This window comes from Onychomys torridus, chromosome 18 (assembly GCF_903995425.1).
Source record: "Onychomys torridus chromosome 18, mOncTor1.1, whole genome shotgun sequence".
In the NCBI taxonomy this organism is placed as follows: Eukaryota; Metazoa; Chordata; class Mammalia; order Rodentia; family Cricetidae; genus Onychomys; species Onychomys torridus.
Window position 1 is genome coordinate 28,392,894 of NC_050460.1, and position 935,000 is coordinate 29,327,893.

Sequence of the window (935,000 nt, forward strand, 5' to 3'; positions counted from 1 at the left end):
CCTAACAGTCTCCACCACTGTATCTTCATCTCTGTGTTTCAAGGAAACCCTGTGCATACCTCCAACACACCCAACTGTTTCAGATCTGAGATTTTGAACTCCTTGAGGACAGGGACTCCTGCACTCCATCATTCAGCGTTGTATGACATATATAAAATATTCAACACATATCTGCTCAGCAAATCAATTTCTCTCCTTCTTGGGGTCCCTGCTGGAAAGTTTACACAGAGAAAGGCTAGACACAGAAGCAGCTTGTCTATCAGATGTCTAAGCTCCACCGAGAGGGACTTATGGCTGCTTTGCTAATGGGTGTCTCAGAACAGTGTGGAGCACTGTGGTTAATAAGCATGTGCAGACCAAGTCTGCCCCTATGAAAGCCTGCTTCCCCAGCCTTTCTATTTCATCGAATTTTCCCAGCAGTCTGACCTCCGATTCCTCCTCCCAGCATTCCCTTTCACCATCGTGTCTCACTAATGGTGACTGAGCTAGCATTCTGTCATTCTGACATAGCATATAATTAACTTTGTAAGGGGAAGTTTTATTTGGGCTAAGGGTTTGGACCAATAATGAAAGGCAATGAGTTGTGGTTATCTCACGGTGGCCAGGAAATAAAGAGAGAAGGGATCAGGGCTCTGATAGCCCTTCAGGGACATTCCCCTTAGGAGAAAGTTCAATTCTACAAAGACGCCAACAGAGCCAGCGCCCCAGCTGCCTGCACAGCCGTCTACAGCAGAAGAGCCGCAGCTGCACTGGGTGTGTAGTGGAAGTGAAGAAGAGCTCACTGGAGTGAGCATCTTTCCAGAACACTGTCGAACCTTAACTTGGAACCAAACTGCTGTGAGATGAGAGTTTTCTAGGACCCTGGCTGCTCAAGGGGGAGGGGGAGAAGGCAACTTTCACTTCAACTCACTCAGTCACGGGCCTGGGAAACTTTGTGCTAAAAATTGTACTGTATGCAGTCTGGAAACGGTGAACAGCTATTTGACCTACTCTTGTCTAGTCTTGGGGGTGGGCTGCATCTTGATGGGAGAGCTCTTGCCTGGCATCCACTAAGGCCTCAACTCAATCTCAGGTACCACTGAAAACACTCAAGTCTTACATTCTTGCTTTGAACAATTGATTTTTTTTGCTTTATTTTTCCTGTTGTCTCCAAAATCACTACTTTGACAGAATTATTAATCTATATTTTTCTTTTTTCTTTTACATACATACATACATTTACTTATGATATATATGAGCTGAGGATCGAACCCAGGGCCTTGCACTTGCTAAGCAAGCACTCTACCACTGAGCTAAATCCCCAACCCCAATCTATATTTTTCTATTTTCAACATGATAGTCCTAAAAATTCACATGGGAAAAATCTCAACAAAAGTATGGCAATTGTCCTGGTTTGCTATCTGTTGCTGTGATAAACACCACAATCAACAGCAGCCTGGGGAGAAGAGGGCTTACTGACTGCATTTATGCTTTAGGCCACAGTCCAACTTTGAAAGGAGCCAGGAAGCAGTTCCCCCAGGCAGGAATCTGGAGGCAGGAACCTGGAGGCAGGAACCTGGGAGGAAGGCTGCTTACTTGCTGGCTTCCTCAGATAACACTGGGCTGAGTCAAGTTGACATTGAAGCTAACTAGGAGAATAACGTAAATGAATAGTCTTGTAATTCCCCATATTAGAATTTATTTTAAAGTTCAGTAGAAAAAATACTATGAGGCTGGAGAGGTGGCTCAGGCGTTAAATGCACTGGCTACTCTTCCAGAGGACCTGAGTTCAATTCCCAGCACCCAGCAGCTCATAGCTGTCTATAACTACAGTTCCAAGGGCTCCAACTCCCTCCCTGGCCTCCCTAGACACCAGGATACACGCGTTGTAACATACACGCAGGCAAAACACCCATATACATAAAATAATAAACCAAAAGAATAAAGCACTAACTGCAATCTAATTTCCTACCAAGAATGTTTTGAGACAGAGTTTCTATTTGTAGCCCTGGCTGTCCTGGAACTCTGTGTACCAGGCTGACCTCCAACTCAGAGATTTGGGATTAAAGGCATGCACCAAAGCCTTGAGGCCAAAGATATTTTGAGGACACAAAATTTCACAAGCCATGTTAGTTCTTTCAACATATGAAATGCTTGCACCTTAAATGCTGAATTAAATACTATTTTCTGTTTAGTTAGTTGTATTGAGGAATATTTGTACACTGTGTGAAAATGTGTTGCGCTTATTGGTTTAATGAAGAGCTGAACAGCCAGTAGCTAGGCCGAAGAAAGAGAGGAAGAGAAGGAGGAATTGAGGTGCACAGATTTTGCCAGCAGACTCAGAGATCAGGACATGAAGTACAGAGATGAGGTAACAAGGCACTTGGTAGAATATAGATTAACAGAAGCAAGTTAATTTAAGTTATAAGAGCTAGTGGGACAAGCCTAAGCTAAGGCCAAGCTTTCATAATTAATAATAAGTCTCCATGTTGATATTTGTGGGCTAGCGGTCCCGGCAAGAAAACACAGTTGGTAGTGGTGTGGTTGTCTGCTCTAACATTTTATAATCTTTAGTCCACAGATCACAGAACTATACACAGTAATATGAGCACCATCTGCTGGGTATTGTGGCTGCATTCCTGATGTGAAAGAATGGTAATATAGTGCTTTCTTGAGGTCCCTGCAGACCACCATCCCTCCCTATCTGTGGTGGATGAAGTAAGAGCTTACGTAATCCATAAACCCTTCTACCCACCCATAAAACAACTTCAACCACAGGGCTCTTCTAAATCCACCTCAGCCAAACTGAAAAGCCAGAATGTTCTATTTTTCAAAGCCTGACCCATGCTGAGTAGACTGGAGTAAACCGCTCCTGTGTGCTCAGCTCTTAGCTCAGCTGCCCCACGACAGTGACCTCTCCTTCATCAGCAGGGTAAAGGTTTCTTTTCTCATGACTCTCAAATCTTTGGCAACAGTGAAGTGCAATCACATCTTCTCCATTTTCTGTACCTGGACTTCATTTTCTTTCCATCTCTAGCCTTTATTTTTTTTTTTAATTATTTTTAATCATCTCTGGTTTCCTAGGTTGTTATTCACTTAGACAGCATACTCAAGACTAACTAAAGAGAGATGCCAATGACAACCACTTTAAACAGTTAACAAGGCTACTTTAACTAGTATCAAGCTAAGAATGATTCACAAGCATTTAATGCACATTAAAATCGGTGAGAAATGAATGCCTGCTCTTGGGTTCTTAAATTAAGTGGGAAACCCTTTGAGGGCTTAGCAAATGACAATTATTGCACAGCATTATTATTACAGGACTGTGTAATAGAGAAAAGTTTGGAAGTCATGTGCCATGATACAGCAATTCTTCCTCCATTTCCAGAGTTAACTAGTTTCATTGAACCTTTTATGAGGAAAGGAAAGAGTATTACCTAAGGCACAGAAAATGAAATGGAGCCCAGCAACCAAACGCAAACCCTAATCTTCCCAGTTGTGATTTATCAGTTTGTGACCTAAGGTGACTAACAACAACTCTGAAACTTACATTTTATCATTGGTGACATAGTTTAACGAGGGCCACTGAAAGTCAAGCTCCCACTCACGTGCCGCCCGCAAGAAGAAGCTGACGAACAGCCCTCCGCAAAGCTGCTGTTTTACTTTCAGAAACTCTGGCTAGAAGCTTCCATTTGCCTTCCTGTGTTTCCTACCCTTTGACGTGGCTCTGATTTGAATCCCCACCACCACCACCAATATGGTCTTCTAATTATTCAAGATCCTAAGCCTCCAACTCCTGTGCTCACCCCCTCTGATCCCACTACCCACAATATTGACTATTCTGTATGGCAAGGGTGCCCCAAATTTTCATGTGGTGATAGTCATAGAAAGTAATAATGTTAACAGAGAATGAGGCTGGATGAAGAGTTGCCCAAAGCTCCTAGGTTTTATGTAGTGTCTCAAAGGACACTGAAAGCTCTTAGATTAGAGGATCAAGAGAGATACAGAGATGTATTGTCGTTTGCGGTAAGAGACTTATTAAAGAGACTCACCAGAGTCATAGACCGGATCATAGGAGAGGTACTGAGAGAGTCTACCCCCCATACAAAAAATAAAAGCCCCCTCTCACACAGGAAGGGGCATCCTATGCCATATAGTTAATGAGCAGCCCATAGTACAGGCTTGCAGTCACGTCGCCTCTGATGTCTGGGGGGCGGGGGGGGGGGGGGGGGGGGGGGGGGGGGCTGTCCTTGAGTCAATACAAGTCCATCACATGGGATGTGCCACCTGCAGCTCCTGACTGTTGTTTGGGGAGCTTGGTAAAGCTTCCTTTGTGGGAAGTGAGAACTATAGACCCACAGGAGGGTGCTTGTCAGTTTCCGGGCATCTGGGTATCTGGGTGCTATGCAGAACTCTTGGGAGATAAGAGGATTACAGACTCATAGGTAGTCACAGCGGAGTGCCTATCTCTGCTTTCACAGCAGCTGTGAGGGTAGAGAGAGGAAGAGGCTGCTACAGGTGAGCATGGCCTGAAAAACCCCTCGCCCACCCTGACAGGTATCAATGGACCCAAACCTGTGTCCACTTGAACAGCCTGCTTACCCTAAACTTCTGCAGTATTCCTCTCTGGTAGGTCTTCTCTTTTCTACTTGATCATGCTTGCTTCAATGACCTCCCAAATACATGACAATACTCATCTTCAGTTCTTATCAAACTGTGGTAGACAGTGACAAGGAGAGGAAGAGAGGTGGAGTGAGGGAGAGAGGGGAGGAACAAGGAAGGGATGGAGGGAGGGAGGGAGGCAGGGAGGGAGGGAGGGAGAGAGAGAGGGGAGGAGCAAGGAAGGAAGTGAGGGAGGGAGGGAGGAAGGAAGGAAGGAAGGAAGGAAGGAAGGAAGGAAGGAAATAAGCAAGGAAGGAAGGAAATAAGGAGGAGGGAAGGAAATAAGCAAGGAGAAAGTAAGAAGGAAGGGAAGAAGGAAGGAGGAAGGAAGGAAATAAGGAAGGAAGGGAGGGAGGGAGGGAAGAAGGAAGGAGGAAGGAAGGAAATAAGGAAGGAAGGGAGGGAGGGAGGGAGGGAGGGAGGGAGGGAGGAAGGAAGGAAGGAAGGAAATAAGGAGGAGGGAAGGAAATAAGGAAGGAGGAAGTAAGAAGGAAGGGAAGAAGGAAGGAGGAAGGAAGGAAATAAGGAAGGGAGGAGGAAGGAAGAAGGAAGGAAATAAGGAAGGAAGGAAGGAAGGAAGGAAGGAAGGAAGGGAGGGAGGGAGGAAGAAAGGAAGGAAGGGTAAGATTCAAGTAAACTGAGCCTCTGGGCATCAGTATTTGTTCCAAAGCATGCACAAATGTATACATACACACAAACACGCACATGAATGAACACATGTATGCATGTGCACACATGCACACACACACACACACACACACACACACACACACACATCACCTTTCAATCAAAAGTGCAAAGCAATGTCTTGGTTAACTAATGAGAATAATGGATTAAATTTTCTATGCCATTTTACATGCAGAGTACTCTACTTTAAAAGCATTTTCAGACATTTTATTTCATAGACAAAATCCTAGGCTGTAAAAGGTTTAAGTGCTTCTATGTTCAAATATTTTTTTGGGTTTGGTTTTGGTTTTTTGGTTTTGTTTCTTTGTTTTGAGACAGAGTTTCTCTGTGTAACAGCTCTGGCTGTCCTGGAACTTGCTTTGTAGACCTGGCCTAGAACTCACAGAGATCCACCTGCCTCTGCCTCCCAAGTGCTGGGATTAAAGGTGTGCGCCACCACAGCCCAGTCTACGTTCACATCTTTAGCAGTAAAAGTAAAAATAGCTATGATTTACTGAGTATTCACTGCATAAATATGTATCACATGAACCCTTCACTAATGTAGAGGTGTTAACCATACCCATTCAACAAATAAAAAAATTGAGGCTTAAAGATATTGGTAGCAACCTGGATGGGGATGTAGCTCAGTTTGTAGAGCATTTGCCTAGCATTCATTGAGACCTGGGTTTGATCCTCAGCATCATATAATCTGAGTGTGATGGCACACATCTTACTCCTAGTATTCAGAAAGTAAATCAGAAGTTCAAGGTTACCCTCAGATACATAGTAAGTTCAATGCCATTTTGTGCTACATGAGATTCTGTCTAACAAGTAAAACTGGATTCTTAAGCCAGGAACAGTGACGCAGCCTGTACTCTCAACTATGAAGGCTGAGGCAGCAAAATTTTATGTTCCACACCAGTCTGGCCTACATACTAAAAAGCTGTTTCATTTTTTTTTTTAAAGAAAAGAAATTAATACAACCTGACACCAAAAAGATGTAAAGAGAAGTAGAGATAATTTGTAACCTGCAAAAATGTTAATCCAACAAAAGACATGCATACCCATAGTAAAGTACAAAAGAAAGACAGAGAATCCAGGGGCTGGGGAGATGGTTCTGTCAGTAAAGTGCATGCCATGCAAACTTTGGGACCTGAGTCCAGATCCTCAACACCTACATAAAAACCTGGGGGTGGCTTATGTCTGTAATCACTGGGGAGGCAAAGATAGGAGGATCTCTGAGGCTTGCTGTCTAGCCCAGCTACCCAAGTCAGTAAGCTCCAGATTCAGTGAGAGGTGCTGTATCAAGAAATAATATGGGGGCTGGAGAGATGGCTCAGAGGTCAAGAGCACTGACTGCTCTTCCAGAGATCCTGAGTTCAATTCCCAGCAACCACATGGTGGCTCACAACCATCTCGTAATGAGATCTGGTGCCCTCTTCTGGCCTGCAGTCATACATGCTGTATACATAATAAATAACTAACTAAATCTTTAAAGGGGGGGGGGGGGAGAGGGAGAGAGGGAGAGAGGGAGGGAGGGAGGGAGGGAGGAAGGAAGGAAGAAAGGAAGAAAGAAAAAGAAAGAATATGGAGCCAGGGATGGTGGCGTGTGCCTTTGATCCCAGCACTCCAAAGGCAAATGTAGTTGAAACTATCAATTCAAAGCCAGCATGGTCCACATAATCAAGGTTACACAGTAAGACCTTGACTCAGTGATGATGATGATGATGATGATGATGATGATGATGAACAAGAAGAAAAAGTAGGAGGAAGAGAAGAAAGTGGAATGTGCACATCAACCTCTAGCTTCAATGTGCACATGTACATATATGCATACACACTTCCAAGCACACACATGTACATATACCTAAGACAAATAATTCAACAGCAACAAATTTCTCTTCCCCCCTCCCTGGTAATGCATGAAGACCACATGTGAGGTATATTAGCCACACAGATGAATCAAATCTATGCAATTTGTGCTTGGCTAAACTCAGGCTTGGCTTTAAACAGTCCCTTCATTCAGTCCCATACAGCAGCTGTGGCAGCAATTTTGGCTGGCTGATTGTTTGACTTGGTAAAGCTGAAAATTGAATATATTCAGAGTGAATGTTGTTAACCCTTTAGCAAAAGGCATCACAGGCACTCTTGGTTCTGCAGGCTTTCTGGTTTTATTTTGTTTTTGTTCCCTAGAAGCAGGAGCAGACTTGATACTCAAATCTAAACAGAGAAATAACCTTGAGCTTGTGACCAGCAGTCCATGTGGAGATGCTCAAACACATGAGACTGCTGTTGTCCCCGCCAAAGCCCTCGGGTCTTGGTTTACTTAAGCTGACTCATCCTACAGTTGCATGATATTTAAAGTAAGGAGAAACTGTACTCTACTAAAACCATGAAAACTGTAGGTTTCCTTTTTGTCCTGGACGTGCCATTGGTTCAGGTTCCTTCCCATAATGATCCCGAATCTGAAAATTAGGCTTCTGACTGCCCATGTCCTAATTCCCCTTTGCTTATCATTTAAAACTGAAATGATCTGGCCATTCTATTTTCCTCTGAGTGGACAGGAAGCCTGCCTGTTTCTTGTTAACGATGAGCTAAGTGTATTCTGACAGCACATCGGAGAAATGGGACCAAATGCTGGCAGGGAATGTCAACTGGGGAGGAATGAACTAAGAGCTGGGAAGTGACTCAGTGTCTAGGAACTAACTGCATTGAACTCACAAAGTTTCTTCCGAATGAGCAAACTGAAAATTCTTCAAGAGAATCCACAAAATAAAAATACCTAGAGCTGTCAAGTGAGGAATTACTTATTACAAGTTTCATTCAATTGCAATGATATCAGTTTCTGGAGCATCTGTGGGACAAATTGACCATTTTTCGAACTAAAATATGTCAATCACTAAATGCGTTCCAAATTATTCGAAGACTTGTCACCATCCCCATGCCTGTGTGTGCTCTACCCGAGCAAGTGGTTACGTGTTACCCACTGATGAAAGCTGCCTGTTGACCAAACCACAGTGGGAGCAAACACAGAAACTTTCACAGGAGCAAAACCACAGGCGCATTCCAAAAGGGCAGCAAATGCATCTGAGAGACATTACATCAAATCAACAATTTGAAGCTGGGTGTGAGCTCTTAGTACAATAAGGCAGGAGGGTTGAGAATTCAAGGCTACAAATCAAGCATCTGTCTCATAAAAAAAATTAAGATATTCAAGAAATCAAGCTAATAACTAAAATCCTTGTCAGCCTAGTAATTAAAATCAAACTTCTCCCTTCTTCTGAAAAAAAAAAAAAATGGTGTAAGGATGGGATAGCTAAACCCACAGAGTCTGATGACCTTGAATACTGCAATATGGTGATTCAGTAGAGACAACTGAGGTCTTAACCAGAAAAGAGGATGCTTCCCATCAACACCTGAGTGAAAGGCAGAGTCAGGACTCTTAAGACTCTAGAGGTTATTAAGATGCTACCTCTGAGCACTGTATAGCATCATATAGCTTACAAATACAGTCCTTAATCACGTGGTCCTCATATCAGTCCAATCAAGTACATGAGACATACATGACTACTACTAATCCCATGTTATAGAAGAAACCAGACCTAAGACTCCAGACAACCTGGTTTTCTATCTTCTACCCATTATTTAGTCTCATTCTTTAAACTGCATATCCTTGAAAGGCTGCAGCTTAGGGCAGGGAATATGGCTCAGTGGCTAGAGTGTTCCTGTGCAGGTATGAAAGCCTGAGTTCAGAGTCTCAGAGCTCACATAAAAAGCTGAGCATGGTGGTATGTGCCTGGACCCCAGTGCTGAGGCAGAGACAGAGGACTTTGGGGGCTCACTGGCCAACCAGTCTCACTGAAATGATGAACCTCAGGCTCAAAGAGAGATCATAGCTCCAAATATAAGGTGGAGAGGATCAAGGAAGACATATGACACACCACATACACAGACACACACATACACACAACACCACACCGCACACACAGATACACCATACACACACACACCACACTACACACACAGATACACACAGACACACATATAAACACTACACACACACCACACCATACACACACAGATACACACAGAGGCACACACATGTACACACACCACACATACACACCACACACAGATACATGCATGCATGCATACACACACATACCACAAGCATGCACATGCACACAAACATATACACTACACACACACACACACACACACACACACACACACACACAGAGTATTGTAGCTTTCACAGGCTTAAGCCACGCCTCATCATGTTGACATCAAAGGGATTATCAGGACATTAAAAAAAATTCCATTTGGTAAGTCAGACTGTGAAAAATAAATGCATATCACCCCTCTACTCACAACCAGTTCCCAGACCAGAAAACTAGCACAAAATTTAAATCTGCAACTTAGGCATCATCATAAATCTGAATTAGTGACTGCTCCAGGTACTACACCAGCCAACACTATAGGCAATACTAAAACACTCCATAGCAACTGTCACCAAGAACATCGTAGGGATGCTGAAAATGTGAAACAGGACAAAGGAACTATAAACTGGAGACAAACGAGGCTGCTTCTCTGGTAGAATGAAGCCCACTGTTCACTTCCAATAAATATCGAGCCACTTGAAGTCACCGTAAGCAGGTGTTTCGGTTTGGCAAATCCATCTTTCTGATACTCTTTTAAGGGGAAAAAAATCACCGAAGAACAGAAAACACACATTAACTCCCTGATGCACATACGAGGGAGAAAACAGCATGTTATAATCTAGTAGATTGGCTGTGAGTCAGAGAAGGGAGGCGTGAGTCCCGACCCAGCCATTTACTAAGTGTTATCAGAGACACAAAAGGGAATCCAAAATAGCTTCCTCCCTTAGAGTGTATGGGGAGGATAAATAAGCTACTTGTGACATTTGTCAAAGGAGAGGTCAGATTGTACCTATTAAATTTCACATTATTTCTGGAAAGTACTGTGCATGGAATTGTATCCCCCAAGAACATCTGTTGAAACTCCAATTCCTCAGTAATATCAAAATGTGATCCTCCATCTTGCAATATTTCCCCATGTGTACTGGTCAGAGAGGCCCCAGAGACTCCCCGAAACAACCCAGGTTCTTGGTTGCCCGCTATAACTGGATGATGGAACCCTATTGCTATGGATACAACACATTTTGATTACAGGACATAAAGAAATCCAACTGGAAGTGACCTAAAAACTTGCTCTCTGCTGGCTAGCTTCTGTAGTGCTGGAAGATGCTATGCAGGGCTCTGGAGAAGAAAAGAGTCCTTTTTTCTCAGTCCTTGACCCTGAATGATACAGTGCCAACATGTTGCAATTGTAGCATGAAGGTTATACAGGTAACCAATCACTTTCTGGTTGGATTTGAGGGTGCTCAACCAGAGGGAATTCATGCCTCATACTGTAAAACTGGCCAGAAGCCCCTGGCTCAAGGGGTCAAAGACCTTGGAAAGAATCTACTGCTGCTGTTTTGTTAACTGGACACATTGTCAAATTGGCTTCTAAGTATTTCTGCTTATACACATAGCTTAGTATTGCTCTCCACTTTAGCCAGAGAAACCTCTTTCTCCAGTGAGCAACAGTGCAGAAGTCCATAACTGGTCAACATCCTGAGAATAAATAACTGTTGAGTTTCCAGCTCTAAACGGGACATCTACACCACCACCTCCCTCACACTCCCCCCAAGGCTCAGGGAATGTTGTAGAACAGGAGGTAGAAAGAACTGTAGGAGCTGGAAGATGGGGAGGAGAGTGGGGTGCCATCTTCTGGATATCATATGCCCACTACACTCGTGAATTCACGGCAGCTAGGGTCCCTGCATAAGACCCCCACAAGGTCAAGGCAACAAACTCAGTTGACATTACAACAAGCACCTCTCATTTGACTCTGTGGGCTACAAAAATTAAAGGGGGGCATAAATGTGGAAGGAAGATGAAGGTGTGTTGAGGGACGTTCTAAGGCGAGTGATGGGGAGAATTGAGAATGAGTATGATCATGTGCCTATATAACATTATCAAAGAATAAAGGAAAGCAATTCTAAGAAACAGTCTTCACAGGTATCATGAAGTCAAAATGAGGTCCTTAGGGAGAACCTTGATCTACTACTATCCTTATATAACAATACCATGTAAAAACAGAGACGCCAGTCCCCTTAAGCACGAGCCAGAGGCTGGAGTGATGCATCTCTAAGCCAAGCCAAAGGACAACACAGACTGCCCTAGCAGAGGCCAGGAGGATTCTGCACCTTAGTTTCAAACTTCCAACCTCCAGAGATGTGAGAGAATAAACATCTACTGTTTCAAGCCACCCTGTTTGGGTACTTTGTAACCAGCCCTAGGAAACTAGATTACTTTGTGCTAAGGGGAGCAAGCCAGACTTCCAGTAAGAAATAACATATAGATTAAACTTTAAAAAACTTGTACCATCTGGTAAAGCATGCTGCACCTGCCTGTGGTTTTAGCTATTCAGAAAGCTAAGACAAGAAATCATTTAAGCTCCCGAGTTCCAGGGTAGTCTCAGTGACATAATGAGAGGCCATCTGTGCTGGCTAATTTTAAGTCAACTTGACACAAACTATAGTTGTCAGAGAGGATGGAGCCTCAGTTGAGAAACTGCCTCCAGAGAATCCGGCGGTAGGGCATTTTCTTAATTAGTGATTGATGTGGGGAGGGCCCAGCCCATCTTGAGCGGGGTCATCACTGGGATGATAGTCCTGCTAGGTTCTATAAGAAGGCAGGCTGAGCAAACTGTGGTCAGCAAGATAGTGGGCAGCACCCTTCACGGCCTCTGCATCAGCTCCTGTCTCTAGGTTCTCACCCTGTTTGAGTTCCTGTCCTGACTCATCTGCAGATGATATCTGGATTTCTGAATGCTCCTGCCCCTTTCATCCTGTGATAGTTGATACATTTAGTAAATTAGGTAAATAAGTCTGAGAGGTGTGTTGTTTGTGTGTGTGAAATGGCATGAGAGAGTCTAGGCATAAGCCCGGGGACATTTGGGAGCCAAGGTGGCCATTCTCCCTTTAGTCCCACCAACCTAGGTCATGAGGAAGCCTTCCAAGGACTAGACTCTTTAGGAGCACAGAAGTCCACACCCTTGGCATTAGTCCACAGATGGGCGGTGATGCTGGGAAAGCTTCGGCCTTGGCAAAGCCTCAGCAAGCGGCCCTGAAAACAGAAGATAAATATGTGTGAACTGGAGCAGGAGAAAAACAGCAGGGCAGTAGCCTGGGACGACTATAAAAGAAAGATTGTTTAAAGAAACTTCCAGAAGTGAGTGGGGACAGTTTGAAGGCACTTAATCTCCTTTAGTCAAATAGAAAGGAGATTTGTGCCATTGAAAAACAGGATACAAGGGAAAGACTGTTCTGTGAGACCTTGTTTTCAGACAGCACAGTAACAGGGCCGGGAATACACGGGTCAGGGGCTGATTTTCCAGTGTAAGCCGACCGAAACCCATCAGGAGACCTTCTTCCACTTCACTAGCAAGGATACAGACAGAGATTTACAAAAAATGCTGTCGAGCCTTCCCTAGACAATAACTTGGTGAATTACTGCTGCTGAGTCAAAAGTAGAGCCAGGTAAGCCTGCCCCTGGAGACAGTCTTCCGACTGTGCCATGCCGCTGTTCCCGGCAGAAGGGGAGAGGGGACTCAGAAGGAGCAAAGGAAGGGAGGCTCTGGAGTTGCTCAAATGAAAGGACTTCAAACCGAACACTCTTATTCTGGTGGGGGCAGGATTAAAGGAATCGACAAAGCCATAGGGAGGCGCCCAAGGCCCAACAATAGAAAATGGTGTCTCCTAGTGAGATCTAGGAGACCCGCTGAGTCCCAGAGCTGTGGAACTGGAGTTAGGAGTAGGATCTGTAACTATGAAAGGTCACCATCAAAGCCAGAAAGACTGAGGCAGAGCAGGGAGGAGAGAGCAATGTAACCCTACTGTGCCTTCCCCAGGGTCCTGCCCATATAGGACGATGCACTTCCTTCCTGTGTCCTGCCAATGTAGGACGATGCACTTCCTTCCCGTATCCTGCCAGTACCACCTGTCACCTGCAAGCAAGTGTAAGGGTGGCTGGGTGAGGCAGAGGCAGCATCAGAGATAGCATAGGAGGAAGAAAGACACTTCGCTGGGGGGCAGGGACCCTGCCCTAGTCTGGTCTCTACCCTGCTGTGTGTGCCCTGTTCTGTATGACGGAGTACCGCTTCCTCCAGGTTCTGGTTTCGGGGTCAGTTTAGCCCATAGGCGGCTTTGAATGTAGGACATGTAGGGAGAACCCAGTGTATTTCTTCATATTGTCTCTGCTTCATACATACGGAATCATAAAAATAATAAAGACAGTAAAAAAGAATGGGGTCGTGTCACAGAACAAACTGTCACTGTACAGAAAATTAGGAAGGTCCTGGAGTGACTGCTCCTGGATTACTTCACAGCAGGTCTCACTTGAGAGGGTGTCTGCTGAGACCACAGTCACATCCTCACGGGGCCCTTGTCCTGGTGCACTGGTGTTCTTCAAGAGGATCTGCTGGTCTGATCCAGTGGTGGCCAGTGCCCTATCAGAGCCCAGAGCAGAAACTTGCCCTCCTTGGATCCCCAGGAGCCAGGCTGGCATGCCTCTTTACTCGTGCCCACTAGAGAATGGTACCTGCTGTGCTTCATTGCAAACTGGTTTTCTCTTCTAGGGCTACTACAGATTTCCAGAGAAGAGGAACGTTCCCCCAGCAACCTGTCCGTCAGACCCAAGTCTTCAACAGCAGAGCCAAGGAGAAGACGTGTTGGGGACACCAGCTTCGTGGTACCTTGAAGTCACACAAGAAAGTTTATTAAATACTAACGATTCTTTTTTTTTTTTTTTAGAAAAATTGGGGGTTCTAGTGAGATGGCTCAGTGGTTAAGAGCACTTGTTGCTCTTCCATGGGACCCTGTTTCAATTCCCCAGCACCTACAACTCACAACTACCTATAACTCCGGGTCCTGGGGATCCAATGCCCTCTTCTGGCATCCTTGGGCACCAAGCATACCTATGGTGCACAAACATGCCCAAAGGCAGAACACTCATATGCATAACAAAAATCTAATTTTTTACTGTGCATTTGGAACTTAAAAATAATTTATGCCACACCAAAATTCCAATAATATTTTTCACAGAAAAACAATCCTAAAGTTCATGTGCATTCACAGAAGTTCCTCTTTAGCCAGAGCAATCCTCAGAAGAGAGAGCAATACTGGATGTGTCCTAAAACCAATTTCAAATTACACCACAGAGCCATAATAACAGAAACAACAGGGTACCGGCACAGGAGGGAGACATATAGGGGATCCAATGTAATAGAGGATCCAGAAACGAACCCAATGTAATAGAGGATTCAGAAATGAACCATGCATCCAGAGGCATCTAATTCGTGACACAAACATCAAAACTATACACAAGAGAAGAGACAGCCTCTCCAACAACTGGTGCTGGGGAAACTGGAGAGTCGGATGTGGAAGAATGAAACCGGATCTTAATCTTGCACCTCATGTAAAGATCAGGTCAAAACTGATCAAAGACCTTGAAGTCATACCTGAAACTTTGAAGCCGCCAGGGCAAACGATGTCAGCTTGTCGGCAGAGCAAGGGCTTTCTGCAAATGACTCAAACAGCCCAGAACATCATAGCAAGAGTTGACACATGCGATGATGACGGGAACTTTAAAAATCTCGCTGGGCGGTGGTGGCGCACGCCTGTAATCCCAGCACTCGGGAGGCAGAGCCAGGTGGATCTCTGTGAGTTCGAGGCCAGCCTGGGCTACCAAGTAAGTTCCAAGACAGGCTCCAAAGCTACAGAGAAACCCTGTCTCAAAAAAACAAAAAAAAAAATCTCTGCAGAGCAAAGGAAGGAAACCAGCAGAGAGGAGAGACAGCACACATAAAAGAGAAGTGTTTTGTCAATATTTCATCCAATGGGAAAGTAATGTCTAGACCATATAAAAGAATTAAAAAATTATGCATCAAGAAAACAAATAATACAATAAATAAATGGGAAAATTAAGTGAAAATAGACTTTTCAATTAAGTACTTTAACACCCAAGATACCTTGGAAGTTTGTGGCTAGCCTGGATGCACAGCACATTCCAGTCCAACCTGGGCTACAAAGGCAGACCTTACCTTAAAAAAAAAAAAAAAAATAAGCAGTGCAAATAACAACAACCAATAAACTTGAAGACAGTCAGTGTCTTTAGCCATCAGGAAAACATAAACCAAAAAGTACATTATGTGGCTGGACATTCAGCTCAGTTGGTAGAGTGCTTGCCTAGCATGCCTTAAGCCCTGGGTTCAATCGTTAGCACCACATAAACCAGGCATGGTAGTGCAGGCTTATAATCCTAGCACTTGAGAAATGGAAACAAGAGGATCAGAAGTTCACGGACATCCTCTGCTACAGAGCCAGTTGGAAACCAGCCTGAGCTACATGAGACCTTGTCTAAATATGTATATATTTAGGCGTGTGTGTGTGTGTGTGTGTGTGTGTGTGTGTGTGTGTGTGTGTTGAGGTTCCATCTCTCCCCAGTCATAATGGTTAATGGTAAGAGCATAAAAAATTCTAGTATGGATGCAGGAAATAGAGAGCCCTTTTATAAGTAGTCCACCTGTTGTAGAAATGAAAGCTCAAGATCATACTACTTCAGGCTATATACCCAAAGCAATACAAGTCAGCCTGTAATGAAGAGAGCTGCATATTGTTTGTTGGGGCACTACTTACAATAGGCAAGGTATAGAGTCGGCTGAGGTGGCCATCAATGGACAAATGCTGAAGAAGATGCAGTGGTATACCACAGCATCTGTCACCTCACATGAAGATGGACTCGGTGGTGTTGCTCCTTGACGGTGGAGTTGGCCTTGGAACGTACTCCTCTTAACCAGCAGAATGAGGTGGAAAAGAGTGAGCCAGCTCCAAGCCTAGTCCTTAGGAGACTGTGCATGTTCCAAATTTACTTCTTTTACATATTCTTTTTAGTCATGCTGGACTCAGAAGGAAGACAAGGGGCTGCAGAAAGAACCATCCAGCCATCCAGCTGGTTAGCCATCCAGCCAAACTCAGTTTAGATGATCCAATCCAGAATATGCCCTATAGATACATGCTCTTGGATGTGGTTTGTTATGAGTCTGTAGAAAGTCAACACACAAGGCTCCTCTTCAGCAGACCCCTTCACATTCTAGGTTGTTAGAGCCTATGACCTATTTTTTGACTTGGAGCAGTGGATCCAAATTTTCTTCTAAGTCTAAAGTTCACCTTTGAAAGAAAAACTATAATGTATGCTTAATAATGTGGTTGTGGGAAACTTAGAAGCAATCCACATGCATTATCACCAATATTCACGTTTTTCCTTCTAGGTTCCGAAATCTTACATCCGGAAGCCCTTGGTTGCCAACACGGGGGTGATAAGGGATTCACCAGCGGGACCACTCTCAGACCTTTGGGCTTGTTTTATCTTGCCCCTTTCCTGCAAGCGAAGGTCTCAGAAATGGCAGAGTTGGATCCAACGATGACAGTGATATATTGCAGTAACTGTCCTCTGAGTTTCTGGACTATTGAGCCAAAGACTCTGTCAGATGGTAGAGGAAAGAGAAAGCAGAGAAGTGTTCCTTCCACCTCATTTTAGACTTTTCTGTGACTTCTAGGTTCTCAGCATGAGATGATGTTCTGGTATGCCATGTCTGTGAGGCTCTTACTGAGCAACTCTTTCAAACACGGCTGTAAAGATTATTATTCTCTCTGAAGTTCCACTGTCCAGTTTGGCAGACTTCTTCACTCTCATTTCCTTTGAAAGCTAACCAGGAAAAACAAGGGACAGAAAGCACACAGTAGATAGGCTGACTCTATGCTGTTTTTAAATATTTATTTGCATCAGAAAAAAAATCATTTCAGATGAGCCATAATTCAGTGAGATTGCTCACATCCTGTGGCTTACAAGAAACAGTTAAAGAGTTGACTTTAAATTTTGAGATTAGTGGGTCCAAACCCTGACTCAGAGGAAATTGAGACTTTGGGGGAAAAAATGTTCTGCTTTCTCTGAAATCATATCCGTAGCACACCATTCACAATGAAACTAAAACTCATGTTCCCTCACACCCCAGATTCCTAAAACAGCTACTCTTCATTCTCAATGGTATTGATGGGGCAGCGGGGCTGGGGGCGTGGGGGGGGTGAGCCACAGGAGGGGAATACCCACAGAAGAGAGAAATGGAAAACGCTACATTCCTGAGACATTAGCAAAGAGTAGCAGAAGGGAATTGCTGCAAGACAGTGATGGAAATCTGCGGAAGGGCTACGATGGGGCTCCCGGAACATTTGCTTCGAGACAAATTAACATGTGAGGTCAAAGGCAAGAGGATTACTGCAAGTTTGAAGCCAGCCTGCACTACACAGTGACTTCAGAATGAGACCTTGTCTCGAGAAGAAAGAAAACAGAAGACAGAGTGACACTATAAGAAGATAACCAGGGTTGGGGATTTAGCTCAATGGTAGAGCACTTGCCTAGCAATCGCAAGGCCCTGGGTTCGATCCTCAGCTCATTAAAAAAAAAAAAAAAAAAAAAAAAAAAAAAGAAGATAACCAAAGATCAAGTCCTGGGGTGTCTAGAAATAGAAATAAATAAATCTAACTCCTGTGAGACCTCACACACTTCCACTGTTTAGCACAACCTATCACTGATTCTCAGGGTTATCCCATGTGGCAGGCAGAAATATTATTCCCATTTCATAGGTGAGAAAACCGAAGAACTGAGACACAAAGAGATGTAGCAACTTGATTAAAGACACGTAACTAGAGAGAGAAAGCAGAAGCGGGCTACAAAACGCGAGGCTGCAACAAGTTGCCGAGAGGAGTCTCCCCTCGGTTTAAATTTTTGTTAAAGTTTCCCCTAAAAATTCATACGGGAGTGGGTGTGGGGGTGGAGGGAGGTGGCTCAGTGGGTAAAGTGTGTGCTGTGCAAGCCTGAGGATTGGAGTTTGGATCCAGCACCACGGGAAAATTCAGGCCTGGGACTGGAGAGATGGCTCAGCAGTTAAGCTGTTAAGAGGACCAGCTGCGCTCCCAAAGGACCTAGGTTAGATTTCTAGAACCCATACAACTGCTCACAACTGAGGGCCCTGCATGCATAACCACATGCAAGCAACACACGCACACACACACACACACACACACACACACACACACACACACACAATCCAAGCATGATGGCATGTACCTCTCAGTCAGTGCTGAGAAGTAGAAAGAGGAAGATCCCTGGGGCTTGTAGCCTAGATAAATTAGTGAGCTCCAAGTAAAGTGAGAGATCCTGCCTCAAAAATTAAGGTGGGCTGTGATATAGGAAGCCATTCAATGTTGACTTTGGCTTTCTGTACCTGCATGCTTGGAAGTGAACAGTCCATATGAGTATATCATTCTGCTTCTGTGGTACCTAGTTTTTCATCACAGCAATAAAAGCAAACTAATACACTAGAAGCTTCCTAAAATACATACATCTATGAAGGTGAGCTAAATGAAATCACCAAATAACGGGGCAGACAAAGCCCCAAATGGACATCTCTTGACACCAGATGAAGCTTCCAGTAGGGGGAATGGGTTATACCTACTTGAGTTATTGGCTAAAAGGGTCACATGAGAACCCCGAAACAACACAGGTGATTGCCAACACCATAGGTGATCTCCACCAATGGAGGCAAGGCCCTGTTGCTAAAGACAACGCCTACACAACTTACAAATATGAAGAAGTGGAGCTGGTGCCAACACAGAGCCTTCACCCCTGCATGCTGGTGTTCTTGACATGGGAAGGTGTTCTGCATACTACCAGTGGAGAAACATACACACTGACCCGGCTACAAACCCTTTGACAATGGTGTCCTGCCTGCAAGATATGCTAGTGCAATGGAGGCACAAAGCTTGTGGAAGTAACCAACCAATATCTGATTTGGCTTAAGACCCACTCCATGAGCTGGAACCCATACCCAACACTGTTTGGGTGACCAAGAACCTGAGACTAGATAGTCAGGGACCTGGAGTAAAACCAAGTAACACTGGTCTAAAAAAATGTAGTGATAAAATGACTCCTAGGGACATTCCTCTATACTCATAGATCCATGCCTTGCTCGGCCATCATCAGAGATGCTTCCTCCTGCAGCAGAGGGGAACAAATACAGAGACCCAGAACTGGACACTGTGAAGAGAGTGAGAGACCTTGGAACACTCAGCCCTACAAGGTATGTCTCTATCAAATCCCTTCCCCCACAGGTCAGGAAACCTTGCAGAAAGTCTAAGAGCCAGAAGAGATGGAGGACACCAAGAAAACAAGGCCTTCTTAACAGCAGGACCTACACACATGTGAACTCAAGGAGACTGAGGCAGCTTGCTCTGGTCCTGCACAGATCTGCACCAGATGGGGTCCTAGAGCTGCAAGAAGTGGACACATGCCCCCATCTCTAATCCAAGATCTGTCTCCAATTGATAACCACTCCCAAGTGAAACTATAGTTCCCTCCAAGGGAGTCTCACTGGGGAAACAAACTTCTCTTTAAGTTTAGGCTACATGCACAGCAGGAGACGGCCATCAGAAAATGAACTCAATGGCTTCTGGTTTTATGTTTTTAATGGGATTCCTGAGTGTGTGAATCAGCGGGCCTCTGCGTTTACATCTATTTCTTGTGCCTTTATTGAGCTCGTTTCCTCATGTTCGTTTGTTCTGTCCTATCCCAATGTGTTTGGTTTTGCTTTATTTTATTTTATTTTGTTATTCCTTAGAAGCCTGTTTGTTTTTTAATAAGAAACAGAAAGGGGGGATCTGAATGGGAGAGGAACTGGGGAAGAACTGGGAAGAATGGGGGGGATAAATACAATAAATTTTAAAAATGAAAGCAAACTAGGATGACTCTGTACCATTTTACTGTTTCACCGAGATAGCTGTACACATTTTCCAATTGCTCCTCTTAACTAAAGCGTCAAGTGAAATTGTCGCTGCCAGAACTAGACACCCTGCACTTCTCATACCATGGCAATCTGAGAAGCACAGGTGTGAGGCAGCCAACTGTTTCAAGAAAAGATTCCAAGATCTTTAGTATTCCCATCAGAATTACATGTGGATAGGGTGGCCTGTAATCCCAGCACTTGGGAAGCAGAGGCAGGAGGACTGTTCGCTTTGGGCAGCCCTGGCGAAAAGAAAATGAACAGGGTAGACCAACGGAGCAAGTGCCCAAGAGAAAGGCGCCTAACATCCGGTAGACGAGCGAGGTTTATCACAGCTAGACTTACAATCAGGTCTGAACACGGAGAGAACACAGGATCAGTGGGGTGTTTTCAGTTTCTTCTGAGAGGGAAAGACTGTGGTTGGGAGGGGTGTCTTCAGGAGGAACGAGAACTTGGAAAAGGAACAGAGTGTGTTTTGTTAACTTGTACAATTTACACACACAGTGTGCAGACACACATGCTGCCAAAATACCCATACACATGAAAAATAAAAATAAAAAAACTAATGCAATGATTCAAAAGAACAGAATTCAGAGCCAATTAAACCATGACTTAAACTGGGCAGTGAGGGTGCACACCTTTAATCCCAGCACTCAGGAGGCAGAGGCAGGCAGATTTCTGTGTGTTCAAGGCCAGCCTGGTCTACAGAGTGCATTCCAGGACAGCCAGGACTACACAGAGAAACCATCTCAAAAAAACAAAACAAAACAAAACAAAACAAGACTTAAAATATTAGATCTAATACTTAACAGCAGTTCAATTCACCTAATTTATCCAATTTATGATGTTGTAAATAATAAAGTTATAAAGCTCATACAAATTTCAAAGATTTAAAATGTTTTGTTTGAGACAGGGTTTCTCTGTGTAACAGCCCTGGCTGTCCTGGAACTCTCCCTACAGACTAGGCTGGCTTTGAACTCAGAGACTTGCCTGCCTCTGCCTCCCAAGCACAAGAGTGCGTGCAGCACCATGCCTGCCACCTCTTTTTTTAAACCAGTTTTAAAGTGTTTTTTTTTTTAATTCCGAATATTGTGGCTAATGAAATACAAAACTCTTTGAGTCCTGTTTACAAAACGAAAGTAATGATACTCTCCCTGGAGTAATGGTTAGAGGTTTAAAAAAAGCAGCACATGGTTCACTCAGGGCAGGGCCTCAGGAACAGCAAATGTGTGATCATTTCTGCTACTGTTTGCCAAAAGTAACTACATTTGTTACTTTTCTATGGCTGTGATAAAACACCCTGACCAAGGTGTTATAAAAGAAAGGGTGGGGTTGGGGATGTAGCTCAGTGGTAGAGTGCCTGCCTAGCAAGCGCAAGGCCCTGGGTTCAATCCTCAGCTCCAAATAAAGGGGGCTAATTAGGGGGACCAAATATCAAATATTCAAGATCATGAGGGTATCGAAGTCAAACCACCACAGTAAGCTTTTCCCAGATAAGGTTTTGATTTTCACTGCAAACTCAGAGGACAAAAGGGGCATTGGCCTCATCGTAGATGTTACCATATGCTGATGCCAATGTTAATCTTTCTCAGAATTTTCTATGCTTATATAATCAGCATGTATGTGTTTTCTCATATAAAGAGTGGTAAATCACTTTTTAAAATAATTTATTTAGCATTTGAGCACCCTTAGGGTATTTCACTGCACTGTGTAATGGACTAGAGGAGACACAATTCGTTAACTATTTTTAAGTGCTAGATGGTATCAATAAACTAAATAGAAATTATACCATCCTTGTACTTAAGGACCTTTCAAATCTGGTGATATCTTATTCATAGTTAGGGCTCCCATAATTGCCTTGATGTTTATATGATCATCTTAAGCAGGTGTCTTACGTAGGTCTCTTTCACATATTTACAGGCCCACAGGTTTTGTAACATGCCTATGATTTTCATGGGACATTGTGCATACAGTAATTATTTATACTTATATATGATCATCTCTACCACCCCTGGCCCCCAATATATAAACAGAGGTGTGTAGTGGGTAGCTGTTCTAGCTTTGACCTGAAAGTACTACCCCCCAGTGAGGCTTCCGGTAAATGTCACACCTACAAGGCAGGTCAAGAGAGGAGCCCTTAAGACCCAAGATCTGGATGTGCCAGTTCTCTTGAATCCTGGATCCTGGACGCTTAGAGGTAGACTGAACAGAGTTCTCCAGAGAACTGCACTACACCTTTCCCGGCCCCTGTAACCTGTCCCTTTACTTGTAAGTTACCCCACAAAATAAACCTCCCTTTTCACTACATAGGGTTGCCTTAATACTCCCACCAATAGAGGTGTGTAGGGAAGAGCTAGGAGTGTGTGACTGGAAAGAGTGGTAGGGATGTAGACACAGTACATTGAGAGTAATTTGGTCACTAGCATTCTAGGCTGTACAAAAAGGTCTAGGACCGGGGCTGGAGAGATGGCTCAGAGATTAAGAGGACCAACTGTTCTTCCAGAGGTCCTGAGTTCAATTCCCAGCACCCACATGGTGGCTCACAGCCACCTGTAATGAGATCTGGTGTCCTCTTCTGGCCTGCAAGGACACATGCAAACAGAATACTGTATACATAATAAATAAATAAATCTTTAAAAAAAAAAAAAAAAAAGGTCTAGGACCAAGAGGTAATTTTAAGATGCATTAAAGAAAGGGATTGATGATCGATACGTTGGACACAGGCCTGTATGCCTGCTCGTGCTAAGGCAGAAGAATCACTTGATCCCAGGGTGTTTGGGCCAGCCTAGACAGCCTAACGACACTTGGTGTAACCAAGCTTCCCTTATGATCCAAAGGCCAGTGGAACTTCAGAGAGAGGTTGAGGGATGGAAGTAAAGGTTACAGATGAAAAGAGTGGAATTTATCGTTGTGTGTGGAGAAGCTAAGGCTGACGTGGTAAGGATTGTATGGTAATGGTAATGGAGGGCACGGAAGTGGGATTGAAGGTGGTGAGGTAAAATACATGGGAAAAGGCAAACACAGTTCTGAAAGATGGGATGCTAGTCAGTCCTGCAGGGGCTGAAACTCTGAGGACAAATTCAGGAGTCTGAGTAGTGAAGAACAGTGCACTTCATGCCATAGCAGCTCTCAAGAGGGTCTGTTGGTGGCCAAGTGTCAACAGACAACAGCCACAAGCTAGGGAGAGCATCGGATAGCTCTTTGACAAAGATCATAAAGAAGAGCATTTTCAGTATGGACTATGACATTTTGATCAGCAGTTCTCACAGTGTGGCTCTCAGGCTAGCAGCAGCCTACATCATCCAGGAATTTCCTCAAAATGCAAATCCCAGGCTTTGTCTCAGACCTCTTGAATTAGAAGCCAGGAGGGAACTTAAAGATCTGTTTAGGTAAGCCCTTCAGGTGCTTACACTGCTCCCACTGGGTGATCATTAACTTTAAGTTGGAGCGGAGGCAGCTGAATAGCAAGTCACCATCCATCCTTCCATCATCCCACCATTATATTTCCTTGGTGGTCTGTGAGATTTGGGTTTTAATTAATGTCCCCGAACAGCGGTAATATTAAAGAGAAAGCCTGGAGGAACAGTTCGATCACAATGACATTGGAGACCCAGAGGTGGCCCTGAATGTTGAGTCTCTTCCCAAGTTTCTATCAAGGAAGGCTAGGCTCAGGACAACTAGCTGGATTAGTAACAAACACACCAATACCACGAAAGTCTATGACATGGATACTATTAATAACTGCATATGGTTAGGAACCGTTATTCAGTTTCAGTCATAAAATCCACAACCAAACAAGCTCTGGGATCTCTCAAGGTTGACATAGGAGCAGCCAGAGCGAGGGAAATTAGTTCAATAGCTTATCCCTAAATCCATAGTACCTAATGAGCATAAAAACTCATGGATTTAGTATAAATGTCCTGATGTATAAACCAAGTCCTGCCTTGTGGTCTTTTCTTTTGCTTCTTTTCTTCTGATCTCTCCCAAACTGCAATCAAGATCATTCCCTTAAAGCTACCTAGCAAAGCATGGCAGTGCATATCTGTAGTTCCCGCACGCAGGAGATGAACCAGTTTCACAACGGGTGCTAGGCCAACCTAGACTACAGACTGAGATTCTGTCTCAAAATACAAAAGACATGCAAAAATAATCCCAGCACGGAAGAAGGAGAAGTTCTCAAGGCCCAGCCTCTGGCTACAGTGCTTCTGGTATTTGATGACTGCTGGGGAAAGAAGAGACATTTTTTTCTTTGCGTGTGGCCACAGGTAGGTCCTATGACCCAGTGAATGACTCCATACTCATGTCATATGAGCAGCATTAATTGGACTCAACATGTTAAAAATTAACTGATTAATTAAAAAGAAGCACACAAAGTTGGGAAGAAGATGTGATGGAGGGTCCTGGGGAGAGTTGGAGGGGTAAGGGAGGTACAGATATGATCAAGATGTATTGTATACATGTGAAAGAATAAAACATAAATTACTAAGTATGCCACAAGACCCTGCAGCCCTAACTGCACAGAGTATTGCACATTATTACTGTTGACTTCACTTACTGATATTTTCTTTCCTTCCTTCCTTTCTTTTCTTTTTCTTTTTTTTAAATTTTGAGACACGGTCTCATACAGACCAGGGTGGCCTTTAATTCTCTTCATAACCAATGCTGTTCTTGAACTTGATCCTCCTGCCCATGCCTCAAAAGTGCTGGGATGTCGTGCATACACAACCACACTCAGATTGCATGGTACTTTTATTAAGGGAAGGAGAAGGAAATGCTGAAGCCCAAGCAACTTGGATATTGCTCCTGAATTTCCTGAGCTAATGTAGTTGATTTCCATTGACTGCTAAACCCAATGCATTCTTTCATCCAGTAGAATGTATTTTAAGTACAATCACAAGGAAGAATGAAGCCTCCACAATGAATGGTTCCAGGGCTGAGAAAGTACAGCGTTGTGTTCATTTTTTTAACATGCATGTCCTTTTAGAATTGTGGTTAAGGCAAGAGCTTGAGAATTTACCAGACTCAAGTTTCAGAATCAGTCATGCCTATTATTAGCTGAGTGGTCTTGGACATGAGCATTGGAATTACCTCAGAGACCTGTGAGATTAGATTAGAAACACACTTAAAAATACCTAACAGTTTTCAGTACATGATAAACCTCAACAAATGAAATAGCTTGGTATTTACCTTTCGTGGAATAAGCTATATAGCCTGTGGCAGTGGAGATCACTTAAAGGATAATGTTCACTGCAGAGGACAGTAATGAGAATTGTTTTCTATAAACACTAAAGTACCCTTGGGAAGGAAAAGATTATTAAGTCTTTGGATAGCATTCAGGGAGGAATATAGCCAGCATTGTGTTGGGATGAATTCATAAGAAGAAGAAGATATGGTCTTCATCCTCAATGGGACAAGCCATGGAGTTTCAAAGTAAAGAACTCTTGTCAACAGTAGAAGCAAGGTTAAGTGTTGATTGAGTGGGTGGAGTAAGCCATGAAGGAATGAATGGGGTTAAGCCAGGAACAGTGATGCACACCTATATTTCTAGCTATACAGGTATCTTAGGCATGAGGATTACAAGTTCAAGGCCAGCCCGAGCCACATGGTGAGACCTTCCAACTGAGAATAAAGGAAGGAAGGAGGGAAGGAGAGAAGGATAGAAGAGGAAAGGCAAAATAAGGACGGGAAGGAAGGAAGGAAGAGGAAAAGCTGAAGATATAGGTCAATGACATGCACATATACACAGAATTATGGATTTCTTCATAGAAGAAGGAAAAATTGAAGAGAAAATTGGAATTGGATCTTAGAGGGGAAGGAGATAAGGCAGCTTAACTTGGACTTTACAGCTCTGATAAAGCAGGAAGTATTTATTTCTTTCAAGAAAAGATTCATCATATGATAAGGAAGACTAGCTAATCTTCTAGTAGAAGAAAATATATATATAGCATATAAACCAAAAATCACCGACTTGTTTTGTCTTTAATCAGCCAGTCATAATGCTGTAATCGCAGCACCACAGAGGCTGAAACAGGAAGATCATGAGTTCCAAGCCAGGGATGGCTACTTGATGAGTTCAAGGCTAGTCTGGGTTACATACCAAGACTCTTTGCAAAACCCTCTGCAAAACTCAGGAGTTTTGCCGGGCAGTGGTGGTGCACACCTGTAATCCCAGCACTTGGGAGGCAGAGGCAGGAGGATCTCTATGAGTTTGAGGCCACCCTGGTCTACAGAGTGAGATCCAGGACAGGCTCCAAAGCTACACAGAGAAACCTTGTCTCGAAAAACCAAACAACAAAAAACAAAAAAACAAAAAACAAAAAACAAAAAACAAAAACAAAAACAAAACACTCGGGGGGTTTTTATTGGTTGTTGTTGTTGCTGCTGTTTCCATTGTTTGTCATAGTGTCTGGACACACAGAGCAAGTCAACAAACAAACCACAGTGCCATCCTTCATCTCTTGGGACTTGGGCTCTTTGTCGCCAGATGAACAGTTTGCACTGAGAACAGAGGACTGGGATTTTAAACACTTGTCTTTTCTACAGCACAAGGTCAAGAAATAGGAATGTCAGGAGTCAGTCCCTTAACAAACAGCCCCACCTCTATAGCAGTAACTCTCCATTCAAAGCCTCGCACCCGGTCTAGATTCTCAGACTCAGTGTACTGGCCCTAGACTCTGTCCAAGTTCCAGTTCAAAGCCTTTGTTTTATATTATTTCTTTTTCTTTCTTTCTTTCTTTTTTTTTTTTTTTTTTTTTTTTTTGACAGGGTTTCCTGCGTAGTCCTGGATGGACTGGAACTCAATCTGTAGACCAGGATGGCCTCGAACTCACTGAGATCCACCTGCCTCTGCTGGAATTAAAGGTGTGTACCACCACTGCCAACTCGGCTCAAAGCCTTTGATCAACACACCAACTGAACTAGTCACAGGTTTATTTTTATTTACTTATTTTTATAATTTTCCCTTAGATATTGCTATTTTTAATTTTCTTATTTATTTTTCTTTTATGTGTACAGATGTTTAGACTGCATGAAATTCCCTGGAGGTCAGAAGAGGGTGTTGGATCCTCTGGAAATGACTGCAATTATGTTGTAAGCCACCATGTGGGTGCTGGGAATTGAACCCAGGTCCCCTGGAAGAGCAGCCAGTGCTCTTAACCTCAGAGCCATCTCCAGCCCCAATATTGCTATTTTGGGAGTAGTGACTTCTTGAGATAGTCTAATCCTATCTGACACACCTGTTCTTCCCTGATTGGTCAGTTAGTGTTAGTCTAGTTCTCAATATAGGTCAGAACAAGTGTCGAAACAACTGGTCTAGTTAGAAAAAGACTTTTTTCCTCAACAGACCCAAGTTTCATGATAAAGAAAAAAATTTTTAATAAAATATGTGGGAGAAATATGTTTTTTCTAGAAGCAGAAAAGGAAAGGAAGAAGTTGCTTAGACTGTTACTTATTATAAAATGTTCATATTTACAACACCCAGGCACGTCAATCCATGCTATAAATACTTCTGGGGGCCATGCACTTGAAATCTGTGTGGTTAGTCTATAGCCTTTCAAATTCATATGTTTTTTGTAATTGTTCTTTATTCTGAGCTAATCATGTCTATTTTCACAGCACAATAACATGGCTTCAAATGTGAGGAGAAGATGTGGCCATTTTACAGTGACTCTACAGGGGAAAATGTACTGGGCAAGTTGAAGTATATACGAGTCAATGAACTCTGATACTTTCAAATAATACCAACAGATATTGAATGAAAGTCACTAACTCAGTATGAGGTATCTTCAAAATATGACATTTCATCTAATGATTATTTAATGAGAGTTAAAGGAGTGTGAAGCTGAACCTCATAACTGCAGCTAAGGACAATTAGGTAAGTTAATAGTGTGATTCATCACTCTCTATGAATAGCAAAGTGAATTTGAAGGATGCTTTGTAACTCAGAGAGCCTGGCTCAGTCTCAAATCGCTCCTACCATCTGTTTCCAGTGTTAACTTGCTGTGTGCCTAGTTATTTCTCTTTCCTGACCAATACACAGTTCTAACCCTAAGTCATAAAAAATAAAATAAAAAAAAACTACTTGGATTTGGGAGCATAGGCTAAATGCACAATATACATTAATATAAAAAAACGTGTTTTAAAGAAAATCTACTTGGATAATATGGTTATACCACTATACGTATGTGTGTGAGATATAAGAAAAAAATTCCATGACCAAAACAAACTAAAGGAATTCATAGCTATTAAGTCAGTATTACAGGAAAATATTGGAAGGAATTCTCCAGACGGAAAAGCAAAATAAGCATACCCACGATGCCGTAGGAAATGACAGACAATGCTAGAGCAGTAGGTAGGTAAACTGGGGAACAAGAAAATACCAAGCACTAAAAAAAATCCACAGGATGACAGAAATTAACACACACCTTTCAGTGCTAACAGAGAATCGATGGTCCCAGTTCTGACATCAAAGGCTCAGATCAGTAAATAGGATCCATCTATTTTTTGCCTCCAAGAAATTCATGTCTCCATCAAATGTGCCTCACCCGCATCAGGATGAAAGGTTGTACAAAGTACCCAAGCAGATGGAAGTAGGAAGGAGCAGGTGGCATCATCCTAACAGCTGAGAAAACAGACTTCAAAACAGAACTTGTCGGAATACACAGAAAAGAGGCTTTCAGGCTGGAGAAATGGATCAGCAGGTAGGAACACACTCTGCCCTTCCGGAGGGCATGAGTTTAGTTCTCAGCACCCATGTAGGACTGCTCACAACCACATGCCACCCTAGCTCTAGGGGGTCTCCCTCCCTCTTCTGGACTGTGAGGGGACATGCACCCATGTAGATGTACCCACACACACATACACAACATTTAAAATAAAATAAATACTTATTTTAAAAGGCCACTTCATACTAATTAGGGGTGTGATTCATCAAGACAATGTTACATTTTAAACATATACATGCCAAACACAGTTACATTCAATTTCATAAAGCAAATACACATAAGTGTAAAGTCATAAGTTAATCCCAACCCAATAACAGTAAGTAAATTCGGCATTCTGCTTTCATCACTAGATAAGCCCATCCTTAGGAATTAAACAGAGAAACACTTGAGTAAAATAACACCATAGATGAAAGGGACCTAACAAGATACACAGACTATTCCATCCCAACACTGCAAAATACACATCCTTCTCAGAAACCCATGGAACTTTCTCTAACGGAGATGGCATAATAGGACACAAAACAAGTCTTTAAAAAACATACACAAATTGAAATAACTTATTCTATTCTGCCTGACTATCCTGGAAATGAAAACATAAATAATAACAGGAGAAACTATGGAACACACACAAACACCTGGAAGTTAAAGAACATACTATTGAATGGTGAATGAGTCATTGACGAAATCAAAATTAAAAAATATTTAATCCTGGGAATGAATGGAAATGAAAACACAATATACCAAACCCTTGGGTAAATGAAAGTTGTAATTAAAGTTTATAACGTCAAGTGCCTGCCTACATTTAAAAACCAGAGAGAGGCTAGTGAGCTGGCTCAGCGGGAAAGGGTGCTTGTCACCAAGCCTGGCAATCTGACTTTCATCTCTGAGACCCTCATGGTGAAAGGAGAGAACTGAATCCCATAAATCATGCTCTGATTTACACACACACACACACACACACACACACACACACACACACACGTAGGGCTGCCAATCAACCAATCAATGAATAAATGTAAAAAACACCCGAGAGATATGGACTTTGGATGACTTGTGTAACATATGAATTTGGGGAAAACAAACCAAAATCCACAGCAACCGTAATTACACACACAATATACATGAGACCGGTCAAGACTGCACACAGAGAAAGGGAGGGAGGGGCTCATGAGGGTTTCCTCTTCCCTGAGTATCAATGGGTAGTTAATGTTTGCTAGGAGAGAGAGCTCTTCTTTGGTGGTATATCCATCAGTAGGCTGCCCATGCTCCTATAAATAACTTGTGAGCCATGTTCTTGTAGGCAACCCTAATTAAACACGTTGGAACACACACACACACACACACACACACACACACACACACACACACACACACAGAAGGGAGGGGACAAGAATAGAAGAGGAACTATCTGGGAAGATGAAAAGCATCAGCAGGGTAGAGGGAGGACAGAAAAGTTTACAGAAGATGGGGTATGATCAAAATACACTATATACACATCTGACTATCCCCTAATGAAACCTAGTACCATTTGTGATTAGTGTGTGTTAATAAAACAACAACAAATGCAGGCAAGAATGCAGATAAAAGGAATCCTTGTATACAACTGGTGGGAACATGAACAACTCCAGTCACTACGTAAGCCAGTATGAGGGTTTTTCAAAAGGCTGAAAAGGGATCTTCCATATAACCCAGCTATACCATTGTGGTAGTTAGTAATTGGCCCCCATAAGTTCATAGGGAGTGGCACTATTAGAGGGTATGGCATTGTTGGAGTAAGTGTCATTGTGGAGGTGGGCTTTGAGGTCTCATATATGCTCAAGCCACACCCAGTGTCTCAGATCACTTCCTGCTGCCTGTGGGATCAAGGTATAGCTCCTTCTCCACTCTCAGCTCTTTCTCCAGCACCATGTTCGCCTGCATGTTGCTATGTCCCGCCATGATGATAAAGGACTAAACCACTGAAACTGTAGGCCACCCATGACCACCTATCTGTGGTCATGGTGTCTCTTCACAGCAATAGAAACCCTAACTAAAACAACCATTGTGATGAGCATTTACTTAAAGAACTTCAAAGTAGCATACCCCAGAGATGCCTGCACATCAGTATTTATTGTTAACACCATTCACAAGAGTTCAGACATGGAACAAACCCAGATACCCAACAACTGAGAAATGGATGAGGAAAATGTGATGTGTTCCTAGTGCAATGTCTTTCAGCCTTAAAGACATAAATCGGTGTCTTTTTCAGGAAAACAGATGCAGCTGGAGCTAATCATGTTTAAGCAAATTAAGCAGTCTCAGGAAAACGTGTGTGTTCTCAGTTTTTATTTAGACATCTAAAAATGTGTACGTATATGTGGTATGAAAATAGAAGTGGAACTGTCTAGGATGACATGGGGAAAGGGAAGGAAAGAAAAAGAAGGGTGGGTGTGGTTGGGCATGTGCACCACATATAGTACATACTAGAATGAAAACTTAAATATAAAGTAAATGAATACATGTATTCTCAGGTACTAAACAAGGCTATGTCATCCAGAGTGACAGAGTTTATATATTTGTTTGCTTGTTTGTATGTTTAGTGTGTGTGCATGCACACACACAAGTGTGGAAGTAAAGAGGACAGCTTTGAGGCATTGGGTTTCTCCTTCCATCACGTGGGCTGCAGGGATCAAACTCAGGTCATCAGGCTTACGTGACAAGTGCTTTTATCTGCTGAGATATTTTGCAGAGCCCCAGATTTTATTTTTTGAAAGTGCAAATGCTAGGATTCCCCTTCTAGGAGAAGTCCTTTGAGTTATGCATGCATTAGTGTCCAAAGGCATCTCGATTATGTCAAAAGAAAACTCAAAATTCTTTCAAGCACTACTTGAAAACTATTTGTTAATATGACATCCTGGAACTAAGGTGGTGGCAGAGGTGGTGGTGGTGGTGATGGTGGTGATGGTGGTGGTGATGGTGGTGGTGGTGGTGATGGTGGTGGTGGTGGTGATGGTGGTGGTGGTGGTGGTGGTGATGGTGGTGGTGGTGATGGTGGTGGTGGTGGTGGTGGGTGGGTGGTGGTGGTGGTGGTGGTGGTGGTGGTGGTGGTGGTAATGGTGATGGTGGTGGTGGTGGGTGGGTGGTGGTGGTGGTGGTGGTGGTGTGGTGGTGGTTATGGTGGTGGTGGGTGGTGGTGATGGTGCTACTGCTGCTGCTTTTCCTACTGTTTTGAGACAGGCCACCAGCTCAGGCTTCTCTTGAACACAATATGTAGCCTGAGGATTACCTTGAATTTCTGAACTTGCTCCCGAGGGCTGGGATTACAGGTGTGTACCTCCACATCTGAGTTAAGCAGCACTCGAGATTACACTCAGGGCTCTGTGTATTCTAAGCAAGTACTCCATCAACTGAGTTGTGTCCCCAGTCCCCTGAGACTGTTTGGACAGCATGGTCTCGCACAGACCAAGCCTTACAAAGAACATTGGTGTCTCATCTACCACAGCTCTAAGAGAGAATTCATTCTGTTTCATCAGTTTTTGCTATTTCTTACTGAGGACTTTGACATTTATCTAGTGCTCAAAACACACCAAAAATAATTTTGTTCTGAATAAGCATCAATTATAACTCTGTAATTTATTTCATAATACTTTTTTGTCTTCCTTCAGCACTTACTCATTGATACATAATTCTTAAGCACTTTTCAAATTCCAAACAATACCATTGGTATGAAACAGAGCTTTGAAATTTGACAAGCCCTACAATCTATCCAGGCTCCAGAGGTGATGCATAGTTTTATATAATTCAATCAATGTCTCTTTGCATGAGGTAACAGTGAAGGAGGGCTAGCCTGACTGAACAAGGCTAGTTGCCCTGGCTCTTTTCAATTTGATACAGCTGAGAGTCATCTGAGGAGGTCTCAACTGAGAGATTGCCCAGATCAGATCGGCCTGTGGCCATCTGTGAGGACTTGTTCTGATTGGTGATTGATGTGAAGGAGACCATCCCACTGCAAACAGCACCATCCCTGGGCAGATGGGATGTGTAAGGAGGCTAGCTGAGCATGAGTCTGAACCTCCATGGGTTCAGCTTCAGTTCCTGCTTGCATTTCTGCCCTGACTTTCCTCAGTGATGGATTGTGACCTGGAAGTGTGAACCAAAGAATCCCTTTTCTTCCCAAGTTGCTTTTGGTCAGAGTCTTTTTTATCACAGCAACAGAGATGAAACTAGTATACTAGCTGTTCATCCAGCTAGGAGAAACGGTCTTTGAGAGGTCTTCGGGTAGTCTTTGAGTTTTAAAAAGTCCACCCCAGGCCCAGTCTCTCTCTCGCTGCCTGCTTGCCTGTGAATCGGGATGTAAGCTCTCAGCTCCATGCTTGCCTGCCTGCTGCCATGGCTCCTGCCATGATGATCATGGACTAATCCTCTGAAACTATAAGCCAGCCCTCAATTAAATTCTTTTGTAAGAGTGGTCTTGGTCATGGTGTCTCTCCTCAACAACAGAACAGTAACTAAGACACACCCTTATCTTCGGCTTCAGCCACTCCATCCTGCACCTCCCTGCCAGCTATATGAACTTCTGCCCCAAATGCACATGGTCTTGGGGAAGTTCTAGAGCAGTGGTTCTCAACCTGTGGGTCACAAGCATCAGAAAACAAGTATTTCTGATGGTCTTAGGAACCGAGACACCACTCAGTAGCAAAATTACAGTTATGAAGTAGTAACAAAAATAAATTTATGGTTGGGGGTTCCTAAGACCATTGGAAATAATGTGTTTTCTGATGGCAGGACTCCCAGGTTGAGAACCTCTGTTCTAGAGAATATAATACCTGGAATGTTAACTGAAATGGGGATCCACCTTGACAGAGCTAGCTAGAGATGTCATCATCTATGGTGGGATGTGCTTTTTCAGTGACATGGTTGTTTGAAGATCACAAATGCTCATGTAAGTAAGAACAATAAATCTCTTGGTTCACTAACCTACACTTAGGTGGAATAATTATTTTTCTCTTCTTTGGTGCTTTGTTGGGTGAGTAGACATTTTTTTGTCACATTTTCCCAGGAAAAGTTCATACAACAACTGGCACTCAAGCAACAACATAATAAGCAATAACCCTTCTCTGTGTGGTACATTATGGCAGGCTTTCCTGCGTCTTCATTGTGAATGGCCATTCTCATGATGCATCTGAGTTAATCAAATGCAAGCTCAGTCACATGTAGGCATAAAAGTGGCATAAGGAACAAGAGGACCGTAAGGGCTAGTTTGTGTTCAGACAACTATTCTTGGTCGTCAAAGTGACTACATCGAGAATGGAGGGGCACACCCATGAGGGATTTTTGCTTATTTTTGAAGTAGAAAGATCCACTTCTAATCTGGGTCATCAAGTGAGAAGACATACCCTTTGTTGGTTGGTTGGTTGGTTGGTTGGTTGGTTAGTTGGTTGGTTGTTTTTTTGAGACAGGGTTTCTCTGTGTAGCTTTTGGAGCCTGTCCTGGAACTCACTCTGTAGACCAACCTGGTCTTAAACTCACAGAGACCCACCTGCCTCTGCCTCCAGAATGCCACCACCATCTGGCCGAAGAAGACATACCTTTAATGCAGATCTTTTGAGATGGGAAGACCCACCTTTAACCTGGGCCATGCCCACACCTTTTGCTGGAAGCCTATACAAGGCATAGAGGAAAGAAGCTTTTGCTCTTTGCCTTGTTCTCGCCTTGCTAGCAAATCCATTCCTTCACTGGTATTCCCACACAACCTGAAAACCATTTGAGACATCCAGCCTCGTGGACTGAACAACTACTGGATTTTTGGACCTTCTGTTCATAGGCAGTCATTGTTGGATTAGCTGTACCACAGCCTATAAGTCATTCTAATAAATTTTCTTTAGATGACAGATAGATAGATAGATAGATAGATGGAGTCTCATTTTACAAATTCTGTTACTCTAGAGAACCCTGATTAATAAAAGAAGATTGCTCTTTTGTGGATATCCAGAATGACTTAGTGAAGTTGACAGCTGCTAGATATTTAGGAAAGATGAGTAAGCAATTAATATGACTGTTATATAACTCATTATATAACTGATTCTAACAAGATGCCACTTCTGTGTGATTCTGCACAGATATCCTTGAACCCAGGAGCATGTACCTTCTCCTGGAATGAATAGAGTATGGCACATCTGCCCGCACTCTTCACATCTTCTTTAATTTCCCAGGCCCTCATGACCCTCTATCCCTGGCCCCAGAGCCATCATATGACAAGTAGTTTTCCCCACAAAAGTTCACTCAAAGGGCACAGGCTGTCTTACTAAACATACATCCAAAACTAGTCCAAGAGGGATTAGCTTCCTGCTTCGAGTTCCTGGATGTGTTTCAAAGCATGCTTGAATGGAAACTAACCACAAAATGGGGAGTTACTAAAGGGCTGATAGGGAGGAGTAACTTATTCCATTGTTTGAAATGGGGTGTATGTGTGACTGGGTATAGGTAGATGACCCATGTTGCTAAGTGCATTGTTAGGAAAGTGGTATGTATGTAGCTTAAGCCAGGCAGAGTCCAGGCAGGTTGCTAAGCTTTCTGTAGAAATGGGCAGTTTTCTCACCTGTGTATGTTGTGTACAGTTCTTCAGGGATGAAGACTGTTTACCCAGACAAGTGCCCTTTCAGGACCAAGTGTAGGAAATAGAAATGCACCAGCTGACTCATGGACTGTGAGATTCAGAAAAGCCATGCAGTAAGGCAGGTGAGAACATGAGTCTGCTCCCTATTGGCCCAACACAGATCCCAGGAGCTAAGTCAGCCCTCCCACCTCCTTGGGAGTGAAGAGATGCTCAAGATGCCAGTGACTGCACCCCAAAATAAGGAAGCCAGACTGCTCATGGAGCCTGTCATTGTGGAGGGTTAAGGTAGTGCCTCCCATCCACAGCACTGTGTCCCAAGCTGATCTTTTCAAGGAAGAGCTGGCACACACAATAGAAACTTTTCATGCTATATAGGGCCTTGCTAACATTTCCCTTTGGTATCCCCTTAGCTGCTGACTCCTATGACCAGTTGGTATGTGATTAGAAGGACATTGTGAACCCCAGAGCTACTGCACCTCCCAACCCCTGGGAAAACTTTCACTATGTGAGTGATGTCGTAACTTCTGAGTGGCCCAGTGTTTGGGAAAGCACCTGGAAGAACAACAAAACAGCAGAGAAAGAGTTTAAACATAAAAGGCGCCCTGAGTGGATGGGGAAGGGCATTCAGAAACCACAAGGGAGGGTAGCTGATGAAAAACAGTCCCAAAAGATAGGCTACCTCCCAATGGCTTGGGGGCCAGGGTAGGCCCTGAGGTCCCCCAGATAATACATATATTGACAATGCTTTTGGTTTCCTGGCAGAACTAGATAAGATCCTGTTGCTGAAGAGACTGCATGCTTTCGTCATAGGGGACATTTTGCTTTGTTTGGGCACTAGCTTGGCTTCTTGGTTCATCAGTTCTGCCCTCAACATGTATTGATTTTTTTCCATAAAATATATTTTGTTCATGTTTTTCCCTCTCCCAGAATTCCTCCCAGGTCTTCCCTACCTCCCTATCCTCAAAATTTTATGTTCTTCCTCCCTCTCTCTTTAAAAGAAACAAATACAAAAACAAAAACAAACACACCAAAAAAAAAAAAAAAGTGCCCTCACAAAACCACAAAAATGTATATCCAAATAAACAAGCAAAAGACCAATGAGACAAAAAAAAAAAAAAAAAAAGCCCAAACAAAGCAAAAGGAGACAAAATGTCCACAAAAATACCATTGAGTTTACTTTTTTGTACTGGCCAACTACTTCTGAAGTGTGGCTAATATACCCAGTGAGACTCCATTGAGGAAACAGATTTTTCCTTTCCCTGAGGCCCTGATGTATGGGGAAGGGACATAGATCCTCCTCAAAACCAGGACTAGATTTGACAGAGCCAGTAATGGCCTAGGGCCAGGGCCTTCCGGGGGCTTCAGCTATGGATCCTGAGAACCCAGCTCTTCCCACCATACAGAGAAGTCATGACAAGTAGGAGTACGAGACCAGCCTTGCAATCAGGAGGCAGAACAGTACGTGGCTCCCGGCCACAAAACCTCCAAGCCAGCCCCAGTGACCCCAGCAAGGCCCGAACCTCCCGAAGGTTCTTCAACCTTACTAGACGGAGCCACCAGCTTGGGACCAAGTTTTCAAACACATGTGCCTGTGGGAAACACTTCATATCCAAATCATAACATTCCACTGGAGCCCCAAAGGGCTCACGGCCATTGCATGATGAAAAATGAACTAAGACTAATTTCAAACGTACTCACAGTCTTTGTCGGTCCCAACACTGTTTAAAAGCACAAAGTGCGGCTGGAGAAATGGCTCAGAGGTTAAGAGCACTGGCTGCTCTTCCAGAGGTCCTGAGTTCAATTCCCAGCAACCACATGGTGGCTTACAACCATCTAGAATGAGATCTGGTGCCCTCTTCTGGCATGCAGGCATACATACAGGCAGAACATTGTATACATAATAAATAAATAAATCTTTAAAAAAAGCAAAAAAAAAGCACAAAGAGAAAAGCCTCTCTGGAGACTCAAAGCAGACTTTTAACTATATAACCCCCTGTAAAACTTTTTTAAATTACATCATTCCAGCACACAATGGCACAGAACATATCCATTCTCCCCCTAAAGGGAGGAATATGGGCATAAGGAGGAAATATTGGACCAAAGTAGGAGCAAAACCCAGCAGGACAAACACTAAATCCTAGAGATCCATGTCTGGGGTCTGGGACTTTAGTTTCAAAGAGTTCCACTTAAAGCTTCCATAGCTTTTCCAGACAGTGCTACCAGCTTTGAAGTAAGTTAGAACATGTAAGTGCCAGTAGCCACATCGACACCGGTAGCCATGTCAGAGCAGCACATGGCTGTATTTAGAGTTTTCCTGCCTGGCCCAGTCAGGACAAATCTCTCTTACCCGCCAGTCCCACAGTCGCTCAGACCCAACCAAGAAAGCACACAGAGACTTACATTGTTTAAAAACTGTATGGCTGTGGCAGGCTGCTTGTTATCTGCTTCTTCTATCTTAAATTAACCCATTTCTGTTAGTCTATACTTTGCCACATGGCGTGTGGCTTACCAGTGTCTTTACATGTTGCTTCTCATGGCGGCAGCTGGCGGTGTCTCCCCCGAGCCTTCTACATCCCAGAATTCTCCTCTCTCTTGTCCCGCCTATACTTCCTGCCTGACCACTGGCCAATCAGAACTTTATTTACACAGAGCGATATCCACAGCACATGGCGACTGAAGTTCAAGGTGTCAGTCCACCATGAGGAAAACTCTCAGATGGATGAATCTTGCTAAAGCAAGGCCACATGACCACAGACCCTGGAATGTCTTTTGCTTCTGCTGTGCCTTTACATGTTGCTGCTATAATCTTTCCCCGGTACCTGTATGAATGGATGTGGGGAGACCCTCCCTACTTGTGTTATAGTGTGTTTATATCATGAGAATATCTCAGTCTACTGGGCATTTACATCTGTGGATTGTCAGGAAGATGATTCCTCCTTAAACTGTATTGTCTAGTTGATACAGAGTTTTGATGAATAAAAATAAATACTAGGATATGTTTCATAGCTAAGGCCTATGAGTTCCACTTAGACTCTGCTTTAGATCACAGCTCAGATTTATGATTTAGGAAAACATTTGAGTCCAGGAGCCAGGCTGGCTCACATTCCTTTAATCTTAATGCTGAGAAATGCAGTCACAGGTTTCATGTGAATCATTAGCTGACACAAAGCTTCAAAATAGCTTTAGATTAGACCAGATGCCTTGCTAATCATTTTTAAGATGAACATTCCCAGGAAAGCAGTCCATAGTTCACAAAGACACATAGCTAGGATCATAAGTACAAAACAGCCTGATTATTGCTAGCCTGGCAAATGATTAATTCCTTGCACCCATTCCTGACCCCGATTTGTGAAAATAAATTCTGACTAGTCAGGGCTACAGAAAATAATTTGACTCTATAGCCCTGATAAAGGACTACAAGTTTCTTTTGATAGTCAGGAGTCACACACAAGGCAGAAAGTACATTTTAAGATTTCAGTGTTATGGGGGGAAAAAAAAGATTTCAGTGTTACAGTGCCACAGTATCTCAGAAAGTGCCGACTGAGCTGATACTAAAAGATACATGCACTCTTTTTTGTGCTACCTCTTAGGCAGTCGGCTGTGTCAAGAGGAAGCTGAACATCTCCTTCCCACCACTGGCTGTCAGAAACTCATCGAAGTGGATGATGGATGCAAGCTTTGTATATTCTATGAGAAGCGCATGGCCACAGAAGTAGCTGCTGATGCTCTGGGTGGAGAGTGGAAGGAATGTGTGGTCCCATTCAGTGGCGAGAATGACAAATAAGATTTTCCCATGAAGCAAGGCGTTTTGACCCATGGCAGAGTGTGCCTGCTATTGAGTAAGGGGCACTCTTGTTATAGACCAAGGAGAACAGGAGAGAGGAAGTGCAAGGCTATTCGAGGATGCAATGTGGATGCCAAACTGAGTGTTCTCAACCTGCCCGTTGTGGAAAAAAAAAAAAAAAAAGGAGAGAAGGCTATTCCTGGACTGACAGACACTACTTAGGTCCCCCTTGTCAGTTGGGACCTAAAGGAGCTAGCAGAATCTGAAAGCTTTTTAACCTCTCTAAAGAAGATGATGTCCGCCAATATGTTGTCGGAAAGCCGTTAAACAAAGAATTTAAGAAGCCCAGGACCAAAGCACCCAAGATTCAGCGTCTTGTTACTCCACGTGTCCTGCAACACAAAATGCTGGCAGATTGTTCTGAAGAAACAAGGAACAAAGAAAAACAAGGAGGAGGCTGCAGAATATGCTAAACTTTTGGCCAAGAGAATGAAGGAAGCCCAAGAAAAGGGCCAGGAACAGATCGCCAAGAGACGCAGACTGTCCTTGCTGAGAGCGTCTACTTCCAAATCTGAGTCCAGTCTTTAAGGGTAACAAATAAACTATATATATATATATATATATATATATATATGTGTGTGTGTGTGTGTGTGTGTGTGTGTGTGTGTGTGTATGTATGTGTGTGTGTGTGTATATATATATATATATATATGTATATGTATATGTATATGTATATACTCTCTCAGAAATGTTGGCCTGAGCCCGAACTAGAGAATTTATGACATTCCAGGCATCTCCATGTCCCAAGACTTGAGCTAGCACTCTCCTGGCCTCTGAGATAGGAGAGGGCATACAGATTTATGACTTCTGACTCCAGGGTGTTAGTTCAAAATGTTTACATAGTCGTGTGTTCTATGATCAGTCACTTAAAAATGGAATGTAACTTTTATATGACTCCTGTATTGCCTGGAAGAGTTTGTTGGGGGTATATATGCTGTAAAAAGACACAAGAGAGGAGAATAAAGAAAGGAAACATGAAGAGAGTGTGTGTCTTGATTCCCTAGAGTCTTAGTTTACAAGCCCCATGCGCTGCTTTGGAGGCTGGCCCCTCAAGGTGGCGATACATAGGACCATGGGGGACATGTTATTTTCACACCACAACACATGTCTTCTTTATCTCTGACCCTCTACTTCACGCTTATGAGGATCCTTGTAATTATACAAGGTTTACATAGATACTCAGAATAACCCTCTCATTTCATGATCTTTACCCACATTTGAAAAGTCCCTTTTGTCATGGAAGGTAACTTAATCACAGGTGTTAAGGAACAGAGGTGGTGATGTTTGTGTGCAGGGCATTATTTCACTTACACGAAGACACTAAAGAGACAATATATTTGCAAATAGCAGCAGCTGCCTTTTAATTTGGTGAATTCAGTCCCAAATCCCTGCACTCTCCTCACTTTGTTTTGTACAAGCCATTGATTTTTTACAGATGAACCTCCAGCATCACCCCAGACACACATTACTACTTATTATTACATAATAAGACCAATTGGCCCTGAGCTCAGTGCCATTAATTTTCAACCTTTACAATCTAGAGCTTAAAATCATGTACCTTGGAGAGCACCAGCCCCAAGGATAGCTGGATAACATCCAACTGATGCTTCATCTGCAGTGAGGAAGAGATAAGGCTGGTGCTCGGCTCACTTTCTCCTTTTAATTCTGACTGGGAGGATAGGTCTTCAAACTCAATTGACCTGTTTTAGAAAATCTCTCACAAACATGCCCAAAGATTTGTCTCCAAAGTGGTTTTATATCCTGTGTAATTGACAATCAATATAAACCATCACACATGCCTAGAGATTTGTTTCCATGGTGTCCCAAATCCCATTAATTGACAACAAAGTTTAAACCATCATACTTACTTTCTGAAGTGGTAACAAATAGTTATTGTATTCTTGCATTAGGCAGCATCCAGTTTAAAATTGGTTCATTCCTGTGGAGGATTAGAATAATGAACATAAGTACTTCTCTCATCGGTTAGGTTAAAGTTATTATATAATACGACTCAAGAACTTGTTACATGTTATTATTTGGTCTAATGATATCCTTTAAAAGTAAAGACTCTGCCATGCAAGAGAAAGACAAACAAACATTTAAAAACCCCAAAACTAGAGTGATGTGTGCTGTGGAATATTTAACTATGTAAAGGTGTGTTACATTCGTTTATGTTTCAGAATATTACTTTAACTATGTAAAGGTTACACTTGTTTGTGTTTCAGAATATTACTTTAACTATATAAAGGTGTGTTACATTTGTTTAACTGGGCAAAGGTGTGCTACATTTGTTTATGCTGCATTGGTTCAATTATGTAAAGATGTGTGGCTGTTTCACCTTGCCTTCCTAAGGCACCTGAATGGTCTATTAAAAAGCTGAATGGCCAATAGCTAGGCAGAGGATGGACAGGTGGGGCTGGCAGACAGAGAGAATAAGTAGGAGAGAGAATAGAAGGCAGAGGAGATGGAGGGAAAAGGACAGGGAGATGGCAGCTGCCCCAGATATGAGAAGCAGTGAAAGTGGGACAGAGAGAGAGACAGAGAGAGACAGACTAGGTAAAAAGCACTGAGGCAAAACGTAGATAAAGAGAAACAGATTAAACTAAGAGCTAAGATGAGGCATTCATAACTAACAATAAGTCTCCATGTCACAATTTGGGAACTGGTTGGTGGCCCAAAAGAAAAAGCCTGTTACAGATGTACACATACACCTGACAACTCAGGCAATGTGTCCTTTGTCCTTCAAGATTTGATGCCCAAATTAAACCATTGACAGATGATGCCTTAAGTTTTTTACAAGTTTTTAAACTTGCACATTAAAATCCTTGCATTCCAAAAATTAAAATCATTTGAACAAAGATGACACTCTGATTAAACTGCATTCTGCTGCTGGTAAGACATCTTCGGCCATTTTAGATCTTACTCTAGATTTCACTCCCTCCAGCCAGGTTCTTCCTTTACCGATGTTCTTCCTTTATACAGACTGGCCGAGGTAGAGACAGGCACGACCCTTCCTTGTCTGTGGTTCTCGATGATATGAAGGGGCTGCACAGCAATTTAAACTTGATCTTTACATTTTTTCAAGGTTAAATAGGGGACCAGATTACCAGAAGAAGGCAGTCTTGCATATCAGAGCTCCCTCCTTGTCATAATTCCCTGCTCATTTCTCTTTCTCCATTGCTTATTGTGAGAAGATTTTTCTCTTGTGTTTCTGTCTTCTTCAGTTTTGACTGCTCCATATTGTGTTTGTCACATCTGGTTGCAGAAAGCACCGTGAAGCTTGTGAATAAGAAGAGCTGGATTAGCTCATAGCTGTGCCAAGTGTCACGATTCACTAGCATCACAGTTCTCAAGAAGTTCATGACAGGAAAAGTCCTCTTCTCTGAGGTGTTACTCTGAGGATTTGACAGAATAATCTTTGTAAACTTTATTGTTCATGTGGTTTGGTATCCTCAGTAATGACATTTTTCTTCCCAATTCCGTTCAAATCATAATCCTCTAACTTCCAAGCTAAGACCTTCCTGTGTCTCCCTTAAATCAGACACTTCGAAATGTTTGATCCCTGCAGAGGGACTGTCTTAGTTACTTTTCCATGGCCATGACAAAACACCATGACCAAGGCAACATATAAAAGAAACTGTTTAAGTGGGATTATCGTTTCAGGGGGTTGGCATCAATGATGGCGGAGCAAAGGCATGATGGCAGGAACAGAGGAAGGTTCACATCTTGATCTATAAGCAGGATGCAGAGAAAGAACCCTGGGAATTGCACTTCATCTTTTGAAAATTTGAAGTCCATCCCCAGTGTCACACCTACCCCCACAAGGCCACACCTACACCAACAAGACCACACCTACCCTCACAAGGACACACCTACCCCAACAAGGCCACACCTACTCCAACAAGACCACACCTACTCCAACAAGGCCACACCTACCCCCACAAGGCCACACCTACTCCAACAAGACCACACCTACTCCAACAAGACCACACCTACTCCAACAAGACCACACCTACTCCAACAAGGCCACACCTACCCCCACAAGGCCACACCTACTCCAACAAGGCCACACCTACCCCCACAAGGCCACACCTACTCCAACAAGACCACACCTACTCCAACAAGACCACACCTACTCCAACAAGACCACACCTACTCCAACAAGACCACACCTACTCCAACAAGACCACACCTACTCCAACAAGACCACACCTACTCCAACAAGACCACACCTACTCCAACAAGGACAGACCTCCTAGTTATTCCCAAACAGTTCCACCAACGGAAGACCAAGCATTAAAGCACATGAGCCTATGGGGCCATCTCATTCAAACCACCACAGGTCTGCATTCCTATTCAGCCTGAAGAAGTTTTAGAAAAAAGAATGCTGGCCCTCATCAATCCTTGAGATCAAGGGATCAAAATCTTAGAAGAAATCAAGGCAAGATAAAAAGAGGGTGAAAGACCCCCTCCAGTAGCTTGACTGCTGTAATGCCATTTTGCAAGGCTTAAACATAAAGAACAGGATATCTGCAGTTCAGGGGAAGAAGGCCAAACAGGAGTTCATAACTATAGTCGGCCACCCGGCCTTGGGAGAGAAACCATTGAGTCAAAACAGGATATCTATGATGGGCCACCTGGCCTTGGGGAATAGACAGTTGGGCTAGAAAAACACCACTATGCCCTAGACAAGGCCAAGTCAGTCACACACATCCAAATTCCGAGATGTCCCCAAGTTCACCCTGGCCTTATTTGAATCAACCAATGGGAACCCTGTAACTATGCTTCTTGCTTCTGTAACGTGCTTCTGCTCCTGGGATCCTATAAAAAAGTCCCCCTTCCCCTAGGAAGGCGCGCAAGTCCTCCGAGAGACTTGTCGCCCCAGGTACCTGTGTATTCAAATAAACCCTCTTGCTGTTTGCATCTGATGGATGGTTTCGGTGTGTTCCTTGGGTCCGGGGTCTCTCCTGAAGGAAGATCCCCCCGGGAATCTTTCAAGGGAAAATTGACCTGGGACAGGAAAGGGTTCCCTCACCCTGATTGGCTGATGCTGAGTAAAAAGATGACTTCTTTACAGTGAAAATATGTCTTAGTATCTTTTTGCAAAATAAAATCTGACGGTTTGTTTTCAGAGTTGCACCATCATGTCTCCAGCTCCAAGTGAACAGAGAACATCCCCTGTTAATGCTTCCTGGTCTAGTTATGCTCCACCTCAAACCCTGCTAAGCTACCCACTGGGCTAACCTGGGGCTGAGAGAAGAGAATGACTAAGAGCCATGCTTGCCTGCAATGGTGTGTGCCTGAGAGGCTTTCAAACGAACAGGATGTAAAACAGAGAGAGGAAATCAATGCACGGATCTTATGGAGGAGGGCAGAAATGTAGGAGTGAATGGTGAGTTCTCCATGACCTGTAAAACTGTGCCTTCCTGAATGCTCAGTGAGAGGACAGGGAGGAAGGGTTAGCTGTGTTCAAAAACCCTTCTTGGCACTCAATCAGTGTGCCTGCCGTTCTAGGCGGATGCCCAGCCTTGTGACATTGGACGATAAGTTCTCACTTTTGCTACCGTGAGTCCCAGGGCTCTCACTATGAAGTGGGGATCATTGTTCTCACACTTGTAATCGTGATGTAGTGAGGGTTTCTTGGCCCCCTTTGACCTGCTCTTCTCTTCTCACTCTGTAATGTAACCCAAAGCACCCCTGAACCCACCCTGGGATTTCATTTGCAAAAACCAACAAAACCCAAACCAAAGAACCCCAAACATTTAGCCTAATCCTTTAAAAGATTGAAACAACCTGACTTCAAGGCCATCAAAATCATGTATATGTATTATTATGACATTTAAACAAAAACTTCAAGACCTTCTTGTAGTGTCTTTCATTACTCTAGGGCATGTAATGCTGTCATTTTCTTTCATTATTTACTCACTTATTTACTATTTTACTTTCTGAGACATAATCCTGTTTGGACGGGTACTTGGTATGTAGGCCAGGTTGGCCTCAAATTTGAAGCAATCCTCCTGCCTCTGCCTCCTGGGAGTTAGGATTACAGTAGTATGTCACCGTGACCTGTAATATCGTCTTAGTCTCTTTTCCTATTGCTGTGGATAGAAGCAACTTAAGGGCAATAAGGTTTATTTTGGCTCACAGTTAAAGGCTATGTAATCCACGGTGGTGGCAAAAATCAAAGGCAGGAGCTTGAATCAGCTGGTGTGTTGAGTCAGCCATCTGGGATGTAGAGCAGGAAATGCGATGCGGCTACTCCATTCCTTTCTCTGGTTATATAGTGCAGATATCCAGCCATGGACCAGTGCCACCATGGACCATTGCCACCACAGTGGGTGGGGTTTCCCAACTCATTGACGTCATCAAGACAATCCCTCACAGATGTGCGCAGAGGCCCATCTCCCAGGCAATTTTAGGTTCTGTCAAGCTGACATTTAACATTAACTGTTACACTGTGCTTTCCTTAAGCTTCTCTCTCCTTTAATGCCCATCCATAATAAAACCTTTTCTTAGTAAATTCCAAATTTACTTCATAAGAGGTAAAAACTGGGGGCTGGAGAGATGGCTCAGCAGTTAAGAGTATCACTGGCTGCTCTGCCAGAGGACCAGGGTTCAATTCCCAGCACCCACAAGGCAGCTCACAACTGTCTGTAACTCCATTTCCAGGGGATCTGACACGTTCACACCAATGCACATAAAATAAAGTTAAATAAATTATTTTTTTAAAAGGTTGAAAACTTCCAACCAATTCCTAGAGCTAAACTTACCAGTGCTTAACATTTATGGCTCAAAAATGATTTTTATCATGGACAAATAATCTCTCATTTTTAAATCTGAAAATTTTCATTTCAAAATTACTATATGTGAAATATAATTCTCACACAGAAAAAAAAATATGGATGGGAGTAGAGCTTGGGTTTCATTGTTGCATAAAGGTAGAATGCTTGGCTAGCACGAAAGAGGCCCTGGCCTTATAGAAAGGACAGTTTGAACATTCACAAATACACAAATGTACACACACATTACTAGCAGCAAGACTAACAGAGATTACCTTCCCAGCCCCTTCTTTCAGTCATAATTCTTTGCACATCACATGACTGTTACCTTAACTTCCAGCATCTCAGTCTTTCCATTTTGGTTCTTTATAGTGAAACATTGCAGGATGTCCCATATTTAATTACAAGGGCTGGAGGGTGGAGGGAGTTCCGCTCTGGGCAAGTGGCAGTGAGGGAAGTTAACAGCTAACTGCCATGGGCTCAAGCCAGGGCTCTTCCACATTCTTGAATGAAAGCTGAAATCCTGACTCTAAACTGTAGGACTGCAATGCCCACACCATTCTGTTTAGGATGTGCCCAAAGCAAAATTGGATCATACAGGCTGTCTAGCTATGACCAAATGTAGGTTTTCCTTGTCAAAATTTCGTTTTAATGCCTTGACTTGGAGGTCCCTACTTTTGTCAGGCTCTGCTGCTAGTTGTGGGGCTCATCCCAGGATCAGGTCATCTTTTTCCTATCTGTAATGCACAAACTGCACAAGCCCTTTCAGTCTGGAGAACTTTTAGTGTCAAGAGTTTTTAGTTGACAGTGGAAATGAACTGGACACTGGGCATGATGACACAGTCTTGTAATTCCAGCACTCAAGAGGTTGGCACAGGAGGATGGTTAGTTAAAATCCAGCTTTAGCTATATGTACCTGGCCAGCCTCAGATATATAGCCAGACCCTTTCTCAACAAACACCAAAACCCCACAAACATACGAACAAACAAGCAAAAAACCAAAAAGGAAGGAGAAAAAATGGACTTAACATATGACATGTGCTTTTGTGTCTAACATTTTATGTTCAACTGTAAATTTCTGTCATTTTCTGTGTTGTTGTCTACAGCTTCAGAAGGTCCTTTGCATTACTGTGCAGCGTTTCCATTACACAATACAGATGGTCTAGTCATGACTGATTGTCAGTTGATGGTCTTTTGAGTTATTCCCATTTGAGGACTATTAGGACTAGAGCAGCCATGGGTCTTCTGACACCTGTCTGCCTGTACATCATAAGTACATTTCCTATCAGCTGTGTGACCAAGGACCTGTGGGTCACAGGGTGCACAACTGTAACAAACTGTCCTTGTTTTTCAAAGAAGTTTCTCCAGCACCACAATCAAATTCAGTTATGCCATATTCTTCTCAACACTTGGTGTTTTAGATCACCATTTTCTGTTTTATTTTGAGGTATATAGAAGCAACGGATACCCGTTTATTTATTTTGAGACAGGGTCTCTTGTCATTCAGGATGGCCTTGACTTCCTGATCTTCTTCCCATCATCTGGGGTCCTAGGATCACAGACATGTGCTGTCACGACACGTTTGAGGCCAATTTGGATTGCTTTTTGCAGGGCCTTTTCATTTGTCGGTTGGTGCTAGATGGTTAAGGATCTCAGGCTTCTATTTTGTCCAGTCATACCCTGCGAGCTGCATGAGTTCGTCTTCACTCAAGATTGTTTGGCTCACTCTACCACTCCAATGCTACCAGGTGCGTCCCAGTTAGTGGCAGACTTGTGGGGCTCCTGAAAGGGAAACGGAGAACTCCTTCAGCAGGTTTGCACATCCTGCTCACCTTGGTCTCCTTGGGTACCAAAGGCCTGAGGCTCTGCAAACCTAGCCCGCTCTTTCACCGCCAGCGCGGGGCGGGGCCGGCACGGAGGAGCATGCGCAGTCGAGGTGGCGCATGCTCTTCTGCGTGGCGGGCGGGAGCCTGGCGCGCCCTTCATCCCAACCGGAGTGGGCGACGAGTGTCTCCGTGCATCGGGATTCCTAATAAAGTTCGTTAGAAAAAAATCATAATCGTTCTGAAAGAGCGGAGCGGGTGCGAGGCGTCCGCGGGGAGGAGCCGGGCTCGGTGCTGCGGGCTGTGGGTTCCGGACTCGGTGCTGCGGGTTCCAGGTTCCGGGCTGCGGGCTCGGTGCCGAGGGTTCCGGGCTGCGGGCAGGAGGTGAGTGCGGCCTGCGCGGCCTCGGCTCGGGGGCTGCGGGCTCCCGGGTGGCGGGGCCGGGAAGTCGCTGTGGGCGGGGACCGGGGCTGCGGCGGGCTGCGCTCTCCCCGGTCCTCCTGGGGACAGCCCGCGCGCGGACCGGCTGGACCGCTCCGTGCCATCGCTCCCGGCCGCCGCCCGGCGCTCGGTCCGTCGCCTTGGTTTCCCTGGAGCAGGAACTCGAGTGTGTAAGAACTTCACTCCGGCGGGCGAGGCAGGGTCCGCACACCGCTGCGCGGCAAGAGCAATTCTGTGCTTTTTGCAAACGTACAGGCTGCTGCACGACGTAAAAACCAAACCCAGCAACCCGTTCGTTAGTAAGTTGACCCATCCTTTGCTAACGCGAAAGACTGTATGGGTTGCTAAGTGATTTAAGTGGAAAGGGAAGGATATTTATAATTACTGTCAGTTTTTAATTATACTCAGAATTGTACCTTTCTAAGGACATATTTATTTTGATGCAGTTTTTGGCTTTTTGTTTTCTAATGTGTGTAATTTTGGGACAGGGTCTCATCATGTTGGCTTGGCTGGCTTGGAATTTGCTATGTAGACAGGCTGGCCTCAAAGCCAGAGATGCATTTGCCTCTTCCTCCTGCATGCTGAGATGCAATGTTTTAACGCTAGTTTCTGAGAATCTCAGCAGTAATTCCCAGAGCTATAAACTGTTCTCACGTCTTTTTTAAGTTTTATTATTTTTTAACTTTTATATAATTAAAAAAAAAAACTTTGGAGTTTTAGTTTCATGTAATCACCAATGCAGTCAGGCTATAAAGCCGGTCCTACTATCTATTAAAACCTTATGCTGTCTCTTTATATCATACTTCTTATTCTTGATTCCTCGGAGTTACTGATGCTTTCAGAATGTCATTTAAGTGTAACAGTTTGGGATGCTGGTAACTTTTTCACTGACTAAATATAATGCCCTTGAGATTCAAGATGGATCCATATTGGTTATTTTGGAGACTGTCTGTCTGTCTATCTATCTATCTTTGAGACAAGATCTCAGGTGGCTCACACTAGACTCAAACTTGCTCCAATAGCCAAGGGTAGCCAAGAGGTTATGATTCTTGCGCCTCCACATCCCAAGTGCTGGGATTACAGATATGTGCTACCATGCCAGGTGTGTGTGGTGTTAGGCATGGAATCGAGGGCTTTGTCAAGCTAGGCAAACACTGTGCTATTGAGCCAATTGTCTGTTCCCACATTGTTTTCTGTATGGATAATTCCCCCCCTCCTTTTTTATTGCTAAGTAGTGTTTAATTGGGTGAATGTGCCAAATATATCTAATTATATTATCCACCCATTGAAGGACATTTGGGTAGTTTTCAGTTTCAGTGATTATGTATATAGATGTGATAGGGCTGGAGAAATGACTCATTGGTTAAGAACACTGGCTTTTCTTGCAGAGGACCTCGGTTAGATTCCCACACCCACATGGTGGCTCACAGCTGCCTATAACTGCAGTTTTAGGGAATCTGATGATCCCTTCACACAGACACGCAGGCATAACACTAATACATCAATATGTATTAAAATGAAAGTAAGCCATTCTCTCGTCCAAGTACCAGATCCAACCTACCTAGCTTCTGAGATGAGACATGATCAGGATGGTATGGCCATAGATGTGTGTGTGTGTGTGTGTGTGTGTGTGTTCCACAGAAGTTTTTAGTTCTGTAGGGTGTTGAGTTGTGTGATGTTTGGGGATTATACAGGATATCAGCTCTTCAGATGTATCTTCCACTGTGAAAACCATTCTCCAGAGTGGCCCTGTCCCTTTGCATTCCTGCCGGCTTACCAATGCACACCCTGGGATGTCATCGGGAATCATGGGCCGTTAAATCATAGCCACAGTTATCGAACATCTGTCTGTGTACTCAGGTGCCATGCACACTCTTGTGCGTGTGTGCCGTCTGTTTTGAACTCGGTTGCGTGTTCTTGTGTTGAGCCTGAGGGTTCCTTCTGAAGCTCTAGATGCCAGTTGTGTCAGATACGTATTTTAAAAGTGTTTTCTCCTAGACGGTGTCTTGTCTATTCATTGCCTTCCTTATTCATCATCGTTTGAAACAACAAATGTTTATATTTATTTATTTGCTTTTGTGAAAGGGTCCTCAAACTATGTACACAGTGTAGTCTTCAACTTGTTACCCTCCTGTCTCAGACTGGAAAGTGCAGGAATCTCAGGTGTGCACCACCTTCTGGGCTGTTTCTTTGTTGTTTAGGTGGTTTGGTTTGGTTTGAGACTCTCTCTTTAGCCCATACTGGCCCGGAACTCACTCTGGCTGAGGATGATCTTGAGGTTCTGATCCTCCTGCCTCACGTTCCAAATCCTGGGATTACAGGTGCGTGCTACCAGGCCTGGTTAATGTTTTTCCGTTTTTTGAAATTATATTATTGTGATTGGGCAGGTAGATGGAGTGTGTGTGAGGGCAGGTGTGCACATGCCATGTGCACATGTGGAGGTCAGAAGACAGCTTCCGGGAGCCAGTTCTCTCCTTCCACCGTGGGATCTGGGTACTGAATTTAGTCTTGTGCAGCACGCTCTCACCTGCCCAGCCGTCATCCTCTTGTACAGGGGTTCTCAACCTTCCTAACGCTGTGACCCTTTAATACCGTTCCTCATGCTCTGGTGACCCCCAGCCACAAAGTTATTTTGGTTGCTACTTCCTAACTGTAATTTTACTACCGTTATGAATTGTAATGTAAGTGCTTTTGGAGCTAGACGTTTGTCAAGGGGGTCATGACCCACAGGTTGAGAACCACTGAGCAGCACCCTGTTGTTTTTTACTTTTGGTGTCTAGTTTGTTGGTTTCTCCGCTCCTGTTGTGTCTTCCGGTTTCCTGACTAAGAACTCTTTAACCCAGTCAGGAATGGACTGTTCTATAGACTTGCATTGTAACTGTGCCTATGTGCTGCATTTTAAGTTAACTACATAAGGTGAAGCTTTGCATTTGGGAGGCTCTGCCTTGAACCTCCTCCTCGGCCGCACGGCTGCGTGGATCTCCTCTAGCCGGCATCGAACCTTCTTGATTTCAAATTGCACTGTTTTAAAATTAGACAGTGCAGTTTCTTCCGACTTTATTTTATGATGATTCTGGGGTTTAAACCTGGGGCCTTAGGCCTGCTGGGTAAGTGCTGTGCCCCTGATCTGCATACTCAGCCTTCTTTTTACTTTTCATTGTGAGAGAGTGTCTTGGTAAGTGGCTGGGGTGGAGCTTGCTGTCCTGTGGCCTCCTGAGTGGTTAGCTCTGTGGCTGCCCCGCGGGTTAAGAGTTTAGGTTATTAAGATGAACACTCTTACCTAATGGAGCTTTTTTCTGTAGCTGCTTCCCACACAGTTCCACATTGTACTTTCCTACTATGCTTACCTATTTATAATATATTAGATACTCTATGTATTATATATATATATATATATATATATATATATATATATATATATATAGGACAGGGTCTAGCCATATAGCCTAGGCTGGTCTTAGCCTCAGGGTCTTTCTGCCTAACAAGTGCTGGGATTACAGGCCACACCCCGTGACCTCTCTAGGTTTCTGAATCCTTTAGAAAAGTATTTTTCATTTCAAAATAACAAGGTTTCCCTATTCATTCCGTCACTGGTTTCTGGTGTGAGTTTATTATGTTCAGTGAATACACTGTATGGCTTTCAGTATTTTAGATTTGTTGACATTTCTTTTTTAAATTTTTATTTTTAAGTTTATAATTACATCATTTACCATTTTCTCTTTCCTCCCTCCGGACCTTCCCATGTACCCCATCTTGCTCTCTTTCAAATTCATGGCTTCTCTTTATTTAATTATTGTTACATGTGTCTAACTACAACCTGCCAGTCCATGTAATGTCATTTGTACGTCTTTGTTTTCGGTGCTGACCATTTGGTGTTGGCTAACCGGTTGGTGTGCTCTTCTCTCGGTGAAACTGTTCTCCTGCTCTCGGCATTCCTTAGTTGCCAGTAGCTCTCTGTGTAGGGTTGACGCCGTGTGCGCTTTTTCAGTTTATGTTAGCATGTCTGTTGGTTGCCTCGCTCATCTGTAGGTGGCCATGTTGGTGAAATTCTATGAATGTATCATCTGACATTCTGAAGAGACGCAGCGCACAGCGGTATTCCTTGATGGCTCAGAATACTTTCTATCTTGGCAAAACATATGCTCGGTGCACTCTAATCCTTTCTTTAAACAAATGTTAATAAGTGTTTTACCTGCACATATGTCTGTACACTGTGTGTGTGTGTGTGTGTGTGTGTGTGTGTGTGTCACTGTGTGTATGTGCCTGGTACCCAGAGAGGCCAGAAGAGGGCATCAGATCCCCTGGATTGGAATTACAGACAGTTGTGAATTGTGTGGGTGCTGGGAATTGAGCTGGGTCCTCTGGAAGATCAGTGAGTGCTCTTAACTGCTTAGCCACCTCCCCAGCCCCACTTAGTGTGTTCTTGACAGGAAGTATGTTCTATTGTGGGGAAAGTTCTGTAAATGTAGGTATGATTCGGTAACTTTTTTTTTTTCTATCTATGCTCTTTAGTATATCTGTAGGAGCTTTTGAATGTTTGCTCTGGGTGTTACACTGTGTGTGTGTGTGTGTGTGTGTGTGTGTGTGTGTGTGTGTGTGGTGTGTGTGTGTACACATGTGTACATATATGTGTGTGTAAGTCAAAGAGTATTGGAGTTAGCATTTTGTCAGTTCCAGTATAAGATCCTCTTTTTATATTCCTTTATCTTATTATAATTATTTTAATCATTTTCTTCACATACATTGTAAAGAGAGAGACAAGAAGATTTGCATTCACAGTATTTTTGTGTGTACCATGGTCTTCCTTTTGAAGTCTGCCTCGGGAACCTCTCTTTGTTCTCTTGTGCAGACTGCAGATGGTCTCACTTTTTCCTGATCGGAAACTGGCCTGCCTCCTGGTTCACTCCTGAAGGATTTTACTGGGATGTGGTTCTGTGCTGACAGATTGTTTCTTTCGGTGCCCACGAAGTGATGTGCTCTTTCTCTTGGCCTTTATGGTTGATGTTGTTATTTAATATCTCTGTAGTCAGGTATGGTGGCACACTTCTTCCAAGAAGGCCATACTTCCTAATCCTAGCCAGAGGCAGGAGGGTGTGATGCTGGGGGTTGAACCCAAGGCCTTTTCCGTAAATCATGCCCCCTACCTCTGCGCTAGAAGACCCTGCCCCTCCCATGCAGTCTGATAAAAACTAAACTCGCTGTCTTTCAGTGCTTTGAAGGTGTGTCTTCAGTTGCAAATATTTTATATGTTTTGGGTCTGGATTTTGTTAGGTTTGTCTGCCTTATTTGGGGTCCAGTTAGCTTCTTTGGATTTGTGTTTTTTCCAACTTTGGGGTACTTCAGTCTTTATTTTGTCCAGTGCCTCTCAGCCCTATCCTTTTGCTCTTCCTTGTCCTAACTCTGGTGATACCAATAGATTTTTTTCTCTTAGCTCTTCCGGTCTTTGACGCTCTGTCTTTTTTTTCCTGTAGTGTGCTGTGTTGTTCAGATTGGATATTTTCTACTGTATGATGGAGTTTTCTCCCTCCGTTCTCCCTGTTCTGCCGTTGAGTCTCTCTACTGAGCCTTCTGTGGTAGTTATTTTCACTTGTAAACTTTGATTGTCTGTGTATCTTTCTTAACATGTCTTCCATTGAAACTGAGGGTGGGAAGGGATCCCGTTAAGAGGCACCCATGATGGCACCCACCGGGTTTGTCCTTTTCGGGAAGAGGAGAGGCACTTTGTAGTACTGATCCTCCTGTGGTCCCCACTAAGGCTGCAGTGGGTGGGAAGATGGCCTCATCGCCTCTGAGGGATGGTGAGAGGTGAAGCTTTCTAATAGCCCTCCTCTGAACTCCCCCCCCCCCAAAAGAAAGAGATGTAAAGGTGGTGAGAAAGGGGACGTGGTGGATGGAGTGGGCATCTCAGTTCCCTGTGTGGTCTCTAAGATGCAGGGTGGTGGTGCGGGTGGAAAGGGAGGACTACCTCCTTTTCTTCCCATCCGAGTTCTAAGTTGCCCTTTGGCACTGCGGTGTCGTCATGAGGGGGTGTTTCCATGAGGGGGTGTTTCCCTGAGGGGGTGTTTCCTGTCTTGGCTTCTTGCTCAGCTGCCCCTTTCCTGGTCCTTTGGCTAAAGAGAGTAGCCTTTTATTGAGGTCTTCTTGTTTGTTGGTTATTTGACTTCTTCATAATCTAGTTTGAGAAACAAAAGAGAAAAAGAACTCCAAGTAAATTCACTTTTATTCTGTTCCTTGTGTCTACAGCTTATAGCCGGTTGTCCTTCCTGTTTTTCAGAGGCCTATGTGCCCTTTATGTCATGTGCAGAGATTTTAGTTATGCTTGGAGAATGGAACAAAAAATGTCTAGACTATCAGAAGTGTCTCTGAAGTCTATATATTTTTGTATTATTTATTTGTTTTTGTGCATGTGTATCTGTGCACTTGGGAGTGTATGTTCAAGTGTCTGTGTGCATGCACAGAGGCCAGATGAGGGTGTCAGGTATACTTCTGTATCATTCTCCACCTGTAACTTTGAGGGAGGACCTCTCTCTGAACCTGAGACTTTCATTTTCTTGGCTAGACTGTAAGCTAACAAGCTCCAGAAATTCTTTTGTCTTCAACCTCCCTGTATCTGGGGTTACAGGTATATGGGAGACACCCAGCTTTGTTACACAGATGTTGGGATTTCAAGGTTGGTCCCCATGATTGTAAAGATGCACTGCTAACTGCTGAGTCGTTGTGTAGCAGAGAGACTGAGAAACAGTGTGTGCATATTTATTGAACGTGTGTGTGTGTGTGTGTGTGTGTGTGTGTGTGTGTGTGTACACATACAAGATAGGGTTTCTTTGTGTAGTCCTGGATGTCCTGGAACTCACTCTGTAGACCAGGCTGACCTCAAACTCACCGAGATCTGCCTACCTCTGCCTCCTGAGTGCTGGGATTAAAGGTGTGTGCCACCACTGCTTAGCTGAGTATATATATTTAAAAGGATAAAATACAAGGTTTTTCTTGCTGGAATTTTGCTGTAGACATTGATTTTTTTTTTTTTTTTCCCTTTTTGGAACTTCTCAGCTTCTAGGCTGAAGAATTGTGAGGTAGAGGAAAGGAAGTTGACGTCCTAGAACTGAGCCAGTGTGCACTCCAGCTGGATGAAGGAGGTCAGATCTGGGTAAGAATTGGAGCTGTGTATTGTTACTTTGGTTTTCTGAGATGCCATCTCACCACGTAGCCCATACTGGCCTGGAACGTGCAGCTGCCCTCCGGCCTGAGTTGGCCTTCTGAGGGCTGGGAGAATGGCATTTGCCACCTCACCTGCTAGGTTTAGATTTGCTCCCAAGCGTTCAGGAGACCAAAGCTTCAGGGCACAGGATCCAAACATCACCACGCTTTAAAGTTTTCCTCGGTTCCAGCATCAGCCACAGGCCAGAGGCACTGACATAGGCTCATGGTTCTAATGTTTACTTGGCATAAAATCATGTGGGGAAGCGTATCCATCTGGGCTCTTTAAGGAGCAAATGTCAGGATGGAATTAGTGCAAGAGGCTTGCAGTGGTGGTGGTGGCGGCGGCGGCGGCGGCGGCGGCGGCGGCGGCGGCGCACGCCTTTAATCCCAGCACTCAGGAGGCAGAGTCAGGTGGATCTCTGTGAGTTCAAGGCCAGCCTGGTCTACAGAGTGACTTCCAGGATAGCCAGGACTACACAGCGAAACCTTGTCTCAGGAGAAAAAAAAACAACAACAAAAACCCAGAGGCTTCTAGGGGAAATTCCTGGGAAGGTTAAAGAGAAGAGCCTTAAGACTGCAATCTGGATGAAAGCTGGGAAGGAGGATTTCAAGGAAGGAGCTCTAGCCTGCAGCTGCTTTGCAGAGAGGAGCCCCACACTGAGCACAGCTGGCCTCACTTTGGTTGTCCTGAGAGCCAGTGGTCATCTTAGGGAAGGATGGCCTTGAAAGGCACGGGCAGTGGTGGGTCCTAAAGGTGGCAGCGCGGGCATCTCTCCGGAAGCCAAGGCTAAGCTGTGCCCTTCTCTGCTTCTTGGCTTTTCTTGTGTGTTTTGTTCTGTTTTTGAGACGTGATTTCACTGTAGACCAGGCTAACTTTAAACTCATGATGAGCTTCCTTCATGTTTCCTGAGTGCTGGGATTGCGGGTTAGCACCGCCAGGGCCAGCTTGTGCTTCTCTTCACAACTAGACTCAAAGGCTCTGAGGTTTCTGATTATGTATGGCTAGATCTCCACAAGGACTTCTAGAAGATTCTTAGGACCATACAAGTTTATGAAGTACCTGGGGCAAGTCTGAAGGCTCAGGAATATTTTTGCATTTCAGGTTCAGTCCGTGTAGTAATGGGTTTTCAGTTAAGGGAGCCGAAATATAATAGCCAAGTGGGCATGTCATTTGAAGAACTATAGGAAATTGACTTTCTATTCTTTTTAGAGTAAAGTATACATATTCTATTACCTTGATTATCTGGTAAACTATAACTGGTCTCAAACCGAAGAATCTGTGGCATGAGATGATTTGTGCGGCGCTCATTGTAATGTGAGAACTGAGCCGTTAACCAGAGCTCAGTGAGACACCTGACTGCACTTCATTCCACAAAACGTTTCTTTGGGGTGCTTTTTAAAAAAGACACCTCTAAGGTTGCAAAGCATGTTTCCCAGGTTTGTTTCTAATAATGCATTTATTGTTACACCGTGTGGGATTGTATTACATAAAATGAATGTTTGCATGTGTAACTCACACATTGCTAAGGTTTTCACGTGTATCCTTCCCTGGTCAACAACTCTGTGAGATGAATATTGTTGCCAGGAAACTGAGTCTTGGAGAGGCTAAGTAATAAATTCAGTACTTCAAATGCCTAGTCTTTGTCTCTGAAAGAATTGTGCGGAAAAGGTGTCAGTGTTTACCTTTCTAAGGTTAACAAGGAAAAAGGTGGATTGGGAGTCTTGGCCTTAGGATAGATTATTGCAATGTAACGTGACGTTTCTTGACAAAAATATTTTTATTTTAAATTATAGGTTTGCAGAGACGATCTGATCACCTAGAATTAGAGCTGGTCCAGAGACTTTTCTGTTTCAAAAATGTTGGAAGAAGATATGGAAGTAGCCATCAAGATGGTGGTCGTAGGGAATGGAGCAGTTGGAAAGTCAAGCATGATTCAGCGATATTGCAAAGGCATTTTTACAAAAGACTACAAGAAAACCATCGGTGTTGACTTTTTGGAGCGACAGATTCAGTATGTACTTGGCATTTTATCCTTCGTTCTGATTTGTAAAGTGTCCGAGACTACTGGAATGAGAAACTTCCTGTCCAAGCCAGGCAGCAGGGCTCCGTGGCTCACGCAGCAGTTAGTGCTATTGGGTTTTGTTGTTGGTCGTTGGTTTTGTCCAGTTTTTTAAACAAGGCTTTATGTTGCCCACACTGGCCTTGAACTTGCTCTGTAACCAAGGATGACCCTAAACTTCCGGTCCTCTTCCTTCTACCTCTCAGGCACTTGTATTGCACAGGTGTCTGCTGCCACATCTGCCCATATTTTTGTTTTGAGACAGGTTCCTACTGTTGTAGCTCAAGCTGGCCTCAGTCCGCTCTCCTCCTCCTCAGCCTCCCGAGTGCTAAGATTACAGGTGTGTGCTATCACGCCGGGCCTGGGGGCGTTCTCAGGCGGGTTTTGTTTTGTTTGTCTGTTGTTTGTTTTATCATATACTTTAATCTTTGGCTCTTTTTTCTTGTAATTTCCCCCTTTCCTATAATGTTTTCATTTTCCTCTTCCCTCCTTCCCCTCTTCCCTCTGTGTGTTTTATATTTATTAGTGACACCTTGGGGACTTGGTAACCACAAACCAGCCCTGACTGATTTCTCCCTGCTGGGTTGTTTAGACAGAGCATTTCAGCTGTCCTAAAATTGTCATTTGAGAGGCTCCTTTTGTTTAGATTCCCTCTTTCTTTTAATTTTATTTTTTTGAGTCAGGGTCTCATGTAGGTTGAGTGGGGCCTTGATCTTGCTGTGGAGCAGAGGCTAGCCTTGAATCCTGACCCTCCTGCCTCCACCTTCTCAGTGTCCAGAATTACATTTGCTCACCAAATGTTTCCTTTAAAAAACTGAACAACACTACATAGAAGTTAGAGATACAATAACATACCTTTATCCTCAAGAACTAAAAGAAGACAGGTTTGGGAGTATTAAACTTGCCCACAGAGGGCTGGAGAGATGGCTCAGAGGTTAAGAGCAGTGACTGCTGTTCCAGAGGGCCAGAGTTCAATTCCCAGCAACCACATGGTGGCTCACAACCATCTGTAATGAGATCTGTGCCCTCTTCTGGCCTGCAGACATACATGCATAATAAATAAATAAATCTTAAAAAAAGAACCAAAAACTTGCCCACAGAAAGGAATGCCTATTTCAGTAAATCCAAGTGGACTCTGAAGTCCTCGGGAATAATGCTTTTTGTCACTGATGTTGAGAACCTTCCAGGCTCCTTTAGATTGTGCCTGACTCACTGCCCACTTACTAACTTGCAGCAGAGATAATGGTCATCGTTGACTCTGGTCTGCCTTTGTGGTCCGTCCGCGTTTGCTTCCCTAACACATACTTTAAGAAGACTCCTTTTGTCTTGATGATATTTGTGTTTTATACTTGTACCTGAAACAAAAATCAGTGTTTTGATTATTAGTTGATTTTCATTATTAATAGGCTTTTTAACAACAGATTTTTTAGTTGTGTGGTGGGGGATGGGCTTGTACACATAAGTGCAGATGCCTGCAGAGGCCAGAGACAGCAGTTTCCTTGGAGCACAAGTTACAGACAGTTGTGAGGCGCCTGATGGGGTTTGGGGAGGAGAGTAATATGTGCCTGCTGTTAACACTGAGCCATCATTTCTGCCTTTCCTCATAGGCTCTTTGTTTGCAAATTCACCTCCTTGCTAAAATTCATTCATCACCCCAGAGTCCCTGCTTAGTGGTCACTTATTAGATAGACAGAGGGCTACAAAACCTTGGAGATGTCCACCGTGCACTTTGCTGGCTGTGGTCAAACAAGGTGGTACTTCTCATTTTAGCCCTTATACAGTAACATGCCCTGTTTTGTTCTGTGTATGCTACCTTTTCACGCGCTCCTTCATTCTGGTGAGTGTCTGTCTCACATGGCCTCCAGCTGTAGCGCTGCAGCTCTGTCTGGTGCTTCTGAGCACAGGAAGGCTGTGTGCCTTATGGAGAAGACCACTGTGTTAGATAAGTGTTGTTCGTACAGGAGTTTCAGTGTTCAATGAATAACATATAATATAATAAGGTGTCTTTAAGTAGAAACACTTAAAACAAGGTCAGATGTTGATCAGTTAATGGAAAAAAAAAACAGTAGTTCCTTTTTTGTTTCGAGACAATGTCTTATAACATAACACAAATTCAAGATTGTCCTGCTTCAGAATCTGGCCCTGGGATGACAGTTGTGCATTTATCAAGCTGGTGCCCAGGAACATGACCTTGTGTTATCTCCAGGAATAGGACAGCTCTGTAGTTGCTAATTTCATATTCACAATAACATTTGAAAGCCGAGGGCATAGCTCAGTGGTAAAGCACATGACTAGCATTGACTAGCACGCAAAGGGTCCTGGGTTTGACCTCTAGCACCACATAGTGGTCCAGACCACAGCTGCTGAGGTGAGAATCACCTACAAGTAGAGGTCCGCAAGCAGGCTGCTTCCTTCCCTGTCCTCATCCCTTCCATAGGGCACTGAACCCCATTTAGAATGGCGTAATAAGAGGAGAGATGATCCAACCCAAGGATCTCCCCTTCCCAGTTCTGCTGATCTTAGAGCCACTAGGCCTGTCATTGTAGAAAACACCGGCAGACAGAGAGTGATGTTTTAGCTGTGCTTTCACTGCTGGGAACAGCCCCATCATTTCAAGTTATTTTGCTCTGACTTTCAGAGTGAAAACCAAAATAGAGCTTTTGGACTTTCGGTTTGAAAAATAAAAATGTGCATAAATCCTTTTCATTTTGTGTAGAATAAATTCATCTCTTGTTTCAGAGTTAACGATGAAGATGTCAGGCTAATGTTGTGGGACACCGCAGGCCAGGAGGAGTTTGATGCAATAACAAAGGCATACTATCGAGGTAAAATATAAAACTTACTCTTTGGGCTAGATAAAGAACACTGCTTTTTTGGTGTCTTACTTAGGGTTTCTGTTGCTGTGATAAAACGCCATGACCAAAAGCAACTGTGGGAGACAAGGGTTTATTTCCTCTTCCAGCGCTCAGGTCACACTCTGTCACAGAGGGAAGTCAGGGCAGGAACTCAAGGCAGGAACTGAGCAGAGACCATCGAGAAGTGCTGCTTACTGGCCCGCTTTCTTCTGCCATGCAGGGACACCTGCCCAAGGTGGGCAGGCCCCTCCTACGTCAGTTATTAATTAAGAAATCCCTCCAGACTTGCCTGCAGACCAGTCTTATGATGCATTTCCTCAATTAAGATTCCCTCTTCCCAGACATGGCTAGGTTTGTGTCAAGTTGACTGTACCAACCAGCACACTTTGTTTCTATTTTATTCTCTATAAGAATAAAATAGTCTGGGGTGTAGCTCTTTGTTACAGCGGTTACCTAACATGCACTGTGCCCTGAGTTCAATCCCCAGGACCAGAAAATAACAGCAACAATAACACAAATAGTGTTGGCCAGATATGGTGGCACACACCTGGCAGTTCAGCACTAAGGAGGCAGAACCAGGGGCAGAACAGGAGGATTATGGCAAGTTTTGAGTCCGGCCTGGTCTGTTCCAAGCCAGCTAGAGATATATAGGGAGACTTGTCTCAAAAAAATTTAAAAAAGGTAATTTTAGAGAATTTTCAAAAGCTCCAGTTCAGTATTCTTCTAAAGATCTTGTGAAGAAGCACATCTTTGTACTGTAGACAGATTGTCCCACCTTAAAGTCACAATATGCCATAGGCCATGGAGACAGAATCAGCCACAAACTGGCCCATCAATTTCTTTCATGCCTCCTTCCAGACACATTGGCATCTGGTTTATTTTCTTCTCCATAATTGTATTTATTTTTATGTTTTGGTGCTGCTGGGGATTGAAGCCTGAGCCAGGCACATACTCTTAGATTCTCCTGCCTCAGCCTCCTGGGTACTAAGATTACAGCACTATACCACAGGGCCTTTCTACTTTAGTAGTTTTTGGGTAATCACAAATCATACCATTTCTTTTTAATATGTGTATAAAATCTGTGCTTTGCCAGAACTACAAAAGCTCCTAATGTTGTTGCTTGCATTCTGAAAATGATGTTTAAATTCCTTTCTACTGTTTGCCTTGGATAAAAAGGCTTTAAGTAGCTTTGGTTTCTACAAATTTATCATTTTAACTTAAAATGGCCATACATTTATAAATACAATCCTGTAAAAACTCATCATGATAATGTAACTGACTGTTCATCCAGTTATGTTAAAACAGCAAGGAGGGCAGGGAATTGGTGGGTCTTCTGTTGTTTCAGTTATTTTGTAAATTACAAAGGTGAACATTTGCCCCAGTACAGACTGAATTGGGGAAGAAACTGAGAGATGCTTTATTCGGCATCCCTCTGTGGTTTCTTTGGGGTTCCATAAGATCACTGAAAACAGAAAAGTAATTTCAAATTGGCTTAAGCCACAAACAAGCTGTATTGATTTGATTAATAGAAAAGTCTGGAAGTAGCATATCCTTTAGCTGTTAATTTTTAAGATTTAGCTGGGTGTGGTTTATGCCTGTCATCCTAACACCCAAGAGAGGGAGGCAGGCCAATATCTTTGAGTTTGAGGCCAGCCTGATCTACATAGTGAGTTCCAGGGCTACATAGAGACACAAAGAGACCCTGTCTCCAAAAAAAAAAAAAAAAAAAATGGAGCCTACCCTAAATTAAGGTTGATATACCCAGATCAGAAGGTGTGGATCTTCTGAAGCTGGAGCTACAGGTGGTTGTTAGCTACACCCTGTGTGTGCTGGGAGCCAAACTTACATCCTCTGGAAGAGCCACTAGCACTTAACTGCTGAGCCATCTCACCCACACCCACCCCGTGCTGTCTTGTAAATAGGTCACAACAGCGTGAATCACACTGGGAAGCCATTTGGGATCCCGTGTAGTTCCTGCAGAACTCTTGAGGAAGTGTGCTGTAGGGAGAAATCAGTCAGGGCTGGTTTGTGGTTACCAAGTCCCCAAGGTGTCACTAATAAATATAAAACACACAGAGGGAAGAGGGGAAGGAGGGAAGAGGAAAATGAAAACATTATAGGAAAGGGGGAAATTACAAGAAAAAAGAGCCAAAGATTAAAGTATATGATAAAACAAACAACAGACAAACAAAACAAAACAAAACCCGCCTGAGAACGCCCCCAGGCCCGGCGTGATAGCACACACCTGTAATCTTAGCATTCAGGAGGCTGAGAGGAGGAGAGCGGACTGAGCCCAGCTTGAGCTATAACAGTAGGGTCTTGACTTTACACAGCATGCACGTTTATGTTTTATGTGACACAGTAACTTTCACGAAGACATGAAAACCCAAAGAAACAGTTAAACGTTAGTGCTTTTGGCCGTAGAGTTCATGAAGAAAGAGTTCTGGGAACAGATGATAGGGAAGCAGGCAAGGTGATTTATTGACATCCATCTCTGTGCCCCACCACCTCTAGAGACAGTGGTCCCTTCCCACTTGAGTGTCTTGTGTCCCACATTTAGGAAAAAGGCAGGAGACCCTGGGGTTTGTGACCTGCTCAGGGGCAGTTCTCCACAGTGCCATGCTGTGTTCTGGTGTAGCATGTTCTGAACTCCTCCATTGCTGTCTGAAATTTACCTCTCTTCTACATTTTTATGTGCATGCTTTGTTGTGCTACTATGAAGAGCATGGCTCCTTCCCAGATGCAGTCCTTTCGTGGGTGACTCTTGCCCCTTGTCCTGCCCACTGCCCCACCCCACGTGGGTCTTGTTCTTTATCCCGCCCACTTCCCTATTCCATGTAGGTCTGTCCACTTTGCTCTCAGCCACTCTTTCCCAGGCTTGAATTCAAGTACCAGCTGTCCAGAGGGTTGTCCTCTTCCAGCTGAGAAAACAGCAAGTCCCTCATTACATCTGTGGACATCCACTCTAGGCCCACAATGAAGAAGATGGTGTCAGTACCTCAAAGTAAACGGAGGTGGTTTATTCTGGAGCCAAACACCAGTGACCATGTGGCCCAGGAACACAAATTTGGGTTGTTCCTATTGGGTTCTAATGTGGCCCAGGAACACAATTTTGGGTTGTTCCTATTGGGTTCTAATGTGACATCAGTTTCATGAAGTAACATGAACAAAAAAGTATAAATCATACTTTCCAGATACATGGGTGAGTACATCAGGTTGGCAGATTCAGCAAGTGGGGGAGATCTCCTATACAGGCTGCAGATGCTAACAGCATTCTTAGCTTTGGGGGTAATAGGAGCTAGGAATCTGTCCAAACATTCCCACAAGGATGTTAAATCATACAGAGATAGGCAATAAATGGCATAAAAGAACTGAAGGAGGCCAAGATAACTTGGCTCTGGACCTGTAACATTCCACCCTCTCCACATCACTGAAGTTCTAATCAGTCCATCTGCCTTTGTAGTCACAACTTCTTTTCTGGGGTCTCATCCACAGTCCTCCCCTTTGTACACATGGCAGGTGTCAAATATTTTATTAAATATTTAATGTCTTCCATCATTAGGATGGTCCTTCCTAGCATCTGATCTAGATGAGGCTGAGTAGGTAAAAAAGCAATCTAGAGAAAGGAATGGCCAGGCATGGTGGCACAGCCTTTAGTCAGAGCACTCTGGAGGCAGAACAAGGAGGATCCCTGTGAGTTCAAGGCCAGTGTGGTCTACATAGTGAGTTCCAGGAAAGCCAGGACTATGTAGAAAGACCCTGTCTCAAAAAAAGAAAAAGAAAAAGAAAGAGAAAGGTATGCCAGGTAAAGTCATTAAGGAAGAAACTCCTGGATCATATTGAATCTATTAGCCTTATTATCTGAGCTGCATTTTTTGTCCTCCATATCTGACATAATATTGCATGTGATATATAAAAGGAATGCTATATACTATATCACATGTGATATATAATAGGAATGCTGTGGACTATATCACATGTGATATATAATAGGAATGCTATAACCATCAGTTGGGCTTCATGAAGTGAAGGTAGCAGGTGAGGAAAGACACCCTAACAAAAAAATCCTTTGTATGTGTCAGCACACCCCTTAATTAGACTGATTATATGTCCCCTTTGTCTACAGTCATTGATACTTCATGGAACATTTTACTTGATGTTTGGAACACTTGAAATAGTTCATTATCTTTTAATTCCAGTCTCCTATCCAGTTTGACTCTGTAGCTTACCTCATGTGGAGTAGCTAGCTCTAATTTAGAAGAGATTGGTGTTCAGTATCTAACCTATTGTAACTCTTATTTGTGGATAATAGCCTGATTTGTCCTATTATCTTAGTATTGAACAAGATTCCAATTTGGGAAAGTTACATTACAGAAGAGATCACATAGCAATAGTGTCTTCTTAACTTCTCAGCAGAATGTCCTTTCCTCATGTGTCAAATATTTCTGATGAGGGCAGGAACAGGAAGCCACACCTGTGAGAAGGAAGCTTTGTGGGTATAACAGAATCTTAGTTCTCAGTTTCCACAGAAGGAAGTGGACTCCAGGAGGAGTCATTTTGTAGTCATATCCATCCATTTCCTATTAGCAGACTGTAAGTTTTAGTTAGTATTTTTCTAATCCTAGCTAACTGTACCATGAGTTACCTTGAAGGTTCATTTAATCCAGGAATGTGGGCTCTTACAGTGCATTGTATTAAGTTACAAACTCCTTCTGTTATTTTCCATAGACCATTGTCCTAATCTCTGCATTCAGAAGTTTGGCCGTTTCCCCATAGCTTCCTCAGGTTCCATCTGTATTAACATTAACAGTCCATGTATGCTAAAGTACATGCTCTTTCCCGCCTTTGGCTTTGAGTTAGTCCTGGAAAGTTGTCTAGTATTTTTTAACCCATTCTTATAATATGTCATTTCCCTTTATAAGAATTTCCATGGGGTTGGGGATTTAGCTCAGTGGTAGAGTGCTTGCCTAGCAAGTGCAAGGCTCTGGGTTCGGTCCTCAGCTCTGGCAAAAAAAAAAAAAAAATAAAGAAAGAAAGAAAAGAAAAGAAAAAAAAAGAATTTCCACAAAAATTCAATTTTATTTTATATGTACAATTGTTTGCCTGCATATCTGTATGTGCACTACATATGTGCAGTACTCCTGAAAGCCAGCAGAGGGCATTGAGGATGCCATGGGACTGGATTTATAGGAGGTTATGAGCCACCATGTAGGTGCTGGGAATGTCATCTGGAATTTGAGGTCACCAAGTTGGTTTCTATGGATCAGAGATCATGTGGTTGGTAGGTTTTGTTAGGTACAATACTGTGAGCAATCCAGGCCACATTTACTGGGCATCAGACAGGTTATGTTGCCATAGGAAACACAGGCAGCTTCAGCAGACCAACCGGTATAGCCAGGAATTTGATGTTTCTTACCATTCCTGTATCAATGGCAACACAGGTAACTGGTTGGATCCAGTTAAAATAGTTTCCTTTTTTATTTTTTTAATTGGAGAGAATTTATTTCAGTGTCTTGGTTATAGAGGTTAAGCTCTAAAACAGAAATATTGCCAAAAGGGAATTTCCTTAGGTATAAGATTTACAGTGGGGCTTTTCCTGGAATTTTTGAAAATCCAAGTTATACCAAATAAAAATATACCAGGGGTGGTGAGAAATTTGAATCTTTCCAAGCATAAAGACTTGGTTCAAGAAACTTGGGAGGATTGGGTAAGAAGCAGGCACCACAGAACATGGCTAAAGAGGGCATGATGTTACTCAAGTCTTCAACTTCAACTTTTTTTTTTAAAGGAAAAATACTAAAATATATCTTAAAATTTTTCAAAAACTTTCTAAAAGGATATGGTTTTGAGTTTTATCATTATGGCCCTTATTTGATGGTGCAATAGAAGATGAGGATCATGCAGCCTTCCTGGAGTCCAGATGTGACCTCAGGAGGAGGAGGTACATGTCTGAGCTGGAAATAGGGATCCAAGCTCATCCCGAAGTGTTGCAGTCTGGAGCCCGTTCAAGTATCTGACAGGGCCCTCTCTGTTGGAGCTGGAAGGGAGTCATTGATGTGGTTTCTTATCTGTTCTGATAGTCAGAATTTTCATTCAGTTTTTCATCTCCTGGGAGCCCATGGTGGAGACATTTTGTGACCAATTAGGAATTTTTAATTATTGTTCCTGTAAGTCCATTGCAGTAGTGTGTATCTATCTCCCTTTAAGCAGAGATGACCCATTTAATCCTTCATGACTTTTGTAGGATTCCCAGTGATTATTTCAAAAGGAACAAATAAGAGAACTTTTAGACAAGGGCCAAGAGCAAGTTTTAACTTTGCCCATTGGTTTTTATAGTGTTACTCAGCAAGTCCAGAGGGTTGAATATGGTAAGCATAGAGAATGTTGGATCATAGGCCAAGTGTTACAGATAGATTTAAGTACTTGACAATAAAGTGAGTTCTATAGTCACTGCACAGTTCTGCAGGAATGCCTCAAGGAATAATTCTTTGTGACAGAGTTTTTTCCTACTGGTAGGCAGTGGCTTTCCAGCAAGGAAAAGCTTCATCAAAATGGGAAAACATAAAGATTAGTACTAAGTTGTATTTATGTCTTTGTATTGGAGGCATTTGAATAGAGTCTAACTGCTAGGCTTCAAATGGCCTGTTTGGTAAAGAGGTGTGTCTTGCGTGCCATGAAGTGTCTCACAAGGCTGTGTTTGGACAGATAGAGTATCTTGAGTATACCTTGTGAGTTGTTGTTGGGGCCGACTTCCAAAAATACTGTTTACTCCTGAACATCATTTTTTCTGGCCCAATGAATTAATGGGTGATCATTCCAGAAGGGGAGTTGGGCATTTACTGGGTACCAGGGGCTTGCCAGTAGGACCTGATCATAGATGACTCTGGGAGTTGAGACTAGCTCTTCTGTTGTCAAGGTTTTTCTCACGGTGGGGCCATCTGTTGAGTGAAGAAGGAGGTCAGAAGCAGAGTGGTCCTCGGGAACTGGATAGATTCTTTCCCATGTGTGCTTGCATATAGTGAAGGCCTTTTTGCAGCTCTGCCAGCCTGAGTGTTATGTCCTTGTTGTTTGTTTTAGAATGTCCTGTGATTTTAATAATGGGTAATTGTTGGGGCAAATGGCCGGGATCGAGTAACTGAGATCTCTTTTGAATAGGCTGGCCAGAGGAAGTCAGAAATCGTTCTCTAGCATGTCATGCACCACTCCAAATGTGTTGCTACAACCTGTATAAATATTTGCTGTTTTGTTTTCTGGGAAACAGCCTGCTTTGGTTAAGACAATGAGTTTAGTAGTTAGAGCAGATTTAATCTCAGGCAATGAGTACTCTTAGTTTATATCAAGAATGGAAGTAATTAAATATCCTGGCAGAAAATGTCCTTGTTCATCTCATAAATAAAATAATTGTGCATTTCCAGTAGATGTTTTCCGTAGGTATCTAAGGAGAATGATGTGTTTGGTTATTTGAGTAACCCTGTTTCTCCTCCAAGTTCATCTGATGCAAGGAGCAAGGCAGAGTATTAAGAGAGGTGCAGTACACCAGGAAACATCTAGAGATGTTGTTTCCTAAGAACCTGAACAACTCAGGGCCGGAGTTAGAGCATCCACATCAGTAACTCCAGTCACAGGGGAGCTGACACCCACTTCTGCCTCCAAGGGCACCAACGTCCCATGTAGTACACACGCATGCATGCACGCATGCATTCATAAATACATGTAAAACATGCATAAATATTCATACAATAAATCTTAAAAAAAAATTAGGCAACTCCCTGAGTAATCCTGGATATAATGTGACTTTAGCAAAAGTTCCATGTGATGGGGCCAGTGTGTGGTGAGAGAGAGGGTAAGGGACCTCTGTTCACAGAGCAGTGATGGCGGAGGATGGCCCTCAGGCAGGGCCGTGTGTTCCAGCTGCCAGGTCTCATTGCTGGTTGACACACCAAGGGCCTGTCTTTTCCCATGTTTGAGTCGGCATGCCCCGTTCATGCCCTTGTTTCTCAGGAATAAAGGGGAAAGAGGGGTTTACAGTTCAGCTGCCCTAATGCAGGGCTTGGCTGGCCTCAGCTGCTTTCTTTTTCCTCAGCTCTAGTGTGTGGTTTCTGGTTCCTGTTTAATTTACATAGAGTTGGACAGTTAATAAGTGGTTAGTCCTAGGAATCCTCTTAATTGTTGGGATGTTTGCTTTTGTTTGGGGGTAAGGAAATTCTTACAGTAGCAGGAGGACAGTTCAAGAGTTAAGAGAAATCCTGAATAAGTCACTATGTAACCCAGGTCCTCCTTTTGGCAAAACTGCATTTTGTATTTTGACACCTGGTGGCCCTTCGTAGCTGGTTGCTGTGATGAGATCGTATCTTTGAGAGTTGTTGTGGACAGGAGAACATGAACAGATCACTGACTTACTGTGCCAGAGTAGACGCATGAAAACAGTGTCAGTTGGATTTAAGAATTTGAGGAAACTGTGTGGACTTCGAGTGTATCCCCGGAGGCATCACAGTGCACATGTACTGCTGATTCTCCCACGTGAAGGCAAACAAGTATTCACTGTTTGACTCGCGGGAGTCCACAGAAGACACTGCTAAGAGTGAGAGACAGGCTGCCTTCAGAGGAAGGTTAGGTAACGGAGAGGGGATCCGGCACCACTGGCCAGGGAGGGCGGCCTTGACTCATTTATGGCTTGGAGCTCCTGCACAAACCTCCGTTCTCTTCCCTTTGGCTTCCTTGTCGGTGCTGGGGTGTTTAAGGGGTTCAAAGACCTTCTCTCCGAATTTCTTTCTGGGGGGTTATATTAGGGTCTGATTTTACTTGTTAACTCAGCCAGGGGCTGGTCTCATTGGCCCTCTGTCTGTGGGGATTTTGCCCATCGTTCCTTCCCATGGTAGTTGTGAAAGGCTGTCAGTTTCCTCTTGCAGGGTCCTCTGACCCTTCATAGGTGGTGTGGGCACAGCAGGGGACAGGCGGTTCTCTGTGCCCTCCAAGTTCAAAATCATCTTTCTCTTTTGAGAGGAGCTACGAATATTTTGTGATTTTAAAAAGTCGTGTCCTGACAGTGGACAGGGACACAAATCAGCAGTGGAAGAGCTGACACCCTGCCGCTTCTCCAGTTGAGAATTTACAGTTTGTCTTCGAGGCAGCTGTGGGGAGCTTAGAAACGTCCACCATTTGAATCTTATTTTTACTGTGAGGGAGAAAGTTTTTAAGCCCGTAGGATTCAAAGCAGACAGTAGCTCTGCCACCCAACAGGGCCTTTGCTTCCTCTTGGTTAATAATTACCTCTATTTCTCCCAAGGCATTACTAAAAGAAAAGGAAAAACTCCAGGTTCCCGCAGAGCAGCCGTATTCCAGCTTGGTGTTTCCTTTCAAGGTCTCCAGGCCTGCTCTCCCCTTCGGGAGAGCATCAATTACAGTTTCTTACAGTTTTGAAATGCCCAGGCCTTTTGCAGTAGTTACAAGTAGCCTTGTCTCCAGATGGGAGGAGTCAGTAGGTCTCTTTGCCAGGGAGCTTAATGATTTTAATTACAAGTTTATAATTTGGCAGTGATCTGCTGCAGTGATGGGCATCTGTGCAAACTGAGGCCCGTGCAATATTATTCCACTTGACCAAAGGGCCACATCTTCCAGGCTTTCCATAAGTACAGAATTTAACAAGGCATCACTCTGTTCCGTCAGTCCTCAGGGGGATTTTATTAATGAAAAATCTCAGTGCCAGACACAGGCCTCCCTAAGGTCAGGGATGCCCCAGAGGTAGCCGAAAACAACACAGGCTGATACTATCTCTCATGGTTTCCTACCGTCTCCGAATGGTAAGCCCTTACTGCCGAAGACCCCACTCCCTCAGGAAAAGGACATAAAGGAGTCGTCAATCTCTGCTGACCAGGAGACCCTCCCAGATGGCTGGCTTTGGTGGAGCTGGAAGGCACCTTGCAGGCTCTTGGGAGAGAAGAGACATCAGCGGTCTCATTTAGCATTGGATTTTGTATGCTACAGTACAACAGACGTCCCTGGCAACACATGCCCACAGTTACGGGGGTGACCGACTCTTTCTGATCGAGTGTGGAGCTGCTTCTCAGGAGTGATTGCACGCCTGGTGCTATCAACCTGAGAAGCCGTGACTGAGGAGGTCTTAGGTCCTTGGTGATCTGTTAAATGGTATGCTGTCAAATTGCCTTTTAGTTATTTGTGCCTATATCCATAAGTTTGTATCACTGTCACCGTAGTCAGAACCTGCTTATGTTCTCAGTGAGTAGCGGTTACTACAGACATTCATAATGCTGTGGATTAATCATCTATTTCACCCTCCCCCAAGCAAGTGCAGGAGACATCTGTAAAGGGGATGGGAAGTATTTAAGAGCTGGCAGAGTGGACTGTATAATACTGACTGCTGGGCATGGCATGTGCTGAGCTGCTCAAGACCTGTGGTACATCAAGCCAGTTCAAATTCCAGTATGTATGAGGGAAGGGCCCGGGACACACCATCCCTAGCAGAGTTGGGTGGCTGGCTCCTGAGTGTGGGAATTGGTCACTACCCTTCAGGGTAGGTTGTCCATGTCCCGGTGAGGTTAAGCTAGATGTGTGTCTGATCTGAAGGCTCACTGTCAGGTGAAGCACTGTGCTTGGAGATCTGCTTACTGGTCGGTCTTTCCAGAGACTGGAGCTGGCGTTAGGGTCTACTCTTGTTATCTCAGTGTTAGTATTGGTGGTTCTGTTGTACCGGTGTTTGTGGGGAGCGTTGTGTTCTGTCTACTTTCCTTTTTGACACAGGTGACTCCAGTGTTCTCCTCCGGCTCTATAGACAGTGTTGTTGTTTAAAAGGTTTATTTATCTATTATGTATACAGTGTTCTGTCTGCAGGCCAGAAGAGGGCGCCAGATCTCATTACAGATGGTTGTGAGCCACCATGTGGTTGCTGGGAATTGAACTCCAGAAGAGCACTCAGTGCTCTTAACCTCTGAGCCATTTCTCCAATCCCCTGAGAGAGTTTTCTCTGTGTAGCTTTGGAGCCTGTCCTGGAAACTCTGTAGACCAGGATGTGCTGGAACTCACAGAAGCCCACCTGCCTCTGTCTTCCAAGCGCTTGTATTAAAGGCGTGTGCCACAACTGCCTGGCTTTTAGACAGTTTTTTATTATGTTGTCAGAAAAGTTCAACAGTTTCTCCTTGTACCCCATCCTACCCTGTGATTTATTTGGGGTGTTATCCTAGAAAGAAATAGAAGATGGGGTTTGGATTGGGGGGGTCACTGTCAGGGAACGGGGAGCTTCAGTACCTGAGGCTACTGTACTGAACATAGATGCTAATTATCACTGGAAGAAACTTGGGGCCAGTCCCTTTAAAGAACCTTGCAGAGCGGGTCCTCTTGGGAATGTCTTAAGAAACCCAAGGCCCCACAGAACCAAGAAACCACAAATAAAAACATAAATCCCTTGAGGCACAACCAAGAGGAACCTGCTTGAGGTGGTGGCGAACCAGTGACTGGTAAGGATGGGCCTCTGCAGCTGCCCCGCAGGGAGGAGGGCTGTGCCTGGGCCAGTCTGTCTGGGCCAGTGTCCTCCAGTTGCTTAATTATTTCCACTGGTTGCATCAGCATTCTGGCTTCTTGTCTCCTGGCATCCCCTTGGCCTCTCCCCCATCACCTACCTAATAGATGAGGGAGGCTCTGTTTTCTTTGGCCCTTCATTTCTCCAGTGGCATTGAGCTCTTTCTCTCTCTTCCTGGTTTATCTGGCAGTTAGCTGAAGTAGGAGCGGAGGTTCTGGCCACCCTCTCCCCAGCACCAGCTTACGGCATTGTCTTCATCTTTTGGGGACCTCAGGCAGAACTAGATCCCTGACCACATGGTGGGCAAGGATTTCGGGATGAGCCGGTATGAGGAGAGTTAGTTCCTTTCTGGGAAAGAGACAGCTGCATGGATCCGGGTGAGCATCTTGCTTCATTACCGTTACAGAGGTGGCATCTGTTCCTTCTTGGGGGGCTTAGCTGTTACCATCAAAAGCTTTTGGAGGAGATCACAGAGTGTTGCAGACATGGAGGAAATGGGGGCAGTCTTTTCTGAGAGTCCAGAAACTATGCCCAACAGGTGTGAGGCCCTCCCAAGAGAGGGCCTATGCACGGGCCTTACTTGATTGCTGCTCTACCATTCTTAGTTGGGAATACTCTGCAGAAAGAAGCAGTTTCTGGGTTGTCACCCTTCGGGGCATATGTGCTGGACATCAGCTCCCCGATGGACCCCTGAGCACCAGCTCCTTTGCCTTCTTGTGTCTTTTCCTGTTTTTCTGCCCTGCTTCCGAAGTACCTGCTGTGGTTTTTATTTTTATCTTGTAGTTCCTCTAAGGTTTTTAGTTTTAAGAGTCTTTGGTCTTATATACCCAGAAACACCCCATTTCCTTAGGTTTAAATGACAGTTGAGGGCTGGAGAGATGGCTCAGAGGTTAAGAGCACTGGCTGCTCTTCCAGAGGTCCTGAGTTCAATTCTCAGCAACCCACATGGTGGCTCACAACCATCTGTAGTGAGATCTGGTGCCCTCTTCTGTCCTGTAGTCATATATGCTGTATACATAATAAATAAATAAATAAATCTTAAAAAAAGAAAAAAGAAACATACTAAAATACAAGAGTATACTTTTTTAAAAAAAAAATGACAGTTGATTGGATATAAAATGTTAGGCTTAAAGGTAACAGTTGTATAGTATAGTCTTAAGTGATTGGGTAGTGTTTTATTTGTAGTTTTAGAGCATATTACAATTCAAGTAAGTATGACTCATTCAGTCAGAGTAGCAATGTGATCTGTCACTATTTCTCCAAGTCCAAGACCTGGGGGTCTCTGATACCGTGTAGTTAGTTACTCGGTTTTCACCGTTTGTAGTAGTAACACACGGCACCATTTTTCATTCTGTGTTCTTCACTCCAGTGATAGACGCTTACTGCTTTAGTCTTAGGATGTCCTGCTAGAGGGTTGTGAGTCTCAGAAGGAATCTCACAGAAGGGGGACCTGGAAGGAACATAAAACATGCGATTCCAGAAAATTCTCTTGAGCCCGAGGAACGTGTTCTACACTTTTGTAAGCAAGGGCACAGTAAAACCACTGAACCGGACCGCTCTGTGGGTAGAAGGAAAAGCTTATTGGAGAAACAAACTACTGATCTGCCTTCGAGACTAGAAGACAGCACCTGGCCGGAAAGCACGCAGATCTTATGTAGTCAGCAAGGTGGGGTTTCCAGCAGTTACAGTGGATTAACCGGAAGTCAATGCCCAAGGTGGTTGACTACTGGGGTGGATAAGGAGGTTCCTGGGAAACAGAAGGATCCTGAGGAATGCTGAGTTTAAGGCCAATAGCAATCTTCTCGTTTACCCTGTCAGAATCCTTCTTAGGACCTTGTCATCAGCGCTGCCGGGGAGGGGGCGGGACACTTGGGACCTAACATCCTTACACCTGTTTTGTACCAGGGTGTGAGGACCAACGGGAGTCACGGCTTTTCCCGGGAGGCTGCTGTTTATTTACTTTTCTGTTTTGTTTTGAGATGGGGTCTCATTATGTAGACCAGGCTGGCCTGGAACTTGCTCTGTTCCTCTTTCTGCCTCCTAGCGCTGGGCCACCACACCCAACTCTATTTTCCAGTCTTCGATATCATTAGCATAATGTGACAGTTGATAGCTAAGATTTGGTCAGAAGAACAGTAAGTGGGTGTGTGGTGTGAGTGTGTGGGCTCAGGGCACTGGTTATGATCATTTTTAGATCACTGTGCTAACTAATTTTATGTCAGCTTGACACAAGCTAGAGTCACTGGAGAGGAGAGAGAATTGAGAAAATGCTCCTTGAGATCTGGCTGTAGCGGGCCTGTAGGGAATTTTCTTAATTAGCCCATTGTGGGTGGTGCCATCCCTGGACTGGGTTGGTGGTCCTGGATTGTATAAGAAAGCCGGCTGAGCAAGCCAGTAAGCAGCTCCCCTCCATGGCCTCTGCATCAGCCCCTGCCTCCAGATTCCTGTCCTGTGTGAGTTCCCCCCAACCCACTGTTTTTGATGATGAACTGTTATTTGGAACTGTGAGTGAAATTAACTCCTTTCCTCCACAAATTTATTTTGGTCATGGTATTTCATCACAGCAGTAATAACCCTAACTAAGACAGTCACTGATATTCTGACTAAAATATACAATTTAAAAGAAAATTGTTTTGGAGTTTTCTGAGATCTGTGCTATAAGCCGATGACAAATCTACCATGAAGCTTTTAGCAGAAGCCTCTCATTCCCTCTTCGCTCACTGCCCTTTCTGCCCCTCAGTTGGAATGAAGCCATGCTCTGTAATGTGTTAACTCTACCATGTTCAGTGGGCGTTCACTGTGACACTATGGCGGTTGATTCTTTGTAACAACCCGTGCTTTTTAGTTAGAAAGTGCACTGAAGTGTAAGCAGATTGGTAAAGCGCGTTGGTCTCCAGGAAATTGATCTGAGTGGGTGGAGGCTGTCTGTGCCCTACACCGTTGCTTTGCTGATCTGGTAACTGTTTCCTTCTGTGGTCTACAGGAGCCCAGGCTTGTGTGCTTGTATTCTCCACCACAGACAGGGAATCTTTTGAGGCCATTTCCAGCTGGAGAGAAAAAGTAGTGGCGGAAGTTGGAGATATACCAACTGTGCTTGTACAAAACAAGATTGATCTGCTCGACGATTCTTGTATCAAAAAGTAAGATGACTTATGATTCTTGCACACACACACCCCCACTCTTTCCTGTCCTCTGTGTCTGTCCCCCAGCCCCCTTGCTTAAATCTGTGTTAAAACGTTCCTCATACTGACTTGTCCTGAAATTCTTTCTGTGGTGGACATCAACAACTGTGGCCTCACCTGAAAAGAACTGGCAGGTTGCCACAGGCGACAGTAGTTGGCTCGCGTGCCGAAGGCAGCTTCGAAGGTGGTGCACACCTATATTCTAGCACCCCGGAGGCTGAGGTAGGCATAGCCCTGCACAGGAAGGCCCAATCTAAAAAGAAAAATTAAAAACGGGAAAGGAAGAGAGCAAAGCATCTCTAGATCTCTAGTGCTTAATGGGTATAGTAAGTAGATGTTCTGTGTCTATGAGTTAAGGGAAGTTTGGGTCCATATTCAGAACTGTTAGCTTAATTTAAAAAATTTAAAAATATGTGTGTGTGCTTCTGTATGTGTGTGTGAGTGAGTGAGTGAGTGAGTGAGAGAGAGAGACAGACAGACAGACAGACAGACAGAAACAGAGAGAGAGAGCGCACCCCTTAATTTAGACCATGCTATTTGAACCAGGGTCTCCACATGAACATGGAAAAACAAAGCAGGCAACCAAGCTTGTAGGAAGTAAGCACCAGTGATCTTCCTGTCTCCATACCCCCAGTTCTAGAATTTCAGGTGCATATGAGACCGCATCCAGCTTCTTACCGTGGGCCTCGTGGTGGGCGGCGGGCCTCATGGTGGGCGGCGAGCCATCTCTCCATTCCCTCAAATTTCTTAGTTAATCATCCAGATAATTTTTACCTACACATATCTATTCATTATTAATAATATTTTGCTAACTTTTTTTGGTTTTTCGAGACAGGTCTCTGTAGCTTTGGAGCCTGTCCTGGCACTCACTCTGTAGTCCAGGCTGGCCTCGAACTCACAGAGATCCTCCTGGCTCTGCCTCCCGAGTGCTGGGATGACAGGCGTGCGCCACCGCCGCCGCCGCCCGGCTGTTTTGATAACTTCTAAACACATGCTTTATTTTTAATTTTTCTTTCTCTTGCTTCCCTTCTTGCTTTGCTGTTGGAGAGTGTGTGCGTGCGTGTGGCCTGAGCTGTGTAAGTGCGTTCTCTACCCAGGTGGACCCCGGCCTTGTACATGCTGGGGCTGTATTCATGTCCTGTACGAATCCACTCTAGCGTGTCTCATTCACTTGGGGAAGGCCCTCTGTAGGACTGCTCAGATGTTCTTCATAGTCTTTTTTTTTTTTTAATTGCCAGAGGTGAGGGCCGAACCCAGGGCCTTGCACTTGCTAGGCAAGCTCACTACCACTGAGCTAAATCCCAACATGGCAGCCATTTCCTAGAGAGGAACTGTAATGACTTTGATGACCTCTCAGAAGTGTTTTCGTGGACACGGGCCAATCTTGGTCACAGGGTCACACAGGGAATGCAAAACCAGAGTCTGGGGCCCCAGGGAGCCATTTTGGAGCAGGGAGACTACAATCCCAGTATCTCTACAAACAACAGAGCCCTCATGAAACTAAAATTTACTCTTACTGACGTGGCATGAATGTGCTCACTTTAGCTCTTGGCAATGAAACCAAATAAGCGACTTATAGTGTAATAAATTCAAGTAATGTTAAAAATAAATAATCTTTTAACATGGTCTCAGACCAGTTCTTTGATGACTTTGAACTTTTGACCCTTCTATCTACCTCTGAAGTGCTGGAATTCACAGGCCTGTGGCATTATGTGAGCACTCTACCAACTGATCTATGTCCCCAGCCCCAAATTGAGATATTCTCTAAAGAAAGGTAATGTCCAATTGTTTTATGACCTTATAGAAATGCTTTTGTTCACAGTTATGGTAAATGATTGGCCCACATGAGCAGGCAAGATGAAAGTCCCCTCAAGTGATGAGCACTCAGCGTCCCGTGCATTTTAATTAAGGGGAGCCCTGTTAAGCTCCTCAGAAAGGACCCGGTGCCCCTCCTTCTAGCCCCCCCTCTAACGCTCCATGCTCCCATATCACTTATCAAGTACAGTTGGACAGTAACTTTCCGGAGAGCCTCTCAGCGGACAGACGCCTTCACTGGATTTGTGTTTGTTATGCAGTGAGGAAGCTGAGGCCCTGGCCAAAAGGCTGAAGTTAAGGTTCTACAGGACGTCTGTGAAGGAGGACCTGAATGTGAACGAAGGTGAAGCGCGCCTTTAAAGCACATTGCAACAGGAAATTGGTGGGGTCTGTCTAAATGCTCCTTCTGTCATGCTTAGAAACCGGATTTCAAATCAGTTTGAGAACAAAACCGTCTTCTTGTCACATTGTTCATTTTGAAGGTACTCTGTTCAGGGGGTCCTTAATTAATTATCCACTAATAGTTGTGATTACTTGTTACTCCCCCAGAAACTGCTGAGAGTCTTAGAGGGCTACTTTTTTTGGCCTGGTTTTGTTTTCTGTCTTTTAAAATCTAAGCCATAGGGCCAGCGAGGTGGCCATCTCTGACAGGGTGCTCAACCCCTGGGACCCTCAGGGTGGGAGGAGAGGGAGAACCAGCTGCCTCCACATGCTCATGCCCCCCACACACACACACACACAAATAACTGAAAGAAACATTCTAAAACCGCCAAGGTAGAAGTGTGAATGGAGACATCTATGTAACACCGGTGCGTAACTTTTAAAGTTACTGAATTATTTTATTAGTCCACCCTAGTAGAGACCCCATAGACAGCAAAATTTCTTCAGTATTTTCTAGTCTAAGAAAAAAAGGTGAGGGCTGAAGAGGTGGCTCAGAGGTTAAGAGCACCCACTGCTCTTCCAGAGGTCCTGAGTTCAATTCCCAGCAACCACATGGTGGCTCACAACCATCTGTAAGGAGATCTGGCGCCCTCTTCTATATATGTAATAAATAAATAAATAAATCTTTAAAAAAGAAAAAAGGTGAGCCGGGCAGTGGTGGCACACGCCTTTATTCTAGCACTTGGGAGGCAAAGGCAGGCAGATCTCTGAGTTCGAGGCCAGCCTGGTCTACAAAATGAATCCTAGGACAGCCAAGCATACAGAGAAATCCTATCTCAAAAAACCAAACCAAAAAAAAAAAAAAAGTAAGATTAAAGAAAATGTGGAGATTTTTCTCATTCTGGAATTTTCAGTTTTAGATTGCAGCTGGATTGTCACATGGGTCTTTATCCTGTAGAACTTTCTTTAGCCGAAGAAAGTGGATGTTTCTTTCAAGACTGAACTAGTTTAAGCAGGGCATGGGTGGGTGCCTGTGGCCCTAGCACTTAGAAAGTCGAGGCAGGAGTTCCAGGCCAGCCTGGGCCTTGTCTCAAAGACAGAAAAGGATGAGCCCAGTTATTGTTAGCTGGATCTTCATCATGATCCCAGGTTTTCAGTGGCAGATGCATTTCCATCTCTTCACTGGACACATTTTACATTTATTATTTATGGTATCATCACTGTATTTCTCAGATAGTGCACAAGTAATTTTTAAAAATTGTATTTTTAACTGAATTGTATACTCCTAATGTAATTAAAATTTATGTAGTAAGTATAAATATTGCAATATGAAAGTTAATTTAATGCATAGTCATACTGTGTGTATGTGTTTATTCTAGTTTTTAAATATCTGGCTGAGAAACATCTACAGAAACTCAAACAACAAATAACCGAAGAACCAGAGCAGACACATTCCAGTAGTAACAAAATCGGTAAGTGCTTGGGGGTTCCAGCGAGCGTCCGCCTGGCACTTGCTCTGGGTATTGTGTTGATTACCGTTTTTATGTGCAGTGTGCTCGTTTCTTTGAGAAATCTGAGTTCCAACTGTTGGAATGAGATCGCCAAGCTCAGTGAGCAGGAAGAGTTCCGGGACCACTGAGTTTCCGCTTCCTACAGCGGGCCCCAGACCAGGAGAGCTTCTGCAAAGACCGTGTTTACCAAAGCAGGCTGCAGGCATCCTCTCTTCTGAGGCTGCGGCACGCCTGCCATTCCCTTCCCTTTCACTGCTTGTTGCTCACCTTTTCCCGTTGTGTGCTGGACACTAGCACAGGTTCAGCTGTCCCCGAAGACTACGCTGTTACCTTCTTTTCCCAGTAACTGACCATGGGTTTCCCAGGCTTCTGTCAACACGCTGTACCCACTTCTATCCTTCCATGCACATAAATAGCTCCTTCGGACCTTTTCCTGGCATCTGGCTTCTGTTCTCTTGGCTGTTTTTTGGTTTTTTTTGCTCACATTCCTGTCATGGACACCTCATAGCCATTGAAACAAGATGGCACCTGTGCGGTCAACCTGCCTGAGGTTCTCCGTGGCCCCACTCTTGTCTTCTTCCCGGGTACCAATAAATTCCCTTCCTTCTGATAGATAGAAGTAGTTCTTCCTGTGTGTGTGTCTGTGTGTCTGTGTGTGGGGGGGGGGTGTATGTGTGTGTGGGTGTGTGTGTGTGTCTGTGGGTGTATGGGTGTGTATGTGTGTGTGGGTGTGTGGGGGGTTGTGTGTGTGTGTCTGTGGGTGTGTGGGGTGGGTGTCTGTGGGGCAGTGTGTGTGCCTGTGTCTGTGTGTGGGTGTGTGGTGTGTGTGTGTATGTGTGTGTGTGTGGGGGGGGTGTGGGTGTGTATCTGTGTGTGGGTGTGTCTGTGTGGGGGGGGGTGTGGGTGTGTCTGTGTGTGTGTCTATGTGTGTGTGTTGGGGGAGAGAGATTCTTGCACCCAAGTTCTGTAAGCATTCCAATTCTTGGCTCCCAAAGTGTTCTTTCCTGAGCATGCCCAGTGCTCTCTTTTGCCTTTGTCTAGTCTATGGGTTACCTCTCCCATCTAATGTCAAGGAATCATTCATTCTTCAGAGACTATGTAGAAAGCTCCCAATGATCCAGGCCTTTCCTCTAACACAGTGAAATCTGAGGCTAGACCACAGACTTTCTCTAACCCTTTGACATTTGGACTTGTCATCCACAGAGCCCCTGCTTGAGAACCATGCAGTCGAGTTACAAAAATTATTCTCATATTTAAAATACATTTAATGCTTTGTGTTGGGTTATGTTCACAGCTGTCTTTAGCCTCAGTGGCTCACTGGACGCTTGGGTAGAGCACTGTCAGGTGTGCCCTTTGACCTTTGTAGAGAGTTCTTCCCTCCTGAGGAACTATGTGCAGTTAGGGCTTCCCATGTGTTGGGTCTGTTTACTCACTGGCCTTGAACATAGTATGGCTTGCCTAGGCATGGAGGATCAGACTGAGCTACATAAAAGGACCTTGTTTCTAGAAACCCAAAACCAAGATGATGCATCGTCATACAGCATCACTGTGTATTGTATATCACCTGTTGGACCTCAGCTTCTTGTGGGCAGGGATGGGTCTGGGATTGTTTCCTTGACAGTGTCTATGCCCAGAGTTTCCAGTATCTAGATGCTCAGCTGTTCCTAAGTTAGCAGTTCCATTTTGTACATGGCACATTTCAAAATGTAAGTAGAATAGCATTCTCTATCATTCACCTGTAGGCCACTTTGGTGATGACGTTATAGCCTCAGGATGCAAAGAGGTGATGGAGATGGGTAGTGGTGTAGTGCAGCATAGAATTTAATAGAGCTGAGCTGTTTGCTTAAAATGTACTGTTCTGATACAATAAAAAAAATGAGGGTTGGGGATTTAGCTCAGTGGTATAACGCTTGCCTAGCAAGCGCAAGGCCCTGGGTTCGATCCTCAGCTCAAAAAAATAAAAACAACTGGGGGTGCTTGTTTATATAGCTAATTTTACTAATAAATAATATGTATAGTAAATAATAAAGGGACTTGGAGGTGTATCAGTTATTCTGTTTTCCTCCGGTTTTTGCAGGTGTCTTTAATACGTCTGTTGGAAGTCACTTGGGTCAGAATTCAAGTACCCTCAATGGTGGAGACATCATCAATCTTAGACCTAACAAACAAAGGACCAAGAAAACCAGAAACCCTTTTAGCAGCTGTAGTATACCCTAAATTGTTTCGGGGAGAAGAGCAGAATTGCATTAGCAGTTCACTGAGAACCGCACCGATGTCGCGGTGTGTTAGCGTCTTAGCGGACCTTGCACCTCGCTCTGAAGGCTGACATTGTAATGATGCCTGCAGCGCTTGTGGGAATGTAGCTCCTGACCTCTGCTGGAGGATGACTGCCTTGTGGACTTGTTCTAGTTTTTCCCATTAGACGAAGCGTCTCCTGTTTTTGAAGGAACACCATAGGACATGTCAAAAACAGGTTTTGCTGAATTTTAAATGCTGAGAACAAAATGAAACGGCTAAATATATTGGTACCAGTTTTGCTCTTATGGACCAAGCAGAGATAGCAAGTGTTCTTTTTCTGGAATGTTCATTCTGAATGCTTAAGGAAAGTACTGAAGGAAAACCTCAGACTGTCAGCCTGCACTAGTGTGTGCTGTCAGGGTACTTGTGCAATGTCTGTAAAGTGTAGATTGTGGGAGTGTGCATGCGGACACCTGGCTCCAGCGAGCGGAGATCTGTGCGCCAGTGAAGGGTTTATAGATTCTAAGTAATCCAGTCATACAACCATTTATACATTGTGTATCTTTCTGGTCTCACACGAGAACTTGGAGACATATTTTATAAAACGAATTTGAACTTAAATGTGCCATGTGCCAAAACAGCCCCCTAATTTTTACAGTGCTTTACTACTGGAATTTGTATCTTGTGGCATCTTTTAAAGGCAGTTTCCGACCGTGTAGGTGAAGGGAACGTAAACATCCGAATGCCAGGGCCTCTCCCCAGCGAGGTTCTGGGAGTCTCTCCGAGGCCTCTGCAGGCATGGCGAGCTCCTGGTGTCGCAGGCTTAGCCTGGTCCCCAGGTCCACACAGCTCTGAACTTGGAAGGTGAAGGGAACCATTTTTTCAGAATATACAAAGGATAGTCTTTGGTCCTGACCCAGATCATGGATTTTCTGAAACCTTGCAACTCTAAAGCATTCTTCTGTTTACAAACCTTGTATGGCGTTTTAAGATTATTGCTTAAATTTCCAGTGGCCTTTGGTTTACATGGCACCTTATCAAGAGCTGTTAGTCCAGAAAAGTCCGTAAAGAAATGACCCAGTATGTAAATAAATGATGGATGCAAACTTGCAAGCTGGGACACTAGCCTGCCAAAGAGGGATAATTTCATGAGTTCTCGTAAAAACTGATCTTTTTAAATCAGTGGATTTGTTTTTAAAGTATAAACTCCTTTCCACGTTCCTGGTTTTCATGGGATTTCAAAACATATAAAAATGATTTTTCTTGGAAAATGTGCTATGAAGTCATTTCTGTTGTTTTTACTAAAATATATAGATGTTTGACGTATTTCTCCTTTTTTTTTTTAAGTTTACCCCCATTGTACCACCCTTATCCTGCCCAGATTAATGTTGAGATCATAGTAGAAATCACTGAGTGCCCTTGTTACACAGTCCAGACTGATTGCTTGCTTTTCACAACACTGAACCCATCAGGCATCAGCCATCCCCAAGTAGTACAGATGTTTATCTTGTGTTAGTCAGTTCTTAGCACTCCCATTGCTGGGAGTGGAACAAGAGTGGGGAACTTGGCTCCTAACCAGGGTACCCAGGTGCCTGCGGCGTGTCTTTTCTCTCTTCAAATATGGTCTCTTTAGTTTTTGCACAAAGTGTATTTGGTGGCAGGTAATCTTAATTGTCATTTTTTAATTGGAAGAATTCATTATAGAACATTGTCGCTTCATTCATAGTCACTGAATGTGTGGTAAAGAGACGTGTAATACTTCTCTATAAAATAATGACCCAGTCTGATGATGGCTGCTGGTTCCTTAATATTTGTAACAGAATTTTATGTACTTTGTTTTATCCTTTTTTTTTTAAACAGAAGTCTTTGTCACACATTCGAATTTTTACTTTGCATTGCTATATTTTATACTTAACTATAAAAGGTCTAAAATCAGCCACAAGTAATATTAATTTATCAGTGTGTTCAATTCTGAAACCTTCAGAGGTCATATTGTTTTCTTTTGTGGCTGTGACTTTTAAGAATGTAATACGGAGTTCTGGTGAAAGCCCTTTGGTGATGATAGAAAACCCTGTCCAGGACTCCGGGCCATTGTCCATCTGTGCTCCAGTTGACTCTTTGTACATACATCATCACCGGTTTTTAGTGTCAGGCACAGAGTTGCGGAATACTCGCCATATCTAAGCATTCCTCAGGTTTCTTCTTCCAGTGTCTGCCTATGAATTCAATAGTGCAGAAAACAGCCCATGGAAGGCAGTACAAGTAAAAGCAGGTCGAACTGTTGTTATCCACTCAAAGCGACAGCCCACATCCTTTTCAAATGAAAGCAAACACCACCACAGAGAGGATGTGTGACCCTTCCCTGCAGAGTGAAGTCAGGTGGCTGCTGAGAACTCAGGAGTAGGGCCACACATGCCTGCCACCGGGCCTGGGGCCTTGTCCAAAGGTTTGGCATGAATGGGCCATAGGACCTGATGTCTCACCCTGAGGTGTGCTCTTGTGATGTGAGATGATGTTAACCTTTGGAGGGATTCTGGTACCTGCTGTGAGGTGCTCTGGGAACCCTCATTAAAGCAGCTCTGGCTGACTGGCTGCAGGGGGCCACAGGGTGAGAGTTGTTACTCTGCAGGGTTTCATATGTAAAAGGCTATCATACAAATGAAGTTATCTGCATACAGGTAAGTAAACCACAGTGGGGTCTGAGATACCCAGGCACCAAGCTCCCAGGTAATGATTTGGCCACAGGACTCTTTGTTACTACTCCTGTTGTCTCTTGAAGTATCTACGTAGGATGTTGATAAATGGTATTTTGAAAATAAAATCTTTGGATCAAAGGAAGAACTTAACCCCTTCTATATTTTTGTTACTAATAAATAATGCTTTTGTAAATCAGAACGGGAAACTTGTACGTATTCCTGTTGAGTGGTACTTACGCCTTTGGGATTAATTTAAAAATGTACTACTTGATTACAATTTCAACAAAGATGAATTCCAATAACCAAAACAATAAAACATTTCAAAGCTACAATGTTGTGTGGTATGTGTGGTGTGAACCACCAGTACAGAGAGGAATGCTCAAAGGACCTAGATGTGGTAATGCAAGGCCATCCTTGGCTACATGATGAGTTCCAGACCAGCATGAGCTTTACGAGGCCATTTATAATAAATAAATAGGCAGATGTGACTTCTTTAAATACCAAAGTAATGTAAAAGTATTTCACTTAGCTACTTTGTACACTAATATGTGCATAGTCTGGGTGCCTGTTATTTAATGTAACTTCATAGCAGTGTGCTTTAAATGGGTTTTCTCTAGAAGCTAACTTCTGTAATCTAATTAGTAGGGTTTTTGGTTGGTTGGTTGGTTGGTTTGGTTTTGGGGTTGTTTTTTTTTTTGGGGGGGGGGGGTTGAGACAGGGTTTCTCTTTGTAGCCTTGGCTCTATAGAACTGGCTGGCCTCAAACTCACAGAGATCTGTCTTCCTCTACCTCCCAAGTGCTGGGATTGAAAGGCGTACACCACCACCACCTGGCTACTATTAGTCTTTTTTTTTTTTTTTTTTTGAGACAGGGTTTCTCTGTGTAGCTTTGGTGCCTGTCCTGGATCTCACTCTGTAGACCAGGCTTGAACTTACAGAGATCTGCCTGTCTCTGCCTCCATAGTGCTGGCATTAAAGGCGTGCACCACCACCGCCTGGCTGTTAGTCTTTTAAAGAAAGTTATTTTCATGTTTTGAGGCCTTTGACCCCAAACAACTTTATCCCATCTTTAGGTGTAAAATAACTATGTAGTTCATTGTGTTGGACAACCCACTCAGCCAGTCTCTCCCTGACACTTCCTCACCCAGATCCTCATTACCTTGACTTTTGTAGGCAGGAGGGCAGAGTCTGAGCCAGGAATGATGCCACCGCCCCGCTGCGCCCTCTGCTGGTCAAAAGGTGGAGTTGCCTGCTGACCGTTCACGGCCCTCCTGTGTCCATTCCGCATCATTTCCTTCTGCAGTAAACATCCACAAGCAGAGAAGAGCTAAGCTTAAACTCATCCACGCCCTGTCGCCTCCTCCTCCACATTTGCAGCCGTTTTTGCCTTATTTCGTGTCCTTACATACTTGTGCTGTTCAGCTTTCAAAACAGCATACTTATATAGATGGACTTCAGATACATTACATTTGGTCTTCAAATCTTTGTGTGCTTTTTAGTTCACTGAGCAAGCTGTTGCTTCCAGGGACTGGTAAATTCTTTCCTATTTTCCAATTTTAAAATGGAACTCAGGCTGGAGAGATGGTTCACTAAGCACACTGGCTGCTCTTACAGAAGACCTAGGCTCAATTCCCAGCACTCACGGAGCGGCCCACAGCTGTCTGTAAAGCCTGTTCTAGGGGACCCAGTGCTCTCCAAAGACACAGCCCTACATTCAGGCAAAACACCCAGACACAAAATAATGATAATTGAAAAAGATCACTTCTGAATCTCTTCTTCAATCTCAATCTCTCTCTCTCTCTCTCTCTTGGTTTTTTTGAGACAGGGTTTCTCTGTGTAGCTTTGCACCTTTCCTGGAACTCGCTTTGTAGACCAGGCTGGCCTCGAACTCACAGAGCTCCGCCTGGCTCTGCTTTCCGCGTGCTGGGATTGGTGCGTACGCCACCAACTGCCCAACTTAAATCTCTTTTATTTATTTTCATAGTATTTTTATTTTATAATTAACTTAATTTCACATATCAGCCATGGATTTCCCCCGTCCCCCCCCCACTCCCACCTCCTCAAAGGCAAGGTCTCCCCTGGGGAGTCAGCCCAGCCTGGCAGACTCAGCCAAGGCAGGTCCAATCCCCTCTTCCCTACACCAAGGCTGAGCAAAGTGTCTCAGCATAGGCCCCAGGCTCCAAAAAGTCAGCCCATGCACCAAGGACAGGTCCTGGCTCCACTGCCTGGGGGCCTCCCAAAGACAACCCCAACAGAGGGAATGTTGTCTCTCTCTTTTTAAGAGACAGAACTCACTATGTAGCCTTAGCTGGCCTTGAACTCAGAAGTCTGTCTGTCTCTGCATCCCACAGGCTGAGATGAAAGGCCTGGACCACCATCCCCATGAGTTGATCACTCCTTGGTGGTAAAGCCTAAGCCTAAGCATTCTAATGAGGTGTGGACAGAACTCCAGCCTATACTTTGTGTCCCTGTGCACAATACTTTTCTTTTGGGGGTGGGAGTTGTTTTATTATCTACTCTAGTGTAGACCCTGGAGCTGCCGCATCCTGTACCCCACCCCTCCTCCACCATGGGGTAGCCATTCCTTGGGGCCCCAGCCTTCACTGCTGGAGCCTGCTGGAACTCCTGCTACACACCTGAGCAGGGGGTTCCTCTGTTGCTCTGCCACTCAAGGATCGCGAAGCTGAGGTCTATAGCACTTTGTTCCCACTGTGCTACAGTCTAGCCTTTTGTTCCCCGGTGGCCTGGGCCTCCCCCAGCTCCTGTTTGACAAGCACGGGACGAAGAAGCTTAAAGACCACACTGGATCCACCCAGCAAGGCCAGTTCCCTCTTCACGATATACGATCTTCTGTTAGCTGTGCCTCCAGCCTCTGCCTCCCTGACCTGGGTTTGCTCAAGTCCCCCCACACACACACAGCTGTTGATGTTTCTGCACGTCTCCCTGCAGGTTCTTTTGGATCAGCTCTGCCATGACACCCGTAAAGGCCTCCTGGGGGTGCGTCGAGGGGTTTCAAGCTCGGGAAGGCACCTGCTCCCCATCCTGTCCCTGCAGGAAGGACAATCCTTTGAGGCCCCACAGCCTCTCCTCATCCAGACTAGCCACTCCTGAGGAAGAGCCCAGATCCCCCAACCCAAGCCCTCTCACTTAAAAATCTTTAAAAAGTAGTATTTTTAAATCACTGGAGCATTCAGCTGGGGAGCCATGCTTCACCTTCATCATGGAAAGTGTTCACCTTTCCATACTTCCAAAGCTTCAGGAACCCTTTTCAAGGAAGGGTCCATACATTAAATCACTCAAGTGTCAGCTTTGCACTTGGTGATTTTTAACTGGGTAGCATTTTGGCTCTGCCCTTAGTGGATGGATCTGAGCAGGTTGCTGTAAGCATCTCTGCAGGTCATGCTGGCTCCACACTACAGAGCCCGCCCTTAAAGGGAAAGGCAAAAAGCAGCTTCAAAGAGCAGAGGGGCAGTCCTAAAGAGGGCGTCACATGCAGTTGAGACAGAGGAAAGAATATATTTAGAAGGCCCACACCCTGGAGACACTACAGACCAGCAACCCCAAGAGTCGTGGAGGTGGTGGACCACAGTCCAGTCTGTGGGAAGCAATCAGTGACCATCCAAAAAATGTGAGGAATGGGAACGAGGACTAACAAGATGGCTCGGTGGTTAAGAGCACTTGTTGCTCTTGGAGAGGACCGGAGTTCAATTCTCAGCATTCGTTTTCAAGCAACTCACGTCTTCTAACTCCAGCTCCAGGGTGTGTATCTCACACTCTCTTCTGGCTCTGTGGGTGTGAGGTGCATGCACAGATACACACAAATAAAATCTATCAAGAAGGAGAAGGAGGGCGAGAGAGATGGCTCAGAGGTTAAGAGCACTGGCTGCTCTTTCAGAGCGCCTGAGTTCAATTCCGAGCAACCACCTGGTGGCTCACAACCATCTGTAATGAGGTCTGGTGCCCCCTTCTGGCATGCAGGCGTATATGCAGGCAGAACACTGTACATATAATCAATTTTTTTTTTTTAAATGAAAAGGAAATAATGCAAAGAATACAAAGGTCAAGGAGATAGCCAGAATTCATGACAGAAATTCTGGACAGATACAGAATGAGTGAATTGGAGGAGGTGGGCATATCTTCCCAGGGTAGAAAGGAATCAGAGAGGCTGACATTTGAGAGCCTAAGGAAATTTTGTGTACGTCATAAGTTTAAGAAGCTGGCAAAGGCCAGGCCACGGGTGGCACACACCTTTTACCTCAGCGCTTTGGAGGCAGAGGCAGGCAGCTTTCTTGAGTTCAAGGCCAGCCTGGTCTACAGAACCCCAGGACAGCCAGGGCTACACAGAGAAATCCTGTCTCAAACAAATAAACAAACAAGAAGCTGTCAAAGAGCCAGGTGACAGGAAACACCGTGACAGAGCAAGCCTGGTGGCAGGCATCGATCTGCAGACAGATGCCGCGGTGGGGATCTTCCACAGGGACTAACTTAGCACTGTGGCCCAGAAGGCTTAGCTCAGCAGGGTCTGTGCTGAGAGAGAACGATCCATATAGACCTTGGTCTTTGGGTATGAAAAAATGTCTGCATCCTAATAAAACTTGTGTTTCAAATGACTCACTGCAGAGGAGTTGCTGAGGAGTTGGTGCCTCGCTGGCACTACACATGTTCCATCTCTGCTTTTTGAGTCACAGAAATGAGCGTGCTGGTCAGCCTTCTCTGCAAACAAGGTGCTGGTTAAGTAAGGGGCTTTGTGTCTGAGGGTCAAAAGGCAATGCCCAGTGCTAGAGAGTTTGGTGAAATGGATTCTTTTAATTACTGAAGGCAGTACAAATTGCTAAAACTTATAAAAATTTAGAAATGTTTTTTAGGCCATGACAATGCATATATCTTTTGGCCCAATGAACTCATTAATGGAATTTTATACAAAGAAGACCAAGAACAGAACAAAGCTCTAAGGACATGAATATGTTGTAGTCATAGCAACAAGTTGAAGCCACCCACATGTTCTCAGAGAAGAGACTGGGTCAGGACACTGTGCTCCCATGGCATACATGTTGACTCCAGGGCAGCCCATGAAGAAGCCCATTAGCACTGACATTGGAGAGGCCGCAGCAGTCTGGTGGGTCCCAACCTTCACTGTGGTACAGTGAAGGCCTTTTCCTCACATTTTATGTCATGTTTCCACATACATAAAGATACATGTTGTGAGATGCATAAAACAGATGGCCCAGAAATTGAGAACATGCAGGGAGAGGGTCTGATGTGTTTCCTTTTACCCTTCTAGGCACACTGTGTGGTGTGAGTACACTATTTTGGGTGCTGGGTCCTTTGCCCACACTGGCATGAGTGCACTGCTCCAGGGACTGGGTGCATCTGTTCACACTGTGGTGTGAGTGCACTGCTCCAGGGGCTGGGTGCATCTGTTCACACTGGTGTGAGTGCACTGCTCCAGGGGCTGGGTGCATCTGTTCACACTGGTGTGAGTACACTGCTCCAGGGGCTGGGTGCATCTGTTCACACTGTGGTGTGAGTGCACTGCTCCAGGGGCTGGGTGCATCTGTTCACACTGGTGTGAGTGCACTGCTCCAGGGGCTGGGTGCATCTGTTCTTAGGTTAAGGAAAGAGCAGTGTGATGCATTTGCCCCTTATTTATTTTCCCACGTACCATGTGTGCATCTTCAGAAGCTGAATTTCCAGGGCTAGAGTCCAGTTCAAGACAGCAATGCTGTCCAAAACTTGTAAGTAGGCGACTGAAATACTTATAGTTTTAAGTGTTATTTGTGTGCCTTATCAACACTGGAATACTTCCTCATCTGAAGCAGTTATCAGTATGAGGTATAAGTGGTGATGCCTAACATAAAGATCTAGTTATTTAAAATAGTGGTTTTTCTTTGTTACATCGTTTGTAAGGGCCTGTGGGTTTGAAGACTAATTGAATTTGCCATCAACGTTTTGCAGACTTTTGGGACCGCCTCCTTTAGAGTGCTCTAATAGTTTAATGGCCTTGTCGGAGTTGTCAATGTTCCTCAGCAGAGTCTCTAGTCGTCTCTTAATTTTCTTTTGATCTTCAAGAGCGCAACCGATTACTATCGACTGAAATTTTTGGTCAACTGGCCCGGGGGGCACCTCAGATGAACACGCGCTGTAGAGTGACATTAAGTGACTCTTGGCATTTCCCAGGTCATCCAGGAACTTGCTGACCACCTCATCTATAATCTTCGTGGCATGTTTCAAGGATTCCTCCTGCTGGGGACTTCGAATTGTTTCCACGGAGACCTCAACAGTAAGAGTTCGGCCCATCAGGCGGTTCGCAGTGAGGTTGAATTCCTCTCTTTCTCCTAAACACGAAACATCAGTCAGTAGGAGGCAGAAACTTAACCACAGCAGCAATGCCAAGGCGTTCGTCCATCGGTGGTGGCTACCTTTATGTTGTATACGCACTTCTGTGAATTTTTTTAAGGTAAAAGACAAAAACACTACCGCATGTAAGATTAACTGAGGAAGTCTTTGATTACAGAGCTAGGTCACAGACGCCTTTGCCCAAAGTCTTTACTCAGTAAGGGCCAGCTCTCACCCCAAGTCTGTCCATCCGCATGTTTGGTGGAGGCATTTAGAGCTAAGATGAAAATCAAGTAAATTCAGAGCAAGCAGAGTTTAGCTAGGAAGATGGCTAGGGTTCGAGATGAGGCACAGTTGGAGGCTCGATGTTGCACACGGGATGCGCGTGTCTGTCAGAATACACGGCACACTTTGGGCCCAGAAGTAGCAGTGACAATGTAGGAGCTCCCGAGAAAGCCCTGGCCTTCTCCCCTGCAGACACACTCAAGCTGGCCCTGGGTGCGAGTCTTGGCCAGCAACAGGAAACTGTGGTGGCCGTGGGCTCTGGTAACATTTCAAGATATACACAAAACCGTCAACAACTTCTTTCCCAGTTCCAGAACTCCCTAACTCATCGGTCCTTTGCCGTGATGGTGAAGGGGCAGACTAGGCAGGACCCACTGTGGATGGACAGCATTTGGGGTCTGCAGTTGATCTGCTTATCTCCCCAGCCCTCCGGCCCACTGTACTCAGCAATCCATTCCTCCCTGGGCTGCCACGGCCCGCAGACTACCATGGCAGTGCATTTTACATTCATTCCTTTGCCTGTCCACAGTCCTCAGACCATCTCGCCAAGTCTCCACTTCTACCTTGCTCCTCTGCTTTTACTTTCCGGGCAGTCCAGGACCGTGTAAAGAAAGCGCTGTAGCTGGGCGGTGGTGGCACACGCCTTTAATCACAGCACTCGGGAGGCAGAGCCAGGTGGATCTTTGTGGGTTCGAGGGCAGCCTGGTCTACAGAGCAAGATCCAGGAAAGGCGCAAAGCTACACAGAGAAACCCTGTCTTGAAAAACAAAACAAACAAACAAACAAAAAAAAAGAAAGAAAGGAAGGAAGCGCTGTGGTCCTGAGGTAGGCTGCATGGCTGTACTACTTGCCTGCCCTTCTGGAGCTTGCAGGCTACTGTGGACTTGGGGAACACAATGACACAATGGCCGCCTCTGGCCAACTGACAGCTGCCGCTGCTCACTCGCTGCTGTTAATGGTCAACAGGGGTAGGCGCCCCCAAAGGCAGGCAAGCATGCACTCACATTTACCAGAGATCCCCTGGAAGTCTAAAGCGCCCCTCTGTGGAAGAGGGTCTCACCGTCACTAATCTGCCTCATGTCCTGGCTGTTCTGGATGCTGTGGATCATCTCCAGAAGGATCTCTTTCTCTTGTTCAACAGCAGTAGCTGCGTCTCTCAAAGCTTCAACCCTGCGTGAATTGGCACAACAAAACAGTGGTTACAGCGACAGTGTCCTTCCTATTAATTTCCCTCAGCTGCCATCTAGATCAGCCCAAGTTTAAAGGACAAGAAGAAAGCTTTGCAAAAATGCATTACTGCAAAAATGCGTTGCTGGGCAGTGGTGGCGCATGCTTTTGATCCCAGCACTCAGGAGGCAGAAGCAGGTGAATCTCTTGAGTTTGGGGGCCAGCCTGGTCTACTGAACAAGTTCCAGGACACAAGAGCTATACAGAGAAACACTGTCTTAGGAAAAAACAGAAACAAAAAAAAGCATTACTTAAAAAAAAAAAATTCTAACAGGCGTGTTTGTCTTGTTTTCTGAGACAGGATTTCAAAGGCAGGCCTAGAACTTGCAGCAATCCTCCTGTCTCAGTGGTGGGGCAGCAAGCAGGGGCCACTCCCTCTGGGGGAGACCAGAGACCATGTTCATCTGTGTGGACTTGTTCTTTTGACATCTGTATTTGTATATGTGCATTTTCAATGCGTATCTGCTTCTCTTTTTCCACCTTACTCTTCAGGACCATCTGGTTCCTGGGTATCCGAGCTGCGCTCTGCACCAAGTGATGCTCTGTCTGGTTCTCTTCACTCTGACCACTCACGTTCACTTGCATGACTTTGCGTCTACATGCTCAAGACACGAACTCCTTATTGGCCACAGACATGGAAATTGTTTGTCCTGTGAGCTTCGTTCAGGATGGCCCTCACTGGACAGATACTGCCCCGTCTCCTGAGATACACTTATACTAACTCTATTACTCAGGGTGCCCTGTGCTCTGTTTCAGCCTCAAGCACCTGGGATCACCTGCATGTGTTAGCCTACCGGTAAAGAGCGCCTCTTTACTTTATTAAAACTGTTGTGGCTCTGTGTGCCTGAGTGTTTTCGCTGCCTGCATGTAAGTGCATTACATATGTGCCTGGTGACCCACAGAGGACAGGAGGGCTTTGAATGCCTGGAACTGGAGCTATGGATGGTTATGATGGGTGCTGGGGACCGACCTCAATCCTCTACCATATCATCCAGTGCTCTTCACCACTGAGCCATCTCTCCAGCCCCTTAGTTTGTTTGTTTGTTTTGAGACACAGTTTCATGATGTAATTCAGTCTGGCTTTCCTGCTTCTGACTCCTGATCATTCTGATGTGGTTAACTTATCCTCTGGAAGTTTTAAGTGTTTTTCTGACATCCTGGCCATACTGTTTTCCCATGTTCTGTTTATAGGTTTACCTTCCCGGTTTTTGTTTCTTTAGTCCACTAGACTAAGCTCTGGCATTAGGCAACAACCAAACAGCCACTTTCCTTAAAAGTCTTTACACCAAATCCTGTGTTACCTACGTGAAATGTACCTTTGAGATGGCTCCCATCTGTATGCTCACTGCCCTCCCCCACACTCTTACAGCATCATGGGCTCTGTACCATGTACTAAGTGGTAGAATAGCCTCTTCTATAAAGGTAATTTAAATATTTATAAACTTCTATCCCTCCATATAAACTGTATGTTCGATTTCTTTTAAACAATGGAGGGCTAGGTGGTGGTGGCACACACCTTTAATCTCAGCATTCAGGAAGCAGAGGTCTGTGAGTTCAAGGCCAGCCTGGTCCACAGATCATGCTCCAAAGTTACATAGAAAAATCCTGTCTCGGAAAAAAAAAAATGGGGGAATTTGACATCCTCTTGACAATATAATTTAATTTACATCTCTTTGTTTACTTCAGTTTTATATATTATTAGCTTTGAAATATTCTTCACGGTAGCTTTATAGATTTCTGAGTGTTCCAGAAACCTTATGGTTATTGTTGCAGATCATTTTAATAATGTTTCTAGTCAATTATTACTGGCTTGAGACATGCTGTTTTGATGGGCTCGGCTTACAACTGGCAACCTTGCCTGTATTAAATTTTAATGGGTGGCCCATCACTTCTACCATTTCTTCTGAGTTAACGTGATCATACTGTCTGGGGGGAAAAAAGAGTTTCTGTCTCTTTTCCATCCAGTTGTTTTTCCTTTACATTACTGACTAATGTCTTTTGGTACTATATTAGACAGTGGAAGTGATGGGGTTTTTGCTTTTTCCCAAATTTAAAGGGAAAGTCTCTTTCAGATTTTGGTGTAAAACCCTGATCATATATACCATAGAACACTTCATCCACTACCTCCACCAGCTACACACACACACACACACACACACACACACACACACACACTTCCTTCACATACAGGCGAACAAACCCTGCTATTCAAAACCAGGGTGTTGAGTCATGAAAAGGAAGAGAAAAACATCTCACACATTTAAAAGTTAAGTATTTCCAGGTCACTTTCTTAGAGGTCACAGTGACTACATTTCCAGCTTTTGTAGAGAGATAGTGATAGATGACCCCAGAATGTGAGGCCAGGGACAGGCGTTCCAACCCAGATCATAGTGGAGGCAGCCAGAGAGGGAACAATTCCACCAACCTTTTATTAGCACACATCAACCCGTGACCTCCCATTCTCACCCCGTCCACATGTCACCCACCTGTCAAGCCCCAAAATAGCACCATGAGGTGTTTTGCTTGCAGCATGTCTCTAAAGAGCCAGCAGAAGCAGGCAGGAATTGTATGTAGCAATCTGGCTGAAAGCAAACAAGTATTGGTAAGGCTACAGGCTTCTTTCGGCACCACTGTATTACAGTGGCGTCCTCAGCTGATAAGTGAGAGCCCAGTAGGTATGAAAGAGGCCCAGCTGGCACCAGTGTGAAATGCTTATAATTAGAAACTCTAATTATGACTCCAGTGTTTAGAGAAATGATGTGCAGACTCTGAAGGACCAGCTTACATTTTAACACGTGCGCGTGTATTAAATAGGACTGAGGGAATGGACGTTGTTCTAAAAAGCGTTCATTTACAGTAATCAGGTACAGCAGTGAGTGTGTGGAGTTAATGAAACAGGTTAAAAAGGAAACACCCTAAGGAGAAAAAAAACACCTTTTATCTGTGCATAAAGGAGCCATTTCGAGCTAGGGATGTAGCTTCCCCCAACCCCCCACCAGAGCTGAGGACTGAACCCAGGGCCTTGCACTTGCTAGGCAATCCCCAAGCCCCTGGGATGTAGCTTTGAGGTGCAGAATGTGCTTAGATTTGTAAAAGCTTGAGTTTGATCTCCAGCAGACAGAGAGAAGGAGGCTGATTGATTGATGTTGATTGATGGAGGCTTTTTTTTCTCTGAAAGAGTTCTTTATACACAGTAGAAATTCCCAGAGCGATATACACATCTACGCATATTTATCCATTTACCATGGGCCTTTCATTTGCTGCTCTTCCTTCCTACAACCTTCTTCCTGATACTTAGGATCTTTTCAAGAATCCTGGTTCCCTAGGGCAGGAACTGTTGACCACTTCCTCCTTCCTTCCTTTCCCTTAAGGAAATCAACACTCTCCTTGCCCTTGTCTTTGTCAGGGTTTCTACTGCTGTGGTGGGCCACCGTCACCAAGAGCGACTTGGGGAGGAAGGGGTTACTTTGCTGACTCTTCCATACCACAGTCCATCACTGAAGGCAGGCCGGGGCTCAAACAGAGCAGGAACCTGGAGGCAGGAGCTGATGCAGAGGCCACAAAACGTTGTTTACTGGCCTGCTCCCTCATGGCAGCCCAGGTGTGGCACCACCCACAATGGGCTGGCCTCTACACCAATCACTAATTAAAAAAACCAAACAAAACCCAAGGCAGTGGGAGCAGTCACTGTGAACAGGGACCCCTTTGTGTGTGGAGGGTCAAACAACCCTTTCACAGAGGTTGCCTAAGACCTTCAGAAAAAAAGATATTTACGTATTTGTTGTAGACTGTTACTTTTGTTTATGTGGCATTTGTTTAACTCTGTGAAGCTGTGTTACTGTGCCTGTCTAAAACACCTGATGGTCTAACAAAGAACTGAACGGCCAATAGTGAGGCAGCAGAGAGAAATAGGCGGGGCTGGCAGGCAGAGAGCATATAGAGGAAGAAATCTCGGAGAAGAAAAAGGAGCCAGAGAAGGAGGAGGACTCCAGGGGCCAGCCGGCCAGCCACGGAATAAGAGTAAGGTTTCCGGAAGTAAGAGAATGGGGAAAGCCCAGAGGCAAAAGGCAGACGGTATGATTTAAGTTAAGCAAAGCTGGCAAGAATAAGGCCAAGCTAAGGCCTGGCATTCATAAGTAAGAATAAGCCTCCATGTGTGAATTTATTTGGGAGCTGGGTGGCAGGTCCCACAAAGAGTAAAAAGACACAACACATATAACAGCAGCAGTTATGACATAGCAATGAAACCAATTTATGGTTGGGGGCCACCACACCATGAGGGACTGTATTAAAGGGTCGCAGCTTAGGAAGGTCGAGAACCACTGCCCCAAAAGGCTTTCTTGCCTACAGCTTGATCTTATGAGGCATCTTCTCAGTTGAGAGTCCCTCTTCCCACATGACTCTAGCTTATTTATGTCAAGGCGACTTTAAAATTAGCCAGGCCAGCACTGTTCATTCGTTTTACTCCCACCCTCTTCCTTTTGAGACAGGGCCTCATGTATCCCAGGCTGGCTTGGAACACACTTGGACTTCTGATTCTCCTCCCGAGTGCTGGTATTACAGACATGTGATGCCTGGTTTATTTGTACTGGAGATGAAACTTAGGGGTTCCTGTATACTAAACCAGCATTCCTCACTACTCAGCTTGTTTAAATTATGTTTGTACCCTTCACCAGCTATTGCTGGACTTAAACTCAATTCACAGAATTCTGTCCATGTAGCTTTTCCAGTAGTCTGAGGTTAGTGACTGAACCTTAAATACCGTCTGCCCTCCTTCCTCTTAGTTTCTTGAGACGCTACGATAGACAGATGTAAACATTCAATCTTAATAAACTCGTGTGATGGTTCTTCTCTTGTCGGCAAGGGGCATTTCTGCGTGGACTGGGATCCAGGGAGCAGCTCCATGTCCAAATCGGGAAAGGAAGCGCCCTCACATCACAGCTGCCTGGACGTGGAAAGCTGCTCTATGCTAAGCAGGCTTTGGCAGAGACACCGTAGTAAGAATTTTCATGAGCACAAAACTGGAGCATCCTCACCTGGTCCCCAGCCCCCAGGCATCTCATGAGCCTGCAGTGGAGGTGGAAAGGGGAACTAACAGAGAGCAGGCGAGGATGTCGCCCAACGGCAGCTCACAAAACCCACACTGTGTGAAGAGCTACTGCTGACCTGGCCGGAATTTCCTCACCCTGGACACCAGTGATAAGGAGACCTTGGCTGTGACCCAAGGAGGCAAAGTAGGAGAGGAGTTTAACACGGCGACCGCCAGCGCCTGCAGAAAACTTCAGCAGGAGTCAGAGGCTACGTATGACGTCAGCACGCATGCGCTTCACGGGGGTTAATCTAGACTTAGGGTCACGGCCACAAGCTCTTTTTAACGAAAATGTGTGCTTCCACAAACAGTGGGTGTATGTGAAAGGAACTTTTTCCAAAACAAGTTCTCACACTCATGGACGAGGCTCCACATGAGACCTTGGCGTCTGCTGCAATTCCTGATACTGTCAGGAAAGACAGGTTCTCCTTGTCACCAAAATGCAGCTCCCATTCACTGTCTGAACCACTCACCAGTACCTTAGCCTAAGGCAAGGCACCTAGTCCCTCGGTTTCTTCTTTTTTTTTTTCCTCCAGACAGGATCTCGCGTATCCCAGGCTGGCCCAGAACTTACTACATAGCCCAGGATGATCTTGAACTTCCCACCCTCTCCTCTCTAGGACTGGGACCACCCTGCTAGCTTTCTGAAGCCAGGTAGCAAACCTGGGGTTTTGAACATGCTAGACAAGCATCCTACCAACTAAGCTTCCCTCGCAGCCGGCAGTCCGCTGTTCTCACAGCTGAAAGGTATAATAACATCCTCCCCCTCAAGGTTTTTAGAAGTTTCAAATTACAATGTATATGAAAAGTGTTCTTTTAAATTACAGACTATTACTGCACATTAAATATGGCGTCAACTTGCTTTGTGAGTCCTGGAACACAGGGACATCTTATCAGGAACCTTAAGCAGGAAGAAACCCGAGCAGGGAGGGGAACGGCGCAAGTCCCTGGCCCCTGCAGTGACCACTGTTTCCTGCCTGGGGGGTTTGGAAAGGAACTACTCACTATGGGATGGGTTTTGGGAAATGGATGAACAGCCAGTCTTCCAGTCCTACCTATCACTCATTCCTCCTCTGCCAGTCTCTGAAACGCAGCCCTTGGACAGTGTCCTTATCACCCACAGCTTCTAGAAGCTACTCAATACTCGGCACACGCTGGGTGTTCAATATTTACTGGATTGAATGCTGAGTTGATTTTCTTCTCTTCTAGTAAAATCGCATTCTTATGCCAACTGGACAGTGGAAAATGATCTATGCAGCGCTGGGACACATGGTGTTTGATCTGCACTGCCAGGCTTCCTGTGTTCAAATGGGAAGCCCACTGATCTTGACTGCAACTTGAGGTGTGGTTCAATCTCTCATCTGTAGAATGCAGATAATGGTAACTCCCACGAAGACAGGGGCTAGCATACAGGCAGATGCTAACCCTATTATTTATAAACTAGGATCAGCATAAAAAAGTAATAAGTAAGGTATCTAGCTAGGACAAGTGCAGAATCCTAACAGAACTGGTCACACACACACACAAAAAAAAAAAAAAAAAAAAAAAAGAAAAAAAAAAATCAAGAAAGGACAGGGTTACCCCTTTATAGGAGATGTAGTAGAAATGTAAGATAGTGTAGTTAGTATTATAAACTATTAGAAACAAATGGCAATCCCCTAACGGTTTGTAAAACGGGGCTGAACACTTTTAAAGCATTTTAGACATCCCAGAGGTCAGTTCATCCTCCAGGACATAATACCTTTGGTGTGGTTTCAGTTTCCTGAGGGAAAAGTGACTCTCACTGTCAACAGAACCCATACAACTGAATGGAAACTGCATACTAGCTACAAGCCGGTCTTTTACAGTACCAAATCCACTGCTTGGCTACCATTATGTACACCAAGGAAGCTGGTGAAGGGAAATTACATAAGCTTCATCTTTTCTCTCTCCTCCATATTTAAAAGTCTAATTTTTAATAGCGTAGTGCTCTGTGGCACTGTCAGGTGCTTCTTCTGAACCCCCCCTACCTTGAGTCATTAAACATACATTCAAACTCTCCCCCTCGGCACAACTGTTAAGTAACAGAATTTAATTGCTTATGTGCAATAATCAGAATTCCTTTTACATTAATCAGACATTAGAATGCAACACCTCTCAAACCCAAGACCTTCGGGACACCCCCAGCCCCCACCCCTCTCGTACTTGGGAAGCATTAATTCAGGTTTCAGGCCAATGACTCAGCTTGAAGAGTAACAACTTCCTGAACCCTTTCAAGGAAAAAGAATCTGAGCAGTTGAGAATATACTGTCCAAGTTCAGCGTCTACTTGGTAGAGGGAAGCATTCCCAGCCCCTAGGAAGGACTTGAACTCTGCGGCCCCTTCGTCTCACTCCGGGTTGGGCACATATGGTTCGGGCTTCTCTTGTGGCTACTCAGGAAATGGTGAAAAATGTCTCGCCTGCTGGTTCTTTGCTCCTAATAGTAACAATAATGAATGCCTCACTTGTAACAAAGCTGCTTGCTGTAGTTTTCTGTGCAAACACACTTCCGCGTGTTTGGTGGACGAATGGAGGGAGATGAAGGCACACCAGGCTCAAGGTTTGGGCTCCTATTCTTTTGCTTATTCAGAACCTGGAGAAAACTAGGGAACAAAACGTTCGCAGTTCCAGGAGGCTCGGGGTGCCTTGATAAGATTTTCACTGAACAACACCCGCACACAATCAAAACTTGCACAACTCTGGAGACATTAACGTCTCCACCGGACACATAAAGGTCTCAAACTGTTACAGACAACCAAGTATGTACAGCATTTGCTAGTATTCAATACTTAGAAATTTTACTACAAGGCTGATCCCGTGGCAGGATCTCAGAGTGTGACTCCTGCCTTTGGTGTTCTCAGGCCTGTGGCTGGCACTTCCCAGGTGTCAGCAGTATCTTCTAAATGAACAACAGACGGCGGAGGAGGACATCGCACGTGGCTAAGAGAAAGAAGGACCGCATCCAACTCCGGCACCACCCCTCACCCCCACGGCCCCTCGTGGGTCTGATTCTCGCTGGCCGCGGGAGGGAGGGGCAGTCTGGGATGTTCCTTTCTCTTGTGTTACTATGTAGTGGTTTGGGGCAAAGAAACTTACTACATTGGGAAGGGTGGGGGGAGAGAGAGACAGAGGCGGGGAGAGAGACCCACACTCAACTGCCACCTCCCTCCAAAGAGCATCACTGGAAACGTGAAAGTTAAAGGCAGCGGGGACACACAGCGGGGGCTGCACATCTGGAAGTTGGGCAGGCCGCGCAGCCCGGGGGAGGGGAGCCCACCGGAGCGCGCCCCCCGCCCGCCCGCCCGCCCGCCCGCCCTCACCTGAGCTCCAGCTGGTCCAGGCTCTCCAGCAGGCGGCTGGAGCGGTCTGCCATGGACGAGGAGCGGCAGAAGCGGCCCTCGTGGGCCTTGGCGTTGATCTTCGCCTGGGCCATGGGCTCCGGGGGTCCGCGGCGTCCGCGGGCAGCAGTGGCGCGGGCCGCACGTCGCCGTCACCGCGGGCGCCGCTGACGCGGACGGCACCGCCCCCGAGGCCGCGCGGCCAAACAAGGGCAGGCGGGCGCGGGCGGGCGGGCGCAGCTAGCCGCGGGCACCGCGGGTGGGGGACCCTGCCCCGGAGCCCGTGGCCGGCCAGCCTCCCACCGGGCTGCACGGTGGCGCCTGCTGTTTCTCCCAGCACCCACAATTCCCAGCAAGGGCAAAATCGTGCAGCCCCGTGACGTGGGGAGAGACGTGGGGAGCAGAAGATAATTCTGTGTGCCCCAGGGGCGGTCTCTGCTTGCCGGACCTGTCCGGTTACCAGGCAGGCTCCGAAGAGAACCGGGAGAGCCGGGACAGCACCGTGCTCCAAATAAGGAGAAGCCAAGTGCATTTGTACTGTCTCGCCTTTCTAATGAAAGGATTGTTGCTTTCACACTCCACGTACTTAAATCCTCTGTGAATAATATTCACTAGGCGCCGGTGTCAGAAGCTGTAAATGTCAGTAAGAGAAGGAGTAGGACTGAAATACAAAGCCGTGTCTAGTTAAAGTTGTGTTTTTGCCGTCTCAATCCACAGAGAACAAGAAAAGGGAAACTTGGAGTTGATTTACAACCTTGACTCAGAACTCAAAGCCTTTCGATGACTGAACAGAGTCAAGCCCCTTAAGTAAGGGTGACTCCCAGGTCCCCACCCGCCATCCCACCCCGCGCCCCAACTCATTCTAAACACTAATGAACATGGAATTATCTGGCTTCATAAAACACTGTCATTTCACGACACAAATGTGAAATCTGAACGTTTTGTGAATGTCTTGAAAATCTGTGCTTGCACGGGTCTCAGGTATGCAAGCTCCTCTGGACGCCGACAAAGCATTGTCTCTTGGGCCAGAGGGAGTTCAAGGCTGAGCTGGGTAGCTTTGGCAAGAGCCCAAAGTCTCAAGAAATAAAAGGGGTTGCGGACATGGCCCAGTGGTACCGCATCTGCCTCTGTCTAGGTTAGCAACAGTCTAAGTAAGGCAGAGATGTAATGGTTTGAATACAATGTCTCTCATGCTCTCTGGCATGTGAATACTTGGTCCTCAGTTGTCAATGTTTGGGGAGGATTGTGTGTGGCCTCTCTGGAGAAAGTATGTCACTGTGGACAGGTCGCAGAAGACTAGCTATGCCCACCCACCCAGTGTCTCTCTGCCTCCTGCTTGAGTTTGAAATGAGTGCTCAGAATCTGTCTTTGCTGTCGTCATAGACTCTGACTGTGCCCGATTACATGGTTTCTTTTTACAAACTGCCTTAGTCGTGGTGTTTTATCACAGCAAAAGGAACTAAGTAATATAGCAGACATCTTCAAAGCATTTAACCTTCGTCACAATTTGAGCATGCACAGAGGCATTTTCAGACTATAATCTCTGTGCATGCTCCTGTCTACAGATGTCTACTCTTCTTTGTGACTTAGGACCTTAAACTGAGCATGCTTCCGGATGGGCAGCTCCCATACGGATATGTATGGGCTCCCTGAATAAAATGCCCTGTGCTTCCCAAAGGTCTGAAGAGCTTTGCTCTGGTAACAGCTCCCATGCTCTTCCTGCTGGGTACAGGTTGCAAATCTTACATCCTGGCTTGCTTATTTTGGTTTCACAACTAGCAGGGCATTTTGTTACAGGTCTGGTAATTTTCAGGTTTCCAGACTAGAATCACCCTCGACTCTTACACTCTTATATCCTAGACTGAACCCACCAGTAAATCCCAATTCTACCTTCAGAATATATCTTGACTCCTCCAATCCCACCATCACCTGGCCAGTCTTCCCTGGGTGACTGCAGAATCCCATCTGTCACCCCAGCATCTATCCTGCCTCTCCTGTGAATCCTCAATACAGTAGACCATACCACACACTCTCAGAAACCTCCAGAGTAAACAAGCAAAGCACCATTTCTCTCAAGTCTGTGTAATTTTTGTAAGCTCCTAAATCAAACCACACTCAGGGAGCATTCGTATGTTTTTGGGTTTTTTTTTGTTGTTGTTGTTTTGTTTTTGTTTTTGTTTTTGTTTTTTGCTTGGCTCATTCCTTCACCTTCTTTGAGTCTTTGCTTAAGTTCACTCACCAGTGCAATTTTTGAGAATATCAAGCCTGGCCGGGCAGTGGTGGCGCACGCCTTTAATCCCAGCACCCGGGAGTACGAGGTCAGCCTGGGCTACAGAGTGAGATCCACGACAGGCACCAAAACTACACAAAGAAACCCTGTCCTGAGCTGAGCACAGTGGTGCTTATCTGTAATTCCAGCAAGCAGAAGGCAGAGGCAGGACTCCAAACTGGAGGCTAACCTAGGCTACACAGCAGGTGTAATTCTAGGGCTGGAAAGAACTAAGTGGAGTGTTTGCCTAGCATGTGTGCTGCCCCAGGTTTGATTCCCCAGTACTGGAACCCAGTCTGAATTCTGCACCATTATGCTTCTCCCTTCTCTACTTACATCATCCCGTGTAGATAGTTTTATCTGTCTGCCTGTGTATTTGTTACCCAATACTATCCATACAGCCCACTCTCCATGTCTGAGCAGCAGAGGGATGGAAGCTCTCAGGATCACGGTCACATCTCAAGTACTTCAAGCAGTTGCTGTCACTTGGTAGATACACAGATGTTTGTGAACAAATGAATTAATGAAATGAAAAAAATTGTTATATTAGAAGTATACTTGTGATAATAACTTACAACTTTATTATTCATGACTCCTGTTTAAATTCAAATCATGAAGCAGTTTTATGTTTTAAAATCATCTGGTTAGCGATAATGTCAACTGCGGGGCGTTTACCTACCAACCCCACAGCTCCCCAGAGTTTTCTTGAGTGTGAGCAGCAGGAAATATTAGATAGAAGGATTTATAGTGTGGAGATAAACAGATAGAAAATAAAGGATAGCCTAGAGAGGGCCTGGAACCTTTCCCAAAGGGCCCCGACTGTCTCTGCCCCAGGGTATTTACAGAGATGCCAAGGGGTGGAGCAAAAGACTTCCTCCCCCAGCACAGCCAAGTGCAGACCATCTCAGACACCTGCACTCAGGCCCGTGGTCCTAATCATCCTCTGTGCGGACCTACTGGGTAAAGCCACAAGGAACCCAAAAACGGGCTCCCACAGTCAACACATTAAAGAACACTGTTATCTCTTCATGAGAGCCTCAGTGAAAGACCCTTTCTTGTCAAATCAAAAGGTACAGCTGCTGTCTATTAGAGCCCATGACTGCTGTGTGTGCTGTGAGAGCCTTAGGCAGGCTAGACAAACACTGAGCCACACTCAACACAAAAGCAACCTAATAGACTATCAGGACACACCATGCTTGGCCGTGGACTTTCTGAAGGTTTCTTCTTGCTCTACATCTGCTTAGCTACTTTCAAGGCCACCCTTCTGGCTGTTAAGCAAGCTCCTGCAAATGGGTTGAAGGTCAACCCAGAGGACTGCCCTTTGTAACCTTGCTTGACACTTTTAACATAAAATGTCAAAGCAGCCTGGGCTGCAGCGACACCATCTTAAAAACAGAAGAAAAATAAAGCACAGTCTGGTTGACTTTTTGCAATATAAATGACAAATTCTCAAGCTATAATATCTACTTAAAAAATCTAAGTAGGGCTAGGCACGGCGGCAAACCCCTGAAGCCCACCACTCACAAAGCAGAAGAGGGTGATGGCTAGAGGGCATTCTAGGTGCTTCCTAGCTCCCCCAGGATAGCTTTGAGGAACATGGTCAGACACTCTGAAAAAACCTGAAGACTGTAGGCAGAGAGAAGCATTGCTTTTAAAGCAGTCCCTGGGGTTGAAGCTCTGCCCTCATGTACCCAAGGACCAAGAAAGATATTCAGCTCAAAAAGTGACATTTAAAAAAAAATGATTTCTAGTATGTATTGAAAATACCAGAGACTCTATTTCATAATAAACGATCCAGTATTGCAGAGAAAGGACAGAATTCAAGCTACATCTTTCCGTCTGAATCAAAAACAAACAAAACTTCATATTTAGAAATTTGTGGTTAGTGTTTTGAGGCAGGGTCTCACCATTGGGTGGTCCTTCTGCTTCAGACTACTGAGTGCTGAAATCACAGGGATGCCTAGCTAGAGAAATATGTTTTTTTTCTAGACAGGGTCTCACTATGTGGTCCTGGAACTCACTGTGTAGACCAGGTTGACCTTGAAAGTGCTGGGATTAAAAGCATGTGCCACTATGCCAAGCAAGAGAGAAATACTTTTATTTTTTATTTATTTATTTTTTATTTTTATTTTTATTTTTTTGGAGCTGAGGACCAAACCGAGGGCCTTGTGCTTGCTAGGCAAGCACTCCACTACTGAGCTAAATCCCCAACCACTGTGAAATATTTTTAATATTGCCAAATTATGACTCAAAAATTTTATATGACATTTCTGTCCAAGTAACATGAAATATACATATCAAGATAATATGAGATTCTTCTTCTTCCACTGATACAGGATTTTACTCAGAATGGAGCTTCTACACTTAAGAACTAACTTATGTCATACCTGATGTAACCAAATGAAAAACTAACCTAGAGTCAACATGATAAAGAAATGTATTATATAGAAACGACAGGATAAAAGGGTAGATTATTGAACCTACTCTGAAAAAAAGGTATACAGATATAAAAGAAGTAGATTATTGAATCTAGGGAGGATATAAATATTGTAAGTTAAAAAGGTAGATTACTGAATCTACTTTTAAAAAGCAACTACTAGTTTTAAATATTTTAATTGGATTGGATTTTTGTATATTATATACAAATTTTGTATACTGATACAAATTTGAGATTAATTTTGTTAGAACATTCTATACATACATTTCTAATCTTGTTTAAGGGGTTGTACCTATACAGTTCATTTAACAGTCCTTGAAAGTTATTATTACCAAATAATTAGGATACAAAAAAATTAAAGTTAGTAGTTAATACAATCGAACTTGTAGTCATATTAGGTATGTTTTCAAGGTCAAACAAATATATTTTAGACAGGTCATCTTCAAACACTTCAGAGATCTACAGAATATGGCATTAAGATGTTTTAATAACATCTAAACATAATAGATTCTTTTTTAATGACAATGAGACTTGTATGCTCCTGGCAGCACCAATCTACTTCAGAGAAGATGATGAGCACTGAAGAAACTCCATATGGAGTTTACTTTCTTTATTGCAAGTTAGCCACTGGGCAGGAAAATGCCCTTACCTCAACTGCTGACCGGATGCTGTCCAAATGAACAAGCACGACACAAGAGAAAGGACTGCCAAATCTTGCCAAGACAAGGCAGGAAGGCCCTTTAGAAAATCCTGCTTCACAGATAAGTCTGTCAGATATGCTAGGCCTGTAGGCTGAAGATGGATGCCCCAACCTTGCAGAGGAACCTTGGGTGACTGTCCAGGCAGTCAGCTGTTTCTATCGTTTTTCACATGTTTTGGAAGTCGCTTGTTTGCACTTACTGCTTACTCAGTTAATATTATTTCTTTCTTGAGTCTCTGAAGGAGTTGAAGATTAGATAATTATAGTTATAGTTTTTCTTGCTAAGAAATTCAGAAAAGAAACTCACTAAAGAGGTGTAAAGTGTATAAGTTTGAAAGACATGAAAAGATAGTTTTGGGTTGGTGATACAAGTTAGGATAGAAAGTGAATTAGGTACAACATTTTGGACTCACCAAAATAGGAGAGATAATGGAGTATTTTCTCTAAATTTGTCAAATGTTTATGGTCTGGACATTGTTAATGTAATTCTTGAGTGTATATATTATATATAGTTATTGTACTTACTGTATATAGTTTTTCTTATACTAGTTATAACTTTCTTCTATTATTTTGGACAAAAAAAGGGGAAATATAGTGATATATTGTATGCCCTAATAAAATTTGCCTTAAGATCAAAGAACAGAACAAGTCACTAGATTAAATATAGATGCCAGGCAGTGGCGGCACACACCTTTCATCTTAGCACTTGGGAGGCAGAGATCTGTCTGGACCTCTGGGAGTTCAAAGCCAACTTGACTACATGAGATTGACTCAGTCTAGGAGAGAAACAGAGCCCGGAATTGGTGGCACACACCTTTAATTCCAGTAGTGGGAAGCACACACGCCTTTATCCCTAAGTGATGGCTGGGCGGAGAAAGGTACACGTGAGGAGACAGGAACTAAAACTTTTTGGCTGAGGAAGCCTGTTCAGGCTGAGGAATCTTAGAGGTAAGACATGGCAGTGGCTTGTTCCTTTGTCTCTCTTATCATTCAACATTTACCCCAATATCTGGCTCCTGGTTTTTTATTAAAAGACCTTTTAACATTCAACTTACATCTGGTATAATTCATGTAACACAACATAAAACTGATTTTTTTTTTTTTTTAAAGACAGGGTTTTTCTGTGTAATAGCCCTGGCTGTCCTGGAACTCACTTTGTAGACCAGGCTGGCCTCAAACTCCTCCCAAGTGCTGGGATTTAAGGCATGCACAACCACCCAGTGAAACTGAATTTTTTAAGAGTTAAGGATTATTCCTGAGTAGATTAGACCTTCAACATTGTTTCTGGAAAAACATATATATTTAAAAAAAAAAAATCAGAAAACTTTTAAAAATAGGTTTGCATGAATATATAAAAGAAATAAAATTAAAATAAGTTAAATTCTATGTATATACCTTGATATTTCAAGTCATATAAAAGGCTGAAAGGGAGGGTTGGGGATTCAGCTCAGTGGTAAAGCGTTTGCCTAGCAAGCCCAAGGCCCTGGGTTCGATCCTCAGCTCCCCCCCCAAAAAAACCACAACAAACCAATTAATGATTTGCCGGGCGGTGGTGGTGCACGCCTTTAATCCCAGCACTGGGGAGGCAGAGGCAGGTGGATCTTTGTGAGTTCGAGGCCAGCCTGGTCTACCAAGCGAGATCCAGGGAAGGCGCAAAGCTACACAGAGAAACCCTGTCTTAAAAACCAAAAAAAAAAAAAAAAAAAAAAGGCTGAAAGGGATGGAAAAAGTTTCAAAGATGATTTTATTGTAGCAATGTGCAACTCAACTTAGAGCACGCATACAGCTGCATGACAGCACATAGAGCCTCGCTGGCTTTAATATGTTTCTATAATCAACTTCCAATACCCTCTTCTAATAATCATAAACAATGATCTCAAAGGTATATCATACATTAGGGTCACATAACACACAGAATCTCTGGAAAAAACTGAATTATGGCACCTTTTATTTATATTTATTTTCTTTCCTAAAAAAATAAACTAGAGCCATTTATACAGTACAAATAAACTACAGACATAATGCAACAGGGAAAACATACAACAGTCAAGAGCTTCACACACGCTTTTCCTTCTAAAAGATGATTTTAACCTAAATGCATGGATTCTAAGTTAGCTGGAAAAACGTGACATCCATTTTTAGAGAATGATTTATGTTTGCATTGGTATGTTTTCTGATCCTTTCAATTTTATACAATAGCACAAAATACAAAGCAAATACAAGATTCTGAACATAGGAAAGAATAAAACTTGTTTTTAGAAACATTTATCCAAGTAGATTTCTGATCTCCTTTAGAATACAAAGTCAAGAATTCATTTTCCTGAGTCTCTTCAAGGCCACTTGATGTTATGTGGTGATAACTTTATTACATTTCCTCAAGACTTCTTCTAATAGCTTCTTCTAATTCCACATCTGTATTAAAAAACAGAATTTTAAAACAGGATAGACGACCAATGATATGCTGTTTATGAGTTTTATTAACACTCTTCTTTCCAAAGGCAAAGTCAGAATTGATGAACTTACAGTACAATGGAGTTCCTCAATAAAATCTGAGTATTTTGAAATATGAGAATCTGGGTATGACTCCAAGTCAACTTTACACATGCACTTAGTGTGCCAAGGGACACGTAAGTTATTTCAATTCAGAGATGTAGAAACTCAGCAAACTCTAGTAGCATTGACATTTACCTACTTCAACAGTGAACAATATCATTTATTCCTGAAAGACTCAGGGTGATACATATAAGTAATGCAAAGAGTAGGTTGGTTGGGATGGCTTGGGGCAACTTGTCATCAAGCCTGATGCAACTTTAAAGAAATGGAATCCAAATGTGACAGCACAGGCCTTTTAACACCAGCATGTGAGAGGCAAAGGCAGGAGAGCTCTGTGAGACCAGCAAAAGGGCTACACAGTGAGACACCACTCACGGGGGGGGGGGGGGGGGGGGGGGGGAGAAGCTGGGAAAAATAGTCAGATCTCTGAGTTTAGGGCCAGCCTGGTTTATAGTGCAAGTCCCTGGCTAGCCAAGTCTACAGTGAGATCTTATTCCAAAAAACAAACGAAAAGAAAGGAGGAGGTGAAAGAAGGGAAGCAGGAAAGAGGGAGGTGGACAGAAACAGCAAGGTAATACTATGAAATGGCTATTAAATTTAATATTTGTCAACTATACCTCAATAAGACTCAGTGAAAATTCTAAGATAGAATGAAGCTCTCAGCTACATGGCATCTAAGAAAAGAGAGACAGAGACAGACAGACAGACAGACAGACAGAGAGGGAAGGATGGAGGGCGGGAGAAAAGAGAAAACACAGGTATGCATGTGCACCTGTCACAAATGTTTATGAAATGCATACCCCGTATACCAGGAACAAGAATACAGTACTGGGATAGGGATATGAATCTGAGGATAATGTTCCTGTCTGTCATGTAATCATGAGGATATGAGTTGGGATCCATAACACATATAAGATTCAGGCATGGTGGTGTGAGCTTGTAGCCCCAGTGCTGGGAAGGCAGAGACAAGGTGACAGACAGTACAGCCAAAATGGCAAGCTCAGTTCAGATTCAGTGAGATACCCTGTCTCAACAAACAATCAAACAAATACCACCACAAACCCAACAACAAAAGAAGTGGGATGTTACCCTCTGGCTTCCATCCATGCACACATGAGTACACACACCTGTGCACATACAGGCAGTACACAGAGAGAGAATACAACAGTGAACAGGACAAGCATCACTAGCTCACAGGTCTTTTTCTGTGTTCCCACTGAGAGTGAGGCTAAACTCCAGGAGGGTGAGATTAGGAGTCAACTCATCAGTTTGTGCTAGCTTCTCATCAACATCTTCCCCCATCTGGTTTGTGATGTACAGGCACTAGTGGCACCTCTAAGAAGTTTCCTGAGCTGCATTTTCTTGAGAGGGAGCTTGTTATGTTGTCTGCAATTTACAATATTAAAAGCTAGTCTACATCATGCATTAAGTTACAGCTATACTCAGGGACAGTGAGATAACCTAAGATGAATTCAAACTCAGTTAAACACAAAGAAAAGCTATGACACTTAGCAAAACACAGACTGTCAAGACTTCTATATAAATTACAGTAACTAAGAATGTGATATTACTGATATAGAGCAGCAGAACCCTCCCAGACACAGAACCATAATTACAACAAAGGTAACCTAGGAAAATATGCTCTTTTCAGTAAATGGAAGTTAAAAAACTACTAGGTCATGTAGGAAAATAGATATTTACTCCTCTATTAAGGAATATACAAAAGTAATTTCCTGATATAGCCAATTGTAAAAGCAAAAAACAATGCAAGGAAATGTATATTAATGATAGAAGTATAATTCACAAGATCATGGAAAACATCAATAATAGAACTAAATTAAAACTACTTTTTATCACTGGGCGGCGTGGTGTACCCCTTTAATTCCAACATTTAGGAGGCAGAGGCAGACAGATCTCTGAGTTCGAGGCCAGCCTGGTCTACAGAGCAAGTTCCAGGACAGCCAGGGCTACACAGGGAAACCCTGTCTTGAAAAACAAACCAAAAAAAAACAAACTCCTATCAGTCAAAGGCACCACAGCCTTCCAAAGATAAGACAGTAGGTTGACTGGAGCCTGAGCAGTACAGTGCAGTCCTGACAAAAAGCAAACAGGCTGGAGAGATGGCTCAGTGGTTAGCAGTGTTTGCTGCTCTCTCAGAGGACCTGGTCTTGGTTCTCAGCACCCACGTGATGGCTCACAACACCCACAACTCCAGTTCTAGGGGATCTGACACTTTCTTTTGACTTCCATGGGCATGAGGTATATACATGGTACACATATATACATAAAATAAAATAGATCTTAAAAAGATAAAAAAAAAAAAAAAAAGGATAGACCACATGGAACCATTCACTGACGAAAAAGGCCAATCAGTGTCACAGAGTAGGAGAAAGTATCTGCCATACACAAAGCTAGTACCCAGAGGAAAAAAAAGTGATCTTCAACCCATAAATATCAAATTGATCCAACAGAAAAAGGTATTTGAAAGGGAATCAGGACAGGTAATATTTATGTAATTAGCAAACATTACTTATGAGGGGTAGGAGTGGTGTGTCTAGGAAGCATGAAGCCCTGAGTCTGATGTCTAGTACTGAAACACACTACAAAACAACAACAAACCACACATGCTGTTACTGATCAAAAAAGTAAATTAACCCAGAGGTGAAAAAAATCCTCACCAAAAAAAATAAAAATAAAAAAACAGTAGTACACAATTATTTTACTACCTAAGATTAAAAGGACTGAAAGACCCAGGTGTGGTAATTCACACCTGTTTCCCCACTCAGGAGGCAGAGGCAGGATTGCCATAGGTTCAGAGTTGGCCTGGATTACATAATAAATTCCAAGCCACTTGCCTGACCAATAGTAAAGTTGTCTTACTACAATTAGTGACAATGGACACAACCACATTGGAAAACGTTTTAGTCATATGTCAAGTTCAACCTCAGCAATTCCTGTCCTAGGTATATATTCACAGAAATAAGAAGAGATATACACCAAGAATTACATATGGCATGAGAAAGAACATAGCTGAATCACTTCCATCAAAGTATACAAAGAAATTAAATGTCTATTCAATAAGCAATCATTTCATGCCCAACGCCATGCTAAGTTCTGATGAAGGAAAGAAATAAACATGATATGAACTCATCTAGTTGCTCAGTAGTGATGAGAATGTAAACAGAACTATTTCAATGGCATCTGGCATGACACAGTCACAGCTTTCTACAGACAGTAGTTGTAGCCATTGCTTTGTCCCAAACCAAAGAATTTCAGCTGTGCACAGTGTAAACCTATAATCTCAGTTATTAGGGAGGCTGAGGCAGGAGAATTATGAGTTCAAGGTGGCCTAAACAGTATGGACACGACACCCCATCTCAGCAAAACAAAACCAAACCAGGAAATTAAAAGAAATGACATCTGAGCTACTTACTGTATAGAGGAAAGGGGGTGGGGAAAAGTGACTAGAGAATGGAGGGATGTCACATCCCTTCTTCTGCAGGGATACACTGTGGACAGAATGCTGTCAGCACAGAAGGCATCATCAGGAGCTAAACAAACCACCTTCCACACCCTTGGATGTTCTAGGAATGGATTCATGTTGCCACCGCAAATGAACCAGTGAACAGTTGAAGGCACCGTCTTTTGGATCCTCTCAATTGTTAGATTTTTGAGAGACCTCATGTAACCATCCAAGCTTCCAAATCACTAGATAGCCAAGGATGCTCTCAAATGTCTGATTCTCCTGTCTGTTTACCTAACTACAGATTGTAAGCATGTACCACCAGATCTGGTCTTATGCAGCACCGTGGGCAAGCACTTTACCAACTGACTTATGTCTCCAGCATGTTATTTGGAATTTTTAACAGTAATTCTTTCCCAAACTAAGAACTATGAAAAATATTCCATTTCCTAACTATAAAACACATTGCAAAAATAACAAAATGGGGGAGGTTCTGAAACACAGTTGTACACAATGCACATTTACCAAGTTAGCCAGAAGTCCACAAAACTGAAGAATCCCAATATGTGGGTAGCTAAAATTTAGAATTTGGGCTGTCATTTTCCTAGAATTAGTCATAGGTTTTTGAATAAAGGCTGCAAAAATTTGAATTCCTGCTCAATGGTGTTTATCTTTCAGTGGTCTCGGCAAGCAACTTGGCGGTACTTTCTGTTTCAACTCAACTAAGGTTCTTTGTCTGCCTAACTCATCATTATGTGAACGATAAACACAGATGTAGACCTTAAAGATCATGTTGGGAAAACTTTTCGGGCAAGCCATTTGCTTCTAATTAAGTTGCCAACCTCATTAGCCTGTGACTTGGCTACAAGAGAAAAAGACCACAGTTTGAGTTTATTTAAAAAAGAAAGGAAAAAAAAAAGAATCAACTCCACCACCAAACTCAAATTCCAAAGCTCCTCCAGCAGACAGCTCCAGTTTGCTCTTGAGAGACTGACCAAATGCGCAGGAAACAAATGACCTGGGCCGTTTCATCTCCATGTCCAGCCACATTCCCTTTCCTACTTTCCAGCCTCCACACCTTGCCTCAGGGCCCACAGCACTGCAATGAAGTGCAAGTGAATTTCCTCTCATTAATGCATACTACTGTAGTTTCAATGTCATCAATACATTTCAAGTATGTGCTTGAGCTACTTACTGTTCCTCCCTGATTATTACAAAACTCGGTTTATAATGGAAAGGATAAATTAAAAAAATGGTTAGACAAGGAATGACATAATGCCAAGTCACACAAACAGCTCCCTAGCCTACCGAAGGAAAGAGCTTTTCAGTGAAGGAGGAAAAGGGTGCTTCTACGGTGGTGTGAATGAAAATGGCCCCCATAGGCTCATAGGAGTACCACTATTAGGAGGTGTGGCTTTGTTGGAGGAAGTGTGTCACTAGGGGGTGGGCTTTGAGGCCTCAGTTGTGCAAGCCAGGCCCAGTGTTTTCACTCTCTTCCTGTGGTCTGCCGATCTGAATGTAGAACTTTCAGTTACCTCTCCAGCACCATGTCTACCTATGTCCTGCCACGACGACAATGGACTAAACCTCTGCACTGTAAGCCAGCCCCAATTAAATGCTCTCCTTTATAAGAATTGCCATTATCATGGTGTCTCTTCACAGCATTTGAAAACCCCAGCTAAGACAGTTCTTAACAGTTTATCTACAAGTGAGGCATTGGACTGGATGTGTGTGGCCAGATGGCCAGTGTGTTCACTTTTCAGTCACCTTATGTAACGAGGAAATCATCTACAAGGAGGAATGAGGAGACAGTGAAGGCAGGAAGCCACACACCATGACAGGCGCGCACACTTGCGTGCGGCAGGGACCAGTTCTTACCCTCTGTGGATTTGAGCTCCTCGTCAGGCGTGCCTTTCACACCGGTGCTGTCGTCACTGTCACACTCTGGAAAAGAGGAGTGCAAACAGGTCTCTGAAGAACTGTGTCCCGTGATTCACATTCTCAGACAGCACTCTCTCCTCTCCTCTATCTTGTTACTGGATTTTTTTAAAAAGCAGAATTTCCCTCTGTAGCCAAGCCTGGCTTCAAACTTACAGCAACTCTCCTGTCCCAAGTGTGAACCACCATGCTTGCCAAACAATAGTATTTTCAAAGACTTTTCTCACACCAAGTTTATTCATTAGTACCCCACAGCTAGCCCCGCAAACTTGTAATATTCAAAATTGAAAAGTCTCCTATATTTTCAAATCACTGGTACTCATCTTTATAAAGATAATCAAAAGTCTTAATTGACAATGGCACCACATGGAACAAACTCATCTAGTGTCATAGAGGTTTCATAATGAGCCTCAAGTTTCTATAAACTGACATGATTAACCAGCTATGGGAAAAATCACTTCTGGTATAATCAGTGACCTTGTTATTTATTTGGCTAATCACTTTTAATCAAATTTAAATAGACATGTATCAATATCAACATACAATTATCTGTAAGACATGCACACGAATAACATGAATATCACAGTAGCTGACTCAAAATAACTAAATATGCGTAGTACTTGCTTCTGTAAAAATATAAAAAGTTCACAATTGTCCATGAATAAAAAGTAAGTTTTTGTATTTCATTACGTTTTTATCGCAGAAATTTTGCTATTTAAGTAAAATGTTTCACATATTTCAAACAGTATATTTTTCATTTCATTTCATTCATTTATTGTTTGTTTGTTGGTTACTTGGTTGGTTTTTCAAGACAGGGTTTCTCTGTGTAGTTTTGGTGCCTGTCCTGGATCTTGCTCTGTAGACCAGGCTGGCCTCAAACTCACAGAGATGCACCTGGCTCTGCCTCCCGAGTACTGGGATTAAAGGAATGTGCCGTCGCCACCTGGCTTGTTTAGGTTTTTTTGCTTGTTGGTTCGTTTGTTTATCAAGACACGGTTCTTTGTGTAGCCTTGGCTGTCTCAGAACTTGCTCTGTAGACCAGGCTGGTCTTGAACTCAGAGATCTGCCACTGCATCCAGAGTGCTGGGATTAAGGGTATGCATCACCACCACCTGCCCCTTTTCATTTAGTTTTAAAAACCAAAGCCAGTCTCTAGAGTCTTGAGAATAGACATAGAAAATAGAGAGAGAAAGAGCTGATGAGATGGCTCAGCTGCTAAAGGTACCTGTCATCAAGCCTGACTACCTGAGTTTGATTCCTGGTGCCACATAGAAGAGAACCATCTCCTGCATGTGGTTCTGTGATCTCTGTAAGTGTGCGTGGTATATGTGTGTGTGTATACAACCACAAATAAAAAAATAAATGTAATAAAGTCTACTTTTAAAGACAGCAAAAGGGAGAGAGAGAAAGAAAAAACAATGAACAAAAAAATACAAAAGAATAAAAAAGATGTATCAACAGGTTTCTGCTACCACAATGTAAAGTCTAGGTCTCCCAAAAGCAACACGTCCAAACTGACCCTAACATTTCACCTCTAGAACAGGTTCTTTCGCCTCAACCAATCCATCCGCACAACTGAGAACATCACCAACAATCTATTTTCAGTCCACTATACAGATTAACTGTACTATAAAAACTAGGAAACAGTAGGCAGATTGGCCTTTTGACTTGATTCAAAAGTTATTTAACATAATGCCTATTATATAGGCCATGTTATTGTCTCAAAAGTCTACACAGTCACAGCACAGGTGAGCTTTTATATCCATTTTTAAGATGGCTTTCAAAGTCTGTATGACTTTGACTCTACAGACACCAATTACACTTAACACAGAGCAGAGGGAACGGGGATGGACAACCAGCCAGGGTTGCTACTGCACTTCTTAGAGCTGCAGGCTATGTACACACACAGCCCATTGCAATGCCTGAAGTTCTACACAGTCGAAGGGCCTGGAAAGAGAAGATGATGAGTTTAACTGCTCAGCACAGATGCTAGGGTGTTTATAACCTGACTGCTTTCCTTGACTGTTCAGCAGAACTCTCACAACCTATTTCTGTCTTCTGACACAAATAAAGAAAATCCCTGAATATTGCTTCAAAAAGAGAAAATCTGATATATACCTTTAGTAAACTATAGCATCATTACTCTATAGTAAATAAATCCCCTCTTCATTCTTAAAGCACATGACTAGTGTGTGTGGGAGGGGTGTGTGGGGAACCTCTCTTATCACAGAACCTGGCTTGTCCAGAGGAAGTCTGACCCATAGCAGACGGCACTGAGGAAAAGAAGGCACAGTGGCCACAGGCAGGTACTTGAAACTTTCTAATCACTAATGCCTTGCCTCCGAAGTGGAGATCTGTGATCCAATAAATCTATCCCATAGCATACAAAAAAAAAAAAAGAGGACTTTTAAACCTCAGAAGTTATTTAAATGTATCTAAACTTGTTAAATGTAGCCAGTATATTGGTTATAAGAGCATACACTTAGCCAGGTGGTGGTGGTTTTAATCCTTTAATCCCTGCACTCAGAAGGCAGAGGCAGGTGGATCTCTGTGAGTTCGAGGGCCAGCCTGGGCTACCAAGTGAGTTCCAGAACAGGCGCCAAGCTACACAGAGAAACCTTGTCTCGAAAAACAAAAACAGGGGCTGGAAAGATGGCTCAGAGGTTAAGAGCACCAACTGCTCTTCCAGAGGTCCTGAGTTCAATTCCCAGCAACCACATGGTGGCTCACAACCATCTATGTGTACATAATAAATAAATAAATCTTTTAAAAAAACAAAACAAAAACAAAAACAAACAGTATACACTTAAAGTTAGTTTACTGAAAACTTAGGTGACAAGTGTTATGTTCATCCCTGAAACATGAAAGTTGTGTTAAGAGATTCTGAATAAAATGTAAAAGTACCAAGATCAGCCTCTGGGACACCTCTGATGAGGGTTACTAGGAAAACTTGACTGAAATACTCTGCTAAGATTTTTGGGTTTTTGTTTTTACTGTTTGAGCAAGGGTCTTATCAGGCCATCCTTGAATTTATAACTCTCCTGTCTCAGTCTCTGAGTTATGGAAGTCAAGGGTGTGTACTACCACTCCAGGCTTCTTGGTACCTTTTAAGAAAGAATGCAACAGGAAATAGAGTTGATGAAAGTTAAGGCTGCCAAAGGGTCAATTAGGGCAGAGTGCATAGATTTTTCATCTCTCAATAAGGGTTTTACATATATTGTATGGAGATAAAATCAAATAAGGCAAAACCATGATTCAATCAAATTTAGTTTAAAGGCTCACCTTGCCTGAAAAGTAACTGATTTTCAGAGACCTGGAAGGAAAAAACTACTGGTTAAAGCTCCCTAACTCCTCCTGCCCTGCACAAGCAGAAACTGATGTAAGGCTGGACATCAATACATGGAACCGGCAACTCTAAATCTCTCTCCTCCCTCTCTCCCTCTCTTTCTAATTTTTAGTATGCTAAATATTTCCTGAAGACTTTCCAATTAACTGAATAACAACAGCTAAATTCTCCAAGTATAAGATACCATGTGTTGGGCTGGAGAGACGCCTCAGAGGTTAAGAGCACCAGCTACTCTTCCAGAGGTCCTGAGTTCAATTCCCAGCACCCACATGGTGGCTCGCAACCATCTGTAATGAGATCTGGTGCCCTCTTCTGGTGTTCGAGCATACACACAGAACACTGTGTACACAATAAATAAATAAAATCTTAAAAAAAAAAAAAAAAAAGATACCAGGTGTCACTGATCCTTATGCCATTATTCAAATGGTTGTTTCTGACTATACAGGACTCTCCAGTTTAATAAATACCATGTTCAACCTTGGCAATGTTGAGTTTCTGAGAATGAGGCTCAAAGTTCTCTTTTGTGAGAACTTCTTGCTATGGTATCCACAGAACAAGCTGTTGCAGGGGTGGAGGTAGAGCTCCCTGCTAAGAGTGTCTGCCAGCATGCACACGGTTAGCTTCAAGTCCCAGTAACACAGTCAAAGAAAGCAAAAGCACTTCTACTGTATCCTAAAAATGAGAGTTCTGCTTGCTGGTTAGTGCTTAGTATGGAGACAAATCTGAAACTTTTATGTAATACTATATATTCACATTTGAGAGAAAGCTTTCAACAGAAATGCCCCTATCCCAAAACTTTAGTCTTAAGAAAATTGCCATGAAGTCTACAGATAGAAACACCCTTCCCCAGCAGCTATTAATTTCAAGTAGTCCTAGCCAGCGGCGGGACTTCATGCCCGACACCCCTCTCCGTGCTGGGATTTGGTCTGGCTTCAGCTTGTCCAAGCCCTGTGCATCTGTCACAACAGCTGGGAGTTCATGTGTGCAGCTGCTCTGCTGTTCTGGAGGAGTTTCCTTAGTCACCCACCACCTCTGGCTCTGACACTCGTCCTGCCTCTTCTGCAATGATCCTTTTATTAGTTTAAAAACACAGTGGCTAGGAATATTTCCTTTCTATGGCTGGTCTAAAAAGTAGTATGATTCTCTGAACATCTTAAGTTACTGTGCTAGACACATTTATACAAATCAAGACAGGGTTTCTCTGTGTGCTTTGTGCCTTTCCTGGAACTCACTCTGTAGCCCAGGCTGGCCTTGAACTCACAGAGATTTGCCTGCCTCTGCCTCCCAAATGCTGGGATTAAAGGCATGCGCCACCACCGCCCGGCCAAATCACCAATTCTTATACCCTAATAGATAACAAAATAAGGTTCAGGGGAAAAGTGGAGTAACCTGTCTTGAGATCAGCTAGGAAGCTACAAAGTTTGCCTTCAAAGCCCATGGCTTTCCCTATTTGGGGCACAATCTTTGCATTTCACAAAGTTCCTCCCAAAGCAGTTAGTTCAAATGAATTCCAAGTATAAGCAATATGGAAAAGGACCATTGAAGCATGAGAGTATTCATAAGGCAGCCTCCACAGTTGCCAGGAACCTGCTTACCCCAGGGCACCCACACAAACCTACTCACACAGTGCTCACTCTTGATAACAGCAACACAGGCAGATCTATAACAGTCTCACATTCTAAATTCTTTAAGAAACAGTCCCGGGGCTGGGGATTTAGCTCAGTGGTAGAGCGCTTGCCTAGCAAGCGCAAGGCCCTGGTTCGATCCTCAGCTCAAAAAAAAAAAAAAAAAAAAACGAAAAAAGAAACAGTCCCCAAACTAGAGCATGAGAGAGGAAAAATGAGGTTGACTTAGTATGGCCAAGGCAAAAATGTAGGTTGCGGAGGACAGGAGTGATGACGAAGAGGAACGGGGTGTTTTTGGTTGGTTGGTATTTTTTGGTTTTGTTTTTAAAAGAAGCCCTAGATAGAAAAATTAAGTGGATGAAAATAAAAATAAGAGAATAAGGAGACAATATTCAGAACTAAGGTAAGGTATAAATATGAAAGAGCTCACTCTCCTTTTTAATTTTGCACCACTGAAGTTAGTCAAAGCTGGCTGTCAACTCCCAATTCTCTTTGTCTCAGTCCCCCAAGGGCTGGATTATAGTCATGTGCCATGACACCCAGCTTCACTACTGTTTCAAAAAGTGTAGTTGAGTGCTAAGCATGATAGCACATGCCTTTAGTCCCTGCACTTCAGAGGTGGAGGCAACAGGATCTGGAGCTCAGATCAATCTGGGCCATGGAGATCATTTAAACCCCCACGCTTCTCAAAAGGGTTAAATAAAATCATAATTTGTACTCATAATTTGTACTATCAATTGATACACTGTAACTGCTGATTAGAGTAACACTCATTATGAGTTTTCAATAAAAAGTTTTAAATATATTAAAAGAAAATAGCTAGAGACAGAGTTGGAAAATGCTAAACCATACAATAATACCCCTGAGAAGTAGTCCGTTTTCACTGAGGCTATTCTCCAAAATCTTCAACTCTTTTCCCATCTTGTTTTATTTGACACAGATCTCAAATAAGTCATTACTAGAGCTTTATTTTATTATTATTATTATTATTATTATTATTATTATTATTATTATTATTATTATTATCTTTTTTTTTTCTCACTTTGTAGCCCAAGCTGTCCTGGAACTCATAGCTATGCTCCTGCTTCAGCCTCTCAATGCTGGAAGTACCAAGTGTGAATCACCACAGCTGTCTATTAGACCATTAAAATAGTATTCTTGTATTCTCTTTATTTGTATTTATGTCAGAAATTAGGAAAAACAAGAGAACTCCTGTAATTGCTTTTTTAAATAACATTGGGCGGTGAAACGGAACGTCAGTATTCCTAACCATGGACAAACTTCCGAAGGTCAACAGAAAAGTACCAACCACAGCAGTAAGTAAGAGGTGCCTATCTACCCAAGGATTTGCAGGCTCATTAACACTTCACTGTATCATGCATGGTCAGACTCTCAGAGTACTCAACTTTTCTTCTAGGTATTGTTTCATTTTTTGCTTTCTTGTTTATCTATTAATACCTCATTTTCCGACAAAACTGGATGCATTCAGGTGGCAGACTATACTTTCTAAAAACCTGAAAATAAATTTGTACTTTCAGAAACAAAGTAAAGATCTCAATTCTGAGCTTTAACACATTTTAAGACATGAATATATATTTTATACAAGTGGATACTGATTTTATCTATTAGAAAAAAAAGGCTGTGAATTACCCTCATTCTGACATACTAAAGAATGATAGTACAATGTCAGGCACTTGGGAGGGAGAGACAGGAAGATTAGGAGTTCAAGGTTAGCCTCTGCTATATCAGCCTGTCCAAGACAGAGGTTCGAGGCTAGCCTGAGCTCTAAGAGACAAACAAACAGGAATGTAAGTACACAGAAAGACGCTAAGACAGACGTCGGAAAGCACCGAGGTTTAGGAAGCAGACAGCAGTTTATTGGCTTCTCTCAGCAGTGAAATCTCCTCCTCTTGGGTGGTTTGCACTGTGACGGCAGCTGCATACCTTTGGTAGTATCAGATATGCTATTTAACAAGGCACACATCATGTCTCCTTCTAAGTGGTGAGGATTTAATATGTGAGCCGGCCTCTGAGTCTTCTTAAATTGATTCTCTAGCTCCAGAAAACCTTGGTCTCCTGAGAGGATGGTGAAAGGAATTTGTTTGGGCAGTTGTTCATCTAGTCGGCCAGCCTAAGATGGAACAAACAGCAGAGATTCTTAAAAATCTTCAAGTTTCAAGTCAAGTAATATCTATTTCACAATGAGAACATATCTAGTAAAGTTATGTCAGAATCATTCCCTAGCCAGACCTCATAAATGAAATATGATATACATTTAATCAAATATAAGATGCCAATAATTACAAGATAACCTACTTATGTACCATTATGGAAAAAGAATCAGCTAAACTGCATGTACAAAAGAGGCACCTACCTGAAGGAGGGACCTAAAAGGCCACCATGGCAAATAGACCCCCCCAGGGAAGATGTACAAGGAACTGTGCGACTCAAACAAGAAAGGACTCTCTTGAGGTTGAAAGAGCAAATGACATGTTTGCACAAGTATCGGTCACATTCCATGAGTGACACAAAGCATCAAGCAGAGCACATAATATAAGAGTTTCACTGGGTGACTGGCAGAGGCAGATACAAATGCAAAGTCCATCTAGGACTACAGTGACTGATACAGTGCATCTCAATTTCAGATATTAAAATGTGAAAGTATTAGTACACAGCAAGTACAGTATCACCTCAACTACTTATTGCATAAATGACTAAGTCTGGTACAGAAAGATGAAGATCTTCTAGAGGACAGACATAAGCAGTAGTTGAGTATGTATGTGTTGGGTCCTTGCCAGACCATACAGCAATAAGGAGAACCTGATACAGAAAGGTTCATAAAAACCAGCACTGAATAATGAACTATGCTGCCATTACTGTTCAAGTGGGAAGAAATCCAAATGGATCCTGACTGACATCGGGTTTTTAATAAAACACCTACTTACGTGCATACATATGGCAAAATCAGCAGCATCTTTTCTTTTACTACAGCGAGGGTGAAGGAAGAAGCATCCAATCCTATTCAAGTAGTTATACACCTTACAGCCGAGTGGAGGCTTCCAATTGGTGTTTCCTCCTATGAATTTTAGAAAAATGTAAGTGATAGTCAAGCAGGGAAAGAAAAAGACTGAGAACCTTTTCAAGGTAAAACATAACCTATAAATATTTTTTTCTTAAAAGTATTATAAATCACAATGTGAGACGACTGACCTGAAGATGTAACTCACTCATGAAAGCGCATGCACCCTATCAGCCAGACCTGGCGATGCAAACTCATGCAGAGTGGAGGCATGACAACCCAGAGTTCAAAGAAAGCCTCAGCTACAAAACATATCTGAGGCCAGCCTGAAGCTACATGAGATGCTGTCTCAGTCCACCAGAGCATCACCATCTTGTTGCTTTACAGTCTTGGGGGTGGATACAGACTCCTTTAATCTGCCTATACATGTACAAGTTCATGGGTGAGGGGATGGAGAGATGTCTCCATGGTTAAGAACACTCGCTATTCTTCCAGAGGACTGAGGTTTGATTCCCAGCACCCATAGGTAGCTCACAACTGTCTATACCTCCAGTGTCAGGGAATCTGACACCCTCTTTTGGTCGCCATGAGCACTAACAGGTCACTAACAGGTAGTACATAGATATACAGACAGGCAAAATGCCCACACACATAAAAAGTAACTTTTCTTAGAAGTTCATATGGATAGTGCACAGAGTAAAAAACAACAAACATTATCGTTCTACATAAATTCAAAATGTGGTGGGTTCTACAAGTCTGCCAAAATCAGTGGGTAAGAAACACAGCACAACTTAGTGCTCCTCCTGCTCGTCACCCTCCTCAGAGGCTTGCTTCTCTTGTGTGGGCTTAAGTTGAATCAGACTCATACTAGTTAAAATCCTGAGGTAACTGATGGTCGATCATCAGCCCCAAAAGAGCACATCTTTGTAACTCCCTCCAGTGCCCAGAAAACACAATGAAAGAGGAAGGAGAAGAATGTGCCAGTGGATGGAGGAGTATGCTGAAACACTGTCTTCTGGACACAGTAGGGTACCACAACTATGAACGCACTGTAACCCTGATGTCCTACATTGGGTGGGCCATCAACATCCCATAATAGACTGTCGAAGAGTTCATGGTTGCTGAAGGTAGGGCCATTGGCTACAGTGGTACAGTCACCGTTAAACTGCCCACGCTCTACTAAATAACCTCCAACCCATACTCATGCAAGCAAAACACAGACAGAAATAGCGCATATATCAACAAGGGGGTCAGTGGCAGTAGGAGAAGTGAGATGTGAGATGGTGATGGGGGTGAATATGACACTGACACACTCACACACACACAAACACACACACACGTATGCATGTATGTATGTGTATATGTATGCATGAAATTATCAAGAATTTTTAAAAATTAAAAAAGTGAGACAATCAGCAGAGGGGGATTTACTAAAACATTAGATTGGCTAATTTATCCACATCAGTATGTTTCTACCTTTAATGCCAATCCATATCTTTGTATGCCATTTCCTCTGAAAAATGAACTATCAGATACTCAGTACACTAAACTTTAGTAAATGGTATCTAGTGAAGTGGTTCTTCACAAGCAGCAGCAATGAACTGAAAAGGCAATTGTGGCTGGCACACTGACAATAACTACAGCCCCGTAGCTAGGAGACCACAGTGCAAGAGAGAACTCTGCTTGCCAGTAATACTGTAACAAAACACAAGCTTCTCGGTCCGTTTCCTTGAATGTGGGTTTTTGGGTTTTTTTTTTAAGCTTTATTTATTTTTATGTGCACTGAAGTTCTGCCTAAATGTGCAAAGATGTCATATCTTCTGAAATTGGGGTTACAGACAGCTGTGAGCTGCCATGTGGATGCTGGGAATTGAACCCAGGTCCTCTGGAAGAGCAACCAGTGCTCTTAACCACTGAGCAATCTCTCCAGCTTTTGAATTTTATTTTTAAGTTAGTGTAATGTTTTTGTTTTGTTTTTGTAAGATTTATTTATTTATTATGTATACAGCACGTATGACTGCAGGCCAGAAGAGAGCACCAGATCTCATTACAGGTGGTTGTGAGCCACCATGTGGTTGCTGGGAATTGAACTCAGGACCTCTGGAAGAGCAGCCAGTGCTCTTAACCTCTGAGCCACCTCTCCAGCCCTAGTGTTATGTTTTTAAGTAACACACATAACTAATCATATACAATCCTTCCAGCCTGCTTTCTTGCATTTTCAAAGTCTTGACACATTATAGGTGTTGAATAATTAATTCTTCGATGTGTATCAAAAGATACATGAATTCTGGGTTAACAGAGTTACTACTTACCATAGAAATATGTTAACAACAAAAATCTAGGACCAGAGTCCAGATAGCTCAATGGGTAAAGATGCTTGTCACTAAGACTGATAACCTAAGATTGATCCCTAAACCCTACATAATGTAGGAAGAGAATCGATTCCCACAAATTGTCCTCTGACCTCCACACACATATATCCATAAAGTAATAAATGTGAACACATAACCTTGTAGAGTAATGCATAATAATAATACTCAAACTACATTTTCACGTTCTATTCAGGAAGGCAAAGAGACCTTTGCAAATGAATCACATTCTCAGAAGAGGTACCTCTAACACTTCCTTTCTTAACCATACCTTGAAAGCCCCAAATAAACGTTCCTTGATTAAGGTGCCCAGGTAGATGACCAAAAAAGTTCGACCAGTTATCAAAATCTACAAAGACTATATGAGTCATGGTTCGCAGGTAGTCCACATCTGGAAGCTCAACTTCCTCCTCTAAGAACACACACAAAAAAAAAACATAACATGAATTAAGTAAGAATGGTCTATAAATATTCTAATTCCTCAAGTCTAAAAGACATTAGAGGTCCAATATGCAAAAGTGTTAATTATTCCTATTCCTCATCTTTACTGAAACCTTTTCAAGAAATACAAAGCTGCCTATACTTAAACTAGGTAATACTTAGGGTATTTCCACCTGGTCATATATCCTTCTTATACTATCTCCCGTTGACTGTGTTTTTGTTCTGATTTGAGACAGGCTCTCATTTAGTCCAGAATGTACTCAAGCTCACTATGTTATCAAGGCTGGCCTTGAACTTCTGATCCTCTGCCCTCACTTCCCAAGTGCTAAGACTACAGGCATGCACTACCATGACCGGCTAAGGCTTTTCTCTAAAAAATTCATTGGTGATAGAAATTAATTTTTTTTGTTGTTGTTGAAAATAGGACCCAATAAAACCCTACAAACCTACTTTTCAATATTATTTACCAAGAATGTTCTTGGCACAAGAACTTGCTTCTCTTAATCTAGACTTATTTATTAGTAGCCCTCTGGCTTGAGGATTAAACCCTCACAAGGGCACACTCAGGCCGACTTGAGAACCTGAACCCACAGGTATGAGAAGTAGGTGCCGGCAGAAGCACATTTCTCTGTTCTCTCAAGTTCTTCTTTCATTTCCCATTCTCCACTTCTTAGCCTACCTCCCCTTTCAAGCTTCTCCCCCCCAAGGCCTTATAGTGTCCAGTGGTATTCATGCAAACCTGGGACTAGTCTTCAATGACTAGTTCCTAGCAGGCCTAATGGAGGTCTCTGCAGTGAATTACTTCAAGCCATGCTCTATCTTCTGGCTCTTAGAAATCTTAGACACTGTAATCATCTTCTGTCAAACACAGACACACACACATTCCCCCAATGCAAAAAGAAGACCAAAGGAAAAGCACAAGAGAATATAAAATGGTGTGGCTGCTGTTTTACTTTTTTGGAACTAGAACTGATTAGACCATGAAAGATTTAGTGCTTTTTCACTGAAAATCCACAACTAAAGATAATAGAGAGACCTGGGTACACTTAGAGCAAGCCTGTAAAAAGTCAATGGTTTCTAGCAGGTGTGGTGGCTCACACCTGTAGTCTGAGCTTGTATGGAGGCTGACATAAGGAGGGTCACGTGAGTCCCCAAACATGAGAGCAGTACAAGTAACAGCGCAAGACACCAGGTCAAAAGCCAGATCACCAGAGCCCCAGCCTGCCACCATCAGCTGCTGGGCCCCACACATGTGCCCAGACGATTCTGAGCCTAGGCTAGCTCTTGGCCCAGCAGTGGCCATGTTTCCCAGGGAGACTGAAGCTCTACCCTAGATAACTGTCTTGGAGTCCAGCAGGTGCTGTGGCAGCAGCAAGACCCAAGGGGCTTCTTTGTTCCTCAGCTGAAGCCAGGAGGTTCTAGGTACACAGGCCACTGCAGAGGGCTTTGCAGCCTTCCTTTCCCTACTACAGAGGCCTCACATCAGGTGGGCAGATTGTGACAGATGTTGAAAACTATTACTAGGATTATTATTGTAATGCTACTTTATAAATAAACAATTTTAAAAACCAAACATGAACCACAGTGACTGTATTCTATCAGCCAAAATTTATTCACTGTTTCTACTCTACCATTTACAATTCACCAGGTCAATATTCAAAAGTTGATATTTACTGTATCTATCCAAAAATAATTAAACTTCTTTAAAAAATTATTTATTTATTAATTTACTTATTTATTATGTATACAGAAGAGGGCACCAGATCTCATTACAGATGGTTGTGAGCCACCATGTGGGTGCTGGGAATTGAACTCAGGACCTCTGGTAGAGCAGTCGGTGCTCTTAACCTCTGAGCCATCGCTCCAGCCCCAATAATTGAACTTTTAAATAACATAAGGAACTATTTACTTACTTAGTCCAATCACATGGAGGGAAAGTTCAAAGGAAAGATAAAGGAAGGGCTTCACCTCTCAACTTCCCACTCTCATTTCTAGTTTTACTAATCACTATTTTAATTATTTATCATTTATTACAAAGCTTTGTTCCAAAGTAATCTTAAACTCCATTTATGATGTCTCATATGTAAAGAATAAGGGCAAGCTGGCATGATAGCTTGTGACTGTTATCCTAGCACTTAGAAGGCAGAAGAATGGGCACGATTTCTAGGCCATGCTAGGCTACAAAAACAGCTCCAGGCCAACCTATGCTAGGGTGAGGTCTTGTCTTAAACAAACAAACAAACAAACAAACAAGAACAAGGCCAAAGAGATACAAATGCAATTCATCTAGGGCTGGTGATGTAGTTCAGTGATATAGCACTTGCTTAGCATGTACAAGGTTAAGCACAACACACAGAGAAAGATACAGAAAGAAACATACACACACACACACACACACACATAGAAAAAACCATTCGCTTTTTAATGAACCTTCATTATAAAAAAAAGAAAGAAAGACGATTTTAAGGTTCATAATAATTCCCAAATCTTTAAGAAAGAGTAGCAGCACCTGTCATTTCTCAGAACTCTGAGAAAGAAGATCTACTCTACTGAGATTGTACACTGGCTGCAGTCATCAGCTAACCTCCTGATTTCAACAGTTACTCAGCCTCTGCCAGTGAGCACACATATGGAAGATCCAGTGTGTGTGTGAAACTTGCCCCATGCTGTAAAGCCGTACCTAGATTCTGGCAGCTCATGTCACGCTCAGCTCCTTTCTCCACGTCGGAATGTTTCTGCAGTTTTTTCTCAGTGTGGGACACACTGGCAGCAAACTTGCACGTGCTTCCTCTGTCCGATCCAACATGAGTCACACTGGGTTTCTGGAAGGTACCATGCTTTCTGTGGAAGTGCTGCTGAGCACTCTCGGCATTGTGAAATGCTTTGGTGCAGATGCCACACTTGATCACATACTGCTGTTCCTCATCACTTTTTTCTCTTCTGTGCACTTGATGGATGTGAGTATTTATGTCGGCTAAATTCTGTGCTGTCACTGAACACAAACTGCAGCGAAACCAGAGTTTACCTTTCTCTAGCATGACTTGAAGACACCTATCATAATCTTCCTTTCTGTTGACTTTACAGAAGTAGCTCTCATGACAACCACAGCTTAACAAATTACTGGTCTCTATTATTTTAAAATCATCCTCGGTTTTAATTGAGGTCTTAGTTTTTTCTGACACAAACACATAGTCTGTGCCGTGATGGTCCTTATAATGGCTCAGAAACGTTTCTTCCGTGTTAAAAATAAGATCACATAGCCCACAGAAGTACTTAATCTTGATCTCATTGTCATGCTCATCTTGGCAATGTCGGTACAAAGTTTCTACTTTATGAAAAGTCTTTCTGCAATGGCCACAGCTGTACCTGTGAAACTGGTGACTTGTCAAGGACATACAGTGCTGTTTGACACATTCCTGGGAATCAAACATATCTTCACAGATCTGGCACTGCCACCTGCCCCTTGGAGGACTGTTTGCCAGGCAATGATCGACCGCAGTAATGGGTGAGGGTGGTTTGTCAGCATTCAAATTCACCACAGAGGATGACGGCAAGGCTTCGTCTTCTACCTCATCCATCTCATAAAAATATCTGTGCCCATTATGAAACTCAGTAATGTGTGCCATGATGGCATCTTTCTTTATGAGCTCCTTCTTGCATGTCCGACACCAAAACAGAAAGTTATTTAGATGTGCCCCTCCATGGAACCGGCTCATGTGCAAACGCATGACCCCTGAATCTTCACACACCTTTCCACAGACCACACACTTGTAACACATTGTGTTTGCAGAGAAGACATGTCTTTCTACTGCCTCTTCACTTGGAAACCGCCGACTGCACTCACAACACCAGGCTGTAACTGCTGAACTCTGTCTCTGCACACAGGCTGGTCCTCCATGGTTCTCGCCTCCTAAATTTAGCTTCTTTTTCGGAATGACACAGTCCTCTGGGCTGGACTCTTTAATAGACATAACTCGTTTAAGAGATGAAAATTTTGGTTGATTGAATAAATGCAAGTCACAAGGAGGCTTACTGCCTTCTCGGATGTGGCAGTAGAGTAAGACTGATTCTTCCACTGAGTTAGCAACTGTGACTTTGTGTCCGGAATTCTTGTGACTTTTGATGCTGGCTTCATCCACAAAGACTTGGTTGCAATTTGAACAATAACCTCTTACTATGAATTCTTCTGCAACCTGAGTAATGCTTTTCTCAGCTATAGCTACAGGTCCAGCATTTCTACAACGAACTCTAAATTTAAAAAAAAAAAAAAAGGATATGTTTTCTTTGCTTTAAAGATAAGAATTGTAAAGTAACAATATAAATAAGTACTAAAAGATATTTTTCAATAGAGCAGTTAAGTAATACTCTATAATCTTAAAATACTTTTATATTACCTCTATGCTGTGGATATCACTCTGTGTAAATAAAGTTCTGATTGGCCAGTGGCCAGGCAGGAAGTATAGGCGGGACAAGAGAGAAGAGAATTCTGGGAGGTGGAAGGCTGGAGAAAGACACAGCCAGCCGCCGCCATGACAAGATCTAAGGTACTGGTAAGCCACGAGCCATGTGGCAAAGTATAGATTAATAGAAATGGGTTAATTTAAGATAGAAGAAGTAGATAACAAGAAGCCTGCCACGGCCATACAGTTTCTAAACAATGTAAGTTTCTGTGTGTTTACTTGGTTGGTTTTGAGCATCTATGGGCCTGGTGAGTGAGAGAGATTTGTCCTGACTGGGCCAGGCAGAAAAACTCAAACTACACCTCTATTATCTTATTAAGGCAAATTTTAGAAAACTTCAATCAGTATCAAATGCACTGATGAAGGACCCTGAAACAAATTAGATTCTCCAAGGTCATTAAAATACATGAATGAACACTGTAAAATTCTAGACAATATTCCACTCTTTTTGGTTGCTGTTTTCTGGCTTTATTGTGGGTTAACTGATTAATTTATTTAACTGTATGTATTTATTTAAAATGTATGGGAGTTCTGTCTACATGTCAGTTTACTTCTTATGTGCCTGGTGTTTGCAGAGGCATCTAACCCTTTGGAACTGGAGTTAAAGACAGTTACAAGCTGTCATGTGGGTGCTGGGAATTGAACCGGGCCTTCTGGAAGAACAGTCCCAATGTGCTCCTATTCACTGAGAAATCTCTCCCGCCTTTGTTTTGTTTGGTCGTCCCACCTGTCATCACCATCACTGCCCTCCCCCACGCCCCGGCCCTGTTTTCATTAGTTTTTTGTTGTTGTTGTTATTTCTTTGGTTTTTTTTTTTTTTTTTTTGACACAGGGTTTCTCTGTGTAACAGCTCTGTTTCTCCTGGAACTTGATTTGTAGCCCAGGCTGGCCTCGAACTCACAGAGATCCACCTGCCTCTGCCTCCTGAGTGCTGGGATTAAAGGTGTGTACCACCATCGCCCTGGATAGAGTTTCACCATGTAACCAAGGCTGGCCTTGAACCTGTGATCCTTCTTCCTCAGCCTCAGTGCTAGGGTTCTAGGTAGGCACAACTCCCATCTCTATTTGTTAAGAACTGATTACCTTCTGTCGGGACTATGCTCTCTCCATGTCTGCTTTTCTGCTAAAGAAGATGACCACGTGGTGACAGGCTGGACGGCCTGAGAATGCCGACTCACATGAAGAACCCCTCTGCCTTTTGGCTCTCATTCTGCATGTCCATGCTTCCCAGCCAAACTTCTCCCACATCCCCAACTTCTCCCCTTATGCTAGATTCGGTTACTCTCCAAGAAAACTACTTTCTTGTTTTAAAGGAGACACTGGAATGGAAAACCTTGCTAAACCCTTCCACTACTGAAGAACTCACCAGGATTTCCTTAGAGCCTAAGATTAGACCTGTACAAACCTGAAATGGGCAGTGAGCTCCATGTGGGAACGCAGAGTCTGGTGACAAGCCACACACTTAACTTGAAATGGAACATCTTTGCACAGAGAGACCAAAAGTTTCTTTGCAAAAGATGGAAAGGATATTGGATGAGCTGTTGCCTTACCATCTGAAAGACAAAATCAACTATAAATTGCAAGGTAATTGGAACAGAGAGTAACCCAATCTTCCTCTCCTTTCCCTTTCTGAACATCAATTAGGTAAAAGATGTACTTAGTAATAATATAAGGGAGACCATTTTTTAGACTGAAATACAGAGTGTCTTCTAATCAGATTAAAAGGAATTTTAAATGCAGAGAAAGATCCAACTTCTCAGACCTCCCAGATAACAAAAACAGTATATATGCTTCCTTGAAAGTTTCTTTTCATCCCTCAAAATAGGTAAAACATAGCTGGGTGGTGGTGGCACATTCCTTTAATTCTAGCACTCAGGAGGCAGAGTTCCAGGCCAGCCTGATCTACAGAGCAAGATCCAGGTTAGCCAGGGATACAAAGTAAGACCTTGTCTAAAAAAAGGAGAGGGCTAAAACATACAAATAAACATTTATTTTATTTTATTTATTTTTTTGGTTTCTCTGTGTAACAGCCCTGGCTGTCTTGGAACTCACTTGGTAGCCCAGGCTGGCCTCAAACTCACATAACTCCACCTGCCTCTGCCTCCCTAGTGCTAGTATGAAAGGCATGCGTGCACCACCACCACCACCTGGCCAAATATTTTTTTAAAAAAGATTTATTTACTATGTATACAGAAGAGGGTGCCAGATCTCATTGCAGATGGTTGTGAGCCACCATGTGGGTGCTGGGAATTGAACTCAGAACCTCTGGAAGAGCATTCAGTGCTCTTAACTTCTGAGCCATCTCTCCAGCCCCAAATAAACATTTTTTTAAAACACAAATTTAAATAAAAGCATTTTTTGTGGTTCTAAACTGACAAGCATAGCTAACTTCAAGAACATTTGAAAAGTATGATAATTTGCAAAGATGTGATTCATTTAAGGAGATGTAACAGTGATAGGGTAACATACCGCCCAGGTTAAAACTCTGATGGGAGTGATTCTTTGCAGACATATGCTTCAAACACTCATTTTTGGTGCTAAACAAAAGAAAGCAATGTGGACATGCAAAACATTGAATAATCTGAGGAAGAAGGCTACTGCTATGTCCATCAGCTGCAGCTGCCTGAAGTAAAAGGAAAGCCATGTCACAACTAAAATCAGTGTGTAAACACAATACAAAAAAAAAACCCCAACTTTAAAATTTCCAATTTATTATTTGGAAAATTTCATACCAATTTTAGTTACAACTAAAATCAATACTCAATACATATTTCAGTTAACTTAAAACTTCCAATTTTATTTATTTGGAAATTTTCGTATCAATTTTTGACTTTTCTTCCCTGAGTATGAATTATATAACAAGATACCATAGGTAAAATTTAACTTTTTCCTCAAAATCAAATTATAGACATCTTCCTTTTACTACTAAAGAACATTTATTTTCTATACACTACTCATTTCTTTTTTGTTTTTTAAGATTTGTTTATTTATTATGTATATATGTTCTGATTGCATGTATACTTGTGTGTTAGAAGAGGATACTGGATCTCATTCGAGGTGGTTGTGACCACCATGTGGTTGCTGGGAACTGAACTCAGTGCTCTTAACCTCTGAGTCATCTCTCCAGCCCCCTATCATTTCTGATATAGTCATGTATAGCATATCAATACAAAAATGTGACGACAATACACACTTTCTAACATTTTGCTTTTTTCTCTCTATGCTGAACTTAATCAATGACTATAAGTATTTTTCAATAACCCTTTCTATATAATGATTTATAATCATACTGAAAAATGTATGAAGAAGAATGCTACTGTTTTATCAAATGTTATCATCTTATAAAATTTATTGGCTCATTCATGCCATAATAAATAGGAATTTCCAAAAGTTTACTGGCATCACTTGAATCCATACTTCTTACTAGCCGTGAACTAGCTGACGGTGCAATCTATTCTGATTTAGTCAACCATTCATCCTGAGTTCTGTGGTTTGAGGTCTACCCCACCACGACACGTTATAAACAACCTTACAAATATACCCTTACTTGTCCTCACTATTCTGGGCAGCTCTACACAATAGCAAGGTTATATATGTGAAAACTGAAAGAAGGCTCTATCGATGTATGTATCCCCTAGCACTGAATGAACCTAGCAGCAACAGGGATTAGAGATCTTTTTATTTTTCTCAATGAAGCAGGTTTACACTCATTACTATTTCAGTTTGCATTCCCTGCCTACAATTAAGCTTGCACATGTACTCACACATTTCTTGGGAAATCTGGATGTGTTCTTCTCACCCATGTCCCTTAGAATTGTTTTCAGTTCTTTGTTTTGTTTTTCAAGACAGGGGTTCTCTGTGTAACAGCTCTGGTTGTCCTAGAACTCAATTTGTAGACCAGGCTGGGCTTGAATTTGCACAGAGACCCACCGGCTTCTGTTTCCCAAGTGCTGGGATTAAGGCGTGCCCCCACCTCCCGGCGTTCATTCTCTCCCTCCTTAGCAGAGCTTTGTTACTGGAACCTCTTCTCTTACACGCTCTTCCTGTGCAGGCATTTCCCCTAGACACCTATCACTGTGTGCTTAGGGCCACCGGAAAGGTCTGAACAGTCAAACAGGCAGCAGGGCCTTTGTTTTCTGAGACAGAGTCCCACTACATTGTGTCAAACATTGTGTGTGGACTCAAGAGATTTTCTTGCTTTATTCTCCCAAAGCTGATGTAGAGCACACAGGTATGAACAACCATGCCTGGTTAGATTTTTTGTGTGTGTGCATCTAAGTTTCTAAACTTGGTTTAGAGCCTCCTCTATTCTAAAATTAAATTTAAAATTGTATATGAATAGGTACGTGTATGCTTGGTGTAAATTTCCCCTCCTACTAACCATCTTTACAGTAATAATCTTAAAATGTACACTGTGTCTTCTTAGATGTACTCCCAGTGAAACTAGGAACTTGACAAATGTACAACGCTTACAAGACACAAGAGGAAGGACAAGAAATTCGCATTTCATTGAAAACATGTCAAGACCACACTATCCGAACCAGTCTTATAACAACCCCATGAGGCATCACTTTCTTTTCAGTTATCACCACTGCTACCACCATCTCATAAACAAGTTAGGCCCCTAAAAGAGACAAATTTAAAGCTAGCTTTGTGCCTCTGGCTCTGGTTCTATGCCCTTTTCACTATTCTCTCATATTCTTAGATCTGTTTCAATTTGACTAATGCCACAGCGGAGAAAAACCTAGGAGGACATTCTGAATTACACTTACAATTTCCTCAATGATAAGAGCAATAAAGGCATTTACTATCAATCTACATGTTTCTCCCAATTTAAGAATCTTATGTGAACAAACCATTTTTAGTTCAATTCCAGGTTATATAAGCAGATCCAAAGTAAAAACTGTCTAAAAGATTTGCTCAATAGAATCAAACTATTCTACATAAAATTTTACTATGCTATCTATATCTACTACAAAAAAAAAAAAAAAAAAAAAAAGGCATATCTGCCAGGCAGTGGTGGCACACCCCCTTTAACACCAGAACTCAGAAGGTAGAGGTAGGAGGCTCTCTAGGAGCCTGAGGCCAGCCTGGTCTACACAATGAGCTCTAGGACAGCCACAGCTACACAGAGAATTCCTGTCTCAAACCCCCAGCACCCCCCCCCCCAAAAAAAAGAATGGCGTATCTGCAGAAACCATCTAAAAATTGGAAGAAGGAATAGGAAACAGAATGTCCGGTAAGTTAAGCCAGAAAAATTCCTTTTTATCAGTTTCTGGTACATTAAAATAATACAGCATACAAGGGACAGTCATATGGCTCAGAGAGTACAGGTGCTTTTCCACACACACTTGGGAGACATACATGAGTTTGATCCCTGGAAACCATGTAAAGTTGAGAGAACAACAGAATTTGAGGGCTGGAGATACAGCTCAGTGGTTAAGAGTGTACTGCTCCTGCAGAGGACCCAAGGTCATTATCAGCACCCACACTGAGCAGCTCACAACCAGCTCCAGGGAATTCAAAACACACACACACACACACACACACACACACACACACACACACACACACACACACACGGTTTTCTCTTTAGAGAACAAGATGTAATTTCCTAACATGTGACCAAAATCATAGAGCATGTTGAACAAGGTAAATTCATATACCACAGAAGGAAGAGTTTAATGATAATCTCTAATACTGTTAGAGTTTAGCTAGTAAACTAAATGCCAAGTCATTTTATTTTCAATATTTAAATTTTTTATCTTTATATTTATCATTAGTGATTGCAAGATTAAGAGCAACATTAAAAAAACTGTACCAACTCCTAGAGAAAGAGTATCTACTCATACTGCATGCTCTTACCTTAGCGAGAAGGTGATCCCTATATTGCTGTTGAGTAACAAAATGTTCATAACATACAACACAAGCAAAGGAATTGGCGAGAGGTCCATGTAATGTAATTGTTGGATCACATGGGGAGTGATCAAACCTACACAACCAAGAGAAGTAACATCAGAAAGCCTCTCCTACCAGAAGATAAACCAGTTTACTTTGTTTGTGCAGCTGACCCCATGAACACAAAAGACACACCAAACTTCCTGTACTCTCTGAGACAGCTGGAAAGGGAAATGGCTGGAAGTCCCAAACTCTCAATTTCCCATCTGTCATCTACCTGAAAAGGAGACTACGAAAACCCTCCTTCTCAGGAGCTACTAGAAAGCAGCTCAGCCAAGCAATGAATGGGCAACAGCAGAGTATGCACTGTAAAGTCTGCCTTGGGTAATTTCTAATACCTGTAAATGCTCTCTCCTGAAATCTACTTTTCTAGGTTGGATCTCTCTACAACTATTTCTACTGCACTCTAATACGAGAGAACAATCTAAAATCTCACCCAGCTTTCTAGAAAACCTAAATAGAAATGACAAATAACATATCAAAATAGCACAAAACAACTTGAGTTTCAAATATTAAGCTAAAACTATATTGGTAAAGGTATCAAACTTCATTTTAAAAAATCATTTTGAAGACTGTTTACACATGAACAAGACCCTAGATTGGATCTCCAACTCTACAGAAAACAAAAACAACTTCCCCTCCAGATAACTAACCTCTGAATTCGGAGCATCCTACTTACCTTTTCAAATGTCCTAAGAGAAGGTGCCCATTGTCAAATTCCCTGTTACAGTGCATTATAGGACACAGAATTGGCTTCTCAGACCTCCCCATTCTGCCTCCACTTTGGAATGATTTTTTTTTCCCAGAATTAATTGCACTTGTTTTGAGTCCTACAACATCGTGACATAAATTCTTAAGTTACTATTTTCAGATAGTTGTGCACTGGACTAGGGTCTTCAGAATAATGACAGAACAACAGACATTAGAGCACATTATCAAGTAGATGGTCCTATTTATATAGGAGGTGTTCACAATAGCTATTAGGACACACAGGTGCATGTGCATGCAAACACAATCAAGCTCCCTCGGGGAAAGCTCTTTCCCTTGAATTCTTCTTTCCTCTTTAACCTAAACCGTTCAACTGGTTGGACAAGCTTCTAGAAAATTCCCAATAGAAAAGACATGGAAAGTAGGGTTCTGCTACTAGCTCTTGAAAATTCCAGATTACTTACCTGGAAAAAAAGCTGTTCCACAGCGGTCCTTCCAGGGAACTCAAAGAAAGCAACAAAAAAGAGCTAGCCAAGCTTTAAAACAGTCTCATGGGAACACTTCCTACAAAGTGTCAGCATGGGCCACACTGATGGATAAAGAAAGAGGAATCCACCAGTCTCACTTTGAATCCGACTGTCACACCATCCAGAGACACATGGACTACTTTATACAATGTCTAATAAATATCTAAAGAGCTCAGAGATGACCTATCTTATTCACATTCAAAATATACTTGGGCCAAAGAAGTCAACAGGAAAGTAGGCCACTGTAAAACAGGCCACAGTTGTGGAGTGACATTACTATCACTAAAACTAAATCTCTGTGTGTGTGTGTACATGTTCACATATGTATGTGCACACCATATCTGGAGGCATGAAAAGCCTGGGTGTCCTTTACATGTCGTTTCTTGGGTACCACACACCTTTGTGGAAGGCAAGGTCTCTCAGCCACCAGAACTTTCTAAGCTAGGCTGGCTGGCCTGTGAGCCCCAGGACCTGCTGTCCCTGTCTCCACAGCACTAGGACCACAAGCACACGCTGACATGCCTGGCATTTTTGATGTGAGGTCCCTGTGCCCCCGCCTGACCTCCACTCCATCTCTAACACTAGATTTCAGTTCTGTCTATGTTCACTAACAATGAAATCAAACCCACACACTTCCTACCTGAAGGCTCCCAAAAGGCTTAGGAATTGAAATGTGGTCTCTAAGGAATACCTGACATTTTTAGCCACTGGTCCACACACTGTCTTGCTGCTTCTGTTTCTGAATGTCCTTGAATAAACTCCAATTCTTGTAAACCATGAGCGTGCTGAAAATCAAGTTTTTCCTAAAGACAATAAGAAAAAAGTTCAGGTGACTTACGATAACTCCTGTTTCTTGGGTATCTCAAGAACTCCTCATGTAGAAATTTACACCAATGGTCATACAAACATCAAAGTAAAGTCATGTGTACTGCACTAAGATGGTGAGCCCACAGCTCTTTGTGCAAAGTTTGCTACATATTTACATCTGCAACAATAGGGAGGTAATTACAGCACAAACATTGAATCAAGTCAATAAACAATGACCAAATATTTTCCATGTTGTGAGAACATATTTTTGTGGGTTATCAAATGATGTGAAATAAATAAGGGCAGGGGCTGGAGAGATGGTTCAGAGGTTAAAAACACTGGCTGTTCTTCCAGAGGTCCTGAGTTCAATTCCCAGCAACCACATGGTGGCTCACAACCATCTGTAATGAGATCTGGCGCCCTCTTCTGTATACCGTCAGAGCAGCCATAGGCAGCATGTCAACAAGTATGGCAGTATCCAATACAGCTTTATTTACAAAAATCCACAAACAGGTACATTATGACTCCTGAAAATATGTATATGTACTTAGCTCTTCCTATCCATGTTTCATATGTATGTAGACCTCTTACCAAATTTTCTGAAAAACTGCATCTGTACTGACATGTACTAACTTGCTTCTTCTTAGTCCCTAAACAACATAATGTAACAACTATTACATAGCACTTATATTGGACTAAGTATAATAATTAACCAGAGTCAGTAAGTCTGGATCCTTCAGGATCTAGAGAATAATGAATGACCCATTTAGCCATATCATGAGATTTTCCATAAGAAAGGGTTACAGGATAGTTTTATGTCAACTTGACACAAGCTAGAGTCATTAGAGAAGAGGGAGCCTTCTTTATATGTTTTTCTAAGATCAGGCTTCTTTATATGCCTTGCTAAGATGGGGCTTCTTGGGCTGGAGAGATGGCTCAGAGGTTAAGAGCACTGACGGCTCTTCTAGAGGTCCTGAGTTCAATTCCCAGCAACCACATGGTGGCTCACAACCATCTGTAATGAGATTTGGCGCCCTCTTCTGTGTACAGAATACATAAATAAAATCTTAAAAAAAAAAAAAAAAGAAAGATGGGGCTTCTATATACTTTTCTAAGATCAGGCTGTATGCAAACCTCTGGAGAATTTTCTTGATTAGTGATTGATGAGGAGGGTCCAACCCATTGTGGGTGGTGCTATTCCTGGACTGGTGGTCCTGGGTTCTATAAGAAAGCAGCCTGAGCAAGGCATGAGGAGCAAGACGACAGTAAGCAGCATCCTCCATGGCCTCTGCCTCAGCCCCTGCCTCCAGATTCCTGCCCTGCTTGAGTTCCTGTTCTGACTTCCTGTGATGATGAACAGTGCTATGGAAGTGTAAGGCAAATAAACCCTTTCCTCTCCAACTTGTTTTTGGTCATGGCATTTCACCACAGCAAATAGAAACCCTAACTAAGACAAAGGGTATGTGAAGAGAAAAAAAAAAAAAAAATTGACCAAGATTTCAATCTGAAGACCATTTATAAAATAATGTTCCAAAGGACAGCCATAAACAAGTCTCAAGAATGTTGACATGTACATATTTAACTTTTCTATAGTCAAGTAAACATAGAAATACCGGCTTTAATACAAAAATTTAAAAGTATCTTTCATACAGAACTTCTAAAGCCCTAATGTAGTAATATGATTTTTCAATACACAAAGCATGCATCTCAGCTTCACGAGCCACCAGTTTCTTACTATGCAATCAATGCAATAAAATCTTCTTTAGTAATAACACCAGGAGCTAGGGAGATGACTCAGTGAGTAACATGCCACATAAGCATGAGGACCTGAGTGCAATCCCCAGGACCCACATAAAAATCAGGCACAATGGCATGTGCCTATAACTGCAGAGCTAGAAAGGTGGGCAGGCGAATCCCTGGGGAACACCCTCCAGCTAGCCTATCCAATCCCTGAGTTCCAAGCCAATGACAGCCCTTGTCTCAGAACACAAGGTTCCTAAGGAGAAATACCCAAGGTTGACCTCTGTTCTCCACAGGCGTGCATACATACACATACATAAGTTATAGAATACCACAATTCAAACACCAAAAATAATTACAAGACATTTTCTGTATGTGTCTGTATGACATATTCATATTCTGTATGAATAATCACTCACTAGAATTATTCAAAAATTCAATTTTTCTTTTCTTTTTTTGAAATATCTTTACATCTTTACTACCAGTAATTTTATGTTATTAAATCATAATTAAAAGTAGAAACATACCCTGAATGCTCTATTCTTCTCTTCTTTTTGTTGTTTTTCCACTTCAACATGACGGGCAAGACGAGCCAATGTTAAAGCAACTTTATCCTTCTGATGGTCTATGTAGTCTTTGTGTTTAAAATTCTCCTACAGTACAAACAAAACAATTTTCATTCTACTTAATACAAAATTAGCGCTTAGACAATATATATTCACTCACCCAAACAGTTATTGCATTCAAGAACTATTTACTTCTGTTATAGTTCTAAAAATCTTCCTGGTGTGTTTGTGTGTGTGTGTGTGTGTGTGTGTGTGTGAGGGAGAGAGAGGAGGGGAGGGAGAAGGGGGTCTGCCTTTGTCTCCCAAGTATATATTCTATTTTATTGTGGTATTTTGTGATTGATATGCTAACGGAAGAGAAAAATGGAATCAAATAAAACAATTAAGGGACTGGAGGACCTGGCTTGATTCCCTGTACCATATGATGGTTCACAACTGTCTGTAACTCCAGTTCCAGGGGACTGATGATGCCTTCTTCTGACCTCCAAGAACATCAGGAATGCTAGTGGTGTACAGACATACAAGCAAGCAAAACATCTATACACATAAAATAAAAACAAAACACATACATACACATAAACAAGCAACTCAAAACTACTAATGAGGAAAAAAGGAGAAAACACTAATAGGCAATAAACAAAAAGGAAGACAAAAGAAAGGCAGCAAATACAGTGAAAAAATAAAATAAATATGGTATTAACCCAACTATGTTAATCATTCTACATGGCAACCATCTAAATACACCAATTGAAAGATACACTGTCCAATATTTACAAACAAATTTTGAGGGCCAATGGGATTGCTCAGTGGATAAATGCTCTTGGTACCAAACTTGAGCCATCCAAATTCACCCAGACCCCACGTGGTGGAAATAGAAACTGACTCACACAAGTGGTCCTGAGCATGAAGACACTCACACAAAGACATACACATGCACACAAAATAAATATATGCAAATTTTTAAAAATTGAAAGCAAGATCCAATTATATGTTGATTATAAGTAATCTCCCTTTAAATACAGAGGCACACACAAATTAAAAACAAAGAATGAGAAAACACATTATTCACTAAGGGCTAGGGATTTAGCTCAGTGGTAGAGTGCTTACCTAGCATGTACAAGGCCCTCAGTTCAATTCCCAGAGGCAGAAGAAGGTGGGGAGAGAGAAAGAGGGAGGTAAGAAAGAAAAGGGAAGGGAGAGAAAGAAGAGATTTGCTAACACAGAGGTCAGAGGCTGACTTCAGATGTCTCCTCCATTGCTTCCCACCTTTTTTTTAACAATTTCACACAAGTACAAAACACACTTGATCACAGTCTCCTCCAAGCTGCCTTTTCACACCCCATCCTGTCCTTCCTCCCTCCACATCCTTCTGACTTTCTTCCCAATTACTCCCTCCTACTTTCTTGTTGGTCTGCAACTCACTGGGTATTCTTTTCTTCTCAAAAATAAACAAAAGGAACTCTGACTACCATCTTCAGAGTAAACCGAGGGACACTGCTGGAAACTGGGGACAAGTGTAATAAATGAAGCAAGCACACACTTTAACTTTGAAAAGTTTGCCAATTTTTGAAGTTAGCAATTTAAAAATGGGAAAATATTTAAAGTGTCTTCTCTTTAGCTGAGGGAAATTAAGTAATACGAAGCAGGTTAAATAGTTACATGGTATTATTATTATTATTACAGAGTAAGGCAAGCTGCTAATGAAAGCCAGACACAGTGATGTTACCACTCTCTCAAGAATGACAAATCCCACCGCTAGAGGTACAAAGTGAGGAAGGCCATTAGACCTCACTGGATTGTAGTCTTCAGTGGTTATGGAAGAACACACTGGCACAGGGGTTAGGAAGTTTGCCCAGAGGTCCCAGGAACCCCTATTCCACACAGCAACATAGCAGGTAATCCAGGGAATCGAAGAAACTAGATACAAGTTTTAAGTTATCAGAAGCCAGAGGAAGAAACACTCCCCAACACTTTGTCAGCAACTAGGCTGGTTTCATCTCCACTGTCAACTTGAACGAATCTAGAATCACCATAGAATGCCCCTGAGAATGTCTACAAGGGTGTTCCCAGCAAAGTTGAATCATTCTCTCCCCAAGTCCTACCAGAGGATGCAGCGACAGTTGTTTCAAACTGCGAGCCAAAGAAACCTTTCCTTCCTTCCTTTCTTTCTTCTTCTTCTTTTTTTTTTTTTCTTTTTATTTTTCGAGACAAGGCTTCTCTGTGTAGCTTTGGTGCCTGTCCTGGAGCTCACTTTGTAGACCAGGCTGGCCTCGAACTCACAGAGATCTGCCTGCCTCTGCCTCCCCAGTGCTGAGACTAAAGGTGTGCACCACCGCTGCCTGGCCAACCTTTCCTTTCTTAGGTTGCCTTTGTCAACTCCTTCGCTACAGTGATGAGGAAAGTAGTTAACATACAAGTCCAATTTAAAAACAATTTCAGGTCAGATGCAAGTTATTAAATGTTTCCTATAAAACTAAGATAAAGGAGCCCTCAATTCTTAGGACTGGAAATGTTTACCATTCACTAATGCCAAAATGCTATTGTGATTTAATATGAAGTCACAGAATAAAACTCTAGAACTTCCCATATACTCAGGCTAGATTTGCCATTGGCTTTTGCTTGAATTATCATTTATATTCTTAGATTTTTTTTTTCTAAGATCAGGTTTTCACATGTGTAACTTACCAAGGTCATACAAAACTAACACTGAATCCACATAAGAATGATAGTTTTCAAGTTTTTTTGGAATATTAATTAATATTATTTCAAGGTTTTGTTTTGTTTTGCTAATATTTGGAATATTAGCAGCTACAGCATCTCCAGGACCACACATCTTCAAGTACTTACCAAGGTCACCTTGGACTAACTTCTGTATATACAAAGTACAACAAATGATAAGGTTTTGTGGTAGGGATAATACAAGAAACCCTTAGGAGGGAAAATTCTCGTGAGGAGGTAGGTAGGTAAGCAACAATGTACCTCCCCTAGTACTGGGGATTAAACCTAGGGTCTTGCATGTTGGGCAAGTGCTCTAACCTCCTAAGCAACATCCAGGCCCTCTTTCCTTCCTCCACTGGTCTCAAACTTTCAATCTTCCTGCCTTGGCCTCCTGAGAACAGAGACTGCAGGCATGCACTACCACTCCTGGCTATGAGCACTCTCAGTTTCTTCCATATCCAGAACTGCACAGAATTAACAAAGACAATACAAGGCCAAGAGGTTAAAGGCAGGCAAATCATTTAGCTAGTATAAAATTCCTACACTTCTTTACATTTCGTTATTCCTAAGAGCGTCTTCTATAGACTAGGCTGTCCTCAAACTTGCTATAGTCAAAGATGAACCTAAATTCCTGGTTCTTTTGCCTCCATTTGCCAAATGTTGGGATTTCAGGTCTGAGTCACCATACCTGGCTGACTTCTTAACTTCTTCCTTTTAAACTTGAGATTAAACATCTTGAGCATCCTAGAAATGTCAATCAAATTCAGGATACTAGTTAACCCTGACCATTCATGCCCATGAACTTATGCAGAAGCAGATACCAGAATGACTTTTCATCTAAGGACACCCGTAATCCCAGCATTTCAGAGACAGAGTCAGGAAGACCTAGAACCCAAAGCCAGTCATGGCTACACAGTGAGTCTGAGCCAGTACATGCTAGATTAAGACCCCACAGAAGAGTGTAATTGGTTAGCATGCACAAGTCTCTGAGTTCACTCCCTACTGCCACAAAAAAAAAAAAAAAAAAAAAAAAAAAAAAATTTTACTCTTCAATGTAGCTCTGCAAATCTACAAACAGGATATCACTTGGGGAGGAAAGAAAGGGGACTCTTTTATGACATCTAGATTAACAATTTTATCCTTGTAACAGACTAACTACACTATCATTTTCTTTTTGTTGCAGATCAATAACCATTTCATCAGAAACCAGTTCACACTATAAACTTAAATTCTAACTCTAATGGCGAGAGATTCATTGATAATTGCCTCCAATGAGAAATCTATCATTTTGACAAAATTTCACCAAAAGATTTATCAAATTTATTGTACAAGGATTCCCTGCAAAGTATCAGAACTTGCAACATTGCTAAAAATTGTGAAATGCTAGGCAAATTGTGCAATAAAGTACAATCACTAAATAGGTAAACCAATGAACTGACACAAAATCTTACTAATCAATAAAGTAATGCTAAACTTACATTTCAGTATCTTTTCTATCACATATACACATATGTGAAAATAATCCCACACAGCAAATCTAGAAAAGTATAAATCAAAATGTCTGTAGTAGTTATGTCTGTCTGGAGGGTCTCTTCCTTTCATATCTATTTTCTAATTTTCCCATAATCAGTACATGCAATGAAATAGTTGACAAACCTATTGATGACCAAGAGTAGATGAAGAAGACAATGTGTTAAGGCTTTCAATCTTTTGTTGCTCAGAAATATCCTAGAGATAAAATTTAGATTATAATTTCCCCAAGCTCAACAGAAGCATATTAATTGAGTCTAGGTGTAGTGGTGAACATGCGTGTGGTCCTAGCTACTTGAGAAGTGGTGAGAAGCTTGCTTAAGGCCACACATGGATACCAGCCTGACAATACAGTAGGCGTCTTCAAAATCTAAGAATTAAGGTAAGTGACTTATAGACAGAAGGTTTAGTGGCTTCTGTTGGGAAAATATTTCCACAGCTATGAGACCAAGTACCATTGTCATTTAAAGCAAAAGACTATTTGGCTAAAACCAATTAGCATTATTTTGTGTACATACATATGTGCCTTTCTAGTATACGTTTGTTTTTAAAGAGTTCCCATGTTAGTCTCCAACTCTGGGACTCCAGTGACACACCTCTTTAAGCTTCCCAAGTGGAGGGACAACAACCCTGAAACACCATGTGCAGTTCACATGTGCTTTTGAAAAAATCCAAAGCATATGCACTAACTTTGCATTTTAAATATTAAAAGTACACATAAACAAAGTAAAGGGTAAAATGTTTAAATATTTCCTTATCTGACTAAATTAGAGCCCACTTCCCTCTGTCTACAACAGAAAACTTGCCCAATTATAAAAGCTTATTTAATTATAAAGGTAGGTCACTTCATAAATGTGTTTAAAAGGAAGCTGATTACATCCCCAAAGAAATTCTTATTAACAGTTAAATTTCTCCCAAGCTAATCTCCAATGAATGCCTACATAAATGACTAACAGGTGAACTTTCCTTTAAAATTCATTTACAAATGCCTGCTTCTCAGAACACTGTTATTTTCAATTCTAAATATTATTTATATTGTTTAGCAAGCCGAGTACCATAGGCTTGCCCACTCTCCCCTAGTAATTAAGAACTGTCTTAACACTGAGAGTTGAGAACAATGCATCTAAGTCCTTTTGGGTTTTCCCTTTTTGATACAATGCCTTGCAACACAGCCCAGACTACCCTCAAAGTCATGGTAATCACCCTGCCCAGCCTCCTGGCATCTGGGAGGACAGACTTGAATTGACTTTAGGAAGGACTCCTTCTGTCAGGTGTGGTAGCAGCATGCCTGTAATCTCAGCAGTGGGGAGGCCAGTACAGGGCTAAACTGTCACCTAGGATTCCCCGCCCCCACACATCCCGCCCCTCGATTCTTGGAGACAGTCTCATTTTGTGTGGTCCAGGTTGGCCTTAAACTTACACCAAACAATCCTCCAGCCTCAGCTTCCCAAATACTAGGATTACAGGTGTGAGCTGTGGTAGACTTTTTCTGGCAGGGGTGTAGGGTATGGTGGGGGCTTACAGGTGTATGCCACCACACCCAGCCCAGAAATGCTTTCAGTTCTCACACAACTTTCACCAAAAGTTGAGCCCAACCTTTTTGTTATTGCTGTTACTAGCTAAATCAGTTATTCAAAAATATTTACCAAGATTAACTCGATAAAACTGTAAGGTTAAAGAAGGGAGTCTGCTTTGACAAGTCTAAAAACACAATGTTGAAAACCATGCAGCTTTATGAATGAAATCATGGAATAACAGCTTGATGTAGTAAGTAGCTAAGTGGCTTTTAAATAATAAATTCTTAAATCACTGTTCATCTCTAAAGAGATGATTTTTAACAGCAGTATTAAATTTTCTATTTCCTACAGAACTACTTTAACTGAAACATAAACTATATCCATGTTTCAGTTAAAGTAAATCTGCAATTATTTAGTTCTGTAAAATGGAGTAACTACTCTAATTCACAGGGTAATAGAAATGAAGAGAAAAGCATCACTCAAAGAAGTGCTCTCCACAACCATTTTCCTAACTCACTCACCAAAAGCACTTTCTGGCTTTTGACAAAGACACTCAAAAGGAAATAAAGATGCGTTGGCTTCAGGAGGTTGAAGAGTAAAGGGGTGCACAGAAAAGACCTAAGGCAAGGGTTACTCCGCTTCCTCACCTTCAACGTCTACGTAAAGGACCCCAAGATCAGAGCAAGTGCAAAAGCACCCATTATACATTACCATCTGAGCAGCACACTTGGTTGGGAAGAATCCCTGAAACAAACGCACACCAGGTTTAAAGCCTTTAGCACCACCACTCTAAGGCTCCAAGGTTGGTCTGCAATTCGTAATCCCAAAGTTCTGGCACCAGAAGCCCCTTTCGCCCAATTTATGATTCAAGCCTCATCCCAAAAAACAGTTTGAAAGGCAGTAAGTTTTCTCAAGAATTTTATATCCAAATACAGATAAAGCAGGAGATAAACACAATGCAGTACAATATATATTCATCACCCCAGCAATAATTTTGAAACCAAGAAACCCTCTTTTTACAAAGCCATCTCCTTCCCACTCGTTTATTGTTCACAAACACAAAGTACACAGAATATCTGCTTTATATAAGCAAAGTCAAAAGCAAACATGCAGATATGCCCCATTCTGTACTTTATACCATCCAGAAAGCTGTACCGTCAAATCTGTTCAATAAGATTCTACTTCTCATAGCTTTTGAGTAAACTGTCAGTATCTTTCTTCATGTTTTTCTAATGATAGACCCTCAGCACAGGCAACACATATGTGCATGCTCACAGGAGTTTCTACAACTTTGGAATTTAAGGAGGATTTCTGACTATCTTTGACTATGTGAAACTGTGATAAAGGAGAGTTACTTTTTAACCCTGAGTGCCACTTGATGCCTCTGATAGAGGAAAGGACGCAAGGAGGAAGGAAGCCAGGGAGGAGAGAGAGGGAAGGAAAAGTGAGCAGGCCTAGGCACAGTGGCTCAGTGATCCCCACACTCAGGAGGCTGAAGCAGGACCACTGCAGAACTGAGGTTAGCCTGGGCTATAGAGTGGACCCTGTCTCCAAATGTCAAGAGGACTTAGAATGTAACTGTAAGGTGCTTGCCTACCACTGAACAAAGCCCTGGGTTTGAGCCTCAAGCACAGCATAAACCAAGCATGGTTGCTCATGTCTGTTACCCTAGCACTCAAGAGGTGGAGGCAGGAGTACCAAAAATTCTAGGTCATCCTCAGCTACACAGTGAGTTCAAAGCCAGCCTGGGCTACATGAGATCCTGTAACAGAAAAATAAATGGGAAAAAGAAAAGAGAAGGAAAAAAACAAGGTTGATCAAGTGTTTGGGGGCTGCTTGAATTACCATGAGCACAAAACACCTGCAGATACCACCTACAGCATTCTTACGAATGTTCCTTTTCTGAAAATCTACTGGGAAACTGTTTCACATTGAGCTGCTCTCAAGAAGGTACTGGCTGAAGGACCCTATGTGGCTTTAGCCATGAAAGACACCACATTCTGTGTCTCCAGTGCTCTCCACCAGTCCCAAGGTCTGGCTCACTGTTTAAGCTGCCCCAGGAAAGAAATGCAATGCTGAGGTCTTTCTTGAGCTTAAATTTTCGATGTGCATAGTAGCCCCAGTGTAAAACACTTTCTGGTCTACTGCCATAACCTTCGGGTGATGGCCACATAAGCAACACACTTTTGAGCCCCAGGAATCAACACAACCTCACTCATATTCCCTCCCTGCACTTTCATTCCTTCCTTTCTGCCCTACAGGCGGCTCTTTACAGTTCGGAAGCCAGAACTACCTCAGGACAGTCTTAGCTTTGCGTCTTTAGTTCTTCGGCGTAAATGAATGTCTGTTTCTCCAGCAAATCCTAACATCCTCCAAAGTTCCAAGGAGCCAGTTGGTGGAAAGGCTTTCCTGTCCTCTCTAGCTGACCTTTTTCACTACAATGTCATCACAGGCATTCCTGAATAAAAGTAGCTACTACAGTGTACTGGCACTCAAAAGAATACGTGGCTGTTTCTTGGCTTCTGTTTTGAGACAGAGTCCCATGTGAGAATTACTCCACAGCCAGCCCTCAGTATACCCAACTCTTTCTCAGTCCTTGCCTGCACACAGTGGATATTGATGTGTGACTGATGGGCTGCGGATGACCCCACACTCATGTACATCCCTGGGCAGCACTAAATGAAGGCAGTGGGATTTTGTAAAACAGCCATTAAGTTGGGAGGGAGTTGTGTGTGTTTAGGGAGGCCCAGGAAAAAAGGAGGGAGTGGGGGTGAATAGAATCAAGATACATGGTATACATGTATGAAATTTTCAAAATTAAAAAAAATGCATTTCTATATCCAATATCATCCCATTCATGGGAAATCTAAGAATGCAGAACACCAAAATTATTTATAAAATTAAATCTGCATTGGGCTGTAGTGTTCTTCAAAGTATTTGTAGCTGTTTGTTTGTTTGTTTGTCTGGAGGCAGGGTCTATGTAGCCCTGGATGTCCTGGAACTCACTATGTAGACTAGCCTGTCTCTGCCTCCCAGTGTTGGCATGTAAAGGTGTATGCCACCACACCTAGATAGTACCCTGAAATAGGGAAACTGAGGCTGAGACAATAGGTGACTTGCTAACACTGAGGTCAGAGCCTTTAGTGTTTTAAAAATCAAATCCTGCCGGGCAGTGGTGGCGCACGCCTTTAATCCCAGCACTCAGGAGGCAGAGGCAGGTGGATCTCTGCAAGTAAGTTCCAGGAAAGGTGTAAAGCTACACAGAGAAACCCGAGAAACCCTGTCTCTAAAAACCAAAAACTAAAAAAAAAAATCAAATCCTCTGCGCCATTCCACCTATTTCATTAAACAAATTGGTAGAGGCAAGTGAGTGATAAAAACTGTGACGAAAATGAGTAAGTGTGGAGCAGAGGCTGTGAGCACTGCGAGAACAGCCTTGTCCAGAGCCTGATGACAAGTGAGAGCTATCTCTCGTGTGAAAGGGGAGACAGCGAGACATCAGCACCAAGTACCAACAAGAGCGCATGTACAGCCATGGACAGGAAGGATTTGTCCATCCGAGACAAAGCAGCATGTGACCTGAGGAGTCTGCATCCCAGTGGAGACACAGCGCTTGAACAAATCACTTAACGACAGAGATGAAGGTAGCTAAAGAATGCTTAGTACAGACAGGATACATCCTGTCCTTGCCTTTCTTCCCAGACAGGAAGCTGACAATGAAATCCACTGCGATCAAGATTAAGGTGGGCTAACCACTCACAATACACAGAGCTACTACAGGTCACTAAAGAAATATAAATACACACACACACACACACACACACACACACACATATTTCTGTGCTAAGAATCTGAATGAGTCTATTTACATATTAAATATATTTTACTGAAGATAATACGGAATGGGCTGCATTCCAAACAGGAAAACTGCCACAAAGAAATAGGGTTTTGTTATTGTTGATTTAACTTTTTTCTTGACACAGGATTTCACTATGTAGCCTTAGTTGGCCTGGAACTAGCCATATAGAACAGGCTGGCCTAAAACTGATAGAGATCTTCTGCCTACCTTTGCCTCCATAATACTGGGAATTAAAGGCATGGGCCACCACACCTACCTAGCAATGAAATGTCTTTTCAAACCAGACTTGGTATCCTAGCACTTGAAGCAGGAGGACTGTAACAAGTTCTAAGCCAGCCTGGGTTATACAATGAGACCCTATATGAACTCCCCCGCCCACCACACACACCAAGAACAATGACAGTAACACATCCGTGTTTTAAAGACCAAGGGTAATTTCATCCCATCACTATTCACGTCAGTGTTGCCTCACTAACTGAAAGAGATATAAAGGGTCCATAAGCACAGTAAGTTACTTAACATATACACTGCATTATAAATGCAAAGAGTGTCAATCAGTCATCACAGACAAAAGTGGGAGTTCTCTGTCCCTTCCAAATGTATGCTGTGATAGTTACTCTTAACAATAATGAAAGAAAACAAAAGGCATGGCATATAGTTAATGGGGAAAGAGAGCACATGAAAAGCTAGCCTTGTAGAAGGACTAACACAATCTCTGACATAGCAACACTTGAGGCATTTACAGTTAAAAGTTGAATTTTTAAAAAATATCACCAAATATACATTTACTTTCACTTATACCACAGAGAAGAGTCAAGAATACTAGACACACTGTAATACTCAAAAAACAAAATCTAAGGTCTTCAAAGTTCTAAGACAAACCTGACAAGTCTGACATTGAAAAATCCAATAAACCATCTGCAATAGTTACGTCAAAAAAAAAAAAAAAAAAAAAAAAAAAAAAAAAGTAAAGCCCTTAAAACCCAAAGATTGGCTAACTTTAAACATATCAGAGCTATACTATAAATTAATTTTGATAATAAATTTAACCATTAACAATATATACAGAATTCATCTGTGAATACACAATGGCTCACTCCTGTAATTCCAATACTTGAAAAAGTGAGGTGAAATTGTCTTGAAGTCAGAGCCAACCTGGACTATAGAGACACTATATCAAAAGACAACAGCAACAACAACAAATACACACACACACACACACACACACACACACACACACACACATTTGAACTAAGAAAATGCCATTAAACAAAAGACATAAAAAAAAAAAATCAATGAAAGTTCAATAGTCAAGAAGCAGTCCTGCGACTGAACTGGCTACGAGATATTTTTTCTTTTTGAGACAGTGTCTCATGTAGTCCATGAGGGCCATTAATGCTATAGCTAGACTGACCCTGACCTTCCGATCCTCTTGCCCTACATTCTAAGTGCTTACTGGTTGATGCAGTACTGGGGTCTGAGCCCAGGGCATCCTGTACATTGGGCAAGTACTGTTCCCACAGAGCTTATTCTCAGCCCCTGTATGTTTTAAGGATTTTAGGAAAAACTAAATACATTCTTACCAGAAATGCATATGACTATTAAACATACAAATTAAGTAACATTTAAAACAAATTAACAAGACCTTGGCTAGTAGGACAAAGTGGCTCACACTTTGTAATTCCAACACTTAGGAACATGAAATAGGATTGTAGGGTGGTTGGGGAGAAAAAGAGAGAAGGAAGGGAGATGACAGGAGAGAGATGGGGAGGAAAACGTGAGCAAGCAAGCAAGGCAGAGAGAAGTGGGGAAATGGCTCAATAGATAAAGTGCTTGCCACATAAGCATGAAGACTCAAGTACCTTAGTACCCATGTAAAGGCTGAGCACAGTGGCATGCATCTGTAATATATATATAGCATGATGTGGGGTGGGGTAGAGAATTCCTGAACCTCACTGGCTAACTAGTCTAGCCGACCCCGTGAACTCATAGTTCAGTAAAAGACCCTGTTTTAAAGAAAGAAAAAAAAGTGAAAATAAGGAAGACAGCTGACATCAACCTCTGGCCTCTACATGCTATAAGAACACACACTCATCACACACACACACACACACACCATGCACACACATTTCTGCTAAATATACAATGGTAGAATTAAAAATATCAACACCAAGAAAATTAAGAGAAAATCAAGATTTCCTTTTGGAAAGAGATTCTGGGTAAAGGCAGATCAGTATCAAAAACCCTCACCAAGACCACATGACTAAAAGCCCAGCACAGTGTCAGACTCCTGAAGTCCCTGTCCCCAGGAGGTGAAGGCTGGAGAATCTTATTTGGGGCAGCTTGAGCAGCTACCAAAAGACCCTCTGAAGACACAACTGAACTATGACCACCTCTGCATCCTACAGGAAGTGAACACAAACTCCAGTAGTAAGATCTCAAGCATTACAAAGTGCATTATAATAAAGTTAAATAATGACACAGGAGTACAAAAATGGGACTCCACTAATATAAGAAAACAAATTTAATAAAAGACCATTCTCAATCATCCAGGAAGGGAAACTCCATAGATTTTAATGGTTTATAAAACTTGTTAATTATGAAGAAAAAAAAGATTTGCATTCAATACAGTAATCAACATTCACTTACTGATAACTTCCTCCTTTAAATTTTAAGTAAAATGAACTAACTAGTTGTATGTGCACTAAAAGCCATACAGAATCAATCTGACCAACCGAATGACATGCATAAGATGTATCCACAGTAACAATCAGTAATTGGTCTAGCCACCAACATTAAGTACATGAGGGTAAATTTCAAAAACAGGGGAACTAGACAGTGCAAAACTGGGGCAAAATATGCCTCACATTGAAGAAAGAAAAGTTATTTGTTATTGCAATCTTCTACTTCTAAAAAGATCTAACCCATAATATTTCAAGCCTTCAGCAGAATCCCAGTTAACTATACCTTCAAGAATGATGAATGTGTTGCTAACCTTTATGTTCACCCTTATCAGTATCCAATTCTATAGTGAGCGGGAATTCTGGACTTTGTCTTTTCAATCTCCTTGCTTACAATACCTGAGAGGTATATATCCTGGATGTATATATCAGGCCCTTAAGGACATTATCAATCAGGTCACTTAGGTATAATGCAGTAAAGTAACCTGAAAGAATATATGCTGCCCTCAAAATGGCATTTTGAAGGCTAAGTAAATAAATGCAATTATACTGATAAAGAAGCTGCCAGTTTAAAAATGGAAAAAAAAATAACAAAACTAATTATACTGACAAGGAAGCTGCCACAGACTACTATATATGAGTATACAGTGCCTTCAACTTTACTGTTTAAAATGTCCTTGCTTCTTCTATCCCAGTAAACACATCCATTAAGCACATATAAGTTGTTTTACTATGGCTATGAACAAGGTTAGATGTGAGACAAACGGCTCAATCAGAAAATCTAAAACATGCAAAGAAAAGAGTTACATTTATGTCTAGAAACAGAGCCAATCACTAAAACCTAAAAAGAACTGTGACATTAATTAAATAGAGGGAGATTTATTCTATAACCTTCTGAAATTAGTAACAGTGCTATAAAGAAAACAAATTAGCATTCAGAAGTACATTTAAATAGTGCAATTGTATAGATAATAAAGATAATAAACTAAGTAAATCACTGTACAGAATTCACATAAATACCATATCAAAGGTTAGGTCTTAAACAGAAGAGTGAAATTTAAAAAGGCACTTTATATAACAATAAATGGAAATAGTATTTCTCTATACATAGTAACTACAAAGAAACATATTGTCTTTAAATACATCTTATGTCTAGTCAAGAAATGACATTTTGAAGGAAAAGATCACTAAACACATCTCTTTTGAAAAAAACCAAATCATTAAACTTTTAAGTATTCCAAGGTGTCTAAAAAAGCTAGTGATATTCTCACTCAGAAGTCAACCTAACAGGAAATTCTGTTATAGGCTCTAGCCATGGCAAACACATTTATCTGGTTAAACCTAAATGCTGTATTCTACTGGACTGTCTACTAGGGCTGTCTCACTAGACCAAGTACCAACTTTTACTTTTATAACACCATCATCATCATTCAAGTATGCCAGACGTTTAAAATTTTTAAAAAAACTTAATTAAAAAAAAAAAAAAAAGATAAGCAGGTGAAGGATGCTAGAATAGTTCTGAGTCAAGTAGCAATAGCTAAGAGTGCTCCCACCCTACCATACTCTGTCCACAAATGACTCAACTACCAAATACTTCCATTAGCTTGTCTGTTTGATCACCAATCTGGTGATTTCCTGACACTTTTCACTTCCAGGAAAACTGAATTCTCTAGAGTTGCTTGGGCTTAACAATAAGTGGTTCAAGCACGTTACTTTTACCTCACTAATGAATAATATAAACATCTCAGATGAGGGTAGGGCTGTCCTGAAATTTAAGAGTGTATAATAATGTGAAAATTATTAAAGTGCTAAATTTTATGTGCTCATTTTGCTTGCTGTCTACTAAAATTTAAAGCAGGGATGGGCACAAATAAAATAGGTGGGAATGCCAAAACAGTTTTGAACTTCAAGCATTACATTTTTGTTTCGTTTTAAACAACAGGAATATCTCATAAATCATATGTGTTATATAGCATCTAATTCAAGGCAAGATGGAAAAGAAGGAACAATCTGAAGCAGCTTCAACTAATGCACCTTTCCCCAGTGAAGTCTGAGTGGCTACTCCTTTCTCAGAAGACACTGCACCACTACCAGCTCAGGCTTAACCTACTACCCCTTCCAACAGCATTCATTATAAGCTACAAAAGTCTGCTTTTCTGGAGCTCGTCCGAGAGACACCCTAGAGAGCCCTGGTACGAACCTAAGGAAGTCAAAGTATAGTTTTGTTGATCACACAGAAAAATAAGGTAAATATTAACCCTAGATACAATCTGGTTAAATTTGCTAAATGATCATGATAACTAGTTCAGGTTTAGTCTACAAAGAAAACAAATAGGACGAATATAGTACCCTAAAGTTATCTGACAAAGTAACTTCTTCTAAGTTGGGAAATCCGTGCCTTCAATCTATATGGCACAAATGAAAAGCAGCAGCCGGGCCTGGTGGCATATGCCTTTATTTCCGGTACGCTGAAGGCAGAGCCAAGCAGATCTATGGGTCCAAGGCCAGCCTGGTCTACGCATCAAGTTCCAGGTCAGTTAGGTCTATGTAGTGAGACCTTGTCTCAAAAACAAGAGGAAGAAATGTAGATTAAGCAGAGTGCTGAATATGGGTATGAATGAAGGAATGAGTTGTCTAATGAAATACAAAAAGGTGAGCATCACAGAAAATGTCAACCACTATGATGCAAGAATCATGGTAAGAAACAGAAACCACATAAATTCTTAAGACAGTGCTATATTCCACTAATAGTATACCTAAAACATTTTGATCAAGCAGATTAAAAATTAAGAAAAAGCAGATGTTTGAACAACCAAGAAGTTACATAATTACATTTTGAGAATAAATTATTTTTTGGCTGCCAAGTTACATCAAGTGAAGTATTCAGACCTCCTCAAACTTGACACTTTTTCTACTTTAAAAGTCATGCTGTGAAGAAAAGGACACAGGGGCTGGTATATTATACAGCCATTGCCTTGAGATTAAAGATGACACTGTGGGACACTAACATAACTGAGGTATCTGCTGCCAGCTCCAGAAAGATGGAGATTCATTATTGGGAACAAAACGTAAATCATCTCTTAGTAACAGTTAGTCCAGTTGGATTACATGACAAATTAACCAAGTTAACCAAAAATATGCCACTGAAGTCTTGATTCCAACCTTTCAAGAATTCAATAAAAAGTTATTATCATCTAGATATCCAGAAACAGTTGTGTATCTTGAAAACACCCAGTCACACTTTACATCTCAAGGATTTCTCAACAAAGTCTAGACTAATGGCATCCCTCTTTATTTCAAGAGAGAACAGATTGTCAGGCATGTTTGGAATTCTTGCTCTTAAAGAGTTCAGATTTGCATGCCTGGATGATGGGAATAATATTTTGTATTTCCAGGGCCATGATGATGCATTTGTCTATTGTACTGAGAATGTAATGCACTACCAAGCTCAAAAGAATCAACGGCTTTGAAGACAAGTTTAAGAAGGCCATCTCATTGAAAGGCCCACATTAAAGAGACTTTGATGCCTGAGTCTCATGGGTGGTTGACATAAGAGCTTGGTAAGTCATGGACTACTAGGATTGGTGGCCAAGGAAGCTATCTCACATGCAGCGTTATGAGTAGTGATGGTGTGGTAGCCATCATAGTCAGGATGAAGATAGTTTAGCTTTTCTACAGTGATGTTACAAGTAGGAAAATATTTTTTCCATTTTGAGTCCAAAAGTAAACCTATGACATTTAATCATCCCAGTTAGAAGTAAACTGGATTTGGCAAAATTTTTAATGAATTCCAGCAGACATAGAGCTTCATGGCTAATTCTGAAGTCTTACAGAGCTTGATAATAGTATGAACTATGGTGAGCTGATCCTCTTAACATAGGGATTGTAACAAATCTACCACTTTTTGATGACCCATCAAGCTGAAGCTCAAAGTTCCAGAAGCATTGATGATTTAAAAATGAAGGTTTTTACACTTTAGTCTTAGTAAACACTGATATAGTAGCAAATTGTTTCCAGAGCCAAAATCTACTGGTCCTCAGTTTACCAACAAGATTTTCCTGAGGCATGAATCTACATATTTTTCTTTAATTCCAGAAGATTCAGATTCCTGAGTACCCTTCTCTGGACTTATTTTGGAACAAAAATAATGGGCAAACCTCTGTCCAATACTCCTTAGAACAAAGTCTCCATTTGGCCAATAAAGCTTAAGTCCTTTTAGTATACACTTCATTCCAAAAGTCTAGAACTCAAACATCAGCTGTGATTATTCCAGACATGCACTCATTTTCTGAGATGACCCCCAACCTGGGGAAGAATAGGTAAAATAGGACCTTGGAAGGCTAATCTGCTAAATATCCAGAGTATTAATTTTTATACCCATGTCGCTCTGGAGAGTCTCCCTTTTTTCTGTATCTATAAGGGTGATTCCGGGGTTTGTACCAATCCCCTTTGGAGTACCCTCTGTTGTGATAATGTGCTTTCTGATCATGACTATAAAAGTATCGATGCTGAGTATAGTATTTATTGTGATCTTTATATTCATTTTCTTTAATACTATTGTCTTCTGCAACAATAGCATTCACATCTTGTCCAAAAAGAGATGTACCATCAAAGGGCAAGTGTAAGATCTTCTCCTGGGTTTTCTTAGTGAGAGATGTGAGTCGAAGCCAGGCTTGTCTTCTATAGTCTACTGCCATAGCCATAACTCTGACTACAGAGTCCATTATGTCCCTGGTGGTACAAAGCTGCCAAAGTCCTGCATCCATGCCATCAGATATTATACACCTTGCTTTTCCACGATCAAACTCCGGATCATGAACCAGATCTTCCATATCTTCCCAGAGTTTACGCTGATACTGAGTCATATAGGCCATATAGCTGGCAGCTCGGGCTGCAATGGAAGCAGCGTGGTAGAACCTACAGCCCATGACTTCCATTTCCTTTGAGGTAGAGTCTAAAGGAGATGTCGTATTTCCTCTTTTGCTATGTTCTAGTACATCTATAATGGGTCCCTCAGCTGGTGGATTTGGCTGGAAAGGAGATGTGTCCTTGGCCACAGGATATACCCTGTGTCCCATGAAGGAAGAAGGATGGCAATCAGCAGGGTCTTTAAAAACTTCAGTGGTAGCAATTCTCAAAAGTGGATGCAAGGGAGGAACCAAACGTTTTTTAGAGGTCATCCAATCAGGCTTCCCCTCACATGTGTCGGCTTCAGACTGTAATGTCACCCTCTTTATAACACCTCTTTGTTCCATTCTCTTCAAAAGACCTGTGAAACTTGACTGCATGGGGTCAGCTGGCTGCCCTTTGTCATCAGCTGATGGAGACTTGCAGTCAGCCTCTTCTTCAACTGTGGATAAACTGTCCTCCTTAGAGGTGGAGATATCCCAAGGAACAGACGAGCTCTCACTTGGCCTAGAATGATGAAATCTAAAACAACTCCTGGACTGCAGATCACGTATGACTCGGGACATCTCAGCCACTTGTGTCTGGAGATACAGGATGGCATCCTGTCCATTCTGTGAAGCTGAAGACATCGTGATAGGTAAATCTTCTTTGACCTCAGAAAAAGCCAAAGACTCTTGGGGGACCAGAAGTGATGATGAAGGCAGAGTCTGATAATTTTGTGATTTAAGTGTCTCTGTTTCAGAGCTATTAATATCTGAATTATTTTGATCATTTTTCTGATTCTCCAACTGGTTCTCAACAGAAGAGGGTTGAGAAACTATTCTTTGCGGACTGTTGGCACAACTCCCAGAGGAGGAGCTGCTGTCTCCAATGGGAAGAGGAACACTGCAGCTAGAGCACATTTCTGGGCGATGATTCTCAGAGGGTGGCACCTTAGATTCAGGCATTCTCTGGGTTATCCACATGAACAAGAAAACCAAGGAAGAAAAAAAATATGCTTTTAATATGTTAATTTTCAAGTGCAGAGATGCATGTCCAGTAAGTTGAATTCAAATTTTATATTATTATAAATAAGAATGACAGAAACAATCCACTTTAGGTCGGCAAAAGATAACGGAAGCCAAATGCACAGGATTCATTACCCTCAACCCCATAAAAACTATAAACAATGTTGAACATTAAAGAAAAAAGTCATGATTGGGGTTGAGGATTTAGCTCAGTGGCAGAGCACTTGCCTAGCAAGCGCAAGGCCCTGGGTGTGGTCCTCAGCTGGGGAGTGGAGAGAGGAATCATGATTAAAAATAAAATTATGGGGTTGGGGATTTAGCTCAATGGTAGAGTGCTTGCCTAGCAAGCGCAAGGCCCTAGGTTCAATCCTCAGCTCTACAAAATAAAATAAAATAATTTTGGAGCTGGGAGATAGTTCAATGTGTAAAGTGTTTGTCACACAAATATGAGGGCCTGAGTTTAGATCCCAGGTACCTACATAAAAGCAAGGCACACAACTAAACATCTGTAATTCTAGCATTGGGGAGATGGACACAGGCAAATCCCAAATTCATTAGCCAGACAGCCTAGGCAACCAGTGAGCTACAGGTACAATGAGAGCTCCTCAAAAATAAAGTAACAATAAGTAAGGTAGAGAGCAACTAAAGATGACCCCTGACGCTGGCCTCTGGCCTTCATATGCACATACATTTGCACACATCCATACAAACATGCACACACATGCGCCACATCAACCAAACTTTTGTTTGTTTTGATGTTTTGATCAAACTTTTGATCTGCTGCTTGTTCCCAGGCTAAGATAAAATGCTGTGGTAAGGCCACTTGAAATAACAACTAATAAAAGAAAAAAATCTGTTCAATATATATAAGGTAGCAAGTGGAAGACAACGATGGCACCACAGAAAACTTGAACAAAGTTCTACTGAAATGGAAAAAAACAAACCTTTAAACCTCCCTCAAGTGGGGCCATTTAAGATCTCCTTAAAACTGTTACTAACCCCCCATGAATAGCCTTCCAGTTGTACATTTCTACTTTACAGTTCGTAGTTTGAAGGAACTTCCATATTTGTTACTTCGCTTCATCCTCACAACAACCCTGTGAGGTAGGACTTAGCTTCTCATTTGAATTGCAACACAACCAACACTAAGGCTAAGACGAAGTGAGAGAAATCTCAAACTGAGCCATTCTGACCACAGATCCAAGTCTCAAGTCCCTATGTCATATAACAAGAAGGTCCTGGCCACCATAAGCAAGCAAAAGCCAGGAATTTTCTAATCCATCAAGAAAAGTTCATTAACCGAAACTGGGCTATGTCAGTAACAAATGGAAGCCAACATGGCCATGAAGGGCTCAAGGAATCCAACTCTCAGAGTAAGGCATTGGTTTATAGGTCAACCCTACAATTAGCAAGTCACGTGTACCATTTCTAAGAATGGGGGGGAGGGGAGGAAAAAAGGTAAAAGGAGAGAAGACTGGAATCGTTCATCAGTTATACATCTCCACATTCCATTTCCTAAAGGATCTCCACACACACTTTCTCCCAAGATAAATTTTCTGTACCACACAGCTCAAAAAGTAAAGAATTCAGTTGTACCAGATGAGAGTTATAAGAAGAGGGGGGTAAGCAAAAAGCTTGTGGTTTTTAATTATATTTCCCTTTTATCAGTCATTATGCTCCAGTGTTAAGTTTCCTGCAAACTTAAGGAAGAACCAATAGAAGTAAAAGACTCCTTGAACTACCTCTGCTGGCCCATCCTAAGAGAAATAGCCTTTTAGAGCGAACACTGACACTCTTAAACACAGCTATTAGTGCTTTCCCCACTCTTGAGGAAAATAACTGACACAAGTGAAGGTTAAATCAAGTGTAAGGTACTTACATCACTATGAGAGGTACTAGGCTCTTCATCATCACTGCTGACCAGATCAATATATTCAAGAACAGGTCTTAGCGGTCCTTCCTATAAAAGGAATTGAGACAATTCATATCATGAACATCATTTAGACCAAACCAGCATTTTTTTTCTTCTTTAATGTTCTTTGTTGGGATTGGATCTAAGAAGGAAGACAAGCGAGGAGCAGGAAAAAAACAATGAACGAAATTAAACTACTCAGAGTCCTTTTTTTTTTTTTTAAAGTTGACTGAGCTAGGCATGATGGTACATGCCTACAGTGCTAGGCAGTTTAAAACCTAGGCAGGAGAACTACAAGTTTTAGACTAGCTGGGCTACTACACAGCAAGTTCCAGACCTTCTTTTAAAAATAAAACAAGGTACCTAAAAGTTAGAGCCTAAATCCCCAGGGACACAGATACTACAACCCAGGGCATTTCATCTTGGATGAGTATCAACAGTTTATTAAGAAATCCAAGTTTGTGAACACCAGAGTATACAGCACAAAACATGGAGCTCTTTGACCAATAACTTAGCTTCATTTCCCTAAACTTAAGAGAATAAAAGAGCAAACCTAGATTCTTCTCCAATCTTCTTCCTATTCTTATATCAGGCTTAAGAACTCAGATCTTAATTCCATAGGCAAAAAGGAATTAATAAATAACATTATAATAGGAATAACATATTAATATAAGAATATCACAGAAGAATATGAAAACTGGGAAAGTAAGATAATGAGTACAGACACATAATAATATATAATTAATATTGCTGATGTAAAAAGAGTGAAGTATATCTAAGAGAATCGGGGTTACAATGGACAAAAACACAGATGAGAAAATTCAGATCTTATCTGAAAGAATCAAAACCAAATAAACAAAAAAGAAAATCAAGAACTCAAAGAAGCTCAAGTGACCAGAAGATCACTAATATACTCATGCCAGCATTGTAGATGTGCAAAAAGGTACCTGGCCAACAACTGGACATGCAGGCCTGTAATACAGGGGTATGAACATTTGGGAGTGAGATCTGGGAGTTGCCCCCACCCCTAGAAGACTACTAAACTCTTAGCTAAACAGAAATGATTGCAAACCAACGAAAAGTCATCAGCAGGCCGGGCGGTGGTGGTGCATGCCATTAATCCCAACACTTGGGAGGCAGAGGCAGGCAGATCTCTGTGAGTTCGAGGCCAGCCTGGTCTACAGAACGAGATCCAGGAAAGGCGAAAGCTACATGGAGAAACCTTGTCTCAAAAAAAAAACAAAAAACAAAATAAAAAAAACCAACCCAAAAGAAAAATCATCAGCGCTGCATGTGGGCAAAAACACCGAGCACCAAGACTACATAGTATACTAACTATGTCATCTTACTTACTGTAGTCTTCCAAACACAGTCAACAAAGATTTTTGAAAGAGAAATGCTAAATAAAACAGCAGGCACATAAACAATACAGTAAAAGGCAAAAAGAGCAATGTAAATACAAACAATAACAAAAACATCTAAAATCTAAGATATGACTGGTATATGCCTATTTTGTTAACCCTGGGGCTTAGTGCAGAAGTTCAGGGCCAGACTGGGCTAAGAAGTGAGAACTTGTCTCAAAGTTTTAAAATCTAATACATTGGAATCAAAAGGGGGTATAAGAGAAAAACACAACCGATGTTAAGAGTCTGTAGTTTGAAGAAAGCAGCTTGTTGTAGACAGAAGGTAATACCACAAGTTCAAGATTCTCTTCTTCCATTGTTTGCTTTTTTCTTAGGTTTTAATAAACCATAAATTAACATTCTTCTGGATAGTGATCCAGACATCAAGATAAAACCAGTGAGCAAAACTCTAAGACCATGAAATGTAATAAAGGAACTGGAATTTTTGCTCAAGATGTTAAGATGAGCATTTGTTCAAAAGAGAAAAAAAGAAAAGAAAAAAAAAAACAACACAAATCGCAAGGTCAACAGAGTTGTATTATTTACATTAAGACTACAGCCCACCCTTGATACTGATGCTGTCCAACCATTTGGTCATATGTTCTACTTCAAGAATAAAGTAGGAAGATGAAAATATATATGATTTTACCACTCATATTATAGTTTGGATTCTTAAAGTAATATTATCTAAGAACTTGTTAAACTGTATTATTATATTCTACTTTCTGGCATGTTTCTGACACAGCGTCTATGTAGTCTGGGCTTGCCTGGAACTTTTTATGCAGCCCATTCTGGCCTCAAATTCAGTCCCCCTCAGCCTCCCAAGTATGGAGATCACAGGCATTACAGCTGTGTGTCACCAGACCTGGCTTTCAGGAACTTAATAGTGTACACAGAAATAGTGAATCAAGAAAGTCTCCAGGGAACCAAAAATAGAGAGGTAGGGCAGAATTCCATAAACTGAGTGATGAAAAAGGGAAGTTAGTCTTGGCACACACCTAAATCCCAGCACGGAGAGGCAGGATAGTTAGTTCTAGGTTAGCCAGGCAACTGCAGGCCAGCTGGACACAACAGAATCATATTAAGAAAACAAACATAAGCTGGGCATGTGCAGCACAGGCCTGTAATACAGGACAAGTTCAAGGCCAGGATTAAAATGTAGTTAGCAAGCAACTGGTAGTGCAACCTGGTAGTGGAGAGTTTAACATGCACAAGGCCCTGAGGTTCAACCCCAGTACTAAGGGAAATAAAAAGACTTAAGTCAGGTGTGGTAGTATACATCTAAAATCCCAGCATTCAGGAGGCAGAGGCAAGAAGGTTATTAAGTCCCCAAGACCAACCCAGGCAAAATGTTGGCTCAAATACAAAAAATTTAACAATTCTTAAAATGTAGCTAAAGATACACAGGACGGCCAAAAAACAATAACAGATAGATAAAGCAAGACTATCAGAACTTTACTATTAATCATTCCATGATATGCAACTGTTGTTAAACTATAAGATAATTTCATGTGATTTACAGTAATCAAGAGAAAATAATGAAAAATACCCAGAAAAATACAGAAGAAAACAAAACAGAGGGAAAAGTTACTCATGCAACTACTCATTGCTGTACAAGGGACAGAATGAGACAATAATGTGATGACTGGTTTTGACTTTGACTTCACAGGACTGTGAAGACCCACCCTACTCTGAGCAGACTACCCACAGCAGGTAAAGGAGCAGAATTTCTGTCTCCTGCCTGTAGACACATGGCCAGCTGCTTCCACAGTCCTGTCACCATGTTCTCCTCTCCACTGTGGACTCTGGGCCACAGTAACCCCTTCACTGCCTAAGTTGTGTGTCAAGTATTTGATCACAGCAGTGAGAAAAATAATCAATACAAAAGACACTAGAGACTGAAAGAAAAAGTCATTATAAGCACGCCAAAGAAAAATACAAAGTAGAGTACACTTTTAACTAATTTTCACTGCAGACACAGAGTAACTAGCATTAATCATCCTGCTTCAGCCTCCTGAGTGTTGTGATTACAGGTGTGTACCCCAACACTCTGGTTTGTTTTTGTCTTGAGATAAAATCTCACTCCCTACAGCACCCAGGCTGACCAGGAATTACTTGTGTTCTGTTTGTATCAATAGCTATCTTCAATCTCCTCGGTGCTTGGATTTCAGGCACTCACCAAGACCAACTTCCCATATTTTATCTTTACTTAAAACTGTTCGCCATACTAAATTGGAGGAATCAAAGCATTTAGTACTCCACTTATTCTTACTCCTAATCAATAAAATTTATTGAGCGCCTTACTAGGCTTGTGCTAAGCTTTCTAAATTACACCATCCAATTTCCATAACTGCTTTACAGAGATTCTAATTATTGAAATCACCCTATTATACAGATAATAAAACTGAGTGACATACACACAATTGGTTGTATGGTCACTATTAATTCAAAGGTACTTTAAAGTATAATCAAATTTTTAAAAATTACTGCTTATTACCTAAGTTTCCAAGTTAATATGTTCTTTCATTCAGTAAAAAACAAAACATAAAAAACACTATTGCCTGTATTATATTTATAATGTTGCCCAAATCAAACAAATTACTAATTCCCCAAGTAATGTTCATAATATAAATATGAAGAAAAAGATTATCTCCTACAATATTTATAATGACTACCTGTGCCTGTATTGTGTACAAATGCATGTGGTCCTTCAATTATAAAGTATTTTTTCTGAACTTATACTACCAATTAATAAATCAATCTGATCTCCTCTTGTACATAACAAAATAAAGAATTCAACTAAAAAATGCCACTATAATTTGGAAGCAGAGGCTCATGCAGAATATATTAGAAACACAGAAGAATATTCTAAGCTTTAAAATATACTGCAATAAACTACTTGCATTCCTGTAATACTAATTCTCAAAATGAAAACCACCAATTTTTCTATTCAGAAAGACATGTTAATCATTAAAATATCATCTGCAGCCATTTTACTTCAAAGAAAGGTTAGGGTTGTACCTTACTTCTGCAGTCCTGCTTAGTTCAAAACTTTCAAATGGTTCCCAACTGCCTATTTTTTGGTTCAAATATAGTCCCTCATTCAAGATCTGTGTCATATGGCCCTTCTTTCTCTCTCCCACCTTAAAAACTAAAGAAAATATAAAAACAACTTCAAAATTACACATAATGCTGTTCTTTCATTTTCATGCCTTTCCCTTTTCTATTCAAAAATGCCATTTTAAATATTCAAATATCTGGGACACAGCACTCAACTATCAAGTAGAAGGTCCTAAAGTCAATCTCTACTAACACACACACAATCAGTATGAATAACCAACCACTATTTATAGTAAACTAATAAACTATAAAGTCTTATGCCTTTCCTGTATGTGTGTACATGTGTGAATACAGACACACATGCCACTACAAGCATGCGCATGTCAGAAGACACCTTCCAGGAGTTCTTATCTTCCACTTTGCTGAGGTGGGTCCCTCTGTTTTCTGCAGCTGTACAGGTAGGTTCCTCCACTCTAGTTGGCTGTAAACTTGGGATTACAGATGTTCGCTTGCCATTACATACATACATACATTTACTTATTTAATATTTTTTTTTAAGCTGAGGATCGAACCCAGGGCCTTATGCTTGCTAGGCAAGTGCTCTACATCTGAGCTAAATCCCCAACCCTATTTATTATTTTTTTAATGGGGGTTTCAAGAATAGAATTCAGGTCATGTGCTTTTACTCACTAAGCCATTTCCCTGGACTCCTTGTCTTTTTTTTTGGGGGGGGGGGGGTTTGAGACAGAGTTTTTCTATAGCTGTGGAGCCTGTCCTGGACTAGGTCTGTTGACCAGGCTGGCCTTGAACTCACAGAGACCCACCTGCCTCTGCCTCCCAAGTGCTGGATTAAAGGCGTGCGCCACCACCGCCCAGCCTATTCTGGGCTTTTTAAGGAAGAATTTTTCTATTGGGACCATTTTTTTCTCTTTCATTGCTGCACTAAAACACTGACATTCACGAATAGGATATATTTCAATCAAATACATAAGCCTAACACTCAGAATGCACAACTTTGTGCATTCTAAGCGTCAATACTGTTTTGCTTAATGAGTGATATACAGTCTAAGAAACCTAGTCAAAAAATGCTTTTTAGCTCACTGCTCTTCCAGGGGACCCAAGTTCAGTTCCCAGGAACCATGCTGGTGACACAAATCCACAACTCCAGCTCCAGGAGCACAACACACTTTTTCTGGTCTCTGCACCTACACAAATGTAGTTACTTACATTTACACACACACACACACACACACACACACACACACACACATACACACACAAAGTTAAGTATATTATTTTTTAATGATGCTTTCTGTATGCATTCTTTCTACTTCAAGAAATATTAATATTCAATCTGGGTACTCAGGTTCTTTATGAAATTATGTCTTCAAGTTCTGAATCTCAGACTGGAGAGATGGCTCAGAGGTTAAGAGCACACTGGCTGCTCTTCCAGAGGTCCCGAGTTCAATTCCCAGTACCCACATGGTGGCGCACAACCACCTGTAATGAGATTTGGTGCCCTCCTCTGGCCTAGAAGGACACATGCAGGAAGGACCCTGAATACATAATAAATCAATCTTAAAACAAAAAATTCTGAATCTCTTGTCTTGTTATGAAGATTAAGATAGGTTCCCAGCAGTTTGTATGCCTTTATATCTAAAGTGGTACTGTGAACAATCCTGTTAGCAGTTACTTAGCTCAAATTTTTTTTGGAAGGAAATAATTATAATAAAAGATGTCCTATTTCAAAAGAAAACATGAAGATAAATATTGAATAAAAGTTGAATAAAGGGCCACATTGCTAAACAGAAAATGTAATTAATGAACAGGCAGAAACAAAAAGCTCTTATCAGTGTTATTCTGTTTCCTGATTTAGGCACTGTCCTAATTTGCATTCCCATTTCTGTGATAAACACATAAACCAAAATCAACTTGGGGAGGAAAGGGTTTAGTTCATCTTATACTTCCAGGTCACAGCCCAGCTCGGAGGGAAGTCAGGCAGGAACCTCAAAGCAGGAACTGAGAAGGAATGTTCTTACTTCTGTCTTACTGACCCTTGCTCAAGAGCGTGCTCTCTCTCTCTGTCTCTGTCTCTCTCATGCAGTTAGCTTTTTTATCCTGCAAATAACCACCTGCCTAGAGACATAATATTCCGAGTAGGCTGGGCCTTCCTACATCAATCAACCATCAAGAGAATGCCCCACAGACATGCCCATAGGCCAGTCCAAGCTAGGCAAATCCCCAATTGAGACTCCTTCTTCCTACATGACTAGTTTAGGTCAAGTAGACAATAAAAACTTACCAGTACACCACTTATAAAAATACATTGCATTGAGAGAACTGGAGAGATGGCTCAGCACGTAAGAGCACCTTTTGCTATTGCGGAAGACCCAGACTGCATTCTAGCAACCACATGGTGGTTCACATCTGGGTCCCAGCAACCAGTGTGGCTCACAACTATCCATAACTCTAGTTCTTGGGATCAGAGGCCCTCTTCTGATCTCTGTGAGCACCAGACATGCAAATGGTGCTACACATATATACAGGCAAAACAGTCACACACATAATTACAACTTTTTAAAATTTGTTAAATTGGATTACCTTTGCAAATATCAAACAAGGGCACCTATGAACTAGGTACTTCCCTAAATATTTCAACAAAAGTTAAACCAATGGATTCATTTTTGCATCTCTATATCTGTATTACTCCTTTCAGCATGCTGTGTGTGGCTAGTCTACATTCATGAGGCACACAAAGTCTCCTGTCCAATGGTAGTTTACTCCTATGCAACTGTGTGTGTGTGTCATACATAAATGCATAACATAATTTTGTTTTAAATTACAAGCTAATAATGAGAACCAAGTAAATCAAGACATTACATTATAATGTAGTTTGTACTGAAAAACTCAGACAGAAACCTGGTTTCCGTCTTTACTAGATGAGAACTACCAGAGAAATGTTACAAAGAACACAAGATTCTGCTTCTGGATACTTCTGTCCTGTTAGAAGCAGTGCTGATTTTTCATAGGGTTTCACTATATAGCACAAAGCAGGTCTAAAGCCTCCTAAGTAAGCAGCTCTGACTGCCTTCCAGTCCAGGATCCTTCTACTATGACCTCCCAGTACTAGGATTTAAACGTATCTTAAAATAACATGAAGCTACCACTAATCATCATTTAAGTGATAGCACTTACAAGCATAGGCAAAGGTTTATACATTATACAGTCTTTTTTTTTTGAGCTGAGGACTGAACCTCTGAGCTAAATCCCCAACCCACATTCTTTATTCTTGATGCAAAGATAGAAGTACTTTTGTACATTTAAAATAAAATTTAAATATTACTTTAAAATTCAGATTAACAAACACCTGAATTAGCTAGTTACAAGCTATAATGGTTATTATTTCACAAGATATAAGACAAAAACAATTTACCTTTTGGGGGGGGGGGGTCGAGACAGGCTTTCTCTGTGTAACACCTCTGGCTGTCCTGGAACTCACTTTGTAGACCAGGTTGGCCTTGAACGCAAGAGATCCACCTGCCCCTGCCTCCCTGAGGATGTGTGTGTGTGTGTGTGTGTGTGTGTGTGTGTGTGTGTGTAAAGGCATGGGCTACCATGCCCGACTTTTGAACCTTACTCTTTGCATATTCTATCAATTTCTCAGAAGGCCATATTTTATAATGAAAAGTTACTCCTTTTACTCTTGCATGAAACACTGTGGTAAATATTCCACTCACAAATACATCATAATTCAGGAAGAATCGAAAATATTTGTCCTAAGGAGTCATAAAAACCTTCATCAAAAACAAACATGTTGGAGGGTAGTATTAATTACCAACATTGTTTTCTCCAAAACACTTCAGTCTTCTAGAAGAAAGGAACAAGACACAGTGTATCCCCAAGACCTCACTCCAGATCCTCAATGTTCAAAATTAAAAGGACCGAGAGAAAAGTGCAATGGAAAAACTAAGAAAACAGTTTTATGAGGATTCCTCTCACAAGACCCCATTAAAACACAATGGATTGCCACAATGTCTCAATGCTGGGTAGGATAAGTTTGTTTTTTTGGGTTTTTTTTTTTTTTGGTTTTTTTTTGTTTGTTTGTTTGTTTTTTTGGTTTTTCAAGACAGGGTTTCCCTGTGTAGCTTTACGCCTTTCCTAGAACTCATTTGGTAGACCGGGCTGGCCTGGAACTCACAGAGATCCGCCTGCCTCTGCCTCCCCAGTGCTGGGATTAAAGGCATGCGCCACCGCCCGGCAGTATAAACTTTAATAATCACTATTTTATAGTTAGCCAAAGCTTCCATATACGTATCAGATGAACAATAAAGAACAATACAGCTTTTATAACAAACTGTAGCCCACTACAGCATTTCAGGAGAGCTGTAAGGAGCAGAGATGTCCCCTGGCTGGCTAATACTTTAAGAAGAGCCAACATACAAACTTAACCACTATAGGTGACCATCACCCACAGCCGTTTGTCTCCCCTTAATCATCACTTTATGAAGTGTTGAGAGATCCAAATGTCCCAAGATGTATTCCAAAATGACAATACCTAGGCTCCACCCTGAATTCCTGATTCAACAGATCTGGAGTGGGCCCAAGAATCTGCCTGCTCACACTTAATGCTGGAAAACTAACTGTCCCCAGAGGAATAAACCTAGAAACACAGCAATGCTCTAGGTGATGCAGGACTCCTCATTGTGACCAACAATTACATGTGACAAGATGACCTCAGAAGTTAGGGATGTCCTCAGGCTATCTTAGAAGCTACACACACTAAAATGCTCTTTATAGTCCTTTCCTACCTCTTCCAACATTAACTAGTCCTGTGTGGCAACATTTGTAAGGCATTCTTGCCTTATTTCAAAACGAAACGAAATAAAACAAAACAAAACAAAAAGCAGTTTTAAGAGACCAGAATGTAGCTAGGCGGTGGGTGGTGGCGCACACCTTTAATCCCAGCACTCGGGAGGCAGAGCCAGGCGAATCTCTGTGAGTTCGAGGCCAGCCTGGGCTACAGAGCGAGATCCAGGACAGGCACCAAAACTACACAGAGTAACCCTGTCTCGAAAAAAAAAAAAAAGAGAGAGAGAGAGAGAGCGCGCGCGAGCGGAATGTTGTCCCAAGTACAAAATGGACAGACTTCAGGAAAGATCTGGGAGGTGCCATGACGTGCATCACAATTCTCTAAGCCACCCACTTTGTGATGCCTACTGTAACTGTTCCGGTATGCCTTCAGGTAAAACATCCAGGTAGCTCTTCAGGTAAATGTCCTGGGCACCACTGAGTGGCAGCTACTCGACATTCATGGCTATCTGCTGGGTGATGAATGTATCCGTGAGGTTTCATCACACAACGGCTTACCATCCTCTTCCACTCCTGAAAACCGCGATGGTCAGTCTCTACTTACACTAACAAACTGAATGTCATCTTCATTCTCATCCGGCGTCGACTCGGATGCCTCAGGCCCAGCTGGTGGGGCAGACTCTATTATCTATAAACAAAAGCCAAAACACGCTTATCTATGCAGCCACACACCCTCGTAGGAAGAAAATCCCCCCCAGAAGGAACGAATTAAGACAAAAGCCCCCGGAGGGAACAGCAGGATCACGCACAAACCCGGCGGCTCACAGAACTGCACGGAGGCGGGTTTCGCTACGGCGTCTCGGAGCTGCAGAGAGACCTAGCCTCCCGGGCCAGGTGCCACCATTCCCCTCCCCGCCTTCTCCAGGGGCAGGGATGCAGGATCTCCACCTCCAGGATCGGGCTGTAAAGCAAGGACAGCCTGCCTCGAATCGGCTCTCACCCGGGGGGTTGCGGCAGCCACTGCCGGGGCGGCCCGGGGCTGGGGGCGGCCCGGACCGCCATTGTTGAGGGCTCCACGCAGACGTGCAGCGGGCCTGGAGGCCCAGCCCTCGCCCCAGGCCGCGGCCCAGCTGGGGGCCCTCGGCCTAGAAGACAAACCCTTCGGGGTCGGGCTCGGCCGAGCCAAGGCCCGGGCCGCCACCACTCACCTCCGGCCCTGGGTCTCCCATGTCTCCCCACGGCCTGTCAGCACCACGCTCCCGCCGCTGCTGCTGTTCCCGACGCCGCCGCCACGACTTCCCTCTCGCCCTGCGCCGCGCGACCCACCCTGCGTGAGCGCCCACGCTAGATGACGCCTCGGGCCGCGGGGACGCCGAGCCGCTAGACCCCAAGCGCGGCCTCGCTCCCGCTAGCTTCCAACGACGCTTTGTACGCTCCCCCCGCCCCCGCCTTCCTCCCGCCCCGCGAAGGATCCTGGGAGTTGTAGTTCCCACCGGCCTCGAGGCCGCCGACCGCGTGGCAGGGAAAGCGGGCGAGGACCCGGAGCCTGCCGCTCCCCTGCAGCTCGGGAAGATGCGGGAGGAGGTGGCGAGGGTCTTGATGGAGTTTTGAGTCCACGCAAAACCTCGTTCCGATGCTGCCTTTCACTAGGGAGACACTGGCAGGGAAAGATCTCCCCTTGGCAACGTGCGGGGCGGGTGGAAAAAATGGAGGACTTTTTCCTTTTACATCTTGGCAGGGGTGGCCGATGCAAGAGCTCCCGTTGGCGTTTCTGAGAGGTCGTTAATTCTTGCAGTCGTCTCCCAAAGGAGCCTCCTTGTTGTTCACAGGTCTCCAGACGGCCCATGATTCCTGTAAACTAAAAGAAGCATTACTGCCTAGGTCCCCTGGGGCTGCTGGTGGACTTTCATCTTTCTCCCCTGCTCTTTTCAGGCTAGGCTGAGTTGGTTGGTTAATTACTTGGAAAGTGGGACACAGAGGTGAGGGCAAAAGGGGGCCAGTGGAAAACAGACCTGGTCATGTCAGTTAACCTGTTCAGACCTTTAATGAAGTGACCATACTGCCAGGAAAGCAAAGCTCAGAGAGTGGTCTTTGTTTCGGGCCAGGAGGATGGTGACCGGAAATAATTTGTTGCCTTTTTTCTCTTTCTTTTCCTTTTTTGGATGGAGGCGTGGGATGGACAGGTTTACGTGAAGTCGAGGATGTGATGAACTCTTAAGCTAGTCGCCTTTCTCTCGTCTAATAGCTCTCCCAGTGCTAGCAAGTACTGAATCTCACTGAAGGACCAGAGAGAGGGGCAAAGCTGGGATCCAGGGTTCAGTAGGAAAGTAATGGCCGCCAAAGCCCGACTACCTTCGTCACGAAATCCTAGAACAGTGGTATTATAATGTAGCTTTTGAAGATATTCTCAGGCTCTATAAAATAAAACAACTTCTAAAAGTAACAGTTGACTCTTGCATCAGTCAAAACAGCTATGGCATTTAATAGTTTATTTTTTAATAATGACTTGGAACAAAAGCCTTTTTTAAAAAATATGTAAACAGTAGTTAGTAAGATTTTTGAAAAGAATTTAAGAACGAAAATTATGTCTGTGGTACCTAACATCATTCGTTTGTATACAAAAATACCATCTAACTGCCTATGCCTAAATCAATAGTTTGTTTCCTGTATTACCACAAAGTGCTCGGTAACTTCTTTTGCTTTCTACCTAATGTTTCTACGAACATTCCAGTGAACTGGAAGTTCAATTCCCCTGGCCACTACTTTGAGTTTCTGATGCCTTTAAACCAATAGGTTAAGAGAGAAAATAACAGGTGGGTGGTGGTGGCACATGCCTTTAATCCCAGCACTTGGGAGGCAGAGGCAGGAAGATCTCTGTGAGTTCGAGGCCAGCCTGGTCTACAGAGCAAGATCCAGGACAGGCACCGAAACTACACAGAGAAACCATGTATCCAAAAAAAAAAAAAAAAAAAGCAAAACAAAACAGGGGGGGGGAATCGAGGAGGAAAAACAAATCTGTACAAACATTTTTTTTTTTGGCTTTTCGAGACAGGGTATCTCTGTGTAGCTTTGTGCCTTTCCTGGAACCACCCACCCAGGCTGGCCTCAACAGAGATCCCAGCACAAACATATTCTTAACAAGACAGAAGCACTCAAGTCAATTATAATGCTTGGTTCTGAAACTGGTCTCATGACCTTATTTGGTATTAATAACTACCTTCCTCTACTACCCATTCTGTAATTCCTCCAACTTCAGCAAGCCCTTCAGCAGGTCTTGGCTCTTTTCCTGGAGGAGTACCTATACCTTCATTCCTGATGGGTCTATGTTGTAGAATATTAGTTAAAGATATGTTACATTTGTTCATGCTGTGGAATATTTATTTAATGATGCAAAGATGTGTTGCATTTGTTCAACTCTGTAAAGCTGTGTAACTGTGCCTGTCTAAAACACCTGATTGGCCTAATAAAGAGCTGAATGACCAATAGCTAGGCAGGAGAGAAGAGGTGGGTCTACCAGGCAGAGGGAATACATAGAAGGAGAAAAAGGGAAGAGGAGGGAGAGAGAAAAGGAGGAGAGAGGACACCAGAGGTGAGCCACCCAGTTACACAGCAAGCCATGGAGTAAGAAGGAAAGAGAGGCATATAGAATAGAGAAAGGTAAAAGCCCAGAGGCAAAAGGTAGATGGGATAATTTAAGAAAAGCTGGCTAGAAATAAGGCAGGCATTCATAAGAAAGAGTAAGTCTCTGTGTATTTGGGAGCTGGGTGGTGGGCCCCCCAAAGAGTAAAGAGTAAAACCAAAACAAAACCAAACAAACAAACAAAAACAGGTCTGTGCCCTTTGTCATCCTGCCTGGATTAGGCTGTTGTAGCTTCCCACTGACTTTGATCACAGGGGACACACAATAGCATCAAGAGACACCCTAAGGGATCTCCTGCAATCCAGACATAATCCTTCCTACCTCCATTGTGGAGAAGCAATCCAGTAACCCCATGATAATTTGGATCAATCATCCCTCCTAATAATGTTATTCCTTTCTTTTTCTTTCTTCTTTTTTTTTTTCCCCCCCCCGAGTTTCTACATGTTGTTTTGGTGCCTGTCCTGGATCTCACTCTATAGAGCAGGCTGGACTTGAACTCACAGAGATCCTTCTGGCTCTGCCTCCCAGGTGCTGGGATTAAAGGCATGTGCCACCACCACCCAGCTGTTATTTCCTCTCTTAACGTATTGGTTTAAGGGCATCAGAAACTCAAAGTAGTGGCCAGGGGAATTGAACTTCCAGTTCACTGGAATGTTCGTTGTCTCCTGGCAGGAGCTCTTCCTGGTCTGGAACCAAAGTTCTGGGCCAGCAGAACTTAGGTTGCAGGATAGAAAGCAAAATTTTTCCTAGTAGGTCACGAGGGGTGATAGTGAGTGGAGCTGTTCCCTTTTCCACCTCTTGATTCCTGGACCTGTGGATCCTGGACCTGTGGATCCTGGCTATGGGATCTGATTGAAAGCATATACTGCCTTCTGGAGAACCCAGCCCCATCCTCCAGGCTGCTGCCACCTAATTGATGCTGTAACTGTGTCTTCAAAAGGCCATTCCATCTTTCTATCAGGCCAGCTGCTTCAGAATGGAGGAGACATGGTAAGACCAAGGGACTTCATAATTGTGACTCTGGCTGTGAAGTGAGTTCCCTGGTCAGAAGCAATACTGTGTGGAATACCATGTCGGTGGATCAGGCATTCTGTAAGTCCATGGCTGGTGGTTTGGGCAGAAATATTACATTCAGGAAAGGCAAACCCATAACCAGAATAAGTATCTACTCCAGAAAGGACGAAGAGTTGTTCTTTCCACAGAGGAAGTGGTCCAACATAGTCAACCTGCCACCGGGTTGCTGGCTAGTCACTCCAGGGATTGGGGCCATATCTGGGGCTCAGTGTTGGTCTCTGCAGTTGGCAGACCTGGCACTCAGCAGCAGCTAACCAGGTCAGCCTTGGTGACTGGAAGTCCGTGTTGTCTAGCCCATGTGTAGACTCCATCTCTGCCACCATGACCACTTTGTTCCTGGGCCCATGAGGCAATGATGGGAATGGCTGGGGAAAGAGGCTGACTGTCCACAGAACAGGTCATCCTATCTACTTGATTACAGATCTTCTGCTGAAGTCACCTTTGATGAGCATTTGCATGGGACACAAGTGTCTTTACATCCTCTGCCTATTTGGAGGATGTAAAGTATCTGTCCACATACTTCTTCCCCAGATGTCTTTCTCACCAGTTTTCCAATCATGTTCTTTTCCAGTCCCTGACCACCCAGCCAATCCGTTGGCTGAATCCTGAGAATCAATGAGCAGTCACACATCTGGCCATTTCTCCTTCATAACCGTGTATACTGATCAAAGTTCTGCCTACAGTGCAGAATTCCCTTCACCAGTATCTTTTAGGGTCATCCTTGTCCGAGAAAGGGGTTGTAATGCTGCATCTGTCCATTTCTGGATGGTGCCTGCATAACGTGTAGAACCATTAGTAAACGAGGCCCTAGTCTTCTCTTCCCCAACTAAGATCATAGGGCACATCCCCATGGGGTTATAGGAACATACTTGGCAGCATTTTAACCAGAGTAGAAATCATAGGCATTTGGGCAACTTCTTCATGTAACTTGCTTGTGACTTCAGGACCTGCATGTATACCACTTTCATTGGATAACAGATTCCTGTTGTGACATCCTACTTTATGACTAGCTCATGATAGGCAGCTCAGGGTAACCAATTCAGTGTTCCAGGATCCAATCCGAGAGAGATGAGCCAATATCTAGATTGCCTAATGAAGTTGAATTTGTTTTATTCTGACAGAAACAAACCTGCTTATTCATTGAAGGAGATAGGGTTGGAAAACGTAGGACAAAATAAATTTTCCTAAGGTCATTAGAGGGGACAACCAGACCATGCACATATAAAAGATGATTACAAATGTTGCTGTGAAGACTAATGAACATCAACAAAGCCTGGAATGAGAGGAAATTATACTCATCAGGGAATACGCAAGAAGGCATAAACTGATTGTGCTGTAAAGGGATGGTGGGGGACTGTTTGTTTTCTAAAAGCCTTCATGAGACTGAAGAGAATCAAGATGGGAGGCTGGGTTGGACAAGTTCTGTGGAGTCTGAGACTTGCAGTAGTTATGGGATATGTTTTGAAGATGGCTAAAGTAACAAGCAGTATAGGTTGAGCCTGGAGACAAGGATGCCAGACCCTTGGGGATAAAGATTTTTTGCAGAAGAGATTGTTATCCCAATTAGAAAGGATTTTCTGGGTGGGACTCAAGTAATAGTATCTAAAATAAGGCTCTATCCTTACTATTGGGTCATAGATATACTAAGGAGTTGGCTCTCGGGGGTCCTCACTGAAGAGAATGTGTCAGCTCTTGATCCATTTGGTGCTCCTACAGGGGCCCTCTTGCATCTTACCTGGAGTGCTTTTTTTTTGAAAATAGAATTTTATTCTGCACAGGTGAACACAGTAATTGCATGGTTTGGCAGTTATTGGAGGACTTCTTCTCATTTTAAATTGAAGGCAGCTGGTCATCTGATCTACCATCTTGTAGGTATTTCGAAGCTCCGGTCCCCAAGCTAAATCAGGTCAGGACAAGATTCCTAACCAGTGGTTGGTGGAGTTTTGTTTTATGATATTATTTTACTTCTAGGTAATTCCTTTTCTGTTGGATGTTCAAGACCATAGATGCTGTCAAAAAATTACCTATTTTCTCCTCTTTGACTGTTAAGGTCAGCCAGGACTCTGTAGGGGTGACTGTTGGGGATTCATGGGGAGCTTCTTGGTTCCTTTATTTTCCTTGCCAGAGATGCTATATGCACAGAAAGGTTTAGGAGCTGCTGACTAAGGCTTCTTTCAGAACATGAACTATATTTTCCCTCAGTGAATATCTTCTGGGGTCTCCCTGGCCACTCTAGCTAAGAGGACAAGTTATTAACCAGAATTAGACAACATATTTAGAATGATCCCATTGTTCTCTGGATTTGGGCTTACACTGAAGGGCAAGGACCACCATTTTGCCTGTCCTTTTGATTGTCTGTCCTCAGTGGCTTAGGCCTCCATGCTTTGATGAGTACCCAGAACGACAGTTTTCCTACTCTAAAGCTTTACCACTCATACGTTTGAACTTTTATGTCACATTTTGACAAGTTAACAAGCTTAAAAGTAAACGCTAAATCATTTTCCCAAGCAATTAAAAGTTTGACAAATTTAAAAGAAAACATGTGGTTGGGGATTTAGCTCAGTAGTAGAGCACTTGCCTAGCAAGCACAAGGCCCTAGGTTTGATCCTCAGCTCCAAAAAACAAAAACAAAAACAAACAAACAAAAACAATGAAGTTTTAAAAGAAAACAAATTATCTTGATTAAACATATTTTATTGTTTTAAAACACAGTTTATGGGTTGGGGATTTAGCTCAGTGATAGAGTGCTTGCCCAGCAAGCTCAAGGCCCTGGATTCAATGCTCAGCTCAAAAACAAAACAAAAACAACAGTTTATTATACGTTTTATCAAGAACAGTCAATATCCTAAGAGAACATCACTAATTTTTAAAAAATAATATTTTATTAATTCTTTGAAAATGTCATACCATGTATTTTGTTCATATTCACAGCCTCCAAATTTGACCTTCACCTCTGTGTCCACCCAACTTCCTGTATTTTTTTTTTTTAAGTTCACCAAGTCCATCTTTGGTTGCCCAGATACTCTTGGATGTGGGTCTAACCCCAGGAGCATGGTCAGTCTATCAGGAGGCTTAAGGAAAATGGACTCATTCTCACTCTCCCAGCAGTTACCAATCGCCAAAAGCGCCTCAGCTGAGGGTATGACTTCCTGCCCGACACCCACCTCCATGCTAGGATTTTGCCTGGGTGAGTTTACACAGGTCTTGTGCATGCTGTCACAACCATTCAAGTGTGCAAATGACCTGTTGTGTCTGGAAGACACTATTTCCTTAGAGCCATACACCTCCGTTGGCTCTTACTATCCTTCTGCCCCATCTTCCATGATGATCTCTGAGTCTTGGGGAAAGAGATGTAATACTGATGTACCATGTCAGGGCTAAGCACTCAGAAGCCTCATTTTCTGCACATGAACGAGTTGTTGAATCTGTTAATTACCATGCATTGAAAAAAAAAAAAAAAGCTTCTCTGTGGAGGGTTGAGAGGTCTACCAATCTATGAATCTAGAGATAAGACATTAGGAGTTGGTTAAATCCTGTGCCCATTCCTCAGAGTAGAAGTAGGTTTTCTCTTAGAACTATCTAGCCCAGGCTATCGGCCCTAATAATAGGCTCATTCTGGTGATTTGGTCCTCTTTAAATCTAACCAGAACATGTTTGCTTACTGATACAAGATTGACATTGCTTTTGCAACAGTGGGCTTATCTTGCCAGGCAGGTTGTCCCTGGAGTTCACAGGGCTCACCACTGAAGAAGAACGATGATTGCTTTTCTCCTTTGGTTGGCACACATAGCACCTTCCAGCACTGTGAAAGCTAGTCAGTAGGGATGAAGCTTCCAGGTCGGTACCAGCTTGATTTGTCCATGTTCTATGACTCAGGTATACGATGCCTTCAGCAATAGGGGTTCAGGAGGATATGAGACCTTACTGGACAATAACTCAAAAAGAGATAGATAACCTCTTCCTGGCACTGTAAGGAAGACTTCTCTGTCCCACCAGCCATCTCTCACAAAACGACACAAAGAGACTTCTTATTAATTATGAAAACTCAGCCTTAGCTTCGGCTTGTTTCTAACTGTTATGATACGGTGCATGGGAGGCTTTGATGGGTAGAGCCAAGGTGCCTCACGGCAGGTGAGAGACAGAGATGCCATGCAGATAGCACTCAGTGAAGAGTTTTTATTTGGTGGGGGGAAGAGAGAGGGAGCAAGAAAGAGGGAAAGAGTGATAGGGAGAAACAGAGAGAGAGAGACTAAGAGAGAGGGGAGACACCTCATGGGAATAAAGAGAAGAAAGGAAGAGAGGGAAGAAGGGAGGGTTTTTTCCTTAAATGAGGCTTTTACCTCAGGACACAGGGCGGCCCCAAGGGGCTGGTTTCCAAGGGGTGGGTCAGCATACTAACACTAACTACCTCTTATAATTTAATTTGACCCATTTCTATTAACCTGTGTGCTGCCACATGACTCATGACTTCTACCTCTCCTCCTGCATGGCCTGCTTCCTCTGCATCAGATTGGCAGCTTCTTCTGCATCAGATTGGCGACTCCACACACCTAGATTCATCTCTTACTTCCTCTCTCCCTGCCTGGAAGTCCCGCTTATCTCTCCTGCCTAGCTATTGGCAGTTCAGTTTCTTTTTACACCAATCACAGCAATACACCTTCACACAGTGCACAAATATTCCACAACACGGCACTGAGCTTTTTGTTTGACAGCATACAGTATCTAGTAGGAACAATGTCATCCCACCCCTCCCCACCCCCCACTGCCAGTTATAGAATGAGTCCATTGAAATATTTTATACGCATATATGTATGTAATTTAGAAAGCTTCTATACTAGGTTTCTTTGTGACTTTTTCAAAAGGCCTTTAGAGTTAATTTTCCCTCCCCATTCCCCTCTCCCATCCTGCCCTTCTTCTGTCTCTTTGTCGTCCCCATGGTAACCCTTCCTGTGCCATTACCCCCCACTTTCCTCCTTTATTTCACTATATTCTTTCTCTTTCTCTTGAAGGCTCTCCCACCCCTCATTAGTTTCCTGACTGCTAAGGATTTTCAAATGAAACACACATATCTATGATTCAAAGTTAGCATCCGCACAAGACAAAACACGTGACATTTGTCTTTCCTGCTTTGTTATGTTACTCATGATGATTGTTTCGATTTCTATCCATTTACCTTCTACTTTTAAATTTTTATTAATATTTATTTTTCTTAATAGCTGAATAACAGTCACTGTGTATATGAATAACATTTTCATTATCTGTTATCATTATCATCACTGGATACACACACATCTAGGTAGTTTCCATTTCCTGGCTATTATGAATAAAGCATGGATGAACAAATACCTCCATAGTAGGATATACAGTCCCACTTTGGCATATCTTCAAGAGTAGTGCAGTTGGTCGTGTGGTAGATCTATTTCTAACTTTGGGGGGAACCTCCACACTGATTTCCACTGTGGCTGTACCAGTTCACACTCCCTTTCCTCAGAGCCTTTCAAGAATCTGTTGTCATTGGTTTTTTTCTTTAACTTAGAGAATATTATATATGAACACTGGATTTACCTCATTTCCATCCCACTCTACTTCCCCAAGGCCCCCTGTGTTCCCCTCCTACTTCTTTCAAATTTATGACCTTTTGTTTAATTATTGTTACACACACACACACACCCCTAATACAAAACAAACAAACAAACAAACAAACAAACAAACAAACAAAAACCAGCTCTCTGAGTCCATTTGGTCATATATAGTGTGTGTGTGTGTGTGTGTGTGTGTGTGTGTGTGTGTGTGCGTGCGCGCGTGCGCGTGCTTAGGGCTGGCCATTTTTGTCATGTTTGGTTGTTGTTGTTTTGTTATCTTAGCCCTTCTAACTGGGATATAATAGCATCTTGAAGTGGTTTTGATTTGCTGTTCCTGGAACTTTTTTAAAAAAACTTTTTAAAAAAACTGTATTTCATTTTTTGAGAACTTTTTGTTTGGTTACTTGCCCCAATTTTTAATTGGGTTATTTGTTTTCTTGATTAATTTTTTGAGTACTCTATGTATTCTAGATACTAACATTTTATCAGGTGTATAATGGGTAGTTTTTTTTTCCCATACTGCAGGCTGCATCTTTAGTAAAACCATGCTGTCCTTTGTTGTCCTGTTCATCAACTGTTGGTTTTAATGCTTGCTCTACAGAGGTCCTGGTCATGAAGTCCTTTTCTGGGCCTGTAAAGTTCAATCATATTCTCTCCTCCCTCCTCTAACAGGTGCAGGGTATCAAGTCTTATGTTGAGACCCTTGATACACTTATAGTTGAATTTTATGCAGAGTGATGTAAGGATATAGTTTAATTCCTCTGCATGTAGCTATCCAGTTTGACCAGAACTATTAATTGAAGATGGTGTCTTCTTCTTCTCCTTCTTCTTCTTCTTCTTCTTCTTCTTCTTCTTCTCCTTCTCCTTCTTCTTCTAGTAAGTATTTTGGCCTTTCTGTAAAAAAATCAGGTGATCAAAGATAGGTGGAGTGGGTACACCTGGGTCCAGAAAAAAAGATCAATGTGTCTTTTTTCTGTCAGTACTGCTCTGGTTTTTAGCCCTATATCTCTGTAGTATAACTTTAAATCAGGGATGGTGATATCTCCGGCAGTTCTTTTATTGTTCAGAATTGTTTTGGCTATCTTGGGTTTTTATGTATGTGTGTTTCTCATATGAAATTTAAGATTAAATTTTTAAAATTTGTGTGAAGAACTGCACTGGAATTCTGATGCAGAGTCATTAAATCTGTAGATTGATTCCTTTGGGTAGTGTGGTCACATTCACAATATTAATCCTATGAGTCTATGAGCCTGAGAGGTTTTTCCATCTCTGATATCTTCATTGATTTCATTCTTCAGTGTCTTAAAGTATCACAAGACTTTAGCTTCCTCGACTAGATTTGTTCAAAAATTGTTGAGGCAATTATAAATGGGATTGTTTCTGATTTCTGTTTTTGTTTTGTTCTGTTTTGTTTCTTTGGAGCTGAGGATCAAACCCAGGGCCTTGCGCTTGCTAGGCAAGCGCTCTACCACTGAGCTAAATCCCCAACCCTTTATATATGTTTTTTGTTTGTTTGTTTGTTTGTTTGTTTCCCTGATTTCTTTCTTGGTGTGTTTGTTGTTAGCATATATGAAGGCTACTGATTTCGTGTGTTAATTTTGAACCCTGCTACTTGCTGAACGTGTTTATCAGCTGTAGAAGTTTTCAGGTAGCGTCTTTAGGGTTTTTATGTATTGAATCATATTATCTGAAAATAAGGACACTTTGGCTTCTTCCTTTATTATTTGTCTCCCTTTATCTCCTTTATTTATCTTCTTGTTTTAGGTCAGACTTCAAGCGTCATTATGCAGGAGTGAGGAGAGTGGACATCTACGCTTTGTTCACTATTTTAGTAAAAATACTTCAAGATTTTCTCCAATTAGCATGATATTGGCTGTGGGCATGCTGTGTATTGCTTTTTATTATTATTATTATTATTATTATTATTATTATTATTGTTATTATTATTATTATATTATATTATATATATTCCCTGTTTCCCTATATTCTCCACTACTTTATTATTAAGAGATGTTGGATTTGTCAAAGGCCACTTCTGTATCTAATGAGATGATTGTTTGGTTTCTGTTCTTGATTCTCTTTTAAATTAATTTTTTCAGTTTTATGTGTTTGGGTGTTTTGTCTGCCTATATGTGTACCACCTGCATGATTAGTATGTGGACTTGGAGATACAGATGATTGTGAGCTGCCATGTGTGTGCTAGGAATTGAACCTGGGTCCTCTGGAAGAGTAGCCAGTGCTCTTAGTCACTGAGCCATCTCTCTAGTCCCTTTTATTCTATTTATGTGGTAGACCACATTTCTTGGATTATGTATATGGGACAATCCTGCATCTGTGGGACAAAGCTGACTTGATCAAAGTGCATAATCTTTTTGATGTGCACATATTTTATTGAAAAGTTTTACATTCATGTTCATCACAGAAGTTGACCCATGATTTTATTTTATTTTGTTGGTTCTTTGTTTTGGTATCATGGTAATACTTGCTTCAAAAAGAACTTAGAATTGTTCCTTCCTCTTCTGTGTTGTGGAATAATTTGAGGAGTATTAGTTTTAGTATTTCTTTGAAGGCCTAGTAAAATTCAGTTCTGTATCCATTTGGTCCTGGGATATTTTTTAACCTAGAAGATTTTAAATTATGGTTTCTATCTCATTGATTGTTATGCGCCTTATTAGAATATTTAACTCATTTTTATTTAACTTTGTAAGGTCATATATGGCTAAAAATTCATTCCTTTCTTTTATATTATCCAACTTTGTAGAATATAGGGTTTTAAAATGTGTCTCCTCATTCTCCAAACTTTCTTAGTGTCTTAATTCCATTTCCTTAACTTATTTTTTTCCATCCTCTTACTCTAAGGTAGTATGTATATTGATGGTAAAGTATACTTCTTGGAGGCACCAAAGGATGGATCCTGTTTTCTAATCCATGCTGTTAGTGTTTATATCTTTATTGGGGAATTGAGACCATTAATATTGAGAGTAATTATTGAATGATGTGTATTAATTACAATGTGGTGATTTGAATGAAAATGGCCCCCATAGGCTCATGGGAGTGGCACTGTTAGGAGATGTGGCCTGTTGGAGGAAGTGTGTCACTCGGGTGGGCTTGGAGGTTTCAAATGCTCAAGCCAGGCCCAGTGTCACTCTCTCTTCCTGCTGCCCAAGGATCTGGATGTAGAACTTTAAGCTACTTCTCCAGCACCATGTCTGCCTGCATGCTGCCATGCTTCCTACCATAATGATAAACCTCGGAGACTGTAAGCCATCCCAATTAAATGCTTTCCTTTATAAGAGTTGCCATGGTCATGATGTCTCTCAACAGCAATATAAACTCTAACTAAGACAATTACTGTTTGTCTTAGTTACTTTTCTATTGCTGTGAAGAGACTAAATAACTAAGTAACTAAAGTTATTTAGTTATAAAGGAAAGCATTTAATTGGGGGCTTGCTTACAGTTTCAGAGGATGGGTCCATGATCATCACAGCAGGGAGCAAGCATGGCAGCAGGCAGGCAGGTATGGCCCTGAAGCAATAGCTGAGAGCTTACACATTGAGACAACAACCAAGAGGCAGAGAGCAAACTGGAATGGTGTGGGTGTTTGAAATCTTAAAGCCCACCCCTGGTGACCCACCTCCTCTGTCAAGGTCTATCTGAGGTTGGGTTCACAGGATGCCATTTGGTCCCTTGGTTGTGTGGTTGGTGGGGAGACTAATGGGAAGGCAAACAGACTGGCTCTTTTGGGGTCCCTACTGGAGAACAGGCTCCCAGGATACCTCAAGGTCTCTAGGAAGCAGCGTTGTGGATGGAAAACTTGGTTATTTTTAACAGAGGATTATATTCTAGTTTTATATCCATGTACTGATTTTGACTTTAGGAATTTTAATTAAAATGTATATGTATACATGCATACATGTGTAGACACATGTATGTGTTATGTGTGTATATGGGCATCACTTTAACTTCATTCTCCACAAACCTTTGATGATTTACTTGGACTTCCTGCAGTGTGCTTAAGCATCCTGGGTTGGCCTTCATCTTTCTTTCTCTGTTTTGGAAAAATCTAATCATTTCTACCCTAGGACAAAACTTTATTTTGCCATAGATAGTTCTTATCTTAAAAAGTCTTTCACTGTAACATTCCTTACCAAACATATATCCTCACACTTTAATTTTTCTCCTACTTGCTACTTTCCCTTTATTTTATTTCCTTCATCAATATCATGGCAAAGTAATATAACAAATTTAGCAAATCATTTAAAATAAAACTGAGTCCCAATTACACTTGTAACCTAGAATATAACAAATCAATATTACCTGATCATACATTATTAATTACAAGCTTATGTCTATTGCCAGTCCCAGGCAGATTTTATTGTTGCTTGGATTTCTTCAAAAACCTTTTTTACACATTTTTCTCTTGGCTTCTCATGACTTTGGGAGTTACCGAATGTATCATTCCTGCAGGAATTGAACAAGATTACAAATCTTCTAGCAACCTTGAAGGTAAAACCATATCAGTATAGACAAAAGCAGAAGGAAGATAAAATACCCACAGAGCCAACAATCAGTACATGCTAACCCTGTAATCACAGTTTCAGATACAAAAGACATCTGCTCAAAAGAAGAGCTGGGAGAGAGGGTGAAGAATTTGCTTTTGAATAGGAGTGTCAAGGAGAAGAAAAGAGAGTGTGCTCAGTACAGCAAACTGGACAAGAGGCTTGTTGTTCAGGCCAACTTTGACAGATGGGACAGAGCATTTGTATTTGAAGCAGGTCAGATGTGAAGAAGGGGACTTGCAGTCAAATGGTACTGAGGTCCCCATGAGACTAGGTTTCACCTTATTTCATTCCCCAGATGATTTGTAACTGTTTTTTAATTGTATTTTTTTAACTCTACCATTTCTCATTTCTTCCTAATCCCTCCTGTGTACACCTGTATGCCCCTCTTCCTTGACCCCTCTTGAGATTATGGTCCCTTTCTTTGTTATGTCATATATAGCTAAATATAGAAATACAACCTGCTCAGTTCAGTTAGTGATACCTGTGTGTACCTGAGTGCGGGGCTGACCACTTGGAACTGGATAATGAGTGAAGGGGCTCATCCCTGGAGAAAACCATGTGTCCTACTCTCAGTGTCCCCTAATCGAATGCAGCTCTTTCTCTGTGGGTGGGAGTCCGTGAGATTCCACCCTCCTGTGTTAGCGTGTCTATTGGTGGGGTGCTTTTTCCAGTCTTGTTTAGGCAGGCATATAGCCGGTGTGTCTTGAGTTGCACTTCCCTGTCATTTCTACAGAAACAATCTCACAGATTACCTGGATTTCTGTCTCTTACAACTTTCCATCCCTTCTTCTATGACGTTCCCTCAGCCTTGAGTGCAGGATTTGTGTTGTAGATGTCTTAGTTGGGACTGGGCAACACAGGATCACTTTTCCTATACATTTTTGACCAGTTGTGATTTTTTCCTGTTAATGGTCTCCAGCTGTTGCAAAGAGAACTTTCTTTGATTAGGAGTGTGAGCTACACTTATGGGTTTAACTATGGGTATAAGGATAAATATTTAGAACGCAGTTGTGAATTACACTGGTCTAGTCAAGTGGCAATAATAGGTTCTCTTCTAAGATCTATGACCTCACTTATCCCAAGGAGTTGACTAGGTTTCTAGTACTAGGCATTATTTCCCTACTATTGAAGTGACCTTAAGTCTAGTTAGACAGCTGTTGGTTACTACCAAGATAAGAATGCCACTGGTTGGTTTTTTTTGTTGTTTTTTTTTGTTTTGTTTTTTTGAGACAGAGTTTCTCTGTGTAGTTTCAGTGCCTGTCCTGGATCTCGCTCTGTAGACCAGGCTGGCCTCGAACTCACAGAGATCCGCCAGCCTCCCGAGTGCTGGAATTACAGGCCTGTGCCACCACCACGTGGCAAGAATATCACTGTTACTGGGTTAAGTGGGTTATTGTGCCACATGGACATTTTGTAGTTCCAAGGTTTTCAACGCTGTAGGAATATTGGTTGTTTCCTTCCCTTGAAAGCTTGCATGGCAGCTTCTGGTACTGTGGAAGTTAGTCCTCAGGGAGGAGGCTTTCAAGTCAAATCTAACTTGTGTCCTCTGGATCCTGTGTCTGTAGAATGGCCATTTTCACAATATGAATTCTACCAACCAATGAGCATAGGATGCATTTGCATTTTCTAATATCTTTTCCTCTTCGGAGACTTAAAAAAAATCATATGTGAAGGTACTTGTATGTACATGGTTACTGTGGCACTCTTTATGACAATCAAGCTATGGACTTAGCTTAAATGTTCACCAACAGATGAGTATAGGAAGTGTGGCATGTATTCAAAGGGAAGCATTATTCAACCATGAAGAACAATGAAATCATGCCATTTGCAAAGACATGGATGAAATTATAAATCATGGTGCAGAAAAACAAATGTGACATGTTTTCGTTCTTATGTGACAGCCAGAAAAAGATTACAGTGAACTGCACTTAGTAGAGGGACTAGTATAGAGGGGTCAAAGGGCATGGAGACGTGGGAAAAGGGGATTAGATAAGGAAGTAGTCAGAAAGGGGGCTATGCTAAAAGCACAGTTTGGTCAGGCGGTGGTGGTGCACGCCTGCAATCCCAGCACTCGGGAGACAGAAACAGGTGGATCTCTGTGAGTTTGAAGCCAACCTAGGCTACCAAGTGAGTTCCAGGAAAGGCACAAAGCTACAGAGAAACCCTGTCTCAAAAAACCAAAAAAAAAAAAAAAAAAAAAAAGAAATGATACAGTAACACATGTTAATATGCACAATTAATACGTGTTTACTGCTCCGAAAGTGATGGGACCTGGGAGAATGGAGCCAATAAATGAGGCAGACTAATAAAGTCTCATACAACAGCCAATGTGCATCAGACAATTTATACTTTGAGGGCTAAGAAGAATCACATCAGTAAAGTTCTCGTGAGTTCAAGCTGTATACAATCACAAGGACAAGCTTCATGTGTCAAAACATGTTTTTCCATAGAGGCACATAAGCAAATAACAATGGCCAGGTATAATGAGAATCTGAAGTCAACTCACTCTTCTCTGCTACACCTGGGAGGAACATGAAAACACATTCCAAGAACAATTCTGTGCTTTGCAGAAACTGAGGTCACAAGTCTCTGTTTTCCTGGAGTTTTCTCACAAGCACGCAGAATTCTTCTCACATGACTTCATTCTTGGACTGTGTTCTGGCAAATATGCATAATTATAATTTTCAGAAAGTAAAACCAAATCTGAACCAAGAATCTTGTGTCTGGGTCTGGAGAGATGGCTCAGTGGTGAAGAGCACTTGCTGCTCTTATAGAGGACTGGGGTTTGCCTTCCACATGGGGTTTATAACCATTCCAGTTTCAGGGAATCCAACATTCTCTTGTGATGTCTCTAGACAACAGATATGCACACAGTATACATATATACATGCAAACAAACACTCAAAGACATAAAATAAGTAAATCTACTTTTTTGTTTTTGTTTTTTGTTTTTCGAGACAGAGTTTCTCTGTATCTTTGGAGGCTGTCCTGGACTAGCTCTGTAGCCCAGGCTGGCCTTGAACTCACAGAGATCCGCCTGCCTCTGCCTACTGAGTGCTGGGATTACAGGCGTGCGCCACCACCAACCAGCGTAAATCTACTTTTTTAATTTAAAAAGAGTCATATCTAAACCCTAAACTAGGTATGACACGCCCACAATCTCAGCATTTGGAGATGAAGGTGGGAAGATAATAAGTTCAAAGCCAGGTTCAGATTCGTCATTAATCTGAGCCAGCCTGGCCTCCATTGAAAGCAAACAAACAACAATGATGATAACAAAAATCATACACGTGACAAAACTCCTTTCAGGGATTACAGAGAAATTAAATTTTTCTCATGTAGATAAAAAATACAATATATTGCTAGCAAACCTGGCACACATTAAAGGCACAAAGTGAGTACCAGGTCAGTCTACAAACCAAACCACAGCGCTCATAAAGGTAACTATGTGACTGTTTTGTTTTCGTTGTTAATTTTTGTGTGTAACCCTGTTGCTATGGCACACACATGGAGGTCTAAAGCTAGTCCAAGGTAAATTCTCTTCTTCCACCGTGTGGGTCCTAGGGATTGAACTACTCACTCAATACATCCCTAACTCCTGACTATGTCATTTTCAAGATTCATTTTCATGTATGTGCCAGCCACATGTTTACAAGTACTGTTGGAGGCCAGAAGAGGGTACCAGATGTCCTGCAGCTGGAGTTACAGGAAGTTGTGAGTGTGATGTAGGTGTTGGAAACTCCAGTCCCCCAGTAGGTCAGGAAGTACTCTTAAGCATCTCCCAAGCTCCATAATTTCAGTGATGGCTTAATGTATAATTTCCTCCTCTGCACTAATTCAGAAATCAATTGTACAAATGTATAATAATGCAGAAACATGTAACATATAGAGATGTAAATATATATTTAATGTATTTGCCAATATTAGTAAAAATTGGAAGAAAATTATATTGAGCTAAAGAAATAACTGCATTAAATTTATTGTTACAACAATATATTATTGGTTTGTAAAAAATATATCATTGGTTTTGTAAACAGGTGTATGATGCATAACAATGACACTTTAGAAAAAGCAGCAAAACAATATGAGTAACAGGGTTTTTGTTTGTTTGTTTGTTTGTTTTAATTTATACAGTGTTCTGCCTACAAGTATGCCTGCAGGCCAAAAGAGGGCACCAGACCTCATTACAGATGGTTGTGAGCCACACATGTGGTTGCTGGGAATTGAACTCAGGACCTCTGGAAGAGCAGCCAGTGCTCTTAACCTCTGAGCCATCTTTCCAGCCCCAAGTGACAGTTCTTTAAACGAGTGGAAATAACCCTCTAAAAAACCTAAAGCTGATTCATTTGACAAATCATTCAGCAACCATTTTAAAACTAAGGGGTGGAAAGGTCATTAAAATGTTACATTAGAAAATCTGACAGTAGAGCAAAAGGAAGAAAGACAGGCATGAGGAGCCACACAACACATCCATAAACAAACAGATACAGACACACGACTCTGGGACAGATGGTAAGATGGTGAATGCGACTGTATCAGGGAGTCAAGGGAAAGGCAGAAGTGATTCAGGAAACTCTGAGACCAGTGGAAAGATGCGGTACGTCGTCACTGATGGTAGCAGCTGGAAGAGTGCTTAGATGGATGTCTCTATCCATACATGGAACTTTCTCAGAGTATAAAGAGGCTCCAGCTTCCCACCGTACAGCACACGTGTTCCATAACCCAGAAATACTTTCTTAACTAAATAAAACATTTTGAAGAAATACAAAAGACCTTGAGCCAATAGGCTAGGTATAATCCCTACATTCTCGGAGGAAAAAAGGTAAATCTAAAATAAACGAAAAGGAAAAAAATAACTGAAAAGTAGAACAGGAATACAGTGAAGAAGTAAAGAAATACCACTGCCAAGATCTTAATATCATCATGTAAGTTGTTTTGACCCTCATCAAAGAAGCTTCTTTTTGCAATAGGTGGAGACTATCAGAGATCCATAAATGGCCAAATGCATAAAATAAATACCGATTGGGTGCTTGGCCTCAGCTGATACATGTGCAAAGCAACCGTACACTCGAGGCTCAGGGAAGATCCTGGAAGAGCATGTGGAAAGACTTTAAGGGGTGGAGGGCCAGGCTGCCTGCTGCTAGATAGCATCTTCTTGGCATGACAGAAAAAAAACACCCATAAAAATCACAACACGGTTGCCCGAGCAAGACCTGCCTATTACAATGCTAGTTGACATGCCAATATGGTCAAGATAAATTTCACAAGGTCTCCCCATGAGATGACCAGCTATAGGCAGTCAATGGCTGCTGAGAAAGGGAGAATCTGCTTTCTCCAGGAACAAGCTTAAACTGCCACAAAGCTTATGCAGTCAATGCTGTCAGCCCTGTACACGTGCACATACGAGCAACATTAAATAGACTCAGGAAATGATGTGGAGTCTGTGTACAAATTTCTCAATAAAATAAAATAAATACATTTAAAATTAATAAATAGGCAAACCTTTATAGCTAAACTGGCCAAGAAACAGAAGACTCAAATTACTGATTCAGAAAGAATCAGGGCTTATTATAGCATACTTACCAAAATAATTTCTAGAGGATATATAATGAACAGTTGTACACAAACAAATCAAATTGGATAAAACAGAAAAAGTCACAGGAAACTGAGAACCATCATAAATAACAGAAGAAGAAGTGAGGTTCTGGGGAGGATGGTGGCCTACATTTTTTTTTTTTTTTTTTTTAGTGTGACTGTGAAGGAGGAGAGCCAGAATAACAAAGGAGCGACCATATACTGAGAAAGAAGATCATCCCAGATCAAAGCAGGCACGAAGAAAACCGGCAAGTATCTTGCAACTCCAGTCCTTACTCCCTGGGACATGGGACCAGAAACAGCCATGGTTTGATAAGCCAGGTGGCCTTGCTGACAACAGACTGGAATTCCTAGCCAAATTAGGAACCCTGCTTGTCAAAAGACTTAAATCGTGTGTGTGAGGGGGTGGGTGGGGGGTGGGGAGGTGGGTGGGTGGGTGGGGGGTTTGTTCTCAAGAAATCCACTTGTAACTCCTAAGATCACTGAGTGCTACAGGCAGGCAGCATTTTGAGACTGAGTTGTCTTGGGGACCAGAAAACAGTGAACAATCAAGTTAGGGAAACTGAGGACTCTGCCGTAGTGTCTGGGAAGAGGGCAGCCACAAGGTGCAGGTGTGGAGGAGGGCAATGTCAGACACAGACTTGCTGAGAAGTTTGACCGGAGGCAAGGTAGGTCGCTGGCCCTGGCTCTGTGGTGAGGAGAGAGCACATGGTCTGTGGATTGCTTGGGACCTGCAGCTGCCCCTTACTCTGTTTCTGGAGAGACTAAAAACTGTAATTATTCAAAGTAATCCCATATGGTGGTGTCCTGCTGGGCAGGGCTCTGAACACACTGAGATCAGTAGGCAGCGTTGCTGGTTCCCATAATTAGTGTTACCCAGTGCAGAACGTACCATAGTTTGTTTCCCCCAATCTCTGGTACACTCAGGAAACACCTCTCACCTTGGAAATTTCCTGATCTTAGCATATCTAGAGTGAGAGGGAATCTGCCTGACCCACAGGCTACAGAGCTCTTTTGTGTCAAAAGTGATTTTCCATATGCCAAGAAGAGAAACTCCACCCTAGCAAAACACTCTAGATGGGTTCAGCCTGCTTCCAGCACCAACTTACAGAGCAAAAACAGAGAAAGAAAACCTCCCCAGCTCCACAGACCTGACAGGTTCTAATATCAGAGACGTGGAGAAATCTTCTTAATCTGGAAAGTCTTGTTTCTTTTAACCATATACTTAGTCTTGCTTTTTAAAATATTTACTTTAATTGCATATATATATATGCCTGTGCCTGAGTGTAGATATGTGGACCACGTGCTAGAGTGTATGCGTGTGTACCATGTGCATGCAGGTATCACTGGAGGTCAGAGGGTCCCTGTCATCTGGAATTACAGATGGCTGTAAGCTGCTTGATGTGGATGCTGGAACCTGATCCTGGATCCTCTGCAAAAGCACTTAACACTGAGTTCCCTCTAGTGCCTAGTATTACTTTTCTATACTTTACTTTCTAATTTTTTTTGCATGGATTAAGTGTATTCTTCATTAATTCCAAGTCACCAGTCATACATCAGTGTCACATGAAGGAGAAAAATGAAGCACTTCCCCTTGGAGTCATTTAACCAAGATGGAGTTCTTAAGATGAGTTCTAGCCAAGGCTTCACCCAGAACATCCCTTTACATCTTCCCCCTGAAGCAACACAATGGTCCGGCAGGATTGCTCAGTGGGTAAAGACACTCGCTGCTGAGCAGGCTGAGCTGAGTGGGATTCCATCGACTCCTAGGTTGGGAAGAAGAGAACAGTTGCTGTGTAAGGTCCCCTTCCCATCTCCACAAAATAACTAACCAACATAATCAGTTTTTAAAACCCTTGTAAACAAAATCCAGCAACACGTTAGAAAGACAGTACACCACGATCAAGTTGTTTTCCACCTAGGGATGCAGCGATGTTAGCTCACGGAGAAGTCAATAACCACGATTCAGCTTAAATCAGAACTAGGGACAAAATCAAGTGACTGTCTCAAGAGATGCTGAAAAAGTCCCCGACAAAGTTCAACATCCCTCAGAAGAAGCTAGAAACAGAAGGCTCCTACCTCAACATAATAAAAACCGTCTTTGACAAATGTATAGCTAAATGAGAAAACCCGGAAAGCATTTCCTCTAATAAGGAGAATGAGGCAAGTGTACTCTCTCCTTTCTCACGACTTCTTAGCCAGAGCAACCAAGACACAAGAAATTTAAAAATGGATACAAGTAGGGAAGAAGAAGTTGAAGAATTCCTACTTAAAGAAAGCCCGATCCTCTACTTAAAAGGCTCAGAAGACTCCACCGGAAATGAAGGAGAAAAAGACAGTCATTACAGAGAGTCAACCAGTTTTAGCTGCACAGCTTCTTGGTGAGGAAAGAGAACTCTACTTCCAAAGGTAAACCAGTTGGAACCGGATGACGCTGTACTCTGGGCAAGCCACAGCCCTCCCAAATCTAACTGATCTCAAGCCAGTTGCAGATGTTGGGGAGCTAATGAGTGGGTCTGCAGTGGAGAAGAATTCCATCATCTCACACTATGCAACTCAGTGGCCAAACGTCACCGTGAGAGAAAAATCTATGTTTAAAAACTGAGTCATCCAGTGGCTAGCTTTACATCCGTGCCCATGTGAGTGGTCTTGGTTAAATCCAGCAGGTCATGAAGCAAAAACAAAAAGACACGGAAGTGGAATCGGGACTTGGGCTGAGGGGGAAGAGTTGGCAGGGTTAGGAGGGCAATAGAGGGTAGAGGGTGACCAGAATGCATTGTATACATATATGAAATTATAAAAGAATAAACTAATTTTAAAAGATGAGTTACTCTGGGGGACTAAGTGTTAGTAGTTATTTGGCGCTAGAAACACGTCCCGAACACGACAAGACCACGGGAGAGTTTTATTAAAGTGGATAGAGGTGACAGGCCTGGGTGAAACACACGTGGGTGGGGAGAGAAGGGGGGGGAGAAGGGGGGGGAGAAGGGGGAGGAGAAGGGGGGGGAGGAGGAGGAGGAGAGAGACTAAGAGCCTGAGAGAGAGTCATGCAAGGTGGCGCCGGCTTTTTAAAGGTTGGGCCGCGCATTCGTACAGGGACTCCGGTGTGTACTCCACGCATGCGCGTAGATTACATGTAATTATCTATCACTAAGAATAAGGAACAATTGTATATGTCAGGGAGACTCAGTGTGGTCTGCCACAGCCTGTGGATGATTGGAGGCCCAGGGACCGAGTTGTGGAGGTGGCGGGCAGAGCCCATTCAGCAGAAGGGTCATCTCAGACAAAGAAAGACAGCCTGTCCTGTGTAGCTAAGAACAGGTCTCATCATCTGAGCATAACTCTCAAGTTTGATACCTTCGAGCCTGAGGTCTGTTACTGGATCAAACTCTAGAGCCATCTACCTGTTGTTTCCTGCAGTGCATCCCAAGGATTCTGCAGGTTGCTTGGTGTCCAACAGCTGCATCTCTCTAGCAGAGGGACCAATCATCATGAAGTGTTCTAGTTTGCTCTCAGTGGCTATGATAAATGCCACAACCAAAAGCAACTTGGTAAGGAAAGTATTTCATTTTACAACTGCAAGGTCACAATCCACCACTCAAGGAAGTCAGGGCAGAAGCCCAAGGCAGGAACCAGAAGCAGAAACTGACCCAAAGGCTACGCAAGAATGCTGTCTATTGAATTGTTCCCTATAGCTTGCTCAGCCTGTTTTCTTATGCAACCTTGGATTGCTAGACCAGGATTGGCACCACCCCCAATAGGCTGGGCCCTCTCACATCAATCATTAATCAAGACAATGCCCCACAGACATGCCCACAGGCCAATCTAATGGAAGGAATTCTTCAGTTGTTCCCTCTTCTAGGTAACTCTAGCCTAGGAAGTCTTGAAAGTACAAACACAGATACTCTGCCTACACCAGTGGTTCTCAACCTGTGGGTTGGGACTGTAGTGCCCGGGCTACCACCCATTCACCATGTCCTAGCTAGGGGCTGAGGATTAAAAACAGAGACAAGACAGCGGGTAGAATTCCAAATGTCATTTATTGAAGGAGTGGGGAGGCCTTAAATACAGGCTTAAGGCTTACAGCACAGTGGGAGAACCCCGGAGGGTAGAATGTTTTACATTCTTGCATCCTAGCTGCTTACATCAAATGCAGGATACACAAACAAGGGACCTCTGTTAAACTGTTTAGGAGGAAGGAAACTGGCAGGGAATCAGCATAGGGAGGACATCTGATCAAGGTCAGCAAGCAAGGCAACAGCCACCCAAGGAGGATGGGGGAGGGGGCAGGGCCCAACACATGACCTCTTTGGGAGTTGACCAACTTTTCAAAGGGGTTGCCTAAAACCATCAGAAAACACAGATATTTGCATTAAGATTCATAACAGTAGCAAAATTACAGTTATGAAGTAGCAACAAAAATAATGTTATGGTTAGGGTCACCACAACATGAGGGACTGAATTAAAGGATCGCAGCACGAGGAAGGTTGAGAACCACTAGGCTACACAGATCTTAGTGTTTGGTTGTTTTCCTGTCTCTCAATACATTTAGGAGACACAAGGTCCCAGCTAGAACATGGGAACAATTGGATAACTCTCAGGAGGGTGAGAGGACCCATGCAGCAAAGCCAAGTGTGAGTAGCAGAGGATTTGGGTAGGCAGAAAAGGAAAGCTACAAAAGAGAATACATTTCTGGCAGATGCTGAGCCCTTGCACAGTACAGGCTCAGCAACAGCATAAATCATAGGAAAGATGAGCATCACAGGTCAAATAACGACATCCCCAACCCTGCTCACGTGTATAACTGGCAGCCTCCAGCTCTGAAGGCCCTAGAAAGTAGAAACTCTAACTTTATCCTTTTAAATTGTTTTTCCTTCCTTCCTTCCTTCCTTCCTTCCTTCCTTCCCTCCCTTCCCTTCCCCTTCCTTCCTTCCTTCCCTTCTCTCCCTTCCCTTCCCCTTCCTTCCTTCCTTCCTTCCCTCCCTTCCCTTCTCCTTCCTTCCTTCCCTTCCTTCCCTCCCTTCCCTTCCCCTTCCTTCCTTCCTTCCCTTCCCTTCCCCTCCCTTCCCCTTCCTTCCTTCCTTCCTTCCTTCCTTCCCTCCCTTCCCTTCCCCTTCCTTCCTTCCTTCCTTCCCTTCCCTTCCTTCCCTCCCTTCCCTCCCCCTTCCTTCCTTCCTTCCTTCCTTCCTTCCTTCCCTCCCTTCCCTTCCCCTTCCTTCCTTCCCTTCCCTTCCCCTCCCTTCCCCTTCCTTTCTTCCTTCCTTCCTTCCTTCCCTCCCTTCCCTTCCCCTTCCTTCCTTCCTTCCCTCCCTTCCCTTCCCCTTCCTTCCTTCCCCTTCCCTTCCTTCCTTCCCCTTCCCTTCCTTCCTTCCTTCCTTCCTTCCTTCCTTCCTTCCTTCCTTCCTTCCTTCCTTCCTTCCTTCCTTCCTGTATTCTGTCTTTCCTTTAGTTTACTCATTCTTTCACCTTATAATTCATTTTGGTTTTTGGGGTTTTGTTTTTTGTTTTTTTGTTTTTCGAGACAGGGTTTCTCTGTGTAGTTTTAGGGTCTGTCCTACATCTTCCTCTGTAGCCCAGGGTGGCCTCGAACTCACAGAGATCCGCCTGCCTCTGCCTCCCGAGTGCTGGGATTAAAGGCGTGTGCCACCACTGCCTGGCTCGTTTTATTTCTTTTAGAGTTCATGGTGTTCTCACCAAGGACCCAAGTTTGGTTACCAGCACCCAAACTGAGCAGCTCACAACTACTTGAAACTCGAGCATCAGGGAGATCCAGCATGATCATGATGAGCATCTATACTCACATGCAACACAAATGAAAGCCATAAAATATGTCATAAAAAGAAGATCCACACATAGTGAAAGGCCATTGTAAGGGAAACAAGGGCCCCCCCCCACTAGCTCTGCTAATTGCAGATTCAGTGGGAAATACTGCACTCTGCCCCCACGCCCCATATCAGAAAAGTTAGCCCACCATGCTGTGCTAACAGGATGCTTGCCAATTAACCCCTGGGGTTGTGTTTGCAAGATAAATTGCTTGAGAAGAATGCTTGCCAAATAATGCTTGCTAGATAAGCTTGGAATTCGTTTACCTACCCAGACTCTGAGAAAGACCATGGAGACATCTGGCGTCTAGGTGTCTACACTCTGGGTGACCCCACTCCCCTGCCCTGGTAGAACTGCCTCATAAAAGGCCTGTGAGCCTTAAACTCGAGGTCACCAGCTACTCCTCGCGCTGGTGCCCCACAAGCTCGTGCTAAAATAAAGCTTCATTTGTGACCCGATATCGGAGTGAAGCTCTTTGTTTTGTACGCCGACCCTAACAATAGAACAGGAAGAGATAGCGACACCAACAGATGCACAAATTTCAATACAGAAGTACAAGAAACATGAAAAAAAGAAAAACAAAAACAATGCAACATTAACCCTCCAAAAGATTATAACTCCTCAACTACTGAGCTCAGAGGTATTTGAATAAGTAATGTATCAAATAAATGTGCACAGAAGAGAAAGCTGGAAAAGATTCTGTGTCCTTCCTGTTAGTTATTTGGTAGTGCTCTTACCCTGCAAGGATATGTCATGAACAGGACAGATCCACTAACAAGAATTTTATTAGGATAGGAAAGAAAGAGACAGACGTGAACAGGCCTGTGGAAAACACATGTGGTCAAGGTAAAGAGTGAGACCGAGGAACATGGCATCAGCTTATAAAGGATGGGCCATGCCTGCGTACACACAGACCCATGTGGCTACTCCAAGCATGCATGTAGATCACACTTTACACAACCATGCAAAGCCATGGGGTCCTGGTCATGCGAGACATTTTGACCTGGAAATGGGGGCATGTTGTGAATTCATATAACTTCTCTATCTGCAACTTTCAGCTGACTGAGGAATCTGGTAAGGAGTCATCATCTAACCTATGAGCAGGGCACACTTTTGGTTGGTGGTTTCATCAGGGCCCTGTGTTGAGTGAACTCAGCTGAGTAAGTGGCCCTTGCAAGTGTCTGGAGTTCCTTCTGCCTCTCCTCTGGTAGTTTATCAGAGGAGATAAATTACCTTATCTTTCTGATTCTGAGGCAAGCTTTTATGGTACCAATATGGTCTCGGATGTCCTAAATGGTGATGATAGCATTAAAATTAGAATCCTCCTGTCTTTACCCTCTGAGAGCTAGGGTTGCAATCATACACCATGTTGCATGGTTTTATGCAGTACTGGGGACTGAGCCCAGGTCTTTATGAATATTAGGTAAGCACTCTGTCAACTGAGCTACAGCCCCAGTCCAACTTGTTCTCATTGTTCATGACATTTTTTCCAAGAATTTGTATAGACCATTATTTTATCAGATGTTGTTTGGTTTGAATTTGTTGATATTTCTTCATGATCACATTTAAGGTATGACTGTGTAAAGTGTTATGGAATAATCCTTCTGTGCACTGTGAATATGTATTACTCTCATTGGTTAATAAAGAAGCTGATTGGCCTATTGCAAGGCAGAATAAAGTTAGGCTGGACAGTCAAACAGAGGATGTTGGGATGAAGGAGGGCGGAGTCAGGGGAGATACCAGCCAGCTGCTGAGGAAGCAGGACATGTAGAAAATGAGGTAACCATCTATGAGCATAGATTTTTTTTAAAATATGAGTTCATTTAAGTGTAAGAGTTAGCTAGTAACAAGCCTGAGCTATCAGCCGATCATTTATAAGTAATATTAAGCCTCTGTGTCAGTTATTTGGGAGCAGGCAGTCAGGACAGTTCAAAATATGATTCCTTGTAAAAGCTCAGTGGAATCAGTTCATCTTCCACCCAGTTAATGGTTTCTAAATAAAATTTTCCATTAAATGGAAAAACGATCCTTTCAGAGCTGATTTAAGAACTGTGACATGAAGGCACAGGTATGCCTAGGGTACTTTACTTTGCCAAAGTAAGGAACTGCTCAAAAAAAATTCATTTGCACATGCTAGCTGAAGAGAGTCCAGACATCCAAATAGAACAAACTAAGCATCAAAATATATTAGAATACTAAGGATTGTATGCTGTTAAATAAAATAGGAATCCATACTGATAATGGATAAATTCATAAGCAATGGAGAAACAAAAATCTTTTAGTATAAGAGAATAGCCCTGAAACTGTAGAAAGAGTGTTGGAGTTAGAATATTACTATTTTTTTTGTTTTGTTTTTTGTTTTTCAAGACAGGATTTCCCTGTGTAGCTTTGTGCCTTTCCTGGAACTCACTTGGTAGCCCAGGCTGGTCTCAAACTCACAGAGATCTGCCTGGCTCTGCCTCCCCTGAGTGCTGGGATTAAAGGCATGTGCCACCACCGCCACTGATAGACAATTACACGGTTGGGCTTGCCCGGCGGACCGCCTAACTATTTCCGGTGTAGAATAGCCATCTCCGGGTCAGACATCTCGTGGGACCGGGACTCTGTGGCCTTACGTGGTTGCGTAAAGCGCGCACGCAGCCATGTAATCTACACGCATGCGTGGAGTACCCACAGGAGTCCCTGTACGCATGCGCGGCCCAACCTTTAAAAGGCCGGCGCCATCTTGCGCGAGGCTCTCAGTCTCTCTGTCTCTCTCTCTCCCCACGTGTGTTTCACCCAGGCCTGTCACCTCTATCCTCTTTAATAAAACTCTCCCGTGGTTCTGTCGTGTTCAGGACGTGTTCCTAGCGCCGCATATATACTAACAGCCACCGCTGCCACCACCACCACCCGGCAGAATATTACTACTTTTAAAGGCATAATGATGAAGTGTTTTGGTTTTGTTTTGGTTTGGTTTTTTGGAGACAGGGTTTCTCTGTGTAGCTTTGCGTCTTTCCTGGAATTCACTCTGTAGCCCAGCTGGCCTTGAACTCACAGAGATCCACTTGCCTCTGCCTCCTGAGTGCTGGGACTAAAGGCATGCACCACCACCACCCGGCCAATGGTGAAGTTTATAAAAGCCAGAATCATTAGAGAATACTAAATCTTGAAGTAGAAGTTTGATGAAGAAGCGGTATTTGCACAGTCCCAAATGTCCTACAAATTCCTAATAAATTGTGGGGCCACAGGAATAAGAAATAGAAGTTGCTGTATATTATAAGCTATACCTTGACGAGGCCAAGGGTCAGTCATGTGGGAAAGCCAATCAGCAAGTGTTATGTGGCTTAATACTCAGTTGTGTCTTGCTATGAAGTCCTTGTGCTCATGATTCTCCTATAGTGTATGTGTGTGTGAGTCTCCATTTCAAAGCTCCTGGATAGTCACTAGACAGAACCTTCTGCCTCTGAACTCCAGGCCCCCCTTTTGCATTTGTTTTGGGTATCTGCCATTTGCAAATACCCTCCTTGAGCTACTTCCTAAGATGGAGTCAACCCCAAACAAAGCCTTAAAAGATAAGCAAGGAACAGAAAGCTACCAGGCCATCTGTTAGACCCTGAAAACCCCCCAACTAGATAAAATGTGCTTTCTGAGACAACCTGTCTCACAGGCCAAAAGCCTACCAACCAGACTTTGTTTCTTGTGCAAATCAAGGCCTTCCCCCTCTCTCTCACTGCCCCAGAGAACCTCTTTGATCAAAGGGAGTTTCCCCTCAGCAGGTGTTTCAAGCTGTGATGCAGATTGACTAGCTATCTGTACTCTTCCCTCCCACCCCCACCCCGCTGTCAGGAAACAGGTGGCAGAGGAAAAAAGTGACAGTTTTAAGTTTTAGTGACCTGCAGACTTTCACTATCCTATCACTTATAAGTCTATCCCAAAGAGCACAAGATATACAAAACATAAGGTGTTACTCTTTGGGATAGGATATAGACCAGTCCCGAGGGAGGACTGAAGCGGGGAAAGGTCTTAAGCGGGGGAGGAGGATTGAGGGATTGAAGATGGGAGAGAATTAGGATCGGAGAGAACTAGGAATAGAGGGAACAGAGAGTTGAGGGAATGAAGAATTGAAGGAATAAGGAATGGAAGGATTGAGGAATTGAGGGAACTAGAAACTGAAGATTGAAGGTGTTAGTAGTTATTTGGCGCTAGGAACACGTCCCGAACACAACAAGACCACGGAAGAGTTTTATTAAAGAGGATAGAGGTGACAGGCCTGCGTGAAACACACGTGGGTGAGGAGATAAGGAGAGAGGGGCTGAGAGAGTCAAGCAAGATGGCACCGGCTTTTTAAAGTTTGGGCCTGCGCATGCGCACAGGAACTCCTGTGGGTACTCCATGCATGCGCGTAGGTTACATGGCTGCGCACCCACTTTACGCAACCACGTAAGGCCACAGAGTCCCGGTCCCGAGAGATGTCTGACCCGGAGATGGCTATTCTGAACCGGAAATAGGTAGGCGGTCCGCCAGGCAAGCCCAACCATGTGAACATGTAATTCTCTATCAGAAGGGTTAAGGAATTGAAGATTAGAGGGAATTAAGAATTGAGGGAACATGAAGAAGGGAACAAAGGAAATAAAGAGAGATCTGAGAGATCTGAGAACCTGTGACTGAATGATGTTGACTGAGGAATAAATGAATTAAGCTAAAGAGCTCTGAGCAACTGGATTTATTCCCATGTCGTTGGAAGTGTCTCTCCTGGGCCCCTGGATTTGTAGAAATTTAAGGCTGGACCTTAAATATTATACAAAAGGGAAAGTAGTAGCTACACACTGTAAAGAGTGGGAAGGAAGTTGGTAATGCACTGACTGATGATAAAACTTATTACAAGGCCAATGGACACCATGTGCCCGAAGATGTTGCTTAATAGCAACAGAACTCACTTGAGCAGTGTTCCTTATGCTTCATGAGGATTTTGTTTGTTTTGTTTTTGTTTTCAAGACAGGGTTTTGAAAACTCCTGGCTGTCCTAGAGTTCACTCTGTAGACCAGGCTGGCCTTGAACTCACAGAGATACTTCAACCTCTGGCTCCTGAGTGCTGGGATTAAAGGCGTGCACTACCATGTCAGGCTAAGATTTTATTTGTTCATTTATATTTGCTTTGCAGTGCTGAGGCATAGACTGGGACCTGGAATACGGTACCTGAGATTCGTTTCCTTGATGTGGTGCAATTTGATAAAAATGCACCTTGTATAGTCTTTTAAAAACTTCATTGTGCTGAGTACCCTATAGGGCCTTTCACACTGTGTAATATATCCTTGATTCTGGACATATACATGTTTGTATGTATCTAGTCAGAATTCTAATTAATTTGTAAATTTAATTATCACATATTGCTCTTCTAAATTTCTAATATTATAATATTTATCTCATTTTTTCTTCATGTGAGATTTCCTTGGTTATATATATTTAACCTTATCTCTCTATATTTGGACTTTTCAATTTTATAGTGATGTGGATCAAACCTAGGGCCTTGGACACAGTAGGCAAGTACTCTCCAACTTAGCTACAGTCCTAGCACCCTAGGTTTTTAAAGTAAGTACTTTTTTAAGATAATACTTTTTAAGATAATACAATTAATTAAATGTTATTTTAAGTTAAATACAATGTGTTATCCCTTTCCATTTCCTTCCCTTAATCTCTCCTATGTAATCCCCACTTCCTCTCAAAATCATGCCTTATTTTTCTTTAATTTATGTGTTAAATGTGTGTGTGTACCTAAATATACCAGTGCAATATGCTTAGTTCATTCAGTCTTACTTGTATGCATACTATTTCAGTGCTGACTACTTGGCATTGGATAACAAATTATGAGATTATACTGGTTGGTTTTTGTCAACTTTGATGGGAGCCATAAGCCTAAGTGACCCTTGACACACATGCCGCCATATTTGGGCTTCTCTCCTCTTTTCTTAGATCTAGGCCTTGCTTAAGTCTCCATTGCACCAGAACCTCTTTCACAGACCCCAGAACCTCTTCTCAGATATCAGGTGAATGAGCTGCAGTTAAGCAATTAGGTGGTTAGACAAGGGTAGATAGACAACCTTCAGAGCAACATTTCCTGCTGGCTGAACAGCCCATAATTAAGTCCCTTCCTGCTCGCAACCCCCTTTGCCTGCCTATATGTGCCTTGAGAGAAAAATAAAATTTTGGAGCTTGATCAGACGTCCTGTCTTGTTCTCATTCTTTGTCTCTTGTCCCTCTCATTCGCCAGCCCTCCCTTTATGTCCCCGTTGAAGACCCTGCTGGCAGGGGCAAACTTGACACAGGCCTAGATATATCTGGGAAGAGGGGACCTTAAAAACTTGCCTCCACATAACTTGGTCTATAGGTAATATATAGGGCATTTTCTTAAGTAATGATTGATGTGGCTGGGCCCAGCCTACTGGGGGTAGTGCCACTCTAGGGCTCATGATCTTGCATAGTACATGAATGAAAAATAAGCCGGGAGGTGGTGGTGCATGCCTGTAATCCCAGCACTTGGGAGGCAGAGCCAGGTGGATCTCTGTGAGTTTGAGGCCAACCTGGCTACCAAAAGTGAGTTCCAGGACAAACACGAAGCTACACAGAGAAACTCTGTCTCGAAAAACAAACACAAAAACAAACACACAAACACAAACACACAAACAAACAAACAAACAAAAGAATGAAAGATGAGCTACCTAGTAAGCATCTTTCTTCCATGGCTTCTGCAACAGTTCCTGCCTTGAGTTCCTGAATGATACTAGAACAGTGAAAACATTGTCTGTAATACTCTGACACCAAGAACAGGGATCTAAACTATGTCCAGTGCTACAGGTAACATTATTATATTGATCAGAAAAATCTAGAGAATAGCTTGAAAAGACACACATATGATTAGAAGTTCTGGTATCTTATAGAACATAACCCATATTTGCCTTTAATAGTAATACAAATGTTATGATGTCCAATGCAAATTGAAAGTGATTTAAATCTCAAGGAAAAAATGAAGCACAGTCCCTTCTACAGAAGAATGAATAAGTCTTTTATGGTCCTAAGGTCCAGTGATAAACACAGAGTCATTAGTAAAGATAACAGGTGCTGGATCCATCCAGTCTATAAGTTGAAGCAAAGGACCGTAAGGATAAGATAAATACACATGTTCAGAGGCACTCACCACAGATGCACAGGTCAAAGCTAGCATCTGTAGCTGGAGTTTCCCTGTGTCCACCCAGCTTCTGCAGCTGCTCAGACCCAAATAAACACACAGAGACTTATATTAATTAAAACTGTATGGCCTAATGGCTCAGGTTTCTTGCTAGCTAGATCTTATATCTTAAATTAAATTAACCCATTTCTATAAGTCTATACCTTGCCACGTGGCTCAGAGCTTACAGGTACTTTACATCTTGCTTCTCATGGCAGTAGCGGCTGGCAGCATCTCCTGACTCAGCCTTCTACTTCCCAGAATTCTCCTCTCTCTTGTCCGGCCTATATTATACTTTTTGCCTGGCTACTGGCCAATCAGCATACAGAAGACATCCCCAGCAAGCATCACCAAAAGGACACTCCCAGGTGACATAGGGCTCAGTGTGTTTCACAGAATAACTTCTCCCTTAGTACATAGAGCCTTAACTTAGTCCCAGGTGGGCAGACTTGATTCCTGATGATATGGTCAACATCTCCTTTTGGCCTTTAGCTGGAGGTTTGCTATCTTTCTGGTGACTTCCACTGTCTCCTCACCCTCTGCTGTTGTCCTCGATGGCTGGGGCCTGGAGGAGCTGAAGAGGATTCCATGTTCCAGTGGACCCATCTGCAATGGCAGATGGACGCCCCTTCCTGATTTTCTTTGGTCAACCGGGCTTCCAAGTCTCAAACTGTTTAAACCACACAGGCCTATGTAAAGGCAGTTCAGAATGTTCTGTAGAGAAATGTTTATGAGCTCTTGAACATATATCACCTTGAGGCACATTTTAAAAATTAAGAGTAAGTAAGGAAGGTGCAAGGATATCTCTTGGTTCTCCCCCGTGGTTTTTTTAATTTTTAATTTTTATTTTTTAATTGTTGTTTTAATGTTTTATGTGCTCATTAAGTTATGCCCTCCTGGCCTTGAGATTTATAAGGAATGCCTGTAATATGATTAATATTCCACTCTTTATAGAAATGCTTAAATTTTTAACTACTGGACTATGACTGGTTCATTTGCAGTTTTTAGAAGGAGACACTCTCATTACAGTAAATGTTTGTATCAGAGAAGCACATTCTCTGAGGACAAGGAACAGCCCACAGAAACTTAGAATATATATTAATGCAAATGTGCAGGTACAACATCTGGGGCCCAATTGCAATAATTCGTTAGAATTTTTAACTGTGGGATTAACTCCAGCTACGTGACTATGAGAGTGCAAGGGAGCACACATATGACATTCCTGCACAAGTTGTCTCGCTTGGGCACTGTACGTGAAGTCTACTAGTACTAATGTGTAGGTGTTGATGTTCCTGATCTGAAGAAGTAAAAATAGGGCAGGCAGGTGAATGCATCTGCTTGCTTATTTCCTCCTGCAATAAACCCAGGGAGGTTAGAGTGTGCCCCAGTATGAGTGATAAACAAAGGATTTGTGCAGGTGTTAGCCAGATGCTGCAGCTCCTGTAGTGATAAGAGTGTATCAGGATATGGAGACAAACATTAAAGTTGTTCCTATTGCTGAAAATAGACCCACCACTTAAGCAGACTCTGAAACAATACTTAGGGGCTTATGAATTAATCGTAATAGATAAAACAGCGAGTCCCATCTGTTCAGCTGAGGGAAAAAAAAGTATTAGTAGATTGATGAATATCTGGATCATGAATCCTTCCTAAACCCCCAGAAGAACTATTGATAAAAATAAGTATTTGCTTGTGGAACGGGAGAAGGTTGGAGAATTTTTGTCATCACAATTCAGTTTGTATGAGAAAATCCTGTAGCTTACCAGCTGGATAATCATTTCCTATCCTTCCATAGTAATCTGCAAATGAAAATTTAAAATCCAAAGAGTTCTGCAATGCTCTTTAAAACTGACTGTTAAGGGTAATATGATACAGCGAAGATCAAATCCATATCATTGTTGACATTGTGTCTTCCCCTGATTTACTAATTGAGCAAGAAGATCAAGGTAAGCAGTTAGTATTTTCAGGCCCTTATGGTGAAAATATATCCATTCCAAAGGTTTATCCTCTTGTGCTATCACACCTGTAGAAGACAATTTAGTGGGGAAAATAAGTAGGTTTAAATGCAGTGAAAAATGCACACCAAACACAGATGCCTCTTTTAGTCTGGATTCAAATAGCTATAGTTCTTCCTTTGCCTCTCAAGACGATATATGAGGATTATCCAATGCCATTTCTCCTTCTAGAGTCTTAAATAGATTGGTTAGTGCTTAGGTATTCCTAAAGTAGGACAGAGCCCATTAATAATCCCTAATAATTTCTGAAAGTTAAGTGTTTTTTTTTCTTTTTTATTATTATTAAGAGATTTTCTATTCATTTTACATACTAACTACAGATTCCCCTCTCCTCCCTCCTCCTGCCCCCCAGCCTTCCCCTATAACCCCTGTTCCCACCTCCTCCAAGGCAAGGCCTCCCATGGGGAGTCAGCAGAGCCTGGTACATTCAGTTGAGGCAGGTCCAAGCCCCATCATAGGCACTGGATTCCAAAAAGCCAGCTCATGCACCAGGAACAGTTCCTGATCCCACTGCTGCCTGGGGCCCCCTAAACATGTTAAGTATTTTTGTTTTTTCGAGACAGCGTTTCTCTGTGTAGCTTTGCGCCTTTTCCTGGAACTCACTTGGTAGCCCAGGCTGGCCTCGAATTCACAGAGATCCGCCTGGCTCTGCCTCCCGAGTGCTGGGATTAAAGGCGTGTGCCACCACCACTCGGTGTGTTAAGTGTTAAGTTTCTTGTCTAATAGACACTTTGTGTGTGTGTGTGGTTTAACATTTGCTCTAATAACTAGTTGTTCTAAATATTGTACCCTGTCTGATATTTGTACCTTTTCGGGTACAAAGCCCGTTTTTATGTAGCATATCCTAATTTGTGTCATGTATAAATTGTAGCTCTTCTTTGGAGGTGACCAACAGGATATCATCCATATAACGAATAGCATCAGCATGAGGGAAGGCTTGTCTCACAGGTTCTAAAACCTCTCCTACACGCATTGACACACTCAGTAGGGGAGTTTGTCATACCTTCAGGGATTACAGTCCATTGATAGCAGAGCTGAGGTTCTTGATGAAGGAGTGAGGGACAGAAAAGGTGAAATGCACCCAATCACTTCCAACATAAGCAAGCAAGAGACCCGTGAATCCTCCCTGTCTGCCTTTCATCACACCAGGCTGCTTTTGGAGAATGTAGGACTTTGCTGATTCTGATGATTTTTCTAACAGTGGGTCTTTATGGAAGAAAGGGATGAATATGTATAGTATAAAAACAATCATTTTTTTTAACATTCCAATATTTTTTATTAAGGTTATTTTTTATTTTATTTTATAATTTAATTTAATTTTACATATCAGCCATGGATTCCCCTGTCCTCCCCCCTCCAGTCCCTCTCTCCCCTTCCTCCTAGCCCACCCCCCATTCCCATCTCCTCCAGGGCAAAGACTCCCCTGGGGATTCAGCTCAACCTGGTAGATTCAGCCCAAGATGTAAAACAAAGATGATTAGACTGCTACACTACTCCAGGGAGGCTACCTAGAAAATGGGACCCTAGGAGAGACACAGGGATCGCCCAATGACAGAGAAATGGATGAGATCTACATGAAAAGCAACCTTTTAAATTCAAAACTATTAAAGGCCCATCTTTAGTAAACCAGGCTGTAAAGCTCCCATTGGCCACATGGTGGCGTTAACATTCTGCAGGTCAATAAACAACTTCCATTTATCAGATTTCATTTTTTTAATAATTTTTTTAAGATTATTTATTTATTATGTATACAGCATGTATGATTTCAGGCCACAGATTTCTTTTTTAAATCTTTCTTTTTAATTTTTTTTAAAGATTATTTATTTATTATGTATATAGCATGTATGACTGCAGGCCACAGATTTCTTTTTAAATACAGAAACAAGAGGACACAGGCCTGTCAGAACCTGCCAGAAGACCAGGTAATCTGCCACAGGCTCTTCCCCACTCTCTCTGTTACCTCAGACCCTATTCTCAGGGTCACCCTAGTGCTGCAACAGAATACTAGCTGCAGCTTCCCCTACCCCCTGCCCACACCTCCTGTGGATCCCTCAGACCTACCCCTGGCCTCTTCTTCTCCAGCTTTCAAAACCAGCAAGCATATCCTATCCCAGCCCCACAACCCACCAGACAAGCAGGGCAGTAAAACAGTCGATGCACTCTCTGAAAATCCAGAGAGGAAACAGAAACCGAAGAACAAAACACCCACCCAGTTAAGACAAAACCAGATATCAGTACCTAGAATTACAACCACCCCAAACCCAGATGCCTAGATCCCAGTGTAAAAAGCACTATCAATGACAGCCAAGACAATGTGTCTCCACTAGAGCCCAGCTATACTACCACAGCAGATGCTAAATATTCCAGCATAGCTGAAGCATAAGAAAAAGACCCCCAAACCAACTGTATGTAGATGATAGAGGTCCTTACAGAGGAAATGAAAAAAATCCCTTAAAGAAATTCAGGAAAACATAAACAAACAATTGGAGGAAATGAATAAATTCCTTAAAGAAAGCCAAGAAAAAAAACAAAACAAAACAGGTTGGGGATTTAGCTCAATGGTAGAGTGCTTGCCTAGCAAGTGCAGGCCATGGGTTCGATCCTCAGCTTAAAAAAAAAAAGAGTAAAAAATAAATAAACAAACCAGATGAAAGAAACAAAAACTGGTTAAGGCCTGACAATGGAAATAGAAGTAGTAAAGAAAACACAAACTGAAGGAATTCTGGAAACAAAAAATTTAGGAGTTTGAACAAAAGTTACAGAGGCAAGCTTCACCAACAGAACACAAAAGATGAAAGAGAGAATCTCAGGCACTGAAGAAAAGATAGAAGAAATGGACACACAGGTCAAAGAACATGTTAAATCTAAAAAATCCGCACACAAATCATCCAGGAAATCTGGGACACTGTGAAAAGACCAAACCTACCAATAATTGGAATAGAGGGAGGAGAAGAATCCCAGCTCAAAGGGCCAAAAAAATAACTTCAACAAAATCATAGACGAAAATTTTCCTAACTGTGGTAGCTTGAATGTAATTGGCCTTTATAATTTCATTGCGAGTGGCACTATTAGGCGGTGTGGCTTTGTTGGAGGAAGTGTGCCTGTTAGTTATTTAGGTGCTCTTAACCCTCGAGGAACACGTCCCGAACACAACAAATCCACTGAAGAGCTGTTTATTAATATAGGATAGAGGATAGAGGGGACAGGCCTGTGTGAAGCACACACGTGAGTGAGGAGAGGAGAGAAGGAGAGAGAGGAGAGGAGAGAGAAGAGAAGAGAGACCTGTGCAAAATGGCGCCGGCTTTTACAGGACCGCATGTGGCTACTCCACGCATGCGTGTAGATTACATGGCTGCGCGTGCTTTACGCAACCATGTAAAGCCACGGAGTCCTAGCCACGCGAGATGTTCTGACCTGGAAATGGCTATTTTGAACCGGAAATAATTAGGCAGTCTGCCGGGCAAGCCCAACCGTGTGGACTTGTTGTAATTTTCTATCAGTGTCCCTGTGGGGGTGGACTTTGAGGTTTCATATACTCAGGATACTGCCCAGTGTGTGGATTGATTTCCTGTTGCCTGCAAGATGTAGCAATCTCAGCTCCTGCACCACCTCTGCCTGCATGCTGCCATGCTATCTGACATGATGATAATTGATGGAACCTCTGAACTGTAACTAAGCCCCCTCAATTAAATGTTTTCTTTATAAGAGTTGCTGTGGTCATGGTGTCTCTTCACAGCAATAGTAAACTCTAATTAAGACACTAACCTAAAGAAGGAGATGAGCCTATAAAGATACAAAAAGCTTACAGAACACCAAATAGATTGTACCAGGAAAAAGAAGTCCTCCTGCCACATAATAGTCAAAACACTAAACATACAGAACAAAGATCTATGCATTCTAATTTTGTAGCACTTTGTTTAATCTTGTTATAGCTTATAGTTCCCAACCCTACAAAGGTTGAATTTACCTCCACAACAGGCCATTTGGAGGGCCAGTCCTCTGTGGTTATAATTAGAGGACATGAGCTCCAGGATCCATTAATCCTGTAAGTTTTTCCTTTTAATTTTAAATCCAATAATGGTTTATCATTTTTCTTCAAAAAAGTGCTTAAAGCTGCAGTTTTATCTGTACTACTAAATCCTCCCTCACAAACTGCCTTGTTCCCTGAAGGACTCTCTAAGGCAATAATAGTTACTGAAATTTTTGCCTCCTGCTTTAAGTTGTCAACCAGTGAGCACTGTGATCATGACTGTAATTTCCCCTATATAATCTTCATCAATGAGTCCTGTACTGAGAGGACTGAGCAGACACCATAACAGGCTGTTTGGTCTTCTCTCAGAGATCAGGCCTCAATTTCAGTTTCCCGAGACTGTGCAAGCAGTTTCTGAAAGAGCCACAAACAAAGAACAATTAATCACCGGTGCCCCTGACCACAGGGACAAGGGAGATGGACACACCAAGCCTGGGCCTCAGAGCCAGCCCCTACAGTCAGTGTGTACTAGGCCAGCCAGCCTCCATAGCAGCTCATGGACAAAGCCTGGGACTTGTCCAGGCCTGCCTCAAAGTGGAAAACTGTGGCCCTGACCAGCCCCTAACTAGCCCATGCCTATTAGAACATACTGATACGATTGCCACTTGCTTATGCCAATCATATCTAAAGTGACCTAAATGCTCTAGGACCTCCCCTGGGCTGTGCTTAAAAGGAGCCTGGGAGCTCCTCCCAGAGTCCTCACAACTTTGCCTTTGTGTGGGATGGCTGGCCCCAGCACGATGGAAACTTTCTTGAGATAATAAAGGCTGATTATGACCGGGCGGTGGTGGCACACGCCTGTAATCCCAACACTTGGGAGGCAGAGGCAGGTGGATCTCTGTGAGTTCAAGGCCAGCCTGGTCTACAAAGCGAGTTCTAGGACAGGCACCAAAACTACAGAGAAACCCTGTCTTGAAAAACCAAAAAAATAAAATAAAATAAAATAAAAAAATAAAAAAATAAATAAATAAATAAAAAAAGGCTGATTGTATACGTGGATGGTGGTCTTTTGTGGGACCAAAAGGTTCTCCAGGAACCTAACATGTACAAACCATGATTCCTTTCATGGATAAACTACTGTGACCCAATAAAAGTCCAACTGTTCTAGGCAGTATAGGTCACCAAAATACTGTGTATAACTTAAAAGGATATTAAAGAGTTAAAATGTCAACATCTTCACAGCAAGGAATAAGAATAGCATAGCAGTACTTCTTGAGTAGCAGCTTGTAAGGTAAGAATGGATTGATTACAACCTGAAGCTGGTACAAATGTTGTTGCTAGACTTAAATCCTCTAATTTTGCAGGGTCTGAGGGGGAGGGGCCGCAATTGGTTTTCCTGTTGTTTACTGGTATTGTTATTGTTGCTAGGCAATGTATTGCCATCCTTATCATATTTAGATCAGCATTCCTTAGCCCAATGTTTTCCTTTCTTGCCTTTAGGGCATATGCCAGGAACTCACTGAGTCTGAGCACTCATTTGTCACAAGGGCAAGTTATATTGTTTCTTTAAATGGCCAGTCAGCCAGAATTGAAACATTTTGCTGACATTTGTCTATGAACAGCATAGGTTTCTAAAGCTCTATGATTTTGTTTTTTCCCCTATACTTGTAGGTTCCCATATTGCTACGTGACTTCAGAAAGTCCATAACATTTCTCCTCTCTCTCTGAGGTCTGATTATTCTTTGGCAATCTTCATTGGCATTATCAAAGGCCAGCTGTTTAATAACAACTCTTGAGTTGGTTCCTCTTCTACTTGTTTCTTTATAGCATCTTTGAGTCTCCCTATGACGTCAGCATAAGACTCAGAGGGACTTTGTATGACTTTAATATGCCTAGACCTGAAATCAGGTCCCCTATCAATTTTCATCCAAGCAGCCATGGCTATGTCCCTAACATGTGGGAGGGTTGCAGGAGGTATATTATGATGTGTTGATACCCCTCAACCAGTCCCTGTCAGCATTTCATATGTTACATTTCCTGGATCAACCCTTAGTTCTGGCTGTTGAACTTTTGAAGGGGCGTCATCTGCAATCCACATTTGCCACTGAAGAAATCAAGAGGGGCTGAAAACCATTTTAGCAAATTATATGAAAATCATATGGCAATCATTGTGCATTATCACTCCAACCAAAAAGATATTCATCACAATATGGAGCAGTAGGTCCATAAGAAGCACAAGCCTTTTAAAAATCTTTCAATATGTCCATGTCTAATCCCTGATAAACATTTTGATTTTGCTGAAATTCCACTAGAAATACCAAGCATAGTTCATGAGACTGGAGAGGAATTGGTAAATTGAGTTCTTTTTTTCTGCTCTGCCCTAGTTTGCCCAGGTTGTAAACTTAGCATTTTCATAGGCTCTCATAAATCCTCACCAGGAAGTGGAGGGACTTCAAGATTAGATTGACTATCAAATTCCTCACCCCATGCCTTCAGGGACATTTCTGGGCAATGAGGATTCACATTTAAAGGAGGCTCCAATAAGGAAGCTGAAGGAACTGCCCAGCATAGATGTTGGTGACTACTTCCTAATTTTCCTGACTGGGGTGGTGGTGGTGGGGGGGGATCTTTTTTGCCTCTTTTACCAATTTGAAGGTTTGATCATCCAGTTTATATTCATTCAAGGAATTAATCATCTCTTCTTCATGATTAATAGCCTCTTTATCTTAAGTATTTTTGATAACAGTCTGATTAATGGCCAAGTGACCCGAAATTGAATGGGTATCTCCCTCCCGACCCCTTTATATGCCTTTTCAATACTCAGTTTCTGACTCTGTCCCATACTTCTTCATCTAAAGTTCCTTCTCCTGGAAGCCAGAGACTGTAATCATAAATAACTGGCAAGCAATCCAATAACTGTGATTTTGATACCTGTGTTCCTTCTTTCTTTAAAAAATGATGCAATAGCTCAACCTAAGGCAAAGCCTTCCATGGTTCCTGCCCCATTGTTCTCACTCACCTCCTTCTGTGAGGTTCCACAGTGTTATCTTGTAGCCAACTTTAGGTCCCTGTTTGGGTGCCACTAGTTTATCCCTCCAGAGGTGGTGGGACCTGGGAGAATGGAGCCAACAAATGAGGTGGTCTAAAATCTCACACAAGAGCCAACTTCATTCAGAGCATCAGATGATTTATACTCTGAAGTTTAAAAGAGTAAAATTTGTTTTGATCTGAATGTAATACATCATGAAATAAAAAAAAAACAATAAGCAAGTGCATTAGTTTTCAATGGAGTTAAATTTTATTTAATTAAAAGTAGCAAATGTTGCATAATTGTTTCATTGAGAAGATCTGTTTTGTACAACTGCACTGTTATCAAGCAACCCTGACAGAGTCCTCCCTGGGTCCACTACACTGCACTCCAGGAATCCCCCTCTCCAAGCTTCAACACCCCTTTACACACTTAGGAAGCAGAGTTTCACCAACACCTTCAATCCCAGCATCTGGGAGGCAGAGGCAGGTGGATCTCTGCATTCAAGGCTATCCTGTCTACAGAATTTGTTCCAGGACAAGCAGAGCTACACAGAGAAATCCTGCCTAAAAAAAAGGAAGGCAGGAAGGGAAAGAAACATAGCTTCACATTGCAAAGTAGTCAGGTGATCTGCTGTCAAGTGAAAAGTCTTTGAAGAATATTTTATCTTCTGTTGATTTACAAAATGACATTTTTCTGTGCCATTATTAAACCAGTATTACTTTTTTCAATTCATTTTCCTTCTGTGACAGTGGAAATAAACACATTAAAATTAAGCAGTCTTGGGGATGGGGATTTAGCTCAGTGGTAGAGTGCTTGCCTAGCAAGCACAAGGCCCTGGGTTTGGTCCTCAGTTCTGGCAAAAAAAAAATATAAAATAAAAAAAATAAAAAAATAAGCAGTCCTGCATCACAGCTGATCAAACATGATGTTATGTCCTGCGTGCACTTTAGGTGATATTGCTGTTTAACATTACACATCTGTATCTAGTACACTTTGGGCAATAAATATTGAGAGGTAATGTCTGCTTTGCAAACTAAGAGTCTATTATAAAAATCGGTGCATCATTTTAACAAACAAAAATTGGATTTGGGGCTTTTTAGGATTGTGCTGGGAAAGTTTAATATTGAAAAGACTTTTATGTTTTTGTTATTTTTTCCCCATAATCCTATTTCACTTTAATGTTACATCATCATTACTTACTGAGACTCATCGCTGAGGCTCACTTTATTTCTTTTGCATTTGTAAACATGCATTATTTCAATCATACTTTTACCAAACATGTGTTTGCTAAATCCAAAAAACAAACAGCGTAACCGGGGAATCACTGATAGTAATAACGCTCCATGTTTGTGGAGGACAGGGACTGATCTGGAGGGAAGATGTTTTCGTTGCTACGATAAGAGTTTCTATTATCTTAAGTTAGTTGTACAGGGAAGTATTGGGGGCCGTGAGAAATGCATATTTCCAAAGAAACCATATTGCATGCTTGTTTGATGGGCATTCTCTGGTTTGATGCATCACTAGTGAGTCGTATGGACTCTGCATGCAGCTTCTCCAACCAGGAAGGTCATGGGTACCACAGACGCCAGACAGCGGTCTCTGATGTGTCTCCCGTTCTCCAGCAAAATCCAGTGTTTGATGTAAAACCAAACATGCTTTATTTTAAGACACCTGGAGTAATAATAAAAAAAAAAAAGCACATTTCAAAGAGGTGCAAATTTGTGTTAAAGATAAGAACTATTGTTATTGAGATGTCCTGTCAATTGTTTTATAGTTCATTTAGAGGAATTCCAGCATAGGAAACAGTTAAAGTATTTTATATTAATTTTTATTTGAGACGATTAAATTGTATTAGCTAAATTTAAAACAAGGTAAAATGAATTCCCTATACCAATGAAGCATGTAAACAAAATTACCAACAATTCTGTATAACATGCTTCAGTGATGTTTATTGGTTACTTATTGGTTAGCAGTTCTCCAAACCTGGTTTACCTGATTCAAAACCCAGAAGAGAAGGAAACAGGTAGGGGACACCTCCCCTGTCCCCCCACGCTGCCTCCAAATGGAATCCCTCAATCTCACCTCCAGCTGTTGCAGACCATCTGCTGTGGCCTCCCCTTCCTCTCTGCTCCCATCTCCAGCAGATCACACAGATCTCCTACAGCCTACCTCACCACCCTGTCCCTTTGTGTCACCCTCCCAGTCCCTCAGGCGTTCCCTGGGAACCTGCTGGCCTCTGCCAGAGAAGCAGGGGGTCCACCTTCAGATCCTCACTCCCCCTCCTCTCCTCCTCCAACCCAATTATACACCCCCCTTCTAATTCCCAGCTCTGTAGCACACTCTCCTCATTCTCTGATCCCAAGGGGACTAAACAGATCCAGGTAACACACCCTGCTTTTTCTCCTGCGGACCCTTTAGGCTCCCTCTCCTAGCCAATCTCTATCTCTAAATGTCAGCTCCCAATACAAAAACACATACATTTAAAAATTTTTCTTTATTAAGAAATTTTCTACTCACTTCACATACCACCCACAGATCCCCTCTCCTTCCCTCCTCCCAACTCCAGCCCTCTCTCTCAAGCCACCCTGCATCCCCACATCCCTCAAATCAAGGTCTCCCATGGGGAGTTAGCCCAGCACACTCAGCCTAGGCAGGTCCAAGCTCCTTCCTACTGCACCAAGGCTGTGCAAGGCGTCACACCACAGGCACTGGATTCCCAGAAACCTGCCCATGTTCCAGGGACAGATCCCGATCCCCCTGCCTGGGTGCCCCCCAAACAGTTTGAGCCAAAAAAACTGTCTTCTGTATCCAGAGTGCCTAGTCTAGTCCCATGGGGGCTCCACAGCCACCAGTCCACAGTTAATGGGCTTCCACTAGTGTGGTTAGTCATCTCTGCATGTCCTCCCATCATGATCTCCATATTCCCTCACCTGTAGAATCCCTCCTCTCTCTCATCAATTGGATTCCCGGAGCTCAGCCTGGTGCCTGGCTGTGGATCTCTGCATCTGCCTCCATCAGTCACTGGACAAAGGCTCTATGATGACAGCTGGGTTATTTGCTGGACCGGTCACCAGAGTAGACTGGTCCAGGCACCCTCTGGACCACTGCCAGCACACCAAGGTGGGATTATCCTTGTGGGTTACCCAAGGAATGCTCAATCTTACCACAAGAACACATGCTCAACTATGTTCATATCAGCATTATTTGTAATATCCAGAACAAGGAAACCACCTAGATGCCCCTCAACTGAAGAATGGATAAAGAAAATGTGGCACATATACACAATGGAGTACTACTCAACAGTAAAAAACAATGATATCATGAAATTTGCAGGCAAATGGATGGAACTAGAAAATACCATCTTGAATGAGGTAACCCAGACTCAGAAGGACAAACATAGTATGTACTCCTAAGTGGATACTAAATGTGAGGGCAGGGGTGGCCAGACTGCAACCCACAGCTCCAGAGAGGCTAGCTAACAGAAAAGACCCTAGGAAGGACACATGGATGACCCTGGGAAGGAGAAGTGGATGAGATCTACATGAGCGGACAGGGTGTGTGGGTGGGAGGCGGAGGGCGAGGAGTGGGGGATAAGAACATAGGGAAATGGGAGGGTCAAGCTGGAACAGGGACAGAGTGGGAGGGCAGGGAGGAAGATACCATGATAGATGAGGACATCATGGAATAGGAAGAGGCAAGAAACACATCCTAATCAGGCCCCCCAGAGGCTACACCTAGCAGGATCTCAGAAGCTTTCCCTTACCAGGCCACCCACAGCCACCAAACTCTCCTAAGAACCAGAAGAGGCAACAGAAACCAAAGAACAAAACAGCCACTCAGCAAAGACCAGACCAGATATCAGTCCCTAGAATTACAATCATCCCAAACCCAGATGCCTAGACCCCAGTGCAAAAAACAATCAATCATAGCCAGGACAGTATGTTGCCACTACAGGCCAGCAGTCCTAACACAGAAGGCCCTGAATATTCCAACAAAGCTGAAGCACAAGAAAAAGACCTTAAAACAGCCTGTGTAAATAACAGCAAATCAACAATCATTGGTTGTTTATATCTCTCAATATCAATGGTCTCAATTCCCCAATAAAAAGGTACAGACTAGCCGGGAGGTGGTGGCACACGCCTTTAATCCCAGCACTTGGGAGGTAGAGCCAGGCGGATCTTTGTGAGTTCGAGGCTGGGCTACAGAGCGAGTTCTAGGAAAGGCTCCAAAGTTACACAGAGAAACCCTGTCTCAAAAAACCAAAAATAAAAAATTTAAAAAAACTTAAAAAGGTACAGACTAACAGCGTGGATGTGAAAACAGGACCCATCCTTCTGCTGTATCCAAGAAACACACCTCAACATCATGGATAGACATTATCTCAGGGTAAAGGTTGGAAAAAAGGTATTCCAAGCAAATGGACCTAAGAAGCAGGCTGGTATAGTCATTTTAATATGTGACAAAATAGACTTCAAATAAAACTAATCAGAAGAGACAGGGAAGGAAAATCCATCAACAGGATATTGAAATTCTTAATATCTGTGTACCAAACACAAGGGCACTGCTGGGCGTAAAAGAAACATGACTACAGCTTAAATCACATACTGACCCTCACACGGTGATAAGGACAGCGGTCTTTCTTGCCAACACACAGGTCATCCAGACAAGAACTAAGCAGAAAAATGGTGGAGCAGACACAAACCAAATGGACCTGCCAGATATTTACAGTATATTTCACCACAAACACAAAATAATATACCTTCTTCTCAGCGGCTCATGAGATTTTTTTTTTTTTTTCCAAAATTGGCCTCATACTTGGACACAAAGCAAGCCTCAACAGATTAAAAAAAAAATCGAAATAACACCCTGCATCTTAGCTGACCACTATGGATTCAAGCTGAACAACAATAGAAAAAAAACAGAAATCTTACAAAATCATGGAATCTGAACAACTCTTTACTGAATGAAAAACTTCAAGACAGAAATTAGGAAAAAAATAAAAAACTTTCTGAATTGAATGAAAATGAAAACACAACATACTCAAACTTATGGGACACAATGAAGGTGGTTCTAAGGGGCACATTCAATGCACTAAGTGTTTACATTAAAAAGTTGGAGAGAGCTGGGCGGCGGTGGCACATGCCTTTAATCCTGGCACTTGGGAGGCAGAGCCAGGCAGATCTCTGTGAGTTCAAGGCCAGCCTGGGCTACAGAGTGAGTTCCAGGACAGGTTCCAAAGCTACACAGGGAAACCCTGTCTCAAAAAGCCAAAAAGAAAAAAAAAAAAGTCAGAGAGATATCATATTAGTATCTTAACAGCACACTTGAAAACTCTAGGACAGAAAGAAGAAATCACACCCAAAAGGAGTAGAAAGCAAGAGATAATGAAACAGCGATGAAATCAATATAATAGAAAAACTTACAAAGAATCAATGAAACAAAGAGTTGGTTCTTTGATAAAAAAAAAAAAAAAAACAATAAAACTGACAAAACCTTATCCAAATTAACTAAAAGGTGGAGAAAGAAGACCCAGGTTAACAAAATTAGAAACAAAAAGGGAACATAAAAGTCACTGAGGAAATCCAGAGAATCATAAGGACATACTTTAAAAACACATACTCCACCAAATGGAAAAATCTAGAAGAAATGGATAATTTTCTCCATATACCACCTAACCAAAGTTAAATCTGGATCATATGAGCAATTCAAATATATCCCCAGTGAACAGAGAAGCAGTCATTAAAAGTTTCCATACCAAAAAAAGTCTAGGGCGAGGTGGTTTTACACAGAATTCTACCAGAGAAGAGTTAACCTTAATATTCCTCAAATTAGTCTGCAATAGAGAAACAGAAGGAATATCGCCCAACTCTTTTTATGACGCTACAAATACTCTAATACTTAAACTAAATAAACCTAGCAAAGAAAGAATTACAGACCAGTTTCCCTCATGAACATAGTAGACTCACAAATTCTCAACAAAATACTTGCAAACGGAATCCAAGAACACATTAAAAAAAAATCATTCACCAAGATCAAGTAGGCTTCATCCCAGAGATGCAGGGATGGTTCAACATATGTAAATCGATAAATGTAATCTCCCATATAAAGAGACTGAAAAAAAAAAAAAAACAACAAACCCATATGATCATCTCATTAGATGCAGAAAAGGCCTGTGATAAAATCCAACACCCCTTCATGATAAAAGTCCTGGAAAGACTAGGGCTACAAGAGACAGACCTAAATATATAAAAGGCATTTTATAGCAAGCCATAGCAAACATCAACTTAACAGGAGAGAAACTCAAAGCAATTCTACTAAAATCAGGAACAAGGCAAGGCTGTCCGCTCTGTCCACACCTCTCCAATACAGCACTTGCAGTCTTAGAGAGATAGGACAATTGACGGAGACCAAGGGACACACATGGAGGGAAGAAATCAAAACATCTTTATTTGCAGATGAGACGGTAGTATTCACAAGGGTTTCTTAGCTTCAGTGTTGACATGGGAGGATCTTTGCTTGTTGCTTTGGTTGAGAGGCTTTCCTATGAATTGTAGGCTGTGTGGCGGCACTGCTCGCTGCTAAATGCTAGCGGTCATACCCAGATGTGAAAGCCAAAAGACCCCCAGATGCTTCAAAACATCTTCCGATGGGAGCAAGAAGACAAAATAACCTCTGACCCTCTGTTTAAACAACATGGTATGAAATCATTGTTGTTATAACGTAAGCATAAGAAATATCCCGTTAGAGACAGACAGCTTTGAGAAATTCAAGAGAAGGCGCTTGGGCCTTTAGATGGTACAGAAGTGATAGCCTAAGATTCTTCAGTCCTTATAGATCAAACATTCTCTAGCTCACGTAAGAAACAAATGAGAACTAGGAAAAGGTCTTCATGAGGTTGTTATCTGTGAGCTCTTAGCAATGTGCAAGTAGGCCGCTAGAGGGCACTCATGGGATGAGAACAAACGAATTTTTCAAAAGGAAGACAGGATTTAGCTTTTCCTCTCAAAGAAATTAAACTTAGCTGGAAAGTAGCTATCCTTTCAAATCACATCAACCATCGACAACCTGAACTCTGTCCTGGAAGCCAAGCACAGCCAGACAGAGAGAATGTCCGGCTGTTATAGCCTAGAAATTGTAGACATCTGAATTTTTCTGTTGATGAGAATGCTAGCAAAGTCATTGTGTTAGGGTTCCAGAGGAACAGATCTGATAGAATGAATGAATGAATGAATGAATGAATGAATGAATGAATATATATATATATATATATATATATATATATATATATATATTTATTAGAATGGCTTACAGGTTGTGGTCCAGCTAGTCCAACAATGTCTGTCCAACTGAAAGTCCAAGAATCCAATAGTTGTTCCATCTACAAGGGTGGATGGCTCAGCTGGTCTTTAGCCTACATTGGAATTCCAAAAACGTAGTCTGTAATGCCAGTGAAAAGATGAACATGCCATTGAGAGTGAGGGCAAGCAGGCAAAGAGCTTCCTTCTTCCATGCCCTTTACATAGGCTGCCACAGGGGCTGGAGAGATGGCTCAGAGGTTAAGAGCACTGACTGCTCTTCTAGAGGTCCTGAGTTCAATTCCCAGCAACCACATGGTGGCTCACAACCATCTGTAATGAGATCTGGCGCCCTCTTCTGTATACATAATAAATAAATAAATCTTTAAAAAAACAAACAAACACATAGGCTGCCACAGGAAGGTGTGGCCCAGATATAAGGTGGGTCTTCCCATCTCAAATGATTCAATTGAGAAAAAGTCCCTCAAAGGTGGATCCAGCTGCGTGGGTGTTAGTTAATTCCATATGTGGTCGAGTTTACTACCAAGAATGGCCATCACAGTCTTTTCTTGAAGAATACTTCGGATGTTGGGGTGTGAGGCAGGGCAGGGCTACAGTTTGTCTAAGTAAATGCTGGCACATTTAGGTTCCTGTGATTTAAACCAGGACCCAGAAAAGAAAATTACAGAGGCATTCCAGTAGATGGTGCTGTGGCTAATTCAACAAGTGGGTACCAAAAAAAAACGTCTGGTGTGATCCTCTTTCCCAGCAGCATCTTTTCCCAAGTTTTGAGGACGTAATATGAATGACTTCAAATAAAGGATTTCTCCTATTTTAAATAAAGTTCCCATTCTAGTGCTGATTTCCAATTCCAGGGGACAAAAGAACAGATTTTGCTCATCAAACAACATCTGTCATTTATTTCAATTTTGATGAGACAAGGTCTTACCTTAAAGGCCAGCGTGGTCTAGCACTATGGAGCCCCAGCTAGATTAAAATTCAAGAACCTCCTGTTTGCTGGATGACAGGCACAAAGCACTATGTCCTGCTCCTTTGGTTTGATTGGCATTAATGCAGACCATGGTGACATAATCACAGTATTATTGGCAAGCACAAGCAGAACTGATCTAAAAATTGCCTAATGTTCGTTCTCTTTGGTGGCTGCTACAGTCAAGGATGTATGTTGTGTCTCTGCTTGGCAGTTTATGGTATTAAAATGGCATAGAATGGAGCATTAAAGTCCTTTACAAAATTCTGAAATATAATAATGTGCTCCAAAAGAGAACTATACAAACTTCAAGAGCTGGGTATGTAGCATTTAGAAGAAACTTAGTTGTTATACACCAGGGAAACCAAGTGTCATGGTTTGAATAGGAATGCTCCCCACAGACTCATGTGTTTGAATGCTTGGCTCATAGGGAGTGGCACTATTAGGAGGTGTGGCCTTGTTGGAGGAAGTGTGTCACTGTGGAGGCGGGCTTTGAGGTCTTATATGCTCAAGCTATCTATGCCCAGTGTGGCAATCTCCACCTGTTGCCTGCAGATCAAGATGTAAAATTCTCAGCTCCTTCTCCAGCACCATGTCTGCCTGCATGTTACCATGCTCCACCTCATGATGATAATGGACTAAATCTCTGAACTGTAACAAGCCAACTCAATTAAATGTTTTCCTTTATAAGAGTTGCCGTGGTCACGTTGTCTCTTCATAGCAATAAAACCCTAACTAAAATACTAAGTCACCCGAGGTCAAAATGAGAAGTTCTGGGGCACGCATATGCAATAATTTCACAGTTAGAAAGAGATAAAATTCACAACATAGTGAAAGTTATAAACACTCAAGGGATAAAAAGGAGACAGATATCTTTACTTGCTATAATTCTTCAAGATAATCTACTAGTGTGTGTGAGCTAAAAGATACAACCCCACTGCTGCTATTATATGTAGGTGGTTTTTTTGTTTGTTTGTTTTTTGGGTTTTTTTTTGTCTGTTTTTAGGGAAAAAAAGCTTACTGTTATCAGAGATGGCCTTATTGTGTAATCAAGTAGAAACAAGACCCACAAGGATAATGGGGGGATAGCCATAGGCAGGAGATGGAGTTACCACAGTATATACAGTTCCATATCCCCTGTGAAATACAGTCACAAGGAATGAAGGCAGGCAAAGGCATATAAAAGGTGTCATTTGGGCAAAGAACAGGCAAAAATAGTCAAAGACAGAAGAGAAGTTGAGGGTTACATCAGTGGTGTGGCACTTGCCTATCATGTGCAAGGCCCAGATTCGATCCTCAGAATTGCCCCAAATGAAAATAGAGGGTTAGAAAAGAGGGGGTAGAATGGAGAGGTGAGTGAGGAGGTAAAGGTGCTTGCTGCCAAATCAAACCGCCCAAGTTCAATCCCCAGAACCCAGACAGTGACAGGACTCTCATAAATTGTTCCCTCATGGTGGGCACATGGGATCATGTGCATGTGTGTACATGCACACTAAATAGATGTAAATTAAAAGAGGGGGAACTTTTCTATGTCAAATGAACCTTACTATAATGTTGGTTCTACACACCTCCATGAGTCAATGAAAACATGAACAGTACAGCGTGTGTATTTTATCTTCACATTTTTTCCATGAAAATAGTGGAGAGTGTATTAGTTACTATGACAACTATCGGGGCAGTCAATTTATGGGGAGAAAAGGTCCATTTTGTCTCTTAGTTGTGGACATTTCAGTCCATGATGGATTGGCCCCATGGCTCCTGGGCCTGTGGTGAGGCACAGTACCAGGGGAGTGTGTGGTGAATCACCTCATGGAAAGAAGGGGCAAAAAAGGAAGAGGAAGAGATCAGGATCTCTCAGTCTTCTTCAAAGGCACACCTCAATAACCAGCAGAGCTCCCATACGGCCCAAACTCCCAGAGTTCCTAACATCTCCCAAAGCACTAACCAGAAGACAAAGCCTTTACCTCATGGGCCTTTGTGGGGTATATCAAATATAAATTACAGCAGAAAGATTCACTGCAAAGCTGGAGTGGCCAAAATCTCACTTCACATATTTGCATGGGGCAATGCCTTACTTAAAAAACCAAACCAAACCAAACCAAACCAAACCAAACCAAACCAAAAAACCATTAAACTGTAACTACAGATTTTAATACCTACCAATACCCATCCCAGTATCTTAGAGGTTCAGCCAGGGATGAGACACCCTTCTGACAGAACTCAGCACTTCCCAAATTTAGATCCTTCGTCGGTCCTCCTCATACCCACAGGGGCACTAGTGTCCCCCAGCTAAGCATCTGGAAAATGCCAGTCCACAGACAGCAGCAGAAGAGAGTTTGTTCCGTGGAAGAGCGTGAACATTTGAAAGACATACCATTCGGATCTACTTACTATCCTGAGAGTTAAGAGTTTTGCTCACATTCGGCTTCTTGGTGCAGTTATTCAGTTTCTGTCCTATCATCCTTCGAATTGAAACATCATCTGCGTTGGGAAATACCTGCTTTGTTATTCCTGCAAAAGATCACAGCCACACACAAGAGCACTCTGTGAGGAGTTCGCATCCTATGAACAGAGGCAAAACACAGCTTTGCCTCAGATTTCCAAAAGTAGCCCAAATCATCATGACCTATGCAAGCAGATGACCATAGTCGGGTTTTCAAAGCATAGCAAAAGCTAACAGAAAGGCGATATTATAAACACATCATGTGTGCTTGCCTTCCTGTGACATCATTCAGCTTTAACTCTTCTATTTGCTACCAACTCCATGCTTTTTGCACCAAGTTGCCATGGGTTGATTCTTATTCATTTCTAACATTAGTCAAAATAAATAGATCACTTGTTAACTAAGAGTGATCTTAGTTATATAGAGAGCTTTGTCAGAGGTGCTCTACATTTTTTTTTTTTTTATGTTTGCAAAACCAAAACAAAATAAAAACTGGGAAAGGTAGACCATTGTTTTTAAGGCAGTTCACATAGTTTAAAACTATGTGGTTAAAATGATCTCTTTCTAGAAACAAACAATAACCGAGGGATATAACTAAGAAAGAGAGGACAATACAATTTATTACTAAAATTTGGAAATGGCCAAGTTGCCATTTCTCGAAGCTTTGATTTTTATTAATTCAAACTTCTCAGTTATAGACACTTTACTTTTGGTTGGACATCCATTTGGTTTTCTTTTTGAGATAAAGTCTCATGCAGCCTAGGCTGACTGCTGTGCAGCCAGAATGACACCCCGCTCCTGAGCCTCCCACCTGTGTCTCCCAAGCTCTGAGATGTCAAGGATGCACCACCATGCCCAGATTTAATAACCGCCTTAATGGAAAAAGTGGTCATGTGAAAATACAGCGCAATCCAGTGATCACCTATGATTTCTTGAACTTCATTCTGGTTCATAGCTGGTTTTACAACTTTGTCTCTTGAAGTGGAGGATTTTGCTCCAGTCAGACTGTGTGTGGCCATGTATTCATTTGTGTAAAGTACTTGCATTAAGTCGTTAATAAATTTCTGAGGCTTGCTCCTATTACAACGGGCAATCTGCCATTTTTCAATCTTGAACTAAAAAAAAAAAAATGATAACTGAGATTAGAAACAGAGATGATACCTGGAGAAACAGAAATACTAATTAAGACAAACCACAAAACACCAGCACTTTTAAGGTGGTAGTTTGTACTTTTAGTGTATATTTTACATTTCAGTAGAGGAAATAGTAGTATTTGACATGTCTGTCAGCCTTTAAGAGGTATTTTCTTGGAATATATGTAAATTTTTCTCAGGTGTTCTAAACGTGATGCTGTAAGATCAACCTATCCTACTTACATTTGGGAGAACCATGGCTCTCAGAAGATGCCCCCTCCTAACCTCTGGTTCCTGTGGATATGTTACCTCACTGGAGATTTACAAATGTAGTGAGAGTTAAGCATTTTGAGATGGGAGATTATTCTGCATCAGTTAGGTTGGCTCAATGAGCCCTTAAAAGCCGATGATGTGGGTAGAAGAGGAGGCCAAAACGGGGTGGGGGGGGGAACAGGAGGAAAGATGTGAAGTGAGGCACTTGAGTGGGAGATGGTGCACGGAGCCCTAAGCCAGCATGAAGTGAGATGGTGCACGGAGCCCTAAGCTAAGCATTAGGGGTTTTAGAAACAGGGATAACCCATCTGCAGCCAGGAAAGAAATGGGAAATTCATTTCTACAACCACTAGAAACCAAACTCTACAACTGTGACTCAAAGGAGCAGGAAACAGACTCCTTTTTGGAGTCTCCCATAGAGAACACTCCTGCTTGCACACAGATGTTTCCAGAGAAGCAGAGGGAGCAGTATTCCAGCCTACCTGCTTCTCACCAGGATGCTGCTCTTCCTCAGCCTTCAGGGAACTTGGGGAGCTGGAACTGGAGTTGGAATTACTGCACAGAGAAGCAAAGGAGTCTGGGGAGGAGTTGTTTGTTGCTCTCCAGAGGGTAGATGCTGGTGTGGACGCCACTCCTCCGCCCTTAAGCAGGGTCTCTGCCATTCCCACCAGTTCTTCAAATTGGGTGACAGCCTGTGGTAACACTAAAATGACAAGGGAAAGCAGCATGTCACAAACACATTAGGAGCAGCGGCATTTGCATGTTTTTTTAGTATGTGTGTGTTGCAAATGTGTTTAGAACATTTTACTTCTTGTAATAATCTACTGGATAATGAGCTCTGAAATGTTGGCTATATTCGAATGTCTATGCATCACTTTGAATTACAAACAATGTTTCAGCCAGGCAGTGGTGGCACATGCTTTTAATTAATCCCAGCATTCCGGGGACAGAGGCAGATGGATCTCTGAGTTCAAGGCCAGCCTGGACTACAGAGAGAGTTCTAGGACAGCCAGGGATACACAGAGAGACTCTGTCTCAAACAAAACAAAACAAGCCAAAACCAATATTTTGAAAGTTGATTCTTCTCTGCTAGGACTGTGATTTGAGGGCACTGAAGCTCTGGGTAGAGACATAACTGACACTGTTATCAGTCACATCCTACAGACCCATACAAGGCAATCTAAGGGCCAAGACACAATTAACCATGGATTTTTAAAAAAAAATTGTGATTGTTTAGGCAAGGAGCCAAATTCCCACGAACTAATAAACTTTCAGTTCTATGACTCAAATCTATGTTGTCATATACCAAAGATGAGCTTTGGGGACCAATTGACTACTCTTTTTTTTGTTTTTCTTAAAAACTTAAATATTCCAGACTGGGCGGTGGTGGCGCACGCCTTTAATCCCAGCACTCGGGAGGCAGAGCCAGGTGAATCTCTCTGAGTTCGAGGCCAGCCTGGGCTACCAAGTGAGTTCCAGGAAAGGCACAAAGCTACACAGAGAAACCCTGTCTCGGAAAACAAAACAAAACAACAACAACAAAAAAAACCAACCACAACAACAAAAAAACTTAAATATTCCAAGTTTCATGCTATAGTTTATTTTTTTCCCCCGAAGGACAAATAGCTTGTTGTTGGAGCTGGAAGAGACTTTGAACTCTGTCCAATTATTTAACCTCTCACTCAGTGGTTGAGGGTGCTGCTTGCTACAGAGGGAAAGACTCTGAACTCTTTTTTTGGGAGCATTTTTATTATACATATTGTTGAACTATAATCTTTACACAACTGATGGCATATCCAAATCAGTACATGGGTGCTGTGTTAACAGGAAAAATTTTAAAATAAATTTATTTCATTTTTACATCCCAGCTGCAATTTCCCCTCCCTTGTCTCCTCCCAGTTCCTTCCCCATCTCCCCTCCGTTCCCACCCCCAATCCACTCCTCCTCCATTTCTGTATAGGAAAGGGCAGGTCTCCAGTGAGTATCAACAAGACACGGCCTATCAAGTTGCAGTAAGACCAAGCACCTCCCATGTATTAAGGCTGGGCAAGGCGACCCAGTATGAGGAGTAGGGTCCCAAAGGCAACAGGAAAATTTAATGAAGAGAGTCTCCTTGCTTGTTCCTTCTGTGAGTACCTTACTCATTCCCTGTGTGCTGCCTCTTAACCAGCAGTTACTTATTGAACAAGGCAAACCCTTGGATTTTCCTTAAGTGGCAGGAGTGTCTGCTAACGGTGGTGAACCCTTGAGACCACACCTAAGAGTTTATTACGCACATTGCTGAACTATAATCTTTACAACAACTGATGATGTTAAGTCATCCTTAAATGAGGTCACCGGGAGTGGAGCCTTCCACACACAGCCATCTGAAGTAGAGGCTGGACACAGACAGTATGACAGAGATGGTGTTCAAATACACGGGCAACCAATCAACCCATCATACTTACATGAAGAGGCTTCAAGAAGTCTTTGGGCACCAGAGCTCTGGGGAGCTTCCTAAGGGTCAATATCCTACCCACAGTCTCCTAAGGGTCAATATCCTACCCACAGTCACACAGTGGGGCTTCCTAAGGGTCAATATCCTACCCACAGTCTCCTAAGGGTCAATATCCTTCCCACAGTCTCCTAAGGGTCAATATCCTACTCACAGTCTCCTAAGGGTCAATATCCTACCCACAGTCTCCTAAGGGTCAATATCCTTCCCACAGTCTCCTAAGGGTCAATATCCTACTCACAGTCTCCTAAGGGTCAATATCCTACCCACAGTCTCCTAAGGGTCAATATCCTACCCACAGTCTCCTAAGGGTCAATATCCTACCCACAGTCACACAGTGGAGTCAAGTGCCCATCCAACAACTTTGTAGCCTAGCCTCTGCCTTCTTTCTCTTGTAGTCTACTTTGTATCCCCACCCCCATCCCCGAAATAAATACAGCTGTGACTGTAATGGGTTTCAATGAGTTTTGTCTATCAAATTCTCGAAGGCGGGGGTGATTTGGGGAAAACTTTACAGCTGTGGGGGTGATTTGGGGAAAATTACCAACTTTACAGTTGTGGGGGTGATTTGGGGAAAATTATCAGCTTTACAGTTGGCGTCAGAAGTCTTGGGGGGAAATTTGTCATTCTGGAGGCTAACTTGTAGACCCAAAGAAATGAAAATGTGTAAGCGCCAGGAAGAGGGATAACGTATATTGTGGCTTTTCTATGAAGCATCACTGAAGGTTCATTTGCTGAATGGCTGGACCCCAGCTGGTTGTGGAAACTTTAGAAGGTGGGTCTAGCTGGAAGAAAAGGTCCCACAGCACATGCCTTTGAACAGTCCATCTGGTCCCCGATTCCTGCGTGGCTCTCTCTGCTTCCTGTCTATTCTGACAGCAGCAGCGTCTCCACACAATACACTCACTCGAGGCCCAGGAACAGAACCAGCTGCCCACAGACTTAACCCTCTCAAGCTGTGTGTCAAAGGAACTCTCTCCTCCTGTGAGCTGCCTCTACTAGGTGAGTGACAGTGAAAGCAGTTAGTACAGGGATTTGACCTAGTCCAGACCAGGGAGGGTACAGCTCAAGACTGAGCTGGGGGTGAAGCAGGAATTCAACGGCCACAGAGCAGGAGAGAGGTCATCAGAGACAGAGGTCCACACGCTCCGCACTTGAAGACCCGAAGGACCTGAGCTGGGAGGTAGAGAATAGGGAATCCAAACCCGAAGTGAGGCTTCAGGGATCTTTACTCGTTTCTCTAACACAAAGGTCGTCCATGTTTATCAGCATATGCCTTTCTCAGTTCTACTTGCGAATCTCTGTTGGTGTTCACTATTGTACATAGAACCGTGCTGACACACAGCACTGTAGGCCAGCTCTCTTTCTGATTAAGGCTATCGGGTCAATGTTTTGCTCTTTCATTAGCTCTTCTTGGAACACATGGATTTTGAAGTTTAATTTACGAAGTCAAAAGAAGAAATGAAGTAAGTGAAAGGAATGAGTTTGAGCCAGTGAGAGTTCTTCATGAACTTGTAAGAAAACCCCTTGCTTCAAAGGTACCCACTTCTTTAGACATAGACGAGCCTTGTTTGTTCTAGAACTCAACAGATGCAGCTTTGAAAATATACCCTCCTCCATTTTTCATTTTAATCTTTTCTCTTTTTGCTCTGCATAATACTCTAAAATCCATCACATTGTTTGTATAAATAATTGATGACCTTTTTTTAAAAAAAAAAAAGATTTATTTATTTATTTATTATGTATTAATATTCCTCCTGCTGCAGACCAGAAGAGGGCACCAGAGCTCATTACCGAGGAGCATGAGCCACCATGTGGGTGCTGGGAACTGAACTCAAGACCTCTGGAAAAGCAGCCAGTGCTCTTAACCTCTGAGCCACCTCACCAGCCCTGATTACCTTTTCTTGCTAACTAGTATTCCACTACTCTGCAGCTTATACTCTGTGATGAACAATGAGCTCACCTACTGATAAATTATTTGCCATTAGAAGGCATAATTGTGATGATTTCCTCACATTTTAAGATCTTGTAAAGATGCTTTTTTTTTTCTTTTTGGATAAACTTGGTCCCAGAACATACATTTCATCTGATGATGTCGATGCTGAAGAGTCCCAAGAGCATAACAGGTCACCAGGCACAAATGTTTCCAAGACTCAGCTCATACTGCTAAAGTGCCCTGCAGGAAGACTTTTCTAACTTACACACTTGTCAGTCACAGAAGCCCCTTTCCTTGAATGTCACAGATTTAGTTCACTATAAATTGTAACTGTTAGGAGGTTAAATATATGTGCGTTTGATTTTTGATTACTTGAATTTCTTTCATAAATATGTGTCAGACTGTTGGAAGACATTGCTGGCTGGTCGAGGTCACAGTGTACCATAGCCTAGAAGCTGTCTCTAAGCTTGGAAGTATGGAAACACCTTCCTTCCCCAGCAAAGCTTCCTGCTCTCTACCCAGCCTTATCTGGAGGATGTCTCTAGGCCCAGGATGCCTGACTTATCTCAAGGGTGACCCTTGTCACAGCTACCTCCAAACACTCTTCCCTTGATGACACTCATAGTCACTAGGCCAGTGCTCTAGCCATTTGGATAGGACCTTACTGCCACATACAAAGACCTGTGACAGGAGTGTGCACTTAATGCTAATTAGGGGTTGTTCCCAGGCTCCCCAATCCTGTATATTCCTTATACTCTGGAATAAAGTGGGGTTGATTCACTGAAGTCTGTCTCCCGGAGAGCTGTCTCTGTTGGTGCCCAGGGGCCACAGTACAAAGCTGTCCCTGTCACTGCTACTGCCTCTTGTCCCATCGACTTGGTGGCCAACAGGCTGAGAGGGAACGAGGACCCCCACATCTGACCATGGGATGCTGATGTTTTTGTTGTTACTTTACTTGTTATGATATAGGGTCTCATGTAGCCCTGATCTGCCTCATGCTTACTATGTAGCTGAGGCTGGACTCGAACTCCTGTTTTTCTTGTCTCAATCTTTCAAGTGTTGGGATTTACAGGTCAGCAACAGCCTGCTCAACTTTTCTCCTTTTCTTTCATTCGTTAAGAACTGTGTGCCACACCCTTCTGGCATTTGTGAGTGCTGGGAATCGACACTCTGGCCCTTGTATTCAGTTGGCAAACACTTTACACCGCTACACATTTTTTTTTAGATTTATTTATTTATTATATATACAGTGTTCTGTTTGCATGTATCCCTGCAGGCCAGAGGAGGGCACCAGATCTCATTACAAATGGTTGTGAGGCACCATGTGGTTGCTGGGAATTGAACTGAGGACCTTTGGAAGAGCAAGCAGTGCTCTTAACCGCTGATCCATCTCTCCAGCCCCTCTACACATTTTTGTATTGAACTATCAACTTACACTACTACTGCCACAGCCCCAAAGAATTAACACTAATTCTTAAATAATATATTTGAAAACTAGTCAATGTTCAAATTTCTCTGGTTGTCTTGTGTCCATGTCTCCAGATGACCTGAGTAAGGTCCAATAAGGGCCATATGATAATCTACAAGGAATCTGATACTCTCTTCTGGCCTTCACCAGCACCTGCATTCATGTGCATAAACACACACACACACACACACACACACACACACACACACACACACTTTTAAAAATAACAAAAATAAATCTTTTTTTTTATTAAGTAATCTCATCTAATTGCAGTTGTATACATTTAAAATCTTAGGACCTGAGGAGACTAAAGAGAACTGTGAGTATGAGGCAGTCCTGCGTAGTACACAGTACACTGTGTTCAGGGCCAACCTGGGCTACCTAGCAAGATTCTGTCTAAAAATAACTAACAAAAAAAGTTGCATATGTTTCCTAATATTATTCATGTGTGGACCTGGAAGAAAGAGCCCAATGGCAGATGTTCCTAACACCCAGATATGGTCCAGAAATATTAGCTGCCACTAAAAGCCCCAGAGTTTCTTATGGAAAAGGTCAGTGCTAGGTATTGTAAACACAGCATGAGACTTTCTGGAGCTTCAGGGAGAAGACATGCTTGAATGTCAGAGCAGGAAGCAAGAAAGTCCAGCAGAGACAGGACAAAGGTCACAGCTGGAGGAGCTTCCTACAGACCAAACATGGGACAGTTGCAGTGTCGCAGAAGCGTGGTAACCACAACAGACAGAAACATACTCTTGAGGCGTATGTGCCAAAGTTCACATTCGCATTAAGAACAGGAGAAGAATACAGCGGAAAAACTTATTACTCTGAAAGCCAACAACGTGTGTCCAAAGACGCATCCTCCCACCATTGTGGCAAAATGAACCTCTGAGAACCAAAGAGCGAATGATAAGAATTGGTAAAAAGAACCCGAGCTAGTAGGTGGGTAAGACACGCATTCTGGCTCAGCAGTCCCCTAAAACACAATGAATCTGAGTAGTCATGTCAGGTGGAAACCACCCCCACCTGGTAGAAACCAACTGTGCCTGAGTGAGCCTTCAGATCTACATCAAACAGAAGGACAGGAAAATGTGTTGAAGATTCTAATGGGTGCAGGCAGCAAGATCCAGACTGAGAGAAAACTTTGAGGACATGTAACTCAGTCTCTCCAGCTTATAACCTGCAGGGACAAAACCAGAACACAGGGAGGAAACCAGTTCAAGAGGAAGAAGCAGCAGCCTGACACGGAGCTGGGGTTACCAACATGGTATTAGCCCTCCCTCAAATGCATCCTCCTAAGCTCTGGGTCCTGATCCTTTTAGATTTTTAGATTAGGCTCTATGAGGATGTGCATTCTGCCCACTGAATGGCTAGCTCTTTTTTTTTTTTTTTTTTTCCAAGACAGGGTTTCTCTGTAGCTTTGGAGCCTGTTCTGGACTAGCTCTGTAGACCAGGTTGGCCTCGAACTCATAGAGATCCACTTGCCTCTGCCTCCCAAGTGCTGGGATTACAGGTGTGCACCACCACCACCTGGCGAATGGCTAGCTCTTGACTGTCCCTCACCTCTAGCTGTGTGGTAACCTGTCCTGCCATCTATCTACTCTGTGTAGCCTTGTGCAAGCTGTTATTCCCTCAGATTGATTTAAGGAGTAGTTTGGCCAATTATTAAAAGCAAACATAAGATCTGGCTGTCACTCAGTTGATACAGTGTTTGCCTAGGATGCATGAAGCCCTAGGCTGGACCCCCAACACCAAATAAGCCGGATGTGGTGGTGCATGCTTGCAATTCCAGCATTCAGGAGATTCAAAAACAAACAAACAAACAAACAAAAACAACAAAATGATCATTGGCATTTTGATTGAGAAATCAAACTACTAGCCTCTTCAGGATGAACCGGCATCTTTCTTCTTGTCTTTGACTGTGACACTAGTTTATATAGGTTTGTACATTTCTCAGTTGTATGTTTTCATTTACATCCCACACACCTATGCTAGGGTAAAAGTCGATACTTAAAGCTACTTTAATTGATAGGAGTTAGTTCTCTCTCTCTCTCTCTCTCTCTCTCTCTCTCTTTTTGAGGACATACTAAATTTCTGGCATATAAGAACATAATTAAAAAAATAGTAGTTCTGGGGCTGGAGAGATGGCTCAGAGGTTAAGAGCACTGGCTGCTCTTCCAGAGGTCCTGAGTTCAATTCCCAACAACCACATGGTGGCTCACAACCATCTGTAATGAGATCTGGCGCCCTCTTCTGGCCTGCAGGCATACATGCATGCAGAACACTGTATACATAATAAACAAATAAATCTTTAAAAAAATGGTAGTTCTAAATATTGGATGTCTATTTTCTACCAGGAATTTATTCTTATTTTATATATTTAATCTCTCCCCCTCAGTGTGTGTGTGTGTGTGTGTGTGTGTGTGTGTGTGTGTGTGTGTGTGTATACACCTGTGTGGAAGTCAGAGGACAACTTGTGGGAATTGATTCTCCTCTACCATGTGGGCTACAAGGATCACACTCAGGATTGCCAAGGTGACAGATGGCAGGGCCTTTATCCGCTGAGCCATCTCACTGGCAAGGATTTATTACTCTCTAAATAAGATAAGGATTAACATCCAGCATTCCTCCACCGCCCTCCCTGGTCCTGTTACTCTTGGAGGCTCTCACACCAATCCATTTACTTGTTAATTATGGATTAGTCTTTACAACTTTACACAGTTGTAATTTACATTCGTAACTATTTCTTTATTTTTTTCAGATTCAGAGTATTTCATCTGTGTAATATTGTAATGTAGCCTCCTTTAAATTCTTCCCCTGACATGGAAACACAGAGTTCATACATACAAACAAAACCGCACTCTCTCCGCCATCCTGCATGCTCTAACAGGATGGCTGGTTTAACAAATAACATGTTTACATGTTGTCTGGGTATCATAGTTTTTCCCCTTTCTGGGATTACTCTCTCATTTTGGGGAAGCACATTCTACTTTTGGCTCTCAAAGTAGAAAGTCTGCAGGGTGTATTTTGGAGATTTTATATAATATTGCTCTATTACCCTTTTACTGGGTTTACAGTTTCACATGACAGAGAATGAAGTCATTTCCCTTAGATTGTTGAAGATATTGCTTGGCCCCTGGGGAAGTTCCAGGATTGCTGGTGAGTCATCTAAGGCCATTTTGATTCCTGTCCTTAGCCTGGGACATGCTTGGTCTGAAATTTCACAATGCTTTGGGCAACTATTTTAATTCATTATATGGGGATTCGGGTGGTATATAATCTCATGAAATGTTTAAAAATACGCCTAAATTTAATGTAAATGTTATTAAAGTTAAAATCATTAATTTTTGTAACTGCTAATCAATATTTATAATCAAGAGTACAATTTACTACGGGAAAATAGGTATTCATCTTCATTTATGGTATAAGGGATTGATCCTGGGGCTCTGTGCAGGCTAAGCACTCTATCACTGAGCTACATCTGTAGCTCAAGTATATAAATGTATTTGTTTTCAGGTGGTGTCTTTTGATCTAGAAATGCATACCCTTCAGTTCCAGAAAGACACTGTATGGATTCTTTAAACAATTTCTACTCCTTCTGTTTCTTAAGGTTTCTTGTTTGGGTGTCAGGACTAATTCTGTATTTGCTTAGTAATGGTTATTTCTTTTTTTCTTTGTCTTCTTGCTCTAATATCCATAATATTCTCTTAATTCACTTCCAGATAGCCTACTGAGGTTCTACATTCTGGTTCTTTGAATATTCACTTTTAGAACTGCTCTGTTCTTGTTTCATGGACACAGAACCTGTCCATAGTGGACTTCTCTTCTAATGGCTGCCTCACCTTTATTTCCTGTTTCCCATGCTAGAATGTTTTCATGTATCAGTTTTTTACACTTTATTTTGTGTGTGCATGTGCATGCATGCTAGAATGTTTTCATGTATCAGTTTTTTACACTTTATTTTATTTTGTGTGTGCATGTGCATGTGTGAATGTTTTCATGCATTAGTTTTTTTTTTACATTTTATTTATTTTGTGTGTGTATATGCATGCATGTGTGCATACATGTGCCACAGTGCATGTATGAAGGTCAGAGGAAAGCCTTGCAGTGGTCAGTCCTTTCTTTCCACCATGTGGTTCTGGGGATCAAACTCAGGTCACTAGGCTTGTGGCACATACATTAACCCTTTGAACTATGTTACCAGTCTATGCCAGAATAATTTCCAAAATCATCATACACTCCTTTTACTAAGATGTGCCAAATGTCCCTGAGTCCGTAGCTCTGGCTCAGCCTCTCTCGAAAGAAAGCCCTGTCTTCTGATGTGGTCCAGAAATGGTAGTGTACTGATGAATTTGTGCTCTGAATGAGTCTGCATGCAGGGTTTCCCTTTGGTTTTCAGGCATTTACCTCCTCAGAAGGGCAATTCCTGTAGCTTTTATCATGTTGCCAGCATGGTTTAGTCTGTTCACCACAACCTCAGTCACGATGTCGAGAACTTTCACTTTTCACCAGCTCAAGTCACTTATCATCTGCTTTTCAGCTTCTAAAGCTTCAATGACATCATTTATATTTGTGGTCGATTCTTGGGCTTCTGTTTATTCTCCATTTACTTTTGGTTGCATTTCAAGATGGGAGGGGATTATAATGTTTAACTCAAGCTTTCTGAGATTTTTTGGTTTTTTGAGACAGGGTTTCTCTGTAGTTTTGGAGCCTGTCCTGGACTAGCTCTGTAGACTAGGCTGGCCTGGAACTCACAGAGATCCACCTGCCTTTGCCTCCCGAGTGCCGGGATTACAGGCGAGCGCCACCACTGCCTGGCTTTCTGAGATATTTAAGTGCTGAGAAAAAAGTGTGATTTATGAGGCTTTTCCGAATCTCCTTTGTTAGAAGAGTTGGCTTTTAGGTGGACTGTTACCTGGCTGCACAAATGGAATACCATGTACTTCCTTTTGCATGGCATGCGCTTGTCAGTTGTATCGGACAGGGATGCTTCAAATGTTTCACACATGCATAGCGTGCTCACATTTGCTGCTCCACAATGGCATGTATATTCTGCTATTCTTCTTAGTGGGATCCATTGACAAACAGCCCTGATTCTAACTTTAAAGAGTTGCTGAGAAACTTACTGCATGTGAGATGACATGTGGTCTCTTCCCAGACCCTTCCCTTATTAGAATCTGAGTTGGTTAAATCTTGGTCATTGTGACCAAGTATCTGACTTAAACAGGTTAAAGAGAGGACAGATTTCTTTTGGCTCACTGTTTCAGAGATTTTCACCCACAGCCAGCTGGCCCTGTCACTTTTAGGCCACTGAAGAAACATGGGAACAGACAGGCACAGCGGAAAAAAGCTGCTCACCTCATGGCGTCCAGGCAGTACAGAGAAAAGCAAGGACCAGGGCTCACACACACCCTTCAAAACATAGCCTCAGTGTCCTCCATTCTTCAACCAGGCCACACCCACTAATAGTCTGTGTTAGCTAGGGTTTCTATTGCTATAAGAAAGCATCATGAGCAAAGGTAACTTTGGGAGAAAAGGGCTTATTTCACCTTATATCTTATAAGTCTATTATGAAAAGAAGCCAGGACAGAACTCAGGACAGGAATATGGAGGCAGAAACAGGAACAGAGACCAGGGAGGAGTGATGCTTACTGGCTTGCCCCCTATGGCTTGCTCACCCCGTTGTTTTTTTAATATCATCCAGGATCATTTGACTAGTTAGTGGCATCAACCACAATGGGCTGGGCCTTCTACATCAATCATCAATCAAGAACATGCACCACAAGCTTGCCCACTGGCCAATCTGGTGAAGTCATACTCTCCACATTCTCAGTTGAGTTTTCTTCTTCCCAAACGGCTCTAGCTTGTGTCAAGCTGATATAAAACTAGCCAGGAATAGCCCATTCAGTATGATTCGCCAGTGGAATAATTAATTGATAAAGTTAGTGTTCCCCTGAGCCAATCACCTCTTAGTAGCAGCACCAGGTACAAAAGAAGCTTTCAACCCACAAACCTATTTGAGGATGCTCTATATCCACACTGTAGGTGGACTGTGCATTGGATTTTGAATCTTCTGGTGTCTTTCTAGTTCCTAGGCATGGCTTCACAAGGAGATCAATTATAACCATGCTATTTAAAATCATAAACATTCCCCTCCCTTAAATCCCAATCTTTCTTTACCACTTTATTTTTTCAATGAGATTTAACACTATCTAAAATATTAAATAATTTATTATATTGTGTTTTTTATTGTGTCCCGGCTCTCTTTCCACACAGATGACTATGTACACACATAAACACTGGCTCCATGGCAGTGGGGACCTTAGTTTTTCCACTGACTATCTTAGTTACTTAGCACAGTGCTGAGATACAACATTGCTGTAGCATGAAAACAGGAAAGACTTGCAGGAGGCTTCAGCAGCAGCACAGTGCTGAGATACAACGTTGCTGTAGAGTGAAGACATGAAAACATACTGCAGGAGGCTTCGGCAGCAGCACAGTGCTGAGATACAATGTTGCTGTAGAGTGAAGACATGAAAACATACTGCAGGAGGCTTTGGCAGCTCCTGACTCTCCAGCTGCCCAGAGCCCACCCAACAAACAACTTTACTACTTTGTTTCTAAGAGTTACATTCTGGTAAGTGTGTATCTGGCGGGGCAAGCAGAGATGAGCAGATGGTATTAGATGCATCATCAATTGAATGATTGTATAAGTGTCAAAGGGGAGAGAGGGCAGGAGAGGAGGGGGGGGAAAATCCCTGGAAAAAAAAGACACTGAAATTTAGATGGAAGGAGCCCAGTAAAGGGTGAGTTTAGAGTACAGACCTACAGCAAAGGAAGGTTCAAGCCACAGAGGTACCAGGAAGAAGTTTCTGAGCAGAGAGAATAAAAATGATGATGAAGACATGCTTGGTTTCTTCTTAGAGGGAAAGTTAGTGGGTCAGTTTGGCTGGATCACAAGAGGAGGGAGAGAGAAAAAAAAAGCCAGAGAGTTGAGGGAGGAAAGTGACCTGGTCCTTCAAAGACGAAAGGAATTTCATTTCTCCACGAGTGACTAGGAATTCACTTGTGTGTGTGTGTGTGTGTGTGTGTGTGTGGTGGGGTGGTGGTGGGGTAGGGAATGGGGTTGTGGAGTAGTGGGTGGGAGGCAGTGGTAGTTAAGCTGAGGAGTAACATGAATGGATTTATAACTAACAGAGCTGTTCCTACTGTGTTAAGGATATGCTTCCTAGGATCAAGAGAGCAAGCAGGGAATTATTAGGAGGCTGCCATAAACTCTGTGTGGGAGATAATGGTAGCTTGAAAAAGAGGAGCACCACCTGTGTGGAGAGGTGGCACAGTGGTTAAGAGCACTGGCTGCTCTTCCAGAGGACCGGGGTTCAATTTCCAGCACCCACATGGCTCACAACTGTCTGTAACTCTAGTTTCAGGGGATTTGACTCTCCATTCTGGCCTCTTTGGGCACTGCACACACAGTACACAGATAGATATGCAGGTAAAACACCCTTACACACAAAATAATAAAAGTTTTTTTTTTTTTTTAAACAATTAGCAGTAGTGGTTGTGAGAAAAGAGACTGAGTTCTAGAACTGTTTTGAACATAAACAGTGAAAGCAATATAGAACACAGAGGATGGCATTGTGGCTTTTTGGCTTGAGACCTGGAACCTACATAAGAGAGAGAGACAGGAAGGGGGTCAGGAGAGACTCTGGAGTTGTATTAATTTGCAACAGCAATGAGTCTTAGTGAACAAGACGTTGGGAAACTCTAGGCACGTGTTGTGGTCTGGATATGTCCCCACAAAGGGCATCGATCACATATTGAAGACATAGTCCCTAGTGCAGCATGTTCAGACCTGGACCTTTTGCAAAGGGACTGGGTCATGAGGGCACTACTGTCACCAATAGATTTATTCCTTGATGCTTCATGGGGCATTTTTGGGAGGTGGTGGACAGCAGGATGGGGCCTTGGTGGAGGAAGTAGGTCATTTCTGGGGTATGTTATGGAAGGAAGTGTCTTGTTCCCTGATCCTTTCTCTCTCTTCTTCCTGGTTGCTAATAAGATGAACCGCTCTGACACACCATGCTCTCTTTGCTGAAGTGTTGTATCTTGCTTTGAGCCCAAATCGATGGAGCCATCTGACTGTGTATTGACACCTCCAAGTCTGTGAGCCAAAGTAAATCTTCCCTCCCTTAAATGGAGTTTCTCAATTTAAGAATTTCTCAGTAACAGAAAGTCTGACTAACTGCAGAGCATCAAAGCTCATGGATGGATTTTTAATACTCAATGATTAGACAGAGAACACTATGGGAAGACTGGCACCAGATGGCTGCCTTGAGTCATGACTACCCAGAAGCTAGAGAAAGGCCTGCAAAGCCTTCCCTTAGCATCTCGGCTGGCAACCTGATTTTGGAATTCTAGCTTCCAGAACTGTATCAAAAAACTTTTCTGTGTTCTTAGCCTTTCAGGCTGTGGCATCTTGTACTTGCTGCACTCAACACTGGAGCATGATGGGGAATGATGATCGGAGGACAGTGATCCTGGTGGGATTAAAAGAACTTGATTCAAATGGGACCCATAAATAATACCTGATGGGAAACTGAAGAGAATATGTATATGAACAGCTTTTAAAGGGCATCTCCCCCCCTCTTCCTTTCCTTTTGTTTCTTCCTTTTATAAAAATCCCATATTTCATCTTAGTTAGGGCAGTACAATTTACGTATTAAGTAATACTATTGATAGAATCATTTGATATAGTTTTCAACAGAAGAAAAAAGGGAAGCCAGGTGATGGTGGCACATGCCTTTAATCCAATCCTAGCACTCGCGAGGCAGAGCCAGGCAGATCTCTGTGAGTTTGAGGTCAGCCTGGGCTACAGAGTGAGATCCAGGACAGGCACCAAAACTACACAGAGAAAACCTGTCTCAGGGGGGAAAAAGGGGAGGAGGGGAGAAGTATGAGGTTATAAAACCCTTCTCTTTTCTTTGCTGGTCATCGTGGCGAATGTGTTCATGACATTATGTCTAACTCCTAGTGCACTGATGGTCAGAGGGATAAAAAGGAGGATCAGTCTTCCCAAGCACTGCCTCCGAGGAGAAACAATGTGGGATTCTTTTGGATGACAAAATAGTTCTTGCTACTTCCATGCACTGAATGTTGAATTCACAAATCCACTCTAAGGCAGGGGGAGGGGCCTACACCCCACCCTTCCTCATTACCTAATATGACCCTCTCTGGTCTCCTTTTGTCATTTCTGTGTTTGTGTCACCTTATGTGACATTACATTTTCCAGGCACATCCACTTCCCTACACATTTCATTTTTCTTTACAGCTGAATAATATTCCATAATGTCCACTCACCGCATTTTCTTTATCCATTCTTCTGCTAATGCACATCTAGACTGCTTGTTTCTTTATTATTGCAGTGAACATGGGTGTGGGCTCATCTATGTGGTAGGATGTAGTCCTTTGTGTCTACACCCAGGACTGAAATAGCTGGGTCATAATAGTAGTTCTGTTTTTAACTTTTTGAGGAACCTCCAAACAGATTCCCATAATGACTACACTGGTTTTTACTTCCACAGCAGCGAATAAGGGACCTTCTCTCCCACATTCTTTCTGGCATTTGCCAGATTTCTTAATAACAGTCATTCTGAATAAGGTGAGGCGACATCTCAAAGTTGTTTTAATTTTCATTTCTCTCATAAATAAGGATGCTAAACACTTAAAAAAATAGTTATCAGCCCTTTGTATTTCTTTTGAGAACTGGCTGTTTACTACATTACATCATTTCCTGCCTGGCAGTTTTGTTTCGTTGGTGTTTAATTTTTGCTGTGCTTTGTCTGAAGTATATAATAAAGATTTTCTCCCATCCTGTGGGCTGTTTATTTGTTCTTAGTTTATTTTCTGTGCAGAAACTTTTAATTTTCATGTAGTCCCACTGTATACTGACAATGAACTCTAAGAGAAAGAAATTAGGAAAAACATTTCATTCATAACAGCTCCAAAAAATAAGGTAACTAGGAATAAACTAAACCAAAGAAGTGAACAACTTCCAAATTGGAAAAAAACTTCAAGACATTGAAAAAACAAATCACAGACACTAGGCAATAGGAAGACCTTTCACGCCTCTAGATTAGTAGAATTAATGTAATAAAAATGGCTATATACCAAAATTGACTTACATATTTAGTGTAATATTCCTTAAAATTCAGATATTGTACTCCACAGATCTAGAAAAAACAGGAGTATTCACATGGAACCAGAAATGACCTTGAATAGCCAAAGCAATCACATGGAGAAAGAACTCTTCTGGTAGTATCACAGATCCTAACCTCATACTATGCTACAGAGCCTTGGTGCAGGCTAAAATCAGTTACAACAGCAGAGCAGAACAGGGGACTTGGAAACAGACTGATAAAGCTAAGGTGTTGTGCAGTATTTTTTTTAAGGTGTGTTGCATCCACTTATTCTGTGGAATATTTGCTTAATGATGCACAGATGTGTTGCATTCTTTTTTTGTTTTGTTTTGTTTTTCGAGACAGGGTTTCTCTGTAGCTTTGGATCCTGTCCTGGATCTTGCTCTGTAGACCAGGCTGACCTCAAACTCACAGAGATCCACCTGCCTCTGCCTCCCGAGTGCTGGGATTACAGGTGTGCGTCACCACTGCCCGGCTTGTTGCATTCTTTTATGTTGCATTTATTTATCTCTGTGAAGCTGTGTTACTGTGCCTGTCTAAAACATCTGATTGGTCTAATAAAGAGATAAAGGGCCAATAGCAAGGCAGGAGAAAGGATAGGCAGGGCTGGAAGGCAGAGAGAATAAATAGGAGAAGTCTGGGAAGATGAGATCAAGAAATGATAAAGATGAGGAGAGGCAGACTCCAGGGGCCAGCCACCCAGCCACCCAGCCACCCATGGAGTAAGAGTAAAAGTAAGATTACATAAGCAAAAGAAAGGTAAAAGCCCAGAGGCAAAAGGTAGATGGGATAATTTAAAGTTAAGAAAAGCTGGCAAGAAATGAGCCAAGCTAAGGCCAGGCATTTATAAAAAAGAATAAGCCTCCATGTGTGATTTATTTTGGGCCCCCCCAAAAGAGCAATGAGTAAAAAGAGCAAAAAGAACCAACTACACTAAGATTATCACTTTTTTGACAGAGGTGACAAAAACATGTAATGGAAAAAAGATAAAACATTCAATAAAATGTTGCTGGCAAAACTGGATTCCACCACAGCACAATTAAATTAGTTTCTCAACTCTGACCTTGCACAAAAATGAACTCAAGGTGAATCAAATACCTTAATTTAGAAGCCAAAACACTGAAATTGATATTGGAAAACAGAGGGAACACTTCAAGATATTGGGGTTGGCAAGCACTTCTGAACAGAGCTGTCCAGGGCCAAGGAACTAGTCCCAAGAATCAACAGATGGGACTAATGTAATTTAAAAGTTTTTTCTTTTTGAGACAGCATCTCAGTATGGCCAAAGATGACACTGAACTCTGAGTCCTTCTGCTTCTGCCTCCTATGTGCTGGGATTACAGGTGTGTGTCACCACACCTGACTTAAGGGGTTTTTCCATGAATAAAAGGAGAAAAATAGGGCAGACAGTGGAGAATCAAATAACTTAAAAGTTTTATTTTTATTTATTTTTTAATTTCATGTGTATGGGTATTTGCCTGCATATATGTCTGTGTCATATGTGTGCTTGGTGTTCAGAGGCCAGAAAAGAGCCCTGGATCCCCTGGAACTGGAGTTATAGATGGCTTTGAGCCTCTATGTATATACTGAGAACTGAACCTGGGTCTTCTGGAGGAGCAGTCAGTGCTCTTAACTGCTAAGTTATCTCTTCAGTCCTGTATAGGGTTGCAAGCTTCAAGAATACATTATAGAGATCTAGCTGTATATAATAAAGCTCTACCTAGAATGGTCATGGAATCTTTCTAGAGGAAAGCCATATTCAGGGAATATTTGGCATTATTCAGCTTTTAATATATCAGCAGTCTTCTGCTATGAATTTCTTGTGTGCTCATATACTACTAGGCCTCACCAGCAAAAGTATAAGTTTCTCAGACTTACTGCTGATCTGAACTAGGTAACACCCCTACAGAGCCTAGGAGACATGAGGGCATGCAGATACATAACTTTGTTTCTTGTGCAAATGAAGCTCTGACCATCTCTTTTCTTCAGGCCTAGTGGTATTCCAGAACTACTGACTCAGGACAAAAGAGGTTTTTTTTGCATAACCAGGTGCAGTAAAGACTGGAGCAGAATTCCTGGTCCAGACAGAGTCACATGGCTGGAGGAGAGAGGAATAAGGCAGAGTTTTCTGTAGATGGTAGGGTGAATGTGGCACAACCCGATGACAGAGAAGCAAGAAAAAGTTTTTGCAGATTGTAGGTGGATTTGAATGAGGTCAGGAGAGGAGGAGAGGAAGGAAATATGGGAGACGGAGGAATGGAGGATGAAGATGAGATCAAGAGCATAAGAGCTTAGTTAGGGCTGTAAGAGGACAGAGAAGAGCTAAGCATGAGTGCAGAGAAGAAGCTGTGTAGAGAGAGAACTGACTCAGAAGAATAAAGTGTATGGACTAAGAGTTTTGTGTACCTAGATTCGGTTAATATCATCAAAGATTAGATTATCAGCTGGTTATAGATTCTTCTCGGCCCCTGGCAGTGGTTTATAGAGGGGCTGGATCCCCCATAGTCCGAGTTAATATAGCTTTCTTTTTCCTTCCTCTCTCTTTTCCTCCCTTTCTCCCCTCCCTCCCTCTTTCTGCTTCTGCAGTCAATAAAAAAACAAACAAACAAAATACTGATGAAGGCAATAATAAATTACCATTCCCAAATCTCCCAGCTTGTGCTAGGCATTGGGTATAGAAGTTATCTTTGTTTTATCCAGTTCCCATAGTAACAAGGAAACAACACATTTTGATCCCATTTTGCAGATGAGGAAGTTGAAACTGGGGGAGAGGGCAGAGAAAGAGGACACACCAATGTGCTATAGCTAGTGAGTAGGCTTGGGACCGAAATCAAAGTGTATAACCCTAAATCAGAGCTCTACCAGCAAGTTATTCTAATGTTTTGACTTTACTTTTCAGCACATTCAAAGCTCGAGAGCAGATGACATCACAACAGGAATTCTGTTCTCTGAAAACGTCACCAAAAGAAAACAACAATTACAAAATCACAATCTTTAAAGCAAAGAACTAAGGGGCTGATGGTTACTTAATGGAATAAACACACTTCTGCTCACATGTGGCTTGTTGTATTTACAGCTATGAAATTCTTAAATTTGATATATATCTTAGGCAAAAGTGACTCATTTGTCAGCCTCCGACTTCACCCATGTTCTAGCCTCTGTCTTCTTGTCTGTCCCCAAGCCTTCTATGGAACTACACACTTCATTTCCATAGTTACTGTCCTAAAGTAGCTGCTATCAGGCTAGTCTGGATGGCTGTGACACCTCCTGGTGGCTGGTCCTCACCTGTGCTACCTGTACCAGTTCTGGACCCAGAAGCACACTGTCAAAACGTTCTGTGTATTTGGAGTTTCACATCATGATGCCGAAGATATGAGAACTGCCAGATATTCAGCAGTTCAAAAAGCCCAGAGGGCTGAACTGTGAACTGAAGCTATATCATTCTTGAAAAATAAATATGAAGTTGGCGGAGGAGAGGAGGGGGAGTGTGGGAGCCCGTTTTCAGGTTCCTTAGTGGCTTTACCCAGCAGGTCCACACAGAGGATGATTAGGACCACGGGCCTGAGTGCTGGTGTCTGAGATGCTCTGCACTTTTCTGTGCTGGGGGAGGAGGTCTTTTGCTCCACCCCTTGGCGTCTCCATAAATACCCTGGGGCAAAGCCAGTTAGGGCCCATTGGAATAGGTTCCAGGCCCTCTCGAGGCTATCCTTTATTTTCTATCTGTTTATCTCCACACTATAAATCCTTCTATCTAATATTTCCTGCTGTTCCCACTCAAGGAAACTCTGGGGAGCTGTGGGGTTGGTGGGTAAACGCCCCACAAAGGAGCATGTTGGGAGGGCCTGGGAGGAGCTGAAGGGAGGAAATGGAGGTGGGTATGATCATAACACATTGCAGACATATATCAAATACCCAAAGAACAACACCATTGTAAAACAAACTGGAACACAAACACAGATCCTACAGAAAAGAGAAAAGCATCAAGCCAAGTTTTTTGTTTGTTTGTTGTTTTTAATTTTCTTAGACTGACCCTTTTCTAGTTGCTTCTAGACTGTAGTCATGCTCTTAAGCCACCGTTCCCAACACAAAAGCTCGTGTGCAGCCCATGGAGCCAGTGTATCAGTGGCTCATAGCCCATCACAACAGTCCCCTTTGTAGGGTTTTCCTGGAGGAAAAGTGGAGGAGTCCCTGTGGAGACCACGGCGAGTTTGTTTGGCCTGACTAGTGTTTCCCCCTCTGGGGCCCAGCATGTAAACAGCTTAAGTAAAGTGCAGTAAACAGCTGTTGAACACTACCAAATGAATACAAGATGTGGGGCACTGCAAGACAATCTAAATTATGTGTGCAGTGACTTGATGCTTCCATATTTAAATACTGCTGTGGACTGATTTCTTAAAATTTAATTTTGGAGCTCACTCAGGAACTGATTTTCTTTTCCATTTTTAACTGTTGATCTACAATAATCCAATATTTTACACCAATCACACACTGTCCCTTTTATCTGAAATGCCAACCCCTTCAAGGTTTACCTTGTAACATGACCAAAGACTGTCGAAGTCGGCTGTTCTCCTTCCGGATGTTGGTCAGTTTTTCTTTCAGGTTTTTGATTTTGGTACAAAGTTCCTCCTTGGACAGTTCTGCTAAGGGAGTTTCATCATCGCTGGAGCTCTCGCCAGGCAGGAAGGCATTTCCTGAATATGGGTCTCTCTAAAACACAAGGCACATATACCAAATGACACTTTGTGGTTCCTTTGACAGCTACCTCATGCTCTGCACGCCAGCACCAAAATGAATGATTGTGAATTTTTAATAACACCTTGAATCTGCAGAGGAAGTCTCACAGAATAATTCATTTTGGTGCTGGGACAGACATAGACAACATTACCAAAGAATAGGATAGAGAGGTTAAGAAATAGATGCCTGAGCCTAAAAATTGTAATGTATGACAGAGTGGGTTGGCAGCTCACCAGGGAAGTGAGATCCACTCAACCAAGGATGCTAGAATGCTGCTGGCCCATTCAGCCATGGAAAAACAGGTAAAGACATGGGTTCCTGCCTCATTCTAAACACACATGCATGCACTAACACACATACGCACTCACACACAGAGATTCATACACACATACACCCACATGTAGGTGCTTACACATGTATAAACATATCCATGCATACTCACACACATGCACACACATACTTATACATATATACACACACAGTTGCATACAAATCCCTGCAGATGCAGTAAGAATTTATACATCAAAAGCAAAATGCAAAAATTGTACAAAAGACATAAATGTGTGTATTTAAAACCTGGAATGGGCAGTTCTTAGATATAAAATCTCTAATTGCAATATTTAAAAAGAACTTTTATTCACAGGCACACTAAACAAGGGAAAAGACAATAAGGACCAATTGAAAATTGGTATAATATGATATTTGAGGTCTTGTTATATATAATACATTATATATGTATATATATTATATATACACTATATATGTAGATTTGTTACATTTAATATAATGTTGCATCTGTGGTGTTGTTAATCCAAACAAACTCAATGGAAAAGTGAGCAAATGATATGAAGGGGCATTTTACAGAACAGAAAACGTATATGGCTCATCAGTAGACACAGAGATACTCAATTTCATTAGCGAGCAGAGATAAGGTCAAAATCATCAATTACATTTGGGCAAAAACCACGGAATCTGACAGAACTAAACAGAGTGGGCATGGATCACTGAAATTCTCTACATGTTGCTGCAGGAAGAGAACTTGGCCCACCATTTTGGAAAGCACTGTGACACTCTCCTGTGAAATTTAAAATTTACTTCCTGTGCTCTTGCAAATGATCCCCAGACCTGTGTGTGCATACAGGAAAACCTATCCAAGACTTCCAACAGAAGCAAGATTAATAATGGTGAGAATCTGAAGACAATCCAAGTGTCTACTGTCAGGACAGGGGACAGTGCACTCGGGCTGGACTCAGTGGGATTTACACAGCATGATAGTGCTAAGTCACATGACAGGGGGCAGTGCACTCAGGCTGGACTCAGTGGGGTTTACACAGCATGACAGTGGATAAATTAGAGCCACAGAGAATCAATGTTAGTACAATGTAGAGTGAAACAAGCAAGTTCCAGAGGTGAATGTACAATGTATCATTTGGACAGTTAAGAAGTAAACAAGCCAGTGAGTAGCACACACACTTGCCAGCTCCTTAGGAGGCTGAGGCAGGGGGATCGCTTGACTCCAGGAAACAAGGACACTCTTAAACAACATAGTGAAAACCCTCCTCAAAAGACAGAAGTGAGGAATGATAAATTATTTAAAAACTTGTATCATACATTAATATGCAATCTATAACATTTATATATGACTCAGTTTTATATGTGTGTGTGGGTTTTATTTTGTTTGTTTGTTTTTGTTTTTTTCTTTTTCAAGACAGGGTTTCTCTTGTGTAGCTTTGGAGCCTTTCCTGGAACTCACTCTGTAGGCCAGGCTGGCCTTGAACTCACAGAAATCTGCCTGCCCCTGCCTTCTGAGTGCTGGGATTAATTAAAGGTGTGCACCACCTCCACCTGGCTATAGGTGGTTTTTTTTCTTAAATTTTTTAAAATTTTTTTTATGAAAAGCAGGCTAGGGTCGTGATTCAGTGGTGGAGTGGTTCCTCAGTACATGCAAGGCTTAAACCCTGTGGTGGGGAGGGAGGGGACTGAATACATTACAGGCAAGATTGACAGGGAAGAGATTGTTTGGGGGGTATCTGAGGAGAGGAAGTGGTTTTACTGGAGTTTATTTCTCTTTAAATAAACACATGCATAGGAAACGACAGCACTTATTCCTCAGTCTCCCTATCCAAACAGCAGTACCCCTATCAACTGTGTGTATCAGAAGCTTTCTTCATGTTAGAACCTTTTCCTTTTCTATCCTCAGGCTTCTTTTCCCAAGTTTATACTCTAGGCCAGGGGTTCTCAACCTGTGGGTCTTGACCCCCTTGGGGGTCCCTAAGACCATCAGAAAATACAGATATTTACATTACAATTCATATCAGTAGCAAAATTATAGTTATAAAGTAGTAAAAGAAATAATTTTACGGTTGGGGTCACCATAACATGAGGAGCTGTATTATAGGGTCACAGCATTAGGAAGGTTGAGAACCACTGCTCTAGGTAACTTGGGATTTGATCTTTATAAATCTACTACTAGGCTGTGCACAGTAGGCATTTTACCATCTCTGTTATTGTGGGAAGATCTGATAGGCTTTTCTTCCCATGTAGCTCATTTCCATTCTTTCCTTCTCTCTACTTTGCATTCACAGTTTATCTATTGGGATTGCCACAAAGCTAATTCTTTGATTTATTGTCTCAGAGAAAAGAAAAATAGATTCACCCAAAAGAAAGCTTGAATTTATTTTTTAGTTTTACAAACAGCTTTTGAAGTCAAAAGCGAGAAAATAATTGGAAATGTCTCAAACAATGATGAGATTTAAAAAAAAAAAACCCACAAACTACTAAACTGGAGTGTGTGTACACACACATATGTATACATGCATATAAGTATATACATACATATATGTATACAAATACACATATAAGAGCCATTGTGTATGTGTATGTGTCTGTCTCTACACATCACTGGAAGTTTCAGTGTTGAAGGCCATGTATAAACACCAAAATTCAGATGCATATACCATGAAGGTTTTTAAAAAATGAACCTGAGGCCTGGCAGTGGTGGCACACAGCTTTGATCCCAGCATGCAGGAGGCAGAGGCAGGTGGATTTCTGTGAGTTTGAGGCCAGCCTGGGCTACAGAGTGAGTTCCAGGAAAGGCACCAAAGCTACGCAGAAATGCTGTCTTGAAAAACAAAACAAACAGGCAAACAAAAAGAGCCTGAGAATAGAAAAGAGAAAGGCCACGGCACAGGGAAAGCTCATACTGGTGCTTGGAGTGGGAGCCTGGAGAATAAAGAACAAAAATTTCAGGAAATGAAAGTCAAATGTCTGAGTTTCTCCTTCACTGGTTCTTTTGGCAGAATTTCAGGAGTGGGAACATGGGAGGTAAACATCCACGTAAGGGAGGGACAGTGGGGCCACAGACTACCTCCCCGCTTGTTATCAGTGTACTCTACAGTCTCTAGAAGGCCTCGTGGTCCAGCATAACTTCAGGGCAGCACGTGGCCTCTCTGGGCCATAGACAGAAACAGTCAAACCAGTGTTAGACAAGTGGGTGAAAGCTAGCATCCAGACTCTTGGGAGCTCATGCCAAGCAGCTAGAAAATCCAAAGGATCCTGATGTCCTAGTCGGGAGATAGGCAAGTATTTGAGGGAATTGATAAAAGACAGCAGCATGTAGCAAGAGACTACACAAGGTGCCAGTGTGGAAGGTGGCCACGGGTCCCAAGCTGGCAAAGCGTGGGGGTGGAGCCAACAGAATCCCCAAAGGGCCTGGAAGGGTGGAGCACTAATGGATACCTAGGGACTAGTCAGGGACATTAAGAACTTTGGTAGAAGAGATATGTCCCTCCCCAAATGCTGAGATGCTATGCAAGCCTTCCCCAAACCTGGATCACTTCCTGAGGAAAACAGTGGAGTGGAGGAGGGGAAGGATGTAGGATTGGTTGAAGCTTCAATTGTGAAGTGATAAAACAGTATTAACAACAGCCCAAAGGGATGTCTCATGGTGAATGGAAAAGCTTAGGCTTTGTTGTTTGATTGGGTTTTGGTTTGGTCTTCTCAAGCAGGAACAGAGACTCAAAAGCCTGATGAGATCAGTCACAGGAAAATGTAACCAAACCTTTGTATGATTTGTGATATGTATATTCAGTTTGATATGCATTTCATTTTTATATGTGAGTTTGTGTGGATATATATGAATGCAATATATACAATAGTAATGAAAATTACCATAGCTAATGTACTCCTACTATATGTGCAAACCTTAGGGGGAAACCATGCATTTGATTTCATGTAAATGAAAGGTAGTTTGGAAACTGTAGAGTGCCTGTTCAGACAAGGATTCTATGGGTAGTAATTGGTCTTATTCTTATTAGCAACCTTTAGAAAGTTCCCGTGAGAAAGAAAGGAATTCAGGCAAGATCACCAGAGAAAGGGAGAGAGGGAGGAAGACGATGTGGAATTGACTGGATGAATTTGTTATCTTTCAAACTTCATTACAACAGACTGATTTCTAAATAGGCAAAACAATGAGAATTGAATGGGAAAATCCACCAGAATGGAGCCAGAACCCCAAAGAAAAGTTGGCTATGGTCTCTCACTCCTTCATGGAAATGGATATGGAGGGGGACACACAGCTCTTATCTGAAGACTTCATTTCCCAGACTCTCATGCTACTCACAGTGGCTACATCTAAGTTCCTACATGATCAGAAACAATATGGGTCATTACTGGCCCACAACCCTAAAGGAGTGAAAAGCTTCCTACCTGAATCTCTTTTTCCTGAAATCATTAGGAGTTGGATGTTAGACTCATAGACAAAGCTGTGTGTCAAAGAAGATGGATCAACTGTGAGAATCTTCAGCACCATGAAGCTTCCACGTCAGCTTAATCTTCAAGATCGGAGGAACATTCCACAATTACTTCCCCAGGTCAACAGCAGGTAGACTTTAACCCTGTTTTCTCAAGAGCCTTCCTGTGTGATCTCTGATGATGGAATCCAGCCTATATGAGATGCTTTGGAGTCAAGGGATACCTTCAAGTATTTTGATTCATAAGGTCTTTAGGTAACTGCTATCAATTGGAGAGAAAAGAGCCTGAACACAGATGTAATAATAAGGGCTTTCAGGCCCAAGACCTTTGACCAAATAAGGTCTCTGGTTGGAGTGAATTTCAATGGAAACAAACAGCATTATGTAGTTTGGAAAGGTATTAAGATTTTGAGGACAGCAAAGTTCTAAAGACAGCACCATGCTGGCCTCAAGAGCATGTGCTTATTTTACCCCTGAGCATCTTCAAGCCCACACCAGCAAGTTACAATAAGATATCTGAGAAAATCAGAAATACGGATATTAATGATGATCCCGATAATACTAATACTGATGATATTGATAAGAAAGCATGAATGCAAAAAGGCCTGTGCATTGCCCCTGGGCATGTTGATTGGATGGGTGGGGAGGCTTCAGAAAACCATCTTATGTGGCAATGCAATATTGTAAAAATATCTCTTACAGTCCACCTGACCAAAGCTTTTGCTGGACCTCACAGCCTGAGTTAATAATATACCTTGAGGTCACTGAAGACTAAAGACTGCTAACTGTCTACCCTGCCTTTTTCAAAAACCAAACAAAACCAAACAAACCCAAAAATAAACAAAAATTAAAAAACCTGCCTTTAAGAGAAGAATGTAACAGTCAACCTTCTTGCCTTGAATGAGCTTACATGGGAATTAGCTGAATTTCCCGACCTAAGCTAATGCATAGTTATCGTCTTACATTATGTCCTCTTTCATGCCTCTGACCTGGAGTAATGCATGTGTATCATTTGCTGAAGGCAGCCAATACAGAGGTTGGAAGCAACTTTCTAAAATCTACCATAATGATTGAAAGCCCCTGTTTATGGATATTGGTTGATAAACCACGTGTGTAGTACTGTTTGTAGTCTGGGTCAGTTGGGGTCATTTGGAGCTAGTGACTTATCCCTTGTAAAACTCTGTCAAATATTTCTGTATAGTGTCCCATTTCTTACTCCTGTGATGCTTTCTATGCTGTTCCATTGCTGGGGATGTCTTTCTGTATGCTGAGAATGTGTTGCTCTGATAACCTGATTGGCCAGTAGCTAGGCAGGAAGTATAGTATAGCCGGGACAAGCAGGGAGGAGAATTCTGGGAGGTGGAAGGCTGAGTCAGGAGATGCTGCCAGCTACTGCCACCATGAGAAGCAAGATGTAAGGATACGGGTAAGCCACGGGCCACACGGCAAGGTATAGATTTATAGAAATGGGTTAATTTAAGATATAAGAACTAGATAGCAAGAAGCCTGCCACGGCCGTACAGTTTATCAGTAATATAAGTCTCTGTGTGTTTACTTGGATCTGAGCAGCTGCAGGAGCCGAGTGGACACAGGAAAACCCCAGGGACAGAGTCACACCACAGCCACACAACAGACATACACAGACACAGACAGCCACACTCAGAGAAGACAGATGCCAAGACAGACACACAGGGACAGACACAGGGACAGATTCACAAGACAGCCTTCAGGCTCAGACGATATCCAGACAGGTGACAGCGGAACATGAAATAGAGACTTCAGATCTGGACTCGCTCTTAGTTAAATGACCCAGAGAGGAAATGCCTTATTCCTTTTCTCAGTGTGACACCAGTGCATTATTGGTGATGTGGAGTTAATCACGAATGTGTTTAATCCATGCAGTCTTATAACATCTAGTGAAAGGAATAGAAACCAACACACAATTCCCAAGCCACAAGTCAGCCTCCTGTATATTTCATATAGATAGCTGGGGGATAGTTATGCTAAATCAATGGTGTTTAGTTGTTCTAGCCCTAGAAAAAAACCCAAAATGGATAACCACAAAAACTGATGGTAATGTTAATTTGTTTCTCTACAGAACACGTTTTACAATTTATATGTTTCTCATAATACGAATTCTTTTAATATTTTTTTGAAAATGCAATGCTTATTGAAAAATCAGAAATGAATTAAGATTCATATAATGATATCCGTGTCCCACTACATGATATGCACGTAGTATTTTGCAGTGCTGTGTGCATTGCAAGGTGAAGAATTCTGAAAACCACTCCACAGATGATAGCTACCTCAGGGGTGGTGCATTTAGACAGTAGGGGAACAGAGCCTGTAAAAAGAAAAGCTGCTTGTCCAGGGAAGATCTTGTAATGGTAAGTAGAAAAGCAAAGCACATGGCAGTGTGTATGGGAAGTCATACTTTATTATAAATAAAGAAATGCAGGTAGGCCAAGACAGAATAGTGAGGGTGAAGTGGGTACAAGGAGCATGGATCAGAGACGCACACATGAGGGAGACATCACTGTTCACTCTTAAAATATTTAAGTTATCAGAGTGCAATATTTAAAACATTAAGGACATGCAAATACAGCACACTACATGTATTACAAAACGTGTACAAATGTGTGACTGTATAAAGATGTATGAAAAAACAAAAACAAAAAAAATAGGAAGTGAACATGTTGGTTAGTTGTCCAAAGTACAGGAAGGGAATGGGATGGTGAAGATGGCCATGATCTGGGTTCTAAACCGAAGAGCAAAAGAGCACATCTTAATGAAGAAATATACCAATTTCTGCAAAGTACTTTGGGAGGGAAAATATTTTCAGACAGTTTGATGATCTTTTGCTGTACAGAACAGCAAACGACATTTGAACAATGTCATACCTGGTCCTGGCTGAAATGAAGCAGGAAAACTGCCTGTTGACTGTGTTTCTAACTCAAGCTTAGAAAGAACAGAAACTATATTCTCTCCGTTGAATCAAGAATAAACACAAATTACCAGCAAAGGGGAGAAAGCACCAAGAAGCAAGGGCAGGAACTGTAGACAGTGCTTGAGCTAGATACAGAGATTAAATCAAAGCCACAGAAAACCAACCTGTGCTTTATCCACGGCACTGTTTGCATTTTCAGAGTTCACCGTCTCTGTCCGTTTCCTCTTTCTTTTCCTAAGAACTTGATTGTCGGTGACGTCATCTGTCTGCAAAATCTTCTGCATTTTCTCACTTAGTCAGCAGAGGCTTTCTGCAACCATCCAAGGCAGAGACTCCATGTAGGTGCTGCTCTTCCGCATGCAGCTAATGCTTCTCCTTAAAAACAAACACAAAACAGAGGGTGCATCATGTCTCAGCGGGCTGCCTGCTCAGGCTGCCACAGAATGCTTCCTGCCTTTGCCTCACCCACTGGCCAGTTTAGTAGACATTTTTCACCTGATTCAAAAGCCTTTTGGCTTTGGCATCACCGTCAAGATACTTGTGTTGTGATCTGGCTGGGAAAAAAAACATCAAACAGTATAAAAACAATTCCCATCTGTTGTTCTTGTCAAGTAGCTATGAAGAATCAACGCTTTTTAAAGTCATAAATATATATATAAACAGTATCACAGAGTACTGAAGTTACGCACATCTAGGAAAATATATTAATGAGAGTAGACAGCACCAGGATCAAAGACAAAAGTATTCCTGAGAAATCAGTAAGAACGGCTTAGAACTGAGTTTTGCTTTACAAGGTGTTTTTCTTCCTGAAAACTCTGAAGTCCCCTGTTGCAGACTAAGTGATTCTATCAGTGAGGTTGCAAAGATGATATTTAGCCTCGGTTGTGTATAACTGGTGAGGCACATTAGGTCTCACTTATCTTCAGAGTACCTGCTTTAATTGGTTCGTTGTCATAAGCATTTAATTATAAATAATAAAACTTTGGAAAGAGATGGAGCATATGAATCTTCATGAAATATGTAGACTATTGAGCAAACAGTCATATTTTGTTTATCAAATTATTATACCAGCAAGTACTTTTTTATTCACAAAATTCATAATAAACACGGAGTACAACCAAAGTAAAGAGTGGAGGTTTTTTTTTTTTTTTTCCAGAGCTGAGGACTGAACCCAGGGCCTTGCGCTTGCTAGGCAAGCACTCTACCACTGAGCTAAATCCCCAACCCCAAGAGTGGGGTTTTAAGATAACATTGAAGTTGGGCATGGGGGTGCACACTGTAATGCTAGTACTTCAGAGATAAGGCAATACGGCAAGAGGATCTTGTGTTCAAGGCTAGCGTGGGTGACATAGCAAGATCCATTTTCAAAATTCCAAAATAAAATCAAACAAAATAAGATACACAAAAAAGTAAAACAACAGAAGGATAACATTAGGCTTAATTGGGGTTCAAATGGAATGTTTGCATTCATAAAAACAATTCCAAATGTAACGTGTGTTTGTGTATGTGTGTTTGTGAAGGGACACATGTACCATCGTGTGCATGTGGAGGACAAAACAATTTGTGGGTTCAAGGGACTAAACTCAGGATTCCAGGCTTGTGTGGTTATTTGGTTTTTTTGTTTTATTGTTTGTTTGTTTTTCCAAGACAGGGTTTCTCTGTGTAGTTTTGGTGCCTGTCCTGTATCTCTCTCTGTAGACCAGGCTGGCCTCGAACTCACAGAGATCCGCCTGGCTCTGCCTCCCGAGTGCTGGGATTAAAGGCGTGTGCCACCGCCGCCCAGCTTGGTTTCTTAATGACTGGCATTCTGACTGGGTTGAGATGGAATTTCACTGTAGTTTTACTTTCCATTTCTCTGACAGCTGGTGAGATTTAATATTTTTTTCATGTTTTTAATGGTGTATCTGTTCATTTCATTTTCCCCCATTATTGACGAGGCTGTTTGGTTTCTTGGCGTTTGCATTTTGATGGGTATTGTATTGATTCTACAGATTAATGTTGGCAGTACAGCCGTTTTCACAGTATTAATCTGGCATGGTGGGGTCTTCTCTGGCCTTACCTGTCCAGTGTTCGAATGCCCCCTACATGCTATCTTTACAGTGTAGCCACCAGACCCAGGTGCAAATATTTACCTTTCATGCAAACCCTTATGGAAAGCTTATATTTTATGTATCCTTTCTTTCACAATATCTTCCACACTGATAGAAACTGATATATGTTGTCATCAACCTACAAGCTAATAAAATTTTAACTGAGAACAGGTTAAGGAGAAGTTCCTCAATGGCCCAATAAAATAGATTTAGAAATAGGGAAAATTTATTCACATAAAATTCATCCAGTAAAATGGATTTAGAAATAGGGAAAATTTCTTCAAATGGATGAATTTCTACATTCACATGACCTACCAAAGTTAAACCAAGAAGAGATAATAAATTCTAACAGATCCATCATAAGTTATGAGATTGGAACAGGAATGAAAAGAAAACTCAAGACAAAAGAAGGCCCAGGTGCAAGCAGGTGCAGCACAGAATTGTACCAGACCTTTAAAAGAACTGAAACCAGTGCTTTTCAAACTACTCCATAAGCGATGGTGGCACACATGCCTTTAATCCCAGCGCTCGGGAGGCAGAGGCTGGCATAACAAGGCCAGCCTGGTCTACAAAGCGAGATCCAGGAAAGGCTCAAAGCTACACAGAGAAACCCTGTCTCAAAAAAAAAGAAAAAAGAAAATGGGTTGGGGATTTAGCTCAGTGGTAGAGTGCTTTTGCACAAGGCCCTGGGTTTGGTCCTCAGCTCTGAAAAAAAAAAAAATCATACCGAGGACAAACATACAAAGAAAAAATGGGGGGGGGATCCTATTCTTAATCCAAAACAACAAAACAAAACTATAGCAACAAAAATCTTGCCTTGGAATAAACTTAACTGAGGATGTGAAAGACAAGTAAAATCTTAAAATACTAAATAGAAATATTGAGAAAGACACTAGAAAATGGAAAGACTTCCCATGCTCATGGACTAGAAGACTCAATGTTGGGAAAATGGATATTTTATGAAAAGCAACCTACAGATTCAATGCAATTCCATTCAGGTTTCAACTCCATTCTTCTCAAAAAAAGAAATCTAAAAATTCATTATGGAAACACAAAGACAATGCCTGAACAAAATAATCCTGAACTACAAGAATGATACTAGTTGTGTTACCATACTTGATTTCAAATTACACTACAGACACGTAGTAATAAAAACAGCATGGTTCTTGTGCTATCATACTTGATTTCAAGTTACACTACAGACCCATAGTAATAAAAAAACAGCATGGTTCTTGTGTTACCATACTTGATTTCAAGTTACACTACAGACCTGTAGTAATAAAAACAGCATGGTCCCAGCACAAAAACAGACACAGAGATCAATGGCATAGAAAGAGGAGCCAGATATAAGACCATGGAAGCAAAGCAGCCTGCGTCTTTAGAATGAGGAAAAAATGCACACTAGAGAAAAGACAGCATCTTCATCAAATGGTGCTGGAAAAACTGGTTATCAGCATGTGAACGGAATGATACTTTTCTCTCGCTCTGACCAAAAAATCAGCTCCAAGTGGGTCACAGATCACAGTGTAAAACCTGGAACTCAGAGAGTGCTGGAGGGAGATGTAGGGGTACACTACAAAGATACAGGTATAGGCCAGCACTTCCAAAATAGGACCAGTCACCCAGGAAAAAGAAAATGCCAACAATTGACAAATCACACTTCATAAAACTAATGTTTTGATACAACACAGGAAACTGTTGATTTTGTTAAGAAACAGTCCACAGAATGGGAGATAATATTTGCCAATTATATACCAGACAAAGGATTAATATCTAGACTAAACAAGTAAAGAAAAAAAACAAACAAACAAACAAACAAACAAACTAAGCACCAAGAAAACAGCCAAGGGCTGGAGAGATGGCCCAGTGGTTAAGAGCACTGGCTGCTCTTCTAGAGGACCAGGGTTCAAGTCCCAGCACTTACATGGCAGCTCACAAATGTCTGTAAAAGCTGTTCCAGAGGATCTGACACCCCCATACAGACAGACATACATGCAGGCAAAACACCAATGCATATTAAAAACAAACAAACAAAAAACAACCAGTCAAACAAAAGGGGTTCTATAATTGAATAAAGAAGGCTCAAAACAACACTAATGGCTAATAAACACTTTTAAAAGCATTCGATATTGTCCACCATCAGAGAAACATAAATTAAAAATACACTGAGATTCACTTCACTTTGGTCAGAAGAGCTACGATTGAAACCTCAAATGACAGCCGATGTGGATGGTGTGGGCAAAGGGGGACCTCTTCACTGCTGGCTCTCAACTGAGACCCTCAAGGGTGAGGACTCAGGTTTTCAGTCTGAGTATTCAAGGGAAAAGGATCAGTTGAGGAGTTGTCCAGGCTAATCTTGAAAACATCTTTAAGTCTGGTAACAATAACCAAGCTATCTGTGTGGGATGTGACAAGAACAGACTCGAACATTCTGCCCGAGGCCAGCCCGGGGCCCAGCTGCTGATCCTGTGAACCCCAACAGCTTGGAGGTGTTGGTGAGATTGCCCTACTGATCAGCCTGTTCAGCCGAGATCCATTTGGGAGAGGTTTCAGAAGCCCGCAGCCTTCAGTCTGAGGAAACAAGATCAGCCGAGGAAATGGTGAGCAAGCAAAACACGACCTGAGCACAACAAGAGAAGGAGCCGTCCAGCCACCGAACCAGATCACCAGAATTAGAAGCCCACCGTACACCAACCGGGAACAGGTAAAGCCCCATATCTGGATAGGCAGACCAGGTCTCTAGCCCCTAGGACTCAGCCATTGGAGCCCCAGGGACCAGACAGCTACCTTTTCCTGCTCCCTCACCCAAACAAACAAACAAACAAACAAACAAAAACCCCAGCCCCCAATAACCACTGGAGCCATAAGCCCATCCTGCACCAATTGGGAACAACTGCTCCCTGAGACAGAACCCACTAACACTGACTGGACTAAGCTGCTCCCAGAGAAACAGAGCCCAACAGCACCGATTCAACCAAGAACTCCTAGTGGACCAAGACTAACAATTAGAACAAGAGAGGCACCTTCAGACACAGGCACTGCCTGCACCGAGCAGAGGAAGAGATGAGTAGACGCCAGTGCAAAAATACAGGCAACAACATGAAGACCTATATGACGCCATCAGAACCTAGTGACTCTCTACACCTGCAAGACCTGAACATACCAAAGCAGAAGAAACAGAAGAAATCAATCCTAAAAATGACTTTAACAAGATGATAGAGTCCATTAAAGAGGAAATGACAAGCTCCCTTAAAGAGGAAATTAAAAAAAAAAATTCCCTCAAAGAAATGGAAGAAAAAAATAAAGATTAATAATGTGAGTCCAAACCGCAGTATTCTACCATCTACTACTAGGCTGGCAACTGAGAAGAAAACTAGAAAACTAGTAACCCCAGCGCAGTGTGGAGAGACCGGAAACTTCATGCTGTGATGGTGATATAAAATGGTGCAGTTGCGCTGGGCGGTGGTGGTGAATGCCTTTAATCCCAGCACTCGGGAGGAAGAGCCAGGTGGATCTCTCTGAGTTCAAGGCCAGCCTGGTCTACAAAGTGAGATCCAGGACAGGCACCAAAACTACACAGAGAAACTCTGGAAAAATCAAAAATCAAAAATCAAAAATCAATCAATCAATCAATCAATCAATCAATAAGGTGCAGTTGCTGTGAAACCAGAATCTTGAAGAGATATGTGTGTTCCCTTGTTCACTGCAGCATTGTTCACAATAGCTACAGGTCCCTAGGTGTCTTATCACCAGAGGAATTGACAAGCAAAAGGAGTGTGTGTATTCATCATGTCATTTGGTCTTGAAAGAATTTCCAGCATATACTACAGTATGGGTGAACCTTGATGGCGGTGTGGTTCAAAAGTAAATTGTCTTGTAGGGAGTGAATGAGTATTGTGTATTGTTGGCATAGGCACGTTCACGTTGAGGACCCTAATGCCCCAGTGCCATGGGAATGGCAAAGCCTTCCTTAGATGTGGCTCTAAGTGTAGATGTTGACAGTGTATACAGAAAATGTCTACCGTCACTTTCTCCTCCTGGTGTTTACAGCCTGAACACTGCTCCCCTATAGAGAATGCTCCTACTTAGATAGGCTAATCCTTGTTCAGCTGTATACAACAATCTTCCTTCCCTGCTCAACTGTACACAATCAAGAAGCTGAGCTTCTGGGGGTGCTGCGGTTTCCCCATCAGAGAGCCTCGAGCACCTGATCCCAGCGCCGTGGTGTTGGTGTGTATGTTGTTTCTCTACTGTCTGCTATTGCCTCATTCCCTCACCGTCCCAGGTAGGTCAATCCCTAGAGCCATGCAGAGCGCCGTCTCCTATAGTCTCATGTGTTAAAAGTCCAGGTAGTGTTTTGGGGGATGTGATGGACATTTAAAGAGGGAGGACATTTCCGGAGGAAGTAGGTCATTGGGAGGGGTTGGTTCTTGAGGATGTTTTACCCCTAAGCACCTTGCTGTCCCTTTCCCCACTTCTTGTCTGCCATGAGGTGAGTACTTTCTCTGCCATTTGTTCTCACTGCCATGACTATTTGCTTAAATGCACAGGCTAAGTGGCCATGGGATGAGTACTCTGAAACCATGAGCAGAAATATATTCTACTTCCATTAAGTTGTTCACATTGGACATTTGGTCACAGCAATGTGACAGTAATGAATGCATGAGAATTAGTTTCCAAAATACAAATGCAAAATGACTTCATTCATATGAGGTACATAGAACAGCCAAAATTTACAGTGACAGAAAGTAGCATGTTGAGTGAAAGGGGTTGGGGAATGGGGGAGGGTCTGGGAACTTCTGAATGGGTAAAGAGCTGAATTTGCAAGCATCCTGGAACTGGGGGATGATGGTGATTATACTATATGAATATAATTACTGTCACTGATTTATAGTCACATATTGTGAAGATGGCAACTTTGGTTAGTGTACACTTTAAAATTTTTAATTTAATTTCACTTTTCATTTTCTGTGTATTGTGTATGTGTATTTTGTCTGCATATGAGCCTGTACACCACATGCATGCCTGGTGCCCCCATGCCTCAGAAGAGGGTATTGGATCCCCTGGAACTGGAGTTACACTTGTGGACTTCCATGTGGGGGCTGGGAATCAAACCCAGGTCTTCTTCAAGAGTAGCCAGTGCTCTTAACCATCTCTCCAGTCCTGTTAATGTGCATTTATCACAACAAAAAGCAGAAACAGTCTACCATACAAAAACATAGTCTTGGCACTATCTTAGGGCCACTATTGTAGAAACTGAATTAAAAAACATCAGTAGAGGAATAAAGCCAGGGAGTTAAGGTGAAGGCGAGCACCATTGGCAGATGCTTGAAAACAGGATTCTTAAATTCTCTACCAAAATCACAAATGGACATAAGTCACTACAGCTTCATACACACACACACACACACACACACACACACACACACACACACACACACACAATCTACCCCAGGCATCTGCCCAACTATCTTCTCAGTCTTTGACTGGTGCAACCATTGTTATTGAGCATTGTAGTAACAGATTATTGTTTGAAGCTATCTTGCACAAGTCTTCCCATTTCGCCTTTTAGAAACTTCCCTTTGGCTCAAATGCCTTGAACATGCATGGCACGTGTATTCCCACAGCATTGCTATTCTATTCCCCACAACAACACTTAATGACTCCTTAGAGAATCTCTTACTATTATTTAGTGATCAAATTAAACCACAGCCACATAATACCCAAGATATATGGTTGTATGAATAACATAAGCCAGTGGCTTTCAATTTGTGTTTCACTACAAGTTATAGGAAAAAAATACATTTTGTGGGAGGAGTGAATAAAATCACACATTTCAGTTCAGAAGTCACACACATGCACCCACTCACTGGTGTATGCATGCAGGAAAGTAAAACCTCAGAGACGCATTTATTTTTACTTAGCACTGTATTTTACTTAAAAATATATTGATAAGAACACAGTAAAATTGATTTCACAGTTGTTCAAGTTTACTTTCTGTTGCTGTGATAAACACCATGAACAAAAGCAACTCTAGGAGTAGAGGGCTTATTTGATCTTTAACCAACCAGGACAAGGATCCACAAGTGTCTTATAACCTGAAGTTAATTCTTCTTTTTTGTTTTTGTTTTTCGAGACAGGGTTTCTCTGTGTAGGTTTGAAGCCTTTCCTGGAACTCACTCTGTAGCCCAGGCTGGCCTTGAACTCACAAAGATCTGCCTGTCTCTGCTGGGATTAAAGGGAGATAAGCAAATTCTTTAAAAAAATTATCTAAAAGACTAAAGGGAGGTCTTGTAACATGAAAGCAAATATAGTTAGAAATATCAAATTTTAATGCAGTTTTGCTTACATTTAACGAACCAATGACATAACTAATGCATGAATTCAAAAGCTAACTGAAATTCTAAGAACCAAAAGTCTCCAAAGAGAAGGAAACTTTTGATTATCAAAAGATGCTTCAGTTGTCTCATGTTCCCTTGCGATGGAAAAACCTGCATTATGATACACAAGGCTGAAGCTCAGTCCATCCACATCTCTCCCTGGTCATGCTCAGGAGAATGTGAACCGGGTACTCATCCTATGTGACCCCCAAAACGTTTCCAACAGTGGGATGGCATTCCACACAGGCCATGGCTAGCCTAGAGAGGTCTGAGAAGATTTATAGTTTTAGCCCAGACTTTTAACAACGCAGAACATGGAGAAGTGGGATGTTTCCTACTACCGTGAGAAAGCTATCTCTTTACTAGAGGGAGAGAAGCCAAGACAGGAAGGATCCCACTGGGGGCTCTTCCAGTGCTCCAATTAGAGCAGCAATGGGCAGAGTAAAACCAAGTACAGAGTGGCCAGTGCTTAGCTTCTACTGGGAGATTATGAGGCTTCACTAGTGTCCATTGTGGGTATCATGAGTTTGCTTCTCCATGTTCAAGTGTCATCAGACACATTTAAAATTTGCAAGTAGGTGTTGCTATATTTTGAATAAGGAGATAGTCAATATACAAGAATACATATATGATATAAATATCTACACACACACACACACACACATACACACACACAAGTATGGAGGTCAGAGGACAACTTGTGGGAGGAAGTCAAGTCTCTACTTTCCCCATGCTGGTTCTGTGGTCATCAGGCTTGGCCATAAACATCTTTACCCACTGAGCCAATTTATCAGCCCTCTATATGCTTCAGAATGGGTCAACATGTTACTAAACTATGATGTTATTTAGCTTATATTGGAGAGAACGTGTGAGCTTAAAAATCATTAAGTATAGTTGTGGGGACTATAGACTTGAATAATTTCAAGCTTTCCAGGGTGGGAAAGGAAAGAACCCAAACCCACTCTGATTAGGGTCTGTAGAAGCACTTTTATTGAAGCTACTCTGAAGACTATACAGCGATGTCAAGCCTTGTCCCGAATGAAACCATTACTAATACAAAGACTTACTTTAGCTCCTTGTACTACCTTGCATGATACTCTCAGATCTTTCCAATCTTGTAATAATAAGCCCAAGTCTAGAATTTATTGAGTCCTTTCCTCTTATGTATGTGTGTGTGTAAGTATGTATGAATATACGTAACTGTTATAAGCATTTAATCTGCATTAACATTTTGAATCCTCTGGAGTACATGAAAAGGATAGTTATACTTTAAGGTTGAGAGAACTGAGATTGCCCAGGAGACCCTGGCAATGGCCCTAAGCTGCTGACCTGCAAACAAACTGAAGACTTTCATCAGCCGCTTTGCAATAGGCTGTCAATGCCAGTAACTACTCCCCTAGAAATCCTTCCTTGTCTAAGGTGCTACTCTGTGGTTCTAGTCATTCAGCAACAGGACTTATGGAATGCTCATCAAATGCTTCACATGACTATATTCCTGCGCAGACCCCCAAGGCTGGAGTCCTCTGTCTTGCCAGATCCCATCCCTAACCCTCTCTGTTCTGCTAAGGTTAGAGGCTGAACTGTTGAGCTAGCTCTGTTGTCCTCTGTAGAAGTGAGTTCAGCCAGGGGAGTTCCAGGGAGCAGTGAAGAGGGAGGGAAGACAGCGAGTTAGGAGAATTTATCTCAGGGCCCTGTTCTATGGAGTTTCTTCACATTGCAGAGGAGCCCTGTGTCTATGAGCCTCTCCCAGCTTACTGCAGTAACTTCTGTCCAGAGCTGGCATCATTCCCACAGTGAGTAGCCCTGAGGGACACCACCATCCTCATGTTTCTTTGTCTTTAGTTGACAGCGTCTGAAAGAGTTGTCTATATTAAACTTTCCAGTTTTAGTGAGTTGGTATGACATGATAAGCATCTTTCACCTTCTGGCCGCCTGGGTGTCTATTTACTGCCAACGATTAGATTCCTTCTGCTGTCAGTACTCTATGTGTGGACATCTGCTATCGACCATGAGCCTTGGCCAACACTATTTGTTTACTGCAGTATCACTGCTGTGACAGGCCAGACCATGTTTTTGTTTGGAGGAATATGGACTTTGGGATTAGGGATTAGACAAGCAGTTGATTGATTTAAGTAGGGCTTAACTGGCCATCTTAGAAGGAACATGGAAGTCAGTGGTGCTGAGGGTGATTTGAAAGGAAGGAGCCTGGCTCCAGACGTTTCAGAGAATAATTTAAGTATGTGGATGACAGGATTGTGATATTTCTTCGGTAAAGAATGTGGCTACTTTTTGCCCTTGTCTGAAAAATTTGCCTGAGGCTAAAGTGAAGAGTTTTAGATTAATTCCTTGGCAAAGGTAATCTCCAAACAGCCTAGTATTGACTCTGTCATGTGGTTATTAGTATTAACTTTAATTAAGATTTATAATAAAAAGGAGTAATCTGAGAAAGGAAAAATACAAAATATAAAACTTGAGAAGAAAAGGTGAAGGAGGAAGTGGAATGGAGCTAAGTCCTGTGTTCAAGGAGATAAACAGATTAAGAAATGGAATAAAGGGAGTGGTGACCTCAGGGCAAGATCCCACCTAGCTAAACTTCCAATTTGTGAAAAGGGATTAAAGAAAAGCTCAGAGTGGTGGTGGTGGTGGTGGTGGTGGAGGTGGAGGTGGTGGAGGTGGAGGAGGTGGTGGTGGTGGTGGTGGTGGTGGTGGTGGTGCATGCCTTTAATCCCAGCACTTGGGAGTTGGAGACAGGGTGATCTCAGTGAGTTCAAGGCCAGCCTGGTCTATAGAACAAGATTCAGGACAACCAGGACTGTTACAAAAGGGAACTCTGTCTTGAAAACAAAACAAAATAAATAAAGTAAAAGAAGAAAGGGAATATGGAATCTTTCTTCAAAATTAAGGAAAGGCACTGCGGTGACTCTTCATAAAGACAGAAACCCTAAGTAAGACAGATAGTATTTCTGGTTCCACGTTCTGGCATCGCCTGGCTTGAGAACAAAGGGAACTAAATATTAAACGATCTGTGTTTGTGTTCTTTACACAGCGTAACCAGTTCACCTTCATCTTCATGTACTCAAGGAGACCTCTACAGCAGATATGGATAACATAGAAATAGAGGCTACCAACAATGGAAGGCCCTCCTCTGCTCCATGATGGCAGCCTTCTCCATCAGTTGTCGACAAAAAGGCAGCAGCTATGCCTGAAACCACTTGAGAGTGTGTGCAAGCAACTCAGAAGGACCCAGAGCAAAGTTTCCTGTGGTTTCAAGGCCTCTAAAAGATTTCCTAAGAAATACCAGATTTTGTAGTGATTTCATCCCTGGCTTTTCTTCTGTTACTACTCATCCTCCTAATACTCAGGTGCTGTACCACCTCCATTCACCAAAAAACAAAGATGTAGAGTTCAACCTAAGAAGAGAAAATTCAACAGAAGTTCCATTTCAGCATCCTCATAAGTCATGTCCTCTGCTTCACATATATTTTTTTATTTTGTAGAACATTTTATTCATCTTCAAAGTTCAGAGTAAGGTCTGATCACTATGTTTTTTTGTTTTTTTTTTTTAAAGTAAGTGTATTCTACAACTTTAATGACTTTTAAAATCGATTTTTAAATTCACTAATGTAATAATTTTGATACCAGAATCAATGCTTATGCATAAAAACAAGAAGAAATTCAACTCTTAAACATTAATTTATCTAATCATTGAAACATGAAAAGACAAGCTAGATCTCTTTGAAATAGCTATCCTATATTGATGGCATATATTAATGAAATAACTGGTTCCTATTTATCAATGTCTCCATTAATTTTGTGTTTTTTAAACTTTCATATTTTAGGTCTAAACACGTATTTCAGATAATTAGTTAATAAATCATCTTAAGTGGTTTTCCCCTTTATCCACTACTAATAAGTTCCTCTTCTTATTCTAATATTCATGCCACCTTGAAGCAACATTAAAATTAAAAATTGTATAACACAGTCAGCTACATTATACATCTTAACAGGTTATTTCCCTGTCTCCTAGGTAGATGTCATTAAGAAAAATATACTCACAAGGAAAAGGAAAAACATATCCATATACACATTTATGAGCAGAGTTTTCCAGTATCAATAAATTCATCAGAGTACAGTGAAAGTGGAAGGGGATGTCAGGAAGGAGCACTTCTTTCCCACAGGAGTGTGGGCAAGACTGTGACAGCTTGTCAGAACCATAACCAGAAAGAGTGAAAAGTGGAGAATGAGGGTGCAGTTGCTTGCACATATCCACAGGGTTTTCCACGTGTCATTCAACTGATCGCACAGAAAGCTGGTGTCGGGGAAAGCTCACATCCTGACAATCTTTGTACATAGATGTTTTTCTTGCCTTTATTCCTTTTTTAGGAATACAATTTGTAAAACAAACCAACAACAGTGTGACTATCATCCTATATTGTTTAGGAAACAAAGACAAGGTAAAAAAATCATATTGTGCTATGCAATATAAGTAATCAAGAGCCGACTTAAAGTACATGTGTGGATGTGTGTAGGTAGTATGCAAACACTATGCTGTTTGCAGGAGGCAGTGAAGCCTTGGTGGGGGGTTTGCTGTTCTAAGGCAATCCTCCTTAGAGATGATTGGCTGATCAGCAGAAGCCCAAAGAAGAGGAAATGGATATATATGATCCCAGGAAGCTACACAAAAGCATGGAAGGACAATAGATGGGGCAGAAGTTCAAAGCAGATGACCTGGGGCTGGAGAGACGGCTCAGAGATTAAGAGCACTGGCTGCTCTTCCAGAGGTCCTGAGTTCAATTCCTGGCAACCACATGGTGGCTCACAACCATCTATAATGAGATCTGGTGACCTCTTCTGGCCTGCAGTGCAGGCATGCGTACAGGCAGAACACTGTATACATAATAAATAAATAAACAAGCAAACAAACAAATAAATAACACTGCATACATAATAAATAGATAGATAGATAGATAGATAGATAGATAAATAAATCTTAAAAAAAAAAAAGCATACGGCCTAACCTCAGGGTTCTGGAGTGTTTAAGGCTGCCAGGAGCGGAAGAGTCAGCACTGATAGTCTTTCGAGAACGAGTTTGTGAGCTGTTAATTCTCTAGTGTGGAGAAGCCAGCCCTTAGGAAACCCATCCTTATAAGAAATGGCAGGAAAGCTTATGTAGAAACTTTTTCTAAGCAGAAGCAAAGTGTCTGTGAGTGGTGTTAATCTTCCTGTTTAAACCCCATCTGGACACACTAGATGATGAAGCAGGGCCACACGCAGGGTGATAAATAGCGTCTCTAGCACCAAACTACTTGGATCCCCAGCCCTGGCTCTCAGTATCCACTCTGCGGTAGCCTTCCTGTGCCTGCTGCCCATCTGTAAAGTGGAGACACTAACAGTACCACGTTTGGCTTGCCGTCTCAGTTAGATGACTATTATCCTCATTAACTGTAATATTTTAATTATTAATTGATTCCTCTCATATAAGGTTATATTAAATGTGTGGGAGTAGGAGGGATCTTTAAAATAGAGGAGGTTGGCGAGGACTCAAAAAAACATGCCTGATTAATCTCAGTGTCTAAGATGTTTATGACAGAAAGCTCAACTTCCCGCAAATAAAAAAGTTATTGGCAGTACGTTCTTGTTTTTTTTTTTTTTCTTATGAAGGATAAATAGCAGCTGCTTTCCAAAAATGAATCTGTCTGGTTCCTCCCAAGTTGCTTAGCTCTATGGGGGTGCTGGTTCATATTTACCCAAGGGATGGGAATGGGCACATAAGACTGAAACAGTAAGAATGAAAATGATAAAATTTGAACGACAGGAATCTTATTAGATTGAAAGATTCTGAGAGGTGGACCAGGAAAATTTCTGACAAGTTAAATAAAAAGAGAAGCATATACCCTGTGTGCTGGGAAACCTCAGCTACTCTGCCTAAGCGTCAGTTTAGTCCTCAATAATCTGGGTAGAGCTTATTCTAAAAATAACTGGAGTAGCTGCTACCCAGCAATCCCTGGTAGGAATTCCTTCGGGTGAGGGGCTGCAGTGGGGGGAAGGCCATGAGGATGGAAGCATACAACAGGAAGGGCTTTTTGGAAGGGCTAAGGAGTTCTTAATTCCACTTGCTGGCTGTGTAGTCCTTGGGGGGCGTGGCAGATACCTTACATTCTAAGCTCTGGGGTACTCATGGAAGATAAATGTAAGTGTAGTCTTAACTCATGGTTGCTGTGTGGACGGAATAAATAAATGTATATAAGGCATTTTAGCTGTGATCACAAATAACCAGGGTGTCTGTATCAAGGTAGCCAGCTGCTCAGTAATGAAGGAGACTAGTGCATGCTATCCCATGCCTCTGCCAGGCAAATCCAGCATGCTATGGCGCTCCACAATCCAGGCACTAACAGCCAGGTTTATTTTAGGCAAGGCCTCTTGTATTAGTCTTTTTCATTGCTGTGATGGAATCCCTGAAAAATTCACCCTCCGGAAGGTTTTATTTGACTGAGTTTGAGTGAAGGCAGTCCCTCCTGGTGGAGAAGGCACAGCGGTAAGAGTGTGAGGTCAGGAAGCAGGCCTCCCTTTTCCTTAGTCATTCAGTCTTGTGTTTAGGCCTTTCTTCTCTGTTAAACCTCTTTGGAAAGACCTTGACAAACACACCTAGAGATGTGTCTCCTAGGCAGTTCCAGAGCTGCTCAACTTGACAGTTAGGGCTAACCATCACATTTCACAACCTAAGCTGGTCTGAAACTTGCAAACCACCTGCTTCCACCCCCTGAGTGGGGGGATTTCAAGAGTGCTCCACCATGCCTCAGCTTGAGACTAGCTTACCAGGCTGCAGGTGGACAGGAAGTCTGGGACAGGAACCGCAGCCCTGCAGTATCCTCTCACTATCTCATGCCAGATGGTCATGGGATGTTGTAAAGAACTGCAGGCAACTAACTACTAGGCCCACATGAGTCAGCCATCGTAAGGCCCTTAAGGGACGATGAGTCCAAGTCCATTTCTGTGTGGAATGCATGAGTACTCTGTCCCTTCTTCACTGACTGGAGAGATGAACACTATGTCCACTCCTCACTATTTAGACAGACAGAAGGGAACTTGGAGGAAACAGAACTTGTAAGACTGAGAGGTAAGTGTTCTTCAGGATACTAGATCTGAAAATCTGGAGTTTGACAGCCACATAATGAAATAAAAAGTCTCACGACAGAAGCTGTGACAGAATGTAGTTATGCTGATGAAATAATGAAGCCTGTTGTCTGGGCATATGGCAGGGAGCAAGAGCTGAGGCCTAGAAGGATGCCCCAGCAGCATCTCAATGGAGTGGATCTGTGATGCTGTAATGGAAAAACACAGGCTTGGCCCTTTATAGAGAACAGGACTGTATTGGCTTGTGCTGTAGCTATAACTCAGTGATAGTGTGCTCACCTAGCATGGGCAAGACCCTGAGTTCAATCCTCAGTACTTCAAAATCAATCAATCAATCTATCAATCTATCTATCTATCTATCTATCTATCTATCTATCATCTAGCTATCAATCTATTTATCATCTATCTATCATTTACACACATACACACACACATACATATATGTGCACATACACCCCCCCCCCCACACACACACACCCAGACTTCTGGAGTCTGAGAAGTTTCAACATGTAATTAGAGCTCTCTTGCTGCCTCATCTCAAGGCAGAAGACAGGGAAAGAGGAATAAGCAGAAACGTGCCCTTTTATAACCCACTTTTAAGATAGGGGCATTAACTTCACATAAGCCTTTACAAGGGTTCTACTCAGAGTTTTACCTACCAATACTCCATAATAGCAATCAAATTTCAACACACACTTCAGAAGGGACAAATTACAAGCCACAGCATTCTGCCTCTGGTGGAAGGCTAGACATCATGAGTAGGCGAAGCTGAGATTTTTTTTTTCCCCATATGAACTCAGATCCCTAGAAACTCCCTATGGATCCAAGCTGAGAACTCCTACAGTAACACTATGGTAGAGCCAAGGCTGTAGGTTTTGAAATGTAAACTCTTCTACATTCTAAATGAGTATGTTTGCTGTGTGTTTTCCTAGTCTACTCCACAAGTGTCCGGGGCTATATAGACATTCTCATGCACTTTTCTTTCTGTTCCCGAGGATTTTTAGGCTTTCTTTTCTTTTCTTTTTTTTCAGCAGAGGATCAAACCCAGGGCCTTGCACTTGCTAGGCAAGTGCTCTACCATTGAGCTAAATCCCCAACCCCCTCTTAGGCTATTCTTACACTAGGATCATTTCAAAACCTCTGAAACATGTGTTATTGAAAAAGCTTTTCAACAATCACTAGTTACTCATGCAATTTTCTTGGTACACAGTATTTCTTCCCTTTTAAGTGATACTATTTTTTCAGATAATGAACAAATTGATGCAACAGCATAAAATATTTAATGCAGAAAATAAATTTTAAAATTAATGTGAAAGTCCTAATGATTTAAAAATAAAACTGTATTTATTATCAGGTAGATATTAAATTGAACTAATGACTACTAATTAATATTTTATTCATTTATAAAATTTATTATGCAACTGTGAAGATCTTACAGTGCCAGGCATGGTGGTACATAATTTTAATCCCAGCACTTGGGAGACAGAGGCAAGCGGATCTCTGTGAGTTGAAAGCCATCCTGGTCTACATACTGAGTTCCAGCCCAGCTAGAGCTACACAGTGAGACCCTGTCTCTAACCAACCAGACAACCAACCAACAACCCCTCCCGCCCACTATAAAAAGAATGTTGGAGTGCCAGAAATCATATGATAAACCTTACCTTGAAACTACCCAGGAACGAATTTCAGTTTTCAAGTTGTCTTTGTGAATTGTACATTCTTAGAAATGCTAGAGGTGTTTTACACCATCTGGATAATAATGAACTCTATGATTTATGACTCTAACAGCTTCATGACTCGATTTATGAAAAGCTCTTAAAATTCTCACCAGCAGTTCCTACAACCGTGAGTAAATCATCTGGCCAAATGCTTCAGTATTTTGCTGCATGACTCAATGCTTTGTGCACTGTGGCAGCTACGTCAATGAGTTCTGGTTGCTTGTGGATCTTACTACTTCCTCTAAAGTGTCTGTGGAGTGTTACTGTGTAGATGAGTTCCAGTATTCTGGGGTTTTTAAGTTACCAAACTTTGGATATTTCTTTTTTGAACTTTTTTTAAGCTCAGACACATTTTTTTTCCCTGCACAGTATTATTATCAATCTTGATGCTGTTAAAAGTACAATCTGAAGCGATTCTATAAGAAACATTTTCTCTTATAATAATGCCTCTATATTATTTTAAATGATGTTATTATGATAATCTGTGTAGGAAGTCCTTTTGAGGGCGTGTTTGCTGAAAATAACATTTGATATGGCTGAAAATGACAACCATTTCCCCAAACTTACATCAAATGTGAGCCATTGCATGATCGTCTTCCTGATCCTGGTGACTGAAATCACCAGACAGCCAAGGTTACATTATCCCAATTAGATTCTTCCCAATGATGTAGCTTTTTTGCCTTTCACTAAAAGCACATGAAAAGTGCTTCACCGAAGAACAAGCAGACGACTTGTCCAATGTGATTTATGAGTAATGTACTGCTAGCTAGGGTAATTCTTATGCATTTTGTTTGTTTTCAAGGAAGCAATATTTGAAGGTATTGTTCTTTGATGATTTCCAACTGGATAATTTAGAAGTCTTTACTACACTCCAAAGAATCCCATATTATCTTTTTTTCCAAGACAGGGTTTCTCTGGCCCTGGCTGCATCCACACACGTACACCTCATGCACATGAATGTGCACACAACAATATAGTAATGAAAAGACACGGGAAGCTGGAGAGATGGCTCAGCAGTTAAGAGCAGCACAGACTGCTCTTACAAAGGACATAAGTTCAATTCCTAGTGATTTATAACCACCTGTAACTCTAGCTCTAGCAAAGATTAGATGCCTCTGGCTTCCAAAGGCACCTGGACTCATGTTCACACAGGCACATAAATATACACATAATTTAATAAGAAAATCTTAAAAAAAAAAAAAAGATAAGCACATGTGGTCAGAGGAAAGAGCTATGGAGAAGGTGCTCATCTTCTATCTTATGTTGATCCTGAGGGTTGAATTCTGGTCACATGGGCAAGCACCTTGTCTGCTGAGTCATCTTACTGGCCTTCATATCTTTAAAATTTTTTTTCTTTTCTATTGAGATTATAATTACATCATTTCCCCTTTCCTTTCCTCCAACCAAACCCTTCCATATACCCCTCCTTGCTCTCATTCAAATTCACAGCCTCTTTTTTCATTAATTATTACTATATACTTATATATATATGTAAATACATACATATTCCTATATATAATCTGCTCAGTCTGTGTAATGTTACTTGCATGTATGTTTGTAGGGCCAACCATTTGGTATTGGATATTCAATTGGTATGCTCTTCCCTGGGGAAGAGCACTTCTCCCACTCCCAGCATTCCTTAGTTGCCTGAAGTTCTTTTTATAGGGTCTCATGGGCCTTCCCCATCCATTTGGCACATCTGTTGTCTTTATTCAGGTGATGTTTAGGCAGTCATGTGTTGAGGCTTGATGGGTGTAGTTTCTGATGTTACTAGGATGCACACGATCACAGCAAACTCCCTGATCCTCTGGCTCTTACAGTCTCTCCATCCCCTCTTCTGCAATGTCCCTTGAGCCTTAGGTGCAGGAGTGTTTTGTAAATGCACCCACTGGGACTGGGCTCCATGACTGCATTTTGATTGGTTGTGGTTCTCTACAACGCTCTCTGTCCGTTGCAAAGAGAAGTTTCCTGGATGAGAGGTGAGGACTACATTTATCTGTAGGTGCAAGGACACATATTTAGAATGTAGCTGGTTATAGATTCTTTTCCAAGATCTGTGACTTCACTGGCCTTGAGAAATTTCCAGTACCAAGCATGATTTCCCTCTTGTTAAGTGGGCTTTGAGGCCAACCAGAGAAGAGCTGTTGGTTACTGGCAAGGCATGTGTGCCATTACTACACCCTTAGGGCTATGGGCTTTGTTGGCCATGGTTGTGATTTGTAGGTGTCATAGCTGGGTAGGACTGTGGGTTGCTTCCCTTCTGTGGAAGTTTACATGGTATCTTCCATCACTGTGAAAGCTAGTCTTCAGGGAGGAGGCATTCAGGTCAGTCCTGGCTCAGGGCCCTGGGTTTGAAGTGCATGGTGTCTTCATTGATAGTAAGTTGTTGGTCAGGGTTGTCTAGGAGACTCCCTGAGCATACAGCCTATTGCTATTGTTCTTGGTTGTCCCTCAAAGGTAGAAAGTAAGTCCCCATACCTTTTAAATTTTTATTTAATGACGACAATGTCATATATGTATATGATGCATTTTGGTAATATTCACCCTTCATTATCCTCTTTTGTCCCCATATCTTTCCTTAAAATTAAATTTTCAAGTCTAATATCAGTCAGAGCTGCTGGAAAGAAAACCACGGACAGAGAGACATCCTAACTAGTGAGGCTGCATGCTAACTCTGCAGTGTGAAAAGTGGCCTTCACCATTTCATGGGCGGGGTCTCAGACTGGGTGAAAGGGAAAGAGGATGCCGAGCCTGCACTTAACACTCTCTGCACCTGACTGTGATGCAACGTGACAAACTGCCTCAAGCTCTGTCCGCCATAGCTTCTCTGGTAAGATGAACTGTAACTTTGAACAGAAAGCTGAAATAAACCCCATTTCCCCAAAGTTCCTTTTGACAGAGCATTTTACCATAGCAAAAGGGAACAAACAAACAACCACAGTCCATCAGTCAAGTTTCCAGAAACTTCCATCTAGACCAGTGGTTTTTAACCTTCCTTTAATACAGTTCCTCATGCTGTGGTGACCTCCACCATGACATTATTTTCATTGCCATTTCATAACTGTAATTTTGCTACCGTTGTGAATTTTAATGTAAATATCTGTGTTTTCCGATGGTCTTAGTGGACACCTGTGAACGGGGTCATGACCCACAGGTTGAGAACCACCTCAAAGAGTTTTAATTTGTTCCCTTCAGTTAAATTTCTCCAAAGATTGTGGACGGGGTCTCTGGGGAGCCCCCTTTCTACTTACTCCCTCTGTAACCCACTCTTGTGTGGCTTAGCCTCTCCTACCGCGCCCACTCAGTCCTCTGGGGTGTCCCGAGGTCTGCCCCTCCTCATTCCTCAGGGCTCTCTCGGTTTGCCCCAGCAAGCCACGGGTCTGGGACACTCCCCACTGAGCAGTCCTGCCCTTCCCCAACCCACAAACAGGAGCTGTCTCCCAAGCTCCAGTTCTCCTTTTCAGTCACGTCTTCCGTTTCTGTGATTTCAGGTGCAGTCTAGGTGACGACTCTTCCCACATCCGTTTGTGGTTCCGGCTTCTCTACCCATATTTACATGGATCTTTCCACACTGTTAGCTTTGTTATTCCTTCTAAAATTCATTGTTTCCACTCTGGCTCAGAATCTGAGTCATCTTCCGTAATTTTCTCTCTCCACGGCTTGGGCTGGAAACTTTGCTTCCTCCTCGTGTTTCTTCCTGACCTATTAATTAGGAAACTGAGCCACACCTATGGACTCTAGGGAAATCATACACAAGATACCTCTGCTTTATTAAAACCACTTACTTTCTGGTAAGGTTCACAACACACGCGTGCATGTGAGTGGGGACACTCAAGGACAACCTGAGGTGTGGCACCACAGTGGCAATCCTTCCTTTTCTGGGGGAAGGGTCACTTGTTGCCCGTAACTCCACAGATAGGCTAGGGTGTCTGGCTAGGGCTCCAGGGATTCACCTCCCCAATGCAGGCTTGCCAGGTTTTTTGTTTGTTTGTTTGTTTGTTTGTTTGTTTTTAACATGGGGCCTCATGCCTGCAAGGCAATCACTTTACTGACTGATCAATTTCTCCTGGCCCCCTGAATCCCTGTACTTAGCTTACTCTTAACTAGAGTTAGTGCCGGGAAAAACTGAGGAAGGACTGATTATTATTAGGATTTTCATTGCTGTGACACATGAGCAAATTAAAGGTCAAAAATTTGCCTTGGAAGCTTGTGGTTTCAAAGGTTTCAGTCCATCATGGGTGATAAGGTAGAACAGCTCAGATTACGGCAATCGGAAAGCGCGCGCGCGCACACACACACCCACACACCCACACACCCACACACCCACCCAGAGAGAGACAAAGAAAGGGAGAAAGAGACAGAGAGAGACACACAGAGACAGAGAGAGAGAGAGAGAGAGAGAGAGAGAGAGAGAGAGAGAGACAGAGGGGTGGGGAATGGATATAAGCATGCCCATGTTATGTTTTTTTCTAGCCTATGGGGTGATGCTGCTCACATTCAAGGTGAGTCTCCCCACTCACTTAATCCTCCCTGAAAATGTTATCACAAACAAATCTAGAGGTGTGCTTCATTAATCTCTCAGGCACTTCTCTGTTTGATCTGATGATCTTGTTAGTCCATCAAGATTAACCATCACAAGCCAGGTGTGGTGGTGCAGGCCTTTGATCAATGTGTGTCCCGTCCCCCCACTCCCTCCCCCCTCCGAGGCAGAGGCAGGCGTATCTCTATGAGTTTGAGGCCAGCCTGGTCTACAGAGTGAGTTCCAGGACAGCCAGAGCTACACGGAGAGACCCTGTCTCAGAAAACAAAAATAAAAATGAAACAAACAAAAGATTAATCGTTACGGCCTGCTAGTTAGTAAAGATTAGTAAAGCTCCCTTCCCGTACAGGAACTTGAGTCCTGTCCACTTAGTGTGTTCCTTATTAGGAAAGTGTCAGGGTCTCAGACTCCGGTTTCTCTGCGGGATTTTGTATAGGTTGGTTTTGCCTGCTCTGGCGTCAGCGATAACCTTCTTTAGCTATGATGGGAGCAGGCACGATGATTTAGGGAAATGTGGATAAGGTGCCCCATTTGGTCTTTTTTTTTTTTTTCTCCGGTTTTTCGAGACAGGGTTTCTCTGTGTAGCTTTGCGCCTTTCCTGGAACTCGCTTTGGAGACCAGGCTGGCCTCGAACTCACAGAAATCTGCCTGCCTCTGTCTCCTAAGTGCTGGGATTAAAGGTGTGTGCCACCACCTCCTGGCCCCATTTGGTCTTGAGTCTAAGCAACAGTTTTTAATCTGAGTTTACCCTAAATAAAGTTAGTATTTTACTATCTTTTTAGATCCTCAAGCTTATTCCTAATGTGGTGGAGAATCCAAAGACAAGAAGGGATATACGGTGGATCATTCCTATGTAACACATTGCACACAATTTTCTCCTTAACTATCTGCCCACTGGGGTTACAGTGGTCATTCTCTGTCATGAAAGCAATAAATCACAACATTTCCCATTGTGATTTTTCATTTCATGGTATGAGAGATTTGTGTCATGAGCATTCTTTTCCATCCTTACCTTTAATCTTAAATTCATGACTTTTCTAAAACACCAATTATTCTCTTTTAAATGAGAACCCAGCAGGAAGAGAAGGCATAAATACTACTAAATTAATTTCACCAAAGGACAGATTGGCTAATTTGATATATATTGAACTCCAGAATGCACTGCCACACAAACACACAGAAAAAAAAAAAGCAAAAACCAAAACCAATTACTAACATGCTATTACTTGGAAAGGAAATGATAAATCAGCAACAAATCAGAAATTAATGGACTCACAGACTAAATTCTTTCCAGGACTCGGTTTGTTTATTATATGTCTCCTTAAGATTACCCAGACAAGAACAGAAATGAATACATATAAAAAGAAGTATTTATAGATCCTATTGCATGCTCCTTAAGCCTTTGCCTGAGAAGGAAAATAAATGCTGTTCTTGTATGCAATTAAAACTTGTAAATGGCTGTAGCAAGGCTCAGGATGTTAATAACTGCACTAAAGTCATAGCTCAGAGAACCATAGTGCTGTTTAGTTGCCTTTTGTTCAAAATGCAGAATTTGGGGGCAAACTGATTACTTTGCTGTGGTTGCAGTCTTAGACCTGTTTCCATTCAAAGATATTTAGGCCATTTCAGCTCACTTTAGTCAGTGAGAAGCTCGAGGATGACCTTCGTCAACAGCATTAGTTATTTCTACCCACTGTTTGCAGAAGGTTTTCCCAATACAGTTTAACGAGACTTTCTCATGCCCCCTGCTCAGTCAGTGCGATGAATTTTTCCTTTCCTGGTGGGCCACACGTTCCAAGGTCTCAGGATTGTTTTCAGCAACCCCTGCATAACGGATAGGAATGCAGTTTCTTACTGCAGTGGGCTGCAGTGTCAGAAACCCTTCAGCTATGTGCACATGGTGCAGTATTTCCAGGCAGTCAGGACCTGGGAAGACTGTTTGGCATGAAATTTGGCATGAAATGCACCCTGCAGTCTGACATTCCAGAGTCCACCTTACTCAGTGTCTGAAAGCAAGGTCCCTTCCATTCTCAGCCCCAAACAACCGAGTTACATGTCAATCTGTATTTGTGTTAGGAAACCAGCATGCAAATAAGAGCATTTCCATACTTAGGAGCCTGGCATTAGACTAAGCGACATCTTTCCGAATTTCTTTTAATGCTCACACTTGATAACACCCACCTTAACAGCAGCTCATGGCTAAGCATTTTTGCAGAACGGCAAATTGGTTTTATATAGTTAGAAAACAACACAAGCATTCCAATTTTACGATTTAGTCTCCAACCTAGTTACTAGAAATGGCCCAAATGTGGTAATATATCATTTGTCATATAACATATAATTGCATGGTCTTTTGGTTTTTATTCTTACGCGAGTAAATGAGACAAAACAAATCACCCAGCCCCACAGAGGGAAAACCAGCAAGCCTGAGGGGCAGCAGGGCAGAGTACTGCACTGGCCCACCAAGGCCGCAACACGCTGCAGGATGCTGCTGCAGCTTTAGTTTTCTCGCCAGGTGGCGGAGGCCCTCTGCAGAAGAGCACACCGCAGCGCTCACGCCTTGCCTTCTTGGCACTGGACCAGCGACCCCTGTCAAGTGTCCAGCAGACAACTACGACATAGTTTTTGCCGATTATAACGGAATGTAAGGGGGCTGGGAATCGGCGAAGGGGAGAAGGGTGAGTGTGTGCCCACGTGTGACAGACCACCGTTGGCTAATAGTGCCTATGAATTTTCTCCCGCAGTATTTACAGGCCAATCAATCACCAACTTCCTTCATCGGTTAGATGCTCACATCTAAAATCACCTCTCCCTACAGAGACGCTAAACGAGGCAGGGTTTTATGGCCAGCGCCGGGAATCAAGAGAACCTACGAGCTCACGTCTGGGCTGAGAATCAGCACCAAGTTTGGGGGTGAGATAGTGCAAGTCTGCAGCCCCCCCACCCGGCGTGCCGTTCCCGAGCGCTGCTAGATGGGACCTGCTTGGAGATAGATGGCCCTTCCAGGTGCTCGCGCCTTAGTGCGCAAGGACTACCCCCGCCCCCAAACCAAATAGCTCACCCTGCTGCATCCTCCGAGCCCCAGCCTCCGGGCGGGCGCAGGGAGGCGGGAGCCCGGGTCCCCCCCCCGGCTCCTTGGCGCCCCCTGACGTCGACCTCCAGCAGTCGGTCCACGGAGGCCGCAGAGGCGAAGCCCGGGGGTCCCCCGCGCACCGCGGCCCGGCGCGTGGCCTGGGCGGGCAGCGCGCGCGCACCGAGCCGTCCTGCGGGAGGGCGCGCCGCTCGGGCCCGGCTTGCAGCCATGTGCGCGCGGCCGAGGCCGCCGCCGCCGCCGCCCGTGACGTCACCCACCGAGCCCCCCGTCCGCCCGCCCGCCCGCCCGCCCGCCGCGCCCGCTCTCCCGCCGCACCCCGCCCCGCCCCACGTGCGACGGCTTCGCGATGCCGAGGCCTGAGGCGGCCATCCGACGATGCTCTCAGCCGGCTGCGTCCCGGGCGGGGCTGAGCCCGAGGGCCGCGCACGGGCTGGGGCGCCTGCGGAGGGAGGGGCGCGGCTCCCGCCGGCGCGCCGTGTGCTGAGTCATGGCGAGAGCTGCCCGCCGCTCTCCAGCAGTCGTTCCGGGGCCGGCGCGGGGTGTGCAGCCATTGGGCCGCGCGCGGGGCCGCGAGCGCCGGGCTTGACGCGCTGAGCCGCGCTCGCCCGTCTCCGCCGCGCCCGCCGCCCGCCCCGCGCCCCGCGCCCCGCGCCCCGCGCGCCCTGCCGCCTCAGCCCCGCACCGCACGGCCCCCCGCCTCGCCCGCACCATGATCGCCGCGGCTTTCCTCGTGTTGCTGAGACCCTACAGCATCCAGTGTGCTCTCTTCCTCTTGTTGCTTCTGCTGGGCACCATCGCCACCATCATTTTCTTCTGCTGCTGGCACCGCAAGCTCCAGAAAGGGAGACATCCGATGAAATCAGTCTTTTCGGGTCGTTCCAGAAGCAGAGGTGAGACACGCCGCCACCGGTGTCTTCTGGGCTAGAAGGGAGGTTGAAGCCGCCTCCTCTGCCGCCCCTTCTCCCCCCCACCCCACCCAGCCCGTGCTCCCCGTCATTGCCCACTCCTCAAGCTACTGTGCATTTATTTGTTTAACGAGTCCTGGCCTTTTGCCCTCAAGTCCGTCCTCAGATCGCCAGGTTTGGATAACCTCGGAGATTCGGAGGTCCTGGGAGGAAGGATGAGACTCCGATTCTTAGGGCCAGTTTGCTCTAAAGCCCAGAAGGTAATTGCAGTGGAATCCTGGGCTGAGACACTCTTACCTTTACACAGCCTTTGCTGGAGCTTGGGGATTGGAGAAAAAAAAAAAAAAAGTAAGGCGTGATAATTGAGGGGCTCCCCTCCCAACTTTGCTAGAACTTCTTGCAGAGAAATCACCTTAGAGACAGATGGTCCAAAACTCCCTCCGCCCCGCACCAAATATGCCCACCGAATCGGAGAGAGACATCTAGAATGTGCTTTCCCCGAATCCAGGTAAGTGATGAGCAACTCTGCAGGCCGAGAACAAGGAGTTAATGAAGTCTCATTTTCCCTCTTTTCTCCCCAGATGCTGTTCTGAGATCTCATCACTTTCGCTCTGAGGTAATTTATTTAGTCACACTCTCAAGGTCAGAAGTAGCTTTCTTTCCCGAGTACCAATATTAATCTTGTGCGCGTTAAGAAGCCAGTAGGGCACCGACTGGGAAGCTTGCAGACCCTAAGCCCAAACTGGCATGCTTCTTTTGAAGCAGTTCCACAGTCAAGCCCAGGGAGCATTGTAACAGATTTTGTGTGTGTGTGTGTGTGTGTGTGTGTGTGTGTGTGTAGTTTGCTTTACAAGAGGTGGGAGAGGCAGCCCCTAAAAGTGCAGCAGGCCTTAGAGAACTTAGCCAGGGAATGGTTATCAGTTTAGCTTACAGCCTGTATCTGTGGTGCAAGCACTTCCTGGGTGCCCACAGAGGTCAGTAGTTGTGCACTTAGATAAACCACAGGGTAAAATGATTAGGATGTTATCCGTCTCCAGCTGAGACTCCAGGTGACAGTCCTCCTGTCTCAGAAAGCTTTCTGCCACAATGGTAGTTAGGACATGATAGTGGTGTTGGTGAAGATATACCAGCGAGTATGTACTTGATATTTGTGCTAGACTATCCCCCTAGAGTAGGTGACTGGACACTGCCGGTATGTGAGACCACAGTAGGACCAGCTCCAGTTAGGACAAGACACAAGCTCTGCTTGACCCATTGGATTTCTTTAGTTTCCAGATGCCCACTTGCAGTGAGACAGTTTTCTCTCTTGGGGGAAAGTTGCTCGTGCCCAGGCGTGGAGGCTGCTTGGCAACACAGCTTTGCAAAGTATTGTGTATAGCCCCTCTCCTACAACCTCGTCTTGTGTTCCTTGTTCATCGGGGGTTTTATTGCATCGGGGATGCTTTGCTGGATTGTGACTCTTTGAGCTCAACTGCATTATAACGTTACTATGTTGCACACTGAGTCATTCTATTGCATGTGCCCTGGAAGTGAGAACTCTGTTAGTTAAGAGTTGTGAGAAAAGAACTTGTCAACAGTCAGCAGCCTTGTATTTAGCTTTGTACTAACTAGCTCCTGGGGGCTGGAAACACAGTTTTGCCCTCTGTAAAACAGGGCCAGCAGTACCCTGCAGGGCTGTATGTGGAAAATTATTTTTAAAATTATGTCAAAAAATAATTAGTTCAGAGGAGGTATTTAGTTTTGAGTAGCCATCATACATTTTGTAAAACTGAACTGAAAATTGCACATACGTTTAATCCCAACACTCAGAGGCTGAGGCAGGGGATCTTCATGAGTTTTGTGGCCAGCCTGGTCTACATAGTGAGTTCCAGGACAGCCAGAGCTACATTGCTATATTGTGAGACCCTTTTTGTTTGTTTGTTTTTTTAAGGAAGAAAAGAAGAGAAAGAGAAAGAAAAAGATGTAAAAATCAAGATATGTCTGTGATGAAGTCTTTAGAACATTAGGTCAGGTTTATAGACTACAACATGAACTGGGTCTGTTGTGAAACAGATGAATGAGGTCAAATAATTCATTTAGATGCAACAAACAGTGGCTGATGGACAGGATGCCAGCGTTAAGACGTAGCGGATTGACTTGAAAGAGATTCACCAGTTCCGTATACATAAAGGATAGTCTCGAGACTCTGCTGGGAACTAGCCTCAGACATTTCAGCGTAAGCACCCTGGGAACGTGTGGGATGTGGCTACATCTTCGTAGTTTTTCAGCTAAAGTTTCGTCTTGAGCTTGTGTTGGTTAAGAAGTCTGGGAACAGCTGTCCAGTGCCTTATCTTGTTCTGCAAGATTGCTAGTGTCATTTGAAATCTTTGTGTATACTTGTTGCTTGCTTTATGTGTTAGCCGTGTGAGTTCCTGAGGGCAGAGCCTAGGTCTCTCGTGACGCCATTGCCTGGCTCAGTGACTCATGTAGAAGGGGTTCTTAATAAATATTTATGGCGTGAATGAGAGTAGTCTCTTGATGGGCAAACAGAACTCAGAGTTGGACAGAAGAGAAAAATGCATTCTTGGGACATGGCTTAGAATTTAGCAGCGTTTATTTGCCTTTCCCAGGCTTTTAAAATAGCATTTTATTTTTATTTTTTTGAAATAAAGTCTCACTGTGTAGCTCTGGCTGTTCCAGGACTCACTATGTAGATCAGGCTGGTCTTGAACTCACAGAGATATGCCTGTCCCTATCTCTTGAGTAACTGGCTTTTTCCAAAGCTTTTAAAAAATTTTACCTTGGTGTTTGTAGTAAAATTTCAGGTACTCACTGTAACAAAAAGATTGTTAGCATTTCTTTTTTCCCCCCAATAAAATAAAATGTAATATCAGCTTAATTTGCTGATGCATGGTAAACTAAGCAAGGAATGTTATTTGGTATGTGGAAATCATAGTCTGTTGCACAAGAATGTCATATTTCATCACTTTTATATTTACTACAAACATAGCATTTCCCCTTAAGCAAAACACAGGCTATATTTTCTTCTCCCTCTTAGAACGTTATTTCTGCCAAGATTTTTCTCCTTAAGGAAGACCTCCGCATTTACTTGGATTGAAGCGTATTTAATAAGTTAGAGTGGACACAATGAGTATTTATTCCTGCTTTTTTTTTTTTTTAACTTGCAGTTGCTGCAAAATATTATCAAAGTGAATGCTTTGATTTTCTGGCAAGTCCTAATCACATTGGGCTAAGTTTCTAGTGCTTGCTGTTCCTCATGCCAATCTCAGTAAGTGGAGAATTCACTTTCAGCATTTCTGCCCTGGTCAAATGAGAAACATGATGTAGGTAGGGTCTGCTGACTCACTGTGAAACCTGAACAAGCTGGGATAGAATACTGGGACTGATGAAGTTTGGAAAACAGTTTGCTGTTTCATCTGGCAGAGGACATTATTTCTGTCACTCACGCCTCCGGGAGGGAGTCGGCGTGGATGGGGAATCCGAGGTGTTCTGTCTGAGATGGAACTTCCTAAGGGAAAACAAGATTGAGGCTCCACCAGAGAGATGAAGGCAACCCCCCAACCTGAGGAGCTGTAATCCTTTTTCTCCTCGTCTGTATTTAATGGCACGTTTCTTCAATCCAGGCTCTTTGTGAGACACTAGTAGTCAGTAATATGATGTTCATAAGGTGCTTTAGGTAGGCACCACTGGCACTTTCTTTTCAGATACTTGCAAAGTTATGAGCTTTTAAACAAGCCTTTAAATTTTAATAATAGCATATGAGAAAGTGAAATTAACCCTCTAGCAAAGTCTACAATTTTACCTGACTTTAGAAACTATAGATGGAAAGGTTCAGTTGTGTGGAAATATGTGTATTGTTTGCTTATTTAAAACTTGCACTCGTGTGTGTGTGTGTGTGTGTGTGTGTGTGTGTGTATGTATGTGTATGTATGTGACTTCATTGTAAACCATTAATGAAATGATTTCCCATTGATGTAGGACAGTGTAGAAACCATGTGTGCCTTCTGGTTTCTAGCTGTCTAGCATCTCCGAAGTACACTTTCCCCAAAGACTTACAATATTTTGCACTGTGACTGAACAGGGGTGAACTGTCACCCTCTGTTCCTGTGGTGAAAGTCAGGCGGTGACTGTCCTGTTTTGGAGGAAATTTTAGAGAGTGATGTGGGCATTTGCAGCACCGTCCTGTTATAAAGGAGAATCTTGGCGTACTGTCCTTCACAGGATGGAGTCAATGATAATGCCTTCGAGAGTCCCAGAGTGAATGGTGGTGAATGATCCCTATTCATCATCAGCTCAGGCGAATAAGGGACGCCTTGTTCGCTTAAGGAAGGAAAAGGTCCTTTCCCTCCATCAGGTTCTGATAATTACCTTTTCTTCCTGCTTCAGGCAAAGGCAACAAGAGAGTTGAGTCAGACTAAGCAGTTCCTGCAGAGTCACACAATAAGAGACCGGGTGCTAAGACAAGAACCACAACTACATTTCGTCTCCTTCTGGTGCTGACCTGTGTTACTCATCACCCATACAGAAATGTGCCCAAAATGCTCAGTGAAAGAGAAGAGTTAGGTTGAGCATCTTTAGTGCATATTTTTATAAAACTGGCAGACAGACTGGTTATTTGCCCCCCTCACCCATGTTTATCCAAGGTCTTCTGGATGAAATGTGCTGTACGGTCTACTCCAAGTCTCTGGCCTCCTTAGATGCCCAAATGTCCCTGTTCCAAACTCTGAAGGATTATTAGCCAAATAACCATATTACATAGTTTCTCATTAAGCTCACGTTTCATTAGGTATTACCCAATTTCAAGATATATGTATAAGAGCACATGGTGCATATATATGTAAATATGTATAACTTTTATGTTTTATGGAGTGGTTTAAAAAATAAGTTTATATTTTTAAAAACTGTGATAAAAGAACCACCCAGTTTTCTGGACTGGGGAAAATAATACTTTATTATTGAGATATTCTTTTTAATTAGGTTATTGTTATAAATAAATTTTGGTCTAGTGTCATTCTAGATAGATCTAGATTAATTTATACTAATTAAATCAGTCATGAGTAGTAACTGTACACATGATGCAATGTTCATTTAGTGTGACCCAATTATCTTCAAAGTAAACACATTAATCCTTTCTTTATGAAGTGCTGTGTTAGACACCAGGCCTGATGAAGATGCTGAGGTACATCCTTGCCCATAGTATTCTAAGGCACCCCAGCATCCTTGCCGAAACTGTTCTTCTGTTACCGTAACTGAACTGCTGTGCTGTTCCCAACTATGAGTCACCAATGCAGTGAAAGCATCGGAGACTGTGGCATGCAAATGTGCAGCCGATGCATATGCATAAATAGCAGATTGGTCCTGTCCACAGAACTGATCTTACCATTTCAACACGGCCGTTTACCCAACTCTTACCTTATAAAATAACAAAACAACTGCTGAATGCAAAACAGAAACCCCCGTAAACAATAGTAAAATAAGGGAACTCCCACCTTTTCACGTGTCTAAGCAAAAGCATATTCTAAGTTCGAATGTTTGCCCAACCTTTGGACTGAGCATGAGCGGATGGTGGAACATGACCAGTCTGACGGTAAGCCCTGGAGTACTGAAAGGAGTGTGTGTATGGACGTTCACAACACTGCAGAATTCACAAGCTCTTCCACTGCCCCGCCGTGCCACCCGATCAAGGCTCAGCCTCTTAGCGTCTCACTGGCAGCATAGTTCCACTGCAGGCAGTGTCTCTACAGTGTGCAGAGCATCACACTGCCAAGGTATCATGGGAAGCATGGCGGCTTCTGCCTTGTGCATTGGGCCAGGTGAGAGGGGAAAAGGCACAACAAATGATGTGCAGAAGAAGAATGATTGGACCAGTGGTGCTGAAATGGCAGGTGGTGGAGTGTCTGGAGGTGTCCTCCGAGGGGTGACGTTCAGGCCGAAGTACAATGGTGAGATAGTAGCTGGTAGACAGCAGGAGCAGGAGCAGACACAGCGCACCCTGCATTCATTCCTCAGAGCCTGACTACAGTAAAGGGCTCTTGGGATCTTAAAGGACTATGGAGCTGGGAATGTAGGTGAGTGCGTACCAACTGCAGTGAAAATGAGTTTTGTATGGCACTACACAGCTTTGGTAAAATTATATGATTTGAATACTTAGGAGGGTACCATGAGCCTCTAAGAGAAGCAAAAAGATCACTTTTTAATTTCTTTTCAAGCAACTATAACAGAGCCGTCTGATCACTCCTTTCTGACCTTCAGGAAGAATTCCAAACCGTGGTCTGTGCTGCAGAGCCCTTGAACAAACATGGGTTTGGGCAGTTTTGTTGCTAGGAAGCTGAGATTTGGAAAAGTATCTTGCTTTGTGGTCCCAGGATCAGGAATTGTTGGATTATGTTCTAACTACAGATACCATCTGTCTCAGGTTGTGTGTGTGTGTGTGTGTGTGTGTGTGTGTGTGTGTGTGATGGTGGTGATGATGCTGGAATTTGAACCTGGAACCTCATACATGTTAGGCAGTTGATTTACCACTGAGCTGTATTCCTCATGTGTTTAGTGTGTCATTACAAATTCTAATGCAGAATGCATAAAATGCCAGTATTTATCACGTCCAAGCATTTTTATTTTCATATATATTTAACAATATACTTGGTTCTAATATGCACCCTTCTACTTCCCTCCCCTGTGTCCCTTCGATTACAGTTTTTGTTTGTTTGTTTAAGTACCTGAAATTTATGTTTCAGCTTTTCAATTTCTCCCTTGAAGATTCCTCTTAAAGTCTTTGTGTTATTCAGGGTTCTCTAGAGTTACAGAACTTATGGAATGAACCTCTCTCTCTCTCTCTCTCTCTCTCTCTCTCTCTCCATATATATATATATACATACATACATACATACATGTATATATATATGTATATGTATGTATGTATATGTATATATACATATACACACATATACACAGTCTGTACATATATAATGTATGTGGAATTTATTGGAATGACTTACAGGCTGCAGGCCAACTAATCCAGCAATGGCTAGCAGTGAATGGAAAGTCCAGGAATCTAGTAGCTGCCCAGTCCACAAGGCTGGGTGTCTCAACTGGTCTTCTGTATATGCTGGAATCCTGAAGAAGTAGGCTCCAATGTCAGTGAAGGAATGGATGTGCTAGCAAGGTGAGGGCAAACAGGCAAAGAGCAGAAGCTCCCTTCTTCAGCGACCTTATATAAACTTCCGGCAGAAGATGTGGCACAGACCATGTGTCTTCCTGCCTCAAAATCTGGATTAAAGGCATGTGTCTTCCTACTTCGAAGGTCCAGACTAGAAGTTGATTCACCCACTTCAAACTAAGCAGAAAAATCTCACAAGTGTGCCCTCTATTTCTGGAATGTAGTTCATTCCAGAGGTGGTCATGTGGACAACCAAGAATAGCCATCACAGTCTTTGTCGACTACACTACAGACCAGGAGTTACTATCTCAAATATATAAAGAACTGCAAAAATTAAATACTCCCCAAACCCCAGATTGCCACCCAATAAATGGGCTAGTGATCTTGACCATTTGCAAAAGAAGAAATACAGTGGCCAATGATACTTTAAAAAGTATTCAACATCTCTAGCCATCATAAAAACTAAAACCATCCTGCCTCAGTTAGAATGACCACCATGAAGAAAACCAAATGATAACAAATGCTGGTCAGGAAGTGAGGAAAGAGGAAATGTTCTTCACTGTTGTTGGGAGTGTAAGGGCAGACACTAGAGAAGTCAGTGTGGAGGCTTCTCAAACAATTAAAAATAGAACAGCCATATGACGTAGCTCCGCCATTCCTGAGCAGGTACCCAGAGGAACTCCACGTCCCAGCGCAGAGACACTTGCACACCTCTGCTCTCTGCTCATCTTTTCACTCCGGGACGTGTCTTACCATTGTTCTGTTACTGTGAGGGACACCATGACCAAGGCGTTTAATTGGGGGCTTGCTTACGGTTTCAGAGGGTTACTCCCTGATCACGGTGGGGAATGTGGTAGCAGGCAGGCATGCTGCTGGAGCTGTAGCTGAGAGCTTAAGCCTGAGCCACAAACAGGAGGCAGAAAGAGTGCACTGGGAATAGCTTGAGTCTTCTGAAGCCTCAAAGCCCACTCCCAGTGACACATTCCTCCAGCAGTCCACCAGCTGGGCACTAAGCATGCAAATGCATGAGCCCTATGGCGGGTATTCTCACTCAACCCACGCCAGCCCTTTGTTTATTACCTCTATTTTTCACTCTTCAATACAGGCTGATTTTTGCCACTACTCCTTGAAATCACACACACTTAGCTAACCAAAGACTGCTAAATCCCTGAATCAGATGTTTCAGTTTTGGGCTTAGTTGGTGGATCTAATGTTTAACACTGTTGCCCACTCATTCCTTCATACAACTTTTCCTCTTGTTTTCGGATAATCACTTTAATGATTACCCCTACACACACACACACACACACACACACACACACACACACACACACACCTTTTCTTGCCCTGGTTCCCTCTAATTGTGCACTGAATCTCTTCCTACTTGCATTTTAAAAAACTGATTTGTTGAGACCTAATTTACACACCGTATAGTTCATCTGTTCAAAGTGTGATTGTTTTCAGTGAACTCATAAGGTTGAGCAGTCATTCACAATTAAACATTCAGTGTTCATCACCCCAAAGGGAACCCATTCGTGTGGGCAGTTAGCTTCCTTTAGCCGTCATCTTGGCTCTTTCCTTTCAACCTTAGGAAGCCATCAGTCTAGTTTCTGTCTTAGATTTCCTGGGCCTCATTTCTCTTCTCTTTTCACATTTTCTTTGTGGACTTTAATCCATGTGTGCTGTGTGACTTTATCTTCATGGGATGGTCACTTGGAAATTGGTGTCTCATCTGTGTCATTTCCAGCCTCCAGCAGGCCAGAAGAGGCACCAGATCTCATCACAGATGTTGTGAGCCACCATGTGGGTGCTGGGAATTGAATTCAGGACCTCTGGAAGAGCAGCCAGTGCTCTTAATCTCTGAGCCATCTCTCCAGCCCTCCTTTTGCTTATTTTTGTTCGAATGTCCCATAAGTTGTTGAAACTAAGTATGTAGGGAACTGAATGTCTTCAGTCATTCCTGTATGTACACTTCCTTTCATTTGGGAGACTCACACCACTCCTAGCCCACTGTTGCTCAGATGCTCCCTCTTCCACACTATCCTGTTTCTAACTCTGGACTCTGGCTTCCTTACCCTCACCACTGCTGATTTCTTAGCTTGAGCCCTATCATAAGCCTCTGGCAAAGTCTTTGCACCCCTTCTATAATCTACTTATACTAATTTAATAAGGATCATTCTAAAAAACTAACTCTTAAAACTCTTATCCGTCTTGGAGATAGTTATAATCAATAATAAAAAGCCGACACAAAATGAAGTATTAGTGAACCTGTTTATATTCTTAGCAAGAAGTTTAGGGGTGGCTTTAGGGCTACTTCAGTTCTACTTTGTATTTGCTGGTTCTTTGGGACAAACTTGCTTTCCCTTAGAACTGCACTATGGAAACAAAGTTCCAGATGTGGAAGAAGGAAGGGAACAGGGCTGACCAATATTGTACATCTGGAAATAGGTATTTGCTTGACCCTCTTCAGTTAGCTTGCTGTTGTCTTTCACTGGCTAGACTCTCACAAGGCTACCTCTTCCTGTGAAAGATGCTTGGATGTGAACTTTGATTCCTTTATAGCATCTGCTGCTGCTTCAAGTGCTAGTCTTCCAGTCTATACTTCCTGCCATGTTCTCTAAGATTATAGTTATTGCTCATATTACTTCCAGTTGAGAAAAAGCCTTTCCATTTACTTTGTTCCCTGACTCCTACAGAAACAAAATCATTCAACCAACAAAGACTGACCACTCTTCAAGGCCAGTTCATAATTCCTCAAAACCAAGGCCATCTCTCGAGGAAATTGTTTTGTCTCCCTCAGAATAATTGGTGAGCATTTGCTGGAGCTTTCTGTCATCTCTCCTAGCAGTACTTCAAGGATCTCAAAGTCTAAATTCTATTCATAGCTCAGTGTCCAAGGCATGGTGAAATTCACTAAATGCTAATGAGTGACTATTTGAGATTTTTTGTAAGTCACTTAAATTCTTAGTTCTCACAGATGGAGTGATTTTCCAAATATTCTATATTCATCTTTTTCTTAAAGGATAAGAGATAAATATTTGCCATTTAAAAGATTTTAGGCATACAGTTGAGCCTCAGTCATCATATATGTTTAATTCAAGGGTATATAGTTTCAGGTACTTTTAAAAGTAAGTTGAAAATATACCCTAGCATTCCCCACATCCCAGATTTTATTTAGCAGAGGATATTTATCTAGCTCTAAGACCATTCAAAATTACAGCTGAATGTGGTCCCTGGCATTTAAAATAAAATGTATTCTTTGACAACTTCATACATATTGTGGTTTGAATGAGAATGGCCCCTGTAGGCTCGTATGGTCCCCAGGTGGTGGAACTGTTTGGGAAGGATTAGGTGGTGTGGTCTTGTTGGAGGAGGTGTGTCACTGGGTGCTGGGCTTTGAGGTTACAAAAGACTCATGCCTTTCCCAGTGTACTCTTTCTGAATCTTACTTGTGGATTAGGGTATGAACTCCCAGCTCTTCCTATGACTGTGCCTTTGCGCCAGCATTGTGAGCTATAAGGTACAAACCCAAATTAAACACTTTATTTTATAAGTTGCCTTGGTCCTGCTGTGGAGTCTTATCATAACAATTGAAAAGTAACTTAAAGCCAGGCAGTCGTGGCGCACACCTTTAATCCTAGCACACAGGAAGCAGAAGCAGGTGGATCTCTAGTTCCAGGACTTCCAGGCCAGTCAAGACTACACAGAGAAACCCCGTCTTGAGGAGAAAAAATAACTAAGAGGAACTTGGTACCAGGGAGTGGTCTATTGCTGAGACAAGCCTGGCCAAGCTCCATCTTCTGCAGGTATTTGTAGTTAATTGCACTTGCTATGAATTTCACAAGTGCAAGGATAATGTCATAGCCAGACGACAGTATTTCACAGTATTCCCAATCCTCTGGTGTTGTGGAGTATTAGTTAAATTTATTTATGCTGTGGAATATTTGTTTAATGATGCAAAGATGTGTTGCATCTTTTATGTTGTGTTTATCTAATTCTGTAAAGCTGTGTTACTTTGCCTGTCTAAAACACCTGATGGCCTAATAAAGAGCCAAACAGCCAATAGAGAAGCAGGAGAGAGAAACAGGTAGGGCTGGAAAGCAGAGAGGATAAATAGGAAGAGAAATCTGGGAAGAGGAGTCAAGGAGTGAAAAAAGGGAGGAGAGGAGGATGCTAGGGGCTGGCCACCCAGCAGCAGCACAGCCAGCCATGGAGTAAGAAGTAAAGAAATGTGTAAAAAGATAAAAGCCCAGAGGCAAAAGATAGACAGGATAACTTAAGAAAAGCTGGCTAGCAACAAGCCAAGCTAAAGCAGGGCATTCATAAAAGAGAGTATGACTCTGTGTGATTTATTGGGGAGCTGTATGTCAGGTCCCCAAAGAGCCAAAGAGTTAAAATAATCAACACTCCAGCCTTCAATTTCTTCAATTCTACTTGTCCTTCTTTCCATATGTTCTGTCAACCTTAAAGGTGGGGGTTGGGAACTGAGCACTCAGTAGTCACCAGTTCTCAGCACTTTGACCCATTACAAGTGTTTTCATTAATCACTGCACACTGAAAAGGGAAGCTGCTCTGACCACTGTCTGTGGGTATAAACAAATATTTAGAAGCCAGTCTGACAACATGCTCATTCCGTTACACAACAGTAGGTTCATCTCTAGGGCCTATGGCCTCTCTTGTCATGGGCTTTTGGTAAGGTAGGTAGTACCAGGCATGAAATCCCTCTTACGGAGTGGGCCTCAAATTCAGTCAGAAAATGATTGGTTTCCTCCATAGTAATAAATAATAATGTAATAATTCCATTGTTATAGCAGTGGGCACATCTTGTCTGATAGATCATTGGTAGTGTAGTATGCAGGGCCTACAGTTGATAAAGACCACTGATGCTCCACTGATGCCTTTTCTTCTCCAGCAGCCTGCATAGAAACTTCTAGCCCTATGAAAGCTAGCTAGCAGAGAGGAGGCTTCTCGCCAAGTTCCCCCTTGATTTCCCTGTGTCCTACAACCAAGGTGTGTGTTTTGTTCAGTAACAGGGGCTTACTGTCTATTTCTGGTGGGCAACCAAGAGAAATCCATGAGACTGGACTGTGTGGGGCCTTTCTGCCCAGCAGCTCAGAGGGAACTGTCCCACACCTGGTGTTGTGATCCTCACTTTCTAACCTGTGACTCCTGGGAGCAGCATTGTCTCCTGATGAAAGGGGTCTTGGTTCAAACAGTTTTTAATACATTAGTTTACAAATTAGTAGGTGTCCATAAGGCTTTTTGTACATCTTAAGTTTTTGATTACCCCTCTCCTTCAAACTCTTTCCCTTTGTCTCACCTTAATCCTTTCCACTTTGAGTATCCCCACTTCCCACTCTGATATCATATGTGTTCTACTGTCCTCTCTCTCTTGAAGGTTCATTCACCACTCCTGCCATTTGTGGTTTTCTGGCTTCTATAGACACTCCGAGTTAAACACAAAAATCTAAATTTCAACACATGAAAGAGAACATACAGTGCTTGTCTTTCTGGTCCTGGGTTCTCTCACTCATAATGGTTTCCAGTTCCATCCATTTCCCAGAAATTTTAGTTATTTCAGTTTTCTTTAAAGCTGACTAATGCTCCATTATGCATCTGGACTACAATTTCACCATCCATTCATTTGTTGATGAGCATTGAGGCTGATTTCATTTCCTGGCTATTGCGAATAGGGCAACAATGAACAAGGGTGGAAGGTGTCTCTGTAGTAACAGTACATTGGGTTTATGATTAGGCATGGTAGAGCTAGGTCATATGGTGACTCTATTTTTAGCCGTTTGAGAACCTCCACACTTATTTTCCTAGTGACTGCACAGGCTGACACATCCTAGTAATAATATATGGGTTCCTTACATCCTTGTAGGAAGAATTTTTTTTTTTTTTCATTTGTTTGGTGTTCTGGATGTGTGCATACAGATGTAGGCTATGATGCAGCGTGGCAGTCTCTTTTCACCTTGTTGAAGCAGGGTCTCTTGTGCTTCTGTTGTTCTGTGTATTCCAGGCTGACCAGTAAGCTTCCAGGCAATTCTTCTGTTTCAGCCTACCATCTTCTATAGCAATGCAAGGTTACAGATGTGAGATACATCTGGCTTTTGATGTGTTATAGAGATCAAGCTCAGACCCTCAGGTTTGCATAACAGGAACTTTTTCTTGCAGAGCCGACTCAACCCAGGGTCATTTGCTTTGGGGACAGTAACCCTTCTGACTAGGGGGAACTGAAGTACCAAAGTAGTTTTAGTTGCATTTGCATGGTAGCTAACGGAGTTGAGTTCTTTCTGCAGTGTTTATTAGCCATTTGTGTTTCTTCTTTTGAGGCCCTGTGTTCACTTTCATAACTCACACTCTGATTGTGTTGTTCATTTTCTTGATGTATAGTTTCTCGATGTCTTTAGATATTGATCTTCTGTGGGATATATGGGGGAGACAGCCTACCCTTCCTCAATTCTGTAGGCTGCCTCTTAACTTGAAATGCAGTTGCATCTGCTACAAGGAAGCCTTTTAAGTTCATGAGATCCCAGTCCCAGTCAGAAAGTCCTTACATATGAGTCTTGTTTAGTCAGGGTTCTCTGGAGAAACAGAGCTGGTTGTGTGTGTGTGTGTATGTATGATTTATTAGAGTGTTTTACAGGTTATGATTCAACTACTTCAACATGTCTGTCTCCCCATTGAAAGTCAAAATTCCAATAGTTGTTCAGTCCTCAAGGCTAGCTGTTTCAGCTCGTCTTCAGCATATGTCAGAATCTGGAAGAACTAAATAAGCCCTAATACCAATGAAGGAATGACCTTGCCAGTGAGGGTGAGAGCTAGCAGGCCAAGATCAAGAACTTCCGTCTTCCATGTTATTTACATAGGCTGCTACCAGAAGGGGTGACCCAGACTTAAAGTGAGTCTTCCCATCTCAAATGATTCTGTCAAGAACCCCCCCCCCCCAGATATACCCAGGAGCTTGGGCTAATCCAGATATAGTCAACCAAGAAATAGCTGTCACATCTATACCTTTGTAGTGTGTTCCCTACATTTTCTTCTAGCAGTTTCAGAGTTTTGGGTTTTATGTTGTGGTCTTTAACTCGTTTGGAAACTCGCCCCCCTTTTATATTGTTGTCTTTGACTCATTTGGAGATCCCCCCACCTAGGTGAAGGGTGATAGAGAAGGATCTAGTTTTACTATTCTATATGTTGATAACCAGTTTTTCCTACACCATTTGTTGAAATTACTATATTTTGGGCCTCTGTGTAAAAAGCAGTCTAATAAAAAATGGTCTTCTATCTGGCTCTTTTATTACATTGATACATGTGTCTGTTTTTGTGCCAGTAAACATACTGTTATTATGATGATGATTCTGTAATGTAACTTGAAATCAGATATGGTAACACCACCAGCAGCACTCTTGGCTTTTAGGATTGCTTTGGCTGTGAAAGGGTCTTATGTGTTTCTACATGAATATCTGGGTTGTTTTTCCATTTTGTCAAAGAATGGAGTTGCAATTGGATTGGAATTGAGTTGAACCTGTAGATTGCTTTTCCCAGAACTGATTCTTCTTAATTCATGAGCATGGGAGGACCTCCATGTAGACATGGATTACCATATACAGTTTGTATACATGTGGTTTTGACATACCTTCAGCCACTTAGCAGAAAGCTATTTATTATTTCATATGTTAAAGATTGAAATTGTAATTCCGGAGACTATATATAAGCTATTTGTTATATCTGAATGGTTGGAATGATGAAATGAACTTCAGAAGCTACAGGATGAAGCACCATATACTGTTGCTAGAAGGTCAGGAAGAATAATTGATGTTTTAAACAGAATATATGTTTCTCCAAAATGGATCCAAGTGTTTGCTTTAGATACAGAACGCAAAATAGTGAGCCAGGGGTTTAAGGCTTAAGCCTATGAGATTCTTCCAGAATTAAATACAAGCATTCAGGTTCTGTTGCTTTTAACACAATGCAAAGTAATGCAATAGAAGTGATTGAAAGTTCATGAAAGAACCCAAATTCTAGTGAATAAGGAAGAATTAACCCTTGAAAGGATCAATTTTATATTAATGTTGGAAGAGAAGAATAGAATTTAGGTACACTTTGTGGCTTATACAAGGTTCTGACTATTACTCAAAGCTATTGTTTTTCTCATTTAAAAGTGCAGTGGATTGGCTCACTGAAAAAAAGAAATGCATGCTGTGTCTTCAGTTTCTGCTGTGCATTGTGAAATGCCCAAGGAGAGAGGTGTGATGGAAAGAGTCCAGTAGGGTCAAGCCTGATCCCTTGTGCCCTGAAGGATTAATACACCTATCAATCATAAAAAAACAAAACAAAACAAAACAAAAAAACAACCATTTATTGGCAGAGGATATCAATATGGGATAAAGGTGTGACAGTAAACTGTGTTATTGAAAAAAACAAGAGTCTTTGTGACTTGGAGACTTTCTCTGGTAATGGGGTAGAGGAAATGTTTGTGAGTGCATCTGACCTTATATAATCTGTGCAATGAACTGTTCTGAGTGCAGGGCTTGCTCTTGCTGAACAGAGGATCCTAACACTCACCATGCTTCTCTGTGGTCATCTGAATCTCATCTTAGTGCACGTATCAGACCAGAAATACAGATTCTGATAACAGGGAAGCATTAGCCATGAGTTCTTTTGAGTGGGTGAAGGGCTTGCCCAGCAGGTATAAAGCCCTGAGTTCCATCCCTAGCATTGCATAAACCTGGTGTGGTGGCACAGGCCTCTCATCCCAGAATGAAGGAGGAAGAGGCAGGAAGATCAGTTCAAAGTCATCTTCAGCTATGGTAAAAGTTCAAGACCAGCCTGGAATAAATAAGAACTGTCTTGAAGGAAAAAATATTTAATTAATGTTAAACATGAGCTGGACCCTATTGTTCTAGCAAGCAACCACAGGTAGGGTTTATTACCAGTAAAATTCCATATTATACATATTTTAATGAAAGTTGTATGGTAAATATTGTACATTAACTTTAAACAAACCAAAAAAAAAAAAAAAGCATGGAAAATGTTTCTCCTCATATGAGTCTTCAGGATCAGAAGAGGTCAAGATCAAGGTGTGGAGGGAAGGGGTCAGAAGAAATCATCAGCAAAGGACTTACAACCTCCCCAACCAGAAGCCCAGGTTCTCACTGGCTACCCTTCCCCTCGTACCAGGTAGAGCTGTTAGAGCCAGAGGGTCTGAGAATTTCATCTCATCACAACACAGTCATGCCAGCAATTCTCTTCCAAAGTGTTACTTATTTTCTATTGTTTAGTCTCCACCATAGCATAACTGTCATACGATCCTTTTACTTTTGTTTCTCTGTTGGTCCGTTGGGTTTTAGGGTTGTTAGGTCTGTTTCTTTACCCAGTGCACTACAATGCTCTTTCTGTTATTCTTTCACCCTCCCTTATTATCAGCATCATCTCTGTGATTATTATTATTTCACTCACATCTCACAACTTCCCAGTGACTTTCACATCTTTTGCTCTTGCCCCCATCCTCATTTCCTCTTTTTACCTCTACATATTAACTTTCCACAGCTTTAACAATCTCTAAAATCTCTGGAACTTATATCCTCACTTTCTTCCCCTGTATCCCACCCATCCTACTTACCCCTCAAACCTTAGTTTAGTAGCTAAGGTTTACATCATACTATACTTGTTTAAGCCAGAGCGACCACTGCTGTTAACTGGCTAGTACAACATTTGCATAGTGGCAATATCCAGTAGCTGTGGTGTGCTTCATGTTGTACCAGGCACAGGCACCCTGAGCTCCTAGACAACTAATTTCTGAATTGTGAACTGTACACATCAACTCTACTATATCAAACTCTCACTTGAACATTGAAAACACTTCAACTAAAAGAACATACCTGATCCAAACAAACATAAGCAATTAAAAAAAATCCAAATGTATAAATCCCAGTGCAGCAATATTAAGATCAAAACCAAGGTAATATAAACTCCTTCAAAAGTTACTAATCCTATATTAATGCCATCCAATGGGAGTGGGTAATGTGTAAACCTAGATATAGAATTCAAAATAATTATTATTCAAATAGTCAAGGGAATCAAAGAAGAAAATTACTGATCTAGAATATGAACAAACAGCTAAGTGAAATAAGGAAGGTAATATAAAAGAAAATCAATAAAGGTAAACTAAAAAGAAAAAGCCAATCTGAAATGATGGGAATGAAAGAAAAAAAGTTAAAATTAAAAAGTTCTTGAAAAGTCTTACCAAAAGAATGGATCAAGGAGAAGATGGAATATTTGAGCTTGACAAAGTGAGTAATTGAAACAATTCATCAATTTGTCTAGGATAAAGACAGAATAATAAGAATGTACAAGTGGTAATTATAAGACATGCAACACTATGGAAAGACCAACTCTATAGGTAATGGTATAAAAAGATGTGAAGAACTGGTTCTAAAGGCATAGAAAACATTTTCGAAAGAATCCTAAGAGAAAAGTTCCCAGAGTTAGAGAAAGAAATGCCAACTCAGATGCAAGAGGTATTTAGAAAACCAGATATAGAAGAGCAGATTAACATCCAGCACAATACTAGTGGATAATTTCAATAACTTACTGTTACCAATTGAGAAGCCACTCTGATAAGTAAATAGAGAAATGTCTGAATTAGATTACATTTTTGATCAAACGGCCTTAACAGACATCTATGGAACTTTCCACCTAAATACTAGAGAATACATATTCTTCTCAGCAGCCCATGAATTTTTATCTAAAATAGGTCATATATAAGAATATAAAGTAAGTCTCAACAAATACAAGAAAATTAAAACAATTTGGATCCTCTCTGATTGGAATGGAATAATAAACAGAAAGAGAAACCTTTGCAAAAACACAAACACATGGAGATTAGACACATCACTGTTGAATAATGAATGAGTCCTAGGAGAAACCAAGAAGGGAATTAATTTTTTTTTGCAATGAATTGAAAATAAAAGACAATATACCGAGATCTATGGAAAATAAGGAAGACAACCCTAAGAAGGAAGTTTATAGTGCTAAATGTGTATATCAAGAAATCACAAAGATACCAAATAAATAACTTAATGGCACACCTTCAGTCGCTGGTAGAAGAACAAGCTCCAATACCAAGTCAGTAGGCAGAAGTCATGAAAATCAGTGTAGAAATAAGAGAAATGGAAATAATAAACAAGACAGTATAAGGAACTGGCAAAAGAGTTAGTCATTGAAAATAAAATAAGTTCAACAAACCCTTAGTTGAATTTACCAGAACAAATGTGATTAATTTTTGTTATCAACTGAGCACAACCCTGAGTAACCTGGGAAGAGGTTTTTTTTTTTTTTTTTTTTTTTTTCTCCCGAGACAGGGTTTCTCTTTGTAGCTTTGCGCCTGTCCTGGAACTTGCTTTGGAGACCAGGCTGGCCTTGAACTCACAGAGATCTGCCTGGCTCTGCCTCCCGAGTGCTGGGATTAAAGGCGTGCAACACCACCGCCCGGCTAGCGCCACCACTGCCTGGCTTGGGAAGAGAGTCTTAATGAAAGATTACTTACACTGTGTTGGCCTGTCCAGAGGGATCATCTTAATTAAGTTCATTGAAATGGGAAGACCCAATCCACTGTGAGCAGTACCCTTCCCTAGTCAGGAGGTCCTGATTGAGCCTAGCACAAGCAAGTTGATTTTCCTGTTATAATGGACTATAACATAGAATTGTGAGCTAAAATGAGCTTCTTATCCCAAGTTGCTATTTGACAGGGTATTTTATCACAGCAACAGGTAGGACAAAAGAGAAGAGCTAAATTAATAAAACTGGTTATGAAAAGGGAGCCATTACCACAGATGCCAATGCAATTGTAAAAATCATTGGACAATTTAAAGAAATGAATGCATTTCTAGATGCATATTACCTACCAAAATTAACCATTAAACATTTTTTTTTAAAGATCTATCATAAGCAGCAAGATTAAAACAGTAATTTAAAATGTTCTGACTAAATCACAGGTGAGTTTATGGTAAATTTTATCAGAACTTCAAAGAAGAACATCACCAATGATTCTCAGAAGATTCCATAAAGTAGAAAAGGAAGAAATGCTGCTTAACTGCTTATGAAGCAGTAATACCAAAACAAAATAAAGACACAACAAGAAAGAAAATCAGGGATCAATTTTCCTGTCAAATATAGACACAAAAGTTTTCAAGAAAATATCTAAAAGACAATCCACCATGAGAGAATTGACCTTATTCCAGAGATGTGAGTGTGGTTCAGTATGTGTCAATCAGTAAATATAATGAATTACATAAATGTACTCCAGGAAAGAAATAGCATCTAAATAAGCCCTGACCTTTTTTTTTTTTTTAATTGGAGGGATTTTTATGTTGTAGGAATTTTGAAAAGCTTAGTATGTATACTGATTTGTCTTTTAAACAATTTATCTTTTAGCTGATATTATCATTCAGTTCCAGTACCTGGATTTAGGTTTTGTTTATAGTCACGTTCTTAACAAGGGGTATTACATGTGAACATAAAATTAGAATGGCTCTATAATATTGTTAGATTACATAGATTTATCAAGACTAATAATATTAATAGAGGATAAGAAATGTTCCATAAATGTGTACATACCCTGTAACAACCTCTATAAGTATGGAGTAAACCTTAAAAAAAAAAAAGGAGAAATAATAGGTGATGATGTGTAATAGGCAATCATCAAAAAGGTTAGTAAACTATCAGAAATTGGTAGAATATCTACATAGAAAAGATGGCTGAGTTAATCTCACTCACATATACATTCACAAGGAGTATATTTGGGGCCTTAAGACATATATTAATTTTGGAATAGAGTAGGGGGTGTTGAGATGGGGTTTCTTTATGTAACAGCTCTGGCTGTCCTGGAACTTGATTTTTAGTCCTGGCTGGTCTCGAACTCAGAGATTCGCCTTCCAAGTGCTGAGATTAAAGACGTATGTCACCACGTCCATCTAAGACATGTAGTAATTTTGAGGAATTGAAATCTTGCAGATTAATTTTTGTTCATAAAAAGTTTACATCAGTACCAGGATTTCTAGAAAAGTGCCAAATATTTATAAAATAAATAACATGCTTCTATGTAATTCTTGCATCAAAATAGAAATGTAAAGGAGATTAAGCGGATGTGTGAGCTAAATAAAAATGAAAGCACAGTGTCTTAAAATTGTGGGATATAGCCAAAGCCACATTTAGAGGGAAAATTGAAGTTCAATTTGCTTATATTAGAAAACAAGAAAGGCTTAAAATTAGTCCAGAGCTGCTTAATAGTATGAAGTGGGGCACAAAGTAAATACAAAGAGAAAAAGAAGAAAGGAGAGAAGAGCCGATGTGGATGAGGGAAGAGACAGTAAAAGCAGTGAAGGGAAGGTTGCTTCTCTGAGAAGGTCAGTTTATGTTTGGCTGTGTGATGAAATCACTCATATGTGACAGAGGAAAGGGGGACTGTGGTTCTAAGAATTAGATTTGTAGAAGGAAATAAAGAATGAAAATTTAGGGCAACCTTAACAACAGGAACAGATTTTATTTTGCCTAACAAGAGCGCCAGAAGGTTTGGCTAAACTGTGACCAGGGTGCAAACCCAGCAGCACTGTGGCCAGAAGTGAGAATGTGGGTTGTGGGGCTTTTGAGTAGGGTGGGGGGGAGGGGGGGAGGTGGAGGGGAGGTAGGGTGAGGTGGGGTGGGGGGTTGGTTGTCTCTAAGGGTAGAGAAGGGGAAGGGGTTTTCTTAGGGGCAGCATTGGAAAATGAGCCATTTTCTCTGGTTAAACTGGTTTTGGAACTGCGGGGCGGGGAGGGGGCAGATCTACAGCTGCAGGGTGCCTAGGGTCAGCTGTTCTTCTTTTTTAGCCTCAGGGAACTGTACAAATAGCTGGACCTTTGAACCCAGTGCAGGGCCTTAGTTTTAGGGGAAGGGGATTTTCCTTGTATAGTTACAGCACCCTTGGATATGACAGAGCCAATATACTGTGTTCATTCATGCTAAAGACTTTGGAACTTAGATGCAATGAAATTTTGAAAAATTCCTTGTTGAAATTGATAAAAATTAAAAAATGCCAATACTAAGGCGATTTGCTTTTATTAACATGTTTCATCGCTTGTGAAGCCTACCCTGTCACCAAGAATTTCGTAGCCATGAGTCCATGGACCACACTAAGAATTGCCACTTTAGATAGATGCATTTTGTGCAGCTTTGTGGCTCAGCAAATGTGACAGTCAATATTGATGTACATATGTATGTATGACCATAACATTTTTTTCTTTAAAAAGTTTCTAAATGTGAGCCGGGCAGTGGTGGCGCATGCCTTTAATCCCAGTACTTGGGAGGCAGAGTCAGGCAGATCTCTGTGAGTTCAAAGCCAGCCTGGGCTACAGAGTGAGTTCCAGGAAAGGCCCAAAGCTATACAGAGAAACCTTGTCTCAAAAAAACAAACAAACAAAAAAAGTGTGAAAAACATTTTCTGAACATTCCTCTCATAAGACTGTGGCAATTTTGACAGTGTGATTGAAAGGTTTCATTACATTTTAAAAAAAGTTTTTCCAGATCTGTTTATTTTACGTGTATGAGTGTTTTTCCTGTGTGTATATATTACGTCTCATCAGTGCCTGGTGCCAGTGGAGGTCAGAAGGATGCATTGGATCCCCTGGATTTTGAGTTATGGGTGGTTATGAGCCACCATGTGGGTGCTGGGAACCAAACCTGTGTCCTCTGTAAGAGCAGCCAGTGCTTTTCATTTTCTTAGCTATCTCTACAGACCTGATTACATTTCTATTAGACTTACATATTTCTTTCTTAATTTTGGGAGACCTGAAAACACCTATAAAAATAAGTTTACAGAATTGTTGTGTGACTTTTTTCGAGGAGATGTGAACAAATGTCCACTCATTCAGGTGGCGCACCAAGGACAGACCCAAACAATGATTTCACATTATTAGCTTAGGGAGTTTGTTCAAGCTACTCATAGGAGCCTGGGTGGCTCAAAAGCAACTTCATCACCTAAAGCCCACCCCAGGGAGATGATGACTCATGAATTGACCTGCAGGCATCTTCTAGCAGCCTTCTGTCCCCAGCAACTGTTTACTGCTTATATAATACAGGGAAGAAAGGGCCTTATAATTCTGTAAGTTCCAGGAACTGAGCTTTGTAAGTTTTACTTACTTCCTGAGTCTTCTAAACTTCCTCCTCACTCCAGGAAGGAATGTTTAAGTTTGGAGAAAATAGCTGCAAAAAAAATCAAAATAAAATAAAATAAATGCAAATAAACTGTATAAGTAATGAAAATGGCTCATCCAGTTTGGAAGGGTGGTAGACAAAGCCTGGGTATAAGTGGGGAGGAGATTCGTCCTAATCTTTATAATAGCTCCACTTCTCTAGAGAGTTGTATCTGTCCATAGTTCTGTATCCCTCCCTCCCTTGTATTTCCTCATGACTCAGAATGGCTCCAACTCTTCCAGTCTTGACTTCTGACCTCTTTCTCTGACTACATTCTCTCCCGATTCTGTGAGACACCCTGGGCTCTTAATGAATGCATTGTTCTGCTTTTTATTACTACAACAAATGCTTGAGATAGCCAACTGTGATGGTGAATTGTTATTGTGAGTTTGATTGGAGTAGTGAATACCAAGGCCATGAGTGAGGCGCACCTCTGGAGTGAAGGTAAAGGTGTTTCCAGAAAAGATGGACCAAGAGGGAGATCACCCCAACCCTGATGTGGCAGCACCATCCTCGCTGAAGCAAGTGGAGAAAGGAGGACACCTGCTGGACTCTAGCATTCTTTCTCTGTTTCCTCATTGGTACCCTGGACCCAGATGCTCCTGCCTCCCTTCTCTGCCATGATGGTGAGCATTCCTCTGAACGCTGAGCCAGAACAAACCCTTCCTCCCTGAAGTCACTTTTCTCAAGTCCTTTGTCTGAGTAATAGGAAGAAAAATAGCTTACATCAACTTACAAAGAGAGAGGGTTTGCTCTGGCTCACAGTTTCAGAGGCTCCGGCTCCTTCTTAGTTAGCTGTGTTGTTTTGGGCCTTGCTGCACATCGTAGAAATGGTGTGTCAGAGGACAAGTGCTCACCTCTGCTCACGAGAAAGGAGGGGAGATACTGTTATACCCAGATTGTGGGGAGCCCCAAAACACCACCATGCAGACTGAATCGTGTATGTAAAAGCAAAGAGCCAATGCAGTGGTGAGAGCAAAGAGGCCAGAGTCCAGGCAGGGTGGGGTTTTTAATCATAGCAGAGGTTGGGGTGAGGGGATTTTTAGGGTTTAGGTGCTTGATTGGCTGACCTTTGTCTAGGGGTATAGGGAATGTTTGGAATGTCAGGCATTTCCCCTTAGATGCAGGCCTCAATGGGTAGGGTCAGCTTATGGCTTTTTCTGGGTCCAGATGTTGCCTGCCAGAAGCTGTGTCTGGGCTTCTAAGCCTGTCATGGCAGCTGTGTGTTTAAGATGTTTTGGGCTCCCCCCACAATACAAGAGTCTTAGGACCTGACACCAAAGTTTTCACTACTTCTAAGTAGCGCCATGCTGGGTACCAAGCCTTTACCATGTATGCACCCCCCCCCCCCCAGCACACACACAAACATGTATTGCTATGTTTTCCCAGAAGTGTGAACCAGGGCTTTTGTGAGATTCTCTGAAAGCTCTCAAGAGTAGTAGAAATTAGATATCATTGTTTCTTAATTGAACAATTTTTAAGTTGGTATTTGTGACTGTATCATTAAAAAAAAATAACAACAAAGCATAACTAAACATGTGTAAATGTGGGTAAAATCTAAAACTCCAGAAAGAAGACTCAGAGAAGATGAGGAAGGGTAGAGGGTGGGCAAAAGGACACAGGGCATGAAAGAGGAAGGAGTCGGGGCATGGGCTGCACAGGAGCCAGAAGGGAGCAGGGGGTGGAGGAGATGGGGAGGAAGCAGATTCTGTAAAATACACCGTTCAAAAATGGCACCGTTGACTAACATTTGCTTATTTAAACTTGATTAACCAATTAAAAATAAGAAAACTTTTTTAAAAAAGATTGAGCATTTTACCAGACTTAGAGGACTTCCTTCTCTGTATTGGAATGACTCACGACATCAAGATCGGCCTGCCATGCTTGCACACACCTGCTGCCTCTTCAAGCGGCTTGTTGCACAGTAGGACTGAAGACTTCACTTACTGAATGCTCTTGAAATTACTGTCTGGAGTTGGTCAGCAGCTTACTTAAAACTTGAAACTTGTTAATGGTCAACTACTTTTTAATTATTTTATTTTTTAAGATTGTCTGTCGTACAGTCCAAGTTGTCCTTAAACTGCCTGGGTAGCCAAGGATTACCATGAGCTTCTGGTCCTCCTACCTCTACCTTATGAGTGTTGGATTTCTGTACTCTATTTTACCCTTGTGTGACTGTTCGGCTACCCTGGGTAAACTCATTAGCCATCATGACAGACTGTACAATTGTTTTATCTAAAGTCTGCAAGGAGTTCTTTAATCTCAACCCGATTGACTTCAGAAGTTGAAGGCACTTTCTGAATGGAAAGCACACTGAGGTGATATTCCTGAGAACTTTGTGTATTGATAATAAGAATCTGTAGTAGTGTGGGTTCTGTGCAGCAGTGTGCACCTCTGTGGCATCTCACATATAGGCTCGATTGGTAGGGAGATGGGCTGCTTATCATAAGGTGAAAATAAACACTCCTCCCACTGAACACAGATTGAAAAGAGAGTAGAATGTTCTGAAAATCCACCGGCGAATTCTAAGAAAATGTTCACAGTAATAGACAGATTGAAGCTAATAAATCCAAAACCTAAACATCATACCTTGGCCATGAACTTGCTGTTTTTTATCTACAGCATCCCCAGACCCAAGACAGTGTACAGCAAGGTAATCTAAATCCTGGGCGTGGGTACTGAACTCCAAGAGAAGCACCTGATTCTGTCTTGAGGGGAGAAGTAAAGGGTAATTTATGAGACTCGGAAGATGTAGGAAACTCTTCATTTTTCTCTTCTCTATAATCCCCAAGCCTCAAGTAATACCACAGGCAGATCCCAAAAGAAACCAAAAACCCCAAAACTTGCCTTTTTATCCCAAGGGAACAGACAAACTCTCATCCCTTTTTTAGCGTCTGTCACGCTGCCACTTGGCCCTGATGAGAACATGGTTGTATCGCAGAAGCAGGTAACAGAACAGGAAAATGAAAGACCCAATCTGATGGAGCCCCACTCGGAAGAGGAACCTGAAAGTACTATCAACCTCCCAGAAACCAGAAGGAGCAAAATGAGTGGTGTAAGCATTTTTAAATTGGCAAACTGAACTGCAGAGAGGAACAATTTCTAGAAAGACATGAATCACCAAAGCAGCTCCAGAAGGAAATCTGAAGACACCCAGAGAGGAAAGGAAATGAACTCAGATCTCCCTACAAAGAAAACACCAGCAAGCCCTAAATGGCTTTCATGGAGAACTGTAATCAAATACATAAAAATAATTAATATCAATAATTCACAAAAGTGGAAAATGAGTCATAACCAGAATGTAGACCCATATTAAAATTTTGTGGGAAAAAATTTTATGATCTTGGGCAAGGCCAAGATTTCTTAGATATTATATCAAAAATCACACACTCACAGCAAAAGGATAAGTTGGAATCATTAGAAGTTTTCCACTTTTGCACTTGAAAAGCACCATTAGATGGGGACATGGGGCTTGCCCAGCATATATGAGTTTGATCCCAAGTTTGACAAAAGAAAAGACAGGAGAAGACCCATCTTTAAATAAGTGGAAAAGATAAATCACAGATAGTAAGAAAATATTTGGGAACTATGTATCTACTAAAAGACTTGTATCCAGTAGTTAAAAGCTCACAAAACTCATTAAGAAGAAAAGAAATTTTAAAATGGGCAAACCTTTGGTGGTCTGTGAACAGCTAGTAAGTGCATGAAGGATGTTCAGCATCTGGGCTGGCATGATGGCACAGTTGTGGGGAAATGCTAGCGGTCACCATGTGGTGATAATGATGAATGAGGCATTCAGAGGCTGAGCTACTCTTCCCTGTGAACAACTGGCAATGCCCAATGTGGATGAGCCTCAAAAACCTGAAGTGGGGGCTGGGAAGATGCACAATAGATAAAACCATTCAGGTGTGAGGACCAGAGTAGGCACGGCAGCTGCCTGTCATCCTAGTGCTTGGGGTGTGGAGACAGTATCTCAGTGGCAAACTTGCTACCTAAACTAGCCAAATTGGAAAGCTCTTGGTTCAGGGAAAAATTCTACCTAAGTCAAGTGGATTGCAAGCAAAGCAGACACCTAATGCCAGTCTTTGGCCTCCATACACATGTGTCCACAAATAACACATGCACACTTATCACACACAAACACATACACCCCAAACAGAACAAAACCAAACCATGAAGCTGTATGAAAGAAGAAGCCCAGTGGGAAAGACTCCACACCACTCTACTTGCATCCATGTCCAGGAAAGACAGATCTGTACACACTAAGTAGACTACAGATCCCCTTTTCTTTTGGGTTGTTGAAGATGGAACCTAAGGCCTGATATGTGTGAACAAGGTACTGTTCTACTATACCCAGCTGCCTATACCAGGCCCTGGGATCCTTTTAAAAAGTCTCAACCTGGAGCTGATGAGGTGACGCAGCAAGTAAAAGCATTTACTGCCCAACCTGAACCCCTGAGTTCAATCCCCAGATCTCACATGGTGCAAGGAGAGAACTAACTCCTGCAAGTTGATCTTTAATCTACACACACTTACTACAGCACACACACACACACACACACACACACACACACACACGGAAAAAAATTAAAAAGACATCTCCACCAGGTAAAAATTTGTCCCAAGAAAATGCTTTAGGTAGGTCAGTTTAGGGTTCTGCTCCAGGTATGTGACATTGTGGATAACTGTATATTAATTCCCTATTACATGTGGAGACATAGAAATTCATAGTCTCCCTAATTAAACTCTAGACTGAAATCCCAAGTCAGATCTTCTTCTTGCCCCTATGGGGAGTATGAGGTGGAGGTGGGGGGTACTTAGGCCCAAAGGCCTAAGACTTCCTTTAGTAATGAATATGGATGAATTCAGGAATTCCATGGGGCTGTAGAAACTGTCTTGGGGCATGTTTCTCACCTTCCCTTCTCCACACACAGTGGTGGGACCATGTGAGATTTGAGGTGGATCCTAACTTTAGTTGGGTCTTAGCTTACTTTGGGTAAATCACTTAAATGTTAATCATTCTCTTTTGATCAACTGGAACATGCAACATGTTCACCCTTTGAGTATCAGTGAGATAATTCACATCTTTTGCCATGGGCCACAGAATATGAAATAGAGATTCAGCTGTATATGATAAAGCTATACCTAGAAGGATCAAGGAATCCTTCTGGAGGAAACCATGTGTCAAGGAATATTTGGTGTTATTTGGCTTTTGATATATCAGCTGTTTCCTGATATGAATTTTTGCTCTCATAATTTCTCAATGAACTTATAACAATGTGAATGGACCATTTCTTGGGCATATATGTTTAAAGTACCTGGATAAGGTCACTTAGATGAAGCTTACTGCCTCCAGGCTTCTTGTTCCCTTTTTAGCATTTGAATTGGATATCTGCCTTCTGTAAATATCCCCTTTAGCTAGCATTCAAAGGTAGGGCCAGCTCCAAACAAAGCACCTAAGGACAAGGGGCAATAGCTGGTCAGAACAGGAGTTAGACACCTGAGGCCCCTGAATTAAGGTAAACATCCTTTCAGAAAGGTAGCCTATCTCCTAGGCTAAGTACTTGTCTCCTAGGTGCATAGCTTTGCTTCTTGTGGAAATCAGGCTTAGATCTCCCCTCCTCTCACAGCCTTAGAGCAACTTCTTAGAACAAAAAGATGCTTCAAGCTGTGTGACAAGCTACCTGACTATTGAGTACTCCTCCCCTGCCCTGTCAGAGAAACCATAGCATAGGAAAACAGTTTTATTTTTAGTGTCTTATAGACTTCTTTACCTAACCACTTATAAGAATATATTTCCAGCACATGAACTCCTTTTCTGATTTATTCCAGCCCTTATCTGACTCTACCTCTATTCACTCCCCTTTTTGGTTGCAAATGAAGTTGACCAGGAACATTCTGGTGGGGAACTTGCAAGTCCTGTATTGCAAACATAAGAGTGTTACTGTTTGGGTGAGATAGGACTGGGCAGAATTATGGTGGCAGAGGCATAAACCAAATGGACAAAAGAGCTCTGTGTATTTAGATTCTTTTCTTGTAAATCATTCGTGCAGTTAGTAACATCTCTTCTGGGCCCCTGGGAAGAAGGTTATTAGGGCTAGACCTTAATAATTTTTGAGAGTCTTTTTCCCTTTGTGAATACCTGTCAAGTTAGGAGATAATAAAGGTATCTAGCCTAATAGCTGACACAAAGCAGAACCTGTTTATACGTCACACTTTCATTCGTTAGTGAATAATTCAAATCATCAGGATCATGGCATCTCACATTCCCTGTCTGCGCTCTGTGGCTGGCTGGAAACTTTTTAGAATCTCTTCATCTTGTCTAGAAAAGGGAGGCAGAATACAAAGACATCAAGTGATATTCAAGTTGGAAATTGTTAGTTCTTAAAGAGTCTGTGAATGGTAGCAGGGTGGCTTCAGTCACTATGAGAACAGTGAGATGTCGCCCTGCCCCACATCCTGTCTGGAGATGGCCTAGTTATAGGGAGGCGATAGAAGCTGCCATTGTCTGAGCACTTCCTTTTGCCAGGTATCTTTCCTTAGGGCCCATCTCATTTATCATCACTTGGCCGAAGCCTAGTCCTCCTATTGGTACAGCCCATGCCTGTAGGCACTTGAGAGCAGAGAACGAAGCTGAGGTACAACTAGCTGGACTGGCACTTGCCTTTCTGAGCTTAACAGGTAGGGATCAGTATTACATTCTTGGAGGTTGTAAACTCAGAACAGAATCTGAGCTTGCTCCTTGGGCCTGGGAGGTGGTGGTACTTGTCACCCAAAATCAAGGTAGGACTCCGTTGAATGGAGTCTTAATTCTGAGGAATATGATTCTTTGGGTATCACTTAAAACGTTTTGAAATCCTTAAAGGGATGAATCTCCTTTGTGAAATTTCTTTCTGGGTGTTCCCTTTTCAAACATTTCCTAGTGTTCACATTTCTGAGTCAGATCTTGTGAGGCAGGTGATTGTTATTTCATAATAATATGCATCATGTATTATATGGAAGTGCAGCGTGTCTCCCCCACCATATCAGACAGAAAAGTTCTCTGGTGTTTTCCACAGCTGCAGTCAGGGTGTGTGCAAAGCTGTCTCCCCCCACCCCCCAGTCTGCCGTCTGACTAAGCCACCGTCTGCTGGATACACCACCAGTGTGCCAAAGTGGAAGAGGCAAATGCTGAATTTTAAGTTACATTCCTGGTTGTTATACACCTTTAAATTACCCTAAACATCTTGCTGTATGTTTGTCTGTAGTAAATGGGAAATAAAATTAGGCAGTGTTGGCTAGCTACTGCTATATCGATAACAGGTTCTCTAGAAACCTCAAGAAAATAACTGACTCAAGCATGCCTCAAGCTGTTCTAGGAAACTATGGCAACGAGCTTTTTAATTAAAGCTGAAGTAGTGTGTGTAGCTTAGAGAAACACAGAGAGACTGCCAACTGATAGGGCGAGTACATGAACATAATTCAGAAACCAAAAAAGTGTTCATTTTAGATATATCTGGTATCTCTTTGTTACCTCTATTTTCAAAAGGAACGATAAACTGTTCAGTGGATGTTGCCATTTGGCTTTGGGTTGTGTGATATAGGTACCTCATTATGGGTTTTAAAGGTTAATATTAAAATTCCCTTGTTAGCTGATGAGTTTAAGGATTAACCCAGAGGAACTCTCAGTTGCAGGAGGCGGCCAGTGTGGGAGGATGCGCAAAGAATGATGGTTCATGTATGTGTTCATTCCATCTGTCCTTCTGTCTGACATCTGTCAGCTGGTCTGCCACACGGGTACTGATGACTGATAAATTAGTAATCTAGTCCCCTCTTGAGCTGAAGCATTTACAAACCAGCATGCTAGAATTTATTTTTAAAGCAGTTTAATATATTATTGGGCAAAAGGCAATTTATTATATTAAGCCTTCCAAATTAAAAATAAAAGCAAAATGGAAAAACAAGAATTGTTGTGCTTACGTGTGTGTGTGAGTGTGTGAGTGTGTGTGTGAGTGTGTGTGTGTGTGTGTGTGTGTGTGTGTGTGTGTGTGTGTGTGTCAGCCACCCCCAGTCATGGGCAGATTTATTTATTGTTCATTTTTCGCCTAGAAGAATTTGAGTCTCTGCCTATTGTTTTAGCATCCCATCTGACTTGTGCTTCTGTTCAGGCTTCGGAAAAGCCTCAGTGTGGAGCAGCAATGCACATCACCAGGTAAGGGCAGTGCATAGGAAGTCATGTCTCGGCTAATGAAATACAAATTGAAACGCTCCTAGCCAGAGACAGTGCAGGGCTGACTACTGGGATACCTGTGGCTGTGTCTCGGTGGTCTGGCCTGCAGTTCCCTCTTTAGTATGCTGTTGGGAGAGCTCCCTGTGGAGAGCCAGGTCTGAACCACTCCTTACTTAAGAGCCTCCTTTTCACACAGGAGGAGTGCCTGGGTGTCTGCTTCAGCACATCTCAGGGTCAGCTCTTCACCCTCCCTCGTCCCTTCTGTTTTCATGCCATCCCTGGGCTCGAATTCCTCCATTCCACTTTTTTTAATGTGTGACAAATTTCTGCTCATATTTCCAAATCAGAATAAAACGTTTTTTTCTTTTCTACTTTTATCTCTCGGTCTACCCATAATCCTTATACAAACACTTTTGTCTTCTGAGACTGGGTGAGGGCAGCGGATGTGGGGTGGGGACTTAGATATGTATCTGTCTTCCCAAGTCAGGTACTTAATAATTTTTGTCATCTTTTCAAAACCTTGTGTGGCACCTGGCGTGGAAGAGATACTTAACTGTTTGCTGAATGTTTGCTGCTGGGCAAACACGGGATGAATGCACTGATGGAATATGTGGATAACTGGAGTCATCGGGCACATTTGAGAAAACACGCCATGGCTGAAACGTGTCTTTGCTGTTTGCTCTCCTTTTCTCACCTCCTGTTGCCCATTAGGTTGGATTATTCCCACACTGAAGGGGACTCCCGCACAGCGGGGACTGCCTTCCAGACCCCGATGAGACACAAACCACACCCAAACACCCGTTTCCCCAGAAAGATCCTTTATTAAGCAGGGAATCAAAGTTAAAGTGGCCGCTTTCTGACTCAGGGGAAAACCAGCAGCAAATGACTTCGCAGGTGTCATTCTTAAGAGGAGAAAAAGGGGAGGTCTGTGGTAGGATGGGCTAGGATGCGGTGGTAAAGGAGAGAGGGGATGAAGGGGAAGGGGGACAACGGAAAGGGGCCAGGGGTTTTGTCCCAGCAGGACAAAGACTGCCTCTGGATAGAGAGGAGACAGCCATGGCACATGGGCAAATGGCGGTTTATTAAAGGTAAAGGGGGAAACCCCATGTTAGGATGAGGTGTTTAATTTTAATTGGGCATGGTAATTAGGTGAATCAAAGGGGGCTTTTGATTGCTGGACTTTAGTCAGCAGCCTCAGGAAGAGGAAGTGGCCAAATAAGGGAATAGACTCTGGGCTAGCTTTAGGAATGTAATATAATGGTCTTTAGCAAGGGAGAGGGAATGGGGAGGAGGGCAAGGCCTGCCAAAGCCACATGCTCAAGTGGGCTGGTTTCCCTTCACACACGTGCTCTTACACTTCACCAAACACCTTCCTCAGCCTTTACCTAGGCTTTCCTTATTCCTAGTGTCCTGAGTTCTTAAAGCACCCTTCCTTCTTTCAAATCGTACCCTCAACTCCAGATTCAAAAGGCTCATTCCAAACAGAAATGGTGCCATCCTGTCTATAGGTGGCCCTTGGTATTAGTGTTTGTGTGGTGATATTTGTAATCTAAGAAATAAAGCTTGCCTGATTGATGATCAGAGGACAGAGCCAGCCACTAGATAGACATAGGCAGTGGTGGCACACACCCTTAATCCTATCACTTGGGAGGCAGAGATCCGTCTGGATCTCTGTGAGCTCAGAACCACACTGGGCTACATGAGATTGATCCAGTCTGGGAGAGAACCAGAACCAGGCAGTGGTGGCACACACATTTAACCTCATTGAGGAGACAGGAACTAGAGATGTCTGGCTCAGGACTCAGAGGCATTCAGCCTGAGGATTCATGGAGTTGGCAAGGGGAGAAGTGGCTGTGGCTTGTTTCCTCTGATCTTTCAGCATTTACTCCAACATCTGGCTCCAGGTTTTTATTATAGGACCAATTAGGATTTGTGCAACAAGTGGTTCCAAGTCCACAAAAAAACCAGGGGTCTATATGGACATATATGGACCTTGTCATTGATCCCTAAACAGTACAACACAGCTATGCATACTGTGTTTACACTGTATACTGTTTAGGTATTGTAAGTAAGTGAAGGATGATTCAGGATTATATATATATATATATATATATATGAGAGAGAGAGAGATTGTAGAGGGTACTTGGGCATCTAGGCTTTTGGTACCTAAAGGATGCCAGTGGCTTTGAGAAGTGAGTCCCTCAAGGGCTGACTCTTGCTGGGGGATGAAAGCTCCAAACTAGTTTGGGGGCAGGTTGCAAACCCATAACAGGGAAACAGTAGGAAGTGCTTGAAATTCTGGTTTCTGAGTTTTTGATCCTGAAACTTTTCTGCCACATAGTATGTTAATGCCATCTTAAATCAGCTTTTATGCCAAGATTTTAGGTTGTGTCGTTCAGTCTTGACAAAGGACTATTTAGAGAGCTATGTGTCTCTAGCTAGCTTTTAGTAGCATGGGTTCATGTTCAGCAGTGTTTTTATAGTAACTTTAATATTTTATTGCTTCATTATATCTTATATAATTGAATGAATAGTGGAGAAATGACTGCTAATGTTGGTGATGAGGAAAATAAGTCTGATACAGCAGTCATCTGAGATAATTAAAAAATCGGATGAGCCAAAAGGGGAAATTCTGAGTCTCAAGTGGATGCTCACTGAAGTTAAGCTCACCTGGAATCTATTTTTATTAGGTATGAGAGAAAGCCAGGAGCGAGGGACATGGGAAACACTCTGAAACTGTTATCCTCAAACTGTATGAACTAGGGGAGACATCCTATACTTTAGTGTCTGGGCACTGAAAGCCAGGTTCACTTGAGATTTCTGCACATTTCCTGTTGTTGGTATCCTTAAGGAAACGTTTTTGTGTAGAGAAAATGCACCCGGGTTTTCGTCAAGGTCTTACTCTGGTGTTCTTGTGTCTTTTCTTTCCCGGCAGTTGGCAGGGAGCGGAGAGCTCTGGCACAAATTTGACTCCAGGTCAAGGGCCCTGATAAACTAGGGGGTAGCCTGGGCACTGTGAGGGGGCTCTCAGGCCTTGGAGCTGAGGGCAGCTGCTCCACAAACCTTCCTCACCTGTAGGAATCTAAGAGACTCTTAAGCACCAAGGCCTATGTGTTCTAGCTTGGGCAATTACCGTCATAGGGCCCCAGTGGGCAGTTCTGACTACTGGGCCTTGCCTCTCTAGAGACGCAGTGCATTCACTCTGGGCCTTTGTTCTGAAGGCATGCCTGCCTTGCACACCCGACTGACACAGACCTATCTGTCAGACGTGCAGATGAAGTCGAGCCAAATTAAATAATGTTCGGGGCATCACCCCACTTGCTTACAGTGACGTGTGGTAAGTTTGTAAGTTATCAACGGTAGGTTGGTATTTATAAGCTTGCATTTCCCTGAGAGTTCCTATACTTGTTTTGAGAAACTGAAGGGTAAATTTGGTTTGCTGATGTTTTGTTGTGTTTTCTCTTGGCTCTGATATCAGTTCTATTACCTCGATTCTTTTATCTTCCTACTTGATTTTTATATTCTTTGTACATAAGGTTTAGTAATGGAGTTGTGGAGTGGAAAATGAGAATGGAAACACTTTACTGTGTGCTGGTGGCTCTTTCCTCAGCGAATTAAAGGTGTGGTTGGTAGCAGTTTCTATTATTGACTACACTAAATTTTTTTGAAAAGGCAAAAAGCCTTCTGTTGACTACAAAGTTAAACATGAACGTCCACCTGTGGGAACTCTTTGTCACATTCTTAGTCCCTGCTTTAGAACAAGAGATTGCTTAAGTCAGCACTCTTCTTAGTTTCTTACAAATCCTGTCATACATGTCTCCTTATGCGAGGAAATAAAAATACCTGATTATTCTGTCCTTTTTACATGGGTAGCGAAACTGTATATGCCCCTGCATCTTGTCTTACTCACTTGGGCAACTTTCTAAGAGCACGTTCTATTTATCCAACTTCATAGCACTGCATGGGTGCATGCACTAAATACGGCTTCTTAATGTAGTACGAGTTACTAATTTTTATGATCACAAGCAGTGCAGGAATGTGTTGTCTTAGTCACACATGTGTGCGAACACCATGTCTGAGATCAGCTCCCAGGATCTGTTTTTTTTCGGTTGAGTAAATGTTGTTGTGTGACCCTCCATAATGGGGTGTTTTCATTGCTGAGGCCATAGTTCTTGTCTGTTAAGATTATTCGTTAGCGTGGCTATTTCTTTCATTCTTTCTTTTTTCTTTCTGATAACAATAACCAATATTCCAATTGTGCTTCTAGTAGAAAGGAAAAAAAAAATCAGTGTTTTACCTGAACGTGCTAAATGTGAATTCTGTTAGAGGAGACTCGAATGTTTATCAGTTCAGGTTTCCTGTGAGATTAAAATGCTTTCCTAATTGTTCCACTTGTCTTCCGGGGAAGCCTTTTCGTGGGGTTCATTCATGTCTTGTAGTGATTGTTTCTAGTACCTTCTTGATGATGGATAAAGATGAGTGTGCGGCACCTTCCGTGTGGGATTCCTGTGTGTGGAGGGCAGTCTCGTTCCCTCAATCTTCTGGTCTTCCACCTTACTTTCCATACTGTTTGTGGCAGTTTTCGGTGTGAGCTGCTGGCTTGCCCGGCAGACAGAGCAGGGTAGTGTGGGCTGCCTTTTGTTGTTCCTGACTTTCCTAGCAATGTTCCTGGTGCTTCCTTTATAACAGAAGGTTCTCTTGACTTCCTATAACTAATCTTCCTGCTTATGTTGTACGGTTTTTGTAGGCTGCTGATTATATTTGCTGGTACGCACACACGCATGCACTCACACACACATTCACATTCTTGTTTGATTTTTGATTTTCTGAGACAGGGTTTTGTTATGAACCCTTGGCTGGCCTGGTGGCTGCTTTGTAGCCTAGGCTAGCCTTAGACGTACAGCAATCCTCCTGCCTTCGTCTCCTCAGTGCTTGGGTTACAGGTATCTGCCCCCACAGCAGTTACATCTGCTGATATTTTGAGTAGATCTTTGCATCATTATCTGTGCATGACACTATGGGGAGTTTTCTCTTTTGGGGGAATTGTTGAGGGCTTGTTGTGCTGTAATATTTTCTTTATGGAATCTGTTTCATTTGTTTATTGTTTCAGCTCTTTGGTGCAGTACTTACTGTTTTGTTGGTTCTGTTTTCAAGGGCTTTATAGCATTCCTCTGTGGGACTCTGGCTAGAGGGTTTGGTAATGAGGGGTCCGTTCCGTGAAATGGATCAGAAGTGGTGAACACATGAAGTGCTCCTCCAGTCTAGAGAACAAGGTTGATTGAAAGTGGCCCCTGTGGCTGTAGGTGCTGTTTAAACCAAACTGCAGCAAGCAGTGTGCCCTCCTAACTGTGATGATTACCCTTATGTCTCCAGTTAACCCTCGTGCCTGCTCCTCTTTTCCCTCCTCTTCTGCTGCCTGTCTCCACTGAGGTTGCCTACTGACTAACCAGTACCGTTTTTTTGAGAGATGACTCCATACAAATGTTTCACTTAGGGGTTGGAGAGGTGACTCAGTGGCTAAGAGCTCTTACAGAGGACCCAAGATCAGTCCTGGCATCTATGTTGGGTGGTTCATAACCACCTGTAACTCCAGCTCCAAGGGATTTGACATATGATTCTCTCCTCTGGGTTTCATTTCACACATGGCATTCACTCACACCCTATACACATGTGGCATTCACTAACACACATCCATACACTTAAATAAAAATAACATAAATAAGCCTTTTTTAAAGAGAAGTATTTCATTTTCTTCTCAGAGTCATGAGTACAATCCTGGAATGCTTTGTTCCCTCTCTGTCTTGCCTTTGGGGAGCTCCAAGTACACTTAGCTAGCTTGAGCCGAAGCAGAGTGAGTACTCCAGAGCAGGTCTCTGTAGTTCTTTTTAGAGTGTGGAGAAAGGCCAGCGCCTCGTTCGTTAGTCTGCTTTCTCTGCCTCCTGCCCTGTGATGGATTTTCAGTGCTTGCCTTGAAAGGGCCTCTTCACCTGGCCCAGCAGCTCTTTCTTTGCCTTTGACCTTGTTGATTCCTCACTGGGTTTTTAAGCAGTGACCTTGGCTTCCCTCGTAGGGTGGTTTCCCTTTCCTCCAATAAAGCTGTCACCTCCTGGGCATCTCTGGGGTGTGTCCTGAGCTGACTTCCTTCATGTTATCATTATTGCACCATTTGCTACAGGTCTGTGTCCCTCACTTGTCTGGTTACTCCAAAGTCTGAGTTCTATTTTGTTCTGTCCTATTTCCGGTGCTTGCCCACAGCGCCACATGATTTCAACAACAATATCTGACTTACTGAATATGTGAAACCCACGTAAACACAGAGCACCAGAAACTGGGTGTGGTGGCTCACACTTGTAATTTTAGTACCTGAGGGGCTGAGGCCGGAGGATCACAAGTTCCAGGCCAGCAACCCTTCCTCCCCCTCAACAGAAAACAAAAAAATAGAGAATAACAAAGATGAATACAGAATGCATAAATAAACTTCCAAGGGGTCTTAGCAGCACCCCACATCCCGAGGGAAGGTTTGAAAATCTTGTATTGTGTGAGAAATAAGCGTGATGGTTTGTTCGGAGTAGTTGAATTTACATTTGATTTATGTTCACATTGTAGATTCTTTTCTGGCAACACGTTTTCTAAATGTGCCTCATCAAAGATGCATCTCAGAATAACTCAGACACACCATCTCCAAAGCTGTGAAAGTCTGAAATACTCTAGTAGATTCATAATAATTCAGCTTTTGTATTGAGGAGTGTGTGCTTATCCTTCCTCCTCTGGGAAATGAGGAGAGCAGAAGTTAGGGAATCAAAGGGATTCACAAAGGATGCTAAAATTAGATCTGCTGGCTGGAGGGCAGATGGTCTGAAACCAGAGGATTAAATGGGAGGTTTTAGATAAGAAAGACTATTTCCCAGGCCCCTACCTGCAAATTATGAACCCTGCCAGTAGCATCTGTGATTATGTTTTGCTTGAATGTTTCCCCATCTTGAGCTGTGGAAAAAAAATTAGCTGGCAGTCTGTGGATGACAAAGGAGTTCAGAATCCCCAGACCATTCCTGCTATGAGCATTATTTGAATCCTTGTGATCCTTACAGTCCATTCTTACTGCTCCAAGAATGTTACCCACCTTTAACACATCTTAATTCATGTGTGAATTCTCTATCTTGTCTCTAGATAGGTATTTTTGTTTGTTTTTTGAGACAGGGTCTCTCTGTGTAGCCCTAGATGGCCTGGAACTCACTATGTAGACCAGGTTGTCCTTGAACTCAGAGATCTGCCTGCCTCTGCCTCCCCAGTGCTGGGATTAAAGGTGTGTACTACTACACCTGGCTCTAGATAATTTATATTTGTCTTCTTTCTCTTCTTGAAATATCATTGTTTTGTGATGCTGTATCATGTAGGTAGGGGTAATGTAAAAGTTTTATATACACATTTGTGATTTTATTGAGACTCATGAATAGTTAAAATAACTTTTATGAGTTTAACACCACTCCCAACTTGAGAAATATGAGTGATGACAATGTAAGTTTGCCGATTTTATAACCTTACCCTAAATGTTAGGAGTCTGTAATGTTAGTATAAATACCACTAAGGCTGCATAGGAAAGGAGGGTCTGAGCTTAATTTACCTTAATTCAGGAGATCGTTTGGCCTTGGATGCTTGATAGGCATTTCAGATAAAATACACTGTTATGTTAGAGGAGGACCATTCCTTCTTACCTGTGCTCAGCAATGTGAGTGCCTTCCTCTCTGTCCCATGAAGCCTCTGTGGAGTAGAGTGTGAACTGTGAGTGTAGGATGATCAGAGCTTTAAAAAAAACATGTAAATTATGTCAGCAAGATAGAATCCTCTTCATTTCATAAGACCTGGGTTGTGTGTGTTTGATCATACATACATGTATTTTTCATCACTGTGATCAAAGCGCCTGTGTAAAACAGCTGAAGGGAGGGAAGGATTCAGGCCAAGGCAGACTGGCCTGGCCTAGAGGCACCAAAAAGAGTGGTCGTCTGTGTCGGTGGCTTTTCTTGTTGCTTCAATAACATTCCCGAAAGAGCAGCTTAAGAAAGGGTTGGCAGGGAAAAAAAAAAGAGGGTTGGTGTTGGCTCGCGGTTTGAGGTTCCAGTCATCAAGACAGGGAAGGCGTGATAAGGGGCGTGAGGCAGCTGGTCACTCTTCACACCCACAAACAGGAAGCAGAGAGAGATGAAGGCTGCAGCTGCTCAGCAAACTTCCCTTCTTAGTTCAGGACTGAGCAGCCTCTTCCCACCTCAGCCCGTTCTAGAAATTCAGGTGTTTGTTTCTATGGTGATTTTAAGTCCCTCTCGGGCTGACAGTCACGATCAACCATCATGTCATCCCCTCCTTCAGCCTTGGTCCCCACAAGTAAAGGAGAATTCTCAACCTCGCCACCTTACAACGTCAAGTGGTGTGTATGTCTTAAGAGAGGAGTGGAAGGAGATATGGGAGATCCCTGGAAATCTTTGAGTTAAAGAAAATATTCTAGGAAAAAGTATTTGGGAGCCATAAAGGGAATGAGTGGAAGTTTGCACCGAAGAATTCTAAATTCCTGTATAGCAGACTGAAAGGAGAGGTGGCCAGAGAGGTTGCTACATATGTGGCAGATACTTTTATTCAAGACATACAAGTCTTCCAGAAAGTAAATAAGGGTTATGTATAAATTATACAAAAATGGACACTGAGGGTATGAGTGGATAATTAAAACAAAATGGTTTACATAAGCATGAGAGACTTTTTGCATTTACCGATAAACAGTTGCCAGGGAAGAGTGGTGTTTTGCTTCCAGGAATGGCAACAGATAGAGATTCACACTATTCAGTGTCAATGGGATGGAATTAAAAAGGGCTTTCATAATGGTGGTATAAATGTAATTTGTGATGTCATTTTTATTTTATTTTTTCCACTACATTTATTTATTTAGTGTGCATGTATCTGTGAGAGAGTGCATTGCATGTAACAGCACATTTTATGAAGGTCAGAGGACAAATGTGTGGGAGTCAATTTCACCTTGTGGGTCCTGTTGAACCATCTTACCAGAGAACTTTTAATGGCATGGTAACTCTACTAAATCAAAAAGATTTAGGTGATATCCTGGTTTGCTTTCTAGTCTTGTGATAAAGACCATGATCAAAAGCAACCTGGGCAGGAAAGGGTTTATTTGGCTTACTTGTTCCAATGAACAGTCCATCCTGAAGGGAAGCTGAAGGGAAAAGTCAAGCAGGACAGGAACTGGTAGGCAGGAACTCAAGCAGAGACAAATGGAGGAACGCTGCTGACTGGTTGCTCATCAGGTTCATGGTCAGTACCTTTCCTATACCTCCCAGGACTGCCCACATGGCAGTCATTAACCAAGAAAATGCCACCATACACTTGTCTACAGGCCAATCTGATGGAGGCATTTTCTCAGTTGAGGTTCTCCCTTCCCCAGCGACTCAAGCTTGGGCCAAGTTGACAAGAGAGAGAGAGAGAGAGAGAGAGAGAGAGAGAGAGAGAGAGAGAGAGAGGAAGAAGAAGGAGGAGGAGGAGGAGGAGGAGGAGGGGGGGGAGGGAGGAAAAGGGGGGGAGGGAAGGAGGGAGGAAGGAAGGAAGGACGGAAGGAAGAAAGAAAGAGAAACAACTAACTAGCATAGGTAAACCCACACACATACATGGATATATATCTTGCTTCTTGTACTTCATACAATTATTTTTTTTAAAATTAAATTAGAAAACCTAAAATATGTCAGTTTTAGTTAGTAATAAAATAAAGAATGGAGATGGGCAGTGGTGGCACACACCTTTAATCCCAGCACTCATTAGGCAAAGACAGGTGTATCTCTATGAGTTCGAAGCCAGCCTGGTCTACAAAGCGAGATCCAGGACAGGCACCAAAATTACACAGAGAAACCCTGTCTCGAAAAAACAAAAAACAAACAAACAAGCAAACAAATAAATAAATATAAAGTATGGAACAACCATATGTTAGAAAAAATGTGCATCTGAAATATCTGAATTCCTGCTAAGTCTCTGTAAATACAGGAAGATGAGTATGATCTGTATTAACTCTAGTAATTGATCTGGAAGAATGTTTCTAGAAGGGTAGAGAAGAGGCATTCAGACACATTTCCAGTAAAAAAAAAAAACCAAACAATTGTTACAGTTATAGGAGTACTTATGTTTTTGATCAGTATTTTCTGAACATTTCACCATATGTAGGAGAAATAGGACCCAGGAGAGGGGGTGGGGAGGGGCGGGGGTGGTGGTGGTGAGGTGGGGCGGGGAGAGTCCTCATGACCAGGAATGAATTTTGTGTAAGTCAGGCTGATAAATGCTATAGAAACTTCACTCAAGTTCACCTACTCGGGAAGTCAGCCAGATCCAGGGATGGAGATTAGAAAGTCCATAGTTCTTACCCCAATAGCTGGGAGAGGAAAAGGACGGTCACCTCACCTCATCAAAGCTTTAGCCGCTGCTCCAGATTCATTGGCATCCTCCCAGGGTTGGAGTCAGTGCAAGGTGACCCTGATGCAGCCTGTGCTGACGCCTTTGCAGGCTCTGCAGGGGTGAGGATGGGACAGGAGGAACGCAGGGGGAACCGGACACCGAAAAGATGCTGCGACCACAAACTGCCTGCACAGCATTCCTCACTAACCTCACTGACCTCTGACTCCTGGGATCCTGGGTCCTCTTCCCTCTCTTTACTTAGCGTACATTATCAGAGGCTTTGAGGTCATGGAACTTTTTCCCCCTGCTGCTTTCTGGTAAGAACACCTCCAGAGTAAGCAGATTTTGAAAGAGAATGTACAGCCAGAAAAGCATTTAAGTCTTGAACACGGACCAAAGGAACACGTCATCTCAGCAGGGGCCAAAGCTTGCTCCCATAATGTGGTCAGGAGCATTAGTCCTTCCTGTTCTGTGCCCGGGGTGGAGGCTCGGGCTGTTTGGAGGTGGTTCTCCTCCTCCTCTTCCTCCTCCTCCTCCTCCTCCTCCTCCTCCTCCTCCTCCTCCTTCTACTCCCCCTCCTCCCTCCTCCTCCTTCTTCCTCTTCCTCCTCCTCCTCCCCCCTCCTCCTCCTTCCTCCTCCTCCTCTTCCTCCTTCTTCTTCATTTTTGGGACAGGGTTTCTCTGTAGCTTTGGAGCCTGTCCTGGACTAGCTCTGTAGACCAGGCTGGCCTCGAACTCTCAGAGATCCACCTGCCTCTGCCTCCCGAGTGCTGGGATTACAGGCGTGCGCCACCACCGCTGGCTTGGTGGCACTTCTTATACACCACCGCCGTGCAGGAGGGGACCTCTGCTCTCCCGTTCCTTCTTAGTCTTCCTGTATAGGCAGCCAGCCTGGGGCTTGATAGGGAGTCTTGGCAAACACCAACCCCTGGTTCCTGCTGCCTTGCTTTCTTCCATGACTACAGTTGGTTAGCTTTGGGATTTGAAGTCCTACGTAGAGCTCCAGCACCCAACTTCAGTAGCATTGCCTTCACCCCACTGGTAGAGATATTGACGTTTAAAATGTTTAGCAACCAATAGTTGCTGACATATGGAGTGATTGTATTTAGTTGCTAGATCTGGGGCCGGTTGCAGAGCACTGAGGAACAGGATGTTTTGGTAGGGCACACAGGGGTCTTGGGACTTTTATCCCATGTTACTGCCCAGGTCCTGGTATGTATTTGATGCAGAGATGCCCTCGGTGCCTGTGCTGACCCGGGACCCTTGGCATGTGCAGACTTACTTGTTGCGTCCTCTCACCTTGTCTGTTTACTGTGTGGGCTTCTGCTGTCTCATCTACCACCTTGTTTGTGGCTGCACCTGCCTCGCAGGAACCTCTTACAGAAACAGTACTTTAGAACACAAATAGGTAGACCTTTAGATGAGGCTGTTCTTGGGAACAGATTTTGGAGGGTGCTGTTGATAAGCTGTAGTTGTGAGATTGTTTATCCACACACACACCTCATCCCTGCCCCATACGTCTTAGCCATTCGGCTTTTATCTCTGTTTAGGTCTTTTCTTTGATCTCCATCTCTTAACCCATGTCCTCTCCTCTATTCTGGGTTGTTTCTTATGCACTGCCTTAGGAACTTACTTTTGTGTGTGTGTCTTAAAGACCCTGAATTTATAGTGGCCTTTGGAAAAGCTGTAGGGATTGCCGCTAAGACACTCAAGAGGCACTTAGGACTTGAGTCTGACTTCAATTTCCCAAGCCCCTCCTGTTCTGGGTCTTTGTTCCCTGCCCCGCCTCTCTGCTGACTTTCCTCCCTGGCTTCTCCCGTGATCCTTTTTATTTCCCAGAATGCCTCTCTCACTGCCTTCTCTCTTGTGACTGCCTGGTCTACGTGTCCTTTTCTAAGTATCATCTGTCATATATAGTCACAGCTCACTGTAAGAAATACTGCTTTTGTCTCCTTGGAGTCTAGAGTTGGGAAGTTGTAAAGCCTGCATAAAATATGCTTATTTCATTCATTTTTCCTGGTTTCCTGTCTTGGAAAGGATTTTTTTATGTACACATTTTACGATTGTGACTTTTTATTTGTAGACTAGGGATTATTGTCAGGGAGTGTTTAAATCGAAGAGGGCCTCGTGCAGACAGATTGCACTCATATTCATCTGTAATTACAAAGGTTGGGTTATGATTTGCTTGTGGCAGGGCTATTTATAGAGCCTGTCATTGCGCATGACTGTCTGGGCCCGAGGCTGTGAGACCTAGCTGCTGCCAGTGCAGATTGTACTGACTCTGCTCCTAGTCTCCTCACTGCCCTCGACTTTGCATGGCATCTTAGCATGCTTCTAGAATTCTCATCTGTGACCCACTTTGCTATTCCATATGGCTACTGTTTCTGCAGCATATTGGGACCTGCTTGAGATGTATATTTTGGCCAGTGTTGTACAGTTATTCTCTTTCTTTCGTTTTTCTTCTTTTCTTTTTTGAAATAGGGTCTTCCTAAATATAGCCAGGATGGCCTTGAACTCACAATCCTCCTGGTCCAGACTCCTGAGTACTATTATTACAGGTGTGCATTATCACATTCAGCTTGTTCTTTTCTTTTGGTTTTTCGAGACAGGGTTTCTCTTTGTCCTGGAACTCACTCTGTAGAGAAGGCTGGCTTCAAACTAAGTGATCTGCCTGCCTCTGCCTCCTGAGTGCTGGGATTAAAAGCCTGAGCCACCACTACTTGGCAGTGAAGATGTTCTTATTCTTTGTATTAATAGATTTGCTGTTCTTGAAGAAGCTGATTATTTGTGTCGTTGACTATTAAATAAGGTTCCTAAGGAACTCAGATTTCATGTGTCTCAGGCAGCTTCTGGAGAATACAGACCATGATGTGATTTGAGATGCAGGCTTCATGAAGATTGACTGGAGAGTGTCCCTGAGGAGCAGTACCCTTAAGAGAGTGAGAAGGAAATTGAGTTATGGTCCATCTGTAAGAACACCCACTGATCTCATAGAAAATATCAAGAGTTGTCCTGATAGGAGCAAGCCATCCCCCCTCCATTGACTGGCGTTAGTCTGGCCTGGGCGGGGTGAAGGCAGGAAGAAGGGTGTGATATCAGCCCAGCAGCTAGCTAGTAGGCTGAAGGAATTGAATTTCCCAGGTAGAGTTTTAGCCACCAGGGACATGAGTGTGTGAGGGATGGGGATCTGGATGGAGTCTCACACCATCCAGAGAACTACTCCTGTCTAGTTTATGTGTCCTGCGCTTTCTACTCTGCTTTTAACTTCAGCAGCAACGCAATATTAGTGCCATAGTCAAGAGTCTTTAAAGGCCAAACATACTTATTTCTCTTTTTGGGGGGGCTCATTTTAATTTAAAAACAAATTGAAACATGGAATTGATGAATTTAAGCTAAAAATAGCACAGTAAGCCATACTAGAGAAGTTCTCTCCAGAAAAATTCCCTGTCTTTCAGTGGCTGATAGTTTTTGACCTAACCAGAAAAGCCAGGGCAGGAAAGACCAGTGATTAAAATCTGTGAAATGCAGTCGTGTTGATTAATTTGAGCAAACTTTTTTTTCTTCTCAGTGTTGTATAATAATTCACCAGGGATTAGGTGTAATCATTTTTAGAAAACCAATGCAAATGCATTTTTGGTAGTACCATCTATGTGTTTGGAAAAACATCATAACAGATGCTGTTTAATCTGCCTAAGCAACTACAAACAGATGGAGCAGACATGGCTGCCAGAGGGAAATTTCACTGACCTTATATTTCACAGACTGGAATGAAGATTAGCCGATCAAAACACCAAGGCAGAATTACTTTTCTGTTTATGGTAGAAGTGCTCAAGGCCCTTCAAGATGCTGGAGAACAGGGATTAGCAGCATATCCCTCCTGTCTAGGGCCAGATAGCAGGTATTACAGGCCATATCATCTCCATTGCATTTACATAGCATTGCTTGCTTTGTTTGTTTGTTTCTCTGTGTTGTTTTGGTGCCTGTCCTAGACCTTGCTCTGTAGACCAGGCTGGCCTCGAACTCACAGAGATCCGCCTGGCTCTGGGATTAAAGGCATGCGGCCACCACCGCCTGGCCCCACAGCATTGCTTTTAAGCACAGAAGCCATAAATAATACTCAAATGAGTAGACATGCTGCATTCCAATGAAAAATTTCAACAACGTGTTATAAGACAGATGTAGCTGGAGAACCACAGCCTGTTGATCTCTGTTCCAGAGCCTAGGTCAGATTGTCTGAGCTTCAGTACTGAATTAGATACTCTTTAAGTGTTGAGCAAAATCCTGAGTATTTCCATACCTGTAAAAATAGGGATTAAAGAGCATGCATGTCTTAGGTAACGATAACTACAAGAACTAGTGAGATCATTCCTGCACAGTGTTTGGCCCTTTGGAGATGCTTGAGAGCTAGGTGTTGCTTTGTTACTGTATGTGGAGAGAGAACTGGGTGTAATTGAAGGCTGAACAGTGCTAGAGAAATGTTAGAGAAGTGCAGCTCAGATTACTTTTGGCTGTGTAGTTAGTTGTGCAAGTACAGTTCGTTTTGTCTTGATTTTGTCTGAGGCCCTAAGAGTTGGGGTCAGAAGGCTCACATTGCCGGGGAGGGGAGCTGGACCCCTGCGTGGGCCTTGTCCCAGAGTCCAGTAGTCCTCTGCTTTTGTATAACATCTATATTATATCCTTCATGTTATTATTATTTTTTCTTCTCTTTTTCTTTTCTTGCAAGTATAGGTGATGGCTGTGTAACTGAGCTACTGGGTAAATGTGGGAAATTATGTATATCATTTATAGTTCCCCCAAACCATCCATCCATAATGCTAGCTCTTTTTCATAAATCAGCAGAGTGGAGAGGACATCGAGGACCTAAAGAATCACAAATAGGAGAAGCCTGATGAATGTGAAGTTAAATATACATTAATTAAATTGTAAATGATACCCCTAGGCCTATCTTCTGGGGGAGTCCACCCAGAACCAGGCTATGCCCCCTCTCACACACACCATTCTGGCATTCCCAGACTTAGCTATGGATACACAGTTTAAGCAGTGGCTTTGCTTAAGCACCAGCATTCCCTAGCAAGTTCCCCCCAGAACCAAGGCCACCTGTTCCCCTAGAACAAAAGCCACCTGTACCCTCTTCAAACTTCCTAAACCTAGCTCTGGTCACACAGCTTCTTCACTGACCCAGCCTGAGGCAGTCTAGAATCCCGTATCAGACACACAACCAAGGAAAGAAGTTACAATGTCTAGACCATGTCATAAAAACACAAACAAGGGCTGGAGAAATGGCTCAGAGGTTAAGAGCACTGTTTGCTCTTCCAAAGGTCCTGAGTTCAATTCCCAGCAACCATATGGTGGCTCACAGCCGTCTGTAATGAGATCTGGTGCCCTCTTCTGGCCTGCAGAGATATGTGCAGACAGAACACTGTATACATAATAAATAAATAAATCTTTAAAAAACAAAACAAAACAAAACAAAAACCCACAAACAATATGAAAGGCTATGATAGTATGCCACCCCATCCCACTAGTCCTATTCAAAGGTTCTTGGATGAGAATTACCTATGAATCTCAGGACACAGAATGTAAGAGAATAATAATAAACTTCATCAAGGGAGTTTAAGGAAGACAAAAGAAACAGCTCAATGAACTTAAGGGGTTTATAAAAATGCCTCAGTAATGTACAAGACAAATAGTCAGCTGAATGAAATGAAGGCAAGTGGGATTTTAAAAGTGGATTAAAGAGAGAGAATTATTGAGGACAGCTCAAGATGAAATGAAGATGGAATTGAAAAACTCAATAGGCCAGTTAGAAAACTCTGGGAAAGCTGTAGTGTTTTAAATGAGAATGTCCCCCATAGGCTTGGGTGTTTGAACATTTGGTGCCCAGATGGTGGCGCTGTTTGAGGATGGTTCGGAAGTGTGGACTTGTTGCAGGAAGCATGTCTCTGGAATTAGGCTTTGAGAGTTCCAACTTCCAGTTGGTATTCTCTGATTCTTGCTTGTGATTTAAGGTGTGAGGTATCAGCTTCCTGTGCCTGCCACCATGCCCACTTCTTGTTGCTATGTCCTCTTTCCACCACCGTGGACTCAGATCCCTCTAGGACCATAAGCTCAAATAAACTTTTCCTTCTATAAGTTGCCCTGGTTGTGGTGTTATCACAACATCAGAAAAGTAGCTAATATCAAAGCCTTATATCTGGAAGGGATCAAGGAGAAGCTGGATATCAGAACTTGAAAATAAAGTAGAGGATTTGGACCATTCAAACAAAGAATATGGAGAAAACACACACACACACACACACACACACACACACACACACACACACGAAACATGTAGGATTATGGCAGACTTTAAAAAGCAAAGTATTCTAATTATAAGCATAGATGAAGGGGAAGAATTCCAGGTTACTGAGTTAGACTTGATCTTCAACAAGATCCTAGAAGAAAACTTCCCCAAGTGATCAACATGTTCAGCAGTGTGGCAGGATACAAAATAAAACTTGAGAGAAAACCAGACACAAAACCCGTAATAAACATGTAGAAAAAGGTATCAGTGAAGCTCTCCTGTTCCCAATAGCATCTAAAACAAATATACAAAAACCTATATGTAAAAATAAACCTAATCCAGGAGATGAAGGACCTCTACAATGAAAACTTCAAATATCTGTAGAAAGAGATTGAGGCAACCACTAGAAGATAGGAAGACACCCCATGCTTATGGATTGATAGAATTAATATTGTGATAATGACCAACATACGAAATGTGATTTATAAATTCAACGCAATTCCAACCAAAATTTCCAGGACATTTTTCATGGAAATAGAAATAATTCTAATATTCATACGGTGCCATCAAAGACCCCAGATAGCCAAAGCAATCCTGAGTAAAAAGAACAGTGCTGGAGGAATTAACATAGCAGATTTCAAGCTATACTATAAAACCATAGTAATAAAAACAGTGTGGTACTGGCATAAAAACAGACCTGTAGATCAATGGAATAGCCTAGAAGAACCAAGCATAACTGAATGTAGTTATAGCCATCTGGTATATGATGAAGATGCCAAAATTATGAGCTGGAGAAAAGGCAGCATCTTCAACAAATGGTGCTGGGGAAACTGAATATCCACATATAGAAGATTAAATTAGTCCCATGTCTATCACCCTGCACAAAAAAATCAGCTCTAAGGGACTGGAGAGATGGCTCAGAGGTTAAGAGCACTGGCTGCTCTTCCAGAGGTCCTGAGTTCAATTCCCAGCACCCACATGGTGGCTCACAACCATCTGTAATGAGATCTGGTGCCCTCTTCTGGCCTGCACTCATACATGCTGTATACATAATAAAAGACCTCAATGTGAAATCTGAATCACTGAAACTACTAGAAGAAAACATAGGCTGTCCCCTACAAGATACAAGTATAGAAAGAAACTTTCTAAATAGAACTCCTATGGCTGAGCCCAGAATTTGACAAATGGGACTGACCTCATAAAACTAAAGAGCTTGAAATAATCAGTTGAGTGAAGAGGAATCCCACAGAATGGGAAAGAATCTTTGCTAACTATACATCTAATAGAGGGTTAATATCGAGAATATAGAAAGAAGTAACAGAGTCTATAAAACAAATAACCCCATGGGAAAAAATGGGCTATTGGTCTGAACAGAGAGTTCTCAAAAGAAAAGAAATAGCTAAGAAGTGTCTTTAAGTGTCCAATGTCCTTAGCTATCACAGAAATACAACCAAGAACTACAATGATATTTCATCTTACCCCAGTCAGAATGGTTAAGATCAGGAAAACAACTGTGAATGCTGGTGGGGATGCATGGAAAAGGGGAACCTTCCTTCACTGTTGGTGGGATTGCAGAGTGGTGTAGCCATTATAGTGAGGACAATTCTCAAAGAGCTAAAAGTAGACCTGCCATGCCACTCAGCTATACCTATCCTCAGGGACCCTTTCTTATTTGTGGACTCCAGCTCTGAGTATTTCGATGTGAGTATATAATGTGGAGTAACTGAAGAAAGCTCGGTAATAAAGAGGGTCGGTGGGGTGAAGGGAAGAAGCAACTGTGGAGAGGGAATAGTAGTGACTCACGTTCCGTGAAGGCAGAAATGGCAGAATTGGCAGCAGGGATATAAATCCAAATGAAGAGGGAGGGCAATGCAGAAGGAGGGGGACCAAGAGGGGATAAATAACACTAAGGATGTTTGAAAGAGCTGTGTAGAAACATACTATTTTATGTTTACTTAACAATACACATTGTGGGGGCTGGAGAGATGGCTCAGAGGTTAAGAGCACTGAATGCTCTTCTAGAGGTCCTGAGTTCAATTCCCAGCACCCACATAGTGGCTCACAACCATCTGCAATGAGATCTGGCACCCTCTTCTGTATACATAATAAATAAATCTTTTAAAAAAATACACATTGTGTGTGTGTGTGTGTGTGTGCGCGCGCGCGTGCGCGCGCATTCATGTGCAAGCACTAATGAATGAATGAAATTAGTTCCCTTGAGATGATAATGTTTTCCCTTAGAGCCATAAACTATTGCACTAGCCCCCTGTGCCAGGCATGGGAAACAAAACTTCCCTTTGACTCACTGAGCAGGGTGTCTAAGAGGCTCCCCAAAACAATGTAGGCTATCTTCCATGCTCATTGCTGCCTTCCAGAACTTGAAGGCAAGACTATTGTTGAAGACACCACACACTTTGGATACAACATTTGGAGGAATTGAGTTGGCAGTGACCTGAAAGCCTCTTCCTCCCCGGGGATGGCCTCATTGAGTGCTGGAAAGTGCTTTGCAAGTTGCCACAGGGAAAATAAATAAATAAATAAATAAATAAATAAATAAATAAATAAATAAAAAAAAATCACTAGCCCTACCAGGCTATAAAAACCACAACAATGACCAGTGTGGCAAGAAACCTCCAAGGGTGCAGTAGTGGCATTTCTGTTTTGGGAGTGACCCACAGCTGTCTAATTGGACAGTGCTCTCAATAGGAGGGAAGTCATGCCTGGCACTGTAAACCTAGCTAAGTACCTGTAAGTGCCGAGGTCATGGGCCTTAAAGCAGAGAGCACCAAGTGCAGTCAGTCCCCTAAACCAGTATAATCTTTAACAACATTCCTAATTCTCATCCTCACACCCACAGGTAGATGTAGTTCTCACCCCTCATCAAGGAAGCTACTTTTTAAAGCAAAAAAGACCTTTACAGAAATTCACAACTGGTCAAAATGCAGAAAACAACTATGGTGCCCAGCCCCAGTTCTACACAGCCTGGCACCCGAGGCTCGGAGAACATCAAGGAGGAGGGGGAGGAAAGATGGTAAGAGCCAGAGGACCAGGACATCTGTTGAGAGATTGCGTTTTCTATATTCGACAAGGAAGCTGTACCCATGAATTCACAACAATATGATTACCTGAACAAGACCAGAATAATGACAGTACTAGTTGATATGCCAATGTAGATGGGGGAAATTCCACATGGTTCCACCCTTAGATGAAGAGATACAGGCGGTCATTGTGTCATGGATTTGAGAGGGGGGCACAGGAAGAATTGGAGGAAGGAGAAGGAGAACCGGAAATGATGTAAATACATACAGTACTTATGCATAACATTCTGAAAAATTTTAAAAAGAAATATAAAATTTAAGTGAAAATAGTCACTTACATAGTCACTTTTAATCCCAGCACTCGGGAGGCAGAGGCAGGGGGATCTCTCTGAGTTCGAGGCCAGCCTGGTCTACAAAGCAAGTTCTAGGACAGCCAAGACTATTAGACAGAGAAACCCTGTCTTTTTTTTTTGTTTTTGTTTTTTGAGCTGAGGATCGAACCCAGGGCCTTGGGCTTGCTAGGCAAGGGCTCTACCACTGAGCTGAATCCCCAACCCGAGAAACTCTGTCTTAAGAAACCAAAATCATAAATAAGTAAAAATAGTCACGGGATTAGTAGCTACAGTGCTGGGTAGGTCACAGAGATTAGGAAAATTTCTTACAGTGCACTGAGCCCCTCCCTAAACTTCTTACCCGCAATGAGAGCAACTCTAGAGAGACCACTGAGAAAACTTGGCCTCCATCCACGGAACCTGTGGCAAAGCTGGTCCCAGATCGTGTTGATGATTCCAGAAGGCAGATCAGTTATTTAAAAGTGATCTGAGGAGAAGTGGTTATATTTCAAACAGTCTGATTTAGAATTTGTTGGGGCAAAAGATGTATGAATATTTATCATGGATCTTTTGGAAACCTGAAGTGTGTGACCTCGTTGTAACAATACTGTTTTTGTAAATAGAAATCGAGAACTTTTAGTTACCTGACAATGACTAGCAAATTACAGAATTTTTGCAAAGTTCTGGGACTAAACTAAACCCTCATGTGGACTAGAAAGGTCAGCCAGGAGGGAATGAGGTTGCTTTGGGAGTACACCCTGTGATCCGTGCCACACAACTCATCTTAAATTTATAATTTTAAAGCACTTTGTGTCTCTAGAGAAGAAGATGCAATATCTCAAGTAATTCCAAACTCAGACATCTTTTAGAATTTTAATTTGTCCGTCTTAAGCTGTGTAGTCTATGCTTTTTGTCTCAGTCTTGGGGTGAAGAATCAGATACATACAGACCCCTTTCAGGGTCTTTTGCATGAGTGATTTGATAGCATTCTTAAGAGCTAAGCTGGGTTCTGGGTGCACAGGGGCATGTTTCATGCAACTCCAAATGCACAGCCACACTAGAGTCATGAGAGGCCATGGGCAGAACCCGTCAGGACCGGACCAGCCATGCTGTGCTTTTTGTTCTTTTCTCTTGCAGTCTCTGTGCCGATGTCCTCAGCCTATGCCGGGCCATGCAGCTTCTGTCAGCCCTGTAGTGTTACTCTAAGTTTGCTCTGCAGACCTACAGGATTGGAGTCCCCTGGCAGCTTGTTAAAAATACAGACTCCCAGGCCTCAGTATTTCTCCATCAGACTCTCAAAGGAGGGGCTCTGATGGATGTCTTAGTTTTGTCTCCTGTTGTTGTAATAAAATACCCTTACAGAGACAGTTTGAGAAAGAAAGGGTTCTAGGTTACAGTTCATCACTGTGGGGAAGTCAAAGCGGCTGGAGCTTGAAGCAGTAAGTCACATGATGTCCACACTGAAGAGCAGAGAGCAGTGAATGAATGCATGCATGCATGCTAGCACTCAGCTTGTCCTCTCCACACTTACACAACCCAGAATCCTCTGCCCAGAGTTGGCGCCACTTTGAGGGGGTGGGTTGTCCTACCTCCGAATATATATATATATATATTAAAGACCATCTCTCCCAGACCTACTCTGAAGGTTTTTGTTTACAGATACAGACCTGATTTGAACCAAAAGCAATTACAAATATATGATAGAATTCATTGTCAAGTGTGAGTGCTTAAATCAGAAAAAACTAGGCAGCCTCATAGGGTCTGAACTGCTGAATTCTTCTTAACTTTTTTTCAGTCTTTATGTGCCCCTGTTTAATATTCCAAGGCCACACACAGGGGCTTTAATTCATTGAGGTTAGCCTTGAGCCAACCTGGGAGCTGTATCAAATTATTAATAGGTCACCTGTAGATACTGTGAAGCACCTTAGTGTGATTCTGTATTGAAACACCACCAATCATCAGTACATCACAGTGAGGTGTTACCTGTTAAGTGACTATCATAAGAACAACATGTTTTCAGGAGCTGGAGGGGATGGCTTGTAGATTAAGATTCTGTGTTGCTCTTCCAGAGGACCTCCATAGGTTCCCAGCACCCAATCAGGTGGCTCACAATCACCTATAACTCCTATGCCAGGGGGTATTATATCTTCTTCTGGCTTCCACAGGCACTAAATTCACATGCACAAATCTATATGTACATAGAGCAATAATAATTATTAATAATAATTATCTGTGTTTTAAAAGATGTTGTCAAGGATGTAGGCAGATCACAGCCCTGTATTGTTTTGAGGTGTGCAAAGTAATAGAGTAACTATGGCAAACTATGGAACAAGTGATTCTCAAACAATGAAAACAGAATCATCAGATAACTCCATGATCCTACTTCTGGTTATTTATTCAAGAGAATTGATTGAAGGTCTTGAGGAGATATCTGCACTCCCATATTTAATACACATCTCTTAAAATGGATACGATATAGAGATAACCTAATGTCAGTCACCCTAAGAATGAATAAAAATATGGCACATAGATACAGTGGACTATTATCAGGTTAAAGAGAAGAAATCCATGTGGTGTATCCACCATGGATGTATGTTGGGGATATTATGCTAACTGTAGTAATGTAGTCACAGAAAGGTAAGTACTGCCAATTCCATTTAGTCATGAAGTTCCTGAAAGATTGAAATCCAGATTCAAAGAATGAAACAGTGGCTAGCAGAGCCCAGAGAAGCTAGACACAGAGAGTAGAGACCTTCTGTCCAATGGTATTCCTACATTTAGCAACACTGCATTGTGCACTTTATTGAAGTCTGAGAGAGGTCATCCCATGTTCAGTCTCTTCCCCAGAACGTGCACCCACCCTTACACACACACACTGAAGACTGTGTCTTAAGAAGTTGTTACCCAGAAAGTGCTAATCAATTGGAATGGCCTTAAAAATAGCACAAGACCTCATAGAGAGCAGAAACTTCTAAATGCTCACCACCTATTCCAAGGGAATATAGTAGTGTTCTAGTTTGCTTCAACAAAACACAGACCAAAAGCAACTTGGGGAAAGTGGGCTTATAGGTTACAGTCTATCATCAAGAGAAGCCAGGGCAGGGGCTCTAGGCAAGAACAGAGGCAGAGGGACAGAGGGATGCTGTTTTCTAGCTTGCTTTCCTAGCTTGCTCAGCTTGCTTTCTTATGCAGTCCATGACCACCTGCCCAGGGATGTGCCCTCCTGCATCAGTTAGCAGTCAGGAAAATCCCCCTCAGACATACCCACAGAGCAGTGTGACGGAGGCAGTTCCTTAAATGAGATTCCCTTTTCTCCCATATGTCTGGGCTTGTACCAAGTTGACAAAAACACCCAACATTGGTGTCCTTACCAGAGAACAGGAGAAATGGCCTCCATGCTTGAGTGAGGTGGCCTGAGGGTAGGGAGACACACACACACACACACACACACACACACACACACACACACACAGTGGAGTCTGATTTGACCATTTACACTTCTGATCTCGTTAGCCTTGTGGTAGAGATGCACAGCTCACGGCACTACTGTCATCCTTTAGCTGTGTGCCTTTTGCTAGTTTGGAGTCAGGAGCTGTGGCTCACTGTATTATCGCCAGTTCATCCTTTAGCTGTGTGGCCAGGTTAAGGCCCAGGCTGTTCTTTTAGTTCATTTTAGCTCAGCAGTAACAGGCGGTTTAAGGATTCCTTGATGAAATGTTAGTGTGTGGAAGTACTAAACGGCCTCTTGGGACTCTTCCATCCCTCCCAGTGGTCCCTAGACAAGGTCAAGTGAATAGCGTGAAAAGGACTATATCCCTCTAATTCCAGCACCAAAAAAGAGCTTCTAGCACCACCTGCTGTCTGAAAATAAAACGTCCTTCTGTTAGGTCACGGCTCATGTTTTATGGTGATTAGGACAGCGAGTATCATAAACCAAGGACTGTGAACCGCACAGTGACTCAGGGAAATAAAGCCGACTACCGGGTGGGGTGATGGTTTCATGGTTATAGTGGTGGCCATCACAGCTCTGAACTGCATGAAATTTGCTGGTGTAATAGCCAGAAAGTAAGCGATATAGTGATAATGATGCTAGGTAATTACTGTTTATGTGATATGTCCTCCTCCAAGCACTCTATGTGGACTTCCTTCTAAAACACAACCGTGATTTTCTATGAGTTGTATCATATACTCTGGGCAGATGCAAACAATTGCGACGCAGAAAAACAATAGGCAGGATCGTATGCTGAGTAATAGGACTAGCAGTTGAGCACAGCGGTTAGATTCACCGAGCCAAGAGCCCTCACCCCGTGAGCCACGCCTCTCGTGTTTTCAGAAGACACACTGGCAGCCTCACTCATTTTCCTGTCACACCTGGCTGTATTCAGGAATATATTTTATTTATACAAGTAATATGCAGTAATCATAGCCGACACTTCCATCCTGTTGTGTGCCCAGCACTCTTATAAATGCTTTGCTTATGTGAAATCATTGTTGCCTCTGCAAGCCCGTGGAGTAATTAATTTCAATGCTCAGTTTACAGGTAGGGAAATAGTTAAGTGAGTAGCCAAGAGCATACAACAAGGGGATAATGGAAGCTGTGTAATGGACCCAGATAGTCTGGATGCAAAATCTGCTATACTCTAATGCTTAGAAAATTTGATTCTAAAATAATACAATTATGTTTAGACAGAATACAATTTACAGAGATCTGCATGGCAGAGCTAAGATCAATAATAAAAAAAATACCTGTTCAGGTTGGATGAAAGCTTAGGAAAAAGGCATGTACACACACACACACACACACACACACACACAAATACATTTTAAACAACAAAAACCCAAATAAAGATCCCGATTTTCCATCGAGTGTCTTCTTGAGCAGTCTTGGTTGTTGTGGATTGGATAGAGGGAGGTGGAGTGCATGGATTCTTGTTCTTCAGAGTGGCTGCGGAATTATGCTGTAATCGTGTGTGTGTGTGTGTGTGTGTGTGTGTGTGTGTGTGTGTGTGTGTGAGAGAGAGAGAGAGAGAGAGAGAGCGCACGACTTTAAGAGAGTTTTAAGCAACGTTCGCCTCCCAAGTGTTTCTACAATTTGTAACGCTGAAGAGCATTAGTAATAATGAGAACCGAACAAAAGACAGCTGCTTATTACTCATAAGAGGAGACTTCCCAATTTAATCAAATAAAAATTCAATTCACTCCATTATTGCAGGAGCTAGCAGTGATAGTTAATGCCACCTAGTGGTTAGAATAAGCTGTGGTTCCTTAGTCTGCAAACTACAGAAACTGTCCTCAGTAAGTCTAATTCAGAGGAAGAAGAAAGTGTGCTTGGAGTCTGGCATCTGCATGGTTGCCTGATAGCCGGTTCTGCTGAGTGACCCAGCCTCTGCTTTCAACTTGTTTTGCAGGTGACCCCAGCTCCCTGTCCCTAATCTCTTCCCCAGCAGCTGCTGTAATACCTCCTGGGTTGTATGGGGGCTGCACAGATCTTCCGGGACTATTTTGAGTTGAAGAAGGCCAGCTGATTCCTCACACAGGGCGGGGTGGGAGCAGGCTGATGTGAGAAGATGCCAGTTTTGAAAATCTGTTTACATTTCCCCTGTTCATTTCTGTTGACCTGGGAGTGACTTTGTGAGTCCTCCCTTTCTTACCCTCTTCTTCACATCCTCCAGTTTGTGCACAAGGTCTCCACAATCAAATGCCAGCTCGTCTCCACTTTCTTCAGTGGGAACTCCCCTGCACGCACTGGTCTTTCTGAATTCTGCACACACACCATCAGACCTTTAAAACTTGCTTCTTTTCCTGGTGTCGTTAGTCCTCATTCAGTGTTCCCTCACTGCAGTCTCAAGTCTTTTCTGTCTCTTCTAGAATTCAGACAAACCACAAACCATCCATACTTGACTTACACTCTCCTGGCCGGCACAGCATCAAAGAGTATCTGCGTTGCTTGGAAATCTTTCATGCATGTACCTGCCATTTTACTTATTCATTCATTCCTTGGTTCTTTGCCTTGCCTGGGACATAAGTACTATTTAGTCTTCAACTGCCTGCCACCCACTAAACTAAGCCAAATATAGAGTGTTCTCAGCTCCATTCACTTCCTTTCCTGAGGTCTGCCACCACCAAGGGCACTGAACTGTCTGCCCACTTTTGCCTGTGTGTGTGTGAACTCACTGTAAGTGACTTTTGTAACATTCTTTTGTTTTCTAGCAAATTACTTTTTGTTTTCTGTTACAAGAGGACTGAGTTCATCTTTGATACCTTCCAAAATTGTTTTCGTGATGTGGCTTATTTGAACTTGTGTCCTTGTCTGGAGTTATGTTTACCTTACTTAAAGAGAGAAAGAACACGCCTGACCGTTTTATCAAGCACTGCATCTTTCTAGATATGCTACTTATAATTTTACATACACCTAAATTTTACATATTTAGAACCTAAAAGTCTGGTGAACAGAATGTAGACATTTCTGGATTAGGACAGTTGAGGTCAGAAATGTTTAACAAATTGTGTGGCTTTAGATAGCAAGTCAGCATTTGGACCCTGGCCTATCACTCCCAAGCCCGTGTTCCTTTCAGGACACTACCTCTGCTTTAGTCTGGATCTTCCCTTCGTGTGTGCTGTAATGACACTTTGCATTCCTACTTTCCCTCCAAAGAGATTCTGCTCTCAAGAGTGCAGAGGGGTTCTTTCCCCATCATTTCTGTTGATTTAGTAAGTTTAGGACCCTAACAAAAGTAACTTTAAGGAAGGAAAGGTTTATTTGGCTTACAATTCCAGGTTTACAGTACATGGTTGTGAGAATGTCAGTGCATGAACTTGAAGCATCTAATTATATTTACAGTCAGGAGTAGAGAGAAAAGGAATACATACATGGTTACTTGTACTCAGTCTCTTTTCTATATTATATACTCCAGGATCCAAACATAGGGAATAGTGCTATCCACCTCAGTTAATGTAGTTAAGACAATTCCTCACGTACATGCCCACAATCCAATGTGTTCTAGATAGTTCTTCACAGAGACTCTCTTCCCAGGTGATTGAGATTGTGTCATTTAAAACTAACTGTTCACCTGGCCTGGCATTCTATTTCCTACACCATTTTCTGATCCATGTTTAATCAGATGTATTCATAACTCATCTGAACAATATAGAAGCAGAGCAGGGTCCTCATTGGTCATTTTGTATTCTTCCATCGATTTACTGGATCTTAAGACCATTTTCTAAGGCAGATGTGCCCTGAGCCCTGTGGATAAATTTTACATGCATATTGAACCTCTTACACTCTGTTGGGAATGTTGTAGGTGGAGTTTTCCTGTCTCAACATCGCTCCCAAAAAACCACTCAGAAACTGAATATTAATTGTAAATGCTTGGCCACTAGCTCAGGCTTGTTACTAGCTAATTCTTACATTTAAATTAACCCATATTTCTTATCTACACTCTGACAAGTTGCTTAGTGCTTTTTCTCAGTATGACATGTTCATCTTGCTTCTCCCTGCGTTTGCTGGCAACTCCAGACTCCACCCTTCTCCTTTCCAGCATTCTGTTTGGCTTGCCTAAGAGCCTCCTGTGCAGGGTTGGTCAGTTCTTTATTAAGCAGTGAGAGTAATACATATTCATAGTGTACAGAAGGGTTATTCCACAGTAGAACGTAAATGATCTCAGTGACCAGAGCGACTTGGGAGCACTTAGTTTAACTAACTGCAGACAATATACACATTTGGTGAAAATCTGAATTCATGTGTGTGTGTTTCCTGCCACAGGGATTCCGAGCGAGCCCTCGGCACATCAGGAGACGAGTTGCTGCTGCTGCTGCAGCTGCCCGGCTAGAAGAAGTGAAGCCCGTGGTAGAGGCTCACCACCAGAGTGAACAGGAGTCATCCGTGAAGAAGCGAAGAATCAGGAAAAACAGCCGAGTGCAGCCAGAATTTTATCAGTCTGTTCAAAGTGCTTCCACCAGGAGGCCGGTAAGTAGAGAGCTGTCTTCTGTAAGAGTGTTGAATACACACGCAAATGGCGAAGTCACTCTCTCAAATAATTAGGCTGTCCTGTTGTTACCCTCATGGAGTGACTGTGTGTTCACCTGAAGGAAGAGATAGGGTTTCCAAGAAGGTGCTGGAGAGAGCCTTGCCAGAGGCAAGAATAGGTCAGTGTCACACAGACCTGATCTTAAACCTAGGGGATTCCTGGTACCCATGAATCCGTGGTCCAGAGTTAGCAGACTGAGGTGTGTTAATGACATTAGAGCAACAGTAGAGCCGAGATCATCAGGATAGGAGAAGCACTGAAGGGGAGGTGGAGCTGGACAGCTTCCCAGTAAAGCCTGCTCAGGGTAACTCTGGAAGACCTTCTAACTATGGCCTTTCAGCTGTAGGAAGGCAGGCGCTCTGTCTCCCTAACTGTGGTGGTCTGAATGAGAACGGCCCCCATAGGGTCATGTATCTGAATGCTTGGTTTGCAGTTTGTGGAACTGTTTGGGAAGGATTGGGAGGTGTGGCCTTGCTGGAGCAGGTGCGTCACTGGGTATGAGCTTTGAGGTTTCAGAAACCTAAGCCATTCCCATTTAGCTCTCTCTGTGCCTGACGGGGGTTGTCTCTGGATGTGGGTTCTCAGCTGGCACTTCAGTGTAGTTCCTGCATGCTTGCCTTCTGCCGTGCTCCCTGCAGTGATCATACACTCTAACCCTGTGGAACTATGAGCCCCAAATTAGATGCTTTCTCTTTTATAAGTTTTCTTGGTCATGATGTTCTGTCACTATTTAAATATATAAAAGTAACTAAGACACTAACCAAGTGTCTTGTATGTCTGTGGACGTCAGTACTGCCTTCCCTGGGGTGCCGGGGCTCAGCTGGGGACTGATCTCCTCCTCATTTTCTGAGCATGTTGTTCTAGGTGCTCCAATGGTTTTTGTCTTGTTGGGTTCTGACACATGGATTTTTTTCTGACCAACACTGTGATAATTAAGGATTCGCACCTTGGGAAATGCTATTTCAAAAGTAAAAATGTTTCCTAACTGCAATAAATGTATACTGTTTTAGGATTAAAAGGTATGTTCTCGTGGTTCAGCCTTACATTCTGTTGAGCCTGTTAATGCCATTTCCTGTGCTGACAACCTAAGGGAACTGTCCAGATTTGACTTGATAATGCCTCTGCAGACCATGAAAACACAGATGCCGTTCCATAGGGGTCACTGGGTGGCAGGCACATGTGGAAATCGGCTTAGTGACAGGCTGGCAGAAGGGTCCTGTTTATAATGAGTCATTTGCAGCAGAAGCATGAAGTGCACTGCTTAATGACAGGGATGTGTTCCTGGTGCCTACAACATACAGAAGGATTGTTAGGTGGGGACGATGTATTTATTAAGAAGAGACAAAGAGTACAGAGAACCATTTGGGTGTGTGTGGATCTACATAAGAGAGACATGTAAAAAAAGAAACTGGGGAGGTAGGCCGGGGCCATAACAGTCCCAGACAACCACTGGTTTAAATTCGATTTACTGTGCTTCACAGAGAGTGAATGCAATGATCTTAGGAAGATTAAACATGTGCAGTGTGGGCAGCAGGTTGGGCCAGATCAGTGACTACCACGGAGTCTAGGTGAATAATAGGGGACCTGAGGCTGGCCTTTACTTGGCTCTTTTCTGAAGGAGCATTGGAAGGGAGGGAGACTGGAGGGGGACGAGTGGATACTGGAGGCTACCCACAGCCTGGTGTGTGTTCTTGGGAGCAGGTGATGCATGCTTCCCCATCTGATTACATCTCTAATAAGTTGTCTAGGAGAACCAGAAATTGTCAGGCATCAGTGGGGAGACTGTTGGCTCCCTGTTTCATACCATTTCTGTGCAAACTTTGAAACAGTCGGCCACTGGTAACATTTCCCTGTTTTTATGTCATCTGTAGACTGAATGGTTCATGTCCTCTAATGGGTTTAGTCAGCTGCAGTCAGCAGTGCTTGCTACAGCCACCCTGTTCACCACGGGCCCAAACCTGTTCTTCTCCTCATGTCTACGTTTGGAGAAAGTCGGTGCTGCTACATATCGCTGCAAAACCAATCTAGCTGTGGCATGGAGACGGGATGGGATTGCATCGGGTTGATTACATAGTGAGATCCCATCAGCTGAGGTTGCCTAGTGACCCAGGATTATCTGGGTGGCTTTAGGTGAGGCACTCCAGGCCTTTCTAGTAGCAGTTTTAATAAGACCTGTGAATAAGGAAGATGGGTAAAGTAACTTCAGTTACCGGAAAATGTGACCGTGATGAGGCTGTGTAGCTCAGTGGTCAGGTGCTTGCCTGACTTGCACATGGCTACGGGTGTGATCTCCAGCATGCAAGGAGGAGGCAAGGAAGCCATGACTGTGCCATTCCTGCCGGCTTGTAGTAGGGCTGCCTTCCTGATGACCTGTCATGTGGAATGCCTTGCCCTTCGTAGATGGCCTTTGACTGCTGTAACAGACTGGCTTATTCTGAATTCATAATTTATACTTAAGTGTGCCTATAAGATGTATAATGGGGATCACTAATAGAAACTTAATTAATAATACATGGACTTCTTAGGCCACTCCTTTGGGAAATTAGATGTCTCTAAAGCTGAGCAGACAGCCGGTTTATCCTGATTTTCTCTCCGTAGATGTGTCTTGAGATTTATTGTCTGTCTTAGGGTCTGCCATTGGCATGTTTAGAGATCTTGAACCGCGCTGGAGCAGGAAAGACAATTAGATCTAGCTTCTCCCTTGTGTTTTAATATTTTTGACAGCACAAAACACCTTTTGATTTCTAAATGCTAGAGTCCTCAAGCCCTGCACGAGTCCCCTTTTTCGCTGCTGTGAACCACGTGCCCAATAGAATCGAAGGGAAGGCTGTATTTTGTTTCCGGGTTTCAGAAGCCTGCGCTCTGTTGCTGGGAGAGGCATAGCAGAGCAGCCCAGTGGTTGACGTGGGAGCACAGCTCAGGCAGGAAGGAGAGTGTCAGCTGGAGCCAGGGCAGGCAGCACCTTCAAAGGCTAGTCCCCAGTGAACCACCTCCTCCAGCCAGGCCCTGCCTCCCACACTTCACAGCCTTCAGACAGAGCCATAGGCAAGGCACTGCACGTCCAACATAGGATTCTGTAGAGGACGTTCCAGATTCAAATCAGAGCGTTTTTCATTGTTGTAATGCCAAGGGAGACCAGGATCCTTCCATGTTTGCCTCCTGGTTCCTGGTTGTGTTTCCCTGAGCTCTTCCATGCTTTTCTTCTCACTTAATTTTCCCAGCAGTCCCTGGGCAAGTGATCAGTTTCCAGAGGAGGAAGCTTGCCAAGCTCATGCACCTTGTAGAAAGCAGGACTGACATTTAAATCCAGGTCCTCTGGACTTGAGAGTGTGAGGGAAAAAATGAGAAATTCGGCATGTTCACATTTCTAATCAACCCCCTGAATATTTTAACCACACTGAGTTTCACTGTTTCTATGGCACAACAACAGATACATATATACAAAATCTTTGGGTTTTAAACAATTATATCAGTCAGCCAGGCATTGGTGGTGCACGCCTTTAATCCCAGCACTCAGGAGGCAGAGGCAAGTGGTTCTCTGTGAGTGTGAAGCCAGCCTGGTTTACAGAGTTGAGTTCCAGGACAGCCAGGGCTACACAGAGAAACCCTGTCTCTAAGATAGATAGATAGATAGATAGATAGATAGATAGATAGATAGATAGATAGATAGACAGACAAACAATTTCATCAGTCAAAATCTGTTGTTAAATGATGCTAAAAGTAATTACTAATCCCAAAACCTCACTTTTGCTGTGCATCTTATTGACCTGCTCTTTCTGTGGCAGGGAACTCAGGAAATGGAAACCTTGGTTCTGGTGTCTGTTCACACAGATCTGTTAATAATGACAGCTCTCTGTCATAGGGATGTAAACGGTCTAGGATTAAATAAAAATCTATTCCACAGAGTCTAGTTCTTTTTCAATATTGCAACAGGAGTGCCTCCATTTCTGGCTTAGAATTAGACCTCTCCGCACTTAGCTGCTGATGCTCCCGCTTCACCCTCCAGGCCATAGCTTGCTTCCCCCACTGGCAGGACTATCAGCTAGGGGCCCCCACTTGTCTTCTTACTTCTGAGCTCTCACCACAAGCCAGAGACTGCTTTACTGAGTGCGAGCATTTTGATTCAGAGCTTGGTTAATACAGAGAAGAAACAGGCAGGCTTAGACCCAAGAGGAATAGAAAATGTTAAGTTTGCAATGACTACAGGATCCCCTAATGAATGTCTGTCTCAGAAGATGTGAGTCTGGATCTGGGAGACATTTGTACAAAGATGCTATCAGATGCATGACCTGGATTAGGTGACCCAGGAAGTGAACGCTGAGAAAGAAGGACAAACTGAAGCTTGAGTGTCTGATGTGGGAGTTTGGGAAGAGGGTTGTTAAACTGAATTAAGCTTGGCCGAGAGCTGCTTCCAAATACGATTTCAGTTTGTTTCAAAGGCTTCTCTGTACACAGTGAACTTTCACTTAGCTTACGTGGAGAGATCCTTGTAAGAAGTAGAGTTCAGCCAGTCACACAGAGGAGCTCCAGGAAGTGACAGGCGGCCAGCTTTCCAGAGCAGACGCAAACAAGGTAATTGCTGGTTCCTGTACCTCACTCCGCTTTCTGTATCCATTCTCCCTTCTTCCTCTGTAAGTAGAACCTGAACATGTGACAGAGGGAAACATCATGAATCAGTTCTGTCTGGTACCTTGACCCTAGAATTGCAGTTAGTGCTTTTTATGGTTCAGTTTGCTTTGCTCTTAGCCAGGCAGTGGTGGTGCACGCCTTTAATCCCAGCACTTGGGAGGCAGAGGCAGGGGGATCTCTATGAGTTGGAGGTCAGCCTGGTCTATGTAATGAGTTCCAGGACAGCTAGAGCTACATAGTGAGATCTTGTGCCTTGCCCCACCTCCCGGAAAAAAAAAAAGATTTGGTTTACTCTGTTCTTGTAACAGGAGTGAGATTCCGTATAACCTCTAATTCTCCCCCTGGAAACAGAAATAGTTTAAGCAGGGTGGATCCAGGGCTCCCGACTTTGATTTCAGAATATCATGCTAGATCAAGAATGGCCATTCAGGTAGAGACCACGTGGCAGGAGAGGATCTTCAGGCACATTGATTACTCCTTGTCTCCTTCCTGTGTCCGCTGTGAACCCGTCCTTGCCTTCTCCTCTTTTCTGTGGCTTTCTGTTTGATGCCTCAAGATGTTTTCCTCCTGTTTGACCGCACTGAGCCTTAGGTGGTTGTTGGCTACAGGGCGCTTTGGAGCATTGCATAGTCTCAAACTTTAGTAAGATTTTAGCATGTCTTGGTCAGGCTTGCCGACCAAGCACAGGTTTTTGATCTTTTATTATATTGTGTTAGAAATGTGGCTGGGTGTCGTCTCTCTGTTCTTTTCCTGCTTATGTTAAGTGGACTTCCCTTTCCCTTTCCTTTTCAAATATACAGGACTGGGCAGCTTTATTTGCGTAACCTCAGGACACTTCCGCTTCAGTGGAGGCTTGACTGACTGTTCAGCCCATGCTTTGGTAATTAACCAGCAAATACAGGGCTATACTTACTTTGCCTCTTTGCATATCTCTCTCTCTCTCTCTCTCTCTCTCTCTCTCTCTCTCTCTCTCTCTCTCTCTCCCCCCCCCTCTCTCTTGTTTAGTTTTTCAAGACAGAGGTTTCTCTGTGTAACAGCTTTGGCTGTGTTGGAACTCACTTGATATACCAGCTTAGCCTCGAACTCACAGAGGTCCACCTGCCTCTGCCTCCTTAGCGCTGGGATTAAAGGTGTGCACCACTACCACCAACATGCCTTTTTGCATTTCTAAAGAATGCATTTATTGGGAGAAATCAAAATTTCTTTTGGTAAGGGCCTAACAAGAATTTTTATTTTAAAGATTTATTTATCTATTATTTGTCAATTATTTTATGCATATGGGTATTTCACTTGTATGTTTGTCCATGTACTCTGTGAGTACAGTGCCTGCAGAGGCCAGAAGAGGGCTTCAGATCATCTGGAACTGGTGTTACAGACAGTTGTTAGCTACCATGTGAGTGCTGGGAACTGAACCTTGATCCTGTCAGCAAGTGCTCTTAGCCACTGAGCCTAAAAATAATCTCACTAAATGATGCCCAATCAGTGTACCAAGTTTTTGTTGCTCATTACTATGCTAGTCTTTTCAGGTTCGTAGTTAATAGGTATTTCTGAGAGATTTCACTTACCTAAAAAGGCCGTCAAAAGTCTGTAAATAATTGCTGTACCATGCACAGCATGCAGGACAAGCCAGTTCTACTCCATCAACAGTGCAAATAAACACATTCTTTAGTCTCCCAAACTACTCATGAAACCCAAATGCACTTGGTAAGGGAGTTCATGTGCTTCACTTAGAGACCAGAGTCATAGCTTGGAAATCCTACTTCTCAGAACATTTTGATCATGGCAAGGCTTCCTGTTGTTTGTTTGTTTGTTTGTTTTCCTTGTGTTCAGGGCTACCTGTTACCTTAAAAAATATTCCTTAAGTGCTAAGCAAAGTAAACGGTGAACAATCCGCCATGTACACTTCAGTTTTTGTGGATAACTGTGATCAAAAAATGTACACATCAGTTTTTGTGATCAAAGGGCTAAAAAGAAAGGCCCCTTCAAAGCTGACCTGGTTCATCATTTTACCTCCAGACAGAATGATTGGCAAATTGCTCTGGGAAAAGGAGTCTTAAGCGCCCCCACTCCCCACACCATTTTTTAACGACGATAGCCAGAGATTCTCTTTTATCTTGCTGTTAAAGGTTTAATAGCCATCTTTACCTGAGATTTGATCATACTGGGTTCTTAAAGGTTAAGATAATTTCTTGTATTACAATAAAGTGGATGAAGGTTAGCTTGTCTGTGTTGCTCTTGGTTCTCATGAATCAAAAGCTATAGAGCTCGAGGGAATGTGAGAGGTCCTTGGATTTGTTGGCACCTACTTCCAAATTCTCTTTCCCAGGCACGGAAAACTTTTAGCACCTAGCCTCTTAGAGCTATAGTTAGTGTAAGGTGTCTGTGCTTCATAACAAGGCATTGTCCTTTCTGCATTCGGTTTGATATCTCTGGACCTTTGTTCTCATGTCTATTTCTTAACTTTTCAATTATTACCTACTTCAACACCTCTAAACCACTTCAAAGGGCTGGCTTCTTTCAGTATGACCCATTTCCAGTTCTGGGGTGATATGTGGTTCAAGAAAATCGAAGCATGGAAATTGGACATATCCAAACAGAACTTAGCATGAGCTCTAGGAGAGCAGAGGTCAGTTCTGGAAATGACAGTGGTGTTTCAGGAGAATTATTTCTTGGCACTAGCTCTTGGTAGTTAAGTAGCAATTGCCGTTTTCAAAACCTATTCATATTCATTATCTTATTTAGCCTGAAGTCACCCTGTACATTGGATAGACTACATTATTTACTGACTTCATAAAACTGAATAGGGAATGGCCAGAGGTCATGTTGCCAGATAGAGGCAGACATCTCCCATCCTTGTAATGTGTTTTGAGGAGTTCTCCCTCAGATAAGACTTAGGAAATTAGGACTGAGCGATTTAGGGGAGAAGAGTGTAGATGGATGGGGGTAGGGCAGTTAGTCATATTCTAATGTGACTCATTCTTGAGAAGTACCTAACTATGTATCTTTGAGATCCTGACCACGGCCTGCATAATCTGTGCTGGCCACTCAGGGCTACTGTGGGCTGACACTCTAGAATGAGCAAGTCCACTCTGCTGAAGGATGTGAGGGGCAAACTTCAGCCCCGCACATCATCACACTCACATATCACACGGTAGTGTATACAGTCCTCCCCGGGTGCTGGGGGTGGCACCGAGCGAGACTCACAGTACCAGCATTGATCCGTCCATTTGTGCACCTCTACATCACCAAGACGGGTGAGGATCAGGTACCTAAGTTAATCTGATCTTAAAATTAAGTTTAAATCTCCATGCCCCGTTGTTGGCAAAGAAAAATAGTACAGTAGCTATGGAAAACTGTGACAGCTCTTAAAAAAGAGAAGAAAAAGTAATCCACTTCTAGAATATACCTCATTGAATTGAAAGGTTATAAAGAGGTAGTGTATGTTCATGCCTGATGGATTCATGGATGAATCCAATATGGTGATATGTATATATCAGTCTTAAAGGGTACAGGAATTCTGAGGCATGCTGTAATATGAGCAGATTTTGAGGCTATAGTATTGAGTTACAAAAGACACAAGGTGTGTAGATGGGTAATGGGAGTTGTTTAATGGGTGAGGTTTTAGTTTTGAAAGGTAGAAAGAGTTCTGGAGATTGTTTGCACAAAAATATGAATACACTGAGCACTTCTGAATTGTATTCTGAGAAGCTAAATTTTGTTGTGTGTATTTTACTGTAATTTAAGAAAATTACATTTAATCAGGACAATGGTAACAGAAGAGTCAGGACATTTGTGGAATAAAGATCGCACGTAGTAAGAACACGAAGTTAAACACTTAGCTTATTTTAAAATGAAACTGTTCTGAAGCACAAAAGGCATAGACTGCACAGCAGTCATTCCAGGAAGCAAATGCTAAGTCATAGGCCACAGCTACTGGAGGACATTTCCTCCTGCATCCAGTGTGGGCCTGGCCGACTGAATAGCAGGTGATGTCTCAGGTACTTTTCTATTGCTGCGATAAGACACGATGACCAGGACAGTTTCTAAAAGGAAGAGTCTGTTAGGTTTACAGTTTCAGAGGATGAGTCCATGACCGTGTGATGTAGGAGAGTGTGGCTGCAGGCAGGCAAGTCAGTGGAGTAGGAGCCAAGAGCTCACACCTTGATCTACAAGTACTAAGTAGAAAGAGCTAAATGGAAATGCAATGGGCTTTTGAAACCTGAAATTCTACCCCAGGAATACATCTCCAACAAGGCCACTCCTTTTAATCCTTCCCAAACAGTTCCACCAACTCAACACTAAGTATTCAAATATATGAGCCCATGGGAACTATTCTTATTCAAACAACCACATATGAAAAGACTTGGATGAAATTGTAGCATGAATCTTAAAATGTCTTATTAATAAAAACAAACTCAGGGCCTGGTATTGGGGTGAATGCTGGAAGATCAGAGAAGCAGAACAAGCCACAGCTACCTCCTCACCTTGCCAATTCCTCAGCTGATCCTGTTTCCTCAGACTGGAAGCCTCTGAGTCCTCATCCAAATGGATCTCAGCTGAACTGCTTCTCGAAAGCCTGAAAGCTTAACCAGGCTCTAGTTCCTGCTCCTCACGCCTTAAATACCTTTCTGCTTTCTGCCATCACTTCCTGGGATCAAAGGCTCACTTCCTGGGAATAAAGGCATGAGTCGCTATGCTTGGCTGTTTCCAGTGTGGCTTTGAATTCACAGAGATCCATGGCTTTAGAAGGCTAGGATTAAAAGTGTGAGTGCCACATTTTCTAGCCTCTGTATCTAGTGGCTGTTCTGTTCTCTGACCCCAGATAAGCTTATTAGGGTGCACAATATTTTGGGGAACACAATACCACCACATGAAATGATATGAATGAAATGATAGTTGGCATGTCATTATTACCAATAAAGCAAGAGAATCTACTTACAGTTAACTTTTAATTGAAGTTTTAAGTGTTATGCTGTCATTTATGTATGAGGTAAAGCATTATAGCATAAAATATTGATAAAACAATTGAATTTGAATATCAGTTCAAAAGATTATATTATTTCATAATCATTTTGTATTCTTACAGCAAAAAAAATGTTGAAAGAATTATTTAGAAAGTAGGTAAGGAGATATTAGGAATGAGGTTTTTCAGGGGAAAGGAGATGTAGATACAAAAGCAGAAAATTTTTTAAAATCCTTATAATTCAAAGCTTGAATTAGAAATAACACCTTGAACACAAAATTAATTTGTTTAAAAAAATGTGCACTGAAGATTTGGAAACAATGAATAATTCACTAACATGCCCACAATCTGATATCCTATAAAATTTCTGTGGATGTGTGCACGTGTATCTGTGCACACATGTGTGTGGGTATGTGCACATGCATGTGGAGACTACAAGAGCACCTTCCTTGACTGTTTCTTCACCCGCTCTTTCTTCAGCCAGGATTTCCCCCTGAGCCTGGGGCTCACTGATTATCCTAGACGGGCTAGCTAATGAGTCCCTGAGATGGAGCTCTTTCTGTGTCCACCCCTCTCAGCAATGAGGTTATGGACTTCCATGGCTGTACTCAGCTTTTATATGGATGCTGGGGATCCAGACTTAGGTCTCACGCTTGCACAGTAGGCGTGTTACTGATTGAGCCATCTCCTAGTCCTCTTTTTACTCCTTTGAAAAGGAGCTAACCTATTATAGTTTTTATTTTTGTAGCTCACCCCCCAAAAACCTCCTGAAATCAAGCTGGCCTCTGCTCCAGGAATCCAAGCATTCAGGCCTGGAGAGCCTCACTTCTGTTCTACCTGGCATGGGATTTAGAATTAGTTGGACAAGTAGCTAGCTGTGTTATGTTTTGCTTTCGTTTTCAGTTGAAATGCTAGGCACTATCGATTGGAGCCTGCTAGGCTCATCAATAGGCAGACAACCGAAGAGGTTGACTGCCCCTCTTCCAGAGTCCATCAGCGGCCGGTGTTCAGTAGGGAATACTCCTTCACTGTGATTGACTGTTGACAGGTGGAGTCTTGTGCAGGTCCATTGCAGGCCGTTGCAAGGCAGTTGCTGCGAGATCATGATTGCATTGACCCTGCCGGATGTCATCATTTTACGGCCCTTGCCCCTCTCTTCCAATCCTACGCTGTGTCTGCCCCTTCTTCTGTGATGTACTCTTGAGTTGCTGAGGCCCTTGACCATCACTGTTCTCAGCATCTTGAGCAACCATACCTCTTCTGCATTCACTGCCATTCATTGTGAAGAGAAGCTTCCCTAACTAAGGCCTCAAGTAGCATTTGTCTGAGGGCAAATGTAAGTATTTAGAAGGCAGATTGGTGCTACGTCAGTTTTGCTAAACGACTGTGGGAATTTCCCCCCTAAGATATCCTCTGCTATACATTTTTGACTGGATTTACAGTACTAGGCAGGAATTCCTCTAGGGGAACAGGCCTTAAATCAGAGAGTGGTTGGTTACCTAGCAACAGCCATGGCACTATTGCACCAAGGAGCCTATCTTGCCTGATAGGTTGGTGGTTGTAGTTCATAGCTGGGTAGGATTGTCGATGCCTTTTCTTGTCAAGCAGTGTGTATGGCACCTTCTGGTCAAGCAGTGTGTTTGGCACCTTCTGGTACCATGAAAGCTAGCTAGCAGGGAGAAGCTTATGCTGAGGATCCTCCTGGTTTCTCTTTTTCATGCAACCATGGTGTCTTGTCATGCGGTCTCATAATCTAACTGAGGTGGGCAAACAAGAGAAATGGCAAGATCAGTACTGTTTTGGGGTCCTCTAGGACTTCAATGACCAACGAAAGGGGCTGGAGAGATAGGCTAGTGGTTAAGAGCACTTGTTGCTTTTTCAAAGGACCCAGGTTTGAGTCCCAGCCCCCACATACCCTCTTCTAGCACTGTGTGTACATGGTGCACATATAAATGTGCAGGCAAAACACTCATACACATAAAAATAAGTAAATACATCCTTGAAGAAAGTTAATGGAAGGACTTATGATAAGAAACCTTTTAGACAATGAAGGAAGAAACTAGGAGAACACTAGTAGATGCAAAGAATTTTTTTTCAGACTCATGGCTTGGAAGAAATAATATTGTAAAAATTGCCATCCCACCAAGCACTCTAAAATTTAATACATTCCTAATAAAAAAATTCCAGGGTTGCCTCACAGACATAGAAAAACAAACCTTAAAATGTATGTGTAAATACAAAAGGCCAAGAATATCCAAGACAATTCAGAACAAAAAGAATACTATGGGGAGGTATCAGCATACCTGATTTAAACCAGTAGCTTCAGTACGTAAGATCCAGGGACAGAGGCATGGGTTGTTTGCCACAGCTGAAAATATAGTTGACAAAATCATACTGCAGAAAGTTCTACGACAATAAATTATTAACCTACAGAGAAAGAGACTCCAAGCCCTGTCAACCAAATGTACCATGCATGCAGTGTGTGGACGAACACACCCTTGTCACAAAGGACTTCTTGAGAAATCCAGGGACATACAGACATTTTTACACTTGAACTAATATGTTTTGTTTACCATAGTATTGATATTTTGGAGAAAACAAAAACTGTTTTATAGATGTTTATTAAAACATTTACTAATGAAATAACAACCCTGTGATGGTCTTTGAAACAATCTGTATCTGGTTTCATACAAAAGTTTCCTGGTTTCTAACCTTAAACCTTTCCCCATGGAAAATTTCAAGCTGGATGTGGCGGCTCACACCTGTAGTCCCAGCATGAGGAGCTGAAGCAGGGCGGGTTTCTGAGAGATGACGTCTGTCCCAGACTACAAAGTCAGTTCTAGGCCAGGCGGTCTCAGGACATAAGTAAACTGGAATAAAACCACAACAAGCACTTACAGCCTCTTTATTTGTAGTTTATACCATGTACTCCCTGTTTCAGCAAGGTTTTATTTTTTTCTTAAAGTATGCCTGACTCTCTGAAGAACCTTCCAGATTTCAGATTCTTATTACGAGGTTTTAGAAAACAGAGGGAACACTGTTATCACTGCTGTCCTTTGACATTGAAGAGTTTTACTTTCTTCTAACCAAGAACTCTTTGCTTATTTAACTTTTTTCCTTATGAAAAGCCTAAACAACAGATTAGCAAGTGGCATACAGAATGTGTGTATTATTTAAACTTGAATAACGTAAATAAAAAAGGAGTTGTGTAAGCATAGTACTTCTATTTTAATAGCTAAAAATGAATTCTTCCCAAAAAAGAATTTTTATTCTTGGCACATTTACCACTACAAAATTAAAAAGTATTAAAACCAACAAACTTGGAAGACAGTGCATGGAGCACTTTCAGAAAACCCAGTGAAAAGGCAGCTGGTACCTGTTTGAACAATTTTTTTTCCCCTAGTAAGTAGAATTATTGTATTCCCATTCTACTTTATCTTCGCAGATTATATTTCCCTCTGCCCACAGAACGCATGAAAATTTAATGATGCCTAAAATGCAAGCTATTGAGTTGCCTAATCAATCCGAGTCTATCTTGAATATTGGCATTGCGTCCATTATGCGGCTCTGTTCAGGAGACTATTTCACAGGGTGGATTATTTCCTTCCATTTTACTGCTCGTGTTTCCACATGTCCTTCGCTGATCAATTGGCCGGAGAATGAGTCACATTCTTTTTAAAGCTTTATTTAGAGCTTAATTAAAGTTCCAATGCTTGTTTGAGAATTTTATTTGTATTATTTATCTTTATTAGAAATGGCATGAATAGTTGAGTGTTTTATACACACACACACACACACACACACACACACACACACACACACGTACACACACATTTTTTTAGCTGCTTTTCCAGACGCGTTTACCCTCTCTAAAACAAAATAGTTGTGTGTTAGTCCTTAAGAGACAAGGAGCTGGGGCTGGAGAGATGGCTCAGAGGTTAAGAGCACTGCTTGCTCTTCCAAAGGTCCTGAGTTCAATTCCCAGCAACCACATGGTGGCTCACAACCATCCTTAATGAGATCTGGTGCCCTCTTCTGGTGTTCAGGGATACATGCAGACAGAACACTGTATACATAATAAATAATTATTAAAAAAAAAAAAAAGAAAGAAAGAAAGAAAGAATGAGCTGCTTGCAGGACATGGGCTTTTATAATTTTCATGATTTGCAGCCACAGAATCTTACTATGTCTATCCCTGGCTGACCTGAAACTTTCTGTGTAGACTGGGATAGCCTCAAACTCACAGAGATCTGCCTGCCTCTGCCTCCCCAGTGCTAGGACTAAACATGCTCCACCGTGCTGTAATAAAAATGATCTTTTTTTTGTTGTTTTTCTCCTAGAACTCACTCTGTAGACCAGGCTGGCCTCCACCTCAGAGATCTGCTTGCCTCTGCCTCCGGAGTGCTGGGATTAAAAGCGTTTGTCACCACTGCCTGCTCAAAAAAAAAAAAAAAAGATCACTTTTAAAAGGGCAGCATAAGTGTTGAAAATGAGTCCATCTTTGGCTACCCATTTCCCTTGTGCTGTGGTAACAGTTGTTGTGACGTATCATTTCCAGCTTTTTGTCCTCATTCTATATCCCAAAGAAGTTAAAATTATGGAACATCAACTTTTGTCGCAGGTGTTCCAAAGTGAAAAATTCCCCCTGGATCCACATCTCAAAGTGGAGTTCTCTACTTATTTCAGCTTTGTGGAAAAGGTGTTGAAACATCAGTTGGTATTCTGCCATCTTTTTCCATCACCCCTTTTTCTTGGGACCCTTTTCTTCTTCTGTCACATGAAAATCCACCACCCATTTAATCCAGTCTGATTAGAGTCAGGCTTGATTTCTTTCATTGGGGACCAGTTAAAGAAGCAGTGGTCTTCCCATGGAGAAGCCACGTGGGTTATCTACAGGACTGTTGAGGCAGCACATTGTTCCACTTTAGGAGTAAAATCTTGCGTATGGTTGAACAGTAGAATTAAAAAAAAAAATATTGGTTGGGGATTTAGCTCAGTGATAGAGTGCTTGCCTAGCAAGCACAAGGCCCTGAGTTCGATCCTCAACTCAAAAAAACAAAAGGAAAAAAAATTATGTAGGCCTGGGTCTTGGAGGTGCAAATCTATACTCCTAGCACTTTGGAGGCTGAGTCAGGAGCATTATGAGTTTTAGGCCAGCCTGGGCTATGTAGTGAGTACTGTCTCAAAATAGCCAAAACAGGCAAACAAATAAAAACAACCCACACCTGGATTGCTTTTAAAAATGGGTTGGCTCTTGGTGGTGGTGGCGCATGCCTTTAATCCCAGCACTCGGGATTAAATCCCTCGAATCTCTGTGAGTTCGAGGGCAGCCTGGTCTACAGAGCAAGATCTAGAACAGGCACCGAAACAGCACAGAGAAACCCTGTCTCAAAAAACAAACAAACAAAAAACAACAAAAAAAAATGGGTCTGCAAGGTAGGAAGTGGAATGTAAAGATGAGTCAGTTGGATGCCCGGCGTCCTCTACCAGCTCTGGAAGTTACTTACTGTTCCTCTACAGTCTTGGGAGGCTTTTAATCTGCTCTTTCATTTCTTTAGGTGTATGAAACTTTGAGTAGATAGTATTTGCATTGCTAGGCATTGAGTAAGTGCCTTTATTGATGTTGTCCAGTGTCTTTGGGGCCAATGACAGAGCCAAGTGAGTTGAAAACGTAGCTGCATGGCTGTTTAAACACACTGAAGTTGTTTTGTCCATATTCATTTCTTCATCATACTTCTTTCTTTCCTTCCAACTTCCATCTTACAGGAGAGAGACTCTTTGTTTTCTAAACTTTAGCCCCAAGGACTTGTGGGATTGTAATAAATATTTGATCATGAGTCTCTTATCTATTTTCTGAATAGTTACTGCCCAGCTTTTATGGAGTAAGGGAAGGCTGTAAGGTGAGAAGGCAGCGTGATGGCACGGGGGAAGGAAAATTAGAAACTCAACTGTGGGGACAGACTGTCAAGGTCAGTTGTATTTTATAGGCTCCAAATATCTTTCTTGGTATTCTTTTGAATGCTATGCAGTTACCATGGAATTGGAGATTAAATTGTGTTCACATGTGGTACAATGATTGTTTTATTCAACAGGTTAGGCCCAGTGAGCTAAGCCAAACCTTTTAGCAAACCTGAGCACTGTGGTGGATACTCTTAGCTGTGGCTGAGTGTGTATTCCTGAGCAACACCGCCTGAAGTGATTGTGACTCCAATCTCAGATCTCAAAAACCCAATGCTTTGGGGAATCTATGACTTAACTTCCTATATATTGCTATAGGAATATGATCATAATAACTTGTTACATTGTTGATTAATGTATTTGTGGGTTTTCATAAACTAGGAAATTTAATTTGTCATTGAATCATATATGGCATTATGAAATCACAAAACATGGGTTTAAGAAAAAAGCGTTTAGAGAATATAGTCTTTATTTATGGGAACTCTATAGACTAGCTAGAGTGTACTTTACTTAGGATTATAAAGACAGGTTCCTTCAGAAATGGGGCTGAACCCGGTTGAATCTGAGTATATGATAAAAAAGTGTCAGAGGACCACACTTATTTGTGTGACTGGTAGTTTTGCTTTGGGGAACAAGGAGAAGTTTTATTCTTTCTCATCAGTTGTCATTTAACTCATTCTGATCTCAAGGCAGGTTCCTTACTGGTATTCTTAGATGCAGAAACTCTTGCGATTCCTTTCAAGTCTTAAGACTTTAGCCTGGTGTAATAATGCACTCCCAGCCTGGTGTTCTGTATCACTGTAGCTCCATAATCAGAATCAACATTTCCTCTCCCTGGAGCCGGATTGAGGCTCAAGTGCAGAGGACATTCCTGTTTCTTCCTGTGCACTCCAGGCGTTGTTTTTGGCTAGTCTTTGTCAGGCGTAAGGAGAGAGGGCCACTAGGTGACAAGGGCCTAGTTTTACACAGCTCATATGGTGATGGTGGGGACCTGGCATTGATATTTTACCAGTGTGTTGGTTCCTTCCTGTGGGAAGGTGCCCTGGCTTGTGTTCTTCAGGATTCAAATTGGGGTTCCCCAAAGCATGTCCTTTGCCCACTGTGGAAGGGCATGCCAGTTCCAGGCAGGCTTTATTTACCATTAGGTTCCAAGGATGAGAATCAGAGTCTAGTCCTGCAGCTGCTAGACTCCAGAGGAGACAGGCTTGACCCTTCATGAGGTCTCCCTCTGCTCTCTCCATTGGTTCAAGCCAGAGTTAAGCGCAACCCTGATTCCAGGAGGAAATGCCTGAGGCATCAGTAGCTGTTTCCAGAGCAGAGACTGATCTGGCTTCTGGCTTTGCTTTTCTCCTTTGCAGGGTGATGTGCTTGCTCTCCCATTGGCGCCACACTCACTTAACCTGGTCTTCACAGAGGGCTTAGCACAGTGCTTCCACACACTATGGGGAGAAAGATTTCCCGAGTTTTCCACTCTGCCACAGGCCTATGCACAGCCCTTTCCTGTGCGACTTGACTCATGAATTCAGTACCACTTGCAGTGGTCTCTTCAGTGAGGCAAGTACCAACCAGTTTTAGTTCTAGGCAATATCCAGTTACTCCATTTTTTAAAATAGATTTTTCTCTCATATAATACATCCTGACCACAGTTTCTCCTTCCTCTACTTCTCCAAGCCCTCCCTCCCCCTATCTCCTCTCTCCCCCAGTCCACTCACCCTTCATCTCCTTTCAGAAAAAGAGCAGGCATCCCAGAGACAACAACCAAACATGACAAAATAAATATAATAAGACAAGGCAAAAGCCCTCACACAGGCTGGACAAGGCAACCCAACAGGAGGAAAAGGGTTCCAAGAGCAGGCAAAGAGTCAACAACACATGCGCTCTCACAGTTACAAGTCCCACAAAATACTACAAAGCATACACAGAGGATCTGGTGTATACCCCTGCAGACCCCATGCTTGCCGCTTCAGTCTGTGAGCCCATGTGCTCCCTGATTAGTTGATTTAGTCAGCCATGTTCTCCTGGTGTCCTCTATCCCCTCTGACACTTACGATAGTTCCTCTCATACTTCCATGGGATTCCCTGAGTTCCACTGGGAAAGATTCAGTGGAGTCCTCCAATTTAGATTCTGTCTCTGCATAATGTCTAGCTGTGGGTCTCTGCACCCACTTCCATCTGCTGCTGGAGGAAGCCTCTCTGATTATGAGTGGACAAGGCACCGATCTATGAGTATAGCAGAGTATCATTAGGAAACATTTCATTGGTTTTTGTTTATTTGTTTGTTTTAGACCTGTCTTGTTTGGTTCTACCATAAGTCTCTGGGCTATCCAGTCTCAAGTTCCTAGCTATCCAAGCAGTGTAGGGTATGGGTTCTTTCTTGTGGAGTGGGCCTCAAGTTAAATCAGACATTGTTGGCCACTCCCACAAGTTATGCACTACCATTGCCCAGCACATCTTGCAGGTAGGAAAGGTTGTAGGTCAAAGGTTTTGTGGCTGGGTTGGTGTCCTTGGTTCTCTTTTGATAGCCTGCAGAGTACCTTCCTATACCAAAGAGATTAGAACATAGGGGCAAAGACTCCATGCAGGCACCAGCTGTACCCCTCCACGTTCAATGAGCTGTGTGGATGTTGTGGGAGGCCTTGCTGTCAGTTTGCAGAGGGTGACCCTATGTCCTAGCATTAGTCTGAGTTGTTTGGAGATCTCCATGGGACTCCTTGGCCAGTAGCTCTACCAAATGCAGCCCAGTCTCACCGCTAGGAGTCTTGTCTGGCTACAAAAGATGACCAGTTCACATTCTTTATCCTTCATTACTGGGAGTTCTCACTAGCATCACCCTCCTAGGTTCCAGGAAGTTTCTACTGCACTGGGTTTCCACACTGACCCCAAACACTGCCCATTTCCAGCTATCTTTTCCCACACTCTCCACTTCCATCACATCCCCCACACCTGATCCCTCCTGTTCCTGTTCACACCTGCTTCCAGTCCACGCCCCAAATCTCTTCCATTTCCCCTTCCCTGGGAGATCTATGCATGCCCCCTAGGCAGTGGTTCTCAATCTTCCTAATGCTGTGACCCTTTAGTATAGTTCCTCATGGTGTGCTGACCCCAACCATAAACTTTTGTTGCTACTTCATTATTGTAATTTTGCTACTGTTATGAATCATAATGTAAATATCTGTGTTTTCCGATGGTCTTAGACAGCCCCTATAAAAGGGTGGTTTGACCCCTAACGGGCAATCCACAGGTTGAGAACTGCTGCCACAGAGCCCTCTTCTTTACCTAACCTCTCTGGGTTTATGGATTATAGCTTGGTTATCATTTACTTCAGAGCTAATATCCACTTATAAGTGAGTACATACCATATTTGTCCTTCTTGGTCTGGATTATTGGGATGATTTTTTTTTTTTTAGTTGCATCCATTTGCTGGCAAATTTCATGATGTCTTTGTTTTTAACATCTAAGTAATACTTTATTATATAAACATACCACATTTTCTTTATCCATTCTTTGGTTTAGGGATATCTAGGATGTTTCCAGTTTCTGGCAATTGTGAATAAAGCCACAATGAACATAGTTGAGCAAGTGCCCTTGTGGTAGGATGGAGTGTCCTTTGGGTATATGCCCAGGGTTTTGAGGTAAATAGGTTCCCAACTTTCTGAGGAACCACCATATTATTTCCATAGTTGCTGTACAGGTTTACACCCCCACCAGCAATGGAGGAGTGTTTCCCTTGGTCCACATCCTCATCAGCATGACCTGTGACTTGTATTTTTTAATCTTAGCCATTTTGACAGGTGTAAGATGGAATCTCAAAGTAGTTTTGGTTTGCATATCCCTGATGGCTAAGGATGTTGAACATTTCTTCAAGCTTTGCTCAGCTATTTGAGATTCCTCTGTTGAGAATTCTCTGCTTAGATCTATACCCCATTTTTTAAATTGGATTCTTTGGTTTTTTTGATACTTAGTTTCTTGAATTCTTTATATATTTTGGATCTTAGTCCTCTATCAGATATTGGTCAAGTGCATTGCCCATTCTGTGGGCTGCTGTTTTGTCCTATTAATGGTGTCCTTTGCCTTACAGAAGCTTTTCAGTTTCATGAGGTCCCATTTATTAATTGTTGATCTTAGTGCCTGTGCTATTGGTGTTCTGTTAAGAATGTCAACTCCTGTGCCAGTGCATTCAAGATTATTCCCCACTTTCTCTTCGACCAGGTTCAGTGTATCTGGTTTTATGTTAAGGTCTTTGATTCATTTTGACTAGAGTTTTGTGCATGGTGATAAATGTGGATCTGTTTGCATTCTTCTGCATGCAGCCATCCAGTTTGACCAGCACCATTTGTTGAAGATGCTGTCTTTTCTCCAGTGTGTTTCTAGCTTCTTGTCAACACTCAGGTGTCCATATGTGTGTGGATTTTGTCTAGGTTTTCAGTTTGATTCCAGTGACCAGCATGACTGTTTTAATGCCAGTACCATGCAATTTTTATTACTATAGCTCTGCAGTACAACTTGAAATCAGGGATGGTGACACCCCTCCAGCAGTTTTTTATTGTTTAGGATTGTTTGAGCTGTCCTGGGGTTTTTTTTTTTTTTTTTTTTCATATTAAGTTGAGAATTGTTCTCTAACGATCTGTAAAGAATTGTGTTGGAAATTTGACAGGGATTGCATTGACTCTGTAGATTGCTTTTTTTTTTTTTTGCTGCCTATTACATTCTTTTTTTTAAAAAAATTTTATTATATTTGTGTTTTAATTTTACACATCAGCCATGGGTTCCCCTGTCCTCCCTCCTCCCGCCCCCACCCCCACTTTCTCTCCGGCCCCTCCCCTCCATTCCCATCTCCTCCAGGGCCAAGACTCCCCTGGGGATTCATTTAAACCTGGTGGATTCAGTACAGGCAGGTCCAGTCCCCTCCTTCCAGGCTTAGCAAAGTGTCCCTGTGTAAGCCCAAGGTTCCAAACAGCCAGCTCATGCACTAAGGACAGGTCCAGGTCCCACAGCCTGGGTGCCTCCCAAACAGTTCAAGATAATCAACTGTCTCACTTATCCAGAGGGCCTGATCCAGCTGGGGACTCCACAGCCTTTGGTTCATAATTCATATGCTTCCATTTGTTTGGCTATTTGTCCCTGTGCTTTTCCAGTCTTGGTCTCAACAATTCACACTCTTACAATCCCTCCTCTTTCTTGACAATTGGACTCCTGGAGCTCCACCTGGGGCCTGGCTGAGGATCTCTGCATCCACTTCCATCAGTTATTGGATGAGAGTTCCAGCACGACTGTTAGGAGTGGAGAGGTCCCCAGAAATCCACAATGATACATCCTCTGTAGACTGCTGGCAATGGTTGAGAGAAAGCCTGATCTGACCTAGTGTGGTGTAGATTGCTTTTTTGTAGGATGTCTATTTTTACTGTTGGTCCTACTGATCCATGAGCATGAGAGATCTTTCCATCTTCTGATATCTTGTTCAACTTCTTTCTTCAGTGTCTTAAAGTTCTTATCAGACAAGTTTTTCATTTGCTTGGTTAGAGTTATAACAAGATATTTTTTATTGTTTGAGACTATTGGGAAAGGTGTTGATTCCCTCATTTCTTTCTTAGTCTGTCATTTGTATATAGAAGGGATACTGATTTTTTTTTTTTTTTAGTTAAACTTGTATTCAGCCACTTTGGTGAGAGCATTTATCAGCTGTAAGAGTTCCCTGGTGGTATTATTTTTTAGGATCAGTTATTTTTACTGTCATATCATCTGCAAATAACAATACTTGGACTTCTCTTTTTTCGAGACAGGATTTCTCTGTGTGGTTTTGGTACCTGTCCTGGATCTCGCTCTGTAGCCCAGGCTGGCCTCAAACTCACAGAGATCCACCTGGCTCTGCCTCCCAAGTGGTAGGATTAAAGGCGTGTGCCGCCACCACCCAGCAATACTTGGGCTTCTTTTCCAATTTGTATCCCCTTGATCTCCTCCAGTTGTCTTATTGCTCTAGCTAAAACTTCAAATAGTATATTGAATAGATAAGGAGAGAGAGGACAGCCTTATCTTGTTCCTGATTTTAGTAGAATTGCTTGAGTTCCTCTCCATTTATTTTGATGATGACTATAGGCTTGCTGTAAGTTGCTTTTATTATGTTGAGGTATGTCTTGTATCCCATATCTCTCCAGGACCTTTATCATGAAAGGGTGCTGGATTTTGTCAAAGGCCTTTTCTGCATCTAATGAGATGCTAATGTGCAGTGTTTCTTTTAGTTTGTTTATATGGTGGATTACATTTACTGAATTTCTTGTATTGAACTATCCCTGCATCTCTGGGATGAAGCCTACTTGGTCATGTGGATAATTTTTTTTTGTTATGTTCTTGGATTCGGTTTGCAAGTATTTTATTGAGTATTTTTTGCATCTATTCTCGAATCTTCTTCCCAGAGGCCCAGAAGAGAAGCTAGGAATGGTGAGAATGATTTTTGGGAAAAGAATCTAAGTACACGAAGCTCTTTGTCTACTTTATTCCTGTGGGATACCATCCTGTCTGCACAGCTTCAGTTCTGTTCTTGGGCCTGGCCCCTTCGTGCCTGATTTCTCTCTACCTTTGTCTGCTGTGCCCTCTAAGTTCTGTCTTAATTCTGCCTCATCTAGGTCTTTCTCATTTCGTTCTTCCCCAGCTAGTACTTCCCCATCTGGCTCTTCCTCATCTTCCATCTCGTCCATGAGTTAGTTCTCTCCTAACTCTCCTCTCAGTCTCCTTTTACTTCTTAGTTCCCTCATCTCTCAGGTGTTCAGTTACAAACCCAAGCAGTAGTAATCCTCTGGCCGAGCAAGGTCACCAGGCTTGAATTCTTACAGAGTCAAAAAGGCAGGTAAGAATTTTCCTCAGATAGTGACCACCAGGCTTTCTTTTACAACCCGAAAGGAGAGTGGTAAAGGAGGAGGTCATCTGAGAACTAATGATCAGTTAGTATGTCAAAAAGGGAATTTATGTGCTCAATCTACATTCCTAGAAGTGGTTAGGTAAGAAGTTAGGAGTCTATAGTGTTAGTAAGGCTGTATAAGAAAGGAGGGTCTCAGCTTAAATTGCACAAGAAATAAAGCTATCCGCCTGACCTAGGAGACAAGGATTGTTTCCATAAGGGTGTTAACTTTAGTTCAGGAGATCATTTGGCCTTGGATGCTTGATAGGTATTTTTAATAAATACATTCTTAGGAGTTCTTGGAAGCACACATAGCATACAAGAAAATCACTGTAGGAACCAGCTAATGTATATACAAAGCTAAACTATCACCAAGACTTCCTAAGGCATAGCTTGACCTTCGGAAAGTTCCTTGACCTTTCCAAGAAGTAGCTTTTATGATAGAAGCTGGATTCCATACATTTTCCAGCGGCTTGCAGCTATCTATGTTCTTGAGGGAAACTGGTCTGTAATTCTCTCTCTTTGTTGTGTCTTTATGTGGTTTGGGTATCAGGGTAACTATTACTTTATAAAATGAATGAGTATTAAATAAATAAATAAATAAATAAATAAATAAATAAATAAATAAATAAAAGAATGTTTCTCCTGTTTTTATTTAGTGGAATAATTTGAGGAGTTGAGGAATATTGGTATTAGCTCTTCTTTCAAAGTCTGGTAAAATTCTGCACCAAAATCATCTGGCCCTGGGCTTTTTTGTTGTTGTTCTTGTGAGACTTAAAGACTGCTTCTATTTCACTGGGGCTATAGGTCTATTTAAACTGTTTATCTGATCTTGATTTCACTTTGGTAAGTGGTACCTATTGAGAAAAATTATCCATATCTTTTAGATATTCCAATTTGGTGGAGCACTGGTTTTTAAGGTATGTCCTTATGATTCTCTGGATTTCCTCAGTGTCTGTTGTTATGTCTCCCTTTTTGTTTTTGATTTTGTTAATTTGGATGTTGTCTTTCTGTGTGTCTTTTACTTAGGTTGGATAAGGATTTGTCCATCTTGTTGATTTTTCTCAAAGAACCAACTCTTTGTTTCATTGATTCTTTGTGTTGTCTTTGTTCTATTTGATTGATCTCAGCCCTCAGTTTGGTTATTTCTTGCAGCGTACTCCTTTGATTGTGCTTGCTGCTTTTTGTTCTAGAGCTTTCAGGTGTGGTGTAAAGTTGCTAGTGTGAGGTCTCTCCACATTTATTTTATGTAGGCATTTAGTGCTATGAACTTTCCTCTTAGCACCACTTTCCTTGTGTCCCATAAGTTTACACTGGATTCATTGAATTCTAGAAAGTCTTTAATTTCTTTATTTCTGCCTTAACCCATTTTTTGTTCAGTATGGAGTTGTTCCATTTCCACAAGTTTGCACACTTTCTGTTGTTTCTGTTGTTGTTGAAATCCCCATTTAGTCCATGGTGACCTGATAGGATGCAGTGGGTTATTTGTCATTTTGTACAGAGACTTGCTTTATGTCCACATATGTGGTCAGTTTTGGAGAAAGTTCCATGAGGTGCAGAGAAGAAAGTACATTCTTTTGTGTTTGGGAGAAAACTGACTTACAAAGTTGTCTTCTGACTGTCACATGCATTCTGTAGCATGCACGCACAAGGTGTACACACACATACACACACACATCCTAAAGTTTGTTCAGAAAGGTTCTAAGGAACATAGTCCATAAGCTAAAGAGGACACAGGATTCACAGAGACACTTGACAGATACATGGTATGTGTGCACTTGTTGAGGGTCAAGCTGACTGGTCGATGATACTTCTAATGCAGATCCCAGCAGTCTAGGATTAAGAGTTAAGGTGACTGTCTCAACTAGTACCCGATGGAGGGTGGACTTGACAGCTTCTGCTGGGTATTGATGTCAAGAGAATGCCTGAAGTAATGCAGCCTGAGGGTGGATGCGGATAAGGACAGGAAATCTTAACGGTAGTAGTGGATCTGCCAAGGAACAAAGGATTGGAGGTCAGGATTAGCTTGAAGAGGAGAGAACTGGAGAGCCAGAGATCACACTGGTGGTCACATTCTTGGACTGGCAGAACAGTTTTGGAATTTTTCAGATCCAGGTGATGTCACCATCAGGAGTGAAGCCTGGAGTGGCTGATGGGAGATGACAACAGATGCACTGGGTGACAGCCTTCAAAAGAGAGAAAAAGCCGTGAGTCACAGGCTAACATCCCGGCCAGTTGCTGTGTGGTCAGGCAGTAACCATTCATGGGAAGAAGGGAGCAGCAGTGGGCATCCCTTTCCTGGGATGTACAGTAGGAGGTTCAGTCTTTGTGGGAGGGATGCCGAGGTTTGGAGAGCAAGCGTCGGTGTGTGTGGAACGATTAATGTAAGACAAGCAGTCAAGATGATGTTTCCTGCATGGAAGTCAAGCTTGTTGACAGGGAGATGAGAGAGGCAGAGAGACAGCAGAGGAGGAGGGGAACGGAGCAGCAGGTTGGCATGGTTGTGAAGAGAGCTCAAGTTAGCGGTATAGCCGGAGCTGTGCTGTGCTGATGGGCCTGTCCCGTGAACATGCCAGCAAGTTCAGGGATGGATCCTGAAGACTGCTAGAGGCAGCCCTGGATCCTTCCTTCGCATATGCTCTTCTAGCCAGGTACTAGAGTCCATGAGTTCCCCAGTGGCCTCTTGGGGTGACTAGGGCCTAAACTAGTGTTGTTTCAAAAGAAATTTGGAGTTTAAACTTTTAAAATGATCTATAATCAAATGACTGACTACAAAGTATGTCATTACAAGTGAGAAGTTACAGTTGAATTTTTATGTAATTGTACTTGAGCAAAGTGTAAAATTATACAAAAATAATTTTAAGATTTAAAATTAAGCTAATAAAAGCCCTCTTAAACACTTAATGGAAAAAGGTACTGAGTATGTCTCATCACATGTCTTCTATGACATGAGGGAACCTTACAGATTTAAGATGCTCAGGGCTCTGTGAGCATCTCAAAGCATCTCTGGTGTGGGCTGCAGATAGGTCTTAAGCCAGCAGTTGTTCCAAGGAGTGTATTTGTGAGCAGTTGAAGATGGTGCCAGTAATGTTAACATTAGTACACCTTCTTGGTGGTTCTGGATGGATCAGCCATTCTCAGGGAATTTCCTCTCTCAAGGGTATTAATTTTGGTGTTTACCTTTGGTGATTTGAGACCTGATTTTGTTGTATCTTTGAGATTGCTAAAATATCACATTTTGAGATATATGGGGGTTGGGGTAGATACACTGCCTTTATATCTGTATCATCCAGGGTAACCTCTTATTCATAGGCACACGTGATCTTCCTGCCTCAGCCTCTTGGTATCTGGAAGTATAGACACCTAGTTGAGGTAATGTCCTTGACAAGGACTTATGAGCTATGAATATAGTTATGGTTGGCAATTTTTAGGTGGCAGGGTAGAGAGTAAGCAGGTTGAAGAAAGAGATTATGATGGGCTTACTGGTTCGTGCATTACCTGCTCTTATAAATCAACTTCTTTGTCTACCATCTGACTATCCAGGTGATAAACACCCTTAAGCCTCCATTTATTTTATTTTATTTTATTTTATTTTATTTTATTTGTTTCTGTGAAAGTGTGTGTGTATCATGTGTGCTTATGTGTACATGTGTGAGTATGCCCATGAAGTCCTGAAGAGGGTGTCAGAACATCTTTAAGCCTCCATTTATTTTATTTTGTTTCTGTGAAAGTGTGCGGGTATGTGTGTGTGTATCCCCATGTGTGGGTATGTGCACATATGATTATGTGTACATGTGTAAGGATGCCCATGAAGTCCCGAAGGGGGTGTCAGATCTTAGGAAGCTAGAGTTAGACATGCTTCCAAGCCACCTGATGTGGGTGCTGGGAATTGAACTGTGATCCTGTGTGAGAGCAGCAAGCACTTTTAACCACTCATTTGTCGCTGGGCGGTGGTGGCACACGCCTGTAATCCCAGCACTCGGGAGGCAGAGGCAGGTGGATCTCTGTGAGTTCGAGGCCAGCCTGGTCTACAGAGCTAGTCCAGGACAGGCTCCAAAGCTACAGAGAAACCCTGTCTCAAAAAAACCAACCAACCAACCAACAAACCAACCAACCAAACAAACAAACAAAACCACTGAATTGTCTCTCCAGCTCCTAACCCTCCATTCATTCATTTATTTTTAAATGATATGTTTTCTGTCTCCTTTATTTTATTATTTCTTAATTTTATTACTTATTTTTATGTTTATGGGTATTTTGCATGCATGTCTGAGCACCATGTGTATGCAGTGACCACAAGGGCTAGAAGAGGGTGTTGGAAGAGTGCAGTTACCCATAGTTTTGAGCTGCCTTGTAGGTACTGGGAATGTTCACGAATTCTGGTCCTCTGGAATCACTGAGCCATCCCCACCTCCTCCAACCCCTATTTAAAACAAAAGCCAGGATCTTGTCAGTAAGCCACATCTACCCACCCAGCCTCCTCCTTTCCAGTGGCCAGTCTTCCTATTCTGGTTGACTGTTGTCTGAAGCATGCTCCTGCATATATGTTTTTGTTTCCACAGATTACACTGCATCTCTGTTTATTCCTGAAAAGCTCCAGTCTTCCATATTCACTGTCTTACCCTACCACAGAGTGTTCTCGCATGTCATATAGACGTTTAGAACATTTCCCACCACATACATTGTGTATTGCTCTGCCATTAGCCCTGGTATCTCCACAGAGGCCTCTCCATCTCCTTTTCTCTCTAGATGGCTGCTCCTGTTTTCCTAAGTGATTTGTTCAAGTCCTTTATTCTCCTTTCCCTGGCTTTTACTTATATTATTGGATAATTTGTGTGATAGATCTGGTACTTATTTACACGAGGCTTTTATGGGCATTTGTGCCTGCTGGCTCTGGTTTCACACACCAGGGCGCTTGCTTGTTCCACTGTGTCTTTGGTGACTCTCTTAGGAGTTTATGTTTGATTGTGTGTGTGTTCATCTGTGGTAATTTGCTGAGGTTCAGACTGAAGGTACATTTCTCCGAAAAGGCTCTGCTTTTGCCAGACCTCAATTAGTCAAGAGGAGTCTAAAAATAAGCTCTTAACTTTCGAGCTTTTCATGATGTGGGGGCATGAATGAGGGCCCTGGAGGGCATGTGAGGACCAGCCTGAGGCTATGATGTTTTTGTTTCCTGCTCTATCTGCCTTCAAAGTGGAGGCAGATAAGTGTCCTCAGTACACTGGGATGCTCTTGCTTTGTTCCTCTGGCTCATGTTTTCCCTGGCTTTGTCCGGGCTTTTAAAAGTAGACCATTTTGGCCTGGCCTTCCGTTCGCCAAACAGATGCTTGGATGTCAAGTGAAACTTGAGGCTCAGAGGAAGCCAGGGGTGACCATGACATTCCTGTGCTCTTGTGTTTCTCTTTCTAGCCTATAGATTCCATACCTTCTCGCTGCTCTGCATTTAAAGACGTATTACTGTTATTTTATCCATCATTTTTAGTTATTGTGCAATAGGTTAGGAAGGCCTATTAGGACACTAAGTCCAATATATCTGAAAAATCCTCGTTTTGTGTTTGTATGGCTAAGGACATTTCCCAAATGGGTAACTCAGGTCAAGCCACGGTACCCCCCAAATTCTGGCTTCCATTCCTAGAACTATTCTAGTTAATAATAACAAAAAAGGCATCGTGTCAAAATACGCCAGCTCCCTGCTGCCAAGATGTTGCTTTGGGTCCCAGTGTGGTTTTATTTCCGTGTGGGCTGTGCAGTCCGTTTGGCCAGCTGCTCCTCATCCCCTCGTCTTAAAACAGATGGCACAGCCCCTCTGTTGCCCGTGTAGAGCGGAGTGCACGCCCGCCCAGGGGACGGGGAAGGCCTGGAGCTGCTGGTTTTCAAGTCCCAACTTCCAGCCATCCATAAATGAAGCCAATCAGCCTTCCAGTCACAGTGTTTGATTGTCTGGTTGAACATAAAACCACCTTAAATAGAGACAACATTCATGTAGTATTTTATGAGATAATGAAGAAATAGTAGGCGTGGTCACCAAATTATTTCACCCATTGATTTTTATTTGCTTTTGGCAATGAACAACTTTGTAAAAAGCTGTATCATCCATATAAATACAAAATTAAATTAAATTAATAAATAAAAATAAACAATTTTTTAAAAAAGTGATATTATCCAAAAGATACTTTACTTTTTTTTTTTTTTTTTTTGAGGGCAGGATTCAGGGGATGTTTGTTGTCCCCTTTGCACAGGTACTACTCAGTACATAGCTCTATTTTTATCTTTGATTTATTAGCGTTTAAACTTAACTCAGACTTAGTATATGAATGGACTATTATTTGGAAGAGGAAATACTACTGATATGAAATCTGGATGGCAAAAGGCCTTTCAAGGTAAAGGCCTTGTGAGTGGTTCCAGAGCCTTAAAACAGACCTGGTTTCTTGGTTGTCACTGTGAGGGAACAGTCTGAAGAACCATGAACAGTGATGTCACACAGTGTGACAAGACCTGCTGGCTGAGCACACTTGCTTCTGCACACATGCTTTTTCCTGCCCTCAGACTGTGTTGAGCCAAACACACCTAGTTTTCTTGCATCTGTAAATTAAAGTATATATATATTCTATGTATATGCTTTCTAAAAAGAAATGACCTTGACAGAGTCAAAATTAGTTTATAAAACTCAGACATTTTATATTAGAAAATTAATAATCTTTGGCCTTTATAGGAGCACTGACAGGCAACACAGTTATCTGAAATTTATTTCTAATGTGTGGGTAATCACTGTGACTCCAGGCAGACTTTTCTGTTGAGTAGAGTGAAGGAAAGGAAGTCTGAGATGGAGGTGGGTCTCCATACTAAGGAAGCGAGAAACAGCCTGTTCTGAAGGGAGAACACCGCTTTTTATAAGCAAGTGACCACTATTGTTTCCTCTTTTTAAATTTAAAGACTTTGTGGGAACGTGATTAGCTCCCCGAAGCTCCAGAGGTATCTAGAAATGAGACTGTGAAGGAAATGTGATCATCACATTGTGTGAGCAGCGTTTCCGTTTGCTGCCCATAATAATCATGGCAGCTGGCAGTTAGTAAATACAGTGAGTTTGGCACTGGGTTAGGCAGTAACAGGATTTGCTTGTCTGATCTTAACAGGTAGATTGCTTTCTGCATTAGAAAACCAACATTCAAAAGGCCTAAGTAGCCTGTTCAAAGCTTCAAAGTTGTTTTGCCGGTAAGTAGTGAGTCTGGGCCAGGAAGCACATAGCTCTGCCGATTCAGGGGCTGCATTCAACCTTAGCATATGAATGATTATGAATTCGTTTTAACTTTGTCTTTAAGAATTGTTTTTTAAATGCGCCCTGCTGTGTCCACCTCCCAGTCTTCCCATGTCGGTCCCTCCCCCTTGTGGCTCCCCCCACCTCCAAAAAAGTTCATTTTGTGTTGTCCATATACTCACTGGAACATGGTCAGATCCCTAGTGGCCAGCCCCCTAAGGGAGGATGAGTCTTTCTCAGCCGGCCAGCCATCATCTGCGTCAGAAGCCACCAGCTGATCAGAGCCTGAGGTAGTCAGAGCGGGGCGGGGCCACCTCTTCCCACCCAAGGACATTAACATGGATTCAGGTGGCAGCCCTGACCATGGGCATCCACATGGGTTTTGGTGGTAACGCGGGCAGCAGATGTCAACATGGCCCTTGACCATAGCAGGACCACTGACCCACTCATGACCCTCAGCGGCTGCACGGGCCATGAGCCTCAATGTGGTCGCAGATGGTTACACATGCCACTCACTCACTCACATCAGCATGGCTAACCAAGGTAGCAAAGCCTGAGGACATCACCAAGGCATCGGGCAGACGGCATGGGGCAGCAGCATGGATCGTTGACACCTATGTGGCCTCTGGTGGTATCATGGTCCACCGTGGTCCCTTCGAGGAGGTCCAATTCAGAAAGTGAACCTTTCCTCATCTCAGGCCTCCAGAGTTGCCCAGAGTCAGGGGATCCCACAGCTGGGCAGCAGATTAGGGAGCTGAGTCACCATCTTGTCTACCCTCCTGGGCCACAGCAGCATGTAGACCTCAGCCCTCTCTCTCCTGACACTGCCAGCACATCTCCAGTTCTCTCTCTTTCCCTAGCGCATGCTCTGCTCCAGTTTTCTATATTTCACCTCTCCATCGCATATTTATTCTTTGCAATGGCGCCCGCCCACCCTGGGCTGCGTATCCTGGGCGGGGCTCGGGTGGCTTCTGGCCAGCCAGGGCTGTTGTTTTAATTATATTTTAAAGACTCAATCTAGCTTCACAGAATGACTGTGGGGACCAGGAAAGAAGTGAGGAGACCAGTTGGAATTGAGACATGAGTTGGAAGAAGAAGAATGTGGTTCTTATTTGCTGAATGACCACTGTGTACTTTATGTGTATCCCTCCTGTTAGTTTGAGTGGGCTGATTGTCCCTGTGTGGCATTTAACAGGCTTAGAAGGTGGTTTAGGGGTCCACAGCTGAGAGTGTAGGAGCGTCCTATGAAACTGACAGCTTTGGCACAGCTTTTAAAGATGACAGGTGTCATTTAAAGTGACCCATTGTATGCTAGGTTTGGACTTAACACTTGCATATATTAATCTGATCTGCATTACTAACTCTGACAGGAGACATTATTCTCATTTTTAGATGAATAATCCAAGGTTCACAAACATTCTTGTGAGTTATGTATACCAGAGTCACACAGCTAGTATGAAACAGAATCGGGAATGAAACCCTGTAAACACCCCATGTTAAAGCCTTTCTTCTTCCTGTCACACCTTAACACTTCCCAAAATTCTTTCTGTGGTTTCCATTCTGGCGGGGAGAATTTTAACTGTGGCCCAATTACTTAATGCGAAGACAAAGACTTTATAAAATGGTGAGAAATTGTACTTCTCTTGCCCTTTCTTCCTCTAATCCCTTTCAGATGGTTCACACCTCCTCTTTGGAGGAAGTTGCTGACAAGTTACTAATTACTTAGGATGCATATCCACACTTTATTTATCCCCCTTATCAGTGTGTGCATTTTACAAGCCTGTCACTGGCAGGGGAGCGGCAGGGGAGCATGCAAAGAGGAACTCTAATGGAGCAGTTCAGACGTGGTGGCACCAGTGTGTGGTAGCAGATCTTCTGACTGTCAGATGACATCAGGATCCTGTTCCCTCTGGAGAACTGGAGGGGCAGGTGAGACGGCAAGCCACAGTTCCTGGGCCCAGGGGGCAGAGATGATGAGTGCTGGGAACTGGAGGGCAGAAGGGTGGCTGTTCACTCACAGATTCAAAGTTGGTGCCCCAGGCTGCAGAAGAGCACTGTCTTCTCTAGTTTCTGACTTGAGCCAGGTCAGTGGAGAGAGCGGAATGGGGCATGAGTGAGCAAACAGCTTTTCATTCATTCTGTGCAGTGTTTGCTTTTCAGATGAAATTCATCACTTTTTTTTTGATGTTGCCATACATTTTGACACATTCTTTTTTTTTTAACTGAAAATAATTTAAAAAAATTTTTTAAAATGTGCCAGGTGGTGGTGGCACACACCTTTAATTGTAGCACTTGGGAGGCAGAGGCAGGTGGATCTTTGAGTTTGAGACCAGCCTGGTCTACAAAGTGAGTTCCAGGATAGCCAGGGCAGTCGCAGAGAAACCCTGTCTCAGGGGAAAAAAAATGAAAAAGAAGAAGAAGAAAAGAGAAGAAATATTTTTTTCACACAATACGTTCTGATCACAGTTTTCCCTCCCCCAACTTCTTCTAGATTCTCTTCACTTCGCCACCCACCCAACTCTTGTGCCTTCTTTCTCTCTCTAAACAAAGCAGAGTAAAAACAAAACAAAGAAAAATCACAGGAAACACACACTAAAGAAAACCCATAAAAACATAAAATCCAAAACCATAATATACAAGCAAAACACCAACAAAATATGCCCAAGCAAAGTGGTGTGTGTGTGTGTGTGTGTGTGTGTGTGTGTGTGTGTGTGTGTGTGAGATAAGAGACAAAAGTACCAGTGAGTTCCTTTCATGTTGGGCATCTCCAGCTGGGCATGGTTTGTATACCCAGTGAGGTTCCATTGGAGAAAACTAACTTTTCCTCTGTGAGGAGGTGACAGTGGCGGGTAGCTTCTGAGTTCTCAGCACTGGGACCCTGTCTTGCTTCAACCTGGGCCACACGCTCTGTGAGCTCATCAGTCCTGATGTGTTTTGACACATTCTTTGCTTATATTATTGTTAGAGGAAGCCTTACACCAGCTGGAGAGCCCTTGATGAGAAAAGGAGGATTAAAAACAAGACAGGCAATATTTCAGGGTCAGGAGGGCCGCTGGGCAGGGGAGGAAGGTCTGGGGATTGGAATTCACACAGGTCATCCAAGCACGGTATGAACAAGCAAGGAGAGCCAGGGGGCTCCGAGCTGGAGCAGAGGGCTGTGAGTGAGCAGGGCTGGGCTGTGGGCACTGTGGATGAACGAGCGAATCTGCTCTATGAACACAAAGGAATCAATAAAGGGTCAGAAGAAATATGGTATTGTTATTTTGTATTTTTAAGCATAATGATATCATGGCTCATAAATGCTGCAAGACTAACGTTAACGTGACACATCCGTTACGGTGGGTGATACAGCTCTCATGAGAAAGGTGACAGTGCACATGAGGTTTATGCACTGCGTTCTCTGTCTGCGTGAGGAGAGGACAGAGGAAGGACTGAGTGGTTCCGTGAGACTGTCACCAAAGTGCTGTGACCTGTCCAAGCCCGGCATGTAAGCCACAGCTCGCTGTGGGTCCGTCACTGCACTGATGCAGGTCCCTTGGAGGTCGCCGTCTTCCTAACCTTGTCTTAGGGCAGTTAGAGTGACCACGTGCCTTCACAGTTCCAGCATCCAGACTGCTCCTTGTGTGGATTGCTTGGGATCCACCCGCTCTCCTCTCTTCTCTGGCTCCCATACTTACTCATTTCTGCTTAATTTCCAACTTTCTCACTGGCCATAGTGAAATTCCTTAGCTTACTACCCTGTCAGCCACAGCTCGGCCAGCCTTCCACTCAGTTTCCCTTTTTGTATTCTCTAAATATTTCTCAGATCCATCGTCCCCTTCCATCACTGATCTTGGTGGTATAGTTCAAGCTTTCATTATTTATTGACCAACAGGTCTATTCATTACCCTTCTGTAATAATCTTAGTACCTGGTAATGAGCAGGTGGCAGTGAGCAGCACACAAATGCATTCTCTTCTTCCCTGGTTTTAGAACAATTCCAAATAACCTTAAAATGACTACTACCATTGCTGCTACTGTCCGTGCCATGGGTGCTCCTGCATGGTGCGCATGTGGAGGTCAGAGAGCAGCTTTCAGGAGTTGGTTCCCCCTCCCCCATAGGTTCTGAGAATCAAACTCATGTCATCAGGCTTGCACAGCAACTGCTTTTACCTGATAAGCCATCTTGTAGGCCCCAAAGTAACCTTAAAAAATAAAAAATAGGGGCGGGGATTTAGCTCAGTGGTAGAGTGCTTGCCTAGCAAGCACAAGGTCCTGGGTTTGGTCCTCAGCTCTGGCAAACAACAGCAACAAGAAGAACAACAAGAACAAGAACAAGAACAACAACAACAAACAAAACAGAAAAGTAGTGCCTGGGAAGGAGAAGAGCAAAAGAGGCATTTTTAGCCCTGGTTGTTCTTTGAATCTCAGTGCACATGGGTCCTACCTACTGAAGCCAGGCTGCAAGAACCGGGGTTCTGATGTGCATGAGAAGCCGCTACGCTCTAGACAGTGAGACACTGTGGTGTGAGATAGATTCATTTTTGTTTCTATGGCTTTCAAAATGGCCCCCACTTCTTCCCCTTCACCGTGGAGGGTTGTAATGTCCCATCAGGTGTGTGCCAAAGTGTAAAGGAATGGGAGGGGACTTTTGTGGCTTCGATTTGTACCTGACTCCCTAGCTCCACTCCCTGTGACCTCCTCCATAGATCTTTTAGATTGCTTCTGGATTATGATCTGGTCCCTGTAGCCTTTGAAAATTTGACTCTGTGCCACTCAATAGCCCTTCCTCTGTGGATCTGTTTCTAGGACTTAAGAAGTTCTCAATTGAGGCCCCACAGATGCTTCCCCTAGCCCAAGGGTGCCTTCATGGTTTTTAGGGGGCTGGGGATCTGTTTTCATCTAGAGACCTGCACCTCTTTGTACAGTTTTAGTCTTAACAGATCAGGGTCAGTAAACATTAGAAAACAGGTGTTCTCTTGCAGGCTGATCTTGCTTCCTGCCCTGCCCTCTGCCTTCTATAGGGACAGCTAGGAAGGGAGGAGCCCGTGTGACTTTATGAGAGAAGATCTACTGCAAAGACATGGAGAGACGAGGCAGCCCTTCTAGATGCAGAGGCTTTGGGCCAGCCGTAGCGGTTCTGGCTGGATCTCTGAGTTGATCTGACTAGCACGCCTTAGGGAGAAACCAAATGTCGGTGAAGGGATTTGGAATGAACTTACCATGAACGCCCTGGTGGGCTTGGTGGTGGTGGTGTGTGTGGTTGGATTGGCCTAGAGTTCAGCACCCTTGCTAGGTGGAGTTTTCCACCACGCTGGCTCAGAGGCGGTGTGTCTGCCTGTGCCCAGCCATGGTCAGCTGCTAGGTTCCAGTCAAGCGTTGTTTAAAGTGGCAGAATTGTCTTCTTCATGTACATGGGGCAGCTTTTCCTTCTGAGTGGGAAGTGAGGTTCCTGAGCCCTAAAGTTTCAGGCTCTGTTTCAGTGCAGTAGCCAAAGTTGTACGTGTGTTTTCCTGAAGAAGTAACTCTTGACTTGATGACTGCTGGGGGAGAGCATCGGTTTATGAGAGCCGTTAGCAAAAGCTTTTCTGCCATTCATTAAGGAAAACAGGTAATGAACATGGAAGCGTAAGGACCCGTAAAGACACCGCCTTCCTCACGTGTCAGTGGGGAACAGTTAGCATCCACAGTTTTTAAAACTGCCGGTATGCTGGTACATTTGTCTTTTACTGTTATCTCTAGTAGTAGATACAGTGAGTTTAAAAAAAAGGAGTATGTTGGAAAGACACAAGGGTACCCCCAAACAGCGGAACGTTTTCACTGCTAAGTCTGGAAAGGACAGATAGGGAATTGGATGGAGTTTGTCTCGTGAGAGACTGCGACAGTCATCCAGTCATCCCGGTCCCTGCTGTCAGTCTTCTGCTCTCGGATCAAGGAAGCAGGAGGAGGTAGCATCACCTAATTGCTAAAATGTAAAGAATGCTATTTCTTCTGCCATTACAGCAGTACACATTGTCACTGCTGTGTTTCCTGTTTCTCAGATGAAACCATGAAAGCCCACGGGAGCCAGGCAATTTTCTCAAGGTCACACGGGTATTAACCAGTATTCACTTTGCCCTAATGTATGCAACTTCAGATTTCTACGAGGCAGCAGAGATGGCAGATGGGCTATGGTCTCTGCCAAGTGACTGCTTTTATGCCTCAGGGTGAATACAAGATATGACCACAGCCCGTATCACCTTTCTAACAGGAACCATCCCCACATCCCGGTTATGAAGTACTTAGAATCAAAGTCTCTCTCCTGACACTGAGTAGGTGGGTAAATGCCGGGGAGTTCAAACCAGCAGGAAGCCAGCAGGTGTCCAGGGAGATTCCTGGGAAGCATGGGCCAGCATCTGCAGTCTGATACAGTTCTCTAGCATCTCCTGGGAATTAAGATATTTACTGTAATGGAGGAGAGTAACTCAGCACTTAGAGAAAGTTGATGTCACCTGGTGTTCCTTGGCTACCCATTTAACGAAAATATACGATAGCTGCCTCCTTTTTTGTCTTTTTCTGTCCGTCCTCTATAGTTCCTGTTTCATTAAGAACACTTGGAGCGGGGTGGGGGTGGTGGGGGGTGGTGGTGGGTGGGGTGGGGTGGTGGCACATGCCTTTAATCCCAGCACTTGGGAGGCAGAGGCAGGAGGATCTCTGTGAGTTCGAGGCCAGCCTGGGCTACAGAGTGAGTTCCAGGACAGGCGCAAAGCTGCAGAGAAACCCTGTCTCTTTTCACTCCCATTCTGCAGCTCAGCATTGTGCCTGCTTCCTTCCCCGCTTTGTCTTTCCTTTACTCTCTGAATACAGTGAGTGAATGACGGGCTGCTGATACTCACGTATCATTGAAAAAAGGAAAAGGGCCAGATGAAGACTGTCGGAATCAAAGTGCATTTGTTCCACACCTGAATTTTCAGATGAAGGCTCCTTAGTGTTAAATATTTGCAATTAATTTGCCTTTGAAAACTGCCAGGCTGTCTGGGCGGTGGTGGCGCACACCTTTAGACCTCTCAGGAGGCAGAGCCAGGTGGACGTCTGTGAGTTTGAGGCCAGCCTGGTCTACAAAGCAAGATCCAGGACAGGCACCAAAACTACACGGAGAAACCCTGTCTCGGACACCCCCCCCCCCCAGAACACAACAACCCCACAAACAAACAAACAAACAACCCCTGCCAGGCTGACCCCAGTACACCCACCCCACTTACACCAACCTTTGCCAGCCCTTGGCAATCCTGGGTAGTGTTCTCCCAGAGGTGTGCTGTGCTGCAGTTTGAGTTTGGTGGTCCTGTCAGATTCCATGGTTCCCTTGTAGTTGACTTACTGTAGGAGTGTTGTTGTAGTATTCCCAGAAGATACATTTGAAGCTGAATTTGTGAGGAAAGATACTTCCTTGTAAGTCTGCTATTTCATCCCTCTGTACTTCCGGCAGCTTTCAAGGAAGGAGCCTATAGAGAGGTAAGATAGATTTTTAACTGACTGGCATAAACAAACATCACCGTAAAATGCAAGATTAAGTATCGTCTAGTTACAGGAGTGTCTCTGTATTTTAGTTGTAGCTCCAATTTCTGTTTTGTGGGGCTATTTTCAGAGATGTATTTGCTTTTCTCTTTGGTAAATTATTTAAAATGTTCTTCCTACGAAAAGTCTATTTGTAGATACTTAAATACAAACTAGTCTTTGATGTCTGTATTTCCATACCGTTGTCTTTTGAGGTAATTCTTGCTATATACCCCACTGCCTTTGGAGGGTACCCAGTGCCAAGACAATTTCCTGGCAGTTTTTCACAGACCAGGTGTGCAGGCTGGGCCACATGCAGTTAGGCAGTCCCACTGTCCTGGGACTTCAATTAAAAAGTTATTGTTCATTTTAAAATGTCACATTATGTAATTATCCAGGCATTAGGAGATTTGGGTTGTTTTTGTACCACGTAAATGAACTGGCTATCAGGAAAGTTAGAGCGAATCGTTTAGTGATCTGATTTGATTGTTAAAATTGGTTCAATTTCCCAGGTTGTAGAAGACACAGCACAGGGTTGTTTGTCACAGCCGGTGTTTTTATTTATGTTGGTTATAGTGACTCAACGTGAGCACAGAGGTAGTGCACACCCATTTACGGGGAGGGGAGAGAAAATGTCAGCCTTGTAGTCACAGCCCAAGTCACCCTTTTTTCCCTTTCTGCCGAACTACTTCCTTCCTAGTCCGAATGTTATCAGCAAATGGTGGTGACAGAGGGGGGTGTGAATTGGAGTCCTAACCCTGGGGTCAGGAGGTTGGAGAATCCTATACATTTGCTAATACGGTTCTGGTAAGTGTTTGTTTGCTTTGCTCTGGGAGGAGGCTTCAGAGGGCTCCACTCACTTTTCAGTGGTACTCAGGAGCCCCAAACATAAGAGTTTTCATATCTGATGTTTTCTCTGGACATTTCCTTTTGGTGATTTTTTTTATTTGTTTGAATTTAAAAGTTGTAAGAAACAAATGAAACATGTTGCTTTCTCATTGTGCAGAGATAACCACTGTTTAATAATACTATATCATCAGTCTTTATACACACAAGTGGGTACACAGATGTGTATGGATTTTTAAAGGTTTCATTATATATGAATTATTTCCTCTTTGTTAAATGTAGATGAACATTTTTGGTTATTTGCTGCAGAGTAACCCATCGGATAGATACAGTCTATTTAATTAATCTCCTTTGGATACACATGGATATTTGTATTTTGATAGGAGTCCATCTTTAGGCAGCCAGTAGACTAAGAAATAGGAACCTGGGGCTTTTGCTGCTCCTAGGAGCCCTTTTCCTTTGTCCTAGTGTTTGAAGCCCCCATCAAAGGTCAGGCTCTAGGGTGTGGGTCAGAGAACTGTTTACTTTTCTCCAAACAAGTAAAACACAGTAATGTTTTCATATTATTCTCTCCAGCCCCAAGGTAGTGACATGATTTGGTAAGTCACTGCAGATCAATAAGGAATATAAAAATTTATATGAGCTCTCCACTTTGAAGTAGCTTCATTTAAATATAGTCTCAATTTCAGCTTTCAAATGGGCTTTAATTTTGTAGAATGCACCTCCAGTTCTAAAAGTGATTGTGTGTGTGTGTGTGTGTGTGTGTGTGTGTGTGTGTGTGTGTGTGTGTGTTTGGAAAAACGTATAATACTCTGTCAAAAGTCTTGAACCCTGTAGACAAGAAAGGACATTACTGCTTATAAACATGTCTGATATAAATGTGTGTGGTCTGCATGTCCCTATAGTAAACTTGGTCCTGGTTATTTTTTTTCTTACTGTTCTCTCTCATCTAGTTATCAGGGACGTGAGCAGATTAGAGGCTGTGCCAGTCAACACCCTTGGGTCCAGGGTTCTAACTGTTCCCATCTGGCTGTAGGTGATTAATAGTGTTGGTGTCATGGCATAAATCACATTTTGTTGTTCAGTCAGCTGAGACTCTGACCATTAAAAAAATTTACTCTGCAAAAATCAATAACCCGTGGTTTTTGGAAAGGAGCAGTTATCCCTTCCGCCTCAGTAGAGATTCACCAATTACTGGTCTCACTAGATAGTGTGGATGTAGAATCTAAGAGATAAAGGATAGCCTGAAGAAAGGACAAGTAGGAAGCCTTTTTGAGGAACATGGGGCAACCAAAGAACCCCAATATCCCCCCAAAGTCCTTAAGAATGTCACCCTTCCCTTTAGATTCCGCCAACAGCAAACCTCAGATATCTAACTCAAGTTGAATTTTCAGAGAAGCTTGGGGAAATAAATTTGTTTGATAACAGCCAAAGGCCACACACAGCTCTCCATGGACTGTAGCTTAAAATACAGAAATTCAGCTTTATTTATTTACTTTCCTCAGGTCTGCTTACTGTCTGACTATTCCTAGGAAAATGAACGTAAACTGAATAAATCTTAGCATGTCTCATTTTGGGCTATACAAACTTTTACAGTAGTAGCTTTGGCCATGAACAGCTGGGGTTTGAATGGAAGGCGGTCAGGTCAGTTTCCCTGATTCGGTTATAGTCTGTTTCACAAGCCGTGTGTGGGTGCTTTGGATGTTGCTCACACAGCCCACTGGTGCACAGTTGCTAGTGTTTTTGCCTCAACTTGGAGCCTGCTGCACCGAGCCGATTTCTGCCTGCTGCTTGCTGCTTGGGAATCCATGGCTGCAACTTGCATCTCAAGGAATTCAAGTTATTCACGTTTGGCATTGTAACCTTGAGCCTCAGCAAAAAAGCAAATGAATACTTTTCCCTTCAATGCTTTTTAGAACTTTTAATCGAGTCCACAGCACAGATATTCGGCATCTTTTCTCCCTGAGCTGCAGGCTGTCTAAACAGTCACAGTCATAATCTAATAAAGAAGGAATAACACCATGGGCCTTTTTATGAAAGAAAAAAAAAAGTCCCGAGTCCGAGGGTACCAAGCTCCTGCTGAATGCGGGAGGGATAGCCTTCGGGCAAAGTGTTTTTGGTAAAAGTCCGAGTTTCTCATCTTACTCTGTGATGGCTGCAGCTAGAAGAGCTGGGCTTCCCGTCACTGCACTGTGTCCTTCTCATTTACATTATTGGCAGTTGTTCCCTGCTGGAAGTTTAAATTATCTCAAGCACTCTAAACTGAGTTCAGATGTTTGTTTATTGGCGTCGCCTTCGGCTTTTGAAAACAGGCTTTTGTGTTCTCCCAGTCTTAAGAAAAGGCTCTTCTCAGAATCAGCCCTCCCTCCCTCCTCGGCCTTTTCTGGGAACCTGCTTTAGTCTCCGGCAGCAAATTAAGTAAGGAGGACCCAGGGCTCAAAAACTGGTTAAAAGGAGGTTCCTGCGACTCCGCAGCGGCTTGAAACGGAAAGGAGGTGGGACCCAACATCCTGCATTTGTGCTTTGTTTTTGAAACTTAAAGTTAGTTGCCATAATGAATTAACCAGAAGGCTAGTAATGGAAAATGTTTCTCCCGTCCTGGTGGGGGAGCCAGATACTGTAGATTTGTCACAGGAAGGCTGTTGATTCTGGCTTCATTGTTGGTTGGGCCAGTCATTTGTTGAGCTGGTGACTGGAGTGCAGGCCACACACTTCTTCCTTCTGGTCTTCATGCATTGGGACTGCTTGCTTATTGTTTCTGTTGGAGCCGACTTGGCCAAGAAAATATGGTGAGCCCCGGAGTCCGTTTTGTTTTTATTTGCGTGTGTGTTCTCGGGGGGGGGGGGGGGGCGCAGAGCAGTTTGGAGGCGGGGAGGGGGGCGAGTTATCGTAATTGATGATCGTTTGTGAGCGAGGATCGTCTGTGAGCGTTCTGTCGCTAATGCTTTTCCTGTGTCATCCTCCTCAGAGCTCCGGGAACGCGTCTTACCGCTGCTCCATGTCCTCCTCTGCGGATTTCTCCGATGAGGACGATTTCAGCCAGAAATCTGGCTCAGCATCTCCAGCTCCTGGAGACACCTTACCCTGGAATTTGCCTAAACATGAGAGGTCCAAAAGAAAGATTCAAGGAGGCTCGGTGCTGGACCCGGCTGAGAGGGCTGTGCTTCGGATAGCAGGTAAGTGGGGGAGGGGATGGAGTGGCGATGGGGGGACAGAAATTCACCCATCTGTTCCCTGGCGCTGTATCTGCAAGCTGATGCACTGGATAGAAATTTGTCTCAGGTGGGGGAGGAAATGACCATGTTTACTTCACGGAGCGCTTTGCCTGCCTGCACTGGTGACTAAGCTGTTTGCCTCTGCTTTCTGGTTGGATGAATCGATAGATTCTAAAAGCAAGCAGATATTTACAGGTTTCTGTGTTCAAGTTTGCTGTTGATGCACACTAACCATCTAGGCAACCCGAGAGTGCTAATACCATTGACTTTCTGGAGTATTTTGCTAGAGGCTGTTGGGGAAAACCCTTGGTTTTCTTTTTCCTGCCCAAGGGCACAGAGCTACGCAGGTCTAACTCAAGTCTCATGGTTTTCAGTACCTAGGATGGCGAGCACAACCCTGCAATTTGGATGTCTTTTTTTTTTCTAATGTGGCCTTTCTATGAGCATCATGTGGCCATAGGGGCTTTGTGTCCTTCGTGTTTGTGAGGGGGTCTTCATGTACTCTGAATTAATGAATGCATGGGGAGATGCCAGTGTTTCTGTCCTGTGTTGTGGGGTGTTCCCTTGCATCGGCCATACAAGCTGAACCAGAGGGATAGCTTGTTTCACATAGCTGAAAACTGAGAACACCTAGGAAAGCAGCTTTCAGGCCCCATAGTTCCCATGGGGCTTGTGCTTCTGTACGGTCAGGTCCGCAGGCAGGAGAGTGGCTTCTAGGTGGATAGCTCTGCATTCCTTTAACAGTTTTTTTTTTTTCTTCTTCTTGGAAATGGTAATAGGGCTGGATGGACTGGGTATGTCTCTGGAGATTCACTTACAAAGGCCAAAGGCCAAAGGCCAGATGTCCAGGCCTGCTTCCCTCCCCGTCCCCAGTTGTAACTAGGCAGGAGTTGGGGGCTGTGCGCTCATGGTTTCTTCTGCTTTTCCTCCCCAGGTAATGCAAACCTGGGGCTTTGGTTTTAGCCGTCCCGGCAGCCCAGAGCCTCCATAGGGTCCCCCCAGTGGGATTTTTTGATTATAAGAAAAACAAACAGCCTGGCCAGCCACTCTGTAGTCAGGGTTTCTGGGGCAACAGCCCTGAGCTTCTTTTGGCTTCTGTTGTGAGATGCTGGCTGGTGTCACCCAGCCTTTGAGGAGGAGGGGTGGAGCAGGAAGGGGAAGAGGATGGGGGAGGATGGCAGCCAAGCGGGAGAGAGGTGGTTTGGGCCTGGGCTCTCCTGCCCTCCAGTCTGGAAGGGTTTGGTCATCTGGTCTACCTCTGTCTTGTGGAGAGCCCCCTGCAGCTCTGACACTCAAGGGGGAGGAGGAATGCTAGCAGACCAGACTTGGGGCTCAGCCAAAGAACAGAGGTGAAGGGAAGGTGTGTGCAAGCTCCTGGGGCCTGTGGCAAGCCCAGGGCATCAGAACAGGATGCCTGTTCTGCATAGTTCTGTCGGTGTTTTGGCTTGTGTGTGTTCGTTTTTGTTTGTTTGTTTTGATAACTGTATAGCCCTGGCTAGCCTGGGATTCTTTATGTCGATCAGGCTGGCATCAGACTCTCGGAGATCTGCAAGCTTCTGCCTCTTGAATGCTGGGATTAAAGTCATTTGCACCACCACACCCGACGCCAGGTGGGGTTTTTTGCAGGAGGTGGATGTTTCCTTAGTGTCGTGAGGAAAGAGCTTATGAGATAGAAGAAGCAGGGTAGGTGTTTGTCTGTGGTAATGTGATTACGTATACCGCAGAACGTATTGCCAGGCGTGTGTCACTTACCCACCAGTGAGCACTGAAGGTGGAGAAGGCATGGGAGCGTTGGGGACAGTGGTGCTGCAGAGGGCATTGTAGACCTGAGGGCAGAGGCCACTGCTGTTGATTGTGCAGTGTCCACTGAGTCTGGGTGGGTTCCTGAGGCCTCAAAGTGTCTGCTTCTAAAATCACACAAATTCTTCAAGCATAGAACGAAACAAAACAAACAACAAACAATATGGAAGTGTAGAGGCATAGGACTGCTTTTTAAACTATTGATAAGCTACGTTTGCTATACAAATCATAGATGATAGTCCCCCATGGAGGACAGAGTTGGAGGCCTGTCCACAATGTCTCTTCACTCACTTGTGTGTCTAAATGAGGAGATTCAGGTATATTATGTATCAGACGGGCCACTGTGTACCCATGGCAATGAGGGGGGTAGTCTATCCAAGGGAACTGGGTGGTGAGGAGGGTTGGAAAGCGTGTCACTAAGACGCTCACTTCTAATTTTACAACACATTTTACACTCTTCTGGAAACTCATGTGCAGTTCAGGAGCAGGGAGAAGTCTGTGGTGCTCATTTTAGTGGTAAAAGAGGTAAGGGTTCACTGTATGTTTTAAGGCCATTAAAAAGGTAGAGTTGAAGCCAGGTGGTGGCGGCGCACGCCTTTAATCCCAGCACTTGGGAGGCAGAAGCAGGTGGATCTCTGTGAGTTCGAGGCCAGCCTGGTCTACAGAGCAAGTTCCAGGAAAGGCGCAAAACTACACAGAGAAACCCTGTCTCGAAAAACCAAAAAAGAAAAAAAAAAAAAGGTAGAGTTGTTTGTGAAATGTCCCCTGAGTCAAAAGCCACACGGGCTGCAGGATAGCTTAATTCTGTAGTTAAAACAATCATTGAACTTCTGCCGGAGAGCACAGAAGAGAACACAGTTGTGCCTTTAAAAAGTCATCGTGAATATGACAAATAAATGTGTTGCCAGACAGTAACAACATGCTTTGAGAGATTAGCCGTCATGGCTGGACGCACCTAATATTAAAAGAACCCGGAGGAGTCTAATTACCCTTGGGGAGAAGGGAGATGTGGGAGGCTCCTGGAAGGGTGTTGAGAGGAAGTACCACTTGATCTGAGATCAAAAGAGCTTGATAGAATTAGGGTGACAGGGGAGGCCACTTCAGAGGGATGGGACTTCATGAACAAAGATTGGGGACTTGTTTAAAGGTGACTGTGATAGCCTGTGCAGCTAGCGCACAGTGGAGAATCTCTGAAAGGTTTGGAAGCAGCGCTGTGATGTAATCAGGTTTGTGTACTAGGAAGTCAGTGGGAATGGTGACATGTTTCTGATACTTTATTAATCTCTGTCTACAGAGATCTCAGTGGTGGAGCATCTGCCTTGGTTGCCCAAGGCCTTGGTTTGATGCATAGTACTGAAAAAAAATTACTGTAGCTTCATTATATTAAAATCTGCAGTTACAGGAATTCACTTTCTCTTTCCCAGGATCACAGTGATATTGAGTAATAGGTTGGAGAGTTGGGGGGGGGGGCTTTGTAACACTTACTGTATAAATACATTTTATATGTGACTAGTACAGATCTGCTGTCCTTAGCTGTAGGGTATTGTCAATTAGGTTTTCCATCTTGAAATTACCTGTAAACATATATGGTTCTTCAGTGATAATGTTGCTTTAAAATGAGAAATTTTTTTGATTGATTGATTGATTGATATTGATTGATTTATACAGTGTTCTGCCTGTCTGCCAGAAGAGGGCACCAGATATCATTACAGATGGTTGTGAGCCATCATGTGGTTGCTGGGAATTGAATTCAGGACCTCTGGAAGAGCAGCCAGTGCTCTTAACCTCTGAGCCATCTCTCCAGCTCCTAAAAGGAGAATTTTTACAGTTAGGATTGGCTCATTGGAGCAGTAATTCTTAACACGTGGTTCTCTCAGTCCCTTGGGGGTAGCATATCCTACACATCAGATATTTACATTATGATTCATAACAGTTGCAAAATTATAGTTACGAAGTAGCAATTAGTTGTATGGCTGGTGTCTCCACAACATAAGGAACTGTATTAACGGGTCACCTCATTAGGAAGGTTGAGAACCACTGAATTGGGGATCAGATTCTGAGTGTAGGAAAGTTTGGATCTGATTCTTCCTCTCCACTGTCCCCGGAGTTTGTTGTTGCTGTTTTGAGACAGGCTCTCATTCAGCACAAGTTTTCTGTCAGTGTGCCGAGGCTGACCATGAGTCCTGATCCTCTTGCCTCCATCTCTCCAGTGCCAGGATTATAGATGTACATAACCATGTCCACTCTAGCCGTGTTTTAGTTGAACAGCTACTGAACTTTTCTTAGTTCCAGTTTCTTAACTGAAGGGTCATGACTGTGGTGATCAATAGGATAAGGAGAGACATCTGAAGTAGAAAGAGAGAACGTAAAACGTTTTGCAACATGGAAAATACTCTGTCAGTACACCTAGCTATGTGCATAGTGAGGCGTCCTCTAAGCAGGTACAAATACATCTCATGAGGCCTGCAAGCACCCCATCTAATAGGAACTGTGGTTTCTCAGTGAGTAGAAGCATCCCAGGGCATCAGTTAGGATCTGGACTCAGGCAGTCATGACTCCAAAGCCAGGCTCTTTGTCACTATGCTTTTGTTGCTGCCCTGTGGATTATACTGTTATTACTAGCATATCCACCCACTGTTATGGTTTCCAGAATGCTTGGGGCAAAGGCTGAACCCCAGATGCTACTTTTGTTCATTCCGACTGGCTCTTTAAACGGACAGTTTAAAAAACACTAAAATATGCGCTGACTGCATTCATAAAACTGGATGCTACTGGGTGGCAATTTCCGATGAAGACTCGGACTTTCCCCCCTCAGTGGCCTTTCTGTGTATTCAGAGAGGCCAGTCTGTATGAATGAGGTGTGTAAATGGGGACTTGTTGCTAACTCTTTATTTCAAGAAGTTGTCCCAAGGTTGCTACATAAACTAACATCCATATGAATGGCACATTGAGTTTAATTCATATGCAGGGGTCAAACTCAGACCATAGACCAGTGATCAAGCTAGAGAAGAGAGATGAAGTCTTGCTTTATTTGGGGAAATAAAAGCAGGTCAATTGCCGAGGAGTTACCTGCCCTGATTCTAACAGAGATCACTTTTCAAGCATATTTCTTCCTCCTAGAGAGTTGATAGAACATGGTTCCAAGTCCACAGCATTAAACATCAACAAAGAAATGAAGAGTCAAGCGGGGAGAAGCCAGAGGGTACAGAAGGAGGAAACAGGGGATGGAAGATTTAGAGGAAAATGCCATCTATCCAGATGGTTGCTAATGAGTGGGCTTTCTAGGCGTGGAAATAGTGGTAGCTAACACTAAAAAACCCATTTATACTCAGAACTTCATTTAGTTACCATCTCCCCTTTGCCCATGAAGAGAATCAGTTACTTGCTGGTGACTCACAGCGAGGATCCAAGATTCCATCCACAGCCGCTGGGACTCCAGTCAGTGTTTTGAAAAACACCGGTTTACATGCCTGAGTACCGGTGGGTTCATCTCGGGGTCCTTGAAAGTTACTTATTTTAGCATTATGACGAACAAAATTTAAGAGAACCATATCCATTTTACTCAGTGGCTGTGGGTAGTATGTGCAATGAATAATAGGAAGAAGGAGGAGGTGACAGTCATCTGGGCTGTGGTGAATGGACAGTCCCTCCTAGAGCAGCGGCAGATGCACCAGCAGGCTCTGGGGGGCAGAAGGGAGGGGCCGCCGGCTGCTCTACAGCAGCTCTGACCCTGGCGGCGCTCTCAGGCCCCGACGCACCCTGCCACCTCGGGAGGCTGCCAGGGCCCTGTGTCCTCACGGCACGCGGGTCGTGCTGATGGTGCCGTGACAGTGAGCTGGTCCTCTGATGCCCTAAGATGGTCTGGGGAAAGTACTTCCAACATGGTCGACGATGCCCCTTCCTCGGGGAGCCCCTTCAGTAGGCACAAGACCCGGGGCTTTGTTTCCCCACCCGCACCTGTTGTGGGTCCCAAATAGAAACCGCGCTGGGACCGGCGGCGGCGGGCGGTGGGCGGGCCGGAGGGCGGTGCCGGAGCCCAGCGCTGCTGCTCCTCCTCCTCCCGGGCGGGCGTCTGCGGCGCAGCCCGGAGATGCCGCAGAAGCGCGGCGCATCCCGGCGGGGCAGCGCTGTCCTCCGCAGCGCCGCGGCCCGGGGCGCAGGGTCAGGAGGCTGCCTGCCCCGCGCCACCGCCCCCGGCCACCCGAAGCCTTCCCTGGGGACGCTGCCCCGGGCCTGCCGCCGCGCTGTCCCTCCAGCCTGGGTTTGCTGACGCCTCCTCCCGGGTCGCGGGCCCACGGGCGCGGCCAGTCCCCCAGACCCCGGCATGGCGGGGTACCTGTCCCCCGCCGCCTACCTATACGTGGAGGAGCAAGAGTACCTCCAGGCCTACGAGGACGTCCTGGAGAGGTACAAAGGTACGAGGTCCCTGTGATGGGCTGCGTATAGGGGCAGGGCCCATGGGAACCGTTTTACCTTTCCCAAATCAGAGCCACCCCCGCGTGGGTACAGGTAAACAGCAGCCGGAGCCAGCCCTGGGGACCGCCGGGTGCTCTGGATGAAATCCTTTACCCCAGAGCAGAGCTGGGTGGGAGAGGGTTCGGAGACGCCCTAAGGGTAGGCGGTGGAATGGAGGGCGGGGGAGGTCTGTTTCCAAGAAGCACTTTGCGTTTTCTTTCCCTTTGTAGAAGCTCTTAAGCGCCAAGCATAGCCATAATTCTTCCTGGGAGGGTGGATACCATTACTTCTCTGTGAGGTTTCCAAGCCTGGCATAGGCTTGGCTAACCTATAAAGGTTCTTGTATTGAGCACACCACCACCACATCATTTTTTTTTTTTTTCTCGAAAAATTGTAGTTATTTGAAGAAGTTATCACTTGTGATTATATTCTAACTGATGCAGTCCAAAATTATTTCATAATATGATAAAAGGAAGACTTTAATCAGAGAGCTGGCTGTACATTTAAATATAAAGAAGTCTATTTTGAGATGCTTTGCTACTGATCGTTTAGGTCTAGGAAATTTTGTGCTAACTTGATTATCGTGGATATCTAAGTGTTACGATTACTTTGATTTTAAAGTTAAATATGCAAGTTAAAATGCAATTATACTTTCCCATGTTGAATCTTTATGTCTCCAGAAATACATTTTTAAGTATGCTTAGACTGATGTTATTGTGACTTTATAGAGCTTCACATTCACATATATGTGACGATGGCTTACAGATGTGTGTAAATAGTAATAGTGAATAGTAGTGTTTCATATGATGGACCCAAGTCTTGAATATTTTGCCTTGGGGTTAGTAACTCAGTTTCTGCAAATTAAATAAAAAATGTGCATAGTTTTCTGTTATTAATAAAAACAGAATTTTCAAGCTCCCTATAGCTCAGAGTCTTCCTGCAATTTATGTTTTATCTCTTTCTAAAATGTGTCCTGTAACTGGGATTCTTAGATTCCGAATATCATTTTGTAAACACAACTGGAATTCCTTTGTACCAAAGCTCTATTGTGAATAATACCACTCTGAGCAAGTGCACTGGTATTTTATGCTAATTCCTATCTGGGCATTTGCTTGTGTATGTAATGTACTGAAGTTTGCTTCTGTGTTCCCATTTAAAATGATGTTCTTACTCAGTTGTTTTTAGAAAGTTAAAAATGAGAAATACTGCAATACAGACCTGTAAGCTGTATAATTTCAGAAAAAATATCAAGAAGGGCTACAATGTATATGTCTTATACTTGGGGAAAAATATAGCTTTTAATATTATTTTTTTTGTCCGATCAAGTTCAACATCAGTGACTAGTGGGTAATTCCAAGTGGCTGAAAAAGAAATGATTTTGGCCAGACCTGAGGAAGCAGACCTTGTTTAAAAGCTTGTCTTATTTGTCCTAGTCAATAACAGAAAATTAAATATATGTGACCACTGTACATCTCTCATTACTGCCAGTAATGCACTCAAACATACATTTAAGACATTTTGCTCAAGATTTCACAGACAAAAATCAAGGGGGGTGGTATTTCCCTCATTCTTTGTGGTTTTGAAATGCTTAGGTCATCAGATTGCATTTGGCTGTACAGATGTTCTGAATTTCACTTAGTCCTGGAGAGGAAAAGAAGCCTGTGGGCCCGTGTGTTCAGTGAAAAGCTGGAGACCTGGAGAACCCATTGTTTCCTGATGTGTTTGGAAGCCAGTTCTGATTTCCCATCAGTGACCAATACGATGACTTCACTACAACACTTATCCCAATGGCTGGCTATCGGGGCTGATCTAATCAGAAAAGAATTGTCTGCTTTGAATAGGGAGTGCCAGTTTGCAAAACTTTCCAAGTTCAGTTTTCTGAAATAATGCATTGTTGGACACGAGAGGTTGTTTTGGTTTTTATTTCTGTCGAAGTCCCCGGTTACAGAGTGCATTTGCTCTCCTCCGCAGTGTGACTGGGTTGCCGAGCATATGCCCAGCTGTTAGTAGTGTAAGTGGTGGTGTCAACTGGCCAAATTCAAAAGGAGCCTGTTGTCAAAGCATAGAATTACAGTCAACTATAACGTGAGGAATTAGAAGTGTTAGGTCTGGAAGTTGAGAGCATTGTTTGCTATAGTCCTCATGCAGCCTTGGAGGGACTTCATACTGGGCCCTCCCGAGACAAAGGTAGTGGTGAGCAAGCTCCTCGTTCTCGTGGTGTGCTCTATTCTTGTGTATGGCTTTGGTCCTTTAAGTCAGAGTAAAAATAGGCAACTGTTTACTGAACTAGAATAACACCAGGATTTATTTGCTGCAAAGAAGGCTGCCGTGTTCTGGATCATATTCTCATCTGGTTATTTGTGAAATAGATTCGTGCCCAAAGCATTCCAGGTTAAAATATTCCTGAATTTAAAATGGGGTTATTTCATTTTGTAACAAATCAGAGTGAATAAAGCCATTTTTAAAAAAGCATGATTCTTTAATATTGTTTATATTTGAAATTGCCCATGTCAGCCCCTTTCTATCCATAGTAAATTATCCAGTATATTCCCTGTATGATACAGACAATTTTTAGTAGCTTCGTATACAAGGTAGAGTGATTTCATCTTCTCAAGTATAATGAAATTAATGTTATAAATAAATACTTAGCTAGTTGTCACATTAATCTGTGAAGTGCTGCTTGCTGTTCGAGTTGTCGTTGAGCGTGTTTTCCCAACACAGACACTTTTATATGATGGTAAGTGTGAAAATGTTAATGTGAATCGTTATACTTTATTCCGTGTATTTTTTACTTAACTAAGTGTGTGATGTGTGTATGTATGTGTGTGAGCATGCATGTGATGTGTGTTTGTGTCTGTCATGACTGGAGGTGTGAGGGTCAGAAGATGACTTTGGGGAGGGGTCAGTTCTTTCTTCCACCCCGTGGAGGCAAATGCTGGCAGTGTGCTGCTGTGCAGCCTACTCCAGGCTAGCTGGCCAGCTGAGTTTCTGGGCACTCTGTGTCTCTGCCTACCATCTCCCAACAGGAGCACTGGATCACAGATCTGTGGTATGGCATCTAGTTTCTTACTTATTTATATTTTTATTATTCTTAAAGACTTTCATTACAATGTAACTTTTTATTTTATTTTTAAATTTTTTGACACAGGGTTTCTCTCTGTATCCCTCACTGACCTGGAACTACCTCTGTAGACCAGGTTTGCCTTGAATTCAGAGATCCTCCTGCCTCTGCCTCCGGAGTGCTGGGATTAAAGGCGTGTGCCACCACCGCCCGGCTTGTACGGGGTATTTTTATCGTACTCTTTCCCATCCTCCAACTCCCTCAGAGCTGACTTTGTGTGTGGGTTCTGAGATCAGACTCAGTTTCCAGGCTTGATGTGTCAGTGTCAGCTGAGACATCTTGACAGTCTAGTTGAAAATTAACTTGAAACTGTTAAAGTTTCTTGGTCTAACATGATGCTGATTCTTCCAGTGATCTGGAACTTATTTGTTGTCCCCACACAACTGCAGCAGGACCACCATTCTCTGTGAGAACTGGTGAACAGTTTGGTTCTTACCTACAGCATTGCTAAGAAAGCCTTTTCTAGTTTGGACCACAGGTGAAGTTTTCTGTCTTCCATGGGTATTTGTACAATCACTGTTTTCATCAGGACAGAAGGAAGCCAGAGTTGATTTCAGTTTAGTTTGACATCGTACAGAGACATGTGATTGGTAAATGTCTTCTCTCTTTTCTGGAGACCAGTTCTGGTACTGCAGTAAAGTGAATGTTAGGGCGAATGGACTGGGAAGTTCTCTGCCATATACAGCACATTCTGTGATGATCTTGCTCAGTAGATTTCAAATGCCTTCAGGATTCTGCAAACCTTGATTTCAGATTTCCTGTGTTCATGCTAAGTTCGTGGTTACAGTTATGTAATAAGTGAATTTAATGCTACACCTTGACAGTGTAACATTGAGTTAGTTGATGTTAGTCTGTGTTTTGTTAAAAAATGGGTTTAATTTGTTGAGTGTTCCCTCTTTAGGTACCAAGAGCTTCAAGGCAGGCTGGTCAGGGCTAGAGTATCTCCATTTGCCGGAAGGGATACAGACTTGTCTATAGCTGCTTGGTCACTTAGAGTCTGTTGTGTGATCCTTTAATAGATACAGTATGGTTACTCCTCTTCCATCTCGGTTGTCAGTTTCATCCCTGTCTGCAAGTAAGGACATGTAGGTGTTTATTTATTGTTGTTGTAGCCGAATTCGTCTAGTGCCATGAACAAAATTGTAGTTATAGTTGTACAGTTGGCAGCTGGCTTTTACAACTGTCTAGTACACAGGGTGAAATGTCTGTGCTATTGGACACTTGATGTTTGGCTGCGTGTTAACAACCGTAACACAGTACATTAGATGTCAGCAAAGTGGGTGGGAATATATGAAAGTGTCCTTGAACTCTGAGAGTTTTTAAGATGAAATGAAAATGTTACCACATGGATGAAAGCGTATTTGAATTGGTCAGAGAACTTGTCTGTTGCTTTGCGACATGAGAAATGTGCATCAGCTCAGAAATGTAAGGACTTATTAGATATTATTAATAAATTGAACTTTGGACTTCTACCAGCACCCTGGCTGGTTTTGTTTCTTTTGTTCCAACTTAACGGTGATCTCATCATTTATAGCCAGGTACTTTAAAAAGAGAGCTTCATGCTTTTCAGACCTTCTAGGTTCTTTGTTTACATTTGGGCAGTTTGGCCATGCTTAACTTCTGGCCCAACAACTTTATTTGGGCAGTGACAATGAGAAGTGATAGGATAGTTTATTACCTCATTGTTTTACAGTGAGGCAATGATGCTTTTGTATTTCTGCCTTTGGTCTGACGGGTCCCAGGAGCTGGGCTGTTTGGGGAGCTCAAGTGCTGGACCAAAGCCTCCTCATGAAATTGGAGATTATGAAAACATCTGAAGTCATGGAGGCCGCACACAGATGGAGTATCTCGGCTGTCCGTTCACTTGCTTTTAGTTCCAAAGCTGAGCATGAAAGGGGAGAGCGTGCAGCACAGTCCCTAACTTCCTACCCCATGAAAACACTGCAAATGAGATGGTTTGTCTTTTAGAGTGCTTATGATCTCTTACGAATTAGAAAGAACCCTGGTATCTCTGTGACACATGTGGACGCTTCTCTCTGTAAGGACTTGGAAGACAAACACAGGACAGACTTCTGTGCCCACTTCGTAGCCCTTAGTAATCCTGTGATTATGTTTTCTCGTCTTCCAAAGATGAGGTTCAGACTTTTGTTGAGGTCCAGCATTGCTTCAGGTGACTGAACAAACAGCTCTCTTCCCCCTACTCTCTTGAGTGTTGCTGTTGTTATTATTTTGGTGTGTAGCACCTGTGTTTCTGTGCATGCTTGTCGAGGGCGGGGTCGTCCTATGGTGCTATCCACCTTGTATTCTCTTGTATTCAGCTAGGCTACTGGCTGGCTAGTAAGCTCCAGGAATCTACCTGTGTCTGCCCTCCCAAACACAGGGATCACGGAGGCATGCTGTTGGACCTGGCTTTTCATATGGTGCTGGGTCCTCATGCTTTAGAAACATGCTGGTTAGTTTTTGTCAACGTGACACAAAGTCATTAATACAACTGAGAAGAGGGAAACTCACTTGAAGAATTGCCTCTGTTAGATGGGCCTGTAGACATGTCTGTGGGGTATTTTGTTGATTGCTAATTGCTGGAGGAGGGCCCAGCCCACTGTGGGAGGTGCCATCCCTGAGAAGATGGTCCTGAGTTGTATAAGAAAGGTAGCTGAACATGTGCCAGAAAGCAGCGTTCCTCTGTGGTCCCTGCTTCAGTTCCTGTCTCCCAGTTCCGGCTTGATTTCCTGCCCTGGTTTTCCCCAATGATGGACTGTAACCCTTAAGCCAGACAAAGCTTTCCCTCCCCAAGGTGGTTTTGGTTGGTGTTTTATCACAGCCACAGAGAAGCTAACTAGGATACAAGGCAAGTACTTTATCTCACTGAGCCATCACCTCAACCCAGAAGAGCATGTTTCAGGGAAAGCTTTATATTTAAGGTCGGATGAGATGCTCCTCTTAGACAAGGTACAATCAGCAGGGAGGAATGGGAGGGTAGCTATGGACATGACTCTGGAGTCCACCGAGAAGGGAATTTTGATTGACGGGAGGCTTATGTGGATCAGATTGAAGAGGGGTTTGGATGCTGGACTACGGGCCATATATTTCCTTTAGTTTTGTAGAGAGTAGAACCCTAATTATCCTCAGCAGCCACTTACCAGGTGAGTGACAGCAAGGTGGAGGATTGGATGACAAACAGGGAGGGAGAAAGGTTTAGAGGGTGCTGTGAAATCATGATTTCTAGACTAGGAGTCTCTGAGTTTCTGATTCCCACAGCTCACCTTACAACCATTGCCATTTCATAGACATAAAAACCAGAGGCACAGTGGAGTCAGTTCCCCGAGATGGCATTATTGTGATAGCATTTACACTTGAATATCAAGATACATTTGTCATAACCTGTGCAGTTTGAGTGTTATTTACCTTGACAAGTAAGTGTTACAAGATTGTTTTTATGGAAATATTTTATTGAGGACCTGATTTTGAGTAAAACTAGAACTTCTGAGGTGTTGTTACATAGCATGAAGTAACAGTGGTTTAAAATATGTAGAAGTTACTTCGATTAAAATGCTAAGTAGATTTTAGAACTTGAATTGTTTTATTTCAGCGTATAAACTCCTCTAATTAATAGATATCTATGAAAAGGAGATAAAATTTTAATACAACCTTTAATGTGTGTCTAGTGTGTGCTCAGATTGAAGGAACACTGGAAAATACTAAGTTTTGGTAAATGCTAACACTACATGTGGCTGCTTTAATACATGCCTGAAATGTTTCCTGGATAGAATTGTCCAAGAGAGTTGACAAAGTCTTGATTTTCTTTTTCCTAGTGGGAGAAAATATTCCCAGTGGATCCTAGTATTAAATATCTTGTACAAAGCTCCTATTGTGTCAGAGAATTAAAAACATGTTCTTATGTATTCAGTGTTCCAGTTTTCAGGCCAGTGTGACTATATGTATTCTTGGTTTGAGGCCTAAACAGTCCTTTGTAGTTTACTTATCCCACTTTATTAACCCAGCAGGGAAGTTAAAAGAGTGAAATATTCTGAGAGCACAGTGGTGGGTGAAGTGTAACCAAGAGCTAAAGTCTTTGGCTAGTCCTGGGCCAGTGACTTAAAAAAAACAAAAACCACTAGACGAGCTTTTAGAGCAGATTTTGGTTTAGGAAAAAATTGAGCGGAAAATACAGCTTTGCACATGGTGCCCTCTCCTCCAGAGTTTGCTCGGTTGAAATGTATGATTACATGTGTTGTAACTGTGATCCATAGTTACAGTAGTTTTTGTTCTGCAGGTTTTGACAAACATATGATGTGTCTACCATTACAGAGCAATGCAGAATAGGTTTACTACTTAAAAAAACAAAAACAAAAAACCTCTTGTGAGGCTCCAAGAACACTGATCTTTCTGCTTTCTCTATTTTTGCCTTTCTAAGAATTCAGTAGTTAGAATCATGCGGTGTATGTCCTGTTCGTACGAGCATCTTTCACTCTGTGATGTCCCCGTATCTTCTATTTGTTTGTTTGTTTGATTGGTTTTGTTTTCGGAGACAAGAACTCACCATGTAGCTCAGGCTGGCCCTCTACTCACTCTTCTTTCGAGCACTGAGACTGCAGGTGTGGGTTAGCAGGCCTGGTACATGCCTTTTCTCTTTTCATTGCGGAGTGATAGTCACCCCATCATTGAAATCTGTTCACCCAGTGGAGGGCATCTTGCTTGCTTTCCTTTTTTGTTCTGAACTTTTAAAAAAGTTTCTACAGCTTGGTGGTGGTGGTGCATGCTTTAATTCCAGCACTTTGGAGGCAGAGACAGGCGGATCTCTGAGTTCGAGGCCAGCCTGGTCTACAGAGTGAGTTCCAGGAACTCGGTCTCCAAAGCAAAACAAAACATAAAAACATTTGTGTGGATGGCTTAAATGTTCAGCCAATTAGGTAGAGGAATGATGGATCTTGGTGGATCTTAAGGTATCAGTTTGAGTTTGTAAGAAACAGCTAAGCTTTCTTCTAAAATGGCTGTGCCATTTTCTGTTTCTGCTAGCCGTGAATGGACCTGCCATTGCAGGCCCACATCCACGTTCGATGTTTGTCTTAGTCGATTTTGTGTTCTGTAGCAGAAGGCTGGGTAAGTCATAAGAAAGAGGTCTGTTTGGGTTCATTGTTCTAACCCATGTTCAGGCCAGCCGCATCTGATCTGTTTGTGGGGAGGGCTCCATGCTCTCTCGGATCATGGCGGAGCAGTGGGAAAGGAGGAACTGTTCAAGAAGGTCAGGACGGTGGCAGTCCACCAGTGAGGGTCATGGCCCGTGGCCTCCTCACCTGCAAGGGCTGCCCCTCCCGGCACCGATGCACTGGGATTGAAGCTTCACCAGGACTGTATTCAAACCTCGGTGGTGCCACTGCGCTTTTACATTCGAGCTCTGTTCGTTGTTGGTTTTAATTTGCACTTCCATTAACAGTTGACCTTGAACATCTTTCCATGTATCTCCTGGCTGCTTCTACATCTCCTTCAAAGATGGGTCTGTTTACATCTTTTCCCTCTTTTCTTTGTGTGGGACTCTGGTACAAGCAAGCAGACCAGACCCAGGGGCTTACTGTGCTGGGTAAACTCTGTACCACCTAGCTGCACCTTGACCCCGCCCACAGTACTTCACTTTCTATAATAAGGTTGTTTTTATTTTCTTACTGTCTTTTAAGAGATCTTCATATCTGTTCTGAGAACCAGTGCTTTGCAGTGATCAGTGGCACTTACATCCTAATCTCTTTTCCATGTCTTTTTCTTAAGTGTTTTTATTTACCCCACCTCTCTGTGTGGATGTGAGGTGTATGTATGTGATATATGCGCGTGCGTGCGTGCGCGTGTGTGTGTGTGTGTGTGTGTGTGTGTGTGTGTGTGTGTGCAGGTGGACTCACCTCCATGTGGAGGGTGTGGAGTGTTCTCCTGTATCATTTCTGCCTTGTTCTCTTGAGATAGAGTCTCGCTGATCTGGAAATAGACTGTCAGCCAGTGAACTTCAGAGGTCCTCCTGTCTGCTGCCCACAACACTGCGATTATAAGCCACACACAGCTTTTTATGTGGGTGCTTAGATTTGAACTCAGGTCCTCACACTTGCAGAGCAAACACTCCTACCCACTGAGCCATCTTCCCAGCCCTCTCCGATAGTTTTGAATGACTTTTTTATAGGTGTTTTTAAAGTGAGTGAAGGGCCGTCTGTTTCTTTTCCTGTGGTCACAGTGTTTTGTGCACTGGTATGTTATGTTTCTGCTAAGGACACTATGCATTGTGCCTACTTCAGAGAGTGTGTGTGGGCTCAGTGCTCGACAATCTCACAGTTTGCTCTGGTATCTATGTATGTGGCTGCAGCGCTTCAGATAGCCAGTTAGTTGGCAGCTCTGATGCTGTATAACACTTGAGTCTAATATTAGTTGAACTGTTCTATTTTAAGGGTAGACTGAAATTAGCAGTCCATGTCCTATGAAACATGAATGTTCACCTCTTGGGATACGGAATTACTGCTTTTAAAATGTAATCAAAAATTGGGTTATATAGAAGAGAGCTTGCTTTAAATTTTTGGAATGTTTTCATTGTTGTTACTAGATAATAGCATGAATATGTGTGTGTACATATGTATACACAAATATACAAAGAGTCATAAGAACCCAGAGTTTAATGCTCTTGCTCCTTACAGTTGATAATGCTTTTCAGTCAACGATCATGTTTGATTTTTCTTTTTTTAAGATCTGAGTTGAGTTAGAGAAAAAGTATGATAGTTTTCTGTTAACAAGTTTAAATAGAACTTGGTCCTAAAGCATTTATCAGTGTTGGAACTGCTGGGAAAAAGATGAATAATCAAAGCAGTATCTGGGTGTTCATTTGTGATCTCTGTGGTAACATTTGACAGGCAAGGATATTGAAAACAGTGCACGAGAAGCTCGAGTGAAGATTAGAATTTTATTCCACTCATTTGTATGTTTATTACTTATTTGTATTACTTTGTGTGGGCATGTGTGCCATTGCACGAGTTCTCTGAAGGTCAAAGGACACCTTGTAGGAGTTGGTTCTCTCCTCCTGCCCTGTGGGTTCTAGACTGAACTCTGATTCTTGGACTTGGCAGCAGACACCCTTTCCCGCTGGCCCTAGGGCTTGATTTTGTATGCTGTAAGGTCTTTAAGTGAGTGGTGTTGAAGTTTTACAGTGTCATTTGGGTGCTGTTCAGATGATTTGTGACTTTTATTTGTACTTTTCCTTTGCATGTTTTTGGTGGGTGTAAAGCAAGATTGGAAGAGTCTAAATTGTCTGGGATGTGATCCCCCACTCCCATGCCTGTACAATCCCAGTACTCCAGAGGCTGAAGCAGAAGGATCCTGAGTTTGAGTCTAGCCTGGGCTACATGGTGGTGAGACCCTGTCTCAAAAGAAGAAACAAAGTTACGAGAACCAAGATACAATGATAATGTAACGGTTGCATGGAGAAATACATGCATATTTAAATACCAATCTCTTTTAATTTAGAAAACTGCATGTAAATTTAAATCTGTGCTTCAGCAAAATTAAAATGATGTGATAAATGTAGTGACTTTTATAATTAGTCTTCCTCTGAAAACAGCCAGTGAACATTGCTTCCAACTTTTCTCCTAATTCTAGTCAGGAGTTAATTGATTATATGCTTCATGTGAACAAATGAGCGTATAATAGAACCCCTTCTCTGGTGCATTTTGTTTTATGCTTGATATTTCCGTAGAAAGCCTGGGAAGAGACAAAACACTTGGGACAAGAGCTGCTCACCAAACTGGAGCCTGCAAATAGTTCTGATACTTATGTTCCTAAGCTTAAAGGCTGTGCCAAGGAAGGGGAGCCCACAGAAGGGGACCCCAAGTCAGGGGCCTCTTCACAGAGCTGAGTTTGGTGAGAAGGGGGCCAGGTCCACATGGGGTGGGACCTGAGAATCTTGAGGTTCCGTAGTGGGGCTGACCTTTGAAGGAAGGCAGAATTTCAGTGGGCAGGAGAGGCTTTGTGTTGTCTGTGTGCGGGGCTGTTGTAGGCACAGAAGTTTTTCCTCATTTAATTTGGGCAGAGTGATGCTACACTTCACTCCTCCATTGTAGGGAAATAATGTCCTGGTGTTTTTGTCAATGTATTTATAAAAGCAGGAAGGTTTTGCTTGTCAGTCAGTATTGAACTGGTTACGCTGCATTTTAAAGGATGCGGTTATGCCACAGATCCATGAGTAGATCTGAGGCTTTAGTAGTGAGAAGTAGTGTTGGTCGTGGTGCAGCAGACAGGTAGAGATGGCAGCGATGGCATGAGGCATTTTATCGTGGTTTGTCTGTCTGAATTGGTGAGCACAGTAACAGTAGCATGTTCTGAACTTACCATGCCTCTGTATATATGGTGCAGCCTAACCTTGACAGTAGCGCCTTGGGGCAAGTGCCCAAGCTTCAGAGCCAAGGGACTTGGGGTCCTGTCACGTGTACTGACTGAGTGGCTAGCTGGGAACTAGGGTTCTGGCTGCAGGGCCATTTTCATTCTGTAAGTAATCGTGGCCCATCCTTGTCTACGCTCAAAGCTGTTCTTCTGTTACTAGTATAGATTGTAAATACCGGGTAGGGTGGATAGCTTCCATTTAAACAAATGGCATTTGAATATTCTGGAGTTGTCGCTAGGGGCCCATGTTTAAGAAAGAAATATGGCTTACTCTTTGTTTGATGCAATTTTGGCTACCGGAACCTATCTGCTTAAGTGAAAATTATTGCTGACTGCTGAGGATCTAGTTACTCAAGGGAAGACTTCATTATGTCCTCTTTCCGCTGTTCATTGCAGCAGCCCTTCAAGTGGTAGACCTTCATATTTAGACAGAACCCGACCCCACTGACGAAAGGTGTCATTTCTGTTGTCCTTGATGCTAAAGGAGGAACTGCCAGAGGACTTTGGGGAATGTGGGGAGAAACCTGTAGCCCATACTTGGAACATTTTAGAAAACAAGGGTGTACACAAAATAGGAGTAAAAGGCGATCTGCAGTTCGGTCGTGAATATGCAAATTAACTTTCTGACAGTGTTCATTTTACACTTTTGTCCTTTATATGTAACATTTAACAACTTGGGTCACTGTATATGAAGTTCTCTGACCTGTTTGTCCCCTTAGTGCGCCATGGAGCTTCACGTGCTGCTATAAAATATTGGTTCAAAACATTTTTAACAACTGGTGCATGCATTTCATTATGTAGTGTTAATAAACAGTGCCGTGAATGTTTAAGAAATTTTATGTCCTGATGCTTTTGCTTAATATTATGAGGTTGTCTGTCATCTTTTCATCTAATTACATGCTTCAGAAGCAAAACTTTATCAAGAGAAAAAGTCATGTGGACATGTGGATTATGTAAGTCATTTAACCATTGATTTTTTTTTTTAAATAAAATATTGCCTAGTTCAGGATTGATTAAATAAAAAAAGATATATTTATTTATTCAAAGTTTATGGGTATTTTGTCTTCATGTATGTCTGTGCACCATGTGTGCACCTGGTTCTCCCAGAGGCCCAAAGAGGGTATCATGTCCTTTGGAACTAGAGTTATAGGCAATTGTGAGCCACTATGTGGGTTCTGGGAATTGAACCTAGGTCCTCTAGGAAAATTAGTCATTGCTTTTAACCACTGAGCCATCTTTCCAGTTTCTGTGATTGAGTCTTTCAAAATACATTGTTTTTATTGTATGTGTATGTGTGTGTACCAACATGTATGTCTGTGTGCCATTTGTGTGCCTGGTGCCTGTGGAAGTCCAAGTCAGATCCCTGGGGCTTACAGACAGTTGTGAGCCATCTGGTATGGGTACCAAGAACTGAACCTGGGTTCTTTCAGCCACTGAGCCATCTCTCCAGCCCTTGAGTTGAGTCTTAAGTTATATGTTCAGTTTAGAAATTCTGACCGCTTTGAATTCTAACAAAAAATGCTGTGGTTAATAAAAGGGAGATCTGATTTTTCATTTCTGGGCCTGATCTTCAAACTGATTAGTCTTGGATGGCTTACAAATTCCAATAAAAGATTGCTAAGGTTCTTAATGTATACTATATGCCTTAGTTACTTAAGAATTTACTCATTTCTCAGATCTTTCAGTATGACCTGTTTAGTTATCTTTGGTATCAATTTAAGAGATAACTTTTGCATTCATTATTTGTGATGCCTACCTCATTTTTAATTTGTAAATGTATACTGTATTCCTGTTCTCTTTTAAATAAATCTATTTTATTTTATTTATTATGTATACAGAAGAGGGCGCCAGATCTCATTACAGATGGTTGTGAGCCACCATGTGGGTGCTGGGAATTGAACTCAGGACCTCTGGAAGAGCAGTTGGTGCTCTTAACCTCTGAGCCATCTCTCCAGCCCCTATCTTCCTGTTCTTAATGTAATATTTTTATTTCATACTTGTACACAATGTATTTTAGATTCTTCCCCACCCCCTACCACTCCCCCTAACTTCATGCTCCTTTTTTAAAAAAAGTAATTCATTGAGTCTGATTTGTGCTGCATTGGAGCTTGGTCAATCTACCAGAAAAGTGACTTGCTTCCCCAACAGCCAGCACTTGTCAGTAGCCACTCTGCTAGGGATTGGAGCTCTGGAAACTACCCACTCCTCGCTGGAATGTTGACTGGTGCAGCCAACCACAGCTGCTGTGACTTTGTGAGTGCTATGTTCCTGTCGTACCTGGAAGTCACTGTTTTGCTCTGGCTCTCCTGGAGCCTGTCTCTTAGAGTCTTTTTGCCCACTCCTGCCAGTTTATGACTGAGCACTCCCCAGATACTTACTCTCTTCACTGGGGCTAGTTTCTGAGTTTCTCTCTTAACCGTTGTCCACTGTACAAAGAACCTTCTGATGAAGCCCTCCACAGGCTGTAGTCTCTGTGAATATAGAGACATAAATTAAGAGGGCAGTTTGATACGATGTCCATTTAGAAAAATAATAGTAGCAAGTTCTCCCCCTGGGGCCTGTGGGCTCCCCAGCCATGGTCTTGGCCAGTTTTACAATGCTAGACATGCACGTCCTCCTATGGAGTGGGCCTTAAATCTGGTCAGAAGGCTGTTGCTTACCCCATGATAGTTTTGCCAGTATTGTACCCATGGGCATAGAGAGCCATGCCAGTCATTGTAGCTGGCAGGGTTTACCACTGTAAGAGTGTGGATGATCTGCTTAGCATTTTAGGTACTATGAGAGCCCGGCAGCACAGTGTAAGCTTCCTGTACAATAGCAACTTGATTTCTTTGTGTTTTGTGATCTATGTGGTATGTTCAACAGTAGGATCTTATTTATCAAGTTCCAGTGGGTGTCCAAGGGCAATGGCAATAGCTTGTATTGTTTTGAGGGGTGGGGAGAGGTCTCTGGGACCTCCCTGACCAACAACCAAGAGGAGATATCTCACAAGGAGCACTGGACATTTGTCAACTCATAGCTTTGGAGTGAAGCTTTGTGTAGGGAAAGTCCAATTAAATGTTTTTATATGAAAAATACATACATATGAAATGTATAAAGTAATAGGCTTCCAAATGGCTTCATGATTTTTAATATTTAAAAATATTTTAGCTTAATTTTGTATGTAGGTTTTGTCTGCATGTACGTATGTGTGTGCACCGTGTGTGTGTGTGTGTGTGTGTGTGTGTGTGTGTGTGTGTGTGTGCGCGCGCGCGTGTGTGTGCGTTGTGCCTGTGGTGGCCAGCAGAGGGCATTGGATCCCTTGGAACTGGAGTTACGGATGGTTGTAACCATCATGTGGGTGCTGAAAAACAAACCCAGCTCTCAGGCAAGTCTCCAGCCTCGGTTTTTAAATATTCCATCAGAAATTATAGTTGATTTAGTTTGAAACCCAGCTTGTTTGTTTTGTTTTTGGGACAGGGTCTTATGTAGTCCAGCTGGCATTGAAATTTCAGTGATCCTCTTGCTTCAACCTTCTGCAATGCTGGGATTCCTGGATGAACCACTGTTCACAGTTCCTGGGGGTCTGCGGGCACCAGGTACATACATAATGTACACACACACACACACACACACACACACACACACACACACACACGCATGAGGGCGGAGGAAGGGAGAGAGAGGACAGAGGGGCCAGAGAGAGGAGGAAAGAGACCTTTAACAGCTCCTTTCTGGGGCTGGGTGGTGTTGGCGCACGCCTTTAATCCCAGCACTTGGGAGGCAGAGCCAGGCAGATCTCTGTGAGTTTGAGGCCAGCCTGGGCTACAGAGCGAGATCTAGGACGGGTACCAAAACTACACAGAGAAACCCTGTCTTGAAAAAACAAACAAAAAAATGTTTTCTGGGTGTTGAAAAGGTTATTTTTCATTATTTTCCATAGTTTTCAAGATAGTGGATATTAATGAACCAAGGAGTACTTTGGGGCACTAGAACTTAAAAGTCACATTAAAATTTCCCCAACTCTCATTATATGTATTACTGTTATCTAAATGTGGTGTTTTGTGTGGGTGATTTTTAGTCCTGCTATTTTACATTTGAGAACACAGGAAGACCTGGAAATTTTACTAAAGGGAAAAACAAAATCTAAGCTGAGGTCTCCTTGTTTCCAGATCCTCAAATCAGCCTTTTTTCTCCTGAAATTTACTTTGTTCCCCTCCCTTCCTGTTACCTCCTCTCCTCCATCCTTCCCCCTCTCCCATCTTCTCCCCTCTCCCATCCTTTCTTTCCACTCTCTCCTCCCCTCCCCTCTTCCTTTCCCCTCCCCTCTTCCTTCCCCCCATCCCCTCTTCCCTTATCCCCAACCCTGTCCTCTCTCTTATCTCTCTGTGGAGGTGCTTTCTTGGATACCTCTCAGTCACTACCTATGGAAGACCCAGAACTAGCGGAGCTTTAGTGCAGGAAGGGACACAGAGGAGCGGAGATGCGATGCAGTAGCAGAGGCGAGGCTGTTCTCAGTGTTGGTCTGTGTGCCATGAGAGCGGCACTGAGACTCAGCGTCCATGTGATGCCCATGTGGGTAAGAAACCATGAGTGACAAGTTGCAAGCCCCCGGCTTACCAGTGCTTTGGAGCCCTAAGCATGATAGTATTTCAGTATAAATAGAAATTATGACATGCAATTAAAAATACTCCCGCTTTGCAAGACCCAGTGGCAGTTTTGCCTGTAGTTCTCTGAAGGGGTGGCTGTTCCCAGGCTTCAGGAGGCGTGTCCAGGGCACTGGCCACTCCCATTCTGGCATTCCTCCGCGTAGCTTGCCTTCTGAGGACCTGCTGTAACCTGAACGCCTCCCACCTGCTCTGGATCGGACGGGACAGAGGAGGATGTTGGAGAGGAATATGATAGATAATCCTCACCTGAGCTCTACCACTGCAGAGAGCAGGGACGGCAGGGAAGGGTGTGATGGTTTGGATTTGTGCTCACTTCAGACGTGCCTGTGCTGTGTGTGTGTGTGTGTGCAGGTCGGGTGGAGCACAAAGAGGAAAAGCAAGCACAGAAGGGGTGGGAGCTTATCTCCTGCTGTTTCCCGGGTAGTAGTTGGGAGAAAGACCTTCAAAGATTCATGATAGCTCCATTTTATTTTTAATTACGTCCATCTGTGTGTCTGTGTTTGGGTTTGTGCGCATGCATGCAGTACCCACAGTGTCCAGAGGAATGGGGGTTCAGTGAGAAACCCCATCTTGAAAAATGAGGTGGAAATCTGGAGTTCCAGGCAGTTGGGAGCTGCCCCGGCTGGCGGGTGCTGGGAACTGAACTTGGGTCCTCAGAAAGAGCAGGAAGCGCTCATGACCACTGACCATCTCTCCAGCCCCTAAAACTGAACTTCTAAGGGTTGTTTGCAGCTTCTGGTGAATTTCCACAGCAGAGTCCATTGGTGGATTAGAGGCAGCAGGCAAGTTTTTGACAGTGGGAAGTTTTAGGGGAAAGCTTGACAGAATTTGAGGGGGAAAAATGGAAACCATGACTTTTAAGTGTTACTAAGCTCTCTTACAGCTAGGTACAGTGGCACATGTCTGTAACTCTGGGCCTGAGGGAGTGGAAAGAGGCAGACTCTAGAGCTCCTTGCCCGTGAGCACTGGGCTCAGTGAGAAACCCTGCCTCAAAACCTAAGAGGCCGAGGAAGATACTCAACACCAGCCTCCATACGCACACAGTAATAATACACACGAGAATCACACGAAGGAGTCTGCTGATGGCTAGCCATGTCTACATAAATAATGATTCTTTTAAACTTCCTGCTTGGTTTGCAGGGGTATTTATATTTATTCCATAAGTAACAGATACTTTTTTTTTTTTAATGTCAAGTACAGAGATTAAAAAAATGCTGTCATCCCCGAGCTAACCACTGTTAATAGTTGGGTGCTGAGGGTCTGAATTCTCATGCTTGCAGATCAAGCCCTTGCGCCACGAGGCATCTCCCACCCTCTTTCATGGGACTCTGATAGGTAGTTTGTAAGCAGGGTATGGTGCTAAGTGACATTGACTTAAGGGACCATCTGGCACCTTCATCAGCAATTCATCACCCTCTGGCTTGTGGGCTTGTTTACAGCTGAGGTGCTTGTCAGTGGCCTCACTGTTATGGTCAGGGTCTGATTCGGTGACTCGCTCTGTGGCTCTTTTTGAGGCCATCTAGGATGCTGAGACAATGCTGATTTGAGTGAAACAGACGTGTCATGTCGGTTTCTAAGATACTCCATCCTTAAAATGCTCGGTTATTTTGCTTATTTAACTTTATTTTTCATTTATATATTTAAAACTTATCTAAGTCATTTTTGGAGCACCACAAAAGCCGCAGAGATGGACAAAGCTGACTTTTTTTCCTTAGGAGATCTCATGAGGTTTGCTGGGGAAGCCTGCAGATTAAATAGTGGGACAGTAACGGGCTGAACATGCAAAGTGGGAAAATCAAAACAAAACAAATAAAACTCCGAGAGTGACTTTCTGTGACCCTTTGTGAGCCCAGTGTGTCTGGGCCCATCTAGCTTCCCAAAGCTTTGCTCCCTCACGAGAAGGAATGGAAGAATTTTAGGCTATCTGTGTTCCTTTGGAATAGAGATGAACCCCAGAATTGAGATGATGTAGAAATACAGGTGGGAGAGGGGAAACCTCATTCTCCACTTAAAAGTTGTTCTGTGAAGTAGAGGGTGGGATACTTTTGAAGTTGGAGAAACCATGGGAAATATGTAAATCACCTAAGTATGTTCACTACTACCTTAGTCCTTGGTCTGTTATAAATGTCCAATATATAGTTTTAAAAGAGCCGGCTGGTGGTGGCGCACGCCTTTAATCCCAGCACTCAGGAGACAGAGGCAGGCGGATCTCTGTGAGTTCGAGGCCAGCCTGGGCTACAGAGCGAGATCCAGGAAAGGTGCAAAAGCTACACAGAGAAACCCTGTCTCGAAGAAAAAAAAAAAACCAAACAGACAAAAAAACAAAAACAAAAACAAACAAAAGCCAAGTGAATGAATCTCTTCTAATGAGGGTTTCTTTCTTTCTTTCTTTTTTTTTTTTTAAAGATTTATTTATTTATTTATTATGTATACAGTGTTCTGTTTGCATGTATCGCTGCAGGCTAGAAGAGGGCACCAGATCTCATTACAGATGGTTATGGGCCACCATTTGGGTGCTGGGAATTGAACTCAGGACCTCTGGAAGAACAGTCAGTGCTCTTAACCTCTGAGCCAGCTTTCCAGCCCTAATGAAGGTTCCTTAACACTGTTTAAGTTTAGTAACTAAACTGTCAACTGTAAAGCTGCCAAGTTCAGATATGCAGCAGCTTCTGGAACTTGTAAGAAGCCTACAGATTACTTCCCTTGGTGCATACATTTTGCAAGTAAGTTTTTTTTTGCTACTTTGTTTTACATAATTTTATCATATAGGAAGATAAGCAGAATGAACCACTGCCACAGTGGATGAGAAATGAAATCAGCAAAAGACAGATTTGATTTAAATAGACATAACAGAATGCTGGGACCACAGAAAACTTTCTGAATATCAGCTCGGAGTGGGCGTGTACCCGTAGACAGCAGCCAAGGTCACGGACAAGCTGGCTCACACATTTTCCGCATTTGTTGGTAATGCAGAGCATCCTGTTACCCGGCAGTGTTGTGTGGAGGTCCTTTAGCATTGTCAAGCAGTTGCCGGTTACTCTGGCTCCTTTAAACATGGAGGTCTGGAGTTGTGGTGCATGGGGCAGCACCGACACAGCAGCCTGGAAACGGAAGTTTCATATGCTTTCTTCCATGTTAGTGACAAGACGGTCTGAGAAGCTGCTGCTGCTCTGACCTTTCCCCTTTGCCTGTAGGGCCCCTGCCTGTGGTGGCCTGGTAGTTCTCTCTCTCACTGCCTGCAGGTTTGTGCACATCGTCCCGTGTGGAAGACACCGCCCCTCTCAAGTCTGTGACGCTGGCTCTTGTGCAGTTGGTTTGGTTTTCTGTCTGGCACATTCCAGTTGTCTAAACTCTCTCAGATGAACTGTCTTGCTCACCTGAGGGACACTACCATCCCCTGCTGTGTCCTCACCCCATATTTCCTATGCACTGGAGTCTGGAAACTCCCCAGAGTTTCAGCTGAGAGTTTCAGTTTCCCCAGAGAGTCAGCTGGGGTAACAGCAGGGCAAGCTTGCCCGTTTCCTTTTTCTAGAGATCATCTGTTTTCTGTTGTCCACTGTCCAAAGTTTATGGTTCCATGTATATTGTCTGTATTCATAGCCATTTAAAGAACAGTTTAGTACCTGCTGCCCTGTCTTACCCATGATTGAAGAAGCACCCTTTGTTCCTAAAAAAAAAAAACAGGCTCTTAAAAAGTCAACAGGCTTATACACACATACAATTACAGGTTTTCTTTACTTTGTTGTTGTTGTTTGTTATTTGAGAAAGAGTCTCTGTGTAACAGCCCTGGCTGTCTCAGAACTCACTCTGTAGCCCAGGCTGGCCTCCAACTCAGAGCTGCCTCTGCCTCCCTGGTGCTGAGATTAAAGGTGTGCGCCACCACACACTTAGCAGATATTCTTTTTTTTTTTTTTTCCTGGAGCTGAGGACCGAACCCAGGGCCTTGTGCTTGCTAGGCAAGCGCTCTACCACTGAGCTAAATCCCCAGCCCCTATTCTTTTATTAATAGGTGTGTTATAGAAATGTTGATTTGATCTTAAAGCCCTTAATATATAATTTATCTAGCTTCTCTTTCAGCTCAGTGGATTCTCTGAACTGATATTGGCAAAGATGGGGTAAGGGTGTGCGCGATCACCTTAGCATTAGGTTAGGAAATATGACTGACTTTAATATTTCTATTTGTGTGATCATTAATCTTGGGTCGGTTTAATAAAACTGTTGTCACGGTAGGGCAGGCAGAGCAGTAATTCTGACTGTGGTGGTAGGACATTTGTTCTAATCGCAGCAAAGTCAGTGCTGGGATCACGTGTTATAGCGCCTGCATTCTTGGGTCTGAAAGTTAAGCTCATAGAACTTGTTGGTACCAGAGTTGTAACTGTAGCCCACGTGTTTTCATCTCTAGGGTGATGCTTTTGTACTTAATTATGCGGCCCTCAGTCCTTGCATCCCTGAAGTACCCAGACACACGGTTGTACTATCTTATCTCCCTGGTTCTGAATAAATACAGTAAGTCTGGAAGGTCCAGCCAGCTTGCTCCTTTCAGGCTTCATTCTGAGTATAGAAACACTGTCATGCCACACTTGTGTTCATTTAGCTGGTCACTTTGAACACATTCCTCAGACATGCGTTGTATTAGGTCCTGACAGGACATGCAGCAAGCCAATGGAAGGCAGCTGGCTGCTTGACCAATATTGAAAGTTAATCTTATGTTTCAGCTGGATTAACTACAGGCCTGTTTTGATACTGATGTGGGTTAAGAAATGTCAGAAGGTGGTGCACCAGCTGGCTTTCTGGATCCCATTACCTATGGTCAGACACCTTGCTCACCCTTGATGCAGAGAGGAGGGGCTTGGTCCTGCCTCAACAGAATGTACCAGGCTTTGCTATCCCCCCATGGGAGAACTTATCCTTTTGGAGGAGGGGATGAGGAGTGGGTTGGGAGGGGGTTGTGGGGGGGGGGGAAGCGGAAGGAAGGGATGAGAGGGGGTGTTCTGTAGTTGGTACATAAAATGAATTTAAAAAATTTAAATAAAAAAAAAAAGAAAAAAGAAAAACATGACTCAAAAAAAAAAAAAAATGTCAAAAGGTCCAAACATTTTGGAGAGATATGTGGACTATATCTAATGACAGTTTAGCACTGATGTTTTATTTATTAAGGTGGTCTTCATATTGATCCCTGGCTGGTTGGCCTTGTTATTTATAAGGACTACCCAATGTCTCAGACTTTGGCGATAAAAAAAAAATATAGGCAAAGCCATTGTCTGGTGCAGCTATTGGCAAAGTTCTGTGGTCCTTTAGGGACATGGCTTTGAAATAAAATCTGAGATTAGCTGGGCATGGGGGTGTAGGCCTGTAATCTTAGTACTCGGAAGTCCAAGGCAGAAGGAGCCAGAGTCTGGCTGGCCTATGCCAACCGTCTCAAAACAAGACAAAACTAACACAGGAAAACAGGAAACTTCTAGTTGTCAGTCAGTATAACATCTGGGTTTGCCCTCACCTCTACCAACTTTTCCTTTGTGAAAAAGAGAGAAATTAAAAAAACCCAATAGAGTATTTATTATAATATCCACTTTGATAGGCAGTGTTGTGCTGATGAGTTTTTGACAGCCACCTCTTCATGGAAAATCGTCTTGATGTATGGCATTTGCTCATTTTTATTGTGTAAATGTTTTTACTGTGGCCGATTTCAGACAGCTCAGTCAAGCCACCAGCTAAGAGTAGGGTGCTGCCATGCAGTGTTTGAGCATACAGATAGGACAGAGAGATGTCACCTGAACAGAGGTGACAGGTAGTGAAACAGTTAGCAGATGGGTTTGTATCACTGTTTCTAATGTAGCTCATTAAGTGTAGGTGTGTGTTGTTTGGTTTTGAATGTCGTCTATGTTTAACAAGGGGCTGACATGGTTCTGGTAGTTTGGTAAGCTTCTGGAGTATTTAGGAGCTGGCTCTAGCATTGTGCTGCAAATACATATGCTTATTGGACATGCATTACCCGCTAGCCATAGTTTAAGCACTGTTTATAGATTATGTCTTCCTCCATCCTTAAAATATCCATATTCCCCATTTTGCACTGGATAAATTAAGTTACATCAGCATTTAAATACTTGCCCAAGGCCATAGTTGAGAATTGAGAGCTGAGATCCCAAACAGGGCTCTCTAGGACCAGTAAGCTTTGAATGTTTGGTTTGGATATATAGTTTTACTGTTTAGCCTAGGCGCCTGAAACCCACTATTTAGCTTCGTCTGGTCCCAAACATGCCATCCTCCTGTTTCAGCCTCCTAGGCGCTAAGGTTTTAGTGTCTAATGTCATGTCTGGCTTGACCCTGTGCTTTTTAAATTTATTTTTCCAGCAGAGTTTCTCTGTGAAACAGTCCTAGCTGTCCTGGAACTCACTCTGTAGACCAGGCTGGCCTTGAACTCATAGAGATCTACCTGCCTCTGCCTCCCGAGTGCTGGGACTAAAGGCATGCGCCACCACCACTGCCCAGCGACCCTGTGCTCTTCTTAGTCACCTAGCCACCTGCCTTTCAAGTGCATGGAGTATGAAACAGTAGCAGCTGTGGCAAACTGAGGCAGACTACTCATTTTTTAGAGTTGCTTTGCCACTTGTTTCAGTTTTAACGTAATAGAATAATTGTTAGTGTCCTCAGTATAGGAAGTGTTTACATACATCTGCAAGAATAGTGATTCTGTCTTGGGTGAACAACAGACCGCGGACTTCAATAGGCGGTTCATGGAGAAGAACTAACAATGGCCTGTGAGCCCCGAAGGCAAGGACAGTGTTCATTTTGTTCATTCAGACATTGACCCAACCCTCGCAGAAGGCCCGGCACACTGCAGACAGAGGTCCCCAACACGACTTCAGTGCCCACAGCTTAGTCCACACTGAGTGAGAATTGTGTGAAGAGTTCTTGTCCTCTTTCTTAGACTATTTTCTAATGGAGCATTCATTCATTCATTCATTCATTCATTCATTTATTTGTTTGTTTGTTTTTTGAGACAGGATTTTTCTGTGTAGCCTTGGCTGTCTTGGAACTCACTGTGTAGACCAGGCTGGCCTTGAACTCACAGAGATCCTCCTGCCTCTGTCTCCTGAGTGCTGTGATTAAAGGCTAATGTAGTTTTTAAAGAATTGATTAAAAAAATTTTTTTTTGTAACTTGTGTTGTTAGAGATATTTTATTAAAACAATCCTAAATTCAAGCAAGAATGAAGGGGTCTAAATTTCTTTCTTCCTTACTTATAATCAAGTATCAGAATATGTTGTTTTATACAGTTCACTAAGTAAAACTGGTATTTGTAAACAGGAAACTAAGAGAGCTATGAGAATTTCTGTGTATGGTCGAGAGCTTTTAAGTCACAAGTAGTGGCAGTTTAATGCCCTGAGTTGTTCACTACCCCCTCCTTGAGTAGCAGTGTTTCCTAGAGTCTGGTACTTCTCTGTGGCTTGCCATCTCCTCCTCTGCCCTGTAGATGTTGTTTCAGCCCCTTTAGAATTTACGTGTGCTTTTGACGCATCTTGTGAATTACCTGGATGCAGGGGTCTTGGTGACCACAACAGCCAGCAGAGTAAAGGTCCTCAGGAGGCAAGAAGATAGTTCGGTTCAGTAGCTAGTGTTGGTTCAAACTTTTAGGAACCTGAGTAATTTATTCTAGGCATATTTAAGCACAGCACAATTGGATGAAAACTTTCCTGGTGATAATTATCTCAAGCCTGTGTGCACAATAAAGCTTAAGATGTGACTCCACCAAAATGCTTTGTAAAGTACATATGACATCTTCCATAACATGTGTTCTATAGATTGCCTATGTGTAACACCTTCCATAAAGATAGTTTCTATAGATTGATAAGCTCACCATAAGGGTCTGGGAGAGGATCTGGTGTGGTCTCAGCCACAATGATAGAGCAAAGGTCACCAGGCTGTTAACCATATCCATTCCCAGCCTTGGGGTGGATACCTTTCCCTTTGAAGGGACAATCCTGTGTGTTTAACATTTCTGGTTCCCCTAGTGCTCATTGGTGAGCGCAAGACCACCATGCCTCCCACACCTGGAGAAACAAACCCAGCTGAACTGTGTTTCCTGTTCTGAGACGTTCCATTTGTTCTGACAATGATGGTATGTCAGTTATGTTAATAGACTTGTCACCTCTTGGTATGGATAGTTAAGACCACTGTTATATCTCCTTCTGAAGAGGGAAGGAGAGAAGGTAGCAGTCATTGATTAGATGCTGACCAGCCTCAGGTGCAGTACTGTGTGTACATGCATTCTTGTGCACTTTGAGAAGAGGTTGGGGGAGTTGGCAGTGAACCCACAAAACTAGCCGTTCATTAAGACACAGTCACGTTGCTGTCGGTAGTTTTATATGAGTGTTTCCAACCTCTAGGATAAGGACTCCTTCTGTTTAAAAGCATCCCAAAGAAAGTTAGCCAGAACATCAAATTTTTCTGGTTTGGGTTGAAATTGTATTAGTGAATTCTGAGTTGGAGGAGGGTCAGCATGTCTGATTGACAGTGCAGTATGTCTTAAACTAATCAAGGAGAATTAGTTGTCACCTTCTAAATGCACTTAATTTGAGAGATGGCACACTTTACAAACCATGGGAGCCATGAAGATGGAATTACCAGGGGTGTTTGATCCCAGACACAGGAAGGGTGTTGCTCTTTCAAGTCCTCTGCTCAGTTGCGGAATAATCCTTTTTACACCACGTGAAGATGTGTCACTGTGATTGGTCCAATGAAAAGCTCAAGAGCCAGTAGCTAGGCAGGAGGTAGAGCAGGGACTTCTGGACAGAGAGAGCTCTGGGGGGAAGAAAGGTGGGGTCACCAGACAGAGGAAGCAGGGTGGATGGTACAGAGTAAAGGTGACCGAGCCACATAAAAGAACACAGATTAAAAGACATGCGTTAATTTAAGTTATGAGAACTAGTTAGGAACAAGCCTAAGCTGTTGTGGAATAATCTTTTTGTATACTGTGAAGATGTGTCACTTTGATTGGTTTAATAAAAAACTAAATGGCCAGTAGCTACGCAGGATTTTCAGGGCAGAGAGGATGCTGGGAAGAAGATGGCAGAGACGCCAGGAGACGCAGAGCAAGCAGGATGGGCACTGTGGAGATGAGGTAATAAAACCACAAGGCAGGAAGTCAATTAATAATCTGAGTTATAAGAGCTGGTAAGAAGCAAACATAAGCTATCGGCCGAGCTTTCAGAATTAAAAATAAGTCTCCATGTTGTTTTTGGTGAGCTGGTGGCCCAAGGAAAAGCCAGGCTACAATAGTCTTCTATGGACCTGTATCCTAAAAGATGAAAATGCTGTTTTACCCAAGTTAATAACACCATACTCGAATTTTAGTTTCTTCCTTCTGTTCTTTCCACCAAAGCAGTAGTTCTTTACAAACTAACGGGTTTCTCTAAAAGGAACTAGTATTGGCTTCCTACTGCTGTGGCTGCCACTTGCCATCTCCCTGGCTAGAACAACACAGACTCGTTATCTTACTGTTTAGAGGCAAGAGTCCAGAATGGGCTGAATGCACTTACGGTAAGGTGTCCTAACTGAGCCTTCTGCACGTTACAGGTTGGCTTTTCTAGTTTCTAGAAATGACTCATTGCTTGGTTCATGGTCACATCTTCTATCTCTGCCCCATTGTGAGATCTTTGCTCATGGTACCTTGTTCTTTTCCTCTTATGAGGACCCTTGAGATTACTTTGGGCCCACCAGGATCCTCCAGGAGTCTCCCCATTTAATTGCATTTGCAAGGACCTATTTGCCTGTGTAGTAACACATTTGAAGGTCACATGTTTGTAAGTCTTCCGGATTTAAGGTTTGGAGGTCTTAGGAAAACTTACTTTACCTGCCACAAAGTGTCATAGTGATTTCTGGTGAAGCACCACTTAGTACAGCTTCCCGTGGAGACCAGAGGCGTTATCGGAGCCCTTCAGAGAAATCACCATGGTTTCCTTCAGTCTGTAAACATCAACTTAACAAAATAGGACAAGTTTGACAGATCTGTATTTTATTATGAATAAAGAAAGGGAGAAAATACTCAAAGGAATAATGCTTTGAGATTGTCAATGCAGCTTTGTAAGAAAACACTAAGGCTATGGAAAAGAACAAATATTCCCCCCCTCTCCCCCAGTATTCCATGGGAGGTCATAAGTTACTGTGTTGTAGATAGCTGTCTCACACATGTAGAAAGAACATTGTTTTGTCCTCCTCAGGTAAGAGGGTAAGATTAAATTTTGGGGGTGGGGCTTTCTCAGGTTCTTACGGAACAGTCTGCCCTGTTTTCTGAGATGATTTCTGTTGTGGAGTTGTCTTAGGACCATTTATGGTCTCCTTCCTTTAAGCTGAGTAGAGCAGGAAGGCTCCCGAAGGGACGCCATCTTCAGGGAAAACTTGATAGTCTTTGCTGGGGTTTTCAGCAAGTAGTTTCAGCTTCTCTTGGTGCCCTTCATTTAGGAATCCATCTCTCAGATTCTTTGTCCTAGCTGGCGAAAGGAATCAAAACCACACTTCTTCACATGGATTTTCTGCAGGACAGGAGTCTGACGTGCTCACTGGACCAGTCTCTGCACACGGTTTCTCAAGTCACGTTAGTACTTGGTTTTTCAGAACAGTCCGAGGATAAGATTTTTTGTGTGAGAGAATTTTAAAAATTAAAGATGAACATTATTTCTAACAAGCCACACTTACATGTGGTCAGAAGACCCCAAAAAGAATGTAAGTGCAAAAACAAAACAAAAGTTTATTGTTACAGGAGCTTTCTCCTACTTAGAATAAGTTTATGAACATCTGGAATTTTAAGTTAAAGGAGACGTAGACTAACTAACTATTCCAGCTGGGAAGGCAAGGCCTGCCTGCTGACTGCCAGTCTCTCACCCGTACACATGACAGGGGTTCCTTCTTGTGTTGTCTATAGATAAGGCTTTTTTTTTTTTTTAAAGGTTTATTTATTTATTATGTATACAGCATGTTTTGCCTGCAGGCCAGAAGAGGGCACCAGATCTCATTACAGACAGTTGTGAGCCACCATGTGGTTGCTGGGAATTGAACTCAGGACCTCCGGAAGAGCAGTCAGTGCTCTTAACCTCTGAGCCATCTCTCCAGCCCTAGATAAGGCTTTTTTAAATGAACTTCTGAGAGTTGAACCACAGGCTTGTAATATGTTAGGGATATAGATGTGTGGCTGTGTACAGGTGCTCTTCTGACTTTTGAATACCCATGACGTAGCCACAAACACCTCAGTGTACAGTGGGACACATTAGGGGAGCTGTGGAAACACAGCTATCACTATTCTCTGAAGGACTGTTGCATTAGTGTAGTTTTACAGTGTGTGTGTGTGTGTGTGTGTGTGTGTGTGTGTGTGTGTGTTTCCTGAGCATTTTCTGTAGGTTCATAGACCTTCCTCAGTTCCTTCACAGCTCTCTTCCTGGAACTGTATTCACCTCATATTTTTTAATTGAATCCATTAAGTGGGGCCATAAAAGTGGGACCAGTCAGCTGACAGTGTTGTGAGAGTCTCACATAGCAGGATGGGATACGGAGGCTTTCTGCCAGGAAGTGGCTTTTCTTTGCACCAACCCTGGCTAGAGGGTTCATACACAAAGACTGAGCCCCAAGCACTACAGGACATTACCTCATGTGCCCTTCCTTACTTCCCCTTCGCAGTTGAACCCTGTTTCCTCCCTTACACAGAGACACTCCTGTGGGGAGGTCTATGTGTGGGTTATGACAGAGTCCCATGTGCACACACACATACGTAGATTTCTCATTGCCTCCCTTACATGGAGACACTCCTGTGGGGAGGTCTGTGTGGGGGTCATGACAGAGTCCCATGTGCACACGCATACGTAGATTTCTCATCGCCTCCCTTACATGGAGACACTCCTGTGGGGAGGTCTGTGTGGGGGTCATGACAGAGTCCCATGTGCACACACATGCATAGATTTCTCATCGCCTCCCTTACATGGAGACACTCCTGTGGGGAGGTCTGTGTGGGGGTCATGACAGAGTCCCATGTGCACACACATGCGTAGATTTCTCATCGCCTCCCTTGCACAGAGAGGACACACACCATAGTCCCTTCAAGTCAGTTTTGGCGTTCTGCTATCTCATTACCTTTGCAGTGCTTTGAAGCCCTGGGGAAACTCTTGAGAGAAGAGAAGCCAGATTGCAGGATTTTCTTTTGATGACTCTGTTGTGTGGTGAACTAGACTGTAAAGATCCCCTGGATGTCCAGATGTGCTGGGGGAGACCGCTGCTCTGCTTGGTGAGCAGCGGCAGAGATCTGTGTCACTTAAGGCTTGGTTTTCTGTCCTAGCTCTGCAGGCTTCATCCTGCTGGGAAGGACTGGTAGCTGCAGGCACTATTTTTGTTAGCAGGATGGTCTCTGCTAATTTTCAGTGCAGTGACCTCTCCAAATAGAATTCCAAATAGATTCTCTGATTCTTCCCATCTGGGGAAGGATTTTGATCAGCTTTGTTTTGCTTTGTGTTTATTTAGTGAGGCATAGCATCATATTTCATACAAAAATACTCTGTAATGATAAAAATAACATTTAACAGAGTGAAAAAAAATGTTTTTTTGCTTAGTTTTCAGACACAGGAGTTTTGCACTTGAAAATAGAGCCACATAGGAGTGCTTCTTCCTTGTGTGAACATATGGTTGTTTGTAAAATAGAGTCAGTAATGAATCACACTCAATATGTGACTTTTTTATTCTGTATGTTGGGATCTCATTGCATTCTTACTTTTTTTTATTATTTTTTAGCTATACTCTGGGGTTTTATTTATTTATTTTTAAAGTTTTTATTGGAAGGTTTTTCCCCCCCACAATGCCTGGCAGTGATGGTAAATACCTTTAATCCCAGCACTTGGGAGACAGAGGCAGGTGGGTCTCTGTGAGTTCAAGGCCAGCTTGGTCTACAGAGTGAGTTTCAGAACAGCCAGAGCTACACAGAGAAATCCTGTCTTGAAACACGCCCTGCCCCCCCAGTAAGATTTTTTTTAATACAATATTTTCATCATGTCCTCCTCCTCCTCCAGTTCTTTTTTTTTTTTTTTTTCAGAGCTGAGGACAAAACCCAGGGCCTTGCACTTGCTAGGCAAGTGGCTCTACCACTGAGCTAAATCCCCAACCCCCCTCCTCCAGTTCTTAGAGCCTCACTAGCTCACTATCCACCCAAATTTAGGTTCTCTCTCTCTTAACACAACCCAAACAACAAAAACAAGAAACACAAAGGAAAAAACACCCAAAATGAAAGTCACAGTAAACAAGTAAAAGACAAAAGTGCTGTAAGCAAAATACCCACAAAAATCTCATTGAATTCGTTTTATGTTGGCCAACAACTCCTGGGCGTGTGTCCTGCTTTGAGATGTGGTGAATACACCCAGCGAGACGCTGTTGGAGAAAACTCCTTTTTCCTTGGCCAGTGAGTATCAGTTGCAGGTAGTTTCTTGGTTAGGTGTGGGAGTTCATGTCCAGTTCTTCTTAGTATGGAGACCCAGACTGGCTTATGTGTTCTGTCACAGTCTCTGTGATTTCCTGTGTGCATCATTACTGCTGTGTTAGAACACACTGTTTACTTGGAGTCATCCTTCACCTCTGACTCTAGAAATCATTCATGCTTTTCTTCCTCATAGATTTCTGAGCCTTAAGGGGAGGGCTGTGAGGAAGACATCCCATGTAGGACTGAGTGCTCTCACTCTGACATTGTCTACTTGTGGGTCTCTATGTTAGTTCCCGTCTACTGCTGAAAGCGTCCCCGATGAGGGTGAGGGAGGCACTGATGTGTGACTCTAGCCATGTCAGTAGGAGTCACTCCATCCTGTGTTCTCTTAGCAGCATGATAGTATTCGTTTGTTTTCCGAGGCCGTGACCTGTCTAGTCTCGGGTTCTTGGTTACTTTAGCAGTGTTAGGTATGGGTTCCATCTCAAGGAGTGGGCCTTAAATTCAACCAGAAAAGGATTGGTTACTCCAGTAATATTTGTGCTACTACTGCACCAGTGTGTCTTGCAGGCAGGTTACTGTTGAAGGTCACAGGGATTGTAGCTGAGAGATACTATCTTTCTTTTCTGGTAGCAAGCAAAGTACCTTCCAGTATCATGAGCACTGGTCAGTAGGAGTGAAGCTTCTAGTTAGGTCCTGGCTTGACTTCTCTTTGTTTGATGACAAATTTAAATTAATGTTTTCATCAGTAAGGCCTTATCCTCAGGTTGTAGAGAGTGACCAGTAGCCTAGCGAAAGCCTCTACTGTTTGAGGATTCCATGGGGCCAACATCTCAACAAGACGTTACCCACATCTGGCACTGGATGTTTTACTTGGTGGCATAAGATGTCTAGTTGGGTCTTTGTCTCCCCTATGATTTGGTGACTCTGTTTAAATTCCTTTCATAAATGTATATATTTTAGGCAGTGTTTACAGTAGTAGGTTTCTATATGGTTCTCCAAATGCTTTTAGTGTTGGTTGTCTCTCCCATATTTCCCTCTTTGCCTTTCTCTCTCATTCCTCCTTATTTAATCCTCCTAGTTCCCCTTTGTCTCTTTATAACAATATATTCTATTTCCTTTTCCTTGTGCTCGCCTCTCCCCTAGTCCCTTATATAGTCATCTATACAACCTTTATGGTTAATTCAGATTGTAGTACATTCATCTAAGTCTTGAAAGCTAATATCCACATGTAAGAGAAAATATACAGTGTTTGTCTTTTGAGGTCTGGGTTACTTCACTCAGGATCATGTATATTTTTTTTTACAAGCTCCATTCACTCACCTGCGAATTTCATTTTTCTTAACTGTTAAGCAATATTCTATACCAACTTTTCTTTATCCATTCATCAGATGATAGACATCTAGGCTGTTTCCAGTTTCTGGCTATGATGAGTAGAGTAGCCATGAACATGGATGCTCAAGTGCATCTGTAGTAGGTAGGGTGTTTATGTATATGTCCTAGGATAGGATAGCTGGATCTTGAGGCAGAGCTATTCCCATCTTCCTGGGGAACCACCACACTGATTTCCATAGTGACGGTACAAGTTTGCACTCCCATTGGTAATGAATGAGTATTCTCCCTTCCCCACATCCTTGCTGGTATGAACTCTTGTTTGTTTTACTGATCTTGGCCATTCTGGCTGGTGTAAGATGTAATCTTAAAGAGGTTTTAATTTGAATTTCCCTAAAAACTAAGGATGTTGAGCATTTCTTTAAGTGTTTCTCAGCCATTTGTGTTTTATCTTTGGAGAACTCTCTGCGTAGTTCTGTACCCCATTATTTTAAGTTGGATTATTTTCTTAATGTCCACTTTTTGTTGTTTTTGTTTTTTGTGACAGGGTTTTACTATGTAGTCCTGGCTGTCCTGGAACTCCCTCTGTAGCCCAGGCTGGCCTTGAACTCACAGAGATCTGCCTGCCTCTGCCTCCTGAGTGCTGGGATCAAAGGCGTGCCATGTTCATCTTTCTGTACTTTAGTACTGACCTTTTATTAGATGCATAATTGGTAAAGACCTTTTGCCATTCTGTAGACTGCTGCTTTGCCTGAATGATGGTTTCCTTTGACATAAAGTAGCTTTTCAGCTTTGTTAGGTCCTATTTATTAATTGTTGGTCTTAGTGCCTGTGCCACCATGTCCTGTTCAGAAAGTTCTTTTCCGGGCTAATGAGTGTAAATCTATTCCTTACTTTTTCTTCTTTCAGATTCAGGGTGTCTTGTTGAGGTCTTGGATTCATTGGAGTTTACTCTTGTGCAGGGTGATAAATATGGATCTATTTGGCATTGTTGCACATGTAGCCATCCAATGTGACAAACACCATTTGCTGAAGATGCTGTCTTTTCTCCAGTGTGTGTGTGTGTCAAAAATCACTTTGTCAAAAATCAGGCATCAGTATTTGTACGGACTTATGTCTGGCACTTCAATTCAATTCCATTGATCAACGTGTCTTAACACCAATACCATGCTGTTTTATTATGTCTGTAGTACAACTTGAAATTGTTTTAACTGTCTTGTGATTTTTTTGGTTTTTTGTTTTTGTTTATTTATTGTTGCTTTGTATTTCCATATGAGGTTGATTTTTTTTTTTTTTAATTTTCTGTGAAGAATTGTGTTGGAATTCAATGGGATTGCATTGAATCTGTAGACTGCTTTTGGTAGAATTTTCACAATATTAATAATCCTACTGATCCATGATTATGGGAGATCTTTTCTTCTGGTATCCTTTTCAGTTTCTTAAAATTTTTATTATACTAATCTTTTATTCATTTGATTAGCATTATCCCAAGATATTTTGTTTGTTTTGAGACACCTTTTCCCTTTTCTTTCTCAGACTGGTTGGCATAGGAGGTGATGGGTATTTTAGCTGTCTGGTCATAGGTTTCCCTGTCTATGCAGTAAGCCAGATCAAGCTGAATTAAAAAGTAAAGGACCAGGTTTAACCCCAGCAAAGCACTCCTGGGTGAATCTTGGGAAAGGGAGCTGGAGAGAAATCACTTGGCAGATCTAGGGACCGGAGCTTACATAGGAGCTTAAATACCCTGTAGGTGTGGTCTTGAGCTTCGGGGGGAGGAGCCTGGTCTTTTCTGAGGGGGCAGGGTTTGGAGAGCAAGGAGTGGAGCTGAGGAGGAGTTTCAAGAAGGAATTTCCAGCCAAACAAGAAGCCTACTGATTTTTGCCTGTTAATTTTATATCCCTGCTACTTTTGCTGAAAGTGTTTATCTGCTGTGGAAGTTTCCTATTGGTGTTTTATATATAAAATCATATCATTTGCAAATGAAGATACTTTGACTTCCTCCTTTCCTCTTTATATCCTCTTGATCGTCAGTTGTTTTACTGCTCCAGCTAAGATGGAAAGTACTATATTGAATAGGTATGGAGAGAGTAGACATCCTTGTCTTGTTCCATGTTTAAGGGGAAATGCTTTGAATTTCTCCCTGTTTCTGTTGTCTGTGGGCTTGCTGTGAACTGCCTTTCTTATATTGAGGTATGCCCCTTGTTTCCCTAGTCTTCTCCAGGACTTTTATCCTGAAGGGGTGTTGGATTTTGTCAAAGACCTTTTCTGCATCTAATGAGATGATCATGTGGTCTTTGTCTTTCAGTCTGTTTATGTGATGTATCGGTTTTATTGATTTGTATATGTTGTGCCATCCATGCATCTCTGGTATGAAGCCAACATGATCATGGTGGATAATCTTTTTGATGTGTTTTGTCTTTAGGTTGCAAATATTATATTGAGAATTTTATGACCATGTTCATAAGAGGTATTGATCTATAATTCTCTCTCTCTCTCGTTGTTGAACCTTTGCATGGTTTAGATAATAGGGTAATAGTGGAAGTTGAAGGTTCCAAAGCCAGGGCCACACATAGAGGCCGGTCTCAAAGTCCTCCTGATGGATATGAGCACAGAGGCTCCAGGTGCTGTGTCTCAGGAGCATGGCACTAGATTCATTCCAAAGTTCTGATGTTTGTATCATTTCGTGGGGAGGTAGCTTTGGTAATGGAACTCACAGCTTAGGGCTGATTCGCTAACCTCTCAGTGCCATCTTAAGGTTAGTTTATTATTATATCAATGCCTGGACTTGACTCTCATCTGAGCTGCCTTGTGGCTGATTCATCAGCTACCGGAGCTTGCCTCTGGGGCCTCCTGCCTTGAAGCAGGCCCTGCATTATTCTCAGTCACAGAAAATGGTTTTCAAGTTACACAAAATGCTTTCACATATGTTCTTAACAATATTTGAGACTAATTTCACTTTTAAGAAAACAAGGAAAGCCAAATTAAAATCGAGGTGTCTAAAACATAGGGCTGGGTTGTGGCTTGCTAGAGTGAAGGCTTTTGACAGGTTAGCAGTGTGTTACCTCCACGCAGACAGAATAGTCACAGTAGTTCACCTGGAAAGTTTTTGTTGTCGCTATATTTTTCTTTTTCTTTTTCAAACTTCCTTTTCCTTTTTCATTATTTTGTTTTCCCTTTCCTTGATTTTCTTAATTGTAAGTGATGAATAATATCCAGTGTATAGATGGATTTGTTTCATAGTTTTAAAATTAACGTTCTGGACCTCCTAACAGCATATTTCATTAGCCAGTGCTATTAGAAAGCAAGTGTCCTGCATGGTTTTGTTTCTGTGGGAAAGATGTGCTCTTCATTTTCCTTCAGAAAAAAGAGAGCTCTGGATAAATGCAGCATGCAATTCTGGTTGCCCAGGCGGAGGATCTGGTTTTTCTCTAGGGCCCTCCCTTGTGTTGAGATGAGATCTTGCCACACACCAGGGACTGGGAAACACTTGCCTCCACCTCCTGGTTGGCTGTGCCTGGTCACGTGACCTCTGGAGGGGAAATTGGGCTTTCTGCTGGGCAGGGTTCTGTGTGAGAGGTCTTCCAGCCTGAGGGGAGTCTGCCTCTTGTTCCTTTTTAAAAAGTATATTTATTTTTAACTGTACAGATAGGGGTTTCCTTGTACTCCTATCCATCCATGTATATTCATACTTTGATCATATTTGGCCCCTGTTCCTCTTTCTTCCTTTTTTTCTTTAAGATTTATTTATTATGTATACAGTGTTCTGTCTGCATGTGTCCTTGTAGGCCAGAAGAGGCCTCCAGATCTCATTACCGGTGGTTTTGAGCCACCATATGGTTGCTAGGAATTGAACTCAGGACCTCTGGAAGAGAGCAGTCAGAGCTCTTAACCTCTGAGCCATCTCTCCAGCCCCTGTTTCTCTTTCTTATACCTGTTTTCCCCTCCCTCTTCCATATCTCTTTGGTACAGAAACACAATTCTATGACAGACAGGTTAAGAGAGGTTGTTCTAGAACCGGTATGAGTGACGATGACCAGGGAACAAAGATTCAGATTACCCCAAACTCCATGTTTCGACTTCAGAGGTGACAGCTTCCTGATGTTCTTACAGTAACAGAACAAAGATTCAGATTACTCCAAACTCCATGTTTCGACTTCAGAGGTGATAGCTTCTTGATGTTCTTACAGTAACAGAACAAAGATTCAGATTACTCCAAACTCCATGTTTCGACTTCAGAGGTGATAGCTTCTTGATGTTCTTACAGTAACAGAACAAAGATTCAGATTACTCCAAACTCCATGTTTCGACTTCAGAGGTGACAGCTTCCTGATGTTCTTACAGTAACAGAACAAAGATTCAGATTACTCCAAACTCCATGTTTCGACTTCAGAGGTGATAGCTTCTTGATGTTCTTATAGTAACAGAACAAAGAAATTCGTAAACCAAAGTGAATTTTGAGTCCACTGGTCATGACATCAGGAGAGCCAGGTTACTGGAGGAACTGCTGTTAAAGGTCCTAGATGCTGCCTTACTGCATTCTTAGGCTTCCAGTGGGTAGAAGCTAGTGGTCAACTGTTGATGCATCTGAGAGGTTTTTACCTCTTAGTAACAAAGATGTTAGATTAGACACAGAGGTGGGCAAGGAAAGGCTATTAAAATTTCAAAAGATAGCCCAAGATAAATTATAATTAGGTGCTGGACCTACAGCATTCCAACCTCTCTGTAGTCACGCAGAGTCCAAAAGAGGGTAGTGGATCCCCTGGAACTGGGGTTATAGGCATTCGTGAGCCTCTCTGTGTGGGTGTTGAGAACCAAACTTGGGTCCTTGATGGGCGTGCTCTTAGCCCACTGAGCCACCTGCTTCTCTGGCCCCTTCTTTCTTGATGATGACCATTCTGATGTGTGAGGTGGAGTCTCAATATAATTGTATTGGCTAAAGCTACTGAGTTACTTACTTCATTAATTTTGCAGTCCTGGAGCTAGAATTCAGGACCTTGAATATTCTAGGCCAGTGCTCCTTCAGTGAGTGATGTGCAGCCCTGTCATGGTGCATGTCCACCACTCTAACTTCCCCTGTTGAGTGAAGACATGGTGTAGCAGGTGCAGCACACATGCGGTCTGAGTATCTAGAGCTAGCCTGATGCTGCACTTTCCTTTCTGTGCCACACTGGGCATTATTTATTAGCTTGTTATTTATTTTTGTGAAGGGATGGGGAGATGTTAGCGACAATGGCAAATAGCATAAGGTTGTTTACCTCTGTGTTCATCATTGCCTTCACATTATGTATAAAATATTCACACGTTTTACAGGGAGGGAAGAAAAGTGATCAGTTTCTTTTTTAAAGGAAGGGTTTATTTTTTAATAGTGTGAGTGCATGTGTTAGTATGGGCATGTGAGTGCAGGTACCCACAGAGGCCGGAGAGGGCATTGCATCCTTGAGAGCTGGAGTTACAGGCCATATTATGCGTCGTTCACTATGGGTTCTGGAAAAGCACACATGCCCCTTACAGCTGAGCCATTTCTCCTGCTCCGTGGTTAGGTTATCATAAGGTAAAGAGATAAAGACTCATGCACAAGGATACCAGGAGCAGTACCTGGATCTTCACTGATCGTGTTCTTCTGGATGGTGCTTCCTGGGGCTGACAAAGTGGCCCAAGTCTGAAGAGTATAGCCACAGCTATCCTGGGACCCTGGGTTTTACAGACAACAGGGAGCTTTGGCAAGCCTGGTCATACCCCTCTACCACTCTTCCTGAATAAGGGGAAAAGTACATCCTGGGCTGATTCCTGAGGAATCCTTTAGTTCTCTTATTCTAAAACCAACATAATAGGACCCTGTGCCCTTGGAACTGGGACTATCATGTATTGTCTATCTAAAGAAAGACATGTGATTACCCCAGACACCTTCTCTACCATATTAGTAGTAGGGTCAGTGGTCAAGGTAATTAAAGAGTACAGTGCCCCTGTTGGGGAATTTATTGATGAGCTCAGTAAGCAAAAGAATTGTCAGTACGCAACTAGAAGTAAAGCAGGGCCCCTTAAACAGATCCGGGAAGAGACTGAACTGGAGAAATTGCTGCAGACTTTGAGTCAGAAGCACCACTGCCTTTTATGTGTTCAGAGGAATAATATTCCCATCGTTGGTGTCGGAGGTCACTTATTGGGGTGGCTGCATAGAGTATGTAAGGAGGCAAGGAACTGCCTGGAATATCATGTTTATGCAGGACATGGTGCTTCAAAAGAAGGAGGAAGACATTGTACGCTGGATCAAGAAGCATGTTGGTGCAGAGCATCTCTGTAGAGTGGGAAACAGAGACAGCTGTCTGGTGCACTGCAGACCTAAGGCTGCTCCCAAAGAAGGCTCAAGTGTATCTCCGTATGTAAACACATGTATCTCAGTTGAGACAGCCAGAAATACTTAACTAAATGGAAACTAGTCTGTGTGACAAAATCACCCTGTATTGCTGTCCATTGAGAATACACTGTGCCGTCCCTCGGATGTTCCAAGTTCATTCAGTGAATAAAACCTGTGGGTCAGTCAAGTGTTTCTGATCCTGACTCTGCATTCAGTGTGGCTTGGGGAGTACTTCTGAACAAGCAATTGGCAGCAACTTGCTATCTGATGTATTAGTGACTTTTTCTGTTGCTGTGACAGACATGGGCAAGGGATCCTATAGAAGTATATATTTTTGGTTTCTGGTTCCAGAAGGTGAGTTCATAGTGTTGTGGGAGGCATGGCTGGCAGCAGGTGGCTGGAATGTGAAGCTGAGAGATCACATCTTCAACAGAAAGCAGGAAACAGAGCAAGGAGTTAGAAATGGGACAGGCTATGAGCCCTCAAGCCCCTGATGACATACTTCTTCCAGCAAGTGTACCTCCCCATAGCCTGACAAAACAGGACCAATGGGGGGGGGCCAGACATTCCAACACTTGAGCGGTGGGGGACATTTTTTTGTTCAAACTGTCACAGCTGATCAAATTATGAAGGTATAGCTTCAAGTAGCAAAGTTGTAGCAATAAAGTCAAAGTTAAAACAGAATTAGTATATGCAAAACAACAACAACAACAACAAAAAAAACAAAATAAAAAACCTTTTTACCTATAATTGAAGTAGAAACCCCTTATAACTAGGATGTTTTCTGACTAGATGAGTTGTGAATAAGTAACATTAGAATCTTGGTGTATTATTAACAAAGTGTCACAGTATCTGGAGGGCTGGTGTCATGTTATGCCTAAATATAATATCGCACCTAAAATGTGCTGTTTGGCTATTTACTGAAAGTACATGTTGTTCTTGTATTTGCTGTATCCCAACACAAATGCCACTGCATAGCAGAAGCTTGAGGAAGTGAAGTAATTATTAATAAATTAAAATGCTCTATTAAAAAAAAAAAAAGCCAGGTGGCAGAAGCAGGCAGATCTTTTTGAGCTCAAGGCCATCCTGGTCTACAGACTTGGTTCCAAGATAGTCAAAGCTACACGGTGAAACCCTGTCTCCAAAACAAACAACAACAACAACAACAACAACAACAACAACAACAAGAAGCAGCCCATTTCTAATCATTGGTATGTCAGAACTGGAGTATTTTACATTTAAAATGAAGAAGTAAGATTTTTTTTTTAAAGAAATAATACATATGATTCAAAATCTAAAACATATCAGTCTTTTTTTTTGTAGTTCAATTTAGGAGACAATTAATTGGCTTTCTTAAATATCTGACTGCAGTTTATTAATGGAAGCATTTACTGTGATTTATGCTTATCATATATTTACATGGAAGATGGGGTTTTTAATTTTTTGGTATTTTGATTACACTTCTTTCTTTGAGCTAAGTTATAAGGGATGGCAGATTGAAGGCTCCAACATCAGAGGTCTGTCATGTTTTACTGCACACTAATTATAACACGTCTGATATTGCAATATTCATTTAAAACATTTAACTTATGCCACCACCCACATAGCTGGCTTGTGGACTGGGATCCTTTAATGCCATTGACTATTCCTTTTCAGACTCTGGGCAGCACCCACACTCTGACAGAAAAAGAAATTACGAGCCCTAGATCTAGAAGCTCCATGCTGGGAGGGGCAGCCAAGATTTGCTCCCTGATGGCCACTCCATTCCTTAAATATTTGTGACTGATGAGGCTGAATTGGAGTTAGAGAAAGAAGGAATTTGGGGTGGGGCAGGATGTGGAGCCTTGGGGGAGAACACAGAGACAAATCACAGGGCAAAAGATTGTGGGTCAAAAGCAGGTGGGGAGCTACCCTCCAGTCCCCTACCACCCTACCCCACATCCAGCAGCAGGATGGGGTGGGAGGTGGGGGGTGTCTTTTTGCAGGCTTGCCTTTCAGCTCTTGCTTCAGCATTAGATGCTGAGTGAATGAACATCACAGGAAACCCTGGAGCAGGGCTGAGGGGCAGGGCTGTGGGTGGTTGGGACAGCTGTGCAATACCACAGGACCCACATCAGACAGCCTGCATCCATCATCATGTTAAGCCTTCTGTGACGGAGCTGCTAGCTCACCAGTATTCAGAAATTACGGAAATCCTCATCAATGACTAATGAACACTGGCAACCAGCAGGTGGTGGAGAATGCTGTCCAGTGCTATTATTAGACTGTGCTCTGTCTGCTAATTGTAGAAGTATTAGTAGCTCATTGGCTCGAAACTCTTAATTGAAGATTTTTTTTGAAAGAAAATAAATTATAGAATAGTTATCACTGATTATGGGCAACCAAATTTAATTTGAATAGTAATTAATACATTTCCTGTTGGTTATCAGTAGCCACATCCGTTGATGAAACCTAAAAATATATATGTATTTTTCATTTTAATTTATGAAATGATAAACAGTCAGTTAAATGCACATCGTTATTTTCCTCCTTGAATTTTTTTTGTTCATGAGATTTAAAACATAATGTTCTGATTTTTCATTATTAGTTCATTTCAAACCATGCTTCTGAATGGTTCAGTTTTGTGTACAAGTTTTATGCTCAAGTACATAGTAAAGCAAATACTGTTCCTATGGAGCCCCCCAAATGATATGTATGTTTGAAAATAAATCAATATGAAGCCATAGTTGAATTTTAAATCTTTTTTTAGTATGGTACTGGTTTCCTGAATAGGCATGAGTCTTTGCTGGGATTAGTACAGGTGGCCCAAGAGTTGCTGTGCCATCCTTCAGATAAAGTCCTGGTGGCCCAGGCTCTGCCGGTTTGCTCTGTGGGCCAAGAAACTGAGTCATTTTAGCATACCTCCCTTAGGAAGACTGACCCTTACTAAGCAAACAGTTTCTGAGGTGACCGATGTGTTAGCCGTAATGTTGATTCATTCACACACAGAAGAATGCACTAGCTGAATAGACTGGATGGTCCTGCTACACCTTAAAAACTGTTCAAGAAGCCATTTTGTGCATGGTAGTAGGAGTTAGAGAGATGTGTAGCTGGGATTTTCTCACCTGCCAGTCCCGCAGCTGCTCAGACCCAACCAGATAAACTGTTTGGCCTAAATGGCTCAGGCTTCTTGTTATCTACTTCTTCAATCTTAAACTAATTCATTTCTATTAATCTATACTTTGCCACGTGGCTTGTGGCTTACCGGTACCTTACATATTCCTTGTCATGGCGGAGGCTGGCAGTGTCTCTCTCCTCTGCCTTCCACTTCCCCCAATTCTCTTCTCTGCTTGTCCCACCTATACTTCCTGCCTGGCTACTGGCCAATCAATGTTTTATTTATTAACCAATCAGAGCAACACATTTGATATACAGAACACCCCACAGCAGAGATGTGTTTCAATTTTGGTGAAGTCCAGTTAGTTTGCCAGTTTCTTCTTTTTGCTGTTGTTCATATCTCAGGGTTTTTGCCCACCTTGGTTATGAAGATGTTCACCTCTGTTTTCTTCTAGAGGATTTTATTTCAGGACTGTCAGCCACTTTCCTTTAATTTTTGTCTGTGATGCTAGGTTCCTATGTTAGTTACACAAGAAATTATAGTAGTTGGGACTGAAAAGACTTGTCTTTCCCCCATCAAATTACCTTGGTACCTTTGTTAAGAATCTGCTGGTCACAGGCTGGTCTGTCAGGATTCTGTTTTGTTCCCTTGACCCATGCAGCTAGTTTTATATTATTACCATTTGGATGATTATCGCTTCTAACATTGAAGTCAGATAAGGTGAGCCATACTGCTCTTTTCAAAACTGGCTTTGACAGTTCTAGTTTTAAATTTTTCTATGTACATTTTAAAACCAGTCTTATTGGTTTGTTCAGGCTTTTGGTGTTGTTTTGGTGATGACTGTATTCAAGCCATAGATCATTTGGGGAGAAGCCACATGTTTAAGACTGAGTCTTCTGGTCTAGGAGCCTATTATTTATTTAGATTTCCTTTAATTCCTCATTGTAACCTTTGTGGGTATGTTATTGTAATGATCAATAGAACACAGCCTTGGACTCCAGTCTGGGTTCATATGATGGCTTTGCCTCTTACTTTCTGAGTGATTGTGGGCATGTTAATTTCAAGTATGTCGGTTGCAGTTTTCTCATCCATCAAATAGGCATTACACCTCATTGGTTGTGTATGAGGGTTGTCAAATACTGTGTGTAAAGACCCTGTACTGTGTCTGGAAAAAAAAAATAGTACCCAATAGGAGTCATCGTCCTTGCCATGGCCATCATCATCCTCTTCAGCCCTGAGTAACGATAGCCTGCTTCTGCGTCTGCCAAGTACATATTCCTTTCTGGCCAGCCTGGTTGAGTACCACCCAACTCTTGCTCTGTGCCTTTTGCTTTCCTCCATAGGAACGACTTCCAGCTGTGCTGTTCCTTGAAACAGACTTTGCACTAATAGCATGGGTTGGGGAGCCACTGCTCCCCTTCCTGTTCAGTCCGCTCTCTGAGTATCCAGTCTTGCCTCCTCCTGATGCAAGATGTCCTGAGAGCTGGTTTGCAAGTCTGGTGTCTTTTCTATTTGTTTGATGAGTGCAACTTTGGAGATCTGAGGGTGCCTTGCAGTCACACATTTTTGGGAGTTTGTTGGTTGGACACCGACAGGTTGACTAGGGCCGTGTGCTTTAAATGCTTACACGGGACCTGGTTTTTAAACAGAGCAATGTTTCTGTTTTAAAATATTGCAAAGATGAGATGAGAAAAGAACTTGGTATTGCCTGAATCTGTGTGTGCTACTGTTGTTGGCCCCAGCCTGAGGAGTTCAGAAAGTCCAGAGTTCTGTAAATCACAGCCTTATTTACCCTCTCTGGTGGCCCCGTTTTGCAGGCAGACTGTCCCTCTCGGAATCTGCAAGGAAATACCAATGGCTGCTATGGAAGGATTTGGGTCCCCTCTGTCTTCAGGGCAGCTGTACTTTTCTATAGCTGTGGTTTGGCTTCAGAAGGAGTATTCTACATTTGACACTAACATTATTCTCTTTCCTGAATCACCAGCCATTACATTTTATTCAGCTTTGGGTTTAGAACAGATATGTTGTTTCCTACTCAATTAGCCCTGAGCACAGCATGGTCCCATCTATCAGTTTCCTTATATCTGACCTGGGAATGGTACCCTAGAATAGTACTTAATAAACGTGAGCAGCTTACTTTATTCTAGTTCTTTGAAGAGTGCCAGCCTATAACCCTTCCTTATACACATCATTTAGCCAGTGGGTAGTTTAAACTAGTGTTAATCCAACTGGTTGAGAATATGACCAGTACTATAGTTTAAAGCCATATTTGAAGCACACTTTAATTAAATACTGGCCAGGAGGATGGGCTGTCTGTCTAGTTGCATCTCTGGGTTCCCAGAAAATGGCTACAAGTCACGCCTTACAGATGCTTAAAAAGACAACCTCACAAGGCCACCATATTTCCCATCAGGTCCAATCACAGGCAAGCATATATCCTGTCTCATTTCCTGCCTATATACCTCCCACCTACATCCAGCCAAGGGCAAGTGTACAATCTGACTTATTTCCTGCCCACATACCTCCTGCCCACATGTGATCAAGCACATTTAGTGTAGGAACTTATTCTTAACTGCAAACAGAACTCTTAATCTGCAAGGTATACTTTTCCTGTTTTGGTCTCACACTTGTTGCATCCTTTAATCATTATGGTTAGTTAGGGTGTGTGTGTGTGTGTGTGTGTGTGTGTGTGTGTGTGTGTGTGTGTGTGTGTGTTTAAAATTGGGATGCTTTTCCTTAAGAGATGGTAAAACTATTGTAGCCCAGAGATAGTATTGTGACTCTGCGGTGATAAAATTTCGAAGTACCCCTCATGGCCCCCAAGTTTTGCTTTGTATGATAACATGGAAAAGCTGGGAATAGAAGTGTGTGTCTCTAATCCCAGCACTTGGGAGGCAGAGGCAGGCAGATAGATCTCTGAGTTCAAGGCCAGCCTGGTCTACAGGGGGTGTTCAGGATAGCCAGGACTACACAGAAAAATCCTGTCTAAAATAAAAACAAACAAACCCCCCAAAGCCCAACAACAAAACAGGGAGAGGATTGAGATGTAGCTCAGTGGTCCAGTGTTTCCCTAGCTTGCCAGAGGCCCTTGCCCCATCCTGAGCCCTGTCTAAACACTGCATGGCTTGTTCCTATAGTCCTAGCATTTAGGAGGCAGAGCATGAGGATCAGTGCAAGTTGGAGGCCAGCCTCCATGTTCCATAGGCACACAGTGAGACTCTATTTCAAACATAGAAACTCACCCTCAAAAATGGAAATGTTATTGTAAAATAATGAATCTGAATTCCAGAGACCCAGTGTTTAACATCTTTCTATATAAATGATCCGAGTCAGGAGGAAGGTATTCAATTTGCAAAGCTAAACAGGAAATCAAGACTCTTGGCCTCCTGGTTTATTTCTTCAGTCCCAGGTGATTCAGTTTCCTTAGAAACTGTATAATGTACATTATTTATGAATTATGGGCGAGTTAGCACAGGAACTCCATCACTTGTTTGGAACTTGTTTCTAGTCTGGAAAAGTAATTGAGTATGTCAGTGACTCAAATACTCAATAATAAGTATGTATTTATTAGGTATTTACTTAATTTAATCAGTTATGTACTTAAGACTTTAAAATCATAACATTAAAAGTGTGGAACGTGCCACAAAGGAAGTTTGCTTTAAAAAAAGTCGGAGTTTAAAATGGTCCATACGGCTTCTGCTTTTGTTAAGTGAACTAAAACTCAGTGGATCAGTGTCAGCCTGCAGTGTTTGGCCTAAAGCCTTGCAGTTTACCAAAGACCATCATCAGACAAGTGGATCAGACACATTGGGGACCCAAGAGCTGGGGGAAAGTAACAGTGTAAAATATAATGCTGTCGCATAAAACATTTAACAAAGGAAAGTTGAAAGACAATGTGGGGCAGGAGGGTAGAAACAAAATTTGGTTTTCACATGCAAAAGTGCATCAATAAAACTTTTGTTTTTCGAGACAGGGTTTCTCTGTGTAGCCCTGGCTGTCCTGGAACTCGCTCTGTAAACCAGGCTGGCTTGACTCACAGAGATCTGCCCACCTCCGCCTCCTGAGTGCTAGGATTAAAGGTGTGTGCCCGCACTGCTCAGCTAGCAATAGAACTTTTTAACTTTAGTTAGTTTATTTAATTTATTTATTTTCTTAATTTATTTTCTTGTTTCTGAAACAGAGTCTCTCTCGGTCTGTAGCCCACCTTCACTGGCCTGAAGCTCACTGTTGCTCAGACAACCTTTAACTTGAGATCTTCCAGTTTTAGCCTCTAGAGGGCCAAGATTGCAGGTGTGAGCCCCCACACCTGCATTCATTCTGTTGTTTTTTCTAAAGCGTTTGTGTGGAATGGTGAACATACTCTTTTGTAAGGAGTTACTGGTAATGGCTGTCACTGGGACAAAAGGCTTTACTCTGATAGGACCTGGGCAGGGCTGAGTTTGATCTTAAAAGATTCTGTTCCTGTCTTCTGTGAAAGTGTGTTTAATGGAGCTAGGTTGGTGTGGCCATCAGAGAGTGCTGTCTGTTTTATCATGCAGTCCTAAAGAAATGTATCATTGCCATGGAAATTTAGATGGATTTTGCCTCATCAAAATTTAGTCATCTAAAGAGACTAAAAATTAGTGAGGTGTGGTGGCTCAAGCTTGTAATTCTAAGCACTCTGGAAATTGAGGCAGGAGGGATGCCATGTATTTGAGGCTATCCAGGGCTACATAGTGAGTTCCTGGTCCACCTGGACCACAGAATGAGAATTTGTGTCAAAAGACTCAAAGGAAAATAAATAAATAAATAAATAAATAAATAAATAAATAGCTTAAAAGTTCTGGGAAATGGAGAGTTTTTAAGAGAAAGAAATATAATATTCCTTCTCTTAGTGTGTCAATGAGAAATTTCAATTGTATCAGATTGTTTCTCCTCATCTGATTAACTGTGGCCTCACCTACTTTTTTTTTTTTTTTTAAAATTTTGAAAATCTTTAAGGTCGGGCGGTAGTGTCGCACGCCTTTAATCCCAGCACTTGGGAGGCAGAGCCAGATGGATCTCTGTGAGTTCGAGGCCAGCCTGGGGGCTACCAAGTGAGATCCAGGAAAGGCACAAAGCTACACAGAGAAACCCTGTCTCGAAAAAAAAAAACTTGTTTAATTTTACCTTTTCCTCCAGAACTCTATCTCAAAGCCACGGCAATGATTTTGTAGAAGGATCACAGATGATCCGACCACCAAAGATTCCGCATCTCAGTAACAATCCAGCTGTGGAATATGACTGTGGTTGGGGGCTTGGAATGCTTTGATGTATACACAGAACCTGTATCTCCATTTCATCAGTGAAAACTATTAATTCCAAAAGATGCCTACTTCAATGCATGTGGGAAATAACCTAGCTAAAGAGCAGATGCTGGTATTGAGGACTGTAGGAGAATCAGAGAAATGAGGTTACAGCCCTGGGCAGAGGGGCAGGCAAGGGTGGACATGGAAGCAGCCCACAGCTTTCACAGGGAAAGGAGCTCAGCTTCTGACAGGGAGGGAAATGGTTCTGTGAAAGTTTGGTCATTATATCAAAAGATGGTGACAATTTTTGTCTTTATAGAAGACATTCAGATTGTTCAGAGACTTCCCTACAATTCTTCTTTGTTATAGTTTGCATTCTCCTGATGTCTTAGGAAGACGGCAGGTGTATTTTAATAATAGTGTCACTACCATTGAGTTTAGAAGATGATTTCCCAAGGATGGCTGTTCCCAGTCACCCTTGCTGCCTTGTTCTCGGGTTAATAGGAGGCTTCCTTTCATCTGGCTTGAGAGCAGAAGTATTTTCCAGTGTGGTTTCACTTCCCCCACCTGTAAAGAATAAATAGTGCCTCTTTGGAGGAGTTTGAGACTGCAGTGGGACGAAGTATAGTTCAGGACTAAGTGTATAGAAACAACCCTAAACAGCAGTTCTTAGTCCATAGATTTCCACATCAACTGCATTAGAATATTTTCCAGTATTATACCGCGCTTCACTCTATAAAATGCTTTGTGTCTTCTGTGCCTTCTTAAGTATAACGATTTCTCTTTTCTCAAATTGAATTTTGACCTTTTCAAAAGTCTGGAATTCACGGAAGACAAGGAATTATCCAACACTCGATGAATGCCGATGTTTATATTGGGTTGGCTGGCAGCCAGGTGCAAGCAGCATTCAGCAGCAGACATCAATTTTCCCTTTCCAAGAGGCCACATGGACATCAGGCTCCCATGGACATCAATGGGCATTATGTGTGTAGAGCAAGGGAAAGGTCTCACTATTAAAAAGCAGGGCACTGTGCTATGCAAGATGAATCGGTATGCTCCCATGAGCTCATGTTTTGTTTAAAAGATGTCTTTGTCTTGAGGCCCTCTTAAAGAGGGTAGCTAGCAGTAAACATCAGTATTTAATAAAATTCTCAGTAGTTGAATCCTGTATATCTGATGTTATGAATTTGTTTAAAAAATTAGTAGCAGAGAAGTGCAGATAAACATGTATGTTAGACTCTCCACCTGCCTTTTGTTAAGGTGGTATTTGCTAAGAGGTTCCTGTTGCCTCCAAGTTTAAAAGATAGGCTGAAATCTTTCCCTCAAAGGTTTGAAGGAAAGCGGTTCATAAATCTGTGAAGACAAGAGAATGTTTGCTCGTTGTTGGCAGAGGTCTGAAACTTTAATTTTAATGATGATATACTCCTTCCTGTCCTTTAATTATGTGACATTGTACTGTGAACTAATACCATTCAGTCAGCTTACAACGGGGTCTTTAAATCCTTTCCTAAAATTAGAAATTAAATAGATAAATGGAAAATAAATAAGTGGGAATGGAGGTGTTAGGTAATTAGAAATCAGGCTGTGTTTCCCCTAATGATCAATAAGGTCAGAGCATATGGTAAACTTTGTCTTTGCCTCTGTGAACTTAGAATTTTCTGTAAGAGTTTTTCAAACGTTCTTATGTGTAGGTCGTGTATGACCACGTGAAGAACTGGCATCTTCTGTGTAATTACAAAGAGAAAATTGCCTCTTCCTAGGCTGAGTGAGAGTTCTACTTCTCTTGCTGTGTCTTGTAAGAGAAGACATTTCTGATCGTGGATTAGCTAGTTCATTATACAAATGGAGAAGTCATCCTGTCGTATTCTCGGACAAGGAACCTCTGCTGTTGTCATCACTGGGCAGAGCAGGTAAAGTGCCTGGCTTTGATTTTACCCCTCTGTGGAAACAAGAACAAGAGAAGAAAAAGGCTCAACCTGAAAGTAGAAGAACGTTCATCATCAATGGGAATAGACTTGAGGGGAAAGCCAGAGGCCAGAAGACAGCAAAAGCAATGGGAACACAATGTGTGCACGTGTGAAAACGCCACAGTGAACTTCTCTGCAAAATTAATATGCACTAGTAATTTAAAAAAATGTTTTGCTTAAGTTTCTGCAGCTGACACTGCTTTAAGCATCTTCTGCATGTGAACGGAACAGTCTGTGAGACTGCAGGAATGTGACAGTGTGAATGTGCTGCATTCAGAACTAGGATGTTAATGGAGAAACTGGTCAAATCCAGACTAAGTCTGCAGTTTAATTTTACACACGTGTGAGGGGCTACAGGTTCTTTAGTGGAAAGTAAGGCAAAAAATTTGAAAGCAGTAGAAAAATTGTCCCATGTAGAAATAGAAAAAGGTATTTAAAATATATTTATGTTATTCCTTTGTATGCATTCCCATGAGCAAAAACGGGCGTGTATGTGCGTGGGGCAGAAGAGGGTGCTGTACCCTGCTTGTTACGTGGGTATTGGTATCTGAGTCCTCAGTACTGTGCATCAAGTGCTCTTAGCTACTGAGCCACTTCTCCAGTCCCAAGAGTACTTTAACAATTTCTTTTTTTACATTAATTTATTTATTTTGTGTGTTTGTGGCTGTGGGAGGGGCCATGCATGCCAGGGTACACTGGTGGAGGTCAGGGGATAGTGTGCAGGAGTTGGCTCTTTCCTGCCGCCACGTGTGTTCTGGGATTCTCACTCAGGTCTGCAGGTTTGGTGACAAGTACCTTGCCTGCCTGAGCTATCTTGCAGCCCTGCCCCCCATACTTTTAATCAAAGGAACTCTAGAAATTAATGCCAAATCAGTATCATAATGGATAAATTGGGCAGTCAGTACTCCATGTCATTTTAAACTAGAATTGTATCAGTAGAATTAAGTAAAAGTATTAGTAAAAATATCAAGTTACATACAAATCTTTTTAAAGTTTTAGAGTTTTTCCAAATCTCAAAGCATTTCAAATTTGGAAATTTGAAACTTTATACTATCAATACACAGTTACTAGGCAACAGTGATGGTTTTTAGTAAAAAAATAAGCAACTTTCCCCTTTTCCCATCTCTTAGCCTATCCTGTGAGCCATGTGGATCGTGGTCACTTTCTTCTCTCTAAACAGCTGTACTATGATTTTAAAAGAGGAGGATTTACCCAACTTATTCTTTAAAACAAAAACAAAAACAAAAACAAAAACAAAAACATCCGTCTTACTACTGTTACGTTCTGACACTGTTTTGGTTTTGGTGGTGGTATCATTGGAATTTTCACCCAGGTCTTCCCATGAATAGTTTAAGAAGTGGAAGGGGCAGCAGTCCTCACTGGTCCTCACCCTAGCTCCAGCCTCTCTACTCACAGCAGACTTTGGGCTGTGGCGTTTGGTGTCCAAGTCATCACTACAGCCATTTTTAGAGCCAGTTCTAAACAGTCTGTCTTATGATTGTCCGCCTGCCTCTTTCTTTAGAAGATATGTGTGCCCTTACAGCCCTCGTCATATTTCCCGCCTCTGTCTTCACACTGTGGTTGTGTTGTTCATGTGTCTACAGCTGTATCCATGCCACATTGTCCCCGCCTCTGTCTTCACACTGTAGTTGTATTATTCATGTGTCTATAACTGTATCCGATGTCACATTGTCCCCATCTTCTGTCTTCACACTGTGGTTGTGTCGTTCATGTGTCTACAGCTGTATCCATGTCACATTGTCCCCGCCTTCTGTCTTCACACTGTGGTTGTGTCGTTCATGTGTCTACAGCTGTATCCATGTCACATTGTCCCCGCCTTCTGTCTTCACACTGTGGTTGTGTCGTTCATGTGTCTACAGCTGTATTCCATGTCACCTTGTTGCCATTTGTCAAATGCTCTTCACAGTCTAGACTTACCGTGATGTCTTCTCCTCTTGCAACTTTACGCTTTCTCTGGAGTCACTGTCTTCTTGCTTCTTTGCTGAGTGTCCAGTACACTGCAACTGTAGCCCCAGTTGTGAATGTTGTCTAGGAGCACCCAAATAGATCAAGTGCTTACATTTGGGGGGCTGGGGCTGGGCTGCTGAGTGGCTGTTCTCCATTCCTGGGACAGGTGACTTGCTGTGGGGGTACCATCCTCTTCGTCCTCTTGCATGCTAGACCCCTGTTCGTTAATGCCATGGCCTCCTGTTTCTCGGTTTGTAGCCTTGTTTTGTTAAACTACCTTCTTATGCAGCACCCTGGAGAAAGATTCCTGGAAGAGAAATCACGTGAGCTATCAGAGTTCTGGAAAAATAACATTCCTTAGAATTAATTCATAAACGTTTTGGTTAGACATAATTATTTTCAGAATGTTGAATCTATTCTCTTCTGGATCCTCAGTGTTGCCATTAAGAAACCTCAGAGTCGTTTCCCTCCTCTCATCCCTCCTTCTTTCTTAGAATTTTGTTAGTCTTGTGATTTTTCAACCCAGGCTTCACCTTAATATCTGAGAAGTTTGATCAAATTCTGGTATGAGAGATTTTGAAGTAATTGATTTGAAATGGAACTCAGGTAGCGATATTTCTGAAAAGCTCCTTGGATTATCTCAACATGTAATCAGAGTTGATTACACTGTCTGAGGGTCTTCGTCTGAAGTGTGCTGAAATTTCAGGATGGTGTGCTGTGATGTGGGCCTTTTTCGTCCGTGATGTAAGCCCTCAGTCCCTTATAACCTAGGAATTCATGACCTTATATTGAAAAGTTTTTACTTTTCCTCTCCATCTTTTCTTGTCTGCATTTTAAACCTTTTTTGTCCTTTTGTTTTCTGAGTGATTTTAATCTTCTGAATCCTTTCATGGACTTTCCTATTTTTTTATTCCAAGGATTAATTTTTGTGCTCTAGTTACTGTCATTGTGGGCATATATGTGTTACCCTGCCTAGCCTGGTTCTGTCTTATACATCTTGTGCTTTGCTGTGCTGATGGAACCCCAGTCCTGTGCAGGCTAGGCAAGTGCCCCCATTGAGCTCCATACACAGCACTATATGCGTCTTGTTCTTATTTTTATGAGGGCATGGTCTAATTTTATTTTTATTAAATTTTATCTGCCTCCTCAGCTCTGTTTTCTTTAAATGACTTTTTAGTGAAAATTCTGTTCCTTGTTTTAGCTCTTCCCGTTAGTGGCTTTGCTCAGTGTCCTTTCTTGACCGTGCACTCACATTTAAAAGGGAATTGTGGGTGCTCAGTGTGGTGTGCTCATCCACTCCTCCCTTCCCTTCGGGATAATTTGCCTGGCAATTTTACTGGGACAAAATCTTGAAGTCTGTTCTCTTGTGCTGTCAGATTCCTTAGAGTTGTATGGATGGATGCTGGCTAGGGGATAATGAAGTTTGGCTTGTGAATGCTTGTTGAATTTGCCTTCTGCAACTGTGTCTCATGTCATGCTGATGAGAGATCCCTTCCAACTGGAGGAAGGGAATTTCCTGTGTAGACAACCCCAGCCCTGCAGTGACCTGATTCTGGAGGAGCTGCAGTCAGAGCGTTCATTTCACAGTAGCTTTGCTGCTGGTCCAGGCGTCAGTGCCGGGAGGTCTGGGACCACACGTCCTTGCTCCCAAGCTCCACATTGGTTCCCATAGGAACCTCTTTCCTTTCTCCTTGTGTGTCAGTACATCCCCGAATGAAGCCGTCACTGACGGTGCAGCATCAGTTCTGAATGGAGACAAGTTATGAGTTCATCTGTGACCAGACTGAGTGATGTGACTGACAAGTTAACCACATGGGGTACGAATCCCCATGTTGACACCCTGATATACCTTGTATATCAGATTGCTTGGCCTGTAACAGGCAGGAAGTATAGGCGGGATAAGCAGACAAGGAGAATTCTGGGAAGAGGAAGGCTGAGTCAGGAGACGCCAGCCTGCTGTCCAGGGAGCAGCACGTAATGGCACACAGGTAAAGCCATGGAACACGTGGCAACACATAGATGAATAGAAATGGGCTGAGTTTAATTGTAAGAGCTAGTCAGTAGTAAGTCTGAGCTAATGGCCAAGCCGTTTTAATTAATATAAGCCTCTGTGTGTTCACTTGGGTGTGAGCAGCTGTGGACCCGGCAGGACACAGGAAAACTTTCAGTTACAGTGTGTGTGTGTGTGTGTGTGTGTGTGTGTGTGTGTGTACACCTGAGATCAAGTGACCTCAGAGGTCAGAGGTGTTCACTCACCCTGGAGTTATAGGCAGTTGTAAGCTGGTGACATGGTTGCTAGGAACTGAACTCCAGCCCTCTGCAAGAGCAATATGTGCTCTTAGCTGCTGAGCCAACTTTCCAGCCCCTTTTATGTAATTTTACATATGAACTTGACATTGGACTTTACCAGATGATGAAGCACTTACATAACAGAAGTCTGCCAAAAAATAGGCTAAAAATATACGTATTTTCCAAAGTCGAACTTTTGACGTGCCAACGTTCTTGCCGCTCACGGCCCTGATGCCTGGAATAGCCTGTGTCCTCGTGGAGGGTGCTTCTCTTCCCTCCTGCTGTTGCTGTGGCCCTTTCGGAGTGCATTTTATTAATAACACTGCTGTGCATTTGTTTTTCTTTCTGGAGTATTAACACTCGATGACACCAGTTCTTTGATGCGGCCTTCTCGTGGAATTGTGTAGGCCTGTGTATTTTGACCCAGGCCTTTGCACTTACTTGCCGGTGATTTATGTACGTTTAGTCATGTTAGAAGCAAGAGCTTTACGGCGTGATTGGAATAGTCTGTGTTCAACCCAGGAGATACGATGTCCCCTCGAATGATGCCGCTTCTCTCAGATGCCGCTGGAGCAGCCGCCCCTTGCAGACACTTACAGTGCGAGGCGTGGCTTTGGCCTAGGTCGGCTTCCCTCCTCCCCACTTTAAAGAGCTTGTGAACTTTTAAAGTGATTCCTGGTGTCTTCATGTAATGTTCAGATTGCGTGTTTTCAAAGACTATTTTCAGATAGGAATTATGGTTGAGAGTCCACCTACTCCCAGCACTCAGGGGGCAGAGGATCTCTGAGTTTACAGAGCGAGTTCCAGGGAAAACAGAGGAACCTTGTCACAAACAAACAAACAAACAAACATTCCTCCTCCTAATTGAACGGTTTGCTTTTTAGCAGTTGTATTACTCTGGGATATGGTTAGCCCTTAGGTTGTGTTTAGCTTGACAAAAGAGGTATTTTTATAATAGTTTTTGCATTGAATAAAATGGGAAGTCCTGTGCTCTTGACTTCTAACTTGTTAAGTGGTTTGAAATGAGCAGAGTTAGGATTCCCTTTTGGGTAAGGGAAGCTGATTTCCAGCTTACCGACTACTGTTTTACCTTCCTTTAGCTGCTGTGATAGAACTCTCTGACCCAGGCGTCCCTAGGGGAGAGATGGCTTCAGTTCAGTGGCAGTCATTGTACCAGTAAGCCGTCATGATGACAGTGGACTGAACCTCTGAAACTGGAAGCCAGGCACCCTAGTTAAATGTTCTCTTTATAAGAGTTGCTGTGGTCACGGGTCTCTTCACAGCAATAGAACCCCTAACTAAGACATAGTGATGATCTAAGCTTTGCGAGGGTAGGAAAGTTTTTGTGATAAGCATGCTTTCTATGCAGTTTTAAGTTTATAGAAAAATTGGGCAGAAAGTAAAAAAAAAAAAAATCCCTTTGTGTTTCTTCTTCTCTGTCGTTTCTGTTATTAGCATTTTTAATAGATACAGAACATTGTTTTTAAGTAAGGACTGATACTCATACATCATTATTATGGGAATGCATGGTTTATATTAGGGTGTTGCACTGTTTTCCAGATCTTGGCAGACGTACTTCTTAGAAGAGTTTCACTAATACCCGAGGTCCTTCCAGACAAGGAGCCCAGTTGTCCTTCCGTCTTCCTCTTGGCAAGCACTGGCTGCTCTTTGCTGCTTCCTTTGTGGTTTGTGTCTTCCAGAGGGCCTGTCGTTGGAGTCCCACAGTGTGCTATATTTTATACCAGTACTGAGAGGCTGAGGCAAGGGAGTTTCTGCGAGTTGAGGCCAACACTGGGCCATATAATGAGACCTTGTTTCAGCCCCCAACCCAAGTCCCCCAAATGATAAACAAAATAGTGGAATGAAAGAGTTGGTGACTGTTAGAGGGTTCAGAGTGTGGAAGGACGCTGTGCTGGGTGCTAAGCTTTTATACCTTACTTTATCTTTCAACATAAGACCTTATAAGATGGAGTCATAATTTTAACCAAGCCAAGGTAATGCTTTGGAAAGTAGATTGATTTATTGGCAAGTTAAATGTGGCGATATTAATAGATTTCCTCACTTTGTTACTGATGAATATCTTAAGGGAATCAACCAAGTCAAAAAAGGAGAAACAAAACACAACACTGACTCTGGCCTTGTGTAGTAATGGTGGATGGAGTTGGTGTCTTGCCTGAACACATTCCCTCCCACCAAGCCACATCAGCGCTCACCAGGTTCTTAAATGTATGTCTCCGCTTGTAGGTTATGGGAATTGGAGTTTTTCTGCAGAATCTGGGCAACAATCACAGAGAGAGTCCATCCATGTGTGATGAAAGACAAACTTTAGCAGACTTGGGATACATGATAAGCAGGAGCCAGAGCCTGGCTAATGCCTGGCTTTCATTTCATCTACCTCAGGATTCATACTGAAATGTTTGTACACCTAATCTGCGTATTGTGCTTTTCTCGAACAGGGGTGTTCAGCCTTTTGACATCTAAGATGTTCATAGCTACCCTGGCATGTTCGTGGCTCACAGCCCCACGTGATACATGCTTGTACCTTGGTGATGCCCTTAGTGCCTGTTTCCTGAATCAAGTCTACTAAATGTGTAGAACTCATTCTTTCTGTTGAAGGTAGAGTTCAGACTGAACTTCCTCCTGCAGTGACTTTTCTGTCTTCCCCAATGCGCTTTAGAGAAAGCTCTGGCAAGTTCTAGTCACTACCCTTTCAAGTCCACGCGTAACGAACTCTAAACACACCCTGAAGCCTGGAATTAGTGGTGGCTCAAGTCTGCAGTCCAGGCTACTCAGGAGGCTGAGGCAGGAGGAGTTTCTGAGCCCAGGAATTCTAGGCAATAAAAGGAATGATGAACGGAACTGCCCAACAGTAAAGGAGGCAGAAGCTTCTCATTTGAAAATCTCGTTGAAAACGACATTTGATATAGGGCTTTAGGGTTTCAGTTGCTGTAGCGAAATACTGTGGCCAAAACCAAGCTGGGCAGGGGTTGTGGAATATTATTTTAAGATGTGTTATATTTGTTTATGCTGTGGAACATTTATTTTAATGATGCAAAGATGTGCTGGATTCTTTTAAAAAAAAGATTTATTAATTATGTACACAGTGTTCTGCCTGCATGTATGCTTGCACACCTTACCAGAAGAGGGCTCCAGATCTCATTATAGATGGTTGTGAGCTACCATGTGATTCCTGGGAATTGAACTCAGGACCTCTGGAAGAGCAGCCAGTTTGTCTTAATCTCTCAGCCATCTCTCCAGCCCATGTTGCATTCTTTAATGTTGCATTTGTTTAACTCTGTGAAGCCGTGTTACTTTGCCTGCCTAAAACATTTGATTGGTCTAACAAAGAGCTGAAAGGCTGATATGTGGGCAGAGAAAGGATAGGTGGGGCTGGCAGGCAGAGAGAATAAATAAGAGAAATCTGGGAAGTGGGGTCAAGGAGCAAGAAAAGGAGAGGAGGTTGCTAGCCACCCAGCCAGCCGTGGGGTAAGAGTGAAAATAAGATAAAAGAGTAAGAAAAGGGAAAATCCCAGAGGCAAAAGGTAGACAAGATAACTTAAGGCACGCTGGCTGGCAACAAGCCAAGCTAGGGTTGAGCATTCATAAGTAAGAATAAGCCTCTGTGTGTGTATTTATTTGGGAGCTGGGTGGCGGGCCTCCCAGAAGAGTGAAAAACAACCAACTACAGGGAGGAAAAGGTTTATTTTGCTTATACTTCCACGTCTTAGTCGATCATTGAAGGAAGCTAGAGCAGGAACTCAAACAGGGCTGGAACCCGGAGGCTGAAGAGGGACCAGCCACCACTCAAATCTGTGAGCCCATGGCAGCCATTCTCATTCAGCCACCGCCGCAGGGAGAGGGTCTTCCTTACTGTGATGAAACCCCACGACCCAAGGCAAGTGGTACCACAGTCAGGACAGGAACTCAAACAGGGCAGGAACCTGGAGGCAGGAGCTGATGCAGAGGTCATGGAGGAGGGCTGCTTACTGGCTGGCTCCCCGTGGCTTGCTCAGCTTGCTTTCTTATAGAACCCAGGACCTCCAGCCAAGGGATGGCACCACCCACAGTAGACTGGGCCCTCTCTGTTAATCACTAAGAAAATGCCCTACTGGCTTGCATGCAGCCAGATCTTATGGATGTGTTTTCTTAATTGCTCTCAGATGGCTCTGTTTTGTGTCAAGTTGACAGAAGTCTAGCCAGCACAGAGCCTTTTACAAGCATGACAGATGTTCATATGGACAGTGAAATGTTTACCCGTCTGAAGCTTTTGCATTACAGATGGGAAGTGGGGCTGCTGAAGTCCTCTGCTAATGTAGCTAGCAAGGGGCCGGTAGTTACATGCCAGTGTTCTGATTATGAATTCAGTGTCTTTTGCTTCTTTCCAGGCCTCCTTTTAATACCCTTCTCCCCGGTGTTTTTCCTTTCGTACGCTTCTCCTTTTCCCTCATAAACTTCTGCATATCTCCTCTTTGCTAGGTAGCATGCTCATTGCTAGAATACAAGGATAAAAAATAAAAAGGGGTAATTGCTGTTAAATTGTTCTGAGGGTAGTCTGTTTGCTGGACTCTTGCAGAGAAATTGACCGGCAGCCTGGGATCTTAGGCTGCTGTTGCCATGGGAACATAAGTTGTTTTGCGTAGTCTAGAGAATGGTCTACAATAGCTATGGTTTTGGTTTTGAATGAGTTTATTAAATAAGTAAAAGAATAATCAGGGAGTAACAGACAGCAAACCACCGCCAAGTCAGAGACTCCAAACATCCAGCAAGAAATACCCTGGGAAGCCTCACTGCGGGCTGTTATCTGGAGCTCTGGAGTGAACTCGGGCATCCTCTCCAGTGAGACTTAACAGGACAGAACAGACAGCAGCAGACCTCAGACCGGGGCTTGCAGTCATCCGCCTGAGGTCTGACCCGGGATGCTGCAGTCAGCTGGAGTTGGGACTGAGGAGCTCCTGGCTGGACTTCCCCCTTCCTGGTCCCTCCCACTGCAGACATTGTTACACCACGGGGTAAACAATAGCAGCCTCAGTTGGGAACAGTTTACATTTTAGCTGTTTTTAAGGATCTGGTTTTTAAATACCCTTAGCAGTTTTTCTTTCTAGTTACAGAGTTAGGGGAGCAGCCTATGGCAGGGATTTTGGAGGAGACAGGAGGAGGGCTTTCTCACCCCCAGGTTCACTTTTAGTGAGCTTAACTAGCACATGGCAGTGAACCAGTATAATGTGTATTAGAGGAGTCAAACTATCTTAGAGGATCCACGAGGACCAGAATATTGAAAGTCACTAAAGGAGGTGGAGGAACCAAAGGCTACCTGCCAGGAACCTAATGAGTGATATCCGTGTTCAAGTGGTTTGTCCAGAGGACCTCTGGGGGGATCCTACAGGGCTGGGTGATGACGTGCAGTTTTCCCTTCAGCCACTTGGGAGCATAGGAACGCTGGGTAGTGAAGGGCTCAGAGGCCCCTGGAGGTGGAAAGCATCTAAGCATCTCCCGGTGAAGAGACAGCCTCGTCCTCAGGGTGTGTGTGTGTGTGTGTGTGTGTGTGTGTGTGTGTGTGTGTGTGTCTGTCTGTCTACAGAAGGTTTTGCCTATAAAAGACGGTTGCTCAGGAACACATACGTTTTTGTCTTTTTTCCTGGACACTTCTTATTCTGTAGTAATGACTGGGCTATAATGACTGCTATGCTGAGTTATATATTAATCTGCTTATAGTGTACCATTTTATTAGCGGGAACGCTTGCTAGCCAGGTCACAAAAGTGTTTCCGAGCCTTAAGTATCCAGGCACTACATCTTAAGCACATTGTTCAGCAGTAGAAAATGTAGGCGCTAAGTCACCTGAATTTCTTGTGAGGCTGGACCGCCATTCCTTGAGGTAAGTGGTGCTTCGTTCAGAGAAACTCTGTCTTCCCTCTCCTAGTTCATTCAGATACTCATTCTCTCCCCCCTGTTCCCCCATTTCCGCTCTATCTCTCACCCCTCCCCCATTAATTGATGGTAAAGAAAAAGTAGGATATGATGGGATGGATCAAGGCAGACAGAGCAGACATGTTAATTAGTGTGTGGAAAGATAGAGCCTGCATTCCTTTAATGTTTGTGAATATTTTAGAATATGTCATGGGAAGACTATGAACAGCAAATTTCGAAGGTAAACTCTAGAAACCTCCATCTTTGACGTTCCTGTGTGGTTCATGGTTCCATACACAGTAGCCGTTAAAATACATCCTTGTTATTTTATGGGATGAATTCAGCAGAACTGAGTGGACAAAAAAGGGTCTCACGTTCAAAAAGCTAAAACCTCAGAGAGAAAGTATGTGATGAGACAGAGGTGAGTGGGGGAGAGGGCTTGTGTGGCAGAAAGCTGCTGGAAAGGAAACGAAATTAGGGAGAGGGACAGAAGATGGGAGAACAAAGGAGTTTCAGTTTAAAGACGTTCACGATGAAGAGGAGGCAGAAGTGCATACAGTGTCCAGGGCTGCAGCACCCACAGCTGGAGCAGCTGTGTCCAGGGGCCAGGGGGCAACACCTGCGGGGATCTGTAGTCAGACTTTGCTTTGGGCCGCCAGCTCACAAGTAATGACATGGAGATTTATTATTAATTATGAAAGCTTGGCAGTAGATTAGGCTTGTCCCCAACTAGCCCTTATAACTTCTTCTATTAACTACATTCTACTACAAGGCCTTTTTACTTCTTCTCCATTTCTGTATGTTCAACTTGTTCCACCTCCCCTGGGGTCTCTCTGTCTCTCTTCTTCCCAGAGTTCTCTCTCCCCCTGGAAGTCCCACCTATTCCCTCCTGCCTAGCTATTGGCCATTCAGCTCTTCATTAAACCAGTCACAGTGACACATCTTCACGCTGTATAAAGAAATATTCCACAACAGGGATCTAGGGATCTTGGGATCTGGGTGAGCCCTGAAACTCACCTTTGCTGCATTCTTCTCTGGGCCCCTGGAAGGCAAGCAGTGAACACAAGAGGATTTGACCAAAAGCAAAGTCCAAACTGACCAGTCAGTTTCTGTGTGATTATTAAAAAGTGATTGTGATGTACGGTTTTGACTTGAGTGGTCAGCCAGTGAAGATTGGTTAATCCTCAGTCGTCAGAAAGGAACTCCAGGCTTCTGGTCTTCCAGAAGTTGTACAGCTGATTTTAATATTCACCAGAACTGAGGGCCTACCATAGCTTCTCACACAGGTTGAGTGACAGGCATGAGGCACACTGCCTGCCTTTTTTGTCGATGATAAATTTTAATCATCTTGCATTGATTAATGCATTAAGGAGTGAAGGCAAATTCACACTTCTCTCCCTGTATCCTCGTCTGTCTGTAGCTTGTGTTGACTGTCTGTAGTCTGTGTGCTGTGTGTGCCTGGGCCTGTCTGAATGCTGTCTTGTCTGTGTATTCTGTCTCTAACAAAAGGCTGTGCTCTGTTTTTATTGAACAGCACAGAAAGTATGGCATGGGAAGGGAATGAGGAATCCTTTACAGAAATTTTCAGCAGAGTTTTACAAGGAAAGACATTGTGCTGACCACCACCGACCCTGCAACACTCAGAAAAGCAAACAGCACAGTGAACATTCCTTACCAAGCCATATCCATATGTTGTTTTCAGCATTTATGGGGAATATTTCTGTTGTGTAAGGTTGTTTTCTACCGGTTGGCGGCTTTCAGCAGATGATCACAACACATACACACATACCTGCATTACTCTGGATCAGGAGCACAAAGATTTTGCATTAGTTTAAATTGTAAATGCTGATTGCATAGGAAATCCAAGGCAAGGAAGGCTGGTTGCACTGTTCTCTTAAAGGCAGGTTAAACTTAAAAGTACATGTTAGGATAGCAGATAAAGGCTTAAGTGATCTCAAAGCATATTATTAACTTTGCTGTGAGGTCTGCCAAAATTCCAGTCTCTTGGATGTTGAAATATTTTCATAAAGTTATAGCACTAGAGTATCTGTTGATGTACCTATCTTCTATCAATCATCTATCATCTGCCTATTATCTATGTTTATATATATATGTACATACATACATACATACATACATACATACATACATACATACATGTGTGTGTGTGTCTTTTTTTCTCTGTGAGCCAGGCGTTTGGGAGAAAGTTGATTGAGATTGATACCAAGATGTCATTCAGGACCCAGGTCTGCAGTCATCTGAAGACTGACTGTGGTTAGGGGATCTGCTTCCAGTGTGACTCATGAATGGACCACGGGCAGGGACCCTTTCCTTTGAGCCTTCCTGAGCACTGTTTTAAGTGTTTTCAAGACTCTGTGACTGGCTTCTTTCAGAATGAGTGGCCCTGGGAGCAGGAGGAAACCACATTGCTTTCTGTGATGTTATTTCAGGGTGTCACATCCGCCAAGTTCCACGATCACAGCCCCTACACTCCTGGGGATTTGAATCCTCTTTGAAGGTAGATGTACCAATTTATGGACATGTTTTAGTAACACACCACTTGTGTGCATTGCATTAAATTTTATGGATTTTTCTCTTTATTTGTTTGGTGGGTTGGGTTTTCAGACAGGATTTCACTTTGTAGTCCGAAGGTTCGGGCCCCAAACTCACAGGACTCCTCCTCTTTTGGCTTCATGATTGCTAGGGTTACAAGCATGAGCCACTATGCCTGGCAAATTTTATTAAATGTTTGTACTTTAGTTTCCTCATCCACAGAAGAGAGATTCAATTATAATACCCTTCCATGTTGTTACTGGAGTGACTTCATATATGAAAAGTATGCAGCACAGTTTCTAGTCTGTAACAATGGCTTAGTAAGTGATACCGTTATAACTTTACAGATCTGTTCAGTTGACACAGAATGTACACCGCACCTACGGTGCATTTTAGAAACTCCACACCCTTTGTTAGTTTTCCAGACACTGAGCTATATTCTGTTCTGAAAGATTTGCCTGTTCTAGACATAGATATAAAAGGAGTCATGTAATATGTGACCTTGTGTGCCTGGCTTCTTTATATCTAGTCTTTTAGCCTTTATTTTCTGTGGAAATCCACAGGTAGCTTGGCTCCTGGGACCCAACAGGAATCACTGTGGCTTCTAGAAAGGCTGGTCCTTCACTTCAAGACTTGATATGATGGAAAGACCAGGGACGCAGAGAGGGCGGGACTTAGTGGACAGCTCCTGACATATCCCTCCTGGGACATCATTCTTACTTCATTAGTCGTGACTGTGTTTTCTTTAGGAAGGGGCTGACACCTTATACTGTTTGTACTCTCACTCAATAGATTTGTCAATAAGCATTATATGATGAAACCTGAATTTTGTTTTATAGACTGTGTTTACATTTGAACTCTTTATTAGTACAGTTTCATTGAAAATTTTTATGTTGGAAGGCTCGGGATTAGTATTCACCTTTTTTTTTTTCTGATAGTAGAGTTTCCTTTATATCCCCACTGTCATAACTGAAGGTCTGATGCACTGCTATAGTCTCTCCTCATTTTTCTCCTCTCACAGATGCTGAGCCAGGAGGGTGGCTGGCTCTGTGTGGCCTCATCAGCCTGTATTACCATGGTTTGGAATAGTCTTGTCTCTGTAACACTCTCCTTTAGTGGCTCAAAACCAGTGATCATAGCCTTCCAGCTGAGTCAGTTAGATAGTCATGAAATGCTCTATCCTTAAAAATTGAAATAAATTACCCAAATCACTTAGTAATTTAAGGGTATAACAATATAAATGAGCAGGAGAACTCCAGAACTGTGGTGCATACTTTTTGGTAATGAAACATCCTGATGCCTTCCTAAAATAAATCAGTTATTCCTTTCATAGCCACTGTGTGCAGAATAAAAAGTCCAAGCTTATCATTCCTTCCATGGCTTGTAGGGAGAGAGTAAAATGCATTAACTAATCAATAGTCCCAGCCTGCCCTGCTCATGGCTAAGGACATGATTTTGTAGTCTTCTTACTTCCTGGTAATCATTCCCTCAGAAGTGCCTGACAAGGACTTAGCGACCTTCCTCTTTGTCTTCATTTTTGCTCCATCATGTGACCTTCTTCTGTCTCATCATTGTGGCTCTGCCGTGTCTTCATGTCTTTGGTAGAGGAATCTGAATCATCACTGGACCTTGGGAATGTTTCACTTAGGCAAAGGACCTGTCAGTTTCCAGCCGTCAACTTAGGGTGCAGTACAGATACCCTGGGTTCTTTTCTTCTGTATCTCACCTCTTCCTTTCCTGTCAGCTTTAGCAGTCTGTTACTCAGCATCCCGGCCTTTCTTCGTATTCTTCATACTATGCAGCTGCGTATTTGTACTTCTGTGTCTTCAAGTTTTTGTTTTTTTTTTTAAATAAGATTATTTTGGTTCTGTAAAGAATTCTTTTTGCTTACTCTATTAGGTCATTCTCTTACTAATGCTGTGGCGTTCTCTTTTGTTCTTTTATAAAAGGGAAAAATGTTTTTCTCCAAGTCTCCTCAAGTTTTCCTTTAACAGCATTAGCTTTTTATCAAAGATTTAAGTTATGAGCCAAAAGAATTAAACCAGAATCAAGAAACAGAAATATAAAAGAGAAAATTAGACTGCTATATCCTCCTATTTAATCTTGATGTATTAAAAATTAAGCATACTGTTTATGCCCTCTTCTGTGTTTTCTTCAACTCAGAACACGGCTGTTAGTCTAGACATCTGGGAGTCTCAAGTGTCGCCCACTGTTGTCATTCCCCCCCCCACTATCTCTGTTCTCTAGTCTGGGGGTTTCAGGAAACAACTTATCATTATCTAAACTGGGAAGAAAAGGGAAGGGTCAGACCTTTACCTGTGTGAGCTAAACCTGCTCTGTGGAGGGAAAAGGTGTGATGTTCTCCTTACAGAATAGTCTAGTGTTAAGCAAAGGAAGAGTGATAAACGAAAGACCTACTATTTTATAACGTTTAACACTATCTAGGCCGTGATTGCTAATGGAGATGGAGGGGGAAAGAGCATAAGGATGAATATGATTCAGCTGGGCATGCCGGCACACCCCTGCACTCGGGAGCCCGAGGCAGGAAGATCAGACTCCAAGACTAGCCTGAGATTATATATATATGTAAAATAACTGTATCTCAAAAACTATACTGACACTATATATAGAAATAGTGTGTGAATGTTAAAAATCTAAAACTTAGAGAAGAAAAAAGGAAAGCCTTATTTTGTGTGCCTGAGTCATAGTGTTCACCTAAGTTCCGTTTTATAGCAGTGCAGTCCGTGGTGTGCCGTCACAGAATTCAGACTGGGAAACCACTGGGCAAATGATCCAATGACTTCAGCAAGTAGATGGCAGCGAGAGTTGGTGAAGAGGAGGGAGGGAAGGGAGCCTGTACTTTGAAAGAGACCAGAGAGATGCATCAGTTAACGTAGAGGCATTTGGCCTCACTGGAGTGCAGAGACAAACAAAAACCACAAGTCGAATAGGTTACTGGGTGGAGATCAGACACTTTCCCCGTGATATTAAGCCGTTTTTGCTGTGACACATTAAGCTGTCTGTGATTGACTTCCAAACAGTTTACAGCAGGGAAAAATGAAGAGCGCTAGAAATAGAAGATTATGAATTGAATTGCCAAGCTCCTCCAGAATAAGAAATTCCCTTAAAAGAGTAATGTTAAGACCCTTCCTAAGCTGTTAACTATGTGGCGATCTCCCCTGCAGGTGAGACCTTCCTTCAGGGTGGGGTTATGGTGACCACAGTCACAACCTGCACTCTCCCTGCTCTGTGCAGGTGCAGTCATCCAGGAAACCACAGCCCCATTAGAAGAGCTGTCAGTGCCTGGCCACCTGGCCTAGTTCCCCTGTTGCTGTGGTCAAATTCCACGACCTAAAGCAACCCAAGGAAGAAGGGGTTCACTTTGGCCTTCAGTTCCAGAGGGATAGAGTCCCTGATGGCGGGGAGACATAGCATATCAACAGAGGGATAGAGTCCCTGATGGTGGGGAGACAGCATGTCAACAGAGGGACAGAGTCCCTGAGGGTGGGGAGACAGCATGTCAGCAGAGGGACAGAGTCCCTGATGGTGGGGAGACAGCATGTCAGCAGGAGCAAGAAACTGGCTCATCACTTTTTCCCCCCATGTACACAGGAGGAAGCAGAGAGACGGAACAGGAAGTGGAGCAAGGCTGTATACCCTCAGTCTGTTCCCAGTAACTTACTTCCTCCAACAGAGCTTTACTTCTTAAAGTTCCATAACTTTCCCAAACAGTGCTACCAACTGGGTGCCGAGTGTCCAAATACAAGCCTGTGAGGAGGACCTTTTGATCCTCCTCAGTCACCATGCTCTGGCCGTCACTGTGCTCCATGCTGGCCTGAAGATCAAACTGTGTTGCACAGTGCCAGGCCCTGATTGATTTGGAAGACAGAAAAGAGAAAGCTCTTTCTCTTGAGGATGCTTTCCCCACCATCAGGGATGGTCTGATAACAGGGAACCCGTGCTGCTTCTCCTTAAATAAACACACCCTGTCGTCTCTTTGTTAAAATTCCACCACAGTCTTGTACAGCCTTTGGGAAATGAGAGTGGGTGTTTTGTGACGTGTGGAGAGATCTGCAGAGGGATTGGGTGGCACACATGCCCACTGAGTGGTCCAGTGGTTTTCAGCTCATAGAGAACCAGTGTGTGCCACGTCTGCTCGGGGCCAGGTGTTTTATTTAATCCTTGTGGTGGTTATTGGCTCTTGGTTCCACTGTGGACTCTCATTGAGGAAGGGTAATTTTTCTTGGCTTATGAAGCTGGTTATTTCTAGAACTTGAATTTTGACTTCCTCTGTTTCCAAAGCCCTTATTTTCCTGAATTGTATGTGTTACTCAGTATTTTACAGGTTTTGAATGTATTTGGAGATGCTTAATACAATCTTTTACAATCTTCTGTTAGTTTCATGTGCTCTCGAACTGATTTCTACTGCCTGAAGGAACTAAGGATCCTCCGTGTTTTAACTGTGACAGGGTGCAAGGCGGTAGAAACCGTACCGTGTGTTAGTTTAAAAAACAGAAAGGATGATATGTCCAGTGCACTGTGAGTGATGAGTCAGAAACTATGCTGTGAGCTTGTTAGATTCTTCACTTTAGAACTTCAGGCACTTTACCTATGGGGGACATTGCTGTGACATGGGTGACTCTAGGCATATTCACTTAGATGCACACAGCACATCTGGAATGTTAATTTTTGTACTGCAGTTTTTTGGCCATGTCAGCATATTTATTGTTTTCCACTCAGAAATCTCTTCAGTGTACTAAGCCAGCAGGGGAAATCTCTGGCATGCAAATGACTAGTAAAGTGATTATATTATTACATTAGGCATTTCTGATACTTGTTAATAATTTTTGAATGGAGGAAATATTCCAACAGCTGATATTAAAATAAACTGTGACCACAGAGTCACTTTTATTATAAAAATTAATTTCTTGGGATAAATATGTTTGCTAGATTTGTTTTTAAATACTGGAGTTATAAAGATACTTAAATTTTCTACAGAACCCCACAATAAGGGTGGTTTAAAAAGATCACTTCAGATTCCATTCATGGAGCAGTCCAGAGAAGGGAGTTTAGGGGTGCAGGCAGCTCCAGCTGTCATCACGGGGACACAGTGCTCACACTGAGAGGCCTGTGCTTTTTAAATGTGTGGAGTATCTTTGCTGTCCCTTCCCCTTGAATTTGATTAAAGTATTTCCGTCATTCTATCTAGTGGAATAGAGGATCAGTGGCATTCTATGTTTTCCATGCTTAGGTCAGGAAAGCTCCCTGCAGTTGGGACCTGTGGCTGAGGTCCCTGAGACTGCCATCCATTGTCTAGGGAAGTCAGGCCACACAGAAACTGTGAGTGCTCTGTGGCCCCAATGTCCCTGTTGATGTGAGTGTCAACTACTGGACATGTGAGTCATTTGCCTGCAGAGGACTTTAGCTCTCAGCTGCTGAGCCTTACCAGTTGAGGCTCTGACAGCACGGGACAAGCTGTCCCCACTGTGCCTTATTTTGAATTTCTGATATACAGAATTTATATTCATAGCAATATGGTTGCTTTATACAGTTAAGTTCTGGGGTGTTTTGTTACACAGTGGTAGTAACTGGAGGAACCTAAGCCCCCCTCTTACTGCTTTGCTCCCACATGGTTCTTGGATGTACTGAGTGTCATTCCTCCTGGGTGAGAGTACAGGCAAGGAACTGTCCTTCCCTGTGAAAACGCTTTTCTGAAGTCGTACTGTCAACTTTTGTTCATATCGTGGGAGTCAGGACTCAGGCAGAGCATGTCTGCTCAAGGAAGGCTGAGAAGAATGTGTATGACCCTGCTACCATTCCTCTAGTTGATTTAGGGAATTTGTTTCCCTGAGAGAGGGAAATTGATATGCACGGGTAAAGTGTGTGCTTTCTCTTCCTGTGCTGGCTTGAGAATAGCAAGTTACCTATCTTTGGTTTGTAAATGGTGTGTGCGTTTGTCCCAAGCTTTCAGGGCCAGGCTTGCTGGAAGACATCACATTCAGGGTAGGGTTAAGGTTCTCTATGAGAATACTAGTGTGAAATATAAAACCAAATCATAATGCTTAAAGGGAATGTTCACCTGTATTTTCCTTCACATAAAGTCCAGGGATTGAAGAGATGGCTCAGAGGTTAAGAATGCTTGCTGCTCTTTCAAGGGACCCGAGTTTAGTTCCTACTGCCTACCTACATCAGGTGCCTCACGACCGCCCGTAACTCCCACTTCCAGGGGATCTAATACCCTCTTGTGTGCGTGCACGTGTGTGTACGTACACACACACACACACACACACACACACACACACACACACACACACACTGCATCTTAAAAGACAGGAAATCCCAGCAGAAGGCACTGCAAAGCCAGCCTGGATAGACGCACCATCAGGAGTAACCTAGGCTCCTTACAGCTTGCTCTCAGCTGCCGCCTGTGGCCTAGGATGGCTCCGTCTCCCAGGCCTGCCTCCTGGCCAGTAGAAAAGAGGAAGCAGGGAAGCAGGAGAAGGAAAGGTTCTAGCAGCTGCCACACAGTGCTTCTCCTTGTATTCCCTTTGGTAGTGTGTTGTCATTTGGCCATACCTCACTGACAGCATGGCCGAAGGGTGCTTTTGGTTTTCACCTGTGTCCCGTGAGAATAAGCGCTTCTGTCCTGAGGACTGGCATGAGTGCACAGCCAGTTGTAGCTCACCGTTGCTTTGACAAGAGTTAAGTTTTGTCTTTTGCTTGTTTGTTTTTTGCAAACCTCTGCTATATTTCATGTTGCACCTTAAGCAAAAACAACAACAACAAAACCCAGAAATTATATGTAGGTTTAACGTAAGTTCCACTTTCCTAATCATTATAAGCTCCTGGGTTTGTAAGAAACACTTGCTGTTCGCTGGCAGAGACCCACTGCTATGTCCAGGTAGGTACCAGTGTCTCAGCATCAGTGCTCAGACTCTCTCCTGGGCAATAGCAGTTCCATTCCTGGTACATGCCTAGTAGGGCCACCTGCCACTGTTGCTTGGTGGAGGATCTGCTTTTCTGAAAGTATACATAGGTTGGATCCCTCACTTTACAGCTGAGCTAGCCCATGGCAAATGCTGCCTTCTGGAAGAGCTGGGGTTTGCTGCATTGCATGGTTTGTACCCTGTCATGTCAGCTGTTGGAGAACTTGAGTCTCTTGATAAAAGGCTATGACCCTTTGTGTACCACCAGCTTTTCTGCCCTGTGCAGGAATGTTTCCTTTGGTTTTTCTGGAGGAGTCACGGCCCCTGACAGGTTGGCATCGAGAAAACATACTGAAATGTACGGCAGCCTGTGATGTGAATCGAGGTCTTCATGGTTGTTCTATGTCTCTGGGCTGGAAATACTTGGTTCCTCCTAGTGGCCTGCTCTCCTCCTTTCTCCAGGCATCTGGGGGAGGAATGTGGCTTCTGTGGCTGTGCCTTTCTGATTAAAGTTGAGGTCCTTCTGCCTCCTGTGGTCTTCATCCCGTTCTGCCGTTCAGTACCCTTGGGTGACTTCTGCCTCATTTCTGCCTGGTTCACTGATTCTCAAGGCAGCACCCGGTGAACTTGGATCGGTATAGTTTGGATATTCAGTTTTCCTTGTGTGAGCGGCAAATACTCGGTCCCCAGCTAGTGGCACTGTTCCGCAAGAAAGGGGAACCTTTGGAATTCAGGCCTAGTTGGAGAAAGTGGGTTGCTGGGCTTGGCCTTCAAGTTTACAGTCCAGCCCTGCTTCCTGGTCCATCTTTGTGAGAGTAGGGGCTACTACCTCACGTTCCTGGCTCCACAGGGGAGAGCCACTCCTGCCAACCTGCCTTACCATCATGATGGACTACTCCTGAAATAGAGGAGTTGAAATGAGCTCTTCTCTTGAGCCGTCTCTTGTCCAGTGTGTAGTCGCAGCACTAAGGAAGTTAACCACTACAGGCCCATTCTGAGTCTCTTTACCTTAGGTCTGACTTGGAGGCTCCTTTGCGCTTGAGTCAGGTAACCTGCCCGGTGGCCTGTGCTTGCTCCAGAACCCATTTCTTGCTACGAAGACCCACCTGGCAGACGCCTCAGACAGACTCATAGGGAATTCTGTGTTTAGTCTGTACCAGGCAGAACCAGGTACCTGACCACTTGCCTGGGGTACCAAATAGGAAAGAGTCAAGTGCCCTCTTCTGTCCTTCATGTAGTGTGCTGGGGGCCAACTTCATCATCGTGCTCCAGATCATTTGCCGTTCTCTGCAAGCACCATGCCTCTTCCGTCAGAACAGGAAAGGATATCTTTTTAGACCCAGAGGAGAGGTTCATCAGGGCCCTTCTTAGTAGAGGCAGTGAGGGGAGGCAGGAGTGAAGCGCTTTGGGAAATTCTCCCACGACAAAGCTGCGCAGTCTTGCCAAATAATTCTGTTTTGAAATCATAAATAATTACACCATCTTCTGTGACATTTCTTTCTTTTTTGGTTTTTTTCGAGATGGGCTTTCTCTGTGTATCGTTGGAGCCTGTCCTGGAATTCCCTCTGTAAACCAGGATGGAACTCACAGAGATCCTCCTGGCTCTGTCTCCCGAGTGCTGGATTAAAGGCGGGCGCCACCACCGCCCGGCTCTTCTTCGACATTTCTGTCATTTCCTTTTCATGTAGTTATACTGAAAGCCAAAGGCAATACGTGAACACAGTTCAGAATATCATATGTGTACTTTAAGGTGAGCCGAAGTGTTTTGTCTTTTTGAGCTTTGTATCTCTGCAGTCAGTTTCCTGCTGGTATTGTTTAGCAAGAAAAGGATGGGTGATCCATAGACCTGTGTTCACCCACTAGGTGATGAATAAATTGTTCTCAATTACAAGTACCTCATCTTCCTCATCTTTACAGGTCAAAAGTACACATGATCATAAAGCTGGGTGATTATGGGATGTCCTGTGATTTGCTGACTCTGGCTTCCCATTTCCTGTCATGCTCATTCCATTTGTGTGTGATCCTACTGTTCCCTCTCCCTCGGGTGTACACCTCCTCTCGTGTGCCCCTCAGGCTGTCCTGGTACTCAGGATTGTCTTGTCAGTCTTCTCCAGGTCCCCTTACACAGCCTTCAGGAGAGCCCCACCTGGCATCTCTCTCAGGTGTGAAAGGCCGTGCGGTGGGTCTATCACACTTTTTATATGCTTAGTTAATGTTGATCTGTAGCTCTGGACCATATTTAAGAATAGGAAAGAACAGCATTGCATGCTATTACTATACTCTAATAAAATAGAAAGGTTATTTTTTCCCAACTGTTTTGACTTTAGTCTTATTTTCTATCTTATCTTTTTCTGGTTCTGAAAAGCATTTCTCCTCTAAGTAACTTGCAAGTAGCTGAAATTATTCAAAGTTTATGAAATAAAGAACATAAGTTTTAATTTAAATACTTCTTCCATAGCTAGTTCTAGGTGTAATCTTTATATTTAGGAAACTTATCTTAGAAGTATGAAATCATTTCTTTGATCACACTCAAATATTCATGGCTCATTGCATCTTTTAAATTAAAATTTGAATTTGTTTGAATTAAAATCTAGCAAATGGTCCTTTTTATTTGGGTGGTCATAGCTTTTGGACCCTTGGGGGCTGTATCTTTTGGTATTGTACTTAAGACATTTCAGATTTCAGTGTGTGTGTATTTGTGTGTGTGTGTGTGTGTGTGTGTGTGAGAGAGAGAGAGAGAGTGAGTGTGTGTGTGTGTGTGTGTGTGTGTGTGTGTGTATCGCCAGTGGTTGTTCACAGGTCATCATGTGGGAAGAAGCATGGTGTTCAGATCAGCTGACCCTAGCAGGTGGTGCAGAAGGCAAATGAAGGAGACTTTTAGAAGAGTCAGTTTATGGACCACATCTACAGAAATTAGGAGTGTGTAGGAAATTGTCCCGGGTTGGATAGAAACCCTTCATCCCCATGAGGTTAGGGTGTTTTGTCTATCCCTTTTAAAAGGTCAGTATTTACAGACAAGTTGCACGGTTCTCTACTGAATCCCTTCATAGTTCCTTGCTCATTCCTAGTGCTAAGGTGAGCAGACAGTTCTGTTGGATTGGCCGTGACCTCAGCAGTGGTGTTGGGTGACTTAGGTCATGTGACCAGAGTGCCCTGGTGCAGCCGGTTGCCATGCTTGTTGTAGCTGCTCTTCTGTTACTGTGGCTGGGCAACCAGACTTCCGTCTTCCCTGTTAGTGGCAATTGTGACAAGTGTCTGGCTTGTGAGTGTGCATACCTGGCACCCGTGCTGTTCTTGCTTTCTCATTTTCATAATTGTCCTCGTGTGTGTGTGTGTGTGTGTGTGTGTGTGTGTGTGTGTGTGTCCTAAAAAGTTTCTGTAACAGGAATTTGGTAAATTTAATGGAAAATGAGTTGCTGGAAGTCCCATTGATCTATCTTCGTGTGATCAATAGAGTACTTTGAGTTAGCTGAAGCCCTCACAGATGCTTCTGATGTTGTCATGGCCTGGGTTAGATGCGTGCATTCCAGCCCATCAGATCGCATGAGGAGGGAATGTCACTATATGCCAAGCAATCTCTTAGGCTCGTAGGGTCCATTTTTCAAGTTCCCTGTACACATGTCATACAGCCATGCAAATTATGGCTTTTGGGTCTCTCTCCTATTGGACTGAGCAAGATGTGTGATTTATTTTCTGCATAGCCAGTGCTTAGCATTTAGCTTAGTCAGTTCTCAGCATAGGCCTGTTGAATCAGTTTCGGAATGCTGCCTTCTTAAAAAGATGGGCTTGTTTCAAAGAACAATGATGAGGAGTTGGAGAGAAGGTAGTATCAATAAAGTACCTCCCCAATATGCAAATTAAAAAAACCTGGCCAAGTTAGCACATGTGTATAAAACTCCAGCACTGGGGAGGCAGAGACAGGAACCCCGGAGCTTATTGATTAGCTAGTATAGCAGAATTGATAAGTTCTTGGTTCAGTGAGAGACTTTGTACCAGAAAAATAAGGTAGAAAATGACAAAAGATATGAACTAACATTGACTTCTGACCTGCACATGATTGCATACACACATGTGCATACACATATACCCACACCCACACAAACATCTGAACCCGTACATCCATAAAACTGTTTAATCCTTACCTGTATATATAAACCTAAGCTTCCATAGAATTTGCAGTCTGAGCCATTATTAACTTAACAGAGGTTTTTATACAAAAACACAGACTGGGCTTGCATGGGTTTGGAGATTTGCATTGAGGTTTTCAATCTTTAGATGTCAGACATTGCCTGAATTTTAAAACGGTATAATTTCATACTCCACGCTCCTTCCTCATCTTTTCTTTGGAAGAGGTTTATACTAGATCAGATCCTCTAGTCCTACCCGAGGGAACCTCAGTGCATTATTTAAAAAAATATATTTTACAAGTTTCATTTCAGTAAAGACTGTTGAATGCCCATTTATTTCATCTAGGGCTAATGGTGGTGCCCTGTCTCTGAAAGAGCCCAACAGCACGCCTCACGGGAAACATACTTAAACACTGCTTTTTTTTGAGACTCGTAGCTCTGATTGGCTTGGAATAGAATCCATGGCCTCTGCCTACCAAGCACATGAGCAACCATTCCTGACTCTTCAGCACTTGAAATGACTGCCTGGAACCCCAGATTTTCAAGGTAGCACCAGTAGAAGCCAGGAAGTAAAAGACAACTTAAGTCTGTATGGTTGAGAAGTTCAGGAAACAACAAAACCAAACCAAAACTTGTGTAAATTCACTCCAGTGTGAGCCGTTTCGTTGTTGTGACTGCACTGTGAACGGCTTGAATCTTTTCTGTTTGCCTTTATCTTGATCAGTTCACATTTTCCACTAGTGCCTAATAGCAAATAAATATTGAGTGTCATCATTAAGAATTGCGTTTAATGTCCATATGAACATTTTCCTACATGAGTCTTACCCTGAACTTTTGGCTGTCTTTAGCCTCTGCCCCAGAGTTGCTAGTTTTAGGATAAAGAGATCAGGTTCTTGGGCTACTTCCCTGGATTCGAATCCTGGAGCCTGGGTTACCAGTTTTTGTTGTATGGTATATATGAGTGCGCTTCTTTTCTTTTCTTCTTCCTCCCTCCCTCCCTCTCTCCCTCCCTCCCTCCGTTCCTTCCTTCTTTCCTTCCCCCTCCCCTCCCCTCCCCTCCCCTCCCCTTCCCTCCTTTCCCTCTTTTTTTTCGAGACAGGGTTATTCTGTGTAGTTTTGATTCCTGTCCTGGATCTTGCTCTGTAGCCCAGGCTGGCCTCGAACTCACAGAGATCCTCCTGGCTCTGCCTCCTGAGTGCTGGGATTAAAGGTGTGCGCCATCACCGCCCGGCAGAGTTATCAGTTTTCTAACCTTGAACAAATAGTTCTCAGTGCATCAGTTTCTCTTGTAAAACCTGTATTAAAAACGTGCGGTGGTTAGGTCAAGGCCTGTGTGTCTAAGTGCTGAGTGAATGGTGAGTATTGTGAATAGCCGACACATGAGCATTTTTAAGGGCAAATTCCCAGAAGTTGTACCAGTGATGGCCCCGTCCTGCTTCAGCACTATCTCAAGGTGCCCGTTTTTGCACACATCAAGACATTAATAAAACTTCTTTAGGCGCAGCTTCCCTTATACACACCAGTCTGTCTTCTTTGCTTTCCTAGCTCTTATTTTTAGTGAATAACTTATTTAGTCAACAGTGATCTTGATGGTGATACGTGTGTACTCACAAAGATAACCAGGGTGGTCATAGAATTTTAGTTTAAGACCACTCATCTAGTAGAGGTACCTAAGGTGTTTTGAAATGCCTGGAAAGATATCTAAGCAGGGTATCCACTTCTTTAAAATTTGCCTCTAGTTTTCATGAAATGCAAGTAGACAAGGACAGCATTCTCTAGAACAGTGGTTTTCAGCCTTCCTGCTGCAACCGGTGACCCCCAACCATAAAATTATTTCTGTTGCTACTTCATAACTGTAATTTTGCTACTGTTATGGATTGTAATGTAAATGTCTGATATGCAGGATATCTGATATGTGACCCCTGTGAAAGGGTCGTTCAGTCCCCAAAGGGGACGCGACCCACAAGTTGAGAACTGCTGCTCTAAAACATTAGCTGTGTAGACAGTTGACTTAAACTCTCTAGAGGGTGAATGTACAGGGAAGTCCTGTGACTGTTTTGATCTCTTTTACATCTCATACTTTGGGTCAGCTTTGGTTGGGAGAATGAGTCTCTGGAAGAGGAAGTGTGCCCCAGAAAGATGTCCCCTAGCACGTGGCATCTCTCTAACTAGTCTGTGCACCTTTGCATTTTCCCATCAGTGCTCATGGGTGAGTGCAGTAATGGAGGTAATGCTGGGACAGGACTCTGGGATAGGGTTGAGTGAGCTGGGGTGTGGCTTCTGTGGCACAGGGGCATGCCTAGTGATTCTGCAAGTAGGCAGTTGTCTATGCCAGCTACAAACTGCATTTGAATAAGAACTGTTGGGTGGGAGGCTATCGTTAGGAAGCAAGCCCAGGCCCATCACTTTTTCCAGTGGTTCAGATAGTTGTCTTTGGTGTTCCCACCCTTGTATCCTTGCCGCTGACTCACTCTGTGGCTGCCTTTGTGTTTATTGGAGTGAAAATTGCTATACATAGGACTCATGGCTGTAACCTCCACTGCCTTGAGAACTTTGTCACAACCTGGTGGCAAGAGGCCACAACAGTTTGAAAGGATTTATGATGAATTCCATGTCAGTGTGCCTTATGAAAAATGAAAGTCTGTTCAATGAGTGGTAGCCACGAACTGATGCATATTAGGACTTAGTCTTTTGACAGATTCATGACACCCCTTAGTACCAGGAAAGACAAACGTATCCTCAGGGAAATCAGGGGAGCGTGCCGCTGTGCAGCCTTCTGCTGCACTAGAACCAAGAGGTCTCAGTTTCTGTCTGACTTGCACGCCCGTCTGGAGCTGAGCGAAGCATCGCTCGGCATCATTTACCGGTTTCCGTATTCAGCTTGGTGAAAGATGGATTCCTTCCCAGAAGGTTTTGTTTTTCTCCTTCTCTGGAATTGGTGTAGTGAAGAATTAAAAGCACTTCCCTGTCCATCCTGGTTTCTCCACATTACATGCACGGGGGTGGCATTGTTCCTGAACAGTGGGAACGCCAGTGGAGACTCTTGGAAGCCCCCAGCTCCTCTGCTTCTTCACTGACAGAAACCTCTGGCCAGACTAAGTTCTTGGAAATTTAGGTTTTGGTTTTTTAATTGGTACAATGAAGATTGGTAAGTATAGTAGCAAGCTTACTGGTGGCAATGTGAAATTCTGCAGTGCATGGCACTTTGGTGCCTGGAGCCCGATCGGCGAGCCCTGTCCTGCTGAGGTGTACTGGAGTCCTGGTGTTCATGTTGTGTATGAGTTCCTGGGTTTTACCGTGTAGTCTCTTATGTTATTTGAATTTTAGAGCAAACTGTGTTAGCCAATGGTAATATATAACACAGATAAAGAGTCGTAAACGTGCTCTGTCCTTAACATGGGCTGGGCTGGCAAAGAGATCTTGTGTAATAGTTAAATGGAGCAATGTAACAATAATTAGAAGTCCCTTTGTGCTCATATGTTCATAGTCTGCTCTGTTAGGAAAAGGTAGATTAAAGAACAGATACCTGGAGTTTTGTATTCATTTTTTGATAAGTCATAAGAACAGATATGAACTGGTAAATCCCTCTTCAGAACAGAGCCTAATACCTCTGTTCCGGCTTCTGGTACTGCAGGGCCACAACAGCGCCGACAGGAAAGCATGTGTTCTGATCATCAGTCAGGGAGAGGGCAGACACAAAAGCATTTGTAGAGAGAGCTTTGGGCTGCTTTCAGCATCTCAGCTTACACAGCACATTCTATGTCCTGTTTCTGGATTCCTCACAAAGGCCTGTGAAACCATACTGTATTTTGGTGTGTGGTAACCAAACTTTAAACAAGGAGATCCTCCAAGCAGGGTAACGTCTGCATATGTTCTCAGTTCCAGATTCTCTTTGCAGAGGCCTTCTGCAGCTTTGCATCCCTGCTGGTCAGCCTTTCTCTGAGGACCTTGTCACCCGCTCCCCACTGTGCACTGCACTGTGCAAGCCTTCATCTCTTCCCTCTCCAGTCCCCTCCTCAGCCATGAGTGTATGCACAAGCCTGGCATGTGTGTTGTGCCACTCTGCCTTTAAACCTGAACAGGGCAGGGTGGCCTGGTCTTGGTCTTTTTCCTGTGTCTTCTATGCAGTCTACTAGACTGTTCATGAGTGAGTAAAGGAACTTCCCACCCTTTCCTTCCAGTTAGTATCAGTGATGATGCATAAATGTCTTTCTTATAAAAGTGTCACTGAATCCAGAGATACTTGGAATGAGACATGAGTGACAGCGTACCAGCACCCTCTTGCACCTTCCATATCTTCTGATGACATTTTGCCTTCTGTAGATACATGTATTCTCAACATTGATTATTTTTCATTTTGTCTCTGCCTTGGAAATCTTTTTTCATGTCAGTATGTGCCAACTTTTAAAATTTAAGTTTCAAAGCATGAGTGAATTATGACTCATTTATCTAGTCTCCTATTGATCAAAACTGTTTCAAATGTTAGGCCACAGTAAACATCCTTGTGAACCAATGACTCACTGTACACAAGTATTTCATTACCAGTTCCTGCAAGTAGAATTATTGATTCAGAAAGTATATTCATTTAAATATATGATGAAAACTACCAAATTATCCTGCTAAATGCTATAATCTACCTATCTGCATCATAGTAGGTAAGCACTACTCATTTCTCCACATTTGCTGTTATCATTCTCATAAATTTATGCTAGTATAAAGTTTGCTTATTTGTCTGTATGTCTCTCTCTTTTGGCCTGGTGTGGTGGCACACACCTGTAACCCAAGCAGTTCAGAGGATGAGGGCTCCTTGAGGCCCTCCAGTCAAGGAAACACAATTTAAAAGAAGAAAAGAAGATGACCATTATATTCATTTTTGAGTAGTAGAGTAGTTGAATATGTCCCCATATCTTTATCGGGTGGATTCTCTGAACTGTATCCACATGCCATTTGTCTAGGGAAATGACCTCTATATCCACACTCCATTGTCCAGGAAGATGGCCTCTTTTCCTTTTGGAAATGGAAGGAAACAGTAAAGTGCTGTGTTTGGGGCAGGTGCTTTGACGTCTCAGCAGCGGCCATCCCCATTTACCCCGTGCGGTCAGATGAGGATGGAGTTGGACAGCATCTAAGGATGTTCAGAACATCCCAGCAGGAGTAGTCTAGCAATAGTGGGGTGTCTTCTCGTGACCAGATTTGCTGTCCCCTATTGTTGAAAATAAGTATGAGTGATCATTTTTACTTATTTTGGAGTTACTGTTTGTATAGCTTCTGTTTGGGAAAATGGTTTTGATGTTTCACATAAGCAGGAGGTGCTGATGATCTCTTGTGTGTTCAGAACAAAGCTTCTCACTTCTTGACATTATTTATTCATGGTTAGAATGAGGTTCTGAGAAACTGGGAATTCCATGTTTTCTTGAGTTATGAGGTTAGGGCTTCTGTTGTTTGACAATGAAAAAAAGTAAGCTTTAGGATCAAACTTAAGATCTCCCTCAGGCCGCTCCTTTTCTCTCCCTTCTTTTCCTCTCTCCTTCCTCCCCCCCCTCCCTCCCGCCCTCCCTCTTTCCCTTCCTTCCTCCTCTGTTCTATCCCCCTGGTTGGCCTCAGACTGGTAATCATAGGTGTGCACTGGGTGTACACAGTCTCTGGTTCTGCAGCTTTAAAGTTTACAGTACCCCCTCACTCAGAGACTTGCTTTGCAATTCAAGTGAATACACACAGAAGAAATACTTGATGGTGACATTTCTCCCTGAAGAAAATGTCTAGCCTGTAAGGACGAGCTTTCCAAATCTCATGTGTGTAGCAAAGGTGAGGTGTGGCAGCTGGGTGTTGCTTTTGACTCTAAGGGAATCCTGCTTGCCAGGTTAGAAAGCAGTATTCAGTTGCTTCTGCTGCAAAATCGAACAGTCTCTTAGTTGCCTCACTGCCCCCTCTCAAAAACTGAAGAGAGGTGGCAGGTGGTGAGAAGACTGAGGCCTCTGTCTTTAAAGAGACTTCTGATTGCTCCCTTCGGGAGAGAACCAGACAATTTAGCTTGTTTGCAGTCACAGTTGCACAGTCCTCTGGCTTGCTAATGTTTGTTTAAAAGGGGTGTTGACTAGTTTCCGCTGCAAGGAGGAGTGTCTAGTCAGAGCTTTCCTTTCTGCCAAGACAGTTAGCAGCACCCTGACACATCACACTTGGGACGAGAGTGTCCAGGACCCATCTGTACCGATTCCCGCAGGATGATGGGGCAGCTTGTGAAAAGTGGTCAGGACTGGAGCGCCCAGCTGGTGGGACTGATGTGCTGTATGGGTTAGTACAGTCGCCCCACCACGCCTCTCGATATTCTGGAACTGGAAAGGAAAGTTGTGCTACCAGCTTTGGCTTGCAGGGCAGAGTCGGTGACTGTGGAGTGCCTTGAGGGATCTGGGTAGACTCTGGATCACCTTTTCGCTTGCCTAGGACTTTGCTTTGTATGATTTCACATAGGATAAGTCTTTATGTAGCACTGACATTTGCTGTGTACGGCACTAAGGACATTTAACTTTGATTGCTCTTTCCTGGGAAATGTGAACAGAGTGAGCTGTAATAACTGCTCTTTATGTGATTTTTTTCTTAACTTCTATTATTATTATTTGTATTCAGGTGTTTTTGTATATTTTCAGCTACTTTGTACTTCGTAAGTAGAGCATAAATGTATGCTTTCATTTAAGACTGATTGTAAATAAGATAATTTTAACTAGAGGAATGTTATAAAACTTGATTTAGAGTACTAATTGGGCAGTGCACAAAACCAACAGATCTGGCTAATACATAGGAATGATGACCGGCCTCTTTGTTGTCATGGCAACAGTGCCCTAAATATAAATCTCAGTGTTAAGCATCCCTGACTAAAATGAGGAAAATCACCATGAGACTTGTAATTGGAAAATTAGATGGTGTAATCCGGCATACTCCCTTTTAAAATGATTCCCTTTTGAAATAATGCATAAGGTGGTAAAATTGCCAGTTCTTCCCAGGCTTAAGTTCTTCGCTGACTGCAGGGTAGTTACTGTCTTGAGGGTCTCCTGGGTACTGCAAGGCGCATCTGGGTTTGCCATGACTTAAGACAAGGTTTGGGTTGCTATCATTAGAGGATGGCCGCAGAATCCATGTGGTACACATCACCAGGTGAGCTTTGGTCTTTCACTCTGTCATGTGTGTTTCGTTGTGGATCATAGTTCCTGGAGGTTTTAGCATCATCTTGGTCTCCAATGGTGCTTCTGAGCCTGCCCATCAACCGTGCAGCACTTAGGGTCAGCACCTGGTGATGGTTATAGTCTCTAAGTAAAGTACTTGGTTAAACTACCTTTCTGGGTGGACCATTTGTGTAAGAAGTCAGCCAGTCCATTTTTAGGACCTAGGTTCTTCTTGTTCATGCTTCTTAACCTGTATGCTTGGTATTTGCTTAATTTAGAAAACTAAACATCCCATTTTGGGCACCAGTCTATACCCAAGAGAACAAAAGTTTGGCACAAGTCACATAGTACATTGAATTTAATGATATTGTGGGAATGTGAAGATTAGGTCAATCAATACAGTTTAGAGGAGAGGGGAGCTACAGAAATTTCTTAGTTTTTCATTTTGTAACGTAATATGGAAGCTACCTTTTCTTGAATCTTGAACCTTCTTTTTGCAGTGCTTGAGTTTAAAGCCAGGGCCTTGCTCCACTAAGCTCCACTCCCAGCCCCAGATTTTTTTAAAAGGCATTTAAAAACAGTTTTCTTGAGGGCTTACTATTAGGGTCCCAGGCTGCCAGTTGGATGGGATGATCTGAGCGTCATGTCCGCTATTTTCTTGCTGCTGGAGGCTGAGAGGGCACAGCAGATCCTGTGATGTGAGAGCTGCTCTTCTGTGCAGGGCCTCCACAGTTTGTAATTTGTCCATCCTGTCCTTCACTTTGCCCTGCAGGACCCCGTCTCCCAAGCTCATTGTCTGTGCCGGTGCCAGGGCGAGCCCTTGGCTTCCGTTTGAAAGGTACCAGCACCTTGGGGTAGTGTGAGCACAGGAGGATATCCTTTGAATACCCCATTTTTGTTTAACTCTAAGACTTGAAGTTTCCTGTGCATGGGTCATACCAACCTTATCTTATGTTTTCTTTTTTATCTTCCAGATGAGCGGGACAAAGTTCAAAAGAAAACCTTCACAAAATGGATAAACCAGCACCTCATGAAGGTGAGTTGTTCGCTCGCAGCCTGGAGCCGTTTTGCACTGGGCAGAGCTGTGGATGTCACACACTGCTAATGTTTGTCAGCTGCACGTGGTATTTGAGGCACTTGTGCTTTCTGGGGTGTGACTTGTAGGTAATGGTGGTGGAGGTGGAAGGTCCGTATCCCCGACTACAGCAGATTTCATGTCATTAGTAAAACCTCTTATTATTAGATGCAAAACAAAAAGGCAGTTCAAGGAACCTTTCATATCATTTATCTGGATTGGGAAGCTGCACTCTGGAAGACATTGTCTCTCCAGTTCTGGCGTCAGACTTTTTTGGATAGTGGGGTCAGGTGAGAATGAAGTTGGACTGTGAACAGAAGTGGGGTCGTTTTCTTTGTGCCTTGGGATCGCATCTTTATTGTTCTGGGAAGTAGCTGTGGTTCTTAGATTAACATTATTTGTGAGCTGTGTGTCACCTTGAGAATTTGATATACACTCCAGAAAAGCACACAGAATTTCCCTTATTACTTACAGAGTTGTTGAGTTCCACTGAAGGCCATGTTCTTTGACAATGAACTGTTGGTCACTTTCTCCCCTATTTTTCTAAGGACCTCTGGAACTTCAGTAGGAAACTCTTCTGGGTGGGAAGAGTTTTACCGTTTAAACTATCGTACAGTGTAGCAGAGGCAACAGCAGTATAAAAAGTGATCTTAGCTAGACGTGGTGGTGCTCACCTTTGAGCCCAGCACTCGTGAATTTGTGTGTGCTGGCAGAGGCAGGCAGAGCTCTATAAATTCCAAGGCACCTTCATGTATGCTAAGAGTTCCAGTGACATGTCTGAATTATACGAGAGATTTACCAGTCACTGCCTCCTCTCCCATTACACTGCAGCACCCTGTGTCTGATGATTGTTTTCAGAGCCAGCATGTCACTCACTCTCTAGTTGAGAGTCATGTTGGTAGGGAACCTGCTGTGTTGACAAGAAGTGGAGGTGGAGACCTGATGTGTGATACCTTTGTGAGGAAATGCATCACAGGCTGGTGAAAGAGACCAGGAGCTTTATCTGCCATCTGCCAAGTTTTCGGCTCATCCTGCGTATACCAGGCACTAAGTTTGTGTAGAATCTTTTCCATAGGACAGGGTGGAGATGGGCTGCATTAAGTCAGGTGTAGGGTATGGAACTTTTGAGTTTAAGCTCCAAGAGGGTTTCTGTCTTAGTTACTTTTTTGTTGGCTGTGACAAAACCCCATGACCAAGGCAACTTGTAAAAGGAAGCCTTTAAGTTGGAGCTTAGGGTTTCAGAGGGTTAGGGTCCAGGACCATTGTAGCAGGGAGCCTGGGAGCAGACAGGCAGGCGTGATGCTGGAGTAGTAGCTGAAAGCTTACATCTTGAGACAGCCATGAGGTGGAGAGAGAAAGAGAAGTGTGCGGCGGGGGAGAGATTGACTGATTCTGGGAGTCTTTTGAAACTTCAAAGCCTGCTCCCAGTAACACACCTCCTCCAACAAGGCCATATCCCATTAATCCTTCCCAAATAGTTCCACCAACTGGGAATCAAGTATTCAAACATATGAGTCCATGGGTGCCATTCTCATCCAAGCTACCAGTTTCCCATCTCAGAGCGGTTGCCATGGAAGCGGCTCTCCACAGGTGTGGTGATCTGGGGATGGACAAGTGAGTAGGGCATAGAAGGTTTCCCCAGATCTTCTGGGGCACAGAGAGCTATGGGAGGTGTTCCATGTTGATAATCAAGTCACACCAATGTCACAGAGAAGTACAAACATATGACTATCAGGGGACCATAAAGCCTGTCACTAGATGATAGCTCATTCTGGGGAGCTCATGTGTACCAGGCCTGCTGCACTGGGCTACTCATCATGCAGATGAGTACTCACCATAAGCTAGATGATTACGTATAAGAACATTTTGCTAAAAGTATCCAAATATTAGTGAAGCATTTTGTGGACTCATTCTTAAGCCCCATCATAGTGTGTGGCTAGAACATGCATCCTCTCTGTAATCATTGTATGTATTAAATTATTCACTCCTGCAGAGAGCCCTGAGATGTGGCTTAGTCTCCTGATTTCACATACATGACCTTTAGAATTTGATAGATCACCAGGGTTCAGAATCCTTTTTTTTATCTGGACCATCTCCTAGAATATTTAACTTTTGCTAGAATATTTGACTTTCTTGTATATAAAATGAAAAATCTCAAAGATTTAAGATTTAATTATGCTATATATAGTAACTCTTGACAAAATAAGTATTTTACGTGGTAGAGTAAGTAATTTACACAGCTGGTAGATTGATGCCCATCTAGCTGCTTCATGCTGTAAGAGCAGGCTAGTTTATTTGGTGGAGTCTGTTAGAGGTCGGGATTTTAAATTAACTCATGGTTGGGGTATAGCTCAATGGTTGAGTGCTTGTTGAGTACACACGAGACCTTGAGCTCAAGCTCAAGCTCACAAACAAAACAAAATTAAATTGAAATGATCTCCTCTTTAATGTAGAGTCACACTGGGGAGGTGGGAAGCTGGAATGTGGCCTTGGCTGACTCTCATTACCAACTGGTTTTCGAGCAGCTCAGGCTGGGCTGTTCTTAGAGTCCTGAGAACTATGAACTGAGGCTGCGGATGTGAAACCCCAGCCTCAAGACAGCCACCCACCCACACATACACACATACACTTTTATTTCTCTCTAAAAGTCACATCATTATCCTGAAGTGAAGAAAAAGAAATCACCACAAACATTCTGGCCCATTAAGTAGAGGGAGGCAGTTTGTCTCCACCACCTTGTCTGGGTTTCACCTAAGGTTGGATGAGAGGAATGCTGTGCTGGGTGGTGAACCTGTTTCTGTCGTTGGAATGAGTGCTGCTTGAGGTGGCTGTGTGGTCATAATTTAGTTAGGAGGAGCTCTAAAATGAGTATATGGTTTTGGTCAGAAAGCCATGTTGATATTGGGAACTAGCCCTCTGCTGATTTTTCTTCTTTCTTCACTGGACATGTTGGATGTGCTCAGGGTAGGACTGGAGTGGGGGCTGGGAGGCGCTGTATTGTTCTTGCTTTCTTCAGCCCCCTTAAATTAATGAAAAGTCTATTATTTGAGAAGATTTTATAAAAATCAAACGAGGTTATTTAAGTGTTAAGGAAAAGGGCAGATATTAAAAATGAGTTGATTGAAATTATCTGGTCAGTCTTCAGAAGCTTGTGATAATTTTGAAAGTAAGCATCATGGAACTTTACTTGATGATGCCTGTTACTATTGCATCCATATGTGGGACGTCTTTTCCTGATGATGTTTGATGAGGATTTAAAATGTTTTCTGAGGAAAGTAATGGTCTTAGTCTACTGCTGTGAAGAGACACCATGGCCAAGGCAACTCATAAAGGAAGGCATTTTCTTATAAGGGCATGCTTACACGCAGAGGCAGAATCTATTATTATGATAGAGAATGTGGTCAGAAGGCAGGCATGGTGCTGGAGAAGTGGCTGAGAGCTACATGCTGATCCACAAACAGAGAAAAAGATAGAGACAGGCAGACAGGCAGACAGACAGACAGACAGACAGAGAGGTGGGGAGAGACTGGGTCTGGCATGGGATTTTGAATCCTCAAAGCCCACCCTCAGTGGCACACTTCCTCCAGTAGGGCCACGCCTCCTAATCCTTCTCATCCTTTCAAAGAGTTCATCTCCCTGGTGACTAAGCTTTCAAATATATGAGCCTATGGGGGCCATTCTTATTCAGACCACCACCATTTTTCTTAGGCTTATTTTTTATATTTACCAAAACTAAAATGATTCTTGTTTAAAGTAAATGGACAGATGAGATGAAGCTTACTTGCTGGGGAGCATTGTCTTTGTGGAGTTTCTTTCAAATACACTTGAATGTTAAAGTTCTCGTGCCTCACCGTGTGAATGACCAAGTCTGACGCTCACTGACTGTTCTGGCAAGAGTGTAGCCTTCTGGTTCATCGTCCTTACAAACACTTAAAGGAACAAACTCTGGTCAGCACATTCCTGTCTGCTGCGATTGTTTACCTTGGGAATCATGTGGTGGGAGTGGCTATCTGTGTTTTAGCATAATTTAAACTTCAGCATCGTAACATGAGTAAAACTGTGGGTCCTGAAAATGCTGTGGCTTTATTTAGCTACATTACCTGGAGGATTGTTTTAAAATGCAAAATTGCTGGCATTCTTTTAAGAATTCGTTTACAGCATTTTGTCTGTGACCACCCTGTCTAGGGTACTCTGTTTTTATAACCTGGAAGTCGTATATAACTACATGTAATTACTGGTCACATTCAAGTCCACTTGCTGTGTGGCTGTCTAGTAGCTCATAGGACAATAATCTGAGAAACAGCACCAAAGATTCAAGCACCGTACAGTTTAGTTCTGCCTTTGGAGTGCCTATGGAGAGAAGGAAATCCTTTGTTCCCAAGGCACTGTGCCTGTCTCAGAGGTCACATCATTCCCTTTACATGTGGACCTGACCCCAGAAGTAGAACCTGAGCCAGGAGAGAGCAGATGTGTCTTGGATGATTGCTTTAGGGGGCAACAGTTCTCGGAAGACTTGTGTCCCACGCTCCATGCGATTTGCTCTCGCTAGGGTCCACGGCCCTGGCAGTTACACAGGAAAGGTGTTCCTCAGGATCCACAGTAAACCATGTTTATTCTGCTGCAGTACTGTACAGAAGATGCTTGTTGGAATGCCTTTTCCCCAAACTTTAGTTGATTGATCCCTAATCTATTGGTTTATTTGGAGAAGAGCACCTGGATTCCAGGGTTGGACCACACTGTGTTTGTTAGTATGTGCTGGGCTACTACGTGGGGCACAGGCGAGTGACTGCATATCTCCACCTCCCTTCTGTCACGTCTCTGGAGTGCTGAGTTCACTCACAAAAGAATATCCTCTGCCACAGGGATTTCGTGGCTCCACTGAAGCAATCTGTCTACTCTTTGTGTATTGTTTGGTGGAAGACAGGCCATCTAAACCTCTAAGCTGGGAGAGAGAAAGGAAGAGGGCAGGTTACCTAGAGACAGACAGACAGACAGGCAGGCAGGCAGGCAGGCAGGCAGACAACAGACAGATAGAAACAGTTTGATCATGTTCTTGAACATTTCAGTTAGGACAGGGATGTTTCTTAGTCCCTGACTTTATAAAGGGCCAGTGAAAATATAGCAACTACACTATTTGGATTCTTAAAATCTGCTAATGAGATTTTCTTCAACACCCTTTGTTCCTAAATGCCAGGTGCCCCAGACTCACTGACTAGGCAGTTAAAATAGATGAATCACTAGTCTTGTGATGAAGCCTGAAAAACAGTATTTCTAGCAAGTCGCTGAATGTCCATTGCTGACCAAATGCTGCAGCTGTGTGGATAAATGGATCAATATGCAAATGACCGTGTGAGTGTGTGAATGTGCATGCTTTTTCATGTGTTTGCAAGGGCCAGAGAGCAATGGTGAATGTTTTCCTCTCTTACTTTCCATCATACTATCCCGTCAAGAGTCTTTATTATGAAATGTATTGAGAAGCTGCATTCATGGACACATTTGGCATATTCAGTAAGTACTTTGATTTAGAAAACACAGCTATTAGAAATAATAGCTGTATTAGAAATAATAGCTATATTTTATCGAATACCAGGAGTAGAGGTGTACAGCTGTCCATGTAGTGCTTCACCACATTATTATCAATATTAGTCATAGTTTATCTAACATTGGTTGAGGCCACATGCTAGGGCCAGTTATTTTCATGTCTTACTGTATTTCATTCTCACAACAGTAATTGTGGACACATCGGGATTGCCTTTACCCTTGTATTACAGATGGTAAACTGATGCACAGAGAGATCCTATAATGTCCCAAGGTTGAACAGCTAGTAATTCATAGGATGGTGAAAAAATAAGGCTGAGAGGTGTCCAAAGGGCTGGAGAGAAAGGGAAAATTATAACTTGAGTCTTTTGTTCTTTCTACCGTGCTAAATACTTCAGGATAAATTTGGAAGTGTTGATCAAAATCTACAAAGAGAAAGATGAATGGAGTCCGGGCAGCCTGTTTGCCCTTACACACAGAACTTGACATCTTAGTTATTTTTCTTGTAGAAGTTGTATTTAAGTTAGGACGGATTGAGTGTTCTTTGGAGAAATGTTGGAAACCCAAAGCATAAAATTTAGAAGCAAGTTTTGTAAATCAGGTTTTTATGAGTGTAATAAAAGTTAGCATTTTTATGATTGTAGGAGGCATGAGGCAGAGCATGGAAACAGGTGAAAAGAGATGAGGATTCAGAATTCTCAGTATGTTTTTATAATGAAAATGCTGGTTGAAGATTGTGATGGAGAGCAGTAGATGAACACACCTAACATCCCCCCTGGCCTTTACCTGCGTGTGAACAAGCTTCCACACATGTGTGTTCTGTACTCTTATACACTGTATACGTATAGATGTACATATACTTACATACATGCAAGTAACACTGGTACACTCCTTTATGCAACCTAAACTTTTGTTAATGTCACATTATTTTGTCTGTTATTGACTCTTGTGTTTTGAGCATAGTTTTTAAAAATTTATTTATCACGTGTATGAGTAGTCTGCATGTATGCATAGACACTTGCACATAATGCCATAAAACACCTGAAGAGGGCATCACATCTCCTAGAACTGTAGGTGCAAATGGTTGTGAGCCTCTGTGTGGATTTTGGGAGCTGAACTTGGGTATTCTTAGCCACTCAGCTACCTCTTTAGCCCCAGTGTGTATTCTTTAAAATAATGTGAACCATTGGAAGAAAAGTTATATACATCTTGGCTGTTTACCTCTAAACACTTGAAAGTATATGGTAATTTGTCTTTGTAGCCACACAGTAATCAACTGTGTAAATCTACATTGGTATCATATTGAGTGCTGCCTTCTGCTGGTTGATCCTTTGTAGTTTTTTCTCATAGGGCAGGATCCAGTCCAGCATTGAGACTATGCTTAGTCACTTCCCTTTCACATGACTTAACCAGAAACAGTTTAATAGCCTTTGTGTAGACATCAAACAGGTCTAAGTGTGTAGAATGTAGGGCCTCTTCAGTCAAAGAGAAGACCTATGGCTTGATCAGTATCTGTGTCTGCATGCTCAGTCTTAGGTGTTCCTGTGGCCCCAGTGTCACAGACCTAAGCCCTATGAGGGGAACAGAGTAGGCTAAAAGTATATATCAGGGTATGGACGCCCTGCGGTGCTCAGGCTCAGCCTTTGGGTGGGAGCCCACTGAGCCAGGGCCTGTACAAAGAAAAGCTGCCTGCTGACAGAAAGCCCCACTCCGGGCCCTGTCTTGGCTCTGAATCTTGTTAGAGGTTTATACTATGGAAAATGTGTGAATTATAAAATATATTCTGAATTTAAAATTATCTTGTGACATGGAAATTGCCTTTTCTTTTGTCTATTAGGGTGATTTAAGCACTTTTAAATGAGTGTAGTATTTGTAGACTACTGTTTTAAACTAAAAGCATCAACATTTTATTCCATGATATAGTCATATAATTGTAGTTCATTTTTGTCGATTTTAATTTTCCTTTTCTTCACTTTCATTATTGACGTTATTAACACTGCTGTTTCTCCTTGCTGAGTGCCAGATGCTGCATCGGTTAGTATGCAGTAGACATGTCACTCAGTCTTCATTTTACCACGAAGAAACTGAGGCTCATGGGAGGAGACAAGTTGTCTGACATGACATAGCTGGGATGTGTCCCAGCTGGGATGTACTGGTTCTTCCGACTCCGAAGAACTTGTCTGTGAGCCTGTGGCTTCTGTTTGCATTCTTCTTTAATCAGTATCCTTTGCAAGAATCTAGAGCTATAGATAAAAGTATGCAAAGAAGCCAGGCAGCATTCCTGAAGGTCAGTCTTCTAGCTAGAGACAAGTAATGACCAAGACATTTTCAAAGACGAGAAAAAAAATACACTGTGATCAGTGGTGTTACCATTCCCAAAGTTTGTTCCTCAGCCCTCTCCACCAGAATTCTGAGCACTCGGTAGTCGCTAAGCTGAGGAGGACTTGGCGTGTCATTAATGCTGGACTCTAAGCTGCAAGAGGAGGGGTACTGCTGTCTCATTTCACAGTGCATACACCCCAACACTTAGTGTACTGCCAGATACACTGCTGTGACCCTCCCCCACACGAAAGAATGTCTTGCTTAATGAACGAAGGAGAAACCAAAGTAATCCTCTTTATATCCAGTTTATGAAGTAGAACTGTTACAACATGGAATTATGAGGGTTGGTTTGCTGGGAGTGAGTCCAGAGTCACCGGGAGACCAACTCACGATGAGTTCCTTCTTTTAAAGGCTCATTTCACTGTGTGTGTGTGTGTGTACAACTCAAAGGACTCATGGTTTTAGAGACTTCAGCCCATGATTGGCTCCCTCTGTTGCTCTTAGGCTTGTGGTAAAGCAGAGAAGCATTATGATGGGAGGGCATGGGGGAGAAAAGCTGCTTCCTTCCTGACAATCATGGAGGAGAAGAGAGGGGGCAGAACATAGGAGAAAATGGAGCTAGGCACAAGATAAACCCTTCAAAGGAGGTGGCCCGTGTCTTACAGAGCCATTCAACTGTCAGTAGTCCTACTGACTTCAGCACATGAACGTTTGGGGAGATTTTAGGTCCAAATCATAATAGCTTAGAAACTGAGCTCCCTTGGGGCTGAAGAGTTGCTCAGTAGTTAAAGCGGTAGTTGCTCTTGCACAGGACCTGGGTTCAGTTCCCAGCACCCACATGGTGACTTAACAACCATCTTTACCTCCAATTCCAGGACACCCAATGCCAGTTCTGAATTCTGTGGGCACTGCACATACATGGTGCACATAATACATGCAGGCAAAACACTCAAATGCAAAAAAATGAATAAATCTAGAGGAAAAATGGAAAAGAAACCAAGTACTGGAGTGAAGGAGGTCAAGGCTGCAGGGCCAGCCTGGAGATCTGACCCCTTCCATGAACTTTTCAGGGTCTCTAGCTTGACTCATTCACGTGTGGTGACTTGCTTTGTCTACAGTTACTAATGAGCATTGCTTTTTTGTCAGTAGTTCTGAACTTAGAAAAATATTTGCAAGACTAAATTCTTCTTATTTGGAAATGCTCTGCTGCTGAATAGATAAATCTGGCGGGTTCTCTGCCGTCCTACCGCAGATGGAGCCGGGTTTCTTTCAAAGACTGGGATATTCCTTCCCATACAGTAAATGCACACGTGTTTCCAGGCTCTTTCTAGTCAGGGATAGCTGTACAGCAGACTTCAGGAGACCTCAGAGAGTAGCACAAGAAGAGTTGATGGAGGAAGACGTGACAATGTGGAGCTAGAGGTCAGGGAGGCTTAGGGCTGCTGACGGACAATTGGCTGAAGAGGCTTTTAAAGCACACTCATTGGGGCATTCTTGTTTGTAGTTTAAAAGGAGAAACTTTAATATGATGATAAAATTCTTTATAGCTTTTGCTCCTGAATATATAGTCTTAAATATATGAATGGAAGCTTTTATAAGTCATTTTTAGAGGCCCCAATTTTCATTTCTTTCAGTGGGTAAAATTAATACTGGTTTGTTTACGGCTGGTCCACTTGACCTTATTTGATGCTTATTATGTTTTACAAATGTTAAGAGCTTAATCCCTAGGAGCAAGAAGCCACGTGCTAGAGAAGAAAAAGGAGTCCAGTAAGGGTTAATCTGGGCTGTCAACTTGATGGGACTGGGATCAATTTAAGAGACACACGTCTAGATGGATGTGTGAGGATGTTACATTTAAAAAAAATATTTCTTTTAATTATGTGAGTGTGTGTGTGTGTGTGTGTGTGTGTGTGTGTGTGTAGTGTGCATGCACACATGTGCAGTGGTTGCTCACAGAAGGCAGAAGAAGGTGGCCCCTCCTCTAGAGCTGCATTTACAGGTGATTGAGAGCCATCCAACATGGTTGCTGGGAACCAAACTCAGGTCCACTACAAGAACAATATTTGCTCTTAACTGTGGAGCCGTCTCTCTAGTCCCTGTGAGGGTATTTCTTAGGAGTAAGGGAAGGGAGAGACTGCACCCGCCTTCACTCAGATTCTCTTTGTGTTCTCCCAGATTTATCTACTGTATTTTGTGCAGGTGAGTATTTAGCCTGCATGTATGTATGTTCACCATGCAAGAGACCCTCGGCCTTTGGCCCATTTAGAATGAGGTCCAAGGGGAAGGAGGCCTTCCTTTGGCTTCCTGAATTCAGTCCTTTTGGATGAGTGTATCTGGCCTGTTCTGCCTCCGCTGTTGCCATCCTCTCTTGACATGGAACCTGTCTTCCTTAACTTACACCATGGACTGAAGAGCTCTGGCTCTCTAGGAACCCTCCAGCCCAGGGGTTCTCAACCTTCCTAACGCTGAGACCCTTTAATACAGTTGCTCATGATGTGGTAACCTCCAACCATAACATTATTTTTGTTGTTTCTTCATAACTGTAATTTTGCTACTGTTATGAATTGTAATGTAACATCTGTATTTTCTGATGGTCTTAGGTGACCCTACTGCTCTAGCCTCAGTTGCCAGACTGGGAATGTATAATAGAATTTTTCCCTGGGCCACCAGCTCAAATAATGACATGGAGACTTCTAATTAATTGTAAGAGCTCGGCCTTAGCTTAGGCTTGTCCCATTAGCTCTTATAACTTAAATTAATCTCCATTTTACCATGTGACTTTTTTTTTAACCTTTCTTTCATTCTGTATGTCCGGCTCCTGCCATGTCTCATTGGCATCTTCCACACGCCTAGATTCCTCTTCCTCTTCCTTTCTCTTCCTGGAAATCCCAACTATATGTTCTGCCTAACTATTGGCCGTTCAGCTTCTTATTACACTACTCACTGCAATACACCTTCACAAGTGTACAAACATCCCACAACAGGAATGCTTAGGTATCCAGCGTTGGACTGAGGGGCTACCAAGTTCACAGCCATCAAGAAGCAAGCTAGAATGGAATGCATGGTTATCTGTGCAGAATCACTGAAAAGTGGCTCCAGACTAAGATTTCAGCAAGCATCCTGTTTGGAGTCTGCGGAACAAACCTTAGTAGACATTTCACCCTTTACTTAAATTAGACCTTGGTACCTTGTAGACACAGCTTGTCCCTTTACATTCATTCTGAGCCATAGACCCCTCTTAGGTCTAGATTGAATGTTTGTAGTGATTGCCATGGCTTTTGTATTTTTATCAATATTATGATCTGACCTTTTAAGTGTTAATGTATAAACTTGGCATCCTTCTCAGTAAATCAAATCATGGGTTTTGTTTTTTTTCCCTCCCTTTCTTTTCTTTGTGTGGTGGGGGAAGGATTCGAGACAAAGTTTCTCTGTGTAATAGTCCCAGCTGTCTTGGGACTCACTTTATAGACCAGGCTGGCCTTGAACTCACAGAGATCCACCTGCCTCTGTCTTCCAAGTGCTAGGATTAAAGGCATGCACTACCACGCCTGCCCCAAATTATGTGTTTTTTAAAATGTAGTTCCTTTTGGGTGCTAGACCACGTGCTTTATGAACTTCATTGCATCCTAGGTTCTACTGTTACTGCTCTTGGATTCTGATATACACACATATACATACATATGTATACGTGTATGTGTATATTGATATATATATTTATATACATATATACGTCTATATGCATATCAGTGTGAATACATTGCTCTTACACTGTTTTTATTATTATTATTTTTTGTTTTGTTTTGTTTTTGGTTTTTTGAGACAGGGTTTCTCTGTATAGCTTTGCGCCTTTCCTGGAACTCACTTTGTAGATCTCGAACTCACAGAGATCCACCTGCCTCTGCCTCCCGAGTGCTGGGATTACAGGTGTGCGCCACCACCGACCGCCCTGCTCTCACACTTTTTAAATGCACAAAAACAGTTTTGTTAAGAGATAATTTGCATTCATGAAATTTACTTGTTTGAACTCATGTGATTTGACAGGTGAGGGTTTTGTTTTGTTTTGTTTTCATAGGTTCACAATTGTATAGCCTCCACCATGGTCTAATTTAAAAATATTTCTGGAATATTACCTGGAAAATAAACCCTACATCCATTTGCCCTGACCCACCTGGGTTGCCTGGCTTTAGCTCCAGGCAATCACCGACACTCTTTCTTTTTAGATTTGCTTTTCTACATTTTGACTAAATAGGATGTCTTAGTTAGGGTTACTATTGTGATGAAACACCATGACAAAGCAACTTGGAGAGGAAAGCATTTATCTGTCTTATTCTTCCATATCACTATTCATATCAAAGGAAAACAGGGCAGGAACCTGGAGGCAGGGACTGATGCAGAGGCCATGGAGGGATGCTGCTTTCTGGCTTGCTCCTCATGACTTGCTTAGCCTGCTTTTTAAAAAAAATTTTTGTTTTTGTTTGTTTGTTGTTTTTCAAGACAGGGTTTCTCTGTAGCTTTGGAGCCTGTCCTGGAACTTGCTCTTCTTGTAGAACCCAGGACCACCAGCCCAGGGATGGAACCACCCACAGTGGGCTGGGCCCTCCCCCACCAACCACTAATTAAGAAAATGCCCTACAGGCTTGCTTATAAAGCCAGATCTTATGGAGGCATATTTTTTATTTGAGGTCCCCTCTTCTCTCAAGACTCTAGCTTGTGTCAAATTGACATAAAACTGGCCAGTACATAAAATAATATATCTTTTGTATCTGGCTTTTCTCAATTAACAGTTTTTGAGGGTCAACTGTGTTATAATTCTCTTTTCCCTTTTGTTTGTGAGTAGTAATCCAATCTGTATATATGACATTTACCCACTAATAGTGGACAGACATTTGGGGTTCCTCTTTCTGGCACTAATATGCCACTGTGAACCAAAGTGTGTATCTCATCCTGTGAATTATATGTTTTCAGTCCTCGGAGTGTAATTGCCGGGTCGTATTGTAAATCTAATTTAGCAACTTAGGAGCTGCTGAGCTGTTTTCTGTGCGTGTGTGTGTGTGTGTGTGTGTGTGTGTGTGTGTGTGTGTGTGTGTTGCCGTCTCCATGCGATTTTGGTTTGTATTTCTCTAAGGACTAATGATGTTAAACATCTTTTCATGTGTTTCTTATCCATTTGCTCTGTTCTTTGACAAAATGCTTGTTCACGTATTTGCCTGTGACTGGCGGTAGGCACACTTACAATGGGGGTTTCTTTGCCATCTGTGCTTTTCTTGGCATATATAAGCAGTTTTCTAGCTGGTCATGGTGATTGCTGCCTGAAATCCCAGCAGTTGGGATGCTGAGACAAGAGGATCAAGAGTATGAAGCCATTCTGGGCTGCGTCATAGCAGGACCTTGTCACAAATAAATAGTCTTCCCTGGACCGAATGCACTGCTGTAATTTAATCTAGTAATTATGTAATTTTAGTTACTGCAGCTGGGTGTATGGTTTGTTCTGAGGAAGAGCTTCAAATGAATCCTTTTGCATGTGGCTACTCACTGAGTCTTAGCTAAGCATCATTGCTGAAAAGAATGCCCTCTGCTAAATTGCTTCATTTTGTCAGAAAACCATATTATTAAAAATATGTCATATTGCATATATAATATATTTTTAAAAATTACTATCAAGCTCTAGTCTGTTGAACTTTACTGCTGAGGTCTGTCTCCAGACCCTTTCCAAACACATTTTTGCTCATCATTTGTTAAAATAGTAAAAATAGGTCATAGAAAATGCAGAGGAAAACATGGATACTTTTCCCTGTGAAGTTAAGTGACTCAGCAACATTTATACAGATCCACTATAGATGCCATGATGGGTTCTGGGAGCAAACACCAGGCCTCTGTATCGTGGAAGAGGCTTGGGAGGTTGTGCATCTGTTTCTTGAGTTTCTCTTTTTTTTGCATCGGCTGAGCAGGCGCCCAAGATTCACAGCTGAGAGCATAGGCAAGGCGAATTGCAGAGTGCCAATGACTGATGTTTTATTTATTCAACTAGCATTCTTGGTGTTTCTGAAAGATACTATGTCAGGAATTAGAATCCTGTTCCTTTACGGTGTTTACATTAATGTATAGTGTGAATATAAAACTTGTTCTAAGAGAAAAAAACGATGATAAACATCCTGAACCAAGGAGTATGATAGTACAGAACTCGAATGAAGACAAAATTTGGAGAGCCAGGGGGAAGTGGGAACAGAATCTGTGGTGAAGAAAGGAATGCATGAGTCTACTCATAGGTGAGCAGCAGCTCAGCTATTCCGCAAGGCAGTTTCTCTTCTCTAATTGTCTTATCCTTCAGGAGTAGAAATGAAGTTCTTCTGTCCACATGGGGCTAAGGGTCTTAGAATGTGCCCATGGTCATGTTGCATGGTTCACTTGTGGAAGTGTGGTCTCTGATTTGCTAAGCGCTACTTAGTTCAAGCCTACCCTGAGGATACTTGCTCCTGTTAAAATGGGGGGGGGGGCACTCAGAACAAGGGCAGGGGAGGAATTAAGATTTGAGCCTCATTATGGGACCAAAGGCATATCCTCTTTGACTCAGCAGAAGCCATGGGATCTTGTTATCTGGACATTCCTTATAAATAGTTCTCATGTTCATCTCCCTGCACCAGTTGTCCTGATCATATTCCTGGGCACTTAATAGGTTTAATAAGAAGATGTATCCAATTGTTCTTAGCTGCTTCTTTGTAAGGACAGGAGGAATGGGCATAAGTTCAGTTCAAATATAAATACCAGGGAGTGTCAGTGCTAAGAAGGCCTGGAGGTCATCAGTGATGGTGCTCAGGGGCTCTAGTCTTTCTATGCTTTAGACTTGAAAATGGAAAGAGAGAGAGATGAAGTCACCTCTTGGGGAAGTGTCCCCTGCAGTGGCTAGAGATGCCATTCTTTGGCCCTGTCTACCCAGTGTCTGCCTTTTCTGTGAGGGCAAGCTTCCTCCTGAGCCTGGAGTCACTGTGTAGCCATCCCAGCTAGTATGCGCAGGAAGACCAATGGAGCATCCCCATTCCACATCATCTGGGCTGTACATGAAGCTCACTTCTACGGGCTCAGGAAAAGTTGGGTTTGTTGTGGGGTGCCTTGAAGGTATAGCTTACCCTACACCTTAAACAACTGTGCTATAGTAGATCAACTTTTTTCATTTTTAAAATCAGCACACAAGACATTTGATGTCATTGTGGCATTTTTAATGAAATTGTGTTTTTATGGATTTTCTCCTTCTCCTTTATATAACCCCCAGTCTCTTTTACTCTTTCATTTAATCTTGTTTTTGTTTTTTTTAAGCTGAGGATCGAACCCAGGGCCTTGCGCTTGCTAGGCGAGCGCTGTACTGAGCTAAATCCCATCCTCGTTTACTCTTTCATGTCATGTATCTTTATGCCTATTCTTCTTCAGCACCTATTTTGTACCTTCTTTTGGTCTTTTTAGTGTTTTAGTCCTTACCCACATTTATACACACACACCTTCTACAGGTTATGATCTACATATGAGAAAGAACATGGGGTTCTTGTCTTTCTGAGTTTCGGTTACATCACTTAATATTTTTCCTATCCACCCATTTTCCTGCAAATTCTATTATTCTTTCTGGTTAAATAAAATTTACATGTACCACATTATCGTTATCCACTCATCTGTTGATGGGCATCTAGGTGAATTCCATTCCCCTATTATTGTTATTAGAACAGCAATGAATATTGATGAGTAAGTATCTCTGTGGTAGGATGGGTCATATGGTTGCTCTATTTTTAATCTTTGAGAAGTCTCTGTGCTGATGTCCATAATGGCTGTCCGGGTTTGTACTTCCACTCACAATAAGTCTTCCTCTTCACTTACATCTGCCATTCTCCAGGTCAGTACTGAAGTAGTGTGAGTGCCACAGGAGAAACCGGAAGTAGTAAAATAGGGTCTGTGAAGCTCAAGGAGTACTGCCTCCATGTGCCTGCAAGATAATGGGGCTAATGACCAGACTTGTTAGAAACTGTAGGAAAGAAACTTCTGTACCCTAAGTTTAGAGTGGCTGAGAAAGCTTCTGTTTATTCATGAAGATTGACCCCCAGTCAGGCTCAGTTCCCTTAACAAAAGGAGACGCTCCTCACCTACAACCAGCCATTAGGACCTTCCCAAAAGACCAGCCTCCAAGAGCAGCTCAAGGTCACACGGACGCATCCTGCCTGGTCTGTCATTTAGTCCCCTGTGCTCTTACAAGGAAAATCATTAATTCTGCCACAGGCAAGATGAACCAAGGTAACAACTTTTCAAAAAGAGCAACACGTAAGACATCATTCTGGCAGTATCTTGACTGTGTTGATCTCCTGTTTGCCCAAGTGGCCAGACTTGCAGACTCCTGTCTGTGTTTAAATTGTTCCAAGTGTGAACTGGGCCTGAGCCCTGAGAGAGACTCAAGAATGGCAGCATATGTGGAATGCCTAAGCCTAAGGTGTATGTAAGTTATTGAAATCTTCTGTTCATGCCCAATTCCTCTTTGGGCATTAGCCAGAGCTGGACGTGATACAGTAAAGAGATTTGTCCTTTATTAACCTTTATTAATCTTCAAGTGTGTGATATGTGATATGATTTCTCCCTTGGATGTAGTATAACACCAGAAAGATTGTTACGTGGGATAAGGATCCATTTCACTGTTGAATTCCTGTGTGGCAGGTAGACATCCACATCCTGTGGCTCATTTGACAAAGCTCCTAGAGGTGACTCGGCTAAGCAGTATTCAGACAGTTACCAACCTCAGCTCTGTGACGGGCACTGCATGGCTTCGTTAGAATCCTTACTGTTTCCTTCTCTATGATCCTCTCCTGTACCGCGATCACAAAGTTGGTTTATATCTGCTTTGTTTGTGGAGTAGTGTATTAGGAACATAAAGTGGTTATGACCCATTTTTCAAGCTCTTTTCTTTTTAGGGCCCACTTGGCAGCTGCTGGGAATCTTTGCACTGGGTTTCTTTATTCTGGGATCCCATTGTGCCCTGCGCTGCTGTGTTTTCTCCTCTGCATTGTCCTACCTTGGTGCCAGCCAGATTTCCTTGAATCTCTGATAAGTAGTTGTAAAGGCAGGCTGGTAAAGTGACCTTGTATTGAGAGGCAAAGCTGCCTATTTCACCAGAGAAGAACTCAGTGGACCTGCCTAAGCTCATCCCTAATTTCTAGTAATTAATTTGGACCCGATTCATAAAGTTGATGTATTATTACTACTGAGTAATATGGGAATTTATTGAAGAGATTCATGTTTTATTAAACAGTTTCGAATTTTGGTCGTGAGTCTATTTTAAGTAAAAGCAATTTAAATTCTTTTGCTTTTACATGATTTTTACTGTAAAACTTCATGATTCTGTTTCAGAAAAAATTCAGTAAGAGCAAATATCTGAAACTGCCGGGGGGTCTGTTTGACAAAGTTTGTGTTCAGTGACAGGGCTATGACACTGTGGTGATTCTCCCTCCCCGTCCTCTTCCTCATCTGGGAAATTTCTCACGGTGAGGCTCAGGCTGCTCTTGCTCTGTAGGCATGTGCCACCCCATGTGCCGTCCAGTGTCGTTTTCTAGGACACAGAGGGAGCACGTTAGCTCTTCTTACAGCGTTCTCCTAGGTTGTCCTCATTTGTCTTGTCATGTTACTGTGCCCAGAGGATTTCTTCTATAGCAAAATTCTGTTTTGCTGAGTAGCTTATTGTTTCTTTATTAAGAGTGTGAAGTGATTGTGGCTCCCCTTTCTTGAGCCTTTTCTTTTTAGGGTCTGTATTGTAAGAACGTGGGAGGAATGTGAGAGATGTTATAGAACATGCCAGTAATTGAGTCCTCATGACCCTTAAGTGGTCATCTAAAACTGAGCTTGACACAGTAGCGCTCACCATGGTGATTGGACAAGAGCACTTGACAGGAACTTCTGTAGGGGGACTGGGCTAGCAAGATGCCTGAAGAAACAGTTACAAGCTGAGAACCTAGTCTCCTGCCCAATATGGCGGGGCGTCAGTCTTCAGCACAGAATGCTGGACCACCTTTCCTAAAATGTCCTCTACTTCTTCTTTTCTGTGAGATGTTGATGGACCATTACTCCACACCCCTCTTCCCCCCTCCCCAGCGTCTCTGTGAAGCACATTTACAACATATCCATAATGTATGTCAACTCCAGAGAAGGCCGTCAGGTACCAGGGAAGATGCTATTCTGCATAGCATGTTGGTTTCTGAATTGATTTTTCTCTTTCAGGTAAAATTTCTCATCACCAAGGTTCACATAGCTATGTAAAAGATATGTAGACATAGGGGGAAACTCATGCAAAGTAGATTTTGCTTAGCTTTCCTATATATGAAAAGAAAAAGCTAGAGGAAAAGGAAGAACTACCCAATCCAAACAAAAACCAAAGTCAAAACTTTACATAATTACAGGAAAAAATCCCATCCTGGTTCAGAAGAGTTACTTGATTAAAAGGAAAAAAAAAAGAAATATCTTTTTTTAAGTTTTCTAAGACTGCAGTAAAACTATTGAGAGATAGATATTCTTGACATGTGTGTGATCATTGAAAACACTGGCTAAAATTCCTGCATCTTAGCGTTTGTCAGTGCTGCTAATGCTCTTAACTAGCACAGTGCCCCCTGGTGGTGGGAAAGGAGAAGACTTCTGCTCGTTTAGTTGATGCTGCACTTGAAAGTTGGAAAAAGAAACCTTTCCCCTCAAAGAACTAACTGAGTTCACTATGATGAAACTGTGCTGTTTCCATTGTCTCGCTGCCAGCATTAATTTGCAGACATCAAATGGGATATTTCCTCTTAATACCTAACTATACCAACTTAGAATTCATAATAACAGGGAATATCAACAGGGTTGGTTTTATTCTTTCACAATTGTTGAAGAAATAACACTAAAATTTGTAATTCACAGAACAACTCAGACAACTTCCTGAGAATGTTTTTAAGCCCTCCTGTGTATTTTCAAAGGATCCATCGTTCACAGAGCAATATTAATATCTAAGATCCTTTTGGAGAAGGGTTTTAAAGGAGCTGTCCTGGGAAGACTGCTTGGCCCATTTTTCATGCATTTGTGCAAGCTAAAAAGGAATCAAAGCATTTCAATTGGTAGTTTTCACTAAAGCCGACTGCCCCTCCTTTTCGCTAGTTAGTACAAGGCAGCGAAGAGTTCTTGGGACAAGGACAAGCCTTCTTTTTATCGTTTATGCCTTTTGAAAGATGGCCGATTGTGTTTGAGGATCTTGTGTCCTTTAAGGGAAGACTGGGCTCTTTATCTGGTGATGATTGCGTCTGGGATGTGTGCGCTGTATCCCGGGCTCACTGACTCAATGTCCTTTCTGGTTTGCTTTTTCCCAAAGGCCCTTGTCAGGGCTGAACGATCTGGCCATTGACTTTTGTGATCGGACTTCCCTGAAGATGACAGTTTACAGGAAACTAATGAGAAAGGGTGGAGGGAAGAATAACCCCCAGTGGGTCCTAGTTGGAACCAACCATTGTAATGAAAGATTAAGAAGAAATAAGATTATTAACATATTTCATGTACACTTGGGGTGGGAGTGAGGGAGCTTGGATTCCAGCTTGTCAAGCGTATTCAGCAGAGAAGGGGCGATTTTTAAAGTTCCAAGACAGACATAAATCCCCGGGTCTCAAGAGTGGTTCCCCAGGAACAGCACATAAGTGGCAGGCAGAGGCTAGTTATTAAAGCATGTTCTTGTAGCAACTTATGGTTACCATCCACAGTAAAGTGCAAGAGTCTTCAGTGGCCGGTGCTCTTCCCTCTGGTTGAACTACGAGATGCTTTTTGTCTTATAACTCTGTGTCCTGCTTTTAGGCTTCAAATAAGGGAGGCTAGGATTGCTCATGATTCTGCTGCGCCCTAATTGTCCTCAGCTCAGTGCCCCTACATGTATGGACCAGGCTTTTCTGGCTCCCTAATTTGCTTGCTGGCCTTCAGAGCTTCTTAGTGTGTGAAGTATGAAGCTGCCAGGTCTCCTGGTCCCCTTCCTGCCTTAACTGCCACCTCACATTTCTCTGAGTGGGCAGCTGCCTCCTTTTCCTCAGTACCTACTGCACGGTTTTGAACATCTTTGCCCTGTCCCTCCCCTCTCTCTTCTGGACCTGATGCACTCCATCTTCTTTGCTAAGAGGTCTTAGAGCCGGGACAGGATGGGGCTCCATGTAATGCGAGTCTGTCCATTTGAGCTGCAGTTTCTTTACTGTGTCACCTCAGACTGTAGACTCCAGGAGACAGCCCTCTCTTGGGTGCTTCTCTCTATCTTCAGGGTGTCTTAGCTTGTGGTGAATGCGCAGTGCGTACCTAGTGAACCGAACTGCAGCCACACATATGCTATGATGGTTCATCTTGATGACCAGGCTATTGGATTGAGATGTACCTACCGAATTAGTCTCTGTGTATCTGTAAGGGCAATTCCAGAGACAAAAGGGGGAAGACCAGCTCTGATTGTGGGCAGCCCATTCCAAAAGGCTGGAGCCCATCCATGGTCTCCCTACCGTCCTTCATAGGTGGTCTCCCTCTGCTGCCTGGCTTTCATGATGTCATGTGCTTAGTTTTGCCACACCCTCCATGCTATGATAAACTATGGCCTGGAGACCATAAATAACAGTAAATATTACTTTACCCTCTTTTTTAAAGGTTTATTTATTATGTATACAGTGTTCTGCCTGCACGCCAGAAGAGGGCACCAGATCTCATTACAGATGGTTGTGAGCCACCATGTGGTTGCTGGGAATTGAACTCAGGACCTCTGGAAGAGCAGCCAGTGCTCTTAACCTCTGAGCCATCTCTCCAGCCCGAATCTTAGCTCCTTTCACTGCTTCTCTTGGGTGTTTCTCCCAGCCACAAAAGTATTGACAAGTATGAGATTCAGAATTCTTGTAGAGTTTTTCGATTAACAAGAACTAATACGATGTCAAACTTCTGAGAAAGCCCATTTTGAATAGAGAATAAGCAGGTATTTGAAGAGCCTTCTCTCCAGAGTTGGACTTGAGTTTTAACTTATGTAAAAGTTTAACAACATGGAGCTCTTGAGTACCGGCCTTGTTGTTTTTCCATTTGTACTTTTTATTGGCTAGTTCCTGTGTGGCTAAGACAGGTCTGGCATATTACCTCTGTTCATTCCTAGGTCACCTCCAGCCTCTTGAGTTTTTCTCCTTTTACTGTTGTCTTGTCTACTTAGCTATGGTTCCTTAGGTTAGTCTCTTTAGAATGAGATCAGCATGACCCCTGTGGGTACATAATAGATTCCAAGCAGTACACTAATTTTAGAAAGACTGGCAGCTGGGTGAGCATGGTAGCACACGCCTTTAATCCCAGTGCTCGTGAGGCAGAGGCAAGCAGATCTCTGAGTTCAAGGCCAGCCTGGCCTACAGAGTGAGTTCTAGGACAACCAGGACTACACAGAAACCTTATCTCAAACAACAACAATAACAAAAAGAAGGAAGGAAGGAAGGAAGGAAGGAAGGAAGGAAGGAAGGAAGGAAGGAAGGAAGGGGAAAAAGAAAAGAAAAGGAAAGGAAAGAAGGAAGGAAGGAAAGAAAAGGGAGAGAACACCCTGGGAAATTCGGGGAAGATGGTGTGGAACACAGAGAAGCTGCTTCCCTTTAGTTATATAACTCGGGTTGGATGAGTTGGCCTCAGGGCCTCACGGTGCTCCTGTGTTGCTCATCATTTCCTCGACTCTTATTTATTCAGACAGATTTTTACCTCACAGGGAAAACTATCCAAAGAAAGGAGAAACTCCATTTAATTTTAAATGGAAAGCTGAAGAGTATTGGCAGTTACAGCAGCCGTCTGTGAAGTTACCAGGCCAAATGTCTATGACTCAGGGTTTGGACAAAATAAAACAGTCAAGCCTTCTGTTTAGACTTAACTATTTAGTTCCCTCCTTATCTTAAAGTGGCCCAGATAGCTTTGGCAATGGGTTCAAGGTCATGGGGTCAGAGTGAGAAGCAAAATTAAAATGTAGGTTCTAAATTTTTCTTCTCCTTTAGACTTAGTTTCTTCTTTTCCTAATTTGGTTTTATGTGATACAGTATTTTCCTTTTGAAGTATATTCAATTTTTTTTTATTGTAGCATAAATACAATAGTGAGACATTTAATTCTGAGAAGTTTTCTAGTGAGGAGGGCTTGGTGCAGTCTATTAGCAAGGCAAGTTGTGAAATTGCCTTTCTATGAGAGAAGTGTCAAAACCACACCCCAGCTTAAACTGTCCTGGAGGAGAAGGACAGGAAATGGAATGTGGGGACCCTGTGTCTGGCAGGATTCAGCAGGACCCTCTGCACTGTGTTCCTGCTCTTGGGAGTTCTGTCCCGAGGATATGCGTGGTTACCACTGTTCTGTGGGAGGAGGATGTCAGATCTGCACAAGTTCACTTATTTTGAGAGTTGAAGCTACTGGCTGAGCATCAGTAGTTACATGATGTGATTGTGTAACACTGCTCTCTGCATGGCTTTGATCAGGCTTCTGTATAGTCAGGCTGCTTCCTGGCTACACCAGAGATGCAGCAAAAATGCCCAGGTTTAGATGCACAGTGGACAGGCCAAGCACCAAGTAGTCCTTACAAACCCAAGTCTACATTGGAAGGAGACTGAGCATCTTTATAGGGCTCTAATGTGCAAATAGAAAATAATGCACTGCTTTCATTTCATTAAAGGCTGTGCCTCTGTGTGTCATGTATGTTCCCACAAAAGTCCTTGATATGTGTGTACATCATGTATGTGTCATGTATGTTCCTGAAAAGGCCCTTGAATAAGGATTCATTTCTGAATTATAGTTAAGACACTAAGGGGATTGTCAAAGATATCTTGAGGTCAATATGTTAACAGAACAGTAACACTTTTATAACTGCTTTGGGTAATTACAGGTTTTATAAATGAATATTACCTAAAATTATCTTCAAGTCACATTTTTCTGCACAAGAGAAAATATTTTAGTGCTTTCTTTTATGTGGTGTAATCTGCGATACCGGTGCTATTCCACGGGAATTAGGAGATCAAACTATAGCTCCAGTTTGTAAAGCTGGAGAGTTGGCCAGGGTGTTCCTAGTACCTTTGCCACCTCCTTTAGTTCTAAAGTCACAGGCTCTGGGCAGGTTGGGGAATAGAGGAAACCGTTACAGGCTGAATGCCAAGTTCATGCTAGAGTTATTTAGATTCTCCGCCACAAAATTTACATTGTGAAAACAATTTGCATAGAGGCCCCTAACCTATGCTTTATTTTTTAAAATTATTTAAAGTAGAGGCTGAGAGAAAGCTGTAGAAGCAGTACAGAGAGTTCTGTAGATGGTTATTCAGCTTATGGTTTTCACACAGTGCCTCTTGACTGGTTGAGTGTTAGGCCAGAGGTTCTCAGCCTGCAGGGTCACAGATCAGATATCCTGCGTGTCAGATATTTACATTACAACTTATAACAGTAGCAAAATGACAGTTATGAAGTAGGAAGGAAAATAACTTTACGGTCAGGGGTCATCACAACATGAGGACGTGTATTTAAGGGCCGCAGCCTTAGGAAGGGTGAGAACCACTGTGTTAGTATGAAGAGCAAGTGGAGGTAAAACATAGGTCTGTTAAGGCAGTACCAGTGTGTCAGGGATCATGAATAAAGTTAGGATATGACTTGTATTTAAAACTGGTAAGCCCATATAGTAGTTCACGATGGTATTTAGTCTGAGGTGTTAAAAAGTTACTAGTTCTGGTCATCTTTACGAATTGTTACTCTATTAGTTTCTGTTTTTTAGGTTTTAAATTTAAATTAAATTTTCATCTAAATTAAGTAGTGAGGGAATAAAAATGAAAAATAGGTGCATAGGCGAACACCATGTGAAGCATGTTTCTGTGAATGGCCCTGCTTGGTTAGGAATGGGAAGTTGGTTCTGAGCTCCAGGACTAAAGTGATTTTTTTCTCTGTAGGTTCGGAAACATGTGAATGATCTCTACGAAGACTTGAGGGACGGGCACAATTTGATCTCCCTTCTGGAGGTCCTTTCTGGAGACACCTTGGTAAGTTAGAGGCTTCCTAATTTATATTGCTGAGCCTATAATTCTGTACACACGTGACCAGGGCATTTGCAGAATAGATGTTAGGTTTTTGTAGCATTTTTTTTTTCTTCAAATTATGAACTTAAGCCAGAAGGAAAGAGTTCTTTCTGGCCAGTGGCTGCAGCATCCCATCTTCACGTGATGTGAATGTGGACCTGGAGAAGTCTCTGCTTTTGTGATAGGTTCGATAATTAACATACTATTTGTTCCTTTTTGTGTGTGTGTGCTTCTTTTTCTTCTTTTTTAAAATACTTTTGGGTTGTTTTCTGGTATTTTGTTTTATTTTTGCTTTAAAAAGTCAGATGCATAATACAAGCACACATGGAAAGACTCGTACATAGCGAGGAACCCAACTTCACTTTCTGAGAAGGGGGCTAACCCAGGTGTCGTCTCCCTCCTGTGTGACCATTACTCCCTTTCTCGGTTATCCGTTCTCCCTCATTCCGTTCTGCTCATGCTCTTCTTTTCATTCCTGGTCTGTCTGTCTGTCTGTCTGTCTGTCTCCTTGCTGTCCTGTCTTCTGTCTGTTATATTCACTAGCCAAGGGAGCGAGACTTTTTGAAGACCTTACGATTGGTGAGTGCATCAGCAGCATGCGAGTGTGCGCAGCATGAGGATGTGGAGGATGAGGACAAGGGGGTAGGTGTCCCCCGTAACTCACTAACCTGCCAGGCGGTGTGTGCAGCGCTAACGTGATAGGCCAGTGACTCACGGCCCCAGCTCCTGTAGAGGAAACACAGGAACCCAACCCTAGAGCAGGGCAGACATGTGTGAAGAAACTGGACAAAGGGAATATTTTCTCTTTAAAGTTATCTTCAGAAAACTTAGAATCCTGATAACTAGTATACTAATTTTTATGCACATTCATTTCCTTCTGGAATTGATATTTCAAACATGACAACTTTGGGGGGTGACATAGGGAGACTTTTATCAATTTCCTTAAATCATACCTGTTTGTGGGATGCAGAGGGGCAAGATTTTAAGTCTTGTAGCCCATATAATCACAGGGCCGTTTAACTGACACTTAGCTGACATGGGCCAGCTACCTTCACAGAGACAGTTGAACCCCCAATTTCCTTGGAAATTATGTTTCTATAGTATCAAATTTGTGAATTTTCAGCATCATTTCTACCCTGATGCCAAAATTATTTTTCCCGTTTATGGTCTGCTGTCTTTTATCATGGCACCTTGGATGTCAATGGCCTATATTTCAGAAGTGAAGATGGACGTTGGCTTCTTTTACCTTTTTGCTCTTAGACTATTTCATGTGATAAATTTCAGCCCCATCCTTTGTATGTTTGTTAAGGATTTTCCAGCTCTGTTCCTTTTTACCCTCTGACAATGTGAACCATTTCCCAAGGAAAATGGCACTAAAAAAATTAACTATGATTTGACACTTTTTCTGGGACTGGGAAAACAATTGCATCACATCCAGTGAAACACAAAAGTACAGGTCTTCTCTCCCTCATAATAAGTCCACCTTTGTGTAAAAGCTGAAATAAACACAGAGGAAAAGTGTTGCACAGTGTAAGTTGCTTTTTCCTCTCCTCAGTCACAGCTCCTCTTGTCTTTCTCTTTGGTGGTTTTTGTTTTTCATTTTTTAATACTAATTTGCATGCTGTTTTACCTCATTTTCATAAATCCATAAATATAATTAGAAAAACAGTCTTGTTGATAGTGTATGAAGAAGGTAAAATGGAGAGTTACTACTTATTATTTTTACCGTTAGGTCCCAGTTAGCCAAGATTGTCCTGTTAGTGAACACAGAATGCTCCGTGGTCTGTGGTTTTCCTTTTATTTAAATGAAGCATCTGGAATAAAGCATATGCTTAAAATATATTTAGAAAAAGTCCCTCAGACTTGAAATTCGGTCCAAGATGATAGAGAAGAGTCAAAAACTTCTTTAAAAAAGAAAGGACGAGCCTACCAAAAAACAGTTTAGAAGGATTAAGATGAATGGATAATATATTTAAATTAGCACGGTCAAAGGTGTTGTAAACTGTAGTATTTTTATGCCTTCAATTTTCTGTCCTTAGCCCAGAGAGAAGGGCCGGATGCGCTTTCACAGACTGCAGAATGTACAGATTGCACTGGATTATTTGAAAAGACGCCAGGTATGGTGATTTCTAGACTCTAGCCTCAGGAACATAAGAGATCAAATGAATCTACATAGGAATGTGTCAGGGAACGTAATGGTTTAATTGGGTCTGAACTATGGTAATCATCTTGCCCATTGCTGAGGCAAGTGTTTAATGGTGTTTTCAAACACCTGTTCCTAAGGAAAGGAAGTTAGTATTGAGTGTAAGCCCAGAAGAGTGGGGTGCTTTATTTCCCCTTGAATAAGGACCGATTGATTCTCCCTGGTGGCATCCGAGTGCATCTGCCTAGGCAGTTAGAGCATTTGAGTAGTAACAGGATGTCAAGAACGCCTGTGAATGACAGTTCCAGGTAGGGGTGTGGCAACACTTGACTTTTTACACTGCATATATTAGAATATTTTCATCGTTTATACCCTACTTCTAGAAACAGTGCTAAGTGCTAGTGTTTCCACTTACTAGTGGGGTACAGCAATCTTCTGTTCGGTGTAAGTGGACAACCGGCTTGGCCTTCTTTGTGCTTCCGTCATAGAGTAGCTGTGTAATTCATAAAGAGCAGAATTCATCCCGTCTGGTTCTAGACTCTCTAGAGGCTGGATATTGAAGGTCAAGATAGTAACACTTGGCACTGGCAAGGGCGGCCTGTATTCTCACTTGGCAGAAGGGACAGAGGTGAAGGAGTATCTCCCTTGCTTCATCATTCTCTATCAAATAAGGAAACACTGTTCAACATGATGGCGTGTCTTGGTATTTAGCTCTTTGTATAAGATGCCAATGTTGAGCTCATTACATGTATCTGCCTGAATGTCCCGGTTGAGCAGTTGGTAAGCTTCCGTTCTGAGTGTGGTACTGCTCTTTGATGTTTTCTCAGCTTCTAGACGCTTGGCGATTTAAATACTTACTCTAGAAAGTAGTTTTTAAAAATCCTCTGTTGTGGACATACGGGCTGTTGAAGTTGTCGATGGCTCAGGTCATTTTCTGCTTGAAGGTAAGGGTGAAATAAGCTCATTTCAAAAGAAAGTGTCCCCTGATTTTAAGATCACAAAGTTTTACCCAGGCCTCGTCATTTGAATTTCGTTTTTGACAAGTGGGCACTGGTTCTAGGAAACCACAGCAAAACCCAGTCTAGACTAGCTTGTTTCCTGGACCACCGAAGGGGAGGGCGGACAGTGTTCGGTGATCTTTGCACTCTTTGCGTGGCTTAGCATTTCCTTTGTAGGTAAAGAGAGCTTGTGCCGAGTGTATAGTCAACTGTTTCTCCCTCCTTCATCTATCAAACAGGTGAAGCTAGTGAACATTAGAAACGATGACATAACAGATGGAAATCCGAAGCTGACGTTGGGATTAATATGGACAATAATTTTGCACTTTCAGGTAAGTCCAGCTTTTCTCCGTCTTGCGGCTGGTTCTCTGGTGGTTCTCGGGAAGGTTTTTATGTCCTCAGAGTGGAAAGCAAATTTCATAGCATCACTTCCGTTGTTCTTCCTAGTCACACTGTGAGCCTGGCCTCTTGTCTCCTGCTCTCTGGGAGCTGCCGTGTTTGCCTTTAAAGGTCTTCTTTTGTAATCTTAGATTTGAGAGATAGAGATCTCTTTTTCCTAAATGCACACATGTTTCTTTTGTTCTTTGTGCAGTATTTCTTATTTTAGCTATGTAAAGATTTTATGACTCAAATCCTTAAAATAATTTTATCCATAGTGTAAGTAAATTCAAGTTTTCCCTGGTAGACACTAGATGGCAGTAGAGGTATTCCAGAAAGCCAGATTAGCAGGAAAGTGTCACATAGCAGCCATGCCTTCTGTAGATCTGAGGACAGTGACGTGTTTTGAAAGCACTCTGTAGCTGGAGTCACAGTGCCTCCCCTGTGCCTTGCCTTAGTTCCTTAGCTGCTCATCTCGCAGTTTCTGTCAGCCCTCGGCAGTACTGTGCTTGAAGGGCCTTAAAGGAAGAAAATAAACGGCTTAAGTAGGATTTTAAATTGAATTGTGAGGGGGGAAGGGGTAAAATGCATTAAAGTAATAATGGAAAATAAAGGAGCTCGTTTGGGAATGGATCTGAGCCATATGAAAAGTTCTAGAGAGGAAGAATTCTTCTAGGAGGGAAGCCCCAGGTTCTGATAGGCAACTGAACTGTCCCAGCAGTAGGGAATCGAGGCAGCTGGGCAAGTGGGGACATGGTGTTAACCAGCCTGCCTAGAGGACGGTTAATGAAGATGTCCAGTCAACTGCGTTGTGAAGTCAGGGCGACCCAGGAAATAACTAAGTGCAAGCCAAGACTCCAGAGCGCTAAGGGTCATCATTACCAGAAGACCCCACCCTGAAAAGAGCTGAGAGTCCTCAGCACTAAACCAAAGCCAGGCTTTACATGTGGGACACAAGCCAGACCGTGTTACCAGAATTATATAAAGTAGAAGTGACCCAAGAATTGTTTTCATGGAGAATGCCTTGGCTGTGCTCTCCTAGAGCTCAGGTCATTCACTAGGTCCAGGACTTTTAAAATTAGAGTTGAAACTGCGAGGAGCCAGGTGGACAAGTCTGCGGCCCCTCATGCAGGGAGTCAGCTCCTTCATCCCGTAGCTGATAAGGCAGGCTGTGTCTGAAGCCAGATATCACACTAGAGATTGCCGTGGGGCAGGTGAAAGGGCTTCCCAGGAGGGAAACAGAATTGCATTCTTGGCTCCTTTTACTCTTCCTTGTCATGGTCACTCTGACTGGCCTTGAGGGAAGAAATGTTTTAATAAATCAAACCTGATAGGTTAGCGAGATGGCACAGTGAGTGAAGGCTTGTTGACAGACCCAAAGGCTTGCCTTTGATTCCTGGAGCCCATGTGGTGGAAGGAGAGAACTGAGTCGACTCAGTGGTCCCCTGACCTCCAGGTGTGTGCTAGCATGTGTACCCCTCTAAGAAATAAAGTGTAATGATGTTTTAATTCTAATTCTATGTAAAATAGATGGGAATGCGCTAGGTGGTCATGGTGAGGGAGAAAAGCCAAGAAAAGGAAGTGATTTCAGAGGGAGGGATATCGGCCAGATGGCGGTGAAACGTGTACCCAAGAGGTGACATTTTGAAAAAGGAAGAAAGAAATTTGGCCACAGGGTATAGGAAATGGAGATGAGGGCTCAGGTTAAACTCTTTAAAACATCAGAAAACCAATTGTGAGATCTAGGGGTGGTAGTAGGGAACGGTTGACCTTCTGCACGGGTTCGAAGGGTAAATGAGCTAGCCTGAGTGCCAGTCCGCTGAGCAGAGCAGACCTGGGAAGGCAAGGTACAGGGACTTACCGACACAAAAGTGGTTGTTGACTGTTGGAGAGAAAGGGTCCCCTCTGTGGAGAGCCCCTGATGACAGGGGCGGGAGCAGGTCTCGCCAAGGAAACAGAACAGGAATGACTATTCAGAGATGTGTGAAGCAACAGGAAATGAGCTGGTGAAGCCAGGGAAGGGAAGAAGAGGAGAAAAGGATAGTTGACAGTCTGCAATGCCACCAGAGGTCGTGGGGAAAACATTCCCCAGCTGCTGGCAGCAGACACAAGAAAATAACAGAGGGGAATGTGGGCAGGCAGGAATTAGAAGAAGCACGTACAGTCTGTATCTGAGGGGATTTCAAGCAGGGGTCACTAAAGAAGAATTACATGTTAAGCCAGCCACTGCAGCACTGCTTGTATCTCAGCATCAGCAATTAGAGGCAGGAGGAGGATCAAGGGCTTGGATATGGTTGTGTGGGGAAAATGTAAACAAAATAAAAGCTTTCTTCTTAGTGCTGTGCTAATCGAAGATTCGAACTCCTGGCTGTGCCCAGGGAGAAGAGTGGTGAGCACCCTCGCCCAGAGCGGCACATCCTCTTACTTCCTCTACTCGCTGCATTAATAAGGCAAAAGTTTCAGAAGAACCAGTGGCCTGTTTTTAAAATTACTGCTCTTGAGCATTATGAACTGAACCCGTTTTTCAGTCTGGCATTGGGAAGGTAGGAATTATATTCCTGACAGTCTCATGTCCTGAAGGACTGTATGCTAGATCATGATGAGGCGTGTTGTGCCATCTGTTAAGGTATTATTTTGTTAAGTGTAATCAAGGGGGATGCATCCATTGGTAATAGAAATACAAGCCAAAGTGTAGGAAGAAAAGTTGAGGGGCTGTGTCAGGCCTGGCAGGGTATTAAAGAAGAGGATGGTGAGAGGTACTAGTTACCAGGCAGATGCAAAAGCTGAGCCATTTTTGGAATATGTGACCTAACCATGGACAGTTGCTTAGTTTGGCAGGGCCAGAGGAAGGGTGGAGAGAGTGCCAATCACGGGTTGCTTCTCCACCCTGTCAGTACAAATAGCAGCCGTCCTACATTTAAATGCTGTTCCAGTGCCGATGAAGACATTGGAAACCGAAGAACAAACCAACCCAAGACTGTCACTGGATAATGTTTAATTTCCCCTTTAAATAATTAAGAAAACCGTTACAATACAGCTGTGTTACTGACAGACATCTGCACCATCTGTGTGAACGTGACCATTGCAGTGGCTGGCCCCTCAGGGAAGTGCAGTGAGTTCTGGCTTTGATTGGTGGAAGACTCCCCTGGAAAAGGCAGTCATCCACTTTCCAAGTGACTTTGGCCTCTGTGTCAGTCACTGATTTCCTCTGCACCCTGTCGATGACTCAGTGTCAGAAATATGCACAGCTCAAAGTCTCAGTCTCCATACTGATTCCTTCAGTTTCCACCGTGACCCTACTAAAGCTGTTTAATGTGTAACCCGAGTGCAATTACAGAGCATAAAGTTTAACTGCCCTAATGTATGTGTCCGGTGTGCAGGCTTGGCCAAGCGTTCCACCTTTAAATCACTCTGTGTGTTCATCTGCTCCTGTGACAGTCCCAATGAGCAGATACCTTAGAGAGTTACTATTTGAAACTATTTCCAGCCGCGTTAAAGGATTGGCTTTAGAGAGGATTAAAGTATTTTTGGCATTCAGTGTTTTGTCTTCCCTTCAACCAATTGTTGAATCCTATTTTTATTCCATTATTTTTCTTCTGAGTTAGTTTTAACATAGAGACTCTTAAGCTTTTTGTTTATTTGTATGTTAGCCCTAAAATTAGTTGGTGATTTTTGGGGTGGGGGGTCACACAGGAGAGGCTTTGTGAACTTGAGTTTGAAGGGCCCTTTGGCTGGAACTTGAAGGACACTGTACCAGTAAGTCTCTGGCTGTGTTTACTTTCTGTTTGCTCAGCCTCAGAGGTTAATGCAAGTTGTGATAGTGTGTGTGCATTTCAGAAGGCGCTGTGTTCATCTGTGGCCGAGGGCTCTGAAGTGAGTCTCGGGCTTTGCCTTGGAAGCTCATTGGTGTCTGATTTGACCAAGAGCAGTCATGTTTGTCTGGGAGGTCTGGTGGCCAGGAATAAGCCACAGTGCCTAATAAGACACAGAGACCAGCTGGCAGGGTGCCACGGCATTTCTTGCAAGTGGTTTTCTCATAAGCAACATGGCTTCAGGCTGAAGAGGATGGTCACACAGTCTGCTAGGAATTACGGGTTGGAGTGGAGTCTCACTCGGGACTTGGTGGAGCCGGCCCCAGAAGCCCAGGAGTTTGAAATGAGTGAGTTTGTGGAGCCGTGAGTGCCTGTGGATCAAATGGGGAATGTCTGTGGCTGTGTTCGGGCTGAGAAAGAAGAACAGTATTTTGATCCTGCCAAAACTCCCTTGAGCCCTGAGAAATCCTCTCCCGGAAGAAAATATTTCAGAAGAAAACAGTTCCAGAAATCTGTAGGTGACGCTGATCCTGTGGGGCAAAGCAGTGGAAGACAAGGTGACAAGGGTGGTGGTCAGCCTGCCAGGGAGCGACCAGCTGTGTCATCCAGAGAACTGGTGCCTGGAGACCCTGTCACAAGCCCCACACCAGAGGCTGGTGTGCAGCCAGGGAAGACAGTGACCGCGGACCCCAGGGAACAGAAACCTCCGCCTACTGCCGTGGACAGTTGCTCCTACCGGGTGACAGTTTCCTCTGCCCAGAACAACGACTCAGAAGTACAAGTTAGTGCCCCGGAGAAGACGACTTCAGAAAAAGATAGCCCTCCATATTGCACAGAGAGGGAGAGACATTTAGATGATGTCAACACAAAACAGAGACCATTCCAGAGAAAAGATGAAGCTTCTATTTTCCAAAAGGCAGCCAGCTTAAGTTCCATTCTCTGTGTCCCGGAGAAATCACTCGGAAACAATGGGCTTGTGGAAAACCTATCAAAAAGTTATAGCAGCATCCAAGAGCACCACAGGACCGAGAGAGTTCACTCTCATAAAACACCCCGTCCTCAGTGTACAAAAGGGAGGCACCATTCCCCCCAGGCCAGTGTGTCCTCTGTCTCCAAGGATGCACCTGGGAATGATGGATATGAGGTAAGTGAGATGAGAGTGATGGATGCCCCCCTTTCCACAGGACTCGAGTGTTGTAGTGGGTCTCTCTAAAATGCCATCTTCACACTAGCTTGTGTGAAAGTTAGGAGTTTTCGTATGAGAGCACAGAAGCATTATCTGGTGTGTTAGCCACGTCACTTGTTCTTATCCTCACTTTAACTTCAGTAGCATAAGTATTTTATTGTCACATAACTTGGGAAAGCCCTGGTTTAACAGAATACTTAGCTTTAATTTCTCCAATTCATGGCTCTTGACTTTTCCTTTGGAATAGCCTGCAGAAACTTAGCTCTGTGGTGGGTAAAAGTTAAATTAGAAAACAGTTTAGGATAGCTGAATATCTTGATATAGATAGCATAGAGGGTTTTGATGTTCCTAACACACACACACACACACACACACAAATGATAAATATTTGAAATAATAGATTGTTCGAATATGCCTATTGAATCATTGATAGTTATGCATGTATATACACTGTAGTTCCCAAATGCGTTCAATTACTGTGTGTCAATTAAAACATAAAGACTTGTTTATAAGGAATAACTAGTGATAAAACAATGTGGGACACAGTACAGTACTCTGCACATTCTGACTTTCTGTTCCATAGTCCAAGAAGCCAAATTCCAGTTCTCTATCAGTTTTCATGCACAAAACATTGACATAATTGCTTTCAGATATTCTGTGTGTTGAAGGTGGAGGCACAGATTAACTTACCCAAATTTCATGGCCCTGTTTGGACATCAGAAATTGTTGGGGCAGCATGTCATTGGGACTGGGATATGACCCAGGCTACCAGGAAGCTAAGATCTTTTCACCTAACATTGATATTTAGCTTTGGACAAATTACATGTCTTTCAAATGTAATTGGATCAGTGTGACTTACTTCCCTGGGAAGTACATTACCTAAATGTCTTCTCCGTGCTACTGATGCAGGGTTGATTTTTTTTTTTTCTGTACATTCTTCCTAACTTTATCTTTTACCCCAAAACATCCAAATGCAAGTGGTATCCGTGATGCCTGACTTCACGGGCGGGTCATTGTGTCATTGGTTTAGATCAGTGCACAGTGGCAGAAAGGAGTTGTACTAGGTTTGGTGTGCATAGTCATCGTTGACCTTGGTGGCTGAGTTCCTGTTTATGTTCCCCACAGACTTGCCAAGCAATGTTCTGCTTCATGATGTTCTGTTTATGTTTTGCAGCGGTGGCATTTATAAAGAAAGCATCCAGTTGTGGCATTATCTGTGTAGATCTGGTATAAAGGCCAGTGCAGAAGAAATCAAATCGGCCTCCCTGTGCTTAGGAATGTAGCTTGGTTTAGTGTCTTAGATATATTTCCCCCATAATTTGGCTTCAAGTAAGCTCTATGTGTTTCTGTTATTGCTGTTTTTTGCCCCTGAAAACCATTAAAACCTATTTCTTTAAGTGTATGTAAGCCTTTTTTGTTATCTTCATGCCAAGTATTTTGTGATCTGTTACATTAAATGCATTTTTTAAAAGTTTTGTTGGAAAATACATGTGGAAATAAGTCATCAACCTGCCGCTTAGGTTTGTTAAGTGATTGTGCTACGGCAGTGTGTAACTAAGTGTAGTGTCTTGTAGATCAGAGGAGAAAGAGGCAGCTAGGTTTTTATCTGAGTAGCTTAGTTTATGATACAGAAAGAGAGCCAGCGGCTCGGCTGTTGTCTGAGGTCCTTCTTCCTATATCGTTACAGTGTTTCCCTGCCTCAGTTTGCTTAAATGTGTTTGATTAGACCGGGTCTACAGAACTCAGTGTCATAGTGGACTCCACTTTTCATGGATAATTAGATGTAGGTGACAGACCCTAACCCCTTTATTAGTACTTTTTTCCCCTTAGAAATAGCTTGTTAGTCACACAGCTGTTGTTTATCTGCCTCAAGTCATTCTTCGTGTTTGTCTCCTTACTCCTGTTGAATGCAGGGTTGGCCTTGAGGGCTTTTGAGGTAGCATTCAGGGACTATGGTACAAATTCTTGGAGCTCCTCCTAACCTGATTTGAACTCCCTTGGTCTTGTGACATTGGTCATTCTCCGTGCAGATGACCAGCCTACCTCTCCTTTAAATCCTTGCAGTAATATGCTGAGAGGCAGTCCAGCCTAAGGGCTCCCCTTCCATACATGCCCGATGAGTATGTCTCATAAGCGTACACACATGTATTGGGACAAGTGGGTGAATTTGAAAGGAGGTGGGTGGGTAACAGATTTGTATGATGCTCCTAAATTGGAAAATGCTTTAGGACATGCTGTGGCTTTGAATCACCCCAGCAATGATATGAAATAGTGAAAATAGGTGGTTCTCTTACAGAATGAAGAAAAGAAAGCTCGTTAGTAGTTCTATAACTCAATGTGTTCTAAGATAATACAGTTATCATGACTAGCCGATTTAGACAGTAGCATGGTCTCTGTTACATCTCATTGTCAGAGAAGTTCTGCCTGGGCATGGTTGCCAGCCTATAGCCCTAAGTACTTACTTGGCTGGGACAGGAGCTCTGCTTGAGCTCAGGAATTCCAGGAAATAGTCCACCATGCCCAAATGCAGATGTGGACTGCATGGCATAAGGAGCAATAGGCCAGCCCAGTACAGAAATGGAGCTGATCAGAACTCATGTCGTGTCTGTGAGTAGCCACCGTCCTTTGCCTTGGGCAGCATAGCGAGACCACAGTTCTTTAATTTAAAGCAAAATGACTGAAGAAAACTGCTCCTAGAGACAAGAGCAAGGGCTGATGTAAATAAGATCGTCTCTGAAGGGTGGGGATGATGAACACAGGAAGGAACTCGTAGGTAGTCCTCATGGACAGCTGTCTCTGTGTCTGCTTTTTGAGGGACTCTGCTGTGCACACTCGTGTCTGTAGCCTGTGGTATGGTCTCTGCTGTGCACACTCATGTGTTTGTAGCCCGTGGCATGGCCTCCACCTTCACCCCTTAGCCCTTCCCACAATATTCTTCTTTCTTCAATTTCACAAATCCCATTCCTCCCAGGCTTGTTAGGTGGATGCCAGTAAGAAGGTTGACTCTTCTATTTATAGACCTTGATTCTCTAACCTAATCATGTGTTAGAGGAATCTGGGAAGATTTTGAAAATATGGATGCCTGTATGTCATTTTCAGTGATTCTCATATAATATATGAGGATAGCTGTACTCTACAGTAGATTCTAGTGGTCAGAACAGCAAGTAAAGGTGTGTGTGTGTGTGTGTGTGTGTGCATGTGCGTGTGCGTGTGCATGTGCGTGTGTGTGTTGGTCTGAGTTCTTACAGTCATCAGAATGAAAACAGTATGACTTAGGCATTATCGCTTCTGTAATTTCATATTCTTTCAGACGTTATTGGAGCAGATCACGGTTCTCCTGTTAATCATGATGTCATTCTTGGGTCCTACCATACACTAGGCACTTCCCCCACAGCACTCATTTTCAGAGGACGCCCAGGAAGTGGTTATGGTGAGGCCCCGGAGGGTTGCTCAACTCACTTGACTACACATAGGAGAACTTCACTTGGACCTGAAGTTGTCCAAGCTGAGCTGTTTGCCTGATACACGCCTCCTTTTCCTGCCCACACCTTTCCCAGTTTTACATGTCTGTGAATTCTCATGTGTAAATGTACACGTTGATTTTCAGTGATTTTTTTCCCCCACTTCCTTCTTTTATCTAATATTTGCTATGTATTGTATGTTGGATTAAAACAAAACACTGAGTTGAGTAGAACACCAATTCTGCATGTTACAGCCCATTGTGTGCCACAAATGGGGACCAGGCTACAAGCCTAAGTCTCAAAATGCAGGCTTCTGGATGGCGGTGGGGTTGAACCTCCTTCCCACAAGCCAGATGTACTAACTAATGAAAGTAATACTTCCATGTGCCTTTCTGTCACTGACGGATTGCCAGTCAGCGGGACAGACTTTAGTGAGTCATCATTGAAGGAAGGATGAAAATGCCAAGTGGCTGTCGGAGAGATACTAGAGAATAAATGAAGAGTGAGACTTTTTAGCACATTAACTTTATGTTTCGTGCTTTAAAAACAATTCGGAGCCACCTCAGTGTGAGAGGAGCACAGTAGCGTTAGTCACACTGAAGTGCATTTGTTATTTTTCTTTATGCTTCAGAGTTCGTAGGACTGTTAGGAACTCAGCGTGTCTATCTGTGGCCTGTGACAGGGTAACTCTGCATCCCGAAGCTATAGGTCATCTGTTCTATAGCTGAGTAATGTGTTTCTTTCTGAACCATTTTACCTCTTTTTAATGCAGGTGTGTTTATTGATTTTTGACTGTCTATAGTTATTTAATTAATGAAAATGTAATAAATTTGGACCCCAATCAGCTTTGCCATGTTCTGGTTTTTAAACTCGATGGAGGACCTACAAAGGCCCAAAATCCTCTTTCTTCTACTGGAGGAACAGGTGGTTTGTTATGTTTGAAAAAATGGGGATTGCCTGACGTAGTTTTCAATTTAGCTTTATTCTTCACAGGTTTTCTTCTCTGACTTTCGACCCCAGCCTGATTTGTTGCTGATGTTTAACTCACTTGTGTCTTTCATTCGGCCCTTTCTTTCATGTAGGTGGTTTGTAATTGTTACAGTTTCATGTTTAGCAACATTTTCACTTAAAATAGTTTGTAGAGCACTCCAACACTTATTTTTTTTTTTAACTTGGAAGCAGCCACTAAAAATGTGTTGATTACACTTATTTCTGCCAAAATAGTCAAATTCTTTCTGAAGGAATTCTCTTTAGAAGCAACATCTTACCCTGAAACTACGTGCTCGTGTTGACGATTCAGCGTGGAATCGGATTTTGCCCGACTGCCAGTGGTGTAAACCAGAGTTTAAGTAGCACTCCCCCTTGCACACTGACCTCAGTTTACCCTGGAGCACCTACAGTCCCGAGGCCTCTGTGAGATGCTACAGTTTCCTCATGTATACGAAAGGAAACGATGCCCAGCGAAGTCACAGGGTGGGAAGGGCGAGACAGGCAGCTGTGGCCTGGGTGAAAAACTTCTTGGTGTGCTCATTCTTCTCCAGCGGTGGCTTCCCTTCTTTATACTACCTAAATTCTCAACATAGAATGTTTTATTCTAATACAACACGCTAAGAAATGTAATTTTTGTTTGATAGCATTTTCCCATCCAACCCCGTCTTAGGGTTTTTTCTGTTTCTGTGATAAAACATGATGACGGTGAGCAGCCTGGAGAGGAGAGGGTCTATTTGACTTACACATCTGCCCCACAGTTCATCGTTTAGGGAAGTCAGGGCAGGAACATGGAGGCAGGAACTGAAGCAGAAGCCCCGGAGGAACACTGCTTACTGGCTTGCTCATCCTGTTTTCTTATAGGACGAGCAGCCCAGGGATTGCACTGCCCACAGTGAGCTCAGCTCTCCCACATCAATTATCAGTCAAGAAAATCTAAGGGTTAAGGACTTTGTGTTCTGCATAGGTGATGCTCTGACTCGCTGTCATTCCCACCTCGCTGTCCGTCTCAGATGTGAGGCCTGTATTAGTAGAATGAGGTGGTTCATTAATGGCTAAACCTCTTGGGAAATTGTAGAATTCCTGCAGGTGTGGTAGAATAAAGAAGACACAAGAGACCTTCAGTCAGGAAACTTACGGGTTTTATTATCCACATCTCTAAAATGGGTGTGCCTTCTTGTTGTGTTAAATGAGGTGACGTAGGAGAAGCAGACTGGATGCAAAGTGTGTCATGACCTTTATCTGTCTAGTCATTGTCTTTTCCTGTGGATACGGGAAACCCTTCTAACCATGCTGTGAAGCAAAGAGCCCTTAGTTCTCAAAAAGTTTTCCCGAGACATTTCCTGCTGTCCTGTAGTCATGAAGCGCTTTACATAACAGAGTAAGGATGCTGTGTCCCCGCCTCCTCCTTTCACTTCTTTCTTCATAGATCAGTGGGTTTTCATCTTCAAACCCCAGAGTTAGCCTAAGCTGCAACTTAGTCAAACACAAGTCCTCCTGGGAGAAACGGGTTCTTGAGGTTGCCTTTGCTTATTTGTAAATACGGTGTGCCTTGGTAGGACTCCTTTCGAAAGCATGAAGTCCCTAGGCAATGAGAGCAAGAAAACAATCCCAGAGGCCGGTCTGTGGGGAGGAAGACTGTCAGTGAGGAGGGGTAACAACATGTTTATTTATCTTTTGGAACAACTTATTTAAGATGGAATCTCTTGGGATGTTTTCCAAGTTGGCTTTGGCTTTCTGGACTCAAGTGATCTTCCTGCCTCAGCCTCCTGAGTCATCACATATCACCACACCCAGTTTACTGGAAGACGGTTTTTCAAATGAGCCCTCTGTCTCCTGTTTATGGGAGAGAGCCAGTGTGTGTTGCTACCTCAGTGGTTTTCTGTGTATTAGCTCCCCCGTCCCTGTTGAGGCTGGCACTCTCCCCTGAAGGAGAGTTTTGCAGCGGATGTTGAGGTGGAGCAGAGGGATGTCCCTATAGGATGCCGGCTGTGAGGCAGTCATTCCCCAGGGGGTACCTTGCACCTGTCCATATGGGAAGGTGCAGCTACTTAAAGCCGCTGAGTCAGTGATGTGCGCTGTGGCTGCTGAGGAAAACAGATTCATCCGTTACAGTGATAATCTATCTAAACATGAGGGAGGAATTTCACTCTCAGAAACCCTGAGCTCGAATTTAGGGAACCTAGATGTAAGCAAGATGTTAGACCCTGGGCACAGTGTCTTATTTTACTTTCAGTTGGTTGCTGGTCACTAAAGGGATGGCATTTCCCCACAGGTCCTTACTCTGTCAGTTCGAATTCTGTGATTCCTTCATCTTTCTATATATAGCCTCACCCACAAGAAATAGCTTTTTACACTTTCTACTTTTCTATTTTTTATACACATTAGTGATTATCATTTTGATAAAACTTTTGAAATGATGTAATTATTTTTAAATATTAAAAATAAAAACTGGGATTTGTTTTGTTTGGAGTATTAAATGCACATGTGTTTTCAATGTGTATTCCTGAGGCTAGGATAGAACTCCATGTCAGAATGCTTGTATAACATGTATGTGGCCTGGAGCTCAGTCTCCCATACCACAGTAAAGTTAAATGAATGAATAAATTTTGAGGGAGTGTTGGAGTTTTGGAATCAGTTGTGCTGTGTGCATGCCATGATGGTGACAGCATCTGCAAAAATAGGATGTTCCTCTTTCCCAGTTGTCTGGTGGTGTTGACTTTGCTCAGAGGCCTTTCTCATTTCTAGATCCCGTTGACTGCACACTGATACTGTTGTTACTCATTTCCCAGCAAATGGGCCATTGAGCAATCAACTGTCCATGAAATTCGAGAACCCAGATATGTTAGTGGGGGTTTCTTTCATTTCCAAGTTATGTCCTGTCAAGTTTGGGACTGTTTTGTTTTGTTTTTTTAAAGAAGTTCAATGATGAAGGTGAAGTTCTACTTGGTACTGGTTCCCTGCGGGCCAGTGGTCAGTCTGTCTGCTTCTCCTGGAAAGGAGTGCTGGCTATAATCACTCGATTTCCTACAGTGGCAAGGTTTGCAGAGGTTCAAATGGCAGCAGACAGTGTTTCTGATGTACACTTGGTCTCCTCTCCCTCCATCTATACCTTCTCACTTAGTAGTCACCTACTGAATACCTGATGGGTCTGCGATAGGTGGACTAGGAAGAGAGCGTTGTTCCAAAAGTAGACTTCACTTACAAACCTAGAGAGAAGGAGCAGGTGGTGCACTTAACCAGATGCGTTCATGCAGTTTCATCTGCAGAGAATCAGGGGCATCACTTGATTCTAGAAAGTTCAGCAGAGGCTAACTGTGGATGTAGAAGAAAGAGTACACCAAGCCAGACATGGTGGAACACATCTCTAATCCCAGCAGTTTGGAGACAAAGACAGGAAGATCTCTGTGAGTTCAAGACCAACTGGTCTACACAGTGAGACCCCACCCCACAAAACAAACAACAAAGCCGGGCGGTGGTGGTGCATGCCTGTAATCCCAGCACTTGGGAGGCAGAGGCAGGTGGATCTCTGTGAGTTCGAGGCCAGCCTGGGCTACCAAGTGAGTTCCAGGAAAGGTGCGAAGCTACACAGGGAAACCCTGTCTCGAAAAAAATTAAACAACAACAACAACAACAACAACAAGAAGCCAACAAAAAGAATGAACTGCAGGGCTCACGCAGGGAGGGTATAGCCTCAGTATAGTTAGACGGCTGTTAACTAATCTGTGGGCATTTTAGTAACTGGGTGGCGGTCGTCGTAAGCCAGTGTTTGCTGGGGCTCCAGAAAGTGTTTGCATTTGATGGAGATCTCCTGAAGCCTCGTCTTTCTGACTTAGGATCGTGTGTCCTGGAGAAGGGGTACGTGTAGAGTGGTGGGATGGTGGTTACTACTGCACACTCTGCCGTGCCATGCGCTGCCCTGTGATAGGTTTACTCCATGAGGAGCAAATAGCACTTCCTCGTTCATTCTGTGATGTTGGGATTTGTCCTGTTCGTGCGTGAAGAGCAAAATGCACACAGTGGTTGGGATGTATCTTAGTTAGGGTTTTTATTGCTGTGAAGAGATGCCGTGAGCATGTTAACTTTTATAAAGGAACACATTTAATTGAGGTGGTGGCTTACAGTTTCAGAGGTTTAGTCCATAATCATCATGGCAGGGAGCATGGCGGGGAGCAGGCAGAGATGGTGCTGGCTACATCTTGATCATAAGGCAACAGGAAATGGACTGTGACACTGAGCGAAGATTAAGCATTAGAGACCTCAAAGCCCGGCCCACAGTGACACACTTCCTTCAACAAAGCCTCACCTCCCCAAAGTGCCATTCCCTATGAGCTTATGGGGGCCAGTGACATCCCAACTACGGAGGATGTTTCTATATGAAAATGCCTAATGGGTTAAAACTTCGTGTATGAGTGGAACTAATCAGATCTTAAGTGATAATGAATTTGCATAGAATCTGTGATTAACATCTGAACTTTGGCAGTTGAAGCAGAAAAGCGGTAACAGCTTAGGGAATTTGCTGAGTTGAAAAGTTAAGGAACATTTCCTTGTGTAAAAGGCTGGTGTTATTATTGAATAAGACGTTTTGTGCAGCATACAAAGACATGACACCTTGTACCCTCAGATTTCCATCAACAGGGATATTCCATTCTGGAAGGTGGTGGAAGTTTCGCTCTGGCTGGGATCACTGAAAGGCCACCTGAACAGTGTGTCACATCGGAATTGAGACTTGAGCTTACTTGGACTTTGGGCACTTCTTGTGTTCAGGTTGAAGAGCCAGCTCCTTGGCCATGTGTGTTTAACATCACTGGTTCCCCTGGTGCTTTATCTGTGAGCACAAGGACCTTCCTCACCCATTCCTCCATTCGAGAGCTGGGAGTACATGACTCTGTGGCACTGGGCTGAAGAGATGGTGCAGTTCTTGTTCATTGCTCATGGTGTGAGAGTTTTGTAGGGTAAGGATTAGAGGTGGGGGAGAATCTGTGAATGAGGGTGTAGAGGTTGGAGATGCATCATGGATGGCAGAGTTTTTGATGTGGGGTGACTGGGCAAATGATGGGGCCCTTCTCTACAGTAAGAATGCAGACAGGAGTGTATGAAGGGGCAAGAGAAATTCAGTTTCAAGCACACTGAATTTTAAATGCTGTGATGTGCATCAGAGTGGTTAATAGTAGTAGCATCCAAGGGTGGGGGTAGAGCTCAGTGTATGCCAGAAGTTATTTTCTGAGATAGATAGGCATGACTTGTTTCAAGCTCATACCCAGGATGCTGAATTTGAGTGAAAAGAACGGACTGTGAGTTTTCTGTAGTAGGTGGAGCTAAGAATTGGGCTTGTGGACACGCTCAAGTGTACAACAGTTGCGGGTACATCATTTTTGAGGAGTGTCCTATAATGTGAAAAGTTGAGGTCTTTGTACCCATAGGCATTGGTTTGAAAAACCTACCGGCAGGCCTAGAGGACTTTGCTGACGCTGAGTTATTTCAGTGGGGGAGACCGAAACTCAAAAATGAGGAGTGATACAAGGACCTTCACGGACGTTGTTTCTCGTGGGATGTGATTTCTGACAAGTCTGGAGCTGTGGGAGGCAGCGCAGGGAAGTGAGGTGAACACACAGCGCAGGTGAAACGCTCATCCACTGGGGGATCAGTTCAGTGCCAATGGCCAGAGGAGCAGGAAATGAGCTGGTGTGCAAGTCTTCGATGGAAACAGTGGCTCATGACGTAATTAAATGTGCATGTTTTTAATCAGAGTTTTAAAAAATAGTGTGTATGTGTGTGATAGTCTGAACTAGTGTGTGTGTGTGAGCGGCAATCTAGAGTTCATGTGTTGGAAGTGATTTAATAACCAGAACTTACTTTTCTCTGTAACTATCCCAGATCTGTGAACTCATCCTCAACACCTCTCAGGTAGACCAGCACTCCCACCCTTTACACTGACACCTCATCACGGAAGTGTACTGTCTTTCCTAGTTAATGGATAATTATTCTTGTAACTAGACTGACCCAGAATGTTCTGGAATCAGCTAGAGACAGCAGAAACAATCCTCTCTACATCTAGAACTGGGAAAAAATATGAAATGCAGGTTTTTGCTTCTCCCTTTGTAAAAAGGAATAACATGACAAATAAAATATATTCAACATGTATTTCCTGTGTGCCAAGTGTTCAAAAATCATGTTAATGCTGAATAAAATATCCAACCGACACTGACCATGTATTTCCTGTGTGCACAATATGATCACACCATGCTAATTTGGAATTCTCATACGCAATGTAATGACTCTCATGATGTTACAAGGGAGGGAACATACTTAAGCAGCTACATGATTTGAGTTCATAATCACACGAAGAAGCAAATTTGTGTTGGCTGTGTCTCTTAGTCACCTAACAGAACTATGTCTCAACATGCTTGGAAGGAATTAAGTAGAAAACAGCAGTAATTGTTTTCCACATGGAAAAATAAAAACAAAATTCTTCTGTATGTTATGTGATACGTCCATGCACATAATTCTTTCCCAGGCTGTGGGGATTAGCAAAAATTCCTAGGGAAGATGATTAAAATGGAGACAGTGCTTCTCTTTCAAATCCAAGACATTTTAAGGCTAGTGTCTCTGACTTTGCTCGGCTTGGAGCTCCGTTGGGCATTGACTGCCTCTGCAGGACCCTAGGTGGAGAGGGAGTGAGGCCCCGCCTTCATCTGCACCAGCAGACGTGGTAGCATCTGCCAGCCTAAGAAGAGGGTTTGTGTTCAGCCTTTCTGCCTCGGGCCCTTGGAGCAGCCATGCCCCTGGCTCTTGTGGTCGCTGGGAAGAACAAGGGGTTTCCTGTTCGAGTCTGGCACTGTCCTATTCTCCTCTTTTTCAGTTGTTTGACTCTGTATTTGACCTCTGAGTTCATTGTTATATTTATAGTGTCTTAGGAAGATTTCAGACAGAAAGAGGCCTTAAACCTTGTCAACAGCCTCCTGCCTCCTCATTTTATAAATAAAGAAGCTGGCTCTCAGATCAGAAGCAGATCTAATTGCTCTGTCTGCACCTTTGTTTCAGTTGCAGGGGGTTTGTTGTGACGAGTCTTTTTCAATTCCACAGCCACCTCCCAAAAAATGACACAGAGACTTTTTAGTAATTATGAAAGTTCAGCCTGTAGCTTAGGCTTATTCCTAACTAGCTCTTATAACTTAAATTAACCCATTTATATTAATCTATGTTCTACCACATGGTGTTACCTCTCTTCCATTTGTACCTCCTGTTTCCTCTCTATGTCTCCTGGCTTCTCTTGCACGCCTAGGTTTCTCCTCCTCTTCCTTTCTCGCCCCAGAAATCCTGCCTAGACCTCCTGCCTATCTATTGGCTGTTTTTGGCTGTTCAGCTTTTTATTGTATCAATAACAGCAACATTTTCACCCAGTGTACAAATATCCCACAACAGTTTGTGACCTCTCCCTCTCTCCTTACACACACACACACACACACACACACACACACACACACACACCTCCTTATTTGCAGAAATCTTCCAGGTCCTGTATTGCTTCCTCTTCGTCATCTCTTGGTTTCAAACATTGCTCTGATGGAGGGAACAGTTATACATTGATGTTAGTCCCAGCTGTGGAACTATTGAGGAGCCCCTGTTGAAGTCACTTTGCACCCTGTATAGTTAGCATCAGGCCAAGAAGGACCCAGATGGAAGAGTTGCTCTTGGGACAGTGCACACCATGGAGATCCATGTTCTTTTCTGTCCCTCAATGGAAGGGGTTCTCAGAACTGTACAAACAAATAAAATACACAGGAAAATTCTACTAAAACCGAACAGGGAGTCACAAAACATTTATAGGCTAGGCTGTTAGCCAAAAAATATTACAGAATATAGTGAAAAATGAGAGAGGGCACTGTTTCCTTATTCTTGACATGGAATACTTGTTGGATCAAATTCTGCATAGAATAATTTGTGTTTTACTTCTAATCTATGTTCATCTGGAAAAAAATTCACTTAAGTTGTTTTAAGAAGCCTCATTGGCAAAGAATGTAGACTTTTTAATGCTGTTAAGTTTGGGTATAATACACAAGCAGGTTAGTATTGCCACTCCTGGCATGCAGACAGATCTGTAGGGCAGCATCTGTGGGGTTAGCATGGGGGTCACCACAGTGTGTTGTGTCACCTGGGCCACCTAGTTTGTGGTGTCCCCACTAAATAAACTTAAACAGTACAATATAGTTACCCTAAATTGTGTACACACACACATATAAAAGCTTCATTTTAAATATATAAATCATGCTTGTAAAATATTCTTTGTTGACTAAAATGAACCATTAGAAAGATACTTTTTCCGGGAACAACTATTCAGAAGAGTGGTTAAAAAGCCAGTTGTTGATTTGAGATGAGAACTATAACTCTCGGGTTGGGGATTTAGCTCAGTGGTAGAGCACTTGCCTAGCAAGCGCAAGGCCCTGGGTTTGGTCCTCAGCCCTGGGAAAAAAAAAAAAAGAAAACAAAAGAAAACAAAAGAGAACTATAACTCTCAGGGTAAAGTAACAGCACGTTTGTAGTCTGACATCTGCTAAACAGAGAAAGCTTATTAAAGTAAATGCATTAAACAGAAGTTCAATAATTTATTACAAATACAAGAATAAAAGCCCAAACAGTACTTTTCATATTTTGTGTGTTAGCATACTGTTCCATGAAGACTTCTGTGAATTTTGTTTCACCTGTTTCCTTTACAATACCAATTCATTGTGCTGCCTAAATTTGGAGTGGTCTGAATCTCTTTGCCTGTCAGGGTTTTATTGTTGTTTATCTTTTTAAGATGGTAAAATTAGTGTGTTTCACATAAAAAAAAATACATTAGATGCTCTTAACTTGGATACAGATAAGTCAAATCTGAAAGCCTGTTTGGAATTCAATTTTCCTCTGTAAAACAGGAGAAATATATTTAGTATAAAAACCAGGAGTTACAAGGATTAAGGGAAATAGGATGTAACTACTTGGCACATAGTAGACTTGTACTCTCTCAGCTTGCTTCCTTCCTAATGGTTTAATGCTTCTGTTATATTTAGATATCTGACATCCATGTCACTGGAGAGTCAGAGGACATGTCTGCGAAAGAGAGATTGCTCCTGTGGACACAGCAGGCGACAGAAGGCTATGCTGGGGTACGGTGTGAGAATTTCACTACCTGCTGGAGAGATGGGAAACTGTTCAATGCCATCATTCATAAATACAGGTATGAAATGTGTGTGCCTTTCCTCCATGTAAATACAGGCATTCTTTCTTTCCTAACGTTTTCAGTAACGTGTTACTATTGAAGAAGCACAACACGCAGTCCGTCCGTGTGCAGAGCAGAGAGAGATTCCAGGTAGAATGAACGACAGCACAGGCCCAGTCCTGAGTTAGTACTCTAACTGTAATACATGCCTACACAGGGAGACAGACAGACAGACAGACAGAGAGAAATTCCAGATAGAATGAAAGACAGCACAGGCCCAGTCCTGAGTTAGTACTCTAACTGTAATACATGCCTACACAGGGAGACAGACAGACAGACAGACAGACAGAGAGAAATTCCAGATAGAATGAAAGACAGCACAGGCCCAGTCCTGAGTTAGTACTCTAACTGTAATACATGCCTACACAGGGAGACAGACAGACAGACAGAGAGAGATTCCAGATAGAATGAAAGACAGCACAGGCCCAGTCCTGAGTTAGTACTCTAACTGTAATACATGCCTACACAGGAGACAGACAGACAGACAGACAGACAGAGAGAGATTCCAGATAGAATGAAAGACAGCACAGGCCCAGTCCTGAGTTAGTACTCTAACTGTAATACATGCCTACACAGAGAGACAGACAGACAGAGAGACAGACAGAGAGACAGGCACACGCACAGGAAGATGACGTTAGATGGAGGGCAACAGAGCTGTATTTTGTCTGGATTTATTTTCTGCAACCTCGCAGTATTAAGCTCTGACACCCACAATCTGTAGGTCAGTGAGCTAGAGTTTATCTTCAGGGAAATGATGAGTAGAGAGGCAAAGGTTTATCATTCACAGACTTAACAACCCAGGGATTTCCAAGTCCAAAATAAGGAGTAGCTGGACAGCTGATCTGGGCTTGGTGAGCAGTTTTCCTATGAAAATTATTAGGTCTTCCTGTTAACATTTGAGTTAACACTGTCTCACATTGTTCTAAAAATGATTAGTTTAATTCTCACACCATTCCCTCTTGTCATCCCTAGTTACACATGAAGCTTAGACACTGGGTAAATATTTGCCTAGTCACAAGACTAGCAGGCGATGGACTTGGGATTCAAACCTGGCAGGCTGGCTCTCCGGTCTGGGCTTTTACTTCTGCTGTCTCACTAGAAAGTAAATCCACAGAAAATGTTAATTGAAAACTGTGGGTTTAACCTTGATTATTTTCCTTGATTTTATGAAGATTGTGTCATATTGAAGAACCAAATATATTCTCAAATAGATTAGGTATAAGCTATAAACTTATTAAACTGAAAAAGGTATTAACTATAATAAAATAGCCTCCTTCCTTTATGGGACAACTTTTAGATCAAAGTCGGTGGAGACTGCTGAATTAAAAAGAAAACCTGAGTGAACTTGCCTGCCCTTGTTCAGGGCCCAGTGCAGATACTGAGTAGCACAGTGGCCCAGACTTATCCACTGTTGCCCTGACTGTCCCAGGGACTGAACACTGGAAGACTGTGGAGCTCTTCCTCTGCAAGTTTTTAGGTATATAAAAACATTTATAGAGGCCAGCTTTTCTAAAATCATCTGCTGTAAAATTATTGATATCTGTATTGGCCATGGTAGCCCAGACTTGTAATGTGAGCACTCAGGAAGCTTTGACAGGAGGCTCACAAATGTGAAACCAGCCTGGGTTCCATAGCAAGACCTTGTCTATAAATAAATAGGTAGCTAGATGGATAGATGATGGATAAATAAATGCTCACTCTCCCTCCTTCCCCCCTCTCTCCTCCCCCTCTCCCCCCTTTCTCCCCCTCTCTCTCCCTTTCTCTCTGTCTCTTCCTCTCTCTTCTCCCTCTCCCTGTTTCTCTCTCTCTCTCTCTCTCTCTCTGAAAGAGTATCTCTTCAGTACTCATTAAGGATTATATGAGCAAGTTGGCATACATATGTGTATTTTTTCTTAAGTACTTAAATAAGTCACTGTACATCAGAGATCCCACAATTTTCAAGAGAAATTAAATTCACTGTCATTGCTTTTGGTAAGAAATGGGATCTTTTTAAAAAATATATCTTATGTGTATAGGTGTTTTACCTGTGTGTGTGTGTGTGTGTGTGTGTACACACTTGTGCGTGTGTGAGCACATGCATGTGATCGTGCATGTATGTACCACTAGCATGCCCTCGGAGGTCAGAAGAACAGGGTTGCAGACCTCTGTGTGGGTATAGTTCCTCTGGAAGAGTAGCGCCTGCTCAGAGCTGCTGAGCTGCCCCTCTCCAGCCCGGAAGCTGGAATTGTCGCTTTTTCCTTCTCTAGAATTCCTGATAAAATTGAATTCCAGCTCTGAATTCCTGGTAAAATTGAATTCCAGCTCTGAGTGCTTGTAGGGTTTCTGTTGCTGAAGTTCTGGTACAATATTCTGTGTCCCATACTTGATTTCTCTTGCCAAAAGGAGCCTTAAGTCTATAAGGTGTTGTAAAGCTTTCGGGCCTTTCTTTCTTTCTTTCTTTCTTTTTTTTTTGTTTTTTTTAATTATTATGTATGCCTGCAGGCCAGAAGAGGGCACCAGATCTGGATTATAGTCCAGGTAATAACAATGAAAAAGTAGGGAGATTATAAAGAACAGTTCTAGGGTTTTGTTTAAATGAATTACGGGTCAATTAATTTCCCCCAATTAAATCTTGTTAGAATTTGCTGCTGTTCCCAGTCCCTTCTAGGAACTTCTGTTTGTTACATTCAGTTCTCAGGGGAAAGAGTTGAAATAATGAAAGTGCCACATGCCTGTTTGTTTCGTTCAGATAACTGGACCACTCCTGAGCGATTTGAAGCATGCCTCCCCGTTAATAAGCTCAGAACGTTGTCACTCAAAAGAGGATCAGGGTTTGATGAGTTTAGACAAAAGAGTATCACAGAAACATTTGATGAGTAAGCTTACCAGCAAGAGGGGATGGGGTAGACTGGGGAGGGTGTTCCCGAACCAGCTGAGAGTTAGGTGGAGACCGCAGAGTGCCCTGCTGACCTGCTGGCTGTTCCTCAGAGAAGGATATTTCGGGAGAGCTTCAGGCTTGCTCCTATCATACGTGTGCTCGCCTGGCCTTGTCCAAGGGGGATAAAGCTCTGACTGTGTGCTTTTGAAGTTCTGCTCCTGAGCTACCTTAGTTTAGTCTCTCCATGTGGACAGTTCCCCTAGAATTCCTGAAAGCCAGGTTCCACATGGCCGCCTAGGCATGAGAATGAAAGTAAATCTGTAGATCGGAGCTAGCATAGGGGAGCTGTGCATCTCAGCATGGCCCTGAGACGCTTCAGGGCCATAGGGAAAAGTTCAGGCTATCTGGACTAGAAAGTAGGTGTAGGGTGCATTTCTGGGAGAGCTTATTTCCGCTCACTAGTTTCAGCCTGTCCTGCTCTTGTTTTTAATTCATCCACTCCTTTATTTAGTCTCCTGTTAAGTCTCTGCATTCTTTCCATGGGCATGTTTTAAATATATTAGGCAATTAAAATTGGGAACTTTAGGCAATAGTTGAAACTATTTTCTTATTTAGGGGGGACATAATTTAGTATTAATTATTTTGCTCATAATTTGCATTTTCAATTAAAATTTATTAGGACCACTGTGCTTCATCATATTAAAAGTTTAACAATGTTTTAATTGGGTAAGTTCTCCCAGAAGTCTGTGGTCAGAGTCATCTTGTTTAATCATATGACCTGCAGGCTGGTGAGTCACTCTCAGACTTGGATTCTCTTACCACTTAGAAGCTGAACTGGATTGGATTGGTTTAATACTGGGAGGAGGCCCTTCAGGGTTTGAATGTTCTCAGAGGAAGGTGGGTTGGTATTGACTGGGTAGATCCGTCCCTGTTGTCCTCGGGCTGCAGAGTCCTGATACAGGCGGGTGTGTATCCACATGTGCACACGCCTGGGTCTTACAGGCTCTGGTTCCTGTGGCCATAGACGTGGGTGGTTTACTAATGCTGAAACAACAGTAACAAGGAAAGTATTTCATTTTGTAAAGCCAACTGAACTGTATACAAGTGAACTCGGAATGGTTGTGCTCAGAGAAGAAACTGGTCGTTGCTGTTAACACATTTAAAGCCCTCAAAGAGCCAGCATGCACTGCATGGAAGGGAATTCATTTGTATCCAAATAAGGAATATGGCTTAGTGACATAAATCTGGTTGCCATTTTTATTGCATCTATTTTTACACATAATTTGAGGGGTACAGTTTGTCAAGTAAGTGTCAGAGGAAATTCCAGCCTGTTGTACTTTGTTTCTGTGTTCCTGGCCCTCTTGCCCAGACGAATTCACAGAAATGCCCAGTGATGAGCCTTGGGCTAGATGGAAAACAGATCCTGGGGATGTGAAGTAAGCTGTCATCTTAGTTCTCCGGCTTCCATTCTTGAGGCAGAACACTGAGGTGTTTCATTGCCGTCCCAGGAGGGTGGTTTGTGCAGCTGCCCACAGAGAAGCCTGACAAGCCTTGGCAGTCTACAGTAGACACACCTGACATTGTCCCCTTGTCTTCTGTCTGTGATTTCCTTTAAGGTGCCACACAGCATTCTGTTCAGTGAATGGAACATAATTTACTTAAAATGCATAATTATTGGACCCTTTTGATTTTTGCCATCAAAGTGCTGCATTTAATTTGTGTTTTGGGCAAACATGCGGATCTGTGTAGAATAAGGACCTCAGTCTGCATCATTTCCCTTCATGAGGCTTCTGAGAAAGAAACATTTCCCAATTTCTCAGTTGCATTCTGCCAGGCCTAACTACCTTTTCTCCTGTTCTCCACTTGACCCCTTTACTCACCAAATTCTTTATTATATTGGTTTCTTAAAGACACACCAAAGCTGAAATTGTAGGCACGTTTATCTGTGTTTGATGTTCAAGATGTTCATTAAAATGCAGGTATATTATGGGTTGAGACAAGCAAAGTGAGGTAGGTAGACAGATTTCAGAGTAGAGGGATGACTTAAAAGTTAGAATAATGTGACTGGGGAGGTGGCTTGGTGGGCAAAGGTGCTTGCTGTGAAAGCAAGATGATCTGAGTTCAAATCCCCAAAACCCACATAAAAGTGAGGCATGGCTGCATGTGCCAGTACCCCCAGCATTAGGTGGTGGAGACAGGTTGATCCTAGGAGAATCCTGGATTTTCCAACCTAGCTGAAATGGTGAACTTCCAGCTTAATAACAGTCCCTGTTTTAGAAAATAAGGTAGAATAGGGTAGAGGAAGACCCCCAATGTCCTCACATGTACACACACACACACACACACACACACACACACACACACTCTTACACTAGCATGCCAGCAGTGGAGGCTGTCAGGATACAACACAAGGGTGCGGACCGTGATTTAGGCAGCTTGTGACAGCGTTGGTCCCCCTTCTCCCTGTGAGCTGCTGTGGAGCCTGTAACAATGGAATACTAACTGGAGCCACAGATGGATGCTGAGTCAAGCCTCCCACTGCCTCTGCACTCCTTTCTTCATCCTTCTTTCTTCCCTTCCTCATCCTCTTACACCGGAGGAGCCGGGCCGGTGTGCCTGTTCTTCCTGGCCCATTTGTTTCTTTCAGAGCTTCTTTGATGTTGTCTTGTTCATAGGTTCATAGTCTCATCTTGTTGTGTGATATGAAGTAGTTTAAGTTGTTCATTTCAGCACAGTGAAAATCAGTTGATTCTCATTCTCCCTGTTTGGGGGTAGGTTTGGGGTTTTTTCTTTCCTTTTTTTGTCTCTCACAGATTAAGATCTTAGCAGTTCTCTCAGGATGAACATGCAGGTACTAGAAAGAGGTCCCTCTTGGTTAAAGCCAGCGATTTTCTCTGGACTTATTCAGGTTTAGGAGACAGTATGGAAGTGGGTTGTTGTTTGTAAGTTGAAAGTCCTAATTCTTTAATTGCCTTTTAATTATTACAATTGTTAGCTTTTAATCTTGAAGCACCAAGAAAGCTTGCCCTAAATTACAGTGCCTCTGATCTTTGTTCTCCGCCTTGTTACTGGAGTGGTACTTTGTAGGGGAGAAAAGGAAGAATATTTGAAATAAACTCCAAGACACCTAGTTTTGAGAAAAAGAGAAAATTATCTTCATATCCTGTTGCTACCTAGGAGTTCTTGGTTTTGATTCTCTCTATAATCTGTGTGCCCAAATATGAGCCTAAAGCAATGCCTACACCCTTGTTACATAACTCTGTGGGGTTCTTCTGCAAGCCCATATTTATTTGCTGGAGGACAAGGGAGGGGAAGAAACAGCTTCTCAGGCCTTTGGGGGTGGGGAGGGAGGGAGTGAGATGCTTGTTTGCATAAGAATAGTTAGAGAATGTGAAGTCTGAACATGATTTGATGCAAACAGTCATCCTCAGGAATTTGTTATGGTAACTGCTGTGCCATTCCCAGGAGGAGTGAGGCATGGGGAATGTGTGTTCTTACTGTGTGATCTGTTGAAAGGATGATGTTATATAATATACACCGCTGCACATGGCTTTGTGTGGGGCCTCTGTTCTCGAGCAGAGTTTGTGTTAAGACCGGACTCTGGGTAATTGGTGTGGGTCTTCTTTGTCTTTATATTTAAACTTCCTGGAATGAATCCTTTCACAGTTCTTTCTTTGCAGACTGCTGAGTCTGTGTCGTTTTTTTTTTTTTCCCTAGCAAAGCCTGCTCCTGCATGAGCTCAGCCATCTGCCTTGTCTCTGCTTGTCCCTAAGCTGTGATGCACACCGTGGAATGTCACACATCAGGGTGGAGCCTGAGTGGGAGCAGGCTGGGATGTCTGGCTGTTGGTCTCCTGCCCGTAGTGTGTACTTCTTCCTTTGTCCCCTCTCCTCCTCATCCTTTAACAGATGAGCTGGTGTCTGCGCTCAGGGAAAGGGGCACCAGCAAGTGTAAAGATTTCCTTCTCTCTCCCGGACACACCCCACCTCCTTGCATCCGTCTTCATCTCTCCTGCCCCTGTGCAGCGCAGACCTCTCTTCCGCCTGTCCAGAGCCCCTGCTGCCATGCTGTGGCTCCACTCACCTCCATCCTCCTGGCTGTTCCACTTTTCCCTCCCGTAGAGAGTTCTCAGTGGATTTTAAGCATGATGGTAGTTTCTGCTAATTAAAGAATCTATAGAAATATTCTTCCACAACCCCATGGTTTGTGTCTGTCAGCATGTGCACACACCAGCACGTGAGTGTGTGTGGGGGGTACTTTTCTCATTCATGACTAGTTTTTGGAAGAGCTGTCTGTCTTCATTTTTTCCGGTTGATACTTATTTCTCCGCCATGCTTACTTTAGTTCTGATTTCATAATCCACTCAAACATGTGCATGGCCTTGGTGACTTCCAGCTGTCTGTATTTCCTCGGGGGGGGGGGGGGGGAGTTTGCAATCCAGTAGGAAGTTCCTGGGAGTCGGCCGCATTTTGGCCCCTTGCTAGTGCCAGCCTTGTTGCTCCTCACCGTGCTCCCCAGCTGCTCCTCACCGTGATCCCCAGCTGCTGCTCCTGCCCTTCGTGGGCTGCCTGCACTCATGTTCCCTTCCACGAGAGTTACAGATAGGATTTCTCCTGCGTTCTCACTGCCAGGTGAGGACCTCCTGATGTCCTCCAGTTCTCCATATACCCCGTGACTGTTCTCAGCATCTCGTTGCCTGGAAGTGGTAGATCATGTTGAATGCCGTGTGTGCGAAGGAGTAGACTTGCTGCTTTGTTTGTTGGGAAGATTGTGTGTGTGTGTGTGTGTGTGTGTGTGTGTGTGTGTGTGTGTGTGTAAAGCTTCCAGTTACTTCTCTGGTTGCATTTCCGTGGCACCGTTCTGTGACCATAGATACATCTTAGCCTGTGTACATTATCCTCCATGCTTGATTTTACAACTGCTTCATCCCAGCTCATCCCGAGACCTTGTGAAACACACGAGTTGTTCTTGAGCCTTGTCCCAGCGGCAGATGGAAATCCCCCACCTGCCGCAGCCACCACATTTCCCAGTGCTCCAGAGGTATAACTGGAATTCTCGATGATTTTGTCCAAGCTTGTGTAGCTCCTGATCTCCAGTTGCACTAAGCAGAGTCGTGCAGCATTTGGATCCTAAGGAAGCAGAGAACGAGTCAGGGAGATCAGAGGACGCCAGCAGTGAAGCTCTGTGTGTTTTGTTGTAGTTAATTGTTTTACCATAACATGGCCTTCTCTCTCGGTTATATTGAAACTATCTTTCAATGAGTAAAAGACTAACCTGTGATGGGAGACATATAAAATGCCCCATCTTACCCACTTTTAAGTGAGGGTGGCATGAAGTACAGTGTTGTGTGACCATCACCACCTTCCATACATAGAACACTGCCTCGTGTACGACCCCGCTTATTGCTACTACAGTGATAAAACACCCTGACAGAAGCATCGGTGGAGAAAGGGTTGATTTTGCCTACACCTCTAGATTATATATAGTCCAGCATTTCAGGGACGTCACAGTGGCAGGCCCCTGAGGTAGCCAGTCACATCACATCTGTGGTCGAGAGCAGAGAGAGAATACGTGCAGACGTGCTGGCTGCTCAGCTTGCTCTCTTTACTCCAGTACAAGCCAGGACCCAAACTCAGGGAACGGTACCATGTTCCTTTCAGCTGGCTCTTTGCACACCAGTGAAGGCCACAGAGGCAGGTGCCCATAGACACACCCACAGGCCAACCCTGCGTGGAGACTCTTCCCAGGTGATCCAGTTATGTCAAGGTTACAAATAAAAGTACTGTAACTCCACCCCTTGTCAACTTGGCACATAAGACATCACTTTAAGCGATAACCTTTCACCCTCAATACCCCAAATCTCAGGTGTGTTTATATGTTTTTATAAGATGTAGTCCACCTTTAAAAGTTCCTGAAGTCTTTAAAATTTCAACACTTTGAAATTCAGAGTCTCATAACTGTGAGCTCCTATTATCAAAAACAAGGTACATACTTCCTACATGTCATGGCCGAGAGTAAACCCTCTTCTTATTGCAGAAGTGAAGGACAGGGACATAGGAACAATCAGATCAACACAAAAGTAAAATCTAGAAGTGCAAATGCCAGGCTCTGCCTGCAGCTGCATTGCAGACTGCTGGGGCCCATCATGTAGTCAGCTGGGCTTCAGAGGGCTTGGGTGACTGTGTCCTCTGCCCCCGCCCACCTGCAGCGTATACAGCGGCCCACTGCAAAACACCTGTACTTCTCCTTGGTGGAACCCCACAGCCCTGGCATCTGTAATGTCCTGGGGTCTCCATTCCACCAGAAGCCTCGCTTCACAGCTTCATGTCACAGTCCCTCGGGGTCTCCAGGCCTCGGCTGCTCTCCACCACCATCCTCAGTTTTGTGTCCTTTGTGCCTTTAAAGTCAGTACCAGGTGGACTGTGCTTCTGAGACTGCCGAATACTGATGTCAGCCTGAGATGTAGGCTGTCCCCCTGAGACCACAGTTGTGGTCAGCTTGTGTGCTGAGCCCTCCCAGGAGCAGGGAACCCCTCAGGATTTCTTCCTTTAAGGGAGTTCATATCTCACCAAGTGGAGCCTCCAGTAGGGTTTTACCCAGGGTATCCCTCCTGTTGTCCATGTGCAGCACAGAGGGTTTCTCCAGCCCTTCTGAGCTCTCACGGCTGCTTTCTCAGTCAGCCTAAATGCCCCCACATCCTGCACGCTCCCTGACTTGCCAGGGGAGCAGTTCCCTTAGCTTTAGTTTGAACGTACCCAAGTTCCGGGACATTCTTCAGCTGGCTCCTGCCCCATCAGTTAAGGCCATTGAGACACCACGCTCCCCCCATGCCCGCAGGCTACCCTGATCTGGACAGGCTGCACTGGGACTCTACCCACGTCATTTCTAGCTTGTGTCAAGTTGACAATTAAAAGTAACCATCATTGTGACTGCATGTGACCCAGTAAAGGGTCTTCTTCCCCCAGCAGCTAGTAGCTACTTTGAGTTGATAGAGGAAATTGTTCCTTACTGTCTTTTCAGATGATCATATCATTTCAAACCACTATTTTAACTGTTTCTTCCTTTAATTCTAATTTTACTATGTACTTTAGAGTTAGACCAACCCACATTCTTCTCCAACAGTCTGTATGTTCACTTCTGACTTAAACAATAAAAATAAACACTGGAAAAGATTAAAAACCATCTCTGGTGTTGTACTGAGGGAGAAAGCAAAAGGAAGTGTTAGTATTTGTGTGAACTTTACATTGGCTTTTTGAGATAGGGTTTCTCTGTGTAATTTGGGTGCCTGCCCTGGCCTCGAACTCACAGAGATCTGCCTGCCTCTGCCTCCCAAGTGCTGGGATTAAAGGTGTGCGCCACCACTGTCCGGATATGTTTGCATTTCTACTGTGGGGTTCTGTGCTAATAAAAAAATATTTAAGGGGCTTCCTTAAAACAGCTATCTGCTGTTTTTATTTATGAGTTAACGGGAATAAAGTGATTTTATTTTAAAGAAACAAAATAAGACACAAGTTTTTAGAAAGATTGTAGCTTCCAAAGAAAATTAAACTTACTAGAGATGCACAATGCTTATATAGCATAGTTCTCAGACCTCAGATAAGAATCACACAGTGAGAATCTCTGCTGGAAGAAGTACTTGGTTAGTATCCCCAGCACCACGAGCTGGGCATGATGGTTCCTGCCTCTTAGGATAACTGAAAAGGATGATCATAGTCTGACTGCACAGAGAATAGACTGGAAGGCCACCTTAGGCTAAAAACCTTATTGCATAAAGGAAGCTATACCAATGCTTCTTACTGACAGAATAGTTAGAACCCTAATCCAGAGTGAGTAGCGTGTGAGAAAGTCTGTGAGAGACTTCCTGGGGAGAGATCTCACATACACCCCCCCCCACACACACACACACCTGGGGAGAGATCTCACATACACACCACACACACATACACACACACACACACCGGGACTACCAACAGGAGTATGGGTGAGAGGTTACCCAGAGTCAGGAATGACTGAAAGACAGCTGCATCACAGAAGGCCCAGCCCAGCATGCTGACAGCTTATGAAAGCTGAAGTCTGCAGCTCACTGCAGGGCATGCAAACAGGTCAACAGTTTGCAGAGTGCCTTTAAGCAGGTTGGCTGATCTGCATCCTTCCAGGCTCCTCAGCTGCTCTGTCCCTTTAGTTACTCTTTCTGTTTGTAAAACCTCAGGGAGGGAGGGGAGCAGTGGATTTGGTCGGTTTCAGGACTTCCTGAGACTTCTGTGTTGTTCACTTCCTGAGCTTCAGAGGAAATTGCTATATAAGTAGAAAGCCCTACATATCTCTACTGGGAATTTCTTCATGGCATCCTACCTAATTCTCATATGAGTTAATATACTAATAGTGTCTAGAGTCTGGAAAGTAATATTGGGGTTATCCCTTGCCCCAAGTAAAATCCCTTGTGCAATTTTAGTGTTCAGATACCTTTGGCTATTACAATAGAGGTATTTTGAAATTATGTAATGTCGATGTATGTTTCTACATGTACATATGTGTACCTATGTGTATGTGATTTTTAAACATTTTTGTCTAAAGTGGGTGCTTTTTAAAAATAGGTACTATACAGATTCTTAAATACTAATTTTATTCAAGCACTTAAACTAATGACAATAGCTATTTCTCCTTTTATTTTGGTTACTGTGATTAAACACTATGGCCAAAGCCACCTGGGGAGGAAAGGCTTTATTTCATCTTATAGTTTCCAGTCCAGCATTGAGAGACATCAGGGGAAGAATTCAAGCAGAGGCCAGGGAAGCTTGCTGCTTTCTGGCTTGCCCTCGATGGCCTGCTCCGCTCAACTTCTTTCACCACCCAGGACCACCTGACCAGGATGGCTCCACGCATGGGAGGCTCGGCCCTCCCATATTTATCATTGGTCAAGAAAATGTTCCCACAGTCTTACTCACGGGCCAGCCCGATGGAGGTAGTTCCTCAGTTAACATTGCCTGATCCCTGATGACTCTCGCTTATATCAAGAACACAAACTCACTAACCAGCGCTCACTTTTACATACAGTTTTACTTTATATTTTCACAGTAAATTAGGGCTGTTACGCATGTGTAATAGTTTGCCCTTGTTTTTGAGTCAGGTCTCACTGTAGCCCTGGCTGGCCTAGAACTCTGTACGTAGACCAGGCTGGCTTCATTATAAGAGATCTGCCCATCTTTGCCTCCTGAGTGCTAGAATTTAAGTTGTGTACCACCACTTCTGTCAAGTCTGTATTTTCTGGTCACACTTTCAACTTGACTTTTTGTCCTTTTGATCTTATATTTTCAATTTAAAATTTATGTAATTTCCCCATATCTTTACTTCAATTGTAATTTCTAAGAGAAAAGATAGAGTATGATGCTTAAAAATTATAATCCATGGTGATTGAGTCATTTAGAAAAATTAAATTATTGTAAGGTAATAAAAACAACTAAGAGCTTGTCCATAAAAACTTTTCTATAGAAAAAAATCTAGCATATATTTTTTACCAGGTTTGCTTTATATGATTAGGAAAATCATCTATAAAATGGGGGAATTATAATAGTTAGTGCTTAGCACCTTACAGTGGAATGTAGGGACATAGAGCCTTCATGTGCCTGCAGTGTGGTCTGATGCCCCTTTTGTACTTAAACCAGGTTGAAAATCAAATTCCTGCTAACAGTCCACAAAAGTGAGATGTTAACTTTACAGTGGGACTAAGTATCGCCAATAAGTGGAAAGCATCTGAATTTCTTTGTGTGTATGGTGTACTTGTGTGTGTGTGTGTGTGTGTGTGTGTGTGTATGATGTGTGTGGTATACAGGTGTGTGCCCTTGAGCCATATGTAGAAGCCAGAGCAGGATCTTGGGTATCTTCTTTTGGAGTCTGCCTTATTGCCTTGAGACAGGGTCTCTGCTGAGCTGAGCTAAAGCTTACCATTGGCCAGCTTTGCGCCTTTCCTGAACTTACTTGGTAGCCCAGGCTGACCTCGAACTCACAGAGATCCACCTGGCTCTGCCTCCCGAGTGCTGGGATTAAAGGTGTGCGCCACCACCGCTTGGCGCAGTCTAATTTTGAAGACTCCTAAGGTCTTTGTTTTTCCAGTGCTTTTTGATGTTCTCCTTTTTCTGTTTTTGCTTACCTAATTTACTTAGTCTGCTCCACACTTTTGGTAGGGCCAAGCACTGTAGTCGCTGCTCTGGTAAAGTGTTAAATTCAAGATAGGAGAGGGGGCTTGTTCAAACTCACTGTACTGTGCAGCTGTTTCTGTTCTGAAGTGACATCATTCTAAAGGAAGTTTTGTGTTTTATTCTCTTGGTCAAAAAACTTCATTCTTCAATGACTTTATTCATTCCCTTTGGGATTACTCAGTGTTTACGCTCTTTGCTAATGGCAGGGTTCTCATAATAGCATGCTGTTTCTTGTCCAGAGATTGGCAGACTCAGAGTCTGGTTTTTATTTCTCCAGGAAATTTGAATTTTGTGGAAGCAAAACAATGTTTTTATTGGAAGAACTTTAGATACCTGGTCTAGACTTTTGTACATACCTGTTCAGTATTCTTGACATCTGTAGATGTCATGGGTCTGTGAATTTTTTTAAAAGGTATTATTTGTAGAGGGCTGCCCCTTACCTGGACTGCTGTCAGTGGTAAATTGTGGTGATCACACTGGTAGATGTGGACGTTAGGAGGAGTTTATGAGGATGTCCTGGAATGTGAACAAATAGGAAGTGGATCTACATTTTTTAGTTCATGAACACTCCCTTCCAAACCCTAATAAAAGTATGCATAGATTCTTTTTTTTTGGGGGGGGGGATATGGAATCCTGCCTTTTCTTTAGGTTAAAAAAGCAAACAAACAAAACCGAAGTACACATTTGTGTTTGCCTTTCTTCTGAACATTGATGATGTACTTGAGTTCTTGTGCAAATGGCCACTAAACAGTGCTCCAAGTAACTTACTAGGCATTCCTCCCACATTACCTGGAGCACACTGTTTGTGTGTTTCCTTGAGAGCCTGTGGGATTGTAGAAAGGCTTCCCCTGTAAAGTAATAGGAAAGTTCTGAGGAGATCTGAGGGCGTGGATTCTGCTGAGAGTGAGGAGTGGGTGCTGCAGGGAGTGGGGAGTGAGGATGCTCCAGAGAGTGGGGAGTGAGGGTGCTGTAGGGAGTGGGGAGGTGGGTGCTGCAGGGAGGGGGGAGGTGGGTGCTGCAGGGAGTGGGGAGGTGGGTGCTGCAGGGAGTGGGGAGGTGGGTGCTGCAGGGAGTGGGGAGGTGGGTGCTGCAGGGAGTGGGGAGGTGGGTGCTGCAGGGAGTGGGGAGGTGGGTGCTGCAGGGAGTGGGGAGGTGGGTGCTGCAGGGAGTGGGGAGGTGGGTGCTGCAGGGAGTGGGGAGGTGGGTGCTGCAGGGAGTGGGGAGGTGGGGGCTGCAGGGAGTGGGGAGGTGGGGGCTGCAGGGAGTGGGGAGGTGGGGGCTGCAGGGAATGGGGAGGTGGGGGCTGCAGAGACTGAGGGGTGGGTGCTGCAGGGAGTGGGGAGGGAAAGTGTGCTTCTGCTCCTTGGAAGACTTTGTTGTTTCCACATTTATCTATATTCTTTTAAAGCTTTTTCTTGAGTTCAAAATTCAAGGCTCAGACTCAGTGAGGTTCTGATCATGTTCCACCATTCTTGGTACAAAGAATATTTAAGAAATCTTTTCCTCATGTAGATAGAACTAGCTTCAGAGTATCCCTCTAGTTTAGGGCAGCATGTCTTACAAATTAAAAAAGGATGAAGTTGTGTGACAATGTGTTCGTGCATGTGTGTGTGTGTGTGTGTGTGTGTGTGTGTGTGTGTGTGTAGAAGAAAGACTGATTATGAGGGAGATTATAAGTGCACAGGTGAATGAAATTTTGCAAGTCAAATTAATAACTAACCAATCTGCTCACTCACACGCCTGTAGATATTTACTAATGGATATATGTTTCAGTAGGATGATAAACTGTAGAAGTTTACTAGAACTTGGTCCTTGCTATCTTGAAGTTAATCATTGAGCAAAACAAGGTGTTCATACATACACACACACACACACACACACACACACATACACACAGAGAGAGAGAGAAAAAGAAAAGAAAAACCAACCATAGATTGCTAGGGTAAAGAATTCTGAAATACCCTTGTTGCTACTTGGAGTATAGCCTAGGCGCACAAGGAGCTCAGATGCATGGGTTGGGAAGGTTAGCGAGTGTCCTGTAGAGGAGGTGGGGCCAACTCCACTTGGAAGGAGAAAGGATTGTAACCAACAACAACACATAGGACATCCTGAGCAGAGGGCGTGCCATTAAACTAAGGGCAGAACTTTGGCATGTGGGGAGAATCTGAGAGGATGCTGGTGTAGAAGGATGACCCGGGAAGAGAGGGGCTTCAGTCAGTTGAGTAGGGCAGGTAGAGTCATAAGATGCCGTCATAGGGCATTTATAGACTCAGGGAAGCTACACATGATCACTTTTTATAATTTTCTTATCTTTCTTTGGGCCCAGACAAGCAATGCTGAATGTTTGAAGGAGGCCTCTGTTTTAATATCGGTGTTGTACTAGGATTTGCAGATGTGTTATGTAGGTGGCTAATACATGCACCTGTCCTGTTGCATTGGCATGGGAGAAACTTAACACAGTGCACTTTTTCCTAGGCCGGACCTGATAGACATGAATACTGTTGCTGTTCAAAGCAACCTTGCAAATTTAGAGCATGCTTTTTATGTAGCTGAAAAAATCGGTGTTATAAGACTTCTGGATCCCGAAGGTGAGTTGTTTTCTTGACTCTTAACCTGCGCTGCTATGCACATGTCACCAGAAGTCATGTTAGCGTCGTGAAATAACTCGTCTCTGGCTGCTTGTAGATGTGGATGTCTCTTCGCCTGATGAGAAGTCAGTAATAACCTATGTGTCTTCCCTGTATGATGCATTTCCCAAAGTCCCCGAAGGCGGCGAAGGCATTGGTGCAAACGTGAGTATTGGTTTTCCCGCCCTTAAAGCTGTTGGGTCATGGATGGTCAGCAATTGAACTGCTTGCTCCTTAGTGCAGGACTTTTAAAATAGATTTTAAATGCTATTTAAAAGTCCGAGCTAATGTGCTATTTTTTCTGATCGTACGTACACCTCACAGCATCGTTCCACTATTGAAATTGAAGTGTCACTAAAAAAGTTGTCCTGTGTCACAAATAAAGGAAACTGCTTGGGAGCCACGGTACATCTGTGAATGAAAGTAATGAGTGACCTGAATGTAAACATTTTCCCTTTTAACTTGCTGCCCTTTTACAACTGCTGGCTCTCATGTCCTTCTGTGTAGCTAGGCCATTCTCTCACTGTAGAATGCAAGTTAAAGTTGATTTGGGAGACCCCGTGAAGTCAGTTGACTAGGTAGTTGCTTTCTGACTTGCCTAGATGAAGGTCTGTGTTTGACCAGGTGGCCAGAGCTAGGTTTCAGACACACAGTTTGGCTTATTGTGACCACCCTCACATCACCCTTTCTCAAAGGCTTGTGGAATCGAACCCCGCTGTGCCCAACAAACACTATGTCTAGAGGTGAACAGGAAGCTGAAGGGGATGCCCCTTTCCCTCAGGCCTCTCCCTCCTTTCTCCCAGATGGATAGATGTAGGTATACTTGCATTACTTGGAAGTCTTGTGCTCCCTTTGCCGATGGCTTATGCCATTGCTCTGTGGTATTATTTCTAGATCTAGTTTGGTTCTCATCCCCTTGCCTTTCACAAAAAAATCTTAGCCTTCTGGATGTCCCGGCAGTGCGCTCCCATTTCCCTTCCCTGGCTGCTGTTGCAGAATGGTTCCTCTATCTCCTTCCTCCTCCCCCCTTGCCACAGTCACCCTGGTCTCACCCCTCTTCCTCCCTGTAGAACTGGGCTTGATATAGCTTATGCTTTTCCATCTCTGCGTTCACTCGAACGTGCCCAATTAATTGTTGTAGGCTGCGGTGTCTTTAGTCTTTAGGGTTTGCAGGTTGACTGGTTAAATTCAATCAGACGTTTCAGTAGTCAGAACTGCATGTTAATGGTCACTGTTGACAATCCCATCTACAGTTTTGTAGGATTAGCCAATGACTTATCGGTAGAGCACTTCTGTGTCCGTGTCCTGCATTCTTGGGGACTCTATCTTTTACCTGTTGTCTGCAGCCTGCTCCTACTGTATTATTGCTCACTGTTCATTGCAATACTGCTCAGGGCCCACCTTTCCCAGGAAGTATCTGGTGACCATTGCAAGGCACATGTGTATCATTCTCACCATTTTTTAGAATACACTGCCTGTTTCAGTCATTGGAACATTTAATTAGGCACCGCCCACTGTGGCACCTAACTGTTCGTACAGTGATTCTCTCTGATTCCTAGTAAGACAATGACTCCCGAGTACAGATACTAGGCGTTGAAAGTTTTTCTTTTTTATTGTGTACAGTGATTCTCTCTGATTCCTAGTAAGACAATGACTCCTGACTACAGATACTAGGCTTTGAAAGTTTTTCTTTTTATTGTAATAGTGAGTGTAATCCTGCCACTTAACAAACATTCTTCAGAAGATTAATTACACAGCATTTGTCAGCCTTCCGATTCCTTCATTTTACAAGGGTTTGTTTACGAGTACTTGAGAATCCCATCATATTCAACCTTTCCCTGTCTGGTCCATAAATCCTCTGTGACTTTGTCAAGTGTCAGATATTAGGGAAATTAGATGCACAGTGGTCAGCAGAGATGACTAGCCTGGCATATACCAGCTGTTACTCCCCTTAAGTTGAGCCCTGGAAAACCTCCCAGATCACAGCAGTTTTTGAAGCCTCAGAAGCTTCTTCGATGCAGTGCCCCAGACAGCCACTGTTTTGGGACCAGGATTGACACTCCTGGGCCAGGGTTAGTGGCCAAATGTTAATAGCATGTTTTTAATGTTGTTTGTATGGAAAGAATTGTAGCTGAGTGGAAACTAAGAAAACATTTACCTGAGTCGAGCTTCTCTGTCAAGCTTCAGGTCGTCTGGACTCACAGGAAGGTACCTGACACATTGTGTTGCACATGAGTGTCATTACGAATGACACAGGCTTTCCCCTCTGTTTCATTACCTAGGATGTTGAAGTCAAGTGGATAGAATACCAGAATATGGTGAACTACCTCATCCAGTGGATTAGACACCACGTGCTCACAATGTCTGAGAGAGCATTTCCGAACAATCCTGTAGAACTAAAGGTTGGTATATCACAGAAGTTCAGTAGGGTTGATTGAAAAACTTTAAACTAGGTTAATGCCATTATCATAGCATTCACGGTAAATTGACATTGGCAAGCCATGCATTTTAGTAGGCGAAGTTTTTATTATCTATTGCCTTATATAAAGAGAAAGTAGAGGTAAATATTAAGATAGTTATAGCAACAGCAACATCTTTAAGAAGTTACATTCCTCAGGCTTTAATTTGTTGAGAAGTAAAGGTATAAATTGAGAGCTTCTGGAACTAACATTGCCAAGTCTTCCACGATGCGGGGGAGTGTTAGGAGTCCACCAGGTGCTGGCACAGGAAGATCAGTGGGATGCTCACACCCAGAGCAGTGATAAGAAACATGCCTCTGCTTGAGTCAGGTGAGAAACTGCCCCAGGACTTCCTCTGCAGAGTACAAAGCACATCCTGCATGTTATGAAGTTCGGAATACAGATCCAACTGTAGTGCAAGTGAATTGAAAATCGATGCTCATAGCCTGGTGTTCATGGCCCAGGTTTAGCAAACCTTTGCTAATACTGTAATCTTAAGTAAGGTCATTAAGATGGAGATATCGAAAGTCATTATAAATACACAGCTTTTCAAAGAATAACCTGTCTCATTTTGTACACTTATATTTGAAATAGCAAAAGCAGTTTTTTTTAATAAACCACTAATATGAATATTAGTAATACGAGTATTACTATAGAGTAGCCTTACTTCTTTGACTTAATAGGCTTTGTTTCAGCTCTCAGACTGGAATCACAAAAGCTGTAATAACACAGCATAGGCCCCGTGAAAGTTCTTTGTTGTTCTCACACATCTGTTCAGAACATCTGTGGCGTGGCTCTTCTTCTTGTTGCCACAGGGTGTTTGTCCTTGGCACAAAGTTACTTAGTATTTGTTGATTTTGTTTTGTTTTGGGGACAGGGTTTCTCTCTGTAGCTTTGCACCTTTCCTGGATCTCACTCTGTAGACCAGGCCGGCCTTGAACTTACAGAGATCTGCCTGGCTCTGCCTCCTGACTGCTGGGATTAAAAGCGTGTGCCACCACCGCCTGGCTGATTTTTTTTTTTTTTTTTTATTTAAAAAGGAGCTTTGTTTTATTGGGTCTTATTGTAAGGTACCTCCCTATGTGGATATAAACTATTCTAGGGCAGCAAAGTCTGGTTCCTTCCACTGCAACATGGTGCCACCGTGCTTTGCACATAGTGACTTTTGGTGACAATGACTGATAGCAACTGACAAGATTTTGCTTTGGGTTCAATACAGTGTGTGGATTTCATGTACAAATACACTTATTTCTAAATGAATTCCTGGGGTTGTTTTGTTTTTGTTTGAGCATTGGGCAAATTATGTTGGTGACTGACTTCTGCAGCTCTTTAAAAGATGTAGGAGTCTGAGCATTCACACAGGTTACTTGCTAGTGGGTAATGTAGAAGAGCAAACATATCCTTAGGAATTAGCAAATATTTCTACAAGTTCACAGACCTTTTCAGAATCTTATAGAAATGTGCTGTGTGTTTTAATGTAGCATAAATTAAGCTTAATTGATTAGCATGCATCTATTAAATGTGAAAGTGTTTTATTCATGCAATTTTTAGAAAGGCCTTGTAAAATGAATATAATAATATTTTAAGAGGTTCACAAATGAGATGATAATTACATGATTGGAGTGTCTGTAAAAGTAATATCAACTAATAACATCCGCTTTCCTTTGTTAGTTTTTTCAAAAAAAAAAAGCTGTTGAACTTGACAGTGGTATGGTGACACGTTAGCCCTACCTAGCTGCTATGGGGCTCCAGAATAGAGCTATGGAATGGAAGGGAACAAGTGCTTTCCTTCCTTTGTGCAAATATCATCAAACTGTTTTCTAGAAACTAAAAACCAGTATGTGGAGTTCGGGAAGCTCAACCTTTCTAGGATGTGCTTTTTTGTTGGGTGCTGGGCATTGGTCATCGCTTATTGTTCAGATTTCCGTGTGGCACATGTTAAATCATGGCTCACATCAGCAGTTCAGCCCTCATCTAGTCCTGCTCAACCCAGCTCACACTGGAGCATTGGGTCCATTGAGGAATTCTTCTGAGTGCTCATGGCACAGAAAGTAGCCTTTGCTGGGGACAGGGTGAGTGCAGGCTTCGAAGGTGGGTTTATTTTCTTTTTCATTACAGGCACTTTATAATCAGTATTTACAGTTCAAAGAAAAAGAAATCCCACCAAAGGAGACAGAGAAATCAAAAATTAAACGACTATATAAATTATTAGAGGTAAGCCAAAATTACTCCGTGGTACTTTGAAGCATAATTTCTGAATTGCTTTCAAGTCTTTGCTGTACATGAATTATTTTGTTTCCTTAAGATTTGGATAGAGTTTGGACGCATCAAACTCCTTCAAGGTTATCATCCAAATGACATTGAAAAAGAGTGGGGCAAGCTCATCATTGCCATGCTTGAGCGGGAGAAGGCGCTCCGACCAGAGGTGGAGAGGTAGGGAAGCTGTCCTGTCCTGCAAGGCGGTCTCCATTCTCATCTTAGAACTTGGTTTTTGGTTGGTTTTGTTTTTGGGTTACTTTGTTCTTTCTGTGATATGTTCATGTCTTCCTGGGTACTTGTGTGCATGTAGAGGTCAGAGTTCAACCTTGCTCTTTCCTCAGGAACCATCCACCATGTTTTAGGAGACATGGTCTTCACAGAGACCTAAGACTCACACAGATTACATTTTCCATTTGCTTGTTTGTATGGCCCTAGGTAAGTCTCTTAGTGTTTTTGCTCCTCCATTTCCTTATCTAGAAATGGTAGCAAGAACTCTTACAGAGTAAATTAGTAACTACATAAAGGAGCTGATAGGTTAGATGGCTTTGTGGAGTCTCATCTAATAACATGTTTATTTAAAACAACAACAACAAAAGCACCCAGAAGTCTTTCTTAAAATAAAGTAAAGTTACCAGTACCCAAGTTTGGAAGCTCGTAAGTTAGAAATCAACTGTTTTGTTTCTTACTAAAGTTTTTAAAATGGCCTCCTTCCTTTGAGGCAGTGGAAGTACTTCCACTGAAAAGGCAATGGAGACAGCATGTAGTTCAGTGAGTAGAGCCCTTGCCAGCATCCAGAGCCATGGGTTCCATCCCTAGCATCACATAAAACCGAGTGCAGTGGCACATGCCTGTGATTCTAGCATTTGGGAAGTGGAGGCAGAAGAGTTAGAAGATCAGTGTTATTCTCCCTTTGCTATGTTGTGAGTAAGAGGCCAGCCTGTGCTACCCGAGACCCTGTCTCAAGTAGCAACAATAGAAACAGACAGTGAATGTCAGTCTGGGTTCCCTTTCTACTGTGTATTTAGTCCGTGAAATTATCACTGACTGCTTATTATTCTATTGCTCTAACTGTACCCCACTGCACAATCTTCTAGAACCACCCACCCACCCAAGTGCTGGGGTTCTAAGCCAGGGCTTAGAACTTACTAGGCAAGTACACTACCATTGGGCTGCATGGCCAGCCATGTTATATGGATTTATTTTCATATGGTCATTATTCTGCAGCCCTACTGGAGTGTGTGAGACTTGTGCCCTGTGTCCCTCCTTACAGCTGACGCGTGTGTGGTCAGGCGGTGCTCTGGCTGTCTCTCAGGAGCTCACCTGGGCCGCGTCCCACCCTCTATTCACAGGGGGTTTGTGTAGTCTGCTCTTTTGGCAGGGGATCCATTTCACATCCCTGTTTCTCCTTACTCCTGATCCTTCTCAGACTTCAGCCTCCCTGTTCCTTCCAGTAGTGTCCCAGGCTAGGTTACCTGCCTTCTTTTATGACTAATAGTTTAAGTATTTTTCAAGAATGCTTACCTTGGTGGTAATTTCGTATTTATACATGTTTCGTTCAAGCCACCTGCTATTAGATAACGTGGAGACAAGCTGTCATTTTGTGTCCCTTACCAGTGTTTTCGCACAGTGCCAGGCACATAACAGAGGACACCCAGCATAGTTGTGTTCTTAGGGTCTCCCACACTGACTTCAGAGGTGATGTGGAATCGTGTATTTAAAATCCAAAGGCAAGTTCAGCCTGCCAGTCCTTTATTACTAGTTACACTCTTGTTAATGCATAAAGTTACCATGTCTGTATAAACAGAGCGTAAGAATCAAAATGAGCTTCAAATGTATGGGCTGCAGCTCTTCCTAATGATTAACATGGGGTGTTAAATGAATCATTTGAATTAAAGTTACAGAGAAAAGAGAGAGAATTTTAGTCACTGCATCAGCAGCTGAATTGTAACATGTGTCTTAATCCACTTGTACTGCTACTACAGAATGCTACAGACTGGATAACATAAAGAAGCTAGTATGGAGGGTTGTGCAGTGGAACATGTCCACTACAAGCCCAGCTCTTGGGAAGCGACATCAGGGGCATGGAAAGCCTGGACTATATAAAGACAGTCTTGTGCTTGAGGAAGAAAAAAGAGAAGAGGAAATGGGGGACTCAGAGTTGTAGAAGCTGAGAAATGCTGGTGCTGGCACCTGGTGAGGCCTTCCCCTGGTAGATGGAGGAGGAGGCCTTGAAGGGGAGGAGAAGGGAGCTGCTTGGTGGCTAGGGAACCAGACAGGCATGGGAGAGAGCAGGCACTCACTGATGCAGCATGGCCGTCTACCCGCTGGTATAGTAACCAAGCCACTCCTGAGATAATGGCATTAATTTATTCATGAGGGTTGAGCCTTTATGATCTAATCGCTCTTAAGCACTTCACACTGGGGATCATGCTTCCAACACGGATACATCCAACCACAACAGTATGCTGAAAGAGAGCAGTTTATAGTTCAAGATTCAGGAGCCAGTCTGCTCTGGATTATTAGGTTTGTTACTTCAGCTTGGAAGTCACATGATCTTAGAAGAATTCTTAAATATCTAGGCCTGTTTTCTCATTGTAACCGGATACCTACCACATTTAGTGGTTATGAATATGAGATGAGGTTATGTGTGTAAAAATCTTTAATTTCCTGGTACATAACAACTGTGTAGTAAGTGTAAGGAACACCTGTTCCTGTTTTTAATTGTTCTATTTCACTTGCTAATTGCTTTTTGAAAATTAAAATGTTTAACTCAGAGCAGAGAGACATCAGTTTGGCTTTGTAGTATTGGAGGTAGGGAAGTATTTGGTAACTTGGTTGGATAAAAGCCTTCATTTTCTTGACACAAATTTTTGCCCCTGGTTGTGTTTTGTAAATTATGGTAGCTATGTGGCTTGGAGTGTGGAGAAGACAAACAGGGAAGAATTGGGCCCTCTACTCGTCTGTGTGAAGGAGAAGCAAGTCTAGACACATTTGCAGTTATTGAGCCAATATTCTCCTTGGAGTCTTTGTCTTTTCAAATGCAAACTGTAGTAGTTTAGAAGTTAGATTACTGAGAGAGTCCATCATACAGAGAAAAGTAATTGAATGTTTTTCCAGTTAATTTAACATGGTGGACAAATGACGTGAATGTCAGATGGAAATAGATTTTGTTTTTCGTTAACTCTGCTTGCTTGTGTGTTCGTGATGGTTCCAGCATTTTTCTTGTGTTATCCCGCACACAGCATCTCTTTCCAGAAGTCCAGCTATAATGTAATCTTTGTGTCCTCTTGGTTAGTGGTTGGTATTGATAGAATTACCTTCACTGGTGATGGTTCCTGGGTTCCTGATACCAGAGTTGTTTTTTAGGTGGTTGCAGCTGGATGACTCGTAGCGAAAATATTTGGCGAATCTTTTCCAGTGACGCCCAATCATCCTGCTCTGTCTCTACTTGCAAGGCTTTAATGCAGGTTACAAAAGGCAAACCTCAGCAAGCAAATGAATGGCTTCAGGCGTGATTCTTCTGAATAGCTATCAGGATAGTCTTTGCAGTGTATTGCATATGCATGTTGAAGCATATTTAAGGATCCATTAAAGCCGCGTCACTCCTCTGGGGCCACTTTTCCCCGGGTAGAAGTGGAGCTTTCTCCAGTCCTCCTTTCATGGTCCTAGGACACCATTCCAGGGCTGAGAATGCAGAGCAGTAGCTACAGTTATCGCAGCAGTGACTCTGTCTTTACTAACACGACCAGCACTCGGACTAGTCTAGATTCGAACGACAATCTTCTGTCTGTTCATTGTGGCCCCACACTGATCAACTCCTGCATTAGCTTCGGCAATGAGTCCTTTGATGGACACAGGTATGGAGTCAGCGGTGTGACGCCGTCTTTTCTTTCTTGGCGGCGGGGCCGTTTTTCACGACTGGTGAGCTCTTTGACTTCAAAAAGAAGGACTTTCCCCCCCTTTTGTCTCTCCTAGGTTGGATATGCTGCAACAGATTGCTGTCCGAGTTCAGAGGGACAGTGCCATCTGTGAAGACAAACTGATCCTAGCCCGGAATGCTCTCCAGTCTGTAAGTTGGTTTCAGGAGCCAGGGCTTGCTGTAGAGGGATGGTGTGTGCCTGGGGAAACCCGAGCCTTCTGTGTCATTTGATCGATTCCCGGTACTCACTCCCTGCAGAAGCTCTGAAAGACTATGATTGATATTTTTTCCTCTTGGGAGGCAGTGAGTGAAAGAAAAACATATATTTGAACCAAAAAAATAAGGACCAAATAAGTTTCTCTTCTAATATTTTGGATTTTGGAAAGCTAGTTTTGACATTTGATTTTACAGAATTAATGCTGAGTTCTTTTAAATATAGGATTCCAAAAGATTAGAATCAGGAGTGCAGTTTCAGAACGAAGCAGAAATTGCCGGGTACATACTTGAATGTGAGAACCTTTTACGCCAGCATGTGATTGATGTACAGATTCTGATCGATGGGAAATATTACCAGGCAGACCAGCTGGTGCAGAGGTAAGACTGCTCCTTGTTTCTCTCAGAACTGTCTCATGAGAGCATGATGGTAATGTACAGTAGGAAATCAACTTTTATTTGTGAGTTGTAATATTTTGACCAAAATAAATAGGATTAATTTTGCAATAAATATAACATTTACTGTCACAGTAAATACTGGAGTCATTAAAATGAATATTTTAAATGTCTGTATTTCCAAGTATGTAAAATATTTATGTAGGTCTTTGGATGTGACCCAGAGGCAGAGTGAATATTTAACTAAGCATAGTTAAGGCCCTGAGTTTGGTCCTCAGACCAATACCACAATAGTAGTACTAGTACTAGTACTAGTACTAGTACTAGTACTAGTAGTAGTAGTAGTAGTAGTAGTAGTAATAATAATAATAATAATAATATAATAATAATAACCAATACCACAATAGTAGTAATAGTACTAGTAGTAATAATAATAATGATGATGATGATGATGATTATGATGATGATTCGCAACATTAGAAAAGGGAAAAATGTAAGAAAAGTTCCCATCTTCAGTTAGTTTTGTGTTTATTCTATTGTAAACATGGTCAGGACCAAATATTAGAAAAATATTTGTGTATAAAATGGTAAAGGCCTGGAGGCCGGACAGATGGTTTAGCTGTTAAGAGTACTGACTGCTCTTCCAGAGACCTGGGTTTAATTCCCATCACCTACATGGTGACTCACAACTGCCTGAAACTCCAGTTCCAGGGTACCTGACACCCTCACACAGACATACACACAGGCCAAACACCAGTGCACATAAAAATAAAACTAAATAATTTTTGGGGGCCCCCCCTGGTGGTAGGATCAGAATCCATCCCTGGTGCATGAGCGGGCTTTTTGGAGCCCACTACCTAGGATGGGACACCTCGTGCAGCCTTGAGGCAAGGGGAAGGGCTTGGACTTGCTTCTACTTGCTTCCCCATGAGAGAGAGCCTTGCTTTCTTGTGGGGCTAAGAAGGGAGTGGGTTGGGATGGGGAGGCTGGGGGGGATGGGAGGAGGGAGGAGGGGGATCTTTGATTGATGTAAAATGAACGAAAAAAATTTCCTAATAATAAAAATTAAATTTTTGTTTTAAATGGTAAAGCTGTGTAGTGTATGGTGGCACCCACATGGATTCTGAGCTCTCCAAAGGCTTAGGTAAAAGAATCACAAATACACAAGCCTGCAAGAGCTACATAGCAAGACTCTGTCGCAAGGAGGAGAAAGTAGACAGCAAACAGGAAAACGGTTCTGACAAGTTTGTGGGGGCAGAGAGAATAGAACGTGGCAAGCTGTACTATGAACATAAGAAAATAAACTTTGTACATCCTGTTTGAGCCAATCATTTCACTTCTAGGACTTAGGAGCTATTCTCTATGTGGATAATAAGTAGATAAAATTGGAAAACTTTATGTTCACGCCAGGAGTATTTTATAAGAAATTTTATTATCCTTAATAACAAATAATAGAACCATCACCTTATGGTACATAATTATGTTCCCTATAAATGATGGTTATAAAGACTAATAATGTGGAGAGTTTTCAGTAGTCTGATATTCAGTGAAAACAAAACATCAGGCAAAATTTTACCAAGGTAGTTTCAGTGATGTTTTTAAAGCCAAATAGGTATTTCTCGAACAGTGTAGGTTTGCAGAACAACAGCTGAAGCAGAAACTCCTGTATGCGTTCGTGAGCTCCCCACATTAGAGGCTGATTCCACTGCACAGCCAGTATTGGCGCATGGTTTACATTACCTCTTCAATCATGCCTTATCCCTCTCCATGTTTCTGCAGGGTTGCAAAGCTGCGTGATGAAATTATGGCCTTAAGGAACGAGTGTTCCTCAGTGTACAGCAAAGGACGCATGCTGACCACAGAGCAGACAAAACTCATGATATCAGGAATCAGTCAAAGTTTAAACTCAGGATTTGCACAGACCTTACACCCCAGTCTGAACTCAGGGCTAACCCAGAGTTTAACACCTTCCCTGACCTCGTCTAGTGTGACTTCTGGCTTGTCCTCAGGGATGACTTCCCGCCTGACTCCATCGGTTACTCCAGCTTATACGCCTGGCTTCCCGTCAGTGGTAGCTCCAAATTTCAGTTTAGGAGTAGAGCCGAGCTCACTACAGACTCTGAAGCCAATGCAGATCAGAAAGCCCCTGCTGAGGTCGTCCTTGCTGGGTCAGAATTTGACAGAGGAGGAAGTCAATATGAAGTTCGTTCAGGATCTCTTGAACTGGGTTGATGAGATGCAGGTAATGTTTACCTCAGATTCCCAGTCTTACTCTTGAAACAACTTCTCCCTTTTTTTTTTTTTGTTTTTTAAACTGGTATTTTGCTATTGAAGGTGCAGCTGGACCACACTGAATGGGGATCAGACTTGCCAAGTGTTGAAAGCCATTTAGAAAACCATAAAAATGTTCACCGAGCCATTGAAGAATTTGAAACTAGCCTTAAGGAAGCTAAACTTAGCGAGGTCTGTGGAATTTTTTAAAATATTTTATTGTAGTTGGGTATTATTTTCTTTTTGCACGAAGACCTTATAACTCAATGATTAATATATTAAGTATTAGTCAGAACTTAAGATTCCTAACACCCATGTTTTCCTACCTTATTTTAGATTCAGATGACGGCGCCTCTTAAGTTAACTTACACAGATAAATTGCACAGATTAGAGAGTCAATATGCAAAACTCTTGGTAAGGTTTTTTTTTTTTTTAATTTGTTTTCATTAAAATCTCTCTTTCCATCATGTCTGTTTACTGACAATCTGATGCTTGACAATGGTTTTTCTTAAACAGAATACATCCAGAAATCAGGAGCGGCACCTTGATACGCTCCATAATTTTGTAATACGGGCAACTAATGAGCTTATCTGGTTGAATGAGAAGGAAGAGGAAGAAGTCGCTTATGACTGGAGCGAGAGGAACACCGGCGTTGCTCGAAAGAAAGGGTATCACGCGGTGAGTCGGCCTCGCACCCGGGAGCCAGAGCTGGACCTGGAGCTTGCCGCCCACGCCTTCTGACGCGCTTCTTAATGCTTCCTCACTAGGAGCTAATGAGAGAACTCGAGCAGAAGGAGGAGAGTATTAAAGCCGTCCAGGAGATCGCAGAGCGGCTACTTTTAGAAAACCACCCAGCCCGCCTGACTATAGAGGTGAGGAAGTTAGAGAGGTCTAGACTGAGTTCTGATATGTCTGTCAGCTTAAACCTCTTTCACTCGTTAAAAAGAAAATCCAGCTACCAAGTGTTTACTAGAGTCTGGCTCAGAGATGACTTTCCCAGTGACTCCTGCTGCTGTTTCTCTTCATTGTCCTTCAGGATCAAGGTAGCAGCTTTCTTTTTAGGGCCCCCGAAGCTGCTTTCAAGTAAATGCATCCGATGAGGCTGAAACGGTGTGTACTTACCCTGTGTAACAGACAGAAATGGAGCTTAGCTTGAGGAAGCAAATAATACTGCATGTTGCTAGAGGCCCAGGGGCAACTGTATATCTGCAGGAAAGCCTGCCTGAACACAACTCAGAAGCCCTGGGGTCATTCCAGGAGGAAGAAAGGACAGACTGAACACACCATGGACATGGAGCTCCCTCTCCTGGGAGGCAGGGATTTGCACCTTCTATAAAATGAGTTTCATAATTAATGAGCATCTAGGTGTGCTTTCTACAGTTTCCTTCATGGAAGATATACTTGTATTTAATAATAAACATTCAAATAGATGAGTGTTTAAGTTTTTGTCATTATAATATTATTAAACCTGACAGTTGCATTCATGTGAGGGCATGTGCTGCCTTCTCTGACCTCCGAGTCTCCCTCATCCAAACACAGAAGAGAACTGCAGATCTTTGTGTCTGTGTGAACACACACATGGTATGGCTCAGTAGTATAAAAATCCAGAAATGGGGAGTTTGGGGATGCCATAGAGAAAAGCATACTTAGTATTTTAAAAGTCAGGTGTCAGGGTTAGTAAGCAAGGAGCAAAGAAAGGGTGAATTTTATAAATTTATTTCAGATGTAAATATTTCATGTAAAATAGCCATAATTTTTTCTCATTCTAAGAAGAGAAATTAGAAATTAGAAATTTGAGAAAATTCACCTGGACTAATTTTAAAATTATGTACAAATTTTAAGACTGATCGCATAAGGAAGACTCTCATATAAGACAATCTACTACCCCAGTTTCACGTCCATTAAAAATATTTTCCATCTGCTTGGATAGTAGAGTGTTTTGTCATTTGAAGCCATCAACACTGAGCTAGGCATGATGGCTCCCACCTGTAATTCCAGCCTGTAATGAGAAGCTGAGGCAAGGGGATTGCCACAAGCTTGAGGATAGCCAGGGCTGTGTACTAAGTGACATCCTGTCTTTAATATATATATATTAAGAAAAAAAAAGCTAAAAATAAATAAATAAATGTATCAGTATTTGCCGTGCAGGGGCTCAAACCACAAATGTTCTGCATGCAAAATGCATGCTCAGCTGTTGAGGCAGACTAGCCCCCTATACCTGATTTCTCTGTCCTGGCCTCAGTGTGTGTTTTCTCTCTCAGGCATACAGAGCAGCGATGCAGACACAGTGGAGCTGGATCTTACAGCTCTGCCAGTGTGTGGAGCAGCACATCAAGGAGAACACTGCATATTTCGAGGTGTGTGGGTAGGATTGCAGCCTGCATAGACCGCATTGTCCTTTTGGCTGAGGTGCAGAAATATCACTGTCACCAAGAAGCCAGTGCCTAACACATGGGGGCGTGAACCAGTACTTTCCTTTCAGGATATCTGGGCTGGTTTTGTGTCTTAGAGGGGAAAGGTTAGCTGTTGAGGAAGAGATCCTGTGGCTGGAAGACGGGTCAGCTGGCACATTGTTTGTTCTGAGTTCGACTCCCAGAAACCACACTTTAAAAAAAAAAAATGTGACTCGATTTGGGGGATGTGAGGATGCGGGTGGTTGGGAAGGAAGGCTGGGGGGTAGGAGGAAGGAGGGGGGTGTCTGTGGATAGCATGTGGAGTGAATAGAAAATTTCTTAATAAAGAAAAATGAAAAAAAAAAAAAAAAGGAAGCTGCCCAGTGCTGGGGGCAGGTAGAGACAGGAGGATCCCTGTGGATCTAGCCCAATGAGAGAGCTCCGGGTTCAGTGAGAGACTTATCTCAAAAAATAGGGGTGAGAGAAGTAAAGAAAGCTTCCAGTTGTTGGCATCTGATTTACATACTCACGCATGCACGCACGTACATACAGAACGAATCCTTTATAAGATCCTTAAATATTGTAAAAATAATTCTAAAAATTTTTCTTATATTAAGGGAAGTTATTATAGTCAACCAAATAAAGTCTTCATTTTATTTTATTTTTTTAAAAGATTTATTTATTTATTATGTATACAGAGGAGGGTTGTGCGCCACCGTATGGTTGCTGGGAATTGAACTCAGGACCTCTGGAAGAGCAGTCAGTGCTCGTAACCCCTGAGCCATCTCTCCAGCCCCTTCATTTTATTTTTTAGAAATTTTAATGTATTCTTTGCAATTCCACACCTACTTAAAAGATTGGTTGAGCTCTAAAGTAAAACAGACTTCCAATCAAAATAATTCAGAGCCAAAGCATAATATACATGTACAGTTTGGATAATTAATATTCATCTGTAGCCATCCAAGTTCAAAGATTGTTTTCAGTTCCAAAAAGGATGTTGCTTTCAAGTTCCTTTGTGCTTTGATTCTGATCCCCCTAGTCAGGGGCGCACAGAGGGACCGAACACCCAGATTGAACGACTCTCTGCCTTCCTGGCATTCAGTGTAGTTCAGCTGTCAAGTTTTATCTTTCCTTAGTTTTTCAATGATGCCAAAGAAGCCACTGATTACCTAAGGAATCTGAAGGATGCCATTCAGCGCAAGTACAGCTGTGACCGGTCCAGCAGCATCCACAAACTCGAAGACCTTGTTCAGGAGTCCATGGTACTGATGTGGAAACTATAGATTGTGTCCTATATATAATGAGGTAGATTAGGGATTTATTATATGTCTGTATGTGCAGATTTATATTTCACCAACACTAGTAGCTCGTTCAATTAAGCCTTTAGTTGGTTTAGTTTTTGATAATAGTGGTGTACTTTATATGGTATTGTTTAAACTGCTTTAGCAGTGATGTGCGTAGTCAGTAATTCCACAAGGAGATCCTTGGTAGACACCTTCTGTGTCTGCCCAGGCACTGTTTTCAGTTCTGGAGATATAACCATGAACAAAACAGGCAGGGATTGCTCTCCTTTGGGGTGCCTAGATGTGAAAGGGTAGTTGCACAGTAATATGTTAATAAACAAAATGTATGCAGAATGTTAGATAATAATAATGCCAAAGAGGGGGAAAAAGTAACCAGACAAAATGAGGATTTTGACCAGACAAATGTAGACAGTGTAGCCCTGTGGTCAGGGCATACTTTGGTGATGAAGTTTCATTTGTATAAGTCCCTGTGGTGTGGAGTTTGAGTCATTCATTTTAAAAGCCCCCGTGTTTCCTGACTAGGAGGAAAAAGAAGAGCTTCTGCAGTACCGGAGCTCGGTGGCCGGCCTCATGGGGAGAGCAAAGACAATAGTACAGCTGAAGCCAAGGAGTCCTGACAATCTGCTCAAAACCTCCATTCCCATCAAAGCCATCTGTGACTACCGACAGATTGAGGTGCTGGTCATTCTTAAAGCAGGCCAGATTCTGCAATTAATCCATGTATTAGAATAAGGAGGTCATAATGCTTCGTAGTTATAAGGCTTTTCTCTGCCTCATAAAGCAATAATTCCCAAGATTGTACAGAAGATGAGCGAATGGTGACCTCAGTTTTTTTCCTCTTTTATTTGAAACCAGATAACCATTTACAAAGACGATGAATGTGTTCTGGCAAACAATTCTCATCGTGCTAAATGGAAGGTCATTAGTCCGACTGGGAATGAGGCTATGGTCCCATCTGTGTGTTTCACTGTTCCCCCACCAAACAAAGAAGCCGTTGACTTTGCAAACAGGTTTGTATGGTTCGGGGTCTTTCTGAAAGTTCAAAGAAGCAATCAGAACTTTGTCAGGGACCCACAGGATTGGAACTGGTTCTAGAACTGGTCCATGGGGGCAGCATGCTTTCAGAAGGAGTGAAAAGGCTTAAAATGTGTATTTTCCTGTCTGTCTTTCAGAATTGAGCAGCAGTATCAGAATGTCCTCACTCTTTGGCATGAATCTCACATAAACATGAAGAGTGTAGTCTCCTGGCATTATCTAGTAAACGAGATTGACAGAATTCGAGTCAGTAATGTGGCTTCGGTGAGTAGAAATGTGCACATCAACACAATGTATCTAAAAATGTGCCTTTTCCTGTGCGGTGTCAAGTTGCCATTGGCTCTGGAAAAGCATGGGGCCCAGCAGATGCTGACATTCAGGCAGTCAGTGAGTTCTTGTTAGTGTCTCGTAGATGAGGCACACTCTACAGGTGATCGAGCTCATGCTCTGCTTGGTGCTTACTGGAGGTAAGAAATCAGAAATAACTGGCTAATGGTAGCACACTTAATCCCAGCACTCAGGAGGCAGAGGCAGGTGGATCTCTGAGAGTTCGAGGCCAGCCTGGTCTACAGCCAGAGCCACACAGAGAAACCCTGTCTTGGAAAAAAAAAAAAAAAGGAGGAGGAGGAAGAAAAAATAATAATTAGAATTAGGTGTTCAGACGGACAGAGTGGGTATATTTTAATTTCGTTTATTGAATTTTTATCAGTGTTTTTACTTGTCTTCTTTTAATTAAAACTTTATTGTAAAGAACTTGCAAATGAAAAAAGTCATACCCCCAAATTAGCACACCCGAAGTCTATACATCTCAAGGAACTTGTGTATGGTTAGAATAGCCATTCTGAAGCTGTGGAACTTCACACTGAATTAATCCCACTCTTTACCATCAAACATATTCTGTATTCACTTACCCATGACAAAACCTAAGAAGCCATGACAGAGTTGAAACCGAAAACCAGCTTTATGTCTTCTTTCCTGACTCCAGTGACCTTTGCCTGCGTTCAGTCTTCGCTCACCCGTGGCATTTACCCTTTCTTACTCCGCTTTCTACATGGTATACTGTATACACATGCACATTTGTTTTCTTTTCTTTTTTTCTTTTCTTTTTTTGTATGTGGAGCTAAGGACTGAACCCAGAACATTGTGCTTGCTAGGCAAGCGCTCTACCACTGAGCTAAATCCCCAACCCCTTGTTTTCTTATCTACATGTATATTGTAGGACAGGCCCCACATATGAGGGAGAACTTTTATCTTTCTGGGATTGTGTGACTTCCCTTAATATTATATCTTTCCATTTTGTACAAATTTTTATTCCATTTTATGTATATACCAAATTTCATTATCCATTCATCTCCTGATGCAAAATTAGGTTGGTTCCATTTCTCTTCTATAGGGTGAAAACCTGAAATAAATAAAATATTAATTCCAGATGTTTCCTCTACCTGTGAATAAACTGAAGTAGACCATGATATCAATTCAGATGGAACCCCGGGCACTGCGTCATTAATCAAAGGATCTTTGTTCTTTCAGATCAAGACAATGTTACCTGGCGAACACCAGCAGGTTCTGAGTAATCTCCAATCCCGTTTGGAAGACTTTCTAGAGGATAGCCAGGAATCCCAAATATTTTCAGGCTCAGATGTATCTCAGCTAGAAAAGGAGGTGAATGTATGTAGGAAGTATTATCAAGAGCTTCTCAAGTCAGCAGAAAGAGGTAAAGGGGGTGCCTGTCTGTGTTCCCTGCATGAGTTTCATCTAGGCTTTTTTCTGCCCTCATTGGAAATCTCAGTCTTAGGTATATTGCATCAGTGGGCTGTGATATGTAAGCAAGATTACTGAGCACTATAGAAATGTGTGTGTGTGCGGGGCATATAACTCAGGAGCAGGCATGTATGAAGCCCTGAGTCCAGTCCCTAGCACCACCAATAACAAAGCTTTTGATGTAAGAAGATACTAGAAGAGATCATTAATTTGTAAATGATGAAGTAATTAAAGGTGCCAGCCAAGCAGTGGAACAGATGAGGAGTTCTTATCTCATCTGTGTTTTAATGTTTGTCTTGCTTTACAGGGCAACACTTAGAATGAAGGTCCATAAGGCTCATAAAAGATTTGATTATTTTCTCAGTTCAGTTTTACACAGTAGTTAAAGCAAAATACTTTATTTAGTTAACTTTTATTCAGTATAAATCTTAGTCTGAACTCTTAATACTATTTAAAAGCAAATGACTTTATTAGTACTAGTCTTTTAAAATCTTAAAGCAGTAACAGTTTCTTTACCTGCTTTTTACTTTTGGATTTTTGTTCAATTTAATGGTTAATTGGTAGCATATAATTCATATTTTTGTGAATTTAAAACAGAATAATATATTGCTTCTTTTGGATATTTCCATGATAATTTGGTACTTTAAATGGCCTTTGGGAAATTTGATTAGTAATTTTTAAGTTTTCAAATTCACGTTTTAAGATTCTGTTTTAAGGTTATATCTTTAGGATTTCTGCTAATGGGAACAGTGGTGACAGTGGTCTGCCTCAGGAAGAATAAAGCTGTTGTATTGAAAAGCTCCCTAGGGAGAGAGGCCTCGTGCTGAACACGTTTGCTTTCACAGAGGAGCAAGAGGAGTCAGTGTATAATCTTTACATCTCGGAAGTGAGGAACATCCGGCTCCGGTTGGAGAGCTGTGAAGACCGCTTAATTCGGCAGATACGGACTCCCATGGAAAGAGATGATTTACATGAAAATATGTTCAGAATCACGGAACAGGAGGTAAGAGTTACACGTGTTGGAAAACCCAGGGTCATTTCCTCTTAGTGACCACGAATGTCACCTTCTGATTTTCTGCTTGTTCATCTATGACTTCAGTTCCTTACTGAGGTCCAGTTATACATTTCCTGCTGGATATAAAGGAAGATCCTATAATTCAGCTCTGCCCCTGAGTTAGGTAAACATTGAGACATGTTGCCTCTCACCCACCCTGGTGGACTTCATACAAACAGTCCTTATGCACCTGCTGTATACAAAGTGGGAGGTTTAGGTCAAGGGAACGAACAATAAAGACATTGCTGATTCTAAATCTGGAATGTCATGCTTCTGTTTATTCGGTAAAGAAAAGTTATATGGATGCTTATGTTATGTTGGCCATGACTTAAAATGTAATTTTAAGCAGCTGTTAGAAACATACCCCCTTGGGGGTGATAAACCTGTAGTCTCCATTTGTTCTCTTGACTAGAAACTAAAGAAAGAGCTGGAACGGCTTAAAGATGATTTGGGAGCGATCACTAACAAGTGTGAAGAATTTTTCAGTCAAGCAGCAGACTCCCCATCTGTCCCCACTCTGCGGTCAGAACTCAGTGTGGTCATTCAGAGCATGACTCAGATCTACTCCATGTCCTCCACTTACATAGAGAAGTATGTTAACATGGCGTCTGCATGCCACCGCCACTCTGACTGGTTTTTTTGAACAGTGTGTTTTATCATCAGAACTGGACTGATGATATTTCTCATGTCAAGAGGGAATTGCCTTGGAGATTACTGTTGTGTAACTCATTGTCAGTAGTCTTCAGGGTTTTCCTCTCGTGGGTAGTGTGACTGAGGAATCTGTAACTACCTGGGGGTGGGACATAGGGTAGCGTCTATTAGGAAGAGAGTCAACTGAATGCCAGACTTACAGGAGACCAGCCAGTGTTCCCATGCCATGAGGTATAATGATGTTTTAGGACTACAGTATGGAAGGGAGGGAGGAGGGAGGGAGGAAGGAAGGAAGGAAGGAAGGAAGGAAGGAAGGAAGGAAGGAAGGAAGGAGGGAAGAAAAAGCATTAAACAGCATGGTTTAATATTTATTTCGCTTTTAAAGGTTGAAAACAGTTAATTTGGTATTAAAAAACACTCAAGAGGCAGAAGCCCTCGTCAAACTCTACGAAACCAAACTGTGTGAAGAAGAAGCGGTAATAGCCGACAAGAATAATATTGAGAATCTAATGAGCACTTTAAAGGTAAGAGTCTCACTATTGGACATGCTTTCAGGGTCATAGTTCTAAATACTTCTCTAGCACAGAGCCCAAGTTCCCAACACCCAGCACTAAGCATCTGACGTAGAACATGTTTCTGAACGTGCCATCTCCATTTCGTATTCCTCATTCTACAACTTCCTGTAAATAAGCATATGCAGTCATTTTATCATGAGTCATTGTTCTGTTGCTATGAAGAGACAGCGTGCTGGCCACAGCAGTCTATGAGAGAGAGCGTTCATCTGGGGGCCTGCTTACAGCTGTGGAGTAGAGTCCATAATTGTCATGGCGAGGAACGTGGCAGCAGACAAAGAGGCAGGCAAGGATGGCGCTGGAGCAGTAGCTGAGAAATCACATCTAATCCACAAGCCCGAGGGAGAGGGAGAGGGAGAGGGAGAGAGAGAGAGGGAGGGAGAGGGAGAAGGATGAGGGAGAGAGAGAGAGGGAGGGAGAGAGAGAGGGAGAGGGAGGGAGGGAGAGAGAGAGTATATGAGAGAGAGAGAGAGAGAGAGAGAGTATATGAGAGAGAGAGAATATGAGAGAGAATATGAGAGAGCATATGAGAGAGCATCTGAGTGTGGCTTGGCCTTTTGAACCCTCAAAGCCCAACCCCAGTGACACGCCTCCTCCAAGGCCACGCCCCCTAAGCTTTCCCAAAAAGTTTTACCAGCTGTGGACCACGCATTGAAGTACTTGAATCTATAAGGGCCGTTCTGATTCAGACCACCCCGGGGTGTTCTTGTTTGAGATCTGAACCTCTGTCAGTAGCTTTTCTGAGTGGCTTTGTATTGGCAGCAAGATGAGTTGGTACTAAAAATTAAATCGCTTGTAGCCGATTGGCTTGCTTAAAGGGGCAGTTTTTCTAAGATATCAAAGGAGTAAAGGAATATTTTACAAATTTTATCTTATGTCTATGAGTGTTTTGCCTGCTTGTATATCTGTGAGCTAAGTCTCATGGAGGCCAGAGGGGGCATGGGGTCCCCTGGAACTGTAACTACAGACAGAGTTGTAAACCACCACATGGGTGCTGGAAGTGGAACCTGGGTCTTCTGGAAGAGCAGCCCGTGGTCTGAAACACTTGGTCATCTCTCCAGCCTCAGAAGTTATTTTGAGAAAGAAAAAATATTTGCTGCTCTACTCTCCACTTTTGATTTTTAAAAATTAACATCGTGTGTGTGTGTGTGTGTGTGTGTGTGTGTGCGCTGTGTGTGTGTGCGTGCACGTGTGCTCGTGCGCGTGTGTGCGTGTGTGTGCGTGTGTGTGCGCGCGCGTGTGCATGCGTGCACGTGTGCGTGTGTGTGTGTGTGTGTGTGCGCGCGTGTGTCTGTCTGTCTGTCATTCAAACGCATGGTGCAAGACTGTGGAAGTCAGAAGAGAATTTGCAGGAGTCAGTTCTCGCTTTCCACCATGTGGTTCTGGGGATCGGACTCAGCTTGTAAGGCATGGCAGCAAGCACCCTGAGCCGGCTCACAGGCCCTATATCTATATTTCTGTATGTAAAGCACTTAGCAAGGCTATTGCAAAAACACTGAAGTTATTTCAGTCATGTTAAGCTTGTATTAATTTTTAAACAATGGAATTAGAGGCATTTAAAAACAATAAAAAGGACTTTTCTTATTGTGGCAACTGCCCGGCTTACGAAATACTCTGAATTTTGTTGACGCATAAATTCTATTAGGCTGCATTTTATAGACTTCTTTTGGATTTTATAATCTTTAATTGAGAAAGATGAATTAAGCATGCTTGATTTTTGTATGTGTTGACACATCTCTATGAAATGTTATCCCTCCCCTTCTTCCTTTTCCCCATTAAGTGACATACGTGTCTCTCACAGTAACATGTTATTTTTTTTGGAGATCAAAGCACAGTTAGATAATTGTCATTGTATAAGATTATACCTGATACATTTCCAATATCATAGGTTTTTCTTTATCTGGTTGTACATCACATAGTTATGAATAAATTGTAACATTAGGTAAATAATGTGTTTACTCTATGACTTGTGGATACATTTCGTGATGCTCACCAACGCGTGTATTTTAGCAATGGCGATCCGAAGTAGATGAAAAGAGAGAGGTGTTCCATGCATTGGAGGATGAGTTGCAGAAAGCAAAAGCCATCAGTGACGAGATGTTTAAGGCACACAAAGAGCGGGACCTTGACTTTGACTGGCACAAAGAAAAGGCTGACCAGCTAGTTGAAAGGTGGCAGAACGTCCATGTGCAGATTGACCACAGGTGGGTCCCCTAGTGTCCAGAGGGTAAAGTCTAAACTCAACAGGCCTTAACTGACATTCTGTAGCTAATGTGTTAATTGCAGGATTGTTTCTTAATTACATTTCTTTCTTACATATGCACTTTAACAACACATGTAACTTGAAAGAAACATTTTCTTTTCTCTTTGCATTCTGATTTTATTTTATGTGTATGGGTGTTTTGCCTGCATGTATGTATGCCTGTGTTCCACATGCATACCTGGTTCCTGAAGAGACCAGAAGAGGGCATTGGATCACTGGAACTGGAGGTACAGACAGTTGTGGACCTCCATGTGGGTACCAGGAATCAAACCTAAATCATCTATATGAGCAGCCAGTGCTCTCAATGCTGAGCCCTCTCTCTCTCCAGCTCCAGAAAAATAACATTTTCAACTATGTATAATTAAAAATATTGACGTGTCTTGTTGTCTTAGGGTTTCGATTGCTGTAAAGAGACACCATGACAACTCTTATAAAGGAAAACATTTAATTGGAGTGGCTTATAGTTTCAGAAGCTAAGTCCATTATCATCAAGGTAGGAAACATGGTGGCATGCAAGCAGGCATGGTCCTGGAGAAGGAGTTCTACATCTTGATTCACAGACAACAGGATGTAAACTATATTCCACACTGAGCGTAGCTTGGGCTAAGGAGATCTGAAAGCCCACCCCCACAGTGACACACTTTCTCCAACAAGGCCACACCTCCCAATAGCGTCACTACCTATGAGCTTATGGGGGCCAATTACATTTAAACTACCATACCTCACGTTTGTATAATCTGTCTTTTTAAAAGACAATAATATAATGCTCTATAAGTTATTATGAACTTACAATGTTCAAATAACTATGAATTAGCAGAATAAAGCATAAGCTTATTTCTTGGATTCTGTTCTGCTGGACCTAAGAGAAGTGAAGGAATTGAAGTGACCTGTTACTCATTTTCTTTGGCATTGTAAGACAACTGGAATCATTTGTTCAATGAGAATTAAAACACAGAAGAAAATGGACTTAGGCTTTATCTTAAAAGAAATAAATAATGGCCTTCTTGCTCATTTTATGTTTATATTAATACAAATTAAATGTTTTTATGATATACTACCATTCAGGAAATGAAGTTATATTCATATATATTTTTTCTCTGGGAGATACACAATGAATTTGTTTAATGTGCTGATTTTAAAAATCATAGAAATGGGTGTTTAATTTCAGTCCCTTGGAGGACACTCTCTGAGACACTGTTGAACCAACCATTCATTGAATTGCATTCTTCTTCCAAAGGTGAACTATGATCAGAGGCAAGCCTCAGTGTTCAGGACATGTTGACTGGTTCTAACGATGGTTAATTCCCCTCTTTCAGCTTTGGTCTTGTGCTGTAGTAAGCACCAGTGAACTTCACAGCTCCCGGAGCAGAACATCTCTGTTCGCCCTGATGCTGTCTGAGATGCGCCAGGAATCTGTCTTAGGCTGCTGCAGCACATCTACCCTGTTGTGCTTAGTGGCTCTTGGGTCTCACCTTGTGGTTTTCTCTTCCCAGACCCTTCTTCACTCTCCTGCTGGAGCCTGACTGTTGGTTGTTCTTGTAGGCTTCGGGACTTAGAAGGAATTGGGAAGTCGCTGAAGGACTACAGAGATTCCTACCACCCTCTGGATGATTGGATCCAGCAAATTGAAACTACCCAGAGAAAGATGCAGGAAAACCAGCCAGAAAACAGCAAAGCCCTGGCCTTACAGCTGAATCAACAGAAGGTACACCAAGAAATCCTTGCACTGAGGTTCTGTCTGCATTTGGTCGGCCATGAGCCTCATCTTCCTCTCCTGTATTGGAAGAAAGGGCAATTACTTAGCAACCAAAGGGAATAACAATGTATCTGAGAAGTCTATACCCCAAACCTGCCTTCATTTATTGTTATTTCCTGGAAGTCATTTTTGAAGGCACAGAAAATGAACAGTGTGTTGGGGTAGTTTTCACATACCTCATCTTCCTGGTTTCATAGGCTGGGTCTAGTTTTCTTGGCACTGTTCTGGCGTCACAGTTGAATGCTTGCTGAATTAATAAACGTGGCCAGAGGTAGTAGACAGAAGCCCAGTCACAACGGATGGGAAATTGAGTGTTTTAAGGATTTTGTTCCATTATTAGGAGCCAGTAACATCTAACCCTGTTTTCATCTGGGGTGGGTGTAATGAAGGACATCTTATCTGCTCTGTGTGATTCTCATTTTTGCTTTGAAAGCCTCACAAGGCTAACTGCTTTGAGTCTTATTCTGGCGGTGTGTTATTTATCCATACATCAAGACACATGTAAGGCCTGAAGCACTGAGACATACAGCGTGGAGTGACAGGGACGTCTTCCAGTTCCTGAGCGTGAGGGGGAGTGGTGAGAACTCCCATCTCTTTTCCTCCAAACTGTGTTTACAGATGCTGGTGTCCGAAATAGAGGTGAAACAGAGCAAAATGGATGAATGTCAGAAATATTCCGAGCAGTACTCAGCTGTGGTAAAGGTGAGTAAAGTCACTTACTTGAGGCAAATTTAGTACTTAGGTATATGGTGCTGTCGCATATTTTTTAAGCAATTCAAATTATTCATACTGAGATAAAAGAGCATTTAGATCTTTTTCAAACCTCATTCAGGCCTTTTAATACTTAGCTAATAATTCTTTATGAAATGAGACCTGAGACAGCCCTGACTGACTCATTTTCACTATCTCCATGAGTGTATGAAAATGTGCACATACACTAGACATATAGCTCTGAAACTTGCTTATTATTTTTTTTCCTTTAAAATTGAGAGAACATTTAACTTAAGAGATGCTGTCATATTTTTAGAGGCTATTATTGACAGTCTTAACTTCCCAGCTCCACAGCTCTCTTGTCGATATGGAAGAAGTGGAGGCTGCCTCTACCAAGAGTATTATGCAGTAAATGCCTTTGTGGCTTCTGAAGACAGTTGGGGGTCTTTGCTGACCATTGCACATGTCTCTGTTGATGTCGCCACCTTACAAGTATCTCTAGGATCAAATAGATTTTAAAGATTTAGTTTTCATCATTTATGTCTTTATTTAAACTTAATTCCAATTCTCTGGGGTCAATCACTGTGGAATGAAGCCTTCAGGCTTTGCTTTAATTAATTTTCTCGTATTGACTCTTTGATGCAGGACTATGAATTGCAAACAATGACCTACAGGGCCATGGTGGATTCACAGCAGAAGTCTCCAGTGAAACGCCGGCGGATACAGAGCTCAGCAGACCTCATTATTCAAGAGGTAACAAGTAGAGAAGAGCAGAGGTCGGGCAGAAGAGAGACACATTTTAAAAACAGTTTTACTTTTATCACAGTAAAATATACCTTATATAAAATTGGCCATCTTAATTATTTTTAAATGATTTTAGTATATCACAATTTTGTACATTTTTTTTTAACCATCCCCTACAGAAAGTTGTAGTTGCACTTTCTTGTCAGAATTTTTGGACCGCCAACCCCCAAATAATGATATGGAGGCTTATTATTAATTATGAAAGCTTGGCTTTAGCTTAGGCTTTTTCCCAACTAGCTCTTACAACTTACAATAACCTGTTTCTATTAATGTACAGTCTACCATGTGACTCAGTTACCTCTTCTCTGTACCGTATGTCCAGTTTCTTCATTGTCTCACTGGAGTCTCTCCAGTGCCTAGATTCATCCCGAGTTCCTCTCTCTGCCAGGAAGTCCCACCCAGTCTCTCCTGCCTAGCTATTGGCCATTCAGCTCTTTATGAAACCTATCACAATGACACAACTTCACACAGTGTAAACAGATACTGTACAAAAGAAAGTGCTGTAACACTACATTTTATTAAGTCTCTTTAAAAACTCTTCTGCAGGGTGGTGGTGGTGGCGGTGGCGGTGGCGGGGCGGGGTGGCGGTGGCGCACGCCTTTAACCCCAGCACTCAGGAGGCAGAGGCAGGCGGATCTCTGTAGGCTGTTACACAGAGAAACCCTATCTGGGGGAAAAAAAAGCAACAACAACAAAAACCTTTTAAAATAAAGATTTTTTTTTTTGGTCTGTTTGTTTAAATTTTTGCCAGGGAGGTTGGGGTAGAGAAAGGGGTTTCTCTGTGTAGCACTGTCTGTCCTGGAACTCATTCCATAGACCAGACTGGCTTCAAACTCAGAGAAATCTGCCTGCCTCAACCTCCTAAATGCCAGGATTAAAGGTGTATGCTGCCACTGCCCAGCTAAAGATCATTTATTAATGCAGAAGAAAAAATGTACTTCATGATTAAACTTACAAGTTATGGCTTAATGTGGTATACAAGAGAGTAGCAAGCTCATTCATTACTCCTGAAATGCCACTAACTGTTGGATAAGTGTGTGCTTTGTTCTCCAAAGTCCCGTTGGTAATGTGGGCATCACTCAGAGTTCACTCAACTCGTTAGGAACAGAAATAACGTTCGTATTATCATTTCTGCCTTGCAGTTCATGGACCTGCGGACTCGATACACTGCCCTGGTCACTCTCATGACACAGTATATTAAATTTGCTGGTGATTCACTGAAAAGGCTGGAAGAGGAGGAGGTAACCATCAGCAGTGGACATCCTAGGAAAAAGGAACTAGAGTAGAGAAGTAACTGTAGTGTGTGGGGAGGGCAAAAATGGGCTTCATTCTAATGAATAGCTAGTACTCAGTAGTTAATCTAGAAGCTTACCCTGGGAAAGAGGCAAAGCCTTGGACATTTGTTTGTTTGCTTATTTTTTAGATTCTCCAAAACAGAAAAGCATTTTTAAATTTTTACTTTGGGTGGACTAGAGTATTTGCTTAACCATGCTCTAGTTCTGGGTTTGATCCCCAAAACCTCAAAAGCAGTTCCTTCAGAACCCTAACATGATAGAGTTAGAGTCATAAATGGTTCTGTTTCAACTGGAAGATTTTGGCATTTGGGCAGAATTTTGTTCATCTTCCTCACGGCTGAGAAATTATTTCCTTCAATGGCACCTGCTGTTCATATGGAGTCTGTAGAGAGGCACTATGTGAACGTGTGTGTTATGCATTTGAATTAATATGCATCTTTAAGAATTAAGATTATTGCAATTAATTAAAAAGAAAAATAGTAGTAGACACTTATACAAAAGAATGGACTTTTTAAGAATTGGTGGAGTTTAACCTTTGTGTTTTTGCCCCAAAATTATTCGTGGTTAGAAGGGTAAGTATGGTTCTGATTTGAAGGACTCCTGCAGCTTTGATCCTGGAATTTTAAATTGCATTGAGTAATAGGAAGAATAAGAAATTATCTGTAAAAGTATATAACCTGAAAGCCCATTGATTCTGATCTTGAAGGGATTATTCTGTGCTTGATTCTTTGGGTGGCCTTTCTTTTCCTCATCCCAGAACAGACAAAAATAGTTAAAAGAATGCCAAAATGGGTAAATGGTTAAATTTGGGGCCTGGCCATCGTAATTGGACTGTTGAAATTGTACAGGTGTCACTACCTGATAGAGTGTTGCTTATGTATTGAAAGAACAGAAGGTCACCAGTGCCTGGGAGATGGTGCTTACTTTTTAGCTTCTGGAATTGTGACTCTCTTATCAACTATTTTAGTCTGTTGGGAGTCAACCGTTTTCTGCACTAACCCACTAGTGTATATACGTAAAGATTTATAACCACCCCCCTTATGCTTTCAAGGAGCCCATAGTGCTTGTAGCTCCTTTAAGTAAACACAATGCACTTATGTGTGAAAGAACTTTCTTATTTTCACTATGTTTTGAGAGATGTTATTCCATTTTAGATAGTGTACATGTCTTTTAAATCTTACATGCAGTTGTTAAACATAAAATCATTTAAGTCCTTTTCTGTTCTCACAGTATATATCTAATTGTACATATGTGGGCCTCTCAGCTCAATTCCTGCAATAAGATGGAAGATAACAGAAAGAAAGATTTTCAAAGACTTCAATACTAATTGTTACTGAAGCACTGAGTTATAATGAGTTGAAAATGCAAACATTATAGTTTTGAAGACACACACAGACTATAATTTATAATAAAATTTAATACCCTTCTGTTTAAGGACATATTAATGAACTGTTCTTCAAAAGATACAGAGTTTTAGATACCAGAGAATAGACTTCTGAAACAGTCTTGAAGATCCACAGAATAAGCTGTCCTAAAAGCAGAATTTTTCATAATCAGCATATAAGCAAAGATCTGTGTAAATTTCAGAAGTAACCAAATATGTTAAAGAAATCTAGAACATTGACTTAGTTCTATATTTGATACGGTGAAGGAATTCTGTAGCCGATCAAAGACCCAACTCTAGAAACTGATCTCACTGCATAAAGAGACCCTTTGAAGGAGTGGTTTTCATGAGTAAGTTTGCTGTCTACAAGACGAAAAATCAGTAATTGACCTACACTATTTAAAGTAATTTTAAGCATGTGTGAAAAAAATCCTAGCCAACCAGATAACATCGAATTATTAATAAACCACCAAAATGACTCTAATTAAGATATTGAAGACTCATCAATGAATTTTACTTTTAATTTTATTTTTGCTGAGGTAAGCAGAATCTGACCATGAGAAAAAGGCTCAAAATACCTTGGTCAAAGCTAAGCTATGTTTCAAAGTAAGATTTGGTAAGAAACTGGTTCTTAGAAAGAATTATTAAAAATTAAAATGTGCATTTTTTGTTTTTGAGACAGTGGCTCTCTGGGTAGCCCAGAATGGCCTGGAACTCCATGTCCTCTGTCTGAGTACTGAGATCACAGGGGTGCAGGTCTGTGCCCTGAGAAAACTTCATGGTTTAAACATGCAGAACTATGCAGTGCTACAGAGGGTCGACTTTGACACATAATTCAAAGAAACATACCAGTCGTGATGAGGCTTCCTCACCCGTGGAGTTGTGTTAACAACCATGGGTGGGTTAATGGAGGAAGCTGAGCTTTTTAAGCCCCGCATGATCAAAGATCAGGAAAGTGGAGGGAGGAAAAGACTTGTTATGAACTAAATTCTTGAAACTCCCATATATCCCCATGAAAACAGATCAGATCTACACAATGGTTCTGTATTCCTACTGAATTCTTCCTGCAGTTACTCCGAGCGGATACAGAGCTACCACCACAACGTTAACTAAGAGAACTAGGCTATGTTTGGAAGCCAGTCCAAGCATGTAGAGTTTCAGTCAACATTTAGTTCCTCAGGCCTCCCAGCTGTTAAAAGGTTTTCTTATTTTCACTCGGTAAGACGGATATACCTTCAAAACATTTGTACTGGGGTATCTGAAGGTACTCGACAAAATGGATTTCAGCTGAGGCATGCCAATGCCAGGAGCAGTGAAGTCTGCGAGTGCGTCAATATCACCGTCTCTAAAGCCAGGGACCGGAACTGCCTTTACATTAGCAATCCCCATCATTATCATTGTCACATTTGCCATCAGAAACAGTGACTTGGAAATGTCAAGATGTATGTAATTCTCCTTTCCCCTGTTAAAAGTATTACTTCTGAATCGGGCTTTCTGTTCTGAAATTCTGTTTCTTTAATCTTAAACATGGCTCTGTGAGTACCATGTTTAATTTCCACTGGGCTTGTTATTGCAAACTGAATCTGTGTTCTTTGTTCCTGTGTGGTGCTTGAGTTGGGAGAGCAGAGTGGTTATCATGGCCAAAGCTTAATTGTTACATCTGTAAAAGTTCAGGACTCCGCTCCATGTTCGGTAGTCTTTTCTTGCTTCGAAACCGCAAACCAGCTAATTTCTATATGAAATTACTCCTGAGGGGCAAAAGGGATTCTTTGGGAAGCACACCCTTTAGGTTATCTGTCTCCTCCCTGCCGGCTTTCTGAGGTTTCCGCTCTGAAGAAGCTGGTGCTGGTGCTGGTGGCCACTGCTTGTTCTGCACATGAGTTCCCTGGGTCTCCTGAGTACATGAGCACTACTTCAGAGGCTGCGGAATCTCTTTCAAAGAACGGCTTTGATACTTTAAATGTTTCTTGTAGATGAAAAGGTCTAAGGAGAATTCTGAGCACGGGGCGTATTCAGATCTGCTGCAGCGTCAGAAAGCAACCATGGTTGAAAATAGCAAACTTACAGGAAAGATCAGTGAGTTGGAAACAATGGTAGCCGAGCTAAAGAAGCAAAAATCTCGGGTAGAGGAAGAGCTTCCAAAAGTTAAAGAGGTTGCAGAAAATGAACTGAGAAAGCAGCAGAGGAACGTGGAGGACATCGCTCTGCAGAAGCTCAGGGCAGAGAGCGAGGCCAAGCAGTACCGCCGGGAGCTGGAGACCATTGTGAGGGAGAAGGAAGCTGCCGAGCGGGAGCTGGAGCGGGTGAGGCAGCTCACCTCCGAGGCCGAGGCCAAGCGAGCTGCGGCCGAGGAGAACCTCCGCAACTTCCGGAGTCAGCTGGAGGAAAACACCTTCACGAGAAGAACCCTCGAAGATCACCTGAGGAGGAAGGACTCGAGCCTCAGCGATCTGGAACAGCAGAAACAGGCGTTAGTGGAGGAACTCCGACGGAAGCGAGACCACGAGGAGGAACTCTTGAAGCTGGTGCAGCAGATGGAGAGGGACCTGGCGTTCCAGAAGCAGGTGGCCGAGAAGCAGCTGAAGGAAAAGCAAAAGATTGAGTTGGAAGCAAGAAGAAAAATAACCGAAATTCAGTATTCGTGTAGAGAAAATGGGCTGCCGGCCTGCAGGGCTGTGGCGGGCCCCCAGAAGGAGCAGGACAGACAGAAGGAGGAGGAACTTAAGCAGCAGGTGGATGAGCTGACTGTGGCCAACCGGAAGGCTGAGAAAGAGATGCGGGAGCTCAAGTACGAACTCAGTGCGGTCCAGCTTGAAAAGGCTTCCTCCGAGGAAAAGGCCCGGCTGCTCAAAGACAAGCTGGATGAGACGAATAACACACTCCAGTGCCTCAAGGGGGAGCTGGAAAGGAAGGATCAGGTCCAGGAACGCTACTCCCAACAGCTCAGAGAACTTGGCAGGCAGCTGAACCAAACGACAGACAAGGCTGAAGAGGTCAGGCAGGAAGCTAACGACCTCAAGAAAATAAAGCATAACTACCAGTTAGAATTGGAATCGCTCCATCATGAGAAAGGGAAACTCCAGAGAGAAGTCGACAGGATCACCAGGGCACATGCTCTAGCTGAGAGGAACATTCAACACTTAAACTCCCAAGTCCATTCTTCACAGAATGAGAAGGAACTCTCGGAGGAAAGGAGACAACAGTGTCAGAGAAAATCGGATCATCTGAAAGAAGAGTTTGAGAAGAGCCATGCACAGTTGCTTCAGAATATTCAAGCGGAGAAAGAAAATGATGATAAAATCCGAAAGCTCAATGAAGAACTGGAGAAAAGCAATGAGTGTGCAGAAATGCTCAAGCAGAGGGTGGACGAGCTCACTAGGCAGAATAATGAAACCAAACTAATGATGCAGAGAATTCAGGCCGAGTCCAAGAACATCGTCCAAGAGAAACAGGCTATCCAGCAAAGATGCGAAGTGCTGCAGGTTCAGGCAGATGGTTTTAAAGATCAGTTACGGAACACCAATGAACACTTGCATAAACAGACCAAAACAGAGCAGGACTTCCACCGGAAGATTAAAAGCCTAGAGGATGATCTAGCCCAGAGCCAAAATTTAGTGAGCGAATTCAAGCAGAAATGTGACCAACAGAACATCATCATCCAGAATACGGAGAAGGAGGTGAGGAGCCTGAGTGCTGAGCTGAGCGCTTCCAAAGAGGAGAAGCGACGGGAAGAGCAGAAAGCCCAGCTGCAGCGGGCTCAGGTGCAAGAGCTGAACGACAGGCTGAAGAGGGTGCAGGATGAGCTGCACTTGAAGACCATCGAAGAGCAGATGACCCACAGGAAGATGGTCCTGCTCCAGGAGGAATCAGATAAGTTCAAGCGCTCAGCAGACGAGTTTCGGAAGAAGATGGAAAAGTTAATGGAGTCCAAGGTCATCACTGAAAATGACATTTCCGGCATTAAGCATGACTTCGTGTCTCTGCAGAGAGAGAACTGCCGTGCGCAGGAGAACGCGAAGCTGTGGGAGACAAACATCAGGGAGCTGGAGCGGCAGCTTCAGTGCTACCGCGAGAAGATGCAACAGGGGCAGCACGTGGAGGCCAACCATTATCAGAAATGTCGGAAGCTTGAGGAGGAGCTGATAGCCCAGAGACGGGAGGTCGAAAACCTCAAGCAGAAAATGGATCAGCAGATAAAGGAGCACGAGCATCAGTTAGCTTTGCTCCAGTGTGAAATTCAAGAGAAAAACACAGCCAGAGATCATACCTCCATATCAGGTTTTGATACGGCAGGGAGAGAGTGCCACCACCCCACAGAGACTGCCTCTGGGAACTCTGGACACCTGAACCTACAGGCCAGGTGTCCGCTGTCGAGATGGACTCAGGAACCACAACCTCAGGTAGAGGAAAAATGGCGGCCTAGGGTTGCTGAACAAATCCCAAAGGAGGTTACGTTCCGACAGCCAGGGGCGTTGTTGGACACGGAGAGCAGCCAACCATGCTACTCGGAGTACTTTTCTCAGACAAGCACTGAACTGCAGATAACGTTTGATGAGAAAATCCCAATTCCAAGACGGGCTGAGCCAGAGAAGATGAGAGACCAAGCCTTGCGGACTTCCAGACTGCCTGTCAGGTATCAGGATGACAAGCTCGAAGTGGAGCTGGTGAAGCTTTTGACACCCTTGGAGGTATACCTTGTTCTGAGACCTTCTTAGCTATATCAGGCCAGGCCTCTGTTAGTTCTTTTTTTCTCCAAGATTACATTTTTAGCAGTTTTGAAGGCTAAGCTGGGTATAGTCGTCCTGAGAGGAAACTAATACTCTAATTTTCCATCAGTTTGGCTGTATTTTACTATAAATGGCCACTGATTTATGAATGCTAGAGATTGTCCATCAATGTGGTGAGTAAATTGATATATCTAAAGGAGTATATACCTTAATGGTGATTATATTTTTAAAATTGTAGAGAATGGCTGTTCAGTGGTAGAAGAATTCCCCTAGCATGTGCAAGGCCCTGGGTTAGTCTTAGCACTGCAGGAGGTGGGGAAAGCTAGAAGAACCAAATAGTACCTGCAACTTGTAGCATATTCTGTGGCCGGGTTTCATTTTATTCACCACCTTACTGTATTTAATTACTAAAACTTGAGTCTCTCAAAATATTGTCCCCTTCCCTTGCTTTGCCAGTCTTCACTCACTTGTAATTCAAGGGATTGTGTTTGGCTGAGAATATTTGATAAAATATCATCATGTTCTTTAGGCAACTTTTAACATCTTAAACATTCCTGTTGCAGATAGCTAAGAACAAACAATGTGGTATGCATACAGAAGTCACCACCTTAACACAGGAGAAGAAGCTGGGTTCCAGTGCTGGTGGATGGATGCTGGAAGGGCCCAGAACTTCTGGTGGACTCAAGGGAGATTTCCTTAAGAAAAGCGTAGAGCCAGAGACTTCGGAGAGCTTTGACCTTAACCAAACATGTTCTGTTAGGGAGGAAGAGTTTCAGTTCCAAGGGCTCAGGCACACTGTGTCTGGCAGGCAGCTGGCTGAAGCGAAGCTTCTGGACCTGAGAACAGTTGAGCAGCTGCGACTCGGTCTGAAGACCGTTGAAGAAGTTCAGAAAAGTCTTAACAAGTTTTTGACCAAAGCCACCTCCATTGCAGGACTTTATCTAGAGTCTTCCAAAGAAAAAATGTCATTTGCTTCCGCAGCCCAGAAAATCATAATAGACAAAATGATGTCTCTAGCCTTTTTAGAAGCTCAGGCTGCAACGGGTTTTATAATCGACCCCATTTCTGGTCAGACTTACTGTGTTGAAGATGCAGTTCGTCAAGGCATTGTTGATCCTGAATTCAGGACTAGGCTTCTGGAGGCAGAGAAGGCAGTTTTGGGATATTCACATTCTTCTAAGACTCTGTCAGTGTTCCAGGCGATGGAAAATAGAATGCTTGATAGGAAGAAAGGGAAACATATCTTGGAAGCGCAGATTGCCAGCGGGGGCGTCATTGACCCTGTGCGAGGCATCCGTGTCCCTCCAGAAACTGCTGTGCAGCAGGGCTTGCTGAACAATGCCATCTTACAGTTTCTGCACGAGCCGTCCAGCAACACCAGAGTCTTTCCTAACCCCAACAACAAGCAGGCTCTGTATTATGCGGAGTTGCTGCAGATGTGCGTGTTTGATGTAGATTGCCAGTGCTTTCTCTTGCCATTTGGGGAAAGGGACATATCCAATCTCAACATAGAGAAAACTCATAAAATTTCTGTGGTAGATACGAAAACAGGAGCAGAGCTGACTGCGTATGAGGCTTTCCAGAGAAACCTGATTGACAAAAGTATTTATCTTGAACTTTCAGGGCAGCAGTACCAGTGGAAGGAAGCCACATTTTTTGACTCCTATGGACATCCTTCTCACATGCTGACTGATATTAAAACTGGTTTGCAGTTCAATATTAGTGAGGCTGTAGAGCAGGGAACACTAGACAAGGCCTTGGTCAAAAAGTATCAGGAAGGCCTTACCACACTAACAGAACTGGCTGACTTTCTGCTGAGCAAGATAGTTCCTAAGAAGGATGTGCATAGCCCCATTGCAGGCTACTGGCTGACTGCTAGTGGGGAACGGATCTCCTTACTGAAAGCCTCCCGGAGAAATTTGGTTGATAGGATTACTGCCCTCAGATGCCTTGAAGCCCAAGTCAGTACAGGGGGGATAATTGATCCTCTAACTGGCAAGAAATATAGGGTAGCGGAGGCATTGCATAGAGGCCTAGTTGATGAGGGCTTTGCCCAGCAGCTGCGCCAGTGTGAATTAGTAATCACGGGCATCGGCCATCCTGTCACTAATAAAACAATGTCCGTGGTGGAAGCTGTCAATGCAAATATCATAAGTAAAGAGATGGGAATCCGATGTCTGGAATTCCAGTACTTGACAGGGGGCCTGATAGAGCCACAGGTTCACTCGAGGCTGTCCATAGAAGAGGCTCTGCAGGTAGGGATCATTGATGTCCTCATCGCTACCAGACTCAAGGATCAAAAATCGTACATCAGGAATATAATATGTCCCCAGACTAAAAGAAAATTGACATATAAAGAAGCCTTAGAGAAAGCTGATTTTGATTTCCACACAGGACTTAAGCTGTTAGAAGTTTCTGAGCCCTTGATGACAGGGATTTCTAGCCTCTACTATTCTTCCCAGTAGGGCGTTGAAGTAGCTCCATGCAAAGGCAGTGCCGGCTGCTTCCTGCCATCTGTTCAGAGCAGATGGCGCCTGCTAAATGTGCAGTCTAGGAACTGTGTCCCTAACTTGAAGCACTGATGTTTTCTTGTAGGCTAGAAATAGCTCCCTGCTCAGAAAACACGGTCATTCTTGAATTGACAATAACAAGAGATTGGCTGCCCCTAAAATAGTTACATTTAAAAAAGAAATCATATCTCACTTAAATAAATGGGTTTCATCTAGGAAATGGTGTAAGCATGGTGACCATCCACACATTTGCAGACTCATTTCTTCAGTCCTTCTTCAGAGTTCTTTCACTGAATAGATAGATTCATCATGTTAAGGACGTGGAACAATATGCATCTTGGAAGAGTACCTCACAGAGCACCGTGGGATTGAAGAGAATAGGCAGATGTGCTCCAGACCCAGGAGGCTGGAGATTTGCTTCCTGTAGGCTGTGATGTTCTTTTACATATTGAAGTGTCCGCTGTAATCTCGTTTCAGTTGAGACTTTGGAATTAAAATCTAACAAGCCCGTTGCGTGTTGTGTCGGAGGAGGGGGGTCATCTATGTGTCTGCTTCTCTCTCCTTTTGCTTCCTGTTGTCTGAGAGCTTTCTGTCCAGGCGTTCATGATTGTAATGCTAATGTAAAGGCAGCAGTTCCCAGATCTCTCAGTCTCATGAATAAAGTTGAGTTTGCTTATTTGTCCTGCTCATGAAGCAGCTGGGTGGTCAGAGCAGTGAATAAAGATTGTCAAAGTGTCCCCAGCTACCCTAGACATCTGTGCTGTGACATAGTGGACATGGCTAGGTGAATGAATAAAAGGTCTCTGTAACCCCGTATGCACGATGGCAAAGCATTTTTGGCATTCTGATTTTCAGCAGAAAGGGTAGATGAGTTGAGAAGCTCGGTCATCAGTCATTTACTGGAGTGTCCCTTCTCTTTTTTAACCACTTGTATCCGTCAGAAGTCTTTGGAAGAAGAGAAGAAACAACATGTTGAAAAAGCTAAAGAATTGCAGAAATGGGTATCAAATATCAGCAAGACCATGAGAGATGGGGAGAACGCTGGGAAGCCTCTCTTCTCTAAGCAGCAGGTATTCATAGAGGTCCTAATGCTGTTGGGTAGAATTCACTGAATCATACAGTATACAAAGCACAAATCTGTACATTAATTTCCCCCTGGGTTACAGGCTTTTACAATGAAGACCCAAGAGGCTGGGTCGTTAGTCAGTTTGCCCAAAGAGTCATAGTTAGAATGTGCTGGAAAAGGGTATCCTATTCCAAAACCAGAACCCTTTGCATTGGCCCCACTATCAGCAAGCCAATAGGTTATAGGACTTCCTTAGATCCATTCCCCCATTACATCTTATGTACATCCACTCCCCCAATAGCATGACTAGGATAGTTGGTCAGTGAAGTCACCAGTCCTCCATGCCACCCATATCAGAAAGACATGGAGAATACCATCTAGGATGTGAACACTGTTGAGTGTTTAGTAGTTCTTTCAGGAATCTTTTCTGTTTCACAAGCAAATACTTACTTAGTGTTAGTTGGGAGACTGCGTAAGGGAGGTGTTTTTGCCCCACAGTGTACCACTTGAAGCTCAGGACATTGACATTAAACCATAAATTCTATTAGTGCTGTCATTGGTGGTGGGAATTCCTTCTAGTTTGTATCTTGTTGGATTGGTCTTGTTTTGGGGAGACAAGGTCGAGGCTAGTCTCACCCTTGCTATGCAGCACAGGCTGGCCTAGAACTCCTCAGTTCTCTTTTCTTTCTTTCTTTTTTTTTTTTTTTTTTTTTTTTTTAGACAGGGTTTCTCCATGTAGTTTTGGTGCCTGTCCTGGATCTTGCTCTGTAGACCAGGCTGGCCTCAAACTCACAGAGATTCACATGGCTCTGCCTCCTGATTGCTGGGATTAAAGGCATGTGCCATCATGCCTGGACATTGACACCAAGAGAAGCTTTTGCATAGGAACACTTTTCCCACAGGAGGCCAGCCCCTACCCTTGCCTAACATTGTAGTTTCCAGAGCTGTCACTCAGTCTCAGTGTTAGTGTCTCTGCCAGCTCTGCCCTAGTACTTAAACTCGCTTGACCCTGACACGGGGGTGGAGAGGCTGGGGGGGTGGTCAGGAAAGGTATCAACTCTTATCTAATCTTGCTTTTGATATAAGGCCAAATAGATCTGATTTGGGGTTTCTCTTGAGAAAGTTTATACTTAAAATATTATTCTTTAAAAATGGAGTCGGTTAGCTCATAGTCTTTCACGGTATGTGTCATTCAAATGGAAGAACTGAGAATCCTGAAAGCATGTACATTTGGTGTGTTTTAAGCCAAAACCCTTCCATGTAATTTACCTAAAATGTTTGATTTAAAATATTCTTAAGCTTTTCCTTACTATCAAATAGGAAGGCATTAAAAGAGGCACATAAGTCTTAGCAAAGATGTCTTGAGAGAATGTGTTTCTTCAGAAGCATGACTTATAAACACATTATAGTTAACACAAGATTTAGATGTAGTATACACAGACCCTTTTATTTTTGTCGGAGCTGAGGACCGAACCCAGGGCCTTGCGCTTGCTAGGCAAGCGCTCTACCACTGAGCTAAATCCCCAGCCCCTCACAGACACTTTTAAGTAAGATTGTGGCCTTAGCCTGGAATTCTACCAGAACACTTGCTCTTCCTCTTTGAAAGGAGAAAGTGGTTTGATAGACATAACGAGGGAGTGCTCAAAGATTCCACTTACCTTCATGATTCCCTGCAGCCATGCAGAATAGATGTCAGTGGACTAAGGAGTATACTTGGCATCTTTTCATTGGCCCGGTATTTCCCATTCCTGTCCACTTACAACAATGGAAGCTTTGATCAAATGAAAGGGGTTAAGGAAAAGTCTTGGGGGAACTCCTTTTCCCTCCATCAATGGGGTTTCCTCTCTGGTTGCCCAGATGACTTGGGATGGAGGGTGCTAGCCTGGGGCAGTTATCTCTTGATCTACAGGCCTACTTTCACCATAATAAAAAGGAGCTTCTGGAAGGAAGATCCTCTTCGGAAGTAGTGTCCCACAGTCTCAGTGTCCTTTTGAGAATGATGATATACAAGGATGTTAGTGAGCCAGCACCGGTCTCTGGCCTTTGGTACATTCCTGGTTGGGCCAGGACAGATGCAGGGACTGTGTGGTGTTGCATTAAGATGATAGCACCGTGACACCTAGAGGTCTCTGCACTTCTTGTGTCTGCTGGGGAGAGCTGACCTCTTAGGCAGGCCTGTACACTGCTCACAGCTGGTAGGCTGTGTGTGTCACTGGAAAATACAACTGTCACTTTTGTCTTGATTAAAATCATATATTTTTAATTATTATTTAATACTCATTTTGTTGGGGGAGAGTTTGAATGTGCCTTCTTACCTTACAGATTTCCAGTAAAGAAATATCAATCAAAAAGGAGCAATTCTCTGAAGCGCTTCAAGCCACACAGCTTTTTTTGGCTAAACATGGAGACAAGTATGTTGGCTTTCACTGGCCCTTTCATTCGGTGTAGGGTCACGTCCTGAAAACCATCCAGCAGACAAAAGGCAGCATGCCTTACCTGACATCCTAACAGTGGAACACCAACAAACCATACTTTACGTAATAGACCGTGAACTTAGCCACCTGTCACTCCTGGTCTTCACCATTCTACAGTGTACTCATCCTCATCGATACTGATACGTAAACTGCCTCAGACAGGTTGAAGATGAGGAGCCAGTGAGTGGCAGGGCAGGCTCTAAGTCAGGCTTTAATTCTTGTGGGGAACTTCTTAAATGTGGTGTGTGTGTGTGTGTGTGCGCGTGCGCGCGCACGCGAATGTGTACATGTTCACATGCATACGTAGTGGGTGTATCTCTCTGTTTTCTAGTCCTGTTTTTCATGAGTTACTTTATTTCAACCAGTGATTCAAACAAAGAAGGCATCATCTTAAATCCTGTTGGCGTGTCCTCTTCATGGTTACCCTGAAATGATTTTCTGTTATTCCTTGAAGAATCTTTCTCTGACCAACTTAGAGCAGTTATTCTGGTCTTGTTGTTGTTGTTGTTGTTGTTGTTTTTCTCTGGGAGGGCACTGGCTTACTAGTTTAACTCTTTAGTGTCTTTCTTAGACAAAGGAAAGAATCTTGGATATTTTATATAGGCCCCTGACTTTAATACATAATCATTTCAAGACCTGAGAAGTAGTCACGCTGTATCCGAAGACTGTGACGCAGGGACATGGAGGCAGTTTACAAACCTTTGCACGTGAAGGCTAACACTACCTCTTGATACTTTATTCCTGTTGTAGACTGACAGATGAAGAAAGGAATGAATTGGAGAGACAAGTGAAAGCTCTTCAAGAAGGTTATAATTTATTATTCAGTGAATCCCTGAAACAGCAAGAACCGCAACCCTCCGGAGATACGAAGGCAGAGGAGAAGGTAACGTTGTTCACTAGATGTGAGGTCCGTTCAAGAGTCTGGTCTGTGCATGACTGAAAATATATGGTAATGTACCTCAAGGTTTATCCGTGGGAAATACGTGGAGAGAGTTGGAGAGTTTGGAGGCTTGTGTGTTTATAAAGTACAGTCTCACATGTGCTGGTCATCATTCTGTGCCTTCTTAATCTCTGCCTTGCATGGTGTAAGAGGACTCGTTCATTTTCTAACTCCTCTTTTTCAAAGCCATTCTTTTACTGTTAAGTTAGGTATTTTATTATAAAATATGGTTAGAAAAGAGCCTTGCGTGGGTCATCTCTTCAGTTGATATGCTGTGGAGTTTTTTGATTGTCAGAGGTACCCATGAAAATTATTTGAGTGATGGGAGGCTACATCTTAAAGTGAGAATACTCACATCTTTAAAAAAATAATAACAGAACTCACTTAAAAATTGTCTGGCTCATAGTAATGTGCTCAACACAATGCCCGATATTTTAAAAGTGTTTGTTATTTTTAATTCCATAACTCCTAGGAATACTTTGACATAATTTGTCATGTTTTGGGGGTATGTAACAAGTTTCCTGGCTCCTTATTTTTTTTACTATCCTTGGAAAAGCCTGTATGCTGTAAACATCGGTAGCATGGAGTCTTTCATGTCACTAGACTCTAATCTCACTCGGATGCAGAAAGCATGCTTTGCCTTCTAGATAAGTGTTCTGTTTCCTCACTGTCAACACCTACTCCGTGTCCTCACTAACCTCGTTAGTATGCACAGATATTAAGTTTTCAATTCACAGATGCATGTTGTTTTCAAAGCTTTATCACATCCTGTGCTGTTGAATAGATCACTGACATAGATCACTTGTGCATTTGAGCTGCCTAACATTCACAAGCTGCCTTGGTAAGTAGAGGACTTTTTTATGATCAAGTTTATTAAAAACAAAACCACCTAAGTGGTAGGAAATGCCCTTGGGTTCCAGACTGACCCGAGCTTTCTGCATTTTCCTTCCAGCTGGATAAAGTGATTGCGGGCACCATCATTCAGTCAACTGGAGAGGTCCTTTCCGTCTTCCAGGCGGTTTTAAGAGGCCTTCTTGACTATGAGACAGGACTCAGGTTGCTTGAGGCACAGCTAGTGATTTCTGGTTTGATTTCACCAGAATCAAGAAAGTGTTTTGACCTCAAAGATGCTGAAAGCCATGGCCTCATTGATGAACAAATTCTGTGCCAACTGAAAGAGCTAGATGAAGTAAAGCAGATTATTTCCACTACGTCACCAACTACGATTCCCGTGCTGGATTGTCTGGCTCAGGGCATGATACCAGAATCCATGGCCATCCGCGTTCTTGAGATACTGCTTTCTGCAGGTGCTCTGGTGGCTCCAGCCACAGGCGAACACTTGACCTTACAAAAGGCTTTCCAGCAGAATTTGATTTCCTCAGCATTGTTTTCTAAAGTCCTAGAAAGGCAAAACACTTGCAAAGATCTTATTGACCCATGCACTTACGAGAAAGTCTCTTTAACTGACATGGTCCAAAGAAGCATTTTGCAGGAAAATCCCAGGATTTGGCTTTTACCCGTGAGACCACAGGAAGCGGGCAGAATAACACTGAAATGCGGAAGAAGCGTCAGCGTCCTAAGAGCCGCTCATGAAGGGCTCCTAGACCGTGAAACCATGTTTAGGTTGTTAGGTGCACAGCTTCTGTCTGGTGGTCTGATCGATTGCAACTCTGGTCAGAGAATGACTGTGGAAGAAGCTGTGGCAGAGGGGATGATTGACAGGGACACTGCAAGCAGTATCCTCACCTACCAGCTTCAGACCGGTGGGATCCTGCACTCTAACCCTGCTAAGCGCCTCACGGTAGACGAAGCAGTGCAGTGTGACTTGATAACTTCCAGCAGTGCACTTCTCGTTCTGGAGGCTCAGCGGGGCTATGTTGGACTCATTTGGCCCCACTCCGGTGAAATATTTCCCACATCTTCTTCCTTACAGCAAGAGTTGATTACAAATGAATTAGCCTGCAAAATTCTGAATGGGAGACAGAAAATCGCGGCTCTCTATATCCCGGAAAGTTCTCAGGTCATTGATTTGGATGTTGCTAAGCAGTTGGGAATTATAGACCATAACACAGCATCCATTTTAAAAAATACAACCCTGCCAGACAAAATGCCAGATTTGGGAGATTTAGAAGCTTGTAAAAATGCCAAAAGATGGCTCTCTTTTTGTAAATTCCAACCATCTACAGTTCATGACTACAGGCAAGAAGAGGATGGTTCTGATGGTGAAGAGTCAGTTGCAACCCAGAGCTCAGAACAAACTAAAAAGTTATTCCTATCTTATTTAATGGTAAACAGCTACATGGATGCAAACACGGGGCAGAGGCTTTTGCTCTATGATGGAGACTTGGACGAGGCTGTGAGCATGCTGCTGGAAAGCTGTGGTGCAGAACTTGGAGCCGACACAGCCGTTAAAGAAAGTCTCTCTGTCTTAAGCATCCCTGATGCCTTTCCTAATTATGCCTCAAGGAAAGAAAAGGATGAGTGTTCAACGTCGGCAGCTGGTTCTGATAAATGTCCTTACAGACAACCGGAACATAAAGAGGCTCTTGAAAACAGAGAGTGTGCCATAAATAAAGAGTTTTGTAGAATGGAAAACAATGACAACAGTAGTGAATTGTATTGGCCAGAAAACATAACAAATACAACAGCAATTGTTCATAAAGCCAGCAGTCCATCTAGCGTGTGTGTCCCCAAACCTACATCATATTCAACACAGCCTGAATATGCAGAGGAGAGCATGCTCAGATATGACTCTGATGACACATTGAAAGACAGTGAAGATCAAAGTGAGCTTGAAACAAAGGCACAGCCACGTGAATGTAATCATTCTAAAAGCACTCAAGATTTGGCAGGTCCTTTTTTGACATCAAAAACTGGTGGACTTTGTCATTGGAATGGACGAGAGAATGAAGAGAGTATGCAAAAGGACCCATCTGCCTTTGACTACTCCCCCCAGCTGAGTGCCCTGTTAAGTCATGATGAGTTGAGGCACAGTCAGGGCAGTTTGAGTGATACACAAACCCCACAGAACATGGCATATCTGTGTGAAGCTCCTCCATTGTCATTCAGTGACCAAAGTGTGTCAGCTGATGAAAGTACAAGAGGAAAATTCCAAGACCAATTTCTGGGAATTGCAGCTATTAACATCAGCTTCCAGGGGGAGCACTGTGGACAGAAATCTTTAGATACTGGGTGTGGCGATCCTCAAGTACAGTATCACAGTGATGAGTACACGTCCAGTGTTTCAGGTGAGAGTGAAAATACTCAGCAAACAGATGAAAATGAGAAAAGTGGGTCTGAGGTGGACAAATACTCCTGTACCGTGATCCCTGGGGAGGGTTCACACAATACCGACACGTCTGTTTGTGGCACAGTGTCACATAAAGGAGCCATTGACGCTGGCGACTATGAGACATCGCTGCTGGCTGATCACCAGAGTGACTCAGGGACAGACACGGAGAGTGATGATTATTTTTATGATACCCCCTTGTTTGAAGACGATGACCACGATTCTCTAGTTCTTCAAGGTGATGACCGTGATGGCTTGCAGCCTGAGGACTATGACATGTTGCAGGAGGAAAATGATGGGACCCCTCCTCCTGTGGATACTTCGTGTGATGTTTCAGAAGAGAAGAAACGTCCTTTGCTTCTCCAAGGAGGAATTGTTGATAGCTTAAGTGTGAAGAGCAAAGCGCACTGTTCTCGGGAATTTCTTGTAGGTACTGAGAACGCTGAATTACATTTAGTTGACCAGAAACAGTTAAATTCAGTTGGCTCAGACAAGGTGAATGAACAGTTAATAGAACCTACATCTAAAAGGGAGAGCCCGTGTGCCCTTGACAAGAATGATTCTGACTCACTGGCTGACGGTGAAATCACAGGAAGGAAGGAGTGCTCTGGAGTTTCTGTAACAGCTGATGATGGCTGGAGAGGGGGAAGAGAGGAGCGTGGCACTAGCCAAGAAAGCCAGTCTGATGCTGACCGGGTAGGTTCCACGCCAAGTAGAGAAAGTTCCAGGCATTCTGTATGTGACGACAGTGACACGGATGAGGATGATGATGATGGTGACACTCCCAGTGGTGACTACAGCAGTGCAGACAGTGGTGAGGGAGGAGGAGGGGGACAGGGAGTGGAGGATCAGGACGGAGAGCCCATGTACCAAGTTGAAGATACCCAGTTGTGTTCTGCCACCCCTGGAAAGGAACATGGGGGTGAAACCCGAAGTATCAGTCCCAAGCTTCTCCTGGATGAAATGCACCGTGACAGCCCTTTAGAAAATCAGCACCGTGCAAGGGCTTTGCGGCCAGAATCAACTGGTAAGCAAAGTCAAGGCGCTGAAAGAAGCCGCTGTCCAGAACTTAGGACTGAAGCTGATGACGAGGGCAAAGTCAGCCCGGCTGGTCACGTGGCAACTCAACACGTGTCGCTGCCTGAGGCTAAAGACAGCGCCTCGGAAAAAGCCTTTGGCTTCGAACGCATTTTATCTAATGATACTGGTTTGATTTCTGAATTAGAAAGGGATGTAATGAGCACAAAAGTCAAGTTGGTTCAAGGGCCGGAATCTACAAATATTCTAAAGACTGACGACGAGCATCTTGAGAATGTATCACCCAAAAGCAGTGCATCTTTGGAGGAAATCATTGGTTCTGAGACCGAGTTAATAGGAGGACCTTCTGAGGAAAGCCAGTTGTCATCCACCGTAAGTGACAAGGATCAGCAGGGAAGTGGAAGAGGTCTGGTTAAAGGCAGAGATGGCAAAAACGAGCAGCTGGTGGATGAGACATCCATTCGGGAAATAGGTTCGGATAAAGAGGAAGGGTCGATAGAAGGCTCAGGAGAAGAAGAAAGATATCTCAACCCCTTTCCAAATGAAAGTGCACCGGAGACCCTCGGTATGGTTAAGAGTCAGTCTCCTCATCCACTGACGGACACCGAGGAACTCAGTCACAGAGGGAGCCTGAAAGCAGAGACTGTGACTCTTGGAGGTGAACTCAAAAATGTCAGTGGAAGCCCTGTTCCGTTTGAGACTCTTGCAGAAATATTTGACACCTCATCTTCTGAAGTGACTCATGCTTATTTTACTTCAGATGTCACATCCCCTGAGGTAAAGAGCCATGTGGAAGAAGATTCCTTCACAGAAGGACTGGAGACAGAGAGTGATTCGTTTACTTCCTTAGAAAACTCTGATAAACATATAAAAGTGGATACACCAGAACCAAACAACATCCCAAGCTCTGTTTCAATAGTTTCTCCTCCCATAAAGGATGATTTATGGACAGTAAATAATGCAGAGGAAATGTCAATCATTCCCCAAGAAGACTGGCCTCCAGGTGCAAAGATCCAGCAAAGTGATACCTGTACCAAAGAAAGTATCTCAGAAGGAAAAACAGGAATCCTTCAGTTCACTCCAGAAAATAGTGACGCCACACTGTCACCCCTACCTCTTAAAAGTGTGGAGGACTGTGGAGAGAATGCCAGTTCTGAGCAGTCTAAGCTCCATCTGAATGGAGCGAAAAATGCCCCCAGTAACACTTTAGATGGGGGCTGCTCACCGTACGAAAGCACCATGGAGAAAGAAAGCATTGAGAAACAGCCACACAGAGATCTAGCCTCAGCTCCAAGACTCCAAGAGAGAGAGGTTCGTGTTCCCGAGTTGTCTCTGGCATTTGGGGATGGCGGGGAGGCCATCTTGAAAAGCATCTTAGAAGAAGGTCATACGAACCTCCAAGAAGGGACAGACCCTTCAGCTTGCATAGGCACCAGAATTTCAATTCAGAGCTTCGCTGAAACAGTTGTCTTGCCTCAGTTGCCAGATGAAGTATCTAGTGTGCCCAGTCCTGGCGTCCCCACCACGAATAACTCATCAGAACCGAAGGCAGAGCGTGGAGGGGATCCTCTCTGCATGGCAAGTCTTCAGTTGGACCTTCTTGATATTCTGAAGCAAAAACAGCAGACCCAAGAAACCTCAGGCACATCTGAGTTGATGAAAGGGTTAGCTCAAAGGGAGGGGGGTCCAGAGAAAAGAGGTACTGCCTCTGAGTTACTTCCACCGCAGCTTAAAAAAGCTCTGTACGAGCTGCTTTGGGATGGCTATTCCGCTGAAAGAGAACAGGCTGAGGCCTCGAATCACAAACCTCGCGCTGCTCCTGAGATGGTGGAAGAAGAGCCATACATCTGTAGTGGTCTTACAGACAAAGAAGGAAATCACCGTTCTCCGAACCCACAAACTGTAGGAGAAACAGGGGCAGAGAACTCTACTGTGCACACAGCAGCATTGGCAAGAGATGAGAAGCTTGAAGAGCTATGCAGTGAGCCTCCAGGCCATTCAGAACGTGTTTCTGCATCAAAAGAAATGGCCTCTGATGACAGCTCAATGGAAAAAGTGAGTTGACATATTCATTTTTTTTCCCATAACAATTCCAGCAGTAAACACGTGGGGGATAATCCCATACATTTTGTTTCCTTTAATATTTTTCCATAAAGTCTATTAATTACTGTATCCAAATTTGTTTTCAGTGTTCCAATGAGTTGCAACAGTGTTTACAATATACTGAGAAAATGCATGAATATTTGGCTTTGCTTGGAGACATGAAACCCCCGTTAGACAGTCAGCCGTCTGAGGATAACAGTCTAGAAGCCTTGAAGAATCAGCTTAAGCAGTTAGAGGTAAGATTTATCTACTAACATGCCTGTCAGCTTCCCATCGGTAATCAAGTTAAGCAAAAGGTTTCTATGGGGTCCTAGTTTTAGAGGCTCTAACCTATGACCCCTTGGTCCTGTTACTTTTAGTTTTGTGGCAAGGCAGTTCATCACCTCATACTGAAAGGCAGAGGAGAGAGAGTCCCCCAAGCCCTGAGATCTGGAGTTCTCCTATTAAGTGCACTTCTTAAAGTTTCTAATCCTCCCCTGTAGCACCAAGCCAAGGTCCAGAGCACCAGCCTTGGAAGACATTCAGACAACCACCCCAGCTGTCGTATCGGGTGGTTCATGGATGCTTCCATTTCATGCACAATTTGCAAAATGTGGAATGCTTTGCTCTTGTGTTTTGTTTTTGGGTTTGTGCTTTTTGCTGAGCAGTAAATAGATGTGGAATATATTTCTTTGCAGACATTTGAGTTGGGGTTTGCTCCAGTTGCTGTGTTTTTAAGAAAAGATCTAAAGTTGGCAGAAGAGTTCTTAAAGTCTTTTCCTAGTGCCCTTCCCAAAAGACATCAAGAGGAGCTGAGCAAAAGCCATGAAGGTTTGCAGAGTGCCTTCTCATCTCTCAGCAGTGCATCCTCAGATAGAAAGAAACAGCTCATTCTTGCAATCGACTCTGAAATGGTAGGCTTTTATAAAAGGGTGAATTTTGAATAAAATGTGATTAATTATTTAAAAATTTGAGGGTTTTTTTTAAAGTATTATAGTTTTACAGTTCTCAACTCTTCAAACAGAATCATTGTAGGACTTTGAAATTTGGGGACAAGCAGAAATGAACATGTAATTTTGTTTTCTAGTCTAAACTCACAGAAGTTTATGAAGATTTCCTACATAAACTTACGTCATATTCAGATTGGGTATCAGAGAAAAGCAGTTCTGTGAAGGATATTCAAACTGTGAACATCCAAGATACTGAACTTGTAAAGGAAAGTGTGAAGTTTCTTAAGGCAAGTATCAGAGTCCATATGATAAGGTATAAAGCCTATAGATCTAGTGTTAGGCGTGTTCAGGACAAATAGAACCGTACTGAGACTGTTAGGGACTTCAAGCCTGTCTTTGGCCTGAAGAGCCAGCTTTCATAGTTGTCCTAACTCTGGAAGCTCTCCCATACACCGTACCAACTTCTCACTACCACTGACAAACTGACATTTGTGTGTATGTCTTTTTTTTTTAATAAATGAATAATGTAAGCACAAGATAGCTATAAATTAGTCAAAGTATGGGAGCATAAGTCATACTTAGATAATTAATTTTGGTGTGAAATTTTTTTTCCATGCTCTTAATTTGAACAACATTCCCACGAACACAGTTAAGCTCCTTGTCTCAGAATCAGAAAACTAAAATTATAGTGTGTCCAATTCACATTTTGTGTTGTTTGTGGTCTTCTTACATGTGATCACAATTGAAAGGCTAATGGAAACATGAGCAGTTACTTTAATGTGCCTTTCACTATAATGAATGAATCTGTTTGGGATCTTCATTTTTTGTTATGGTTTTTGGTTTTGTTTGTCAGTTACATTTTAAATAGGATATACCAAAGACAGACTGTTCTTGGGTTTACTTATCTGTATATGTTAACTACTATTGTATTTAAATGCTTTATTATTGGGATGGAGCAGTGGCTTAGTGTATAAATGGCTTGCCACACTTTTCTACGTGAGCATGAGGATCTAAGTTTAAATCCTAGATTCCGTGTTAAGTTGGGGGGTAACGCACATCTGTATCACCAGTGCTTCTGCGCCGCAACTTGTACTGCTTTCTTCACAGGATGTGCTAAGAGACCTTACGCACACCAAAGTGCAGCTGGAAACAGCAGCCTTTGACATACAGTCCTTCATCTCCGACCATGCACAAGACCTGTCTCCCAGCCAAAGCAGACAACTGCTGAGACTCTTAAATACAACCCAGAAGTGTTTTCTTGATGTGCAAGAGCTGGTAACCACCGAGGCGGACCGGTTAGAGACTCACTTACAACTAGAGCAGGAGCTCGGTCATCAGAAGGTCTGCCTGTCTTGTGGAGCTGGGCTCACTGTTTGCCTTGTTCAGTGTGAAACCAGAAATAGTGGCCTGAGTGGGTGTGGAGTATACCTTCTGCAGTGGTCTAGGGAGGTGCTCTGGGTGGGCCTGAGTGGGTGTGGAGTATACCTTCTGCAGTGGGCCTAGGGAGGTGCTCTGGGTGGGCCTGAGTGGGTGTGGAGTGTACTTTCTGCAGTGGTCTAGGGAGGTGCTCTAGGCGGGCCTGAGTGGGTGCAGATCAGATTTCTTGCAGTGGATCACAGCATGGTTTTTCATGTTGATGCTGTATGCCGTTGATCCTTTTCATTGTTCTCTAGCAGTGTTATGTTAGGTGAGAGGCTTAATTCTCTCCCCAGAAATGGGAACTAGAAAGCATTCAGAAGCGTGCAGGAGTAACTGATGATGGTTTAGCTCTGGAGTCCAGAGTACTATTTCCCCTGGAAGAAGGAGGGGCACAGAGTTGGAGCTTGTCTTTGGAGTACTCATCTAGAGCCGAATTGCCTAAATGCTCTCCTTTATCTGCTTTGTGTGACTCAGGGAGGTGACTTACCCTCACTTTGCTCATTGGTAAACTAGAAATTGTAGTGTTTATCTAGTCATATTATGAGCACTGGTAAAATGACTCATGACAGCAGCCCTGTGCCTGACCCGTGCTGAGCTTTCAGTAAACATGAGCTGTGTTTACCGTCGCTGTGAGCTAGATAAGTGTGTCTGGGGAAGAGGAAAATAAAAGAACAAGTTTTGACTTACTGATCATTCCGATTTCATGGATTCAGTGCGTGCAATGGCTGTAATGAGCAAAGAGCATAAGGACAAAGTCGAAGTAATGCATGCGACGTTCCTGATACTCTTGAAGCATCCAGGCATTGTGTGTGGCATGATAACCTGTATATACATATCCATATGTTTACTGACCAATCACCACTAACTTCTCTTTTGGTGTCCTTTTGCAGAATTAATTCTGTGTGTCGCAGGTTTCAAGCACTTAAGGACATGGGATGTTTCTTCCTGTCGGTCAGAAGTTCCATCTCTTACACATATGCATGGCCAGTATTCTCTTGAGCAGCCTCTGGCAAACAGGCTTCTTCCGTGTGTATGGACATGCTCATACTGTACTCTCTGTCCTTGCTCAGTTGGCACTCCAATGCTATCGTGTTTACAGCATACTTAAAAAGCTTAATGGAGGGTGTTTGGAAAGTGATTTCTGATAAGAGGCTTGTTCAGAAGCGATTTGAAGGTCACCCCTTGAAGGTGTTTTGGGTTTCCTCCATCTTAGGTTGTGGCAGAGCGTCAGCAAGAGTACAAAGAGAAACTCCAGGGACTGTGTGATCTCCTCACCCAAACTGAAAACCGCCTAATCAGCCAGCAAGAAGCCTTTGTGATTGGAGATGGCACAGTGGAGTTAAAGAAGTACCAGACCAAGCAAGAGGTAGACTTGTGGGAGCAGCAGCTGTATGTCCCTGTTAGGTTTGGTTACAGTGTCTGGGCTTGCTGGAAACAGATCAGGTGTATCAGAAGCAAGGAATTCCCAAAGGCCCTGAGAAAGAGCTTCAAACTTCATACTGAAAGCTAGACTCACACTTAAAGCAGGCCACCTCATTGTCTAGACTTCTTTGGTGACATACTTCATCAGGGGAGTAAATGATACATGACAACGTGAACCCTTTATGTCCGGCTGACTCGCTTGCAAATCAGGAGAAGTAGCCTCAGTCTGACTTCTTTCTCAGTACTTTGTCTTCCTTTTCCTCTGGCCTTTTCCTGCAATTCATTCTTTTTATCTTAGAAGGGAAAGGGATAAAATAACAAAAATGCCAGGTAAGAAAAATCTGTATTTTGGTGTCGGGAGAGAGAGCCTCATTATGTGTAGCTTTTGACTCAAATTCAGAGTTAGTCGTGCCTCTGGGGCTCAGTTTCCTTCAGTCAGAACTGAGTGTACTTCTCTTGCCACATTCTCATTAAAGCCGAGTAACCATGAGTCAAGTCACTACCACAGTTAATGTTATACACAGGCTCTCATGCAAGCCAAACACTCAAAACCTGGAGGAGCCTCAAGGCAGAGTATGGACAAAGGTGTTTTTAAGACGCACTGGTATATTATAAAGAATAAAAATGCATAAAAACAGGATTCCTTTGTTTTTAAGAGAAAAGATCATAGACGGAAATTTCCACTTCCCAGACAAAAGGAAAGCTATAACTCTGAGGGGAGAGCTCCCTCAAGTGCCCTAATGGCCGGAGCTGAGATGCAAACATTACATCATGCCAGGTGGTGGTGGCACACGCCTTTAATCTCAGCACTCAGGAGGCAGAGGCAGGTGGATCTCTGAGTTTGAGGCCAGCCTGGTCTACAGAGTGAGTTGCAGGACAGCCAGGGCTACATAGAGAAAACCTGCCTTAAAGAAAATAAATAAATAAAAACAAACAAACCACAACCCACTACTTATATATAACCTGGTGTTGGAAAAAGAGTGTCTCAGTTAATTGATGGAACTATTTTCTTTTCTTTCTGAGTGAATAGGTCTGTATTAAAATCAGGGTTTGGTTGGGTGTGAGGATAGTGTATGACTGTAACAGCACGTGGGAGGCTGAGGAAGAGCATCACTAATATCATCCCAAATTATGTTGTAAAACTCAAACAAATTTGTACGACTTGTGTGCTTGGTGCCTCAATATTTTCAATGCTTCACAAATATTCTTTTCTTAAGCATGAAAAACTCATACATTCTTAATACTGAGATTTCAAATTATATGAAAATGAAAGTGCAGTTAAACCGATTCACCCTACCATACTCTGTATGCTTTTTCAGCTGCATTTGCTAGTCTCTGCCTACAATAACTCTCCTTTAGAATTACAGTTCTGCAAGAATTGAAATGATCTAATAGAATCCTTTCTCCTCGTGTGTGTTTTAAGGAATTGCAGAGAGAGATGCAAGGAAGTACACAGGCACTGGCAGAAATAGTGAGAAACACAGAAATCTTTTTAAAAGAGAGTGGCGACGAGCTGTCCCGAGAAGATAAGGCTTTGATCGAGCAGAAACTGAACGAGGCAAAGATGAAGTGTGAGCAGCTGAATCTAAAGGCAGAACAGTCGAAAAAGGAGCTGGATAAAGCAGTGACGTCAGCCATCAAGGAGGAGGCTGAAAAGGTGCCTGTCCAAGTGCCCGGTACACGGTTGCTTTGCTGGAGATGGCTAACATGACGTGGTAGCTGCTTGCTTTTGTTAAGTGTGTCAGGTGGTAGTGAGCCGTGATTAGCTCGGAGAGCTAAAATGCTGGGACTGTGGGCACATAGTTGCCAAACACAAACAAAGATTGGAAGAATTGGCTTTGCTTAATCTTTCCTTAAGTAGAAGCAGACTGAGAGACTTTGGATGTGAGAAGTGCTGTCCATTATAGTTAAAAATTCAAAATAATACGTTTGAAGGCAGTGTAGACCCAGAGTGACTGCTTGTTGCTTTAGAGTTTAATTCCCATATGTTTCTAATATGTGTTAGTTTTTATAATTCAGGATTACCTAAGTATTTTTTAAATGTGTTAAGCCTAGGCTGTGTCTATAATATTTACGAACCTTCCCTACCCAGGTTGCAGCCGTGAGGCAGCTGGAAGAGAGCAAAACCAAAATAGAAAACCTTATGGACTGGTTGTCGAACGTGGAGAAAGACTCAGAAGGGGCAGGCGGGAAGCACACACGGATGATGGAGCAGAACGGAACCCATTCACATGGTGGTGATGGCAAGTCGGTAGCTGGTGAGGAGGACGAAGTCAATGGTAACCTGCTGGAGACAGACGCCGAGGAGCTCGTTGGGAGCACGGAGGAGAATCTGAACCAGCAGTACCAGAGAGTCAAGGTGTGTGGGTTAGACAGTGATACTGTCAGATTCTATGTGTAGGTCAGTAGTCAGCTTTATACAACCACAGAGAGGAAAGACTTCCCTCCCCCAGGCTCATTTTGTGTCAAATATAAATTACTCTGGAAGTTCTTAGGAGTAGATCACTAGGTACAGCTGCTGTGCATAGTGAAGCCTGTTTAAGGAATGAGAGGGGGCTGGAGAGTTGGCTCAGTGGTTAAGAAAGCTTGCTGCTTCTCTTGCCGAGAGTTCAAGTTCAGTTCCCAGCACCCACATCAGGTAACTAACAACTGCCTGTATGTAGTTCCAGCTGACCTCCAAGGTCATCCATATCAGACATACATGCATGAATTTAAAAAAATGAATCTGGCAGTGGACCTCTCTAGAGCAGTGACGTGGCCGGCACTCACTCCTGCCTCTTCTTGAGGCACTTCCTTTAGTCTTCTTGGCTACTCTTTGAGGTTTTAAATGTCCATTTTGAGACAGTTACATACCTAAAGCAGCTTGCCCTGTTGCATATTTAGTAGAGCTAGGGTTTGGCTTTAACCTCAGCCTTGGTTTCGGTCCATGTGTGGATCTCCCTCCTGCATGCTCACAGACTGGCTTGCCGTGCAGCCTTGAGCATCCATTCTACGCTGACCCTCAGAGGCAGTGTGGGCCGTTATGGAGAATGAAAGCCTGGTGCATGGCGGCACTGGCAGCCTTCATTCCTACCACTGCAGGACCAAGGTAGTTTGGGAGTAGCCTTTTTGTTTTTTTAAAGTGTCCCAGAATTGATGGTTTTGCCTCGGTGCCTGGAATGCAGTGCTGGATGACCACGTTTGAGAGGATTTTGCAGGTCGGCTGACTCTCCTAAAATGCAGTGGGGCACTCTCAGTAAGATTTTGTTCTAGAAGATGTAACTTATTCCTGAGGAGTGGGAGCACTCACTGACAAGACTTCAAAAAGCTGGGGAATAGGCCCTCACTGTTCCTGGTTTTGTTTTTTTTAAATGAAAAAAAGAAAAAGGAAAAGAATAAACTCCTAAAGGAAGTTTATGAGTTATGACAAAAAAAAACCCCATGAAAACCAGCCATTGCTTTAGACCATAGCATGGCATTTTCCTTCTGAGATTGAGGATCCTTAAGAACTGATGTGTTGTCTGAGTGGGGATGTAGCTGGAGGGTCCAAGCTAGCAATGTCCGCCCTCTGCAACTGTGCTGAGCCCCAGGTCAGCCAAGCCCCTCTCCTCCCATCGGCCTGAGATTCCTTATAGAAAAGGAGGGATACCGATCTGATGACGTAAGGTATTCTGTATGTCCATCCTGTCAGCTGCAAAGCCCTGCTGGAGAGAAACCTAGGAAGATGATTCAAATGCCAAGGACCCAGTTTGTGGAAGAAAATTGACAAAAATATTTATCAGCGGGACATAAGGTGTTGGGCACTGCTGTAGATAGTGAGAATGCACGTGTGGACAGGCCTGTACTCCGCTGACTGGTTGGGAACAGGTTTGTGAGCAGGGCCTGGCCTCTCGATGATTCTGCCACCTGGTCCTCTACTGCTGTTATTCTCTGCACTGTTCTGGGTGCTCGGGACTCCACCCGGGCCCTCACCTGCTAAGGGGAGAGGACAGCCTGGCACACAGTAACTACGTTATATGGTCTGCTGGAAGATAGTCAGTGATGAGAGAGAGAAATGTTAGCCAGTTGGTCAAGAGTAATTTAGTGTAATGTAATTTTAGTATGTCAATCAAGTAGTTAAGATAAAACCATGTTGATGAGATTTATGCAGATATTTAAAGGGGATGGAGGAAGCTGTGTAGGTATCTGTTGAAGGAACTGCCTCCAGGAAAAAACACAAGGAGAAAAAAATGTACCCGGTGGATGGGGATAGAGTGGGAGTATGCAGAGACCAGGTGTGGCCGAAAGAGCCCAACAGTGTAAACCAGATCAGGCCCATGTTCGCCATGAAACTGAGAAAATTGCTCAAAAGGTTTATTCGCCTTTATTTGCCATGTTTGGGTAGCGTATTTGAAGAAACGTCTCATAGATGGGGAGGAAGGGACTTCAGATGCTCAAGGCCAATCTGCTCCCTGGAAATTGAGGCTGTAGGTGGCTCTGTACCTTTGACCTCTTGGCAGCAGAACTCCCCAGGAGCTCTCTCTGCCTTGCTGCCTCGGAGTGGCCTTGAACTCCTAGCATGTGCCAGGTTCTGGAGGAATGCTCTGTATGTGAGCTGAGATGGTCCTTAAAGCAAATCTGTGACACCCTAAGGTCACTCTAAGGCCACACTGTTCCCAACAGCTCTAAAGTTGCCGTTCACTTGTCTCCACACAGGCCCAGCATGAAAAGATCATGGCTCAGCACCAGGCGGTCATCCTAGCCACGCAGTCTGCGCAGGTACTGCTTGAGAAACAGGGCCACTACCTGTCACCCGAAGAAAGGGAGAAGCTGCAGGCGAACATGCAGGAGCTGAAAGCGCATTATGAGACTGCGCTGGCCGAGTCCGAGAAGAAGGTGAAGTTGACGCATTCCCTGCAGGAGGAGCTGGATAAGTTTGATGCCGACTGTAGTGAGTTCGAGCACTGGCTCCAGCAGTCGGAGCAAGAGCTGGAGAACCTGGAGGCGGGTGCAGACGACCTCAGCGGGCTAACGGACAAGCTGACGAGGCAGAAGAGTTTCTCTGAAGACGTCATCTCACACAAAGGTGACTTGAGGTACATCACCATTTCCGGAAACAGGGTGTTGGAAGCCGCCAAGTCGTGCAGCAAGAGAGACGGCCACAGGGATGTCAGGGACAGTGTCGACACTTCCGCAACCCACAGAGAGGTTCAGACCAAACTCGACCAGGCCACACAGCGCTTCCGGTCTCTCTACTCTAAGGTAATTTTATTTCCCTTTTGTTTTTTGAGTAGAGGTCCGTCTGATGTGTTTTTCAATCTGTCCTCTTCGCTTTTGCTTTGGGTTTAGAAGTAAATATATACATATATAAACTGACACGAGGGAAAATAGTAGTTTTATTTATCTCCTTTACTTCTGGAAAATGTCTTTTAAAGATTAGCAACTTCAAGTTACTTAATTTTGAGAGAGGTTTACCAGAAGGATTTTGTCCTCCGATTACACAGTACCAAGTGTGACCACCAGAGGGAGTACGTGAACTAAGTGGAAAGAGGGGCTCCACCTCTCTAGTCTTGCCAATTGAAGTTTTCCTGTAGGCTAGATCATTCCCTTCACTGTATTACAGAACTGTTTGTCATACAGATGTGTTTGATCGGTATGTGCTCATCATTAATAAACATTGGTTATTAATGATGAATGCTCAGTGTTGTTTCGTTTATTACTCTGGAAAATAATGAGTCTTATTAACAACAAAGACTGTAAGCCTGGAGTGGTAGTGCATGCTCCAGAAGTGAAGGAAGAGAGTGAATTTGGGTCAGCCTGTCTCAGAATAGGGAGGAGGGGACACAGAACCTATTTCCCTGCTTGCTGCATAGGCTGCTCAGACCTAACCCACCTGCATAAATGATTTGAAAGGCACCTTTGTATAGCAGGAATATTGAATGGTCTTATTAATAAAATCAAACCTGAGGCCAGTTACTGGGGTGAATGCTGGAAGATCAGAGAGACAGAACAAGCCACAGCTACCTCACCTCGCCAGTTCCTCAGCTGGTCTTGTTTCCTCAGACTGGAAGCCTCTGTGTCCTCTTCCCAAATGGGTCTCAGCTGAACTGTGCTGCTCAAAAGCCTGAATGCTTAAGCAGCCAAATGCTGCTAGTTTCTGGTCTTCACGCCTTATATATCTGTCTCTTTCTGCCGTCACTCCCTGGGATTAAAGGTGTAAGTCACCATGCCTGGCTATTTCCAATGTGACCTTGAACTCACAGAGATCCGCCTGGCTCTGCCTCCCAAGTGCTAGGATTAAAGGCGTGTGCTGCCACCACCCAGCTTCTGCTATGGCTTGCTCTGACCCATTTTCTAGCCACCATTTTTGGCTCTTTATCTAGTGGCTGTCTGTTCTCTGACCCTAGATAAATTTATTAAGGTGCACAATATTTTGGGGAACACAATACCACCACACCTTTGAGGCTTGGATTTTGCTTCCTTTTATTGTAAGTTATTTGACCTCGTTGTGTTAATCTTGTGCAACATGTAGAAACGATTTATAAAGCACCGTAAAAGTATTTTCATCAAATTTCTATATATGTTGTCTGGAAACCCAGGGGATGTGCCCCGGTACGTCTGCCTTGTCCGATGATTCATTTTCATTTACGAGCAGCCACCAATATGCTGCTTTTTAATAAATAGTCTTTTTAAATAAAAGTCTAGAAACATCTCCTTATTTCTGTGGTTCCCTTTTGACTTCTCCACACGAAGGAAAAACCTCAGCTTCGGCTGAAGTCTGTTCTTTCCCTAAGTTTCATGGCTCCTACATCTTGCGATCATGTGACGTGTAATAAAACAACGCATCTCAGTCTCCTTCCCCATCTCTTCCTTGGCTTTTTAGTGCAGTGTTCTCGGGAATAACCTGAAAGATCTGGTGGATAAATACCAACACTACGAGGACGCTTCCTGTGGGCTTCTTTCCGGGCTGCAGGCCTGCGAGGCCAAAGCGAGCAAACACCTGCTGGAGCCCATTGCTGTGGACCCCAAAAACCTGCAGAGGCAGTTAGAAGAGACCAAGGTAAAGGAAGGATGGGGGAACAGCCCCTCAGTAGTCCCCTGGAAGGCCTTCCATTCTCTGCACCTGTGTGGCAGTTTTACTTGGAGCCCACAAAACATGTGGAAAGTATTCTGTCCATAGAGGGGTTCCAATAGAGCCATAACTTTTGTCCACTGTTCCTGAACTGGTCTGACATTGCCGTTATTGCCTGCATTGTACTGCATCCACCTCCTCCCCCAACAAAGCCCAGCCCACTTAGTTACTGTTACAGTTCTTAATTCTTCTCCCTTTCCATTGGAATGCAGCTATGGAAGGTGGGTGTTTGTGTCCGTGTTGTTCAGGGCTGTGTTCCCAGTGTCTAGATCAGGAGTTCTCAGCCTATGGGTCGAGACCCCTTTGGAGGTTGAACAGCCTTTTCACAGGGTCTCCTGAGACCGTCAGATATTTACATTATGATTCATAGCAGCAGCAAAATTGTAGTTTTGAAGTAGGAATGAAATAATTGGGGGTCACCGCAACATGAGGTACTGTATTAAAAGGTTAGTATTAAGGGAGGTCAGGAAACACTATCTAGAGGATTGCCTGACCTAAATGCACGATGAGTGTTTGTTCACAAATGGACAATGTAGAAGAATGTCACTGTAGTGTTCAGTATCTCAGAGTCAGTGTTGGAGATCCTAGTATGTTCCCTCAAGGTGGAGAGAGATGCAAACTTCAGTTATTATTAATGCCTCATTACAGAACATCTTCCTGCCTTCTCAGAAATGCAGGTTTGACATCCTAAGTGTGTGATTACCAGCCCTCGGTCTGACAGCTGTCAAGTTAGTCTCTAGTCTATCTTTTTTCATACAAAGCATATTAAAACACTTTTAAAAAGTAAGGATAGATAATTTTTAAAATTCTTCATTCTTACTAGGTGTGATAAAATAAAAATGTGAGTTCAAAAGATTTATTGATCTAGAAATGACTTCTTTTAGCAGGTGGGGATGCTCATTGGTATTGCTAGGATCAGAGCCTGAGTCCTGGCAGCCTTAGGAAGCTAGGCTTGGCCACCACCTTCAGTAGGCCAGTCATAGAACCAAGTGTCGGTGAAAGCAGAGATGTGTTCAGTGTGGCTGTACTGCGAAGGGAAACAGCGAGACCTGTCTTCGGGGTCTTGACCTGAGGTTTCAAGTTTAATGGAAGGCAAGAGACAGATACTCTTAGCTAAGCCTCCCGGTCAGGGTGTGGCCTCCCCATCGCTGGCCCATCCTTGTCTTAGCTTCAGTCTCAGGCGGTTCAACAAGCTGTGGGAACTGTGTGAGATCTCTTTCTAGGAAACAAGCTCACTCTTGGGCTTGCCACTTGACCCTAGCCCCTTCCTTCTCTGAGCATGAGATTCCTGGGGAGATTCCCAAGCTTGGGGGCCCATTGTTTGAATGTTCTCCGAACTGAAAGGAGAGCCACAGATGTCTCTATGACATCTCCATCCCTGCCAAGACAGTACAGGTGTCCCTAGTTTACCACAAAGGCTCCGTCAGGGTCAGTGAGAGGGAAGAAGTCTGGAAGTGCAGAGCTGGGTAGGCACAGTCTCTCAGAGCTGGAGCTTTGATGGCCACCACCTTGTCGTGGGCACCAGGGCTAGCCCAGCATCCCCAGCTTCTTTCCACTGCCTGCCTTACCATGTGCACTTTCGGCTCTGTTATTAATTTATTTCCTTTTGTTTTCTTTATTCTCTTCCTGTCTTATTAAGTGTTTAGTTCCTCTTGATTCAGAGACAGACTACGTGGTGATATCAGAGCAGATACTGCAACATTTAGGGCCATGATATTGCTAAGAAATGCCAGGAGTTTAACATAGTTATTAAGGTTCTCTAGCATTTAATTAGGAAGTAAAATATTTTAATTACAGGAAAATAAAACATTTCAAGTTTGATCTGTGTAAATGTGCTGCATCCTATGTAGATCAATTTTTAGGAGCTAGAGCAAAAATAGAGGAAACTTGAAAGAACCCTGTGGCTCTTAACTAAACTGATAGAGGGATGGGTTTTGGAATGGCAAAGCTTACCTGCTAAGTGCTGCAGAAGAATCCCATGATGCAAAGGCAGAGACAGCTCAGGGGATGAACTCAAGCTAAGCCATGTGGAACGAAAGAGTAAATCTCAGATTAGCTGGCTCCCTGGATATAAGGTGGTCTCTGGATGCAGTAAGGTTAAACTTCTGTGACGATTTAGGTAGTCTTCATTTTTTTTTCCTTTTTATTAAATTGTTCAACAGTTATTAAGCTGGAAATGGCAGCACCCACCTAGAACTGGGGAGTCAGAAGCAGGAGGATTGGGGAATTTGAGACCAGCCTGCTATATAGTGAGTTCCAGGCAAGCTTGAGCTATAGGATAAGACTCTGTCTCAAATTCTTTTACTTTAATAATGTAAACATGTAAGTTGGCATTTCCTACATTAACTCTTTACCTTTCAGTTGTATTTTGTTGTCATAAATGAATTTCTAATCAGTACATTTAGGATATTTGTGTCCAGTGGCCGATTGTTAGCACGAATTGTTCAAATATTCACCAGCTGTGCTGCTGACCATCTGGTGTCAGTGGGCCACAGTGACTCTACAGGGAATCACAGGTAACACAAGACTTTCACCTCATAAGAGATACAGAAGAAGGGTGTGTGCCCCCCAGCCTGGAGGCCTGGGTTTGGAGCCAGCTCTGAATTGCACAGTCTGATGGTGTGACCCTCTGAGGCTTTCACTGGTCTCCAGGATGGTGCAGAGTCAGCAAAGTTCAATGCACTGAATAAGAGCCCATCACCATAGAGACTACCCTCTCCTGGTGCAGCTAAGGAGACCAGGGTCACAATCTTGGAATATTCCTCGAACCATACTTCCTTCCTACTTCAGTTTCCTTGAAGTCTACTCAAAACAGTATACTTTTCAAAAGGCTACTTTTGAACAATTTATGTATTTGCCTCAAAGTTGGATAGATTATCACTATCATTCAATGATAATGATGTCATTATAACTATAACTCTCGGGTATAATTATAGAGAGCAAAGCATAGAATTCCTTAAGGGGAAGAGGAAAATACTTACTTCATAATTCATTCCTGGGTCTTAACAGTCAAAGACATACATATGTGATACAAGGAATTTTATAGGCTTCTTCTAACTTTTACATATATTCAGCCAAGGCCTATTGTTAGGTTTTGTAACTCTGTCCTCAGGAAACTCGTGATTTAAAGGAAGAAAAAAAAATAGGTGTGGGGTACTCTTAACACGTTCTTTCATCTCTTGTGATGTACATAAGCTGTCCTGGACTTTTCAGTCTGTGGGCAGAGTTCACATCCTGGAGGATTCCTTCCGGTTTCTGTAACTAACTGATCCACTCGGATGCAGCCATGTGTGGGAGCATCCTTAGGACGCCGTTCAGGTCATGGGTCTCGCGCTAGCCACTGGGCCTTCCAGTCTGTACCTGTGCTTCCTGTGCATCGTCACAGTTGCTTATAGAAGTCAAGGCAATACTTGGCATCAACCTTAGGCACTTGTTTTCAGTGACAGTAACAAGTAAAGCTGACGCGCAAAGGGCTCCGTTCTGCTGTTTCTCCTGCTGACATCCTCACTTACAACTCACTTGCTCGTTCATTGCAGAAACTTTCATCAAGTCCAGCTGTAAGCTCAAACGCTGAGCAAGCCCTGGAAAGTAGAAGGCTGAGTAGGATGGGCCCCTAGTGGGCAAGAGGAGAAACTGACAGAAGAGACAGGGGGATGAACACTGTCTCCAGGGTATTCATTTATAGACACCCAAGGGTAGTACTTCACACAGCTAGATGAGGAGAATGGTACAGAGACTTCCCAGGTGGGTGTACAGGCTCGGTAGGAGCTCGCCTGAAGGCAGCATGTGAGGGTTGGCACGTAGAGATAGGGAAGCCCTGGGTTCCGCAGACAGCAAGGAGTGGGTGTGCCCTTGGCCTTCGCTGCGATAGAACGTGGAGAACAGTGAGACCAGGAACTGAGATTTCATTGGCCCTCTATGGCATGCTGCAGTCTTAGCCCTTGGTGTCTACAGTCATGCATGTGTTCTAGGTAAAACAAGTGAGGGGTCTGTTTGACAGGCTGTTGGAAGCCAGGCTCAGCGCGGAGTCTTTTTTCAGAATACCGTGTGCTCTGAAATACAGAGCAGAGTTTGGTTTTAAAAAGCAAAAGCTTTAAGTGGGGAAAGTGGCAGGGTCGTTGGTTACTTTGACCTGTGGAGAAGAATCAGGAGCATATCAGATCTGTGAGGAGCCTCAGGCTTAGGACTCAGGGACTCAGACGTAAGCCCAAGAGGAAGCACCAGTGTGGAGAATGAGATCGCAGATTTTGCTGGTTTGAGTTTTAAGGTCACTCTTTCCACTCAGGTGAAACATTCAAAGAACATTTAGAAACTGTGGCCCATGGTCATTTGGGATGTGGTGGTGGCAGTGTGTATGTGTGTATGTGTGTATTTACATGTGTTCCAGGCTTTTTCTTTGGGCCTTCAACCAGCTCCCAAATCATGACATGGAGACTTATTAGTTATGAATGCTTGGCTAGCTTAGGCTCATTTCTGGCTAGCTCCCTTAAATTAACCTGTTTCTCTTTATCTGTGTTCACCTATCACACTTACCTCTTGCCTAGTCTCCCTCTGTCAGCTTTGGGTACAGAATTCTTCTGGGCTCTTTGTACCTCCTTGATCACGTTATTTCTCTCTCCCTTCTCCATCGCAGTGCCAAGCTCTCCCGTGCATTTCCTCCTCTGCTGTTGCCGCTCTGTCTGCAGTAGCCATTTCCTCCTACGGTTGCAGTTCTTTCTGCAAAGTCCCATTTGTATAGTCTCGTCCGTCGCCAGCTTGCCGGATCCTTCCTGTACACTGTTCTAAGAGCATGCACGCCAAAACCAAGTCTTCTGCACTCTGAAGTCTGATCTCACCTGAGCTGATACATTTTGGTAGTTACCTGAGCTCAACAGAACCCAGCCTGTTTCTTTCCTTTTATCTCCTGGCACTCTGTGTTCCTGCCCTCTGTGATGACTAGTCTTTCTGTCCTGGGTTCAGCAGCATAGCCTTAGTCACCCAAGAACCGTGCCTAATACAGCTGAGGAATCAGTTTTTCACTTTCTTTGATTCTAGTGTAAAGTTCACGTGCATTAGTTAGTTCTGCTTTAGATAATGTGAACAAGTCCTTTTGCCTCTTCTCATCCCTGTACCATACTGTACTTTGTGGTCCAGACAGTCTGAGTAGAGGAAGTGGCCTCAGACCTTGGTAACGTCCTGGCTGCCTTGTTCTGGCTTAAGTTACTCTCAAGTAGGCTTTTCATCTCTTTCTATTTTTTCCTGTATCACTCACTATATGCATGCCCTTTCTTAGCACGTTCTTCAAAGCTTGCCTTCATTAATTCCTCATTGCTATCAGACAGAATGTCACACCCTTAGCCTGACATTTGGGGCCTTTGTAGCCATATTTATTCATTCATTATCATATTCTCTCTCTCTCCCTCTCCCTCTCCCTCTCCCTCTCCCTCTCCCTCTCCCCTCCCCCTCCCCCTCCCCCTCCCCCTCCCCTCCCCCTCCCCCTCCCCCCCCCCTCCCCTCCCTCTCTCTCTCTCTCTCTCTCTCTCTCTCTCTCTCTCCCTCTCTCATCACTTCTCAGAAGTCCAGAAGAAGTTCAATGATGAAAGTGTGTATGTTGTATAGTTTATTCTCTCTTAGCTAATTTATCTGTTTTTCTTATTGGGAATCTGGTGGTCCTGCTGATATAATTGAAAACGACTTAATCCCGCAGGCTTTGCAAGGACAGATATCAAGTCAGCAGGTGGCTGTAGAGAAGCTGAAAAAAACAGCCGAAGTGCTCTTGGATGCCAAGGGCTCCTTACTTCCTGCCAAGAATGACATCCAGAAGACATTGGGTAAGGTCTTAGCTCGTTTCCTGTCTCTCGGGTACATTGAAATGGAGGTATTTTATAGATAAGGAGAAAGTGTTCACGGATGTGTGTTGTATGATTTGTGATCTCTGCATGTGTGAACGGAAAAAAAAATCTTCCAGATTATTCTTGTTTTCCCCAAATAGAGCTCAATTAAAATCTGTGCAGAAGTTTTCTGTGAGGAAAAAGCCACTCTATACAAAGTGAACTCTTTCTCTGTTTTTTGTTTGTTTGTTTGTTTGTTTGTTTTTGTTTTTTTGAGACAGGTTTTCTGTGTAGCTTTGGGCCTTTCCTGGAACTCACTTGGTAGCCCAGGCTAGCCTTGAACTCACAGAGATCTGCCTGCCTCTGCCTCCTGAGTGCTGGGATTAAAGGCATGCCCCACCCCACCCCATCCCCCCACCCCCAGCCTCTTTCTCTGTTCTTAAAGACATGCTAGTGTGCTGGGCAGTGGTGGCACACACCTTTAATCCCAGCACTCGTGAGGCAGAGACAGGTGGATCTTTGTGAGTTCGAGGCCAGCCTGGTCTACAGAGCGAGATCTAGGAAAGGCACAAAGCTACATAGAAAAACCTGTCTCGAAAAACCAAAAAAAAAGACATGCAAGTGTTCTTGATCATGTACCTTGATCAATAAGTGATTTCAAGAAATGTGTATTTATGAATTACATGTGCATTTTACTATATTATCATATCTGATTATAAAACACAAAACTACAAAATTTCAAAGCATAGGAAGAAAGTGTGAGTGGAGGTTAGGTCCTAGGGCAGTGGTTCTCAGCCTTCCTCATGCTGTGACCCTTTGAGGCAGTTCCTCATGTAGTGACCCCAACCATAACATTATTTTTGTTGCTACTTCAAAACTGTAGATTTGCTACTGTTATGTATGTACACATCTGTTTCCAGTGGTCTTAGGTGGCCCCTGTGAAAGGGTCATTTGATCCCCCTAGGGGGTTGTGACCCACAAGTTGAGAAGTGCTGTTCTAAGGTTTTGTTCTTCTGTTCTGTAGACCATCATGTAAGCCCATGTTAGAGACCATCACCATAGGAACCTGAGCCTGGAAATGTGAAGCAGAAAGACTGTCTTCACTGTTGTTCTGTCATTGGAAGAGGCATTTTTGATGTTGTCCATGGGATTTTTTTTAATATTTATTTTTTTGTCTTTTTAAGACAAGATCTTGCTCTATAGCCCAGGTTGGCTTGAGAATCACTGTATAGTGCAGGCTGGTCTTGACCTCAAGACAGTCCTCCCGTGTTATCCTCCTGAAGGCTAGACTCGAAGCATGAGCTGCCATGCTGGGCTTTCCCTAATGTTAAATGCCCATTATTTCATGTATTCCTTCAATGCTTCAGAGTGTAGCACCATTTTCTAGGAATGTGTGAAACAATTTATAATACAGAGAAGTTTCCATACAATCTTTTTTCTTATTTCTAAGAAAAAAATAGCTTTTTTGAAAAAAATATATTCTGTGTTGTTTGTTGATTTAAAAAACAAAACAAACAAACAAAAAAGCAAAACAAAAAAAAACTTGCTGTGTATCCCAGGTTAGCCTTGAACTCATGAAGAATTTACTAATCACTTAAAAGCTCTGTGTGAGGAACTGGGGCCAAAGGACAAATACCATAACAAAGATTTTTCTAGTGCTTTTTATTGCTTAGGAAATTACAAAAGCTTAAAATTATATGCAGTGAACTGATCAAACCATACACATGCATGTACTTGGGAGGCCTAAACTCCTTAGATCTAAATAAAAGGCGGTGGTCAAGGGTCACAGACATGCAGTCCATAGCAAACAGTTGTACCCACAGTGTATTATAGCTTTGAAAGCAGCTCACTGATTTGGCATGGGAAGTTACGTGTCCTAGCTGAACAGGTCACCGATACCACCGTCTCACTCATCATGCTGATGTACAAGCACTGCCCCCTGAGAAACAACATCACTGCCAGTCACAAGCAGAGATTTAAAGCAGGCCTCTGGGGACTTTTGGGGGTGTGGGGGTGTGTCCGCACTGGAATGTGGCACTGACTCCTCTGCCTGTAACATCTTAAACTCAGTCCTGCTCTCCATTAAGCCTTCTCTTCAGCCTCTTTGTATTTTAGCAACAGGGCCCTAATTGTCTCAGCCATGCAAACTTTCCAGTTCAATGAGGATTTGTCAAGCTGTTTCCTCATACTGTAGCATTACAACAACTTAAAAGAAATTGTTTTGCTATTGAATCCTGCACCCTAGGCCAAACACAAGCTCATAGAGCTGTTGAGGCCACAGCTTCTAGTCCTTCGTTCTACTAAAACATTCAGAAAGAACTGAAATGCTTTTTTGAGTCTTTGTATAATGAGTTCTTAATGATTCAAAACAAAAACAAGTTGTGTTCCAGAGAGAGGCAGAAATTTAGTAGCCCCATTCTTTGAACCTGTCGCTGGCCCACAGTGTAGAATGTCAAATGTCAAAATAGAGAATTTTGTATTCAAGAGAAAACTAGGCAAGAAGGTAGCATTTTTCTTTTTTTCCTTTCTTCTCACCTTAAGTCTTTAGAATGGAAAATAAAGAATATATCATGGGAGATAAATTGTTCTGCTCAACTCATTTTTGCCTTTCGTCTGTTAGTAAACTTGTAGGTAAATTCTGTTGCTTTTATGTTAGAAGCACGGTCCTAGCTTTAAGTGGACTTACTCTGTTGTCCTGTTTTCTTACTGCATTTGAGTCTTCTGTGCATTTGAAGCCTCTCTCTGACTGTGAGAAAAGCTGAACATGAGTATGTATGTGACAGAATATTGTTTCTTGAGAGTAGTTGTCCTGGGTTGTCACTCACCACCCCCAAATAGCTATCAATACATATTGACGTACCAGTCAGACACAGAGGGATCACATGGCCACTCTTTAGACCATGCTTCCATCCCTCTGAGACCCTGCACATGATAGACATCTAAATTACTCTTCTTTACTGTTTCATTTTTTTACTCTCTGTGTCTTCATAAAAAGTTATACATGATCTGATTATTCATTGAAAACGCATCATTTAAACTTTTTTGTATGAAAACCTAATGTTAACCTTGGAGTGCGTTTGCAAAGGAATAGGGTAAACAGAACTCGGTGTTTACTGGTCCCCTCTCTGTGTGGAGCAGATGACATCGTTGGGAGATATGATGATCTGTCCAAGTCTGTGAATGAACGGAATGAGAAGCTTCAGATAACACTGACCCGCTCTCTGAGTGTGCAGGATGGCTTGGATGAGATGCTGGACTGGATGGGAAGTGTGGAGAGCTCACTGGTCACCCAAGGTCAAGTGCCCTTAAACTCCACAGCTCTTCAGGATCTCATCAGTAAAAACATTGTGAGTGTCCCCTTTTCAAGGAAGGAATGCCACTTGCAGTTAAAAACAAGTTACTTGCCTTCAGGAACAGGTAGGCTTAAAGACAGGGGAAAGAAGTGCTTCTGAATACAACCAAGTAGCAAGCATCGCTTCCACAGACGAATGTGGAAATGATTTTTGTGATGTCACTGAGAGGGATTGGTGTTCTTTTTAAACCTATACTGTATCTTATCTCATTTATCATTACTTCAGCCAACTGCTCATGGGGTTCATCAGATCAGTCTTGCTCTTGCCAAGCCTTTTAAAAATTAAGAGCATGGCTAATCCCCGGGCTGCATTAGATCCCAGGGGCTGCTGGCTAGCAACAACCCCCCGCGTTCTTCAAGCAGCCAGCCAGCTGTTCTCCACTCCCCCTTAAAGAGCTTTGGAATTGGCTTCCTGGGGAAAAATCAAACACGTCACTCATTTCCAACTGTTAGCCTTTAGTCACAGGTTGTTCAAGCTTATGTTGCTATGAAGAATCATTTTGAAAACTCTGTGGCATTATTTGTAGACATCGTTAGAACATACATACAACGATGGCTGTGTTTCAGATGTTGGAACAGGATATTGCGGGGCGTCAGAGCAGCGTGAATGCCATGAATGAAAAAGTGAAGACGTTTGTGGAGACGACAGACCCATCCACTGCCTCCTCACTGCAAGCGAAGATGAAGGACCTGTCTACTCGGTTTTCCGAAGCGAGTCAGAAACATAAAGAAAAGCTTGCCAAGATGGTGGAGCTAAAGGCCAAAGTAGAGCAGTTTGAAAAACTCTCAGAAAAGCTCCAAGTGTTTCTGGAGACACAGAGCCAGGCACTCACTGAGGTGGACATGCCAGGAAAAGATGTTCAAGAGCTGTCTCAGCATATGCAGGTGTGTATTCCTCGTTAGCCACAATGCCAAGCATGTAGACTGGTTAAGACAAGCTCTTGCATTTAGCAACAATCTACCTACCAGTCATCATTCTAACTGATCCATACTGGTTTCTCCTTGAAGCATTTTTCTTTTTGAATAGAAATAAAACATTTACCACACATATCACAGCTGTTACAGTATCATTGCACATGCCCAAACAACAGAGAAGCAAAAATACAGTGCATTTTAAAGTGTAACATTCCCTGCATCCTACCTGTACATTGATAACCTCTGGAGTGCTCAGCACTAGATGTACGCCATGCAACCCCAGCTGGAGGTATTCTGCTCTTACACACACACTTCTGCTGGAATGTGATTCTGAGACCTAGCAACATTTATATTGACTTATGTCAATGCTTTGCAGGAATCCACTACTAAATTCTTAGAACACAAGAAAGATCTCGAAGCTTTGCACAGCCTCCTGAAAGAGATATCCAACCATGGCTTACCAGGGGACAAAGCTCTGGTGTTTGAAAAAACAAATAATTTGTCAAAGAAATTCAAAGAGCTGGAGGACACTATCCAAGAAAAGTAAGCACCCCGTTCAGCATGCATTCTATTCCACTTTGTGGTACTCAGTAGCTAAGTTGCTTTTATTTATGTAAATATATGACTGAGGTTATTTCCAAAATGTGGAGTCTTGGACTGTTGCTGTATTTGTGCCTTAAATGTACTCAGGAGGCTGAAGCAGGACTATAGTTTGAGGCCCTAATCTGGGCTGTGGTAAGACCCTGTCTTAAGAAGCAAAACACAACAACAAAAACATCAAGTTACTATTTGTTCAAATATTGAGGTGGGAAACTGAACACTGCTTGTGTAAAAGTAGGAAGCATTTTCTAAGCACAGTGGTGCTGGTTGACTATTCCTGAAATGATTAAGCTCACCAAGGCCTATGGTTTCTTTGGCAAAGATTGCCTTTCTGTTTGCAAACACAGAAATAACCTTGAAAAGCAATGGTTCTTGCTTTGGGGACTCGGTTCAGAAGCTACACATAATTTCAGTATGGTCCTTAGTAGCCCTTTTAATATCACAGCTTACTGATCTCATGAGTGGATAAGGCACAGATCCATAAAGAACAGGGCAGTGGGTCCGGTTTGACCTGAGAGTCTATGTGGGAAGGAGCCTTGGGGCAGCATCTTCCCATTTCCCATCTCATGTTAAGAACATACATCTGATTTTTATGATGTTTATATGGAAGAGCCCCCAAAAGATGTTTTAGAACGGTCAATTCTCTTTCATCTAGTTTTATTTCCTCAGAATTCTCCACCTAAAACTTCTGGGTTCTGTTTCTGAACCTCTCACAGCAGAAATAATCTTGGCTTTTTTACATAATCTAGGTTAACTGTTCCAATTTTAACTTTAGGTAATATCTAGTTCATTAAAACATTAAAGCCATATAGTACTCCGTAATTAGTCCAGCTGCAATACATCTTTATCTCCAGCATCCGAAGTCATATGTGCACATAAGTCATCCACATATGTACCATCCAGTGTAACGGTCCTCATAAGTCTCATGGTTGGCATATAGGAAGGTCCATAGAGGTCACAATGGAGTTACCTTGCGCTGGGGTAGAGGAGCACCTGTTAAAACTCCCCAGTCACTGGGTTAACATCTCTTTGGAGAGGTAAAATGCCATTAGTCCGGAGTGCTAGGTTAAGTCATCCACTCACTAATGTGACCTATGTTCTCCTCAGTTCAGCAGCGTATACATGTTTGTTTGGGTTTTGTTTTGTTTTGTTTTTCTGGATCTTTGCTGGCTGACATTAAACATTATATAAAATGGATCATTCGAAGCTCCTAGAATTTATGTAGCATTATAGAGTATTGGTTACAGGATTTTTTTTTTTTTTTTTTTTTTTACTGTTCCCTCTCTTTGTCTATGAACTTTGCTTAAGGAATCAACAAGTAGTTACTCAGCTGATTGCATTTGCCACACAAGCAAACTTCAGTCTGGTATTGAAGAGTTGTTCTGTGCACCAAAGGTGGTTGTTAAAGTTGAGCCCAGTTTGCGAATAATGACCATTGGTTAATAATTGGCCTTTTGGAGCATCTGGTTCTGCAGCTTAACTTCTGGTTTGCCTTTGTTCATTAGAAAAGAAGCTATAAGTTCTTGTCAGGAGCAGCTGAGTGCTTTCCGAGACCTTGCTCAGTCACTGAAGTCCTGGATAAAAGAAACAGAAAAGCAGATTCCTGTCGTGAAGCCTTCCTTGGGTGCAGAGGACTTGGGGAAATCTCTGGAAGAAACCAAGGTGACTCATTAGACCTGATACTAACCTCTGCTTGCCTGTGTTAGTAATGGAGCTTAGAACCCTTTAGTCTAAAGTCATGTAAGCTGGTCTCAGAAATGCCCTGTAGGATCTGTGGAAATCAGTAATGGGATTAGCTGATCTTTTCAAGGAAGGACATAATCCCTTTGTTAATTTGATTTATAAAAAAGATGTGTTAGTGAGCCATCAGCCCCCCTAAATATTGAAGTTCCTTCTTCATCAAGTCTTAACTGTTTCCATTCTTTTATTATTCCTTCCTTCCATGTAGTAAGAGAGAGCCCCTTTTCTTCATGTGCTTGGCAGCCAGTGTTGGAAGACACGTTATTTGAATCTCTTGCATAAACAGTATATATGTATTTTGTTGTCTGACTTAAATCATAAAAGGTATAGTTATAGTTAACTGTGTCAGATTTTCTTAGCGCAAAATCACGTATCTTTACAATGTCACTGAAATTTTGGTAGTTAAAACTCAATGTGAGCTGGAATTTTGTATGCGCTTGTTTATTTTTGTTGTCCTGTTACATACCTAATGATGTGCCTACACCTGATACAGCCCTACAGACTTACAGTTGACAGTTACTCTGGAACATTCCCGTAGCACCGGGACACAGCCTGGCTTCCACTGTGGCTGGGGGCAGAACACAGAATGGGCATTGCCCCGTTCTCCGCCAACAGTGTTAACAGTCACCTGGGCCCACAGTCATTGTTGCTTTGAAATATGCTTAAGAAGTTCAGTTATAATGTACAACTTTGAAGATACTCAGAAGACTGAAGGATAATGTGTTTTTGTGTTTAAAGAAACTACAAGAAAAGTGGAGTTTGAAAGCACCCGAGATTCACAGAGCCAACAACAGTGGGGTCTCATTATGTAACCTAATAAGTGCCGTGACTACCCCGGCAAAGGCCGTCACAGCAGTCAGATCAGGTATGTGCTTTGTTCCCGTGACCAGTCGGTAAGAATCGGAGCTCTCCTGTTAGTCCTGTCTGTTTTTCATTCATTAAATAAAAAGGGCACCTCAGAAATAAAAAGTCAAAGAAGCAAGAAAAATGACTTTTAAAAGCACATTGAAATCTGTCATGGGAAGATGGGGAGATAGCTCAGTGGATAAACTGTGAGCAAGCAAGAGGATAGGAGTTCAAGTCCCCAGCAGAGACAGGGAACCCTCAGAGCAGGCTGACCAGCTGGGCTCACTGAACCCTTGACCTCTGGGTTTGATGAGTGACCCTGCCTCAGAAAATAAAGTGGGAAGTGGTTGTGGAAGATACCCAACATCTGCTGTGGGCTGCCAACGTGTGGGAGCAGACACATTCACGAACACCTGCACATGTGCACGTACAAACATAGGAGCGTGTACACACACACACACACACACACACACACACACACACACACACACAAATCCGTTGTGGAAAAATATCTGTTCCAATCCAGTGTTAAATCCCTCTTGTGTTTGGCTTTCATTAACTACTACATGTAGAACATAACCACATTGGCAGGTAAGGATAAGAAGGTGATACTGAGGAAGGGCTGGCCGGGTTTCAGTCTGTTTGCTTTTCACTGTCATTGCATGGAGGTACGGAAGTTCTCTGGGCTATTTCTAGTCTCATTATACTAGGTAGTAAAGACGTGAATTTGGCTTCCTGAAAAAGAAGTGAGGCGAAGGGGGGGTGTGCGCTCTCCTCTCTCTCACTCTCTTCCTGTCTGCTTGTCTGCATTGTTCCTAAAGCGTCGGGTCTGCAGCCTGTTCACCTGCACACTCGCATTTCAGCCTAAGTCCTGGCTGACCCCACCTCCTGGCCAGAGAAGGGAGTTGTGCACAAATGGCCACTCCCAAGCTGATTTACTATGAATACAGTGTTTAGGTGAAGCATGCTCTACTGAGGTGTGTTTTGTTCCTTGGTTAGTTGTGTTTTCTTTTAAGCTGGAGACCAGACAGAAGGCTGATCTCATATCACCGTTGTGGGTTTCTGAGTGTCCTCTGGTTTATCTAGTCTGACCAGGCCTCCAGCTGTCCCTATTGTGAGTGACACCCATGTTCCAGGTGCACTTTTCTCCACCAGCCATTTTTTCCTCTCTATTAATCCCTTTCCAGGGGATGCCCATTTCTATATGCTGCAGTGATCTCTCCTTCCCCCGCCCCAGGCAGATTTCCTCAGATGCAAAGTTGATTTTTCTTAAGAAGAGGAATTCTGTTGTCTTTAATTTATCTTAGTTTCTCCTGTCTCCTTATTTATATATAAAAAATCTGTACTCTGTTTGGCTTTCTTTGCTTGACTTTGAAGAATTAGTTTGGAGACTCTAGGATGCTTTCACTTCCATGTAAAGTGTGTGTGTGTGTGTGTGTGTGTGTGTGTGTGTGTGTGTGTGAGTGACAATACAATATTCAGATGTTTAAATGTTTCTGTTGATTGTGCTTATATGGGCATATCTCTGCTTTGATAGACAGCCAATGGATGCTAGCACGAGAAAGTTGGATTTCATTAACAATGTGGTTATGGAAACATGCCAGTACCAGATGGTTATGATAACAAAAGACAAATAGCTATTATGACCCACTAAGGAGTTTCCATTTGATAAGCAATGGGTTAACTGTCTGTGGTCCCCATAGTGCTCTTACAGGTTAGTTACCATGGTACCCATCAGCTTTATTTATTAGTTCTTCCAGGCACACCGCTAAGAATTAGTAGAGCTGACATTTAAATTCAGGAGTCCCAGGAACTACCACCCCTGTGTTCTCTGTTTCAGCATATGGGCATTTAGCTTGTTTCAGCTTTACTTTCAAAAGTTTCCTTCTTGTCTTTTTAAATCACCATGCCTCCATTAAGCCTCTGATAACATTGTGTAAACAGACAATTTTCAGCCATCAGGTAAAGCAGACAGTCTCTTCTCGGTTACTTTGGTTTATTTAGTGTATGCATGCTGGGACCTTCTCAACTTCAGTAGCTTTATCATTAAAATGACTTTAGCATAAAACAACTTACCTACAATATTTAGGGATTAACTTTGATTAACTTTTAAGCAGAAGAAAGTAAGACACGGTGTCACTACAAGTAAATGATGGCATTCTTAAATGACCGCTCCATGACGGTTTGTATAATGCCGTCTACAGTTAGCGGTAGAAACACTAAGGTTACTTCACTATTTGTTTGTTTTGCAGGAGGAGTAATACTAAATGGTGAAGGAACAGACACAAATACTCAAGATTTCTTGGCAAATAAAGGTGAATAGTAACCTTATCTGGTCCACGATTAATGGAGTTTGCTATTTTTGAGGAACTGCTTTTAGAGAGCAGTAGTTATATTGAAATCTTAAACTTGAATTAGAATGGACACATTCTCCACAGATATGTTGGTACAATATCCTGTAAACACTGTCCATCTGAGATTAATAAAGCTTTAGTGTTTCATTCTGGTACTCGGTTTTAAGATACATATCTACTTGGAATAGCATTTGATCTATCAATCTATTGTTTGGTACCCAAGAACTATATTATAATCTTTAAGCTTATAATTCCATTATACTAACTCTTACATTTTATTTACTATTATGCAGTGTTCCCGAGTTATTTGTCATTAACTAGCAGTATGACCTGATCTGTATTCCTAAAAGAGTCTGTGGTTTATTGTAGCTTTATAGTGACATAGTAGGACATACTATATAGTATAAATTTAATCCTATAACTTCTCCAAGCCCTCAGCAGGCGTTGGTACACTTTTCTTCCCACTTCTAGGTTTGACATCTATTAAAAAGGACATGACTGACATAAGCCACAGTTATGAAGACCTTGGCCTCTTACTCAAGGATAAAATAGCTGAACTGAACACAAAACTCTCCAAGTTGCAAAAGGCCCAGGAAGAATCAAGTGCGATGATGCAGTGGTTACAGAAAATGAACAAAACTGCAAACAAGTGGCACCAGACACCAACACCCACAGACGCCGAATCTGTGAAGATACAAGTTGAGCAGAATAAGGTGGGTTGGGTGTAGGGCGGAAAGGACCAGAGCCAAAGAAACACGCCTCGCCCCTAACCAGTTCAGGAATTGAAAAACCAGTCAGTCTCTGAGCAAGAAATCCAACCAATCTCTGAGCTCATCCCAAGCTCAGGAATTAAAATCCTACCAATCCCCATCCTGAAAAAACTCCACCTTGGAAATGAAATCTTAAAGAAATCATTAGAAAGCCAAGGATTATCCGTGCCTCGGAAGGCAAAGATATTCCAACACAAGTGTTACAGCTCTGTTCCAGTGGGGAACAGTTTCCCTATCAAAGTTTGCCGTCCTTGCTCTGGGAAAGGTTTCCCTAATGCAAGTGTAGTAACTCTGCTCCAGCGGGGAGGGTTCCCCTAGGAAGGTTGTCACAGCTCTGCCCTGCTCTGCTCCTCCAGAGAAATGTTACAGCTCTGCTCAGCTTCCTGGAGAGTAACATGTGGCTTCCGGCTAGCAGGATACCTTTCCCTTCGGAGCTGTAATGCTTACTCTAGGCACACAGAAGTAAGACATCAGAGAATGGGCTGAAATGTAGAAGTAGCCCTGGTGGTCATGGGCTCTGTTCTGTTTTCTATCTAGACCCTTCAACAAAGGACTTGAGAGTTTCAACATCTGTCTTTCTGTAGAGTGGGGCCATTGATAGTCACTTTTCCTGCCCTCTGACATTATAAAAAGGACTGAATGGTATAAAAAGTAACTTCGCCATCCACTTAAATCTGGGATATCAACTAGTTAACTTTTGGTAAAGATTTAGTTACAGGCTAACTATATTAAGGGCCTGTTTGGTCTATTATAAAATGGGTTAGCTAATGCCATCCTCTTCTTTAATGGACGGTATTCCTGTAGCTGTCAAAATTGGGAAAGGAGTTTTCCATGGTGGCACTGTGTTGGCAAAATGTATGCAAATTACCAACCTGTATTTGACTTCCACCATGTTTTTATTCCCAAGGCCTTATTCCCAAGGCCTCCCAATTCTGGAGGCCTTGACCAAGCTGATTTGCCTACAAGTTACAGTCTCACTGAGAACAGCTTGCATTTCCCCATAGCAGTTGGAAAGTAGAAGGTTCCCTTCAGGAACAGAGTCGGTCCTTACCTCCATAGTCAGAGTGTTCCTCTGTGGGATTTCTGGATCTCACAGATGAAGATGGGCAAAGAAATAACGAGAATTAGCAGCTGCATAATCCAGGTCCTCACCCACCCACCCCAGCATTTAACTTAGGATTTTTTCCTCTCTGGGTCTTCCCAGAGGGGAGGAAATGTGATAGCGTAACTCTGCTCTCTGTCTTTGACGTCATAGTGTTGTGCAGTTAATGACGGTCTTTCTTCTTGTCAGTCATTTGAGGCAGAACTGAAGCAGAATGTAAACAAGGTACAAGAGCTAAAAGACACGTTGACGGAGCTGCTGAAGGAGAACTCGGAGGCCCCCGAGGTCCCCACCTGGAGACAGACGCTGACAGAGATGGGTGAGTTTCTCTATGTGCCGCAGCTCACAGACGTCACAGTGCTTCTCAGAAAACATCCCGTCGTCTCGTTTGCTCTTGGGTTATCTTTAAATGTTTCCGCATCTGTTTTTCGAATATTTAAAACTGAGACTCTCAAGCCCATTGTTCTGAGAGTCGGCATTGGCTGTTTTTATGAAAAGGTGGGTTGGATGGTCGATAATAAAATGCTATGCCCTGAGTAGCGTTTCCACCAAAGCTCATTTTCTTTTTATGAGCTTTGTGCTCCTGGTAGGTTGGTATCCCTTGTTAGGTTTTCTTTCCTTCATTCACCTGGAAAGGGCAGGCTCCCTTCTCCTCCATGAGGTCACTTCGGGGACCCCTCCAGCCCTGACTCGTAGCTCTTCTTCCTCGCAAGCCAGTGTTGAAGGAACACTGTGTGACCTTCGCAGCCTGCCTTTGTACAAACTGTTCGCCGGAACAGACTTCTCTTCAAAGAACTTTTCAGTTTGTGTGAGCTGAGAAGACTGAGAAGGAAAATTTTCTCGCTTGATTCTGTTGGTTAGAGGTTTCCGTAAGTTAAGGTCTGTCTCTCTAGGAGCCACGGTGTGCCGTGTGAAGTGTGTGCCGTGGATCGAAGGGGTGACTTGACTTGCCGTCATTCCGCTAGGTTGATTTCCTGCCTTCCTCCCTTTAGTGTCAGGCGTTGTGAGCTCCGAAAAGAAGTGTTCTTAAGGTGCAGAGGTGGACAGGGTCCTGCCCTCCCAACTCCCTCTGCGACGTCATAGCTCCGCCCAAGTCGGTGGCTGCCCGTGGATATCCAGCTGACTTGAGCAGGGTGTTGCCAGGCATTTTAGAATAGAGGTGCGAGTGAGGAGTGTGGGTTTCCCAAAAGGCCTCCTGATGCTTGTGGTGGTTGTCCACCCTGTCTGCTTCTGCTAACAGTCTCTCTAGTCAGATTACACTGAATTAGAACTTGCCGTACAGGGGGATGCCATTAAATAAAAGTCACCTACTGTGTTCTGTTCAGATTTACCCTTTAGTATATTGTGCCAAGTAAACAAACAAACAGACAGACAAAAATCTCTTGGGGCCAGTGGAAACAGCTCAATCAATAAAGTGCTTGCTGACATATGAGTTTGAAGACAGGTCAGTCCCCAGAACCCATGTCTAAGCACTAGAGTGCTAGCACAAGCTTGTAATCCCAGTGCTGAGGAGGCAGAAACACGTAGATCCTTGGGACTACCCAGACAGCCTAGTCTACTAGGCAAGGACCAGGCCAGTGAGAGACCCTGTCTCAGAGAAACCCAAGGCAGACAGAAGTCACAGCTCCAGGAATGGCGGCTTCAGTTGTCCTCAACTCCACATGTACGTGTGTGTGTGTGTGTGTGTGTGTGTGTGATGTGTACTCACATAAACACATTTAAAAAAATCAAACACCTGAAATATACCAATCACACCACATAGCTATTGTTTATGGAGTGAAGGATGGGTTTAAGTGCTGTGCTAACTAATGTTTCACCTCAAGAGATTTGCTCTGTAGACACTAGGAGAGCAAGAAGGCTTCCTGGCAGAGGGTAAGAGCCTGTGGGGCTGGGAATGATGGGCAGCAATAGATGTTGCAAGGAAATGCCCAGGTATGGCTCATGTGAGCATGAACTGCTCTGCTGAGAACATTCAGATTACAAGGACTAGATCAGAGGATTTGTCTCAATATAAACACAAGATGAGTGTTCCAGGGTCAGGTTGTGTGTGACAGGCCCTGAATTTTGCACAAATGTCTTCAGCTTTTTGTCATCTAAATGACGAGAAGTCATTGAAGGATTTGAGTAGGGAATTGATAGGTTTAAAAAATGGTAGTTTTCAAGGGCAAGTATTTTAGAATCAGATGGCTTGCAGCTGAGAGAGAATAGCAGGGGTATGACTTACGTGAGTGCGGGGTTGTGTCTGTAGTTTTAGAGTGTGCTCTTTGCATCCACATACACCTCTGCACCACTTGGGAACCAGTGAGACATTTGAACTTTGGGATCCCCCACTCCAGACCTACTGCATCCGGCCCCGGTGGGTTAGCAGTCCCTCCAGGTAGTTCTGTAGCTACTGAGTTTGGGAAGCACTGGGGTCTAGGAAGAGTATGGTGTAGACCATGGCAGAATACAGCACTGAGTGTGTCCACGAGGGGCTTGAGGCTGTGATGGCATAGCAGGAGAGGTCAGAGGGCATCAAAAGTCATTGTGGAGCATTAGGGGTTACGAGTACAGACTGTTCCTGCAGAGGACCTGAGTTCAGTTCTTAGCACCCACATCAGGCTGCTCCAATCACCTGTAACTCCAGCTATAGGGGATCCCGCACTTCCGCGCGTGCGCGTGCACACATACACACACACACACACACACACACACACACACGCACACACACACACACACAGAGAGAGAGAGAGAGAGAGAGAGAATTAAAAATGTTTTTAAAAATCCTTATGAATTACTGCATCTCAGTGAAGAGGAAGAGAGAATGGCCTTTGAAAGAAATGCAAGAACAGGAACAAGCATCAGTTTTTAAAGGAACGTGATTAATGGTCCTTGTGATGCCTATGGATGCAGCACCCAATTCAGGGTGAGGGTTTTCTCCTGTGTGCTTCTTTGCCTGCCTTCATTGTCCTGTTCTCAGGTGTGGACTTGTTAGAAGTCAGTGTCATGCCACAGTCCTGAGGTTAGACTGGCCTTCACAGGACTGCTGAGATTTCCTACTGTACCTTTGTAGCAGTTGGTTGACACAGAGTGGATTTACTAGAATGCAAGTCTGGAAGCCATTTGCCTAGAAATACTTGAGAACTTTTTTTTTAATATTGGGGTTGTGTTGTGGCTAGGTAATAAGAGAACTTGAGAACTCTCTCTCTCTCTCTCTCTCTCTTTCTCTCTCTCTCTCTCTCTTTCTCGACTGTGTAGGACTTTTAGAAAGAATGAGAAATCACAGGAACCTGATCGTTTTGAAGAATTTTAATAGCTTTAACTTCTAAAATGAGTTCAAGTTGTTTTACTTATACTGGACTTATACACAATTACTAGATACATAATGCTACAACAAAGACTAAAACAGTAGGTGTGGTTGGTTTGTGGAGAAGGAAGCTGAGACCTCTTATCATTTAGAGTGAACATTAGGAAAGAGAGCCTCGGGACATGCAGGCCACAATCAGGCCTTGAGGTGGGGAAGATCATTAGAGGGAATTGTGCATCACAACAGATGGGAAGAATCCACATGACATGGCCCTTGAGATGAGAGAGCTGCTGTGGACAACATGAAGGGGAATCAGGCCTCCAGACAAAAAGCCCCTGTAGAAAGGAGATGTTTTGACTTTTACAGTTTTGGGCTCTATGGCTTTCCCCCCCACATCCCCTCCAGCCCAACTCTGTGGAGGTCCGTGTGATCCCAGCATGGGCTGTCAGTTCTTGTCTCAAGGCACAAACTGCAGGTGGTTATGGCTGATGTCTCCAGACTTCATCTCACAGTGACCAGCTTCCTAGAATGGCAGGCTCAGGATCTAATACAGAATACCTGTGTCGTCTCACACAATGACTTCTTTTAAGTTAGAACTAACGTGAAGGAGAGTTACAAGATGTGGGCCAGGACTGGAGATGTAGTTTCCTGGGAATGTACTTGCCTAATATTTAGGCCCTGGCTCTAAATCCTAATACCAAAGGAGGGAAAGAGAAATGATATCTGTTACATATCATTTTGAATCACATGATTACAGCTTTCCAGTGGTGACATTAAATGTACAAAACCAAATGCCACTGTCGTCCTTTTTCTTTCAGATACCAAGTGGCAAGAGCTCAACCAGTTAACAGTTGATAGGCAGCAGAAGCTGGAAGAATCCTCCAATAATCTCACCCAGTTCCAGACCACAGAGGCCCAGTTGAAACAGTGGCTTGTGGAGAAGGAGTTGATGGTCAGTGTTCTTGGACCCTTATCCATTGACCCAAATATGTTGAACACACAGAGGCAGCAGGTGCAGGTGAGTGCCGTCTGGGACCAGCTGGGGTGCCGCCCCATGACTTAGCAAGGCAAATGTTTTCAGTGTAAACACCACGTTAGTCTGGCCAGTGTGGATCTTCCTGCTGTGGGCCATGTGCAGGAGGGAGAGCGTCAGTAGTTCCCCCAGCCAGCATGCGGGGCAGATCCTCTGCCCACTGGTCGGCCATGTTGTAGTTGTTGCAGGCCCACTAAACATCAGGGGTCTCTGAAGAGTGGATGTGATTGCCTGAGTGATGGTGATACTGATATATGTTTTGTATTGTTCATAAAATTATCCTTTGAGGCGTCATTCATTTGGGTGGAAACCTGAAAGCTCATGCAGTAAGGTCCTGAGCAGAAGACAGAGCAAAGTGGGGACAAAGACAGAGACTGGGGGGACAGAGGGGGCCTCAGGACCTAAGAGTCTTCGTCATTCACAGATAAGCCCACAAGGGAAAAAAGAAAAACATAACATTTAAGTCAGACAGAGAGCACAAGGTCTGCTGTGGTTCCTGTTGTGTTTCCGTGGGTGTGAGCGGTGGTCTCAGAGCGAGGAGGAGGAGGGTGGTCTCAGAGCGGGGAGGAGGAGGAGGGTGGTCTCAGAGCGGGGAGGAGGAGGGTGACCTCAGAGCAGGGAGGAGGAGGAGGGTGGTCTCAGAGCGGGGAGGAGGAGGAGGAGGGTGACCTCAGAGCGGGGAGGAGGAGGAGGGTGGTCTCAGAGCGGGGAGGAGGAGGAGGGTGGTCTCAGAGCGGGGAGGAGGAGGAGGAGGGTGACCTCAGAGCGGAGGAGGAGGAGGAGGGTGACCTCAGAGCGGGGAGGAAGAGGAGGGTGGTTCCCTCAGAGCCGGGGAGGAGGAGGAGGAGGGGTGGTCTCAGAGCGGGGAGAGGAGGGAGGAGGGTGGTCTCAGAGCAGGGAGGAGGAGGAGGAGGGTGGTCGCAGAGCAGGGAGGAGGAGGAGGGTGGTCTCAGAGCGGGGAGGAGGAGGAGGAGGGTGGTCTCAGAGCGGGGAGGAGGAGGAGGGTGGTTCCCAGAGCGAGGAGGAGAGGGGTGGTCTCAGAGGGGGGAGGGAGGAGGAGGGTGGGTCTCAGAGCGGGGAGGAGGACGGAGGGTGGTCTCAGAGGCGGGGAGGAGGAGGAGGAGGGTGGTCCTCAGAGCTAGGGAGGAGGAGGAGGAGGAGGGTGGCTCAGCACGAGGGAGGATGGAGGAGGAGGAGGAGGAGGGTGGTCTCAGAGCGAGGAGGAGGAGGGTGGTCTCAGCAGGGAGGAGGAGGAGGATGGTCTCAGAGCGGGGAGGAGGAGGAGGAGGAGGGTGGTGTCAGAGCGGGGAGGAGGAGGAGGGTGGTCTCAGAGCGGGGAGGAGGAGGAGGGTGGTCTCAGAGCGGGGAGGAAGAGCTCCTTTAAGCCAGATGTGTCACCAGGTCTCAGGGGGTTAGAGTTATGTGTTCAAGTTCATAACTGTTCGTAATATAAAGAAAACAAAAAGATAAAAAGAAAATATCTGGAGAAATACTTGCTTGTCGTCTTAGCAATCTGAAAAGAATAGATAAATAAATATAAACATAGATTAAATTTATAAAATAATAAAAGATTACACCACAAGGAAGGCATTTTAGGGTCATTTCTAATGACAGTCACGATGAGCCTCTGCATTCTGAGCAATAAAATTTTATCTCTAAAGCTTTAATAATAAAGATTGTAAATGTCAGTAAGTCCACTATTTAAGAAAAACTTTATAAGCCAAAAGCACTTGAGCATAATAAGCAGGTAACATTGCATTTTCTTCAATGTAGGATGCTAGGAAGTAATAAGCTAGCAAAAAAGAAAAGATGATTCAGGGAGATAAACATGGCGTTGGTAATGTGAACTCAGCAGCCATGTCTCCTGCGTATCTGGAAAGTGTGAATGAGCATTTATTTGTTCATTTGCTGATGCTACAGTTTATATCATTGTTACCCTTATTTTAAACAAGTTGTTAACTGTGAAGTACCGTGGCTCTTTAAATTGGTTTCAGATAATCGCACTGTCCTCAAAAACTAGCCAAACATTAAGACAAAATTCAAAACAAACTAGGGAAGTTAGGACCGTTTCTATCTGTTTGGATGCTTAAGTTTACGTTTTCTCTAACTAATTGTACAACCCTTTGTTTATTTCCTACGGTTAACCTAGATTCTGCTTCAAGAATTCGACACTCGGAAACCTCAATATGAACAGCTCACAGCGGCTGGCCGGGGCATCCTGAGCAGACCTGGGGAAGACCCTTCTTTACACAGGATTGTGAACGAGCAACTGGTCGCTGTGACCCAGAAGTGGGACAACCTGACGGGACAACTGAGGGACAGGTGTGACTGGATTGACCAGGCTATTGTCAAAAGCACACAGTATCAGGGCCTCCTGAGAAGTCTTTCCAGTACCCTGAGTGAGCTGGATGACAGGCTCAGCAGCAGCCTCACTGTGGGCACACTGCCTGATGCTGTGAACCAGCAGCTGGAGGCGGCCCAGAAACTGAAACAGGAAATAGAGCAGCAAACCCCACAGCTCAGGGCAGCCCAGGCACTCTGTGAGGACCTGTCTGCGCTGGTCAAAGAAAGCTACTTGAAAGCAGAACTGAGTAGGCAACTGGAAGGCGTCATGAAATCGTTTAAGGATATTGAACAAAAAACAGGTTTGTCTCTCTTTGTATATACCCATTTCCTGGTCAGAAATTGATACCGTGAATTGCTTGCTGTTCCCGAGCTCTTGGTGATAATTCATGACTGGGAATGGACCCAGCTCCTGGGTACAAGTACAAGAAAAGAGTTCCATGGAAGTTCTGCACTCATCAGAGAGATGTTCTGCACACAGTCCACACACAGCAAATGCTCTAACTCTGGGTGTTCCAAGTTGATCTTTTAAATACATAGATACTTCTACTGTGTTATATTGTCTTATTTCATTAGAAAAGTAAATGAATAGTTATTTGAATGATCCTAATTAGTCTTAACAATAAAAACCCAGAGTCAGATATTAGTGTAAAAGCTGAAAGATCAGAGCAGCAGAGCATCCAGATACTTCTTACCTCTTTGAAATCTCAGACTGAATGAAGATTCTGTCTCTACGAATCCTCAGACTGAAAGGGGCAGCCAGATCCTGTCCGCCTGCCTTATATTCCTGTCTCCACCTCCCTAGTGCTGGGATTAAAGGCGTGAACCACCACTGCCCTACTCTGTTTCTCTTTTAGACTGGTTCAATCTTGTGTACCCTAAGGTGGCCTTGAACTCCTGATCTTCCTGCTTCCTCCTCCCAAGTGCTGGGATTAAAGTGTGTGTCACTATGCCTGGCCTCTCTGCCCTCTGATCTCCAGGCAAGCTTTATCTGTCAGAACACAAGTATCATACAACACTTTATGTCTCTAGCTCATCTATTATTACTTAGTATGATGCTGTCACAGAAAGCTTTTCTAGAGAAATGTGTGGATTTCTCTATTTTCCTCACTCACCTGTAGCAATAATTCTGTGACAGACTTACGGCCATTTACTAGGCACAGTGGAATGCGTGAGGGTCCTGCCAAAGGACAAAATTCACTGGTTTGTTCTCTTCCAGAAGTCCACCAGTTTCTAGGCCTGGCCTCTAGTCAGATCTGACTTGTCTTTGAATTGGTTCAGTTTGGGTATTGATCATAGCAACCATTTCAGACTTCTTTTACACAGAGACAGCACAGGAAAGTAGATAGAAGACACTGCATGTGTTGGTGTCCCGGCTTGATCTCAGAACTGAAGGACCCAAGAATGTGGGAGAGTCAGAAAAATGGGGAAAGTTGTATTTGATATCAAACAGGTTATTGATAGCACACACAAGACCTGCATAGGTTGAAACCAGACAAAAATCCCAGCACTGAGAAGGGGACATGGACACACAGTGCCCTCACCAAGAAGGTGTGGTTTTATACTGATAGGTTTTATACCATGGAGTAGTACTGGGTAAATCAACCACATTCCAGGGCAGGGCCCATGCCTGGATGTAGTTGTCTACAAAAAACAGAGTCCGTGTGTGTGTGTGTGTGTGTGTGTGTGTGTGTGTGTGTGTGTGTGCGCGCGCGCGCGCGCGCGCGCGTTTTAATTTGTTTTGTTTTTTGTCTTACTGGTTTTCTTTTTTTCCTGGTTTGTTTATTGTTTTTGTTGTTATTGTTATTTTAGAGAGAGTAAGAAAAACTTGAAGTTGTGTAGGTAGAGAGGTGGAGAGGATCTGGAAGGAGTTAGGGAAGAAGGAAATATAATCCAAATATATTTATGGGGAAAAGGTGTTTTAAATAAAATTAAAGAAAAAAAAAAAAGAAGTAAATGATTAAGACATCCAGAACTGTGCCATTGTCCATCTGTCTCACGCTGACATGGAGAAGGCCTTCTGAGAACAGGCCTGGTATGTTATGTCCACACCTTGTACCTTCATTTTTACTATTCCTGTGGCCTTTGTAGCTAGCTGCCTTCTTGCCCCAGCTGCCTCATACTATATTTGTCTCTCCTTTTCCCCCTCTATCAGTAGCTCAAGTTCACTTACAGTTCCTAGAGTTAGTGCTAAAGTCTGCTTTAGGATAATTGCATACCATCACTTGGAGATTTTCGTTGGCTGTTTGGAGATAATGTTAAGAACATCATGTAAAATAATACATTTGCGGTTTCCCTTTCAGAGAATCATGTTCAGCACCTTCAATCAGCCTGTGCAAGCTCTCACCAATTTCAGCAAATGTCTAAGGATTTTCAGGCTTGGCTTGACACAAAGAAGGAAGAACAAAGAAACTCTCCCCCAATATCAGCCAAATTTGATGTCTTGGAGTCATTACTTAAAGCTCAGAAAGACTTCAGCAAAACTTTCACTGAGCAGTCTAACATTTACGAAAAAACCATTGCGGAAGGTGAAAACCTGTTATTAAAAACACAGGGGGCGGAGAAGGCAGCCTTACAGTTACAGCTTAACACGATGAAAACCAGCTGGGACCGATTTAGAAAACAGGTGAGCGAGAGGGAAGACAAATTGAAAGACTCACTGGGAAAAGCCCTCAAGTACAGAGAGCAGGTGGAGACTCTGCAGCCATGGGTAGACAGATGTCACCAGAGTCTGGACAGAGTCAAGTTCTGCTTGGATCCTGCTGAGACAGAGAACTCCATTGCCGAGTTAAAGTCTCTGCAGAAGGAAATGGACCACCACTTTGGTATGGTGGAGCTACTCAACAACACAGTCAACAGCCTACTCAGTGTCTGTGAGGTAGATAAAGAGGTGGTTACAGATGAGAATAAGGCATTGATCCAGAAGGTAGACAGGGTCACTGAACAGCTTCAGAGTAAGAAAGCCTCCCTGGAGAACATGGCCCAGAAGTTTAAAGACTTCCAGGAAGTCTCCAAAGAAGCCAAAAGGCAGCTCCTGTGTGCAAAAGAACAGCTGGATGTCCATCACGCCCTAGGGCCCCAGGCCTACAGTAACAAGCACCTAACCATGCTACAGACTCAGCAGAAGTCACTCCAGACCCTGAAGCATCAGGTAGACTTGGCAAAAAGGCTCGCCCAGGACCTCGTGATAGAAGCTGCAGCCGCAAAGGGAACCTCTGATGTTTTCTTGCAAGCAGAAGCATTAGCTGAAGAGCATGAAAGACTAAGCCAACAAGTTGACGAGAAGTGTTCTTTCCTGGAGACCAAGCTGCAGGGTATTGGCCACTTCCAGAATACCATCCGAGAGATGTTTTCTCAGTTTACAGAGTTTGACGATGAGCTGGATAGCATGGCTCCAGTGGGGAGAGATATAGAAACACTGAAAAAGCAAAAGGCAGCCATACAGACCTTCCTGAAGAAACTGGAAGCCCTCATAGCAAACAACGGCAATGCCAATAAAACCTGCAAGATGATGCTAGCCACAGAAGAAACCTCTCCTGACCTCATTGGAATCAAAAGGGACCTAGAAGCCTTGAGCAAACAGTGCAACAAGTTGCTGGACCGAGCAAAAGCCAGAGCAGAGCAGGTGGACGGTGCCACTGAGCGTCTTGAAGAGTTCTACCGCAGACTGGAAGAGTTCTCCACTCTGCTCCAGAAGGCTGAAGAACACGAAGAGTCACAAGGTCCTGTGGGGACGGAAACAGAGACAATTAACCAGCAGCTTGATGTATTTAAGGTAGGGAAGTTTACATTTTTTTCCCTGAATGTTTTTTTATTAAAAGAAGCTTCTAATTAGTATGGAAAGGCAATTTTCTGGGTTTTTGTTTTTGTTGTTGTTGTTGTTATTTTAACCTTCTAGAATGACTGGCATATAGTATAGAAGCCTGGATGAGTATATATGATTATAATCAGATATTGCAGGACAGTCCCAAGGCCTAGATGGTATCACTAAGTCAAAGAGAACTTGAAGTTCCAGGCAAGCTTGACCTGACCTCAGTGGAGTCATTTCTGATGCCATTTATAGCTGACATCTGTAGTGACCAGAGCTGTGTTTTGAATTAGGCTTCAGATGTGTGTCTCCCAGAATTTTCTTTAGTGATAAATTATAGTCTTTTCCCATTCTTTCTCTTTTAAATGAGTCTTCTCATCCTTCTTAATTTAATATCTTCTTTAAACTTTTTTCTTATAGAAGTTTATATTTTTTAAAGGCAGTATGGTATTTCATGTTGTAATCCTAGTTTTATACAGATCTTAGGCTCATGCCTGATGTGATTAGAAGTAAATTGTTTTTGATTGGACCAATTCGTGTCTGCCACTTGACAGCCTCAGTGACACTTAATAAAAGGAATGCTACATTAAAACACTGGCTGTTTCAGTGTCTTTGGACTTGGGTCCATTTATGTCAGTGAAGGCAGAAGCATGGTACAAAGATAGGTTCATTCCTGGAAACAGGGATGTCAAGCATCCTTAACAAATACCAAGCATGTGCTGTTTGTGTGCCATAAACCTTCTGAAGTTGTCATGGGTCTTGTTTTGTTTATGAGATGTGTTTTACTTTCTGTCAAAGACTAGTACAGGGATTTTGCACCATTATTCTCTATGATAAAGGAAGACCAGACAGAAACAAGATATGTAAAACTATAGGCTGGGCTCTCAATGTAGAGCATATGAGATACCTTGTGTTCAATGCTCAGGTTCAGTTGTTTCCCATGGAAAGAATAGAAATTAAGTGGACTTCAAAGTTTTTTTTTTTTGTTGTTACATCTGATAAACTGTTTCCTTTGCTTGTCTTTAGTAGTGGGGCTTAAGTAAGTGAACTCTGAAGATAACTTTGAATATCTATAACCACTACTTGCTATTTATTGTTGGTAGATGTTTTTGTCCCACCAGCAGCTCCCAAATAAACACAATGAGGCTCATATTAATTACAAATGCTCGGCCAATAGCTTGGGCTTGTTACTAGCTAACTCTTACATTTATGTTAACCCATATTTCTTATCTGTACTTTGTCATGTGGCTTGATACCTTTTCTCAGTTCAGCATGCACATTTGACTTCTCTGCATCTGCTGGCAACTCTCTGATTCTGCCTTTCTTCCCCCCAGCTTTCTCAGTTTGACTCTCCCACCTAACCTTATTCTGTTCAGCTCTTGGCCAGTCAGCTTCTTTATTAAACCAATCACAGTGGCATATATTCACACATTGTAAAGGACTATTCCACAGTTTATTACATGCCTTGGGAGTGCAGTCCGCTGGGGATTTAAAAATCTGTGATTCTAAGAACTGAGGAGACATAAACATATATGTCACTTGTTTGTGTGTACCCTAAAAAAGTAATAATTGACAGCAAGTAGCAGGCATGAACCTTAGGTTTGGTCTGTGTCAAATACATTGTAGTATCAGCCATGCAAAGTCGATGCTGTTCATCCCTAATTATTAGACAAGCCAATGGGTGTTGGTGATTTACACAGAGTCACACAGGTGATAATATCACAGCCTGGGTATTTGGGTGAAATTCATACAATGCCATATGTCAGCTGTATTCTTTGTGTTTCAGACCTGATTTTCCTCTGGAAATTTTTCACATTGGCTTTGGTGTAGCCTAAGTTATGAACCTGAGTAACAAGCCACTGTTACCAGAACCGCCACTTAAGAACAGTGTGAACTCAGTGTGTGCGACGCTGGTGTGGTGTCCGCGCTGTGAGGGCTGTGATAATGAGCACCCCCTATTTATTGTTGGTAGACATTTTTGTGAGTGTGCTGGGGGGGTCCAGACAGCTTGTCACTGTAGTGTTTGTCTCTGTCTCTATTAAAGCGGTAAAGGATCCCACTTGTCACTGTAGTGTTTGTCTCTATTAAAGCAGTAAAGGATCCCGCTTGTCACTATAGTGTTTGTCTCTGTCTCTATTAAAGCGGTAAAGGATCCTGCTTGTCATGCAGATCTTAGTTTAGCTTCTGTTGGGTCTTAGTCTTTTGTGGAATTATTTTCAATACATTTCTTGAAAATTTAAAAACCAATTCAGTGGAATGATTTGCATTGTGTGAAAAGCCAGTCATTATAATGTCTTAAGAATGAAACAGAAAAGCACTGAGGGGCTGGACCTATTTTCATTATGAACTTTCAAATATAATCCAGTTTGACATTAATCCACCAGGTGGCTTTCCTTCACCCTAGTGTCATGGATAAAATCCTGTGATGGTTTTTCTCAGCACACACTGCGCTGCTTGAGAGCAGGACGGAAACTTAGTGGTCATTAATTACCACATGACTTGCCAGTGGGGAGCCCAGACATTCACCTCATGAAACGTAGACTGAAGTACAGATCTCCCTGCCCCCTCCCCCCAAGTAGAGCTGAAGAAATCACTGTTAATTTGACTTTGTTTTTAAAAGGGCAAAATTTATTTATGGTAAAAATATCAATTCAACTATAATGACTAAAAACTTGTTATTCTAAATCAAACATTCCGATTCACTATCAATCAAAAGAAGATTCCAAAAAAATTGACAAAAGACTAATGCCTCTTTAGTTAGTGCCAGTTTGTAAACTACCTGTTTGATTTCTTGGGCCTTTCGTTTTCCTAGTTATTGGACTAAAGTCTGAAGAGGCAGGTCCTTTTCCACGGTTGAGAATTCAGTGTATCATTTTCCTCCTGTGCTTCTCTGCTCCTGCAATTCAGTTCTGTTGCACAGTGTCATAACTCTGTGGCCTGAATGAACATCAGATCAGTTCTGTGTGTCTCCCAGAAGGAGGAAAAAAAGCTGTCTTGCTTCTCCTCCGTCCTGCTTGTAGAGCCCTAACTCTGGATTATTTTCAAATGAAAGATGTGTTAAGTAGTATAGGTGCATACCTTTGTGTGCTGTGTGTGTGTGTGTGTGTGTGTGTGTGTGTGTGTGTGTGTATAATTTATTTACTTATCTATTTGAGACAAGGTCTCACTGTCATCCTGGCTGGCTTGGAGTTTGCTATATAGACCAGTCTGGCCTCCAACTCACAGAGATCCACCTGCCTTGGCCTCCTAAGTGCTGGTGTTAAAGGCGTGTGCCACCCCCGCCCAGCGTTCACATTTTTGTTTAATGAAACAGTTATGTAACTGGTTACAGTATGTACAATGGTCCCTGATGTCATTGGCATTCAGTCAGATCCTCTCATCGACACAGTGTCACCACATGAACTGTTGATTTCACGTGGATTTCAGTGAAGATCAAAGACACTGAACAATTAATATATAGTGTCCCATCTTAGCTAACTCTGGACCCTACCTCTCTCTAGTCCATGGCAAAATGAAATAAAACAAAAAAGCACTTAGACCTCACTTCCTGTTCATTCTGCCTCCTTTGTAATTTATTTTTTCCACATGAGTGTCTCTGGTACAAGTGGCTATGTATGAACTGGCAATTCTGTTTTCAAAATGGAAATAACATTTCATAGAACAGAGAATTTTTAAGTCAAGTTGAAATCAGAGACATAGACCAGAACATGCAAGTATGCTATAATAACTTTAGTCTTGTCCAGGTGTAGGCATTATCTAACCCAGGCAGGATTTGAATATTGGATAAATAAAATGCAAAATATCATGGCACTGGAGACACCAGGAAGTTTATGCACAGATTTCTTAAAATACTGGTTCAATGGCCCCCAGCACAACCACTGTGATGTTACCATATTTTTAAAGGTGAAATTAAAATGTCCAGAAAGTGTGTTTTAATAGTAGTATTCACGTTGTTAGTAGAGATCAGAGATGAATAACCTACCCATTTGTGTTGAGGACAAGGGGAACTAGATAACTCTGGTTTAGGAGAGGTTTGGGGTAAGAGACATGTCTTAGTGGACTGGTTTCTGTTACAGACTGTCGGCTAGCAGGCTGTGTGCCTTCCATCAGTATTTACAAAGGTGAAAACATTTTCACAATGGGAGCTACCTCGAAGAACAGGCTTCCAGGAAGATCACATTCTTTAGCCACATCAAAGTAGCTGTTAGGATTTTAGGGTGAAAGAACACCACATCTGGTGGGCAAGACAGAAGCTCCTAGTCCCCGTGCAGAGATCACGCTTTCACGCCTAAGCTGATGAAGTACTCCATGTTCTGATCCACCCTAAGTGGGCCTAACACGTGGCTGCCCACTTCCCTCCATCACATAAGGAACACACAGGACAAACTGTCAAAGGGAGCTTGAGGGCTGGCAAGATGGCCGCTCTGGGAAAGGCCTTTGCCACCAAGGCCTGGTGTCCCAAGTTTCACATGGTGAAGGGGAGAACCAACTCCCACAAGGTAACCTCTGACCTCTATGTGCATGCTGAATCACGTTACCCACAACCCCGTGCGCGCGCGCGCGCGCACACACACACACACACACACACAGAATGTAATTTTGTTTAAGGAGCTGGGCAGGGAGGGGCCTCTCTCTGGGTTTGCTGATTGTGCACATGGCTCTCTTCTGCCAGTTCACTAAAGATGAAAGAAATAGCAGTTTGTTTTGAAGACAATTTCAGCCAAGGTTCCTAGAACAAGATTTAGTTTTCATTTTGCTGTTTTTGTTTTTAAGTGAATTATCTGTTCCAATTATCTTTCAAGTGATCATAAAAACTACCCACTACACAGTCACTGTAGTCCTTCCTTAAATAAAAAGAGAGCTCCGTAAGTATTTAAAGTGGGAAGTTGCTTAAGTCTGAGTGTGTGTATCCGTGTGTGCATAGGAGAACAAGAGATAAGAAAATAGGCTTTTGCTTTTTTAATATGGAATTATTGTATATCTGCTTCTTGATAAGAAATTTTGATGGAGAAACTTTTAAAAAAAATTTTAGCATGTGATTGGGTACGGTGTCTCATGCTAGGTTAGCCCTCTACTACTGACCTAGGTGCAGCCTTCTAATCACTGGGCAAATATTAATAGACGATATGCAAATGAGCAGAAAAGAACCTAGCCTGTCAGCTGAAAATGTCTGGACCCCCCCCCCCTCTCTCTCTCTCACACACACACACACACACACACACACATCTGTAATCGTCTGAAGGGCAAGATTACATTGCTTCTCTTATCCCTATTTTGATAGGGAAAGTGCTTTCAGATTTTGCGTGGCTGTGGCTCTCTGAAAGAAGTTGAATACGGTTATTAATGTGTGTGCTGGTTTTGCATGCTTGGCGGCCTTTAAAAACATGAGCTTTGAGCTATTTAGTGTATTTATTTCAATTAGTAAGATTTATATAGAGACCACTGTCTTCGGTGCAGAGTATCTTTGAGCACCTAGGAGCCTCACTGAAGGTGGGACAGATGTGTGCTGCTAGTACCGAAGTTGTTATAGGAAAGATGATGAGTGTTGTTTGTTAGAGAGGCTGCGGACCGTTTGCACCGAATCAGACACCAAACACTTAGCTCTGCTGCTCGCTATTAACCGTGAATTACTTTCCATGGAAATCAACGGCTCAAGCCCTGCCGTCATTTGTGAGGCGGTTTTTAGTTTAGAAACTGTAGGCACTCCCAGCCTTCTTCAGCTGGTGCCTTGTCTCCTTCAGGAAGAACAAGAAAAGTTGTTGCTCTCCAAGCCTGTCTCAGAACTGCAGCACAAAACCTCCTATTTCTCATTTGGTCTCATAACCAGATTGCAGGAACTGTTGGCCCGAGAGAGAATTTGGTCAGTTTTTCTAGATAATGTAGTATGTATTCACACATTTTCCACTTCGTGACGGAGTAAACATAATGTCTCCAGTCTCCCAGGTTTAAAATTTCCATGTTTTAAGTTGAGAAAATTAGCCTTTAATGACTTCCCTTAAAGTGATTTGTGGCACTTGGTAATAAGATTACTTGCAAGACTTTCCTTTAAAAGGATTTCACTTGAGAAGTATGAAGTGGCAGCGGGGTGCTGTTTGGCTTATAGTTCGGTTAGTGCTGATGGTGAATGGACGTGTCTGAGTAGACAGCAGGGAATTTAGCTGGTCATCTCCACACATAACGTGGCTAAGTTCCGTCTTGAAAATGGCACTGTGATTTTGTGTGTGAGCCCTAAGTGTTGACTGTTTAGCAAAGCCCTCTTACCCAGTGTGTTTTCCTCTCATGAAAAGGTGAGTGCCCTAACGATTCATGATGGGTGTGTAGCACAGCGTAACGTGTTTCATCAGCAGTGGGGACTGTCACTTTTGAAGTAGCTACATAGACCAAATAGAAGGTGAAAGATAAGCCAGTGTTGGACCTTTAAGTTAATCTAGATGTAGCTTTCCATGTGATCTCCAGTAACACCTACATGTGAATTATTGCTAGACATCTCAAAATACTGCAAATAATACAGTGATTACCTGGAACCAGAATACAATAAGTTGAAATCACTAAGGTGATAAGAATTCACGCTTACACATAATCAGCTTGTGCACATTTTCCCTAGTTGCTTCCTGCTCCCAGACTGTACTGTGCCCATTGTATTGTCTTTATTTCCCATTTCGCCTTAAGATGGGGACAGTGATGATATGACGTCATTTCCCCAGCGCTTGCTTTGAATATTTGAATTTAGCGATGAATTATCTATGAAGTTTTTACAATGCACTGCCTGTCTCAAATGCAAGTTTATGTGTTTCACTCAGCCTTTCACAAGGATGGGTTAATATTGTGTTTATGACTCAGCCTAAGGTGGGCTGAGTTAGGGCCTTTCTTTATGAAAAGTTGATAAGGACCTAACAGTTTGGAGAAAGGTACTGTCCCGGATTTCATGGAAATGATCCCTACTTCTTTGGGTAGATAGCATTCTATGCTTCTAAGGTGGTAGGAGTTTGAGAACAAGGCCTTTGATTTCTACTTGCTCCCAGCCTTGGAGTCAGTCCAGTGCTCTGACATGGTAGCTGTGGACACATTTTTCCTTTCACTGTGCTTGGACACCATAGAATCATGTGCTGGTTGAAACCTTTCAGTTCTGGACCATGACATCAATCAGGGTGTCGATGGGCATTTTAGACCTGATTTTTCTGTATGAATGTCTGCATAAATGTGCTTTTCACCTTAATGATAACCACATCCTGAGCTGCATCTAGTAATTGTTGGCTGTGAGTTCTAGTTGTAAAGATATTCTAATTCAACTTACAGGTTTATGAAATATTTTTGGGATACCTAAGGTACAGAAGTCTACCCCCCCCAACACAGCACATTTTGTAAAAATCCCAGAAATATACCACAACTGCTTTCTTCATTTGGGGGTCAGCACCGTTTTGTTCATGAATGATTATTTTATGAGGTATGAGGTTTTTTTTTTTTTTTTTTAAGAGTCTGCCTGCCTTTGTAGCTAGGTAGTTTTCTGGCAGCGTGGCTTATTTCATACAAGAATGGATAGAGTTTATTAAATAATTCTTGTCATTTCTGCCAAAAAAGCTAAGGTTTGGCTTGCTGAACAGTAATTTTGTAAGAACATTTGTTGAACAGATAAAAATCTGTAGATGTGATTTTATTAAACAACCAGTCAGTTTCTAGGCTCCCGGTTTGCCTGGGCCTTGCGTTAATCTCAAGAGGTTTGTGTGTGGATTATTAGTAACTACAAATATTCACGTCAGCAGTGCCCGGGCGAGGAGCCCTCAGGGGTCCCTTACTGTGGAGAACAGTCAGTTTTGAACTTGGGCTCTAAAGAGGAAGGATAAAAACCGGCGACTTCAGAGTGGCCCTGTTGGTCCTGCTTCAGTAACTGATTCGTCAGCGCAGGAGAGCGGTTTCAGCGGAAGGACAGGGACCTGGCCGCCCCCACCCACCCCGCTCCCCAGCCCACCCCCAACTCATTTAGCCGCGAGCCAGCGGTGGGAAGGACTGTCCCTGCGCCGCCGCCGGTGTCAGGTTCTGCCGCCGCTGCCTTTCGGTCCCCCCGGGGCTTGAAGCCGCCCGGGAGAGGGTTTCGGGATATCTGAACCCGGCTGCCCTCTCCCAGCTGCAGATCCCGGCCGGCTCCCCGCTGATGTCACCAAGCTGTTGCCTTACAGCCTCCAGGCCTGGAGATTCCTCCCCCTGAAACCGCTCTGGGCTGGGGCAGGAGCCCAGTGGGCAGGATGACTGCGAAGTTAAGTCACGGGAGGGCGTAGCGGGGAGCGGAGCGGAGCGGAGCGGCCGGCCGGCCGTCGGGGACGCGCGCCCTGGACCGGAGCAGATCGATGCCGCCGGGGCTGGGTGTGCTGCGAGGCCCCGCCGCCCTGACGCTGCCCGAGCCCCGGCGGGAGCGGCCGCAGCCTGCCCTGGCAGAGGGCAGCGGCCGGGGCTTTGGCTGCGTACGAACTGCCTCTGCCTCCCAGGAAGCCCGGAGCTCGAGCTGCAGCCGCCTCAGGTGGAAGAAGCCTTCTTCAGGAAGAAGACCAGATAAGAATCCCCGGGGAAGTATTTTTTTTAAAGAGAAGCTTTGGACATGCTTTTTGACGGTTTAATGGTTGCTGGGTTTTACTGCCCCGACCTTTTTTTTTTTTTCTTTTGGGTAATTCTGGGTAACCTCAAAGAAGCTTAATATGGGAAGAAAGACTGCCTGTTGGGTCGAGTTTATTTATATATGGCTCCCCCTCCCATTTAGAAGAAAAATTTAACTTTTTTACAACGTCAAACTTAACTTATTTTTCTCCGAGAATCTGTTCTGTGCCTTCCGATCTGAACAATACATGGCTCTTGTGTTTGTCTGCATTTCTGAAGTTTGTCTGTAAAGAACATGGAGTTTTGCAAGCCATCTTTTAAGTGGATTACAGTCAACCAGAGTTCTGCCGAAGTTAACGTTCAGCCTGTTAAAATGCTTGCTCGTTTGGAAACTTTAATCTGGAAACCTCACGCAAAATTAGACTGAAAGGAGAAATGGACTCAGAGTGGAATGTTCAGAGTGTTTAAGCCACCATTAGCTGTGTGCTTGCTTTTATGGGCTTGGGAGTGAGTGAAGGGAACTTTGCTAGAGTTGCCGGAGGTGGCCCAGAGCTAAACTCTGGGTCTCATTGCACTTTACTTCTTAGAACCAGGTTTTACGCAGATGCACTGGTGATGACCGTGAACACCTCAGCCACTATGCCTTGTTATCTATGCCTCTATGCTGGACACACCACAGCTCTATTCATGAGTAGACCTTCTTGGAAAATGTTTTACTGTATTTCTTCCTTCGGGTGTCGGAAGCTGCAATATTTGTTTTGACTCTCTGGAAAATGGGGAAGCCACTCAGCAGACCAGACTGTTTACGCCAGAATCCTCCCTGTGTTGGGAAGGGTGAGGAGGAAGAGGACCTGAATATTGAGGACTGTTATGTCCCACAGCGGTCGATCTATGACACAGTTAGACTAAACGAACAGATAGACTCAGGTTCCAAAGGGAGCCTGTCATCCAGGCATTTTACAGAGCGGACTTTGCCCTACAGTCACCGGACACTGGATGGCAGTTCTTTGTGCTCCAATGGTGCCCTTTCCTCTTCCAGCATATTTGAGCTGAGAGGTCGGGAAGCTAGCAAACTGGATGAAAAAGCGATCTTTGATGCCCTCAAACTCAATAGTGACGTCATTCGAAACACCGGTCCGCCCAAACCCAAGTCTCAGGCAGAAAAGAGAGAGCACAGGAGGTCATGGCGGATGTTTGTTCCAGCCAATTTTATGGATCATACAAACAAAAGTGAAAGTCCTTTTGTTGAACCTACTGACTTGTCAGATGCTGTTACCAAGGCCAGCAAGTGCAGATGGGGCACTCATTCTCAGACTTCAGAGGAAGATGACTTGGGTTTGTGTAGTCCCCCCGCAGAGAAAGAAGAAAAACAGGGCACTTTAAGTGGAGACCAGCCACTGATTAGAAGCCTGTCTTCTGCTGAAGATATTCGTGTATCAGAGCAATATAGGCCAATTTTTTCAGCTGACTCCATCAGTGAGCAGAAGATCCCCCTGCTTTCATGTCGAAGTCCCCACCCCAATGACAATGTCCAGTTGATTCTGCAGGATGGTCAGAGGGTGCTCCATGGTGAAGATGGTGGTTGTGTGCAGAGCCAGTTGAGAGAGAATACAAAGTGCAAGGCATTAGTTGTGCCGAGAGATGGAGAACACGAGTGGGCTTCCCACTCTGAAGAAGAGGAGACAAGTTTCAGACAAGGGGAGTCCCAAATCACAGCACACAGTAGGGAATGTAAGGAGGAGCCCCTTCAGGGTTTGGAACTCTCTCCCACAGACCTAGCAGAGCGGCATGTAGACTTTGGTAACACAGGTTTGCTAGAAAATGTGGTGCTGTTGACCCAGTATGATTCAGTCGAATGCAACATGGCATCCAAGGGTGATGTAGAGGCCCCTTTTTCTGCCCAGGAGATGGCGGTGACCCAGAAGAAAGGCTCCCGCCAACTCATACCAGTAAGAAAGAAAACAGGGCCCAGAAAAACGGGGTTCCAGGCAGGAACATTGGACCCAGTCTGCAATGGCCTCCAGTTGGCCCAGGTAATTAATGGAATTGGAACACCACAGTGGGCAGCTGCCTGTGGTTCTGTTTCAGACTGGTCAAGAATGATTGTAATAATGATCAAATTCGGTCACTCATTTGAGGGCTTTGATTAGCACCCTGCCAGATGCCAGCAACTGATAAATCATTGGTGTAACAAATGAATTAGGGATCGTTGGAATGATCATTCCCAGATGTTTGGGGGCCAGGGGGTCCCTGTGGTGATACAGACGGTGGCTGTGGCAGTCCATTCAGAATCCCCCCACTGTTAATTTAGGTTAATGTTCGGTTTCTGCACAAATTGCGGGTTCAAATAGTACCGTTTAAGGGCAGTTGTTTTGAGTCTGTTAAGCAGCAGCAGGCTTAGTCGTAAAGGTACAAACACAGTAGTGCATTGTTGTGGTCTGCAGAGCACTCCACCCACCAGCCTACAGGGGAGAGGAGCTGGTGTGTTTTTGCAGGCCTCGGTAGACCCTCACTCTTGAGGGCCGCAGATGAGGTAAGACAGTAAAGGGTGCAGCCTTGTAATAAGTGGAGCTTGTCCATCAAGCCTGTAATTTTTGTCTTCCCACTCAGATTCAAGGTGGCTATTTGGTGCTTTCCCCTAAGCTCTTCTGGTAAACTTGGCCTCGGCGTTAACTCCATTTTATTTTAAGGCTCTCTGTGTTTGTGTGCTGAGTGGGTGGGGTGGGGTGGGGGTGCAGGACTTTATGGGTATTTGTTAGCACTCAGAGATAAGTAATCTAAACATACCAGAAGCACTGCTTGTTCCGTGCCCCGCTGTCCACACCTTACTGCTCTGCTCATTTAAAGCTATAAAGGATTTCATAGCTGATGTGTGAACTTGGGCTTTTCCCTGTAACTCAGCTGCTGGTTGCGGTCATCTTGAAGAATTTTGGAGAATGATCACAGACTCATGTAGACCTGCTCTGATAACAAACCCTTGATTTAACCAAGATCAGGGTTGCAGACGGTTTACTAGAACGTTGTTGTATCAGTAAGATTCTTGTCCTGAAAACTGACAGAGAAATAAAAGTTTTTCCCTGAAACATTTTATGACATACAAGAGTGCAGCCATTTTCTTGACCCTGTGCGGATTTTTGGGTTTGTTTTTTTTTTGTGTGTGTGTGTGTGTGTTTTTTTGTTTGTTTTTTGTTTTTGTTGTTGTTGTTGTTTTAAATAGGCTGTTGAACATCCCCTTACTTAGCTTCTGGAAGTAGAAGGTTTCATAGAAAAGAAACAGAATCGCAGTGCCCAAGTCTTTCTTCTCCGGCCTGTTGCAGTTTTCTGTTGACATACTTAGCGAGTCACACCTTTTTTGAGGCTTAGGAGAACATGACGTTTTCTCCGCACTGATTGGGTATCTGCTGCTGTGTGCAGTATGTGATCCTTAAAGCTGCTAATTGACGTAGAACTCCTTAGCCAGCCCAGAAGTGTCTGTCTGCATTTTCAGTGGAAAAAGCAGCTTGAACTTTTTGTTACCGGGACGTTCAGAGGAAACAATGCCTCGTTTGTTTGCTGTTCCCCATGTATTCGCTCTTGCAGTTAACATAGAAGTATCCTGTGTGCTCAGCACTGGGCCAGGGGCTGGGGAATTGTCTCCTTGGCTTCAACACCCTTCACAGTTATTTTTCTCACTTTATAATTTCCTCCTGAGGTGCTCTTTTAATATATCTGCCTTTATTATGTTTCCATATGTTCTGTTTATCCAGCCGTTAATTACTTTTATGGCGTCCTTCAGTATAATGACTCAGAATCCCAAACCTTATTCTTCCTTAATATCTGGGTAAAATTTTCATCAGTGAGTTAAAAATAATTGATTTTTTTTTCTCATAGCATTCTCCAAGCCCGACACTATAAATATTAATATTGCCTGTTTTAAAAAAATGGTGTGTTACTTCGTTGTTACCTGGAAAGGAGTTGATAGCATCCACCCAAGATAGGTGTATCTTTTCTGTGTTGATACCCATTTGGCAAATAACTATTGTGTACATATTTCTGTCTAGGTACCCTTGCAGGCCCAGGGTATAGAACTGTTACACGCGAAACAGTAATTTCCGTTTCTGTGAATTATAGTACATCTTTTATAAGCCACAAGCAACTGGGGGGCTGTGTGTCGGATAGGGTGGACAGTAGGGAGAGAGTGCTAGGAAACTGTTGACAGCAGGTTGATGAGTGGTAGCAAACAGAGAGAAAACCACAGCCAGTGTGTGGGTCCAGATCCAGGGATGAGGGGCCGTGGGTGCGGGGGGGGGGGGGGGGGGGATCATTTCAGTCATGTCTGTCTTGACGATCTGTCCTGTGCCTTTGGTGTAGAGAACTTCTCCTCAGTCTCTGCTGTCATTAGAAGACTTGGTCTTTTCATGGTGACCCAAGGCTCCTCCATGTTCCATCACTGACTTTTATTGAATGATGAATTCCTCCACCTTGTCCTCAGGAACTGCTACTCTGTCTTCCGCACGTTCCATTCTGTGGCATCCCACTAAGGTTTCTTAATTTGCCTAACTGGTTTGTTTGTTTCTTCCTAGCATCATTTCAATTTGAGTTTTCTGCGGCAATTCTATGTCTCTGTGAGATTCTGTTATCGTATTTTGGAAATACTCTTTTTTTCATTCGGGTCTTTGTTTTTGTACTTTTGGGGTACATTCGTATCCTCTTTGAGTTGTTTGAACGTAGTTTAACCGTTCTTTCAAATTCTTTGATTGCGGGTTCTTCCAAGCGGTTTCCACTGGAAGCCGTTATGTACAGATTGGCAGTCTCGGGACTGGTTTTTCACATTGTCCTTGTTTCGGCACCAGAACTTGTGCACCTGAAGTTATCTGTCGAACTGAGTTTTTCTTTCGTGTTTTATAATCAAGATTCAAGTACTCCTTCTTTCAGTGGAGATGTTTACAATGTTCAGGAGAGGACTATGTCATAGCAGGCATGAGGTGTAATCTTCCTCTGGGCAACTGAGATTCAAGGCCAGAGGCTCTGACCCTACCCTTTCTCTTAGGGTCAGGTTCTAGGTCAGCTCTAGCCTCCTCTCTGCCACTGGCAACTGTGAAACACCCTGTGCCTATGGGTCCTACCATGTCACCTTGGGCATTCCCCTGCAGTAGTTGTGGAACCCCCGTGTGCCCTGTGTCCACATGCCTCTGCCTTCTCCACTCACTGCTCTTGTATTTGGGTCCTTTGGGTTGGCGTGTCCTTAGCCTCTTGACCTGCTTTGCTGTCTTATCAGTGAGTCTCCACTTGTAACTTGAGTCTCAAGCTTCAGTTGTCCCATGAGGATTCCTTGACTCGAAAGGGGCATCTTATCATTAGCTCCTTAGTATTTTTTATGTATTTTTTTCATAGAGTTAAATTGTGCTGATAGGAAATTCCATTATACTTATCTTGGTTTTGTAAGTGACCTTATGAAATGTACGTAAGATATATTGTTAGGTGCCACAAATTTGTATTTCATGCTCACAAAGTATTAGTAAACCATGTCTTGGTAACAGTGGTTCCCTTCACTTGAGTGACAGTTGCTAGCTTCTACTAAATAATGGGTCTTCATATATTTGGTGGTTGTTGGATAATATAATACAGTATGGTTCTCCCAACCTGCAGGTGTTCCAGAAAGAAGAAATTGAACCCTTGCAGGTGAAGCAGCAAGATGTGAACTGGTTAGGTCAAGGCCTCATTCAGAGTGCAGCTGCAAACACCTGCACTCAGGGTTTGGAGCATGACCTGGATGATGTCAACACACGGTGGAAAACTCTCAATAAGAAGGTGATTGCCCGGTCCTGTCAACCCCTTAGTAATCAGTGTCATCTTTGGGGACTAGTAGTCATATTTGTACTAGTAGCCGCACGTGCCCAAGCATGCTCTATTCATGTTGCCCTACACTGAATAGCAGTAGACAGGGACCATGAATGACAAAAGTTCATGGGTTGAGACGGGACTTTCCCTGCCATTATCTCAACTTCAACAGAGACCTGGCTGCAGACCCAGCAGGTGTCACTTTAGGCAGCCATGGTGGATGTCCCTGTGTTGAAAGAACATGCACGCCTCTCATGGCATGGTGGCTCCTTTGTCTCTTATGATATGGTGGCTCCTTTGTCTCCGTGGTAGCTCCTTTGCTGCCCATGCCATGGTAGTGCCTTTGCCTCCCATGCTGTGGTGGCTCCTTTGCTCCTGTGACTTGTAGGGATGCAGGCTCCCTATTGTGTTAACTTCTCTTGGAGTGGCGCATGTGAACATCCATTCACCCAGATGGACAATAACAACAGACTAAAGTGGGAATCCACTGAAGTCCACCTTTTTGAGACCAATGAGTTTGAGTTTTGTTTTGTTTTTTAAACTGGGTATAAGTGAGGGGTTACTTCCTAGAGCATGAGTGACATCCCTCCTGCCCAAATAGCTAAGTCACCACAAAGACCCACCCCATCATGGACGGCATTAACCTTTCACTTCTATATAGTTTAGCATAACCCAAGGTCACTTGCAGCTGGGGGATGGCATAATAGCAGGGATCCCAAGTAGGATCTCCAGACCTCCCTCGGAGTGTCAGTAGCTCCATTACCTTTATCATAGACCTGGCTGCCACTGTATTGTTTTGCTCTGCTTCTTACTGTGGCGACAGTGCAAAGTCCAAGAATGGCATCTTGTTGTGAACAGAGGGGAAAGCACCATAGGACACATGTGCACACACAATAAAGAAAAGGGCTGGGAGATAGTAGGTAAAGTGCCTGCCTGAGTTTGGAACCTCAGCACCCACCGAAAAGCAGGTGACATTGACCTGTAACCCCAGCCCTGGGGGATGGAGACAGGTGGAATCCTGACTGACTCCGTTTAAATGGCAAGCTGTTGGTTTGGTGAGACATTGTCTCACCAATTAAGGTAGAAAGCAATAGAAGACACACAAAGTCCCTCTCCGGCCTTGTACACACACACACACACACACACACACACACACACACACGCACGCACGCACGCACGCAGGCACGCACGCATGCACGCACACGCACATGTGGAGAGGGAGGGAAGGGGAATGTATGTGGTCAAGTTAGGAAATAATTGTGAGAAGTAGGGTCTAGTGTGCAGCTCCCTCCCTCCCTCCCTCCCTTCCTTCCTTCCTTTAATGAAGCAAGTAAACAAATTGAAACAACTGGAACTTTGCAGGTGGCTCAGAGGGCAGCCCAGCTGCAGGAGGCCCTGCTCCACTGTGGGAGGTTCCAGGATGCCCTGGAGTCCCTGCTCAGCTGGATGGCAGACACCGAGGAACTTGTGGCCAATCAGAAGCCTCCATCAGCTGAGTTCAAAGTGGTGAAGGCCCAGATACAAGAGCAAAAGGTAAATTAGTGATATTTTCATGTGACTTTGTATGAAATCATTAAAAATAAGTGTACCTCCTTGTTTATGCTAATCAGAGGTCATAGTAACTGTTTCTTGTTTCTTTGGATATTGTCAGCTACTCAGCCAGCACCTACTGGTTGCTGCCTACTCTGGCCAAGGCATTGTTCGAGCTGCAGGAAATGCAGCCCTGAATGAAAACGACAAGAGTCCCTGGTTGAACATAAAGTCTAAGGGGGGAAAAGGCTATGAAAAACCAATCACAAAGTCAGTATGTCACCTAGAAGGACTTCAAATCAGGGATGAGGAGGTGGGAATCTGGCAGTGACAGAGCCAAGGGTCAGGTCAGGAAGCCCTGGAGTAGAGGGATGCTGGAAGCCACAGCCAAGAAACCCTTCACTGGCCAGGTGGCATTTGGACAGAAATATCGTTGCTCTCTATTACATAAGATTTACCATCCGAGTTGTCCTTTTGTAGAATAAATACTAAGAGGTTAGCACTTAGGATGCTAACCCTCAGTTTGCACATGCTTGGGAATTGTGCTGCTGCATGTTCCGATGCTGATGGACAGTTCTGGGTTCGTCATGGTGCAGTGGTCAGACATGAAGCATTTAATGACGTTCCCAGTGATGTAGCAGCTGTGATTTGAAATGACACATGGGAAAAGGCAGAGCACGTGGTGTATTAGTAAGGTTTCTCCTGTATAACTTTTTAAATGGGGAGTAGATTATTTGAAGTTCAGTTAATGGTTACATATAAAAATTTTAATCAGAACTGTGTGTGAGTATGTGTGAGGTGTGCAAGTGAGTACATGAATGGAGGGGCTAACACAGGACATCAGGTGTCTCCCTTTCATCTTCCTCACCCTGTTTCCTCTACGCAGGGGCTCGCACTGAGCCAGAGTCTCGCACTTCAGCCTGCCTGGCTGGCTGGCATGGGGTTCTTTGTCTGTCTGTCCCCACCCACCCACTGGGGAATGTTAGGATGGCAGGCCTATGCAGTCCTGTCCTGCTTTTTATGTGTGTCCTGGGGATTCAAACTCAGGTCCTCATGCTTGCAGAACAAGCACGTGTACCTGCTGAACCATCTCCCTAACCCCTTTAACCAAGTTTTAATTGATCTTTCTAGCCCTGGTTTAATTTAGTTAGCAGGCATAAATAATAGTAATAATAATATAATGCATATTCTGTGTGTGTACGCGCGCGTGCGTGCGTGCGTGCGTGTGTGTGTGTGTGTGTGTGTGTGTCCACGAGTTACTTGGAATTGAACCTAGGACTTAAGCCATGCTAGGAAAGTGCCTTACCACTGGGCTAGTGTATATTTCAAAATAAGATTTTAAATATTCTCAACACATACACAAATTGTAAGCAGAGGAAGTACTAGCTTTGTTAATTAGTTTTATTAAATCATTCTACAATGTACACATATACTAAAACATCATATTGTAACCTGTATATACATACACTATTTGCTAGATTAAACTTTTTAAAAACCTTTACCTTGGCCCCAGATTTTTAACAATGTACTATTTCCTTTAATTCTACATTCTGTATCAGCTCTTTAAAAACTCTCTGAAATCTTTAGCCAATTAGAAAGTTACATGAGAAATAAAGCCAGGCCTTGTGGCGTAGGCCTGTAACCCCAGCTTCTTGGCAGGTAGAGGTAGGAGGGTCACATGTTCTCGGCCTGCAGGAGTACAGCCTAGTGAACCGCTCCATGAGACCCTGTCTGGAAATTAAACATGAACAAGCGGCCTGGGGATATGACGTAATCATAGTGCAGTTGCCTGGGATACGTGAGACGCTAGTTCAGGCTCCTTACCTGACAACAGAAAAGGAGGATTAAGGAAACTTACTGGAAACCCATTGTATCTGTCTGGCTTTTAATTATATAACTGCTGCTGGTAACTAATTTAAGTTATTCTCCCGGGTTAGTTAATGATGCTCAGTCAATAAAATCCATTAGTTGACTTTGTCTTTTTAATTGCCAAAGGTTTTGCTATTTCAGTCCACCCAAAGTAACCCACTTGAGCTAGCAAGTTGGCTTAGAGGATAAAGGGCTTGCCAATGAGCCAGACTACTGAAAGCCCTCAGAATGCACGTGGAGACAGCAGGGAATTGACTCCCCCAAGTTGGTTGTCCCCTTGCCTCTACATCGTGCACACACACACACACACCACGGTAAATGTAATTTTTTTTTTTTTTTAAAGTATCCAGTTAATTCTCCTGGCTACCTAAGCCTGGCACTTCATTATTGTTTATGCCATGTCCTGAACCGTGTCAAGAGCGTCTGAGATCCTTCCCCTTTGGAAGCATGCATTCCCCTTAATGCCCTGCTTGGTGGTCCCAATCTCGTAGTATTCTTCTAGCATGTTACTTCTGGGTAACTGTTGAATTTTTATTCCTTAACTGTCTCTCAGGATCAGAGTAAGGAAGCAGAGGCCCGTCTGCTGGAGCTCCTGCACCTCGGTGCTGGAGCACAGTGCTTATACTCACGGTTGCTCAGGGATGATTTGTTTTGATTAGTTAGGGCAAGGTGACCCAGAGTCTGGCCTTCAGTTAGATTTAAACTGAATTTCCTGTTAACAGCTAAGTCTTAAAATCTTAATCTTTTTGGCTGCTCTCAGATTCCCAGTATACCCCACACTCCCTTCTTTTGGGGTGTCTGAGAGCTCCTCATGTGGGGTTTGAAGTGCTGCTTCTGCCCCCATGGAAGGCCAGAAGCCTTCCCTGCAGCCTCGGACTTGTGGACTTGACCTGATGGTAACCTGCCTGCCTGTGATGCAGTGTTCCATGTTGGAAGGCATTTTGAAAACACTGGTGATTTATGGAACTCTTTTATTTTGGCAGAGTTGATAACTGTTGGATGCTTAGGGCATTCCTGTTTTTATGAAAGTAAGGAGGATGTTTTACTTTTCCCGTGCCTCAGTCTGCTTAGCCTGTGTGCTTAGCCTGTGAAGATTAGAGTGGCCTTATCTGTAAGAGCTGTCTGTTGTGACTGCCACACCTCAGTGCCTGGCATTGCAGCGGCTAATCATTCAACCAAATGCTTTTCTCTTTCCTCTTTTGAAGTTTTTTATGACATTTATTTATTTATATGGTCTGCATGTGCCACAGCGTGCATGTGGATGGAGGTCAGAGGACAACTTACAGGACTCGGTTCTCCCCTTCCACCATGTGGGTCCCAGGGATCGAACTCAGGTCACCAGCCGAACCATCTCACTGGCCCCAAGTGGATTATTTTTAAAACCTTAATTCTCATAATTTTTTTCATGTATATCCATACAAAATATATATTTCTTAGCAAAAGTGCATACGATATATAAGATATAAATACTTCTATTTATTTAAAGTTCTTTTAAATACTCTTAAAATACTGCATGTTTTTGTCTGAAGCTTCTGCAAAGACTGTTGGAAGACCGGAAGTCCACAGTGGAGGTGATCAAACGGGAAGGAGAGAAAATCGCTGCTTCGGCAGAACCTGCAGACAAAGTGAAGCTGTGCAGGCAGCTGAGCCTCCTGGACAGCCGGTGGGAGGCTCTGCTTAGCAGAGCGGAAGCAAGGTACCGCCCTGTTCCCTGGGAGGCTGCAGCGCTGCACACGCAGCAGTGGTTTCCTTCAAGCCCCTCGTCTCTGCGTGTGCACATCTAACAAGGGTTGTGGCGCATGTCTCCTCATTCTTCTGAAGTCATCCCTGCTCATTCCGGAAGCGTTTCCCTTGAGAGGAATGCATTCATTTGTGTATTACACAGTTGCTCCCTACCTACCATGAGTCAGGCACAGGCGCCCGTTGGGTTATGAGGGTGAGCTCCATCACCTCTGCCCCCAAAGAGTGCAGACCAGTAGACCCAAGGCTGTTGAAAAATGATGACAGGTGTGATGCTTTAAAGGGAAAATGCATGGCATGGTGGATGCAGGTAAGAGGAAAAAGTTTGGAGACAGGGAAGTGATGGCCTTGTTATAAGGGAGGAGGTAGTTAGAAAGGAAGCCCGGGGTGATGCTCTCCCTCCATGAAGACAGTAGAGCTAGAATGTGGCTCTCCTTGGCTCTTGCTCACAACTCTTATTACAGAATCACAACCAGTGCAGCTCCTCCTCTCTGCAATGGTGCTACTGTGCTTTAAACTGACGAGGAATAGCAACATGGAAAGAACAACCACCCAGAGTGAGCAATCGGGTTCACAGTCACATAACTGCATCAATTCCTACTTAAAAAAAAATTCCTACTTCTTCAGAGCTAGAATAAAGGGGCAAGATTTTTAAATGTTGTGTGCTGAGAGTTGATGGTACAATGACATTGAGCAGGTATGGTGGCACATACCTTTAACCCCAACACTCTGCAGGCAGAGGCAGGTGATTATCCGTGAGTTAGAGACCACCCGGATCTACATAACAGGCTGTCCGAGGTTATATAATGAGATCCTGTCTCAAAAAAAGGACATGGAAATTGTATTTTGTCCCCACTGCCAATTTCTGTAATTTCTCTCAGCTTCATAGGAAGTTCATTTCCCAGATAATATTATTCCTGAAAAAGTCAACATGTTAGGAAGATAGGACAGAAGCCAGATCTCAGCAGAGGACTCTGGCACCTTGGCCGATGGGGAAAAGAGCAGCAGGAACAGAATGGCTACATGGATGCTCCACTACAGCCGTGTGCTTCTGAAAGTACTTCACCTGGTGAATACATCCGAGGAACTCCCCTGTCTTTGACATTTGAGCCCACAAAGTATTAACTGTTGCTTTTGACAAACACACTTGATGTTGTGTTTTTCTAATAGCAGTCACAGTTCTTCAAGTTTTAAAATCCACTTCTGACCACCTTGCCATGGATTACTTCAGTGGCTGCCGCCTCTATTGAAAGTCCTATCCAGAGTGCTTTTAGCAAGACTGAGCACACAGTGTGTCTCCAGCAGTGCTTCTTGTCATTGTTATTGTTGCTGCCGCCTTTAAAAACTGTTACAATTGGCATGCCTATTCTCAGGGAAGGTGGCTTTCACCCTTTATCATGGTCAGGTACTTGATATCTTATTTAATCTTACTTATCTAGAGCTTTTTTTTTTTTTTCAAGACAAGATTTCTCCTTTCCTGGATCTCGCTCTGTAGACCTGGCTGGCCTCAAACTCACCAAGATCCACCTGCCTCTGCCTCCCGAGTGCTGGGATTAAAGGCGTGCGCCACCACCGCCCAGCTATTTAGAGCTCTTTTAACATGTCCTTTAAAAATCTGTGTTTTAAAGCTTAGTCTCAGTTGATTTCTTTAAAGCCACGTTTGGAATAGACTGGAGGGCCCATGACTGAAGACATTCCTTGACGATTTTACATGTTCTGCCTCCCTAACTGACCTCTGTCTCGGCAAATGTCCAGGAACCGCCAGTTGGAGGGTATCTCAGTGGTAGCTCAGGAGTTCCACGAGACCTTGGAACCGCTGAATGAGTGGCTCACGGCCATCGAAAAGAGACTGGCCAACTCTGAGCCCATCGGAACCCAGGCCCCAAAGCTGGAGGAGCAGATCGCACAGCACAAAGTAAGATGTGTCACATGTCAGTGAGGCTCAGCTTTCCATTTATTTCATGGTTTATATGTCATGTGTTTGTTATTTTAAGCATAATTGCAACACTAAATCCATTTTAAAATCATCCTTTTGGTTCTGTTTATGATTTCATTTGTCCATTCCTTTCTGTTCTGTTTTGTTTTCCCTTCTTGAACTTTGTTTAGGTTTTAGAAGATGACATCATCAGTCACAATAAACATTTACACCAGGCTATTAGCATTGGCCAGGCCTTAAAGATCTTGAGCTCCAGGGAGGATAAGGATATGGTGCAGAGTAAACTAGACTGCTCTCAAGTGTGGTACTTTGAGGTTCAGGAGAAAAGCCACAGCCGGTCTGAGCTCCTCCAGCAGGCCTTGTGTAACGCTAAGATTTTCGGGGAAGATGAAGTGGAGCTGATGAACTGGCTGAATGAGGTGCATGGCAAACTGAGCAGGCTCTCAGTCCAGGATCACAGCGCTGAGGCGCTATGGAAACAGCAGTCCGAGCTTCGGGTACCTTCATTTATTTCGTTTATCTTTTTTTTTTTTTTCAATTTCAGTTGTTGTATTCATTTTTATTAGTTGTGTGTTATTTTATGTCCATTATGATTCATTATTCTCACAATAGACTTGTTCTTACGTATGCAGGATGCTTTTAGTGACATGTTATTGAATTCCTCCATTTAGCCGACATTTTTCCCTGCATAGTCAGTGTGATTGCTGTCGTATTCAAGGGCCCATGATGAACCAGTACCTCAGTACCCCACAGAGGCAATTTTTATAAGGCCCTCGGTGTCTTCTAAAAGGGGAGTGCTGCAGATCATAGTAGTTGAGCCAGGGGTGTGGAACACAGGTGGGTGGAGAGGGGGATGGTAAACAGATATTTAAAAGTGGCCGGTGTTGCTGGGCGGTGGTGGCGCACGCCTTTAATCCCAGCACTCGAGAGGCAAAGCCAGGCGGATCTCCGTGAGTTCGAGGCCAGCCTAGGCTGTCAAGTGAGTTCCAGGAAAAGCACCAAAACTACATGGAGAAACCCTGTCTCGAAACCCCCCCCCACCCCAAAAAAAAGTGTCCAGTGTCTCTGTAGATCTGTCCGTAGAGCCCAGTGAAAGTTCTCTGAGGCTAATGAGTGCAGTTGCTGATTTAAATTTGGTTTTCCCCTGCTTCCGTGTAAGTGGTCCCTGTGTTCTTAGGCTCTACAAGACGACATCCTCCTCAGGAGACAGAATGTTGACCAGGCACTGCTAAATGGTTTAGAGCTGCTCAAACAAACCACAGGTGAGATGCCCCTGGCTCGGGTTGTCCACAGACGGCATCCTACAGTGCTTCTGGGGTATTTGAAGGACGGGGGTGGGGGAAAAGACAAAACATCTTCTACTTTTTGAGGCAGCTCTAAGACTTCATCCTGCAGAATGTTTTCAAGGTCAGTCGAGACTTTAAATGTGATCTCACTTCTTTCTCATGACCTCACTTGTGTTCTTGGTGGACGCCGTGTGTATTACTCATAGCATAAAGTACTTGGCATAGAAGCTGGTCAGAGAAGCCTGCACTCCAGCCATATTAATCCTCCACTGTTGGAAGACTGCTGAAGACATGAGCTTGGACAGTTTGTTTTGTTTTAGGGTAGATTGCATTGCAGCGATGCTTGTTCGGGTAGTCCACAGGTTTAATTTCTCCAAGCTTGAGCCACCAAGAAAACAGATGCATGGCTTAATAGCTCCGTGAGAGGATTTTGAGCAACCCAGAGAAACTAATAAGTTAGCTTAGCAATTCTCTTGGCTGTAGGGAAGTCCTTATCTAGTTCAGCAACGTGTGTGTGCGTGGGCAAGTATCATTCATTGTGGCTAAGGACATGTATCTAGAACTTTGAATTGGAAGTCTGAAGCTTAGGGCGTAATTTATGTCTGTCTGAAAAGGAAGCTGAGGCAGATAAGACCCCCGGGAGTATGAAAGTGAGTAATGATGAGCAAGTACAGGAAGGTTAAATATCCTGCCTGATGTAACCCCACTCCCAGGCCATGCTCTCAGTGACCTGAGTGCAGGCCAGTTCAGCCCTCACTCTTTGAAGACAGAAAGCTTTGTCAGGTAAATAAAACACTGCACATAACCAAAGTTTCTGTAGCCATTTACACTTCTGTTTTTAGTGATAATACCACAGCTAGACATCCTGAGGTAGAAGTAAGGACATCCTTTGGGTTAGATCACCTTTAGAAAAATGTCTGCTCTTTCCCCCAAAGCATATCATCAGTAGTGCCCGAAGTAACCCTCTGCCCTCACCTCATATCCTTCTATCTGTAAGAAATCCTATGTCTTTTGAAATTTTAGGTGATGAAGTTTTAATAATTCAGGATAAGTTGGAAGCCATTAAAGCAAGGTACAAAGACATCACCAAACTGAGTGCTGATGTAGCCAAGACTCTGGAACACGCTCTGCAGCTCTCCAGACGGCTGCAGTCCATGCACCAGGAGCTGTGCAGCTGGCTGGACAAGGTGGAGGTGGAGTTGCTCTCCTACGAGACGCAGGCCCTGAAAAGAGAAGCCTCAAGCCAAGTCCAAGAGAGACAGAAAGTACGCCTCTGTGCATCTCAAATGCATTGGCTACCCGTGAGGGGAGGATGTGTGAGGATTCCAGCTACAGTTGTCTTGGTGGGTGGGCCCTGGTGGAAACAGGCAGTAAGGTGGCCATTCAGGTGGAGTGTGGAGTTTACTGTCAGACTCAAGAGACTGGAAATATAGTTTCCTGCCCAAGATGGAATGGTGAAGAAGGAAAAACAGAAAAAGACGATGACCCTTGTTTCAGAGATTTGTAATTTGGTTGGGAAAGCATTTATATCAGAGATGGGTAGCCCGGGTGGGTTTTCTGGCACCATCACAAAAATGCACGGCTTCTCCAGGCATTCTTCTCAGATCCACAGGGGAGGAAGGGACTTGGTAAGGCTGCAGTGGTGGACACCAGCCCGCATCCTCACTGTGAGCAACAGCTTTCTTGTTTTGTTTTTGTTACCTGATCACTTACATGATAACTTGTTTGGGTTTGTTTTTCCAAACTGTAAATATTTATTTTCCATTTCAAAGATGCAATCTTGCCATGTTGACAATTGAGCTGTTCTCTAAACTTTTCTGGAAACACTTTCGTTTTTGCAAAATAGCTATAAATCATGGAGGTTTATTTAGCTCAGATGGAACTAGCCAGGCCAAGTACAGCTTTGTCGGCCAGCAGAGGACCCCCAAGAACAGAGGAGAGCCTGCCCAAACATTTACCCGTATGTGCGTATGTTTTCAAGGAACTGAAAAAAGAAGTTAAGAGCAACAAAGCCTTACTGGATTCTCTCAATGAAGTGAGCGGTGCTTTGTTGGAACTGGTACCCTGGAGGGCAAGAGAAGGACTCGAGAAAATGGTAGCTGAGGACAGTGAGCGCTACCGATTGGTGAGCGACACCATCACACAGAAAGTGGAAGAGATGGATGCTGCCATTCTGCGGTCTCAGCAGGTAGGACCCCAGTTGTTTTCTGGGCAACAGATGTGCTCCAGCTGCCCAGGGTCTTTACCTAAACAGACATGTCCAGTGCCGCATTTCCATTCTGATCGCTGTGCTTCAAAAATGAACTCAGGGATTTTAATCGAATTTGGCTGGGCTACGACTGAGCACCAGGGCACTGCTGATCTGCATATTGCTGATAGCCATCTGCCCCCCATTACGTCACAGACAGCACTCAGCCACAGACAGGAAAGCCCTGCTCTCCAAACCGAATGCTTTGTGTCTATATGTGTGCATGTGGCTCATACTAGCGTTGTGCCTAGACTTAGCCTGATGTATCTGTGAGTAAATAGTTTGAATTAGTGTGTAGGTCTGCATTAACTGTTCGCTGGCATGCTTGCTACAGCAAGAAAAAGCCTTTGTTTTTTGAAAGGAAAGAGTTTTCTTGGTGACGTAGAATTTTCTTCCAAAGATGACTAAAAGGGGAAAAAATGCTAATTTCTGACCTGCCTGTGGCTTACACAGTTTCTACTCCAAAGTTTTAGAGAATTCTGCTGCTAGCCACAGCCCTGTGGGAAATGGTGGGCAGCGAAGTGGGCTTAGAAGTTTATTGTGCATAGTTAAGCCTCTATTGAAATCTTTGTGGCTATTTGCATTAAGTCATCGGGTTTGGATTGCAAACTTTGTATGGGGCTATATGATTTTGTAGGATACCTCAAGCGGGAGATAGGTGACCGACCTCTTCAGTCACGCCAGACAGAAGCAGGAAGCACAGACAGACTGTGGGAGAGAGTCTCCAAAGCTGGTTCTCTAGCATTGTGTAGCTGTAACTTGCAGGTTCTAAAGCTCTGTGCTCTGCCCTTACTTTAATAGTCGAGGATCACAAAGGCTGATGGCAGACTCTGTAGCAAAGCCCTGCCTGGGAAGTTTCTGTGAGGGGCATTCATGCCTGAGGAATGTGTTTGCCGGCCTAGTTTACAGTTTTCAGGGATTTGTATGCCTCATTGTTGAAGGAAAGTGGGCATATTTATTTGTGAAGTTTATTCAGCTATTTTAAAATACTGAAAGTTTTTTCATTAGAATTTATCTGAACATCTCCAGGCCGGCACCAAAGCCTTTTCTGAGTAACAAGACAAATATTCTATCCTTTGGGCGCGCTGTTTTCTTGAGCAGTTGACTCTGTTCAGTTAGTTGAGTGATATGAAGCAGATACGGGCTGAGTTACAAGTTGAGTTCATATTAGTTAGCATGCATTGAAGCTTAATCAGGTTAATGTCGTTGTTCTCAAACCTAAACTACTAAAGTACCCATCCTTAAAAAAAACAATATTGGCCAGGCATGGTGGCCTACACCCTTAATCCCAGCACTCCGGAGGCAGGGGCAGATGGATCTTCCTAGTTTTTATATGGATTTAAACTTTGATTTCATTTGCCTGTACCCGTTTTCCGTGTGGCAGAAGCAACCAGGAGTGTGGCCAGGGCAGGTGAAAGCTCAGGTCCCCTCAGGATCTAGGGCACATGTCTCATTTTTGTCGTTTGGGACTGGTCATTCCCCTCTCTGCACCGGGAGGGAGGCCATGATGGTCTAACACTGAGTGATGAGGAGAACTGTCTCTTGGTCACTTACACTGCCCCCGGAGCGGAGCAAAGGAGAGTGCCTCATCGCTACCTGACAGAGTGACTCCAGACTGCACAGTACCAGCCTCCATTTACACTGCAGGAGGGAACTTAGTTTTGAGTCAATGGGGATAAACCTTGGGCTCCTGCTTAACCTCATCCTGAAGGGGATATGAGGACAGTGTCGCAGACTCAAGGGCGAAATCCTTGGCTTCTCATGGCATGAGTGACTGGGGCTGCCGTTTCACTCCGTGGCATTCCATTGACTTGGAGGGAGTCTTGTCTGTTTCCTGCCTTGCTAGGCTGCCCTCCCCTTCCCGTGTCCTCTGGCTAGGGAGAACTGGTCTCTCCTGGGGCTGCGTCTGTGTCCACTGGTGTGTATGGGCTGCTTGGTCTGTGCTTCATCTTGGGTAGGTGAGGCGCAAAGAAATACCTCCCTTGGGGTGTTGATCCCCGGGACCCAAGGTCCAAGGGGCTCTGCCTCCCTCCTCATGCTGTGGGAGCCCTCTGAATGTCATGCCAGCCTTCTGCTTGCCTTGGGATGAGCAAAGTTGATCTGGTGCTTACATTGTGACAATGTAGACTCTTTAAAGTAGGATTATCTTCTGACTTACTTTTCGGCCCACCCTTCTCTTTTCTTCCCGAATTATCCTCTTCTGCTCCCACTTTGGGAAGTGGGACGTGCAGGCAGGGCTGGATTCGACCAGCTGAGGAGGTGTCCACCCCTCCATTCCTCCAGCTGAGGAAGGAAGTGTCCATCCCCTCCATTCCTCCAGCTGAGGAGGTGTCCACCCCTCCATTCCTCCAGCCGAGGAAGGAAGTGTCCACCCCTCCATTCCTCCAGCCGAGGAAGGAAGTGTCCACCCCTCCATTCCTCCAGCCGAGGAAGGAGGTGTCCACCCCTCCATTCCTCCAGCCGAGGAAGGAAGTGTCCACCCCTCCATTCCTCCAGCCGAGGAAGGAAGTGTCCACCCCTCCATTCCTCCAGCCGAGGAAGGAGGTGTCCACCCCTCCATTCCTCCAGCTGAGGAGGTGTCCATCCCGTCCATTCCTCCAGCTGAGGAAGGAAGTGTCCATCCCGTCCATTCCTCCAGCTGAGGAAGGAAGTGTCCATCCCGTCCATTCCTCCAGCTGAGGAAGGAGGTGTCCATCCCGTCCATTCCTCCAGCTGAGGAAGGAAGTGTCCATCCCGTCCATTCCTCCAGCCGAGGAAGGAGGTGTCCATCCCGTCCATTCCTCCAGCTGAGGAAGGAGGTGTCCATCCCGTCCATTCCTCCAGCCGAGGAAGGAAGTGTCCATCCCCTCCATTCCTCCAGCTGAGGAAGTGTCCACCCCTCCATTCCTCCAGCTGAGGAAGGAAGTGTCCATCCCGTCCATTCCTCCAGCTGAGGAGGTGTCCATCCCGTCCATTCCTCCAGCTGAGGAGGTGTCCATCCCGTCCATTCCTCCAGCTGAGGAGGTGTCCATCCCGTCCATTCCTCCAGCTGAGGAAGGAAGTGTGCCATCCCGTCCATTTCCCCCAGCCGGGAAGGAAGGGGGGAAGTTCCATCCCGTCCATTCCTCCAGCCGAGGAAGGAAGTGTCCATCCCCTCCATTCCTCCAGCTGAGGAAGGAAGTGTCCACCCCTCCCATTCCTCCAGCTGAGGAGGTGTCCATCCCATCCATTCCTCCAGCTGAGGAGGTGTCCATCCCGTCCATTCCTCCAGCTGAGGAAGGAAGTGTCCACCCCTCCATTCCTCCAGCTGAGGAAGGAAGTGTCCACCCCTCCATTCCTCCAGCTGAGGAAGGAAGTGTCCACCCCTCCATTCCTCCAGCTGAGGAAGGAAGTGTCCACCCCCTCCATTCCTCCAGCTGAGGAAGGAAGTGTCCATCCCCCTCCATTCCTCCAGCTGAGGAGGGAGGTGTCCATCCCGTCCATTCCTCCAGCTGAGGAAGGAAGTGTCCATCCCGTCCATTCCTCCAGCTGAGGAAGGAAGTGTCCATCCCCTCCATTCCTCCAGCTGAGGAGGGAGGTGTCCATCCCGTCCATTCCTCCAGCCGAGGAAGGAAGTGTCCACCCCTCCATTCCTCCAGCTGAAGCTCTCATGCTTCTCTTCTCTCTGGGGTGACGGTATCACCCACCCGCTTTCGATCCCTGCTTAGTTCAGAACAGCACTGAGAGTTGATCTGATGTGGACACTGAGGACAGTCGTGCTCTTGGACAACACAAAGGGATAAAAACGAAATGTGGGGAATATTCCTAATAAACGAGAATAGCCAAATATGGAAGTGTCCATATGGTATTTTACAAGTCCGACTTTCCCAGTCACTAAATAACCAACAATATGAACTCTGGATTTTAATTTTCTTTGGTTTATTTTTCTGTGCTTTAAATTTTTCTGCCATACCTATGAGTTAATGTTACCATGAGGAGAATAAACTGGAACATTTAGGAATGATCTTGTACATATTTAAAGTCCAGTATTAAATGAGACGTTTACATGAATTGTTTGAGTGTATTCTTCATACACATATACAGATATTTGCACATGCATTTATATATATGTATATAAATGTGCATATATATGCATATATATATATGCACATATAATAAAGAAATGGGAATTTTTCATTCTTTTATCAGGAGCCAGGGACTTGGATGGCTGCCCATCTGAGAACTGAAGTCACAGGAAAAAAAATTATTTAAAACAGTGTCTTATTGTCAGCTTTTAAAGCAGTTATGTTTGGATACTGAGACAGCTGAACAGAAGGCCACAGAGCCAGCTATCCTTGCGTCCATGCTGTGTCTGTTACCACACAGCGGGGCATAAGGGCTCGTGGACAGAGTTCTTCTCTCTATCACCCAGTTACTCACAACTTATTTTACCAGGCTATGAAAAGAGAAACTGAGAGTCTCCAATTAGGAAAGGGAGTATTTAGAAGCAACGTAAATAGGTAATTCTTCTGGCACCAGCCACAGGAACTTGCTGACCTAATTATTATCTTTTGTTTAGTTTGAGCAAGCAGCAGAGGCTGAGTTATCCTGGATTACTGAAATAGAGAAGAAGTTAATGTCTTTGGGTGACATCAGGCTTGAGCAAGACCAGACCTCTGCTCAGCTACAGGTTCAAAAGGTGAGAAAATACATTTTCAGTTGCTGTCCAAGTTATGCATGGTGAGGCTCCAAGTCTAGAAAATACCTTCACATGGTTTTGCTTCCCCTAAGACCCTGTCAGGGTGACTTGATATTTTCAACTTTGTATTTTGTCTTTGTTTGGTAAATCACAGGCATTCACCATGGATATTTTGAGACACAAGGATATTGTTGATGAACTTGTGAGATCTGGACATAAAATCATGACCACATCCAGTGAAGAGGAAAAGCGGACAATGAAGGTACCACCTTGTCCGTATGCTAGGCAGTGAGCCTCCATGAATAGCATCTCTGAGCACCGAATTCCAGAAGGGCGCCTTCTCTGTATCTGCAGCTGCTGTTTAAGAGACAGAATCCTTGCATTTAAATCAGGACAGTCTATGTTAATGCATCTGAGCTGTTAAAGTTTCCTTGATTAACTGACACAGACACGCACTGAACGTTCAATCAATCTAATCAATATTAGCTGTATTACTGTTACGATGCTTAGGGGATATGTCAGCCGTGGGCCATACACTCAGGGAACATTTGCAACTTTTAAGCTGAAATAAAATCAAAACACATAGATCTTCACTCTGTCTAAAGTTACTCTAAGCCAATAGGAACTGTGAGCTAGCTAATGGCTAAGGAAGCAATGGGTATATGTGGTTTTAATAGTTCTTCAGATTGGTAGAAAACCATCCACAGGTAGGAATTGTTAGCTCAACCTTAATGCACATCTGAGTACCTCAAAGAAATGACTGAGTGTTAATACATCCAGGTAAGTGTGTGACCCCAAGTAACGATATGCAGACATCATGCCTTAAATTACATTGTAGGTAAAATACCGCAGATAAAATTACAGATTGTATGGTATAATGATATTTTCTCTCTTTCATTTCTACAAGGGCAGGTTATTAGGCTATAACTAAGTATTGTTTTTCAAAAATTCAGAAATAGAAAATACAGATCACCGTGAAATAATTTCCGTTCTGACTTACAGTTTATCAGGTGTTATTCTCATCCTATTTTATTGTGAGTTTACATTGCACTCTCAGATCACTACACCTCACAACACTAGTGTATAGCACAGTGACCTACCTTGATTCCCATGCATGTGATTGATTTGATTTTTAATTGACTTTTGTCCTTATGATTTCATTTGTAAAAGATAATCTTCCTTCCCCCCCCCCCCCAGGTAATAATAATGTCAATGCTGGTAGACTTGTATGAAACTTACTTTCTAACCCTGAGAACAGTGTAAGAATACTGGAGAATTCTGCTGCTTGTATCTGCAGAATTCAGTGATACTTGTGTAACAATTCGAGTGCCCTCTTTAATTTAACCTGGACGTGTGCACAGAAACCGTTAATGTGAACAGGTTCCTTTTGTTTATCTCGTATACATCTGATGGGTCCCTACCCTGTGCCACGCGTTCAGAACTAGTCAAAGCATCCTGAACTACAACGTCCAGCCCGACAAACACGCTTCCTCATCTCATTTTCTAGAAAAAGCTGGATAAGATACTGAAGAACTATGATGCCATCTGCCAGATAAACTCAGAGAGGCACCTGCAGCTGGAGCGGGCTCAGTCCCTCGTTAGCCAGTTCTGGGAGACATACGAGGAACTCTGGCCGTGGCTGACAGAAACACAAAGAATCATCGCCCAGCTGCCTGCCCCAGCCCTGGAATATGAAACTCTGAGACGGCAGCAGGAAGAGCACCGGGTGAGAGCTGGAGAGAGAGCCATTAACCAGGGTGGTGGTGTTGATGGTGTGTGTAAAGAGCCGTTAGACACATGCAGAATCGGGGTGTTTTAATAATAACAACAATAACAATAATAATAATAATAATAATAATAATAATAATAATAATAATGTCTGCACCCCCTCACAGCTGGCGAGCTGCCACACACTGCATCCATCACGACTTTCGTATGGTAACATGCACCACAGCCTGCCTGGGTGGAAAATCATACCATTTGAACATGTTAGCTACACAAGCTTTTGAGGTGCTTTCAGTTACGTGTGTTGAATGGTGTTCCGTGTGCGGGTGTTGGAAATGTTCTGTGCTTTATGTGTAGTGACCAGAGCCATTAAGATATTAAGAAGTAGAGTAGAGGTGTACAGAAGAACCATCAGACATACACAGCCATTGAGTTTGGAGGAGATGTACAAGGGCATGCATCTGTCAAAACAGCAGTGTCACGGAAGCTGTGAGAAGGAGACCGGCTGAGGTGTCAACACGGGCTGGTGGCTAGGAAACGTCGCCAGTGAGTCCACGCTAGCACTATGTAAGACAGTGACGAGGTGACCTAATCATATAAAGTGGAACTCTGGCATTATGAAACCATCCCTCTGGCTGTCACTTAACTGTTGATATCACTGGACACTTAAAGCGTTTAGTTGAGAAGAGGGTTCGAGTTCTTCATGTTTGTGGGCTTGAGTATCCGGTTGTTCCTGATCTGTCCATGATGAATTCAGAGACTAACCAGGACAGGGTGGGAATCAACATCTTGTAGAAGATAACAGGAACTTAGTACTTTTTTAGAGATTTACTTACTTTTATTCTGTATATTTGGGTCTGTTGCCTGCACCATGTGTGTACAGCACCCCGAGGCCAGGAGAGGGTATTGTACCCTCTGGATCTGGAGTTCTAAACAGTTGTGAGCTGCCATGTGGGTGCTGAGAATCAAAACCAGGTCCCCGCAATAGCAGCGAATGCTCTTACCCACAGAGTCACTTCCCGGCTCCTGCCTGTTGGTCTTTTTCCTTTCCCTCTTTAGCACACGGGCCTGGAAGGCTGTCTGTAGCTGGAGCACTTATTCAGATGAAAGCTTAGAAAAACTGTTTAAGGCCACACTAAATTTTTACAGAGTCTCATCTAAACCATTCAGCTAGCAAAAGATTTACAAATGGTGTTGAACTGAATTCAGTTCCAATACAAAGGTGTGTTGCCTCAGAATCCTGATCGCTGTTCATTGAATGACTCTTAGTGTAAAATGGACCATAAACATATCTAGCATAGGTGATTTGAATAACTGCTTTTAGAATAACAACTAGTAGTAAGAAATGGTTCATTAATTAAAATCTTAAAAATAGAATTGATTTTCTCTTAAAAATACAATTGACAAAAAAAAAATACAATTGAACTTGTAAAACAAACATATGGTTGTACATATCAAGGGCAAGACAAAGTTTTTATAGCCTTATATGTCTCCAAACTGTTCATACTAAATAGCTTTTTGCAGCCCTCGAAAGGCATTTCTTTTCTAAGTCCAAATCTCCTGCCGGGGAAGGCCTGTCTAGAGGTGAAGATAGCCTCCAGAGGCTCTGTTATCAAGTGTTGTAGGCCTCTAAGTCACGGGAGATTTCTCCAGCAGGATGACCTCAAGAATTATTGGGTCGCATGCGGTTTCCACACTCTCCACCCCTCACCCCTGAGAGAAGGTCTCCCTATGTAATCCAGACTGGCCTCAAACTCACCATCCTCCTGCCTCAGCCTCCTGACTGCTGGAATTATAGGTGTGTAACACCACATCCAGGCAAAGGCTGTTTGCTCATATACACACACATCCAAGTAGGCACCTAATAAATGTTCTCTGGCCTGTCACAGGATACCATACAAAAGGCTCATCACACTGCCCTCTGTAGCTAGAAGGTTTCTCCTGTCCTGCCCAGCTCCAAGCCTTTCAGACCCAAGTAAACACACAGACACTTATATTAATTAAAACTGCTTGGCCATTAGCTGAGGCTAACTACTGACTAGCTCTTACACTTAAACTCAGCCCATTTCTGTTAATCTATGTCACCACGTTTTCCGTGGCTTTACCTGTGTGCCATTACATGCTGTTCCCTAGACGGCGGGCTGGCATCTCCTCACCCAGCCTTCTTGTTCCCAGAACTCTCCTTGTCTGTTTACCCCACCTATTGGCCAGCCTGGCTGCTGGCCAATCATCTTTTTATTTATCAACCAATCAGAGCAACACATTCACAGCATACAGAACATCCCACAGCAGGCCCCAGGTTAAGTCACCTCAGCAGCATCACACAGACAAACTGGGCAGGCAGTTCGAGAAACCTCAGCTGGGGCCTTGTATGAGTTCAGTTACTTTTCAAGCATTGCCTTCTGCAATACAAAAGTCGAGCATACATATAACTTCATCAGCTCTCTTTATCATGTGATTTCATTTTGGCTGATAGAGCCATTACCACCTCCATTCTGTGATTCAGCACAAGGACTATGGAATGAAAATAAGATCTAGACCAGGACATCTGTGAAAGTGCTTGCCCACGCTCTCACGTGCAGCGCCTTAGCTTAGACTTACCACACAGAGACTTTTATAATTGACTTTGTGTGTAGAAATATTTTCAGTAGGCTTTCAGAACAACTTTAAGCCAGCAAAACACCTGTAAATTATCTCTAGCCTGCCTTTCCTGAGTGTCAGCCCTCTCAGAAGCTCCCACTAGAGGCTGTAGTGCAAACAGATTGGGGTTGCACTGGGTAAGGACGAGGGCCAAGTGAAGCCCTCCACTTAGAGGCTGGCCTGAGAGACTCTTAAAGAAAGGGTTCCCGTGGGAATGGTTCTGGAGTGGCCCCAGGAAGCACTGCTCCTCAGAGGTCCCAGCTTTGTTCTGGCTCCCAGTACCTCAGCCGATTTACAGGAGTGACTCCACTTGAATTCCAGCGCCACTGGCATGTGTCTCGAAATCAGAGGTCAAAGTTAAGCAACATTTCTTAGGATACATATTTTCTTTAACTGTGGCTTATAGTAATGTTCAGCATATAGTTGTGTGTTTGATAAATCCATTACCTTTGAAACGTTCACAGTTTACAGTAACAAATAGGGGGCAGGAGAGATGGCTTGGCCATTAAGAGCACTTGCTGCTCCTCGAGAGATCTGGTTTACGTTCTCAGCACCCACATGGCGGCTCACCACCTTACCTGTAACTACACATACACACACAAATAAAGGTAATAAAATAACTAATGGAGATGAATTGATACATTGAGTGTCTGTATGTCATGTATATATGGAATAGGTTCTAATATACATATGTAATATAATGTAACATACAGGAGCATCCATCTGATACTGGTTCACAGGTGTGTGGAGTGCCTGTGGGCTCGGGTCACTGTCATCTCTCTCTCTCTCTCTCTCTCTCTGTCTGTCTCTCCCTCCCTCCCTCTCTCTCGGTTTTTAAAATCCCGGTATTGTGTCTTTCTTCCCCACTGAGAGTCTTCCTAGTCTCCATGCCCCCTCCCCTGTCATTTCTGTATGTGTTATGAATGTGCAGAAAGTAGCACGCTAAGCCATGGCCGGGCCAAGGAGCTCAGACTCCTCCACTGCGCCTGGCACGATGCTCTGGTGAAAAGGGGCAGCTCTTGCTGTGACGTGTACAGTCAGCGTTCAGTGCCGCGTCCTCTGTGTGCCGAAAGGTGCGTGACTGGACAGTTGTCTGGTCCTGTGTTGGGGTTTCTCCTCCTCGCAGAGGCATGGATCCGTGCCTTGCAGCGGGGAGGGCATTGTTTAGTGTTTCTTGTCAGCTGCCTGCGTTGGAGGTGGGATCGGTTGTAATGTGGAGGTGTGACTCTGCGATACTGAGAAGCTGTTTGGTTTATTATAGCAACTGCGAGAGCTGATAGCCGAGCACAAGCCCCACATAGATAAGATGAACAAGACCGGGCCGCAGTTACTGGAATTGAGCCCAAAGGAAGGCGTCTATATCCAAGAAAAGTATGTGGCGGCTGACACCCTGTACAGCCAAATTAAAGAAGATGTCAAAAAGCGAGCGGTGGTACTTGACGAAGCCATTTCCCAGTCAACTCAGGTAACCCAGGAAAAAATTAATCTCTTCCCCACAGCCAAGCACACAAAGCACTTTCCTGGACCGACCCTCTGATTGGAGTTTATCTTCAGTGATGTACTGTCTCTGAGTATAGTGCCTCTTCTCTCAGGACTCACGCTTGCTTGCAGCCAACTCTTGGGTTTCTCTGCCTGCTTCAGGCTACAATAAAAAAGAAATGTCAGCGAGTAGGAAACCTACCTGCAGCAATGGTCGGATGCTTGCCCCATGTCCATTGTAAGTGGGACACAGTCTTTGACATTGGGGAGAGAAAAGAAACTATTACAGTCATTAATAGTAAGACATTTCCAAGAAGGCATTCAGAGGAAGTCCTAAGCAATAAGCCAGATAAATCAAGATAAGAATGTTAAGTAGGCAACAGTTTTTGTCAGTATCGCTTTTCAAGAAATTGGCTCTTTGAATACCTGTAGGGTTTTGTTTTTTGTCATTAGATCCTGGTGTTGGGGGGTGGGGAGTGGCACTTTCTGTAATCCTGAGTGTGTGTTCTAGTGCCCCTGCTGTTGCAGAAAACCACTCTGGTCAGAAGCAGCACAGGGGAGGAGTGGGTTTGTTTCATTTTCCACTTCCGGGTCACAGTCCCTCATTGTGGGATGGCTGGGCAGGAGCTTAGCAGGACTCGAAACAGAACCCCTGGAGAAACATTGCCTGGCGGCCTACTCAGAGGCCCTGCTTAGCTAGCTTTCCTCTGCACCCTGCTGCGCCGTCTGCTGGGGAATGGTGCCACTCGACGATGAACTGGTTCCTCCTTCATCAATTACCAATGAAGACCGGCCTCCATAGACATGCCCACAGGCCAATCTGATCTGGGAAGTCCCTCAAGAGAGACTTCCTTCTCAGATGACTCTAGGATGTGTCAGTTGACCATTCAAACTAACTGGGACAGTGTTGGCTCACTCAACTTTGAGGCTAGTAGAGAATTTAACAGTAAATACCGTTTTATGACATTGTGTATGATGCTTTTATAAATACAAAATTAAAATTAATTATTTCCTATCTCTTGCTGTATTTTGACCATGAATTAGATAAAAACTTTGGATACAACCTTGGGAATATATTTATTTTGTTTAATTTTACTTTTTTTTTTAATTCAAGAAATATATAACTCAAGGAATCCCTTGAATCTAATCAAAACCACCTATGAATTTTGCATGCACTTGTATAATGTTTGAGGATTTCAAAATGATCGTTTTAAATGAATGATCAGTTTTGACAGCCAAATGTGCATCTTATCCCCCCCCACCCAAAAAAAAAAAAAAGTTGAATTGTAAAATTAGGCAACAGGTTAAAATTCATATTGCTGCCAAGGAATGATACTTAATGAATGTATTCAATTATAGATGGGGAACTCGGTTTCTCTTCATAAGTATGTGCACAGAGGTCATGACCTTAGGCATGGCTTCATACACTAGCTGGATGTAACTTTGCATGGAAATGTTGGCAAAGGGTCCTTAGTCTTTAACTGAAGGAAATTTTACAGGCACGTTACAGTGACCCCATTGTTTTCTTGCAGTTTCATGACAAGATCAACCAGATCCTTGAGAGCCTGGAGCGCATCATGGAGCGGCTGAGGCAGCCGCCGTCCATCTCTGCGGAGGTTGAAAAGATCAGGGAACAGATTGGTGAAAACAAGAGTGTGTCTGTGGACATGGAGAAGCTACAGCCACTGTATGAGACTCTGAGGCAGAGGGGAGAGGAGATGATTGCCAGGTCTGAGGGCACCGAAAAAGACATATCTGCCAAAGGTAGTCATTCTGGAGTGATGGCAGAAACTTGGCTTTCCTTTATTTGGTTGGTTGGTTGGTTGGTTGGTTGGTTTGATTTTTTTTTTTTTTTTTTTTTTGACATAGGGTCTTTTTTGACATAGGGTCTCTCTCTATGTAGCACTGGCTGGCCTGGAACTCTCTATGTAGGCCAGACTGACCTCATACTTACAGAAACCCATCTGCCTTTACCTCTCAAGTGCTGGGATTGAGGGCACGCCACCTCACCTGGCCTCAACATGACTTTTAAAACAGCTCTAGACTTGTATGCTGTTCACTGCCCACGTGACTGCATAACAAACTGCCAGGTCTCCAAAGAGTTTACATGGTGATGTGTCACTGTGCAAAAGACCTTTGATGTCCTCCTCAGTTTGTGAGGTCACTTGGTAGAAGACAAAACGTGGTTATATGGAGACCATGTGTCCTCTGAGCCTCTTGGGTTCTCAGACCAAACTTAATGCTAATCAGCCACAGCTGGGGATACAGTTTATTACCGTATCTAGCCTGCCTGCTCTGTTCCATAACCACCAGAATGGTAACCATAGCCACTCATGGTAGAGTTGTGCTCTGTGACTCAAAGGAAGGGTGTGTAGATGGCAGAAATAAGAGTGTTCCAGAGGCAAGTCAGGAGTACAAATCCTTGTCCTATTCCTGAGACTGAACAAGCAATTTCATCCTTGGAGAGCATAAGAAAATATGTCTTAGGTTAACTACTTACTGTCTTTGGGATTAAGGCTAGCTTCATGAACTTAAAACTTGGAAAACTTGGGTCTTCTTGAGCCCATGTATCCTTAAGCATCGACTTTGGTAAGGAAAAGTCTTACTTCAGCCAGAGCAGACCTACAGATGTTGCATTATTTGTGATAGGTGTTGGCCCAGTGGTAACACATACACTGCAGTTGGTGAAAACCGGGTCCCTGGTTCTATGTATTTAGCAAACCAAGTAATTGCTCGCTGTATGTGCTCAGGTTTTGCTTTTGCCAAAAAGATAATAACCGGCATCTTCGCTGACATGGTTTTGCTGTGTAGCCGTGCAGGACAAGTTGGACCAAATGGTTTTCATTTGGGAAAACATACACATGCTGGTAGAAGAAAGGGAGGCCAGATTGCTGGATGTTATGGAACTGGCAGAGAAATTCTGGTGTGACCACATGTCATTGGTTGTTACCACAAAAGACACTCAAGATTTCATCCGGGACCTGGAAGATCCTGGGATTGACCCCTCAGTAGTAAAACAGCAACAGGAAGCAGCGGAGGTAAGGAACAGAACTCATTCAACTAAAAAAAAGACCAAGTTCAGCATGATAACACCCTGATTCCATATGTGACTGCAAAATTATGCCATTAAAATTTGTATTTGGTTCTGAACGTAGGATGCGCCGTGAGTACCAGGATATAATGGACATGCAGATTTCACCTGGAGATTGTTCTTAAGATCACTTCTCTGCATCCACACTGCTCATGCTTGACCCAGGGCCTCCCATGTAACCTAGAGCAGAGAGGTCTGCTGTCACCAGCCTCTAACCGTGTTCCTGTCTCTGTCCTCTGCATAAGGCCCCTCAGATGCACCCACTATCCCCTGGGTAAAGAGCCCTGACCTTGCAGGGCAGGTGTGTAGCTTTGTACACACCAGATGGTTCCCCGTGTGGCCATAGGCACTGTTCTGCTCTTCCTTCTCCTCTGTGTTCTTCTGAGTGTCCACAATTGCCTTACAGCCTTTCTCCTTAACCTCAGCATGTCATTTCTGCCACGGTTGTGACACCCTTCAGGGTTTGGCTCAATTATTACCCACCCCATACACTTAACTGTCTTGTGTGTTTACCTGAACGACCTGCTGGGCTGTGGGTCCCTGGAGAAGGCTAGGCTGGTATTTCCATTTCCAGTAATTGGTTTAGGGCTTTGTTCGTGCTTATTAAATATTCGCTGCTGAGTGGGTGTCTTTAACCGTGACAGTGAAAGGCAAGGTAGGCCACTTCATCTCTTTTGTGCGGTACCAGCAGTTGGCAGGTGATAGGTAGCTAAGGTGACATCTGGGACTCCAGAGCTCGGTTTTCCTGAGTTTCCCAACAGATACATTACTTTGCATAAAATCTTTGTGCTCCTATTTTACTGGTGTCTGTTTTGAACACATACAGGCAGACTCGTGGCGAAAAACAAAATGTCTTTCGGTGCTTTACCATATTTGGGGTATTTTTTAAATTGCTCTGGTATTTTGCCTTTATTAGTAAAGATTTGGCTTTAGAAGATATTATTTTCTCTAAAGTATGTCTTTTGTTTTCTTGTTGAGAAGATGACTGCAGGAACTTGAGAAATGAGAGAAAATGAAATGATGCTAACTTCACCTAGGAATCCCTATGGGCAGCTCTGTGTGACATCTTTCCTTGGATCTGGTCTAGTTTTACATGGTGTTCTGAGGCTCTGTTTTGAATTCTAGGCAATAAGAGAGGAATTTGATGGCCTGCAAGAGGAGCTAGACATGGTCACCACACTGGGCTCTGAGTTGATCGCTGCCTGTGGGGACCCTGATAAGCCCATTGTCAAGAAAAGTATAGATGAGGTACCGATGACTTGTTTTCCACTTTCATAAGAATGCCTTTCTCAAGACGTAGCAACTAACATCTGTGTGTTACAAATAGTTTAAATTATAAATTTGACACTCAAAGGATTGGAACATTTGTTTTGTAGTTAAATTCAGCCTGGGATTCTCTAAATAAAGCTTGGAAAGACCGGGTTGACAAACTGGAAGAGGCCATGCAAGCTGCTGTTCAGTACCAAGATGGATTGCAGGTAAGGTGGTGGCCGTGTCCTCTGGTCTTAGCTGGAAACAGGAATCTTGCTTATTGATGTACATTGACACTTTGGGACCAGCCCAATCCTGTGACTGTGTGTGCGGTGGCAGACAAAGCTGTTCCTGTAATTGCCACAGCTAGTTTGACTCAACCTTTTTAGAAGATACTTCTTACCTATCAGACATACGGGTTTATAAGTACATCTAAACATGGATTTGTGCACATGTCAGTGGAATTTACTTTGAAAAGAAGTAGTCTACTTTTTTTTCTTTAAGCGAAAGTAAATATTCCCACACAGTGTTTTTCAAAAACAGTTGAGCACCAGGCAGTGAAGTAACATGGAGCAGAGTCTGAGAAGAAGTAAACCTGGGCTAAAAATACCACCAAGTTGAACTGAAGTCAGAATTAAGAGACCTGACGTGAAGCCAGTGTTTTCTCTGTGTGCTAAAATAGATTTTTATTTTATTGGTTCATAACTGGGTGTATCAAGGTGCCTTCTTTTTTCCATATATGTGATTGTTAAAATAGTTGTTTCTTGTGTCTCTTCAAGATTTTCATTCAGTTCATTAGCCAGATAGAAACTGTTTGCTAACCTTAGGGTTCTCTTGAGGCCAGCTCAGGGAAATTTCTTCCCTTCCCCCCTCCTTGTCCTCTTTCCTAGCAGGTTGGCAGGAGTTTAATCTCCCAGACTCCTTACCACATGGAAAAAACCTCTCAAGTATTTCCATAACACTTAAGTGAATATTATTTTTTGAAGCTCATATGAGAACATTTTTTCCTTTTTCATTATGCCATTTCATCCTATATTTGTAAAAATAAATGTCACCAGCCAGGCTTTATCTCAGCAGAAAGGGTTTTAAACTTTGGAAATGCATGAAATAAGGTATAGACCTCATTATAACTCCTGTACATGTGTATACACTTGAACACACAGCCCACCCCAAGCAAAGTACCAATTTCTTGCTTAAATAACCAGTAGCCAATGATAGCCACTTTGGGCTCCCATCTTTGTGTGTAAGGCTGTGTCAGAATGGCAAGTCTTTTGAGTGGCATTGTCTTCCATGGCTAGAGATGGTACTGCTACTATGTGAGGTCACTTGGGAGCCATGGGCAAGACACCATGATTTGACACACACTCCTCACCAACAGCAAGAGACATAAGGTCCATCATAGGTCCTGTTGGTCATGAATGGCATATTGGGTTACTAAATGACTGTAGCTATAATGTGGTGCTAGGTGCTCCGTAAGGGTCAAGACTTCATTAAAAGATAAGATGCATTTTCTTCCCAAGTAGCTGCTTAAGCAATTAGCCTTGGTTAATGGTCATTTAAATATACCAGATATTTTATAAGGTTTCTCTTCTTCCGTCATCTTCATTAAAGTGTAAAATAACTTGGTTATACCTTTAATTCGGTTCATTACCTTTAAAAAAAAAAATGTGTGCTCGGCCTTGGTAGAATGGGTAGAAACCTAGAAAGAATATGTAAACCAATGGACTCTGAAGTCTGTCACAGTTCACAGTAATGATAATCACATGTGTGTGCAGGATTTTAATGTTAACCTGAATAGTATAGAAAGGTTAGGTGAACCGCAGTGACCTTCTTGGTTATTTGAATATGTCGATACATTTGGATCTTCTTTCCGTATCTTTTTGTATAAGCAAATGGGAATTTTCACTTCTGTGATTGAATATATAAACTTTTTCAAATGAACTTTTCTCTGAAAGTGCTTGGTAGTTTAAGAATAGGATTCTTCGGCCAGCTTTGGTGCAGAATTGGAAGTGACATTTACTTGGCATTTGAGGAGCTGGCTTATATTAAAGCTTTTTTCAGGCGAACTATCTTAGTTTTATAAAGTAGGCGCCTTTTGTAATTTCTTCTAGTTATTGCCTTTCCCTATAACACCAGACCCACAGCCATTTTGGAGCTATTGTTATAACACAGGGGAAATGTATCTTTCAGGCAATATTTGACTGGGTTGACATCGCAGGCAATAAGTTAGCCTCAATGACTCCAATTGGAACGGATCTTGAGACAGTCAAGCAGCAGATTGAAGAGCTGAAGGTATGTGTGGGGCTCCTGGTTGGTATAGGCCTGCCTGTATTTTTAAGTTACTGATTCACCAGATTTCTCACTTAAGTTTGTTTAGTTTACATAATTAAAACATTATATATTCGCTTCAAGATTGTACTATTTATTTCTATGCCATGTATTTTTTTGTTTGTTTGGTTTTTTGGTTTTTTGGTTTTTTTCCGAGACAGGGTTTCTCTGTGTAGCTTTGTGCCTGTCCTGGAACTCACTCTATAGCCCAGGCTGGCCTCAAACTCACAGAAATCCACCTGGCTCTGCCTCCCGAGAGCTAGGATTAAAGGCGTGAGCCACCACCGCCAGGCACCATGTATTCTTTATGTGTTTGTGTTTGCACGCAAGCATGCCACACATGTAAGGAGGGCGGAGAACAGCTTGTGGTTGTCGGCCCTCTCCTCCCACCACGTGGGTCCTGAGGATCAAGTTCAGGTTGTCAAACTTGGTAGCAAATACCTTCCTCCCCCACCGAGCTGTTTCACAGGCCCTACAGCTGTTTCAGAATGATATCTACATCAAGTGTTGACAAGTGTTTATTTTTAAAAATGAGAGATTATAGAATTACAAATGAGCAAAAAAGGGGGTGAGGAACAGGATTTGTAACTCACTCCAAAAGCTATATACTTAAAAGCAACTATGCCTAGGATTTGATGTACAGCCCTTCAGATATCCCCATATCTTAAAAGGGATGTGTGTGTAGAGGGGAGAACCAAATTTGGATTGTGCTATTGAGACTTTTGTTTTGTTTTGTTTTTTCCAGACAGGGTTTCTCTGTAAAGTAGCCCTGGCTGTCCAGGTTGGCCTCGAACTCTCAGAGATCTGCCTGCCTCTGCCTCCCAAGTGCTGGGCTTAAAGGCGTGGACTGCTGCTGCTGCCACCACCACCTGGCACTATTGAGGCTTTTATAATGTGCTTTATTATTCAGAAGTGCATTGTAATATTGATATATTATTCTAATATTAGCCATTAATTAACATCAGAGAATCAAATATATTTTTTCTATTGTTGAGAAAATGTTGGTTGGCAAAACAAAGATCATGAAGTGCCTGTCAGTCATACAGGAAAGACCAGGGAAAGCCACACGTGTGTAGTCCCCCATACTTGTGAGGCTGAGTCGAGAAGATTGCCATGGGTTTGAGACAAGCCTAAGCAAAATAGTGGTAAAGGGCCACCCAGAGCCATAGAGCAAGACCCTTTCTTGCTAGTAGTAATAATAGTAATAATCATAACTTATTTTGTATCAACAGTGAGGTATAGAAATAATTATTAATGAATATAAAACAGCTGTAAAACATAAAAACTATGAGGAATGTATAGTGTGTACTTTTTTTGAGAACAGGAATTACTAAATTTCTTAAAGCCATGTTTCATATACATTAATATAAAATCATATAAAATATTGTAAGAAGCTTCTCCAAGAGATTTATTAAATTTTATTGTACAGAATAAAAATGAAGCACCAATATGATAACTTCATAAAACATTAAATAAAGGAGAGAAACTCCTACTTCTTTTGCTTTCTGTAAGAAATGTGAATTTTAGAATATTTTGGTTTAAAGTTACTGATTTTTTTTTTCAAACGTTCCTTGTATTTTTTTATAGCAATTTAAGTCAGAGGCTTATCAACAACAGATAGAAATGGAAAGGCTGAACCACCAGGCGGAGCTTTTGCTGAAGAAAGTAACAGGAGAGGTTGACAAGCACACTGTTCAAGACCCGTTGATGGAGCTGAAATTGATATGGGATAGCCTGGATGAAAGAATTGTCAGCAGACAGGTAGAGGCCAAGAACTGTGTCCAGACGCTACACATGGACACTCCCAGACACTAATACAAAACAACCAGTAAGAATGAAATTAGCAGTTACTACCAGTAACCTTTAGAAGCATCTAAATTTTCTTCTTAAAATTCTCCTGTTTGCACCATATTTAACCACAAATGTGTGTGTGATATCTCAAACTAGAGTTGTTGACTGATAGGACTAGATCATGAGGGCTGGACTTGGACAGCATTAAACAGTTGGTGATGTGCCCTTGTTTTGTAAGGGCACATCATTCATGAGGGCAGAGTCTAAGTGGATTTTCTTCTTCTCTGCTTCTTGGCAGCACAAGCTGGAAGGTGCTCTCTTGGCGCTGGGTCAGTTCCAGCATGCCCTGGATGAGCTCCTGGCATGGATGACGCACACAAAGGGCTTGCTGAGTGAACAGAAACCTGTTGGAGGAGACCCGAAAGCCATTGAAATTGAACTTGCCAAGCATCATGTACGTACTGTTAACCGCCTGTTTTTGTTATGTTTGAGTTTTTCAAGTTTACGATTTTAACAGATTATTTGCCATTAAATTGCTTGGCATGCACTGCCTAAAAGAGTACAATAAAATATTTCCTCACTGTGTGGGGGCAACAGTTATCAAAGGTAGCAAGGCTATGTTTTAATAGGGCCGCATGGCAAACAGCAAAGATTTAAGTCCCTCATTATGCCTGTCATTGAATTAGCTTCCCACGTTTTTTAACGTTAGGAATAGCCTAAAAACTTCCAGGCTGAAAATGCTGTTGTTCTACTGTGGCTTTTAATGCCTCTGGTCCCAGAACAACAGTGGCTTGCCAGAATGACTCTTCATAAAAACACAGTATGTTTGTTCTCATGGTGTGAGTGTATAGAAGCTTTTACATCGTCGGAAATCTGGCAATTGTCTTAAAAGTTGCCTAAATCAGTGATCAGAACTGTGTGTAATAGAGGTAGGAAATAAGACACCCAATCCAATTATTTAGTTGGGAAATCTGTGGGAACCTTAGACCCCATTCATCTCACTAGTTAGACAGAGCTCTTTGGCCTTTTTGCCCTTCATTTTTGAAAAGTCAATGTGTAGTGACTAGGGATTGCCCAAACTACACTGAAAGAAACTTTCTACCCTCTGCTTGGGGTATCCCCCTGCCTCTGAGCATTAGAGGAAGGAATCTTGTACAATTCTCCTGTAAATGTCGACACTGGGAGTGTTTAACTCTCAGGCCTGGAGGAAGTGTTTCCTGATGTTACCATGTCAAAATGCATGCTTTCTAGAATGTGACTCCTCACTCAGTTGGGCTTGTGCCTTTGGAAAACACTGACTCATTGGATACCTCAGGAACGGATTGAATAGTCAGAAAGGCAGTATTCCAGGGGCTGTATCCCTTATCTGGAAAGCCTCCCTTGGTCTGGACTCCCCGCCAGATGTATGATGTCTTGCATAGGATAAGAGATGACATTCTTTTCTTGATTACTGCCAAGCATACATCAGTGAGTGGTAGGGTAGGGCTCTAATGACCTCTTAACTAACATAAGGGAAAAGACTCCTTTCAAAGAAGTAGTCCTAGCATCCCTTCAATGAGAGAATAAAGGAATATATTTCTTGTTTCGGAGAAGTTACTATAAAATATATGTCTTAAGTATGTGATAATTTTATATTTGGAAAATGAATAAATGGTAGTAAAAATATCCCTTAAAACATTAAAATTGAATTAAAATGGATTTGGATCAGTGAGAATGTCTTAATCATGTAATTATAGTCTCTATGAAAGTATGTAGTGCATCAATGACAAGGTCATTCTAGTGAGAGTAACACGCAGCAGCGTTTGTATAGTCTCTTTGGGGCTGCTGGTGTATCTAACTAAAGGTCTGTTTATCTAGAAAGCCCCAAAATTGAAGGAAAGGAAGTCCGTCACTTTAAAACTTGCTATTGAACTTTGTTATGAGGTTTTGGTTTCAGGCTGTTTCATAGCCAGAAAATAAAGCAAGTGTGGTGATGGGCTAGAGGTGTGGTTCGGTTGGCAGGGCCCTTCCCTAGTATGCGTGAAGCCTGGGTCTGATCCCTCAGTGGCGCCTGAAACTAGGTGTGGTATTCCACGCCTGTATCCCAGCACGTGGGAGGTGGAAAAAGTCGTCCTTAGCTATGTGTTGAGTTCAAGGTTTGCTTGGGATACACGAGACCCTCTCCCCACTCCCCCGCCCCCAAAAAATGAAAGAAAAAAGAGAGCAAGCATTGTTAAGTACCGTTCCTGTGTTGCCAGCTAACGATCCTGTTAATGTTTTCAGGTGCTCCAAAACGACGTGTTAGCCCACCAGTCCACAGTGGAAGCTGTCAACAAAGCAGGAAATGATCTCATTGCATCGAGTGCGGGAGAAGAAGCAAGCAACCTCCAGTACAAGCTCAAAATTTTAAATCAACGCTGGCAGGATATTTTGGAAAAAACCGACCGAAGGAAGCAGCAGCTGGATAGTGCCTTGCGCCAGGTGAATGACGAGGATGAGCCCTAGGCTCGTGCTGGTGTCCAAGTCCAAAGCCATGTGGATTTCCTTCGTTAATTCACAGATGAGGGTTTCATGTTGATACTTTAGAGAGGAATAAAACTAAGTGAGATAAGGAAGAGAGCCCATGAGAAATAGCGCTCCAGTTCTTAACATAATACTCTTAGGTCCTGAGCTCTCTTGATGGGGTGCTCAGATAGTGACCCTCTGGTCCTGGCCTTCTTACTCGGTGCAGAGAGAGGCTTAGCAGGCTGGGGCCAGTTTGACCTTGCTTGAAAGTGATAGTACTTGTGATACAAACGTAAAACTACCTATCGCTGCAGGCCAAAGGGTTCCATGGTGAAATTGAGGATTTGCAACAGTGGCTGACTGACACAGAGCGCCATCTCTTGGCATCTAAACCCCTGGGAGGTTTGCCAGAAACAGCCAAGGAGCAGCTTAACGCACATATGGTATGTACAGTGTTTTCTACAGCTCTCGTCCTGGTAATGCATGAATCGTAACGGAAGAGGATGCGGTTAAAAGATTAGGTTTTGTGGCAGAAATCACTGTGTGTAAATGCCAGAAACAGCACTGTTTAGCAGTGAAAAAAAGTTTTAAAGAAGTTTAGTAGTTTTGAGTAACACACACTCACTTTCTGTCTCTGTCTGTCTGTCTGTCTGTCTCTCTCTCTCTCTCTCTCTCTCACACACACACACACACACACACACACACCAAGTTATAAGTAGTATGAAGAAACATCTCTAAAATGATCAGACTAGCCGTGTGGTGTTGGCGCATGCCTTTAATCCCAGCACTCGGGAGGCAGAGCCAGGCGGATCTTTGTGAGTTCGAGGCCAGCCTGGGCTACAGAGTGAGTTTCAGGAAAGGCACAAAGCTACACAGAGAAACCCTGTCTCGAAAAAACCAAAAAATAAATAAAATAAATAAATAAAATAAAATGATCAGACTAGACTTGGCATATGCCTGTGACCCTATGGTTTGGTTTTGCTCCTTGCGACTGGGCGAGACCCATTTGCTAGATGACAAAGTCGTCTTGCCTACTGCTTCGTAACCTAAGATTGCTCATCTTTGTGAAACTGTGAGTGACTTAATAGCTCAGTGAACTCAAGTACTTTATTGCTTCCCTGGAAATGCTTACAGAGCTTTCACACAGTTCATGCCTTATTAACTAATTAATAATTAATTGTATCTTCAGAGTGTTACACTTTTAACAAATACAAGAACTCGAAAGCAGAGAGCTCATCTTAAGAACTTTCAGAAAACTACTGTGTATAAATAGTTTGGGTGGGATACACAAAATGAACTCTGTATAGCCCTATATGATTCCCTTGACTACAGTCCGAAGAGGGCCTAGAAAGATGAGCCAGCAGTACAGACTGTTTATTGTTCTTTCAGGGGACCAGGGCTCATGTCTCAGCACCTGCATGCCCGCTCACAATGACCTGTAGCCCTAGTTCCCGGGTTTCAGATATCACCTTCTGGCCTCCTCAGCCACCTGCTCGCATGTGGTGCACAGGCACCCACACGTGTACATGTAAATTTAAAAATTAAGCTGGGCACGGTGGCGCACACTTTTAATCCCAGCACTAGGGAGGAAGAGGCAGGAGGATATCTATAAGTTCGAGGGCCACCCTGGTCTACACAGAGAACTTCTGTCTCAAAAAAACCAAGGAAATAAATAAACAAACCCATCTTTTCTGGCAGATGCTAAAGCTGCAATACCGTGACAGTAGTCTCCTTCTGGCTGTGCTAGCAATGAAGATGAGAACAAAATGTGGAGTATCCACATCCTGGGGCTGCTTCCGGATGTGATGCCCTTATAAAAATGAAACTGTCGATGTGTTCAAGCATGAAGAAATATGAAAAATGTAGTTAGTGAGCATTGTGACTATACTCAAACCGCTAAGTAGTCTACTTCCAATGGTCAATTTTATAAAACTTGGCTCGATTTTTAAAAAATTACTAGGCTGAAAATCTCAGTAAGATGTGGGGTGTATAACTTTCTATCAGAACTGTGATTCAACCCACGTTATAATTCAATCCATGTGCTAAAAATTTAGTTTTTCAATTTTTAACGAATTATAACCATTGCTTCATTGGTGTTATAATTTGAATTTTAGCAATATTTTCCTGTATTCATCATAGAGGATATACACAGCATTCTAATTGGCAACTTTTAAAAATTTATGAATGAAAATGGTATCTCAGATGCGGCTCCATTAATCTTGGAATCTTTATATCAACATGAGCACCCTTCTGTACTGATTCTTTTTTTCTGTCCATCACATGTTTCTCAAGTACAGGTTTAGACTGTACCAGTAACTTTTTTTCAGTTATTATATCATGGCAAAAAGGACACAGAAGTGTCCCTCCGTTTCCAGAGGAGGAAATACAGAAATGAAATTGCTGTCACAGCATTGCAGATCTCACTTGTTAGTGTGCAGCGAGACCCCTCTTGGCATCATGCCAGTTATTGATAGATTTCTCAGTAGACAGGGTGTGGCTATAAGCCTAAGTACTATTTCATTGTTGAGTAGAGAATAGCTGTCCATCAGGGTTGCTCTGTAAGCAGAAAGATAAACATATGATAAGGGGCTTAGAATGAATGGACCTTAAAAAAAAAAAAGACTGAGGACTGCGGCTCAGTGGTGAAGAGCACTCATTGGTCTTACTGAGGGCCCGGGTCCATTTCCAAGCACCTGCATGGCAGTTCATAACCGTCTGTAACTCCAGGTCCTGGGGGACCTGACACCCTCACTCGACCTCTTCTGACCTCCACGAGCACCAGCCATGCACATGATGCTTATGCATATAGGCAGACGAAACATTCATGTGCATTACAAGTAAATCTTTTCTTTAAAAAATGAAAAAAAAATTATATATATATAATTGTTAGATTTTGTTCTTTGGCAAGTCATGTGACATGGGGGCATCTCATTTTAGGAAGTCTGCACTGCCTTTGACATCAAAGAAGAAACATATAAGAGTTTGATGCAGAAAGGGCATCAGATGCTCGCAAGATGCCCCAAATCTGCAGAGACAAACATTGACCAGGACATAAACAACTTGAAAGAGAAATGGGAATCGGTGAAGAGCAAACTCAACGAGAAAAAGGTATGTGCCTGGATGGGTACAGCAGAGCAGTGTTTGCCTGTTGTTAGTTCTTGGGTTGGGTTTTATTCCTAGCTACCAGGAGGGTCATTTTCATGATCTGTGTCCATATTTTTTGTTTGCACTCGGTGTTCCATGAAGTTAAACTTAGTATTCTAACCCTGGAGAACAGAGATACAGTACAGATAAAGATTTATTCTAACCCTGGAGAACAGATACAGTACAGATAAAGATTTATTCTAACCCTGGAGAACAGAGATACAGTACAGATAAAGATTTATCACAGGTCAGGTGTTACGCAGTTTGTATGCTGGCAGTTTCTAAAATATGAACCACTCAAGTTCTAGGTTACAAATAATTGTATTCTAATCACAAATTAAAAGAGAATGATAGGATTGTGCTTAGGTTTTATAATCTCTTACATAAAACTGATGAGAATTGTATGCATTTTTATCATTCTTTCAAACAATAGAAAAATAATCTAGGGAATCTCAATAATTTTGCTTAATGCAGCAAAAAACAATTGGCTAATAGATTGTAGCCATCACTGATGGAACATATGCCGTGTCCTCACAGGACAGCGGCCCCACCAGGAATGCCATTTGATTAAACTGAAACACAGAAAGCCATGAGCACCAAATACTAAACCATCTTCCTTTACAGACTAAATTGGAAGAGGCCCTCCACCTAGCCATGGACTTCCACAATTCCCTCCAGGACTTCATCAACTGGCTTACCCAGGCCGAACAAACCCTGAATGTGGCTTCTCGGCCAAGTCTTATCTTGGACACAATCTTGTTTCAAATCGATGAGCACAAGGTACGTGGGAACTCAGATGGGAAGCGCCTGACTTCCAGAGACCAGTCTGCCTTCCTGTTTTTATTCCTTGAGAATTTCATACAGCTATGCAGCATATTTGATCACATTCCTATGCGCTCGCCACCCCCCCCACTTCCTCCTGGATTCACCCCTCACTCTCCCCACCTGAGAACTTCTCTTTGTCCATTACCGAAAGCACTGTGACAGCCGTACACTTTCAGAGTCAATCCATTTCCCCTTGTTTCTAATTACGTTCCTTTTTCGTGGGGAAAGGTCTTCGCCAATGAGGTGAATTCTCACCGTGAGCAGATCATAGAGCTAGACAAAACTGGAACCCACCTGAAGTACTTCAGTCAGAAACAGGATGTGGTGCTCATCAAGAACCTGCTCATCAGTGTACAGAGTCGATGGGAGAAGGTGGTCCAGCGGTTAGTGGAGAGAGGAAGGTCCTTGGACGACGCGAGGAAAAGGGCCAAGCAGGTAGTAACCTTGGGAGGTGTTCTCTGACCTTGGCAGTCAGTGACCCGACGCTGTGAAAAATGTGCAATCACAGGGCTTTTATTGTAACAATGAGAAGCCGTGGTGTCCGTTTCCTGGAAGGGCAATGGCCTGCCTTTGGACTCTCAACGACGTCACCTTTTTGTCCTGGCAGCCACGTTAGGCCATGGGGACTCATCTTGAGAAGCTATAAATAGCTCAGCTTCATAGATTATCATCAAGGCCCATTAAGAACTTACAGATTTTTGTTTTGCAATATGTGTACTTTTCCCCTTTCCTTTCAACCCCTAGACTCCTACTCAGACAGGGGCACCAGACCCTCTTCTAGTGCAGACTCTGGAAGCCAGGCTTCCGTCACATCAGAGCTGAGGACCAGACTGTGGCCTCCCCAGTGCCTCCCGAGGGACATACTCTTGTGGACGTCCCTCTCCTCCCAAAGATTTTGGCATAGCTCCATCCCACTTGAAGTTAATTATCTGAATCTCTGGGGGCTGCTTGTAGTTTAATTTAGGGACTCTCACAAACCTCACAGAGAGCTTTCCATTCTCTCTTAACCTGTCATTAACTAACATTCATCCGAACTAACCACGGACAAGAGGAAAATGACACATCTTTCTGTCCGGTGGGGATGTAGCCTCCTGATTTGGCAGAGAATTGTTATTAATTTTTTTTTCCTAGAAGCGATGTAATGTTGAGGCTGAATTTTGTGGTTTCTACCTTTGCCTCCTTGGCTCCTGTTGTCCGGCTTTGGTAATGTTGGAGTGTGTTGTTTGGAGAGCCGGGCTCACTGGGTGATGTCAAAAGCTGTTTACAGGATTCTGGCATTTGGCGTTTAAAGCTAGCAGTATGAATTTAAAGGCTTTAGAAATGTCTTAGGCCCTTCCTAGGTGAGAAGTTTGGTCTCTGAAAGAGAATCCGTCTCTGATGGTTCTGCCAGACATTATGAATTCTGAACCTGACATGTTAAAGGTATTTCTTGAGTTATGAACGGCTAATTTACAAAGGTTTGTGGAATACTAGCAGCCGCTTGCCATTTCTCCCTCTAACCAATGTTAGGGTCTCCTTTTGTTGACCAGCTTACTGTTTACCTGCTTCCAGTGCGAAACTTGGACCTATTTCTGGGCCTTAGGCATCACTTTGGAGGTTGGGTGAGCTTCCAAGCCCGTGTATTCACACCACTCAGTAGCCTGTTTGCACACCTGTTTTAGAGCCAAACTACTTATCAGGCTGTTCCTTTCATGCCTTTCCTCTTCGGAGTTTTGACTCATGTACTGGTTATGGCCCTCTGACAATCATGAGTTTGTCCCGGCTCTTTTTTTTTCTCCTTCACATTTAAATTGATTGGCACTATGTGAGGGAGGGATGTGCTGGGCAGGGAGGCCGAGTCTGTGATGTGTGCTCTCTAGTGCGCTCTTGCAGCCTCTGGGTCCACGTGACTCGTGCTGCTCTGAGTTAGAGTAGTTAAATTAATTAGGAGGCTGTGGTAGGTGACATTCATTCACCTATCTTTGTTGTAGGACATGCAGCTTTTCTTACTTCATTATCAGTGGGTTTGGGTGTATGGGGACGGGAGGATTATTTCCTCAGCTTGTGTTATGTAGCTCTTTGTTTAAATTTATTATAAGAAACACCGGGTAACCAGTTCTATAACTGGCATCCAGAATTTGTATCTGACTGCTCTTCTGGAAGATAAGCAGAAGATAAACTGGCTGGAATCAAATGTGCTGACCCAGGATGTTTTCGAGCTCCTGGTTGGCAAACAGAATTAAACATTGGTAGAATGCTAGCATGGCAGTGGTTGTGCGTGTCGGACCACAGTGGGTAGGTCAGCGCTGAGTGGAGCTCTGGGAGCAGAGCTAAGGTGTTAGTCTGCCTCCTGTATTAAAAGGAGATGGCCTTTTTTGTTCTTGCCACGTTTAAAGAGTAATTCACAAGTGTTAGACTTTTTTATTTCTTTTTCTTAACATAGGAATTTAGCACAGAAAAATCTTAAGATATGTAAAGAGAAAGAGGAAAAAAAAAAAACCAAAAAGCAGACATTTCCTGAGAGTTTATGTTAACTGTTGAGCAAAAGGAGGCAGTATGGTGGTGGGGTTCCCAGAGCTCCTTAACTATCTGTCTGGCTCTTTCCTGGACTCAGTAAGCTGGTGTGCTGACTGAATTACAGCCGCAGGACACTGTGCAGTTGGCTAATGAGACATTACCCGGTGTCTTCAGGGGAAAGTCTGAATTGATTTTTAGTATGTCCATTGGTGATTGTTACTGTCTTATAATACATTAAATTTCAACCCTTGTGTACTTCACCACTTTCTGAATAAACGTGGGTCTCTTTACCAGTTCCACGAAGCTTGGAGTAAACTAATGGAATGGCTGGACGAGTCAGAAAAATGTTTGGATGCTGAACTGGAAATCGCCAATGATCCGGACAAAATAAAAACACAGTTGGCACAGCACAAGGTGAGTTTCTCATTTAAAAAGCACACTCAGTGTGCGTTTCAAGACCACCATTACGACTTCTTGTCTGTGTGTGTGTGTGTGTGTGTGTGTGTGTGTGTGTGTGTGTGTATTCATCACAGAAGAAAAAAGGTTGACATTATGGCTCAGAACCACGTGAGCACCGCCGTTTCAGCTTTCTGTGGTGGCTCTTTTAACTTACCAGTCTTTACTGGAACATTCCCACCTTGGAGAAAAATCTGGAGTTTAAGGTGTACAGAGCCAGGTGCAGAGGTGTGGATCTCTAATCCCAGCAGCTTGGGAAGCTGAGGCAGGGAGCCAGGCTGAGAACATAGCAAAGCTTTGTCTTGTAAGTCAACAGATCCTTCCAAACAGACAGGTAGGAAAAGTTGACAGTGTCCAAAAATGTGTGTGTGTACACGTGCGTGTGTAAAACTCCATTCCTTCTCTCAAAGACTTACCAGCTTCTTTATGAGATAGAAGAATGTAGAAACTGTTTCAAAAAATATTTTCCTTTTATACTCCTTCCACGAGTCATTCAAAGAGCACGTTTCTACCTCTTTTGCTCAGCTCCTTTGTGTCCGTGCCTGTGTGCTCTGAAGTGGCCACTGGTAATACTGGTGAAGGTGTGGGGTGAGCAGCTGAGCCTCATTACTATGAATAGTTTTACAATTTCAGACCTGTACATGTAAATTACTGCCTAGAACATGGTCATTTTAAAGGTCTAGAAAATTGTAGGATAGTTTAAGATTTATCTTCCTCAAATCTAGACACCATCTGCACATGCGTTCTATGAATCGTGACCGAGAGGGTCATGATCAGGAGATGAGGAGGAAACACGTGCCCTCTGGCAAACAAGGCTTTATGATTGGCTCGTTTTGCTTATGGCTTCTTCCTGTGAACTGCCACAGTGGCCAGTATCATACACACTCCTCTGATGGAAAAATTAGTCTCCTGCTCAAAATAAAATGCTGTATTTGAATTTATGTGGATATTATGTAATCTTACAAAAATGGCATTGCATTTTAAAGAGAAAACACAGAAAAAAGAATATGCAGAGAATATTACTTTCCATTTTACCCAACATTATTTATTATCAGTGTCTACCATTTCTCCAAGACACATCTTAAGACAGTCCATAACACCAATTTTAAAGAAAAACTTTCCTAACCAACATTGGAGGTCTTCTGTCATTTGAAAGCTCTAGTCTGTCTGCACTCAAATAAATTGTTTAGTATGTGTCCGCTGTATGGAGACGATCCATGTCAACGCCTTGATTCTAAACACAGCATTCTGTTCAGTATAACATGGAAACACAGTCTTCATTGGTAGCCAACTGTAAAAATAGTGGGATACTATAATTGTGTTCTTTCTTAAATTTTTCTTGATGTGTTTACCTCCTGTTACTAGACTAAATAAATAATTGGGTCATCTTAAAACATTTAAAGAGTAGCTTTTTAAATGCTTAAAAACGAACTGAGTAGTTATAACCTTGAGATTTGCTGCAGTTATCAACCTTCGGGTCACAGGACATCCTGCATTACAGATATTTACATTATGATGGATAAGAGTAGCAAAATTACAGTTATGAAGTTGCAGCGAATTTGATGGTTGTGGGTCACCTCAACATGAGGAGCTATACTAAAAGGTCCTAGCATCAGGAAGGTTGAGGACCACTGCTGTAGAGGGTGTGGATACTGTATTAAAGGGTTGCAGCATCAGGAAGGTTGAGGACCACTGCTGTAGAAGGTGGTGAACTGTATTAAAGGGTCGCAGCATCAGGAAGGTTGAGGACCACTGCTGTAGAGGGTGTGGATACTGTATTAAAGGGTCGCAGCATCAGGAAGGTTGAGGACCACTGCTGTAGAGGGTGGGGATACTGTATTAAAGGGTTGCAGCATCAGGAAGGTTGAGGACCACTGCTGTAGAAGGTGGTGAACTGTATTAAAGGGTCACAGCATCAGGAAGGTTGAGGACCACTGCTGTACTGTTACCTAGCACTGCACACTCTGGTGAGATTGCAATGTGCTGCCAGCATTGAAAGTCACTCTGCTGCTGTCACCTTGCTGTCCTGTGAGCTTAGAAAGCACGCACTAAGTTGACCTTTCTCTCTTTTTATTCTTCAGCAGCAGTGATCTCATTTTTCTACTCTTTTCTTTTTTTTGGTAAATACTTACAAACACCTGCTAGCTGGGAAATGGTACTGAGAGACCCGCAAACACAGTCCTGGTTCTATAAGTACTGTCGAGTTGTGTGGAAAGAATATAATTCATTTCCTCACACACATACATATGTAAACATGAAAGCCGTAACTAATGGATAAAGAGTGGAACCGAATAGAAGTTACATTAGCAGATGTCGTAGTTAGGGTTTCTATTGCTAGAAGAGACACCATGACCACAGCGACTCTTACAAGGAAAACATTTAATTGAGGGGGCTCACTTACAGTTTCAGAGGTTCAGTCCCTTGTGATCGTGGCAGAGAGCATGGCATTCAGGCAGTGCTGCAGAAGTAGCTGAAAGTCCTACAGCATGCAGGCAACAGGAAGTGAACTGAGACACTGGGCAGTTTCCTTAGCATAGGAAACCTCACAGCCCACACTCACAATGGCATACTTCCTCCAACAAGGGCACACCCACTCCAAAAAGCCACACCTCCTAACAGTGACACCCCTGTGAGATTACGAGGCCAATTACATTCAAATGACCATGGCATGATAGCTATTTGATCCTGGAAAAGTAATCTAACACTCTTTCAAGATGGAGAGAAGACTTTATACAGCTAGAGAGAATGGATAAATGTTTTCCAAATGGTCTACCCATCAGCCCCTAGAGTGGCAGATCTGACTTCCTGGCTCGCAGACAACCTGTATCCTCATTGTGAATATCCAGAGTAGGTAACAAGGATGCCTGACAACAACATAAACCTATAGTAGATTTACATCATCTGATCGCCCTGTCCAGGCTGGACTCATGCAAATGTGGCCACATTTTCCTCTCTGAAACCTTTCATTCATTCATTCATTCATTCATTCATTGACAGTTCCATTTTATCATGGTTATTGCAGAGCTTATGGTTTATGTCTTCAAAAGTATTTGGGCTGCAGATGTAATAACTCCATAGTCAACTACTTGTCTACCTTACACAAGGCCCTGGGTTTAGAAATCTCCAACCCTCCACAAAAAAAAAAAAAAAAAAAAAGGATTTGTTTTGCTTTGAAATTGTTTTCTTGATAATTACAGATACTCTTAGGGTCCCTGAGCTTCTAAGAGAAAGAACAAGCCCTAGGTTGTCAGGTTTAAGATTCTGTTCTGTCCTGGGATATCCCTGCACAGAGCAATGTTGTTAGCAGGCTTGATTGCTGATGTCTTCCTTTGCAGGCCCCCATTTTTAGAGATGGCTCTTTAAACGAAAGTGATTTGTCCTTTGGTCATTTTGAACATTTCTGGTTATACTCACATCTTCGCCTTCTCTCATGCTTCTCCCTCCTCCAGTAAACCTCCCTCCTCCCACCAAGTCCTCTTCACACATTTCTTTTTGTTTTTTGCTTTGTGGCCAGCTGGTTTTAACAAGGGCCACCCATGAGAACGTGAGTGTAGATCTAGCCAGTGGATCATGAATAACAGTCCAACCCTTACATTATTAAAGGCAGTGACTTCCTCACCCCCAATAGTGTCCCTCTCCTACCAATAACTCCCCTATATTGGGGTAGGCCTCATGGGCCCCTCCCCCACCTATGACTAAATATTTTATTTTGAGGTTTAGCCATGTGCAAATCCTGTGTAAGCACCTGCAGCTGCTGTGAGTTTATGAATACCATGGCTTTTCATACCCATAAGACAATGCTTCATGGCCCTCTTCCTCATTGTCCAGCTCATATTCTTTCTGCCCTCTCTTCCACAATTTTTTGGGGACTTGGAGGGAATCATATGCAGCTTGTGTGCTACAGTACCAGCTTGCCAGGCAGAGTTGCCTACTGATGCAATAGTGGTATGACTGGTATGGGGGTAACCAGCAGAGTTGAGAGTTGGTGTGAGGGCTCTTAGTAGGGAACTGGTCAAAGACCCAGGGCTGGGGAGGTCATAGACACAAAAGATGAATGTACTACCTTTGTTTCATTAAATGGACATGTCACAGTGCCTCCTTAATATTTATATTTATACCCAAAGGCTAGCAGTACCCACAGCTTTGAGCAAAGAAGCTTCTCTTTGCAGTGAATGACAGTTAATGTGGAGATTCATGACTGGTCATAATGCTGGGAACAAATGACTGCATGCCCAGACTTAAAGAAGAACCTCTTCTTAACACTTTTTACCTATTGGTAAACAAATAGTTCCAAGAAGAAACTTACTCTTCTCTTGTTAAACATGTAGGAGTTTCAGAAATCACTCGGAGGTAAACATTCTGTCTATGATACCACTAATCGAACTGGACGTTCCCTGAAAGAGAAAACCTCACTGGCTGATGACAACCTGAAGCTGGACAACATGCTGAGTGAACTCAGGGACAAGTGGGACACCATATGTGGAAAGTCTGTGGAAAGGTAAGCTATTCCTTCAGGCAGCTGGCGACTTTGTAGACCTACCTCAGATGCACAGTAGGGGGTTTGCAGAGGTGGTTTGTGGACCTCAGAGCCCTTTGGGTAAGGAATATCTGTTTTTCCTAAATACCCACTCACACAGCTCCTGTATTGAAGAGGCTGTCCAGCTATTATTTATTTTTAACTCTGTCTACTTGCTTGCTTACAGACAGCCCCACACGGTATTCTAGTGGTCTCTTAATTCACTGTGTAGTCCAGGCTAGCCTTGAACTTACACTGATCCTCCTGTCTCAGCTTCGCAAGTACCAGGATTGCAGGCAGTGCCCCTGTGCCTGACTCCCAGATCGACTGTGTTTGTTTGCTCCTTTAATTTCCGTATAAGTCATAGAATAGTAATGTAAGTGAGAGCCTTACCACTCTCTTTCTCACTCCCTGTAAGAACTTGCTTTTGGATATGACATAAAACAGGCTCCGTAAGGTGGCGTGCAAGGCAGTATTTGTCCCAATGACTTTTGTGAGGTCTATTTAAGAAAGTACAACAGTAGCATAAAAATTCAAACATCCCGTGTTCCAGATTTTTCATTTATCATTCTAGTTACTTTTGTCAGAGAAGTTGAGTATTCTTATCCAAAAGGCTTGAGATCAGAAATACTCAGATTTCCAGTGTTGTTTTTCTTTTTTTCAGATTTTGGAATATTTGAATATATACCATGAAATGTCTTAAGGCTGAGTCTAGTCTAAATTTGAAATCACTTGTTTCATATATACCTTACATATATAACCTGAGGTGATTTTTTTTTGTATTTTTAATAAAGTATTTAATTAGGCTTATAATTCCAGAGGATTAGGGTCCATGATGGTGGGGCAAAAGCATGGCATCAGAAACACTGAGAACTCAGAACTCAGACCACAAGCAAGAGGCAGAGAGCTCTTTAATATCTGTTAAAGCCTCAAAGCCCACTGCCAGTGATATGTCACCTCCAACCCTGGCCACAAGTCTAACAAGGCCACACCTCCTAATCCTTCCCAAACAGTTCCACCAACTAGGGACCAAGTATTCAAAGATAAGAGCCTATGAGCTCCATTCTCATTCAAACCAGTACATACTGTTTCATTCTGTAGGTGAGGGAGTGAAGACCGGCTGCTTTGCTGGGCAGAACCTTTGATGTAATTCCAGGTGTCTGTTCTTGTTTTCTCTGCTTCTGAAGTCTGCCTGTGCCAACATCCTGAAGTGTTTCAGCCTGATGGCTCACTTTGGCTCCAATGTGGCTTCGCTTAGGTTTCGTGGGATACATGAAGTCTTTTGTGCTGTCATGTGATTTGGAGATTGTTTTCTCCAGTTATGCAAAGCTATTCTTGGTGTGAAAGTCACCTGTTGTTGCCGTGGGGCCCAAATCTCCTTTTTATGTCTAGTGCTTGGTTTTTAGGAAATCAGGTGCTCTTCCAACACTTGGCATATAAACTTACATCTCATTCTGATTTTCTTTTCTTCTAGTAACTTTGAATGTCCTTTGCTTATTTCCTCCTCTTTCCCTTGTACATGTTACTGTATACAGGTATTACTTTCTTCCTCATTGACATGTGTCTTCTCCTAGTGGGATTTATTCATGTTCTCAGTGACATGTTTACCAAACTCTTCCTGTTTCTGGGTACCGGATTCCCTTAAGCATCTGGTGTACTTCTGGTCTAGTGGTCGAGAGTTCCCTTACCACAGAAGGTCCTGACGTCTCCTTTGACTGTGAAGGACAAACCTGCTGGGTACAACAGTCTTGGTTGGTGGGTTATTTTCTCTCGGGACCCAAAATAAACTATGTCATGCCCTCCTGGCATTCAGAGTCCTTCTGAGAAATTCTGCTGTTAGTCTACTGTGTTTACCTTTACATGTGACTAGAGGTTTCTCTCTCGCAGATTGTGATATTCTTTCTTTGTCCTTCTAACAACTCAAATATAGTATGTTACGGTGACGTACTTCTATGCTCATGTGTGTTTGGGGTTCTAAATGCTGCTTGTACTTGGATGTCCGTGTCCCAAGGTTTGGAGAGTTCTCTGCTGTCATTCTACTGAGGTGGTTTTCTGTGCCCCCCCCCCCCCCCCGCTATGCCATGACTGGAATATTTCATTCTTCCAGGGGATCCCAGAGCTCTTGCATTTTCTCTCCATGGTTCTCTGCTTCTCTTTTGTTCTTTCTGTTGGACATTAACAATTCAGAAGACATGTCTTCAAGCTCTGTTATTTTTTTTCTTCTACCTGATCTCATCTGTTACTGAGGCTACTAACTAATTTTTCTTGTATTTCTCTGCTGAGAATTGTTCATCTGTTGGCGTGGGTGTCTCTTATGGTGGTGTGTGACAGCCTCCTTAGTGGCTTTCTCTTGATGATGTGTTTTGGGAGGTAGCAGTGCTGGGTCTGACTCACAGCATGGAGTGCTCATTCTTGTCACAGTCTCCGAGGCCACAGGGCTAAAATTAGAAAGCTGATTTCTTAAGTTTCTGGTAAAAGCATATATGGTGCAGAGTTTTATTGTATGAGATTCTGTGGTATCATGTTGGTGATAAAAATTTTCAGATTTGGGAACTTTTAATTTTGGAGTTTGGATTATAGATTTTCAACCTGTATGAAGAGGAAATAGAATGTTCTGTTCTAGGCAGCTTCACACATACAAGTAAATAAACAAATCCTTTTAAATAAAACTGTAAAATGCATATGTCTGTTTATGTAGACTCTAGAAGGATCAGTGATTTGCAGTGATGTGACTAAGGGAATTTTCCTGTGACAGATGCCAGGCATACTTAAAGGAATAAAAGAGAAAAGTATTTTCTAAGGAGAGCAGAGAAAACAGCGAGGACCACCCACTCTTCTGCTTCAGGACCCCCAGCCATCATTGCGGAGATTCAGAAAGCTAATTTTTCTCCTTTTTTCCCAGACAAAACAAATTGGAGGAGGCCCTGTTATTTTCTGGACAGTTCACAGATGCCCTGCAGGCCCTCATTGATTGGCTGTATCGAGTTGAGCCCCAGCTGGCAGAAGACCAGCCTGTCCATGGAGACATTGATTTAGTGATGAACCTGATTGATAATCACAAGGTATTGCAATCCAGAACTTTCTTTTCATTTTGTTGTTTGGTTATTTATTCACAGTATTGAAAAGCAGTTATAGCATTCTTTTCAAACTGGGAGAGTGTCTTACTACATCACTCTCTTCCTATTGAAATGTGTGGATTGAGCACATATGTGAGCACATATGTGAGGACTATATCCGGAAGCCATCTTTTAAAAGTGATGGGGGTGGAGACAGTCACTTAATCAATGAAATGCTTTTCTTTTAATTACCTGATCTATGTCTCTTTTAGACTTGAAATGTAATTTCATTTCATGACCCTTTTTGGGTCTTCAAACAGTTACGTGATAAAATTCAAAAGCATTCGTTTAGTGACTTGGATTGTTTTGTTTTGTTTTTTTGAGACAGGGTTTCTCTGTGTAGTTTTTTGGTGCCTGTCCTGGATCTCGGTCTGTAGACCAGGTTGGCCTCACAGTGATCTGCCTGGCTCTGCCTACCAAGTGCATGCACCACCACCACCCAGCCCATTTAGTGACTTGGAAGGAAGTCATCACCTAGGTGTACAGGTCTGGAACACTCTCAAGGGGTCATGAATAGATCCTTTTGAACTGTAGTGATACATGAATCAACAGCCTATGCTCAGAGATTTATTTATTTTGAGAAAATAGCTTTCCTTTTGATTTCCTAATGCATATGTCAGATGGTTTTATATGTTAAGGATATATTTGAGGTTTCCAGCTGGCAGTAAGTATAAGGTCTTTTCTATTTTTATTTATGTGTTTGCACATGTGTGTAGGTACACTCAGAGGCCAGAGGACTATGTCAGATCCTCTAAAGCTAGAGTTCGATGGATGTGAGCCACCCAACATGGGTGCTGAGACCTGACCTCAGGTTCTCAGGGAAGAGGAGAAGGCCTTCTTAACCACCCAGCTATCCCTCTAATCCCAAGATCTTAATTTACGATCCTGCCATATAATACAACTTGGCAGGCCTTCAGGACAGCACAAAGCATGGCTAAGACACCAGAGTTGAACTCACCTGCAGACAGCTTATGGTGCTTTGCCTCATTTTCAGATATGTTTCCTTGCTGTGATTTTTTTACTTCAGAAAGTGTATTTTTTAAAAAAAAAATTTTTTTTTCTTCATGCTTCTCCAGTTATGCTATTCTGACATGCTTGGTCTTTCTAAACTGTTGTTTAAATTTTTTCGATGTAGTTGCACATTTATTCTATTTTTGCTTCTATTCTATGAATATACCCATAGAGGAAGAGTTTATTATACTTAACACTAACAAAAAATAACAGAATAAATAGAGCATGCTGGGGATGTACTTCAGTTGGCTGAGTGCGAGCCCCGACACTGCCCATACCCAGTGGGGTAGCCCACACCTTTAATTCTAACACCTGGGAGGTAGAGTCAGGAGCTGAAGTTCAAGGGTACCTTTTGCCATGAGATACTGTCTCAAATACAGAAATTAAAGAGCATTGGTTAGGCCCACAAAAAGCATTTTTTTAAAAAAAAAAATTACAATATTTTCAGTGGAGAAAATATTCTTACATGTGATAAATTTAGATATGGCTAGGTATTCCTTCAGTGAATAGTGGGTGATGTACTGTTACTACTGATGTAGTGTTCCATAAACACCATATTGATAAGTTTCCTGTCTAGATAGTTATTATCTGAAGCACTTTCCAGACTTTTTACACATTAAAAATCATCAGGGTTGGGGATTTAGCTCAGTGGTAGAGCGCTTGCCTAGCAAGGGCAAGGCCCTGGGTTCGATCCTCAGCTCAAAAAAAAAAAAATCAAATATGATTTATTCATTAAGGATTAGTAATGTAGGTGGAAGGTGCCAGAGGTTTAACTATGTAAAGGACCTTGGAAAGTCCACTTTGAAACTATTGGATCATTCTGTCCTGAGTGAATATGTAGATACTTCTCTTCTGTGTGTACTGATCATGTGTGTGTCTGTCTGTAGTTGCGTACCTTCGAACACTGTAAGACCAAAGCCTGTCACTGTTCACCGCAATCTGTTTGGATTGTTTTAGATAAGCTCCCTCTGGGGATGATCTTTTTTGAAAACTAAAACAATTTTATTGTAGATAGAAAACTGGTTATCCGAATATCTGGTTTTTATATACAGACACAGATTAAAGAATAAAGAGTCCTGGGCTCAACATCATGTCTTAGAGTGGCCCAAAGAAGCCATTCTTTTTAATGGCATGTCACTTTTAAATTTGCCTAAGTAAAGAGAGGGAGGTAGGAGCCCCCAAAGCCTTCCCACTGAGACAACAGGTCATAATTTAGTCCCCTAAACTGTGAAAGCATGGGTTAATGCTTAAGGTGCTATGAGGGAAAGGCTAATTATAGAAGAAAGGACCACATGACTCTGTTGGGTTCATTGTTCTCTCTGGACCCAGTAGTGTGCACCAGGATTGCTCTGTCCTCTGTCTCTGTAACTTGTCTCTCAGAATAGTAAGTAGCCAGCATGTGGTAGCCACACTGATGACCTGAGAGGACTTGGGATCCTCCACTACATGACTCAGTGTGTGTCCATGCATGTGTGCGTGCGTGTGCGTGTGCGTGTGCGTGTGCGTGTGCGTGTGTGTGTGTGTGTGTGTGTGTGTGTGTAATTGAAATTGAGAAGACAGATGACCATTATTTACATCTGATATATATCATTTTAAAAAATCCTGTTCCCTTATGAGAATGTTACTGGATATAAAAACATCTAAGACAGTGTTAAGTCCTCAGAGAGGAGCCATGAGTTACTTCTTAACCTGTGAAGATTCTGCCAGAAATGTAGTCATATACATCTGTAGGCTAAAGACCTATATATGTGGTGTTTTATATACATATGTATCTTGCAACAGTGCATTTGGCTATTTGGTCAAAGTTAATGTGGTTTCCTTAGGTCTTCCAAAAAGAGTTGGGGAAGAGGACCAGCAGTGTGCAGGCCCTGAAGCGCTCAGCCAGAGAGCTCATAGAAGGCAGCCGGGATGACTCCTCCTGGGTCAAGGTCCAGATGCAGGAACTAAGCACCCGCTGGGAGACTGTGTGTGCACTTTCTATATCAAAGCAGACGCGGTTAGAAGCAGCCCTGCGTCAGGTAAAGTCCACATAAATAATAGCTGGGTGTAGTCAGTGAAGTCCTGGGGCCTCAGCAAGAATGGCCCTGGTAGACCAGGGGACCCAGTCCTCATCCTCTTCCCAATTGGTCCTCAAGGAAGTCTGGACCCTTCCTCCTGCTTCCTACTTTAAGAACTTAAAGTACTTAGCAGGGGTGTCTGCTAATCTCTGCTTAGTTCTGTTTGAGTGATGTCTCAGCTTAGAAGCCTGACTAGCTGCCACTCAACAATGCTAAGCTTCAAGAATGGTGAGCTAGTCATCTGTAGGCCTTCTTGGTGTATCATATCTCTCCTGATATTTGTAAAATACAGTGACATATATCACTACTTTCTTAACGGGAGTAATGTGCATAATTAAGACTTTTGTCAAGGGAGGGACATGTTTACAGTCCTGTAAATGTTACTGACAGATATAGCTGATATCTTGCTTTGTGTGTGTGTGTGTGTGTGTGTGTGTGTTAGGCAGAGGAATTTCACTCTGTGGTCCACGCCCTCCTGGAGTGGCTGGCGGAAGCAGAGCAAACACTGCGTTTCCACGGTGCTCTCCCGGATGATGAGGATGCTCTCCGGACTCTCATTGATCAGCATAAAGTGAGTAATATCTAGTTGGTAAGTAAAACAACATGAGACAATGAAGGAGATAAAGAGAAGAAGCTCATGACTGCACATAGCAAGTGCAAGAATTTTTTTCCTTCCTGAGGAGAAATTGACGATCTGGTACATTTGAGAATGTGTCTCAATCCTCCCTGCTTACACACCTGTCCATAGACCTACACACCTAGGTAGGTAGCTGCCTTCTTAGATTCCCTTTTGAAAGAAAGGGGTCATTGTAGAATTAGGCACTCTGTTTTCTCTCTCTGGGCTGCACATTGATTTTTCCAGAGGATCATTTGGATGCTGACCAGTGTTAGTCCATTTTGTCACACTTCTATGTGTATTTCAAGAATGAAGCTTCCTTAATGAACAGCTTGGCCTTTGCAAACCATCCCACTAGAATTGTACATTAATAATTTTGGCATTTATATTGCAAAATAAGCAACTCACTTAAAGCCTTAGAATACTATTCTTAAACATCTTCCACTTTGGAGGTTTAATTTATTTTATTTATTTACTTGATTTATATCTCGTGTGTTGCATGGACCACCCTGTGCTTACGGAGATCAGAAGACAGTTTGAAAGAGTTTGTTCTTCTGTCGTGTGGGTTCTGGGGCTTGAACTCAGGGCTTCAGGCTTGAAGTACCCACTCTACTCAGAGAGCAGTCTCTCCAGGCCCACTTCTCATTTTTCATCAAGAGCCTTATAAAAATTTTTATGAGAACTCACCTGTCATTTAAATTATAAATTTAAATTTCACGGTATTAAACATCTAACTAGGCAAAACTATAGCCATTGAGTTATCAAGCCCAGCTAAGCTAGTTTCTGCAACTATGCTTAGAACTTGGCCACCCTCCTGAGAGTGGTCCACATAACAGATGTGTTCTAACCTTTGACTGGGACAGTCAGGAATCTGCAGTGCTCACACCCTGTGCAGTACTGATGTCCGCACTTCCGGTTAACTTGGAAGATTTTCTTCAACACCACTTAATAACCTTGCCTTTTGAGGTCGTGTTGGAAGTGCATCATTCTAGCATAGCATGTGTCACATCATCCGATTCCTACTGTAATGACTGCCCTTCCTCGGGGAGGGGTTAACTGACCACGGCAAGGAAACTTGGCCTTGCTGTTGAGAATGAATGATGCAGGCTGGCATGGCATTGCCTGGAGGGGTGCAATGCATTGTACACTGTTCCACGTGAGGCCAGACTGTAAGAGTGGGAAAAGTAGCAGGCTTATGCTGAACTTGAGATTCTGCTCAGGATTTAGAAATCTAGTTTATATCACTGTGGGCTGACAGCCAGCCAGCATCAAATCCCACAACCAGATTGAAACTCTTACTTACGTTTGTAACCCTGACAGTAAAGGAATGTCACTGAAACCTTGTGCTCAGCCAGGGCCAGCCGCTAATGGAAGTGTGTGTTCTGCTACAGGAGTTCATGAAGAAACTGGAAGAGAAAAGAGACGAACTGAATAAGGCCACCGACATGGGTGACGCTCTTCTGGCCATATGCCACCCCGACTCCATCACCACCATTAAGCACTGGCTGACAATCATCCAGGCCAGGTTTGAAGAGGTCAGTGTGCCTGCAGTCGTCTCTGGTAGCAGTGGCTGTGAGTTAGGGCAGGGAAGTGAGAAACTTCCTCAGTGGAGGTGCACCACCGCTGTGGGAAGAGAGGCCTTCCCAGGAAGGTGCCCTGTAGCCTGCACACCAGCCCCTGAGGGTGCCTTCGGTTACAAAAGCTCCAGCGTCTGTAGCTGGGCCCTGCGACCCTAAAAGGCAGGTGGTTGGTTCACGCAGGCCTCTGTCCCACCTGTTTCATTGTGTCTGCTGGGTGATGCCACGCTGAGGAGTGTCTCGGGTGTGTGGTTGTGGGGTGAGTGAACTGAAGAACACGGCGGGGATAGAACTCCTGTTCAAGATCTTAGCACTTTAGATTCTACTGTGTGCCAAAAGCTGCCTGGAATGAGCACCCTGGGTCCTTTAGAGAAGGACTACTTAAACTTGACAAGGCGCTCGGAATAAACGGGTAACCCCGGATGCTGTCTACATGGTTAGCGTCCTGGTGGTGACAAACCCCTTTAAGGAGTCCTGTGCTTCCTCAAGCTCGATTGTGGTGCCACTTGCCAGGTCTAGAGCAGAAGAAAACTTCACAGGTCTGGCCCAGCGTGATCCTAATTCACATTTGAAATTGGCAGAGCTTCTGTGTTTGTCAGTGAACCTGTCTCTGGAGTTGGAAGAACTTGAGTGAGCCATGTGCTTTTCTGCCACAGGTGCTGGCCTGGGCAAAGCAGCATCAGCAGAGGTTGGCGGGGGCCCTGGCCGGGCTCATTGCTAAGCAGGAGTTGTTGGAAACTTTGCTGGCATGGTTGCAGTGGGCCGAAACTACCCTCAGTGAGAAAGATAAGGAAGTCCTCCCACAGGAAACTGAAGAAGTGAAAACCCTCATTGCGGAACACCAGGTAAAGAAACCTGATCTTCACCTGTTAGCCATCTCCTCAGGTGTCTTCCAGCACTCTGCTTCTCCCACATCCCCCAGCCCAAGGCTAGTAACTGCCCTGCAGCGCGTCTCTTCCCAGGCCCTCTGGGCCTCTCCTGTGCTCTTCTGAAGGACGCCTCGGCCTCTTGTGAGCTACCACTGATCTGTCAGTTCAGCCCTCCTCTCCAGTTTCTCCTCAGCTCCGGTATTTTAACTCCGCTCCCTCTTTGGACAACCTCGTCCATCCCTGTGACTCTGCCTGATAATTGCTTTATTGTTACATATTTTCATTTCCTCTGTTTCCTCAGACGACCATTCACGAATATGCCAGATGCAGCCTACGTAAAAGGGCATGCATTTTCGTCCTCAGGGTGACTGCTTACCCCACGTACCTGACACATTTTAAACTCTGAAATACTGGTGTTTTATGAGCTCTGATTCATAGTTTGTTTAATTATTGGAGCTGGAGAGATGGTTCAGAGGTGAAGAGCACTCGGAGAGGGCCTAATGTCAGTTCCCAGAACTCAATACTGGGCAGCAAACAACCACCTATAAATTCAGTTTCAGAAACTCCAATATCCTCTCTGGCCACTGCAGACATGACACACAGGTGGTGTGCATATCGACAAGCAGCAACACACTCGTCCACGTAACTAAAAATTTAAAAATGTCATGTGGTCCAAAATATCTCAGTGCATGTTCCCTGTGGTCGGAGGCATCATGGTGGCTACAGTCTTCCAACATGATGACTATTTCAGAAACATGTTGCCTTCGTCTTTACCTGTCTCCCTCACTTTTCCCCCATCCCTTTTCCCAACAGCCTCAACCTGTCCTCAGCCTTTGCCACATACCCCACATGTCAGTAATACCAAGCCACGGAGACACAGTGAGGAATGGCAGGCTAGTGTAGTGAGCCTTTTCAATGTAACTACAGTCAACGTTAACTTCATTACCTCAGCCCCTTTGAAGTCACTTCTGCCACGGTGGGCAAAGTCATTCCAGTGTTGAAACTGTGTAGGTGGAATGTTCCACATCAGGGAAGTGCTCACCAAAATCCCTGGTGGAAGAGCTTGGAAGTTCACCCCGAGTTGGTGCTGATAGTTGTGACCGCTTGCTGAAAACTAGCAGTTTTGTTTTCATTGGAGTTTGGGTTTTTTATTTGGTCAGGTGGACTGTTTTGCATCCTTTGGAAATCAGTAAAAGCACTTACTGTTCTAGTCATTGATGGTGATGAGCCTTTAAAAATGGCAGCACGGTCATGTGTTCTTTGCTAATAATGCTAATTTGATCGGTGCCTTGATGTCATTTTTTCCTTTCAGACCTTCATGGAAGAAATGACCAGAAAACAGCCCGATGTTGACAAAGTTACCAAGACGTACAAGAGGAGAGCAGCTGACCCTTCCGCTCTCCAGTCTCACATCCCAGTCTTGGACAAGGGACGGGCCGGAAGTAAGCAGGGCAATCTCTTAACCATGGCTGGACAAGCTAGTTCCCTTTCCTTTTGATTATCATTTGAAATCCAAGAGAAAGTGGCGACTCCACAGGAACACTCTCCCTTAAAAGGGTTTCATAAAGAAAATGTGGGCTTTAAGTACTTAGCTATTTTTTTAAGTGGAATAAAAGGTGTACTCTGGTGTCTCTCCTTAACTTTGTTTGAAGTATACCTTGCAGACTTGAGAAGAAATTGGGAAAGGTTGTAAGAATCTAAATCATTAGTTCACTTTCCTTCTGCTGTATAAGTAGCATTAAAGCTGAGCAGTCTGAACTGACCATGATCTGGGTGAAGAATGGAATACAACCGTTCCTTCTCCTGTGGCTGCCTCCTGACAGCCAGTCCTAGCCCACAAAACAGCATTCCGAATGCTAGCAATTGGCTCCGAGAGTGTTACAAAGCACAGTCTGCATTGAACACTTTTTGAGTGGTGTCTTAGGTTTTAAGTGGGAGCGAGCTGGAGACCAGGTGACTGTAGCTGGAATACTTGGGGCCCCTTGCTGTCTCCACCACTGACCAGCTGGGAGGCTTAATAGTGAACGTTTACTTGGTGTTCAGTAGGCGTTCCTCATCTGCAAAATGGGGATGCTTTGCAACCTCTTTGGACCGAGTGAGCTCTAGTGCATGTGGAGCAGCTGCAGACTTTCAGGCATATATTTATCTGCATGTATTTGAGACTGGATGCAATATGATCTTAGGGCAATAATTTTTCTAGGCCCTATTTTGCCATTTTCTTAGATGGGGGAAATGCAGTTGTGAGCATTGCCGTGGAGACTTAAAAACAGCCAGAAAGGAGAACGTTGACTCAGAAAGCGTGGGTGTGTTCACAGGAGAGGAAACATACACACACACTCAGGGGAGAATGGGTCTGGGAGAAGGGGGACCTGAACGTCTTCTTGGCGTCTCATTTGTAAAGCATCCAACTCTGATTCCAGGGACGGCCACTTCTCAGCCTTGTTCTCTAAGAAGGGCAGGTGCCTTCTCTGACACCTACCCAAGCATGGGTGTCACTGTGCCACCTCGTCATTGAAATGACATGAATTTAAGTAGGAAAATGTTTTAAACATTAGATTTACAGAGTTCTCAGTATTTGACTGACCCCATCAAGACACATTTCTACATCGCATAAGATCGGAATGTGAACCTTAATGGGTAAGAATAACTAGGTTGGGATTTTCTGTGCAGTACAGGGTAGTTAAAGTCAGTCTCGGCTGGGAGCCCATCAGCACACTGGAAGCCATCCTGACTGCAGCTGTGTTCTCACAGGGAAACGCTTCCCAGCCTCAGGCTTGTATCCTTCTGGACCGCAGACACAGATCGACACGAAGAACCCCAGGGTTAACCTGCTGGTGAGCAGATGGCAGCATGTGTGGCTCCTGGCTCTGGAGAGGAGGAGGAAGCTCAACGACGCCTTGGACCGGCTGGAGGAGGTCAGGAGACGTGCGCCTTCATCTCCATGCTGTCCGTCATTTCCTGTGACGGGCCGCACAGAAGCATGCTTGTCTTTTACATGAGCAAAGTCTTAGACGCCAATGTTCCTCTTCTTCTGAAACGAACACTAAGATTGTGTGTGCTTCTGCAAGAAACTCATCTGAGGGATTCGCATCCAGGGAACCAAAAACTAGAAAACTTCAATTTTAACAGTTGAATGCTGATCTGTAAGAAGGGAGTGTGTGTGTGTGTGTGTGTGTGTGTGTGTGTGTGTGTGTGTGTGTGTGTACACACATATATGTGATTGATTATTTTATGTATATGGATGCCTTGTCTGCATGTACATCTATCTGCACATCGGAAGAGGTCATCTGATCCCATGAGAGTACAGTTATAGATGACTGTGAGCCACCATGTGGTTGCTGGGAATTGAACTCAGATCCTCTGAAAGAGCAGCCAGTGCTCTTAACCGCTGAGCCATCTCTCCAGCCCCAAGAAGGGCTCTCCAATGTGATACTGTGTACCCTGTGGTGGAAGGAAGGTTTTTATTTTTTATGTTGTGAAAGGACAGGAGGACTGGCTGGGTACAAGCCAAGGCCTGCGCCTTCTCTAGCACTCGGGGCTTACACTTCTGTGACTGGTGGCATGAGCAATTTTCAACGTAGAGATTTTGTTTGCAAAGAAAAATGGGTCATGTAGAGAATAAGTGCAATGAAAAGCCATTTGCAAGACCGTGGCTTTCTTTGAAATGGGAGAGAGATCACCTGGAGATGGATCATCATCAGTGGCTTTTTTTCAGTCAGAAAATAGAAGTTGATGCGGACACCCGTGCACACATAGGCAGCACTGAGCGGGTTGAGTGGATTATTACAAAACAAGAAATAAATGAAGTTGGGAGAAGGCGTGTTAGGGGGCCTGTGAGAGTTGAAAGGGAGAATGTGGAGTTGGTACTGTGGTATCTCATTGTGTACATGTATAACATTATAGTGAGAGTTGAAAGGGAGAATGTGGAGTTGGTACTGTGGTATCTCATTGTGTACATGTATAACATTATAGTGAGAGTTGAAAGGGAGAATGTGGAGTTGGTACTGTGGTATCTCATTGTGTACATGTATAACATTATAGTGAGAGTACAGACAAAAGTTCTAAGATCGTTTGAGCACAGCACTGACTCAGCCAAAAACATTTGCTCTTTTTAGCTGAGGGAATTTGCCAACTTCGATTTTGATATCTGGCGTAAAAAATACATGAGGTGGATGAATCATAAGAAATCCCGAGTGATGGACTTCTTCAGGAGAATCGATAAGGACCAGGATGGAAAGATCACGCGGCAGGAATTTATTGATGGAATCCTTTCCTCAAGTAAGTCCCAAGACAGATGACCACAGCTAGAGGAATCTGTGCAGAAAAGAACCACAGTTGAAGATTGTGGGGCTAATGACCGCCTGTCGCCAAGAAAGCGTTGCCTTTTAGATTGGCGAGGAGGTCACCAGCCTAGAAAAATGTGTAGTACTTTTAGCACGTGAGTCAGGCACACTGCTGTTTTGTATGGCCACAGGAATATTCCTCCACTCTCCTCAAGCTGTGTTAGTAGTATAAATAAATTAGCAATATTTGATTCAAAAGCTTTTTTGTGTGTGCAGTTACCTGGCTTACAGAAGCAGATCAACAAATACTGAATTCTGTATTATTTTAGCTCATAATTCTGGTGTTTACATTCATTGAACACGAGCGCCCTGAGTTAGCCCGTTTGGCAATTTATTGTGGTTGTATTATACTGCAAAAGGGGCGGCTTTTTTTTTAACTGTTCCATCACCCCAAGGAGCCCCATTAAGAATAAAACACACAGTCAAAGATGTCTTCAGGTGTAATTAACAAACTCCCTTACCAGCTCGGTTCGGTCCATTTCAGAGTTCCCTACTAGTCGCCTGGAGATGAGTGCTGTGGCAGACATCTTTGACAGAGATGGTGACGGGTACATCGACTACTATGAGTTTGTGGCAGCTCTGCATCCAAACAAAGACGCGTACAAGCCCATCACAGACGCTGACAAAATTGAAGATGAGGTAGTTCTCGTCTGCCCTCTGGGAGCAGTCCTCGGGTGGGCTGCAGGGTGTTGCTGTGACCCATACAACCAGTTCAGCCGCTCTGAGGGTCTCACTGTGACATGCTCGGATTAAAGTGACTTTCACCTTTGCTTTGGACAGGTCACGAGGCAAGTAGCTAAGTGTAAGTGTGCAAAGCGATTCCAAGTTGAGCAAATCGGCGACAACAAATACAGGGTGAGTGTGCCAGGTGACTGCTTCGGCTCCCGCGAGAGTAGACGTTGAAGTGTGCATCCATTAGACCGACATTGCTTTCACACTGTCTCAGAATGTCACGGTGTATGAAACTCCACAGTTTTTCCCATCTTAAATGATATTAAGTTCCAAATTTATAGACCGTGTATGTTATATAGATAGCTTGCATTTGAATAGCAGGCCATATTTTTAACATCTATGACATGCACATAACCTTTAGTCTTTTTTTACATTTGTGTGTGTGTGTGTGTGTGTGTGTGTGTGTGTGTGTGTGTGTGTACGTGTACATGCCACAACATGTATAGAGGTCAGAGGACATCTTGTGGGAGTCAGAGCTCTTCTGCTGTGTGCATTCTGGGGACTGACTCGGTCCTCAGGCTCGATGGCAGTGCCCTTGCCATCTGAGTCACACACATCACTTTTAAGGAGAAAATTACTAAAAGTAAAAACTCAAGTCATATATTCAGGCTGTTCCACGTTACTTCCTATTTTACGATGATTAGAGTAAGCGTCAAGCTTCTAAATAATAGCTACTCCAAACCAAAATCATGAAATTAACATTGTGTTTCTTTTTGTCTAGAAATTAAAAATAGACATGTTTTATAAATATGAAAGAGATGTAGCATTTTTCCATTTATGTAGCATTTTTTTTTTTGCTTTTATTCAAAATCTAAATGAACTTGGCTCATGTTCAAAACAGAACCATGTTTTTATCATTCTGTCTTTGGTTTTGTTTTTTTCTCTTCTTTGAAACATCTTTTAATTAGCAACTAGGAGGAAAATGTGCTGAGTTTCCCTATCACAGCATGGTACTCACAGAGGCAGTGTACTTTCATTTTAAAAAGATGTTCATCTACCTATTGAAACTTTTAACTTTGAAATCCTAAGATTTTTCCAATAAATTTGTTTAAAAAAAAAAAAAAAGTTTGGTTTGAAATAAGAACAAATGGGTACCTGCACATCTCTAATCTAGATACTCTATCCAGAAGTCCAGGGTGTGTGTGTGTCTGTATGTGTGTCCTGAAAGTGAGAGTCGGTGTGAGAGAGACTGTGTGTGAGTGTGTGTATGTGTGTATGTGTGTGTGAGTGTGTGTGTGTGTTCAAGCCATATAGAAAGTTTCCTGTTGAACTAATTTTGTCTTTCTTCCATTTTTCATTTCTTTTATCAGTTCTTCCTGGGAAATCAGGTATAAACCAGTGGAATCTCAAGTTCCAAATGAGTTTTTGAATCTTTAATTCATAGCCATTCAAGCTTGCCATGGCTGGTCCTTCCATGCTGTCTTGCTAGCTACTACAGTGTTGGTTGGTGTGCTGTATCTGTCAGCGCAGTCTTGGCCTGGGACTCCTTTATTGCTTTGTGTCTCAAATGAAGAGATTACCCTTAAGCTAACCAGATAATGATCTGCCGCTGATTAGCTGGCTCCAGTGTTGCAAACACAATGTTCAAGGCCCATTTTTTCTTAATACCATTAACAAATGACTATGCAAGTGGTCACTGGAACACAAACTTGATTCTCCATACATCGCTGTGTCTGATTGTTCAGGACATACAGCCTACAGCAGCATCAAGCAGTGACCCTGGGAAGACAAAAGTAGCAAGAGGTCTTCATGGGGCTTAGCCACAAGTGATACGCGTGTTCCCCATAGCCAACTTGTTCCGAGTTACTAGTGTCCGGTGCATGCCAGGTCACGCCTTCCGCTGCCGTAGCCAAATGTTTACGTTGACATCTCAGTTAACATGGACTGCTTAGTGGTGCCGCAGCATGATTGGGATTTTAAAACTACACACAGGAGAAATTACATTTTAGTGGACACGTTGAAGATATTTTTGACTGCACTCTTCTGTCAGGGACATACTATGTTAGGTAGTGACCACTGCCCCATCGGATGTCACATGACATCTTTCCCCCTTTTATTAAGAATAGATTCTTTTGTCATACAGTATATCTGATTACAGCTCCCCTCCCAGTCCCTCCCCACCTCCCCTTCTGATCCACTCCCTTTCTGTCTCTCACCAGAAAGAACAACAGGCTTCTAAGAGATAACAGCCAAACGTGACAAAATAAAATATAATAAGATGAAGTAAAAACTTCCACATCGGGGCTGGAGAGATGGTTCAATGGTTAAGAGAACTGACTGTTCTTCCAGCGGACCCAAGTTCAAGTCCCAGCACCCACATGGCAGCTCACAACTGTCTGTAATTCCAGTTCCAGGGGACCCGATATCCATGGCAAAACACCAACATACATAAAATAAAATTTAAAAAAAGTCCCCATCGAAGTTGGACACGGCAACCCAACAGAAGGAAAAGAGCCCCAAGAGAAGGCACAAGAATCAGAGACCCACTCATCCACACACTCAGGAGTCCCCTAAAAACACTAAACTGAAAGCCATAGTATACACAGAGGACCTGGTGCAGACCCAGGTCAGCCCTGTGCTTACCTCTGGCCACACTAGATCTTAAGTTGCAAATTTCAGTCAAAAGTTTAGAGTGAGCCAGGAGGCAGTGGCGCACGCCTGTAATCCCAGCACTAGGGAGGCAGAGCCAGGCGGATCTCTGTGAGTTCGAGGCCAGCCTGAGTCTACAGAGCGAGCTCCAGGACAGGCACCAAAACTACAGAGAAACCCTGTCTCGAAAAACCAAAAAAAAAAAAAAAAAAAAAAAAAAAGTTTAGAGTAAAATGACACCATTACTTTGAATAGAGTTTTCCTAAGGAATACTTGTTATATACTAGTTTTAATATATATATAATACATATTTTATATCTAGAGAGAGTGCAGTGTGATAATTTAATACATATGCACAATGTGCAAGGATAAAATCAGAGTAACATACCTATTCGTTATAACATAAAATGTTACTTTTTCATGCTTGGTATTTTCTGAGTCAACAAGTAGGGTATTATCTTTTATTTCTGGAGAAAATAAGAGAAATTCTTACTTTCAAAGATTTTATGTGCTGAAAATACAAAGCAATGTGGGGCTGTTTTTCTTGTCTCGTGCTTTAGCCTTGAGAAAGTGAGAGGGATTCTGGAGACACTGTTAGTTGGCTGGAGAATTACCTTGTTAAAGTAAAAGCCAAAGTCACCATATTAATAGAACCAAAATATCATTTGATGAAGCATTTTCACTTGTTTCCTTAAGTCTAATTTTGAACCTGGTCTTGAACAAGATTCGCCTGAGCCCATTATCTGGTTCCTTGAGAGTAACTTTCTTCACCCCCTCTTTTCCCTGCTTACCAATTGCAGCACCGGTTTTTGTCTCTAACAATACAAAGACAGGTTTTCATTTTTAAATTCACATTTCAGAGGCAGTTCACCCATAGGAATATTTAAGTTTCAGTGTTTGAAAATCAAATTTAGGAAGAGCTCTGGCTAGAGACGTGATTGTGAAACTGAGTTCCTGCTGGCACGATTCTGTGCCCATCTGAGCTTAGGTTTCTGAATGGAGTCTGGCTGACTTTTTGCTAGGGTTCTCACCCTAAAATCCAGCATTGAAGATCATAGAGAAGTAGCAGGGTGTTTCTACGTACCGAAGTATGCGTAAGGGAACAGTCCCAGGGAGTTCTGCTGGGAAGCTGTTGGCATCTAATGAACTGCCAGTTTGTTCTCTGTGCGGCTCACTGAGTTGATAAGCTCAGGATTCAATGTGGTGGTTGGATTCACGGTTGGATGGGAGCCTCTTAGAAATGGTTTCCAGGTGCAGAATCATTTCTTACTTTCCAAACAAGTAAGCCTATGACCAGAACTACCTGTGGCCATGTGTTTGTTCAAGACCTGCAGACTCCGCAGACATCCAAATGATTGGCGTGTCACTGAGGGAGCAGCACCAGTACCAACCACTTTGAGGAAACTTTTGGAGTTGAGAGCTGTGTCTTAGTAATTTAGTAAAACAGGCCAGTACCTGTTTTAAGGCTGCAGTCATCTATAAAGTGGCGTGTTAATCCAACCTCTAGCCAATTGGTTTACCAGACCATTAGGGATCCAGAAATTTTAGTATGGACTGTTTATTAGGCCCAAGTCCTAGGAAAAACTGAAGGAGCTTAAGGTTTTGCCACAGATCTCACAGGAAAGTCGTTTTATCTTCAGAGGCAGTTTTTCCCAAATCAGTTTAGTGAAGTGCTTACACCTCATTATGTGTCAGCCCCGGGCAAGTAGACCTGTGCTTATGTTCATGGCTGCGCTTTTAATGTCTAGGGATCTTCCCAGGTCCCGCCTTGCGAGTGTTATTCCTATTATAAGAAAGAAAAGTGATTTGTAACTTTAGAACAAAGATTCAACATTATACTTGATTAACCTTTGTGATCTTTTTTTTTTCCAACTGCTTCCTTCGAGCTAAACCGGCATGCGGCAGCCTAATGTAGATCATTACACACCCCTTTTGAGAGCTCACTAATGAATCACTGTGAACTAAGCGAACAGTTGGTTGCTTACACCACTGCAGGCTGCTCACCACTCTCCCACTCAGTCGGTACTGACAATCAGAGGTCCTCTCTCTCTTCACTGCCTAGTTTGGAGACTCCCAGCAGCTGCGACTGGTTCGGATCCTGCGAAGTACGGTGATGGTCCGCGTTGGAGGTGGATGGATGGCTCTGGATGAGTTCTTAGTGAAAAATGATCCATGCAGGGGTAAGGAGACGCTCTTGTCAAGGTGTCAGCACCCATGGACGCACGCTAGTGCCGAGTGTGCCCGCACTGAAAGCCTACTGGGCCCAGCTGGAATCCCCCAGCTGATGTTTCACATGGGCCTATAAATCACGTTCTTCCTACTTCTTTTTTTTTTTCCACTAATGGAATGAATTGGAGACAAGTAGGTAGGAAATATAGCCTAGAATTTCTGCATCTGACCCTCCCATCTACAGTTTTCAAAATGAACGTTTCCATTCACCAGGGCAGACTTGTCTGTCGTTGGAAAGAAAAGTCACATGATAAAGTCTGAAACTAATAGAGAGTAAAAGTTTAAAAGTCAGGTTTGTGTGAAATGAGGGGGCGTGGGGAAGCAGTGCATAGAAGCAAAGCAAACACTCTTTGAAGGGGAGTGACAGAATGTTGAAAATGCAGATACTGTATTGTAGCTTTCTTCACCTCCATGAGCCCAGAAGTTTTAACTCAGCTTCTAATATTCCTATTTTCTCCTTCTAAGATTGCACTATTATTTTTTACTCTTTGTGGGTGTGGGTGTACGCATGGGCCAGAGTCCAAAGATCCTCCAGAGCTGGAGTTACAGGTGGTTGTGAACTACCCATGGCTACTGAAGCCAAACCCAGGCTTTTCGCAAGAGCAGTAAGTGCTCTTAACCACTGAGCCCTCTCACCAGCCCTAATATCCCATTTGCATGTCTTGCAGTTACTCGATTCTTAGTTGATCATATGGATATTTGATTACAGTTTCTAATCAGGTGCCATCTACTCAGTAAGCATTTGTTATTTACTGGTTTAAACAAGAAAACAACAGGGTTGATGATTTGTCTTAATCTGTGCACTTCTTATAGTCCTCTAAAAACGTCTGTTCCAGCTTTGCCTGTTAGGCTACCAGTGGAAAGCCAAGCAGGAAACCTTCCTTTCATTGCTGGCATCTGGATACAGATGTATCAGCGTCAACAGGCATGTCCAGCAAGGCCAACGTGAACTGTTGCGCCGCCACACAGCAGCCCTGCTCTTTGGTAGCTAAGGTGCAGCTTAAAGAGGCATACAGCAGGGGATAAGCTCTCCTGTTCCATCAGCTATGCTTGCTTAACTCTGAGGACAGGTTCGCAGCAACATATTGTCAGGCATCTTCATTATGGTACAGACATGAAGTGTACTTAATTCAAACCTAACCAGTGTAATGTCCTACACACCAAGGGTGTGTGTGGGTGTGTGTGGGTGTGTGTGTGTGTGTGTGTGTGTGTGTGTGTGTGTGTGTGTGCTCGTGTGCTCCAAAAGCTATGATGAAGAAAGCAAGGTGAATCTAAACTGAGCACAGGATAAAGTTATGCAGCCAAGAAATACAGCCATTATAAGATGCATCGGGCGGGCTGCCGCTGGTCTGACACAGCATGCTGTTCTGCAGGAACTTCTTACGGGTAGTGCTCTAATAGTAAACATGATACGGTAAACATGCAAACGAGTAACAGTTACTGTTAGCACTGTTGATGCATTGTGTCCTCTCTGTAACTGTGTTGCGGTTTTGTATGACTGGTACTGCAGCAGACTTGTTCACACCAGCATCGCCACAAATACCATGCCCTGGCAATGGCTACCACATCAGACAGGTGATAGGGATTTCTCAGCTCCCTTCAAGCCTGTTGTTAGACGAAATGTCTGTTTGCAGTGCATGACTGTACTCTGAAAAGAACGCAGCCGAAGGTAAATGCAGCTGTAACTAGGAACGACAGTGCAGATCCACACCGTTGAGCGGGGTCACAGAGGACAAGCTAGCGCCACCCGCAAGGCTTTGCAGCTGCTGTCTCCTGGTGGAGTGGGACCTTGTAGGGCTTCTTCTCCTGATGCAACTTCTGTCCTAAATGTGTGCTGAAGGCTGGAGCTGAGCACTCTTTGTGTATCTGACTGCTGTACTTTGTTTTCTCTGCTAACAGTATTCTTTAATGTGATTGGTATCCTGTGTCATTTCTTCTAGTTCATCATCATGGGAGTAAAATGTTACGTTCGGAGTCAAACTCTTCAATTACCACTACTCAGCCTACTATAGGTTGGCAACCCCTCTCTTTGGCTCTCCCCTCTTACTTTTCTCTTTCCTGCCTTTACATTCTTGCTTTCATGGTTTGTTTTACTATAATCTGCTTCATCCACGTGTATGGCTTAACTTACATCCAGCGAGCTGGGGCTTCTAATCTTGAATTCTGAAAATGCGACACACTCCTAGTATGTCGCAAATGCAAGTGTTATACAAGTGATCGGGCACATGCTAGCACGTTGCCCATCGGGTCCCTGTGGAGCGTTCTCCACGTGCATATGTTTGTGTGAGTGCTCCATCACTGACTGCCTTGTGGGTTTCTGGGTCTGATGTGTGTTCTGCATGTCAGTAAAACAGTTTGGGTTTTTGTGTTTTGTTTTGTTTTGTTTTTAAGGCCTAAAATTAAACTACTAGTCTTCTTACTTCAATGAAAATTCTGGAAGTTTTTATGTTATCTTCATGACTAACAAGCCATCTCGGATCATGTGTAATTGTTTAATCCCAGTGTTAAGTACCGGCATTCCCCGGACCTCAGCAATACATGCAAAAGACACGGGCCTGCCTCCCTGGCTTGTCTACTGGGTGTGGTGTGAGGGTGACCGGGTGCGTGGGCATCAGTAGCTGGTGGATTAACAGGAGCATGAGCTTTCCATTTTCATGCCGACTCTGTTCCACACTGGTTATTCTTGCTGGTGTCTCGTGTTAGAGTAAGCACACCCCTGCACATCTCCACGCTGCCTTGTATCCGAGAGGAATGCATTGTGAAGGAATGCATTTGACTTCTTGTTATGCTGAGTTGGAGTTGGCATGGCAAAAAGATGTCCTCGAGATTCTCAGCGTGCTCTCTGGTGTCAGGTGCCCCCAACCCCTCACCCCACTGCCCCCCTCCCCCACCCCACAAAGACTGAGTGCTTTCTCTTCCTTTGTTTTTTTGTGTGTGTGTTTTGCTGCATGTCTGTGATCCAGCTAAAGGAAGGACCAACATGGAGCTCCGTGAAAAGTTCATCCTAGCAGAGGGTGCCAGTCAGGGCATGGCTGCCTTCCGGCCTCGTGGCCGCAGATCTCGACCTTCATCCCGAGGGGCTTCACCCAACAGATCCACTTCCATGTCCAGCCATGCCGGCCAGGCAGCCTCCCCACAGGTGCCTGCTGCCGCCAGCACACCCAAGGTAGGAGTCCGGGCCGGGCGCTCTCCGCTCCCAAGGTGCTCACACTGCGGCATACTGTCGGGTGCTTTACTGCTCTGGAATTTGTAGGACCAGCCACATCCATTTCTGTCTCTTCTCACCATGCTTTTTTTTCTTTTTTTTTTTTTATGCTTTGCCCAGTGTCCCATAAAGCAGTTGTCTGTACTACAGGGTTGTCTGTCTAGGGGCTGTATCATCTTTCAGGTGGAATTTTCTGTTTAAAAGCTTCTCTCTCTCTCGCTATGTCTGACTTGTCAGCTCTGTCCGTTTTTATTCTCATTGCCTGTGTAATGTGACTCCGCTGTGAATCCCTCTTTCCTGTGGGTTTGTTTTTTACCTGCTGTCCTTCACATTTGATTTGCCATTGTTCCACGCAGATTCTCCACCCTTTAACACGCAATTACGGTAAACCGTGGTTGACAAACAGCAAACTGTCAACTCCTTGTAAAGCAGCAGAGTGCTCAGACTGTCCCGTGTCATCTGCAGAGGTATCGTAAGGCCCCAGACTCCGGTCTAACAGCCTTCCTTGACTGACATTGTCACCTACTAACACTGCTTCCCCACGACCTTAGTGTATGGACTCTTAATAATATTCCACCTTCCCGTCCCCTTCTAGAAAACGGTCCTCAGGGGACATGGGAGGAAGGGCTTATCTGAAAAGACAGTGGCAGTTTGGCACATTCACACCATCAGGCTGTATAACAAACGCTGTGCCTTTTGTTCCCATTCATATCTAATTCTCCGTGTATCTCTTGGAAGAATAAAACACCAAGTGTATATTGAGGCCTATGAAAGTTTTGCTTTAATGTTTTTGTTAATAGATGTAATTTGAGCAAGAAGCTTAGCCCATTCCCTTAGAGGAGAATGTGAAACAGTGTCATTTGCAGCATTAGTGGGAGAATCACTCAAAGAATTTTAGTAAGTGTTCACCATGGACGGTCCCTCTGGACATCTGTGGCATTCATTTCTGCTCGTCCGTGCTGGCCAGGCATGGCTCAGTTCTCAGTGCAGGCATCTGGATGAGCGTAGGAATGTAGGAAGCTAGCTGTCATTTTCAAAAGGTGTCTGTACTACATTTTAGGAGCGAATATTATTTGAGAATACTGTGACTTCTCAAAATGACCTGGTGCAAGAAGAAGATATTTAGAATACTTAAGACAACATTTGCCAAGATTAACTCACATCTCAGATTGCCCGAATTCAATTAAAAATCAACCATCTATTTGTTAAAGGAACTTGTGTGAATTGATGAATGAAGACACCATTTCACATACTTGATTAAAAACCACAACAATGGAGGAGGGTTCCCTAAACATCTTTTCTTGGATATGAAAAGATATTCTTGGCTCAGTGGTTAACTAGACAGCAGGTGGCAGAGGGAAGCTCCTGTCTTCTGTCATTGGGGACAGTCCCTGAGTAGCCACGTGGAAGAACTGAGACAGACATGGGCTCCCTCTGAGCAGTCCTTGTCCCTCTTCATCCCCGAGTCCCACTCGTGCATCCAGAAAGGTCTGTTAGTTGTTAGGGGTCTGTTATGTAGAAACGGGGAAACCCTGCAAAGGCCCGTCAGTGGCAGGTCAGCGTTTTGTTTTCAATACTTGGGGCTAAATGTCTGTGTTCACATTTTTATAAAAGTAGCAACTGCCTCAATTAAGGTAGGGGCTGGGGAAAGAAAGGGCTTGGTGTGCAGACAAGAGACCCGAGTTCAGATCCCCAGAACCCACCTAAAAACAAGGTACTTGGGGTGGGGGTGGGGGACAGAAATGAGCTAGGGAATGGCTAAGAATCCCGTCTCAAGTGGAAGGCAGTAGAGGTAGATGCCCAACATCTACCTGCGGCCTCCACACAGGCAGGCTCACATGTGCATGCTCACTCCCGTACGTAAGTCTTAAGTACATCAGTTGGATTGATACAATAGCCTACTTCATTTTAAGAGATAACCTCACAAAATTAAAAAGAAAGAAAGGAAAGAGCAGCGTGCCTCCATAGAGCAGTGTGTGTGTGCTGAAGTCCAGACAGCCAGAGTGCAATGAAGGTGCTCCCATCATTCACAAAGACTCTGCCTTCTGTAACCCTGGGTGATAACTTCACTCATGATCAGTGGTTGCTCCCTGTGAACAGTTGAGATTTTTTTTTAAAATGAGGGATTTCACTAGATCCACATTGTCAAATCTTGAGTGGTGAGATGATGGTGAGGCTTAACTGTGGATAATGTATATAAAAGCAGGGCAAAAATGTTTACTTATATAAAGCATACATAAGTGATATGCTGGAGCTGGGCAGTGGTGGCACACGCCTTTATGATCCCAGCACTCAGGAGGCAGAGGCAGGCGGATCTCTGTGAGTTAAGAGACCAGCCTGATCTACAGAGCAAGTTCCAGGACAGCCAATGCTACACAGACAGATCCTGTCTCAAAAAAAAAAAACAAAACAAAACAAAAAAAAAACAACAAAAAAAAAACAAACTATAACAACAACAAAAAGGGACTATGCTGGAGCTCAGTGTGGGTGTCAGTCCAGCCCTCTGAGTGTGACAAAAAGGAGAATCAGAGTTACAGACCAGCCATGGCTACATAATGAGTTTGAGATAACCTGGGCTACATGCCTATTTAAAAACAGAATTACCTGCACTCAGCTATGAGTATAGAACGCACAGGTAGATAAGGGTTAGAAATCAAATACTAACATCAGTAAATGCAATGTCAAGTGATAACATCAATACCAAAAGTTGTGCATATGCTTTACTAAGAATTTTAGACTCTACTGGGAAGATTGTTTAAAAAATATATAGTCCTCATTTTTACAGATTCGTTTTCTCTGTGGCTCCTTGGGTACGTGCTCATTGACAAATATGAAATACCATACTTTTTATTTTTAACTTCAGGAAAATTGCCCCGTACATTTTCCTTTAAGTGACTGTTAAGAGTTTTAAGCAAGTATCCCAAAAGTATTGCCTATAAATTTGGTATGGTTGAGCCAGTACCACAAAGGGTAAACAGCAGAAAGGAAGAAAAGGGGTAGGCCGGGCAGTGAACACAGGCTATGGAAAGTTTTAAGCTTTTTCCAAGCTGTCATATTGTCAGGTATTTTTTTTCTCATCTCCCCATTCTGTCTCTGTGTTTACATCTGCCTCCTTTTCCTAAGGACAGAGGAATGTTCTAGCAGGGTTTGCAGCCTCTCCCCTCTCCACACATTCACCATCCTGGGGACAGCTGTCTAACATGTAACACTGACAGTCTGAGACACTAACATTCCCACAGCCTAATCTGTCTTGTTTGCCTGCCCATGGCTTTTGTGTTCTGTGGGGGACTTCGGGTTTTGTGTTTTCTCTTTCATCGTGGAGGCATTTTCTTTATGTGAGTAATAATAACAGACTGGAGGGGGAAGCAAGAGAGAGCCACACGCCCTGCTTTAGCTGGGGCATATCTACCTCCTCCAGAGGACGTGTCTAGATTACCCGGCCATGAGTAAAGTATGTCCGTGTGGAACTTCATGAAACACGGGCAAAGTCTCACGTAATCTCTGCACTGGTCACACACAGGGAACTCCAATCCAGGGAAGCAAGCTGCGACTTCCGGGGTATCTGTCAGGGAAAGGCTTCCACTCTGGGGAGGACAGAGCCTTGATCACAGCCGCAGCTGCCCGAGTCCGAACGCAGCTCGCTGGTGAGTGTGGGCCATTTCTTTCTTTAATGGTGACCCTCTCTTCCTGATTTGAAAAGAAGTTTTTTGACAAGGCTGTATTCTTTTGAAATGAATCGAAGCCCTAATCCTCCAACAAAGACAGGAGATAAATGAATCCTAGGAACAAGTGACTAAGCCGTCTCTTTTGGGAAGTACCAGAGAAGGCTGGGGCATAAACAGACACCAGCACTGTGCCCTTCACTCTGGGAACCTCCTTTGTCACTCAGGGAGCATGTGGGGCTGTTCCGGGTAACTGGGGAAACTGTTCCAGTTAGTGGCCCTTCAAAGAATCATGACACTCCAGCAATGCCGACCTCTGAGCTCAGTATGAGGGACACTTCTCACATTATTTAAGACACTTCCCCTCAGGCAAGACTTATACCCAAGAGTCTGTGGGCCCCTGTAACAAACCAGGCTTCTGAAAGCATCACCTCCAACGGCAGGGGTGTTCTTTGTGTCTGTCTGTAATGAAAGTGTCTTAAGTTTTAATTGGAGTAAGTCCAGACTTACCTTCGGAATGTCTCTCTAGGTGTTGATATTTAATGTCTACTTAGGATGAGGCTGCCCACCCTTGTGTGATCATGAAAAGCCTCAAGACCAAAGTATTCTTATGTGAATACTGAGTGTAGGAGAAGCACGTTGAGATTAGCCGTGGCAGCTCAGTTTTCTAGAATCGTTTGGAGGTGAGTAACACAGGTGACTCCTCTCTCTTCTCTCCTCAGAATCCAGGAAGACTCCCAGCCGCCCCGGAAGCAGAGCTGGAAGCAAAGCTGGCAGCAGGGCCAGCAGCCGCCGAGGCAGTGATGCGTCAGACTTTGACATTTCCGAAATCCAGTCTGTGTGCTCAGACGTGGAGACTGTTCCACAGACGCACAGACCTGTGCCCCGAGCAGGTTCTCGGCCATCCACAGCCAAGCCTTCAAAAATCCCCACGCCCCAGAGGAAGTCACCCGCCAGCAAATTAGACAAGTCTTCCAAGAGATAGTGCAATGGGCTGGAGCAGCCCTTCCCGAGCATTTATTATTTAAGTGAATGATGTAAAATATGATGTAGAGATTACTGTGAAATATTGCAGGAGGCGAGTTTTAAATTCTACAGATGGCCTTATTTGTGTATTTGTCTTTTTATTTGATCTGTATCACTTTTTGGTCAGATTTTCTGGGGGTAAAAGTCACATCATATGTGATAAGGAAGAAAGGATTTAACACGAACCAGTGTTCCTGCACTGTCACGTGTAGACCACACACTAACGTCAGTTACTGTACCTACAGGTAAGTCGACATCCTCTCTGAAAGCCACAGCACTACATAGCTGACATTAAGGGATACCTCACGACACTCGTGTCTATGAAAATTCTGAACAGACTTAGCAGGGAATTTTTTTTTTTTTTTGAGATGCTTTAACTGTAAATGAGAAGGAAAGTAAAAGGAAAAACACATCAATACCCAGTTCTTCAAGCAGTAACCAACAGAGACTCACAGGAGATTGCTCCAAGCAGCCGCGGGTACCAGGGTGTTCAAGCACCTCTCAGCATCCTTGATCCGTTGCTCTAGACACAGCCAGATGTGCCCTGGGCATCAGCGTCTACACTGTTAAGAATGTGATGCCAAGTGCATTCGTATAAATGTGAGGTTTGCTTTGCTTGGGTGGACAGCAGCCCTGTATCATTGAACTCATTTTGTAACAGCAATTTCGCTTGCAAAAAAAAAAAAAAAAAAAAAGAAAGAAAGAAAAAAGAAAGCTATGAAATAAAACATGTCCCTTAACTTCATTGCTATGGAATTAATTTTTTTCCCCAGGGAAAACTGGTGTATTTTTTTATGAACAGTATCCATTTGGAGTGACCAAAAGATACTTTAAAAGTGGGTTTATTTTGATTTCTCATCTGGAATAATCATGTTCTGGTATTATATCGACTTATATTTAATAAATATGCATTTTAATTTATTATGTATACTCACATACTAGAGAAAGATATTAGTATGCATTTAATAAAACATATTCACTTCAATATATGGAATACTTGATTATTTAAAGTGAGCTTTTCTGTTTGTTTTAAAGGATATACCAGTAGTGTGACAGGGAAGATTTGGAGATGTAGAAGGAGGTTAGAATGAGTTCGAACCATCTGTCTATAAGTGTTCTAATATACTCTAGTTACATGCTGCCCACTAGTGTTAAGGATGCTTGGCCTGTGGTGGTCCTGGCCTTGTGGAATCATGATGAATGGCTAAAAGCATGGACAGAAGTGAGCCATCTAACAAGATGACTAATCTTATCAACAGAATTATGATATTCTTCTACCATCTGTGTGAGCTTTTTGTTTGTTTTTAATCAAATTACACAGTTTTCCTAGATAAGAAAACAGCAGGAGGATATATAATTAGAAGGATGGCAGGTGGCTACTTTGGGCATGACAGATCACAGCACCCTCTCTAGCTGAACACAGTTCAGGAAAGGGTAGTGTGTTGCTGTTCAGGTACATGGAGAGAGGCTTTTTTTTTTTTCATGCTTGCTATATCATCCGTGAGAGTTGGTTCCTCTGCCCTCTTGTCAAGACGTGAATAAGATAATTCTGACCATGAGACGATGTGGGAGCCCGTGCATTTGATCACACACATCATCTTTTTAGATGCTGAAATGGCATCCCACATGCACGACATGCATGCAGGCAAACACTCGTACACATAAAGTAACAACTTTTTTAAGAGCTAGGGTCCTCCTCTTTACTGGTAAAATAAGCTTGTTGAAGAAGATGGGTAAGTTTAAGGTAGTCGAGAGAAGGCTTAAGCATCCTACCTCTTCAAACCATTGGGAGTTTCCTTTCTCCACCTGAATTTGCTCCAGAGTATGAGCACTCTGGTCCTGGGCACAGAACACCCCGCACACACACATACTTGCACACAGCCCTTCTCTTCTCCTTGTTCTCCTTTTTCATTTTCCCTTTTTCCTCAAGATACAGAGCCCGGCTGGGCTTCCTAGGAATGTTAACACTTGGCTCCAGCCAAAGTGTTGCTGTTGCAACTCTGCTCCAGCGAGAGCTTTTACAACTCTCCTCTGCTGGGTGAAGTTGTTACATCTCGGCTCCGCTCCCCTCTGTCTAGCAAAAGAAAGCCGTTACAGCAAACCTCACTCCAGATTTATTGGAAAGGAGGAATCTACCCTGGCCTCTGCCAGGGTGGAAAAAGTGTGGCTCCAAACTAAGCAGGTACAGGGCTTACATAAGATTTCTTAGGGGCGGAGCTTCCCAAGGTGGAGATTTTCAGGATGGGGGATTGGTAGGATCTCAATTCTGAGCTTGGAACAAGTGCACAGATTGGTAGATTTCATGCTGGGCGATTGGTTGGTTTCATGCTCTGGGATTGGTTGGTTTTCATGCTCAGTGATTGGGTTGAACTTAAATTCCTGAGTTTTTGTTAGGGGCAGGGTGTGTTTCTTTGGCTCTGGTCTCAGGGCCAGAGTTTTCTTTCACTGGCCATTTTTAACCCTTCACGAAATAGTACCTCAGAGGAAATGCAAATGCCCAGAGTGTAAAGACAAGCAAGCATGCTTAGGATTTAGGCAACTATTCAAAACATAGATAGAGAAGTGTGGTAGTTTCAGCAGGAATGGCTCCCATGGGCTCATAGATGGGAATGCTTAGGCACTGGGGAATGGCACTATTGGAAGGACTGGAGGAACTGTCACTGGGGGTGTGCTTTGAGGTTTCAAAAGCCCATAGGGATATGGCTCTCAGCTGCTGCTCCAAAGCTATGTGTGCTACCATACTCCTCACCCCAATGATAATGGACTAAACCTCTGAAACTGTAAGCACGTCCCCAACTAAATGCTTCCTTTTGTAAGAGCTGCCGTGGTGTCTCTTCACAGCAATACTATATAACAAAGGAGGAGGTGGGGGGGGGGGGAGTTACACTTTCTGAGTCAGGAAAGTGAGACTTGGTGAGGATCAACAGATAACTGCCCCAAAGAGGTGGGGGCAGGAAGTTATGGTTCTCCTGGTATGTATAAGTACATTGTCGCTGGGCAGTGGTGGCACACGCCTTTAATCCCGGCACTTGGGAGGCAGAGCCAGGCGGATCTCTATGAGTTCGAGGTCAGCCTGGTCTAGAAAGCGAGCTCCAGGACAGGAACCAAAACTTCACGGAGAAACCCTGTCTCAAAAACCAAAAATTTATAAAAAAATGTACATTGTCTCATTCAGATTATTATTCCCTCCAACACCTTAGCATTTCTTTTGGCATATTTGTTTTCCTGAGGGGTGGTCTCCTGACCAAGTTTGACAGACAGAGGAGAGTACTGGATGTATGGGTGACGGAAGAATCAAGAGCCATGGTTACCTTTCTAGAGCTTTATTGGGAGAGGAAAGGAGAGGGGGAGAGAGAAAGACTGCACAGAGGGGAGGGAACACGGCAGGAGAGAGTGTGGAAAGAGAGCACAGAGAGGGCACGCCTGCTTTTTAGGGTGGGACGCTGTTACAGGCTGGTGACGTAATTAAGGACATAATCCTTACAACTATACCTCTGGCACTGACAGTTATAATTTGAGAATCACTTCCTAGCTGACAGAAAACAGACCAAGGCCATCCTTGATCTTGAGAGACTTAAGTTCTCTGTCTCAGATAAGAGGTGACTAATCTTTAGCCAAGATTGCTGATTTTGGGCATCAGATAGCTCCCCCAAACCCCAGAACCATGGTTCAGTCTAATCCTAGATAGCATTTACATATTCTCCACCAAAGCCAAGTATTTCTCTCTAAAGCTGAGCTCCCCCGTGGCCTCTGCTGCTTGGGTGCGCATTCTGGCTGGTTTCCAGCTGTACCATTGGGCTTCCTTTCCTCTTCCAAGAAATGCTTCACTGTGCTCTCCAGAAATCTGAAGCGTACAAAATGCTTTGTGAGGAGGTGCTGTTCTGTGCACTTTGAAGCGCATCCAAAGGGTTTTTATAAATGCTGAGGCGATTCTGCAAGGAGGGTTCATAGCAGCTGTGAAACAGCTCGCCTGTGATTGGATGGTAATCTACAAACAACCGCTGAGATGGAGTTTTGCACAGGTTAGAAATGCCACCCATCCACATTGAGCTATTTGTCACTTTTTACTGATCCTAAAGAAAAGCCAAAAGAGTCATGGAGTCATTTGGATGATTTAGACTCTGCCCGCACCCACTTGATTAAGACCAACCGGAATCTGCATTCTTTAGCACCTCTGTGCTGGGAACCATATTGTCTACTCACTCAGCATGTTGAGGTAGAAGGTGTGCCAGATCTCTGGTCAGATATTGGATACAACTGGTGTTGCAGGAATCCTCTGGGCCTCCTACACACTAAGCATGCGTCCTCTACCACTGAGCTGTATCCCTGGCTGTGAAAATTCTTCAGTGGATGGCTTTTAGCACGTGGTATTAATGACCTGTCACATGAAAACCATAAGAAACAGCCATGCTGACAAGTGATAAGTAACAACACTTTTACTGCATCGGGTTTCAAGTCAGACTCTCCCCCACAGCGAGAGACTTGTTGGGACTTGGTGATATACATTGGCAAGGGGACTTTGAGACTGGCCTCTGTGTGTGGCCCTGGCCTCAGCATGATTACTGAGCTCATACATGACCACCTGTCAGCACTAGCAGCTGGCCGCCATACCCAAGGACCTCCTGGAAATCTACTGGTGCCATTCTATGGGCCTGCCACAGCTGAAGGACGTCACTCTATGTGGGTGGAGCATGCAAAGCTTCTAAAGCACTCTGTCTGGGGAAGATTCTGAAGTGGAGTCTACAGCAGCGTTTTCTATCCAAATAACTGTTCCCTTGCATTTTTTGTTTGTTTGGTTTGGTTTTGGTTTTGGTTTTGGTTTGAGATAGGGTCTCTCTGTACAGCCCCAGCTATCCTGGAACTTGATCTGTCAACCAGGCTGGCCTCAAACTCACAGAGATCATCCTGTCACCGTTCCCACCTGATGGGATGTTTATCTTTTGTATTCATGTGATGTATTATAAGAAATGTTTGTGTGAATAAACTGAGCATATTTAAAAGATAAATCTCATGCGAACATCGTAATTGCTGAACACCTTATAGCCCACTGGCCATGCTCTCCACACCATGGAACTTTCTCCAAAATTGATCACATAGTAGGACACAAAGCAAATATCAACAAATAAAAATAGGAAATAACACCCTGTATTGTACCTGATAACAATAGAATAAAGCTTGAGATTAACACCAAAAAAATTTATGAAGATTAAACAACAAACTACTGAATGATGAACAGGCCAGTGAAGAAACCAAGAAGGAGACTTTAAAAAAAATCTTGGGATTAAATGAAAATGAGAATATAATATACTCTGGGATATAAAGAAAAGTCCTGAGGAAAATGTATGGCTCTAAATGCCTACACACACACACACACACACACACACACACACACATACACACACATCAGAAAGCACACAAAAAATTAATTAAAATTAGGAGTTGGAACAATAAGAACAAGACAAGCCCAAAAAGCACTAGAAGGAAGGGAAGGGAGAGGTAGGGAGGAGGAGGGGGGAGGGAGGGACGGGGACATGGGGGGGGCAGGGAGGGACCCCGCGGAGGGGGAACCAAATCTGGGCAGAAATCAATGCAATGGAAACACACAAACAAACAAAGACAACAAGGAAAAGAAGAGCTGGTTCTCTGGAAAATAAACAAGCTTGACAGACCCTCAGCCAAACTAACCAAGAGAGCCGACACACTGATGCTCAGAGGCAGCGTCCGCTCCGGTTTGCAGTCCTCCCAGCAGTAAGCAAGTGTTCCTCTTTCCTCGTTCCTGACAGCCTTGGTTTTAAGTTTGCTTGCTTGATCTCAGTCCTTCTGATGGAGGTGAAAATGAAATCTCAAAGTAGTAGTGTTAATTTGCGCTCCCCTCACTACTAAGGAGTTGAACATTTAAAAATAACACTTTTTGTGTGTGTGTGAGCTCTGTGAAGATCTACCACAAGACCCAGTCTTGTCCCTCCTGGGAACGTACCCCAAGGACTCTATCTACAGAGATACTTGCTTAATATGCTGCTTGCTGCCCTGTTCACCAAAAACTCTATTCTGCCAGGAAACAACCTAGATGTCCATCCAAAAAATGGATGGATAATGAAAAGGGGCTGCGCATACACAGTGGAATTTTATTCAGCTGTAAGGAAAAATAAAATTTGCACATGCATGGATTAAATGAAAAAAAAAACACACTAAGATAATACAAAACTGGAAAGACAAACATGACATATTCTTTCTCATATGTGAATCCTGTTTGATTCTTTTAGTTTGTGTGTTGAACTTGGAGCACCAAGTAGAAGCCAGGAAACCAGCAAGAAACTATTAGGATTTGTAGAAAGAGATTAAGGTAGGAAGGTAGTAGAAAATGAGTGATAGGAAGGGAATAATGGGGTAGGGAGGCTGACCTGGGAAGGGTCATGGGAAAGGCGAGAAGGAGGGGGGGGAGAGGTAACGAGCACTAAACATACTTGGAAATCAACCAAACATGGTATCACAAGTTACAATTAAACTAGGCCCTCCCCTCGTATGAGGAAGAGGGTTTGAAAAGCTGGCAAAGGAGTGAGATAGGGTGGGGCAGAGGAGAGGTATGGGGGAAGGGCTGGGAGGAGGGGAGGAAACTGCGATGGGATGTAAAATAATAATAATAATTTTTTTAAAGGAAAAAAAAATGCTTGGAGAAGCCACATACGGAAACCTACTATTTTATAACATCCAAATATCTATCTATCTGAGTTTGATTGGAGTTACCTTACATGGAGGGACAATGGTCCTTCCAGAAGCCAAGTTTATCAAATAAAAAGTCCAGTATAGGTGATAAATACCTCCTTCAAGTTATTGGTCAGTCACGCAGGTCCCAGAGACTCCCCAAACAATACAGGCTAGTTAGTGCCATTGCTCCTGATTAGCCACCAGAACCATGAGGGTAAATCCACATCACTGAAAACACCTCACACTTCCCTCACAGAACATGGGAAAACCAAGCTGGTTCTGACCTAGATGCTCCCTCCCTGTTGGCTACCTTTGTGGTCCCAGAAAGTGCTTGGTAGGCTGCTCATTGAGAAAACTCATCAACAGTCTTACACTGATGTGAACCTTAGGAGTGACCAATGACTAGCCCAGTAACATATGCCCACTGATGTAATAGTGGCATGAATGCTATGAGGGTAACCAACAGCTTTCCAGTTGGACTTAAGATTCACTGCACAAGAAGGAATTCATGCCTAGTACTATAAACCTGGCCAAGGACCTGTGGTAGGGGAAGTCGTAGGTCCCAGGGGAAATTTTACTGATATTATTTAGCTACAGAGACAGTATCAAACTACTTTATAAGTACTTATCCTCATACTCATAAATTAGTGAGTCTCTTGCCCCTTACCGAAGAAACCTCTTTACACTGTGGACAGTGGCGACTATAGACACTCACAATCATTCAAACTATAGAGAATAAGTGACCATGGAATATTTAAACCCCCCACCCCACTACCAAACTACCTATTGACTCTCACAAATTCACACAAGTAACAAAACCTGAGTCAAAGGTTAGAAATCAACCTGCTAAGCAAATGGAATCCATAAGCAGGCTGTACTAGATATTACTTACCTGATAAGGTAGATCTCAAACCAAAGCTAGTCAGACAAAATAAAGAGGGGCACCACATATTAATAAATAGAACAATTCATCAATATATATAATCACTGCAAATGTTTCTGCACTCAGTCTTGGCACTCCTGACTTCATAGAACAAATGTTAAAAGACACAAAAGGCTGCATGCATCCTGGCACAGACATAGTGGGAGAAGTCTTGAAAACCATGTTCTCATTTCTAGTCTGAACTAAAATTCAACAAAGAAACTGCAAGGCTGAATTATACCAGAGATCAACTGGGCTTTATAGAATATAAATAGCAATAGAATATTCCACCTGACATACAGGGAATGTGTGTTCTCCTCAGCAGCTCATAGAACCTTTCCAAAAACTAGTCATATTAAAGACCAAAAAGTAGGCTTTTGTGAATACAAAAATATCAAACTAATTCCTTGCATCCCATCAGACCACAATAGAATAAAAGCAGAAATCAACAGCAAGAATAACCACAGAAACTAGACAAACCCTTGGAAAACAATTATCAATTATTATTATTATTATTATTATTATTATTATTATTATTAATTTATTTTTGGTTTTTTGAGACAGGATTTCTCTGTGTAGCTTTGCGCCTTTCCTGGAACTCACTTGGTAGCCCAGGCTGGCCTCGAACTCACAGAGATCTGCCTGCTTCTGCCTCCAGAGTGCTGGGATTAAAGGCGTGCGCCACCACTGCCTGGCAACAATTATTTTTAAGTGAACAGTGCATCATTGAAGAAGATTTAAAAATGCCTGTAATCAAATGAAAATAATAACTGACCAGAAGCTCTGGGGGACAGCCAAAGCTCTGCTAAAAGGAAAGATCATAGCTGTAAATGCTCTAATTTCAAACTACAATCAAACAAACAAAACCCAGAGAGGGAACGGCCTGAAGGCTCAGCAGGTGAAAGAGCTTGCTGTACAAGCCTAATGCTCAGTCTCCAGACCAGAGCTCAGCTTTCAGGAGCCATGTAACAGTGGACAGAGGAGACCAATTCCACATCTTTATTCTCTTGCTTCTACATATGTGCTGTGGCACTCATGATGCACGCACACACGTGCGTGAACACACACAAATAATAATAATAATAATAATGAATTTAATTTAATTAAAAATCAGAGATCTCAAATAAATAACTTAATGATGCACTTCCAGACTTAGAAAGGCAAGAAGACAAACTCAAACGCTGCAAATGGCAAGGCAAAAATAAAGACCGAGGCAGAGGCTAGCCAGATGGAGACTAAAAGAACAACACATAAAAGTAACTAGACTAATGTTTTGAAAAGATTAACAAAATTGGCAAATCTCTTACCAAGCTAATTTTTAAAAAATCAGAGAAGACAAAAGTTAATAAAATTAATAATACAAAAAGCGTTACAATAGATCCGATGAGATCTAGAAGACATTAGGGGTTGCTTTGAACGTGTGCAAAAATCTAGAAAGCCTGAAGGTAATGGCTAAATGCACGATATGATCTACCAAAATTAAAGCTAGGATATGTAAACAACTTAGATGTGAAACAGGCAGTAAAACTGAAGCAATAATTAAGTCTCCCTGCAAAGGAAAGCCAAGCCTTAGGTAGACTCACAGGCTGCATCTGGCAGTATTTCCTGTATAAACTTGGATGCCCTGTTATTTGGTGCAGATACATTCAGAATTTTAATGTCCTCTTGGTGAATTGTTCACTTGATAAGAATCTCTTCTATTTTTGGTGTGAAGTCTATTTTCTTGTCCAGACATTAGAACAGCTGTATGTGCTTGTTTCTTAGTTCCACTTGCTCCAAGTAGCCTTTCCCATCCTTTTGCCTGAAGGTGGTATCTATCTTTGGTGGTGAGGTGGACTTCTTGGAGGCAGTCAACACATAGATCTTGTTTTCTAATTCAGTCTTCTAGTCCTTGTATCCTTTTTTGTTTTAATTGCGGCCATCAATATTCAGAGTTGTTATTGAAAATGTGTATGATTTCTGTTATTTTGCTGAATTTGCAATGTACTCTTAGATTTCCTTTGATTAACTGTTTTGGTATGGTTTACTAAACACTAGAACATCTTTAGTGTGTTTATCCTTCTCTTCAATCTGACATATTCCTTCCATTATCCTCTAGAGAGTTGACTCGGTGGCCATAAATTCTATTTTCATCACAGAAAGTCTTTATTTTTCCTTCAATTCTAAGCGATAGTCTAGGTTGTAGAGCTTGGGATGGATCTTTTCAGGACCTTTCATCGAAGTGTTCTATTGAATAGTGAGGTGTTAGTCTTCCTACTTGACTCAACCTTTCTGTCTTGCAACAGTCAATGTCCTTCCTTTTGTCTCTTGTCTCAGGGTTTCTGTTGCTGTGATGAAACACCATGACCAAAGCAACATGGGGAAGATTACTTTTAGTGTTTTAACTATAATATGTCTTGGGGAGTTTCTTTTCATGCACAACCTAGTTGGTATTCTGTAGGCATCTTGTACCTACCTGGCATCTCTTTCTCTAGATTTTGGATTATTTTTTTCTATGATTTTATTGAAAGTATTTTCTACGCTCTTGGTATGACATTTTTTTCTCCTATGCCCATAACTTGAAGATTTGGTCTTTCCATGGTATCCCAGAACACTCCCATATTCCATTAACATAGTTTTAAATTTTCTCATTGACCTTTACTGAATGATCCGATTCTTCTACCTTGTTATCCAGATCTGATACTGTTTTCCACATAATCTATTCTGCTGACAAATCTTCCCACTGAGCTTTTTATTTGGCATATTAAATGTTTCATGTACAGCATCAATTCAATTTGGTTTTTCCTCAGCAATTCTCTATTGAATTCAATTTTAAAATCATAGGTTAACTTTTTTCATTTTATTCAGTTCTTTTTATTTACCTTTGGGATGCATTCATGTCTTGATGTTTGTTTTTTATTTGTTTGTTTGGACATAGCTCTAATAATACTTTAAAATCCTTTTCTGTGGATTTTTCAAATAGTTATCATTGGGAGCCATTACCTGGGTCATCTCAGGCCTCCTATGTGGGTCTGTAACTTCCACTAGGAGCTGTGGGACCTCCTGTGCCTGTGAGCCTCATGATGGGTCAGATCTCTCTACTCCTATCAAATATACTGCTCAAAGTCTTATAGAGGGCAATAAGACATGGGAAAGATATAAATGGGATGCAAACAGGAATGGAAAAAGACATTCCAGTTTGCAGGTGGCATTATTTTATACTTACAAGACCCTACAGACTTTACTAGAAAAATTTATATCTGATAAGGACTTTCAGCCAAGGTGCAAGATACAAAGCTGATACACACAAATAAATGTTGTTTTTCTGAATAGCAATAATGAACTTGCCTAGAAAAAAAATAGGAAAAGTATTCCGTTCACAATAGCTTCAAATGTATAAAACAAAAGACCCAAGACTAAACCTAACCAAGGAGTGGAAAGACCTTCACAATGAAAATTTTAAGATGCTGAAAAGTGAAAGTGAAGAAGGTATTATAAGATAGGAAGAGTTTCTGTGCTCTAGAATTAGCAGAATTAATATTGTGAAAATGGCTATGTCACCAAAGGTAATCTACAGATTCAATTAAACCTCCACCAAAATTCAAATGACATTACTTACAGAACTAGAAAAACAATCCCAAAATTCACATTGAAACTCAAAAGACCATGAACAGCAAAAGCGATTCAGGGAGGAAGAACACTGTTGAAAGTGTTACAGCACAACCCCAGACTACACTACAGAGCCATAGTGACAGAAACAGCACAGTACTGGCACAAAAGCAGACAAGTACACTGTGGACTATAACAGGAAACCAGAAGTAAGCCCAAATAGCTATGGCAACCTAATGTGTGACATAGCTTAAAAAAAATACAAGATATGCCATTCAACAAATAATGGTGGTAAAATTGGATGTCCCGATTTAGAAGAGTGAAATTATATACTTATTTGTCACCTTACATAAAAATCAATTCAAATTGGATGTAAGAAATTAATTTAAAACCTGAATTTCTGAAACTGCTAAATTTAGGAAAGTATTTGAAAATGTAGGTATAACCAAGATCTTTCTGAATGAGACCCCAATAAAATAAGAAAAAAAGCCACAAAAGGATAAATATCACTACACAAAATTCAACAGCTTCTATGCAGCAAAGGAAACTGTAAACCAAGAGAGAACAGCATGCAGGATGGGAGAGATCTTTGCCACTTGTATTTCAGGCAAGGGCTTAATATCTAGAATATATGATGAACTGGGAAAATTAATCACCAAAAATTATAACACTTCCAATTTAATAAATTGGCCAATGAACTGAACAGTCAGTTCTCAAAAGGAGAAACACTAATGGTCATGTCTTAGTTAGAGTTTCTGTTGCTGTGAGAAAACACCATGACCAAAAGCAACTTAGGGGGAAAAAGATTTATTTCAGTTTACAGTTCCACATCATAGTCCATCATCAAAAGAAAACAGGGCAGGAATCTAAGACAGGAACCTGAAGTGGAAGCAAAGGAGGAATGACCCATCCTGGTTGGTTCTCCAGGGCTTCCTCAGCCTTCCTTCTTCTCTCACCCAAACAACCTACCCAGGGATTGCACCACCCACTGTGAGTTGAATTTTCCCACACCAACCGTCAATCAATAAAATGCTGCCGTCCAATACCACGGAGGAATTCTGGCTATCAAGATTCCTCCCTCTCAGATCTGTCTAAGTATATGTCAAGTGTGTGTGTGTGTGTGTGTGTGTGTGTATATATATATATGTACATACATACACACATATATGTGTATATATATATATATATATATATACATACATACATACATACATACATACATACATACTGTTGAATAGCCTTCTCCATCATGCAAAGTAAAACTATTTTTAGATTCCTTTTCACCACAGTGAGAATGGCTATCATGAAAACAAAGGATAACAAACCTGGCAAGACTGTGGGGAAAGAGGAAAACAGGGGAAATCACTGTTGATGAGAATAGAGGCTGGTACAGTCACTATACAGAGATCAGCATGGAGGGTTCTCAAAAACTAAACATAGAACTAGCTCGTGACCTGCTATGTGACTTCTCGGCATATGCCCAAAGGATGCTATACTCTACCCCAGAGATACTTGCACATCTGTGTCTATGCCGCTCTGTTCTGAATATCCAGGAAATGGGTCCCGCCTAGATGTCCACCAGCAGGTGAAGGATGATGAAATGTGATCTACATATGCTAAATGGAATTTTATTCATCTGTAAAGAAAAAGAAAATTAGCAAGACAATGGGCAGAACTGGAAAATGTAGTGACTCAGAAAGACTTGTGAAGTGTGTTCTCTAGCACGTGTGGATCCTAGCTTCTAATTTATAGTCACATATATATAGAGAGAGGCATGCGGCTAGAGACAGGGAAAGAGGCCCATGAGGTGGAAAGAGCTTTTTTAAGTGAGCAGAAGGGAGGGGAGGGAGTAGGTGGGAAGGAAAAGAACACACACTATACGAAGGTAGAAAAGGGAATTCTGGGTGAAAGGGATCAGAGAAACAAAGATATGGAATAGTGGGGAGAATCAACCCCTAAAACAGAAAAACTCCATATGGAAACTTTACTCTGTATACTAATTTAAAAAAATAAAAAATAAACCATAATTCTGAATGTGTGTCTATCTAATAGATGTATCCTTAAACTATATGAAGCCAAAACAAAAAACCAGGCAATCCACAGCCACTGATAATAATTTTGAAACACTTCTCTCTCAGGGATTAGTAAACATCTCAGTCAGTAAAAAGCCCACTGAACAAGCATGAGGACCTGAGTTCGAATCCCCAACACCCATGTGAAATGTGGGGTACTGTCATAAGTGCTTGTAATCTTAGTACTGAGGAGGCAGATCCTTGGGGTTTGCTAGCTGGCTGGAGTGTTTTAAAAAAAAATGGAGAGTGATGGAGGAAACACTCAGTATCGATATCTGACTTCCTCACGTGTGTGCACATGCACACATATATGCACATATTCAAATAAAAAGTCAGTATCCTAAAACATCAGGATACCTATTCACTTTATATTGAACATAACATGACTTGGATTCTCCAGATAGCTACCCTCAGCCACACACACACACATACACACACACACACACACACACACACACACACACACACACACACACACTAATACATAGAATGTGTGGCCAATGGGCTCAGCTTTAACCTGGATGATGTGGTAGGTATTAATGAGCAGGCATTCTGACTCCCTAGGGTTTAGAGGCCTTGTTTTACCTCCGACAATGCATTTTCTAGTTCTGCAGCCTCGGTTTTTAAATAGAAAATGACCTCTCAGTAGATGGTTCTTCTTACCAAATTTCTAGGGTGGACGGAAATTGAGTTTTCTTTCTTCCAGCAGGCCAGCAACAGGACAGAATCCACAGAACTCCCAATAATTAGATCAGCTTGGCAAATGTACTGCAGACTCGAGGAATATCTAAACTCGATTTTCCTGTCCTGTGTGGGCTTGGTTTCCTTATCACCCCCGAGGCCTAATTAACTTTTCTCAATTTTACACAGGCTCTCTCCCCAAGGAGTCTGAAAGGCACCCCTCTCAGTAGGAACCTTCTTTTATTTGATTGTTTTGATTCAGAGATAATTTTTCTTCAAGGCTTCTGGTATTTTTCCTCATATGACATGGGTGGGACTGTTCTTTGCATTACTGATTCAAACCTCCTAATGTCGGTACTACCAACTGTGACACCAAGATGTCTCCAGTAATGACCAGTGGGGATGGGAATCCTGCTTATTAGTCTCCAGTTCAGAACAGGAAGAAAACCAGGATAGTTCCAAATCCTCAAGACACCACATTGCTGGATGACAACTCTGTGCAAATGGCAGACACCCATAAGCTCGTCTCGCCAGATAACTGTGCATTTTCCTTTCAGTATTTGGGCTCAAACCCACGTTAGGCAAGTGCTGTCCCACTGAGCTATATACACAACCAACTGTTGTTAGCCAGGAGGTTAGCTCTGTAAGGGACTGACCAGTAGACCCTAAGAACGGAACCTAAAGATCAGTGGATAGGACAGTTCAAGAACATGATGATGGAAGTGATCAGCTCTAGATGGGCCAGCTCATGGTCCCCAAAATAAGTGCAAGGGATGATGGGTTATAGGAGAGTCCATTATAGCCCATCGCCCATGGAGAAAGTCCTGAGTGAGTGAATGTATGTTGTTGACGTGAACATGGCCGTGTCAAGGACCACAGTGCTTCAGACCCACCAGAGTGGCAAAGCCTGGTCTACGTGCCAATGTCTTCCTCCTTGCTCGGTGGTATACAATAAACACACTGAATTTCCAGGCTGCTCCTGGTGCCTCTTTGTAGATGTATCCTGCTTGTTAAATAAGAAACACAGAACCGATTGCAGAGTTAAAAACCACGAGGTCAGAGCAAGAGCGGAAAACCTTACCCTTCACTGCTTCTGCGGTTCCTCCTCTCCGCAAGAGACCTACTTCTGTGCGTCCTGTCTATTTAAAGACTTTCTGTTCTGTTTTCTCATTGGTTGTAAACCCAGCCACATGACCTCCTTATCACTGCCTGTTTGTACAGACCTCCAGGTCGTCTATGGTTGGTATTGAGATTAAAGGCATGTGTCTGCCATGCTGGCTGTGTCCTTGAACACACAGAGATCCGCCTAGCTCTGCCTCCCAAGTGCTGGGATTAAAGGCGTGCCCCACTACTGCTCCGCTTCTGCTCTGGCTTGCTCTGACCTCAAGGCAACTTTATTGACATACAAATAAAATCACATTTCAATACAAATAAAATATCACTATACCTCTTCAGCAAAGCACACAGCCCACCCGATCCCCCTTTTCTGTACGTGTGTCCATCATTTCTTCATTCCTGTCCGTCCCCCCCCCACACACTCACCATTAGGTAGATGACTGAGCTGTGCAGGCCACAGCACAAGGTGGATGAGATTCAAGTAACTTCAAGACTCCCTCCCTCTCGAGGGGAGCCTGAGCTGAGCAGAGGACGGCTACCTCTAGTGAGCTTTGCTGCTTTAGGGGTGCTTAAACCCCTGCACGTGTGCCTGTATCCCACACATTTTCTTACAACAGGCTGGATGAAATGGCTTCTGAGGAAAGCATGCGGCTCTCTCAGAAGTGCCCACCCTGACGGAGCAGAAGGAGGGGGCGCAGCAGAAGGGAAGAGCCGGCCCCTGGCCTGCCGGGGCCTGTGCAGTGACACTTGGCTTGCCAGTTCTTTTTCTAGAATGCATTCTGGCTTCCTCACTTGTTCTAGTTAGACTCTGGGCTGGCTGGCTGCTACTGTGCCCTACCTGAATTATTTTCTTTTGGGACACAAGAGCTAGAGCTAAGACCAGAGGAAACTAAGAGGAAACCAGAGTGCTGTGGGATGGTCAAGTATGTCAAATGTGTTGCTCTGATTGGTTAAAATAAAGCACTGGTTGGCCAGTAGCCAGGCAGGAAGCTAGGTGGGACAAGCAGAGAAGAGGATTCTGGGAAGTAAAGGCTGGGGCAGGGAGACACTGCCAGCCGCCATGACAAGAAAGATGTAAGGTACTGGTAAGCCACGAGCCATGTGGCAAAGTATAGATTAATAGAAATGGGCTAAATATAAGAATAAGAGCTAGACAATGGTAGGCCTGAGCTAATGGCCAAGCAGTTTAAGTAATGTAAGTGTCTGTGTGTTTATTTTGTAAACGGGTTGTTGGACTAACAGGGCTTGGCAGGGGCTGGAGAGAAGGTCTCCAACTACATCAGAGGAAACTAAGCTTCTTTCCTCTCTCCTCCCCTCTTTCCCTCCCTTCCTGCCTTTCTTCCATTTGATAATTAAATAATTTGTTTAAAGAAACTTTTCCTCCAAATGCACCATCAACATAAATGATATTACATGTACTCCCAATTGGAGTAAAACTATTTAAAATTACTGTGAAAAACAAGAGTGAAATTCTAGAATTACTTCAGATTCTCGTCCTACAGAAATCTGGTTTACCAGACAGGAATGTTGATTTACACAAATAACATAGAGCATCTGTTGGCTCTAACCACCCCCCTGTTTCTCCACATAAAAACCAGAAGAAAATATAAGACATTGTGTTTAAGAATATTCTAGATGTCAAAAGCTGGTCTGACTGATTTATTAATGCAGATAAGCACCCACCCCCTACCTCCACCCCCACCCCTTTGTCTCACTCTTTAGCTAAAGTTAGTGTTGATCTCCTGGGCTCAAATAATCTTCCCACCTCAACTTCTCTAACTGCAGGCATGGTCCACTATACCTGGCTCTTTGTTTGTTTGTTTGTTTGTTTGTTTTATTTTGTTTTGAAGATTTTGTTTCTTTTTATTTTATGTGTATACGTATTTGCCTGAATGTATGTTTGTATGCCACATGCTCGCCATGCCCATGAAGACCAGAAGAGGGTATCAGATCCCTGAGACTGTTGTGAGCACCATGTAGGTGCTGGGAATGGAAGCCAGGTCCTCTAGAAGAGCAACCAACGCTCTTAGCAATAGAGCCATCTCTCCAGCCCTACCTTTTTTTGTTTTTTAAAGAAAAGGACACACAAAATTTATTATATGACCAAGGAATGAGAGCATTAGAATACAATAAAGCAAATATGTTAACACTACTACCTATTCCTATGCAGCTACTGACGCAAAGCACTATAGTGATACATGGTGGGAGGCTCTAGTCACACTCAGTCTCAAGTGTGTTACTTTGAGAATTAAGTGTTCCCAGCTAAGTTGGTGAAATTTTCCTTCAAGGAATGAGAACATTTTTATTATTTGTTTGTTTGTTTGTTTTTTAATGTGTATGGGTGTTTTGCCTATATGTCTTTCAACCACATGTATGCTCAGTGCCCTTGGAGGTCAGAATACTTTGAAATCCCTGGGTCTGGAGTTACAGACAGTTGTGAGCCACCATATGGATGCCAGGACTCTAATCTGAGTCCTGTAGATGAGCAGGAAGTGCTCTTAACGGCTGAGACACCCAGCCCCTAAATAAGTGAAGTGTTAACAGATTCTAGAGCTCAGCTTGTACAGCAGTCATGATTCCTGTGTGACCAGGACTCTTCAGAGTTCTTGTGTTTCACTTTCTTACTGTACTGGAGGGAATTCCTGTGTGTATCTGTCAGCTTGCCTCCCACAGCATCCAAGACAACTTCTGGGACACAGATATCCCATTCCTTACTTGAGGCTTTGCAAACACATAAGCGGAGGCTTTGCCTTCAATTAGCCCAATGTTCCTATTTCCTGCTCATTGTCACACATCATCATAATTCATCTCCATAAAACCTTCTGGGACCAGTTGTTGCTATGGAAGCTGTTGCTATGGACTCTGGAGGTTGTGATGATCTGTTTCCCAGATCGGGCCCTCATAGCCCAGCTGCTGCAGACCCTCCTTTTGTTCTCCATATCTAGCCCAGCTCAGCTCTTGGTCACGTAGATTTATTTCATCTTTCAGGAATCTCAAATGCTGTCACCTCTTCCAGTCTGTGAGCTTTGTGTAATCTGTGGCCAGGAACTGATCCATCCTCCTGCCATCATCTTTCCTACTTGAGAGAGTGGGGGACAAGGAAAGGGGAAAGGCAGACTGAGCTTAAGTCTCCGTGGAGGCATGATATTTTTTCAAACCCCTGTGAAAGCAAGCAGGTCTTCAAAGTGTTTCACTGGGTTGCTCCGACTGCTGTTTTGTTATGGGTACACACAGCTGAGAGCATGCTAGCACTTCTGTTATGCTAGGGTTCATATCTTATGACCAGGGACCTTGAGACACACACATATAGATGGAAGAAAGCTTGAACGTGCCAGGGTGTTGCAGTGAGGGTGACCTCGTTCCATAGGGAACTGTGGTGCATCCCTTATCTCATTAAGTGAGGTATTAAGACTTTAGCTTTGGCCCTGTGTTGGTGATTTTCAGGACAGCCCAAGGCAGCATCGTTTTGGTCTGTGTTGGATACTTCCAGAAAACAGATGTAATTTCATGGTTGGGTACGTTGATTTTTTTTTTCACTCCGGAAGAGAGAAAAAAATATAACCTCTCAATGCGTTAGCCATTTATCCAGCTAATCCCTGGTAAGGCAATGCCAGAATCTGCAAACATTGAGGAAAAGGTTCAGTTAAACATTTTTGGAGTCCTATAAATAGAAAATTAACAGTGTCGTTTTCCTACTCATCTGGAGCCACCATCCAGTAAAGCGTCTGGCTTGTCCTGTACCATCTTTCCTATTTTTAGCTCTGGGGTATCCACTCCAGAAAGTGATGAATTACCTTTACCGATTTTCATCTCCAGACACAGTTTTAGATCTTCCTGGATACGTTTGTGTCTGACTGGGTAGTAAACGGGTTGTTTGAGCAGGGTCCTGTTCTTCAGGGATTTTCCACTTGAGAAAGCTGTGTGACTTGTCTACTGTGTCAAGCATTCTGAAGACATCGAGCTGCCTTTTGGCTCTCATCCATCTGCTTTCAAGTCTGTTCCCTTTGGGTGAAGTTTTCCTCCTGTGCTTACTCTCTTTGGCAGCAGGATGGCCGATTTGGTTCTCCTTAGAGTGTGATTGTCCTTTAACAGGATCCAAATTATGCCTTCCACAAATAGATCGCAATGGGGTGGTGTGTACCACACAGCTCTTGACCCCTTGAACTTGGCATCCAGTCACTTTGGCAGGGGGGGGGGGGGGGGGCAGTTCTTGAGGAGGTTCAGCACACGCATTGCCTCACAGCCCTGAAGGATTATTAGCCAAGTCCACCCTCTCAAAAACCCAAGCGCCCCCCTGGGCTGGTAGATGGACTCACAAAGGAAAACAGGCTTTTATAATTGGAGTGTTGGTTTTTCTTCAGAACAGTAAAAGACAGATGTATTGAGCATACAGCAAGGAGGCAGCCAGCAGGGCAGAGAATGGAACGCCTGACAAGAGCTGGTAGAATGTAGAGGTTCCATTAGGGAGAAACCCACTTTGTAGACTTAGGTCTCTGCACGCAAATGAGGGCAGTCTTGTTTGGTGAACATTGAAGTCTGGGCCAGAGCTGGCTCTGTGGTACAAGGTTGTGGTTAATGTTGACTGTGGTACAAGGTTGTGGTTAATGTTGACTTTGCCTCTGTGTCCGTCACACTATGTTTCCAGTGCCCTTCAAAGTTGGGGACAACTCTAAAAAACTCCGAGTACCCTGGAAACTGCTTTTGATATGGTCTAAAGGAGTTGATTTTATGGTGTTTGGTAGACAGTTCATAGGCCAGGGATTTATTGTAGAAGCTCACAGTAGATGTTGTTTTAAAAATAGCAAGCAGCGGGTTGGGGATTTAGCTCAGTGGTAGAGCGTAAGGCCCTGGGTTCGATCCTCCGCTCAAAACAAAACAAAAAAACAAGCAGCACTGGTTACTGGGCGAAAAGGTCATGAGACATGACAAAACCCAGTGTCAGAGCTTTATTGGGCGGGGTGTGGGGGTAGACAAAAGGACCAGGCCTGGGAAAGAAATACATGCAGAGAGGAGAGAGAGAGAGAGAGAGAGAGAGAGAGAGAGAGAGAGAGAGAGAGAGATTAAGAGAATAATGGGGGAGGCGTAAGAATTTTTTTGGGGGGCCTCTCAGTTATGGCCTTCAGCACAAAATAATACACAGTCCTGCTGCCCATCAGTAGAAGCGGAGTGAAGACTCAGAGAGACAGTGGAACCCTCCACCCCCAAGGGTAGGTCATGGGGCCAGAGCTCAGCCACATCTGTATGACTTGGAAGGAAAGAAGAAAGGACAAGAGACACCTGGGTTGAGGGTGTTCAAAGCTCCTCTCCAGGACTAGAAGAATAACAGGTGTGGTGAGATAGCATCTCAGTTATGGGAAAGAAGCTGCCTGCCTGTCTCCCACTGCCTGTAGGGAGTTCGGGGCCTCTCTCAGGATTAACTGCTGTCTGCAATAGGAAGGATGACCAACCTTCAATATTTAGGGTGGCGGTGGGAACCCTCTCAGGTCCACTTGCTGTTTCCTGGCTATTTTTGAGAGTTAACAGCAGTCTGAATAAATTGACGTAAGTGAATGGTTCCTGGGTCAAATTAGTCATTCCAGTACTGCATCTTTCTTATTAATGTTAGTTAGCTTCAGAAGGGGTTATTTATTCATAACCATCTTTCAACCATCACCTCCATATTAACTAGAAAATGCACAGCCGCTGGACAGGTAATGACTATATTATGAAATACTCTCTGGCGACTTGTGACTATAATGGAGGGATTTCACTTGTGCCTCTCACTCCATGGTTTATGATGGAGGTAGTAGCAGAGCATGGCCTTTGTGATGCCTATCCAGTGACTGTTTGCTTTCTAAGTGCTTGTCTTCAGCACATGGGGAATTCAAAGAAGAAAACCACAGCAACGCAAATGTCTGCACAGGAATGTTGCAGGGAGAGAACGCTGTTGCCAAGGCTTTCTGTAATAAGCATCTGACTTTTCTTTCGCACACCATGAAATGGCCTTTGTGATTTAATTTCTGAACAGCTCCTACGGGTACAGAAATATACAGTAGTTATAATCCCAAGTGTACCGAGGAAATCGACTCTCCAGGACTAGGTGACGCCTCCATGAAAAACTGCGTATGAGAGGGAATTTTCTGGAAAGGGGTGAAAGAATCCGTTCTGTAAGGGCAAAGTCCACATGAGGCCTGCCTTCCTTTGCCTCTGAAATGCTCAGCATCCAGGACTTAAAATGAAACCTAAATGCTTTGTCTGTGAAATAGTGTCCATTAAGACTATGCAGTGCCTACCCCCTCCACTTTACTCTGGGGAGGGCAATAAACCTATTTATTTATTTATTGAGGATTTTGTACATACATACAATCTATTTTCATCACATCTCTCCCTCACTCCTTAAACTCCACCCATGTCTCCCTACATCCCTTCTAAAACTTGTCCAATTAGAGTTACTCATATGCATGTGGGTATATGACTGGCTGTGGACATGGGCAACTGATTCCCCCTGAGGTTTGGCACGCTTTTATCCCTTGATGGATGCTAAGCAATGACTAAGAGGGATTTGTAATTCTTCATTTGTCATTAGCTTTTTATACTGATAAGCTGGTCCCGCCCACCTGACGCCAGATGAGTCTTGTTGGCCTCCTCTTGGAATTCCTTTCTACAACCAGAAAGGCTGTGGTTGCAGTCGGGTCCCTGATGCACACTGCAGGTCAGAGCTACTTGGCACACAGCACCTCATCCAGAGTTTATCCAGCATTCCAGCTCTTGGGAAAACTGGAGAAAGCCAAAAGGCAAGAAGTAGGAGGCTAGAGCCAGAGCTGGAGTGCTCTGAGGAAGAGAAAGATGGCTGTCAGGTCCCTCCAGTGTGAGGATTGCAGACCAACAGACAACGGCCAGATCATACACCAAGACAGAACTTTGACACAATTTACATCCATCAGTCAGGACAGCCAAATTGTGCCGCTAAGGGTCACTTTAGCATCAAGGATTAGGGTGGTCCCAGGCAGCAGTGGGTCCTGCTCAGCAGATGGTCATTTCTATTAGCAGCACTATAGCCAGCTATAAACATGAAAAGTATTCTCTCAGGAAGGATTTTTGGAAGGGGCAGGGGTAATAGTGTGCAGAACTTCTACAAGCCTGAACATGGTCTGCCTTTGACACGTCCCTATTGCTGAGCCTCAAAGAAGTTACCTTTAAATTAAAATGCATACAAAGGAGCTTCATTGTATGTCTACCAGGGTCAGTAAGAAAACGTGAAAACTCTAATTGTTGACCATATGATCTGGTAAATGTTACTTACTGGCCGTAAGAACGGACCACAGGATACTGGGGGAGGGGGGCGGGGAACAGCTTGCCCACACAGCTGCCATGACAGGCTTAGAGGCCCAGACACAGCTTCTGGCAGGCAACACCTAGACCCCAGAGAAGCCATAAGCTGACTCCACTCAGCGGTACCTGCATCTAAGAGGAAATAGCTGACATTCCAAACATCCCTTATACCCCTAGACAAATGTTAGCCAATTAGGGACCTGAACCCTAAAAATCCCCTCACCCCAACCTTTGCCATGATTTAAAAAAAACCTACCCTGCCTGGGCTCTGTGCTCTCTGCTCTCACCACTGGGTGGGAAAGAGTCCAAGTTCTGAGTTTGAAAATAAAGGCTTTTACATATGGGATTCAGTCTCCGTGGTGGTCTTTTGGGGGTACCTGTGAATGAAACCCACTTTAAGAGTTGATTAGGGGGATAGGAAAGAAGGGAGAGTAGGAAGGCCTGCTGAAGGAAATGTGGCAGAAAGGGGAAGGGAACAGGTGGAGTCCACGGTTAAGGGTGACCTCAGGCAAGCATACAGGGGCTTATGTAGCCACGCCATACATGCACATAGATTATGTGGGACGGATGACCCTGGGGTGACTAGACATTTTGCTATGTGCAGCCATGGAACTCCAGCAGCGCCTAGGTGGGTGTTCCAATACTGAGCGGGTCATCCCTAGAAACAAGCACAGGCAGGTAACACTGCCAAGACTCAGCAGGCTGTATTTGTATGTTGATTTGTTTATATGCATTGGGGGTGATGATGCCGAAATGATGCTATATTTCAATTAATTTTTTTAAAGTTTTGCCTTATGGAGAAATATGAGAAAGGACGAAAGGACTCAAGTAGCTCTCCAAGTTGCTGAGCTGACCTGGAGAGAAACAAACTTTTCTCCCAAAGGCGAGCCTCATTTCCTGCTTGCTTATTCTCTCTGCCTCTGCTGTGCCGGCTTCCATGTACAGGTTTCAACAAACTATGCTCCCAGCAGAAGGCAGGACCATCCTGAGTTGTGTGGCTCTGAGCTTTCCTGGTCGTGGTCCTATCTCCATCATCCCTGCAGGCTCTGTTCCACGAGGAACAGTTGGAAGCCCCAGGAAAGTACACAGCAGCGTCCCCAGCCTGTGTCCTCCCCTGCCGTGCCAGGCTTCTCGGGTAGCGTGTTCCAATGAAAAGGTAGAAAAATGTTCTTCTGGTTATTTCTTGAAACTGGGATGTTTGCTGTGGTTCTTAAGAACAGCAAGATGCAATGGGGGGGGGGGGGGGGGTGGGGGGAGAGACTGGCTCTGCAGCCATGGAGACCAGAATCTGTGATTCTGGACTCAAGCCTTTCATCTCTCTACTCTTTCTGTTAGGGAATGTTAGCTTTCAGACCCACCCCTTGGGGACCTGCCCAGAGTCCTGATCATGTAAAGTGACGTAAAGTCCCCTTTAAGAAAAAAAAAAAAATCCTCTCCCTTCCTTCCCCTCTCTCTCCTTCCTTGAGGTTGTGTGCACCTCCACTTTCTTTCCCTCTCTTTCTCTCTCTCTTTCCCTCTTTCTCTCTCTCTCCCCTCCCCTCCCCCTTTAATAATCAAATTTTCCACGTGGATGTGGTGTCTGCGTGGTTTAACTTTCCACCGTGCCACGCCACCTCCAAGGCTGCCGCGTGCGGTTTTACAGGACTCTCGCTCTCTGTTATTCTGGATTCTTGGGGGTTGGTGTGAGCATTTTGATGAGAACACATGTGATGCTTTCTGCATGCGATGAGTACTGTGTGCCACGCCTGAACGTGAGGAACAGGAGGAACTCTGTGACACCCTCACTTCATAACTAAGGGAGTCCATTCTCTCCCCTAAATAATCCTGAAGAGGAGCCTGGCGTGGTTGTTTTTCCTGAATTGTAAGCTGATACAATCTCCCCATATTTGAAACAGTAACTTTTCTCAACTGAAAAAAAAAAATGAAATTACAGTTTGGGGCTCTTGCCACACTTTATTTACTTAAATACCTTTCTACATGGATGCAGGGGAAACAAACAAACAAACAAACAAACAACCCAAAGCTATTTGGTATCAGTGGCTCTGTAACTGGATGGAATTTTATAAGAAAGTTCTATTGTGTTCTGGAGAATGAGAGCACTGTGAGAAGAGCGGGTTTATCTTTTTCATGTTGCTGCCTTCTCACGGTTTATTTTCTTATTTCTCTTTTTGGTTTTTCGAGACAGGGTTTCTCTGTGCAGCTTTGCGCCTTTCCTAAAACTCACTCTGTAGACTAGGCTGGCCTCGAACTCACAGAGATCCGCCTGCCTCTGCCTCCCGAGTGCTGGGATTAAAGGCGTGTGCCACCGCCGCCACCCAGCTTATTTTCATTTTTTAAGTTGGGCTTATTCAGTGCACCACGTGCGTGCCTGGTGACCTTAGGGTCCAGAATGAAGCATCTGATCCCCTGGAACTGGAGTTACCAGTGGTTGTGAGCTGCGGTGTGGGCACTGGGAATCCAACTCAGGTCCTCTGGAAGAGCAGCTGGTGGGTGCTCTTAAGCACCGAGCCATCTCTCCACTTCCCTTCTCACGGTTTAAAGCCATGATTGGCACACACTGGACATCAAATCCCATTGAATGAAGGAGGTGGCAGACCTGGTCACCTCCCCTTATCTTTACAGACCAGAGCTGAAAGAAGCTTACCAAGTCTAATTGTTCTTTTTCTGATGAATTTACGCAAATGTATTAATTCCTGGTATTTCTCAGATGAATGCCCATAGAGAATTCTGGGAAGTACCAATAAATGTTACAGTGTAGTTGGAAGATTTCCTGTGACCTGGCCTGCTGGTGGTCAGGACAAATCTCTCCCACTCTTGTCCCCCAAGTAAACACACAGAGGCTTATATTAATTCTAACTGCATGGCCATCGCTCAAGCCTTTTGCTAGCTAGCTCTTATAGCTTTAATTAGCCCATAACTATTAATCTATCTATCACCACATGTTACGTGGCTTTACCTGTGTCCATGGAGTTGCTTTAATAAATCCTCCAGTATTGCAGAGAATAAACGTTACCTTTATTTCCTGTTAGGTAACTGGCTGAGGAAGAGAAGAGGAGTCTCCAGGAAACAATCTCTATTCTTCAAAGCTTTTTTTTTTTTTTTTTTTTTAAGTTTATTTAAGGAAAATGCTTGTAAGCATTAAGTAAAGCACTGTAGCCTATTTGAAAGTTGCAAAACATCCAAGAAGTAGAACGTGAGGAAAATCTGGCCTCTCTGATAGTTTAGTGAGTGTGTGGCAGATGTGTCTGTAATTCAGCATAATTACTCTTCCCCCAGAGCCTGTGATAATCCTCTAACAGTTCCTTACCACATTAGGCTCAGCCTTTGAGTTTCTATCAGTCCCATATGAGGAGCCAATTTCACTGTTTGAAAGAAAGCAGGATGTCCACCCAGGTGTGCAGGAAGACACGGGCAGTTCACGGGAACACTGTCCCTTGTGCCTAACTTGGTGTGTTATGTCAGCCGTGAACAAAGCCCACAGGGGCCCGGCACTCTCAACTGTGGGTGCTTGCACGTGTTTAGTTCATTTTAAAAACTTGCCTATCAATATAAGTCCAGATATCTGGCATCCTTTCATTCTTTTTCTTTTCTCCTACAGTGTTCCGTGACTCCCTTAAAGGAGTCTGAATTATAGTCCTTAACATGGGCACTGCAGCTGCAGTAAGTTTATTAACATTCATTTGTGATTTTAGAACATGGTTTACTTGGAAATAAACTCTCCCAGGCCAGAGAGATGGCTCATGGGTGAAGAAGATGCTTGCTGCCAAGCCTGAGAAGCCAAGTTCTTGTTTTTTGTTTTTTTGGAGCTGAGGATCGAACCCAGGGCCTTGTACTTGCTAGGCAAGTGCTCTACCACTGAGCTAAATCCCCAGCCCCAAGAACCCAAGTTCAATCTCCAGGACATACACGGTGTTCGGAGAATATTAATTCCAGCAGGTTGTCCTTGGACTTTCACGAGGGCACTGTGACATGCATGCAGCCACACACATATAAACATCAACACAGAAATAAACAAGTGAGAAGTGAACTCTCCTGAGCAAACCAGAAGTCCCCAGTTAGGGAGAACTCTATCTTATGATTTAATATTGATTTTTATTTTTAGTTTATATCTGCCAACTTCATCCATGTTTCTTTTGTAAGACTTTTGCATTTTTTACAAAATTTCATTTTTTTTTTACTTTAAATCCCTACCATGAATGCAAAGAAATGATCAAATAGTTATCATTCCCAAGCTCACTATATGAAGGCACTGTTCTGTTCCACAAGTGATTTCTATAGTGTAGTTTCTAAGATCTTGTCAAAGCACATCTTGAGGGTCTATTTAGGATATCTGGCCTAATGGTGGACAGGAACGTTTTAAGTGCTCTGTCTGTCCTGTGTGTCTTTCCCCTCCGGCTTATTTCGCGGCTTGTGAGCTCCCTTGGGTAGACATAGAAAATGCCAGTAAAGGAACAAGCTGACCAAAGAAAGCACCTTTCAGGTGAGGCTCCTGAAGATCCACTGTCTGAAAATGTCAGGTTGTCATCTGCTGACAGGTGCAGAAAACCTGTGCTACGCTGGCCTGCCTAAGAGAGTCACTGTTTACACTGCAAGATGCCCACAGAAGGGTGTGAGACACCCGGGGGAGGGTGTGTACGGCTGCGCTGAGTCAGGCTCTCTTTTGCTTCTTCTCGGGTCACCTTGCCCTGCCACACTTTGAACATGGCTTTCTCCTCAGGCTGGGAATGAATGAAAAGTTGCAGAAGTTACTTTTGGGCATGAGCGTGTCTTCTCTGGTGCTAAAGAATGATGCTCCTTTCTGATGGAGTAGACATCAGGTACATCAGGAGAGCGGTCTGGATGGTATCAGAAGAGAATGCCTCAACCAGTGAATAGCAAGTGGGATAGGATGGCCATGGTGGCCTGGTGACCCTTGTAGCTTCTGGAGGAAGTAAATTATCAAGATAAATACTGTGATGACCACCAGAACAATGGCTTCAGAGCAGGTGACCCAAAACTTCCTCTGTGACCCTGAAGGATAGTCAAGGGGAGACTTTTGAACGGTAAAAAACAATGCCAAACTAGGTTCTTAGCTTGTTCCAAGTGGGTGAGTGTGCATCCAAAGGGCAGAAAGTGGTAGTCTCTCAAACGTTTGGAGTAATGAGGAATGAAAACATTACAGGACTGAAACGGGCTTTATTTGGGGGTGTGCTGTCTGGGAGGGAATTGTAACTCATGCTGGGCTGCAACAGATCCATTTCATAGTTACCATCCAGTACACAGACACATAAGGAAGCTTTTGGTTCTCAGGGGACACCAGTGAGATCAGTGGGAGAAGCATGGAAGAGAGCTCACCTGGTAGGAAGTGGTACACAGCTGGTAGGCAGAGGAAAGGGAGCTAAGAGATGGAGGCCATTCTCAACTACACCGTACCACATAGCAAACCCTTATTTCAGTTGAAGGAAAAAAATGAATTAACCTGTGTTCCATCTCTATCCCCACTCTTTATACCTGCTCTTGGGGACCCTTACTAATTATCCTATTCTGGGTATGAAGGTAGATTAGTTAAAACATGGTTGATAATTTTAAAATAGGTATCTAGATGAGCTTGGCTTCTAGTGTGAAATGGCCTGAAAGTTAGGCCAAAGAAAGAAATGGCCTGGTCATAAGCTAAAAGTCTGAAGATTTTGGTGATGGCAAGTTGTAAGAATTGGTTTCAGGCCCTCTCCTCTGAGTTGCTGTTAGGTTAAACATCTCTAATGTAGGGGAAAATCTGGCCTTTCATATTGCATCCCTATACTTTTGGATTTTTTTTAAAAATGTGTCTTAAATTTAATTATTAGCAATTTCATTCATGTATGCAATGTATCACAAACACATTCATTCTGTTACCATCTCTTTCCCTTCCCACTATATAGGGCCTTTTCTACTTCCCAGTGAATGCCCCTACTACTTGAATGTCTTATTTTTATGCAGATCTTGTACATGTAGCAATAGCTGCTGTGTGTTCATGATCACGTGAGCTATATCAAATCTAGAGAAAAGTGTATTATAGGATGCTCTCCAATCTTCTTCATCTCTTAAATATTACTTTCCCCACTTCCCATCATGTTCCTGAATCTTGGAGGGGGCAATATAGATGTCCTGATTAGGGCTAATAGTCATCCATTCTTAGCATTTGACTAGTGATGAGTCTTTGTATTAACTATTGCCCACTGCAAAAAAAAAAAAAAAAAAGGAGCAGATTTTAATAGCACTAATCTACAGTATACATATAAATATTTAGAAGGCAGTTAGAATACATATCCATTTAGCTTAATATCAGTAGGAAGTTACTCTGTAGGGCCTGTGACATCCTACTCATGGGCTTTTACCCAGGTTTGCAGTACCAGGTCTGTACTTCTTCCCATGAAGTAGGAAGCAGGAAATCCAGTAAGGGCATGTTTGGTTACCCCAGAAACAATCGCACCACCAGTGCACCAGTGAGAGCATCTTGCCTACAAGTAACCTGAGTATCACAGTGCTCAGGATCCACAGCTGGGTAAGACCATTGACGCCTTTTCTAGTCCATCAGCCTGCAGGGCAGATGTTTTCATCTTAGTTTCATCTTGATTTATCTGTGTGTGGTATCCCATGTGTGTGATGTGTCTTCCACAACTGGGTCTTACCATCTCACTTGGGTGGGTAGTTACGATCCTATACTTTTAGTATGTGTGTGTGGCTGGCATATACATTTATTCTAATTTTTATTTTTGAGACTTTGAACTTTGTTAAGTGTGGGAAAACATGGAAATGGAGTCTTCTTAACCTATAGTGAAAAAATAATTTTTAATGTAATATTCCTGTCAACAGTTTTTTTGTTTTTGTTTTTATTTTTGGCTTTGGTTTTTGTTTTTGAGTGAAGGTACTGGGAAGGCTTTGGTGAAATTCGGTTGACTATAAGTCCAAATATGGAAAATTAGTATTTTCTGAGGTAGTTTTTTAGTATTCCACTCTCTCCTCCTATACAAAAGGAACTCAGCCAAGTTACAAAATGGCTAAAGAAGAAGCATTTTTGTTTCCTTCCGCATCTGGCAAAATCTTACTTAATTCCTTTCTTTTGGGTCAGGAGACTTGCCAGCATGAAATAGTCACATTTGCACTGTGTAACTAATGTCCTTTGGCAGCCTTAAAGTCTGGCGCAGGCAGCATGTGAGTTACAGATACTGAAGGGAGAGCCATTGGGTGAAGTCCGGTTCCACTGTGAGAGCTCACTAGTTTTAGGCCACTCCCAGCCAGTCCTTAGCTCAACTATTACTTCTTCATATGGTTTCCTGCTTTGCATGTCTTCTACGGAGTCTCAAAAGTGTCAAAATGGACCCCTGCAAACGACTCAAATCTGGAAGGAGAATAAGCTTTCCTAGCCCATTCTGATCGCCTCCATCATGTTCTGAAGGCTTTCAGATGCTAACTGCAAACATTCGTGTGCCAAATTCCTCGTACCTTTCATCGTTTTTAGTGTGAAAAGAATCTGGTTTGGGTTTCTTTAATCTTTAATTTGGGTAAATTGCATCCAGGAGATAGAAGTGGGAGATGTTATTTTCTAACTAAAGGAAGCATGGCTGTTGGGTGAGACACTACACAGCCCACTCTCCAACGACACCTTTCACTTTTGAGATAAAGAAATCTGCTTCACGTGGGAGAGAAACATCAGCCTTCGATTGGTCCTACAACTCAGCCAGAGCAGGAAATCATCTCAGAGGCTGGCTTTACTTGAAAGCTGCTTGGGACCACAGACTTGTAAGGAAAGTGCAGTCTGAGCCAATGTGATGACCCTTAATCAGATGAATGAAGAAAGCATTTTCATTTAGCCCATTTCCAGGCTTTGACATTACGTCTGCATAGTTATTATTCTCTTCAAAGCAAGACCTTCTATGTTTTAGTGTGAGACGGCTCTGTGCATGGGTTTGGAGAAGAAGAATTATGAAATTTCAACTTCACTTTTTTTTGGTAGGCAGGTTTTAGTTGGTGTCTGATTCTGAAAACATCATTGATTAGCTGCACAAGTTCATTTCCACCTTTAACATCACATGGTCAAGACATTTTCAGTTTCTGTTATAAGATTTCTTTTTCCTGTGTATAACTGAAAAATTAAATAGCAATTAAGGTTGAGTATAACCTGAAATTATTTTTCTCTTTCAAAGCAGTGCTTGTATTTTTAACCAAGATTCTATGTTTTCATAGTCAAGTGGATCCCTATTTGTTATTATTGCTTACTGTGAAGGTGTAGCATGCACCCTGTTTCCCTTTCTGCTTCACATAAGCACTGACTCACCTGCACCTTTCTTGCCTGTCTGATTTGGCTTTATCTGTGTATCTCTTAATAACATATTGGGTTTTACAGCTTTAGTTTTCTGGTCATGTCCCACTTACAGAAGGTGCAAATGTAACACTCTTAACCATCTCCAAAGAGGCCTAAGATGTTGTAGATACTTATGTATGGATTTCTTTATACGCACACAACTTTCTCTCCCCTATTCCTCTGATATATTTGCATGATAGTATGTGGTCAGCCCGTGTAAACTTTACTCATGGCTAGGTAACACCATATGCAATGATATTTTCTTTTTAAATCTTTGTTTTTACTCTAGCTAGCATCCAGTGTGTGTGTGTGTGTGTGTGTGTGTGTGTGTGTGTGTGTGTGTGTGTGTGTTTTCTAGAAAGCGTCCTAAGATAGCTTTCAGGGATAGCCTTTCTAATTTGTTCCCAAACATTCCTCCAGATATTTAAATCATCTTGTAAATGTCACCTGTTATTTCTTGGGGAGTCACTCCTGGAGGCACCTTACCTTGTGACTCTTTGATTTGCTTTCACTGGCCTCTGTGGGTTCCTTTTAGACCTCTTCTGTCTTCTTCTGTTGACCAATTCCTTTATTTTGTTAGAACTTAGTCTCTGATAACTTCCTATCCAAAGCCATGTGAGTGATAAATATTTGGGGAATGGACATTTTAAAATGTCATGGGTTGGAGATTTAGCTCAGTGGTAGAGTGCTTGCCTAGCAAGTGCAAGGCCCTGGGTTCGATCCCCAGCTTAAAAAAAAAAATGTCATGGGCTGTTGAGTATAGTTCAATGATAGAGAGTTTAGGTAGTTTATAAAAGGCCTGTGATCCAATCCCAAGTAACATACATACACACATCCCTGCACACACGGCTGTGAAAGCCATAGTTATATATTTTAAGTTTTAAATAGCATGCCTAAGAGATCCATAAAACAAAAATGCCTCTAACCTGTAAGCCCCTTGCTGGTAGGAATTCCAGCCACACCCCTATGATCGTGCATGCCCCAGCAGGACCTTGGGTCACATTGTGGTGTGACCATGTGATCTATGTGCATGTGTGGTAGCCACGTGGGCCCGTGTGCATATTCCCGGAGTGTTCTTAAAAGGCTGATCCCATGTCTCCTCCCCCTCCTTTCCACATGTTCTTTCAGCAGGCCTGAACACATCTGTCCCTTTCTCCTTTCCTTAATAAAACACTTGTTTGTGGGTCTTGTTGTTTCCCTGACTTTTCCTCACAGGCTGCTAAAACCAACACTCGCCCAAGGACAGGTACTTCCTGAGATACTGGAGGCTGTTGTTCAAAAAGATAACAAGTCACATGTTTTCACTTCCCTAAACAGGTTTGGTTGACCCAACTTCGATGGATGTGCTTGAGAACATGTAAGCCAGAAGTATGTGACCTTGTGGGTTAGCCTTTATAGGTACCTAGCCAATGTAGCTTGTGGCCATTTTCTGGGAATCCCGGAACAGATCTGGCCACAATCTATCATCCTGGCCAGTATTTAATTAAAGCTTACTTCAAAATTGGCTCAAAGTTATGGTAGCAATCTTAGTGACCAGTGGGATTAGCAACAGCTGTGAACAGTTTAGATTCTTTAGAACTGGCACTTTGAAATGTTTTTTCCTGCCAAGCTTTTGAAGTTTTTAAAATATCCCACTAATTGTGTTTTACCAATAGAAGTTAACTTGGTGGAAATGAAATTATTATGTAAAACAAATGTTTCTGAAATACATTTTTACAAATAGAGATTATTATCTATTGATAAAGTAATATATAAAATACAATATTACAAGCAAATTTGTATTTCTACATCCAAGCAACAAAACAAAACTTGATTTTAACATGTATGTTTTCCATCCCCATAAATGTTTTTGTTCGATGTTGACTTCTACCAAACGAATTTTTTTCAATACACAAGAAAAATTCTCTGTTTTTATCCCATTGATGAAAAGTCAAAGCAGAAATAAACTAATAGCTTCTGTTCTCCATTTAGTGTGTGAATTTCTGAAGACTCAACTTGAGCGTGTCTGAAGAGCAAGTGCTCTGAATGTCAATGCCACATTGACATTCTGTAGTGAGATATCTTGAACAAGAGACGTGAGTCTAAAGCCCATGTTCTGTATCCTATAAGTGAAAATGGATGGCTTTCGTTTTTGCACGTGTTGACTTCAGCTGACATTGATTTAAAATACATTTTATTCTTTACACATGGAGGAACGTGCATTACTCAAACAGAAAGAAATGGCAATGCATGACATTCCATCAGAAAACTGTCTGATGAATGAACACCTGGCAAGCCTTAAAGCTCCATTTGGCAAAGCCCTTGGCAAATCAAATCTGGCAACTCAAAGACTTACTCTTCAGGCATACTGTCTACTGCTGCAGCTGAATTTTAAGATGTTTTTATTTTTATTTTATTTGTCAGTGTTTTGCCTGAATGTAAGTATGTATATATTGTGGTGGTTTGAAAGAAAACAGCCCCCAAAGGGAGTGGTACTGTTAGGAGGTGTGGCCTTGTTGGAGAAAGTGTGTCACTGTGGAGGCAGGCTTTGAGGTCTCATATATGTTCAAGCCATGCCCAGTGAGGCAGACTACTTCCTGTTGCCTGGGGGTCAAGAAGTAGAACTCTTAACTACTTCTCCAGCACCACATCTGCCTGCACGCTGCCGTGTCCCACCCTAATGATAATGGACTGAACCTCTGAACCACTCAATTAAATGTTTTTCTTTATAAGAATTGTCATGGTCATAATGTCTCTTCACAGCAATAGAAACTCTAAAACAGTGAGTGTTTTGCCTCTGTGTGTGTGTGTGTGTGTGTGTGTGTGTGTGTGTGTGTGTGTGTATGTATGTATGTATGTATGTATGTATATATGTATTTTTATATGTGTATCATGAGTATGTCGGGTAACCATGGAAACCAGAGAGGGTACTGGATCCTGCATTTATAGACAGTTGTGAGCTGCCATGTGGGTGTTGTGGATCAAACCCAGGTCCTCTGCAAGAGCATCAAATGCTCTTACCTGCTGAGCCCTCTCTCTAGTCCCATGGCTGATCTCTAAAATGGGTTTGGAACAGGCCTATTAAGACTTTTAAACTGTCTATAAAGAAAATGTAATTTTCTATTATTATTATTATTATTATATTTGTGTTATAATTTTACACATAAGCCATGGGTTCCCCTGCACTCCCCCCTCCCGCCCCTACCCTCACCTTCCCCCCATCCCCTCCCCTCCATTCCCATGCCCTCCAGAGCCAAGACTCCCCTGGGGATTCATTTAACCTGGTAGATTCAGTACAGGCAGGTCCAGTCCCCTCCTTCCAGGCTGAGCAAAGTGTCCCCATGTAAGCCCAAGGTTCCAAACAGCCAGCTCATGCACTAAGGACAGGTCCCGGTCCCACAGCCTGGGTGTCTCCCAAACAGTTCAAGCTATTCAATTGTCTCACTTATCCAGAGGGCCTGATCCAGCTGGGGCCTCCACAGCCTTTGGTTCATAATTCATATGCTTCCATTCAATTGGCTATTTGTCCCTGTGCTTTTTCTAATCTTGGGCTCAACAATTCACGCTCTTACAGTCCCTCCTCTTTCTTGACAATTGGACACCTAGAGCTCCACCTGGGGCCTGGCTGAGGATCTCTGCATCTATTTCCATCAGTTATTGGATGAAAGTTCCAGCTTGACTGTTAGGGTGTTTGGCCATCTGATCACCAGACTAGGTCAGATCAGGCTTTCTCTCGACCATTGCCAACAGTCTACAGAGGATGTATCATTGTCGATTTCAGGGGACCTCTCCAGCACTCTGCCTATTCCTGTTCTTATGTGGTCTTCATTTATCATGGTCTGTTATTCCTTGTTCTCCCTTTCTGTTCTTGATCCAGCTGGGATCTCCTGCTCCCCTATGCTTTCTTTCCCTCAAACCTTGCCCTTCATTACTCCCATTATCGTCCAGGTTGTTCATGTAGATCTCATCCATTTCTCTGTCATTGGGTGATCTCTGTGTCTTTCCTAGGGTCCAGTTTTCTAGGTCCTAGCTTCCCTGGAGCTGTGTAGCAGTCTTGTCATCTTTGTTTTACATCTAGTATCCTCCTATGAGTGAGTACATACCATGTTTGTCATTTTGAGTCTGGATTACCTCACTCAGGATGATTTTTTTTCTAGATCCATCCATTTGCCTGCAAACCTCATGATGTCATTGTTTTTCTCTGCTGAGTAGTACTCCATTGTGTATATGTACCATATTTTCTTTATCCATTCTTCAGTTGAAGGGCATCTAGGTTGTTTCCAGGTTCTGGCTATTGCAAACAATGCTGATACGAACATAACTGAGCAAATGCCCTTGTGGTATGATTGAGCATTCCTTGGGTATATGCCCAAGAGTGCTACAGCTGGGTCTTGGGGGAGATGGATTCCCAATTTTCTAAGGAAGTACCATATTGATTTCCAAAGTGGCTGTACAACCTTGCATTCCCACAAGCAGTGGAGGAGACTTCCCCTTGCTCCACATCCTCTCCAGCATAAGCTGTCTTCTGTGCTTTTGACCTCAGCCACTCTGACAGGTGTAAGGTGGTATCTCAGAGTCATTTTGATTTGCATTTCCCAGATAATTAGGGATGTTGAGCAATTCTTTAAGTGTCTTTCAGCCATTTGAACTTCCTCTGTTGAGAATTCTCTGTTTAGTTCTATAGCCCATTTCTTAATTGGACTGTTGGGCATTTTGATGTCTAATTTCTTGAGTTCTTTATATATTCTGGATATCAGCCCTCTGTCAGATGTGGGGTTGGTGAAGACCTTTTCCCATTCTGTAGGCTGTCGCTTTGTCTTGTTGACCATGTCCTTTGCTCTACAAAAGCTTCTCAGTTTCAACAGGTCCCACTGATTGATTGTTTCTCTCAGTGTCTGTGCTACTGGTGTTATATTTAGGAAGTGATCTCCAGTGCCAATGCGTTCAAGAGTTCTTCATACTTTCTCTTCTATCAGGTTCAGAGTAACTGGATTTATGTTGAGGTCTTTGATCCACTTGGACTTAAGTTTTGTGCACGGTGACAGATATGGATCTATTTGCAGCCTTCTACACATTGACATCGAGTTATGCCAGCACCATTTGTTGAAGATGCTTTCTTTTTTCCATTGTACATTTTTGGCTTCTTTGTCAAAAATTATATGTTGATAGGTGTGTGGGTTAATGTCAGGATCTTCAATTTGATTCCATTGGTCCACATGTCGGTTTTTATGCCAATACCAAGCTGTTTTTATTACAGTAGCTCTATAGTAGAGCTTGAGGTTGGGGAAGGTGATGCCTCCAGAGGTTGTTTTATTGTACAGGATTCTTTTGGCTATCCTGGGTTTTTTGTTTTTCCATATGAAGTTGAGTATTATTCTTTCCAGATCTGTGAAGAATTGTGTTGGTAATTTGATGGGGATTGCGTTGAATCTGTAGATTGCTTTTGGTAAGATCGCCATTTTTACCATGTTAATCCTGCCTATCCATGAGCATGAGAGGTCTTTCCATTTTCTGATATCTTCTTCAATTTCTTTTTTCAGGGACTTAAAGTTCTTGTCATATAGGTCCTTCACATGCTTAGTAAGAGTAACCCCAAGGTATTTTATATCATTTGTGGTTATTGTAAAGGGTGATGTATCTCTGATTTCCTTCTCAGCCTCTTTGTCTACTGTATATAGGAGGGCTACTGATTTTTTTGAGTTGATCTTGTATCCTGCTATGTTGCTGAAGGTTTTTATTAGCTGTATCAGTTCCTTGATTGAATTTTTGAGGTCACTCATGTATACTATCATGTCATCTGCAAATAGGGAAAGCTTGAATTCTTCCTTTCCAATTTGTATCCCCTTAATCTCCTTATGTTGTCTTATTGCTCTGGCTAGAACTTCAAGTACTATATTGAGTAAGTATGGGAAGAGGGGACAGCCTTGCCTTGTTCCTGATTTTAGTGGTATTGCTTTGAGTTTCTCTCCATTTAATTTGATATTGGCTGTTGGCTTGCTGTAGATTGCCTTTATTATGTTTAGGTATGTTCCCTGTATTCCTGATCGCTCCAAGACCTTTATCATGAAGGGGTGTTGGATTTTGTCAAATGCTTTTTCTGCATCTAGTGAGATGATCATGTGTTTTTTTTCTTTGAGTTTGTTTATATGGTGTATTACATCCCTGGGATGAAGCCTACTTGATCATGGTGGATAATTGTTTTGATGTGTTCTTCGAGTCTGTTTGCCAGTATTTTATTGAGTATTTTTGCATCAATGTTCATGAGGGAGATCAGTCTGTAGTTCTCTTTCTTTGTTGCATCTTTGTTTGGTTTAGGAATCAGGGTAATTGTAGCCTCATAGAAGGAATTTGGTAATATTCCTTCTGCTTCTATTGTGTGGAACAATTTAAAGAGTGTTGGTATTAAGTCTTCTTGGAAGATCTGGTAGAATTCTGCAGTGAAACCATCTGGTCCTGGGCTTTTTTTGGTTGGGAGACTTTTAATGACTGATTCTATTTCCTTAGGGGTTATTGGACTATTTAAATGGTTTATCTGGTCTTGATTTGACTTAGGAATGTGGTACCTATCCAGAAAATTATCCATTTCTTTTAGATTTTCCAGTTTTGTGGAGTAGAGGTTTTTGAAGTATGACCTGATGATTCTCTGGATTTCCTCATTGTCTGTTGTTATGTCCCCCTTTTCATTTCTGATTTTGCTAATTTGAATGCTCTCTCTCTGTCTTTTGGTTAGTTTGGATAAGGGCTTGTCTATCTTGTTGATCTTCTCAAAGAACCAACTCTTTGTTTCATTAATCCTTTGTATTGTTCTCTTTATTTCTATTGTGTTGATTTCAGCTCTCAATTTGATAATTTCCTGGCATCTGTTCCTTCTGGGAGACTTTGCTTCTTCCTGTTCAAGGGCTTTCAGGTGTGCTGTCAAGTCACTAGCTTGAGATTTCTCCAGCTTCTTTATGTGGGCATTTAGTGCTATGAATTTCCCTCTTAGCAATGCTTTCATAGTGTCCCATAAGTTTGGGTATGTGGTGTATTAATTTTTATTGATCTCTAGGAAGTCTTTAATTTCTTTCTTTATTTCTTCCTTAACCCTTTGGTGATTCAGTTGAGCATTATTCAGTTTCCATGAGATTGTGGGATTTCTGTAGTTTTTTCTGTTGTTGAAATCTAACTTTAAACCATGGTGGTCCAATAGAACACAGGAGGTTATTCCAATTGTTTTGTATCTGTTGAGATTCGCTTTGTGGCCAAGTATGTGGTCAATTTTAGAAAAGGTTCCATGGGGTGCTGAGAAGAAGGTATATTCTTTTTTGTTCAGGTGGAATGTTCTGTAGCTATCGATTAAGTCCATTTGAGCCATAACATCAGTTAAGACCATTATGTCTCTGTTAAGTTTCAATTTGGCCGATCTGTCCAGAGGTGAAAGAGGGGTGTTGAAGTCTCCCACTATTAATGTGTGGTGTTTTATATGTGATTTAAGCTTTAGTAATGTTTCTTTTACATATGTGGGTGGGTGCCCTTGTGTTTAGGGCATAAATGTTCAGAATTGAGACTTCATCTTAGTGGATCTTTCCTGCGATGAGTATGTAATGTCCTTCATCATTTCTTTTGATTGATTTTAGTTTGAAGTCTATTTTGCTGGATGTTAAGATGGCTACACCAGCTTGCTTCTTAAGACCATTTGATTGGAAAGTCATTTCCCAGCCTTTTATTCTTAGGAGGTGTCTGTCTTTGAATTTGAGGTGTGTTTCTTATATGCAGCAGAAAGATGGGTCCTGTTTTCGTATCCATTCTGTTAGTCTGTGTCTTTTTATTGGTGAATTAAGTCCATTGATATTAAGGGATATTAATGACCAGTGATTGTTCATTCCTGTTATTATTTTTATTTTTTGGTGGTAGTGTGTGTGTACTTCTCTTCTTTGGGCTTTACTGCTGTGGTGTTATCTATTGCCTGTGTTTTCATGGGTGTATCTGCCTTCCTTAGGTTGGAATTTTCCTTCTAGTGCTTTCTGTAGGGCTGGGTTTGTGGATAAGTATTGTTTAAATCTGTTTTTTTCTTGGAAGGTCTTGTTCACTCCATCTATGATGATTGAAAGTTTTGCTGGGTATATTAGTCTAGGCTGGCATCCATGGTCTCTTAGTGTCTGCATTATATCCGTTCAGGTCCTTCTGGCTTTCAAAATCTCCATTGAGAAATCGGGTGTTATTCTGATGGGTTTGCCTTTATAAGTCACTTGGCCTTTTTCCTTTGCTGCCCTTAATATTCTTTCTTTATTCTGTACGTTTAGTTGTTTAATTATTATGTGGCAAGGGGACTTTTTGGGGGAGTCTAGTCTGTTTGGTGTTCTGTAGGCTTCTTATATCTTTATAGGCATTTCGTTCTTTAAGTTGGGAAAGTTTTCTTCTGTGATCTTGTATATTTTCGGTGCCTTTGAGTTGGTATTCTTCTCCTTCCTCTATCCCTATTATTTGTAGGTTTGGTCTTTTCATGGTGTCCCAAATTTCTTGGACATTTTGGGTCATGACTTTGTTAGTTTTAGTGTTTTCTTTGAGTGATGAATCTATTTCTTCTACCATATCTTCAACACCAGAGATCCTCTCTTCCATCTCTTGCATTCTGTTGTTATACTTGCCTCTGAAGTTCCTGTTTGTTTACTCAGATTTTCTATTTCCAACATTCCTTCTGCTAGTGTCTTCTTCATTTTTTCTATTTCCCTCTTCAGGTGTTGGACTGTTTCCCTTGCTTTTTCATGATTTTCTTTCAGGGACTTATTGTTTTCTTCTGCTTTAATTGTCCTTTCCTCTAGTTTTTTATAGCGTTCTTCCCATTTTTTGTTTGTCTGTTCCTCCACTTTATTTTTTATTTCTTCTATATAAGGCTCTAACCTCTTCATGATGTTACTTATAAGGTTGTTTTCTTCTTCTTCTTCCATTCTGTGATGTTTAGGTCTAGCTGTTGGAGAAGGGCTAGGTTCTGGTGATGCTGTATTGCTCTTTATTTTGTTGTATGTACTTCTGCCCATCTCCTTGTGGATTTGTTCTTGGTCTTAACAGTGTACTTGGTCCAGACAGAGCTGACAGATTTAGGGAGTCTCTCTCTGGTCCAGATGGAAGCACTGGGCCAGATGGGAGCTCTGGTCCAGATGAGAGTGCTGGCCAGATAGGAGCTGGGGGTGGGGGGGCTGGACTCTGAGTCTCAAGAAGTCCCTGGGGTCTCCTTATCTTGTCCAGATGGGAGTTCCGGGACAGGATGGAATGCTGGACACAGGTCTCTAAGTCTCCGGAAGTGGCTGGGGTCTCCAGCAGATGGGTGTGGGGGCAAGGCATTGAGGTTGTAGTATCCACCGGAGGGTTTCTCTGGTCCAGATGGGAGTTCTGGGATGGATGGGAACTGGGGGCTGGTCTCTGAGTCTCAGGAAGTGGCTGGGGTCTTGGGCAAATGGGTGTGGGGGCAGGGTGTGGAGACTGCAGGGTCTGCCTGCGGTCTTGGAAAAGGGGAGCCTTCCCACAGGGCCTGCGGATTGGCCGGAAATTGGGGCCAAGTTGGGCAAGTCCTCCCAGGATGGTGCCCAGGCGTGGGACCCAGGGGCAGTTGCCTCTCTGACTATAACCCCAGGCACTCACCTCTGGTCCAGATGGGAGTTCCGGGGCGGATAGGAGCTGGGGACTGGTCTCTGAGTCTGAGAATGTAATTTTCAAGTTCAGTCAATATTTATTCGATCTCTGGCTGTATGCATCAGACTCTCATAAGGACTGAACGCATAGCTCAGTGGAGCAGCACATGCCTGGCAACATCCTGCGACAGATTCCTAGCACTGTAGGAGAAAAAAACATATTTAGAACTCAGCAAATTATGTTAATAGTATGTTTTTATTTTACTCTGTAATACAGTTTAATCCAGATTAATTTTCTAGGAGTAATCACTTTATGGAAGAATGTAAGACAAATAAGCAAATAAGCAAATAAGTTCGCTGCAATTGGGATTTTAAAATTATTTGATGACATAATCAAGAGAACTTTTTTGTTTTGGTTTTTCAAAACAAGGTTTCTCTGTGTAGCTTTGTGCCTTTCCTGGAACTCACTCTGTAGTCCAGGCTGGCCTTGAACTCACAGAGATCCGCCTGCCTCTGCCTCCCAAGTGCTAGGATTAAAGGCATGAGCCACCACCGCCCGGCTAAGAGAACTTCGTAAACTCATTCTCTCTGGTGGCCACTGTTTTGTTTTGTTTTTTTAAGTTGTTTAAGTGTGGCCATATATATCATTCTATCATTTCTCCCTATTTTATCTGGCAAACAAGGAACAAGGTTAGTAAATTCTCTGCACTGACTGGCAATAGCAACCCGGTAAGCGCCCTATCAAGCATACACAGGAGAAACAAGGGATGCAAGGCTTTAAGCAGGACTTCATGCTAAGTGACAATGCGGTGATCCTAAGCCTCATCTCAGCTAGCCTTTCTGTATCAGGAGGGAGACATTCCCTGCATGGAAGTATCATCAGTTAAAAATAAATCTGTCCTTTATACAAATCAAAAGTCCTAATCAATAATCAGTTAATTAGAGGTACTGACCTCAAAGGAATTTGGTATGAGCAATATTTGCTGAAGGCTCAATGAAAATCAATATTCACCATTGCACAGAAAGAAAGTGGACGTACAAAACTCACAACATCAACAAAAACTAGTAGTGATAATGCTAGAGGTACATTCTCGAATTATAACACATCTAAAGATAAAAGCAAATTTTTGCTCCTGGGCTACTAGCAATGTCCAAGTGGGTAGATATTTCTCCGCAAATCTCATAAAAAATAAACATACACTCACAACTAGAATGCAACCAAGAGCTATGGCAATAGTCTGAAATGTTGAGGGGACGAATGGTACCCTACTGTCATGGTTTCAATGAGATTGACGCCCCCCATATAATTGCATACTTAATCCCAGTTGATGAACTGTCAAAGAAGGATGAGGAGGATGGTCTTGTTGGAATGGGTGTGGCCTTGTTGGAGGGGGTGTGGCCTTGTTGGAGGAATGTGTCACTAGGGGTGGGCTTTGAGGTTTTTCAAAAGCACTCTCCAAGCCCAGTGTCTCTTTCTTTCTCTACTTGCTGCTGGTGGGTCAGGTTGTAGCTCTCAGCTACAACTCCAGCACCATACCTGTCTGCACCTCCATGCTTCCTGCCATGATAGAAGACTAACGCTCAGGAACTATTAGCAAGACCCCAATTAAATGCTTTTTTTATAGGAGTTGTCTTGGTCATGGTGTCTCTTCACCACAATGAACAAAATGACTAAGACACCCACTGACCAACAACTGTGAGGAGGTGACCCACACCTGGCCTGCTGTTTAATAGCATCTAAGGAGGGCTGGAGAGATGGCTCAGAGGTTTAGTGCACTGACTAGTCTTCCAGAGGTCCTGAGTTCAATCTCCAGCAACCACAAGGTGCCTCACAACCATCAGTAAAAAGATCTGATGCCCTCTTCTGGCCTGCTGGCATATATGCAGGCAGAACACCGTATACATAATAAATAAATAAATCTTTTTTAAAAAAAATAGCATCTGATGAATGAGAAAGACATTGTTCTTCAGTTACAGGGTAACTCCATTTAAACTCCTTCTTATACATGTGTATGTATATGTTTTAGGAAGCTTCTACAGTAGTGTGATTCCATATGACTTTCCCAAAGGTCTTTAGTGTTACTATCCCTCTCCATACTCACTCCTTTTCCTGCCCTCCATCCCATTTAACCCCTCCAGTTCTGTTATTCCCCTTTTCCCCTCCATACTACTTGTTCTCTGCCCCCTACATCGTGAAATCCCTCCAATGGCTCTTTACTGATTTCTATATGACCTCTATAGATATTCCAATTTAAATACACTTATCTAAATATTCAGAGTTAGCATCAATGTGTGAGACTGTATGTGGCGTTTGTCTGGGTCTGTGCTACCTCACTCAGAACGACTATTTCCAGCTCCGTCCATTTACCTGAGATTTTCACTATCATTGCTCTTGGTTACCCTCCAGAACTTGGTGGCAAGCTTCTATTGATAGAGATACCACAACTTGAGACATAAGACGTGGAGAAATCAAGCTGATACTGACCTGGAAGTTTCATCCCTACTGGCTAGCTTTGATAGTGTTGGACGGGTCTCTGTAGTCTATGGGGAGAGAAAAGTCATCAACCATCTTATTCATCTGTAAACCCCATGATCTATAATAATGACTGGCCTGGCAAGATACACCCATTGGTAGAATAGTAATATAAGTATTATGGAAGTAACCAACCACTTCCTGATTAGATTTAAAGCCCACTCTAAAAAACAGAACTCATGCCTGGTACCATCAGCTGTACCAAATACCTGTGGCTTGCTAGGTCAAAGGACCCTGGGGGGAAACCTAATACTGTTATTCTGTTAAATGGGCATAATAAAGAACTGCCTCCTAAGGTCTTATCCTTACATATATAGATTAGTGGAATTCTCAACCCTAATCAGAGAAGCTTCTTTTTGCAGCAGATGTTACTAAATCAGAGACTTAGAACTGGTCAACATGCAAAGAATGAGAGCCTGTGGGTGCTATCTCTAAATAGGACAGCCCTATCACAACTCTTCCACTCAGTGTTTGGGGACCATCCCAGAAGATGGGACAAAAACATTGAACGAGCCAGAGTGGGCATCTGTGGAAAACAGTACTTGCTGGACATGATGGCACTGCTGGGCATATGAACTCACAGAAAGCTGTGACCACGTGCACACAGGACTTGCAGGAGATCAAGCCAGCCAAAATCACAGCCTGAAGGAAGGCGGGGCTCATGAAGTCCCACCCCATCTGAGGAGCTCTTAGGAAGTGATGGCTGCTGAGGTAGGGAGAAGGCTTTATTTAGGAATGCTGACCCTGAGAGACCACCTATGCTCCAGCAGATGGTCCTAAACCTATGCACACACAGGCAGTGAGCTTTATGACCTGCACTTGATTCTGCTAAATCTGGAGGCCTTTCTGCTTTATTTTGTCGCCCTCCCCTGCTCCACTGCCTCTGGGACTCCCCATGCTTATCTGGTGATTTCAGCTTTCTTGAGTCTTACACTTTTGCTTTCCAGCTTCCAAATGTTTTGATGCCATCTTTTCTATGACTCTTTGAGCAATAAACTTGTGCTTAAAGAAGAAGAAAAAAGAGTGTCTGCCCTTATGGTAAATATCTGAGATATGAGTAACATGTCACTCCAGCGATAGGACTTTACCCTTTCTCTTCCAGTGATTCTGATGACTACAGTTAACTGGCTCACAGGTGCTGTGTGTGCAGAATTACAACATACCTCTTCAAAAGGAAAAACCAGGAGTCCTCATATTTCAACACAGTGCAAAGTTCTGGGTGATTGCCACTAACCTGACTTGCTAACTGAATTATCTTGTTTATTTAAGCATAGCAACTGAGCAGAAAGGGCAGAGTCAGAACTGTATTTGGGGGACATTTAATTCTCCAAACCATCAAGCAAGTATAGTGGACATCCATGTTCTGTACCTGGCCCAAACCACCTATCATGTTTTAATAATAGGTTGTATATATACACTAGGAACCTCTCCTACCTCTATTATCTTTCTAAATGTTTTGGGCAGGCTTGACCCAACACCTGGATCCAGGGAGCACACATGGCTTGCCCTGAGCAATGGACAACAGAGGTTGTTTCAGGGCTGTGCAATTGATCTAAGTCAAGTACAGTGCAGTCCAAATCTTTCATGGATCATCTGCAGGAAGAATGGTCTGTCTCACTGTGGTCCCTAAACTGTCAGCTCTGAGGCCAAAGGCAGTGATGACCCTTTGCAGGCAAATGCCTGACAATGAAAGGAAATAGGGGAAGAGCAGGGAGATAGAATCTGGGTGCATTTAGTGATGGAGACGCTGAGTTTATCAATGACTGAAAGAATCCACTCTTGTATGTTCTGGGTACAAATTTTTAAATGAATTTTCTCTTGTTTAAACTAATTTATGCTGCAATTATAACCACAGAGATCATACACCGTGCGCACGCGCACACACACACACACACACACACACACACACACACACACACAGAGTATATACATGAGAAACAGAGGAAAAAAAGAATTCCAAAGAAATCATTCCTCCTCTTCCTTTTTATGTATAAACAAACGCCCTTGTGCTTCTAGAAGTAAGTAAAGCTGAATAATACAGATTTGTACTTTCTACATTTGAATATAACAAGAACGCCTCCTGCCAGAAATAAAATTTTTGATAAAATTCTCTTGAGAGCCATTGAGGGTGGTTTCTATGTCATGCTAACAACTAAATGCTAACAAAAAGATGAATATCACATGACTTCCCCAGATGTGGGACAAAGGAATAATTTTAGAATTCAAGTAACTAAAAGTACCTGTGGCGTGGCTCTAGTGCAGATTTGGTTATATGTGATGCCTCTCCTAACAGGGCCAACAAGGGTGACCGTGAACTTTAACTGAAAGCAGAGTCAAAGAATTCTGGGATTGAGATGCAAAATTTTTAATTCTAGCACAAATATTTACACATCTGAAGACTTAGCCATCCTTTTAAACAAGTCACAAACAGATCAGCAGAAAGGGATTTGTTTCAAAGAATAGAAACAGATGGAAAAATATTAAAATTAGATGAACTTGATAATCATTCCATTGTACTAAAGATTACAATGCACCGTTTAAAAAGAAATACCTACAGCAAAGCAGCTAATAGAGAAAAGAATTAATTTATACTAGCGTGAGAAAGTACATCTGATAGGAAATGCCATCAGAACAGACATTTTGTCTGACATTGGCTCTGTGCTTCTAAATTGTTTTTAATCATAGTTTCTGTAGCTTTTGCCTTGGCTATCAGATTGGAATCATATTCCAAGAAAACATGAATTGAAAATGTTCATGACTTCTTAGATGAGGAATTAAAACCATATAGTTAGAATGACTACATATCACGATATGATTCTACTGCTGTAGAGTCAATATTTTAATATATTCTAAATATTTAATTGTGTTTGTTTAATATGTATAACAATGTTCATTATGATTTACAAGAATATAAATAGAGGTAGTATATCATAATATATTTAGTAATTACAAGTATTTCCAAGATATAGTCTCTCTATATCTCTTTTTGTAATAAGAAATATGTCAAAACTAACAAAATTAACATCACTCAAAAAAGAAACTCTTGTGAGCTGAGGTTTCAGTAAGAAAGCAATGGAGAGTTTAATTCACCCATTGAAAACAACACACTGAGAAACAGTGGCAGAATCTCTATTTTAGCAAGTATGGCCATGCTTGGGGTTTATAATAGAGGTCATTCAATGGTTAGCCCTATGGTTTTGGTGACTAAACCAGCATGACATTCATGAATAATTTTGATAGAGGTTTCACTTTCTGGCTGGATGCAGGTCAGTTCTTTCAACATTTGACCTCTGGGTCTTTTCTGATGTGCTATCTCTGAGAGTTCTATACCTGAGCTCCGCAGTGTCTTCTTCCTAACTGATTTCACTGTATGAGGATTTGTTGTGATGCTATCTGCTTACAGCGGGGATCTGTTGCAGAGCAGCCCTGGAATAACCTTCATTTGCCATGGAACGCTTCATAATCAACAGCTAATGTTTCATGACCAATAGAATCTCTATTTTTAGCCGGTATGGCCATGTTTGGGGTTCATAGTAGAGGCCATTCAATGGTTTGGCGGTTGTTGATCAGAATCTGAATTTGAGCAGGGTGACTCAGACCTATTTCTGAACTAATAATGCTTTGCTGTCTGTCCTCTGATGTTATAGCTGGCATGCAGAGAGCATGTATGTCCCAAGAATTGTCCTAATTACCTTAAGATGCATTGGCATTTAGTTCTGATCCTAGCTAGGGTTTTTGGCCAGCCTAAATATTACCGAAGAGACAACGGTGGTCAGTTAAGAGCTAGTCAAGTGTCCTCCATTGGCTTCCACGGTGTCTTTGCAGAAACCATGATACAAGGTTCTCTCAAGTTTTGGCAACAGAGTTCTGCTGGGCCTCCAGTCTGGCTTTACCTTAAGGATACTTTGGGGTTTGTTAATAATTGCCATTTTCTCACATCTTGGGAAGTGATGAGTCAATTTGGTGGCCTATTGTTAAAAAGAAAAAAAATAATTCTGTGGCTTTCCTTTTTTTATATGAATTTCATTTCTACTTTTATGATTTTTTTTCTCTTAATGAACAGGGTTGCCATCAACTATTAGAATATTTTATTATGTAATGCAGTATAATGTACATCTGTCTCTATGTATCAGCTGCCAGAATGTTATTGACATTCTACTCTGTATTTATATCTTGGCTTGTCAGGCTAATCGGTAAATAATTTGGCCATAACTAAAAGACAGAAAGTCTAGGGCATCTCGGCATTAGGTACTCAGAAACCTTAAAAATATGTGCCCGTTCACCCAGAATTATTTTCTTGTCAGTACTGGGGATTAAGCCTATAGTCTCCTGCATGTTAAGCAAGCAGTCTACCACTATGCTCCAACCCCAAGCCAACCCTAAAATTTGTTTGTGAATCTACTTAAAGAAAATGTATCTTTTAAAGAACAGATTCTGTTTCAGGATATTAGTCGCAGAACTTATCTGCATAACAAAATAAATCATTCATGTATCTAATAATGAAACTGACCAAATAAATTAAAATGTGTCAATAATTCAAGTCTTGAAATGTGTGTTATAAAATCTTTACCAACATGAGAAAACATTCATTGGTTCCTAACCTTATTTGGCCAACCAATGTTTATTGGTACCAAAGTATTCATTTTAGTTAATAAATATTTTTCAATAACAATAATATGGGAGTTGCTGGGGATGCAGCTCGGCAGTAGAACCTCTTTGGTACTGTCCCCACGAGGTCGGTTCTAGTTTCCCGTCCCCTGTAGGCTGTGCTCTGTGGCTTGTTTCTACCACTTAGCATTGTGGGAGTGATGCTTACCGTATAATTCCAAGAGTAGGTCACACACACACACACACACACACACACACACAATGAGACAGCCTTTTCTTCCTCTCTTGGCTTTCTCTGTCATGATAAAGTCTTTGGGATTGTGACATATAAACTGTCCCATAAGAGTGTGGCTCAGAGCTTCTTTGCTGGAGGCACTAGGAAGAAAACCTATGTAGAAAGCAAAAAAGAATGCACGATGCCAGTCGTTTGATGCCCTAGCCTAGACACTGGACATGTGGCAAGGGAGCTCAGAAAATGTTGAGGCAAGTCTTTCACGCTCTACATGATGCTGAGTGAACTGAACGTAAGCTGTCCCCATCAAGAACTGCTCAAATTGCAGGTTTGGGGATAAAAATCAATGTTTGTTTGTTTGTTTGTTTGTTTTTTCGAGACAGGGTTTCGCTGTGTAGCTTTGCTGCCAATGTTGTTTTTAATGGGTCAAATTTTAAGGTGATTTCTTATGCAGACTGAGGTAGCTAGAACAAATCTTTACCAAATCCTTACCAAATAGGCAGGTCACAAACCATATAACCATGTATATAATCTCTCTCTTTGTTGTTTGTACATGATGCTGTTCTAAGTGCATAAAACAAAAACATGTTGACAGAATTACTTTTAGGTTGTAGAACCATGGGGATGTGGGTTATACATACATACTCTGTAATGTATGGATTATCTGCAACTGTGATACATTCACTATGTCTATAGTTACAGAAGAAATTGTGTGTGTGTGTGAGAGAGAGAGAATAGGTAAATAGGGAAGGATGAATCACTTTTTGAGAAAGGTTATTAAAAACTTAATTCTAGGGTTGGGGATTTAGCTCAGTGGTAGAGCGCTTGCCTAGCAAGTGCAAGGCCCTGGATTCGAACCTCAGCTCAAAAAAACAAACAAACAAAACAACAACAACAACAAAAAAAAAAAAAACCTTAATTCTAATCATCTGTTTCCATGGTGATACATATAACTGTGGTTATATTTTATTTGTGCACCCCAATAAAGCATAACTGGGGATCAGAGGACAGAGACAGCCACTATATTAAACATAGAAGTCAGGCAGTGGTAGTCCACGCCCTTAATCCTAGCATTCAGGAGGCAGAGATTCATCCAGATCTCTGTGAGTTCAAGGCCACACTGGGAACAGAGCTAGGCATGGTGGCACACACCTTTAATCCCAACAGAAGTTAACCATAGAGGTCTGGAGGTCTGTACAAACAGACAGGAGAGTGATGTAGCTGGGCAGAGAGAGGAAATAAGATGGCAGGGCACAGAAAGTATATAGGCGTGCGTATACAGGAAGTAGCTCTGTCTTTGGCTCAGGATTTCCTAGCGGTAAGAATGTGGCAGGCTGCTTTCTGCTTCTCTGGTCTCTCAGGTCTTCACCCCAATTATCTGGCTCTGCGTTTTTTATTAATAAGACCATTTAGCAATTTTTCTTACATATAACCCTTCTTGTTCCTGAAATACACATATTAAAGATAATTTGCACCTTCTGTGACTGTGCTGTCTGGTTTCATACCAGCTGCATTCTCAGCGTAGGAAATAAGACTGGGGAGGAGAGAACCAGAATTGTTATTAATTAAACTTATTTTCATTAATGTTAATTATATTTTTAGAAAAACTGGGATATGTCTGGATATGTATAATCATGTTTGTTTCATATACATTACAAAAGGATACATATATGTGTACACACTGTCTTAGTCAGGGTTTCTATTACTGCAATGAAACACCATGTCCAAAAAGCAAACTGGGGAGGAAAGGGTTTATTTGGTTTACATGTCAACATCGCTGTTCATCACTGAAGGAAGTCAGGACAGAAATTCAAACAGGGCAGGATCCTGGAGGCGGGAGCTGATGCAGAGGCCATGGAAGAGAGTTGCTTACTGGCTTACTCCCCCTGGCTTGCTTAGCTGCTTTCTTATAGAACTCAGGACCACCAGCCCAGGGATGGCACCACCCATCATGGGCTGGGCACTCCTGCATTGATCACCAATTAAGAAAATGCCTTACAGCTGGATCTCGTGGAGCCATTTCCTCAGCTGAGGCTCCTTCCTCTCTGATGAGTCTAGCTCATGTCAAGTTGACACACAACCAGCCAGTCCACACATACATATGCACATAGACATATAAAACGTCTTATTTATGCCAACATAAAAATATGGTCCCTTGTTCACGAATGCCAGAAGATTATTAGTGTCCTCTGCATATAATGCAAGGTGAGATTATGAAAAGCAAACAGTTACGGTGCATTGATTATGCAGACTGATTAGTTGGTAACATTTGCTTTACATATCTGTGTCAATGAAGACAGTCCAACAAGTTGAGAAAGCTGATTGTTCCTGCCCAGGGAAATGCCATCATGAGCACAATTGGTTAGATTTGATCTAGAAATATCAGACTCCTCTTGCAGTACCTTAGGAAGGTGATTTACATATTTACCACTGCCCATGTTCAGGACCCCAGCAGACCCAAACTAGTTAAGAGTGTACAGTTTATCTTTGGGATCAGAAGCCTGGAATACATCCATTTCAGTGTTTTGGGAACAGTGGACTCGTTTCCCAGCCTAGCTATAAATAGCTTGAATCCAAGCTGCCAAATGTCCTTGAGCTTGCTGACAGTCCCTGCCACCCTGTTGCTATTGCAGCAAAGATTTCTCCTCCTTTTATTTCCTTATATTGTAAAAATGTCAGCAGCAGTGTGACATCAAATGCCCTGAGCATGGCAGCATGGATTTCACTTAGTGGTTGCCATGTGCCAGACTCTAAGTGCTTAGCGTGTATGAAATCCCACGTAAGCCTCCTGATAGCCTTATAAGGTTGAAATCTCCATTATCCTCACTTTACAAATATAGAGCTAAAAAAAGAAGGCACTGACTGAAACCCTCCAGTTCGTGTGCGCCAGAGTTGCCAGCATAGAAATAACAAACAAGGGGCCACCTTCTGAGCCTTGTTATGGAGCAGGACCCATGCTAAACACTTGATGCCCATTAAGGAAAATTACCTGAAACTCAGAAATAAGAAAAAATGGTGACCGCCTGTCTTGATGGAGCAGCATCTGGAAGCCCTACCCAAGAGCCATCCAGTTCTTTGTGAATGTCTCAATGTTTGGTTTCTAGTTATTATTGATCTAGAGCCAGATCCTATGACACATGGTGCTACCTTGTAGCAGACAAGTTATATTTCAAGTAACATTTGGATGGGAGAGTATAAACAATTTCTAAAAACAGATCATCACACATGTTAAGCTTTATTGTGTCAGGGGACATTATCCACCTCTATAAATGCTTCCGATTTTGATCCCAGGCTTCCTTTCACTGTGGTGGGTACCGTCTTCCTCCGAACCAGCGTTGTCCATGGGATGGCTTCCTCATTAACAGGTTAAACAACGATTGCACGCTTACCACAGGTTTAGAGGAGAATTGGATCTTTTAGATAACTCCAAGGTGATTCTTTTTTTTTTTTTTTCTTTGAGCTGAGGATCGAACCCAGGGCCTTGCGCTTGTTAGGCAAGCACTCTCCTACTGAGCTAAATCCCCACCCCCCAAGGTGATTCTTATATTCAGAAATTACTTAGGTAAAATCCCAAAGACTAGAGGGCTAGTCCTTCATAGTGGGGACAAATTTCTGGGCAAATCTAGATTTAAACTTCAGAATTTCTCATTTATTTAAAACAAAAGGGTTTGGGGTTAAGTGATAGAATACTTTCCCAAAATGTATAAGCCACGCTGGGTTAATCTCTAGTATCATGAAAAATAAAATAGGATAAAATAAGAGTGTTGACCTTTGATTCCAGCACTCAGACAGGCACTCTCCATGAGTTTAAGGCTAGCCTGGTCTATATAGTGAGTTCCGGGACAGCCAGAGCTACATACTGAGAACCTGTCTCAAAAGGGGAAGAAGGAGGAAGAGGAGAGGAGGGAGGAAAAGAAGGAGGGGAGGAGAAGAAGAATGCATTTGAAGATAATAAAAATAAAGTGTAAAATTGTGATAAAAAATGATCCTGGCCAATCCACCACAAGAGAAGCAATATTCAGAAATTCCCCAAAGGAAGCAATTTGGGGTCAAGATCATTATTATTATTATTATTATTATTATTATTATTATTATTATTATGTGTTTTAATTTTACACATCAGCCATGGGTTCCCCTGTCCTCCCCCCTCCCGCCCCTAGCCCCACCTTCTCCCCAGCCCCTCCCCTCCATTCCCATCTCCTCCAGGGCCAAGACTCCCCTGGGGATTCATTTAAACCTGGTGGATTCAGTACAGGCAGGTCCTGTCACCTCCTTCCAGGCTGAGCAAAGTGTCCCTGTGTAAGCCGAAGGTTCCAAACAGCCAGCTCATGCACTGAGGACAGGTCCTGGTCCCACAGCCTGGGTGCCTCCCATACAGTTCAAGCTATTCAATTGTCTCACTTATCCAGAGGGCCTGATGTAGCTGGGATCTCCACAGCCATTGGTTCATAATTCATGTGCTTCCATTCAATTGGCTATTTGTCCCTGTGCTTTTTGCAATCTTAGATTCAACAATTCATGCTCTTACAGTCCCTCTTCTTTCTCGACAGCTGGACTCCTGGAGCTCCATCTGGGGCCTGGTTGAGGATCATTTTTGAAAGGCAGAAATGCTGGGCGGTGGTGGCGCATGCCTGTAATCCCAGTACTAGGGAGGCAGAGGCAGGTGGATTTCTGTGAGTTTGAGGCCAGCCTGGTCTACAAACTGAGTTCCAGGACAGCCTCCAAAGCTACAAAGAAACCCTGTCTCGAAAAACCAAAAAAAAAAAACAAAAAAACAAAACAAAACAAAAAACACAAAACAAACAAACAAACAAAAAAGGGCAGAAATGGATAATTGGTTCTAGGAAAAAAAAATGTGCAGGAATGATGCTAAGGATTACTTCTATAAGAAGCCATGAGAGGGACGTAGCAGGGTATTTTTCTTTGACAGAAAGAAAAATCAGCAGAATAAAGATAAATTGATGGCGATTACACAATCTGAAAGACAGAAAAATGAAGAGTCTTAGATAAACGTAGGAGAGCATTAAATAGACTAAAATAAATGTCATGGGAGAAGGAAAGGGAGAGAAATTAAGACTGAAAATTTCCAAAACCTTCATTAAAATTAAAACAATCATTAGCCTACATCTGAAGAAATCTGGTGCGTTCTCTTGACTGATGTTCAATGTAGTTCTTGAAGTCTTAGATCCAGCAGTAAGACAGGGAAGGAGATAAAGGGACACAATAGGAAAGGAATCAGTCCAAGTATCCTTACCTGCAAATTACATTATCTTATACATAAAAGACCCGAGAGACTGTACCAGAAAACTCCTATAGCTGATAAACATTTTCAGCAAAATAGCGGATTTCAAAACTCATACACAAAATCAGTAGACTTCTAACAACAAACATACCCAGAGAGAAATAAGAGCAACAGTTCCAGTCTCAATAACCACAAAAAAGTCAACCAACCAACCAAACAAACAAACCAAAAACAATTGTATAATAAATCTAACCAGGGAAAGACTTACACGACAAAATCCTTAAGACACTGAAGAAAGAAATTGAAGATGACACCAGAATTTGGAAAGACTCTGATGTCCACAGACTGATAAGATTAATATTGTGAAAATGAGCATTCTACCAAAAGCAATTACAGATTCATGAAATTCCATTCAAAATTCCAACACCATTCCTCACAGAAATTGAAAAAAAAAAACATATCAAAATTCCTGTGGAAGGCATGGTCAGGACCCACCCTCCCTGCTCCCATTCGACTGGCCCCTCTTGTGTCATAGCAAGCCTCTCTGCCCAACCAGACCCTGCACTTACTTCACAAGGATGTCTCCGGGTCTAACCCCAGCTAACCAGCTTCAACCAGGACGCACATATACACTGTGACCACCTGACTTTATCCCACTTAAACCATAACCAACCTTTGGCCTAACCTGGTCCTCATGCCCTATATACCTTTCTCTGCCCTGCCATATTACTTCATGGGATTAAAGGCATGTGTGCTTCCCGAGCAAAAGCAGGAGATCTCAAGTGAGAGGATTAAAGGTGTGTGCCACCACTGGCTGGCCTCTATGTCTAACCTAGTGGCTGGCTTTGTCCTCTGATCCTCAGGCAAGTTTATTAATATATCACCACAGGCATATCATAGAATATGGAACAAAGTGTATTGAAAGCTACAAGAGAAGAAACACAAGTCGCATATAAAGAAAACCCACCGGGGCTGGAAAAATGGCTCCACAGTTAACAGCACTAGCTGCTTTTCCCGAGGACCCGGGTTCAGTTCCCAGTACCCACGTGGCAACTCACAACTGCCTGTAACTCCAAGATCTGACACCTTCACACAGACATACACGCAAGCTAACACCAATGCACATAAAACAAAAATAAATAAATAAATAATCTGAAAAACAAACAGAAAACCCATCAGAATAAGAGCTGATTTCTCAGTGAAAACTTTAGAAGTCAGAATAGCCTGCAGCAAATCATGTCAGGTCCTAAAAGACCGGGATGGATACCTAGACTGAGGGGCCCAGCAAAACTATCTACCAAAGTGGAAGGAGAAAGAAAAACTTTTCATGATGTAAACAGAAAAAAGAATGTATATCCAGAAGGCCAAATGTAATGAAAATATGGGGAGCAATAGAGCAATATTGCAGGCTGAAGAGAAGAATGTGAGTAGCCAAGAGATAGCAGAAAGAAGTCATAATTACAAAAACACAAGGTACCACTGAGAACAAAAACAATGCTTTAGAGATAAGCATGACCTTAGAGTCAAAGGATGGACAAAATGCTGTCATCAAATGGGAGCAGGAAGCAAGTGGGCATTGCTACCTCAACATCCGACACAGATGGGCTTCCAGCCAAAGCTAATCAGAAGTGATAAAGGAAGACTTTATTCTAATCAAGGGCACAATTAATCCAAAAAACATTACTATCCTAAATGTATGTGCACCAAACCCTGGCTCACCCAATTTCATAAAAAGTATCTGACTAGAGTTAAAATTACAGATAACTTCAACTCATTAACAGTGGGTGATTTCAATACCCCACTTTCTCTAGTAGACAGGTCATCTGGACAAGTAAACAAACAACAAGCAGAAAAACACCAGAATTAAATGATATCGTACATCAAATTAACTTAACAGATTTCTATAAAGTATTCTATCCAAACACCAAAGAATATACATTTGTCTCAGCAGCCCATGGAAGCTTTTCTAAAGTAGGTCACATTCTGGAACATAAAACAGATCTTAACAAATTTAGAAAAATTGAAATAAACTCCATATATCCTATCTGAGTATAATGCAATAAAGCTTAAAATTGATGGCAAATAAATCTGTAGTAAACACAGAAACTCATGGAGATTAAACAATCCCATTACCAAATGATGAAGAGACCAAGGAAGAAATCAATAAAGAAGTCAAATTTCCTGAAACTAAGTGAAAATGAAAACACACCGAAACAAAACCTCTGGGACACGTTAAAAACAATTCTGTGAGGGAAATTTATAGTTCTAAGTGCCTGCATTAAAAAAACAAAAACCAGGAAGAGCACAAGCAAATCACTTAATGATGCAACTCAATTTGGAAAAACAAGAGCAAACTAAACTCAGACTCACTATCTGGCAAGAAATAATAAAAACCAGAATAGAAATTAATAAAATAGAATGAAAGAAAACAATACAAAGAGTTAACAAATCTAAGCTGGTTCTTTGAAAAGATCGAAAAGATTGACAGATCTTTGACTCAACCAAAAGAAAGAAAGCGATGGCCCAAAAGAACAGAATCAGAAATGAACAGGGAAACATTCCAACAGACACCAAAGAAATTCAGAATATTATAAGGGAATATTTTAAAAACCTATACTCCATTAGGTTGGAAAAATCTAAAAGGAATTAATGATCTCAGTTCAACCAGACCAGAGAGAGAGAGAGAGAGAGAGAGAGAGAGAGAGAGAGAGAGAGAGAGAGAGAGAGATCAACAACCTAAACAGATGCATAACAAATAAAAAGACTGAAACAATAATAAAAAGCTTTCCAACTAAAAGAAGTCCAGGCCCATAATTCTACTAGATGTTCAAAGATCTACATCCTGTCTTAAACTATTCAAAAGAGCAAAACAGGAATGCTCCTTCCCAATTCCTTCTATGAAGCTAGTATACTCTAATACCAAAACCAGTAAAGAGCCAACAAAAAGAAAACAAAAACTACAGGTCAATATCTCTGATGAACTTTAATCTAAAAATCCTTAATAAAATACTTATAAACCAAATACATAAAACAGATTATCTACCATAATGGTTTTATCCTAAAATGCAAGGATAATTCAACATATGCAAGTCATAAGTATAACAAATCATGTAATTGAACTTAAAAACAAAAATCATATGAGCATCTCAATAGATGCAAAAGGCCTTTGACAAAATTCAACATGCCTTCATGATAAAAGTCCTAGAGAATGGAAGACTGGATGGTATATACCTCGACACAATAAAAGCTGACAGCCTGGGGTTGGGGATTTAGCTCAGTGGTAGAGCACTTGCCTAGCAAGCGCAAGGCTCTGGGTTCGATCCTCAGCTCCACAAAAAAAATAAAAATAAAAATAAAAAAAAAAGCTGACAGCCAACATCATCCTAAATGGAAGCAATCACGCTGAAATCACAAATAACACGAGGCTTTCCACTATACCTACTTCTTTTCAATAATTGGAGCAAATGCAAGAGGAGGAAATTAAAGGGATATAGATGGGAAAAAGAGTCAATCCTTATTTTCAGATGATATACTATATGTAAGAGATTCCAAAAATTCTACCATGAAATTTCTAGAAATCATAAACAATTTCAGCATTGTGGCAGGATACTGAATCAACTTGCAAAAGCAATAATAAATAGAATAAGGTAGAAAAGATCAACTAGTAGATACTGATTTGTTGATTTATTTAGTGATTTACTTAAAGCAGTGATTGATTACCTTTTTGCCGAGCATGACTTGCTATCTGGAACAGAATGACCTGGAGAATTAGCTAAAATAATGGGTCGTTGCCCTAGGCAGCCCATTGGCTGTCACTTACACTCCTGTAAAATCCCTCTTGCTTGTGCACCTCACCTTGTGATTTAGAGTATAAAATGAGAAGGCAAACTGGACCCCAAACTGAAACCTTTCAGGAACTGCCCTTGCTTTGGTCCACCAGTAACAGCTCTGTTCCATTATCAGTGGTTTCAGAGGACTTGTTCCAGAAGTATTCCAACACCAATAGCCTTCTACACACCATCAATACAAATCCACATAAAGTGACCATGGACATGCTCCCATTCATAATAGCCTCCAAGAAAACAAAGTATCTAGGAATAAACCTAACCAAGGAAGTGAAGACCTCTAAAATGATCATTTTGAACCTCTTAAGAAAGAGATAAAGACACTAGAAAATGGAAAGACATCCCATACTCACGGATTAATAGAATTAATAGTGTGAAAATGACCATGTTACCAAAAGCTATTTATAAGTTCAATGCAATCCCAATCAAATTCCCTGTCTCTTTCTTCACAGAAACACACACACACACACACACACACACACACACACACACAAATCCTAAAATCCATATGGAATCATAAAAGTTCTTGAATAGCCAAAACACTCCTTATCAAAAAGAAAAAAATTGCTGGAGGTATTACCATTCCAAATTTTAAGACATATTATAGAGCCATAGTGATTGAACAAAGAAACAAACAAACAACAATATCAATAAAAATCCCAATATGGTACTAACTTAAAAAACAGACAGCTCAATGGAACAAGGTCTGAGGCCCAACATGAGCATGCATAGCCATACCCATAATGTTCCTGACCAAGTACATCTTAAAATAAGAGATTCAAATGGACTGTCAAAAGAGAGAGGTACACAGGGCAAGGACTAGAGAGGTTTGGGGGCACAGAAACATCTATCCCCAAGGGGCCAGTGTGCATTCTTCCAAATCACGGATGTGTCCACTCATTTGGAACCTCTCTGAAGCCTAGTGGTTAGGTTTCATTATGCACACAGGACTGCCTAAATCAATGGTTATGGTGATGGAATACATTCTCTAGCCCCTCTCGCTTCACTGGAAGTCTCAGGAAGTGACAACTTATATTTATTTTGCGGTAACACAGATAACAAACTGAGCCTCCCCACACTCCCCGGGATTAAACCCAGGGCCTTGTGCATGATTCTCAAGCACTTCTGCGCTGAGCTTCTTGGCTACATGCCAGCCCCGTTTGTCTCCTTGTTATTGTTACTGCTTGTAGGTTCTTGCCATGTAGCCCAAGGATGGCCTGAAGTGACACTCCCCCTGCCTCTACCTCCCTGTTCTGACACTACCACTCTGTTGTTGTTTTAACTGTGACAATGTCTTACTGTGTGCCTAGGCTGGCCTGCAACTTGCTATGTAGATCCGACTGTTCTCAACCTCACAGAGATCCACCTGTCTCTGGTCACTTTTGTTTTTAATAAGTAAACAGAGTTCTTACTTGCTGAATTTATATACCACTTAAATTTGTTCTACGAATTAAATTCATCCCTGAATTTTAGAGAATTGTATGGTCAGCAGCTTCTCTTGATGCATTTATAACGGAAGAAATGCTCTTGCTGAAATAGTTGGGGCTCTAATTTGGTGAGGTCTAAAGTGAATTTTGGAGGGTCAACTTTAGCATTTTTTTTCTGTAAGAATGGAGAAAACTACACATTGTTAAAATCTTTTAATTCTAATGTAACTTTGGTCTGTCATAGGCAGGAGTTATGCTCCATACAAAATTCCACTGCACCAGCTTTCAAACTAATTCCCGTTAGAAGTGCTATTCATAGTTTGGCAGGGTAATAACCTTAGTCACTGTGTCAAATTGTGGCACTGGCCTTTGTGAAATGCAAAGCTGAATGACAATATTTAGAGGCTACTTTGGTCAGAAATAATTACTTGAATGAGTTAACAATGAATTTAAATAATTCTTTTGGCATTAATTTCCCCAGTCTCAGCTGTGCTGGAAGTCAGAGGGGTTCATTCTTATCGGCAGCTAATAAGTACACGGCGCCTGAGGAAATTCTAGCTGATAAATGTCTCTCATTTCTGTTAGAGGCCACTATTCAAAATTAATGTTGGCTCTGGAACATTCTGTAGCAATGACCCAAGCCTTTCATTTTCTAGGTAAGGACTGGGATGGGATTTGCCCACTCCCTTTTCTGTAATCCCATAAATATAACTTTTTTTTTTTTTAATTCCTTTGCTTTCTTCTCCTCCTTGTGTGTACTGATTCTGTGTCCCTTGAGGTTAAGGCCCGTCTTTGAAGCCTCCAAACAGATGCCATATTCCCCCCACCCACCCAAATGCCTGCATGGAATACTGCTTTAACTGTTTATTGAAAAAATAGATGGAAAAAATTTAGTCCAGAGTTGAAATTGTGAGAGCCAAAGTTATGTTTTAAGTTTTAGTTATAGTGCTTGAAAGATCTATAAAACAAAAATGCTTCTAACCTGTAAGCCCCACTTGCCCAAGGACCTTCCTAGAATGTCAGGGGTTGTTGTTGTTCATGTGAAATAACAATCCACGTTTTCACTTCCATAAACAAGGTTGGTTGACCCAACTGCACAGGATGAGCTTGATCACATGTAGGTGGGAGGTCTGTAGGCAGGAAGTACATCAGGATGAATGCTTGCCCCTGATTAGATGAAGGTGGGAAGTACGTAGTCTTGTGGGTTTTGCCTTCATAAGCACCTGACTAAAGTAATTGATGGCCATTCTCTGAGAATCCCAGGATTCTGGCCAGTGTTTAATATAGCTTGCTTTAAATTTGGCTCAAAAATTAGTAGTGGTCTTAATCTCATCCAGTTAGAGTAACGAAGTGGCTTCTAGAGCAGTGTTACCAGGAAAATGAAGGGCGTCTGGAATCTTAGTCTCATTAATTTAAAACAAAAATGTAAGGCAAACTCCAGAGAAAGCTCAAGGAAATTTTATTAGAGTTTAAGAGATAGGGAACAGAGCTAGCAAGCTCTCAAAATGGGCATCTGCCTGGAGGAGGTGTTGAAGAGGCAGAGAGGGCCTTACGCCTTGTGTAATGGAAACCCCAAGCAGTTACAGGAGGGGGCTTCACCAGAAGAGAAAGAAAGCCTAGAATGAGGGAAAAATGTGCTTGGGATTTGGGGCCAGTACCTGAAAGAGCCGGAAAGAAGGAAAAGAAAAGTTAGGCTTTTCTGAATAACTCAGAAAGGCCAGCAGGCTCTACAGTGCTGCGTGATGAAAGCTTGAGTGTCTGCCCTAAGGCAGGGCCTTCCTGGGAAGAACATTCTCTCATTAAGGGCTATCAGCCCTTAGTATGTCTACAGGGGAACTGGCTTTCCAGGGGCTGGACCTGACCAGGTGATTGACAGGCCCAGCTGGATTATCTCTTCAAGGGAGGAGGCAATAGTTTGTAATGCCAGGGGTAGCTTAGAATGGCATACCCCTGCAAGGACCAGAGGCGAGGCTTAGATTCTGTTCTTTTGACTGGAAGGAAATAGCTTCTTTGCGAGGATGTCATCGAAGCCCAGATATGTCCTCCTTGTCATTTGGTAACTTGAAGTGATGGGACGGTGTTTACCTTTCATGTGTTACTGGGGAAACGGAAGGTGGAGTGAAAGTCAAGCACAAGGGGATAGCCTTCTCAGTGGCCTCCAAGGCTATAAACCCCTGCCGCAGATGTGCTCTCCCCAGCTGCCAAATACAATTCAGAAAGGAAGTTGCCTTGTAATGGATCATCTATTTCTGTCCAGCACCTGTTGTTTGTGGACTAGATTTCTTTTCTTTCTTTCTTTTTTTTTTTTTTTTTAATATGATGTGCCCTCCAGATCTACATGAGGACCTGGGCAATTGGAAAGACCCAGAGAAGGGAAGTGGAGACAAAGGGCGGTTTTCTCTTAGATGCTGATTCCTAATGCGGCAGAGATGCCTTTATTTAAGGAAATGCAATGTACTTGGCTAATGAGATGTCAAGTGTTAGGTTGGGATTGATTGAGGTGATGTGTAATTAAAAGAGAAAACTGACCTCCCTAAAAGCAGGTTGTCCTTTATTCAGAACTATGAAAGGCAGCATCCTCTCTGCTGGAGTGGAGACTGCACCAGGAAGCCAGGGACTTTGGTGTTTATAAAGCAGAAAAGGGAACTTTTCAGGGCGGGAGAGTCCATCTGCAGGTCAGCTCCCAGAAGCTCAACGTAAACAGCCGAGGTCGGGGTGTTGATCTCATCACAAGCTTCTTGGAATCTAACAGCCATGGGTGTTATCAGTCAAGTCCAGTTTCTCAGCCCATCTGTAGTTTTTAGTTCTTTAGCCCTTCACCAAGAGCACCCACCGAGGAAGGTCCTTAGCCCTTATACGGAAGAACTGGGCAAATATTGCGTTTCTTCCGGTTTTCATGGGCCGCTTCGCTTCCTGGATTCTGGCGTAGCTGAGCTAAGAAGGTACATCAGAGGGAAAGAGACAAGGAGTCGGACTTAGTTTCCTTTTAAGGGAAGACTGAGTTTGTATGTCACACACCATTGAATGTATGGATGGAGGTTGAACATCAATAAATGGATAAAAGCATTGCGCTCTAGGGGAAAGAGTGGGACCTGGCAGTGACGGAACGGGAGACGGGTGTGAGCGGATGGGGAAAGCACAGGTACCTAAGATGGGTATTCTAAGGTAGCAACTTCTTGTTGCCAGAGCATCATTGTGGCAGAAGATGGTGGGAAAGAGAAGTCCAGTAAAGGATGAACACCAAAACCAAGGAGGAGGGAAAGGGCCCTTACATATGTTGTCAAACTTGAAGGTCATAAGCAGTGACCAAGTAGGGTCTGGCTGCCCATCCTCAATAAACCAATTAAAAGAGCCAATCTAAAGTGGAAAGCAGAAAAAGGAGTTTAGTCGATGAGATTTTTCTCCCTCCTTCCATCCCTCCCTTCCCCTCCCTCCTTCCCTCTCTCTCTCTCTCTCTCTCTCTCTCTCTCTCTCTCTCTCTCTCTCTCTCTCATGCTGTAGATCGGATGAACCCTCAGGCTACTGCTTCAGCATCATGCCTGCCTGCCTGCTGTCACAGTAGTCACATACTCACTCTCTGAAGCTGTTAAACATTCTAAATGCTTCCTTTTGTAAGTTGCCTTGGTGTCTCTTCACAGCGCTAGAAAAGTAACAAAGACTTCTATATTATTTAACTTTAACTGTCCCCTAAAATCCCTGTCTGTGAACACAGTAATGTTGGGGATTAGTGTTCTAGAGTTTGCGATAGTTGATCTTACTTGTCAACTTGACAGAATTTAAAGTCACCGTGGAAACAGATCTGTGGCCACGTCTAGATTAGGTTGAGTGAAGTGGGAGGACCCACCCTAAATGTGGGCAGAACATTCCATGAAATAGAGTCCTGGCCTGGATAAAAAGGAGAAAAAGCAAGCATTCATCTGTCTTTGCTTCCTGACTCTGGACACAGCATGACTGGCTGTCTCCTGCCTCTGCCACCATACCTCCTCTGCCATGACAGACTATTTTCCTGTCCTAGTCCAGGTGAGAAGGTTACAGACCACTGTGTGTATAAAGCCAACTTAGAGTCTTTTATTATCTGGTGACTGACAGCTTGGCACCCAGCTCAGGAGTACAGCATTTGTAAAGGCAAAAACCAAAATGACATCACTATCAGGTATAGGTCAAGGGACCTGGCAGCATTTGTTTTGGCTGTACACTCAGCAGATATTTCAGTGGTACATCTGGGCATGGTCAGGGTCATGGGAAGTGCTGAATATGTTGACTGTTTGGGAGACAGAGGCAGAAAAGTACCTGAGCAGACAAAATGGAGTCAGGGTAAGATCAGAACAAGATGGTGTTACCTTGGCCGTTTCACTGTAAGCCAACATAAACCCTTCCTTCCTTAATTTTCTTTTTTCAGACATTTTGTTGCTGCATTGAGACAAAGAACTAATACAGTATGTAAAGTTGGGGGAGGAGAGTCATCATTTAATCCATATTAGACAGAGAGAGAAGGAGACGAGAGCAGAGAATTCTTTTCTCCTCACCTCCACCTATAAGCATTGCTTTATAAATACTCCTTAATAACAACAGATATCCATCTGACATTTCAAATATAGCTATTGGACTGCAGAGGTAATACAGAACTCTTGTTTCAGATAAGGACAAGTGTTTGGGATAACCGGTGGTAAAAACAAAAAGACTGGGTTGGGGATTTAGCTCAGTGGTAGAGCGCTTGCCTAGCAAGTGCAAGGCCCTGGGTTCGATCCTCAGCTTAAAAAAAAAAAAAAAAAAAAGACTTTGGAGCTAAAGAGATAGTTCAGTGGCTTAGAGCTTGTGTTGCACCTGCAGAGGACCCAGGTTCAAGTCCAAGCATTCACATGGTGGCTCACAATCATCTGTTACTCCAAAGGACTCAATACCTTCTTCTTCCTTCCTTGGACACCAGGTGTGCATACATATATGCAGGTAAAACATTCATATACATAAAATAAAGTAAATATGTATATTAAATAGGAAGGCTTGTGCACCTCCAGTGCAGTTCCAGAGCACTTGAGCTCACACATGCCCACTTACTCCAAGGCATTACTGTGCAATCCCTGCCCTGATGGTGGGAACTTCTTACTCTCCCTGTAGTGGTCCATCTAGCGCTTCTCAGATTGGATGCTTTCCCTGTGGTCTCTTTCACAGTGTACTGTTTGTGTCATCGGGAATAATTTGCATGTAGGTCACAGATTCCTATCTATTGCTGAAGTCAAGAAACGGGCACTGAGGACTGTGGCCAGAAGAAGCCTTTGTCTGCTGCCATTGTGTAAAGCTGTTGCTATCAGGGTTGAAAAAGCAGCCACCTGAGATTTGACAACCCGAGATGCTCAAGTGTGACTTCCGGGTTTAGATTGCCACTTTCAGCTCCTTTTAAAAATACCTAAGAGTTGCCAAAGTACCTCTCATTTCACTTAAAGATTCTCATTCATCTGGGTATGATCCTAGCCAAGCCTGATTAAGGTGAGTTTTGTTGTGATTGTCCAAAGTGACTCAGATAGCTTGTGTGACACCAAAAATCTAACAATAATCCCACTGCAGACTTTGTAGAATGAGTAGTGGAAGGTTCCAAGCGTATCTTTGTAACTCAGGCTAGGGGCATGCACTATCCTCTAATAAATATTTCAAGAATAAAGTGAAACAGTACTCCTGGAGGTCTAATTGTTTCTCCTTGGAGCAGCAGTCAAATGACCTTGCCTTGCTTCCCTACCAGGTGGGTTCTATTTGAGTAGATGACATGCGAGCTTGTTTCTGCTTGGGCAGAGGGCACAGACCATATGGCAGGTATTGCCCGGATCCGGATCCAGGTGTTTATTCCTGTCATTCATCTTAGCTAACTTTTAATTTTATACCTGATCCTTTTTTAATTAAGCCACATGAACATGAACATATGCCATAAGTAAACATAACCATAAAACTGACCTTATAAATTATGGTCAGTTTTATGGTTATATGGGTACATGTGTATGGGGATCTGGAGGGGGTATGTGTGGAGAAGTGTTTGGAGGGTATGTATATGGGTGTGTGTATGTTTATGTGTGTGTGTATACTAAAATTCCATGACTGATGGAAAATAATTGCAACCCTTACCATCAGTAAAATCACTGTGAACACTATGAACTATTGTGCTTAGGGAACATACATGATTAGTTTCTTGTGACCCCCTTGTTCATAACATCTTTGTTAACCAATCAATCCATAGCACTGTGTTTGTATGTTTACATTTAGAGACATCTTGTGTAACCTACTGATGTCCAAAAGCATCAAAACTCATGCCTGAACAAAGCCAAACTAATGCAGATTTTAGTTTTCCCCAATAAGGCTCACTGTAGTCTTTCTATTTCTAGGAATACTAAATAACATGTCAGCCCCCAAATAGCTTATCAGCTATTTGACAATGAAATGACCAATTTTAAAAAGTACCAAAATAGCTGATGGTGGTGGCACACGCCTTTAATCCCAGCACACAGGAGACAGAGGCAGATGGATGTTTTGAGTTCAAGGCCAACCTAATCTATGAGGTGAGTTCCAGGACAGCCAGAGCTACACAGAGAAACCCTGTCTCAAAAAGTTAAATCAATAAATAAATATTTTAAAAAGGAAGAACAAAATTATGGGAAATTTGCCACTAAACAGACTGTGAAAAGGATAAATGTTTACAGAACTGAGACAAAAAAAGGTAGAGGAGTATACCTTATCTACCTCAGCTAGGGATGTGTCTATGGGAGTAACTAACAGTTGTTGCTATGTGCAAGTATTTGAATGGTGGGAACCCTTGAGAGCTGATTTGAAGACAAATCATTTCTATTAATTTATTCTTTGACAATTTCATGCATGTATATAATTACATTCTGACTGTGCTTATCTCCCACACTCTGTTTTTGTTTTGTTTTAAAGACAGTACTTCAGTGTGTGTGTGTATGTGTGTGTGTCTGTGTGTCTGTGTGTGTGTCTGTGTGTATGTGTGTGTATGTGTGTGTGTGTGTGTGTGTGTGTGTGTGTTCTTCCGGGACTGATTTTCTCCTTCTACCATGTTGGTCCTTGGGATATAACCCATCAGGCTATACCACCAGTGCCTGTATACGCTGAGCAAACTCACTGCCCAACCCCCATCTTCATCCTCAGTCCTGACACAGCCTCCATCCCTCAGCAGTCGTTTGCTCTCAGCACCTGGACCAGCCTTGACTAACTGCGTTAACCGCTGTTTGTTGCAAAAAGAAGTTTCTTTGATCAAAGCAGCACTACTCTAGGATATAAACATTTGTAGATTCACCCATACCGCCTTTGGTAAAGGTCTACGGCCATAGACCTTTTACCAAATACATGGTACTAAGCATAAAACCCTCCTGTGGCGTGGACCTCTGATCTAATCAGAAATCAGAAACCAGATGACTACCTCCGTAACAGTCATGACACCATTGTACCAGTAGGCATCTCTGCCTGGAAAACTAATTTTGTAGCATGCTAGAGTAAAAGCCAGGAGAGATCATCACTGACTTTTCTTCACCAGCTGCATACGTGGCCACTTCCAGAACTGTGAAGGCTAGTCAGTATGAGGAAGCGTCCAGCTCAGTTCTGTGTGTTTTCTGTGTTCTGAAACCAAGGTACGTGCATCTTCAGCAATAGGATTCTACCATCCAGTCCTAGTAGGCAATGAGAGGAATGTGAATAGGCTGTACTGTTTTGGGGATCTCTGAGGCCATTCTTGCCAACAACTCTTAGTGTCATAACTGACACTGGGACTGTTGGATAAGAACCCATGTCCTCTGGGATTGGTGTTATCCACCCATGCCTGGTTCTTCTGTTAGAACTCTTTTAAATTATGCTTTTAAAATTATCTTCCTAAGTAGCAGCTTCTTCATACATCCCTAGTTTGAGTTAACCCTTCCCTTACCCTGTCTTCTCCCGGATTCTCCACATCTATGTGGAGAGCAGAGGAAGTCCTGAGTGAATGTGTATTACTGACACAAGCACAGCCATGTCAGGAACCCCAATACCTCAGACTATGAGGATGGCAAAGCCTTCCCTCAGTCAGGCTCAGAGAAATGTCAAAACCATCTCTGGTCCATGTGCAAAAGTTTCCACTGCAGCTTCCTTCTCCTGGGTGTTTACAGCCTGAGACTTCTCCCCATAAAGACTTCTGATCCAGATTAGCTAACCCTGCCTTCCTGGTCAGCTGTCTACAGTAAACCCACCTCTTTAATTCATGTGTATAAAATAAACATACGGAGTTTCCAGGCTGCTGGCAGTGGGTCTCCATTAGAGGGCCTGGTCAGCCAGATGCTAGCTTTTCTGCACGTGTGTCTGTCATTTCTAAGTTCCCTGTTGCCCTTTTTAGGTCAGTCCCTAAACCATATGAGTCAAGGCACCCTATCGCTGTTGACATGCTGACACCCACGTGTTCTGTTAGCTCTACTTCCCTCTGAGCCTCTTCTCCTGTCTGCCATGGCTACTGCCTTACTCTCAGGTCTCTGCAGACATTCCAAGTCAAAGAAACAATGTTATAAGTTTGAATCACATTTGAGAAGGGATACGTGGTGTTTGACTTAAGCTGAGTTACCTTGCTCAGTATAGTGTTTTCCTGTTCCATCCATCCTCATGCGACTTCACTTTCTCTAGCTGAATAAAATTCCATTGTGTAAGTGTACCACTCTTCCGTTGTCCATCCATCAGCTGATGTGCACCTAGGCTGATTCCATGTCCTAGTTCTGTGAGTAGAGCAGCAGTGACATGGCTACGCCAATATCTCTGTGACAGGACACCAGTCTTTTGAATGTACATGTCCATGAGTAACACAGCTGAGCCACTTAGTAGTTCTAATTCTAGTTTTCCTGAGAAACTTCCAGACTGATTCCCACAGTGGCTGTACTGTTTTACACTCCCACCATCAGTCTATAAGGATCCCCTTTTTACATATCCATTTATTGACATTTGTGTGCTTGATGATGGCCGTCACAAATGGGATAAAATGAAATCTCAAAGTAATTTTAATCTGCGTTTCCCTGATGGCTAAGGATGTTAAGCATTTACCAGCCATTTATGTTTCTTCTTTTGAGAACTCTCAGTTCATGGCCCACTTTTTAATTGGCTTGTTTATTTTCTTAATATATACTTTCTGAGTTCTTATATTTTTGGTTGTGTGTGGTGGACCAGCCATCACCCTTATGACCCAGGGTACTCTTGAGTAGGGAGAAGTGAGAAATTTGTAGATAGAAATACATACATACATACATACATACATACATACATATACATTATATATATATATATATATATATATATATATATATATATATATATAGAGAGAGAGAGAGAGAGAGAGAGAGAGAGAGAGAGAGAGAGAGACAGAAAACAGAATTGCTCGGGAGGGCCTGGATCCTTATCCACCAGCCCCTTCTGTCTCTTCTAAAGGGCCTTTTATAGAAATGCCAAGGGGTGGAGCAAAAGACTTCCCCCCAGCACAGCCAAGTGTAGACCCTTTCCAATCTCCTGGCAACCACATTCATGGTCAAACAATCCTCTAATGCAGCCCTGTTGGGTAAAGCAAGCTCAGATCTCACTAGGAAACCTTGAAGTCTTTATCTGGCTTGTGGGTACCACACACTTCTGTGCCTGAATCTTCCATTACACAAGCCTTGAATCTTCACCCTGTTAGACCAATTGCAGAGTACGTCTGCACACCTGTACCTTTTTTCCTCTGTCCCTATTGAAACTCATGACTCATACCCTCTTTCAACCTCTCATAAAGGTTCCTGCTTCTTAACTCTTTCAGAAATTCTAGGTGGTAAAGTGTCTTAACTCGATCACTATCTTATCCACATGTTCATGTAGCCTCACTGTTCCCATTACAGATCAAGGAAGAGAGCCTGTCCACCAAACTCCAACCTGCCGGGAGTCTTCTTGCCTCTTAGCTGGAAACTGTCCCTCTCTAAAGAATTACCCCTCTGAGTACAGGGTCTCTCACATGTTTCTCATCTAAAGATCCTCCCTTGCTAAAGAACTCCTACAATCCTAGCACGTGGGAAGTGAAGGCAGGAAGATCCGGAGTTCAAAGCCAGCCTGGGTAACATGAGGCTCTGTCTTCAAAAAACTAAAAAGAAAAAATTCTTGTTCGTCTCTCATTTCTCTGGTTACTTCCATGTCTTTCTTGGTCTTTTCTCCACTGCATGACTGGCTGCACACCTCCTCACTTCCTTCAATACCTTCTTTTGCTTCACTGTGGAATTCCCAGTGACCTGGCGTCCACAGTCCCACTCCTTGGAAACTGCTCTGGTGAAGACTGAAACTGTCTCCTCAAATGTTGTAGCAAATGGCTCAATTTCAACCTTTATCTTAAACGACCTGTTCTTGGGTTCATGCCCACAACGAGGAAGTACATTTGCTCTTTCTTTCTCTCTTCCCTTTTTCTTTTGATGGTGGTGGTGGTACAGCAGGAGTTTGGGAGTAAGTTAAGGTTTCCCTCTGTAGCACAGGCTAGCCTCATGCTTGCAATTCTCCTTTTTCTGCACTCAGTGCTAGAGTGACTTTGTGACTCTTGGTGAGTGATCCGAACCCTCCATCTCTAAAGATGAACCTTCCTTCCTAAACATATACTTAACATCTTCATGTGGGTGCAGCATGGTGCACATCTGAGCAGAGAGAAATGCATGCCTGTTCTCACTTCCATTCTGCTGTCTTCCTTCATGCCTTTGAATTCACCATCTGTTCCTTTCTGTGTCTACCCCAAGTCGCATGTGATCATTCAGGACAGTATTCCGAGAATATTATGGTTTAGCATGTGTCATAGTCTCAGCAGGAACTTGATGGCATGCTCACAAGATGTGAATAAGAAATATGAAAGCCACAGTGTATATGGGCTGGAGAGATGGCTCAGTAGTCAGGAGCACTTGTTGCTTTTACAGAGGACCTGGCTTCCCACATGGTACAGCCATCCGTAACTCCAGTTCCAGATCTGGCAAATGTAAATGGTACTCCTATGTACATGCAGGCAAAGCATTCATATACATAAATTTAAATACATAAAATGTTAAACCTCCACTATGGTGCAGAGGGACTAGTTAAAACGTGTGGATGGGGTTTAGAAACCAGAAAGCAATGGAAACAGTTGCTGCTAGGAGAGCAGAGAGCCTCGAGAGTGTGTCTGGAGAGAGAAGCCTGTCTGGTGTCAGCCATCATCTGGCTGGGAGGGAAGCAAGGAAGGGCAATCTCAGACTCAGTTCCCTCCCACCCTTTCAGCTCCCACCGCTTTCCTTGCTTGGCTGAACTCCACTAGACACACAAAGACAGGATGCTGATTGATGCTGTTTGTACCATTGGAGAGTCGGCTCTAGAAGGATGGAGAGCAGGCCTGGAAGACCAAAGCTCTCCATGTGTGAGGGCAGTTCTTGGTTGTCAACTCGACGACATCTGGAATGATCTAAAACCCAAGCAGCTGAGCACACCTGAGAGGGATTTTTTTTTTTCTTAATTAAATCATCTGAAATAAGAAGAACCACTTCTAATCCAGATCTTTGAGGAGGGAAGATACACTTTCAGTCTGGGACATACCTTTCTATAAAGGGCATAAAGAAGAAAGTTGGCTCTCTGTTTGCCTGCTTGCTCTCACTCCCTCTCTAATGCCATTCCCATCACTGACATTAGAGTCTACTTCTTCGGGATTCCAGTGTAAACTGAAGACTAGCTGAGACATCCAGACTCATAGACTGAACAACGACTGGATTCTTGAACCTTCCATTGGTAGACAGCCATTGTTAGACTAGCTGGACCACAGTCTGTAAGCTATCTAATAAATCCTCTTTATCTATGTATCTATATATGTATGTATGTATGTATATATGTATGTATATATGTATCTATCTATCTATCTATCTATCTATCTATCTATCTATCATCTGTTGTTTATTTTAACTACCATCCAAACCCTGAAGGATGCATCCCACTGCTTGGGCCATGGCCTGGCAAGATTTCAGGTCCTGCTGCTGGTCCTGGCTCTGCCATTGTCACCAAATGTAGTTTTTAACTAAGTCTTTATTGTTCTATTTACCAAAAAAGACTTGGGAGTCAGATGTTGGGGTGCAAACCTGCTGGCTCAGAGAGGCCAACAAGCAACCAGCTGACATTCCTTTTTAGCTGGTCACCCAGCAAGAGAGCATCTCTCCAGCCATCCCAAACCAAAATAGACTGCAGAAAAACTCCAAATTTCTTCCTCCTCCTTCCTGTGTGTCTCTATCCATCTCCTTGGCTCCTCCATACTCTCCAGGGCTATTCCTGTCAACTAGTTGCTGACTCCACCCCTGATCTAGGGTTGGTTTATTAACAGTCTTGAGTTTCATAGTACAATCAAATATCCCAAAACAACAACAAATAATAATATAGATAGGTAGATTGATAGATAGATAGATAGATAGATAGATAGATAGATAGATAGATAGATAGATAGATAGATAGATGGATGGATAGATAGTTTCATTATAAGTTCTGTCCCTTTAGGGAACCCTAACACACCATGAGAGATTTCCTCCACCAAGCATACAGCTGAGGTTTGCTGCCCTTGACATAAGTCCATACATGTTCCATCTCATGACCCCTAGTGTCCTGCCTGTCTCCTTCCCTTTGGAGCTGGCTTCATCCCCCTTTCCAACTGTCCTTCTGCTTCTGGATAAGCTTGTAGGTCCCCAAATTTTTGGCATCCTGAGGGACTATGGGGCATTTATTTGGCTTCCTGATTCTTGGGGCAAAGCAACATTAATTAGGAGGCGATAGTTCATTTCCCTCAGTAAAGACTGAGTTCTTGGCAAATTTCCAGCAGGAGACTCATCTTCCAATAGGATTTAGAAGCATCTCTCCAAGTCTAGGCCTGGAAACGGGACACTCATTGGAAGAAAGGGTAGAATAGAGATTTTTGCCTAGAAGCAATGGTTTAATAATATTTGACTATTACTGAAAATCTTCTCTATGAACTTTCCAAAGTTTAGAGACAAGAAAACATCATCTTTTTCGTTTACTTTCACAGTGAGACCCTTCTGTTCAGCACATGTCACTGTTTTCTTACTTTAAGATCTCGTGTTTTGTTTGTGACTAGAAGTTAAGACATACTCTTCCAAGCCTTTGTAGTTTGGTGTTTATGGGTTTCAAAGGAATGGGTGAATAACCAGGGAAATTTTTATAAGAAATGGAAGTGGCTGTCATGTAGACCTCTCCTTACTTTGGGATGCTGTGCCCCTTCAGTTCCAGAAGAGGGTCTCTGAAACTGTCTTTTGTGAGCTCCACTATCTTTGGTCACAGAAAGGGACATTTCACACAGGTTGGACTGAAAAGAGAGGCTTCTTCCTAGAATGACAAATGGGGGGGGGTGGAAGGGAGTGTGTGCTCAGCACCCAGGTGACCCTCAGAATGTCAACAAGAGTCCCTGGCTGAAGCAGGTGAGGAGCATGGGACTGTAATTTCTGCGAACTGAAAGGCTTAGATAAGAGTTTTTAATTCAATGCCAGTGGAGGCAACAGAGCAAGACCCCACTCTCAAAACAAACAAACAAACAAACAACAACAACAACAACAAAAGGAATGAAAACCAAGCCATCTTTGCTGGGATTCTGGATTGGCAGGCACGTTAGCGGAGTGAAGCCTCTAGATGAATGGGGTTGCTGAATGGGAGTTGTGTGAATCTAGGCAGCTGCTTGCATTTCACTAGAAAGGAAACTAATTAAAAGGGTATTTAGCAGCATATGGAGTCCCTAGGGTAGCTGCCATGGCTGCCCCAAGAATGTGAGCTCACCAGGGCAAGGTCAGAGTGTCTGCTTTTGTGTCGGTTCTGAGCCTGCTTGATATCACAGGCAGCTGATGTGTAGCTTCTATCCTGGGAGGGCATGTGTTCCAGAAACTTTGGAAGTGACATTTTTTCCTAAGTGCAGAGAGGAGTTCCAGATGCCACAGAACAAAACAATGACCACAGCCCTTACAATAGCCAATGCCTTGGTGTCTGAGAGAACTGGCCTACAGAAGCAAGCCTGCACAGAAAAAGAAAAGCCAAAATGTAGCCCAAATCACATTATAATACCTCTGAATCAACATATCCCTGGGCCTTGGTCTTTGAACCCTAGCCTGTTTATATAAACTGATATGGTATTTTTGGACCACAGTGCACACTCTCCTTTGAACTGACTGCCTGTCACTTGTCAACAAGAGAGTCCTGCCTTGTTTGGAGCTGTATTACTCTTGTGGAGACCTTCTTGCTACTTGCTTGGGGAGGTTTTCCAAAGTTTTCTCTGCCAGTGCCTCCTGAATACTCTTGATGCATTGGTACATAGACATGCACTGTGCCCATCCCCCAGCCTTGCTGGTCAGCAGCTTCTGCCTTGGCCTGTGTAGAACTCCAGATTCTCTGCACTGTTGGCCATTTGGCCTACATTTCAAAGAACATCACCGTCAGCAGACACAGCATACACAGGACATCCTCCAAGCCAACGGCAATGCCAAGATAGCCACTTTGTCTCTAAAATATGTGGCCTCGTACCAAGAACAACAGGTCAGCATGTGATTTAAGGAGTTGGTATGTGGGGTCAGATTAACCCATGATTAGTTTTCTGCTATAGGATGGATCTTGATAATTTATTATTTTCAGGAATGAACATTTTGGAGCTGTCCCCTCATTTAAAAAATTCAGAGTAATTTGTGGCTTGTCCTCCTCCACCCAGACACCTCTGTCCTCCCCATTTCTTAGGGTCATCCAGCTCTGTGGATTAGGAGTCAGGCATGGGGCTAGGTGCTCCTATTCTAATGACGGCCCAGGGAACTTCAGCCTTTAGGGGTTTCATTCAGGAAAATAAATGAGACTCAGGGAGCCTAAGCAAGGGATGAACGAGAAGTCTAATTTCTTCTTAGAATTCAAACTTGTTTCTTAAGAATGGCTGTGGACCTCCCAAAGACAATGATTCTCTCAGTTGATGTCATTGAGAAATGTAGTCTGGAAGTCTCTGGTACTTCTTGGGTTGGGAAAATAATCCCTTAATCCATACTCCCCTTTCCAAGGGAACACTAGTAAGTTCCAGGTTACCTAGAGCTGGCAAAGGGCTTAAAGGGAAAGACCTGGGTCAGCCAGTGAATGGAAGAATCTCATTTAGAGGTTGACCTTTGCTCGCTTGGTAGCTCCCAAGGTGGCTGGACACTGAGTCACCTGGAATGCCCGTGAACTAGTGACACATTGTTGGTCATCATGTTACTAGGATGCAAGAACGAACTGCATTGTGATCGCTGGTCTTCAGATGAACTGAGTCTGAGCAACTCATGTACTGGCTGGTTTCGGGTGTCAATTTGACACAGCTAGACTCATCAGAGAGGAAGGAGCCTCAGTTAAGGAACTGCCTCTGTGAGATCCAGATGTGGGGCATTTTCTTAGTGATCAATGGGGGAGGGTCCAGCCTATTGAGGGCGGTGCATTCCCTGGGCTGCTGGTCCCGGGTTCTATCAGAAAGCAGGTTGAGAAAGCCATGGAGAGCAAGCCAGTGAGCAGCACTCCTCCTGGACTTAGCATCAGCTCCTGCCTCCAGGTTCCTGCTCCATTTGAGTTCCTGTCCTGACTTCCTTCAGTGATGAACAGCGATGCTGACGTATAAGGCAAATAAACCCTTTCCTCCCCAACTTGCTTTTTGGTCATGGTGTTTCATCACAGGACTAGAAACCCTGACTAAGACAGTGTAGAAGGTTACCAATTTAGACTCAGGTCTTCACCTTCATTAGGATTTGGAGAGGAGCTGAGTGAATAGCACTCTTAACTTTTCAAACAATGTGGATGGCGTTTCATTTCTCCTGAAGCCTCTGGACTCTGGGTTTTATTATTACACTTATCGATGGGATTTCCCTTGGAGTCTGAAGACACAAGAGGCTGGTGGGTCAGTGCTGATGAGCTTGTGGTACAGGAAGTGAAAGCAGGGTTAGAATGACCACTCAATTCTCCAAGGCCTTTCCTTTTCCCATAAACAGATTATGCATTCGCTTGATTAGGAATATGTAAATAAGTTGTTTCCTTCCCCTTATTTTCAACTCTTGCTCTGCAAAATCCATTTTCCCCCTCTGACGGTGGAAGGAACTGATGTAATGGTTCTGTGTGGAAGACAATGAAGAGGCTTTGGGTCCTGGCCAAGCACATTTCTCCTTGCCAGGGCCCATTCCCTCTACTCGGTTTAATTATGAGTAATTGTTTGGGTTGCGATGGAAGAAATATTAGGGAATGGAAAGAAAGAACGGAGTTCAGAATATTATGCTGCAACTGATTCATGTTTTGGCAAGAACCCTTAACTAGATTTTATGCTTTGGTCTTGTGACAGTAAACAGGGGAACTTTGCCATATAAGCACATAAAGCTCAACTCAACGACCTATTTTGAAAAAGTAGAAGGATTTGAAAAATGCAGGACTAGCGCTGGCCGTTGGGTAAATTCCATGTCAGTCATGCCCAGTGGCCTCCACTGAGGACCAGAGTTATTTTAAACTGGATGCTAGCTAGCACCACTTATATTTAGCTGGTGTGTCAATTTTTTCATGACTTAGTTTTCATGTATTAGATAATTCTTGCATTTTACAGAAAAGCTCTGATTAGTTTTTACTATATATGCTCAGAGAAGGATGCATGTGAATCATTTGAGAAAGCTGGAAAAACAGACGTAGTTTTCAAAGGGTGGCCTAAACTGTGTACACTAGGAGGCTGAGTGTCCTCAAGTGACCACTCTTGGAAGGGTGGACACAGGCAGGCCAGGCAGAAAGCAGGCTCCACATACAGTGTTGATTTGGGGACTTGCTTTTATTCATATTTATTTACTTAGTTATTTGCTTATTTGGCCAAAGAATTAAGCCTAGGATCTTGTGAATGTTAAGTGAGTGTTCTACCCTTGAACTATGTCTTCAGACCTTCTGTTTTCTTTTTCAAAATAGCCTCACGGAGCCATGACAGCTGGCCTTGGGCTTGCTCAGCTGCTAAGGCAGGGCTTGGATTCAAAATCTCCCTTTCTCAGCCTCTGAAGTACCTGGGTGTATAGGCCGTACCACAGAGCCTGACTGTTTCTCTTTTCTAATGAATAAAGTAGGAGACAAATACAACCTTTACAAAGCCAGAGAGATGGTTTATTAGCTAAGAGCACTGGCTACTCTTTCAGAGAACTCAGGTTCAAGTTCTAGGACCCATGGGGCCTCTTCTGTTTTCCTGTAACTCCAGTTTCAGAGGATCCACCGCCCTCTCCTGGCTTCTGTGGGCACCAGCTATGCAAAAGTACACAGACATACAGCGAGTAAAACATTTAAAAATTTTTAAACCCTTAAAATGACCTACTGTGTCATTACATGAAGATAATTCTTGTAAGTCTTTAAGTTTCCTAACTTTTTACATAGAAGGTGTTTATTTCTGAACAATAAACACTGTAAACCGCTTTGCAATGTACTCTTGCAATTAAAAATACGTCCCAATATTTCCCTTGCTAGTAACTCCATCGGCACAGGTGTTAGTGGCTTATGTGATTACATTTAACAGTTGTATGTTTGCATAAATATATATAGTGGTTAATTTGTGTTTGTCTGGATTTCATGAAAGTTGTGCATCTTTTTACATCCTCAGCAAACCACTGGTGGGGGAACCCTCTGGTGGGGATGGGTAGTGTTTAGTGACTTCAAATCTGAAAGGCATCTCTATGTTATAACCATATCAGCTCTCTCTATCATATCTTGGGAAAGGCTTTAGCATTGTTTGCCTTTACATTTGGTTGAGGATCTTTATTATTTTATTTTGTTTGGCAGGTGCTGATGATGCACAGGCTGGCCTAGAACTTGATATATAGCCTAGGATGACTTTGAACCTCTGATTCTCTTGCTCCACCTCTCAAGTGCTGGGATTACAGATGCCCTCTATCATACCTGGTGTACGAGGTACTGGGGGATTGAACCCAGGACTTTGTGCACTCTAAGAAAGTACTCTGACAACTGGGCTACATTCCCAGCCTAGGATTTTTTTAATAGAAAAAAAGATTGTAATCTTATGTAACTACATATATTGGATTTTTTCTTTATATTGTTATAAGCTTTTGTGCTCAGAGATGTCTTTGGGCCCTGTCTTAGTTGGGGTTTTTATTGCTGTGAAGAGACATCATGACCACAGCAACTCTTATAAAGAAAACATTTAATTGGGGTGGCTCCATTACACTTTCAGAGGTTCAGTCCATTATCATCATGACGAGGAGCATGGCAGTATGCAGACAGATGTGGTGCTGGCTACATCTTGACCAGAAGGCAGCAGGAAGTCAACTGAGACACTGGGCAGTGTCCTGAGTATAGGAAACCTCAAAGCCCCCCCCCCACAGGGACACACTTCATCCAACGAGGCCACACCCACTCCAACAAAGCCACACCTCCTAATAGTGCCACTCCCTGTGAGATTATGGGGCCAATTACGTTCAAACTACCGCAGGCCCCACATCAGACGCTTATCCCTCTTGCCATCTTCCTATTTGTCCTTGGACACTACGTTAGATTTAACACTCTACAAGGGCTTGGTTTCTGTGTGATGTGTAGGTGGCTTTTGACTGCTTCCAATGTATGAAAACATAACTTGCTTATGTTTTAAATTGTTTTACCTTCTCTTCCCCCTTCATCAGATTGTTTGAACTAAGATAACATTATACCTTGCTGTAGTTATCTGGTAGGGTAAATCTATTCTCTTCATTATCAATTCAGAATTTGCTTGGCTGTTTGTCCTAATTAAGGTTTTCTGATTAATTTAAGATTCATTTGATAAAATATTGTTCAGAGAATTTTCCTCTCAGAAGCATCCTGTTTATCTCCCTCCTTCTAAATGGCTTTAAAAATATTTACATTTATAGTTTTCCTAATAGAAATCTTCAAGTGATACACTATGGAAATAGATTAACAATGTTTTTAAGAAATCAGCAATGATTCTGGGTGCTAGCATACATCTTTAATCCCAGCACTCAGGAGGCAGAGGCATGTGAATTTCTGAGTTCAAGGCTAGCCTGGTCTACAGAGAGAGTTGCAGGACAGCCAGGGAGACTACACAGAAAAACCCTGTCTCGAAAAACAAAACAAAACAAAACAACCAGCCAACCAAACATCAGCTATGATGAAATAAAAACAATTCTGATAGTAGTTTGTGACCTCTTGATTTATTCTAAGCATTTATTGACAAGAATGGAATTGTTTCTATTCTTGAACAATATCAAAGTAGGAATTAAAAAAATTCTTTTTCTCAGATTTATCAGCCACAATGGACATTTTAAGCTTTCCCTAATTCATGTTTGCTGAAAAAATTTCAATTATTGTTTTTTGATCCTGACATATCTATCCAGAAATTGAAAAGAATCATTATTTTGATACATTTCTTCTTTATAAAACCACCAAGGATTAAGTATTGTTTAGTTGAATCAAAGCACCTATTGGTTTTCACTAATAAAGAGGGCACCACAGTTGTTTCTTATATCCTGCTATGGTAGGTACATTGGATTCAGACCTAGTACTTAAAGATATTGATAACTGAGCAGTTCTTCCTGAGACTAGCCTGTTTCCCAAAATGGAAGAAAAAACTCTCACCCGCTCTACAGACAGTGTCATCAGAAAGCACATTGGATTTGTTCTGGGGAAACAACAATGACCCATCGCTACCAAAATAGTCACCGATGAAAACCATTCTGGAGAATTAAGCACCAGTAAGCGTCCAGAATCTTCTGGTCAGCAAGGCTGAGAATGGGAACAGGAAATGCCCCCAAACACTTGCTAACAGGCAATTAATGGCAGGAAGTGACCTTGAAGCTTAGCCTCCAAGAAATACAAACAATTTTCCGTGGCAGCTGAAGGTAGATAATTCAGAAACAAAAGAAGTCTAAATGAATTTTAGCGGAGTCAAGAGAAGGACTATAAATCAGCAAATTAAGGGATGATTCACAAGGATTATGTTTCTTCTAGAATAGTTTATCTTAGATTTTAGAATCATTTATAAAATACAAACACCACCTTTCTATCTCTCTCTGAACCAAAAGAGAGATTGTTGAGCAATTGCTGATTAAAGTGTTGAGACGGACATGACTTATAAATGTTTCATTGCATTGTTATTTAATGAAAGCAATGATACCTTACATATCTGTGGGCATTTATAATAAACCCTTAAGTAAACCTCACTTCTAAGTCATAGTGAACTATGGATATTTGCTGTATTTCTTGTTTATCGTATGACTCAGAAGTGACCCATAGCATATTAATTCATTGGCCAGGTCAGTTAGCTCCTCAGGTTGTACGCTCAGAGTCTTAGAGGACTGGTCATAGACCTCTGTAGTCACTGTCTCAAAGACTCCTTGGAAGACACGATATTATAAGATAGATGAGGGAAATGTCTTTCTCTCTGTATGAACTGCTGACATGACTGATCTGTGGTATGGGAAGGTTTAATTGTGGATGTGAGAGGGAGAACAGCCAGAGGCATCTGGAAGAGTCCAGAGCAGAGAAAGAAGTAAATGGATCATGGCCAGAAGACTGGACATGGCCAGGGGCATCTGTAAGAGAGGGGAGAATAGCAGTGGATGGGGGAGAGAGAGCATCACACAGTGAGAACAGCGAAAGCCAGGGCAGTGAATCATGGGAACAGATTGGCCATAAGAAAGGTGAGTGGCTGTAGCAAGGGAACCCCGTGAGCTGGAGGGATTTTAGGGTAGAGGAGGAAGTGAGAAGAGCTAGGATGCTGATCAGGAGTCCTATGTTCCTTTTGCTGGCGATAAGGACAATGACTTCTTCTGGTAGACAGGAACCAACTTCCCAAGTTCCTGAGGAACCCCCAGAAATCCTCCGACAGTCCTGGTTGAACTCATGTCTGGATATCTGGACTGCCTTTTGGAGTTTGGGGAATTGGAGTTTGCTTTGGACCTGATAGTCTCTCCCATTTGAGAGGAAGCAAGAACACCCATAGACTTCCTCTCAGGCCTCACTGGCCTGATCTAATCCATGACCAAGATAATAAAACCACTGTGGTATACTTCAACTAATCAGGGCTCACATTTGGAGCCGCATGGGGAAGGTGTAAGTCTGCAAAGCAAACAGAAGTCCTGCTAGCAATTAAGAAAGGGATGTAATGGTGCATGCCTGTGCCTTAGACTCGGGTAGCTGAGGGAGCAGGATGAAGCGAGGAGGGGCTCAAGACTAGCCTGGAGGTAGGAGACCCCCAACTTGGACACAAAAAGAGAAAAAAATATGCCAGACATGGTGGTACATGACTTTAATCCTAGGGCTTGGAAGGCAGAGGCAGGCAGATTTCTATGAATTTGAGGCCAGCCTGGTCTACATACAGAGTTTCAGGGGCTCCATAATGAGATTCTGTCTTTTTTTTTTTTTTTTTAAAGTATGTATATGGTGTGGAGAGCCAATACATGCTTAATTTGAAAAAAATTATTTGTCTCTAGCTGGGATTTAATCCCAGAGGAGGCAGAGGCAGATCTCAATGAGTTTGAGGCCAGCCTGGTCTACAGAGTGAGTTCCAGGACAAGGGCTACACTAGAAATCCTGTCTCAAAAACTAAACGAAACAGAAGATTGTTTTTCTTTATTAAACAAATAAAGGTAATACCATAAAGAACAACACAAACACTTCAATGTCATTCTTCTTTTCCAGTTTACCTGTTCTCTGAGCACACACACCGGTCCACTGGGACTAACTTCATCTTAGAAGCTCTTGCTTCCAAAGTTGTTGGAAGTGCTTCACTATTTTCTTACCAGGAAACAATTTTCCACTCACAGAATGGTGGAAACCACTATCTGGGAAAAACCCACCTCTTTCCTTTTTAAAAAAAAAAAAAAAGATTTATTTATTTATTTATTTATTTATTTATTTATTTACCTCTGTCCTTTTTTAAAAGATTATTTATTATGTATACTACATGTATGACTGCAGGCCAGAAGAGGGCACCAGATCTCATTACGGATGGTTGTGAGCCACCATATGGTTTCTGGGAATTGAACTCAGGACCTCTGGAAGAGCTGGGAATCGAACTCAGGACCTCTGGAAGAGCAGTCAGTGCTCTTAACTTCTGAGCCATCTCTCCAGCCCTTTTTGGTTTCTCTCTCTGTCTCTCTCTCTCTCTCTCTGTCTCTCTGTCTCTGTCTCTGTCTCTCTCTCTCTCTGTCTCTCTCTCTCTCTCTCTAGCTGAGGATCAAACCCAGGGCCTTGTGCCTGCTAGGCAAGTGCTCTACCACTGAACTAAATCTCCAACCCCCTCACCTCTGTCCTTTTAAGAGGTGTGAGCCTTGAATTCTGAACAAATGCCATCATTGGAATGTCTGCGGCCGCATGCCCAAGAGTAGAGAATTCTCCCTTTGTTTTCTTTCTGACATGGGAGCGGGGATGGGTTCCCCAAGAAAAAAGAAATACGACTTTGTGTGACATCTTCCTTCTGTCTGCTTGCCTGCACTTGGTTGTAGACCAGGATGTTTCTGTAATCTCATTCCTTATTCTCAGATTCTGAGAACTGAATGAAGTCAGCCAGACACTGGTCAGATTTTCCTGATGTAGGATTTGGCCATCAAAGCTAACAGTCAGCTGTACGGAGGTTCCGTGGTCTCTGCAGCTGACAGAGTTGGGAGTCACCGAAGGAATGTGAACACCACACGGCTCTGCCTTGGCCATCCAGGGGTTTGTAGGTTGAGTCAGATTATCTCACTGTCTGGTCTTTTGTATTTCCACCCTCCCTCCTGCTGAGCTTTTCCTATGGGCTCCTTTCTATCCCTTCCCTTCCATCAAAGGTAGGCTCAGAAGAGGAATGCAGCACACACACAGACACACAGACACACAGACAGACAGATAGACAGACAGACACACACACACACACACACACACACACACACACACACGCACGCACGCACGCACGCATGCACGCGCACACTGGAGTGCATGCTTGGTGTATTAATCCTCCCTCTGAAGTTCTGCATTTATAACAGTCTAATCCAAAGGGCATGTGTATCTAACTGTGATGTTCAGTTTTCAATAGATGCCAATAAAGTTTGCTGTTGTTGAATTCAGGGTTTTGTTTGTTTGTTTTTCTTTTGCTAGGGATGAGAATTCATCCGGAGAACATTTACATTCTTCTTTCTGGCTTTCTATTCTACGAGAGGAAACCACTGGAAAATGAAAATGAGCTTAGGAGAAATGACTGTTAATCCCACTGATGGAAGGAGAGAGACCACGAACCCAATAATCAATGCCAAATTAATTAAAGCAAACTTTGTTTTATTCCTGTACACAGGCTGCATCCCCCAAGGCAGGGTTCGAGAGGTCAGCAAGATGAGGGTTTTTATAGCTCAGGGACGGGAGTTTCCAAACGGGATTTGGTAGTCAGCTAGGTGGGGGGTCACAGAAGCAGAACACAGAAGGTGATCATAACAAAAGGAGGTCATGATAACCTTTTGAAACAAAGGGAGGGCTGGAAGACGGTCATAATGTCCTCCTGAAACAAAAGCATGGTTGCAAGGTGGTCATAGCAACTTTATGAAGCAAAGACATGGTTGCCATTTCCTGGAACAGTCAGAGCAGAACTATTTGTAGTTAAGGTTACAGGTGGGGCATAGCCCAATCTTTGAGAAACAGAGATTTAATCACAAACAGGAATGAACCTAGTTTGTCTTTATTATAAGATAGCTTTCAAGCCCAAGATGGATGCAGGCTGGTTCATCGGTGACAATTCAGAGGATGTAAAAGGGGGCTGGAAGATGGCACAATGGATAAGAGCACTTTGAAGAGCTCCTGAAGACTGAGCCTGAAGAAGACTAGGGAGAGGCTGGTAGGGGCTCTAATTGCTTTCCCCCTGGTTAGTTAGTTACTGTCTGATGATTTGCGATTAACAGGAGGCAGCTGCCTTAACCTTAGACACTTGGAGAACCACGAAGAACAGTTCTGGAAAGCCACAAGCATCTCAGTGTCCTCTACTGGAGGAAGGACTTTACACATCTCTATGAAGTTCCTATGGAGCCTCGGGAACAAAAACAGAAATCTGAGCACTTTCTAGAAGCTTTTCTTACCCCCTTTGTAAGGCTGCAAAGGTCTCCAGTAATAGCTATAAAAAAGAGACGATGTCCTTCGAATATGAGAAAAGATCACCTCAATGTCTAGATATTTTCTTGCTAGGCTCTTTAGAGAAAGATCACGTCTAACAGACTGGGTAGAATCTGAACTGCTCTTGCTATGTGACAGTTCTTTCTCAGGGAGAAACCAACTGCAGCCTGGAGGCAGCCTGGAGAAGACACGGATAGCAAGCTCTGCTGTGAGACCCAGCCAGGACTTGCAATGGGAGGGCAGTTGCATAAAGCCCTGCTCACCAGGGTCTGTGTTGTGCAGATGGCTGTCGAAGGATGCAGATAAGTAGGGTTTATGGGAGGGGTCTCCCCAAAGGGTCCAGCACACAGTCCTCTTTCTAGTCAAATAGAAAAGCCTCATTTATCGGTTAACAACATCCAGGAGAAAGCGGCCCTTGAAGATGCTATCTGTGGTAAGGCATTGTGTGTGGTAACAGAAGCTGTGTGTTTCCATGGAGGTGAAGGAGCCACTGTGGCTGTGAATTCTCAGTCAGTCTTGGCTGGAAGGTTGCTGCCTAGGATCTCCCATTCACAGCACCTGACACAGCTTGTCTGCCAGGACCCATTAGTACCGTCTGGATGGCTGCCTCTGCCAATTAGAAAGAATTTAGCATTAATGAGGGTCTGGGCAACTAAATTGCTCCCTGTTGCTAACCTAAGAGACAACGGGGAGAGCAACATACTCCTTCAAAGATGTAGATATTTGTTTTTCCATTCTAGCATAAGCATACCACATTCATTATGCTCATAATGCATTTAGCTTGTGCAGCCAACCAACCTATTTACTGTTGCTGATTACATCAGTACTCAGATCTGCCGCCCGGTTCAAACTTTGAGTCAGTCCAGGACAGTCCAGTTCAAATTCTCTCCCCTCTCCAATAATTACCTTCCAATTGATCTAATCATGTTGTCACCTATTAGCAACGCAGGCATTTTTTTGTCCAAGTCAGAGGTTCTCAGGGTCCTGAAGTGATTGTTCCAAGGTGGGTGGGAGACATTTATGAGAGCGTGCTGGATTGTCTTAATTGGACATTGAGTAGGCAAGAATCAGGCCTTCTAAGCTTCTGGAAACACATTAGGATTGATCTGTCCCATAAAACATCGCCCCACCCAAAATGTCCTAGGGGAGTCCAAGCTGAGAAATGTCTAACACTCAGGCCTGGTTGGCTCCTCCTAGAAATCCCACAGATTCCCCTCTGACAGCACACCTCCTGAGACATTCAGACATTCAGTGTGGTAGTGCCACAAAGTAATAGACATCAAAACGGCCCCCACAGCCAACTATGGGACAAGTTAGAGTCACTTGCCTGACAGGGGAAACAGCAAAGACATTACCAAAATAGGGCTGCTCCATGAGAGAGAATTTTATTGTGAAGAGGTGTGTATGTGTGCCCGGGCACAGCTAGAGGAATCTGGAAGAGTCTGGAGCAGAATGAAAGAGAAGCAGACTGGCCATGGCAGAGAGAATACTTGAAATAGCAATACCTAGCAAGAGAGACCAGCAGAGAGCAGCAGGTTTTGAGGAGGATGAGTACCTGCTGGGAGGGAAGCCCATGACTTCAGTGGGTCTGGGAGTTTGAGGTAGAGGCAGGAGATGAGAGGGGCCAGGATGCTAGTGTGGGTGCTTTGAAATATGTAACACATAACTGTGAGTAGGGACTGAGGGAGCCTGGAAGTCGACCTGGACTTTGGCATGCAACCACAGGTATATAGCAATGGAAAGTCATATGTCCCTTCTGCCAGAGGCAAGGGAAATGATTCCTTTTGGCAGATGGAAAAGCTTACTCACAAATTCCTGCAGCATTCTGGCTTTTATCTAACCAGATACCTTTCTATAGTCCAGCTTGAATGGGGCCAAGACTGTCATTTCTGGATATATGCACTACCCTTTGGCGTTTGGGAAACTGGAATTTCCTTTGGAGCTGACATCGCCGGTGTGAGTTTTTAAAAAACCAACCAACCAACCTGTATTTAAGAGTCACTCCCCTGTTTCCTAGTGGTGTGGCCTTTGCTGAACGGTTTAAGCTTAGTAATCCCGGTTTCCACATCAGCAAAAAGCTGGTGTCTTAGTCACACACACTATTGCTGTGAAGAGACACCACCACCAAGGCAACTCTTATAAAAGAAAGCATTTCATTGGGGCTGGCTTACACTTTCAGAGGTTTATTTCATTATTAGCATAACAGGAAACATGGTGGCGTGCATACAGACAGGCACTGGAAAAGGAGCCGAGAGGTCTACATCCACAGGCAGCAGGAAGAGAGAGAGATCTACTGGGTCTGGTTTGGGTTTCTGAAACCCCAAAGCCCGCCCCCAGTGACACACTTCCTCCAGCAAGTCCACATCTTCAAAGAGGACACATCTAATAATGCTATTCTCTGGTGACCAAGCTTTGAAACCTGTGCGTCTATGGGGCCATTCTTATTCAGAAATGCCTTCCCCTGGCAGCTGCTGGGATTTCAACTTGCTTGGTCTAGAATATTCTCTCAAACATGAATAAAATTGTCCTTGAGCCTATTCTGAAGTAAATTATGAAGTGCTTTATTAATGACACTAAGAACCCAAAAAGGGACCCCAGTTTCCCTGGTAATGTAGGACCCGTGTTTATATAGGGCTATATATAAGAGAGGTCAAGCTTTAATTTTTCTTGAGCCAATGACACACAGAAGTTAACAACCTTTAAATCCTTTTTTTAAAAAATCTTTTTCTTTTCTTTCTTTCTTTCTTTCTTTCCTTCTTCCTTTCTTTTTTTTTTGGGGGGGGGGGCTTTTTATTGTGCAGGATTCTGGGCAGAGAACTTTCCCAGAAGTTGGGAGAAAGATCTAACTGTATTCAGTCCTGAAGACAATAGGGACCATGTGGGGGAAGGCTGTTTTTCAGTGCTCTGTCTTGTGGGACAATCACAAAGCTTGCGAACATGCTCTGACCTGAGGTATTTGTTCCACCTTACAGATAAGCAGGGATGCACAAAGCAAGCTAAGACACTGAGCTGCTTCATGGGAGGAGGGGTGTCCGAGGGAATGGGGAGGTGGGTGTGAAGAGGCCTGATCCCTGCAAGTTGAGCACAAAACTCCGCAGGAATGGGAAGGCTGTGTCCCATATGGAAAGCAGAAAAAGGTGTCTCAGTCGAAGGAGGACTGGAGAAGTTGCACAAATCCCGGATGACATGATGTGGGGACACTGGTTCCCACTAAATATTGGAGTACTATTACTTGAATAAATCTAGAAAAATATATTTAAACAAATATGATAAAGTCTAGGTAGTGTAACTCATTCCATCTTTTCTGTTTGTTTGTTTTCCCTGAGACAAGGTTTGACTGTGTAACAGCCCTGGCTGTCCTGGAACTCACTCTGCAGACAGGCTGGCCTCGAACTCACAGAGATCCGCCTGCCTCATTCAGTCTTTTAGCTATAGTAGTGCATTTACAAATAAAGAATCCTAGTGCTTGGTGGCTAAATTCAGAAATTAACACATTTTATTTAAAATTATAAGAGAGAGCAAAGTTATTGTAGAAAATTTACAAGAGGGATAAGGGAAAATAAGCACACTTTATAATTCTACCACACAGAGAAAATAATCACGATTAACCTTTTGAAGAATATCCTTCAAACATTACTACTATTCTTGTTATATATTTAAGAAATATTAAATAGCCAGGTGATGTTGGCACACTTGGGAGGCAGAAGCAGGAGTATCCCTGTGAGTTTGTGGCCAGCCTGGTCTATAAAGAGAGTTCCAGGACAGCCAGGGCTGTTACACAGAGAAACCCTGTCTCAAAAAACTCAAGACAAAACAAGCAAAAAGGAAATACAAAATGTATAGCTGTCTAATGGAACCAGCCTCTAGGCAGCTCAGGCCTCAAAGGGAATCCATGGCTTTGGCCCGACTGTTACTTTTCTATCTGAGGGAGTTAGGAAAAAGACACACACATTCTTTTGAAGGCTTCCTTCTTTATTCACCAGCCTCTTCTGATGGACTGACTGGGCTGGACTTGGCTGTCTTTGGGGGGCAGCCATACAGAAGCATATTTATAGATTGTTACACAAAGTATTTCCTCATTCCAAGGTCCCTAACGTTAATTTACATGTCTTACTGAAGAGGGCATCACCTGCCTCCATGACTCTGGTCCTTCATTAAGCATTGTGTGCAATACACGATAGTACAAAAGCCCCAGGTGTGCCTCAAGTCTCTTGTGGCCAAAGTCATGGGAAGGCTGCAAGGCCCCTCAGGAAAACAATCATTGTTTTCCACAAGGAATCTTCAAGGTCAAGGTACTTCTAAAAAAGCATCTGTTCATTTTAATCTCTATCCCATACAGTGATTTTGCTAAATTCCCACAGAGTACAGGTAACATGGTTTTCATCACCCCAGGTGATTAAGAACAAAGTCATCCCAACATCCCATCTACATTTATGTCTAAGTAACTTATTGAAGATCAACAGGGCATGAGAAGACAGAAAGCGTCTTTTCACAGCCAACTCCTTTGCTTGCAGGCTGCATATCATGGCTAAAAGAAAGAATCAATCATTCTACTGTCTATCTAGAAAGTTAATCTTACTAGGAATCCTAGAGGAATAACAAACCTAAACTTTTGTACATAAAATACATTCACAGTCAGCTGTACTTTAGATCTTAAGGGTGTATACCCATTTATCAATAGCCTCTTATGTCAGAAGATTGAGGCCAGGGATGGGTGGGTATAAGGAGCTAATCATCACCTTTGATTGTCAACCAACCTTAACAGTTGGGTGGCTTTGTATTTTTATATTTTTGGTTGTGAACCTAGCCTTTAACGGCTGAGCCATCTCTCCAGCCCTTGGCTTTGTATTTTTAACCTCAGCTATGTGTCCTTGTGGATATTAGATTATTTTTCATGGTTTTTCATCTTAAAGCTATTGTCAAAGCATCTGTTCTAACCTGAAGTTATTACAAGCTTTGTTTCAGCTAAATGATACATACCAAGATCTTCAACTGTATCTTTTTAGCTTTAAGAGAATTAGGGCCATCCTGGCTTCCAGGGAATTCAGTTGTTCCCCTTAATCATTAACCTCAGCTGTGATCTAAAGCAGCTCCTTAGGTGGAACTCAGAGGTCCTTAGCTGTGAAACATATCCTTGTGTATATTCATCAAAGCTCTGTATAAGCTAATGTTATTATTATCAATTAGACTGCACAGCTTAGGAAGGAAATCATCTCCATAATGATTCACAGGTAAAAATGCCCAGTAGAGCGGGAAGTTTCCATGAGATAAACACACTACCTTACAGGCAGTGGGGAATTTCCCCACACACAATTCAACCATTCCAGATATCAGAGAGAGACCACAAAAGCAAACATGCAAAGGCACAGCAGAAGCAAAGGACATTTCAGGGTCTGTGGTCTCCAGGGCCTTGACCACCCCCAGAATAATCCACCAGGGGGTTGCCTCCTGGTGGGCCAGCACCCTAAACTTCAGTCATCACCTGCTGGCCCCCTGATATGGCTACTGGTATCAATGAGAGTTGAGAATTGTAATTTCACCTCTGTAATCTCAACATTCTGGAGGTGGAAACAAGAAGACTGCTTTGAGTTCAGGGGTAGCCTTGGTAACAGAGTGAGACTCTTTTTCAAACAGCAAAAATAAAAATAATAAAGTAAATGAAAATGTTTCATTTTTTTCATTTATATACAAATACATATCATTTTCATTTTTCAATATGTACTAACTAATTATACTATTGGGACCTCTCTGGCTTGGCTGAATTTGCCATCTGTTAGTTCACCAAGGACTTCAGAGGTGATGGATGGGTCTTAGAAACAGGCCTTGTCAGAGCTCCAGGAGTAAGTGCCCATTATATTTTATTGACCTGGAGACCTGATTCATATCCGCTTAGGGACCAGGAAGGTAGAGTCTTGGTGGGAGAACAAACAGCCAGTGAGACAAAGGAAAAGGTTACAGTTTGAAAACAATGCTCAGTACTCTTGGGTGAAATGGGGCTCTGTTTCCTTGCCCTTTTCAATAAGCTCAGTGCAAAAATACAGTTCTCACCTCAGAAGGGATAGGAGAGTTGATTCTGGAGCCAAATATGAGTGACCACAGCCCAGGAACACAGATGTAGGTTACCCAAACCCCATGTTTCAATGTGGTAACAGTTTGATGAAGTTTGGTTTTGTTTTTTATGAGGTGGGATAATACTTTTAATTAAAATGATATTACATCATTTCACCATTCCCTGACCATTCCCTGACCTCCCTCCAACATCACCCATTCCCTCCCCCCTCACTCTTTCAAATGGTTGGTGTCCAGGCAGTCAGAGGTCTCTGTCATTGCTGGAGTTTTGGAAGTTGTTTGCAATGTACCTTTTGTTTAATCAAATAATATTATCCTTCTAGAGTTTTTGGTAGAGACTAGATAGTTATAGTTACATTTTCCTTAGTTATGGTAGAGTAAATTAGGTATAAAACTTTAGATTCATTAAGATAGCATAGATAATGGAGTATTTTCTTTTAATTTGCCAGACACTAACGAACTAGAATTTATTATATTGTGAATGAAATCTTTACTTGATAACTGTTCTTACTGTATACAGCCTCATGTTAAAGTTAAAACCTTTCATTATTTTTGTTTAGACAAAAAAGGGGAAATGTTGTAGAATGATATTTTAAGGTATGTTACTTTTGTTTATGCTCAAGAACATTTGTCTAATGATGCAAAGATGTGTTTGATTAAATAAAATTCACCTGCAGTCAGGAGGCTATGTCAGCAACTAGCTGACAGGGAGTGGTAGGGAGGAGCCAGGTGGAGGAGGGTTTTTAAAAGGAGGGTCTAGGAGGAAATTGAGGGCCTTTTGGAGGACGCCAGGAAGGAGAGGAGGTGAGCTACTTACTATTCAGCTTCTCTGAGGAGCAGAATTCCGCCTCAGCCTCTGAATTTTGAGTTCTTTAGAGGGACAGAGGTTTAGTTAAGTTTCCTCCACAGCTTGGAAAGAGTCAGAGCCTGAGGGAACAGAATTCCCTCAGGCAGGCTCTCATGGCCTAACCCCTGCTGGTAGCAGCAGAGTTGCAGTTGCTTGCTTATTCAGACAACCATGGCTTAAAAGGCAGCAAGAATTAAGTCAAAGGACAACAGGATGGCCTCTTTTTTGTTTTTATTATATGCTCATGTGTGTGGGTGTGCAAATATATAAATACAACCTACTGAGTCCATTAGTGTGGCTTGTGTGTATATGATTTCAGGGCTGACCATTTTGTATTAAATATCCAATTAGGGGGCTGATCCTAGTATGATTAGTATGACAGGATATCCCTAAAAGTGCAATAATGACACTCATATCTTGGCAGTAACCAACAGCTATCTAATTAGACCTAAGGCTCACCCAATAAGAGGGAAATTCATGCCTGATACTAGAAACCTAGCCAACTACCCAGGCAGAGCTAATGAGATCATGGGCCTGGCGGTGGTGGCGCACACCTGTAATCCCAGCACTCGGGAGGCAGAGCCAGGCAGATCTCTGTGAGTTCAAGGCCAGCCTGGTCTACAGAGCAAGATCCAGGAAAGGCGCAAAGCTACACAGAGAAACCCTGTCTTGAAAAACAACCAAAAAGAAGAAGAGAACCTAATACTTTAGATTTACCCTTATACCCACAGATAAGTGTAGGTCTCAACCCTGCATCAAAGAAGCCTTTCTCTACAACAAACAGAGACCATGATCACAGAAAACCACAACCTAATGCAGAGACCAGGTGGTTGTGGGGAGTCCAGCCCCAGTGGATACATCTACAACACAACTTCTGCACCGAAGTTTCAGAGAACATCTGGGAAGAGGGAGCAGGAAGCCTGTAAGAGCCAGAGTTCGAGAAGTCTGCTGTGAGATTGTGTCTCCTAGAAATGACAGGGAAGTTGCATCCAGGATACCTCAAAAATATGGCTGCCTAAACAAGACCGGAACAATGATGGTATCAAAAGACACACTAACTCAGAAGGGGGAGAGCTCATGGGGTCTCGCACCCCCCCACACAAAGAATTACAGGCAAATAACGACTGCCAGAAGAGGTTAATTAGCCTCTCCCAGGGATGGTGAACAAAGAAAGTCATAATTAGAGGCACTTTCCCACCTACATTGGTGGAAACCTTAGATAGGTGGGTTAGATAAAGCAGGGAAACCTGTTACAGCCTCCGATGGGACCTGAGCATTTTTAGCCCTTTGGTTGGTTAGAAACTAGTGCTCTGTAAGTTCCAAAGGCTTTGCCTAATATTCACAAAGATGTTAGGTGTGGTACAGAAGAGGGCAATGAATATCTGTAATGGGGCTAAAGATGTCCCAAGGCAACTGAGCTGGGTGGGCACTTGCAAACTGCAAACTCTCCCGATCACTGACGTTCTCACCAGTTAACCAGTCTTGCAGAGCGCAATGCAAAGCGCAGCTCCTTCCGGGAAGTTGTCTTCACAGCAGAAATGGACTTTTCAATCTTTAAAAAATACCAGCTGTCTTTGCACCAAGTGTGCTTGCTATAGAAAAACACAAACACACCCGTGCACCCCTGTAGCAGGAATCTTAAAAGGTCTTATTAATAAGTTCAAACCTGAGGCCAGGTATTGGGGTGAACGCTGGGAGATCAGAGAAGCAGAACAAGCCACAGTTTCCTCACCTCGACAGTTCCTCAGCTGGTCCTGTTTCCTCAGGCTGGAAGCTTCTGAGTCCTCATCCCAATGGCTCCCAGCTGAACTGTGCTGCTCCAAAGCCTGAATGCTAAACCAGCCAAATGTTTAACTAACTTAGTTCCTGGTCCTCAGGCCTTATATACCTTTCTGCTTTCTGCTATCACTCCCTGGGATTAAAGGCTGGATTTCTGGGATTAAAGGCTGTGTCTTCATGCCTAGCTGTTTCTAAAGTGGTCTTGAACTCAGAGATCCAGCTAGCTCTGCCTCTCAAGTGCTGGGATTAAAGGCGTGCACCACCACTGCCTAGCTTCTGCTATGGCTTGCTCTGACCCATTTTTCTAGCTGCCATTTGTGGCTCTGTTCTAGTGGCTGTCTGTTCTCTGACCCCAGATAAATTTATTTCGGGGAACACACAATATTTCGGGGAACACATACCACCACACACACCAGTCTTCCCACAAATCAAAAAACAACTGAAGTGACTTTTGAATTTTTATTGACTCTTCTAGATTTTTGTTTGTTTTGAGGAAATTGAGTCTTGCTATGTAGCCTGTGCTGAGGAATACAGGCATGGTCCAGGCAAGTCTTTCCTTCTTCACTTACATACTACCCATCAGGGTTTAAAATAGTTAACATTTTGAGATCATTATCTCTTGAAAGTGTGAGCACTGTGCCTTGAATTTCTTCCTCTTTATAGCAACCTAGCGCTCGTGGACTCAGTGACAAGGATTTCTTTCTCATTATCATGATCTGATCAATGACTCTCCATTTGAAGTTATGTAAATAATCCAGTGGCATTTTGTGTCGTCCCAACTTTACGGTTGTTTCAAGTGATATTGATCATGTTAATATAAAAGTTGAGCATGGTGACGTGCATCCATGATCCCAGCACAAGAGAGTCAAAGACAATAGGATCAAGAATTTGAGACCAGCAAATCTGAGACTGTCTCACAAATAAAACAAAGTAAAGCAAATAGTCGTGTGACTTGGTTATTAATTTCTGATATGGGGCATGAGCTGGAACTCAGGAGATAGCCACAGACGGGCTAAGTTGGAAGGACACAGTTAATGTTCACCCTCTTATTCTACCCTAGAGAACATTTACAGTCAACAGAGCTGAATTGCCCTTCCTATCATATGAAAAGCAAGTAAGTGAAACCAGAGTCGTCTCACTTCCTGTCTTGTGCCCTTTACCTGGTTTATATTTAAATCTAATTCTTTTTTTTTTTTCTTTGAGACCGGGTTTCTCTGTGTAGCCCAGGCTGTCCTAGAACTCTGTAGACCAGGCTGGCCTTGAACTCACAGAGATCCACCTGCCTCTGCCTCCCCAGTGCTGGGATGTAAGGTGTATGGTACCACTGCCAACCTTAAGTCCAATTCTTAAATCCAGGGATGTAGCTCAGTAATAGAGCACTTGTCAAGCATGTTCAGGGCCCTAAGTTTAATGCCCAGAACAACAAAGGAAAAAATATTAAAAATATAAACAAGAACTGGGCGTTGGTGGCATGCCTTTAATCCCAGCATACGGGAGGCAGAGCCAGGCAGATCTCTGGTCTACAGAGCAAGATCCAGGACAGGCACCAAAACTACACAGAGAAACCCTGTCTCAAAAACACAAAATATATGTGCGTGCGTGCGTGCGTGCGTGCGTGCGTGCGTGCGTGCGTGTGTGTGTGTGTGTGTGTGTGTGTGTGTGTGTGTATATGAAAAAGACAGGAGCTGTTGCTGACTCAAGAATTCCATCTGAAGTTGGCAAAAACCTTTAATCCCAGCACTGGGCAGGAGGATCTGTCTCTGTGAGTTAGTTCAAAGCCAGTCTGGTCTACAAAGCAAGTTCCAGGAGAGCAAGGGCTACACAGAGAAACGAGAAACACTGTCTTGATAAACAATTCCATCTGGTGCTATTATTATTATTATTATTATTACTATTATTATTATTATTACTATTATTATTATTATAAAGGTACTGTGGGCACTTGCTGTCTTCAGCCTTACACCATTGTTATTTGAACCTCTAAGTTCATGCTGCCAGCTTTTTGCCAGGATGTTTCCTGTGCTATTGTCGTCTCCCACTTCCTGTTATTTTAAGTTTAACGTTTGGGAACTCTTGCTGCCATATCGTCGATATGAATTCTTAGCTTAGCAAATTCTGTTGTGGTATATATAGGTTATGTTTGCATTTAATAAAAGGCTTGCACATGTTTGTTAGCAGGTAGAAGTCTCAGTATGATGCACCCTCTGGATCTATGGCATGGCTTCTGTTTGATGGTCCAGTCCTGATGTCCACTATTGTAACCTTCAAACTGGTCCCCATCACCACACCAGTCTCAAATCGAAACAGGTGCTGTGATACACGTCAGCAAGCTTTTGAGGTTTTTTTTTTTCCGTGCGTGTGTGTGTGTGTGTGTGTGTGTGTGTGGTCAAAGTATTATGTGATAAACATAACAAATTCCTCTTTCCTTCTGTTGGCACTTTTATTAGCTCCTGCTTTATGTATTCTCATTATATCTCTAAGGACTTTCAGGTCTAGGAAAATTAGTTTAAAATCCCATGAAAAAGAATCAGAGCTGCTAAAACACTGGTCCGCTGCTGATCTTCTGCGCAGTCAACATACAGTCTCTCCTATAGGCGATTATTTGCTATGCAAATGATCACTTAATGATGTTCTGGGCACATCCTCTCTTCCTCACTTTGTAACAAATCCGCACTGAAATCAAACCAAGAAGTATCATCCACTTCCTTTCATTAGGATTTCAGAGGCAGCTTCCTGGCCTCCAATAACAAAACATCAATGTTGCAAAAACCATTGAGGATAATTTAACAGGCTTCTTGGTTGAAATAAAAAATCTTTTTATCTATCATCCTTTGTTAATATATTAATCCTAAACATGACTCACAAGTGAGAACACTATTCTTAAGTAGGGATCTGGGTTGTGCTCAGATACCTCCTTCAGAATAGCCAGCAACAAATGCTTTGTGTCTGGGGCCTTACATGACATCACTGTGCTATGTGACGACACTACCCAGGACACTACCTATGATTTTAGTGAGCGGAGCTAGAGAAAAGTGTGGGGCTTTGCTGCCCTCTAGTGGTTTACCACAGACACATGGCCTAGGGGTTGGGGGTTTAGCACAGTGGTAGAGCGCTTGTCTCAAGTGTAAGGCCCTGGGTTCGGTCCTCAGCTCTGAAAAAAAAAAGCGTAATGAGTTAAAGGGAGACCCACAGTAGGAGCTTCATACAGAACCAAATCCAACTCTGGAAGTCCAGAGTTTGGTAGGAGTACTGGGGAACTGTACCATACAGAGGGCTAATTTTAAACATTCTTAATAAGGCTACTGAGTAAGTATATATTCACATACTTGAAGTCATTTTGGCAAAATATTATGCAAATTCTCCCATAGAGTAATTTTGATAGAAAGTAATTGATGTGCTCTCCAATAACTTTTAGACCAAATGTTATATTTTAGAAATGAATTAATGATTAAAGAGTATCTCTGGGACCCACATGAAAGACAGAGCTGACTCCTGCAAATAGTCCTCTGAGACACACACACACACACACACACACACACACACACACACACACACACACTGTGGCCTGTAAACCTTCACACACATAATAAATATAAGTAAAAAAAAACTGTGGCCAAGCATAGTGGTCACATTCACCCCTCCACTCTCTATGGTCTCCTTCTGGCCCCCATAAAACTCCCTTCTCCTCTACAAAGTCCTCTTCCCATTCCCATGTCTTACTGGCTTATTTTGTCATGACTATGTATCAGTAATTCCATCTTCATGTCCTCTTTCTTCTCTCCATTGTAATTAACACCCCCCCCACACCCGCTAATGCTTCCCATATCCACACAGGTCTGGGTCCATCCACTGAGGCATGGGCACAGGTGACCTACCATTGGCCATGTTCCAAGGGAGAGTGACTGGCCTTCCCTCAACAGCCAATAGCTCCTCCATGAGGATGAGACCTTGGGGACTCTTCCCTCATCCACACCACAGTCACTCATTTTTTATTACATAGTTTGTTTTCTTGATGTTTAGTTTAGTTTTGTTTTGTTTTTTATCTTATAACACTAAATCTCTGTCAGATGAATACCTCACAAAAAATTTCTCCCATTCAGTGGGCTTCCTCTTTAATCATCTGACAGTTTCCTTTATTGTACAGAAGTATTTTAGTTCCCTGGGTCCCATTTGTTGTTAGGGTTTATTTCCTGGGCTGCTGAAGTCTTATCAGAAAATCTGTACCTATCTATACGTCAGAGTGTGTTCTCTACTTTCCTACATGGTTTCAAATTATCAAGCTTTATGTTTGATCCATTTAGAGTTGAGTTTTGAGCAGGGTGAGAGATAAAGATCTAGTCTAACTCTTCTAGGTGTTGAATTTCATTTTTCCCAGCACTATTTGTTAAGATTGTTGTCTTTCCTCCATTGTGTATTTTTAACATCTTTGTCAAAAATCAAGTGACTGTAAAATTATATGTAGAATTATTGGGTCCTCAATTCTATTCCATCTATTCTGTGCCAGCGCCACACTGTTTTTGTGACTATGGCTCTGTGGTATAGTTTGAAATCAGGTATGACACCTCCTGCAGTATTCTTTTTGTTCAGGGTTGTTTTGGATATTCTTGGTCCTTTGTTCTCCAAATAAATTTTAATTGTTTTTCTATCTGAAGGATGGATTTTTGTTTTTGTTTGTTTTGGAGACAGGGTTTTTCTTTGTAGCCCTGGCTGTCCAGGAACTCACAGAGATCCTCCATCCTCTGCCTCCCGAGTGCTAGAATTAAAGACATGTGCCACCATGCCTGGGAGACTTTAAAAAAAAAAAACCAAAAAACCAAAAAACAAACAACAACAACAACAACAACAACAAAAAAAAAAACAAGGTTGTGATCTCCTATTTTTCAGGACTCAGCCACCTGAGTCCACATCTATTAAACCTGCTATTTAACTTAAAATCAAAATTTAAATATTCAGAATTTGGCCCATGTCTTTAATCTCAGCACTTGGGAGGCAGAGGCAGAGGCAGGTGAATCTCCGAGTTTGAGGCCAGCCTGGTCTACTGATCGAGTTCCTGGACAGCCAGAGCTACAGATAAACTGTCTTGAAAAAACAAAATAAAAGAAAGAAAGGAAGGAAGGAAGGAAGAAATAAGAAAAGAAAAGTAGAATTAATTGAAATGTTTTTTGTCTTTCCCCTCAACACACACTCTCACCCCCTGTCAAAAAAAAAAAAAAAAAAGGAAACCAGGATGGCCTGAACTCATAGAAATCTACTTGCCTCTGTCTCCTGAGTGCTAGGATTAAATATATGAGTCACCTTAACTGGCTAAAAACAGCAAAAGGGCTTTATTGTATGTTTAAGAGTTAGCGACTGACCTCATCACCCAACTGAGTCACAGGCACAGGCTCCCCATGATTTTCATCATGAAGGAATGTTAAATTTTGTAAAAGGCCTTTACTGTGTCTACTGAAATGATCATGTGATTCCTGTCCTTGACTATATATATGAATTACACTTATTGATATAAGTATGTTGAATCATCTGGGCATGTTTGCAATGAAGTCAATTGGATCATGATGAATAATCTTTTTGATGTTATTTGAATTAGGTTTCTAAGTGGGTTTTTTTTTTTTTGAGACTTTATATCTCTATTCATCAGGAAAACTGACATGCAATTTTATTCATAATTTTCCTTATTTGGTTTTGGTATCAGGGAGATACTGGCTTCATACAGAAGACTGGAAGAACTCCTTCCTTTTCTGTTTTATAGAATAATTTGATTCTCCTTTGAAGGCCAGTGAATCTCTCTGGTCCAGTATTTTTTAAGGTGGCGTTTAAAAAAAATTGTTGCTCCAAATACATTGTTATAGATCTGTTTAAATCATTTATTTAATCGTGGTTTAATTGTCAAAAGTCATATATGCATGTAGAAATTCATCCAGACTTAAAAGCAGTAGATGAGGAAAAATAATTAATTCAGGGCAGACATTAATGAAGTAGAAATGAAACAATAAGCCACAAGACATAGATAATCAATGAAATGGACAGTTCTTTGCCAAAATAACCAAAAAGAAAGAGGAAGACTCAAATCAACAAAATTAGAAAAGGGAAATATTGCAATACATGTCAATAAAACTCAGAAAATCATAACTGTATAAACATCTATATTCCACTAAACTGGAAAATCTCAAAGAAATGGATTGATTTCTGTATGCATACAACAAAGCAGAAAGGAGCACACAAAGTTGGGAGGGAGATACGTTGGGGAAGGCCCCCAGGGCAGTAGAGGGAGCAGGGGGCAGGTATGATTACCATATATTTTATACACGTATGGCATTTTTGAGAGAATGAATAAATAAGGAAATAAATACAAGATTTTTTTTTAAAGAAAGAATGTATTCAATTTGGAAATAAGGGTAATCTACAGTAAATAACTTCAATGGATGCAACAAGAAAACACAACTCTAATCTGGCTCCAAACATGCCTTTTACACCCAGTAAATACTGCAGTAAGAATCGCTCTGCAGGGCTGGAGGGATGGCTCAGTGGTTAAGAGTGTGTACTGCTCTTCCAGAGCACCTGCATTTGCTTCCTAGTACCCTCCTCAGGCGGATGACAACTGCCTGGAACGCCTCTGAGGGCACCTGCGTGTACATGGCAAGCGTGCGCGCGCGTGCGTGCGTGCGTGTGTGCACGCTCACACGCACTTGCACACAGAGACAGAGAGACAGAGAGACAGACACACACACATACAGGAGATAGAGACAGACACACACAGAGACAGAGACAGAGACAGACAGAGAGAAGAAAATGGAAATAATTTTTTAAAAAAAAATGAATCGCTATGAGGGGAGGGCCGGGGAGATGATATCAGAAGTGATATTAATTATGCACTAGGAGCAGAGTGTGGGTCCCCAGCACCCACATAACCGCTAGGTAGACATGGCATCCTACCTAAGTCAGCATATGAGAGGTGAAGACAGGAGTTGCCCCGTGAAAACTGGCTAGAGTGGCTGAGAGACAAGGGATTCTTGTCTTGACAGGGCTCTTGTGAGGCCTGATGATTGTGACAACCAAGTACACACAGTACAGTCTTGTGTGTTCACAAAGGGCCTGGAGTGCTGAAACCTATACATGGCTTTGAACTTGACCTGACGGAAAGAGGAGAAAAACAACCAACCCACAAACACATGTGCAGAAGAGATCGGATAGCTAGGATCGGATGGGCCAGGAACTCTGATCTCCATCACACTACCAAGCCGGAACTCAGTGTGTTTACAGCATCAACAACACCCCTAAGCCTTTGACGCTTTAGGTCCTAGAGCAGCTAAAGGCAGATAGGCGGCTCCAGAGTTTTATCTGCCCACCGGCTTCAGACCCCAATAAGAGTAGATGGGAAGTAGAAGCTGCCTACAGGTCCTGAAGGACAGAGTCAGTGTCAGAAAAAGTCTATATTCCAAGCACAGGAAGAGAGGAAGCGCGCAAAGGACACCTGAGAGCTGCATAGGAAACTCAGGTGACACAGAGACACTGGTTCCAAAACAGCTTGAGCCAGAGGCTCCCCGGAGGGAGGTGGGGGGGGGGGTGCGGTGGGACGGTGTGGAGGGAGCCGATGCTGCTTCCAAAGGCAAGGCAAGCCAGGCGAGAGGCTTGAAATGCCACCGTCGGGCCAAGCAGGCAGTTCGAGCAAGTCTCAAAGGAGTCGCAGACTTCAATGGGACGTTGATTGGGACAGTGGCAAAGTCACGCTTGAAGGGCAACGAGTGGGTACCATCTTGGGAATGGATTGTTAAGAAGATGAGCCCAAGAAGAGGGCCCAGGGCCCAGGGACCGTCCAGGCGGGCGCAGTGGAAAAGAGGCAAACTCACACATGGAAGTTAAGTGCAGACAGAGAGAGAGCTCCATCTCCAGTGCCCGGGAGCAGATCACCTCAACTCCGCATTAAACCTTCCCGGATTAACAAAGGAAAACCGGTAGGAATTTGAGGAGGTCCTTCTCTGACCGAGTGTTGGTCGGTCTGGCCCTCCGTGCGTGTGTAGACCCAGTGATGGTCACAGGAGCCCAGCGCGGTGGTGCACAGCTGTAATCAGGAAACAAGACAAAAGGACGGTGAGTTAGAGGCCGGGCTAGGATGCATCCAGAGATCCCGTCTCCGATGGAGACGTCTGGAGTCAGTTCCATACTGGAGGGAGGAACCAAGCCCAGCACACTCAGGTGAGAAAGCAGGAACACTGGCCGACAGACGGATAAGACAGTCAAAACTCATCCAGGAAGACGCTAGCTTGCAGTTGCTGCTCCCAGCCCCGCGCAGTGAGCGCTTCTTGCTGGAGGATGCCGCGTCTGCTCCTCTCCCCTCCCTGCTTTCCCTCAGTCCCCAGATCTCCGTTTTAGTCTTTCTACCCCGTATTTTCCTTCTACTCAAGGCCAGGAAATCCGGGAAGGGGCCGGCAGAAGGAACCTCCGTATCCACAACCCACAATGTTATTTTGAAAAAAACTAAACATTACTTTTAACTTCAATATCTATAGTTTCGCATCTGGAATGATAGTAGCAGATGTGAATAGCTGATATAAGCAGTTAGTGCCGTGATGAAGGCTGAAGTCAATTCGGAGACAGATGAGCTCACAGAGCACACAGTTTTCTGGACTGGAGTTGACTCCGCTACTGTGGTGCGGGGTGTTAGGAGTGATAAGAGACAAAATAAAATGTCAGATTGTTCCCATACCGGGAGTCGAACCCGGGCCGCCTGGGTGAAAACCAGGAATCCTAACCGCTAGACCATATGGGAGCTGACGGCAGGTGTCTCTGTTTTGTCTGCTATGTCATCTACGTCAGCAGAGACGTTTGCCCAAACTCCACCCCCTCGATTTTTCAGTGTCTTCACTTCCTCGGGATCCGGCGGCTGCCCCAGTCTGGTGGCCGGAAGGATGGAACCTCGCTGTGAATGGAAATGGGGCGGAAGTCGGCAGCCACAGCAGTTTGCTGAGCTGTTGTCACCCTCTAGCAGCAGTGTGGCGCTTACCGGAGCCCGGCACAGCCGAAGCCCAGGCCCGCGGTGAACGCCTTTGTGGGCTCGAGCTAGACTCAATCCTGTGGACATTGGCGTGATCAGCTTTTCACGAGAGGTCCTCCCGCAGGAAGAATTTGCGGCCATCACAACTGTGTTCTGTCCTCTGCACGCGGAGATGTCGCTTTATTGTTAAGAAACTCCGCCGACTGGCGTGATGGTGGATGTCTTTAATGCTTCCAAAACTCGGAAGGCAAACACTGTTCGGTTCTTGTAAGGTCACACCCCTCCTGGTTTACACACTGTCCTTCTCAAATTAAAAACAAAACGAAGGGCAGAGGACCATTTTTCTCTTTAGTTGCAATAGCCCCAAGCATACAGGTACCAGAGAATCTGGAAGGGGAGTGGGTACCATCCATCTCACATAGGCTTGTAATTTGCTGTTAGTCTTTTTGCTCTTTATCATTAAAAGTTGATAACAACCTTATGAATAATTTTCAGATACTCAGCCAGAAACATTTACAGCATGAACTTTGATAGAAAAGCTATGCACACGATTCACTGAACCACCCAGCTGAAACCACAGTAAATTATGATTCCTTTATTATTTCATTAACACAATCCCAGATCCAAAAATCATATAAATTATGATTGATTTAAGAGAGTCTGGAGTGATGGCTTAGTGGTTAAGGGCACTCTGTGGCTGCTCTTCAAGAGGACTCAGGATTTCCTACCACCCATAAAGCAGCTCACAACCATCTGTAACTCAAGCTCCAGGAGATCTATTGTCCTCTTCTGGTCCGAGGGCATGAGGCAACCACATGGTGCACAGACATACATGCTGGCAAAACACCCATACACACAAATGAAATAAACTTGACTTAAGAAATGAAAGCGCTTGGTGACATTACCCTACCTTTCACTTTATTCAATTTTTCTGTACAGTGTTACGTATTTTTATAATAAGAAGTAGAAAAACCAATATAAGGAAAATTAAATCAGGAAGAAATATTTACATCCCCTCCTCAAACACAACAAGTCTCCAGACACTGCTCAAAAGTTAGCTCAGTAGAAAAGTGCAGCAGGCCACAGTTCCCAGACGCAGGAAAACAAGTTCAGGAAGCAGAGGCTGGGCTACACTTCTATAAACAAAGTGGGAAGTCCTTCAAGTTCCTCGAGAGAATGTCCAAGTGTTTTTTCCCTTTTATAATAGAATATCCCTCCTACCTGACAGTCTGCTCTGGTATATATATGTATATGTGTGTGTGTGTGTGTGTGTGTGTGTGTGTGTGTGTGTGTGTATTCTTACATTATTTTAAAGAACTCTTAACTCCAGGGCTTAAGTGATCCTCCTGCCTCAGCCTCTAGAGTTGCTGGGACTATAAGCATGCACTACATGCCCAGGTAGAGGTATTTTTATTGACTGGATTGTCCTGACCTGGCCTAAGTCTGCAGACTCCTTTTCTTCCCTGCACCCTGCATGCCGGCTCTGACGAGGTTCCTCATTTGTTCACTAACTTGCCTACAAAGAGGGAAGCCCTATGAGAACATGCACCTAGAAGAGGTTTCATACAAGCTGCTTTCAACACAGCTCAGCTTGCCTCATCAAACTTCATAACTCAGCTTCCTAATTCACAAGGCTGGAGACAATGCAGACTAAGGACATTTCAAGGAGGGCATTAGCTGAGATGGGGCTGTTATGAAAGATGGCCTGAATAAGGCAGTGACCCAGATGGCTATGCTGAATGCCTCGAAAGTAGATTCAGATCAGGCAGGCCCAGGGGCCAACTCCTTCAGTTTTTTCTGGAGGCCCCGGAGTTGACCCCGACCCCAGTCGATTCGAGTCTGGAGGTTGGCTATATCTGCAGCCAGCTGAAGGCCTGGGGAGAGAAGAAGAATGTCACGATGGTATGACACATGGACCTACCCATCCCCACCTCAGGGACCACAGGCGAATCAGCCCTCTGGCCTCTACAATAGTCTAAATGTTCCAGCTATGATATCACTTGGCCCATACCCTCACCTCCTTAGCACCTCACCTGTGCTAAACCATAATCTCCTCAAAAACAAAAAACCTCCCTTGATTCACTGTGCTTGCCAGGAATGAGCACCTCACAGACCACACAAACCTCATGGTCTCATTTCCTCGGTCCTACAAACCCTCACTGTTCTGAGCTGCTCCCCCTCCACCTGAGCATGAACCACTCTCTTAATCCACCTCTAGGCTACACCCACCTCTGCTCTCTACTCCTCTACCTGATCCAGCAGGCCAGGCAGTCCTGTCTTTACCCTCCAGGGCAGCAGGATTGCAGACGCATGTCCCCAACCCTCCAGGGAACGCTTCTTCAAAATTCTTAGATTCTAGGATACCCCAGTCTGTGGGTCCTGGCCTGCAGTCTCTTCTTGGGTACCCACTAGCCCTCAACTCAATTTTTTTTGTGCATCGTTGTCAACAACTTGGGAAAGTAAACCCCAGCACTCCACGCTGTAATTCCCAATCTCTCTTGAGTACAGACACTGGTGCCGAACCACAAGAACCCACACACAACTGCCACTCAGCTTTCTCTCAGCTGCTGCCTGGTAGGCTGCCCATCACCACAGGTGAAACAGCTCTGACCTCCCAGAGTTCTGAGGACTCTCCTCTTCCTTTACTCTTGCATTTACGCTGTCAGCACACACTGGCGTTTCTACTCTCAAACATGTGCAAGTTCCCACTGTTTACCTCCCTTCCAATGCCTCTCCCTACATCCCACGGCTGCTCAATCCTGGTACCTGCCTGCTCTTTGCTCTCCAGTCTGTCCCCACTCAGCATCCCAAGGATTCTTGTTACTCTGTTCATCCTACTGATTCCGGATCCACCCACGGAACCTCACTAGAGCCTGGCTCCCTAGCCCCAGTTCCTGGTTTCCTGCTCTGCTGACTCTACTCCAGCCCTCTGGCCTCTTCTGCTGGGGGGGGGGGGTGGGGGTGGCGGCGGTTGTCCACATACCCCCCTCCCCTCCCCAGGGCTTCTGCCCTAGTAACTAGACCAGCTAGAGCTAGTTGGTCCCCTTAGCTAGAACATAGTTCCTCCAGATCACTCACAAAGCTCTTCATCTCCTCGGAGAGGCCTTTCTTGTCCCATTTTCATAAACCAGCTCCCCAGCCCACACCCTCCCATCTTGCTTTTTCCATGAGTTTCAGAGCCTGGAACTACAATAAAAGTCTCTTTGTTGCCTATCTATTTATACACTGTCTTTCTCCTATACAGAATAAACATTCTATTTTATCCCTGCTGCTATTATATGCCTTAGCAGTTAACAAACAGGAACCTACAATGCTAAGGACAGCCAGTGAATGCTTTTGGGGAAACCCCCAGCAGACATGCAACAGTTTGCTGCAGTGAAAACCTGCACAGTCCTCACATGGTGTTAGCAGTGTTCAAGTGCTCCCTGTAGATAAAGGGCTGGAATTCAGTACATGGCTACAAAGCCAACCCAGTCCACTCACCATCCCGGAAGCTGGCCTGGGCCTGCCGAAGACTGTGAGGAACTAAGATTCCAAACCAGTTCAAGGGATCTTGAGGGACCACAGAGGTCCCTGACACTTGGGTCTTGGTAGGGCCCTTACGCCTGCGCAGAGCTGGAGAAAGAAAGGTTAAAGGCCATACAGTCTTCACGACCACAGTGAGTTTATTAATCTTAAGTTCACGGTTCTGGAAAACACTGAAGGTTAGAAATTTCCCCCAACAAGCCTAGTGCGGTGGTGCACGCCTTTAATCCAAGCACTCGGGAGGCAGAGGCAGGTGGATCTCTGTGAGTTCAAGGACAGCCTGGTTTACAGAGTAAGTTCCTGGACAGCTAGGGTTGTTACACAGAGAAACCTTGTCTTGAAAAACCAAAAAAGACAAAAAGAAAAAGAAATTTCCCCCAACCTTTTTGTGTGTTTAGAAATAGTACTACCTTTGCTTTTGTAATCCAGGTGACTCTGTGTCTACTGACTTCCAGAAGGGATGATTCTGTCTGCTGGTAACAAGATCACAGACCGACCCTGTCCCTCTTCCCTAAATGTTCTGGAAGACCCTGAAATTCCCCATTCTTTGTCTCAGGAATGATTAACTAGGATTAGAGGTTTATTTCCAAGGAACACTTAGATACAGAGATGCACATTTTCCACTCAGCTGATGGCCCTTCCTTTGACTGCAAAACCCATCCCACTATAAAACGGCCCACCTATAACCTCCTATCAAAGTATAAGGAAAAGCCGTCCTCCTAAGACATCCCGATGTCTCCAGCTTAGGTGCGCTCCATTAACCAGATCCCAAATAAAGCAAGCCTGAGTTTTGCCTTTAGCATTAAGAGCTGACAGGAGGAAAGCGAACTCACATGCCTCGCTGGGTCCCACTTCCTCGGGGGTCTGCGCATCAGCTTTGATCACCCTGAAGGTCTGGGGTCCATCCTGGCCCTCGCTGGAGGAGAGAGGAAGATGGATGGACCTCTGGCCACGCAGGCCTACGCCCTGCCCACCCCAGTCTACACGGAGGGCACCTCACCTGGCGCGCACGCAGATCTGAGGCTCCATACACGAGGCATACTGCAGGGGCCCTACGGACTTGGCGCCCATGGCATAGCGAGCCTTGGCGAGCGAGAACCATCCCTGGGGAGACAGGAGAGGCTCTAGACTCGGCTTCCCTCCCCGGGCCCGCCATCTGTCCCTCCCTCCAGTCCCCGCGGTCCACCTCCTCCACCCGGGCGTTCAACGCCGCCCGCTTCGCCTCCAGTTCCTCCAGGTCGCTGAGCAGCTGCAGGTACATCGAGTCCAACTCCTCTCGCAGGGCCGAGACCGCCATGGCCCAGCCGCTGTAGGGACGCGGAGGATCTAAGCCACCGCCTCCCAAGCCGCCTAACCACCGCTAGCGCATGTGTGTGTGTGACAGCCAATCGGCGCCTGAGACCCGCCTTTAGGGGGCGGTCCTAGTCGTGGCCCGGAAGTCAAAGGCTACGACATCCGGGTGACCCGTATCAACGGCCGGGGCACTCCTGGCACCAGGGCGCCGGCTAGCGCTTGAAGTGTGGGACATTTCCTGAATCGGATGAACAGTCGGGCCTTAAGCTTAGCTCCAGGAAGTCGTCCATCTCGTTTTCCGCTTCCATGCTTCGGAAGCCGGCTGTTTGAACAGCTCACGGACTGGTGCAGCCGCGGGCGGACTCATTCATCTGAGCTGTCTTAAACCACGTGACCTCCCGCATCCAGGTGCTTGGTTGGCTGCCTGGCTGGCCAATAGCCTTGCGACGCCATTCGCCATCTTAACATGGGGCACTCTGGACGGCAGTCGAGTCGAGTGAAGAAGCCTCTCGAGGCCATCTTGGTTGAGGGCGGAAGTGAGCGCTGCGCGGTGCCGGCGGCTCCTAAAGAGTCCAGGCGCGTGTGGGAGCGGCGTTCAGCATGGTAGGATGTTAGAGTTCGCGTTTTAGCTTGACGGGGACGAGGGAACGGGGACTAATGGAGGGCTGGCCGGGTTGCTGGGTTGTGGTCCTCGGTGGTCGGAAGTAGATAGCGACCCTGTCTGTTCCCTAGCTCCGTCGGGAGGCTCGCCTGCGCCGCGAGTACCTGTACCGCAAGGCCCGGGAGGATGCGCAGCGATCGGTTCAGGAGAAGAAGGAGCGAGTCAAGCGTGCTCTTGAAGGTAATGCCTCTCTGGTCTGGTGGGGTACTAGTCCTTACTAGAGCATACCATACCGTGGTGTAAACGCGTTTGAACTCGTGTATTAGTGTGGCTGGACATCGTTCCGCTCTTTGCCTGTTAGGTAGGACCTCTCACTGGTTTCTGAATGGTCCCACCAGATGGTGGTATGGCTCTTTGTGCTCAGTCCTGTATGTTTACAGGCTGATTGTTAGTTTTGCTTACCGAAGTTTAAAACTTTGCCTTTCTTTGGTCCACACTTCCATTTGTCTCGTTAAATGAAGTTCCTGTATCACAAAGCTTAATTGGAAATGTCATATTTATCTCTGTTTTGTTATTTCTGTATCTAAAGAGCTTGATGTCTATCTGATAATATATCACCTCTGGTACCTCTGACTAAATTTTCATTTTGCAGTTCCTAAGATTTATGACTATAAAGTATATATGTGTTAAGTAAAGTTTGAGTTAAGAAGCATAATGTTAGGGCTGGGATTTCACCTTAGTTGTTAGACTGCTTGCCTAACATGAAGGGGGCTCTGGATTGTGCCTCCAGCCTGACTAAACTGGGCCTGATAGCCTATGCCTCTAATCCCAAACTGGGGAGTTGGAGGCAAGCAGATCATAAGTTCAAGGCTTGCTCTGGCCGCATGAGTTCCAGATCAGCTTGGGCAGTATAAACATGTTAAGTGTCTGTGACCCATCTTCATAACTTAAAAAAAAAAAAGGTGACTGTAAAGATGACTCAAGGGTTAAGAGCACTTACTGCTCTTACAGAGGACCCAAATTCATTTCCTAGTACCCACATGGAAACACACACACACACACAAAGATTGATATGTTAGCATTTATAATGATCACTATATTGAATATTGCATGAAAAGGAACCATTTATGTTCTATTAGTGTATGTGTTTGGATGCTTTATTTATTTGGGTGGGGGTGCTCAGTATTGTTTCTAAGATCTGAAAGGTATGGCTAGACATTCCTTGTGAGTATCCCGGAGGATAGTCCGTTTCCTGTGGCAGATAGGAGCTTATTTTCAATTGGTCGCTAGAGTGTGCTGCTGCTGAGACCCCGCCTTCTACCCCCACGTGCTGGAGAACAGAACTGGGCCTGTGGATGGCGTGCTCAAGTGTGTTTTACTTTCCAGAGTGGACACACCACAGCTTAGCCCCTCGCTACCCCACTTTAGTCCACAGAAGAAATCTCTGACCCACAACCAGCTGAGGCCACTCACCTTGAAGTGTTCAGTGCATCAAGACTAGCAATGTTCTTTTTATATTGTTTTGCTATTATTGTTTTAGAGGCAGGGTCTTACTTTGTAGCCTTGGCTGACTTTGTAGACCAGGCTAGCTTCAGGCTCATAGAGATCCATCTACCTCTGCCTCCTAAGCCCTGGGATCAAAGGCATGGGCCACCACACCTGTTTATTTCAAAAAGGCAACTTTTGTTTTTGTAGTGTTTCTTAGCACCAGGGTCTTAGACTTGCAAGCAAACTGCCCACCATTGAGTTACCAAAACTTCATTAAGTTTTTGTCTGGTTATAAAAATAGTCCATATTGGAAATGATAAAGTGTTTTAGAAAATGAGCTCCCCAGGTGCCATAAGTTGCCAATTAGGTGAAAAGAAGTTGGTAACTGGGTGTTGTGGCGCCCCTATAATCTCAAGTTAGAAGCTAAAGCAATGCTTATTTATGAAATAAGTAAAGTAGCTGGTTTATTACTTCTCTTTCTCTTATATTTCTGCCCTGACTCTGTTAAGAAAGAAGTACAGTGCTTTTCCATCAGGTTTGTGTCGTATGAATTGATGGGACCCTGCTTGTGTCTCACTCTGCCCCTGTCTTTTCCTTGCAGAAAACCAGCTGATTCCCACTGAGCTACGCCGGGAGGCTCTAGCCTTGCAGGGGTCCCTGGAGTTTGACGATGCTGGCGGGGAAGGTAAAACTGTGCTGTGCAGCCCTCTTCCATACTGAAGCAGCTCCTCTGCTCGCTGAGCTGCTGTCCTCTTCCGTGCCCAGCTTCACAGGAGCTCTCCCTAAGTGAATGCTTTTACTCTCTCACTGGAATGCCTGCTGAGCAGAGCCCTGTCCTTGGCACTGGTACCCAGATGTCTCATTCATTGCATTATCTAATAAGCAGGAAAGGAATCACAGAAATGATAGATGTTTACTGTGAGGAAAGGAGTCTCTCACCTCTTTTTTAACCAGTTCAGAGTTTTGTACCATAGACTATGTTGTGCTTAGTAACCAATGGTAACTGCCCTGGCCACTAGAGGTGCATTTCCATCAGTGAAGGTTCTTGAGTAGACTCAGCATTTTTCCTTGTCTCTTGTTCTCCTAACAGGTGTGACCAGCCACGTAGATGATGAATATCGATGGGCTGGCGTTGAAGATCCTAAAATCATGATCACGACCTCCCGAGACCCCAGTTCTCGCCTAAAGATGTTTGCAAAGGTACCGGGACGGGGAAGAGGGAATGCCTGGGGCCAGTGGCCTCAATTCTAATTTGACATTGGTCCATGGGCAGGAACTGAAGCTGGTGTTTCCAGGTGCCCAGCGCATGAACCGAGGTCGGCATGAGGTTGGCGCTCTGGTGCGAGCTTGTAAAGCTAATGGGGTCACTGACCTGTTGGTTGTCCATGAGCATCGAGGCACACCTGGTAAGGGCTGCCAGAGGGAAAGGGAGCTTGGGCTGTTCTCATGGCAGAGTGTCTGACAGCCTATCGCCTACAGTGGGGCTCATTGTCAGCCATCTGCCCTTTGGTCCTACTGCTTACTTCACCCTGTGCAATGTGGTTATGCGGCATGACATCCCTGACCTGGGCACCATGTCAGAGGCTAAGCCTCACCTCATCACTCATGGCTTTACCTCACGGTTGGGCAAGCGGGTAAGTATGGGAACCTGTTGGGGGGCAGGGCAGGGGCAGTAAGGATCGGGCCAGCCACTTGGGATTCTCCTTTCCTGTCCCAGGTGTCTGATATCCTCCGTTACCTGTTCCCTGTGCCGAAAGACGACAGCCATCGGGTCATCACCTTTGCAAACCAGGATGACTACATTTCATTCCGGTGGGTCTCTGGGCTGAATTGGGGAGGGGGGGCATCAAGACCTTTGTGGCCTTTTGGCTGACCCACATTCCTGTCTCTGCTTCCTTTCTCTCCAGGCACCATGTCTACAAGAAGACAGACCACCGCAACGTGGAGTTGACTGAGGTCGGGCCTCGATTCGAGCTGAAGTGTGAGTTTGGGGCTTTAGTTTATGCTGGGGGCGGGGTGGGGGCTGGAGGAGGGGCTTGATCGTACATGGGATGACGTCTTTTTCCCCTGACCCTAGTATACATGATTCGCCTGGGCACACTGGAGCAAGAGGCCACAGCAGACGTAGAGTGGCGCTGGCACCCCTATACCAACACTGCTCGTAAGAGGGTCTTCCTGAGCACTGAGTGAGCTGTGAGCTGCTACTGGCCAGTAGGATGCACACTTGGACTCTTGGGGCAGGGCCTTGTCACAGACAGATTGACTAATCCCAAGTGGGGACTGGAAGGATCTAAATAAACCCTCTGTCATCATGCTACCCAACTGCTTCTAACTGGTCAGAGTGGGCCTGTGCTCTTTCAGGCCAGACCTGAAAGATGCCCACGGAGTGTCTGTGGTCTGAAGACCTACCTAATGAGTGGAGTGTCCTCGGGCCTAGTTTTATGTGGAGTAGAAAGTCCCTCTCAGGCTGGGGATGGTGCTACAGATTCCCCACTGGGAAGTGAATGGTTGTCTCCTCAGGAGTTGGGCCCTGTGAACACTTATTTCGCCGTTTAAGATAAGTCTTTTTCACCAGCAGCAAGCTGACCCTATTCGAGTGCCAGCCTAACTTGTCAGTTCAATGGGGTCCCTCTACCAAGCAGGTGCATCCTCCCTTTTCACAGAAGACATGGTGATGCCAACAGCCTGCCTACCATTCCTCTAACTCTTGTGGATGGGCCTACCCAACAGCACACAGGGGGGTGCCCCAGCCTCTCCCAACTTATGCCCTCTCTGTATCCACATCCCTGGGTTTATGTAGAGTGCTTGTCGAGGCCCAGCAAATGCCCTAGAGTTTACAGAGAGAATTGGTGGTGAGATGATTATGCAGTTAGGAGGCCTCTGAGGAAGCCTGTCAAGACATAGGATAAGGCAGATGTCTGCATAGAATCATGAAAACTGAGTGATAATGTCAGATAACAGAAGCCATCTGGATGACATAGGCGAAGGTCTCGGGGTCCAGTAAGAATAGTTGAAAGGGAAACATAGGACCCACGGAGGCCAGTGTTCTGGAAAGTTTGAGATGAGACCACCAATACAACTCACGAATCTAGTTCCCTCTGCAAGGCCTCTGGAATTCTGCCATGGCTTGCTCCAGTGTTGAAGAATGAACCTGTGTGTGTGTTCTTGAAATTTTTTAAAACAAGTAAAATCATGTGTTGTCCTGTGTTTATTTCTTAAAACTGCCATAAGGAATTACTATGGACCAGGTTAATTTAACAGAAATTTGTTAGTTTTAAAAGTCATGGTACAAGGTCAGGGTGTTTACACTAAGGCTGAGTGTGTTGGGGTGGGGATCTGTTTGCTCTGTGGCTTGTGGTGGTTGCCAGCAGCCCTTGGCATTCCTTATTGTTGACTACAGCACGTGAGTGCTAGCCTCTATCTTCCACACCTCTGTCGACCAAATTTCTTCAGGGTTTCTCTTAGAATGACCTTTGTCACGGTGTTTACAGCCCATGGTCTGGGATCATCTCCTTCTTTACACCATTCTGAACTTAATTATATCCGCAGAGACCCTTCTTTCAAATGGACTCATAGTTACAGATTCTAAGAATTAGGGTGTCTTTTTTTTTTTTTACTTTTTAAAAAAAATTTTATTTTATGTGTAAGAGTATTTTGCCTGCATATATGCCTGTGTACTACTTGCATGCCTGGTACCTAAGGCTGTCAGAAGAGGGTGTAGGATCCCCTGGGTCTAGAGTTAATTTTGAGCCACCATATGGATGCTGGAAATTGAACCTTGGTCTTTTTGAAAGAGCATCTAGTGTACTTTTTTTTTTCCTTTCCTTTTGGTTTTCAAGACAGGGTTTCTCTGTGCAGCCCTGGCTATCTTGGAACTTGCTCTGTAGACCAGGCTGGCTTACAGCTGAGAGATCTGCCTGCCTCTTCCTCCTGAATGCTGGGATTAAAGGTGTGGGCCGCCACCGCCCAGCAGCATGTAGTGTTCTTAAGGACTGAGCCTGCTCTTTTAAATTTGTCATTGACCTAGACTGGGTGATGCAATTCTTCTACCTTGTTTTGAAGCCCTGGAATTCCATCCTATACATGATCCTTTCTATTTATGAGACTTCCCACTGAGCTTTATATGACCTGCTGCACTTTTCATTTCCATCTTCATCTCAGTTCAGTTTTCCTCAATATTTCCATCAAATTCTATTTTCACATCTTGCATTTACTTCCTTATTCCATTCAGCTGTTTTTATTCTCTTGGAGTAAGTATGTCCATGTCCTTTCTGAGCTGTTACATTTATTATTGTTCTTTTGAATTATGTGTCTGAAATTACGTGTGAATTATTTTCATTGGGGGCCACTCCTGTGTGCTTGGTCATCTTTGGAGGAGACAAATTGTCTTAGTCTTTCACATTTTGGTGGGTTTTGTGCTGGGACATACCCATCCTTGTTTGTTAGTGTTTTTATTATTAATATTTTTATTTTATTTAGAGACAAGGTTTCTCTGTGTAGCCCTGGCTCTCCTGGAACTCACTATGTTGACCAGGCTGGCCTCAAATTCACAGAGATCCACCTGCCTCTGCCTCCTAAGTGCTGGGATCAAAGGTATGCTCCATCACCACCCAGCTATCAAATTTTTAAAATTTAAATTCAGGTTGCCTTTCTGCTTTTAGTAGGAATGTTCAGGAAAGACCAGTAAGGTTGAGGTGACATTTTCTTATTTTAGACTGTTTTTCAGGGCACTGTCTAGCAGCGAACCCACCATGAAAACAGTGTCGACTACAAGCATTCCTTAAATACAACTTGTTTGGGAGACTGAAGGGCCCCCAATTGCACTGTGTGTGCTAGTTAGTATATTAGTTACTGAGTGGAGAGAAAAGGACAAAAGACCACAGTGGGATTGGTAATTACTAGTAGGTCACTGTAAAGTGGGGGAAGGGCTTATGTGGAAGAAGGAATGGTTGAAACAAAAGGAGGAGGTGACAAAAGGTCTCAAAGACGTATACTCAAATAGTAACCAGCCTCATCTCTTGAGAGGTTGGGTTACAAGAGACTGACCCGGGGCAGCCTGTGTTCTTTGGGAGAGAAAAGATAAAGAGAGGATACAGGGGAAAATAAATATATAAAAGGTGCAAACAATCAGAGATTAAGGTGGTCTACAAAGTTACCTTGGGTATCATGTAAGTCAGGAAGAGCTGTAGAGAGGAACAGAGCTGGGTGGAGACTGGCCACATTCTGTTTGATGGCTCCCTGACTCAGTGGGGTGATGGTGAGGACCTATGTTATGTGTAGGTGCTCTGACCACTATTGGGGAGCCAGAGCTCGTGCTAAAATGAACTGGAGCTGCACAGAGGCATGGGCATACTATCTAACCACTCATGGTGAGCTGGAACCTTGTGATATTTAAAATGATACTCAGAGCTGTACAGACATCACCATGACTTTAGTTCACTTCTGTCCTAAAGAGAAACCTCACATTCACTGCTATAGAAGCTGTTAGGATTAGAAACTGGGGCTCTGGCAGACCTAACAATCTGTTGTGCCACATGTCCTCAATAGGCCAGTTAAGTAGGTTATAGTGAAAGATGGAAAGGAAATTCAATGTGGCCACATAGGGAAAAGCAACAAAGAGGTCCTGTCATGTCATTTTAACCTGTTTGTTTGCTTTTTCAAGACAGGGTTTCTTTGTGTAGCCCTGGCTGTCCCAGGTCTCACTCTTCAGACCAGGCTAGCCTTGAACTCACAGAGATCCACTTGCCCCTGCCTCCTGAGTGCTGGGAAGATGTCATTTTCAAAGCTGGGAACAGGGCACTAATCTCATGGTCCTGATATCTCCAGTATCCTGGAGTCTCCATTACAATTTAGGCTTTGCTTTCACAGCCTCATTTGGTGGCCTCATTCCAAACCTGCAGGGACTGCTACCCTACCACACCTGGCCTGGCTTTGTCTGCTCGTTGAAACCGTGGAATATGACTCCTTGAACCCGTCAATCCTGCATCCTTCATGGCTGAAAATCCAGGACTCACATAGATGGTGCTGCTGAGTTCTGCCGCTAAGATAAGATGTAGCCTGGTGTCCTTGGACTACAGCTGTATGAACTTTGGTGCTCACTGGGGGACACTTTACTAAGTAGTTCCTTTCGAGGAACAGGGAACCCTCTCCAGCATCAGTTCAGGATACAAACAAATGTTTGCGGTTTCACAGGTTGGAGCTTTTGGTAGATGGGATTTTGCCCTCAAGACACATTCTTGTAATCCCAGTGCATTGACAGATGCTTCTCCTTGGGAGTGCTGATTGCTTTAGCAGCATCCTCGTCACCAGCCTGACTGCTCTCCTGTTTATGTCCATTCAATTTAAATTCCATTTCACTCCAGTTCTCAGGACATGGGCAGAATGAAGCCAGATTCTTAGACTATCATACAAGTTCAAGCCCTTTAACTCTGCTGGTAGTTCTCAGGTGCTTTTCCAGCCCAAAGTTCTAAAGGCCTCTCATTCCTCCAAACAAATTCCCATGGGTCCGACAGCACAGCAGCAGCCCCACTTCTCAGTCACAATGTCTCAAAACACCCAAGAAGTCACTTAAGGAAGGAAAGATGAATTTTGGCTCAAGACAGGGAAGTCATGGCAGCAAGAGGTTAAGTAACATAGGAAGCACAGGGAGGTGAACACTGCTATCAGCTAGCTTCTTTTGTATTCGGTGCAGGATTTAAGCCCAGGAATGGCGCCACCTACTTTTAGGGTGGTTCTAGCCTCAGCTTATATAATGCCTCACATGCTGTCTAGAGCAGTACTTCTCAACCTTCCTAATGCTGCGATCCTTTAATAATAGTTTTTTATGTTGCAGTCACCCCAACCATAAAATTATTTTCATTGCTACTTGATATATATTTATATATAGCTGTAATTTTGCTACTGTTTTGAATCGTAATGTATATATTGTTGGAGACAGGTTTGTGGTGGGGGGTGGGGAGGAGCCAGGGAGGGTAACGACCTACAGGTTTGGAATCACTAGTCTAGAGGCTAAGTAATCTCTCACAGGTGTACCTGAAGGCTTGCCTCCTAGGTAATTCTAGATCCTGTTACAGTGACAGTTATACAATCACCGTTCAGCCTCCAGAGAGCGCTGCAGTGTAGGATGGCTTTCTTCTTGGGCTGTGGACCTGTAGCATCGGGTCTTGTTCCAAGGGAGGAATCATTGACTCAGAATACTGAAACCTCTGAGGAGATTGGGGAGCCCCAAAGGAGCTCTGCAGGAGCCCCTGAGCCCCTGGGCACTGCTGGGCTCAAACTCCTGCTTGCAGATGGGTGTGCATTCTGTTTGCCAAATGCCAAGCTTGTAGATGTAGGGAGACAGCTTGTGAAGCCTGGGCATTTTTAAACAGTGAAGCAGTGAAGTGTATGTGTGGGAAGGGTGTTGGTTGAATTTTTTGGTCTAGTGGAAAAGAATGCTAGAGGATAGTTGTGTATTAGGGCTATTAGCATCCAAGAATCTCCCACAAGCCTCCCATTACAGCACTGTCTCCCAGGTTTTCCACTGTGGTTTCTTTTCCCCTTTGAAACAACAGCTCAGGCTGGGCCCCTCATAGCACCCGCCAACACCCAGTCCTCAGCTCTTGAGTGGCTTGTGAGCAAAAACTCAGCACTATCTCTAGAGTGCCTCAGATCCAGTCAGAGTTAAACATTCCTGCCCTCTTTGCCAGCAACCAGTCAGACTGGTTTTTACCCTCCACAGATTTCTGCTTCAGTTTGCTCATGGTTGCTGTGACAAGCACCACAGCCAAAAACAGCTTGAGGAGGAGAAGGTTTATTTGGCTTACAAGTTATTGTCGATTATAATGGAAAGTATATGTTAATACTTGCTTATTCCACACGGGAAGAACCAGGGGAACGTTATAATCAGTTATAAAAACCCAAGTCCAGCAGTACTGCTCAAACTTTGCAGCTCAATGTTTGGCATCTAGTACTCATTCATACTCATTCACAATCTTCTGAGCTCCAAAGGATGGGCAGCATCCATTGTCCCAGCAGAACAAAGAAGATTTCACTTCCAGATTCTGAATTCAAATATACCACACAAATGGAACTGAGAAAGGTTCTCAAACTTCCCTCAGAAACATTGTAAGCCAGTCTCCATCATCATCTCTTCCAAGGTACACAACAGTTCATTAATACTCAGTGGCTTTTCCAGTCCAAAGTCCTCCGCAGCCCTCCCCCAAACAATCAACATTGTCAGCACAGCACAGCACAAACCCATTCCCAGTACCAATTTCTGATCTAGTCTGTTTTCAGTAGCAGTCGCAGACATCAGACATCGTGACCAAAAGCAACTTGAGGAGTGTGCTGGCTAGTTTTAGGTCAGCCTGGCACAAACCCAAGTCATCTGGGAAAAGGAAACCTCAACTTATAAAATGTCCCCACCAGATTTGCCTGTGGTCTATTTTCTTGACTGATGGTTGATGTGGGGGGACCCAAGTTCACTGTGGGCTACTAGTACCATCCCTGGACTGCTGGTCTTGAGTGCTCTAAGGAAGCAGTTGAGCAAGCCTGTAAGGACACTCTGTGGTCTCTGGCTCAGATCCTGCCTACCGACTTCATTTGATGATAAAGTGATTTGGAAGCAGAGGTGAAATAAATCCTTTCCTTCCCTAGTTGCTTTTGGTCATGAGGATCCCGAAATAGAAACCCTATCCAAGGGAAGAAAGAGTGTTTTTTTTTTTTTAACCAGTATATCAAACTCGATTTCCATTAGAACAATATTTTTCCACACTAGTAATTCAAAACCCAAGATCCAGATTTTTTTTTTTTTTTTTTTTTTTTTTTTTTTAGATTTATTATGTTCTGTTTGCATGTGTCCCTGCAGGCCAGAAGAGGTCACCAGATCTCATTACAGATGGTTGTGAGCCACCATGTGGGTGCTGGGAATTGAACTCAGGACCTCTGGAAGAACAGCCAGTGTTCTTAACCTCTGAGCCATCTCTCCAGCCCAAGAAAGAGTTTTTGACTTACAGGTCACAGTCTGTCACCAAGAAAAGCCACACAAGGAACTCAAGGCAGAACCCAGAGGCAGGAACTGAAGCAGAGCCCTCTGAGGAATGCTGTGTTTCTGGCTTGCTTCCTCCTGTTGGTGCACAGTCAGCTCTCCTCAAATAATATTTTCTTCCCTGCCAGCTTTCTTATACCACCCAGGACCACCTACCTGCCTGGGGTAGCACCAGCCACAATGGGCCAGACCCCCTACATCAATTAGCAATTAAAAAAATACACCCGCATTCATATGCACAAGCCAATCTGATGGGATGGAGGCAGTTCTTCCACTGAGGTTCCCTCTTCTCAGGTGTGTCTAGTTGACAATGGGATTAACCACCAAGCTAGACAGAATCCCTAGAGAACAGTCTTCCATCTGGACAGCCAGACAGAGTTTTGGACAGTTGAGAAGATAGATCTCTAGACAGACCAGTGGTCCTGGAGAAGTAAAGCTACTCTTCCTTTGCTGACTAAGGTTAATCCCAGCCAAGCAGAGGACAAAACATCTCCACCAAGTGAGTTACCCCAGTGGAGACCCACCTCACTCTCCTCGTCAGCATTCAGGTGGGCAGACCTACTAATTAGCCAAACTTGAGCCTGTGAGAAAAATACTCCTTTTCTCCAGAAAGGATATCTCCTTCTGGACCTCCCAGATTGGCTTCTCATCCCCTGCTTGGAGAGATCTCCAACTGTCAAAGCAGAGACTCCCCAGGAGGCACTGGTCAGCTTTCCTGTCCCCTGCTTATTACCATAGCTGACCCATTGACCTCAGTGCCGCCACTGCTCCTGGGTACCCTGAGTATCCAGTGACCGCTGCCCTCCAGTGATATCTACTGCTTCTCCATAGACCTTTCATGGTCCCTTAGTGACACCCCTCTGTTTGTTCTGGAAGTGCCTGGCTTGGAGTGACTGCCTGCCATTAGTCATCTCAGGGACTCAGCTTCTGTGACTCATCCTATTTTCTTTTCCCCAGAGCTGAGGACCGAACCCAGGGCCTTGCGCTTGCTAGACAAGCGCTCTACCACTGAGCTAAACCCCCAACCCCGACTCCTCCTATTTTCACCAAGTCCATAGACCTATGTCCTGCCTCCCTGAGTTGCCAGCAACCCAAGTCCATCCACCAGGCATCAGCAAACCCACAGGCATTTACTGGCCACTTTCTGTTTCCTTGGGAACCAATATTCCAAGTCTCTGTGGCCCCTCAGTTGATTCACCAACCTTCACCCTGCCCCAAATGATACCAACTTCCCAATCACTGTTAGTAACATCCACTGACCTCCAGTGAACCCACAGTTACTGTCCATCCTCAGTCATCCCTGCTGATGCCCTTAGAACACACAAGTATGAACAGTGACTCCCCAGTAACTCACAATAAAGAGTCTAGATCCCTGCTTTTTAAGGCTTAAAACAATTTATCCCCCCATAGTTCCATACATATGTAATGTACTTCGATCCTCTTACTGTCCTCTATAATCCCTTCCTCTTCCTATGAACCCCCTTCTTTGCAAGTCTCTCTCCTACTTTCTTGTCTTTGGTGTGTGTCCCCCACTGTAGTGAATTGGGTTGCCTGAACAGGCAGGGGTAGGAGAGGTCATTTACTTGAGTGAGGGAAAGTTACCAGTGGCTGTGCCACTGAGGAACATGACCCTCCCCCACCCCTAGCTATTAACTGCCTATAGCTTCTCAGGGAGGGCTGAGGTCTCCTGTGCCCCTCTCATTCATGACACACTTTGATGGGCCCGGAGTTATGGACTCATGGATACAACTGCTATGTCATATCCAGAAGACAATGTTTTGTGGCACCCCTCATCTTCTGGCTCTTGTATTCTTTCTGCCCCCACCCCCACCCTGCAGTGGGGAGGGTCGTACAGATGTCCCTTTCAGGGCTGAACACTCAATAGTCACTTACCCTCTGTACTTCGACCAGTTTGATTTTACTCTCATCTCCAATATTTAAGTTAGGTCCAGCAGACTAGAGTCTGCAAACCACAAATTTTAAAAGTTGTAACAAAATTCAAGGATTGGTGTCATTTCTAAATGACATGTAAAACATTTAAAAAAATTATTTGGCCAGGCAGTGGTGGTGCACACCTTTAATCCCAGCATTCACGGGGCAGAGGCAGCAGATCTCTGTTGAATTCAAGGCCAGCCTGGTCAGCCAGGGCTACACAGAGAAACCCTGTCTCCAAAAAAGAAATTCATTTTATGTATATGAGTGTGTTACTTGCCTGTATATCTGTGCCATGCGCATGTCTGGTGCTTGTGGAGGCCAGAACGGGGGCATTGGATGCCTCTGAACTGGAGTTTCTGATGGTTGTGAGCCACCAGGTGGATGGTGGGAACCAAACTCAGGTCCTCTGAAAGAGCAGCCAGTGCTCTTAACTGCTGAACCATGCTCCAGCCCTGCTAAGTTTTTTTTTTTTTTAAATTACATCTATTTGTGTGTTTATGCACAAGGCTGTGCATGTGGAGGTCAGAGGATAACTCATGGAAGTGGTTTTCTCCTTCCACCAAGCGTGTCCCAGGGATGAAATCACATTGACAGGCTTAGCAGCAAGGCTGTTACCTGCTGAGCCATCTTTCTGGCCCCTTCTCCCGTTAGATGATTTTTTTTTTTTTTTTTAAATACAGCCATGCCCCCAGACCCCCAACTATCTGGCTGTTTTTGTGCTGGCAAAGTGAAGTACATAGGACAGAGATCAAGAATAAAGCCCAAACCAGTTCTTGTCTGGCTTTTCAAGATGCTATCCATTCTTTCACTTAAACACTGGTGACCGCTAAATTGACAGCCTGTGACCAGTGACCCCATTGATCTTTCAGTGACTCAAAGCACTTCCTGCCCTCAGCCCTACCCTTCCCACACTCAACCCCAAGCTGATTTCCTCTGAGCCTTCCCTCAGTAGAGGGCTGGCAACCCTTGAATTCTTTAGTTACCCTGCAGGTGGTGCTAGCCCATCTACTGAAGCCTGTGTTTTGGCGGCTCCCCCACCCCTTTTATTTTATTATGTGTGTGAGGGAGGATGTACCCTCACTAAGGACCCTGTGTAGTTGTCAAAAGACAGCTCTCTGGAGTCAATTTTCTCCTTCCACCATGTGGGTGCTAGGTATCAAATTCAGATCATCTTGCATGGTGACAAGTGTCTTTACTCACTGAGCCATCTCACCAGTCCCCCACCATTAAAAGGAAAACACATTCCTTTTTTTTTTTTTTAAACTTTGATATGGGCTTTCATGTATCACAAGCTATCTGTGAACTCACAATGTAAGCGAGAGTGACCTTGAATTTCTGAGTCTCTTGCCTCCACTTTTTGAATTTTGGGACTTACGGGGTGCTGGAAATGAAACCCCGTGCTTCCATCATTGGTAGGCACTCTACCAATTCAGCTACATCGTTAGTGCGGCCCCTTTTCCAGTCTTTAGTCTCCAGGACCCTAGGAGCTTTGGTGGCGGTTGTTCCTCAAACTCCTGAGTACGGGGATGGAGTGAGAGGATGTTGTCTTCAAGTGTTGAGACCCGTTTTCCCGTGAATTCATTTCCAGTACCTTAATTCTCTTCCTTCCAGAGGGGTATGGGTTAAAAGCCTCATGTTAGGACTAAGATCCTGGTGTCCCCGCTTTTCCAGCGGATTCCAGAAAGAGAAGGACCCTCAGGAATAGCCCTTTTCCCAAAGCACAGTGGCAGGACAGTATTTCTCTCCGAAGCCTGCCTTCCCCGACTTGCCCCATATTCAGCGGTGGCGCAGCTGTGGACGTCCGCATGCTGCAGGCTGGGTGGCCTCGCTCCTCATTTCGACTCCAGTGCAACCTCAGGAACCTGGCCTGCGACGTTGAGAGCGCAGCCGTCCACCGGGAAAGAGACTGGTTCGAGCGGGTCCGAGCGTTCCGTGAGGACTCAACCGCTGCTGCACTGCAGTCGAAGCACCCGAGGCGCCCGCGGGGAAATGCGGGCTTCACAGCAGCAGGACGTCTACAGAACAGCCTACGACAGGGAATTGCGCGTCCCACAGCCACAGGATGTCTACAGGACGTCTACAAGACAGCCTCCTACATCGAGGAATTGCGAGTCCCACAGCCACAGGACGTGTTATAGCGGCTGCAGCCCGCGCCTGTGGGCGGGGCGGAGCAGAGTGAGATCCTAAAGCAATTGGCCGAGGGGCGTGGCCTGCCAGCCATTACCGGCCTTCATTGGCTGCTTGGACGGAGGCCCCGCCCCGGAGTTGTCTAAACTCTCGGGGGCCGGAGCGCGGCGTGCAGAGACCTCGCAGGCGGGTCGCAGCATGAGTCGCCACTTGGATCTGGTGCGGAGCTTCCTGGAGCAGCTGGAGGCCCGGGACCGCCGGGAGGGAGCAATCCTTGCCCGCGAGTTCAGCGTGAGTGACACTCCAGCGATCGAGCTTCTCAGTCAGGCTGAGCCCACCGCTGTCCACCTGTGCAAAGCGAAAGAAAGCTCTGCCTGTTTCTCTCCGTTCCCAGGGCGCCTCCTGCCTCTCTGGTTTTCTCTCCCAGCACTTCTGCGGTGCTCTCCCACTTTCTCTCAGCTTTTCTCACTCTGCCCGCAGGTGCCCAGAGGGTGAAGTACACCGCTGTCAGGGAGGGGCGGGACACGCTCTCCCGGAGCGACCCTTCTCTCTAGCAGGGCGGTGGCTGCCGCTGGGGAAGGAGGCGGCACACCTGCGCTGGACTCCAGTCCCCGACCCGGGCCACTCCTAGGTCACCTTGTAATCCCTGGGAGGAAGTGGCTTGGGGCAGCAGAAAGAGGAACAGGGAAGCTTTGTAGCTTAGCCTTTGAGCTCCGGAGTTTCCACTTTTGAGCCTATGCCCAGGGCCTTTCAGAACTGTGGCTCTGGGAGGTCTGACCACAATTTCAACTGTTTTGAAAATGCGAATGTTAAAACTCAAGTCGGTCGGAGAAATTAGGTGGTTTTGGTAGAAACACTTCTTAGCACATGTTGGGTACGTACTGGATAGGTGCCTTTAATATGGCTTACAAAACTTCTAGATGTTACATCAGGCAGTACCAGTCATACCTGTGAGAGGGGAATAGCACTCAGCATGGCATGTAACAGGCAATGAAGTATTTTAAACATAGTGACATGATCCAAATATGTAAACATGCTGTATCAAACTTAGAAATACGGATTATAAATATATAAAAACAGGCATTAAATGACCACTTACAGCCTGGCATGGTGGCACATGCCTGTAATTCCAGCAGTTGGCAGCCTAAAACAGGAGGATCACCGTGAGCTCAAGGCCAGCCTGAGTTCCATAATTTGAGGCCACTCTGAAATACAGAGTGAGATTGTCTCCAAGAAAGGAAAAGGTAGTTTACACAAAGACCATTATGTAACCCGATAACAATACAACACTGTGGTGGCCCACGCCTTTAATCCCGGTACTCAGGAGGCAGGGGCAGGCAGCTCTCTCTAAGTTTGTGGACAGGCTGGTCTACACAGAGAGCTCCAGGACAGCCAGGGCTATGTTGAAAGACCCTGTCTCAAAAAAGACAAAAAAAGAACCAAATAAACAAACAAAAACCTCGACAATACCACAATACGTACAACAAACATTAATAAGAACCAAATTTATTAAGTTCGTAAGTAAATATACAGAACAAATGTGTAAATTAAATGTGAATCTAAATTTATACACGCAAAATACTATAACATAAAATATATAAGTATTATATACATATTGTGTTTTTTTTTTTTTTGCTTGTCCCCCCCCCCCTCCAGACAGGGTTTCTCTGTGTAGCTTTGCGCCTTTTCTGGAACTCACTTGGTAGCCCAGGCTGGCCTCGAACTCACAGAGATCCACCTGGCTCTGCCTCCCGAGTGCTGGGACTAAAAGTGTGTACCACCACCATCTGGCCTAAAATATATAGTTTATAAACAAGAAAATGTGCATAAATATGCATGTGGTGTATCTTTCAGGCTGATGAAGAGAGCAGTTCAGAGAGCTCCACGCAGAATCTTGCCCTCCCTCCCTCCCTCCCTCCCTCCTTCCCTCCCTCCCTCCCTCCCTCCCCCTTCCCTCCCTCCCTCCCTCCCCCCTTCCCTCCCTCCCTCCCTCCCTCCCTCCAGGGCTTTGATTTTCCTACCTCTGTGACTGAAATTCCAACAGTGACACCACTATAGGAAGGTGTCTCTGGGGGCTGGAATAACCTGATCAACATAAGTCAAGCACTTTGGACTGGTGGCCCGAACACAATGACACCTTGATAGGCTTTTATTATCACTGCAATTATGAACACCTGATAATGAGAGTAATATTCTTCACTAATTATAATAATGTACCAGTTATAAAGTACCTATAGCATCTTCTTATGTGTGGTATGTTATAACTCATATATATGGTGTATTGTCATGTTGTATCTTGTACAAAGCATTTATTTAAAAATTTTGTTTGGTGTGTGTGTGTGTGTGTGTGTGTGTGTGTGTGTGTGTGCCCACTCACAGGGATTCTTGGAGACCAGAAGAGGGTGTTGGATCCCCTGAAGCTGGAATTGCAGGCTGTTGTGAGCTGGCCGGTGCTGGTGCTAGGAACCAAACTTGTGTCCTCGGCAAGAGCAGAAAGCACTCAACCACTTAGCCAGCTTTCCAACGCCCATTTTAATTTAATTTTTTTTTTTTTTTGAGATGGTATCTCATGTAGCTCAGGCAGGTCTTGAATTTAAGATGTAGCCAAGGATGATTTTGAACTTTAAAAAAAAATTGTGTGTGTGCACAACTTTGAGAGTTGATTCTCTCCCTCTACCTTATGAATCCTGGTGATCGAACTCAGCTCATCAGGCTTGGTGGCAAGTGCCGCTACCCACTGAGCCATCTCCCTAGCCTCAGTTTCATTTGTTTGGGGGTGGGGGTCCTGTGCATGCCACAGCACCTATGTAGAGGTCAGAGAACAACGTTCTGGTGTTGCTTCCCGATCCTTATTATGGTGTGGGATCTGGGGATGGAGTGCAAATCTTCAGGCTCAAAGATCAAGTGCTTTTACCCACCCAGCAATCTTTTGGGTCCAGAGAATGCATATTTTATTATTATAGTCCAGTATAATATGGGTTGAGTGTGCAGGTCTGAGTGGTCAATCTCCTTGTGGGACCTTTGGCAAGTTGCTCCACCACTTCCTACATCAGCTTTCGTCTGCACAGTGGGGACAGTGGTAGTTTCCACTTAGGAGGACTGAGTCACCTAGCACTGAGCGTGTTTTTCACTTACTGTTGCTGGATGTTATTACACAGATCCTTATGCTGATGGGTCTGCACTAGTCTTTCCCGGTCTGGTGAACTCTTGGGATGTTTCAGCGTCCCAACACTGACCTGGCGTCTTTCTTCTTCTCTCTTGCCTCTTCTCTCTGCCTTTGGCTCGCTGTGCCTCCTGCCAGGATATTAAGGCCCGCTCAGTGGCCTGGAAGACTGGAGGTGTGTGCTCCACTAAGGTCGGAAGTCGGCTCGGGAACACGAGGAAGAACCGCTACAAAGACGTGGTGCCATGTAAGTCAGTGGGTATCTGTAGGGAGTCAGTGCCACTTGCACAAACGCTAGGTGGCAGTGCCCGGGTGGCAGCGGCTGCCCACTGCCGGCCCCAGGAGCTCCCCCAAAGCATTCTCCTTCCCATAGTTGAGGCAGCTGCATTACTCCCCGCAGCCACAAGGGGCAGAACACACTGGTGTTGTGTTACCCTGCTTGCTTTCCCCCCCGGGAAGCTGTCAGATACTTGGTATACACCTCTCTCCATGTCTCACCCACTGGCAGATGATGAGACGCGCGTGATCCTTTCCCTGCTCCGGGAGGAGGGACACGGAGATTACATCAATGCCAACTTCATCCGGGTCAGGCTAGTGACCAGGGGAGAGGTGCCTCTCGGGGGTGGGGAGGGTGGGCTTCAGAATCTTGTTAATGAACGGGCCTTTCCCAGGGCACAGATGGAAGCCAGGCCTACATCGCGACACAAGGACCCCTGCCTCACACTCTGTTGGACTTCTGGCGCCTGGTTTGGGAGTTTGGGGTTAAGGTCAGCTTTGAGGGACAGAGGGGCGTGGTTCTGAGTCTCCCTCTTTCTCCTGTTTCTCCTTACCGATGGCCTCCCTCTTCCTTGCCCCCTCCTCTAGGTGATCCTGATGGCCTGTCAAGAGACAGAGAACGGACAGGTATGTGTCCTCAGCCTCACAGAATGCAAGGAAGACTTGTGTAGGGAGAGGGAGAGGAGTCTTAGCGTCTCCTTCTTGTCCCTAGGGCCCTGAGCCCAGTCCTTGGCTGACTCCACTGTGGCTCTTCGAAAGCCACCACTCCCTAGTTTTGCCTCGATATTTTTCTTCTTGATCCTGGGGTTGTCCCCTCAGTGCTGGCAGCCTGGGCTTTCCACCAGCCCACGACATGGCCAAGGACTTGTACTGGGCAGTTTCCACTCTGGTCTTTCCGTACCCCTCCCTGTTTTTCACGCTCCCTTCTACCTATGCTGGTCTTGGCCATTCCTCCGATGAGCCAGAGAGGGCTCTGCTCCAGGGCCTGTGCCATGGCCATCCTCTGCCTTAGACTTTCCAATTGCTCATTCTGTTACCTGGACCTTCACAAGGCATCCTACTCCCCAGCATGCCCACCTGTAACTCCTTCCTGTGTTTTTCCATTTCTCGTCTACCTCAACAGTTCTTACCCACCTCAGCACACTGGGTAAGTCTAAATGTGCACTACACACCACAATAGTGTGATTATACTCGGCATTGTTTCTGCCTTTGAATGTCTTTTTCCTGGAAGACGGTTCACCTGTTCAGCCAGGCGTAGCAGGTCCCTCCTGGGCTTCTGGGACTTGGGAGGCCAAAGTGAGAGGATGAGAAACTTTGAGGCCAGCCTGGGCAACTTAGGGACCACCGACATTCTCAGCACCCCATTAGCAGTCACACCTCATGTTTAGCGTCACAGACAAGCCCTGGTCCACTTTTGATGACTGCAGATTTGCCTACTCTGCATGTTTCACGTAAAATGGAATTGTGCAGATGTGTCTTTTGTGACTGGCTTCTTCTCTCTGTGCTTTTGGTTCTTGCATGCGGTAACATGTTCATAGTTCACTCCTTTTTGTTGCTGGAGTGCCCCATTGGGTGTTTCTACATTTCATTCCTCTAAGCAGTTTGGAGATGCTGGGATGTTTCCATATTTCGGTTTCAGTGAATCACACTGCAATGAACACTCCTATACAAGCCTTTGAGTGGACATGAACTTTCGTTTCTCGAGTATATATCGGGTGGAACTGCTGGGTCACGGAGGAACTCTATTTTTAGCTCTGTTTTAAGGAAGTGACAAACTGTTCTCCATAGTGGCTGCATCAGGTTACATTTCTACCCATATGCGGGACCACTCCAGATTGTTACATCCTCACCAATATTTGTCGATCTCTTTTGTAAGACATTGCACTTGTGTGTGGGGGCATGTGCATGTGCCTACTGAGCAATGGGGGTGGAGGTGAGAGACAGCTCTGGGGACTGGTTCTCTTTCCACCATCTGGGTTCCTGGGATTGAACCCAGGTCATCAGTCTGGCAACAAGTGCCTATGCCTGGTGAGCCATCTTGCCTGTTCCCTGCTTCTCTCTTTGTGTAACCACTGTCTCCCAACAGTGAAGGAGTCTCTAATTGGGTCTTTTAAAACACATAAAAATATATGTAAATATAACATTTGCCGTTTAAAGGACTGAACAGATGTTTGGAGGTTAAGAACGCTTGTTGCTCTTAGAGAGGACCTGAACTCAGCTTACAACTGCCTGTACCTCTAGCCCCAGAGCGATATGATGCCCTTTTCTGGCCTCGTTGGGCACCCAAACACATTTAGTGTGCATGTGCGCACACACAGTAAAAGGCATAAGTCCCCCCTTTCCCTTGGTCCTGGCCACTTGTCTTCTGTCTCCATGAATTGCCTGTTTTACTTACATCATGTAAACAGGATTATAAAATAAGTGTCTTCTGTTTCTGGTTTATTTCACTTGGTGTTTTCAAGGTGTGTCCATGGTGTCACATGTACCAGAATTTCATTCTTTTTCAGACTGACTGTGCCATTGCTTTTTGTCATATTTCCTTCACTCATTCATGTGTTGATAGACATTTGGACTGCTTCTACCTTTTAGATTACTATGGATAATGCTGCTTGCACACGCTGGTAAACAGTTATCTGTTTGATTTAGGTTTTTATTTTACTTTGTGTGTGTGTGTGTGTGTGTGTGTATGTGTGTGTGTGAGTGTGTGTACTTATGTCTGTGTCAGTGTACACACACCTGCAGTTATGGATGTGTGCACCTGTGTGCATACATCTCACATCTCACTCTGTCACCCTGGCTGGCCTGGAACTCAACGTGTAGACAAGGCTGGTCTTGAACTCACAGAGATCCACCTGTTCCCTCCCCTTGCTCCTGCTACATTGCTAGGTTTAAAGGCTTGCAACACTCTGCCTGGCTCTCTTACTCCTTTGGAGGCAGAATCTCTCCCTGAACTCAGTGCTTGGATTTTCTCAGCTAGCCTGGAAACCAGCAAGCCCCAGAGACCTTCCTGTCCCTGCCCACCTCTGAGCTGGGGCGGCAGGGATACAGGGGGCGCCTGGCCTGTTATATGGGTGCAGGGATCTGAACTCCAGTGCTGATGGCTGTTCAGCAAGCACCTGCAATTGCTGAGCTACCTCCCTAGAGTCTCTATTTTTTTCAATTCTTTGAATATAAAAGTCTGCAGTAGAATTGCTGTTTGTTTGTTTGTTTGTTTGTTTGTTTCTACAGTGGCTATACCTTTAATGATTCCACCAGCTAGGGGTTTCAGTTTCTCCATGTGTTTACCAATACTTGCTATTTTGTGTGCATGCATGTGCGTGTACTTGGCTGTGCATGTGTGTGTGGTGTGGTGTGCTCTCGCACACACATACAGAGGTCAGAGGAGGATGTCAGGTATCCTGCTTTATCAACTTTCTGCCCTTTTCCCTAGAGATAGGGTCTTCCACTTAGCCTGGAGGTAGGCTGCTAGCAAAGCCCCAGTGATCCTCCTGCCTCCGCCCCTACAGTGCTGCGGTTACAGGCGCAGCCCTGTCTTTCCATGCGGGTGCTGTGGGTTTGAATCCAGATCCTCATTCTTGTTCAGCACCTGCTCTTACACACGAGCCTTCTCCCCAGCTCGATGGTTGTTATGTTATACTTCCCACTTATTAAGAAAACCACTCCCGGGGAGAGAGAGATGGCTCCATACATTATGAGTACATTCTGCTCTTGCAGAGGACCTGAATTTGACTCTTAGGACCAACACCAAATGGCTCACAGCTACTTATAACTCCAGCTCCAGGACACTCGACAATCCTGCCTCTGAAGGTACCCCCATTTACATGCACATGACCTCCCCAATTGAAAATAATAAAAATGATTTTTTTTTTAGACAGGTTTCTCAGTGTTGCCCTAACTGTCCTGGAACTCACTCTATAGACCAGGCTGGCCTTGAACTCAGAAATCCACCTGCCCCTGCTTCCTTAGTGCTGGAATTGAAGGCATGTGCCACCACCACCTGGCATAAATAAATCTTTAAAAGAGAAAACCAACTCATTTGGGTTTTGTTTTTCATGTTTATTTTCTCCATTTGTGTGTCTTCTCTGAACAGACATCTATCCAGGTCCCATTTTAAAACTGGGCTATTGTCTTTATAACTGAGTTGAAGGAATTCTGGATACAAGTGCTTTTCTGCATATGCTTGATAAAATGTCTCTCCTGTCCTGTGGATTGTCATTTCCTTTCTCAGTGGTGACCCTTGAGGCATAGACCTGCTTTGCATGTTTGGGTTCTCATTTGTAATTCTGCTAGTGTTTTTGCTTTTACATCTAGGAAGTCACTGTCAAAGGCATACAGATCTACTTCTGTGTTTTCTGAGTGTTTCATAGCTTTCTATCTGACATTTAGATTTCTTATTCTTTTGCATTAATTTTTCTGTATACAGAATGAGAAAGGAACCCAAAGTTCTTTCGTATGTATTCAGTTATTCCCGTGTCATTGGTGAAGACCATGCCTTCTCCATTAATTCCACGGCATCTTTATTGAAAAAAAGTGTTTGTAAGGGCTTACCTCTAAGTTCTCAAATTCTTCCATTGATCTGCTGGTCTATCTTTGTGTTCTCAAAACAAGGTTGTGATTACTATACCGTTGCAGCAAAATTTGAGATTTTTTTTCAGTGCTGGGCATCAAACCCAGAGACTTTTCTTGCTAGGTAAGTCCTTTACTCCTGGACTACATCCATAGCCCCGTAAGCTTCCAGGAAGGAAGTGGGTCCTCTGATTTGTCCTATCTCTGTGTGTTTGTATGGGTGTGCTGTGTGGTATATGTGCATGCCTGGGGATGGGAGGGTACATGTGCATATGTGTGGGCATGTGTGTGGAGGCCAGAGATGACCTCAGGTATATTCCTCTATTGTTCTCTGCCTTATTTTGAGACAGGATCTCTCACTGAATCTGGAGCTCCCTGCTTCAGCTAGACTGGTTGGCCAGTGAGCCCAGGGATCCTGTTGGCACTTTCCTGTCTGAACTATCTCCCTGTCACTGAATTGTCAATTCTAGAAGATGGCTTTGGTTATGGACCTTGTGCAAAACAGTGAACAAGGCCAGCATAGTGCTCATGTTTAGAAAGGCCTTCCTATGAACCTGGCTCCTAGATGAATTCTGAGGCTTTTATGTAAAGATCGGTCACGATGCCTTATGTATGCCAAATGTATGCTATTGACAAGTACCCAGTAAAATTCCCAGGGAACCGACTCCCTGTCAAGCTTCACTGTGTTGACATGTCAACATTTCTGCCACAACTCATTGCTGGGGTAATGAAGTTCATCCTGGGAACTGCCCTGGGCAAGCAGCTTTGAGCCACTTCCCTGTTCCCTGTGCTGAATTTATTCTGTGTCTTTTCACTGGACCAAGTCGTGCCCCTGAGGACGATGGTGTGCTGAGTCCCGTCTGTCCCAGTAAACTCTCAACACCAGAACTGCTCTTCCGTAGCCCCCCACCTACACTTCTATATTCATCTTGAGATTACCTTTTCAGCAACATCAAAAATCTGCCAGGGGCTAGAGAGACAGTTCAGTGGTGAAAACACTTCTCACAGAGCCTGACAACCTGAGTTTGATCCCCAGAAACCGTGTGAAGGTGGAGGGAGAGAACTGACTCCACAAAGGTGTCCTCTCACCTCCACATGTGTGCCTTGGCACTCATGCCCCTGCCCCATCAGACATGCACGTAATAATAAAATACTTTAACCTGCTGGGATTTTCACAGCGACTGCACCCTGGCTGTGTGTTTGGACTGTCCTGCCATCTTAACAATGTTGTCGTCTGCTCCGTGAACATAGAACTTTTCTTTCAGCAAATGCCTTGTAGGGGATCGTGAAAAAGATGATCCTTGCCAGGCATGGTGGTGCACGCCTTTAATCCCTTGGGAGGCAGAGGCAGGTGAATCTCTGTGAGTCCTAGGCCAGCCTGGTCTACACAGTGAGTTCCAGGTCATCCTGGACTACATAGTTGAGACCCTACCTCAAAAACAAAACAAAAAAGACCCCAAAACATAAACAAAACAAAAAACTACAGTTTTGAAAATTTATGTCATGTATTTTATACTTGATGTTATAGGATTGTTTTAATTTATGTTGAGAAAGGAAATGACAATCCACTGGACGGGAGAGACCCTTTGTCAATCATATGCTGATAAGCACTTGTATCCAGAACTTAGTAATAAAGACAATAGCCTGGTTTTAAAATGGGACCAAACAACTTATACTGAGTAATGATACAAAACTGATACTCTTACATTGATCATTTCCAGCAACCTAGCTGAGCTTATTCGCCTGGTGTGTGTGGTACTCATTCTTTAGGAGTTTCTCCATAGGAACAAGTCATGTCATATATAAATCAAAGCTTTGTTTCTTCCTTCCCAGGCTGTGTGCTGACATCCCCCTCGCCCTTCCTGCCCCCTCTGTCACTTCCTCATTGCCTTTCCTCCCTCTCCACACTCAGATTCTCTCTTTTCCAGTTGTTTCGCTGCACGCCGGGGTGAGGTTGGAACTGGCAGGCTTCCGTCTCATCCCGGGCTCCCAACTTTCACCGCCTGGCATTTCTGTGGAGTTCATAGATGCTCTGGGCATTGTTGAGGAATTCCTTTCTACTAATTCTCTTCATGTTTTTATGGCGAAGCTATGTTGATTTGTCAAGTTTTTTCCCTCTCCATCTATTTGCATGACCCTGTGTTTTTGCTTTGTTATTATCTATTAATATGATATTATCTATTAATATGATACCTGACACCAATGGGTTGTTTTTAATTCTCTCTCTCTCTCTCTCTCTCTCTCTCTCTCTCTCTCTCTCTCTTGTATGTGTTTGTGTTTGTGTGTGTGTGTGTGTGTGTGTGTGTGTGTACATGTGCATGCACACCATAGCATGAGTGTGAAGGTCACAAGACAACCTCTGGTGTTGTACCTTGCCCCCCAACTTGTTGGAAACAGGGTCTCTTGTGTTGCTACTAACCTGCAGGCTTTCAGAGACATTGCCTCCTGTCCTGAAAGAGTGCTAGAATCATAAACACACTCAGCTGTGTGCAGCATTTCATGGGCTCCTGGGATCCAAACTCAGGTATCCACACTTGCACAGCAAGTGCTGAATTCTCCCCCAAGCCTTCTCCCCAGCTCTGACACTGATGGATTTTCATTGTAAAAATGCCTTGCATTTCTAGGGTTAATCCTGCTTGGTCTTGGCATATAATACTTGGCTAGTATTTTCTTGAGAATTTGAGCTCTAAGTTCATGAGACATTGGTGGGTACTTTGTTTTTCTTGTGATCTCTGGTTTGGGTAGGACCTTAATTGACTTTTTTTTTTTTTTTTTTTGGTTTTTTGAGACAGAGTTTCTCTGTAGCTTTGCACTTTTCCTGGAACTCATTTGGTAGCCCAGGCTGGCCTCGAACTCACAGAGATCCTCCTGGCTCTGCCTCCTGAGTGGCGTGTACCACCAGTGCCTGGCAGTTTGGGTTTTTTGAGACAAGTTTTCTCTGTGTAGCCCTACATGTCCTGGAATTCACTTTGTATACCAGGCTGACCTCAAACTCACAGAAATCTGCCTGCCTCTGCCTCCCGAGTGCTGGGATTAAAGGCCTGCGCCACCACCACCTGGCTAGATTACTTTCGTTTGTTTGTTTTTCGAGACAGGGTTTCTCTGTAGCTTTGGAGCCTGTCCTGGACTAGCTCTGTAGCCCAGGCTGACCTCAAACTCACAGAGATCCACCTGCCTCTGTCTCCTGAGTGCTGGGATTACAGGCGTGTGCCACCACCGCCCGGCTAGATTACTTTTTTACAGGAGGCAAATGTGAGAACTGTTTTAGTGCAACCACACATCTGCTTTTGTCTTTGTTCCTTGCTGTTTTCTGTAGATTCAAGCTTCATCTGGTGTCCTGTTCTATTCGTATGAAACGCTTCTTACAGATTTGTTTGCAATGAATTTGTCTAGTTTTTGTGTGACAAGGTTGCTATTTTATTAATTTATTTGGGGGGATTAACGAGTCAGAGAATAACTGCCCAAGAGTCACTTCTCTGCTTTGGCTGTGTGGGACCTGGGGAAATAACTCCAGTTGTCTAGCCCAAGCTTTCTTTTTTAATTCCAGTGTTCTCAGAATATCACATGACTGCCTTCTGGCTTATAGAGTTTCTGAAAGAAATTGTGTTTTGCCTTTAAGATTTTTCTCTTCACTCTATTGTTTTTCTTGTTTTGATCAGGTGGGTCGAGGTGCTTCAACATTGTCTTCTTTATGTATTTCCCCCTCAACGCAGATTACTGACTTTATTAATCTCTAGTTTCATCAGCTTTGGGGAACTTGCAGCTTTTATTTCTTCAAGTATGATTTCCATTCTCTCTGGGACCAGAGAGATGGCTCAGTGGTTAAGAGCACTGGCTGTCCTTCCAGAGGACCCAAGTTCAATCCCCAGAACTGACATGTGGGCTCACAACAATTTGTAACTCCAGTTCCAAGAGAGCCAAATGCCCTCTTCTGGCCTCAGGCACCAGGCATGCACCTAGTGTCCAGACATACATGTAGGTAAAACACCCATACACATAAGATAATAAATTAAAATAAATTTTAATTAAAAGCGTTTTTCTGTTCTCTCCATCTCTCCTCTTCTGGGCTCCAGGTACCACATGGTGTGCCCCACAAAGGACCGATTCTCTTGTTTTCCTGTCTTCTCTCTTTGCTTTGTTTCTGTTGCAGTATCTTCATGCTCATGGCTTTTCTTTCTCTGGGGTTTTAGCCTGCTATTAGTGAATTTCAAGTGTTTTAGAATTCTGTTTAGGGCTGGCTTGGCATCTTACACTTCATCCTTTGTTACATTGGTGTTTCCATTTTGACTATTTATATTGCTCTTTTGAGGTCTTTGCCTCTTTTGTCTGTTGCTTCTGGATCTTTTTCTACTCCCTGATTATTTATTCCCCTGGTAACAAGTCACGTGTTACTACACCTTTGTATGTCAGGGATATTTTTATTGGGTGCTGGATGGTTTAAGTGTCCATAGTTCAGGGCTAGATTGTGTTGACTTTTGTTATAGTGTGTCAAGTGGTTTACTTTTCTAGGAAGATGGCCAAGTCTCCTTTGGATATTTTATCGTCTGGCCCTTTCTGTTTTCCTAGTTTCTGTTTGCACAGCTCTCTCTTCCCTGGAAGTTGTGTGTTGTCCTCTCTGGGTCACAACCTGTGCTTCTTTAGAGTCTTGGAATCATGGGGCTCCTTAGTTCCTACAGCTCAGTGACAAGTCAAGGCAGGTGGTCCACTTAGTGACCACACCCTGCAATGCATGTGTCTGTGATTCGATGTGGTGGGTCATGCACTTAGTTCTAACTCCGGGCAGTAGGAGGATATCCTGAACTGCCTTCCCCTGGCAGAATCAAAAGCTTGTCCCTCAGAGGCAGTTGGATCTCTATGAGTTCGAGGCCAGCCTGATCTACAAAGAGAGTTCTAGGACAGCCAGTGCTACACAGAGAAACCCTGTCTCAAAAGAAATGAATGAATGAATGAATGAATGAATGAATGAATGAATGAATGAATAAATAAATAAATAAATAAATAGATAGATAGATAAGCTTGCCTCTGTGGAGTATGCATGTGTTTAATGTCATTCTCAGCAGCTGGCCTCCGTTCCAGCCACAGCTGCTGGCCCTTCCACGTGCAGAACTTGGGTGTCTTGTCACTCCGGAAGTGACTTCCCCCACTCACTCTTGCCTTTCCTCCCTCACTCTGCAGAAGAAGTGTGAACGTTACTGGGCCCAGGATCACGAGCCACTGCAGACCGGGCCCTTCTGCATCACCCTGGTAAGCTGGGGCAGGGATGGGAACAAGGTGGGTTCTGCAGGCCTGGGTGGTGTGGAAGACCCCAAGGAAGATGTGTCGAATGAGGAGCCTTGGGCTGGACCTGGAAGGGTGAGCCACTTTCTCACAGCTCCCTCACACCGTGGCAAAATCAGAATTCTCTGGGGTTGTCATGCAAAGCATCAGAACACAATTTAAAGTTTTTAAAATGTATTTTCACTTTTTAAATTATTATTATCGTGTGTGTGTGTGTGTGTGTGTGTGTGTGTGTGTGTGTGTGTGTTTTGCTGGAAAGAGAATCAAGGGCTTCACACATGTTGAGTAAGTGTTCTTCCCAGGCCCACAGCCTTTTGACTGTGATTACTGTTACCTCTGTAACCAAATTGTACCTGTCCAGGTTTCTGCAATTCATATTTCTTTACCATGTCCAGAGCACTGGAGGAAATATCCACGGGTAGTTAGCCATTAACAGGTGCATTGTATTTGAGAACAACAGAGCTCTGTGTTCACTGTAAGGGGTTAATTTGGTTTGTATAGTCCTCTTTCCCTGTTCTGACAAAAGTTTCCTTGAAAGCTTTGGGAGAAGTTTGGACCAAAGGAGAATCTACAAATATTATCAGTATAGAAATTAATTTGAATTAAAAAATATGGCTATATGTACAATAACATGATCCTTACCTAAAGGAAACATTGGCTGTGAAAACAATTTTTTTTTTTGAGACAGGGTTTCTCTATGTAGTCTTGGCCATCCTGAAATTAGTTCTGTAAACCAGGCTGGCCTCAGATTCACAGAAATCCACCTGCCTCTTCCTCCCAAGTGTTGGGATTAAAGGAGTGCATCACCACTGTTCAGCTGACTGTGGAACCATTTGAAGGTATTCTTCTGAAGTAAAATACTATGTAATGAGAATGTACAAGAAAGCAAGAAAATATAACTATGTTGAGGATTGGGAATTGTAATAAGGACACACTATGTAAGCTAGTCCAACAGAGTCTGAACTGTGAGGCATGCTTGGCAAGCTCGACTGTCGCTCAGCCACATGGGAAGTAAGTCTGTGATCCCAAGAATCTTAAAAAATGTTCTTTTAATATTTGATTTTTAATTGAGAATGCTTTGCTTCCATCATGCATGGAGTACACACCTGTCCTCCCAGCACATGGGAAGCCGAGGCAGGAGGATCTCATGTTTGAGGCCAGCCTGGGCTCTACAGCAAGACCTGTCTCAAAAACAAAAACAAAACCCAAACCTTTGCTTTCTAGAAATATGAAATGTGTCACTGAAGATCTCTGTTTCTCTTTTGTTTTCTCTTTCTTCTTCTCAACATGCTCAGACAAAGGAGACACCAGTGAATGCAGACGTTGTTCTCAGGACCCTCCAGGTTACATTCCAGAAGGTACTGAGAAGCCAAAAGGTGAAGGGACTCTTGCGTGGGGGGAGCTGTTTTCACCTCTGTAAAGTGGGACACTCATGACAGTGATCAGTTTTCATCACCCTTAGTTATGATGCAGTGGGCTTGTGTTTCTTTGTGGTGCTGGGGATGGAGCCCACAGCCTTGTGCATGCTCTTTCACTGAGGCTTATCTGGTGGATTTAAGTGGGATATGCTTAGAACTATCGTCGTTGCTCAATAAATGTATGCTTTTCTATTCTCTGTTTCCCTGTCTCAGGAATCCCGCTCTGTTCACCAGCTACAGTACATGTCCTGGCCAGACCACGGTGTTCCTAACAATCCCGATCACATTCTCACCATGGTGGAGGAGGCCCATCGCCTCCGAGGAGCTGGCCCTGGACCCCTCTGTGTCCACTGCAGGTTTAGGGAATGGGCTTTATGGGGATCTGGTGAGGGTGAGACAGAAAAGCCAGGGAGAGAGGTTATGGCTTGGAACCAGCCTCCCTTTTCAGTTGCCTCCCTTGAGGAACCTCCAGCCGATGTTCACGACACAGTGAGCTGGAATCATTAGCAGTTGTTGAGCACAGACTGCCGACTAGGGAGTAAGCATACAGCCGATACTTCGCAAGTCTAAGTGGGCTGCGGATGACTGAGAAAACTCTAGCTACATAAGTGAATGAAAAGGTTTTAGAAGAAATAGCTCAGTGGGTAAGGTTCTTGCTATCCATGGACTTGCGTTCAGATCTCTAGCAACCAGGAAAAGCTAGGATGGGTGGCTTGCCCCTGTAACCCCAGGGCTGGGTGAGGGTTAGACAAGTGGACCCACGGGGCTTGCTAACCAGCTAGTCAAGCCAATCTGTGAGTACCCAGTTTAGTAAGAGACCCTGTCTCAAATGTAATGTTGATCTCTCTCTCTCTCTCTCTCTCTCTCTCTCTCTCTCTCACACACACACTCACACACACACACACACACACACACACGGGGGTGCATTGCTAGTGTACAAATAAAACCAAAAAGGCTTTATTTGAAATTATAATCTAGGGATCCTGCAATTTAAGAGATACTAGCTCAACCCCACATTCTCCACGTAGTAGAGGGGTTGTGGCATCTGTACAGTTAGGCAGGTCTGACCTCAGCGCTTAGGAAGCTGAGGTCAGAGGATCAAGAGGTCCAGGTCAGCCTGGGCAACACAGCAAGACCTTTGGGAAGGGGAGGAGGGCAAGAACAGAATAACGGGGAAGAGGTCATTGTGAGCACGCCAAGATGGAGTCTGCTCTGATTCTTGCTTGTCAGTGCTGGCTGCGGACGAACCGGTGTCCTGTGTGTTGTCGATTACGTGAGGCAGTTGCTGCTGACCCAGGTAGGGCGCTATCTTCTCCGTGTGCAGAGTGTGTCCCACGCCTGCCTACCAGGGCCTGTTCACACTCCCCCCCCCTCTCTATCCCAGACAATCCCACCCAATTTCAGCCTCTTCAATGTGGTCCTTGAGATGCGGAAACAGCGGCCCGCGGCAGTGCAGACGGAGGTGTGTTCTGGGCCTGCCTTCCCATTTCCCGGGGACCCGGGGAGACGCTGGTATTCCACCATTTAACCTTCTCAGTGACCACTCACCCCCACAGGAGCAGTACAAGTTCCTGTACCACACAGTGGCCCAGCTCTTCTCCCGTACTCTCCAGAACACCAGCCCCCACCATCAGAATCTCAAGGAGGTACAGAACCCCCAGTTCCACGCTTTTTTTTGTCAGCCATACTCCCATACTCCTCCCGGGTTTCATCAACTGTGAAAGGCGCCTTTGCCTCCTTGGGACCCCGTCCTCAGGCTGTCCCCTTACCTCAGCACCCACAGGGACCAGCATAAGGGGCATGGCCTCACCACCCTCCCCGCCTGCTTTCCCCGCAGAACTGTGCCCCAATCTGCAAGGATGCCTTGTCCCTCAGGACCTCCCCAGCCTTGCCCGCCTCATCCCGCCCACCAGGTGGGGTTCTCAGGTACTGGCTGACCCACTCACAGTTCACCCTTCCTCTGGACGGCTAACATTCTGGGTTAGCCTTCCTCTTGTTCTTCCAGGCGGTAATTAACTAGGCAAATAAGTTTTTAGACTCTCTCTCTCTCCCTCCCCCTCGTGTGTGTGTGTGTGTGTGTGTGTGTGTGTGTGTGTGTACATACAATACTGGGAGGTCAGAGGAAAACCTTGGGTATGGGGTCCTCACCTTACACATGTTTTGAGACAGTCTAGCCTCGCTGTGTACATCAGACTTTTGGGGGATTCACTTGTCCCTTTCTCCCATCTCAGGGAGTTCTGGGGTTACAGACACACACGGCCACGTCTGGCTTTACATGGGTCTTCATTAGTTCCTCTTGCCAATCTGTTCCTGTGCCCCCTGCTGTAGGGATACTAGGGACGCGGAACCCCGGGTTCAGCCCTCGGGTGGCCCGCCCCTTCCCTCCTTTCCTGCGCTGGGGACTGGGGCAAGCTGGCAGGAAGGAAGCCCGCACCCTGGGGTGAGCTTGCTCCCTCCCTTGCTCTCCCTGTACTCGGCGCTTTCACTTCCTCTGCTTGCTGCTCGCTGCAGGAGCATCTCGGTGCCCGGGCCCCCGACCCTTCCCATGGCGGACTCGTACACGTACGCTGTGGTGCAGAAGCGTGGCGCCCCCGCGGGCACAGGGCCCGCGACACGAGTGCCCAGCAGCGCGGACACCACGCTCTACAGCCACGTGGCCCCGCGTTCCCAGCGGCCGACGACACACACCGAGGACGCCAGGGGCACGTCGCCCCCGAGCCACGGTGAGTCTGGGCCCGCCCAGCGCGCACCTGCTAAGGCTCCGGGTGGGGTGGGAGGGTCTAAGCGGCCACGCCGAGGTCAGCTCCCGATCCAGTCTAGCCACGCCCCCGGGATCCTGACGGTCGGGGTTCAAGCCCCAAAATGAACCCCAGGTCAGATCTCGGTTGAGAGATTGGGTTGTCTAAGCCGGGCCCCAAAGCCAGACCTCCGGACTTGGCCACGCCCATGGCTCCGCCTCCAACCGGCTACCTCGGGAAGGGAAGTCTGTAGCTGCGCTCTAGGTGGAGTCCCTGGGACTCGAGAAGGCTGCCCGAGCTGACCCGTAGGGGTTCTCCCGCCCGCAGTTCCTGCGGATCAAAACCCTCCCGGGCCTGATGCCTATGAAGAAGTAACAGATGGAGCGCAGACTGGTGGTCTAGGTAAGTCAGTTAGAGCCTAGGGTGCAGTTTTGGAGAGCCCCGGGAGTTTGGGAGTTTGGACTGGAGCGCGGGACTCAGGCTTTCCTTCAATACCAGGACCTGGGGCCACGCCCGCGGGGAGGGGCTGGTGCTGGTGCTGGTGGTCTGGGAGAGCTTACCTTTTGACGCCTCAGCTTCTGCATGGCGCCCTTCTTCTCTCAGGCTTCAACTTGCGCATTGGAAAACCCAAAGGGCCACGGGATCCTCCAGCGGAGTGGACACGGGTGTGAGTGCTGTACCAGTTTCGGCCAGTCTCCCAGTGGTGGCTGGACTTCTGCAGCTGCCATGCTGCTGTGCACTGTGTTGGGAATGGGACTTGTGGGTCTGCATCAAAATAAAAGTTTCTCAGGGCGGAAAAAAATAAGGGCTTTGCCCCAGTGATTATAGCAATCAAACCCCGAGACTTGGAGGGGTAATGAGAGATCACTGGTGGTGGGTCTACCTGAGAAAATTTAAGAACACCGGAAGTGGGTGTTGCAGCACCCCCACAGAATGAGAGGTGTATCCTCAGTACTGGGGCCTCCTTTGCCCAGACACTCAGGTGACCACAGGGGATGAGGTAGATGGACCCTGAGGATGGGTAGCTAGGCCTCTTGCTGTTCAGACAGATCCAAGTCAAGCCTAGCTATAGCCAAGTGGACTGACCCCAGACAGGCAGGCAGATGAGAGAGAGAGAGAGAGATAGATCCCTAAATACCCACACCTTCAAAGGGGTTGGTTGTCTATGGCAAAACAGATGGACCTCAGTCAGAGAGAAATGGATCAACCAATCACCTTTAAGTCCAGTCCCAGCCAGTGATCACTAGTCCCCCAAAGTCAGACCCTCACTCTTTGCTAGACAGCCAGATGGACTCCTAGCTAGACAGAACTCCAGTCATAACCAATTTCCAGATGAACAATACACAGACATCCCAGTTATACTGGGAAGACCAATTGACCTTCCAGCCATAGACAGAATGGCTAAACTCCCAACTATCCAGACAGATGGAGCTTCTCCTACATAGAACTCCTATTTGGGTGGACACATTGATATCACTCCTTTTGGTCAGACAGCTGCCCGATAGGCAGATATACATCCCTAGCTGGGCATTCATGGTCTGGGTAGTGGGATGTATCTAGACCATGTACAGGTAGGCTGACCTGGTGTATTCTCTGGGGTTAAAACCCCAGCTAGCAGATTGATGAACTACCAGCCTTCATCTAGATAGGAACCCATATAATGGGTAGACCTTTGGGTGAATAATTACCTTCAGGTAGAGCTAGATTCCATGTCAAAATTTGCCAGCCAAATTCCAAGCTAGATAGATAGACATAAAGCTAGCTGGATTGCCAAGTGGACCCCAACTAGTCAGACATGATGATCCTTTAGATGAGCCAACAAACCTCCCAAATGAATACACACACACCACACACACACACACACACACACACACACACACACACACACACACACCTCCAGTGTATACATATGGAGGCGAAGGCCCAACAAATTAGACTCTGTCTAGATAGACCCTGGGGAGGCAGGGTCTCCAAGATATTGAACACAGTTGTTCAGAGTGTAGCTAAACAGTCAGCCTTGAGTAGAATAGACAGATATACCCAGGCTGCCACTTGGCAGACACACCTGCAGCCAGCTACATAGACTTCTGACCTAATAAGACCGATGTACCAAACCCCAGAGTGACAGACCAGTCACGAGCTGGAGGACTAATGAGATAGACATCTTCACTGGAGGACTAATGAGATAGAGTCCTACCTTGACAAAGCCTTCAGACAGATGCCTGCCTGAGTTGACATACAGACCTCCAGCTAGAGACACCTATAGACCCTCATGTAAACTCCCAATGAGCTAGAAAGATCTCTGGTTGGTCACAGAAATGAATCACCCAGTCAGATAAATAGTATGCCATCTAGAAATACAGAACTTCAAACCTTCTTTCTTGAGATGCAGATAAGCAGATTCTCTGAGATGGAAAGCCATGAATATGAACATATGCATAATGCTCTAAACCTGGTCCTCCCCCTCCCCCACTCCCCACCATGATGTCCACAAATAAGTTGTTTATCTAGTCACTCTGGCTATGCCTTCTGACATAGTACCTTCTTCAGGCTCTTGGAAAAGCTGTCTTGAATTTGAAGAAAGCCCCTACCAGAAACCTGCTTAGCTAGGCACACATCACTAAAATGATTGCTGTGAGAATTCAATAAGGGCAGGTTAAAAACAAAAGTATGAAATATGTCTTATTTGGCCACCGTGTCTAATGGTAAGTGCTGGAAGATCTTTATGTCAAGAACAGCTCTGCCAACAGAAAGCAGAGATGGCAGGGAAAACTTGGGAACCTTCAACACCTCAGCTGAACCTAAACTCTAAGAGGAAAGTTGGGGCTGATCATGCTGAGAAGCAGTTTTCAGAGCATGGGCTGGGAATGACCACCCTGAAGTGAAAACATGAAGGGCAGAGGGGTGATAGGGTGTCATTTGGCATAAAGGTTAATCTCAAAGGCAGAACTATTGACTTCCTCAGTCCCAGAGACCAGCAAGGAGAGCAGTAAATTCCTAGAAACAGGGAAGAGGAGGAACAGTTCATCCTGATGGAAGAGAAACCAACCAAAGTTCTCTCCTGGAGGCCAGAAGATAGGATGGCTTGGGGTTGATAGGGTCAGGTCTGAGCTCAGCAAACACTGTGCAGGTCCTAGCTGCCTGGTCTGAATAGAAAGTGGCTGTGCTGAACAAGAGAGTATGTCTCTAGGATCAGCTGAACAGGACGACTCCCAGGTAATCTTTTGGCGGGTCTCTTCAGTTCTACCTTGGAAATCTACCCTAAGTCAGATTGCTGCTCACTCCTGACTGGACTCTGTAGCCACCTTCCTAACTTTCTCTTAGTCCCCCTTTGCTCAGGATAAAATGCCAGCCTGCTAGGCTTGTTGCTTTGAATCCTGAATGATAGTTATATTGAATGTCAACTTGACAGAATCTAGAATCACCTAGGAGACACACACCTTTGTGGGAGAGTCTATAAATTGTTAACAAAAAAAGTTAATAAAAGTGGGAGGACCCACCCTCTGTGTGGACAGCACCATGCCATGGGCTGGGGTCCTGGACTGAGTAATAAGAAGAAAGCAAGCTGAGCACTTGAATTCATCCCTGCTTCCTGATCTGCAGATGTAATGTGACCAGCTGTCATGCTCCTGCTGTGACTTCCTCACTGTCACAGACTATATATCCTGGAACTGTGACCCCAAATAAAACCTTCCTTCCTTAAAGGCTTCAGTCTGGTGTTTTGTCACAATATTAGAAAAGTCATTGAGACAGGAAGTAAAATCTGGTCCAGAAGAAAGTCTTAGGCATTCTTTGATCTTGTCCCAAAGAAATGGGGGTTTTGTTGTTGTTGTTGTTGTTGTTGTTGTTGTTGCTTTGTGTTTGTTTTGTTACACTAGAGATGAAACCTTAGGCAACATGCCTGGTAGCCTGTTGCTTTACCACTGAGTTATATCCCCAGCCATCTTTTAACTATTTACTTATTTTTAAAGTTGAAAACAATTACATATACGGGTGTTTTGCCTGCTTATATGTCTGCACCATCTGGAGAAACCAGAAGAGAGCATCAGATCCCCTAGAACTGGAGTTACAGATGGTTGTTAGTTTCCAGTTGGGTGCTGGGATCCAAATCCACATCCTCTAGAAGAGCAATCAGTGCTTTCACTCACTGAGCTATCTCTTCGGCCCCTAGTTATTTAGTTAGTGTGGTGGTTTGAAAGAAAATGGCCCCCAAAGGGAGTGGCACTATTAGGAGGTATAGTCTTATTGGAGGAAGTGTGTCATTGTGGGGGCAGGCTTTGAGGTCTCATATATGCTCAAGATACTGCCCAGTGTCTCAGATCACTTCCTGTTGCCAGAACAAAGTGGAAAACTCTCAGCTACCTCTCCAGCGCCATGTTTGCCTGCAAGCTGCCGTGTCCCACCATGATGGTAATGGACTAAACCTCTGAAACTGTTAGCTGCCACTTCAATTAAATGTTTTCCTTTATAAGAGTGCTGTAGTCATGGTGACTCTTGACAGGAATAGAAACTCTAACTAAGACAATTAAGTTAGTATTTTGAAACATGTAGCTTGGATTGACCTTGAAATCACTCTAAAGCCAAGGCTGGCCTTCAACTCACAATTCTCCTGCCTCTATCTCTCAAGTTCTGAGATTATTTATACCTATAATCATGCCTGACTCATGTTTTACTTTTTATTTTGAGAAATAGTCTCAATGAGTTTGCCCAATTTGGCCTTGAACTCACTGTTTAGCCCATACATATCTTGAGGTTCTTTTGTTTGTTTGTTTGGTTGGTTGGTTGGTTTACCAGACAGAGTTTCTTTGTGTAGTCCTGGCTGTCCTGGAACTCTTTGCCTGCCTCTGCCTTCTGAGTGCTGCTGGAAGTAAAGGTGTGTGATACACAACTGACTATCTTCAGTTTATAGTCTTTCTGCCTCAACCTCCAGAGGAACTAATTGCAAGTCCATGCCACAAGGTCCAGCTGCTGCTGCTGCTTCTTTTCTCCTTCTCCTTCTCCTTCTTCTTCTCCTCCTTCTTCTTCTCCTCCTTCTTCTTCTCCTTCTCCTTCTCCTTCTCCTTCTCCTTCTCCTTCTCCTTCTCCTTCTCCTTCTCCTTCTCCTTCTCCTTCTCCTTCTTCTTCTTCTTCTTCTTCTTCTTCTTCTTCTTCTTCTTCTTCTTCTTCAAATTTTTATGAAAATCAAAGCGAAAGTCAAGTTTAATGGTGGAATCTGAATCTGAGATAACATAATAACTAGTGAGGATAGTTTTCAGATGGATGCCCCTCAGATCATCTCTGGGTGGTGAAGGAAGATGGCAGAAGATCTTCATCAGTGCATTTCTTGGTTGGCAATGGCAGATCTTAGGTTGATGATTTGGTGTCACCAGCCAAGCCATGGCTATTTCTTGGAGCCAAGATGGGACACCTGTTTTATAGAACTTCTTTCAGAGTTCTGATAGGAACCTGGAAAGACGAGTTTTAGTCTCCTATCCTGAGTGACCCCAAGTCATAAAAGTGTGAGAAAAAAGTGGAAACTCAATTGGAGATTTATAAGCAAATATCAGAAGAAAGCAGAGGGGTTGAGAATTTGGCAAGGATTGAAAATATGCAAGGCAGAAAATAATTGGTTTACAGAGAGGCAGAAAACAGAACTGAGACCACAGACAGGTCTGGGGAGGGACCAGTGGATAGGCTGTGCTTTTCTGTTGAAACATCAGATTTGCCAATACAACCCCTGTGTGATCTCTGCTTAGAACATTTGTCTGACACATTACCTGCTTTGATTATTTCTATATATTTTCAGCAAGCAGTCTTCTTTGTTGGAGTTTTTCTGCAAGGAATCTCATTATATTTCTAAGGATATGTCGGTTGGAAAGCCAAGTTGTTATACACTTTCCACTAGTGGCATTAGTCAAGAGATTCAAATGCAACATTTATACAGAGCAAAGGGAGGCCCCTTGAAGGTGTTGGGGGAAACTCGGGGAGACTCTGAATACAGGTGCCGTCTGCTTACGTCCATCCCTCACCTAGAGGTGTACCTTGTCATCTCATGCAGAGCAGGGACAGAGCAACACCTGCTTGCATCTCATCTCTCATCTCCAGCAAGCGTGGGGGTTTTCCTGTGACAATGGAGCAAAGGTTATTTCTGCCAGGGGTTTCTCTTGTGCCATTCATTGCTCTAGTCTTCTGCCTTTAGAAACCAGTAATTGATACATACTGGTCCAGTGGTTCCCGTCAGGGAAACTGTTTCTTCCAAACCCTGTTCCCTACATCTTCCAAACCCTGTCCCTTTGCCCTTCTCACAAGGACAACACAAGAACTCTCCTTCAGTATCTACAGTGCCTACTGGAATTCCGTTTTCCTCTTCTCTTGAGATTGTCAGGGGCTCCTGGGCTGATCGCCCGTTCTCATCCTGAGGCCTGCAATGTGGTACACCAGATTCAAGAATGGATTTACCACAAGGGCTGTGTAAAGTCCACTATGGACCCTCAACTTAATTCTATAAACACATATCAGTTACTTTTCTGTTGCTTTGATAAAATACCCTGACAAAGACAACTTAAGAGAAAAAGAGGTTTCTTTGGCTAACAGTGTGAGTGTACAGTCCATCATGGCAGGGATGTCTGGGCAGGAGGGGCTTGCAGCATCTGGTCGTGTTGCCTCATCAGTCGGCAAATAGGGAACCATGGATGCTGGTGCTCAGCATCCTATCTCCTTTTTATTCAGTTCAGGATACCAGGCTCTGGAATGGTGCTGCCCACTGGTGGGGCTTCTCACCTTGACTAACTTCCATCACAGAGGCAGCCAGAGGCTACCTTAGTCTAGATAATCCCTCGTAGGGATGTCCCAGCCCATGACTGGTCTCCTGGACAATTCTGGACATTGTCATATTGATAATCAGTACTAACTATCACAACATCATTCTCACAAAGTCTGAACACCATAATTCAGTTTCCTATGATGTCTTCTAAAGATGAGAAAGCAATCTCGCAGAATTTCTGTAAATCATAATGGAATTAAGAATACCTCATAGGCCTTTCTAGTTCTGGAGGGAAATGTAGGGAGAGAAGATTAAAGTTTCAACTCTGTTTACAGCAGTGCTCTTTACCAAGTTGTTACTTAATCAAGATGGCTCACAGACAAAGAAAGATACTTTTCTTCTATTAGAAGCTGAAACATGGAAGAACCAGTGATGTACCGGGTACCATCATAAAAATATTTGTATCATTTTATTCAGATCCATGTTTATTCTTCTTTCCTTAGAAATTGCATTAAGAGTAGGACCAGTGGTAGTGCAGGCCTTTAATCCCAGCACTCAGGAGGCAGAGGCAGGAGGATCCTTGAGTTGGAGGCCAGGCTGGTCTACAGAGTGAGTTCCAGGACAGTCAGGGCTACACAGAGAAACCCTGTCTTGGAAAAAAAAAAAAAAGTTGCATTAGGATATTCATGAGTCTGTCAACCTTAATATTCAACTTGGGGAATTTCTGAGTTACTCCAATGGTGTGATCTATCTGTCTATCTATCTGTCTGTCCATCCATTCGTCCGTCCATCCATCCATCCATCCATCCATCCATCCATCCATCATCTATCTATCCATCTATCTATCTATCTATCTATCTATCTGTCTATCTATCTATCTATCTATTTTCTATCATTGTGGGAGTTGGTTCTCTCCTTCCATTATGTGGCTCCTGGGGACTGGACTAAGGTTGTAGGCTTTGAAGCAATCACTTTTACCTGCTCAGCCACCTCGCCAGACAACACTTTAAAAAATCTATGTATTGATAATATTTACCTCTATGAACATATGCCCATGGGAGGCTCTGCATTTTTCATGTAGTGATGCAAATCATGCTCTAAGCTAAACAAAATAAGAAGAAACACAAATAGCCAAGATAGTACTTGACAAGGTGCCCAACATTTTTAGCTATCAGGGAAATTCTAATTAAAACTACTTTGAAAGTTTAATCTTATCTCAGCCAGAATATCCAGCATCAAGGAAACAAATGACCAGTGGCTGTAAGGAGAGAACTCTTTGTCCACTGTGGGTGGGAATGTAAACTTGTGTGGCCACTATGGAAATTAGTGTGAGGCACCTCAACAAGTTGGAAATAGAACTACCAAATGATGCAGCTATACCACTCTTGGGTACATACTGGAAGGACTCTTAGTCAACATACTGTGGATACTTGAACATTCAGGTTTGTATCCAGACTGTGTACAATAGCCAGGAACTAGAGCAGTTGAACTGTCCATCAACAGATGAATGTGTTTTAAAAATGTGGCACCCATACACAATGGAATTCAATGCGGCCATAGGGAAAAATGAAAGCATGACATTTGCAGAGTGTGATTGCGACTGGAACTTATTACGTTACTACAAAGAAGCCAGACTCAGAATAAAGTAACATGTATGTCATATGTGGAGCCAACATTTAAAATGGCACATGTGTGTGTACGTATGTGTGTTTGTAGGTCATGAAACCAAAAAGGTGGTCATGAGGGAGCTATCTTAAGGGAGGCAGGAAGTAGAGAGGTAATAGGAAAGCAAAGTAGTGGGTGTTGGGAGAAGAAAGGGAAGCAGCCTTTGGGCAGAACACACGACACACATGAGCTGTTGCGTTATCTCCCGAGCTTCACCCCTGCTGTGTGTGCATGTGTCGAGATGAGCAGCAGTGAGGACCCGGAGGCTGAAATTTCCTCCTTGCTTCACTCCTGGACCAGGGCAAGTGACAAGTCTGGGTGACGCTGTATTTCCGGCAAGAGACCAAGGGCCCTGCTCCAGGTCATCCTTGCTGACCTTGTAGCCCTGGCGGAAAGCTGCCCAAGAGAGCAGCCATGTGAGTGGACGCTGCTGGAGCCGTCTCTGTCACAGGCTCACTGCCAGCTGTCCAGTCTCAGCCTTGTCCTGACGCCACAATGAGCAGTTCCTGTTCTGCTGCCATCAGGGAGCCACAGCAAGAAGGACTCTGTATATTCAGAAAGATGACTTCCTATGGACCATGACCCCTTTGAAATGTGGCTTTTGGCAAAATACTAGACTGTCCTATCCTGGGTCTCAGGTTCTCACTCATCAGCCATCGTGCCCACTTCACAGAGCAGCATGGAGTTTAGGGAGATGATGTGCAGGGTGCCTGAGTGCAGGAGGCGTTCTACATGAGGCTGTGTGGTGTCACTCTGAGCTTGCAAGGCAAGGTGGGGCTCAAGAGTTTGAAGGTGTTTGCAACTAGCTACCCGCATTCTCAGTTTATCTTCGTTTCCTGGACAACAGCACCATTGAGTGGAGTTTGCCCAGAATGGTTGACACGGAATTTGTAAAGGCCTTTCAGAGTCACTAGCTTGAGCCCAGCACCTCCCTATGCCTCACTGTCCCCATACATATATACATACATAAATACAACAAGGTTGCTATTCAATTATATCCATCTCTTTTCACAGGAAGGATACATTTTGATGTTTTCAGAGTTTCATATTTTCAAAACGATTCTAATTGAAAGTTCATTAGAAGGAAGTTTAGATTTACTTCCTGGGGGTCTCTCTTTGAAGGGTGATGAGTATAATTTTATGATGACTTTTTCATTTGTTAGAAGAGGACAATACATTCCTTCTGGTCAAAAGTTGGCTCCTTCATTCTTCTACCCTCTTCAACCCCAAACTTTTCCGGCAGCAAATATGTCACATCTCCCTCTAGTGATCATTTCATTAACACATGCAACTTTGCAAAGAGTCCCACCCATTTCATTGTTCTATTGAGCTACTGAACTCTTGAGTATTAGATGGATAGATAATTTTAGTTCTAATATGGACTTGAGGACATGGTATTTGGGTTAGTGGAAAGTTTTAAAAATTATAGGTTTGTGCATGTGCACACGTGCGTGCGTGCGTGCGTGCGTGCGTGTGTGTGTGTGTGTGTGTGTGTGTGTGTGTGTGTGTATGTGTGTTTCAGACATGGTCTCACTATGTAAACCTGGCTGGCCTGGAACTCACTATGTGTAGGACAAACTGGCCTGTGCCTCCCAGTGCTGGGATTAAAGGGATGTGCCACCACACTGGCACAATTAATCGGTTTCCAAATTTTGAAAAACACCATGTTTTCTAGACTCTGAGAACAGGAAGTGGCTTTGGAAGTTGTGGTGGACATGAGTCCAGAACCTTCCATAATGGTGAAAATGTTTCTGGATGCTGTTGTGGAGGTCATCCAGGCTTGGTAGGCACTGAGTTGGGGTGTCAGTCATGTGGCTTGGAACACACAGCGTCCACACATTCACATGGACTTGAATCTGAGCTCTTGTGACGACTGTGGCAGATGCAGGATTGCTGCTGAGGTGGACACGCAGGCCTGCCTCCCTTTCACTTGGCGCCTTGTGTCCTTGCTTAAGTTCTCTGGGCTTCAATTGTTTTTCTTCCTAATTGTTATGATTTTGCCCTTTTACTCAGATCCTGGTACAGTAAGGAGAATTTGTGACAATTCAATGAGAAGAACCATTTTGATTTTCTGATAATTTTCCTAGACTACCCCAGAAAGAACAAACATGACCACCAGCAAAGTTTGATAAGAAACAAACCACTATGGCCCTTGGTCATGACTTGTCATGTGACTTTTTCTTTGTGCTCTTGAAAAATGTGTTAATAATTGTTTTTCATCTCTCTTCTCTGAATTTTTTTTTTTTTTGAGGCAGGTTTTCTCTGTGTAGCCCTGGCTGTTCTAGAACTTGCTCTGTAGAAAAGGCTGGCCTTGAACTCACAGAGATCCACCTGCCTCTGCCTCTACCTCCACCAGTGCTGGGATTAAAGGTGGGCACCATCACCAACTGCTTGGCTCTCTCTTCTTCTTCAATGTTTAAAACACAATACAACATTTGAGTCCAAATTTCAAATCCTATGACATAAAATGAAGAGCCACTGATGCCACCCCTTATCATTTCAACACAAGCAGACGCGTCGCACCTCCTCCCTACAGTTCAACACAGTTGTTCCTTTATCTTATTTTCATAAAGAAATCTGGGGAATGAAGCCATGGGTGTGGAACGCCTGATCGAGGCATGTTCAGAGCTGAGGAGAGGACTCCTTGGTGAAAGCACTTGAAAGCACTTACCTGTACAATCGGGAGGACTGAGGTCTGGATCTCCAGGACCCATGTGAAAACTGAGTGCCTGTGGTGGCACACATGTAATTCCAGCCCTTGGAAGGTGGAGATGGGGGATCCCTAGAGCAAGCCGGCCAGACAGACTAGCCATAGCAGTGAGATCTGGGTTCCACCAAGGAACCCTGCCTCAGTGAATGAGGTGGAGCATAAAGACATTGGAGGGTTGGGGATTTAGCTCAGTGGTAGAGCGCTTGCCTGGCAAGGACAAGGTCCTGGGTTCGATCCTCAGCTTAAAAAAAAAAAAAAAAAAAAGACATCGGATGCCAACCCCTTGGCATTCACATGAGCACACACCATAAATACACTCATGTGAAAGAAAAAGAGGCTTGAATCCACAGGGTGTGGTGGTGTACAATTATAATTGAATCCTCAGGATGCTGAGGCAGGAAGATCTAGAGTCTGAAGCCAATCTGTCTAGGCTGTATAGAAAGATTTTTTTGAGTGTAGAAACAAAATAAAGGCATGTAAATTTTTTTCCCCCCTGAGACAGAGTTTTTCTGGGTTGCCTGGGCTATCCTGGAACTGTAGACCCGGCTGGCCTCAAACTCAGAGATCTGTTTGCCTCTGCTTTTGAAGTGCTGAGATCTGGCCGCATGTAACTTTTTTAAAGCTGGGGATTTAACCCAGGGTCTCCCACATAATAAGCAAATATTCTCCCAGTGAATATCACTTCCCAAACACATAACCAGCACAAACAGTTTAAAATATGACATCAGTTTCTATGTTACCCTCCCCTAACTCTTGATAACCCCACTTCAAAGAGTACCGGAAGGGGCTGTTTCTCCACCCTTGACTTACTGGGGCAAACTTGTGATTTTTATGCTGGCTTCTTTATTTTCTGGGGTTTCCAAGCCTCTAATTCTAAGTGAAATTGAGCAGGTTTCAATGTTGATGATGACATTCATATCTCTTGTCATTTCTCCATTGGGTTTTTCATCTTTTTCTTTGCATATTAAGAACAAAGGTCACTATCATCTTTGTGGGTATCGAGTGTCTTGGACAGGGAGGGCAACTGGCAAGGTATTTGCTTTGATCCACTGTCCCACTTACAAGAATTTACCCTCTGAAAAGAACTCAGTCTTCAACAGAAGGGGACAGACAGCTATATACCCAATAATTTTCATTTTAAAAAAATGGAAACAGTGTTGAAAGTGAAACTGTTTTGAGGCTGTGCGCAATGTGGACCGCTTCTGAATGCAGCAAGCCACAGGCAAAGCAGCTCCCTAATAACAACGGCTGAAGGAAAATATGCTAAGAGCCTCATGAAAATGACCCATTCCTGGAAGGGAATATGGAAAACTGAAAACAATGGTGGGTGTGAGACGGAACAGCGAGAGACTTCTTAAATGATAAACAGAAGCCTTCAGGCGATGGGGAGGGATACAGGCAAGAGGAGAAAAGATGGGACTGTTCTGGAAACACGCCGTCCCCTGGGCTGCACATCTAGCTTCAAAGGTCCTCTCACACCCGCCACTTCCCCAGCCTCACCACAGCTGCACAGCTTTGTGATATTTGTCCTGATTCTCTTGGTCTATTTTCTGTCACTGTAATTGAATGTCGTTAGAATAAACCTTGAACCACCCCTGTCTGATCCTGACTGAGGCCCTAAGTAGACACTCTGGCTCCTTCCCCTTCACTGCTGTTGCCTAACTCAGACTTCCACTACCACCTGCATCATGATAGCCTGGGGCAAGGCAGTTTCTAAAGATAAAAGAGCCTTATCTTGACAAACAACTCCAGGAAGGAGAAACCCCAGGCTTTCACTTAGCACCCCGCCCCACCGAAGTTGAGTTTAATTTCCCATTCCCCAAAGCTCTTATATTAACTCCAAGCTTCCCCTTCCCCGTTAGCAGACACCACTTTCTTGCTGTGTCTCCCTCTCACTGTTTGAAATAAACAGATTCCTTTTTCTGCCCCCTGTCTCTTTAAGCAACTTCAGAAATCCAACGAATACCACAGCTGGTAATTTCTTGAGAATAAAGTTTTATTTGGGTCACTTAGTTTTTGGAGGCAGAAAAAGGCTAAGGTCCAGGGGTGGCTTTTGGTAAGGCCTTTTCTGCTTGTGGGGTCTCCTCAGAGTCTTGAGGTGAGGCAAGGCATGGCTTGGTGAAGGGGACACAACCGAGAGACCAGAGTCAAACTGGCCTCTTCAGTTATCCGTTCTTGAGAGAACCCATTAGCAGGTTCTTAAAAGTCCCACCTGGGCATGGAAGAGGCAGCTCAGATGTTGAGAGCATTTGCTGTTTTTGTAGAGGACTCAAGTTTGGTTTCCAACACCTGCATGGTGGTTTACAACCATCTCTAGCTCCAGTTCCAGGGGATGTGATGCCCTCTTCCAGTCTCTGAAGGCACTAGGCACCCATGTGGTGTATAGTCAAAACACTTACATATAAACAAAGAAATCTAAACAATTCTTTTAAAAGTCCCATCTGGCCCCACCTCTTGCTACCTGTGGTAGTTTGGGTGTAACTGGCCCCTGTGATCCCATAGGGAGTGGCACTATTGGGAGGTGTGGCCTTGTTGGAGTAGGTGTGGTCTTGATGGAGGAGGTGTGTTACTATTAGGTGGGCTTTGAGGTCTCCTATGCTCAGGCTATGGTCAGTGTAGATTCAGTTCACTTCTTGTTGCATGCAGAACAAGATGTAGAACTCCCAGCCCCTTCTTCAGCATCATGTCTGCCTGATGCCATGTCCCACCATGATGATAATGGACTAAACCTCTGAACTGTAAGCCACCACAATTAAATGTTTTCCTTTATACAAGTTGCCACAGCCATGGTTGTTAGTTATTTATCGGCGCTCTTACCCCATGAGGAACACGTCCCGAACACGACAAATCCACAGAAGAGCTGTTTATTAATATAGGCTAGGAAGAGATGTGACAGGCCTGTGTGAAGCACACACGTGAGTGAGGAGAGGGGAGGAGAGGAGGAGAGGAGAGGAGAGGAGAGGGGAGGAGAGGAGAGGAGAGGAGAGAGACCTGTGCAAAATGGCGCTGGCTTTTTAAAGAGTGAGCCGTGCATGTGTACAGGACTGCATGTGGCTACTCCACACATGCACGTAGATTACATGGCCATGCACGCGCGCGCGCGCGCACGTGCGCTTTGCTCAACCATGTAAAGCCACAGAGTCCTAGCTACGTGAGATGTTCTGACCTGGAAATGGCTATTTTGAACTGGAAATAATTAGGCGGTCCGCCGGGCAAGCCCAACTGTGTGGACATGTTGTAGTTTTCTATCAATGGTGTCTCTTCACAACAATAGAAACCCTAACTAAGACAGAAGTTGGTACCAGGAATGGAATATTGTTGTGATAGTCCTGACAATGTTTTTATTTAAAGGAAATTTGGACTTTGGTACTTTGCGTTAGGAAAGTAGTGGAATGCTTTAAGTACTGGTTAAGAGGCTATACTAGTAGGAGAATGGAAGATTTGAACTTTGGAGGCCTGGATAAAGAAGTTTCAGAGGAGAATTTTACTATGTTACCTAGAGATCGTTCTTGTGTTATTTTGGTAAAGAATGTGGCTGGCTGCCCTTTGCCCTTGTCTGAAAAGTCTGCCTGGGACTAAAGTGAAGAGTTTTGGATTAATTTAGTTGGTCAAGAAAATCTCAAAACAGCCTAGTATAGACTCTGTCGTGTGGTTATTAGTGTTAACTCTAATGAAGATATATAATGAAAAGAAGCAAACTGAGCAAGGAAAAAAAATACAAAATATACAATTAGAGGAGAAAAGGAGCAGCAGGAAGTGGAATGGAGCTAAGTCTTGGCTTCAAGGAGATAAACAGATAAAGAAATGGAATAAAGGGAGTGGTGACCTCAGGGCAAGACCCCACCCAGCTAAACTTCCAATTTATGAAAAGAAATTGAAGAAAAACTTAGAACCAGGTGTGGTGGTGCATGCCTTTAATCCTAGAACTCATAAGGCAGATGTTTGAGTTTGAAGCCAGCCTGGTCTACAAAGCAAGTTCCAGAATAGCCAAGTTTAAGCAGTGGATGTAATCATTGAGATCAGAAAGCTGGTGAAGATGTAATTGAATGAGGGGGCCATCTTCCAGCTCCAGAAAGCAGCAAAACTTGGCAGCTTTGGCCACATGGCTCTGGCTTTAGAGTCAAGGATATAAGAAAGGGGTTATAAAATTTTCCTCCACAACTAAGAAAATCTGCTGAGGCCAGGCACATGTTGGAGGTGTCCCTGAATGGGGCTGTGGTAGTTTGAATGTAATTGGCTCCATAATCTCATAGGGAGGAGCACTATTGGGGGTGTGGCCTTGGAGCAGGTGTGGTCTTGTTGGAGAAAATGTGTCATTGTGGAGGCAGGCTTTGAGGTCTCATATATGCTCAGTCCACTTCCTATTGCCTGCAGATCAAGATGTAGATAGAACTCTCAGCTTCTTCTTCAGCACCATGTCTGCCTGCATGCCCACCACCACGTCCCACCATGAGGATAATGGACTAAACCTCTGAACTATAAGGCACCCCAATTAAATGTTTCCCCATGTAAGAGTTGCCAAGGTCATGGTGCCTCTTCACAGCCATAGAAACTCTAAGACACAACCTCATCACCAGCATTATATTTCAATGTGAATTTTATTGAGGGACATAAAATTATAACACTACCAATAATTTATTTAGTTCAGCGAGAGGCTAATTTACACACGCGCGCGTGTGTGTGTGTGTGTGTGTGTGTGTGTGTGTGTGTGTATGTGTGCACATGTGTGTGCTAACATGTGGAAGCCAGAGAGTTTGTGACAGGAGCTGTTCACCTCGTGTTTTTGAAACAAAGTCTCTCTCACTGGGATCTAGAGTTCACCAATTCATCTAGGCTGGCTGACCAGTCAACCCCAGGGCTGCTTGCCTCTGCCTTTCTAATTCTGGTTTACAAGCACATGTCACCATGCTCAACCTTTTGTGTGGGGCTGGGGGCAAACTCAGGTCCTCATACCTGTGCATACCAGGTACTTCACTGACTGACCCATCTCCAGATAACCATAACCTGTGGTTTTGTTCTTTTTGCTTAAATTCTTTTCTTTAATAGACATACATAAACATAACATTGTGTGTAGAAGGCTAGGTTTCAGTACCTGTGTATATTGCATGATGTTAAATCTGGTTAAGTGTATATTAATTTTCTCACTTGTTATTTCTCGATGGGGGGTGGGGTTGGGGTTGGAGGGTGAGGTGGTGAAGGGTCAGGGAGTGGTGCACCCTTTAATCCCAGCACTTGGGAGGCAGAGCCAGGTGGATCTTTGTGAGTTTGAGGCCAGCCTGGGCTACCAAGTGAGTTCCAGGAAAGTCACAAAGCTACCACGGAATGCCATTTATTGAAATACAGGCTTACAGCACAATGGGAGAACCCCGGAGGGCAGAAGTTCGCTACTGATGTTTACAATCTTACATCTAAGCTGTTAACACCCAATATGCAGGATACACAAACAAGGAACTTCCCTTAAGCATTCAGGAGGGTAGAAACCTGCAGGGAATCAGCATAGGGAGGACGTCAAGGTCAAGGTCAGCAAACAAGTCAACAGCCATCCAAATGGGGGCCAGGGCCCTACGCTCTTGTAGCCCCTTAAATAATGTATGTTTCGTATCAATTCCTGGACGTCGCTGGACCTCAGCCACCATGAAGTCAGGACAATTCTTTGCCCAGCTGGAAGATGCTGAAGATCCTTCCTCCAGTCTAACCATTGATTTCATCACCCAGTGGCTGTGGCCATCTCTCTGCAAAACGCATCCTTTCTTGACTCCCCGCTTGGGGGCAGCAGTGAGTTGTCTGTTCTAGCTAAGTGCAGGAGGTGCCAGGCCAGCAGGCGGTGCCAGGCCAGCAGGCGGTGCCAGGCCAGCAGGCTAGCCAACTTACCTTCAGGGCAAGTTTAGTACCCACTCTGCTCCAGGTGCCTTCCACACGGATTGCTGTGAACACGATGGTTCTTGAAGCGGGTCTATAGTGTGGCTATGTCCTCCAGTGTGCAGGTAAGAAAATTTGATCTCGGCCCTATTAAGTACATTTCTCAGAATCATGCAGTTTAGTAGGTGGAGGAAACCATTATGGAAGGCCTAGAACCCAAAACCTCCCTGGAGACAGAAATGTTCTAATCCTCCGGACTGAGACGGTGCCATGTAGTGATGAGAGGCAGCCTCAGAATAGCACTGATCGATAGAAAGAGTTGCACCCACTGTTTCAGGGTTGTTGTTTTTTTTCTTTTTCTTTTTTTCCAGCACCCACATTACAAAGTACTACAGATATGAGACCAGTTTTTAATAATGTCCCATCTATAAACCGGTGTATTGAGAGCATGGTTATTTAGCCATGTGATCAATAGACTTATTAGCTGTGTGTTTTACTTGGTTCAGTAAACTCAAGTTTACTGAACTTTCAGAACTCAGTGAAACTTGTGCGCATCACAGCCTGTCTTCATTTGCAGCTTCCCTTGGGTAGTGGTGGCAAAGTTGCAACCAGCAGCCTGCCTCCAGCCCCGCATTCCTGAGCATCCTGCTGGCTGTACACTGTCTCTCACTAGGCTCAATTTATTTTCATCTGGAAAACGCGGGACTTCATAGATCTGCCAACTTCACACGGTTGCCGTGAGGATGAGAGACAGAACCCAAGTTCGGAAGACCCCAGTAGCACTTGCTGGAGACTCTTGGTTTCCAAGGCAACCTGATGTGACAGGTTTAGGAAGACAGTGGAGTGAGATGCCTGAAGCTTATCTGTGTATTAGTTACTTCTCAGTTTGCTGTGACCAAACACTGGACAAGAAACACCTAAGGGAACAACACTTTATTCCGGCAAAGACATGAGAGTCTGAGTTCCAATCCCCACCACCCACTTAAGAAGCCAGGGGTGATAACACAAGCTTGTAATCCCAGCCTTGGGGAGGCAGGGTCAGGATCCCTGGAGCTCATTATATGTGTGTACATGTAGAGGTCAGAGGACAATGTGCAGGAATCCGTTTTCTTCTTCCATCTTGCGGATTCTGGGGGTAAAACTCACGTCATCAGGCTCGGCAGTGTTAAATCACATTCTGCCCCTTTAGGACTAACCCCTCAGCCAGAATCAAGCCACACCTCTCTCAGCTGTCTGTGGGGAAGAAAACTAAAAGCAGTCTGGGTTCTGAATTGAGAGTTCTTAGCTGATGGTACCTGGCTCTGAATTGATAGTTCACAGTTGATGGTACCTGGTTCTGAATTGAGAGTTCTCAGTTGATGGTACCTGATTCTGAATTGATAGATAGTTCTCAGTTGATGGTACCTGGTTCTGAATTGATAGTTCTCAGTTGATGGTACCTGGTTCTGAATTGATAGATAATTCTCAGTTGATGGTACCTGGCTCCTCCATGTTCCTGTCACACATGCTGCTGTGAAGAACTGAGTCACATGATGGGACACTCCCTGCTATACCTAAAAGGTGACATACAGAAGTCAGAACGTTTGTTTTGTTCTGGGGAATGGCGTCCAGGACTCCTGAGGGAGACTCTTGAGGGTTGTTTTTTCTAGAATAAAGGCTACTCTCTGAAAAGGCTCCTCTGGCTTCTGTGTCCCACCTCTCTCATGGAGATTCACTTTCTCTCTCCCCTCCCCTCTCCCCTATTTTCTTCTAGGCTTTAAAGGGAATCCACCCCTTTCTTTTAAGGCCCCTGCCATGTTTAAATCTCTACACACTGTATTATTTCTCTCTATGTTCCTTCCCTTTGAGCTCATCATGTTTAAATCTCCACACACTTACTTCTGTCTAATACTCATCCCTTTAAGGACTGTCATGTTTAAGTCTCCACACACTGTATTACCTCTGTCTATGGCTCATCCCTTTAAGACCCGTCATGTTTAAATCTCTGTACACTGTATAACTTCTGTCTAATGCTCTTCCCCTTTAAGGATTATCTTGTTTAAATCTCCACACACTCTTTAATTTCTACCTGATGCTTGAGTTCTAGCCACGGCTTTGCAGCCTTCTTATTTTAATACATCACATCCCTGAAGGGAATTGTGTCCACGTCCTTTCTGGACTCACTGGTGCTGTTTAACTGCTGTCATATTTAACAGTGTGAGGCACATTCACCTGGGGAGCCATCTTGCCAGCTCAGGTTTTCTGATTTTTTTTTTTCTTTTCCTTTCTGAGTTTCTAACCTTTGTTAGAAGTTTAGCTCAAACATATTGACACACCAGTGCTAATACATAGCTCCCTGGTTTCTTCTTGTTGCTTATCCACAAGGAGAGTAAATGAGGAGAGAACTGGTCAACAAGAAGGAGCCGAGGCCAGGAGAATTGTGAAACTATCAGTTACTCCAGGCGGCAAAAAGTGCAACTTAGTTTTACAGCCACAAGACATCAGGATGTTAAAAGAGTGATTATGCACAGTTCTGGTGTCAAAGCCCTGGATCTGGATCTGGCACCCCTATTAGGTTAGACTTGGTCAATTGTCTGTTCCAATGAAAGGAAATGAATAAGGGTGAAAGGCAGAGAAGAGGCTTCATCAATGTACAGTTGGAAAATGAACTGGTAAAGTGGTCCAGTCCCCCCCAAGTTCATCTTCTCCTGCTGCCTCGAGCTTTCAATGCAAACGGAAGAACTGGGGCAAGGGGCAAGAGTTATGTGCAGTCACGCAGTGGTAGTCAAGTTGTGGTCTGGTTGATGATTGTCTCAGTTCTGGTTCTGCAAGGCAGCCCTAGGAAGGTAAGCAGGAGGCTCCACTGCCTAATAGAAAGACAGGAGAAATTATGGGAACATGGGAAGAGAAGGAACCCCTTATCTAGGAATCCAGGTGAAGCCTGTGAAGCTGATCTCTGACCACTCAGAGAAAGGCACAAGACTGCTTTGCATTAGGAATTAGGACCCGGCCGGACCCCACCTGGGTCTGATTGCCTGATTGTTTGATTAGGCATAGCACATACCCTTCTGTAGAAATAAAACTTCTTTTTTATTCTTCTCTCATACATTACATCCTGACCACAGCCTCCCCTCCCCCCACCCCAACCTCCCCTTTCTCCCAGATACCCTGCTCCTTCCTTTCCCTTCAAAAAAAGAGCAGGCCTCCCAGGGATACCAACCAAATATGGTGTAACAAGTTACAAAAGACTAGGCACGGACCCTCATATCAAGGCTGGATGAGGCAACCCAGTAGGAGGAAAAGGGTCCCAAGAGCAGGCGAAAGCGTCAGAGACAGATCCCACTCTTACTATCAGGAGACCCACAAGAACACCAGGCTATACAACCGTAACATGTCTGCAGAAGATCTAGCGCTGACCCATACAGGCTCCATGATTGTCTCTTCAGTCTCTGTGAGGCCCTATGAGCCCCGCTTAGTTGATTCTGTGTGCCATGTTCTCATGGTGTCTGGCATCCCTCTGGCTCCTACAATCCTTCCTCCCCTCTTCTGTGGCTCAGCCTAATGCTTGGCTGTGAGTCTCTGCATCTGCTCTCATCAGTTGCTGGATGACACTTCTCTGATGATGATTGGTTAGACCCAATCTATGAGTGTAGCAGAATATTATTAGTAATCATTGCATTGAATTTTTTTTCTTTGCCAGTTATGTTCAGTTCTGTCTGGGAGACTGGTGTGTTCAGTTTCTGGTTCCTGGCTATCCAGGGAGTATCAGGCATGAGCTCTGTTTTGTGGCATGGGCCTCAAGTTGGACCAGTTATTGGTTGGCCACTCCCACAAGTTCTACACCATCACCCCAGCACATCTTGCAGGCAGGACAGATTGTAGGTCGAAGGTTTTATGGATGGACTGGTATCCCAGTCCCACTGCTGGAAGACTTGTCTAGTTATAGAAGATGGTGAATTCAGGCTCCATATCCCCCATTACTACGGTCTTTGCTAGGGTCACTTCATAGGTACCAGGTAGTTTCCAGTGCACTAAGTTTCCACATCGCACCCTCCTTCAAAATGCCCCTCAATTCCAGTCATCTCTCCCAGTACTCTATCCCTCCACCCCTACCTTCTCCCAGTATAACCACAAAATCTATTCTATTTACCCTTCTCAGGGAGATCCCTGCCTCCCTTCAGCCTTCTTTGTTGCTTAGTCTCTCTGCATCTGTGGATTGTAGCATTATTATCCTTTATCTAACAGCTCATGTCCACTTACAGGTGAGTACATACCATGGTTGTCTTTCTGGGTCTGGGTTATCTCTGGGTGATTTTTTTCTAGTTCCATCTATTTGCCTACAAATTTCATGATGTTATTGTTTTTAACACCTGAGTAATACTCCATTGTATAAATGTACTACATTTTCTTTGGTTAAGGGATATTCCAGTTTCTGGCTATCATGGATAAAGCTGCTCTAAACATAGTTGAGCAAGTGTTCTTGTGGTATGATTGAGCATCCTTTGGGTATTATGCCCAAGAGTAGTATAGCTGGGTCATGAAGTAGATTGTTTCCCAATTTTCTGAAGAACTACCACATTAATTTCCATGGTGGCTGTACAAATTTGCATTCCTACAGCAACAGAAGAGTGTTCCCCTTGCTCCACATCATCTCCAGCATGAGCTGTCACTTGTGATTTTGATCTTAGCCATTCTGACAGGTGTAAGATGCAATCTCAGAGTCATTTGATTTGCATTTTCCTGATGACCAAGGATGTTGAATAAGTGTTTCTCAGCTATTTGAAATTCCTTTGTTGAAAATTCCCTGTTTAGATTTGTGCCCCATTTTTTGATTGGGTTATGTGGCTTGTTAATACCTAGTTTCTTGAGTTCTTTATATATTTTGGATATTAGCCCTCTGTCAGATATGGAGTTGGTGAAAATATTTTCCCATTCTGTAGGCTGCCGTTTTGTCTTATTGACGACGTCTTTTGCCTTGTAGAGGCTTTTCAATTTCATGAAGTCTCATTTATTGATTGTTGATCTTAGTGCCTGTGCTATTGGTGTTCTGTTTAAGAAGTTGTCTTGCCAGGTGGTGGTGGCGCATGCCTTTAATCCCAGCACTCGGGAGGCAGAGCCAGGTGGATCTCTGTGAGTTCGAGGCCAGCCTGGGCTACCAAGTGAGTTCTAGGAAAAGGAACAACAAAAAAAACCAAAGAAGTTGTCTCCTGTGCCAATGTGTTTGAGGCTATTCCCCACTTTTCTCTTCTATTAGGTTCAATGTATCGGATTTTACATTAAAGTCTTTGATCCACTTGGACTTGAGTTTTGTTCAGGGTGATAGATATAGATCTATTTGCATTTTTCTATATGCAGAAGTCCAGTTAGATCAGCACCATTTGCTTAAGATGCTTTCTTTTTTTCCAGTGGTATTTGTGTGTGTGTCTTTTCCCTCCAGTCTTTTTTCTGGCTTCTTTATAAAAATCCAGGTGTCCATAGGTGTATAGATTTACATCTGGGTCTTCGATTTGATTCCATTGATCAACCTGTTTGTTTTTATGTTGAAACTATGAAGTTTTTATTACTGTAGCTCTGTAGTATAGCTTGGAATAAGAGATGTTGATGCATCTGGAAGTTCTTTTATTGATCAGGATTATTTTAACTATCCTGGTTTTTTATTAATTTTTTCATATGAAATTGGGTATTATTCTTTCAAGGTCTATAAAGAATTGTGTTGGAATTTTGGTGGGGATTGCATTGAATCTGTAGATTGCTTTTGCTAGGATGTCCATTTTTACTATGCTAATCCTAATAATCCATGAGCATGGGAGATATCTCCATCTTCTGATATCTTCTTCAATTTCTTTCTTCAAAGACGTGAAATTGTCATGTTAAGTTTTTCACTTGTTTGGTTAGAGTTATTCCAAGATATTTTATATTATTTGTGGCTTTTGTGAAGGGTGATATTTCCCTGATTTCTCTCTCAGACCATTCTGTTATTTACATATAAGAGGGTGTGGTAGTTTGAATGTAATTGGCCCCCATAAATTCATACAGAGTGGCACTATTAGGAGGTGTGGCTTTGTTGGAGTGGATATGGCCTTGTTGGAGGAAGTGTGTGACTGTGGGGGTGGGATTTTGTAGTAGGACAGGCCCATAGGGTTGAGGAAATAGGCTCAAACCAGTTACCAAGGCATGTACATAATATACTTCCTTATGAGCCAACCTGGAGTCTGCCTGAAGGCCTAACACCGGGTGCTGTCAGAGTTGCTGATTGTGCCCAGCCAATTAGGGACAACTATTCAATGCCACCAGATTGTGACACAGACTGGGTGCTGGGAGGAGGGCATATAAGGCCTTCCCCATTATTAAACAAAGGAGTTTGTTGTTTGCCCTCAACTGACTCCTGGTGTCTGTGCCATTGATGTCATGCCTTCTCACCCCTTCCCCTGAGGGAGCTATTAGGACCTAGCAACAGGCTTTGAGGTTTCCTATGCTCAGGATACCATCCAGGGAGTCAGTTGACTTCCTGTTGCCTATAAGATACTTCCTATTGCCTGCAAGATATAGGACTCTTGGCTATTTCTCCAACACCATGTTTGCCTGCACATTACCATGATTATAATGGACTGAAACTTTGAGACTGCAAGCCAGCCACCTCAATTAAATGTTTTCCTTTATAAAAGTTGTCTTGGTCATGGTTAATATGTCCCCCCCGCCCCAAATAATAAGTTTCTCCACCAAGGCAGTAAGTCATATCAAACTGAATTGAAAAGTGTAACAATAGGTTTATTTGAGCATATCAATTCCTGGGCAGGTTCTCCAGTCCCAGAGATTGAGGCTGGAGAAGCTATGCCCTCAAATGAAAGCAGGAAGACTTTATAGATTGGAGGTGAGGGGCGATGACATGTCTAGGTTTGTGCCCAACTAAAGCTGAGCACTTTAGGCAGGGACCTTGGTGGCTGGCAACTTTAAGGGAGGAAGTTGCAGTAGCTGCCAAGAATTTGGAACTGGGCTTTTTGGTGCCTTTCCATTAGACTCTCTGAGCAGGTGTGATTTGGAGAGAGAGAAACAGGAATGGGGCTTCTCAGACCATGCAGGGGTGAGCCAGAGGTTCTAACCAAACCATGGTGTCTCTTCACAGCAATAAAAACCTCAACTAAGAAAGAATTTGGTACCAGGGACTGGGGTGCTATTGTGATATGCCTGACCATGTTTGCGTTTGAAGGGACTTGAACTTTGGTACTTTGGGTTAGGAAAGCAGTGGAATTTTTTGTTTTTGTTGTTTGTTTTTGTTTTTGTTTGTCAAGACAGGGTTTCTCTGTGTAGCTTTGTGCCTTTCCTGGAACTCGCTTTGTAGACCAGGCTGGCCTCAAAATCACAGAGATCTGCCTGCCTCTGCCTCCCAAGTGCTGGGATTAAAGGTGTGCACCACCAACGCCTGCCACAGTGGAATGTTTTAAGCCCTGCTTCATGGACCATACTAGTAGGAGCATGGAAGACGGTGGTGCTGGTAATGATTTGAAATGTCAGGAGCTGGCTCAAGAGGTTTCAGAAGAGAAGAATTTTAGTATGTGGCCTAGAGATTATTCTAGTGATATTTTGATGAAGAGAGTGGCTGCCTTTTGTCCTTATCTGAAGAATTTGCCTGAGGCTGAAGTGAAGAGTTTTGAATTAATTCCATTGGCAGAAGAAATCTCAAAATAGTCTAGTATAGACTCTGTCATGTGGTTACTAATGTTCATGCTTATAAAGATTTATAATGAAAAGGAGAAAACTGAGCAAGGTAAATCACAAAATAAAAATTTTGAGGAGAAAAAGAGCACCAGGAAGTGGAATAAAGCTAAATCCTGTGTTCAAGGAGTTAAATGGATTAAGAAATGGAATAAAGGGAGTGGTGACCTCAGGGCAAGAGCCCACCCAGCTAAGATTCCAACTTGTGAAAAGGAACTAAAGAAAAGCTTAGAGCCAGGTATGGTTGGGCACACTTTTAATCCCAGCACTGGGAAGGCAGAGACTGGTGGATCTCTGAGTCTGAGGCCTGCCTGGTAAGCCTAGGCAGTGAAGGACAGAAAGCAGGTGAAGATGTAATTGAATGAGGGGGCCATGTTTCAGGCCCAATAAACAGCAGAACTTGGCAGCTTCAGCTACATGGTTATGGCTTTAGAGTTAAGGACAGAAGAAACAGGTTATGGAATTTGCCTGTGCACCTAAAGAAAGCTGCTGAGGCCAGCCAGGCATGTGTCAGGGGTGTCCCTGAATGGAGGCCTAGTAGAGAGGTCATTTTGTGAAACTGTGAAGTTGATTGCCTTGGAGAACTCAAGATACTAGAGATCCCAGAGTTGTGGTATACATGTCAAGAAGAGCTGCTAATAGGGAGTGGAGCCAGTCCAAGAGAAAGAAGTGTGTTGGAGTCAACAAAGCTGACCAGAGCTGGAGATCTGAAGAGTGTTTCAACATCATACATGAAGATGCAGTGTATGGAGTTTGCCCAGATGGTTTTTGGTCTTGCTTTGGTCCAATATTTCCTCCCTATGCTCCCTACCCTACGTTTTTGGAATGATAATGTATATTCTGTGCCATTGTATGTTGGAAATATGTGATATGCTTTTTGATTTTAATTTTATAGGGTGTCTTAGTTAGAATTTTTATTGCTGTGAAGAGACACCATGACAGGGTTTCTCTGTAGCTTTGGAGGCTGTCCTGGAACTCGCTTTGTAGACTAGGCTGGCCTCAAACTCACAGAGATCCACCTGCCTCTGCCTCCCAAGTGCTGGGATTATAGGCATGTGCCACCACTGCCCAGCCATGGCAACTCTTATAGAGAAAACATTTAATTGGAGTGGCTTGCGTACAGTTTCAGAGGTTCAGTCCATTATAATCATAGAGAGATCATGGTGGCATGCAAACAGATGTGGTGCTGGTTACATCTTGGCTTGTAGGGAACAGGAAGTTGACTGAAAGTCACACTGAGGGAAGCTTGAGCAAAAGAGACCTCAAAGCCCGCCCCCACAGTGACACACTTCCTCCAACAAGGCCATACCTCCTAATAGTGCCACTCCTTTTGGGGGCCACAACTATCACACAGAGGATTACAGATAAGAGATTACCGTGAGTCTCAGAAAAGACTTTGGGTTTGAAACCAGTATGAGACTTTTATAAACTATGGGAACTTTTGAAGTTGGACTAAATGAATTTAGCATTATGATATTGTTCTAAGCTTAGAGGGGTCAGGGAGTGGAATGTGACTGTTTGAATGTCTTTTCATAGCAATAAAAAACCCTAATTAAGACAGAGCACTCTGAACTTTTTCAGTTAATCTTGTATCCAGTCACTTTGCTAAAGGTGTTTATCAGCTGTAGGAGTTCCTGGTAGAAATTTTGGGTCACTTATGTATATAATCATATCATTTGCAAATAATGATACTTTGACTTCTTCCTTTACAATTTGTAATCCCTTAACCCCCTTCAGTTGTCTTATTGCTCCAGCTAGAACTTTAAGTGCCCCAGCTAGCGGGGTTTCAATGGGGGTGACCTACCTGTGGGAGTGAATGAGAGGAACAGGGGACACAAGAGATGACAGCAAGACAGGATTCTGATCAAGCTGCAAATTTTATTTTCCTCTGCAAGGCTTATATAGCATAGGAGGGGAGGGGGCAGGAAAGGGGGAAGGGGAAGGGATGTGGAAGGGATGCAGCATGTGGGAGACATGCAGATCGTGCAACTGCAAGATGTCTGCTAAGGTCACTGGTCAGGGGCCATTTATTCTGTTGCTAGGCTACCTGACCATGGAATGCTCTTTATGTTTGGTTGTCATGGCACCTGACTGTGGAATGTCTTCTTATCTTTGGGAGCCTCTGGTTAGTAAACAGGTGTTACTGCTCTGGGGAAGCGCAGTGGTCTTATAACTTGTTCTCTGGCCTAGCTAGTACTTTCCATGGTTCATGTTTGGTTCTTGACATCTTGGTCCCTGACATCCAAGTACTATATTAAATAGATTTGGAGAGAGTCAACAGTCTTGTCTCACTGATTGTAGTGGAATCACTTTGAGTTTCTCTCCATTTAAATTGATGGTGGCTGTAATACTTGCTGCAAATTGCCTATATTTTAGGTATCTCCCTTTTATCCCTAATCTCTCTGAGACTTTTTATCATAAATTGATGTTGGATTTTGTCGATGGCTTTTTCATCATCTAATGAAATGATCATGTGGTTTTTTTTTCTTTCTTTCAGTTTGTTTGTATGGTAGATTACATTGACTGATTTTTGTATGTTGAACCATCCCTGCATTTCTGAGACGAAGCCTACTTGATCATGGTGGATGATCTTTTTGATGTGTTCTGGGATTTGGTTTGTGGGTATCTTGAGTATTTTGCATCTATGTTCATGAGGGAAATTGGCCTGTAATTCTCTTTCTTTGTTGAATCTTTGTGTGGTCTGAGTATCAGGGTAACTGTAGCCTCAAAATGAATTGACAATGTTTCTTCTACTTCTATTTTGTGGAATAATTTGAAGAGTGTTAGCTCTGGTAGAATTCTGTGCTAAAACAATTTGGCCCTCCACTTTTCTTTTTTGGTTGGAAGACTTTTTAGGTTTTCCAATTTGTGGAGTACAGGTTTTTGAGTATGACCTAATGATCCTTTGGTATCTCAGTGTCTGTTACGGTTTCCTTTTCATTTCTGATTTTAATAATATGGATATTCTATCTCTGTCTCTTAGATAGTTTGGATAAGGGTTTGTCTATTTTGTTGATTTTCTCATAGAACCAAAAAAAAATAAACCTTTTTGCCTTTGGATTATGTGGTTGTTTTTGTGAGACTCCCCCATAGACCCATTTCTAACAACACCACACACACACACACACACACACACACACACACACACACACACTCACCATTCCTGCATAGTTAACAACTGTTTAAGGATTTTCTCCCTTCTTAGATAGAAACCTGCAATTTTCTAAGAATGTCACCAGCAACCCCATTTTTCAAGGAAAAGACATGCACTAACCCCCCATGTGTCACCCTAGTGTTTCCTGATTTCACTTTATCAAGTTAGAATCCTACCCCAGGCACTTTAGAGCCACCCAATAGTCTCACGTATCAAAAGAGAAAGAAAGGGAATAAAAAGGCGGCTTCTTCTCCTTCTTCTTCTCTTCTTTTTTGTTTTTTTGTTTTTTGTTTTTTGAGACAGGGTTTCTCTGTAGCTTTGGTTCCTGTCCTGGACTAGCTCTGTAGACCAGGCTGGCCTCGAACTCACATTGATCCACCTGCCTCTGCCTCCCAAGTGCCTGGATTACAGGCGTGTGCCACCACCACCTGGCCTATAAGAAGGCTTCTTACAGTCTTTTAAAATGTAACTCCAGAGCCATCCAGATGATACATGTGGCTGGTGCCTAGTTACTGCTCTCTTTCCAGGAGCCCATACCCACACCTGAGAGTATGACTTACTTCTCTTTCTTCAGCTTTATTTTTCCTAATCCTTGTGCTTAAAGTTTATGTTAAAATATTGGTAATGAAATATCCTATTATATGCCAGTGGCGGTTGTGGCACATGCCTCTAATCCCAGCACTCAGGAGGCAGAGGATCTCTATGAGTTCGAGGCCAGCCTGGGTTACAGAGCAAGTTCCAGGACAGCCAGGGCTGTTACACAGTGAAACTCTGTCTTGAAAAACAAAACAAGGGCTAGATAGATGGCTCAGAGGTTAAGAGCACTGGCTGCTCTTCCAGAGGTCCTGAGTTCAATTCCCAGCAACCACATGGTGGCTCACAACCATCTGTAATGAGAGATCTGGTGCCTTCTTCTGGCATGCAGGATACGTGCAGGCAGAACATTGTACACATAATAAATAAATCTTAAAAAAAAAAAAAAAAGAAAAACAAACAGACAACAACAACATTCAACTCTGTGTTGAAGCTGTGATTCTGACTTGGCCTGATTGGAGGTCCTAAAAGATTAGGGGACTCTTCAGGGTGCTGAGGGTGACAATATAGAACTGTACCTATGCCCCCCCCACTGTGACAACACATCCAAAATGGAGGCTGAGACGCCAGGCTTTGCTTGGCTGTTAGTTATGTGAACTGTATCTCTCTTAAAAGCCACACCTCTGTGGAAGATCCTTCCACCCGACTGACTAGAATTCCGTGGTGTGAAGATCGAAAGCCAGGTTGATCTCAGGGGCCCTTAGCCCTGCTTGTAGCTCTCACTTTCCAACTTCTATATGTTGACGAACATCCTGATGTTAGGTAAAATCTTTTGAAGGCGTTATCGTGGCAGACCATTCATTTCCTCTAGCCCTAAGGCTAAGGATGATATGGAAAAAATCATACATTACATATTTATTACCTTTAATACACACATAACATAGTTAAACTGCTGTCTTACATTATAAAAGTCTAAACTGAACATAGTCAAGGACAAGGAATGCTCAGTTCTTCTTCTACGTTCTTGCTTGCTTCTGTAAATGAAGTTATTTACAGAATCATCTTAAAAGACAGCTATACTACAACAACTCTCCTTACTAACTGCATGCCTACAAACGTGCCTAATTGCAATGGGATTTCCCCTCAGTGGCCACGAGGTATTAAGACCACCTGTAGAGGACTGTGAAGACCACAGTTTGAATCTAACAGTGCTGAATTTGTTACAGTGAGCACTAAAACCTATATACGCTGTGTGAATTTATAATCTGGGTTGGTCTTTCCGGAGCTGAGCTCCTCAGCTGAGCCAGCTCATCTTTCTAACAAAGAGTTTCTCCTTTTCCACCTGAGCACCTGGTTGAATTCCCTGCTGATCAGGATTCATTCCTGTTACAAGAATGATACAACATAGCATCTAAAACCCACAGAAGAGACATATAGATATACAAGTTTATTCTGGAAGCAAATATGAGTCACTATGGCTCAAGAACATGGATTCATTCAGGTTACTTCAAATACTTTATTCAAATGTGGTAACAATTTCAAGGAAGTTTTTAAAGTTGTAGAGAAAAACGTCATAAACCGAGGTACTTTTCTTTTTAAATTATGATTTACTTGGGCTGGAGAGATGGCTTAGTGGTTAAGAGCACTGGAAGCTCTTCTAGAGGTCCTGAGTTCAATTCCCAGCAACCATATAGTGGATCACAACCATCTATAGTGGGTTATGACACCCTCTTCTGTCATAAAGGCATACATGCAGGTAGAATACTCATATACATAAAATAAAATCTTTAAAAATTTACTTTTAATGATGTATATGCATGTGTGTCTATCTGTGTGAGGTTATGTACATGTGAGTGTAGTTGCTTGCAGAGACCAGAAGAGGGTATCAGATTCCCTAGGGCTAAAGTTAAAGATTGTGAGCTGTCCAGTGTGGGTATTGGGAATACAACACTGGTCCTCTGAAAGAGCAGTACATACTCTAAATTGTTGAATTTAAGAGCACCGTTTAGGGCTATCTTTAACCCTTTTAATAGTCACTGATTTCCCACCACTGTGTCTGACCTAACATCCTTGTGACTACTAGATAAATCATTCTGGAAGTTCAAATCTATCAGTCAATACAGTAGTCTGGTAGGCTGTTGCTGTGATAAACACCATGACCAAAAGCAACTTGGGGGAAAGGGTTTACTTGGCGTATGTATCCTGATCACGGTCCATCCCTGAAGAAATCTAGGGCAGGAACTGAACTCAGCAGGAGCAGAGGCAGGAACCATAGGGGAATGCTGCTTACTGGCTAGCTTCCAGGGTCATGGTTAGTACCTCCCAGGACAACCTGCCCAGGAGTGGCACTACTCCCAGTAGGCTGAGCCCTGCTGTATCAATCAACCATCAGGAAAACCCCACACAAGCATGCCTGTGGACCAATGGGATACAGACATGTTTTTCTCAACTGAGTTTCCCCCTTCCCACATGAGTCTCGTTTGCATCAAGTTAGCAAAACAAAAAACAAAAACAGGGCAAGCAAAACAAACAAACAAACAAACAAAAAGCCCAAACGAAACGAAACGAAACAAAACAACCAACCAAACAAAAAAACCAACACACTCAGCCTTGTAGACTCTAACACTAATGTGGCTTTTCTTAGGAACTTCAGTTTACAATGCCTACAAAATACCCTCCCCTCTATATTTAGTAAACGCATTGGCGTATTAGTTTTTGTTCTGTGACTGAAGTTCGTGCAATGTCTTTTACCATGGGACATGCCATTTAGGGAAACTTGAGTCTGGGTTCCTGGACCATAGTAAGGGATGTTTGCTTCAGAATAAACTACTTCTCATTCTCTGTGTAGCGAGAGCCCAGTTACTAGGTGGACTTACAGAATGCTTTCTGGTAAAAGCAGTTTCTCAGTGCCCATTCTAGAAACATTTCAAGAGAGGGAGTGTTCCTCACAGGCAGGTCTCCTTCGGAGTCCAAGGCGTGGGTATGCCTCAGAGCACTTGGCCCCCTCTTGTCTCTTCAGGTGGCCAAGGCAGAGGAGGAAGTGTTTAATACGTGGCAGCTGCTTGTCTGATGAAGCAAAGCCTCATCATGAAACACACCCAATGACCATGGAGTGCTTCAAACAGCTGTGGCTGCAGTGAAAGCACACCCTGACCCAACCTGCCTTGATTGTCATGGCAGGGAGCTTATAGAAGTGCCCACATGCAAATGTGTACTGCTTTCTGATTTAAACAAACAAACCAAACCAAAAACAGGATAACATGTTAAAAAGGAAAACTAGTTAAGAATCCCAAGGGCAGAGCTGTGAGTCCCAGAGAATGCCTTCCTCAGGCCCTGAACGCCAACTGAGTACGCCCAATAGGGCATAAAACCTACTGTAAACCAGAACCTTCCCTGTTGTTTTCCTCATTACCCTACCTACCTTTCGCATATGAACGTAACTTACCAATACTAGTCCAAGCAGGCACGTTGGGAACGTTTAGTTTCTAGAACTGTGCTCAAGGGCAGTAATGGCTGGTTACCATCGGAGGAGGGAGCTGATAACTTTGTGAATTTCGATGAGATGGCGACTTGCTAGTCTGGGAAACTGAGCCAGTCTGGGATGCGGTGAATGCCTTTGCCCTCCAGGGGGAGCCAGAGAAGAGACAAAACTTGCTCCAGGGCTGACTGCCTCCCTTGGACCTAGGTTTTCAGCACCTTTGCTCAGCTCCGCGAGGTGGGGTGGACGAGAGATGTCCCCTGGAGGCAGTTTGCCAGCGTCAGCAGTTGTCAGCACGTGCTTTTGGACCTGTCTGGGACCCAGGGGCAGGCCGGCCAGATGCCGGGTACCAGGGCCCAGCCATTGGGCCCGGGCAGGAGAGGAGCCTGCCTGCTGGCTGCCCTCCTACTCTGTTCCAGTCTCTTGCCACTGCATGCCCAGGACTACACGACCCCGCAAAGAGACCCAGTCACATTGGACGTCCGGCCCACACCAAAAGGCCCCTCAAACCGGTCGGAAGGTAAATGCTCCAAAGAGGAGGCAGGTTTCAGATGGTCATGTCCCTTCTTCCCCTTGGAACATAGGCAGTTGGCGGGGGTGGGGGGAAAAGGAGGGTGAGGGTGAGGGTCTGCAGGCTTTTACACTGAGCGTGAAGCTTTGAAGGTGTGTGTGTGTGTGGGGGGTCAATACAGGATACTCGTATCTGCTGCTGACTGATTTTCCTTGATCTCCAGACCCCTTCCCTCAGTTCAGGGTCAAGGTCATGCACTAGGCTGGCTGAGGGCTATACCATGCTTTTCATTGGGTTGAGATAGGAGGGCACACCCATCCAAAAGACCAAGGCCCTGAACAATAATGGCCTCTGTCAGCCTCAGTTTCTGGGCTTCTCAGAGCTGTACTCCTCAAGTTAATAAGGTCTGAGGGGAGCCTGGCAGCGCCCTCCCCTTTGCCTGCACCTCTCTCTGTTCCCTGGGCCTTGCTTGAGAGGCTCTCAGCCTGACACTACACCTCCGCCCCGCCCCACCCCTGCCATCCAGGAGGCTCATGGGCCATGCCACTCCACTCTTGACCTTGGCTATGCCTATCTGAAAAGGGAGAGGAGAGGCCATTGCGTCCCCTGGGGCCTGCTGATGCTGACATTTGGCGTACCAAGCACATGCATCCTGAATGCAGGTGCCTCGCGGCTGGGATTGTCTCCACAGTATGTGGCAGGACCAATTTCCAAGGGAAGATCTTTGGCGGTCAGATGGCGACACCTGGGCGGTGGCCATGGCAGGCCAGTCTGCTCTTCCGCGGCAGTCATATCTGTGGAGCAGTTCTTATCGACAAAAACTGGGTAGCCTGTGCTGCCCACTGCTTCCAAAGGTGGGTATGCGTTCCCTCCCTGGGGCCTTTCTGCTGGGAAGGGGTGCAGGAGAGTGTCACTAGGAGAGAAGGAGAGAAGGAAGGATGCATATCAGCCATTTCCTTCTAGACTGTGTTCTGGGATAGCAGACTAGACTGTGCCAGCAGGAGTTGTCTGTGCTGTTGCCCTGCCCTTGAGTGCCGCCCTCCACCCGGATTGCCAACCCTCAAATCAAGGGACAACAGAAGAGGCCCAGAGTTAGGAAACCTATTTTTTTCCTTGTAGGTATTCCTAGAAGCTAAGAAAAAAATAAAAATAAAAATAAAAGCTATTCTCATGAAGTCTTAAGAGGGGTCTGGTCAGGGCTGGAAGTGAGCAGTCTTTCTTCCTCCAAGATGAAGCAGAGCAGTTGGATGTACCTCAAACACACACACACACACACACACACACACACACACACACACACACACACATATATACACATATATGTATATGTAAAATGAAAATGAAACCCACAGCTCCTTGGACACTAGGGTATGCTGGAGAAGTGATTGGAAGCCTTCAAAGGACCAAAGTCCTCAGGCTGTTGGAAGTCATCCCGCCCTTCAAGAGAAGGACCATCCTGGTATTAGGAGAGGAGGACATGATGGGACATGGGGCAAGGCTGCCTGCAGGGTGTGTGGGCAATCAGGGTGACAGTGCCCACTCTGCACTCAGAGGTACTGCCCTCTAATAGGTCCCGCAAGCCATCTGACTATCGGATCCTGCTAGGGTACCACCAGCTGGGCAGTCCCACTGAGTACAGCCGACAGCTGACAGTGAGTAGGCTCATCTTGCACGAGAACTTTAACAAGGTCTACAGTCAGGGAAACGACATCGTCCTGATTCAGCTGCACAGGCCTGTGACATACAACTCCCACATCTTGCCGGCCTGCGTCCCAGAGAACACCACAAAGGTACCCCTTGATAGGTCCTGCTGGATAAGCGGCTGGGGGATGCTCAGAGAGGATGGTGAGTACACAGACCAGGCGAAGAGGGGAGGGCAAGAGACTGTGGAGGCCTTTCCTGGGGTTGTGAAACTCAGTTTCTGGTTCAAAAGCGAAGCTCCACCTTCCAGATCAGAAGTGTGGCCTCTTTGACTCCAGAGCCCTGAGTGTGGCTGACCCTGTGCACTGCAAGGCTCTCACCAAACAGGGGTTGCTCTACCCTGGCCAGGAAAGACACGGGGTATCCTTAAGAAGATGAGGGCTGCCAGGCATGGGGCAGGTTGGGGTGTTTACCTGGGGAACACTCACCTCTGTCGATCTCACTACCCAACCCTCAAGGCAAGGGAAGACTGCCTGTTCTGTCAGCTTGTACAACCTGTGTGCATGTGGGTCCCATCCATGAATCCATGGATCCAGTCACCTGTGGACCAAAAGCTAGTGTTGGGGAGTGACATCCTCCTTGTCCATGTTCCCTAAACAATATGGTATTGTGACTCTGTGTATCACATTTGCCCTGTGTCAGAGATGATTTCAAGTGTGCAAGAAGATATGCACAGGTTCTCCGCATACACTACGCAGCAGGAATTCAGCGTCTTCAGAGTTTAGTGTCCTGGGCCACAGAAGAGCCTGCTGATGATAGTAGGGATGAGTGCAGATGTTTAGATTGAGGACACAGAGTTCCTTGGCAAGGATTTTACACAGGACTGGATGCTTTCGACTTAAGACAGTATAATGGCAAGTGAAATAAAATGAATATAAATTTGACGTGAAACTTAGGGTCCCAATCTGGCAGAGCAGGCAGATGTTTCTCTGAGGTCAGGGCTAGGTCCCATCCCTGCTCCTAGACTCACCAGCATTAGAAAGGATGGTCCTTCACTCTCTAAGCCCTAGTCAGGGCTATAGGGTCTCCAGGTCCGGCCATGGGATGAGAGTGGGAGCAGAGAGTGAAGGTGTGGGCTGGGGCAGCGCTCAGAGCAGAGAACCTGGCCTCCCGAAGAGCTGGACCTTCAGCCATCTTCTGTCATGCCCTCTCCTGACCATGGTTGCTGGGCCTGGGCCAGGCTTGGGTCTGCTTCACGCAGTGGCCCCTGCCTGAAATGCTGCTGTCACTCGGCTGCCATGAGGTGACCCCAGGCCAGATCTGTGAGAGGACCTGGAAACAGAACTCACGTCTCCAGGTCCAGTTGCTCCTTGTGATTGGCCAGTCTTCTTGTCACACTCTTAAATGTTTCTGGCCCATGTCCTGTGTCACTGTTGCAGGCAGGCTTCAGCGTCCCCGTGTCCAGCTTGGGCCCCCCAGAGCAGCCAGAGCTGTTTGAAAGCTCAGTTCCCTTCCTGGGTTTCTGTGTCCTCGGGGTGCAGTCTCAGGCCCCTCGCCTGGTGAGGAGGCTCTGCCCGGGACCCCCACACCGGGACCTTTGCAGTCACCCTGATTTCCAGCCTGCTCCTGTCTTCCACAGCCCCTCTGCTTGCTCTTGAATGCCATTTCCCCTGGTCCCTGCATGCCTGTTGTGAGCCCTTCCCTGCCACTGTGGCCTAAGGTGGCTGCCCCCCACCCCACCATCTCTGCTAGCTATCATCCGGGGAAGAGGAGCTGACATCTTCTGTCAGCTGCATCTCACAACTGATGCACAGAGTTCCCTCCCACAGAGTTTCTGGCGGCACCTTTCCCTCTGCAGGATGCAGAGGTCTTCCTGATGGATGACAGGAAGTGTGAAGCCTTTTTCCAGACTCCAGAAGTCAACTCCATTCAGTATAAAATTATAAAAGATGATATGATATGTGCTGGGGACGTCATGAATGGAAAGTACATCTGCCGAGTAAGTGAGGGTGGCTCACACACTGCCCTGGAGCTCAGTCCTCTCCCTAATCCTGGCCAGCAGGCCACCCCCTGTGTCCTTAGAGGCTTCCCCTCCCATGGGGGTGAGACAGACAGCAGATGTTCAGCTGTTAGGGTTGCTGTCCACATGCTAAAAGTCTAGGATTGCTCCAGGTGGGTACCGTAAAGATCCCTTTGCAGCTTTATTGCGTAGAATTCTATGACTCCACCCTGAAGATCCTGACATAGGAGAGGTCTCCTGTGTTTTAATTAAAAAAAAACAAAACAGCCGGGTGGTGGTGGTGCACGCCTTTAATCCCAGCACTCAGAGGCAGAGCCAGGCCGATCTCTGTGAGTTTGAGGTCAGCCTGGTCTACAGAGTGAGTTCCAGGAAAGGTGCAAGGCTACACAGAGAAACCCTGTCTCAAACAAACAAATAACAAAACAACAAAAACGTCCTTCCATGGACCCAAAGGGCACCAGTCAAGATAGCTGTAGAGATCTCTGGTCCCCAGCGAGTCCTTTCTACCCTGGGCAATGTGTGTTTCTTCCTTCCTGGACCTACTGGTTATGTCTTCTCTCTCCTCAGGGAGATTCTGGGGGTCCCCTTGTCTGCTTACTGGATGGTTCCTGGTATGTGATAGGGTTGGCCAGCTGGACCGCAGGGTGTCTAGAGTCAATTTCCAGCCCCAACATTTTCACCAAAGTCTCCTACTTTGCTGACTGGATCAAGAAGAAAAAGGAAGAAACACCTGATGCCGACCCCTTCTTGGCACCCCCCGAGGAAAAAGCCCCCACGCTGATAGGCTGGAGGAGTTTTGGCACCGGCACTACCATGAAACCCAGGATCTGCATAACCACACTGTCTTCTCAGATCCTCCTCCTGCAATCCATTTGGTTCCGGATTCCGTGATGGGCCCACAGAACCATCCATGCCAGCTATGGAGGTCTGTCATCATGTTCACTGAGCACCACTCTGAATGCTTCCCATCTCTGGACTCACCTGTCTCTCTGAGGCTCCCTGCTCCAGGCCTGACAGAATAAAACAACTGAAGGAACTTCTGGATCCCTTTTCTTGTGTCCCATCAGCACACCCCACCCGCTTAGTCCCATCAGGCTTCCCGTTCTTCAGTATCAGAAGGCTACTTCTTCCCTGGGCTAGAACAGCAGTTGAGACATTCAGGGAGCTGGCTTTCAGAGACTACAGTTCTCCCTTGCCCCCTAAGGCTGTGCGTTCTTTCAGAAGAATGAGCCACTGGAACACAAGAACAGCTTGTGTTCCTGAAGCAAGCCCCAGCTTAGGTATGAGGGGCGTCTTGCAAGTCCAAGGTCACAGCGGTGCTTCTAGAGAGTTTGACAGTGAGCTGGGAGGGTCCCCAAGGTCTGATACCTGTAGCATGAATCTTAAAGATTCTTATTAATGAAACTCAAACCCGAGGCCAATTATTGGGGTGATTGCTGGAAGATCAGAGAAGCAGAACAAGCCTCGGCTATCTCACCTTGCTAGTTCCTCAGGTGATCCTGTTTCCTCAGGCTGGAAACTTCTGAGTCCTCATCCTAATGGTTCTCAGCTGAACTGTGTTGCTCTAAAGCCTGAACGCTTAACCAACCAAATGCTTAACTAACTGCATGCTTTTTCTCACTACATGCTTTTTCTTCTTAGTTCCTGGTCCTCACATCTTATATACCTTTCTCTTTCTGCCCCCACTCCCTAGGATTAAATGTTGGGTTTCTGGGGTTATAGGCATGGGTCACCATGCTTAGCTGTTTCTAAAGTGGCCTTGAACACACAGAGATCCCCCTGGCTCTGCCTCCCAAGTGCTGGGATTAAAGGCGTGTTCCACCACTGCCCAACTTCTGCTATGGCTTACTCTTCCCATTTTCTAGCCACCATTTGTGGCTCTGTATCTAGTGGCTGTCTGTTCTCTGACCCCAGATACATTTATTTCGGAGAACACACAATTTTTCAGGGAACACAATACCCACCACAGACATCTCAATAGCAATCCTCCAAGCTCTTCTGCAAGTGTCAACTGTTAGAATTCCTAGCCACACCCCCAGCTGCATGACCACACATGTGCTGTCCAGAGGTTTTAGCCATCCCAGGGCCTTATGGCCTACATAATCCATGCGTTGCATGATCACGTAATTTGTGTGCAGCGTGATCCTGTGATCTATGCACATGCATGGTGTAGCTATGTAAGCCCATATGCGCATGTGCAGGGGGACCTACAAAAGCAGGTTCCATCTATCCTTCCTCCCTCTTCCTGCACAATCCTTCCCATAGGCCTATGCACATCCCTTCTGTTCCCCTAATAAACTCTTAGAATGGGTTTTGTTGTACCTCAAGGCTTTTCTCACCTGGTAAATGGTGCCTCTTAATGAATAACATGAGGTCTGGCATCTCAATAGCAATCCTCCAAGCTCTTCTGCAAGGGTCAGCGACCACTCTAGTGTTACACCTCCATCCTCCAAATCCCACCCCCTTGCCTGATAAGCCCATCCCACAGTCCTGTGGGCTTGCTTCAGCCTGCATTGGCTGAGGCTGGGCAGACCTGGGAATGACTGGGTAGCACTGAGCTGCCCCAGGGACCTATCTGTGTCACCACATCCAATTCAGTCTGTATGGGAGCTCACTAGGGCTCCACACCACAGTCTCCACCCTTCAACATCAACTGTAGATAGGGAGCCACTGGGCTCTTTGCAGACCCATGATGCCCTGGGAGAAATCCAGGTGCTTTGAGCAATCCTCTCCAAGCCTGTTTGAATATCCCAGGCCCTTCCCAGCAGGTGGGCACAAAGTGACTCTTATATACATGATCAGCATGCTGTGCCCAGTTCAAAGCCCTCTGCTGCTAATGTCAAGATTCCCCAGTGTGCATCCTGCCCCTCCCTCCCTCTCTGCAGGTCCTCCTCCTTCCCTCCCTCCCTCTCTGCAGGTCCTCCTCCTTCCCTCCCTCCCTCCCTCCCTCCCTCCCTCTCTCCCTCCCTCCTTTCTTTTCCTGTGCCTAGAATCCCCATTCTGGCTCTATTGCTAAGTTTCCATCACTGTGACAAAATACCCATGTAGAAAGCGGCCAGGTTGTTATTCTGGCTCATGGTTTCAAGAGTTTAAGCCCTTGGTGTGTTGGCTTGTCACTCTGACTGAAGTGGCATAGTGTATCACAGGCAGTGTGAGAGCCAACGTTACATTTTAAGTTTTAATTACTATGCCATAGAGATCCATGAAACAAAAATGCCTCCGATCTGCAAGTACCTGGCCCAAGAACAGATAGTTCCTTAAATGCTGGAGGCTGTTGTTTATGGGAGATAACAAGTTACGTGTTTTCACTCCCCTAAACAAGTTTGACCCTTCTGTACCAGATTTGCTTGATCACATGTGGGCAAGAGGTTCACAGGCAGGAAATACGTCAGGATGTATGCTTGCCCCTGATTGGACCTGATGAGAAATGTGAATTGTGGGTTTGACATTCTTCAGCTCCCGAAAACCTTGATTCAGGGTCATTCTTTTTCTGGAAAACCAGAGGTGGACCTGGTGTTGTTTTAAAAATATTGAGCAGTGCTGGTTACTGTGTGGAAAGGTCATGAGGCATGAGCTACAACCAAACCAGTATCAGAGCTTTATTAGGAGAAGGGGAAGGGACAGAAGAACCAGGCCTGGGGAAGAAGCTTGTGCAGAGAGCAGAGAGAGACAGAGACAGAGACAGAGAGAGACAGACAGAGACAGAGAGATAGTGGGGGCAGGAGAGAACAGAGAGGAAGAAGGAGGAGTCTGTGTCCGGCTTCTTAAGGATTCTTGTGAACATGCGCAGGTGAGCTTATGGAGCTACGCCACGCATGTGATGATTGTGTGACCACACTGCATGCATGTAATTACCACGCACACTGATGACATAAACACAAGACCCCGTGCTTAGCTGCTGAACTGTGCATGTGTGGTCATGCAGCTGGAGTGGTGGCAGAATCCTAACACCTGGTCAGAATTTAATTAAACCTTGCTTTAAATTTGGTTTTGAATTGTGGTATCGGTCTTATTCTTGACCAGCAGATGAGGCCTGTTCACTGCATAGAGAAGCCAGGGGGAAGAGGAAGGAGGTGGGATTCTAAGGCTCCTAAGATCTCCTTTGAGGGTTGACATTGTCCTCTCCTACAGTGACCCAACTTTTTCCTACAGGGTTTGTCTGTTTGCTTGTTTTAGTCTGGATCTGATGTTGCCAGGATTGGATTTATACTTACTTTGTAGCCAAGGATGAGAGAATGACCTTGAAATTCTGATCCTCTTGACTCTACTATTGAGGGCTAGGATTACAGAAATGCACCACAATGTCTGATTTGTGTGGTACTGGGGACCAAACCCAGGGCAAGCACTCTACCAACAGAGTTATATAGTCACCATTTTTGGTTTAAGACAGGATCTTACTCTACGGGTCAGGCTCACCTCAAACTCCAATCTCCAACTTTAGCTTCTGCAGTACTGGGATTACACGCATGTACCAATCTCTTTCTTCTGGCTCCAATTTTGGGTGTTTTCTTTCCATTTGTGGTGGTTATACTTAGCACAGGATGTATATCCCTCTTGGAAAATCTAATTCTAGCCTATGGATTTGTTCACAGCAAAGATCAATGCACCATCCCTAGGGAGCCAAAGCATAGCCAGACTTGGTGGCTCACTCATAATCCTGGCATTTGGGAGCTGAGAAAGATTTACCTTACATTTAAGGAATCCAGGGCTACATAGTGATGATAATGGACTAATGCAGAACTGTAATCAGCCCTCAAGAAGGTATTTCCTGGGCTGGAGAGATGGCTCAGTGGTTAAGAACACTGGCTGCTCTTCCAGAGGTCCTGAGTTCAATTCCCAGCAACCACATGGTGGCTCACAACTACCTGTAATGAGATCTGGTGCCCTCTTCTGGCCTGCAGGGTCACATGCAGACAGAACACTGTATACATAATCAATCAATCTTAAAAAAATAAGATATTTCCTTTTATAAGCCTTACCATGGCCATGGAGTCTCTTCACAGCAATAAGGCAGTAACTGATAGACATCTCAAGAAACAAATCAGAACACCAAAACAAATCAAATAAAACCCAAACCAAACCAAAACTGTCAGCCATGGTGGTACAATCCAGTAATCTCAGTACTCAGGAGATAGAGGTCAGTCCAAAGTCATTCTTTTCTTATTTACATTACAAATTAAAGGATAAAAGAGACCTTGTTTCAAAGCCAAATAAGGAAAAATAAAGGAAAGCAGGAACATGGATTATTCAGGCTTTTTAAATGGCAAGAATAAAATACATCCACTTTTCATTTAGGGCTTTCCTAACTAACAAATGGCCACAGAGCTGTGGGTGATGAGTTTCTCTTCCAACACAGTTCTCTGGACCCACTGCCAGAGACATGAAAACAATATTTAAAATTCAAATGAAAGATTCCAAAATGGCTTTGAGAGCAGACAATGAGCAAAGAATATTTAGGAAAACCTTTTAGTGGGTTTGTGATGTAACTACTGCTTCATGCCCACCAGGCCCTGAGTTCACTCCAAAGCACGGAGAGAGGGTGACCTTCACACTTGTCTATAGAACAGAAACATTTCGACCCTGTGGCAGTGGCTAGTCCCAAACATGCGTGTTGTGAAGTGTGAGCCTATCCCTCCATGTCCCTCTTCACTCTCAATGACCTTTTCTTTTTCTTTCTTTCTTTCTTTCTTTCTTTCTTTCTTTCTTTCTTTCTTTCTTTTTTTCCCCCGAGACAGGGTTTCTCTGTAGCTTTGGAGCCTGTCCTGGACGAGCTCTGTAGACCAGACTGTCCTGGAACTCACAGAGATCCGCCTGCCTCTGCCTCCCGAGTGCTGCTGGGATTACAGGCGTGCGCCACCACTGCCTGGCTCAGAGACCTTTTCTAAGCATGCCTCTCTCCGTCTGTTACTATGTCCTGATAGCAGAGGGGTCTTCACCTGCTTGTTCACCAGATCTATGTGCCAGAACCTTGAACGCCAATAAACTGATGTTCTCTATAAACGACCCTGCTGCAGTTACTGTGCTAGAACAACAAGACAAGCTAGTGGTTGTTGATGGAGCTCAGGAGTCCTGACTGCACAGAACTTGAGTTCTGTCTTGGTTCTGCCTTAAGGAGGAAGACAAGGAGTGAAGAGGAGGAGGGAGTGGGGAGAGAGATGTGGGGAGATTAGGGTGAGGGAGTGAACAGAGTGTGGAGATCTCATAGAGTCCTGGCGTTCCCTGACCTGGTCAAACAGCAGGGGCTACCCTATGGGGCAGACAGATGACTTTCAGTCACCCAAGTACACCATTGATCAGCTCTATTGGTTGACTCCGGCAGTGGGGGATTAGACCTCAGTCTTACCATCTGACTTACTCTAACCCTTAACATGGGGGCCCAGCCACTCTTAGAGGGGTGTATGAACCCTTGTCCCGGGTAAAGCAAGATTTAGGAGAAAGCAACAAAATTCTGTGGGGCCTGCTAATTCATCTGGGGTTAATAGATGAGATTGTACAGGGGAAATTAAGGTCTGGCTGTATTAAAAATAGCTCAGCTAGTGGAATTGTTATGTAGTTTGTGACCCCTGGGAGAAGGCCATAGGCTCCATCCAATTATAATTAAAAGGTTTATTGATTAGCTGCTAGCGAAACGAACACTCTCTGAGCCAAATTTGAGATTGCTTTGAAGGAGGGTTATGGAGAAGGATTTTTAAAGGGAAAACCACAAGAAGACCTTCAATATCGGTGCAAACAAGCAAAAACCGTTCTGTTCTGCCGCGTTAAGCGGTTAAGGCTACTCACAGTGATCTGTGGATATCTGCATGAGCAAGTTACAGAAGGAAAATCAAAGCAGTCATATCACAACAAGGAGATAGTTGTGGCTGTACGTTGTTGGGTGGGGCTCACTGAGTTGGGGTTACCGGGAACTTATCTTCCAGGGACTAGAGTCAGAGACAATCAGCTAGTGGGTACCAAGATGGATGCCTTTCTTCTCCTTCTCCTTCTCTCCTCCTTCTCGACAGGGTTTCTCTGTGTAGCTTTGCACCTTTCCTGGAATGCGCTTGGTAGCCCAGGCTGGCCTCGAAATCACAGACATCCGCCTGGTTCTGCCTACCGAGTGCTAGGATTAAAGGCGTGCACCACCACCTCAGTTGACTTCTTGTTACCTGAATGATGTAGGACTCTTAGCTGCTCCAGCACTGTGTCTGCCCACAGCCACCATGGCTCCTGCTATGATCATGGACCGTGAGCCTCCCCAAATTAAATGATTTCCTTTATAAGAGGTGTGCCGAAGTCATGGTGTCTTCACAGCAACAGCAACCCTAACTGAGAGAGAGAGAGAGAGAGAGAGAGAGAGAGAGAGAGAGAGAGAGAGAGAGAGAGAGAGAGAGAGAATGGAGAGTCACCTAGAGATGAAGCTGTACTGGGAATTGTAGTGATATGGCCCCCAGAGGGTGGCGCAGCGTCCCTGCCCTGGGCCCAGGGTCCTCTGAAGACCCTATGGCAGCGCACCGCACCGGGCCGGGCGTGCAGCGCGCCGGGTGGTGGTGCCCTCGGTGCGCTCTGAATTCAAAACAAAAACAGTTCTTTCTCGGCCGGGTCGGACACACCTGGGTTTCCGGGACTCGCAGCTGCAGGAAGACGGCTGTAGGAACCAGGGAAAGTCCTCAGTGACTCTGCAGCTGTCGGTGGCTGTGACTGTTGTGTGCGATTCAGTCAGAGCAAATAAAGGGATTTAAAGGAGAAAAAACAAAACATCTTTTCCTCAGAGTAGTTTTTACACTATTTGTGTACGTGTATGTGTGTGTAGGCCAGAGGTCGCTCTTCTTTTGATAGTTCAGGTTAGACCAGGCTGGGGCCCCGAGAGGTGCTGGCTGGCTGAGCCCCTGCGGTTTCTGCCCTCCAGGCCCCAGATTGAATTGGGGAACGGAGAACAGACTTGGATGGAGTTTGGGGCGGGAGGGGGAGTGGTGCAAAATGACACTGAGTTTCCAAATCGTTGGCGCTGAGGCTTGAACTCCTTGTTCGAGGCCTGTTCTGCCCACCGCCGCCATGACTGGGTTGCAGGATTTCCTCCCTACCTCAGGAGACCCTCGACTGCAGGCCTCATTCATCTGAGTCCTGTGTCCCCAAAGCTGGCTCTGCCCATGTCTGGAGCCCCAGCCTAGAGCAGCTAACGGGTAATGTCTTGAGTGGTGAGGAACTCAAGTTCCAGCAACGAAGGAACTTGGGGCTAACGTCCCCAGGGTGAATGACGTGAAAGAGCAAGACCCACTGCCATGACGCCAGCCCACCCCACGTCTTCCCAGGTCAGCTCCACAGCTGGATGCTGGCTTGTGGCGCAGGAAGCTGGGGTGGGGCCCAACCATAGGGAGCTTCTTCTACTGGCTTCCTCCAGTGGCCAGGATCACTCAGGACAGGCTAGCCACTTCCACCCAGCCCCGACTGCTCTCTGCTGTGATCACACAACAGTGGAGGGTGAGGATGAGGCGGCAGTTCGTCAGGGACACCCCACTCCTGTTCAAAGGGAGGCTGCAGTGGAGGGAACTGGCTCACAGGCCAACTCCATTTGGGGCTAAGGCAAGGCTCCCTCCAGGCCAAGAGCTGCCTCACCATTGGCTCCTTAGGGAAACTGGTATGTTCTAGCACGCCAGAACCCCGGACTACCGGTCCTTACACCTCAACCAAGGGAGGCTCAAGAGAAATTGATGGATGCTTAAACCCACGAAGGGGGCTGGAGAGACAGCTCCAAGGTTAAAAGCACTGACTGCTCTTCCAGAGGACCCGGGTTCAATTCCCAGCACCCACATGGAAGCTCATAACTGTCTGTAAATCCAGTTCCAGGGGATCTGGTATCCTTACATATATATGCAGGCAAAACACCAATGCACATAAAATAAAAATGAATAAAGTTTTTTTTTTTTTTTTATAAACACATTAAGTATATATCCAGCAGGCTTGGATGAGTGTGTGTGTGTGTGTGTGTGTGTGTGTGTGTGTGTGTCTGTCTGTCTGTCCGTGTGTCTGTCCGTCTGTCTGTGTGCCTGTGTGTCTGTGTAATGACAGACCAAAGGTTAAAAGCACTAGCCGTGCAAGTAAGAAGACTGGACTTTGGACTCTCAGCATCCATGTAGACACCAGATGGGCTTGTTAACCGCCCATCATAGACGGAAATTTCTTTAGCCCCACCTTGCCCAACAGTCTGGATGAAACTCTGCCACCCGAGGTCCCACAGCTGCTTATAAAACAATCACTCACAGGCTTATATTAATTACAAACTGTATGGCCTATGGCTTCAGCTTCTTGCTAGCTAGCTCTTTCATCTTAAATTAACCCATTTCTATAAATCTCTATGTTGCCACATGGCCGTGGCGTTACCCGTCTGCTGGCGTCTTGTTTCTTCAGCAGCAGCTGGCATCTCTTTCTTTCTGCCCTTCTCTCGGTGTCTCTGCCTGGATTTCCTCCCTGACTGCAAGCTTTCTTGCCATAGACCAAAACAGTTTTACTTATTGTCCAATGGGAGCCACACATATTGAAAGACATCCCATGGCAACTTATCTATAATTTTAGCTCAGAAGGTAAAAACAGGACACTGGAGCAAGCTGGCGTACTACGACTGGCTGTATTGGATAGCTCTGGGTTTGATTAAGAGTCTCTGTCCTGAAGAATCAGATGGAATGAGCTAGAGAGATGGCTCAACAGTTAGGAGCACTGGGTGCTCTTACAGAGGACCAGGGTTTGAGTCTCGGCACCCACCTGGGGACTCAAGACAGTCTGTAACTCTTAATACTCTCTTCTGACCTCCATGGGGACCAGGCACACATATGGTGCACAAACGTGAATGTAAGCAAGCTACCCACACACATAATTTTTTTTAATTAAAAAAATTAAAAATAAAAGGAGGTAGAAGAATGATTGAGGAAGATTCCTGACAGCTAGAATTTTGGGCACACCAGAAACCAGAGATCCATTACTTTTTTTTTTTTTTTTTTTTTGGTTTTTCGAGACAGGGTTTCTCTGTAGCTTTGGAGGCTGTCCTGGAACTCGCTTTGTAGACCAGGCTGGCCTCAAACTCACAGAGATCCACCTGCCTCTGCCTCCCGAGTGCTGGGATTACAGGCTCACCAAGACAAAGCCTCCCACAGAGCATGTCTGGGGATGGTTGGACACTGGTTATACACACAAGTTTAGAGCTGCTTGGAAGCAGGTACCCCTAGGTCTACCTACAGGTATTTATTCATTGATTTGTTGGCCTGTTTGGTTTTATTTTTTATTTTTTTTTATTGTTGCCAGATGCATTGTTTAAAGAAGAAAACTGAAGACTAGGAAGTGCTGGGTGGTTAGGAGTGTTCGCTGCTCTAGCAGAGGACCAGAGTTCAGTTCCCAGCACCCATGTCTGGTGCCTGACAACAGCCTGTAGCTCTAGTTCCTCAAGCCCTCTTCATGAACACCTGCACATATATGGCATGTGCACACACAGACACACATGTGCACAAAAATAAGAAATAAATAATTGTGAAGAGAAAAATGAAATTGTAGCAGCTTGGCCCGGGTCCGTCTCAGACTCAGACTGTCACACCAGCACTTTTTTTTTTTTTTTTTTTTTCATGTTTGTTGCTAGAGATTAAACCCAGGGACTAGAACATTCTTAATACATATGCTATCACTGTGCTACAGAGCTGCACTGGAGTTTTCCTTGTTTTTCTGGAGATGGAGTTCAGAGCCCAGCATATGCTAGTCAAGGGCTCCAGTGATGAGTTCCACCTCCAGCCCTTCATTAGTTATTAGGGCTCATGAGCATTCATTCTTCTTTCTTGGGGACCACTCCTGGCTAGTCCTACTAGTGGCTGTTTGGGAGTTGTGGGGGTGGGGGTGGGGCCAGGCTGCCTGCCTCCCCAGTGCCATTTACAGCTATGACAACAGCAGGGTGGCCAATCCCTGATGAAAACCAGTGGGGACCCAGACAACAGGCCTCTTTAACCTCACTAGAAAACAAACAAGAAAGTGAAAAGGTTGAAATCCCAACATGAACCCAAGGGCTTTCCAGGACATAGGACGCTGAGACTGTTGGACAGTCCCTGTACTGGGAGATTTGGAAGGGCTCAGCTGGAGAGGAGGGCTGGTCAGTGGGACACAGCAGCTGAGGAGTGCTCCCATATGTCCTGGAAGCTGAACAGGAGGGCAAAGCGGGGCTCTGCAGGCTCTGCCTCCTCCTCTGCCTCCACACATGGAGCCTCCTCTGCCCTCTGCTGTGCACAGCACTCTCTGGGGGAGACAGTGTTCTTCCCTGATGTCACAGGTGAGGAAGCTGAACCTTGAGTGGTTAAGCCCTTGGACAAGTAGATCACTGAGAAAAAGACCATGGAGACATTAGGATGAACCCACAGCCCATCTGTGCATGATCCCTTTTGCCTGAGCAGAGATGCTGCAGGCTGCAGCCGGAATCACCAGAGTGGATGAACTGGGACTGGTGCTCCTCAGGTTTTCTGTCTGCTAAGATAGGACCTGAGCCCTATCCTTATCATAAAAGAGGACACTTTGCAAAAGACGTGGTAAATTCTCCTGTGACTTTAATGTGGAAACTCATTTCTTAAAAATATTGTTTCCTCCACATTTGCAATAGTGTTCAGCACTGACTTCACCCATTTTTCCTTTAAATGTGAGCTTCATCAAACAGGCTGTTCCCCAGGAAGGAATTGGTGAGCCTCCTTAGCCTGTGACCTCCCAGTGCAGGGCTCTGTGAGCTTCCAGGAGCAGACAGAGACTGGCAAACACAGTGGGCAAAACCCACAGAGAGGATGGGGCCTCAGGACTTCAGGGACACACAAATTTCACCTTTAAATGTAACATTTGTTACTGGTAAAGAACACAGTTCAGTTGGTTGGACAAAACAAGGACATTTTATTGTTACCAACTAATACAAACTTCTACATGAAGAAAATCATCCATATGCTAAGGAAGTGAGGGTATTTCTTTGTAAGAAATGCAAAGAAAATTTCAAAATGGTTCATTGTGCTGAGTTCTGAATCCCAGCACTCAAGAAGAATAGGCAGGCAGCTCTGTGAGTTTAAAGCTAGCCTGGTCTACAGAGGGAGTTCCAGAACAGCCAGGGCTACATAGAGAATCCCTATCTCAACAAACAAACAAACAAACACAAACAAATAAAATTGTTCACTGTGCAGAGTGTCATGGGAACTCCCAGATAATACTCGGGGAATCAGGAGCCATCTCAAATCTAATCTCTCCTCCACACTATTTCTTCTTTTTTTTTTCCCCTTTCTTTTTTTTGGAGCTGAGGATCGAACCCGGGGCCTTTCGCTTGCCAGGCAAGTGCTCTACCACTGAGCTAAATCTCCAACCCCTCATTTCTTTTACTAAAAGTTTTATAAATATATTTCAGTGCATACATGAGAGCTGGGGAATTGATCCAGTGAATTCAGACTCACTATGGGAGTGTGAGCCTGGCCAATCCTATTGCCTCCTGGGCTGAGTTTTCATGGAGTTACAAAAAGCAGTTCGCAGACACTGTGGCACCCACAGGTCTGCCTTGCTGTTGTTTCCTGTGGCTGTTTGCTTGCTAGGCAGGAACTGTATCACCTGAGCCAATGTCCAGCTGCTCAGAGGAGGTGTGGAAGACCCACACTGTATTGATGGAAACTAGATGAAGGAAGGAAATGCCTCACCTGGCAGACAGGAGTGAGAGACAAGGAGCAGCATGAGAGGTCCCACCTCCAGTGTTTGCTTGGGGTCCAGGGCCTGAGCAGCATCAGAGGGAGGCCTGGGTGACAGACTGCTGATAAACTTTCTCACTGTCCTGTCACTTGCTCTGCAGCAGGCCTCTGTGGTCCAGGCTCAGCCATTTAGTCCCCATCAAAGGAGTTTGGCATGTCACCTCAGACAGAGCTGCTGAATGTCTGCCACCAAGACAGAGAGCCAGCAGGCAGAATGGCTGACTGGGAGAGGAGGAGAGGCCTTGTCTCTTGTTATCAGTTGTAAAGAGATAAGGCTGGAGCCACCAATCCCGCCTCCTGGGGGGATTCTAACTCTCAGTGTGTGGGAACTGGGACCTCCCTGGCCCAGGACAGGATGGCTTGCTGTCCTCTGCCCTCCTCTCAGCACCTAAAACTATCCCTGAGGAAATGGCCTGATACAGAGTAGGTGTGAAGGGTTCTCTGAGTGTGGCTTAGAGTTCCTTGGGGTCAGAGGGCAGAAAAATGTGGCTTATCCAAACTCCTGGGTGCTTGGCTGAGCTACTTACTGTCTATCTGACATACCGTGTTTGTCCTTTGGGTTCTTTTTGTGACTTTGAGCATGAGCCCAGGGCCTCACGTGCGACCCAATCTTCTGCCCATGTCTGTCCTTTTGTGCTCAGCTCACGCCAGGCTGCAGAATGCTGTGAGTTTCGTGCATGTTGTAGTGTGCATCAGAACGCCACAGCTTTTCCCTACTGAAAAACGTGTGTGTGTGTGTGTGTGTGTGTGTGTGTGTGTGTGTGTGTGTGTGTGTGTGTGGTGGGGGGTGGCAGGACTATATCAGGTCCTGAGGGAGATTGGAAGCCTTTCTCTCTTGGGGCATCATTTGAGATGCAGAGCGCAGGAGACCAGCCAGAAGAATGTGAGCAGAGAGGAAGTGTTCTGTTAAAGGCTTTGTGATGTATGGCCAAATGCTTTTGGGGCTGGCTGGCCCTTTCCTCTGTTCACTAGCCTGTTTCCATTCTTGGGGTGCTCTTTCTTTCTTTCTTTCTTTCTGTCTGTCTGTCTGTCTGTCTTTCTTCTCCTCCTCCTTCTCCTCCTCCTCCTCCTCCTTCTTTTTTGAGACAGGGTTTCTCTGTGTAGTTTTGGTTCCTGTCCTGGATCTCCCTCTGTAGACCAGGCTGACCTCGAACTCACAGAGATCCGCCTGGCTCTGCCTCTCGAGTGCTGGGATTAAAGACGTGTGCCACTACCGCCTGGCTGACTTTTAATTCTTTTTTTTTTTTCTCCAGAGCTGAGGACCAAACCCAGGGCCTTGTGCTTGCTAGGCAAGCACTCTACCACTGAGCTAAATCCCCAACCCCGACTTTTCATTCTTAATCAACTGTCTATTTCTTTTCCATGCCTAACTTAAAAGGCATGACTTTTTTCCCACCTCCTCCTGCCAGAAAAATGTGTTTGAATAGAGGGGGTTTTTTTTTGTTTGTTTGTTTTTGTTTTTTGTTTTTAAGGGCTGTTGTGGTGGCACATGCTTTAATCCCAGCACTCAGGAGGCAATGGATCTCTGTGAGTCTGGTGTCAGCCTGATCTACATAAAGCGTTCTAGACCAGCCAGGGCTATCTATTCTCAAAACAATTTTTTTTTCTTTTTAAAGTTAATCCCCTTAAATAGCTTTTTAGCTTTGGATCCCAAAATTTTGTTACATACACAGAAAAGCAATAGACTAGATATCAAAAAGGCAAAGATAGTCCAAGACAATGTTGGCTTTGGACTTGTAACATGTAAAATTTTTACACTTATGGTTGAAGTTTGAATAACATAGATATAGCTGATTGATGCTTTAATATAGATGTAACATAGTAGTATCATATTTCATGTGAAAAATAATTTAAAAAAAAAAAAGGTTTGTTGCCAGGCAGTGATGGCACATGCTTTAATCCCAGCAGAGGCAAGCCGATCTCTATGAGACAGGCTCTCACTGTGTAGCTCTAGCATGGCCTACACCTTTAATCTCAATGCTTGGGAGGCAGAGACTGACAACTCTCTCTGAGTTCGAGGCCAGCCTGATGTACACATCGAGTTCCAGGCTACCCAGGGCTACAGCTTTGCTGCCTGCAACATACAACTTTCTCTTGGGCTGGTTCCACTCCACGTGTGTGGCTGTTCTTTAGCAGACATCTCATGACATTACAAAGTATTGTGAGCTGCCATGTGGGTGGTGGAATGGAGTACAGGTCCTCTGAAGAGCAGCCAGTGCTCTTGGTGTGTCTAATGTATCCAAGCTTTATTTTCACAGTTTCATAGCCTTTCAGGGCCTCCATACAGGGGCTCTCCTGTCATGCACTTCCTGTTCTCAGTGGTTCTCTGAAGCCAAAGAGGAAGAATCGACCACCCCTTCAACAGCCAGCTTGGGATGAACTTGGGATGCTTCTGCTTCTGTATGCAGGTCTCCTTGGCAGGTATCACATGGTTCTGCCATCTCCTGGGCCATCTCTATAGCCTCCTTTCTTTCTTTCTTAATTTTTTTTTCCAGTTTAAGAATTTGTTTCTAGGTAGTCAAAAGCCTAAACACATCAGCAGAAAATATTCACAATTATCTTAATAAAACAAAAATGCTTGTCTTCTAAGTGAATTCCTTTTTATAAATGTTACTAAGAGCAGAATGATATTTGTAAGAAAGCCTTTTTGTTTTCAACAAGAAAATTGCATTCTAATTGTACATTTTTTAAAATTAAATTTTTGACCTTGCAAAATTCCTTAAATTCATATTTCGCTTTGTAAAATGTAGTTTGCATTGAGTTTGTGTGCATTCATTTTGGGTGCATGTGTGTAGATGAATTTCTAAATGATCTTATTAAATAAGCACAGAGCCAAGTATAGGAGTGAAAGCCTTTGAGATCAGGGAAATAGTGGGAGCCACCAACCTTACCTCTCCAGCCCTGCAGCTACCAAAAGATGAGTTACTTCCTGTCTACCCACGCCTTTATTGCCTTGCTGTTCTGCCCTCTCATTGGCTATTAGCCCAGCTACATCACTTCCTTGTTTCTGCCTGTCTGTACAGAGCTCCAGGTCTCTATGGTTGGTACTGGGATTAAATGCATGTGTCGCCAAGCTTGGCTGTTCCCTAGTGTGTCCTTCAACACACAGAGATCCTGCCTGCCAAGTGACTGGGATTAAGGGTGTGTGCTACCACTGCCTGATTTTTGTATTACTGGCTTGCTATTACTTCTGATCTCCAGGCAAAATTTATTAACATACAAATAAAATATTACCACATTTCAGCACAAGTAAAATATCACCACACATGTGTTCATGCTGGCATACATGCATGGCACAGTGCACATGTGAAGTCAGAGAACTGGTGGGAATCAGTTCTCTCCTTCCACCATATGGATTCCTGGGAATTGAACTCAGGTCATCAGGCTTGGAAGCAAGAACTTTTACCTACCAAGCCAACTCACAGGCTTACCTTTTCATTTGGAAACTTTTTATTTTACAAATATTAATAGTCTTGTGGCTATTAACAGACTTTAACCTAAACAAAAATTTAAATGAGCATCAATCCTGTTTAAAAAAAAACATATAAAATCAGTAGAAATCATAAATGATTTTCTTTTGTTGTTGTTGTTGTTTTGGGTTTTTCTCTGTGTAGCCCTGGCTGCTATAGACTTCTTTATGACCAGACTGGCCTTGACCATCAGACATCTGCCTGCTTCTGTTTCCTGAGTGCTGGGATTAAAAGCATGCATCACCACACCTGGCCATAATTTTTTTAAAAATAAAAACTGAAATCCTGTTTTCTAAAGTAATACTTTCTCAAATTTTACTACTAATAGATCAACATTCTCAGAAAGTCCAATTGCTTTGACTATAAAGCATTAAGAGAATCCTTATAAATGACATTTTGATTACGGTCAACCTAATTACATATATTTTCTTAAAAGATTTAAATATAGCTATTGAATGAATACTGTGAATGTAATCAATGAATACCACAGATGTAATTAATATCATGAGTATAATTAGTGAATATCATGAGTGTAATTAATATCTTGAATGTAATTTATGCCACTGAACTTAAAAATGGTTATAACTGCAAACATTATGTTCATTTAAAAAAATAAGGTAGGATGTAATCACCATACATTATATGTGTGTATGAAATTGAAGACAGCTATGTTCTAAATAGGGAGTGGTGTCATGGGCCTATGAGGATGCTAGACTAAAGCCTATCAAATTGTGCAAACAGGCAAATTATATACCATGTGAACTGTGAATTATTTGTCAATAAAGATTTTATAAAACATAAAAAAATACTGAAGGACTGCTGTGGGGTGTTCTGTATGTCAAATGTGTTGCTCTGATTGGGTAAAATAAATAAAGTGCTGATTGGCCAGTAGCCAGGCAGGAAGGGCAGGGTAGGCGGGACAAGGAGGGCAAAAATTCTGGGAAGTAAAGGCTGGGAGAGTGACACTGCCAGCCACCACCATGACAAGAAAGAGATAAGGTACTGGTAAGCCACAAGCCACGTGACAAAGTATAGATTAATAGAAATGGGCTAAATATAAGAGTAAGAGCTAGACAATGGTAAGCCTGAGCTAATGGCCAAGCAATTTAAATAATATAAATGTCTGTGTGTTTATTTTGTAAACGGGTTGTTGGACTAACAGGGCTTGGCGGGGGCTGGAGAGAAGGTATCCAACTACAAAGGACCTAAAAAAATTGTATTTATATTTCAGACAGATGATAGTTGTCATTGATAGATGTTGTATATTTATCAAAAATATCTGAAAACTACAAAACAAGTACAATTTCTAAAGTCATTTCTATCATGTTAAATATGTCAGAGACTTGTTTATGTAACATCATATTGCTCACATCATCAGAACATTTTTTCCAGGTGTGGTGGTACATACTGCACTCAGGAAGCAGAAGCAGGAGAATCACTCGAGAGTTCAAGGCCAGCCTGATTTATCTGGTGAATTTTAGGCTGGACAGGTCTGCATAGTAAGACTATTTAAAAAAAAAAAAAAACAAACAAATCAAAACAAAAGCATTCTTGTTTAAATTTTATTTATTTATTATTGTTTAGCACTTTCCTCTGAATTAAAAAAAATCTTGGGAGGAAGCTCACTGAAACTCAGGCTGGAGGTTGGGGATTTAGCTCAGTGGTAGAGCCCAAGGCCCTGGGCTCGGTCCTCAGCTCAAAAAAGGAAAAAAAAAAAAGAAAAAAGAAAAAAGAAAGAAACTCAGGCTGGAGGTTGGGGATTTAGCTCAGTGGTAGAGCCCAAGGCCCTGGGCTCGGTCCTCAGCTCAAAAAAGGAAAAAAAAGAAAGAAACTCAGGCTGTTCTAAAGGAAGACTCCCAGGAAACAAGCAACTCAGAAGCCTCAGGAGTTCCTGAAACTGAGCAGATTCACTAGGCTCCTCCCTCCCAAAGGACTGTTGGGGAGGCACTCTGAGACCAGCTGAGCTGCTTGAAAAAGATACTCTCCAAGCTGTTCAGCTGCCTGCAAGTTGTACCCATGCTGGGGTGGGCTTTGGGTGATGGCAGCTGCTTTGTAATCATTTCTGCTCCTGTAAGTGACCTCTCATCTGGTCTCCTTTAAGTGACACCAGTCCACTCATTGGTTCACTGATTTGGACACTGGCGATAGCCTTACTTTGGTGTGTGGTCAACTCCACATCTGGGGTGAGTAGATGTTTGTTCATGTTACCCCTGGAGTAGTGTCAAACAATAGTTTTGTGTGTGTGTGTGTGTGTGTGTGTGTGTGTGTGTGTGTCTACTTGTAGAGTTCTCTCCTATCATGTAGGTTCTAGGAGTTGAACTCAGGTTGTCAGGCTTGGTAGGAGGTGCCTTTACTGGCTGAGCCCACCACTTTTCTATTACAAACATAAATATTGAGTCTAAAGAGTTCAACAAACACATAGATTCTAAATTTAACATTGCCTTTTTTTTGGTGAACAATGCTTGTTTTATCTTGACAATTTTATAATGTACATGCATGCATGCTGAATTAGATTTTAAAGTCTCTTGATAATGAGAAGTAATTACTGACGTGGTTTTTTTTTTTTTTTTTTTTTTTTTTTTTTTGTGGAGTTGAGGATTGAACCCAGGGCCTTGCGCTTGCTAAGCAAGCACTTTACCACTGAGCTAAATCTCCAACCTCCCGACGTGTTTTTTAAAAACCCAAAATAGAAATAAGATGAATTTACTAACAAGCACTTACTTAGGGAGATACAGGAAGAAGAACACAGAGTAAGGAACTCGATTCCAATTTGAGACCACAGAGCTAAACCACCCTGCTGACTCTGCTTGTGTGGACCTGCTTGTCCCCTCCTCTTTTTCTGGAGAAGAGTATGGGCAGCAGATTCTGTTTACTAAAGATAAAACTGTTTTAACTAGAAACCTGAGATCTCAATTTTGGTAAAATTTGCTCAGCTCCGGAGAAAATCTCCCTTGGGGTGGGGATGAAAAGACCACACGAATCAGGCAGACAATGCTGCCTGCCTTGTGGAAGCTACTGTGTACCTGTCACAGTGGACCTCCTTGGGAGGAGCTGTAGGCTTAAGCAGAGCCAGTGAGAGTCTGCCCTTTTATCTCTACCACTGAATGCTCCTGAGTTTCTCACTGGGGAAGAGGGAGCTCCTGTAACAATCTCAGAGCATTATTTACAACAGGATTGTTATCTGTTACATTGTTACATTAGACCAATGGTTAATGTCGAGCAGCACCTTTATCATTCCAAGAATAAATTTAGCCCAACTCAACTGTGACAAAATACCTTTCAGATGGAACAAAGCATGTAAAAAAAAGATTCTCTACATTTAGACCAGTTCTTATTATTTTATCATTTATCTCTTACATTTGTGAGGTTGATTTACTTATTTTAGAATCCAGCTTTGACCTTTATTCAAGAGACCAGATGGGTTGTCCCAGGGCCTGGCTGCCATCCCTGAAGCCATGCAGCCCTCACACCAGCAACCTGCGCTGAAATACAGTTCAAGTGCCAGGATCCCGCTTGTAGTGACTTCACATACAGGAAGGTGTGTATACCGTTGCCGATTCATTAGAAAAGAAAAAGATAGCAACATTCCACGTCCCCGGGGATGTGCAGGCTTGAGGGAGCTCTGAGACTCAAGACAGCATGCCATCTATACAATCGATCGATCCACTATGTAAGGCAGAGGAGTGGGCACATGAAGGCCATCACTTGACTTTGTAAAAGTTGCATTATGGGGTGACAGAGAGGGCTCTAGGACTTAAGCCACTGAACCGTCTGTACTTCATCCTCTTGTGAGTGGGCTTGAGAGTCTGAATGGAGTACATGCAGCGCTTGTCCTTGCTTGCCTGGACAACAAACGCACTACAGTGGTGGAAGTGAGAAAGTGTCCAATAGTTGCCACTTGACAAGGAACACGCAGCTGACTTCCGCCATCTGTTGTGCTTGGCAGCTAAGGTCTAAGCAGAGTTTGTGCAGGAACTTCTTAGCCTCCACCTCAGCCCCAGAGGAGACCCCATTTGGTAGTCACTCTTGACTCAGCCCTGAACATCCTTGACAGAGTCAGGCCATAGCTGGTCACGCAGGGGGACCTGGTCAGGCACATCTGTGGGTCACATCCTGTGCTGAATCTGCTTCATGGATTGCAGGTCCAGGGAGGGGCTTCCATGGCACAAAACTGTCTCACCTACAGCAGCCGCAGTGGGGCAGGCTTGCCGTGCATGGAGATTTTCCACAATTTTACTCTGTTGCATCTCTTGCGCTCATTGTACAAGCTGCAGATAATGGTTGATGCTGGCACATTCCTCACAGTTCTCATGATGCAGAAGGGAATTCTCAGGAGGTAGTTGCTTTTCTATAGGTTAATAGCAGGCAGATGGTCTCTACAAAGTCCCCCAAGAAAAAGTAGTTGCTCTCTGGAGGGAAGCCACCATACCAAATAGCCACGGAAGGTCACAGGCTATGAAACGCACTGCAGATTTTGAAGAGGACTCCAGCCATGGCCTGGTTCAGGAAAGCCTCCTAGGATCTGACTGTGGGCTTTGTTCTCTATCAGCTGCGTATTCTTTCCAGGACATGAGGCAGATGTGCACTCCAGCAGGTGCCTAATGAGAGTCTGGACTGAGCTTCCTGCTGCTAGAGTTGGCAGTGTGGCCACAGTGTGGGCTCTGCCCAGTCTCGAACTTGCATGTTATATTTGCCTTGGGAAAAAAAAAAAAACAGTTTATAGATTTTTCTGAGCATTTAACAAAACCTATGTTAACAACTTAATCATCCTTCAAAGTCAAGATGTTAGTTAGGTCTCTTCTTTGATGGCCTAGGTCCCCCACTTTACCACACGCAGAATGAGCTTGCTCAGCTTCTGGATATCGCTGTTGGCTCTCTTCTAGTTCCATTACGGAAAAGGAATTGACAAAAAGATTTTTATTACACATTTTATGTCTATTGCGGCCTTGATAAAAATCTCATGTTTATCAATTGCATATATGTCTATTCTTGGAAAAGAAACACACAGCAATAATGTAAGAAAAGGATTTTGATGTACATTAGTTAGAGGTGTTTTGATTAACACAAAACATTTTTCTGTCCTCTTTTTTTTTGGTTAGCCTTGATTATTTAAAAAAGAAATATTTATTGATTTGTCTGTTAGTTTATTTGTTTATTTAGAGACAGAGTCTCACTATGTAGTCCTGGCTTACCTGAAACTCGTTATGGGAACCAAGCTGGTCTGAAATTTATAGAGGTCTGTCAGCTGCTGCCTCCAGAATGCTGGGATTAAGGGCACGAGCCACCTTGGTGGTGGCACACACCTTTAATCTCAGCACTCAGGAGGCACACAAGTGGATCTCTGAGTTTGAGGCCAGCCTGGTCTACAGAGTGAGTTCCAGGACAAAAAGGGAAACAAAACAAAAACAAAAACAAACAAACAAAAGGCTTGAGCCACTACTCTTGGCCATATTTACATTTTGGAAACTGTTTATTTGTTTTATGGGAGCGTCATGTGTGGAGGTCAGAGGTCACCTTGTGGGAGGGTAAGTTCCCTCCTTCCAGCACATGGACTGTAGAGATTGGATGCAGGGCGTCAATCTTGGTAGCAAGTGACTTCCTGGAGAACCATCTTACTGGCCCCTGTTTTAGAAGAAAATTGTTTTTCAAATCTATGTATACAATATAAATTTTATAATTCAGCAAAACTTGGCTTATGGCCAAATAAATGCTGTTTTATGTAAACAATATACTTTTAGTAAAGTATGTGAAATGCTATTCTTTCTAAAGTATTTTGAGAATCGGATGTGTCTTCATATTGTACTTAAAGCATTTTACTGCTTTATAAATCATATTCAGCAGACTCCAACCACTGTAATGGGCTTATACAGTTTCCATACTCAAGGTTGGGATCAGTATAGATCGATCAGACTTTTCAACACTATATAACTGATTGAACAGTTAAGTCCTGACTATATGGTAAATTAAGATTATCTGGTTTTTTTGTTTTGTTTATGTTCTTTTTTGAGACAGGTTTCTCTGTGTACCCCTGGTTGTCCTGGAACTTGCTCTGTAAACCAGGTTGGCCTTGAACTCAGAGATACACCTGCCTCTGCCTCCAGAGTGCTGGGATTAATGGCGTTCACAACCATTGCCCAGCAAGATTATCTGTTTTCAAATCTTGATTTCAAATAATTTTATAATCTCTCTTGTGAGTCCATAGCAAGATTAATTTTTGAAACAAAGTTTTAAATTAATAGTTAGAAGCACTATATCCAAACTATTCTACTAGGAAGCACAAACCTTGTATTTCAATATTTACATTTTTGTTAAATCTGACAGACATAAAGTCTCAGATATTGATTGGTGTGGTGGCTTGAATAATAATGGCACCCATAGGCTCGTGTATTTGAATTCTTAGCCACCGGGGAATGGAACTGTTGGAAAAGATTAGCGGGTTAGAAGGTATGACTTTAAGGGAGGAAGTGAATCACTGAGGTGGGCTTTGAGGTTTCAAAAGCCCATGCCAGACCCAGAGTCTCTCTGCCTCTGAATCAGAATGGAGATCTCAGCCACTGCTCCAGCACCTGCCTGCCTGCCTGCTGCAGTACTTTCTGCCGTGATGATAAAGGACTAAACCTCTGAAGCGGTAAGCAAGGCCCCCATTAAATACTTTCTCCTGAGAGAGTCACCTTGGTCATGGTGTCTCTTCACAGCCATAGAACAGGGACTCACACAGTTGGTTACTCCCATGAGCTTTGTGCCACCGCTGCAGCAGCATATCTAGTAGGTAGGATGCCAGTGCGGATCAAAGGGTTTGTGTCTGGGCTGGTGTCTCTTTTGGTAGCATACAGAGTGCCTTCTCCGTGTTCAGTGAGTTGTATAGGTGTTGTTTTCAGTAATGGGGTCTTGCCGTCCATTGGTGGGGAGCAAACTATAGTCTTGGCAGCAGCCTAGGTTCCTTGGGGGTTCCCATGGGACCCTTGGGCCAATAATAACTCTATTACATGTAACCCAATCACAGTATTGGATACTTCATTTGGTGACAAAAGATGGCCACTGGAGCTCTGTCTCCCTATTATTTGGTGATTTCATTTATGTCATTTTCATATATATATGAAGCTTCTACTCTATTAGGTTTTAATAGTACCCTCAATGTCACTTAGTTCTAGCTGTCTTTGTTCAGCAATTTTAGCATGCAATAAGTTAATAAAAAAATGATATGCCTACCAATAGGCTCAATAACCTGTTAGTTTTAGAACTTCCAGAATGATTAACTCTTGCCCCTACTTTTTTAGACATAAAATAACACAGGAAAACAATTACAGTGAGTCAAAGTGCATTCTTGTACAAATTATAAGTTTATAAGATGAGTCACCTAGAATTCTCCTTCAGGGACACTAAGATGATACACTTACTAACTTAATTGTTATACAAATTACAACCTAGATTTCTTGTCAAACAAATTTCAGTAATTCAAATTAGCTCAATTCATTAAGGAAGAACCTGTTGAGGTTTGGAATGAAATTCACCCCCTCCCATGGACTCCTGTGCTTGACGGATGGTGGCACCATTTGGGAAGGTTATGGAATCTGTAGGGTGGATCCTCTTCTGAAGGAAGTAGGTCATGGGATTGTGACAAAGTCTAACATTGACTTAGAACAAATGATAAGAAGAAACTAGGAGAGAAGGAACATATCTCAACACAGCAAAAGGTATATATGACAGGCCTGTGCCTAGCGTTGCAGTCAATGGAGAAATTCCACCAAAGTCTCAAGTAAGATCAGAACATCTACTCTCTCTGCTCCTGTTCTGTACAGCACTTGAGTCTTTGCTGGAGCACTATGTCAAGAGAAGACTTTAAAAGGGTCACATATAAGCAAAGAAGTCAGAGACCTCAATTGAGGATGATATTGTTCACTAAGGACTTCACCAGAAATCTCTTAGCATGGATCAACACTGTCAGCAGAGAGGCAACATGAAATTAAACTATTAACATATTTTCATAGCAACTGTAATTAATTAATCTCTTATATTAACATAAGTGTAAATAGCTGTCTGTTTACCAAGAACAGAGAGCTGAGAAAGAAATTAAGGAAACGTTCTTATTCACAGTTACCTAAAAACCATAAAGTGTGTTTGAATAAAACTAAGTAAGAGAATGAAGAATGAAACGTAACAAAATGCTAGAATATGGAAAGACTTCTCAGGCTCATAGATTGGAAGCATTAATGTCCTGAAAATGGATGGACTACCAAAATCAATCAATAGGGTCAATATAATCACTATCAAAACTCAATGTCATTCTTCACAAAAATAGAAAAACAATCTTGAAATTCTTATGGAAGCACAAAAGACCTCAGCTAGCCAAAGAAGTCTGGAGCAAAAACCAAACCAAAACCAAAGCTGGAGGTAGCAACATACTGCATTTCAACTTATATTATAGAAATATAGTAACAAGGACAATACGCTACTGACACACAAAAAAGACATCTACATCAATAGAATAACAAAGGACCAAGAGAGTAATATAGCTAAGGCCACCTGATCTCTCTCTTTTATATATATATATATAAAAGAGAGAGATCGCTAAAAAGACATCCTCTCTAACAAATCTACTGGGGAAATTGGACAGCTAGAGGGAGAAGACTGAGACCAGATCTGTCTGTCACCCTGTGCAAAAGTTTCTATATGAATTTTTTTTTTCCAATTCTGTGAGAATCACATTGGGAGTTGGAGAGGGAGTGTATTAAATCTGTAGACTGCTTTTGTAGGATAACCATTGTCACAGCATTAATCCTACCAGTCCATGAGAGTTGGACGTCATTCCATCTTCTAGTGTCTTCTTCAAATACTTGTTTCCTACGTCCTAAAGTTTCCATTGTATAAGTCTTTCAGTTCCTTGGTTATATTTATTACAAGTTTTCCACGCTCAGAGAACCCTTCACACCTACTCTGTATCAGGTCATTTCCTCAGGGATAGTTTTAGGTGCTGAGAGGAGGGCAGAGGACAGCAAGCCATCCTGTCCTGGGCCAGGGAGGTCCCAGTTCCCACACACTGTGAGTTAGAATCCCCCCAGGAGGCAGGATTGGTGGCTCCAGCCTTATCTCTTTACAACTGATAACAAGAGACAAGGCCTCTCCTCCTCTCCCAGTCAGCCATTCTGCCTGCTGGCTCTCTGTCTTGGTGGCAGACATTCAGCAGCTCTGTCTGAGGTGACATGCCAAACTCCTTTGATGGGGACTAAATGGCTGAGCCTGGACCACAGAGGCCTGCTGCAGAGCAAGTGACAGGACAGTGAGAAAGTTTATCAGCAGTCTGTCACCCAGGCCTCCCTCTGATGCTGCTCAGGCCCTGGACCCCAAGCAAACACTGGAGGTGGGACCTCTCATGCTGCTCCTTGTCTCTCACTCCTGTCTGCCAGGTGAGGCATTTCCTTCCTTCATCTAGTTTCCATCAATACAGTGTGGGTCTTCCACACCTCCTCTGAGCAGCTGGACATTGGCTCAGGTGATACAGTTCCTGCCTACCAAGCAAACAGCCACAGGAAACAACAGAAAGGCAGACCTGTGGGTGCCACAGTGTCTGCGAACTGCTTTTTGTAACTCCATGAAAACTCAGCCCAGGAGGCAATAGGATTGGCCAGGCTCACACTTCCATAGTGAGTCTGAATTCACTGGATCAATTCCCCAGCTCTCATGTATGCACTGAAATATATTTATAAAACTTTTAGTAAAAGAAATGAGGGGTTGGAGATTTAGCTCAGTGGTAGAGCACTTGCCTGGCAAGCGCAAGGCCCCGGGTTCGATCCTCAGCTCCAAAAAAAAAAAAGAAAGAAAGGGAAAAAAAAAGAAGAAATAGTGTGGAGGAGAGATTAGATTTGAGATGGCTCCTGACTCCCCGAGTATTATCTGGGAGTTCCCATGACACTCTGCACAGTGAACAATTTTATTTGTTTGTGTTTGTTTGTTTGTTTGTTGAGATAGGGATTCTCTATGTAGCCCTGGCTGTTCTGGAACTCCCTCTGTAGACCAGGCTAGCTTTAAACTCACAGAGCTGCCTGCCTATTCCTCTTGAGTGCTGGGATTCAGAACTCAGGACAATGAACCATTTTGAAATTTTCTTTGCATTTCTTGCAAAGAAATACCCTCACTTCCTTAGTGTATGGATGGTTTTCTTCATGTGGAAGTTTGTATTGATTTGAAACAATAAAATGTCCTTGTTTTGTACAAGCAACTGAACTGTGTTCTTCACCAGTAATAAACATTACATTTAAAGGTGAAATTTGTGTTTCCCTGAAGTCCTGAGGCCCCATCCTCTCTGTGGGTTTTGCCCACTGTGTTTGCCAGTCCCTGTCTGCTCCTGGAAGCTCACAGAGCCCTGCACTGGGAGGTCACAGGCTAAGGAGGCTCACCAATTCCTTCCTGGGGAACAGCCTGTTTGATGAAGCTCACATTTAAAGGAAAAATGGGTGAAGTCAGTGCTGAACACTATTGCAAATGTGGAGGAAACACTATTTTTAAGAAATGAGTTTCCACATTAAAGTCACAGGAGAATTTTCTACGTCTTTTGCAAAGTGTCCTCTTTTATGATAAGGATAGGGCTCAGGTCCTATCTTAGCAGATAGAAAACCTGAGGAGCAGCAGTCCCAGGTCATCCACTCTGGTGATTCCGGCTGCAGCCTGCAGCATCTCTGCTCAGACAAAAGGGATCATGCACAGATGGGCTGTGGGTTCATCCTAATGTCTCCATGGTCTTTTTCTCAGTGATCTACTTGTCCAAGGGCTTAACCACTCAAGGTTCAGCTTCCTCACCTGTAACATCAGGGAAGAACACTGTCTCCCCCAGAGAGTGCTGTGCACAGCAGAGGGCAGAGGAGGCTCCATGTGTGGAGGCAGAGGAGGAGGCAGAGCCTGCAGAGCCCCGCTTTGCCCTCCTGTTCAGCTTCCAGGACATATGGGAGCACTCCTCAGCTGCTATGTCCCACTGACCAGCCCTCCTCTCCAGCTGAGCCCTTCCAAATCTCCCAGTACAGGGACTGTCCAACAGTCTCAGTGTCCTATGTCCTGGAAAGCCCTTGGGTTCATGTTGGGATTTCAACCTTTTCAATTTCTTGGTTTTTTTCTAGTGAGGTTAAGGAGGCCTGTTGTCTGGTCCCCACTGGTTTTCATCAGGGATTGGCCACCCTGCTGTTGTCATAGCTGTAAATGGCACTGGGGAGGCAGGCAGCCTGGCCCCACCCCCACGCCCTCTGCAGCAGGACTCTCTCTAAGGGACAGCCCTTCAAGCCTGGATGGCATAGCAGCCCCGGGCTGAGGGCTTCAGCATCTACCCTCACAGATCTTCCTCCAGCCCTGTCATCTTCTGGTCTAGGCAGAGGGCAGGGACATCTCTGTTGTGCAAGTTTGTGCATCCTGTGACCTGCTACAGCGACGCTAAAGCCTGGAGGAAGGACATTGAGTTTCAACTCCTGAGGCTGCTGATTCCCAAGCACAGATGACAGGGGACTCATCAACCCTAGGTGTCAGTTGGAAAAGGCACCAAGCCAGGTAAGGACAGAAGTTACCCAGGTACTAGAAAGCAGGCTAGGGGGTTAACATTCTCAGGCATTTTTCATCTGAAAACCTTTCTAACTAATTGTATCTTCAAAATCTACAAGTGCTACAGTGATTACAACGCTTGTAATTTTTGTTAAATTATAACTGTTATATATATTTTATATACTGACTGACGTGTGAATTGTGCTTATACCGACTGTATGCTTGAAACTTCAACAATTTCCTTTAAACATCCCAGGCCTCTGTTCTTGACGACTGTGGTGTTACTGCTCATCGATCAGGGAAACAGTAAGTAACTTTTTTTTCTTCTTCTTCTGAGTTTCAGTCCTAAGTCACAAAATCCCCGTTTCCCCGTCATTATTAGTCTCTGACTTTGTTATTCTTCAAAGCCTATCAGAGAGAACCAGGCAGCGCCAGAGAAGTTAGCAATACCCTGTCTCCAAAGCTCCCAGGGGCGACACCGGACCGGACCCTGAGTAATTCCAGCAGAGAGAATGGCAGCCGGCAGGGGTGGCGCCCACGGGAGTCCCCTCCCGACTCCAGGACTTTGGGAGAGAGTAAGTCTTAATTCTGTGCCGTCCCGTGCAGTGGGGTCCTGAGTACCGGGAAAAGCAAACGGGATAAACCATGGGCCAAAGGAGACACCGCAGGGAGCATCTTTTCACCTTCAAGTTTTAAAAACGATAAAAAGGAAATTTTAGGGATGCGTTTATTCTGAAGTTTCACGGTTTCTTTGGCAAACCGAGCAGCTTTCCTCTGTCGCTAAGGCAACGGGCTCCTCCCTAGCATTCGGGCAACTCCAGCAAGCCCAGGGGCTCCAGGTGGCGCTAGCGTCGTCTCACCCATGGGTGGTCCTGCCTGGGAGGCCTGTGGTTAATCACTGTCCACAAAGTCACTGGCTATCTTTAGCAGTGGAAAGGAGAGTGAAAAGCAGCAACTTGGAGGGTGTCAAGGGCTGTCCCGGACCCCGCCCACATTCCTGCTGGCTTGTTTTTCAGCCTTCAGCTAAAGAGTGAGGTTTACCTAGCAAACACACTCAGCAGGCACGGTCCCCTCCCAGGCTGTGGCGCCCTGCCCTCTGCGGGAGGGGACTAGGGGAGCTCCAGAGGCCACTAGGGCTGCTGACCCAGGTCATCCTGCAGGTGTGGTCCCTGGATCCCGCTGCTGCCACAACGGAGGCACCTGCGTTCTGGGCAGCTTCTGCGTGTGCCCTGCGCACTTCACCGGCCGCTACTGCGAGCACGACCAGAGGCGCAGGTGGGTGGAGCGTAAGTGGGCTGGGCGGGGACCGGCCTGGGGGAGAGGGGTACACTGATGCGACGCTGACCTGTCCCGGCCTCTGCAGAGATTGTGGCGCCCTGGAGCATGGAGCTTGGACCCTCCACAGCTGCCGCCTCTGCAGGTGCATCTTCTCAGCCCTGTACTGCCTCCCACGCCAAGCATTCGGTCACTGTGGTAAGAGCACTCTCCCAACACACACACACACACACACACACACACACACACACACACACACACGTCGACCTCACACATTTGTGTCTTTGTTGGTAGTGGATGGCACACCAGTCCATAGGTCATCTGCTTGGTCCAGGAGTCAGAAATTAGAGCAAATTAGATCCGTGTCCCTCAACAGTTCCAACCGTTGTGAATCTGCAGTGAATTTATCGTCATTTCCATTTTCCTTGTGGGGATTGCTGGGTCTACAGTGATTTGCAAGCAGTATCTCAGAGCGTTGGGGTTCCAGGAGTTGCAAGATGCAGAGCAGAGTTAACTGGGAGCCCAGCTAGCTCCGCGGATCACAATGGGGACACAAGGACTTCACTGAGCAGGAAGGGAGGGGTGGCACACAGACACCTGATGTCCAGTGCCACACAGCCTTCCTTCTTCTTCTTCTTCTTCTTTTTTTTTTTTTTTTTTTTCCCTCCGAGATAGGGTTTCTCTGTGGCTTTGGAGCCTGTCCTGGACTAGCTCTGTAGCCCAGGCTGGTCTCGAACTCACAGAGATCCGCTTGCCAATGCCTCCCAAGTGCTGGGATTAAAGGTGTGAGCCTCCACCGCCCGGCCTTCCTTCCCTTCTTCTTCTTCTTCTTCTTCTTCTTCTTCTTCTTCTTCTTCTTCTTCTTCTTCTTCTTCTTCTTCTTCTTCTTCTTCTTCTTCCTGAGACAGGGTTTCTCTGTGTAGCCTTGTGCCTTTTCTGGAGCTCACTTGGTAGCCAAGGTTGGCCTCGAACTCACAGAGACTTCTTTTAACAGGAGCTGGCTTGTATTCCCCATGGCAGACAAGTCAGCAAAGGTTTACCCTTCAGCCCCATGTCCCACTCTTCCTCTGTCACTCCTGGGTGGTTTGGCTGCCCACTGTGTCCAAGGAACACTGCATGAAATGAAACACCCGAGCCGTTTTCTGCCTTTCTCCAGGCAGTCCTGAACTCCAGTGACTAGGGCTTCTGAAAATGTTTACATTCATCAAAAGTTGGACAAAGTAGTAAGATCCTCCTCCAGGGCTCATTTGATCCACTGATCCTGCTGCAGGGCCAATTGTAAATGGTGGATGACAGAAACAGAATATCTTGTTCAAGCTCTCAAGCTGACTGGTGGTCATGGGGCTTAAGGAGGGCCACCCCCGTGGTTGTGCTGACTGTATTCTTAGTCAGTGTGCTCCAACCACTTATCTCATTGGATTCTACCACAGTTTATGAAGTAGGTATCCTTCATAATCTATGGCCTCTCTATTTGAGGAAAATAAACTCAAGGATGAAACCTCTCCCTGGTAGCTAACAGACCACAAGAGTCACCCATGCGCCTTTTCCCATAAGAATAATTCTCAATATGAAAAGAATGTTTTCATGTGTGATCACATTATTTAAAGTGTTGAAAAGTGGCCATGTAACCCCAAAGAAACATAAGAAAAAAATTTTGAGATGCCTTCATGAGATATCATGTGAACATGAAAAACCACTTTTGAGATAATTATAATACTTTGATATGCTATCTATGGATGGGATAGGAAGGCTCGAAAATAGATACCATCCTACAAAGTTCTATCTTTTCCCCAGCAGCCCTCAGGCTAAAAGATCTCCAAAAGCCTCCTTGCTCTGACTGGGTCCTCCAAGTGAAAGAATGAAAAGCTTCCACCTAGCTGAGGTTAGAGCTAGTAAAGCCCTTCCCACTAGAGTAGCCATCAAGAAAGAATAAATGCTCATGAGCATCAACACTAATGAAGGGCTGCAGGTGGGACCCATCACTGGAGCCCTTGACTAGCATAAGCTGGGCCCTGAGTTCCATCTGCAGGAATGCAAGGGAGAAAAATCAATTGTCTCTTGTGAAGCACAGTGATAGCATATGTATTTAGAATGTCCTAGACCCTGGATTTAATCTCTAGCATCAAACGTGTGTGTGTGTGTGTGTGTGTGTGTGTGTGTGTGTGTGTGTGTGTGTGTGTTGGGGCGGGGGGACTGCTGGTATGGTAATCTGAACATGAGATGGACCCAGACCACGCTGCTACAATTTCAGTTTTCTGTTTACATTCATTTATTATGTGTACATATGTGTTGGTGCGCATGCCATATATGTGCAGGTGTCCGTGAAGGCTGGAAGAGGGCTTGAGGAACCAGAGCTACATACAGGCTGTTGTCAGCCACCAGACTTGGGTGCTGGGAACTGAACTCTGGTCCTCTGCTAGAGCAGCGAGCACTCCTAACCACTGAGCACCTTCTAGCCCTCAGTTTTTCCTTTAAACAGCGCATCTGGCAACAATAAAACAAAACAAAACAAAACCAGCCAACAAATAAATGGATAAAGACAGCTGACAACAAGGGGCTTCCATCAGAGTCTGGTTCTCACAGTCTGACATGTTTTCCTCGTCACAGAAGTCTGTAAAACTTCCAAGAGTAAATAAAAAAACAACAACCCAAAAGCAAAAATCAAACAAAAAACAACTTGGTCCTGTTGTCTGTTCAGCAATAAAGGCACATTGACAGGTAGCCGGTGGTCAACTTGATTTCTTTTCTTTCTTTTTCACATATGCCAAAAGTAATGGGCATAACAAAGGTCTCTAGCATGTCCAAAAATCTAGCAGACCTTTTGATAAATGTAGAATAAGATCTCAGGTGCCAGTAATAAATCATTTGCTAGTAACCGGAATTTTTTTCTCCCATAGTGTGGCATAGAATATTGGGGGTTCACAGAATAAGAAATGTAGGTTTTCTTTTTCTTTTCTTTCTTTCTTTTTTTTTTTTTAAGATTTATTTTATGTATTTGAGTGCAATATCTGCATGTACACCTTTATGCCAGAAGAGGGCATCAGATTCCACTATAGATGGTTGTGGGTCACACCGTGTGGTGGCTGGGAATTGAACTCAGGTCCTCTGGAAGAGCAGCCAGTGTTCTTAACTGCTGAGCCATCTCTCCAGCCCTGAAAAGTAGACTTTCAATAGGCATAAAATATTAATAAAACACTTAAAGTTTTTACCTAAATGTACAGTGGTGTTTTAATTTTTCTTTCTAATATCAATGAATCTCCTTGAGAAGCACACCACAGTGGTCACAGGACCAATCTGGGACCCCAGGTTATTTCACGGAGCCTGTTGAACCTGTATATTTGAACTTGTAGTTTGTGTGTGGGGATCCAGCTGCCTAAGGGGCCTGAATCTTCCTCTATGGCCTTCATTCTCTCAGAGAAGGTGACCCCGTATGATTGACCCTGACCTGAAGTTGTGTGCTTTTACCTGTGTATGGCCTAGATCTACATCAGAAATTTTCATCAATTGCTATCCTTCTTCCTCCTCCTCTTGCTCTTCCTCCTCCTCCTGGCCCTCCCTCCCCATTTTCCTTATTTGAGACATACAGAGTATCACTGTATATCTCTGGTTGGCCTGGAACCCGCCTACCTCTGCATCCTAAGAGCTAGGATTAAAGATGTGTACCACTCCCCCCCCAACATCAACATTTTTTGTTCATTTGTGTGGATTTTTGTTTGTTTTAGGATTTTTTTTTTTTAATGAGGCAATCCTTGGGGTTCTCTGGCTAACCAACTTACCCTAATCTGCAAGCCCCAGGTCCAAGTGTCTCGAGAAAAAAAAAATTTGGAAGGTGCCTGAAGAAGGACAACCAAGGTTGACCTCTGACCTCCACAAGCACGCAGATACCTTGTATATGCTCGTGAATACATGCTTGAACATAGACAAAGACACAAAGAACTAATCTGGACAGAGTTTGGGCCATCTGTTTGCAGGTGGCTGCAAACTGCTTTACATCAGTTCGAGAATCACGTATGACACTCTCATAGGCTTCCCTCTCCCACTTACGAGCTAAATGCGTTAGGCTATAGGAAGGACTGTCTGTTTGCCTGTAAAAACGACGGCAGCATTTCCCTTCAGCTTTCAGGGTTCCACAAAAATTTAGACGTCTCTGGATGCAGGAAAAACAAGCCTTTCACCTGTTTGTTTTGGACACATGCTAGGCAAGAGCTCTGTCATCCAGTCCCGAAGAATGAAGATGGCTGGACATGGTGGTACACACCTTGTGTCTCGGCATTCAGGAGGCAGAGGCAGGAAGTTCTCTGTGAGCCAGAAGCCAGCCTGGTCTAAACAGTGAGTTCCAGGCTAACCAAGGGTTGAATATTGTGACTATATATATATATATATATATATATATATATATATATATATATGTATGTACGACACACACACACACACACACACACACACACACACACACACACACACCGTGGGGCAGGTCTCGTAAAAGGGCCAGGCTCAGAGCCCGGCAGAGGAGGACTTCAGTGAGAATGTGTACAGACATCCCTATGGTCCTTTAGCCGAACCTGCAGCTCTGCGCTTTATGTATTCTCTGTGTTCTTTTTCAGACCTGAAAGGCTTCCTCTCTTCAGGGACCAGAGGGTCAGGTGCAAGCAGTGCTCTGAGTCTTCTGCTGCTCGGTCTCTTCCTTCATGGTGTGGCTGGCGAAGGCTGAGGCTCCTAAGTGCAATGACAGACTCTCCTGGGGCTGCGAGGAGCCACCCTTGATTGCACATGGCACCGCAGCATCCCAGCAGGAAAGCTGGGCAGTGGGCGTCTGCTGGAGTGTTATGTGTTGTAAATAACAGAATCGCTGAAGTGTGATGGATCCTTGTGCTATGCAATAAACATGTTCAAAAGTGAGCCCTCCTTGCTTGCTGAACCTCTTTTCAAGGTCTCCAATGGAGGCAAACCTCAGTATAGGAGCCCAGCATGTTCAACCCAGAGTCCCTTTCTGAAGGTTTCAGAGCATGCACTGAACAGGACTGAATGAGACCCCCAAACAAGTGGCCCCTCCCAGGTAACAGCCACTCTGAACAGCCGGGACCCTCTCTTGTACGCCTCACTGCTGAGGCTCCCTGTCACCCAGTGTTCATTGTCAGTCTCTCCACTGACCTCTGAGCCCATGGGAGAGGCACAGTGTGTCCTGAACACTGTTCTGGGTTTTACAGTTCCAACAAACGGAAACATGCTGTGGGTATTGAAAGGAAGGAAGGCTGGGGAAAAACATCCTGGCACCTGCCTCCTTCTCATTAGCAGTAAACATACCATCCTTAGGGGGTTCACAACATCTCCCTAAGATATATGCATATATAAAATGAGACATTTAAATGGAGTTAACATGTTATTGAGGGGGTTACCCCAACTAGATATTCTATGATAACAAATAAAACCCCCAGTACCAGGAACAGGTTACATCTTTTGAGTTGTTCATCAGTGGGATCCCATAAAAACATCCCCAAACATTACAGGCTATTGCCAATGCTATTGGTTACCATCCACAACTCAATGGTAAGGCCCTTTTGCTGAAGACACCACATTCTTATGTCATAGAACATGGAGACATCTAGCTGGCACTCACCTGGAAGCTTCACTCCTACTGGCTAGTGTTCACAGGCTAGAAGGTGCTGTACATGCTATTGGAGAAAAAAGCGACCAATCTCACCCCGCTATGAACCCTCAAACAACAATAATGACTTGCTCCTCTGGTGCAGTTGTGGCAAAGATGTCATGGAAGTAACCAGCCTCTTTTCTTTTTTTTAAATATATTTATTAAATTTTTTTCATTTTACATACCAACCCCAGTTCTCCCTCCCTCCCCTTCTCCCACCTCCTCACCTCCTTCCCACTCTACCCCCATCCACTGCTCAGAGTCCAACCTCTTTTCTTAAATTGGGTTTAAGAGCCACTCCATGAGATGAAACCTGTATCTGACACTGTCAATAATGTCAAAAATCTAAGACTAGATAGATCATAAGCCCTAAGGCAGAACCTACTAATACTATTCTGCTAAATGACTGTAGCCATAAAACTATAATAAAACAACTCATAATGACCTACTGCTATACTCATAGATCTGACACTGTTAATAAGGTCAAGAACCTGGGACTAGATAGGTCATTAGCCCTAAGGGGAAACTTGCTACTATTATTCTACTGAAGGACCATAGCCATAAAACTATAATAAAACAACTCAAAATGACCTACTGCTATACTCATAGATCAGTGTATTCCTCGACCTTCACCGGAACAGCTTCTTCTTGTAGCTAATACTAATTAACACACAGATCCACAATTAGACAGTGTACAAAGAATAATGCTCAATCCTGAATGGATGTCTATATCACATTCCTCCCTTGAAGACTCAGGGATCCATGTGGAAGAGATGGCAGAAAGATTGTAAGAGCCAGATATGGGGAGATGACCTCTAGGAAACAACACTTTTAGGGCAGACTGTATATATGCATGTATATGTGTGTATATGCATATATATATTCCCTGAGACTGACAGCTTGGGTCCCACGGAAGCTCAAGCCAGATACAATCCCAGCATGAAGGAGGAGGTGTGGACATGAAGCCCTGGCCCTAGTCAAGCATTTAACTTGTTTTTGATTTTTAGAGGCTTTAGATATTTAATTTTTTTTTTTTTTTAAATACGGGGTCTTACTGTGTAGCCATCGCTGGCCTGGAACTTGCTTTGTAGCTCAGAATGACATTGAATTCACAAAGATCTGCCTCTACCTCCCATGTACTGGGATGAAAGGCATGCGCTATGCCTTGTGTCTCTAGGTATTATAAAGAGAGCCTAGACTGGGACTAGAGAGATGGCTCAGCAGTTAAGAGCACCGACTGCACTTCCAGAGGACCAGGGTCCAATTCCCAGTACCAACATGGCAGCTCACAAGGGTCTGTAACTCCAGGGGATCTGACGTCCTCATACATACATGCAGGCAAAACACCAATGCACATAAAATAAAAATAGAGTTTAAAAAAATGGGATGAGAGAGAGAGAGTGAGAGAGCAAGCGAGCAAAAGAGCCTAGATTATTCAAGCATTGACATTTTTAAAGACTGTGGGACTTTTAAGGTTGTACTGTATTTTATATCATTAGGTTAACATGAGATCTTGGGGACAAAGAAGAAGGTTATGATTTAACAATGATATGTTTATGTGTCAAGTTGATGAGTGGACTTGTGATGGTTCATTTTCATTGTCATCTTGACACACCTGGGAAGAGAGAACCTCAGCTGAGTTACTGTGTCCATCAGATTGGCCTGTGACATGTTTGTGAGCTATTTTCCTGATTGCTAATTGGTGTAAGAGCATCCACCCCACTGACGGTGGTGCCACCTGTGGGCAGGTGGGCCTGGGCTATATGAGGAAGCTGGCTGTACATGAGACAGAGACAGCCAGCCAAAGAGCATCTCTGTCCTAGGTTCCTGCTTCTGCCCATTCGGGACTTACTGCCTTGATTCCCTCAGTGATGGACTATGACTGGGGCACATAAGCCAAATAAATCCTTCCCTCCCCAAATGGTTTTGGTCATGGTGTTTATGACAGCAGCAGAAAGTAATTAGAACAATCATAGAAATAAATAAGATACAACTGCCAACTTATCGTAAGAATCATTATGAGGGGCTGAAGAGATGGCTCAGGGGTTAAGAGTACAGGCTGTTCTTCCAGAGGATCCAGGTTTGATTCCCAGCACCCACATGGCAGTTCACAACTGTCTGTAACTCCAGTTCCAGGGGATCTGACACACCAATGCACATAAAATAAAATTAAATAAATAAAAAAACTGTTATGAATCTCTTCCTATCGTGCGTAAAATTCATATTGACAAGATTTCTATGCACTTATACCAGTTAAAAGTATGCTAAAAATAAAAAAAAGTGCATTACTAGGGGAAGAGACATACTGTCCCCCTTTTCATAGCTTCATTCAGAAAGTGAGCCAAGCAAGTTTTATATCAGGCAGAGTGGTTACAAGGGTAGCAGAAAGCCACTCCTTATTGGTGTGAACGATTAGGGTTAAAGCTCTCACCTTGAAGTAGAAAATTAAGAAACAGAAGTGTGAACCTCTCGAGTAGAATCCCCCCTCACATACATTGGAGCTATCCTTTTCTCATTGTGTGTGTGTGTGTGTGTGTGTGTGTGTGTGTGTGTGTGTGTGTGTGTGTGTTTTCAGAGTTGGGGGAGAACCCAGAGCCTCACCATAAGTAAGTACTCCACCACTGAGCTAACTGCACCCTCACTCCTTTGATTATAAGAAAGAAAACCAAAGTCCTGTCCACCCATCCATCCATCTGTTCACCCGTCCATCTACCTGTCGATTATCTAATGCTTAACTGGGAAACCTCTAAAAACTCAGCTCTGAAGAGAACGCAAAACCTCAGGCAAGAGCTGTTAGACATCAGCCCCCCGCTTCTGTGGTGCTTGGAGAATTTGAGAATAAGAAGTATTTCCCCTGTTCGTGGCACACCAGGTGTCCTGAAACAACGTGAAGAGAGAAGGTCATGCCATTTTCTCACAGAGATAGAAAAGTAACCAAGACATCTACCCTGTGGGCTTAAAAAAAAAATCTCATCCACCATGATTTGAGGTAGAAAAGATGATTACCTTATCCCAATGCATTTGTCTTCTACTTCATAAGCATTCATTAAAAACTTAAAACATTATAATGCATAATAACCCAGTGGGCTGGCTATTCTTCTTAGGTCAGCCCCTCCAAACTCTCCAGAGTGTTCTATGCTTTGTTTTGCTAAGTAAAGTCCTGGTGAAACCACCCCATGCTTGGCTGAACTAAAACACGAGCTAGGGGGAGATTCTAGCCCAGTAACACATTTTCTGGTTGGTGCTGTGAGTTGCATCACAGGCCTCGACTCTCTGAAAACCTCATGCTTCACGCTGAAGTGTGTACTCTCCATTCCCAGTCATCTTCAGGCTCTGCCTGTGGCATCTTCATGTCATTCTGAATGACATGTTCCATCCTGGAAGAGGTAAAACCACCCCTTCTAGGTACAGAACGAAAGACAGTCATAAGCCACCAAACTTAGCAGTCATGTTTTGAGGGTCATGAGGTAAGTGGACTAAAGGACGTGGAAGCCCTTTCTGTATGTTTCAGATGTTAGAGCATTCTCAGTGCTGGGATTGATAGGGAACAGGGGCTCTGCTAAGCCTTGGGATACATTTCAAGTTTTTTTGTGTTTTTTTTCTAGACAAATTCTGCCTGTGTAACAGCTCTGGCTGTCCCGGAACTTGCTTTGTGGACCAGGCTGGCCTCAAACTCACAGAGAGCAACCTACCTCTGTCTCCCATGTGCTGGGATTAAAGGCGTGTGCCACCCCTGTCCAGCTCAAGTTTTATTTAGAGGTCGTGAGGGCACTAGGTCAGAGACAGAGGTTGGAAGTAACTTTGGGTCTTGGTCTGCAATGTTCTGTCTCCACACTTGGTGATGCTCTAATCGGCCAAAGTCAAGTAGACCTGCTCTTCAACATCGATGTGAGCTTGAGTGCACACCGGGACTGGAAAATTCCATGATCTGCACAGGAACATTCCTGTTGACAAAGTAGAAGTCCTCACGTGAGAGTGCCCCAGTCCAGCCCAGACAAGGCCATCATGGACTGAGGAAAGCAATAGTGGGGGCGGTGGGTGACAGACTTGAGCAACGTTGGTCCCCACTTTAGGGCCCAGCACCCCACTGTGGAACCTTTAACCATGTTTACCACAAGGAAGGAAATGCTCTCTTTTCACTTTCAGAAAATGCTGATGTCATAAGGCCAAGGCCAGGGGTTGCATCTGGAATGTTCCAGAAAGAAACAATATGCTGCTAAAGGCTTGGTCCCAGCTTGTGGCTCTGTTGAGGGGTCATGGAATCTGTAGGAGATGGGGGTCTAGTAGGAGAAGGTTGGGTCACTCTGAGGATACCTCTTGAAGGAGATCTTGGGAGCCTCGGGATCTCAGCTCCTTCCTCTTCCCCCTTGCTCCTCAGCCACCATGCAGTGAACGGGCCTCTCTGCCCTCTTGATCTGCCTGTGATAAACTATGCCACCACAGGCAGAGCAACAGACCCCACCACTCGGTTGCATTTTCAGGGGTGTTTCTCTCACTCATTCCTTTCTGGTGGTGCCAACATGTATGGACAACCAGCTCTAATCCCCCACCCCATCTTTCACCCAAACCCTCACCTCTCCCTGATCACCCATTCACCCCTTTACTCTGGCCGTCTCTGCTTCCACCTCTAGAACTTGACTGACTACTGCCTACCCTACCCATGCACAGGACCAACTCCTGTCCACCCCCAATCAACACTGGGGATCTGGTCCTTCTCTCTCCTCTAGGCCAACATCCCTTACCCATTGCCCCTAAAGGGAAGGGCCTCTTCAAGGTAATTCTTGTAACTCCCACAGCCACTGAGCTTGACGGTCTCCCACATTGGATTCACGTATCCCACCTCAGACTCTTTATTCCTCCATCACAAGACAACTTCCCTTCCTACATGTCAACCCCAACGGGTCCCTGCTCCCTTGGGTTTCAGAGGACCCCGAGATCAACCACCTTATCCCCGGTTCCAGAAGAATGAGGCTTCCCCCTGGCAGCCATGCTCAACTCTACTATAATCTTTTCCTCCTTTCCTTCTTGTCCAGGGTAACTCCTACATCTGGAGATTCGAGGTTCCAGAACCCCCCACTTCTAGCAAACCGTCCTTCCAAATAAGGTTGGGAAATTGTTTCACAACAGGCTGTCAGCAGCCAATTGCAATTCCCATCACCTCTGTATCTCCTCCTCCTCCTCCTTCAATCCACGACCTTCCACCTGCTTCCTCTGTGACCAGACCAAAGGCTATTGTAAAGACCAGCCAGACATATAGAGGCTGTTCATACTGGTCTTGTCAATACCATGTGCCACATGTATATCCTCGCTCTATCGACACAATGGTATATTTCCGTGTCTGTATCATGGACCCGTGGGAACCCATGTGGGAAGCAAGTGTTACTGGTAAGCTCTTCCGTTCCTTCAGTCCCTAGCAGAAAATTTAACCCCTGGAGGTAGGAGAGAGAGGGGGTGATTCAACACCCCTCCAAGGCTATAACCTCTCTAACATTCCACCTACTAAATAATACAGACCTGGCATTTTGTCTCCTGCTGCTTCAGACTTTGACCTCAGCCTACCAGCTCCTTAATGTCACCCAACCTGGCTGCTTTGGGGCTTGCTGGACTTTTCGTGTTGTTCCCCCAGGACTAGCTCACAACTGCCACTTACAGCCTCGCCTGTAGCCTTGTCAAATAACCATACCTTCCCATTCACCAACTGCCCTGAGTCCAGCCTTGCCACTACTCCCTACCTCTTTCATATTACCGTCTTTGGCCCGATGAACTGCTTTAAGGCATCTGGGATACATTTTGTAGGGCTGTTAAATTCCTTAGACTGCAATAAACCCTAACCCTTGATATCTGCCCTTAGCCCCAATCCATAGTGCTTTGATTCTCTACAGTACTCAATGTTCGGCTGGAACCTCCAGCTCCACCCCACTTCTCTCTCTCCAAACTCTGCTTTCTCAGAAAAACTGCCAAAATTCCAGGCTCCTCTCCAGAAGCTCCTAGCTGCTCATACCATGCCTACAGGGTATTTAAGCCCCCTCCTTCAGAACAGCCATGTGATTTTTCCTGTCCCCTTCCCTGGCCTCATCTCTGGGCCTGGAAAAGTCATCTGGGAGTGCTTTCTCCAATAAACCTGGTCTTTTAATTTGGCTTGATCTGGCTTACTTCATTGGAGGAGAAATCTAATATTGGGGTTCGAATACCTTTCACTCAAGTCTATCCTTGCCTATCTGCCAAATGGTCAGGAGTTTGCATGGTTCCCCACACTGAAAGGTGATACATGGAAAAGAACCCCTACTGAGTCCAGCTTTGTGGACTCAATAGCTGCCCCCTGTAATAAAAGGGCAGTTCAAATCCTGCCCCTCTGGCCATTGCAGGAATAACGGTGGGTGTCACCAGTGGGACTGACCACCTCTCTGATTAAATATCACCAGTTTTCTTCCCAGTTCATCCAGCACCTCCAACAGGTGGGTCAAACCATACTCACTGTTCAAGACGAACTGGTTCCTTGGCAGTGGTGGCATTCCGAAACCAATGGGGACTAGATCTCCTTACAGCTGAAAGGAGACACCTTTGCCCCTTTGCCTCTTCCTCTGAGAAGGGTCTCTGTGTAGCTCTGGCTGTCCTGGATCTCGCTCTGTAGCTCAGGCTGGTCTCGTATTCACTGAGAGCCTCCTGCCTCTGCCTCCTGAGTGCTGGGATTAAAGGAGTGCGCCACCACCGCCATCACGCTGCTTTTATGTCAATCAATCAGATACAGTAAAAAACAAAACCCAACAACTTCAAACAGACCTCCCCTGGGCCTTTGAGAACCCCATACGGAATTGGATACTGCCCTTCCTGACGTCCCTCCTTCTCTTTTTCCTGCTTTTACTGGTTGTACCCTGCTTTATCAATTTCTTCTCTACGTCTCTTCAAAGACAAATTAAAAAAAAAAACAACACAAAAAACAACAACCCTTTAATCAGTTGCTGTTCCAGGACTATCGACCCCTAGCCACAGAGCTGGAGACTTATGACTACCCGATCTGGCCCGACAACAAGGATCAATAGTGCCCCAAAGATGTTGACTCCCCCCAGACAACAGGAAGCAGTCTAAAGAGCACAGCACCCCCATTCCAGCCTCAGCACCCTCCTATTTCTTTGCCTTTTATAACAAACAGGAGGGAGGAATGTTGGTAAACTGAGGACTACCCACATTCCAGAACCAGGAGATTCCCCACCCCCACCCCACCTTCAATGACTCTGCGTTAGCAGTTCCATCATCACTGGCAGCCAATGGGAAATGTTTCCACCGTCTCCAGCCAGGTGTTTTCCCTGTGTGAATGCGCTATGCCCCTTCTAAAGTCTGCACTGGTCTGCGTGGCCTGCTCTCTCTTTCTTCCATCCCTGCCTTTTGCATATGCACCGCCCCCTAATAAATCTCTTCCATGAGGCAGGTCTGCTGTGTGGTGTGATTTTGTGGCATTCTAAGGCATTCCTATCACTGCAAAAAACAACCCCAGGGGCTTAAACTCTTGAGACCATGAGCCAGAACAACCACCTGGCCGCTTTCTACATGGATTTCCTCAGGTATTTAGTCACAATGATGGAAACTTAGTAATAGAGCCAGAATGGGAATTCTAGGCACAGGAAAAGAAAGGGGGGAGGGAGGGAGGGAAGGAGGAGGACCTGCAGAGAGGGAGGGAGGGGCAGGATGCACACTGGGAATCTTGACATTAGCAGCAGAGGGCTTTGAACTGGGCACAGCATGCTGATCATGTATATAAGAGTCACTTTGTGCCCACCTGCTGGGAAGGGCCTGGGATATTCAAACAGGCTTGGGGAGGATTGCTCAAAGCACCTGGATTTCTCCCAGGGCATCATGGGTCTGCAAAGAGCCCAGTGGCTCCCTATCTACAGTTGATGTTGAGGGGTGGAGACTGTGGTGTGGAGCCCTAGTGAGCTCCCATACAGACTGAATTGGATGTGGTGACACAGATAGGTCCCTGGGGCAGCTCAGTGCTACCCAGTCATTCCCAGGTCTGCCCAGCCTCAGCCAATGCAGGCTGAAGCAAGCCCACAGGACTGTGGGATGGGCTTATCAGGCAAGGGGGTGGGATTTGGAGGATGGAGGTGTAACACTAGAGTGGTCGCTGACCCTTGCAGAAGAGCTTGGAGGATTGCTATTGAGATGCCAGACCTCATGTTATTCATTAAGAGGCACCATTTACCAGGTGAGAAAAGCCTTGAGGTACAACAAAACCCACTCTAAGAGTTTATTAGGGGAACAGAAGGGATGTGCATAGGCCTATGGGAAGGATCGTGCAGGAAGAGGGAGGAGGGATAGATGGAACCTGCTTTTGTAGGTCCCCCTGCACATGCGCATATGGGCTTACATAGCTACGCCATGCATGTGCATAGATCACAGGATCACGCTGCACACAAATTACGTGATCATGCAACGCATGGATTATGTAGGCCATAAGGCCCTGGGATGGCTAAAACCTCTGGACAGCACATGTGTGGTCATGCAGCTGGGGGTGTGGCTAGGAATTCTAACAGTTGACACTTGCAGAAGAACTTGGAGGATTGCTATTGGGATGTCGGACCTCGAGGACCCTCCCAGCTCGCTGTCAAACTCTCTAGAAGCACCGCTGTGACCTTGGACTTGCAAGACGCCCCTCGTGCCTAAGCTGGGGCTTGCTCCAGGAACACAGCTGCTGCAGCTACATGGTGAGAGCTTGGCCCAATCCAGTGGCTCATCCTTCTGAAAGAACACACAGACTTAGTGGGGAGGGGAGGACTGTAGTCTCTGGAAGCCAAATGGGAGAGAGTTGGCTCCTACATTGGTAGAGCAGCTGCTCCCTGACTGCCTCAACTACTGTCCCCACCTAGGGAGGGAGTAGGTCCCCCTTTTGGGACCGAGCAGCTGGAAACCCTGCAGGAGTATGAGGAGTGGTATTGAGGGGACAGGAAAAGTCAGAGGTCTCTTTAGTTTTTTTTTTCTTTTTGTTTATTTTTATTTTTATATTTTGCCTGACCTAGGGCAAGTGTGGCCTCAGATGGACAGGGGAGCCCCAGATGGAGGCATGAAGAATAATACTCAGTGAGGAGCTCTCGGGACGTGCTGGCTGTCCAAGGCCCTGTGGTTCCATGCCAGGTTCCTGAACTAAACCAACTGGAGAAGGAGGAAGAGGAGGAGGAGGAGGAACTGAGAAGTCAGCAGGGCCACACAGATGACAGTGCCTTGGTCTTTGTCACTGTTCCAGGGAGTCTCACTCACAGGGGGTCTTGGCTTGTTGTAAGAGGGTCTTTGGTGGGGAGGGGGGCTGTAGGGCTCCTGTGGCTTTGGATCAGGCGACGCTTTCTTGTGTTCTTTAATCCAGTTGTCAAAGTAGGAGACCCTGGCAAAGACACTGGGGCTGGAGATTGGGGTCTCACATGATGAGCTCCAGCTGGTCAGCCCCACCAAGTACCAGGAGCCATCCAGTAAGCAGACGAGGGGGCCCCCGGAATCTCCCTGAGAAGAGAGAGGACACAGAGATTGGATCTAATACCAGAAGGGGCACACACTGATCAGGACAGAGTGAATATAATGGATACCAGGTGTCTCTGCTGTCTGAGTGGTGCCCATCAGGACCATCGGAGCAATTTCAAAGAGCCAAGCACAGGAGGCCTCTTGGGTCAGTATCTTCATGGGGCCCTATTCCTCAAAGCTACCAAGGAGACCCTGAATACCATTTGGTGGAGAGTCTAGGAGCTGAGCATCTGCTCTCTGCCCTGCTGTCTATGAGGGAGATGTCTCTGAGGTCCCAAATGGTCTGGGTGGTGGTTTGACAGAAAATGGCCTCCACAGGGAGTGGCACTATTAGGAGGTGTGGCCTTGTTGGAGGAAGTGTGTCACTGTGGAGGCGGGCTTTGAGGTCTCATCTATACTCAAAATACCACTCACTGAAACAGTCCATTTGTTGCCTGCAAGATGTAGGATCCTCAGCTATTTCTTCCCACGTTTGCCTGCATGTCGCCATGTCCCACCATGATGATAATGTACTGAACCTCTGAACTGTGAGCGAGCCATCCCAATTCAATGTTTTCCTTTGTAAGAGTTGCTGTGGATATCTCTCTGTGTAAATAAAGTTCTGATTGGCCAGTGGCCAGGCAGGAAGTATAGGCGGGACAAGAGAGAAGAGAATTCTGGGAAGTAGAAGGCTGGGGAGACACCGCCAGCCGCTGCCGCCATGAAAAGCAACGTGTAAAGACACCGGTAAGCCACAAGCCATGTGGCAAAGTATAGACTAACAGAAATGGGTTAATTTAAGATAGAAGAAGTAGATAACAAGCAGCCAGCCACGGTCATACAGTTTGTAAACAATGTAAGTTTCTGTGTGCTTTCTTGGTTGGGTCTGAGTGACTGTGGGACTGGCAGGTAAGAGAGATTTGTCCTGACTGGGCCAGGCAGGAAAACTCTAACTACAAAGAGTTGCTGTTGTCGTGGTGTCTCTTCACAGCAATAGAAACCCCAACTAAGGCAATTGGTGATTGACTAATTGCCTTGGAGGCATGGCCTGTAATCTTTGGTTGAATCCCTTGTCCCAGCACTGCATCCCATATGTACCTTTGTGTTTTGTTTACTAACATGACTAGTGATTCTTCAGTACCTTGGCTGAACTCTTTTAGAAGATGGCAAGCTGTAGGATGTGCGGAGCTGTCGCAGGAGCCCAGCAGGGCCTTGAGATGGGAAGGTCCCTGGGATCATGGGTAGAAGAAACACTCCTATCTCAGACCAAAAAGCAGGAGGCAAAATAACAGTTCCCAACAACCTTGTGTTGAAACACGTGTCCAAATAGTCTTTGTTCACAGGATGCTCAGGATTGTAGGCACACACCTGAAGACCCTCCATAGGGATAGCGAGTTGAAAGCTAACAGAAGAACCCTCAAGGGGATGAGGGGATGGCCAAGTCATAAGAGGACTTCTCTGCATCAAGATTGGATGGAATTATTGAGGCTTGACTGTGGCAAGCTGTAGGGAGAGACACAGTGGCTCAGCAGGGAAGCAAGGGGCTCTGGTGAAAGTTCTGGAGCTTCTGAGACAGGGCTGCAGGTCTGGTCTGGGCGGGTTACAGTAAACAGGGAGGCGGTCAGTGGGTGGATCCCCTCAGCACACAGGATTGACCCCTTTTTTCTATTGCGAATGCAAAGCAAGTGAGCTGAGTTCAACCTCCAGAAACCACATTGTGGAGAGAAACAACTACCATGAGTTGCCCTCTGACTCTCATGAGTGTGTGTGCACTCACACACTCACAAACACACATACACACACAGCTAAGGGGGCGGGAGACTAAACTACTTGATTATTTTTAAATGCAAAGCAAGCTGGGTACTATATGCATGTAATCCTGGTACTCCAGAGGCAGAGGCACAAGGATCGCAAGTTCACAGACCAACCTGAGCTACATAGTAAGATCATTTATAGACAAACAGATGATAGATCGATACATTAGACAGACAGACAGATAGATAGATGAATAGACAGACAGATAAACAGACAGACAGATAACAGGTGAATAGATTTGAAACAAACAAAACCAGCAACAACAACAATTCAAGGCAAGAACAGGAAGAGAGATTGTGGGCACTCGTGTCCGAAGGAGGAGCCAAGAGAACAAAAGAACAAAGGAACATGTGAGGAGGAGCACGTGATGGACAGGGCTAGCTGAGGGTTGGGGACATTAAGGGCAAATGCTGACACTTCAGGACAAGCATGGCTGGGGAGGAGGTGTTGAGAATTATCTGGCATTCTTGAGGAGCAGGACAAGTATACATAAGATGCAAAGTCATATGCTTCTGAGCCAAGAGGACAGCCCCGGAAAGGGAAAGACAGACAGACACCAGGACAAGCAGAGGCCATAGGAGACACTTCTAGGTGCCCACTTCCTTTCTGCTTTCAGTCCCCGACCCCCACCATTAAATGTAAACAATACAGACTCCACACAAACTAGTGATGAGCTCATGCCCCAAACTCATACAAGAGTTCCTATGAATCATTGTGAAAGACACATGACCATCGATGCCCAAATAACCTCACGACCTTGAGAATATACTTCATGGGAAAAATGAATGAAAAAATGTCCATCTTCATTAGCCGTCAGAAAAACGCAAATGAAAAGAAAATCATATACTACTAGGCAGTGGTGGCACACACCTTTAATCCCAGCAGAGGCAGGTGGATCTCTGTGAGTTCAAGGCCAGCCTGGTCTACAGAGTGAGGGCTACACCAAGAAACCCTGTCTGGACAAACAAAACAAAACAACAACAACAACAAAAAAAATAAAAATAAAAAAAGAAAGAAGGGAAGGAAGGAAAAAAGAAAGAAGGAAAGAAAAGATTACATCTAATGGTTAAAATGAAATACTCCAAAAAAACTGGAACAATGTGGAGCAACCTAAACTCTCCACAGTGGGAACACAAATCAGTACAGCCATATTGGAGAGCTGCCTGGAGTATGTGTAAGACAAGAACACGTGTGTATCTCTCATGGCATGATGATTCTACTACTAGCATGATGAGCCCTCGAACATGTTCGGGACAAAGCCATTGCAAAGATCTCTCATAGAAACTGCCAAGTGCCACCAGGGGGAGAATAGATCAGGAAGGGTGTAGTGCATCCATATAGTGGCATGGCTGAATAGCATTTGTGGACTAAAAAGCAGCCAGGCAGAAGCTTGCATCCTGCCTGATGCATGTTCAGGTAGAGTCCCAACAGGAAGCCACGCTCCAAAGCCATGACAGGACAATGCTGGGAGTGCGGAAAAGGCAAGGGCTTGAGGAGGACCCTTTGGGTGCTGTTGACATCAGCGTTATCCTTTCTTATTTTAATTAAATGTTATTCATTCATTTTGCATCTGTGTATGTACTTTGTGTGTGTGTGTGTGTGTGTGTGTGTGTGTGTGTGTGTGTGGCTGTGAGCGCATGTGTGCATGCACACACCATACTCAAGACATGGGTATGGAACTCAGAGGGCTGCTTGCTGGAGTTGGTTCTCCTTTTCTACCAAGCAGGTCTGTGGTCAAATTCCAGCCATTAGGCTCGGTGGAAAGCACCTTTATCCACTTGGCCCTCTCATGGGCCCATTGAATTAATTTTTAAAAATCTCGAAGGCAGTACAGGTGAGGCCCGTTTCCTAGTGTGCTGTTCTTCAACAATGTGCTTGAAAGACACAACCAAATGGGTGAGACAAGGTCCAGAGAATACGCAGAAGGAAGGGACTGAAACAAGACCACGGTACAAGGGTGAGCATCTGAGCAGGTTCCACTTACTGCACAGATGGATTTTGTCATCTCATAGTCAGCTGCACAGACCATATCATCATATATGTAGTAGCCTCTAGTGGAGCCAGGTGATGGTTCTGGGAAAAATGATTTACACTGTTCGTTGTCCATGAGGATAAGCTTTACTTCACGGAGTTCGTCAGGTAAAGGCTGGCGCACTGTGGGAGGGAGGAGGTCAGATGGGAGAGTCAGCAGAGGGAAGATGCCAGCTCTCTTCTAGGATGATTGCTGGATGGCGCGAGCGCATTGGGGGTGGGGGTGGGGGGCAGCCACCCTTAGGCCACAGTGGCAGGGAAGGGCTCACAACAGGCATGCAGTGACCAGGGGAAATGGCATTCAAGAGCAAGCAGAGGGGCTGCGGAAGACAGGAGCAGGCTGGAAATCAGGGTGTCTGCAAAGGTCCCGGCGTGGGGGTCCCGGGCAGAGCCTCCTCACCAGGCGAGGGGCCTGAGACTGCACCCCGAGGACACAGAAACCCAGGAAGGGAACTGAGCTTTCAAACAGCCCTGGCTGCTCTGGGGGGCCCAAGCTGGACACGGGGACGCTGAAGCCTGCCTGCAACAGTGACACAGGACATGGGCCAGAAACATTTAAGAGTGTGACAAGAAGACTGGCCAATCACAAGGAGCAACTGGACCTGGAGACGTGAGTTCTGTTTCCAGGTCCTCTCACAGATCTGGCCTGGGGTCACCTCATGGCAGCCGAGTGACAGCAGCATTTCAGGCAGGGGCCACTGCGTGTAGCAGACCCAAGCCTGGCCCAGGCCCAGCAACCATGGTCAGGAGAGGGCATGACAGAAGATGGCTGAAGGTCCAGCTCTTCGGGAGGCCAGGTTCTCTGCTCTGAGCGCTGCCCCAGTCCACACCTTCACTCTCTGCTCCCACTCTCATCCCATGGCCGGACCTGGAGACCCTATAGCCCTGACTTGGGCTTAGAGAGTGAAGGACCATCCTTTCTAATGCTGGTGAGCCTGACACTTAGAGTCTAGGAGCAGGGATGGGACCTAGCCCTGACCTCAGAGAAACATCTGCCTGCAAGCCTCCTCAGGGCTGCTCTGCCAGATTGGGACCCTAAGTTTCACGTCAAATTTATATTCATTTTATTTCACTTGCCATTATACTGTCTTAAGTCGAAAGCATCCAGTCCTGTGTAAAATCCTTGCCAAGGAACTCTGTGTCCTCAATCTAAACATCTGCACTCATCCCCACTATCAACAGCAGGCTCTTCTGTGGCCCAGGACACTAAACTCTGAAGACGCTGAATTCCTGCTGCGTAGTGTATGCAGAGAACCTGTGCATATCTTCCTGCACACTTGAAATCATCTCTGACACAGGGCAAATGTGATACACAGAGTCATAATACCATATTGTTTAGGGAACATGGACAAGGAGGATGTCACTCCCCAACACTAAGGCTTTTGGTCCACAGGTGACTGGATCCATGGATTCATGGATGGGACCCACATGCATACAGCTTGTACAAGCTGACAGAACAGGCAGTCTTCCCTTGCCTTGAGGGTTGGGCAGTGAGATTGACAGAGGTGAGTGTTCCCCAGGTAAACACCCCAACCTGCCCCATGCCTGGCAGCCCTCATCTTCTTAAGGATACCCTGTGTCTTTCCTGGCCAGGGTAGAGCAACCCCTGTTTGGTGAGAGCCTTGCAGTGCACAGGATCAGCCACACTCAGGGCTCTGGAGTCAAAGAGGCCACACTTCTGATCTGGAAGGTGGAGCTTCGCTTTTGAACCAGAAACTGAGTTTCACAACCCCAGGAAAGGCCTCCACAGTCTCTTGCCCTCCCCTATTCGCCTTCTGTGTACTCACCATCCTCTCTGAGATGCCCCCAGCCGCTTGCCCAGCAGGCCTTATGACTGGGGATTTTTGTGTCTTTGTTTGCGACACAGGCTGGGAGGATGTGGGAACTGTACTCCACAGGTGATTCCAGCTGCATCAGGACGATGTCGCTTCCCTGGCGGTAGAATTTGTCGTAGTCTTTATGAACGATGAGCTTGTACACTGACATCTCCCTGCTGTACGTTGTGGGACTGCTCAGCTTGGTGTACCCTAGCCTGATCTGGTAGTCTCTTGGGTTGTGAGACCTATTGCAAGGAGAAGGTCTGTAAGTGTCAGCCCAACACTCTCTCTAAGACTGCCCGCCCCTCAGGCAGTCTCTTCCTCATGTCAAGTATTGCCTCGTTTCCTTATACTGTTTTTGTTTTTTTGTTTTTGTTTTTCCCTCCTGAGGGGCAGGATGACCACACATAGGCTTAAGAATACAGATCTTTTGAAGGCTTCTGGCTCCTCAGAATCCATGGGGCTGTAAATGTTATGACTGGGTAGAACCATCAGAGGTACGTCAGACTGCAACCCTACATCTTGGAGGAGCAAAGACTCACTGAACCCTGCCTGGGTCTGTCTTATAACCACATGGCCTTCTCAAAGACTGCCCTCCCCCACCACTGTCTGGCATGACCCATACCCCAATCCTCACACATTGTCTTCTCTCAATATTGCATTCCTATCTGACCAAGGGCACTCAAGAAGTATTCGTGGAGGAAATAGAATTATAAATGAAAGCTTACTATTTCTGGAACACAAATTATATTCTAGTCTACATGTCCACTAATATGGTTCTCATACATGTCCACTCCACATTCCTGAATCCCCTTCCTTAAAGGCATCTTTAGCTATATGACTCATGGCATTTCCTTGACATACCTTCATGATCTACCACCTCAGGAAGTGGCCTTGGCCTCACTTTCCTCATAGGTGGGTCTCACACATCCTCCACATGACCCTCCACATTGGGTCTGGCACACATGGGTACTGTATATGTAAATGGAACCTATATGAAGTAATTTTTCCTCCTTACTTCCTTTGGGCACACAGTTAGCCCAAGATACATCTGCTTGACTTTACTAGTACATAGATTATTCCAGCTCTAGGAATAGTGACATCCCCCATTACAGGAGAGATACCCCCCCCCCACACACACACACTCACAGTACCAGGATGCCTCTGGAGAGAACTATGCTCCACTATAAGAGTGGCCTGAACCCAAATGAACTTCCAATAAACATGCCCCGGATAAAGCCTGCAGACAGCCCTGGCCAGAGGATGCCAGATGCTTGTCCACAGAGGTCCTGACTGTATCCAGTCTTGGGAATAGGATCCCTGAGCCTGTGCTGTGTCTAGCTAGGTCAGGACACAGTGCCAATGGTTTCCAGGAGAATCCAGACCTGCTGCCATCTGCAGGGACTGTCTAGAGGTAAGCAAGTGTCAGATACTGAAGTATACTGGAAGGGAACAAAGTTTTGATCCCTAAGATTCATGAAAGAAGAAGGAAGCGGGTGGAGGTGACCACTTCAGAACTAATACCTGTTCTCCAGCACTAATTTAATTATGCCCGAGGGTAAGAAATTTTAGTTAGCTGGAATTACAGTTAGGTGTGCACATCACTGTGATAACCACACTGGTTAGTTGAGTCTCGGAGAGGGGAGAGGACATCCCCAGGGTGAGAGACAAAATATGAGACCTTTGCTATAATTCGAGACCCAGATTGGCAGAAGATGAGAGTCAGGTGATGAGCAGGGTTGGCAATCCGGGTGGAGGGCGGCACTCAAGGGCAGGGCAACAGCACAGACAACTCCTGCTGGCACAGTCTAGTCTGCTATCCCAGAACACAGTCTAGAAGGAAATGGCTGATATGCATCCTTCCTCCTCTCCTTCTCTCCTTCCTAGTGATGCTCTCCTGCACCCCTCCCCAGCAGAAGGGCCCCAGGGAGGGAACGCATACCCACCTTTGGAAGCAGTGGGCAGCACCGGCTACCCAGTTTTTGTCAATGAGAACTGCTCCACAGATATGCCTGCCATGTAAGCGCAGACTGGCCTGCCATGGCCACCGCCCAGGTGTTGCCATCTGACCGCCAAAGATCTTCCCTTGGAAATTGGTCCTGCCACATACTGTGGAGACAATCCCAGCCGCGAGGCACCTGCATTCAGGATGCATGTGCTTGGTACGCCAAATGTCAGCATCAGCAGGCCCCAGGGGACGCAATGGCCTCTCCTCTCCCTTTTCAGGTAGGCATAGCCAAGGTCAAGAGTGGAGTGGCGTGGCTCATGTGACAAAGAGCACGGAGAGGGTTGGATTAGCTTCCTCTCAGCAAGGCCTACAGAACAGGGTGCAGGCAAGGATGAGGGCGCTGCCAGGCTCTCCTCAGTCCGCATTAGCTTAAGGAGCACAGCTCTGAAGAGTCAGGAGCTAACGTAGAAACCAAGGCTGGCAGAAGCCGTTATTTTTCAGGCCCAAGGTCATTTTGAGTGGGTAAGCCTTCCCACCTCAACCCAAAGAAGACCGTGGTACAGCCATAAGACAACCTTGACCCTGAATTGAGATCTGTGGGTAAGAGCCAGCAGAGGAGAGGGCCATCAGGTACAGGCCCCCAGTCTCAAGCTCCTCCCTTTCAATGTAAAGGCCTGCAGGCCCTTCCAACTGCCTACATTCCAAGGAGAGGGGAGGGGACACAACCCACCGGAAACCTGCCTCCTACTTTGGGGGTCACTCTTGCCCCTGCCTCCTTACTCTGAGATAGGGATGGAGTAGTCTTCGTGGTCTGGGCGGTCGTTACATTTGTAGCGCTAGTGGCGCTGGCAGGTGGGGGTAGGAGGCTGAGCCAGAGCAGAGCAGCCAGCAGGCAGGCTCCATCCCCACCCAGGCCCGGTGGCTGGGCCCTGGCGCTCTGCATCGCATCTGGCCGGCCTGCCCCTGGGTCCCAGACAGGTCCAAAAGCACGTGCTGACAACCGCTGACGCTGGCAAACTGCCTCCAGGGGACATCTCTCGTCCACCCCACCTCGCGGAGCTGAGCAAGGGTGCTGAAAACCTAGGTCCACCGGAGGCAGTCAGCCCTGGAGCAAGTTTTGTCTCTTCTCTGGCTCCCCCTGGAGGTGAAAAACGTTCACCGCATCCCAGAATATCCCCCGTTTCGTTCTGTTAGGATATGCACAGTCTCATCACCCAGACCGCATGTAACTATCTCATCAGCCCAAAGCACACGGAGTCAGAAGAGGGCTTTAGATCTCCTGAAGCAGAGGTTCAGGCAGTTGTGATTTGCTCAATGTGGATCTTTGGGAACCAAACTTGAGTCCCCTGTAAGAGCAGCAAGCCCTCTTAACTATAGCTCTACAATTAAAAAAATAAAATATTGAGCCTTTGAAATTTTCATACATCTACACAATGATCTTGGTCATATTCATCCTTCATACACACCCTCAGTTCTCTTCAGGGAATTCCCATCGTATTTCTCTCCCAACTTTATATTCTCCTTACTCGTTTATTTATCTGATGAGGATGGTTCGTGGATGCAGGGTTATCTACTGGGACATGGAGAAGCTACCAGTGGCCACACTCCTAAAGAAAAGTGATTCTGGGCTGGAGAGATGGCTCAGAGGTTAAGAGCACTGACTGTTCTTTCAAAGGTCTTGAGTTCAATTCCCAGCAACCACATGGTGGCTCACAACCATCTGTAATGAGATTTGGTGCCCTCTTCTGGTCATACATGCTGTATACATAATAAATAAATAAATCTTTTAAAAAAGAAAAGTGATTCTCTTTCCCACAGCAATCATCAACTGCCAGTAGTTTCTCAGCTAAAATTGGACCTGTTAACTTGCCAAGAAGGCTAGGCAGACTGGCCAGTGAATCCCGGGGGTCCACCTGTCTCTGCCTCCATGGCTGCTGGGATAATAAGCCAAGCCCTGTTTTGTTTTGTTTTGTTTTTAATTTTCTAGTCCCTGAGAACTGAACCCAGGTCTTCACACTTGCAAGGTAAGTAAGTACTTCACCAACTGAATTATCACCCCAGTCCCAATATCTAAAGTTTTGTAACCCCGGTTTGTGAAAATCTCATCTATCTTATTACTTTACTATTAGCATCAGAGGAAGGACATGGAAATTCGAATTACAGAAGAAATTGGATGATAGTCATTCTCAGTTCTCCCTTTCCCCAAGTCAACGCTTTCTATGTCAACAGCAGCATATTAAGCCAACCGGTTGGTCCCAGGTAATATTTTCCTTTTTTTATTTAGTATGAAAATGTTCTATTGTTTTTGGCTCTAAGAATTTGGATCCAGCAGGGTGGTGGTGGCGGCGGCGGCGGCGGCGGCGGCGGCGGCAGTGCACACCTTTAATTCCAGCACGCAGGAGGCAGAGGCAGGTGGATCTCTGTGAGTTCGAGGCCAGCCTGGGCTACAAAGAGAGATCCAGGAAAGGCGCAAAGCTACATAGAGAAACCTGTCTTGAAACCCCACACCCCCCCCCCCCACACCCAAAAAGGATTTGGATCCAAATAGAAGCACTCCAGAATCAAGTTCCTTTTAAAAGATTTAAAATAGCTTTTTTTGTTTGTTTATTTAAAAATAGGATTTGAGAATCCAAATTATGATGACTAATGAGAGAATTATTTTAAGAGGGTACTGAAAATTTTGGATCTTTAAAACATGAAGACTTGGTTCAAGCAAGGCAGGAGGTATAGACAAGCAAACGGTCATTGTTACATGTCACTAACCCTTCTCATCTTCAGCTTCCATCACACAGGAAAATGTGCCAGTGAAAACCCATCTTAGAACATTTTTAAGGTATCCGAGAGGGTTTAAGGAGTGGGTCATAAAAGGGTGAGCATTCGTGGACATGATGTTGGCGCTTTTGAGGTTAGCACGCTCAGTCAGTTCTTGCCGTTGTTGAAGAGACATACCACCCAGCTTTTTTTTTTTTTTTTGAGATCCATGTAGAACTGCGCTCAGCAGATGCTGGCACAAATTGGAGGTGAGAAATACGAACCAAAGTTTATGTGCTGAAGCGTGTAGCACAGAAGGTGGTTGGAAGCACTGCTTTGGGTCTCACAGGTGGTGTCTTCAGTTATTGGCAGAATCCCCTGTATTCAGTTCTCATTTGTTCAAGTCTTCATCTCCCAGGGGTTCGCTGTGGAAAGCTCTGCAGCCAACTCTTGGGGTTTAGTTATTACTTTTAAAATAATTGTAATTGTGCCTCCCTTTGTCAGAGACGGCAATGCGGTCTTTTGTTCATTTTTATCAGCTGCTGATTAATTAATTACCTTATAAGGAGGTAGTTGATGCTTTCCCAAAATGACAGATCTTAATTTAGGAATTTAGGGGAGTCAATGTGAGTGACTTGGGCCAAGAAAGGCAAAAATCTTTAGCCATCTTTGAGAATACGTTCTTTTTAGTGCTGTTTACTCATTTACCACTAACTTAAAGGACTGAAGGTCATAGGCACAGTGAAAACCATGCAAAAGGTCACATTTTACAAATACATTTAAATGTCTGGTCCTTAAAGTGAGTTCTGCGATTTCTGTATAATTGAGCAGAAATGCTCCAAGTAGGAATCAGTCTTTCTAATAAAAAATTCCTGCTGATGAGACTGTGGTGGTTTTTTGTTTTGTTTTGTTTTGTTTTGTTTTTGTGTGTGTGTGTGTGTGTGTGTGTGTGTGTGTGTTTCCAAGTCAGAGGCTGTACTGGCTAGTTTTATGTTAACTTGATACTTGCTAGAGTCGTTTGGGAAGATGGACTCTCATTTGAAAAAAAAAAATGCCTCCATAATATTGGTCTGGGGGCTGGAGAGACAGCTCAGAGGTTAAGAGCACCGACTGCTCTTCCAGAGGACCTGAATTCAGTTCCCAGCACCACATGGTGGCTTACAACCATCTGTAATGAGATCTGGCGCCCCCTTTTGTATATATAATAAATAAAATGAAAGTCTTTTTTAAAAAATTGGCCTGGAGGCAAGTCTGTGAGGCATTTTCTTTATTAATGATTGATATGGGAAGGCCCAGACTACTGGAGGTGGGGCCAGCCTTGAGCTGGTGGTCCTGGGTTCTATAAGAATGCAGGCTGAAGGAGGATTGGGGGGAAAGCCTGGGGGGTGGGGGGAGGGAGGACAGGGGAATCCGTGGCTGATATGTAAAATTAAATTAATTATAAAATAAAAAAGGGAAAAATTACCCAATATCAAAAAAAAAAAAATGCAGGCTGAGCAAGCCATGGAGAGCAAGCCAGTAAGCAGCACTCCTCCACGGCCTCTGCATCAGCTCCTGCCTCCAGCTCCTGCCCTGCTTGAGTTCCTGCCCTCACTGCTTTTCAGGATGAACTGTATATGGAGCTGTGAGTGAATAAACCCTTTCCTCTCCAAGTTGCTTTTGGTCATGGTGTTTCATCACAGAAATAGTAATGATAACTAAGACAGAGGCATTTATATAAAATGTAGCAGTCAAGCTTCAAACGTTCCATTAGGTACATAAAAAACAAAATCCTTCTTCCCTAAGCTGTTGGGGTTTTGTTTCTATAAATGTTAAGATCTTATTGTTGTAAGCAGATCATTATGTGTTAGTCTTTTATCAGTGTATTTAACTTTGACCTAAGGAGTGTCAAATCATTTTTAATTATAGAACAACTTAATGTATTACCTGTAAGTTATGTCTTTCACAAATCTTATGACATACTTTAATTTTTCTGGTTTTGTCCTCATTTGTCTGTTTTCATTTTAGAACTATCTTTTACTTTTATGACAAAACTAATTTATACTCTAAAATCTCTTCTTATCCAAAAGCAACATGTTTTTCCTTTAATTGTCTTAATTGAAAATATTTGCTCATATCTATAACTTTTTGCATATCTCTTTCATACCTGATGTCTCCTTTTTTTAATTTCAGAAGGGATAGAGACATGCTCTATGCTACTGCTCATATGCTGAGGAATCATCTTAATCTTTGGAGGACTTTAATCTTTAGAAATTGGATTCTCGACTTTGCTGCAAAACAAATAAATAAATAAATAAATAAATAAAAGAATTTCAGCATAAGCCAGTATGAAGCCAAGTTGGAGTTCATGAAAAGAAATTTTAATTTAGACTTGTAATTTTAATTACAAAGGTTAAAATAAAGATAATCAGCAAGACAGTGAGATGCAGGTGTGGGCTTCTCATAAAGGAGACCTGCCTCCTTGTCTTTACACTAGCCACATATACCATGCTGGTGAGATTTGAAGCTAGAAAAACCAGAGTTGCTTAGGAACCTACATGAAATCCCAGGGTGCTTTCAATGAAGAGGGAACAAGGAGGGAAGAGGAGCTCAGTGTATGGAGGATCCAGAGATAACTAAGTGAGTAGGAGATGGGGGAGTGAGAGAATGTAGTGATGGGATTTGTGAGCTGCCAGAATTAATTTATCTCCAGCAGTAAATATTAACCTTAAGTTTCAGTCAGGAGGTGAAGTTGACATTCCAAAATTCTTTAAGATACACAGAAAACCTGATGATTTAAAGGCACCCAGGCAGTAAAGGCCTGACCAGTTTCCAGACAGTTCAGGCAATGCACGATATTGTGTCTCTCATATTCCGAAGGAGCTCACCATGTGGCTTTGGAGAATAGCCTTTCTCCCTGCATCTGGACCAACAGATGGACACACTTCTGCTTTCAGGCCTCCTCCAGCCTGGCAGCACTTTAGGTGCCTGGTCCATGCTTGTGAGGACTAAACTTGATCTTGTTGCTTGGAAGTTAGGTCACTTTTGCCTCCCTCCTGCCTGCCAGAGCCAATGTGTTCTGTAGAGCAGGACAGAGTCAATTCTGCCTTCACCGAGCAGGTCCCATTAGCAAAGCTAGGAACAAACCGTACAAGAAGGCATTGAGATAAATGGTGGGTTAATGTTACAAAAGGAATGAAGGACAGTCTACTACTCTGAAGAAGGTCAAGGGACATTTTGGAAGAACAGTTACTTGAGCCTAGATGTAACTGAGCAGATGGATTAAAGAGAGAGAAATGGCCCAAGGTAACAAGGGTCATCCACCACATAAGGAATGGAAATGGACCAAGACAGAATGGAGATACTGGGCCTTGTGCATAGAATATGTTCTGTGTGCTACTCAGCTTTCTATCTTTTTTTTTTTTTAAGATTAAAAAAATTGTTTTATTATGTGTAGTGTTTTGCCTGCATGTTTGCCTGACTGCATGTTTGCCTGCAGGCCAGCAGAGGGCACCAGCTCTCACTGTAGATGGTTGTGAGCCACCTTGTAGTTGCTGGGAATTGAACCCTTGTCTTCTGGAAGAGCAGCCAGTGCTCTTGGCTGCTGAGCCATCTCTCCAGCCCCGGTACTCAGCTTTCTACCACTGTGACAAGATACTTAATCAACTTAATAAAGTGAAGGTCTCTTTTGACTCATTTTAAGGAATCTCATTCCATGGTCACTTGGCCCTGCTGTTTGGGGCGTGGTGGGGCAGAGTGTATCCTGTGGGTAGGAAGCAGGCTCTAAAAAGGGGGGAATTTATGGAGATGTAAGGAGGGAGAGGAGTCCCTTGCTCTAGAGTCTGGGTGGGTGAAGCCTCTGGCCAGTAGAAAATCAAGAATATTATCACAATTAACATTGTCTATAAATGTTGATGACATAGACAGTATTTTTCAAATACAGAAACATTTTCAAATAAAATCTTAAAATAGGAATAAGTCAGGCTTGCAGCCTGCACATATATAACCTGGGGTAGGGCCTTACTCCTTTCCTGGATATTTTCTGGGAATCTTGCAAACAGGATTATTACCTTTGGTTTACAGTGAAGATACCCTAACCTCTCCCATCTTCATGTAGGGTTTACCTTATCAACCATAGACCTGCCTGAGTAACCAGGAGCCACCCTTTCATCTCACAGAAGGTCATCAGCAGCTCTTAGACATGACATGTGACTCTCCTTGGAGAAGCCCACACTGTTGTCTCTCCATTAACTTCCCCAAACTTAAACCCATGTTAACCTTCCCTTCAGTAAACTCCATTTCTGCTTCAGAATGGCTCACCCTGAGACTCCACTCTGCAAGGAAGTCAGGGACCTGGCTTTATCTGAGCAGAGGCCTCTGAACTACTCAGACTGTGGCATGCAGCAGTGTGAAGCAGTCATGCAGCAGTGTGAAGCAGTCATGCAGCAGTGGGATGCAGTCATGCAGCAGTGGGAAGCAGTGTCACTGGGCTGCACCCTGCGCTGCTGACAGGTGTGCTCACTCTGTGCAAAGAGAAAGAGAGCAGGAGGAGGATATGTCCCTGCCTATTTCCAGGGGACATCACCAGTGACCTAACTCCCCCCCACCCAGTAGACCTCATAGTCATGGGGACATGCCTTTAACATGTAGGCCTTTCATGAACATTTCATCTACAAATTCTAGAAATTTTGATTTAAAAAAATAACAATGAGAAAGAAATGGGAAGCTTTATTTGGTGCAGAAGCATCACACAAGGCAGGCCTCTGCTCTGCCACCATCTGTGGGGGCTAGAGTCCACCTCTTGTGTCTGGGTTCCCCTTAGAAACAGAGAGAAAAGACCTGGGTTTGAAGGTTAAGGAAGGATTGGATATTGGGGAAAGTGAGTGATTCATTTAATGAACGCAGATGTCAGTTTATTTGTAGTAGCTGCTTGAAACCAGAGTTAAGGTGATTGAAGGAAAGCAGCCAGTGCCCCAGGAAACTGCATCTATTAGGAAAGCATGTGTCCTTGGCAACTCAGCCAATGAGGTGGTCTATGTCACTGACAGTGATGAGGTCTTTGTGTTTGGACTGAACTATAGTAACTACCTAGGAACTGGAGATAACCAGAGTACACTGGTTCTCAAGAAACCTTATATAAAAACAAGATCACAAGGTTTAGTTATGGAAGTGGCCCCCATTTCTCCTAAGCACCAAGAACGAAGTGGCCATAATGGCTACAGCTAGCTGGAGAATGATACCACCAACGAAGGCATTGCTTCCATCCACGTCCCTACCAATGACTTGATCAGGCGGGTCACTGAGTTAGCTTGTGCCTCACATTGTTGGATGGCTCTAGCAGCTGATGGAGAAGTATTTGTTTGGGGCTATAACTACTGAGGCCACATGGGGTCAGGATCTACAGCATATCAGCTAACTCCTTGATAAGTTCCAAACCAACTACATACTAAAAGGATGGTTGGCATTGCCTATGGTTGTACATCATTCATGGCTGTTCTGGACAATGTTGAGGTATATGGATACAGTGGAAATGACCAGATAGGCTTGAGAAACTATGGCAACTGGCTGACCTCAGTGAGAGTAGCAACTCTACACCTAATGCATGTGGACCATATTATTTATAGCTATGACATATCCTAGCACTAACTCTAATTATAGCTTGCTCTCTGCCTGGGGAGCTAATACATACAGGAGGCTGGGAACTGGTAATAAAAATAACCTGCTGAGCCCAGCACGTATCTTGGTGGGAAAGAAAGGATTGTCAGCTTGCCACTCCACCCACACACCTGCTGCCAAAACCCGGGGCGTGCATGTGTACATGTGCGGCCAATGCCAGAGTCGGTCAGCGATTCTCCCCATTTGACCCGATGATGCTTTTCCCGTTCTGCTCACTCCGCTGTCACAAGTGCCTCTGTCTGAAGAGCACAAAGACTTTTAACAGTTACCGAGTCACGAAAGAAAGAACTTGATAGTCCAGACACTGCTGATCTGAGTTTTGAGTAGATGGAAAATATATTCACAGCTATAAACTGCTTTGAACCCAGGTGTGAGCACTTTCCTATTGGAAGGAAGATATGAAGGAAATGGTAAAAATAGACCAGTGTCCTTACTCCATGCATTGTGCCTTTTTTCAGGAACTCTACACAGACACAGGAGGTCTGCCATGGAGCGTGCCATAGGTCTTTTGGACTTGGTGATATCTTACTGTGGAAAGAGACTGAAAAAGCTTACTCAGCACATCATCAAGTGAGGAGTCTGTTGCTAAAGCAAATGAATGCGGAGCCTTTAAGAGCTGGAGCCCAAGGCTGTTGAGCTGCGTGTGCAGGGGCTTTAGAGGCACTGTGGGTGATATAATTCTTTAGGTAAACCCACCAGGTTGCTTTTTTCTCCACATTGGAGATACAGTGCCCTGAAGGGCTGTATGAAGGATGTGTGCTTTTGCTGAGCCTGTTTTTTTTTTTTTTTTCTCAAGTCTTTTTTTTTCCTTTTGGTTTTTCAAGACAGGGTTTCTCTCTGTAGCCTAGGCTGACCTTGAACTCAGAGATTCACTTGCCTCTGCCTCCTGAGTGCTGGGATTATAGGTGTGCACCACTATGACTCGGCCCCACAACTCTTATTTATAGATGTTTCCCCCACATAGGGCTGGAACACTGTGAAAGGATGAAAGTGTAGCTGTTTTGCTTTTTTTTCATTCTGATGGAAGGAACTTCTGAACTTGGGAAAAGGACACTGGTGACAACCTCCCTGGATCATGTACCACAAACCTTTGACACCAAGAGTGACCACAGGTGTGGTATCTGGGAGGAACATAGACCCCCACCGGAAGGAGTCCCTCAGTCCTGTGAATGGGCATTGGCATCCTGTGAGGTTTTTGCTGCTGTGCTTTTGGGTTGAAGCTTCAGGTGTTTCAAAAGAATACTATGTTTAGTTTGATTTTTAAACTATTTAAATAAGAGAAGAAAATTTTAGGCTTTCCAGGATTTGCTTAAGATTTAAGAAAAAAAGGAAGCAGCAAACTGACAATTGATGTTGATGGTGTTTGCGGTGATGGTGTTAATTGCAGTAACAGTGATGGTACTGGTAATAGACCCATTGCTGCTGATGTGGTGAGGAGGAAGAAGATGTTGATGATGGAGCAGAAGATAGGGATGATGATGATTATGACACAGGGTAATAATGAGATGGTGATGAGACTATAGATATTATTAATATATTATGCTGTTATACTAATATATTATTATTACTACTATTATTATTACTATTATTATTATTAATGGTTCCAAACCCTTCTAGATGCAGAAGCAAGAAGACAATGCAATGAATACAAAAAAATCAACACAAGATTTGGGGGTGAGACCCCTCCACGCTAGGCCACTGATTTCCTGGGTGGCCTGGAGAAACTTAATCAGCCACAGATGTACCTTAAATTTCCTCATCTTCATTAGGGTTCTTTAGGATGAGATGACATGGATAAAGTACATGACTGTGGTAGTTTGAATGTAATTGACCCCCATAAATTCACAGGGAGTTGCACTGTAGGGGAGGTGTGGCCTTGCTGGAGTAGGTGTGGCCTTGTTGGAGGAAGTGTGTCACTGTGGGGGTGGGCTTTGAGGGCTCTCTGCTCAATCTTTGCTCAGAGTGACCCTCAGATCATTTCCTGTCACCTGCAAGGTGTAGGACTCTCCTCTCTTCCCCAGCACCACATCTGCCTGACTGCCACCATGTCCCATCATGATAATGGACTGAACCTCTGAATTGTAATTGAGCCACCCTAATTAATATTTTCCTTTAAACAGTTGCTGTGGTCATGGTGTCTCTTCACAGCAATAAAATAATAATAATGCTGATGCATTGTCTTCTAACTTCACCTTGGCTGTGTGTGCCTGCATCCAGGTGTGCAGATTTCCTTCCTTGTCTCATTCCTGTCCCCTGATTAGGTGACAAGCCTAAGTGACATTGCATTTACAGAGTCCTTCTCTAGGTCATCCTTGCTGACCTGACAGCCCTGGCTGAAAGCTGTGCAAAGGAGCAGCTGTGTGAGTGGATACTGCTGGAATGGACTCAGCCATTTAGCCATCACCAGCTTCCCCGTCTCTGACCCTCAAGCTGGTCCTGATGCTGCAATGAACAGCTCCTTTTCTTCTTCCATTCCCAGAGCCTCAGCAAGAAAAGACTCTGTAAATGTCCAGTGAGTAGTATCCTCCTCAACCTCTGAGGCAGCCCGGGAAGACCCACAAGCAGGCAAAGTAGGCACACACATCTACACAGGCTGTCTGGCAAATGTAAAAGGCACCTGTCTATGACCTCAAGGCCATATTTATATAAAATTTAGACAAAAGTGAAATAGTAGCAGAGATGTTTCCGGCCCATAGAAAATCCACACAAGTCAGTTCAGACTCTCATGAGGGTATGCTTCCAGGTGGAACCCTGCCTGGCAGTGATACCAGGTAGGCTTATGTCAGCGGTAAGCAAGGCACACTGCACATGGATCCTGGTAGCTGTTCTCCTTATGATCAGAACGCTCTCTCTCAAGGTTAAACATCCTTGAAGCTGCAGTTAGGTTGTTCCCACTGTATTGATCTTGTGGTCTTGATTCCTGTCACGTGTCTCTGTGTCACCTTGGCAACAGAGCACCCCCCTCCCCTCAGCTGGAACAGTTGCTCTGTTTGCAGCCTGGAGAGAAAAGAACAAGCTCTACATTCTCCACTGTACTGTGAGACCATGTTGTAACACAGATGTGAGCATTTTCCTCACACACTGGCAGGGTGTCCTCTAAAGTAATTCTGTTCTCATACCCTAACTGGTAGCAGAATCAGATCCACAGGTTGGGGGTCTAGGTCCTCAAGACCACCCATGTTGGTTTGCCTATGCTTGTGACTAGCTGGCAATAGATCAATGTTTCCCATTGGCACCAATCTCCTGGCTGAAGGTTCTATTGTTCTACCTGGTTAGAAGTGAAGAAAGTAAGATCTTTAATGCTGGTCTTGGTGGTTTTCTGTTTTCTCAGAATTTGGCAGCTGTGAGTGGCCACAGTACATGGACAGGTAGCATCATCGTGGTCGTCATCATCATCACCATCATCATCATCAGCAACAAGTGGTGCCCCCTAGTGTTACATTATAGTACCTATGCAGTCCTCAATACTGGGACCCTTTGCCCTAGAAAGAGGCTAGTGTACCAGAGACCCTTGGTCCTGAGAACTTGGCAGCTCTTTGGAACTCTCATGACAACTAAGACCTGCAGGGTCTCTTGTGTGGCTCCTTGAATCTTTTACCAGCTCTGCTTTTTTTCTTTCTGGCTGTCCCTTTTCTCCTTTTGCCTTGGCCACCCTGGAACTTCTCTTAGTGACAGCTGCCATTCAGGAAATGGAATATAAGCTGTGATACTCATCACTGATGCTCAGGATGTGGGGCATCCAGTGGGTCATTCAAGAGCTGGGTACCTGGCATGGGCTGAGTGGTATTAGTGAGTGACCTAAGGCTGCAGCCGCTGCTTGGCTGTACCAGGTTAGAGTCAGCCTGTAGGCATGGCCTGTGGACAGGTCAAAGACTTTGTTCAGCAGTCAAATGACAGTTACCAATATGCTGTGTGGTGGTATTGTGTTCCCCCAAATATTGTGCACCCTAATAATCTTATCTGGGGTCAGAGAACAGAACAGCCACTAGATACAGAGGCTAGAAAATGGTGGCACTCATGCCTTTAATCCTAGCATTCCAGAGGCAGAGATCCACCTGAATCTCTGTGAGTACAAGGCCACATTGGAAACAGCCAGGCATGGTTACCCAAACCTTTAATCCTAAGAAGTGAGCCTTTAATCCCAAGAAGTGAGCCTTTAATCCCAGGAAGTGATGGCAGAAAGCAGAAAGGTATATAAGGGATGAGGACCAGGAACTAGAAGCTTTTGGCCTGGTTAAGCTTTTAGGCTTTTGAGCAGCAGCTCAGCTGAGATCCAGTCTGGATGAGGACTCAGAGGCTTCCAGTCTGAGGAACAGGATCAGCAGAGGAACTGTCGGGGTGAGGAAGCTGTGGCTTGTTCTGCTTCTCTGATCTTCCAGCATTCACCCCAATACCTGGCTTCAGGTTTGATTTTATTAATAAGAACTTTTAAGATTCATGCTATAATGCTGCCCTGAAAAGATGGGGCTAAGCTGGTGGTATTCAACTGCTCTCTGCCTTCCTGCAGGGGCATGGCTGTAAGTGTGCAGCGAACAAAATCCTAGGCTGACTGACAGGTACCAAGCTGTGGCAAACAACCTCAAAGGCAGAACAACCTAGATGTTCCCTCATCTGCTACATTGTTAGCGCAGGGCAGAGGCTTGGCTTACTGACCGGGGGCCCAGGCCTGCTCCATGGAAAGGAGAGCTTTCTTTTCACTGTCATCGCAAAGAGGGAGAAAATTTGCCTTCTTAGTTTGCTTCTTAGGTTGCCTGGGACCTGGAGCCTGAGAGAACTCCTTCGTTTTCCTTGGTAATCTCCAGGACTGTACCTGCCACCAGAGCCCCAGAGGGAAACTGAAGGATGGTGAGCCCGAACAAGCTCAGGGAGAGAGGTAAGACATTAACAGGAGTCAGGGCGGAGCAATGACTCAGTGGTTAAGAGTGCTTGGCCTCCTGCTCTTGCAGAGGACTGGAATGCCACTCCTAATACCTGTATCAGGTGGTTCACAATCACTTCCGGGAGGTCAGACACCCTCTTCTGGCCTTTGCCGGAACTTTCACACACATGGTGCACATAAACTTATATAGGCACACACTCATATACATCAATTAATTAAAATAAAAACAAAGCTTCCAGCATTCTCTCTGAGGGGCTGAATCCAGAAGGGGTCAGAGAAGACAAAGCAACAGTTATCTGTTTCCACAGACTTGACCCGCCTGAGTGTACTCTCCAGGCTAATGTCAAAACTGAAAATAAAACTAAAGCTCGACAACCTTGCAGTATTTAAGAAGCTTTCCAGCCGGGTGGTGGTGGAGCACCCCTTTAATCCCAGCACTCGGGAGGCAGAGGCAGGCAGATCTCTGTGGGTTTGAGGCCAGCCTGGTCTCCAAAGTGAGTTCCCGGAAAGGCACAAAGCTACACAGAGAAACCCTGTCTTAGGAGGCTGAGATTTCTGCTATAAAAAGAACAGAAGATATAGATTCCATGATGGGAGGTGAGGGTGTGGCTTGATGGTGGAGTTGCCTAGGTATGTGAAGCTCTGGGTTCAATCCCTATAAGTGAAAAGAAAATAAAACAGACTAGAACTCATGAGTTAAGGAAGAGATCTTATAAGAAGAATCAACTGAGGCAGGATCACCCTAACATCTGTGAGAAGCTTTCAGAAAAAAACCAAACAAACAAAGTACAAAAACAAACAAACAACCCCCCCACCCCCACAAACACCACAAGAGAAACTTGGCATCCAAATAGAAAGGAAGATAAATTTAGGGAAAACAAACAAACAAATAAACAAAAAAATTCCAC

General features: G+C 43.5%; 11 protein-coding genes, 1 long non-coding RNA gene, 1 other non-coding gene and 2 pseudogenes across 32 annotated transcripts; 8 read left to right on the forward strand and 7 right to left on the reverse strand.

The window, feature by feature from the left end:
* Positions 1-39,961, forward strand: part of LOC118569375 — a 44,734-nt pseudogene extending 4,773 nt beyond the window's left edge.
* Positions 39,962-48,160: 8,199 nt separating this feature from the next.
* On the forward strand, positions 48,161-84,143 carry Rab23 (RAB23, member RAS oncogene family). 2 transcript variants are annotated; one of them, XM_036167112.1, is made up of 8 exons: positions 48,161-48,419; positions 55,527-55,623; positions 57,471-57,688; positions 60,476-60,561; positions 75,108-75,264; positions 77,382-77,464; positions 78,882-78,974; positions 81,091-84,143. In XM_036167112.1, the coding sequence occupies exons 3-8, from the start codon at positions 57,534-57,536 to the stop codon at positions 81,228-81,230; spliced, it is 714 nt and encodes a 237-aa protein (XP_036023005.1). In that variant the 5' UTR covers positions 48,161-48,419; positions 55,527-55,623; positions 57,471-57,533; the 3' UTR covers positions 81,231-84,143. The 2 variants fall into 2 exon arrangements, with proteins under 2 accessions (XP_036023005.1, XP_036023006.1); XM_036167113.1 differs by lacking the exon at positions 48,161-48,419 and adding an exon at positions 48,441-48,775.
* Positions 73,280-75,731, reverse strand: LOC118569350. Its single transcript, XR_004943069.1, has 2 exons — positions 75,424-75,731; positions 73,280-73,574 (listed from the first exon to the last, which is right to left on the reverse strand). It is a non-coding gene; the product is annotated as an uncharacterized LOC118569350 (long non-coding RNA).
* Positions 84,144-88,732: 4,589 nt separating the features above from the next.
* Positions 88,733-100,612, reverse strand: Bag2 (BAG cochaperone 2). The gene is made up of 3 exons (XM_036167114.1): positions 100,223-100,612; positions 91,628-91,737; positions 88,733-90,281 (listed from the first exon to the last, which is right to left on the reverse strand). Exons 1-3 carry the CDS (start codon positions 100,333-100,335, stop codon positions 89,872-89,874), a joined length of 633 nt encoding a protein of 210 aa, XP_036023007.1. The 5' UTR covers positions 100,336-100,612; the 3' UTR covers positions 88,733-89,871.
* Positions 100,613-107,369: 6,757 nt separating this feature from the next.
* Positions 107,370-170,036, reverse strand: Znf451 (zinc finger protein 451). 4 transcript variants are annotated; one of them, XM_036168243.1, is made up of 15 exons: positions 169,779-170,036; positions 169,175-169,258; positions 159,266-159,346; positions 139,128-139,253; positions 136,745-136,856; positions 135,498-135,648; positions 134,726-134,852; positions 131,330-131,483; positions 130,266-130,413; positions 127,081-128,648; positions 124,231-124,371; positions 121,517-121,647; positions 120,516-120,702; positions 113,541-113,606; positions 107,370-108,058 (listed from the first exon to the last, which is right to left on the reverse strand). In XM_036168243.1, exons 1-15 carry the CDS (start codon positions 169,797-169,799, stop codon positions 108,012-108,014), a joined length of 3,144 nt encoding a protein of 1,047 aa, XP_036024136.1. In that variant the 5' UTR covers positions 169,800-170,036; the 3' UTR covers positions 107,370-108,011. The 4 variants fall into 4 exon arrangements, with proteins under 4 accessions (XP_036024136.1, XP_036024137.1, XP_036024138.1 ...); XM_036168244.1 differs by lacking the exon at positions 124,231-124,371 and having other exon boundaries at positions 169,779-169,999; XM_036168245.1 differs by lacking the exons at positions 136,745-136,856; positions 139,128-139,253; positions 159,266-159,346; positions 169,175-169,258; positions 169,779-170,036 and adding an exon at positions 135,991-136,736.
* Positions 170,037-211,912: 41,876 nt separating this feature from the next.
* Positions 211,913-276,921, reverse strand: Bend6 (BEN domain containing 6). 2 transcript variants are annotated; one of them, XM_036168237.1, is made up of 7 exons: positions 276,648-276,921; positions 251,889-252,099; positions 243,822-243,999; positions 223,681-223,901; positions 222,715-222,907; positions 221,769-221,860; positions 211,913-212,737 (listed from the first exon to the last, which is right to left on the reverse strand). In XM_036168237.1, the coding sequence occupies exons 2-7, from the start codon at positions 252,006-252,008 to the stop codon at positions 212,729-212,731; spliced, it is 813 nt and encodes a 270-aa protein (XP_036024130.1). In that variant the 5' UTR covers positions 252,009-252,099; positions 276,648-276,921; the 3' UTR covers positions 211,913-212,728. The 2 variants fall into 2 exon arrangements, with proteins under 2 accessions (XP_036024130.1, XP_036024129.1); XM_036168236.1 differs by having other exon boundaries at positions 221,741-221,860.
* A 412-nt stretch (positions 276,922-277,333) lies between these two features.
* Dst (dystonin) lies at positions 277,334-696,661 on the forward strand. 15 transcript variants are annotated; one of them, XM_036168011.1, is made up of 103 exons: positions 277,334-277,570; positions 278,167-278,201; positions 336,034-336,237; positions 377,321-377,528; positions 463,359-463,420; positions 487,247-487,336; positions 489,412-489,489; positions 490,753-490,845; positions 509,388-509,554; positions 525,125-525,237; positions 525,335-525,441; positions 527,559-527,678; positions 529,854-529,949; positions 530,041-530,168; positions 533,970-534,063; positions 534,353-534,507; positions 536,302-536,764; positions 536,857-536,985; positions 537,130-537,207; positions 537,310-537,471; positions 537,561-537,665; positions 539,055-539,150; positions 540,323-540,448; positions 541,013-541,165; positions 541,346-541,500; positions 541,663-541,789; positions 543,056-543,239; positions 544,132-544,289; positions 544,753-544,931; positions 545,377-545,515; positions 547,574-547,767; positions 549,369-549,531; positions 550,201-550,284; positions 550,939-551,046; positions 552,240-552,338; positions 561,955-562,083; positions 564,402-564,490; positions 565,304-565,436; positions 566,446-571,875; positions 572,010-572,159; positions 572,601-572,816; positions 572,990-573,139; positions 573,960-574,193; positions 575,485-575,637; positions 577,117-577,350; positions 577,786-578,052; positions 580,368-580,913; positions 582,535-582,711; positions 588,470-588,593; positions 591,732-591,940; positions 592,513-592,830; positions 593,237-593,403; positions 594,966-595,122; positions 595,939-596,065; positions 598,299-598,361; positions 598,872-599,113; positions 600,462-600,591; positions 604,377-604,576; positions 606,741-607,236; positions 609,238-610,709; positions 624,957-625,118; positions 626,511-626,681; positions 630,077-630,243; positions 632,043-632,202; positions 632,394-632,720; positions 633,401-633,485; positions 634,533-634,774; positions 635,491-635,697; positions 640,295-640,414; positions 640,569-640,676; positions 641,922-642,140; positions 646,041-646,244; positions 647,791-648,022; positions 649,070-649,296; positions 650,475-650,597; positions 650,726-650,827; positions 652,791-652,892; positions 654,516-654,689; positions 655,018-655,173; positions 656,982-657,179; positions 657,518-657,646; positions 660,141-660,311; positions 660,972-661,127; positions 661,401-661,607; positions 663,963-664,082; positions 668,453-668,622; positions 671,543-671,702; positions 674,591-674,785; positions 675,267-675,395; positions 676,832-676,975; positions 677,674-677,862; positions 679,199-679,328; positions 680,638-680,801; positions 682,002-682,164; positions 682,714-682,868; positions 683,010-683,084; positions 684,272-684,289; positions 687,613-687,730; positions 689,720-689,791; positions 690,743-690,945; positions 691,341-691,451; positions 694,505-694,628; positions 695,369-696,661. In XM_036168011.1, the coding sequence occupies exons 1-103, from the start codon at positions 277,390-277,392 to the stop codon at positions 695,629-695,631; spliced, it is 23,298 nt and encodes a 7,765-aa protein (XP_036023904.1). In that variant the 5' UTR covers positions 277,334-277,389; the 3' UTR covers positions 695,632-696,661. The 15 variants fall into 15 exon arrangements, with proteins under 15 accessions (XP_036023904.1, XP_036023906.1, XP_036023905.1 ...); XM_036168013.1 differs by lacking the exon at positions 691,341-691,451; XM_036168012.1 differs by lacking the exon at positions 689,720-689,791.
* Positions 696,662-795,350: 98,689 nt separating this feature from the next.
* Positions 795,351-795,422, reverse strand: Trnae-uuc. The gene has a single exon. It is a non-coding gene; the product is annotated as a tRNA-Glu (tRNA).
* A 1,538-nt stretch (positions 795,423-796,960) lies between these two features.
* Ccdc115 (coiled-coil domain containing 115) lies at positions 796,961-800,835 on the reverse strand. Its single transcript, XM_036168190.1, has 5 exons — positions 800,359-800,835; positions 800,173-800,276; positions 800,006-800,088; positions 799,131-799,262; positions 796,961-797,521 (listed from the first exon to the last, which is right to left on the reverse strand). The coding sequence occupies exons 1-5, from the start codon at positions 800,467-800,469 to the stop codon at positions 797,409-797,411; spliced, it is 543 nt and encodes a 180-aa protein (XP_036024083.1). The 5' UTR covers positions 800,470-800,835; the 3' UTR covers positions 796,961-797,408.
* Imp4 (IMP U3 small nucleolar ribonucleoprotein 4) lies at positions 800,625-805,747 on the forward strand. Its single transcript, XM_036168189.1, has 9 exons — positions 800,625-801,068; positions 801,198-801,306; positions 803,156-803,239; positions 803,645-803,754; positions 803,828-803,960; positions 804,034-804,188; positions 804,272-804,366; positions 804,462-804,535; positions 804,632-805,747. The coding sequence occupies exons 1-9, from the start codon at positions 801,066-801,068 to the stop codon at positions 804,742-804,744; spliced, it is 876 nt and encodes a 291-aa protein (XP_036024082.1). The 5' UTR covers positions 800,625-801,065; the 3' UTR covers positions 804,745-805,747.
* Positions 805,748-815,770: 10,023 nt separating this feature from the next.
* Ptpn18 (protein tyrosine phosphatase non-receptor type 18) lies at positions 815,771-833,875 on the forward strand. The gene is made up of 15 exons (XM_036167037.1): positions 815,771-815,935; positions 818,946-819,054; positions 819,316-819,392; positions 819,479-819,574; positions 819,672-819,710; positions 828,825-828,893; positions 830,222-830,284; positions 830,558-830,700; positions 831,575-831,641; positions 831,729-831,806; positions 831,901-831,990; positions 832,182-832,270; positions 832,856-833,067; positions 833,410-833,484; positions 833,686-833,875. Exons 1-15 carry the CDS (start codon positions 815,843-815,845, stop codon positions 833,751-833,753), a joined length of 1,368 nt encoding a protein of 455 aa, XP_036022930.1. The 5' UTR covers positions 815,771-815,842; the 3' UTR covers positions 833,754-833,875.
* Positions 833,876-865,255: 31,380 nt separating this feature from the next.
* Positions 865,256-869,979, forward strand: LOC118569377 (serine protease 40-like). Its single transcript, XM_036167144.1, has 5 exons — positions 865,256-865,436; positions 866,119-866,281; positions 866,998-867,272; positions 868,898-869,067; positions 869,656-869,979. The coding sequence occupies exons 1-5, from the start codon at positions 865,256-865,258 to the stop codon at positions 869,977-869,979; spliced, it is 1,113 nt and encodes a 370-aa protein (XP_036023037.1).
* Positions 869,980-896,744: 26,765 nt separating this feature from the next.
* On the forward strand, positions 896,745-902,833 carry LOC118569378 (cryptic protein-like). Its single transcript, XM_036167145.1, has 6 exons — positions 896,745-896,797; positions 897,045-897,094; positions 897,196-897,363; positions 897,949-898,063; positions 898,152-898,261; positions 902,668-902,833. Exons 1-6 carry the CDS (start codon positions 896,745-896,747, stop codon positions 902,772-902,774), a joined length of 603 nt encoding a protein of 200 aa, XP_036023038.1. The 3' UTR covers positions 902,775-902,833.
* Positions 902,834-912,848: 10,015 nt separating this feature from the next.
* On the reverse strand, positions 912,849-921,750 carry LOC118569379 (serine protease 40-like). Its single transcript, XM_036167146.1, has 5 exons — positions 921,588-921,750; positions 920,806-920,968; positions 918,830-919,104; positions 916,996-917,165; positions 912,849-913,199 (listed from the first exon to the last, which is right to left on the reverse strand). The coding sequence occupies exons 1-5, from the start codon at positions 921,748-921,750 to the stop codon at positions 912,849-912,851; spliced, it is 1,122 nt and encodes a 373-aa protein (XP_036023039.1).
* Positions 921,751-927,848: 6,098 nt separating this feature from the next.
* Positions 927,849-929,802, forward strand: LOC118569380 (annotated as a pseudogene).
* The last annotated feature ends 5,198 nt before the right edge of the window (positions 929,803-935,000 follow it).

Excerpts from the sequence above, each read along its gene's own strand:
- Rab23 (XM_036167112.1), top strand. The coding sequence starts at position 57,534 with ATGTTGGAAGAAGATATGGAAGTAGCCATCAAGATGGTGGTCGTAGGG. Across the intron at positions 75,265-77,381 it reads GACGATTCTTGTATCAAAAA|TGAGGAAGCTGAGGCCCTGG; the intron begins GTAAGATGACTT and ends TTTGTTATGCAG. Across the intron at positions 78,975-81,090 it reads TTCCAGTAGTAACAAAATCG|GTGTCTTTAATACGTCTGTT; the intron begins GTAAGTGCTTGG and ends CGGTTTTTGCAG.
- Bag2 (XM_036167114.1), bottom strand. The coding sequence starts at position 100,335 with ATGGCCCAGGCGAAGATCAACGCCAAGGCCCACGAGGGCCGCTTCTGC. Across the intron at positions 91,738-100,222 it reads CTGGACCAGCTGGAGCTCAG|GGTTGAAGCTTTGAGAGACG; the intron begins GTGAGGGCGGGC and ends CAATTCACGCAG. Across the intron at positions 90,282-91,627 it reads CATGAGGCAGATTAGTGACG|GAGAAAGAGAGGAATTCAAC; the intron begins GTGAGACCCTCT and ends TTTCGTGTTTAG.
- Znf451 (XM_036168243.1), bottom strand. The coding sequence starts at position 169,799 with ATGGGAGACCCAGGGCCGGAG. Across the intron at positions 135,649-136,744 it reads CCAGTGGCTAAAAATGTCAG|GACTCAAAACAAGTGCAATT; the intron begins GTATTCCTTAGA and ends ACGATGTTGTAG. Across the intron at positions 131,484-134,725 it reads GGGATCACCTTCTCGCTAAG|GCAGCTGCAGCTGATGGACA; the intron begins GTAAGAGCATGC and ends CTTTTACTTCAG.
- Bend6 (XM_036168236.1), bottom strand. The coding sequence starts at position 252,008 with ATGCAGAAGATTTTGCAGACAGATGACGTCACCGACAATCAAGTTCTT. Across the intron at positions 244,000-251,888 it reads GTGCCGTGGATAAAGCACAG|AGAGACCCATATTCAGGAAA; the intron begins GTTGGTTTTCTG and ends CTTGTGTTTTAG. Across the intron at positions 221,861-222,714 it reads TGAAGTTCAAGAAATCATAG|GAATAACAAAGCAGGTATTT; the intron begins GTGATCACTGGA and ends GATCTTTTGCAG.
- Dst (XM_036168011.1), top strand. The coding sequence starts at position 277,390 with ATGATCGCCGCGGCTTTCCTCGTGTTGCTGAGACCCTACAGCATCCAG. Across the intron at positions 600,592-604,376 it reads ACAGACGCTGACAGAGATGG|ATACCAAGTGGCAAGAGCTC; the intron begins GTGAGTTTCTCT and ends TTTTTCTTTCAG. Across the intron at positions 690,946-691,340 it reads CTGCCGCCAGCACACCCAAG|ATTCTCCACCCTTTAACACG; the intron begins GTAGGAGTCCGG and ends TGTTCCACGCAG.
- Ccdc115 (XM_036168190.1), bottom strand. The coding sequence starts at position 800,469 with ATGGCGGTCTCGGCCCTGCGAGAGGAGTTGGACTCGATGTACCTGCAG. Across the intron at positions 799,263-800,005 it reads AGTGGGACCCAGCGAGGCAT|CTCTGCGCAGGCGTAAGGGC; the intron begins GTGAGTTCGCTT and ends TTCTTTCTCCAG. Across the intron at positions 797,522-799,130 it reads CCAGGCCAGCTTCCGGGATG|GCCTTCAGCTGGCTGCAGAT; the intron begins GTGAGTGGACTG and ends TTCTCTCCCCAG.
- Imp4 (XM_036168189.1), top strand. Across the intron at positions 801,307-803,155 it reads AGTCAAGCGTGCTCTTGAAG|AAAACCAGCTGATTCCCACT; the intron begins GTAATGCCTCTC and ends TTTTCCTTGCAG. Across the intron at positions 804,189-804,271 it reads CCTCACGGTTGGGCAAGCGG|GTGTCTGATATCCTCCGTTA; the intron begins GTAAGTATGGGA and ends TTCCTGTCCCAG.
- Ptpn18 (XM_036167037.1), top strand. The coding sequence starts at position 815,843 with ATGAGTCGCCACTTGGATCTGGTGCGGAGCTTCCTGGAGCAGCTGGAG. Across the intron at positions 819,055-819,315 it reads CTACAAAGACGTGGTGCCAT|ATGATGAGACGCGCGTGATC; the intron begins GTAAGTCAGTGG and ends ACCCACTGGCAG. Across the intron at positions 819,711-828,824 it reads AAGAGACAGAGAACGGACAG|AAGAAGTGTGAACGTTACTG; the intron begins GTATGTGTCCTC and ends CTCACTCTGCAG.
- LOC118569377 (XM_036167144.1), top strand. The coding sequence starts at position 865,256 with ATGCCGGGTACCAGGGCCCAGCCATTGGGCCCGGGCAGGAGAGGAGCC. Across the intron at positions 865,437-866,118 it reads CCCCTCAAACCGGTCGGAAG|TATGTGGCAGGACCAATTTC; the intron begins GTAAATGCTCCA and ends TTGTCTCCACAG. Across the intron at positions 866,282-866,997 it reads GCTGCCCACTGCTTCCAAAG|GTCCCGCAAGCCATCTGACT; the intron begins GTGGGTATGCGT and ends GCCCTCTAATAG.
- LOC118569378 (XM_036167145.1), top strand. The coding sequence starts at position 896,745 with ATGACAGGGGACTCATCAACCCTAGGTGTCAGTTGGAAAAGGCACCAA. Across the intron at positions 897,364-897,948 it reads CTCCAGGACTTTGGGAGAGA|GTGTGGTCCCTGGATCCCGC; the intron begins GTAAGTCTTAAT and ends GTCATCCTGCAG. Across the intron at positions 898,262-902,667 it reads CCAAGCATTCGGTCACTGTG|ACCTGAAAGGCTTCCTCTCT; the intron begins GTAAGAGCACTC and ends GTTCTTTTTCAG.
- LOC118569379 (XM_036167146.1), bottom strand. The coding sequence starts at position 921,750 with ATGCAGAGCGCCAGGGCCCAGCCACCGGGCCTGGGTGGGGATGGAGCC. Across the intron at positions 917,166-918,829 it reads GGGGCATCTCAGAGAGGATG|TGCGCCAGCCTTTACCTGAC; the intron begins GTGAGTACACAG and ends TCCCTCCCACAG. Across the intron at positions 913,200-916,995 it reads TGACAAAATCCATCTGTGCA|GGAGATTCCGGGGGCCCCCT; the intron begins GTAAGTGGAACC and ends CTCTCTTCTCAG.